This window comes from Euleptes europaea, chromosome 3 (assembly GCF_029931775.1).
Source record: "Euleptes europaea isolate rEulEur1 chromosome 3, rEulEur1.hap1, whole genome shotgun sequence".
In the NCBI taxonomy this organism is placed as follows: domain Eukaryota; kingdom Metazoa; phylum Chordata; class Lepidosauria; order Squamata; family Sphaerodactylidae; genus Euleptes; species Euleptes europaea.
This window is the reverse complement of record NC_079314.1, coordinates 119,279,434-120,339,837: the sequence shown is the minus strand read 5'-3', so window position 1 is coordinate 120,339,837 and position 1,060,404 is coordinate 119,279,434. Positions and strand designations below refer to the sequence as shown.

The 1,060,404-nt window shown below is 47.1% G+C and overlaps 5 protein-coding genes, 2 long non-coding RNA genes and 2 other non-coding genes across 9 annotated transcripts in view; 2 read left to right on the top strand and 7 right to left on the bottom strand.

The window, feature by feature from the left end:
• Positions 1–19,909: 19,909 nt before the first annotated feature.
• TRNAA-UGC (transfer RNA alanine (anticodon UGC)) lies at positions 19,910–19,978 on the bottom strand. Its single transcript has one exon. It is a non-coding gene; the product is annotated as a tRNA-Ala (tRNA).
• Positions 19,979–93,449: 73,471 nt separating this feature from the next.
• UCN3 (urocortin 3) lies at positions 93,450–93,926 on the bottom strand. The gene has a single exon (XM_056847541.1). The coding sequence runs from the start codon at positions 93,918–93,920 to the stop codon at positions 93,450–93,452; it is 471 nt and encodes a 156-aa protein (XP_056703519.1). The 5' UTR covers positions 93,921–93,926.
• A 67,312-nt stretch (positions 93,927–161,238) lies between these two features.
• LOC130475720 (uncharacterized) lies at positions 161,239–163,472 on the bottom strand. The gene is made up of 3 exons (XR_008933247.1): positions 163,415–163,472; positions 161,980–162,051; positions 161,239–161,311 (listed from the first exon to the last, which is right to left on the bottom strand). It is a non-coding gene; the product is annotated as an uncharacterized LOC130475720 (long non-coding RNA).
• Positions 163,473–204,741: 41,269 nt separating this feature from the next.
• On the bottom strand, positions 204,742–209,577 carry LOC130475721 (uncharacterized). The gene is made up of 3 exons (XR_008933248.1): positions 209,505–209,577; positions 204,942–204,977; positions 204,742–204,779 (listed from the first exon to the last, which is right to left on the bottom strand). It is a non-coding gene; the product is annotated as an uncharacterized LOC130475721 (long non-coding RNA).
• A 118,859-nt stretch (positions 209,578–328,436) lies between these two features.
• SLC35B4 (solute carrier family 35 member B4) lies at positions 328,437–354,375 on the top strand. Its single transcript, XM_056846733.1, has 10 exons — positions 328,437–328,513; positions 341,487–341,600; positions 345,211–345,313; positions 346,534–346,583; positions 347,086–347,167; positions 349,921–349,984; positions 351,375–351,484; positions 351,992–352,067; positions 352,570–352,645; positions 354,126–354,375. Exons 1-10 carry the CDS (start codon positions 328,437–328,439, stop codon positions 354,373–354,375), a joined length of 1,002 nt encoding a protein of 333 aa, XP_056702711.1.
• A 15,232-nt stretch (positions 354,376–369,607) lies between these two features.
• On the bottom strand, positions 369,608–439,479 carry LRGUK (leucine rich repeats and guanylate kinase domain containing; the record flags this gene model as incomplete). Its single annotated transcript, XM_056846732.1, has 21 exons — positions 369,608–369,756; positions 370,829–370,971; positions 376,125–376,247; positions 379,955–380,043; positions 388,237–388,391; positions 392,013–392,129; positions 392,679–392,880; positions 394,500–394,613; positions 395,615–395,711; positions 401,240–401,359; positions 402,806–402,912; positions 404,503–404,589; positions 409,033–409,113; positions 410,376–410,519; positions 420,726–420,850; positions 424,041–424,122; positions 424,618–424,718; positions 429,173–429,254; positions 430,483–430,590; positions 432,346–432,602; positions 439,470–439,479. Coding segments are annotated over 21 exons (2,493 nt in total), but the record flags the coding sequence as incomplete, so codon positions are not given.
• Positions 439,480–451,189: 11,710 nt separating this feature from the next.
• On the bottom strand, positions 451,190–922,279 carry EXOC4 (exocyst complex component 4). The gene is made up of 18 exons (XM_056846731.1): positions 922,187–922,279; positions 895,603–895,792; positions 890,414–890,608; positions 862,521–862,705; positions 861,026–861,135; positions 856,281–856,524; positions 840,359–840,536; positions 772,777–772,922; positions 763,253–763,341; positions 679,866–679,962; positions 546,717–546,936; positions 523,708–523,844; positions 518,032–518,187; positions 514,748–514,926; positions 492,185–492,323; positions 485,098–485,276; positions 484,356–484,515; positions 451,190–451,427 (listed from the first exon to the last, which is right to left on the bottom strand). The coding sequence occupies exons 1-18, from the start codon at positions 922,270–922,272 to the stop codon at positions 451,190–451,192; spliced, it is 2,928 nt and encodes a 975-aa protein (XP_056702709.1). The 5' UTR covers positions 922,273–922,279.
• TRNAT-GGU (transfer RNA threonine (anticodon GGU)) lies at positions 826,575–826,646 on the bottom strand. Its single transcript has one exon. It is a non-coding gene; the product is annotated as a tRNA-Thr (tRNA).
• Positions 922,280–1,045,847: 123,568 nt separating the features above from the next.
• CHCHD3 (coiled-coil-helix-coiled-coil-helix domain containing 3) overlaps positions 1,045,848–1,060,404 on the top strand; it is a 190,152-nt gene continuing 175,595 nt past the window's right edge. The window contains exons 1-2 of the mRNA XM_056846625.1: positions 1,045,848–1,045,855; positions 1,054,836–1,054,980. Coding sequence (XP_056702603.1) covers positions 1,045,848–1,045,855; positions 1,054,836–1,054,980 — 153 coding nt within the window. The remainder of the gene's footprint in view (positions 1,045,856–1,054,835; positions 1,054,981–1,060,404) is intronic.

The window sequence follows — 1,060,404 nt, the reverse complement described above, 5'->3', positions numbered from 1 at the left end:
CCCCCAATTCGGTGGTTTTCAGTTTGGATAGAACCGAATTTTTAAAAAGGCGGGAAAACGACAAGCCGAATTCGGCGAGTTCGGGGCGCGGCAAATAAATCCGGCAAATTCGGGGGCTCAGAATCAGCAGCATAATGGTCAGTTAGTAAGCAGCATTCTCTCGCGGCCAATGGTGGCCAAGCTGGGTCTTCTCCTGGCCAATCAGAGCAGGGATTCTCACTTTTGAAATGGCCAGGAGAAGAGTCTAAAAACTCCCGTCCCTCCCCGACTGTATTCATTGCCTTCCAATTTGGTGGCGGTGCTGCTGAGAGACCCGATTCCTGACTGGGCCGAGCTGCTGGTGCTTACCGGAATAGGATTGGATTTACTTCTCCTCCGTGCTCCTGCTGGAAGACATCCACAGTTTGATTTTGGGGTTTTTTCCCTATACCTTTTCTCCTGTGTGTGTGTGGGGGGGGAAGCAGAGTCTGGGGAGGGGGAGCAGTTTCTGTGGGTGGGTGGGGGTGTGCCCGCTTTCGCCCGTTCTGCCGAGGGGGGTGTGCCCGCTCGCCTCTGCTAGCGTGTGTGTTCTGCTTTTAAAGTTTTAAAGTTCAAAGTTGAGTCTGTTGGGCGGCTTACGAGTCACGTGTTGCTTTGCATGGTTTTGCAAACTCCGAGTCCAAACAGTCTATTTATTTCTATTCATTCCAATGGGAGGAGGGGGGGACCCCTTCCAGGCCCCATAACTTGGGACCCCCTGCCCCAATCGTCACCAAACTCGGGGGTTCTTGCAAGAAGGGTCCCCTCAAGCTACGCTAAAAGTTTGGGACCTCTACCTCCAAACATGCCCTCCCAGAGCTGCAGACAGGCATGAATGTTTTTAATGGCTTTAAATGGCCGAATTTCCCCCCGAACTCCGAATCTCGCGCCGAATTGCACAGATCCGAATCGGGGGAGTTCAGACTTCAAATCATTTCCCGAATCAAAACGGGCAGAATTTTGCCAAATCCGAATTTTACCAATTTTTTTTCCCAACAGCCCTAGTCTCCCCTCCTTGGTCCCAGAAAGACGGGCGCACGCCTCTGAGAAGTGGATCAAAGTGCAGGCAGGCAACCAAAGGGCGTCGATGAGCTTGCAAAGATTTTTATCTTGTTTTCCGACTTGCGTGTGGCACGCAGCACCTGCTGCCTCAAGAGACCGCTTGCGTCACTCCCAGCTTTACAACCGTTGGCTCCACTGCGGTTCTGTCTCTCAAGCCATTTACGCATGGGAGTTTTACCTGAGGTTCGTTGCTGGCTGCACCAGCAGCCTCCAATCTCAAATCAAGCCCTGCCCGTTTAAATGCTGTTTTGTAATTGGCTTAAGAACATAAGAAAAGCCCTGCTGGATCAGACCCAGGCCCATCAAGTCCAGCAGTCTGTTCACACCGTGGCCAACCAGGTGCCTCCAGGAAGCCCACAAACAAGACAACTGCAGCACCATCACAGCACCTAATATATTTGGCATGCTCCTCTGATCCCGGAGAGAATAGGTATGCATCATGACCAGTATTTGTAGTGCTTACTGTGAGATAAAAATCCCCCCCCAAAACCCAATTGCTGCATTAAAAAAACATTTAAAGAACAAAACCCAAAAAAACAGAGCAATCTGAAAGAAAAGGTGGTGGTGGGCGGGGGGAGAAATCCAACCCTCAGTTTTAAAAAGCCTTTCCCCTGCTCAGAAAGGGCTCCAAGGAAGCAGGAAGCATTTGAATCCCCGCCTCTTTACACAACACTTTGTAATTGGCTGAGAGAAACCAAGCTTGCGTGCCCTGCACTTTGCCTTCTGCACGGGGATTTCAGCCGGGCTGAGCTCGGGAGAGGGATGAATTGGGTTAACAGAGGAATAGGAAGACCCAGACATTGCGAGGGCTGGGCGCGAGGTCACCTCTAATGGAGGGGAAACTCATGCGTAACTCCAAGGAACATCTGAGTCAGACTGGGGGCGAATGTGAAAGCACCCATGCATAAATGTCCTCAGTGTGCACCAGTTCATGTACATTTGCAAATGATACCCCATTCCCGGTCAGTGGGTCACTCTCCCTTAATTCCCCCACCGCCTTTTTCATAACAAGGATGTTGGCAGATGTTTACACCTGGTGGAAGAGAGTGTTTCTTGGCACAGGGTGTAAACCAGTCTATGGAACTCCCTGCCGCAAGGTGGTCTGGTAAGGGACGCTGGCTGAGATGGCTCTTAAGAGGGATTGTATAAATGCACGGAGGTTAGGAATGGCTGACAGATGGCCATCTAGCCTCTGCTTTAAAACCTCCAAGGAAACCACCTCCCGAGGAAGCCTCTTCCACTGAGGAGCCGCTCTAACTGTCAGAAAATGCGAATTAAGATTATTTACCCTTTACTGAAGAGAATCCCAGGTCGTTCTAAAAAAACCCGGCTCGAAAAACTCTCTGACGAAAGTCCACAAGTCACAAGTAAGGTCGCTAAGTTCTGTGCTTTTGCATATAAAGTTCGCCGCAGGTATACTGATAAAAATGGTAAATGATTTTAAATTTCATGTTCATATTTTTACTATATTTTATTGCATTTTACCTTTTTATTGTAGTTTTTACAGATGTATTTATTTACTCTGTTGTTACTGGAATTATACAAGCAGCTAAACGGTTTTACTATTATCATGAATTAGTGCTTTGGTGTTGCCCTTTTGAAAACTGCTTTCGTCTTCACTTGAATGTTTTATATACGTGAATATGTATTTTTCTGGTCAATGACCGCAATAAAAATAAAAGTAAAGGGCCTCGAGAGACAAGCACTGAAGCAACCCTTCCTGCCCTCCCTCTCATGAGCTGCCTAAGTTCACAGAATCAACATTGCTGACAGATGGCTGTCTAGCCTCTGCTTAAAAGGTCTCCCATGCAAATACTTGCCAGGGCCAACCCTGCTTAGCTTCTGAGATCTGACAAGATCAGGCTAGGCTGGGCCATCTGGGTCAGGGCAGCTTTCCTTATGAGGAGTAATATGTTTGTTCTACACTTTGGGAGGAACACTTCAGCCAGGATTCAGAAAGGTGGTTTTATTGAGGCATGTCAGTAAGCACACATCAACAAACAGAGAAATCACTGAACCATAAGGTTGGAAGGGGCCATACAATCCCCCCCTCTGCTCAATGAAGAAGAAGAGTTGGCTTTTATATGCTGACTTTCTCTACCACTTATGGGAGACTCAAACTGGCTTACAATCGCCTTCCCTTCCCCTCCCCACGACAGACACCCTGTGAGGTAGGTGGGGCTGAGAGAGCTGTGACTAGCCCAAGGTCACCCAGCTGGCTTCGTGTGGAGGAGTGGGGAAACCAATCCGGTTCACCAGATTAGCCTCCGCCGCTCATGTGGAGGAGTGAGGAATCAAACCCGGTTCTCCAGATCAGAGTCCACAGCTCCAAACCACCGCTCTTAACCACTACACCACGCTGGCTCTCAATGCAGGATCAGCCTAGAGCATCCCTGACAAGTGTTTGTCCAGCCTCTGCTTAAAGACGGCCAGCGAGGGGGAGCTCACCACCTCCCTGGGGAGCTCATTCCACTGTCAAACAACTCTTACTGTAGAAATTTTTCCCCTAATATCCAGCCGGTGCCTTTCCTCCTGCAATTTAAACCCATTTATTGCGAGTCCTGGCCTCTGCTGCTGCCAGGAACAGCTCCCTGCCCTCCTCTAAATGACTTAATATGTTCAACAGCAGAGGGTGAGTCGGTTACGAAACTCTCTAATTGGTTAGGGAGCACTTAAACAAATCTTGTGCTTTTGCAGAAAGCCCTGAGGGTTCCTTCCCTGCAAGGAATCTTACCGACTCGCTTCTGCTCAACCACACCTTAAATGCGGGCCGTGTGGGGAGACTCATCGCCGTCCATGGTTACTGAATGCGCCTGGCAAAATTCCCCCCAAAATTCCTCCTAAAATAAAACCACTTTCATAAATTCCTGTTAAGAGGCCATGGGCAAGATCGCTGGTCCCCCTCCTGTTAAGGGGGTTCTCGAGGAAGAACAGCCCCCTCCGACAGTGCTCCTGGTCTGTTGGACTCTTGCTGTTCCGATCTGAAAGAACAGCAAACTGGGACTGCAGTGGAACTAAGCACTGCTCAGCCGCCCGTCGTGTCTGCCGCTTGACGTTAAGACGATTGCGCCCGGAGCTGTCTTTGCTTCCTCTGCGCGGCTTCATCTCTCGTCCTGCCTGAAAAAGACCGGATAACGAAGGTCACGGCACTGGACAGAAGAAGGTGCATTTAAAGCTGCCCACTTGGTTTTAAGAACATAAGAAAGGCCATGCTGGATCAGACCAAAGCCCATCAAGTCCAGTAGTCTTTTCACACAGTGGCCAACCAGGGGCCTCTAGGAAGCCCACATGCAAGACGACTGCAGCAGCATTATCCTGCCCGTGTTCCACAGCACCTAATATATTTGGCCTGCTCCTCTGATCCTGGAGAGAATAGATATGCATCATGACTAGCATCCATTTTTACCAGAGCCATGAACACTCCTCTCCTCCATGAACATGTCCACTCCCTTGTTAAAGCCTTCCAAGTTGGCAGCCATCACCACCCCCTGGGGCAGGGAGTCCCACAATTTAACCATACGTTGTGTGAAGAAATACTTCCCTTTATCTGTTTTGAATCTCTCACCCTCCAACTTCAGCAGATGACCCCACGTTCTAGTATTACGAGAGAGGGAGAAAAGCTTCTCCCTGTCCACTCTCTTCATACTATGCACAGTTTTATAGACCTCTGTCACGTCTCCCCTTAAGGGCCTTCTTTCCAAGCTAAACAGCCCCAAGCATTTTAACTGCTCCTCATAGGGCAGTTTTCACACCTGCACGGGAAAATCCCTGTTTCGGACACATGTACGCTAGCCCGTCTGGCGCTTGAAAGGCGCTTCCACCACAGCCTGGACTGCCTTTTTTGGGTTTGACCTCTGCTTCTCCAGCACAGGATTTGGTCTCCCTTGTTCAGATGCTGTAGTGAGCCCGCCTGCCCCACCACTCAAAGACCCCGGCCTGGAAAGATCCTGGTCCATCAGCTCCTAACTGGAGAGGCCTTGAGTTCCCAAAGGAGGGCGGCCTACCTGTACTTTTCAAAACACCTCGGCAGGAGAGGGAATTTTTGCGCGGGGGACGCTTCTCCCCTCTGTGCCTGACTAGCAGCCTGCACTCCTCTCTGTTATACTGCTCAAACGGTACAACATGGGCAAAATCAACCATGGCTCGTACACGTGGATTCTCTGTTGTGGCCCCCCAACTTATGAGCCTGCCTGCCTGAGGAGGTCAAGAAGGGTCCTGGCTTTCCAACGAACTATGCAAAACTGAATAATTCAGTTGAGCTTTTCACACAGGAAGCAGGGCTGCACAGAACAATGTGGTTCAGAAAGAAGACTGGGGTAAAGGGTTAAGGACTGTAGACCATACTGCTGCGTACAGTTTGTACTACCTATTGCTTTACGTAGGTTCCTACTACATCATTCTTGCATTCTTTAACATGCCATGATAATACATATGTTTTGCTTCATCTCTGGTTGAGTCTAGATTTCTACAAGTCAAATCCTATTGTATTGTGTATAAAGTGGCAGACAAGGACAACCTGGGTTCGAATTCCCCACTTCTACCATGGAAGCTGGCTGGGTGACCTTGGGCCGGTCATAAACTCTCAGCCTGGCTTACCTCCCAGGGTTGTTGTTATGAGCAAATGGAGGAGGGGGAAACAAGGTTCTAAGACACTCTGCATCCCAACTGGGGAGAAGAGAGGGGTGGAAATAGATAAAAAATAAATTCTCTGTTGGATGTCCACCCTGTTGATTGTATTAACATACGCTGTCATCCTCCTTGAGCACCAGTGAAAAAGAAGAAGAAGAGTTGGTTTTTAGATGCCGACTTTCTCTACCACTTAAGGATGAATCAAACTGGCTTACAATCACCTTCCCTTCCCCTCCCCATAACAGATGCCCTGTGCGGTCGGCGGGATTGAAAGAGTTCAGAGAGAACCGTGACTAGCCCAAGGTCACCCAGCTGGATTCATGTGGAGGAGTGGGGAAACCAACTCGGTTCAACAGATTAGCCTAAGCTGCTCATGTGGAGGAGAGGGGAATCGAACCCGGTTCTCCAGATTAGAGTCCGCCGTTCCAAACCACCGCTCTCAACCACTACACCACACTGGCTCTCTAGAGGTGGACTGTAATTGACGTAAATAAAATAAATAATTAAAATACATTTCTCCTAAACATATTTCCCGACAGAGGCCCTCTACAGGCCTGGTTTTGGGAACCCTGAGGACCGGACCAAAACGAAATACAGGAAAAAGGGGAGAAGCTGTCGCAACTCACTTTTCTTTCTCCAAATTCAAAGCAGACCCTCATTCCCACGCTCGACATCCGCTTCTCCGCCATCCACTTTTCCTCCACGGAAGGCGCGGCACCTCTTCTGCAGCTCCCAAAGGGATATTTCCCCCCGCCACCATTTCAGCTCTGCATTTCTCACACTCTCTTACGCTTTCTCTGGTTCTCTCCCCCCACCCTTTTAGGTCTTGCGGGGTGGGGAAGCCACCCTTTCAAAGAAGGAGACCTGAAAGAGAGGGCCGGGTGAGGTAGAAGCTCTCCTATCCGTCCCCATCTTGTTCTTGACCCAGGCCAAGAAAGAGGCTTGTCTGAGTCGCGACGGTTCAAAATTCGGAAAGAAACTCCCAGGTCTCCTTATAAAGGATTCGTGACGGGAAGTCAGTTCTGTTTCTCCTCTGGAGCCGAGCACCCGATATGCGGCAGCTGCTCTGTTATTCGGCTTCGGCTCTTTCCCTTCCATCTTCAAGTTTTGAGGACCTCTGGATTTTTTCACCAGGGTGCATCCTTCAGCCGGTGGAGGTAGCACGGTCCGACGGTCGCATCGGCGTCTCTTCGTCGGCAGGTCCCGCGTCCTCCGTGTCCCTGCCCGCAGAGACCATCCGGCCTCTTTCCCCTGATCTCTCCACCACTGGGATCTCTTCTACGGCGCCAACGTCTCTCGGTCTCCGGAAACGGCTATGAAACAAAATTAACAAGAGTTGGGACAAAGTGTGCGGCACTGAGCGAAATTTCGACTGCAATTTTTAAAAACCCTTTAAAACAAAAAAATGGCAACCACTCTATGACAAATAAGCATGCGTCTTTAGAATAATCTATATTATAGTAGGTAGACATTTCATTGTTAGTTTAATCAGTATAGAAAATGTTTCATTGTTAGTTTAATCAGTATAGAAAATATGTATAAGTTTACACCAAGTATTGTTAGTATATAATTGGCATTAATTAATCATGTACATAATACAACAGACATAACAGATAACAACAGAATAAATTAGCACAGCAATTATTGAATATCTGACTTTATAATAACAGTTAATGGTCTCTTAGCACAATCAAAGATTAGTTTAGAAGTCGTTGGAAAATGGGGGTAGGATACAGAGTAAGACAGGAATAGCTTGAGCTCAGACTAATTGTAACCTATGTTTCTTTCCCTAATGTGTTTTTCCCTTTCTTTCTTTTTCTGTATCCTCATATTAAAAATAAATAAAATTATATTTAAAAAAAGGAAGTTGGAAATAATGAACCCCCACCGCGTCTCATTACCCCTTTCACCCCCCACAGGAAAGGGACCAGTGGTCTTGTAAGAGGCAACGGGCACTGAGCATCATGGATCCTCCATGTCCAGAAGCAGTATATCTCTGAATACCAGATGGTGGGGCAAGGAGCAGGAGAGTTAAACCAACCTCCCCCCCACACACAACTGTTTCATTACCATCTTTCCCCCCACCCTATCCACAAGAAAGGGACCAATGGTCTTGCACATGGCTATGGGCAATGAGTTAAATAGAACATCCATGAGTTCAGAGTATCAGCCAGTGTGTGCTTGGGAGCCCCTGGTGACCCCTACTCCATGCCCAGAAGATGGCCAAGATGCCCTCCCTCTCATGATCTGCCTAAGATCACAGAATCAGCATTGCTGACAGATGGCCATCTAGCCTCTGCTTAAAAACCTCCAGGGAAGGAGAGCTCACCACCTCCTGAGGAAGCCTGTTCCACTGAGGAACCGCTCCAACTGTCAGGAAGTTCTTCCTAATGTCTAGATGGAAACTCTTTTGATTTAATTTCAACCCTTTGGTTCTGGTCTGACCTGGGACAACAGAAAACAACTCGGCACCATCCTCTATTTGACAGCCCTTTAAGAACTTGAAGATGGTTATCATCTTCTCTGGAGGTTTTTAAGAAGAGGTTGGATAGCCATCTGTCAGCAATGCTGATTCTATAGCTTTAAACAGATGATGAGAGGGAGGGCATCCTGACCATCTACTGGACATGGTGTGGGGGTCACTGGGGGTGTGGGAAGGGGGAGGTAGTTGTGGATTTCCTGCATTGTGCAGGGGGTTGGACAAGATGACCCTGGTGGTCCCTTCCAACTCTATGATTCTATGATTTTATTTCATCCCTCAGTCTTCTCCTCTCTGGGCTAAACATACCCAGCTCATTCAACCTTTCCTCATAGAACTTGGCCTCCAGACCCCTCAACCATCTTTGTTGCCCTCCTGTGGACACATCCCAGCTTGTCTACATCCTTCTTAAATTGTGGTGCCCAAACTGAACACAGTACTCTAGGTGAGGTCTAAGCAGAGCAGAGCAAAGTGATACCATCCCTTCGCGTGATCTGGACACTATGCTTGTTGATACAGCCCACAATCGCATCTGCCTTTTCAGGTACCTTTTCATCACACTGCCTTTTCATCACACTGCTAACTAATGTTCAGTGTTGGGTTCTACTAAGACCCCAAGATCTTTTTCACACACACTACAGCTAAGACAAGATTCCCCCATGTTTCTCTTTTAATGCCAATAAAGGCTTTCATATTCATTAAAAAAGTTTTCCCCATCCTATAAGTATGCATTTGCTTTTTCCTACCTAAATGCATTATTTATTGTATAATCGTGGGGCTGCCACCAAAAAGGCTCCCTCTTGTGCACCCACTACGCGAGCTTCTTTGGTCAGTGAGACAGTCGGGAGCACCTCTCCCTGTGATCTTAATTCCTGGGCAGTAACATTTGGGAGAAGAGTATCCTTCAGATACCCAAGCCTCATGGGCGTGTTGTTTTACTCTTTCTTCTTGGCGGCCAGCTTGCTATCCACCTAGCAGCTGCCTAGGGGCGGGGACGAAAGCGTTAAGGGGGCACAGAGAAGAGTAGAGGTTGCTGGAGAGGGTTAGCCCTCTACTTCCGTCCCTGGCAAGAGGCTCGGTTCAAAGGTGGGAACCGCCTGTCAACCACAGGCCTTGCCCACTTTCCTGAAACCTGGGGCAGGTGCCACATTGGGAACGGTTCTCAGGAGAGCCACGGGGGGGGGGGCGCTCAAACAGCCACATGTGGCCCCAGAGCGGGTATAACTGGACAACACGGACCCATAGAGCTTTTCAGACCCCCATCTGACCCGAAGTTGACCCTAAATTTTGGAAGAGCCAGCCCAAGAGATCTTACCTGTGTTTTCTGCAGAAGCACCACAACGAGGATATTGCCGAGAGAAACAGGATCAACCCTGGTGTTGATAAAGGAGGAAGAAAAAGAAGAGTTGGTTTTCATATGCCGACTTTCTCTACCACTTAAGGGAGACTCAAACTGGCTTACAATCACCTTCCCTTCCCCTCCCCACGACAGACACCTTGTGAGGTAGGGGGGGGGCTGAGAGTGTGACTAGCCCAAGGTCATCCAGTTGGCTTCGTGTGGAGGAGTGGGGAGTCAAACCCAGTTCACCAGATTAGCCTCCGCCGCTCATGTGGGGGAGTGGGGAATCAACCCCGGTTCTCCAGACCAGAGTCCACCGCTCCAAACTACCACTCTTAACCACTATACCATGCTGGAGAATTAAAGCCGGCATATACAGGACAATGTCACCCATCTCCCCCAGTTATCGATTAATGCCACGCCACGGGATGTTCATGAATATTTGGATCTCGCGGCAGGAGAAAGGGCCAGCAAATACCGCATCCGTGAAGGAACTGTGATGCCTCCTCTGAGAAAATCCTAATGTGAAGCCTAGAATGAGCTGTACTGAGAGCAAAGGAGGGATAAGAGCAGGCAAATTCAGCGGGAAGGGTGGGTGAGGCTTACAGGGTAGAAGAGCACTGGAAACAAAGAAAATAGGGAGTAAGCAGATTATGGGGGTGAGGACAAATCTTATGGAGGGTCAAGGGAACAGACTGAGACTGGGGAAGGAAGAATCATCATCATCATCATCATCATCATCATCATCATCATCATCTATATGTTGACTTTCTCTACCACTTAAGAGAGAATCAAACTGGCTTACAATCACCTTCCCTTCCTCGCAACAGACACCCTGGGAGGTAGGTGGGGCTGAGAGAGCTGTGACTAGCCCAAGGTCACCCAGCTGGCTTTGTGTGTAGGAGCAGGGAAACTAACCCGGTTCACCAGATCAGCCTTCGCCGCTCACGTGGAGGAGTGGGGAATCAAACCCAGTCCTCCAGATCAGAGTCCACCGCTCCAAACCACCACTCTTCTTAACCACTACACCACAAATCGTTTCAATCGTGCCCTTTATGCTGATAAACCCAGAATAATTCCTTACCTACAGGAAGGAGAACGGCCGTGAGGGGAAAACCTGCAAAAAAGATGGATCGGTGTTATATACCTGCCACAAACAGAGTCTTTCTTTAACTGGTAAAGTTGCGCATTTGCATTCTGCCCTGGCTGTGGTTTTTGTATCCCATCATTTCAATCAAGTATAGATCCAAGCGTGCGAAGACAGCAACCAGGGAATCAGAAAGACTTTGAGACTTGGAAGGGCAGCCATGAAGGACTTAGAAAAGATCCTAAGGTGAGATAGGGTTGCCAGCCTCCTGGAGATCTCCTGGAATTACAGCTGACCACCAGGTGACAGAGATCTGTTCACCTGGAGAAAATGGCTGTTTTGGAAGGCGGGCTCTATGCCGTTAGACCACATTGAAGTCCCTCCCCTCCCCAAACCCTGTCCTTCTCAGGCTCTACCCCTAAATCTCCAGGAATTTCCCAACCCAGAGTTGGCAATCCTAAAGCGTCGCTGGAGACCAAGATCAAGATAATTCATACTATGGCATTCCCCATTACTGCGTATGGGTCTGAAAAGTTGGACAATGAAGAAAACTGACAGGAAGAAAGTTAATTCATTTGAGATATGGCGTCGGAGGAGAGCGGTACAGACACCGTGGGCTGCCAAGCACACAAGTAAGTTCTAGATCAAATTGAGCCTGAATTCTCCCTAGAAGCTAAAATGGCTAAACTGAGGCTATCATACTTTGAAGAAGAAGAGTTGGTTTTTATATGCTTTCTCTACCACTTAAGGAAGAATCAAACCAGCTTACAATCACCTTCCCTTCCCCTCCCGACAACAGACACCCTGTGAGGTAGGTGGGGCTGAGAGACCTGTGACTGGCCCAGAGTCACCCAGCAGGCTTCATGCGTAGGAGTGGGGAACCCAACCCGGTTCACCAGATTAGCCTCCGCCGCTCATGTGGAGGAGTGGGGAATCAAACCCGGTTCTCCGGATCAGAGTCCGCCGCTCCACCGCTCTCAACTACTATACCACGCTGGCTCTCATAGTGGTCGCATCATGAGAAAACAAGAGTCGCTGGACAAGACAATCATGCTAGGAAAAGTGGAAGGCGGCAGGAAAAGAGGAAGACCCAACATGAGATGGATTGATTCAGCCAAGGAAGCCACGGGTCTCAGTTTGCAAGATCAGAGCAAGACTTAATGACAGGACGTTTGAGTGGTCATTAGTTCATAGGGCCACCATCAGTCAGAAGCGACTTCATGGTACATAACACACACAAGCAAGCATGAAATCTGGCATGGACCTCTGGAGGGAATGGTCTGACAAGCCCATCTCCCCCCTCCCAGGCAAGTTACTAGTCATTATGATTAGAAGATGAGGTGTATAGGAGATGAACTTGTGTGAACCTGGATGGAATGGGGAGCGTAGGACCGAACCCCTTTTCCACTGGACTACGAATTCTGAAAACATTCGCTATACGAATGAATAGTGATCTTTGTTTTTCCTATTTAATTCTGAGTGAAGGCAGCTAGGCAAGTACATGCCTAACCCCCTCTGCTACATTGCTTCTAGAAAACTCTTCCACCAGGCACCAGCTGTGGTCTAGCATGCTCTTTGCATGCTGCAGGAGTTTCCGGACCCGATCCGCAGCATCTCTGGGTCCAAGTCAGTATGGTCTAGGCCAGGGATTCTTAAACTTTCTCCACTCGCGACCCCTTTTCGCCTGAGAAATTTTTACGCGCCCCTGGGTATAGAGGTATATAAAATAGGTATACAAATCAAACATTTACTGGAGGTTGGCAACCCTAGTTGGATCCAACCAACTTTTCTACTTAATCTTTACGCTAGCTAGATGTGATGTACTACCATCTGCTGCAATGGAAGGTAGATACAATAAGACTCCGCTTACGAGGAGGATCTGTCCATGCGAACTCGGAGAAGTCGAGACCAGGGAGTACATTTTCTTTAAATGACCTATTTATAATCAGCTCTGACACGCCGTATTATCCCCACTGTCGGGTTGCTCTAACAAATATAAACTTGGAAAACCACTGGCGGATGAAAACCCTTCGACCACAAGACAGGTTGCCAAATTTTGCGATGCGGAGATTAAAGGATGTAGTAAATTAAAAAGCAAGGATGCAGATAAACGGGAGCTTAAACTACTGGATTTCAAAAGTGGAGAAACCTGATGGCTGTTTTGTTTATAGGAAAGAGATAATTGTCAAATTACTATGCGGTAATCTGATTTTAATTTTGGTAAGTTTTTATATCCTATTTTATTTGAAATGCTGTAAGATTGTTACATATATTGTGCATTTATTGGTCTTTGACCGCAAATAAAAATTCAATTCAATTCAACTTTTGTACTGGTGAAACGGGGTGGTGGTGGTGGTCTCCTTTGATTGCACAAAAGGCTATGCTAGGAATCAAGGGACCCAACAGAAACAAGCCATGTGGGATGGGGACTGCAATACAGAAGTAAATGGCCTGAGCTTATGGTGCGTACATGGTTTTTACTCTTCTTTTTATCTCCACAACAACCCTGTGAGGTAGGTTGGGTTGAGAGAGAATGGCTACCATAAGACCACCCAGTGGCAAGCTGAGAATTTGAATCAGGGCCTCCCCAGTCCTTATGCAACACTCCAACCACCAGACCACACTTTGGCCATTTATGCTTGGTAATTAGCAGCGCGTTCCAGGCTAAAGTGTCCTGCATATTTTTTGTTTTTCACGCTAAACTGTCATTCAGGAAGTGACTGCGAAGCTGGCGCATACCTGCTTCGCATTTCTTAAGAGCCCCTTTAATGCGACCTTTGGTGTTTGCTCTGCCCCTGCCTCAAAGAATCCCCTCAAGGAAGCATGCAAAATCACAGCCGTGCGTTAGCTATGCAATCGGCGGTTGCTAAAGGAAGGAATGAAGGAGCAGGCGAGTGGGTGGGTGTGGAATTTCTCCTTTTGTGTCGGGACCGTGAATAGGCATTTTAAAGGTTGCATTTTTAAAAAGAGCTTAGAGCGAGCATCAAAATTGACCCTGCATAAGTGGCCTTTGTCTCTCAAAGCAAATGGTTCAGCGAAAGTATTGTCAGGGAGGCTTTAGGCGGATCACTTGTCAAGGATGCTCTAAGCTGATCCTGTATTGGGCAGGGGGGTTGAACTAGATGGCCTCTATGGACCCTTCCAACTCTAGGATTCTATGATAATAAATAATAAAGAACATTATTTTAAAACAATTATTTGGTATACATACGATTTTACCATTTATTATTAAAGATGAAAGCAAATTTGCATACTAATTTGCATAATGCTGCCAAATTTTCACGACCCCCCCACATTCAGCTACGTGGCCCCGTACAGGGCAGTGACCCACAGTTTAAGTAGCTTTGGCCTGCTGATCATGGAGAGAATAGGTGTGCATCATGACTAGTATCCATTTTGACTAGTAGCCAAGAATAGCCCTCTCCTCCATGAACATGTCCACTCCCCTCTTAAAGCCTTCCAAGTTGGCGGCCATCACTACATTCACCAAATTCACAACTACCTCCCCCACACACTTCCAGTGACTCCTACTCCATGCCCAGAAGATGGCCAAGATGCCCTCCCTCTCATGATATGCCTAAGGTCATAGAATCAGCATTGCTGACAGATGGCCATCTAGCCTCTGCTTCAAAACCTCCAGGGAAGGAGAGCTTAACCACCTCCCGAGGAAGCCTGTTACACGGAGGAACCGCTCTAACTGTTAGAAAGTTCTTCCTAATGTCTAGACTGAAACTCTTTGGATTTAATTTCAACCCGTTGGTTCAGGTCCGACCTTCTGGGGCAACAGAAAACAACTCGGCACCCTCCTCTCTATGACAGTCCTTCAAGTACTTGAAGATGGGTATCATATCACCCATGATCAGAAGCATGGCTGGGCACAAGCTGCACCTGGCCCACCCACTTTCCTGCTGGTTTCAGGAAAGGTGCTGGAGGGTGCTGTGGTGCCTGTGGGCACCGCATTGGAGATCCCCAGTCTATCAGATAGAGCGTTGGATTAGGTTCGGGGAGACCTGAGCTTGAATCCCTGCTCAGCTACGAAGCTCATGGGGTAGGTCTGGGCCTCTCTCAGCAGAAGGTAGAATGTGGATAGAGAAAACCTGTCGTCCTGAGCGCCTTCAAGGTAGCGTGAGATTAAAAACAGACAGCAGCGTCAGGTGGTGGGAGAGATTCTGGAGAGCAGCCATGGGTCAGAGTAGGTCAGAGTTGAGGCAGCCAAAGCCAGGGTCTGGTGTCAGAGTCGCCCGCCTCCAGCATAAATTGCAAATAGCCTTTCACCGCCCGTGAAACCACGCTTCCTATTTTTTCTTTCCACTGACTAAGGTTTCACTCCACACATCTGATGATTAACGTGTCTGCGACATTAATTCTGTTAGGATTTATGGTGCTCCAAGACTCTTTTTAGTATTGTCGAAGGCTTTCACGGTCAGAGTTCATTGGTTCTTGTAGGTTATCCGGGCTGTGTAACCGTGGTCTTGGAATTTTCTTTCCTGACGTTTCGCCAGCAACTGTGGCAGGCATCTTCAGAGGAGTAACACTGAAGGACAGTGTCTCTCAGTGTCTCACTGAGAGACACTGTCCTTCAGTGTTACTACTCTGAAGATGCCTGCCACAGTTGCTGGCGAAACGTCAGGAAAGAAAATTCCAAGACCACGGTTACACAGCCCGGATAACCTACAAGAACCAATGAACTCTTTTTAGTGTTTGCTAGTGTTTATTTTTAGAAGAAGAAGAAGAGTTGGTTTTTAGATGCCGACTTTCTCAACCACTTAAGGGAGAATCCAACCGGCTTACAATCGCCTTCCCGTCCCCTCCCCACAACAGACACCCGGTGAGGTAGGTGGGGCTGAGAGAGCTCTTAATGGAACTGTGACTAGCCCAACGTGGAGCTGAGAGAGCTCTAAGACAGCTGTGACTAGCCCAAGGTCACGCAGCTGGCTTCCTGCGTAGGAGTGGGGAAACCAACCCGGTTCACCAGATCAGCCTCTGCCGCTCATGTGGAGGAGCGGGGAATCAAACCAGGTTCTCTAGATCAGAGTCCACCACTCCAAACCACCACTCTTAACCAGTACACCATGCTGGCTCCCCAGAGGTGGTTTGGAGAGGTGGACTCTGATCTGGAGAACCGGGTTTGATTCCCCACTCCTCCACATGAGCGGCGCATGCTAATCTGGCAAACTGGATTTGTTTCCCCACTCCTCCACATGAAGCCAGCTGGGTGACCTTGGGCTAGTCACAGCTCTCTCAGCCCCACCTACCTTGCTGGGTGTCTGCTGTGGGGAGGGGAAGGGAAGGTGATTGTAAGCCAGTTTGATTCTCCCTTAAGTGGCAGAGAAAGTCACCATATAAAAACCAACTCCTCTTCTTTTGCTGCTGCTGCTGGAACAACTGCGTGGGGAGGAGGGAGCAGCCACTTTGGTGCTCGATAAAGGGATCGGGCCTCACGGCATTTTAAAATCACTTTTAAACGGCGTCAACATTCCTTCGGTGGCCACGAGGACACTATCCCATCTACTTGGCCCTAAGAAAGCATATTTTTTCCAAACAGGCTGCCAACGACGTCTGTCAAACGCTGTTTTTCCTGTTTGGAGAAGGAATGGATTTAGTAGCGATTAATAAATACGTTCATGAAGGGGTGACATCTGAACGGCTGAGGTCAGCTGTCAGAAAAGAAGACTGGAGAAAGATCTGCCAGTTCGGGGCTGCAAAAGCTGTTTTTAAAAAAAATTGTTTGAAGGGCCACCCGAAAGGATACAGCTGCTTCCGGAGAAAAGCCAAAAAAGAGGGGGTTTGCATCGTGCGATTCTGACCACAGCAAAGTGTGCTATCGAGGGGACGGAAACTCAGTTGACTTAGGAGTGATTGTAGACTCCTCCACAACCAAGATGGGCTTCCAGCCTTCCACGTTTCCATGATCAAAGAGGGTGTCTGGCCCATTGGCCTTAGAATTGGGAAGGAGAGGGGATTCTGGCACCCAGGACCTCTTCTTTCCCCAGGTGGGCACCCCCAGCTCTCCTAGTGGATCGCTCGATGAAGACGTCAACCCAACCCAGTGTGCAGATGCTGTGAAAAAGGCCGATTCCACGCTGGTCGTAATCAGACGAGGAATAGAGAATAAAACTGCTGCTATCATGCTGCCCTTGTACAAATCTATGGCGAGACCACACTTGGAATATTGTGTATGGTTCTGGTCACCACACCTTAAAAAGGATATTGCAGAGCTTGAGAAGGTGCAGGAAAGAGCAACCAAAATGATCAGGGGGCTAGAGCAACTGCCCTATGAGGAGCAGTTAAAACCCTTAGGGCTGTTTAGGCAGTTCATGAGAGGGAGGGCATCTTGGCCATCTTCTGGGCATGGAGTAGGGGTCGCTGGGTGTGTGTGGGGGGGAGGTAGTTGTGAAATTCCTGCATTGTGCAGAGGGTTGGACTAGATGACCCTGGTGGTCCCTTCCAACTTTATGATTCTATGTTTAGCTTGGAAAGAAGGCGGTTAAGGGGAAACCTGATAGAGGTCTATAAAATTATGCATGGTATGGAGAGAGTGGACAGGGAGAAGCTTTTCTCCCTCTCTCATAATCCTAGAAAGCAGGGTCATCTGCTGAAGCTGGAGGGTGAGACATTCAAAACAGATAAAAGGAAGCGTTTCCTCACATTTAACGCATAGTTAAATTGTGGAATTCCCTGCCCCAGGATGGGGTGATGGCTGCCAACTTGGAAGGCTTTAAGAGGGGATTGGCCATGTTCATGGAGGAGAGGACTACTAGCAACATGGGCTGTAATCCAGCAAATCTTAGGCTGGAGAGGAAAGCATGTTTATTTTTAAACTATGAACAAGATTCCTTCTTATTTTTGCCATTATAGGCTGAAACGGTTACCCTGGAGCCATTTTATCGATCACTTTTCGGTTCCTCAGTGGAACAGACTTCCTCGAGAGGTCGTAAGCTCTCCTTCCCTGGAGGTTTTTAAGCAGAGGCTAGATGGCCATCTGTCAGCAATGCTGCTGATTCTATGATCTTGGGCAGTTCAAGGGAAGGAGGGCACCTTGGCATGGAGTAGGGGCCACTGGTGGTGTGCGGGGGAGGTAGTTGTGAGTTTCCTGCATTGTGCAGGGGATTGGACAAGATGACCCTAGTGGTCCCTTCCAATTCTATGATTCAATGATTCTAGGTCCTTCAGGCCGCTTCTTTTCCAGGATATTGTGTGAGATTTAACATACAAGAACTCGAGGGCATCCAATGAAACTGGTGGGCAGCAGATTCAGGATGGATAAAAAGAAATATTTCTTTAATCGCAATGAGTGATTAAAATGTGGAATTCACTGCCAGAGGAGGTAATGAGTCCACCGGAATAGATGACTATGAAAGAGCACAAGACAGATTCATGGAGGAGAGGTCTATCAGTGGGCACTAGCTATGGTGACTAAAGGGAACCTCCCCATTCAGAGGCAGTCAACGTCTGAAGACAAGTGCCAGAAGGCAACATCAGGGGAAAGGCCTCAGCATCTATGCACTGCTGCTGGACCTCCAAGGGAACTGGTTGGCCCCTGTGTGAGACAGACTAGACGGACCATTGGTCTGATCCAACAGGGCTCTTCAGATGTTCTTATGAAGGCCTCGGCCTCTCTGCCCTGTTGTGGGACCTCCAGAGGAACTGGTTGGCTCCTGTGTTAGAGACAGGATGCTGGACTAGATGGACCCTCACTGGTCTGATCCAGCAGGGCTCTTCTGATGTTCTTATCAGGGGAAGGCCTCAGCCTCTATGCTCTGTTGTTGGCTCTCCAGAGAAACTGGTTGGCCACTGGGTGAGACAGGATGCTAGACTAGATGGACCACTGGTCTGATCTAGCAGGGCTCTTCTGATGTTCTTATTAGGGGAAGGCCTCAGCCTCTATGCCCTGTTGTTGGACCTCCAGAGGAACTGGTTGGCCACTGTGTGAGACGGGATGCTGGACTAGATGGACCCTCACTGGTCTGATCCAGCAGGGCTCTTCTTAGGTTCTTATTTGTATATTCACAACATGCACCCTTTATGAAGGGAGCAAATCAAAGTCCCCTAACCATGCCAGCCCGGGAGAAGAAAGCACACACAAACAAGCAATGCACAGCTTCTCGACACCGGCACAAATGGAAAACGAACATCTGAACAGTGAGCTCACACCCTAACATGGCGGTAGCAGGGGGGTTAGTGGTTAGCTGCTGTTTATGCACCGGAAGTCCTGCTGACAAACCTGTTTGTCCCTGAGGGATGTCTGCCCGGGACACCCACGTGGCGTTCTCTGGGGCGTTCCTGGACGGGACAGCTGTCGTACCGCCGATTTCTGTCGAGGGAGCCTTGAACGGCGGTTTGCTACTCTCGGGCCGGGGGTCTTGGGTCATCGTTCCTTTGCATGGCGTCACGTTTTTGGCGTCGGTGCCAGGAACGTCTCTGACAATCTCCTGAGGAGGTTGCATCGTGGTCAGTGCCTCTGGGGATGGCTTGGCTGTCCTCGGTTGTGTGGTGGCCGTGCTTGAGTCAGGTGGTGAGGTGGTTTCGCTTCTGGACGGGCCTCGGGAGAACGCACCGGGATTTGCGCTCGTCTTTGGAGCCGTTGGCTGACTAGTTGGTGTGGGAGTCTCTGTTTCTACAACATGTTCAAGTATAGTTTCTTAGGAATGCTTCAGAGACACACAGGAGAGGGTTCTCGTTTTAATAAATGAACAAGCGATTCCCAGCTTGGTCTTCAAGCGGTCCGACCAGCGCACGGATTATTGAAGAGCAGGCCAGAAACACCCCCTGCGACCCTTAATTACCAGCTACTGAACACATGAACACATGAAGCTGCTTTATACTGAATCAGACCATCGGTCCCATCCAAGTCAATATTGTCTACTCAGACCGGCAGTGGCTCTCCAGGGTCTCAGGCAGAGGTTTTTCACATCACCTACTGCCTGATCCCTTTACCTGGAGATGCCAGGGATTGAACCTGGGAACTTCTGCAAGCCAAGCAACTGCTCTTCCACTAAGCCACAGCCTCTCCTCATTATGAACACATGGAGCTGCCTTGTACTGAATCAGACCATCGGTCCGTCAAAGTCAGTATTGTCTACTCAGACCGGCAGCGGCTCTCCAGGGTCTCAGGCAGAGGTCTTTCACATCACCTACTTGCCTAGTCCCTTTAACTGGAGATGTCGGGGATTGAACCTGGGACCTTCTGCATGCCAAGCAGATGCTCCACTACTGAGCCATGGCCCCTCTCCGAGGCTTTCCAGGGTCTCAGGCAGAGGTCTTTCACATCACCTACTTGCCTAGTCCCTTTAACTGGAGATGCCAGGGATTGAACCTGGGACCTTCTGCATGCAAAGCAGATGCTCTACCACTGAGCCACGGCCCCTCCCTTTCACTGGCCCACACTGGGAATCCGTATGAATTCTGGTCCTACAGGCCATCAATGTATACTGTGTTTGCAGATTTTCGCTGGTTAGATTCTCATAAGCCCAGGCTCCTTTGCTATACAGGAGACATGACACTCACATCAGAGGATATGATAGCTGCTCTCTCCTTCCTACTACCCCGATGCATGCTTTGTGCTGTGAAAACAAGCGCTGCCTTCCCACCTTCCTTGCAATGAGCAAGAGAGCATGCAATGGAGGCTGTGGCTTGTGAAAAGGCCACTCTAGGCAATTACTTATGCTCCGAGGGACCAAAAATGGTTGAATTCTGACTGTTCTATTCGACTGCAATCCTTAGACCAGGGGTGTCAAACATAAGGCACGGGGGCCAAAACCAGCCCCTTGGCAGCTGTTATCCAGCCTGCGAGGCAGCCACCCCCTGCATTCCTGCCAGCCAAGGAAGCCCCCCCACCAGTCCCGAGATGTCAATAATCAAAGATTGTTAAATAAAAGAAAATACTGTAAGGGTGTTATTGTGTTAACCATGTTTGCTGCTATCATGCTGCCCTTGTACAAATCTATGGCGAGACCACACTTGGAATACTGTGTCCAGTTCTGGTCACCACACCTAAAAAAGGATATTGCCGAGCTTGAGAAGGTGCAGAAAAGAGCAACCAAAATGATTAGGGGACTAGAGCAACTGCCCTGCGAGGAGCGGTTAAAATGCTTAGGGCTGTTTAGCTGGGAAAAAAGGCGGTTAAGGGGAGATGTGATAGGGTTGCCAGGTGCCCGCCGACCGCCTGAAAGTTGGTGGGCAAACGTGCACACGCTTGGGCATCCCATGCGCGGCACTTCCGGTTTACCCCAAACTAAGAGGTAAAAGCCCTTTGTGAGGTGGCACTTCCGGTTCTAAACTGGAAGTGCTGTGTGCACGAGAGCACGCGCTTAAACACAAAATCCTCCCGACGGAGGAAAAGAGGGACCTGGCAAATCTAGTGATAGAGGTCTATAAAATAATGCTTGGTATGGAGAGAGGGGACAGGGAAAAGCTTTTCTCCCTCTCTCATAATAGCAGAACGCGGGGTCATCTGCTGAAGCTGGAGGGTGAAAGATTCAAAACAGAGAAAAGGAAGTCTTTCTTCACACAACATATAGTTAAATTGTGGAACTCCCTGCCCCAAGATGGGGTGATGGCTGTCAACTTGGAAGGCTTTAAGAGGGGAGTGGACATGTTTATGGAGTAGAGGGCTATCCATGGCTACTAGTCAAAATGAATACTAGTGCATCCCTATTCTCTCCAGTATCAGAGGTACATGCCTATTTTATTGGGTGCTGTGGAGCACAGGCAGGATGCTGTTGCAGTCGCCTTGCTTGTGGACTTCCTAGAGGCCCCTAGTTGGCCACTGTGTGAACAGACTGCTGGACTTTATGGGCCTGGGTCTGATCCAGCAAGGCCTTTCTTATGTTCTTATGACCATATAGAGGAAGTGCAGGGGAGAAGAGGGGTGATTTCAAGAGGAGAGAAAGGACCAAGAGAATAAAACCAACACTCCATTGGCAGCAACCTCTGAAACTATGTTATTTTAATTTGCACAGCCAGCTGGATCTGATGAAGGGAACTTTGAATCTCAAAAGCTCATACAGCGGAAATCTTCTTGGTCTCTAAAGTGTTTCTGGATTTGGTCTACCTGGATCTACAGTGGCCAATCGGAAGCCCTGCTGGTCAAGAGCCCCGCCTGGCCCTACCCACTTTCTAAAAACGCTTGGGGGGTGCCAGGAAAGGTGCCAGTGGGCGCCATAGTGCTCATGGGCAGCACCTCACTGGGGACCCTTGACTTAATGTCTCTCTCTCTCTCTCTCTCTCTCTCTCTCTCTCTCTCTCTCTTTCTGCTCCCTCCACAAATTATCCTCCATGAGAAAACAATTCTAGCAAAGAAATTTGCAAAAGGAAAAAAGACCCATTTAACAAAATTTGCAAAAGGAAAAAAGACCCATTTAACAATTGGAATGTGGAGTTGAGCCTTAACTATAAAACAAAAACAAAATTACACCGTCTGGAGAAAATCAGTAAAATGCTAGAATTACAGTCCATTAGATGTATGAATTACTCTAAAATGTGTTTATCATCCAGCTGCAAAAAACAGTCCTACTAGGGTTGCCAACCTCCAGGTACTAGCTGGACATCTCCTGCTATTACAAGTGATCTCCAGCCAACAGGGATCAGCTCCCCTGGAGAAAATGGCAGTTTCGGCCATTGGACTCTATGGCATTGAAGTCCCGCCCCTCCCCAAACCCCAGCCTCCTCAGGCTCCGCCTCCAAAAACCCCAGGTATTTCCCAGCACAGAACCCTAAAGAGATCAGTTCCCGCATAGAAAATGGCTGCTTTCAGAGGTGGAGGTCTCCATGGATGAGGTCTCTCTAGGGTGGCCAACCTCCAAGTAATAGCTGGAGATCTCCTGCTATTACAACTGACTTCCAGTCGGTGGAGATCCATTCACCTGGAGAAAATGGCCGCTTTGGCCATTGGACTCTATGGCCTTGAAGCCCCTCCCCAAACCCTGTCCTCCTCAGGCTCCACCCCCAAAACCTCCCACTGTTGGCGAAGAGGGACCTGGCAACCCTAAGTCTTACCTTTTCCGGCGTCTTCCGTCGTGTATGCAGGTTCTGGCTTTGATGGATCTCCTTGTAGGGGAATAAGAGGGAGACAGACGCAGGAGGTGGTTAGTCATCGGGAGCATGATGTACCCACAGTTTAGAGACTCCGCTACCTTCTCATGGTCTCTGGGCATCATTTAAGGCGCTGCTTAGCACTACAGAAACGCCCAGGTCCGATTCAGCCCCAAACCATTAAATTACCAAGGTCAAACTATGTCTGCAACGCTCTCAAAATGGCAGAAGCACTGACGGGAGAGTTACGGGAGAGCAGCATCCCGAGAGAAAAATTGAAAAGGAAAATGGCGGGAGACCCTAGCAATCGCCAGAAATATTACGGTCAGATTACCATAGAGTTTCTGGCGATTGCTAGAGTGACCCTTGTCACTCACGGGTAATTCTAGGAATTACCAGGAACTCCATGGTCAGAACTTCCTATGTCTCCCCAGGATGACCCCCCTGCCGCCCCTTTGGCTCCAATTTCTGCCTGCTGAGCAGCTGAGCATCGGCAGGCAAGGGCTGTAATTGGCTGGAGATCTCCTGCCATAAGTGGGCAAATGGGAACCTAATACAAGCATGAAGGGTGGGTGGGATGAGTGTGCTGGTCACCACCAGGGGAGGGGCCGTGGCTCAGTGGTAGAGCATCTGCTTGGCATGCAGAAGGTCCCAGGTTCAACCCCCAGCATCTCCAGTTAAAGGGACTAGGCAAGGAGGTGATGTGAAAGACCCCTGCCTGAGACCCTGCAGAGCCTCTGCCAGTCTGAGTACACAATACTGACTTTGATGGACCAAGGGTCTGATTCAGTAGAAGGCAGCTTCATGTGTGTTCATGACATAAGAATGGCCATGATGGATCAGACCAAGGTCCATCAAGTCCAGCAGTCTGTTCACACAGTGGCCAACCAGGGGCCTCTAGGAAGCCCCCAAACAAGAAACTGCAGCAGCACCATCCTTCTGCACATGCCAAATAATGCACTTTCAATTCGGTTTCAAGGCACTTTAAAGCTGGATTTTACTGTGCGGGACAGCAAAATCAACTTGCAAACTGTTGTTAAAGTGCATTGAAAGTGGATTGAAAGTGCATTATCCAGATGTGTTCCACAGTACCTAATATAATAGGCATGTTCCTCTGATACTAGAGAGAATAGGTATGCAGCATGACTAGTATCCATTTTAACTAATAGCCATGAATACCTCTTTCCTCCATGAATATGTCCACTCCCCTCTTAAAGCCTTCCCTTCCCCACCCCACAAGAGACACCTTGTGAGGTAGGTGGGGCTGAGGGAGCTCTGGGAGAATGTGACTAGCCCAAGGTCACTCAGCAGTGTGGAGAAGTGGGGAATCAAACCCATGCATCATGACTAGTATCCATTTTAACTAGTAGCCATGAATACCCCTCTCCACCATGAACAAATTGTAGCATGAACATCACAGGCACCAACCAGGAGGTGCCTGCAATGCTCACGCTGCCACACTACACATCAAGAGGATTCAGTACCATGAGATTTGAAGTGGTTATGCTTCCGGCCCCGTCTTCATTGCACACTAATGTTGCTCTTCCAACTGCGACATGGTATTGGAAGAGAACATAATATGGTGGACAGGGAGGGACGGAGCTACTTACGAATGCAAGACAGGTTTGAGATCCAGTGAAATGTTTTTGCCGTCTTATTTTCTTGGCACACGACCAGGCTGGACGTGCCGGCTTTCCTCTTGTAATCCTTCACGCACGCGTAGCGCAGTCTCATGTCGTCCCTGTCCTCGGGCACGGCGTTCTCGACTACCAAGGGCTCCCTACACCTCCCTGGTGTGACAAAACAGGACCCCAATCAGTTCACACTCATCACGCATCATCAATCTCCCGAATCCTTTTGTGCTAAAAGGCCCCTGGAAGTAGGAGAGCCGTCCCAAGACACCTCTTTTGGACAGAGATGTTGCCTGGGATCTCCCTCTCTACACCGGAATTTGAAGGGCCTGTTTGGAAATCAGGGATCGCTTGGGGTGAGCTGCATGCAAAGAAAATGGAAACGCTGGTTGGGGGTGGGAATGAGAGAAGATCAGACAAATTCAGTTGCAGACCAATTAATCCATCATATTTTTATTACATTTTTTATAATTTTTTAAATAAAATTATGCATGGTATGGAGAGAGTGGGCAGGGAGAAGCTTTTCTCCCTCTCTCTTAATACCAGAACGCGGGGTCATCTGCTGAAGCTGGAGGGTGAGAGATTCAAAACTGATAAAAGGAAGCATTTCTTCATAAATTTCTTCATACGGTGGCACACAGGCAGGATGGTGCTGCTGCAGCAGTCTTGTTTGTGGGCTTCCTAGAGGCACCTGGTTGGCTGCTGTGTGAACAGACTGCTGGACTTGATGGGCCTGGGTCTTCTCCAGCACGGCCTTTCTTATGTTCTGAACACATAGTTAAATTGTGGAACCCCCTGCCCCAGGATGTGGTGATGGCTGGCAACTTGGAGGGCTTTGGGAGGGGAGTGGATATGTTCATGGAGGTGAGGGTTATTCATGGCTACTAGTAAAAATGGATAGTAGTCATGATGCATACCTATTCCCTCCAGGATCAGAGGAGCGTTCCTATTATATGAGGTGCTGTAGAACACAGGCGGGATAGTGCTTGTGCACTCGTCTTGCTTGTGGGCTTCCTAGAGGCCCCTGGCTGGCCACTGTGTGAACAGACTGCTGGACTTGATGGGCCTTGGCCTGATCCAGCAGGGCCTTTCTTATGTTCTTATGAATACTAGTCATGATGCACCCCTATTCTCTCCAGGATCAGAGGAGCATGCCTATTATATTAGGTGCTGTGAAACACAGGCAGGAGGATGCTGCTGCATTCGTCTTGTTTGGGGGCTTCCTAGAGGTTGGCCACTGTGGGAACAGACTGCTGGACTTGATGGACCTCGGTCTGCTCCAGCAGGGTGTTGCTTATGTGCTCATTCTGACTCTCCTCCAAGGAATTCTGGGTGGTGGACCTGGTTCTCCCCTCTGCCATGTTATATTCGAGGGAGAGAGAGAGAGAGAGAGAGAGAGAGAGAGAGAGAGAGAGAGAGAGAGAGAGAGAGAGAGAGAGAGCGCCTGCCAAGAGTTTTGGGGAAGTGGGTGGGGCCAGGTGGGGCTTTTGCCCAGCAAGGCTTCTGATTGGCCAGTGGAGATTTGACGGGCTCTGCAGGTGTTTAAAAATGTTGCTTTGGCAGCAGCTGCCAACACAGCACAAGGGCCTTCCCTGTGTACCTGGCTCCACCTCCTGCAGTAGCCATTTTGTGGCTCTGCCCACTAGGCCATATCATAATTCCAAAGGTGCCGGTGGGCTCAAAAAGGTTGGAGACCCCTGGACTAGACCAGGGTCACCACCCATTACACACGCTACCTCTGACCAAAGAGTACGGTCGCCAACTCTGGGTTGGGAAATACCTGGAGATGGGGGGCGTGGATCCTGAGGAGGGGAGGGTTTGGGGAGGGGAGGGACTTCACTGGGGTGTAATGCCATAGAGTCCACCTTCCAAAGCGGCCATTTTCTCCAGGGGAATTGACCTCTGTCGCCTGAAGATCAGCTGTAATAGCGGGAGATCTCCAGCCACCACCTGGAGGTTAAGTATACAATGCCAGAAGGGGAGCGGTACCTGGAACACACATATACATAAAGTACCACCGATGCACTGAGCATAATGGTTTACGTGGTTTCAAAAACGTGATTTCCAACAAACGGTTCAAGTTATGCAACAAACAATCTGTACAAGTATTGTCGAAGGCTTTCAAGAACTTCAGGAACCGATGAATCTGTACAAGGTGCAGCAATCTATGAGTTTTACAAGGTTTCGCAAATCCTATCCTTGTTTCGCTAATTGCATTATCTTTGTCAGACGTCTGTTGCTGCAGCACAGGGAAATCTTGACTTTCTGATTTTGCTCCTGTTGCCAAGCAGATTAATTATATTTATATCGGCAGACCACGCTGTTTTGTGCTCAAGCCTCTGCTTCGCTGGTCTACCTGGAGCAAAATCAGAAAGTCAAGATGTTCCGGTGCAGCAGCAACAGACGTCTGATGAAGATAATGCAATTAGTGGGGTTGCCAGGTCCCTCTTCGCTACCGGCAGGAGGTTTTTGGGGCGGGGCCTGAGGAGGGCAGGGTTTGGGGAGGGACTTCAATTCCATAGAGTCCAATGGCCAAAGCGGCCGTTTTTCTCCAGGTGAACTGATCTCTATCAGCTGGAGATCAGTTGCAATAGCAGGAGATCTCCAGCTAGTATCTGGAAACTGGCAACCCTAGCAATTAGCAAAACAAGGCTGAGATTCGCAAAACCTTGTAAACTTGCATAGATTGCTGCAACTTGTATAGATTGTTTTGTTGCATAACTTGAACCATTTGTTGGAAATCACGTTTTTGAAATCGCATAAACCATTATATTCAGTGCATTGGTGGTGCTTTATGTATATGTGTGACCACCTGGAGGTCGGCAACCCTACCAGAGAGGCATCAGTGAACCATCGGACTTTGCTCTCAGTGCAGAACTAAAAAAAAACACAACTCAAGCCCCGAGTTTGGATTCAGAAGCTTTGGAGCCAGGAAGAGGAGGCTGATTAGAAAGACAAGCAAGCATCTTCCAGGGTCCAGCGTTTGGAAGCAAAACCAAAAGCCAGCAGCCACTATTTTCTTAGGAATGACTGACGGCATGCAAAAACTTTTGGCATCTAATGTCCATTGGCCCAGCTGGCCCTATTGTGTTGAGGCCCAGAATTGGGTAAATGCAGGGGCAGATGACAAGATCATTCTATGATTCTAAGATAGAGGGGGAAAAACCCCTAAAGACACACAGATTTGTGGGATGTGTAAGATTTTAATTAATTTAATTCTAGCATATTAGAAAAATGTTATTCTTCTATTATATTTGTAAGCTGTGGTTATTTATATAAGTCAGTAAAAAATAGTCCTGTCTAACTTAAGCTGAACAAAGCAGGTGATTTTTTGTATCTGGAACAGAGTGGTATAAAAAAACAACATGTGACCACGAAGATGAAATCATAACTGGGATGAACTTAAAAGGAGTTGATATTATAATGGCTCTTAAAATTTGAGAAAACAAAGGGATTCTAAAACGTATAAATATGAAAAACTAAAAAAAGCTTATTAGAGGAAGAGTTTCATTTTGTAGCCTTTGGCTCAAATCTTTCCTCTCATTATTTTTGCCGCAAAAATAATTAAAAATCTCTTGCTTTCAATCCTGAGGTTGGGTTTCTTTTTATTCAAAACTTAAATTTGTTTAAAGAAATAAATCTTTTTATTTCCAACAGATTGACATCAGTAGCTATTTTTTCTCTCTTGAATTGAAAGCAGCGATTTGCAAACGGTGGGCCGGGACCTTATAACTCTCTCGTAGGTGGGTCACAAAGGTGGAAGGTGGGGCGGGCTGAACTGGGAGAGGAGGCACCGGGAAAAGGGATGCCAGCCTCCAGGTGGGACCTGGAGATCCCCCGGAAGTACAGCTCACCTCCAGACTGCAGAGATCAGTTCCCCTGGAGAAGATGGCTGCTTTGAAGGGTGGACTCTGTGGAATTGTCTCTGCTCTCCTCAGGCTCCATCCCCAAATCTCTGGGACTTTCCCAGCCTGGATCTGGGAACTCTACGCCCCTGATGCCGGGTGGGCCTGGGAAGCTCAATGGCCAGGCTCAGCTGATCGCTGCAGAAAGTACTGAATGGCCACGAAATGCTGCTGGTTGCTCAAATACGAAGAAATATAAGCCAGTTCAATGTCAACTGATAGGAGCTTCTTTGCATTTTATGTATGGCAGGGGAAAACAGCTCGGTGTGACTGTGTAAGGGACTCCTGAAAAATCGATCAACTTTAGAAGTGGGTCCCTCTTCAGAAAGTTGGAGAACGATAGTAGTTTATGCATGGGAGTTTTGCCTGGGGTTCGGCGCTCACTCGACCCAGGCTTTTCTGTACCAAATTCAAAAACTGCTATGCACCAGCAAAGTCACCAAGCTCAAATCCGGAAGCGTCTGAGTCCCCACCCCATGAAAATGCTGCTTTGTAATTGGCTGTAGTGCTTACTGTGAGAAAAACGTTGTTCCCCCTTCCCCCCAGCTGAAACCCAAATGCCGCTTCAAAAACCATTTCAAAAAATGGAGCTCTTTAAAAGGAACAGGGTACGGGTGGGGAGAAACCCAAGGGTCGCTTTAAAACCCTTTCTTATGTAAGACAAATGTCTGCTCGGAAAGAACTCCGGGTAGAGGACAAAAATCAGGAAGCATTTGTGTCCCCGCCCCTTGAAATGCTGCTTTGTAATTGGCTGTAGTGCTTACTTTGAGAAAAACGTCCCCCCCTCCCAGCTCCCCTGTCCCACGCTTTAGCTTATGCAAGGAGATGAGGATGATTTGATCCGGGATGATCTCAGGGGAGATCGAAGAATCGGGTTTTAACATGGATGGAAAGACCCGGGATTTGCGATGGCTGGGCACAAGGTCATCTCTGAGGGATGGAAAACTCATGCATAACTCCAAGGAACAACCAAGTCAGTCCGGGGGCGAACGTGAGGGAAAGTGCATAAAGGACCAATATAAGTTAAAGGTTTGGGGGAGAGGAGGACGACGAGGGAAACCACAATGGGGGAGTTTCATCATTTGTAAATTGCAAAGAGTCCTGACCTAGATGGCCCAGGCTACCCTGATGAACACATGAAGCCGCCTCATACTGAATCAGACCCTCTGTCCATCAAAATCAGTATTTTTTAATATACATTTTAGTAAGAGAAAATGAGATAACAAAAGAAAATGGAAATATGACATTACTAAAATACTCATAATAGAAATTCTTGAAAAGAAAGTAAAACCGTGCTGCAAATATAACTAAAATTCCCAAAACAGTGAACCAAGCAATACTCTATCTATTTATCTAAAATCCACGATTATCTTTTCACCATGTTTGGTGGACCTGTGAAAAAGCAAAGAAGTTCTGGGATATGATTTATAACGAAGTGCGGAGGATTTTACAACAAAATATTTCTAAAACACCTGAAATGATGCTACTAAGTATGATTCCAGATACTGTTTTCACTCATTGAACTTTTCTGATATATGCCACCAAAGCAGCACATGTGATATATGCAGCTAAATGGAAGACTGATGAGGCACCGACAATAAATGATTGGATGAACAAGATGATGGAACTGGCGGAGATGGCGAAACTTACAGCTTTGATAAATCAGGTTGATAATGCGCAATCTTTGGGGGAATGGGAGGCACGGAGAAGCTATTGTGAAAATTATTTTTCAGTGGGATCATTTAAAGGATACTCTTTGATTTAATCCCTATTATTGATATGGTACACTGGTTGTATTGGGATTTTAGTAATGTTATTTATAGCCAAGATAAGATAATCTTATATTATTCAATATAATTTAGGGATTAAAATATGTAATCAAAGTTTATACAATTAGTTACTGGATGGAAGAGAAGTGAGGGGAAGTCATTACATTTTATGATTGTTCTCATTTTTTCTGTTTTCCTTTTTCCCTTTTGTATTAATCAAATAAAAACAATAAAAAAATTATTAAAAAAAATAAAATCCACGATTATTACATCACTCCCTCTCTGCGATTTACACATTGTCGTGTTTTTTCCATCCTTGAAATTGTTAAATTCCCGCGAGCATCCAGTTCTTCTGTATTTTTGCCATTGTTATGTCAACTTAATTAAAGCATAGGTTTCTTCGACCTTACAAAGCCAATTATTTAAATCAGGGAATGTATTTCTTTTCCGATATCTCGCAAAATTTGTTCTACCATTCAAGTCAGTATTGTCTACTCAGACCGGCAGCGGCTCTCCAGGGTCTCAGGCGGAGGTCTTTCCCATCACCTCCTTGCCTAGTGCCTTTAACTGGAGATGCCGGGGATTTAACCTGGGACCTTCTGCACGCCAAGCAGATGCTCTACCACTGAGCCACAGCCCCTCCCTAAAGTTGTGGGGGTTTGAAGCTAAGCAGGGTCAGCCCCTGGTTAGTACTTGTATGAGAGACCACCAAGGAATTCCAAGGTCGCCAAACAGAGACAGGCAATGGAAACCACCTCTGCTCATCTCTTGCCTTGAAAACCCCATAAGGGGTTTGCCCTCCGCCGGCTGCGACTTGACGGCTTCTCTCCACCACCAAAATGCAGCAAAGGGGCTTTGTGTAAAGTATCACGACATATTACAGAAGACAGATTTTTTAAAACCATCGATGGAATTTCCGCAAACAATGCAAAACGAAATTATTCAAGAGGGCTTTTAAACACGGGTAATAGGGCTTGCTGGGTGACCTTGGGCCAGTCACTCTCAGCCCAGCCTACCTCGCAGGGCTGTTGCGGCGAGGAGAAAAATGGAGGAGGACAGAATGACCCCGTCAACGACTTTGGGTCTCCATTGAAAAAGTGGGGTACAAAGACCTAAACAAATATACAGCAAGTGCTGGGTGGAAAAAAATGTAGCTCAGAACAGCTGCGGCGAAGTCTTTCCAACACAGCTGGGCGTCTCCTTGCCAGAGATTTTTCTCAGGAAATTTGGCACCCATTCACTGACCTGAAACAGCATGAGTTTTTGCAAAGCTAGGAGAAAAGAGTCAATGAGCGCTGGAACAGGCCCCGATCCTGACCCTTTTAAACCAGTGGTTCCCAACCTTTTTTTGACCAGGGACCACTAGGACTTTTTTGTTCGGTGCAGGGACCCCAAGGTTCAAAATAAAAAATTCAGAGAATTTGAAAATAAACTTTAATGATAACCGTTAGTTAAACATTAAACTTAGAATAATATTTGAATATATATTTTTATAATAGAGAACTTTTAATTGAAAACATTAATTTATTATGGGTTTATAACTTTGTTTCGCGGACCTTAATTTAGTTCTCACGGACCCCTGGGGGTCCACGGACCCCTGGTTGGGAACCAGTGTTTTAAACAGAAGAGTCCCCCTGAGTCATTCTGTTATACTATATATATTGTCTTCATAAAAATGCCCCCCTGAAATGTTCTGTACTAAACCATTTGCAGAATGACAGAGGTGTGGGGACCTTCCTGGCCTCCTCGGGCAGCCCGCTCCACAAGACGGGAGCCGCAACAGAGATTGCAGGGGTGCTGGCGACTATCAGTCTCAGTGTGGTGAGAGCCAGCGTGGTATAGTGGTTAAGAGCGGCGGACTCTAATCTGGAGAACCGGGTTGGATTCCCCGCTCCTCCGCATGAAGCCTGCTGGGTGACCTTGGGCTAGTCACAGCTCTCTCTGAACTCTCTCCGCCTCACAAGGTGTCTGTTGTGGGGAGGAGAAAGCAAGGTGATTGTAAGCCGCTTTGAGGCTCCATAAAGGTAGAGAAAAGCGGGGTATAAAACCCAGCTCTTCTGAGAGCCAGTGTGGCGTACGGGTTAAGAGCGGTGGTTAGGAGCGGTGGAGTCTGATCTGGAGGACCAGGTTTGATTCCCAACTCCTCCACATGAGCGGCGGAGGCTAATCTGGTGAACTGGATTTGTTTCCCTACTCCTACACATGAAGCCAGCTGGGTGACCTTGGGCTAGTCACACTCTCTCAGCCCCACCTACCTGCAGGGTGTCTGCTGTGGGGAGGGGAAAGGAAGGTGATTGTAAGCCGGTTTTAATCTTCCCTAAGTGGTCAAGAATGTTGGCATATAAAAACCAGCTCTTCTTCTTCTTCTTCTTCTTCTTCTTCTTCTTCTTCTCGCATTTACTTGGAACCCTGAGAGATGCTGATGCATTTACAGTATTCGTGTCAGTAGTATGTGTGTGTGTGAAGTGCCGTCAAATATCTTGTAGACTGAGGACCGTGCCTTCCTTGGCGGAGTCAATCCATCTCACATTGAGTCTTCCTCTTTTCTGGCTGCCTTCAGCTTTTCCTAGCATGATTGTCTTTCCCAGTGACTCTTGTCTTCTCATGATGTGACCACAGTACGATAGCCTCAGTTTAGTCATTTTAGCTTCTGGGTTGTGATAACTGCATCAATTCAGTAAGTAAGTGAGTAATATTATTTATTGCCCACTTTTCTCACAGGGACTCAAGGCGGATTACACATAGTAAGTCAGTACAATCAACATTCAATAACAAATGCATTAGGATTTTAGACGTCTAAAACCTACCAGAAAGCACTGAAGTATAGCATAAGTGTTAACATGATGCATTATTTTCATGAAGAAGAGTTGGTTTTTATATGCCGACTTCCTCTACCACTTAAGGAAAAATCAAACTGGCTTACAATCGCCTTCCCTTCCTCTACCCACAACAGACACCTTGTGAGGTTGGCGGGGCTGAGAGAGCTGTGACTAGCCCAAGGTCACCCAGCTGGCTCCATGTGCAGGAGTGGGGAATCAATCCCGGTTCTCCAGATTAGAGTCCAGCGCTCCAAACCACCGCTCTTAACCACTACACCGCGCTGAACCAAAACCACAATACATTGCGATAAAAAAAAACACGTTAACATTTTTAATTACGCTTAAGATTAAACAAGTAACAAACAGATGTCTACAAGAATTACAAAATGCGGCCAAATAGTAAACAGCCACAATGTTGCAACAATATTTATAGTAGTAAGACAAAACTTCTGCACCAGGAATCCAGATGTAAATCCGTTTGGAAAATCTTCACCAGCCGGAGCTTAACTCTTGATATACTGAAGAAGTATCCTAAGACATAAGAAGGGAGTTCTACCAGTCTAACTAGACCACGGCCCTGCATAGGGTTGCCAGGTCCCTCTTCGCTACCAGCGGGAGGGTTTTGGGGGCGGAGCCTGAGGAGGGTGGGTTTTGGGGAGGGGAGGGACTTCAATGCCATAGAGTCCAATTGCCAAAGCAGCCTTTTCCCCCAGGGGAACTGATCTCTATTGGCTGGAGATCAGCTGTAAAAGAAGGTCTCCAGCTAGTACCTGGAGGTTGGCATCCCTAGCCCTGCAGGATCTAACACAGTTCCCCAGGGCCTGCAAGTCTGTCTGCCAGGTCTATGGTTGAGGGCGGCAACGGGGTGTATCATGGGTGTCAAACATAAAGCCCAGGGCCTGGATCCGGCCCTTTGAGGGCTCTTATCCAGCCCGCGAGCCAGCCAAAGTAGCCACCTCCCCTTGTTAATGATGCGCTGAACCAGTTTGAGCCAAGAGCCCTACGTGGCCACCAGTTAGAGCCAGCGTGGTGTAGTGGTTAGTACTAATCTGGTGAACCGGGTTGGTTTCCCCACTCCTGCACATGGAGCCAGCTGGGTGACCTGGGGCTAGTCACAGTTCTCTCTGAACTCTCTCAGCCCCACTTACAGGGTGCCTGTTGTGGGGGCGGGGGGCAGGGAAGGCAATGGCAAGCCCGTTTGGGACTCCTTAAAGATAGAGAAAAGCAGGGTATAAAATCCAACTCTTCTTCTTCTGCTGTGGTTTCATTCGGGCCTATCATGTAGCAGGTGATCCCTTGGTATAGCACTGGCTTTGTTTATCTGCAATTCCAAGAATGTCTGTTGTAGATCCTGTTCAAAGATCATCAAGGGCATTTGTCAATAACTCTTGTGCCTTCAAGCTTTGCTTTCCCATTATACAGTGTTCAAAAAGGGCCAGAGTCCAGTAGCACCTTAAAGACTAACAACAATATTTTCTGGCAGGGTAGGAGCTTTCGTGAGCCACAGCTCACTTCTTCAGATACAGCTAGAATGTGAATCCATCGGTCTTTAAGTAGAGGAACAGTATGTAAATGTGAACAGCAGGCTTGATGGGATTAGGTGTGATATGCAGAAGAGTCTGTGATGTCCAGGGGAGAGATGGGTGTGGAGAAATCAGCACTGGTAATGGGCCATGAATGCAAGGTCTTTATTCAGCCCAGGTAAATGCATTGTAGGAGCCCCGTGGTGCAGAGTGTTAAGCTGCAGTACTGCAGTCAAAAGCTCTGCTCACGACCTGAGTTCGATCCCGACGGGAGTCGGTTTCAGGTAGCCGGCTCAAGGTTGACTCAGCCTTCCATCCTTCCGAGGTCGGTAAAATGAGTACCCTGCTTGCTGGGGGTAAAGGGAAGATGACTGGGGAAGGCACTGGCAAACCACCCCGCAAACAAAGTCTGCCTTGGAAACGTCGGGATGTGACGTCACCCCATGGGTCAGGAATGACCCGGTGCTTGCACAGGGGACCTTTACCTTTACCTAAATGCATTGACTTTGAGAGACACTGTCCTTCAGTGTTACTCCTCTGAAGATGCCTGCCACAGCTGCTGGCGAAACGTCAGGAAAGAAAATTCCAAGACCACGGTTCCACAGCCCGGATAACCTACAAGAACCAATGAACTCTGACCGTGAAAGCCTTCGACAATATTTTGCATTGACTTTAGTTTGAATATCAACTGTAATTCAGCAGTTTCTCTTTCCAATCTCCCTTTAAAATTCCTTTGTAAGAGAACTGATACTCTTAAATCTGCAACCGAATGTCCTGGAAGGTTGAAATGTTCTCCCACTGTGAATTACCATTATACAGTGTGTGTGTGTGACGTGCTGTCGAATCGCTTCTGACTTACGGTGACCCTATGAATGAATGGAGAGGCAGCGTGGTGTAGTGGTTAAGGTGTCGGACTAGGACCTGGGAAGCCCAGGTTCGATTCCCTACTCTGCTAGGGAAACTTGCTGGGTGACCTTGGGCCAGTCACACACTCTCAGCCTCGACCCTGGCAAGTATTGGGATGGGAGACTTCCAAGGAATATCAGGGTGTGTGTGTGACACGGAGGCAGACAATAGCAAACCACCTCTGAACGTCTCTTGCCTTGAAAACCCTATGGGGTCATCTTAAGTCAGCTGTGACTTGATGGCAAAAGAAAGAGAGAATTAATTATCTCCAAAACATCCTCTCCTTAACAGCCTTGCTCAGGTCTTGCAAACCGAGGGCTGTGGATTCCTTGATGGAGTCAATCGAAGGCATGTTGGGTCTTCCTCTTTTCATACTATTTTCATCTTTTCCTAGTATTATTATCTTTTCCAGAAGAAGAAGAGTTGGTTTTTACATGCCGACTTTCTCCACCAGTTAAGGAAGAATCGAATTGGCTTACAATGACCTTATGAAAAGTAAGTGGATAAACAGCATGGGAGAGAAGTACAGTTTCTGGGAGAGGGGCTGTGGCTCAGTGGTAGAGCATCTGCTTGGCATGCAGAAGGTCCCAGGTTGAATCCCTGGCATCTCCAGTTAAAGGGACTAGGCAAGGAGGTGATGGGAAAGACCCCTGCCTGAGACCCTGGAGAGCCGCTGCTGGTCTGAGTAGACAATACTGACTTTGATGGACCAAGGGAGCTTCATGTATTCATGTGAAATGGTTGAAGCTATGGGTAAAAAAAAAACCTGGAAATGGGGGGGGGGGACAACAACTGGATTATCTGTAATACTTTCTTATCAAACCTAAACTTATTTTACTTCTTTAGCAACATCAAGTCACGTAGGGTCTTCAAAGCAAGAGACGAACAGGGGTGGTTCTGCCATTGCCTGCCTCCACTTCGTGACCCTGGACTTTTTTGGTGGTCTCCCAAACCAGGGCCAACCCTGCTTTGCTTTCGAGATCTGATGAAATCAGGCTAGCCTGGGGTGGTCCAAGTCAGGACATTGCTATCTTGAAACATAAAAAAATTGTACTATTTGCCATATTTACAAAATTTAAGAGTAGTAAAGAGAAGTGTTCTGTTGCCCAGATGTTGTACAGTCACAAGAGAGTTAGTAGCATGTTTGGATGCTGAGTTAAGCTTTATAGGCCTGAAATCAGTAAATTCTTCAATGGTGTATCATCATCATGCAGAGTACAGCCGATTAACAGTGGCCAAGATTAATCACTTTTGAACAATACACATATAATACTTATGCTGGGCTTCACCTCTGGTTGGTTTCCAGATTTCTATAAGTCAAATCCTATTACATCATAGAATCATAGAATTGAAAGGGACCACCAGGGTCATTTAGTCCAACCCCCTGCACAATGCAGGAAATGCACAACTACCTCCCCCCACACCCTCAGTGACCCCCTACTCCATGTCCAAAAGATGGCCAAGATGCCCTCCCTCTCATCATCTGCTTAAGGTCATAGAATCAGCATTGCTGACAGATGGCCATCTAGCCTCTGCTTCAAAACCTCCAGGGAAGGAGAGCTCACCACCTCCCGAGGAAGCCTGTTCCACTGAGGAACTGCTCTGTTATCGGGTGTCTCACGTGGCTAAACTGAGGCTATCATAGTTTGGTCACATTCTGAGAAGCCAAGAGTCACTGGAAAAGACAGTCATGCTAGGAAAAGTTTAGGGCGGCAGGAAAAGAGGAAGACCCAACAAGAGATGGATTATTGTCGAAGGCTTTCACCGTCAGAGTTCATTGGTTCTTGTAGGTTATCCGGGCTGTGTGACCGTGGTCTTGGTATTTTCTTTCCTGACGTTTCGCCAGCATCTGTGGCAGGCATCTTCAGAGGAGTAACACTGGACAGTGTCAAGGAGCAAGGTTATGCCTAACAGTAACTCTTCAACATTTCAGGCAGAAGCCCTGTTTAACCAACTGGATCTCCAGTGGACAATCAGAAGACCTGCTGGGCACAAGCCCCACTTGGCCAAATCCCCTTTCTATGAACACTTGGTGGACACCAGGAAAGGTGCTGGAGGGTACCGGTGTCATGGTGGAGCGACAGTGAGGATGCCGCAGAGGAGGCGGGACCATGTGCAGGAAACCCACAGCTGACAACAGATAACCAGCAGGGAATACAAAAAGATAAAATTATGCATGGTATGGAGAGTGGACAGGGAGAGAAGCTTTTCTCCCTCTCTCATAATACTAGAACATGGGGTCATCTGCTGAAGCTGGAGGGTGAGAGATTCAAAACAGATAAAAGGAAGCATTTCTTCACACGACACAGAGTTAAATTGTGGAACTCCCTGCCCCAGGATGTGGTGATGGCCGCCAACTTAGAAGGCATTAAGAGGGGAGTGGACATGTTCATGGAAGAGAGGGCTATCCATGGCTACTAGTCATGATGCATTCCTATTCTCTGCAGGATCAGAGGAGCAGGCCTATTATATCAAGTGCTGTGAAACCTAGACAGGATGCTGCTGCAGTCGTCTTGTTTGTGGGCTTCCAAGAGGCACCTGGTTGGCCACTGTGTGAACAGACTGCTGGACTTGGTGGGCCTGATCCAGCAGGGCTTTTCTTATGTTCTTAATGACCAAATGCAGGCAAACCCACTGCTGACAACAGTCAACAAGCAGGGAGACCAAGTGCAGGCACTCCCAGAGGTGCAGCCGACAGTGACCCTGAGGCAGTAGCACAGACCCCTGGGCCCCAGCTCTCCAGGGTCACCGGTACCCTTGCAATCCTACAGATGATGGCTGAGATCAGAACTGCAGACCTGAAGGCATAGTGCACGCCTGGCTGCTCAGCGTGGGCTGCAGATGGAAAGAGACAGCGAGGATGACCTGTTTGCAGGTCTGTCCTTGAGAGGCAGGAGGCACGCCCCAGCACATGGCTATAAAGCCTCCAGACAGGAGTTGTTGGGCATGGAGGTCGATAGACATTGAACTGGATGACACTCCTCCTGATTTATCTCCTTTGACCTGATCTTGGACCGGCTACTGCCCCTGCAAACAGTTCTGGCTCCTTTTTGACTCTGGACTGTTTGGCTCTGCTTTTGGACATTCGTCTCGCTTGTAAACCTCAAGAGTGAGAGAGACGCTGTAACTTGATGCCAAGCCGGCAGGCAGAACCACCATGGAGCCCATAGGAACCACGTTGGTGACCCCTGCTGTACATTATCTTACATTAAAAAAATCTTCACGTTAGACATTTTGAATGAGCAAAACCTTGTCTCAAGAGGTATTCCATTCATTGGTGTGGTATGGTGGTTAAGAGCGGTCATTTGGAGCGGTGGACTCTGATCCGGAGAACCAGGCTTGATTCCCCACTCTTCCACATGAGCGGCGGAGGCTAATCTGGTGAACTGGATTGGTTTCCCCGCTCCTCCACACGAAGCCAGCTGGGTGACCTTGGGCTAGTCAGCATATAAAGTCAGCATATAAAAACCAACTCTTCTTCTTCCTCCTCTTCCTCTTCTTCTTCTGACGTGAAAGCTCTCTGAATGCAGGTGAGACTTTGTTTCCCAAGTAAGTGCATTTGGCGTTATAGGGCGGCTCTTGTTTTGTACACTTTGGAAGCTGGAATCGCACATGGCCATTGATGGTTGGACGAGAAATGTTGACTTTGGCGGTGAATGAGAGAGGCCCGTGAAAGAAGGGAGTCCCGCACACACCAAAAGAGAGCAGTCCTTTCTCGGCGGCATCCTTCCCCGACACTGAGCCCTCTCCTGTTTTTTTTCTTCGCAGTGTGTGTGCGCAGACATAATAGGGACATGGCTTCCAGCATCTTACTCTGTGTTCACAGTGTTTTGCATGGTGCAAGAATAGGGTTGCCAGGTCCCTCTTCATAAACAGCAGGAGGTTTTTGGGGTGGAGCCGGGGGAGGGCGGGGTTTGGGGAGGGACTTCAAGGCCATAGAGTCCAACGGCCAAAGCGGCCATTATCTCCAGGGGAACTGATCTCGGTCGGCTGGAGGTCAGTTGTAATAGCAAGATATCTCCTGCTAATACCTGGAGGTTGGCAACCCTATGCAAGAAGAGTGGTACATTGTATGCCATGGCACCTGCCAACATCTCTCCTAGCACCTGCCAAGTGCTTTCAAAAAGTGGGTGGGGCTAGATGGGGTTTCTTTGCCCAGTAGGGCTTCTGATTGGCTGTGCGGATTAAAAGGCGACCTGTTAAACCACTGGTTCCCATCCAGGGGTCCGTGGACCCCCGGGGGTCCACGAGAACTAAATTAAGGTCCGCGAAACAAAGTTATAAACCCATAATAAATTAATATTTTCAATTAAAAGTTCTCTATTATAATATATATATATTCAAATATTATTCTAAGTTTAATGTTTAACTAACCGTTATGATTAAAGTTTATTTTCAAATTCTCAGAATTTTTATTTTGAACCTTGGGTTCCCTGCACCGAACAAAAAAGTCCTAGTGGTCCCTGGTCAAAAAAAGGTTGGGAACCACTGTGTTAAACAGAGCTGCTGCCAAAAATGTTGAACAGGTACTATTTTGTTAGTCTTTAAGGTGCTACTGGAGTCTTTTCTTCAGGTACGACTAGAGTTATAGATCACCTCGCTCCCTGGTATTTTATAGTTGGCTCCACCTCCTGTGGCTACCATTTTGTGGTTGTGCCCACCACCCTCTGTCGGGATTCGAAAGATGCCCCCAGGCTCAGAAAGGTTTGGGACCTCCTGCTGTATGGCTTAGCTATAACTGTGCACCCCACCCACTGCAAAATAAGTCGGAGCGACGGAGAAATGTGCGCAGGAACTGGGAATCGTTTGGAGAGGTGACCACAAGAACGCACTCCTTCTCATGCTTAGTGGGTGGTGGTTGTGGTTGTTTCTTTACAAGGACTCCCCCCCCCCCCGGTTTATCTGATGGGGGAAGGAATTGATGTTTCAGGGAACACGGGGAAATTTTCATTTGGAATGAGAATGAAGAAGAACAGTTGGTTTTGATATGCCGCCTTTCTCTACCACTTAAGGGAGAACCAAACCGGCTTACAATCACTTCCCTTCCCCTCCCCACAACAGACACCCTGGGAGGTAGGTGGGGCTGAGAGAGCTCGAAGAGAACTGTGACTAGCCCAAGCTCACCCAGCTGGCTTCATGTGCAGGAGTTGGAAAACCAACCCGGTTCTCCAGATTAGAGTCTGCCGCTTCAAACCACCGCTCTTAACCACTACACCCCGCTCGCTCTCCAGCTTGGGTTATATTTATTGATATGCTTCATTTATCGTCCGCTTTTCTCAATGAGACTCAAGGGCCGTTTATGCTTGGTAATTAGCAGCGCGTTCCAGGCTGAAGCGCCCCGCATATTTTTTTGAGTTCTTCACGCTGAACCGTCATTCCAGAAGTCACTGCGAAGCCAGCGCATACCTGCTTTGCATTTCTTAAGAGCCCCTTTAACACGACCTTTTGCATTTGCTCCGCCCCCACCTCGAATAACCCACTCAAGCAAGTATGAAGAATCACAGCCCGCGGGGTTAGCTATGCAAACAACGATCGCTAATGGCTCTGCAAACGAAGGAGCAGGTGAGTTGGGGAGGTGGAATCTGTTTGACTTTCTCCTCTTGCATCGGGACCATGAATAGGCATTTTAAAGGCTGGTTTTTAAAAAAGAGCTTTGAGCGAGCATCAAAATTGACCCTGCATAAACAGCCTAAGGTGAATGGATGACACAGGGAGACTCCACAGGGAGATTTGTCTGTTTCCTTCTATCAGGGCCTTCCATCAGCGGGTCAAGACTTGTTTCATTCGGCATACCCACACCCACCCCTCAGTAACAGATACTGCCACTCGTCCTTGCTTCCGGCGTTGTTTGTTGATGTGTTTTTAATGAATCGATTTATAATTTTAAATGTTTTTTTAATTATTCGGAGGTTTTAATGTTTGCATGCATGCTGCCATAAAGACCCTGATTGGGCGGGAAAGCAGCATGATTTCCCCCCCGAAATAAATAAAGTAAATCACATTTTCATTTGCTGCCTGTTCACACAACCCTTATTATTCTCTACAGCTATAACTAATCTTTTTTTTTGTTTCCCCATTTCCTTCCCTTTCTTCTATTTATTTTAGTTTATCATGCTTCACACTGGGTTGCACAACTCAATGCTCAATCGTATCAGTTAAACATTGACACTGTCCTTCAGTGTTCCTCCTCTGAAGATGCCGGCCACAGCTGCTGGCGAAACATCAGGAAAGAAAAGACCAAGACCACGGTCACACAGCCCGGATAGCCTACAAGAACCAATGTATCAGTTAAACTTTGGAGTCTGTGTCTTTCTAAAAGCGACGGGTCTTATCAACCGGGGTGAGAATACAATGGAGGGAAACAATGTAAGCCCCTTGGAGGAAGTACGGGAGAAAATTGACAAAATTAATGAATTACTGAATTAATAATTAATAATGGAAAATGCCTCTATCCTTCATGGGGATTAGCCTGAAGAGGAGAAGACTGAACGGTGATATGATAACCATCTTCAAATACTTGAAGGGCTGTCACGTAGAGGAGGGTGCCGAGTTGTTTTCTGTTGCCGCAGAAGGTCGGACCAGAACCAACCGGTTGAAATTAAATCAAAAGAGTTTCCGTCTAGACCACTGGTTCCCAACCAGGGGTCCGTGGACCCCCAGGGGTCCGCGAGAACTAAATTAAGGTCCGCGAAACAAAGTTATAAACCCATAATAAATTAATATTTTTAATTAAAACTTCTCTATTATAAATATATATATATATATATATATTCAAATATTATTCTAAGTTTAATGTTTAACTAACAGTTATGATTAAAGTTTATTTTCAAATTCTCGGAATTTTTATTTTGAACCTTGGGGTCCCTGCACCGAACAAAAAAGTCCTAGTGGTCCCTGGTCAAAAAAAGGTTGGGAACCACTGGTCTAGACATTAGGAAGAATTTTCTAACAGTGAGAGCAGTTCCTCAGTGGAAGAGGCTTCCTCGGGAGGCGGTGAGCTCTCCTTCCCTGGAGGTTTTTAAGAAGAGGCTAGATGGCCATCTGTCAGCAAGGCTGATTCTGTGAACTTACACAGCTCGTGAAAGGGAAGGCAGGAAGGGATGCGCCAGTGTTTGGTTTTCGTGGCCCTTCCTTACATGCCCAGAGAAATGCCGATCGCCACTTTGGGATCAGGAAGCAATTTTCCTCCATGCCAGATTGGCCAGGGATCTTGGAGGGGCTGTGGCTCAGTGGCAGAGCATCTGCTTGGTATGCAGAAGGTCCCAAGTTCAATCCCCGGCATCTCCAGTTAAAAAGACCAGGCACCAGGAGATGTGAAAGACCTCTGCATGATACCATGGAGATCTGCTGCCAGACTGAATAGACAATACTGACCTTGATGGACTAAGGGTCTGATTCAGTATATGGTACATGACACATGAAGCTGCCTTATACTGAATCAGACCCCTGGTCCATCAAAGTCAGGATTGTCTTCTCGGACAATACTGGGACCTCTGCCAGAGTCCCAGTATTGTCCGAGTAGACAATCCTGACATTGATGGACCAGGGGTCTGATTCAGTATAAGGTACATGACACATGAAGCTGCCTTATACTGAATCAGATCCCTGGTCCATCAAAGTCAGGATTGTCTACTGGGACAATACTGGGACTCTGGCAGAGGTCTTTCCCATCACCTATTTGCGTAGTCCCTTTAACTGGAGATGCCGGGGATTGAACCTGGGACCTCTTGCATGCCAAGCAGATGTTCTACCACTGAGCATCTTCAAGTGTGCCATCATTCCATCGCTGGCGAGCTCCCCTGCCACCAGCAAACCCCCCTGCCAGTCACTTGGCCCTACAATTAACAATAAACCTGCGCTCTAACAGTATCAACTATCAAGAATATGTAAGCACGTAGGCTCATTCAATAACATCAACAACTTCCTGTGTATTCAGTTTTATATTTTTTTCTTTAACAGAATCAATCACAACAAGTATTCTATCTAACTTAACCTAAATGCACAGTAACATCAAAATTGATACAGCTCAAGATTGATATAAACGTTCCAAAAGATTGATGCAAACGTTCCAAGATCATAGAAACGAGTTCTGCATGCAAGTGCAGCAAAAATGAAAGGCCATTAAGAAATGAAACCGAGGACATCGTCCTGTCAAGTAAACAATCTCCCCGGCTGGAGAAAACTACTCAGTGCGAGTCAGCAGTTGCCCATATGATCCAAGACATAGGAAGGGAACCTCCTGGGCTGGAGATGGCAAGGACACGTGGTCCATCCCAGTTTACGTGTTTCAAACTTTCTTCAGCTTGCCAGTTAGCATTTATTTTTCCTTAGGAATTAAGACTGCTCTTCCACCACGCTCTGAGTCAATTTAACTTAGCCGCTCTTTACAATCACGCATTGTGCTGCTAGTCTGGCTGCTGCTTTGTGCGCTGTAAAATTAAACACCTTTCTAAAATTTACACAAATAAAATCATTTCTACATAATTACATATTGACTACGTAAGGCTCACTTACCGCACTTTGCTGTGTCAATTGTTCTGGCGGGAGGAATCCTCCCCGCGTGTCCGTTGATGTACTTTTTATCATTTACAGCTGTGGATTACATGCCTGCACGGCAAAGTACTCTTAAAGGTACATTACACATTAAATGTAACAAGATAGGTCGAATTCTGTGTTCAGGCCACTTGGAATCAACGTTTCAAAAAGAAAGATAAATTTCATTTCTTGTCTAATTAATATTTTTCGGATATCCTGAGATTGAAAAGGTTTAGGGCGATATTGCCATAAAACAAAACAAAAAACCCACGTAAGTCCCTATCAGAATGGCCATGAGTAAGGAAGTGCTCTACAACCGGGGCGTCTTTCGTACCCGCCCTAATTCTTGTGCAATGCTCCCCTATCCTAAGCCTGACTTGTCGAATTGTGCTCCCCACGCACATCTTAGAGCATCCACAAATCAATGCGTAAACCACCTGATGCGAGCTGCAATTAGAAAATTGTTTTAAAGTATATGGAAAATTACCTGTTGAGGAGGAGACTTGTTTGATCGGAAGGCTAAACGGACAGACTGAACATGATCCACAGGGATGGTGTCCCGGTCTCATGTTTCTGGCGGGTTTGCTATATAGATCTGTTTTCACCAAAGAGTCTCTAAAAGTGCATTATTCGGCATGTGCCCTATGTTGCTGCTTTGCCGGCCACCCTACTGCATTACCAACATAAAACTAATCCTTTAGAACTTCACATATAAAATTATACTATTTTGCATATTTATGAAATTTTAAAGTATACTTAGTTTTCTACAAGCAAAACTGCAAATACACCCAATAATAAACATACACAGAGATTGCAAACTGCTGTACCCTAGGTTACCATTGGAGAGGCAGGAAAAGAAACAAACATTAAACATAACAACTTTGTCTAAAGAACAGAAAGTGTCTGATTTAGACAGAAACATACAAGCTTAGCAGGACCGCAGAATACTTGGACGGCGCATTTATACTGCTGAAAAGACAGATCTCTTCAACAGAGCAGTATCAGTATACAATTTGTAGCAAATGAAGAGTGGATAAAAATTAATCTCATTTAAACAATAAACGCATTGTTGTATACGTCTTGTGTGGCAGATTATTTCACATCAGGATCTTTACACTACACATTTTGAACGAGTAATATCTTGCCATTCAAAGAATTCATCTCTTTTCAGAGGAGAAAATATTCATTTGGAACTCCTCGAAGTTTCCAATTTTTACAATGGAAAAAAAAAAAAGTTCAACAGTGCAATCCTGAAACCATTGAAGCCAATAAGCCTAGAATGTGTGTAACTGTTTAGAACTGTGCTGCAGGTCCGGTGGGGGTCCATGCTCCCCCCCCCCACCGGGCTTTCACATCTCTAACCATGAACATCCAGCTAAACCAGAAGAAGAGTTTGTTTTTATATGCCGACTTTCTCTATCACCTAAGGGAGAATCAAACCAGCTTACGATCACCTTCCCTTCCCCTCCCCACTACAGACACCCTGGGAGGTAGGTGGGGCTGGGAGAGCTGTGACTAGACCAAGGTCATCCAGCTGGCTTCATGTGGAGGAGTGGGGAAACAAATCCAGTTCACCAGATTAGCCTCCTCCGCTCATGTGGAGGAGAGGGAATCGAACCCGGTTCTCCAGACCAGAGTCCACTGCTCCAAGCCACCGCTCTTAATCACTGCACCACAGTGGCTGATCATCTCCTTATCCATCAAGGGGGGAGTTTAAAAAAACAACAAAATTTAGAAACCGCAAGAGGTTGGCACAGTGCGTTTATTTCATTTCTTTTTGTCAGCTCGGCTTCCCATGCAGGTTTTCTCCATTTCGTTCCCTTCCGGCCGGCCGGCCAGAGCTCCCAGCTCACACGATGCGCTCTGAAATATGAGCTCAGGCTCAGGAGAGGGAGCAGCTCAGGTTGGAAACCTTACATCATCCTCCCTCAAAGATGCAGCAGAAGGAGGAAGTGCACGCAGGGGAAGGAGGCGTGCACGCAGAGGGGATCGACTGCCCCCTTGCAGAAGTGTCGTTGGCTATGGAGCTGCTAGGACCGCCCAAGAAACTTTCTCACCCGGGCCATGGAGAAACGTATTGGTCGGCTAATTTTTAAGTTGATGATTTTGTCTGGCCAGCGAATGATGTTATTAATATCCAAATGGCCCTTGGCGGAAAAAAGGTTCCCCACCCCTGCTCTACCACTTAAGGGAGAATCAAACTGGCTTGCAATTGCCTTCCCTTCCCCTCCCCACAACAGACACCCCGTGAGGTAGGTGGGGCTGAGAGAACTGTGACCGACCCGAGGTCACCCAGCTGGCTTCATGTGGAGGAGTGGGGGAAAAAATCCAGTTCACCAGATTAGCCTCCGCCGCTCATGTGGAGGAGTGGGGAATCAAACCCGGTTCTCCGGATCAGAGTCCACTGCTCCAAACCACCGCTCTTAACCACGACACCACGCTGGCTCCTGTAGCTTCCATTACTGTTGACATTTTGAATGTGCACTCTTTAGAAAAGCCCCTTTTTTGGGGGGGGGGGGCTCGCAGGATTAAATTCTTTTGTACTTCAACGACACACAAAAAAGGGCAGCTCAAAATGAGCATCTTGCTCCGGAGGTAGTTCAGAGAAACCCAGCTGGCTGGGGTGAAAAGGAGACCACAGCTTCCTGTGTGTGTGTGTGTGTGTGTGTGTGTGTGTGTGTGTGTGTGTAAACTGCTGCCAAGTCAGAGCTGACTTATGGTGACCCCGTAGGGTTTCCAAGGCAAGAGACTAACAGAGGTGGTTTGCCATTGCCTGCCTCTGCATAGCAACCCTGGACTTCCTTGGTGGTCTCCCATCCAAGTACTAACCAGGGCCAGTCCTGCTTAGCTTCCAAGGTCTGATGAAATCAGGTTAGCTTGGGCCATCCGGTTCAGGGCAATAGACAACAGAGGTGGTTTGCCATTGCCTGCCTCTGCATAGCAACCCTGGACTTCCTCGGTGGTCTCCCATCCAAGTACTAACCAGGGCTGACCCTGCTTAGCGTCTGAGATCTGGATGTGATCAGGCTAGCCTGGGCCATCCAGGTCAGGGCAATAGACAACACAGGTGGTTTGCCATTGCCTGCCTCTGCATAGCAACCCTGGACTTCCTCGGTGGTCTCCCGTCCAAGTACTAACCAGGGCCGACCCTGCTTAGCGTCTGAGATCTGGATGTGATCAGGCTAGCCTGGGCCATCCAGGTCAGGGGAAAAGACATTCAGAGGTGGTTTTGCCATTGCCTGCCTCTGCACAGCGACCCTGAGCTTCCTTGGTGGTCTCCCATTCCGAAGGAGAAGAGTTGGTTTTTATACGCCGACTTTCTCTACCATTTAAGGGAGAATCAAAGCAGCTTACCATCCCCTTCCCTTCCCCTCCCAACAGACACCCTGGGAGGTAGGCGGGGCTGAGAGAGTGTGACTAGCCCAAGGCCACCCAGCTGGCTTCACGTGGAGGAGTGGGGAGACCATCCCTGTTCACCAGATTAGCCTCCGCCACTCATGTGGAGGAGTGAGGAATCGAACCCTGGTTCTCCAGAGGCCACTGCTCCTAACCACTGCTCTTAACCACTACACCATGCTGGCCGATCCTGCTTAGCTTTTGAGATCTGATGAGATCAGGCTAGCCCGGGGCATCCAAGCCCTTCGCTTCTGGAATCCAGGAAGGTGGGGAGATGCATCAGTCAGAGGAATTAAAAGAACAGAAGGCTTAAGAACGAAATAGTTTCTCTCTCTCTCTCTCTCTCTCTGTGTGTGTGTGTGTGTGTGTGTGTGTGTGTGTGTGTGTGTGTGTGTGTGTGTGTGTGAAGCGTCGTCAAGTTGCCAATTTACGGCAACCCCGTAGGGTTTTCAGTATTCTCTGTGCCAGCATTTACTTGGTTAACCCTTGAAACGCTTGCTACAGTGGGAACGCTGAGATTAAGGAAGAGCAGATCACAACCACCCTATAAGGTTGTCCAGCCCTACTATTTCCATAGTACTACAGACGGGGGCGGGGGGTGCCAAGTCCTATGACCGCCCTGTAAAGTAGTCTAGCACAGGGCTTCTTCAACTTTTTCCACTCGCAACCTCTTTGCGCCCAAGAAATTTTTACGCAACCCCGGGTATATAGGTCTATAAAATAGGTATACAGATCAAAGATTTACTGATAATAAATCATAAAGAAATGTATTTTAAAACAATTCTTTGGTGTGTATAATTTTACCATTTATTAAAAAATTTCGCAACCCCCACATTCAGTTAGGCGACCTCATATGGATAGCGACCCACTGTTTAAGAAGTTTGGTCTAGCCCCATTATTTCTACAGGATGCAGAAGAGGAGGGGGCGGTTTACGACAGCCCAGTAGTGTAGGCTGGAACCAACCGCCAACCCTGCATACAGGCATAGAGTGTGGTTTACACCAACCTGGTAAAACAGTACTCCGTTGTCAATAATGCCCTAGGATTGCCAACTCCGGTCTGGGAAATTCCTGGATATTTGTGGGTGGGGTCCAGGGAGGGCCGAGTTTGGCGAGGGGGCTCGGTAGGGATGCGATGCCATAGAACCCACCCTCCAGAGGAACTGATCTCCAGAGGAACTGATCTCCGTCACCTGGAGATTAGTTGGAATCCTGGGTAGATCTCCAGGCCCCATCTGGAGGGTGGCAACAATACCTCTGTGGACCCTGCTCAATGGAAAGGGAGCATACAAATGTTTGCAATAACAATATCCATAGGGTGGGGGGTGGACCAGAGAATGCTTCTCGACAACCCTGCAGTGTAGTCCAGTGGTGTGCATAATATTCAATATTGCAGGATAGGGGGGGGGGGACAAAACTGAGAGGCCGTGGCTCAGGGGTAGAGCCTCTGCTTGGCATGCAGAAGGTCCCAGGTTCAATCCCCGGCATCTCCAGTTAAAGGGACCAGGCAAGGAGGTGATGATAAAGTCCTCTCCCTGAGACCCTGGAGAGCTGCCGTAGACGGACGAGGGTCTGGTTTAGCATAAGGCAGCTTCATGGGTGTTCGAAACCACAACATCCCTGCAGAGCTGACCCCCCCATCCCTCTTCCAGCGCCTCCCTGCTCCACCAGGGCCATTATTTCTACAGGATGCACTAACAACATCCCTATGGCAGAGGCAGAGGGGCGAACCTGAGAATGCTTCTCGACAACCCTGCAGTGTAGTCTGGTGGTATTCATATTATTCCACCTCGCAGGTTAGTGGAGGAAAGGGGCTGGGCGGAGACCAAACCACGCCATCCCTGCGGGGTTGACCTGCCCACCCCTCCCAGCACGTTTCCTCGCGAGTAAACCCCACGGGTTTATAGCCCCACAGTGTTTCCAGTCTGGGACCAGAGCCTCCCGCCACTGGGGACCCTCCCCGTGACCTCTTCCAGCACCCCATTATTTCTAGAGGATGCAATAACAATGTCCACATGGCAGAGACGGGGAGGGGGGGCGGACCAGAGAACGCTTCTCGACAACCCTGCAGTGTAGTCCGGTGGTGTGCCTATTCTTCCATCTCGCAGGTCAGTGGAAGAAAGGGGACGGGCGGAGACCAGACCACGACGTCCCCGCAGGGTCGACCCGCCCACCCCTCCCGGCACGTTTCCTCGCGAGTCAATCCCCACGGCTTGACACCCCCACGGGGTACCCAGCCTGGGACCGGAGCTTCCCGGCCGGCAGGGGTCCCTCGCCCGCCCGCTCCCTGGATGGGGGGGCGGACCAGAAGAACGCTTCTCGACAACCCTGCAGTGTAGCCCGGGGGCGTGCAGATGATTCCATACCGCAGGCTGGGGGAGGGCGGGGGCCACCCCACGCCGCCCCTGCCGGGTGGACCCGCCCACCCCTTCCTGGCGAGTAAGCCCCACGGGTTGAAATCCCTCCCGGCGGGCAGGCAGGCAGGGGACCCTCCCCACGCGCTCCCCGGCAGAGGGGGCGGACCAGAAGAACGCTTCTCGACAACCCTGCAGTGTAGCCCGGCGGCGTGCCTATTCTTCCATCTCGCAGGCCAGTGGAAGAAAGGGGACGCGCGGAGACCAGACCACGACGTCCCTGCAGGGTTGACCCCTGGCTTGAAAACCCCCCCGGCTTGAACCCCCCCCCCCCGCCCGGGAGGGCTCCCCACCCGGCGCGCTCCTCCGCCCGGGCCGCGCTTACCGTGGCGGGGCTGGGCGGCGGCGAGCGCGGCGGCGCCGCAGAGCAGGGCGAGCAGCAGGCGGGCCATGCCGGGGACTCCCGCCGGGGGGCGGCGGCGGCGCTCCTAGGGCCCGGGGGGCGCCCCGGGGCGGCCGGGGGCTGCGGAGCGCACCGGCGCCGGCGGCATGGCGCATTGGGCAGCCCGCCGCCTTTCGCTTTCGCTTTGGCGCGCCGGGAAGGAGGGCAAGGCAAGGCAAGGCAAGGGAAGGAGGGACCCGCCGGCCGCCCTCCCCCTCCGCACCCCGAGACCCCCCAGACCCGCCCGGCCGCGTCCACACGTGCCCGGAGAACGCGCGGTCGCAATCCTGGGGGCTCGTGGGGACGCGTCCTCGGGGGGAAGGGGGGGCTGGCTGGCTGGCTGGCTGGCCGGATGCCAACTTCCAGGTTTTTGTTTTTTTTTTAATACATATTTTTAATTGGTTCTCCGTCTTAAGTAAGGGGACAGGGGAAAAGGGAAAGCGGAACCCGTCGGTTCCACAAAAGTTCACGTTAAAAAAAAAAACCCCAAATGCATCGTTCGACCCCCTTGTCGGTTTTCAATATTACAGTCATTTATTAATAAAGGGGATTGGACCGTCAACTTCACTTTCTTAGGACTTATGAGGTTTTATTATTATTTTTTAGTTTTAATATATTCATAAAAGGAATTCCATTTGTCTTCATTTGCTTTTATGAGTGTCTTTTTGTAGTGTTTCTGTAAGGCGCGCCGTTGTTGCATATTCGTCAGCTTTATCAATCCAAGTTTCGATTTTTGGTATTTTATCTGTTTTCCACCGTGATGCTAACAAACTTCCAGGGTTTTTTGACTTTATTGGGAGCTGCTCTGGCTATTGGGAATCTGTGGCTCGGAGGGATTTGCCCTCGTTTTTATTTCCCTGTAAGGATTGCGATCAGCTGATGAAGCCTGTGGCGAAACGGGAATATTGGATCTACACGACACGTCCTGACTTTCCATCTCTTCTTCGGCTGTCTTCATCGGGGACTTCCATTGTCTACCTTCTACATTGACAATTTTGCAATACAAATAGGATCTAAAGTGTACTTACCTTGGAAGGAAGAATCTATCAGTCTGTTTTGCATATTTGTGTGTATATTGTATATATATTGTTCGTCGTTATCTTAGAGTTAAGTATTCACTTGTCACCTTGCACTTTTAATATAATTGTGTTGCACAGAGATTTGTGGGCTGGTTTTGTTTTCTAACTTCCAGGTGGTGGCTGGAGCTGTCACAAACACCTCGAATCATACAGTTGGAAGGGACCGCCAGGGTCATCTAGTCCAACCCCCTGCACAAAGAATTTCCTGCATTGTGCAGGGGGTTGGACTAGATGACCCTGGTGGTCCCGTCCAAGTCTAGGATTCAGTAGAAGGCAGCTTCAGGTGTTCATCACAGTCAGTATTGTCTCCTCAGACCAGCAGCAGCTCTCCAGGGTCTCAGGTTGAGGTCTTTCACATCACTTACCTGCCCTGGTCCCTTTAACTGGAGATGCCGGGGATTGAACCTGGGACATAAGAACATAAGAAAGGCCCTGCTGGATCAGACCAAGGCCCATCAAGTCCAGCAGTCTGTTCACACAGTGGCCAACCAGGTGCCTCTAGGAAGCATGCCAAGCAGATGCTCTACCACTGAGCCACAGCCCCTCTCCATGGCTCTCCAGGGTCTCAGGTTGAGGTCTTTCACATCACCTACCTGCCCTGGTCCCTTTAACTGGAGATGCCGGGGATTGAACCTGGGACCTTCTGCATGCCAAGGAGAGGTTCTACCACTGAGCCACAGCCCCTCTCCATGGCTCTCCAGGGTCATAGAATCATAGAGTTGGAAGGGACCACCAGGGTCATCTAGTCCAACCCCCTACACAATGCAAGAAATTCACAGCTACCTCCCCCACACACACCTCCAGCGACCCCTACTCCATGCCCAAAAGATGGCCAAGATGCTCTCCCTCTCATCATCTGCCTAAGGTCATAGAATCAGCATTGCTGACAGATGGCCATCTAGCTTCTTCTTAAAAACCTCCAGGGAAGGAGAGCTCACTGCCTCCCGAGGAAGCCTGTTCCACTGAGGAACTGCTCTAACTGCTAGAAAATGCTTCCTAATGTCTAGATGGAAATTCTTTGGATTTACTTTCAACCCATTGGTTCTGGTCCGACCTTCTCAGGCAACTGAAAACAACTCGGCACCATCCTCTCTATGACAGCCCTTCAAGTACTTGAAGATGGTTATCATACGTGCCTGAAGCTGCCTTCTACTGAATCAGACCCTTGGTCCATCAAAGTCAGTAATGTCTACTCAGACCGGCAGCAGCTCTCCAGGGTTTCAGGCTGAGGTCTTTCACATCACCTACTTGCCTAGTCCGTTTAACTGAAGATGCTGGGGACTGAATCTGGGACTTTCTGCATGCCAAGCAGATGCTCTTTCATAGAGCCATAGCCCCTCTCCTGTTATTACGGTCGATCTCCTGGTGGGGTTGCCAGCTCCAAGTTGGGAAAGAGCTGGAGATTTGGGGGGTGGAGCCTCGGGGGCGGGGTTTGGGGAGGGGTGGGAGTCCGATTGCCAAAGCAGCCATTTTCTCCAGGGGAACTGATCTCTATCGCCTGGGAATCAGTTGTAATAGCAGATCTCCAGTCACCACCTGGAGGTTGGCAACTCTACCTCCTGGCAACTTTAACTGCTCATAGGGCAGTTGCTCTAGTCCCCTGATCATTTTGGTTGCCCTTTTCTGCACCTGAACAAAATGGCTGCTTTGGAAGGTAGACCGTAGGGCGTTATACCCCATTGAAGTCCCTTCTGTCCCATGACCCCGTCCTCCTCAGGCTCCACCCCCAAATCTCCAGGTACTTTCCAACCCAGAGCTGGCAACCATACCTTTTCAGGGTATCATAAATGGTAAATTAGGAACTGTGCAATGTTGCACAGTGAACACACATGAAGCTGCCTTATACTGAATCCGGCCATCGGTCCATCAAGGTCAGTTTTGTCTACTCAGACCGGCAGTGGCTCTCCAGGGTCTCAGGCAGAGGTCTTTCATATCACCTACTTGGCTAGTCCCTTTAACTGGAGATGCCGGGGATTGAACCTGGGACTTTCTGCATGCCAGGCAGATGCTCTACCACTGAGCTCCGGCCCTTCTCTATGGCTCTCCAGGGTCTCAGGCAGGGGTCTTTCATATCACCTACTTGCCTAGTCCCTTTAACTGGAGATGCTGGGACCTCTTGCATGCCAAGCAGATGCTCTACCACTGAGCCACAGCCCCTCCCCAATGTTCAGAGGTGGTCTGCCATTGCCTACCTCTGTATAGCAATCCTGGACAAACTTGGGCTATCCAGGTCAGGGCAAGTAGACAATATGTGTCTCAAATCCCAGTATCTCTCAATCTCGCTTCTGTCTCAGAACACCCCGCCATCTCTCTCTCTCTCTGTGTGTGTGTGTGTGTGTGTGTGTGTGTGTGTGTGTGTAAAGTGCCGTCAAGTCGCTGCTGACTTACAGTGACCCCGTAGGGTTTTCAAGGCAAGAGACATTCAGAGGTGGTTTGCCATCGCCTGCCTCTGAGGAGCAACCCCGAACCTCTGTGGTGGCCTCCCATCCAACGTCTAACCAGGACCAACCCTGCTTAGCTTCTGAGGTCTGTTGGGATTGGGCTAGCCTGGGCCACCCAGCTCAAGGCAAGAGATGTTGAACACATGAAGCTGCCTTATACCAAATCAGACCCTTGGTCCATCAAAGTCAGATTGACAGTGGCTCTCCAGGGTCTCAGGCAGGGGTCTTTCACATCACCTACTTGCCTAGTCCCTTTAACTGGAGATGCTGGGGATTGAACCAGGGACCTTCTGCATGCCAAGCAGATGCTCTCCCACTGAGCCACAGCCCCTCCCCGTATGTGTGCAGCGGCACAACATGCCTCTGCGTTACCCGGGCACGCACACACACTTCCTTGCTTGAAGTCATGTCCTGTGCTGTTTAAAAACCCACACAGATTGGAAGAAAATCCTCACAACTGGGACTTGGGCAGCTCTTGTGCGGAAGACTTTCCTTTCTCAGTTGCACCGGCTTGGAACTGCATTTCCTTTTCGGGAAGTTCCCATTTTGTGTCTGGTTTCACGTTTCAAAAAAGCACGGACCCTTTTTAATAGAATCATGAAGTTGGAAGGGACCAACCGGCTCATCAAGTCCAAACTCCCAGCACAATGCAGGAAATTCACAACGACCTCCACCCCCCACACCCCCAGTGACCCCTACTCCATGTCCAGAAGATGCCCCCCCAACCCTTCCAGGATCCCTGGCCAATCTGGCCTGGAGGAAAATTCCTTCCTGACCCCAAATATCTTTTCCTCACAGTGTAATAAGATGAAGGTGAGCAGAGCCCTATGGGACGTCTCTCTAATATACTCTTAAAAACAAGAACTTAAAGAAAGCCCTGCTGGATCAGACCCAGGCCCATCAAGAGCAGCAGTCTGTTCACACAGTGGCCAACCAGGTGCCTCTAGGAAGCCCACAAGGAAGACGACGGCAGCAGTATTATCCTGCCTGTGTTCCACAGCACCTAAGATAATAGGCCTGCTCCTCTGATCCTGGAGAGAATAGGTATGCATCATGACTAGTATTCATCTTGGAGAGCCCTCTCCTCCATGAACATGTCCACTCCCCTCTTAAAGCCTTCCAAGTTGGTAGCCATCACCACATCTTGGGGCAGGGAGTTCCACAATTAACTGCGTCGTGTGAAGAAAGCCTTTTATCAGTTTTGAATCATCCTCCAGCTTCAGCAGATGACTCCGTAATCTGGTATTACAAGAGAGGGAGAAAATCTCCCTGTCCACTCTCTTCACACCGTGCATATAAGTATTCATCTTACTCATGATTCATCTGCTGCTTGCTGTCCAAAGAAAGCCTGCGGTAGCTAGCCAAATGCATCAAAGACTTATTTGTTTACTTCATCTACCCCATCTTCCTCTCAATGGGGACCCAAATAGGGTTGCCAATGTCCAGGTGGGGACTGGAGATCTCCCAGAATTACAGCTCTTCTCCAGAAGACAGAGATCAACTCTCCTCGAGACAGTGGCTATCTTGGAGGGTGGACTGTATGGCATTATACCTTGCTGAGGTCCTTCCTCTCCCCAAACCCTGCCCTCCTCAGGTTCCACACTTCCCAATCTCCAGGAGCTGGCAACCTTAGGCAGGTTACATCGGTCTCCTCTCCTCTGTTTTTATCCTCATAACCCTGTGAGGTAGGCTGCAAGTATGTGACTGGCCCAAGGTTGCTCAGCAAGCTTCCATGGCAGACTGAGGATTCGAACTCAGGATCCTAGGCTGACGCTGATCTAACCACTACTTCAAGCCCAAATCATTGGTAAAAAACACACCCTGTCATTAGATATGAACCATCAGATTCTTTCCAAGGCAAATTAAAAGAAGAAGAAGAGTTGGCTTTTATACCCTAATTTTCTCTACCTTTAAGGAGTTTCAGAGCGGCTTACAATCGCCTTCCCTTCTTCACCCCACAACAGACACCTTGTGAGGTAGGTAGAGAGTTCAGAGAGAACTGTGACTAGCCCAAGGTCACCCAGCAGTCTGCATGTGGAGGAGTGGGTAATTGAACCCGGCTCTCCAGAGTAGAGTCAGTCGCTCATGTGGAGGAGTGGGGAATCGAACCCGGCTCTCCAGGTTAAGAGTCTGTCACTCTTAACCACAACAGCACGCTGGCCCTGCTTTAGCCATCCCTTGGATAGCTGCAAATGTGTAGGTGTGTATGTGAGTATCCTTTGCTGTGCACCTTGTTTATGTGGAATTATGCAATGCAGGCTATCAGTCAGTTCCTGGTTCTGTGATCAAAACTGCTGAGTGTTATTTTTAGCAGAGGCAAGAAATGCTGGGTGCAGGAAGTTGATTCTGCCTCTTGTGGCACCCACATGGCTCCGGAGAGTTTTCAGAGCCCCGGGCTTCTCAGCAATTCTCAATCTGTAGCATACTCAAGCTTTAGCAGACTCAAGTTATAGACATAAAAACATCAGAAAAACTCTGCTGGATCAGACCAAGGCCCATCAAGTAGGGCTGTTGGGAAAAAAAATTGGTAAAATTTGGATTCGGCAAAATTCGGCCCGTTTTGATTTGGGAAATGCCGAAGTCCGAACTCCCCCGATTCGGATCCGTGCAATTCAGCAGGAGAGGGGACCCTTCTTGCAAGAACCCCCAGGTTTTGTGAAGATTGGGTGAGGGCCCCCCGAGATATGGGGCTCGAAAGGGGTCCCCCCAATCTGCCCATTGCAATAAAGCCATTACAAACACATTTGCGGCTTTCTGCGGCTCCGGGGGGGGGGCTTTTCGGAGGTAGAGGCCCCAAACTTTCAGCATACCTTGAGGGGACCATTCTTGCAAGAACCCGCAAGTTTGGTGACGATTGAGGCAGGGGGGCTCGAGTTATGGGGCCCGGAAGGGGTCCCCCCCTCCGCCCATTGGAATGAATAGAAATAAATAGACCGTTTGGACTCGGAGTTTGCAAAACCATGCAAAGCAACACGTGACGAGACCTTGGGAGTTTGCAAACCATGGAAAGGGACAGAGGCGCGCTAGCTATGCATAAGGAGCAGGTGGGGGTGGAATTTCCCCTTTTGCATCGGACTCAGGAGTCGGGACCGGGCAAATGCATTCTTTAAGTCACAATTTGAAAACCAGGAGGCGCGGATGCTGAGCAGCGCCGGGGAGAGACTCACGCAAGCCGCACTGTCGCACTCAACCCCAGGCTAGGGGCAAAAAACAAAAGCAGAGCACAGCACACACTCCTGCATAGGCGAGCGGGCACACACCCTCTGCAGAACGGGCGAAGTCCTCCCCTCAAACCAGTACGGCTCAGCTCAACCCCAAACGGGAAAAAAACCAAGGAGGAGGAGGCGCGGCCCGGGTGCCGAGCGGAGAGAGACTCGCTAGCCACCGCACAGACTCAACTTTAAACTTTAAAACTTTAAAAGCAGAACACACACTCCTGCAGAGGTGAGCGGGCACACCCCCCTCGGCAAAACGGGCGAAAGCCCCCTTTGGCTTCCCCCACCCACCCACAAAAACTGCTCCCCCCACACACAGACTGCTTTCCCCCCCACACACACACACAGGAGAAAAGGTATAGGGAAAAAACCCCAAAATCAAACTGTGTGGATGTCTTCCAGCAGGAGCACGGAGGAGAAGTAAATCCAATCCTATTCCGGTAAGCACCAGCAGCTCGGCCCAGTCAGGAATCGGTTCTCTCAGCAGTACCACCACCAAATTGGAAGGCAATGAATACAGTCGGGACGGGAGGGGAGGGAAGGAGTTTTTAGACTCTCTGATTGGCCAGGAGAAGACCCAGCTTGGCCACCATTGGCCGCGGGAGAATGCTGCTTACTAACTGACCGTTATGCTGCTGATTCTGAGCCCCCGAATTTGCCGAATTTATTCGGCGCGCCCCGAACTTGCCGAATTCGGCTTGTCGTTTTCTCGCCTTTTTTGAATTCAGTTCCATCCGAACTGAAAACCTCCAAATAGGGAAAGTTGGCTGTTTTTTGGTTCGGGATGAACCGAATCGACAGCCCTACCATCAAGTCCAGCTGTCTGTTCCCACAGTGGCCAACCAGGGGCCTCTGGGAAGCCACAAACAACATGACTGCAGCAGCACCATCCTGCCTGTGTTCCACCGCACCAAATATATTCGGCATGCTCCTCTGATCCTGGAGTGAATAGGTGTGCATCGTGACTAGTATCCATTTTGACTAGCAGCCATGAATACTCCTCTCTTCCATGAACACGTCCACTCCCCTCTTAAAGCCTCCCAAGTTGGCAGCCATCACCACATCCTGGGGCAGGGAGTTCCACAATTTAACTATGCGGTGTGAAGAAATTACCCCGCGTTCTAGTATTATGAGAGAGGGAGAAAAGCTTCTCCCCATCCACTCTCTCCATACCCTGCATAATTTTATAGACCTCTATCATGTCTCCCCTCAGCCGCCTTCTTTCCAAGTTAAACAGCCTTAAGCGTCTTAACCGCTCCCCATAGGACAGTTGCTCTGGTCCCCTAATCATTTTGGTTGCTCTTTTCTGCACCTTCTCAAGCTCTGCAATATCCCTTTTTAGGTGTGGTGACCAGAACTGCACATAGTCTTCCAAGGGTGGTCTCACCAGAGATTTGTACAAGGGCAGCATGATAGCAGTAGTTTTACTCTCTATGCCTCGCCTATGACCCTCCCTCTCATGGAAAAACAAGCGCATCAGTTGCCTTTGAGGTTGCAAAACCATTTCAAATGGACTACCTTTTATAGGATGTTACATCAATGGCATTTGTCACTGGTTAGAACCGTGAGAATTTATAGGATCACAGGAGGTAATTGTTGGTTCTGTAATCCCCCGAATGGTACATTTACATCTGTGGTGGCGTTGTGACAGAGCAAAGGTTTTTTTTGGATCAGATAATAAGACTATTAGCTTTTCAACTTAGATAAAGAAGAAGAGTTAAAGAAGATAAAGAAGATAAAGAAGAAGAGTTGGTTTTTATATGCCTACTTTCTCTACCACTTAAGACAGAATCAAACTGGCTTACAATCACCTTCCCTTCCCCTCCCTGTGACACCCTGTGAGATAGGTGGGGCTGAGAGAGCTGTGACTAGCCCAAGGTCACCCAGCCGGCTTCACGTGGAGGAGTGGGGAAACAAATCCAGTTCACCAGATTAGCCTCTGCTGCTCATGTGGAGGAGCGGGGAATCAAACCCGGCTCTCCAGATCAGAGTCCACTGCTCCAAACCACCGCTCTTAACCACTGCACCACGCTGGCTCTTTGCTTTACTCAGTTATGTAGCTGCTGTCCCTAAACAGTATTGGATTATTGCTTTATGTTTGCTAACAGCGATAAGGTTGGACTTTGCCAAAGTGTGGAAGTCGAAACTTAAGACGATCAGAAATAGAATGGTAAAACAGTAAAAGAAATGTTCGCTAGCTTTTGCTTATTGTTTGTTGAATTATTAGATGATGAAGAGTTGGTTTTTATATGCTGACTTTCTCTACAACTTAAGGCAGAATCAAACCGGCTTACAATCACCTACCCTTTCCCTCCCCACAACAGATACCCTGTGAGGTAGGTGGGGCTGAGAGAGCTGTGACTAGCCCAAGGTCACCCATCTGGCCTCGTATGTATGAGTGGGGAAACAAATCCAGTTCACCAGATTAGCCTCTGCCGCTCATGTGCAGGAGTGGGGAATCAAACCCGGTTCTCTAGATAAGTCCAACGCTCCAAACCATCGCTGTTAACCACTACACCACGCTGGCTCTCTATGATTTAATGATGGTTATGATTTCAAGACTTTTAAGATAGGACTTTACTAATCTAAGTGTCCTTTCTGTATTCTTATTTCTTTACTTTTTGTTTTTATCTATCTATCTATCTATCTATCTATCATCTATCTATCTATCTATCTATCTATCTATCTATCTATCTATCTATCTAATAAAACATATATAAAAAAGAAATAGAATGGTGAAACAAAGTAAAATCATTGTTTTAAGTTATTGAAGTTAACTTTGTTTCAAAAATGGCAAGATGTTGAGAGGACAACCAGATCGTGGAACAGGGTGATTCTAAGAACTGGAAAAGATGCAAAAACAGAAACAGCTGGTTTATGGTGACCCCGTAGGGTTTTCAAGGCAAGAGACGTTTGTTCGGGAGGTGGTCTGCCATTGCTTGTCTCTGGGCCCCGCCTCTGGGATTCCTTGGAGGTCTCCCATCCCAATACTAGCCAGGGTCAGGGCTGAGAGTGTGTGACTGGCCCAAGGTCACCCAGCAAGCTTCCATGGCAGAGAGGGGATTCGAACCCGGGTTTCCCAGGCCCTAGTCCAACACCTTAACCACCTCGCCATGCTGGCTCTCCTCAGTAGGGTGAATAGTTCGTTAAATTTAGTTACCAAGTTAAGTATGTATTTGATAGCTAGTCAAAAGCTCATATTGCCATTTAATTTTAAATAATTTAAAAGAGGATGGGGTGAAGTCTTCTGTTGCCCCAGAAGCAACGGGTTGAAATGAAATTAAAAGCGTTTTCGGCTAAACATCAGGAAGAATTTCCTGGCGGTTAGAGTGGTTCCTCAGTGGAACAGGCTTCCTCGGGAGGTGGTGGGCACTCCTTCTTTGGGGGGTCTTAAGCAGAGGCTAGATGGTCATCTGTCAGCAATCCTGATTCGATGAACTTACGCAGCTCGTGAGAGGGAGGGCAGGAAGGGTTGTGCCGGTGTTTGGCTCTCGTGGCTCTTCCTTACATGCCCAGGGAAATGCCGATCGCCACTTTGGGGTCAGGAAGTGATTTCCCTCCATGCCAGATTGACCAGGGATCCTGGAGGTTTTTTGCCTTCCTCTGGGCATAGAGCAGGGGACACTGGGGGAGTGGGGGGTAGTAGTTGTGAATTTCTTGCATTGTGCAGGGGGTTGGACTAGATTATCCTTGAGGTCCCTTCCAGCTGTATGTTTCTATGCCCACCTAGTCTTTCCTCCCACCCACCCCCAGCCCTTCACCCACCTTCCCTCTTCACTTGCCAGCTCTCCTTCCCCCCTTGAAGTCCCCAAGGTGTATCTTTGCCCCCTATCTTTCTGCTCCTGTTCCCCCCCAAACTTACCTCCATCTGTTTGCCGCGCTCATTTTCAGATGCCATTTGGGGATGTTCTGGGAACCCAAACTTCTACTTTGGCGTGAAATCTGCTCAGGCACACACGTTGATGGCGCTTAGTCCACAGCTCAAATTTGGGTTTAACTATTCCTATTTTCCTGCAAAACTTGGTTTCCCCCCAGGTTGTAAAAGGCTGTGTCTTAACCCTGGGTGGTCCCATTGTATGGATTTTTCGATCCGCAACAGGGAGACGGGCACCTGTAGATGTATAGATGCCAGGCTGCCAGGCAGGTGTTTAGAACAAGCCACCAGAAGTAAAGTTACCAGCGCGCAAGTGGAAAACGAAAGTGGTAAATTGCCCTCTGGGGCTTTTGTGGGAGTGACAAAGAAAGGAACGGGCACTGCCAAACAGAAAGGGCTCCTCTTCGTTTTCTGTCCCTTTAAACCAGTGGTTCCCAACCTTTTTTTGACCAGGGACCACTAGGGCTTTTTTGTTCGGTGCAGGGACCCCAAGGCTCAAAATAAAAATTCCGAGAATTTGAAAATAAACTTTAATCATAACTGTTAGTTAAACATTAAACTTAGAATAATATTTGAATATATATATTTTATAATAGAGAACTTTTAATTGAAAATATTTATTTATTATGGGTTTATAACTTTGTTTCGCGGACCTTAATTTAGTTCTCGCGGACCCCTGGGGGTCCATGGACCCCCGGTTGGGAACCAGTGCTTTAAACTGAGAGCCAGTGCGGTGTAGTGGTTAACAGCGGTGGCTTGGAGCGGTGGACTCTGATCACACCCTCTCAACCCCACCTACCTCACAGGGTGTCTGCTGTGTGGAGGGGAAGGTGATTGTAAGCCCGTTTGAGTCTTCCTTAAGTGGTAGAGAAAGTTGGCAATCGAACTCTAGGGCATTGAAGCCCCTCCACTCTCCAAACCCTGCCCTCCTCAGGCGCCGCCCAAAAACCTAATGCCGGTAACAAAGAGGGACCTGGCAACCCTACCATTGACGCAAGGGTTTACTTCCCCCTCCAACATTGCGCAAAATGTGTTAAACTGAGCATGGGGTTAAACTATGGGGGGATTCCACCCACCCCCCATGCTTTTTTCAGATCAGGTTGAAGATATTTGTCTCGGCAGAGGAAAACTCACAGGGTGGTAAGTTTTTCTACACTCACCCCTTTCTGGCAGCCCGGAAAGGGGTGTGTGTGGCTTAATCCTTTCTCTCGAGATTCCCTCTTGAGATTCCCCAGCACGAGAGAAAGGATTAACGTCTCCCCGAGTGCAACGAACTTAATCTGAATTGGGGTCCCCCCGCCCCACAACTTCCACAAAGCTCTTCCTGTTGCTGCCTTCCCTAGCTACTGGCATCCGAAGGTACACTTCCTCCGAATATGGAGGTTCCATTTAATTGTCGCCACTAACAGCCATTGGTGGGCTCGATCCACCAGGTATATGTCTAATGAAAGAGCCAATGTGGTATAGGAGTAGTTTCGGGCTAGTGTCGGGGAGACCTGGGTTCGAATCCCCACTGGTGCCATGGAAACTCACTGGGTGACCTTGGGCCAGTCGCACTCTGTCAGCCGTTAACCTACCTCGCAGGGTTGTTGTGAGGATAAACCGGAGGAGAGCAGAACGACATAAGCTACTTTTCATCCCTATTGGGGGGAAAGTTGAGGTTGCCAATGAATTAATAAAATTAAAATCAAACAGTAGGAAAGAGTAGGAGTCCAGTAGCACCTTAAAGACTAACAAAATTTCTGGCAGGGTGTGAGCTTTCGTGAGCCACAGCTCACTTCTTCAGATACAGCTAGAATGCGATTCCGTCTATCCTTAAGTAGAGACACACGAACACACACAAACACATGAAGCTGCCTTATACTGAACTTGGTCCATCAGAGTCAGTATTGTCTACTCAGACCGGCAGCGGCTCTCCAGGGTCTCAGGCTGAGGTCTTTCCCATCACCTTCACATGAGCGGCGGAGGCTAATATGGTGAACTGGATTTGTTTCCTCACTCCTACACATGAAGCCAGCTGAGTGACCTTGGGTTGGTCACAGTTCTCTCAGCCCCACCTACCTCATGGGGTGTCTGTTGTGGGGAGGGGAAGGGAAGGCAATTGCAAGCCAGTTTGATTCTCCCTTAAGTGGTAGAGCAGGGGTGGGGAACCTTTTTTCCGCCAAGGGCCATTTGGATATTTATAACATCATTCGCTGGCCATACAAAATTATCAACTTAAAAATTAGTCGACCAATACGTTTCTCCATGGCCCGGGTGAGAAAGTTTCTTGGGCGGTCCTAGCCGCTCCATAGCTAACGACACTTCTGCAAGGGGGGGGGGGAGAAAGGTTCTTTTTCTCAGCAAAATATACACACATCTGCCTTGAATAGAGGCTATTCTTGTCCGCGGGAGGGGACGGATCGCCAGTCCTAGATCCTTATGAGCTAGAGATCTGCCAGGACTCACGAAGGGCCAGACCAAATGATTTTGCATGCCTTAAATGGCCCAAGGCCTGACGTTCCCCACCCCTGTGGTAGAGAAAGTTGGCATATAAAAACCAACTCTTCTTCTTCTTCTTCTACTTCTACTTGCCTAGTGAGTCCCTTTAACTGGAGATGCTGGGGATTGAACCTGGGACCTTCTGCATGCCAAGCAGATGCTCTACCACTGAGCCACCCGCCCCCCCCCTCCACAATTAGACACACTATGGCAATGCAAATGTCAAAAGCAAGTAAATGACATTAGCAGGCGTGATTGGATTAGGTGTGATATGCAGAGGGGTAGTAGGTGTGCAGAAATCAGCATTGGTAATGAGACAGGAATCCCAGATCTCTATTCAGTTTCGGAAAATGCACAGTCTTGAGCTTCATTATTAGTTGTAATTCAGCAATCTCTCTTTCTAATTTCCCTTTCCAATCTCCTGTGAAAAACATCTGAGGCCTGGTGAATACAAGCTGCACGATATGACGGTGAGATTTTAGGGAGGTATATTGGACTGCCCCACTTCAGATTGGAGGGGGCCACCTCATCGTGGGTCCCACAGGTTAAAAAAAAAAAATCCCCCACAGCAAAACCAAATAGCTCACCGGGGACATGTGTAGACCATCCCAAAACCAGCTGTCCTCACCAGCAGCGGCCAGAGGAGCATATTTTTGGATCGCAACAGGCACCTCGCCAAGTGAAGGAGTTTATGCCGCATCACGCAACAAGCAATGGGAATGTGTGGTTCAGAAATGCTGACTTGTAGATAAATTATAGATAATGAATTAAAGATAAATGGTAATGTAGATTATATAATGATAGGTTAAGGTAATTTTAAATCTGCCAGAATACTTCTCCGGAAGTCCAGTGGTGGTGGGACGCTCAGTTAAGGTGGGTGGTGGGTATTTGGGCACTGTTTATTCTATAATATTATAATAGAAGATGTAAAACTGTAGTATAAGTGCTCTTTTTGTATTTTTTGTATTTTTGAATTTTTGTTTTGCTTTTTAGTTATTTGTTTATGCGATTTATAATTTGTTATATTTTTTTATGAAAACCAATACAAAAAATTATAAAAAAAAGAAAAGAAATGCTGACTTCTTGTCAGAGGCGGCAATTCTAGGAACTGAAATGATTACCGATGGCTTTCCATGAAACAGAAACTTCACAGCTGCGCAGCGAATTAGATATTTCTCAAGGGGAAAGTACTTCCGATTTTCAGAAGACCTCAGCGGTAGTGCGGGGGGGGGGGGGAGGGGGAGCAGACCACAATGTGCATTTGGGGAAACGTCATTCAGAAATCAGGAACGGGTGTAGATGTTGTCGTTTTTCCTGTTAAACTTTTTTTATTTCAAGACCTGGGTTCAACAATACGTTACAAAACATTTATAGCTCTAATGTACAAAATGTTTAAATCATATTTGCTCTGACTGACACAGTCTTTAAAAACTTCTACAGAACTGTAGTTATTCATAGAATCATAGAGTTGGAAGGGACCACCAGGGTCATCTAGTCCAACCCCCTGCATAATGCAGGAAATTCACCACTACCTCCCCCCCACACACACCCCCAGGGACCAGAAGATGGCCAAGATGCCAAGATATTTTACATCTCCTTCAATGAGGAAAAGAAAGGATTGCTTCAGAGCGTCCGAAAGGGTAATTCGTTCAGAAGGGTCAAACTTCAACATTTTTTGTAGGAGATCAAATAGGTTTTCATGCTCAGAATCATGGCACTGCATGAATTCCTTCAGTGGTTTACAGCGCCTTGAAACATTTCTTCCAGGAACAGGTGTAGATGTTGTGCCTAGAATGACATATGAGAAGCAAGCAGCTGCTAGATCTGGTTCTTATGAAATATGAAAAAGAAGAGTTGGTTTTTATATGCCGACTTTCTCTACCACTTAAGGAAGACTCAAACCGGCTTACAATCGCCTTCCCTTCCCCTTCCCACAACAGACACCCTGGGAGGTAGGTGAGGCTGAGAGAGCTCTAATACATCTGTGACCAGCCCAAGGTCACCCAGCTGGCTTCACAGGTAGGAGTGGGGAAACCAACCTGGTTCCCCAGATTAGTCCACCGCTCCTAACCACTGCTCTTAGCCACTACACCACACAGTTTACTCTGAACTTTGGGGCCTGCAGATCTCCCACAATGACAACTGATCGGCCAGAGTTTTCCTGGAATGGCGACTGATCTTCGAACTACAGAGATCCGTTCCCCTGGAGCAAATGGCTGTTTTTGGAGGGCGGACTCTATGGCATTATACTCTACTGCAGGGGTGGGGAACATCAGACCCGGGGGCCGTATAAGGCCCGGGAAATCATTTGATCTGGCCCTTCATGGGTCCTGGCAGATCTCTAGCTCAGAAGGATGCTGCCCTGCCTGAATCTCTTGGGCCCAGCTGGGGACAGGAGAGCTCAAAAGTGAGTCGCTCTGCATGGCAGACACTTGGAGCCGTCTCCGGCCGTGCCTCTTGGCTAAATGTCTGACCAAATATAGTAGGCTGATTTTTAAGTTGATAATTTTGTATGGCCCGCGAATGACGTTATAAATATCCAAATGGCCCTTGACAGAAAAATGGTTCCCCACCTCTGCTCTACTGGGTCCCCACCCCAAACCCTGCCCTCCCTAGGCTCCACCCCCAAATCTCCAGGGATTTCCCAACCCGGAGTTGGCAACCCTAGGTGCCTGCCAATGTTATCCCTTCCACTGTCCACTGCAATGGAAACAATCCCTGTTCCAGACGTGGAACCCCTCAGCCCTGCCCATAACGGTCGTAACTGTCATTGCCCACCTTGATTCACAATCGGAACCGGCCCGACTGGGCGTTCTCGCCAGCTGCCCGCCAAGGAAGCAGCCGTCCTGCAGGGCGCTTTGATGTGACTCGACGGGGATGTCGCCTGCAGAGGCGCATGGTGTGGCGCCCCAAATTCCGGCAAAGAGCAACCCGTCGACATCCCACGGGAGTACTCTGGGGGCCACCTGGAGGGTGGCGAGCCTATTTGCGGGGGCTTCGGGGCTCGGAGCGTGCCCGGGCTACGGAGGAGCTGTGAGTGCCCGGGCGGGAGGGCGCCGAAAGGGCCACAAGCCCTCGGGCTGACCAGCCCTGACCGCAATCCTGAATCGAGCGTCTTTATTGACAGCGTCTCCCTTGACCTTTAGGAAGCTCAAAGGCTGCAACTTCTAAACCAGAGGTGAGCAATTCTGGCCGAAATGGGTCTTTTGTCTGTCGCTCAAAGTGCATAACAATTTGTTGGGAGCATCAGACCACTGGTTTGCCACTTTGGCGAGGCACCCGGAAGAAATGTTTAATCGCTCAAGGGCTGAGACCCATTAAGAGCACTGGCGTGGAAGAGGGATTCAGATTCTGTAACTGATACGAATGTTTTTAATGGCATTTGCCGTATTGACAAATGAATCGGAGTGGAAGACGGGCCCCACGCATGGATCTCCAGCCACTGTTTAACGCCCCGAGTTCAATACCAAAACTTCAAAGCAATGACGCCAAGTCCAGTGGTTATGTTGCCATATACCGCAATAAAGTCCAGTAAAGATGATCTGGAGCCCCATGGTGCAGAGGGGTCAGCTGCAGTACTGCAGTCCAAGCTCTGCCCACAACCTGAGTTCGATCCCGACAGAAGTCGGTTTCAGGTAGCCGGCTCAAGGTTGACTCGTCCTTCTGTCCTTCCGAGGTTGGTAAAATGAGCACCCAGCTTGCTGGGGTGAAAGTATGTGGACGACTGGGGAAGGCACTGGCAAACCACCCCATAAACAAAGTCTGCCTAGTAAAGGGATGTGATGTCACCCCATGGGTCAGGAATGACCCGGTGCTTGCACAGGGGACTACCTGTATCCTTTAAAAAAAAAGATGATCCCATCCACCACAAGAGAGGAATCTGGTACTTCCTATTTCATGGCATATCCTTTCTTCAGTCGCATTAGCACAAGCTGGACTCCACCGCAGCCTTCTTCAGTTCATACCATAACCAATATGGCATAATATTGGTGATTTGGGAGACTTACTCTCTTGCCTGAATAAGCAGTTTTAGACTCATCCACAGTTGCGCTCCGTTCTTCTAGCTGGAGATCTCCTGCTATTACAACTGATCTCCAGCCGATAGAGATCAGTTCCCCTGGAGAAAATGGCCGCTTGGGCCAGCTGCAGGTTGCAAAATCCTTGGAGATTTGGGGACGGAGCCTAAGGTGGGGTTTGGGGAGGGAAGGGAACATAAGGAACATAACAAAAGCCCTGCTGGATCAGACCAAGGCCCATCAAGTCCAGCAGTCTGTTCACACAGTGGCCAACCAGGTGCCTCTAGGAAGCCCACAAACAAGGCGACTGCAGCAGTATTGTCCTGCCTGTGTTAAGGACATAAGAACATAACAAAAGCCCTGCTGGATCAGACCCAGGACCATCAAGTCCAGCAGTCTGTTCACATAGTGGCCAACCAGGTGCCTCTAGGAAGCCCACAAGGAAGACGACTGCAGCAGCAGCAGCATCCTGCCTGTGTTCCACAGCACCTGATATAATAGGCATGCTCCTCTGATCCTGGATAACATAGGTATGCAACATGACTAGTATCCATTTTTACTAGTATCCATGAATAGCCCTCTCCTCCATGAACATGTCCACCCCCCTCTTCAAGCCTTCCAAGTTGGCAGCCATCACCACATCCTGGGGCAGGGAGTTCCTGGGGTCACTGGGGGCTTGTGGGGGAGGTAGTTGTGAAATGCCTGCATTGTGCAGGGTGTTGGACTAGATAACCCTGGTGGTCCCTTCCAACTCTATGATCCCACAATTTAACTATATGGTGTGTGAAGAAATACTTTTAAACGTTTTGAATCTCTCACCCTTCAGCTTTAGCAGATGACCCCGCGTTCTAGTATTATGAAAGAGGGAGAAAAGGTTCTCCTGTCCACTCTCTCCATACCGTGCATAATTTTATAGACCTCTATCATGTCTCCCCTTAATCGCCTTCTTTCCAAGCTAAACAGCCCTAAGCATTTTAACCGCTCCTCCTAGGGCAGTTACTCTAGTCCCCTGATCATTTCGGTTGCTCTTTTCTGCACCTTCTCAAGCTTCTGCAATATCCTTTTTTAGGTGTGGTGAATAGAACTGTACACAGTATTCCAAGTGTGGTCTCACCATAGATTTGTACAAGGGCAGTATGATAGCAGCAGTTTTATTCTCAATTCCTCACCTAATTATGGCCAGCGTGGAATTTGCCTTTTTCACAGCAGCCGCACACTGGGTTGACATCTTCATTGAGCGATCCACTACCACCCCAAGATCCCTTTCTTGGTCTGTTGCTGCCAGCACAGATCCCATCAGTCTATATGTGAAGTTGGGATTTTTTGCCCCAATATGCATCACTTTACACTTCCTCAGCAAAGGAGAACTGATCATGGTAGACTGGAGATCAGTTGTAATTCTGAGAGATAGGCAGGCTTGATCTCGAGGATGGCACCCCTGTTCCAAAAGCAAGTGGAGCTAACTTGCCAACCTCCAGTTGGGGTCTGGAGAACTCCCGGAATTACAACCGATCTACAGAATACAGGGATGAGTTCCCCTGGTGAGAAAATGGCTGCCTTGGAGGGTGGACTCTATGTCATCACATGGCATAGCCAGCGTGGTGTAGCGGTTAGGAGTGGTGGACTCTAATCTGGAGAACCGGGTTTGATTCCCCACTCCTCCACATGAGTGGTGGACTCTAAGCTAGTGAACTGGGTTGGTTTCCCCACTCCGACACATGAAGCCTGCTGGGGGACCTTGGGCTAGTCACAGCTCTCTTTGAACTCTCTCAGCCCCACCTACCTTCCAGGGTGTCTGTTGTGGGGAGGGGAAGGGAAGGCGATTGTAAGCCGGGATTGATTCTCCTTAAAAGGTAGAGAAAGTCGGCATACAAAAACCAGCTCTTCTTCTTCTCTCTTAGGAAAGTGAACTGTTTCCCCACAGCCATTTAACTCCTTGTGTGCCCTACAGGCTAGGCTCTTCGTCTTCTTCTTCATCCCTGCTGAGGTCCCTCCCTGCCCCAAACCCCGTCCTTCCCAGGATCCACCCCCAAATCTCCAGGGATTTCCCAACCCCAAATATGTAGTATAGGCCCTTCCGTATGTCCTGTGTGCCCAGCATCCTGGAAAAATGTGGACGGAGATGTCCTCATAATCCTTAGAATGGTTAAACCTTTAATGTTCCACTGCTCTAGGTAACCTCCTTTGCATGACCACATGTCCCCTCCACCATATCCTGCAACCGACACACCTGTGCGGCTGATTTGGGAATGATTTGACGTGCTCAGCGGTCAAAGCAACAACAACAGCCATGCTTCCTTCCTCCTCAGGGTCAGTTCTCATATCTCTGCCGGGTTGTTCCCCCTCAGAACCCCTTGAACTTTTCTCAAATGTCGCTCAAATGTCAGCTTTCCTTTGATACCGCTGGGAGGAGATCCTACTTTAAGGGACTTCAATGCCATAGAGTCCAATGGCCAAAGTGGCCATTTTCTCTAGGTGAACTGATCTCTATCGGCTGGAGATATTCATGGGCTATTCATGGCTACTAGTTAAAATGGATACTAGTCATGATGCACACTTATTCTCTCCAGGATCAGAGGAGCATGCCCGTTATATTAGGTTCTTTGGAACACAGGCAGGAATAATGCTGCTGCAGTCATCTTGTTCGTGGGCTTCCTAGAGGCACCTGGTTGGCCCCTGTGTGAACAGACTGCTGGACTTGATGGACCTTGGTCTGGTCCAGCATGGCCTTTCTTATGTTCTTATGAATACTAGTCATGATGCACGCTTATTTTCTCCAGGATCAGAGGAGCATGCCCGTTATATTAGGTGCTGTGGATCACAGGCAGGATAAATGCTGCTGCTGTCGTCTTGTTTGTGGGCTTCCTAGAGGCACCTGGTTGGCCACTGTGTGAACAGACTGCTGGACTTGATGGGCCTTGGTCTGATCCAGCGTGGCCTTACTTATGTTCTTATGGAGGCTAGGGCTAGCCATGGCTACTAGTCATGATGCATCCCTGTTCTCTCCAGGATCAGAGGAGCATGCCCATTATATTAGGTGCTGTGGATCACAGGCAGGATAAATGCTGCTGCAGTCGTCTTGTTTGTGGGCTTCCTAGAGGCCCCTGGTTGGCCACTGTGTGAACAGACTGCTGGACTTGATGGGCCTGGGTCTGATCCAGCAGGGCCTTCCTTATGTTCTTATGAGTTGTAATAGCAGGAGATCTCCAGCTCCTACCTGGAGGTTGGCGACCCTAGCTGCAGATGAGGCACACCGGCCAGGAAAGAGGTCTGGCCGGAGACAGAGGCAGAAGGAAAGAGAAACGGATGGTCAGCGGGAGACCAGAGTCTCGGAGGAGAAGGAACCGGGGAGTGGTTCCCCTCTCCTCACACAGAAAAAATATGCGCGACTTAGGCCAAGTTGCAATTTCTAAGCAGGCCCTTTCAGGAATCCGGAAAGGCTTGGACAGCTCCCAGGTTTTGAGGGCCCCAAGCAATCATATAATTAGGAAAGCTGGATTAGATTTAGATGAAGGTGGAGTGAAAATTGGAGGGAGGAACATTAATACTTTGAGATATGCCGATGACACTACATTATTGGCAGAAAATAGGGAAGATTTGAAACGACTACTGCTGAAAGTTAAAAGAGAAAGTGCCAAAGCAGGACTACAGCTGAACGTCAAGAAAACAAAAGTAATGACTACAGGAGAATTACACAACTTTAAGGTTGACAATGAGGACATTGAAATTGTTCAAGACTTTCTATTCCTTGGCTCCACCATCAACCAAAAGGGAGACTGCAGCCAAGACATCAGAAGGAGATTGAGACTGGGAAGGGCAGCCATGAAGGAGCTAGAAAAGATTTTGAAGTGTAAGGATGTGTCACTGGCCGCCAAGATTAAGTTAATTCATGCCATCATATTCCCTATTACTATGTATGGGTGTGAAAGCTGGACAGTGAAGAAAGCTGATAGGAAGAAAACAGATTCCTTTGAAATGTGGCGTTGGAGGAGAGTGTGACGGATACCGTGGACTGCCAAAAAAACAAATCAGTGGGTTATAGATCAAATCAAGCCTGAACTGACCCTAGAAGCTAAAATGACTAAACTGGGGCTGTCGTATTTTGGTCACGTCATGAGACGACAAGAGTCACTGGAAAAGACAGTCATGCTAGGAAAAGTTGAGGGCAGCAGGAAAAGAGGAAGACCCAACAAGAGATGGACTGACTCAATAAAGGAAGCCACAGCCTTCAATTTGCAAGATCTGAGCAAGGCTGTCAAAGATAGGACATTTTGAGGACTTTCATTCATAGGGTCGCCATGAGTCGGAAGCGACTTGACGGCACTTCTCACAGACACACACACACACACACACACACACACACACACACACAATCATAAAAATGGCAAATGATTAAAAACAAGGCAACTAGAACTTATAAAATGCCAAAATAATTTAACGCAATTTGAGGCCTGGCCAACCTCCCACCCCTGCCACCAGCGACTAGCCCTATCGCGTGTTTAAAATGGAAGCAACTGTCACCTGCCCTCTTGCAGGATGAGGGCGGCATGTAAAGTTGTGTGACGTGAAATGTGTTACAGCAATCGCGTGCAAAATACGCATGCATTGAAAACCTTCATGCAAATTGCTTTTTTCGTAGCAATTAAAAAAAAAAAGGGATCCAGAGCTGGTTTTGTTGAAAGCTCAGTGATTCCCTCTGTTTGCAGTAGGCTTAACTAGTTCCTGTTGGGGGGGGGACAGGACCCCCTACTCCCATCATGCTCTTTCCACCACCACACAACTGGGTGGAGAGAGAAAAATGGGAGGGGCGAACACAGGGTTTCCAGGTCCCTCTTTGCCACTGGCGGGAGGTTTTGGGGCGGAGCCTGAGAAGGGCGGGGTTTGGGGAGGGGAGGGACTGCAATGCCGTAGAGTCCGATTGCCAAAGCGGCCATTTTCTCCAGGGGAACTGACCTGTATCGGCTGGAGATCCGTTGTAATAGCAGGAGATCTCCAGCTAGTACCTGGATGTTGGCAATCCTACACAGGGAGCTGGTTCCAGAGAGAGGGGGCAGCCGCTGAAAATGCCCTTGCCCTGGTGGTTGACAGGTGGGCAATTCGCAGACCAGGCACCTGTAGAGGGCCCTGCAATGATGATCTAAGAAGGCGAGGGGGCGGTCATACTGGGAGAGGTGGTCATGCTGGTTACGTTATTTATAGTCCGCCTTTTCACAGGGTCTCAAGGGGGATTGCAAATAGGCTGCTTCCTCGCAGACTACTCGGGGCTTTGCTTCGATTATGTTTGCGTTTTCCGACCATCAGAGGTGGCCTCGCTCTCCCACCCCCTCGCGTTTCCGCCCATTTTGCCAGCGTTTTCTGGATTCGCATTTAGCCAGCATCCAGAAAACGCAGGGAAACCTCACGGAAACGCGCAGGGAGAGCAAGGGGTCCTCTGAATGTCAGGAAATGCAAACATATTCAAAGCAAAGCCCCGAAGTAGTCAGCGGGGGGGGGGGGGGACTGCAAGGAAACAGTCATGCATATATGGCCATAGTGAGCCAGTACAATCACAAAAATGGGACATTCAATAACCTATGCAGCAGTGTAATGCAGTAGCTAAAAAGGCAAATGTGATCTTGGGCTGTGTCAACAGAAGTATAGTGTCCAGATCACGTGAAGTGATGGTATCGCTTTACTCTGCTCTGGTTAGACCTCAGCTAGAGTACTGTGTTCAGTTTTGGGCATCACAATTTAAGAAAGATGTAGACAAGCTGGAACGGGTCCAGAGGAGGGCAACAAAGATGGCGAGGGGTCTGGAGACCAAGTGCGGAAAGGTTCAAGGAGCTGGGTATGTTTAGCCTGAAGAGGAGAAGACTGAGAGGTGATATGAGAACCATCTTCAAATACTTGAAGGGCTGTCAGAGAGAGGAGGGTGCCGAGTTGTTTTCTGTTGCCCCAGAAGATGGGACCAGAACCAACGGGTTGAAATTAAATCAAAAGAGCTTCCGTCTAGACATTAGGAAGAATTTTCTAACAGTTAGAGCGATTCCTCAGTGGAACAAGGTTCCTCGGGAGGCGGTGGGCTCTCCTTCCCTGGAGGTTTTTGAGCAGAGGCTAGATGGCCATCTGTCAGCAATGCTGATTCTATGACCTTAGGCAGATGAAGAGAGGGAGGGCATCTTGGCCATCTTCTGGTCACTAGGGGTCTGGGGGGGAGGTAGTTGTGAGTTTCCTGCATTGTGCAGGGGGTTGGACTAGATGACCCTGGTGGCCCCTTCCAACTCTATGATTCTATGTATTGGGAATAGGAATTTAGAAGTCTGGAGGGTGAGCATCGGAATCAGATTACTACAAACTGGGGTTGTCAGTGCAAAGCTAGCAACCAGTGCGAGATTCGTCTTTGGGGAGGGGGAGACCTCACCAGCGCTGTAATGTCATTGCTGGTGACAGCTGATGTCTCTTCTGGATAGGGCTGCCAACCTCCAGGTGGTAGATCGAGATCTCCTGGGGTTAAAAGTGATCTGCAAGCGACAGAGATCAATTCACCTGGAGCAAAAGCGCCTCATTGGAAGGTTGGGTCTGTGGCACGATATCCCACTGGAGCCCCTCCACAAACACCGCCCTCCTTAGGCTCCACCCCCCAAACCCCCAGGTATTTCCCAACCCAGAGCTGGCAACCCTACTTCCGGACAAACCACCTGTGCCGTCCGCACATCTCTGACAACGCTAATAATAGAGTGTTTGCTGAATGCTAGAGTGGCACAGTGACGTACTGATGCCGCTTCCCAAGTAATGTTGGGAAGTGGCACCGGCACGTTCCCCTCGGGATGCCAACCTCCAGGTACTAGCTGGCGATCTCCCGCTATTACAACTGATCTCCAGCCAATAGAGATCAGTTCCCCTGGAGAAAATGGCTGCCCTGGCCATCTATGGCATTGAAGTTCCCTCCCCAAACCCTGCCCTCCTTAGGCTCTGCCCCAAAAACCTCCCACCGGTGGCGAAAAGGGACCTGGCTACCCTATCCCCAGGGAAGTTTGCTCACTGCTGGACCTTCCAGCGTTCCACAGGGTACTCAAGGCAGCTTTGTTTTGGGTGTCCTTTGGTTAGCGTGACATACTGGGGTATTTATTTGTATGGTATTTATATTTATTATATTTTTAATGTTATGATCTGCCCCGTCCCCTGTGGGGAAAGAGTGTGGGGTTAGGGTTGCCAACCTCCAGGTACTAGCTGGAGATCTCCTGCTATTACAATTGATCTCCAGCTGATAGAGATCAGTTCTGTTGGGTATTAGATAGCGAGCTTTGTTACATGTCAGACAGTTAAAGGGTTAATATTGTAACTGACCAAGTGGTCCGTATGGTGGCCATTGCAGCCGTCCTTAAGGGTCACGTATACAACAATTTGCATGCTTAACTGCTTTCGATATCCTTTGTTAGAAACGAAAGCAGTTACCCACTTCTTCTCTGAACGCCAGCCTGGAAGGATGAGAGGCATTCTTGCTCTCAAGAATGCCTACTCATGAGAAAGCTTAGCGCCTGCCAGAGGATTCTGGCAAGTCTAGGAAACCTAGAATGTAGACAGAATTATTTGTTTTGCTCCCAGTGAATTTACCCTCTACCCTGAGTTAGAGTAAAGATTGTTTATTACAAAGACAAACGTCTTGTGTCTTTTGTGCGTGTGTGTGATCAAGCCTTATTCTCAATAGACCAAGAGGAACGATCCAATCCCTCTGAATGGTAGCAGTAAGTTAAATTCACAAGTTCCTTCACTGGAATACTTAACAAGTTCACCTGGAGAAAAGGGCCATGGGGTAGAATTAAAATTTGTAGAAGTCACCTAATAAAAATGACACAGTTTGATGTGGGTGTTTTTTTTTTATTTGCATCCTAGGGGGATTTGTCAAGAAACAATGAGTCCCTTCAAACTGGAACATGAGGAAAATTATTCGTTCCGTCCTGACCTGGTAAGTGAAAGTCACACGCCCCGTTTCTGTAACCTGCCATTGCCGAAGGAAGGAATCAGCCGGATCACTCGATCACATTTTCATGTCGTGAAGATCGATGGCGCGAGCATTCGGCACATGCTGAAGCGGAGCTATAATACACGTCAGGGTCCAGGTTTTAACGTAACCAGATGATGACTGTGGCTATGATTGGTCATTTATGCATGGGAGTTTTGCCTGAGGTTCGTTGCTGGCTGGACCCACAGTTTCCTGTTGGGAACCTGCACCAGCAACCTCCAAACTCAAATCCAGTCCCAGCCCCTTGAAATGCTGCTTTGTAATCGCAGTGCTCGCTGTGAGAGAGGATTCCCCCCCCAAAAAAAAACCAGTTGCCGCATAAAAACCATAAAGTTTCTCGTGTTTCCTTAGAGAGGCATGGTGTGGTGTCTGGGTTTTCCTGGAAGTGATGTCATGCCATCATCGATGCCCCCCAATGTCCCCACCCCCCATTTCATCCCAGACGCTGCCTGCTGTTTTTTTTTTTTTTGCATGATTTGCTGCTAAAGCATTTTTACTATTTAAGCATTTTGAACATTTCTGACCTGCCTTTCTAAAACCAATCAATAATTTATTATGGTCCTGGATCTGCGAAATAAAACTGACATTAACGGAGTGCTTATAAGGATATATTAAAACTGTAACTCTGTAGGCTAGGGTTGCCGGACCATGCCTAGCGTCTGGCAGGACGTTTCGGGGCGGGGACATGAGGGGGCTACAACGTCACGTGTGCTGTTATGTCACGTCTGGCAAAAGCTCAGAAGTGGCAGGGTAGCTCTAGGAATCGCTGGCAACTTGATGGTCAAACCAGAAGCGATGTAACAGCACATGCAATGCCGGGGGGTTAAAAAAAAGTTATTGCAACTTCAAGGATTAAGTAGCTTATCTAACAATTCCGGCAGCCATTTAAACAACCAACAAATCAGCTGCTCCTTCCCAGACCTAGGCCAGGATGCAGATGGACTCTCCTCCAAAATTTAACTCTTTTTAAAACTATACTCTGTAACTCTTTGCCACACATTCAAGGACTTGCCCCTTTCCTGTTGGCTTCGACTGGGGAATGGGTGAGTCATTCTGCCTCACTGGGTGGGCGTGATTAGCCCGTCCCATGATCCCCCATGCAGAGACTCAGCAGGCACGCCGACTCTCAGGAGAGCGTGCCCACAGCATCTCTGTACGAGTCATTACTGCTCCAGTTAGGAGACAAGCTTAAAACAATGAGCCAAGCAGAAATAGGGAGCAGGCTCCCTTAAGAGCTGGAAAGTTTCAGTCTCCCCTGCTCTGAATTTAGTAAGGATCAGTCTAGGTGAGGTACGTAGGGTTGCCAACCTAGCTGGAGGTCTCCTGCTATTACAGCTGATCTCCAGCCAACAGAGGTCAGTTAACCTGGAGAAAATGGCTGCTTTGGCCATTGGACTCTATGGCATTGAAGTCCCTCCCCAAACTCCACCCTCCTCAGGCTCCGCCCCAAAAGCCACCGGTGGCAAAGAGGGACCTGGGGACCCTAGAGGTACGGGCAGCACTGTTTCCAGAGCTCACAAAGGGTTTTGCCTGTGCATGGCCACAATTTAAATTGGGAACACTTGCGTCATTATCCTGACCCGAATGTGTCTGCAAAGACACAAACCAGGTACGAGTGCCTGTGGGCCGGCCTCAATGGGACGAGCAGCAGCTCCGTAAAGTGTTTTTTGACCAAGACAAGGCCGGGGAAGAACGGGTTAACCTCCTCCCCCTGTGCGGTAGTCCTAAGCCAGATCAGGACCCCCCACCACACACACACACAGCTGTTATTTGGAAAGAGAAAAGCCCTGCGGTGGCCCGAACATGGAACTCCCTGCATCTTGTCTCGTTTGGCCCCAAGTCTTTGGGAGGTCTAAGGGGGAAGGTGTAATTAAGACATAAGTGTCCCTCGGCAATTAAACATATGGGAAATGGCAGGTTACGCAGATCCACAAAGCGCTCCATCATAACAGCCTTTTATGCATGGCGGTGTCCATCGCGGTTGCCCCTCTGACGACTTTGGGTCTGTGGTCATGCGCGCCATCATCTTCATTATTTATTGAATACAGTCAATGACCAGCATAACAATTGCAGTAATACAATACAATTACCCCAACATTTATTGGTCTGTCTCTCGGGCCAACAGTGATCTCCGTATTCTGATGGCAACGTAACAGAACTTGGCCACTGCGTATGAGATGGTGGTGTTCTTATCTTCGAGCAGAAATTTTGCCATTGAAGTGCTAGCATATCTAAAGGAACTGGAGTACTCACTAAACCTGGCCAGCAAAGGTAGAATTAGGCAATTCCTAATATCCCTGTAAAATTCACAATCCAATAATATACGTTCAATTTACTCGATCTCAAGAGCGTTGCAAGGGCATAACCATGCCTCCACGGGCCAGCATTGAAATCTCCTGCTGAGCAGGGCCGAAGGGAAGGCATTAAATCAGGCTCTAGAAAAGGCCCACCGATACTTCAAAAAGTGATAGTTGCTAAATATGGAGCAGCAGAGATTCCCGCCCATGACTTTAATAACCTGTATGAATTTGGAAGGAGGGCTGTCTCATTTTGCATTTCAGTATCAGTAACGCTTTGGTGGATCAATGTTTTCGCCCTCCTGAATCCTAGTTCCAACGATTGTTTAGGGTCTATGCCTAACTTGAACAATTTTTTAACTATCCCTTCACTCTAAGTAGATTGAGGGATGAGTAGGAGGAAAGGCATTAAACCCATTGGATGAAGGTGTACTTTCAGACAATAGTTAATAATAATCATCCAAGCCCTGGTCTCCACTTTTAACAATCCCGCCTCCTGACGTAATGTTTATGCCAATGCCATTTCCGACCGTCAGAGGTCGCCTCGCCCTCCCCCTGCATTTCCCCACATTTTGCCTGCATTTTTAAATTCGAGATAAAACAGGTCTCTGAACACACGGGCGAAACGCAGGGAAACTCAGGGGGAGAGCAAGACGACCTCTGACGGTTGGAAACATCATGAATAATCAAGACAAAGATCCAAAGTCGTCGGAGGGGTGACAGTGAGGGAAACAGCCATGCATAAAAGGCCAACTTCTGCTTTGGTAATCAAAATTATCCTGCAAGCCAAGCTTGTTCAGAAGGGTTTGGCTCGCTGTGATCCTGCAGTGCCAAAAACAACGTGGTCCATTGTGCAACAGATGGGGTTAGGCCGTCAAATTAATCTGAATCAGTGTTTACTGAGGCAGAAGCAAAGTCACTCTTAGCAGAAATTGCCCAACAGGCCAGAAATTAACTAGCTGGGAGAGAACATGAGAAAGAGAAGGACCAGAAGGGCAGGGAAGGTCAAAGGCAGAACATGCCGGTAACCACCGCTTGCTCGGTGGGAGAGGACCCCCTTATCTTTACCCAAACAGGAAAACAAGTCAAGATTCATAGGGGCAGCCCTACTTGGCTGGAACGATGTTCCACCTAACCCAGCATCCCATTTCACAAGGGGTCAACTAGATACCCTCGGATGGCTGACAAGCAGAGCAATCAGCTGCAAATCTCCTTCTCCCGTTGCCCCTCAGCTCTGGTATTCTGCCACTGAACATGGGGGTTCCATCCAGTCATTGGGTCTCGTAGCCATCGTTGGGCATAACCTGCATGAGCCTTAACGCTTTACGTTCGTGTATTTTAATTATTGCATCCTGTTTGGCCTCACACAAAAAAGGGCCTTCAAAATGGCTCACAAAGAAGGACACAAAACAAAACACGGGATATGGAGGTTTCAAGGTCGGCGCCAAGGACTGGCATGCTGGGGCATCTGCTAGGAGGCTCCTCACCTACTAGAACCATAGAATCATACAGTTGGAAGGGACCATGCAGGCCATCTAGTCCAACCCCCTGCTCAATGCAGGATCAGCCCAGAGCAGGGCTTCTTAAACGTTTTCCACTCGCGATCCCCTTTTCGCCCGAGAAATTTTTACGCGACCCTGGGTATATAGGTATATAAAATAGGTATACAAATAAAACATTTACTGATAATAAATAATTTTTTTCGTGACCCCCACATTCAGTTACGCGACCCCCATATGGGGTTACGCGGCCCACAATAAGAGGCTTTGGCCTAGAGCATCCCCGACAAGTGTTTGTCCAGCCGCTGCTTGAAGACTGCCAGTGAGGGGGAGCTCAACACCTCTCTAGGCAGCCGATTCCACCGCCAAACAACTCTTACTGGAAAAAAATTTTTCCCTAATATCCGGCTGGGACCTTTCCACCCGCAATTTAAACCCATTATTGCGAGTCCTATCCTCTGCTGCCAACAGGAACAGCTCCCTGCCCGCCTCTTAACTGACAGCCCTTCAAGTACTTAAAGAGAGCGATCCTGTCCCCCCTCAACCTCCTCTTCTCCAGACTAAACATTCCCAGCTCCCTCGGCCTTTCCTCGCAGGGCTCGGTCTCCAGGCCCCCGATCACCCTCTTCGCCCTCCTCTGCACCGCTGCTAGAAGCAGTCTAGCAGTCTAGCGAGATAACATCAAATAAACGGATCATAACCAAATTATCCCTCTGCTCTTGGGCAGGTCCATCACTTCATGCCCATGACCGATGCCGAGTTTCAAGAACGCCTGGACCGGCACAAGGGAGAGATCGCCATCATGATGAGATCGTCGGAGTTCAATCAGGACAAGACTACCTTGATTGTGACTAACAACCCTCTTCCCACGTTCCTTTCCAGTCGACAGCTCACGACCCCTTTCCATTTCTTCCCCGACGACCTTTTAGGAAAGGTAGGCTTCTTCCTTAGGGGAAGGGTGTGTGGTGAGAGCCAGCGTGGTGTAGTGGGTTAAGAGCGGTGGTTTGGAGCGGTGGACTCTGATCTGGAGAACCGGGTTTGATTCCCCGCTCCTCCACATGAGTGGCGGACGCTAATCGAATGAACCGGGTTGGTTTCCCCACTCCTCCACGTGAGCGGCAGAGGCTAATCTGGTGAACTGGATTTGTTTCCCCACTCCTCCGCATGAAGCCAGCTGGGTGACCTTGGGCTAGTCACAGCTCTCTCAGCCCCACCTACCTCCCAGGGTGTCTGTTGTGGGGAGGGGAAGGGAAGGTTTTATTGTAAGCCGGTTTGAAAGCTGGTGGAGAAAGTCAGCATATAAAAACCAACGCCTCCAACTCCTCCTCCTCCATAAATCTATCTCTCTGACTTTGCTCGTAGGCGGGGTAGGGGGGAAGGTGGCATAGCATAGCCTGATCTCATCAGATGTTGGAAGCCAAGCAGGGTTGGTGCTTGGACGGGAGATCTACCAGGTCTCCTTGGCTCCCAGGCCTCTGAGCAACAGGGGATCTGGCAGCCCTAATTAGCTGGGGCTGGATCCAGTGAGAGGATAGAGAGCCCAACGGCACGGCCAAGGGCTGTCCCGGAAACATATCGCTGGGTCATGGTGGGTCGTGTTGCAACACGGGAACGGTGCTGGTGCTCTGGGGCCAGCAGAGCCTCACTAGCCACACTAAAAAAAGGGCCCCCGCATGGAGACCGGAAGGTTCCCGGTTCAAGCCTATTCGCGGTGCGCAGGTCTGGACAGGTGGGCTGCCCTTCAAATGTTTCCTTTCCTGTTCCGTCTTCCCCGTAGCCCCATAGCGGTCAGAGGCCATACTCTTTGCCCCCGCTGAATGAGGGACAAAATCAGCGGATGGCTCCAGACTTCAGAAGACCTGGGATGCCTTTGCCAATCAGGTAGGGTCACTATTTTCATTTGCTTGGGGATGGGGGAAGTGAGAGAGAGAAAGAGAGAGAGAGAGAGAGAGAGAGAGATTAATGTCCAGACAGCCAGGGTGGTGTAGTGGTTAGAATGTCAGATGAGGATCTTGGAGACCCAGGTTCGAATTCCCATGCTGCCGTGGAGGCTGGCTGGGTAGGGTTGCCAGGTCCCGCTTCGCAAGCTGATAGGGATCTAGTTCCCCTGGAGAAAATGGCCACTTTGGCCATTGGGCTCTATGGCATTGAAGCCCCTCCCCTCCCCAAACCCCACCTTTTTCAGGCTCCACCCCAAAAACCTCCTGGCAACCCTATTGTCAATCCGAGGAATAAATGAAGTAAATTTATAAAATAACAGGCTGGGGATGGAGAGAACCAAGTTCAAATCCTTCTCAGCCATGACGCTCACTGAGTGACCTTGGGCCAGTCACTCTCAGCCCGAACTCCCTCACAGGGTCGTTGCCCGGGTGGTAGGGGGTGGCATGAGGACCCCTGCATCTGCTTTTGGTGCTAAAACTAGACCCTGCCCACATTATACACGGGCGAGTCAGACACCTGGGCAAACAAACCCTTTGTCTTACTCGGCTATCAGCTGTCTGTGTGTGTGGGCTTCCACCTGAATAACCTTATTCTGTCCCGCAAAGCAGGTTTGCTACTTCCAAAGATTTCAAGGGCGAAGCCAAGTTTTCAAAAGTTTACGCCGAGAGACGGCTGCTGCGGAAATATCCCCAGTTGCGTACCCAGTGGTTTCCTAGACTAGGTAAGAAGTTGTCTGTTATTTACTGGGGGGAAAGGCAGCTGGGCGATTCCTGTTTGCCAGCGTGGTGTGGTGGTTAAGAGCGGTGGTTTGGAGCGGTGGACTCAGATGGGGTCAGGTGGGGTCTTGCCTAACAGGGCTTCTGATCGGCTGTGCGGACTAAATTAAATTGCTTTGGTGGCAATTCCCAGCACGGTGTCAGCCCTGGCTAGTATTTGGATGGGAGACCACCAAGGAATACCAAGGTTGCTATAGAATCCTAGAATCCTAGAGTTGGAAGGGACCACCAGGGTCATCTAGTCCAACCCTCTGCCCAATGCAGGAAATTCACAACTACCTCCCCCCCCAACCCCCAGTGACCCCTACTCCATGCCCAGAAGATGGCCAAGGTGCCCCCCCTCTCATCATCTGCCTAAGGCCACAAAATCAGCATTGCTGACAGATGGCCATCTAGTCTCTGCTTAAAAACCTCCAGGGAAGGAGAGGCCACCACCTCCCGAGGAAGCCTGTTCCACTGAGGAACCGCTCATGTTCAGTGTTTGGTCTACTAAGAATAAATGAATGAATGAATGAATAAATAAATAAATAAATAAGACCCCAAGATCCTTTTCGCACACACTACTGCTCAGACAAGTCTCCCCCATCCTATAATTATGCATTTGATTTTTCCTACCTAAATGCAGAACTTTACATTTATCTGTGTTGAAATGCATTTTATTGGTTTTAGCCCAATTCTCCAGCCTGTCAAGGTCATCCTGTATCCTGCTATGGAGAGGAAGGCACTGGCAAAACCACCTCTGTTACTCTCTTGCCGAAAACCCCATAACGGGTCGCCATAAGTTGGCTGCGACTTGATGGCACTTTGCAGACTCACTCATCGCTCTACTCTGCTCTGGTCAGACCTCCCCTAGAGTACTGTGTTCAATTTTGGGCACTGCAATTTAAGAAAGATGTAGACAAGCTGGAAGGTGTCCACAGAAGGGCAACAGAAATGGTGAGGGGTCTAGAGACCAAGTCCTATGAGGAAAGGTTGAAGGAGCTGGGTATGTTTAGCCTGGAGAGAAGACTGAGAGGGGATATGATAACCATCTTCAAGTACTTGAAGGGCTGTCATATAGAGGAGGGTGCTGAGTTGTTTTCTGTTGCCCAAGAAGGTTGGGCCAGAACCAACGGGGGTTGAAGTTAAATCAAAAGAGTTTCCGTCTAGACATTAGGAAGAATTTTCTAACAGTTAGAGCAGTTCCTCGGTGGAACCGGTTTCCTTGGGAGGTGGTGGGCTCTCCTTCCATGGAGGTTTTTAAGCAGAGGCTAGATGGTAGGGTTGCCAGGGTTCCCTCTTCTCAACCGGTGGGAGAATTTGGGGGCGGAGCCTGAAGAGGGCGTGGTTTGGGGAGGGGAGGGACTTCAATGCCATAGAGTTCAATTGCCAAAGCTGCCATTTTTCTCCAGGTGATCTGATCTCTATCGGCTGGGGATCAGTTGAATTAGCAGGAGATCTCCTGCAACTACCTGGCAGTTGGCAACCCTACTAGATGGCCATCTGTCAGCAAGGCTGATTCTGTGAACTTAGGCAGATGATAGAGGGAGGGCACCTTGGCCATCTTCTGGGCAGGGAGTAGGAGTCACTGGGAGTGTGAGCGGGGGAGGTAGTTGTGAATTTCCTGCACTGTGCAGGGGACTAGATGACCTTGGTGGTCCCTTCCACCTCTCTGATTCTAAGATGAGAGAAAAAGCAGGAACCAGTGACACCTATTGGCAGAACATGGCATTAGCATTCTAGAGAGTGGTCAAGCACCGATTCTTCCATAGATATTTGGCATGAGCCTTGGCAACTCTGCTCCGGTTCTGTGTGACGAGATCATTGAAAATTATAAACCTGTTGTACAAAACATGAAAAACGACGGAAGGAAAAGGGGAACAAAGAAACTCAACCCAGAAGTCAGAGGAAACGAAAGGTGTGGAGCTAAACACTATCTAAACACGATCTAATATAAATCCAGTAAATCTATTTTTATTATATATTGTGCACAATTGTATTTAAAAACTCAGGGCCTAAAATACAGGCTTCCTAAAAACAACAAACAAATATTACTAACCCAAAAGAGTTGATGTTAGTAGATAAAATTACCAGAATCTGACCAGATGCATTTCGGCCCTTTACAGGCCTTCCTCACTGGTCAGACATACACAATTACACATTGTACAAGGTATTGGTTCTTGTAGGTTATCCGGGCTGTGTGACCGTGGTCTTGGTATTTTCTTTCCTGACGTTTCGCCAGCAGCTGTGGCAGGCATCTTCAGAGGAGTAACACTGAAGGACAGTGTCTCTCAGTGTCAAGTGTGTAGGAAGAGTAATATATAGTCAGAAAGGGGTTGGGTTTGAGCTGAAACATTGTCCTGCAAAAAGTATCCAAGGTAATGTGCTAATCATTGTCCTGTAAGTATCCAGATAATGTGCTAATGAGGGTGTGGTATGTTAGTATGGAACCATTGTATCCTGAAGTGATCTGTTAATGTGTGAAATCCAAGGCTAATCTGCATGGCTATTGTTGACTGTAGTCTTTGTTAGTCTGGAGGTTTTCAGGACAGGAAGCCAAGCCTTATTCATTCTTAAACTCTCTTCTTTTCTGTTAAAGTTGTGCTGATGTTTATGAATTTCAATGGCTTCTCTGTGCAATCTGACAAAATAGTTGGTAGAATTGTCCAGTCTTTCAGTGTCTTGGAATAAGACCCTGTGTCCTGTTGACTTACAGGACTTATCTTGATACTTACAGGACAATGATTAGCACATTACCTTTGATACTTTTTGCAGGACAATGATTCAGCTCAACCCAACCCCTTTCTGACTATATATTACTCTTCCTACACACTTGGCACTGAGAGACCCTGTCCTTCAGTGTTACTCCTCTGAAGATGCCTGCCACAGCTGCTGGCGAAACGTCAGGAAAGAAAATACCAAGACCACGGTCACACAGCCCGGATAACCTACAAGAACCAATGAACTCTGACCATGAAAGCCTTCGACAATATATTGTGCAAGGTAATTCCCAGTGGGTAGCCGTGTTAGTCTGTCTGCAGTAGTAGAAAAGGGCCAGAGTCCAGTAGCACCTTAAAGACTAACAAAAATATTTTCTGGTAGGGTATGAGCTTTCGTGAGCCACAGCTCACTTCTTCAGATCAGATATTTTTGTTAGTCTTTAAGGTGCTACTGGACTCTTGCCCTTTTCTACCATTGTACAAGGTATATATATACCTATATATAAAATAGTTAGTCCATGTGCTAGGGTTGCCAGGTTCCTCTTCGACACCGGCGGGAGGTTTTTGGGGCGGAGCCTGAGGAGGGCGGGGTTTGGGGAGGGGAGGGGCTTCAATGCCATAGAGCCCAATGGCCACAGTGTCCATTTCTCCAGGGGAACTGGATCCCTATCGGCTTGTGAAGAGGGGCCTGGCAACCCTAGGCCCACCCCGCGTGCACCATGGACGGAAGCCCGCCCTCACCTCCCCTGTTTTGACGGGTTTTGCTTCCAGAGTCGAAGAAAACAGATCTCCTCCCCAGCATCGAAGGCCGGGCTCCTAGAATAGCAGAGGAATGGGAGCCTTTGACCCTGACGTGCCTGGAAGAAACCAAGCCCGTCCTCGCCGCCCCGGGAGACGACGGCTTCCGATACGGCCAGGCCCCGCTGTGGGTCGTCCAAAAATCCATTGTGCCCCACCGCCCCAAATAAAGCGTTGGGGTCTCCTCGTCGCATTCAGATGCTTCGCATTTCTGTGTCTGGCAGCCCCAAGCGTGGTGTGGTGGTCTGGAGCGGTGGTCTGGAGCGGTGGACTCTGATCTGGAGAACGGGGTTCGATTCCCCACTCGTCCACATGAGCGGCGGAGGCTGATCTGGTGAACCGGGTTGGTATCCCCACTCCTCCACATGAAGCCAGCTGGGGGACCTTGAGATAGTCACAGCTCTCTTAGAGCTCTCTCAGCCCCAACCAGTGTGGTGTAAGGGTTAAGAGTGGTGGTTTGGAGCGGTGGACTCTGATCTGGAGAACCGGGTTCGATTCCCCACTCCTCCACATGAGCGGCGGCTGATCTGGTGAACTGGCTTGGTTTCCCCATTCCTGCATATGAAGCCAGCTGGGTGACACTGGGCTAGTCACAGTTCTCTTAAAGCTCTCTCAGCCCCACCTGTTATGTCTGTTATGGGGAGGGGAAGGGAAGGTGATTGTAAGCTGGTTTGTTTCTTCCTTAAGTGGTAGAAAAAGTCAGCATATAAAAGCCAGCTCTTCTTCTTCAATCTGTTGGCATTCTTGCCTCCATTGCCCATTCAAATGTTCTCCCACTGTTTTTTGGGTGTTGTAGGTTTTAATGTCAGGTTTATATCCATTTATTATTCTGGCCTGTTTGTCCAGTGTGGAGAGTGGAAGGGCATTGCTGACAGTTGACGTCATATATGGGAGGGGCTGTGGCTCAGTGGTAGAGCATCTGCTTGGCTAGCAGAAGGTCCCAGGTTCGATCCCCAGCCTCTCCAGTTAAAGGGACCAGGCAAGTAGGTGAAGTGAAAGACCTCTGCCTGAGACCCTGGAGAGCCACTGCCGGTCTGAGTAGACAATTCTGACCTAGATGGGCCAAGGGTCTGATTCAGTATGGCAGCTTCATGTGTTCACCCGTCCATTCCTCTCAAGTAGGAGAGGCCAGGAGAGTCCGCATGCCTAGGAATACCAACTCTGGGTTGGGGCTACTCGCCATGGTGACTAAAGGGAACCTCCCCATTCAGAGGCAGTTCACTGATGTCTCTGCCCCAAGGAGTCTGAATTCAAAAAGGGGGGCACAAGAGGGACAAGAGAGATTGCAGAATTACCAGGGAGCCTTAGTGGTGAAGAGTGTCAGACCAGTATCTGGGAGACCCACGTTCGAATCCTCACTTGTGCCATGGAAACTCGCTGGGTGACCTCGGGCCGGTCACATTCTCTCAGCCTAATTGACCTCGCAGGATCGTTGTGAGGGATAAAATGGAGGCGAGGAGAACGATGTGAGCTGCTTTGGGTCGTCTTTGGGGAGAAAGGCAGGGTAAGAATAAACAAATAGTATGGCCAGCAGGCATGGCATGGCCTGGCACCTGGCAAGAGTCAAGGGTGACTGGCTTTAAAAACCAATAAAAATATTTATTAAAAAAAAAAAAGAGTCAAGGGTGACTGGCAAGGGCTAGCCTGGGTCAGGTTGCAGCAAGTCTGATCGGAGGCAGTATAGACGGCACCATGGCAGAACAGCAGCTGCCCGGGAGGCTGCCGGGAGATGAACAGAGAAGCCGAGTCGTAAAGCAGGGTCAGGGTCAGTCAGTCTCTATCCCTTGTCTAATTATGGCCAGCGTGGCATTTGCCTTTTTCACAGCAGCCGCCCACTGGGTTGACGTCTTCATCGAACTTTCAGTTGTCACGAGCTGCCTTTACTTTCAGGTGCAGCTGGGAATAGGTGGGGCACCTGGTCAGCCAAGCCAGGTGCTTGTTAAGGCAAGGCTAAAAGGCAGCAGCCAGAAACTCATGAGGGTTGGCTGATGGAGTAGCAAGGGGAACCTGTGAGCCATGAAGAGTGCAGCCAACCACTTCCTTGCATGATTGTATAGCTGATGAAGCCCATAGCGAAACGTGGTCACATGATCTAGACGACATGTCCTCTATTGATTGAGCTATGGATTGATTTTGATGTTTATTCCCAAGCCTTCTGTCTACTTTTTCCTGTAAAAGAAAAATACAAGACTTTACAGAACAAACAACTTTCAAGACCTTTGGTCAAAAGTGAATACTTACCTTTGAATTGGATACATTGTATCAGTTGTTCTGATGATTGCTTGAATTGTCTAGGCTGGAAATTCTTTGGATAGATAGATAGATAGATAGATAGATAGATAGATAGATAGATAGATAGATAGATTAGATATAGATAGATTAGATATAGATAGATAGATAGATAGATAGATAGATAGATATTTGTGCATTTTGTTCTATTTGTACTTTTGTAAATTTCACATTTTTCACATAGTCACTTTATTATATATTTATATTTATATCATATTGTTTTTTGCGTGCTGTTTTTGGTTGCTCTACCTACTATACATCACGGAGCCTCTTCTTTTCTAGGTTTACTTTCAGACTGGCTGTCATCGTTTGTTCATTTTTGATGGAGAATCCAGACAATGTTGTTGACGCCCTGACTGCATTCCAATGGTTTCCTTACTGTACTCCTGTCTTTTGTCAGGCTTGATTTATGGTGGTTTTTTTAAACTTAAACTGCAGTTGCGAAGAGTGCAGGGCAGATAAAGCACTACTGAGGTTTCTCAGGGCTTTTACATTGTCCTCATTTCCTCTTTGTGCTTCTGTTTCCAGCTTAATTAATCACTTCCTGTTCATTTAAGGAAGTGTTCCTGGATAAACCCTTAATTATCAATTTGTGTTTCCGTGTGTGTGAGTGTCATTTAATGTAATTAATCAACAGTTAATTTGAGTAATTAAATAGGCTATTTGACACAGGAGCAGTACTGTTATTTAAAAAGGAAAATTGCAGGGGAAAGTAGAAATTTCTTACTGCCAGGTAAATATATAGTAGGCTCTTGTTCATGGGGAAGAGACATTGCTGTATTTTCATATGCAATATAATTCCATATGGAATTATCATTTTAATTCCACCTTCAACTGTAGAAGAGGAACAAATGAGCAGCACAAAATGGTCGTATGGAAGTAGCCAGTGTTTTATTCATTAATTGGGTGTTTAATATATTGTTTTTCTGCAGTTCCTCTAAGCCGCTCAGAGTAGCACACCTCATTCTCCTCTCTTCGATTTTATCCTCAAAGGAGCCCAGTAATGTAGGTGTGAGGTCCAGGCTGGGAGCGCAGCTGGATTCAAGGTCAAGTAGCTCAGAAGTTTGTTATGACTGCCTGCGCCCCATTGGCGCGATAACTGTAATCTATCATGGGAACCAGGCTTAGCTTGGTATCCAACGGTGCCTTTCTGATGTATATGTTTCTACGTGCCTGCTTCCCCTCCACTAGAGTCCTCGTACCTTTTCCTGTAAGTTTCTGCGATACACCAAATAAACTGCTTCTTAGATGACTCTGTCGGGACGTCTGGTGATTGGGATTCGACAGGTGAACTCAGACCTTACAGTAGGCCATTCTGTGAGCGAGTGAATGGCTGGCCCAAGATCTCCCGGCCAACTTAACGGCAGTAGGGATTCGAACGTGGGTCTCCCAGATCCCAGTCTGACACTTGAACCATTAAGTTGCCCACCCCCCAGGAATGACACTGTCTTTCTCCCACTTTCACAATGCATTTGACACATGCAACCAGTTATTTAATTTCTCCCCCATCATCTGTCCTGTTCTTTTCCACAGACTTCTGATGGGCTTTGACCTTTAAAAATGTATTAAATCACCAACATGAACACTGAATCAATCAAATAGTTGTTCTGAGCTACAAAACCACTCTATGGCTGTGCAGGGCAGGTTTGCAACAGTACAGGTGTTAGCCAATCAGTGCTGTGTACCATTAGCTTCTGCTGTACACCCACATCCCAGAACTGATTTCCCTGGAGCCAGATACTGGCTGGGGAATTCTACATCTTTATGAAATAGGATGTGTGTGTTATGACACAGAGATGCAAGGCGAAATGTCCCTGTACCAGGTCAGACCAGTGGCCTGCCTATCTCAGTATCGACTACTCTGACTGGCAGCCGCAACAGGTCTTCCCCGACCTTGCTGTGTGAGATCTTTTAACTTGATATGCCGGGGACTGAACATGGAGTCTTCTGCATGCAAAACATGCGCTCTCCCACTGAGTCAAGACTCTGGTATCAGTGCAATAACTCACATATGTCCAAAAAAGAGGAGTGGATTTAGAATTCTTGCTCTAAAATGCATGGTGTAGGAGAGCCAATGTGGTGTAGTGATTAAGAGTGGTGGTTTGGAACGGTGGGTTCTGATCTGGAGAACCGGGTTCGATTCCCCACTCCTTCACATGAGCAGCGGAAGTTAATCTGGTGAACTGGATTTGTTTCCCCGCTCCTCCACATGAAGCCAGCTGGTTGACCTTGGGCTAGTCACAGCTCTCTCAGCCCCACCTACCTCACAGGGTGTCTGTTGTGGAGAGGGGAAGGGAAGGAGATTGTAAGCTGGTTTGATTCTTAAGTGGTAGAGAAAGTCGGCATATATAACCCAACTCTTCTTCTTCTCTTTCTTTTTTTGAGTGTTGACAGTCAATGCTCATAATTGGCGGCTCACTTTCTATTCCAGTTGCGAGGTGCTCATTCAATAGGGTTGCCAACCTCCAGGTACTAGCTGGAAATCTCCTGCTATTACAACTGATCTCCAGCCGATAGGGATCAGTTCACCTGGAGAAATTGGCCGCTTTGGCAGTTGGACTCTATGGCATTCAAGTCCTCCCCCTCCCCAAACTCTGTCCTCCTCAGGCTCTGCCCCCAAACCCTCCTGCTGGTGGTGAAGAAGGACCGGGCAACAATATCATTCAATATTACTCATCGTTACTCATTACCAACAAAGTGAGAGAGGTCTACACCTATTATGATCATCTTGAACGCCTACCAAACTTCACCTGGCCTGTAGGAGGGAATGGAAACAACAGAAAGGGGGAAATATGGGAAACGTCAGTCTTCCCTCTTGAGTGAGATTTGTTTTCTCTTCTCCTGATCACTTTGGAGCAAGGAGCATGGGCTAGAGCAGGGAGCCTTCCTCAGGCTCTGCCCCAAAAACCTCCCGCCGGTGGTGAAGAGGGACCTGGCAACCCTAATTCTGTGGCTGCGCCCATCGCGCGGAGTCAGAATTCCAAAGAATTCCAGCTGGCTCTAGACTTCTGGGCTAGAGGTAACACAGAGGTAATATGAGATCTGGCAGATTCTCAGAATTGCAAATCGGCATTTTGAGATTTGAGCATTTATGACAGAATTCCCTCTCAGCAGTTTAGGTTTACATAGAATCTTATCCACCAAAATATATCACAAATGTTTTATGATTTCTTACTTGCTTCCCAGGAAAACACAGATATTGCACAACTGAATTTTCCTAGAATAGTTGCTGTTCAAGAGAAGGCAAATGCAACATTTGACTTCCAGATTTTGCTTTTAATGTTCGGATTCTCAAGAAAGATAAACTCATGTAGTAGCTAGCGATCCCCAACTCTGTTGCGATGGTGGACACCTTTAGAGTTTTAGTGGTGGGTTCCGCTACAAAATGCTTTCCCCCCCCACACCCCCAGTGACCCCTACTCCATGCCCAGAAGATGGCCAAGATGCCCTCCCTCTCATCATCTGCCTAAGGTCATAGAATCAGCATTGCTGACAGATGGCCATCTAACCTCTTCTTAAAAACCTCCAGGGAAGAAGAGCCCGCCACCTCCCGAGGAAGCCTGTTCCACTGAGGAACCACTCCAACTGTCAGGAAGTTCTTCCTAATGTCTAGAAAGAAACTCTTCTGATTTAATTTCAACCCGTTGGTTCTGATCCGACCTTCTGGGGCAACAGGATGTGTGACTCACCTGCCATGGAATAAAGAGAGAGCTTCGATTCTCGGTCAGCCTGTCGAGACCTACCTGAAGCTGCCTGTTTTGTTCTTTTCGAGACTCTCAAGAAGGAAGTCGGCCCAAAGAAATCTATCAGCGGCCGTTTTGGCCGCCACTGAACTGGATTGTTGAGCATAGAACAGCGCATTGCTGAGTCCATGAAGCTGCTTTACACTGAGTCAGACCATTGGTCCATCAAGGTCACTACTGTCGACTCTGACAGGCAGCGGCTCTTCAGAAGCATTCATATCACTATATTATGTTTTTTCCCCCTCTGGAGATGCCAGGGATTGAACCTGTAACCTGCACACAAAGCAGATGCTCCGCCACTGAGCCATGACCCTTCCCCAAGTGCAGGTTTAAATCCGACTTGGCCACAGAGCACATTATGCAACCCTGGATTATTCATGTTTTCTCAGCATAATAAAATGCATAGGATGATAAAATCAGAGGGAAAGGGGGTGAAGTATACCACTCTAATTCCTTGTAAGAAGGGAAAGATAAAAAACATACTAATTAAATACCTAAATTTGGTCAGGTAACATAAATTCAAGTGTGTCTTTTTCATGTGTCCATGCGCGTACATCCACACATTATTCATGTGTGATATCTCCCATTTAGGGTTGCCAGCCTCCAGGTGGTGGCTGGAGATCTCCTGCTATTACAACTGATCTCCAGCCGATAGAGGTCAGTTCACCTGGAGACAATGGCCGCTTTGGCCATTGGACTCTATGGCCTTGAAGTCCCTCCCCTCTACAAGCCCCGCCCTCCTCAGGCTCCATCCCAAAAATCTCCAGGTATTATCCAACCTGAAGCTGGCAACCCTACCCCCAATTCCTGTTCTTTTCTCATCCTATCCAAGTAGGGTCGCCATCTCCGGGTTGGGAAATGCACACAGATCCAAGTGTGGATGCCACCTCTGGGCTGAGAATTCCTGGAGATTTGGGGGTAGGGTTGGTTTGCCAGGTCCCTCTTCACCACCGGTGGGAGGTTTTGGGGGTGGAGCCTGAGGAGGCCAGGGTTTGGGGAGGGGAGGGGCTTCAATTCCATAGAGTCCAATGGCCAAAGCTGCCGTTTTTCTCCAGGGGAACTGATCTCTATCGACGGGAGATCAGTTGTAATAGCAGGAGATCTCCAGCTAGAACCTGGAGGTAGTCAACCCTAGGGTGGGGCCTGGGGAGGGTTGGGTTTGGGGAGGAGAGGAGAGGAGAGGAACTTCACCAGGGTATAATGCCATACAGTCCTCTCTCCACAGCACCCATTTCCTCCAGCTGAATCGATCTCTGTAGTCTGAAGATCTGTTGTAATTTTGGGACATCTCCAGGCTGCACATGAAGGTTGGCAACCTTACCTCCAAGCTCGGGTTGCCACCCTCCAGGTACTAGCTGGAGATCTCCTGCTATTCCAACTGATCTCCAGCCGACAGAGATCAGTTCCCCTGGAGGAAATGGCCGCTTTGGCAATTGGACTCTATGGCATTGAAGTAGGGTTGCCAGCTCTGGGTTGAGAATTATTTGGATATTTTGGGGGTGGAGCCTGAGGAGGGCAGGGTTTGGAGAAGGGAGGGACTTTGAGTCCATGCCATAGAGTCCAATTACCATAGAGTCCAATTACCAATTACCATAGAGTCCAAATGCCATAGAGTCCAATTACCACAGCGGCCTTTTCCTCCAGGGGAACTGATCTCTATCGGCTGGAGATCAGTTGGAATAGCAGGAGATCTCCAGCTAGTACCTGGAGGTTGGCAACCCTACAATGAAGCCCCCCCTCCCCAAACCCCGCCCTCCTCACGCTCTGCCCAAAAAACCTCCCGCCAGTGGCAAAGAGGGACCTGGCAAACCTACCCCACCCCCAAATCTCCAGGAATTCTCAGCCCAGAGGTGGCAACCACACTTGGATCTGTGTGCCTTTCCCAACCCGGAGATGGCGACCCTACTTGGATAGGATGAGAAAAGAACAGGAATTGGGGGTAGGGTTGCCAGCTCCAGGTTGGAGAATACCTGGAGATTTTTGGGATGGAGCCTGATGCAGACAGGGCAAAACGTCTAATTGGGATTCTAGAAGAGCACAAAGGAAAATGCAAAGCATCAGGAACTCCAGAGAATTTGCTTTAATAGGGCCCTGGCGTAATGTCAAGTGAATCACCTTTCCCCCAGCGCCGTCGTTTGCTCATGAAAATGGAGTTCCTCTCCGCCCAGGGTTCGTTCGAGGAGAGGAAAGAGAAAGAGAAAGGAACGTCAAGCGGCAGCGAGGGTGGAAACTATACAGCGCTTCTATCATACGGTGCGGTGGGCAGTTCCAGCTCTAGGGACCTCGAGGAAGGGGAGGCCGAACGCAAAGCCCCCCACGGCCGCCCGGCCCCGCCTCAACCTCGGCTTCGTCCCCCTCCCTCCCCGGCCCTCATCACTTCCTCCGGCCAATCTGGGCCATGAGGTGGGCGTTGGCGGCCGCCTTGGCCCTCAGGTTCTTGGCCTTGGCGATGTTAAAGAGGATGTTCATGATGTTCGTCGGGACGTCGAGGGAGAGGGTGAACTTGGTGCGCCGGTCGCTCTTGGCCTGCCCTTGGTAGACTTTGCCCTTCCCCTGGGCCTGGGCCAGGTACTTGTAGCGGGTGACGGCCGGGAACGTCCTTTTGTCCTCCTCTTCCTCGGCCTCCTCTCCGTCGTCCTCCGAGGAGGCGTCCTCCTCACCTGGCGAGAACCTCAAGCTCCTCTTCTCCGTGAGGGAGTTCTCCTCGGCGGAGTCCTTCTTGGCCTCCGAGAGGGCCGCGTTGAGGCAGCTGAAGATGGCCTCGGCCTGGTACAGCTTGAGGCTTAGGCCCGTCCTGGCCGCAAACAGGACCAGCAGAAGGAGCAGCAGCTTGGGATGAGCCATCGTCCCGCCCTGGGTCGGAGGAGAAGGAGAGAAAGAACCTCAGTGGGTGCCATTAATGGGCCCGGCCCCTATCGGCAGGGGCTCATCCCAGACAGTTATGCGAACAACCATCGGTCAATCAGACATCACATAGTATAGAACAGGGTTGCCAACCTCCAGGTGGTGAAAACCAAATCAGACACCTCTATACACTTATCATAAGATGAGAAATTCAGTATAGGAATAGCTATGAGCAATGCCAACAATATTCTGGCTATATATTCACAGTACGTGGTAATATACCCACCAATAACATATATTCCCAACAAGCATATGTATTTATTTCTTTTCCATGTAAAATTTCCCCAAAGCACAAGTTCACAACAATTCCTATGTAAGGTAAGTATGGAATAAAGTCAATTGAAATGTCTTTAAAGATGTACATTGACTTTATTGACTTTATTCCATACTTACCTTACATAGGAATTGTTGTGAACTTGTGCTTTGGGGAAATTTTACATGGAAAAGAAATAAATACATATGCTTGTTGGGAATATATGTTATTGGTGGGTATATTACCACGTACTGTGAATATATAGCCAGAATATTGTTGGCATTGCTCATAGCTATTCCTATACTGAACCTCCAGGTGGTGGCTGGAGATCTCCCACTATTATAACTGAGCTCCAGGTAGGGTTGACAACCTTCAGGTACTAGCTGGAGATCTCCTGCTATTACAACTGATCTCCAGCCAATAGAAATCAGTTCCCCTGGAGAAAATGGCTGCTTTGGCAATTGGACTCTATGGCATTGAAGTCCCTCCCCTCCCCTAAACCCGCCCTCCTCTGGCCCCACCCCCAAAATCTCCAGGTATTTCCCAACCCGGAGCTGGCAACCCTAGTATTAGACTGGGTTGAGCAAAGAGCTAATATGCAATTGGACTCGATGGACTTGAATTCCCTCCCTTCCCCAAACCCCGCCCTCCTCAGGCTCCGCCCCAGAAACCTCCTGCCAGTGGCGAAGAGGGACTTGGCAACCCTAACTACCTGGGCCATCCAGCTCAGGGTAGCTCCAGTAGTTACAATGGCAGGATTGCTGGCAGCAACCGTCCCTCTAGACCAGGGGTGTCAAACTGGAGATCTCCTGCTATTACAACTGATCTCCAGCCGATAGAGATCAGTTCCCCTGGAGCAAATGGCTGCTTTGGCCATTGGACTCCATGGCATTGAAGTCCCCCCCTCCCGAAACCCCCCCTCCTCAGGCTCCGCCCAAGAAACCTCCTGCCGGTGGCAAAGACGGACCTGGTAACCCTATGTCCAAGTAATGGGCCAGGAGAGAGACAGTGGTCTTCTGGATGCTTTGTTAGACAGAGCTAATAGGGATTGTCAGCCTATTGATGGTGCCCTACCCCAAAGCTGTGGATGGTCCCATTTAGTACAACCATGAAGCAGGCATTGGCGAGAGGATGAACCCCTGGGGCACCATATGAGACATCTCCTGGCTCAGCATCTCCAGGGGTTGGTCTCTGAGCACGAAGAGAAAGTGCAGAAAAAAAAGCAACCAAACTGATCAGGGGACTGGAGCAACTGGCCTATGAGGAGCGGTCAAAACGCTTAGGGCAATTTAGTTTGGAAAGGAGGCGATCAGTTCCTACGGGAACTGATCTCTGTCATCTCGAGATCAGTCGTCATTCTGGGATATCTCCAGGCGCCACCTGGGGGTTGGCAATCCTATCTGAAGTTGCAGAGGGGTCAAAGGCAGAGGCCTGGAGACCAAGCCCTACGAGGAAAGGCCAAGGGACTTGGGAATGTTCAGTCTGGAGAAGAGGAGGTTGAGGGGGGACATGATGGCTCTCTTTAAGTATTTAAAGGGCTGCCACTCAGAGGAGGGCAAGGAGCTGTTCCTGTTGGCAGCAGAGGATAGGACTTGCAATAATGGGTTTAAATTGTGCGTGGAAAGGTACCAGCTGGATATTAGGGATTTTTTTTCCCAGTAAGAGTTGTTCGACAGTGGAATCAGCTCCCTAGGGAGGCGGTGAGCTCCCCCTCACTGGCAGTCTTCAAGCAGAGGCTGGACATGCACTTGTCAGGGATGCTTTAGGCTGATCGTGCATTGAACAGGGGGTTGGACTAGACAGCCTGTGCGGCCCCTTCCAACTCTACGATCTGTGTCCTCTGGAGATCAGTTGTGGGAGATCTCCCAGGCCCACCTGGAGGCTGGCGACCCAACTTTAACTTGTTTAAACCACTTTTAAAGCTCACGGGTTACCGCACTTGTATTCCCAGCGATGTATTAAGAGTTTGAAAATGTTATAAAAAAATACCGTTCGCACTTTGTTTGGCCCCTTTAGCTGTGAAGACGTCTTCCAACCATTTATAAGCCGTGGTATCCAAAAACCCTTTTAAAGCGATGTTTTTTTATAACATTTTCAAACTCTTAATACCTCGCTGGGAAAACAAAGTGCGGTAACCCCCATTAAGAGCCATCGCTGTATCTTGTGGCGGTGAATTCCAGAAATCAGTTACTCTTTTGTAGCTTTCTAGAGCACAAAACCCGGAGGTGAACTTCTGCCTTCTGAAGAGGATGCGATGTTGAAAACCAGAGATTTTAAGTTGCTGCATAGGAGAATTTGAAAAGCTTTCTAGTGGTTATGAGGCTCCATCTAGTGATCATCACCAAGCACAGCAAACTACGTCTCTGAAGTATGCAGAAAACACTTGGCGGTAGTGAGATCTGGCAATTGTTTGAATGTTATTTGTATATTTCTCCCAAGGGAGCAAATAGCAGTGTGTGTGTGTGTGTGTGTGTGTGCATGCGCACGCGCGCACTGAATTCAGGAAAGGGCTGACTCCACATGTCCCCGTGTGACAACCATCAATCAAAATATCTTTCCTGGCTCTCTTAGCAATTAATAACACACCGCTGTTGTCTGAATGGACCTTGTGTTGTTTGATCCTCAGTAGTGCTTACAACAGACGTGTGAGGTAGGCTAATTTGGAGAGACGGTGACCCTGGGAATCCTGTCAAATATAATCTTCTGCTTCTTACCCCTTTCAATTTGCAAAGGATCTGCTTCATCCCCCTTTCAATTTGGTAACGAAGAAAGAAAACAGTGTGCAAATTCAGGAAGGGGGGCGAGGGTTAGGGTGCAACTTGACAGGTCCCTCTTTGCAACCAGTGGGAGGTTTTGGGGGCGGAGCCTGAGGAGGGTGGGGTTTGGGGAAGGGAGGGGCTTCAATGCCAAAGTTTCCAGTTGCCAAAGCGGCCATTTTCTCCAGGTGAACTGATTTTTATTGGCTGGGGATCAGATGCAATAGTGGGAGATCTCCAGCTAGCACCTGGAGGTTGGCAACCCTAGCCATAGAGTCCACCTAGCTAGAGTCCAGCCTTTTTCTCCAGGGGAACTGATCTGTGTCGCTTGGAAATCAGTTGTAATAGTGGGACATCTCCAGCCACCCCCTGGAGGTTGGCGACCCTACTGAGGGAAGGCAGGGTTTGGGGAGGAGAGGGACCTCAGCGTGGAATAATGCCATAGAGTCCACCCTCCAAAGCAGCCATTTTCTCCAGGGGAACTGATCTCTGCCGTCTGCAAACCGGTTGCAATTTTAGAAGATCTTCAGGTTGGTGGGAGGTTTTTGGGGCGGAGCTGAGGAGGGCGGGGTTTGGGGAAGGGAGGGGCCTCAATGCCATAGAGTCCAATGGCCAAAGCGGCCGTTTTCTCCAGGTGAACAGATCTCTATTGGCTGGAGATCAGTTGTAATAGTGAGAGATCTCCAGCTAGTACCTGGAGGTTGGTCACTGTGTGAGCCAGGATGCTGGACTAGATGGACCCTCACTGGTCTGATCCAGCAGGGCTCTTCTGATGTTCTTATAAAGACCTCATCCTCTATGCCCTGTTTTTGGCCATCCAGAGGAACTGGTTGGCCTCTGTGTGAGGCAGGATGCTGGACTAGATGGACCCTCACTGGTCTGATCCAGCAGGGCTCTTCTGATGTTCTTATAAAGACCTCATCCTCTATGCCCTGTTTTTGGCCATCCAGAGGAACTGGTTGGCCTCTGTGTGAGGCAGGATGCTGGACTAGATGGACCCTCACTGGTCTGATCCAGCAGGGCTCTTCTGGTGTTATGTTCTTAAGTGGTAAAGCTTCCCCTGGATGGAACCACTTCAGGCTGCAGCAGGGGCGGGGGATCCTAAGAACCTTACTAGACTGGTGCAAAAGAAAAAGCCCAGCATCCTGGTCCCTAGGGTTGCCAACTGGTCTGCCCGCCGACCAGCTGGTGGCTGGCAGGAGGCGCAGAAAGGGGGGAACGATCCCCCGCTTGTAATGTGGAAAGGAAGGCTACCTCCCAGTTCTGGAGAGCGCACGAGCGCAGGGGGGTGTTTCGAAGGCTCCAGCCTCCCCCACAGACCCCGCTCCCAAAACCTCCCGCTGGTGGTGAAGAGGGACCTGGCAATCCTATTCAGGTAGTAGCTGGAGATCTCCTGCTCTTACAACTGATCTCCACCCGATAGAGATCTGTTCCCCTGGAGAAAATAGCTGCTTTGGCCATTGGACTCTATGGCATTGAAGTCTTTCCCCTCCCCAAACCCCGCCCTCCTCAGGCCCTGCCCCCAAAACCTCCCGCCAGTGGCAAAGAGGGACCTGGCAACCCTACTGTTCCCCCCAGTAGCTGTTCAGATACCCCTAGGAAGCTCACAAACAGGGAAAGAAGCAATAACTTTCTCTCATTCCTGCCCAGTCACTTAGGGGAATGCTACCTCTGCATAGAACTCCCTGCCTGTGGAAACCTAGCTTGCCTGGGAAGAGGACTTAGACGCGTTTTCCCTGTGGGGCTGTGGCTCAGTGGTAGAGCATCTGCTTGGCATGCGGAAGGTCCCAGGTTCAATCCCTGACATCTCCAGTTAAAGGGACTAGAAACGTTGGTGATGTGAAAGACCTCAGCCTGAGACCCTGGAGGGCCACGGAGAGCGCCAAGAGGTGCTGTTTTTGTGGTGTGCAGGGAGACTCCACCCCGCAGCGGAGCATTCCAGCAGGCCCGGGCTCCAATTCACCCCTCTGCAGCTCGATATAAATCCATTTGGGAAAAGCTTTCATTCATGCCTTTGCTAGTTGTAGAAGCTGGCCCTGAATGTCTGGGCATCATGAATAGCTCCAGGTTGGGAAATACCTGGAAATTTTGGGGGCGGGGTCTGAGGGTGGGGTTTGGAGAGGGGAGGGACGTCAAAGCCATAGAGCCCAATGCCCAAGGGAATTGATCTCTATCGCCTGGAGATCACATGAACACATGAAGCTGCCTTCTACTGAATCAGACCTTTGGTCCATCAAAGTCAGTATTGTCTATTCAGACCGGCAGCGACTCTCCAGGGTCTCAGGCGGAGGTCTTTCACAACACCCTTTAACTAGCGATGCCGGGGATTGAACCTGGGAACTTCTGCATGCCAAGCAGATGCTCTACCACATGGCCCCTCTCCGTGGCTCTCCAGGGTCTCAGGCGGAGGTCTTTCACATCACCGACGTTTCTAGTCCCTTTAACTGGAGATGCCAGGGATTGAACCCGGGACCTTCCGCATGCCAAGCAGATGCTCTGCCACTGAGCCACAGCCCCTCCCCACAGCCCCTCAGTTGTAATAGTGGGAGATCTTTAGCCACCATCTGGAGGTTGGCAACCCTAATCCGGAGAGTGCATGTACCAGGCGTATGGACAGTCCTGGCAGTCCTGGTATAATGCCTGAGAACCGTCTCTGAGGATATGCCGAGATAACAGCTGTTTGAGGAGCAGTCAGGCTGGCGCCATGCAGTCTCTCCCTAGCTCTTCCTTAGCCATAAAGCAGACGGTCCCTTAGCTCTCTGCCTCTCAGCACTGTCAAATGCACACAAATACACTTTTCATTCTGTGAGCATTAGTTCCAGAGTTGGTTGAAGAAGAAGAGTTGGTTTTTATATCCCGATTTTCACTACCTTTGGGGAGTCTCAATCCAGCTTACGATCGCCTTCCCTTCTTCTCCCCACAACAGACACCTAATGAGGTAGGCGGGGTTGAGAGAGTTCGGAGAGAACGGCGATTGGCCCAAGGTCACCCGGCTGGCTTCATGTGGAGGAGGGGGGAATCGAACCCAGTTCTCCAGATCAGAGCCCACTGCTCTTAACCACTACACCGTGCTGGAGCCCTGGGCTAAATTCAGGAGGGGGATACGGAACCTCTTGCACCCCCCACCATCCCCTGCCAGGGCCCATCCACCATCAGGGCCACCCCGGGCTCAAGCAAGGAGTGCCCTTTCCCCTGTTCAAGGAGGGCAGGTGGGCATGGTAGGCGCGGAGCCAGCTGAGTCCCACCGCCACCCCCTTGTTTGCTGGGAAAGGAAGGGACAAGAAGAACGAATCTGCCTTCACTGTTTTCTCTTCACCTCAGAAGTAGGGTTGCCAGGTCCCTCTTTGGGGCAGAGCCTGAGGAGGGTGGGGTTTGGGAAGGGGAGGGACTTCAATGCCATAGAGTCCAATGGCCAAAGCGGCCACTTTTCGCCAGGGGAACTGATCTCTATCGGCTGGAGATCAGTTGTTGCAGCGGGAGATCTCCAGCTAGTACCTGGAGGTTGGCAACCCTACTCAGAAGCACTCCCTGAGCCCTGGAGAGGGTGGGTGTCCTCGGCGGGCACAGAGCCAGCTCCTGCCCAAGCCCTGGGAGATGTGTCTGGGAACAGTGGCAGGAAAGCCTGCCTGCTGTTCCCCTTCTTTCTCTCTCGGTTGAGGATTAGAGCCACAGGTAGGGTTGCCAATCTCCAGGTGGTGGCTGGAGATCTCCTGGGATAACAGGTCATCTCCAGGAGACAGAGATCAGTTCACCTGGAGAAGATGGCCACTTTGGAAGGTGGACTCTGTGGCATTATACCCCATTATTGCCTGCCAAAACCACCCAGCCAGCCAGCAACCCTACTGGTGAAGTTCCTCTCCTCCCCAAACCCCACCCTCTGCAAGCCCCATCTTCAAGAATTTCTCAGCCCAGAGCTGGCAACCCTACTTGGATCTGTGTGTGAGGTGCTAGGGTTGCTGAGAGCCAGCGTGGTGTCGTGGTTACGAGCGGTAGTTTGAAGTGGTGGATTCTGATCTGGAGAACCAGCTTTGATTCCCCACTCCTCCACATGAGCGGAGGAGGTTAATCTGGTGAACCGGGTTGGTTTCCCCACTCCTCCACTTGAAGCTAGCTGGGTGACTTTGGGCTAGTTGCAGCTCTCTCCACCCCACCTACCTCACAGGGTGTCTGTTGTGGGGAGGGGAAGGGAAGGTGATTGTAAGCCTGTTTGAGTCTTCCTTAAGTGGTAGAGAAAGTAAGCATATAAAAACCAACTCTTCTTCTTCTTCAACCTCCAAGTAAGGTTTGCCGACCTCCAGGTGGTGCCTGGAGATCTCTTGAAATTACAACTAATCTCCAGGCGACAGAGATCAGTTCACCCAGAGAAGGTGACCACCCGGAGAAGATGGAAGGTGGACTCTATGGCATTATACCCCACTGAAGTCCCTCCCCTCCCCAAACTCCAGAGCTGGCAACCCTACTGCCATACTAAGATTGAGCAGTAGGAGGGTTAATTCCCCTTTTCCCATATGGAGAAACCCAACAAGCTGTTAGGTACATAGAAGATTGTAGCTGCTGAAATTATATATAAAAACAAACATGATCCATATTTTTCCCCAAACTGGCTATCCTCAAAACCCAAAAGCGACCCTGTGGGGTTTTCAAGGCAAGAGACGTCCGGAGGTGGTTTCCCATTGCCTGCCTCCCTGTGGGCTGAGAGAGTTCGGAGAGAACTGTGACTGGCCCAAAGGTCACCCAGCAGGCTTCATGTGGAGGAGTGGGGATTCGAACCCAGTTCTCCAAATTAGAGTCTGCTGCTCTTTACCACTACACCACGCTGGCTCCTTCCACTCCCTTACAGCCCTCTAAATTATTGTCAAAATGGGGAAATAAACCCCCACCCCCCAGTCTTTTCAGAGGGTAGCTTTGTTGATCTGCAGTATAATAGCTAGACTTAAGTCCAACAAGATGTCCGGGGTATACGCTCCCTTTGTCAGATACCAACCAACTAGTGAAGGGAGCTTTGAGTTTTGAGGCTTATATCCCAAAAATCTTGTGGATCTCTAAGGTGCTGCTGGACTCGAATCTAGCTCCTTCCACCTCCAATTTTGGCTCTAGTTTCCCCCCCCCCCCAGAGCTGAAGGCATTTTGGAAGAGAAATTGCTACTTGTGGTATCTTTACTCATCCTGTTTTCATCTCTGGTAAACAAGTTGCAGTCTAAAAAAGACAGTCGTGCTAGGAAAAGTTGAGGGCAGCAGGAAAAGAGGAAGACCCGACAAGAGATGGATGGACTCAATAAAGGAAGCCACAGCCCTCAGTTTGCAGGATCTGAGCAGAACTGTCAAAGATAGGACATTTTGGAGGACTTTCATTCATAGGGTCGCCATGAGTCGGAAGCGACTTGACGGCACTTAACACACACACAAACAAGTTGCACAGGTTTTTGTGTTGTTAAAGAAACCTGTTGAACCTATTTGGTCAGAGGTAGGGATGGGATAAAACACATGTATGTGTATAAGAAGTGACGTTTCTCTCAAACCACTTTCAGCTCCCTTAAAAACAATCTTGTGACATTTCTGGATTTTTCAATCTACCAGACCGGTCCTTCGTAATCATAGGCAAACTACCCCCCCCCACTTTTAAATTCCACATACATGTCAAAACAGAAAACCCAATATTTGGAATTCATGGAGTACAACTAACATTTGTTCAAAGTTAAAATGTGACATAATATTTGGTCGGGGGGAAGGGAAACACTAAACTTGATAGTACCCTAACAAATAACAAGCTAAACTAAAAATAAACAATTTGAACAAATCCTACCCCATTGAAGAAGGAAGAAGAAGAGTTGGATTTTATATGCCGACTTTCTCTACTACTTAAGGAAGAATCAAACGGGCTTACAATCACCTTCCCTTCCCTTGCCCACAACAGACACCCTGTGAGGTAGGTGGGGCTGAGAGAGCTGTGACTATCCCAAGCGCACCCAGCTGGCTTCATGTGGAGAAGCGGGGAAACAAATCCAGTCCACCAGATTAGCCTCTGCCACTCACGTGGAGGAGTGGGGAATAAAACCCGGTTCCCCAGATCACAGTCCACTGCTCCAAACCACCACTCTTAACCACTACACCACACTGACAGACTCCAGCTAAAATTTAAGCATGCCAGCAAACTTGATTTAAAATCTAACTTAATCGTCAGCTCGTTTAGGACGGCAGAGGCTAGCCTGATCTCATCAGATCTCAGAAGCAAAGCAGGGTCGGCCCCTGGTTAGTATTTGGATGGGAGACCACCAGGGAAATCCAGGATTGTTATGCAGAGGCAGGCATTGGCCAGCCACCTCTGAATATCTCTTGCCTTGAAAACCCTATGGGGCCGCCATAATTTGGCTGCGACTTGACAGCACTTTTCACCATGGCCATTTAGGTAGCTTTATCATTAGCCCAACTTAACCCATTAAAAAGGGAGATAAAACCATTCTGATTCATAGAATCATAGAGTTGGAAGGGGCCATAGAGGCAATCTAGTCCAACCCCCTTCTCGATGCAGGATCAGCCTAGAGCATCCCTGACAAGTGCTTGTCCAGCCTCACTGCCAGTGAGGGGAAGCTCACCACCTCCCTAGGGAGCTGATTCCACTGTCGAACAACTGTTACTGTAAATTCCCCCCCCCCCAATATCCAGCTGGTACCTTTCCGCCCGCAATGTAAACCCATTATTGTGAGTCCTGTCCTCTGCTGCCAACAGGAACAGCTCCCTGCCCTCCTCTAAGTGACAGCCCTTCATATACTTAAAGAGAGTTGCTTATTGAGTCGCTGTTGCTGCGGACGAGATAAAAGATTTGGAGTCTCGTGCATTGCTTGCTTAAAACATGAAATATATCCCCCCCTCCCCCTTGAAGGTAATTTCCCTGTGTTCCTGCTTTCCATTCCAGGCGCGTGGAGCCCAACGGACGCGCCAGCCACAAAGGACAATCGCTTCCAAGTTAACTAGCAAATGGAACTGATTTGCTCCCTGGTACGTGCCACTAGAATACAAATTGCTTGGATCTGTGGGACTGTTTGCTCGTGATGATTGTATTCATCTTTCCCTCTTGGATTTGTCGTAGTTCAAAGGAAGCGAAGCCAACTGTGATGAATCTAACCGAGTTTATGGAGAACCTCTTCTATTGATCATGATCAAAAACCTTCATCCTTAATTTCACAGCTTTCTAAACTTGCTCTTTGTGCCTTAAGCTTCAAAACTCTTTGCAATTCTCCACTCAGCTTAGAGATTTCCTCCCCCAGTCTCTCATTCTTTTTTCTTTTCTTTTCTTTTACTGTTAGCAATTTCTCTTCTAGAGAGTAATGCATAAACTCTGATGGTTGTCTGGTTATTTCCTGTCTCCAGCCCCCTATTTGCATAGAAATTATGATTTGGGACGAAGCTTGTCTTTTGGCCGGGCTACAAGGACGCAGGCAACAGTTTTAAAGAGAGACGTAGGACCCTGTACACTTTCTATTCCTTTCTCTCACTGGTCAAAAAAGTTTTTTAAAAATACCCAAGAAGAGAGGCAGAACCCCAAACCGATATTAAAAAATTTTTATTATTGCAAAGGGCAGTTCCCTGATGTATTTCAGTAAAATCCCTTGCATAGGGGCAAAAAGATTCCCAGTCATTTCTTGCCGCAGCAGGCTAATACAGCTACCCTTTTGGGATTATCAGATTTATTGGTGACACACCCCCCACCACAAATGCCAGGACTGCGATAGGAGAAAAAAGCCTCTTCATCTCCTCTACTCCATTCCTAATTTTATAAACCTCTATCACAGCTCAACTCCAACCCTTAGCTGTCTTTTTTCTAAACTTAAAAAAGCCTCCAGTAAAGCAAATTAAAAAGTTCACTCTTTGTATTTTACTTTTTTGGAAAATTGATCAAATAGGTTGAGCAGGTTTTTGGCTGCAGATTCCTTTCTTAAAGAGCTGAAGTGGTATAACGGCAGAATTCCCCCCCCCTCCCCTATGGTTCACAGGCTCAACCCACCCTCTTCCCTTTCCGCAGTGTTTGCTTTCCATTCTGGTAGTCCTTCTAAAACCTGCAGGACTTGTTTGACAAGAGACGGCGAGGCGAAACACCGGGACCTTGTAAACCCTGGGTAGTGACAGCAGGCAACCGTACCACCTTCTGTTCTCTTTAAAACTGTTGTTGATAAAGCACTACAACGATCCGAGACAGACAAACCACGTTCTACGATGCTTCTCTCGTGCCTGCCGCAGTCAAACTTTTTTTAAAAAAAGTTCTCCTTACCTAAAGCAATTGCTTTGAAACAGTCAAAGAGCCTCCCTGGACAGCTCCGTTCCACCCGGACAGTGCAACCTATCAGGGAGCCCCTCTTTTGAAATGAATGAGAGCAATACAAGGGGGTTCTCACTCAGCTCCCGTTCATTTCAATGGGACTTGGACAGGGGGAAATCCCACTAAACTGTGTCAAAGATTCTCCCTCTTCTCCCTCCTCCAAAGTTTGCCCTAAATCTTCCCATCCTTCCAACCTGTTGGGTCTCATCCGGGGCTAAATAGAGTCAAATCGTCCCAGTCATCTTTCAGCCGACCCTTCGTGCCCTGGCTCTTTCGTCTCGATTTGCTCTCCTCGTATCATCCGTGAAACTCTCCTCTGGTTCTCTCCCTCTCCCACATCAGAAGATTTTTTTTCCCTTTACAATTCAAAGTCCACCGTGCAAATTGCTCCTAATAATCCCAAATGAACTACCGGCCAGCCCAGATGAGAGTCACTATTAATCTCAACCCTCTGATTTAGACGCTTCTCCTGTTTTTCACAGAAATCGTTGCGTCCCTTTTTGCCTGCCTGCAAACCTGCTACCTGGGAGTCATGCTGAAATATTTACACTTCTCAGCAAGCCAAGTCTCTCCGTGCTCCTTCCTACAAACCCTGTGAGCAAAATGCGCTTACCTGTGGTTCTTCGAGACCGTCAGGAGCGCAAGCCCTTTCCGTGAGCGTGGCGAAGCGGCTCTCTCAGGAGAAGAGGGGAGGCATCGGGCAAAGCTACCTGAAGTGCCCCCTCTCTGCCTCGCTTTTGATCGCTGTCAAAGAAGCTGGCAATATGGGGCTTATTCTCTCGATGGAGACACCTCCTCTTTCCTCTCTTCCCCCCACCCCACCTTCAACTCCTCTTCGGTGTATATGTGGGGGCAAAGGGAGTCAAAGGGATCGTGGGGTGTGAAGCGTAAATCTAGCGAGGTAGGGATTTTATTAGGACATGATTTCATTTGGATGAAACCAGAAGGGCTGCGGACGTCACGGAAGAGACATCCACCCCCATTTTGGAAAGGGGAAAAAAAAAAAAAGAGACGACAGAGAGCTATTATGATGTCCTGTCTTAGTGGCCCTTGGGTAGTACTCTCCTTTAACCCCAGCCTACAGAATGTGGTCCATAATTCATTTTTTTTTCATCTCTCTCTCTCAGATCTATCTATCTCTGACCATTTGACAAAAGAGGTCACAGGGGTACAGATATGCAGGCGAGCGCAACCAGAATGCTCCATGGGGGTCGAAGCCCCTTCCCTACTTGGAGAGGCTAAAGAGTTTGGGGCTTTTTTAGTTTAGAAAAAAGGGCAGACGACAAAGAACATGATGTGTGTTTAAAGTGCCGTCGAGTCGCAGCCGACTTATGGCAACCCTGTAGGGTTTTCAAGGCACAAGAGGTGGTTGGCCATTGCCTGCCTCTGCACAATAACCCTGGCATTCTTTGGTTGGCCTCCCATCCAAGTACTAACCAGGGCTGACCCTGCTTAGCAGCCAAGATCTGGATGTGATCGGGCTAGCCTGGGCCATCCAGGGCAGGGCAAAAGACATACAGAGGTAGTTTGCCATTGCCTGTCTCTGCACAACAACCCTGGCATTCCTTGGTTGGCCTCCCATCCTGACCCTGGTTAGCTTCTGAGATTTGAGGAGATCAGGCTACTTTGGGGCATCAAGGTCAGGGTAGGGGAACATGAAGAAGAGTTGGTTTTTATATTGCCGACTTTCTCTACCATTTAAGGAAGAATCAAACCCGCTTACCTTCCCCTCCCTGTGAAGTAGGTGGGGCTGAGAGAGCTCTAAGAGAGCTGTGACTAGCCCAAGGCCACCCAGCTGGCTTCATGTGGAGGAGTAGGGAAAACATCCCGTTTCTCCAGATTAGCCTCCGCCGCTCACGTGGAGGAGAGGGGAATCGAACCCGGGTCTCCAGATTGGAGTCCACTGCTCCAAACCACCGCTCTTAGCCACTACACCATGCTGGCTCCCTTTGGGACCCCACTAGGGAGAAAGGTGAGGTATAAACCAAGTAAGCAAATGAATAAAATGTCCACATTGTGGAGAAAGTGACTGTAGAGTCTTTTTTCCCATAATACTAGAACTCAGGGTTGCCCTGCGAGACCCGATTGGCAGCCGGTTTCACTATGGAGGAGGCCAGTGCTGTTTCACACAATGCAGAGTGATCTTCCAGAGGTGGCAATGAGGTGAAATAATTCACAATCATGGGGTAAACTCAGCCCTCATGTTTTGACCGCCAGGTGCTAAAAGGTCCCCTTTACAGACTGCTCCAGTAACTGGCGTGTCCTGGGCTACTCCTGTGCCAATTTTTTTTTAAAATAAATTTTATTGGTTTTTTAAAGCTATAAATTCTTCATAATCTTAACAACAATGTAAAAATAATGTCAAAATCACAATTACATCAATTGTTGTCTTAATTTCCAATAAACATAAAAAATAAATCGACTTCCCCATCACCTCCTTCTACCTCTTAATAAAGTGTTACTATCCTTCGTTAACATATTCTGATCCTAATATTAATCTCATTCTAAAGTTTCATGTTATATAAAATTTTACATTCTGGATCAGAGTAAAAAGTAACCTTCCATTTTTCCCAGATCTTATACATTGTCACAATAATTCGTCCAAGCCTCCCATTTTCCCTAATTTCTCCGACTCCACCAGTTCTAACATTTAAATGATTTAATCCCTTTATTCTGAAACATTTGTCCCTTTCCATTTGGCTGCATAAGATGATCTTGCAGCCATTATAACATAAATTTAATCATGCTAAGTAACATCATCTCCAATATTTTAGGGATGTGATTATCATTTCAAGGAAAATGTTGGAATGTAGTAAGGATATTGGTTTTTTCTTTTCCTTTTTTATAAGGGGTGGACTTGTGATATGGATTTGGGATATGATTTACAATGAAATAAGATTGATTAAGCAGAAAAATACTCCTGTGCCAATTTTTGACTTTCTGGGTAGCGTGAGAACGTCCTAACCATTTGGCGTGCCCTTCTCACCGCGGCTTGGGGGGAAGAGTGACACCCGTCTCCTCCAAACGCTTCCAAGCATAGGACGGTCGCCTTCGGAAGTGAGCTTCTGCTAGAGAGGCTGTGAATTTCTCCGCAAACGTGTTCCAACAGTCAGACCGTGTTCGAAAGTGACAATCACACCTGGGCCGATCGCCCAGCGTCTTCGATTCACGCCAAACTGCTGTGAATGCAACAAGTTTGCATCGGGTTTCCACAAAACTGTGAATGCGCGAAGACGCTGCTGGCTCAAATCGATTGATAGCCATGAGCATCACTAGGTGCTACTGAAACAAACACCAAAGGGTAGGAATCTTCTAAAACAGTATTAATTTATGATTAATTTATGATTGGTGTATATGAAGAAGAAGAGTTGGTTATTATTATTATTATATTGTTTTTATGGATATATTAAATGAAGAAAAAATAAAAAAATAAATAAAAAAGTTGGTTTTTATATGCTGACTTTGTCCACCACTTAAGGCAGAATCAAACTGCTTACAATCTCCTTCCGTTCCCCTCTCCACAACAGGCACCCTGGGAGGGAGGTGGGGCTGAGAGAGCTGTGACTAGCCCAAGGTCACCCAGCTGGCTTCATGGGTAGGAGTGGGGAAACAAATCCAGTTGACCAGATTAGCCTCCGCCGCTCATGCGGAGGAGTGGGGAATCAAACCCGGTTCTCCAGATCAGAGTCCACCTCTCCAAACCACCACTCTTAACTACTACACTGCTCTTAACCACTACAGACAACTAAATCAGTTTTCCCTGATTTAGTTGTCTGTTTAAACCAGGGGTCCCCAAGGTTTTGAGTCTGTGGGCTCCTTTGGAATTCTGTGGGCTCAGCTGCAAAATAGCTGCCACAAAATGTGTGGCTGCCAACCTCCAGGTGGTGGCTGGAGATCTACTGCTATTACAACTGACCTCCAGCCGATAGAGATCAGTTCTCCTGGAGAAAATGGCCACTTTGGCAATTGGACTCTATGGCATTGAAGTCTCTTCCCTCCCCAAACCCCGCCCTCCTCAGGCTCCGCCCCAAAAATCTCCCGCTGGTGGCCAAGAGGGACCTGGCAGCCTTAACGAAAGGGCTGCCTCAGGAGGTGGGACCAGCCACAAAATGGCCACTGCAGCCTACCGTCAGTCACACAGTGAAGATCCTTGTGCTGTGATGGCATCAAAAATCTGCACCGCAAATCAAACCTTGAAGGTACTTGAAGTATTTGAAGGGCTGTGTGATAGAGAGGAGGGTGCCGAGTGGTTTTCTGTTGCTCCAGAAGGTCGGACCAGAGCCAACGGGTTGAAATTAAATCAAAAGAGTTTCCGTCTAGACATTAGGAAGAACTTTCTGACAGAGTGGTTCCTCATTGAAACAGGCTTCCTTGGGAGGTGGTGAGCTCTCCTTCCCTGGAGGTTTTTAAGCAGAGGTTAGATGGCCATCTGTCAGCAATGCTGATTACATGAACTTCCCTGATGCAACATTATTGGATGTTGGTCAGACCCAACAAGGTACTTCTTTCTAACTATCTAACAGAGCGGTTCCTCAATGGAACAGGATTCCTCGGGAGGTGGTAAGCTCTCCTTCCCTGGAGGTTTTCAAGCAGAGGCTGGATGGCCATCTGTCAGCCATGTTGATTCTATGACCTTAGGCAGATCATGAGAGGGAGGGCACCTTGGCCATCTTCTGGGCATGGAGTAGGGGTCACTGGGGGTGTGGGGGGGGAGGTAGTTGTGAATTTCCTGCATTGTGCAGGGGGTTGGACTAGATGACCCTGGTGCCCCTTCCAACTCTATGATTCTATGAAATCTCCAGTGGCCAATTAGAAGCCTTGCTGGGCAAAAGGACGACTTGGCCCCACCCACTTTCTAAATACACTTGGTGGGCACTGGGAAAGATGGTGGTGGGCACCATGTGGAGGACCCCTGATTTAAACAATTGCCTGCTGAGTAGTTAGGTAGCAAGGGCGGGGGGGGCAGTAGAACTCAAGTGGGCTGTGTGACAGTGTGCATGTGTGAAAAGCCAATTGCGTTGCAGTGCATGGTTTAGAATACTGTCAAGCCTCCTACCGAACAGCCACGAACAGGTTGACGAACAGTTGAACCGATCGGCGAAAAATCAGCTCTCAGCTTACAACCAGCGAGCAGAACATGAGGCAAACTGAATTTAAGGACCTCCGGCACCAACTGAGTCACTGGCCTTTTATGCAGGGACTTTCCCCCTGTGGTCACACCCGCCGACTGCTTCGGGGCTTCCCTTTGGTTTTTCATGCCTTTCCCTCCCGTCAGAGGCCGCCTCACTCTCCCCGCCCGTTTTGCCCGCATTGTCCAGATTCGGGCTAAAACAGCATCTGGAAAATGCGGGCAAAATGCGTGGGGAGAGCAAGGCGACCTCTGAAGAGCAGGAAAGGCATGAATAGTTCACCAGAGAGCCTTTGTCTGATCCAACAATGCTTTTCTTATTTTCTTATGAGGTAGGAGGGGTTGAGAGTTTGGAGAGAACTGTGACTGGCCCAAGGTCACCCAGCAGGCTGCATGTGGAGGAGCGGGACATCGAACCCGGTTCTCCAGATTAGAGTCCACAGCTCTTAACCACCACACAACGCTGGCTCTCTTCATCTTGTCTGTTTGATCCCCCGGTGTGTCTCCAAGAATGACTGCCCGTTCTCATGATGCCCCCAATGCGTTGGGAATTCGAGTGCCTAAGTGTGATGAGTCATGACTGGGTTCCCCGATGTGTAATTTAGGGCTGATTCGTGTGATAGATACAAAGTCATGTTGGTTAGCACGAGGTCTTTGCATCACACATGTGCCGGGAATTCTTTGCCTTTCCCGATACGCAGGGGGCATATTCTGATCATGACCGTGGTCAACGTGGAGAACTGATTTCAGCTTTCCCTTCCGCTTTCTTTTTGCGAATGGCAACAGCCCTGGGGAGCCGCTGTTAGGAAACTTATGTGTAGCCATCATTACATGTAAGTTAAGTTTCCCAGTGGAGCAAATAGACTGAAGCTCCTTCCCACAAGTCTCCTAGTTCATGGGTAATGGCAATGTCCTTTGTCATTCTGTTTGAGAGCCAGCATGGTGTAGTGGTTAAGAGCGGTGGTTTGGAGCAGCAGAGTCTGATCTGGAGAACCAGGTTTGATTCCCCACTACCAATCCGGTCCTGAGCCCAATTCAAGGCATTGGTTCTGTCTTTTTTAGCCTCACATGCCTTGGAACTGGGGTATCATAAGGATCATCTTCTCCTGTATGTTCCTGCCTAGGAATTCAGAGGGAGAGGCCCTCCTCCAATTAAAGACACTTGTTTGGCAGGAACGTATGGGAGAAGATGGTCCTTCAGATACCCCGGTAAAAGCCATGTAGGGCTTTTACTGGCTGGTGACTACAAGTTGTCAAGCATATCCTGTCTATCAATCCATTAGTGCATGTGTAGATGCCTGAGAGAATTTGGCAGACAGGAGACAGAAATCTGCATTTTTACAGACGGCTGGTAAGGTAGAGGCATAGGGAACCTCTAAGAAGGGGGGTGCCCGCTTTTGGCAACGCAGCTTTAAAGACTAGAACCGTCTGACTGCTTGCCCATTTTCCAGTATTCAATCTGTAAACATCTATGACGAAGAAGAAGGAGAAGAGTTGATCTTTATACCCCGATCTTCGCTACCTTTTTAAGGAGACTCAAACCGATTTACAATCTCCTTCCCTTCTTTTCCCCACAACAGACACTTTGTGAGGTAGGTGGGGCAGAGAGAGTTCAGAGAGAACTGTGACTGGCCCAAGGTCACCCAGCAGGCATCATGTGGAGGAGTGGGGAATCGAACCCGGTTCTCCAGATTGGAGTCTCTTAACCACTACACCACACTGGCTCTTAGAGACCCCAATGCCATGCTGCCTCTCCTCACTAGGAAACACATCCTGTAATTGCTGCCCCTGGAACTACCGACAACATGGAAAAATGGACTGTGTGAAATAACATCATTATAATAGTTTCGGCTCTTCTTCCTCATTACAGTGACACTAATGGCTTTTTGATAGGATTTACAAGGTGCTCTGGCATTCTAATGAGAACTCGAGAGAAGTTTTGAGGATTGCCGAGCAGAAGATTTTCAGATTTCCATACCGGAATCGGATTAACCAAGGGTAGCCCTCTGATTGTAACCATTTGCCATCATTTGCATGCCGACCAAATTTCATTACCGCGCGATGACAGGTTGCATTCGCATCACAAATCTGCCCCGTCTCGTTCGAGAACAGAGCGGGAAGGAGGCTTGAACCAAAAGCGGGTCCCTAATGGCAGAGGACAATTCTTAGACACCTCGGAGGGGAGATAATGAATCCTTAGGCGCTGCGACTCGGACAGCTTGACGGGGTAATTTGATAATGGGGCGGCCCAGGTAACGGCAGAGGAAGATCTGACTGAAGCAGGATCCGTGGCCCTTGGGTGGACGGATGGACAGGTGTCTTGTTGGGAAGGGGAAATGCTGGAGAAGCACATGTCGGGATCCAGTTCAGCGAGTTAACCTCTTTGTCGCTGGTTCAAATTAGCGGGAAATGCCTGTCGTGAACGAGAACAGGCGCTGAGGGGGATAGCAGTTTTCATCTTTTCACGCAAGCACGCATTAGATTTGCATTCTTTTATTTATAGCATGCTTTTCCCCCCCCCATCAGGATTTGAAGCAGCTGAGAACCAGTGTGGTGCAGTGGTTAAGAATGGTGGTTTGGAGTGGTGGACGCTAATCTGGCGAACCGGGTTTGTTTCCGAACTCCTCCACATGAAGCCAGGCTGGGTGACCTTGGGCTGGTCACAGCTCTCTTAGAGCTCTCTCAGCCTCGCCTACCTCACAGGGTGTCTGTTGTGGGGAGGGGAAGGCGATTGTAAGCTGGTTGGAATCTTCCTTAAGTGGTAGAGAAAGTTGGCATATAAAAACCAACTCTCCTTCTTCCTCCGCCGCTCATGTGGAGGAGTAGGGAATCCAACCCGGTTCTCCAGATTAGAGTCCACCACTCTTAACCACTACACCATGCTGGCTCTCTTTATAGCTTTGCAGGAAAGGTTATAGAAATACCTCCAGGGACGAAGGAGTAAAGGAACAAAAGACCTAATCAAAACTTTGAGAAGTCCCATTTTTGTCCATTTTAAATACCTTCAAAAGGTTTTTAAAAAAATTTCTTTATAAAGAACTAGAACATAATTGCTAAGAGGATTACGAAGATAAGTTAGAGATAGAAGAAGGAAGAGGGGAAGTCAAAGTTGGGGAAGATGATTGTTATATATATGTTAGTTTTAATTGAGAATTAGAAAAGAATGAAAGGCAATGTTAATTGATTGTATTGAATGTATGAAAAAATAATAAAAAGATCTTAAAAAAAAAAACTTTGAGAAGTCCCCCTTAAGTGTAAATTTAGACCAAAGAGGTAAAAGAACAGTGAATCAACTCTCTTATGCTTTAGTCAGCATACAGGTCAAGCAAAGACGGGAGTGGTTTGCTCTCCATTTCCAAGAGGCGACGGTATAGTGATGGAATCCAAACCCTCTCTGGCGAAAAGCCTCCCTCCCTCTGCCTGGAGGTCCACACAAGCGACGTGCCCTCCTCTCCCTATCCGTGGCCCTTCACGTCATCTTCTATCAAGCAATCAAATAAGCCCGAGAAACTCAATTACAGAAGCCTGACATTTCCAAAGAAACACGGTAATGGAGGCTCTAGAAGATGCGTTCCCGTAATACTTCAGCTCTGCCCTGTCCGTCGAGATAGTAAATCAATACAATAAACATTTCATATTAAGGCAGATTTCTTGCCCACCAGGTTACCAGGTTCTCTGCATTGTCCATCTCATTGGATTTGTGCGCAATGAACAGATCCTCCGGCAGAAGCTGATAAATAAACGCTAGGGTCTCTTGCCCTCATGAGACAATTCCTAACACCGGTGGCTTGTAAGAATTGCATCAATGGAAATCTAAATGGTGGGGTGGGAGCCCGGGGTTTGTATGATTCAATTCTTCTCCGGAGGGGGGAAATTCTTGCACAAAAAAAATCTAGGATGTCAGGGAGAAGAGGTTAGCCTAACCTTCTCCCTAAACCAGTAGTTTTCTATGTTCAGGGAGTTTTCCTGGGGGTCAATACCATAATCACATACAAAATAGCAGCACTGGACATGCCATGGGAAGTGGAAGTGGAAGTGGAAGTGGAGGGAAGGGAAGGGAAGGGAAGGGAAGGGAAGAGAAGAGAAGAGAAGAGAAGAGAAGAGAAGAGAAGAGAAGAGAAGAGAAGAGTGAAAGTGATCCAGTGCATTCGGTATAGAGTGCCAAAGTAACCGGCCAAAGTGAAACCACTCAATTCTCATCTTCTGCTTTGAGCCTAGGGTTGCCAGGTCCCTCTTTGCCACCAGAAGTAGGTTTTGGGGGCAGAGCCTGAGGAAGGCGGGGTTTGGGGAGGGGAGGGACTTCAAGGCCATAGAGTCCAATTGCCAAAGCAGCCATTTTCTCCAGGGGAACTGATCTCTGTCGGCTGGAGATCAGTTGTAATAGCAGGAGATCTCCAGCTAGTACCTGGACGTTGGCAACCCTATTTGAGCCCCCCTGAGAGAGATCCTACTAGTAAGAAATTTAAGTTACTGTCCCCCTTGGACTGTCCATTTATCTGGTTGATAATGGTAGGTACACCTTGTATGGAACTCTGTGAGGTAGGTTAGGTTGAGAAAGGGCAACTGGCCTAGGGACACTTAAAGAGTTTCCTGGCTCTCTCTGAGTCTTTGAGAGCCAGTGTGGTGTAGTGGTTAGGAGCGGTGGACTCTAAATCTGCAGGACCAAGTTTGATTCCCCACTCCTTCACATGTGCGATGGGTTCTAAACTGGAGAACTGGGTTTGTTTCCGAACTCCTCCACATGAAGCCTTCTGGGTGACCTTGGGCCAGTCACAGCTCTCTCTGAACTCTCTCAGCCCCACCTACCTTGCAGGGTGTCTGTTGTGGGGAGGGGAAGAGAAGGTGATTGCAAGCCGGTTTGATTCTCCCTGAAGTGGTAGAGAAAGTCGGCGTATAAAAACCAACTCTCGTTCTTGTTCTTCTTTTAGAACACTGTCCTTTCCGCCTCCAATTTCTCACAACAACCCTGTGAGGTAGGCCAGGCTGAGAGTTTGTGACAGGCCCAAGGTCACATGAAGCCTGCTGGGTGACCTTGAGCCAGTCACAGTTCTCTCTGAACTCTCCCAGCCTCACCTACCTCACAAGGTGTCTGTTGTGGCCTTAGCGATCAGTTGTAAATCTGGGAGATCTCTAGACCCCAAAGTTCAGAGTAAACTGCATGGTGTAGTAGCTAAGAGCAGTGGTTAGGAGCGGTGGACTCTAATCTGGTGAACCAGGCTGGTTTCCCCAGTCCTCCACATGAAGCCTGCTGGGTGACCTTGGGCTAGTCACGGTTCTCTCTGAACATTCTCAGCCTCGCCTACCTCACAAGGTGTCCGTTGTGGGGAGAAGAAGGAAAGGACATTGTAAGCTGGTTTGATTCTCCTTTAAAAAGGCAGAGAAAGTTGGCATATAAAAAGTTGGCATATAAAAACCAACTCTTCGTCTTCATCATCCACTTCTTTTTATTTACCCTTTATTTACCCTTTATTTGTTTTAAAGGAAAACTGGTACCCAATTGGTAACAACCACATTGGGTTCAAAGGCTGTTTTGGACCCTGTTTTCAGTAGCAACACCAGTGCAATGTACATACACCATTGGTCGCAGACAGAAGATTCGAAGTGTGATGTTCATAATAAATTGAGAGAGAGGAGAAAAGAGAAGCCAGGGAATTGTGTCACGGCTCCAGGAGGAGCTCATGATTATCATTACTAGTATTATTACAGTTCTTGTAGCCATCATCTTGCTGGACTGCATGGCCTTCTCCCTTTACAATTCCTCTCTCTGCTCTGTTTATAGTATTCCTTACCTTAGACAACTACATCATTTTAATTGTTTTCTAATTCATAAAATCATAGAGTCCCCAGGCCCCTGACCATCCTCGTCGCTCTCCTCTGCCCCCGCTCCATCCTGTCCACGTGCTTTTGGAAGGGAGGCCTCCAGAACTGCACACAGGACTCCAGGTGCGGCCTGACCAATGCTGTGTACAGGGGAACTATGGCATCTTGCGATTTGGATGTTATGCCTCTGTTGATGCACCCCAAGATCGCATTAGCTTTTTGTTGCTGCTGCTGCTGCATCACACTGGCTGCTCATATTTAATTTACAATCCACCTGTACCCCAAGATCTTGTTCACACACACTGCTGCCCTGAAGTGCATCCCCCATACTTTTCAGAAGTAAAGTTAGTGGAGACATTCAACCCGTTTTTAATAGGAACTACCACATTACATATGAAGAACAATTAGCGATAGTAAAGAAAATCAGCTCATGAGGTGGGGAGTCTGCCTTATTTTCATCAGAGACGGACAAAACCAGGTCGGTCGGATGCCAAAGAAACACTGGGGGGTCCAAGATGGGACCTTGCTGGTAGTTTTCATAGGGCGATGGTGGGTGAATGGGTCCTGAATTCAGTTTGCGGTTATTCGGGGAGGCCAAAGGAGGTCTAATCTTTCCATCCTGCATGGTTTGGCCTATCAAAATTGACTTCCCTATACTATTAGCCCTTAAAAGAAAGAAAAAAAGATGGGTAGAATGGGTGCCTGTCTTTTTCCCTTTAAAGGGCTAATAATAGCATATGGATGGGTCAGTTTCAATTTGCAAAACCACGCAGAGCTGTAAGGGTTCAACAAATTCTCCCCCCCCCCACTACATCTCATCCCATGACCATGATCTCAGGGTATATGTGTGGGATTTTAATGGTTTTAAAATGTAATTTTATCATATATATTTTAATTTGTTAGCCACTTTGGTGGTCCTTGTGAGAGCAGAAGGGATATAAATGTAAAATAAGGTGGGATATAAATGTAAAATAAAATAGAAGGCCCCTACCAAAATTGCCAGAATTAGCTGGATTTTCTAGGGTGTTGGTCATTTGGTCCCTCTGCTAAGAACTCACAGTATAATCCCAAATTCTTAAAATGTCAAGGACCGCTAAAAATGGGCCACATTCGTTTCCTTAAATCAGCAATTTTTGTTGGATCCGTCCAAAGTCACTCTACATAGTTACTATCGCAGATTAAAACCTGCTTGCCTGCCTTTAAAGATATTGGTTAGTTGGTTTTAATTCGAAAATGCTGTTGTACCTCCCTGTCGAAAAGAAGGGCTGATACCTAACAGTCTGATCTTCTGGCTTGTGCTGAGGATCCATTACCACTGAGGAAAAAAACTTGGAGCGGGGCAGGTGCTACAAGAAACCAAGAAAGTCAGACCATCCCCTTGACCAATGGGTTAATTTTCACAGGTCAGGTTTCTTTTGTTGCAGTGGCAGAAATCCTCCTTGTACTGAGTGACTTCACTGGCCTGTCTTGGAAATGGCAGGAAATCTGCTCCTCTTCCCACCGACACTTGGCTTCTGCAACGGGGTCAGCTTCCTGCAGATTTCCAGAAACAAGGAACAGAAACAAAGACAGATAAGGGTTTGTGGTAAGCCAGCAAGCTTTCCGGGGGTTGCTGCATAGCTTTGCAATCAAAGAGCTTGATTCGAATCCAGTAGCACCTTAGAGACCAACAAGATTTTCGAGGTATGAACTTTCGAGAGTCAAAGCTCTCTTTGGTCATTTATGCCTGGGAGTTTTACCTGAGGTTCGTTGCTGGCTGGGCCCACACCTTCCTGTTGGGAATCTCTGCACCAGCAGCCTCCAAGCTCAAATCAAGTCCCTGCCCCTTTAAATGCTGCTTTGTGATTGGCTTACTTGTAGTGCTTACTGTGACAGAAAATCCCCCCAAACCCAATTGCCACATAAAAAAGCATTTTAAGAACAACAAAATGGAGCAATTTGAAAGGGGGGGGGGAGAAATCCAAGCCTCGGTTTTAAAAAGCCTTTCTTGCGCTCAGAAAGAGCTCTGAGGAAGCCGGAAGTATTTGAATCCCCGCCTCTGGACATGCTGCTTTGTAATTGGCTGTGAGCGAAACCAAGCTTGCGTGTCCCGCACTTTGCCTTCTGCATGGGGATTTTACCCGAGGTTTGCTCAGGGAAGATGGAAGAGTTGGGTTAACAGAGGAATGGGAAGGTCCGGGATTTGCAAGGGCTAGCAGCGAGGTCATCTCTACTGGAGGGAAAACTCATGCATAACTCCAAGGAACAACCAAGTCAGACCAGGGGCGAACGTGAGTGAAAGTAACCATGCATAAACGACCTTGGTCTGATAGGGACCTCCACTCCTACTTGTATCGGACAACAATTCCCCACACCTCAGCCTGCCTTTGGGACAGGGGGAGGGGATCACTCCTCAAAGCAAAAAAAGTTAAAACAAGGCAGGCAGAGTAACCTGAGGTTCATCTGAGAACACAGCAGGGAGGGCTTCCATGCACATCGGGTAGGAAAGGGAAACCATGGCTAAAAACGGAGAGAAAATAAAGTACCCTGGGCTATCTGGAATCTCTGTTGTGATGGTGGTTATGTTTAGCCTGAAGAGGAGAAAACTGAGAGGGGATATGATAACCATCTTCAAGTACTTGAAGGGCTGTCATATAGAGGAGGGTGCCGAGTTGTTTTCTGTTGCCCCAGAAGGTCGGACCAGAACCAACAGGTTGAAATTAAATCAAAAGAGTTTCCATCTAGACATTAGGAAGAATTTTCTGACAGTCTGAGCGGTTCCTCAGTGGAACGGGCTTCCTCGGGAGCTGGTAAGCGCTCCTTCCCTGGAGGTTTTAAAGAAGAGGTTAGATGGCCATCTGTCAGCAATGCTGATTCTATGACCTTAGGCCATCTGTCAGCAATGCTGATTCTATGACCATTGGAGGGAGGGCATCTTGGCCATCTTCTGGGCATGGAGTAGGCGGTCACTGGGGGTGTGGGGGGAGGTAATTTTGAATTTCCTGCATTGTGCAGGGGGTTGGACTGGATGACTCTGGTGGTCCCTTCCAACTCTATGATTCTATGATTCTATGGTGTGTGGAATCACCCTTGCATTAGCAACCTGACAAAACTACCCTGGTGTGGAAGCAGTCTATGTGTGTTTGAAAAGGTAAAAGGTAAAAGTAGGCCGCTGTGCAAGCACTGGGCCATTAGTGCCCCATGGATTGACGTCACATCCCGACATTTACTAGGCAGGCTGTGTTTATGGGGTGGTTTGCCGTTGCCTTCCCTAGTCGTCTACACTCTACCCCCAGCAAACCGGGTACTCATTTTACCAATCTTGGAAGGCTGAGTCAACCTTGAGCTGGCTACCTGAAACCAACTTCTGTCAGGATTGAACTCTGGTTGTGAGCAGAGCTTTGACTGTAGTACTGCAGCTTACCATGTGTGTTTAAGCAGCAGTGAATTCATATCCGCAATAGGCTTGCTCTTGAGGTTATTTATGTTAGTGTGAAAGCAACTTTACTTGGTTTTCGGAGCATTTGGGGATTCGAGGGCTCACGGAGGTCCTTTAAACCATGCAGGATACGTGAATTCCCCTTCTGCTGAGTCAGGACATTAATTCAGCTAGCTCAGTATTGTCTGCTCTGAATGACAAGGGTGGATTTCTTTGCCTTTGCTTGCTACCTGAGGTCCACCTGAGAGCCAGCATGGTGTAGGGGTGAAGAGCGATGGTTTGGAGCAGTGGACTCTAATCTGGAGAATCGGGTTCGATTTCCCACTCCTCCACGTGAGCAATGGAGGCTAATCTGGTGAACCGGGTTGGTTTCCCCACTCCTACACATGAAGCCAGCTGGGTGACCTTGGACTAGTCACACTCTCTCAGCCCCACCTACCTCACAGGATGTCTGTTGTGGGGAGAGGAAGGAGACTGTAAGCCGGTTTGATTCTTCTTTAAGTGGTAGAGAAAGTCAGCATATAAAAACCAACTCCTCCTCCTCATTCTTATTCTCCTCCTCCAGACTAGAGTCCACCATTTTTAACCACCACATCACAATATTTCAAGTTAGCATCCCTTCAAAGTTCTTAGCATTTCAGAATTTCTCCCCTCTCTTTACCCCAATGTTATGGACTTCTGGCTCGCACTGAAAAGAGGCTACCTGCAGAGAGAGTGTCACACTGAGGACTGCGTGGAAGCTGCGGGAATGGCGGCGCCACGAGGGGGATGACAACATGTGAGCCCATCAAAACAAACACTACGGAGCCCAGGAGTGGCCAATGCACATGACGGCACTGTCGGCAGCATCCGAATACCACACGAGTATCTGTGTCAGCCAGCAAGGGATGAAGGAGCTGCCACAGGGAATCGGGAATCAACTTTCGCCCCCGAGCCCCGCCGACTTCCAACGAGGCCGTGATAGCGCAGCGGGGCTTCCAAGAGCAATTTCTGTGACCGAGGGAGGGATACCAACGTGATTCTCTGAAAACCGGCTCACGTGAACACACGAAGCTGGCTTCCACTGAGTCAGACCATCAGTCTGTCCAAAGTCAGTATTATCTACTCGGACTGGCAGCTGATCGCCAGGGTCTCATGAGAAGGTCTTTCACACCCAGTCTTTCCCTACTCAAACAGGAGCAGAGGTTTATCAAGGAGAAGCACCAGAAGATCAGACTGTTCAAGATAAATAGGGATAGTTGGAGCCTATATACCCGGGGTCGCGTAAAAATTTCTCAGGTGAAAAGGGGTCGCGAGTGGAAAAAGTTAAAGAAGCCCTGATCTATATTATGTATGTCATTAACAGTGGTCATTTATGCATAGGAGCGATATCCATGTTTCCACCCTGTCTCATTTCAGATTTTTCAGACCCGAGTGGGACCAAACGTTATGCATGGTTCAGAAAACCCTAAATCTATTCCATGGTCTGATCAGCATTCACTGCTCCCATGCATAAAGTATCCCATGATAATGCAAATTTTTAGGGTGGATCATTCCCGCTCTCTCCCAAGGCATCTTCGCATTGTGGTTGGCTGTTGTTGTTTTTGATATATCGAATTGTTGACCCGCCAAATTATATAATCACATGCCAGAACTCTTTGAGAAATTTTTCTTGGGAAGAAGTTCGCCCTTCCTGTTGAAAAATGAGCGGATGTGATCCTGGTGTTTGGTTTTCCCAGCACTGCCCACCACTCCCTTTGGAAAATCCCTGAAGCCTTTAGTCCGGCTGATTTGAGCACAGAAGGGTTGGCGGATTTGGCGGCGAGACCGTGGCGATGTTTTGAATGTGTTACAACACATGTCAATGGAGGGGAGGAGAAGCAGACCTGGAAGGGGGCAAATTGAAAGAAGAGGGGTGTGGTGGCACAAAGAAGGGAAACCCATGAATCCATTCTGCATGATTATGGAATCTAGAATGAGCCAGGTAAACTTTTTTGATTCACATTAAAACAGGAATGGGAAAACCCCAGTTCAATGCAAGTGGAAAGTGTGTCGAACTCCAGGGGAGGAGGACGTCATGCAAAAGACCAATTAAGATGCGAGAATGGCTTGGCTTCCTGTCCTGAAAACCTCCAGACTAACAAAGACTACAGTCCACAATAACCATGAGGATTAGCTTTGGACTCCACATGTTAACAGATCCCTTCAGGATACAATGGTTCCACATTAACATACCACACCCTCATTAGCACATTATCTTGATACTTACAGGACAATGATTAGCCCATTACCTTTGATACTTTTTGCAGGACAATGACTCAGCTCAAACCCAACCCCTTTCTGACTATATATTACTCTTCCTACACACTTGGCACTGAGAGACACTGTCCTTCAGTGTTACTCCTCTGAAGATGCCTGCCACAGCTGCTGGCGAAATGTCAGGAAAGAAAATACCAAGACCATGGTCACACAGCCCGGATAACCTACAAGAACCAATGAACTCTGACCGTGAAAGCCTTCGACAATAAGATGCGAGAAACTTGCGAGAAGAATGGGGAGGGGTCAAATAACCATGCATAAATGACTGGTGTTGATTATTTTTGTAACAGTTCACACTGGTGGTTTTATATGTAGCCTAGTGTTTTTATCTATTTTATTTTATTGTGTACAACAAATAAATATATTACTTTATAAGAATTTGTAGTTTTCAGCTCAACCCTTAGGTTCCCTGTACTTTTCTGGCTGAGTTCTTTCCCCCGTTTTTGTTGTCTGCCTGGTAATATTGAGGCTACAGCTGCTTCTGTGTCATCCTTCATCCCTCTAGCTGAATGGGCCCCGTGGTGGCTGGAGGTCTCCTGCTATTACAACTGATCTCCAACCGATAGAGATCAGTTCCCCTGAAGAAAATGGCTGCTTTGGCAATTGGACTCTATGGCATTGAAGCCCCTCCCCAAACCCTGCCCTCCTCAGGCTCTGCCCCAAAAATCTCCAGGTGTTCCCCAAGCCGGAGCTAGCAACCCTATATCTCCTGCTGGTACCAACATTCAGCTCCCTCACCTGTCGTCCTCTTGCACCACAACTCACACTTCCTTTTGGAAGGAAACTGGTTTGCGTTCCCACCGCAGCCCCCAAAGATGAACGGCCGGCAGTTGTTGGCTTTCCAGTGGTAATACCAGAGCACCGTGTAGTGGAGGCAGGAGCCCTCGTCCATGGGCAGGAGACAAGGATCTGCAAGGAAACACAAGCCCCTCCTCCATCATTTGTAACTGGTCTGTAGGGAGGGGGTCGTCTCGGCCCCATGCCACGCTGGCACGCCAAGGCACGCCCCACCCGAGAGCTACTGCCCTGCCTCCTCCTGTGGCAGTTACAAGTACCCTCTTGCCTTGCTCACTTGCCGAGGGCCAACCTGCATCTCACTGTAGGCCAGATTTGAACCGGGGAAGAAGAAGAAGAGTTGGTTATTATACCCCCTTTTACTATGAGGAGTCTCAAAGCGGCTTACAATCACTTTCCTCCCCCCCACCCCGAACAGGCACCTTGTGAGGTAGGTGGGGCTGAGAGAGTTCGGAGAGAACTAAGACTGGCTCAAGGTAACCCAGAAGACTTCACATGGAGGAGTGGGGAAACCAACCCGGTTCACCAGATTAGAGTCCACTGCTCCTAACCACTACAACACGCTGGTGGGGTATAAATAAAGTAAATTACATTAACCAGATGCCGATCAAATGTTTTAGTAGTTTCTTGGAGAAAGCATGACACAATCTTTCACCTGGTTAGTGGGGTAAGTAGACTGCAGTGGATTCTTTATTCTTAGTCCCTTAGGTATGATGTTGAGTCTTCTGCATTTGGGGAGAAAAATGATGTCTGTCTGTACCTGTGCCAGTTTCTTCACAAGGTTGATGGATTTCCATTCTGTACGGCTAAATGTGGTGCCTTCCATGAAGATAATTCACAGTGGGTAGCCGTGCTAGTCTGTCTGCAGTAGTAGAAAAGGGCCAGAGTCCAGTAGCACCTTAAAGACTAACAAAAATATTTTCTGGTAGGGTATGAGCTGTGAAGTGAGCTGTGGCTCACGAAAGCCCATACCCTACCAGAAAATATTTTTGTTAGTCTTTAAGGTGCTACTGGACTCTTGCCCTTTTCTACTACTGCAGACAGACTAGCACGGCTACCCACTGTGAATTATCTTCACGTTAACCAGGAAAGGTAAAGTAAACCACCTTAACCAGGAGAGGTAAACCTCCACGTTCGGAGGCAGTCTACCTCGCTCTATACACTGGCTGTGGAGAGTAGTTGGCATCAGACCACTATGTGAGACAGAAGAAGAGTTCATTTTTATACTCCACTTTTTCTCTGAAGAGTTCGTTGTTACACTCTGCTTTTTCTCTACCTTTCAGGAGTCTCAAAGTAGCTTACAATCGCCTTCCCTTCCTCTCCCCACAACAGGCACCTTGTGTGAGGTAGGTGGGGCTGAGAGAGTTTGGAGAGAACTGTGACTAGCCCAAGGTCACCCAGCAGGCTGTATGTGGAAGAGCGGGGAATCGAACCTGGCTCTCCAGATTAGAGTCCGCTGTTCTTAACCACTACATCACTACACCACTTCCTGGATCAGAGTTTGCCTTGATGAAACAAAAGACAGATGAAGCTGGACTTTTGCAATCACAGCTGCAGGTGAAAACCTAAGTAACAGTTGAATGAATAATTCTTCCAAAGAATTCTTCTTATATAAGTAACCTCCTTAAATGATCCATTATACCATAGTATAATACCATAGATTCTCCTTAAAAGGTAGAGAGTTGGCATATAAAAACCAACTCTTCTTCTTCTCGTGAAAAGTAGTGTTTGAGCTGGCAGATCTTTAGACTTTGCTGTTTAGTTTATTTAACCAGAGGCCGTAAGTTCGATTTCCTTCACGGAGGGATTTTCGCTAAGAGGCTTTATAACTGTCTGCCTGCTTAGGCGTCTCTCCATGAGGCTGGTTATAAAAGTAACTCTCTCCAGCGCAAGTGACTCTCTTAAATGCCATTTAATTCAGCACTTTCCACCTTGTAATGGGCCACGGGCTCACGGCTGCCGGTGCCGAGACGGTCCCATTACCAGCTTATCCTTCCAAGCCGCTGCCGGGGAAGCGAATGGAAATGCGCGGTTAATGAGGGCACACAAATAAATTAGCTGCGATTTAAATATTGATTGGTACGGGCAGACATGATTTCCCCCATCGTACAAGAAGCTTTTGATAAAAATGTCACGGAAACAATCGCCCGGTTGCGGAAGGATCAGCGGCAATAAAAAGGAGACTTAATGGCTTTTAACAACTCTGGCAAAAAGGTCGGGCATTAGTCAGAGGCAAAGTGAAGCCCCGGCGAGTGAGTTGGTGGGAGACTGGAGATGAATGTCAGAGCAGGGATTCGTAAATTTGAGAGGTACGAAAGAGAAACAAGGAGAGATCGGTAGTGTCCCTCACTGTGGCAGAAACCTGTTAGTATTTAGATCAGCTTTCCGTGCTCTTCCCCAAGCGAAAGATATCGATGTGCCCCAACGCCCACCCCTCGGATGGTAATGGGATTGCCAGCTGGATTCAGCGGCAACCGCGATTCAGTCTTGTGTGAACGCAACATCGGGGTTCACGCTGTTTCTCTTGGCGTGAAGCGAAGGCATTCATCCGGAGCGTCCAATTCCTACACTTGATCTGATTCTATATGACCCCCTTCAGTTTTGAGCAGGGGAAAAAAAAGAAACACAGTTTATTCTGCGATCCAGTTTGGTGTGGTAAGGAGCCGGCCTCAAAAGCAACCTGTGAAAGGGTAAATTGGTTAGGGTTCGGTGGGGGATCACATGAACATAAGAAGAGCCCTGCTGGATCAGACCAGTGGTCCATCTAGTCAAGCATCCCGTCTCACACAGTGGCCAACCAGTTCCTCTGGAGGTCCAACAACAGGGCATAGAGGCTGAGGCCTTCATAAGAACATCAGAAGAGCCCTGCTGGATCAGACCAGTGAGGGTCCATCTAGTCCAGCATCCTGTCTCCCACAGTGGCCAACAAGTGGAGGTTCCCTTTAGTCACCATGTCTAATGGCCACTGAAGGACCTCTTCTCCATGAATCTGTCCAATCCCCTTTTGAAGCTATCTGTGCCTGTGGCCATCACTACGTGAATCCCACAATTTAATCAGTCACTGAGTAAAGAAGTATTCCCTTTTGTCTGTCCTGAATCTACTACCCATCAATTTCATTGGATACTCATGAGTTCCAGTATTTTGGGAGAGGGAGAAAAAGTTCTCTGTTCCTACTCTCTCATGGAGAGGGGCCGTGGCTCAGTGGTAGAGCATCTGCTTGGCATGTAGAAGGTCCCAGGTTCAATCCCTGGCAACTCCTGTTAAAGGGACCAGGCAAGTAGATGATGAGAAAGACCCTTGCCTGAGACCCTGGAGAGCCACTGCCGGTCTGAGTAGACGATACTGACTTTGATGGACCAAGGGTCTGATTCAGTAGAAGGCAGCTTCACGTGTTTATGTGTTCATGTGTACCCAGTACATAATATTATAAACCCCTAGACATGATTTAATGCCTTTCTGTAAAGGGAAAAAACACCACCCTACAAGTTGAAAGGTAGTGTGTCCTGCAAATTTAGAACTCTTTCCCCTGCCACGCTAGCTTTCTCCATGCAGGGAATGTTTCTGTATGAGAGATTATTCGTTCACATGAATAGTCCACGCCTGTGGTCCATTGCAGTACCCTATGGAAACATGCTTTCTTCCTCAGGTGTTCTTTGGGAGAACTAAGCCTTAGCTGCAAAATGACACAGCTGCAAACAAGGAAGTGTCGAGTTTGGCAAACTGATGCGGAGGTCTTGGGCAAGATCCTGGCACCTCCATTTCCACATTGTGGCTCAGTGGTAGAGCATCTGCTCGACATGCAGAAGTTCTCAGGTTCAATCCACGGCATCCCCAGTTAAAAAGGACAAGGCAAGTAGGTGATGTGAGAGACCCTGCCTGAGACCCTGGAGAGCCGCTGCCGGTCTGAGTAGACAACACTGACTTTGATGGACCGAGGGTCTGATTCAGTAGAAGGGCAGCTTCGTGTGTGTTCATGTGCTGCCAGTCAAACTGCTTGGGAAACTGTTGGGGGAAACTGGGATTCATGTAGGTTTCCCATTGGACTGTTTCAGACTAGGAAAACAATACAGGAGGGCTGGAGATACTTCTCCGCATGTACTATGGTCTGATCTTAATTGGATCAGGCTGGAAGTGAGGGGCTGTGGCTCTGTGGTACAGCCTCTGCTTGGCATGCAGAAGGTCCCAGGTTCAATCCCCGGCATCTCCAGTTAAAGGAACCCGGCAAGTAGGTGATGTGAAAGACTTCAGCCTGAGAGCCATGGAGAGCCGCTGCCGGTCTGAGTAGACAATTCTGACTTTGATGGACTCAGGATCTTATTCAGTATGAGGCAGCTTCATGTGTTTATATGTTCAAGTGAGAGCAACCCACAACTCATGTGTGATTTTATGAAAATGACACAGGGTAGAAACTCCAGACCTGGCCTGGAGAACACAGAGAGAATGATTCTGACCTGAATATCTGGGTTCTTGCTATGGTAATGGAGATAGTATATTTAAAGTACAACACAAACGCTAAGCACTCATACTTAATACTTGGTTAATGAAGGTCAAGGAGAATCGATTAAACGCTTCTGCTTAGGTGCTTCATGGATGAGGGAAGGTTAGCCTCAGATGCCCCTATTTCTTCCAGACTCTGAAAGGGAGGCCCATTTCACAATGCCTACGTGTGGATCCGAGCTGTATGTGGGTCAGGGCCTAGGCAGCTTGTAATCACAATGCCTGGGGTGTCAACAATCCACTGTGGCAGGAGGACGTCAGTACATGCACTAGTTGTGTGTGAGTGCACAACCGTTACCCTTAAGTTTCTGGTTTTTTTCTTCACGCTTCATGAGTTTCCCACGCTCACCCCCCACAGCCAAACCTGAATCAAAACACGCCATGTCTCTTATGACTGCAGGACTGATGGAAAAGAGCAGGAACATCATACGGAGAAGGTGATAGGGAGGGACTGATCCAGGTGACGAGTTGTGCCAATGCAAGGAGGGAGCACGTTGGGTCATAGGGCTGTCTGCCCTTGTGCTGTCTCTTTGCCCTCACCATTTGTGGCCCTGCCTGGGACCTTCACTTCTCCAAAGCTGTCACCCTCTAGTGCTCCAAACTCTCCTCCTCTCTGAAATGACTCTGCCCATTTCCCCTTGCCTCCTTGAAGCAGAGATGTGAACCTCACTTTGCCCTCACTTACTATTTGTGGTCCTGCTTGTGACCTTCACTTCTCCAATGCTGTGACCCTCTAGTGCTCCAAAACCTCCTCCTCTCTGAAGGCGAGGTGACCCCTGACAGTTGGACGCAGCATGCATAAAAAGACCCGAAGTCGTTGGGAGGGGGGGTGACGGCGAAGGAAACAGCCACGCATAAAAGGCCCCAGTGAAACACCACCAGTCCACAAAGATGACAGCATTGCACAGCATGTTCCTTCTTGCACTAGCAACAAAGCCAGAACAGATTAAAAATCTGAAGAACACATAACTGGTTTTTACGATGCACCTGACTACAGCCTACTAAATTATAAATCTATTTTATTTTTACGATTGTTGTGTCTTGCAGTCTCGGCTAACAAAATTACCGAGAAATTGACCCCTCTTTTATGCCCAGAAAAATTCAAAAGAGAAATTAGTCAAGTAAGACAAGACAAACAGAAATAGGCCCAAAACAAGGGAAAAAAGGAATGTGTGTCAAAACCCCCTGCTAATTCTTATAAAGCGACTGACCAATTGATAAGAAAAATGATGGTGATGGATGAATAGTATATAAAGAAGAATTACTTGTAACGGAGGGAGCTGATTCTCTGAGAAGCATCTCTGATTTGGTCCCATTCTCCATGTTGTTGAATAATTTTTTCATCCTCAAATTCTTGGACGTTGGAGCTCTTTTCCCCCTTTTCTCAGTATCTGCTAGATAATCGACATCTGTGTCCGCAGATCGGTTTGCCAAGTCAAAGTTTTTGCCTGCATGAAAGATAAAATAAAAGGGTTTGTGTGCATGAAAGGGAGGGAAGTCGGCATGGTATAGCCCAGCCTCGTCAGATCTCAGAAGCTAAGTGGGGTTGGTACTTGGAAGGGAGACCACCAAGACAGGCTCGGCAGAGGAAGGCAATGGAAAACCACCTCTGCTTCTTACTTGCCTTGAAAGCTCCTTGCTGGGACGACATAAGTCAGAAGCTAAGCAGGATCGGTACTTGGATGGGAAATAGGGTTGCCAACCTCCAGGTACTAATTGGAGATCTCCTGCTATTACAACTGATATCCAGCCAATAGAGATCAGTTCCCCTGGAGAAAATGGCCGCTTTGGGCATTGGACTCTATGGCATTGAAGTCCCTCCCCTCCCCAAACCCCACCCTCCTCAGGCTCTGTCCCAAAAACCTCCCACCGGTGGCGAAGAGGGACCTGGCAGCCCTAATGGGAAACCACCAAGGAAGGCTCTGCAGAGAAAGGCAATGGCAAAACACCTCTGCTCCTCACTTGCCTTGAAAGCCTCTTGCTTGGGGTTGCCATAAGTCGGCCGTGACTTGAGGGCACTTTTCTCCGATGAACTGATCTCTGTCACCTGGAGATCAGTTATAATGGCAGGAGATCTCCAGGCACCCCCTGGGGATTGGCAACCCTACTGGGGGTGGGGTTGCATGACAATTCTCCCTGTGCTACCCAAATGTGGCGAAACAGGCCCCGTCACGGTTCCATCCCTGCGTATCCATCTCAGCAATTCAAGTTTCATACTTATCCCTTGGGATAGCGAGCAACGTTATCAGGGGTATCACGCTTGATAGACCTCCCGTCTCCAACTCACCGGCACATGCTGGAAAGAGAGAAATTTTCAACATCATTCCTTATTGGCATACAATTCAAAAGGTTACAAAAGGAATGGAAATGTTACAAGGTGCTCTTTATAATATGGGCCATTTACGCATGGGAGGTTTTGCCTGGGATTTGCCGCTCTCTAGTTGCACACGTTCCCCATCCGAATTCTCAAAACTCTGCATGGAGGCTTATTTTTGAGGTCTGAGAATCTGCATGGGGAACATGTGCATCTAGTGCAGGGGTGGGGAACGTCAGGCCCGGGGGCCATATAAGGCCCTCGAAATCATTTGGTCTGGCCCTTCATAGGTCCTGGCAGATCTCTAGCTCAGAAGGATGCTGCCCTGCCTGAATCTCTTGGGCCCAGCTGGGGACAGCGGAGCTCAAAAGCTAGTCGCTCTATGTGGCAGACACTCGGAGCCACCTCTGGTCATGCCTCTTGGCTAAATGTTTGACCAAACATAGCAGGCTAATTTTTAAGTTGATAATTTTGTATGGCCCCCGAATGATGTTATAAATATTCAAATGGCCCTTGGCAGAAAAAAGGTTCCCCACCCCTGATCTAGTGAGGGGCAAATCCAAGGCAAAACCTCCCGTGCGTCAATGGCCATGGTTAAAAGGCAGTGACATTGAGAAATAACAGTTTGTTGATACTGCCGTCTAATTAGCTGTTTGGCGGGCTTTTAAAACAAACTTCAAAAACTGTGCCACCGTCTCCAATATTTGGGGCGAGCGATTGTTCAATAAATAGAGAACGTTAAAAGAATCTGAGACATTCAGTCTATTTACTTGGATGGGATCCAAGGGGTCTTAGTGGTTCATTACGTGATTCTGTGCAGAAACTGCAAAAAAATAAAACGTGAGCAGCTGTTTCTATACAATTATTGTCACAAAGGGCAGAGCCTGTCAGACAGAGGGATTTTCCGAAATCTGCCTTTGAGTAGCGCAGATGGCCAAACATTAAATCTGGCCGGAGAGGTAGCTCTACATAGAGATGGGTCACGCAGGTGAGATAAGTATGGAGAGGGCTGGTAAAGAGAGAAATTTGTGACCAAGGCCTTCGGTTACGACTCTCTGGGTCCATCACAAGGAGGACAAGTCTGGAAAAGAACATCCTGCTTGAAAGCTTATACCCAAGGGACTCTTCAAAGCTTGTACTCCCCAAATCTTGTTGCTTTCTAAGGTACTACCGGACTTGAATCCAGACATCAGCTGTAATAGCGGGAGAGCTCCAGCCACCACCTGGAGCTTGGCAACCTTGTTTCTACACCAAGCTGCCATTTTGTGATTGGCTCTCCACCACCAGACCTCCATTTTGTAACTTGCTGTAACTGTCGGGTTGCCAGGTGGGTGGTTTCGGTGGGCAATCAATTGCCTGCCAATCCACCAGGTTGCTCGGGAGCGTCAATCGCGCACGCCGCGCTCACGTCACTTCTGGATTTACCCCCCGGAAGCGCCACATCACCACCACCGCTTTAACACTCAACCCCCCCCGCAAAACGGCAGCGTTTTGAGTGCTAAAGTGGCTGTGGCGATGCGTCGCTTCTGGGGGTAAACCCAGAAGTGATGTGATTGCGTTGTGCGCGGCCACGTGTGCGTGCAATCGCCCCGCCCCCAAAAACCTCCCGCCGATGGAGGGGGGACACCTGGCAACCCTATGTAACTGGTAGACTAGGGTTGCTGGTGGGAGGCTTTGGGGAGGGGAGGGACTTCAATGCCATAGAGTCCAATGGCCAAAGCGGCCATTTTCTCCAGGGGAACTGATCTCTATTGGCTGGAGATCAGTTGTAATAGCAGGAGATCTCCAGCTAATACCTGGAGGTTTGGAAATCAGCACAGCAATAATTAAACAAAGCGAACACATAAATAACGTGTCTTAACATATATTCTACCAAAGTGCAGTGATACACATAACTCACACACACAACTATATACACAAATATACAATGTTCTTTCTAATGCAGTCTTTGTGCAAAAAAATATTTTCCTTTAAAAAGGTAACAATAGTTGTAGATATTAAATAGTTGTAGATGTTAAATATCCTGCATTCAGTTAACTGGTTCCCTACATTGTAAGACTGAATAATTTGGGGCTGAAGAAATTTTCTTGAAACGGCCGTCCCCCAGCTATTGTCCTCCTCCACAGATTGGAATATTACAGGTATCTCATGGACTTTTAAAAACATCTAAAGACATAAAAGACATTCTCTACAACTATTGTTACCTTTTTAAAGGAAAATATTTTTTTGCACAAAGACTGCATTAGAAAGAACATTGTATATTTGTGTATATAGTTGTATGTGTGAGTGATGTGTATCACTGCACTTTGGTAGAATATATGTTAAGACACGTTATTTATGTGTTCGCTTTGCTGTGCTGATTTCCAAACCGTGTGGTAATAGCACAGGAGTGCTCTTTTTTGTGGATTACCTGGAGGTTGGCAACCCTAGAGGGGCCAGGTGGGGCCATGGGAGATGCGATTGACTGTGCAGAATTTTTTTAAAGCTGCTTTGGCAGCAGCTGCCACCTCAGCACAAGGATCTTCGCTACGTGAATGAAGGAATACTGCAGCAGCCATTTTGTGGTGGCCATTTTATGCACCCATCATGCTGTGCCAGAATCCCAAAGGTGCCCACAGGCTCAAAACGATTGGGGACCCCTGGGCTTGATTACCTGAGATCCTTAACTGGACACGGAAGATGCTGCTGGACCTTTTCCAACCAAGGCTCTCCCCCATGGCACTGAGACTTGGAACTCCTGCGGACTGGAGCCAAGAAGGCTCCTTCCCTGGAGGTTTTTAAGCAGAGGCTAGATGGCCATAAGAACATAAGATCATAAGAAAGGCACTGCTGGATCAGACCAAGGTCCATCAAGGCCAGCAGTCTGTTCCCACAGGGACCGACCAGGGGCCTCTAGGAAGCCCCCAAACAAGACGACTGCAGCAGCAGCATCCTGCCTGGGTTCCACAGCACCTACCATAATAGGCATGCACCTCTGATCCTGGAGAGAAGAGGCATGCATCATGACTAGTATCCATTTTGACTGGTAGCCATGAATACCCCTTTCCTCCATGAACATGTCCACTCCCCTCTTAAAGCATTCCAAATTGGCAGCCATCACCACATTTTGGGGCAGGGAGTTCCACAATGTAACTATGCCATCTGTCAGCAATGCTGATTCTATGACCTTAGGCAGATCAGGAGAGGGAGGGCATCTTGGCAATCTTCTGGCCATGGAGTAGGGGTCACTGGGGGGGTGTGGGGGGGCAGGTAGTTGTGAATTTTCTGCATTGTGCAGGGGGTTGGACTAGATGACCCTGGTGGTCCCTTCCAACTCTATGATTCTAAGGGAATCCCTGCGGGCGTTTGTCCAGTTACTGGATTGTTCTTAGACAACCATTGGACAGAGAAGGTTTCTGCAAACACTGGCTGGGCCTCAGATGACCCTGAAGGGTCAAAACCCCCAGACTCAGGAAAAATAAACAGAGGGATCTGCTGCTAGAAAATCCCACGGGCGCAATGTGCATGCTGAGGTTCCAGGGGAGGAATGTGGCAGCCTGAGGAGAAAGGTCAGGGGCTTCGTGTCTAGCCAGAGCTGGGATTCATCTAGCCAACCAACTTGGCAAAACAGCCCCGTTTGCAGCTAATGGGGTGAAATTTTCTTTGCTGGACAGGGCTGTGCCGGCATTCAAATTGCTCCAATTTACTGCACCAACGGGAGTCTCGGGGGCAGCCCGTCTCAGCGAGGAGCGCCTGCGTCAGCTTGCTCACCGTGCGTGTCGCTCATCTCGTCCCTGACGATGTCTTTCACCTCCTCCACCTTTGTTTGGAAAGCACAAAAGCTGAGGTTAGAATTGCGTGGACGGGACTTCCGAATTCTTCCTTGTTGACACTTGTAGTGGATTCTGTCTGATTGGACCCTATTGGCGAGGGACCTTCCAACCCCCCCCAATGTCAAAGCACACGCCAAGATACCTGACCTGCTGGCAACAGCCAGGTCTGTGCCTCTCTTCAGAGAGCACAGCCTTGCCATATTTATTAACCTCTCTTTATAACAGTCAATTGCTTCCCCTATCCTTCATGAGAAGTCAAGAAGAAGAAGAAGAAGAAGAAGAAGAAGAAGAAGAAGAAGAAGAAGAAGAAGAAGAAGAAGAAGAGGAGGAGGAGGAGGAGGAGGAGGAGGAGGAGGAAGAAGAGTTGTTTCTTATATGCCGACTTTCTCTACCACTTAAGGGAGAATCAAACCAGCTTACGATCGCCTTCCCTTCCTCTCCCCACAACAGACTCCTTGTGAGGTAGGTGGGGCTGAGAGAGTCCTGAGAAAACTGTGACTAGCCCAAGGTCACTCAGCAGGCTTCATGGTTCCCCAGATTAGAGTCCATCGCTCATGTGGAGGAGCGAGGACTCAGACCCGGTTCTCCAGATTAGAGTTCACCGCTCTTAACCACTATGCCATGCTGGCTCTATAGACTATATAGACTAGGAGTCCCCAATTTTTTTGAGCCTCTGGGCGCCTTTAGGATTTTGACAAGGTGTTGTGGGCTCTGGTACACAATGGCTGCTGCAGGAGGCAGGGTAGTGAGAAAACGGCTGCTGCAGGCTCCCCTTCAGTCACACAGTGAGGGTCCTTGTGCTGCGGGGGCAGCGGGGGCCGAAGCGCTGTTTTTAAAAAATCTTTGCAGCCAATCAAATCTCCAACGCCCAATTAAAAGCCTTGCATGGCAAAAACCCCATCTGGACCTGCCCACTTCCTAAAAACTCTTGGCGGGTGCCGTGGCACCCACGGGCACCATGTTGGGGACCCCTGCTATAGATAGTCAGTGAGGCTTGTCTCTTCAGCAATGGGAACTACAGTGGGGAAAGAAAAGAACAGGAACAACTGGCAGTGCACAGCATGGTATAGTGGTTAAGAGCGGTGGTTTGGAGCGGTAGAGTCTGATCTGGAGAACCGGGCTCGATTCCCCACTCCTCCTCATGAGCGGTGGAATGTAATCTGGAGAACTGGATTTGTTTCCCCACTTCTACACATGCTGGGTGGTCCTGGGCTAGTCAAAGCTCTCTTCTATCTCTCTCAGCCCCACCTACCTCACAGGGTATCTGTTGCGGGGAGGGGAAGGGAAGGAGATCGTAAGTCGATTTGATTCTTCCTTAAGTGGTAGAGAAAGTCGGCATATAAAAACTAACTCTTCTTCTTCTGCACCGGCTTGCTTTTTGGATCCTGGGCGATGTCTGCTGTGACGTGCTTCTGTAAAATATACACGCACAGGCGGGAAGAGACTTATCTTGCTGATGGGAGTTTTGCTTTGCAGAACAAATCAAACGGTAACACCTGTTGAATGACCCCCAAATTCCTTTGTCTTCGTAACACCTCAGTCCCCCAAAGTACTCTAGACATGCCTTCTCTGCCCTTGGAGAATGCCTTCCTATCTTGCCCCACTACGGTCTGGGATCCGAGCACTTACGGAAAGTCCTGGGTGTCCTTTTTCTCCTTTCGGACCGGCCGGGCCTTCTTCCCCCTGTGGAAAAGATTGCAGTGATCACACCACACACACAAACGTTTGCTAAGGAAAGAAGCAGCAGCAGCATTCCTTTGCCAGTGATTAAAGGGACATTTTAAAGGTCACAATAAAGCGAGTCATGTGAATTTTTTAGTTTCCCAGTGCATATAAAAGAGAGCCAGCGTGGTGTAATGGTTAAGGGCGGTGGTTTGGAGCAATGGAGTCTGATCTGGAGAACTGGATTTGATTCCCCACTCCTCCACATGAGCGGCGGACTCTAATCTGGTGAACCAAGTTGGTTTCCCCACTCCTCCACATGAAGCCAGCTGGGTGGCCTTGGGCTAGTCACAGCTCTCTCAGCCTCACCTACCTCACAGGGTGTCTGTTGCGGGGAGGGGAAGGTGATTGTAAGCCAGTTTGAATCTGCCTTAAGTGCGAGAGAAAATCGGCATATAAAAACCAACTGTTCTTCTTCTTCTTCTTCTTCTACTATACTGTAGTCTATAAAGGGCAAGAGTCCAGTAGCACCTTAAAGACTAACAAAAATATTTTCTGGTAGGGTTTGAGCTTTCGTGAGTTTCTCTGCTGAATTACAGTTGATATTCAAACTAAAGTCAATGCATTTACCTGGGCTGAATAAAGACCTTGCATTCATGGCCCATTACCAATGCTGATTTCTCCACACCCATCTCTCCCCTGGACATCACAGACTCTTCTGCATATCGCACCTAATCCCAACAAGCCGGCTATTCACATTTACATACTGTTCCTCTACTTAAAGACCGATGGATTCACATTCTATCTGTATCTGAAGAAGTGAGCTGTGGCTCACGAAAGCTCCTACCCTACCAGAAAATATTTTTGTTAGTCTTTAAGGTGCTACTGGACTCTTGCCCTTTTTGACTACTGCAAACAGACTAACACGGCTACCCACTGTGTAGTCTATAAAGTGTGCAATAGCATTACGTCTAAAAAAATGTACTGTAATAATAATGGAAAAGTTTGAAATATTGCGAGAATTACCAAAATGGGAGAGAGACACAAAGTGAGCACGTGCTGTTGGAAAAATGGCACCGATAGCTGCTAGGAAACGCAATATCAGTGAAGCACAATAAAGTGAAGCACAATAAAACAAGGTATGCCTGTATTCAACTAGGAGACCCTCCCTCGCTAGATGAAGGCCCCCTTGACCTCATCCCACCCCCAACTTCACAGGGGTTGGGTCTAGGGTTGCCAACCTCCAGGTACTAGATGAAGATCTCCTGCTATTACAACTGATCTTCAGCCGATAGAGATCAGTTCCCCTGGAGAATATGGCCACTTTGGCCATTGGACTCTACGGCATTGAAGTCCCTCCCCTCCCCAAGCCCCGCCCTCCTCAGGCTCCACCCCCAAAACCTCCCGCCGATAGTGAAGAGGGACCTGGCAAACCTAGTTGGGTTTTATGCGGCCTTCTGTCTCATCCTCAAAACTATGTAGGGTTGCCAGCTCTGGGTTGGGAAATACATGGCGATTTTCGGGGTGGAGCCTGGGGAGGGCGAAGTTTGGGGAGGGGCGGGACTTCAGCAGGGTACAATGCCATAGAGTCCCCCCTCCAAAGCAGCCATTTTCTCCAGGGGACCTGATCTTGGAGATCAGTTGTAATAGCGGGAGATCTCCAGATGCCACCTGGGGGTTGGCAACCCTCAAACTATGCCATATGGTATCTCAGTACTCACCATTCCACCTTTGAGGCCAGGCGTCCCTGGGCGTCCCCTGGGGCACAGCTGCGGCCTGCCTTTTTTGCCCTTTTCACCCTGAAAAAGAAAAGATCGACAAACGGCATGCACACGTGCAAAGATCGTACTCGCCCAGTCCTTTTGTGGTTCATATCCCTTCAATGTCAGCGATGGGTGCCTGTCCGAATCAATTTCCTGCACCGAGACAGATCACGTGGACCTGCTTCTTTGGTCATCAAGGGATGGTTCTGAACAGGCAACATCCTTAGAGTGGCAACACCATCAGTGAGGGTTGCCAGGTCCCGCTTTGTCACCGGCAGGAGGTTTTTTTGGGGGGGCGGAGCCTGAGGAGGGTGGGGTTTGGGGAGGGGAGGGGCTTCAATGCCACAGAGTCCAATGGCCAACGAAGCCCTTTTCTCCAGGGGAACTGATCTCAGTTGTAACAGCAGGAGGTCTCCAGCTAGTACCTGGACAGACTTCTGTCTCAACAAGAAAATTGCTTTATTTTTATGTTTAACACAATGTCCCCTTATGGACTGAATACAGCCTATGATTGTTCCTGTTTTTTGTAATATGACCTGGTAGCTTTGAACATGTAATTGGCACAAGGCCTTCTCTCTTTAATGCTAGTTGCACCTGTTGGCAATATAGCACATTTAAGCATTGCTATGAGTACTCATTGTTAAGAATGCTACAAGCCTTCCTCATGACAGATGTGATATTATTCGCTGGCATTTGGTATGTATGTGTTAAGACTCCTCTGTATAATTACATTAGCAATATTAGTATTCTTAAGATTGTATAGCATATTCAAGTCTCGCATTTTTGTATTATTTTTCTTATATAGAGTCAAATATACTAGCTCAAGCCACCTTAAGCCCGATGGACAAAGCATCAGCGAAATAGGAAAATACCGGAATCCTATTTCGGGCTTAAAATATTCTAAGGAAATTCTCCTCAAAGTAAAGGGCAATTTAGCCCTAATTTTTGTTACAATATACTTTAAAATCAAGTTTTGGCTCACAATTCTTCGGCTACATACAGCCAACATCGATCTGCAACTACTTTTGCCTGCGGTACCTGTTTCATCTGTGGCTTAGCATGCCGCTAGTGCCGCCCCAGTGAACAGATCTCCAGCCTTCACCTGGAACTTGGCAACCTGGAGACCTCCCCCGGCTGAATTTATTTTCACCACGGGACTTTGTTTGCTTCTGATTCACTGTATAAGGTTTGATTTTCATGACTGAATTATAAAAAGTCTTATTGATGTTTCCAGTAGCCATCAGTGCTTGTTATTTTCCTTCAGTACCTGGAGGTCGGCAACCCTACTGTCAGCACTGGATTCACCTGGTGCCACTCTGAAGACAGGGTTGCCAACCTCCAGGTGGGGCCTGGAGATCTCCCAGAATTACACCTGATCTCCAGATGACAGAGATCCGTTCCCCTGGAGAAAACGGCAGTTCTGGAAGTTGGACTCTATGGCATTATACCCTGCTGAGATCCTTCTCCTCCTCCCCGGACTCCACCCCCATAGAGTCTACCCTCAGATCTCCAGTAATTTCCTGACCCAATGTTGGCAACCCTGGATTCTGATTTGCAAGACTCAATTTCATCCAGGCACAATGGCAGCTCCCTGCATGGTTCTCAGGTGCCAACAGCCTCTTGGTGTCATTAGTGGTTCCAGGGAGGAGGGAACCATTTTGTTATGTGCACAGCTGAAAGAGCTGCTGCTTCTCTCCAGGATCGGAGCAGCATGCTGCTGCTGCGGTTGCCTTGCTTGTGGGCTTCCTGGAGGCACCTGATTGGCCGCTGTGTGAACAGACTGCTGGACTCGATGGACTTTGGTCTGATCCAGCAGGGCCTTTCCTATGTTCTTATGAGCATGCCTATTATATTAGGTGCTGGGGAACACGGGCAGGATGGTGCTGCTGCAGTCGTCTTGCTTGTGGGCTTCCTAGAGGCACCTGGTTGGCCACTGTGTAAACAGACTGCTGGACTCGATGGGCCTGGGTCTGATCCAGCAGTGCCTTTCTTATGTTCTCCTCCCCTTTCCCTCAATCCTGGCGCCAGGATCAAGAATCTTCTGCAGCAGGGGGGAGCTGCTGGCTCTGACGGTGGCAGCTCCTTTTGCATGGACTCCTTCATAATTTAGGGTGCAGAGACAGAGAAAAGAGAGACACGGAGGAGGCAGGAGCTCTTCGTGTTCCCTCGCTAATCAACAGCAAAGCAGGCACAGGTAATTATCTCCTGGAAGGCTCTGGCAGCGCGACGCCCTCGGATCAAGGATATTAGAGTTCTAACCTCTTTAAGCTTGCGTGAGGGCAGCTCTCGCACTCTGTCCTCCCCACCCCCCCAAATTCACCCCTGCTCTGCTCCTTTTAATATGTTTTTTCAAATGATGCTTGGCAAGCTTTGCCTCTCCATCTCGGTTTAACAGAGAAAAAGATTTCTGACCCAGATCTCAATTGACACCGTCCATCTTCCTCCAGCTTCTCGGCTGGACTGCAACCTGTTTGTGGGGCTGCCCAGGGAGACAGTTCAATAACAATTCTCCTGGATCTTCCTGCCAAGAGAGCTCTATTGCACCTAGGGTGGCTGGCAACGCGATGACGTCGTTTCTGCTTTTTAACATCTCCAGTTAAAAGGAATAGGTGATGTGAAAGTCACCTGCCTGAGACCCTGGGGAACTGCTGTCAGTCTGAGCAGACACATGAACACATGAAGCTGCCTTCTACTGAATCAGACTCTTGGTCCATCAAAGTCAGTATTGTCTACTCAGACCGGCAGCGGCTCTCCAGGGTCTCAGGCAGAGGTCTTTCACATCACCTGCTTGCCTAGTCCCTTTAACTGGAGATGCCGGGGATTGAACCTGGGACCTTCTGCATGCCAAGCAGATGCTCTACCACTGAGCCACAGCCTCTCCCCAAAATGAACACGCATGAAGCTACCTTATACCAAATCAGACCATTTGTCCATCAAGGTCAGTACTGTCTACTCTGATTGGCAGGGCTCTCCAGGGTCTCAGGCAGAGATCTTTCACATCACCTGCCGCCTGGCTCTTTTAACTGGAGGTGCCAGGATTTGAACCTGGGACCTTGTGCATGCCAAGCCGATTCTCCACCACTGAGCCACAGCCCCTCCCGATCAACACTGACCTTGATGCACTGATTCAGTATAAGGCAGCTTAACATGATGCTGCAAGAAGCGTTTCATTGATCTAACCAGAAGTTTCTTACCTGCGGTCCTGGCTCTCCCTTCGGCCCTCCTGGTCCCACTGGTCCAGCAACGCCCATCTGACCACGTAAGCCACTCTGCCCTTTGAAGCCACCCAGGCCAGGCACTCCCTTGGCACCCTGCAAATTCCAAAAATGACACCCTTTCAGAATTCAAACGGCTGAATTCCAGCTTGTTGACACTAAGGTTACCAACCTCCAGGTGGGGCTGGGAGGTCTGGGATTACAACTGATTACAAATCAGATCCCCTGGAGAAAATGGCTGAATTGGAGGGTAGACTCTACAGCATTACACCCCACTGAGGTCATTCCTCTCCCAGGTTTGCCAACCTCGAATTATAAGTGATCTCCAGAGGAGAAGAAGGAGGAGGAGGAGGAGAAGAGTTGGTTTTTATATGCCGACTTTCTCCATTGCTTACGGGAGAGAATCAAACCGGTTTACAATCACCTTCCTTTCCCCTCCCCGCAATAGACACCCTGTGAAGTAGGTGAGGCTGAGAGAGCTCTGACTAGGCCAAGGTCAACCAGCTGGCTTCATATGGAGGAGTGGGGAAGCCAACCCGGTTCACCAGATTAGTGTCTGCAGCTCATGTGGAGGAGTGGGGAATCAAACCCGGTTCTCCAGATTAAAGCCCACTGCTCCAAACCACCGTTCTTAACCACTACACCACGCTGGCTCTTTCTTTGGACAGAAATGTCTAGGAGGGATTACAAATATAACAGAATGGAGCAGCTCAACAGGTTGCTTCTGTAACAGCAAGGGTCGTAGTCCTTGTACTATTGTACTGTTTATTGTATTTATCATCTTCCTTTTACTGCACTGCCTTCTGTGTTTCTGTATTTTCTGAGTTATGGCATTGTTATCTCATAAAATTATGGAGGTGGAGAGTGTGGACAGAAATAATTTTTTCTCCCTGTCCCAAAAGACTAGAACTTGAGGCCATCCAATGAAGTTCATGGGCAGCAGATTCAGGACAGACAAAAGGAAACACTTCTTTACGCAAACAGTGATTAAAATGTGAAATTCGCTGCCAGAGGATGTAGTGAGGCATAGACAGCTGTAAAAGGGGAGGAGACAAGATTCATGGAGGAGAGGTTTATCAGTGGCTACTAGCCATGGTGGCTGAAGGGAACTTCTACATTCAGAGGCAGTCAACCTCTGAATCCCAGAGCCAGGAGGCAACCTCAGGGAAAGGTCTCGGCCTCTATGCCCTGTTGTTGGACCTCGAGAGGAACTGGTTAGCCACTGTGTGAGGCAGGATGCTGGACTAGACAGACCACTGGTCTCATCCAGCGGGGCTCTCCTTATGTTCTTGCCAAGGGAAGGCCTCTGCCACTATGCCCAGTTGTCGGACCTCGAGAGGAACTGGTTGGCCACTGTGTGGGACAAGATGCTGGCCTAGATGGACCACTGGTCTGATCCAACAGGGCTCTTCTGAGGTTGTTACCAGGGGAAGGCCTTGGCCTTTGTGCCCTGTTGTTGGCTCTCTAGAGGAGCTGGTTGGCCACTGTGTAAGATGGGTTGTTGATCTACATGGACCACTGGTCTGATCCAGCAGGGCTGATGTTCTTATGCCTTATTGCTGGACCTCCAGAGGAACTGGTTGGCCACTGTGTGAGACAGGATGCTGGACTAGATGGACCCTCACTGGTCTGATTCAGCAACGCACTTCTGATCTTCTCAGGAGAAGGCCTCGGCCTCTACACCCTGTTGCTGGACTTCTAGATGAAGTGGTTGGCCACTGTGTGAGGCAGGATGCTGGACTAGATGGACCCTCATTGTTAGCATCCAGCAGGGCTCTTCTGATGTTCTTATGGAGGTCCTTGCAGTCTGATGGCATTGGGGTCCCCCCCTTAATTTTGTAATCCACTTTGAGGTTTATCAAGAAAGGCAGTGGGGTATCAATGACTTAAACCACAAAAATGACATTTATAAGCCTTCTCCCATTCTGGCTTCACTGCTAGGTCCAGGGCTGACGCATCGGCAGGAGTTTACTTGCGCAAATTATTTATACGGAGTGATGATTAAGTTAGACCTCACTTAACTTCCTCTTCGCCGAGCTTGAATAAGTCACCCACCCCAAGACTCCTTCTCTCTTTTTGAAAAGACAGCTCTATAAATAGGAGTCTATCCATCTAGGAGGATCTGCCTTCTCTGAAAAGATGTTGACACCACCCTTCCGAGGAGATACCCTGATGGGAACATGAGATGAATCGCTGAGCCAGCCGGGTCAGGGTGAGATGGCTGATTAAAGCGGGAGATCCTGCGGATGATTGATGGGACGCTCTCCCCCTCAGCTGGAAAAGGCCGGTTTCTCCATTTAGTACAAGTGACCCCCGGTGACTCGTGATGTAATTATTTAAAAAAGAGGGCCGGCAAAGAGAATGATTGCTAACGTGGGACGACTAGAACAATTAGCGGGGAAACAGAAAGACGGGAGATCCATCTCTCTCTGTCTCTGCAGGCAACCTGGAAAGCCAGCTTAGCGGGAGACTGACTGGTTGAGTTATTTATTTATTTAATTCATTTATACCCTGCTTTTCTCCCCCATGGGGACCCAAGGAACTTACAACATTCTCCTCTCCTCCATATTATCCTCACAACAACCCTGTGTGGTAGGTGAGGCTGAGAGAGTGTGGAACTCCCTGCCCCAGGATGTGGTGATGGCTGCCAACTTGGAAGGCTTTAAGAGGGGAGTGGACATGTTCACGGAAGAGAGAGCTATCCATGGCTGCTAGTCAAAACAAATACTAGTCACGATGCAGCCCTATTCTCTCCAGGATCAGAGGAAAAGTAGGGCCGTCGATTCGGTTTGTCCCGAACCAAAAAACCCGCCGAATTTCCCCCGATTCGGCGGTTTTCAGTTTGGATGGAACCGAATTCAAAAAAAAAGGCGGGAAAAAGACGAGCTGAATTTGGCAAGTTCAGGGTGCACCGAATAAATCCGGCAAATTCGGGGGCTCAGAATCAGCAGCATAACCATCAGTTAGTAAGCAGCATTCTCCCGCGGCTAATCGGTGGCCAAGCTGGGTCTTCTTCTGGCCAATCAGTTGGGGTTGAGTGCGTGAGCCCAGCTGCTGCGTGGCCCGGGGAGAGAAAGAGTTTGTGTGTGAGAGAGAGATCCCTGTGTGGGGAGGTGCGTGTGCACATTCGCGCCTTTCCGCGCTCTGGGGGGGCATGTTTGAAGGTAGAGGTCCCAAACTTTCAGCGTAGCTTGAGGTGACCCTTCTTGCAAGAACCACCAAGTTTTGTGAAGATTGGATCAGTGCCCCCCGAGATATGGGGCCCGGAAGGGGTCCCCCCTCCATAATGTGCATCTTTATTCCATTAAAAACACATTCGCGCCTTTCCGCGGCTCCGGGGGGGGGCATTTTTGGAGGTAGACGTTCCAAACTTTCAGAGTAGCTTGAGGTGACCCTTCTTGCAAGAACCACCAAGTTTTGTAAAGATTGGATCAGGGGGGCCTGAGATATGCAGAACTCCCTGACCCAGGAGGTGGTGATGGCTGCCAACTTGGAAGGGAGTGGACATGTTCATGGAGGAGAGGGGTATCCATGGCTACTAGTCAAAATGGATACTAGTCATGATGCACACCTATTCTCTCCAGGTTCAGAGGAGCATGCCTATTATATGAGGTGCTGTGGAACACAGGCAGGACAATGCTGCTGCAGTCGTCTTGCTTGTGGGCTTCCTAGAGGCACCTGGTTGGCCACTGTGTGAACAGGCTGCTGGACTTGATGGGCCTTGGTCTGATCCAGCATGGCCTTTCTTATGTTCAGTATGGGTTATAATGCCATAGAATCCACCTTCCAAAGCAGCCATTTTCTCTAGGTGAACTTATCTCTGTTGCCTGGAGATCAGTTGTAATCCTGGGAGATAAAACCATTAGCATGCCATGGTTGAAAAACTGGATACTTAAAGAGTAAAGTTAAAAGATAAAGTGCCAAAGCAGGACTACAGCTGAACATCAAGAAGACAAAAATAATGACTACAGGAGAATTACACAACTTTAAGGATGACAATGAGGAAATTGAAATTGTTGAAGACTTTCTATTCCTTGGCTCCACCATCAACCAAAAGGAGACTGCAGCCAAGAAATCAGAAGGAGATTGAGACTGGGAAGGGCAGCCATGAAGGAGCTAGAAAAGATTTTGAAGTGTAAGGATGTGTCACTGGCCACCAAGATTAGGTTAATGCATGCCATCATATTCCCTATTACTATGTGTGGGTGTGAAAGCTGGATAATGAAGAAAGATGACAGGAAGAAAGTAGACTCCTTTGAAATGTGGTGTTTATTTTATTCATTTTATTTTGTATTTATTTATTTTTGTATTTCTAGCCCGCCCTCCCCCAGCGAAGCCGGGCTCAGGGCGGGTTACAACACCAAAATTTCTAATATAATAATAACAATAAAATATAAAAAATATGGAGGAGAGTGTGTGTTACGAATACCCTGGACTGCCAAAAAAACAGATCAGTGGGTTATAGATCAAATCCAGTCTGAACTGACCCTAGAAGCTAAAATGACTAAACTGAGGCTATCGTATTTTGGTCACATTATGAGAAGGCAAGAGTCACTAGAAAAGACAACCATGCTAGGAAAAGTTGAAGGCAGCAGGAAAAGAGGAAGACCCAACAAGAGATGGACTGACTCAATAAAGGAAGCCACAGCCCTCAATTTGCAAGACCTGAGCAAGGCTGTCAAAGATAGGACATTTTGGAGGACATTGATTCATAGGATCACCATGAGTCGGAAGTGACTTGACGGCACTTAACACACACACAAAGAGCACAAGTTTTCCAGCAGGATTTAATCATATTGTGGCTATGAAGCTTAATTAATAGGTTGCATTCCACATCAAATAGACAGTGCTGTTCTTTTTATCCTCTTCTGAAGTAAACTAACTTTACTTGCCCCTGGAGAGTTAAAATCTATTATGCTGGCTAAGAATGTCAGGAATTGCTCCATTTTAAATTCCCTTGGATTTTAGCATTAGCTATCCTAACTTTCTGTCTTATCTCTACACTTATAGGGTTTTTTCCATTTGCCCCTGTGCTATGGAGATACATAGTAAATATAATTTCAGCTCATCTTCACACTGGTAATTCCATTCCTTTCGTAAATGCCCAATTTCTCTCTTACCTTCCAAAGTTAACTCTTTTGTTTTGCAAAGTGCCTGTTAAACGCACCCACTCAGGGAAATTCTTTCAGCCTCAGAGCGAGGAGGGATGTATTTTACTCTGGATCAATTTCTAATCCATTCAATCTTGTGCCCAATAACGTAGAAGAATAGTGGAAGGATTCAATTTGAGCCTAATAATGCGGGGTGGGGTGGGGTGAAGAAAAGAGCTGGTAAATGGGACCTCTATAGGCCAATGGTAAGCTGCAGTACTGCAGTCCAAGCTCGGCTCACGATCTGAGTTCGATCCCAATGGAAGTTGGTTTCAGATAGCCGGCTCAAGGTTGACTCAGCCTTCCATCTTTCCGAGGTCGGTAAAATGAGTACCCAGCTTTCTGGGGGTTAAGGGAAGATGACTGGGGAAGGCACTGGCAAACCACCCCATAAACAAAGTCTGCCTTTGAAACGTCGGGATGTGATGTCACCCCATGGGTCAGGAATGACCAGGTGCTTGCACAGGGGACCTTTACCTTTTTTTAGGCCAATGGGCCTCACTCAAGAGGTAGGCAAGTTACTTGCATCCACAACAGATTGGACATTGTGCTAGAATCGCACTATAGCCATCATTTATAGCTGGGGAGGGGCCGTGGTTCAGTGGTAGAGCATCTGCTCAGTATACAGAAGGTCCCAGGTTCAATCCCCGGCATCTCCAGTTAAAGGGACCAGGCAAGTAGGTGATGTGAAAGACCTTGGCCTGAGATCCTGGAGAGCTGCTGCCGGTCTGAGAAGCCAATACTGATTTTGATGGACCAAGGGTCTGATTCATTATAAGGCAGCTCAATGTGTTCATGTGTGTTCAACAGGGTTGCCTTGCCCACATAGGAAAATACTATTGTGAATGTTTCCTACACAAGGGTTGCCAACTCCAGGTTGGGAAATACCTGGCAAGTTTGGGGTGGAGCCTGAGGACAGCGGGGTTTGGAGAGGGGAGGGACTTCAGTGCCATAGAGTCCAGTGGCCAAAGCGGCCATTTTCTCCAGGTGAATGGATCTTTATTGGCTGGATATGAGTTGTAATAGCAGGAGATCTCCAGCCACCACCTGGAGGTTGGCAACCCTGGCATGAGAAGGGGTTTGAAGAGGGTTTGATGCGGTAGCTAAAAAGGCAAATGCGATCTTGGGCTGCATCAACAGAAGTTCAGTGTCCAGATCACGTGAAGTGATGGTATCGCTTTACTCTGCTCTGGTTAGACCTCACCTAGAGTACTGTGTTCAGTTTTGGGCACCACAATTTAAGAAAGATGTAGACAAGCTGGATCGTGTCCAGAGGAGGGCAACAAAGATGGTGAGGGGTCTGGAGACCAAGTCCTATGAGGAAAGGTTGAAGAAGCTGGGTATGTTTAGCCTGAAGAGGAGAAGACTGTGAGGGAATATGGCATCTTGACCATCTTCTGGGCATGTAGGGGTCACTGGGGGTTTGAGGGGGAGGTAGTTGTGCTGGAGGTTGGACTAGATGACCCTGGTAGTCCCTTCCAACTCTACGATTCTATAGAAGAAGAAGGAGAAGAGTTGGTTTTTATAAGCCGACTTTCTCTACCACTTAAGGGAGACTCAAACCAGCTTACAACCATCTTCCCTTTCCCTCCCCACAACAGACACCCTGTGAGGTAGGTGGGGCTTAGAGAGCTGTGTCTAGCCCAAGATCACCCAGCTGGCTTCATGTGGAGGAGTGGGGAAACAAATCCAGTTCACCAGATTACCCTCCACCGCTCACGTGTAGGAGTAAGGAATCGAACCCAGTTCTCCAGATCAGAATCCACTGCTCCAAACCACCGCTCTTATCCACTACACCACACTGGCTGGAAGCAGGGTCTGCAAGCCAGAAAGGGACAGAGACCACTGAGGAACACCAACAAAACGAGACACTCCTGAAAGGAAATCAGGCTTGAGAGGGACGGCATTTGCCATGTGAAAAGGACGCCTGCATTTTAGCGACATTACGTAACCTTGTTAACTGCGACTGATTGATGTCGGAGGACAAAATAACCTTTCGCAACATGATTTAGAGAGCACTAACCTTTTCTCCTTTCTGACCCCAAATCCCCTGGGGTCCATCTGTGCCGGACTCTCCTCGTTCACCCTAGGCAAAGATCATAGCGACCGTTATGGACTAAACATATTTCAGCGAAGTATAACAACAAATACAAGAAAGTACCAAATCATAAGTGAAACGCAAACTGTGTATATCGAAACCCCAGTGGCAGCTACTTCTAGGGCAGGGGTCTTCAACGTGGTTGAAGTTGGTTTTTATATCCCGCTCTTCTCTACCTTTAAGGAGTCTCAAAGCGGCTTACAATCACCTTCCCTTCCTCTCCCCATAACAGGCATCTTGTGGGTAGGTAAAGCAGAGAGAGTTCAGAGAGAACTGTGACTGGCCCAAGGTCACCTAGCTGGCTGCATGTGTAGGAGTGGGGAAGCCAACCCGGTTGTCCAGATTAGAGTCCGCCACTCATATGGAGGCACGGGGAATCAAACCTGGTTCTCCATATTGGAGTCCGTCGCTCATATGGAGGAGCGGGAATCAAACCAGGTTCTCCAGATTAGAGTCAGAAGCGGGGAATCAAACCCTATTCTCCAGATTAGAGTCTGCCTCTCCAGATTAGAGTCTGTCCCTCATATGGAGGAGCGGGGAATCAAACCCGGTTCTCCAGATTAGAGTCCACCACTACACCACGCTGGCTCTCACAATGGAGCAATGGATCCCAGTCACTGTTTCCATATTTACAGTACAGAAGCCTGGTCGACTAAGCACCTCTGCTCCTTTCACAATTGACGGTGCGACACATGGATTCTGTTACCTAAACGCAGGCATATATCACTTCCAGGTTACAACAGGAAAGGTATGGATCGGCCTGAAAGACTTGAGTTGTAAAGCTGAAGTGGGAAGACAGAAAGAGCTTTGCCTCTTACCTTGGGCCCCAGAAACCCGTCTGCCCCGGGTGTCCCTGGCTTCCCTGGGCCACCCATCTCCCCCTGTCAAGGAAAGGAAATGCAGAAACCAGCTGGTTGTGCAGTTCTGGAGGCGTCACTTCAAAAAAAGATGTGGACAGAATGGAGTGGTTGCAGAGGAGAGAGACGAGGATGATCTGGGGCCTGGAGACCGAGCCCTGCGAGGGAAGGCTGAGGGACTTGGGAATATTTAGTCTGGAAAAGAGGAGGTTGAGGTGGGACAGGATTGCTCTCTTTAAGTATCTGAAGGGCTGTCACTTAGAGGAGGGCAGGGAGCTCTTCCTGTTGGCAGCAGAGGATAGGACTCACAATAATGGGTTTAAATTGCAGGAGGAAATGCACCGGCTGGATATTAGGAAAAGGTTTTTTACAGTAAGAGTTGTTCGACAGTGGAATCAGCTACCTGGGGAGGTGGTCAGCTCCCCCTCACCGGCAGACTTCAAACAGAGGGTGGACAAACACTTGTCAGGGATGCTTTAATCTGATCTTGCATTGAGCAGGGGTTGGACTAGATGGCCTATGAATCTATGAATTGATTCTATGAATCTATGAACTGGGCAAGAAGCAGCCTTGCAGGGCGAGATCAACCATCGAGTTTTGGCAGAATGCTAGAATGATGCTGGTGGCGTGATGACATCACTTCCCGTCACGTTGCAAATTATGGCCACTTTGGCAATTGCGGCATTGAAGTCCCTTCCCTCTACAAACCCCTCCTTCATCAGGCTCTGCCCAAAAAACCCTGGCCCTGGCCGAGGCCAGCTGGACACTCTTTGGGCCGGGGACCACCAGGAGGTTATTTGCAGAAGTGTTCTCTGGGGCACATTATCTTTTAGCTTTGGCGTTCCCCTGCTGTCGGCTCTGTCATTTTTGGGGAACCACGGGCCGTTTGAGGGTCGGTGCAAAGGCACTCTAGGAAAGGGGACACAGCTCAAAGACTGTTACCTTGATTCCACCTAAGCCCGGTGGCCCTGTCCGCCCTGGCAAGCCACGGAAACCCTGAGGACAAATTGCACCCAGTCAGTGAAGATGTGCAAGGAAAGCAAACCGGTACACAACATTCCAAATGACCCACATGCCAGACTAAGTATAGAAGAAGAAGGCAATTTTTGCATGGTAATTAGCAACGCGTTCCAGGCTGAATTGCCCCACATATTTTTTTTAAAAAAAATTGCACGCTGAACCATCATTTTGGAAGTGACTGCGAAGCCGGCGCAGACCAGCTTCGCATTACTAAAGAGCCCATTTAGCACGACCTTCGGAGTTTGCCGCAAAGAATCTCCCTCAAGGAACCATGCAAAACAACAGAGGCCCATTAGCTATGCATATGCTAATGACTAGGCAAACAGGAACAAAGGAGCAGGCGAGTAGGGGGAGTGGAACTTCTCTTTTGCGTCGGGACCGTGAAAGGGCATTTTTAAAGTCGCATTTTAAAAAAGAGCTTTGAGCGAGCATCAAAATTGACCATGCAAAAATGGCCGAAGAGTTGGTTTTTTAATGCTGATTGTCTCTAGCTTTTAAGGAGAATCAAATTGGTTCACAATAGCCTTCTCTTCCTCCCCCCACAACAGACACCTTGTGGGGTAGGTGGGGCTGAGAGAGCTCGAAGAGAACTGGGACTAGCCCGAGGTCGCCCAGAAGGCTTCATGTGGAGGAGCGGGGAAACCAACCCGGTTCACGAGATTAGAGTCCACCGCTCATGTGGAGGGGTGGGGAATCAAACCCGGTTCACCAGATTAGAGTCCACTGCTCTTAACCACTCTACCACACTGGCTAGCATTGCAAGCCTAAGCACTTCCATGGAAATAAGGGCTCAACACTGTGGGAGAATATGTACCTTTACATCTAAGTCTTCCCCAGTAACAATAAAAATGGCTCAGGGGTGGCTATTTCCTGCAAGAAAATGGCAGGAGAGGGAAGTGTTCAAGTCCCTTCTGTCCGCCCCCCCCCCCACCCCCAATGCAGATCTCCTTCTTGATAAAGGAGTCCTGGAAACTAAATTTTCCCAGGGGAGGGACTGACTTTTACACAGGATCTGGCTTCACTGAAGTAGGTTTCTTTATGTTGGGAGACAAATAAGGGGGACATCCTACCCCCCTTGTCCAAAACAGAGCCAGATTTCTCCCAAAGCGCTCTTCCTCTTTCCTCAGCTCCTTGCGAATGTTTCAGAGCTCGATCCCGGGCGCCTTGAACACAAGCTAATCTAGACACGAACTTCTTGCGCCTGAACCTTCCTTCTCTTTGCAATCTGCTCATGTGCCTCTGCTCAGAATACCACCTGAAGCGGAGGAAAGACTGAAGCAGAGCCTTCTCGGTGGTTGCCCCGGCAATGCCGAGCACCTCGTATTTTCTCCTGTGGTGGCCTCCTTAGGGAAAAGACCGTTTTAATCCCATATCATTTTCTGCCCTGGGTATAAGGCCAAGCTAGGAAAGCCCGATTGCAAAAATATCAAGAGCGATAATATATATTGAGTTAAGCTCTGGCCTGTGCACTGATAAACATTATCCTTCAAAGCTTATTCCCACCATACCTTGGAACCTTTACGCCCAATGTCACCAGCGATGCCAGGATCACCTTTCTCCCCCTGATCAGAAAGACCATGGTTAGTAAATGGACAGGTAATGCCTACCTGAAAGGCAGATCTAACAGGAGCCTTTTATGAATGGGTTGTTTCCATCACCATCAAGCCCCGAGTACTTTGGGGCTCTGTTTTCATTATGCATGTATTTTCCGACCTGTAGAAGTCACCTCGCTCTACCCTCATGTTTTCCCCTCATTTTGTGGATGCTGTTTTATTCCGAGTTTAATGTCTGCCTCAATCCCAAATTGAAAGCTGGTCCTGTGCATACTTGTCAATTTGGGGTTTTCTCCTCACACCCATTCTCGCTTCTCCCTCCCACTTGTCTTTCCCCACTCCTCCCCTCAAAGCTGGAATACTATGAGGCTGCTTATTGGTCAGTTTCACAGCAAGTGTGGTCAGTTTCAGACCTCAGCCTGATCAAATAGGGGTTTTTTTTTGTTTGCAACCAGCAAGAATGCTGAAATAATCACAAACAAGCTATGAAGCTGCTTATTCGGTCAGTTTCACAGCGACTGTTGGTCAGTTTCAGACCCCTGTGAAGAGTGATTTGAGAATTCTACTGCAAATACTGTGCTTCGAGAGAGAAGCATATCCAACGGAAACAACCCGTGCATAAAAGGCCAGGATTGCCTTGAGATTCAAATGCTGTCATGATGGCCTAAAAAAACACAACTTTTACGCACGTGCCTGCATGCGGTGACCCATTTTCCACGTGAAAGATTCATAGATTTGCATTCTCCCAATATAAAGATTTATAGATTTGCATTCTCCCAATATAACTCTAACTTTCCTAAACTCTATCTGGACTAACATAGTAGTTAAGAGGATGAGCTGTGACCTAGAAGGCTGTTGGATCACATTTCCTGCCGACCACAAACTTACAAAGCAGTCAAAGGCAAGGTGTTCTCTCTCATGGAGGGGCTGTGGCTCAGTGGTAGAGCATCTGCTTGGCAGGCAGAAGGTCCCAGGTTCAATCCCCGGCATCTCCAGTTAAAGGGACCAGGCAAGTAGGTATGTGAAAGACCTCTGCCTGAGACCCTGGAGAGCCGCTTCTGGTCAGAGTAGACAATACTGACTTTGATGGATCAAGGGTCTGATTCAGTATAAGGCAGCTTCATGTGCTCATGAGTGGTCATGAGTTCATCCTTAGTCTTGTATCTCCAAGGTGCCATATGATAGAACCAGCCTACCTTATAAAGGTGGCTGTAAAGATTACAGTGACAGAGTATCCAAAATGTTTTGAACACTGCAAAGCATGATTGTCACAGGCCTCTGCGTATGGTCCTTGTGCACAGTTGAATGCAATCACCAGTCAGCACTCCTTTTGAAATGTTCTCATAGTGGTTTGGTTCGGTAGGCTTGCCCACCTCCAAGTGGGGCCTGCAGAGTTCCCAGACTTAGAACTGATCTCCCAACGACAGAGAGCAGCTCCCCTGGAGGAAAACAGCTGCTTTGGAGGGGGGTAGGGTTGCCAGGTCCCTCTTTGCCACCGACAGGAGGGTTTTGGGGGGGGAGCCAGAGGAGGGTGGGGTTTGGGGAGGGGAGGGACTTCGATGCCACAGAGTCCAATTGCCCAAGCGGCCATTTCCTCCAGGGGAACTGATCTCGATCGGCTGGAGATCAGTTGTAATAGCAGGAGATCTCCAGCTAGTACCTGGAGGTTGGCAACCCTACTGCCACAGCCAGCATTCAGTCACACAGTGAAGGTCCTTGTGCTGCGGCAGCAGTGACGTTTTTAAAAACCTGCCAGGGCCAATCAGATCGCCCATGGCCAATTAGCAGCCTTGCTGGGCCAAAGCCCAAGGAAAGCCCTACCTGGCCCTGCCCCGGGAAAGGTGTCAGAGGGCACCATGGAGCCCACAGGCATCACATTGGGGACCCCTGACATACACCTGTGTTGCAGATGCCCTGTTAGCTGGCACAGATTATGAGTCATTAAGGGGGAGGGAAGCCAAAATGAATACTCACCGCTTCCCCTTTCTGCCCCTGCAGGCCTCTGTCTCCCTTTGAGCCCTTCATGCCATTCCTCCCATCGAGTCCGGCTTTTCCCTGCAGCAAGAGAACCGTGTTTCTCCAAGCTCTGTGTCTGGAGGAAAACTAGGCATTTATCTTTACTCTAAACTCCCTTTTTAAAAAAACTTTAAAAACATTCCAAGCAGGTATCTGTCAAAATCACTGAACACAATTACCAACCGGTTAAAAATATTAATGTGAGATATAGAGTATAAAAGGTAACTAGAGAGCTAGCAATAATTTTATTATAGATATATCCTTTGCAATTGAAAGCGGAAGTCTTTTGTATATGTATGTACATATCTTGTTTGTTTTTTCTTTGTTTTTTTAAATGTATGTCTCTGTTTATGTATTGAAATAAAAATTTGAATCCCCCCCAAATACTAAAAATAAATGTCTGATTTAAAACGGGAGCAATGCAAACAGAATAAATGCATACATTTCAAGGAAACCCCCCCAATACGTGCACGAAAGCAGAAGTGAACAGAATGGACTTTGAGATGGCCCCCAAGATGAAGTTGGGGGGGGGCAACCCTAGTCACCTCCGATGTTGTGATGTTTTTGCTGGAAACGACACTGCCCACCAGCATGCCTCCTGCATGCCCACCCCACTCCCCCCTGCCTGCTTGCCTTTGAGGCGCCATCAGGGGCAACAGGGGTATTATAGTGGGAGGCCTGGCATCCCTCCTTGCCCTATTGCCATGGCCTCAATTCACTCCAGCCCCTCCAGCGTGGTGTAGTGGTTAAGAGCGGTGGTTTGGAGCGGTGCACTCTGATCTGGAGAACCGGGTCTGATTCCCCAACTCCTCCACACGAGTGGCGGAGGCTAATCTGGTGAACTGGATTTGTTTCCCCATTCTTCCACATGAGCGGTGGAGGCTAATCTGGTGAATGGGGTTGGTTTCCCCTTTCCTCCACATGAAGCCTGCTGGGTGACCTTGGGCTAGTCGCAGTTCTCTTAGAGCTCTCTCAGCCCCACCTACCTCACAGGGTGTCTGTTGTGGGGAGGGGACGGTGATTGTAAGCTCTACCCTTAAGAGGTAGAGAAAATTGACATATGAAAACTAACTCTTCTTCTTCTCCCTGGCTGCAATTTAGGGCGAAACCACACAGCAGGAGTTCAAATCACAGAACCCCATTGTTGCATAAGGTTTGCCTGCATTCTAATGTCACAACAAACTTCTGTTGGTTTCTTATGAGAGCACAGACATGATTTGTTCGCTATGCTTGCACATCGCTCCTTCCTCTCCTTGTGAGGTCTTGTTCAAGGCCTCTCCTATTCCAGAGTCAAGGGACACATTCAAGCATCATGACAATCCTCTTTCCCCGATGGGCCTCAACACAATTTGTTCACTGTGCCCCCCTTGTGCTTCCCCTTCCCCCTTCTCCTGTGGTCATAGGGTTGCCAGCTCCAGGTTGGGAAATACCTGGAGATTTTTGGGGGGTGGATCATAAGAAGGGTGGGGTTTGGAGCAGGGAAGGGCTTCAATGGGATATAACGCCATAGAGTTAGGGTTGCCAGGTCCCTCTTTGCCACTGGCAGGAGGTTTTTGGGGCGGAGCCTGAGGAGAGAGGGGTTTGGGGAGGGACTTCAATGCCATAGAGTCCAATTGCCAAAGCGGCCATTTTCTCTAGGGGAACTTATCTCTATCGGTTGGAGATAAGTTGTAATAGTGGGAGATCTCCAGCCACCACCTGGAGGTTGGAAGCCCTAATTCTAGCCTATGCAAACTTATGGAGTCTTGAGGCCAAGCCTAATATCATGGCTAGGGTTGCCAGCTTCGGGTTGGGAAATAACTTGGAGATTTTTGGGGCGGAGCCTGAGGAGGGCAGGGTTTGGAGAGGGGAGGGACTTCAATGCCATAGAGTCCAATTGCCAAAGCGGCCATTTTCTCCAGGTGAACTGATTTTTATCGGCTGGGGATCAGATGCAATAGTGGGAGATCTCCAGCTAGCATCTGGAGGTTGGCCACCCTAGCCATAAAGTCCACCTAGATCAGTGATGGCGAACCTTTTAGAGACCGAGTGCCCAAACTGCAACCCAAAACCCACTTACTTATCACCAGGTGCCAGCACGGCAATTTAACCTGAATATGAGGTTTTAGTTTAGAAAAAACAACTCATACGTTAACAACTTTTGCCTTAAAAGAAAAACACAATAACAGAGCTTTCAATGATACAAACAACTTTTTATTGAAAGGTAAAAGTTTGCATTTGGCATGCTTTTGAACAATTAATGTTTGTTCAAAGTTCCTAAGCTGGGCGGCGGGGAGTCCAGGGAAGGGGGGGCTTTGAACTGCTCCACGGCGGTGGGGAGTCCAGGGAAGGGGGGGGCTTTGAATTGCTCTGCACTGCCTGCAGGCAGCGTGGAGCAGTTCAAAGCCCCTGCCACCCAGCTGGGCGGCGGGCAGTCCAGGGAAGGAAAACGCGATGGCTGCTCAACTTACCTGCGCGTGCCCACCGAGAGGGCTTGACGTGCCAAGTCCGGCACGCGTGCCATAGGTTCGCCAATACGGACCTAGATAGAGTCCATCCTTTTTCTCCAGGGGAACTGATCTGTGTCGCTTGGAAATCAGTTGTAATAGTGGAACATCTCCAGCCACCCCCTGGAGGTTGGCAATGTCAGTATCAGGCAAACTCATCCAGGCAGGTAGCTCTGAAGCAGTAATACTTTATTAGGAGCAAAAAGACAGATTAAAGGACTGACTGCCTACAGGCAGGTGAGGCTGGTAATGGCGAAACATAGGCAGGGTACAGGTTTAAAGCACTACAGGCTGTGAAGGTAAACATGGCTAAGCAACCCCGAGATAAGCGATTCCCAGGAAGGAAGACTAAACATTAGTGCAGCTGTGGAAAACAGGATGAGCGAAACTGTACACAGAGTTTACAGGCATGAGAATCAAGGACTTGACGTGTAGCCAGAAACTGGCCTAACATGTCAAGAGCCTTTACTCCTGCTGACGGGAAAGGCCTGACAGGCAACCCTACTGAGGGAAGGCAGGGTTTGGGGAGGGGAGGGACCTCAGCGCAGAATAATGCCATAGAGTCCACCCTCCAAAGCAGCCATTTTCTCCAGGGGAACTGATCTCTGCCGTCTGCAAACCGGCTGCAATTTTGGAAGATCTTCAGGCCCCACCTGGAAACGGGATACTAGCGGCCACACCTATCACAGTTGTGGTTCTGTGTTATATTATCAACACTGTTGCTTTTTGCGTTTGCTCATTATTTATATACTGTAATACATGCTTTGCAATTTATTTGAACCTTTGTTGTTACTACTATTTTGTTAAATTTTGGAGTGGCTCCAAGTTATTAGATAAACGCCTTGTAGCCTCTGGTGCTTTGCTCATTTTTTTTCCTGCCCACCTGGAGGCTCCCAACCTTACATGGGGAGTGCAATTGGAAACTTCCTGTTTTGGGAATCCTTCATTCGGGCTCCAATTTGGGATGATGACTGAATGCAGCCCTCCTGGGCGAAGTGAGAGCTTGTTTGCTTCTCACAAATTGGTATCCTGCAAGCCAGCTCCCGTTTGCCGAGGTACCCTTATTAGGGCATAACGGCAAGCTGGAATTAGTTCGAAGCCTTCCTAAGTCAGATGGAGGGAAAGACGAGCAAGGGCAGCAAACTAGTCATGCCATTCAGGAAGAGGTTTGTCACGAGGGCAGAACCTCACTCGGGCACAGGGGATGCTTCCTCCAGTCACAACCGTCTATGGATTCTCCGTTGCAAACTGACTCCACGCAGTCATGGGAGTGGAGAAGTAAACAAGTTTGAAGAAGAAGAAAAAGAGGAAGAGTTGGTTTTTATATGCCAACTTTCTCTACCACTTAAGGAAGACTCAAACCAGCTTACAATCACCTTCCCCTCCCCATAACAGACACCCTGTGAGGTAGGTGGGGCTGAGAGAGCTCTAAGAGAAGTGTGACTAGCCCAAGGTCACCCGGCAGGCTTCATGTGGAGGAGTGGGGAAACAAATTCAGTTCACCAGATTTGCCTCCACTGCTCATGTGGAGGGAGTGGGGAATCAAACCCGGTTCTCCAGATCAGAGTCCACCACTCCAAACCACCACTCTTAACCACTACACCATGCTGGCTCTTTGGTTTGCAAAGAAGACACGATGCTGGAATCAGGCTGGGAACCGACTTGATTCAAAATGCGCATCTTTGTATGCCCCCCGTCTTTCTTCTTTGCTATTATGAATTCTATTACTTTGGGTCTCGAAGCTGATTCAGAGATAATGGCAGAAAAGGAGTTTGCCGAGAATGAATTATTTCTCAGACAGAGCAAGCTGTGAATCAACAGCATTTAATGGTGTGCATCAATTTTCAACTATTTGTTGGATGAGAAATTTATATGGATTTTATTTGGGGTGGTGGTGAACCCCCCCCCCACTGAAATGGCACATTGTTATTTTAAAAACTGCTTCTCCTATTAACATTATATAAAGGAACGAACCTGCATATCATCCCAGTTACTAGGGCATAGTTGCCAACTTCCGGTGGGAAATTCCAGAAGATTTGGGAGGAAAGCTAGGGGAAAACGGGCTTTGGAGAGGCGAGGGACTTCAGTGGGGTATGATGCCATAGAGTCCACCTTCCAAAGTAGTCATCTGCTGCAGGGAAATTGATCTCTGTAGTCTGGAGATCAATCGTAATTGAGGGAGATCTCCAGATGCCCCCCCCCTCCGGATGTTTCAGGGAGGTATTTCAGGAAAGCTGACTTTGGGGATGATCTGATGTCATTTCTGGGTGACCCTCTAGGCTGCTTCCCTAGTCTCTACAGTCTTCATTATAGAGACTGGGGAGCAGGATTCCTAGAGCGTCACTATCGGGAGGCCATTTTTTCCTCCCGCTCCACAATTCCATGGGAGTGACACATTGGGGCTAGGGATGCGTAATTTCCCACCCCGGGCAGATAACTGGGAGGCCTAATGGAGAAAGAGAAGAAAAGAAAGAAAGAGAACAAGAAAATATATTCTTTATTAAACACACTAAGAAAGGATAATACCTTTGGTGGAGGGAAGCTACCAACAGGGCTGGTAAAGTGAGGCAGTAGCCTCAGGCATAGGGTTGCCAACTGCCAGGTAGTGTGTGTGGGAACAAAACAGGGCAGGCTCAAAGTATCAAAAAACTATACTCAAAGTTATGAATGGTGCAAGACAAAAACAATCTTAGTGTAACATATATATACAACAATGTACAGCAGCTGTCATAAATATGAACAGCAATAACAACAACAGGCACACTGGCTGTCTCCAAAAAGACATGAAGCAAAGTCCACTAAGATCTTGATGTTAACTTCCAAAGGTGAATCCACAATCCTGCTGCTGTCAAGGACCAGACAAAGGCAAGACAGAGAGGAGGAAACGCTTTCCCGGATAATTATAGCGCTTTCACCATATAAAGCTTCATCAGCCTCAATAAAGAGGACATGGTCAAAGTTTGCCTGGGAGAATCGTCATATTCGATTTACCGCATTTCAGTAAATAAATTCGACTTAACGTCTTCTATTTCTTTTTGCTATTTTTATTTTGTTTTTTCTGCAAAGTTTTATGCTCCCACTGAAACGGGGATGCAAATCTATGTCTTAGCTATTGAGTGTGGACAAAATAAAAATAGCAAAAAGAAATAGAAGACATTACGTCAAATTTATTTACTGAAATGCGGTAAATCGAATATGACGATTCTCCCAGGAAACAAATCCAGTTGACCAGATTAGCCTCCGCCGCTCATGTGGAGGAGTGGGGAATCAAATCTGGTTCTCCAGATCAGACTTCACTGCTCCAAACCACCACTCTTAACCACTACACCACACTGGCAAGCATTCATGGCAGAGTGGGGTCTCCCAGATCGAAGTGAGACGTTCTACCCACTGCTCCGTACATCAATACTGGGGTCTGGACAAACTGTTGACTTGACCCAGTAGGGTTACTCGTAAGCTCTCAAAAGACCATAGGGAAGCATTCCAACTCACAGCAAATCCCAGAAGTCCGGGTTCCCCAGGCTCCCCCTGTGGGCAAAATTAAACAAAAATGGAAATCAACACATTGAAATGATCCTAAATTCACAAGAACCAATTGAGGCCATTTATGCATGGCTGTTTCCTAGCGGTCACCCTGCCAAGTACTTCAGGGCTTGGCTTGGCTTATGCTTGTGTTTTCCGACTGTCAGAGGGCACCTCGCTCTCCCCTCCCGTTTCGCCTGCGTTTTCTGGAGGCTGGCCAAACGCGAATGCAGAAATTGCGGGCAAAATGCACAGAAACGTGGAGGGAGAGCGAGGCAGCCTCTGGCAGCCTGAAAACGCACACATAATCAACACAAAGCCCTGAAGTAGTCGGCTGGGTGGCCATGAGGAAACAGCCATGCATAAATGGCCTGAGTCACAAACCTTATCAGATAAGGGAGTTCAAGTGGAGGCTGACCCAATGTTAAATTGAGATGTTACTGGACTCCAGGCACCGTTCATACAGGAGCGGCCTGGGCAGATTTTCACTCCAATGGGTGAGAGAGGGAGAGATGTCCTTGGCAAATCAGGCACAAGTCCAGGATTGTTATTGGTATTTGATGGTTCTGTTTCATACTGTGAGCTTGGAAGATGGTCCTCCAAGTACTGTTAATTGCTAAATAAAGCTCATATCAGATTGTTGGCCTGTTTGGTTGGTAGGAAGCGTTCGGGGATCGAAGAAGAAGAGTTGGTTTTTATATGCCGACCACTTAAGGAAGACTCAAACCAGCTTACCATCACCTTCCCTTCCCCTCCCCACAACAGACACCCTGGGAGGTAGGTAGGGCTGAGAGAGCTGTGACTAGCCCAAGGACACCCAGCTGGCTTCATGTGGAGGAGTGGGGAAACCAACCTGTTTCACCAGATTAGTGTCCACTGCTCATGTGCAAGAGTGGGGAATTGAACCCAGTTCTCCAGATTAGAGTCCACCGCTCCAAAACACAGCTCTTAACCACTACACCATGCTGACAGAGCGGTATGACTCCCTCGATTGTGCATCTTGTAGCTGGGATGTGATTTGTCATCCGGCTCTGCTGACAAACTTGAAGCCCCGTTTGGTTTCTAGGTAGCTCTATCAGAATTACCCTGGAATAGTGTGTGTGTGTGTTCTACTCTACAGAGTTAAAATAATGGTTTGGAAACTGGGGGAGGGGAACTTTCTTGCATCTAAAGAGACGAGGACTGATTCGGGGCTTTGTCACGACTTCACTGTGTTGAGTTTAGAGATGCCAGCTCTGGGGATGGGAAATTCCTTGAGATTTGGGGATGGAGTTGGGGGAGGGGAGGGACCTCAGAAGGGTATAGAATCATAGAGTTGGAAGGGACCACCAGGGCCATCAAGTCCAACCCCCTGCACAATGCAGGAAATTCAAAACTACCTCCCCCCTCCACACCCCTAGTGACCAGAAGATAGCCAAGATGCCCTCCCTCTCATCATCCGCCTAAGGTCACAGAATCAGCATTGCTGACAGATGGCCATCTAACCTCTTCTTAAAAACCTCCAGGGAAGGAGAGCTTACCACCTCCCGAGGAAGCCTGTTCCACTGAGGAACCGCTCTAACTGTTAGAAGAGTCTTCCTAATGTCTAGACGGAAACTCTTTGGATTTAATTTCAACCCATGGGTTCTGGTCCGACCTTCTGGAGCAACAGAAAACAACTCGGCACCCTCCTCTATATGACAGCCCTTCAAGTACTTGAACACGGTGATCATATCCCCTCTCAGTCTTCTCCTCTTCAGGCTAAACATACCCAGCTCCTGCAACCTTTCCTCATAGGACTTGGTCTCCAGACCCCTCACCATCTTTGTTGCCCTTCTCTAGACACGTTCCAGCTTGTCTACATCTTTCTTAAATTGTGGTGCCTAAAACTGAACACAGTACTCTAGTTGAGGTCTAACCAGAGCAGAGTAAAGCGATACCAGAGCAGAGTAAAGCGATAGTATAATACTATACAGTTAAGGTTGCCAGATACCAAGTAAAGGCAGGCAATTGCTTGCCAATTAAGGGAACTGCCCTTTGCCCCTCAGCTGCCCGGGGGGGGGGGCGATTAATGTCACTTCTGGGGTAAACCCGGAAATGGTGGGGACACTCTAGCACATTCTTCCAAAAACTCTGTGGTTTCCATAGAGTTTTTGGAGGAATGTGCTAGAGCATTTCTGTCACTTCCGGAGTAAACCAGGAAGTGACGTTATTGTGCTGATCCCCCACCCCAGCCCCACCACACAACAAAGCTCCCGCCATTGGCAATGGGAGGCCTGGCAATGTATATATAGTCCACCCTCTAAAGCAGCCATTTTCTCCGGGGGAAGTGATTTCTGCAGTCTGGAGATCAGCTGTAATTCTGGGAGATCTCCAGGACCCACCTGGAAGTCGGCAACCCTTGTTGGCTTGTTCAAGCCACACAGCATCCCCAGGGAAATCGGATCCACGCAGGACTGTCATTTCCTCAGCAAAATGCTCTGAACGGCCCAAGCCAGACCCACACATGAACATCTGTGCCATTTTACTGACCTTCTGCCCCACTGGACCTCGTGTGCCGAACAGCCCCATGGAACCTTTCACTCCTGCCTCTCCTTTCACCCCCTAAAAGAAGAAGAAGAATCATCATAGAATCATAGAGTTGGAAGGGACCACCAGGGTCATCTAGTCCAACCCCCATGCAGGAAATTAACAACTACCTCCCCCAATATCCCCAGTGACCCCAACCCTCCCCCCGCCATGCAGGATCCTACAATCAAAGCACTCTTGACAGATGGCCATGTAGCCTCTGCTTAAAGACAGGGACTCCACCACCCTCCGAGGCAGCACATTCCACCATCGAACAGCCCTCGCCGTCAGAAAGTTCTTCCTAATGTTTAGGTGGAATCGCTTTTCTATTAGTTTAAATCCATTACTCCATGTCCTAGTCTCGAGAGCAACAGAGAACAAGCTAGTTCCCTTATCAACATGACATCCCTTCAAATATTTAAACATGGCTATCATGTCTCCCCTCAACCTTCTCTTCTCCAAACTAAACAAACCCAATTGGTTCTTGTGGGTTATCCGGGCTGTGTGACCGTGGTCTTGGTATTTTCTTTCCTGACGTTTCGCTAGCAGCTGTGGCAGGCATCTTCAGAGGAGTAACACTGAAGGACAGTGTCTCTCAGTGTCAAGTGTGTAGTTCCCCGCAAAACCAGACTAGTTGGGTGTGCAACATTTCTTCATGAGCTTGAAGGACAGGGGAGATCTAGACTCGATCAAACCCCAGGTACCTTTTCTCCCGGGGGTCCATCCTCCCCTTTCTCGCCTTTGTCTCCATCAAATCCTGAAGGGCCCCTTTCACCCTAAAGAACAAGACAGACCATTTATTTAAGTACATGCATCAGCTTTACTGTATTACTTCCCATTTTCTGCAAGGAATTTTTATTTATTTATTAAGCCAACCGTTATTTATTTTATTTATTTGCTTTATTTACACCCCATCTTTCTCTTCAGTGGAGACCCCAAAGCTTACATCGTTCTCCTCTCTTCCATTTTATCCTCCCAACCATCCTGCGAGGTAGGTTAGGATAAGCGTGTGTGACTGGTTCAAGCCGCCCTAAACCCAGCCTTGGCCAGGGAGAGCAAGGTATTAAATTGAAATAATAAATAAATAAAGTCACCCAGCAAGCTTCATGGCAGAATGGAGATTCAGATCCTACTTTGACACTTTAACCACTACACCACACTGGCTCAGCCATAATTACATTAACGATGGTGCAGCCTTATATCCACCATTCTTTCACCATTCTTTCACCATTTGTTTTGGCTGGGTTCTTCCTGTAAGCTGCCTCCAGGGCCAGATAGAATCATGGAATTATAGAGTTGGAAGGGGCCAAACAGGCCATCTAGTCCAACACCCTGCTCAATGTAGGATCAGCCTAAAGCATCCCTGACAACTGTTTGTCCAGCCGCTGCTTGAAAACTGCCAGCGAGAGGGAGCTCGCCAATAAGGGTGTGCATTCGGCGAAAGCTGAACCAAACCAGTATTTTTCGGCATGGCCGAGAGAGAGCTCAGCCTTCAGTTTTGCATCCTGCTTCAGCCGAACTCCATGACTCTCAGCCCAGCCTTCAGTTCTGTGCCCCATATTTTTCAAGTTCAAGCTTATTAACCTGAAAATTTTCAATTTTTTGGAAAAGCCTAAAGAAGTATTCGGCTTTTTCCGCATTTTTCAGAAATTTCCAGGTCTATTGAACCCGAGCTCGAAAAATACTGGAAAAAATGTTGCACACCCCTACTCACCACCTCCCAAGGCAGCCCATTCCACTGCTTAACTACTTTTACTGTAAAAAAAAAAAATCCTAATGTTAAGCTGGTACCTTTCTACCCATAATTTGTACCCATTATTATGAGTCCTGTCCTCTGCTGCCAAAAGGAACAGCTCCCTGTCCTCCTCTAAGCGACAGCCATTCAAATACTTAAAGAGAGCAATCGTGTCCCCTCTCAACCTCCTCTCCTCCAGACTGAACATTCCCAACTCCCTCAGCCTTTCCCCGTAGGGCTTGGTCTCCAGGCCCCTTAAATCTTAGCCTGGAACATGAAATCATAATTTCACAATGGCTTGGTCCAAAGATAATGTTTCCCAGGCATCACACCCCTCCTTCAGTAATGGGGAAGGGAAACGTCATTCTGCGAGCGAAAAGCAACGGAGAAGCAACGCAACTGACCTGCTCTCCTTTGCTGCCTTTATAGCCTTGAGGTCCGAAGATCGTCATGGGATCTCCCTGTGATAAAAGCATGGGACAGAGAAAGTGTTGAGATTATGAGTTCACATTGGTTAAGCGCCGAATTCAGATAACTGCTGGAAAGAGATATATTACTGCTGGTAATACCCAAATTAACCAGGTTGTTCATCCTTACAACAGCTGATGTGCGTATGTATCTGGGTAGTGACAAGCCATGTGTCTCATGGACCCTGGGGGCCCATCCCCAAACCTTGATCAATGCCCCATTTCCTGTAGAACCCAGATAAACTAGCCATTGAAAACTGAACCCACATTATTGGTGCAAGATTCGAGTCCTAGCAGCATCTTAAAGACCAACAAAAATTTCCAGGGTATGAGCTTCCAAGCGTGGCACTACTAGAATCTTGCTCTTGTACTGCAGATCAACAAAGATATCCACCTGGGACTTCCACTAGGGCAGCTGAGCAAAGCACTCGTCTCCCCGGGGGCTCCCGGACGAGAACCAAGAAACGTCTCAAATAGGGGTGTCAACACGCCCCTCCCAATTCCTAAATAGTGGAACAGGTATCAGGAAATGTCCTGCAGCCAATGAAGAGCGGTTTGACTCCTGAACTCTCTGAGTTTTACGACTTCGGAGACTCAGTAGCAGTCACTGCCAGCTTGAGGAGCAATAAATCGCCGTAGACATCTCTTTGGAATTTAGGCTTTGCTCTCCCCTATCTATCACCATCTAGCAACTATACAGAAGCAATAATACCTACTCTCCTAAAATCTGAGTAAGTTTAAAAGAACTCCTTTGTTTTACCTGGATCTGGAAGTCCCAGGAGACTGCTAAATACATCAGTCGAATCTGTTTCTCCCCACTCAATGTTTAAATGACTCTTTAAAAACAAGAAAAGATCTGACAACCCGGCAGGGATCTTATCAATTTGATCAGTGGGAAGACATAACAACTAAGATTTTTGAAAGACGCTTCAGTTGCCAATCAGGAATTACTACGCATAAAGGGGAGGGAGGATTGAAAACCCACCCCCCACCCCGAAGAGTAGTCTTTCTAACTAAACAAGCCTTCCTGCCACGCCCTTCCCGGAAACAATCTATCATCGCGAGAGTGTCAGAGAAATTGGAATCGGAAGTGTGGTATTACTGTGTAACTGGCAAATATTTCCCAAGTTCCTGACCACAAAGAAGACGAAAGGTCTATGACATTGATTCCTGCAGCACCTCCTTACTATACTGGAATTTGCCTGGATCTTATTAACTGAGTTTCAATAGAAATTTTCAGAATTAGTAACCATGGAACATCTGATTACAAAGATGGAACAACTCTCTGCTTTGATGAGTACTTCATTTCAATTTATTAATTGGACATCATCTTAGATGATCTTAAAGACATAAAAACTCAAATTATCACAATGAGATCAGAGGAGATACTGGAGGACCCTCTAGCTGACAAGAGAGATGAAGAATTGAAGAACCCTGCAAAAGAAACGAGGGATTACAATAAACAATCTGCAATAGCTCATTTGACAACAATGGATTTGAATGTGAGTGATTTTGACTTCTGTCCCCTTAATCTGCTTGATGAACTGTTCAACACCTGCTTGGAGGACTTAATGAGCAGAAAAACTGGGGCTGTCAGGATCTTTTTCTTTGAATTTGGGATGGAAGATATTGCAACATGGATTTACTATGGAAATTACCTATCTGCAGAAGAGACTTTACCACCAATCTCCAAGGATGCCCTTCGACGATTACTGCTAATGTGGGAAAGAAAGAAATGCTGGAAATTTCGGATAAAGGGACTAATTTAAAAGAATCTAATGTCTCTTCTGGCTAAGATCGAAAAGGAACTGTTTAAAAGGATTGGTTATAATGGAAATAGAACCATATATGATATCAATTTACTAGAAAAACAATATGTATTAAATGAGTGTTAGGGAGAAATGGAGGATTTACAAAATAATTAATTTTTAATGGAAATAATCAAATACTTTTTATTATACTAATCCATTTATTATTAGTAGATTTACTAATTTTCTTCTTCTTTCTTTTATTTTTATTTCTTTTGTTCTTTTTTCTTACCTTTATATGATATTATTAACTATTAATCTTTTTTTTCCTTGGAAAATATAAATATCAAAGAGATCAATAAATATTAACAATAGTATTAGAATTAGAATTCTGTGCAAAAGAGATTACTAATTAATCACAAGATGAAGGGAGGTGTAGGGGAAGTCAACAATTTTTTTATATATAATTTTTTTTAACAATGTTACCTATTTGTTTTTACTTTTTACTGTATGACATTGTTAAACTATGTGATTAATAATTTTGGAAAAATAATAAAAAATTTATTTAAAAAAAACAAAGATATCCACCTGAAATAATGTTATTTGTGTAGGCCACCGTTCTGATTTATAACCCCTCCCTAAGCTTTTCTCTTGGTCACAATTTGGGCACCACAATTTAAGAAAGATACAGTCAAGCTGGAACGTGTCCAGAGGAGGGCAACAAAGATGGTGAGGGGTCTGGAGACCAAGTCCTGTGAGAAAAGGTTGAAGGAGCTGGGTATGTTTAGCCTGAAGAGGAGAAGGCTGAGAGGGAATATGATAACCATCTTCAAGTAGTTGAGGGGCTGTCATAGAGAGGAGGGTGCCAAGTTGTTTTCTGTTGCCCCAGAAGGTCGGACCACAACCAGCGGGTTGAAATTAAATCCAAAGAGTTTCCATGTAGACATTAGGAAGAACTTTCTAACAGTTAGAGCAGTTCCTCAGTGGAGCAGGCCTCCTCGGGAGGTGGTAAGCACTCCTTCCCTGGAGGTTTTTAAGGAGAGGTTAGATGGCCATCTGTCAGCAATGCTGATTCTATGACCTTAGGCAGATGATGAGAGGGAGGGCATCCTGACCAACTTCTGGGTGAGGAGTAGGGAGTCACTGGGTGTGTGTGTGAGAGAGAGGTAGTTGTGAATTTCCTGCATTGTGAAGGAGGGGTGGATTATATGACCCTGGTGGTCCCAACTCTATGATTCTATCAACACAAAGACCTGAATATGTCGGAGGGGTGACAGCGAGTGAAACAGCTGTGCATAAAATACCTTTTATTTGCCCTGAGTTCAGATAACGCTTCCGCCAAGGATGCAGATAAAAGACCTAAGATGTCTCAATTTCCCCTCCACTTCCACAATTTCACTATACAATGTAGTAAACTTCCAAGAATCATAACAAGGCAAAAAAGAAAAGTTTCTAGTCATGGCTAAGGAGAAAATCTTGAAAAACATGTTAGCAGTGTTGGAAGACATTGAGAGTACTAGGTCTGAGGTTGTGAGGTATATTTGCATCATACGCAGCTCTCTATCTCTGCCTCAGAGCTATTGCCTCCCCCAGAACCTGTGGTCCCTCGAACTCTGGTTTTTATACTCTCCAGTCTTCTCTCTGTGACATTTTTAGCTCATCTTCTTCAGGGGGTTTGAGTGTTAAAGCAGCCACAGCGATGCGGTGCTTCTGGAAGTAAAACCAAAAGTGCCACCATCATGTGCGTGCCCACGTGCATCCACGCCCACCCCAGCCCCACCCCCACCCCTAAAACTTCCCACTGATCAGGAGGGGGGGGGAACCAGGCCCCTACTAATATTGTACTATAACTTCTATACATCCCTGGCTCCCTTGTTCTGGTTTCTGAAAAGAAAAGTACCCAAACACTCTGAAAAATATAGATTTTAGAAACAGCAGGAATAGGACTGTGTTTGCTGCCAAACCAACTGTGCCCAGGATAGGGAAAGACCATAAGTGGGCAGGGACCATTCCTGGCACACACAGAAAAGTAGTTCAACAGAAGACTCGGAGTGCCGATTACCGCCACCCGGTTATAAACACCAAGTCCGAAAGCAGACCAGACGAGAACCGATGAAGGATGAACTTGCAAAATAAAATAAAAATAAATCCTCCACTTAACGATCTCCCCCCATGTGGCTTGATCTGCCTCCTCGCTCCTTATGTTTTATTCACGCTTCCTTTGGAGACGGCATTACGCATCCCTTACGGGAGCAGAGAGGATGCTCCTCCGGCAGGAGAGACTTTCGGATTCATTTGCAGCTCGCACCGAGCCCTCTTTGAACGTCAGAGACAAATTGGCCATAATCTTTGAAACAGAGCATGACTCGATGAGCGGGATCGCCAGCTCTTGTTCCCCTAAACTTCCATTTCCGTCATGCCGGCTGTGGCGGGAGGGGAGCTGGGAAGAACTTTGCTTCTTAATGAATCTAAGCCACGGGTTAGCCGCCTTTGTTCTTACAGGGGTTCTGTTTAGCAGCACTCGGTTCTCCAAACCCCACACTTTCTAAAGACAGGCAACAGTGACGTCGATAACGATAGTTGTGAATTTCCTGCATTGTGCAGGGGGTTGGACTTGATGGCCCTGGTGGTCCCTTCCAACTCTATGATTCTATGATTCTAGAAGAAGAAGAAGAAGAGGAAGAAGAGGAAGAAGACGAAGGGGAGTAGTAGTAGTAGTAGTAGTAGGTTTTTATATACCGATTTTCTCTACCTTTTAAAAAGACTCGAAGCAGCTCACAATCGCCTTCCCTTCCTCTTCCCACAACAGTCACCTTGTGAGAGAGGTGGGACTGAGAGAGTTGAGAGAGAACTGTGACTGGCCCAAGGTCACCCAGCAGGCTTCATGTGGAGGAGTTGGGAAACTGACCCAGTTCACCAGATTAGAGTTCACCACTCATGTGGAGGAGTGGGGAACCAAACCCGGTTCTCCAGATTAGAGTTCACGGCTTCAAACCACTGCTCTTAAACTACTACACCACGCTGATGGTTGGACAGATTATTATTATTCTTCATCATTAAATTAAAAATCAATTTTTAATTAGCAGTCAATCACAATACTCTGGAAAGAGTGCTAAGAATGAGTCTATCAGTCATCTGGACTAAAGGAACCACAGTCAGAGAGTATGGCAAAAGAACACCAATGCTCCCCTGATGGGAGGTTTCACCTCTAGGGAACGGGCGATCAGGTTGGGTTGGATTTAGGGAGGGGAACGACCTCAGCATGATATAATGCCATAGAGCCCACCCTCCAGGGGGAACCAGAATCAGATTTATTAGTACGGCATATGCCAGTAAAACATTTCTATCATCTATACATGAGATAAAAGATTACATAGATTTTAAAAAAGACAATACCTGGTTAAATTCTGGACTAATATTTAAGAAACTAAAATTTACTAAATATTAAAAGAAAAATTAAAAAAATAATCCAGTGGCCGTGACCCAACTTTAAGCAGCGGACTTTATATGTGACTGCTAATCAGGTTTATGAATACAGTGAAGCCATTAAAATATTCATGTCAATTACAAAATAGAACTAAAAGATACAGTATCTAAAACTATGGGATACATCATTCTTAAACAGATAAATAAATTAGCTAAAAACCTCAGATTAAAATAACATTCTCCATTTTAGGTTTGATTGCCAGGCCCCTGCTTAGCACAAAATTCGCAGCACAGAATTTAGCAGCTTGTTTCATTGTCTGGGCTGACCCTTCCCATAGGAGATTCCTCACCCTCCCTTCCTCAGAGCTGTTCTTTGTTAGATTAAGGAGAGGGGAAATTAGCTTAAATCTTACTTCCTCATAGAAAGGGCATCTGAAGAAAATGCGCCCAATAGACCCAACTTCACCCTCCAGGGGGGAACTGATCTCCGTTGTCTGGAGATCAGTTGCAATTCTGGGAGATCTACAGATCCCACCTGGAGGTTGGCAACCATACACCACGGGATGAGGCTTACATCAGTCGATTAAGCAATTTCACCTATCCCCACCCCCACAGTGTTAAACATTTTCTGCTTACCCTTTCTCCTTTGGGCCCAGGAAAGCCAGTATCGCCCTATAAAAGGAAATAAAAAGGATGGAATCACACTTAGGACTGTTACACCCCCATCCTAATACCCTGGGCCAATTAATAAACAGGTATCTCAGCTCATTGGTGGGTGGGGCTTTGGCTTTGTGTGATCAAGCATGAGTTTTGCTCACAGAAGGTCCCAGGTTCAATCCCTGCATCCCGCCCGCTCCCCAGCATCACTAGTTGAAGGGTGTCAGGATGCACGTGATGGGAAAGACCCTTCTCTGCCAGAGATCCTAAAGAGCTACTGCCAGTTATACCCTGCTAAGGCTCCCCCCCCAAATCGCTAACCTGGAGCTGGCAATCCTACTTCAGAGCTGTATTACTCTCCCACTGAGAACATTGGAAGCTTTGTGCAATAGAAAGGGTTGCCAACCTCCAGGTACTAGCGGGAGATGTCCCGCTATTACAACTGATCTCCAGCCGATAGAGTTTAGTTCACCTGGAGAAAATGGCTGCTTTGGCAATTGGACTCTATGGCATCGAAGTCCCTCCCCCTCCCCAAACCCCGCCCTCCTCAGGCTCCACCCCAAAAACCTCCCGCCGGTGGCGAACCTGGCAACCCTAGCAATAGAAAAGGGTTCCCTTTCCTAGGAGAGCCACCACGATGCCAGCATTTTGACCACTCACCCTTTCGCCTTTCAGTCCCGCAATGCCGTTTGGCCCCTGAAAACAGAGGGGGAAAGTAAACGTTTTCGAACCTGAGGATACTCTCAAAGGAAAGGTTGTGTTGTCACTCCTGAGGCTGAGGTGGGATTAGACAGCAGCCGTGGCCATAAAGGTGGAGTAGTTTTGCTCTGCCAGAAACCCACCTCCCAAAAGAGGAATTTGTCCATAGCATCTAGATGCATGGGAAACTCTCTACCCAGAAAGCCAACTTCACCTAGGGTTGCCAACCTCCATGTATTAAAAGGAGATCTCCTGCTATTACAACTGATCTCCAGCAGATAGAGATCCGTTCCCCTGGAGAAAAGGGCCGCTTCGGCAATTGGACACTATGGCATTGAAGTCCCTCCCCTCCCCAAACCCCGCCCTCCTCAGGCTCCGCTCCCAAAACCTCCTGCTGGTGGCGAAGAGGGACCTGGCAGCCCTAGCTCCACCTGCCCTTGCTCACTTACTAGAAACACTCAGCAGGGCTGGGAAAGGTGTCAGTGGGTGTTATGGGGCCCACGTGCACCACGTTCGGGAGCCAAGCCCCACACCAACAGACAGGCCTTAAATTCTTGTCACAGATAACTCGGACTTACCATCATGCCAACCGGGCCACGAATTCCTACGATTCCTTCTTCACCCTGTTAAAAACAGACGTTGGTGGCATCAGTTTCTTTTTTAAATCAAGTAGCTGTTCAGTCAACCCTAACAAACATTGAATGGGGAGCCAAGAATGGCACAAGAGGAGGGGAGCATAGCTGAATGAATGAATTCCAGACCCGGCTATCCTTACCCACCTTGCCCAATTAGCTAACCCTAAAACCAAAAGAATAATAATAATAGAATCATAGAAGCAAGGAGTTGGAAGGTACCACCAGGGTCATCTAGTCCAACCTCCTGCGCAATGCAGGAAATTCACAACTACCTCCCCCACACATCCCCAGTGACCCCTACTCCATGGCCAGAAGATGGCCAGGATGCCCTCCCTCTCATCATCTGCCTGAGGTCATAGAATCAGCATTGCTGACAGACGGCCATCTAGCCTCTGCTTAAAAACCTCCAGGGAAAGAGCGCTTACCACCTCCCAAGGAAAAGAAGAAGAGTTGGTTTTTATACGCCGACTTTCTCTACCTTTTAAGGAGAATCAAACTGCCCAGCATGGTATAGTGGTTAAGAGCGGTGTAGTGTACAGCCAACGTGGTGTAGTGGTTAACAGTGGTGGTTTGGAGAGGCAGATGCTAATCTGATGAACCAGGTTGGTTTTCCCACTCCTCCACATGAAGCCAGCTGGGTGACCTTAAGCCAATCACAGTTCTCTTAGAGCTCTCTCAGCCCCACCTACCTCACAGGGTGTCTATTGTGGGGATGGGAGGGGGAAGATGATTGTAAACCAGTTTGAGTCTTCCTTAAGTGGTGGAGAAAGTTGGTGGGGCTGAAAGAGCTCTAACAAGAGCTGTGACTAGCCCAAGGTCACCCATCTGGCTTCGTGTGTAGGAGTAGGAAAACCAATCCAGTTCACCAGCTTAGCCTTCGTCGCTCATGTGGAGGAGTGGGGAATCAAATCCGGTTCTCCAGATTAGAGTCCGCCGCTCCAAACCACTGCTCTTAACCACTACACCACCACACTGGCTTTGATTAGCTTGAATTTTTATAACCTCACACCAATTATTCCCCCCCCCCTCGCCGCCATTTCCAATTTCTCTAGCAAACAGGGTGTCGTGAACTATAAGCAAACCAGATTCCAGGCCTTCACCTTCCAGGAAAGTATCCTAACAGTTTTGATATACACGTCAGCGAACGAGTCTTTTTACATCTAATTTCCTCGTCTTATCTCTGTTGAGCAGTGCTACGTTTATGACACACATTTAGCAAATTCAATTAAAAAGGGTTTTGGCTTGTAATACAGCGAGGCTATTCCCAACTTAGAATCAAAACCCAAAAACAAAAGTCATCTAACAAGATCAGATTAAGAGCCAGTCCAGATTTCAGGGATGCATTGTTCAATTTCTGTAGTTTTAAAGAGGTTCAAACCCCACTCCTGAGGCATGTGTACCCATTCATAACCATGTGCCCGATGGCTATAATTCCTGCAGCACATCTGTCCCGTACTCGGTAACCTTTAATGTGCCATTTATAAGTCATAATAGTTAATGCGTCAAGAGTGGCCAGATGTTGCTTGTTCATTTCAAAGACCCATGTGTGGCTTTGTGATGTTTTGTTAACAGACAAGCTTCTAACAAAGACCTTTGGTTGGACCCAGATTCTGAGTTCTCACTGGCATAAATTTCAATGAGTCTGAGATCTGGATTAATTTCAATATTGAGAAGCAAGAAAATCATCAGCTGGACCCATCCAACAAGAGAAAAGCCTGCCTGCCTGCCTGCCTTCCTTCCTGCCTTCCTTCCTGCCTTCCTTCCTGCCTTCCTTCCTTCCAGAATTATTTAGACTAGAAACAGAGTTGGGAGGGGAAAACCAGGGTCATCTAGTCCAACCCCCGGCACAATGCAGGAAATTCACAACTACCTCCCCCACACACACCCACAGTGACCCCTTCTCCATGCCCAGAAGATGGCCAAGATGCCCTCCCTCTCATAATCTGCCTAAGGTCATAGAATCAGCAATGCTGACAGATGGCCATCTAGCCTCTGCTAAAACCTCCAGGGAAGGAGAGCTTACCACCTCCCGAGGAAGCCTGTTCCACTGAGGAACTGCTCAAACTGTTAGAAAATTCTTCCTTATTTTGTCCCAACGTCTGGAAAAGTTTTAAAACTGAGCAGAGAGATGGCGAGAGGAGGAAGGGATATGCTTAACCGTTTTCTGCTACAAGTTGCTCCGTCCCCAATTTATGCCTCCATTGGAGTGGTATGTGTTCAGATTAGGGTTTGCATATAGGGTCATTAACCTCCAGGTGGAGCATAGAGATCTGGTATTACAACTGATCTCCAGATGACAGAGAAGAGTTCCCCTAGAGATAATGGCTACTTTGGAGGATGGACTGTATGACATTATAACCTGCTGGTCCCTCCATTCCCCCAACTCCACTTTCCCCATGGCTCCACCCCTAAATCTCCAGGAATTTCCCATCCCAGAGCTGGCAACCCTAAAGACAAAGGCACACACTGAACCCTCGTCAGGGGTGACTGTAAAGCAAGCAGGAACAAGTTAAGATCCTCTCTCCCTAGGGATGCCAGCTCTGGGTTGGGAAATAAATGGATATTTTTGGGGCTGAGCTTGAGGAGGGCAGGATTTGGGGAGTCCAATGGCCAGAGCGGCCATTTTCTCCAGGTGAACTGATCTCTGTCGGCTGGAGATCAGTTGTAACAGCGGGAGATCACCAGCTAGTACCTGGAGGTTGGCAACCCTATGTGACGGCCATTTTGTGGCTGAGCCTAGGGTTGCCAGCTCTGGGTTGTGAAACACCTGGAGATTTTTGGGGCAGAGCCTGAGGAGGGAGGGGTTTGGGGAGGGACTTCAATGCCATAGAGTCCAATTGCCAAAGCGGCCATTTTCTCCAGGGGAACTGATCCCTATCAGCTGGAGATCAGTTGCAATAGCAGATCTCTAGCCACCACCTGGAGGTTGGCAACCCTATCTCTCCTCAAAGAGACTTCACTGCTTCAAAATGCTCTTTCTTAAAAATAAAAGTCAAGGTACATTTATATATGAAGCGTTGCTCAAAGAACTGATGTTACGTCTGCAAATTCTATGTATTTCCCTCACCCCACCCCAAGAATTCTAGCCACTATAGGCCAAATGAGGCTTTGCGGGGTTCTGGCTTCCATCCCTCCCCCAAATACCCACAGAAGCTTCATCAGGATCTTAAAACAGATGTTGACATTCTTAAACCATCTGATTTAAGTCCCCTATAGGGCCATTTTGTGCAACACAGTTAGCTGATGAAAACGCCATCGAAATTTGCTCTTCATTAGGGATTTTTTAAAAAATCAAAAGGGCTAAATGTCTTCCTTTATCTTTCAGCAACCAATTAAAACCGCAGTAATGTTTGGGACACTCTAGCTATAGGATTGCCAACCTCCAGGTACTAGCTGGAGGTTTCCTGCTATTACAACTGATCTCCAACCAATAGAGATCAGTTCCCCTGGAGCACTGGTTCCCAACCAGGGGTCCATGGACCCCCAGGGGTCCGCGAGAACTAAATTAAGGTCCGCGAAACAAAGTTAAAAACCCATAATAAATTAATATTTTTAATTAAAAGTTCTCTATTATAAAATATATATTCAAATATTATTCTAAGTTTAATGTTTAACTAACAGTTATGATTAAAGTTTATTTTCAAATTCTCGGAATTTTTATTTTGAACCTTGGTGTCCCTGCACCGAACAAAAAAGTCCTAGTGGTCCCTGGTCAAAAAAAGGTTGGGAACCACTGCCCTGGAGAAAACGGCCCCTTTGGCAATTGGACTCTGTGGCCTTGAAGCCCCTCCCCAAACCCCGCCCTCCCCAGGCTCCACCCCAAAAACCTCCCACCGGTGGCGAAGAGGGACCTGGCAACCCTATCTTGCTAACGTGAAAAGAAGGGAAAGGGATTGTATGAATGGGTGTCCTACCGGGGGGCCAGGAAGCCCACGTTGTCCTCTTGGCCCAACTCTGCCAAGGCCTGTCTCCCCCTGCAAAACCGAAAAAAAAACCAGACGTCGCCAACAAAAGCTTGTTTCTGAGCATGGCTGGCACCTCCCTTCCCACCCCATGAGTGTTACACGTGTGTGTCAGAATACTGTTAGAATGTGCCATCCTTGGAAAGTATTAAAGTTGTTTTGCAGGGGACATAAGGGGCTGTAGTTAGAAGGGAGGATGATTTAGAGGTACACTGCCTCTATGCATGGAGATTCCACTTTGCTGTCATGATTCATAGCCGTTGCGAGACCCTCCTTGAAGGCTTTAAGAGGGGAGGGGACATGTTCATGGAGGAGAGGGCTATCCATGGCCACTAGTCAAAATGGATGCTAGTCATGATGCATGCTTATCCTCTCCAGGACCAGAGGAGCATGACTATTATATTGGGTGCTGCGGAACACAGGCAGGACGGTGCTGCTGCAGTCGTCTTGTTTGGGGGCTTCCTGGAGGCACCTGGTTGGCCACTGTGTGAACACACTGCTGTACTTGATGGGCCTTGGACTGATCCAGCAGGGCCTTTCTTATGTTCTTAACACAGCTGTGGGCCCTAAGCTGGGGGAAGACTTAGCGGATGCAGAGAGGAGTTGTGGGAGCACGAGAACAACTGAGGAGCGCAAGGCAAGAAGGTGGGTATGTTGGTGCGTGGAAGGCAGAGCTGAATAGGCAGCCAGGGAAAGGGAGTGGCGAATATCACAATAAAGTGAGTTACACAAACGTTTTGGTTTCCCAGTGCATATAATAGTTACATTTACACTAAACTGCAGTCTGTTAAGTGTGCAACAGCCTTATGTCTAAAAAAAAAAAGTACTGCAATAATAGTGAAAAAGTTTGAAATATTGCGAGCATTAGCAAAATGTGACATAGAGGTAGGAAGTGGGCACATGCTGTTGGGAAAATGGCGCCGGTAGCCTTGCTTGGAAATGCAATAACTGCAAGGTGCAATAAAGCGATGCGCCATAAAATGAGGCGTGCCTGTACTCTGATGACCTCGGCTGGATGTACCTTCATAAAGCCTGATTAGCAAGCAACCACCATCTCCATGGGGGCACTTCTGGTGGGACAGGGGACACGGCTCGTCGACCCCAGCCCGGCCTGCTAAAGCCTCCCACGACGGGGTTACAGACGCCCTGAATGGGTGTGGAGCGCAACTCCATGGCTACAGTCTGCCATCAACCAAGTGCTAATCAGTTTCACTGGGTGAAAAATTTGACTCACTTTGCTGCCCTTGGTCCCCGGATCGCCTGGCATCCCCTGCAGAGGAAAAAAAAGAATCACAGAACCACAGAGTTGGAAGGGACCAAAAGGGTCATCTAGTCCCACCCCCTGCACAATGCAGAGAATTCACAACTACCTCCTCCCTACATCTCCATGTCCAGAAGATGGGGGAAAACCCTCCAGGATCCCTGGCCAATGTGGCCTGGAGGAAAATTTCTTCCTGACCCCAAAGTGGCAATCAGCACTACCCTGGGCATGCAAGAAAGAGCCACCAGAGCCAAACAGTGACACAATCTTTCACGCCTCCCTCTCACAATCTCCCTAATTCCACAGAATCAGCACTGCTGTCCATCTAGCCTCTGCTTAAAAAAACTCCAAAGAAAGAGGAAGAAGAGTTGGTTTTTATATGCCGACTTTCTCTACCTTTTTTTAAAGGAGAATCAAACCAGCTTAAATCTCCTTCCCTTCCTCTCCTCACAACAGTCCCATGAGTGCTGAAACTGAGGAGAACCTGCAACTCACGTCTGTTTGGTAAAAAGGGTGGGGACCCCAGACCCCAACCTCTGTAGTCTGTAACGTGTGAATCGGTAGTTTTCCCATGTTATGCTTTTTACCCTCTTCTCTCTCCCCCTCCCCCCCATTAAACACAAGACATATTTGAACACCTCATTCCCCAGTGGTCCGGTAGATCCTGGTGGTCCAGTAAATCCATTCCTGCCTCTCTTTCCACGTTCGCCCTATAAAGAGAAAGCATTTTCAGAGAGAATGGTACCTTTGCTGAGAAAAAGGAAAGACATTGCAGGGAAGAATGTGATGGGATAGGTCCTAGGACAGCCCGGTGGAGAAGCGGAACAAGTTCTGGTAGCACAGAACTGACTTTATCTCCCGGCGTTCTTCACGCGGGGAACTCAAGATGGCTTCCAGAGCTTCCCAGGAAGTCTGTCATCTTGACTCGGACCACACCCATGGATAAGAGATCTCCTGGGACATATGAAGCTGAACACAGGAACACATGAAGCTGCCTTATACTGAATTAGAACATTGGTCCATCGAAGTCAGTACTGTCTACCTTGACGGGCAGTGGCTCTCCAGGGTCTCAGGCAGGGGTCTTGCACATCAACTCCTGCCTAATCCTTTTAGCCAAAGATGCTGGGGATTGAAACTGGGACTTTCGGCATGCCAAACAGGTGACTGTAAGCTGGTTTGTTTCTGCCTTAAGTGGTAGAGAAAGTTGGCATATAAAAACCAACTCTGCTTCTTCTTCTTCTATTCCACGATATAAATGAACGATAACAACGCTGTTACCGGGAAGCACTTTCTCGACAGGCATTAACAGCAAGATAACACGAAGAACCCCTCAGCTCAAATACAGAACCTGTGGGCACAGTACCGAACCAACTTGTCTGAGAAAATGAGGACACCGTGGATGAAACTGTGCTAGGGAACAAGAGCAAAGCAACCTCAGAGGTGACACTGGGAAACGGGCCAACTATTATCCTCTGGCGTCGTTCTGAAGCATCCCATTACCTAGTCACTCACTACGAGCGCTACTCTTTGAACTCTGGACATGAAATATGGATCTGGCAGATTTGAAATTTCAGCCTGGGTCATGATGACTCGCAGATTTCTAAGAAGTATTGCAGAAGTGGTAGTTTTCAAAGGGGAAAAAAACCCAGTTTAGCTGGATGGGGGAGAAGGACACTCGTCGAGGGGACAGTTATATATAGGAAAATGTCCCACCTCCTAACCCCTAGAGCTCCTCCTGGGCTCCAGTTCCAAACATGTTCTGGTTTAGCTAATTGCTCTTCTCGTTGAAAAGGTAATAATATTTAGCATTGACATACCATCTTGTGTACATCATCATAAACGTCAGAGTAACCCCATCAGGTAGGACAGTATTATGATCCACATTTGATCCTGGAGGGGTTTTTTGTTGTTGCCATCTTCTGGGCATAGAGTAGGGGTCACTGGGGGTGGGGTGGGGGAGGTAGTTGTGAATTTCCTGCATTGTGCACAGGGCTTGACTAGATAACCCTGGAGGTCCCTTCCAGCTCTATGATTCTATATTACAGACTGGGGAATGAGGCTAAGAAGCTCCCTGAGTGAACTTGGTCCCGTCATACACTGTCAGTCTAACCTACCTCAAAGGGCTGTTACAAGAACAAAATGAAGGGGAGGAGAATGATGTCAGCTGCTTTGAGTCCCCCACTGGGGGGAAAGTTGGGGTATAAATGAAGTAAATAAATAAATAAATACTACAAGGAAGGAGCTACAACCGAGAAGACCCTGCACTGCTCTCAGGACTTTCCTACAAAGTGTGAGGTTCACCCAAACAAGGGCCCTGGACTCTGTAGGATTTGAGTCTCCAAGTTAATTTCTTTATGATAGTGTCACCCGAACCTGATCACTTACCTTTTGTCCTGGAATTCCAGGTATCCCAGGGGCACCTCTCTCTCCCTGGGACCCTGGAGTCCCTGGGTTGCCACGGATACCCTGGATACCTTGTGCCCCCGGAGGTCCCGGTTCCCCAGGTTCTCCCTAGTGAGAGAAAACCAGAATTTTCAGGTACAACATAAGTTAAAGTGTTGTAAGTATAAATAAATTTAATCTCTACTTCACCATCTCCCTCCTATCTCCTTTATTTGGAAATAATTGGGAAATGGTACCAAATAATTGGGAAATGGTACCAAACAACTAGGATTCACTTCTAACGGTTTGTAATCTTTTTTCTGACTCAGTTAATACACTTTGATAGAAATACTGCCATTAAAATGGGTCAGTGTTTTTGTGTCCAGAGTATATATTGGGTGTAAAAATGGCATATAATATAAAAATGGGACTGTGTGTGTGTGAAGTGCCATCGTATGGCGACTTATGTCCGACTTATGGCAACCCTATGAATCAAAGTCCTCCAAAATGTCCTATCCTTAACAGCCTTGCTCAGATCTTGCAAACTGAGGGCGGTGGCTTCCTTTATTGAGTCAATCCATCTCTTGTTCAGTCTTCCTCTTTTCCTGCTGCCTTCTACTTTTCCAATGACTCTTGTCTTCTCATAATATGTCCAAAGTACGACAGCCTCAGTTTAGTCATTTTAGCTTCTAGGGTCAGTTCAGGCTTGACTTGATCTAAAACCCACTGATTTGTTTTTTTGGCGGTCCAGGGTATAGGACTAAGATTCCAAAAAACAAACAACCACAAACAAAAAACTTGCCAATGAGAAAGGGATTAAAAACGGTCTTCCCAACTGTGCATGGAATTAAAAACAAACAAAAAATGCATATTTGTACACCCCTAAAAATAATCTGTCACTGGAAAAGATCGTCATGCTAGGAAAAGTTGAGGGCAGCAGGAAAAGAGGATGACCCAACAATTGACTCAATAAAGGAAGCCACAGCCTTCAATTTGCAAGATCTGAGCAAAGCTGTCAAACATAGGACATTTTGGAGGACTTTCACTCATGGGGTCGCCATGAGTTGGAAGCGACTTGATGGCACTTAACACTCACACAACACACACAAATAATCTGCCCTGAGCTGGATGGTGCTGGCTAGCCTGATGTCACCAGATCTAGGAAACTAACCATGATTGGCCCTGGTTAGTACCTGGATGGGAGACTACCAAGGAAGACCAGAGCTGCTCTACAGAGGCAGGCAATGTCAAACCACTTCTGAACATCTCTTATAGCCATAAATTGGCTGCAACGTGATGTTACGTTACACACCGACAAAAATAATCTGCTGTGCACATGGAAAACTCAGGTGGCGAAAGCAATGACAGCAAGTGTCTGTCTCGGGCCAGCCTAGACATCCGACATGTTGGATGAATTGGCTCAAGAGAGGAGCATGGTGGACCTCAACAAAGAGTCTCAGAAAGATGCCTGTTGAGAGGGCCCATTGCACTGACCTTCTGCCCTGGAGGTCCAGCCTGGCCAACAGGGCCCCGGAAACCAATCCCCGGCTCTCCCTGTAAAATAAGAAGGAGAGATTAAAGAAAAGAGAACCACACTCCCCACTAGAGAACATAAGAACACAAGGAAAGCCCTGCTGGATCAGACCAAGGCCCATCAAGTCCAGCAATCTGTTCACACAGTGGCCAACCAGGTGCCTCCAGGAAGCCCACAAACAAGAAAAATGCAGCAGCACCATCCTGCCTGTGTTCCACAGCACCTAATCAAATAGGCATGCTCCTCTGATCCTGGGGAGAATAGGGATGTATCATAAGAACATAAGAAAGGCCCTGCTGGATCAGACCAAGGCCCATCAAGCCCAGCAGTCTGTTCACACAACGGCCAACCAGGTACCTCCAGGAAGCCCACAAACAAGACAACTGCAGCAGCATTATCCTGCCTGTCTTCCACAGCACTTCATTTAATAGGCATGCTCCTCTGAGAATAGGGATGCATCATGACTAGAATCCATTTTGACTAGTAACCACGAATAGCCCTCTCCTCCATGAACATGTCCACTCCCCTCTCAAAGCCTTCTAAGTTGGCAGCCATCACCACATCCTGGGGCAGGGAGTTCCACAAGTTATATCCCATATTTCTGCCGCTAACAAATTTAAACAAACATAATACAATCCCATTTTAAAGCCAACCAAAACGACGACCACAACAGCAACACATCATTAACGCCAGAAGTAAAAACATACCAAAAAAAATAAAACCGGAAGTAAAAACAATCAAAAGCCTAAAAACAAAAATTAAAGCATTTTGAATAATTAAAACATTGGACAGGATGGAGGGATCAATGAGGGAATGCCAAACGGCACACAAAAAGGTCTTCACCCACTGGCAGAAGATGGCATCGGAAGGGGATGTTACCTTTTGGCCGGCTTCACCTTCATCACCTCTGGTGCCCTAGAAATAAAAAAACAAAAAAGTTAAAACTGAGAAGAGGGCTACTGAGATGATAACAGGGGTTGGAGTACCTTTCCTAATTTTTTTTAATCTTAGATTTATATATCCTGCCCTTCCCAGCTGAAGCCAGGCTCAGGACATGTAACAAACAACATTCAAAACCAGCCTAAAGGCATAAAAAACGAATCATTCCATTAAAACAATAAAAAATAAATAAATCATGCTATGAGGAAAGGCTACAGAGTCTAGGGCTTTGTGACTAAAGGGGAATGTAGTAGTGGGGGGGGGGAGGTAGTTGTGAATTTCCTGCATTTTGCAGAGGGTTGGACTAGATGACCCTGGTGGTCCCTTCCAACTCTATGATTCTAGTAGTAGAAGTAGTAGTAGTAGAAGAAGAAGAAGTAGAAGAAGAAGTAGAAGAAGAGTTGGTTTTTATATGCCGACTTTCTCTACCACTTAAGGAAGAATCAAACCGGCTTACAATCACCTTCCCTTCCCCTCCCCACAACAGACACCCTGTGAGGTAGGTGGGGCTGAGAGAATGTGACTAGCCCAAGGTCACCCAGCTGGCTTCATGTGTAGGAGTGGGGAATCAAACCCAGTTCTCCAGATTAGATCCCACCCCTCATGTGGAGAAGCGGGGAATCGAACCTGGTTCACCAGATTAGCACCTGCCGCTCTAAACCACCGCTCTTAACCATTACACCACTCTGGAGGAGAGGTCCATCAAAGGCCACTATCTTTTTCAGCATCAGTGGAAAAGCAACTGGAGGGGAAGTGTGGAAAAATGGCAAAGGGGAAAAGATGACCGCACAGTTACTTTGCATTTTTTTTAAAAAAACAGCCGTCTGCACAAATTTACATGCCACTGCAGGTAACATCTAAATATTGCATCCACCAGTTACAAATGTCAGTAAAGACCTTCCAGACAGCATCCACATCTGAGCTTTGCTACTCACTTTGGCCCCTGGTTCTCCCGGCTCTCCTGGCTCTCCCTGCAAGGGGAAAAAAACCCCCCAACTGTGGTCATTTATGCCTGGGAGTTTTACTTGAGATTCATTGCTGGCTGGACCCACGCTGTTCTGTTGAGAATCTATGCACCAGCAGTCTCCAAGCTCAAATCAAGTCCCCGCCCCTTGAAATGCTGCTTTGTAATTGGTTTACATTGTAGTGCTTACAGTGAGAGAAAAATCCCCCCCAACCCAATTGCCAAATTTAAAAAAGCATTTTAAGAAGAAAAAACAAAAAACAGAGCAATCTGAAAGGGGGGGAATCCAAACCTTGTTTTTAAAAAGCCTTTCTTTGGCTCAGAAAGAGCTCTGAGGATGCAAGAAGCATTTGAATCTCTGCTTCTTTACAAGCTGCTTTGTAATTGGCTGCATGCTTTCTGTGATAGAAACCACACTTTGCCTTATGCACGGGGATTTCAGATTTCACCCAGGCTGAGCTCAGGGGAGAGGGAAGAATCAAGTTAACAGAGGAACGGGAAGGTACGGGATTTGTGAGGGCTAGATGGTAAACTCATGCATAACTCCAAGGAACAATCGAGACAGACTTGGGGTGGAACGTGAGTGAAAGTACCCATGCGTAAACGACCTGTGTCCTCATACTCAGGTTCTGATGGTGCCTGCTTCACAATCAACTACAGAGATCTGGACCTCCTTTAGACAATTCAATTCTCTGTAACTGTGCTGTACAAAGTAAAGGTAGTCCCCTGGGCAAGCACTAGGTCATTCCTGACCTATGGGGAGACATCACATCCCGACGTTTACTAGGCAGACTATGTTTATGGGGTGGTTTGCCATTGCCTTCCCCAGTCGTCCACACTTTACCCCCAGCAAGCTGGGTACTCATTTTACCGACCTCGGAAGGATGGAAGGTGGAGTCAACCTTGAGCCGGCTTCCTGAAACCGACTTCCGCCAGGATCGAACTCAGGCCATGAGCAGTCTTTTGACTGCTTACCACTCTGCATATGAAACATTTGTTTTTCCAGATCATGCCTACCCAGAATGCTCTGTTCCTCTCTCCCTCTCTTTGCTGAAAGCCGTAAATGAATTAATAATTTATGAAGACGATCACAACAATAGGCCGAAAGGTACCTTTTCTCCTTGGCTGCCTGGAAGTCCAGGGGACCCTTTTTCTCCCTGTGAAGACATGGAGGAAAACTTGGGGATTATAACCCCACAGCTACTTTGGGGGCCCTGAAAACCCTCAGTAAAATTCAAAGCGAGGGAGAGAAAGATGATTGCAGCTGAATTTCAGAATCGAGAATGGATTACCAGACAGCACAACCCATGTGAGTTTGCCAGTACTGAAAAGACACACAGACCTTTTGATCTTGCAGAAGAAAATGTGGATCCTCTATGTTGGATTCCTGCTTCTAGACAGAGAGAGGGAGAAAGATTATTTTCTTATATTTTCTACCCTACTTTAAATATGCGTCCTGTTCTGAATCCCTAAGGATTGTTTTAAAAACAGCATGTTATGCGAAAAGAAGAACTACAGTTCTGCTCAGACTGGCAGCACATCTGCAGGATCTCAGGCAGAGGTCTTTCACATCACCTGCTACCTGGCCCTTTTAACTGGAGATGGCAGGGAGCGGGCAAAGCAGGAAATCAAGCAAAGGCTATTTAACACTGAACGCCAGATAGACCTCTCAAACTCCCCAGCATTTATGGCACCCAACAGGTCTAGATTTGTCCTAGAACCAGCGGAGTATTTATCCCTACTAGAGATGAATAAGTATAGGAGGGCCTTTATGCTGGCAAGATGCGCAGCCCTACCTTCAGCGATTTTAGAAGGTAGATATAAGAAGGTACCGAGATCAGAGAGACTCTTCCCTTGCAAGTTGGGAGAAACAGACACAGTCGAACATGCTTTCCTTAAGTGTCCCTTTAATGAGGAAGCTAGACTAAAGTTCATAATCCCCTCACTTAAAAAAACCACTACTAGCTCTGAAGAGGGAAAAGCAAAGTACTTACTTTGGGAGGAGGATGCCTCAGTCAAATGCATTCATTTGTAAGACTTGCTCATAGAGTGGGCCTCGGAAACTTAAATGAATATTAATCTTTTAACTTCTCGCTATGTAAGGAATTTTATATTGTTATTATGAGTATGCCAGGTGCCTTATAACTTTGTATTTTATAAGAGTATATATTTATTGTTGGCTGGCTGGTGCCGTATCAATAAACATTTACATTTACAACTGGAGATGGCGAGGACTGAACCTGGGACCTCCTGCATGCAAAGCTGAGGCTCTTCCACTGAGCCACAGCCCCTAGCTGAATGATGACACCGATTCAGACCATTGGCTCATCAAGGTCAGTACTCTGACTAGCAGCTGCTTTCCAGAGTCTCAGGTGTTTACATCTCCCACTGCCTGATTTTTTTTTGACTGGAGATGCTGGGGATTGAACCTGGGACCTTCTGCACGACAAGCAGATGCTCTGCCACTGAGCCACAGCCTCTCCCCAATTCGAAATTCTCCCTTATCACTGGTGTGGCTTATTTGTGACCCTTCTTCACTCCAACTATAATGAACTTGCAAAATTCACTGCCACTGGTCACCAACTTAGAGGATTTTTAAAGAGGATTAGGCAACTCCATGGAGGAGAGGTCCATCCATGGCTATTAGCCACGATGACTAAATGGAGCCTCCATATTCAGGAGCAATAGGTCTCAGAATACCAGTCCTGGAGGTGAACAACAGCGGGATGCTTGGGCCTCGGTAGTCGGCTTGTAGGCCTTCCATGGGGCATCTGGCTGGCCACTGTGATAAATGCTGCATGTCATGCCATTCTGAGCCATTAAACAAGGTTGGCAACTCCTGGCAACGAGTGACTCCAGTTGGCTGGGCACGGGCAGCATTACCGCCCTCAGCAAGGTTGCCAATTCTGGGTTGGGAAATAGCTGGAGATTTGGGGGGGTGGAGCCTGAGGAGGGCGGGGTTTGGGGAGGGGAGGAACCTCATTGGGGTATATTGCCATAGAGTCCGCCCTCCGAATCATCCTTTTTACCCAGGGAAACTGATCTCTGTCGTCTGGAGATCAGTAGTGATTCTGGACCCCAGACCCCGGCAAGGGCTGTCAGCTGTTAGAACATAAGAACCTAAGAAAAGCCCTGCTGGATCAGGCCGAGGCCCATCCAGTTTAGCAGTCTGTTCACACAGTGGCCAACCAGGAGCCTCCAGGAAGCCCACAAGTTCCTTATTAAAAAGTTCCTTATTAACAGAAAGATTTACCTTAATTCTCCTCGCACCGCGGGGCCCTGGATAAGCCTTGAAATTGAAAGAAAAATTGACATTTGTTCACATAAGAATATATTCCAGAATCAGACCTCTGTGGCAAGAATAGACGCTCAGTGGAAAGATCATGGGGAGCCTCGAGGCAAACAGTGTTGAGCTTTCTAAAGAAAATCGGGACAACTCAAATGAAAAACTATGCAGCCTCATGAAGAGGAACTCATAAGGGGGGGCTTCTTTCAACTCACTAGGGAACAAGGGCTTTGCAAGAAGAAGAGTTGGTTTTTATATGCTGACTTTCTCTACCACTTAAGGAAGAATCAAACCGGCTTACAATCACCTTCCCTTCCCCTCCCCACAACAGACACCCTGTGAGGTAGGTGAGGCTGAGAGAGCTCTAAGAGAGCTGTGACTAGCCCAAGGTCACCCAACTGGCTTCACGTGGAGGAGTGGGGAAATCAACCTGGTTCACCAGATTAGCCTCCGCAGCTCATGCGTAGGAGTGGGGAATCAAATCCTGTTCTCCAGATCAGAGTTCTCTGCTCCAAACCACCGCTCTTAACCACTACACCATGCTGGCTGTATTTTGGGCCAGATGGATAGGGTTGTAAAGTGAAATCGTTTTAAACCATTATTGCAAGCCACCTTGAACCATGAGGAAAGGCAGGATATAAATATTTAAATAAAACAAACAAACAAACAAATAATAAAGTTTGCTTAATGTGCAACCAAAGGAGCACAGCAGCCACTAGTGGAAAACCACGTGGTGGGGGCAAATGGTAAGATCCCTACTATCTGACCAGCAATACCGATCTTTCTTTTCCTCAGCAGTCGATAAGGAGCTTTGCCCAGAGCAACACAGGCTTTTGATCACCTGCTTCAATGCGCTGAATTCCACCAGCGGTTCCCAAATTCCAAAAGCACCGGGAGAACGAACCTGCACCAACACAATAAGGAACAAGTTTCAGAGGGTGGTCATGATGGTATACGGTAGAACAGCTAGATCTAAGTCCAGTAGCATCTTAGAGACCAACAAGATTTTTGGGATATGAGCATTTGAGAGCCAAAGCTCCCTTTGTCAGATACCAAGATGAGGAGGAGGAGGAGGAGGAGGAGGAGGAAGAAGAAGAGTTGGTTTTTATACCCCGCTTTTCTCTACCTTTAAGGAGTCTCAAACCGGCTTACAAGTGCCTTCCTTTCCTCTCCCCACAACAGACACCCTGTGAGGTAGATGGGGCTGAGAGAGTTCGGAGAGAGCTGTGACTAGCCCAAGGTCACCCAGCTGGCTTCATGTGGAGGAGTGAGGAAACCAATCCGATTCTCCAGAATAGAGTCGGCCGCTCTTAACCACTACACCATGCTGGCTACTCATTGCTAACCAAATTAAGGCTTTTCTGGCCTGGTAGATAAAGGGGCGGACTTTACCATGAGATTCTGGCTTTCTGTCATCCGTCGAACTCTGGTGCTGGGTACTTCCTCAGGAACAGCAAGAACATCTGCCTTTTCCTGTTCAAAGGAAGACGGCTCCCATTAAAGACGTTTTGGGCTCAGTTGGGCAAATGGAACCACATGGAACCACCAGCCATATCTGATGGCCCACCACTGAAAACAGACACGGCACCTCTGGTGAAACTAATGGGGACAGGTTTTCTTGGGGACCCCTGGTTTAAAAGAAGCGTCCAGAACAAATTTGGTCAGAGCAGCAACTAAGCTCTCTGGGAGCTGTCCTAGGTGCTGAAACAATGCTAATGGGATGCCACTCTTTGCTGAGTATTCACATCTTGATCCCAGCAGGGGGTCACCCTTTACTATGGGTCGTTTCCTCCTAGACCTTGCCCAATATCATATTGTCTTTCTGGAAAGGAGGGGTGGCGGCTCAGTGGCAGAGCATCTGCTTTGCATGCAGAAGGTCCCAGGTTCAATCCCTGGCATTTCCAGTTGAAAGGACCAGGTAGTTGGTGATGGGAAAGACCTCTGTCTGAGACCCTGGAGAGCTGCTGCCAGTCTTAGACAATGCTGACCTTGGTGGACCAAGGGCCTGATTCAGAACAAGGTAGCTTCATGGGAAGTTGCCATGGCTCAGTGGTAGAACATCTTAAGGGCCCTGGCATCTCCATTTAAAAGAACCAGGTAGTAGGTGATGTGAAAGACCTCTGCTAAAGCCCCTGGAGATCCACTGCCAATCAGTGTAAACAGTACTAATGTTGATGGACCGATGGTCTGATTCAGTGAGATCTCCATTCAAGGGAGGGCCCATGGCTCAGTGGTAGAGGATCTGCTTGGCATGCAGAAGGTCCCAGGTTCAACCCCCAGCATCTCCAGTTGAAAGGATCAGGTAGTTGGTGATGGAAAGACCTGTAAGACCCTGGAGAGCCACTGTCAGTCTGAGTAGACAATACTGACTTTGATCAACCAAGGGTCTGATTCAGTATAAGGAAGCTGCACGCATTCATGTATTTTCCTTTAGGCAAACTTACGTTTTACAAGATCATTCCTACCTATCAATTTCCGATTGCCTTTACAAAAGGTCTCTGCTGTCTGATTTAAACGTGACCCAAGTGAGAAGAAACACTTCACTCCATTGAGCTTTCTACAGCTAATCATGCAAAGTTCGCCCGCCGTACCATCTGTAGGAAAGGAGGGCACTGCATTCATACCTCAACTGCCCATGCATAGCGTCAGAGGGCCAACGTGAAATAAGACGGACTGCATAACCTGTGCATGTGACTTTTAATTGGGCCTTTGCTCTTACGGCTGGAGAGAAAACTTTGGAAGTCCGCGGCCCAATTTAATATCCCTTTTCAATTATTCCCTTTCCAGCCGTTGTCTTCTTTATTGGAAGCCCCCTTTGCCTCCAGGTGGGAGCAACGCAATTTTTACAGGCTGTAAAAATACCCTCCTGCAAACTCATGGTTTCCAGATTTGGAACCGTTTAAATGACTGCTTGGCCACTAGTGGGCAATGCTAGGATAGGGGAATTGCAGCCAATAAGCATTCTTTAATTAACAACAATTCTTAATTAAACCACGGGGCTCTCAAAACGGTTTACCGAGGAACTTCATAAGAGTTTGCAGCAAGTGAGAGAGAAAGAATAAGAAGAGTGGTCCTTTCCACTGGGCTGATTTCTGTAGATCAACTGAGTTCAGTATCTTTGTCCCGCCTAACGGGAAGGGGAAAAGCCATAGGCAAAGCATCTATCTATCTATCTATCTATCTATCTATCTATCTATCTATCTATCTGTCTGTCTGTCTGTCTGTCTGTCTGTCTGTCTGTCTGTCTGTCTGTCTGTCTATCTATCTATCTCTCAATCTCTCAATCTCTCAATCTATCTATCATTTCCACTTATTACCCCACTCTCCCCGGCCAAAACCAGGCTCAGAGCAGTTTACAAGAATATAAAAATCCTATTAATCTATAAAAGCATTAAAACATTTAAAACAGCCCTATAAAATCATATAAGCGCCTCTACAGTGTAAAACACAAAACATAAACTTCAATTAGGCGAGCAGATGGAATAAATCCCAGATTGAATAGGGGAAGATATTACCACAGTGAGGGTTAGGGAGGCCAGCATTTATATATAGGGAATCGTAGCTGCCCTCAACCATAAATCTGGCGGAACAGCTCTGTTTTACAGGCTCTGTGGAACTCTTTAAGGTCCCGCAGGGCCCTGATCTCACTAGAGAGGCTATTCCACCAGGCGGGGGCTAGGGCAGAGAAAGACCAGAGACCACCAGGAGGTTGGTATTAGCTGAATGAAGGATCCTCTGGGGAACTCTTGTTATATAGAAGGTCCTGGTTCAATCTCCAGATTCTCCTCTTCCAAAGGATTTTGGGTAGCAACACTGGAAAGGAGCCCAGAGCGCCACCCCTAGCTGGAGGATGGGGTCAACATACAAGTGATCTGACTCCATTTAAGGTGGCTTCATATTCTCCACTTGGTATTTGTTTATTGATTTTGTATTGTTAACCCAGCCCCGTACTTGTAGGTTTGGGCTTGTCCTTAGGAACCCCAAGGGCACAGTCTAGAGAGAAGTTCTCTTTCACAAGCCTCAATGAAAGAAATATACCGTTGCTTAGCTACTGCATTTTTCCTGGATGTAATCCAACCAAACCTATGTACATGATGGGCAGCCTAACTTTGAAGTTTCCATTGCAGCCTCTTCTATTGCTGGAGAGGCAAGCTGCACTCGGTTTATATTTTAAAGATGTCAGCTGAAGCATGGGTTGCCTCTTTGGCATCTGGGGGAAATGTCCACGATAGCTCTATCTGTTGCCCCAGAAGGTTGGACCAAAACCAAATTAAATCAAAAAACTTTTCAGCTAAACATTAGGAAGAAGTTCCTGACAAAGAGGTTCCTGAGTGGAACAGGCTTCCTTGGGAGGTGGTGGGCTCTCCTTCTCTGGAGGTTTTTAAGCAGAGGCTAGATGGCCATCTGTCAGCAATGCTGGTTCTGTGAATTTAGGCAGATCATGAGAGGGAGGGCAGGAAGGGTTGCATCAGTATTTGGCTCTCATGGCCCTTTCTTACATGCCCAGGGTAATGCCAGTCACCAATTTGGGGTCAGGAGGGAATTTTCCTCCAGGCCAGATCGGCCAGGGATCCTGGAGGTTTTTTTGCCTTCCTCTGGGCATAGAGCAGGGGTCCCTGCAGGAGTAGTTGAGAATTTCTTGCATTGTGAAAGGGGTTGGACTAGATGACTCTGGAGATCCCTTCCAGCTCTATGTTTCTATGTGCAAACAGCTATCCCCCAGTTCTGAGTTTCCACTGCCATTGCTTATGTTACTGAAGAGAGAATCTGTATTCATTCTAGGGTTTAAAATATCAACTGCAAAAGCTGACCTCCAGGATTTTCCTCTGCTACTTTGGTTGGGATCTCAGAAACCACAAGTAACTGTTACTTGGTCTGAATTCCTCCTCTTGACTCAGGTTTGCTTCAAAAGCGACTTAAACTGGCCAAGCCCCAAAAGCACCAGTTCTAAAGTGGTCTCCCTCATTTGCTTTACTCAGAAAAATGGCAGAAAGAATCCGTGTTTGACAACACGGTCAAAATCCTGCAGACTTGCAGGGCATGTGACTTCTTCCTATGCCCCAACATACACTGGGGGGGGGGGCCTATTTGGGTAGAAAGGCATCGCAGAAATGTTTTAAATACATAAACACATAGATAAATAAAGGCACAATCCAGCTAAACCTGAGATGTGTGTAGGGTCTGACCTCTAGTGGACATCTGCAAGAATAGTAAATGAAATGTCACGTTTTTTACACTGAAAGGCACAGAGGTCTGGTTAACTTGCCAATTCCTGCACAGATTTTTATTAGCCGAAGGTAGAAAGCAAAAAACCAACACTAATGAATTGGGTGTGTAAACTGCATGCTATGCTTGGGAACAAGTTTGCTTTCTTCAAATGCAAATACGAAGGGGAAAATATATGTAAATGACAAGATTTTGGAGTGATGGCATATTTCATGTTACTCTGGAAGAGAAAAGAACGTAAGTGCCTTGTTCTTAGGACTGCAGAGTAATACTAATACCAATAACGAGACGAGGAAGGGAGTGGATTGGATGACAAGCAGAAAAGATAAAGTAGCACTGGATGGAAGTGGGACTATGGGGTGGTGCCATGGCTCAGTGGTGGAGCATCTGCTTGGGAGGCAGAAGGTCCCCGGTTCAATCCCCGGCATCTCCAGTTAAAAGGGCCAGGCGGTAAGTGATGTGAAAGACCTGAGATCAGGAGAGCCACTGCTAGACTTAACAGACAATGTTCATTGGGAGGGGCTGTGGCTCTATGGTAGAGCCTCTGCTTGGCATGCAGAAGGTCCCAGGTTCAATCCCCGGCATCTCCAGTTAAAAGGACCAGGTAGTAAGTGATGTGAAGGACCTTTGCCTAAGACCCCGGAGAGCCACTGCCAGTCAGTGTAGACAATGCTAACCCTGATGGACCAAGGGTCTGATTCAGTATAAGGCTGCTTCATGTCAGGGGCTGTATCCCAGTGGGAGAGCATCTGCTTGGCATGCAGAAGGTCCCACGTTCAATCTCCAGCATCTCCAGTTAAAAACAACCAGGCAGTAGGCGATTGGGAAGACCTTCACCTGAGACCCTGGAAAGCAGCTGCCAGTCAGAGTAGACAATACTGACCTCGATGGCCCGATGGTCTGATTCAGTATGCTTCATGGGTTCATGTTCATGCGATCTGGTTGCATTTTTGGCCTTCAAAGACAGAGGAGGAAAAACGGAAAAGCTGAATAGATCCCGGTGGCTGTGCATGTGCAGATGTGGAAAGCAACCTGGAAAACAGGCTAGGGTTGTGCATATCGATATACCCAAACCAAAAATAAACCCGATATTAGCCGTTTAGGTTTGGTTTAGGCCAAATATCAAAACCTGGAAATAGGTAATTCCCGAAAAGCCGAATAGATATTCGCCTTTACTTGGATGCACAGCTCTGTGCTTTCTCCCATTTTTCTATCTTTGACTGGTTTTGTTAGGGCCCCAAAGTTGAGGCCCCTTTATGGTAGGGGTCGTGTAATCGGAGCCAACTTGGTCTGACCAAACTATCTGTCACCATTCAATGGAGTAATCTAGATCAGGATAGTCTGCAGAAAGGTCATTTAAAAGATGGGGCTCACACAGATCTGTCCAGAGAGATAATACCCTCCGACGGAAAGCACCAGCCTTAACAGCTGCTGGCCCCCAGGCTTCCGAAGGAGACTCCCTCACCTGCGCGGGTAAGCAATCTCCTTCAGAACAGCCCCTGTGGTCGAGACTTCGGCTGTCTCTGATATTAACCCCCCCCCCCATGAAAACCGGCTTTCAAATTGAAGGTCCCCCTGAATACTGGTTTTGTTTCCCTGCACTGTTTGTTTTTTTTTAATAATTTTTTTTTATTTTTTCCAAATCATTATACATTCCATTTCACATTGCACTGTGACCATCTCTTGAAATCAAATTTTCAATGACTACATTAAAAGACGGTACACAGGAAGTCATTTGCCACCAAAAGTATTTTTTTCTGTTCCTTATTTTTCTTGCATTTAAGCTGCTTTCCTCCGTTTGGAAGCTAATTTGCATGGACATCATGCTGTGTGCTTTCTCCCATTTTTCTATATTTGACTGGTTTTGTTAGGGCCCCAACACACAGCTACCTGCAATTTCTAACACAAGACAGGGCCTCCTGACTGGGCTGTTACTTACCCTACTGGTCTCTTTCTCCCTTTTCCTCTCTCCAGGTCTTTTCTTCAAAGGCCCCTGCAGTTTCTTCGCCACCACCTCTGAGGAACTGTATTCTTTCTCCAGCTCCAGACTGGAGGACATCTGTGGGAACAGAAGGAAGGACATGTGACTTCAGGGAAGCAGCTCGGAGACCACCTGAAGGGTGCTCTTAGAGCAAGGGGCGATCCGGAAAGTTCTCAGTGATTTGCTGAGAAAGACCCCTGCTCGAGACCCTGGAGCACCACTGCCGGTCTGAGTAGACAATACTGACTTTGATGGACCAATGGTCTCATTCAGTATCTGGCAGCTTCACGTATTGTAGTAATGGAAACCCACACTAGGCTAGCTCTCCAGGCTGTGGGAAAAGGTACCCTCTTCCCCCCTTCACCATGATAATCAATTGTTTCAAAGGAGAGTTGAAAAAAACAAGCAAATTTATTACGCTCTGGAGGTGGGACTTACCTCCAGTATGTATTTTTCTTTCTTCCTTTTCTTCGGGGAACCCATGACCAGGCGGGAGGCATTCTCTAGAGGGGGGTACTCCGTCTCTGGATCAAGACGAACAGAGCTATGTTCCACCTGACAGAGAAAGAAATGTCTCTTTGAGGGCAATACAGGCGGGTGACCCATGAGGAATCACAAAGCTTTCTCCTTTCCCCATGTTCTCTCTCCTGCCTCACCCCTCTGGAGAGCCAACAACAGGGCACGGAGGCCGAGGCCTTCCCCTGATGTTGCCTCCTGGCACTGGGATTCAGAGGCTGACTGCCTCTGAATGCAGAGGTTCCCTTCAGCCCCCATGGCTAGTAGCCACTCATAGTCCTTTCCTCCACGTATCTGTCTAATCCCCTTTTACAGCTGTCTATGCCTGTGGCCATCGCTACATCCTCCGGCGGCAAATTCCACATTTTATTCCAAAACTGCAGACAGATACAACGCATGAAGGTTTAGAATTGTGATACCGGAGTTTTACCTCTGCCTCTTTGATTAGAGACGACTCTTCCAGAGACCAAGCTCCTTCCTGGACCTGCAAAGTGGCATTTTCGGCAGCTCCTTCCAGCTCCAAAGAATCCTGGTCCTCGTTTCGTTGCGACTGCGTCCAGTTCCACCCTTCAAGATGGTCCTGTGCTTCCAGCTCAGCCCCATCTGTCTGGGTAACTGTTACTTCGGATGGGACGGACTCCTCCAGACTACGATTAGCAGTTGTCAGAATGGCTGGCTCTGCTGTCGTCTAATGAAAAAATGTTTTAAAATGCATCTGATCAGCAGGGAGCAGAGTTGTGATTTTTCTGGAGGAGGTTTTAAGGTCAGAGGGACAGGGTTTCCTTCTGCACTGATTCTGGATTAGGAATGGACCACTGATGGTTGAAACGCTTAGGACTGAAGGTGATTAAGGGGAGACACGATAGAGGTCTATAAAATTATGCACGGTTTGGAGAGAGTGGAAGGGGAGAAGCTTTTCTCCCTCTCTCATAATACTAGAATGTGGGGTCATCTGCTGAAGCTGGAGGGTGACAGATTCAAAACAGATGAAAGGGAGTATTTCTTCACACAACACATAGTTAAATTGTGGAACTCTCTGCCCCAGGATGTGGTGAGGGCTGCCAACTTGGAAGGCTTTGGGAGGGGAGGGGACATGTTCATGGAGTAGAGGGGTATTCATGGCTACCAGTCAAAATGGATACTAGTCATGACGCATCCCTATTCTCTCCAGGATCAGAGGAGCATGCCTATTGTATTAGGTGCTGTGGAATACAGGCAGGATAATGCTGCTGCAGTCGCCTTGTTTGTGGGCTTCCGAGAGAGTCCCGGTTGGCCACCGTGTGAACAGACTGCTGGACTTGATGGACCTTGGTCTGATCCAGCAGGGCTTTTCTTATGTTCTTATGTCTTTGACGGTGGAAAGTGCCACCAATCCATAGCCAATTTATGGCAACCCCTCATAGAGTTTTAAAGACAAGAGACATTCAGATGTGATTTGCCATTGCCTGCCTCTGTGTAGCAACCACAGTCTTTCATGGTGGTCTCCCATCCAAGTACTAACCAGGATTGAACCAGCTTAGCTTCTGAGATCTGACAAGATTGGTCTACCTTGGGCCATCCAAGTCAGGGCAAAAGGCATTCAGAGGCGGTTTGCCATTGCCTGCCTTTGCATAGTAACCTTGGACTTCCTTGGTGGTTTCACATCCAAGTACAAACCCGAGTTGACCCCGCTTAGCTTCTGAGATCTGACAAGTTCGGACTGGCTTGGTCCATCCAAATCAGGGTGACACATACACAATCAACCCTGGGAGAGCCAGCATGGTGTAGTGGTTAAAGTGTCGGACTAGGGCCTGGGAAACCAGCTTACAATCACCTTCCCTTCCTGTCCCTCTTGGAGTCTGAGGAACTTTGACTAGAGGGAAATGCTGCCGGTAGCAGAACAGATCCAACTCATGGCCTAAATCTCCTCGCCTTCAACTTCTAGCAAAAACGAATCTGCCCAACAGATGTACCTTTCACACAGTTGATGAGCTGAGCTGTGACTCATGAAAGTTCACTCTGGAATAAATTTTGTTAAAACTTTCAGGAGCCTGTTTTATCGTGTTTTACTGTGCAGCCTGAATCGATGTATCAGACTGGTGTTTGGAAGAGGAGGAAGAGGAAGAGGAAGAAGAGGAAGAGAAGAGGAAGAGGAAGAAGAAGAAGAAGAAGAGTTGTTTTTATACCCCACTTTTTCTACCAGCTTTTTCAAACCGGCTTACAATCACCTTCCCTTCCCCTCCCCACAACAGACACCTTGTGCAGTAGGTGGGGCTGAGAGAGTTAAGAGAGAACTGTGACTGGCCCAAGGTCACTCAGCAGGCTTCATGCGGAGAAGTGGTGAATCGAACCCGGTCCTCCAGATTAGAGTCCTCCACTCATATCGAGGAGTGGTCCACGCTGACTCTTAGTAATAGTTACCTTAGTTACTCTTAGTTACCTTAGTAATAGTGGCAGGAAAGGAAGTAGGAGGAGATGGGAGATAAAGATGTTCCTCAGCCTTTGGAACTTGCCAATCAATGGTTGGGTGGTCTCCTTCGGTGGCTTCTGCTGCACCTGATGGATGCTCATTTGGAGCATCATCTTTTGTCGATGCCTGTAACTACCAAAACACACATTCTGGTGCTAAGTTAGCCAAACACAGGGAAAATAACTGGCAACCTAAATGCCCCTTTGGGAGATCTTCCCAATGAGCCCTTAAAATTGTTCGGTGACCGCAACAGAGCATTGGTCTATCTGGCTCTACTGTCCGTTTTTATTCCAGCATTCGTGAATTAAAGCCCATGGGATGCAGTCCACAAAACCTGAAGCCACGAGATGGCTGCCCCTGGCCTTCCGTGGTACTCACCGAGCTGTCCGTGGTCTGCTTGGATCCCTGCTTCTTCTTGCCCGTCCTGCTCTTGCCCTTCCTGGCACTGGCCATCTGCTGGGTGACCAGTTCAACCCCATCCCGGAGGAGAAGGTCGGTTAGTTCCTTCAGTAGCGAAAGCTGCGAGGAGGAAAAATACCCCCCCAGACACTGTTAATTATCCAAAGATGACCAAGGCCGTTTACACATGGGAGTTTGACCTGAGGTTCGTTGCTGCCTGGACCCACACTTTCCTGTTGAGAATCTCCAGCAGCCCCCAAGCTCCAGTCAAGTCCCCGCCCCTTGAAATGCTGTTTTGTAATTGGCTTACTTTGTAGAGCTTACTGTGAGAGAAAATCCCCCCAAACCCAACTGCTACATAAAAAAGCATTTTAAGAACAAAAGACAAAAAACGGAGCAATCTGAAAAGGGGGGGGGGAATCCAAGCCTTGCTTCTAAAAACCTTTTTTCTGCTCAGAAAGAGCTCTGAGGAAGCATTTGAATCCCCGCCTCTGAACATGCTGCTTTGTAATTGGCTGTCAGAGAAACCAAGCTTCTTTGCCCCACCCTTTGCCTTATGCATGGGAATTTCACCCAGGCTGAGCTCAGGGGAGAAGGAAGAATCGGGTTAGAAGAAACGAGAAGTCCCAGGATTTGCGAGGGTTGGCAGCGAGGTCATTTCTAATGGATGGAAAACTCATGCATAGCTCCAAGGAACAACCAAGACAGACCGGGGGCAAACGTGAGTGAAAGTACCCATGCATAAACGACCCAAGAATGAACTCTGCCCAAGGGCAAAACTAAACGTCCTCACAGCTGCCACGGGGATGCCGCCACCATTTTAAAATGCTGCAAGGGCCCATTTGTGATTGGGATGCAGTGTGGCAGGCTGATACGCTTGTGTCCCCGCCTAGTCCGACACTTTAACCACTACATCATCCAGGCTCTCATGGATTATTAATCAATATAGAATCATAGAGTTGGAAGGGATCACCAGGGTCATCTATGCAGGAAATTCACAACTACCTCCCATACACACACCCAGTGCGCAGAAGATGGCCAAGATGCCCTCCCTCTCATCATCTGCCTAAGGTCACAGAATCAGCATTGCTGACAGTGGTAAAAATGTGACAGGCAGATCTCAGTCCTGAGTGGAAACAAATAGCACTTTTGCACACACAGAACAATGCAGTTTCAGGCCACTTCCAATGCATTTTAGTAATTGTTTGCAAGTGGATTTTGCCATTTTACACGGTAAAATCCAGTTGAAAGTGCATCGAAAAGTGCATTATTCAGCACGTGTGAAAATGGATATTAGTAAAAATGAATACTAGTAAAAATGGATAATAGTCATGAAGCATCCCTACTCTCTCCAGGATCAGACGAGCATGCCTATTATATCAGGTGCTGTGGAGCACAGGCAGGACAATGCTGCTGCAGTCGTCTTGTTTGTGGGCTTCCTGGAGGCACCTGGTTGGTCACCGTGTGAACAGACTGCTGGACTTGAAGGGCCTTGGTCTGATCCAGCAGGGCCTTTCTTATGTTCTTATGAAAGCGTTACGCGCCTAAGGCCAGGGCAAAGGTCTGAAGGCACAGAAGCCAGTGAACTTGTGGCTGGTCACAGACCTCCTGAGAACCTGTCTATCGGGCCAGCACCTTAAAAGTCTCCTCCCAGCTAAGCTCAAGCTACAAAAGAGTTTTCAAAGCTTCATTCCAACAACCTCCCATGAAACTCTGTCGCACAGTGAGTCATCCACTTCGCAAACACAGGGGAGACCTACCTTGATACCATAGGCTTCGAAAAGACTCTCCAGGTGCTACACGGAGAACAGAGGACAGCAACAATAAATGCACTTGTTCGTTAGGCCTGATATAAGGATCGGTTAAGTAGCAGTGGGCTTACGTTGCAGGAAGATAAATTGAGGCGATTGCTCACGCATGGCATGATGTGGCATCAAAATTACACCCAAACTGGACTCCATTTCCTGTAAACCCCTCACCCACCCCCCATCATGAGGGCTGAGTTCTATAGCATTTGCTTTTAAGGATGCTTCTCTAGAGGACTTCCAGTTTGGTCAAAAGTGTCAAAATAGGAACCGGCACCATAAAATTTCATTTGCTCTCATTCACATTGTATTACAAAATAGCTGCACCACTGAAAATATCAAAATCTCAACGGAGCTCTCTCTTCCAAATATCAAAGAAAGGTTTCCAATGAAAGGAAAAATAGGGTCGAACTCAAGTTGCCTCTTAATCTAACCAAGTCTCCCAGGCTTCATTAAGCCAAGATTTTATAGTCAGTCTCTCTGCCTTTTTGTCTGTGCAAGTATCATTTGCAGCAGTAAGTTCCCTCAATGATCCCATGTTATCCTACAGTTTTTCTGTGCTTTTATATCTGTGTTTTAGTTCTGGTATTGATCATTTTTATAATGCTTGTTTTAACTAGATATCTGAGAATGAAAAGCTCACACACATACACCCTTTGGAAATTGCCAACGGAACTGTTTGACATGCTTTATGTAGGTTTACCGGTCCCCTGGGAATCTACCACCCCCAGGTTCCATTGCTTGATGTTGTTTGGAGCAGTGGCTGGTGAGGGGGGAGGTTAAAAATGGTGATATTGGGTGCATCCCTATGTCACTTCCGGGAGAAAATCAGAAGTGATAGAGAATAGCACTAGGGATTCCTAGAGCTACCCTTCATTACTTTCAGGTTTTTCCTGGAAGTGATTCAGGGATGCAGCCAATGTTGCATGCTCCCCCATGTCCCTGCCCCCCTCCTCCTGCCGGTTGTCAGGCTCAGTCTAGTAAACCTACCTTCATGCTTCTTCTCTTGGAAGACAAACCATCACAGAAACCAACATTTCTTTTGGAAATATGGGTTAAATTTGCCAGTAAGGAATGGCTGATCTTCACTTCATTGTTATTCTCCAAATGAAGTCCTCCAAATAACTGACCAAGCTTTATTTATAACTGCTCACTTTGTTTCTCTGCAAGCTTGATCTTCCACAGGGAGCAACCATTTTTGTGTGGGAAGTCCAGTCCTGCATCTTGGGTTTTAAGCAAATCGTTATATCTAATTCTGGATTGGGCCCTACAGTGCGGATCAAAAAATTCACACAATGGGGCTTTGGGCATATGGGACAGTAATTCTATAAATGTGAGGGAAGCCCCAGGTTTGCAGAAAAAGCTGAAATCTAAAAGAAAATACATTGTGGGATTACTTCAGGAGGCAGTTGAAGACAGTTTTATTTAGAACTGCACTTGACTGATTCAGTTTTTTATTATTGGCATTCATTGGGGGTTTTAATTGTGCCTTTTATGGGGTTTATAATTGTTGTTTGTATTTTGTTTTTTATGATCATTTTTATTTATATTGTAAGCTGCCTTGAATTCCGCAAGCGAGAAAGGCGGCTAATAAATGTTTTAAATAACTAATAAAAAACCAAATGTATCTTGATTTACCTCGATATCCATTCCTTGGCCAGGAGGTCCAGGCTCTCCCTTGGAAGAAACACAAGAGTCAGTATGAGAGTTTGTAAGGGTATCACACGACATCTAAGAGGCTGAGCAAGGAATCAGGAAGCCCCTGCTGAGACTCTGTTCTGCCATGAACTTACAAGGTGGCATAAAGATAGCCTCTTTCTCTCAGACCCCCACATCTGCAACAGTGGAATAATCATACAGATCTACTTTATCGTTGCAACTCTTACAACCACATACTGTACGCAACGACATACTGTATTATACTATATGATACCCGCAAACACATACTGTATGATACTGTACAATACCCGCAACCACTTACTGTACGATACCCGCAACCACTTACTATATGATACCTGCAACCACATACTGTACGATACTGTATGATACCCACAACCACATTCTTATGATATTGTATAATACCCACAACCACATACTGTACGATACCCACAACCACATACTGTACGATACCCACAAGCTCATACTGTATGATACAGTATGATACCTGCAATCACATACTTATGATATTGTATAATACCCACAACCACATACTGTACGATACCTGCAATCACTTACTGTACGATACCCGCAGCCACTTACTGTATGATACCCACAACCACATAATGTACAATACTGTATGATACCCACAACCACATACTGTACAATACTGTACGATACCCGCAAGCACATACTGTATGATACAGTACGATACCTGCAACCATATACTTATGATATTGTACAATACCCACAACCACTTACTGTATGATACCCGCAACGACATACTGTTCACAACGTGCATTGGCATGTTTAAAACCCTGGCCCCCCCAAAAAAAATCTGACTGCCTTCAACCAGGGACAGGGCTTTTTCAGCTCTGCCCCAGGCCTGGTGGAATACTATGCACAGTGAGGTTCGGGCATAGACGGAAAAGCCAAACAGATGTTGCTTGGTGGTCTCTTGTGGAATCCTGTGCCTGATGGGCTTCATTCCACAGAAATCTGGTGTCTGCCTCTACAGATTCCGGTGGAATGAAGGGCACCCAAGCCACAGATGTCCGCTGAGGCAGAACATAGAAGAAGAAGAAGAAGAAGAAGAGCTGGTTTTTACACCCTGCTTTTCTCTACCTTTAAGGAGTCTCAGTGGCTTACAATTAATCGCCTTCCCTTCCTCTCCCCACAACAGACACCTTGTGAGGTAGGTGGGGCTGAGAGAGTTTGGAGAGAGCTGTGACTAGCCCAAGGTCACCCAGCAGGCTGCATGTGAAGGAGTGGGGAATCAAATCCAACTCTCCAGATTAGAAGTCCCCCGCTCTTAACCACTAAAATACACTGGCTCTCCTAGCTTCAGTATCATCTGGAGGGCCATCGATATTTTACCTTCCAAAAAGAGATGCTCCTTGACCCTTTGAGAGATACCTTGCAGAGACCCGCAAGGTCCTTTAGCCTGGATTATCCAGGTCAGGGAGAAAGGCAAGCAGGGGTGGTTTGCCATTGCCTGCCTCTGCATAGCAACCCTGGACTTCCTTGATGGTCGCCCATCCAAGCACTAACCAATGCTGACCCTGTTTAGCTTCCGAGATCAGACAAGATCAGTCTAGCCTGCCCATTCAGGTTAGAGCAGAATGACCATTACTGTTACCAAGCTTAAATGATCGAGGGGAAAAGTTTGTTTCAGGAAGGTGTTGTTGTAAGTAGGCATTTTTCCAAATTGCACATTTTTGTAAGAAAAAAAGGCCATAGACAGGCATCTCACCATTGCATGAGTCACACGAGAATCAACATCCGCTAACAATTTAGCTACAATCTCCAATTCAGCTACAATTTTTGAATGTACATTGTGATCCTCTTATCTTGAGCCGTAGCGTAGTTGTGGCAGTCAATAAAGACATGCCAAATTGTGTCTAATTTTTTCCAGATTTACAATCGCAAATTCTCTCAGAAAAGGGGACCCCTGAAAACCTGCTCTAATAGTTCCCCTAGCACATTTAATCTTCCTTTAGAAAAAAAAAGATTTGGTATTTGGGGACTGTTACGAGCTTACAATATGCAGATAAGGTCTTTGGGATTGAAAGATCCAAATAATCCAAGGAGCAAACCCTCCGGGTTCTGCAGCACGTGCTCCATTTGTCAAAATGCAGAAACAGTAGATTTAATCAGTTTACATACAAAGGTATATTCCATTTGCTTAAGAGACTCAAAAGGAAAACCCAATTTCCATAACTTACTATCAACCAGTTTTGCACAATGTGTGTGGGTGTGTTAAGTGCTGTCAAGTCGCTTCCAACTCATGGCGACCCTAGGAATCAATGTATTCCAAAACGTCCTATCGATAACAGCCTTGCTCGCATCTTGCAAACTGAGGCCCATAGCTTCCTTGATAGAGTCAATACATCTCATGTTGGGTCTTCCTCTTTTCCTGCACAATGACCCTTCTTAACCAAATGATTGTGGGACTAGAGCAACTGCCCTATGAGAAGTGGTTAAAAAGCTTAGGGCTGTTTAGCTTGGAAAGATGGCAGTTAAGGGGAGACATGATAGAGGTCTATAAAATGATGCATGGTATGGAGAGAGTGGGCAGGGAGAAGCTTTTCTCCCTTTCTCATAATACTAGAACGCGGGGTCATCTGCTGAAGCAGGAGGGTGAGAGATTCAAAATAGACAAAAGAAAATATTTCTTCACACAACGCATAGTTAAATTGTGGAACTCCCTGCCCCAGGATGTGGTGATGGCGGCCAACTTGGAAGGCGTTAAGAGGGGACTGGACCTGTTCATGGAGGAGAGGGCTATCCATGGCTCCTAGTCGAAAGGGATGCTAGTCATGATGCATGCTTATTCTCTCCAGGATCAGAGGAGCAGTCCTATTACATTAGGTGCTTGGGAACACAGGCAGGACAATGCTGCTGCGGTCGCCTTGTTTGTGGGCTTCCTAGAGGCACCTGGTTGGCCGCTGTGTGAACAGACTGCTGGACTTGATGGGCCTTGGTCTGATCCAGCAGGGCTTTTCTTATGTTCTTATGTTATTGCAATAATTCCTAGACCATATTCCTTATTCCACTAATTCCTAGACAATAATTCCTTATTCTAATAATTCCTAGACATTCAAACATGCATAGACACTTGGGTTCATCAACACTGTTTACAGAAGCTGCTGTTGTTTATGAGGAAATCATTGTTTTCCCAGGCATTGACTAGAAGCCCCATCTTTCCTAGAGGGCAAGGCTGTTTACGGACCTCATAAGGAGGGGGCAGAAGCCTGAATTCGTAGAACGGACTGTACCTCTTTAGGCTGCGGGGGAAGGAACGTTTCTCCATGTAGAAATATTCTCTGCAAGTAAAAAAAAATTGGCACATCAGGGATAAAGATTCCAGCCTAGCCCTCTTCCTCCTAGGTTTCTACTTGCAGGGATTTTTTTTTTAAATAGAGGACATCATTCACTAATGCTATTCCCCCATCTGCAGCCTGAAGTGGTACAGTCCGTTCTGCTATTTCTAGACTGTGTCGCCTCAATTCCCGTCTCATTCTGCAAGATTCAGTGCCATGAATATATTTAAATACAGACAGTGGGGCGGATCCAACCTTCCTCCAAGGAGCCTTCCTTTGGCCTAAGGAGCATTCCTCCAATGCAAGTGGCTCTTCTGCCAACATAATTTCTTCCTTTTTAACTTTACTTTGCTCGTTTATGCATGGGTACTTTAACTCACGTTCGCCCTTGGTCTGTCTCGGTTGTTCCTTGGAGTTATGCATGAGTTTCCCCTCCATTAGAGATGACCTCGTGCCCAGTCCTCTCAATGTCCAGGTCTTCCCATTCCTCTGTTAACCCGACTCTTGCCTCTCCCCTGAGCTCAGCCCGGGTGAAATCCCTCTGCGTAAGGCAAAGTGCAGGACACACAAGCTTGGTTTTGCTCACAGCCAATTACAAAGCAGCATGTCCAGAGGCAGGGGTTCAAATACTTCCTGCTTGGTTCTTGTAGGTTATCCGGGCTGTGTGACCGTGGTCTTGGTATTTTCTTTCCTGACGTTTCGCCAGCAGCTGTGGCAGGCATCTTCAGAGGAGGAACACTGAAGGACAGTGTCTCTCAGTGTCAAGTGTGTAGGAAGAGTAATATATAGTCAGAAAGGGGTTGGGTTCCTGTTTCCTGCTTCCTCGGAGCTCTTTCTGAGCAGAAGAAAATCTTTTTAAAACTGAGGCTTGTATTTCAATTCCCCTTTCCTTTCAGATTGCTCCATTTTTTTTTTTTGTTCTTAAAATGCTTTTTTAGGCTGCCATTGGTTTTTTTTTTGGGGGGTGGGGGACTTTCCTCTCACAGTAAGACTACAAAGTAAGCCAATTACAAAGCAGCGTTTAAAGGGGTGGGGACTTGATTCGAGCTTGGAGACTGCTAGTGCAGAGATTCCCAACAGGAAAGCGTGGGTCCAGCAAGCAACGAACCTCAGGTAAAACTCCCAGGCATAAACGACCTTTATCTATATTCCACCGTTCTCTCCAGTGGGGATCTAAAGTGGCTTACATTGTTCTTCTCTCCTTCCTTTGTATCCTCACAACAACCCTGTGACATAGGTTAGGCTGAGAGTGTTTGAGCGTCCCATGGTCAGCCAGCGAGTTTCCATGGCAGAGTGGGGGATTTGAACCTGGGTCTCCCAGATTCTAGTCTGGACTCTAACCACTGTGCCATTCTGGCTAACCATTGTACCATGAGGAAGAGGCATTTAAGTAGGAGGAAGATCATGATGGGTAGCCTTGTTAGTCTGTCACAGGCAGAAGAAAAGAGCAAGTGTCCAGTAGTGCCTTAAAGACTAAATTTCTGTCAGGGTAGGAGCTTTCGTGAGTCACAGCTCTCTTCTTCAAATAACAGGTAGAATGAGGAGGAAAGCTCCTTAGACTGGAGGAAGACTTCAAACTTGAGCCAGAAGAAAAGGGGGAGTATAAATATTTAAACAAGCAAATACACTTTGTTCAGTGGCATGATAGGACAGAGCTGGGATCCATCCTATATATATTTAAACACACAAGACTTAATTTCTATAAAGTCATTCAATGCGTTCACAGTTGTCCAGTTCCAACAGGAGAAAAAAAGAAAAAAGGTACCTTCTCTCCTTTGAGGGCAACGTTGTTTTCCAGAGAAGGAATCTACAAGCATCAGAGGAACAATATTGATTGATTGATTGATTGATTGCATTTCTATCCTGCCCTCATTCCCAGCAAGCCTTGAATCGCGAGAAAACACGGGATATAAATGTTTTAATAAGTAAATCAACCCTCTTCCACCTTGACCATGCCTGGTTTGAGTCCCCCCCACCCAAGTTTTCTCAGCTATCTTCCACATCTTTTGGCCTATTTGCTTGGCTTTTAACAGGCAGGTATGTCAAGGAACAAGACCCCTCTTCCTTTAGAAGAAGAAGAGTTGGTTTTCACAGGTTGACTTTCTCTACCTTTTAAGGAGTCTCAAAGTGGCTTACAATCTCCTTCCCCTTCCCACAACGGACACCCTGTGAGGTAGGTACAGCTGAGAGAGTTCAGACAGAGCTGTGACTAGCCCAAGATCACCCAGCAAGCTTCATGTGGAGGAGTGGGGAAACCAACCTGGTCCACCAGATTAGAGTCGGCTGCTCATGTATAGGAGTGGGGAATCAAACCCAGTTCTCCAGATTTGAGTCCACTGCTCTTAACCACGGCTCTTAACCACTACACCAACTTTCCCTCTTTCTTCCAGACTGGTCAGGAGAGCGTGCATTACTCACAGTCCTCCCAGGAATTCCCCGAGGCCCAGGTGGTCCCTGCAGAGATATGATGTCAGGACACAGTAGAGAAAGAGAAAGAAAGAGAGAGAGAGAGAGAGAGAGAGAGAGAGAGAGGAGAATGATGGGAAATCATTCAGCTTTACGACCACCTTCCTGGGTTCTCATGCAAGGCTAACAAAGGAGAATGTGCAAACCTACGGATTCTCCCTTGTCGCCCTTCTCTCCCGTAGCTCCCTAGGAGAAGAAAAGAAAGGCATAATGAGGATAGTGACTCAGAATGAGGCCTTGCTGATCAGAGATGCTTCCACTATGTGCTTCAAAATGCCGCATGGGAATACCGGCTCGTTCTCGTGCATTCCTCACTGACTGGTGAACTATGGACAACCTCCTCATAAGAATTCATTCTTATTAAATGCCATCAAGTCGCAACTGACATAAGGCAACCCCTCAAGGGGTTTTCAAGGCAAGAGACATACAGAGGTGGTTTGCCATTGCCTGCCTCTGCGAAGCAACCCTGGACTTCCTTGGTGGTCTCCCATCCAAGTGTTAGCCAGAGCCGACGCAGCTTAGCTTTCGAGATCTGATAAGATTGGGCTAGCCTGGGCCATCCAGATCAGATCAAAAGACCATAAGGACATAAGAACAGCCATACTGGATCAGACCAAGGTCCATCAAGTCCAGCAGTCTGGTCACACAACGGCCAACCAGGTACCTCTAGGAAGCCCCCAAACAAGGCGACTGCGGCAGCATTTATCCTGCCTGTGTTCCACAGCACCTACTATAACAGGCATGTTGCTCTGATCCTGGTGAGAATAGGGATGCCTCATGAGTAGTACCCATAGATAGCCCTGTCCTCCATAAGAACATCAGAAAAGCCCTGCTGGATCAGACCAAGGCCCATTAAGTCCAGCAGTCTGTTCACACACAGGTGCCTCTAGGAAGCCCACAAACAAGACGGCTGCAGCATTGTCCTGCCTGTGTTCCACAGCACCTAATATAATGGGCATGCTCCTCTGATCCTGGAGAGTATAGGTATGCATCATGACTAGTATCAATCAATCAATGTATTAATACAGTCAATCAGACCAGTAAAAATTATACAGCAGTAAACCTCAACTGACTAAAGACTAAGTGGAGTAGGAAAGAGGCACAATAAGTACAGATAACATCATTTTAGCAGAGATTTACAAAGCTTCATAATGACAGCACAATATTTGGCGACCTTAATTGTGACCTGAGGATTCTAACCGCTTAACAATTTCCTAACCCTATCTGCTGAGTCCTGGCCTGGGTATGACTAGTATCCATTTTGACTAGTAGCCATGAATAGCCCTCTCCTCCATGAACATAAGAACATAAGAAAGGCCCTGGAGGATCAGACCAAGGCCCACCAAGTCCAGCAGTCTGTTCACACAGTGGCCAACCAGGTGCCTCTAGGAAGCCACAAACAAGACGACTGCAGCAGCACTATTCCTGCCTGTGTTCCAAAGAACCTAATATAACAGGCATGCTCCTCTGATCCTGGAGAGAATAAGTGTGCATCATGACTAGTATCCATTTTAACTAGTAGCCATGAATACCCTTTTCCTCCATGAATATGTCCACTCCCCTCTTAAAGCCCTCCAAGCTGGCAGCCATCACCACATCCTGGGGCAGGGAGTTCCACAATTTAACTATGCGTTGTGTGAAAAAATACTTCCTTTTATCTGTTTTGAATCTCTCGCCCTTTTGAATCTCTCGCCCTTTAGCAGATGACCCCGTGTTCTAGTATTATGGGAGAGGGATGTCTGCTCCCAAGTTAGACTCCTCCACTCCTAACCACTACACCACGCTGGCTCTCAGATAATATAACAGTCTTTTTTGTGGCTGCACACCTGAATGCAGTGTGTCAGTGAATCTGAGAGAATGCCGTAAGGAGTCTAGACTCTGCCAAGAGGTTAAACTCAAGGCAGAATGACCACAGCTGAGACACCACCCTAAGATCCACTTGAGGGGTCAATGACCACAGCAGCAGAAGGGAACAGATCGTTCCAGTGGTGAAGGGGAACTGAACTCTATAGTCTGGAGATCAGTTGTAATTCTGGGATATCACCAGGCCCGACCTGGAGGTTAGCAACCCTATCCGGCTAGAGGCTCATGGGCTGACATACCTGAAAAACTTTTCAGTGGTTTGAGGGCGAAACAAAAAGCTCTCAGGGGCTAGATGTGGCCCCTGGGCCTTAACATCCCCTTCCCCTGCCCTGGAAGGATTACATGTTGATGGTGCGATCCTTCATAGAATCATAGAGTTGGAAGGGACCACCGGGGCCATCTAATCCAACCCCCTGCATAATGCAGGAAATTCACAACTACCTCCTCACCCCCCACACACACCCCAGGGACCCCTACTCCATGCCCAGAAGATGGCAAAAAAACAAAACAAAAACCCTCCAGAATCCCTGGCCAATCTGCCCTGGAGGAAAATTGCTTCCTGACCCTACTCAATGCCCAGAAGATGGCAAAAAATACCAACTCCTCCAGGAACCCTGGCCAAACTGGCTTGGAGGAAAACTGCTTCCTGACCCCAAAGTGGCAAACGGAAATAACCTGGGCATGTAAGAATGGGCCACGAGAGCCAAACACTGATGCAAACCTTCCTGCCCTCCCTCTCATGATCTGCCTAAGTTCCATGTCGTGACATGTTATTGGGGGGTGGGGAAAAGGCCAACAGAACCTCCTTGGTGGCACCATTCCTTCCACATTCAACTTACATCCCGGCCCGGTTCTCCGGCTTCTCCTTTCATCCCTTTCTCTCCGGGGCGTCCTGGAAGGCCCACCAATCCCTGCAGAATGAAAGAGAGAGAGAGAGAGGAGAAAATCAGCAACCTGACCTAGTTTGGCCAAACCCATACCTGGGCTGCACAGACAGCACGTGAAGTTCACTTGATGGTGTGTTCGTCCACCTGCCTCCCCTCCATTCCCTCCACACAGGAACACATGAAGCTGCCTTATACAGAGTCAGACCCTTGGTCCATCAAGTTCAGTATTGTCTACTCTGACTGGCAGCGGCTGTCCAGAGATGCAAGAAAATCAGCCTAGGGAAAAGAGATCTAGCTTAACCTAGCTTAATTTAGGGTGATCAGGGGCCTGGAGACCAAGCCCTATGAGGAAAGGCTGAGGGAAGTAGGAATGTTCAGTCTGGAGAAGAGGAGGTTGAGGGATGGGACACGGTTGCATGGTGTAGTGGTTAAGAGCGGTGGTTTGGAGCGGCGGAGTCTGATCTGGAGAACTGGCTTTGATTCCCCACTCCTCCACATGAGTGGCGGAGGCTAATCTGGTGAACTGGATGTTTCCCCGCTCCTACACACAAAGCCATCTGGGTGACCTCGGGCTAGTCACACTCTCTCAACCCCACCTACCTCACAGGGTATCTATTGTGGGGAGGGGAAGGGAAGGAGATTGTTAAGCCGGTTTGATTCTGCCTTAAGCGGTAGAGAAAGTTGGCATATAAAAACCGACTCTTCTTCTTCTATTGAAGTATTTGAAGGGCTGTTCCTGTTGGCAGCAGAGGAGAGGACTCGCAATAATGGGTTTAAATTGCAGGAGGAAAGGTATCGGCTGGATATTAGGGAAAAATATTTTTTTACAATAAGAGTTGTACAACTGAGCTACCCAGGGGGGTGTTGAGCTCCCCCTCACTGGCAGTCTTTAAGCAGAGGCTGGATAAGCACTTCTCAGGGATGCTCTAGGCTGATCCAGCATTAAGCAGGGGGTTGGACTAGATGGCCTGTCTGGCCCCTTCCAACTCTATGATACTATGATTCTATAATTCTAACCTCATTCTTGACATGCTAATTTTCTTAAGTGCAGTTTGGTTACAGGAGGGACTGCAGTGGGATATAATAATGCTATACACCATCCCAGCAGCCATTTCCTCTGGAGATCAGTTATAATTCTGAGAACTCTCCAGACCCAACTGGAAGGTGGCAACCTGATGGTGCTGTCAGCTAACATTGCTGACAAAGTTTTCAGCAGCTTGAGGCCTAAACAAAAGGATATTTTCTCCTTCTCTCATAATACCAGAATGTGGGTCATCTGCTGAAGCAGGAGGGTGAGAGATTCAAAACAAACAAAAGGAAGTATTTCTTCACACAACACATTGTTAAATGGTGGAACTCCCTGCCCCAGGATGTGGTGATGGCTGCCAACTTGGAAGGCTTTAAGAGGGGAGTGGACATGTTCATGGAGGAGGGAACTATTCATGGCTACTAGTAAAAATGAATACTAGTCATGATGCATACCCATTCTCTCCAGGATCAGAGGAACATGCCTGCTATATTAGGTGCTGTGGAACACAGGCAGGATAATGGTGCCGCAGTCGTCTTGTTTGTGGGCTTCCTAGAGGCACCTTGTTGGCCACGGTGTGAACCGACTGCTGGACTCGATGGGCCTGGGTCTGATCCAGCAGGGCTTTTCTTATGTTCTCAACACAGGCAGGATGGTGCTGCTGCTTTTGTCTTGTTTGTGGCTTCCTAGAGGCACCTGGTTGGCCACTGTGGGAACAGACTGCTGGACTCGATGGGCCTGGGTCTGATCCAGCGGGGCTTTTCGTATGTTCTTATGATCTCATCTGCCAGATGTGGCCCCTGGCCCATAATTAGTCCTATTCCTGCTTTAGAAGGTTTACATGTTGACCATGCAATCCTTCCATGTTGTTGGGGGTGGGGGTGGGAAGGCCAACAAACCTTCTTGGCGGCACTGTTCTCTCCACATTCAACTTACATTCCGGCCCGATTCTCCAGCTTCTCCTTTCATTCCTCGCTCTCCAGGGCGTCCTGGAAGGCCAAGAGGACCCTGCAGAATTAGAGAGGGGGAAATCAGCAGCCTGGCCTCATTCTCATAGAGGCAGCTGAACCCATAGCTGGGCTGCACAGACTTCACATGGGAACACTTGATGGGGTGTTCATCCACTTGGTCCCCCCTCCACATAGGAAGACATGAAGCTGCCTTCTACTGAATCAGACCCTTGGCCCATCTAAATCAGTGTTGTCTACTCAGACCGGATCTCAGGGTCTAAGGCCGGATCTCAGGGTCTTTCACATCACCTACTCGCCTAGTCCCTTGAACTGGAGATGCTGGGGATTGAAGCTGGGACCTTCTGCATGCCAAGCACAGGCTTTGACCATGAGCCACAGCCCCCTCCCCTTATACAGAATCAGACCCTTGATCCCACAAGGTCAGTATTGTCTGCTCAGACGGGCAGCGGCTCTTTAGGGTCTCAGGCAGGGGTCTTTCATATCACCTCCTTGCCTAGTCCCTTTAACTGGAGATGCTGGGGATTGAACCTGGGGCCTTCTGCATGCCAAGCAGATGCTCTACCACTGAGCCACAGCCCCTCACCCCTCAGGGAGAAGCGGTTTCACCCACCCCACCACCGTTCTTTTTTGCACCCTCAACCCATCCCACAGAGCTGCTCTTGGCTCTGCTGTGAAAAAAACGTGTTCGTGACGTGGCTACAAGCAAGGTTCACAACAGATGGGACGATCTGAGGGAGGAGGGAGGCTGAAGCTGCTTCTCCCTGCACGGGGTGGCCACAAACAGAAAACCACGCCTGACTGTTCTCATCCAAGAGATTCCTTACCCGGGTGCCTTTCTCTCCCATCTCCCCAGGAGTAGCTGCTTCACCCTAGAGGGAACAGAAGGCCAGTGATAGACCAGACCTTTCACAGCTGATCCAGACACAATACAATTACAACGGTACAATCCGCAGAGTGCCACATGTTTGTTCTACCCAATTTGTCGGTATCCTTCCACCCGGCCAGCTGCCCATTTGCTTCTTCAGGAAGAAGAAAAAGAATTGTTTTTTATATGCCGACTTTCTCTACCACTTAAGGCAGAATCAAACCAGCTTACAATCAATCACCTTCCCTTCCCCTCCCCACAATAGACACCCTGTGAGGTAGGTGAGGCTGAGAGAGCTCTAAGAGAGCTGTGACTAACCCAAGGTCACCCAGCTGGCTTCGTGTGGAGGAGTGGGGAAACCAACCCAGTTCACCAGATTAGAGCCTGCCGCTCATGTGGAGGAGTGGGGAATCAAACCCGGTTCTCCAGATCAGACTCCACCGCTCGCTGGCTCTCATCTCTTCAGGAAGGCATCGCTTCACCAAAGCAAGTAGCTAGCCCTGGCTTTCTGCCACCCCATTGGATCAGGAGTTGCTTTAGAAGACCTGCAGGGAGAACTGCAGGAAGAACCCACCTAGAAATTGCTGCCTCTGTCATGGAGGCATCTTTGCTTGGAGGCACCCCCTATTACGTTCCTGGCTCCATCATCATCCCACAGCTGCCTTTTTGTGATGGCGACCAACAGTGTCCCTGAGCTCACTCAAATTGGTGGCAACAGGGATACTAAATCAAGCCAGGCCTTAATTTGTGTTCCCTCCAAAGCAGCCATTTCCTCCAGGGAAACTGATCTCCACAGTCTGGAGATCAGTTGTAATTCCAGGAGATTGCCAAACCCCATCTGGAAGTTGGCAACCCTAAGCCACAAGATGAAGGTTGTATCCGTCATTTTAGCCCTTTGAACTACTCCCACCCCCTCTGTGTTAAACCCTTTCTTCTTACCCTTTCTCCTTTGGGCCCAGGAAAGCCAGTATCACCCTACAAAATAAAATAAAAAGGATGGAATCACTCGCTTAGGACTGTTACATCATCATGTAACACCCTGGGCCAATTCATAACCAGGTATCTCAGCTCACTCATGGGTAGGGCTTTGTCTTTGTGTGATAAAGCACCAGCCACACTCACAGAAGATCCCAGGTTCAATCCCCAGCATCTCCCCCACCTAGCAACACCAGTTACAGGCTGGCAGGAAGCATGTGATGAAAAGGGACCCTTGGAAAAGCTGTGTGTGTGTGTGTGTTAAGTGCCATCAAGTAGCTTCTGACTCATGGCGACCCCATGAATGAAAGTCCTCCAAAATGTCCTATCTTTGACAGCCTTGCTCAGATCTTGCAAATTGAAGGCTGTGGCTTCCTTTATTGAGTCAGTCCATCTCTTGTTGGGTCTTCCTCTTTTCCTGCTGCCCTCAACTTTTCCTAGCATGATGGTATTTTCCAGTGACTCTTGTCGTCTCATGATGTGACCAAAATATGATAGCCTCAGTTTAGACATTTTAGCTTCTAGGGTCAGTTCAGGCTGGATTTGATCTATAACCCACTGATTTGTTTTTTTGGCAGTCCACGGTATCCGTATCACTCTCCTCCAACACCACATTTCAAAGGAATCTGTTTTCTTCCTATCAGCTTTCTTCACTGTCCAGCTTTCACACCCATACATAGTAATAGGGAATACGATGGCATGAATTAATCTAGTCTTGGCGGCCAGTGACACATCCTTACACTTCAAAATCCTTTCTAGCTCCTTCATGGCTGCCCTTCCCAGTCTCAATCTCCTTCTGATTTCTTGGCTGCAGTCTCCCTTTTGGTTGATGGTGGAGCCAAGGAATAGAAAGTCTTGAACAATTTCAATTTCCTCATTGTCAACCTTAAAGTTGTGTAATTCTCCTGTACTTATTACTTTTGTCTTCTTGATGTTCAGCTGTAGTCCTGCTTTGGCACTTTCTCTTTTAACTTTCAGCAGAAGTCGTTTCAAATCTTCACTATTTTCTGCCAATAATGTAGTGTCATCAGTATTATCTCAAATTATTAATGTTCCTCCCTCCAATTTTCACTCCACCGTCATCTAAATCTAATCCAGCTTTCCTAATTATATGTTCTGCATATAGATTGAAGAGATAGAGAGATAAAATACATCCTTGTCTGACTTCTTTGCCGATTGGAAACCATTCAGTTTCTCCATATTCTGTTCTAACTGTGGCCTCTTGTCCAGAGTACAGGTTGCGCATCAAAACGATCAGATGTAGTGGCACACCCATTTCCTTTAAAACCAGCCATAGCTTTTCGTGATCCACATAGTCAAAAGCTTTGCTATAAACTATGAAACACAAGCTGATTTTCTTCTGAAATTCTCTCGTATGCTCCAGTAACCAGTGTATATTTGCAATATGATCTCTAGTGCCTCTTCCTTTTCTGAAACCAGCTTGAACATCAGGAATTTCTCATTCCATATATGGTAACAGCCTTTGCTGTAAGATTTTGAGCATCACTTTATTTGCATGAGAAATTAATGCAATGGAAAACCTGACTTGCTAATTTCTGAACATGGAATTGCATTTCAAGAATACAACGAGCAGGTCAACCCGGTTTCAGTTCAGTTGGCTCTCCTACGTACCGGAAAGATTCCAGGGGCAGGAAAAGCACCCTGCTGTGCTTCCAGGTGCTTGCTGAGAGCCAGCATGGTGTAGTGGTTAAGAGCGGTGGTTTGGAGCGGTGGAGTCTGATTTGGAGAACCGGATTTGATTCCCCACTCCTCCACATCAGCAGCGGAGGCTAATCTGGTGAACTGGATTTGTTTCCCCACTCCTACACACGAAGCCAGCTGGGTGACCTTGGGCAAGTTACAGCTCTTTTAGAGCTCTCTCAGCCTCACCCACATCACAGGGTGTCTGTTGTGGGGAGGGGAAGGGAAGGCGACTGTAAGCCGGTTTGATTCTGCCTTAAGTGGTAGAGAAAGTCGGCATATAAAAACCAACTCTTCTTCTTGTTTATCCATACTGTGTTTTGAAAATGCCAGAGTTCAGCAGCCCAGACTCAGGGCTTTCTCCATTTCTACTTACATCTTTACCTCTTAGGCCGGGCTCTCCTGGTTTCCCAGTCAGTCCTGGTTCACCTTTCTCACCCTTTGGGCCAGCTTCCCCCTGAAATAACAAAATGACCACTGGTAGCTTTCCACTGTCCCTTCCCACCCAATGTTTTTTGTGTGCACGTGCTGTCAAGTCACAGCTGACTTATGGAGACCCCGTAGGGCAGGGGTGGGGAACCTTTTTTCTGCCAAGGGCTATTTGGATATTTATAACATCATTCACATGGGCCACACAAAATTATCAATTTTAAAATGAGCCAACCAAGCCCCAAGCAGGCAGCTGCCCCCGATGATACCCCCCCCCCGGGCACGGGCAAGCAGGCAGGCATCCAACCAGCCTGTACACCAGAACTCCCCCCCTGCGCGCACATTCTGGCCCTGCCCCCTTTAACCCCTCCATTGTCGCCACTTCCGCCCCCAGCCCTCTTGTAGTTCAGAGGGAATACGTTTCTCCATGGCCTGGGTGGGAAAGGGTTAACACAGTTTCTTGGGCAGTCCTAGCAGCCCCATAGCTAACGACTCTTTTGCAAGGGGGGGAAAAGGTTCCTTTTCTCTCACATCCGCCTTGAATAGAGGCTATTCCTGTCCGCGGGAGGGGGCGGATCGCCAGTCTTAGATACTTCTGAGCTAGAGATCTGCCAGGACCCACGAAGGGCCAAACCAAATGTTTTTGCGGGCCTTAAATGGCCCCCGGGCCTGACGTTCCCCACCCCTGCCGTAGGGCTTTCAAGGCAAGAGATGTTTGGAGGTGGTCCGCCATTGCCTGCCTCCCATCTGGCATCTGACGAAGGGCGCGTTGACTCTCAAAAGTTCCTACCCCCAAACTCCAGTCGGTCTGAGTCACTACTGTACTTGGATCGAGAAAATAATCATTGCACCTCTCCACCCCAGTCCTTGGATTTTTTTTTAAAAAAAGGATATTGTGGAGGGTGAGTCTGAGCTGAAAAAAATGGCAGGAAAGGGATGGGTTAAGCAGCCTCTCCCTGCCGGCCCCAGATAGAAGCTACTGTTGGAAGAGTTGCAATGTCTAGCATGCAAAGGAACTGAGAAGAAGACCCAGCAGGGGGTGGGCAAGCGGTCAGCTAGTTAGGGCTGTACGGTTAGAGACCCTTTTTTTCAAACCTCTTGTCTGTCCTTAGACTGATATTCTTAGGGGACAATTTCCTCCTTCTTCTCAGAAGTCATTCTAACCTCTTTCTCCCTCCTTAGCTAGACAGACAGCTAGAGGCCCTGTCGCTCAGCTTTCCTATCCTAAAACGTAGTTCCCTCAGTAAAGGCAACTTTATCTTTAATCAGTGAGACTGACCCTTCTCTGCGTACTTAGCATACTCTGCCAACAGCTGTGTGTGTGTGTTAAGTGCCGTCAAGTCGCTTCCGACTCATGGCGACCCTATGAATGAAAGTCCTCCAAAATGTTCTATCTTTGACAGCCTTGCTCGGATCTTGCAAATTGCAGGCTGTGGCTTCCTTTATTGAGTCCGTCCATCTCTTGTTGGGTCTTCCTCTTTTCCTGCTGCCCTCAACTTTTCCTAGCACGACTGTCTTTTCCAGCAGCAGAAAAGTAAATAAAAAATTCCATTGGTGCAATTCTCCTGTAGTCATTACTTTTGTTTTCTTGATGTTCAGCTGTAGTCCTGCTTTGGCACTTTCTCTTTTAACTTTCAGCAGAAGTCGTTTCAAATCTTCACTATTTTCTGCCAATAAGGTAGTGTCATCTCAAATTATTAATGTTCCTCCCTCCAATTTTCACTCCCTGCCAACAGCTACATGATCTCAAAGCTTCCTTTATTTTGCTGCCTGCATGCATCCAAACAGCTCAGAGTTACTCACGACCTGAATAGAAGGGATCTGCAGTTATTTTCTTGGTAAGAGTTTGCAACCGTTCTTCAGGGCTCAGTAGTACACTCACCTTTTGACCCGGTTTGCCAGATAAACCGACGTTTCCCTGTCAATTTTTTTAAAAAAAGACACACAGTAATTAATATACTGTGTACCCCTATATGGTTAGTGAGATTCTTTGTAAAAAAGAGTCACTAATGTTAAATGAAAACAAATGCATGCAAATTATCAGATGCATAGAATCATAGAATAGAATAACAGAATCATAGAGTTGGAAGGGGCCACCAGGTCATCTAGTCCAACCCCCTGCACAATGCAGGAATTTCACAACTACCTCCACCCCCACACCCCCAGTGACTCCTACTCCATGCCCAGAAGATGGCCAAGATGCCCTCCCTCTCATGATCTGCCTAAGGTAATAGAATCAGCATTGCTGACAGATGGCCATCTAGCCTCTGCTTCAAAACCTCCAGGGAAGTAGCACTTATCACCTTCCGAGGAAGCCTGTTCCACTGAGGAACCGCCATCACACAAGGATTATAACAAGATGGATCCTGTTGCACTGACAGCCATGCTTTCCTCTACCACCAACATCTTTTCTGGCGCCCGCCAAGTGCTTTTAGGAAGTGGGCAGGGCCAGAGATCTCCAGAGATTCACTCTTTTTAATGCAAATCTCCACAACTGCTTTGGTAAAGAAAGAAGGTCTTGTTGTTTTTTTAAAAAAGAAGAGAGTTCTTATTGCTGCCTTCATGATCCAACCAATCGGGGATCGTATGGTCACCATATGATGACATCATGATGCCATTACAACCAACTGGATTTGACTACGTGATTAATCAGTAGATTGTTACAACTGATCTCCAGCCAATAGAAATCAGTTCACCTGGAGAAAATGGCTGCTTTGGCAATTGGACTCTATGGCACTGAAGTCCTTCCCCTCCCCAAACCCCGCCCTCCTCACGCTTTGCCCCAAAAACCTCCTGCCGGTGGCAAGGAGGTACCTGGCAACCCTAGAATAACTGGAAACTCTATGGTAGAACCATAGCATTTCCACCAATTCCTAGAGCATTGTGATATGTCTTCCAAAAGTGACATAATGCTGTCATATCAATGTCTATTTTCTCCCGCCATCCACCAGAGCATTCCCACACAATGGGAAGGGGGGCAGGAAATCCCCCACCCTAGTGGGAAAATGGCATCAGAGCGAGAGCAGATCTCCAAAATGGGGAGGGCAGAACCACAAGAAGCCAACTCTCAACCCCATCTCTGTTTTGTAAAGCCAGGCAAGAGGCTGGGACACTTCCCCATCTTTCCTTTCTTGATTGATTGACATCACTCACCCTTTCTCCAGGCTCCCCCTTCAATCCTAGTTGCCCCGGAATGCCGAATCCTGGGTTGCCCTGTTGAAGATTAAGAAGAATTGGTTTTTATATGCCAACTTTTTCTACCTTTTTTTTACAGAGAATCAAAGCGGCTTACAATCGCCTTCCCTTCCCCTCCCCTCAACAGACACCTTGTGAGGTAGGTGGGGCTGAGAGAGCTCGGAGATAACTGTGACTAGCCCAAGGTCACCCAGCTGGCTTCAGGTGTTGTGGTTTTCAACATATATAAGGTTAAAAAGAGTATATAGTTGCAAACTGCAGCACTGAAGTTGTACTACCCCGAAAGATTTGACATCTGAGAGAGAAGGTTGTTTATAGAAAGGAAAGGCTACAGAAATATTCGATAACCTCATCTGTGAGTTTCAGCTGATGCTGTAACCTGTAGCCAGCCTGAGATAAGCTTTCAAAGTTAAGGGGGGGGGGGGGAATTGCCAGGAAAGTATACTTTTAAAATTCGTCAGCTGTGGGGGGGGTGTAGGCTTCAGTCTTTGTAGTTTCTTAAGCATCTTTATTAAAGGAAGCCACAGCCCTCAGTTTGCAAGATCTGAGCAAGGCTGTCAAATATAGGACATTTTGGAGGACTTTCATTCATAGGGTCGCCATGAGTCGGAAGCGACTTGATGGCACTTAACACACACACAAGCATCTTTCTAGCTTTTTAAGTTTATTATAACGTGCTAATAAATGCATTTTAGTAATGATTGTTTATTATTTGTGGTTAGCTAGTTCGTCAAATTAACCATATTGCTAACTTGGAAGGAAGTTTGAATGTTGAGAACTTATTTTGAGATTGCATACTGTTATCTTTTCCTATGTCTTCTGTTCATCTGACAAGAGGGAAAAGATTAAGGATAAATGATCGTTGGGAAGAAATTTTGTCTGAATATATTGTCGAAGGCTTTCACGGTCAGAGTTCATTGGTTCTTGTAGGTTATCCGGGCTGTGTGACCGTGGTCTTGGTATTTTCTTTCCTGACGTTTCGCAGTGTTACTCCTCTGAAGATGCCTGCCACAGCTGCTGGCGAAACATCAGGAAAGAAAATACCAAGACCACGGTCACACAGCCCGGATAACCTACAAGAACCAAATTTTGTCTGATTTATATATTTTATGTCTTCGATGCTTGAGAATGTTTTAATGTTCTCATAACAACTGGACTCTGAAAGAGTATAAAAAGGGACATGAAATTGTAAGAGGATGAAGACTCTTGACCAGACATTTTGTTTGTAAGAGAGTTTTCCGATATGGTATGCTACATGTAATGGGGTATGTGATTTTTAAATACTGTATTCAGATCTGTTAGAATTGTTTATGTGATCTAGCTTGCATATATTTCATGTACTCTATTATAGTTTTTTGTTTTACAATTTTACATTAATAATTTCGAAGCATTAACAATAAAAAGAATTCTAATACATCAGTTCTTGTAGGTTATCCGGGCTGTGTGACCGTGCTCTTGGTATTTTCTTCCCTGACGTTTCGCCACCGCTGTGGCAGGCATCTTCAGAGGAGTAACACTGAAGGACAGTTCACAGTGGGTAGCCGTGTTAGTCTGTTTGCAGTAGTCAAAAAGGGCAAGAGTCCAGTAGCACCTTAAAGACTAACAAAAATATTTTCTGGTAGGGTATGAGCTTTCGTGAGCCACAGCTCACTTCTTCAGATACAGCTAGAATGTGAATCCATCGGTCTTTAAGTAGAGGAACAGTATGTAAATATGAATAGCAGGCTTGATGGGATTAGGTGTGATATGTAGAAGAGTCTGTGATGTCCAGGGGAGAGATGGGTGTGGAGAAATCAGCATTGGTAATGGGCCATGAATGGAAGGTCTTTATTCAGCCCAGGTAAATGCATTGACTTTAGTTTGAATATCAACTGTAATTCAGCAGTTTCTCTTTCCAATCTCCCTTTAAAATTCCTTTGTAAGAGAACTGCTACTCTTAAATCTGCAACAGCTGAAGGACAGTGTCTCTCAGTGTCAAAGTGTGTTGGAAGAGTAATATATATAGTCAGAAGGGATTGGGTTTGAGCTGAGTCATTGTCCTGCAAAAGAATCAAAGGTAATGTGCTAACCATTGTCCTGTAAGTATCAAGGTAATGTGCTAATTAGGGTGTGGTATGTTAATGTGGAACCATTGTATCCTGAAGTGATCTGTTAACATGTGGAATCCAAAGCTAATCCACATGGCTATTGTGGACTGTAGTCTTTGTTAGTCTGGAGTTTTTCAGGACAGGAAGCCAAGCCTTATTCATTCTTAAACTCTCTTCTTTTCTGTTAAAGTTGTGCTGATGTTTATGAATTTCAATGGCTTCTCTGTCCAAACAGGACACAGGGTCTTATTTCAAGACACTGAAATACTAGACAATTCTACCAACTATTTTGTCAGATTGCACAGAGAAATGTTTATGAAATTTGACACTGAGAGACACTGTCCTTCAGTGTTACTCCTCTGAAGATGCCTGCCACGGCTGCTGGCAAAACGTCAGGAAAGAAAATACCAAGACCACGGTCACACAGCCCGGATAACCTACAAGAACCGATGAACTCTGACCGTGAAAGCCTTCGACAATAATTCTAATACAATTCAAAGTTCCCTGAGGTGTAACGCTAAGCAAGATAACATATCTTTTAGTAAGATATAAATTCTATAATCATTACCACTAAACACGGTAAATGATCTGCTTCAGTGGCGAAACAAATTCAATTCCACAGTACTCCATGCTGGTTTTCTAATTTTATGGGCTGTGCCAGAGATCCTGCAGCACTTTACAAAAGGCTCAGTGGTAGAGCATCTGCTTGGCATGCTGAAGGACCCTGGTTCAATCCCCGGCATCTGCAGCTAAAGGGACCAGGCAAGTAGGTGATGTGGAAGACCCTTTTCTGCCAGAAACCCTGGAGAGCAGCTGCCGGTCTGAGTAGGCAGTACTGATTTTGATGGATGCTGATGGTCTGCTTCAGTATAAGACAGCTTCATGTGTTCATGTGTATGTCAGGCTGCCTTTACCTTCTCTCCCTTTTCTCCTTGGTCTCCTTGGCTTCCTTTGGGGCCCGGAGGGCCAACTGGCCCTACATCCCCCTGGTCATGGGAATAAAAAAAGAAAAGGTTAGAGCAGTGATTTTAAAACTGCATTCCAGGGGAACCATGGGGCTCTCTGAAAGTTTCCTGAAGGCTTCTCAGTGAAAAGAACAGACGCCGCAAAAAAGCTTCCCTCACCCATTTCCCTGGTGGAATCTGCAACTTCAGGGGGAGTGTAAGGGCAACCTCTCAGGCACTGCCCAGCAAACACAGGAGGGGTATGTGGGGTGGGGGAAGTGTCCTGGGGTAAAAATAAGGCCTCATCTCCTTACAGCAGTGGTTCCCAACCTTTTTTTGACCAGGGACCACTAGGACTTTTTTGTTCGGTCCAGGGACCCCAAGGTTCAAAATAAAAATTCAGAGAATTTGAAAATAAACTTTAATCATAACTGTTAGTTAAACATTAAACTTAGAATAATATTTGAATATATATATTTTATAATAGAGAACTTTTAATTGAAAATATTAATTTATTATGGGTTTATAACTTTGTTTCGCGGACCTTAATTTAGTTGTCGCGGACCCCTGGGGGTCCATGGACCCTTGGTTGGGAACCAGTGCCTTACAGGAAGTTCTGACCATAGAGTTTCTGCCAATTCCTAGAACTACCCATAAGCAAAAAGGGTAGACCTAGGAATCACCAGAAACTCTATGATTAGAACTTCCTGTTGGTAGATGAGGCCTTATTTTTCTTTTTAATTTTCCCCTAGGAAAATTGCCTCCCCCAGCCCCCAGAAGTGACATCACTGCTTTGCCAGCAACAGAAGCCTAGGTCTATCTCCCCGGCCAGCAAGTCCCCCTGCCAGTAGTAGGGTTACCAGGTCCCTCTTTGCCACCAGCAGGAGGTTTTTGGGATGGAGCTTGAGGAGGGTGGGGTTTGGGGAGGGGAGGGACTTCAATGCCATAGAGCTGCCATTGTCTCTAGGGGAACTGATCTCTATTGGCTGGAGATCAGATGTAACAGCAGGAGATCTCCAGCTAGTACCTGGAGGTTGGCAACCCTAGCCAGTAGGGTTGCCATTCCCCATGGTCCTGATCCAAATTGGAGCCTCACAGAAGTCCCAGGATACCATGTATAGGGTTGCCAACCTCCAGGTACTAGCTGGAGATCTCCTGCTATGACAACTGATCTCCAGCCGACAGAGATTAGTTCCTCTGGAGAAAATGGGCACTTTGGCCATTGGACTCTATGGCATTGAAGTCCCTCCCCTCCCCAAACCCCGCCCTCCTCAGGCTCCATCCAAAAAAATCTCCCAGAGCTGGCAACTTTACCTGCCACCAGCTTAGCGGTGGCGGGGCTAAGGGCGAAGGATTCCCTGCCCCCCACAGGGGGCTGGCAACCCTAAACGAGGTAGCAGAACGGACTGCATCACTGCAGGCTGTGAATTCCAGTTCTCTTACATGTACCCTCCTCATGCAACAGCTAACATGCCTTTGAAACCCTGTGGGAGTGGAGCTGCTAGAAAGGGGACTCTTCACAGAGCAGAAAGAGTAGGAAGGGAAAGGATTACATCCTTCCTTCTTTTTGCCTCCTCTCTACCCTGGATTGCCTCCCCACCAGAAAAGCCATCTCCTGTTCTAAAACGACGGGCAGGTTAGCTTGGCACATATTTACCTGTAAAGAAATGTTGCTCGAGCCACAGATTATCACTGCTACAGACAGTTAATGCAGAACGTACCCATTGTAGGCAAAGGGATGTTGTGGGCTCTCCTTCCTTGGAGGTGTTTAAGCGCAGGTGGGGATGATTATTTGTCAAGGATGCTTTAGGTCATCCTGCATGGGGCAGGGGGGTTAGACTGCGGTTCAGTGGTAGAGCATCTGCTTGGCATGCAGAAGGTCCCTGGTTCAATCCCTGGAACCTCCAGTTTAAGGGACTAGGCAAGTAGGTGATGTGAAAGACCTCTCTGCCTGAGACCGTGAAGAGCCGCTACTGGTCTGAGTAGACAATACTGACTTCGATGGACCAAGGGTCTGATTCTGTATAAGGCAGCTTCATGTGACTGGATGGTCTTTAGGCCCTTTCCAACTTTTTAATTCTACGAGTCTATGAAAACTCTGACATCTACAAGGTAAAAGTGGTTTTGGAAGGGGGCCCTATGGAGCAGAGGGGAGGAAGGGGCCCGTCTCCATTCTGAAGCCCCCCTTTCGAAGCTCCCCCCCCAAGTTCTGTTGCTTCACACCCTTACACAACTTTCCCACAACCCACCACACAAGCTTCCCACAGACCCATGCAACACTCACTCTGCTGCCTTTCTTGCCCGAAGGTCCCACAACCTGAGAATTAAGAGACCACATATTTATTTATTTACTGCACTCATATTCCTCCTTTCTTATTGAGACTCAAAGGGTAAGTCGACAGCAGTCTGAACGAGGACACAGCTCATAAGTGCAGTGTAGGTTGATATGATCGACACCCAACGATCATGTACTGGGGGGCTAAGATTACCAAAATCCGAAAGAGAATAGACTACAAGAGGTTTGCACTCCGATCCTAAATTTACCAAGTTTACCAAGCCCGTGCTGGTGGTGGGTGATTCCCTGCCACCAGGGAGAGCTTCTCTGATGAGTTGGTTGGCAGGCGGAAAAACGGTAGGAAACTATGCACCGACATCACTTCCTATGAACCCCCAGAAGCGGCATCAGCACTATGCCGGGGGAATTTATTTATTTATATCAATTTTCACACTGCTTCTCTTCGGTTAAGAGCTCGAAGCGGTTTACAGCAATGTACGATTACATCGATTAAAATAGGTACAAAAATAGCATGGTCAGTCAATAAAATCCTGTATAATCATGTAAAATGATACAAACTGATAATACAATTTAACCCCAGCCCTGAAACTGTAGGAACCTTAAAAGGGAGTGGGGAGCATCTCCTGGGATTGCAACTGATCTCCAGGCAACAGATGATCTGTTCACCTGGAGAAAATGGCCCCTTTAGAAAATGGACTGTATTATACCTAGGGTTCCCAAGTGCCCGGTGGCGGCGGGTAAAATCCCGCCAATCCACCAGGCTTCCCACCGACCAGTTGAGGGCTGGCGGGCACTGTGTGCACACACACACATACAACGAGCCTACATCGCTTCCGGGTTTACTCGGAAGCGACGTGGACGCTCCAGCAGCTTTGGCCGAAACTCTATGGTTTCCATAGAGTTTCGGCCGAGATTGATAGAGCGTCTGCATCACTTCTGAGTAAACTGGAAGTGACGTAGACACTCGGGCGCATTGTGCCAGGCCTGTGCGTGTACCGCACACTCCAAGAAACCTCCCGCCCATGGACCCAATTATACCCCATTGAAGTCCCTCCTCGCCCCAAAACCCACCCTCCTCAGGCTCCACCCCCAAAATCTCCAGGTGTTTCCCAACCTGGAGCTGGATACCCTACCCCTGCCACCTAGGGTTGCCAACCTCCAGGTGGTGGAAAACAAATCAGACACCTCTATACATATATCATAAGATGAGAAATTCAGTATAGGAATAGCTGTAAATAATGCCAATGAAGTTATGGCTATATATTTACAGTATGTGGTAATATAACCACCAATACCTCATATTACCAATAAACACATGTATTTATTTCTTTTACATATAGAATTTTAAACAACAACAACAATTTCTCAGCAATTCCTATAAAAGGTAAATATTGCACTAATACAATATAATTAAAATGTCCTTTATGATGTATTTCTTTTCTTTTGCAGCAGCTGATTGGTTGAAGGAGAAAACGATCGTTTCAAGGCACAGGGCCCGATTCTTCCTCAGTTCTTCAAAAATACGTCCTATGCAATTACTCATCATCATCCATAATCTCAGGTTTCCACCGAATAACCATTTATGAATATAATGTACAATAAGTCCCCAGTCAGGGTAAGTGAAAGGATTCAGTCCACGCTGGTAAGAATCCCAATGGCGTATTTTTGAAGAACTGAGGAAGAATCGGGCCCTGCGCCTTGAAACGATCGTTTTCTCCTTCAACCAATCAGCTGCTGCAAAAGAAAAGAAATACATCATAAAGGACATTTTAATTATATTGTATTAGTGCAATATTTACCTTTTATAGGAATTGCTGAGAAATTGTTGTTGTTGTTTAAAATTCTATATGTAAAAGAAATAAATACATGTGTTTGTTGGTAATATGAGGTATTGGTGGTTATATTACCACATACTGTAAATATATAGCCATAACTTCATTGGCATTATTTACAACCTCCAGTTGGTGGCTGGAGATCTCTTGCTATTACAACTGATCTCCTGCCAATATAAATCAGTTCCCCTGGAGAAAATGGCCGCTTTGGCAATTGGACTCTATGGCATTGAAGTCCCTCCCCTCCCCAAACCCCGCCCTCCTCAGGCTCCGCCCCCACAATTTCCAGGTATTGCTCAACCCGGAGCTGGCAACCTTACTGCCACCACTTGGTAGGCCAGCAGCAGAAAAGTAAACAAAAAATCCCATTGGTGCAATGGTATGATGTCGTTTTGGGGCCAAACCAGTGGGGGGAGGATGTTTTTACCATAGAGTTCCTGGCAATTCCTAGAGCTACCCGAAGGTGTGAAAGGGTAGCTCTAGGAATCACCGGAAACTCTGTGGTACCAGTGGCACAGGCAACAGGACCTGGGTGAGGCTTAATCCCATGGCAGGCCTACGGAGGGTTTGTCCTATAATGGGAAAACGTGCAGGTTGCTTGTAAATTTTGCTCTATTTTGGGAAACATACCTCAGCCAGTAAGATCTCTTCCCTGATAATGTGACACATGAAGAAAAAAAAACCCTTCACAAGCACCCTCGTTCCTTTGGTAAATACTTGTTAGTAAAGAGGACTAAAAAGAAACTTCTAATTACCCCCATTGCTGGAGAACCAGGGAAGCCTTGAATGCCCTAAGAAAAGCAAGGAAAACACCATTAGTAACAAAAATAGTGTTTTAGGCTGCATGCATACTTGGGAGTAGCAAAGCCAGCCTCCAGGTGGGATCCCCTGGAATTACAGCTCATTTCCAGACTGCAGAGATCAATTACCCTGAAGAACATGGCTGCTTTGGAGGGTGGGCTCTGTGGCATTGTACCCCACGGAGGGGCCTTTCCTCTCCAGGCTCCACCCCCAAATCTCCAGGAGTTTTGGCGCAATAACGTCACTATTAGGGTAAACCTGCAAGCGATGGGGACACTCTAGCTATCACATTAGGGAACTTATCTCTGACATGCTAATTTTCTAAATGTGGAAGGGTTTTTTTGGGGGGGGGGAGTATGGAGAAGCATTTAGTTGTGTGAGCAACCCTATACCACCTGAAGTGCTACCGCCCAGACCAAAGCTGACCACCTCATTGAGAGCCTTGGATTCAGTATCATTGCTGACTTTGTGTCGTTTTCTGTTAAACTGCGGGATCAACAGTCCTTCTGTTTTTACTTACTTGGTCTCCTTTTGGTCCTATGGGTCCTGGAAGACCCTGAAAAGCACCCAAGAATTTCCAAGGGTTATAATTAAAATAACAGTTGCAATCTGTTAGTTGGTTTGGGTGGGCCAAGAAATTTGCCTCTAAAAATAATTTGCTATAATACAATATTTATTTAACTTTTTTTTTAAAAAAAATTTAATTTGCAACATTAATACAAACATCAACACAAACACAATACATACAATACACAAAATATATACACCATAAAAAAATCACTTACACTCAACCTAACACATCAAGCATTACACTACTATTCACGTGCCTTACTCTGGCCTGGGTATAACATAGTTTTATTATTTCTACCAACAATCCTGCAATTATATTCTAATTAAACAATTCAGATGGCCCATATTCTGTGTATATTTCTCTTAAACACTATAATCCATTTCCAAATCATTCTTCTATCTAGCTTCTAGGAGACTTTATAAAATGTCATTCCTAACTATCATAAACATCATTATACTTCTATTAATCACTTTTCCCTTAAAATTATTAAATTATAAATTTACTTGTTTTAAGAAAAACAAAGAATATTAAACTTATTTGTGCTCTCTTTAGCATACTACATATGATTTAAAGCATAATCTTAACTCATTATCAATATTTATTTAACTTTCTAATGCCTGTTTCTAAAGTCTTCTCCCAACTCCCATAAGCAGAAGATGATGTGGAACCGTCACAAGGACGGTTTTTTACATTTGGGGGAAGTATAATTAGGTTGGGCATCTTTAGCTGGAGACCTCAGAGAACAAGGTCTAGTAGAAACCAAACCAACAAGTTTCTTCTTCTGATCTACCTGAAAATTAAGCAGTTGGGGCAGAGCTAATATGCAACCTGACGGGCTTCAGGTGGGTAGCCGTGTCAGTCTGCAGTAGAATCATAGAGTTGGAAGGGGCCAGACAGGCCATCTAGTCCAACCCCCTGCTCAATGCAGGATCAGCCTAGATTGAGCATCCCTGACAAATGGTTGTCCAGCCTCTGCTTAGAGACTGCCAATGAGGGGGGAGCTCGCCACCTCCCTAGGTAGCTGATTCCACTGTCAAACAACTCTTACTGTAAAAAAATTAATTTTTTTAATTTAAATTTAACCAAAATGAAATAAGAAAGTAGATGCCAATTAACTGCAGTGAAACCCCACTTAATTTTATACCTGGATAACTACTTTGATTGTAGAAAAATGAAGTATGCTTGATATGCTTTTTGGTTATATGATTAGAAATACTAGAATTACTTTTTATAACTTTGGTAACCATCTCGATTGCACAACTGAGTTGAATAGTATGGCAATGTAATCTGCTTGATATGCCTTTGTATGCTTGTCTTTATGACAGTATTGCTGATATTCCTATTCTCCTTTTCCCCTTTTTTACTTTTGTACCCTTTTCCCCCTATAAATGAAAAAAGAAAAAAAAAACAGAACATGAGGGAGATTTTCTGGGTTGCCCTAACAGCAAATTAGCACTGCTGGAATGCCTCAACTGTAATGGGTTTGGAAGGGTTCAATATCGACTGATTTCAAAACAATTGCTCAACAAACAAACAAGCACAGTGATTATCTTACCGCGATTCCATGAAGACCTTTCGGCCCCATCTCCCCACGCTCCCCCTGCAAAGGAGAGAACAGGATCTCTCATCCTACACTAAGAAGAAGCATAAGGACATCTAGAGCACCTCGTGGTCTATGTGCTTGTCCTTAGGGGAACTGCCCATCGTCACCAGTGCCAAAGAGTTGCATGGTGCCATGGGGGAGAAACTGGCATTCTGGGTGATGGGATAGGGCAGAACGGGAGTCAACCTGTCCGCTCATCCAGGATTGCTTTGTGGTATTTTCTTGTCTTAGGCAAGGCATATGCAATTGCTTCCATGCCTCGGTCGGTAGGGTTCCTATTTGCCGGCTTGTGGCAGAAGACCTACAGACAGTTCCTGCCTAGCCCGCCGATGCTTGGTTGATCAATGAGCGGAAGCCGAGGCCAAAGGGAGGATGCAATCATCCCGGTTAGAAAAATTAAAAAGAAAAAAAGGTCCTCATCTACTTAAGGGAAGTTCTGACCACAGAGCTCCTGACAATTCCTAGAGCTACCCGGAATGGACAAGGAGAACTCTAGCAATCGCCAGAAACTCTATAGTCAGAGCTTCTTATTTTTCTTCTTAATTAATCATGTGAATTTAGGGTTACGGAATCAGTTTTGCTGCCTGTCTATAAGAGTCTACTTGCTTCCAATAGGTTCGGCTTCTATAATTGTAAAGTATAAATAAATATTCCAAAGACTCCAGAAACTTCAGTGTGCGCCCATTCAAAGGAACGAAACCTTGCAGTCTTGCCCCCAACTTCCTAATGCTTTAAGAAGTGAGGAGCACATAACAGTAGAGTTCACTCACTCCAGGATATCCCCGAGCAAAATCACCTTATGGCTCCGTTCAGATATTACACAAAACCATGATTTATTGAACCATTAAGCCAGGATTTGGCTACCAGACAAACATTCAGATCTTGGTTTGTTTAAATTGATTAAATGCTGGTTTCTTCACCATTGTTAAGAATCACCATGGTTATTAAACCAGTCTCATATCATGGTTTGAGATCATAGTTAGAAAGACCCTAACAAGCCATAGTTATTACGATATGATAAAGTTTATTATTTGTGGCAGAAGGCCATTACGATCTGTTGTATAAAACCTAGTCATAAATAATAAAATTAAAACAGTCTGACCAAAAAAAGGTAATCAGTAAATGCATTCAATGCCCTGATTAAATACAACTTTAGCCTGAATTTTCCTGGCTGACCATAGTTATTGGAGTGGCATGTGTTCATTTTGTTTTATTTACTTCACATACACCCCATCTTTTTCCCCAATGGTGACCCGAAGCATCTTATAACACCATTCTTCCCTCTTCCATTGTATCCCTACAACAACCTTGTGAAGTAGGCTAGTCTCAGAGTGTGTGAGTGGCCCAAAGTCACCCAGCCATCTTCCATGGCAGAGTGGGGATTCGAACCTGGGTCTCTCAAGAACTAGTCCAACACTCCAACCACTACACCACACTGGTTCTACCACTGGTTCAATCACGATACCCACACTTAGTTCAATTAATTCATGATCTTGTGCAATCTGAACTGATGCAAAACCAATAACAAAGGGGGGGGGAATTAACCCTAAAAACAACAGAATTGAGTACCCAAAGGTCAAGAAAGAAATCAACTCTCAAGGCCAAAGATTATACAATATAAAGGTTATATCAGTATAAAATATGTATATATTTATTATAGGCTGAAATCAATAACATATATAAGTCCCTGTATTAGCCTACCAAACCAACATATTAATGTAAACAAACAACACAGATGGACATACAATCACAGTACACATATTTTGTACTGATATAACCTTTACATTGTATAATCTTTGGCCTTGAGTGTTGGTTTTTTTCTTGACCTTTGGGAACTTAATTCTGTGATCTGAACTGAGCCCATTTCTTCTGCTCCCTCCCATAGCTCCATGTCACCTATTCCCGTCCACCTCAGGAAACGTCACCTTTTCTCCTTTGATACCATCTTGGCCTTTTTTACCCTAGAGGGAAAAAAATCAAACTATTATCCAAAGCAAACAATTCCATTTGTCCAACAGGATGAATGTTGCAAACCCCATACTTTGCAGGAGAACTGACCATCCACCCACCTCAAAAAAGCACGCTGCAATCACTCCAAGAATGAGCCCCTCATTTCCCCATTCTGTCATTACTAAGTTCTGCCCATTCCAATAATGCATAATGCTCAAATATTTTCGATGATTGAATCAGTATACATTTACCAGCTTGCTGCTTAGTGACTGGAGAAGGAGAGTTGATTTTTATACCCCGCTTTTCTCTACTATTAAGGAGTCTCAAAGCGGCTTACAATCACATTCCCTTCCCCTGCCCCCACACACAAAAGGAAGTTCGAACTGGGAGCCACCACCAGCTGTCTGATGGGGGCAGGCTATCTGACCCCCTCAAGGTTCTCCTGCCTCCTTCTCCTGCATGTGTGAAGTTGGCTCAGACAATCTTTTTGCCTCCATTAGTACCCTCAAACCGGATGGTCCTTCTGCCCCCAGCGCTCCTTGTTCGCCCTAAAGGGAGAGAAATTTAGAGATGTTCGTGCCAACTGTCTGAGGAATATCTCATTACCAGTAACTGAACTGCAGAGTATCACCATAAGGCAGATTATCTGCGAATAAGGGCTTTTGTGCATTCTCAGTTTCTTCGCGTCTAACTTCCTGGTTTTTTGGATGTTTCTTTTCTTCAGTTCTGCACATGTTTTGCTCTCTCTGTTGGCCAATTCGACATCACACAGCTTTAAATGAAGCATTTCTCCCTGCAGTTTAAATCAGCAGCTTTTTCCACTCGATCAAAATTGGAGTCGTGTCGAATTGACCACTAGAGGGTGCAAAACACGCTCAGAACTGGGGGGGGGGGGGAAATCCGGAAAAAATAGGAAGTTAGATGCGAGGGAACCGAGAATGCGTAAAAGCCCTTAATTAAATGCAAAAGAACGTATTCGCAGAAAACATTAAGCTCAGCCACTCATGCGGCCACCTGATTTACAGTCCATGACACCAAGATGCATTCACTTAGTTTAGTGTTCTATAGGGTTGCCAAACTCCAGGTACTAGCTGGAGATCTGCTATTACAACTGAGCTCCAGCCGAAGGAGATTGGTTCACCTGGAGAAAATGGTTGCTTGGGCCATTGGACTCTATGGCATTGAAGTCCCTCCCCTCCCCAATCAAAACGGCTTACAATCGCCTTCCCTTCCCCTCCCTGCAACAGACACTATGTGGGGGGGAAGGGGCTGAGAGAGTTCGGACTCGAGAACTGTGACTAGCCCAAGGTCACCCAGCTGGCTTCATGTGGAGGAGTGGGGGATCGAACCTGGTTCCCCAGATTAGAGTCCACCGCTCATGTGGAGGAGTGGGGAATCAAACCCAGTTCGAGTCTGCCGCTCTTAACCACTGCACCACGTTGGCCCTCAGAACAATATTCTTTTAACACACATCCAGTCAGTAGGGTTGCCAGGTCCCCCCTCTCCTCCGGCGGGAGGTTTTTGGGGCGGAGGTGAGGCAGTGACTGCGTGCGCAGCCACAGTCATGTCACTTCCGGTTTTCACCCAGAAGCACTGCATCGCAAGGGGCCTTTTACCACTCAAACTGGGAGTTTGAACAGTAAAAGGCCCGTTGCGATGCGGCACTTCCAGGTGTAAACCGGAAGTTATGTGGTGTGGCGTGGAGGTGCGCATACCTGCTTGCCTGCCAACCCTCAGCTGGTTTGGCAGGCAATGGGGTGGATTAGCAGGGTTTTGCCCGCCACCACCAGGCACATAGCAACCCTACCAGTCAGGCATGTGGGCGGGTACTGTAGGACAATGTCAGGCCCACCTTCAAAGGTTTGTCTGAACATCACGGAAAACTCACCTTCTGCCCTTGGGATCCAGGAAGTCCCTGTGCCCCCTGTGAAGGAGAGAGAAGGGAGCTCAAGTCCGGAAGGATAAAACCAAAATCTTTCGCTGTTCCCAAATTTTGCTATGGACCACCCCAAAAACCAGCTGCACATCTTTGACCTACAGCTGAGAAATGTGCCGAGGGGCTTGGAACACCAGCTAAAAAACCACATTGGGCAGAGTCGGGCTAAGGTTTTTTTGGCACACTAGGCCAAGCATGGGTCGCTGGCAACCAAGATCGAGTTAAATCATGCCGTAGCATTCCCCATTACTAGGTATGGGTGTGAAAGTTGGACAGTGAAGAAAGCTGACAGGAAGAAAGATTCCTTTGAAATGTGGTGTTGGAGCAGTTTTGTGGATAGCACGGACCGCCAAAAAGACATATCAATGGGTTCTAGGAAGAAGAAGAAGAAGAAGAAGAAGAAGAAGAAGAAGAAGAAGAAGAAGAAGAAGAAGAAGAAGAAGAAGAAGAAGAAGAAGAAGAAGAAGAAGAAGAAGTTGGTTTTTATATGCCTACTTTCTCTACCACTTAAGGGAGGCTCAAACCGGCTTACAATCGCCTTCCCTTCTTCTCCCCACAACAGACACCTTGTGAGGTAGGTAAGGCTAAGAGCGTTCGAAGAGAACTGTGACTAGCCCAAGTTCACCCATCTGCCTTCATGTGGAGGAGTGGGGAAACTAACCCGGTTCTCCAGATTAGAGTCCACCACTCTTAAACACTACACCACGCTGGCTCTCAAGCCTGAACTGTCCCTAGAAGCTAAACTGACTCAGCTGAGGCTATTATGAGAAGACAAGAGTCATTGGGAAAGACAATAACGCTGGGAAAAGTTGAAGGCAGCAGGAAAAGAGGCTTCCCTTGTTTATTTTTTCTTCCCCTCCTACAATCCTTTTGCCAAGCAGGAAGGTGGGAAGTTATGGTACTTGGCTCCACCTCCTGTGGAAGTCATTTTGGGTTTGGCGCTACCTCCTGTGGGAGCTGAGCAACCCTGCCAAGCTTGAGTGTCAATTTCATAAGCTTCATAGCAAAAGCAATACCTACCTTTTCTCCTTCTGCTCCCTTGAGACCGGGTGGCCCTGGCAGGCCAACCCCCACCTCACCCTGAAAAGCAAGAAGATTCCATTATACCAAATACAGCTGGAAGTATTCTCTCCTCTCTGCAAACACCGCCCTCCCCAGGCTCCCTACTCAACCACCTTCAAGTACTTGAAGGGCTGTCACATAGAGGAGGGAGCCGAGTTGTTTTCTGTTGCCCCAGAAGGTCAGACCAGAACCAACGGGTTGAAATTAAATCAAAAGAGCTTCCGTCTAGACATTAGGAACAACTTTCTAACAGTCAGAGCGGTTCCTCAGTGGAACAGGCTTCCTTGGGAGGTGGTAAGCTCTCCTTCCCTGGAGGTTTTTAAGGAGAGGCTAGATGGCCAACTGTCAGCAATGCTGATTCTGTGACCTTCAGTTGATGAGAGGGAGGGCATCTTGGCCACCTTGTGGGCATGGAGTAGGGGTCACTTGGGGTGTGGGGGAGGTAGTTGTGAATTTCCAGCATTGTGCAGGGGATTGGACTAGATGACCCTGGTGACCCCTTCCAACTCTATGATTCAAATCTCCAGGAATTTCCCAGTAGGTAGTTGGCAATGCTTCAGGCAGTGTTGTCAGCTCCAGGTTGGGAAATATCTGGAGATTTTGGGGTGCAGCCTGAAGAGGGCAGGGTTTGGGAAGGGGAGGTACTTCAATGCCATAGAGTCCAATGGCCAAAGCAGCAATTTTTTCCAGGGGAACTGATCTCTATCGGCCGGAGCTCAGTTGTAATAATGGGAGATCTCCAGCTAGTACCTGGAGATTGACAACTCTGTGTTAATAGCAGGCAATTGCCCACCAATTACCTGGCCTGCCCGCCCCCTCCTCAGCTGGCTGGGAAGTGACGGAGATGCTCCAGCACATTCCTCCCAAAAACTCTATGGAAATCACCACAGAATTTTCAGAGGAACGTGCCAGAGCGTCCCTGTCAAACCCAGTAGTGGTGTTATTGCTGTAAGGCCAGGATCAACGCCCCCCCCCCCAGCCCCACTACAACGAAGCTCCCACCAGTGGAGAGGGGGGACATGGTAACCTACCTGTGCTATTTCTGAACTATGAATTCAATAATATTTTAGAGCCAGTACCTTTTCACCCTTGGGCCCAGTATCTCCAGGAGTGCCGTCCAGTCCTATTGGCCCAGGTAGACCAGCTTTTCCCTGTAAAAAAATAAGAGATTCTGCTTTCCTCTCCCCATGGATCTGTGAGCCATTTCAAACTCTGGACAGTTATTTCATTGGCCACAGGCCTTCAGTTGCTTCATTTTAGTTGGGCATGAAGGCCAAAAGCTTACGCCAAAACAGAATAGGTGGATTTGGGAGATTAATATGGAAGAATGGAGTGAGGATTCTTCAAATATTTCTGACATCTGAGAACCCTGAAGGACTGCTAGAGCTCAGGTGTGAAATTCCCATGTCAGATAAACCTGGCTGAAGTTTCACAGTTTTTTCTGACCCGCCTCCCTGGCATCGACTAATAAATTTGTCTGACGGTGATGTCCCACCTAAGTATTAGAGAGCATGCCCTCAGCCCTGGACTTGAATATCATGCTCCTAAAGAATGTCTCATGGAGGGAAGGTGGCATGGTATAGACCAATCTCATCAGATTTTGGAAACTAAGTTGGGCCGGTACTTGGGAGACGGCACTTGACACACACACAAGGAATGTCTCATCTTGCTAAGACAGATCATGATGGGTAGCCATGTTAGTCTGTCAATAGCAGTAGAAAAGAGCAAAAGTCCAGTAGCACCTTCAAGACTAACAAAATTTCTGGCAGGGTAGGAGTTTTCGTGAGCCACAGCTCAGTTCTTCAGATTTTGGTAGTATTTAAGGTACCACTGGACTCTTCATCTCCCTAAGATAGACCAAATATCCCTTGAAATTTCTACAGACATTTTGCCTCACTGGGAAGATGAATGAGAGGAAATACTCACAGTTTCTCCCATTTCGCCTTTGTCTCCCTTGACGCCACTCTTCCCCCGGGGTCCCTGGGAAATACAAAGAACCATTTTACTGCCTCGTTTTGTAGGGCTGCCAACTTCCAGTAGGTTACTATATAAACAACAGCACGAGGCTCTTGAGAAAACAAATTTACTTAACTAGATAATCTCACAGTATAGAAAGCAATTAATAAGCCATATGCATATTATTGGAAAATAAACATAAAATGCCCCTTAGGGTTATAACATCACCCAAGTCCGGGTGATATAACATCACTCCTTCAAGGAAGTGAAGGGTGACTTAACCCGCTGCAAGACGTACTATCCGGACTTGGGTGATGTTATAACCCTAAGGGGCATTTTATGTTTATTTTCCAATAATATGCATATGGCTTATTAATTGCTTTCTATACTGTGAGATTATCTAGTTAAGTAAATTTGTTTTCTCAAGAGCCTCGTGCTGTTGTTTATATAGTAACCATACTTATTCAGCATAGATAATTAGTTTTATTAGAATTATTCAAACTTCCAGGAGGTGGCTGGAAATCTCCTGCTGTTACAACAGAAGTGTCAGGGATCAGTTCCTTGTAGGGATGCCCATTTCCCCCTCTCCTTGGGCAGGAGATTTTTGGGGTGGGGATTGCACATGATCCTGTCACTTCTAGTTTACTTCCGGAAGCGCTGCAGCACAACGGACGATTTACCACTCAATGTGACCCAGTTTCTCTGGAGCCATCATGAGATGATTGTTGTCTGCTTGGCCTGAATGAAAACTGAGTTGCGGGGGTTTGACTGAGCTCTCTCCAGACAGATCTCATAGTACCTAGGCCCAGCCTTGTGAAGACATCAGCTGTTTTTCCAAAACTGCTAAAAGATTAAACTGGGATGGAAGCAACCAGCCACTTACTCTAATACCAGGGTCTCCTGGCTCACCCTGAAAGAGAGAGAAGGGGGAAATGCTAAAACACTCTGAAAGTGTTTGAGGCCCATCCCAGTTCCTTGTTTTCTCTTGACACAGAGTCAGACACAGCGTGAGTTCTCCTATCTGCCCCCTCCCCATGTTTTCTGCACATGAGCATTTACGTCCAGACTACAGATACTCCAAGAATAGGAGGGTTTAGTGAGACAAGAGCTTTGAGGGCTTTTTGCACAAGTAAATAGGACTGTGCTGTAATTAAACAGTCAGAAAGTTGCATTGGCCAAGGGGAAAGGAATTGTGGCCTACACTACTATATTGCTGCCTGTCACTGTACGTATTCTCTGACTATGTAGTTTCTACACCATTTAACATGTCGTGTGTAAATGCTTATGCTTTGTTTCAGCTCGGTTTTAGATTTCTGTTTGTTTCCAGATTTCTGCAATCCAAACCCTATCTATTCATTGGATGTCCTGTCCTGTGGATTGTACTTGACTTACACTCCGCAATCTGCCTTGAGTCTCAACAAGAAAGGTGGACTATAAACAACAGCAACAACAACAATAATGTATGTGTGTTAAGTGCCGTCAAGTCGCTTCCGACTCATGGCGACCCTATGAATCAGTCCTCCAAAATGTCCTATCTTTGACAGCCTTGCTCAGATCTTGCAAATTGAGGGCTGTGGCTTCCTTGATAGAGTCCATCCATCTCTTGTTCGGTCTTCCTCTTTTCGTGCTGCCTTTAACTTTTCCTAGCATGACTGTCTTTCCCAGTGACTCTTGTCTTCTCATAATGTGACCAAAATACAGTGCAAGAATTCAGTAAACACATTTCCTTATGTAGGGGGGAGGGAAAGCCTGAAACGTCTTGCAACGTCCGAGGAGAATGAGTTGATCAGTCAGGAATTTCCAAATGTCAACCATATCAGGGTATTGTTGGGATTTGCCCTGCATTCTGCATATCTGGAGGGCTGTCCCACCTTTAATTCACTTGGCCTGGGTGAAATAGCATGCATACCTTGACTGACAGTCCAGGGGGTCCCTGTGGTCCCGGTAGTCCGGGTAACCCCGGTGGGCCTGGCACGCCGGGGACTCCTGGCTGTCCCTTCTGTCCCTGAAATGGTTAAATGCAAACATCTGAGCCACGGAAATCCCACTGCACTGATAGGCCTTCTGTGGCTGCCAGCATCAATCCAGGCAAAGGGATCATGCGCAGGGTGGGAATATCCGGTCATTTCAGTTACAGTGGTCTAAGATCTGCATCTGGCAGGAGGGTGGGTGGGACATAGGGTTCCCAGCTCCGGGTTGGGAAATACCTAGAGATTTTGGGGGTGGCGCCTGAGGAGGGGAGGGGAGGGACTTCAATGAGGTATAATGCCATAGAGTCCACCTTCCAAAGCGGCCATTTTCTCCAGGTGAACTGATCTCTGTCGCCTGGAGATCAGTTGTAATAGCGGGAGATCTCCAGCCACTACCTGAAGGTTGGCAACCCTAACTGCTGGGTGACCACAGGCCTGTTAGGGAGGGGGGGAAGGGAACCCTACATGAGACATGCTGCGGGACCCTCTGCCACCCCTAATGTCTGGAAGCAAACCGATCCCTTTGTTGTTCAGCTCAGCAAAAATAAAAGCCACACTCTCTATCCCAGGCTAGGTTGGTAAGAAATTTAATTGATTTGAAATGTCCCAATAACTGAATTAACACTATTCCAAAGACCGCCTCCTCATCCACAACCAACAGGTCCTACAGCCCCAGACGGCGGACCCCCGTACGACCCCCATGGAAAGAACTGTAATTTTTAGAAAGTTTAAGGGAACAGAAGAAAATATTCTGCAGTTTTGGATTCCAGAGGCTGCTGGAAGTGAGAGGAGGAATGAAGGCAGCTTACAGAGAACAAAAGAACCAACCACAGAGCAATAAGACAAATCAATTTCCATTGACAGTAGCAACAGCAACAATCACTACTTTAAAGTAAGCACATAGTGAGCTCATTATTAGGGATAATAATTTTTAAAAACTTTGAATTTCCTTCTACTTACAGGTTGTCCATTTTGCCCAGGAATGACCTCCACACCACCCAAGACATATCCTGGCTCCCCCTGCAAAACAAGAAATGGGGTTGGGTTGGATCTGACTAGCTTTTCCACTCCTGGGAAAGGGAGGAACCACAAAAAAGGCTGTGCTAGGAATTATGGGATGCATATGGACAAAAGCCATGTGGGACCGGGGCTGTGGTAAGGAGGAGAATTAGGCGAGGTTAATGTGGCTGGATCTGACCCGGGTTCAAGTTTCAAGTTTATTAATACGGTCGACTGACCAATCACATGCCAACACATAAAAATTTCCAGACACAATAGTTTTGCACCGCAGAATCACAGACTGCCCATACATATAAAGGTGTAAGGTCAATAAAAGCAACCCCTGGTTAAAATTATCATATTAAAATTGATAAAATTATAAAATATTCTAACAATTATTCTCTAATAAAGCTCTGCGTATTTTAATAGGAACAGCACAGAACTTGGCAGTTTGGAGCGTAAGCTGAGGGTCTTCTCCTAATAGGAGCTTCTTTGCCAAAAGCTCAACTAATCGGACCCGGGTTATGTCTCTGCTGCTGATTGGACAGATCAGTTATGCCACGTGATGAACCAGGTGACTAGGGTTGTGCATATCGATAAACCTGAACCGAAAATAAACCCAAAATTAGCCATTTCGGTAATTTTCGAGCTTTGGGTTTACCAAATACCAAAATCTTGGGATCTTCCCAAAGCCAAATAGTCGATTCCCAAAAAAGCCAAATAATTATTCAGCTTTTTCAAGTTTGGCTATTTGCCTTTGTTCAGGTGCACGGCTCTGTGCTTTCTCCCATTTTTCTATATATTTTTTTTGACTGGTTTTGTTAGGGCCCCATAGTTGGGGTCCCTTTGAGGTTGGGGTCATGTAATCGGAGCCAGCTTGGTCTGAACAACCAGGCAGTGGGCTGATGTGCACTTTAAAAGACAGGGTTCACCCACTCCCCTCTGGAAGGATATACCCTCCAACTAAAAAACAGCCCCTTCTGAAGTCACGTATTGGTTGTTGGTTTTTTTTGAAGAAGACTCCTCATCCACACGGATGAGCAATCTCCTTACAGGAGCTGCCATGGTCATGACTTTGGCCGGTTCTGATATCACCCCCTTCCCCAAAAAACTGCTGTCAAACTGAAGGTCTCCCAAGTAGAGGCTTCATTTCCCCACATCTCTTGAAATCAGATTTTTGATGACTATAATGAAGGTCTGTTCACAGGATGTCATTTGCCACCCCAAAAAAATGTTTTCTGTGGCTTATTTTTCTTGCATTTAAGCCATTTTCCTCCGTTTGGAAGCTAATTTTCATGGACATCATGCTATGCGCCCCAGATACAAAGGGAGCCCCCAGGCTTTGAGGCGCTAGCCTGCCAATCGGCTCTTTCTGTCAGTCCTTGGCAACACTGAACTTCTGAACCTGATGGACAGCTTGGCTTGCAAATGCCTGGAGAATGGGGGCAACCCCTTTGTGGGCCCATAAAATTGGACCTCCTGTCCCAAAGTTCACCAAACTTCGGTGACCGTCTAAGGAGAGTCCCTTGCAGCCATGCTGCAAATCTGGGGACTCTACCTCTAAAAATGCCCCCACAGGAGCTTCGGAAAAAATCCCCATAAAGTATAATGGATCCGAATTTTTCAGTAAACCCAGAAATAAGCTGAATGTATTCGGCTTATTCCGGGTTTACCGAAAAATCAGGCACAATAAACCTGAATCCGAAATTTACCAACATTTTTTTTGCACAACCCTACAGGTGACATAAAGGACCACAGCCCTCAGGCAATCCCTGTAACACAGGGATTTGGAACAGCACAGCTTGGAATTACAGAGCATAGCCAATGGCAGCAGCAAATTCTCTTACACTATGATAGTTTGGGAGGGGGTGCTATTGTGTCTCCTTTTGCAAGGTACTTTCAGGCGGGTAGCCACATTGGTCTGCAGTAGGGGAGCAAAGTTCAAGTCCAGTAGTATCTTCAAGACCAACAGGTTTACCAAGGTATAAGCTTTTGAGAGTCAAAGCTCCCTTTGAGACCCACCTGGGTGTAGTGTTCAAGAGCAGCGGACTCTAATCTGGAGAACCAGGGTTGATTCTCCACTGCTCCACATGACCAGAAGATGGCCAAGATGCCCTCCCTCTCATCTGCCTAAGGTCACAGAATCAGCATTGCTGACAGATGGCCATCTAACCTCTTCTTAAAAACCTCAATGGAATGGCTTACCACCTCCTGAGGAAGCCTGTTCCACTGAGGAACCGCTCTAACTGTTAGAAAATTCTTCCTAATGTCTAGACGGAAACTCTTTTGATTTAATTTTAACCCATTGGTTCTGGTCCGACCTTCTTGGGCAACAGAAAACAACTCAGCACCATCCTCTATATATGTGTGTGTGTGTGTTAAGTGCCGTCAAGTCGCTTCCGACTCATGGCGACCCTATGGAGCCTAAAGAGTTTGGGGAGGGGAGGGATTTCAGTGGGGAATAATGCCATAAAGTCCACCTTCCAAGGCGGCCATTTTCTCCAGGTGAACTGATCCTCTATATGACAGCCCCTCAAATACTTGAACATGGTTATCATATTCACTCTCAGTCTTCTCCTCTTTAGGCTAAACATACCCAGCTCCTTCAACCTTTCCTCATAGGACTTGGTCTCCAGACCCCTCACCATCTTTGTTGCCCTCCTCTGGACATGTTTCAGCTTGTCTACATCTTTCTTAAATTGAGGGGCCCAAAACTGAACACAGTACTCCAGGTGAGGTCTAACCAGAGCAGACTCTAATCTGGTGAACCAGGTTGGTTTCCCCACTCCTCCCCATGAACAGGGTTGCCAGCTTTGAGTTGGGAAATACCTGCAGATTTTGGAGGTGGAGCCTGAAGAGGGAGGGTGGAGCCTAAAGAATTTGGGGAGGGGAGGGATTTCAGTGGGGAATAATGCCATAAAGTCCACCTTCCAAGGTGGCCATTTTCTCCAGGTGAACTGATCTTTGTTGCTTGGAGATCAGTTGTAATAGCGGGAAATCTCCAGCCACCACCTGGAGGTTGACCACTCCTACCCACGAAGCCAGCTGGGTGACCTTGGGCTAGCCACAGTTCTCTCTGAACTCTCTCAGCCCCACCTACCTCACAAGGTGTATGTTGTGTGGGGGGGAAGGCAATTGTAAGCTGCTTTGAGACTCCTTAAAGGTAGAGAAAAGCGGGGTATAAAAACCCACTCTTCTTCCTTCAACAGACAGGAAGGGAATTTTGACTCTTGAAAGCTTCTACCCTGGGAATCCCTTGGTCTCGAAGGTGTGACTGGACTTGAGTCTTGCTCCTTTTTAAAGGGGCCTCCAGACTCTGGGTGCCTCCTTCTCATCCAGATCCTTGGTCCTTCTATTCCAACAATATCTCTTCCAACCAGCGGCAGCAGCTCTCCAAGGTCTCCAGAAGAGGTTTCCCCTAGCCCTGCTCCTTCTTGAGATCTGAGAACTCATCCTTCTGCTTGCAAAGCAGGGATTCCAACACAACGTTCCAGGCTTTCCAGAGGATTTAAGGCATGGTACATGCTTCTGAAATTGTGCTAACCCAGACACATAAATTAACAAGAACAGAAAGTTCACTAACGGGATTTAAATCCCCTAGGAAACTCACTCTATCACCTTTTGGTCCTCCAGGACCTGGATAGCCAGGTGGACCCTAAAATGCAAAGCAAAGAAGAGAAGCTTAGTTTGCTGATTAAAAATATTGCATAGTAATAGTAAGTGATGTCATCACACAGGTGACCTCAGGGGAGGTGCTCTGGTATTTGGGCAAAACTCTATGGCAAAAACAGCTTCTACCATAGAGTTTTTGCCCAAATACCGGAGCGTCTCCCTCATTGCCGTTGACGTGATGACGTCAAGTGATGTCATCACACAGGTGACGTCAAGGCCTAGGCCTCATTTTATGCCTGGTAAGATACTCCCCACCCCCGATGGCCAGGGGGAACCTGGCAACCCTAATCCACATGTCAGAATTCAAAAGATGCCTGCAGTTTCAAAAAAGTTGGGGACCCAAATATAGCAGGAGACATCTAACTAATGTGAAGAAGGCGAATAAAGCTTTTAACTGAGAATAAGGGAGAAAGGACACTGGTTGGGAAAAGGTGTCATTTTACTAACTTACAAGTTCACCTTGGATGCCAGGGAGACCCTGTCAAACAACAGAGAGAAATAAAATCAGACAGATTAACTTAATTTGGGAGGGAAGCTAATTTTGTTTGTAAAGAAGCTTTAATTCAATCTCCAGATAGTTACCATCAGTCCAGGGGATCCAGGGGGGCCAGTTCGGCCCGGCCTACCGGGCAATCCAGGAATCCCATCTTTCCCAGGAAGACCCTGTAAAATGTCGGTGAGCAAGAAGAATCTGATTGAAGGGCATTTTAAGGGGGGGAAACTGCAAAATGTTGCCCTTCTAGCCCTTCTGTGGGTGTCCGTAACTTCAGGAAGAAAATAAGAAATGGCACAGAACTAGCATTTGAAAGTGGCTTAACAATCAAAATTGTCAACGTTGCAGAAGCTAAATAGACTCCAGACAATCGAAGCTTGGAACGCTGTAAGCATCCCAGATTGAATCACTTTGCATTGAATTTTAATTGTGTTTTTATTAGATTTGATAGCTACGAGCTGCTTCAGAAGCCAACTCTTGGCAGAAAAACAGGAGAAAATATAAAATAAATTGATGGAAATTAAAACATACGCTTCTACCTAGCAAACCTCAAAGCTAGGCCAAAACTCAAGATTGGTTTTTATCTCTTTTTAATTCCAGTCCCTTTCCAATTCATTTAGCTGTACAGATGCTCTTTCCTCAAGAGCTAATTTGAGCCTGAATGCCTCTTGCCCCTGTTTCCTTGGACAAAACTCAAGTCTCCAAATGAAGAATTATTTTCCTTTCCTTTTCTTTTTTTCCAAGCTCCCGTGACCCAAAGGTCTTGAGCAGTAAGTGGGGAGCCTTTATTTCTTTAAGGAAAACATGGCGGAGATATACTTGGCCACCGTCACTGTTGTTCTTGGATTTCTATCCACCAGCAAAAAGGGGACTATTTTATCTTTTGTTACAGTGGCAGGTAATTTGATTAAACTAGGGGTATTCCATTGATCGCGCCAAGAATTGTATTGGGGACATTCCAACATCATATGAAGTAGTGTGTCAACTCTCCTCAGATCACAAGGACAAAGTCTATCTGAATAAGGTAAGTTATCGTATTTTCCGTTCAACATCTCTGAAAGAGCATCAGTTTCCACCTGTCGATCAGCTGAGCACTGACATTAGGGTTGCCAGGTCCCTCTTCAACAATGGCGGGAGGTTTTTGGGGTGGAGCCTGACTAGGGCAGGGTTTGGGGAGGGGAGGGACTTCAATGCCATAGAGTCCAATTGCCAAGGCGTCCATTTTCTCCAGGAGAACTGATCCGTATCAGCTGGCGATCAGTTGTAATAGCAGGAGATCTCCAGCTAGTACCTGGAGGTTAAGTAAATATACACTTGAGCTGAAAAATGAAAGTTATTCAAGACTATGCAGCTACTGTAATGCCCAGATATAAGGGCTGGTATAGAACACTATGTATTTATACGCACACACATGGAAGCTTTGGGAACGTTGGCATCCACAACTATAAGAGGCCAACAGATTACATTGCTTGCCTGGCACGGCCTTTCACCAGTAGAGAAAACAGTGTCTTTGAATTACGTTCATCCTTAGGAATGTGGTTTCTGGTTACTAAGATCACAAGACCTAGCACTTGCTTATAGACGCCTTCGGGCAATATCTATAGGCTATGCTAATTAATGTGGAGTGGACACCTAACGTGTATTGGTGCTTTTGTGTATCAATCTGCTTGTCAGCAGATTGGGCCTGCCCCATCCGAATGCATAAATGATACTGAGCTTCCTTTGTTCTCTGGTGAATAACCCTGCATCTTATCTTTGTTTATTTCACCCCAGGTCTGTGTTTAGCTAAATAAAGAACTGTTGCTTTTAACCTCCTCCTTGTTGTCTATCATTGGACTATATAAGACAACCAGGCACTTCACTACTATGGCTAAAATAAATTAAACCAAACCAATAATATAGCGTCTATATGTTATTTTGAATCTGTTTCTTCACATGTAGGAATTTGTTGAAACATATATACAAATATACAATCTTGTTGCTCCACAAGAGTTCTGAATAGACTTATTAGACAGGCTTAGAAAATAAACACAAGTATATAATCTTGTTGCTCCACAAAAATAGAGAGGATTCCGGTATAAGTCCTGTTTCAAAAATAAATTTACTCAGTTGGTAAGTATAAAATGTCCAGTTGTTAATTATTTATGTCCTTGTCCTTTTAGGAGCAGTTTGTTCAGCGTTGCGTTGCGCTGGTTGCCTTTTGCATTGTACTGGTTGCCATATGTTGAGATTTAATAAGTCTTTTCCAGCTGTGCTTCCATAAATTTTTATATTGTTCATATTGATCACAACAAGTATAGTCAGGTCATCATGTTGGATCCTGTATAATAAGTCTTGTTGTGGAGCAACAAGATTGTATATTTGTATATATGTTTCAACAAATTCCTACATGAATGCTATGAAGAAACAGATTCAAAATAACATATAGACGCTATACTATTGGTTTGGTTTAATTTATTTTAGCCATAGTAGCTGCATAGTCTTGAGTACCTGGAGGTTGGCAACCAATGCCATAAGCATGCAAATGGCAACCCTACTGATACTGCCAGTGTGAAGAAGGAATCCTCTCCACCAAAAAAGAGGGGGAAAGTGGTGGTTGTCTAGGGACTCACAACCTGTGTGTGTGTGTGCGGGGGTAGCTCAGGGTCATGATCCACGGATTGCAGATTGCTGCTTAAACCCAGCATCCTCTGCAGCCGACACCCAGGAGTTTTCGGCAAAAGAATCAAAGGGTTTCATGAAGGACGGAAGTTTTCAAGTGGTCAGTGTATAGGGTTGACAGTTCCAGGTTGTGAAATTCCTGGAAATTTGGGGGTTGGAGTCTGGGGAAGGGAGGGACATCAGTGGGGTACAATGTCATAGCATCTACCTTCCAAAGCAGCCATTTTCTCCAGGGGAACTGATCTCTAGAGATGAGCTGTAATCCCAGATGATCTCCATCCCCCACCTGGAGGTTGGCAACCCTATATACGATGCTCAGAGAACTCAAAGATCACAGAATCTCAACATCAAGATCACTACTTACCCGTTCTCCTTTCTCTCCTTTGGTGGCGAAGCGAAAGGGGTCATAACCCCCTGCAGCATGCAATCCGGTGAAGCTCTTAGAAGGAAAGTCACAAGGATCATTCAAGATGCTACTCTAGTCTTCCAATTTTTAGAAACAGAGTGTAACAAGCTGAGGACCAGTAAGCACTCATGGAGAAATCCTGTCCCCTCTGCCAACCCCCCAACCCCCTCACATTTCTCTCCCTTTTTCTGGCATCCCTATTTTCAAGACACCAATTTCGGTTGCAATTGTTTTTCGAGGTCTTTATCATAAGCTTTTTTTTAAAAGTCATTTCCCTTCCCTGTATCATCCACCCACTTATGGACCCAGAATAAATTCATATATCACTCACCACATCCCCAGGTGGGCCTCGATCCCCCTGCACAAAGCAAAAAAGGAGGGCAAAAAACAGAGGAGTTGTGGGCTAACTTCCAACCTGTCAGGAAGAGTTCACACACTTGAATAATATCAGGGCAGGCCGGGGGTTTCAAGGCAAGAGATAAACAGAGGTGGTTGGCCATTGCCTGCCTGCATACCAACCTTGGTCTTCCTCGGTGGTCTCCCATCCAAGTACTCACCAGAGCTGACCCTGCTCAGCTTCCGAGATTGGGCGAGATCGGACTAGCCTGGGCCATCCAGGTCAAGGCAGGAGACATTCAGGGATGGATGCAGAGGCCTGAACTTCCTTGGTTGTCTCCCATCCAAGAACTAACTAAGGCCGACCTTGCTTAGTTTTGAGATCTGATGAGATCAGGCTAGCCTGGGCCACCCAGGTCAGGGCCAGAATTAGCATTAAACAATCCTAATTGTTTTTCAGTTTGAAATGCAGATTATTCCTTTACTTTTCCTGTTCTCCACAGTCTTAGCTATCTCCTTTATGACAAATTTTAGATTGTAAGCTCTTCAATTCAGGGCCCATTTTTCCTGTAAAGTGCCCTGTTCTTGTACCATATTAATACTGCATATTATCTGTATTACTATTTTATTAATACTGCATATCATCTCATAATGACTCTTCCCTGGATATGTTTTAGGTTTGGCATCATTCTTAATAATACCTGAAATTTCAAAATTTGTGTACTGTCTACAGATAACCTTAGAGAAGGTTGGAGGACTTCTTACCTTCTCTCCTTTCTGGGCCTATAGACAAAGAAAGAAAGAAAAATATGTCGGCAACATGCCTTTGAGCAAAATAAACACATCCCACTTAATAGCTTGCCTGAATTACTGGTTCTAGAACCACCATTTCCCTGATGTTCCTATTTTTGATTGTTTCAATCGGGCTTCTGTTCTGGAAGCTTTCCTTCCAACTTCCCCAATACCAGCATATCATAGTACTGGATCCAAGTTATTTCCATCCTGTTTTCTTTAATGCCTGAATCTAGTTTTTATTTAACTGATGGACTCCTCAATCAATGTTAAATAATCCCATTTTACAGACAAACAATTCAGGCTAAAAGAAAGCAACTTGCCGAAAGAGGCAAGCCAAAGTGTGTAACAAAAACAAGACTTGAAAGTATATCTCCCAGAGCCAAACCTAGCTCTATAGCAGGGTTGCCCGGTCCCTCTTCACCACCGGCAGGATATTATTTTTGGGGCAGAGCCTGAAGAGGGTGGGGTTTGGGGAGGGGAGGGACTTCAATGCCATAGAGTTCAATTGCCAAAACGGCCATTTTTCTCCAGGGGAGAATGACCAAAACGGCCATTTTTCTCCAGGAGATCTGCTAATTCAACTGATTTCTATTGGCTGGAAATCAGTTGAATTAGCAGATCTCCTGCTACTACCTGGAAGTTGGCAACCCTACTCTATAGCCAATGGGCCTCTCTTGGTTCCAGGTGTAAGATGGGCCTCATCTGGTAGGAGACAGTCACTAGGGGCAGAGCAAGTTTCTTTTTCGTGTGTGTCTATTCCCTAGAGGCCCAAACAACACCAAGTCACAGAGGCGGCACATGGGGTATGCCCCGAAAATGATGCAGTACCAGTGGTACACTTGCACAAGAGTCTGGTCTCCCGTGCCAAAGAGGTTTCGCCACATCTTATGCTCTTATGTTCACAATGTTGCCTACCTTACCTTTGGGCACCTGGGATCACAAGGCCCTTGTGGGGTCTGGACTGGCAGAGAAGGAGCGGAAGAGGGACTCACGACGGGCGATCTCTCTGTTTCCTCAAACAGCTCCCCCGGCTTGTCCGCTGCCTTGAGGTCAAACTGTACGGAAAAGAGATTGGATTAGGCTGTTCTCGCCACAGAGAGTTGTGGCGTTCGTTCGCTCAGATTTTAACACCCCTGTTGTGGCAAGGGTTGCCAGCTCCGGGTTGGGAAATACCTGGAGATTTTGGGGGGGGAGACTGAGGAGGGCGGCGTTTGGAGAGGGGAGGGACTTCAATGCTGTAGAGTACACCTTCCAAAACAGTGAACTGATCTCTGTCGCCTGGAGATCACTTGTAATAGCAAGAGATCTCCAAGACTGCCAGGTCCCTCTTTGCCACCGGTGTAGTGCCCAGATATAAGGGCTGGTATAAAACACTATGTACTCATAGGCACACACATAGAAGCTTTAGGGAAGTTGGCATCCAAAAGCCTTTGAGCCAAGAAATCATACTCTCTGTGCTTGGTACTGCCTCTCACCATAATGAGAGAAAGTTATCTTTGAATTAGCTCACAGTTCCTCTTCCCTCTATCCTTAGGAATGTAGTTTCTGTTTCCTAGCTCACAAGATCAAGCACTTTCCTAAGTGACGCCTTTGGGCAATATCTATAGGCTCTGCTAATTAACATACAGTAGACACCTAATGTGTATTGGTGCTTTTGTGTATCAATTTGCTTGCAAGCAGCTATAGGCCTGCCCCATTCTAATGCATAAATAATGCTCACCTTCCTTTGTTCCTTTGTGAGTAACCCTGTGCCTTATCTGTGGTTCTCACCCAGCTCTGTGTTTAGCTAAATAAAGAACGGTTGCTTTTAACTTAGCCTCCTCCTTGTTGTCTATCATTGGACTCTATAAGACAACCAGGCACTTCACCGGCGGGAGGATTTTGGGGTGGAGCCTGAGGAGGGCGGGGTTTGTGGAGAGGAGGGACTTCAGTGCCATAGAGTCCAATGGCCAAAGCCCTTCCCTTCCCCAAACCCCACCCTCCTCAGGCTCCACCCCAAAAACATCTCGCCGGTGGCAAAGAGGGACCCGGCAACCCTAACGCCAGGGCTCAGGGTCTGCAAGAAAGTGATTCAGAAGCCCTGCCCACGACCTCCACTGTTCCCCAACTATTTCCAGAAGAACTCCTCGAGAACGTACGGATCAGACCTTAGGGCCCTTCTCTCCTGGATCAGACCAATGGCCCATCTAGTCCAGCATCCTGTTTCCCGCAGTGGCCAAGCAGACGTCTCCCTCCCCCCCAGAGACCTACAAACAAGACATGAATGCCCAAACCTCCCCTTGTGATTGCCCTCACAGCAACTGGCATTCAGAGGTATACTGCCTCTGAACATGGAGGCTCTCTGTAACCATTATAGCCTATAGTCATACATGGCCATATCCTCCATGAATTTATCTCATCCCCCAAACGTCCTCTTTTGCATCTGGTCAGCCTTCCCTTTAAAGACAGCCTCCCCACCCACCCCATCAAAATGTCTGACCTCTGTGTTATCGGGCACGACACCCAATTGCTGAGAGCCAAAGCAAATTATTTCTATCAGTTCCCGTATGATTTGCGGGAGATCATCAAATGTGCTGACGTAGAAGAGATTGAGTGGGTTTTGGTGCAGCAAGACCCTTTCGAGCTCCTCTGGATCAGCTCCCGAAATGCCCACAGCGATCATACGGATTCCTGGAGGGGAAAAGCATTCACCACTTAAGCAGTTTTCAATCGACACAATAGCTAGTTCATCCATTAAAAGTTATGCAACGTAAAACCGCAGTGAAGTACCTGTTGGCAAGTTATGCAGAACGATCATTATTTCAAACATGCCTATGGACCTTCCAGGAAACTACCTGCGGGGCTTTCAACTGATTTGCTAATTAAATGGTTGAATTTATATTTACAGATCGTAGCATCTCAAGGCAAGTGTTTTTGCCAAGGGTTTAAGTTGACATTTTGCTGAAGGGTAATTTAATATAAAAACAAAAAAGGCAAAACTCTTCATTCAGAAGAAGCAAAAGAGTTGGTTTTTATATGCCGACTTTCTCTACCACTTAGGGAAGAATCAAACTGGCTTACAATCAGCTTCCCTTCCCCTCCCCACAACAGACACCCTGTGAGGTAGTGGGGCTGAGAGAGCAGTAAGAGAGCTGTGACTAGCCCAAGGTCACCCAGTTGGCTTCATATGAAGGAGTGGGGAAACCAACCCGGTTGCCATAAGAAGAAGAGGAGGAAGAAGAAGAGTTGGTTTTTATATGCTGACTTTCTCTACCATTTAAGGATGAATCAAACCGATGTACAATCACCTTCCCTTCCCCTCCCCACAACAGTCACCCTGTGAGGTAGATGAGGCTGAGAGAGCTCTAAGAGAGCTGTGACTAGCCCAAGGTCACCCAGCTGGCTTCATGTGTAGGAGTGGGGAAACCAACCCAGTTCTCCAGATTAGCGTCATCATGTGTCGAGGAGTGGGAAATCGAACCTGGTTCTCCAGATTAGAGTCCGCCGTTCATGTGGAGGGGTAGGGGAAGCAAACCCGGTTCTCCAGATCAGAGTCCACCGCTCCAAACCACCGCTTTTAACCACTACACCACACTGGCAGCACTTTCCAACACCATAAAATGAAAGCATCTCACATCAGTTAACCCTGAACCTGTTAGCACAGAATCCAGATGCCACAACCCCATGCACATACCTATAACATGCGCTACTTGGGCGGGGGGCACCACATCGTCCTGCGACCGCCCGTCCGTAAGCAGGACCAGGGTGCGAGGAACAGTTGGCCTCATTCCTTTGGAGACTTGAAATATCTCCTTCAGCACGTAGCTGATGCCGTGGCCTGGAAGAAAAGAGGAGGAAATGAAACGGAAGGGTTCCTACAGGATTAAAAGGAATACTCGATTTCATTACTAGAAATGAAAGCGCGCGCACACACTTTTATATTTATATTTATATCTCTTCCTCTGGGCATAGAGAAGGGGTCACCGGGGGAGTGGGGAGGGGGTAATTGCGAATTTCCTGTGTTGTGCTGGGGGCTGGACTAGATGACCCTCAGGATCCCTTCCATCTCTATGTTTCTGTTTTCTGTGGCACAAGATTTTGAAGTCGTGATGTCATCAACATTTATCTTTTACGAGAAAGGGGGGAGGGACAAGCTCTTAACCAAAAGTGCTCTTATTCTCCCCTGGAGTACAAACCCTTTAGCACTTGAAAGCAATGTAAACAAGACCCAAACTAGATGATGTGGGAGATGCATAAACACTTCCCTAATATTTTTTTTTAATTGTGTGTGTGTGGGGGGGGGAAACAGCATTGTGAGGGCTTGGTGCAGAGAAAAAAAAACACAGTCAGGGAGATGAGCTGCTTAACCCTGTCCCTTCTGGTTTTGCCCACTCAAAATCGATACTACCAAGCTACTTTTCCATGGACAACACAGATGACAACACAAGGCTCCAGTATATTTTTCCCCATCCGGGAGGAAAATGGCTTGAGGAAAGATTAAGCAGACCATTTCCCGGCTATCCTTCTACTGAAACAATCTCGTGCAACTTCTTTTTGTTGAAAAGCCTGCAGAATGTCATTTCTCACACACGGTCTTGTCTGGTTTCAAAACACAGATCCGGCTCAGAGGCTTGCAAGGGGCAACATGATTTCTGTCACAGTGGAGCAGAAATAGCCCCCCACCACCACACCATATGCCATGCAATGTAACATGTGATGTGGAGCCTGCATTTGGAAGTATATATGGTGGAGGTCTGAATCACAAGATTCTTCCCCTCTCAGAAAAAGGGGGAGAAGATCACACAGATTTATGCATGTATGGTGTGTGTGTGTGTGTGTGTGTGTGTGTGTGTGTGTGTGTGTGTGTGTGTGTGTAAAGTGCAGTCAAGTCCCAGCCGACTTATGGCGACCCCTTATCAAGGCAAGAGACTAACAGAGGTGGTTTGCCAGTGCCTTCCTCTGCATAGCAACCCTGGACTTCCTTGGTGGTCTCCCATCCTAATAACTAACCAGAGCTGACCATGCTTAGCTTCCGAGATCTGACGAGATCAGGCTAGCCTGGGCCATCCAGGTCAGGGCGCATGTATGGTAGGGTTGGGATATTCCTGGAGATATGGTGGTAGAGCCTGAAGAGGGTGGGATTTGGGGAGGGGAGAGACCTCAGAGCTATAGTCTTCCCACCAAAGCAGCCATTTTCTCCAGAGGAATTCCAAGCAAGGGACATGAAATCCAGATATAATGTCAGGCTTGCTTTCCACAGCTCTAAGCAGCCTGTCAGACTCTGACTGTTTACTTTCGGTTCTACCAGGTGCCTCTCAAGGCCAAGCTTGCTAACTGCTGAATTCCTGTTCCAGGGCTATCTCCCGTGGGAACGGTTCCTCAGTAGAAGGGGGGCTGCCTTGACCTGTTGTGACTAATGCTTTCCCTTATAGACCTACCCCGTGCTCCCAATTGCCATTTGTGCCAAAATGTAAGCACTTGTCCCGTGGTAAACCCACAAACAGCATCCAGAGACAAAGAGTCCAAAAGAGAGCTGATTTGATGGAAAACATACAGGTATGCAGAGCCTACAGGTACATTGGCACGAATGGCAATTGGGAGCACGGGGTAGGTCTATAAGGGAAAGCATTAGTCACAACAGGTCAAGGTGGCCCCCCTTCTACTGAGGAACCGTTCCCACGGGAGGTAGCCCTGGAATAGGAATTCAGCAGTTAGCAAGCTTGGCCTTGAGAGGCACCTGGTAGAACCGAAAGTAAACAGTCAGAGTCTGACAGGCTGCTTAGAGCTGTGGAAAGCAGGCCTGACATATAATCACATTTCGAAGGCTTCATCAGCCTGCAGAATGCGTTAAAAAGCTTGTAATTGACCGCTGCGGGTTCTGAGTCTCATGCCTCTGAAGTGAGACTCAGAACCCGCGGTGGTCAATTATAAGCTTTGTAACAGGCATTCTGCAGGCTGATGAAGCATTCGAAACGTGATTATATCTGGATTTCACGTCCCTTGCATGGAATTTATTTGATACACGTCTGGACATGGAACCAACAACCAGTCGTATTCGATGATGAATGGAGGCAGTGCCTTGTCCTACTTCTGTGGACTTTGAATGGCGAACTCCACCTGTTGAACTGGTCTCTGTATGGCCAACTCTACCAGTTGAACTGAATTCTCTTTATGTTGGCTGGGACTAGCGTTTTCCTGCATATGTGTTGGATTCTTACAGAGCCTACTTGTGGAAATTCTGTGTTCTGTTGTATATCGTGGTTATAAGATTATTTAGGTAGTTAGACAGTCTGTTATATTATGTGTATATATTGGTGTGAACATTAATATATGATTATTTCTTGGAGCCAAAGTGCTGTTATTTTGTAAAGCAATTTTCGAACTTGGAGCTAGCAACCCTAGGTTCACATGATCCACTCACAGAAGTCTGAATTGGGTCTTTATTTTAGGAAGTCTTCAGGGGACTAAGTCAACAAGGTCTAGCACTTTTTCCACTTTTAAAGTTGCTTGACTGGAACTTATTGACATTTCATTGCATTTACACAAAACAAAACGTGGCTCACTGAGCCTTTTGGATGGGATTGTAATTCCGAACGATCAAAGGACGGAATCGCTAAGTGATGTCCTTGATCGGTACCCACCAGTTTTGGTGTTCCCTCCCACGTAGCGCAGTCTTTTGAGAGCTTTCAAAACGCCATTCCGGTCCCTGTACTGGTCCAACTGGAATTCAGTCCGGGCCTCATCACTGTATTGAGCTACAGCAATCTGGCATGTGAAAAGGATTGGGGGGAAATCTGAGTTCAACTTGATAGGAAGCAGAAGGAAACCCTTTCCCCCTATTAACCATCCCCAGTTCTCCAGAAGAAGTCTTTCCCAGAGGCAGTTAACTGGAAATGTTTATGATGTACAGTCAGTTCATATACTAGTCTGGTGCACTGGTTTAGAGTGTCGGACTAGTATCTGGGAGACCCAGGTCCAAATCCCCAGTCTGCCATGTATAGCTTGGAAAGAAGACGGCTATGGGGAGACATGATAGAGGTCTATAAAATTATGCATGGTATGGAGAGAGTGGACAGGGAGGAGCTTTTCTCCCTCTCTCATATTACTAGAATGCAGGGTCATCTGCTGAAGCTGGAGGGCGAGAGATTCAAAACAGATAAAAGGAAGTATTTCATCACACAATGAATAGTTAAATTGTGGAACTCTCTGCCCCAGGATGTGGGGATGGCTGCCAACTTGGAAGGCTTTAAGAGGGGAGTGGACATGTTCATGAGGAGAGCGCTATCCATGGCTACTAGTCAAAATGGGAACTAGTCATGATGCATGCCTATTCTCTCCAGGATCAGAGGAGCAGGCCTGTTATATGAGGTACTTTGGAACACAGGCAGGATGTTTGTGGGCTTCCTAGAGGCACCTGGTTGGCCACTGTGGGAACAGACTGCTGGACTTGATGGGCCTGGGTCTGATCCAGCAGGGCTTTCCTTATGTTCTCTTTGGACAACCTTGGGCAAGTCACACTCTCTCAGCCTAACCTACCTCACAGGGTTGTTATGAGGATAAAATGAAGGAGAATGATGTAAGCCAGTTTGAGTCCCCATTGGAGAGAAAGACAGAGTATAAATAAATTAATAAAATAAATAAATATACATGCCAAGTGTGAGCTCCGTCACTGATTCACAATTATTGAAAATGGTGGTCAAGAGAGAGAGGTGGGTGGTGTTTCTTGGGATTGGCTTTGATCTCAGTGTGAGGAAAATAACCCTGGAAGAACCGCCACAAATACAAACCATGCAAACAAGTAACTATTCCTCCTTACCTGTGTGCCTTCAGGTCCAATTTTGGGGAAATAAGACACGATGCGGAAGAGAAAGTCTTTCAGTTTGATAAAATTGCCTTGACCGATGCTCGAAGATTCGTCCACCAGGAAGACAATGTCCGCTCTGAATTTGCTGCAGACTAGAAAAGGCAGAAGAAGGCAGGACATAAATAACAGGGATGCAGCAGAATTTCTCATCCCAACTGGGTCAACTCGGAAAATCCCCGTTTCGATTTTGCATTTCCCTTGCGCAGATCATATCTGCGAGAGTCTTGTGCCACGTTACTTTTGTTCAAGCCAATGCTTCCCCTGTTAAAATGAATCAGTTTTATTTTTGCATTGATTATATCTAAATAGAATATCACAAATGCACAAAGGGCGCAAAATGCACGAACAAATCAGGAACTATGACAACAAAAAATGGGCATAAGGAAAGGCTTACAATGACAATGTAAAACTGAATTATTCAAGACAGTTACAGAGGGTAGGTTTGTTGGTCTGCAGTAGAACAGCTAGATTCATCTCCAGCAGCACATTAGAGACCAACAAGATTTTCGGGGTATAAGCTTTCATGCCATCGTATTCCCTATTACTATGTATGGGTGTGAAAGCTGGACCATGAAGAAAACTGATAGGAACAAAGTAAATTCCTTTGAAATGTGGTGTTGGAGGAGAGTGTTATGGATACCCTGGACTGCCAAAAAAACCAAAACCAAGTCATTGGGTTATAGATCAAATCAAGCCGAACTGATCCTAAAAGCTAAAATGACTAAACTGAGGTTGTCACATTATGAGATGACAAGAGTCGCTGGAAAAGACAATCATGATAGGAAAAGTAGAAGGCAGCAGGAAAAGAGGAAGACCCAACAAGAGATGGATTGCCTCTATAAAGGAAGCCACAGCCCTCAATTTGCAAGACCCAAGCAAGGATAGGACAGGACATTTTGGAGGACATTGATTCATAGGGTGGCTAGCACTTAACACACACACAAGCTTTCAAGAGTCAAAGTCTGATGACGAGAGCTTTGACAATGGAACTGCATTGTTATTTTTATTGGGGGCTATCGAACCGACTGCCAGAGACCATTTTGCAAAAATTAAATAATAAGCGTTGCAGAATCTTATGTGTTGGAACCCTTACTCGGGACAGAAGTAGTAGCAGACGGCGCCAAAGTCTTAGTGATCCTAGCTGTTTGTGCAGAAGTGACCCTTGACGCAAGTGAGACAGCTGTCGGGACAGTGAAAGGACTTGAACTCGTGGAGACGGGTGCTGCTGTCACAGGGTTTGCGGACGGAAGAGGAACAGACGGATTCCCCCCTACAACAAACACAAGGGGAAATTAGCAGGGGGCAACCACTCTGCAGAATACAAAGAGCTTGTAGAGGGCAGATCATGAGAGGGAGGGCATATTGGCCATCTTTTGGGCATGCAGTAGGGATCACTGGGGTGTGTGGGGGAGGAGGTAGTTGTGAATTTCCTGCATTGTACAGGGGGTTGGACTAGATGACCCTGGTGGTCCCTTCCAACTCTATGATTCTATGATTCTAGGGAAGTGGTAGCAATTACCACTGAACCACTTCAGATCACAGCTGGAGGTATCAAATTTTGAAGGCTCCTGTTATAATCTGGTCTCTCACAAAGAAGTGCGCACCCAAGCAGGGTTGCCAACTCTGGGTTGGGAAATCCCTGGAGATTTGGGGGTGGAGCCTGGGGAGGGCAGGGTATAATGCCACCCTCCAAGGCTGCCATTTTGTTAAAAACACAGCCTAATCTGCCAAAACGGTTTGACTGATAATTATGTGCCGCCAAGTTGCAAACAACTTATGGCAACCCCTCGCAGGGTTTTCAAGGCAAGAGATGAGCATAGGTGGTTTGCCATTGCCTGCCTCTGCACAGCAACCTCAGTCTTCCTTGGTGGTCTCCCATCCAAGTAGGATTGCCAACCTCCAGGTAGTATCTGGCGATCTCCCGCTATTACAACTGAATTCAGGCCGACAGAGATCAGTTCCCCTGGAGAAAATGCCTGCTTTGGCAATTAGACTCTACAGCACTGAAGTCCCTCCCCTCCCCAAACCCCACCCTCCTCAGGCCCTGCCCCAAAAACCTCCCATAGTGGCAAAGAGGGACCTGGCAACCCTAGACAGAAGGAATGACCAGCCCATAGCTTACAGTTAGGGCTGCAGAGAAGAGCAGAAGAATTTTCTGCCACGGCTCCGCTTGGCCACACGTCAAGCTCTGCGGTGTCGTGCAGCAAAGGGACAGAGAAGGTGTTGCCGGAGCACTTACCGGTCCTATGAGTAAGAGTTATTTCTGGCCCCTCGGAGCCTCCAAACACTGCACGAATGTTGACAGCGTAACCCGTGTCCGGCAGCAAATTTTCCAAGCGATGAGCAAGAACCCGGCTGTCTAGGAGCTGACTCTTAGCAGGGGCCCTCTCTGAAACAAAAAAACACGACCACCGAAATCAAGCCGACAATTTGCAAAACAGCCGGCAAAGAATCTGGATGGCACTTCGCCAAGCAGTCTCAGTTTTAATTTTAAGAAGGCAGAGGCTTGCCTCAAAGAATTTGTAATCTGAGGGTATTCCTACATGTTACATGTGACCCAGTGTGGTATGGTGGCTAGAGTGTCGGTCTTGAAAGATCTGAAAGAACCAGGTTTGGATCCCCACTCCTCCACCTGAAGCTTGCTGGGTGACCCCAGGCCAGTCACAGTTCTCTCCAAACTCTCTCAGCCCCACCTACCTCACAGGGTGTCTGTTGTAGGGAGAGGAAGGGAAGGCAATTGTAAGCCGCTTTGAGACTCCTTAAGGTAGAAGAAGAAGAGTTGGTTTTTATATGCTGACTTTCTCTACCACTTAAGGAAGAATCACACCAGCTTACAATCGCCTTCCCTTCTCCTCTCCACAACAGACACCCTGTGAGGTAGGTGGGGCTGAGAGAGTGTGACTAGCCCAAGGTCACCCAGCTGGCTTCATGTGGAGGAGTGGGGAAACCAACCCGGTTCACCAGATTAGCCTCCGCCGCTCATGTGGAGGAGCGGGGAATCGAACCTGGTTCTCCAGATCAGGGTCCACCGCTCCAAACCACCGCTCTTAAACACTACACCATGCTGGCTCTCCAGCTTACATTGTTCTCCTCTTCTCCATTTTATCTTCACAACAACCCTGTGAGGTAGGTGAGGCTGAGTGTGTGTGACAGGCCCAAGGTCACCCAGGATGATTCCATAGTCAAGCGGGGCTTTGAACCTGGGGCTCCTCTTGTGGAGGAGCGGGGAATCAAGCCTGGTTCTCCAGATCAGACTCCACTGCTCCAAACCAGCACTCTGAACCACTACACCACGCTGGCTCTTAACCACTACACCAAGCTGGTAGAGAAAAGCAGGGTATAAAAACCAACTCTTCTTCTTCAAGCCACCTTGTTTCCCCATTGCAGAGAAAGGTGGGGTATAAATGAAGGAAATGAATAAATGAATACTGTCTACAGGTCCACTTCTTGTCTACCCCAGATCCTGTCAAGTGGACATGCTCTGGGAGTTTTCTGTTGAGGGCGCTTGCACATATACTGAATAATGCACTTTCAATTCACTGTCCATGCACTTGCACAATTATTTGCAGGTGGGTTTTGCAATTTCACACAGCAAAATCCAGTTGCAAAGTGTATGGAAAGTGGATTGAAAGTTCGCACTATTCACCATGTGTGAATGCCCCTGAGTCTACCTGAATAACTCACTTTCAAGCCACATTCAATCCACTTTAGTGATTATTTGCAAGTGGATTTTGCTATTATACACAGTAAAATCCACTTGCAAAGTGGATCAAAAGTTCAGCATGTATGAAAGAACCCTACCTCTCAAGGAGATCTCATGGAGAATGTGCACATTCTATTACTGGGGCATAGGACTGATCTCCAGACTATTATTTATTATTATTAGATTTCAATCCCACCCTTTCCTGCCCAAAATCGAGCTCAGGGCAGCTCACAACCAGAAAATACAATGGAATACAAACAATACATTTTTTTTTTTTTTTTAGGATTTTTAGGATTTTAAATAACGGGATTTTAAGTATCAGGTATTTATGGTTTGATGTATTGTTTGTATTTGTTTGTTTGAACACAAACGTACATCAAACCATAAATACCTGATACTTAAAATCCCGTCATTTAAAATCCTAAAAATTTAACCCTTCTAAAAGATTCCAGAAAAATCCAGGTGGATTCCAGGGAACCGACCCTCAGGAGGAAGTAGCAACTTTAGAGGGCGGACACTATGGCATCATATCCCTGCTGAGCTCCCACCCCTGTCCAAATTCTACCCTCCCCAGGCTTCACCCCCCCCACCCGCAAATCTCCAGAATTTTCCAGCTTGGAACTGGCAACTCTACTGGGGCACCTCTAGTGTCGGGGGAAGATGATTATATCAGAGACTGTGCCAACCAACATTGTGAAATTTACATATAAAGTAGCTGCTTACAGAGGTAATGAAGGTGAGGTGGAGAAAGCTCTAATTAAGTGGCGTCCTCTGCTCACATTTTGCGTTAATCAATATGCGCCCCCCCCCGAGCTTACTCTAGCTTAGGGTTGCCAACTTCCAGGTACTAGCTATTACAACTGATCTTTAGCCAATAAAAATCAGTTCACCTGGAGAAAATGGACACTTTGGAAGGTGGATTATACCCCATTGAAGTCCCTCCCCTCCCTCCCCAAACCCCGCCCTCCTCAGGCTCTGCCCCCAAAATCTCCAGGAATTTCCCAACCTGGAGCTGGCAACCCTACTCTGGCTACCAGGTAGCATTTTAACTAGTGTTGCCAACTCCAGCTCAAGAAATTCATGGAAACTTTGGGGGTGGAGCCTGAGGAGAGACCTCAGCAGAGTATAATACCATAGAGTCCACAATTGAAAGCAGGCATTTTCTCAAAGGGAACTGATCTCTATTGTCTGGAGATCAGCTGTAATTCTGGGAGATCTTGAGGCCCCACCTGGGTGCAGGCAAACCAAATTTTCTCTGACTGACTGGCAGGAACTCATCTCTGCCTACCTTGCCCTTCTCCTGCTGGTTTCCAAACAATCTTGTATTTGGTGGCTGCAGGAACAGCACTCCAAGAGAGAAAGAGGGACGTGCTGGTGGAAGCCGTTACCTTGAAATCAGACACATAGCCCAAAGGAGCTGCAAAGGAGAAACAGCCGTGAATTCCTGGCTGGAACAGGCCTGGCAGAAGGTATTCTGTTGCCTGAAGCAAAATACACCCATCACTGTCAGTTGGGTGCAGGCCCGACTGCACAGACTTGGTAATCCTGCACGGACTTGGCTTCCACCCAGCCAGCAGGGTTATGGGCCCAGGCAGGGATGCCAGTCACTTCCTGGGCTGCTGATAGCTGGGAGCCAGCCAAGGCACTGTGGTGCATTGATGCTACTCATCGGACCACCCCAAGCAGTGGCTGAGCCAGAGAACAGGCCCTCAGCAGGCAGATTCCAGTTCTAACCAAGCAGCTGAAGATCTGCTGGATGTGTTTGCTCAGTCCTTTCCATGTACCTGCAGTTAGAAGAACTGAAGCGGGTCAGTGCATTTCAGATTACTATACTCTTAGAATCGACCACTTCCTGAGAAGTTATCTTATTCAGTTAGTCACCCACTAAGCAGGACTCAACTACTTTACTCACATAAAAATGAGTCTTTTTATTGAATTGCTTCAACATAATTTAATGTATATATGTGTATATGCAAGTATTATAAAGTCTTAAAATTCAGTAACAATGTATACTATAAAGCAGGGGTGGGGAACCTTTTTCCCCACCAAGGGCCATTTGGATATTTATAACATCATTCGCGGGCCATACAAAATTATCAACTTAAAAATTAGCCGACCAAGCCCCAAGCAGGCAGCTGTCCCAGATGACCCCCCCATGCAGGCAAGCAGGCAGGCATCCAACCTGCAGGGGGGGGGGAAGGTTCCTTTTCTCGGCAAAACAAACCTACATCCACCTTGAATAGAGGCTATTCCTGTCCGTGGGAGGGGTCGGATCGGCAGTCTTAGATCCTTCTGAGCTAGAGATCTGCCAGGACCCACGAAGGGCCAGACCAAATGATTTCACGGGCCTTAAATGGCCCCCGGGCCTGACATTCCCCACCCCTGCTATAAAGCAAGCAAGTTCTACATACTATTCAGTTTTTAAAATCCAATACTTATAACAGTTAAAAGTCTGATTTAGTTCAAAAATTCTGATTCACAATATCTAGAATAATATATTTAAATCCATACATACCTAATAGCCAATGTTCTGAGACCCTCTGAGAGAGGTCTGAGATTCTAGCTCTTCTGTGCCTTTATTTATACTGTTTAAGTCACCTTCAATGGGCTTGAACCTTGAGCTCGAGAAGGATACAGTTGTACACATGCTCTGTGGCTTCCCTTTAGACTACCATATAAGGACTTCCCCTTCCACCAGGCTATTTTGCTAAACTCTAAACAGTCAGTTTTGAGTCATGTTATCTCTCTATATTTTTAATTTTACCATCATTCTCATCTCCTTGATAATACGAATAAAATGAATCTATTTATAAGTTTCTACCATCATTTTATCATATTAAAACCCGATATAATGTTACAGTACATTAGTCAGCAAAATACAAGGTTGTAGGATAGACGTTTGTGAAGGTGATGTCCTTTTAGTACAGGAATACAAGTGGAATTCCTGCATGACTCTTCAAGGATAGAATGCTAACAGTATTCTAGGTCCTTCAAGGATAAAGGACAAGCATTGAGCTAGGTGACATTTAAGTCTTTCAGTGATAAGGTGCAAACATTGTTCTGGCTTGTCACATTTGTCTTTGGCCAAGAATGCTCAGGCTTGTATCTTTTTAAATGGGCTTTTATGAGCTGTTAGGGTTTTACATTGAACAATTCTGCACATGTACAACATTAATACAGTAGTTTATATGCCCTAATATGTCAAAGCCTGTAACAGAATGTAAGAACATAAGAAGAGCCCTGTGGGACCAGACCAGTGGTCCATCAAGTTCAGCATCCTGTCTTACCAGTGGCCAATCATTTCCTCTGGAGGTCCAACAACAGCGCATAGAGGCCAAGGCCTTCCCTTGATGTTGCCTCCTGACACCGGCATTCAGAGGTAAACTGCCTCTGAATGTGGAGGTTCCCTTTAGCCACCATGGCTAGTAGCCACTGATAGATCAATCCTCTGTGAATAGGTCTCATCCCCTTTGAAAGTTGTTTATGCCTGTAGCTTTCACTACACCTTCCGGCAGCGAATTCTACATTTTAATCACTTGATGAGTAAAGAATGATTTCCTTTTTCTGTCCTTCATTGTATGCCCCCGAGTTCTAGTATTTTGGGAGAACAAGAAAAGTGCTAGAACTTGGCAGCATCCCATGAAGTTGATGCACAGCAAATTCAGGATGGACAGATGCTTCTTTATTCAATGACTGGTTAAAATGTGGAATTCCCTGCAGGAAGATGTAATGATGGCCACAGCCATAGCCTTCATGATGCTGAAAATAATGCTGTGCCAAATTTTCATAGGGTTCAGTTTTCTTGGAGACAACTGAGCCAATGCTTCCCCCCTTTTTTTTCTTCTTTTTTTGCAATGGGAGGCACATCCAACTTTCCTTCCCTCAAGAGCAATTCAGTGCAGAAAAATTCCACCCAAGCTGCATGAAAACTTGCTCAAAATCAAGGCACGTTTTGAAGAATATGCAAACGTTCATAAAACATGCCTGCCCTTCCATTTTGCCTCAGAATTAGTTGAAAAGCAACCTGAACCTTTGCAGGGTATCAAAATTTCTGGTAGGGTATGTCAAATTGTGGAACTCCCTGCCCCAGGATGTGGTGATGGCTGCTGGCTTGGAAGACTTTAAGAGGGGAGTGGACATGTTCATGGAGGAGAGGGCTATCTATGGCTACTAGTCAAAATGAATACTAGTCATGATACATACCTGTGCTCTCCAGGATCAGAGGCGCACGTCTATTATATTAGGTGATGTGGAACACAGGAAGGACAATGCTGCTGCAGTTGTCTTGTTTGTGGGCTTCCTAGAGGCACCTGGTTGGCCACTGTGTGAACAGACTGTTGGACTTGATGGACCTTGGTCTGATCCAGCATGACTTTTCTTATGTTCTTATGAGCTTTTGTGAGTCACAGCTCACTTCTTCAGATCAGTATCTGATCAGTATCTTCAGTGACTCGCGAAAGCTCATACCCTACCAGAAATTTTGTTAGTCTTTAAGGTGCTCCTGGACTCTTGCTCTTTTCTGCTGCTACAGATAGACTAACACGGCTACCCACTGTGATCTTTTGCAGGGTATTTTTTCTTAAATTTTGATTGTTAGCCAATTTTGCACTGGTTTTTTTAATTAAAAAAAACTCCAGTGCAACCATGAGAACCAGAAATTTAAATGTTATAAAGACAAAGGAAAACATCCACAACATTCTAACAAAAGTTCACAGAAGGCACATATGCGCCAGTAAAATATCTCTCTTCAAAACAGTCTATTTTAAGTTCTTATACCCAGGAAGAGGGGTGGTTTGCAGCTCACTTACATGTCCTTGCCGTTATGGTGATGCCCGGACCTTCCACTGAGCCAAAAATCACATACAGAGAAATCACATATTCGGTGCTATGAGCCAAGTTGCGCAAGTGGTAAGCTGTGGTGGAACCGTTGAACGTGAGCTGGCGGGGTCGGTCTCTACCAAAGAACTCTGATGGCACAAAAGAGATAGATCTGGATCATCCTGAAGACATTGCTGGGTGTACACATGTCCCATCACTGTAAAGAGGAGGTGTCAAACATACAGCCCGTGGGTCGGATCCAGCCCCTTGACAGCCAGCTGGAGATGCAGCCTGCAAGCCAGCTGAGGCAGCCACTACCCCTCCACTCTCGATCTGGGCTGGCGAGGAAAGGCCCAGCCTGACCAAGTGACATTTATGACATATCAACTGAGATCGACACCCCTGGTATATATAGAGAGAAAATGCTACCATTGCTTCATGCCTGCCTGGGGCACTTCCAACCCCTTAAGAGGCTTACCGGAAAGGTAAGACTACTGCTGAATGGAGTAGGTCATAGAGATGATATGGAGTAGGTCATAGAGATGATATCACTCCAGTCTTGCTCAATCTGCACTGGCTCCCAATCATCTTCTGGGCACAATTCAAGGTGCTGGTATTGGCCTTTAAAGCCCTACATGACTTGGGAACCAACATACCTTAAGGGCTGCTTACTCCTATATGAGAGAGCCAGCATGGTGTAGTGGTTAAGGCGTTGGACTAGGACCTGGCAAACACAGGTTCGAATCCCCACCCTGCCATGGAAACTTACTGGGTGACCTTGGGCCAGACCCACACGCTCAGCCTCAACCCTGGCTACTATTTGGATGGCAGATCTCCAAGAAATACCAGGGGCGTGACGCGGAGGCAGGCAATGGCAAACCGCCTCTGAAAACCTTATAGGGTTGCCAAAATCAGCTGTGACTTGATGGGGGGGGGAACCCTCCGATATGAACCTACCTGATCCCTGCGGTCATCTTCACGGACCCTTCCTTGGGAGACTGGCTGTCTGAGGCTAGACTTGTGTCAGCCTAGCAAAGGTCCTTTTTTTGGTCATGGCACCAAAATTATATAATTTTCTCCCCAGGGAGGGAGATTAATTTGTCCCTCTCTATGGTTGTCTTCCGGCAGTGGATGAAGGCTTTTTTTTGTTTGGTTTGGTGTTCCCTTCTTCCTGTTTATGTGTTTAGGCCATTATATTTTTAAGTGTTTTAAACATTCTTTTATTTAAAACACTGATGTCATCTGTCCACCAATATTATGGTCCCCAAAGCAAGGAACAATCAAAACCATTAAAACAAGAGGGGGGGAAGACAGCACGGTATAGCCCGATCTCGGAAGCTAAGCAGAGTCAATAGACCCAGAGAGTGACTGCCAGTCAGAGGAGACCAGACTGACTTTGATTAGGGTTGCCAACCTCCAGGTACTGGAATTCAAAACAAACCTCGTGCTTAAGTAGGAGATTTAACAAACAACAACAAGCACTGATGGCACACAACTTATATAATGATATAGGTACAATCCCATACAATATATAACAATATGCAGAAAAACCAATTGGTCCCGGGAAAATCTGTAAAATTTACAGAAAGCGTGATGCTGCGCTAAATGGCGATGCGATTCCAGTTGAAGCGGAGATGAGGCGGCGCTCCAAGAAGGTGAGTGGAAAACCCGGACAGGAGTTCCGTGGCGCGAGACACAGAGAAGCATGTGCCAACGCGTACAATGATACAAAGTTCATCTAAGTAAGCCGCAATTATGGTATAATCCCGAGATGGGAGACCGGTAAAACCCATTTCGCCGTGGCTTTGTCCATCGGGGAAGTATGGTATAGCGAGAGATGACTATCTCTATAATAACAAAATACAATTGTAATGGGACATAAGAATACTTATCACTAATCTTATCAAAGCTCCTAAGTTTTATGTATGCTGATTGCCTACAGCTATTTACCCACAAACAACGTCCTCCTCACACAGACATCACTTCTTCGCTGGAATTTAACAGCTATACCAGAGATATCTAAAATATTGTTTTAAAACATTGGCACCTAGTTCGAAGATTGCCGGGTTGCAATGACATGCCCTGTTTTAGATACCAAAAAACTAGGTCTCTTAGGGACTATCTTACACATACAGATATTTTGCCTAAACATACTTCTAACTTGCCTTTACGCCATTTCCGTTGCGGAGAATGCAACATGTGTCCTTTTGCTTTACTGGTAAAAGAGTTCAGAAGCACTAGTTCCAATTTTGTGTTTTAATTGAGACAATTTTCCAACTGTACCAGCAAAAATGTAATTTACATTCTCAGATGCCCCTGTGGGCTTTTATATGTGGGTAAAACGAGAAGACAAATTAAACTAAGGGTGGGTGAACGTAGATCACGCATCCGGAATCACGTGGTTGAAGCCCCATTAGTTTCACATTATCAAGCTTTGCATCATCTGGACACAGAAATACAATTTTTTTGTAATCTGGCAATACAGATCCAAACCATACACTAAACAAAATATTGATAGAATCCTCTCCCAGCAGGAATAACGCTTCATTTTTCTTTTTAATACTTTATCTCCCCACGGACTGAATTCAGTCTCTGATTATACTTGCTTTTTGTAAATAAATAATAATTATCATACAATGTAGTTTAGCATATGTTTCCAACATAGGATTATAGTTATTATAGTATTGTAGTATTGTAGTATATAGTGTAGTCACTTTTATTTTATTTTTGTATAAAATATTGTAGAAATTTTAGTAGTTTTTCATATATCTAACAATGCATGTTCCTTTAAGACCAGCTCTTGTAATTGCACCTGTAGGCAATCAGCGTACATAAAACTTAGGCTGAATACTACTGTTGTAAGATCGCTAATAGCCATCCCTCAATCTGTAAGCTACATGCTTTCCAGCGTTTGGTATGGAACACCATTTTTCTTTTCTTTTCTTAATATTAGCTTTGATAAGATTAGTGATAAGTATTCTTATGTCCCATTACAATTGTATTTTGTTATTATAGAGATAGATAGTCATCTCTCGCTATACCATACTGCCCCAATGGACAAAGCCATGGCGAAATGGGTTTTACTGGTCTCCCATCTCGGGATGAAGTAAAATTATACCATAATTGCGGCTTACTTAGATGAACTTTGTATCATTGTACGCGTTGGCACACGCTTCTCTGTGTCTCGCGCCACGGAACTCTTGTCCGGCTTTTCCACTCACCTTCTTGGAAGGCCGCCTCGTCTCCGCTTCAACTGGAGCTGCATTGCCATTTAGCGCAACATCACGCTTTCTGTAAATTTTACAGATTTTATCGGGACCAATTGGTTTTTCTGCATATTGTTATATATTGTAAGGGACTGTACCTATATAATTATATAAGTTGTGTGCTATCAGTGCTTGTTGTTGTTTGTTAAACCTCCAGGTACTAGCTGGAGATCTCCCGCTATTACAACAGATCTCCAGCCGATAGAGATCAGTTCCCCTGGAGAAAATGGCCGCTCTGGCAACTGGACTCTATGGCATTGAAGTCCCTCCCCTCCCCAAACCCCGCCCTACTCAGGCTCCACCCCAAAAACCTCCCGCCAGTCACAAAGAGGGACCTGGCAACCCTAACCTTGATGGACCAAGGGTCTCATTCAGTGTGAGCCAGTTTCATGTGTGTTCACGAGAGACTCCAAGACACAAGTTCATTATACACATGCAAGAAGCAAAGTTGCAGTACAACGTAAAGATTTTTAACAGGTCTGGGTTGTCTGCCACGAGGGTTCTATTACCTGGAGTGGGACCCCACGTTATTCGGTAGCCGGTGGCCCCAGGTACAGAATTCCACAAAACCAGCACAGAACTGATGGTGATTTCTGTGGCTTTCAACGTTTGCACGGCACTTGAGGACACTGTGATGGACAGACACATCGGAAGCAGGAGAAAGAGGGCAAAGGTCAGACTGTGGTCTTATCGCGTTGGACAGAGGGTGGGTTGCCAACTTCCAGGTGAGATACAAATATATAACCTGTGCTGCAATAGTGTCAACTAATAATCCTGAAGGCGGCACATCGGATCAATAACAATTCAATATCATATCTTAACAATGTTTATTCACTCCATAAACATCTATACATATATACACTAACCTATACTAATAATTGAACATTTCATTATTTCAAAATTAATTCGTTTACAAAATTTCAGTCCAGTGTGTATTCACCACAATCCATAACAGGAAGAACAGTCCTGTAGTATACGATGTAGGCTAAATAAATCAGAAGAAAGACAGTTCAAAGGAGGGAGAACGAGCCTTCTAGATCTTGGCTGCGTTTCGTTGAAGCCTTCCTCAGTTCGTTGATTAATGTTGAATAAGTCACCACAGCAGTCCGAAGACTTCTTAGTAGGGGCACCGCCCTGGTGGTGAAAGCCTCACATTTATGGCCAATTGCCACAGAAACCACATGCTACGAAAAATAAACATATTTTCTTTATAGTACACTTATACTTAATAAAGCCTGGAGACCTCCCAGAATTTCAGCAGATCTCCAGACTACAGAGGTCAGTTCCCGTAGGGAAAATACCATGCTGAGATCCCTCCCGTCCCCAAACCATGCCTTCTGTTGACTCCACCCCTAAAATCTCCAGGAATTTCCCAACCCAGAGTTGGGAACTCTAGACAGAGGGGATGTTTATTCGGGATGGCAAGGAACAGCTCAGGTTCTGCAGAAGGTTGGGGAAGAGAGGACTCTCTCGTCTGGAGCCTGTAGCATTTGGATCTGTGCTGAATATCAGCCTACTGTGCCACAGTACAGGTTGAGTATCCCTTATCCAGACTGCTTGGGACCAGAAGTGGTCCATATTTCAGATCTTTCCGTATATTGGAATATTTTGGAATTTTTTCCAAGACATAATGAGATCTCTTGGGGGACGGGACCCACATTCATACATGTTTTATATACACTTTATACACATCGTCTGAATGTAATTTTAAACAATATTTTTAATAACGCTGTGTACATTGACCCATCATAAAGCAAAGGTATCACTGTCTCACCAGAATACCTGTATCAGCTGATAAACAAGAGCAACAACAAACAAACAAGCAATGGCAGGCTTTCAGTCTCCTCCTACGAGGCAGTGTACGCTGTTATTTTATTTTTTTAGGTGAGAGAGGAAACATTGAAAGCAGGCAGCACGGATCTGCCTGCATGCCGGCTTGAAGGGTCCGGTTTACGGATCAGTCTGGATATGGGATGTCCGGATAAAGGATACTCTCCCTGTACAAAGCTCCCCTTTGCTTGGTAAATTCCCTGAAAAGTCAGTTGTGCTTTTGGCAAAGAAGCTCCTATTAGGAGAAGATCCTCAGCTTATGCCCCAAACTGCCAAGTTCTGCGCTGTTGCTATTACAATACGCAGAACTTTATTAGAGAATGATCATTAAAATATTTTACTATTTTTAAATTTTAAGGTACTAATTTTAATCAAGGGTTGCTTTTATTGATCTTACACCTTTATTCGTACTGGCAGTCTGTGATTCTGCGGAGCAAAACTATTGAGTCTGGACATTTTGATGTGTTGGCATGTGATTGGTCAGTTGACCGTATTAATAAATTTGCTTTGATTTGATACCTGTACAGAGTTGTCATGTTGCTGACATATAACTCCCAGGCTGGACAGGATCTTCCTCCAGGGTCGCCATAGGTCGGTTGGCTACGTAGCTGCGCTTTCCACCACCAAACTGTGCCCACAGACTTAGAGGAAACATTATACCTTGGGAGGTTACTTACAAGTCACGGCCTTTGCCGTTACGACTGGGCCCTCAATGGCTCCAAAGACAGGATTCACCGCGACAGTGTATTCAGTACCAGGTTGTAGCCCTTGGATCATGTAGTCCCTGTACGTGTCCCCCAAGTTCACGTTCTGGACGCTGCCTTCTGTTGGGATGAGAGAAACAACAAGGGGGTTATACGATGCTTCAAGAAGACCTCAGAGAGTCAGCATGGTGTAGTGGTTAAGAGCGGTGGTTTGGAGCAGCGGATGCAAAACTGGTGAACCAGGTTGGTTTCCCCACTCCTCCACGTGAAGCCAGCTGGGTGACCTTGGGCCAGTCACAGCTCTCTTAGAGCTCTCTCAGCCCCACCTACCTCACAGGGTGTCTGTTGTGGGGAGAGGAAGGTGACTGTAAGCTGGTTTGAGTCTCCCTTAAGGGGTAGAGAACGTTGACATATAAAAACCAACTCTTTTTCTTCTTCTAGGCTCTAGTTAGACCTCACCTATAGTACTGTGTTCAGTTTTGGGCGCCACAATTTAAGAAGGATATAGACAAGCTGGAACATGTCCAGAGGAGGGCAATGAAGATGGTGAGGGGTCTGGAGTCCAAGTCCTATGAGTGTGTTGAGAATATGTTGAGACCCCTAATATATCTGGAATATTTTGTTCAGTTTTGGGCACCGCAATTTTAAAAGGATGTAGACAAGCTGGAACATGTCCAGAGGAGGGCAACGAAGATGGTGAGGGGTCTGGAGGCCAAACCGGCTTACAGTCACCTTCCCTCCCCACAACAGACACCCTGTGATGTAGGTGGGGCTGAGAGAGCACCAAGAGAGCTGAGACTAGCCCAAGGCCACCCAGCTGGCTTCATGGGGAGGAGTGGGGAAACAAATCCAGTTCACCAGATCAGCCTCCGCCGCTCATGCGGAGGAGCGGGGAATCAAACCCGGTTCTCCAGATCAGACTCATTACACCACTCCAAACCACCGCTCTTAACCACTACACCATCAGTTTTTTCCCCTCAGTTGGGGACACTCTAGTATTAGATTTCTAGCATTATGTTTCCTGCACTGAACCGGGGATTAGACCATAGGGGCTAAAAGGCATTTCCAGCTCTAGGACTCTATGCTGCTCGTCTTTTTGCTTCTTTACATTTCATTTTGCATTTCCGCTTTGGGGGGGAAAAGGGGAACTATAAAAGCAGGTTACAGCTATTTTCATAAAGAAATGTCGTAAATATACCTTCAGTGTTGTAGGACTAGATCATTTCCCAAGCATTCGGCCAGTAGGTGGCAGCATAACCCCGTTGTTCTGACCCCAGCTGCTGAAAAATGTTTGCTTTCTGCCTTCAAGAATACTTGCAACTTTAGCATTAACTTCACATCCTTGCCTATTTGGAAAAAAAAAAATCCCCTTCCTTTTTCAATGAGAAACTAGCCTTTGGGGCAAAGAGGACGGTCAAATAACAGAGCTGCAGTTTCAGTTAGGAGACGGGCCATGGCTCAGTGGTAGAACATCTGCTTGGCATGCAGAAGATCCCAGGTTCAATCCCCAGCATCTCCAGTTAATGGGACTAGGCAAGTAGGTGATGTGAAAGACCTCCACCTGAGACCCTGGAGAGCCGCTGCCGGTCTGAGTAGACAATACTGACTTTGATGGACCAAGGGTCTGATTCAGTATAAGGCAGCTTCATGTTTTCATGTGTTCAGTTCAACTTGTGATGTTCACTGTGCTCTTTTATACATCCCTAATCAACCCTAATCAGAGCCAGCATGGAGTAGTGGTTAAGAGCGGTGGACTCTAATCTGGTGAACTGGGTTGGTTTCCCCACTCCTCCACATGAAGCCTGCTGGGTGACCTTGGGCCAGTCACAGTTCTCTCTGAACTCTCTCAGCCCACGTGGATCTGGCAATGGCAAAACATCTCCGAACGTCTCTTGCCTGGAAAACCCTACGGGGTCCCCATAAGTCAGCTGTGACTTGACGGCACACACACACCATCAACCATGGGAGAGCCAACATGGCGTAGTGGTTAAGGTGTTGGACTAGGACCTGAAAAACCCAGGTTCAAATCCCCACTCTGCCATGGAAATTTGCTGGGTGATCTTGGGTCACTGTGGTGTAGTGGTTAACAGCGGTGGTTTGGAGCAGTGGACTGTGATCTGGGGAACTAGGTTTGATTCCCCACTCCTCCACATGAGTGGCGGAAGCTAGTCTGGTGAACTGGATTTGTTTCCCCACTCCTCCACATGAAGCCAGCTGGGTGACCTTGGGCTGGTCACAGCTCTCTTAGAGCTCTCTCAGCCCACCTACCTCACCGGGTGTCTGATGTGGGGAGGGGAAGGGAAGGTGATTGTAAGCCGGTTTGATTCTTCCTTAAGTGGCAGAGAAAGTCAGCATATAAAAACCAACTCTTCTTCTTCTTCACACGCTCTCAGCCTCGACCCTGGCAAGTATTTGGATGGGAGGCCTCAAAGGAATACCAGGGTTGGGACGCAGAGGCAGGCAATGGCAAACCACCTATGTTCATCTCTTGCCTTGAAACCCTACAGGGTTGCCATAATGCAGCTGTGAGTTGACAGCAAAAAACAACAACAACAACCCTGTCTGATCATCTGGACGTTTTTTTGGTGTATCCCGCCAGAGACGGAACTGCTTGGGACTGACATTTCTGTCCACATAACAAAATCCCACATGAACATAAGAAAGGCCCTACTGGATCAGACCAAGGTCAATCAAGTCCAGCAGTCTGTTCACACAGTGGTCAACCAGGTGCCTCCAGGAAGCCCACAAACAAGACAACTGCAGCAGCACCCTGCCTGTATAAAGTTGGGCACAAGGATTCTAGCGTAGCTTTCTATCCAGCATGTACATTTTTGTTGTGCAGAGATTTCCTTAATCCCAGGGAGCATTCAAACATGCAGTCAGAGAATCATAGAATCACAGAGTGGGAAGGGGCCATACAGGCCATCTAGTCCAACCCCCTGCTCAATGCAGGATCAACCCAAAGCATCCCTGACAAGTGTTCATCCAGCCGCTGCTTGAAGACTGCCACTGAGGGGGAGCTCACCACCTCCTTAGGTAGCTTATTCCACAGTATCTGGAGAACTGGGTTTGATTCCCCACTCCTCCACATGATGTGAAAGACCTCAGCCTGAGACCCTGGAAAGCCATGGAGAGGGGCTGTGGCTCAGTGGTAGAGGATCTGCTTGGCATGCAGAAGGTCCCAGGTTCCATCCACGGCATCTCCAGTTAAAGGAACAAGGCAAGTAGGAGATGTGAAAGATCCCTGCCTGAGACCCTGGAGAGCCGCTGCTGATCTGAGCAGACAATACTGACTTTGATGGACCAAGGGTCTGATTCAGTATAAGGCAGCTTCATGTGTTCATGTGTTCAAACAGAGGCTGATGGCAGAGATAAGGTAGATTTGAGAGAAACAGAGAGAGGAAGAGAGAGAGGCTGCCTGTCTACCTAGAATCAAAGAATCATAGAGTTGGAAGGGGCCATACAGGCCATCTAGTCCAACCCCCTGCTCAATGCAGGATCAATCCAAAGCATCCCTGACAAGTGTTCCTCCAGCTGCTGCTTGAAGACTGCCACTGAGGGGGATCTCACCACCTCCTTAGGCAGCCAATTCCACTGCTGAACTACTTTTACTGCAAAAAAATTTTTTCCCTAATATCCAGGCGGTACCTTTCCACCCAGAATTTATACCCATTATTGCAAGTCCTATCCTCTGCTGCCAACAGAAATGACTCCCTCTCCTCTTCTAAGTGACAGTCCCTTACCCACATTCTGCAATGGTATGACCCAAGCAGGGCTTTTTCAGGTGTTTAATCTCAGAGCTCAGAATACCATACATTTCTGGATTCCAAAATGCAGGTGTAGGACTATATGTTCAAAGCTCCTCTATGTTAAAAACAAAACAAAACATCATTCCTGCATACAGAAAGCTAGGAAATCAGGATAAAGGCTGGATTTAAAAGCTCTCTGACACACTAGATTTCTATGTGCAGGCATCATCATAGGAGGGAGCAATCAAAAACGTACTCTCCGCATGAAACAGATGTGGTAAAATCACCCTGTTGTTACTTCACTCTATCAAAAATAACCCACGACTCACATTCGCCCCAGGTCTGTCTCGGTTGTTCCTTGGAGTTCTGCATGAGTTTTCCATCCATTAGAGATGACGTTGCTGCCAGCCCTCACAAATCCTGGGACTTCCCGTTCCTCTGTTAACCCGATTCTTCCCTCTCCCCTGAGCTCAGCCTGGGTGAAATCCCCATGCATAAGGCAAAGTGCAGGACACGCAAGCTCACAGAAAGCATTCAACCAGTTGCAAAGCTGTGTGTAAAGAGGCGGGGATTCAAATACTTCCTGCTTCCTCAGAGCTCTTTCTGGGCAGAAAAAAGGCTTTTTAAAAACAAGGTTTGGATTTCTCCCACCCCTTCCTTTCAGATTGCTCCGTTTTTTTGTTTTTTTCTTCTTAAAATGCTTTTTTATTTGGCAGTTGGGTTTAGGGGGCATTTTCTCTCACAGTAATCTCTACAAAGTAAGCCAGTTACAAAGCAGCATTTAAAGGGGCGGGGACTTGATTCGCGCTTGGAGGCGGCTGGTGCAGAAATTCCCAACAGGAAGGTGTGGGTCCAGTCAGCAACGAACCTCAGGTAAAACTCCCATGCATAAACGACCTCAGATTAGACCATTATAAAGTTATGCTCTTCTTCAACCAGTCTCTGCCAGCTTCCCTTTTTCAAGAACTTAAGGGAATCCAGAACGCGGCACTCTACCTGAAGACACCCACGTTAGTCTGTACCCAGATGCTCCCCTGACCGGCGTCCACCTTGCCTGGATAGTGTCTGTCGTCCTGTTCTGAAGCAGGAGGCTTTTCACAGGAAGCCGCTTTACTGCAAGAGACAGTATCTTAGGCTGGGAAGTGGAAACCAAATACTGTAAATTACCCACAGCAGCTAACGCTCTTCACCTCTGCTTCTTCCTTGGAACTCACCAATGCATCTAGTGAGAAGAAAAGAGCTCCATGTAGGGTTGCCAGGCCCCTCTTCGCCACTGGTGGTAGGATTGGGGGCGGAGCCTGAGGAGGGTGGGGTTTGGGGAGGGGAGGGACCTCAATGCCATAGAGTCCAATGGCCACAGCGGCCATTTTCTCCAGGGGAACCGATCTCTATCGGCTGGAGGTCAGTTGTAATTACTTTAATGATATTAAAATATTTTGCAGGACAATGATTCAGCTCAAACCCAACCCCTTTCTGACTATATATTACTCTTCCTACACACTTGACACTGAGAGACACTGTCCTTCAGTGTTACTCCTCTGAAGATGCCTGCCACAGCTGCGGGCGAAACGTCAGGAAAGAAAATTCCAAGACCACGGTTACACAGCCCAGATAACCCACAAGAACCAATTTAATGATATTGTTCGTATGGCCCATTCGGCCCTGAACAGTGTCACACCGAAATCAAAATAAAAAGGAAGGGGGGAAAAGGAACTATCTAAATAGCCCATAAGGAAATAAGTGTTTTTTAATCTTAATTGACTGGGAAAGAAATTTGGTGGCTGCCAATGTAGTATTAAAATCCGCCCCTGCTAAAAGAACCCTCAGATTATCCAGTTTACAGACAGATTTCCCGAATAAAAGGCGTTATCCATCTGTCTCTAGCCTCGTTGAGCAAGTCACAGATAAACAAGGAATGCTGAAGAGTGTCTATTTGGCGATCAGTTGTAATTGTAGGAGATCTCCAGCTACTACCTGGAGGTTGGCAGCCCTAGCTCCACACAAAGCATAGACTGCTTCTCGTTACACGAGAGGAGCTCCATGCCTGCTGAGGCTTTAGAGCTGAAGCTCCTCCAGTATGGCCACAGGGGACTACCTTTACCTAGCAGAGAACAGGCTGCGGGGGGGGGGGGAGTCAATTGCTCTCCATCCACACCCAGAACTGCTTTAGAAATCCTGACAACCTTTCTGGCAGGAAACAATGGGACGGACGGCTCGTGCCTCACGGCTTGCATGTCAATCGCCTAACAAAAACACACCTGCAAACCCAAGCCCAAGGACTTACTGGTTCTGCCAGTTATTGACACCGGTTGGCTTGGCCCTTCTGGGTAGACAGCGTTTAGGCTGACCGTGTAGACTTTATCTTCACGCAGGTTCTCAAGGACATAGGAGGAGGCATCTCTGCCCAGAATCATCTCCGAGGTGATCACAGACCGACTGGCTACATAAGAACCAAGACAGAAGAAGAAGAAGAAGAAGAAGAAGAAGAGTTGGTTTTTATATGCCAACTTCCTTTACCACTTAAGGAAGAATCAAACCGGCTTACAATCACCTTCCCTCCCCCTCCCCAGAACAGACACCCTGTGAGGTAGGTGGGGCTGAGAGAACTGTGACTAGCCCCAGGTCACCCAGCTGGCTTCATGTGGAGGAGTGGGGAAACAAATCCAGTTCACCAGATCAGCCTTCCTCCGCTCATGTGGAGGAGTGGGGAATCAAACCCGGTTCTCCAGATCAGACTCCACTACTCCAAACCACCGCTCTTAACCACTACAGCATGCTGGTGAGGATCAAAACTGGTGAGTACCATGGAAGCTACAGCTTCCTTCAGGGGAACTGATCTCTATGGTCTGGAGGTCAGTTGTAATCCTAAGAGAACTCCAGGCCCCACCTTGAGGTTGGCAATGCTAGGCCCTTCCACTTCTGGAACCAGCCATGCTTGCTCTAAGTGACCTGTATTTTTGCACTCTCTCCATCTGTAATAACGATGTCTATTTTGTTCAAATTCAAAGTTACTTTTTCATCCCTTGTTACAGTAACACACCGGAAACAAAATAGCCTCAGCACCAAAGAAGTATGCCTTTAACGCCCAACCTTTCTGGCCATCAGCGATGAAGCAGCAAACACTTCCACTGATTTGATCTATTTTATTGTTTATTTTATTTAATTTGTTTTATTTAATTTATACCCCGCTCTTTCCGAACCAGGTCGGGCTCAGGGCAGCTTCCAACATCAATATATAAACACAATATAAGTTAAAAAATATGAAACATGGAATTAAAAAACATTTTATGAATTAATTAAAATACGGCAGCCTAATTCCACATCTACTATAAATACTAAATGTTTCCCGATGTGAGGCGGGGTCTTAACGGTCGTAAGCAGAGGGCCAACAATGATCTAAGTAATTTGCTTAATTATTGAATTTGCTCTATTTATATCCCGCCTGCCTTGCTGAGTTTCAAGGCAGATCATATGATATAAACAATGTAATCAAACAGCACCAGGCATCCAATAGACGATGCAGTGGGTCTAGGCTGACAATGTTAGAAAAACAACGCAAAAGAAAAAGGCATCAGATATATCAAAAACAATGCAGAAAATGGAATTTAAGTAGAAGGCAACTGTGGTCCTCTACCAAGTAAACAAAGTCAAGTTTTCCACCTTCTTATCTATACAAGTTGCTTTTTTTTTTAAGGTACCTATCAACCACCCAAAATATGTAGGATGAGATAGAACTTTGAGAAGAGAAAGAAATTAAGACCTTACCCAATTGACCAAATTGGAGACACGGGGGAGAAAAGGCATTTGCTTTGTTTCCACATATGTTGTGCATTTATTGGATTCTCAATGGAGGTGTTAGAACATAAGAACACAAGAAAAGCCCTGCTGGATCAGACCAAGGTCCATCAAGTCCAGCAGTCTGTTCACACAGTGGCCAACCAGGTGCCTCTAGGAAGCCCACAAACAACCTGATTGCAGCAGCATTATCTTGCCTGTGTTCACAGCACCTGATATAACAGGCGTGCTCCTATGTTCCTGGAGAGGATAGGTATGCATCATGACTAGTATCCATTTTTACTAGCAGCCATGAATAGCCCTCTCCTCCATGAACATGTCCACTCCCCTCTTAAAGCCTTCCAAGTTGGCGGAATTTCTAGGCAAGGTTTTCTGGTCATTGCAGTGTCTCACTGGGTCTACTTACATCTTGGGATGTAGATCTTGTAGCCTTCAAGTTTTCCTAAAGGAGGAGTCCAAGCTACCTTGAGGCTATACAGTCCTTCTTCTATGACCCGGAAATTTGTGACGGGCGGTATGGATGCTTTAAGACAAACAAGATAACAACCAGTCAGGTAACAACAGAGAACAGCATCATTCAGACATGAGCAGACGATTTTCTAGAGATGGTCAGAATTGAGAGATTGGAGTCCAGTAGCACCTTAAAGACGAACAAATTTTTCCAGAGCATAAACTTTACTGGAAAGGGAAGGCGGCATAGTAGAGCCCGATGTTGTCAGATCTCGGAAGCTAAGCAGGGTTGGTATTTGGAAGGGAGACCACCAAGGAAGGCTCTGCAGAGGAAGGCAATGGGAAACCACCTCTGCTTCTCACTTGCCTTGAAAGCCCCTTGCTGGGGTCGCCATAGGTTGGAAGCTAAGCAGGGTCCGCACTTGGATGGGAGACCACCAAGGAAAGCTCTGCAGAGGAAGGCAATGGCAAACCCCCTCTGCTTCTCACTTGCCTTGAAAGCCCCTTGCTGGGATCATCATAAATCAGCTGAGACTTGACGGCACTTGACACTCGGTTTACAAGGTACACATTTGCAAACATAACACTGCCTCTGATGATCCTAAAACCATCACAGCTGGAGATCCAAGGCAGAAGATGTCCTTCTGCATGATTCTAGTCCCACTGACCGGTCGCAATACAAATCAGCAAGGCATCCATGCACCTCTGTGGAATAAATCAAGCTAGCAGTAAATCTAATGTTTCCAAGGCAGAATCCTGTTTTCTAGTGGTCTTCTTCACCTGTCCACGGGGGGAAAGACTGCCAAGAAGAGCAGGACTGGAAAGAAAAAAAAGGCAAACTCACTCGTTGTTCCTTTGATGGTCACCAGCTCTCCAAGAGTATCGGCGTAGACAGCCGAGACCATGAAGGAATATTTCGTGTCAGGTTTCAGATCCGTCACAAACACTGTGCTCTTGGTGCCATCTAAAATGATCTGTTATGTGTATGCAGAGACAGAGAGAGAGAAGGAAGGGAAACACATACACATGAGAATGCTTAGTTCGTCTCTCTTGGCTGGTCTGCTTCAGAACAAAATCAGAATTTCACGGACCGTGTTAAAAAGAAGAGAAGACTTTGTTTTTTATACCCCAATCTGAAAAATGTGGAAATCCCCAAACCCTACGAAGGGTACTAAACGGTTGCAAATATGATCCCACCTGCCGCTGGTCTTCTGGGGTGACCTGTCCAGTAGCAGAAAGGGATTCCAGAAGGAGTTTATAGCCAGTAACTTTCCCTGTAGCCGGTGTCCAACTCAGCCTGAGGGAATTGTAGCTTTGCTCACTGATTGTGAGGTCTCGAGGCCCGATTATCTTCTCAGCTGCAAAAATAAGAAGGGAAGCAAATCCAAATTTCGAGTCAAGAGGCAGGAAGCCAAAGAGAGGGAGAGAAGTGAGAACCAAAAGTTTTTACCAAGCACTACACTGAAACTGGTGATTCCCATGGGCTCTGGGGTTCAAGAAATGTGTCGGTTTAGCAAGGGTTATCAGACATTAGAGGTTCCATGGTAATCTTGCAGGTTCGATTTGATTTGATTTATTTGATTTTTAGTCCGCCCTCCCTGAAGGCCCAGATTAGCCTGATCTCATCAGATCATGGAAGCTAAGAAGGGTTAACCCTGGGTAATCCTTGGATCGGAGACCACCAAGGAAGTCCAGGGTTGCTATGCAAAGGAAGGCAATGGTGGGCCACCTCTGTATGTCTTTTGCCCTGACCTGGATGGCCCAAGCTAGCCTGATTTCATCAGACCTTGGAAGCTAAGCAGGACTGGCCCCGGTTAGTACTTGGATGGGAGACCACCAAGGAAGTCCAGGGTTGCTACACAGAGGCAGGCATTCTTTGGGCCGTGGACCACCAGGGGGCTGTTACTAGTGGAACGCAATGCTCTCTGGGGAGATCAATTTCACAGTAGGTGTGTTTGAGCTTGACTGGTGTGAGAAGGGACTCACCATTGGCTGTTTGCTTAGCAGGCCGTGGAGGCTCCGAGGCAGTGAAGCAGAGCCGGCGGGACAGCTTCAGCGATAGACCGCTGAGCAGGTGGAAGTCTTCAACGTAAAGCATGTGCTCCTCCACGGGGTCAGAGGCAATTTTACTCAGCTCGTTCCTGTCTGCATTTTTAACTCCTAATGGGCACGAGGAGGACAGAGGAAAGAAATGAGAAGGATCAGTACTCAATGGTGGCCATTCAGCTCTATGGGTCAAAGGAAACAAGGTGAAATATGAGGACACAGATGAGCTGGGCAAAGAAACATCCACTGGACCAGATGTTGTTCTCTTATACGATCTTATCAGATCTAGGAAGCTAAGCAGGGTCAGCTCTGGTTAGTCTTGGATGGGAGACCACCAAGGAAGTCCAGGTTCGCTATGCAGAGGCAGGCAATGGCAAACCTCCTCTGTATGTCTTTTGCCCTGACCTGGATGGCCCAGGCTAGCCTGATCTCTTCAGTTCTTGGAAGCTGAGCAGGGTTGGCCCTGGTTAGTACTTGGATGGGCGACCACCGAGCAAGTCCAGGGTCACTGTGCAGAGGCAGGCAATGGCAAACCTCCTCTGTAAGTCTCTTGCCTTGGAAACCCATTGGGGCCACCATGAGTTAGCTGCAACTTGACGGCACTCAATTATATATCCCTGACCTGGATGGCCCAGGCTACCCTATCTCATTGGATCTTGGCTGCTAAGCAGGGTCAGCCCTGGTTAGTACTTGGATGGGAGGCCAACAAGGAAGTCCAGGGTCTCTACACAGAGACAGGCAATGGCAAACCATCTCTGTTCATCTCTTGCCTTGAAAACCCTATGGGTTTTTCAGTAAGAGTAAAATCTGTCTAAAACCTGTCTAAAATCTCTGTCTCTGTAAATATATCTAGATAAAATGCAGAGAACTAGTCCAACCCAGGGCCCTCTGGATTGCTCCTATTCTATCAAGACACCTGCTGACCCTTGGGTGGCTTCATTACTGATGGGAGACTTGGACCTAAAAATAACTAGAGGTGTCACGAAACATTTGACAATAGTACTGTCTTTAAGGACACGATAAAGTTAAATTAAGTGCTAAACAGAGATATTGTCAACGTACTGTTAATACCGCTATCCCTATAAAGCTATTTATTTATTGTTATATTTGTAATTTTAAAATGATTTATGAATTCTAAGATTTTAAAGTCATGACGTCTATAATATTTTAACATTCTATAATGTTGTAAATTTGGTTTTTATCTTATGTATGTTGCACTCAAGATCTTTGGTCAGATAAGGATAACTAGTCCATCTCTATTCTTTTGTCTTTCTTCCTTTCAACTGATAGTAGCGTTTTTAAGCTGAGTTGCTCTTTTTTCTTTCTTATTCTTCCTGCTCTGAAAGCAAACAATCCGGACTTGCTAAGATCATTTGGGGAGGGGCTGTGGCTCAATGGTAGAGCATCTGCTCAGCACGCAGAAGGTCCCAGGTTCAATCCCTGGCATCTTTAGTTGAACGGAGCAAGCAGTAAGTGATAAGAGAGACCTCCCCCTGAGACCCTGGAGAGCTGATGCCTGTCTGAGTAGACAATACTGGCCTTGATGTCCCAATGGTCTGATTCAGTATGGGGTCACCATAACTCAGCAGCTATTTGACAGCACTTTCCACCTATTCACCTAGTCCCTTTAACTGGAGATGCCGGGGATGGAACCTGGGACCTTCTGCATGCAAACCAGATGCTCTACCACTGAGCCACGGCCCACTGATACATCTGTTGTTTGATGTTTGTATTGTTTTAACTGGATTGGTCGTTGCACACATGAAGCTGCCGAATACTGAATCAGACCGTCAGCCCATCAAGGTCAGCCTTTTCTATTCAGACTGGCAGTGTCTCTCTGCCCCAGGATGTGGAAATGGCTGCCAACTTGGAAGGCTTTAAGAGGGGAGTGGACATGTTCATGGAGGAGAGAGAGGACTATTCATGGCTGCTAGTAAAAATGTATACTGGTCATGATGCATCCCTAGTCTCTCCAGGATCAAGGAGCATGCCAAATATATTAGGTGCTGTGGAACACGAGCAGGATGGTGCTGCTGCAGTTGTCTCGTTTATGGTTTTCCTAGAGGCACCTGGTTGGCTGCTGTGTGAACAGACTACTGGACCTGATGGGCCTTGGTCTGATCCAGCAGGGCTTTTCTTATGTTCTTATGTTCTCTCCAGGGTCTCAAGTTGACATCTCTCACGTCATCTCCCATGTGATCCTTTTAGCTGGAGATGCAGGGGATTGAACCTGGGACCTTCTGCATGATAAGCAGAAGCTCTGCCACTAAGTCACAGCCACATTATGTGACACACTCATGACATCTCTCTACATATTACATTTTGCAAGTGTAAATGCCCCCACTGGGTAGACAACAGCGAGCGGTGATCTTGTCAGCACCCTGGTTTCCACTATACATACCCACTGCAAACACTGTGACTCCCCGGTCCCTCAAAGTCACTGCTGGGTCATCTACAGAATCCAGAGATTTCCCATCTGTAATTAAAATCACTACCTGCAATGAAACACGGTGAGGTTGACAGGAGTAAGATGGATGTTAAGAAGAAGGAGGAGGAGGAGGAGGAAGAAGAGGAGGAGGAAGAGGAAGAGGAGGAGAAGTTTGCAACTATGTCTAATTTAACAAATTTGCTTCGAAGAAAGCCGACTGATGATTACAAGAAGAGATGGCAACTGTTTTTGATAGATATGTATGATAACATATGTTTAGGCAATGAAAGATTGTGTCAGACTTAAACAGGACAATTACGTAATTTAGAATGGGCGATTGTATGTATACTACTGAGGTGCGCTTTATTAGTTAAAGTTTTAATATATAATAGTTTAAGTAAAGATTTCAAGGAAAGTGAGTTGACTAATGATGCATAGAATAGAAGCAATATGAGTTAAGAGTTTTCATTCATATTCTGTACTTTTACAAGTGATTACTGCTGGGGGTAATAATGTGAAAGCGGATTACTATGGGCACGGACACGGATGAAATGATATTTTTTCCCTATTTGTATTTTCTTTCTTTGTACCCCTTAAAAATGAAAACAATAAAAAATAAAACAAGGTTTCAAGATACAACATGAGAACCAGGGAGGAGGCCAATAACCGTTACTGGGGTATGTCAAACTAAACAAAAAAGCACCAACTGGCGGAAGGCACAGATAGAGGAAGATGGACGAATCCCCCTGGGGAGCGAGTTCTAAAGTTTTGGTGCCATGACCGAGAAGGCCCTTTCCCAGGTTGACAGCGACACTACATATACATTGTGGTAGCTATTTCCTTCACTGCCAGCAGGTGAACCTCTTGCTTAACTGAACTCTGTTTAAAGCCTATGCTTAAAGGACATGCTAAATCAGCCACTACCAGGTTGCTTACCTTGGCTGCATCTTCTCTCAACATCCCGGCACTGATCATGTCTGCCACAAAGGCCAGGGCATCCCCTGTTTTCCCATGCCCCCCTGTGAACGACAGGTCCCGGATGGCCACCGACACTTCCTCAATGGTGATGTAATCTGTCAGGCCAATGCTTATTCTGGCAGCCGTGAGCAAATTATGGACAAAGCAAAGGGAAATTCCATTATTTCTAGGGCTGTCGACCAATTAAAGATTTGCTAATCAATTAACCGTCAGGCTCTTCACTGACTGAGGTCTTCATTGATGGCACTTACTTTAATTTACATATCACAAAAACTAAAACAACAGAGATGAAATTTGATGATCCTGAAGGGAAAAGACCCGTTTTCTTGTTAAAAAAAATTAGAAAAGGCAAAAATGTGCCATTGTTGGAAGGAAATGCCATTGTTTTGTGATCATTTTATCACATTTAGGGCGCTTCCGCACATCCTGAATAGTGCACTTCCAATCCACTTCCAGTGCACTTTCAGAATCGTTTGCAAGTGGATTTCATCGTTTCACACAGTAAAATCCAGCTGCAAAGTGCACTGAAAGTGGATTGAAAGTGCATTATTCAGGATGTGTGAAAGTGTCCTTAGAAATATGGAAGACAGGCAGAAACCCATGTAAATATGTATGAGTTTGGGGTAGGGTTGCCAGCTCCCAGTTGGGAAATACCTGGAGATTTTGGGGGCGGAGCCTGAGCAGGGTGGGGTTTGGGGAGGGGAGGGACTCCAATGCCATAGAGTCCAATTGCCAAAGCGGCCATTTGCTCCAGGGGAACTGATCTCTTATCGGCTGGAGATCAGTTGTAATAGCGGGAGATCTCCAGCTAATACCTGGAGGTTGGCAACCCTAGTTGGGGGGGGTGATTAACTTTCATACACGTTCTGACAATTGACCAGACCTTCAGTTGTCCCATCTCGGCCGAGTCCCTTGCCTTTGTATGTTGGTAAATTTCCTAAGCAGTTGTAATGTTCAGTAGCCCATGGCTACTTCTATTTATATGGGGAGCTTTGATTTCAATGTACTGAAGGCAGAGCTTTTACAGTCAAATGCTACAGAAATTTCAAAGTCTTCAGACTTAGGTTACACTCTCTCCCCCCCCCCTTTTTTTTATTTCCTATTTGGGAGGCAAATCGGTAATATCACAATTTCCCACCCATCTTGTTTTCTGGTTTGATACCCCATTTGTCTTTGAACATTGACCTCACATCAGAATTGTTCAGGATTAAATCCCATTGCATGTTCCACTGGATATCAAATCCCTAACAGTAAACTAGTTTGTTTCTATACAACAGGCACGAAAATGGGCCATCTCCAGATATATTAGGGGTCTCAACATATTCTCAACACATTCCCCAGATAGATAGATAAATATGACTGAATTAACCAAAAGAAAAACACCCTCAAAAACTGACCTGAGGAGAACTCAACATGCCCCACAAAAGAAGGAATATTGAGAGTCGCTGAAATTCAGCTGAAGAAAAAGGGAGTAAGGGAAAACTTGTTCAAGCCCTTCAGAGCTTGTAAAATATGCAATGGGGAATTTGGGGGGGGAGTCCCAATTGGTCATCACCTCCTTCCATGAGCGTATTAATTAATTTTAATTTATTTATTAAAAACATTAGCCGCCTTTCTACCTTACAGTACCTAAAGGTGGCTGACAATGTTCAAAACAACAAAACACGCCAAAAAAAAACCCCATAAAATAGATTTAAAAACACTCATTTCAAATTAATAATTCAGAGCTGCCGGTCGGCAGAAGAACTAACACGAAGCAAATGCCGTCATGGATAAAACTGTGCACTGTCATCTCTCAGTAGCGGCAGCATTAAAATCAGATCTCAAACCGTGAAACCAAATATGATTCCAAAACAAATGTAAGGGATGCAGACAGGAAGAAAGAGAAGATACTCCAGTGGCCCACCTTGGTTTATCCCCATACAGCACCACACCCAGGCGGATGCCCGCCTTCCCCACCACAGCATTTTTGAACGCCTGGATGACGTGGTAGATGAAGTCTTTGACCAGCCGGAAGCCGTCCTCCCCAATGCTCCAAGGCTCCTCTACAAGGAACAAAATGTCGGCCGTCTCAGCTGTGCCACAAACTGGGAAGAGAAGGAGAAACAGCTTGGAAACACAAATTCTGTCAAGTCACAGCTGACTTATGGCCACCAGCAGGTGAAGTGACCTCTATCGGTTGGAGATCAGTTGTAATACCAGGAGATCTCCAGCCACCACCTGGAGGTTGGCATCCTTATGGCAACCCCATTGGGTTTTCAAGGCAAGAGAGATTCAGAGGTGGTTTGCCATTGTACAACTCTGCATCATGCCCTTGGGGTTCCTTGGTGGTCTCCCATCCAAATACTTGCCAGCGTCGACCCTGCTTAGCTTCTGAGATCTGATGAGATCAGGCTAGTCTGGGCCATGCAGGTCAAGAAAGAGGCAAACAGAAATGGTTTGCCATTGCCTGCTTCTGTGTATCGACCCTGGACTTCCTTGGTGGTCACCCATCCAAGTACAAATCCGGGCCGACCCAGCTTAACTTCTGAAATCTGACAAGACCAGGCTAGCTGGGGCTCTATTTATTATATCCCATCTTTCTCCCCCAATGGGGACCCAAGGGGGCTCACACCATTCTCCTCTCCTCTGTTTTATCCTCAAAACAACCCAGTGAGGTATGTAAAGTTGCCAACTTCCAGGTGATGGCGGAAATCTCCCACTATTACAACTGATCTCCAGGTGATAGAGATCAGTTCACCTGGAGAAAATGGCCAGTTTGGCCATTGGACTCAATGGCATTGAAGTCCCTCCCCAAACCCCGCTCTCCTCAGGCTCTGCCTCCAAAATCTCCAGGTATTTTCCAACCCGGAACTGGCAACCCTAGAGGTATGGTAGGCCGAGAGTGTGTGACTGGCCCAAGGTCGCCCAGCAAGCTTCCATGGCAGAGTGGAGATTCGAACCTGAGTCTCCCAAATCCTAGTCTGACACTTTAACCACTACACCACGCTGGCTCTTGCCATCCAGCTATCAAGAACCAGCATGGTGTAGTGGTTAAGAGCAGTGGTTTGGAGCGGTGGAGTCTAATCTGGAGAACCGAGTTGGTTTGCCCTCTCCTACACATAAGGCCAGCTGGGTGACCTTGGGCTAGTCACAGTTCTCTTAGAGCTCTCTCAGGGTGTCTGTTGTGGGGAGGGGAAGGGAAGGAGATTGTAAACCGGTTTGATTCTCCCTTAAATGGTAGAGAACGTTGGCATATAAACACCAACTCTTTTTCTTCTTCTTCTTCTAATTTACTGCCAAAGCAAATGAAGGTGTAGGCGCTTTGAAAAAGGACCACACGGCGCCATGATCGTAAGCACCCCCGTAAAAAAAAGCAAAAATTGAAAAACAAAACACTGTCATGTGTTTTAGACCCATTTAGACCGGGAGCTTCTGCAACCACATACCAGCTCAAGACAGCTATATTAATCATATGGGGGGATATGATTTTATTTGAGTATTTCTGCGTGCCTCTTAGATTACCCCTTCCCATAAATCAAAAGATTGCTGGGGACATCTGCAGGCGCTGATTTATTGCGTTCTCCCCGGCTCTGAATTAAACAGCATTATAGTCGAGTGTATTGGCTTAATTGACAGCTTGGAATTTAATGTGGGTAGTTCCAGAGCTGGTGCCAAACCGTCCCTTTAACTCTTTGAGGGATGCCACAAAGTTTATAGAGACACTCTGATATATTCCAGATAGTTTCGGAGGGTAGCCGTGTTGGTCTGCAGTAGAAGAACCAGATTCGAGTCCAGCCACACCTCAGAGACCAACAAGAGTTGCAGGGTATGAACTTTCGAGTGTCGAAGATCCCTTCGTCAGATATGTGTGATATGATATTCACTGTATTCTGTTCTCTTTTTTTGCGGGGGAAAGGACTGATCAGTTAATATAACCACTCCCTTTCTTTTATAAAATCTTCTTCTTTTTTGCTGCACATTTAATGTGCACTTCCCATAATGTCCTTGTGGCCCTTTCTTGCATGCCTGGGGTAGTGCTGATCGCCACTTTACGGTAAGGAAGCAATTTTTTGAAATCATAGAGTCATAAAGTTGGAAGGGACCACCAGGGTCATCTAGTCCAACCCCCTGCACAATGCAGGAAATTCACAACTACCTCCCCTCACACACCCAGTGACCCCTACTCCATGCCCAGAAGATGGCCAAGGTGCCCCCCCTCTCATCATCTGCCTAAGGCCACAAAATCAGCATTGCTGAGAGATGGGCCATCTAGCCTCTGCTTAAAAACCTCCAGGGAAAAAGAGCTCACCACCTCCCGAGGAAGCCTGTTCCACTGAGGAACCGCTCGAACTATTAGAAAGTTCTTCCTAAGGTCTAGACACAAACTCTTTTGATTTAATTTCAACCCGTTAATTTTCCTCCAGGCCAGATTGGCCAGGGAACCTGGAAGGGTTTTTTCTTTTCGCCATCTTCTGGGCATGGAGTAGGGGACACTGTGTGTGTGTGTGTGGGGGGGAGGGTAGCTGTGAATTTCCTGCATTGTGCAAGGGGGTGGGACTAGATGACCCTGGTGGTCCCTTCCAACTCTATGATTCTATGATTCCTAGGGAGGTCTACGTTCTGCTCTGGCTTCACTTTCTTCACATGGGTTTGCACAGCTAAGTGTTGGGTTGCCAGGTCCTTCTTCGCCACCGGTGGAAGGTTTTGGGGGCGGAGACTGAGGAGGGCGGGGTTTGTTTAGGGGAGGTACTTCAATGCCACAGAGTCCAATTGCCAAAGCAATTTTTTCTCCAGGTGAACTGATCTCTATTGGCTGGAGATGTTGTAATAGCAGGAGATCTCCAGCTAGTACCTGGAGGTTAGTGCTAGAAAAATAGGCACTTGGTACTTATATGGAAATCAAAAGAAAAATAGGTACCAATCAACAACAAATTTCAGAATGCAAACACAACTTTAGTGTAAGTGAAAATAGGTGCAAAAGTGAGACAACACAACAAACATCACGTTACAACTCTAGAATGCGTTGCTCCCAAAGGAGTCTACAATGATTGCTCACAAAGGAGTCTTCAATGAAGTAGTCTATATCTTATTACAAAAGTCCCAAAGACTTTATACATAGAATTTAAATCAGAAGACGATGGAAAAGAACAGGTCTGGTCGAAACGCAGTCCGGATTAACTTTAACGTTTTCACCGCCGCAGCGGCGGCTTCATCAGCAACTCTGTTCAAATATCGGGAGACAAGGCTCCTAAATAAAGCTCCTCAGATCTTCCAGGTTACAGGGTCCTCCTCTAAGATCTTGGAAGCATAACCTCTGTCCTTACCGTAAGGACATAACCTCTGTCCTTACCGAAGCAGTCGGCAGGGTAAGAAACAGCCCTGCATTAACGGCTGTCATTTCCAGACTACAGAGATCAGTTCCCCAGGAGGAAATGGATGCTTTGGACTCTATGGCATTGTACCCCAATGAGGTCCCCGTCCTCCCCAGCTTCAATCCCCAGATCTCCAGGAGTTTCCCAACCTGGATCAGGCAACCCTACCCCCAAAGTAGTGGCCAAGGCGGGTAGAGTTGCCCCCAAATCTCCAGGTATTTCCCAACCTGGAGTTGGCAACCATATACCCCTGCCCACTGGCTCATCCCACCTGACATCATGCTAGGTGGCGGGGGAGGGGGTAATATGGCAGGTCATGTCTGCCCCAGGGGGAAAAAATTCCCTCTGGTCTGCCATTGTCGAAGAGGAAGAGGAAGAGGAAGAGGAAGAAGAGTTGTTTTTTATATGCCGACTTTCTCTACCACTTAAGGGAGAATCAAACCGATTTACAATCACCTTCCCTTCCCCTCCCCACAACAGACACCCTGTGAGGTAGGTGAGGCTGAGAGAGCTCTAAGAGATCTGTGACTAGCCCAAGGTCAACCAGCTGGCTTCATGTGTAGGAGTGGGGAAACCAACCTGGTTCACCGGGTTAGCATCTGCCACTCATGCGGAGGAGCGGGGAATCAAACTCGGTTCTCCAGATCAGAGTCCACTGCTCCAAACCACTGCTCTTAACCACTACACCACGCTGGAGTTCTGACTTCCCCCACCAGCACAAAGCTGATTTATTGACAGACAAATTATACTTAAAAGAAAACTATTATGGAAGGAAATGGTTCCAGGAAACAATCTGTGTTGAATCTGTTGACTGCTACTAAAATGTGTGATACTTTTAACAGTATTTGGAAAATTTAATGGGATTGGGAAAACTGCGCCTTTAAAAAAACTGATATACTACCAGAGAGCACAGAGAAAGGATTTTCACTGTGCAGAGACCTTTGTTGGATCATTTTTAATCCTGCTCTGGAATGATAAAATAATGTATTCTGAATTTTAATAATAATAATAATAAAAATAATCATGGGTTCCAGTGGCACATGAGAGAAGTGAAAGAAATGGGGATCTTTCAGACACAAACAGCATGGATAAACCAAAAATTCAAGAGCACACTGAATGTAGCCATATAAATAGGGTTGCCAGCTCCGGGTTAGGAAATACCTGGAGATCTGGGGGTGGAGCCTGAAGAGGGCAGGGTTTGGAGTGGGGAGGGGAGGGACTTCAACGGAGGAGGAGGAGGAGGAGGAGGAGGAGGAGGAAGAAGAAGAAGAAGAAGAAGAAGAAGAAGAAGAAGAAGAAGAAGAAGAAGAAGAAGAAGAAGAAGAAGAAGAAGAAGAAGAAGGTTTTTATATGCCGATTTTCTCTAACTTTTAAGGAGAATCAAACCGGGTTACCATTTCCTTCCCTTCCTCGCCCCACAACAGACACCTTGTGAGGTAGGTGGGGCTGAGAGAGTTCAGAGAGAACTGTGACTAGCCCAAGGTCACCCAGCTGGCCTCATGTGTAGGAGTGGGGAAACCAACCTGGTTCTCAGGATTAGAGTCTGCCGCTCATGTGGATAGGGTTGCCAACGTCCAGGTACTAGCTGGAGAACTCCTGCTATTACAACTGATCTCCAGCCGATAGAGATCAGTTCCCCTGGAGAAAATGGCCGCTTTGGCAATTGGACTCTATGACATTGAAGTCCCTCCCCTGCCCAGACCCCGCCCTCCTCAGGCTCCGCCCCCAAAACCTCCCAGCAGTGGCAAAGAGGGACCTGGCAACCCGACATGTGGAGGAGCGGGGAATCAAACCCAATTCTCCAAATTACAGTCCACCATAATAGCAAAGAGTCCACCTTCCAAAGCAGCCATTTTCTCCAGGTGAACTAATCTCTGCCACATGGAGATAAGAAATAATAACAGGAGATCTCCAGCCACCATTTGGAGGTTGACAACCCTCCATAAAAAGTAAGTCAAAATAAACAGCATGGCACATGTGGGAATCACCAGGGAGCCCATTAATCACAAAAGCTAAGAGAGCAACATTGAAAGGAACATGATCTGGTTATCATTATGGTGTCCGAGATGATATTCCAAATGCAGAACACTGATTTTGGCTGGCCATTGAACAAACCTTGACAGCAGAGGTCGGTTTTCAACAACCATGATAAGGATTTCATGTATAGGTGAATAATTCCAGTTCAGCTCGATCAGTCATGCGGTACAAACACAATAAAGTACGTGGAATGGTATGGCATAGGCCTATGTCATCAGATCTCAGAAGCTAAGCAGGATTAGTACTTGGAAGGGAGACCACCGAGGAAGACTCTGCAGAGGAAGGCAATGGCAAATCACCTCTGTTTCTCCCTTGCCTTGAAAGACCCTTGCTGGGTTACCATAAGTTGGAAGCTAAGCAGGGTTGGTGCTTAAATGGGGGATGCCCAAGGAAGGCTCTGCAGAGGAAGGCAGTGGGAAGCCACCTCCGCTTCTCACTTACCTTGAAACCCCTTGCTGGGTTACCTTAAGTTGGAAGCTAAATAGATTCATAGAATCATCCAATTGGAAGGGAACACCAGGGTCATCTAGTCCAACCCCCTGCACAATGCAGGAAATTCACAACTACCCCCCACACACACCCAGTGACCCCTGCTCAATGCCCAGAAAATGGCCAGGATGCCCTCCTTCTCATGAACTGCCTAAGGTCAGAGAATCAGCCTCGCTGACAGATGGCCATCTGGCCTCTGCTTGAAAAACTCCAAGGAAGGAGAGCCCACCACCTCCCGAGGAAGCCTGAGCCACTGAGGAACCGCTCTAACTGTGAGAAAATTCTTCCTAATGTCTAGACAGAAACTCTTTTGATTTTAACCCGTTGGTTCTGGTTTGACCTTCTGGGGCAACAGAAAACAACTCGGCACCCTCCTCTATATGACAGTCCTTCAAGAACTTGAAGATGGTTATCATAACCCCTCTCAGTCAGTACTTGGTCTGTACTTGGATGGGAGACCATCAAGGAAGGAGACCACCTAGGAAGGCTCTGCAGAGGAAGGCAACGGCAAACCACCTCTGCTTCTCGCTTGCCTTGAAAGGCCCTTGTTGGGGTCATCGAAAGTTGGAAGCTAAGCAGGGTCAGTCATGCTGATCCTCCATGCGGAAGAAATCTGGTGCCCTTGGACAGTCCCATGACCTGGACTGTAAGGAGATGGGTTTTTTCTGCACCATGAACCACTTACCTTCCTGTGGAGCCCCAGTTCTACACTGGGCCAGGATAGCCACGAAAGCCAGGATCTTGGCATAAGACGTTTTCATCTTGCTAAGACAGAAACCCCTCCCAGGGCTGAGGCATCATTGGGCAGGTAACTGAAAGCCAAGCGTCTGCAAGAGAAAAGATGATGTCGCGCATATTTGGCATGAGAAAATCCACTGGGGACTGACCGACCAGCGAAAGTGGGGCCTTTCAAAAGCAGGTCGGCCCCATTCATGCATGAACCAAGGAAAGGAAAGTGTGATTTAAAAGGACATAAGAGCATAAGAACATAAGAAAGGTCATGCTGGATCAGACCAAGGTCCATCAACTCCAACGGTCTGTTCACACAGTGGACAACCAGGTGCCTCTAGGAAGCCCACAAACAAGACGACTGCAGCAGGACCATCCTGCCTGTGTTCCACAACCTAATATAATAGGCATGCTCCTCTGATCCTGGAGAGAATAGGTATGCATCATGACTAGAATGCATTTTTACTAGCAGCCATGAATAGTCCTCTCTCTCCTCCATGAACATGTCCACTTCCCTCTTCAAGCCTTCCAAGTTGGCAGCCATCACCACATCCTGGGGCAGGGAGCTCCACAACGTAACGATGCGTTGTGTGATGAAATACTTCCTTTTATCAATTTTGAATCTCTCACCCTCCAGCTTCAACAGATGACGCCACGTTCTGGTATCACGAGAGAGGGCGAAAAGCTTCTCCCTGTCCACTCTCTCCAAACCATGCATCATTTTATAGACCTCTGTCATGTCTCCCCTCAGCTGCCTTCTTTCCAAGCTAAACAGCCCTAAGCGTTTTAACTGCTCCTCATAGGGCAGTTGCTCTTGCCCCCTGATCATTTTGGTTGCTCTTTTCTGCAGGACGTGAGTGGGGAATCAAACCCGGTTCTCCAGATTAGAGTCCACCGCTCCAAACCACTGCTCTTAACCACTACACCATGCTGTCTTAGTTTTCTGCAAGCAAAATCAAAGATACACCTAATATTTGAGAGGAAATTGCAAGCTGATGCATCCTATGTGACCTGAGCACCCGTGCCTTAATTTTTGCTATCTGGTTAGAGTTAGCTCAGTTCTCAATGAAACTTCCAGAATTTTCCTCTGAGGTGCTGGTTCACTTCCCACCCTATCTCCTTCTGATCTCCCCCCCCCCCTCCGGCGAGGTAGGGCAATAAGCTGTTACCCAGCATGTGGGTAAATGAGTCACAGTGGTTTGAAAGAGAGGTGACAAGGTCAGCCATAAGGGAAGAGCCAGGTCATAAGGACAACAGAAGGCATGCAACAGCTGAGAAGCAATAAAACCCCTGCATGCTCCCCTTGGGATGAGTAGGTATCCTAGATGTAGAAATGCATCTTGGATTTAGGAGCTGTATATGTCTACAGAAGGGGTCCCCAACATGGTGCCTGTGGGGGTCAACACCTTTTCTAGCGCCCCAAGTGTTTTGGGGAAGTAGGTAGGGCCAGGTAGGGCTTAACAACAGAAGAAAAGCCCTGCTGGATCAGACCCAGGCCCATCAAGTCCAGCAGTCTGTTCACACCATGGCCAACAAGGTCATTTTGCCCAGCAAGTCTTCTGATGGACCACTGGAGTTTTAATTGGCTGTGCAGATTTTTTTTAAAATGTTGCTTTGGCAGCAGCTGCCTCCACAGCACAAGGATCTCCACTGCGTTACTGAAGTTAAGCGGTGGCAATTATTTTGTGGCCGGCTCCTCCTCCTGCAACAGCCCTTTTGTGGCAGCCCTTTTGTTGCTGCACCCACCGTGCCGTGTCAGAATTCCAAGTGTGCCCGCAGGCTCAAAAAGGTTGGGGACCCCTTGTCTACAGCATGCCCACAGTGTCTTTAAAAGCATTTCACTTATTCCAAAAGAATAAATATTTCATAGGAGTTTTTTTTTTCCAATACTCCCCCAAATTTCCATCTGCTTTATGGCATTATACCATTCTCTGCACTCCCCAAGCTCCACCCCCCAAATTTCCAGGAATTTCCCAACTAGGGTTGCCAACTTCCAGGTACAGGCTATTACAAGTGATCTCCAGCCGATAGCGATCAGTTCAGCTGGCAACCCTATCAGGAAATATATGCATATTATAGAGGGCTTTATTAAGGCATAAGGGGGAATTCATCAATGCTGTGTCAATATATTAAAGCATGCCCACATAGCACAAGGCAAGGAAGAGTTAATTCAATCAGTTAGGAACACCTCAGGCAGCGTAAAGGACAGTTAGTGGTTTTGAGAAGAAACACCTGTGAAACCGTCTTGTGGTTTTTCTGACAATCCACATTTGCAACACTGTACCCTGGCTACCAGCAAATTAGCGTTTCCTAAACTATATTTAAGGTTGACAATGAGGAGATTGAAATTGTTCAAGACTTTCTATTCCTTGGCTCCACCATCAACTAAAAGGGAGACTGCAGCCAAGAAATCAGAAGGAGATTGAGACTGGGAAGGGCAGCCATGAAGGAGCTAGAAAAGATTTTGAAGTGTAAGGATGTGTCACTGGCCACCAAGACTAGATTAATTCATGCCATCGTATTCCCTATTACTATGTATGGGTGTGAAAGCTGGACAGTGAAGAAAGCTGATAGGAAGAAAATAGATTCCTTTGAAATGTGGTGTTGGAGGAGAGGGTTACGGATCCCGTGGACTGCCAAAAAAACAAATCAGTGGGTTATAGATCAAATCAAGCCTGAACTGACCCTAGAAGCTAAAATGACCCAATTGGGGCTGTCGTATTTTGGTCATGTCATGAGACGAGAAGAGTCACTGGAAAAGACAGTCATGCTAGGAAAAGTTGAGGGCAGCAGGAAAAGAGGAAGACCCGACAAGAGATGGATGGACTCAATAAAGGAAGCCACAGCCCTCAGTTTGCAAGACCTGAGCAAGGCTGTCAAAGATAGGACATTTTGGAGGACTTTCATTCATAGGGTCGCCATGAGTCGGAAGCGACTTGACGGCACTTAACACACACACACACACAAACTATATGCATGTGCTAATCTGCTCCCTTTTGTAACAAAGCTTGGACAAGTGGGCAAACCACATGCAGGTGGCAAAATGTATCAATAAGGGCCCCAGCTAAGCTTAAGGGAAACACTTAAAAGATGGTGAGGGGTCTGGAGACCAAGTCCTATGAGGAAAGGCTGAAGGAGCTGGGTGTGTTCAGCCTGGAGAGGAGAAGACTGAGAGGGGATATGATAACCATGTTCAAGTACTTGAAGGGCTGTCATATAAAGGAGGGTGCCGAGTTGTTTTCTGTTGCCCCAGAAGGTCGGACCAGAACCAACGGGTTGAAATTAGATCAAAAGAGTTTTTGTCTAGACATTAGGGAGAACTTTCTAACAGAGCGGTTCCTCGGTGGAACAGGCTTCCTCGGGAGGTGGTTAAGCTTCTCTGGAGATTTTTAAGAAGAGGCTAGATGGCCATCTGTCAGCAATGCTGATTCTGTGACCTTAGGCAGATGATGAGGTGGAGGGCACCTTGGTCATCTTCTGGACATGGAATAGGGGTCACTGGGGGGGTGGGGGGAGGTGGTTGTGAAATTCCTGCATTGTGCAGGGGGTTGGACTAGATGACCCTGGTGGTCTCTTACAACTCTATGATCCCATGTTTGTTTAAAGGGAGCTAGGATACAGTAAATTGAGAAACAATTAAGGTCTAAGATAGGTATCATGCTATCATGCGGAACCAAAGATGTATATAAAAGGTGTCAGGAACAACTGATAGTTGGAGAATTGCTTTGTGAGCGAGGGCACTCCTTTTTCCCCGCATTATTAATAAAATTCCTTTGATTTTTGAACTCTGAGTTGTCGCTTTCTTACTTTGAAGTCTGGACAAGAAGTAGAAGCCCATTTGTGGGCAACATGAGGAATAGGAACAATTCCAATAAAGAGAGGGGCTTCGGATGGCATCTCAGAAATTCTCTTGATCTTTTATTGCCCCTTGCATATGGCTGCTGGGGGTAATTCTCTCCCCACCCCCCTAGTTTTTACAGGCGTCTGTAAAAGTCATCTTGACACCCTATAGAACCTTATAGGCATGGGAAAACTGGTTTCAAGTAGCATGTGCTCCCAAGCAAATTCAGCTGTATGAGAACAGAACCAGATCTTTGGCATTTCAAACTCTCCCTTAAAAACTGTGCCTCTCAGGTTAGGAAAAAATAAATCTCTCTCCGTGGGCATTCAGGGTGATCAGGGTGCCAACAGGCCTGGTGAAAAAGGTTTAGTCCCTTCAGCGGAAGTTTAATGAGTGGAAATCTGCTGCAGCTGAAGTTTCTCAAGGCATGGATGACTAGGGTTCCCAGACTGGCAACCCAAATCTGGAAAGCCTACACACCCCACACACCCCACTGGTGGTAGGGTTCCCAGGTGCCCGCTAGTGGGCATGCCATCTCCTGGCGATCCCTGCTGCTGCCCGCTGTCCTTGCTGGCTGTGTTCCTCGGTCCTTTGTGGTGTGAAGAAATTTGTGGCATACCTTCCTGCATTAAGGACTGTTTATTTTACGTACGAGAAAATCTCCCGGGAGTTGGCATCCGTGATGACGTTTTGGTCAAGGACTGACGATTTATGTATTTCGTTTCTGTTTCTTTTCCAATGCTGTTCGCGGTTCGTGAATTATGGGTTGTATAGTTATTTTGGCATGATGTTAATGCCTGGGGATGCTCACGTATAATATAGTTTATGAAGCATTTCTAATAAGTTTCTGTTGTCTTTGGAGATATTCAAATATTTGGATCGCTTTAACTTGAGCCTGCGTGCTGTATATGTTTTCTCAATCTCCAGGTAGTAGCTGGAGATCTCCTGCTATTACAACTGACCTCCAGCTGATGGAGGTCAGTTCACCTGAATGGCCGCTTTGGCCATTGGCTCTGTGGCATTGAAGTCCCTCCCAGTCAGGGCTTTGCTACCTGACGTGAGTAGGCCCAGGTCCTGGCAACATGACAGGGTTTGGAGTTCTCATGCCTGCAGACACTATGTACCGTCTTCACTCGTCCTGTTTACCACAGATATGCCAATGCTATGGGATAGGTTATGTCTTCCCAGCCTGGGAACCATCTCGGAATGACCTCGCTTTAACTTTCTCTGTCTAGAATGCTTTTATTCTGTAACCTGGATACCTGAACTCATTCACAGCCTTACCTGCATGTAAGGCAGTCAGCTTCTTTCATCTGTCTTTTTTTTTTTTTTTTTAATATTGCATCTGTTTAATTCAGAATATCAGGAAAAATATATACATGTAGTGATGTACACCAGTGCAGGGCAGATCAAAAATTCTCCAAGGAAACCTACAGCACAGAACTTCAAATAGTGAATAAGCATCTCTAGCAATATTAGAAAATATTGCAAACCTCTTTGCAATATTGCAAACCGGATAACCTACAAGAACCAATGAACTCTGACCATGAAAGCCTTTGACAATATCTCTTTTTTTAAGTTTCAGTGTCTCAAACAGTAAGAGAAGAGAGGACGGGTTATGTGGGGAAACTAACCACATTATCTACCAATGTAATATTGCAACGTACAAGGTTTGCCAAAATAAATATGGGAATATTTATTCCCCCCCCCCTACAAAGCAATAAACTCTTGAGCTTATTCATTGGTCGTTGTAAGTGACTACCATTCAAATTGTAGCTTCAGTTCCGTATAAAATTAGACACAAACTCCATAAAAAGAAGAATGCTGGACAAGCCACTGAAAGACTAACGGTGCAATCTGTCTTTATTGCTCTTAATAAAGTAACATAGCTTAGGATCTCCTGCCTGAGTGTGAGTGCTTATGAGATGGTAGAGATAGACACCTGAGCCTGACACGCCCCTCCCCAAACCCCGCCCTCTTCAGGCTCCGCCCCAAAACCCTACCGCCAGTGGGGATGGGAAATACCTGGAGATTTAGAGGGCGGAGCCTGAGGAGGGTGGGGTTTGGGGAGGGGATGGACATTAATGTCACAGAGGCCAATTGCCAAAGTGGCCATCTTCTCCAGGGGAAGTTATCTCTATCGGCTGGAGATCAGTTGTAATAGCAGGAGATCTCCAGCCACCACCTGGAGGTTTTAATGTAAACAATTGATCTATGCTGTATTAACCACAGTTATACCAAAAAATCAGTACGAGGGCTCTGCTTTTAAACATAAGATTATATTCACCAATTGCCAGTTGCAAGTTTCCCTTATTTAAGTAACACTATATACATTGAAATCAAAATAAACATTTAAACAATACGAAGTGTTCAGTCACACCATTCAATTTCAGAATCAGTTACTCAAGTGTAAGCTGTAAAAGAGTCCGTTACTCAAGTGTAAGCTGCTAGAGAGTCCAAATGAAATTCAAAACCAAGGTATAACTCATGCTGTGGCTGTCTTCTTGCAGCCAAAAGTCAAACCAAGGTGTAAATCACGCTGCGGCTGCCTTCCTGCAGCCAAACGTCAGGGATTCTGTATGGCTTGTGAGCATCAAAGTTCAAAACAAAAAGTCATACCGGAGTTCTCCCGGTCAAGAACCCCACAAAATAGAACAACGTAAAGTCCAACTCAACGTCACTTCTGGTGCGATGTGGAAGCTCTGGCATTGCACTGGGACTGGGAGGACGCTCCATCACTGTCCCCAAAACTCTATGGAAACCATATAGTTTTAGGGCAGGTGCTTAGGGTTGCCAGGTCCCTCTTCACCCCCGGCAGGGGGTGGGACTTCAATGCCATGGAGTCCACTGGCCAAAGTGGCCATTTTCTCCAGGGGAACTGATCTCTATTGCCTGGAGATCAGTTGTAATAGCAGGCGGTATCCATGCAATACCTGGAGGTTGGCAACCCTGCAAGTGCTAGAATGTCACCCCGGTGTGATACCGGCACGTCCACATCGCTCCGGAAGTGACGTCCTCGGGCTGGGACGCTGACTGCTGCCCCTGTCACCTCTCGACATCTCCTGCTGGTGAACAGGAGGGACCTGGCAACCCTACATGATGCAAGCCCGGAATTATTGGGACATCCATTGCAAAGGTATGTGCTTGTTTTCAAGTAGATTTAATTCTCTGTTGCGTGTAACACCGACATTATTATCCACAACTGCGCCTCTTTCCCCCACACACACACACAGACATTCAAATAGATTTGAATAATTACAGCCCATCAGATGCACAACTAGCTTAACTCTCCGTTCAAAAGCCCAGGCGGAGGTCTAAATTAGCCCAGCTCTGTTGCACATCAGTGTCGGCTTAATTGCGCATCAGGCTGCCTATTCAGGCCTGGATTACTGTTGCACATCACATGCACAGTTAACTTCTCTGCACTGACAAGGAGCTGCTTTTCATGTGTGGATCGAATGGTAGTCGTTTTGCAAACACGCGTCCCGTTCAGGACTCTTAACTGCAGTGGTTCACAGTCACTTCTGGAGCAGAGAAATCTCAGATATCTGCAACATTACTATGAAAAGCAGAAAGGAGAAACCCTAGACTGCTAACCCCTTCGCTCCTAAATTTTAAGATTTTTATAGTAACACACGCATACACACATATATATGTATGTTTTGTGGTTTATTCTTAATTCATCCATTATTGTGTTATGGTTGTTGTTAGCTGCCCTGAGCCTAGCTTGTGCTGGGAAAGGGCGGGTAGAAACCTAATATAAAGGTAAAGGTCCCCTGTGCAAGCACCGGGTCATTTCTGACCCATGGGGTGACGTCACATCCCGACGTTTCCAAGGCAGACTTTGTTTGCGGGGTGGTTTGCCAGTGCCTTCCCCAGTCATCTTCCCTTTACCCCCAGCAAGCTGGGTCCTCATTTTACCGACCTCGGAAGGATGGAAGGCTGAGTCAACCTTGAGCCTTGAGCTACCTGGAACCGACTTCCGTTGTGATCGAACTCAGGTCATGAGCAGAGCTTTTGACTGCAGTACTGCAGCTTAACACTCTGCACCACGGGGCTCCTAATACAATATAAAAAAAATAAGAACCTAAGAACATCAGAAGAGCCCTGCTGGATCGGACCAGTGAGGGTCCATCTAGTCCAGCATCCCGTCTCACACAGTGGCCAACCAGTTCTTCTGGAGGACCAACAACCGGGCATAGAGGCCGAGGCATTCCCCTGATGTTGCCTCCTGGCACTGGTAATCTGAGGCTGACTGCCCCTAAACGTGGAGGTTCCCTAGTCACCATGGCTAGTAGCCACCGATGGACCTCTCCTCCATGAATCCGTGCAAATAAGTATTTCTTTTTGTCCATCCTGAACCTACCGCCCACCGTCTTCACTGGAGTTCTAGTATGTAGGGAGAGGGAGAGAAAGGTCTCTTTGTCAACTCTCTCCAATCTCTCCTCGATGATTTGAGAAGAGAAAAGCAACTTGTTCGATTAAGAGAAACCAGAGACCAAAGAAGGCAGCTTTGCACCAGCTGCGACAACCAGCCATCTTGTTAGCAATCCAGGTGCTAACATTTCTCAAACCGAGCATCTGTTCCGCATTTGCCCGGGGAAAGAACGAGAGGGCGGGTCTGGAAAACCTGCCAGAATATTACCTTCTAGTTTGCGAGCAGGCCAGATCTATTCCCTGGTCTAGTGAATTCATGGAAGGGGATTATTTTGCAGCGGTAAAGGGTGGGGGGGAATGACTGACCTGTGGTTCTAGGGCAGCTTTTTAAAGATGGCAGTTCTGCTACCTCAAGCGGATAGCAGAGGTCTTTCATGCATGGCTGTTTCACTTGCCGTCACCCCTCCGACGACTTCATGTCTTTGTTTGGATTATGCATGCTGTGTGGTGTAGTGGTTAAGAGTGGTGGTTTGAGGAAACCATTATTTTGCTTATTGGGAATACCCACAAATGATATTCATGATCGGGATAGGATTATTTGCCAATATAGTTTTGCTGCTGCAAGGATTGGAAACAAACAAGTAAACCTTCAATTATAGAATGGAGAGAAAAATTGTGGTTATATATGAGGATGGCCAGATTAACGGAATTTCTGCACGGAAATGATTTGGAAGAATTTAAGCAAACATGGTCTAAAGCCACCTCATATTGGGATAAGTTGGCAAAAATGGATTTTACTTTGTTATTTAGTGAGTTATAGAAAGTTATCTTATAAGTAATACTAATCTTTAGATAATCAATAAATAAAGCTACCAGACACTTCTTCGGAAGTCATGGTGATGGGTCACTTTTGGTGGGTGGGGGGAAAGGGTATTTTTTTGATGAGTGTATTAAAAAAAATGAAATGTATTGAATATGTTATGTGAATACCCTTTTATATTTTTATGTATATTTTTTCTCTTTTTTTTCTTTTCTTTTTTTTTGTATTGTAAAAATTCAATAAAAAATTATATTAAAAAAAAAAAGAGTGGTGGTTTGGAGCAGTGGACTCTAATCTGGAGAACCGGGTTCGATTCCCCGCTCCTCCACATGAGCGGCGGAGGCTAATCTGGTCAACTGGATTTGTTTCCCCACTCCTACCCATGAAGCCAGCTGGGCGACCCAGGGCTAGTCACACTCTCTCCGCCCCACCTACCTCCCAGGGTGTCTGTCGTGGGGAAGGGAAGGTGATCGTGAGCCGGTTTGATTCTTCCTTAAGTGGTGGAGAAAGTCGGCATATAAAAACCAACTCTTGTTTTCCGACTGTCAGAGGTCACCTCGCTCTCTCCCAGCAATTCCCTGCGTTTTTCCCACGTTTTGAGGGACCAGTTTTATATCGAATTTGAAAATGCGGGGAAACGCAGGGGGGGAGTGAGGCGGCCTTTGACGGTGGGAAATGGCATGCATACTCCAAACAATGAATCAAGTTTTATGCCCGGTGGAGAGGAAAAAAATATGGGCACCACATAAGCTTTACACAGCAAGTATAAAAGCAGTTGGATGGCAGAGATTTTTGGTGGGAAGGGGAACCGCTGGGGGAAATGTTGAGGAAACCGTCCATCCTCACCCGCCTCAGAGGCTGCCTTTTATAAAAATTAAAAAAACAAAAAAACATCCTTTTAAAGCATCTGCATCATGGATAGAGGTGTTCTGTTTTACCCTTATGCACACATATAGGGAAAGGCTTTGGGAAAACTGAGGTTTTTTTCTTTCCTTTTCTTTCCTTTTTCGTTGTTGTGGTAAATCCCATTAATCCCCGGATCGCTGTAGAGGGCATGGACTGCCCAGAAATGTTTACAAGCTGGGAAACAAAGACGTGTCTGGGGGAAAGTCAGCCTTGACAGAGTCGGGGCGGTCAAAAAAGATGGAGTGGAAGGCCTGTTTTGTGCTCCGGTGCCCCGGCGGACGCGCCGGGATTGTTCGAAGGCACCCACCGAGGAGAGCTGGCATCTCCTCTGCCTTACCAACTTGCTGTTTGGGCCCCCCCTACCTATTGTTGGCCCATCACAGTTACGCACAGTCACACACAAAACTTGGGTCCCGTTGGAGCAGAATTAACATGTCAATGGAGCCGGGGAGAATTCATGTCAACTTGAAAAATGCAGCGCTGCTCTTTGGCAGAGAAGCGGGGGTCCTTGGAGGAAGAGCCTTCTAAACCAGCCATTTTCCTCCAGGGGAACTGATCTTTATCATAGAATCATGGAGTCGGAAGGGACCACAGGGGTCATCTAGTCCGACCCCCTGCACAATGCAGGAATTTCACAACTACCTCCCCCCACCCCCAGTGACCCCTACTCCATGCCCAGAAGATGGCCAAGTTGCCCTCCCTCTCATCATCTGCTTAAGGTGATAGAATCAGCATTGCTGACAGATCGGCCGCAGAGCAATTGTAAAAGCAGGGGATCTCCAGGTGCCACCTGGAGACTGGCAACCCTAGGCTATACTGCAGCAGTCATTTGCAACTGGATTATCCTGTGTGGGAAAGCCAGGCTAGTTGCCAACAAATGTCCTACCTTACCAATAGTGCAATATCCAGTAATACATGGACGCAACCTAAGTGTGGTTGAATGGCCCTGGGCTCTCATCGAATCATCGAATTATAGAGTTGGAAGGGGTCATGGAGGCCATCTAGTCCAACCCCCTGCTCAATGCAGGATCAGCCTAGAGCATCCCTGACAAGTGTTTGTCCAGCCTCTGCTTAAAGACTGCCAGCGAGGGAGAGCTCTCCACCTCCCTGGGGAGCTCATTCCACTGTCGAACAACTCTTACTGTAAAAAATGTTTGCCTAATATCCAGCCGGGACATTTCCACCCAAAATTTAAACCCATTGGTTCTTGTAGGTTATCCGGGCTGTGTAACTGTGGTCTTGGTATTTTTGGTATGGGTGTGAAAGTCGGACAATGAAGAAAGCTGACAGGAGGAAAACTGAATTCTTGGAAATAGGGTTGCCATCTCTGGGTTGGGGGATACCTGGAGATTTTGGGAGTGGGTCCTGAGGAGGGCAGAGTCTGAGGAGAGGTATAACGCCATAAAGTTCACCTTCCAATGCACCCATTTTCTCCAGGCGAACTGGTCTCTGTTGCCTGGGGATCAGTTGTAATGTCTGTAGGTTGGCAACCCTACTGTGAAAGGTGGTGTTGGAGGAGCGCTTTACGGATACCGAGGACCACCAAAAAGACAAATAAGTGGGCTTTATACCAAATCAAGCCTGAACTCTCCCCAGGAGCTAAAAGGACCAAACTAAGACTGTCATAATTTGGGCATGGTATGAGAAGACAAGAGTCATCAGGAAAGACAATAACGCTAGGAAAAGTTGATGACAGCAGGAAAAGAGGAAGACCCAACAAGAGATGGATTGACTCTTTAAAGGAAGCCACGGCCCTCAGTTTGCAAGACCTGATCAAGGCTGTTAAGGATAGGACGTTTTGGACGACATTGATTCATAGAGTTGCCATAAATCGGAAGAGACTTGATGGCAATTAACATGCACACACATGCTACAGAGTTACTCCAGTCACAGCCCATTGAAATCAATGGGTTTAGTCCATTTTTACAGATGCATTTAAGTGATCTTGAAGTAATCCCATATGTACAGGGTTGTCAACCTCCAGGTACTAGCTGGAGATCTCCAGCCGATAGAGATCAGTTCCCCTGGAGAAAATGGCCACTTTGGCGATCGGACTCTATGGCACTGAAGTCCCTCCCCTCCAGCCAGAGTGGTGTAGTGGTTAAGAGCGGTGGTTTGGAGCAGTGGACAACCAGGTTTGATTCCCCACTCCTCCACATGAGTGGCGGAGGCTAATCTGGTGAACTGGGTTGGTTTCCCTACTCCTACACACAAAGCCAGCTGGGTGACCTTGGGCTAGTGGTCACAGCTCTGCTAGAGCTCTCTCAGCCCCACCTACCTCACAGGGTGTTTGTTGTGGGGCAGGGAAGGTGATTGTAAGCCAGTTTGATTCTGCCTTAAGTGGTAGAGAAAGTCGCCATATAAAAATCAACTCTTCTTCTTCTTCTCCCCAAACCCCGCCCTTCTCAGGCTCTGCCCCCAAAAACCTCCCGCTGGTGGCGGAGGGACCTGGCGAACCCTACATATGTACTACTTCTGGCTTTCTCCCATTACCTGGCACCAACCAAACATCGGCAGCTGTAATCCGGTCCTTTTGAATGTTCAAGTTTGTTTCCAATCTGACAAATCCACCATGGCTCTATTCAATCAGCAACCCACTTCACACATTAGCAAACAGCTCCGAAAAGATGCCAGTTCCCAGATGTTTCCACTCCAGCGTTCGCTCGCTCAGAGGCTACGATGTCAGCTGTCGATCCCCAGCGCGAGATGGGGCCCCTCGGCATCTGCGTTGTTCATTCATAAGTTTGCTCCCTGGCTGATTGCTGCCTGCAAAAATACCCACTGAAGGATGCTCGGGGTTTTCAGCCCAAAGAAATGAAGCCCACCTTTTCTTAACAGGCTATTGAAATGTGTTAAGAGCCCTTGGAGACGTTCGCTGGAGAGGAAGGACACCTGGCAACCAGCCAGGCTAAATAGCTGGAGCAAACCAGCAGGGAAACTTAGAAAACTTGGCCCAGAGGAATTTAATAACGCTACCCTAAAACAAGCGAGAGGAAATCCAAACGTAAGTTATGTTCACGCCAGTTACGCACCGCCCCCCCCCAAAAAAAAGATATCCCTTGGGAAAAGTTGGTACAGTTCATTGAAATTCTTACGTGGGGAGAGTGGAGCTATAATGCTTCTTTTCTGGTGTTAGTTGCAACAAACCAGTGGTGGTGTAGTGGTTAAGAGCGGTGGTTTGGAGCGGTGAACTCTGATCTGGAGAACTGGGTTCGATTCCCCACTCCTCCACATGAGCGGTGGGTGCTAATCTGGTGAACCAGGTTGGTTTCCCCACTCCCACACACGAAGCCAGCTGGGTGATCTTGGGCTAGTCACAGCTCTCTTAGAGCTCTCTCAGCCCCACCTACCTCACAAGGTGTCTGTTGTGGGGAGGGGGATGGAAGCTGATTGTAAGCCAGTTTGATCCTTCCTTAAATGGAAGAGAAAGTCGGCATAAAAAAACCAACTCTTCTACTTCTTCTTCAATCTGGGGGGCTGCGTACAAAGCCAGTACCTCAACAGCTGTCCAGATTGCCAACTCTTCTACTTCTTGTTCAATCTGGGGGGCTGCGTACAAAGCCAGTACCTCAACAGCTGTCCAGATTGCCAACTCTTCTACTTCTTGTTCAATCTGGGGGGCTGCGTACAAAGCCAGTACCTCAACAGCTGTCCAGATTGCCAAGCGTAAATCACAGACTAGTACACCAAACACATCCCTGGGGAAATTCAATCTATGCACTCTAGTTTGGGACTGAACTCTGTGAATTTTTATTTACTAGTAGTTCCTGAAGAACAGTCCCATTGGTCAGTGGCAACAATATGAAACATAAGGCCAGTGGCACCTTAAAGACCAACAACATTCATTCCAGCATCAGCTTTTGTGAGTCAGAGCTCACTTCATCAGATATATTGGAGTTTAGTAGGAACACTTACAAAGAGCTTTAGGGTTGCCAGCCTCCAGGTGGAGGCTGGAGATCTCTCAGAATTAGAACTGTTCTCCAGACTGGAGAGGCCAGTATCTCTGGAGAAAATGACCAGTTCAGAGTGTGAGATCTATGGCATTAATACCCCACTGAGGTTCCTCCGTGCCTCAAACCCGGCCACTCCTTTGCTCCACCCCAAATATCCAGGAATTTCCCAATAAGGAGCAGGCAACCTTATAAAAATGTTCAAAACATTGTTGCATGCATTATCACAGTAAGGTTCTCTACAGTCTTGCAAAATAGTCCAGTAATAATATCCTCTGATTTACGATGGAGGCACTTGCTCAAGTCCACCTGCCTTGCAATCCTACGCAGAGTCATTTCAGTCTAAGCCCATTGATTATAGTGAGTTTACGTGGGAATAATTCTGCATAGGATTGTGCTGTTAGTAAACTTGTGACAACTTGTGACAACCCTGGTGGTCCCTTTCATCTCTATGATTCTATTATTCTAACCATCTGGATCACATGCCATCCCTTAACCACAGAATCATAGAGTTGGAAGGGACCACTAGGGTCATCTAGTCCAACCCCCTGCACAATGCAGGAAATTCACAACTGCCTCCCCCCCCAACCCCCAGAGACCTCTACTCCATGCCCAGAAGATGGGGAGGGGGAAACCCAGGATCCCTGACCAATCTGGCCTGGAGAAAAATTGCTTCCTGACCCCAAAGTGCCAATCGGCATTACCCTGGGCATGTAAGAAAGGCCACGAGAGCCAAACACTGACGCAACCCTTCCTGACAGATGGCCATCCAGCCTCTGCTTAAAAACCTCAATTGAAGGAGAGCCCACCACCTCCCGAGGAAGCCTGTTCCACGGAGGAACCGCGCTGTCAGAAAGTATACACTATACCAATTCCTGAATAGCCAGAAATTCTTTCACAGCCGTCGTTTCCCAGATATGGCACGGCAAAGTGCTTTTTATAAGAAAGAAAGAAAGAAAGAAAGAAAGAAAGAAAGAAAGAAAGAAAGAAAGAAAGAAAGAAAGAAAGAAAGAAAGAAAGAAAGAAAGAAAGAAAGAAAGACTAAAGCATCACTGCCAACTGATCTTCATGATGCTAACTGTAAAATAATACAACAGAATCACACCACCAAAGTGGTGTTTTAAACCATGGGGCACTATCCAGCAAACGTTCTGCATTTGAAAAGTTCGATCCATGGCATTCGAGGAGATCTAACCTCCCGCTTCATTCCCACTGAAATCTGGAAGATTTAGAAGCGTGGCATTATCGCTGCATCGTGCTCTGTGTTATTTGAATGCTAGGGGTTTCCTTCCCCGGGAGATAGAAAAAAGCACCCAGTCGAGCAATAGTGAGTTCAGGTGGTCTGAACTCTGCTTACCTGGCCTCAAGCTTGGCCCCTGTAAAAAATCCACCCGGGTGCCCCAACACAACACCCGTCAGATGCCTTGCAGGGGTGCGGAGGATTCCCTTATCTTCGGCCTCTTTTCTTTTTAAAAAGTCCAGCCGGTTCGGGGAAAGTTGGGTTCATCAGCAGACATCTGTTGCTCCAGCACTTGCAGTATGAAGCAAGCAGTTCAGACCAGAGAGGGGGGGAAAGGGGGAGAAAAACCCCTCCAAGCACAGTAAGAAAACGTTGCTAGGCAGAAGGAGGGGTTTTCTCCGGGCCTCTTTCCAACACAGGGCTCGCTCTTTTATCCCAGGGACGGGGGCTGTCAAGGGTGGGCTTTGCAGGGTCCCCTTTCTCCTCGTGATGCCTGCAGGGAGGAATTTGCAAGGGGGTGGGATGGAGGCCCCTCTACCTCGTGGGCCAAAGACATCGAGAACTGCACGCCGTAGGAATTCCTCGGCAAGAACAGCCCTGCCGAGCGCGGAGATCAAACTGAACACCTGAGCGGGTCAGCAGGGAGGAGAGGTAACAGGAGGAAGAGACAATCCTGTGGGGTGCTGTGAACCCCTCGTTGCTCTGAGAGGCAGGGAGTCTCTAGCCCTTTGTGGGGGGCAGTTGGTTTTCATTGTGAGCACGTGGTTACGGCTGCCAACCTCCAGGTACTAGCTGGATACCTCCTGCTATTACAACTGAACTCCAGCCGATAGAGATCAGTTCCCCTGGAGGAAATGGCCACTTTGGCCATTGGACTCTATGGCATTGAAGTCCCTCCCCAAACCCCACCCTCCCACCGGTGGCGAAGAGGGACCTGGCAACCCTACCTAGAGAAAATGGCCACTTTGGCAATTGGACTCTATGGCTTTGAAGTCCCTCCCCTCCCCAAACCCCGCCCTCCTCAGGCTCCGCCCCAAAAAATCTCCAGGCATTTCCCAACCCGCAGCTGGCAACCCAAAGCAGCAAGGATGGGAAGGTAGAAGGATTCGGCTGGGCCGTGCGAGACCATGCATGCCTCGAAAGTCAATTGTGTCACATTGCGCGGTTGGGAAGGAATACAATGAGACCACCTGTCGAACACCCCGAAACAGATCGATGAGCTATTGAGCTGATCATCCAAAAATCAGATCTCTACTCACTGCCGGTCTAAGTGGACAATACAATACAGACCTAGATGGTATTGTTGGTCTGGTTCAGCATAAGGCAGCTTCACTCATTCAAGTTTTCTCTGGACCCCACTTGCAAAAGGTAGAAGAAGAAGATGATCAAGAAGAAGAGTTAGTCTTTATATGCCGACTTTCTCTACCACTTAAGAAAGAATCAAACCGGTTTACAATCGCCTTCCCCTCCAGCGCGGTGTAGTGGTTAAGAGTGGTGGTTTGGAGCGGTGGACTCTGATCTGGAGAACTGGGTTTGATTCCCCACTTCTCCACGTGAGTGGCGGACGCTAATCTGGTGGACTGGATTTGTTTCCCCACTTTTCCACATGAAGCCAGCTGGGTGACCCTGGGCTAGTCACACTCTCTCAGCCCCACCTACCTCACAGGGTGCTGTTGTGGGGAGGGGATACTATTCTCTCTAGTATCAGAGGAGCATGCCTATTATTTTGGGTGCTGTGGATCACAGGCAGGGCAATGCTGCTGCAGTCATCTTGTTTGTGGCTTCCTAGAGGCCCCTGGTTGGCCACTATGTGAACAGACTGCTGGACGGTTTGATCCAGCAGGGCCTTTCTTAAGTTCTTATGGGAAGGAAAGGTGATTCAGGTTTCCCAGATATTAGTCCAGTGCTCTTAACCGCTACACCCCACTGGCTCTCAGTCTTCTATGTATTTTTTTATAGCCGCCTTGAGTTCTGCAAGATAGAAAATCAGCTAGTGAATGCTTTAAAAACATTAATTAATAAATAGCAAATCAGATTATTATATATCCCTGTATTTTTGGCTAATTCTTTAAAAGGAGAGTTTGGCGGCTCTCCCAGTTGGCCAGGGACGATGTCTTTTGAATGCTTTTGATTGTAGCCCCTTCTTTTTCACTCGAGTGTTTTCAACCGCGGATGATCGCTTGAATGGTTGAAAAATTTGCCCCTTGGAAAACAACCAAAAATGTCTCAGCTGCGTTTATTTTCACATCTTGGCGGTCTTCATTTTTGCATTGACAGCGTCCTTTGACAAGTTTAAGCTCTGGCTTTTCTCCTTCCTTCTTTAGAGAGTTGGGGAGGGGGGGCGGGAGATGGCAAGAAGCCAAGGGGATTTGGTATTTAGTGGAAAGGGTTGTGGGTGGGTGTTTTGAAAAAGGCACGCGCTCCTTTAGTATGCATACACTCCCTACCATATACGAGTGGGGTCCAGAGAAAACTCGAACAGGTAAAGCTGCCTTATACTGAATCAGACCAACAGTCCAACAAGATCTGTGAGGGCGGGGTTTGGGGAGGGGAAGGGCTTCAGTGCCATAGAGTCCAATTGTCAAAGCGTCCATTTTCTCCAGGGGAACTGATCTCTATCGGCTGGAGATCAGTTGTCATAGCGGGAAATCTCCAGCTAGTACCTGGAGGTTGGCAACCTGACGGGCCAGTTGTTCTCTCTTGGCCCAGCCTACCTGAAAGAGTTGTTATTGTAAGGATAACATGTTATGAGCTGCTTTTGGAGCCCCATTTGGGAGAAAAGCAGGGTATAAATAGTGAAATAAAGAGCTGAGAGAAGATTTGAATCTGGGTCTCCCAAATCCTAGTCTAGTAATCTAACCACTATACTGCTTCTCAAATTCTGGATCCTTCATGTGTTTATCTTTGTAAGTAGAGAAGAAGAGCTGGTTTTTATATGCCGACTTTCTCTACCACTTAAGGGAGAATCAAACCGGCTTACAATCACCTTCCCTTCCCCTCCCCACACCTTGTAAGTTAGGTGGGGCTGAGCGAGCTCTAAGAGAACTGTGACTAGCCCAAGGTTGCCCAGCTGGCTCCATGTGTAGGAGTCGGGAAACAAATCAAGTTCACCATATTAGCATCTGCCATTCATGGGGAGGAGTGGGGGAATCAAACTGGGTTCTCCAGAATAGAGTCCACTGCTCCAAACCACCCCTCTTAACCACTACACCACGCTGGAATTGGACCATTCATGGAATCGTGCCCCACACAATATTATTTTAATGTCCTCATTTTCCCCCCATAGACAAAGAAAGTCAAAAAAACATGCTGGGGGAGGTTGAGGCGGTGAGTCTGTAAACCGACATCATATATCCACATGGCTGCCAGCTGGTAAAACTATTGTGCACTTCCACCTGGCTGGCAAAAAACATGTGCTCGCTTCCCTCCAGCCCTGTGGGTCTCAGGAGTGCTCCATTCCCAGTGGAGGGGCCCAGATTAAACTGTTACTCAGCAATGCACGGTGTATACCAGTGGGGCTCCCGCCATTAAGTAACACATCAACGGGCACATGAATCAAGGCCGCATGGGAGATTAAGGTTTATCTCTCACATCAGCTATGAACATGTTGTACAGCTGAGGGCAAATCTGTTGCCAGCTGTACAACTGAGAAATCTGCTGGTAGCCTCCCTTGATACAAGGAGGGGTAATGCAAATTTAGCAGTAAATATGCACAGCAGTGGAACATGGTTGACACACACCGTCCGACTAAGTTGATCCCAGATGTTTCGCTTGCACCGAACAGACAGCTGTGGAAAGGGTTTGTGGCTACCACGCTGTTCAGAAACTGGCTCTCAGATCACCAGCGATCAGCTGGATGTCAGCTTCTAACTCAAACAGCTGTGAAACAGGTTTGTGTTTAACCTGTTGTTTCAAAGCCTGTGTGGTGTAGTGGTTAAGAGCTGCAGATTCTAATCCGGAGCGCCTGGGTTGATTCCCTGCTCCTCCACATGAAGACTGCTGGGTGACCTTGGGCCAGTCACAGTTCTCTCTGAACTCTCTCAGCCCCACCTACCTCACAAGGTGCTTGTTGTGGAGTGGGGGCGGGGAAGGGAAGGTGAGTGTGAGCTGCTTTGAGACTCGTTACAGCAGAGAAAAGTTGGGTATCAAAACCAACTCTTCTTCTTCAAAGCTGATTCCCAGCTGACCGGCAATCAGCTGGATGTCAGCTTCTTTTCTCCAGTAAAATTTGGTGTGTCCCAACTTTGCAAGGGTACACCATCATTTGCAGTGTGGCGGTGGTGGAGGCGATCAGAAGGCAACTCCCAGCTGATCTCCCAACCACCCAGGAGTTGGCTTTTGCATACTACTCTCCTGAAAATATTGTTTTGCCGCCAGCAAATATTGCTGGGATTCATGGGGGACGGGAAATCAGAAGCTGACCCCCAGCTGATCCCCTGGGATTCCAATTCTGATCTACAACCACTCTAAGAAATATTTTAGGTCATGAACAGATGAACAGCCTGTTGATAAATCAGCTTCCTGATCACAACCTGGTGGTCCCTTCCAACTCTATGATTCTATGAACTGACAAACATGACATGAGCCAAACCAGGGAGTGTTCAAATATCCTTAGTTACAGGGACAAATCAAAAAAATTCAGATTGGTTAGAAGAAATTTTATTTTTATTTACTTGATTTATATCTTGCCTTTCTCCTGGATAGGGATACCAAGCAGCTTACACCGTTTTCCTGCCCTCCATTTTATCCTCACAACAGCCCTGAGAGGTAGTTTAGGCGAAGAGTGTGTGATTGGCCCAAGGTCACCCAGCAAGCTTCTTGGCAGAATGGAGATTCGAACCTGGGTCTCCCAGATAGATCCTAGTCCAACACTCTAACCACTATACAACACTGGCTCTCTATGTAACACTTGATTATATTTAGCCCCAGTTCATTGGTCCTGATCCTGTACAGCTCCCATTTCTTTCAGCAAGCACAGGTTTGAACATCATGTTGCATTATACCTTTGGTGGAGGGATGCTTCCAAAAATCTCCTTGTCCAAATTTCTCCCTGGATTTTGGAATTACCTGGCTTTGTTTCTGAAGCGGAACCCATACATTAGTAGGGTTGCCAGGTCCTTCTTCACCACTGGAGGGAGGTTTTTGGGGTGGAGCCTGAGGAGAGCGGGGCTTGGGGAGGGGAGGGACTATAACGCCATAGAGTCCAATTGCCAAAGCAGCCATTTTCTCCAGGGGAATTGATCTCTATCGGCAGGAGATCAGCTGTAACAGCAGGAGATCTCCAGCTACTACCTGGAGGTTGGCAACCCAATACATCCACTGACATGCTGTATTGCCTGAATGTTGTTAAAAAAGTTAAAACTTTTTACACCTAGAGGCGCCTAAGTAGTTTTAGGATAAATGTTTTTTATAATTTTAAGGCTATTTTAAACGATGTTTTAATGGTTTGATTGATTAAATGGGTTATTACTCTCCTGTAAGCTGCTCTGTACCCGGTCTTGGCCGGGGAGAGTGGGGTATTAAATAGAAACAATAAACAAACAAATAAATAAAATGGCCGCTTTGGCCATTGGACTCTATGGCACTGAGGTCCCTCCCCTCAAACCCCGCCCTCCTCAGGCTCCGCCCCCAGAAATCTCCAGGTATTTCCCAACCCAGAGCTGGCAGCCCTACTTCATGTCTGCAATGAGGCTTGAACCAGGAACCGTATGTTCTTCACTCTATCCATTACACTATATCCGCATTACAAGGCTTTGCAGCACACTTATTTTAAAAGTGCAAGTTGTCGGCGATGACATCATGTCTGATACCTGTCAGTGACTGATTTGGGGTCCGCAAGTTGAAGCCTTTTAATAGCATCCCTTCCGAACATTGTTTGGAACCAGTGATCCCAATCAGCCACCCCAAAAGTCTTTGCCAGCTAATAAATTGGCTGGAAACAGAAATGGACGGCAAGACCACAGAGAAGCGCAGTTTCCCCGACCAGCTCCTCATCTCGGGTTGTTCCAAAGAACAGCTCCATTCGATGCCAAAGCCTGATCAGAGAGGGAATATTTCACCCCTAGGTCACTGATCCTTGGCATGCACTGAACAAAAGCCGTCCGTTAATTTTAGGCAGCTGTTTCGATTCTTTGGCACCAGACTTCTGATTTAGTAGTTCTGGTTTAGTTGCTGAGAAGAAAAGGACTCCAAATTACAAACGGGCGGAGGGGTGGTGGTGGTCAGAATGCCAAATGGTGGCCACCTTGGCCAGGAAGTGGCCACTGGGCAGAAGTGCAGGGGTCTCCAACCTTTTTGAGCTTGTGGGCACCGTTGGGATTCTGACACAGTGTTAGGGCTGCCAACCCCCAGGTGGCCGACAAAATTATTCACCAATGCTGTAAAGTATATGTTGGAACGAAATACCAGCACTCAGTGCTGGTATTTATCTCCAACCTCCAGGTGGTAGCTGGAGCTCTCCCGCTATTACAACTGATCTCCGGCTGATAGAGATCTGTTCGCCTGCAGAAAATGGCCACTTTGGCAACTGGACTCTATGGCACTGAAGTCCCTCCCCTCTCCAAACCCCGCCCTCCTCAGCTCCGCCCCCAATCTCCAGGTATTTCCCAACGTGGAGTTGGCAACCCTACTCAGTGTGATGGGCGCAGCCCCAAATTGGCTGCCACGAAACGGCTGCCACCCAGATAGAATCGCCATACTCCCGCCAACGCCATTCAGCTGGTCGATGGGGGTCTTACCAGTGGCGAACTGAGGCTTGCCCCCCACATCGTGGGTGACTTGTCGATGTCTCTTCCGGCGCTCGCCGGAAGGGAGGTCATCACGTCGCCAACAACTGGGGATGCTCGGGTATTTGAGCAAAAACCACCAGAGTGTTCCCATGTCATTGGCGACGTGATGACGTCCCTTCTGGTGAGCGCCAAAAGGGATGTCAACACATTGCGATGACATGGAAGCTAGACCTTGGTTTCCCCCCCACCCTTTCTCCTGGCTGGCAATCTTGTGTGTGGGTTGCCTTTGCAACCAGCACAAGGATGAAGATCACCACTCCCCCCCACCGTTTTGCTAGTTTGCTTCTGCCCGCTGACCAGATGAGCATCGGTGGGCATTGGCAACTATTACCAGTAGGTAAGCCTCTTGCCTTGGGTTGCCATCCTCCAGGTAGTCCACAAAAAAAGAAGGCTCAGTGCTTAGAAATTCTGAGGCCCCGCTCACGGCCCATTTTTTAGAAAAAGGACATGGAGACAGGGATTTCTCCTTTTGTGTTTTATGGCAATTCCGCGGTCGACCCTATGACTCGCAAAATATCCAAAAAACACTGCACCAAATGGAGACTAAACTTATTTTCCTTATGGGAACATTGTCTCCCAATGGTCTAAACAATGAACTAGATTAATCCTGTTTTTTAGGATAGTATTACTTTAAGAGCCCTTTTTTTCTGAGTCTGTCTGCTACAGCTGCGATCATTTAAGAGCCAAATCCTTTTACCTTTAAATTCCATCCTTATCTTTCCTTGACTATTCCGTCCTTTTGGAGACCTGGATACAAATCTTTGTGGTCCCTATGAGACAACACCTACTAAGGCACTTATATATATATTTATTATTGGTAAGAATATTTATGCTTGCATAGTCTTTTTATTATTAAATAATGTTTTAATATCTATTATAAAGGTTGATTTAGTAGTTGAATACATGCATTTGTGATACACAGATACAGGTCACCGAAGAAGCCATATGCGAAACGTGGTCCCGATCTAGACGACACGTCTGACATCTTTTTCCTGTGGCTTTGTTCCAATAACTGCAACCTAAAAAGAATTTGAAAGACTCAAAAAATTCTAATATCAAATGATACCTTAATTGGTTGAATACTTGAACTTACCTGTTGAATTAGGATCTTTGGCATCCTCTTGATAAGTCATATTTATTGGATTGTTATTGTAAATTTTGTATCTGGTTGTACTCCCTTTGCATATGCTGTATATATTTATTCACTTTGCACTTTATAAAATTCACTTACTTGCTTTATAGTGTTATAGTGCTGTTTTGGGTTGCTCCAATCCTCCAGGTAGTAGCTGGAAATCTCCTGCTATTACTACTGATCTTCAGCCGATAGAGATCAGTTCACCTGGAGAAAATGCTGTATTGCCTTAAATTTTGTCCCGCGTTCTCTAAATGCACTGCAACCAACTGATCTCCAGATTACAGAGATCAGTTTCCCAGGAGAAAACGGCTGCCTTGGATGGTGAGCTCTATGGCAATATTAATATATCTCACTTAGGTCTATCCCATCCCAAACCCTGCCCTCCTGACTGGCTCCACCCCTCCTCCCCGAACTTCCCAGAAATTTTCCAACCCTACTTCATGTCTGTAGTGAGGCTTGAACCAGGAATAGGGCTGCCAATCTCCAGGTTCTAGCTGGAGATCTCCTGCTATTACAACTGATCTCTAGCCAATAGAGATCAGTTTCCCTGGAGAACATGGCCGCTTTGGCAATTGGACTCTATGGCATTGAAGTCCCTCCCCTCCCCAAACCCCGCCGTCTTCAAGCTCCGCCCCCAAAATCTCCTGCCGGTTGCAAAGAGGGACCTGGCAACCCTAGCAATGGTCAATTTTGCTGGGCAAAAGCCCCACCTGGCCTCGCCCACTTTCTACAAACATTTGGTGGGATGGTGGAAAGGTATTGGCAGGCACCATGCGCCCACGGGTACCACGCTGGGCACCCCTGGTCTAATATTTCATCCAAATATACAGTTCATAATTAACATACATTAATGATGAATTTGTATTTGTATTTTAATACTCTCTGAAAAATGTCTACATTTAAAAATTGTATTATTTTTTAATTTTATTTTGGTGGAATTCCTTCCTTATTCTGTATTATTGCTATGGCTCTTTTCTTTCTTTCTTTCTTTCTTTCTTTCTTTCTTTCTTTCTTTCTTTCTTTCTTTCTTTCTTTCTTTCTTTCTTTCTTTCTTTCTTTCTTTTTCTTCTTTCTTTCTTTCTTTCTTTCTTTCTTTTTTTTGGCTAATGCAATAAAGACTTGATGATGGTAAATTAACATACAGATATGGCCCTGATATGGTAAAGTTCAATTTTTGTTCTTCTGGCCTTACGAAAGACTGAAATGTTCTAAGAACCTCTTTTTCCAGGAAGTGTGAGAGATTCTTCAGCATCAGTCAACCATCCCAGGGTCTACAAACTGCTTCAGTCCCCTGCTAGGAGCGTTCCCCTTTCAACCCGAGAAATGTGGCATACATATGGGCTAATAAAAGTGAAAGCTTTGAGCCTTAAGAGCCCAAAAGCCTACAAACAGCAAGCCTGAAATTAAGAAGATGAAGTGAAATCAGAAAAGGGGATCTGAGCAAACTCTTTCAAAATCCTATGGGATTAATAATACACACCACATTTTGGTTAAACCCTTGCAAAAACTTCAGATGCTTTCAGACCTTCTTCTATGGGAGAGTGGGAAGAAAGGGATTTCCATTAGGAATGGACAGATTTCCCCCATTCCATAAATCTTCCACAGATTGGTTTTACTCAATGTTCAACTCACACTGGCCATTTTATACTTAATTCTTGTCTATGATTTCTGAATTGAGTGATGTGGGGTTTGCTGAATGTTCCCTCCTTTTCCTTTGTGTACATTTTTTTCCTGTTTCAGACAAACCTTTCTCAGGAGGAATCGTGCACATTGAAATGATGTGCACATTTTTGAGCATGTATGAGCACATCAAAATTCCTTTCTTCTCTATTGTTTTGTGTTAATTTTAGCCCAGCCGAACATGCGGCTGTTGTCTATTATACCATGATAAATGGAACTACGTTAACAGGAGTTATGTTCCCAGGGGGAAGGGTTGTAAGAGAACAGAGCTCTGCCTCTCTCTGGACCTACACTTGGCATCTCGATAAAGCCTTTGTTATACGGTTGCCAACCTCCAGGTACTAGCTGGAGATCTCCTGATATCAGTTCCCCTGGGGAAAATGGCTGCTTTGGCAATTGACTCTATGGCATTTAAGTTGGACTCTATGGCATTTAACCTCCCACTGGGGGCAAAGAGGGACCTGGCAACTAGGGTTGCCAACGTCCAGGTACTAGCTGGAGATCTCCTGCTATTACAACTGATCTCCAGCTGATATAGATCAGTTCCCCTGGGGAAAATGTCCGCTTTGGCAATTGGACTCTATGGCATTTAAGTCCCTCCCCTCCCCAAACCCTGCCCTCCTCAGGCTCTGCCCCAAAAACCTCCCGCTGGTGGCGAAGAAGGACCTGGCAACCCTAGATACACAACTTCATGTTTTCCCCCATCAAAGTCTTGCAAGAGCACAGGTAGGCCATCAGAGCCAATAGAGTGGTGTGGTGGTTAAGAGCGGTGGTTTGGAGCAGTGGACTCTAATGTGGAGAACTGGGTTCGATTCGTCACTCCTCCACATGAAGCCTGCTGAGTGACCTTGGGCTAGTCACAGTTCTCTCTGAACTCTCTCAGCCCCACCTACCTCACAGGGTGTCTTTTGTGGGGAGGGGAAGGGAAGGCGATTGTAAGCTGCTTTGAGACTCCTTACAAGGTAGAGAAAAGCGGGTTATAAAAATCAAGTCGTCTTCTTCTCCAAAGTACTGCATGGCTGGGGAGGAAGATTTGACCCCTGCTCTCCCTTCTCCATTTTTCCACTCCAGACCAACTTGTTATATTTTAATTTCCCACATATGTCTCTCACATCTATTTCAGCTAGTCATGGATGCCAATAAGAGGACGGGATTCTTTGCGCAGCATCTCTGTGGAGGAACTGCAGTTGTCAATATTCCAGGGTTGCTTCCACACAGCCAAATTTCTGTATTGTGTAGAGTCACAGTCCTTATAAACCGTATAAACAACAGCACAGCATCGACACGTGGGTATTCTCCTTCCCTTCCTCACCAGCTGTGCTACCCTTCCACAACTCACCAGACTGCTTTGGGCTAGGGTTGCCAACCTCACTAGACGACTTTGGGAATCGGGTGGTGGCTGGAGATCTCCTGGGATTGCAACTGATCTCCAGGTAACAGAGATCAATTCCCCTGAGGAAATGGACACTTTAGAAGGTGGACTGTATGGCATTATACCCTTTTTAAGTCCCTCCCCTCCCTTAAACCATGCCCTTCAGACTTCACCCTCAAAATCTCCAGGTATTTCCCAACTGAGACTGGGAAGGGCAGCCATGAAGGAGCTAGAAAAGATTCTGAAGTGTGAGGATGTGTCACTGGACACCAAGATTAAGTTAATTCATGTCATCGTATTGCCTATTACTATGTATGGGTGTGAAAGCTGGACAATGTAGAAAGCTGGCAGGAAGAAAGTAGATTCCTTTGAAATGTGGGGTCGGAGGAGAGTGTGACGGATACCGTGGACTGCCCAAAAAACAAATCAGTGGGTTATAGATCAAATCAAGCCTGAACTGACCCTAGAAGCTAAAATGACTAAACAGAGGCTGTCGTACTTTGGTCACCTTATGAGAAGACAAGAGTCACTGGAAAAGACAATCATGCTAGGAAAAGTTGAGGGCAGCAGGAAAAGAGGAAGACCCAACAAGAGATGGATGGACTCAATAAAGGAAGCCATGGCCCTCAATTTGTAAGACCTGAGCAAGGCTGTCAAAGAAAGCATATTTTGGAGGACATTTGATTCATAGGGTTGCCATGAGTCGGAAGCCACTTGACGGCACTTAACACACACACATTTCCCAACTCAGAGCTGGAAACCCTAGTAAGTCCGGAACTCAGTTGTAATTCTGGAAGATCTTGAGGCGCCATCTAGAGGTCGGCAACCCTACTGGTTGGTATATTCATTCCACACAGACATCCACTTTGCTATGGAACCCTTTAAAAGCAACCGTAAAAGAGGATGTCATATTACATTGTGATTCCAGAAGAGGAACGCTTTGCAATTCGCAATGGTTGCACTTCACAAAACTATACACCACTAAGTTCTTTTGTCACCATATCTCATTTATTCCTTGGAACTGGTTGGCTACTGTGTGAGATGGGATGCTGGACTAGATGTTCTTAGGGTGTTGGACTGGATGGACCACTGATCTGATCCAGCAGGACTCTTCTTATGTTCATAGGGTGCTGGACTAGATGGACCTCTGGTCTGATCCAGCAGGGCTCTTCTGATGTTCTCAGGATGCTGGACTAGATGGACCACTGGTCTGATCCAGCAGGGCTCTTCTTATGTTCTTAGGGTGCTGGACTAGATGGACCTCTGGTCTGATCCAGCAGGACTCTTCTTATGTTCTTAGGATGCTGGACTAGATGGACCTCTGGTCTGATCCAGCAGAGCTCTTCTTTTGTTCTTAGGATGCTGGACTAGATGGACCTCTGGTCTGATCCAGCAGGGCTCTTCTTTTGTTTTTAGGATGCTGGACTAGATGGACCTCTGGTCTGATCCAGCAGGGCTCTTCTTTTGTTCTTAGGATGCTGGACTAGATGGACCTCTGGTCTGATCCAGCAGGGCTCTTCTTTTGTTCTTAGGATGCTGGACTAGATGGACCTCTGGTCTGATCCAGCAGGGCTCTTCTTATGTTCTTAGGATGTGGTGAGAGCCAGGGTGGTGTAGTGGTTAAGAGCAATGGTTTGGAGCAGCGGACTCTAATCTGAAGAACTAGGTTTGATTCCCCACTCCGCCAGATGAGTGCCAGACGTTAATATGGTATTTTTCTTCTTCTCCGAGGAGGGAGACCGCAAGCCCCAGTGAAGTAACCCGGGAAGAGAACCTGCACAGTTTATACCAGCTTTTAAAAAATCTGACAAAGGTGCTGTTGGTCTCCTTGTCCTGTGGAATGGAGCTCGTGGGGCTCAGTGCCGTCGTACCAGCATAACTGCATTTTTAACGCCTGTGCGTACATGCCCAGAGGACCAGCCGTATTTACAAAACTGGCAAATTTGTGCTACTTTCAGTTCAAAAGGAGAAAGGTGACAGAAATCTGGCAGCCTGCCAGCTACAAACAAGAACAAGAAAAATGTCTGCGCTGCCATGAATACCCCTCTCCTCCATGAACATGTCCACTCCCCTCTTCAAGCCTTCCAAGTTGGCAGCCATTGCCACATCCTGGGACAGGGAGTTCCACAATTTAACTATGTGCTGTGCGATGAAATACTTCATTTTATCTGTTTTGAGCCTCCAAGTGAGAGATCTCCTAGAATGATGACTACTCCTGGAATTAAGACTACAGACATCAGTTCCCCTGGTGGCAATGGCAGCTTTGGAGGGCAGGCTATGAGGCATGGCATTCCTGCTGAGCTCCCCCCTCCCCCAAACTCTGCCCTCCCCAAGCTCTTCCCCCACATGTCCAGGAATTTATCTTCCTGGAGTTGGAGCTACAGACAAGCAGAACACTATTTTTGGTGACTCTTCCTGAGGTTCTTCTGGACAGATTCCAGAAGGGCATCCTCATTAGATCAAAGCACCAGAAGCGGTTAGGAGCGATGGACTCTAATCTGGAGAACCAGGTTGGTTTCCCCACTCCTCCACATGCAGCCTGCAGGGTGACCTTGGGCTAGTCACGGTTCTCTCTGAACTCTCTCAGCCCCACCTAACCCACAAGGTGTCTGTTGTGGGGAGATGAAAGGAAGGAGATTGTAAGCCGCTTTGAGACTCCTTTAAAAAGGTAGAGAAACTTGGCATATAAAACCCAACTCTTCTTCATCATCTTCTTCTTCATCTTCTTCCCTGGAGGTTTTTAAGCAGAAGCTAGATGGCCATCTGTCAGCAATGCTGATTCTATGACTTTAGGCAGTTCATGAGAGGGAAGGCATCCTGGCCATCTTCTGGGCATGGAGTAGGGGTCACTGGGTGTGTGTGGGGGAGGTAGTTGTGAAATTCCTGTATTGGGCAGGGGGTTGGACTAGATGACCCTGGTGGTCCCTTCCAACTGTATGATTCTATGATTCTTCAAAAAAATATTTTTGTAGGGTCATAAGGTTGGCAACCATAAGGTTGCCAATTTCCAGGCGGGACATGGAGATCTCCCTGAATTACAGCTGATCTCTGGATTACAGGGGTAAGTTGCCCTGGAGGAAATGGCCATGTTGGAGAGTGGGCTTTTATACAGTGTAAGAGAAATAGAAGTCCTAGGGTGACATCACATCTCATCTGAGCTCCCTTCCCTCCCTTAACTCTACCCTCCCTAATATAACCCCCAGATCTCCAGGAATTTCCCAAGCTGGAGTTGGCAAGCCTATTTCAAGGGCCTGGCTAGCCATCTCCCTCATTATGTCAATAGCAACCCTGGGGCAAACCATGCAAAAGGCTTGCCCCGGGATAGGCAGAGCAAGGTGGGGATGTTTGTCTAGTGGGAAGCAGAACTCCTGGTCACCTGGCTCTTATAGCAATTAATTGCCTGTAGGGGTGGGAAGAGGGAGGAACACAGATAATGAAAGATAAGAGTCTGGAAAATGAGATCAGCAGAATTTAGAAAACAAAAACACAGTTGCCAACCGGCCAAGGGCTCTGCATGTTCCCAATTTCTCTTCCTGTTTCTGGGGGAGTTTTGGGAATCCAGTTTACAGGGAGGGACCTTAGCAGGGGATAGACTAAGGAGGAAAAACTGAGGGAGTTGGGAATGTTCAGTCTGGAGACGAGGAGGTTGAGGGGGGACAGGATTGCTCTCTTGAAGTATTTGCAGGGCTGTCACTTAGAGGAGGCAGGGAGCTGTTCCTGTTGACAGCAGAGGATAGTACTCGCAATCGGGTTTAAACTGTAGGCGGAGAGGTACCGGTTGGATATTAGGATTATTATTTTTTACAGTAAGGCCATTTATGCTTGGTAATTAGCAGCGTGTTCCAGGCTGAAGTGCCCTGCATATTTTTTTTTTATTTCTTCATGCTGAACCATAATTCCAGCCTTCACTGAGAAGCCGCCGCATACCTGCTTCGCATTTCTTGAGACTTTTGTATTTGCTCCGCCCCCACCTTGAAGCATCCACTTAAAGAAGCATGAAGAATCACAGTCGAGGGGTTAGCTATGCAAACGACGATTGCGAATGGCTATGCAAATGAAGGAACGAAGGAGCAGGCAAATGGGGTGGGTGGGATTTGTTTGACTGTCTCCTCTTGCATCGGACCGTGAATAGTCATTTTAAAGGGCGGGTTTAAAAAAGCAGCTTTGAGGGAGCCTCAAAATCGACCCTGCATAAATGACCTAAGGGTTGTTTGACAGTGGAATCAGCTACCTAAGGAGGGGGGATGAGCTCCCCCTCATTGGCAGTTTGAAGATCAGTTGTAATTCTGGGAGATCTTCAGGCCCCACCTGGAGATTGGCATCCATAGAAAAGGAGAACGAGCCCTTTTCCTGTTGTTTAAACTAGGATTCATGTTCCTTTGATGTGGCAAAGATTCATGGAGGGATTAGCTGCCCCTTGGAGAGTTCAAAGAGCTCCTTCGCTGACAACCTTTTTCTGCTATAAAATGTATTCCCTTTCCTGACTACACAACTATTGCATTTCAAGTGATCAGGGTGTGTTAGCAGAGTACTTTGTTCCTTAGCAAAGCTGTGCTTCCAAACTACGAGTTTAAACTGGCTTCAAGCCAGTTGTGTTCTCAGCGTTCAAAAGAACATAAGAAGAGCCCTGTTGGTTCAGACCAGGGGTCCATTTAGTCCAGCATCCTAAGAAGACCCCTGCTGGATCAGACTAGTGGTCTAGTGGTCCACCATCCCAAGTGGTCCACCATCCCAAGCACATCAGAAGATCCCCTCTGGATTGGACCAGTGGTCCTTCTAGGAGGAGGAGGAGGAAGAGGAGGAAGAAGAAGAATTGGTTTTTATATGCTGACTTTCTCTACCACTTAAGGAAGAATTGAAGTGCCTGGTTGTCTTATAGAGTCCAGTGATAGACAACAAGGAGAAGGTTAAGTTAAAAGCAACCGTTCTTTATTTAGCTAAACACAGAGCTGGGTGAGAACCACAGATAAGGCACAGGGTTACTCACAAAGGAACAAAGGAAGGTCAGCATCATTTATGCATTAGAATGGGGCAGGCCCATAGCTGCTTGCAAGCAGATTGATACACAAAAGCACCAATACACGTTAGGTGTCTACTCTATGTTAATGAGCATAGCCTATAGATATTGCCTGAAGGCGTAACTAAGCAAGTGCATGATCTTGTGAGCTAGGAAACATCAACTACATTCCTAAGGATAGAGGGAAGAGGAACTGTGAGCTAATTCAAAGACAGCTTTCTCTCATTATGGTGAGAGGCAGTACCAGGCAGAGAGTATGATTTGTTGGTTCATTGCCCCCAGATGCCAACTTCCCCAAAGCTTCCATGTGTGTGCATATGAGCACATAGTGTTCTATACCAGCCCTTATATCTGGGCACTACAGAATCGAACCAGCTTACAATCACCTTCCCTTCCCCTCCCCACAACAGACAACCTATGGTAGGTGGGGCTGAGAGAACTCTAACAGAGCTGTGACTAGCCCAAGGGCACCCAGCTGGCTTTGTGTGTAGGAGTGGGGAAACACATCCAGTTCACCAGATTAACCTCTGCCATTCATGTGGAGGAGTGGGGAATCAAACCCGGTTCTCTCTTTTCTTTTTCATTGTTTCTTTTTATACAAATTTCAAATATATATTTCTTATTCTACATACATTGTTTGTATAACGTACTTTTCTCATTCCCTTCCATCCCTCCCATCCCCCTCCCTAGCCCCACTCCTTCTCCTTATAATTTTTAGTCTCTTAACCCCAGCCACGTGCACAAAGTCTGGATCTTCCACCGAATGTCTTTTCTTCCTTCTACTGATATCCACTCTAAGTAGGTCTTCCATCTGCTCATGATTTCCCTGCTCTTGTCTTCCCATTAAGTCTTCTGGCGCATCATCTCGACGATATCCGACTGTATAAATTCAAACAGATAGTTGTGCCAGATTTCTATAGTCCATTTACTTTTATCCTTCCGACCCAGAGCTATTACTGCTTTGCTTGCTAATAACATAGCCTTGAGTATGGCCTGATCCCTCTTGTTTACCCCCGAGTTCCCTGTTGTGCTCCAAACCCGGTTCTCAAGATCAGACTCCACCGCTCCAAACCACCGCTCTTAACCACTACACCACGCAGCCACTCGGAACATACAGTATGGCACCAACCTGGCCCTTCCTTGGGTTTTATTAATGTAAATTCAGTGGAGATGGCGATTTGGTTGATCAGGGCAACTTCACATTGAGAGGGTAATGGGTAAGGTTGCCAACCTCCAGGAGACCTCCTGGGATTCCAACTGAGCTCCAGGCGACAGAGGACGCTTCAACTGGAGAAAATGGCTGCTTTGGAGCATTAACTCTTGGCTTTTGGAAAAAAAAAACTCCTGAAGGAAATCAAACCACGGTGCCCCCAACGCTGCCTTGCAGTCTTCAGGCACAGCGAAGGGAAACGGTTTCGAAACACGCAGCCGCTAATTTGACCTGAAAACTTTGACACTTGCCTAGCGGGAGTTCACAGCTTCGTTTGCGATCTCAGACCTACCGAACCCCAAATCCCTACGGGAGCTTGCCCCCCACACACTTGAAACCTGGCACCGTTAAAGCTAAAACAATGGAAATAAGCTGCCTCCATTAACTTTGCCTTAGAAGTTCATGCACTGGGTTGGAAAACAAGATGGGGAGGGAAAAGACAGGCTTCTATCTCAAACAGCCCTAAAGGAAATTACACTGAAGTTGTGCAAACTGTCAGTTGCTCTTAGGTAACCAATGAAATGTGAGATTCCTTCTGGCCTTCGCCACTCAATTTGAAATGTGGAGAAATACTGTCACACGTCTGTACTAATATGACTGCACACCGCAACATCGGGAAGAAGTATCATGCATAGCTTGCACATGTCAGATGTGGGCAGAGAAGGGAGGATTATGTTGAAAGAGAACATAAGAACATAAGGAAAGCCTTGCTGGTTCAGACCAAGGCCCATCAAGTCCAGCAGTCTGTTCCCACAGTGGCCAACCAGGGGGCTCTGGGAAGCCCACAAACAAGGCGACTGCAGCAGCATTGTCCTGCTGGTGTTCCACAGCACCTAATATAATAGGCATGCTCCTCTGATCCTGGAGAGAATAGGGATGCATCATGACTAGTATTCATAAGAACATAAGAAAGGCCATGCTGGGTCAGATACAGGCCCATCAAGTCCAGCAGTCTGTTCACACAGTGGCCAGCCAGGTGCCTCTAGGAAGCCCACAAACAAGGCAACTGCAGCAGCACCATCCTGTCTTTGTTCCACAGCACCTGATATAATAGGCATGTTCCTTGGATCCTGGAGAGCATAGGTATGCGACATGACTAGTAGTCATTTTTACTCGTAGCCATGGATAGCCCTCTCCTCCATGAACATGTCCACTCCCCTCTTCAAGCCTTCCAAGTTGGCAGCCATCACCACGTCCTTGGGGGAGGGAGTTCCACAATTTAACTATACCATTGGGATTTGTTGTTGAATGGAGATTTGAACCTACGGGGGGTTACCGCATGATGTATTCCCAGCGATGTATTAAGAGTTTGAAAATGTTATAAAAAACATCGCTTTAAAAGGGTTTTTGGATGCCATGGCTAAAAAATGGTTGGAAGAAAGCTAAAGGGGCCAAACAAAGCGCGAACAGTATTTTTTATAACAGTTTCAAACTCTTAATACATCGCTGGGAATACATAATGCGGTAACACCCTACGTGTCCCAAATCCTAACCATTACAGCACATTGACTCTGATGCTGGAATATAGATAGGATACAGCAACTTGTTTTCCTGAAATTGTACTTTTTCACTGAACCAAACATGAGGTGGGAACGAGAGGGAAGGTTGCTGCGTGCTAGATGAAGCCATGCTGAGAACCAAACAAGGCATTATGTGGGAGACAAGTAGGGGCCCGGGGCCAGACCCGACTCCCTGTCACACTGAAGAACTGGGGAACTTAAATTTTCTGATTCTTCCATGCGAGAGCGAGTCAGGGTGGGCTCCCACGTTCCTACCAGTTCATCCACGTGATATGAACGATCAATAGACCACTCAGACCAAGGCAGCTAAGCAGCAAGTGATTTTATTTAAACATGTCTGCAGAGATGGAGAAAGAAACACCTAGGTGTCTCTTTCTGAAGAGTCTGTACGCAGGCAGCTCATTTTTAAGGCTTCCGACGCGACTTCCCTCTCTCTCCCTTTGGCCAATCAGGCCACTCGAAAGGCTTACAATTTACCTATCGCGACGCAAAGATAGAACTTATCACATTTAACCCCACCTATCTTCCTTCCACCAGTATAAGTATTAAGCGAGGTTATTTTTACTTTAAGCATAAGCAAAGTGCAATCACTTCTTTCAGCATTTGTGGTTCAGCAAGCATCCTGCTGATTCTTGGTAACGCTAAGCAACCTGCCTTGTGGTTTTGCATGAAACGCTAGATTGCACCTATGTTCTTGTGGTTAAGCTTTATTCTGTGAAGCTGTTCTTGATACTTTCCACAGTTTGTCACACACAGAGAAGAAACAGAACAGTTTTAAAATTATTATTGTCCACTTATATAACTTTGGCCAAAGCCTTGCCAAGCCACCGTCCACTACTGCACACTACGCTCTTCTATGTAAGCTCGAAATTAACTCATTTTCCCTATCACACGTGACAGTGAGTCGATTCAGGCCCCCATGTTCCGGCACGTCTGCCATGTAACGCCTCGTTCGGCCCCGAGAAGTGTGCTTTTTAGAATAAAGGGCTTCCTCACACCACCCTTTTGGGTTTTGTGGTTTCTTTAATTCCATGGAATCCAGTTCAAAAGAAGAAATCAGTTCTGTGGCTTCTTTTGCCCACCACAGAGCAAGGGGCAAACCATTTATTAGGAGAGGTGCACCTTTGAAGAGGATGGGGGGGGGGGGAAGAAAGTGATGGGGGGGAAGAAAAGTGATGGGGGTTATTGATGCTGAACAGGAAGGAGAAATCAATCATTCTCACCTGGCTGCCACCTGAAGAATCTCCACCTAATAATTCCCGGGCCCACTAGAACATTCCCAATAGCAACTTTGCCCTTTCTTCTTTGCCAACGAGCCGTGAGACATTTTAATAACCCGAACAGAGAAGTCACCAGACGGGGGCTACCCCGAAGTCTGGCATTCTCAGCCTTCTTGGCCAACACAGATGTCTTCAGAGGATCTATATGCACACACTTATTCACGCCATCAGTAGGAGAATTTTTACAATTTATTTGCTCTCCGGGTTCTATTAGATCCATTAATCAATCCGTGTGAGTACTAGTGAAGGAAGTGTAAAATCTCAATTTGTTTGGCTTACACTGTGTATCACAACAGTTAAGCACATAAGCTAGACTCTAGTAAGCACAAGCTAAAATTCTAGGAAAGACATGCTATGAGCACACAAGCTGAAAGCTTATAGGGAAGGTATGTTATTCAGATTTTATGAGCACACATATTATTAAAGATACCACCGTATAATAGTACCATTTCACTGATGGTACTATAGTACCATTTAGTACCATTTCCTACACACTTGACACTGAGAGACAAAGTCCTTCAGTGTTACTACTCTGAAGATGTAGTAACTACTCAGTTACTGAGTTACTACTCAGAGTAGTGTTACTACTCTGAAGATGCCACAGCTGCTGGCGAAACGTCAGGAAAGAAAATTCCAACACCACGGTTACACAGCCCGGATAACCTACAAGAATCACTGAAGTATGTTAGAAATGTTTGAAAAACACTTCACTGAAGCACTTAAAGGGATGTATGTATGAGCTTTAAATGTATAGGTCAGGCGGGATCTGACTCTCCTAGAAGAAGAACTCAGCAAGAGTGCAAAAGTTCACTAATACAAAAGTTTAGAAATCGCTCCAAGGATTAGAACATACGGTGAAGGCAGGCCAAGATAACAGCTTAACTGGGAAAAGGCATGCCAAATTAAGAATAGGCCTCACATATCTAAAGCAGGATGAGCTAACATGGGTATCTAGCCAGGTTCAAACATATAGAAGGTTGGCATGGAAATGGAGATATGGTGGAGAAAAGGCCAAAGAGTTGCACCAATTAAGCTAATTGGTAAGGTGACATCATGGGGCATATGTAGAAGCACCCAGGTGAGATCACGAGGCATGCGCACAGAGCAAAAGTTAGACAAAGAACCCAAAATTGTATAAATACTCCCAGGTGTTGTATGGTAATTTTGAAGAGTGGTATTGGCTGTCATGAGACAGACTCTTCCTGCTGGCATAATAAATTACCTCTTGCTTCTAAAGAAATAACCTGAGTCGTCCCTGTTCTTGGTGGGTCTGTGCCATTGAATGGGGTCTGGCTTTTATGTCCAGCACTAGGGCCCCAGCAGCTGCCTCTTCTTGAGGTTATATTGAGGGAAGGATGATGACATATCTGTTTTAAAAAATTTGTTCAATAGATACTGTGAATACAAATAATGGAACGTTTTGTAAAATCCCCAAACCCCATTGGACTTATTTCCTACTCAACACACAAAGGATCAGGCTGCCTCCCGGATGCAATACTAAGACTCCTATGGATCATGAGATTGATCGGGCCCCAAACAATAGGTAAGTAAACATGCAGGTGATTGGGGTGTGCACAGGATTGCCAACGTCCAGGTGGGGCCTGGCGATCTCTTGGAATTACATCTGATCTCCACAGAATCAGTTTCCCCCGGAGAAAATGGCTGCTTTGGAAGGTGGACTCTTATACCATGTTGAGGTCCCTCCCCAAACCCCACCGTCTCCAGGCTCCATTGTACGGTTACCAGCTGCAGGTTGGGAAATACCTGAAGATTTTGGAGCCAGATGAGGGTGAGGTTTGGGGAGGGACCTCAGCATGGTATAATGCCATAGAGTCCACCTTCCAAAGCAGCCATTTTCTCCAGGTAAACATCAATCCCAAGAGATCTCCTGCCACACCTGGAGGTTGGTACCCTACTCCACCCAAACCTGCAGCTTCTAGCATGATCTGTTCTGGAGGTCATGCAGCTGCCTTGCAAAACTGTAGGAATGCTAGTTTGTCTGATGTATTCAAACTGTTCTTTGTGGACATGCAACCTGCTAAAGAGAGTTGGGGGGGGGAACAACAACAACTGGAAGTGGTTTCCTTCTCCAGTTCCTGTAACTTCTTCCCTGGGGGGCTTCCTTCTCCTCTAGCCACAAACTCCCTCTGTCCCTCTCTTAGTTTGTTGTTGCAACCTGCTCGCTCCCACAGGAAGAACCCGTCGCTTACACTGTAGCACTACAACTCCAGTTCTCTTACAAAGGAATTTCAAAGGGAGATTGGAAAGAGAAACTGCTGAATTACAGTTGATATTAAAACTGAAGTCAATGCATTTACCTGGGCTGCATTTACCTGGGCTGAATAAAGACCTTGCATTCATGGCTCATGGCCAATGCTGATTTCTCCACACCCATCTCTCCCCTGGACATCTCAGACTCTTCTGCATACCACACCTCATCCCATCACGCCTGCTATTCACATTTACATACTGTTAACATTGACATACTAATGCTTCACAGTGGGTAGCCGTGTTAGCCTGTCTGCAGTAGTAGAAAAGGGCAAGGAGTCCAGTAGCACCTTAAAGACTAATAAAAATATTTCCTGGCAGGGTGTGAGCTTTCGTGAGCCACAGCTCACTTCTTCAGATACAGCTAGAATGTGAATCCATCGGTCTTTAAGTAGAGGAGAGTGAATTCAGACAAGCACAAGGTTGATGGATTTCCATTCTGTATGGCTAAATGTGGTGCCTTCCAGGAAGATAAGTCACAGTGGGTAGCCGTGTTAGTCTGTCTGCAGCAGTAGAAAAGGGCCAGAGTCCAGTAGCACCTTAAAGACTCACAAAAATATGTTCTGGTAGGGTAGGAGCTTTCTCTGAAGAAGTGAGCTGTGGCTCACGAAAGCTCATACCCTGCCAGAAAATATTTTTGTTAGTCTTTAGGGCGCTACTGGACTCTTGCCCTTTTCTACTACTAATGCTTGTCTGAATTCACTCTCCTCTACTTAAAGAGAGATGGATTCACATTCTGAGCTGTATCTGAAGAAGTGAGCCGTGGCTCACGAAAGCTCCTACCCTACCAGAAAATATTTTTGTTAGTCTTTAAGGTGCTACTGGACTCTGGCCCTTTTTGACTACTGCAAACAGACTAACACGGCTACCCACTGTGAATTATCTTCCTGGAAGGCACCACATTTAGCCGTAGAGAACGGAAATCCATCAACCTTGTGAAGAAACTTGCACAGGTCTACTTAAAGAGAAATGGATTCACTTTCTGAGCTGTATCTGAAGACGTGAGCCGTGGCTCACAAAAGCTCACACCCTGCCAGGAAATATTCTTGTGAGTCTTTAAGGTGCTACTGGACTCTGGCCCTTTTCACACGTAGAAGTTAAATATAAAACTCATAAGAAGGAAGACCAAAATAGTATTGAAATGCACACCAACCTAGGGTTTAAACACTATGTAAATGCTATCTGAAGAAGTGAGCCGTGGCTCACAAAAGCTCACACCCTGCCAGGAAATATTCTTGTGAGTCTTTAAGGTGCTACTGGACTCTGGCCCTTTTCACACGTAGAAGTTAAATATAAAACTCATAAGAAGGAAGACCAAAATAGTATTGAAATGCACACCAACCTAGGGTTTAAACACTATGCAAATGCTATCTGAAGAAGTGAGCCGTGGCTCACTAAAGCTCACACCCTGCCAGGAAATATTCTTGTGACTCTTTAAGGTGCTACTGGACTCTGGCCCTTTTCTACTACAACTCCCAGAATCCCTCGGGGGGAGCCCGTTCCTCAAGAGAGGCCCGTGGCGCGAGGAGAGCCGGGCACGTGCCTCCAGCTGCCGGGCGTGGGGAGGATTCTGGGAGTCGTAGTCCTGGCGGCGCGGGAGTGCCATAGGGATGCATTGAGGGAAGGGGGCCAGGGGACTACCGAGGCGGCGGCGGGGCCGCAGCAGGAAGGGGAGTCGGGGGAGCGGCTCCCTGTGCCGGCTCAGCACGGGGCGAGTGCTGGAGAGGCTGCTGGGCAGGATGCACCCGGCCATGGCGCTGGGGCTGGTCTTCGGGGGTTGTTGCAGCAACGTGGTTTTCCTGGAGTTCTTGGTGAGGTGAGGTTGTTTTTTTTTTTGGGGGGGGGTTGCAAATGGAGGTTTTGCTTGCAGAAAAGGAGCAGGGCTTTCTCTTATGGGATGCACTAAGGTTGCCAACCTCCAGGCGGTAAGGTTGCACTCCAAACAGCAGCAACAGAAGATACCTGCTGTTTCCACTACCAAGTCTGGACGTTATTGAGAGTATATCCACGTCTCCTTGGTGAGATATTCGCACAAGGACTCTTTGAATGGGATTCAGGCATTTGTAATTACAAGTTGCTTATGGTTTGTCCTACATAATATTGCACAGACAATGATTATATAATTGTATGCTAACTGTATGCCTGAATTGAACAAAGACATACTTTGCATTTATTGAACTCTTGTTTTTTCCTGCTATTTTGTATTTGCTAACCTCCAGGCGGTGGCTGGAGAGCTCCTGGGATTGCAACTAGGGTTGCCAACCTCCAGGTACTGTGGAATTCAAAATATAGCACAAGACAATTATTTCCAAAGGGAAGAAACGAAACAATAGCAAACTCGTGCTATTAAAGATATATATTTGGAAACATTCAATAAACGCAATTCTGGAGCAAAGAAATGTATATCACAATTGGTCTATATTTGGAATTCCACACTCCTGATTAGCACTTGCAAGCCGTTTTTTGGTTACAACCTCCAGGTACTAGCTGGAGCTCTCCTGCTGTGACAGCTGATCTCCAGCCGATAGAGATCAGTTCCCCTGGAGGAAATGCCCCGTTTGGCATTTGGACTCTATGGCGTTGAAGTCCCTCCTCTGCCCAAACCCCGCCCTCCTCAGGCTCCACCCCAAAAACCTCCCGCCGGTGGCGAAGAGGGACCTGGCAACCCTAGATTACAATTAGGGTTGCCAACCTCCAGGTAGTAACCAGAAAAAAGAGGCTCTGTGCTGTATATAATGTTATAAATAACAGAAACCAGCACAAATATCAAATGCAATCACATATATTAGGTGCAGAAAACTGAAAGACAAACAATACAATATTTACAACAAGTGAAGACTAACAATCTAGACAACACGTCCATTTATCATTTATCTTCTCCAGCTGCTCTTTCGTGGAACCTTGTAGTAGAAATTATACCTACCTGGATACTTTGAACTCAGAAAAGAAGAAAACAAACAGGATAAGATTATTATATATATTATTCATTGCTAGATTTTTGTTGTTAGTCTTCACTTGTTGTAAATATTGTTTTGCTTGTCTTTCAGTTTTCTGCACTTAATATATGTGATTGCATTTGATATTTGTGCTGGTTTCTGTTATTTATAACCTCCAGGTAGTAGCTGGAAATCTCCAGCCGATACAGATCAGTTCCCCTGGAGAAAATGGCCACCTTGGCAATTGGACTCTATGGTACTGAAGTCCCTCCTCAAACCCAGCCCTACCCAGGCTCCGCCACCAAAATCTCCAGGAATTTCCCAACCCGCAGCTGGCAACCCTAATTACAGCTGATCTCCAGGCGACAGAAATCTGTTCACCTGGAGAAAAATGGCTGCTATGGGTAGGGTTGCCAGGTCCCTCTTCGCCACCGGCGGGAGGTTTTTAAGGCGGAGCCTGAGGAGGGTGGGGTTTGTTTAGGGGAGGGGAGGTACCTCAGTGCCATAGAGTCCAATGGCCAAAGGGGTCGTTTTTCTCCAGGTGAACTCATCTCTATCGGCTGGAGATCAGTTGTAATAGCTGGAGATATCCAGCTATTACCTGGAGGTTGGCAACCCTGGCTATGGAAGGTGGGCTGTATGGCATTATGCCCCATTGGGGTTCCTCCCCTTCCCAAACCCCACCTTCATCAGGCTCCACCCCAAATCTCTTGGGATTTCCCAACCCAAGGTTGGCAACTTGAGGCATTCAGACTCTCTTTATCTCTCCTGCTTCCCCACCTGGAGATCTCCTGTCATTAGAATTGATTTCCAGATGCCCAAAGTCAGTTCCCCTGGAGAAAATGGCTGCTTTGGAAGTTGGACTCTATGGCATTATGCCCTACTGAGATCTCTTCCCAAACTCTGCCTTTCTAAGGCTCCACTCCTAGAACCTCCAGGTATTTCCCAACCCAGAACAGGCAACCCTATCAATGCACACCTAAGTAGGTAAGGGTTCAGTGGCCTAAGACTAGAGTACACATAGGAGTGTATTGCTGTCCACTTCTCATTTTTCTCCCACTGTCGCCCCAACTAGCGCAGTAAGCTTTGCTCTACCTTCCCACATTTGATCCTCAGAACAATAACTATTTAATTTAATGTATATCCTGTCTTTCTACCCAATGGGGACGGAAAGTGGCTTGTCTCGTTCTCCTCTCCTCCAGTGTATCCTCACAACCTCCCTGTGAGGTAGGTCAGGCTGACAGCATGTGACTGGCTATCACATACAAAGCCTTTCGTGGCCTTGGCCCCTCTGATTTGTGGGGCCGCCTCTCTCCCTGTGTCCCGCCACAACAGCTTTGCTGAAATTGGCAGGGGCTTCTGCGGGTGCCAATCTGCAAATGAGCCAAATCAACAACTGCCCATACACGTGCTTGCTCTGTTGTGGCCCCCACCTTATGGGACGGTTTGTAACCATCAAGAATTATATTAAAAAATTAGATTATTCCAGCTCTATAATGAATGCTCTGGGGAAAGCAATTGCAAACCACCCCGTAAACGTAGTCTGCCTAGTAAATGTTGGGATGTGACATCACCCCATGGGTCAGGAATGACCCGGTGCTTGCACAAGGGACTACTTGTACCTTTATAATGAATGCTCGGAGAGTATGCTATACCCATTTTTTGGGTATCCTTCCATCTCTGTGAACCCCAGCTTATTTTAACAACCTAACAGTCCCTTGTTACTGCAGAGCTTTTATGCTCGCTTGTTTGAACGCCGCTCCTTTGGTGGCTTTAAATGGAAGATAAGATAACTTAACCTTATTCAGATAGACTTTGTCCATGTGATCTAAGGAGAGTTGACACGCCACTTCATATGATGTTGGAATGTCCCCAATACAATACTTATCGCGATCAATGGATAACCCCTGTTTTAATCAAATTACCTGCCACTGTAACAAAAGATAAAATTGTCCCCTTTGTGCTGGTGGATAGAGACCCAGCAACACTGACAGTGGCCAAGTATCCGCCGTATTTTCCTTAAAGAAATACAGGCTCCCCATTTACTGCTCAAGATTTTTGGGTCACAGGAGCTTGAAAAAGGAAAGGAAAGGAACGGTTTGGCCGAGGTCGGGAAATCTCCCGGTCTCCTGGCTTTCGGCAAACTATGCAAAACTGAACTATTCCAAGAGGGCTTTTCTGCTCAGGTAATAGGTTTGCACTGTACAAAATCGTTTCACAAACTCACTTGGATAAATGAATAGTCATCTGTGCTGCCGTGTTTAGCTTATTGTAAGTAGGATCCTATTTATGTAATTCCTGCACCGCTTCATGTGTCCTGGGAATACTTATGCTACTCTTCAGTTCCTTCTGGTGGTCCCAGACTTCTAAAATCCTAATGCGTTGGTGATCGAACGCCCCGTTTTGTCGATCAGCACTCTGCAATCTGCCTTGAGTTCCTGTGAGGAAGGCAGGGTATAAATAATGTAAATTAAATAAATTTATGAGCCTGCAATTTGCGTTTGGTGGAGTATGACATTTGCCTCGTCTGTTTGAACCCTGGGTGTGTTCAAACGAGGAAGAGAGGGGAATTTTCTTGCCTGTGTGGTCCTTCAGTGCCCAACGTTGAAGGGATTGGGCAGGGTTGGGGGGAGCGGACACTGCGGTCGTGACACGTGGCTGAGCAATGTTCAGTGGACTTTTTGTCTGTTTTGGTTGCTGTATTTTTTTTTGTGTGTGTGTGTGTGAAGAATGCTGAACAGGGTGGACTTCAGCCTGCCTCCGCTCAGCCGAATGTGCAATTGCTAGATCACCCGCAATAGATTGTTTATGCCGTAAAGCAAATAGATCCAGCGTGGTGTAGTGGTTAGAGTGTCAGTGTGGTGCAGTGGTTAAGAGCGGTGGACTCTAATCTGGAGAACTGGGTTTGATTCCCCACTCCTTTACATGAGCGGTGGACGCTAATCTGGTGAACCGGGTTGGTTTCCCCACTCTTCCACACGAAGCCAGCTGGGTGACCTTGGGCTAGTCACAGTTCTCTCTGAACTTTCTCAGCCCCACCTAGAAGAAGAAGAAGAGTTGGTTTTTAGACGCCAACTTTCTCTACCCCTTAAGGAAGAATCAAACCGGCTTACAGTCACCTTCCCTGCCCACAGCAGGCACCCTGTGAGGTAGGTGGGGCTGAGAGAGCTCTAAGAGAGCTGTGACTAGCCCAAGGCCACCCAGCTGGCTTCATGTGGAGGAGCGGGGAATCAAACCCAGCTCTCCAGATTACAGACCGCCGCTCACGTGGAGGAGTGGGGAATCAAACCTGGTTCTCCAGATCAGAGTCCACCACTCCAAAGCACTACACCACGCTGGCTCTCCACCTACCTCACAGGGTCTCTGTTGTGGGGAGGGGAAGGGAAAGTGATTGTAAGCCGGTTTGATTCTTCCTAAAGTGGTAGAGAAAGTCGGCATATAAAATCCAACTCTTCTTCATCATCATGTTTGTGCAAAATGTTCTGTCTAGTGTTGCGTATGGCCTGTGCCTCCAGATTCGGATCATTTCCCCTGCTATGCCTTGAGTAACTGTCGAAAGTGGGAAAGGAGAACCAGTTCGCTCACTCCTCGACCTGTTCTATGCGTCGCTTCCCGACTCCGCATTTGCTTGGCAGGGTTGTCGGTCTGGTGTGCCGTGGAAGGGCACGTTGTTATAATTTTTTCCTGGCAGGGCTGAGGGGTGGCGTTGCCAATTGCAATAAAAGCACCTGTCTAGAATGACTCTCGACGTAGTTGAGTACACAGTTATTTTTGAGTGTGTTGACTTGAATTTAGTTTGCTTGTTCGGTGTATTGACACAAGGCAAGATTGCAGAATGACATTTTCCCCCCCACTTCGGAATAGCGAGAGGCTTGTAATGAACTTGGTGTGGTTTCTGTCGTCTGCTCTCTGAGCATGTGCAAAGGCTGTCGGGAAGGGCCCCGATCCAGGGGTTTGCCAGGGCTACTTCCTCCTTGGGTGCTTTCTCATACGGTAACCGCATGGTTCATCCCCTCTTTGCAAAACATAATCACAGTTTTTATGTTTTTAACCACAGGTCATTAACGGTGGTAAAAAATAAAGGTAAAGCTTAAAACAGAATGCACACACCAAACCATAAAAAAAGGTAACCAGTCTCCCATTCACTGAGTTTTTTGCACATATCAAACTGCCCCGCAGGTAACATGTTTATTGGGGAGGCGCAGTGGATATTTTAATTTCCACAAGTCGTCTGCCTCTGCAGAACCTGCCAGCAGGCTCGGCGTTTGTCTCTGAAGAGCCGAGTAAAGGTAACAGTAATAATAAATAATGGCATGCGATTCCCACAGCCTCGGATCCACAAATACATAGAGGTTGACTCGACAGCGCTCATAACCGCTTGATCGGGCCGTGTCTGAAATCTCAGTGGCCAATGCAACCAAAGTGTCTTACTTCCAGGAATAATTTACTCGGCTTGATTTACACGTGACGGGGCAAAATAATTTACCCGAATTACTTTGTGTGCCCCCGGGGTCCCACTTAAACCGGGGTGCTACCTGTACAAATTTATTTATTCAATTATGCCCCACCAGTGGGGACGCAAAGGGGAGAAGAAGAAGAAAAGAAGAGTTGGTTTTTATATGCCGCCTTTCTCTACCACTTAAGGAAGAATCAAACCGGCTGACAATCACCTTCCCTGCCCCTCCCCACAACAGACACCCCGTGAGGTAGGTGGGGCTGAGAGAGTGTGACTAGCCCAAGGTCACCCAGCTGGCTTCATGTGGAGGAGTGGGAAACCAACCCGTTTCACCAGATTAGCCTCCACCGCTCATGTGGAGGAGCGGGGAATCGAACCTGGTTCTCCAGATCAGGGTCCACCGCTCCAAACCACCGCTCTTAACCACCACACCATGCTGGCTCTCCAGCTTACATTGTTCTCCTCTTCTCCATTTTATCTTCACAACAACCCTGTGAGGTAGGGGAGGCTGAGTGTGTGTGACAGGCCCAAGGTCACCCAGGATGATTCCTTGGTCAAGCGGGGCTTCGAACCTGGGGCTCCCAGCTCCTATTCTGACACTTTAACCACTACGCTATTAATCTCATAGCTGCTTTGCACAGGTAGGAGCCCTGTTCTAACAGGACACTTTTCCCACGCCGAGTCCCGCGAGTAACTTCTTTTGTACCATTACTAAAATCAGACCTTAATTGCTGATGATATCTCGGGACAATAAGAGGACACAATCTAGAGACGGAGAGCTCAGTTAGTGTGCCTGTCTTCAAGATGTCAACCAAAAGGGAGACTGCAACCATGAAAACCGAAGGAGATTGAGACTTGGAAGGACAGCCGTGAATGAACTAGAAAGTGTCACTGGAGACCAAGATTTGTAATACAGCTAGAAAAGGTTCTGAAGTGTAAGGATGTGTCACTGGCCACCAAGATTAGGTTAATACATGCCATCGTATTCCCTATTACTATGTATGGGTGTGAAAGCACGACATTGAAAAATGCTGACAGGAAGAAAGTAGACTCCTTTGAAATGTGGTGTTGGAAGAGAGTGTTACGGATACCGTGGACTGCCAAAAAAAAACACCCCAAATCAGTGGGTTATAGATCAAATCAAGCCTCAACTGGCTCTAGAAGCTAAAATGACTAAACTGAGGCTATCTTATTTTGGTCACATCTCGAGAAGGCAAGAGTCACTAGAAAAGACGGTCATGCCAGGAAAAGTTGAGGGCAGCAGGAGAAGAGGAAGACCCAACAAGAGATGGATTGACTCTATAGAGGAAACCACGGCCCTCAATTTACAAGACCTGAGCAAGGCTGTCAAAGATAGGACATTTTGGAGGACATTGATTCATAGGGCCACCATGAGTCGGAAGCGACTTGACGGCACTTAACACACACACACATTCCCCATGACTGAATGGATATGAAAGTTGGCCAATGAAGAAAACTGGCAGGAAGAAAGTTGATTCATTTGAAACTTTTCCCATCGCAGGCCAGAAACAGTTGCCTGTCCCTGATTTTGCCCAGTTGTTTTGGCTGTTCTCCACAATGCGCTCTAAGCGTTCTTTTGCCAACTAGCCTGTAACTTACATGGATGAACCCTGGTATACTAATCAAGTTCTTCATCTGCAGCTTATGTTCTTAGTGGTTAAGAGCGGTGGTTTGGACTTCCGGTAGAGACGCTGATCCAAGCACTAGTGTCTCTCGGGGGCTTCCGAGAGACTCCAAGAGTCGCTCAGATTTGGGGTGCATAAAGCACCCCAACCGGATCCTAAATAGTGGACTGGGATGCAGGAATTCCCCTGCAGCCACTATAGCGGTCGGACTCCCATTTCTTCCGAGAGAGCTACCAATAAGCCTCTCGGAAGTTTGGATGTTGTCCCGCTGGAACTTGAGGGGCTACCGCTGCCGTGGACGACTCTTGGCTTGAGGCTTTGATCTCCTCTATCTAATTAACATCATAAAGAACTCGCTCAAGAAAGGAAGTACCTTCATCTTCGGAAGTCTGAGTGAGTAACAAAACAACTTTTGCTTCTACCTTGATTTGGAAGATTTGAACACCAATAATGTCACCTTTGCAATCCGCATCTTCCCGCCCAACATAAGAGACTTTGTAAACAAATAAAAGCCATAAAATAAAGTGACAAGGACCCTATCAATCTGATCAGCAATTAGACATAACAAATGGAACTTTTGAAAGACATTCTGATTACCAATCAAACGCTACAAGGGGAGGGGAAAACCACCACCCCTTGCTCTGGCTTCCGGCTCGGTTAGTCCTCCAGCTACACATTTTATTTAACTTGGAGGACTGGAAGACGACAGGAAGGGCTCTGCTACCATCGAGAGAAGACAGGATAGTCTGAAAAACCGGAAGTGTCTCTCCCCAGTGTAACTATCAAATATCTCCTACCAAAACCACTGAGAGGGGTACGACAGAAGGTTCACGACTGCAGTTTTCTGTATACTTCCTATTTTCTGACTTTATTGACCCAGAGGACTATATAAAGAAACGACGCTGGAAAATTGCAAAGCCCGTTTTTATACAATGTGAATTTGAGCAGATATGACAATCAAGATGGGAGGTATGTTAATGGAACAAGATGTCGTATTTGGAAAACAATGCAATAGAATGTCTGAGCAACAACATCTGCTGTCACTACAATTGATCCAATTGGCTGGAATAATGGATACTTTCAGCCATTCAATAGAAAAAAAACTGGACATTATAATGGAGGATTTAAAGGAAATGAAGGTCCAGAATATGCCAATGGATACAGAGATGGAAGAAATAAATTCAACACCGGAGAAGGCAGCTGAAGAACAGCAAGGACACAAGTTAAAATTGGAAAACTACGACGTGAAATTAAAAGCTCCTACCTCCCAAGAAGAAATAGCAAAAGATCAGCTGACAACAATGGATACAAAAATGAAAGAAAGCGAGGTTATCATGAGTCAACCGTTCCAGCTGGCAGTAGTAGGAGAAATGGTACCACAATTTTTTGAAGATACCCTTTGGCAATCAACGAAGAAGACATGCATGCTTATGGAATCTACTTTGATGTTACAGAAGAAGCCAACAAAATTTCAATGGAAAATGCCACAGGGGTTTTTGTTTGTTTATAAAGAACTTAGAATTGCAGCCTTCTTTTTGGAAAACGATTGAAGATTTTCAGGAAAGAACAAGAAAGGACTTCCAGATCTTATTCCTCAACAAGAAAATGGCTAAACTTGTATAAATTGAAATGATAATGCTCAGTATATGGGCATAGGGAAGACAAGGAGGGTTTATTGTGATAAAAAATTTTAACAGGAAAGTTAAAGATTATGTATTGATCTAATCCTTTCACTTCAGAAATTAGCTTAATTTTATTAGTAAATGTGTGACATTTAATCTGCTATATTGAGATTGATTAAAAATAGTGTTAGATTGTAATAGGCTTATAGATTAAATATAGAAATTGGAAAATAAGTTACTATGATAGAATATAAGGATTAGAAAATTATGATGCAAAAGTGAGGACCAGTTTATGCGACAGAAGAAGATGAGGGGAAAGTCCAACTTAGACATATTGTTATGATATCTATTCTCAACATTACTAATAGGTTTGTATTTTATTTTACATGTAAATTGCTGAGAAATGATTTTTTTTTTGGTTATATGTTGAAAAATAATAAAAAATATTTTTTTAAAAAAGAGCGGTGGTTTGGAGCGGTGTAGTGAGTCTGATCTGGAGAACTGGGTTTGATTCCCCGCTCCTCCACATGAGCGGCGGAGGCTAATCTGGCGAACTGGATCTGTTTCCCCACTCTTCTGTATGAAGCCAGCTGGGTGACCTTGGGCAAGTCACAGCTCTCTTTGAGCTCTCTCAGCCCCACCTACCTCACAGGTTGTCTGTTGTGGGGAGGGGAAGGGAAGGTGATTGTAAGCCAGTTTGAGACTCCCTTAAGTGGTAGAGAAAGTCGGCATATAAAAACCAACTCTTCTCCTCCTCCTCCTTCCCTTCTTCTTCTGTTCGATTCTCCATCTCTGTTAGCTAAGAAATTGTTCCTGAAAAGGAAGAGCGCTGGGTTCATGGCCTCCTTTTCAGTCTCTGGTTTGCAGTCTTGTTCAGTTCATTTTTATATGTTTTTTGTCCCCCCGCTGGAAGCCTGCAGTCAAACAACTGGCTGGTTCGTTGACTTGTTTGAAACAATCGGCTGTCCTCTGAGCATCACCAAATCAGAATGACAGGGGAAGCTACAAAGGGCTGAATTCCTTTCTCGTGATCTAGGTTCAGCTGGCAATTGCTTTCCAAGAGATTGTCTGTCTTCAATAAGTAACCTAGTTTTCTAGAGACACAGATGTAATCTGATACGTTTCCCCCTCTGGTAAAGCTGTACGTATATTGTCCAAAAGAATCCCTGTTTCCCTTCTCAACTGAAGTCCAGTAGCAGCTTAGACAACAAACTCAAGCAAGGGAAAAGGGAACCAAACCAAACCCAAAAAAACAAGGTTAGGAACCGAAAAGGTTCGGCTGGGATAAATACACAAAATAGTAGTTTCTTTATTGTGTGCACAAATTTATAAAAAGGTTAAAAACCAAAGCTTCTTAGAGGTATTTTAACCACCATATATAAACAATACAATTGGGTATTATACAAATAGTCACTGGAAAAGACAATCATGCTAGGAAAAGGTGAAGGCCGCAGGAAAAGAGGAAGACCCAACAAGAGATGGATTGACTCTTTAAAGCAGTGGTTCCCAACCTTTTTTTGACCAGGGACCACTAGGACTTTTTTGTTCGGTGCAGGGACCCCAAGGTTCAAAATAAAAATTCCGGGAATTTGAAAATAAACTTTAATCGTAACTGTTAGTTAAACATTAAACTTAGAATTATATTTGAATATATATTTTATAATAGAGAACTTTTAATTGAAAATATTAATTTATTATGGGTTTATAACTTTGTTTCGCGGACCTTAATTTAGTTCTCGCGGACCCCTGGGGGTCCATGGACCCCTGGTTGGGAACCAGTGCTTTAAAGGAAGCCACAGCCCTCAGTTTGCAAGACCTGAGCAAGGCTGTTAAGGACAGGTTGTTTTGGGGGACATTGATTCATAGGGTTGCCATGAGTCCGAAGCAACGTGACGGCATTTAACACACTGAGCACACATTAAACCACTGGAAACAGATGCGTTTTGGCCAAAAAGCCTTCCTCAGTGGTCTCAGAAAATGTATCCACAGGTTGCATGTTAAACTGTATAATATTATAATAAGGACTCCAGAAAAAAAAATTGTATCAGGAATCCCCATCAATCTGTCAGGAATGTGCCACAGCCGTACTGGTCATGGCTATAGTTCTACTTATGACGTGTGTCCATGCGTAATCCATAGAGTCACTCTGTTGACACACGCCATAAATAGAGCTACAGCTGTGAGCAGTATGGTTGCGGCACATTCCTAACAGATTGGAGATGGGTTCTATGGCATTGTATACTCCCCTCCCCAAATCCCACCCTCCCCAGGCTCCGCCCCCAAATCTCCAGGAATTTCCCAACCTGGAGTCGGCAACCTTAGATGGAAGTTAGGAAGTTTTCATAGAACAGAAATAGGGAATAGAATGATAGAGTTGGAAGGGACCACCAGGGTCATCTAGTCCAACCCCCTGCACAATGCAGGAAATTCACAACTACCTCCCTCCACACACACCCAGTGACCCTACTCCATGCCCAGAAGATGGCCAAGGTGCCCTCCCTCTCATGAACTGCCTAAGGTCATAGAATCAGCATTGCTGACAGATGGCCATCTAGCCTCTGCTTAAAAACCTCCAGGGAAGGAGAGCTCACCACCTCCCGAGGAAGCCTGTCCCACTGAGGAATTGCTCTAACTGTTAGAAGCGTCTTCCTAATGTCTAGACCAGTGGTTCCCAACCTTTTTTGACCAGGGACCACTAGGACTTTTTTGTTCGGTGCAGGGACCCCAAGGTTCAAAATAAAAATTCTGAGAATTTGAAAATAAACTTTAATTGTAACTGTTAGTTAAACATTAAACTTAGAATAATATTTGAATATATATTTTATAATAGAGAACTTTTAATTGAAAATATTAATTCATTATGGGTTTATAACTTTGTTTCGTGGACCTTAATTTAGTTCTCGCGGACCCCTGGGGGTCCATGGACCCCCGGTTGGGAACCGATGGTCTAGACGGAAACTCTTTTGATTTAATTTCAACCCGTTGGTTCTGGTCCGACCCTCTGGGGCAACAGAAAACAACTCGGCACCCTCCTCCATATGACAGCCCTTCAAGTACTTGAAGATGGTTCTCATATCACCTCTCAGCCTTCTCCTCTTCAGGCTCCTTCAACCTTTCAGTCATGTTCAGGGTACAGAGAGGCGGGGGAATGGAGGGCCAGCTTGAAGGCAGTGATAAGCCATGTTCATGCCCTTTATTTATTTATTATATGTTATGTATGTTATTTATAGTCCACCTTTCTCAGCGAGAAGGCAGATTACACAGTGTAAGTCAGCGCAGTTAATACAGTAAGGCCTCCGATAAGTGAAGTAATAGGATTTGGGTTACAGAAATCTGCAAAGCATAAGCATTAGATATTGTATTCTGACAATGCCAAAAGGTGGAATTACATAGGTAGATAACAATGTAGTAAGAGCAAGATAATACCTCCGGCAAACAGATAACATATACTGTATGCTGAATTATTGCCCAACGTCCTTTTCCTTTGATTAAATCACCTTCTTGCTTCAGAAGCTAACCCTGTTACATTTATAAAAATGTTTTCCTGCACAGTTCTGTTTTACATAATCAGCAGAATCCCAGGCGGCCTGAGAGCCAGCGTGGTGTGGTGGTTAAGAGCGGGGGGTTGGAGCGGTGGACTCTGATCTGGAGAACTGGATTTGTTTCCCCACTCCTCCCCATGAAGCCAGCTGGGTGACCTTGGGCTAGCCGCAGTTCTCTTAGAGCTCTCTCAGCCCCACCTACCTCTCAGGGTGTCTGTTGGGAGGGGAAGGGAAGGTAAGCCAGTTTGATTCTTCCTTAAGTGGTAGAGAAAGTCGGCATATAAAAACCAACTCTAATAATAATAATAGTAATAATAATAATAATTGGGGAGATAGGCCTTCCTGTTTCCATTTTAAGTTCCTTCTAGTTCATGTTCATGTGAATAAACAAGTCCCAAATGCCATGTCACTCAGGCTCCTAAAATTCTGTTATTGATGTTGATAGATATTTGAAAATCCCTGTTCTTTTTTTTTAAATAGCGTTTGCAATATGGGCCCCAGGACAGATCCATGATCCTCAAGATGTGCCAAGGAATATACATGCATATTTATCTCTCTCTCTCTGTGTCTTTCCTCCACAAATGCAGGGAGTTTCCAGGATGTGGGAACCTAATCACGTTTGCTCAGTTCTTATTCATAGCCTTCGAGGGCTTCGTCTTCGAAACCAGCTTTGGAAGGAAACGGCCTGCTATACCAATCAGGTATGGTGGATCTGAACGGGATGTTTCCAAATGCTGGCCGTGGCGAGATTCGTCTGCAGTTGCCCGTGTGTGATTTTGCCATCAAGTCACAGCTGACTTAGGACGACCCCATAGGGTTTTTCAGGGCAGGAGATGTTTGGAGGTGGTTTGCCATTGGCTGCCTCTGCATCACGCCCCTGGTAGTCCTTGGAGGTCTCCCATCCCAATACTTGCCAGGATTGAGGCTGAGGGTGTGTGACCGGCCCAAGGGCACCCAGCAGGTTTCCATGTCGCGGGTGGGGATTCGAACCTGGGTTTCGCAACTTCTAGTCTGACACCTTAACCACTATACCACACTGGTTGCAGTGGCCTAGATATATGATCGGGTGTGTGTGGCTTACCTTCCTGCTGTATTGAGCTGCATGCCCCGTTCAGCTGTTATCTTGTGGTACCTGGAGATGCATCATCCAGGAAGGGGAACATCTAGAATCCGGTCCAGTAGCACCTTGGTGGCACCTTAGAGACCAATATGTTCAGAGGAGGGCAACCAAGATGATGAGGGGTCTGGAGGCCAAGTCCTGTGAGGAAAGGTTGAAGGAGCTGGGAATGTTTAGCCTGGAGAGGAGAAGACTGAGAGGGGATATGATCACCATCTTCAAGTACTTGGAGGGCTGTCATGCAGAGGATGGTGCCGAGTTGTTTTCTGTTGCCCCAGAAGGTCAGACCAGAACCAACGGGTTGAAATTAAATCCAAAGAGACACTGTCCTTCAGTGTTACTCCTCTGAAGATGCCTTCCACAGCTGCTGGCGAAATGTCAGGAAAGAAAATACCAAGACCACGGTTACACAGCCCAGAAAACCTACAAGAACCAATAAATCCAAAGAGTTTCCATCTAGACATTGGGAAGAATTTTCTAACAGAGCGGTTCCTCCGTGGACCAGGCTTCCTCAGGAGGTGGTGAGCTCTCCTTGCCTGGAGGTTTTTAAGCAGAGGCTAGATGGCCATCTGTCAGCAATGCTGATTCTATGACCTTAGGCAGATGATGAGAGGGAGGGCATCTTGGCCATCTTGTGGGCATGGAGTAGGGGGTCACTGGGGGTGTGGGGGGGAGGTTAATTTCCTGCATTGTGCAGGGGTTGGATTAGATGACCCTGGTGGTCCCTTCCAACTCTGTGATTCTAAGATTTCGGGATATAAGCTTTCAAGAGAACCAGCACGGTGTAGTGGTTAAGGTGTCAGACTAGGACCTGGGAAACCCAGGTTCGAATCCCCACTCTGCTAGGGAAACTTGCTGGGTGACCTTGGGCCAGTCACACACTCTCAGCCTCGACCCTGGCAAACATTTGGATGGGAGACCTCCAAGGAATACCCAGGGCGTGATGCAGAGGCAGGCAATGGCAAAACCACCTCTGAATGCCTCTTGCCTTGAAAACCCTACGGGGTCGCCATAAGTCAGCTGTGAATTGATGGCAAAAAATCCCCCCCCCCCAAGAGTCAAAGCTTCCTTCACTGTGGACAGTAGTGGGGCAGTGCAGGGGAGCACCAACGTGCCATCCGAATAGGGGGGAGGAATTTGGAGGGAAGCCACCAGGAATGGGCCAGCCCCTCCTGGTCCCTAACATGGGAAAAATATTCGGCCTGCCAGCCTTGGGAAAGGATGTAGCATATCTCCCAGGAAGCAACGTGCGAGCGGTTACACTGAAGCCCTTTTGCAAGGGGGTCAACTGCAGGGCTGAAAAGCCCCCGCAAGACTAAACCGGGTTGGTTTCCCCACACCTCCACATGAAGCCTGGTAATATTTGAGACCAGTTCCCGAAAATGCTGATCATTTTTCCTCCCAACTGCTCACTCCAACTCCTTCCACAAAGATTTAGCGTGTCCCATTTTCTTTTGCTGGATTAAATTTTTGTGCTGGGTCCTGAGTTTTAAAGGACAAGGCATCAATATCCCATCTGAACTACGCCTCACCTGCCTCATTAAAGAAACTAGTTCTTTCTTAGATGCTTTGCACTCGTTATCATTCCAACCATTTTTAACTTATAATGCAGTTTTTATAGGTCTGTTATTTATCAATAGAGGCTTGAGGTAATTGTTGATGGCATCAGATATTTTTATGGCATTGATGCCATTTTGTGTTAGAGCTGATCTCAGTAGCTGTAACTCTGGATCTGTAAAAATTAGGGATAATTTGTTGTGTAAATGCTCCGACCATTTGAGTCCCCTGAAACCCGGTACTATATCCTCTGCATTTTCCGGAACTGGCCTCATTAGGATGTTAGCTTTGGTTTTAAGCAACAAACTCTGTGGGAAGAGGAAGAAGAGTTGGTTTTTATATGCCGACTTTCTCTACCACTTAAGGGAGACTCCAACCGGCTTACAATCCCCTTCCCCTCCCCACAACAGATACCCTGTGAGGTAGGTGGGGCTGAGAGTGTGAGACTAGCCCAAGGCCACCCAGCTGCCTTCATGTGGAGGAGTGGGGAAACAAATCCAGTCCACCAGATTAGCCTCTGCTGCTCATGTGGAGGAGTGGGGGATCAAACCCAGTTCTCCAGATCAGAGTCCACTGCTCCAAACCACTGCTCTTAACCACTACACCACACTGGCTCTCTGGGAACACGTGAAGTCAGCTGGGTGACGTTGGGCCAGTCACCGTTCTTTCCAAACTCTCTCAGCCCCACCTACCTCGCAGGGTGTCTGTTGTGGGGAGAGGAAGGGAAGGCGATAGTAAGCTGGTCTGATTCTCCTTAAAAGGTAGAGGAAAATCGGCATATAAAAACCAACTCTTCTTCTTCTAAAATGCTGGCGTGAGAGCCAAACAAAGATTTGTCTTCCTGGTCCCCCCCGGTACTAACTGCTGCTTGGTCTATTCTATGCCCAAAGCCTCTGCTACCATCACACCAACCTTTATCATCAGTTTGTCAAGATCCCCCCCCCCATGGATAAAGGTGCCCAGCCATTTATGCAGGGTCAGTTTTGATGCTTGCTCAAAGCTTTTTTAAAATGTGACCTTTAAAATGCCTATTCACGGTCCTGATGCAAAAGGAGAAATCCCACCCCCACACTCGCCTGCTCCTTCATTTCCACAGCCATTAGCAATCACTGTTTGCATAGCTAACACGTGGCTGTGATTTGCATGCTTCCTTGAGGGGATTCTTCAAGGCGGGGGCAGAGCAAACACAAAAGGTCCTGTTAAAGGGGCTCTTAAGAAATGCGAAGCAGGTATGCGCCGGATTCGATGACGGTTCAGTGTGAAAAACTCAAAAAAATATGCGGGGCACTTCAGCCTGGAACGGCTGCTAATTACCAAGCATAAATGGCCCCCGACCTCTGCTTTCAGGCACTGCAGACGCCCCATTTCTGGCTACAGGTGGTCAGAATGTTGCATGAACAGAGGCAAGGGGGTGGACAGCTGCAGAGATTGACGTGGGCGACAGGAAAGTCCTGTCGGGCCACTTACAGAGGGCCAGGAGATAGGCTATCAAATCTCGGCACTGACGTGGCTGCTTTCCCCCTTGGGGGGTTGTTTGGAGACTTGCCCAGTCTGAAATACCCGTGTGCAAAACATGCTTCCTTTCTTCCCACCCTGGGGCCAACACTGTGGGCAGATGCCTTGTACTTGTGTTTCAGGTTCTACCTGGTCATGGTGGCCATGTTCTTCACGGTCAGCGTGGTGAACAACTACGCCCTGAACTTGAACATCGCGATGCCGCTGCATATGATATTTAGATCGGTGAGTCCCATCTTTTTACGTGAGGGTTGCCGAGCAGCGCCTTGCAACCAGTGGGAGGGTTTTGTGTTTGTGGGGTGGGGGGGTAGCATCCCGGGAGACAAAAGAAAAATAAGCCCTCGGCTACTTACAAGAAGTTCTGAACATAGATTCCCAGAGCTACAAGGGTAGCTTTAGCAATCACCAGAAACTATGATAAAATTGCCATAGCGTTTCTGGAGATTGCTAGATCCACCCCTTGTCACTAGGAATCATCAGGAACTCCATGGTCAGAACTTCCTGTAAGTAGACAAGGCCTTTTTTTTAATTTGTCTCTCCGGGACGATCGCGCCCCTCCCCTTTGGCCCCGGTTGCCGCCCGTCAATCAGCTGAGCGTTGGCTGGCAAGGGCTACAATTGCCGGGAGGTCTCCCGCCATACGCGGGCAAATGGGAACCCTATTTGACGCATCTCTGTTGGAACATGAATTTCCTCGGTGGGATTAGGCTAGGGTTGCCAACCTCCAGCCCCTTACTATCATTTACTACAACCTCCAGGTATTAGCTGGAGATCGCCCGCTATTACAACTGATCTCCAGCCGATAGAGATCGGTTCCCCTGGAGGAAATGCCCGCTTCAGCAATTCGACTCAATGGCATTGAAGTCCCTCCCCAAACCCTGCCCTCCTCAGGCTCCACGCCAAATACCTCCTGCTGGTGGTGAAGAGGGGCCTGGCAACCCTAGATTAGGCTGCAGTTCAACTAGTTCGGTATTTTGTCCAACATGAGCCAGTAAAAGGTGACCTCACAGGGCATGAAGGTGAAGGCCTTTGTATCTACAGGGCATATGCTATTCACAGATATGCTGCCACTGTCAATGGAGGTTCCATTTAGCCCTCACAGCTCAATAGCTGTCAATAGAAGTCTTCTGCATGAATGTATCTAGTCCCTTAATATAAAATCAAAGCCGATTCCACCATCCTTTATTAAATTTCTTGTGCTTCCTTTGAGCTAGACAGCCAGTTTCTACCTCCTCATTATGATAACCCATTCACTGAGCAGATGACTTGGATCCGCCTGTTTTTCAGGGTCGGGCATCTTCCACGGCAATTCTCTTTAGCCCCCACCCAGATCCATGGAGCATGAAAGCCCTCCCTCTGAACAGGCTTTTTGCTTATTATAAAACTGGTAACTAACTTTGTGTCTGTTTCTTTCTCCTCTCTTCTACCCCCCTCCCCAACTTTCAGGGGTCTCTGATAGCAAGCATGGCGCTGGGCATTATTATTTTGAAGAAAAGGTAGGCGGCGTTGCCTGGCTTTGTGGCGGCCTAGTTTTAAATCATCCAAAATCGTTATCCGGCAGAGCGGCGTGTTGCCAGAATTACCCGAGTCACATGCAAAAAACACTTTGACCAACGTAAAGCGTTGTATAAATGCAAGGACTGCTGTAGTGCAGGAATTTCCGAATCCAAAGCCGGCATACCTAGTTCAGAATCAGCCATAAAGTTTGGGTTGCCAACCTCCAGGAGGCACCTGGAGATCTGCTAGTGGACTCTGTGGCATTATCCCCGCTGAGGTCTCTCCCCTCCCCAAACCCTGCTGAGCCCCAGGCTCTACCCTCAAAATCTCCAAGTATTTTCCACCCATTGATTGATTGACTGACCCCATGCAGATTCCCGCACTGATTTCCCCTTCCCCTGTGTCGACACCACGCACACACCTCCAAGTCCACTGGCATGAGCACCAGCGGGTTTGCTTTGTCGTCCTACTGCAACTGTACCTTGTCTCTCTCTTACGCAGGTACAGTGTCTCCAAATACGCCTCCATTGCCCTGGTGTCTGTGGGCATCTTCACCTGCACCTTCATGTCTGCAAAGCAAGTGGTAAGGACTTCTACATCCCACCCCCACCCCCCAAGATCACTGTAGCTGACTGTGGATCAAGCCCCTTCTCCTTTGCAGGCATGCAAAACTTGAATTCATCAAGATGGTTCTGGGAGGATTGCCGTGTTAGGTCTGCAGTAGAAGAGCTAGATTCGAGTCCAGTAGCACAACATAAGATCATAAGAAAGACCCTGCTGGATCAGACCCAGGCCCATCAAGTCCAGCAGTCTGTTCACATAGTGAAGAAGAAGAAGAGTTGGTTTTTATATACCGACTTTCTCTATCACTTAAGGAAGAATCAAACCTGCTTACAATCACCTTCCCTTCCCCTCCCCACACCCTGGGAGGTAGGTGGGGCTGGGAGAGCTCTAAGAGAGCTGTGACTAGCCCAAGGTCACCCAGCTGGCTTCATGTGTAGGAGTGGGGAATCAAATCCAGTTCATCAGATTAGCCTCCGCCGCTCATGTGGAGGAGTGAGGAATCAAACCCGGTTCTCCAGATTAGAGTCCACCTCTCCAAACCACCACTCTTAACCACTACACCACGCTGGCTCTCAGCAGGTGGCCAAGCAGGTGCCTCTAGGAAGCCCACAAGCAAGGCAACTGCAGCAGCATTGTCCTGCCTTTGTTCCACAGCACCTAATATAATAGGCTTGCTCCTCTAATAATAGAGAGAATAGGTATAAGAACATAAGGAAGGCCCTGCTGGATCAGACCAAGGCCTATCGAGTCCAGCAGTCTGTTCACACAGTGGACAACCAGGTCCCTCTAGGAAGCCCACAAACATGAGGACTGCAGCAGCATTATAGAATCATAGAGTTGGAAGGGACCACCAGGGTCATCTAGTCCAACCCCCTGCACAATGCAGGAAATTCACAACTTCCTCCCCCCCACACACACCCAGTGACCAGAAGATGGCCAAGATGCCCTCCCTTATCTTGCCTGTGTTCCACAGCACCTAACGTAATAATCATGCTCCTCTGATCCTGGAGAGAATAGGGATGCATCATGACTAGTATTTTCAAGGCATAAGCTTCTTTGAGTCAAAGCACCCTTCGTCAGATATCTCACGTCTTGGTGAAGTTTACTTCTAATCTCCCGAGCTGGCGAGAACCAGCAGAGAAAACCTGGAGGGGCAGACAGGAAATGGGGCTCAGCTTCTTCCAATGAGGCTGATCACCTGTGGACTTAAACTCGGCACCTTTCTTTGCAAAGCACCTGTATCATTCTTCGGAGTCCTCTGCATGCTTTCCCTGACTTATCCCGTGGGATTGTGGTACCCGGAAATGACCTCTTTACAAAGGCTGAAGTAACAGGAACTGCAACAACAACGGACTATAACTGATATCTGACGAAGCGAGCTTTGACGCATGAAAGCTCATACGCCCCTAAACCTTTGTTGGTCTCTTAAGACGCCACTGGACTCGAGTCTAGCTCTTTGACTTCATCAGGGCATGCAAAACACCAGGACTTCCTCCTCTCTGGCCTAAAACAGGATGTGCTTAATCCAAGGCTGGGGAGGGCAACAAGCAAACTTGTGGCAGGATTCCCCCTCTCCCATGCCAGCAACTGGGCCTAGATCCCTGGACCGCCTCTCCCGATCCCCCCCGCAAAGAGCGCTTCGGTCATTTGGAGATAAATTGCTGGTGATCCCCGGCCCAAAAAGCGTCCGGCTGTCCTCAACCAGGGACTTTTCGGCTCTGGCCCCGGCCTGGTGGAACGCTATACCCAGTGAAGTTCAGGCCCTGCAGAGCCTGTGAAAAACTGGGGTGTTCCAACAGGCATATGGTTGAGGCAGCGACGGCTTCCATCTTGAAGGTCTCCCTACCCTCCCTCTTTCCCCTTTCCCATTATTTACTGGATTCGTTAAGTTCTATTTATCCTTTATAAATTATATTTATCCTTTATATTTATCCTGTTAAATTATATTTATCATTTATATTTTTTCCTTTAAATTATACTTATCCTTTATATTTATCCTTTCCCGCTGTTGGTTCCTGCTATGTTTTAGTGCTACGTCTATGATTTTAAGGGCACCTTGGGTTCTTTTTAAGGATGTTACGGTTTTAAAGTATATATTGTGATTGATTTTAATTTGTGTAAACTTGTTGTGAGCTGCTCTGAGCTCGACCTGGTTGGGAAAGAGCGGCATTAGAAAACTTTAATAATAATAATAATAATAATAATAATAATAATAATAATGTTTAATCAAGTTGTGGTCAAAAATCTGCTCACGGTTTTGTGGGGAGGGAGGGTTGGGAATACAGTTCAAATTAGTAAGAAGAAGGAATCTGCCCTGTAACCTTGGGTTGGATCCTGCCCTCGCCCAATCTCTTCTGATTTTCCTATAGCCCCTGTGGATTTTGTCCATCTGGGTCCCCGTCATAACCTTTTAGGTGGTCAAAAAGGGGGGCGTTCCTTTTTCGCTTGAGTTCATCTTTTCCCAAAAAACTTTGAATCCTCTTTTTGCTAGATGGGGCCCGCTTTTATAGCCGAGCGTGCCCATCAGTGAAGAGTACGATTTATGTGCCAATCCCCTTTCCCCTCCAAAAAACCCTTGGCCACTGTCTGCAAGATAGTGCTCCGGTACAAGTTGGTTGCCCATGAGTTACAAGAGATGCAGTTTTTCCTTTTTGCCCTATCATGAAGTCAGTCCTTCGAACTTGGGCTTCTTTATGTCCTATGCCTGTCTGAGGGTAGACTTCGAGTAGCCGACACATTCTCTCTCTCTCTCTCTCTCTCCTGTGTCTGCAGAGTTCTGATTCAAACCGAAGTGAAGACGAAGACGGCGTCTCTGCTTTCTTGTGGTGGCTGCTAGGTCTGTAACTGCCTGTCGTTTATTTATTTGTTTGTTTGTTTATTTATTATTCAATTAATATCCCAGCACCCCCGGGCACAGGGCAGCTTCCAACAATTAATACAATAATAATGAGAAGAGTTGGTTTTTATGCCTTGATTTTCTCTACCTTTAAGGAGTCCCAAGGAGAGCCAGCGTGGTGTAGTGGTTAAGAGCTGTGGTTTGGAGTGGTGGACTCTGATCTGGAGAACTGTTTTGATTCCCCACTCCTCCCCATGAGTGGCGGAGGCTAGTCTGGTGAACTGGATTTGTTTCCCCGCTCCTACACACAAAGCCAGCTGGGTGACCTTCGGCTAGTCACAGCTCTCTTAGAGCTCTCTCAGCCCCACCGACCTCACAGGTGTCTGTTGTGGGGAGGGGAAGGGAAGGTGATTGTAAGCCGGTTTGATTCTTCCTTAAGTGGTAGAGAAAGTCGGCATATAAAAACCAACTCTTCTTCTTCAAAGTGGCTTACAATCACCTTCCCTTCCTCTCCCCACAACAGACATCTTGCAAGGTAGGTGTGGCTGAGGGAGTTCAGAGAGAACTGTGACTAGCCCATGGTCACCCTGCGGGCTTCATGTGGAGGTGCCTTCAGCAGGTCTCTGGAGAGACTACATTTATATTTTCCACATAGAGAAAAATAAACAGAGCTTGCTATAGGCCAGGGGTCCCCAGCTGGTGCTTGTGAGTGCCGTGGCGCCCACTGACAACTTTCCTGGCACCTGCATGGTGTAGTGGTTAAGAGTGGTGGACTCTGATCTGGAGAACCAGGTTTGATTCCCCACTCCTCCACATGAGCGGCAGACTCTAATCTGGTGAACCGGGTTGATTTCCCCACTCCTCCACATGAAGCCAGCTGGGTGACCTTGGGCTAGTCACAGCTCTCTCAGCTCTCTCAGTCCCACCCACCTCCCAGGGTGTCTGTTGTGGGGAGGGGAAGGGAAGGTGATTGTAAGCCAGTTTGATTCTCCCTTAAGTGGTAGAGAAAGTTGGCATATAAAAACCAGCTCTTCTTCTTTTAAAAAGTGAATAGGTTTGATTTTAAAAATAGCAAGAGAACTATTGTAGGGAAGGGAGGCAGGTTTGTGATATCGCAATTACTAGCCAGTCAGTGCTGTGCACATCTGATTCTGGCTGCGAATGGACAGAACTGGTTTCCCCTGAGTGCGATCTTGATTGGACAATTGTGTATGACTTGCTGGGTGTGCTCTCCGACAACGTACAGCTGAACACACCCCTATTCTTCTTTGCTCATGGGGGAGGCGGAGGGAGGGAAACCTGCGCAGGTCCTGAATAGTCTTTCTGACCACAGGGTGCTCCAGCTTGAAGCTGGATGCCATGCCCATTCATGCCAGCCTTGTTTTAACAGGCATTGCGGCCCTGACGTTCGCCCTCCTGATGTCCGCTCGGATGGGGCTCTTCCAGGAGACGCTGTACAAGCGGTTCGGCAAGCATTCGAAGGAAGCATTGTTCTACAACGTAAGCATGTGAAACCCTTTTCTCGTGGTGGTGATTGGATCCTTTTTGTCTTAAGCATGTGATGGAATTAAGCGTGTGATGGACCTGTTCTCTCCAAGATCAGAGGAGTATGCCTGTTACAATAGGTGCCGTGGAACCCAGGCAGGATAATGCTCCTGCAGTCATCTTGTTTGTGGGCTTCCTAGAGGCACCTGGTTGGCCACTGTGTGAACAGACTGCTGGACTTGATGGACCTTGGTCTGATCCAGCAGGGCCTTTCTTATGTTCTTACATGCAGTAGATTGAAGTGGTGGTGTTGATGAAGCAATCACTGTTTTGGTGTTCCCCATTCATTTGCTTTTCTTGATCTGGATAGCCCCAGGCTTGCACAATCTCATCAGATCTTGGAAGCTAAGCAGGGCCTTCCCTATTTACTGTGTGGGGCGATGCTGACCTCTCATTCAGTCCCATGCTCCGAGTCTCCCTCCGCCATCCTTAAAACCTCCCTGTTGCTCTTCTGCCCAACAGCATGCGCTGCCCATCCCTGGATTCCTTCTCCTGGCTCCTGATATCTACAGGCACGCAGTTCTCTTCAGCCAGTCTGGTAAGTTGGTGCTCAGATGACTGCCTCCTTCCCTCAGTCCTTTAGGCAGAGGTCTTTCACATCACCTACCTGCCTGGTCCCTTTAACTGGAGATGCCGGGGATTGAACCTGGGACTTTCTGCATGCCAAGCAGATGCTCTACTACTGAGCAACAGCACCCTCCCCAATAGCACAATATGGTACAACAAGTTTGTTGTCCATAGACTAGTTGGTAACAGATAAAAAAGGATAGGGTGGGTAGGGAGGCCAACTCCGATGGAAACCGTAGCTACCCTCAACCATATTACTAGATAACGTGCTGCCAGTACGGTGGATTTTCCTGATTTAACCATGCAGCATTAGGGAGTCAGTGCGGCGTAGTGGTTAAAAATGTTGGACTAGTATCTGGGAGACCTGGAAGTAGCCCCGGGCCCGAGTCAGCAGAGCTGCCCTGTCTTCCCCGGGGGAAAGAGGTCCTCGGTTTCCCAAGGATTGCCTCTCTGACTCTCTCCTTTCCCTACAGAACTGTTCCAAGTCCCAGTGTTGGGCCTGAGCTTGCCCATCATGTGGTTCTACCTCATCATGAACGTTATCACTCAGTATCCTTTTTTTTGGTGGCCTTAGTGAGTTGGGGACTCAACCTGACGTAAACCTTTCAACTGGTTTTCTGGGGGCTTCTCTGGCTGGTGGGTAGCCAGCGTGGTGGTGTGGTTAAGAGCTGTGGACACTAATCTGGAGAACCAAGTTTGTTTCCCTGCTCCTCCACATGAGCAGTGGACTAATCCGGAGAACCGGGTTTTATTACCCACTCCTCCACATGAACCCTGGGCTAGTCACAGTTCTCTCTGAACTTTCTTAGCCCCACCTACTTCACAAGGTATCTCTTGTGGGGAGAGGAAGGGAAGGCGATTGTAAGCCGGTTTGAGACTCCTTAAAGGTAAAGAAAATTGGGGTATAAAAACCAACTCTTCTTCTTCCCCAAATGTGCTTACTGCCTATTATTTCTCGTTAGTAGGCCAAGCCTCAGCTGAGGCACCGATCCGTGCCTCTGCAAGGCAGAGGATCCGGCAGGCTGCCCGCTGATGCTCAGCAGGTACAATTCTCCTCTCTTAAAGATGGTGGGGAAGAGAAGATAAATGGCATGTTCTGGGGTGACGGTGTGGAACGGGTGCCCATACCTGACAGTGGGTACAGGGGAAAGGTGGAAGAGGCCCTGCTTGTTTGTCCTGGAAAGGGTCATGGGGAGTAGTTTGCTTCCCCTCTGCAGCTCAAGAGCAAATTCCACACAAAGACAGAGAGGCAGACATCTGTTTCCAATGTGTTCCCTGCCTAAACGATCACGTTTGTGATGGAACAAGGGAGCATTTTTGTGTTTTTTGCCTTAAAGCCTAAAATTGCATGAAGCTTGTGAAAAGATGTATATGCCCTTCCCTGCAGTCGAAACACCCTTGTGGCCCAGTCAAGGAACATTCCTCTTCCTTGAGAGCCAGCGTGGTGTGGTGGTTAAGAGCGGTGGTTTGGAGCAGTGGACTCTGATCTGAAGAACCGGGTGTGATTCCCCACTCTTCCACATGAGGGGCGGATGCTAATCTGGTGAACCAAGTTGGTTTCCCCACTCCTACACACGAAGCCAGCTGGGTGACCGTGGGCTAGTCACAGCTCTCTCAGAACTCTCTCAGCCCCATTTACCTCACAGGGTGTCTGTTGTAGGGAGGGTAAGGGAAGGTGATTGTAAGCCGGTTTGATTCTTCCTTAAGTGGTAGAGAAAGTCGGCATATAAAACCCAACTCCTCCTCCTCCCCCCTTTCCCCCCCAATAATGACATTTCTTTTTATTTATTTTTTTGCAAAATTCATAACCTGCCTTCCTGCCCTCACAAGGGCTACCGAGGCGACCATCCATTTAAAACCTACATGACAACACCCCCATTTTAAGACCATTAAATCAACCCTCCCCCCGCCAAACACACATCATTCAGTCTGTTGTTCAAAAAGCTTACCTGCGGGCTCTTCCCCCTCTCCCTCTCCTGTACCGATCATCCTGTGGCGGTGTCCCCTTAACTCTGTGGCCCCCCCCCAGATACGTTTGCATACGGGGGGTCTTCATCTTGACCACCGAGTGCACCTCCCTGACCGTCACGCTGGTGGTGACGCTGCGGAAGTTCGTCAGCCTCATCTTCTCCATCCTGTACTTCCGGAACCCTTTCACCCCCTGGCACTGGATTGGTACCCTCTTTGTTTTCATGGGGACTCTGATGTACACCGAGGTGTGGAACGGCCTGGGACCTCGGATGGACCCGGAAAGGAAGCAGGACAAGAAGCAGGAGTGACTCCGGACTCTGCCAGAAAGCTGGTGGCTGCGGCACTGAACAAGAGACTTCTTTTTTTGTTTTTCTACTGAGGGTTTTCTATAGCACAGGACAACAGCAAATTCCCTTCTCGTGGAAGTCGGGGATTGGTTTTTGTAATACAAAAGTTACTGATCTTGGCTATGCCAAGCAGGTGAATGAAGCCCCTACCTCGGGGGAATGCTTTACGATCCCTAATGCAAGGGATTTTAACAAGGGGAAACTTGTCGTGGTTCCGACCAAGCTAGGTCTGATTATCGCCTCACGTTTGTCCTGCTAATGCCCGATAGCCGCTTGCTACGGGGCCAGCCTCCTGTCGTGTTTCTGCTGTGTGTTTTGCACGGCGAAAATTCAGGATGATCCATAGCACGCAGGTTAGCATTGTCAAGTAATTTTGACCAGTGGCTTTGTGGCATGGGAACCTGTCTTCGCCGTGCTCTTGGTTGGCATTGGATTCTGTTGTGGCAGGTTGCGTCTTCATGACATGAGGAAGTGAGCGCAGCATGCCTGCCGAGGTGCCGTTTAAGCGGCAGGCACAGGATGGAAGTTTGGGGGGCTTCTTTGCCCGGCTGATCATTTTGCGTTGATCATGCACATGGTTGCTATAAGGCGTGTGCATTCAGCAAAGCTGAACCGGAACCCCCTGAAAAGTACCTTATTGGTATTTTTAGGGGGGGGGTTATCCCGAAAAAGGGCGGCAACTTAAGGGAGCCGAATCCCGAATAATGCCAATTTTTTCAACATTATTTGGGCTGCTTTGGCCCCACTGCTATTTTTTTAAAAACTGTGGGGGGAATCCCCTCATCCCATCCCTCCCTTTCCCCCTCACTTACCTGCTGGTTAGCAGTGTCTCGGAGGCAGAAGGCGGCACAGAGCTGAACGCTGGGCTAGGCTGGGCTCGGCCGGGCCCAGCATTCAATTCTGCGACACCTGCTGCCTCTGAAGTCCACGCGAGCTCCGAGGCAGCTGGAATTTTTCTGGTTTGGGTTTAATGGACCCGAAAATTTGTCAATATTTGACGAAAGCCGCCCCCCCCATTCCAGTATGTGGATTCGACTTTTTTGTTTGTTTTGAAAATTTCCAGGTTTATTAAACCAGAACCTGAAAAATACCAGGAAAAAATGGTGCACACCCCTAGTTGCTATGCTGGTGAATATGCACATCACAAAAATGGCTTCCATCCTGATGATGGGGGCCTGTACCTCCTACACCTGGGGTTCCTGGAACGGTATTATCTTTTAAATACTGTTGTTATTTTTTTTGGACATCACTACCTTAGGGCAGTTCTGCCACTCTTCTCCTGACCTATATCTCCAAAAAGCTAGGGGGTCATTTGTGTCATTGATGAGCGTAGATCTTCCTCCTTACCATATCCTGATTTCTGAAACGGTTTAGCAGTCCTCGCAAACCCCTGGGGTGGAACCAGGCAGCTGTTATAGCAGATAATGGGGCTGCCCTATCAAACAGAACATCCCTGCATCAGCTCCCTAGCCCCAATCTAGTGGGGCTCACCATGACATGATATAATACTCTTGAGTTCCCTCAACCCTCTTGGCTGGTGGCAGAAGAGTCTTCTCTGTGGAATGTTACATGGTGAGTTTTTCACGAGGCCATATAGCCGGAGGAGAAGATGACAGATAACACGGGGATCCCATTTTGAGCGGCAGCCCTGTGTCAACTGTGGTGTCTGGCAATTGGTAATCTTGTGCACTGGTTATCTTGTGCACCAACTTGCTAGTGGTTTGCCGAAACAGAAAATATCCACTTCATGCCTTTTGCCAAGAAGCAGAACGCGTTCGTGCTCTCTTCCTTTTCATCAGTGTAAAATTTTCTCTTTGCCTATCTGTATGTCCGTCCCATCCTCCAGTCCCTGTGTATGGATAAGAAACATTTTAGAGTAGGCAGTCCTACCCACCAACTGACGATTGTCCTAAATGTCATGCAACAGCAATTTTAGAGATGGTCAAATGATTTCAGCAGTTACTTTCTTTTTCTGCAGGATTCTTACTCTTTGTGAATTGTGTCCTTTTAGAGTTTCCTGGAGAGACCCCTTCCTAACATTCTTTTTTGTAAAATAGCACCAGCTGTTTTTCTTGCAAGCAACGCAGAAATATGTTTGGACAGGTTACCTCAGGAGTGGCATTTGGACTGTCCGCATTTCTTTTCTGTTTCAGCTGAATAAACAGGTGTCAGCAGGGATAAAATGATCTCAGAGGTGGGTATGCAGAATCATGCCTTCGTGTCCTGGAAAGAGAGTTTGGAACAGCTCGACCCTGTTCACCGGCATAGAGGAGCCATATTCAGGATTCGTGTGAACACTAAGAGAGGCAGGGAAAGGAATGATTTCTCCTTCGAAAAATTGGCTTCAGCTTGGTTTTAATGATCACTGCTTTCAGCTGAGGAATTCTGGGTTTTCTGTGAACAGGCTCGCCAGTTAAGACAATATTCTTAACTAACTGAAACTAAATTTCCTAGGGTTCCTTAAGGAAAGCCAGGATAGCTCAAAGGCTGTTTTCAAAATTAATTTAAACTGGAGAGCAGACATACCCAGATGGGCTCAGGAATGGAGCAAGGGGTGAGAATACGTAGAACTAATTCAGTGTTAGATCAGCTGCTGCTCTTTAGGTCATGTAGAATTCTTGCAAATCCAGCAGGCTGAGTCCTGATCCAAAAAAAGGCACAGGATAAACTACACCATTATGAGGCATCTGGGTGGTTAGTTTGTTAACCCAAGGATGCTAAAATGGGCAGAAAGCAGCAGTATCCACTCTAGTTCCTTTCCGGAACAGGGCCCGTTTACTTGGTGTGGGAATGGGAGCCGTGGGTGGGGGGGTCATTGATAGTTACCGTTGTTTGGGAAAAGCTGTACAACTTCTCCCACTGCTATTTAACAATGCAGGTTCTCTGCCGAGATGGGTTTTTGACATCTCTAGTAATGAGTCATCCCATGTACATATTCAGTGTTTAAATATTGCTGCCTGGCGCCTCATGTGAATAAGTTAATTCTGCGTTTGGTTCTCTTAGATATACATCAAGGGTTTTTGTTGTGCGTTAAGCCTTTTTAAAAAATATGGTATGATTTTCACCATGTTCATGCATATTTATATATCCCTGTGTTTACAAGCCAACCCAGGTGCTCCTTTTAGTGCTAGACATGAGCCAGTGATCTAGATTTGCTTTTTATGTGCCCATATTTATTATCGTAGCTAAATATCTGGTCCCGGGTTACCTTTGGCTGAATGTTGCCGGAAGTGTATTGTCGTCAAGGTATCATTGAGAAATTGCCTGACAAATGCGCGTACTTCTTGGATTCCACAGATCTGTTGGGAATTTACAGTTGTGCACTGTTCATGTGCGAAAAGTGCATCTCCACGTAGGCCAGTGGCCGGAATAGAATCACATGCCCGCCAAAGCATCCTGTATAAACCTTCCGGCCCCCACATTTTCTGCTCTGCTTCCTGGCTGGTGTGTGTCCTGGTCATATGACAGACGCACTACCGTGTGCGGTGTTGGAAAGGGACAGCGCTCTTTTAATTGGGGTTGCCGGCAGGTGCGTACAATAGTTTACACATACCTTCGGGCAGCTTCACAGTTCAGGTTGTGTAATGTTGCCCTAAGTGATTTGTACAGGTTCCGTTGGGTAGGCAAGAAAGCTCGAGAAAGGATTTTCTGCTACTCGGCAAGGAAAACAGGCATCTCTCTATCATTGTTACATTAGGTTTGAACTGTTGGGTGGGCGCATCCCGTCCCTTAAAAAAATAATAATCTAGAAATGGTGCTCGGTTTCTGTTGGCAGTTCTAACCCCTCGTATAATTTCCACGATTCCCAGTGTTCCTGGTGTTTCGTGGATTCTTGTTGGGAGCGTCCAATATTTGAGGGGGAAGTAACTTCGTCAGACACTTGAAAAAAGTCATCAGTGACTGGAATAAACGTGCATAAGGGTGGGGAGCGGCACATGGAGAGCCGGAAATGATGTGAACTCCCTGCGTCCTGAAAATAAGAAGGATGTATACAGCTAAATAAAGAACTCTTCTTCGGCGGGGTGCTTTGGTTTCCTCTATGTTAATTAATTTCTCCTTTTTCCCCCTTTCTGCATGGTTTGGAGAGAGTGGACGGGGGAAGCTTTTCTCCCTCTCTCATAATACCAGAACGCAGGGTCGTCTGCTGAAGCTGGTGGATGAGAGGTTCAAAACAGACAAAAGGAAGTCTTTCTTCACTCATAGTCTAATTGTGGAACCTCCTGCCCCAGGATGTGGTGATGGCCGCCAACTTGGAAGGATTTAAGAGGGGATTGGACATGTTCATGGAGGAGAGGGCTATCCATGGCTGCTAGTCAAAATGGGAACTAGTCATGATGCATACCTATTCTCTCCAGGATCAGAGGAGCATGCCTATTATCTTAGGTGCTGTGGAACACAGGCAGGACAATGCTGCTGCAATCGCTGTGTTTGTGGGCTTCCTAGAGGCACCTGGTTGGCTGTTGTGTGAACAGACTGCTGGACTTGAGGGGCCTTGGTCTGATCCAGCAGGGCTTTTCTTATGTTCTTACGTACCTCAGAAGGTATCAGTTGTGGGGAGAGGAAGGGATTGAGATTCTCCTTAAAAGCCGGTTTGATTCTCCTTAAAAGGTAGGGAAAGTCAGCATATAAAAACCAACTCTTTCCCCCCCCCCTTTGCCACACTCAACGGGCGTGCATTCAGAGGCGTCTGGCTGCAAGATTGATAGGGAGGGTTCCTTGCTTTTCTAATTGAATACATGTTTCTCTCAAGGAGCCTTTGTTGGTAAATTAAGATGGGGTCCTCTAGTGCTGCAGAGATGTATGTGTAAATCATTCCTGACCACATACTTTTTTTTGGGGGGGGGGATTCCAGGCTCTTCTTTCTTCGCAGTAAGCATAAATCTTTGGCTAAGGGAGCCAGGTAAAAGGTAAAGGTAGTCCCCTGCTCAAGCACCAGGTCATTCCTGACTCATGGGGTGACGTCACATCCCGACATTTACTAGGCAGACTTTGTTTATGGGGTGGTTTACCTTTGCCTTTCCCAGTCGTCTCCACTTTACTCCCAGCAAGCCAGGTACTCATTTTACCAACGTTGAAAGGTTGGGTCATCCTTGATCCAGCTACCTGAAACCGACTTTTGTCGGGCTCAAACTTGGGTCCTGAGCAGAGCTTTTGACTGCAGTACTGCAGCGGACCACTCTGCGCCACCGGGCTCTAGCCAGACTAGCTAGGGGAAAAAAGCACAGGAGCAAATTCCTGATGAAGCTTTGGGAGGGAAATAGTTTAATGGGTCTTATGCGGCATGCCATGTTTTCCGGTTGCAAGCCCAACTTCGGGCCCCTTTTCCTGGCAATGCAGCCCCAATTGCATTCTCCTGGGATATTTAAACTTTGGCCTTTCCTTGCCAGATTTTCACCGCTAGCCCACCAGCACAATACCAGCCTGGCTGATGGTTCTGTTGTGCTTCAATTGCGCTGGGAGGGGCTGTAACCCAGAAAGAGAGCACATGCCTGGCATGTAGATTGTCCCAGGGCCCGGTTGTTGCACTGCCCGTCAAAGGGCCTCCAGCAGCAGATTTTGGGGGAGACCTTTCTACATCACATGCTTGGGAGAGCCGCTGCCCATTCGATATGCTCTAGATAGGGTCTGACCCAGTGAAAGGCAATTTCTTATATTCACATGTGGTCACTGAGAGCCCACTTGAAATGAGACATTGGTCCCATGCAATTTCTGTGGTTAAGATTGGCATGCCAGCATCCCACGAGAACTCTCGACTTTGCTTAGGTTGAAATGGGCCTGACCCAGCCAACTTGCAAAACCTAAACAGGCCTGCTTCTTCTTAGTGCTTGGCTGTAGCTCTTAGGCTGAAATGGACCTGATCCAGCCAGCTTGCAAAACCTGAACAGGTCTTAGTGCTTGGCTGGGCCAGGAATCTCCTTCCGCTAAACTGCCCCAATGGAAGAAGGGCAGGATTTCAATGCAATAAAGACATGGAACATTGCGGTTCATGCTCATGAACACTCAAGCTCCTGGGGAGCGCAACAGCCCCAGGCGTAAGACCTCTTAGCAGCTGTGCTGTGGAAAGGACAGGATCAGTTGCCAGGTTGCATGTGAGGTAAGTAACATCACCAGTGCATGGATGTCGTGGTGTTTGTGAGTTAACTGAGAACTGGCAACAGAGATAACTACAAACAAGGAGAGATCTGGGTCCGTCAATCTCTATAGGCCTCCAGTTGTGTGGAATTAATCCTATGTGTTGCTGCTGCTTAGCATGAGATACTATTAGTGCAACGAAAGGAAGTTGGCGCAGGGACTTCTTGCGGAGCTGCTGTGCTGATTCCATCCTTATCTCTAGCCTGTTCTTTTCAGCCTCAGCAAAGTAGACCCCCCCCCCGGCCACCAAGGTTTCGGCTACCAGCTGGCAGGCGGCGCCAGGGGGCCTTGAATCATGCCAGCGTTGTGATCGAGTGGCACGGAGCAGGTGGTCCGGCACCTTTGAAAGCTCTGCAGTTCGCTGGGTGCTTTTTCCTGTTGGGTTGGGTGTCAAAGGCAGCTTGTTTTGCTAATGGCTCCCAGCTGGCTCTCTCTAGGAGGGTCCTCTCCGACACTGGAGACGGAGGCCTGCGTCACACCCGCTGAGAGACGACGCTGGTCCACAGGTGGTCAAATACTCTTGTGTTTGGAGTGCCTAGCCTTGGAAAGCATTCATTTTTGCCTTTGGGGGGGGTTGATACTGCAAGATGCATGCATAAAACTAAAACTGTGTACAGTTCTGGTCACCGCACCTCAAAAAGGATATTGCAGAGCTTGAGAAGGTGCAGAAAGAGCAACCAAAATGATCTGGGGACTAGAGCAAAACTGCCCTATCAGGAGTGGTGAAAACGCTGTGGGCTGTTTAGCTTGGAAAGGCGGCGGCTGAGGGGACACACGATCGAGGTCTATAAAATTATGCATGGTGTGGAGAGAGCAGACAGGGAGAAGCTTTTCTCCCTCTCTCATAATACCAGAGTCATGATGGCTCTCCGTTCCTCTTTTTAAGTCATCTTCAGGGGCAGGGTGCTCTGATTTGGATAGGAACCTCACAAGGAAGGGGGAAAGCATTCAGCGTCCTTCCCGACAGTTTCAGTCATCAAAGTCAGTTCTCCATGCTGTTATTAGCTGTTTAAAGAAGGAAACAGTATGACATCGGGGGGACGACGACGATGACACAGTTTTGATTTGTGTAACCAGAGAGAGACAGCATGATGCAGTGGTTAAAAGTGGTGGACTCTAATCTGGAGAACTGGATTTGATTCCCCACTCCTACATATGAAGCCAGCTGGGTGACCTTGGGCCAGTCACAGTTCCCTTTAAACTCTCTTAACCTTACCTACCTCACAAGGTGTCTCCGTAAAGGTAGAGAAAAGGGGGGGTATAAAAACCACTTCTTCTAACTGTGCAGGGCTAAAAGGGTTAAATTCCCATGGCCCAGATCCAGATCAGAGCCCTGTGCTGCTCTAACTAAATTTTAAAAGGCGCTGGGAAGAGCCAGTTGCGGACTTCTCACTCTGTCACCTGTTTGGATCTCAAGATATAATCTGCTTGCTGTAACTTTTGACTTTGTGTATCGTTATTTCCTCCCACCGCAAGAGCATCTGCTGACGGCCGTTCCTGGAGTCCTGTGTGCAGTTCTGGAGGCATCCCTTCAAAAAGGGATGTGGACAGAATGGAGCGGGTGCAGAGGAGAGCGACGAGGATGATCAGGGGTCTGGAGACCGAGCCCTGCGAGGAAAGGCTGAAGGATGTGGGACTGTTCAGTCTGGAGGAGGTTGAGGGGGGACAGGATTGCTCTCTTGAAGTATCTGAAGGGCTGTCGCTTAGAGGAGGGCAGGGAGCTGTTCCTGTTGGCAGCAGAGGAGAGGACTCAATCATGGTTTAAATTGCAGGTGAAAAGGTACCGGCTGGATATTAGGGGAAATTTTGTTTTTACAGTAAGTGTCAGCCCTTGGCGAGGTTTTTTGTCCAAAAAGTCCCGGAGGACAGTGCGCTCGGAAGCGCTCATAGGGTAAATCTTACTCTTGGTTAATGTGCAGTCCTTTACCACTTCAATCGCACAGTCTGAGGCCCGGTGGGGGGGTAAGGCATCACATTCCTTAAGGTCGTTGGTAGTAGGCAGGGAGGTTGGGTCCCCGGCATGGAGTGCAGAGGGTGTGGGTCTTCCCGGAGCTGCGCTGCGGGTGGCCGCGGTGCCTCTGCGTGGTGGACGACCTCGGGCGCGGGTTGTCGTGCTGGGACGAAATATTTCCTGGCGGCGTGGGCAAACGGCTGCAAAGTGGCCCATTTCTCCGCAAGTAAGACAGGCACCCCTCTGAAATCGGGCTTCACGTTCCTGGGGCGGACGTGGGGGATTTCGTGGGACGAGCAGTGGTGCCTTGGGTTGAGGCTTTTGGGTGCCTTTTTCCTTGTGCTTTTGACGGACGAGAGAAATGAAGCGTCGGCGGCTTTCCACTTCCTCGGCTAATAGGATCCAGTCTTCGAGGGTATCGGGATCGCCTCGCATGTAAGACCAGTTCAGAATGTCAGGATGCAAGGCTTCCCTGAAATGATGGATCAGGGTGGTCTCGGGCCAACCTACAATTTTACTTGCCAGTCGTTGAAATTCATCGGCAAATTCTCGAACTGTAGCAGAGCCTTGTTTTAATTGTAAGAGTTCCGTTTTGGCTCTTTCCCCCAGGAAGGGGTCCTCAAACCTCCTTCTCAGGGCAGTCATGAAGTTGTTGAGGGAACGAATAGCACGAGAGCGGGTGTCAAACTGGAGGACCATCCAGTCAGCCGCTTTACCTGTCAGAAGGGAAGCTACGTAACGCACCCGGCTGTCTTCCGTGGGGAAAAGTTGTCCTTGTTCTCGCATATAACTGTCCACTTGATGCAAGAAACAAGGCAAAGTCTCGAGAGATCCGTCATACGTAGTCCTCAATTTGAGTTGCTTCCAAGGGCCGGGCGCAGGTTGACCCGGTTGCACGGGTGGTCCGGGCGGAGGGACAACAGGAGCTCCAGGAGGCAAGGGTGGAGCAGGCACATTAGCGGGTGGTTGCACGGGTGGTCCGGGCGGAGGAGCAACAGGAGCTCCAGGAGGCAAGGGTGGAGCAGGCACATTAGCGGGTGGCTGTACGGGTACCCCCTGACCCGGTATCGGAACGGGCTGTCTCAGAGCTATCAGGGTTTGTTGTAATTGCCTGTTCTCCTGAAGCATACGTTCCATTACTTCCTGGAGTTGATCAACACGGTCGGAGAGCTCCCGATTCTGGGCTCTTAAGAGATGAGCCTCCTCACTTAGGCCACCAGTAAGATGAGGCTTACTGGTCCGGAAGCTTGTGGCCCATTGAGAGCTATCCCCATATAAATCCTCGTCTTCAGACTCTTCTGAGTCTCGACGTCGGTCAGCCAAACGGCGTGCGCGTTGGGTCGCGCGCGACGGGACAAACGCCGGGGAAAAGGACAGACCTGATAGCCCTAGTACATTGCCCTTAGGGCGCGTGTCCACGTTCGCCTGATTCCTAATCCTTGCTGCAGCCGCCCTGGCTGCTTCCGCAGCCTCTCTCTCTTGCGACCTTAGCCGCTTCGGCGGCTTGCTGATCCGCAAGAACTTTGGCGTTCTCAAGTCTCAGGGCAGTCTCTGCCGTAATGCGCGGTAAAAGTTCTGTCTCCAGGAGTGAGAGTATGGGGTCGGGTTCCCCGCCCAGCAGAGGTTGTACTCGAACCGCCAGTGCGGGTGCCTCGGCTCCGAAGGTCGAGGTCAAAACTTGAGCCAAGGTGGCTACCGGGGTGTCCTTTGTACATTCCACAAGGAGAAGAGCGGTGCTAATAGCGACTCGCTTGGCCTCAGCCTGACAGCTGGCTGCATCCGGGATCAGGGAAAAACCCTCCGGTGGGGCTCCCGCCATGGTAGAAAGAGTTTCTCGAGAAATAAGATTATCCAAAAGGCCAGTTAATATTTGTAAATCCTCAGTCGCCAATCGGGCATCGTCCAGTAATTGATCCAAGTCCTGAAGATCTAGACGAGCATCAGTATCCTCCGACGTTAACATCCAGAGACGTCCTTTAAGAGATTGCCACTGTTCCTGTACCAGTCCCCTCAAGCGGCAAACCTCTCGGGTCGTCCGGAAAAGTTCAGCGATTAAGTCTTGTAACAGAGTAGGATCCTCAGAGAAGGGCTCCAGGGTGTAGATCACCTGGAGAGCTGCACAGCTCCCATCCAAGTGGCAGGCGAACCCCCCTGGGCTCCAGCCTGGCTAGTAGAATGGTGAAGAGAAGGGGAGATAGCTGTCATAATGTCAGCCCTTGGCCCACAGAACCAGAAATCACCACAAAGTCATATAGAGTCCAAACAGATGGCTTTTACTGGTCAATTAGGCATACAGTGCAAACGAATAAAATGACAGCTATGAGAGGCTCACTAGCTGGGAGATATTATAAGGCAGGAAAGGCGGGAGATTACACGTACAGGCTGAATACAGTTTTCCAGGAGCTGGGTTCCCAGGCCTAGGTATGCGACCTTGGGGGGCAGACAATACAACGCAGAGACAGAGGCAATAACGAAACCGAGATAGCAGCCTGACAGTAAGGAGAATTTTTCACGGAGATTTGCTGCTGTTTCGACGCTGATTTGCGTCGGAGTCAATTTTTGGTTATTCACTGCAGATCCGGCTTTTCCCTGGTAGAGGTATAAAAGCCGCGTTATGTCAGCGGCAAACCAAACCACTTCTTAGCCGTACTTTCCAGTAGAAGCGCGTTTTGTTGCTCGGATGCCCATGAAAAAATGTTTGCTTCGTTTCCGCTGTCCCTCCCCATGACGTCTCTTTTCTCCTACCCCAAGAACGGTGATTGGCTGGGGGAGTTTCGCGCTCGGACAAGAATACCACCCCTTTTGCTGCCTGCCTGCCTGCCTAGAGTCCTGACACTTCTCTCCCTCCGTCCCGGAGGCTGGCGGGTGGGCAGGCGGGCCTTCCCTGCCCCTCGCCCAGGATGGGCCTTGGAGCTGGGCCCACACCTCCAAGCCCAGGGGGACGTCGGACGGACGGCTCCAGGGGGAGACCGGCGGGGCCACACCATGTGCTCCTTGCTCACTGGGGGTGGTGGTGGTGGCAGCTCGGTCTAGGGCAGCTGGACCCGTGGGGGGGATGTTCAAGGGAAGGGGCTGTTGGCCCCTCTACCCCAGCAGGGAGGGGGGATTTTTGAGAAATCGGATGGGAAAAATGTGCATCCTGAGAGCGGAAAACCCAAGGCAAAACTCCCTCCCATCACTCTTCTGAAGAGGGGCAGCCAGCCTGCTCTTATCTCCCTCCTCTCTCTCTTGATGCACTGTGGCCGGATCATGGCCGGCACGCAAGCCAGGGGCCTTCTTTCCTCTCCCCCCCCCCGCCATGCCCACTGGCTGGATCGGGGCTGGCGCGCAAGTTAGGAGCCCTCCTGTCTCTCACGATGCAATGTGGCCGGATCATGGCTGGCATGCAAGCCAGGGGCCTTCTTTCCTCTTCCCCCCCCCCCCCGCCATGCCCACTGGTTGGATTGGGGCTGGCGCGCAAGCTAGGAGCCCTCCTGTCTCTCACGATGCAATGTGGCCGGATCATGGCTGGCATGCAAGCCAGGGGCCTTCTTTCCTCTTCCCCCCCCCCCGCCATGCCCACTGGTTGGATTGGGGCTGGCGCGCAAGCTAGGAGCCCTCCTGTCTCTCACGATGCAATGTGGCTGGATCATGGTCGGCGCACAAGCCAGGGACCTTCTTTCCTCTCCCCCCCGCCATTCCCACTTTCAGTTAAACACTTCTCTGGGCACATGGATGCAATTCCTGCCCCCCACCAATCCTGTCTATCATTAAAGGGCAATGGGTTCCACACCTATAGAAAATAGAGGGAAGCTTTGAGGAAAGCGCTGCCTTCCCCCCCCCCCCAATTTGGAATCTGACTGTTCCAAAAGCAGAACAGAGCGAGGGTGGAAGAAAAATGGAGGAGACCAGAGGGACTGGGGCTTGTTTTTTGCGCTGGGGCTGGTGAACAGCACGAGGTAATCTGCTGGGCGGAGTTGGGGGCAGGCATAAACAATGAGCCTGTTGGAAGGGGAGGCCTCCTGCAAAAGGGACAGACCAAACCGCTGACAAATACAGTGTGCTTTGTTCCCATGAAAAACCAAAACTACATCGAGATTGACGGGGATAAATCGCAGCCATGAAAAAAACATTTAAATCGTGGTTTTTTTAGTCCGTGGCAAAACAGAAGCAAAATCTACCGTGAAAAATGCCCCTAAGCGTTGTTTGACAGTGGAATCAGCTCCCTAGGGAGGTGGAGAGCTCCCCCTCACTGGCGGTCTTAAGCAGAGGCTGGACAAGCACTTGTCAGTGATTTTCTGGGCTGATCCTGCATTAAGCAGGGGGTTGGACTAGATGGCCTGTCTGGCCCCTTCTAACTCTGCGATTCTATGACTGAATGGGCTACCTTTTTAGCTGACCGAAAGGTCTGCAATTGATTAAATCGAACCCCTTCATTCTCTAAACGGCGTACTCCCAGAAATGTTACAGCAGAATTTTCCTGATGGTTTTGAAGACCTGGAGGGGACCTTTCCGACCTGCCCTTTGATAAGGGGGCTTCTGCTCATTTGTAACTGTTGGTGTGGCAGACGGCAGCCCCAGGAGAATCCCCCCCCCTTTCATTGATGGCTATTTCAAGTTGTCACATCCGTCCAACCGGCACCAGCAGCCTGTTAAGGGACTGTCATCGCCTGGTGAGTCATAGCAGATGCTCACAGATAGAGAAGGACGCTGCCGCACTCAGGTTTGGCAAATTCTTCTCCCGTGTCAGGATAATTGTGTCGGGCGGCCATTTCAACCTTGAGAGATACCTTCGTTCGGGATTCGTCACAGATACATTTTGCATTCTGCCACTGTGACCTGTCATTTCATTATTACCGTTCAAGGCTGACTCTCTTTTCTCGGCACGGCTTGGTCTGATTTTTGCAAGGCTGAGCATAGCTCTCTCACCGCTCGACCTGAGGTTAGCAAGCCGTTCCAAAGCATGAAAACTACGACCCCCGGGCCGATGCTGCTTGTGTTAAGACAGTGGTTGGCAAACTCATTAGTCAACAGAGCCAAATATCAACAGTACAACGATTGAGATTTCTTTTGAGAGCCAAAACGCCTTTTAACAACCATTCATGCACGGAAGGTTTTGCCTTGGATTTGCCGCTCTCTAGATGCACATTTTCCCTATCTGCATTCTCAAAACTCTGCAGGGGGGCTTATTGTTGAGTTTTGAGAATCTGGATGGGGAAAATGTGCATCTGAGTGGCAAATCCAAGGCAAAACCTCCCATTCATAAATGGCCAATAACAACCCCATGCAGAGTTTTGAGAATCTGGGTGGGGAAAATGTGCATGAATCAAACATGGCTTCCCCCCTCCGGACTCCGATCTCCTCCTCGCCGCCGCCTGGGCTCCTTCCTTCCTTCCCTCCCCGGCCGGCGTGCTGTCCGCCCTCAGCACCTCGGCCTCGGTCTCCTCCGCCAGCCAAAACCAGCGTGAAAAATCCCGCTCGCTGATTGGCTGCCGCCGCCCGCCTTGGCACTGCAGGCCCTCGAGCCCCGCGTGCAAAACCCGGCCGCGCTGTGAGGGGAGGGAAATGGGGGAGGAGGAGGGCGCTTTCCAGAGCCGCATTCAAGGGCCCAAAGAGCCGTATGCGGCTCGCGAGCCGCGGTTTGCCAACCACTGTTTTAAGAGAACAGATTAGGCAGCTCAGGAGAGGGAGGGCAGGAAGGGATTAGCCAGTGTCTGGCTCTCGTGGCCCTTTCTTACATGCCTGGGGTAATGCTGATCGCCACTTTGGGGTTAGGAAGCAATTTTTCTCCAGGCCAGATTGGCCAGGGATCCTGGAGGATTTTTCCCTCATCTTCAGGGCATGGAAGAATTGGGTTTTTATATGCTGACTTTATCTATCACTTAAGGAAGAATCAAACCAGCTTACAATCACCTTCCCTTCCCCTCCTGACAACAGACAGGTAGGTGGGGCTGAGAGAGCTCGAAGAGCTGTGACTAGCCCAAGGTTACCCATCTGGATTAATGTGTAGGAGTGGGGAAACCAACCAACCTGGTTCACCAGATTAGCCTCCGCCGCTCATGTGGAGGAGTGGGGAATCAAACCTGGTTCTCCAGATCAGAGTCCACTGCTCTAAACCACCACTCTTAACCACCACACCACGCTCGAGTACGGGGTCACTGGGGGTGTGGGGGGAAGTAGTTGTGAACTCCCTGCATTGTGCAGGGGGTTAGACTAGATGATCCTGGTGGTCCCTCCCAATTCTATGATTATGGTAGGAACGGAGGGAACACCGGCACTGGTGGAACAGACCTGCAGAATCCAACCTTCTGACTTATGGACATAAGCACCATTGTCACTACTGACTTATGGTGATCCCAGCAAGGGGCATCCAAGGTAAGTGAGAAGCAGAGGTGGTTTGCTGTTGCCTTCCTCTGCAGAGTCTACATTGGTGGTCTCCCATCCAAGTACTGACTCTGCTTAGCATCCAAGATCTACCAAGACTGGGATATTCCATGCCGTCTTTCCTCCCAACCTTCTGGTTTACTTGGTAACAACTGAAATCTATTATTTGGGGCAGAGAGCAGACTAAATCACCAAGAAGCAGAAGAGGAAGAAGAAGAAACCTCCAAAGGAGAAGTTGAAGAGGGTTTCACGAACATTTGATCAAAACAATACAGCAGCCAGGGGGGCGATTTTGTTATTTTATAGGAGCACAATAAGCCATTTCATCCTGTAGGGAAAATAGAGCACTACAAAAATCATCAGTCTAGACAACACAAGTCAACCCCCAACCCCAGATGCCCACAACCTTGGAACAGCTACAGCAAAGCCCCGGCTGGCTAAAGGGCAGCTTGAGCATTTTCGAAGTTGGGGAAATGAGTATTTCAAGCAGCTAAGAAAGCACAAATGTGAATCTTTGTGAAGCGTATCCACATTCTCTCCCTCACCCCAGCAATTCTGCACTCTTCGCCACAGCTTATACCACTCACGAGATGTCCCAAGCAGATTCGGGGCCCGTGTTTCAGAGGGGATGAATTAGCACTGGGCCGTTAGAAACAGAAAATTTCGTGCCGATTTTTCATGGAGAGGGACCGCGCCAAGGGGGGACAACTAAGAGCGAGGCAGCCGGGGAAAGACAGAGCTGCCGCCTCATGGGTTGGTTTTTTTCCGTCCTGACGGGATGGGAGGGAGCACAGCTTTGGTGTTGGACCCTGGCCGGATTGTGACTTGGGGGATGCGAGGGGAGGCAGTCTTCGATTTCGGTGTCTTCTTCTCTTTGACCTCGGGAAAAACCTCCTCTAAAAGAGAGAAAAATGAAATGGGGGCTTAGTTCTGAAAGGAGAAATGCGAATCCTTACGCAGAGAAATGCTTCAATGCCGCCCCCTGCCTGGCAGACTTACTATCTAATCCTTTCAGAGGGTAGCCGTCTTGGCCTGCAGCAGAACTGCCAGATTCGAGTCCAGGAGCATCTTAGAGACCAACAGGATTTTCGGGGTTTTCACATCTCACAAAGGGGGCTTGATTCTCAAAAGCTCATGCTTCAAATGGCTAGTGGGTCTCCAAGGTGCTAGTTAGTCCTTGGACTCGAATCCCTGACTGGCTGGTGTAGGGAGGCACTCTGCCTATGCTCAGATATGCCATATGTTCCTGCTATCAGCTTTACACTGAAAATAAGTTCAGGGGTTTAGCCTTAGGGATTGATCAAATTAAGGCCCAGGAAACAAGAATAAGGCTAAAGCAGGGGTGTCAAACATACGACCCAGCCCCTTGAGTCCCGATCTGGGCTGGCAAACCCACTGCGGGCTCACCTGCCAAGGGCCACGCCCCCAGGCTCCCGATTTGGGCTGTCAAGGCATGGCCCAGCCTGACCAAGTGACATTTATGGCATATATGGATGTCATAACTAGATATTGTCGAAGGCTTTCACGGTGAGAGTTCATTGGTTCTTGTAGGTTATCCGGGCTGTGTAACCGCGGTCTTGGTATTTTCTTTCCTGACGTTTCGCCAGCAGCTGCGGCAGGCATCTTCAGAGGAGTAACACTGAAGGACAGTGTCTCTCTAGAGTTTGACACCCCTATCCTAGGGTGTTGCCATTAAGTTGGCTACAACTTGATAGCACTTTCCATCACCACAACTGAGTGGGTTTTTTTTTTTTTTTTTTTTTTTTTAGGACAGTGAGGTTTTGTGATGGGTTCTAGCCAACATCTGCTTCTGGTCCCTTCAGGCTCTGGTACTGGTGAGAGACAGGTGCAATCTGAATTAAAATGCAGGTAGAGAATTTCCAAAGTGACAACCCACCCCCTAGTTCTATAAGAAGTTACATCCGCTGCCACCCGAAAGAGCCTGCAGGTCTTACAATCCATTCTTACCTTTTCCATCCACATGTTCACCATCAGCCACATGCCCTGGTGAAATGTGGAAGACCGGCATCTTGCTCGAAGAACTGCTGGATGAAAGTGCGCCAGACGAGGAGACAGGCGATACCCGAGTTGGAGCTCGTGATTCTTTGGCGCTAAAAAAGGAATACATGTCTTTATGAACAGTTCTTTTTTCTTTTTTAAAGAAAAAGCCTACCGCATACTTTGCAAGTCTGGTTATTTTCACATCTGAAAGCCAACGGGAGGGGGCTGCAGCTCGGTGGTTAGCGGAGCGACTGTAATTAGCATGGATTCTGTTGACATCTGGATACTGACTCGCTGAAATAGTGGGGGTCAGTCCTGGTTGATACATGTGATTTTAATCTGCATAATGCTACATCTTGCAAAGACCTTTTGTTGGCAGTCTTTGGAGATATGGCTTCCAGAACCAGATGGAGAAGCCATCTTGCCGGTTAGAATGCACTCGACTGGAATGACTTTGTGCAGATACATCAGTGCTGGACATGAATACGTGGTCTGAACCAACCAGATTTTGGGGGTCAGAGAGAGTTCATGTCAACCACTCAAGTAATCTCTCAATTCCAGAGATCAACTGGGACTTAACACCAGCAGCAGTTTGGGACCAGGATATCTGAAGGACTGTCTTCTCCCATATGTTCCTGCCCAGGAATTACGATCACAGGGAGAGGCCCTCCTGACTGTCCCACCAATCAAAACATCTCCTCTGGTGGGTATACGAGACAGTGCCTTTTTGGCGGCAGCCCCATGATTACAGAACAACCTCCTAGGGTAGGTGCGCCTGGCCCCCTCACTTTCAATCTTTAGACGACAGCTGAAGATGGTTTTATTTGGGACCTGATTACATTACTATTTGATTTTATTACTTAGCAGTCCTGAATTGCGACTTTAAATTTTGGTTTTTATGCATTTTATTTCTTATCTATATGGTAAGCTACCTTGACCTCCATAAGGAAGAAAGGCGGCTAATAGATATTTTTAATAAATAAATATCAGCAGGAAACTCCCGAAGGACAGGAATCCTTGCAGATCCATCAGCTTTTTGGACTAGACCATTTTAATGGTCCTCCACCCTTGCAGAGGGAACAAGAGGCTGCAGGTCGGACAGTCAAGGATTGGTCCATGACTAGGAAGGTAGTCCTTTCCACCTTTAGCATGTAACCTGGACCAAAGCAGAAGACCAAGTCAGGGGTTATTACCCGCCACACAAGTGGGCAATGTAATTTTCTGGGACAGTCCTTTGGCCATCATGGAAGCTGACCGGGTTTCTGAAGAAGAAGGAGAAGAAGAGGAGTTGGTTTTTATATGCTGGTTTTCTCTACCTTTTTAAGGAGAATCAAACCAGCTTACAACCTCCTTCCCTTCCTCTCCCCACAACAGACACCCTGGACCAGTGGATTGGACCTGTGGTCCTTCTAGTCCATCATCAAAGAAGAAGAGCTGGTTTTATATGCCGACTTTCTCTACCACTTAAGGAAGAATCAAACCAGCTTACAGTCACCTTCCCCTCCCCACAACAGACACCCTGTGAGGTAGGTGGGGCTGAGAGAGCTCTAAGAGAGCTGTGACTAGCCCAAGGTCACCCAGCAGGCTTCATGTGGAGGAGTGGGGAATCAAACCCGGTTTTCCAGATTCTCCAGCCCTGTGGCGCAGAGTGGTAAGCTGCAGTACTGCAGTCCAAGCTCTGCTCACGACCTGAGTTCAATCCCGACGGAAGTTGGTTTCAGGTAGCTGGCTCAAGGTTGACTCAGCCTTCCATCCTTCCGAGGCCGGTAAAATGAGTCCCCAGCTTGCTGGGGGTAAAGGGAAGACGACTGGGGAAGGCACTGGCAAACCACCCCGTAAACAAAGTCTGCCTAGAAAATGTTGGGATGTGATGTCACCCCATGGGTCAGGAATGACCCGGTGCTTGCACAGGGGACCTTTACCTTTTCTCCAGATTAGAGTCATGTGGAGGAATCAAGAATCAAATCCAGTGATGCCTATCTATAGCTACAGTGTGTGACCTACAAGTGAATCATGCACAACAAAGTAGCAGAGACCCACAAAGAGCATAGATTGTGACGGGTAGCCGTGTTAAGTCTGTCTGCAGAAGTAGAAAAGAGCAAGAGTCCATTAACACCTGAAGAGTAACAAAATTTCTGGCAAGGTATGAGCTTTCGTGAGTCACAGCTCACTGCTTCAGATACAGCTAGTTCATGAAAGCTCACGTCCTGCCAGAAACTGTGTTAGTCTTTAAGGTGCTACTGGACTCTTGCTCTTTTCTACTGCCACAAAGCGCATGAGCACTCAGGTCAATGACTCCTCCCACAAACACAGTGCCACATTCACACATACTTACTACGAAAGATTTTTCATTTTACTCGATCTTTGATCCCAAATAACGGAAGCATGAAATTGAAAATGATGTAGCATTACATTTTGCTCAAATGCTTTTCAGTGCGGCTCTTGCGCATGAGTCATGATCCAGGTTTTTTTTAACATGGGTGGGGGGCCTCTCAGAGTACCCAATCCACACCATCTCGCGCCTTGCTATTCCACTAACTTGTCACGTCTGCTGCCATGCGCCTGGTCAAAGGGCAGCAACCGGAGGGCCTTCTGACCCTTTGGCCCTTGGGCTGCTATGAGGGTTGCCAGCTCTGGGTTGGGAAATACCGGGAGATGGTGGGGGTGGAGCCTGGAAAAGGTGGAGTTTGGGGAGGGGGGGGACTTCAGCGGGGTATAATGCCATAGAGTTCACCTTTCAAAGCCAATGAGGAGCAAAATGCAATTGCGTTGCCGCCCTAAATCTCCAGTAATGTCCCAGCCGGGAGTTGGCGACCCTATTGACAGGGAAGGTTACCATGTTCAAGCCCATGTTCAGGCGTTGCTGGCTTCCCTTGTCTGTCTGCCTCACAGTTGATTTCCCACGCGGCTATTAAGAGCGTTAAAGGCAAGAGTTGGCAGAGCTGAAAACACCTTAATGTGGCAACGTGGAAAGGCAGATCTATTATTCCCCTACCCCCCACACACACAGAGAAAGAGAGAGAGAAGGGGTGAGAATACCGTTCTTCACACCCACCTCTTGACGCGAGCGTCACCTCTTTAACAGTGGCAATGACTGACACCAAATCCTCCCCTCAGTCGACTTAACACTCTGCCTCAGTTGCACCTTCCGGTTCTTCCCAGTGCAAGAAGAGAAGATGCAAAATCTGCCAGGGTGGTGTACAAGACTGTCGCAGCTGGCTAATTAAAACCATGTAGACAGGGAGGGGGGTAGGGTTGCCAGGTCCCTCTTCGTCATTGGAGGGAGGTTTTTGGGGCGGAGCCTGAGGAGGGCGGGGTCTGGAGAGGGGAGGGACTTCAATGCCATAGAGTCCAATGGCCAAAGCGGCCATTTTATCCAGGGGAACTGATCTTGATCAGCTGGAGATCAGTTGAAATAGCAGGAGATCTCCAGCTAGTGCCTGGAGGTTGGCAACCATAGCATTCTAGGCAAAAATCGAGCCTCTAATTGGCTCGCTACCATTCAGCTGGGTGACTCTCGAAGTATGCCTGCCCTGGCTGATCTCATCCTCAGGGACATCACCCTATGCGCTTGAATGCACCACCTTTTTGGTTCGCTTCACGCATCTAATGAAGGAGGCTGTCGTCTGTAAGGTTGCCCCGGGAATTCCTGTAGATTTGGGGATGGTGCCGGTGGAGGTGGGAATTCAGGGATGGATTTCCCTGGGAATCCTTCACCACAACTTAAGAAGGATGTAGACAAGCTGGAATGTGCCCAGAGGAGGGCAACGAAGATGGTAAGGGGTCTGAAGACCACGTCCTATGAGGAAAGGTTGAAGGAGCTGGGTATGTTTAGCCTGGAGAGGAGAAGACTGAGAGGTTATGATAACCATCTTCAAGTTCTCGAAGGGCAGTCATACAGAGGATGGTGCCGAGTTGTTTTCTGTTGCCCCAGAACCAATGGGGTGCAACTGAATCAAAAGAGTTTCTGGCTAAACTTTAGGAAGAACTTCCTGACAGTTAGAGTGGTTTCTCAGTGAAACAGGCCTCCTTGGGAGATGGTGGGGGGTCTTTGAAGCAGAGGCTAGATGGCCATCAAACAGCAAGGCTGATTCTGTGAACTTAGGCAGATCATGAGAGGGAGGGCAGGAAGGGTTGTGTCAGTGTTTGGCTCTTGTGGCCCTTTCTTACATGCCCAGGATAATGCCAATCGCCACTTTGGGGTCAGGAAGCAATTTTCCTCCAGGTCAGATTGGCCAGGGATCCTGAAGGATTTCTGTTACCATATTGGCATGGAGTAGGGGTCACTGGCATGCGGAGGTAGTAATGAATTTCCTGCATTGAGCAGGAGGTTGGACTAAATGACCCTGGTGGTCCCTTCCAACTCTATGATTCTATGAGGTAATGGACAGAGAGCGCTGAATGGATGGCCTAGGCTAGCCCAATCTTATCAGATCTGGGAATTTAAGCAGGGTCAGCCCTGGTTAGTACTTGGATGGGAGACCACCAAGGAAGTCCAGGGTTGCTGTGCGGAGGCAGGCAACGGCTAACCGCCTCTCTTTGCCTCTTGCCTGGAAAACCCTACGGGATTGCTATAAGTCAGCTGCGACTTGACAGCACTTTCCACCACCAACAGCCAACGATAGCTCTATCTTCCATAAGTGCATAGTCCTTACAGCCCAGCCTGACTGGGATTGCCCAGATTAACTGGATTTCGTCAGGTCTCATGAACTAAGCAGGATCGGCTCTGGTTGGTACTAGGATGGGAGACCACCTAGGAAGTCCAGGGTTGCTATGCAGAGGCAGGCAATGGCCACCCCTGAACGCCTCTTGACTTGAAAGCCCATATGGGGTCGCTGTGACTGGATGGTGCTTTCCATCACCAACATATCAAGAATCTCCACCTTTCGCTCCTTCTTAAATAAACGCAGGGGCAAATGGAGTCAGCTTTTGTTCAAAACAGAAGAAAAGGAAGAAGAAGAAGAGTTGGTTTTTATATGCCAACTTTCTTTACCACTTAAGGAAGAATCAAACCGGTTTAAAATCACCTTCCTTTCCTCTCCCCACAACAGACACCCCGTGAGGTAGGTGGGACTGAGAGCTGTGTCTAGCCCAAGATCACCCAGCTGGCTTCACGTGGAGGAGTGGGGAAACCAACCCTGTTCACCAGATTAGCCTCCGCCGCTCATGTGGAGGAGTGGGGAACCAAACCCAGTTCTCCAGATCAGAGTCCACTGCTCCAAACCACTGCTCTTAACCACTACACCACGCTGGCAGAACCCACCTCTGATCTAGGCTGGCAGACTGGAAGCTGTAGTCCCTGGAGCCCCCATGCTGCGGACTGATGCTGCAGCGGGTGAGGTAAGTGCTAGGCTCCAGATACTGGGAGTAGGTGCTGGCGCCATCCCTGGAACGATATGCAATTGGACACGTGGAAATACAGAGAAATCCAATAGCACAGATGGTGAAGGTACAAGTGGAAGGAACCCGCTGACGCCCAATCCTGATAGCCCATGGTCATGATTCCCCCCTTTTTAATCTCGCTCCCCTAATTACACCACTCTCAATAGCTTGAAACCCCCCTAAATAGTCCTCCTTTGCTGCCCCATAGTATCATAGAATTACCGAGTTGGAAGGGACCTCCAGGGTCATCTAGCCCAACCCCCTACACAATGCAGGAAATTTACAACTACCTCCCCCCCCGACACTCCCAGTGACCCCTGCTCCATGCCCAGAAGGTGACCAAAAAAACCCTCCAGGATCCCTGGCCAATCTGGCCTGGAGAACAATTGCTTCCTGATCCCAAAATGGCAATCGGCATTTCCCTGGGCATGGAAGGAAGGGCCACGAGAGCCAAACACTTCGCAACCCTTCCTGCCCTTGCTCTCATGATAAGGTCACAGAATCAGTCTTGCTGTCAGATGGCCATCTAGCCACTGCTCAAAAACCTCCAGGAAAGGAGAGCCCACCACCTCCCAAGGAAGCCTGTTCCACTGAGGAACCTCTGTTAGAAAATTCTTCCTAATGTTTAGGCAGAAACATTTTTTGATTTAATTTCAGCCCGTTGGTTCTGGTCCGACCTCAGCCCGTACACCTGGGACCCGTCCCTCTCTTCCTTCATTCCCTCCTTGGAGAAAAGTCGAATTTTCCCATACACACAGCAGCCACCCGGACTTTACTGTGATATTTTCCAAAACTTCGGAGCTGAGCAGGTTTGAGAAAGTCTTTGGGCTCGATCCCTCGGCTGGGGAATCTTTCTAATTCTTCATGCTCATTTTTTATTTATTTTTTTATTTTTGGCATTGTATGCTATTTCTATCTGCAGTGTAAATTACCAATAAAATTTATTCTTGAATAACCCTGTCCCTTTTCCTTTACTGTTACTTACCCAATGAACAATTAATATTCTATTGATAGTGTCAGGAAGCCAAGCTATTTGCTTCCGTGTGATATTTGGTTTGAATTAGGCTCACAGAAGAAGAAGAGTTGGATTTTATACTCCGCTTTTATCTGCCTTTTAAGGAATCTCAAAGCGGCTTACAATCACCTTTCCTTCCCCTTCTCACAACGGACACCTTGTGAGGTAGGTGAGGCTGAGAGAGCTCTACGAGAGCTGTGACTAGCCCAAGGTCACCCAGCAGGCTGCATGTGGAAGAGTGGGGAAACAAACCCGGTTCCCCAGATTAGAGTCCGCTGCTCTTAGCCACTACGCCATGCTGGCTCTCATATTGGGGTGGGTGATGGAATCTTTGCCCAGGGGCCCATGGGGGCTTTCAGCGGGCCTGGGAAGGGGCCCAGATGCGGCCCTCAGGCTAAAAAAAATCCTGCCCATCCTTGGCATAACCTGCCACCATAACTCAAGTATCTTCAGCGTGGTGCAGTGGTTAAGAGCAGTGGTTAGGAGAAGCGGGTTTGATTCCCCACTCCTCCACATGAGTGGCGGAGGCTAATCTGGTGAACCGAGTGGGTTTCCCTACTCCTCCACATGAAGCCAGCTGGGTGACCTTGGGCTAGTCACAGCTCTTTTATACTTCTCTCAGCCCCACCTACCTGTCTGTTGCAGGGAGGGGAAGGGAAGGTGATTGTACGCCGGTTTGATTCTCCCTTAAATTGCAGAGAAAGTTGGCAAATAAAAACCAACTCTTCCTCCTCCTCCTCTTCTTCATAATGCAGGAAGTAAAGACAGCCTGTGCTACACTTTTCCTACCTTGATCGGGCTTGGCAGTTGCTACAACTGAAGCTACAATAACCTCTACCCTGAGCGCTATTTTCACTGCTGGGCAGGTTCTAAATTGCCGCATGAAGGAAATGGGCCGAATTAAACCGAAACCCACACCAGACGTCGGCCACCAGTTCAAGACAGCCGAGCACTTTTTACACAGCGCTAGTCTGAAAGGTGTGTAAACTGTTTGCTCGCCGATCTTGTCCTTCAGGGCAATTTTCCTTCCCTGTGTTTTCCTGCTTAGGTTAGAAGTAAACACGACCTATCGGCGTGTGCTTCTCCGGAGCCCATTAGCGCCCTTATGAATCGAATGACGTTACATTAGTTCTGGGCGGGGGGGGGGGGGGAACTCGGCGCTTTGTCTTGCTAGGGGCTCTTGATAAAAAGACGGCTCTCTGTCTCTTGGCAACAGAGTGGTTGAACGGAGGAGCAGTGGTCTCGCTTTAGCCGCCGTCGCTGAACTCTGGGAGCAAAGAACCATTTTCTGCGAAAAGGGGCCATTTGGTTCTAAATTGAAACAGGCGGGTTTTTCAAGAGCAGAGTCGGGAAAAGCAAAATAAAAAAGGCAGAAATTTATTATGGCTTTTTTTCGTAATTACTTTGCCCGGGGGGGGGGGGGCACGGACAAACAAACAGAGCTCCGACCCCACTATTATCTTGGAGAATGCAAACTGAAAATAAGAGCAGCCTTCCGGCATCGGAGAGATCATCAAACAAAACTTTGTGTTTTCTGTAAACCCAGCCCTACTCCGACTCCAAAGCCTTATAGGGTTTTCAAGGCAAGAGACTAACAGAGGTGGTTTGCTATTGCCTTCCTCTGCAGAGCAACTCCTGTCTTCCTCAGTGGTCTCCCATTAGGGTTGCCAGATCCCTCTTCGCCACTGGCAGGAGGTTTTTGGAGCGGAGCCCGAGGAGGGCGGGGTTTGGGGAGGGGAGGGGCTTCGATGCCATAGAGACCAATTGCCAAAGCGGCCATTTTCTCCAGGGGAACTGATCTATATCGGCTGGGGATCAACTGTAATAACAGGAGATCTCCAGCTAGTATCTGGAGATTGGCAACCCTTGCATTCTATGCAAAAATGGAGCCTCTGATTGGCTCACCACCATTCAGCATTTAGGACCTGTTTTGAAAACAGTCTGCAAATGTCTTGGGTGCTCCGATTGTGGAACTTGTGGCAGGCACTAGAGGTCACTCACACATTTTTTATGCATTTCTTCTGCATTTCTTTATTTATATTAGAACATAAGAAAGGCCCTGCTGGATCAGACCAAGGCCTCCAGATGGGATACTCTCCATCACGGCTCCCATTTCCCAAGGCTCATCAAGTCCAGCAGTCTGTTCGCACAGTGGCCAACCAGGGGGCTCTAGGAAGCCCACAAGCAAGACGACTGCAGCGCCATTATCCTGCCTGTGTTCCACAGCATCTAATGTAATAGGCATGCTCCTCTGATCCTGGAGAGAATAGGTATGCATCATGGCTACTATCCATTTTGACTAGTAGCCATGAATAGCCCTCTCCTCCATGAACATGTCCACTCGCCTCTTAAAGCCTTCCAAGTTGGCAGCTTTGCTCCCCATAGTTGGGATTCAAAGCGTCTTAGAACCATTGCTCCTCCATTCTCTCACAACAACAACCAGGTGTGGTAGGCCAGGCTGAGAGTTTGCGATGGGCTGAAGGTCACCCAAGTGAACTTCCATGGCAGAAACTGCTATTCGATCCTGGGTCGCCCAGGATCCTAGTCTGCCACTCTGTCTACTACACCACATCCCTTTTCTCTCTTTCCCACTCACAATGGCTCTTTCAGCTGCCCTGACTTTATTTATTAAAATGCTTGTACCCTGCCTCCCTCCCCCTGCCCACTACCAAAGACAGGGGCCTAGGGCATCTTACCTTAGAAAGAGATGAGAGTAGCTGCTAGACACTTTCCCCATCAGCCCCTGCCGTGCCATTTCTTGCCGCCTTTGCAGAGAAGCCTCTTCCTGAAGGAGAAGCACAATAAGAACATCAGAAGAGCCCTGCTGGATCAGACCAGTGAGGGTCCATCCAGTCCAGCATCCTGTCTCACGCAGTGGCCAACCAGTTCCTCTGGAGGTCCAACAACAGGGCAGAGAGGCTGAGGCCTTCCCCTGATAAGAACATAAGAAGAGTCCTGCTGGATCAGACTAGTGATCCACCTAATCCAGCATCCTGTCTCTCCTGTCTCACCTGATCCAGCAACCCTGGCGGTCCAACAAGACATAGAGGCCAAGACATTTATAACAATAGCAGAAGAGCCCTGCTAGATCAGACTAGTGGTCTGCCTAATCCAGCATCCTGTCTCACACAGTGGCCAACCAGTTCCTCTGGAGGTCCAACAACAGGGCAGAGAGGCCTTCCCTTGATAAGAACATAAGAAGAGCCCTGCTGGATCAGACTGGTGGTCCACCTAATCCAGCATCCTGCCTCTCATACTGGCCAACCAGTTCCCGAGGTCCAACAACAAGGCATAGAGGCCAAGACCTTTATAACATAATCAGAAGAGCCCTGCTGGATCAGACCTGTGAGGGTCCATCTAGTCCAGCATCCTCTCTCACACAGTGGCCAACCAATTCCTCTGGGCATCCAACAGTAGGGTACAGAGCTTGAGGCCTTCCCCTGAGGTTGCCTCCTGGCACCGGTATTGAGAGGTTGACTAACTCTGAACGTGGATGTTCCCTTCAGCCTCCATGGCTAGTAGCCACTGATGGGCCTCTCCTCCATGAATCTGTCTAGTAATCCCCTTTTAAAGCCATCTATGCCTGTGGCCATCACTACATTCTCTAGCAGCAACATCCACCTTTTGGAATCATAGAATCACAGAGTTGGAAGGGGCCGCACAGGCCATCCAGTCCAACCCCCTGCTCAATGCAGGATCAGCAAGCAGGGCTTTTCTAATCACTTGTTCTGTAAAGAAGTTATTTCCTTCTGTCCGTCCTGAATCTGCTGCCCGTCAGTGTTATAGGATGCCCTGGGAGAGGGAGAAAAAGTTCTCTGTCAGCTCTCTCTGCCCTGCGCATCATCAACCTGTTAGAATAAAATCTCCTGGTGCTTGGAGGAGCGTAGAATAAGCAACATCTTCCTCCCTGCCTGCAACGAGAAAAGTGCTTGAAAATCCTACACAGGGTGGTCAAACAGCACCAAAAAGGGGCAGAGAGGGTGAAATGGGAAGGTTGGCTTAGGGTAGCTAGGTCGAGGGTGGGAAATTCCTGGAGATTTTGGAGCCTGGGGGAATGTGGGACTTGAGGAGGGGAGGAATATTGTGTGTGCGCACGCATGTGTGCTGTCAATACACAGCCGACTTATGGCGACCCCATAGGTTTTTCAAGGCAAGATCTGTTCAGAGGTGGTTTGCTGTTGCCTGCCTCCGGGTGGGCTGAGAGAGTTCAGAGAGAACAGTGTCTGGCCCAAGGTCACCCAGCAGGCTTCGTGGGAAGGAGTGGGGAATCAAACCCACTTCTTCAGATTAGAGTCCACTGCTCTTAACCACTATGCCACTGGGACATAGAGGGATATTAGTGGGGAACTGATCTCTACTCTAGAGATCAGTTGAAATTCCGGGAGATCTCCACACCCCACCTGGAGGTTGGCAGCCCCAAGTTTATCCTGCAGACGACTGGGGAGGGAGGCATGCTCACATTCTTCAAATACCTGAACGGCTGTCCCATGGAGGAAGGCAAAGATTTAGGTCAGGAAGCAATTTTCCTCCTGGCCAGATTGGCCAGGGATCCTGGAGGGCTCCCCCCATCCATCTTCTGGGCATGGAGTGGGGGTCCCTGGGGGTGTGGGGGGGAGGCAGTTGTGAATTTCCTGCATTGTGCAGGGGGTTGAACTAGATGACCCTGGTGGTCCCTTCCAACTCTATGATTCTATCATTCTATGATTTGGTTGTCTGCAACTTGAAGGCAAGAATGGATCGAACAGGCTAATCGAAAGTTTTTGATCGAACGTGTGGAGAAACTTCCTAATGGTGAGGGCTGTTCGACAATGGAGCACCTCTCAAGGATGACGTAGCGCTGAATGGCCTGCATTGAGCTGGGGGGTTGGACTAGATGGCCTTGAAGGACAATTCCAATTCTGTGACTGTAGAGTGAGAAAGGAAGTCTTTGTCCTGGAGCTGATTCCACTTCTTTGGGGTGCAGGCAGAGGATGTGCCAATTCAATCCCAACTGATGCTGTTCCTGTTGGCAGCAGAGGATAGGACTCGCAACAATGGGTTTACATTATGGGCAGAAAGGTACCAGCTGGATATTAGGGGGAAATATTTTTTTTACACTAAGAGTTGTTCAGCAGTGGAATCACATGAACACATGAGCACATGAAGCTGCCTTCTACTGAATCAGACCCTGGGTCTGAATTGTCTATTCAGATGGGCAGCGGCTCTCCAGGGCCTCAGGCAGAGGTCTTTCACATCACCTACTTGCCTGATCCCTTTAACTGGAAATGCCAGGGCTTGAACTTGGGACCTTCTGCATGCCAAGCAGGTGCTCTACTGCTAAGCCACATCCCCTCCCAATCGGCTACCTAGGGAGGTGGTGAGCTCCCCCTCACTGGCAGCCTTTAAGCAGTGGCTGGACAAACACTTTTCAGAGATGTGCTAGGCTGATCCTGCATTCAGGGGGTTGGACTAGATGGCCTCTATTGACCCTTCCAACTCTATGATTCTTAGCTGCTCAGCATGGATGCTCAGATCTCTCTTTAACTGATTTCTCTGGACAGCACTATTTGTACCAGGCTGATTACGACTCTAAATCAGGGGGGGAAATCACCTCCTGCCTCTATCCCTGTATCCATCTGCTTTCCTGGTCTTTGTGACATCTGAAAAATGCTTCGTCAGCTCTCTGCCGACAGAGTTATGGGAATCGGGGTGGGGGGAATAACTGGCTAAGGAGAAATACTCCAAGCCAAGATGCCAGGTTTATATATAGCCATAAACGAATCCAACAGAAGATAACGGTGTGACGATGCAGCATACAGGCTCAAGGGCACCTCTGTATCACAGAATGATAGAATCACAGAGTTGGAAGGGACCTCCAGGGTCAACTAGTCCAACCCCTGCACAATGCAGGAAATTCACAACTACCCTCCATACCCCCAGTGGCCCCTGCTCCATGCCCAAAGATGGCAATAACAAAACAAAAACCCCTCCAGGATCCCTGGCCAATCTGGCCTGGAGGAAAATTGCTTCCTGACCCCAAAGTGGCCACTGGCGTTACCCTGGGCATGTAAGAAAGGGCCATGAGAGCCAAACAATGACACAACCCTTCCTGATCTCCTTCTCCCTTTGCAAAAGTTCCCAGAATCAGCCTTGCTGTCAGATGGCCAGATAGCCTCCGCTTAAAAACCACTGTAGTTGCGATTCAGGTGGGTAGCCGTGTTGGTCTGATGCAGAAGAGCTAGATTCGAGTCCAGTAGCACCTTAGTGACCAACAAGATTTTTTTGGGGGGGTATGAGTTTTCAATAGTGAAATCTCCCTTCGTCAAATACCAGTTGTAGCTTAGTGTAGTTGCGGTAGTTGCGGTTCTTGTTACTCCAGCCTTTGTGAGGACAGTTCTGGGTACCACATTCAAAAGACGTCAAGAGAAGGATGCAGAGGAATCCAGAGGATGATAGAAGTGCTTTGGAAGGAGCTGAGTGTTGTTTAGCCCAAAGGAGGTCAACCTGACATTAGCAGAAGTTTGAGTTTGCTTGTCAATGGTTTCTCATCCACTTGGAGAGAAGTGACTAGTGGAGTGCCTCAGGGATCTGTCCTGGGCCCTGTGTTGTTCAACGTCTTTATAAATGATTTGGATGAAGGAATAGAGGGGATGCTTATTAAATGTGCAGATAATACTAAATTGGGAGCGGTAGCAAATATGGTAGAAGCCAGAGCCAGGATACAGGATGATTCTGACAGGCTGGAAAATTGGGCTAAAACTAATAAAATGTACTTCAGCAAAGATATATGTAAAGTGCTGCATTTAGGTAGGAAAAATCAAATGCATAATTATAGGATGAGGAGACTTGTCTCAGCAGTAGTGTGTGCAAAAAGGATCTTGAGGTCTTAGCAGACCAAACACTGAACATGAGTCAGCAGTGTGATGCAGTAGCTAAAAAGGCAAACGTGATCTTGGGCTGTATCAACAGAAGTACAGTGTCCAGATCACACAAAGTGATGGTATCACTTTACTCTGCTCTGGTTAGACCTCAACTAGTGTATTGTGTTCAGTTTTGGGCACCGCAATTTAAGAAGGATGTAGACAAGCTGGAACGTGTCCAGAGGAGGGCAACAAAGATGGTGAGGGGTCTGGAGACCAAGTCCTATGAGGAAAGGTTGAAGGAGCTGATATGTTTAGCCTGAAGATGTTTAGCCTGCTAATACAACTGAATCAGAATTAGATAACCTTTATTGGCATAATATTGATGGTCACAAGGTCAGAGATAAAATATGACAACTGATCTCCAGCCGATAATCAGTTCACCTGGAGAAAGTGGCCGCTTTGGCAATTGGTCTCTATGGCATTGAAGTCCCTCCTCTCCCCAAACCCTGCCCTCCTCAGGCTCCACCCCAAAAATCTCCTGTCGGTGGCAAAGAGGGACCTGGCAATCCTACTTTTGCAGCTTTATAAAGTTACGCCTTCCACCACCACCCCTCACAATTGTCTTCCATGATTTCCTCCGGAAACTGCCTTGAACATCTCTCAGAAATACACTAATAAAGTAAAATGAATTTTAAAGGTGTGGTATGCTGTCGTACTAGGGTTGCCAGGTCCGGGTTGGGAAATAGCTGGAGATTTTGGAGGCAGAGCCTGTGGAGGGTGGGGTTTGGAGAGGGGAGGGACTTCAAGGCCATAGAGTCCAATTGCCAAAGCAGCCATTTTCTCCAGGGGAACTGATCTCTGTTGGCTGGAGATCAGTTGTAATTGTGGGAGATCTCCAGACGCCACCTGGAGGTTGGCAACCCTATGTCATATTTTGGTCACATTATGAGAAGACAAGAGTCCCTGAAAAAGACAATCATGCTAGGAAAAGTGGACGGCAGCAAGAAAAGAGGAAGACCCAACAAGAAATGGATTGACTCTACAAAGGAAGCCAAGGCCCTCAGTTTGCAAGCGGACATTGATTCATAGGGTCACCATGAGTTGGAAGCAACTTGACAGCAAAGAAGAAAAAGAAGAGTTGGTTTTATATTCCGACTTTCTCTACCACTTAAGGGAGACTCAAACCGGCTTACAATCACCTTCCCTTCCCCTTCACACAACAGACACCCTGTGAGGCAGATGGGGCTGAGAGAGTGTGACTAGCCCAAGGTAACCCAGCTGTCTTCATGTGTAAGTGTGGGGAATCCAATTTGGTTCACCAGATTAGCCTCTGCCGCTCATGTGGAGGAGCGGGGAATCAAACCCGGTTCACCAGATCAGAGTCCACTGCTCCAAACCACCACTCGTAACCACTACACCACACTGGCTCTCTTCACGCACATGCTGTGCTTTGAAAAGCAGAAACTGAGCTGGTTATGTTTTTCTGGCACAATAGATAAAAGTGATATGAAAAGAATCCTGCGTGACTCTTTTTTGCAAGTCAGAATGTAGTTAAAAGCGCCAGAGCACGGTAGCAACTGGAGCATTTCTCCTTTTTTATACCCCTTTTTTCTCTCTCAGTATTAATGAAAGCCATTTGCTAAGCGATGGGTAGCAGGCAGGTTTTCAGCTGTTCCTCTCCATCTGGAGTCATAACTCCAGACGCCAAAAAGTTGGGCTAGATTTACATATCAAGACGGTGGGGTGGGAATAACTCTACAGCTGCCAGGCCTGCCGTCCTGAAAATCATCATTATGACTTCATAATTCTAAAATGAAGTGTTCTCTTCCCAAAGTTTCCTTCAGATTTATTCCCCTTCTTTACCCGCACACATGCAGAAACACACAGAATTGTGCTCCAGAGTCTTAAATGTATCTGGTTTAGAATCCGAGTTGAGCTTAGGGTTACGAACAGGGTTGCCAGGTCCCTCTTCGCCACCAATGGGAGATTTTTTGGGGTGGAGCCTGAGGAGGGTGGGGTTTGGGGAGGGGAGGGACTTCAGGTATCTCCAGGTACTAGCTGGAGATCTCCTGCTATTACAACTGATCTCCAGCTGATAGAGATCAGTTCCCCTGGAGAAAATGGCTGCTCTGGCTATTGGACCCTATCCCTCCCCTCCCCAAACCCCACCCTCCTCAGGCTCCTCCCCAAAAACCTCCCGCCGGTGGCGAAGAGGAACCTAGCAATAACTCCCAACACCAATAACTCCCAATAACCAATGCTGTTTCTGTGTGGGCAAAATGGATTGGGGGGGCAGGAACCCTACCTCCCCCCCCCCCCCGCACGGTGGTGTATGGAGCCAGTTTGGGCTCTCCTTTGTTTTTTAGAAGCCATTCCCTGCTGCTACTGTGTGGGTGCAGGGAAGAATTGGATCCGGGTGACCGGAACATTTAAAAAAGCTAGCATGTTGTTTGGTCTCATATTTTTGCCATCCGATAGGCAGAAAAAAGAAAAGAGGAAGGTCGAAAAGAATTCTATAGTAAACAAAAGTGTATTTGGAAAGAAACTCTGGCAGGGCTGCCAGGATGTCTGGATATTAAACTTTATAATATTGAAAACACTGGGTTTAATACAGTATTATCATCAAGCACATTATACCATATTAATTGTTGACAACGTTAATTACATTTTAAAACAAAACAACAATTTGGCAATGTTTTATATGTCTACAATATAAGAAGGTTTTTATTTTTAATGTTCGCCAAAAAACGTCCTAATTTTTTTATTGGAAAAACTGAGTAAGTCCTCTGACATTTTCATGCTGTACTTTGGAACGAATGAAATAAGACCAAGTTTTTCTCACTTACAGATTTTTCTCCCCCAGATTTTCTAGTTTTGCCATCAGAATTTTTTTTTAAGACTTTGGACAAAACAAATACCTTTTTTAGTTCACCTTTCTCTGATCAACAGTCTGAAGGCAGGTTACAATGCTATTTAAAAACTAATGTAAAATACAAAAGATGTATAAATCAAATTGAGTAAATTGTTGGAAATGTTCTGAAACTGAAGGAACTTTCTACCACCAATGGTGGACTTGCAAAGAGTCAAAAGTGTTGGCGTAAAATACATAAAGAGATTCAGGAGATGTTTCAGGTGAATTTTGAACTAGATCCAAAATATATGCTGTTGGGCATAACACCTCCTCAAGTGAACTCAGTCCTTAAAGAACTTTATCAATATGCAACTTCCGCCGCCAGAATTCTTTATGCTGCATACTGGAAATATAGCTCACTTCCAGACATCACAGAGTGCTTATTAATAAATTGTTTGATTTTGCATTGATGGCTAAACTATCACATTTGGTTAGAATGAATCTAATGGATAATTTTAAGACAAAATGGCAACCTTTTAAAGATTATTATTCATGTGCTATAAATACTTAATAGAGAATAATTAATAAGAGTTTTAGATTAGAAATTATTTAGATAAATTTAGATAATTGTTCAGATGTTTTTTTTTTATAAGAGCCCCATGGCGCAGAGTGTAAACTGCAGTACTGCAGTCCAAGCTCTGCTCACGACCTGAGTTCGATCCTGATGGGAGTCGGTTTCAGGTAGCCGGCTCAAGGTCGACTCAGCCTTCCATCCTTCCGAGGTCGGTAAAATGAGTACCCAGCTTGCTGGGGGTTAAGGGGAGATGACTGGGGAAGGCACTGGCAAACCACCCCGTAAACAAAGTCTGCCTAGTAAGCGTTGGAATGTAACATCACCCCATGGGTCTGGAATGACCCGGTGCTTGCACAGGGGACCTTTACCTTTTACTTCAGATGTTTTAATTGTCTAGAACAACTGACGAAATGATGAGGCTGTAAACTATGCAAAAGCTTGGACACCAATATATTTTTAATATTTTTTTTTCTTCATTTTCCCCTCCCCCTTTTCTTCTGAACCCTCTTTTATTTATATATATATATATATATATATTTATATATATATATATATATATATATATATATATATATATATATATATATATATATATATATATATATATATATATAAACTAATATCAAATCATCAACACCAATCCCAGCCCTGCTGTAGGTGCGGATTGATCTTGGACACACTGCCTTTCCCCACACACCCACACACACTCACCACTGGTGTTTTCTGTTCGGAAAGTTTGGCTGATATTCTGGCAGCGTAATTTCTGGCTGATGAGTCCACAAATTCATTGGTGGCGGTCTCCTGGGCTACAACATTTTTGCCTTTTATGTTGGTTGCCACTTTCTTATCTGTCGTTTTCTCAGGAGCTAAGAAAGAGCAAATAATATTGCCCGGGCTGATAAATGTAGAAACATAGAAACACAGAGCTGGAAGGGACATCCAGGGTCATCTAGTCCAACCCCTTGCACAATGCAGGAAATTCACAACTGCCTCCCTCCCTTGCCCAGAAGATGGCCAAAAAAATCTTCCAGGATCCCTGGCCAATCTGGTTTGGAGGAAAATTGCTTCCTGCCCCCAAAGTGGCGACTGGCATTACCCTGGGCATGTAAGAAAGGGCCATGAGAGCCAAGCCGTGGCACAACCCTTCCTGCCCTCCCTCTCACAGAATCATCCTTGCTGTCAGAAGGCCATCTAGCTTCTGCGTCAAAACCTCCAAAGGAGAACATAAGAATAAAATGGCTGATATCATTCTGCCCTTGTGCAAATCTATGGTGACACCTCACTTGGAATACTGTGTACTTTAGGTGGTTACCGCACCTAAAATAGAATATTGCAGAGCTTGAGAAGGTGCAGAAAAGAACAAGCAAAATGATCAGGGGACTAGAGCAGCGGCCCTATGAGGAGCGGTTAAAACGCTTAGGGCTGTTTAGCTTGGAAAGAAGGTGGTTAAGGGGAGACCTGGTAGAGGTCTATAAAATTACGCATGGTATGGAGAGAGTGGACAGGGAGAAGCTTTCCCCCCTCTCTCATAATATTAGAACACGGGGTCATCTGCTGAAGCTGGAGGGTAAGAGATTCAAAACTGATAAAAGGAAGTATTTCTTCACACAACACATAGTTAAATTGTGGAACTCCCTGCCCCAGGATGTGGTGATGGCTGCCAACTTGGAAAGCTTTAAGAGGGGAGTGGACATGTTCATGGAGGAGAGGGGTATTCATGGCTACTAGTAAAAATGGATACTAGTCATGATGCATCCCTATTCTCTCCAGAGTCAGAATAAATTAGGTGCTGTGGAACACAGGCAGGATGGTGCTGCTACAGTTGTCTTTTTTTGGGGCTTCCTAGAGGCACCTGGCTGGCCACTGTGTGAATAGACTGCTGGACCTGATGGACCTTGGTCTGATCATGTGGAAGAGTGGGGAATCAAACCCAGTTCACCAGATTAGAGTCTGCCTCTCTTAAACACTACGCCACGCTGGCTCTCTAAGTGGAAAAGACATCACAATAATCACTCCCCATTCATTGTTTTATTTTTCGTCTGCTGATTCTTAAGTTCTTTTCCTTTCTTTTCAGGATTTAAGCCAGAGTTTCCCAACATGGCACCCATGGGCACCAGGGTGCCAGCCTGCAGCTGGTGCCAGGAGCAGGGGATGGGGGAATCACCTGCCCCCAAAAGGGGGATGGGACCCCTTGTCCTTCCACTGTATCCCCTTTTACACTTGAAAGAGAAAGAGAATTAGCCTTGTCTTCATCCTCAGTCTCCATTTCCACCCTTTTCCAATGCCTCTGGAGAGCCAGCGTGGTGTAGTGGTTAAGAGAGGTAGTTTGGAGCAGTGGACTCTGATCTGGAGAACTAGGTTTGATTCCCCACTCCTCCACAGGAGCGGCGGAGGCTAATCTGGTGAACTGGATTTGTTTCCCCACTCCTACACATGAGGTCAGCTGGGTGACTTTGAGCCAGTCACAGTTCTCTTAGCCTCACCTACCTCTCAGCGTGTCTGTTGTGGGAAGGGGAAGGGAAGGTGATTGTAAGCTGGTTTGATTCTCCCTTAAGTGGCAGAGAAAGTCAGCATATAAAAGCCAACTCTTATTCTTCTCTGCCCTGTCCTTTACGAAAAACTTTGGGATATTGTTTCATTAAGGGGAAGGGGAAGAGAGATTTTAACAGCCTACCATTATACCGCACAACTAATCCTTCCCTATTACACTATTATTGCAAATGTTCATATTAAGACTCGGCCTTGAGGCAACATTATTTTTTCAACAAAAAAAAATCGCTGTGCCTCGTCTGCAAAAACAGAAGCAATCTCTCCTAAGAAAGGATCGTTACATTTATCTGAAACACCTACAAATGAAGCACTAAATGAATTTAATGAAGCACCGTTAATTTTAAAGTTACTTTTATGGACGGCAGAATCGCCCCAAATTCAAAGCGCTCTTAATGAAGTTGCAAAGAAGCACGAACTGGAAGGACGGAAAGGCGTTCGAGGCGATTATGAGTCTCTTCAAGGAACATCTGTTTTTATAACAGAGCAGACAAGGACAGGACAACTGAAATTGTGCCAGGAGGGCTCTGTCCCTTTGTCCTCCTCAGCTATGTACTTGAAAAACATTTGGGACTCCAGTGAATTTTCATTTCATGTCCATGAAGGCTGCTGTTGAAGACAACTTTCTGTTGAGCCTGCCTTACACTCAAGGGATGCAGGCCTAACTGGGCCTTCTAGAAGTAACCAAGCCTACAAATGGTATCAGGTGGAGGTGTCTCGTCCCATCTATCAAATACATTTTTATTTCGTCCCCGGGCAAAGATGGTTCTCCTCTACTCAGTTTTCTCCTCACAACAGCCCTGAGAATTTGCTCTGAAAAAGACAAATTCCATGCTGGCCATAATTAACATAAGAAAGGCCCTGCTGGATCAGACCAAGGCCCATCAAGTCCAGCAGTCTGTTCACACAGTGGCCAACCAGGTGCTTCTAGGAAGCCCACAAGCAAGGCGACTGCAGCGGCATTATCCTGCCTGTGTTCCACAGCACCTGATATTTGATCCTGGAGAGAATAGGGATGCATCATGACTACCATCTATTTTTACTAGCAGCCATGAATACCCTCTCCTCCAAGGAACAGAGACAAGGAATAGAGAATAGACAAGGAATAGAGAATAAAATTGCTGCTGTCATACTGCCCTGATACAAATCTATGGTGAAAGAGCACTTGGAATACTGGGTACAATTCTAGTCACCACAGCTAAAATGAGATATTGCAGAGCTTGAGAAGGTGCAGAAAAGAGCAACCGAAATTATCAGGGGGCTAGAGCAACTGCCCTAGGAAGAGCAGTTAAAGCGCTTAGGGCTGTTTAGCTTGGAAAAAATCCAGGTAAGGGGAGATATGACAAAGGTCTATAAAATGATGCATGGGGTGGAGAGAGAGGATAGGGAGAAGCTGTTTTTATGTTTTGTACATATTTGTACACATAAGAGATGAATTGACTCAATAAAGGAAGCCACAGCCTTCAATTTGCAAGATCTGAGCAAGGCTGTCAAAGATAGGACATTTTGGAGGACTTTCATTCATAGGGTCGCCATGAGTCGGAAGCGACTTGACAGCACTTAACACACACACACACACACATATCTTAGCTGTTTTTAAATGTTTTAATGATCTTTGTCAGGAGGGTTGATTTTAATGGTTTTAAAATGTGATTTTTATCATACGTTTTAAATTGTTAGCTGCCTCGGTGGCCCTTGTAAGGGCAGAAAGGCAGGACAGAAATTTTGTAAATAAATGAACAATACACATCTCTGGGTTGTTCCACAAGGTGTAGCATCAGATTCTGCAAATCAGTGTGAAATGCCCGGTTAAAATCTAAGTACGCGGCTCCATCTTTCACAGGCATCCAGGACTTCTAAGGCATGAGCAACTTTCACTCCCTGCAAACAAACTGGCTGCTATTTCACAAAGGGCACATCTGAAACATTATGCGTAGTACCTGGATCTACTTTGCTATCTGCTGTTGGAACGGTCTCTTCTGACACCAGAGGTTTCACTAGTCCGAGGTATTCTTCGATGAGGCGGACCAGCTTGGCGAATGCTTCGTCGTAGTCATCTAAATGCGAGGTCAGAGAGGAGGACAAAAGAGTAAAGAAGAATATAAGTACCTAAGAAAAGCCCTGCTGGATCAGACCAAGGCCCATCAAATCCAGCAGTCTGCTCACACAGTGGCCAACCAGGTGTCTCTAGGAAGCCCCCAAACAAGACAACTTCAGCAGCATTCTCCTGCCTGTGTTCCGCGGCACCTCATATAATAGGCATGCTCCTCTGAGACTGGAGAGAACACAAGAACATAAGAAAAGCCCTGCTGGATCAGGCCAAGGCCCATCAAATCCAGCAGTCTGTTCACACGGTGGCCAGCCAGGTGCCTCTAGGAAGTCCACAAGCAAGACGACTGCAGCAGCATTCTCCTGCCTGTGTTCCACGGCATCCAATATAATAGTCATGCTCCTGTGGAGGAGTGGGGAATCAATCCCGGTTCTTCAGATTAGAGTCCACCGCTCCAAACCACCACTCTTAACCATTACAAACTCCACTGTTTTTCTTCAGAAGAAGGGATCCTTGTGTCACTAGCCTGGAAAGAGCACCCCCTGCGCGGACTCACCAATACTGATAACTGCATCGAAGAACCCTGGGTAGTCCTGATTCACTTTGTTGTACATGTCCACCCTCCGGACGGCTTCCTCGACCTCTGGTCTGCTGAAGAGGCCCATCCTTCGCAGGTGACCCCCGTATCTTTCTTTGTTCATTGGGATCAACAGGATGTAGCGAGGTTCAAAGTAGGAATTCTTCAGGCTTCTCACCCCCTGCAAGGCAGAGGGCGCCCGGTTTTGTCATTTAGGTCCAACTTTGTCGGTCTTCCTTCACATGGTTAAATCAGATATGGTGCTTCAAGTCACCCAAAGGAGTAAGAGCGACACAGAAGAAGAAAGAGGTGGGACTAAGTCCTCCTCCCACTCATACAGCCCTTAGGCCAAGAGGTTCTCAATGTGGTGACCGTGGGTATCATGGTGCCAGTCAACACATGGACACCTGAAACTGCCTTCTACTGAATCAGACCCCTTGGTCCATCAGGGTCAGTATTGTCTACTCAGACTGGCAGCGGCTCTCCAGGGTCTCAGGCAGAGGTCTTTCACATCACCTACTTGCCTAGTATCTTTAACTAGAGATGCTGAGGATTGAACCTGAGACCTTCTGCATGCCAAGCAGAAGCTCTACCACTGGGCTACGGCCCCTCTCCATGGCTCTCCAGGGTCTCAGGCAGAGGTCTTTCACATCACCTACTTGCCTAGTCCCTTTAACTGGGAGATGCCGGGGACTGAACCTGGGACCTGCCACTGAGCCACGGCCCCTCCCCTCACAACAACCCTATGAGGCAGATTAGGCAAAGAGTGTGTAACTGGCTCAAGGTCACCCAGTGAGCTTCCATGGCAGAGTGGGGATTCGAACATGAAGGCTCCCAGGTCTTAGTCTGATACTCGTACCCACTGCACCACAGTGGCTCTCAGTGTGGCCTTTCGGTCAACAGTGGCCATATATGCATGGCTGCTTCCTCGCAGTCACCCCGCCAGCTATTTCGGGGCTTTGCTTTGATTATGCATGCATTTTCCAACCGTCAGAGGTTGCCTTGCTCTCCCCACATTTTCACATGTTTTGCCCGCATTTTCTGGATTTATGTTTAGTCAGCAATCAGAAAACGCGAGGGAAATGTGCGGGGAGAGCGAAGTGACCTCTGATGGTTGGAAAATGCATGCATAATCAATGCAAAGCCCCAAAGGGGCTGTGGCTCAGTGGTAGAGCATCTGCTTGGCATGCAGAAGGTCCCAGGTTCAATCCCCAGCATCTCCAGTTAAAAGGACTAGGCAAGCAAGTGATGTGAAAGGCCTCTTCCTGAGACCCTGGAGAGCCATGGAGATGGGCTGTAGCTCAGTGGTAGAGCATCTGCTTGGCATGCAGAAGGTCCCAGGTTCAATCCCCAGCATCTCCAGTTAAAGGAACCAGGCAAGTAGGTGATGTGAAAGACCTCTGCCTGAGACCCTGGAGAGCCGCAGCCAGTCAGAGTAGACAATACTGACTTTGATGGACCAAGGGTCTGACTCAGTAGAAGGCAGCTTTAGGTGAATTTTGAAACAACCATGCCTATATGGGCAGTAACTGGTTCGACAAGGCCCCCCTAGCTCTTAGACTCTATGATTGGCATTTTCCACCGTCCCATCTAGCTTGGGTCTCAATTGCTTCTGTGTGCATCTGTCTCTGCTATTATTCATTCTGGCCATTTACGTACACAAGGATGGCACTTAGCGGTTTGATACAAATGCATTTAGATGGAATTAAGACTCTGCTGCGATTGTGGGTGAAGGTAACAAGTTATGTTGATGCACAATGCATGATTAGACACGTTTCTGCACCCAAAAAGCATCCTTACCTCTATTTCCATGTGAACGCAGGTTGCCAGCCCTTCCCGGGCAATAGAATCAATAGTGTCTCGGCCCAGTCCATACTGAAAACTGTTATATTTAAAAGTTGCAATAAATTTCCCCTGTAATTAAAACCATGAAATACGGTTGTGGTTAAAAGCAAAGGAAACTAACTTTTGCAAGCAAGCACAATCTTGGATCTTGAATACTGAAATTCCTTCATAAAAACATGAGAAAGGCCCTGTTGGATCAGACCAAGGTCCATCAAGTCTAGCAGTCTGTTCACACAGTGGCCAACCAGGTGCCTCTAGGAAGCCCACAAACAAGACAACTGCAGCAACATTATCCTGCCTGAATTCCAAAGCACCTTATATAATAGGCATGCTCCTCTGATCCTGGAGATAATAGGTATGCATCGTGACCAGTATCCATTTTGACTAGTAGCCATGGATAGCCCTCTCCTCCATGAACGTGTCCACTCCCCTCTTAAAGCCTTCCAAGTTGGCAGCTATCCCCATATCCTGGGGCAGGGAGTTCCACAATTTAACTATGAGTTGTGTGAAGAAATACTTCCTTTTATCTTTTTGGAATCTCTCACCCTCCGGCTTCAGTAGATGACCCTGCGTTCTGGTATTTTGAGAGAGGGAGAAAAGCTTCTCCCTGTCCACTCTCTCCAAACCATGCCATTTATTGTTAAGGCCATTGGCCAGCATAATTTTATAGACCTCTCTCATGTCTCCCCTTAACTGCCTTCTTTCAAGCTAAACACCCCTAAGAGTTTTAACCGCTCCCCATAGGGCAGTTGTTCTAGTCCCCTGATCATTTTCTCAAGCTCTGCAATGTCCTTTTTTTAGGCGTGGTGACCAGAACTGCACACAGTATTCCAAGTGTGGTCTCACCATAGATTTGTACAAGGGCAGTATGATAGCAGCAGTCTTATTCTCTGTTTTTCGTCTAATTATGGCCAGCATGGAATTTGTGTTTTTAACAGGAGCCGCACACTAGGTTGACGTCTTCATCGAGCGATCCACTTACCACCCCGAGAGCCTTTATGCAACCATGAGCCTTTCACATGAAGTACGGGCCAAGCATGTTCCCCTCAAGCCCAGTTTGACCCCCTTACCATACGCAACATCTTGTCAAATTCCTCCTGGGACACATAATAGTAATCCAAACGGTTTTCTTCTCCAAAGTAAGCAGTCCTTGTGGTGTGGCAGGGGCTGAAAGGCAAGTCAGGCATAAACAGGGGGAAGAAAAAAACACTTTCATCAGCTGTTGAAGAGTTTGAGGGGGGTATGGTGGGGACATCATGGAAGAGGCATGAGCGGAAAGGGTTAGTCAGCCTCTTGCCCGGCGATAGTCTTCAAAGCAGCCAATGAGGACTGCTGGCTAGCTAAAACACCCCCCCCCCCGAAGAGCGATGCCAGTTATGGAACGTCTGCATCACACCTGTTTCGGGTCAGAGCTCCCTTCCCCAAACCTCGCCCTCCTCAGGCTCCACCCCCAAAATCTCCAGGTGTTTCCCAACCCGGAGCTGGCAACCTCATGAGCCCCTGAAATTACAATAGATCTCCAAACAGCAGAAATCAGTTCTCCTGGAAATAATGGCTGATTTGGAGGGTGGGCCATATGGCATTATTAGGGTTGCCAACTGATCTCCAGCTGATAGAGATTAGTTCCCCTGGAGAAAATGGCCGCTTTGGCAATTGGACTCCAGGGCATTGAAGTCCTTCCCCTCCTCCGGTTCCACCCCAAAAACCTGCTGGTGGCGAAGAGGGACCTGGCAACCCTAGCCCAGCTTGCCAGGAAAAAGAAGGAACCATGCCAGGGTTCTGCAGTCAAGCATAGATATCCCAGCAGCCCTCTCCAAAGTGATTTTCTGGAACATGATTGGGGCACCACCTTATCCGAAACTGTGCCAAATGAAAACAGTGTGGGGCACGTGGATTCTATAAAGCTTAATCTTCAAAGAACTGGTTTTCTCAGGGATATTGTTATAAAAAAACATACATCTTGAAAGGTCATTCCTAGCCACTGGCCAGATGTTTTGAATGTCCTATTTTTACTGCTTTAAAAAAAAAAACAAAGCTAGCAATCTGAAAGCATGTTACAAGCTCCTTTTAACGGCAAGGTCATGTTTACATTTGAGCCAGCCAAGTATCTTCCCCATAAATTGCATTTTTAATGAGGGGCATGCTTGAAATTTTAAAGAATAAACCCTCGAGCTACGGAAATCTCTCCTGAATAATTAAAACAGAACTTTGCTTTATGGTCTCAATTTTCTGCTCCGCTGAGATCCTGTCGCTTTCTTCATATGCATAAAACTTATGAGGGAATAAAATATAAAATAAAAACACAAACAAGGCTCTCGGAAAACTTATAGCTCTTGGAAATTTCCCACCAGCTTTCAATTATTTGGTATTTCCAACCAGGCTTTTCAAATGGGATAATTTATTTAATGTGCTTTATACTGAATTTTCCTCCTTGCAGAAGAGTCCCCCCCCCCCTCAAAGTGCTTGATTTGCAAAAAAAAATATTTGGCTGATGACTCTGTCAACCCACCAGCCATATATTTTGCAAATCGAACACTTTTCAGAATCAAATGGCGCAGGTGGGGGTATTTCTGTGTTTGGTCTTTCTGTAGCTCAGATCTTATGACACAAGACAATAACCGAAGAGATACAAATAGTCAAGATTTGAGCTTCTCTGCCATCAAGTGCCATCGTGCACCAATAAAGGTTGGACCAGAAATGGCTAGATTCTGGATTACTGGGGCTGCTACATTGGGGAGGGGGGCAATTCACAAGCCTGGAACAACTGGCTCTGCATCCCTCAGTTAGGGGTGGGTTGTCTGGCTGGCGTAGTGGTCAAGAGCAGCAGACTCTAATCTGGAGAACAAGGTTTGATTCCCACTCCTCCACATGAAGCTTACTTGGGCCAGTCACAGTTTTCTCTGAACTCTCTCAGCCCCACCTACCTCACAAGGTGCCTATTGTGTGTGTGTGTGTGTGGGAAGGTGATTGTAAGCCACTTTGAGACTCCTTAAAGGTAGAGAAAAGCGGGATATACAAACCAACTCTTTTTCCATGTAGGAAAACAGCTCGGGGGGGGGGGGAGGAGTGTGGGTGTTCTAAGCCCATTTTGGCTCTCCTTTTATTTTTTTAAAAAACCTATTTCCCACAGCTGCTGTGTGGCTGTGGAGAACCTGCGTTGGGTCTGGGAAACCTGGATCCATCTCTTTAAAAACCAAAACGTGTATTTTGGCCCTGAGTCAGACCATCGTTCTATCAGATCAGCATGGTCAACTCTGACTGGCCGCTGCGTTCCAGGGCCTTCTGCCTGCAAAGCAGGTGCTCTGCCACTAAGCCATGGCTAGGGGTTACCAACCTCCAGGTGATGACTGGAGATCTCCTGGGATAACAACTGATTTCCAGGCAACAGAGATCAGTTCACCTGGAGAAAACGGCTGCTTTGGCATTTGGACTCTATGGTGTTGAAGTCCCTCCCCTTCCCAAACCCTGCCCAGCTCAGGCTCTGCCCCCAAAATCTCCAGTTATTTCTCAACCCAGAGCTGGCAACCTTAGCCACGGCCCTGTCCCACCTTACAACCCCTGACTGAAATCCGCACTCAGACATTTTAAAACTATCCTCTCTGTACCTGTTTTTGTGCTGGCCGTGGACAGTAACAAAGTTTTCATAGAATCATAGAGTTGGAAGGGACCACCAGGGTCATCTAGTCCAACCCCCGGCACAATGCAGGAAATTCACAACTACCTCCCCCCCCCACACCCTCAGTGCCCAGAAGATGGCCAAGGTGCCCTCCCTCTCATAAACTGCCTAAGTTAATAGAATCAGCATTGCTAACATAAGAACATAAGAAAGGCCCTACCGGATCAGACCAAGGCCCATCAAGTCCAGCAGTTTGTTCACACAGTGGCCAACCAGGTGCCTCTAGGAAGCCACAAACAAGACGACTGCAGCAGCACCATCCTGTCTGTGTTCCACCACACCCAATACAATAGTCATGCTCCTCTGATACTAGAGAGAATAGGTACCGTATGCAGCATGACTAGTATCCATTCTAACTAATAGCCATTAATACCCTTTTCCTCCATGAATATATCCACTCCCCTCTTAAAGCCCTCCAACCTGGCAGCCATCACCACATCCTGGGGCAGGGAGTTCCACAATTTAACTATGCGTTGTATGAAAAAATACTTCCTTTTATCTGTTTTGAATCTCTCACCCTCCAGCTTTAGCAGATGACCCCGTGTTCTAGTATTACGGGAGAGGGAGAAAAATTTCTCCCTGTCCACTCTCTCCAAACCATGCATAATTTTATAGACCTCTATCATGTCTTCCCTCAGCCACCTTCTTTCCAAGCTAAACAGCCCTAAGCGTCTTAACCGCTCCCCATAGGACAGTTGCTCTAGTCCCCTAATCATTTTGGTTGCTCTTTTCTGAACCTTCTCAAGCTCTGTAATATCCTTTTTTAGGTGTGGTAACCAGAACTGTATACAGTATTCCAAGTGTGGTCTCACCATAGATTTGTACAAGGGCAGTATGATATCAGCAGTTTTATTCTCTATTCCTCGTCTAATTATGGCCAGCATGGAATTTGCCTTTTTACAGCAGCCGCACACTGGGTTGACATCTTCATTGAGCTATCCACTACCACCCCAAGATCCCTTTCTTGGTCTGTCGCTGCCAGCACAGATCCCATCAATGTATAAGTGAAGTTGGGATTTTTTGCCCCAATCTGCATCACTTTACACTTACTCACATTGAAACTCATTTGCCTCTTTAATGCCCATTCTTCCAGTATGTAGCGATCTTTCTGGAGTTCTTCACAGTCCGATTTTGTTTTAACCACCCTAAATAATTTGGTGTCATCTGCAAACTTGGCTACTTCCCTGTTTAACCCCAACTCCAGGTCATTGATGAACAGGTTGAAAAGCTCCGGTCCCAACACAGATCCCTGAGGCACCCCACTGCTCACATCCCGCCATTGTGAGAACTGACCATTGATTCCTACTCTCTGCTTCCTATTTTTCAGCCAGCTCTCAATCCATAAGAGGACTTGTCCTCTTATCCCATGACTATGAAGTTTGCTTAGCAGTCTTTGGTGGGGGACTTTGTCAAAAGCTTGTTGGAAATCCAAATTCACAATATCCACAGGCTCATTCCTGTCCACATGCTTACTGACGCTTTCAAAAAACTCTAATAGGTTAGTGAGACAGGACCTCCCCTTACAGAAGCCATGTTGGGTTTTGCCCAGCAGACCTTGCTCTTCTATATGCTTGACAATTCTATCTTTAATAATGCTTTCCACTAATTTACCCGGAACAGACGTTAAGCTAACTGGCCTGTAATTTCCTGGGTCCCCCCTGGAACCTTTTTTATAAATGGGTGTTACACTGGCCATTCTCCAGTCCTCTGGTACAGAGGCTGATCGAAGGGACATATTACATATCTTTGTTAGAAGTTCAGCAATTTCCCATCTGAGTTCTTGAAGAACTCTAGGATGAATACCGTCTGGTCCCTGTGACTTGTTAGTTTGCAGTTTGTCTAGACGTTCTAGGACTTCCTGCCTCGTTACCACTATTTGCCTCAGTTCCTCATTTTCCCCTCTCCAAAATCTCTGTTCAGGAGAAGGAATCTGCCCCGTATCTTCAACAGTGAAGACAGATGAGAAGAATTCATTTAGTTTTTCAGCAATCGCTTTATCCTCCCTTAGAGTTCCTTTACTCCCATTGTCATCTAATGGTCCAACAGCTTCCCTATCTGGTTTCGTACTCCTAATATACTTAAATAATTTCTTATTGTTTGTTCTGATGTGTTTAGCAATATGCCCCTCAAAATCTTTTTTTTGCATCTCTAATTATTTGCTTGCATTTCCTTTGTGCAAGTTTGTGTTTGCTCTGTTTGCTTCGTTTGAGCAAACCTTCCAGTCTCTGAAGGAAGACTTTTTTTCTCCAATTGCTCCCTTCACCTTACCTGTTAGCCATGGTGGTGACCTCTTGGACTTATTACTACCTTTCCTGGCCTGCGGTATACAAGCTAGCTGAGCCTCTAGTAATATGGACTTGAGTAACCCCCAAGCCTTTTCAAGAGATTTAACCCTCCTAACTGTTCCTTTCAACTTCCTCTTTACCAGTTTTCTCATTTTAGAGAAGTTCCCTCTTTTAAAGTCAAAGGTAATTGTGTGAGATTTCCCAGTCACTTTCCCACTAACATATAAATTAAATTTGATGCCATTGTGATCACTATTGCCAACGGGCTCAACTACATCCACATCCCGCACTAAGTCACTGGCAGCACCACAGAGTATTAAATCCAGGATCGCCTCCCCTCTGGTTGGGTCTATGACCAACTGTTCGAGGGCACAGTCATTTAGGATGTCTAAAAGGCCATCTAGCCTCTGCTTAAAAACCTCCAGGGAAGGAGGAGGTTTAATGTTTTAACGTAATGTAAACTGTCCTCTGCCAATGAATCTGACGATTAAGTCTGCAGCTTAACAACCTGCACTGTAGTGCCCAAAATTTTTAACATTTGCTGTGAGATCCTTCCATGTTCCTTCTCCAAATCCAAGGATAAGAGCAGTGGAAACTGTGTGTGTGTGTGTTGGTGGGGGAGAACCTCTACATCCGGCAGCACAGAGAACATTGCACACTGCCTTCTGCCCAGCTGTCTTTCCTGGAGACAGCCTGCACAATCCCACTGCCAACACCCCTCCATCTGGACACACCTGTATCTGAAGTAGTTGTTGAACTTCCTGCAGAGCCTGTGGCAAAGTTCTCGTTTCCAGCACGCCAGCGGGCCAGTCAGCACCAGCATGGGGTAGGGGGCGTCGAGGCTGGGCAAAGTGCTGCAGGGAGGCAAAGGGGTGTCGTTAGGCTTCTGTCTGGAGCAGGATCCTGGGCCCAGAACTATCTGGCTGTCCTCAACCAGGGCCAGGGCCTTTTCGGCTCTGGCCCCAAACCTGGGGGAACACTCTGTCTAATGAGACCCGGGCCCTGCAGGACTTAGCTCAGTTCTGCAGGGTCTGTAAGACTGAAATGTTCCGCCAGGCATATAGAATCATAGGGTTGGAAGGGACCTCCAGGGTCATCTAGTCCAACACCCCAGCACAATGCAAGAAATTCACAACTACCTATGAACACATGAAGCTGCCTTAAGTCAGTATTGTCTACTCAGACCGGCAGCGGCTCTCCAGGGTCTCAGGTAGAGGTCTTTCACATCACCTACTTGTCTAGTCCCTTTAACTGGAGATGCTGGGGATTGAACCTGGGACCTTCTGCATGCCAAGCAGATGCTCTGGCACTGAGCCACGGCCCCTCTCCATGGCTCTCCAGGGTCTCAGGTAGAGGCCTTTCACATCGCCTACCTGCCTGATCCCTTTAAGTGGAGATGCTGGGGATTGAACCTGGGACCTTCTGCATGCCAAGCAGAGGCTGTACCACTGAGCTACAGAGAGCAGCCCCATGTCACTGAGAGGCCGCGTGACTGTATAGTTCCACGAGGATGTGTTTTTTGCCTGACCAATGTCACGGTTGAAAGCAGGATTAAGAGAGAGGAGTTATGGGGCAGGCCTTCATGCTAAATTGGGCAACCACCCTTCCTTTTAGACTCCGCAAACTAGCATGTGAGGCACAAAGAAAGGGCTGGGTGGCCATTTTGTCTACCGGGGGGCGCCAGCAGTCTGAAGGGAGAGAGTTAAAGACCGAAGAAGCTGGCCATGCCGGGTGTTCGTCAACCTCTGGAGAGTTCTGAATCGTCTGCGGTTATCAATAAAGGGGTTTTTTTTTGGGGGGGGGAACACGTGAAGCTGCCTTATACTGAATCAGACCCTTGGTCCATCAAAGTCAGTATTGTCAGCAGCAGCTCTCCAGGGTCTCAGGCAGAGGTCTTTCACATCACCTACTTGCCTAGTCCCTTTAACTGGAGATGCCGGGGATTGAACCTGGGACCTTCTGAATGTTAGGCAGCTGCTCTACCCCTGAGCCACAGCCCCTCCCCTTTTTTGAAAGAGTACAAAGCACGACAGTTTGGTGTGAAAGGCCATCTGCTCCAACAGACTGTTTCAAAGGGATGGAGTGGTGGGCAATCTGTCTTGGAGCGTTGAGATGAACAGCCTAACTTCATTTCATAATCTGCTCAGCCAAGCAAGATTCGCCTAATTCCCCATCATGACAGCCAGGGCGGGTCTCCCTCGCCGGCTTTTGTCAGAAGAGCCAGCTTGGAAGGGTCAGGGAGAACAGCTTCACTCTTACTCCACCTGCAGGGTCGAGGGAGAGCCGAAAGGGAGGGCTACCTGTCATAGATCCGCTGGGGCTGCATCATGCTGTACAGGGTGTGGGTCATGTGGTCCTGGGCGGCCACCACCTCGGGAGGGGGGTCATACTTGTTCACAGCTGCAACCTGTGCCCGGTAATCACAGGGAAAGGGATTAATCCCGTCCGCGAATGCCCTCTGAATAGAAGCAGCCCAGCCGTATGGCAGGGTTGCCAAGCAGGAAATTCACAGCTACCGATGAACACACAAAGCTGCCTTCTACTGAATCAGACCCTTGGTCCATCAAAGTCAATACTGTCTACTCTGACTGGTAGCGGCTCTCCAGGGTCTCGGGCTGAGGTCTTTCACATCACCTAGTCCCTTTAACTGGAGATGCCGGGGATTGAACCTGGGACCTTCTGCATGCCAAGCAGATGCTCTACAAATTGAGCCACAGCCCCTCTCCATGGCTCTCCAGGGTCTCAGGCAGAGGCCTTTCACATCACCTATCTGCCTGGTCCCTTTAACTGGAGATGCCGGGGATTGAACCTGGGGCCTTCTGCATGCCAAGCAGAGGCTGTACCACTGAGCTACAGAGAGCAGCCCCATGTCACTGAGAGGCCCACGTGACTGTATAGTCCCACGAGGATGTGTTTTTTGCCTGACCAATGTCACAGTTGAAAGCAGGATTAAGAGAGAGGAGTTACGGGGCAGGCCTTCATGCCAAATTGGGCGACCACCCACATGGTGGTTGCGGTGTTGTCAGAGTCAGCAGCCCCGAGAGAAGGCAGAGGGGCACCTCTTCCGACCACAGAACCTGCCCTCCAAGGAGCCACTTTCTCCATCGGAACTGGCCTTTGTAGTCTAGAGAGCATTTGTGATTCCGGGAGTACTCCAGGCCCCACCTGGAGTTTGGCAACCCTATGCAACATCCTGTTTTTGGTGGCAGCTGAAGAGGTGCCTCAGGGAAGTCCACGTTCAAGGTCAAAAGGCAAGAGCCTTCTCCTGTTGTTTACCCGTAAGAGATAAGAAAGGCAATACTGGATCAGACCAAGGTCCATCAAGTCCAGCAGTCTGTTCACACAGGGGCCAACTAGGTGCCTCTAGGAAGCCCACAAGCAAGACGACTGCAGCAGCATTGTTCTGCCTGTGTTCCACAGCACCTCATATAATAGTAATGCTCCTCTGAACCTGGAGAGAATAGGTGTGCATCATGACTAGTATCCATTTTGACTAGTAGCCATGGATACCCCTCTCCTCCATGAACATGCCCACTCCCCTCTTAAAGCCTCAAAGTTGACGGCTGTGACTAGGTTTGCCAACTCCACATTGGGGAAATTCTTGATTTGGGGCAGGACCTGGGGAAGGTGAGCTTTGGCGAGGGGAGGGACCCCAGGCAGGGTATAATGCCATAGAATTCACCCTCCGGGGCAGCCATTTTCTCCAAAGGAACAGATTCCTGTCATCTGGAGACCAGTTGTAATTCTGGGAGATCTCCAGGCTCCACCCGGAGTTTGGCAAGCCCAGCTGGGACCTCACGGTAATTTGATGGAAAACAGACAGAACACAGCCTTCTCGCCCTCCCCCAGTTATCCAGGCACAAATCCCACTGAACACAATTAGACTGGTGCGATGCAGGACCGAAACACCGCCTCTCTCTTTGAGCTCCAAAAACACTGGAAATGAGCATGCATTCTCTGGCCTCACTGGCAGCGAACCAGCATAGGGGGCACTTGCCTTTTCTTCCACGGTGATTTTCTTGTGATCCAGCTCCGTAAGTCGGAGTAGCATGAAAATGACCAGAAGCCAATAATCGGTCTGTTGCTGACGAAAAGGAAAATAAAATTCATCTCAGTGTCATTGGCAGGGAAAATACTGAAATGTAGCTCCTCAAATCCCAAACCTGAGAGGCCGTTCTGTCATACTTTGTCACAGGATATTAGGAAAGCAGAAGACAGGCACTGAAAATTAGGAGAACAATCCATGCGAATTCATGGTTGGCCATCTTCTTCCTCCAGATGGGAGAAGGAAGAGAGCTGGAAACGCAGAGAGGAGGAGAAGCGGCTGCAAAAGCCTCCAGGAAAATGAAGCTCTCTTCTCATTATTCAAACTCCTTCTCGAGTTGCCCATCCCACTTTCACTTGCCTCTAAACTCTTGATGCCTTCCTTAGCTTTCTTCCCTTCTGCCTGTGACCTCCACCAAAAGAACCAACATGGTCTCTTTGAGCCACCCACAATTGAATCATCCTGCGGTAAAACTACCCTGCAGGCCCTTATTTAGACTTCAGGGAACCGGGGATTTATTGAGCTGCCCCTCTAGATCAGGGGTGTCAAACATACGGCCTGGGGGCCAAATCCAGCCCCTTGAGAGCTCTTATCTGGCCCGTGAGCCAGCTAGGGCAGCCAAACCCCCACTCTCAATCTGGGCTGGTGACCCCCCCCCCCAGTCAGTATCTGGCTGGCGAGCCCGCTGCAGGCTTGCCAGCCGAGGCAGCTACCTCCCCCAGTTCCAATCTAGGCTGGCAGAGTTGCCAGGTCCCTTTTTGCCACTGACGGGAGGTTTTTGGGGCAGAGCCTGAAGAGGACGGAGCTTGGGGAGGGGAGGGACTTGAATGCCATCGAGTCCAGTTTCCAAAGTGGCCTTTTTCTCCAGGGGAACTGATCTCCATTGGCCGGAGATCAGTTGTAATAGCAGGAGATCTCCAGGTATTACTTGGAGGTTGGCAACCCTAGCTGGTGAGCCCTCTGCAGATTCACCAGCCTAGGCAGCCATTCCCCCCGCTCTCGGTCTGGGCTGGCGAGGCAGGGCCCAGCCCGACCAGGTGTCATTTATGTCATATCCGGCCCTCATAACAAATGAATTCGACACCCCTGCTCTAGACCTCAAGGAGGAGTTCACCTCTCCAGCTTATCCCATTCACTCCCTTTCACAACTCAGATTTACGCTTTGCTATCACTGGGAAGGGCAGCCATGAAGAAGCTAGAAGAGGTTCTTAAGAGTAAGAAGGTGTCACTGGCCACCAAGAGCAAGTTAATTCATGCCATCGTATTCCCTATTACTATGTATGGGTGTGAAAGCTGGACATTGAAGAAAGCTGATAGGAAGAAAGTAGATTCCTTTGAAATGTGGAGTTGGAGGAGAGTGTTACAAAGCAAAGTGGAAGTTCCTCCTCACCCTCACAAATACCTGGTGTGCAGGGCCATTTCACCACATATCCCTCTTCCATTTTATCCTCCCAAAAACCCTGTGATGTTGGTAGGTTGAGGTCAGAGAGGGTGACGGGCCCAAGGTTAGCCATTGCGCTTCATGGCCAAGTGGGAATTCGAACCCTTGTCTTCTGAGCCCTGGTCTAACTCCAACAACTGCACTAATCTCTCTTTCTCTCCAATCCCCCTTCTGAAGATCTACCTTCTCCATGAAGCCTACCCAACAATAGAAAACAGACCCACCAATATAGAAAGAGACAGAGAGCAAATAAAATGGGGGCGGTGAATGGAATGATAAAACTCTGAGAAATAGAAGTCTGGAAGTCAGAAGTATAACTTTTGTAAGGAATGTTAATTAACTGTCAAAGAGGAAGCTACTATCTCATCAGCTTGACTGCAGGTCTCAGAAGTGAAAGACTTGCACTTTGCAGAGGAGACATCTCTGGCGGATTGGGCCCAGTGCCAACAACCAAGCAAGAAGAGACTGAAACCTGTAACCCTTCTTCCTCTGACCCCTCAAAATAATTTCAAAGAAGACCTAAAACTGTCAAAAACCGAGATGCCGGTGCCGTTCATCTTCCATGGCGTTCGGGACAAGTTATAAACATCTGTTGTGTTGGGTTGATACATGAGATTTTACTTGTCTTTAAAATGCCGCTGTTGTTGATGAATGGGACACTGTGGCTCGTTAATCAGGACAGACGCTTGAATAAGAAGCAAGTCCAGCGCACAAAAATTACATCCAGATTGCAAAAGGAGGGACACTAAAGCGAGCGCAAGCCTTTTTAGAAAGGGCAACTGCATGCAGCACTAACTTTTTTCCTTTTTTAAAAAAAATCATATTCATAAAAATACAAACATAAAATGCAATACAACATGACATACACAGCATAATATAGACATAGAACCTAAAATATCAAAAACAAGCAATTCTGGGTGAGCGTATAGAATTTTAGTATGTTAAGAACATAAGAAAAGCCCTGCTGGATCAGACCCAGGCCCATCAAGTCCAGCAGTCTGTTCACACAGTGGCCAACCAGGTGCTTCCAAGAAGCCCCCAAACAAGACGACTGCAGCAGCACCATCCTGCCTGTGTTCCACAGCACCTCATATATTAGGCATGCTCCTCTGATCCCGGAGATAATAGGTGTGCATCATGACTAGTATCCATTTTGACTAGCCATAAATACCCCTCTCCTCCATGAACTTGTCCACTCCCCTCTTAAAGCCTTCCAAGGTGGCAGCCCTCACCACATCCTGGGGCAGGGAGTTCCACAATTTAACTATGCATTGTGTGAAAAAATACTTCCTTTTATCTGCTTTGAATCTCTCACCCTCCAGCTTCAGCAGATGATCTTCCCTATGATCTTCCCTGTTCTAGCTTTATGACATTAAGTATGCTGCTTTTTATTGATTCTTCCATTCTCATAATGTTAGCAATATGCAATTACATAACAAAACCCACCTTATTGATTTTAACATTAACACTAACTTATTCGTAAACATTAATTACTCTTAATTACTTTTCCATTATAGATTTTTATCTAACCAGTTTCAATTGTATTTTTACATATTTTACGACACATATGAATAATACAATTTCCAATTTTGGGGGGAACTCTTCACTGGGTCTCTTGTTCGCTCGGTTTGTCAGTTTGGCCATCACAGCAAACACTGACCTTTTTCAATGCTCGATATGTAAACTGGGGATATGACTCTACTTATGATGTTCTACTTAGCCATGTGGCTATTAGGTTTACACTCTGTGAATGCTCAGGAGTTAAGCTCAAAGTGCCTTTACAGGAAGACTGGTCAGAAGTCTGAAGATCCAGATCCCCCCTCCCCCTTTTGCAATTCCTCCTAAAATTCAAAACTGCAGAGGTCAGCCAAACAGCTCTTCTTATAGCAATGGATGCAGGCAGGAAGTCCGAGAGGACCCAGTACATGGAGAGCCAGAGAATGCGTAAAAGCAATGGGGACGGCCCCATGGAACTGTCTAGGATTCTTGTCTCTTCTCTGTCTGGGAAATTTTCCCTGGAACGGGCTTAGCAAGCTTCTTGGGAAAGATGTTGTCACCTTTGGGCAGAGAATTCAGACATCTTTGAGGACTCAGGAGGACCACGGGCGCGTATCCTGAAAGGAGTTGGCTGGCAAGATGGTGGAGGAAGGACTCCACCATCTGATTCACCTTCCCTTTAGGGGAAGGAGATAAGAAAGCTGCTAAGAGAGAATCACTCCCTGCCAGGGACGATTTCGGAAAGAAATGGATCCAACCCCTACTTTCTGGCATGCCTTCGCGCTGGCCAAGTAGGCAAACCAGAAAGGACATACCACACAGAGATATTTTTTTGAGCATGAAGTAGAGTTTCCAGAGACTTACCTGGAGCATAGAGAGGCCTACTCCAGCGCTGCTAGCGATGTGGGGACGCTCTGGTATTCAGGCAGAAATTCTACAGTATAAGTCATTTTTACTGTAGAGTTTTTGCTCAAATATCAGAGCATCCTGCATTGCTGGTGACGCAATGACATCGCCATGTTGCCAGGCTAGGCCTCTCTTTGCTGCTGGTATGTCCCCCCACCAGTCTGACAATCCTGAGTAAAGACTTAGAATCATAGAATCATCGAGTTGGAAGGGACTACCAGGGTCATCTAGTCCAACCCCCTGCACAATGCAGGAAATTCACAACTACCTCCCCCACACACCCCAGTGACCCCTACTCCATGTCCAGAAGATGGCCAGGATGCCCTCCCTCTCATGATCTGCCTAAGGTTATAGAATCAGCATTGCTGACACATGGCCAAGTGTCCTCTGCTTAAAAACCTCCAGGGAAGGAGAGCTCACCACCTCCCAAGGAAGCCTGTTCCACTGAGGAACCACTTATAAAAGCTGACTTAAGCCGACATCCTGAACTCCGAGTCCTTCTTAGCCAAAGCCAATCCCAGCTTATTCCCTTGGGGGAAACGGAGTGTACCAACCCCACGGTTCGCAAAGCAGAGTGAGCCCCACCATTCCGAGAGAGCTCTGCGCTGTGGGCTGCAGCATTTTTGACTCTTGCTTACCTGCACTGGATTGTCTAACAAATTCAGAGTCCTGAGGAGGGGCAGAGCTTCGATGTATTCCAGCTCCCCCAGCTCACTGATCTAGTGGAGAGACAGAAAGACGATAATTAAAACCAATGATCAAGAAACCCTTTCAGGACCAGGAAACGGCCGAGTCAGTCGACGTAAAGCAGAGGAGAAGCTGCAGCCCCGCCCACACTGGGCACTCCCACCGTGTCGTGTTGCTCTGGTTGGCAGAGCTGCTGCCAAGAACCTTTTGAGGTCTAGAAGGTTCCACTCATGGGCTCTGCAGATGCTCAAGATCTCAACAATGTGATGCACAGAAACCACAATGGAGAAGAACATAAGAAAGGCCCTGCTGGATCAGACCCAGGCCCATCAAGTCCAGCAGTCTGTTCACACAGTGGCCAACCAGGTGCCTCTAGGAAGCCCCCAAACAAGATGACTGCAGCAGCATTGCCCTGCCTGTATTCTAAAGCACCTAATATAATAGAAGATATGCTGGCCGATAGGAGAGCAACTATTTATTTAGAACATTTTAACACTGCCTCTATGGGAACCTGCCAGAGGCATCTTACAAAATAAGAATGAAAACAAAACATTAAAAGGCATTAATTAAAAACCAGCATTAAAAAAACCTGCTAACATCTCAGAAGCTGGGGAGCGACCGTGGTATTAGCTGCGGTGTTGGGGGTGAAGCTTCATGAAGCTGCCGTTGGTCCATCAAGGTCAGTATTGTCTACTCAGACTGGCAGCGGCTCCCCAGGGTCTCTAGCTGAGGCCTTCCACATCACCTGCGGCTTGAACCTTTTAACTGGAAGTGCCAGGGATTGAACCTGGGACCTTCTGCATGCCGAGCAGATGCTCTGCCCCTAAGCCGCGGTCCCTCCCCAAGAGCTGAAGACACACGAAGCTTCCTTATACTGAATCAGACCCTTGGTCCATCAGGGTCAGTATTGTCTATTCAGACTGGCAGCAGCTCTCCAGGATTTCAGGCAGAGGTCTTTCCCATCACCTACTTGCCTGGTCCTTTAACTGGAGATGGCAGGGATTGAACCTGGGACCTTCTGCATGCAAAGCGGAGGCCCTTCCACAGGGCCATGTTCCTCCCTTATGAAGCTGCCTTATACTGAATTAGTAAATAAGAGAAGCTGCAGGATAAATTATGGAGCACGGAAGAAACTAGGCACAAATGAGAGGCTTCAGTATCCCTCGTCTGGGGAGGGGGGAGAGAAAGCAAACACCTACAAGGGCAAGTATGGCATGTCCCAAACGCTGTCCCACATTGAAACAGCCCCCCTTTGAGTCAGGAGTCCCATAGAGTCTGCTGCGCGAGATCTTACCTGGTTGTCCTCCAGATTGATCTCCTCCAGCAGGTTGTGGTCATCCAGACCCTCCAAAGTACTAATCCGATTGCCGGACAAGTCCAAGGTCCGCAGGGCTTTGAGCTCTTCCAAGCCCACCGCCTTTTCTATCAGGTTTGATTTCTACAAAATTAATGGAAAGTCATGGGAAGTGGAAACTGAACACAGGATCATCCCTTGACAAGTTGTTATTTCTTGGCCTGACGTCTCGCAGTTTGAAGAAGGGTTCACATGTGCGGATGCATCACGATATTTCTCTACACTTGGGCCTAGTTTAGACTTAGTCAGCGTGCTGTAGAGTTTAAGAGCGGTGGTTAGGAGCAGCGGACTCTAATCTGGTGAACCGGGTCTGATTCCCCACTCTTCCACATGAGCAGCGGACGCCAATCTGGTGAACCTGGCTTGATTCGGCTTCCAATCACCTTCCCTTCCCCTCCTTACAACAGACACCCTGGGAGGTACAAAGATATGTAATATGTCCCTTTGATCAGCCTCTGTACCAGAGGACTGGAGAATGGCCAATGTCACACCCATTTATAAAAAAGGTTCCAGGGGGGACCCAGGAAATTACAGGCCAGTTAGCTTAACGTCTGTTCCGGGTAAATTAGTGGAAAACATTATTAAAGATAGAATTGTCAAGCATATAGAAGAGCAAGGTCTGCTGGGCAAAACCCAACATGGCTTCTGTAAGGGGAGGTCCTGTCTCACTAACCTATTAGAGTTTTTTGAAAGCGTCAGTAAGCATGTGGACAGGAATGAGCCTGTGGATACTGTGTATTTGGATTTCCAACAAGCTTTTGACGAAGTCCCCCACCAAAGACTGCTAAGCAAACTTCATAGTCATGGGATAAGAGGACAAGTCTTCTTATGGATTGAGAGCTGGCTGAAAAATAGGAAGCAGAGAGTAGGAATCAATGGTCAGTTCTCCCAATGGCGAGATGTGAGCACTGGGGTGCCTCAGGGATCTGTGTTGGGACCGGAGCTTTTCAACCTGTTCATCAATGACCTGGAGTTGGGGTTAAACAGTGAAGTAGCCAAGTTTGCAGATGACACCAAATTATTTAGGGTGGTTAAAACAAAATCGGACTGTGAAGAGCTCCAGAAAGTTCTCTGTATACTGGAAGAATGGGCATTAAAATGGCAAATGAGATTCAATGTGAGTAAGTGTAAAGTGATGCATATTGGGACAAAAAATCCCAACTTCACATATACACTGATGGGATCTGTGCTGGCAGCGACAGACCAAGAAAGGGATCTCGGGGTAGTAGTGGAGAGCTCAATGAAGATGTCAACCCAGTGTGCGGCTGCTGTAAAAAAGGCAAATTCCATGCTGGCTATAATTAGACGAGGAATAGAGAATAAAACTGCTGATATCATACTGCCCTTGTACAAATCTATGGAGAGACCACACTTGGAATACTGTGTACAGTTCTGGTCACCACACCTAAAAAAGGATATTACAGAGCTTGAGAAGGTGCAGAAAAGAGCAACCAAAATGATTAGGGCACTAGAGCGAATGTCCTATGGGGAGCGGTTAAGACGCTTAGGGCTGTTTAGCTTGGAAAGAAGGTGGCTGAGGGGAGACATGATAGAGGTCTATAAAATTATGCATGGTTTGGAGAGAGTGGACAGGGAGAAATTTTTCTCCCTCTCCCATAATACTAGAACACGGGGTCATCTGCTAAAGCTGGAGGGTGAGAGATTCAAGACAGATAAAAGGAAGTAATTTTTCACACAACGCATAGTTAAATTGTGGAACTCCCTGCCCCAGGATGTGGTGATGGCTGCCAGCTTGGAGGGCTTTAAGAGGGGAGTGGACATATTCATGGAGGAGAGGGGTATTCATGGCTGTTAGTTAGAATGGATTCTAGTCATGCTGCATACCTATTCTCTCTAGTATCAGAGGAGCATGCCTATTATTTTGGGTGCGGTGGAACACAGGCAGGATGGTGCTGCTGCACTCGTCTTGTTAGTGGCTTCCTAGAGGCACCTGGTTGGCCACTGTGTGAACAGACTGCTGGACTTGATGGGCCTTCGTCTGATCCAGCGGGGCCTTTCCTATGTTCTTATGTTCTAGGTAGGTGGGGCTGAGAGAGCTCCAAGAGAGCTGTGACTAGCCCAAGATCACCCAGCTGGCTTCATGTGTAGGGGTGGGGAAACAAATCCAGTTCACCAGGTTAGAGTCCGCTCATGTGGGGGAGTGGGGAAACAAACCCGGTTCTCCAGATCAGAGTCCACTGCTCCAAACCCCCACTCTTAACCACTACACCACGCTGGTGTGAATCCCATCACCAATCTTTCTGGAGTGATTCTCTGCGTAAGGGACTGGAAAGGGATGAGGCTGCTACACATAATGGATGATGGGAGAAGTCAGAGGTTCCAGCCTCCCTCCCCCTCTGGCCAGCATCTGCCCATGAGCGGCAGCCCCATCTCTGCACTCAGTTGCTCCAGAGGAGGCCAGCAGGGGAGGGCCGCTCCCAGGCATCGCTGAGGCAGGAAGCCCAGCCAGAGGCTGTGGGGAAGTCATACAGTTCTGCGCTAAGCATGCTAGGATTCTGCGATTGAAATAAGTTGTATGTAGGGTGCTGATTCTGTGCTGGACTTATGGGATTTTTAAAAAAATCATTTATTTATTTACTTCATTTAGAGTCCACTTTTCTTGCTGAGACTTGATGCAGATTACAAAATTTTAAAAATATATGGAGCAGGCTGCATATTTCCTTTGTAACTTCACAACCAAAAGGGCTATGGGCTTTCTTCTTTTAAAAAATGAAAGCTGGGAACCAGTACATTGCTGTAATCATCATTATAACATCACTGAAGAAGAAGAGGAAGAAGAAGAGGATGAGTTGATTTTTATACCCCGATATTCTCTACTATTAAGGAGTCTCAAACTGGTTTTACAATCACCTTCCCCTCTCCACAACCGACACCATGTGAGGTAGGTGGGGCTGAGAGAGTATGACTCGCCCAAGGTCACCCAGTAGGTTTCAGGTGCAGGAGTGGGGAAACCAACCTGGTTCTCCAGATTAGAGTCCGCCGTTCTTAACCACTACACCATGCTGGCTCTCTGACAGAGAGAAACAACTGGCAGAGGGGGGAGGGGGACCAGGGAGCAAGAGAAACCCCACCCCTCACCCTGTTCTGAGGCACTTCCTGGGGCAGGACTTATAAAAGAGCACCAGGGAGGGCGCTGCAGCTCTGGACTCCATCCCGGCTCCGTCAGAGCCTGACAGCATCCTATGGAATTTAATGCAGGAACAACTCTTATTATGGGTTGGCGTTTTGCTTCTTGCTACTTTCGGTTGCTATTTGGTGTTCTCTCCAGCAGCAAGGCGGCAGGGCTCTTTTTTCCGGGCACACACAAGCACCCCTGCCACGCGACCAAGACACTTCATGCATCCGACGAAGCAGGTGCGGGCTCTGAAAAGCTTATCTCACCGTACATGTTAGTTTCAAAGGCTCTGCTCCAGCGAGTCCATCAGAAAGGGGCTCGGATACAAAAGAGACCAAGTGAAGTTTGAACACTCAGCAGTTTGGAGAGCGGTTCAGCGACTGCTTAGCTGGAACACCTCAAAAATGGGGAGCGGGCATTTCCCCCCAAATACTGCCATTGTCATTATGTTACATACATAATGACAATGCAAGTATGTTGGGAGGAAATTATTATGTAAATAATATTTACATTTTTATGTAAATACTATTTACATAAGGGAGAGGGGGCATTTCCCCCAAATACTTTCATCATTATTATGTAAATATAATTTACTTTACTCAATTGGGTTAAATTTTTACAATGAGCAAGGGCCCAAAATCTCGGTTTTGTCTGACTATTTAGGCCAGGGGTGGGGAACCTTTTTCCTGCCAAGGGCCATTTGCACATTTATGACATCATTCAGGGGCCATACCAGGTGTAGATCTCCCGGTGGGGGGGGGGGGAAGAGGCTAGGGTTGCCAGGTCTCTAGCCACCACCTGGAGGTTGGCAACCCCAGGGGAGGCCACACAGAGAAGACCTGCAGGGTGCCCCCACTCCCCCCTCCCAGGCGGAAGGGCAGCCAGCAGTGGGCCCGAGCAAACGAGGTGCCAGGGGGGCGCAGCCCACAGTCGATCGGCAAGGGAGGAAGGAAAACAGAGAAAGAGGAAAAGGGAGGGAGGGAGAAAGGGAGAAAGAAATGGGAAGAAAGGGAGAAAGAAAGAAAAGGATGGAGGGAGACAAAGAAAAAGATGGAGGGAGACAAAGAAAGAGACAGAAAAAGAGGGAGAAAGAGAGGGAGAGAAAGGAGAAAGAGTGACAGAAAAAGAGGAAGAAAAGAGAGAAAAGCCTCCACACACACACACACACACACACCCGCGCATGCTGGCCCCGTGCGACTGGGCCCCAGTCTCCATGCCCTCTCCTCCCCAGAGACCACAAAAGGCCCCCCCCCGAAGCCCGATCGGCTCCTGCATGCATGCTCTGCCGCCGGGAGCCGCCAGCCTCTTTCCCCCTCCCTCTCGCTGCTCAACAGCCGACAGTCGGCGAGAGGAGGTCCAAAGGGCGCCGCAGCGCCGCTGTAAGCCAGGAACACCCTCTGGGAGGGCCGCCCTGTGCCCCACCTCTGCAGCAGGGCCCCGGAGCTCCGGAGGGCCACAAAAAATGTCCTCGGGGGCCGCATACGGCCCCCGGGCCTGAGGTTCCCCACCCCTGATTTAGGCGAACAGGAAGAAGAGGAGGAGGAGGAGAGGAAGAGACAAGGAGGAGGAGCAGCAGAAGAGGAGGAGGAGGAGAAGAAGAAGAGCAGAAGAGGAGGAAGAGAAGAAGAGGAGCAGAAGAGAAGGTGAAGAGGAGGAGGAGAAGAGAAGGAGAGAAGTTAGTTTTTATACCCTGCTTTTTCTCTACCTTTTAGGAGTCTCAAAGCAGCTTACAATTGCCTTGCCTTCCCCTCCCCACAACAGACACCCTGTGAGGTAGGTAAGGCTGAGAGATATTGTCGAAGGCTTTCACGGTCAGAGATCATTGGTTCTTGTAGGTTATCCGGGCTGTGTGACTGTGGTCTTGGTATTTTCTTTCCTGACGTTTCGCCAGCAGCTGTGGCAGGCATCTTCAGAGGAGTAACACTGAAGAACAATGTCCTCTGAAGATGCCTGCAACAGCTGCTGGCGAAACGTCAGGAAAGAAAATACCAAGCTGAGAGAATTTGGAGAGAACAGGGACTGGCCCAAGGTCACCATTGGAAGGGTGCAGATAGGATGAAAACCCTCTCCCATGGGGCAATCTCATCCCCTGGTACAAGAACAAAAGAAGCGCGGCTTCTGCTCTGCATTTTATGCGGCACTTTTGAGTCTCCAAAGGACATAATTTGCCAGTTTGGATGCAGCAACCGTCCACAGTTTGCATTAAATATAAAGACTTGCTCAGTTCCAAGCACGCAAAGGGAAGGGGAGTTGAAGAAACACAGGGCTTGGCATTACATCCGAACCAACCGACTACCCAATGAACCAACCGACTACCCAACTACCCGACGTAACAAGGGCAAGATTCAAACCAGGGATGTCTCGATGTCACTCTGCCGGCTTGCACAAATTAAAACCCCACAGCCTCAACTCCATACGCAACACAAACGTTTCCAGACAGAAAACAGGTTGTGGAAAGTCAAGATTTCCCCCCATCTTTTTCACAGATGGATGCTAGCAGGGTGCCAAAGGTGTCACTACTAAACAACTCAGTGGAAATTGTTTTTATTTGGAAGATGGGAAGGCTTGGCAGCCTATGTCTGCATACTGTAATTCAGTTAATTTATTTTAAGATTTAAGTTAGATCATGAGTCACATTCTCTGCTCTCCTTTTGATTCTTTACTCACTCAGACACATATCAGCTAATTTGAATCCAGTGTGTGAATCTCTGGCATAACATAAGAATGGAAAGAGACTCTCTTTATGCCCAACATCCTATCCCACAGATTCTTTAATCTTCCTTAATGGGGAGGGGCTGTGGCTCAGCGGCAGAGTATCTGCTTGGCAGGCAGAAGGTCCCAGGTTCAATCCCTGGCATCTCCCGTTAAAGGGATTAGGCAAGTAGGTGATATGAAAGACCTCTGCCTGAAAGGTCCATTGCCTTCTTCTGTGCAGCAACCCTGAAATTCCTTGGTGGTCTCCCAGCCAAGTACTAGCAGGGCTGACCTTGCTAAGTTTCCAAGAGCTGATGAGATCGGGCAAGCCTGGACCACCCAGGTTGGGGCTTTGCGTGATTACACATAATATATTATCTAGGACTCCAACTCTGATGATGCCACTCTTTTGTGGAGCAGAAGAAAAGGGGCAGGAGAAAGTAGGGCTTGTACCAGGAGTGGGCATGGTTGGGTATCTCCTGCGGCCCTCATCCTGGCAAATGGCTTACTGCTGACCATGGATGCTTGATCCTCTAGGGTAATCTCCCATTTCCTCAAAGGGATGCAGAGGAAAAGAAGCAGTGACTCCATCTGTCTGCCTTTATCCCTGCTAACACCATAAGAACATCAGAACAGCCCAGCTGGATTGGACCAGTGGTCCATCTAGTCCTGCATCCCATCTCGTACAGTGGCCAACCAGTTCTTCTGGGGATCCAACAACAGGGCATAGAGGCCAAGGCGTTCATAAGAATATCCCTGCTGGATCAGACTGGTGGTCCATCTACTCCAGCAACCTGTCCCTCACACAGTGGCCAACCAGTTCCTCTGGAGATCCAGCATCAGGGCACAGAGGCCAAGGCCTTCCCCTGATGTTGCCTCCTGGCCCTGGGATTCAGAGGTTGACTGCCTCTGTATGTGGAGGTTCCCTTTAGTCACAACAGCTAGCAGCCACTGATACACATCTCCTCCATGAATCTGTCTAATCCTCCTTTAAAGCCATCAATGCCTGTGGCCATCGCTACATCCTCTGGCAGTAAATTCCACATTTTAATCACTTGCTGTGTAAAGATTTAATTCCAACCCCAGAAAGGCAGACAGAGAGAAACAGAGACAAGTGGGTGGCATAGAGGGAGGTGCGGTTGTGTACTTCTTCCCCAGTAACCCCCACAACGTAGAGATCATCCTGGTAGCAGGGGAGCAGTTATGGACAGAAGAAGAAGAGTTGGGTTTTTATATGCCGACTTTCTCTACCACTTAAGGGAGAATCAAACCGGTTTACAATCGCTTTCCCTTCCCCTCGCCACAACAATCACCCTGTCAGGTAAGTGGGACTGAGAAAGTGTGACTAACCCAAGGTCACCCAGCTGGCTTCATGTGGTGGAGTGCGGAAACCAACCCGGTTCACCAGATTAGCCTCCGCCGCTCATGTGGAGGAGTGGAGAATCGAACCAGGATCTCCAGATCAGAATCCACCGCTCCAAACCACTGCTCCTAACCACTACACCACGCTGGCACAAGATCTAAGAACAAAGATGCAGTTTGTACAGAACTTAACAGAGCAGACGGTGCTCAGCAGAAGTAGGAGGTTATTACTGCGGCTCCAAGCTGTAGTCACCCCCTCCTGGGTCACTGTCAACCCTAAACTGGCCAGAAGACTGGCTCAAGGGGCCCCAGCTTCCAGCTTAGATCATGTGCAGCTCAATCCCGGCAAAAAAGCGCCACTGGGAGCAGCGACGCTGTGAAGACGTTTGTTATTATCAGTGCAGAAAAGCCAGCCCCTCTGGCCATAGGTAATGCTAACCTTGCTTGACGCCTTTCTCTTTCATTCCCTGCAGAAATCTTTGGGACCTTCATATCCGACTAATAAATATTTAGGGAGAAGACATGTCAAGGAGAAGGTGGGGAGGGCTTTTTTGCAGCTTTTTGCCCTTGACATTTTCTCCCAGCTTTTAAATTGTTAATCATTCCATTACAGGCAAGGTGGCTTCCTCCTTCTCAGCCCGCTCCTTGTAAATCTGTTGCTTTGACAACTCGCCACTGGGTGGCACCTTGGCCAAGAGGGGCTCAAAATATCCACAGGAAAGAAGGTGGTTAAGGGGAGACGTGATAGAGGTCTACAAAATTATGCATGGTATGGAGAGAGTGGACAGGGAGAAGCTTTTCTCCCTCTCTCATAATACTAGAACGTGGGGTCATTGGCTGAAGCTGAAGGGTGAGAGATTCCAAACAGATAAGAGGAAGTCTTTTTTCACACAACACATAGATAAATTGTGGAACTCCCTGCCCCAGGATGTGGTGATAGCTGCCAAGTTGGAAGGCTTTAAGAGGGGAGTGGACATGTTCATGGAGGAGAGGGCTATCCATGGCTACTAGTCAAAATGAATACTAGTCATGATGCATACCCATTCTCTCCAGTAGCAGAGGAGCATGCCTATTATATTAGGTGCTGTGGCGCACAGGCAGGACAATGCTGCTGCAGCTGTCTTGTTTGGGGGCTTCCTAGAGGCACCTGGTTGGCCGCTGTGTGAACAGACTGCTGGACTTGATGGGCCTGGGTCTGATCCAGCAGGGCCTTTCTTATGTTCTTATGAGAAGAGCAAAAAAAAAAAAAAAAAGATCCAGCTTGGCAGGTGAAGATATTTTTGTTTTGTTTGGCATTTCCTTGCCAAGCGGGCACAGGCTGCTTTTTGGGTAATCTAATTACATGGGATCAGCCAGAGATCTGCCTGCCTATTTGAGCATGACCACAAGTCATGTTCAAATACTCCCAATTTGTTTCCAAGCACAATTCAAGGTGCCGGTCTTAACCTTCAACCCTATCCGGTTTGGGACCGACATACTCAGAGGACCACCTACTCCCTTATGAACCTGCCCAGCCATTATGGTCTTCTTCGGAGGGTCTGCTTCAGGTGCCCCCACCTTCTATGATTACGCAGGTAGCAACCTAGGACAGGTCCTTCTTGGTCATGGCACCAAAGCTCTGGAACTCCGTCCCCAATGAGAGTCATCTGTCCCCTTCTGTTGCTGTCTTCCGCCAGAAGGTGAAGATATTTTTGTTTTGTTTGGCCTTTCGTCAACGATCCCTCCTTCCTAACCAATGTTTTCATTACAGTTTTTATGTGTTGTATGTATTTTAACTTTGTATTTAATTGTTTTAATTATGTGTTTTGGAGGGGGGGTTGATTATAACAGATTTAAAATGTATTTGTATCATGTATGTTTTAAGTTGTTAGCTGCCTTGAAGGCCCTTGTTGGGGCAGAAAAGCAGGATACAAATTCTGTAAATAAATAAAACATTTTGTCTATTCCACCTTTCTTCACAGCCCCTCAACCTTCACCAGGAGGGCGACTTTCTCAGCACCTTGTGAGGTAGGTGGGGCTGAGAGAGTTCAGACAGAACTGTGACTAACCCAAGGACACCCAGCAGGCTTCATGTGGAGGAGCAGGGAAACCAACCCGGTTCACCAGATTAGAGTCTGCTGCTCATGTGGTGGGGAATCAAACCTGGTTTTTCAGATCAGAGTCCACTGCTCTTAACCACTACGCCGCGCTGGCTATACCTTGAGAGATCACGGTAAGTTGGCTGCGTCTGGACAGCACTTAATTGTTTATCCCTGACCTAGAAGGCCCAGGATAGCCTGATGGATCGTCAGATCTCAGAAGCTAAGCAGGGTTGGCCTTCGGAGACCACCAAGGAAGTCCAGGATTGCTATGCAGAGGCAGGCAATGGCAAACCTCCTCTGGACATGTCTCGCCTTGAAAACCCCATGAGGGGTCAGTCACAAGGCCCTTACAGAACTTTCTTCCACCACTGAGGTCTTTCTCTGCCCTTTGTTTCCATAGCACAGAATTGCAGTTCCTTAATATGTTCAAGACTCTCTGCTACATTTTTTTCCAAAAGTCAAAACTGATAAAAGTAAGTTTTTTTTCATGCAATGCATAGTTAAATTGTGGAACTCCCTGCCCTAGGATGTGGTGATGGCTGCCAACTTGGAACGCTTGAAGAGGGGAGTGCACATGTTCATGGAGGAGAGGGCTATTCATGGCTACTAGTCAAAATGGATACTAGTCATGATGCTTACCTATTCTCTCCAGTCTCAGAGGAGCATGTCTTTTATATGAGGTGCTGTGGAACACAGGCAGGAGAATGCAGCTGCAGTCATCTTGCTTGTGGGCTTCCTAGAGGCACCTGGTTGGCCACTGTGTGAACAAACTGCTGGACTTCATGGGCCTGGGTCTGATCCAGCAGGGCCTTTCTTGTGTTCTTATGTACCCCTTTTTGAAAAGTAGGGCGGGAGGGGCTTACGTGGCCATCCCATCCTCCGTTTCTTCCTTCTTCTTCTTCTTCATTTCCCCCGCCCGCTGCAACCACCCTGCGAAGGCTAAGTGCAGGTGACCAGCACAAGGTCACTCTGGAGAGAGCCAATTTATTCAAAAAAAAAAGGGGCGGGGAGACTTACCAAGCAGAGGGTTTTGATGGGCAGTCTTTGCAGTCCAGTGATGGCCGTGAGCTTGTTGTTCGCCAGGCTAAGGTAAGTCAGGCTGTGACACTTCTCCAGGCCGCAAATCTCCTTGATGTCGTTATCTGTACGTCAACATTGGATTTAAGGAACGACAGCGAGTTGCAAAAGATTGAATGGGCATGAGTATGAGCTGCAAAGGAAGGAAGTCTTCTCAAGGAAGCACCATCGGAATGAATGGGGAGACAAACCTTGCAGGCTTTGGTGATGCCAAGGCACCCTGTGGCTGTCTGGCTCAAAGTCTACCTAAACCCCATGGAAAATGCCCTGGCTAGAACTTGGCTGGGCTTCCAGGTGAATGGAATTTGGAAGAAGCTCTCTTCCACCTGGAATCCTAAGGACGCTTACCTGCAGGAAAGCATCAGTGAGCAGGTTTGAATAGGAATAATAGAATCACAGAATTGGAAGGGCCCTCTGCTAAAACTTAACACAACACAAATGTTATGTCTAGGCAATGAAAGAGTAACATGAAAGAGTAACCTAGGAGCAGAATAAACATTAATTTCTGCTCATTTCAAGGCACTGTGGACTAGCGCTTTCTCTAAGTAATCATAGAATCATAGAGTTGGAAGGGACCACCAGGGTCATCTAGTCCAACTCCCTGCACAATGCAGGAAATTCACAACTACCTCCCCCACACACACCCAGTGACCCCTACTCCATGCCCAGAATATGGCTAAGATGCCCTCCCTCTCATCATCTGCCTAAGGCCATAGAATAAGCATTGCTGACAGATGGCTCCTAGCCTCTGCTTAAAAACCTCCAGGGAAGGAGAGCTCACCACCTCCCGAGGAAGCCTGTTCCACTGAGGAACCACTCTAACTGATAGAAAATTCTTCCAAATGTCTAGACAGAAACTCTTTTGATTTAATTTCAACCCGTTGGTTCTGCTCTGACCTGAACCACACAGACCACATGCGTTTCGGCCTACCGGCCTTCCTCAGTGGTCAAATAAAAACTCATATAATGCACACTCAAGTATTAAACAAATGTATGACCGTATATAAGTTTATACCATCCCAGGCATGTGTACAGGGTATAAAAACAATTTTGAATTAGAGATCCCTCTGTGTAGAATAAAGAGCCCCGTGACGCAGAGTGGTACGCTGCAGTACTGCAGTCCAAGCTCTGCTCACGACCTGAGTTCGATCCCAACAGAAGTCGGTTTCAGGTAGCAGGCTCAAGGTCGACTCAGCCTTCCATCCTTCCGAGGTCGGTAAAATGAGTACCCAGCTTGCTGGGGGTAAAGGGAAGATGACTGGGGAAGGCACTGGCAAACCACCCCGTAAACAAAGTCTGCCTAGGAAATGTCGGGATGTGACGTCACCCCATAGGTCAGGAACGACCCAGTGCTTGCACAGAGGACCTTTACCTTTTACTATGTAGAATACCTATAAGTTGTTTGACCCTGGGCTGTACTGGTCTCTCATACAGAGTGTGCATGCAAAGTATCGACCTCCCTTAAGTGGTAGAGAAAGTCGGCATATAAGAACCAACTCTTATTTTTCAGTCCCTGCACTCTGGGAAAGTTAATGAAACCACCAGGGCTTTGTATCCAGGTGATAACAGAGCCGCTCTGCTTGTTTATTCTTTCCCTGGGAGCCTCGGGGGGGGGGGAGCAACTTTGGGCAGCCTCTTTCCATAACGCGTTCAATTCCTCAACTAGCAGGGAGCGGAAATCTTGAACACCGGCTTTCTTCTTACCTTCAATGCATAATCAGCAATACTGACATTTCTGAAAGTTTACTATTACTTTCTTGCCGAGTTTACCCCCCGCTTCTTTTGCCAACATGCCTTAGAGGCCATTTCCTCCTTTAGGTCCCACTGCAGGCAATCAAGAACGTGCCTTAGGAGATCAAAGAATCAGAGTTGGAAGGGGTCATAGAGGCCATCTAGTCCAACGCCCTGCTCAATGCAGGATCAGCCTAGAGCATCCCTGACAAGTGCTTGTCCAGCCTCTGCTTGAAGACTGCCAGTGAGGGGGAGCTCACCACCTCCCTAGGAAGCCAATTCCACTTCGAACTTTTCAATTTCAATTTATTATGGTCATTGACCAGCAGAGCAAACATTCAAGAAATTAACATTGATTAAAAAGTAATTTGCATTGATTAAAGTAATTTGCATTGATTAAAAAGTAATTTGCAGGATCTGAGCAGGGCTGTCAAAGATAGGACATTTTTGAGGACTTTCATTCATAGGGTTGCCATGAGTCGGAAGCGACTTGACAGCACTTAACACACACACACAAAAGTAATATCTAACAATATATCTGTTCGTAAGATAAAAACAACTCTTACTGTAATTTTTTTACCCTAATATCCAGCCAGTACCTTTCCTCCCACAATTTAAACCCAATATTGTGAGTCCTACCCTCTGCTGCCAACAGGCTAATTTTGATATTACTCAAGTTTGCCAGGTGGAGAGCCAGTGTGGTGTAGTGGTTAAGAGGAGTGGTTTGGAGTGGTGGAGTCTGATCTGGAGAACCGGGTTTGATTCCCCACTCCTCCACATGAGCAGCGGACACTAATCCGGTGAACTGGATTTGTTTCTCCACTTCTATGTCATGGCAGGCGAGTTCCATAAAGTGAACATAAGAAAGGCCCGGCCGGATCAGACCAAGGCCCATCAAGTCCAGCAGTCTGTTCACACAGTGGCCAACCAAGTGCCTCTAGGAAGCCCATAAACAAGACGACTGCAGCACCATTATCCTGCCTGTGTTCCAAAGCACCTAAGATAATAGGCATGCTCTTCGGATCCTGGAGAGAATAGGCATGCATCATGACTAGTATCCATTTTCCTCCACTAACATGTCCACTCCCCTCTTAAAACCTTACAAGTTAGAACATGAGAAGAAAGGCCCTGCTCAATCATACCAAGGCCCATCAAGTCCAGAAGTCTGTTCACGCAGTGGCCAACCAGGGGCCTCTAGGAAGCCACAACTGGGACAGCTGCAGCAGCATTGTCTTGCCACAAGACTCCTTCGTTACTTTTGCTCCAGAAGATTAACAGGGCTGCTGCTTTGGAAGATCGGACCTCTAGCGTGCCATTGGATTTTAATCTGTTTTTATTAAGCCACACCCGAGACTTCCAGATGCAGTGGGCTAGAGATTCAAACAAGATCACTATCCGATTGATTTCAAAGGTCAGCTGGCTTACGGAACAAAGCTCTGTGAATTTGTTGAAAAGGCCCCGGGGGTTGGATTAACGGCTCTTTACGGACTTCTGTCCAGAAAATCCATTCGCCAAAAAGGATACTGTCCAGTATGAGCTTTTTAAGTGAATGGTAGGCGGAAAGGTCTTCCATTGCTGGGATCACGTTGTATGAAAAATTCACTACCTGCCCAGAGAGGGATGAAAGGAAAGAAAAAAATAACACTGCCTGAGACTTCCTAGTGGCTGTGCTTTGCTGCCCTGTAGAACCAACAGGTCCTTCTATCACAGAATCATATAGTTGGAAGGGACCACCAGGGTCATCTAGTCCAACCCCCCGCACAATGCAGGAATTTCACAACTACCTCCCCCCACACCCCCAATGACCCCTACTCCATGCCCAGAAGATGGCCAAGATGCCCTCCCTCTCATCATCTGCCTAAGGTCATAGAATCAGCATTGCTGACAAATGGCCTTCTAGCCTCTTCTTAAAAACCTCCAGGGAAGGAGAGCTCACCACCTCCAGAGGAAGCCTGTTCCACTGAGAAACCACTCTAACTGCTGGAAAGTTCTTCCTAATGTCTAGACGGAAACTCTTTTGATTTAATTTCAACCTGTTGGTTCTAGGTTGCTATCTTCCTCGAGGTGACCTGAATTCCTCATGTCACGCTTCCTTCCCTACCTGGAGATTCTTAGGGGGGTTGAAGTCAAAGTATGTGGTCAGCTCGTTGTGGGAAACATCCAGGTCCAGCAAGTAAGGCATGTGACTGACACAGGAGAGGTCTGCAAAAGAAGGAGAAAGACAGGCAAGATAAAGACGGGAAAAGGAAAGGGGGCCAGAAGTGATCTTCATTTGAATACCATGGCTGTGTAAGGGACTAAAATTTTACTACGAAAAGATAAGCCAAATCCCATCCTCTACAATACATGAATACATGAAGCTGCCCTTCTACTGAAGGGGACCCTGGGTTTATCAAAGTCAGTATTGTCTACTGGAGACAGTGACTCTCAGATAGAGGTCTTCCACATCACCTACTTGCCTGGTTCCTTTAACTGGAGATGCTGGGGATTGAACCAGGGACCTTCTCTTTTGCATGCCAAGCAGATGCTCTACCACTGAGCCACAGCCCCTCCCCTGAATTAATCAGAAGGCAGATCTGAGCGGATCGGGGAAGCTAAACAGGTTCAGTACTTGGAAGGAAGACCCCACCCCACCCCCAGGGAAGACCCTGCAGGGGCAGGACATGGCAAACCACCTCTGCTTCTCGCTTGCCTTGAAAGCCCCTTGCTGGGGTCACCATAAGTCAGCCGCGACTTGACAGCACATGCTTATGTATAAACTGAGCAAACCGGCGCAAATCTGCCCGACTGTTTTTACTTTGCGTAATTTATCCTGCGGTTCTCCCTAGTCTGCCCGTTTCTGCTTCTACTCGCCAGGAGGAAGGGCAAGGGTGTTGCTCACATCCCCCTAAGCACATCGTTTCAAAAATGAGGACTAGAAACTTGGTGTGCTTTTTTTTTTTTAAGTAAATGAGATTCTTCAGAAGTAGAGTTTTGTGGCTAGCACCCCATTCTGCAGCTTTTCTATACCTCCAGATAACTGAAATATGCTTACAACACTGGTGTAAAACGCCCAGAGCAGGTTTACTCATTTTCTCCTCCGATTACTGCTTGCAATATCCAGAAGGGTCAGCAATAATATTATTCTTCTGCTGAGGTCTTTCACATCACCTACTGCCTGATCCTTTAACTGGAGATGGCGGGGATTGAACCTGACACCTTCTGCTTGCAAGGCAGAGGCTCTTCCGCTGAGCCATGGTCCCTCCTTATGAAGCTGCCTTATCATGAACACCTGAAGCTGCCTTCTACTGAATCAGATCCTTCATCCATCAAAGTCAGTACTGTCTACTCTGACCAGCAGTGGCTCTCCAGGGTCTCAGGCAAGGGTCTTTCATATCACCTACTTGCCTGGTCCCTTTACCTGGAGATGCCGGGGACTGAACCTGGGACCTTCTGTATGCCAAGCAGATGCTCTACCTCTGAGCCACAACCCCTCATGAATTGGACAATCAGTCCCTCAAGGTCAGTATTGTCTATTCAGACTGGCAGCAGATCTCCAGGGTCTCAGGCAGAGGTCTTTCACCTGATCCTTTCAACTGGAGATGCTGGGGATTGAACCTGGGACCTTCACTATGCCAAGCAGATGCTCTACCACTGAGCCACAGCCTGTACATGGCAATGCACAGCGCTGTGTTCTCCCTCTTCTTATCCTTACAACAACCCTGGGATGTAGGCTAGGTCAAGGAAAAATGACTGGCCCAAGGTCACCAACAGAACATTCTGGCTGAGCACAGGATTCCCTGATGCTGGCTGAGCGCTCTAACCACTACACCACACTGGCTTTCACCGACTCATATACTGCCAAGGGTTCCGCTTTCAATTCTTGGCCTTTCCTGTTGAAAAGATCTCAGGTGATACAGCTAAGGGAGGACACATGAACACATGAAGCTGCCTTATACTGAATCAGACCCTGGGTCCATCAAAGTCAATATTGTCTACTCAGACCAGTAGCTCTCCAGGGTCTCAGGCAGGTCTTTCACATCACCTACTTGCCTGGTCCCTTTAACTGAAAATGCCGGGGATTGAACCTGGGACCTTCTGCATGCCAAGCAGATGCTCTACCACTGAGCCACGGCCCCTCCCCAAAATGAACGTACACGAAGCTGCCTTATACAGAATCAGACCATTGGTCCATCAAGGTCAGTACTGTCTACTCAGAGCAGTAGCTCTCCGGGGTCTCAGGCAGAGGTTTGTCACATCACCTACCTGCCTAGTCCCTTTAACTGGAGATGCCGGGGATTGAACCTGGGACTAGGGCTGTTGATTCGGCCCGAACTGAAAAACAGCCGAATTTCCCCTGATTCGGAGGTTTTTAGTTCGGGACGAACTGAACTAAAAAATGGCGGGCAACCGGGGAGCCGAATTCAGCGAGTTCACGAATAAATCCGGCCAATTTGGGGCGGCAGTAAGCAGCATAACCGTCAGTAAGCAGCATTCTCCTTCCCCAGCCAATCGGTGGCCAAGCTGGGTCTTCTTCTGGCCAATCAGTCAGGATTGAGTACTGGAGGAATCAGCTGATGTGCGGCCCGGCCGGGGAGAGAGAGAGAGTGGGAAATCCTTGTGTGTGTGTGTGCGTGTGCACATTCACTCCTTTCTGTGGCTGCAGGGGTGTATTTTTTGGGGTACAGACCCCAAACTTTCAGCAGAGATTCAGACAAGCCTTCTTAAGAGACCACCCAAGTTTTGTAAACATTGGGTCAGGGGGTCCCGAGATATGGGCTCCCCCCTTTTTTCTTTCCATGGCTGCAGGGGCGCATTTTTTGGGGTACAGACCCCAAACTTTCAGTGGAGCTTCAGATGAGCCTTCTTAAGATACCCCCCAAGCTTTGTAAACATTGGGTCAGGGGGTCTCGAGATATGGGCTCCACCCCTTTTCCCTCCCCCCTTTTCCATTTCCGTGGCTGCAGGGGGTGCTTTTTTGGGAATAAAGCCCCCAAACTTTCAGCATAGCTTCAGACAATCCTTCTTAAGATACCACCCAAGTTTTGTAAAGATGGGTTCAGTGGGGGCAGAAATATCGGCTCCCCCCCTTTTCTCTTTCCGTGGCTGCAGGGGGCGCATTTTTGGGGGTGCAGATCCCAAACTTTGAGCGGAGCTTCAGACAAGCCTTCTTAAGAGACCACCCAAGTTTTGTAAACATTGGGTCAGGGGGTCCCGAGATATGGGCTTTCCCCTTTCCCCTATTGGGATGAATGGGATCCTGTATGCATCTCCAGAGCAAAACGTCCCGTGCCTAAATGGAATCGTCTTGTATTACCCAGTCCTCCCCAGCCCCTCCTGATGGAACAGAAGACAGCCACAGTAAGACCCCTTTGGGGGCTTTAATCTATAATTTTTCTCCTGTGTGTGTGTGTGTGGGGGGGGAAGCAGAGTCTGTGTGTGTGTGTGTGGAGGGAGCAGTTTCTGTGGGTGGGGGGGGAAGCCAAAGGGGGCTTTTTCCGGTTCTGCCTGGGGTGTGTGTTCCCCATCGAGTCTCTCTCTCCCTGGTTTGAGGGGGGGTTTCAGTTATGTGTCTTCAGGTTTTCCCTCATTCATAAGAGCGGTTAGGTCTATTTGGATGCTCGCTCAAAACTGGTTTTCAAATGGTGACTTAAAGAATGCATTTGGAGTCCCATGCAAAAGGGGAAATTCCACCCCTCCTGCTCATTATGCATAGCTAGCTGCCTCTGTCCCGTTCCATGGTTTGCAAACTCCCAGGTGTCAGGTGTTGCTTTGAACAGTTGCAAAGGTGTTGCTGTCGTGTTGGTTTGCAGTTGTGTTGCAATGCTTTGCAAACTTCTCAGCTGTTTGTCGGGGCTGGGAGCTTTGTGCGTGGGCGGCAAGCTCTGCTCAGAGATGCACATTAAGGGTGGGGGGACCCCTTTCGGGGCCCATATCTCAGCCCCCCTGGCCCAATCTTTACAAAACTTGGGGGGTCTTTCAAGAAACTTCCTTTGAAGCTCTGCTGAAAGTTTGGGACCTCTACCCCCAAAAATGCCCCCCCAGAGCCACGGAAAGGCGCGGTTGTGTTTTTAATGGCTTTATTCGCCGAATTTTTTTCCCGAACTTTGAATTCCGCCGAATTGCACGAACCCGAAGCGGGGGAATTCGGACTTCGGCATATCCTGAATCTAAACGGGCCAAATTCAGCCGAATCCAAACTATACCGAATTTTTTAAAATTCAACAGCCCTACCTGGGACCCTCTGCATGCCAAGCAGATGCTCTGCCACCGAGCCACAGCCCCTCCCAAAGGACCTTGGTGAGTGTGCGCCGGTTGCTGCAGATGGTCCTGGGCTATATGAACCATTGGACTGACTCAGTCCGAGATGGCTCCTGAGGTCTAATCTAAGCTCCAGAGCTGACTCGGCTGCTCGCGTTTTATTCCGGGCAATAAACTGGACAATAATCTTTATGTTCTCGTTCCTGAGCATATGTCATTACAGCTTTCTGTACGGGCTCGAGCAGGGCCATCCCATCATTCTCCAGGATAGCCACTCTATTTTGCTGAGCCATGGAAGCGAAGCCGTGAATTGCTTTTTGTAATAAGAGAACGGCCTCGGTTGGCTACATTCCCACCCCCCCTTAATCTGAAATGATTTTACGACCAAGGAATTTACAGAAGCGGCGGTCACCCACCGGTAATTCTGTTGTGGGAAAGATCCAGCTTCTCCAGGTGAACGTATTTGGAGAGGACGCTGACGTCACTCAGCAAGCGATCCTACAGGAAGAGATTGAGAGGGCGTTAACTGGTCCTTCTCTTGAGGAGGAGCCATGGTATATGGCAAAAGATAAGAAAGGGCCAAGCTCTCAAGTTATTACATTTGCATGGAATTACTTATTTACTTTATTTATACCCTGCCTCTCACCTAATGGCGACCCAAAGCAGTTTACATCCTTGCCCTCCCCTCCATTCTATCCTCACAACAACCCAGTGAGGTAGGTTAGGCTGAGAGCAAGTGACTAGCCCAAGTTCGCCCAGGGAGCTTTCATGACAGAAGTGGGGATTCGAACCTGGGTTTCCCAGATCCTAGCCCGGCACTGCAACCTCTACACCACGCTGGCTCACATTGGAATAGTGTGGTGTAGTGGTTAAGAGTGGGGGTTTGGAGTGGTGGACTCTGATCTGGAGAACCGGGTTTGTTTCCCCACTCTTCCTCATGAGCGGCGGACTCTAATCTGGTGAACCGGGTTGATTTCCCTGCTCTTACACACAAAGCCAGCTGGGTGACCTTGGGCTAGTCACGGTTCTCTGCAAGCTCTCTCAGCCCCACCTACCTCACAGGGTGTCTGTTGTGGGGAAGGTAAGGTAAGCCAGTTTGATTCTCCCTTAGGTGGTAGAGAAAGTTGGCATGTAAAAACCAACTTGTCTTCTTCTATTTAGATTTTAGGTTTATCTTCCGCTGTCCCCACTACAGCAGGGCTGGGGGCAGATAACAACATGTCAAATATACATTTAAAAACAGAAACAGTTAAAATAGATTAAAACATAAAATAATACAAATAATAATACCAGCAAGTCAACACAGTGCTTCTGTTGAGAAGTAGGACACAAATCTTTCATACAAAATATACAATACAATTTCTGACACACGTGAAGCTGCCTACTACTGAATCAGATCCTTGGTCCACCAAGGTCAATATTATCTCCTCAAACTGGTGGCAGCTCTCTAGAGTCTCAGGCAGAAGTCTTTCATGTCACTTATTAACTGGAGATGCCAGGAATCGAACCTAGAATCTTCTGCATGCCAAGCAGATGCTCTGCCACTGAGCCACGGCCCCTGCCATAGACACAGAGCCTGCTTCCCTGGAGTAATATCACAGGAGGGATGCAAGCAAAATCCACGATCAGGAGCCCTAGCAAAAGGGAACTCTACATAAGGCCATATTCGAGTTTTAAGCAGGAGGGATCACGTATCAACTGCAAAAGATATCTGGTGTTTACTCACAGTAAGCGAGAGATTGAGGTAGACATGTTCCGTGCCAGGGGCTGAATGACCCAGGTTGTGCAGGTTTTCGGCAACGGTTTCTTCGTCCAGCACGCCATCAAATTCCTCCTGGGGTTGAGAGAGAGAGAGAGAGAGAGAGAGAGAGAGAGAAGGACAACTCAGTGGGGCTGAAATAATTGAAGAGGGTAGATCTGCCTAAGCAAGATGTAGAGCGCCCTGACCTGAGTGGCCCAGGCTAGCCCGATCTCGTCAGATCTCAGAAGCTAAGCAGGGTCGGCTCTGGCCAGTAATTGGAGGGGAGACCGCCAAGGGAGTCCAGAGGCAGGAAACGGTGAACCGCTTGCCTTGACCTGGATGGCCCAGGCTAGCCCAATCTCATCAGATCTCAGAAGCTAAGCAGGGTCGGCCCTGGTTAATACTTGGATGGGAGGCCATTGAGGAAGTCCAAGGTTGCTCTGCGGAGGCAGGCAATGGCAAACTACCTCTGTGTGACTTTTACCCTGACCTGGATGGCTAGCCCTGATCTCTTCAGATCTCAGAAGCTATGGAGAGTTGGCTCTGGTTAGGACTTGGATGGGAGACCACCAAGGAAGTCCAGGGTTGCTATGCAGAGGCAGGCAACGGCCAACCACCTCTGTTTCACTCTTGCCTCGAAAACCCTACAGGGTTGCCATAAGTTGGCTGCGACTCGATGGTGCTTTCCACCCCAGATGTAGTGTAGCCAGGTGCCGACCCTGCTTAGCTTCCGAGGTCTGATGAGGTCAGGCTAGCACAACTGCTGGAGGAGGACACCCTAAAACACAACGCTCCCGTAATTCTCTTTGTAGCGGGGCCTCTCCGCAACAGCCCCATCCTTTCCCATAATGATTAGAGTAGGAGACCCCCCCCAAAAAAAAAGTACTCCTGTAATTCTCCCTGTAGCGGGGCCTCTCCCCAACAGACCTACTCTTTCCCGTAATTATTAAAGTAGCAAACCCCCCTCCCAAAAAAAGCGCTACCGTAATTCCCCCTGTTGCGGGGCCTCTCCCTCAAGAGCCCCATTCCTTCCCGTAATTGTTAGAGAAGTAAACCCCAAAAAGAGCACCCCCGTAATTCCCCTTGTAGCCATTCCTTCCCGTAATTATTGGAATAGCGACCCCTCCCAAAAGCGCCCCCGTAATTCCCCCTGTTGCGGGGCCTCTCCCCAAGAGCCCCATTCCTTCCCGTAATTATTGGAATAGCGACCCCCCCAAAAAAAGCACCCCCGTAATTCCCCTTGTAGTGGAGACTCTCGCTCAAAAGCCCCCTCCTTCCCGTAATTATTGGAATAGCGACCCCCCCCAAAAAAGCGCTCCCGTAATTCTCCCTTTAGCGGGGCCTCCCCCCAAGAGCCCCCTACTTCCCGTAATTATTGGAATAGCGACCCCCCCCCAAAAAAGCGCTCCCGTAATTCTCCCTTTAGCGGGGCCTCCCCCCAAGAGCCCTAATCTTTCCCATAATTATTAAAGTAGCAACCCCCCCCCAAAAAGCGCTCCCGTAATTCTCCCTTTAGCGGGGCCTCCCCCCAAGAGCCCCCTACTTCCCGTAATTATTGGAATAGCGACCCCCCCCCAAAAAAGCACCCCCGTAATTCTCTCTTTAGCGGGGCCTCTCCCCAAGAGCCCCAATCTTTCCCATAATTACTGGAATAGCGACCCCCCCCAAAAAAAAGCACCCCCGTAATTCCCCTTGTAGCGGAGACTCTCGCTCAAGAGCCCCATTCCTTCCCGTAATTACTGGAATAGCGACCCCCCCCCCAAAAGCGCTCCCGTAATCCCCCCTGTAGCGGGGCCTTCCCCCAAAAGGGTGTTCGGGGGGGGGTGTCTCTCCCGGGCTGGGGCTCACCTCCATGGGTTCGGGCTCCGGCTCGGACTCGGTGGACTCCTCCTCGCCCTCTTCCTCCTCCCCCTCCTCCTCCTCGCCGCCGCCGCCGAAGAAGAAGCCGCCGGTCCGCTCCGCCTCCTCCATGTCCCTCGGGAGCTCGACGTCGAGGCGGCTGATGAGGACGGAGGAGAAGGCGGGGACGAAGGGGGCCGTCATCCACGAGCGCTGCCGGGACGCCGGCTCGTCCTGGTCCCGCCATGTGAGGGTCTTGGACGGGGCGGGGCCGGCGGGGCGAGGCATGGCGGCGGAGGCGGCGGCGGCCCTCCAACGGCGGCCCGGCTTCCCCTCCAGCCTCTCAGCGGGGGAGGGGGCGCGCCATCTTGTGGACCCGCCGTTGCCCGGCAACGGGAGAACGCGCGGCGCGGGGCACGCCGGGAGACCCGCTCGCCGCCGGCGCCTCAGCGCGCGCAATGGCGTCGAGCGGTGCATGATGGGAGTTGTAGTTCGGGCGCCACCCCGCCCCAGTCTTCCTTACCTAGGGTCGCCTCTTCAGCACTGGTGGGAGGTTTTGGGGGCGGAGCCTAAGGAGGGCGGGGCTTGGGGAGGGGAGTAGGGTTGCCAACCTCCAGGTAGTAGCTGGAGATTTCCTGCTATTACCACTGAGTTCCAGCCGATAGAGGTCAGGGGTTCTCAACAAGGGGGGGATCTCCCCCCAGGGGGGGATTTTAGGGTTCCAGGGGGGGAATTTGGACCACTATTCAACATAGTGTGATGTCCTAATGATATGCCTGTATTATTGTATCAATTCCCAATGACAATATTCCCAATTTTTGTATCCATTCCCAATGACAATATTCCCAATTATTGTATCAATTCCCAATGACAATATTGTATTATTGTATCCATTCCCAATGACAATATTCCCAATTATTGTATCAATTCCCAATGACAATATTGTATTATTGTATCAATTCCCAATGACAATATTCCCAATTATTGTATCCATTCCCAATGACAATATTCCCAATTATTGTATCAATTCCCAATGACAATATTGTATTATTGTATCAATTCCCAATGACAATATTCCCAATTATTGTATCCATTCCCAATGACAATATTCCCAATTATTGTATCAATTCCCAATGACAATATTGTATTATTGTATCAATTCCCAATGACAATATTCCCAATTATTGTATCCATTCCCAATGACAATATTCCCAATTATTGTATCAATTCCCAATGACAATATTGTATTATTGTATCAATTCCCAATGACAATATTCCCAATTATTGTATCCATTCCCAATGACAATATTCCCAATTATTGTATCAATTCCCAATGACAATATTCCCAATTATTGTATCAATTCCCAATGACAATATTCCCAATTATTGTATCCATTCCCAATGACAATATTGTATTATTGTATCAATTCCCAATGACAATATTCCCAATTATTGTATCCATTCCCAATGACAATATTCCCAATTATTGTATCCATTCCCAATGACAATAACACAGTAGGAGGTTGAGAGTTCAAAGCAGTTTGTTTATTAGGCCCAATAGACACACCCGGTGAAAATTGCCCCCAATGCGCAGGACAATTCACACCCGCATCAAAGGATCGCAAGCATTAATACAGACTTCGATAATGGGAGGTTCAAAGACGTCATACATGGCGTCAATACATAGAACCAATAAGGGAGATGTAGGGGAAGTCAATAATTTTTTTATTATATATGAATTTTTAACAATGTCACCTGTTTTTACTTATTACTGTTTATGTCATTGTTAAACTATCTGATCAATAATTTTGGAAAAATAATAAAAAGTCTATTTTAAAAAAATGCACATAGAACCAGTAATAGATATTTAAGGATTTGAATACCCTATTAGAGAATCGGAGGCGTTACACAGAAGTGGTGATCTCATTCTCACTAATGAGCGGTGAAGACCCTCATGGTCAGGTGCTTCTCTATTTGATCCTAAATTACTGCAGTTCTTCTTATATTGGACCCTGGCAGCTCCCAAGGCTAACTAAGGGAGTTTTCCTAGCTGGCCCTTATGAGTGGGGAGCCAGCTTATGAGAGCATATTCGGGCCGTCTATGGATCCTCTAATTAGCTTCTAACGAGCAACGCTGGGCCTCTTATACTCAAGGCCTGTAACATATATATGTGCTTGGTGTGACTTTAATCATAGATGCCAACTCTGATACACTGAGCATGGCATATTCATAAGTGCAGAGTATACTTTATTGATTAAAAAGAATATATCTCAAATCAGAGAATACGTTTCCAATACATTTTTAGTAAATGAATACATTTCTTCAGTGAAAGAATACATTTTCATTAACATATAATGATTTCAGGCATTACACTGTAGAGTATGTGCAATCTGTAAAATTGTAATTCACAGTGGGTAGCCGTGTTAGTCTGTTTGCAGTAGTCAAAAAGGGCCAGAGTCCAGTAGCACCTTAAAGACTAACAAAAATATTTTCTGGCAGGGTATGAGCTTTCGTGAGCCACAGCTCACTTCTTCAGATACCTGAAGATATCTGAAGAAGTGAGCTGTGGCTCACGAAAGCTCATACCCTACCAGAAAATATTTTTGTTAGTTTTTAAGGTGCTACTGGACTCTGGCCCTTTTTGACTACTGTAAAATTGTAGTTTGCTTGCTTTTTAGTTAGACTATCTTGGGAAGGGGGGGATTATATTCTGATCAATGGTGAAAGGGGGGAATGGAGCAAAAAAGGTTGAGAACCACTGCGACTGAGAACAGTTCCCCTGGAGAAAATGGCCACTTTGGCAACTGGACTCTATGGCACTGAAGCCCCGCCCCAAACCCCGCCCTCCTCATGCTCCGCCCCAAAAACCTCCCGTCAGTGGCGAAGAGGGACCTGGCAACCCTAAGAAGCAGAAGGGGCCAAAGATGGTCCTCATTTTTTCCCTCTTCTGCAAAGATTGCGTGTGTGTGTTAAGTGCCGTCAAGTCGCTTCCGACTCATGGTGACCCTATGAATGAAAGTCCTCCAGAATGTCCTATCTTTGACAGCCCTGCTCAGATCTTGCAAATTGAAGGCTGTGGCTTCCTTTATTTTCTGCAAAGATAAGTCATCTTAAATTCCAGTTTTTGACCGCCTATGCTTGCATCCGGAGAGCCCAGTCTCCCAGCGAGCTACTCAGCCTCCCCCACTCTCTATCGCTTCTCCATCCACCTAGCAATCATAATGTCAGACTAATCTTTGATTGCCATGCCTGTCAGTAAGGGTTGGGGGGGGACACCCCTTCTGGACATCGCTGACTTTTATCTCTGGCGCTTCGGGGAAATGTACTAACGATGGCCATAAAAGTTATAGAAATTACTTTCCTTCATTATCTGCCCAGCAATAATAGCAAAAGGCCTTTAATGAGCCAGGCGTTTTCCCCACTAAGCACCCTTCTGCATGCCGGAGAGGGTCCCCCAAGCCTCCACGTTGGCCTCCATATGGTATATGTCTAGGCAGTGCGTGCCGGGAACTAGAGAGCCACCAGGAGTTACAGAAGGAAGGAAAGGAAAAGGACTTGTGCCGTGCCTGCCTTCGTTTTTTGAACAATAAAATTATTACCCGCTTTGCTCTGCCCTGGTTAGACTTCACCTAGAGTATTGTGTTCAGTTTTGGGCACCACAATTTAAGAAAGATGTAGACAAGCTGGAACGTGTCCAGAGGAGGGCAGCAAAGATGGCGAGGGGTCCCGAGACCAAGGAAAGGTTGAAGGAGCTGGGTACGTTTAGCTTGAAGAGGAGAAGACTGAGAGGGGATATGATAACCATCTTCAAGTACTTGAAGGGCTGTCACGTAGAGGAGGGTGCCGGGTTCTGTCAGCGATGCTGATTCAATGACCTTAGACAGATAATGACTCATGAGAGGGAGGGCATCTTGGCCATCTCCTGGGCATGGAATGGGGGTCACTGGGGATTTGAGGGGGAGGAGGTAGTGGTGAATTTCCTGCATTGTGCAGGGGGTTGGTCTAGATGACCCAGGTGTCCCCTTACAATTCTGATTCTATGATTAATTACTGAGAAAGCACTAGCCCACAATGCATTGAAATGAAATGATTAATGTCTATTCGACTCCTATGTTACTTTTCCTTTCATTGCCGAGACATAACATTTGCGTTGTGTTAAGTTTTAGCAGAGGGCCAGCGACTCGTGGTTGTAGTGGTTAAGAGAGGTGGACTTTAATCTGGAGCATCGGGTTTGATTCCCCACTCCTCCACATGAGCAGCAGAGGCTAGGCTGGTGAACTGGATGTGTTTCCCCGCTCCTACACACGAAGCCAGCTGGGTGACCTTGGGCTAGTCACAGCTCTGTCAGCCCCACCTACCGCACAGGGTGTCTGTTGTGGGGAGGGGAAGGCGATTGTAAGCCGGTTTGAGTCTCCCTTAAGTGGTAGAGAAAGTCGGCATATAAAAACCAACTCTTCTTCTTCTTCTTTGATTCGCCATTCCTCCACACAAAGCCTGTTGGGTGACTTTGGGCCAGTCACAGTTCTCTCAGAACACTCTCAGGCCACAAAGAGTAGGGTTGCCAACCTCCAGGTACTAGCTGGAGATCGCCTGATATTACAACTGATCTCCGGCTGATAGAGATCAGTTGCCCTGGAGAAAATGGCCGCTTTGGCAATTGGACTCTATGGGAGCCAGCAGTGGTTTGGAGCGGTGGAGTCTGATCTGGAGAACCGGGTTTGATTCCCCACTCCTCCCCATGAGTGGCGGAGGCTAATCTGGTGAACTGGATTTGTTTCCCCACTCCTCCACACAAAGCCAGCTGGATGACTTTGGGCTAGTCACATTTCTATTAAGACCTCTCTCAGCCCCACCTCCTTCACAGGGTGTCTGTTGTGGGGGAGTTGAAGGGAAGGTGATTGGAAGCCGGTCTGATTCTCCCTTAAGTGGTAGAGAAAGTCGGCATCTAAAAACCAACTCTTCTTCGCCTTCATTGAAGTCCCAAACCCAGCCCTCCTCAGGCTCCACCTCCAAAACCTGCCGGGGGCAAAGAGGGACCTGGCAAACCTAACAGAGGCAGGCAATGACAAACCACCTCCCAATGTCTCTTGCCTTGAAAACCCTACGGGATCACTATAAGTCAGCTGTGACTTGACGGCCCTTCCCACCCCAAGTTTTAGCTTGTAAGTTCTCCAGGCTTGACTACTCTGAGTTGGGAAATTCCTGGAGATTTGAGGGTGGAATCTGCAGGGCAGGATTTGGAGGACCTCAGCAGGGTATAATGCCAATGTCTCCACCCTCCAAAGCAGCTATAGTCTCCAGGGGAGCTGATCTCTGTTGTCTGGAGATCAGTTGTAATTCCAGGAGATCTCCAGGCCCCACCTGGAGGCTGGCAACCCCGTTGTCTTGTACTCTGCAAATTATCCTGTTCATCACGGTGGTGCAATAGTTCTCCCTTCTGTTATCAATTAGGGACTTGCCTAGGGTTGCCGGCTCTGGGAAATACCTGGAGGTTTTTGGGGTGGAGCCTGGGGTGGGCGGGGTTTCAGGAGGGGAGGGACTTCACTAGGTTATAATGCAATAGACTCCACCTTCCAAAGCAGCCATTTTCTCCTAGGGAACTGATCTCTAGTCTGGAGATGGATTGTAATTCGGGGAAGAAATCCCAAACAATTATCACCCAGTCAGCCTGACATCAATACCAGGTAAAATACTAGAGCAGATAATTAAACAGACGGTCTGTAAGCACTTAGAAAGAAATGCCGTGATCACTGACAGTCAAAACGGGTTTCTCAAAAACAGGTCATGCCAAACTAATCTCCTCTTTTTTTGAAAGAGTGACAAGTATGGTAGATGAAGGGAATGCTGTAGATGTAGTTTACCTTGATTTCAGTAAAGCCTTTGATAAAGTCCCCCATGATCTTCATGAAACAAAGCTAGTAAAATGTGGGTTGGACACTGCTACTGTTAGGTGGATTGGGAATTGGTTGACCAACCAAACCCAAAGGGTGCTAATTAATGGCACAACTTCATCCTGGAGAGGAGTGACCAGTGGGGTACCACAGGGGTCTGTCCTAGGACAGGTACTATTTAATATTTTTATAAATGACTTGGATGACGGAATAGAGAGAATGCTAATCAGATTTGCAGATGACACCAAGTTGGGAGGGGTAGTTAATACCCCGGAGGACAGGGTCAGAGTTCAGAATGACCTCAATAGACTGGAGAGCTGGGCCATAAGCAATAAAATGGATTTCAATAGGGAGAAGTGTAAGGTTCTTCACCTAGGCAGAAACATAAGGCACAGGTACAGGATGGGAGATAGTTGGCTTGACAACAGTACATGTGAAAGATATCTGGAAGTCTTAGTGGACCACAAACTGAACATGAGTCAACAGTGTGATATGGCAGCTAAGAAGGCCAATGCAATTCTGGGCTGCATCAATAGGAGTATTGTGTGTAGATCAAAGGAAGTAATACTACCACGGTATTCTGCATTGGTCAGACCTCACTTGGAATACTATGTCCAGTTTTGAGCTCCACAATTTAAGAAGGGTGTTGACAAGTTGGAGCGTGTCCAGAGGAGAGCGACCAGAATGGTCAAAGGTCTGCAATCTATGCCCTGTGAGGAGAGACTTAAGGAGCTGGGTTTGTTTAGTCTGGAGAAGAGAAGGTTAAGGGGGTGACATGATAGCCATGTTTAAATATCTGAAGGGGTGTCATGTTGATGAGGGAACTAGCTTGTACTCTGTTGCTCCAGAGACTAGGACACGGAGTAAGGGATTTAAACTAATAGAAAAGTGATTCCACCTAAACATTAGGAAGAACTTTCTGATGGTGAGGGCTGTTCGACGGTAGAATGCGCTGCCTCGGAGGGTGGTGGAGTCCCCGTCTTTGGAGGTCTTTAAGCAGAGGCTGGATGGCCACCTGTTGGGAGCGCTTTGGTTGTGGGATCCTGCATGGCAGGGGGTTGGACTGGATGGCCCTTGTGGTCTCTTCCAACCTTGTGAACTACCTCCCACACACACAGACCCAGTGACCCCCACTACATGCTCAGAAGATGGCCAAGATGTCCTCCCTCTCATGATCTGCCTAAGTTCATAGAATCAGCATTGCTGACAGATAGCCTCTGCTTAAAAACCTCCAGGGAAGGAGAGCCCACCACCTCCTGAGGAAGCCTGTTCCGCTGAGGAACCGCTCTGTTAGAAAGTTAGAAAGAAGTACCTTGTTGCGTCTGACCAACATCCAATACTGTTGCATCAGGGAAGTTCACGGAATCAGCACTGCTGACAGATGGCCATCTACCCTCTGCTTAAAAACCTCCAGGGAAGGAGAGCCCACCACCTCCCGAGGAAGCCTGTTCCACTGAGGAACCACTCTAACTGTTAGAAAATTCTTCCTAATGTCTACACGGACGCTCTTTTGATTTAATTTCAACCGTTGATTCTGGTCCGACCTTCTGGGGCAACAGAAAACAACTCGGCACCATCCTCTATATGTGTTGTACGTGTGGGGGCCAATTCGACTGGGTAAGGCTGTGAGCTCACAGCATGCTAGTTTGGGGAGGTCGCATTTGTTTGTGATGTGTTACGGGTAACAAAGATTTGGGTGTGTTAGAAATGTCGGAGCCAGTTAATCTGAATGATTCCTACATTTCAATATGTACTTTTTTAACCAGATACACTGCTCTACAAATGATTAATATTTAGAATACGATGAGTTTATTTTTAACGGAATTTGTTATGTTGTTTTTATATATTATATTGTTTCTATTTACTAATGTTTATCCTTCCCTTTTTTTCCTTCTGTATTCCCCCAATTTTATAAATAAATATAATAATAATAATAATAATAATAATAATAATAATAATAATAATAATAATAATAATAAAAGAAATGTCGGAGCCGGCCTAGGAAATGTTGATTGCTTTGCTCCTGTAAAATAAAAGTTACTCTAGTTTGTTCCCAGCTCATAGCCAAGGTTCAACCCCGGCGGTAAGAATTAAGGAAGGGTCGTTTCTAAATGGCTCGTTTAAAAAAAAAAAATAATCCCAAAGATTCCAGCTGGAGAAGCAACTCGCACCCCCTGCCCCATGGAAAAAGGCCTCCTATAATCAAATTAATGGCTCGCCTGGCAAACCATCCATGGAAGACTTGAGCGGCAACCCTTATGGGAGGTGAGACAGAGACAGAGAGAGAGGCTGGTATGCCCAGGGCAGCTTCCATCATGAACTTCTGTGGAGTTTGGCCTCTCGCCAACTTAGGTTAATGAGTTCTCCACGCTGGAGTGTTCCAGAGTTTATTTCCTACCATCTGGAAAATGCCTGCCCTTCCGCTGGGATTCTCCAGGGTTCAGCCAAGAGAAGAGATTATTAAAAAAATTCACACACACCCCAAACCCCACCATCTGCTCACCTTTGGCAGAGTGATGCCTCTCTCGCATGCCTCCTTCAAGGCATCTCGCCGCAGCGGAGCACGTGAGCACTACGTGTTTCAGACTCGAGACGCATCACGCCTGCTTCAAGGCGCTGCCGCGGCTCAATACGCATTGGCTCAGCTCTGGTTGGTGCATTGACTGCGTCTGTTCCTGAGTCAGTCAGATCTAGCCACAGTGAGCCATGCCTTAGCGACATCTAGACTGTACTATTGCGATGCGCTTTTCGGGGGGCTACCCTTGAAGAGTGTTTGGAAGCTATCAGGAGCAGGAGACCCATGATATTACAGCATTAACACTGGCTACCTGTCTGCTTGAGGCCGATTCAAGTTGTTGGAGTTGTCCTTTAAAGCCCTCCAGGGCTTGGGATCGGGGTATTTGAAAGACTGTCTTAAGAACATAAGAAAGGCCCTGCTGGATCAGACCAAGGCCCATCCAGTCCAGCAGTCTGTTCACACAGTGGCCAACCAGGTGCCTCCAGGAAGCCCACAAAACAAGACGACTGCAGCAGCATTACCCTGCCTGTGCTCCACAGCGCCTCATATATTAGGCCTGCTCCTCTGATCCTGGAGAGAATAGGTATGCATCATGACGAGCATCCATTTTTACTAGTAGCTATGGCTAGCCTTCTCCTCCATGAACATGTCCACTCCCCTCTTAAAGCCTTCCAAGTTGGCAGCCATCACCACATTCTGGGGCAGGGAGTTCCACAACTTAACTATGCGTTGTGTGAAGAAAAATTTCCTTTTATCAGTTTTGAATCTCTCACCCTCCAGTCTCAGCAGATGACCCCGCGTTCTGGCATGATTTAGGGAGAAAAGCTTCTCCCTGTCCCCTCTCTCCATACCATGCATAATTTTATAGAACTCCATCATGCCTCCCATTAAACACCTTCTTGTCTGGTGGGCACACAATTAGGCTTGCCAGGCCTCGTAGCTCCAATGGCAGGAGCTTTGCAGGGCCGCGGGGCTGGATGCGCGCGCACACCTTGTGCGACGCGGACGCTTTAGCGATCTTGGCCAAAATTAGCCGAGGTTGCCAGAGCGTCCGCGTCGCTTCCAGGTAAACCCGGAAGTGACCCGCATGCAGCTGGTCGGCGGGCAGCCCGGCGGATGGGCGGGATTTTACCCGCCACCACCGGGCACTTGGCAACCCTACACACAACACAGGGTAGGGATGCCAGCTCTAGGATGGGAAATACCTGGAGATTTTGGAGGTAGAGCGTGGGGAGGTGGGGAAAGTGAGGGACCTCAGCAAGGTATAATGGCCATGTCAGTCCACCTTCCACAGCAGCCATTTTCTCCCAGGCAACTGATCTCTGTCATCTGGAGATCAGTTGCTATTCTGGGAGATCTCCAGCCAGGAGGTTGGCAACTACACAAACCGTAAGAAATGGTTGCAAATAAGCCCTTGCTCAATGCTGACAAACTTAGAGGACTGGGGCCATTGATGCACGGGAGGTTTTGCCTTGGGTTTGCCACTCTAGATGCACATTTTTCCCATCCGAATTCTCAAAACTCAACAATAAGCCCCATGCAGAGTTCTGAGAATTTGGATGGGGAAAACATGCATCTAGAGAGCGGCAAACCCCCAGGCAAAACCTCCCGTGCGTCAATGGCGTGAGAGTCTGCAGACCCTCCCACCCCTTTGCAGATAAAGCGGTGTAGCTCTTAACCTTACCAAGACAATGACTGGTTGTCATTCAAGGGAAGGCGGCGTGCGTCACGGCCTGGGCTCCCTGGAGAAGGTCCCGGCCCCTTCGCCGTTACGCTACTGCAAACCCTTTATTCGTTTCATACAAAACGTCTGATCTGTAAAATATGGGCGGCTGCAAGCCTGTGTGTTTGGAACAGAAGGATATAATTGGGCAGCCTTGTAGCCGGCAAGAGGGCCGGGCGAAGCGACCGGGTGGCCATTTTCTGTAGGAAGCCAAGGAGACGGAGCCCCTTTCGATTCCTGCCACGCTGCTGGGCACCGGCCCGAGTTGTAATTATACATATTGCAATGATCTTTAAATCTCTATCGCTGACTGTTCCTTATTAACGTCTCAGCGGGCTTTAATTTCAGGATAAAGACTGATTAGCATCCGCACGGCCCGCACAATAGGGAGAGGGCAGCTGCTCGCTTTAGGCCCTTGCAGACACCGTCTGGAGGAGGGGACTTTGGTCCAGGGTCCCCCCCCTCTTACTTCCACCCCCAGCTTGCCTTGGGCCTCTTCGCTTTGCAAAGTGGCCCATTAAGATAGATTGTAATTAGGGCTGCCAACCTCCAGGTGGTGAGGGAAATATATGCACATGTACTAACTGGATAGTTGTGACAATTATAGTACTTGGCTCAAAGAATAAACAAGCAAAGTATGCAAACAACTATATTGTGAGAACTTGAATAATATCAGAGTTACAACAGTGTAGACACGTACGTGGTAACAACTGACACTACAAAACATACAAGAAAAATGCTAAATCACTATAAAAGTGAGTCCTGATAGAAAACAGGAATTCTTATCTGTTTCTTCATAGAGTCCTGGACAAGGAAGACTAATGATGAAGATGGAAAAGTAAACAGTAAACAGTAACGCCGTCCGGATGTTCTGGAGCGTTTTCACTGCTGACAAGCAGCTTCATCAGCTGACATCTTCATATGTATCAAATATTTTTCTTCAAAAATGCAATAATAGCAATCTAATGTAAGTCTGAAAATTATTTTTTCTGCGTCCACTGGCTGCTTCAAAAGGCTGTAGCTATTATTGCATTTTTGAAGAAAAATATTTGATACATATGAAGATGTCAGCTGATGAAGCTGCTTGTCAGCAGTGAAAACGCTCCAGAACATCCGGACGGCGTTACTGTTTACTTTTCCATCTTCATCATTAGTCTTCCTTGTCCAGGACTCTATGAAGAAACAGATAAGAATTCCTGTTTTCTATCAGGACTCACTTTTATAGTGATTTAGCATTTTTCTGGTACGTTTTGTAGTGTCAATGTTACCACATACGTGTCTACACTGTTGTAACTCTGATATTATTCAAGTTCTCACAATATAGTTGTTTGCAGACTTTGATTGTTTATTCTTTGAGCCAAGTACTATAATTGTCACAACCTCCTGCTATTACGGCTGGTCTCCGGCCAATAGAGATCAGTTCACCTGGAGAAAATGGATGCTCTGGCCATTGGACTCTATGGCATTGAAGTCCTTCCCCTCTCCAAACCTCGCCCTCCTCAGGCTCCACTCCCCAAAACTCCAGGTATTTCCCAACCTGGAGCTGGCAACCACAGTTTTATTACTCCTTTTGTAGAAATCTAAATCTTGAGTGAGTAGGGTTGCCAACCTCCGGGTACTAGCTGGAGAGCTCCTGCTATTACAACTGATCTCCAGCTGATAAGAGATCAGTTCGCCTGGAGAAAATGGCCACTTTGGCAATTGGACTCGATGGCATTGAAGCCCTTCCCCCTCCTCAGGCTCTGCCCCCAAAACCTCCTGCCGGTGGCTAAGAGGGACCTGGCAAACCTATGATTGAGTAAAGTGACCCTGGAGGTCCCTTCCAATTCTCTGATTCTATGAAAGTGTCGTGTTTGTGTATGTGTTGGGGGCAACGCTTTGCCATAGTTCAGGGGTCCCCAGTGTGGCCCCTGTGGGCACCATGGCACCTGCTGACACCTTTCCCGGCACCCACCAAGTGTTTTTACAAAGTGGGCAGAACCAGTTTGGACTTTAGCCTAGAAGGGCACCGAATTGGTTGGGCAGATTTTTAAAAAAACGTTGCTTTGGCGGCAGCAGCCAACACAGCACAAGGGTCTTCACCGTGGGACTGAAGGTAAACTGTGTATATGCAAGATAATACTTTAAAACAATGTGTTCATTTTTAAAGGCATCTTGTTGAACAGAGTTTCTGCTTGGAATGTAGAAGAGTTACTACTAGAGTTATGCATAACCTCACTCCCTGGCATTCTGTGGCCGGCTCCACCTCCAACGGCAGCCAGTTTGTGGTTGCACCCACCACCCTGTGTCAGAATCCCAAAGGTGCCCGCAGGCTCAAAAAGGTTGGGGACCCCTGCCATAGTCTCGCTTGTGGCCTCTGACAATTCACAATCCACTCAATAACTTTTTTTTTTTTGCCTTCTACTCACATCTAACTTATGGTGACCCCTGGTGGGATTTTCATAGGGATGCCAGGTCCCTCTTCGCCACTGGTGGGAGGTTTTGGGGGTGGAGCCTGAGGAGGGCAGAGTTTGGGGAAGGGAGGGACTTCAATGCCATAGAGTCCAGTTGTGGAACTCCCTGCCCCAGGATGTGGCAATGGCTGCCAACTTGGAAGGCTTTAAAAGGGGAGTGGACAAGTTCATGAAGGAGAGGGGCTATGCATGGCTACTAGTAAAAATGGATACTAGTCATGATGCATCCCTATTCTCTCCAGGATCAGAGGAGCAGGCCTATTATCTGAGAAGATGGGTAGGATGGTGCTGCTGCAGTCGTCTTGTTTGTGGGGTTCCTAGAGGCACCTGGTTGGCCACTGTGTGAACACACTGCTGGACTTGATGGACCTTAATCTGATCCAGCATGGCCTTTCTTATGTTCTTGTGTTCATGCCTATTCTCTCTAGGATCAGATGAGCATGCCTATTATATTTGGAGCTGTGGAACACAGGCAGGATGGTGCTGCTGCAGTCGCCTTGTTTGTGGCTTCCTAGAGGCACCTGGTTGGCCACTGTGTGAACAGACTGCTGGACTTGGTCTAATCCAGCATGACCTTTCTTATGTTCACCCCCAAATCTCCAGGAATTTCGCAACCTGGAGTTGGCAACCCTACCCTAGGGTTGTCAGCTCCAGGTTGGGTAATATCAGGAGATTCTGTGGGTGGAGTCTGAGGAGGGAGGCGTTTGGGGAGGGAAGGGACTTCAGTGGGGTGGAATGCCATAGAGTCCACCTTCCAAAGCAGGTGAACTGATCCCTGTCGCCTGGAGATCAGCTGTAGTAGCGGGAGCTCTCCAGCCATCACTTGGAGGTTGGCAATCCTACACACCCCTCTCGTGCGGTTTTGCTCTACGTGTCTGAGCCAAGAGGGTGGTGATGGGGAAAAGAAACGGTAATAAACACAATTCACTGGCTGCCCGGCTGTAATCATCAAATTTGCTTTTCATCAGAAGCAATTGACGAGAATGTTCCTTGCATCAGCGTTCAGTTTACCCCGTTAGGCACAGGGGGGCGAGCGGCAATCAAGGGGGAAGATTGGCTTGTTAGCGTCTTGGACGCCAGCATTTGCGATTTCCCGCGCCGTGCGGTACGGCAAAACACTTTTGGCAAACCATCAGTCGCTCGATTAGCGAGCCAGCCTCGCTCGCTCTGGGATGAACCTGAAATTGTGTTTTCTAATAGCAAAAGCCGCCACTTGCAGTGCGGGGCTGGGGGAGCCATTGTTCCTGTCTGGCTCTTGCAGCAAAGATTTCTCAATGGAGCAGAAAACAGAGCCAGCCACACAAAGGCTTTGGAGAACGTGGGCACGCACGCCTGCAGTGGGCACCCCCAGAAACCGGGAGACCAACTCACTGTACCCTGGTAGGGTTGCCAACTCCGGGTTAGGAAATTCCTGGAGATTTTGGGGGCAGAGCCTGGGGAGGGCAGGGTTTGGAGAAGGAGGGGAGATCAGCAGGGGATAATGCCTAGGGTTGCCAACCTCCAGGTACTAGCTGGATATCTCCTGCTATTACAACTGATCTCCAGCCGAGAGTTCACCTGGAGAAAATGGCCGCTTTGGCAATTGGACTCTATGGCATTGAAGTCCCTCCTCTCCCCAAACCCCGACCTCCTCAGGCTCTGCCCCAAAAACCTCCCACCGGTGGCAAAGAGGGACCTGGTAACCCTAATAATGCCATACAGCCCAACGTCCAAAGCAGCCGTTTTCTCCAGAGGAGATGATCGATGCTATCTGGAGATAAGATTGCCACCTCTGGATTGAGAAATATCTGGAGATATTGGGGGTGGAGCCTGAGGAGGGCGGGGTTTGGGGAGGGGCTTCAATGGGGTATAATGCCATACAGTCCACCTTCCAAAGTGGCCATCAGCTACCAGGTCCTTTTACCTGGAGATGCCAAGGATCGAACCTGGGACTTTCTGCATGCCAAGCAGATGCTCTACCACTGAGCCACGGGCCCTCCCCTAACACACAAAGCTGCCTTATATCGAATCACACCATTTTTTCAGCAAGGTCAGTTTTGTCTGCTCAGACTGGCATCGGCTCTCTGGTGTGTGTGTGGGGGGTCTTTCACATCACCCGCTTACTACCGGGCCCCTTTTAAAACTGGAGATGCCAGGGATCAAACCCAGGAGCTTCTGCATGCAAAGCAGATGCTCTGATACTGAGCCACCATGAGTTTCCCCCATAACATTTGGTGTGGTCCTCTGTTGCCATGTCCCACCTTGTGTCCGGATCATCTGAGGAGATCTGCTGTTCTGGGACAGTACTCCGTCGAGTCTGGCTTCCTGCATCCCGTAGTGTTCAAGAAGAAGGGAGGGACTGTGGCTCAGTGGTAGAGCAGGTGCTTTGCATACAGACAGCCCCAGGTTCAATCCCAGGCATCTCCACTAAAAGGGTTTGAGTGATGTCAGACTGCACCTGGAGTCTTGTGTGCAGTTCTGGAGGCCTCACTTCCAAAAGGACGTGGACAGAATGGAGCGGGTGCAGAGGAGAGCGACGAGGATGATCCGGGGCCTGGAGTCCAAGCCCTGCGAGGAAAGGTTGAGGGAGGTGGGGATGATCAGTCTAGAAAGAGGAGGTTGAGGGGGGGGGACACGATTGCTCTCTTTAAGTATCTGAAAGGCTGTCGCTTAGAGGAGGGCAGGGAGTTGTTCCTGTTGGCAAAATTGGATACGACTCGCAATAATGGGTTTAAATTGCAAGCAGAGAGGTACTGGCAGGATATTAGGAAAACCCTTTTTACAGTAAGAGTTGTTCAGCAGTGGAATCAGCTGCCTAGGTAGGGAGTAAGCAGAGGCTGGACAAACACTTGTCAGGGATGCTCTAGGCTGATCCTGCATTGAGCAGGGGGTTGGACTAGATGGCCAGTTTGGCCCCTTGCAACTCTATGATATGTGAAAGCCCTCTGCTTGAGACCTGGAGAGCCGCTGCTGGTTTGAGTAGACAATACTGACCTTGACGGACAAAGGGTATGATTCAGTATAAGGCAGCTTCATGTGTTCAAGATGCCCCATGGAAATAAATATAATTGATTTTTTCTTCATTTACACCCTTCCTTTCTCCCCAGTGGGGTCCTGAAGAGGCTTACATCATTCTCTTCTCCTCCATTTTTTCTTCACAACAACCCTGTGGGGTAGGTTAAGCTGAGGGTGTCACCCAGCAAGCTTCCATGGCACAGTGGGGAATCAAACCTGGGTTGCCCAGACCCAAGTCCATCACTCTAGCCACTCTGGCATTCTGTCATAGAAAGATAGACTTGGAAGGGGCCACAGAGGATCCTTGGCCAATCTGGCCTGGAAGAAAACTGCCTCCTGATCCCATAGTGGCGATTGGCATTACCCTGGGCATGCCAGAAAGGGCCACAAGAGCCAAACACTGACGCAACCCTTCCTGCTCTCCCTCTCATGATCTGCCGAAGTTCTTGTGACTTCAGCCATCTCTCCCTCCCTTCCTTGGCGTGGCCCAAATTCTCCCGTCTTTATATAGCGAGGAAACGTTTCCTCTCAAGGAGGGACTGAAAGCCAGCCTGGTCCGCAACCTTCCTAAAACTCCCCGCGCAGAAGCTGCTGAATTAGCTGAAAAGACCATTAGAGCATCCAAGCGAACCACAACGCCATAATTAAGGGTTCCCAAATTATCCTTTAATTTTCCAGTTGAACCAAGAAGGAACAAGAAGCAGCTGGGAGAAAAAATGTGAGGCAGACTCAAATTGGAGATGCTCGTTTCCGTTTCAGAGCTGCGGAGGGGGGGGGCAGCTGGGGCGAGGAGAGCGGAAAGCACCTGGGCAGAGGGGGGGTATGCAAAAGGCCCTTTCCAGGGCTGCGAAACCCCCACTTGTGTTTTGAAAATGGTTCCGGGGAAACAGCCAGAGATCAACGGGCTCTCAGAAATGAAGGCGGGAGGTACTACTGGAGGGAATGGAAAGGCTCATCTCATGTCAAGGCAAAGAGGGATTAGTCCACTGGCAGTCCATGGCATGATGCGCACGGCCCCCATTCTTTCCACAGACACACATACAGAACCCCCTTTCCCCCCACATTGTGTGAAGAGACACCCTGGACTGTGGATGACACCCAGCCGAATCCACCTCTTCCCCCCTTCTTCCATCAGCACTGCAGCCGCAGAAGCCGAGATCTTCTAGGAGTTAATTTTTAAGCAGTTATCCCTTGGCTGAAGCGGCTTCTGCCTAAGAGAACAAGCACTTCGGGGGAAACCCTGCTCTGGTTCCTCTGTTATTTCCCCGGCTCTTCTGCCTGTGACTGGGGACAGCTCCAAGTCCCGTTGGCAGGCTCGGTCTACAGCCCACAGGAAGTGGCTGACCTGAATCTTTTCTGTGATGACCAGAACGTGACGTTGGGAAGGACAGATCTGGGGCGACTGCGGCCGCAGACAACATTGCAACGATGTGCTCTGGGGGCCGCCAGTGACTGATTCCTCAGGCATCCCACTGATAACAGGAGTCTCCTGTGTGAACGACACAGCCACTGCTGGTTTCACAACCAGGTGGGGGACGAGCAAAAGAGAAGCCCTGAGAGTAGGTAGGCTGCCCAGACGGGGTGTGCTAACACATGCCCGGCCTCCCAAGTTTGTCAAATTTGGGCTGCAAATGTCGGCTGGCTATTTTCAAACCGGAGCGAGAAATCTCTCAGGAATCCCCCAGTCCCTCGTAGGTAGCTACTTCCTGCACGGTCATCTTAGAGACGATTTTAGCGGGGTTCCCGGCTGGCCAGTGAGGCACAGATCAATTTCTGCAAAGGTCAAATACAGAAGATGGCATGCATTCCACCCCATGGCATGCACGTAACCCCACGGCAAGCTGGTCTTCTGTTATCATCCCTGCTGAGCGGTTCAGGATAATTGTACCCTGCTTCTGAACCCCCAGTAAAAAAAAAACAGGGCCAGCTGAGGAAAGATCGAATTCCCTTCACCTCTCGATAGGGCCATACAGTCAGCCTGCCAAGAGGTTACAACTGCATTGTGGTCAGTTACTTCTTCACAAATGGCCTTTTGCCTTCAGTGCAATACCCGCCCTTCTCTCGCTTCTCTGCCTCCTGGCATATTTAACCATGCAAGCCAGTAAAATATTATTCAAAATGGTGGACACGCTCCATCCTCGTGCCTTGGAAAAGGCAGTACTGGAAATGTATGGCTACATATTATGATAAATCAGCACTAAATAGAAAAGCACTCCGTAAGCAGAGGGAGGAAACGCTTTCAGGCGCTCCAGTTCCTCTAGATTTTGCAGCTAGAGTTGAACTATCCATCACCTTTTTAGCCACACTGTAGATTCTACTGGGCTGATTTCCCCGTTTCCCACCTTCGTTCAGCTAAGGTCTTGGCTGTTTCCCTCGCAGTCACCCCTCTGAAGACTTCGGGTCTTTGTGTGGATTATGCAGGCTGTTTCCGACCGTCAGAGGTCACCTTGCTCTCCCCCTGAGTTACCCGTGTGTTTTGAAATTCAAGATAAAAAGGGCCTCTGGAAACACAGGCAAAACGCGGGGAAATGCAGGGGGAGAGCGAGGCAACCTCTGATGGTCGGAAACGACATGCATATTCAACATAAGTCATCGGAGGGGTGACCACGAATGAAACAGCCATGCATAAAAAAACCTAGGAAAACCCTTTAGAACAGAGGTGGACGGGCACAGTTTTCTGCCTGAAGTCGCGTCTGTCTCTGGCTGATTTTGGGGGGGCTCTGGTTCAAACACCGTCTCATTCTGTTTCCAGGGCCAGCATCCAACCTAGCGCCAGAAAAAGCAGTCAGAGATCCTACGGCAGCCCATGCGCCTGCTCTCCTATGAGTCTGGGGCTGCTTAGCGCAGTTCGCTGGGAACACTGAGGTGCTAGCTGATGCTCCCAAGAAATTATCTTAAGAGGCTTGAAGTCTGGATGAGAAACTCCCCATAGGATGGATGTGACCCCTTGGCCATAACTGACCCGCCCTCTGCTTCAGAAGTAAAAAAAGAAAAGAAAAAAAGCACACATCAATGCTTGCCACTCGCTTGCATGCAATTCTAATTTCCCCTTGGCGGCAAATATTTGGGGATTCCATCTTGAACCCCAAAAGGGTCTCCACCCCCCACCCCTCACCAAACAGTAAAGAACGTTTTTGCAAAAAGTGCCGCAAACCCAAAAGTCACGCTGCAGATGCGCCTTGCCCTCTTGGCCATCATTAAGTGAGAAACTCCCCAGCCTGCAAGGAAGATGCGGTCCCATTCTGCCCTCAAAAGGGACCGCCGTGGCGTGAATCACACGGTGGTGATCTTCTTGTCCTTGGTGGCCTGCTTGATTGCCGCCTGCTCGCAGATGATCTCTTTCAGGCGCTGCAGCCGCATGTTCTGGGTCGTCTGGTCGCCCACGCCCGTCTGGCTGCGGTGCAGCAAGCTCAGGGCGTAGATGTACTCCAGCTCGGTGTATTTCACCCCTTGATCGACCACCAGATTCAAAAGCTCATCCGCCGTGTTGTACAGCATCTCATAGTATTGCCTAGACAAGAAAGGAGAATATCCATCTTTATTCAGATCTGCATGTGTGCATTCATTTTTTTTTTGAAGAACACAAAAAGGGCCCTGCTTGATCAGACCAGTGGTCCATCTAGTCAAGGTGCCCGTGAACGCCACAGTGCCCACTAACACCTTTTCTGGTGCCTGCCAAGTGTTTTAAAGAAGTGGTCGGGGTCAGGTAGGGCTTAGAATCATAGAATTGTAGAGTTGGAAGGGGCCATAAAGGCCATCTAGTCCAACCCCCTGCTCAATGCAGGATCAGCCTAGAGCATCCCAGACAAGTGGTTGTCCAGCATCTGCCAATGAGGGGGAGCTTACCACCTCCCTGGGTAGCTGATTCCACTGCTGAACAACTCTTACTGTAAAAAGAAAATCCTAATATCCAGCCGGTACCTCTCCACCCGCAATTTAAACCCATTATTGTGAGTCCTCTCCTCTGCTGCCAACAGGAACAGCTCCCTGCCCTCCTCTAAGTGGCAGCCCTTCAAATACTTAAAGAGAGCAATCCTGTCCCCCCTCAACATCCTCTTCTCCAGACTAAACATTCCCAGGTTCCTCAGCCTTTCTTGTAGGGTTGGTCTCCAGGCCCCGGATCATCCTCCTCGCTCTCCTCTGCACCCGCTCCATTCTGTCCAGTTCCCCTGGAGAAAATGGCTGCTTTGGAGGGTGGACTCTACGGCATTGTACCCCACGGAGGTCCTACCAGCGATTTTCCAACCTGGAGTTGGCAACCCTGCTCTGTGCCTAGTGCAACGATGACTGGGGTTATTCTTGATCCTGGCGGGGCTGTGAATCAGAACTTTGCAGATGTTGAAAACAGGGTGGTTGATGGGGGGGGGGCTAAGGTTGCCAGATCCGGGTTGGCAACCCTAGGGGGAACCCTCTGTTCATAGGCGGGGGGGGGGAGGAGAGAATGGCTACCGTGGCCCCTATAAACCACGCGGGCCTCTTCTCTAAGGTTGCCAACCTCCAGGTAGTGGCTGGAGATCTCCTGCCATTACAACTGATCTCCAGCCGAAAGAGATCAGGTCATCCGGAGAAAATGGCCGTTTTGGCAATTGGACTCCATGGCATTGAAGTCTCTCCCCTCCCCAAACCCCGCCCTCCTCAGGCTCCGCCCCAAAAATATCCAGGTATTTCCCAACCTGGAGCTGGCGACCCTGCTCTTCTCCCCCGTTTCCTTTACCTCTCCTGAATCCAAGACTCATCGCTTTCAGGATTCATCTGCCACTCGTTGGGCGTTCAGATTTTTTTAATTAAAACAAATCATTATTTAAAAAGGGGAAAGTGGGGGGGGGGAGAGAGAGAAGTGTGCATTTTTAATTGGTTGCAATTAAACCCCTGGCCTCTTTTGGCCAGGCTGCCAGACGTGGCGAGTGGAATTATCCCCTCCATTAGCTGCCCGGCTCGGCGTACGCCTCCCTCGCCTTTTGAGGAACATTAATAAATATTGATCAGACGGGCTTCCTGTTTGCCTTTGCCAAAGCAATTCCGATCGGCCCGTCCTCCTGATGTTATCAAATAATGAAATATGAAAGAGAGAGCGGAATTAGCCTCTCAGTCTGCCTTCGTTCCGCTTTCATCTGCTTCCTTCCCCTCTCCAGCCATTAAAAACATGTTTTGTTTGCAGTGGAGGACAGACCTTCCGTAGGGCGATGCAAACCCCATTAATTCGCCAGAAGGGCCGGCCCCAGAAGACCTTCCCTCCCAGAGCCGTCTCCAGCCTACCGCCTCTCTTCTTGCCACTGGTCCATTCTAGAATGGAAACCCACAAGGAAACCTCACCGTGGGCCTTTCTCTCGTGTTTTTTCCCCTGTTGGTCCTGGCCCCATACTGCTTCGGTTTTAGGGTTGAAAACCCGCTATTACAACTGATCCCCAGCCGATAGAGATCAGTTCCCTTGGAGAAAATGGCTACTTTGCCAATTGGACTCTATGGCACTGAAGTCCCTCCCCTCTCGAAACCCCGCCCCCCTCAGTCCCCATCCCCAAAATCTCCAAGTATTTCCCAACCTGGAGCTGGCAACCCTACTCGGTTTATCCCCTGATCTTTGCATGCATTTTTGTGCCTTTAATTTTTGCTTCTTGTTTTGTTTCCCCCGTTTTCCCCCCGGTTCTTTTGGGACCACTTTTACCCCAATCTCTTTCTGGAAGCCCGTTTTGAGTCGGCTTTCCCCCCGTGCGTAATGTTTCTGTCGGTTTTCTTTGTCCCACCCACTACCACCCACCTCCAGTTCCTTTTTCGATGATTGAACTGTTCTCATTGTCAAACCACACCCTCGCCTTCCCTACGCTCTGAAGATAAGTGGTTTCATTTTCATTTTTTTTAATACAGCCCTTATAGCGATATATCAATATACCGTTGTAATGATAGGTTTAGCAGTTTCTCTGAATTCCCAGCACTCTTTTTTTTTTAAAAGTCTCTATCCCCTAGCCTTGTGGAGATGTGCCTTTTTCCTTATATTTCTGTGAGAGAAGGGTATAGAGATTTACTTTTTAAAAAAGACAAATGAATGCTGGGAATTCAGAGATCCTGCTTAAACTATGCATAATTATAGGACGAGGGAGACTTGTCTTGGCAGTAGTGTGTGCAAAAAGGATCTTGGGGTGTTAGTAGACCAAACACTGAACATGAGTCAGCAGTGTGATGCAGTAGCTAAAAAGGCAAATGCGATCTTGGGCTGCATCAACAGAAGTATAATGTCGAGATCACGCGAAGTGACGGTATTGCTTTACTCTTCTCTGGTTAGACCTCACCTAGAGTATTGTGTTCAGTTTTGGGCACCACAATTTAAGAAGGATGTAGACAAGCTGGACCGTGTTTAGCGGAGGGAAACAAAGATGGTGAGGGGTCTGGAGACCAAGTCCTATGAGGGAAGGTTGAAGGAGCTGGGTATGTTTAGCCTGAAGAGGAGAAGGCTGAGAGATGATATGATAACCATCTTCAAGTATTTGAAGGGCTGTCATAGAGAGGATGGTGTCGAGTTGTTTTCTGTTGCCCCAGAAGGTTGAACCAGAACCAATGGGTTGAAATTAAATTAAAAGAGTTTTTGGCTAAAGATTAGGAAGAACTTCCTGACAGAGCAGTTCCTCAGTGGAACAGGCTTCCTCGGGAGGTGGTGGGTTCTCCTTTGGAGGTTTTCAATGCTGATTCTGCGAACTTAGGCAGATCATGAGAAGGAGGGCAGGAAGGGTTGTGTCAGTGCTTGGCTCTCCTGGCCCTTTCTTACATGCCCAGAGTAATGCTGATCGCCAATTTGGAGTCAGGAAGCAATTTTCCTGCAGGCCAGATTGGCCAGGGATTCTGGAGGGTTTTTTTTTGGGGGGGGATCTTCTGGGCATTGAGCAGGGGTCACTGGGTGTGTGTGTGTGGGAAGTAGTTTTGAATTTCCTGCATTGTGTAGGGAGCTGGACTAGATTGTAATGCCCAGATATAAGGGCTGGTATAGAACACTATGCATTCATACGCACACACATGGAAGCTTTGGAAACGTTGGCATCCACAACTATAAGAGGCCAACAGATTACATTGCTTGCCTGGTACGGCCTTTCACCAGTAGAGAAAACAGTGTCTTTGAATTACGTTCATCCTTAGGAATGTGGTTTCTGGTTACTAAGATCACAAGACCTAGCACTTGCTTAGAGACACCTTCGGGCAATATCTATAGGCTATGCCAATTAATGTGGAGTGGACACCTAATGTGTGGTGCTTTTGTGTATCAATCTGCTTGTCAGCAGATTGGGCCTGCCCCATCCGAATGCGTAAATGATACTGAGCTTCCTTTGTTCTCCAGTGAATAACCCTGCATCTTATCTTTGGTTATTTCACCCCAGGACTGTGTTTAGCTAAATAAAGAACTGTTGCTTTTAACCTCCTCCTTGTTGTCTATCATTGGACTATATAAGACAACCAGGCACTTCAAGATTACCATGGTGGACTTTCCCTTGAAAATCCTGATTATTTAAGGAATGGGTGGAAGAAAATAAACTTGACTACACAACTGTGAACATTCAGAGCGAGGGCAGACACGTGAAAGATCCATGCCCATACCAATTCCAATGCGTGTGGATCGACTGCCAAGAAAATCAGGAGTAAATTAAGCATGTGAAAAAGCCCAGTAAGAAGACAGAAGAGTCCTACAGGCCACCTTTTCAATGAATTGTATCTAGGGTTGATTCCTGACCCCAAAAAGGCGATCAGTATTACCCATGTCGTGTAAGAAAGGGCCATGAGAGCCAAACACTGACACAAACCTTTCTGCCCTCCTCTCCTCCCTTTTATCCGCACAACAGCCATGTGAGGTAGGCTAGACTGAGAGTGTGTGACTGGCCCAAGGTCACCCAGCAAGCTTCCATGGCAGAGAACCTGGGTCTCCATTATGCCAGCCCGACACTCTAACCACTACGCCACATCGGTATACAATACAGTGGAAGAAGAGGATTTTTTTTTAATATGCCGACTTTCTGTACCACTTAAGGAAGAATCAAACCAGCTTACAATTGCCTTCCCTTCCTCTCCCCACAACAGACACCCTGTGAGATAGGTAGGGCTGAGAGAGCTCAAAGAGAGCTGTGACTAGCCCAAGGTCACCCAGCTGGCTTCATGTGGAGGAGTGGGGAATCAAACCCAGTTCTCCAGATCAGAGTCCACCGCTCCAAACTACTGCTCTTAACCACTACACCACGCTGGTTCTCAACACAACAACTGTCTTGCCTGTCCAACAGACATACTCAGCAGTGATACGGCCTTCCACATGCACACCCACAGAAGCATGGTAAATGCATTCCACAGTACAATTCCACACTTCTGGCGGACTATCTGTGTTTCTGTGCAAGAGAAGAAAGGGAGTTACTAGGTGAGAAGGACACATATTTCCCGTCCACACTTCCACCAGCCGGGAGGAAGGTGAGTGAGATCTTTGTCTCTCAGTCTCTGCAATACCGCAAAACCGCAAAGAGGTTCCCTTGCTTCCTACGTGCGCTGGGGGCCTTTGAGGAACCCGCAAGTTCAGAAACCCAAGCGGTACATCACGGAGGTAGCCATGCACCAAGAGGACTAAAATGCCATTCCAAAGCACAGAGGCATTCAGTGCGCAGATACCCCCTCCCCCAAGAAATCAAAGCCTAGCCAGAGGAGGATTCAATCAGGAATCCCCCGACCACCTTTTTAAACATTTCTGGTTTTGTTTATGCAGGCTGGTCCTGGGCTAGAGGTTAAACTTAGCATTTAAATAGAGAGTGGTATTGACACTCTCCAGGGAGACTGTTTCATTGGAGTTGCCTTTCCACTGAGATGTTTCTTTTTTTTTTAAATCTAGAAACCATTTCCTCTCCTTCAAGGCAGGGTGTTCAGGAGAGGACCACTTCTCTCTTCTGAGCTGAGCTTTCGTTTCAGAATCCGACTCCCCACACCCAGCTGTGCCCTGCTTTAAAAGGCACAGGTCTGGTTTAAGGTACTGGCAGTATGTTTCGAAGGTAGGGGAGGTCTGTGGCTCAGCTGGAGAGTTCAAGCTTTTTCGTGGACAAGGTGTTTGGTTTGGCATCGCCAGTTAAGACAACCCAGGTTGTTGTGCTTGAACACCATCTGGTTTGGCCCACATCCTACTTGCCAATCATAAGCACGTAGCTGCTTGTTCAATGTGCTGTTTGGATGTGTTCAAATGAATGTAAGGGTGTCCGGTTATGACTATTTTCTTGCACGTGTAGAGTCTCTTATTGCTGCCCCTCCATATGCTGCTGCCTCTGTATTTTAAAGGAGCACAGAGTAAAATGAAAAAAAAAGTTTCAGATATTTTAGTTGAGACTTACTACTTATTGTCTTTGTGGGTCCTTGGTGTCTGCCCACAAACCTTAATCTTGTGACCAGTTTGCAAACAATGCTGCCACCGATGTAGGTGCAAGAAGATGGCAATGCAATCTATCCAGTGGCACTGATTTAGAATCCATCCAACTGCACGGGCACAAAGATGGGATGAACAAAAAGCAATTCTCTGCTTTGCACCAGTCTGTTAATTTAGTAACCCAGTCATGGCCATGGGGGAATATATGCTGTAATTGAGGTGATTTAGTTCTCAGACTAGACAAAAGCAGCTGCAACAACCAAGCCCCTATTGGTCACTGAGAGCCAGCGTTGCATAGTGGTTAGAGTGCTGGACTAGGATAAGGGTGACCCAGGTTCGAATGCCCATACTGCCATGGAAGCTTCCTGGGTGACCTTGGGCCAGTCACACACTCTCAGCCTAGCCTACCTCACAGGGTTGATACGAGGATAAAATGGAGGAGAGGAACATGATGTAAGCCGCTTTGGTTCTTCTCATTGAGGAGAAAGGTGAGGTATAAATGAAGGTTGGCAGCCCTAATACCAAGTCAGATCATTGGCCCATTTATATCAGCTTTGGCTATTAGGCAGAGAAAGGTCTCTCTCAACACCAGTTACTGGAGATGCCAGGGACTGCAACTGGGACATAAGAACATAAGAAAAGCCCTGCTGGATCAGACCAAGGCCCATCAAGTCCAGCAGTCTGTTCCCACAGTGGCCAACCAGGTGCCTCCAGGAGGCCCACAAACAAGACAACTGCAGCAGCAATGTCCTGCCTGTGCTCCACGGCACCTAATATCATAGGCATGCTCCTCTGATACTATATAGAATAGGTAAGCATCATGACTAGTATTCATTTTGATTAGTAGCCATGGATATCCCTCTCCTCCATGACCATGTCCACTCCCCTCTTAATGTCTTCCAAGTTGGCAGCCATCACCACATCTCGGGGCAGGGAGGTCCACAATTAAACTATGTGTTTTGTGAAGAAATCCTTTTATCTGTTTTGAATCTCTCCCCCTCCAGCTTCAGCAGATGACCCCACATTCCAGTATTATGAGAGAGAGAGAAAAGCTTCTCCCTGTCCACATTCTCCACACCACACATAATTTTATAGACCTCTATCATGTCTCCCCTTAACTGCCTTATTTCCAAGCTAAACAGCCGAAAGCATTTCAACTGCCTTATTTCCAAGCTAAACAACCGAAAGCATTTCAACGCATAGGACCTTCTACGCACAAAGAATATGCTCTGCCACTGTGCCATGGCCCTCCTCTCCTGGCACACGAGGTTCATGCAAACTAGTGGCACATGGGTAAGGAATGCACGGTGCCACTTCAGCTGAACTGTGCTGGGGACAGAGGCTCTGATGCAGGGAAGTATCTATCACACACTGGAAATTAATCTGGGAAGAGAAACCAATAACTGGGTTGGCCATCAGTGTTCCCATTTCTTACAGAGGAAACTCTTTATTACAGGAAGGGCTGGATGCGCCCACCCCCTATGCAGGGCAACTGCTGTACATTGGACAGAGCAAAGAGGACCTGCTTTGTCAGAGGATGACACTTCCTTTTCATCTGTTTGTAGCCTGCCCTTCACCTTGTCAGACTCGACTGTGGGCTTGCCAAGTTCATGATGTCCAGTTGTAGAGGCTTCCTGATTGCCTTTCCCGCCCCTCACATTGTCAGACTCGAGGGTGGGTTTGCCAGGTTCATGCTGTCCCTGTTGTAGAGGCTTCCTGACTGCCTTTCCCGCCCCTCACATTGACAACATCGAGGGTGGGTTTGCCAGGTTCATGATGTCCCTGTTGTACAGCCTTCCTGGTTGGCTTTCCTGCCCCTCACATTGTCAGACTCAAGGGTGAGTTTGCCAGGTTCATTCTGTCCCTGTTGTAGAGGATCCCTGACTGCCTTTCCTGCCCCTCACATTATCAGATTCAAGGGTGAGTTTGCCAAGTTCATGATGTCCCTGTTGTAGAGGCTTCCCGATTGCCTTTTCCGCCCCTCACGTTGTCAGACTCAAGGGTGGGTTTGCCAGGTTCATACTGTCCCTCTTGTAGAGGCTTCCTTTCCCGCCCCTCACATTGTCAGACTCGAGGGTGGGTTTGCCAAGTTCATGCTCTCCCAGTTGTAGAGCCTTCCTGATTGGCTTTCCTTCCCCTCATATTGTGAGACTCGAGGGTTGGTTTGGAAAGTTCATGCTGTCCCTGTTGTAGAGGATTCCTGATGCCATTCTCGCCCCTTACCTTATCAGACTTAAGGATGGGTTTGGCAAGTTTCTGCTGTCCCTGTTGTAGCGGCTTCCCCATTCCCATAGTGCTCAGCGCTGCACCTGACAGTGCCTGGCCTGGGGAAGCCAGATGGCTGTGCAGTCAGCCACAACAGACCCCGTGACCCCTCCAGGGGGATCCTCTGAGTCAGCAAACTGACAGCAACATCACAAAGCTGGGGCCCTGTACACCCAGGCTAATTGACAAATGATTTATGTTCAGATCGCCCACATCTAGCTATATGGCATCACAGGTTAATTAAGGGAGGAACGATGAGCCCATTCAAACCTAGTATCATTTCTCCAACTGCGTCAGAGATGGAGGTCCCCTCACCAACCCACGCAGCGTTGTGACGGAGCCGGGGAGAGAATTTCCTCATCCTCCCAGCGGAACTTTATAGAGCGTTAAAGAAACACCCTCCACACTTATCTAAATCTTTAATTAGTTCTATAATATACTGATGATATCGGGCCTAATTAAATTTATACAGATAAAGGGCAATGAAATTCTAACCAAGTGAGCCGGAAAGTACATATTAAACAGTAAATTTAATGGTTCGGGCCGATAAGTGCAATTTCCTATACAAAAAAACCTAAATTCAATTTAGTGTGTTGTATTCAAATTGATTTTGCATGTGCAAATTATTTGGGGGGTGGGGAAAAGAGGGAGAGGGAGAGAGAGAGTGGGATTCTTGTTCATATATCAGCAAAACTGCTAATCCAGCCTACTTAAATGCCACTTATTAATGCCCACCACCGCAAGTTGGCCCGATGGATTTGCATTTTTACGGCACAGAGTACAAAAATTATCGGACCGGGATGCCAGTTTGTAAGGAATATTAAGTGGCTTCCCTCTCTGCAAATGACGGCAGAGGGGGAAATGAAATGCCATCACGAAGAAGAGGAAGGAGGGCGTCAGCACTTTGGCAGAACAAGCAACGCCGCGAGTCAGCACAAAATCTGAGACAATTTTAGCTGCCCGCTGGGGACGACAAAGGCAGGAGGAGAAAGTTTGCCTGGTGTCAGGCGAATGGCTGCAGAGCGGTACCCCAAAGCTAGCGTCCAGATAAAAGACGTCAACAGTCACCATGTGTCTTCATTTGCGTGGGACTTGTAACCAAAGTGCATGACCAAGTTCCCCTTGCCTTCACAAGGGCCTAGTGAGGCCTTCCATCATTGTTCACACGAACACAGGAAGCTGCCTTATACTCAGTCAGACCCTTGGGAAAGAGGAGTGGGAATAAAACCAGCTCTGCAGTGGTGGCGGCTGTCAAAAACAACGTTATTTTAAGCTGCACAGCCAATCAGATCTCCAATAGCCAGATCTCCAGAAGCCCTGCTGGGCAAAAGCCCCACCTCACCCCTCCCACTTTCTAAAAAAACACTTGGTGGGCAGCAGGGAATCTATTAGTGGAGCCAGCGTGGTATGGTGGTTAACAGCGGTGGTTTGGAGCAGTGGAGTCTGACTTGGAGAACCTGGTTTGATTCCCCACTCCTCCATATGAGCAATGGAGGCTAATCTGGTAAACCGGGTTGGTTTCCCCACTCCTACACATGAAGCCAGCTGGGTGACCTTGGGCTAGTCACAGCTCTCTTACAGCCCTCTCAGCCCCACCTACTTCACAGGGTGTCTGTTGTGGGGAGGGAAGGTGATTGTAAGCCGGCTTGATTCTTCCTTCAGTGGTAGAGAAAGTCGGCATGTAAAAACCAACTCCTCCTCCTCCCCTTCTTCTCCTTCTCCTTCTCGGGGATCCCTGTTCTAGATGGTAGTCAGGATAACATTGTCAGTATCTTCTGTGTCATGGAACCACACCTCATATTTGCTATGACTGAACGCAAATTCTGTCTGCTTAAAGACTTCTTCCTCCTACCAACTCTGTTGTCTTTTTTTGCCGTTGTGACTGGGGCACAATTTTCTATTTGGAGTACTCGCCTGCCATAACAGCGCGAGCGCAAAGAGCTTAATAGCTTCAGATGTTAACAGAGTTCCACGCAGCATGACTGCATGGGAGTTTTATACCCTTGATAGATTGGATCTCTGGCAAGGAATAAAAAAGAAAAGAAAAAGAAATTAGAATTGCAGCCGACCTCCGCAGATTGTAATAATGTACAAGGGATAAACTGCTAGGCCGGGAGCGGCTCCAGATAACATGTTGCTGCTCTCCCTCATTTGTAAACCTCTGTTTCCCAGATGGGTGTAGGGATAGAAAGACGCAGAGGCAAGGAGGGGGAAAGCCGCTTCCAACAGTATATGTATACAACAATTAAAACATAAGTTAAAACACAGGATTAAAACACACACAATTTAGAAGGTTGCCTAATTTCACGTTCTGCAATAAAATGTTTTCCTAAGGTGAGGAGAACCCATCAGGATCACACCGAGAGAGTGATCTAGAGCCGGTGATCTAATCTGATGTCAGTCTGCAAGGGAGTGGAGAACAGGGGGAAGAAGAAGAAGAAGAGTTTGTTTTTATATGCCGACTTCCTCTACCACTTAAGGAGAACCAAACCGGCTTACAATCACCTTCCTTTCCCCTCCCCACAACAGACACCCTGTGAGGTAGGTGGGGCTGAGAGAGCTCTAAGAGAGCTGTGACTAGCCCAAGGTCACCCAGCTGGCTTCATGTGGACGAGTAGGGAAACCAAATGGGTTCACCAGATTAGCCTCCGCCGCTCATGTGGAGGAGTGGGGAATCGAACCCGGTTCTCCAGATTAGACTCCACGGCTCCAAACCACCGCTCTTAACCACTACACCACGCTGGATAGGGGAGCCCAGCTGCTCTATTAACCGTTGCTGCCTCAACCATATGCCTGGTGGAACATCTCCATATGCTAGGAACTGAGACGTCTCATTCAACAGAGAGTTCTACCAGGCTGGGGCCAGAGCCAAAAAGGCCCTGGCCCTGATTGAGGACAGCTGGTTAGTCCAGGGCCCAGGGACCACCAGTTGTTCTCTGAAGAGAGTAAGGCTCTCTGGGGGTTACGATAAGAGGTTTTATACACCTCTTATTATGTCCCCCTTCAGTCTTATCTTTTCCAAACTGAAATGTCCCAGACTCATAGGAAAGGGAGGGGCTGTGGCTCAGTTTGTAGAGCATCTGCTAGGCAGGTTGTCCCCGGCATCTCCAGTTAAAGGGGGTAGGCAAGTAGGTGATGGGAAAAACCTCTACCTGAGACCTTGGAGAGCTGCTGCCGATCTGAGTAGAAAATATTGACTTTGATGGACCAAGGGTCTGATTCAGTATAAGGCAGCTTCATGGGTTCATGTGTTCAAGGGGTTCCAACCCCAACCACCCCCGTAGAGCTTTCCCAACAGATCATGCCAAGGGTTCAATTTGTCCAGCCTGCTGTTTCCAGCGGCGGTCGGCCAAACAGCCCCTAGGAGGGTATGAATTCATTTGCTCCTTCTGCAGCAGACCTTATAAAAGACCGAAGCAATCTCTGAAGTGAACAAAAGGAGGAAACGTTTGCATGTGGACCGGGGGGGGGGGGGAGGCAGAAAATGGGGAGACGTCTGTGAAGTGCCGATGTGAGCAACCCGCCTCCACTCGTAATCCAGCCCAAAGGTGTTCAAGCCCGAGACCGTTTCGCCGGCTAATCCAATCCTTAGCAAACAAGACGGAAGGATGAGCGGTGAGAAAGGAGAGAACCAGTTAACCGGATTGTGGGCTTTGTTTGACAAGCGCAGCCTTACCCGCAATGTACGATAACTCCCAAGTAATTAGATTTAAGCTAATTTAGTCACAGTTCATCTGTCAGGTAGAGAGATACCTATCGGGATCCGTCTTATCTATTCCATAGAGCAATGCTCATGCACGGCACGCTTTATATTGTTTTAACTTACCCTCCACCCTTACATCACCCCGCGCTAAGAACTACGCATTGAGGTTTTCACTCTCTGCTAGCAGCTACCATGTGTTCTTGGCTGCGCAGAACTGGTTGATGGTGGAGCGGAGCGGACTGCTGCATCCGAGAAAGTGGGGAGAAGAGGCAACGTGTGTTGAGCAGAGTGTGCGTTGAAATCCCACATCTGATGTGTGAAGTTTAGGGGCTCCCATAAGGCAGCCCGCAGATGCCTCCCTGAACTGTTCTCAGACAGCCTCCATCTGGCAGATATGCTAATTTGAGAGCAAAAATCAATAATACGCCTCCTTAACTCCACATTCCCTGATTCTCTGACACAACGTTTCAAAGGTACAACAACAATAGGGAAGTAACCCCACTTCATGTGGCTTTTAGAATATGGGATTCAGGAATATGGGGGGCCGGACAACATGGTTTATCTTGGTACAAATCTATGGTGAGACCACGCTTGGAATACTGTGTACAGTTCTGGTCACCACACCTCAAAAAGGGATATTGCAGAGCTTGAGAAGGTGCAGAAAAGAGCAACCAAAATGACCAGGGGGCTAGAGCAACTGCCCCATGAGGAGCGGTTAAAACGCTCAGGGCTGTTTAGCTTAGAAAGAAGGTGGTTAAGGGGACACAGGATAGAGGTCTGTAAAATTATGCATGGTATGGAGACAGCGGACAGGGAGAACCTTTTCTCCCTCTTTCATAATACTAGAACACGGGGTCATCTGCTGAAGGTGGCAGGTGAGAGATTCAAAACTGATAAAAGGAAGTATTTGGTCACACAATGCATAGTTAAATTGGGGAACTCCCTGCCCCAGGATGTGGTGATGGCTGCCAACTTGGAAGGCTTTAAGCGGGGGGTGGACATGTTCATGGAGGAGAGGGCTATTCACAGATACTAGTCAAAATGGATACTAATCATGATGCATCCCTATTCTCTCCAGTATCCGAGGAGCATATAAGTCTCTCATATATTATGTGTGCAGGTATCATCCTAGTAAAGCAAGTTAACATACCACCAACAGTCATTATTTTCAGAGGCCTGAGATAGAGTAGAAGCCACGAGTCCAAGCTGTCCAGGTGAAATCTCACCTCTGCCGCAAGCTCACTAAGTGGACTTAGGCAAGTCATGCTCTCTCCCATCCCACCTTCTGCAACAGAGGCATAATAGTGCTGGCCTACCGTACGAGGCTACTGTAAGGATTAGCAAGGCAATGTATGTGAATTCTCTATATACATGCTAGGTATTGACTAGGGCTGAGCTGAACCCTTCCCCCCCACACACACACTTCAAAGCCATCATTGTGCCAAAGGGGTCACTCTCTTAGGCAAATTTGGTGAAGAGGCCATGAACAGGGGTGAAGTTCTGTGGTGAGGAACTGGGAATGCTCCCGGTCTTCCTGGTGCTCCCTGTCTTCCAGTGCTCCCCGTCTGCCTGGTGCTCCCTGTCTGCCTGGTGTTGTTCTGTGACACCGCACAATGAAATTGTCTCAGTACCAGAAGAGAGGGGGACACATCCTGTGTCACCTAGGCAGCCAGGTGGTGCTCCCTGTCTTCTCACTGCTACACAGTGGTATGATATCAGCTTGCTCAGCAGATGATCCCTGACCGGTTGGATGATCCAGCAAGGGACAAGATATGAAGGTACAGAAAGAACAAACACAGAGGCTGCTTAACAACCACAATAAATTCAAGAAGCAGTTCTTTTGGATTTGTTAGGGGGCATCCCCCCCTGCAGCTCTCCCGCCTTGGAAAAAGTTTACAGGCATTACTAGTTATGAGGGCTGTTACAAAGAATTATTTAGATAGCAGCTAAGGCCGTGCCAGATGCTTCACATCGGCATGATGACAGGCCTGGCCGGAGGAAATGGCATTCAACAAAAGGACGGGACAGAAGAAGTCAGGCGGGATAAGCCATTTCTCACAAAGAGTACTGTAGAGCTGGAAAAAATACAAAAGAGGGCAACAAAGATGATTAAGGGGTTGGAGTACCACTCCATCACAGCTATTAAAGGGACAGGCGTGTGGTGCTACGGATATGATCATGGTCAAGAATGCGCTCAACATTATAATATATTTATGGGCACATAAATTGCGACACCAAGAGTGGTGGTGGATTTTTTTTTGCTGCTTTGTAAGAGGATGAAGAAGGCTGAGGAGACCAAGCCTGAGGGAGGCGTCTGATATAGCCGCCAGTCATTAAAATCCGCAAAGAGGAGGCAGACTTTGGCTTGTACTGCCCTGACTTTCTGTTACTGTAAACCACACAGAGATGACTTTACAGGGGAACAGCTTTCTCCAAAAGCATTTTAAGGTCTTTGTGGAGTACCAATAAATTAGGTATCAATAAATTAGGTATCTCGGCATTTTTGTTCTGTGTTTATCTGAGTACATTTAAAAAGACATGCTTTTTGTGACCTCTTCTGAGCCTCCAGTATGGGACTTTACACTGAAATGTCTCAGCTCATTCTTCTAACTGCATCCTGTCCCCCAGAGGAGATGCAGATTAGGGTCAGCAGGTGGGTAACCAGGTGGAGCATGGGCGTCAACAAGTGTGATGTCACTTCCCAGAAAATCTGGAAGGGATGTCACACCTCTCTAGGAATTTGATAGAAACCACAGAGTTTTTGTCAGTTCATAGAAAGCACTGATGTTTCATCTGGGTTTTCCCTGAAGTGACATCACACTGTTGACAACTGTAGTTTTTTTCCCTCTTCTGTTGGCCGCCGGAGCGCCAACAGGCGAGGGCTGCTGGGGCTGGGATAGGGTTGCCAGGTCACTCTTCGCCACCGGTGGGAGGTTTTTGGGGCAGAGCCAGAGGAGGGCAGGGTTTGGGGAGGGACTTCAATGCCATAGAGTCCAATGGCCAAAGCAGCCATTTTCTCCAGGGGAACTGATCTCTATCAGCTGGAGATCAGTTGTAGTAGCAGGAGATCTCCAGCTAGTACCTGGAGGTTAGTACAGGAGCGAAACATACAACAAGGTGCAAAAGTACAAACTTTATGTGCTGCAAAGATTCCTATTAGTTACAAGGTGTCTAAACATACATGACACCAACCATAAAGACAAACGTAGTGGCTATATACAACAATAAATATGTACAAAATCATGGAATAAAGTTGCTCTCTCGTAAGAATGTCTTTCTCTAATTATATAGCCTCCAAACGTGACGTTTGGAGGCTATATAATTAGAGAAAGACATTCTTACGAGAGAGCAACTTTATTCCATGATTTTGTACATATTTATTGTTGTATATAGCCACTACGTTTGTCTTTATGGTTGGTGTCATGTATGTTTAGACACCTTGTAACTAATAGAAATCTTTGCAGCACATAAAGTTTGTACTTTTGCACCTTGTTGTATGTTTCGCTCCTGTACTAAGTTCCTTATCCTTTGATATCGGTACAGTGGTGCCTTTCCCCCCCCCCCAGTACCTGGAGGTTGGCAACCCTAGGCTGGGGTATCTATGGGGTCGCCAGCAGACAACCTTAATGCAGAAATTTCACCTGCTAATTCCCCAAGTGGGAAAGTCGCATTGGATCGGAAAAGTCGCAATCGGCCATGACAACAGCTGGAGGAGATGGAGCTGACAGCAAAGGCCCTCGGGAAATGCGTCCGAGAGGGACATTAGGCCTAACAAATAGCTGAAGGGCCCTGTCAGAGCCACCAGCAGGAGAAGACTCGGCTGACGAAAAAGCCCCACAAAAGCTTTCACAGGAAGGACCGAGAGAGAGACTTTTGCTCGAGGCCTGGCTCCCGGATATGGCCAGAGGCAGCCGAGAGAGACCGGGCACAAGCGACCGAGGAAAGTGCTCGGCCACCTGAGAGGAAACCCGACGTTGATATGTGGGCAGATCTCCTGCGAAGGGAGAATTTCAGGAAGCACATTTAACGTTGCTCTTGCAGCACAGGGTTGCCAACCTCCAGGTGGTGGCTGGGGATCTCCAGCTATTGCAACTGATCTCCAGCCGAAAGAGATCAGTTCACCTGGAGAAAATGCCCACTTTGGCCACTGGAGTCTATGGCACTGAAGTCCCTCCCCTCCCCAAACCCGGCCCTCCCCAGGTTCTGCCCCCAAAACCTCCTGATGGTGGCGAAGAGGGACCTGGCAACCCTACTGCTAGTACAACTGATCTCCAGGCGAAAGAGATCAGTTCTCCTGGAGAAAAGGAGAAATTGGCTGCTTTGGAAGGTGGACTCTATGGCATTATACCTCTTGAAGTCCCTCCCCTTCCCAAACCCCGCCTTCCACAGGCTCCACCCCCCCCAAATCTCCAGGTATTTTTCAACCCAGAGCTGGCAACCCTAGCTTTGCAGCCAATTTTGTGAGTACAGTTCTTTAAAAAACAAACAAACCCAAAAACAGCCATACTAGGGACAGAAAAGGACAGCTGTACTCAGGAGATCTGCTCTCAGTGTAATGTCAGATAATGTCAGATCTCTACACCGGTTCTCCTGAATGAGCCACCGACAGTCATTTTGGGCCAAGGGTAATTTCCACTTGCGCTCCAACTAGGAACCACACACCACTAGGGTTGCCAACCTCTAGGTGGCAGCTGGAGCTCTCCCACTATTACCACTGAGCTCCAGGTGACAGAGGTCAGTTCCCCTGGAGAAAATGGCCGCTTTGGCAAATGGACTCATGGGATTGAAGCCCCTCCCCAAACCCCAACTTCAGACTCTCAGCTAGCCTCTTAAACAGAATGGCAGAATAGACATCTCTCCAATCTTTGGTGATATTTGCACATGGTACTCCTTGAAGCTTGACGAAAGCTCTGAAATGGGGATTTTACCGGAGCCCATTGCGTTTGAAATCTGTTCGGTGCTTCATTTGGACATTACCATTCTGGATTGTCAATTTTTGTGCACCTGATTTTGTTGTGTATATACACTTACCTGATGTAAATTATTGCATTATAACAAGTTCCTGCTCTGTATTTATATCCTTGGGATATTGTTTTGGTGAGGCTCCACCTCACAATATAACTGCTTGCAAAGTGCTTTGTATGTGCTTTATTGAGCTTTATACAAGTGCAGACTTTTGATTTCCTACTCTCCTATTTTGTACTTGTAGCCAGTGTTTGATTACTAATCTCCAGGTGGCAGCTGGAGCTCTCCCGCTATTACCACTGAGCTCCAGGTGACAGAGGTCAGTTCCCCTGGAGAAAATGGCCGTTTTGGCAATTGGACTCTATGGCATTGAAGCCCCTCCCCAAACCCCGTCCTCCTCAGGCTCCGCCCCCAAAATCTCCCAGCATCTCCCAACCCGGAGCTGGCAACCGTATTGCGGTACCATGAAAAGAAGCTGCACTGGTCAAATTTCTCCCTCCCAGGCAGCCTCTAAAGGCATGAGAGTCCCATTCCAAGAATCTGTTCTAGCAACTCCGCTTTCTCGCACGCATTTGTCGAAAGCGAGGGAAGCCCAAGCTTTGATCGCCCAACACAGAGAGACGGGGAATCAGACTGGAAAAAAAGGCACCGCAAAGTGGAGGGTTTGGGCTTAATCCGCCGTGGTTGGGAATTTATTTTCTTTGGTGAATGTATCGCAGGCGCTAATTAGAGCTAATTAAAACTGCCGAGATCAGAGCCCAGCGGAAACTACAGGGAAGACAACAAACAAGACGGGGAAGAAATGAAAAGGGAAAGGAGATATTTTGGGGGAGCCAAGTTCCTATGCGAACCGCTCAAATGCCTACTGAGGTTCAAACACAAAGCGAAACCCAAGCGGGCGCCGATCACAGATGCACAGGGTTGCCATCCTCCAGGTAATAGCAGAAGATCCCCTGCTATTACAACTGCTCTGCAGGCGATAGAGATTAGTTCGCCTGGAGAAAATGGCTGCTTTGGCAATTGGACTCTATGGCATTGACTCTATCCCCTCCCCAAACCCCGCCCTCTTCAGGCTCCGCCCAAAAAAAACCCTCCCTCCGATGGCGAAGAGGGACCTGGCAACCCTAGTAATAGCAGAAGATCCCTTGCTATTACAACTCATCTCCAGCCAATAGAGATCAGTTCCCCTGGAGAAAATGGCCGCTTTGGCAATTGGACTCTATGGCATTGAAGTCCCTCCCCTCCCTCCTCAGGCTCTGCCCCCCAAACCTCCCGCCGATGGCGAAGAGGGACCTGGCAACCCTAGTAATAGCAGAAGATCCCCTGCTATTACAACTGATCTCCAGGCGATAGAGATCAGTTCCCCTGGAGAAAATGGCCGCTTTGGCAATTGGACTCTATGGCCTTAAAGACCCTCCTCTCCCCAAACCCAGTCCTCCTCAGGCTCCGCCCCCAAAAACCTTCTGGTGGCAAAGAAGGACCTGGCAACCCTAGTTGCCAACCTCCCGGTGGGGCCTGGAGATCTTCCTGGAACTGCAACCAATCTCCCCATGACAGAGATCAATTCCCCTGGAGAAAATTGGTTGCGTTGGTGGTTAGACTGTATGGCCTTATACTATGCTGAGGTCCCTCCCCTCCCCAAACCCACCCTCCCCAGGCTCCACCTCAAAAATCTCCAGGTATTTCCCAAGTTGGAATGGGCAACCCTATGCGCAACGGAACTAGAATCCAACTGAGCACTGCAAGTTCTGAGCAGCATCTCCTTCTCATAGAAACACAGAGCTGGAAGAAACCCCAGGGGTCATCTAGTCGAAAGCTTCTTAAACCTTCTTTTAGCCTGATACTGTTAACAGTGTGGTGTAGTGGTTAGAATGTCAGTGGGAGACCCAGGTTCAAATCCCCCCTCTGTCATGGAAGCTTGCTGGGTGACCTTGGGCCAGTCTCAGCCTAACCTACCTCACAGGGTTGTCGTTCTGAGATAAAATGGAGGAGAGGAGAATGATGTAACCCATTTTGGGCCCCCATTGAGGAGAAAGGACAGGTGCAAATGAAGTAAGGTTGATTCATTCGAAGTATGGTGGTGAAGGAGAGTTTTACGGATACCGTGGACCATCAAAAAGACAAAAAAAATGTGAGTTCTAGATCAAATCAAACCTAAATTCTCCCCAGTAGCTAAAATGACCAAACTGAGGCTATCATACTTTGGTCACATTATGAAAAGACAAGAGTCACTGGAAAAGACAATCATGCTAGGAAAATTTGAAGGGACCAGGAAAAGAGGAAGACCCAACAAGAGATGGATTCACTCCATCAAGGAAGCCACGGCCCTCAGTTTGCAAGACCTGAGCAAGGCTGTTGACGATAAGACATTTTGGAGGTCATTAATCCATAGGGGCCCTGACTTGGATGGCCCCGGCTAGCCCAATCTGATCAGATCTCAGAAGCTAAGCAGGGTCAGCCCTGGTTAGTAATTGGAGGGGAGACCACAAAGGAATGCCATGGTTGTTGTGCAGAGGCAGGCAACGGCTAACCACCTCTGATCATCTCTTGCCTTGAAAACCCTACTGGATTGCCATATATCACCTGTGACTTGATGTCACTTTAAGCACACACAGTTCATAGGTTGGAAGCCATAAGTTGGAAGCAACTTGACAGCACGCACGTAACACAGTCACACACACACAAATGAAGTAAATGAATAGACATAAAAAACAACAGCAAGGGGATCTGATTGTGCGGGTGTTGAAGGTGGGGCAGTTCTTGAATCTACATTCGGCTGGAAGCCCCGTTGGTGTCTTTGGCCTACTTCACAGGGATTCTGTGAGGCTTAACAAGGGCAACCCCCCGCACACCTTCCAGAGCTTCTCTCCCCCCAAAACTTTTACTAGAACGTGGGGTCATCTGCTGAAGCTGGAGGGTGAGAGATTCAAAACAGATTAAAGGAAGTGTTTCTTCACACAATGTATAGTTAAACTGTGGAACTCCCTGCCCCAGGATGTGGTGATGGCTGCCAACTTGGAAGGCTTTAAGAGGGGAGTGGACCTGTTCATGGAGGACAGAGCTATCCATGGCTACTGATCAAAATGGATACTCGTCATGATGCATCCCTATTCTCGCCAGGATCAGAGGAGCATGCCTGTTATATCAGGTGCTGTGGAACACAGGCAGGATGGTGCTGCTGCAGTCGTCTTGTTTGTGGGCTTCCTAGAGGCACCCGGTTGGCCTGTGGGCTTCCTAGAGGCACCTGGTCTGTGCGAACAGACTGCTGGACTTGATGGACCTTGGTCTGATCCAGCAGGGCCTTTCTTATGTTCTAATGAGAAGAATGGGTAGAATACAAACAAGATTTTGAAAATCAGTAAACGCACGTCCCAGAAGTTCTGAGTTTTTGAAATTTTGTTATGGACCAGGTGGCTTAAAAATGCCCTCTTCCTACTACCAAGAGTCGCCAGTAGATGGCAGCATCATATCAGGTATCTCCGCTGCCCAAATGGACACATTCAGGTTAGTCTGGAGTGGAACACCCCCTCCCCCCCCCCGAGCGCGCAGCTTGATTTGAGAGCAAAATTAAAAATAATGCAACCGCACAAACGGCAGTGTGTAAAAGGGACCTTGGCAAGTCGGTGCGATTCACTGCATCGCGTCAGCGCCACAGAGCCTCATCGCTGGACAGTTGCTGGTGAGCCGGTTGCCTGCAAAATGAAGCGGGGCGTCGCCAAACCATTCAGCGGGGCCTGAATTGGATCCAAAACACTCAGTTTGCATCGTGGTCCACTTGCTGCTCATTGAGAGCTCCATCACATCCTATAAAACGAGTTGCCATTTAAACAGCCACATTTCAGGGGGAAAGAGTTTGCTTTGTTTAACCAGTTTAACACACCCACACCCAGAGTGTGAACATATGAGCCGCAGCCAGCCTCGGCACACTCTCAGGTGGGGCGGCTGCCAGGGCCTATGGCTCCTGGTGGGGCCCACTACTGCTGGCCCCTACCCAGGGGGAGGGGATGTGGCTCAGTGGTAGAACATCTGCTTGGCATGCAGAATGTCATAGAATCATAGAATTATAGAATCATAGAGTTGGAAGGGCCCACCAGGGTCATCTAGTCCAACCCCGTGCCCAATGCAGGAATTTCACAACTATCTCCCCCACACACACCCAGTAAGCCCTACTCCAGGCCTAGAAGATGGCCAAGATGCCCTCCCTCTCATGAACTGCCTAAGTTCATAGAATCAGCATTGCTGACAGATGGCCATCTAGTCTCTGCTTAAAAACCTCCACGGAAGGAGAGCTTACCAACTCCCAAGGAAGCCTGTTCCACTGATTAACCGCTCTGTTAGAAATTTCTTCCTAATGTCTAGATGGAAACTCTTTTGATTTAATTTCAACCGGTTGGTTCTGGTCCGACCTCCTGAGGCAACAGAAAACAACTCGGCACCCTCCTCTATATGACAGCCATTCAAGTACTTGAAGATGGTTATCATATCCCCTCTCAGTCTTCTACTCTTCAGGCTAAACATACCCAGCTCCTCAGCCTTTCCTCACAGAACTTGGTCTCCAGACCCCTCACCATCTTTGTTGCCCTCCTCTGGACATGTTCTAGCTTGTCTACATCTTTCTTAAATTGTGGTGCCCAAAACTGAACACAATACTCTAGTTGAGGTCTAACCAGAGCGGAGTAAAGCGATACCATCACTTCGCGTGATCTGGACACTATACTTTTGTTGATGCAGCCCAAGACTGCATTTGCCTTTTTAGTTACCGCATCTCATTGCTGACTCATGTTCAGTGTTTGGTCTACTAACACCCCAAGATCCTTTTCGCACACACTACTGCTAAGACAAGTCTCTCCCCCCTATGACTCCACTAGTCTCTCCTCTCCAAGTGGATGGGGAACCATTAACAAGCACTCTTTGGGTGCGATATGTCAACCAATTACAGATCCACCTAACAGTAATAGGATCTAAACCACATTTTCCCAATTGTCAACAAGAATATTATGGGGAGCCTTATCAAAAGCCTTACTGAAATCTAGATAAACTATGTCTACAGCATTCCCCTGATCCAGCAATGTAGTAACTTTCTCAAAAAAGAAGATAAGATTAGTCTGACATGACTTAAGAACGTAAGAACATAAGAAAGGCCCTGCTGGATCAGACTCAGGCCCATCAAGTCCAGCAGTCTGTTCACACAGTGGCCAACCAGGTGCCACTGTTCTTGAGAAACCCGTGCTGGCTCTTAGTAATCAGATCCATCCTTTCTAAATGCTCAAGGACTGACTGTTTGATGATTTGTACAAAAACTTTTTCCGGTATAGAAGTCAAGCTGATGGGTCGATAGTTAGCCGGATCCTCGTTTTTCCCCTTCTTGAAGATGGGGACAACATTTGCTTACCTCCAGTCTTCTGGCACCTCACCTGTTCGGCAACACTTCTTAAAAATAATGGTAAGAGGCTCAGAAATTACATCTGCAAGTTCCTTAAGTACCCTTGGATGCAACTCATCTGGCCCTGAGGACTTCGTTTCATTCAAAGAAGATAGGTGTTTGTGCACTACCCCATCCAGGTTGCAACTCGCTTCCCTCATCATGTGTTCTATTTATGCTATGTTGAGCACCATATCCCTAGCAAGAAAAGACTGAGGAAAAGTAGGAATTCAGCAGTTCTGCTCTCTCTTCACCTCCTGGTCCCAGGTTCAATCCCCGGCATCTCCAGTTAAAGGGACTAGGCAAGTAGGTGAGGCGAAAGACCTCTGCCTGAGACCATGGAGAGAGGCCGTGGCTCAGTGGAAGAGCCTGTGCTTGGCATGCAGAAGGTCCCAGGTTCAATCCCCGGCATCTCTGGTTAAAGGGACTGGGCAAGTAGGTGATGTGAAAGATCTCAGCCTGAGACCCTGGAGAGCCGCTGCCGGTCTGAGTAGACGAGACTGATCTTGATGGACCGATGGTCTGATTCAGTAGAAGGCAGCTTCATGTGTGTTCATGTATGAAGCACTGCTTTAGAGGAAGGGCCATGGCTCAGTGGTAGAGCATCTGGTTGGCATGCAGAAGGTCTCAGGTTCAATCTCCGGCATCTCTGGTTAAAGGGACTAGGCAAGTAGGTGATGTGAAAGACCTCTGCCTGAGACCCTGGAGAACCGCTGCCAGTCTGAGTAGACAAGACTGACCTTGATGGACCGATGGTCTGATTCAGTATCAGGCAGCTTACTGTGTCTTCCTGTCTGTCCTCCCTTAAGAACATAAGAAAGGACATGCTGGATCAGATCAAGGTCCATCAAGTCCAGCAGTCTGTTCACATAGTGGCCAACCAGGTGCTTCTAGGAAGACCACAAACAAGGCGACTACAGCAGCATTATCCTGCCTGCATTCCACAGCACCTCATATAATAGGCATGCTCCTCTGATCCTGGAGAGAAAAGGGATGCATCATGACTAGTATCCATTTTGACTAGTAGCCATGGATAGCACTATCCTCCACACACATGTCCACTCCACTCTTAAAGCCTTCCAAGTTGGCAGCCATCCCCACATCCTGGGGCAGGGAGTTCCACAATTTAACTATGCATTGTGGCAGTCTTTAAGCAGTCTTTAAGCAGAGGCTGGACAAACACTTGTCCAGGATGCTCTAGACCAGTGGTTCCCAAAGTGGGCAGTACTACCCCCTAGGGGGGATTACCTAGGGAGGCACTAAGAGGCAAGAGGGCAGCAGGGGGGTGCTAGAGGTGGGGCCCTTCAACTGTGTTGTTCACTAATTTACAATAGATCAGGCTACGGCACCATGCTGGCAAACTTGGTGGAAACTATCAGAATTCTTTTCCAAACTTTGAAGAGCTGGTGCCATATGATCAAGTTCATCAGTTTTGTTGAATAAATTTCAACTAAAATGTTTTAATTTGATTTTGAATAGATGTGCAATTAGTTGCTACTGTTTTGAAATGTTATTGTTATTATCTCCTTTAGTGAGTCATGCAAACCCCTGTTTTGAATAATGCTTTTTTATAGGAGAGGGTAGGGGGCGCTGGGGTTGAGTTTGTGGAACCAAGGGGGCGGTGGCCCGAAAGGTTTGGGAACCAGTGCTTTAGACTGATCCTGCATTGAGCAGGGGGTCGCACTAGATGGCCTGTATGGCCCCTTCCAACTCTATGATTCTAAGAAATACTTCCTTTTATCTGTTTTATCCTTCCCCTCTTTCCTGCCGCATGAAGCCTGCGCTCTGCATGCCTTCCTTTGCCCTTGCGCCTCTGATTTGGGGTGCCAGTTGCCATCAGCACACATTCAAGCCCTCTGCCGCCTGCCAAAAACCTCGGGCTAATTTAGTTAACATTTAAAGTAAAAAAAAAATCATTTTAAAAAGGAGAATGATTGAATTTGAGAATTATATTCTGGGGAGAATGGGTAATGGAGTCTCGCCCCTCTCGCTCTGCATGGGGGGTTTGTAATTCCCCCATGTCAATGTTGTTACGAATAGGCTAACCCAATAATGAGATCATTCCCCACATGAGAATCTGGATAATTGAAGCTCGCCAGCGGACTTTGTTCCCCCAAAATCTGCTCGAGTCAGACTCCTTCACCCATCTAATTCGGCCTTAGAAAAAGGCGGACAAAAGGCAGAGAGGTCCTCCCCCTTCCATTACTGGTGGATTATTCGAGTACCGACATGCGAGGTGGGAACAAAAGCTTTTCTGCTCAGACCAGACAACCCTTTTGATTCCTGACCCCCAAAATATCCTTATGAATATTTGATCCGCTCGGCTGTCTGTCGCCGAAACGAGGGCGGCCGAGATCAGAGAGGCAATCGGGCCAAAAGGGTGGACCGCGCGGCTCGTATCTATTTGCAAAATCAATGCAATTCTTCAGAGTAGCGTGTTGATGCTTGCTTCCATTAACCCGGGCGCCCGGCCACAACCGTGTCAAGATACAGTGCTGGAAAAAGACGCAGCCAGTCCTCGAAGGCCGAGAGTGGTAGGAGCGCGGCCCAGGAGGACACGTACCACTTCGCTTATGCACCTACGGCCCAGGTCCAAGATCCCTGGTCCTAAGCCACCTAGCAGTAGGACAGTGGTGTCTTGGCTGCCTCCTTGGGTTTCAAGGAGCCAGTGTGGTGCAGTGGTTAACAGCCGTAGTTTGGAGTGGTGGACACTGATCTGGAGGACTGGGTTTGAGTCCCCACTCCTCCACATGAGCGGCGGAGGGTAATCTGGTGGACTAGATTTGTTTCCCCACTCCTCCACATGAAGCCAGCTGGGTGACCTTGGGCTAGTCACAGCTCTCTTAAAGCTCTCTCAGCCCCATCTACCTCCCAGGGTGTCTGTTGTGGGGAGGGGAAGGGAAGGTGATTGTAAGCTGGTTTGATTCTTAAGTGGTAGAGAAAGTCGGCGTCTAAAAACAAACTCTTCTTCTTCTTTTGCAGAAAAAGAGGAGAAGGAAGATTCTCCTTGGCCACTCCAAGTCCATCTGCAGTCCTGCCTTGGATTCGGTCTGAAAGGCGATGACAACAAGAAGACGAAGAAGAAGAGTTGGTTTTTATATGCCGACTTTATCTTTTAAGGACAATCAAATCGGCTTACAATCTCCTTCCCTTCCTCTCCGCACAACAGACACCTTGTGAGGTAGGTGGGGCTGAGAACTCAGAATTCAGAGAGAACTGGGACTAGCCCAAGGTCACCCAGCTGGCTTCATGTGGAGGAGTGGGGAATCAAACCCGGCTCTCCAGATTAGAATCAACCACTCTTAACCACTACACCACGCTGGCTGGCTCTCCTTCCAGGTTGCACCTCCATGAATCTGGGGGTGAACCAGCACTGTCAACGCCAACCTCTGGACCCAAAACTGGATCCTAAACATCAAGGTGCATCGGTTCTTGTAGGTTATCACGGCTGTGTGACCGTGGTCTTGGTATTTTCTTTCCTGACTTTTCGCCAGCAGCTGTGGCAGGCATCTTCAGAGGATTAACACTGAAGGACAGTGTCTCTCAGTGTCCTTCAGTGTTTTTTTTTTTTTTTTAAATAAATTTTATTGATTTTTTAAAACTATAAATTCTCCATAATTTTGACAACAGTGTAAAAATAGTATCACAATCACAATTATATTGATTGTTGTCTTAATTACCATTAAACATAAAAATATAACAACTTCCCCATCACCTCCATCTACCTCTTAATAAAGTATTATTATCCTTCGTTAACATGTACTGATCCTAGCATTAATTTCATTCTAAAGTTTCATGTTTTATAAAGTTTTACATTCTGGATCAGAATAAAAAGTAACCTTCCATTATTCCCAGATCTTGTATATTATCACAATGATTCCTTCAATTCTCCCCTTTTCCCTAGTTTCTCCAACTCCACCAGTTCTAACATTAGAATGATTTAATCCCTTTATTCTGAAACCTTTGTCCCTTTCCATTTGGCTGCATCAAATTGCAGCCATTATAACATAAAATTTAATCATACTAAACAACATTCTCTCCAGTATTTTGGGGATATTTCCTGTTTAATCAATCTTATTTCAGTGTAAATCATATCCCAGATCCATATCAAAAGTCCACCCATTCCAGTATACCTTTATATCAATCAATAATCTATATTAGGAGGACTTATTTATATAATCCAAAAGTGATGTCTTAATCTTAATTCCACTACTTCATTAATAGCCATGCCACCCGTCCACACTGTCAAAGCCTTCCAATCCAGCAATCATATTTAAGTCCATCCTTTAACCATGGTCTAATACTTCCTTCTGTAACTGAAATAAGCCAGTCAGGTATGGGAACAGGATTTCTTTGTTCTCTCTCATTTCTTCAGGCAAGGTGCGTATCCAAAAATGATTCTTTCTGGGCTTCATCTTCATCGTGGCTTCAATCTGTGTTCCTTGACCTGCTCTCTTCTTCCTTATATCCACACGTCCTTCCACGACTTTTTTAGATGAAAAGTCCATTTCTTGTATGTCTGATCTCTTTGTCGCCGGCTGGTTACTTTCTTGAACTTCTGTCTTCTTCTTTATATCCTTGTGTTCTTTCATAACTTTTTGGGCAGAAGAGTCCATTGCTTGTATGTCTGTATTTGTAGTCATCGTTTGAATTTTCAAGACTTTTATGTCTTCTGTAACCAGATTCAACTTCTGATTACATACCTGTGATTGGTCAAGAGTCATCATCATTGAAATCAATTGAGCCATCTGTGTTGAAATCTGTTTTAATTGTTTAATTGTCGCCTCAGAATGTTTAGCAAGCATGTCCTGTACTTTTTTTTCCATGGTTGAATTCTGTAAAATTCCCTTTGATTTCATAAGAGCAGGGCTATATATTTAACCAGATCAGGGAGAGGTTCCAGAATATATAACTTAATTAAATTTGATGGTCATCTGGCAGGAGTCCATTGCATGTAGTTGATAGAGAATGCTTCATTGACCAACTTAATATCTTTTTCGGGTTGCAAAAATAAGTATTTAAACTTAAAAAAAACTTTTTTTTTTAAATTGAAAATACCAACGAGTTTTACCAGACGCTCTAGATCGGCTGAGCCAGGAAGTGTTCCAGGGGTTGCCTCATCGTGGACCTTCTATCGTCTCTTCTCTATGGTTATTACCTTCAGGAATGGTTTTGGTGTAACACGAGTAAGACGAATTTCCGGTCTTACGACCTTCTTCCTGTTGATTTTGTAGAGCAGTGGAGAGGTAAAGCACAGAGTCTTCCGGTCAAAGAGTCCTCTTTGTTGCAAAACGTGACTGGAGGATCTTTTTTACCTCATGCAAATTCTCAGAGATTTCTCCCTCCCCTTCCTTTAAGGACGCGTCGGATTGGCAGATCTTACGTCAATCATTCAAGCTCGTTGTTTTAGTTTAAGTTGATCAGATTGATAAGGCTCCTGCTGCTTTGTCTGATGGATCTCATGCAGCAAAATCATCCAGTTCAATTAAGGGAGAAAGAGGGTTACCAGGAATGTTTTCTTCAACCCCCTGTTATTCGATAACGCCAGTGAAAAACGAAGGTTTCTTATCTACTCACTTGGGCGCCCGGAGGTGAGGTTTTAATCTTAATGTAGTCCTTATGATGTTTATAAGGTGCTGGAGGGTAGAGTCTAAAGCCGAAGTTGCGCGCTGGCGATTTCAATCCCTTCGTGCCCACGGGACCAAACGTCTGAAACTCCGGGGGACTTGGTAGAACTCCCTCGGAGTATTCAGGAGGTCAAACCGCATATATGGCTGCAGGGAATTCCTGCCTCTCAGCCCACTTGCAAGGGCTGGAGTGGGGTGCGATAAAACACCCCAAATTACACGCAAACTTGGATACTCCCCAGGAGCCCCTGGGAAGACGTAGCACTCAGCCCAGCTCAGCACCGGAAGTTCTCGGTGTCCTTCAGTGTTAATCCTCTGAAGATGCCTGCCACAGCTGTTGGCGAAACGTCAGGAAAGAAAATACCAAGACCACGGTCACACAGCCTGGATAACCTACAAGAACCAATGAACTCTGACCGTGAAAGCCTTCGACAATATCAAGGTGCATCCATTGTGGTGGTGGAAAGTGCTGTCAAGTTGGAGCCAATTAATGGCAACTCTGTAGGCTTTTCAAGGCAAGAGTCGAACAGAGGTTGTTTGCCATTGCTCGCCTCTGCGTACCGACCCTGGTATTCCTTGGTACTCTCCCATCGAATTACTAACCAGGGCCAACCCTGCTTAGCTTCTGAGATTTGACGAGATTGGGCTCGCCTAGGCCACCAAGGTCAGGGCAGTTGCATCCGTACCACGTATTTACGACCACTTGGCCACCTCATTCAAATTGGAGCGTGGCAAAGAGGCAGTCAGACCAAGTTGCATCATGACAAATATGGCTACTTAGATCTGAACAATCCAGGTGTCTCAAGAAAGCGAACCAGGTTGCATGTGAATGGCCGCACAGCTCATCTGACACTGGGAAGGCGCAAAATGCCAAATGTTTTTATACCAGACTTTCACCCTGGTATGGTGAATGATCACACTGGAGAGCCAGCGTGGTGTAGCAGTTAAGAGTGGTGGTTTGGAGTGGTAGAGTCTGATCTGGAGAACCGGGTTTGATTCCCCACTCCTCCACATGAACGGCAGAGGCTAATCTGGCGAACTGGGTTGGTTTCCCCAATCCTACACATGAAGCCAGCTGGTTGATCTTGGGCTAGTCACACTCTCTCAGCCCCACCTACCTCACAGGGTGTCTGTTGTGGGGAGGGGAAGGGAAGGTGATTGTAACCTGGTTTGAGTCTCCCTTGAGTGGTAGAGAAAGTCGGCATATAAAAACCAACTCTTCTTCTACTTTACCATTAAATGTTTCTTGCAATTCAACAATGGAGAGAAAGGGAATCACGGGCATGATCTGAGTCCATCCAGCAAGGGTACCCAACCTTTTTGAACCTGTAGTCATCTTTGGAGTTCTGACAGAGCGTGGTGGGTGCACTCATAGGAGGAGGAGGATGCCACAGAATGGTTGCTGCAGCTTACCTTCAAGAGAGCCAGAGTGGTGTAGTGGTTAAGAGCGGTGGCTTGAAGCAGTGGACTCTGTTCTGGAGAACCAGGTTTGATTCCCCACTCCTACACATGAGCGATGGAGGCTAATCTGGTGAACTGGATTTGTTTCCAGATTAATACACATGAAGCCAGCTGGTGACCTTGGGCTAGTCACAGCTCTCTCAGCTCCACTTACATCACAGGTTGTGGTTGATAGCTGCCAACTTGGAAGGCTTTAAGAGGGGAGTGGACATGTTCATGGAGGGGAGGGCTATCCATGGCTACTAGTAAAAATGGAAACTAGTCATGATGCATACCTATTCTCTCCAGGAACAGAGGTGCATGCCTATTATGGAAGGTGCTGTGGAGCACAGGCAGGAGAATGCTGCTGCAGTCAACTTGTTTGTGGGCTTCCTAAAAACACCTGGTTGGCCTCTGTGTGAACAGACTGCTGGACTTGATGGACCTTGGTGTGATCCAGCATGGCCTTTCTTATGTTCTTATGTTGTGGGGAGGGGAAGGGAAGGTGATTGTAAGCTGGTTTGAGTCTTCCTTAAGTGGTAGAGAAAGTCAGCATATAAAAACCAACTCTTCTTCAAGGCCCACAGTGAAGATCTTTGTACTATGGTGGCAGCTGCTGCTAAAGTAACATTTTAAAAAATCTGCAAAACCAGGCAAATTTCCAATGGCCAATCAGGTCGTGCTATGCAACAGCCCCACCCGGCCCTGCCCAGGAAGCCCACAATCAAGGTAACTGCAGCAGCATTGTCCTGCCTGTGTTCTACAGCACCTAATAGAATAGGCATGCTCCTCTGATCTTGGATAGAATAGGTATGCATCATGACCAGTATCCATTTTGACTAGTAGCTATGGAGAGCCCTATCCTCCATGAACATGTCCACTCCCCTCTTAAAGCCTTCCAAGTTGGCAGCCATCATCACATCCTGGGGCAGGGAGTCCATGTTGGGGACCCCATTCTTTGGACCCCTGCCATACAGCAACTCAAGAGCTCTTTCCGCATTGCCGAGATAAAGCCATCCGGGCCACCCTGAATAACTCTCTACCTTAGCTAGCAATATCGACATGCAGAGAAGCAGTCCAAAATCAGCCTCAAATTGAGGCAATTTCAGAAACTTGCATAGAAGGAGATTTGCAGTGGTTTGTCCTGTCCTGGCAGTCTGCCTTGAAATACAATTCCCTCAAGTTTCTATAAATTGATTTTGGGGGGGTTTTATGGGTACAAGGAGCCACATGAGAACCATTGCTCAGGTAGGTGGTGGCGCATGCATTTAGGAACACAGGCTTTAAAATAAAATCCTGCCATCTGTATTAACCTAAGAAGTGTAACAAATGGAGCCAGTCGCTCACAGATCTCGGCCATGGCAGGTATCGTTTGTAGAGCACACGTTCTGCATACGGAAGGTCCTGGGTTCACCGAGATCTCAGGCAGCAGGACTGGAAAAAGACCTTGAGAGCCAGTGTTGTGTAGTGGTTAAGAGTGGTGGATTGGAGCAGTGGACTATAATCTGGAGAACCAAGTTTGATTCCCCACTCCTCCACAGGAGTGGCGGAGGCTAATCTGGAGAACCGGGTTGGATTCCACACTCCTCCACATGAAGCCAGCTGGGTGACCTTGGGCTAGTCACAGCTCTCTTAGAGCTCTCTCAGTTCCACCTACCTCACAGGGTGTCTGTTGTGGGGAGGGGAAGGTGACTGTAAGCCGGTCTGAGTCTCCCTTAAGTGGTAAAGAAAGTCGGCATATAAAAACCAACTCTTCTTCTCCTCCTCCTCCTGAGGTCCCAGAGAGCCACTGCCAGTCAAAGTGCCCACCAAGGGCTTTTAGGAAGGGGGTGTGGCCAAGTAGGGCTTTTGCCCAGAAAGGCCTGATTGACTACTGGAGGTTTAATTGGCTGTGCAGGTTTTAAAAATGTTGCTTTGGCAGCAGCTCCCACCACGGCACAAACATCTGCCCAGTGCTACTGAAGTTATGATATAGCAGCCATTTTGTGGCAGCCTTTTTGTTGCTGCGCCCACCGTGCCGTGTCAGAATTCCAGATGTGCCCACAGGTTCAAAAAGGTTGGGGACCCCTGCCCTAGGGCATCTGGTTGGCCACTAAGTGAAATAAGATCCTCGACTAAGACGGACCACGAATCTGATCCAGCAGGGCTCTTCTGATGTTACTGGTCTGACCCTGTAGAAAGCAGCTGTATGCATTTATGTATGCAGTCAACTGTCCTGAGTTCTGTGAATGAGCAGCTCTTCCATTACGTTAACTCGAGAGCCAGCGTGGTGTAGTGGTTAACAACAGAGGACGCTAATCTGGAGAACCAGGTTCAATTCCCCACTCCTCCACAGGAGCAAAGAACTCTAATTTGGAGAAGCGGAATTGATTCCCCACTCCTCCACATGAGTGGCGGACTCTAATTGGGAGAACCGGGTTGGTTTCCCCACACCTACACATAAAGCCTGCTGGGTGACCTTGGGCTAGTCTCAATTCTCTTAGAGCTCTCTCAGCCCCACCTACCTCACAGGGTGTCTGTTGTGGGGAGGGGAAGGGAAGGTGATTGGAAGCCAGTTGGATTCTTCCTTAAGTGGTAGAGAAAGTCGGCATATAAAAACCAACTCTTCTTCCTCCTCCTCCTCCTCTTTTCCCCAGCACTCACCCTCCTCTCTCCTGTGCAATAACACTCTTTCACCACCCCTTCATGGAGAGCTAGTTCATATCCCCCATTCTTCCCCAACACAAAATCGAAGGAGGTGTGCATAAGATTCCTGGGAGGTCTTCTTCCAGGTGGTGGTGGAGGAAGGAGCCGTCAAATTGCAGCAGACTCACGGCGACCCTCTAGGGTTTTCAATGCAAGGTATAAGCAGAGGTAGTGTGCCGTTGCCTTCACAGAATCATAGAGTTGAAAAGGAACCACCAGGGTCATCTAGTCCAACCCCCTGCACAAGACAGGAAATTCTCAACTACCTCCCCCCCACACCCCCAGTGGCCCTACTCCATGTCCAGAAGATGGCCAAGATGCCCTCCCTCTCATAATCTGTTTAAGGTTATAGAATCAGCATTGCTGACAGATGACCATCTAACCTCTTTTTAAAAGCCTCCAGGGAAGGAGAGTTTACCACCTCCCGAGGTAGCCTGTTCCACTGAGGAACCACTCTAACTGTTAGAAAATTCTTCCTAATGTCTAAACGGAAACTCTTTTGATTTAATTTCTACCTGTTGGTTCTGGTCCCACCTTCTGGGGCAACAGAAAACAACTCGGCACCATCTTCTATAACGACACCCCTTCAAGTACCTGAAGATGGTTATCGTATCATCTCTCAGTCTTTTCCTCTTCAGGGTAAACATGCCCAGCTCCTTCCTCTTTGTAGCAACCCTGAACTTTCTTGGTTGTCTCCTATCCAAGTACTAACCTAGGCCATCCCTGCTTAGCTTCCGAGATCTGATGAGATCGGGCTAGCCTGGGCCATCCAGGTTAGGGCCTCCTTCCAGGTAGTAATGACCAAACCCAGACCTGCTCAGCTTCCGGAATGTTGCTGTCCCATGGGCCCTCTGACCGCATCTTAGGACCTGAGCTTGCTCCTCCACCACTAAGCTCTACAATCCCTTGAGGGGCATCTAAACCTTTTGGCCATGGTGTTAGAAAATGCAGAGCTTCAGACTCACCTAGCAAAGTCCAGGTCGGCCTCCCGTGACATGGTGATGTTGGTCAGGTTCTGCTGAAGGATGAAGATGTTCCTGCACATTTTCTTGATGCCTGACTCGCTGATGCGCTTGAAGTACTGGGCCCCATTAATGAGGATGCAGGAGATCAGGTGGCCCAGGCCTGGGAGAGGGAAGACAAAGGGAAGGGATGCTGAGCAGGCAACCGGACAGGACAAAGAAGCTGGCACGTTTCAAAATGACTATGGAACAACCTTCCCAGGGAAAGTACGTCTGGCCCCCTCAGTTCCAGCTGAAGATGGTTTTATTTAGGACTGCATTTGTTTAAGTTTACTAGCAGTCCTGAATTTTGATTTTAAATTTTGAGTTTTATGTTTTTTCGTTTATTTTATTTTATGTATTTTTATCAATGTTGTAAGGCGCCTTAAGCTCTGTAAGGAAGGAAGTTGGCTAATAAATGTTTTAAGTGAACGAACAAATACATAAATAAATGACTTGCTTGGGTGATAGGGCTAGAATTGTAGAATCATAGTTATGGAAGGGACCACTAGGGTCATCTAGTCCAACCCCCTGCACAATGCAGGAAATTTACAACTGCCTTCCCTCCACCTCCCCAGTGACCACTATTCTGGGCCCAGAAGATGGCCAAAAAACCCCTCCAGGATCCCTTGTCAATCTGGCCTGGTGGAAAATTGCTTCCTGGCCCCAAGGTGGCAATCAGCATTACCGCCAGAAACCAACTGACCTTCGAAGATGTACTGGAACTTGTGCTGCTGCAGGCTGGCGCTCATGGCTTCTTCGATGGCACTGATGTCCTTGTTGAGCCGCACCACCAGTGGGTCGTAATCCATGCTCTCCACGTTTGCGACGATGGCGTAATTCCCTTGCTTCGCCAAAGGGATCAAGTAGTGGAAGCAGTGGACCCTGGGAAATGGAAGGCACAGGGGTGATTGGGGCGGCTCTCTCGTATTGGACCGGAGGGAAATATTTACCTCGTTCCACCATGGCCAAATTCCAGTAGATTGGGGATGCGTACAGTGAGAATTTGGCCCTGACCTGGATGGTCCAGGCTAGCCTGATCTCACCAGATCTTGGAAGCTAAGCAGAGCATGCCCTTGGACAGGAGACCACCAAGGAAGTCCTGGGTTGCTACACACAGGCAGCAATGGCAAACCACCTCTGTTTTTCTCTGCCCTGACCTGGATGGCCCAGGCTAGTCTGATCTCATCAGATGTTGGAAGCTAAGCAGGGTTGGCCCTGGTTAGTACTTGGATGGGAGACCACTGAGGAAGTCCAGGGTCACTACACAGAGGCAGGCAATGGCAAACCACTTCTGAATGTCTCTTGCCTTAACCTGGATGGCCCAGGCTAGCCCAATCTCATCACATCTCAGAAGCTAAGCAGGGTATGCCCTGGTTAGTATTTGGATGGGAGACCACCGAGGAAATCCAGGCTTGCTCCACCGAGTCAGGCAATGGCAGAACCACCTCTGTTATTCTCTTGCCTTGGAAACCTTACAGAGTCACCCTAAGTAAGCTGCAACATGACAGCACTTTCCACCATAATTAGAATTGCTTTTCTGAACACATGAACCTGCCTTATACCGAATCAGACCCTCGGTCCATCAAAGTCAGTATTGTCTAGTCAGACCGGTAGCAGCTCTCCAGGGTCTCAGGCAGAGGTCTTTCACATCACCTACTTGCCTAGTCCCTTTAACTGGAGATGCCGGGGATTGAACCTGGGACCTTCTGCCTGCCAAGCAGATGCTCTACCACTGATCCACAGCCCCCTCAAGGTACTTAAGTTAAACACCCCCCAAGTTCCAACAGGATTCCCCTTCTAGACCCATCATCATCTTCATGGCTTTCCTCTGAAAGCCCTATTATGCAGAATGAGGCAGGTGCGTTTTAATACTCCCCTGTATAAAAAGCTCTCTGCATGTAGTGAGTCAGCACACTAAACCTTCCCCCCCCCCGAACCTGCCAGCTTATTACATGCATGGAGCTTTTAATGTGGGGACGCATTAAAAAATAAGGATCCTTCTTGACCTGCAGTTGGGAACAGTCCCGTATCCTCCCACCTCATTCTGTATAAAGCATGATGCTTGGTGTTGGAAAGTGCCATCAAGTTGTAGCTGACATGGTGATCCCGTAGGGTTTTCAAGGCAAGAGACGTTCAGAGGTGGTTTGCCATTACCTGCCTCTGCATAGAGACCCTGGCCTTCCTTGGCGGTCTCCCATCCAAGTACTAACCAGGGCCGACCCTGCTTAGCTTCTGAGATCTGATGAGACTGGGCCGTCCAGGTCAGGGCAATAGACAACAGAGGTGGTTTGCCATTGCCTGCCTCTGCATAGCAACCCTGGCCTTCCTTGGTGGTCTCCCATCCAAGTACTAACCAGAGCTGATCCTGCTTAGCTCCTGAGATCTGATGAAGTCAGCCCATCCTGGTCAGGGATAAATATTTGCCATCCAGTAGCAGGTGACTTACGGAGACCCCTGTAGGGTTTTCCAGGCAACAAATGTTCAGAGGTGGTTTGCCATTGCCTGTCTCTATGGAGCAACCCTGGACGTCCTTGGTGGCCACCCATCCAAGTGCTAACCAGGGCTGACCCTGCTTACCGTCTGAGATCTGACGAGCTCGGGCCAGCCTGGTTAGGGATAAATAACTGGGGGTGGGGAGAGAGAGAGAGAAGAAGAAGAAGAAGAAGAAGAAGAAGAAGAGTTGTTAGTTTTTATATGCCGACTTTCTCTACCACTTAAGGGAGACTCAAACCGGCTTACAATCACCTTCCCTTCCCCTCCCCACAACAGACATCCTGTGAGGTAGGTGAGGCTGAGAGAGTGTGACTAGCCCAAGGTCGCCCAGCTGGCTTCATGTAGAGGAGTGGGGAAACCAACCCGGTTTACCAGATTAGCATCCGCTGCTTATGTGGAGGAGTGGGGACTCGACACCGGTTCTCCAGATCAGAGTCCACTGTTCCAAACCACTGCTCTTAACCACTACACCATGCTGGCCCCGCGAGCCAACCGAGGCAGCCCCCCCCAACTATCAATCTGGGCTGGTGAGGCATGGTCCGGCCCGGCCAAGTGACATTTATGTCATATCCAATGACATAATGAGTTTGACATCCCTGCTGTGGGGTCTTCCAGGCAGGAGATGTTCAGAGGTGGTTTGCCATTGCCCATCTCTATGGAGCAGCCCTGGACTTCCTTGGGGGTCTCCCATCCAAGGACTGACCCTGCTCAGCTTCTGGGATCTTGCGAGATCGGACCAGCCTGGGGCATCCATAGCCTTGTCAAACTCTTTGACAACCTCTGAGACTTCGTGTCTAGAACAGAGAGCTGCTTGGTTTGCTCCAGAGGCACAAAGGAACTTCCTTATCCCCACGAGTCAGGGTCCTGTCTGAAGACTGAAAGGCCTGTCTCAGGACGAGTCCCTGAAGCAGGGGGGAAGGGCACGTGGTCTATGCATCTTCTCTTGTCGCTTCTGGGGAACATCCAGAGCCGCCTCTGAACCGCAGTGTGCAAAAGGCAAAATTTTGCAAAGTGTGTCAATTATATACATTTATGCAAATAGCCTCCATTTCCATAATGAAGTCCAATTGCAGATTAGGGGGTTTGCGGTTGCCTTGATTGCTCAAACGAGGCAGCTCTGAAGCATGGAGGGAGAGCCGGGAGAGGCAGCAAACGCACGCCCCAGATGTGGGCACTCGGAGGATGCTGCACCGGTCTCCCCCTGCCAGGGACAGAATCCAGGCCAGGAGGGCGAGTTCTCCAGACCAAGGTCTCTGAGGCTGCTTCCTGGGGCTGGAAGCATGAGCCAGATCCCGATGGAAAGCCAGAAAAAGACCCCGCCATCGTATGCCATAGTATTCCCTATTACATCATGCCATCGTATTTCCCCTTACTCTGTATGGGTGTGAAAGCTGGACATTGAAGAAAGCTGATAGGAAGAAAGTAGATTCCTTTGAAGTGTGGTGTTGGAGGAGAGTGTGATGGATCCCGTGGACTGCCAAAAAAACAAATCAGTGGGTTCTAGATCAAATCAAGCCTGAACTAACCCCAGAAGCTAAAATGACTAAACTGAGGCTATCGTACTTTGGTCCCATTATGAGTAGGCAAGAGTCACTGGAAAAGACAGTCATGCTAGGAAAAGTTGAGGGCAGAAGGAAAAGAGGAAGACCCAACAAGAGATGGAGTGACTCAATAAAGGAAGCCACGGCCCTCAGTTTGAAAGACCTGAGCAAGGCTGTCAAAGATAGGGCATTTTGGAGAACTTTCATTCATAGGGTCGCCATGAGTCGGAAGCGACTTGACGGCACTTAACTTACTGACTACATCAGGCTGCTTGTATTTCTACCAGGAAGAAGAAGAAGAGTTGGTTTTTATATGCCGACTTTCTCTACCACAAGGAAGAATCAAACCTTCCCCTCCCCTCCCCACAACAGACACCTTGTGAGGTAGGTGGGGCTGAGAGAGTGTGACTAGCCCAAGGTCACCCACCTAGCTTCAAGTGTAAGAGCAGGGAATCAAATCCGTTCCCCAGATCAGAACCCACCACTCTTAACCACTACTCCAGGACTGGCTAATCTAGGTTTAAAAGGGGATTGGAGAGATTCATGGAGGAGTGGTCTTCCAGTGGCTACTAGCCATGGTGACTAAAGGGAACCTCCACTGTCAGAGCCAGTCATCCTCTGAATACCAGTGCCCGGAGGCAACATCAAAGGAAGTTTTGGTTTAATTTCAACCAGAACCAATAGGTTGAAATTAAATCAAAAGAGTTTCCGGCTAAACATTAGAAACAACTTTCTGACAGTTGGAGCAGTTCCTCAGTGGAACAGGCTTCCTCGAGAGGTGGTGAGCTCTCCTTCCCTCGAGGTTTTTAAGCAGAGGCTAGATGGCCACCTCTGTCAGCAGTGCTGATTCTGTGAACTTGGGCAGCTCATGAGAGGGAGGGCAGGAAGGGTTGTGTCAGTGTTTGGCTCTCGTGGCCCTTTCTTACATGCCCAGGGAAATGCCAATCGCTGCTTTGGGGTCAGGAAGGAATTTTCCTCCAGGCCAGATTGGCCAGGGGTCCTGGAGGGCTTTTTGTATCTTCTGGGCATGGAGTAGGGGTCACAAGGTATGTGTGTGTGGGGGAGGTAGTTGTGAATTTCCTGCATTGTGCAGGGGGTTGGACTAGATGACTCTGGTGGTCCCTTCCAACTCTATGATTCTATGAAGGTCTCGGCCTCTGTGCCCTGTTATTGGTAAAGGGCTGCTCATAAGTTCTTATTGGGAGAAGCCGCAGCCTCTATGCCCTGTTGGCTCTCCAGAGGAACTGGTCGGCCACTGTGAGAGACAGGATGTTTGACTAAAAGGACCTCTGATCTAACCCTGCCCTTCTCAGGCTCCGCCCCAAAAACCTCCCACCGGTGGCAAAGAGGGACCAGGAACCCTAATCATACCTTACAGCGTGGTGTAGTGGATAGGAGCGGCAGACTCTAATCTGGAGAACCGGGTTCGATTCCCCACTCCTCCACATGAGCAGAGGACCCTAATCTGGTGAACCGGATTTGATTCCCCACTCTTCCACATGAAGCCTGCTGGGCGACCTTGGGCTAGTCCCAGTTCTCTCTGAACTCTCTCAGCCCCACCTTCCTCACAAGGTTCCTTTTGTGGGGGGGGGGGGAAGGGAAGGTGATCGTAAGCCAGTTTGAGTCTCCTTAAAGGTAGAGAAAATCGGGATATAAAAACCAATTCTTCTCCTTCTTCTACGCCCTGGTTAAACCTGAATCTCCACTCACCTTCACTGATATGGGGAAGGGGAGGGTTTACTCTAGGGAAGGGGTGTGTGAAAAGGAAGCACATGCTCCTAGCTTGTTGTCGGCCAGAAGCAAGAGAAGCCCGTCTGCTGGCATAATACAGTTCTCGGGGAAATTAAACGAAGTACGAGCCACAAATCACGCCACCGCCCCGGAGGTCTCCCCTCTCCGCCTCCTGACATGTTTGCGCTGACCTTGGAGCAACTTTGGCATTAAGGTTTGCTGCAAACATTGCTGATTGCACAGCGGGGAAGGGTGGTTTCTTTTTTTTGCAAAATGCGTATTCAGGACCGTTCGCGGTGATCGGCGGCTGGCGCCGAACCACTAAAAGCCCCCCTGAAGGGTAGACCTTTTTATTCCGCGGAAACTGCCTGATAGAGGTGACATTCTCCAAAACAGAATGACAACTGACTATTTCCACTTTAAAGTTCAAATTGTGGAAAATAATAATAATAGTAATGGGGGGGGGAAGAAACCCTTGGCTGATGATTTTCTGCTTGAAATGTAGTGACTGTTTTAGTCAGTGGTTGTGGCCCCCTGGGTGGAAAATGTATGGAAGGGCCCGTGCTCATTAGATACTGCGCATGCGGTCACAGGTAAAATGCCACATGTTCTTTCCCACAGCTCTCCAGTGTTGTACGTGCTGGGTCAGCAAATATGCCAATGAAGGTGTTTCCAAGAAGAGCTGGTTTTTATATGCTGACTTTCTCTACCACTTAAAGATGAATTAAACCGGCTTACAGTCACCTTTCCTTCCCCTCCCCACAACAGACACCCTGTGAGGTAGGTGGGGCTGGGAGAGCGCGAAGAGAGCTGTGACTAGCCCAAGGTCACCCAGCTGGCTTCATGTGGAGGAGTGGGGAAACCAACTCAGTTCACCAGATTAGGGTCTGCTGCTCATGTGGAGGAGTGGCTCTCTCAAGAAAACCCTGAAGTGGCAAAACCATATGCTATTCCCTTTCCACCTTCACCCTGTCATTCCAGGTCCTCTCATATACATCCAAGGGCCTAGGGTTGTCAGCTCCAGGTTGGGAAATTCCTGGAGATTTGCAACTGGAACTTGGGGAGGGCGGGGTTTGGAAAGGGGAGGGACCTCAGTAGGGTATAATGCCATAGAGTCCACCCCTCAAAGCAACCATTTTCTCCAGGGGGAACTGTTCTCTGTCATTCGGGGATCAGTTGTAATTCTGGGAGATCTCCAGCCATCACCTGGAGGATGGCAACACTAGGAGGATCCCACACACCTTCCAGCCTCCCTGGATTACTTTCTGGATTGTAACCCCTCGCTACCCACATGGGAAATTAAACTGGGTCCAGCTCACGTTTCCGGCCCCTGGCTTTGAAAGAAAGCAACTTGCAAGAGGGGGATTTCTAGCAAACAAATAGACTACAGGGAACGAGTTAATCTGCCCTCCACGTTCTGGAGCCCTGCAGCTGCATTGAATTTAAACTACCCCCCACCCCGGAGTTAATTCATGCATCTGATACAGCACAACTGGCTGAGCTCTGAAGGAACTGGTGCAGCATGATGGTTGAGAACAGCTTTTAGTTGCCACCAGAGACAGTGGTGGGAAGGTGCCGTCTAGTTGCAGCTGACTTAGGGTGACCCTGTAGGGTTTCCAAGGCAAGCGGCAGAACAGAGGGGGTTTGCCACAGCCTGCCTCTGCATAGCGACCCCGGGACTTCCTCGGTGGTCTCCCATCCAAGTTGTAACCAGGGCTGACCCTGCTTAGCAGTCAAGATCGGATGAGATTGGGCTAGCCTAGGCCATCCAGGTCAGGATAGAGGAAAACAAGTGGTTTGCCATTGCCTGCCTCTGAATAGTGACCCCGGGGACTTCCTCGGTGGTCTCCCATCCAAGTACTAACCAAGGTTGACCGTGCTTAACTCCCAAGCTTTAACAAGCCCAGGCGAAGCTGGGCCTTCCGGGTCAGGGCCCCAAGCGATAGGGGATGGATAAAGTACCCCCCCCCCTGGATTCCTTAGGGACCGTCCCATGTTCCTCACCCAACCGGCCGTGCCTCCTACCTGACTTCCAAGTGCAGGACCAGCAAGCAGCGGTCCGCCATCTCCTGGAAGGATCTTGCCAGCTCAGTGAGGGTTTGCATGATCTGCTCAGAAACCGGCGGGAGGTCCATGTTGGCATGTCCATCTTGGCCAGGAGACACTGCAGACGAAGGGGAAGGAGAGACATCAGGTTATTCCGCGCTTAAGAATACAGCCTGCAGCAGCCGTGTGTTTATTGCTGTTGTTTGGCTCCCTTTAAATTATCTTATAATGATTTTTAATTATGCTGCAAAACATCTCGGGAGCCTTCTGCTACAAAGCAGCACGGAAATACGCTAAAAACAATAAGAAAAGAAAGAGGGAAGCTGCTCAGTATCCTCACATGCTCCTGTGACCTTGCTTAGTGAGCCAGTGTGGTGTAGTGGTTAAGAGCGGTGGTTTGGAGCTGTGGAGTCTGATCTGGAGAACTGGGTTTGATTCCCCACTCCTCCACATGAGCGGTGGAGGATGATCTGGTGAACTGGATTTGTTTCCCCGCTCCTCCACACGAAGCCAGCTGGGTGACCTTGGGCTAGTCACAGCTCTCTTAGAGCTCTCCCAGCCTCATCTACCTCACAAGGTGTCTGTGGGAAGCCGGTTTGAGTCTTCCTTAAGTGGTAGAGGAAGTCGGCATATAAAAACCAACTCTTCTTCTTCTTCTATCCCTTGTGATCAAAGGAACAGAAGAATGAAATCTTTCCTCTGAAAAAAAGGCAGCCTGCTCACTCCCCCATCTAATCTCAAAACTTTTATCAAATGCAGTGTGTGACGTTTGATTTACGTATAAACTAAACAAGGAAAAAAACAACTGGATGTACATTTACAAAATATAAGATAAAAACAAATAAAACCTACATACAGCAACAGTGTTTTGTGTTGTGTAGGCTCCTATGATGTAAGTAATGGGCCCCGCCTGCTAGCCTGCTCCCTAAAATATTACTGGTTTGCTCATTCCTATATATAGGGTGCCTACATTCTGCATGGACTGGTTGCATGGCCACATGTAGCATGCAGCTGCAGACTGCAGTGCAGCACAGTTGAATGTAGGTCAAGCTGTTGTACCTGTTATCTGGACATATAAAGGGCCCCATTACCTTCAATAGCTTAGGACCTCATCAAACCTAAATCCGGCCCTGGATATTAGTCATGCTGCATACCTATTCTCTCTAGTATCAGAGGAGCATGCCTATCATTTTGGGTGCGGTGGAACACAGGCAGGGTGGTGCTGCTGCAGTCGTCTTGTTTGTGGGCTTGCTAGAGGCACCTGGTTGGCCACTGTGTGAACAGACTGCTGGACTTGATGGGCCTTGGTCTGATCCAGCAGGGCTTTTCTTATGTTCTTATGTTCTATTTTTCTTTTGCAACAATGAGGGCAAGGGTTACCAGACCCCTGCTGGGGGGGGGATCCCCAGCTTTGGGACCACTTTCCCCCGTGCCATTTAGCCGGCCAGCAGGGGTCTTACCAGGCGCAAACTGAGGCCTAGGCCTAGACACTGTTGGTACACTGGTACATTGGTACACTGACGTCACTTCCAGAAGTGACCATCACTTCACTGCTGATGTGGGAGGTGCTCTGGTATTTGGGCAGAACTCTATGGTAAAAACATAAGAGTTGTTGCCCAAACACCAGAGCATCTCCCAAGTTGTTGGCGACGTGATGACATCGCTTTCACAAGTGACATCAACGCGCCAACAGCATCAGGGCCTAGGCCTCAATTTGCGCCACGTAAAGCAGCCCACTTCCCTCCCCCACCCCACCAGTTGCTGGGAGGGGGTACCTGGTAACCCTAATGAGGGCTAGAATCATAGAGTTGGAAGGAACCACCAGGGTCATCTGGTCCAACCTCCTGCACAATGCAGGACATTCACAACTACCTCCCCCCCACACCCCCAGTGACCCCTACTACACGCCCAGAAGATGGCCAAGATGCCCTCCCTCTCATGATCTGCCTAAGGTGATCAAATCAGCATTGCTGACAGATGGCCATCTAGCCTCTGCTTAAAAACCTCCAGGGAAGGAGAGCTTACCACCTCCTGAGGAAGCCTGTTCGACTGAGGAACTGCTACAACTGTTAGAAAGTTGCTCTCTTGAAAAACAAAAACTGGGATCCCCACTGATCCCAATGCTGACTTCCACAGTTACGGCTGCAGAACATCAAGTATTGCTTTCAGTCTTATGCTTCCAGCGAGCACCTAATTTGATGGTGAGAATACATAAATCCTTTGTCAATAGAACTGATTAAAAAGCTGGATTCTCACTTCACAGTCAACAAGAGAGTTTGTTTTTTTTGACAGGTCTAGTCACTTTTTACAATAACCTCTTCCGACAAACAGAGGAATAATTCATTCTGGCAAAATGAAGGGAGGGGGGGAAATTAAGTCATTTGCGCCGGTTGTCACTTGTGATTTCAATCATTTTGTGACTCGAAGTGACGCGATGCCTCTTGAAAGACGGTGTCTTGTAAATCCGTGGATGCAAATGATGAGGACTCAAAAGTATTACAGACCTCCAACGAAATGCTTCTGATGAACAAAGCTACCTGGCCAAATTGAGGCCCATTATGGAAGTCCGCAGCTCACTTTTTGGTTGAGCACCATATTTGGGAAGAATGTTCAGTGGATGAACGGGGGAGAAAACCAATCTGGGGTTTAGGAATTGGATAACTGTGAGGGGGATTAGAAGAGTAATAGAGGATTTGAAATGCGGCATTGGAGGAGAGTGTTACGGATATCGTGGACTGCCAAAAAAACAAATTAGTGGGTTATACATCAAATCAAGCCTGAATTGACCCTAGAAGCTGAAATGTCTAAACTGAGGCTGTTGTACTGTGGTCACATTATGAGAAGACAAGAGTCACTGGAAAAGACAATCATGCTGGGAAAAGTTGCAAGCAGCAGGCAAAGAAGAAGACCCAACAAGAGATGGACTGAGTACATAAAGGAAGCCACGGCCCTCAGTTTGCAAGACCTGAGCAAGGCTGTTAAGGATAGGACGTTTTGGAGGACATTGATCCATGGGGTCGCCATGAGTCAGTGAGGGCACTCAACACACACACAATAGAGGATTGTGCAGGAAAACAAATTGATGTTCTGAATTTGTCCCCAGGATAGCTTTGGCACTAATACTCCCATATGAACCGACCCACCCACTCTGGTTATCTTGGAAGGCCCTGCTTTGAGTGCCCCCCACTATCTAAGGCCAGGTGGGTGGTGACCTGAGAAAGGGCCTTGTGGCACTGAAGCTCTGGAACTCCCTCACCTGCGAGATTCATCATTAGGGTTGCCAACCTCCAGGTATTAGCTGGAGATCTCCTGCTATTACAACTGATCACCAGCCGATACAGATCAGTACACCTCCCTCTATCAGAAACCAGTAACATTGCCTGGATCATACCTTTCCCTTGGCCATGACATAATCACGGGACATGTTTTCTCTAACATGGTTTCTGGCTGACACTTTGCAGTAGATAGGCAGATAAAATTTATTGTGTGAGGCCAAAGGCCATAAAGGTATAACAAAAACAACTGCCAAGACAGTAATAAATATAGCAATAAAAGAAAACTCAGCAGAATTAAAAAATATATATTAAAATGGCACCACTATTTGTTTTTGATCCACTTAAAGCCTAACAGGAGGGCTGGGGATAGAAGTAGGGTTGCCAACCTCCAGGTGGGGCCTGGAGATCTCCCAGAACTACAATTGATCTCCAAACTAGAAAGATCAGTTCCTCTGGAGAAAATGGCTGCTTTGGCTGCTATTTTTTTAATAGATATAAACAAAACAGAAAAAGAGAAAGAACTCTATAGCATTAAACCCCACTGAGGTTCCTTCCTTACCCAAACCCTGCTTTCCCCAGGCTACACCCTAGGGTTAAGTGACAAAGAAACAATAATGGCGCAGTAGGAAGACAATTTTATTCCAATATGTTAATAACGGCTATTCCAAGAATGAAATCAGGAGGGCCATTAAACCAAACAAAAATCAGAAAACTCAAGAAAAACAGTCTCCCATAGGAAAGGTATTCTTGCCATTTATTAAAGGAGTCACTGATAGGATGGAGAAACTTTTGAAAAAACATAACCTACAAACAGTATTTAAACCCACCAAGAAAATACAACAAATGCTACGAACAGCAAAAGACAAAAGAGACCCCCTCACCTCTGCAGGAGTATATCGTATACCTTGCAGCTGTGGAGAAGTTTACATCGGGACCACAAAACGCAGCATACAAACAAGGATAAAAGAACATGAAAGATACTGCAGACTTGGCCAACCTGAGAAATCAGCAGTGGCTGAACATGGACTGACACAAACAGGACACAGGGTCTTATTCCAAGACACTGAAAGACTGGACAATTCTACCAACTATTTTGTCAGATTGCACAGAGAAGCCATTGAAATTCATAAACATCAGCACAACTTTAACAGAAAAGAAGAGAGTTTAAGAATGAATAAGGCTTGGCTTCCTGTCCTAAAAATCTCCAGACTAACAAAGACTATAGTCAACAATAGCCATGGAGATTAGCTTTGGACTTCACACATTAACAGATCACTTCAGGATACAATGGTTCCATATTAACATACCACACCGTCATTAGCACATTATCTTGATACTTACAGGACAATGATTAGCACATTACTTTTGCAGGACAATGACTCAGCTCAAACCCAACGCCTTTCTGACTATATCTTCCTACACACTTGACACTGAGAGACACTGTCCTTCAGTGTTACCACTCTGAAGATGCCTGCCACAGTTGCTGGCGAAACGTCAGGAAAGAAAATTCCAAGACCACGGTTACACAGCCCGGATAATCTACAAGAACCAATGAACTCTGACCGTGAAAGCCTTCGACAATAAGAAATTGACACCACTCATAGACGGTGGTCTCTATGCTTAAAAAAACAGGTCGGCAAGCTGAGGAAGGGTTTCCGAAACGCATCCTTGCTATTCCAAGCCACAGAAACGGAGTCCATCAAAATCTTGACAAGAATATGCCAACAGATATGGAAAACAAAACAATGGCCCACAGACTGGAAATGATCCATTTACATTCCAATTCCCAAGAAAGGAGACATCAAAGATTGCAACAACTATCGGACCATTGCATTAATTTCTCATGCAAGTAAAGTGATGCTCAAAATCTTACAGCAAAGGCTGTTACCATATATGGAACGAGAAATGCCTGATGTTCAAGCTGGTTTCAGAAAAGGAAGAGGTACTAGAGATCATATTGCAAATATACGCTGGTTACTGGAGTGTACAAGAGAATTTCAGAAGAAAATCAGCTTGTGTTTCATAGATTACAGCAAAGCTTTTGACTGTGTAGATCATGAAAAGCTATGGCTGGTTTTAAAGGAAATGGGTGTGCCACTACATCTGATCGTTTTGATGCTCAACCTGTGCTCTGGACAAGAGGCCACAGTTAGAACAGAATATGGAGAAACGGAATGGTTTCCAATTGGCAAAGGTGTCAGACAAGGATGTATTTTATCTCCCTATCTCTTCAATCTATATGCAGAACATATAATTAGGAAAGCAGGATTAGATTTAAATGAAGGTGGAGTGAAAATTGGAGGGAGGAACATTAATAATTTGAGATATGCGGATGACACTACATTATTGGCAGAAAATAGGGAAGATTTGAAACGACTACTGCTGAAAGTTAAAAGAGAAAGTGCCAAAGCAGGACTACAGCTGAACATCAAGAAAACAAAAGTAATGACTACGGGAGAATTACACAACTTTAAGGTTGACAATGAGGAAATTGAAATTGTTCAAGACTTTCTATTCCTTGGCTCCACCATCAACCAAAAGGGAGACTGCAGCCAAGAAATTAGAAGGAGATTGAGACTGGGAAGGGCAGCCATGAAGGAGCTAGAAAAGATTTTGAAGTGTAAGGATGTGACTCTGGCCACCAAGACTAGATTAATTCATGCCATCATATTCCCTATTACTATGTATGGGTGTGAAAGCTGGACAGTGAAGAAAGCTGATAGGAAGAAAATAGATTCCTTTGAAATGTGGTGTTGGAGGAGAGTGTGACGGATTCCGTGGACTGCCAGAAAAACAAATCAGTGGGTTCTTGATCAAATCAGGCTTGAACTGACCCTAGAAGCTAAAATGACTAAACTGAGGCTATCGTATTTTGGTCACATCATGAGACGACAAGAGTCACTGGAAAAGACCGTCATGATAGGAAAAGTTGAGGGCAGCAGGAAAAGAGGAAGACCCAACAAGAGATGGATTGACTCAATAAAGGAAGCTACTGCCCTCAATTTGCAAGATCTGAGCAGGACTGTCAAAGATAGGACATTTTGGAGGACTTTCATTCGTAGGGTCGCCATGAGTCGGAAGCAACTTGACGGCACTTAACACATACACACGCATCCTTGCTACGGACCCTTGCCACGAACCTTATTCTTAGACCTGCGGTTTATATTTATTTATTTCTGTTTCTCTGTGATTAGATATATGCGGTAGCACAACTTACTCAATTTGAACATTAGTGCGATTTGCCGCGATAACTGTATAAGCCTTAACTGGCTGTTGTAAATTTTGATTAAGTTTTGTTCAGCCCTGCGAGGTGTTTGCACGTGTGAGATAACACGTATTTTTTCTTGTTGCATTAAGCCCTGCAAGGCATTTGAATATATGAATGAATATATCAATTTGCAATAATTGCAAACTTTTTTTGTTTTGTGTTGCTCTTTTTGAATCAGTAAAAATTTATTATTTATTATAAGCATTGTCTTATACCATTTTCTTAATTCACAGTGGGTAGCCGTGTTAGTCTGTCTGCAGTAGTAGAAAAGGGCAAGAGTCCAGTAGCACCTTAAAGACCAACAAAAATATTTTCTGGTAGGGTATGAGCTTTCGTGAGCCACAGCTGAAGAAGTGAGCTGTGGCTCACGAAAGCTCATACCCTACCAGAAAATATTTTTGTTAGTGTTTAAGGTGCTACTGGACTCTTGCCCTTTTCTACCATTTTCTTAAGTACTTGAGCCTCGTGCTGCCTCTTTCTTTAGCTCTTACTTATTCAGCACAAGTACCTGGCAGTTGGCAACCCTACCTAAGTGGAACTCTAGCCTATAAATAAAGAGCCAGAGCAGGCGAGTGACTCTCCAGGTGTAGCTGAAGGCGGACAAAATGTTAACAACAGGGAAAGCTGTTCTCCTTCCAGGCGCTGGGAGAGGAAGGCCATAAATCTCTCCCTCTAAGTACAGGTTTTAGCATTTAAGGGAAGGGAGAGAGGCAGGCCGGCCGGCCAGGCGAGGCAAGAAAGCACGACAGTCTCTCGCTTGAGATGAGTGGCGATAAGCCAGGCCGGGGCGGCGGCCTCCATCCGTTCAGCAAACACGAATGACTGGGCGAGGGGCCGCCTGTCACCGGTGATAAAGAGCCGGCTAAACACTCTATTAGTTTTTCATTTCACGAATTAATGTTCTTTACGGGCGTGGGTACGCTCGGCGGCTAATGAATTGTCTCGTTAGAACCGCCTGGGGTGCTCCTTGGCCGCCTCTGCTGGCAGGCATAAATTTTGCAAGGAAATTAGCCCCCCCCTTTTTAAAAAGGCAATAATTCCTCCCCAAGGCGGTTTGTTTTCTATTAGTTTCCGCCTGTATACAGCCCCAAGAATGTGATTATTGGGAGGGTGAGGAGAGAATAACTGATGGAGCTAGAAGAAGGAGGAAGGATGGTAGAAGGCTTGGTGTGATCTTCTGCGAACTGCGAGTATTTGCTGAGGACGGGACAGGACTGGATACAGGAAGGGATCACTGGCCAAAGAAGTGAGTGACAACCTCCAAAGGCCTGGTTTTCCCCAAGTAACTCCCGAGGTCCAGTTTCCAGATGACCAAGAATCGTCCAGAAGCAAAGAAGAAGAAGAAGAAGAAGAAGAAGAAGAAGAAGAAGAAGAAGAAGAAGAAGAAGAAGAAGAAGAAGAAGAAGAAGAAGAGGAGTTGGTTTTTATATGCCAACTTTCTCTACCACTTAAGGAAGAATCAAACCGGCTTACAATCACCTTTCCTCCCCCTCCCCACAACAGACACCCTGTGAGGTGGGGGGGACTGAGAGAGCTCTAAGAGAACTGTGACTAGCCCAAGGTCACCCAGCTGGCTTCATATGCAGGGACCATCAAGAGTTTCAGGGTGTGAGCTTTTGACAGTCAAAGCTCCCTTTGTCAAATACAAGTAGGAATGAAGATCCTTCAGCCTTTATATCTCATTGTCTCTACATCTGACACCCTGCATATGTTTTAAGAAAATCCTTTCACTGAGACTGTTCCATGCAACATATCCACCATATGTTGCATCTTAGATAGACTATGCTGAAAAGGGAAGGTGGGGTCCCTTTGACCATTGAAAAAGGCTATGCTGGGGTTCATGGAACCTATACTTGTAACAGCCATGTAGGATGGGGGCTGGGCTTAGGAAGAGGGTGGGGCAAGACTGAGTGAAAAATCAAGCAGTATCTAACCCTATGTGCGTTATGGCAACTGCCCCAAAGAATGATGGCATCCTTCACGATTGTCATGTGACTCAGCCAGATGCTTGCAGAAGTATCATCTGCCCAGGGAGACAAGGAGTATCAAAGGTAGAAATATTTCATGGGCCAAGGGCAGAGTCAGGCGAGGGAGGAGGAGGAGAAATATATATATTTCCAAGACCCTTCAGTGTCTAGCCGCCAAGTCAGGAGAAGAAGATTGGTTGCAAAGAAAACTGAGGGCAACATCACAAACAGAACATGCCAAATGCCTTGGGGTGGTGGTCAAACGACATGTTTAATTGAAGAACTGCAGCTGGATCTTCCTACTATTTTTAAAGCCTAAAAAGCCACTGGGTGGTAACTTGGATTAGGGCTAGTTTCAGGTGGGCAGCCATGTTGAACTGCAGTAGAAGAGCAAGATTCGAGTCCGGCAGCACTTTAAAGACCAACACAATTTCCAGGGTATAAGCTTCCAGGAGTCGAAGCTCCCATTTTGTATCTGATGAAGGAAGCTTTGGTTCTTGAAAGCTTATACCCTGGAAATCGTGTCGGTCTTTAAGGTGCCACTGGACTCAAATCTGGGATTGGGGCTGTAATGGTGGCAGGATTTAATATCCCGATACTGTACTGATTGTGACTCTTATTTATTTATGAAGAAGAAGAAGAAGAAGAAGAAGAGGAAGAGGAGGAGGAGGAGGAGGAGGAGGAGGAGGAGGAGTTGGTTTTTATGCCGATTTTCTCTACCACTTAAGGAAGAATCAAACCGGCTTACAATCACCTTCCCTTCCCCTCCCCACAACAGACACCCTGTGAGGTAGGTGAGGCTGAGAGAGCTGTGACTAGCCCAAGGTCACCCAGCTGGCTTCGTGTGGAGTGGGGAAACAAATCCAGTTCACCAGATTAGCCTCTGCCACTCATGTGGAGGAGTGGGGAATCAAACCTGGTTCTCCAGATTAGATGCCACCACTCTTCACCACCGCTCTTAACCACTACATCACGCTACCCTATTTCCTCTTGGCTCAACAACAGCAGCCCAGGGGTGATTACTAGCCCTTCTCCCCATGGTCTGATCAAATTTCCCCTCTCCTGCAGCTATTTTGTGAGCTGTTGGGTGAGTGGTCCGTGGATCACTGCCACAATGTGTAGTTTGGCCCTTAGGGACTAAGTTGCCTATTCATATGACTGGTGCATGTGCGGCAGCCACATGAAAAGTGCACGCAACTCTCAGGCGGGCAGCTCCTGCCTCTCCGTCCGCCAATCTAATGCACCTGTCAGCACATACAGGATTCGCCATTACCAAGCAGAAACAGTGCAAACACAATATTTGCAGAATTATGCCAGAAGATGATTGCTCTACATCGATTAAGAGCCGGTCAGTACTGCAGAGCGCTATTTGTTGTTTTTTACCTTCCTTTTCAGCAAAAAAATAGAAACTAAAAATAATTTTAAAACCAATACCAATATTGATTAACGTTTTACCAAAATAAGGCTTGCCAACCTCCAGGTGGGGGCTGGAGATCTCCTGGAATTACCACAAATTTCCAGACAGTAGAGATCAGTTCACCAGGCGGAAATGGCAGCTTCAAAAGGTGGACTGTGTGGCATGGTACCACACTGAGGTCCCTTCCCTCCCCACATCCTGCCCTCCCCAGGCTCCCCCCCCAAATCTCAAGGAACTTCCCAACCTGGAGCTCACAGCCCTACACCAAAATGAGCTTGAGGAGGGGAGCTCTGAGCCAGATTTGGGGGAGACTCGTCTTAGCAGTAGTGTGTGTGAAAAGGATCTAGGGGTCTTAGTAGACCAAACACTGAACATGAGTCAGCAGTGTGATGCGGTAGCTAAAAAGGAATCGCGATCTTGGGCTGTATCAACAGAAGTATAGTGTCCAGACCTCTAGACCTCACCTAGAGTATTGTGTTCATTTTTGGGCACCACAACTTAATAAGGATGTATTGTAGACAAGCTGGAACATGTCCAGAGCAGGGCAACAAAGATGATGAGAGGTCTGGAGACCAAGTCCTATGAGGAGAGGTTGAAGGAGCTGGGTATGTTTAGCCTGAAGAGGAGATGACTGAGAGGGGACATGAACACCATCTTCAAGTACTTGAAGGGCTGTCATATAGAGGAGGGTGCTGAGTTGTTTTCTGTTGCACCAGAAGGCTGGACCGGAACCAATGGGTTGAAATTAAATCAAAAGAATTTCTGTCTAGACATTAGGAAGAACTTTCTAACAGTTAGAGCGGTTCCTCGGTGGAACAGGCTTCCTCGGGAGGTGGAAAGCTCTCTTTCCCTGGATGTTTTTAAGCAGAGGCTAGATGGCCATCTGATAGCAAGGCTGATTCTGTGACCTTAGGCAGATCATGAGAGGGAGGGCAAGAAGGTTTGCGTCAGTGTTCGGCTCTCGTGGCCCTTTCATGCATGCCCTGGGTAGTGCTGATCGCCACTTTGGGAAGCAATTTTCCTCCAGGCCAGATTGGTCAGGGATCCGGGAGGGTTGTTTTTTTTTTTTTTTTTTTGCCATCTTCTGGGCATGGAGTAGGGGTCACTGGGGGTGTGGGGGGGAGGTAGTTGTGAATTTCCTGCATTGGTCAGGAGGCTGGACTAGATGACTCTCGTGGTCCCAACCAACTCTATGATTCTATGATTCAGAGAACAATAGCAGGCTGACTGGCTGCTTCCCCTTTGTCCTCTCCTTTCCACCCTCCCACAGCGCCTGACAATTCAACAGATGCAGAATAAAAGAAACTGCTAATCTGAGTGCTGTCTCTGGGTGCTGCCAACCCTAGCTCCGCCTCCTGCAGCAGCCATTTTGTGGTTGCACCTACCATGCCGTATCTGAATTCCAAAGGTGCCCACGGGCTCAAAAAGGTTGAGGACACTTGTGTTAGTGCATCAACACATGAACTAGCAGCTCCCATTTGGTGCTTCAGCAATAATGCTTTTATAACTGAGAACCGTATTCCCTATTACTATGTATGGGTGTAAAAGCTGGACAATGAAGAAAGCTGATAGGAAGAAAGTAGATTCCTTTGAAATGTGGTGTTGGAGGAGAGGGTTACAGATATCCTGGACTGCCCCCCCCCCCGCAAAAAAAAAACAAATTAGTGGGTTATAGATCAAATCAAGCCTGAACTGACCCTAGAAGCTAAAATGACTAAACTGAGGCAGTTGTACTTTGGTCACATTATGAGAAGACAAGGGTCACTGGGAAAGACAATCATGCTAGAAAAAGTTGAGGGCAGCAGGAAAAGAGGAAGACCCAACAAGAGATGGATGGACTCTCTAAAGGAAGCCACGGCCCTCAATTTGCAAGACTTGAGCAAGGCTGTTAAGGAGAGGAAATTTTGGAGGTAGGGTTGCCAGGTCCTCTTCGCTACTGGTGGGAGGTTTTTGGGGCGGAGCCTGAGGAGGGCGGGATTTGGGGAGGGGAGGGGCTTCAATGCCATAGAGTCCAATTGCCAAAGCAGCCATTTTCTCCAGGTGAACTGATCTCAACTGGCTGGAGATCAGTTGTAATAGCAGGAGATCTCCAGCTAGTACCTGGAGGTTGACAACCCTATTTGGAGGACGTTGATTCACAGGGTCGCCGTGAGTCGGAAGCAACTTGACAGCGCTTAACATCCATAATACAATTGAGAACCACCTGCGTTTGAGCCCCAAGAGTTGCCATCAGATCTGTTCACAGTGGGTAGCCGTGTTAGTCTGTTTGTAGTAGTCAAAAAGGGCAAGAGTCCAGTAGCACCTTAAAGACTAACAAAAATATTTTCTGGTAGGGTATGAGCTTTCGTGAGCCACAGCTAACTCTTCTGAAGAAGTGAGCTGTGGCTCACGAAAGCTCATACCCTACCAGAAAATATTTTTGTTAGTCTTTAAGGTGCTACTGGACTCTTGCCCTTTTTGACTACATCAGATCTGTTGACAGGTACCAGTTCTGCAGCAACTCTTTCCCAACTGCCCTTTGTCATAAATTGAGCACTGTCCCTTCGACAGGTTGTGCGGTCAGCACACAATCTCACCACACCATCTCCCCACCGCGAGCAAATAACGCGGCAAAATCTTCGGTGTCTTTTGCCAGAGATTGCTTGGTCTAATCCCTGATGGACGGCTCTCCCATCAGACCGCCTGCCTTCCCAGAGGAAGCGTTTCCTCCCCTGCCCCAAATCTTTTATTAAGACATAATTTGGCTTGAAAGCCGGAATGAAAAACTCTTAAATGCCTGCCTGACCTCAAACGGCGATCAGAGACATGAGCGACTGTTGGTGTTTCATTACTGCAATAAATGTGGACTTTAAGAGGAGTTTTATGTGTTTTTCCTTTCCCAGTGTAAATCATCTATTATTAATTTGAAGGAATGCTTTCCAAGAGCATTTTATTCCCCGGCAAATTCCTGCTCCTTTGACATCAGAAACTAAATGAGAGACCTCATCAGTGGATTTTTTATCTTCTGATACACATTCTACTTTTGTGGATAGAGTTGGAACATTTTGAGATGATCAGGAATACCTTCATATACAGCTGAAGGCCGTGGGCACAACCTGTTGAGAAACATCTTCTAGGCATGACCCAATGGAGTGGAGGTGATTCCAGCCCCTTTGGCCTATCTTAGACAGCCAACGACACGTTACAGTAAAAGAATGACCGATGCTGACCCATGTGCTCTATGTAGGCTTGCCAACCTCCTGGTGGCACCTGGAGATCTCCCACTATTTCAATCAGTCTCCAGACGACCAAAATCATAGAATCATAGACTCATAGAATCAAAGAGTTGGAAGGGACCACCAGGATCATCTAGTCCAGCAGACATAATGCAGGAAATTTACAACTACCTCCCCCCCCCACACCCCCAGTGACCTCTACTGCATGCCCAGAAGATGGCAACAAAAACCCTCCAGGATCCCCAGCCAATCTGGCCTGGAGGGAAATTGCTTCCTGACCCCAAAGTGGCCGTTGTCATTTCACTGGGCATGTAAGAAGAACACAAGAACCAATCAGGGACTCAACCCTTCCTGCCCTCCCTCTTATGATCTGCCTAAATTCACAGTCCCCCCGGAGAAAATGGAGGATAGACTCTACGGCATGGTACCCTGCTGAGGTCCCTCCCCTTCCCCAAGCCCCGCCCTCCCCAGGCTCAACCCCACAATCTCCAGGAATTTCCCAACCCAGACCTGGCAGTCCTAGTCCTCCAGTACTCCTCCCAGCAATGTTGAAAGGCAACAAGGGACAGGATGCCCTTCAAGGAGCTCTAGGATTCAGCAGAAATGCTATTGTTAAACTGGTTTCTCCTGTGACATCATGGTACACATGATGCTGACTTCCTTTTTCTTTGTGTCGGTGGGCAATGAGGGCTGCTGGTGGGAGGCCTTCCACTATAGCAGGAGCATTCTCTTCCTGGGCATCTCCTGAATCAATTGAACTTCTTGGGCTTGCCACTCCAGTTCTCCTTACCTGCTTCTGTAAACCTGACCATAACAGCTGCCGTTCTTCTTAGGGTTGCCAGGTCTCTCTTCACCACCAGCGGGAGGTTTTGGGGGTGGAGCCTGAGGAGGGCAGGGTTTAGGGAGTGGAGGGGACTTCAATGCCATAGAATCCATTTGCCAAACCGGCCATCTTCTCCAGGTGAACCGATTTCTGTCAGCTGGATACCAGCCGTAATAGCAGGAGATCTCCAGCTAGTACCTGGAGGTGGGTGACCCTAGTTCCTATATGCAGGGGGATGTGGATTTCATAGAAGCATAGAGTTGGAAGGGACCACCAGGGTCATCTAGTCCAACCCCCTGCACAATGCAGGAAATTTACAACTACCCTCCCCCCCCCACACACCCAGTGAACCCTACTCCATGCCCAGAAGGTGACCAAGATGGGTTCCCTCTCATCATCTGCTTAAGGTTATAGAATCAGCATTGTTGACAGATGGCCATGTAGCCTTGGCTTAAAAACCTCCAGGGAAGGAGAGCTCACTACCTCCCAAGGAAGCCTGTTCCACTGAGGAACTGCTCTAACTGTTAGAAAGTTCTTCCTTTTGTCTACAAGGAAACTCTTTTGATTTAATTTCAATCCGTTGGTTCTGGTCCGACCTTCTGGGGAAACAGAAAACAACTCGGCACCATCCTCTCTATGCCAGCCCTTCAAGTCCTTGAAGATGGTTATCATATCCCCTCTCAGTCTTCTCCTCTTCAGGCTAAACATACCCAGCTCCTGCAACCTTTCTTCATATGATTTCCCTCCTGGGGGTTCTTGGGAGCAGCCAAACCTTGTTTTCCTTCCAATCTGGCTTGCCACTGAATATCCTGACACGTGACCCCTCCTGCTCAGGCAGAGAAGGGGCACCTGCTCAGCGGGGCTTTTGGAAGAGGTCGATGTCAGGGTTATTCACAGCCGAACGCCAGAAAGCAACTCCCCAACCTCGGATGCATGGAGCTGACGGCCATCCTTCCCGGGCCCCGCGCCTGCTGCTCTCTTGACCGGCCCGGCACCCTGGGACGAGCCTGTTCGCCTGAGGTTGCAATTACGCTAATTGCTCTGCGTCCCACTTTCTGCTTCCTCCCGCCAGCTTCCCGGCCCTGCATGTGGAGGACTGTCACAGAAATGCATGACCCAGTTGGTGGCGCAATCAAAACTCCAGCTGCGAGAAGTGCGCAGGGTCAGATTCCCGGGTGGCGAACAAGTTCAAGAACTACAGAGTGAGAAGAGATACCGCATTTTGCTCAGCTCGATTGGAGTCCAGGAGCACCTTAAAGACCAAGAGGGATGCCAGCCTCCAGGTGCTAGCTGGAGATCCCCTCCTATTACAACTGATCTCCAGCCGATAGAGATCGGTTCCCCTGGAGAAAATGGCCACGTTGGCAATTGGACTGTATGGGAGCCAGCATGGTATAGTGGTTAAGAGCATGGTTTGGAGCGGCAGATCTCGAAGAGCAGATATAAAAAGTTCTTCCACAAAAAGAAAAATACAAATAGCAGACAAGCAGGGTGAGGCCAGGAGTCAGAGCAGATGCCTTTCCCCCCCAGAACCCTGTGGCTCTGATGTGCTCCGGCTGCAGATGGCACATCCCCAGGATGAGCGGCCCTGATTAATTCGGGGGCAATCAGCATAATCAGGCCCTGATTGCACGAAGATGGGAAGCAGGTTCCGGGGTTGAAGGATTGAGCAGCCGGCTGAAGAACAGCCTCCCTCGCTGTCAGAGGGAAGGCCGAGGGCACAGTTGCCAACCACAATGACAAAGCTCCATCTCCCCCCCACACACAAAAAGGAAGGCGGAGGTTTCCCCAAGAGTGAGAAACCAGGAAGAGGCACTAGATGGCCGGGACAACTGAATGGCCTGCTTGAACTGCACGTGTGCGCAAAGGTCTGTCAAGTTGCAGCTGACTTCTGGTGACTCCAGCAAGGGCCTTTCAAGGCAAGAGAGAAGCAGAGGTGGTTTCCCGTTGCCTTCCTCTGCAGGGCCTTCCTTGGTGGTCTTCCATGCAAGTACCGACCCTGCTTAGCTTCCAACTTATGGTGACCAAAAAGAAGAAGACGAAGAGCTGGTTTTTTTATGCCAACTTTCTCTACCACTTAAGGGAGACTCAAACCGGCTTACCTTCCCCTCCCCACAACAGACACCCTGTAAGGGAGGTGGGGCTGAGAGAGCTCTTAATAGAACTGCGACTGGCCCAAGGTCACCCAGCCGGCTTCACGTGTAGGAGTGGGGAAACAAATCCAGTTCACCAGATTAGCCTCCGCTGCTCATGTGGAGGAGTGGGGAATCAAACCCGGTTCTCCGGATCAGACTCCACCACTCCAAACCACCGCTCTTAACCACTACACCATGCTGGCTCTCTGACCAAGCAAGGGGCTTTCAAGGCAAGTGAGACGCAGAGGTGGTTTCTCATTACCTTCCTCTGCAGAGCCTTCCTTGGTGGTCTACCATCCAAATACCAACCCTTCTTAGTTTCCAAGATCTGACAAGAGCAGGCTAACCATGCCGCCTACCCCCCCCCCCCCGAACTACAGAACAGAAGATATATGAAAGGGACGATCAAGACTTTGTCATATGAGGAGAGGTTGAACAAGCTGGGAATCTCTATGATGGAGAAGAGATGCTTGCAAGGTAATATAGAATAGAATAATAGAATCGTAAAGTTGGAAGGGATCACCAGGGTCATCTAGTCCAACCCCCTGCACAATGCAGGAAATTCACAACTACCTTCCACCCCCACACCCCCTACTCCATGCCCAGAAGATGGCCTAGATGCCCTTCCTCCCATGAACTGCCTCAGGTAATAGAATCAGCATTGCTGACAGATGGCCATTCAGTCTCTTCTTAAAAACCTCCAGGGAAGGAGAGCCTACCACCTCCCAAGGAAGCCTGTTCCACTGAGGAACCGCTCTGAGTGTTAGAAAGTTCTTCCTAATGCCTAGATGGAAACTCTTTTGATTTAATTTCAATCCATTGGTTCTGGTCCGCCCTTCTGGGACAACAGAAAACAACTCTGCACCCTCCTCTGTTTGACAGCCCTTCAAGTACTTGAAGAGAGTTATCATATCCCCTCTCAGTGATTTGCCATGTTCTGATACCTAGAGGATGGGGCAAATATGTTTTCAGTCGTGTCGGATGACAGGACTCAGACTAACGGGTATAAACCACCGCAAAAGAGGTTTTGTCTACATTTGAGGAAGAACCTCCTGACAGTGATGTGTGTACAATAGTGGAACAGCCACCCTTGTGTTGGAGGATTCTTTGTTGTTGGAGGTTGTTAAGCATCGATTGGATGCTTACTTGTTGGGGATATTTTAGCTGTAGTTGACAGCCATCAGCATATCCTGGGGCAGGGAGTTCCACCATTTAACTATGCGTTGCATGAAGAAATACTTCCTTTTATCTGTTTGGAATCTCTCACCCTTTAGCTTCAGCAGATGATGCTGTGCTCCCCGGATGAGAGAGGGAGAAAAGCTTCTGGCTGCTGTGCAAACAAAAGCAAAGCCAGACGCAACTCCCATCTCTTGCAGGTTCCTTTCTCTTCTGGATGGCATTTCCCTCCTGCCCCTGCTGAGTCTCCACAGAGATTTGGCTTGTCAAATGAGAGCTCTCCAAGGTCCTGAGCGCTCTCTTGCCACTGGCCTGGCTGTCTGCTAAGAGAACACACAGGAACTGCCGATTGGCTGGCCGTCGACCCGAAAAGCCTGACGTGGCGAGGGAAGGATACCATCCGTCACTGAGGACCTTCTTGCCCGCCTCGCTCCACTCCCCAGCTGACAACAACAGTCACCAGTGGTTGCCTGAAAAAAAAGCAGCTGCTTCTCTTCTCTTCAGGCAAGAGCTGCCGGTTCGGCTTACCACACAAGGAAAGAAGACACTCGCCTGCCTTCCCCTTCCCTTCTGTTTTCCGCTGCACGTCTCCATTTCAAACTTAAGAAAAGAACTTACCTGCTACACCTGAAGTCTCTGAGAGCCAGTGGCTACCTATTTTGTTGACTGTGGCTTCTGAGTCTCTTTTTTAAAAAAGTGTACCTCCCAGGTCTGCACCACTGCAAAATGCAGGATGGAAGCCCTCATCTGGAAAGCTAGCCCATCAGGGAGCAATGCCTCCATCTGGAAAGCTAGCCTATCAGGGAGCAGGGCTTTCATTTGGAAAGATAACCCATCAGGAAGCAAGGCCTTCCACTGGAAAGCTACCTCATTAGCCAGCAAGGCCTTCCTCTGGAAAGCCCATCAGGAGGCAAGGCCTTCTTCTGGAAAGCTAGCCCATTAGGGAGCAAGGCTTTCATCTGGAAAGCTAGCCCATCAGGGAGCAAGGCCTTATCCTTATCATAGCATCTGTTGTATTTTCTTGGTGGGTTTAAACACTGCTTGTAGGTTATGTTTTTTCAAAAGTTTCTCCATTCTATCAGTGACTCCTTTAATAAATGGCAAGAATGCCTTTTCTATGGGAGATTGTTTTTCCTGAGTTTTCTGATTTTTGTTTGGTTTAATGGCCCTTCTGATTTCATTTCTGGAATAGCCGTTTGCTAGCAGTGCATGATTTAGATGATTAGTTTCTTCCTTGAGAAACTGTGGTTCACAGATCCGTCTTGCATGGTCCATTAATGTTTTGATTATTCCTCTTTTCTGTCGGGGGTGGTGGTTGGAGTTTTTGTGTAAGTAGCAATCTGTGTGAGTTGGTTTCCGGTAGACCTTGTGACCTAACTGAAAGTTTGTCCTCTGAAGATGCCTGCCACAGCTGCTGGCGAAACGTCAGGAAAGAAAATACCAAGACCACGGTTACACAGCCCGGATAACCCACAAGAACTAATTAACTCTGACCGTGAAAGCCTTCGACAATATTTAGAAGAAGAGTTGATTTTTATATGCCGACTTTCTTCCTTAAAAGGTAGAGAAACCAGCTTACAATCACCTTCCCTTCCTCTCCCCACAACAGACACCCGGTGAGGTAGGTGGGGCTGAGAGAGTGAGGAGAAAACGGTGACTAACCCAAGATAACCTAGCTGGCTTTGTGTGGAGGAGTGGGGAATCAAACCCGTCTCTCCAGATTAGAGTCTGCCGCTCCTAACCACCACACCACGCTTGGACAGGTGTGGTGGTTGCATTTTATCCTGTCATCGTTGCACGTTATCCACGGATGCTTCACCTGACTTTTCACCTCTGCCAAAATGAAAAAAGAGTACAAATCCTGAAGAAAACAAAACCGTGCGAGTAACAAATCGTGGCCTCTTGCAACCACAAGGCAAGCCCCTTTACGCACCATCAGCCTCAGCAGGACAGATTTAGGCCCTTGCTCAATTCCCCGCTTGAAATCCTCGGGATTTCTCGTTTTTCTCGGGTGGAGGGTGGCCAACTCGTGGATTAAGCACCTGCCCACAAGCATGCCCTAAGAATGCAATGTGGGAGAATTGGGGGTTGGGTTTTTTCCCCTTTCGCAGTTGAGAAACATTCAAGGTTGATTTAACCCCAAAACACCTGTAATCCTTCCTAAGGAGGCAGAAGACACCGGCAACGGCCCACATAATGAGCGATTATGCCAGGCACAATAAATCTTTGGGTATACACAGGATTATGCTTATCAACACGCATGTAGAAGCACTGCGCCAGTCCTGCCTCTTGTGATTCCTCTCGGGAGAGACAGCGATTCGACTCTCTCCCCTTTCACGCTTTGCATAGCTGGCAGTTTGAAGTTACTTTGCAATATTGCAGGCTAATCTTGAACGTTTGCTTTTGAGGCACTGAGGCAGTAATTCCCAAACCGAGGTGGGGGGCGGGAAGCTACTGTGGTGTGAGAAATAAAGGCTCTACAATCCCAAAGCACCCAAATACCAGAGGAGGTTGCCCTCTGCATCTCTGCATGATTTACTGCTCTGAGCCTTGTTGCTTGAGCGGCGGACTCTAATCTGGAGAACCGGGTTTGGTTCTCCACTCCTCCATACGAATCAAACCTGCTTTTCAGATTAGAGTCCACCGCTCTTAAGAGAGCCAGCGTGGTGTAGTGGTTAAGAGCGGTGGTTTGGAGCGGTGGACTCTAATATGGAGAACTGGGTTTGATTCCCCACTCCTTCACATGAGTGGCCGATGCTAATCTGGTGAACAAGGTTGGTTTCCTCACTCCCACACATGAAGCCAGCTGGGTGACCTTGGGCTAGTCATAGTTCTCTACGAACTCTCTCAGCCCCACCTACCTCACCAAATGTCTGCTGTGGGGAGGGGAAGGGAAGGTGATTGTAAGCCGGTTTGATTCTTACTTAAAAGGTAGAGAAAAGCAGGGTATAAAAACCAGCTCTTCTTCTTCTTCCCACTTCTCCACATGAAGCCAGGTGGGTGACCTTGGACTAGTCACAGTTCTCTCCGAACTCTCTCAGCCCCACCTACCTCACAAGGTGCCTGCTGTGCGGAGAGGAAGGGAAGGTGATTGTAACCTGGTTTGAGGCTCCTTAAAGGCAGAGAAAAGTGGGGATATACAAACCAACTCTTCTTCTTCTTCTGCCTTGAAAAAGAGTGTCCAGTTGCACAGAATTAAGCGAGGAAGAATGATGACTGATCTGAATGAAAAGATATACATTTGGGGGGATTTTCAAGCGTATGAGGAGTTTACAACCGAAGTAGTTTGAAATTCAGAAGCCGGTATCAAGCTGACAGAAGCAACCCTCAAAACGTGAGGACAGCCGAGGGGGAAAAAAGAGCAACCCTGAGCATTCAGAGCCGTCACATTCTGGTCACCCATTCAGAGGCTTTACTGCCACAACAGAAGTACACGATAGATGGCGAATGATGTTTTTCCTTCCAAATATTTATTTACTTTATTTATACCCTAATCTGGAGAACCGGGTTTGATTCCCTTCTCCTACAAATGAGAGGCGGACTCTAATCTAGAGAATCGGGTTGGTTTCCTTACTCCTTCACATGAAGCCTGCTGGGTGACCTTGGGCTAGTCACAGATCTCTCTGAACTCTCTCAGCCCCACCTGCCTCACAAGGTGTCTGTTGTGGGGAGGGGAAGGGAAGGCGATTGTAAGGCAATTTGAGACTCCTTAAAGGTACAGAAAAGTGGGGTATAAAAACCAACTCTTCTTCTTCTTTCACATGAATAGGGACCCAAAGCAGCTGCCACTCTTCCCTCCTCCATTTTATCCTCACAACCCTCTGAGATAGGTCAGACTGAGAGTGTGTGACTGGCCCAAGATCACCCAGACAGCTTCCATGGTACAGGCGGAGATCCGAACCTGGATTTCCCGGATCCTAGTATGACACTTTAACCACTCTACCACACTGGCTCCAACACCACTAATAGTTCTCATCTGTGGGGGAAGTGGCAGATCTAAAATCTAAATTTATGAAAGAATAAAAACTGAAGTGGCCCCCTTTCCAACCACAAAACACAACAACAGCCCTTAATTATTCTTAGGAAAGAAGTCTGCATGCCTTGAAAAGGGTCGGGGGAGAAGACAAAAATGAGTGTGTCATATCTGACTGGTCGGGGGAAAAAATACAAAAATCCAATTCTGAAGAAGGGCAGATAAGGGGAGAGCGGTGGAAGGGCCATCAGCTTAGCAAACACTAAATAATGAACAAGGCAGAGACTGCAGGGAGTGATAAAACACTCCATTAGCCGGGCTGCTTTTAAATGAGTGATAATTGTGGCAGACGGACAGAAAAAAGGTTATTGAATTTTTATCTGGACGGGGCGGGGGGGAGGCTCTGACAGGCTAACCATAAAGTCGGCAATCCCAGCCAGGGCAGTGTTCAAATACTTCAAAAAGTCTTAATCCGAAATCGGGACAAAGCCAGAGAAGCCTGAATGACTTAAAGGGTGTGATTCGCCCTGAGCAGCGGACACTGGGAATTAGTACGGTAGCACAAGAACTTAAGGATGTCAAAGGCTGAGGCCTTCAGAAGAACATCAGAAGAGCCCCGCTGGATCAGACCAGTGAGGGTCCATCCAGTCCAGCATCCTGTCTCACACAGGGGCCAACCAGTTCCTCTGGAGGTCCAACAACAGGGCATAGAGGCTGAGGCCTTCATGAGAACATCAGAAGAGCTCTGCTGGATCAGACCAGTGAGGGTCCATCTAGTCCAGCATCCTGTCTCACACAGTGGCCAGCAGGGAATCAAACCTGGTTCTTCAGATTAGTCCACCGCTCTTTAGAGAGCCAGCATGGTGTAGTGGTTAAGAGCGGTGGTTTGGAGCGATAGACTCTAATCTGGAGAACCGGGTTTGATTCCCCGCTCCTCCTCATGAGTGGCAGACGCTAATCTGGTGAAACGGGATGGTTTCCCCACTCCTACACATGAAACTAGCTGAGTGACCGTGGGCTAGTCACAGCTCTCTCAGCCCCACCTACCTCACAGGGTGTCTGTTGTGAAGAGGGGAAGAGAAGGTGATTGTAAGCCAGTTTGATTCTTCCTTAAGTGGTAGAGAAAGTCAGCAGATAAAAACCAACTCTTCTCCTTAACCATTGCACCATGCTGGCTCTAGACTACAGCACTTGTGACTCTAAGCAGACGTTGACCATCTGTGCTGGTCAGAGGATCACACAGACCAACCTGGTAAGGTTAGCATCCTAGCCGTTCCTCTTGAGACTACTCACTCTGTGCCATTGGGAGGTTGGAGAAAGCGGCTTTCATACGGCTGGAGAGCCATTCCAAGCTTTCATGCATGTTAGCCAAGGCCTTTAGGTCACTGACGTCGCGAAGGATCTCTTGCTGGGGAATCAGCTTATCTCCCAGGTTCCCAATGAGGACTTCAGACTCCTTGCCAAAGGCAGTCCTAGAAAAAGGAAAATGAGAATGATGATGATGATGATGATATACCCTAACAATAGAACCAAGAAAAGGACCTCTTTGGTCACTTTTGTACAGTGACCTTAGCCCCCGCTGGTCCCACACCAGTTCTATTTCAACAGGTTGGCTCCAGACTGCATGGGAAAGCTGAGAATTCCTTAACATTGTTTTCCTACTGGATGAACTGGTCGTGATGCTTACCTATTCTCTCCAGGATCAGAGGAGCATGCCTATTGTATGAGGTGCTTTGGAACACAGGTAAGATAGTGCTGCTGCAGTCACTTTGTTTGTGGGCTTCCCAGAGGCAGCTGGTTGGCCACTGTGTGAACAGACTGCTGGACATGATGGACCTTGGTCTGACCCAGCAGGGCCTTTCTTACGTTCTTATGTAGGACAGGGCTACTCATGGCTACTAGTCAAAATGGATACTAGTAATGATGCATACCTATTCTCTCCAGGATCAGAGGAGCATGCCTAGTACGGTATATTGGGTGCTGTGGAACACAGGCAGGACAATGCTGCTGCAGTCGTCTTGTTTGTGGGCATCCTGTGGGCTTCCTGGAGTGAGAGCCAGCGTGGTGTAGTGGTTAAGAGCGGTGGTTTGGTGTGGTGGAGTCTGATCTGGAGAACCGGGTTTGATTCCCCACTCCTCCACATGAGCGGCGGAGGCTACTTTGGTGAACTGGATTTGTTTCTCCACTCCTACACACAAAGCCAACTAGGTGACCTTGGGCAAGTCACACTCTCTCAGTCTCACCTACCTCACAGGGTGTCTGTTGTGGGGAGGGGAAGGGGAGGTGATTGTAAACCGGTTTAATTCTCCCTTAAGTGGTAGAGAAAGTCAGCATATAAAAACCAACTCCTCCTCCTCCTCCTCCTCCTTCTGTTCTTAACACAGGCAGGATAATACTGCTGCAGTTGTCTAGCTTGTGGGCTTCCTAGAGGCACCTGGTTGGCCACCGTGTGAACAGACTGCTGGACTTGATGGACCTTGGTCTGATCCAGCATGGCCTTTCTTATGTTCTCTCCAGCATGAGAGGAGCATGGCTATTATATCGGGTGCTTTGGATCACAGGCAGGACAATGATGCTGTAGTCATCTTGTTTATGGGCTTCCTAGAGGCCCCTAGTTGGCCACTGTGTGCTGGGCTTGATGGACCATAGTCTGATCCATCAGGGCCTTTCTTATGTTCTTATGTCCTTAGTCCATGTTGGTCCCACACTAATTTCCTTAATAATCGGATTTGTCTGGATGTACTTTTAAGCATAATTCATTCACAACTCTCCCCCTCTAGTATGGGAAGGAACTTGATCGATTTCAACAGATTGGCTCCAGACTACATGGGAAAGCTGGGAATTCCTTAACATCATTTTCCTAATGGATTCCAGTAAGTTATGGTAACAGGCCTCTCATTTATCACCAGGGATTTCTAAAGCAGCTCAGCAGCTCATGAAAAGCCTTTTCCGGCTGTCCCTGGAGGTTGGGGGTAGGGAGCTGGCTGGACAAAGAAGGCCAGCAAAATTGATGAAAAGGTCAGGAGGTCAAACACTGACTCATTGGGTAAAGTAACACGCATTACGAAGTACGCTACAAGGCCCAAAGGGAGCGTTCAGCTGTTCAATTCTACTTCCTGGTAACACAGAATCATAGAGTTGGAAGGGGCCATACAGGCCATCTAGTCCAACCCCCTGCTTAATGGAGGATCAGCCTAGAGCATCCCTGACAAGTGCTTGTCCAGCCTCTGCTTCAAGACTGCCAGAGTGGGGGAGCTCACCACCATTCTAAGCAGCTGATTCCACTGTCGAACTGCCGACAGGAACAGCTCCCTGCCCTCCTCTAAGTGACAGCCCTTCAAATACTTCAAGGGAGCAATCCTGTCCCCCCTCAACCTTCTTTCCTCCAGACTAAACATTCCCAGCTCCCTCAGCCTTTCCTTGTAGGGCTTGGTCTCCAGGTCCCCTGATCATCCTCGTCATTCTCCTCCGCACTCACTCGATTCTGTCCACATCCTTTTTGAAGTGAGGCCTCCAGAACTGCACACAGGACTCCAGGTGCAGCCTGACCAATGTGGTGTACAGCAGAACTAACAAACAATCCCAAGATGATTTATCCTATATTTTCAAAGGATCCATTGGCTCTATATAAAAGGTAAAGGTGCAAGCACCGGGTCATTTCTGACCCATGGGCTGACATTGCATCCCAATGTTTACTAGACAGACTTTGTTTATGGGGTGGTTTGCCATTGCCTTGCTCAGTCAACTACACTTTACCCCCTGCAAACCAGGTACTCATTTTACCGATCCCAGAAGGATGGAAGGCTGAGTCAACCCTGAGCCGGCTACCTGAAAACTGACTTCAGTCGGGATCACAAGAACACAAGAAAAGTCCTGCTGGATCAGACCAAGGCCCATCAAGTCCAGCATCCCGTCTCACACAGTGGCTGACCAAATGCCTCCAGGAAGCCCACGAACAAGACAACTGCAGCAGTATTATTCTGCCTGTGCTCCACAGCACCTACTATAATAGGCATGCTCTTCTGATCCTGGAGAGAACAGGGATGCTTCATGACTAGTATCCATTTTGACTAGTAGCGATGAATAGCTCCTACATAAAAAAGACCATGCAGGATCAGACCAAGGTCCTTCAAGTCCAGGAGTCTGTTCACACAGTGGCCAACCAGGGGCCTCTAGGAAGCCCCCAAACAAGACGACTGCAGCAGCATTGTCCTGCCTGTATTCCACAGCACCTAATGTAATAGGCATGCTCCCCTGAGACTGGAGAGAATAGGTAGGCATCATGACTAGTATCCATTTTGACAAGTAGCCATGAATAGCCTATCCTCCATGAACATGTCCACTCCCCTCTTCAAGCCTTCCAAGTTGGCAGCCATCACCACATCCTGGGGCAGGGAGTTCCATAGTTTAACTCAGGTCGTGAGCAGAGCTTTGATGGCAGAACTGCAGCTTACCACTCTGTGCCACGGGGCTCCTGTAGGCTCGAGTAGTGCTGTCATACAGGACTCAACCAAGGCAAGGCCACCCCCTCAGCATTGCATTTCGCCTCATTTTAAAGGGCCCCTGGAAGAACATACCTTATGAAGTCTTCTTCTTCCTCCCTCTTTGGTCTCAGCTGCTTGGGCTGGGCCATGTTGATCCAATTGGGGAGTGACTTCAAGAGGCGGCTGATGTCGTCGTCCTTCGCCCAAGATGCGCTGATCACCAGCTTTTCATCGGACTGAACGATGCTCCTAAATACAATCAGCAGCAGCAACATTAGGAAGCAGCAGGTTGGGTTGGCTAAGGACAGACTCCCCAATCTTTTAATACTGTGGCTGGCATTACAAATACAATTACTACCCACACAGGGTAAAGTGTCCCTGCTACTTAGCTTGGAAAGAAGGTGGTTAAGAGGAGACATGACAGAGGTCTATAAAATTATGTATGGTGTGGAGAGAGTGGACAGGGAGAAGCTTTTCTCCCTCTTCCATAATATCAGAATGCGGGGTCATCTGCTGAAGCTGGAGGGTGAGAGATTCCAAACAGATCAATGGGAGTATTTCTTCACATAACACATAGTTAAATGGTGGAACTCCCTGCCCCGGGATGTGGGGACGGCTGCCAACTTGGAAAGCTTTAAGGGGAGTGGACATGTTCACGTAGGAGAGGGCTATCCATGGCTACTAGTAAAAATGGATGCTAGTCATGGTGCATCCCTATTCTCTCCAAGATCAGAGGAGCATGCCTATTCTGTTAGGTGCTGTGGAACACAGGCAGGCCAATGCTGCTGCAGCAGTCTTTTTTGTGGGCTTCCTAGCGGCACCTGGTTGGCCACTGTGTGAACAGACTGCTAAACTCGATGGACTTTGGTCTGATCCAGCAGGGCTTTCCTTATGTTCTTATGTCCCCACTACGGACCCCTGGGCCTCTGCAGACCAGATGGTTGAGACTTTTAGAAGCCTTTTCTGCTGAGAATCAGTCATGGCGGCAAATAATTCTTTGGAACCCCAAAGACTGCTAAGTTGTATAGGGTGAGTATCCCTTATCCTGACTGCTTGGGACCAGAAGTGGTCCATATTTCACATCTCTCTGTGTATTGGAATGTTTTGGAATTTTTGCATATATATAATGAGATATCTTGGGGATGGGACCCAAATTCATTTATATGTTATAATCACTTTATACACAGAGCCTGAACATAATTTTAAACAATATTTTAATAAGTTTGTGTACACTGAACAATCAGAAAAGCAAAGGTGTCACTATCTCGCCAGAATACCCATATCAGCTGTTAAACAAGAGCAACAACCAACAACCAACAAACTAACAATGGCAGGCTTTCAGTCTCCACCAACATAAGAACATAAGAATGTAAGAAAGGCCATGCTGGATCAGACCAAGGTCCATCAAGTTCAGCAGTCTGTTTACACAGCGGCCAACCAGGTGCCTCCAGGAAGCCCATGAACAAGGCGACTGCAGCAGCACCATCCTGCCTGTGTTCCACATCACCTAACATATTCGGTATGCTCTTCTGATCCTGGAGATAATAGGCATGCATCATGACTAGTATCCATTTTGACTCGTAGCCATGAATACCCCTCTCCTCCATGAACATGTCCACTCCCCTCTCCAAGCCTTCCAAGGTGGCAGCCATCACCACATCCTGGGGCAGGGCCACAATTTAACTACGTGTTGTGTGAAGAAAGACTTCCTTTTATCTGTTTGGAATCTCTCACCCTCCAGCTTCAGCAGATGGCCCCACGTTCTAGTACTATGAGAGAGGGAGAAAAGCTTCAATGCAGTGTACACTGTATTTTATTTTTTTAGGTGAGAGAGGAAACACTGAAAGCAGGGAGCACGGATCTGCCTGCATGCCAGCTCGAAGGGTCTGGTTTTCAGATCGGTTCGGATATAGGATGTCCAGATAAGGGATACTCTACCTGCCTTAACCAGTCGGCTCGGTTTCATCTGCCAAAAAGCAAAATGCAAAGAGTCTTCTTTTCAAATGCCGCAGGGACCCAGAGTCTAAGTCTCCATTTTAACTTTCGCCACTCTCTGGAACAATGTGCTTTTCCATTTTCTAAACCATCAACCCTCGAGCTGCTTCCCCCCTCCCCCCAAAATGGAAAAGGAGATAAAAACGGGGGGGGGGGGGGAAATGCCTTGAACAACAAATAACCATGGAGCCTGTACTGCAGAAAATCCAAAGGATCCTCATAGCACACTCTGTTAAAACAACATCAGGAAATTGTAGTCATTTGAGACGGGAGAGACCAATTGGGCTATTTCCCCCATTTCCTTGTCAATGAAGGCTTGTTTGCTAGGCTACGTTCACCAGTACACTTAGACTACTCAAGTCTGAAATGACAACAGAGATGAGGCTGCGACTTCTCCGGGGCATCGATTTCACAGTCTAACAAATACACCCATTTCCTTCTCAATATTGCAGTTTGGAGATGTATACTTGGGCTGGTTTCGTCCTGTGTGCCCGCTGGACATAAGCGTTAGCAACACGGCGTTCCTGGTTTCGGAGATGATCTAATAATTCAAGGAAGGAGAGACTCTAAGGCGGGATGGGAATGAGACCTCTCGGAGGGCCCTGGTGCTGCATGATGAGCAATAATAACGGCGGTGTTTACGCGGCTCTCATCTCTACCCTGATTTGGACACTGCTTTCTCGCATTATAGTCCCACATCATAGTCCCGCTGTACACCGCATTGGTCAGGCCGCACCTGGAGTCCTGTGTGCAGTTCTGAAGCCCCCACTTCAAAAAGGATGTGGACAGAATGGAGCGGGTGCGGAGGAGAGCGACGAGGATGATCAGGGGCTTGGAGACCAAGCCCTGCGAGGAAAGGCTGAGGGAGTTGGGAATGTTCAGTCTGGAGAAGAGGAGGTTGAGGGGGGACAGGATTGCTCCCTTGAAGTATTTGAAGGGCTGTCCCTTAGAGGAGGGCAGAGACCTGTTCCTGTCGGCAGCAGGGGATAGGGCTCACAATAATGGGTATAAATTATGGGAGGAAAGGTACCAGCTGGATATTGTGTGTGTGTGTTAAGTGCCGTCAAGTCGCTTCCGACTCATGGCGACCCTATGAATGAAAGTCCTCCAAAATGTCCTATCTTTGACAGCCTTGCTCATATCTTGCAAATTGAAGGCTGTGGCTTCCTTTATTGAGTCAATCCATCTTTTGTTGGGTCATCCTCTTTTCCTGCTGCCCTCAACTTTTCCTATCATGACGGTCTTTTCCAGTGACTCTTGTCGTCTCATGACGTGACCAAAATACGACAGCCTCAGTTTATTCATTTTAGCTTCTAGGGTCAGTTCAGGCTTGATTTGATCTATAACCCACTGATTTGTTTTTTTGGCAGTCCACGGAATCCGCAACACTCTCCTCCAACACCACATTTCAAAGGAATCTATTTTCTTCCTATCAGCTTTCTTCATTGTCCAGCTTTCACACCCATACATAGTAATAGGGAATATGATGGCATGAATTAATCTAGTCTTGGTGGCCAGAGTCACATCCTTACACTTCAAAATCTTTTCTAGCTCCTTCATGGCTGCCCTTCCCAGTCTCAATCTCCTTCTAATTTCTGGATATTAGGAATTCTTTTTTCTACAGTAAGAGTTGTTCGACTGTGGAATAGGCTACCTAGGGAGGTGGTGAGCTCCCCATCACTGGCAGCCTTTAAGCAGAGGCTGGACAAGCACCTTTCAGGGATGCTCTAGGCAGTGGTTCTCAACATTTTTTACTCCATTCGCCCCTTTCATCATTGTACAGCATATAATTCCCCCATTCCGAAAATAGTCTATCTCAAAAGGTGCATTCCAAATAATATGCACTTTGCTGAATAGTGGTCCCAATTCCCCCCTGAAACCCTAAAATTCTTCATGTGTTCTTTTTTTTAACCTTTCCTTCTGATAATGCAGAATAATTATAGATAATCCTTCTGTTCCTTGGCTTCATCATCAACCAAAAGGGAAACTGCAGCCAAGAAATCAGAAGGCGACTGAGACTGGGAAGGGCAGCCTTGAGGGAGCTAGAAAATATTCTTAAGTGTAGGGATGTGTCACCAAGATGAAGTTAATTCATGCCATTGTATTCCCTATTACTATGTATGGGTGTGAAAGCTGGACAATGAAGAAAGCTGATAGGAAGAAAGTAGACTCCTTTGAAATGTGGTGTTGGAGGAGAGGGTTACGGATACCGTGGACCGCCAAAAAAATAAATCAGTGGGTTCTAGATCAAATCAAGCCTGAACTGACCCTAGAAGCTAAAATAACTAAACTGAGGCTGTCGTATTTTGGTCACATTATGAGAAGACAAGAGTCACTAGAAAAGACAGTCATGCTAGGAAAAGTTGAGGGCAGAAGGAAAAGAGGAAGACCCAACAAGAGATGGACTGACTCTATAAAGGAAGCCATGGCCCTCAGTTTCCAAGAGCTGAGCAAGGCTATTAAGGATAGGACATTTTGGAGGACTTTAATTCATAGGGTCACTGTGAGTTGGAAGCGACTTGAAGGCACTTAACACACACACACACACACACACACACACACACACACGAGGACAGTGCTAATGGGGGCATAATGGCGGACAGCCCTGTGATGCTGACGACTATAGCAGAAAACACTTATCTGAATGCAGCCTGCTCCCCCACCCCGAGCCCCCAGCAACCAGTTCTGCAATTTTTCCCTGTCCCAGTAATGGGGTTAATCATTACCACCAGCCTGACAATCTAATAATTAGTTCCCAGCTCAATGGGCCACAGAGAGAGCCATCTGTGGTGCTGTGCCGTATCGGGCTCCTGGGGAGAGGCAGGAAAGAGGCCCGGTGTACGAACAGGTGACAGGGCACTGCGGCAAATGGCCCGGCTTCTTCTGAAGCTCAATGTCTTTTGCGCACGGGACATCTGCTCGAAGTGGCGGAGCGCAGCCGGTCCTTCGAGGCTCCCAAAACCCAAAGGGCCGCTAACGGCCCCTGAAAATGGCACAGCTAAGGTGCTTGGACCCTGGCTCCGGGAAAGCGGCTGCAGTCCACAAGGGCTAGCTGAAACTCAGTTATTTAGTCACAAATGCATCCAGTAATCGATGGCATGGACTCTCCATTTTCAAACTGGGCAGTTTAAAGCGAGGCATTTGACATGCACTTGCATTTATTTGTTTGTATCCCGCTTTTCTCTTCTGTTGGGAATCACATGAACACATGAATCAGACCTTTGATCCATCAAAGTCAGTATTGTCTACTCAGACTGGCAGTGGCTCTCCAGGGCCTCAGGCAGAGGTCTTTCCCATCACCTATTTGCCTAGTCCCTTTAACTGGAGATGCCGGGGATTGAACTTGGGACATTCTGCATGCCAAGCAGAGGCTCTGCCACTGAGCTACGTCCCTCTCCCCTAGGGTTGCCAGGTCTCTCTTTGCCATCGGCGGGAGGTTTTTGGGGTGGAGCCAGAGGAGGGCGGGGTTTGGGGAGGGATTTCAATGCCATAGAGTCCAATGGCCAAAGCGGCCATTTTCTCCCGGTGAACTGATCTTTGTCGGCTGGAGATCAGTTGTAACAGCAGGCGATCTCCAGCCACCACCTTGAGGTTGGCAACCCTAATACACACACAAACAGTTGCTTGGAGAACTGGGTTTGCCCTCACCACCCAGGATTTCAGGAACCTCAAACATTCATCCTCCCAAACGAAAAATCTTTAAACGTTTCAGGCCCCTCTCTTTGGGGAGGTTGACTCTGGTCCAGTCCCACCCAAAGCCCGCCACCGCCTCACCTGTAGGCCAACGTGCAGGTGTCCTTGTATTCCTGAAGCTTGACGCACACCATGTTGAGGAACTGGTCCGAGTAGGCGCTCAGGTCGTGCATCAGGTTCATGAGGTCCTGGACAGTTTTTTCCACAATCACTGTGCTCTGAGAAACACACAAAGGCAAACATGTTGTCACAACTCTCACCGCAGTGAGCCCAAGTACAGTTCAAGCCTTCTCAAGTTCAACAGAAAAACAAACAAAAAAATCAAATAATGGGACTTAAATGCGATGGGTTGATGCATTTTTGTTTTTGCTGTCAAGTCACAGCTGACTTATGGCAACCGTGTGGGGATTTCAAGGCAAGAGATGTTGAAGAGGAAGAAGAGCTGGTTTTTATATGGTGACTTTCTCTACCACTTAAGGAAGACTCAAACCGGCTTACAATCACCCCCTCCCCACAACAGACACCCTGTGAGGTGGATGGGGCTGAGAGAGCTCTAACAGAGCTGTGACTTGCCTAAGGTCACCAAGCTTGGTTTTGTGTGTAGGAGTGGGGAAACAGACCTCCGCCTGAGACCTAGGAGAGCCGCTGCCAGTCAGAGTAGACAATACTGACTTTGATGGACCAAGGGTCTGATTCAGTAGAAGGCAGCTTCATGTGTTCACGTGTTCTATCAAGGTGAGTATTCTCTATTCTAACTGGCAGCGCCTCCCCATGGCCTCAGGTGGGGGTCTTTCCCATCAGCTGATCCTGTTTGACTGGAGATGCCAGGGTTTGCACCGGAGACCTTTTGCATGCCCAGAAGATGCTCTGCTGCCATTCCCGGACGTGCCCATCCAGCCTAGACAGGGTTATTCTGGAATCAAAGCTCCTTCTAAGACTGGCTCGTGTGCACATATGAAATTCAAGTTCTCCGCGGGGGTCATTGCCGTCGACAGAGACGGGTGAGATATCCCCCCCTCCCCGCTTGCAGCAGTAATCCAGAGACACAGTTGGGCACTTTTTGCACTTGAAGTTGCAAAAGCTCATCATTGTCAAAGTGAGACGCCTCTTGGCTACCCGCCTTCCCCTCCCCCGGCTTCCTTCTGAACATTGATTTTAAGATTAAAGCTCTGCAGAGGGACCCAGATCCATAATCCTGCTCCTGCAGATTTACCTGTGAGTGACAGGAATCGATTCTCCTCCCCGGCCTGCTGAAAAGAATTAGGAAGCCTTGCTCTCGCCTGGTTGCCGCAACTTCGCTCTTTCGCATGTGCGGCGCGTTGCGCCCGGAGAAAGTTGACGGTTGTCAAAGGCACTTTGCATCATGTGCCGTGGGTAGTGAGGCCAGCTCCCTCTCCGCCACCGGTGGGAGGTTTTTGAGGCGGAGCCTGAGGAGGGAGGGGTTTGGGGAGGGACTTCAATGCCATAGAGTCCAATGGCCAAAGCGGCCTTTTTCTCCAGGGGAACTCATAGAATCATAGAGTTGGAAGAGACTACCAGGGTCATAAATTCACAACTACCTCCCCCCCACACCCCCAGTGAGCCCTACTCCATGCCCAGAAGATAACCAAGATGCCTTCCCTCTCATCATCTGCCTACGGTCATAGAATCAGCATTGCGGACAGACCCTCTGCCGCTCATGTGGAGGAGTGGGGAATCAAAGCCGGTTCGAGACTCCTTAAAGGGTAGAGAAAAGCAGGGTATAAAAACCAACTCTTCTTCTCCTCCTCCTCCTTCTTCCTGAGGGCACCTTTGGAAGTCTGACACAGTTTCTGCAGGAGAAGGAGCCAGCCACAACAGACTTTCAGTCACACAACAAAGATCTTTTTCACCGCAGCCACCTTTTAAAAATCTCCATAGCCAATCAAATCTCCAATCAGAAACCTTGCTTGGCCAAGCCCCACAAGTCGGGCACCAGGAAAGGTGTCGACAGGCACCACGGCATCCCCCGGCATCCGGTTGGGGACCCCTGTTTCATCATCTAAAGCCCTCAGGAGGACTGCACGCTCTTATAGAAGTGATGTTTTTATGGCGCTAGTCTGGCGCTCCGCTAAAGCAGCCCTACTTCGACGTGTCCTGATTTCTCTTCTGGCGGAGACGATGAGGCTCTCAAAGCTGTTCAGCCTTTTCCGGCAGAACCATTTAACGCCTCAACAAAAAAAACACCCAGTGGAGTGTTCACCTTGGCTGCAAAGGCAATTAGAGTTAGTCGAATAGCACCAAAGGGCCTTAAAACGCCCACCGTTATTTATTTTTTAATTGCAAAGAAGAGGAAGGCCCTGCAGTTCAACCCTGCCGGTAACCAAGGAGTCTCGTCAGACTGTCTCCCATGTTGCTTTTGTGGCGGGGTTGCTGGTGAGGAGACAAACAGCACGGATCTTAATTCACACGGACAGCGGTTTTGTGGGAAACAGTGCAGGCCATGCTAGGGAAACACTTATTAGTCGGTGATCAAATACATAAGCTGAAGACAGTTTTACTTAGGACTTCATTTGATTCATTTACTAGCGGTCCTTACCTGTGGTTTTAAATTTTGGTTTTTAATGTTTAAAAAATGGTGACGTCACATCACAACGTTGACTAGGCAGGCTATGGGCATTTCTAATACTCTCTCATAATACTAGAACGCGGGGCCATCTGCTGAAGCTGGAGGGTGAGAGATTCAAAACTGATAAAAGGAAATATTTCTTCACACAACACATAGTTAAATTGTGGAACTCCCTGCCCCAGGATGTGGCGATGGCTGTCAACTTGGAAGGCTTTAAGACTAGAGTGGACATGTTCATGGGAGAGAGGAATATTCATGGCTACTAGTAAAAATGGCTACTAGTCAAGATGCATCCCTATTCTCTCCAGGATCAGAGGAGCATGCTGAATAAATTAGTTGCTGTGGAACACAAGCAGAATAAATGCTGCTGCAGGCTAGCCTGGGCCATGAGGGTCAGGGCAATAATTAAGTGCCGTCATGTCACAGCTGACTTATGACGACTCCATAGGGCAGGCATGTCAAACATATGGCTGGGGGCTGTATCCGGCCCCTTGAGAGCTCGAGAGCCAGCATGGCGTAGTGGTTAAGAGTGGTAGTTTGGCGCAGTGGACTCTGATCTGGAGAACTGGGTTTGATTCCCCACTCCTCCACATGAGCAACGGGCGCTAATCTGGTGAACCAGGTAGGTTTCCCCACTCCTACACCTGAATCCAGCTGGGTGACCTTGGGCCAGTCACAGCTCTCTTAGAGCTCTCTCAGCCTCACCTACCTCACAGGGTGTCTGTTGTGGGGAGGGGAAGGGAAGGCGATTGTAAGCCGGTTTGATTCTTCCTTAAGTGGTAGAGAAAGTCGGCACATAAAACCCAACTCTTCTTCTTCTTCCTCTCCTCCTCCTCCTCCTCCAGCCCATGAGCCAGCCACTCCTTCTGTCCTTGAGAGTCATGGCCCAGTCTGACTAGGTGACATTTATGTCATATCCGGCCCTCGTAACAAATGAGTTCATCACCCCTGCAATAGGGTTTTCAAGGCAAGAGAAGAACAGAGGTGGTTTGCCATTGTTTGGCCTCTGACTGGACTTCCTCAGTGGTCTCACATCCAAGTACTAACTAGGGCTGACCCTGCTTAGGTTACGAGATCTGACAAGATCAGGCTAGCCTGGGCCATCCAGGTCAGGGCAATAATTAAGTGCCATCAGGTCGCAGTTGACTTACGGTGACCCAGTAGGGTTTTCAAGGCGAGAGACATTCAGAGGTGGTTTGTCATTGCCTCTGCCTAATGACCGTGGACTTCCTCCGTGGTTTCCCATCAAAGTACTAACCAGATCAACCCTGCTTAGCATCCAAGGTCTGAGGAGATAGAGCCAGCTGTGCAAAGCTGAAAATCTTCCACCCCCAAAACACAGTTCCTTGCCAGAACGGCCGACCGTGAAGTCCAAGCAGAGTGTGGACAAAACATGTGCGTGGAATCGGCACCCTGACGATGGTTTTCTATGCTGGTCCATGTACAGGAAGTGGGTTCCTTGTTTGTTTGGGGGTTTTAATTTAATTTTCCTCCGCAGCCTCCCTACTGGTGTTCAGGCGCTGTTCGATTCGCGGCAGAAGGCTTTGGGAAACATGATTCATTCGCCCTGACGCAGAGCTGACGGGGGTCTCTACAGCAGGGGGCTCCGGTGACCCGTGCTGGGGCACGATTCATTAGGGAAGGGAGCGGCAAATATATAAATCAACATGTCAGGGGAGGCAGCCGGGGCTCGACCCAGCGGGAGTGCCCGATACATACAGATTTGTTCCACTCCACACCGTTTCACCTCTCCCCAGCAGCCCGGGCTGCGCTGTAATCCATTAGGCTGACAAGACCCTGGACGAATCGGCTCGGCTCCCCCCCGTGCCTCTGGGGCGGAGAGGAAGGGAATGGGCGGCAGCTGGCAATCCCCTTAAGATGCGAGCGGTTGGAAAACTTAACAAGGAGGCGAGGTCTCTCGGCCCAGGTTAACCAGGAGAGGTGAATGGAGCCTCCATGTTCAGAGGCAGTCTACCCCCGCTCTTATACACTGGCTGGGGAGAGCAGTTGGCATCAGGCCATGGTGTGAGACAGAAGAAGGAGAAGAGTTGGTTTTTATACCCTGCTTTTTCTCTACTTTTAAGGAGCCTCGAGCGGCTTCCCATCGCCTTCCTCTCCCCGCAACAGACACCTGGTGAGGTAGGTGGGGCTGAATGAGTTTGGGGAGAACTGGGACTAGCCCAAGGTCACTCAGCAGGCTTCCTGTGGAGGAGCGAGGAAACAAACCCGGTTCTCCAGATTAGAGACGCCGCTCTTAACCACTATACCATGCTGGCTCTCATATGCTGGACTAGATGGTCTGATCCAGCATGGCTCTTCTTATGTTCTTATGCCCTTTCTTTCAGGGTTCCTGAAAGGGTTTTTAGAAACAGGTTTCTGGACCAGGTGGACCCCTCTGATCCAACAATGCTCTTTTTATCTTCTTATAACAGCTGTCTAGGTCAGCGTGCCGTCAAGTCACAGCTGACTTATGGTGATCCTGTAGGGTTTTCAAGGAAAGAGATGGTTGGAGGTGGTTTGCCACTGCCTGCCTCTGCATGGGCTGAGAGAGTTCGGAGAGAACTGTGACTGACCCAACATCACCCAACAGGCTTCATGTGTAGGAATGGGGAATCGAACCTGGTTCTCCAGATCAGAGTCTGCCGCTCTTAACCAGTACACCACATTAGGAGGAGGAGGAAGAGGAGGAGGAGGAAGAAGAAGAGTTGGTTTTTATATGCCAACTTCCTCTAACATTTAAGGAAGAATCAAACCGGCTTCCTTTCCCCTCCCCACAGCAGACACCCTGTGAGGTAGGTGGGGCTGAGAGAGCTCAAAGAGAGCTGTAACTGGCCCAAGGACACCCAGCTGGCTTCATGTGGAGGAGTGGGGAAAGCAACCTACCATTCACTTAAAAAACTTATACTGGACAGTATCCTTTTTGGAAAAGAGTTTCTTGAGAAAGTCCGTAAAGAGCTGTTAATCCAACCCCCAGGGCCTTTTCAACAAATACACAGAGCTTTGTTCCGTAAGCCAGCTGGCCTTTGAAATCAATCAGATAGTGATCTTGTTTGAATCCCTAGCCCACTGCATCCGGAGGTCTCCGGGTGTGGCTTAATAAAAATGGATTAAAATTCGATGGAGCGCTAGAGGACCAATCTTCTGGAGGAGCAGCCGTGTTAATCTGCTGGAGCAAAAGTAACGAAGGAGTCTTGTGGCAGGATAATGCTGCTGCAGTCGCCTTGTTTGTGGGCTTCCTAGAGGCCCCTGGTAGGCCACTGTGTGAACAGACTGCTGGACTTGATGGACCTTGGTCTGATCCAGAAGGCCTTTCTTATGTTCTAACTTGTAAGGTTTTAAGAGGGGAGCGGATATGTTCATGGAGGATAGGGCTAGCCATAGCTATTAGTCAAAATGGATACTAGTCGTGATGCATCCCTATTCTCTCCAGGATCAGAGGAGCATGTCTATTATATTAGGTGCTGAGGAACATAGGAAGGATAATGCTGCTGCAGTCGTCTTGTGTATGGGCTTCCTAGAGGCACCTGGTTGGCCACTGTGTGAACAGACTGCTGGACTTGATGGGCCTGGGTCTGATCCAGCAGGGCTTTTCTTATGTTCTTATGTTCACTTTATGGAACTCGCCTGCCATCATATAGGAGTGGGGAAACAAATCCATTTCACCGGATTAGCCTCCCCTGCTCATGGTTCGATTCCCGGGTTCGATTCCCCAGATCAGAGTCCACCGCTCCAAACCACCGCTCTTAACCACTACACCATGCTGGCTCTCTATAGGTAAGCAAGCCTTCATTAATTTAAAGAGACTTTGCTGAGCAGAGAGAATGCAGGTACAACTGACAGATACAGGGGTCCCTAGTCAAAGGGTACCTGTTCTTTACCTTCTTTTGATCATTACGCTACAATGAATTCACAAGCAAGGTAGTTGCAGAATGGGGGATTTTCCCTGTTCTTTCAGCACACGCTGAGAGAGAGAGACTCGATGGGACATAAGTCCACATCCGCTTAATCATAACGAACCATAATTCCCTCGACGACCAGACCACAAGATGCCGTTTGCTACGGTGCAGGCAGGGTAAAATCCCTCCGCCAACATTTTGAAGGTTGAAACAAAGCACTTACTAATATTATAAAAAAATTAAAATTGCAAACCAGCAACGTACTGGTTCCCAGCTAGTACCTGGAGGTTGGCAACCCTAGTGGTTAAGAGCGGCGGACTCTGATCTGGTGAACTGGGTTGGTTTCCCCATTCTTCCATATGAAGCCAGCTGGGTGACCATGGGCTAATCACAGTTCTCTTTGAACTCTCTCAGCCCCACCTATCTTGCAAGGTGCCTGTTGTGGGGAGAGGAAGGGAAGGCGATTGTAAGCTGGTTTGAGACTCCTTACAGGTAGAGAAAAGTGGGGCCTAAAAACCAACTCTTCTCCTTCTTCCTCCGCTCAAGACAAGAAATCCATTCAAAAGGGCTTGCAGGAACCGAACGCTAGCCAAGATGGATGTTGGTCCCGGCCCAGAAAAGCGGCTCTTACGTTCTTGAGACTACACCATAACCTGCCATTGGGCCGGGCCGAGAACACATAAGGAACACCGTAGCTGTTCCAGGAACGCCTCTTGACAGATCTGGCCTTCTCCCTCCCTGATATATACGTTCTACCAGAGCATAATTTTATAGACCTCTATTATGTCTCCCCTTAACCGCCTTCTTTCCAAGCTAAACAGCCCTAAGCATTTTAACTGCTCCCCCTAGGGCAGTTGCTCTAGTCCCTTAATTTTGGTTGCTCTTTTCTACACCTTCTCAGGCTCTGAAATATCCTTTTTTTTAGGTGTGGTGACCAGAACTGTACACAGCATTCCAAGTGTGGTCTCACCATAGATTTGTACAAGGGCAGTATGATAGCAGCAGTTTTATTCTCTATTCCTCGTCTAATTATGGCCAGCATGGAATTTGCATTTTTTTACAACAGCAGCACACTGGGTTGACATCTTCATCAAGGAATGCACTACCGCCCAAGATCCCTTCCTTGGTCAGTCGCTGCCAGCACAGATCCCATCAGCGTATATATGAAGCTGGGATGTTTTGCCCCAGTATGCATCACTTTACACTTGCTCACATTGAATCTCATTTGCCATTTTAATGCCCATTCCTCCAGTTTGAAGAGATCCTTTTGAAGCTCTTCACAGTCCAATTTTGTTTTAATCACCCTAAATAATTTGGTTGCTGGTGAAGAGACAAACAGCATCAATCTTAATTCTCACAGACACCAGTTTGCGGGAAGCAGTGTAAGCCATGCTAGGGAAATGCTTATTAGTTGGTGAACATAAACTGAAGACGGTTTTACTTAGGACTTCGTTTGATTCATTTACCAGCGGCCCCTAACTGTGGTTTCAAATTTTGGTTTTTCATGTTAAAAAAAAAAAAGTGACGTCACACATAAGGAACATCGTAGCGGTTCCAGGAAAGCTTCTCGATAGATCATGTCTTCCCCCACCTTGATTTATACGTTCTACCGGAGCAGCTGGCTCCCTGCCGATCTCACTGTACAGAACTCCCCGGCAATTGCAGATTCCACTGAGTAAGCATTTCGGTTCTGTCTCGGGCTCGTACATTATTTCCCCTGCGCTAACGACCGTCAAGTCACTGTCCTGTGAAAAAAACCATTTAGCTCAAGCGGCACTGGCTGCAAAGAAGGAAATGAAGGGCACCGGGGAAACCTAAGCTGGCACCGGGAGAGCGTGGGCACAAGCCGCACGCGGAGCGCTCATCCATTACCCAATCAGCGCTGTTTCCAAAGCCAGCGGGGTCCAGCCGGGGTCCCGCTGGGAAACCGAAATTAACTTGGAATGGGGGTAATTCATCTTCAGGCGCGCGTCATCTTTCCAAAGCGTGCCTTAGCGATACGGGGAAGCGGATCCAGTCACGGCCTGGTGTCATACGAGAGTTGCTCATGGGGAATACGGTTGCCATCTCCGGGTCGGGAAATTCTTCGAACACGTATGAACACATGAAGCTGCCTTCTACTGAATCAGACCCTCGGTCCGTCAAAGTCAGTATCATCTACTCAGACCGGTGGCAGCTCTCCAGAGTCTCAGGCAGAGGTCTTTCATATCACCTACCTGCCTAGTCCCTTTAACTGGAGATACCGGGGATTGAACCTGGGACCTTCTACATGCCAAGCAGATGCTCTACCACTGAGCCACGGCCCCTCTCCATGGCTCTCCAGGATCTCAGGCAGAGGTCTTTCACGTCACCTACCTGCCTAGTCCCTTTAACTGGAGATGCCGGAAACTGAACCTAGGAACTTCTGCATGCCAAGCAGATGCACTACTACTGAATCACAGCCCCTCCCCGAAATATTTTATCCTGAGTCAACAGAGAATACACATGAACACATGAAGCTGCCTTATGCTGGATCAGACCCTTGGTCCATCAAAGTCAGTATTGTCTACTCAGGCAGCGGCTCTCCAGGGTCTCAGGCTGAGGTCTTTCACATCACCTACTTTCCTAATCCCTTTAACTGGAGATGGTTGGGATTGAACCTGGGACCTTCTGCATGCCAAGCAGATGCTCTACCACTGAGCCACGGCCCCTCCCCTGGAGATTTTGGGGGCTGGAACCTGGGGATGACAGTGTTTGGGGAGAGGAGGGATCTCAGCAGGATATAATACCACGGAGTCCACTCTCCATGTCAGCCATTTTCTCCAGGGGAATTGATCTCTGTTGTCTGGAGATCAGGTGTAATTCTAGGAGATCTCCAGGCGCAACCTGGAGGTTGGCAACCCTAATGTGGAAGCTTGGAGGCCTTTTGGACTAGAGCTTCTGTGCTCAAGACGTAGCAGGTTTCTAAATGGAAAAAAAAGGCTTCTGGATTAGCCAGGCTGTTGTTAAGGCAGACGATGGCCATGGCCATGGCCATGGAGGAGGAGGAGGAGGAGGAGGAGGAGGAGGAGGAGGAGGAGAAGAAGAAGAAGAGTTGGTTTTTATATGCCAACTTTCTCTACCACTTAAGGACGAATCAAACTGGCTTACAATCACCTTCCCTTCCTCTACCCACAACAGACACCTTGTAAGGTAGTAGAAAAGAGCAAGAGTCCAGTAGTAGCACCTTCAGATATCTGAAGAAGTGAGATGTGGCTCGCAAAAGCTCATACCCTGCCAGAAAATATTTTTGTTATTCTTTAAGGTGCTACTGGACTCTTGCACTTTTCTGCTACTGCAGACAGACTAACACGGCTACCCACTGTGAATTATCTTGTAAGGTAGGTGGGGCTGAGAGAGTTCAGAGAGAACTGTAACTAGCTCAAGGTCACCCAGCTGGCTTCATGTGGAGGAGTGGGGAAACCAACTCAGTTCTCCAGATTAGAGTCTGCCGCTCATGTGGAGGAGTGGGGAATCAAACCCCGTTCTCTGGATTGGAGTCCGCTGCTCCAAACCACCGCTCTTAACCACTACACCACACTGGCCCTCAAGGAGAACCTGAGTCAGGGGACCCCCATGCAACCACAGAGAAAATATAAGCAAACCTCCATTTTGTTAAGAAGCCTCCAGCTGACTGTAGCAGTGATCGGTTCTGATAGCTGCCACAACTAACTATGGAGAACCCCTATCTGACTCTTTCTCAGATGGGCTGCCGGCCACCTTGTTGGCTCGCTCTCTGGCGGTGCCCGGATATTCCTTGCAGCAATAGAGAGAGACAGGGACGTCGCCCCCGAAACACAGCGCCATGGTTATAATTATCGTTAGAGGTGGCCTTCTGAGCCAATCATAGGAAGCGCTGACGTCAGGCCACCCCCGGACAAAGCGTGCGCAGCCAAACACGGCACAGGAAATGCTGAACTGAAAGAACAAGGGGAGGCTGGGAGAACGTGAGGCCCGATGGGAACTCAATATGCCCCAGGAGAGACAGAGTGTTGAGAACGCTGAGAGTCAGCTAAAGCAAAAAGGGGAAAAAGAGAGAGGGAAGGAGAATCAGCTTGCTGAAACACCTGAGAGTTCACCGAATGCTCGGGGGGGGGGGGGTAGATTGGTGGGAGGGTGGAGGGTGGGATTTCCAAACTGTTAGCCTTTGTGGAGAGTATCTGCTGGCCCCCTAGCTTGTATTGTAGCCAGCGTGGCGTAGTGGTTAAGAGCCGTGGTTTGGAGAGGTGGAGTCTGATCTGGAGAACCGGGTTCGAGTCCCCACTCCTCCACATGAACGGCGGAGGCTCATCTGGTGAACTGGATTTGTTTCCCTGCTCCTACACATGAAGCCAGCTGGGTGACCTTGGGCTAGTCACAGTTCTTTTAGAGCTCTCTCAGCCTGCCTACCTCACAGGGTGTCTGTTATGGGGAGGGGAAGGGAAGGTGATTGTAAGCCGGTTTGATTCTTCCTTAAGTGGAAGAGAAAGTTGGCATAAAAGAACCAACTCTTCTTCTTTGGCCAATGCTTCTTTTCTGCATCCAGTCCTGTCCCATCCTCAGCAAATATTCGCGGTTCGCAGATGAACAAACCAAGCCTTCTACCATCCTTCCTCCTTCTTCCAACTCCATCATTTATTATCTCCCCACCCTCTCAATAATCACGTCCTCAGGGCTGTATATAGGCAGAAACTAATAGAAAACAAATTGCTGCTTCTTCTTCTTCTTCTGCTTCTTCTTGTTGTTTTCTGCTTCTGCTTCTTCTTCTTCTTCTGCTTCTTTGTCTTCTGCTTCTTCTGCTTCTTACTCTTCCTCCTCCTCCTCCTCCTCCTCCTTCTTCTAATATCCCCTTGCTACTCCTTGTGGGTCCCCAGTTTGTCTACCTTATTCCCCTCTTCTGCTGCAAGACGTTGCCAGGTTTTTCCAAAGAAGTGAGTAAGAGGGTGGTGGGGAACACAGAGTTGACTGGAAGGGCGCTCTCCGCAGGCAGCCTGTAACAGCTGTCTGGATTAATGACATATACAGTCACCCGGAAGCGTCTGATAGCGTGCTTGTCAACAGACTCCGCCATGAAGCAGCTTGAAGATTCCAAATGATATCTCCAAAGATTCCTTCTGAACCCCTCAAGAACTCCGCCGCCTGCATCTCGGTCCATCTGCCTGACCTTTTGTTAACTTGCTTTATCGTCATGGTCACTTATTAAGGCCAGATTATTATTTACACTGGACAGATATTTTGTCCTTCCCCAAATGTCATCAAGAGCTGGGCACAGCTGGCAGCGATGAACACCAAATACAGAATGAGTTGCCAAGCGTCCTGGGGTATCTTCGTGGCCTTATTGTAGATCATGGTTTACATCTGTGAGTAGAAAATCTAATATTTGAAGATCTTAAGATTCAACTGTCTCAAAAAGGGTGATGATGGCGGCATATAACCCCTCATAAATGTACAACTCGCGAACACATGAAGCTGCCTTCTACTGAATCAGACCCCTTGGTCCATCAGAGTCAGTATTGTCTACTCAGACTGGCAGATGCTCTCCAGGGTCTCAGGTAGAGGTCTTTCACATCACCTACTTGCCTAGTCCCTTGAACTGGAGATGCCGGGGATTGAACCCGGGACCTTCTGCATGCCGAGCAGATGCTCTACCACATGAACATATGAAGCTGCCTTCTACTGAATCAGACCCTTGGTCCATCAAAGTCAGTATCGTCTACTCAGAACGGCAGCTGCTCTCTATGGTCTCAGGCAGAGGACTTTCACATCACCTACTTGCCTAATCTCTTTAACGGGAGATGCCAGGGACTGAACCTGGGACGTTATGCATGCCAAGCAGATGCTCTACCACATGAACACAAGAACACATGAAGCTGCCTTATACTGAATCAGACCCTCAGTCTATCAAAGTCAGTATCCTCTACTCAGACCGGCAGCTGCTCTCCAGGGTCTCAGGTAGAGGTATTCACATCACCTACTTGCCTAATCCCTTTAACTGGAGATGCCGGGGACTGAACCTGGGACCTTCTGCATGCCAAGCAGATGCTCTACCGCTGAGCCACAGCCTCTCCCCCCCCCCAAAAAAATACTAGTAAATTCTGCTAGGGGCTCAGATCTCTGCAAATGGTTTGCCTTGGGAAAGGGCCAAATTGTGAATCAATGCAGGCACAAGAGAGAATGAGGGCCACATAGAATCATAGAGTTGGAAGGGACCACCAGGGCCATCAAGTCCAACCCCCTGCACAATGCAGGAAATTCACAACTACCTCCCCCCTCCACACCCCTAGTGACCAGAAGATGGCCAAGATGCCCTCGCTCTCATCATCTGCCTAAGGTCACAGAATCAGCATTGCTGACAGATGGCCATCTAACCTCTTCTTAAAAACCTCCAGGGAAGGAGAGCTTACCACCTCCTGAGGAAGCCTGTTCCACTGAGGAACCGCTCTCACAGTTAGAAAATTCTCCTGTTCAGGCTAAACATACCCAGCTCCTTCAACCTTTCCTCATAGGACTTGGTCTCCAGACCCCTCACCATCTTTGTTGCCCTCCTCTGGACATGTTCCAGCTTGTCTACATCTTTCTTAAATTGTGGTGCCCAAAAAGTGAACACAGTACTGTAGTTGAGGTCTAACCAGAGTGGAGTAAAGCGATACCATCACTTTGCGTGATCTGGACACTATACTTTTATTGATGCAGCCCAAGACTGCATTTGCCTTTTTAGTTACCGCATCTCATTGCTGACTTATGTTCAGTGTTTGGTCTACTAAGACCTACTAAGATCCTTTTCACACACACTACTGCTCAAACAAGTCTCCCCCATCCTATAATTATGCATTTGGTTTTTCCTACCTAAATGCAGAACTTTACATTTGTCTTTGTTGAAGTGCATTTTATTAGTTCTAGCCCACTTCTCCAGCCTGTCAAGATCATCCTGCATCTTGGCTCTGTCTTCTACCGTATTTGCTACCCCTCCCAATTTAGTATCATCTGCAAATTTAATAAGCATCCCCTCTATTCCTTCATCCAAATCATTTATAAAGGTGTTGAACACCTTACTAAATGCTCAAGGACGGACTGTTTGATTATTTGTTCGAACACTTTTCCTGGTATAGAAGTCAAGCTAATGGGTCGGTAGTTACCTGGATCCTCCTTTTCCCCCTTCTTGAAGATGGGGACATGCCTTTGAAGGTTTCAGAGGGTAGCTGTATTGGTCTGCAGGAGAACAGCTAAATTTGAGCCCAGTAACATTTTTGAGACCAAGAAGATTTTCAGGGAATGAACTTTCCATACCTGAAAAAAACCTGGTCTCGGAGCCAGGAAGATATCAACATGTGAGCCAGCTCTGTGCACCACCACTGAATTTGGCTGTGAGGAACTGCAGAAAAATAAGCCAGACTTCTTGCAAGGGCTGGGTAGGGGCTGTGGCTCAGGGGTAGAGCATCTGCTTGGCATGTGGAAGGTCCCAGGTTCAATTCCCAACATCTCCAGGTAAAAAGATCAGATCGGGGAAGAAGAAGAAGAGCTGGTTTTTATATGCCGACTTTACCCTTCCACTTAAGGGGGAATCAAACCAGTTTACAATCACCTTCTTCTCCCCTCCCCACAACAGACATTCTGTGTGGTAAGTGAGGCTGAGAGAGCTCCAAGAGAGCAGTGAGTGGAATTGAAAACTTTATGTGCCTTACCAATAAAATAATTATTAATTGCCACCCACCAATTAACTCACTAAGACTGTACTCAAACAGAGGGAAGGTCTCCGCTGGAGGAGTTACCATGGGCTGCAGAGAGCAGGGCAGCTCCTGGCTTGGTATCCTGGGGTGGAAGATTCTGGGGCAGTACGGGAGCTTTGTGGCAACCAGTTCTCTCAGCCCTAGAGGAAACATCTCTCCATCTGTCTCCTACACTGGTGTGTGTGTGTGTTAAGTGCTGTAAAGTCACTTCCAATTCATGGTGACCCTATAAATCAATGTCCTCCAAAACATCCTATCCTTAACAGTCTTGCTCAGGTCTTGCAAACTGAGGGCCATGGCTTCCTTTATAGAGTCAATCCATCTCTTGTTGGGTCTTCCTCTTTTCCTGCTGCCTTCAACTTTTCCTAGCATGATTGTCTTTTCCAGTGACTCTTGTCTTCTCATAATGTGACCAAAATACGATAGTCTCAGTTTGGTAATTTTAGCTTCTAGGGTCAGTTCAGGCTTGATTTGATCTAGAACCCACTGATTTGTTTTTTTGGGGGCAGTCCACGGTATCTGTAACACTCTCCTCCAACACCACATTTCAAAGGAATCTACTTTCTTCCTATCGGCTTTCTTAATTGTCCAACTTTCACACCCATACACAGTAATAGGGAATATGATGGCATGAATTAACTTAATCTTGTTGGCCAGTGGTTGACAATGGAGCCAAGGAATAGAAAGTCTTGAACAATTTCAGTTTCCTCATTGTCAACCTTAAAGTTGTGTAATTCTCCTGTAGTCATTAGTTTACCTAAGCTGGTAGCTCTATTCAAAAAAGAAAAAGAAACCAAGAGCTGTCACTGGCTTCCACAGGCCATATTGCAGGGATCGGGTTGTCTCTCAGGTGTCAACCAGCACTATGAGCTTTCAAAGCGCCATTCACACCTGGTGCAGGCATAGGTGCGCAGCCTGCGTGGGCGCTCTTTTTCAAACCAAACGGGGTTCTTTTTTAGCCCGGCAAAATAAGAGGCGACGTTTGAATCGGCAGGCTTCAGAATTCTCTGGGATGCGATCGAGCAGCAAACCATTAGGAAATGAATAGTCGGATCGCGGCGCTTCTGCCACTTCATCCAGTGCTTTTTATCCCCCGAGTGGCAAAATCCTCTCCTTCAAAACTCATCGCTCTTTCAAATACTCCCCAGACGGAATTGCCAGGAGGAAGGGGGGGCATCCCCTCTAGAAGATAATTTCTTTAGCTTTCCGTTTCAGCAGCAATTAATCTTGCTTTTGTCTCTGCCGGAGTTTGATGTCACATTTCACATTATGCTCTTCAAAAAAAGCCCCAACAACCCAGGTATAATTATGTACGTTAAGAGGAGGGAGGAAATCGGCAGCTCAATAGCAGCAGGTGCTTTGCCACTTGTGGCATCTAGAAGAGGTCCTTCCGCTTCCCTTCTGCTCCCCATCTACAGTTATCTTCCACTCATATGGAAATGGAAACCAAATTAACCCTCGTTGCGCCATGCAAGGATCATTCCCTCAAACCTCTGGATGAAGGAGAGTGGAATGACACGGACATCTCAAAAAAGGAGTCATGCCTTCAGATTTTGTAAACCTTCCAGAATGCAGAAATTACAATGGGAAATGCCCACGGATTCATAAGAGCCTAAGAAAAGCCCTGCTGGATCAGACCTAGGCCCAATAAGTCCAGCAGTCTGTTCGCACAGTGGCCAACCAGGTGCCTCTGGGAAGCCCACAAACAAGACAAGTGCAGCAGCATTTATTCTGCTTGTGTTCCACAGCCCATCATAGAATAGGCCTGCTCCTCTGCTACTGGAGAATATAGGTATGCATCATGACTAGTACTCATTTTGACTAGTAGCCATGGATAGCCCTATCCTCCATGAACATGTCTACTCCCCTCTTAAAAATATTGTCGAAGGCTTTCACGGTCAGAGTTCATTGGTTCTTGTAGGTTATCCGGGCTGTGTAACCGTGGTCTTGGAATTTTCTTTCCTGACGTTTCGCCAGCAACTGTGGCAGGCATCTTCAGAGTAGTAACACTGAAGGACAGTAGTAACACTGAAGGACAGGGAGAGACACTGTCCTTCAGTGTTACTACTCTGAAGATGCCTGCCACAGTTGCTGGCGAAACGTCAGGAAAGAAAATTCCAAGACCACGGTTACACAGCCCGGATAACCTACAAGAACCAATCCCCTCTTAAAGCTTCCCAAGTTGGCAGCTATCACCACATCCTGGGGCAGGGAGTTCCACAATTTAACTATGTGTTGAGTGAAGAAATCCTTCCTTTTATCTGTTTTCAATCTCTCACCCTCCAGCTTGAGCAGATGACCCCACATTCTAGTATTATGAGAGAGAGAGAAAGGCTTCTCCCTGTCCACTCTCTCCATACCATGCATAATTTTATAGACCTCTATTATGTCTCCCCTTAACCGTCTTCTATCTAAGCTAAACAATCCCAAGCATTTTAACCGCTCCTGATAGGGCAGTTGCTCTGGTCCCCTGATTGTCTCAGTTGCTTTTTTCTGCACCTCTTCATATTATTATTCATATTATTTACTTTGTTTATACCCTGACGATCTCCCCAGCGGAGACCCAAAGTGGCTTACATCATTCTCCTCTACTCCAGTTTATCCACACAACAACCCTGTAAGGGAGGACAGGCTGCGATTGTGTGACCGGCCCAAGGGGATCTAGCAAGCTTCCATGGCAGAGTGGGTCGTTCAGATCTTAGTCTGACACTAACTACTGCACCACACTGGAATCAATTTGTTTCAGGTGTGCACTTCAGATGAGGAAGAAGAAGAGTTGGTTTCTATATGCCGACTTTCTCTACCACATAAGGAACAATCAAACCGGCTTACAATCCCCTTCCCTTCCCCTCCCCACAACAGACACCCTGTGAGGTAGGTGGGGCTGAGAGAGCTGTGACTAGCCCAAGGTCACCCAGCTGGCTTCATGGGGAGGAGCGGGAAAACCAACCAAGTTCACCAGGTTAACCTCCGCCACTCATGTGGAGGAGTGGGGAATCAAACCCAGTTCTCCAGATCAGAGTCCACCGCTCCAAACCACCGCTCTTAACCACTACACCACGCTGGCTCTCACCACATTTATGGATTATGCATGCCATTTCCGATTGTCAGAGGCTGCCTCGCTCTCCTCCTGTGTTTCCCCACATTTTGCCCGCATTTTCAAATTTGAGGTAAAACAGGTCCCTGAGAACGCGGGCAAGACACGGGGAAACCCAGGGGGAGAGCGAGGCGACCTCTGATGATTGGAAACAGCATGCATAATCCAAACAAAGATCCGAAGTCTTCGGAGGAGTGGCGGCGAGTGAAACAGCCATGCGTAAAAGACCTCAGAGACTAGCCACTGGTGGAGACAGCATACTGGGTTAGCTAGCCTGATGCAGGACGCTCTTCAGCATTCCTTGTTTAGCTCAATGAGGCTAGAGACAGATGGATAAAGTATTTTATTCAGCAATCTGTCTCTAACCTGGATAATCTGAGGGGTTGATCTCTGACATCGAACATTCCCATCTCTATCACGATGGGTAGCCATGTTAGCCTGTCTGCAGCAGCAGAAAAGAACCAGAGTCCAACTGCACCTTAAAGACGAACGAAATTTCTGGCAGGGTAGGAGCTTTCGTGAGCCACAGCTCACTTCTTCAGATACAGCTAGAATGTGATTCCATCTATCCTTAAGAAGAGACGAGTGATAGATAGATGGACTCACATTCGAGCTGTATCTGAAGAAGTGAGCTGCGGCTCATGAAAGCTCCTACCCTGCCAGAAATTTTGTTAGTCTTTAAGGCGACTGGACTCTTGGCCCTTTTCTACAGAAAGAGAAAGTCACTTTCAATCAAGCGCCAGCAGTTCCCAGCCAAACGGCTCCTGGTTGCAGATGCAAGGGCGAGAACAGGCATACGGATCTGGTCGAAGAGGCAAAAATGAAGATTTATGAGCACAGTATTTGCCTTGTGAAGGCGAACTTGTCCGGAGGTTGGGCTAATTAAAATAATCCATCATGCAGTTCATGTCCAAGGCGGGGTCAGATGAAAAGCTGGATATAATGTCAGGAGGTGCCGATGGGCGGGGGAACTGTGTTTGTGTGTAAAAAAACCACCAGATTGTAGGACTGTTTTAGTGCTTTCAGTGGCCTAGCGACGGTTCAACGAATTACGCTTCCAAGCAGCCGTCCAGTTTTACAGTGAAGCAACATGGCTGGTACATGCAAGTGCTACTTTCTGTTTAGCGCAAGGCCCCCCCACGGTGGTGTCCATGTGCGCCACGGCTGCTGCTAATGCCTTTCCTGGCACCCACAAAGTGTTTTTTAAAAATGGGTAGGGCCAGGAGGGACTTTGGCCATTGCAGACTTGACTGGCTGTGAAGATTTGGGGGGGGGGGCTGTGGCTCAGAGGTAGAGCAACTGCTTGGCATGCAGAAGGTCCCAGGTTCAATCCTCAGCCTCTCCAATTAAAGGGACTAGGCAAGTAGGTGATGTGAAAGACCCCAGCCTGAGACCCTGGAGAGCCGCTGCCAGTCTGAGGAGACAAAACTGACTTTGATGGACCGAGGGTCTGATTCAGTAGAAGGCAGCTTCACGTGTTCATGTGTAAAGGTTGCTTTGGCAGCAGCAACCTGAGACCTTCCGCACGCCAAGCAGGTGCTCTACCACTGAGCCACATCCCGTCTTCCTTTCATTGCCTAGACATAACATTTGCTTTGTATTAAGTTTTAGCTGATGGCCAGCATGGTGTAGTGGTTAAGAGCGGTGGACTCTAATCTGGGGAACCAGGTTCACATAAACACATGAAGCTGCCATCAAAGTCAGTATTGTCTACTTAGACCGGCAGCGGCTCTCCAGGGTCTCAGGCAGGGGTCTTTCACATCACCTATTTCCCTAGTCCTCTTAACTGGAGATGCCGGGGATCGAACCTGGGACCTTCTCATGGCAAGCAGATGCTCTACCACTGAGCCACAATCCCTTTCTTCATCAGCCATCTGGTTAATGGCTGGGTCCATACAGGCTCTTCCTGGTCTCTGGGGCCATAGAATCATAGAACAGAATCATAGAATCATAGAGTTGGAAGGGACCACCAGGGTCATCTAGTCCAACCCCCTGCACAATGCAGGACATTCACAACTACCCTTCCCCCACACTCCCAGTGACCCCTACTCCATGCCCAGAAGATGGCCAAAATGCCCTCCCTCTCATGATCTGCCTAAGGTCATAGAATCAGCATTGCTGACAGATGGCCATCTAACCTCTGCTTAACAACTTCCAGGGAAGGAGAGCTCACCACCTCCCGAGGGTCTTAGTTGAACTCTCTGTAGAATAGTTTCCAGCAACAAAGGGGTGCGTGTTTCCATGTGTGTGCCAAAGGGTAGGTGAGCGTGCAAATGTTCAAAAAGCACTTTTGAGAAAGATGACAATGGCTGTGCAAAGCACCACTGATCGCAATTCCCGCTCCTTATCTCAAAGGTCACACTGCTCCTTGAGAAGGAAAGACGCACCCGATTGATCAGCACCGACTCGCTGCCAAATGGTTTCTGATTATGGCTGCAAATGGACCTGAAAGAACACTCGTTCGCTTACGGCATGAAATAACAACACTCGCTCAGCTGCAACCAGCGGCCATTTGAACGGCGCCTGCCACCAGTGTCCATCTGATTAACAGACGGTCATTTGACAAGATGAGAACAGTATGCCAGGCCAGTGGCTGCTAACCATGCTTTTTGGGAGGAGAGGCACGAGGGATCTCCTCCAGGGGCCAGAGATAACCAGCCATGGGGGTGGTCTCTTAACCAAAGAAATGCCCAACAACCATGTCGAGACCCTGTCCGGTATCCCAAGGGCACATTTCAAGCTAGCGTGGCATCATGGGCAAGAGTGGAGGACTTTAATCTGGAGAGCCGGGTTTGATTCCCCCACTCTTCCACATGAGCGGACTCTAATCTGGTGAACCGGGTTGGTTTCCCTACTCCTGCACAGGAAGCCAGCTGGGTGACCTTGGGCTAGTCACAGTTCTCTCCAAACTCTCTCAGCCCCACCTACCTCACCAAGTGTCTGTTGTGGAAAGGGGAAGGGAAGGCGATTGTAAGCCGGTTTGATTCTCCTTATATGATAGAAGAAGTCAGCATATAAAAACCAACTCTTTTTCTTTTTCTTCCTCTAAGGTGGCAGAAGAAGGAACTATGAAACCAGAAGAGCTAGATTTGAGTCCAGTAGCACCTTAGAAACCAGGAAGTCTGACTAAAGAGCCAGCATGGTGTAGTGGTTAACAGCGGTAGTTTGGAGTGGAGGACTCTGGAGAATTGGGTTGGATTCCCCACTCCTCCACATGAGCGGTGGAGGATAATCTTGTGAACTGGATTTGTTTCCCCACTCCTACACACAAAGCCAGCTGGGAGACCTTGGGCTAGTCACAGCTCTCTTAGAGCTCTCTTAGCCTCACCTACCTCACAAGGTGTCTGTGGGAAGGTGATTGTAAACCTGTTTGAGTCTCCCTTTAGTGGTAGAGAAAGTCGGCATTTAAAAACCTTCTTCTCGATCTGGGCTGGCAAGGCATGGCCCAGCCCGACCAAGTGACATTTATGTCATATCCGGCCCATGTAACAATTGAGTTTGACACCCCTGGCTCTAGTTTCTGTAGCTACCAGCACGATACCAAAGTCCACCCCCTCCCCATGCTCATGAAAACTAAAAACTCGTTCAGAGACTCTCAGGGCGCCAAATATAGATTTCCAGGTTCAATATTTAAGTCGTGAAGGATACACACGGCTCCAATGATTATGCCTTTTCTGGAAAGCCTGACAATTTTCACAGAAGAATAATTGATTGGAGAAGATAAAGGAAGGGAAGCAGAACCCTCATCAAGTATGCACAACTGCACATTTTCTGGTGGATTCCAACAAAGATGTAGCTAGGCAGTCTCGAATAAAAAAAAACCCTTTTACCCAATTTCTCCGTTTTCTCTTTTAGGCACGCTTTTATTTTTCTTCCCACAACCTCCCTGGAAGCCTGATTGGCTCCTATGTGCTCGAGGTGACCATTCTATTTCGCCGCCTTGCAATGGAAGGCCTTCCGTAAGCAGCGCAGTGGAAAATTCCTAGAGCAATTGAAAGAAAAATCTCCCCTTTTTGATGGACGGGCTCTGGCCAGGCCGAAGACTGACTCTCATTATCTGTGGCAGTACTATGGGCCCGCTCGCTGCAAAAATAAATTGGCAGAGTTTTCCACGAACTACTACTTTTCTATACAGTGAGCCAATTTTTTAAAAAAAATGTCTGCTAGGAAATCAAAGTGCCAAACTTTCATACCTTAGCTCTGTTTATACTGTCAATTGCTGCAGTGAGAGATAATAAATTAAAAGGTCAATCGATATGCTGTAAATCACGAAGGGACCCACGGAGTGTGTGCCAGCAGCTTAAAGAAAGCAAACGTCATAGCACGTAAAAACGGGGCCAGCTTGGCTTTCTGTAAGAGGGATTGGCCATTTCAGCTTCATTTTGGCCTACAAAACCCAACACAGAAAGGACTTCCTCGTGGGTCATTGTGATGCCTACAGTCAGCTGCAAGTTATCTTGTAATACCATCCAAGTGTCCAAATCACATGGCGAAAGGAGAAGAAGGAGAAGCAGAAGAAGCAGAAGCAGCAGAAGAAGAAGAGTTGGTCTTTATACCCTACTTTTTTCTACCTTTAAGGAGTCTTACATGAACACATGAAGCTGCTTTATACTGAATCTGACCCTTGGTCCATCAAAGTCAGTATTGATGGCCAGCATGGTGTAGTGGTTAAGAGCGGTGGACTCTAATCTGGGGAACCAGGTTCACATAAACACATGAAGCTGCCATCAAAGTCAGTATTGTCAACTCAGACTGGCAGCGGCTCTCCAGGGTTTCAGGCAGAGGTTTTCACATCACCTACCTGCCTAGTCCCTTTAACTAGAGCTGCCGGGGATTGAACCTGGGTCCTTCTGCATGCCAAGCAGATGCTCTACTACTGAGCTACAGCCCCTCACCTAAAACAGTTTACTATCGCCTTCCCTTCCTCTCCCCACATCAAACACCTTGTGAGGTAGGTGGGGCTGAGAAAGAACTGTGACTAGTCCAAGGTCACCCAGCAGGCTTCATGTGGACGAGTGGGGAATCAAACCCGGTTCTCTAATCTGGACAGGCTGCTGCTCATGTGGAAGAGTGGAGAATCAAACCCTGTTCTCCAGATTACAGTCCGCCACTCTTAACCACTATGCCGAGCTGGCATAACAATTTTTTATTTTATTTTATTCCATTTATACCCCGCCCTCCCCAGCGAAAGGCCGGGCACAAAGCAGCTGATGCAACATTCCAACATACAAGTAAAATAGCATAAAACATCTAAAACACGATTAAAACAGCCCTATAAAATCCTAAATGATACAAAACATCCGATTAACATAAAAACCAAATGGTGTCCCCCTCATTGTAACGTAGAGCTACAGCGGGGATAGGGCCCTTTTCTCTCTTGGCTTTGAGACAGTCCAATTCCATTGGTACAGTTTTTATGTTCTCCCACCACCCAATAACACGCAAGGCGCAACCTTCACTTGGAGACCTGTACAGGTTCAATTTGCACAAATATTTTCCTTAAAGAAAAACGGGAGGAAGACGGCAGAGCTCAAGGATAGGCACGAAGGGTCTCCACGAGGATTGCTAGCATCATGGCAGAAGGTGAACAATGAGTCTCTTACTGATATGCAAAACGGACCGATGCCTAGTAACTAGACTTCTACCGTCTAACCATTGATGCATAACAAGGTCTCCTTGGTGGCTGTTCTACCAAGAGTTGTGGACCTCCCTCCCCATGACGGTTCGCCGAGACCTCAGCGGGGAGCCTGTTCGAGAAGCCTTGTAGGCTTGTCTAGCACATTTACCTGCAAGAGAGGCCTCTGCACTCCCAGCATTTTCATGGTGTCCGCGTTGGCCAGTATCTTCAGTGGGTCTGTGGTCTTGGTCACCCCTTCTATTTCCTTGTTGATTTCTCCCAGGACTTGGTTGAGGAAGATGTTCTTGATATACATGGTGAGGAACTCGCGGAGTGGGCATTGCTTAGCTGGGCTGAGACCCAAAGCGTGTTCAATCTCTTGAATAAACCTGGAATGCATGAAAAGAAGGGAAGACTCAGCATGACTATGTAAACCATGGTAGATGGAACTTCTAAGGCAAGGGTCCCCAACCTTTTTGAGCCTGCAGGCACATTAAGAACATAAGAACATAAGAACAGCCTTGCTGGATCAGACCAAGGTCCATCAAGTCCTGCAGTCTGTTCACACAGTGACCAACCAGGTGCCTCTAGGAAGCCCACAAACAAAGCGACTGCAGCAGCGTAATCCTGCCTGTGTTTCACAGCACGTAATATAATAGGCACGGTCCTCTGATCCTGAAGAGAATAGGTATGCATCATGACTAGTATTCATTTTGACTAGTAGCCATGGATAGCCCTATCCTCTATGAACACGTCCACTCCCCTCTTAAAGCCTTCCAAATTGGCAGCCATCACCACATCCTGGGGCAGGGAATTTCCCAATTTAACTATGAGTTGAGTGAAGCAATACTTCCTTTTATCTGTTTGGAATCTCTCATCCTCCAGCTTCAGCAGATGTCCCCATGTTCTGGTATTGAGAGGGAGAAAACCTTCTCCCTGTCTACTGTCTCCATGCCATGCATAATTTTATAGACCTTTATCATATCTCCCCTTAACCACCTTCTTTTTAAGCGAAACACCCAAAAGAACATAAGAAAAGAACATAAGAAAAGCTCTGCTGGATCAGACCAAGGCCCATTGTCACGGCTTGTGGCGTTAAGGGGTCTACACTCCTAGAATGTACCATTTACTGAGAAATGGAGCTATCTATTCAGCGAGACCTCACAGCCAGAAGTCAATGATAATTCCTACAAGGACTGTAGGCTTTCTATTGAGAAGTGCCAGAAAATTTATGAACAAGGGACTTCCTTTAAATAACATTTATTTCACATAAAATATATATGCATGTGAATACATATTCTCAAAACATGTCATAAAGTACAAACATTATGATTCTTTAACATGTTCAGTTATGTTAACATATGCAAGCAGTTTCATACAATCTTTATAAGTAATTTCTCTATGTAAGGTTTCCTAACCTTAAACCTTTAATACATTTCTCTTTATGAGATTCTAACTAGTATCTCTAGATTCTTTCAGAATACTACAGTTACAGAATCTTGTAAAAACCTGATTAGTTTCACAGAGAGAAGATATGGTTAAATATAATGGGAAAAAGATTTGTTATAGCAAAAAGCTTCTTTATCCAAAGTACCTGAAATATAAACTATAAGTTATAGTAAATTAAGTACAACCTTATATTATTTCTAAAACCTCTCCAGCTCATATGCATAGCTGATATTTAAGATATTGCAAACCTTTTCTGTAAGGACATAGACTTTTCCCATGCTTCTATGTCTTTACCATATCTTTGATTCTCTGGTTCTTAGTTTATTTAAGAATTATAGTCCAAAGCTCATTGAGTATTTCATGCCAGTTCAGGTTCATTGAAATACTGTTCTGAAGTCTATTTATCAGGGAAAGCTGAAATTAGAGCTATTTGAGCTATAGTCAATTATTACAGCTAAGTGTAGTATCTTTACCCATTGCAGTGTGCAGAGGATAAGATACTATGATCTTTATATTTAAACCATTCTATGTTTATAGATGTCTGATCACTTTCAAGATCAGGAATGCTTCATACATGCTGATGGTATGTGTATCTCTTAACAGTCAGCAATGCAGAGCTTATATATTATTTATTATGTGCAAGCTTAAGGCTGTATTAGTGTTTATATGGAAGACTCAGCTATTCTCTAGCTTTGTCAATTTCAGTGAATATGTTTCCTGAACTAAGAGTCTCCATGAATAGGCTTAATAGATTTTGTATATGTTTTATGTAAGCATTTTATATGTGCCTTAAACTTCATTACAGAGAAAAGAGATTCTCCTTTTTCCCCCAGGAACATCTCTTGCCTCTTATTCTGAGTACAGAAGCCTCCCCTATTATGTTGGGGGAGCCTCTGACTCCTTTCTTCCCTGTTTCTGGTTCTAAGAACTGTATGGACCAGTTCTGTAGTTTGGGTTTCACAACTTCCATGTTGTGAAATGGTATAGTTTCATATCACGCAAGACATGAAATGATAGAATATAATGGAAATGAGTTATGGCCAGACAGACTTGCTGCCCTCTCTGTAACTCACTTCATGTGTCTCACGCAAGAGACAAGTATAGGGAGTGAGGTCGGTCAGCGTCAGCCAACTTCCATCAACTCTCTGCTTTCCTAGTTTAACATCTTAGGAGGATGTCCAGGAGATCTAGCAGCCAGACAGCATTCAGCTGTCCTCTACCAGTCCTCCCCCCTTTTGGCCGTTTGAGGCTTCCTTATATCCTCTCAGATCAGTGGTTATCTGAGCTGAGTCAGGAATCTTCAGGCCTCTGTCATGGATCCAAATCAGGATCCATGGCAGTATCATTTTCACTCATCTATGGGGAAAATATTAAGTCACCAGGTTTACAAGTGCAAAATCCCCAGTACAAGGTTTATTGTACTGCTGCACTGTCTTATCGGACAGCGGCATAATTCCGTCCGACAGTGGCATAATTCCGTCCTTTACACTGTATCTTAGAGCAGAGACGAAAAAACCCCAAAACAGAGATGACCTTCCATTCTATGCCTGGAAAAGCACCTCAGATAAGCAAATGCCGACTTTTCAGACTTAACTATCAAGCAGGCAGCATGAAGGGCCTTTAACCTTGTAGCCGTGTAGTTATTTCAAAACAGCTGTAAGTGGTATGACGTTTACCCCACATTACTGCATTAGGTCTTAAGGAATGCTTTTTATTTATTTAGATCCAGAGGAAAACCATATGCTCAAGCCAATTATTGCCACGGGCTGCTACACCATCAAGTCCAGCAGTCTGTTCACACAGTGGCCAACCAGGTTTGGAAATCTGAAACAAATCTTCTCTTGCCTTGACCTGGATTGCCCAGGCTGGCCTGATCTCATTGGATCTTGGAAGCTAAGCAGGGTCGGCCCTGGTTAATGCTTGGATAGTCCAAGTGTTGTCATGTCAAAGGAGGCAGCAGCAACCCCCCCTCTAAATGTCTCTTGCCTTGAAAACCACACGGGGTCACTATAGGTTGCCTGTAACTTGATTGCACTTTCTACCACTACAGGAAAAAATGGTGCAAGTCATTTACATGGGTTGATTGATCCAAAATGCATTTGCATGCCTTTGGAGAGCCTAGAGATGTTTGGAGCAGAGTGGCAAGCTGCAGTACTGCAGTGAAAAGCTTTGCTCACAACCTGAGTTCGATCCCGACAGAAGTCGATTTCAGGCAGCCGGCTCAAGGTTGACTCCGCCTTCCATCCTTCCAGGGTTGGTAAAATGAGTATCCAGCTTGCTGGGGATAAAGTGTTGTATAGTGTAGACGACCGGGGAAGGCAGTGGCAAACTACCCCGTAAATAGAGTCTGTCTAGTAAATGTTGGGATGTGACGTCACCCCATGAATCTGTAATGACCCGGCGCTTGCACAGGGGACTACTTTTAGCTTTAGAGACATTTCAAGGTAGCTACCAGTGAGGACTCTTGTCTTGAGAAGACAAGAAGACACTTGAGAAGAGTCACTGGAAATGACAGTCATGCTAGGAAAAGTTGAGGGCAGCAGGAAAAGAGGAAGACCCAACAAGAGATGGACGGACTCAATAAAGGAAGCCACAGCCCTCAATTTGCAAGATCTGAGCAAGGCTGTCAAAGATAGGACATTTTGGAGGACTTTCATTCATAGGGTCGCCATGAGTCAGAAGCAACTTGACGGCACTTAACACACACACACACACCAATGAGGAAGGACACAAAATAAGGGTGCTTATCCAGTAGCCCGCCAGCTGAAATACACGACTGATTTCCTGCTTATATCCAGTCTGATGTTACACAGGCCTGTATGGTTTTCTGAACAATTTTTCTAAAACAAGTTCACTTTTAAAAAAATAACAATATGCCACCATATGTAAAATTACAAGGGAATCGGAATCAATTCTCCGTTGAAACCCTCTCGTGCTGCCAGATGAAAATGGAGGGGAAAACCCATAAAGGTAAAAAAAGCGCCGTGGGGTGTATTTTCTCAGTGTGAGAGTAGCAAGTCATGTGGTAAGTCAAGGATGGAAAATTCCCTTAACGCATGGTAATTACACTTATTTAACATAACAACCGCAGCGCTCGGGTTCTTGTAAAAGGCTAAGGAGATTTCAGCAAATCAAAATGCAAAGAGAGGTTCATTCGGGTTGCTGGACCGTGGCCCCCAGGTAACGCCCCAGAGGGAAAAGTCCAAAAACCTAATGAAGCTAAAAAGGGGTTGTTGTGAGGGGTGGGAGAGATCAGCTTGCTGACTTCCATGCCGGCTGTGAATAATCTAAAAGAAAAGATCCGGGCGGGAGCCCTAAAGGTGAAGGGGGGAAGCTGAAATCTCTATCTCATATCCAATTCAGAAGCCAAGCACTCGCTGAATGATATACAAATGTAACTTGTTTTATCTTTCTAGGAAAGCATTCAAGGTGATTTGTGAGTACAATTAAGCAGTCCCTCTAGACGGAAAAGCACTTTAGGTAAAATCAAGTCACTTCCCCCCTCCCCCCTCCCGCAAATGACAACTTGCTGGATTTTATTTTTTTTATACAACAGTTTATCGCTTCCTAAAACTTCAGACGTTTCAACCCCCAACTTTATTGCCTTAGCTGGCTTAGCTAATATGGATAAGAGAAGCATTGATACAGAAACCGACAAAGATCATTTTCTTTCGCAAAGCAGAGGGAGGGGTTTGTTTTTTGTTATGATGCCTCTTATCTAAAAGATGCTTAAAAAGGCGATTTTGCTCAGTTCTAGTAAAGAATCCCCCTCAGGTGTGGTGCCTACTTGATTGTACAACTGTGGGGAGACTCAACATATTATCCCACAGTTTTCAAGCTCTCTCTGGGGCATCTTGGGTTCCCTAGCATGTTCACCATTGGCTTCTTAACAACAGCAGACAAACTTCCCTGAAGACAACCTGTCCTCCATCACCTGCCAGTAGGGTTGCCAACCTCCAGGTACTAGCTGGAGATCTCCCACTATTACAATCGATCTCCAGCCGATAGAGATCAGTTCACCTGGAGAAAATGGCCACTTTGGCCATTGGATTCTATGGCATCGAAGTCCCTCCCCACCCCAAACCCCGCCCTCCTCAGGCTCTGCCCCAAAAACCTCCCGCAGGTGGCGAAGAGGGACCGGGCAACTCTACCTGCCAGGTGTGCTCTTGGCTGCCCTTGCAGTTCACAAAGGGCACATGTTTGGTGTCTGCTTGTGTGCCATCTGACTCCATTTGATTTCTGTTACATCTTGCATGTGTGTTAAGTGCCATCAAGTCGCTTCTGACTTATGGCCGTCTGCAGTATCCATAAAATTCTCCTCCAACTAGGGTTGCCAGCTCCAGTTTGGGAAATACCTGGAGATTCTTGGGGCGGAGCCTGAGGGGGGTGGGGTCTGGGGAAGGGAGGGTCTTCAATGCCATAGAGTCCAATTGCCAAAGTGGCCATTTTCTCTAGGCTAACTGATATCTATAAGCTGGATATCAGTTGTAATAGCGGGAGATCTCCAGCTACTACGTGGAGGTTGGCAACCCTAATAATTGGCTGTAGTGAAAGAAAACTTACTCTCCCCCTCAAACCCAATTGCTGCATAAAAAAGCATTTTAAGAGCCACTTTACACATGAACACATGAAGCTGCCTTCTACTGAAGGCATGAAGCGGCCTTCTACTCAGACCCTTGGTCCATCAAAGTCAGTACTGTCTACTCAGACCGGCAGTGGCTCTCCAGGGTTTCTGGCAGAGGTCTTTCACATCACCTACTCGCCTGGTCCCTTTAACTGGATATTCTGGGGATTGAACCTGGGACCTTCTGCATGCCAAGCGGATGCTCTACCACTGAGCCACGGCCCCTCCCCATTTTACTATCAGATATATCGATATCAGATATACACTTTACTATCGGATATATCGATGATGGTAGGTTCAGCTCACAGTTTCTTAACAACGTTATCTGATCCAAGCATAATCAGTCAATGATACGAAGCTGAACTCCCTTCCCCGGGAATTCCTTGATCATGCAGGCAGAGATTGCTTTCCCAAGGTAACAGTCCTTGCCCGCTCTTGGCCCGGAAGCAACTGTAGCCAAGCCAGGTGCCCTAGTTGGATTTAAGCGCTTTGATCTCCCATCCTGCAAATGTTCAAAGCAGCAGCCGTTTCAAGGGGATCGAGCTGCATTTGAAAAAAAAAAGGCTGATGGATGAGAGCAACTCTCCCCTCTTTCTTTGCTGAAAAGCATCAGAAGATACTGTCAATTAAACACACGCGCGGCTTAATAAATATAAAGAATGTAAAACAACCACCTCACTGGATGCACCAGAGATCATTTGCTACTGAAGACGCATCTGTGGAGAACGTACTAAAAGGAGGAATGCGCCGCGTTTGCAGGGGAAAACTAGACGCTGGGGAATCGGGCTATGGTATTATCGTTTATGACTGAGCAGATATTGCTTTTAAGAACAAGCTGGTGACATACTTTACTGCATGCGAAGATAAACCATCCAATCTCCGAGCTCTCCAAAAGATCCCTCTTTTTCTGGCTCTTCCCTTTAACAGAGCGTTTTCTATTCAGATTCCACTCCACTAGCAGCTTAGAGACCAACGACATTTTCGGGATATCAGCTTTTGAGAGAGAAAGGTCCCTTTGTTAGATAGAAGAAGAAGAAGAGGAAGAGGAAGAAGAGAAAAAAGGGGAAGAAGAAGTAGAGGTGTAGGAGTTGGTTTTTATATGCCGACTTTTTCTACCACTTAAGGAAGAATCAAACCGGCTTATAATCACCTTCCCTTCCCCTCCCCACAACAGACACCCTGTGAGGTAGGTGAGGCTGAGAGAGCTCTAAGAGCTGTGACTAGCCCAAAGTCACCCAGCTGGCTTCACGTATAGGAGTGGGGAAACCAACCCGGTTCACAAGGTTAGCATCCACCCCTCATGTGGAGGAGTGGGGAATCGAACCCAGTTCTCCAGATTAGAGTCCACTGCTCCAAACCACCGCTCTTAACCACTACACCACGCTGGTGTACCTTCAAAAGCTTATACTCTGAACATCTTGTTGCTCTCTAAGGTGCTACTGGATTCCAACCTACCTGTTCTACTAAAGACCAACAGGGCTACCCTCTGAAACTATATTCAGACGCCAGTTTCCTCAACCACAGCCTGTAGCGAAGTCATAAGGCTAGAAGAAACCCAAAGAGCCATGGAGTGAACACATGAACACATGAAACTGCCTTATACTGAATTAGACCCTTGGTCCATCAAAGTCAGTATTGTCTACTCAGACCGACGGCGGCTCTCCAGGGTCTCAACCAGAGCCCTTTCACATCACCTACTTGCCTAGTCCCTTTAACTGGAGATGCCAGGGATTGAACCTGGGACCTTCTGCATGCCAAGCAGATCACAGAATCATAGAGTTGGAAGGGACCACCAGGGTCATCTAGTCCTACCCCCTGCACAATGCAGGAAATTCACAACTACCTCCCTCCACCACACCCCTAGTGACCAGAAGAGGGCCAAGATGCCCTCCCTCTCATGATCTGCTTAAGGTCATAGAATCAGCATTGCTGACAGATGGCCATCTAACATCTTCTTTAAAACCTCCAGGGAAGGACTGCTTATCACCTCCCGAGGAAGCCTGTTCCACCGAGGAACTGTTCTGACTGTTAGAAAATTCTTCTTAATGTCTAGACCGAAACTCTTTTGATTTAATTTCAACCCGTTGGTTCTGGTCAGACCTCCTGGGGCAACAGAAAACAACTCGGCACCCTCCTCTATATGACAACCCCTCAAGTACTTAGAATCATAGAATCTTAGAGTTGGGACCACCAGGGTCATCTATTCCAACCCCCTACACAATGCAGGAAATTAACAACTACCTCCCCCCACATCCCCAGTGACCCCAAACCTCCCCCCGCCATGCAGGATCCCACAATCAAAGCACTCCCTACAGATGGCCATCCGGCCTCTGCTTAAAGACCTCCAAAGACGGGGACTTCACCACCCTCCGAGGCAGTGCATTCCACCATCGAACAGCCCTCACCGTCAGGAAGTTCTTCCTAATGTTTAGGTAGAATCGCTTTTCTATTAGTTTAAATCCATTACTCGGTGTCCTAGTCTCTGGAGCAACAGAGAACAAGCTAGTTCCCTCATCAACATGACATCCCTTCAAATATTTAAACATGGCTATCATGTCTCCCCTCAACCTTCTCTTCTCCAAACTAAACAAACCCAACTCCCTAAGTCTCTCCTCATAAGGCATGGATTCCAGACCTTTGACCATTCTGGTCGCCCTCCTCTGGACACGCTCCAACTTGTCAACATCCTTCTTAAATTGTGGAGCCCAAAACTGGACACAGTATTCCAAGTGAGGTCTGATCAATGCAGAATACAATGGTAGTATTACTTCCCTTGATCTAGATACAATACTCCTATTGATGCAGCCCAGAATTGCATTGGCCTTCTTAGCCGCCATATCACACTGTTGACTCATATTCAGTTTGTGGTCCACTAAGACTCCCAGATCTCTTTCACATGTACTGATGTCAAGCCAACTATCTCCCATTCTGTACCTGTGCCTTATGTTGTTTCTGCCTAGTACTTTACACTTCTCCCTATTGAAATCCATTTTATTGCTTATGGCTCAGCTCTCCAGTCTATTATGAACTCTGACCCTACCCTCCGGGGTATTAACTACCCCTCCTAACTTAGTGTCATCTGCAAATTTGATTAGCATGCTCTCTATTCCATCATCCAAGTCATTTATAAAAATATTAAATTGTACCGGTCCTAGGCCAGACCCCTGTGGTACCCCACTGGTCACTCCTCTCCAGGATGAAGTTGTGCCATTAATGAGCACCCTTTGGGTTCGGTTGGTCAACCAATTCCCAATCCACCTAACAGCAGCAGTGTCCAGCCCACATTTTACTAGCTTTGTTTCAAGAAGATCATGGGGGACTTTATCAAAGGCTTTACTGAAATCAAGGTACACTACATCTACAACATTCCCTTCATCTACCATACTTGTCACTCTTTCAAAAAGAGATGAGATTAGTTTGGCATGACCTGTTTTTGAGAAACCCATGTTGACTGTCAGTGTTCACGGCATTTCTTTCTAAGTGCTTACAGACCGTCTGTTTAATTATCTGCTCTAGTATTTTACCTGGTATTGATGTCAGGCTGACTGGGCGATAATTGTTTGGGATTTCTTTTCCCCCCTTTTTAAAGATGGGGACCACATTTGCCCTCCTCCAGTCTGCTGGAACTTCTCCTGTTCTCCATGAATTCTCAAAGATTATTGCTTGAAGATTACTTGAAGATGGTTATCATGGTAGATGCTCTACCACCGAGCCCAGCTTGAAAGAGGGCCCCTTCCTGGTACAACGCCCCCTTGAGTTGTGATGAGCTAGCACAGAGCAGTAGCTAAGGCAATGAGTTATGAACACAAAGGCCCCTAGACCATCACAGACAGACATTACGGTTCCCATCCAAGTGCAATAACCTATAAAATTCTGCCAGAGGAAGGGACTCTCTCCCAACATCACAACTTTACCCGCCCTCTCCTCCAAAGAGCTGAGTCAGTTTCCCACCTTTTATCCTCACAGCCACCCTATGATCTGAGAGGCAGCAACTGGTTGTACTTGGCCAGACACAGGACACAAACTGAGCTCTGGCAGCAGCACCAGAGCCTTGGGCTTACCTGCTGGTGGCAGCGTGTGTTCAGCGGGACAGTGCCAGCCACCTTCTCCTGTACTGCCAGCCTAGATGAGGTTGCCGGCGCCTCAGGAGCTGGCAACAGTCGCTTGGGCATTCTGCCCGCCAAACAAAATGTTCTGGCATGCCACAGTTCAGAGCGTGCCAGGAGTTGCCTTCACCTGGGCTAGGACATCTCCAAATTCCTATACCAGCACTTGCTGATGGTGTCTCACAAAAGCTACCAATTTTCCAATAGTTCGGCAATGAGCTTAATACGCTCATTTTATCTGGTTGAAGCTGGTATGCACACCTTGTATGGAAGGCTAACACAGCCCAGAAAAGAGCAAGCAGAAAGTATTCTACGGCAGTGGGCTCTTTAATTTTATAAATTTTATCGAATACACAAAGACAAATTGGAATACATCTGTACATACATACCTGTGTGGGTGCGAAGTGCCGTCAAGTCGCTTCCGACTCATGGCGACCCTATGAATCAAAGTCCTCCAAAATGTCCTGTCTTTGACAGCCTTGCTCAGATCTTGCAAATTGAGGGCCGTGGCTTCCTTTATTGAGTCTATCCATCTCTTGTTGAATCTTCCTCTTTTCCTGCTGCCCTCAACTTTTTCTAGTATGACTGTCTTTTCTAGTGACTCTTGTTTTCTCATAATGCGACCAAAATATGAGGGCCTCAGTTTAGTCATTTTAGCTTCTAGGGTCAGTTCAGGCATTTGATCTATAATAGCCATTATTGGGCTATTTTAAATTGTATTTTAAACTATTTTAATGGGTTATTGTTTTATTGTGTTTTAGACTGTGTAAGCCGCTCTGAGCCCGACCTTCAGGTTGGGGAGAGCGGGGTAGAAATGTAATAAATAATAATAATAATATAACCCACTGATTTGTTTTTTTGGCAGTCCAGGGTATCCGTAACACTCTCCTCCAACACCACATTTCAAAGGAATCTACTTTCTTCCTATCAGCAGGGTTGTTGTTATTATTCCTAGAGCCCCCTGGTTGGCCACTGTGTGAACAGACTGCTGGACTTGATGGGCCTTGGTCTGATCCAGCAGGGCTTTTCTTATGTTCTTATGTTGCTGGGTTGTTGTTATTATTTTGCTAGAATACTATGTTGTAATATGTATGGGTGTGCATTATAAGTGATGATATTAGACCACTGATGAAGGCCAGGGGGCCGAAACACGATTGGTTTGGATGTGGTTTTAGTTTATTAACCTGTAATAAACCTGCCACAGTGCTTTCTTTTAATATAATTTTTAATGTGTTAATATAGATATGAGTGCCTTAAAATAAATATATTTCTATACATAATTGAGTCTTTTCCCACGCAACCTTTGGGTACACATTTTTAAGAGTCAGAACTGACGAGACTATGGTGGACTTCACCCTAATCTGGGTGGTCCAGGCTAGCCTGATCTCATAAGATCTTGCAAACTGAGCAGGGTTGGCCCTGGTTAGTACTTGGATGGGAGACCACCAAGAAAGTCCATGGTCGCTACGCAGAGACAGGCAATGGCAAACCACCTCTGTTTGTCTCTTGCCATAAATACCCTATGGGTTGCCCTAAGTTGGCTGTGACCTGACAGCACTTTTCCACCACCAATGGGCTGATAGTTCTATCTTCCATAAGTGCAGAGTATTTATTGCCCGCCATGACCTGGATGGCCCAAGGTAGACCCGTCTCATCAGATCTCAGAAGCTAAGCAGGGTCAGCCATAGTTAGTCACACCACCTCATATAATAGTTAGTCCTTGGATGGGAGACCACCAAGGAAGTCCAGGGTTGCTAAACCGAAGCAGGCGATGGGAAACGCTTAGGGCTGTTAAGAACATAAGAAAAGCCTTGCTGGATCAGACCAAGGCCCGTCAAGTCCAGCAGTCTGTTCACACAGTGGCCGACCAGGTGCCTCTAGGAAGCCCCCAAACAAGACAGCTGCAGCAGAACTATCCTGTCTGTGTTCCACGGCACCTAACAGGCATGCTCCTCTGATCCTGGAGATAACAGATATGCATCATGACTAGTATCCATTTTAACTAGAAGTCATTAATACCCCTTTCCTCCATGAACTTGGAAAGAAGGCGGTTAAGGGGAGACATGATAGAGGTCTATAAAATTATGCATGGGATGGAGAGAGTGGACAGGGAGAAGCTTTTCTCCCTCTCTCATAATACTAGAATGTGGGGTCATCTGCTGAAGCTGGAGGATGAGAGATTCAGGTAAAAGGAAGTCTTTCTTCATACAAAGCATAGTTACATTGTGGAACTCCCTGCCCCAGGATGTGGTGATGGCTGCCAACTTGGAAGGCTTTAATAGGGGAGTGGACATGTTCATGTAGGAGAGGGCTATCATCCATGGCTACTAGTCCAAATGGATACTAGTCATGATGCATACCTATTCTCTCCAGCCTCAGAGGAGCATGCCTATTATATGAGGTGCTGTGGAACACAGGCAGGATAAATGCTGCTGCAGTCGTCTTGTTTGTGGGCTTCCTAGAGGTACCTGGTTGGCCACTGTGTGAACAGACTGCTGGACTTGATGGGCCTTAGCCTGATGTTCTTGTTTATTATGTTCTTATCTCTCCGTTCATGTCTTGCCTTGAAAAGTGTATGGGGTTGCCATAAGTTGGCTGCAACTTGACAGCAAAATAATGATAATGATGATGGTGATGACTGTGGAGTTCATCCCACAGTTGTAAGAGTGCTCTTTCCCTCTTTGTAGACAAATATCTCTCGGCATCATTTCCCCTCTGACCACAGGAGAGTGGAGCTATTATGTTATTAACAACAAAAAGCCACCGAAGTACATAAAAATAAAATGGAGTCTGGGGAGCAACACGATATGGCAATTCTAGCGGAACTGAGCGGTAACTAAACTCAAGTGCTTTGGGCCACTGAGGTTTTAAAAGATACAGGTGGCATGGGAGGCTCTCCTCCGGCCATTTCTCAGGCAAGCCAAGCGAGAAGAAGAAGACGGAGTTGGTTTTTATACCCCAATTTTCGCTACTGACAGGAGTTTCAAACCGGCTTAGTCGCCTTCCCTTCCCCTCCCCACAACAGACACCTTGTGAGGTAGGTGAGGCTGAAAAGGTTTGGAGAGAACTGAGACTGGCCCAAGGTCACCCAGCAGGCAACGCACAAGGAGTAGCCATTCACAGAGTGACAAGTGCTGCAGTCCTACCAAAAGGACGCGACGACACTCAGCTTCCACTGACTTTAGTGGGACTGAAACTCAGCGGATCTTTCCAGGTTTGTGCAAAATATTAGCAAATCAAGGACTGAAAACTGTTCTGACCTGGATGGCCCAGGCTAGCCTGACCTCGTCAGATCTCGAAAGCTAACCAGCATTAGCAATGGTTAGAAGTTAGAAGAAGAAGAAGAGCAGGTTTTTATATGCCGACTTTCCCTATCACTTAAGGAAGAATCAAACCAGCTGTAAGGGCCTTTGTGTATGTGTCTCTGCTTCCCATCACCTGCTACCAGTGAACTCGTAAAAGCAGTTCACACCTTTTGGTCTCAGGCGCCAGGCCTGATCGCCCCATGTATCTTCCCCCCCGCTGTTCTTCCTGTCAGTACTCCCTCAGGCCGAGGCGGCCTTGGAAGTGTGATAGCTTCACCAGACTTCCTGGGACTCGTCTGATGTTTTGTATTATGCCAAGCTTGTAACTTCCCATAACAATAAGTGTGAACCCCAGTGCCCCAGTGCCCTGGAGTCAATATATTCTGTAAACCCGATTAGCCCCTCACTTGCAACTTGCTACCTGTGCCTGTCTCATCTCCTGATGTCTTCAATAAATCCTTTGTTTCTTTATCAACGTCTGAACATTTGATTTGGAGAAGTAAACTCAGAGAGAGGGGATCTCTCACATTAAGTTGCAAGTCTTTGCCTCTCGAACTGCTGCTGTACCTTTTGGGACAGAATGTCAGGCGATGAGGAAAACACCCCTACTACCCCTGACGCACCGGACGGACCGGTGGTACCGGAGAAACCGGATCCCAAGGAGGAGGGTGCCAAGCCAAAGAAGCCTAGGGGTCCCATCCCCGACCAAGGCCGAGGACTTTTTAACAATTGGCTGGACTCCCCCAAGGGTTGGTCTCTCTCCCGAACCGCGGCGAAGGATCGCCGTTTGGCCTTCCCCAGCACGGGACTTGAAGGGGACCCGGCGCGCAAGGAGGCCCTGATGGAAGAGGAACGCAGGCAGTGGCTGGAGGATCGCCAAGCCATGCAGGAACAGATGGAGTCCATGCGGCGGGTGATGGGTGAGATGGCCGCGGCCCTGGACGCGTTGAAAGTGCAACCGCCTGCCGGCAACCCCCCGGACGGAACACCGGCAGCCCCCCCCGCGCCTCCTAGCCTCCCGTCCCGTCGGGACCTGAAAGTCACCTATGACGGTTCGGGAGACCAGTTGACTTTTTTCATGGTCCAAGTGGACATTTTTATGCGAGAACAAGGCCGAACCTTCACTTCCGAGGAGTCCCGGGTGCAGTACGTGGCTTCCCTGCTGCAAGGGGAGGCGGCCGCCTGGATGGTGTTGCAGTATGAACTCCGCTCGCCGGTGCTACGAACCCTGGATGAGTTTATGGTAGCACTCCGAAACCGCTTCGAGGACCCGACTCTGGGTGAGCGGGCTAAAGCCTCCCTGATGCAACTGCGCCAAGGGACCAAGTCGGTGGCGCAGTATGCAAGTGAGTTCCAATCACTGGCCAGCCGAATCCTGGACTGGAGTGAGGCCACTTTGGTACAGTGTTTCAGGGAGGGCCTCAACCCGGACCTCCAGCATTGGGCTTTTATGCAAGGGAACCCCCCAGATGTGGAAGGTTGGGTTCGCCACGCTGCCGACATCGAGAATCGCAAACAACTCCTGACTTTGTCCAAACAACGTGTTGGACGAGACCCGAGACCCCGGAGTGACCGGGGCCGAGACTTCCGACCGGGAGGGAGCGGGGGTCCCTCGGCCGCTGAACGCCGTAAGCGTTTTGAGACCGGCGTCTGCCTGACCTGTGGAGGAAAGGGGCACTTTGCGTCGCAATGCCCCTCTCGTGCGGGTCGTCCAAACCCCCCTCGCCAAGCCCCGACCGAACCGCAGAAGGCGGCCGCTGAGGACCAGCCCCGCCGCAGGAGCGGGCCACCGGGCCGGCGTTCCGGCGCACCCTCCGCTCTCCATGCGCGCCCCCAGGATGTGATCTCCACCTCTACAGGCCCAACGGGGTCCCGGATTACAAATACTACTTTTGATTCGGACGGATCCCCGAATGCCACCACTCCATCCCCCTCTTCCAGCGAGGAGGAAGAGTGGGAACAGCCGGCAAAAAACGCCGTCGGTCTGCTGTAGAAGGGGCTCCGCAGCAGACCGCCCCTGTCGTTGTGCAAGGAGCTCCACCGATGGTAAGCGCCCAAGAGGACAATGTGTATGTACGTGTTCACCTGTCCCTACCCAAAGGGGGTCCCAGTTTAGAATTCCCCGCTTTGGTTGACTCGGGGTGTGCCCGCACTATGATTAGTGAGGAAGCTGCCAAGAAACTGGGAGTCCGGCGCAAGCGGCTTCCGGGACCCCTCCGCTTTTCCCAAATGGACGGGAGCGATTTTAAACGGGGCCCAGTGACCCACCGAACTGCAGCTGTGATTATGTCGGTGGGAGAACATTGGGAACGCTTGTATTTTACCATCGCCCCTATTGTAACCCCAGTGGTGTTAGGGATGAACTGGCTACGGGGACATAACCCCTCCATCGACTGGGTTAAACGGGTGCTCTCGTTTCCCGAAAGCCCCTGTGGGTTGCATGACAAGGAACGGGTACTCAGGACTCCGGCCGCCGCATTGGTAGGGTCCCCCAACCCGATCTCCATTCCCCCTCAACTTCCCACAGAATACTCGCAGTTTGCGGATGTCTTTGATGTTAAAGAATGTGACGAACTACCTCCCCACAGAGAGACGGACTGTGCCATTGAAATCGTGGGGGAAGGCAAACTGTCTAAAGGGAAGATCTATCCCATGAGCCCTAGTGAGAAGGCGGTGTTGCGGGACTATTTGGACGCCAACTTGGCGAGGGGTTTCATACGCCCTTCCAAAGCGCCTTATTCGGCCCCGGCCTTCTTTGTGAAGAAAAAGACGGGAGATCTAAGACTGTGTATTGACTTTCGTAGGCTAAACGCGGTCACCCAGTCTAACGCTTACCCTCTCCCTCTTATTCCCGACCTTTTAGCACAATTAAAGGAGGGCCGAATCTTCACCAAACTGGACTTAGTGGAAGCATACCACCGCATCCGCATTAAAGAAGGAGACGAACCCAAAACGGCCTTTTCCAGCTGTTTTGGAATGTTTGAATACCTAGTCATGCCGTTCGGACTTTCGGGGGCCCCCAGTGTGTTTATGCAATTGATTAATGAGGTTTTACATGATTTGCTGTTTCGGGGGGTGGTGGTATTTCTCGATGACATACTTATTTACTCTGAAACCATGGAAGAACATGTGCGCCTTGTGCGAGAAGTGCTCCAGCGGCTGCGGGAGCACAAACTGTATGCTAAGGTATCCAAATGTGAGTTCCACCAACCTTCCATTACATTTCTTGGGTACGTGATTTCCCACCAAGGTTTAGAAATGGACCCCGCTAAGGTCCAGGCGGTGCGAGATTGGGAACCCCCCACTACCCGCCGCCAGCTTCAGCAATTTTTGGGATTCGCTAACTTTTACCGAAACTTCATTCCCAACTTTGCCCAGGTTGCGCTTCCTCTCACCAATCTGTTGCGTACCAAGGACAAGGGGGCTAGCGCCGCGCTTCCCTCAGCCCGTTTGCAATGGTCCCCCCAGTGCCAGCAGGCTTTTGAGTGTTTAAAACTGCTTTTTTCATCCGAGCCCGTTTTGGCTCACCCAGATTGCACCAAGCCTTTCGTGGTGCAGGTGGATGCCTCGGATGTGGCCATGGGTGGGGCCCTATTGCAGAGGGATGAAGGGGGGCGGTTGAGACCATGCGCCTACTTCTCCAAAAAGTTTTCCCAGTCCGAAATCAACTGGGCTATTTGGGAGAAGGAGGCGGCGGCGGTCAAACATGCCCTCACCATATGGAGGCACTTTTTAGAAGGTGCCGAACTGCCGTTTGAAGTGTGTACCGATCACAAGAATCTCGAGGCTCTCAAGGGAGCTAGAAAGCTCAACGCCAAACAAATTCGGTGGGCCCAATTCTTCGCCAAATTCCGGTTCACTCTCAAACATGTCCCGGGTAAAGACAATGCCCTAGCCGACGCTCTGTCTCGACTTCCCCAGTATCGCAACGATTTCGATCGCCCTGTCGACTCCCTGTTCACGCCCGAGCAGCGTGGGGAGGTCCCCGGCTTAGCCGTCACCACCCGCTCCCAAGCCCATCGACCAGAGACCCCCCCTACGCTCAAGGGTATCCCGGAAGCCTTCCAACAGCGGCTCCGGGACGCTTCCTTACAGGAGGAGGAGCACCATCTCCTCCCTACGGGCCTGGAACGAACCAACACTTGGTGGATGCAGGGGGGGAAACTGTATGTCCCATCCTCCCTTCGCAAGGAGGTATTGGGACTTGTACATGGTGCCAGATTGGCGGGTCATTTTGGCTTCATTAAAACACTTCACCTGGTACGGAGGCAGTTCTGGTGGCCCGGTATGAGAGCCGATGTGGAGCTGTATGTGCGCAGCTGCCCCACTTGCGCCACAGCTAAGAAACGGATGGGAAAACCCCCCGGGCTTCTCAAACCGCTGGAGAACCCCTCCCGCCCCTGGGAGGTCATAGCCATGGATTTTATCACCGACCTACCTCCTAGTCGGGGAAAAACGGTTCTCTGGGTAATCACGGACCTTTTTTCCAAACAGGTCCATTTTGTTCCATGTGCAGGTCTTCCTTCAGCCCAGGGTTTGGCTAAACTATTTGTTACACATGTCCTCAGGCTACACTCGGTACCGAGGAAGGTCCTCTCCGACCGGGGGGTCCAGTTTGTTGCCAAATTCTGGCGAGCATTTCTAAAGCTCATGGGGGTGGAGGAACAGGGTTTGTCTTCCGCCTATCACCCCCAAACGGATGGTCAAACGGAACGAGTAAACGCGGTGGTAGAATGTTATTTGCGTTGCTATGTAAATTTCCACCAGGATGACTGGGTCGACCTGCTGCCATTCGCCGAATATGCGTACAACAATGCGCCTCATTCCTCTACCGGCTTTAGTCCCTTCCAAGTAATATACGGGACGGAATTCGGTCCTTTCGGCTCCGCTCCCGTCACGCCAGAGCTCCAATCCACCCCTGATCTTCAGGAGTGGATCCAGGCAGTTAAATCTACCTGGCCGTGGCTGCTCAAAAATCTTGAGAAGGCGAAAAGCAAGTACAAGGAACAAGCAGACAAACACCGGTCTCCGGGATGGGAGCTAAAGGTGGGGGAGCAAGTGTATCTGTCCACCAAAAACCTCCGCTCTCTTCGTCCCTGCAAAAAACTGAGCGACCGTTATGTGGGACCTTTCCCCATTACCAGAGTGATCAATGAGGTTACCGTGGAACTGAAGCTCCCAAAGACTCTCAAGGGAGTCCACCCTGTTTTTCATATCAGTCTCCTCAAACCGTATGTGGCAGCTCCCCAGTTCCACCCCCCTCCCGACCATGAGATTCCTACTGTGGTAGGAGGGGATACCCATCTGGAAATATCCAAGGTCTTAGATTCCAAATGGAAGAAGGGGAAACTGTTCTACTTTGTTCGTTGGAAAAACCTTGGGTCCGCTCACGACGAGTGGGTGGCCGCGCCCCACATGGCGGCCCCTCGCTTGGTCCGAGAATTCCACCTCGCTTATCCCGATAAGCCTCGCCCTCTCGAGGACCCCGGAGGGGGCCTTAAGGGGGGCAGAATGTAAGGGCCTTTGTGTATGTGTCTCTGCTTCCCATCACCTGCTACCAGTGAACTCGTAAAAGCAGTTCACACCTTTTGGTCTCAGGCGCCAGGCCTGATCGCCCCATGTATCTTCCCCCCCGCTGTTCTTCCTGTCAGTACTCCCTCAGGCCGAGGCGGCCTTGGAAGTGTGATAGCTTCACCAGACTTCCTGGGACTCGTCTGATGTTTTGTATTATGCCAAGCTTGTAACTTCCCATAACAATAAGTGTGAACCCCAGTGCCCCAGTGCCCTGGAGTCAATATATTCTGTAAACCCGATTAGCCCCTCACTTGCAACTTGCTACCTGTGCCTGTCTCATCTCCTGATGTCTTCAATAAATCCTTTGTTTCTTTATCAACGTCTGAACATTTGATTTGGAGAAGTAAACTCAGAGAGAGGGGATCTCTCACACCAGCTTACTATCACCTTCCCTTCCCTCCCTTCAACAGACACCCTGTGAGGTAGGTGGGCCTGAGAGAGCAGTGGACTCTGATCTGGAGAACAGGGTTTGATTCCCACTCCTCCACATGAGTGGCGGATGCTAATTTGGCGAACTGGATTTATTTCCCCACTCCTCCACACGAAGCCAGCTGGGTGACCTTCGGCTAGTCACAGCTCTCTTAGAGCTCTCTCAGCCCCACCCACCTCACAGGGTGTCTGTTGTGGGGAGGGGAAGGGAAGGTGATTGGAAGCTGGTTTGATTCTTCCTTAAGTGGTAGAGAAAGTAGGCACATAAAAGCCAACTCTTCTTCTCCTCCTCCTCCTCTTCCTCCATCTTGCACCCTCTGGCCCAATTCACCTCCCTGTGCACTCACTCTGTTTCCATTAGCCTTAATGAGAATCAAGCAAGTGCACTGAAGGATGAAAAGGACTTCATAAAACAGAAGGAACTGGCGCTTGGTGCAGCCAGTTTTCGGTCCACTTCTCCTACTATAGGAAATCTTCATTAATAGGCCTCGGCCCAGGTGCTGGCATGAACAGCAGCATTCCTCTTAATGCTAGTTGAAAGGAGTTTTTGGAGGTAGCTTCATTACGGAAGCAATGGGGCCTGCACGATGAAATCACTGCATTGCGAACTGCAGCAAGATGCTGAAGTGTCTACTGCTGTCCCCAATGGCCCTCTACACCATTACTACACCCCAGTGTGACTCAAGATGGCGCCAAGGGTCAGATTCAAAATGGCATCTCCTCTTGGTGGGATTTTGCTTATCTCTAAGAACCATCTCGGAGTGTGGAATGGTATAGTATAGCCCGATCTCGTTTGATCTCGGAAGCTAAGCAGGGTCGGTACTTTGAAAGGAGACCTCCAAGGAAGACTCTGCAGAGGAAGGCAGCGGGGAAACCATCTCTGCTTAATCACTTGCCTTGAACACCCCACCAGGGGTCGCTGTAAGTCGGCTGTGACTTTATGGCACTTGAAACACACAATAGGTGTCTCACTAATCTAAAAGAAAACTCCTGCAGGCATGGCTTCTTGACCTATACCAGAGGTTCTCAAATTGTGCTCCGTAGAGCACTTGGTGCTCTGCGAGACATCTCCTAGTGCTCCATGAAGAGACTGGAAAGAAAAATACTACTGTCATTCAGTTTAGTATATAAGTGCTAGGTGAAAATTAGTGCTCTGCGATGAATTTCTCTCCTGAAAAGCGCTCCATGACTCAAAAAGTTTGGGAACCATTGATCTATACGATAGGAATCTGAGTCACCAGTGATACAGCTCTTCTCAAAGAGTTCTCACAGAAATTAGTGTGAACCAGAAGAGGGGCTGTGTGGCAGGAGACTGTTGGAGAGAAGCAAATTTTCTCGTGGAAATTTGCCATGCCATAAGAACCTGGAGGTGTTTGTGTGGGGTGTCCCATGGAATTAAAAAAAAAAATCACACAATTCTTGTCCTGCGGATATCGAATTCTTGTCCTCCTTATTGCTGGTCCACCTCTCCTCCTCCCATTGTTTCTATGTTGCACAAATGCACAGTGTTAGTATTCTGTGGGAATGCAGCAGTATGACTATTGAGAGACAAGCTCTCTTAAAACTCCGTGTGAGATCAGCCTTGCTCATATTCTTCTTACTCTAAAAGCGAGTTTGCAGGGAGACGCCAAGTATAATGCAAACTTTTAAAATAATGTTCATCATCTGAAACGTTGCGGCCAAGAACCTGGGTGGGTAGAATCCCCCACTTCCCCTTTGCTTTAAGAACATAAGAAAGGCCACATTGGATCAGACCAAGGCCCATCAAGTCCAGCAGTCTGTTCACACAGTGGCCGACCAGGGGCCTCTAGGAAGCCCACAAGCAAGACGAATGCAGCAGCATTATCCTGCCTGTGTTCCACAGCACCTAATATAATAGGCATGCTTCTTTGATTCTGGAGAGAATAGGGATGCATCATGACTAGTATCCATTTTGACTAGTAGCCATTAATAGCCCTGTCCTACATAAGAACATAAGGAAAGCCATGCTGGATCAGACCAAGGTCCATCCAGTAGTATGTTCACACAGTGGCCAACCACGTGGCACGCAGGACAGGCAAGCTTGGTTTCTCTGACAGCCAATTACAAAGCAGTGTGTAAAGAGGCGGGATTCAAATGCTTCCTGCTTCCTGGGAGCTCTTTCTGAGCAGGGGAAAGGCTTTTTAAAACCGAGGCTTGGATTTCTCCCCGCCCCCTACAGATTGCTCTGTTTTTTTTGGTTCTTAAAATGCTTTTTTTTTTTTTGCAGCAATTGGGTAGGGGGAAATTTTCTCTCACAGTAAGCTCTACAAAGTAAGCCAATTACAAAGCAGCATGTCAAGGGGCGGGGACGATCTGAGCTTGGAGATTGCTGGTGCATAGATTCCCAACAGGAAAGTGTGGGTGCAGCGAGCAACGAACCTCAGGTCAAACTCCCATGTGTAAACGACTGATGCGGCTGTCAAGCCAAATAATTTGCCCGTTTCCGATTCGGAAGGAAAGGAGATGTCACACCGCATCGAGGTGGCAGGGGAATTGTCACCTGGCCAATCTCTCCATGGCGGCCACCCGCGCTGGCAATGTCCGGATGTGATGAGATCAACTCAAATTACGGTTCCCGGCACCCCACCTGCTGGTCCCCTTCCCCACTTCAACCCCCCCTCCCTTTCTAATCAGATAACAAACAGTGTAATAACTGACTATGTGTCTGTCAATCCAATTATTTCCTATTTGGGATGTGCTGACACTCCATTAAATAAAGCAGACAGATGGCAAGATCTTTCATTATCGTTCAACTGACTGATTAGCCGCTTCTGCGCGGCACGGGGGGGCGCTGAAATCAATGCAATCAGGTGTTCGTCGTCGGAAAGCCCCCAGAGGGCAAAGGCAAAAGCTGCGTCCGGCATACCAAGACAGTTCTAATTGAGATCTAAGCGCTTGTGCCCCCCCCCCCAGTAAAGCACATGCCCACGCACCTGGGACCAGGGAACGAAGGTCGCCACTTTCCAATGAGACTCGCGGCTTACTAACACAGACGAATCGTCGTGGGTAAAATGTCAGAGAGGAAACATAACCACAGCACTTGGTATTAAATGGGGGGGGGGAATCCCAGGCCGAACCCAGTTTGTAGCACCGACATTCTAACGCAGGTCCCCTCTGCGCCCCCCTCGGAAGATGCGCACACAGTCTTCCGTTAGAATCCATGCAGCACTTGATGCAGAGGTCTCGTACCAAAGACATACACATTTCCCTGGAGTTGGCCTGCTGGGTTCACAAAACAGAACCACTAGAAGTCCAGTACCACCTTAGAGACCAATAAGATTTTGGAGGTATATGCTTTCAAGAATCAAAGCTCCCTTCGTCAGAGGAGGAGGAGGAGGAGGAGAAGAAGAAGAAGAGTCGGTTTTTATATGACAGCTTTCTCTACCACTTAAGGAAGAATCAAACCGGCTTACAATCACCTTCCCTTCCCCTACCCGCAACAGACACCCTGTGAGAGAGCTCTAAGAGAGCAGTGACTAGCCCAAGGTCACCCAGCTGGCTTCATGTGGAGGAGAGGGGAAACAAACCCGGTTCACCAGATTAGCCTCCGCCGCTCATGTGGAGGAGTGGGGAATCAAACCCGATTCTCCAGATTAGAGACCATCGCTCCAAACCCCCGCTCTTAACCACTACACCAAGCTGGCCCAAATTCTTATTGGTCTCTAAAGTCATACTAGACTCGAATGGAGTTGTTCTACTTGCAGACCAACACAGCTACTCTCTGAAAACAGAATCACAATCAGTCCGACCTACAAAGAAGTTATCAATGGAGAATAATGCCTTTGCCAATCAAACTTTGTATCTGACTAACTTGGATCACGTCCACAAAGAAAACTTATTTCTGCCGTATCAGAATCCAGATACTCTATTTAGGAGATTAAGGAATATAGGACCAAGTCCTTTTCAGGGCTAGCTGCAGTCAGAATCAGACTCAATTCTATATATCGACCACATTTTTATTCTGGCATTCCTCCAACAAGCGCAGATATATAGATATAGATATAATTCTTCCCTCCTCCAATCTATATTCATAATCCTGTGGAAAGAGAACTAGAATGACAGGCCCAAAGATACCCAGTGAGCGTGATGGCATAGTAGGGATTTGAACTCAGAACTCCTTGGTCCTAGTACAAGAATAGCCCACTACATGTTACTGGCTCTCTGTCACTTTACCTGTACCCACAACTGTATCATTTTATTTAAAAGTTCCACCTCGCCCTCCCCAGAATCTGTCCAAGGTGGGTAGCGTAATAAAATAAAACAAATAATCCAATTAAAATATAAGTATATTTCAATAAATGTAAACACTGGCAGTAAAACTAGCCCTGTTAAAGCATCACTAAACCCAGTAATATAAAATAATTTCAGAATAATGGGAGGATGTAAACGCATAATAAAAAAAAGAAAGAAAATACCAGCAAAAGGTCAGTAAAATGATACAAAGGATGTAAAATTTAATTAAAAGCCTGGGTGAACAAAAATGTTTTCACTGCAGTCTTCAAGGGGGGCAGATGTGACATCATGCCACTATGGGAATTGCCAGAAACTTACCATGAGTTTCCTGTGATTCTTGGAGCATGTGATGTCACTTCTGGTTTTCCCCCAGAAGTGATGTCATGACACATGCACCCCTGATGCCCCCCACAACCCTGCCCTCCAAGCCCCCACCAATAAACCTGCCAATAAATAAAAGCTAAATCAATCAAAATGAAGTCCTAAATAAAACCTGTCTTCATCTGATGCCCGAAGATCAAAAGTGAGGGGGCCAGGCACATCTCCCTGGGGAGGTTGTTCCGTCATTGTGGGGCCACCACTGAAAAGGCCCTATCTCTTGCAAAGGTCCTCTCTTGAATGCCTACCAGATGAGCTTCTTTGAGGTGTGGGACAGTCAGGAGGGCCTCCCCCTGTGATCTTCATTTCCAGCCAGGAAAATATGGGACTAAGGACTAGAGTTCTCCATACACAAAAGCTGGAGGAAAATGGCAGCCATTTCCGAACCTGTTGCCTGAAGTATCTGCTTCAGGTTGCTTCACGGGAAGGTCTGCTTAGCTGGAGAATGTTATTTCATTCATTTATGTTTGGAGCAGCCCATTCCACCCCAGAAGCCTGAGGCCTGTAACAACTTGAAGACACGACAAGAAAAAAAATTAATTAATATTGCCCGATATTGGCAGGAAGAGGTCACCGTCCATATCTGGGGAACAGAAATGCGCCTGAGGTGGATTACGCCAAAATGAAGACATGAGGAGATTTAATTTGAAGCAAGGATGGTCTCTCTTGGGAGCTTGAGTTTTTCCTCCCTCAGAGAAACCATTAATGCATTTTGCTTTGGAATTGATGCCGAATTATGCAGAAGGGTGTATGGCGTCCAGGGTTGCTAACTCTGGGTTCAGAAATACCTGGTGATTTGAGGGTGGAGCCTGGGAGAGTGGGGTTTAGGGAGGGGAGGGACCTCAGTAGGGCATAATGCCGCGCAGTCCACCTCCCAAAGTGGGATTCTTTGTAAAGGAAGCTTTAATTCGGCACTCCTGAATAACTGGAGCCAGGAGGGGATAGTCCTAACAAGGTCCATAGGCCCGTTCCTTCAAAGCCAAGTTCTCATCCTAGAAAATCCCCAAGAAACTTTATGAGAAGACAAGAGTCACTGGAAAAGACAATAGTGCTAGGAAAAATTGAAGGCAGCAGGAAACGAAAACCCAACATGAGCTGGATTGACTCGATCAAAGAAGCCACGGCCCTCAGTTTGCAAGACCTGAACGATAGGATGTTCTGGAGGACTTCCTCGTAGGGCTTGGTCTCCAGGCCCCTGATCATCCTCGTTGCTCTCCTCTGCCCCATCTCCATTCTGTCCACATCCTTTTTGAAGTGAGGCCTCCAGATCTGTACACAATACTCCAGCAGCGGCCTGACCAATGCAGAAACTTTAGCGGCCTGGTTTGTCTTTTCATTCGCAGCCTCCCTCCCTCCTCCCCTTCCCTACAGAGTCGTGCCCGAACAATACGGCACCGTTTGCGCTCTCCATCTGGAGAGCTCCAAGTGCCGTCTGGCTCCAGCCAGACTTTCCGAACTCCTTCCTTTCGAGGCTGTAATTAAAACAACGTCACCGAGGTTTAGATGTGCCGGTAGTAAAAGTCAGGAGGCCAAACCGTACCGTTAAAGTGCTACTTGGCTTTGAGGAGAAGCTGGTCTCAGCCCGAGCTGCCCTCGAGAGGCCTCCTGCGGGTGGCCCATTCCAAGGAGATGGAGAGAGAAAGAAGAACGGCTGAATACATTGGGATGCAGAACTGCAAATCAGGGAGTCTTGAAATGGAGTTTAAAAATAACTCACAGGGGAAGGGAAAGCTCATAAAACCCAGTGATGATTAATAATAGTGTTTGCATAATAGTAATAGTGCCTTCAAAGAGTTGAAAGCATTTCTTACGCATTGTTTCAGAAATCCTTGCAACGGCCCTGTAAAGTAGGCCAGAACAGGCATACCTCGCTTTATTAAAAAAAATTTTTTTTTACATAATTTATTTAAATATCAGTGCCATTTTTCCAACTGCATGCGCTCCCTTCGTATCTCTGTGTTACAGTTTGGTAATTCTCACAATATTTCAAACTTTTTCATTATTATTACACTACATTGAACACATGAACACATGAAGCTGCCTTCTACTGAATCAGACCCTTGGCCCATCAAAGTCAGTATTGTCTACTCAGACCGGCAGCGGCTCTCCAGGGTCTCAGGCAGAGGTCTTTCACATCATCTACTTGCCCAGTCCCTTTAACTGGAGATGCCAGGGATTGAACCTGGGACCTTCTGCATGCCAAGCAGATGCTCTACCACTGAGCCACAGCCCCTCCCCTAAAATCATTGTTTTTAAAGACATACCCTATATACTAGCGTATAAGCCGAGTTTTTCAGCCCCAAAAAAGGGCTCAATACGGTAGGGTAGGGTAGGGGGAGGAGGGAGGAGGGAGGGGGGAACTTACTGCCGCCGCCGCCGGGCCCACGCCGCTTCCTGCTGCCGAGAGCGGCCTGGGGCGGCCTCCTGCAGCTGCAGGGCGGCTGCCCCGGCCCTCGCCCGGCTGCGCCGCCGCTTCTCGCGGCCGAGAGCGGCCTGGGGCGGCCTTCTGTAGCTGCAGGGAGGCTGCCCCGGCCCTCGCCCAGCTGCGCCACCGCCGCCGCCAGGCCCGCGCCGCTTGCTGCCGGGAGCCCAGGTAAGCCTGCGGGGGGGGGGGGGGGAGGAGTTATAAGCCGACCCTCGGCTTATACGCGGGTGCCTAATTTTTCCCCATTTTTGGGGAGAAATTAGGCACCTCGGCTTATACGCGGGTCGGCTTATACACGGGTATATACGGTAATGCTATTGCACACATAATAGTATAGTGTAAGCATAACTTTCATATGCACTAGGGACCCTTTTTGGGGGGGGCGGGGGTGGTGGTGACTTGCTTTATTGCGCAATATGTCCGAGGTATTCTTGTCTAGCCTTTCCCGTATTGCAGAGTTGTTCAGGAGGGGCTGAGGTGAGATGAGGTCATAGTTGAGGTGAGATTTTCCCTACAGCCTTCTGAAGGTGGCATTAAGCTCGACAGTGGGCACAGCCTTCACACGGAGGATCTGCCTACTGCCGGAAAACCGTTTCCCCCTTTAAATCAGAACAAAGGCGGAGTTTCTTTGCTCCAGCTTAAAGAAAAAAGCCCTGGGAGTCCCATGAGCCGTGTTCAGAAAGGCACCATGTCCTGTGAAAGCTCCCCATTAAAGCAGGGCCATGCCATGTTTGTAAAAACATAAGAAAAGCCATGCTGGATCAGACCAAGGCCCATCAAGTCTGTTCATACAGTGGCCAACCAGGTGCCTCAAGGAAGCCCCCAAACAAGGCAACTGCAGCAGCACCATCCTGCCTGCTTTCCATAGCACCCAATATAATAGGCATGCTCCTCTATGGAGAGAACAGGTATGCATCGTGACTAGTATCCATTTTGACTAGTCCTTTTCCACCCAGGGAAAAAGCGGCCCCTGTTTTTCTCCTATGTTGTGTGATCAACTTATACAAAAGTACCCTGAGTGGCACTGCATGTTTTAAAAAAACTTGTTTTTAAATGAAGTTAGATTTCTAAACTTCGCTTTTATCATGGGGATGGAGAGTTCGTGTCACCGCTTCCTCCCAGCACCTAGAGTCAAGTCCGGTAGCACTTTAGAGACTAACAAGATTTCCAGGATATTTAAGCTTTCCAGAGCCAAAGCTCTCTTTGTCACGTATCGGTTCTATTGCAGACCAACATAACTACACTCTGAAACTAAAATAATGCTATAATTTTGTTCTACTTGTGATAGGCAGAAGGTAAGGTTTGGAAAAAAATGAGAGGGGGGGCGAATGCACAGTTTTAAAATAGCTAATTTTTATAGACTGGGAAATTCTACTGTGCATTTTTACACCTGCTGCTCGTCCAATGAAAGAAACCTGAAGGGGTGCGTGGGTCGAAATTTCACTGCAAAAGCAAAGAATCATAGAATCATACAGTTGGAAGGGACCACCAAGGTCATCTAGTCCAACCCCCTGAACAATGCAGGAAATTCACAACTACCTCCCCCCCACACCCCCAGTGACCCCTACATGCCCAGAAGATGGCCAAGGTGCCCTCCCTCTCATCATCTGCTTAAGGTCACAGAATCAGAATTGCTGACAGATGGCCATCTAACCTCTTCTTAAAAACCTCCAGGGAAGGAGAGCCCACCACCTCCCGAGGAAGCCTGTTTCACTGAGGAACTGCTCTAACTGTTAGAAAATCCTTCCTAATGTCTAGACAGGAACTCTTTTGATTTAATTTCAACCCGTTGGTTCTGGTCCGACCTTCTGGGGCAACAAAAAACAACTTGGCACCCTCCTCTCTATGACAGCCCTTCAAGTACTTGAAGATGGTTATCATATCCCCTCTCAGTCTTCTCCTCTTCAGGCTAAACACACCCAGCTCCTTCAACCTTTCCTCATAGGACTTGGTTTCCAGACCCCTCCCCAGTAAGTAAGCCACAAACCCCAAAGCTCTTCTCCCCACAAACACATCTGGAAACAGAAAACCATTATCTTACAAGGCAACTTGGGAAGGGAAATTTAGACTCCTGCGGTAATTCCCCATTGATGGTGCTCAGGGATGCATGAAGTAGGCTGGCAGGGATGGGCAAATGAAGTTGGGCTTGATGGCTTCATCGCCCAAATCTTTGGAAGGGGTGGGGGCTGAGGAGACTTTGCCGAGACAGGTGTCGGCTGCTTGTTTGCAGGCCCGGTGTGGGATGGACGTAATCCTATCGGCCCCACCGAGGAACACGGCCCTTGCCGTGAAATCGTAATTAATGCCATAACAATCTACTTATGAGTCTCAAAAGCGGCCCAGATGGGGCCGAAATTAGGAGACGGGATTCGGTAAGAGTTTCCTTTAAATTAAACAAAAGCGTCTCCGACAGAACGCAAATCACGTTACGGGCGAATGAAGGGATCCGATGAAGCAATTAAAGGGGAAGCGGCGGCATGTTTGGGGGAGGGTGAATGCGACTCAGACCCCATGAGCACATGCGCAGAAATCAAAAGAAGCCAGGATTGGCATACCAGAATGAAGTGCGGGAGTGATGGGGGATAGAGAATAGAAGAAACGGGGTTGGGGACAATTTGCTATGTCCGATGTATCTGCGTTGGTCCCTTTCAAGAAGAAGCCTGTTTCACATTAGAGAAGAAGCCTGTTCCACTGAGGAACCGTTCTGTCAGGAAGTTCTTCATAACACTTAACCGAAAAATCTTTTGATTTAATTTTAACCCGTTGGTTCTGGTCAGATCTTCTGGGGCAATGGAAGCAACTCCGCAGTATCCTCTATATGACAGCCCTTCAAGTGGTTATCATATCACCTCTCAGTCGTCTCCTCTCCAGGCTAAACATGCAGAGCTCCTTCAACCTTTCCTCACAGGACTTGGTCTCCAGATCCCTTACCGTCTTTGTTGCCACACGAACAAATAATCTTAGCCCACGGTGAAAGCAGCAAAACATGAAAGCCAAGCAGAGCACCTTTTGGGTACTTAGCCAATGTGCTTAACACCCATGTGCCTTACACTACCACAATCCAAGGGCTGGAAATGGTGCCCGCCGCTCTCCTGCCATAAGCACGGTCACCACAAGGGACTGACATATGCTGTTCTAGTCAACGGCTCCCTAAAGCTCCCGAGTGCCATATGGACGAGCTTCCAAGTGCCAGCCTCTTTATGCCTATTGTCTTTAAGGGTCTGCCAGAAGAATGAGGAAAGGCCTTCCAAACTTTGGCTGACATTCCTAACAAAGGCTTCTTCTGACCTAAGGAGGAAACCCGCAGAGGTGCCAGGAAAAGGAGGGAGAGGATTAATGCAGCCCATAAACCATGTCCAACCGCTTGTTAAAATCAAGGCAATCCTTGGTGTCTATGACTGAGGTAAGGGTGTGTCTGAATTTTACCTCTCTCCAAGCTAGACTGTATAGTGGAGTCACCACAGCGAGGCTGCTTTTGACTGCTGCAACCCATCGGTTGTTGTTGTTTGGGGGGGGGGGTTGAGTCATTTGCACACAGAACTTTGCACCACATGAACTCGGCACTTCTGCCCAGGCCACCAAAAAGGTACCCTAGAGAGACCCCTGCCTGAGACCCCTGCCAGTCTGAGTAGACAATACTGACTGATGGACCAAGGTTCTGATTCAGTATAAGGCAGCTTCATGTGTTCATGTGCACAGTAGTGCAGTGGATATTACAGCAACTGAGACCTTTCTGTCATTGCCATAGTGTAGAAGAGGGGAATGGGCATGTTCATGGAGGAGAGGGTTATCCATGGCTACTAGTAAAAATGGATCCTAGTCATGATGCATCCCTATTCCCTCCAAGATCAAAGGAGCATGCCTATTGTCTTGGGTGCTGTGGAGCACAGGCAGGACAATGCTGCCGCAGTTGTCTTGTTTGTGGGCTTCCTAGAGGCACCTGGTTGGCCACTGTGTGAACAGACTGCTGGACTTGAAGGGCCTGGGTCTGATCCAGCAGGGCTTTTCTTATGCTCTTATATTCAGTATGGCAATTGTTTGCAACTGGTTTTTCTTGTTTCACGTGAAAATCTAGTTAGAAATCACTGCTGTAATGCATTGAGAGTACATTATTCAACGATGTGTGAAAATAGATTGCGTTACAGATTTAAAACAGATAAAAGGAAGTATTTCTTCACACAATGCATAGTTATATTGTGGAACTCCCTGCCCCAGGATGTGGTGATGGCTGCCAACTTGGAAGGCTTGAAGAAGGGAGTGGACATGTTCATGGAGGAGAGGGCTATTCATGGCTACTAGTCAAAATGGATACTAGTCATGATGCATACCTATTCTCCCCAGGATCAGAGGAATAAGCCTAATATATGAGGTGCTTTGGAACACAGGCAGGATAATGCTGCTGCAGTTGTCTTGTTTGTGTGCTTCCTAGAGGCCCCTGGTTGGCCACTGTGTGACAAGACTGCTGGACATGATGGGCCTTGGTCTGATCCAGCAGGACTTTTCTTATATTCTTATGTTCATAAATGTCAAGGCCTTCCCTTGACGTTGGTTGGCTTGCAACATAGAACATGAACCAATCCCATCGGAAGGATAGCACTGGAAAGGAAGAATTTGTTGGGAATTAGGATTTCCGGAGACCTGCGGCGGCATGAATGACAGCAAAATTGCCTCCTTGCTCAGACAGTTTGAGCCAAAGCCCTGAAAGTAATGATTTCCTTGCCCCATGAAGGCAGAGGACGGGAGTGCAATTGGAAGAGATTTGTAGGACTCGACAGTCATTAATGCTGTAACCCCGAGATAGGTAATATATCCCCAGAGACGGCTGGCCAGGGTGGGGAGGACAGAGGGAGATTCTTTAATGCTGCGAGGCAATTTTGACCCAGAGATTGACAAAAGCCCGTAAATGCCGGGGAGACTGGTTAAAAGACCCCCTCTTTCCCCAGGGCAGGCTGACATGCAAAAGGGAGATGAGATTAATTGTCAAACTAACACCTCATATATTCATTGTTAATTTTGCCAACTGCTTCCATTTCAAGGGAAAAACTATGGGGGTGGGTGGAGGGGGGGAGAGAAGAAGGGAGAATCTCCCAACCTTCAAGTTTCTAGACATGTATTAGAAATGACAGCCTATGATTGCTGTAGACAACATCTAATTAACTGTCATTATAAAACACATGTCAAAGCCCGGGGCCTGCGCCGGATCTGCTGTCTAATTTAGCGGTGGAATATTAAAAAGCCCCCCCCCCTTGGTTTTTGCAAGCTGCTGAATGAAGCTTGTTGTCTGATTAAGAAAGCCTGTTCCCTTTCGCCCGCCCTCCTCCTGCGTTCCTCCCCTCCCCAAAAAACCCCTCCCTTCTTTCGTCCGCTCTCGTTTCAGGCGGATAAAGAAGGGGTGGTGGTGGATTCCCCCCCCCAAAAAAAAGCAACTTCCTTGCCTGCCCCCTCCTCGGCAGATTCGGAGGAAGGCTGCATCGTGGATTTGACATGAAAGGGCCAGCTGTCTGCAAAACTATTAGATGACTAATGAAACAATTATACCCGACGAGCCGGCCGCAACCGCTCACGGGGCTGATTCTCCCCGCCCCCAGCACAGTGTCATACAGTTGGACCTTATTCCTCTTCTTTTATTAATTATGAGAAAGGAGATACTAATCAATCTCTGTCTCCATTCAAGTGGCTGGCAAGACAGGGAGCTGTTCAGGTTTCAATTAGTAGTGCATCTCTTCCCTTCCCCTTGCTGGAGGAGGTTGCTCGGCTTGTCCACTGGTGCCACGACCGTCCCAAGGAGAGGAACCCGCGGCATGTTTTCAGCAAGCTGCCACAACGGCCACTTGGCTTCACTGGACAAAGAGGTGGGACAACTTTTCACTGAAGAGTGAGATTTGAGTCCAGTAGCACCTTAAAGGACCTGAGCTGGACAGACCCCGGGCTAGCCTGATCTCGTCAGGTCTCAGAAGCTGAGTAGGGTTGGCCCTGGTTAGAATTTAGATGGGAGACCTCCAAAGTATACTGGGATTGTGACACAGAGGTAGGCAATGGCAAACCACCTCTGAACGTCTCCAGGGTTGAAATCCTGATGTGTGTTTGTTAAGTGCCGTCAAGTTGCTTCCGACTCTTTGGCGACCCTATGCATCAATGTCCTCCAAAATGTCCTATCTTTAACAGCCTTGCTCAGCTCTTGCAAACTGAGGGCCGTGGTTTCCTTCATGGAGTCAATCCATCTCTTGTTGTGTCTTCCTCTTTTCCTGCTGCCTTCAACTTTTCCTAGCATAATTGTCTTTTCCAGTGACTCTTTCTTAAAATGTATATATTTTATTAAGGTTTTTTTCTGGTACAAAAATAAAAGGGGAAGGGGAAGGGGAAAGGGGAAAGCAATTAATTTCCAGTGACTCTTGTCTTCTCATAATGTAACCAAAGTATGATAGCCTCAGTTTAGTCATTTTAGATTCTAGGGTCAGTTCAGGCTTGATTTGATCTAGAACCCACTGAAATGCTTTTTGGGCAGTCCAGGGTATCCGTAACACTCTCCTCCAACACCACATTTCAAAGGAATCTACTTTCTTCCTATCAGCTTTCTTCATTGTCCAGCTTTCACACCCATAAATAGTAATAGGGAATACGATGGCATGAGTTAACTTGATCTTGGTTGCCAGTGACACATCCTTACACTTAAGAATCTTTTCTAGCTCCTTCAAGGCTGCCTTTCCCAGTCTCAATCTCCTTCCGATTTCTTGGCTGCAGTCTCCCTTTTGGTTGATGATGGAGCCAAGGAGTAGAAAGTCTTGAACAATTTCAATTTCCTCATTGTCAACGTTAAAGTTGAGCAATTCTCCTGTAGTCATTACTGTTGTCTTCGAAAACCTGATGGGGTCACCATAAGTCAGCTGTGACTTGACAGCACGCACACCAAAAAAGCACCTTAAAAACCAATTATATTTCCAGGAGACAAGTTTCCAAGAGTTCAGTATATTTATGTTACATAAACCGGATCTGGATCTTGATGGTTCTTCCCTTTGTTCTTAAACAGTCACTAATGGTGTATGTTCTAGAAAGGCAGTAGATCTAGTGGTCCTCGGCCTATCTGTGCTGTGGAGAAATGCATTTTTCTTTGGAGGTTTGAATGGAGCAAACCCTTCACCTGGAGCTTCCAGCCTCATGTCACCTTTTTAGAAATGCTAACAGGTCTAGATAAGAGACAATGGGATGGTCCAGGTCCCCCACTCCCTGCTAGATAGGTGATCTCTAGAAAGGAACAGAGAAGGAGGAGGAGGAGAAGAAGAAGGAGAAGGAGAAGGAGAAGAAGGAGAAGAAGGAGAAGGAGAAGGAGAAGGGGAAGGAGAAGGAGAAGAAGATGATGATGATGATGATGAAGAAACGATGATAAAGGGGAATTGTTTAAACTCAGTTTCTTACAAAAGCTCAGAGCAGAATGGGCTTTTGTGGCGTTAAAACGACAACAATATAGGACAAAAGTGATATAGTCGCTCTTTAAGCTCATGAAAACCAGCATTTAACTTGGAAGTGCGCCACTCTCCGAGAAGAATTAAACTGTTGATTGTGCTAAGCAAATAATAATTAACGCTAGTACATACAGCGCTAATTAACAAGGAATTTAATTAAACTAATACACCAACATAACAAGATGTGTGACGAAGCAATTGTGCTTTGTCTCGCCAAACGGATTCTCATCCGGCTTCAAAGTTTGTTTTGTTCTAGGTCCCTTATAAGCCGGTGCTGAGGATGGGCGCGTTAAATGAAAAGCAGGCCCGATGCACGCACCTTCCAAAGGAAGAGGAGGAGGAGGAGGAGGAGGAGGAGGAGGAGGAGGGCATTGGGAGAGAAACGCTCATAGTGGTGGTTCTAGGCTTCTTGTGCCTCAATAGGATATTCAGTGCGATGCTGAGCTGAGGTTTCCTTTTGTCTTACAATGCAGGCAATAAAGGAAGTTCACAGTTTCCTATCTGGGATAAGTGAATATGAGCAGGTGAGACTATGCCCACTGCTTCCCGCCCCAAACAAATTCAGTATAACTTGTGACTGAGGGCCAAGGTAAATGTTACTGTTCTAAAGAACCATAGAGTTAGAAGGGGCCATATAGGCCATCTAGTCCGATCAGCCTAGAGCATACCTGACAAGTGTTCATCCACAACACCCAATATAATAGGTTCCTCTGATACTACAGAGAATAGGTATGCATCATGGCTAGTATTCATTTTTACTAGTAGCCATGAATAGCCCCTCTCCTCCATGAACAAGTCCACTCCCCTCTTAAAGCCTTCCAAGTTGGCAGCCATCACCACATCCTGGGGCAGGGAGTTCCACAATTTAACTATGCTCCACACGGAGTATGTGTACATGGTCCCTGGACCCAACTCTTTAAAAAAGGAGTGCGTTGTTTGTGTGTTTGGGAGCCCTGGCAAATGCAGAGTTCTGGTCGGGTGGACAAGTTCTACGTGTTATACATCCTCTTGCTCACAAGTTATTCTGAGTGCATACAGGATGGGACCAGCAGCTGTGATCCTGCTCCCCTGTATAGTTTCAGGCAGGAGAAGAGCAAGATTCGAATCCAGGAGCACCTTGAAGATCAACAAGATCTCCAGGGCATAAGCTTTTGTGAGTCAGAGCTCCCTCCATCAGATTGAGGAAGGGAGTTTTGACTCTCAAAAGCTTACGGTCTGGAGTTCGTGTTGGCCTTTAAGGTGGTACTAAATTCGAATCTTGCTCCCCTCTATGTATATTCTGTCTCTCAAAATAGGAACTTATTAACAGTCCTATAAAAGGAACAGGGCTACACATCAAGACCCACAATTCTAAATTAGCTCAAGCAATAGGAATGCCAACCTCCAGGTACTGTATATACACAAAGTGCAAATATTTATAAGCTACTGAGGTGAAACATAGACCATATACGTGACATATATACAACACAATTATATACAATATGTACAGTTCACACAAAAAATGTAGAGAAATTTCCAAAGGTCTCAACTGAGTACCACAAATATATAGAAGAAGTTCCAAAGGTCTCAACTGAGTACCAAATGAATGCTAATATTGTAATCCTTGTGTAAAGTTCATATAGAGCCACAATCATCGATGGATACGGCCGTTTCAGATCCACAGCAGTGGAAATCTTTCTTCAGTCCTTAATACAAAAGTGCTGTTACATATTCATCATTCCTTCCCACACAGGGTAAGTATGAGCAATCAGACGTCAGTAAAGTACATCACATAGTGCAGCTCTAAACCTTTTGGTACGAGTACAGAGGTGCCGTTTTTCTCCCCAACCTCCAGGTACTAGCTGGAGATCTCCTGCTATTACAACTAATCTTCAGCCAATAGAGATCAGTTCACCTGGAGAAAATGGCCGCTTTGGCAACTGGACTCTATGGCATTGAAGTCCCTCCCCTCCCCAAACCCCACCTTCCTCAGGCTCCGCACAAAAAACCGCCCGCTGGTAGCGAAGAGAGACTTGGCAAATCTATCAAGCACAGAGTTCAAATACACACATTTTCTCCAACTTGGGATAGCGGCGGCCCATCCTGATCCAACTGAACAAAAGCCTTATTTCATTTACTTATTATATATTTATTCTAACCATCTGAACAGCTGACACCGATAAGTCTTTTTGGAAGAGGAAGCAATATCTTAACAAGAACCAGAAACTCTAATAGACAGACAGGAATGGGGCTTCCTGGCTATTTTTATTTATGCGCCTAAATACAATAAAATGCCATCTTTTGAACAACTATTTCTGCTTTTTTCTTAATAAAGCAATAGCTCCCTCACACATAAATTCTGTAAGTCTGTGGGCTACAGTTCACCGTTCGTTAAATTAGTGGTACAAATGAGGAAACGGAGCCCTTGAGACTTAGATGCCAAAGGTGTTTCGAGGTCAATTTCTTAATTAGTAGCACTTCATTAGTCAACTGTCTGACTTGAGAAAGTCGCCAGAACACTCACGCTTTGCTAAGACGGTACGTGCTGAGTATTTGGGGCCAGAATTCGCTTTCCCCCCACCCCAACCCCTGCCCTGTGCTTAAAGCAGAACAGTGGCATTCCCAAAAGGGGGATTTGGTTCTGAATAAAGTTCTTTGTCTTTGAGAGAGAGAAAAAAACACCAACAACAAGCTACAGAGGCACGGACTCACTGCAAGAAACATATGCAGACATGCTCTGCCCCATAGCTAGGGTTGCCAACCTCCAGTTGGGGCCTGGAGACCTCCTGGAATTACAAGTGATCTCTAGACTACAGAGATCCGTTCCCCTGGAGAAATTGGCTGCTTTAGAGGGTGAACTGTATGGCATTATACCCTGCTGTGGTCCATAATACCCTGCTGAGGGGAAGGGCCATAGCTTAGTGGTAGAGCCTCTGCTTGGCATGCAGAAGGACCCAGGTTCAATCCCCGGCATCTCCAGTTAAAGGGACCAGGCAAGTAGGTGATGTGAAAGACCTCTACCAGAGACCCTGGAAAGCAGCTGCCGGTCTGAGTAGACAATACTGACTTTGATGAACCAAGGGTCTGATTCAGTAGAAGGCAGCTTCATGTATTCCTCACTGGAGAGCCAGTGTGGTATAGTGGTTAAGAGCAGTGGACTCTAATCTGGAGAACTGGGTTTGATTCCCCACTCCTCCACACGAGCGGCAGATTCCAATCTGGTGAACCAGGTTGGTTTCCCCACTCCTCCACATGAGGCCAGCTGGATGACCTTGGGCCAGTCACAGCTCTCTCTGAACTCTCTCAGCCCCACCTACCTCACAAAGTGTCTGTTGTGGGGAGAGGAAGGGAAGGAGATTGTAAACCGGTTTGATTCTTCTTAAAAGGGAGAGAAAGTCAGCATATAAAAACCAACTCTTCTTTTTCTTCCTCTTCCCGTACCTTGTCCTGCCAAGGCTCTACTCCCCAATCCCCAGAAATATCCCAAGCTGGAGTTGGAAACCTTCACCACAGCTAAATAGCTCCCTCCCTCCCCTCCCCTCCCCCCTCCTCCTCCTTCTTATGTCTGTTCACACAGCGGCCAACCAGATGCCTCTAGGAAGCCCCCAAACAAGACGACTGCAGCAGCAGCATCCTGCCTGTGTTCAGAACATAAGAAAAACCCTGCTGGATCAGACCCAGGTCCATCAAGTCCAGCAGTCTGTTCCCACAGTGGCCAACCAGGTGCCTCTAGGAAGCCCACAAACAAGGTGACTGCAGCAGCATCCTCCTGCCTGTGTTCCACAGCACCTAATATAATAGGCCTGGAGATGATCCTGGAGAAAATAGGGATGCATCATGACCAGTATCCATTTTGACTAGTAGCCATGAGTAGCCCTCTCCTCCATGAACATGTCCACTCCCCCCTCAAAGCCTTCCTAGGGGTCCTTCTGGTTATTATTATTATTATTTTTGGCTAAGCACATTTGTATTTAAGTGCATATTAGAGATTTTCTCCTTGTTGTGTGAGAAAGAGAGAGGGAATAAGCGAGCGCTCACATCCCAGCTTAGCAGAGACGAGGCTAGTCTTTCTTGCAGGGCTGAGCATCTTTCATGAAAAGATAGTGTAATCCTGGCGCTGGAATTAGATTAGGGCTGGAAAAGGGATTTTGAGGCTCCATGTAAGCCACTGAACGTAACCGAGTTTTGGAGAGGCTGTTAGGCAGCTCAGACATTTTCTCTTGCTTTTTAAAAAAAATTCTTTTGTAAATGTGGATGGGCGGAGTGAAAGCATCCGCAGATGGACTTAAAGACCTTGAGTCGTTTTGTTTCCGTACAGATCCTCATCACGCTCGCAGCTACTTCTGGGTTTTGATGGGTGCCGGGAGAATTCTGCAGCAAGGGCAGCACCAGAATGCATCAGGAGAAATTCTCTCACAGCAGCAGGTTTAAAATCTATTCATCAAATATCTAAGCAGAAGGAATGATCTTCTGAAGCTTAAGAAGTGCAGGGAGTCTCTCAGTGCAGATAAAACCTGGCAATTTAAAAAAGAATGACGTTCTTGATTGTTGACGTAAAACTGTGGTTGTAATAGGCCCAGCTTTTTAGCTTTGGAGTCGTGGCCTTCAAGCTGAGGATGTCCCTCCTCAGAAAATACTGGAGATAAGAACATAGGAACATAAGAAAGGCCCTGCTGGATCAGACCAAGGTCTATGAAGTACAGCAGTCTGTTCACACAGTGGCCCACCAGGAGCCTCCAGGAAGCCCACAAGCAAGATGGCAGCAGCAGCATCCTGAGTGTGTTCCACAGCACCCAACATAATAGACATGCTCCTCTGATCCTGGAGAGGATAGGTATGCATTATGACTAGTATCCATTTTAATTAGTAGCCATGAATACCCCTCTCCTCCATGAACATGTCCACGCCCTCTTAAAGCCTTCCAAGTTGGTAGCCATCACCACATCCTGGGGCAGGGAGTTTAACTATGTGTTGCGTGAAGACATACGTCCTTTTATCAGTTTTGAATCTCTCACCATCTTCAGCAGAAGACCCCGCCTTCTAGTATTACGAGAGAGGGAGAAAAGCTTCTCCCTGTCCACTCTCTCCATGCCATGCATAATTTTATAGACCTCTATCATGTCTCCCCTTAGCCGCCTTCTTTCCAAGCTAAACAGCCAAGCTAAAGTGTTTTAACTGCTCTTCATAGGGCAGTTGCTTTAGTCCCCTAATCATTTTGGTTGCAGATTTTTGAGATTTGGGAGGGGGGGTCTGAAATAAATTGGCAAAAACCTGTTTCTCTTAGGGTTGCCAGGCAGTACCTCCTTCTCCCCACTATCCTCAGCAACAATCCTGACATGGGGGTTACATTGAGAGAAGGGATTGGCCTAAGATCATCCAGTCATCTTTTTGGTGGAGGTGAGGTTTTGAACCTGGGTCTCCTTGTCCAAACCTCTACCCACTACACCCACACTGGCTCTTATTTGAAGCGAGCAGTTGCTCATTTAAGAGGAATAAAATGGGCAGATGGGCTTCTCTGGTCGTAAGTCTGCTTTTTTGAGCCTGGACAAGAGATCTGATAATAAAATTTATGTGGGTGTGTTAAGTGCCGTCAAGTCGCTTCCAACTCATGGCGACCCTAAGAATCAATGTCCTCCAAATTGTCCTATCTTTAACAGCCTTGCTCAGGTCTTGCAAATTGAGGGCCAAATTGCAGGTTTTACCCATCCCTAAAATTTGCCATAACCAGGCCTGGATAGCCCAGTCTAGCCCAGTCTCATCAGATCTCGGAAGTTAAGCAGGGTCAGCCCTGGCTAGTATTTGGCCAGGAGACTTCCAACGAATACCAGGGGCATGACGCAGAGGCAGGCAATGGCAAACCACCTCTGAACGTTTTTTGCCTAGAAAACCCTACGGGGTCGCCATGAGTCAGCTGTGAATTGACAGCACATTCCACCACCATAAAAATTAGCAATAAATAGGATTGCCAACCACCAGGTACTAGCTGGAGATCTCCCACTATTACAACTGATCTCCAGCCGATAGAGATCAATTCACCTGGAGATAGGGTTGCCAACTTCCAGATAATAGCTGGAGATCTCCTGCTATTACAACTGATCTCCAGCCGACAGAGATCAGTTCCTCTGGAGAAAATGGCTGCTTTGGCAATTGGACTTTATGGCCTTGAAGTCCCTCCCCTCCCCAACCCTGCCCTCCTTAGGCTCCACCCCAAAAACCTCCCGCCGGTGGCAAAGAGGGTCCTGGCAACCCTACCTGGAGAAAATGGCCACTTTGGCAATTGGACTCTATGCAGGGTTGCCAGGTGCTTGCTGGTGGCGGGCAATCCCCTGGCAATTGACCCCTCTGCCCACCGACCACCTGAGGGTCGGCGGGCAAACGTGCATGTGTGCATGCATACCGCACGCGTCACTTTTGGTTCAGAACCGGAAGTTCTGCCTCGCGAGGGGCCTTATACCTCTTTGAGTGGTAAAGGGCCACTTTACCACTCAAACTAAGAGGTACAAGGCCCCTTGCGAGGCGGCACTTCCAGTTCTAAACTGGAAGTGACGCGTGTGATACAGAACCTACACTCGCCAATGTACAGAATATAAGCAAAAACTAAAGGTCCCTAGCCCAGGAAACAGTGAAAATTCATCAACTAGGATTGTGTCTTTAGGAAGAAAGGAAATGCAACGTCTCCCATCCCAACTCAAACCCTCGGAAGAAATCTGCCAATGAAAAGCCGTAACCTATTCTTGGCCTCTGGTTTTATTTTGGTGCTTCCTCCCCCCACGGTGCCCCAGATATTTAGCTAATTGGAGCTGCATATTTCCAGCACAAGTCTTTGGCTGTAATTTGGTGCAGCTGTTTTAGGGCTGTAACTAGGAATCTGAAATGATTTAATTATAATGTGCAGGCATCGGGAACGGCAAGGCAATTACAAATAACAACTGCAGAAATGCTAATAGATGCCGCTTTGTTAGGAAGGAGGAAGACAAGAGCCTGTTTCAACGCGAGCAATTACGGGGGGGGCACGTAGCATGTTGGAAAATGAACTGGGCTTCAAAACATTTTGACGGTTTCATTTGTGGAGAAAATAAAAAGGTCCCCAAAGGGGGCTGCCCAACAAAATTGGGAGGGGGGATATCCCTTGTGCAAATAAACATGGGGCGAGGTTTGTGGAGGAGAGGGACTTCGATGCCATAGAGTCCAATTGCCAAAGCGGCCATTTCCTCCAGGTGAACTGATCTCTATTGGCTGGAGATCAGTTGCAATAGAGGGAGATCTCCGACTAGTACCTGGAGGCTGGCAACCCTATCTACCCCTCCTAGACAGACTCGTACAAAACAGTCATCGACTGCAGCAGCTCTGCTCATCGGAGTAAAACCTTCTGAAGGTGCCGCACTGCAAGAGAGCAAGAGCGACAGGTGCTTCTAGCCAGTCACTCCCTGATGTGGCTCTGATCACACGAACACATGAATCTGCCATATACTGAATCAGACCCTTGGTCTATCAAAGTCAGTATTGTCTATTCAGACCAGCAGCAGCTCTCCAGGGTCTCAGGCAGGGGTCTTTCACATCACCTACTTGCCTACTCCCTTTAACTGGAGATGCCGGGGATTGAACCTGGGACCTTCTGCATGCCAAGCAGAGGCTCTACTACGGAGCCACGTCCCCTCCCCTAATGAACCTTCAGCAGAAAGTATTGCCCGCCTGACAAGGTCAGACAGATTCCCACAGTTTTATCACTCCACAGAATCAGGGCTGCCACGCCCCTGCTGGGGGGGGGGCAGAGGATCCTCCAGCTGTCGCCCTCCGCCACCGATCAGCTGGCCGGCGGGGGGACTTCCCCGGGGGAAGGACTGAGCCTGCATTGCAGCAGCGTTGCTGCTAATGTTGTATGCGCTTGAATTTGGGTAAAAACTCTGCGGTAAAAAAAAGGCTTCTACCAAAGAGTTTTTGCCCAAATACCAGAGCGTCCCATGTCATCAGAGACGCAATAATATCGCTTCCTCTGCATGCTGGAAGTGAAGTCACCACGATGTCGCCGCTCACAGGCCTCTCACCTTCGGCTCACCTTCCCTCGCTGCCGGATAAGCCCCCTCCCCGCTGGCTGCCAGAAGGGACCTGACAACCCTACGCAGAATGTGTAAAAAGGATGCTTCAGGAGGGCCTTTCGATAAAGGGAATAGTTATTTTCTAAGAAATTCGAGGGCATCCTTGCCACACTGTTTCTTGTTGGGTTATTTCGTATTGTTCTGTTCACTGTGTAAATTATACCATTTTGTTGGTATTGTTCTTCAATTTTGTAATCTCGCTTTATTGTACGCATTATATAGTTTTCCTAATGCGTTCCCTAATTTTGTCATCCAGCGTTTTCATCCCCTTGCTCATTGTACGTATTGTTCTGGTTTCTGTGGCATTGTTTTAACCACGTAATCCGCTTTTTGAAGCTCAGTGAAAAAGGCAGATCAGAAATGAGGCGAGCAAATAAATAAATAAAACGATTATATGGAGGAGAGAAGGCAGTTTGTTCTTAACTCATGAATTTCCTTGGCAACCTGTAAGACTCGATGGCTTCCTAGTCCCGTGTTCTCTTAGCCAACATTAACGCGAATGCGGCCATTAACACATCAATTCCTATCATGCACTTAAATTCTCCGTGCAGGTTCAAGAAGCTGATGGTGATTTAATGTATAACAGGGGGTCCCACTCACATGGTTGCCAGGTCCCTCTTCGCCACCGGTGGGGCGGAGTCTGAGGAGGGTGGGTTTTGGGGAGGGGCTTCAAAGCCATAGAGTCCAATTGCCAAAGCGGCCATTTTCTCCAGGTGAACTGATCTCTATCGGCTGGAGGTCAGTTGTAATAGCGGGAGATCTCCAGCTAGTACATGGAGGTTAACAAAATATAAAATGGTACCCAACTATTGGTATAAACTTATATTCAAAACTCATAATGTGTTTGTATATAAAGATTAATTCAATAGTAGCCAAGGTACATATTACATTTGTAATGCAAGTCTTCCAAAATGACCCTTTATAATACAGACTCAATGTAAAATAATTCTTTTATACAGTGCTTCTTCATATATCATATGCCTTAAGTTGTCTCCTTCACGTAGCAGCCAAATTCTGTGTTGATTCGATGAAGCGGGTTGGTTTCCCCACTCCTACACATGAAGCCAGCTGGGTGATCTTGGACTAGTCATAGTTCTCTCTGAACTCTCTCAGCCCCACCTACCTCACAAGGTGAGTGTTGTGAGAGGAAGGGAAGGAGATGGAAGCTGCTTTGAGTCTCCTTAAAAGGGAGAGAAAGTCGGCATTTAGAATCATAGAGTGGGTGGGACCACCAGGGTCATTTAGTCTGACCCCCTGCACAATGCAGGAAATTCACAACTACCTCCCCCCACACCCCCAGTGACCCCCTACTCCATGCCCAGAAGATGGCCAAGATGCCCTCCCTCTCATGATGTGCCTAAGGTCATATAATCAGCATTGCTGACAGATGGCCATCTAGCCTCTGCTTAAAAACCTCCAGGTAAGGAGAGCTTACCACCTCCCGAGGAAGCCTGTTCCACTGAGGAACCGCTCTAACTGTTAGAAAATTCTTCCTAAGGTCTAGATGAAAACTCTTCTGATTTAATTTTACCCCGTTGCTTCTGGTCTGACCTTCTGGGGCAACAGAAAACAACTCGGCTCCCTCCTCTATATGACAGCCCTTCAAGTACTTGAAGATGGTTATCATATCTCCTCTCAGTCTTCTCCTGTTCAGGCTAAACATACCCAGCTCCTTCAACCTTTCCTCACAGGACTTGGTCTCCAGACCCCTCACCATCTTTGTTGCCCTCCTCTGGACACGTTCCAGCTTGTCTACATCTTTCTGAAATATAAAAACCAACTCTTTGTCATCGTTGTCCTCCTCTTCCTCCTCTTCTCCTCCTCCTCCTCTAATCCTATTACATTGTTTATTGAATGCCCGATCCTGCTGATATATTGACTCACTCCATCTAATCTGCCTTGAGTCCCAGTGAGAAAGGCGGATAAGAACAGCGAATGAATGAATGAATGAATGAATAAATAAATAAATAAATGCAAATGCTGGATTAATAAATGAATTGTTAAGAAACAGCCAAGTCTTGACCATCTTCCACAGATGTCTCCCTTCTTCCAGGCCCAGTTCTTTTGCCCAGCATTTCTTCCTCACACTTTTAAATTAATCCTGACACTTCCCACACAGAAGCAGAAGGAGGAGGGGAGCGAGATGCAGGAGAAATGTAATAAATAACAGAGATTATCCATCTCTTCCCTTTAAAGCAGCGAAGGTTAAGAGTTCTCCATCCCTAAAGTAGCACGTTCCATTTTGTGGCCCGAACACAGCCGCACGAGATCCCCCGCTGTCGCTCAGGGGTGGATAATAAAGAGGAGAGGTAGCTTGTTTGGCCACGACTTTGAAATATTGGAGAGAAAATGAAAAGGACCCGGCCGCGCTTCTTTTGAATTAGCTCTGCTATCGGTGCCTCGGCTCAGCGCTTTGTGCTGCTCCGACGGTCCAAGCCGGCGGAGAAATGAGATTTGGGAATACAAAACCCTTTCTGTGAACCCTGGAGTGACAGGTCAATTTCGACAGAGAACGGGGGGGGGGGGGGAACGCGTGGTCTTAATGAAACATGGCTTTTCTCTGTGCGAACACAGGAGCGTATTATGTGTTCCCAGGCAGACAACCTTCTGCAGCCCTGGCACGGAAAGCAAGGAAGATAAAAACATTATCTGGTTGGCGGAAGGAGCCGGTGACTGGCGGATAAGACAGGGAGGCTGGCCTGGTTCGGGTTCATCCGGCAGCCATCTTGTGCTCGGCCAGCTTTCAATCAGGAAACCTCCCCTTAATGCGAGGTTAACTGACTTTTTCCGCGACACTGGAAATCTCACTTCCATGTACTCTTGGCTGTTCAACGATTGGAGAAATGGAACGGTTGTGATGGGCTTGAAGGGCTGTCATATGTAGGATGGTGCCGACCGAGTTGTTTTCTGTTGCCCCAGAAGGTCGGACCAGAACCAGCAGGTTGACATTAAATCAAAAGAGTTTCCGTCTAGACATCAGGAAGAATTTTCCAACAGTTAGAGTGGTTCCTCAGTGGAACAGGCTTCCTCGGGAGGTGGTGGGCTCTCCTTCCCTGGAGGTTTTTAAGCAGAGGTTAGATGGCCATCTGTCAGCAATGCTGATTCTCTGACCTTAGGCAGTTCATGAGAGGGAGGGCATCTTGGCCATCTTCTGGGCATGGAGTAGGGGTCACTGGGTGTGTGTGGGGGAGGCGGTTGTGAATTTCCTGCATTGTGCAGGGGGTTGGACTAGATGACCCTGGTGGTCCCTTCCAACTCTATGATTCTATGATTCAATGCCCCGCCAGCCATCTCTAGGGTTACCAATCTCCAGGTACTAGCTGGAGATCTCCTATTACAACTGATCTCCAGCCGATAGAGATCAGTTCACCTGGAAAAAATGGCTGCTTTTGCAATTGGACTCTGTGGCATTGAAGTCCTTCCCCTCCCCAAACCCTGCCCTCCTCAGGCTCCGCCCCAAAAACCTCTCATCGGTGGTGAAGAGGGACCTGGAAACCGTAACTATCTTGCTCACTTCTCCTAGCTGCACAGCTAGGGTTGCCAGCTCTGCGTTGGGAAATACCTGGAGATTTTTGGGGTGGAGCCTGAGGAGGGCAGGGTTTGGAGAGGGGAGGGACTTCAGTGGCGTAGAGCCCAATTGCTAAAGTAGCCATTGTTTCCAGGGGAACTTATCTCTGTCGCCTGGCGATCAGTCGTAATAGCAGGAGATCTCCAGCCACCACCTGGAGGCTGCAATCCAAAAAAAGGGGCACTTCCGTGCTATTAACTGCACAGGAGTCTCCAAGTACAAAGGTATCAAGTTACTTATTGGTGTTTAGACATATAACATCTACAGAACACAGTGGGATACATAAACAAAAATCCTAGAAAATATATACAATATATACACGTATGAGGTTTGATGCAGTCTCTATGCAAACCAATTCAGGTGTTGAAATCTTCTGGGTGTCACCTTCTGGGGAACTTTGTGCCATTTACGGACTTGTTGAAGATCATTTAAAAGATATATACCCAGAAGATTTCAACACCTAAATTGGTTTGCATAGAGACTGCATCAAACCTCATACGTGTATATATTGTATATATTTTCTAGGATTTTTGTTTATGTATCCCACTGTGTTCTGTAGATGTTATATGTCTAAACACCAATAAGTAACTTGATACCTTAGTACTTGGAGTCCACCTGGAGGCTGGCAAACCTATGCATAACTGGGAAACCTAGTTCTCGCTAAGGTTGCCAAATCCCTGTTGGGAAATTCCTGTAGATTTTTGGGGTGGAGCCTAGGAAGGGTGTGGTTTTGAAGAGGGGAGAGGGTCTCAGCACGGCATGATGCCCGAGTTCACCCTCCAAAGCAGACATTTCCTCCAGGGGATCTCCAGGTGCCAGCAGCCCTAGTTCTCACCGAGAGCTGTAAGCTATGGCAGGCCTGCTCCGTTGACATACATGACATTAGCAGGCATGATTGGATTAGGTGTGATATGCAGAGGGGTAGTTGGCATGGAGAAATCAGCATTGGTATTGAGACAGGAATCCCAGATCTCTATTACCGTATTTTTCGCTCCATAAGACGCACCTAGTTTTTAGAGGAGGAAAACAAGAAAAATATATTCTGAATCAAATGGTGTACTAAACTTTTTAATAAGCTACCAGTCCCAGAGAGCAGCCCCTTGGGAGCAGGCGCTGGCCTTCTGCGGCTTGTGGAACAACCCCTGCTTTGTGGAGGGGCCCCCCTTACCCAGACACAAGCTTGCGGGTGGGGGGGGGGGAGAGTGGCAGAAAGAGAGAGCGACCATGCCGGCGCCCCCTCCCCAGTTCTGTGCGGAGGGAGTTCAGACTTTCCAAGGGAGGGGCGGCAAAAAGTCGACTCAGCCGCTTGGATCGCAGGCGGCGGCGCTCTCCCCTTGCCCGGCAAGGAAAACGGTGGCGGGGTCTCCTCCAGAGTTGCGTCCACCTGAGGGGGGAGGAGGAAAGGTGACGGCAAAGCCCAGCCCCTGACCCTAACCCTCTGAGCAAAGCCAACCCCCCCCCCCGCCGCTGCCAAACACAGCCTCCCTCAACGGATGGGGGGGACGGAGTCCATCGGGCGGGAGTAGGAAGGTCCCGAGTTTGCAGAAGGAAAGGAGCGGAGGTCGCGCCTTTGCGCCCCATCGGTCGGGAGCACCTCTTGTGCCAGCGCGGGGGGGGGGGGCTGCACAGGAGAACGTCCCGGAGGATCGGGCCCTTGCGGTTCCCTGCCTTCTCTGGAGACCAGCCGAGCCCTGCCCAGCTTGCTCCCGCGGCTCTCTGTCGGAGGGCCCGGGGAGGCACGGCGCCCGGCCTGGCTTTCCAGCGAAGGTGCACAGGATCATGCGCAAAGCCTGTTTCCCCCCTCCTCCTCTTGCCCAAACGCTGGGACTTTTGGCACAGCCACGAGAGCTGTCCCAAAGGCGCCCTTGGCCGCCGCCCAAGAGACGTGTTTGGGCCTCCGCAGGGGGGGGGGCTGCTGGCTTTCTGGGCAGGGGAGGGTGAAGGAAGAGGCGGCCGCCGGGCAGGGCCACGGGACTCTCCCGCAGACAGGCTGCTGCTCCAGTTAACACGCACACATTCACTCCATAAGATGCACAGACATTTCCCCTCATTTTTGAGGAGGAAAAAAGTGTGTCTTATGGAGCGAAAAATACGGTAAGTCCAAGACAATGCATTGACTCGAGCTTCATTATTAGTTGTAGAGACTGCTGGATTACAACTAATAATGAAGCTCAAGACAATGCATTCTCCTGGATTGAATAGAGACCTGGGATTCCTATCTCATTACCAATGCTAATTTCTTCACGCCTACTACCCCTCTGCATATCATACCTAATCCAATCACACACGCTAATATCATTTTCTTGCTTTTGACATTTATTCTGCCACTGTGTGTCTAATACACCCTTCTCTACTTAAGGATAGATGGACTTACATTCTAGCTGTATCTGAAGAAGTGAACTGTGGCTCACGAAAGCTCCTACTCAGCCAGAAACTTTGTTAGTCTTCAAGGTGCTACTGGACTTTCGCTCTTTTCCTACTGTTAGGGGAATCTGTTAGTCTTGCAGTGGTTTTTCCAAAGAGAAGTACCACCTTAGTACAGACCAGCTCCCCCCACCGTCAGCTTCGTTGAGAGATAGCTGCAAGCAAAGGCAAGAAAGAGATAAGACGGGAGAGAGTCCATTCGCAAGAGGTTTGCACAGCCCTGGCACGAAAAGGTTGAAAGGAGGGAGACAGATGATAAGGCATCTGTCAAGGATCGAGCTGCCACGGAAACAGATTTTGCCTAGCGTGAGTTTGCAAGCCCATTTGTACAGGAGGAACAGGGAATTGCAGTTTTTTGTCGCACAGGGATACATCTGCTCAAGTGTGCCGTAAGCCTATGGAAAAGAAAGGGCCTTCTGTGTGCTGGCCCCTTTCCAATGAAACTTCCTCCTTAGAGAGGGTCTGCTCTGTAGGATTTTTAAAGGATCGGTGAAAGCCTCTATATTCTTCCAGGAGAGCAGACGGAAAGTAAATGGCCCTCTGCTGATTTTATGCCTTCTTTTTATACCACGTTTGCCTTTAAAAAAATTTTTTTAAAAACTCTTCTATATTGTTTTAAGTTTGTTTAATCGGGAGCAGCTCAGGAAGCCTTTCAGTCAAGGGGAGGCAAGATGGAAATAAATGTGGATCAGCAAACCTTGCAAGATTGTGTCGTGTGATTCAGCAAAATGTGGAAACAAACCCCTTCGAAATAGAGTAGGAAGGAATCACATGCCTCCGAACACAGCCGCCAACGCAATCAATTACTTTTCCATTTTAGCCACATTTATCATTCAAACTGCAACTACCTATGAGGAGCGGTTAAAACGCTTAGGGACGTTTAGCTCAGAAAGAAGGCAGTTAAGGGGAGACATGATAGAGGTCTGTAAAATTATGCATAGTATGGAGAGAGCGGACAGGGAGATGCTTTTCTCCCTTTTTCATAATACCAGAACTCGGGGTCATCTGCTGAAGCTGGAGGGTGAGAGATTCAAAACTGGTAAATTGAAGTATTTCTTCACACAACGCATAGTTAAATTGTGGAACTCCCTGCCCCAGGATGTGGTGATGGCTGCCAACTTGGAAGGCTTTAAGAGGGGAGTGGACATGTTCATGGAGAAGAGGGCTATCCATGGCTACTAGTTAAAATGGATACCAGTCATGATGCAAACCTATTATCTCCAGGTTCAGAGGAGCATGCGTATTATATTAGGCGCTGTGGAACACAGGCAGGATGGTGCTGCTGCCGTCGTCTTGCTTGTAGGCTTTCTAGAGGCACCTGGTTGGCCGCTGTGTGAACAGACTGCTGGACTTGATGGGCCTTGGTCTGATCCAGCAGGGCTTTTCTTATGTTCTTATTGTGGATCTCCCTGCCCCAGGAAGTGGTGATGGCTGCCAACTTAGAAGGCTTTAAGAGGGGAGTGGACATGTTCATGGAGGAGAGAGCTATTCATGGCTATGAGTAAAAAAGGATACTAGTCATGTTGCATACCTATTCTCTCCATGATCAGAGGAGCATGCCTATTATTGCAGGTGCTGTGGAACACAGGCAGGAATAGTGCTGCTGCAGTCGCCTTGTTTGTGGGCTTTCTAGAGGCACCTGGTTGGCCACTGTGTGAACAGACTGCTGGACTTGATGGGCCTTGGTCTGATCCAGCAGGGCTTTCCTTATATTCTTATGTTCCTTATGGATAAATAAGTTTGCCATTAGTGGCAAAGATGAGGCCAGACAGGTAACGGAGCTCAGCACAGCTGCCAAGCGCCAGAATCCAAATCAAGGCTATTGTTTCGGTGCCATCCTTGCGCCCCCCCTCTTCATGCTCCAAAAACAAAAAGCTGCTAATTTGACTTCCTGCTTCCCTTTGTGGCAATTTTTGACATGTCCTCAGTCTCACACATTATCCACTTCTTCAATCAGGCCCCATTTTTCTCAAGGCTCGGGGGCGGATGGGAAGAGAGGAAGTCAGAGCCGTTATTGAAAACCCGTAAGCCACAGCTTTAGCCTAATTACCCCGACTCTCCTTTTTAATTTTTGTATTGATTGCCTCCAGCGAGTGTGCAATTATCAGCTCGAACTGCACGGCCTGCCATTGTGGCAATAAGAACCGCCGCCTGCAAGGAGCAAAATGCAATTAAGTGACCCGTCGCGTCATGCTGCACCTTTGCAAACTCAAAACAGAGCAAAGAAAAGAGAGCAAAAGGTGCTTTGCAGACGGTGTGTCGCACCCCCCCCTTGAGGGTTACCAACCTCCAAGTACTAGCTGGAGATCTCCTGCTATTACAACTGATCTCCAGGCGACAGAGATCAGTTTCCCTGGGGAAAATGGCCGCTTTGGCAATTGGACTCTATGGCATTGAAGTCCCTCCCCAAACTCTGCCCTCCTTAGGCTCCGCCCCAAAAACCTCCCACCGGTGGCAAAGAGGGACCTGGCAACCCTAAGGTGATAACTGGAGATCTCCAATTATTACAACTGATCTCCAGGTGACAGAGATCAATTCCCCTGGAGAAAATGGCCGCTTTGGAAATTGGACTCTGTGGCACTGAAGTCCCTCCCTGCCCCAAACTCCGCCCTCCTCAGGCTCCGCCCACAAAACCTCCCGCTGGTGGTGAAGAGGAACCTGGCAACCCTACCCCCTTTACTGTGGGGATTGGCAACTCCAGCCCCAAGCAAACTAAAGTGAAGGCTAATGACCAGTTACGATGAATTTCTCCACTAGAGGGCACCCTTCATGGATGCACCTATGATTGCCAAATCTCCAGTAATTTCTAGAGTTGCCAGGTCCCTCTTCGCCACCGGCTGGAGGATTTTGGGGCGAAGCCTGAGGAGGGCAGGGTGTGGGGAGGGGAGGGACTTCAATGCCATAGAGTCCAATTGCCAAAGCAGCCATTTTCTCCAGGTGAACTGATCTCTAGCAGCTGGAGATCAATTATAATAGCAGGAGATCTCCAGCTAGAACCTGGAGGTTGAGAATCCTAGTAATTTTCCAACCCGCAGTTGGCACCTCTAGATGCACCAAGAGATAAAGTGGTCTAGCGGAAGCCCAGGTGGCATATTAGCCACTGGAATGTGCCATTTCAGATGGTAAGGGGAGGTCTGAATGCTCTCCTCTCCTTCAAATATTCTCTATACAAAAAACAACAACCCTTCAAGTGTGTTAGGGGAAATCAATGAGCCCAGCAATGAGTGTTTTATGTGGGTAATAATCAGTTGCTGGGATGAACCATAGCTCGGTGGAAAAAACCAAGCTTCCCTTTCTCCCTCTCTCATAATACTAGAACATGGGGTCATCTGCTGAAGCTGGAGGGTGAGAGATTCCAAACAGAAGTTAGCAAACCAAATTGCAGCGGGTAGGACTCTAAGCTGCTGCAATAGCCTGCTTTTCAGATAATGAAGCTAGGTCCATGAGCACTTCCAAGCTTTTCTCCCTCTCTCATAACACTAAAGCGTGGGGTCATCTGCTGAAGCTGGAGGGTGAGAGATTCCAAACAGATAAAAAGAAGTATTTCTTCACACAACGCACAGTTAAATGGTGGAACTCCCTGCCCCAGGATGTGGTGATGGCTGCCAACTTAGAAGGCTTTAAGAGGGGAATAGACACGTTCATGGAGGAGAGGGGTATTCATGACTACTAGTCAAAATGGCTACTAGTTGTGATGCATCCCTATTCTCTCCAGGATCAGAGGAGCGGGCCTGCTATATCAGGTGCTTTGGAACACAGGCAGGACAATGCTGCTGCAGTCGTCTTGTTTGTGGGATCCCTAGAGGCCCCTAGTTGGCCACTGGTGTGAACAGACTGCTGGGCTTGATGGACCTTGGTCTGATCCAGCAGGGCCTTTCTTATGTTCTTATAGTGAAGGGCTCCAATCCTACCATCTCCAATTACAAGGACTCCGATCTTGGGAAAAGCCTCTCTCACGGGGAGGGGGGGAGGTGAGGAATCGCTCTGCCAGAAAGTTCTTCCTCATGCTTGTCATATATAAGGCAATGCTGTCAATGGGCAAGCAAAAAGAAAAGGAAAAAAAAGCCTGCCAAATTATCCTCAGGTAAGCGATCCCCAGTTTATTCCATTTAAATCCTGCCACTTCTTGTTTAAATAAAGTGGACATGTCCTCTATGAAGCCCCATCCTTGCTTCTTGCTTAATGTGCTAATGATTGCAAGAGACGAAAGTCATTTCAGACCTTTTCTTCCTTGGGGAACGGGCAGGTAAATTTGCAAGATTTCTTCCGCAGAATCAACCCAAGTGGTTGGAACAGGACCAAGCAGACTCCCTGACACCCTCTTCAATAGGGTTGCCAGGTCCCTCTTCACCACCAATGGGAGGTTTCTGGGGCGGAGCCTGAGGAGGGCGGGGCTTGGGAAGGGGAGCGACTTCAAGGCCATAGAATCCAATTGCCAAAGCAGCCATTTCTCCAGGTGACCTGATCACTATCGGCTGGAAATCAGTTGTAATAGCTGGAGATCTCCAGCTAATACCTGGAGGTTGGCTACCCTGAGGTCCCTCCTAAGGTTGCTGGCTGTGGGTTGGGAAATACCTGGAGATTTTGGGGGTGGAGCCTGAGGAGGGTGGGGTTTGGAGAGGGACTTCAAGGCCATGGAGTCCAATTAGCAAAGTGGCCATTTTCTCCAGGTGAACTGATCTCTATCATCTGGAGATCAATTGTAATAGCAGGAGATCTCCAGCTAGTACCTGGAGGCTGGCAACCCTACTCTCCCAGTCTAGAACAAATAACACACCCACCCCACCATTTCCGATCCGATTCGCCAACAGCACTGGTCTCCCTGGCTTGGTAAATGGCTGGGATACAAATCCATATATCGAATCCAGCAGAAGCAAAAATAAAATATCAGCTGTTGCGGAACGTCAATGGGAGAAGTTTCTATCGCCACCCTTCATCGTTTTTGCTTGGCCTTTGTTTTTCCACTTTCGAAGTTACCCACTTCAGCAGATTTTGAGGTCAGATGAAAATCCATTTTCTCCCAGCTCATCCTGTTGCATTGCGGTGGCAGGGCTCAAATTTTGAAAGCTGGGGCCTCCCTTCTAAACCGACTGGGCCTTTCAAGATCTACTTGTAAAGTAAATCCACGCTACTTTCCCTCTGCAGGATATAATATGCAGGAATCTCACATCTGTTAATACCAATGGCGTTATTTTTCGTATTTCATATTTATAAACATAGAAGAAGAAGAAGAGTTGGTTTTTAAACGCCGACTTTCTCTACCACTTAAGGCAGAATCAAACTGGCTTACAATCACCTTCCCTTCCCCCTCACAACAGACACCCTGTGAGGTAGGTGAGACTGAGATAGCTCTAAGAGAGCTGTGACTAGCCCAAGGTCACCCAGCTGGATTCACGTGGAGGAGTGGGGAAATCAACCCGGTTCACCAGATTAGCAACCACCGCTCATGTGGAGGAGAGGGGAATCAAACCTGGTTCTCTAGATAGAGTCTACCGCTCCTAACCACCGCTCTTAACCACTACACCACGCTGCCGTTTTCTCCAGAGGAACCGATCTCTGTTGCCTGGAGATCACTTGTAATCACTGGAGTTTGGCAACCCCAAAGACACTCTCAAGTGCTGTTACCTGGGAAGAACTAACACTTCTCCACAAACACAAGGAACACAATATTTGGCATTTATTTAATGATAACGCAACACATTTCTGATACTTAATTTTATGCTAATTTCCCCAGTTTTAATATAAATCCCAGCTACGAAATGGGTCTTCTTAGTTGCAGGATGATACTGTGATGGACAGGCTCGTATCATAGAATCATAGAGATGGAAAGGACCACGAGGGTCATCTAGTCCAATCCCCTGCACAATGCAGGAAATTCACCACTACCTCCCCCCCCCCACACACACACCCAGTGACCCCTACTCCATACCCGGAAGATGGCCAAGATCTGCCTAAGGCCATAGAATCAGCATTGTTGACAGATGGCCATCTAGCCCGAGTTATGAGGTCTGGAAGAGGTCCCCCGCTCCGCCCATTGGAATGAAGAGGAGCCGGCAATCCTTAATGTGCATCAGAGTGCAGCAAATCCAAGGCAAAACCTCCCATTGTTTCTGGGGCAGCCAGAGAGAGACTCACCGACCCACACTGACCTCCAGGCGAAGGTGGCAACCAGTGAAAACAGCAACAATCACACTCGCAAAGAGGAGATCAAGCCCCCCCAGGACAGATCACCCCCCCCCTTTAACTTCCACACACATACACACACAGTAGAAGCCAGTCTGTGGCTTCTAAGAGCCGATGTAACTACACCGAAAGTGCATCCAACAACACTCAAAGCGTAAGTAAACAGCATAACTAGCATGGGTAACGTACGTATGTTTTCATTTTAACACAGCCAAAGTGCATTTTATAATGCTACTAGCGTAAGTGCGACCTGCGCAAATTCCGTATCTTCAGGATTGATAGATTTCACTCACAAAGAGGCAATCAGCCCCCCCAGGACGGGTAACCCCCCCCAAATCACACTCCACAGAGGCAATCAAGCCCCCCCAGCAGAACAACCCCCCCTCAAACCAGTACGGCTCAGCTCAACCCCAAACAAAAGAACCAACGAGGAGGAGCGGGTGCCGAGCTGAGGGAGACACACGCCGCACCGCCGCACTGACTCAACTCCAGGCGAGGATGGCATTGGTCAAAAAAGGCAGAACACACACTCCTGCAGAGGCGACCGGGCAACCCCCCCCGGCAGAACAGGCAAAGCCCCCCCAAACCAGTACGGCTCTCGGCTCAACCCCAAACAAATGATCCAAGGAAGAGGAGGAGGCACGCGTGCCGAGCGGCAGGACACTCACGCCACACTGCTGCACTGACTCAACTCCAGGCGAGAGTGGCAACGGGCAGAAAAAGGCAGAACGCACACTCCCACAGAGGTGAGCGGGCCCCCCCCGGCAGAACAGGCAACAGCCCCCCTTTGGCTCCCACCCCCCAACCACAGAAACTGCTTCCCCTCTCTCTCTCTCTCTCTCTCTCTCTCTCTCTCTCTCTCTCACACACACACACACACACACAGGAGAAAAGGTATAGAGAAAACCCCCAAAAATCAAACTGTGTGGATGTCTTCCAGCAGGAGCAGGGAGGAGAAGTAAATCCAATCCTATTCCAGTAAGCAGCTCAGCTCAGGATCTCTCAGGAGCAGCACCACCAAAATGGAAGGAAATGAACTCGGGAAGGGATGGGACAGGACGGGAGGGACTCGTGAGTTTTTATACTCTTCTCCCGGCCAATTCAAAAGGGAGAATCCCTGCTCTGATTGGCCAGAAGAAGACCCAGCTTGGGCCACCATTGGCCGCGGGAGAATGCTGATTCGGGGGCGCTGAAGTTGTACGAATTTATCCAGCGTCCGGCCGAACTCGCTGAGTTCAGCTCGTCGTTTCCCCGCCTTTTTTTACTTCGGCTCTATCCGAACTGGAAATCGCTGAATCGGGGAAAATTCGGCTGTTTTCCATGTCGGATGGAACCTAATCGACAGCCCTACTCACCACCTCCCGAGGAAGCCTGTTCCACTGAGGAACGGCTCTAACTGTTAGAAAGTTCTTCCTTATGTCTAGGTGGAAACACTGTTGGTTTAATTTCAACCCGTTGGTTCTGGTCCAACCTTCTGGGGCAACAGAAAACAACTCGGCACCATCCTCTCTATGACAGCCCCTCAAGTACTTGAAGATGGTTATCATACCCCCTTCTCGGTCTTCTCCTCTCCAGGCTAAACGTACCCAGCTCCTTCAACCTATTCTCACAAGACTTGATCTCCAGATCATTCATCATCTTTGTTGCCCTCCTCTGGACGAGTTCCAGCTCGTCTACACCCTTCTTAAATTGTGGTGCCCAAAGGTATTTGCTGTGTACAAAGTAGCCTAAAAACCTAGCGGGAAAGCAAGTCTTTAAAAGAACTTGATATTAATATTTTTGTCCTGATTTTTATGAGGATTTTTTTAATGGACTGTTCAGAAAGCACTTTATAGGCGCAATTAGCAGGTTTAATGAGATATGCCAATAATTTGTGTTGGGAAGGCAACAACAGAAGAGCCAACAATAGCAACATTTATAATGGAAAGCAGAGCTTCATACAATTCATTGGGACTATTAAATTCCATTTAGAAGCAACAATGTGCTTTTATCACCTGGGGGAAGTCTCTTCGCTCCTGCTGCTCCCATTTTTCTTCTAAAAAGTCTTTCTCTCTTCTCTCCCCCCCCCAGATTATTCCTTCAGCAGATAGCTCAGGGGGAGAGTTAGGGTTGCCAACTTTCAGGTACTTGTACAAGAAATATGACGCCTCTGTGTTCCTACTGTAGTTAAACTCAAATTCAGGTAGGCAATGATACCTAATATTCCTATATTGTTATTCCAAAATCCACATATAACATATTAACATCACATGAAAGAATCTCAGCACAGGTTGTTATATCATATAAAAGATATGCATCAATGAGCATCAATTACAAAATTTCATTAAAGTTTACAGTATGGGATTGTAAACTTTCATGAAATTTTGTACTTGATGCTCACTGATGCATATCTTTTGTATGATTTAACAACTTGTGCTGAGATTCTTTCATGTGATGTTAATGTTATATGTGGATTTTGGAATAACAATATAGGAACATTAGGTATCATTGCCTATCTGTGTTTGAATTTGAGTTTAACTTTCAGGTACTAGCTGGAGATCTCCCACTATTACAACTGATCTCCAGCCGACAGAGATCAGTTCCGCCCCAAAAACCTCCTGCTGGTGGAGAAGAGGGACTTGGCAACCCTTGGGAGAGTCCATAGTAGGGCTGCCAGCTCCAGGTTGGAAAATACCTGGAGATTTTTTGAGGGGGGAGCCTGAAGAGGGAAGGGTTTGGGGAGGGACTTCAATGCCATAGAGTCCAATTGCCAAAGCGGCCCTTTTCTCCAGGTGAAATATCTTTTTTTAGCTGGAGATCAGTCGTAATAGCAGGAGATCTCCCGCTAGTACCTGGAGGTTGGCAACCCTAGCCCATAGCTCAGAGGTAGAGCAGAAGCTTGGCATGCAGAAGATCCCAGGTTCACTCCCTGGCATCTCTTGCTAAAGGACCTCAGGAGTTTGGAACAACCTTTGCCTGCCTGAGAGCCTGGAAGGCCATTGCTACTCAGAGTAGAGGGTGCTAAATTAAGCGGAACGACAGTTTAACTAAAAAGGCAGCTTCCCACATAGAGAACCCATAGCTCAGGGGGCAAAGCACATGCCTTGCATTCAGAGGGTCCCAGGTTCAATCCCTGGTATCACCTGTCAAAGGGATGTTAATGTGGCAGGTCTGAGAAACACCTCTTATTATCTTTTTTCCCTTTTGAAGGAAGAAATTCTCTTTATGATTTCTCTTTGCAGTTTTCTGTTCCACCCGTGTGCACCTTTTTGTAATTTCACACTTCTTTGTAACTTCACACTTCACTTTTTTATAGAATCATAGAATCATAGAGTTGGAAGGGACGACCAGGGTCATCTAGTCCAACCCCCTGCACAATGCAGGAAATTCACAATTACCTCCCCCCCACACACACCCAGTGACCAGAAGATGGCCAAGATGCCCCCCCTTCATCATCTGCCTAAGGTCACAGAATCAGCATTGCTGACAGATGGACAGCTAGCCTCTGCTTAAAAACCTCCAGGGAAAGAGAGGTTACCACATCCCGAGGAAGCCTGTTCCACTGAGGAACCACTCTAACTGTTAGAAAATCCTTCCTGATGTCTAGACGGAAACTCTTTTGGGGCAACAGAAAACAACTCCGCACCATCCTCTATATGACAGCCCTTCGGGTACTTGAAGATGGTTATCATATCCCCTCTCAGTCGTCTCCTCTGCAGGCTAAACATACCCAGCTCCTTCAACCTTTCCTCATAGGATTTGGTCTCCAGACCCCTCACCATCTTTGTTGCCCTCCTCTGGACACATTCCAGCTTGTCTACATTCTTCTTAAATTGTGGTGCCCAAAACTGAACACAGTACTCTATAGGGTGCTCTAGCAGGAAGAAAGTTTGGGAAGGCGTTTCCTGCCTCTCAGCATCTGCAGAATGAAATTCTGAAATTTTGCAGAATCCCCCTTCTTGCCCCTCCTCTTTCTTTGAATTTCATTTTTTAAAAATAAAAAACGGAATTGATTTGAAACAGACTCCAAAATCTTAAAAAGCAAAAATAAGAAACAGATTGTTGGATTTCAGGGAGAAACTGGGTACACAGGAATTAAGCAAATTCCTCTTCGCAATGCTAATTTTTTACCCTGCCTTTTAATTGAAGGGTTTTCAGTTGTTGTTTTCATGATTTGCTTTTAGCCTCAGGCTCTTTTATGACAACCTGCTGTTTCATGTCCCTGCTGAATTGTTTTATTGCCATGTAAGTCTGGGGAAACGGTTTATATTGCACAATTTGCTGTTTTATGCCCAAATTCTTTGATAGTGATTTTTTAAATTTGTTTTTATGATTTCACTGTAATTGGTTTTATTTTGGATCCGCCTTGAGCAGGTATCTGAAGAGTCCGCCTAATCTTTTTTTTCAAGTAAAATAAATATTTTGTGGCATCTGGCCTTATTTGAGATGTATCTTCCCAGTAAGCAAACCTTTAATGAGAGGTCAAAATTTATTTGACCTGCACAAGTAACAGGGGATATTAATCTGACGAAGGTACCTGTAATTAATTTCGCAGACAGATCTAGCCACAGTAATCTATTTCTTAGTTACATTTAGACTGGACTACTGCAGTGCACTCTACTTGGGGCCACCCTTGAAGAGTGTTCAGAAGCTGCAGCTTCCAGGATCCCTGGGGCCAATCTATCCTGGAGGAAAATTGCTTCATGACCCCGAAGTGGCAATCGGCATTCCCTGGGCATGTAAGAAAGGGCCATGAGAGCCGTGCTCTGACCCAGCCTCGCATTCCTTATTTTTGCTGCCACCAAAGACTTTTGCCTTAGAATTCTTAGCTGGACCCAACAAACAAGATGGCTTAGCTGTAGAGCCAGCCTTGCCTAGCTTCCAAGATCTGATGAGATCGGGCCATCAAGGTGAGAATGGACAGTAAATATTGTACATTTATGGAAGATGTACTGTAGTTATCATTGGCTATTGTGCTGTCAGGTCTCAAGGTGACCTATGTTGACTCTGTAGGGCAGGGGTGTCAAATTTATTTGTTATGAGGGACGGATATGACATAAATGTCACTTGGTCGGGCCGGGCCATATGAGCGGCGGAGGCTAATCTGGTGAACCGGGATGGTTTACCCGCTCCTCCAAATGAAGCCAGCTGGGTGACCTTGGGCTAGTCACACTCTCTCAGCCCCACCTACCACACAGGGTGTCTATTGTAGGGAGGGGAAGGGAAGGTGATTGTAAGTCGGTTTAATTCTTCCTTAAGTGGTGGAGAAATTCAGCATATAAAAGCCAACTCTTCTTAAAACAGTAACTTCAGAATTTTATTTTATTTAACAGTCGTTGATAATTGACATCTCAGACGGGGGGGGGGGGGGGCTGGCGAGCACACAGCAGCCCAGATTGGGAGTGGGGGGGGAGTGGCTGCCTCAGCTGGCTCTGGAAATAGGTGTCTAAGGAGGGAGCCTGACTAACGCCTCCTCCAAACACTGTAGAGAGGTGTCTTGGCAGAGCTATAAGGGGTTTCACAGAAAAGAGTGAAAAACATTACAGTTACCTTTCCAGAGGCAACGGCGGGCCTTATGTTTGACACCCCTGCTGTAGGGTTTTCATGGCAGGAGACTTAAGAGGTAGCTTGCCACTGCCTGCCTCTGCATAGCAACACAAAATTTCCCTGGTTTACCATCCAGGTCAGGACAAGGAGAGATGTCACCTTTCCTAAACCCTTCCCCCCCCATCAAGTCACAGCTGATTAATGGTGACTCCGTAGGGTTTTCAAGGTAGTTGTCGTTCAGAGGTGTTTTGCCACTGCCTGCCTCCGCATCATGCCCCTAGTATTCCTTGGAGGTCTCCAAACCCAATACTTGCCAGGGCTGAGGCTGAGAGTGTGTGACTGGCCTAAGGTCACCCATCGTTTCCATGGCAGAGTGGGGATTTGAACCTGGGTTTCCCAGATCATAGTCCGACATCTTAACCACTACACCAGGCTGGCTCTCTTCCTAAATGCTAAGGACCAGAAACTGATGCAACCCATCTATAAAATGGCCAAAGCTCATGCAACAGAGGCGCTATGTCAGCAAACATAAGAAAGGCCCTGCTGGATCAGACCAAGGTCCATTAAGTCCAGCAGTCTGCTCACACAGTGGCCAACCAGGGGCCACTAGGAAGCCCACAAACAAGACAGCTGCAGCAGCATTACCCTGCCTGTGTTAAGTACATAAGAAAGGTCCTGGGTTAAGAACATAAGAAAGGCCCTGCTGGATCAGACCCAGGTCCATCCAGTCCAGCAGTCTGTTCACATAGTGGACAAACAGGTGCCTCTAGGAAGCCCACAAACAAGACGACTGCAGCAGCATTATCCTGCTTGCGTTCCACAGCATCTAATATAATAGGCATGCTTCTCTGATCCTAGAGAGAATAGGTATGCATCATGACTAGTATTTTGACTATAGCCATGGATAGCCCTCTCTCCTCCATGAACATGCCCGCTCCCCTCTTAAAGCCTTCCAAGTTGGCAGCCATCAAAGCAACTGCCTGTCACACAACAACCACTTAGCATCTCTGCTGCACATGTGCCTGCATCTAAGCTGCTAGAATCAGCAAAGGGAAACAACGCAAGTCAGGTTGGGGTTTAGACAAAATCACCTAAGTCAGGGGATTCAATGCCCTGAGATTCGAAAGCAGAATTCCCCCCATTAGATGGATTCTGGTTTAACCAAGAAGTGACTCAAACTGAATAACACATTTGCACAGGGAAGAACAGCACCGAATACTTTACTGATCTGGTCAGTTTTGACCTCGCCTCTCCAATATGTGCTTGAGGTAGGGTATAGAATTCATATAGAATCATAGAGTTGAAAGGGGCCATGCCGGGCATCTAGTCCAACCCCGTTTAATGCAGGATCAGCCTAGAGCATCCCTGACAAGTGCTTGTCCAGCCTCTGCTTAAAGACTGCCAGCGAGGGGGAGCTCAACACCTCCCTAAGTAGCTGATTCCACAGTCGAACAACTCTGACTGTAAAAAATCTTTTCCTAATATCCAACTGGTACCTGCGAGTCCTCTTCTCTGCTGCCACCGGGAATAGCTCCCTGCCCTCCTCCAAGTGACAGCCCTTCAAATGCTTAAAGAGAGCAATTATGTCCCCCCTCAACCTCCCCTTCTCCAGACTAAACATTCCCAACTCCCTCAGCCTTTCCTCATAGGACTTTGTAGATATAGCATCTGCAAAGTGCTGTTTGAGTCTGGAAAACATGTTACATTATTTCAACAACCCTTATAAGGCAGGCAGATATCATCATCCCCATACTGCAGGGAGAGGCTGCCCTAAGGTCACCGAGAGATTTCATTGCAGAGGCAAACTTAGCACCAGGGGCTTCTTGATCTGTAACTCGGTGGGCTAGGATCAGAAAGTGGCAGTAAATCCCATTGGCTTTACTCTACAGGTGATAAAGATATCTGAAAGAAGTCTGTATAGCGGGGCCCCTTAAACAGCGGTCATAAATTACTTGGAATGCACCGAACGATTTTTCACACACTAAACTCAAATCCCTAAAACTTGTTAATAATGCATTAGAATTAAATGTAGATGCTAAAGTAACATTTGGCTCATAAATAATATCCACGAAGAAAGCCATCTTCTCCCTCGAAGGAGCGAGCGCAAAAGCGGGCTGAAAGCAGATGAGAGTTGACCTGGGGAAAAGGTTTCACACATTCCTAAATAATATATGTAAACCTGCAATCCGCGCTGACATGCAATCATTTCTCTTGCTCTGGCACGACGCTGAAATAATCCAATCGACAAGACAGAGTGCGCCCGCCGAAGCCATTACTCACACAAAGGCAGCTCAGATTTAGCTCTCTTTTCAAAAAAGGAATATGCAGCAATTTGGGACAATTTAGAGCAGTGATATTATCTGCCATTTTGCATTGAGATCAGCTGAGAAATTCTAACATTGATCTTACAGATAACCCAGCTGCAGAAGCGTTGCCTGGGCATGGATTTTTCTTCTGCTTGACCTCTCCAAAGCCCGAGAAAGCCGCATTAAATAGTCCAGCGGTTATCGCCTCTGCTTATGACAGCAATTTTATTATCAATACAGCCGATGCTATGAAAGGCCTATCAAAATGCTCGCTGGCAATACTGAGGAACACTTAATTACCCAAATCTCTGTTTAACAGTACCACTTTTCTCCTCCAAAAAGACATTTCTCTCCCCCCCCACCCCCGTCACAGTAAGATTGCTGTACCCTGACACGAAGCTAGCCTGAACCAAATCATACAGGAATTTCCTGGGAGGGAGACTACTCGGAAGAAAATGAGAGGAAAGTGGTGTGTGCCATTTGGAAACCCACCAGAAGGAGGAAGAGGAGGAGGAGGAGGAGAAGAAGAGGAAGAATTGGTTTTTATATGCCAACTTTCTCTACCACTTAAGGAAGAATCTAATCGGCTTACAATCACCGTCCCTTCCCCTCCCCACAACTGACACCCTGTGAGGTAGGCGAGGCTGAGAGAGCTCTAAGAGAGCTGTGACTAGCCCAAGGTCACCCAGCTGGCTTCATGTTGTTACCTAGCGGTAGCCATCTCTAGGACTGTGTTACCTGGCAACCGCAAAGACACGTGTCGCCACAGTTCCAGACGTGCGGCAAGCCCCAAATGCTATGGAAAGGGCTCTCGCACCATCCCGGGAAACAGGCAACAGAGGAACCATGGGCAGGCAGACCCTCCGAGTGAACCAGAGGGAATCCATTTTCCTATGACCCCATTCAAGTCTCAAGCAGTAGCCATTTCGCAAGGAACAACCAGACACGTGGCCTGCACCCCACCCCTCCATCTGCATGATTAATGGCTCATCGGAAAGAACCGAGATATCAGCTCCAGAAGATTGCTCCTCCGGCACTGCGAAAGTGCCTCGCCCAGACGCAGCTGTTCGCGTCTTTGTATCCAGCCCGATAATCCCATCAACGATCGTCTCCCGACTCTCCCGGAATTGCGCAAGTCAATAGGTTTAGGTTAGCCTTTCTCAATTGCCTCCCTGTCCCACCTAAGCAGCCGATCATTAAGGTCTTTATTCACCTTTGTTCTTCATGAAAACCACGAGGGGATAATTCCATCATCCCCTGCCCCAGAAAGAGTATAACTGGGGTTGCCCTCATCCAAACGGTAGCTCCCTTTTACCCCTCTCACACTTGCCGTCACTCTGCTGATGTGGGGTTTGCGCAGCTTGACCATGCTTTTCCTTCCGTCTTGCTGGTCAAGCCCCGGGAACCCCCGCCCCCGTTGGTCTTGCGCTTCTAGCCGCACGGAACCCCGGACGTCCCCTCTACAGGATCAGGTGAATATTACCCCTCTTCAAAGGAAAACTGCCACATTAGCGAAAGTCTTTATTTTACCACCTTTATTCCATAGGCTCTGAATGTGCGTTTGTATGTGTAATTTTGTATGCGTGTGTACATATTATTGAGTAAATCTTTTAAAAGCAAAACCATTGCCTCCGCCTTATTCCTTGAAACACGGAACGGACTCTGGTAGACACAGGTTAGATCCTGCAGTTACGTCATTTGCCAGTTATTGATTTGCTAATTCCCCTTATAAATATTCATAACTGAGCAATTTGGCTAACAATGTGGAGGAGTGGGGAAACCAACCCAGTTCACCAGATTAGCATCCGCCACTCATGTGGAGGAGTGGGGGAGTAGAGAATCAAACCCGGTTCTCCAGATCAGAGTCTACCGCTCCAAACCACCGCTTTTAACCACTACACCACGCTGGATCTCTAAGATCTGATGAGATCAGGCTAGCTTGGGCCATCCAGGTCAAGGCAAAAGACATACAGAACTGGGTTGCCTCTGCCTACCTCTGCAGAGCAACCCTGGACTTCCTGGGTAGTCGTCCATCAAAGTACTAAACAAGGCTGACCCTGCTTAGTTTCTGAGATCTGATGAGATCGGGCTAATCTTGGCCATCCAGTTCAGGATACAAGCCGGTCCTTAATGAAGTTTTTATTCACATAAAAAAAAAGAAAATCCATTATTTCTGACGGCAATATGTTTCTTCCCAAACAGAAAGTCTATCCTCTCCCACCTCTTACCAAGCTCCTGATCAGACAGGTTAGCTGTCTAACCAAAAGGAAGACTGCAGCCAAGAAATCAGAAGGAGATTGAGACAAGGTAGGGTAGCCATGAAGGAGCTAGAAAAGATTCTGAAGTGTAAGGATGTGTCACTGGCCACCAAGATCAAGTTAATTCATGCCATAGTATTCCCTATTACTATGTATGGGTGTGAAAGCTGGATATTGAACACATGAACACATGAAGCTGCCTCATAGTGAATCAGACCCTTGGTCCATCAAAATCAGTATTGTCTACTCAGACCAGCAGCGGCTCTCCAGGGTCTCAGGCAGGGGTCTTTCACATCACCTACTTGCCTAGTCCCTTTAACTGGAGGTGCCGGGGATTGAACCTGGGACCTTCTGCATGCCAAGCAGATGCTCTACCACTGAGCCACGGCCCCTCCCCTGAAGAAAGCTAATAGGGAAAAAGTAGATTCCTTTGAAATGTGATGTTGGAGGAGAGTGTGACAGATACCCTGGACCGCCAAAAAAACAAAAACAAATCAGTGGGTTATAGATCAAATCAGGCCTGAACTGACCCTAGAAGGTAAAATGACTAAACTGAAGCTATTGTACTTTGGTCACATTATGAGAAGACAAGAGTCACTGGAAAAGACAGTCGTGCTAGGAAAAGTCGAAGGCAGCAGGAAAAGAGGAAGACCCAACAAGAGATGGAGTGACTCTGTAAAAGAAGCCATGGCCCTCAGTTTGCAAGATCTGAGCAAGGCTGTTAAGGATAGGACGTTTTGGAGGACTTTGATTCATAGGGTCGCCATGAGTCAGAAGCGACTTGATGGCACAACACACACACACACACACACACACACACACACACACACACAGAGAGAGAGAGAGAGAGAGAGAGAGAGAGAGAGAGAGAGAGAGAGAGAGAGAGAGAGAGAGAGAGAGAGAGAGAGAGAGAGAGAGAACTGCCATTGACTGCTTAATTTTATTTCGTTAATTAGACTGTTTTTTCTCATTCAAACTTGATTGTAAGTCCCAAGCTTCAAAAGAGTTGAGATGAAAATCCTGTGAATAAATAAATGCGGTTAACTTTCTACAGTCCCTGAAGATCTTCTGAGATGGCAGGAACCATGTCGCTGAAATCTGTGAGCTACCAGCTCACGAGCGAGCAAGCGACATGAATGTAACCTGTTGCACAATTCTTATTTTAAGTCCTTGAAACGTCACATACAAATTGGTTAACATTCTACAAATAGGAGAAGGAGCAAAGTATCCATTTAAAAAATATATATCCAGGGATAAGAAGCAGGATTCGAGGGGTTCTGCACTTGAAAGTGACCGAGATGATGAATCTGCTTTGCTAGTTCAGGCTCCTAGCATGAGATATCCTGCACGGAAACAGACAGAAACAGTAGCCGGCAGCGACAGAGGTCAGGTATTAACAAGGTTGCTGTGTTTCTTTAGGCAGCCTGAGAGATGTTGGAGAAAACACTATTATTACTTAAGAGGATTAAATTTCAAAACTGTAATTCTCAGCAACGGCCTTTTTTCATTTGCAATTTCAAATCGCAGCAGGTTTTTTTTTTTTTTTTTTTAAAGACAACAGAGGAGGCATCTCTCTCTCTTTCTCTCTGGTTCCATTGAGAAAGTTTGCTTCCCTGCAATGGGCTTCTTGAACCAAAAGGAAGCAGTAAATGGCAAGGTGAGGGAGGAGCTGATCAATGTGCAAATTAAGAAGCTTGAGCTCCTAATCCTCTCTCAGAAAGGCCTTAGGGCTCATTTTGGCACCCTGGCACATAAAAAATACAGGATTAATTCTGCAGAAAATGAGATCCGGGTTCCTCCCTGGCTGTTATTTCCCCACTAATTGGACCTCTCTGCAAGACGGGACCTGTTAGAATTTGAAATGGGAAAAGGCAGAAACTGCTTGAGATTTAAAATCTTCATCTCAGGTCAACAAGAAGGACCTCCAGCCCCTTTCTCCATTTGCCCAGTCTAAGATGACTGCTAAATGTTTATTTAGCATGAATTGCCAAACTGGGCACTGTGTGAAACATAGAAGTTACGCAGGCTCTGCCTGGAAGGCTGACAATCTGCTTTGGAAGGAATTGGGGGGGAGGGGGGAGAACCAGAATTCAATACTGACAAACAAGGAGGGGATCAGGCAGGAATGCACAGAAGGCCAATTTGGGGAGAAGCAGGAGAAGGCATGGAAGAAGAAAACTGGGTCATGATCACAAATAGTGGTGGTGGTGGTGGGAAATCACTGACCCCGGTCAAAACTACAATGCAATCCCAGCTGAATGTCTCCAGATCTCACCAGATTTACTTTGTGCTGGCAAAGGACAGCTTCTTTCCTTTCAAAAGCTGGCAGCCGGGTCAGAAATTCATGCTAAATTCCAATCTGGTGCAAACAATTTCAATGTTCCCCAGACTTGGAAGTGTAAAGAAAGATGGCCAAGATGCCCTCCCTCTCATCATCTGCCTAAGGTTACAGAATCAGCATTGCTGACAGATGGCCATCTAGCTTCTGCTTAAAAACCTCCAGGGAAGGAGAGCCCACCACCTCCCGAGGAAGCCTGTCCCACTGAGGAACCACTCTAACTGTTAGAAAATTCTTCCTAATGTCTAGTCGGAAACTCTTTTGATTTAATTTCAAGCCGTTGGTTCTGGTCCGACCTTCTGGGGCAACAGAAAACAACTCCTCACCAACCTCTATATGACAGCCCTTCAATTACTTGAAGATGGTTATCATATCAAGTCCTTAACCTGAACATCATGGAATTCATGTTGTCTCTCTTTGCATTTGTTCGGTCTCTGCTTTAGGGTCCAACAGCAAATCTGATCTTTGAAAAGAAACACAATAATAAGCACAGTGGCATTTTCATTAGATTAACTTCTCCATTTGCTCTGACCTCAATGGCCCAAGCTCGCTCGATTTTGTCAGGTCTCGGGAAATGAGCAGGGTCAGCCCTGGTTAGTACTTGGATGGAAGACCACCAAGGAATACCAGGGTCACTATGAAGAGGCAGGCAATGGCTAACTACCTCTGAATGGGGTCGCCATAAGTGGGCTGCGACTTGACGGAACTTTCCACCACCAACTTGTCAATTTAGGAGTACATAGTTATTACATGCCTTGACCTGGACGGCCCAGGTGAGCCTGATCTCATCAGATATCGGAAGCTAAGCAGGGTCTACCTTCACAAGTTCACAAGATTGGAAGAGACCACAAGGGCCATCCAGTCCAACCCCCTGCCATGCAGGATCCCACAATCAAAGCCCTTCCGACAGATGGCCATCCAGCCTCTGCTTAAAGGCTGGATACCTTGGCTGGTATTTGGATGGGAGACCACCAAGAAATTCCAGGGTTGATATGTACAGGCAGGCAATGGCAAACCACCTCTGAACGTCTTATGCTTTGAAAATAAAAATAAGAGTTGGTTTTTTACATGCTGATTTTCTCTACCACTTAAGGAAGAATCTAATCGGCTTACAATCACCTTCCCTTCCCCACCCCACATCAGACACCCTGTGAGATAGGTGGAGCAGAGAGAGCTCGGAGAGAGCTGTGACTAGCCCAAGGTCACCCAGCTGGCTTTATGTGTAGGAGTGGAGAAACCAACCCGGCTCTCCAGATTAGAGTCATCGCATGTGTCGAGGAGTGGGGAATCAAACCCAGTTCTCCAGATCACTCTAAACCACTGCTCTTAACCACTACACCACGCTGCCTCTCCCTTCGGGGTCACCATAAATCAGCCACAACTTGACGGCACTTTCCACCACTACCAGTTACTACATAAGAATCACCTAAACAAATCCTTGGCTAACTGATCCTTAGATCTAGATTAGATGAGAACTAGGGAAGAACCTGTGTTCTTCCTATCAAAAACAGCCAAATTCCCGTTATAGTCATTAATATTCTACAGACAACCAGGTCACAGTGTCACCCCACTCAAGCAGGCTTTCCTGAGAAAATCGGCTGGAGTGATTCTCAAATATTCACGACAATTTTTTTTCTTGGGCCTCTCCCCACCATTGAAATTCAGAACTGTGTAACATGCCAACTGGAGCTGCTTGCTTAGCAGGACAAATTGGTTTTATTGACTTGATCGAGAACAATCAAGACAACCATCTCTCATTTTTTCCCTGGAGCTGGCAAGCACAAACCCTGAGGGGAGGGGAGAAAGGGAAGATGCAAACTGTAGTCGATAATTTATGAGAGTGTATGAAAGACGCTCCCTTCCCCAAAAGCAGCTCTTGGATGTAAATGTCCCCCTGTTTGCAAGGCTGCTAGCTGGTAGAGAGCTCTGTTCATCTCTAATAAATGAGACAGACAATCCATAGATGTTGAGTACATTCCGCAATTCCCAGCGTTTCACTAACTGCGTTCTTTTGCTGCATTTGGAGGAAACTGGCCGTGAGAAAGACTGGACTGAATGCTCATCGCAAGGACAATGTAGATATCCAGCTACAATGGCTATTGCTTTCCTCCCAGCAGTGGCTCTCCAGGGTTTCCATCAGAGGTCTTTCACATCATCTACTACCTAATCCTTTAACTGGAGATGTGGGGGATTGAACCTGGGACCTTCTGCATGCCGAGTAGGTGCTCCACCACTGAGCCACAGCCCCTCCCAATCAGAATTGTCTACTAAGACTGGCAGTGGCTCTCAAGGGTTTCCATCAGAGGTATTTCACATCATCTACTACCTGATCCTTTAACTGGAGATGCAGGGAATTGAACCTGGGACCTGCATGCCAAGCAGATGCTCCACCACTGAGCCACAGACCCACTCCATAGCCAGCTAGTTGCCTCAGTCAAGGACTCTCAGGATTGGTTTGTCAATGCAAACCCCTATTTTGAATAATGCTTTTTATAGGATAGGATAGGGGGCGCTGGGGTTGAGTTTGTGGAACCAAGGGGACAGTGGCCTGAAATGTTTGGGAGCCACTGGACTAAGGGTCTGATTCAGTAGAAGGCAGTTCCATGTGCTCCTTTCATGAAAATGGAACAGGAAGTCGAGATGAGTTGCCCCAAAGGTCGGACCAGAACCAATGGTCACAATGCAGGAAATTTACAACTTCCTCCCCCCCACACCCCAGTGACCCCCTGCTCCAGGCCCAGAAGATGGCCAGAAAAAAAAAAAAAAACCTCCAGGATCCCTGGCCAATCTGGCCTGGAGGAAAATTTCTTCCTGCCACCAAAGTGGTGATCGGCACACCTTGGGCATGCAAGAAAGGGCCACAAGAGCCAAACAGTGAAGCAACCCTTCCTTCCCTCTCTCTCATAATCTGCCTAAGGTTATAGAATCAGCATTGCTGACAGATAGTCATCTAGCCTCTGCTTAAAAACCTCCAGGGAAGGAGAGCTCCCCCCCACACCAAGTAAACCTGTCCCACTGAGGAACCGCTCTAACTGTTAGAAAGTTCTTCCTAATGTTTAGCCGGAAACTCTTTTGATTTAATTTCAACCTAGGGTTGCCAACCTCCAGGACTGGAGGTCCTCTGCTATTACAATTGATCTCCAGCTGACAGAGATCAGTTCACCTGGAGAAAATGGCAGCTTTGGTAATTGGACTTTATGGCATTGAAGTCCCTCCCCTCCCCAAAACCCTGCCCTCCTCAGGCTCCGCCCCAAAAACCTCCAGCCGGTTGTGAAGAGGGACCCGGCAACCCTATTTCAACCCTTTGGTTCTCGTCGGGAAGCTCCAGGGTATTGGACACGGTAATCTTCACGCAGTCCTCAAGCTGCAGCTCTTTTTACAAGATGACCCTTAATTGAAATCTGGGTCATGGTATTGGATGTTCTCAGGTGGATGTGTATCCATACACACAAGCGCACGCACACACAAAACTTTAAAATGGAGCTGCTTTCCGTCAGAAGAACTCCGTATGGAAAACACGGGAGAGGGGGGCTGGATGGAAATATTAGCGAGGTTGTTGGTAAAAAAACCCGCATTGAGGATATGCCGCGCAACAATGGATGTATTGAACAAAGGCGATAGAAAGCGAACTGCATTATTTCTCACTCACTTTGTGCAGTCAGTGATTGAGGCATTTCAGAGCGCAACCGGGAAAATAATAGGTTGCTTTCACAATGGTAGGAGTTTAACAAATGCTCAGTCATTCATCCGACATCATTGCCATCTTGAGCAGGAGAGCTTTACCATATGATATTGATGCCGGGCGCCGTTCCTTATTGCCGTATTCTTTTCAGATTCAATCTGTCTGCAATGGACCACTAAACATTTCAATTTGCTACCTGTAGAGCGGGATTGAAAGGCTCAGGCGACGAGGAGTGAGGAATTATTTTTAGGGGCCGAGACATGGATGGCGACGGCTTCACGGCTTTAATGAATAAGGCATGGCATCCTCTGAAATCCCAAGATAAAGACAGACATTTTCTTGTGAATGTCTCCAGTACACACATGATGGTAGGAAAAACAAAACAGTTCGGTTGTCCAGAAATGCCTGTTCTTTCCTGGCTATTAACAACAACAAAAAATTGTCCTCTGTTTTTGTGCAGTTTCCTGAAGGGCAGAAGGCTTAGAGGGATTCATGGTGCATGCTCTAGAATATGAATGGATCGATTTCTCTCTTGTGCAGTCTGTGTATAATTTTTACTAGAATCTCCATGTTCCACCCATTTGTGTGTAAACATTTACTACTCTGTGTTAAGAGCTAGATTCGAGTCCACTAGCACTTTAAAGGACAACAGGATTCCCCAGGGTATACGCTTTCATGAGTTAAAGCTCCCTTTTGATATCCCTTTACATAAGAACATAAGAAAGGCAATACTGGATCAGACCAAGGCCCATCGAGTCCAGCAGTCTGTTCACACACAGTGGCCAACCAGGTACTTCTTGGAAGCCCACAGACAAGACGATGGCAGAAGCATCGTCCTGCCTGTGTTCCAAAGCATCCATGATTATAAACATGCTCCTCTGATCCTGGAGAGAATAGGTATGCATCATGACTAGTATCCATTTTTAGCCCTCTCCTCCTTGAACATGTCTACTCCCCTCTTAAAGCCTTCCAACCTGTCAGCCATCACCATAAGAACATAAGAAACGCCATGCTGGATCAGACCAAGGCCCATCAAGTCCAGCAGTCTGTTCTCACAGCGGCCAACTAGGTGCCTCTAAGAAGCCCACAAACCAGGCAACTGACTCAGCATTATCCTGCCTGTGTTCCACAGCACCTAATATGATAGGCATGCTCCTCTGATCCTGGAAAGAATAGGTATGCATCACGACTAGTATCCATTTTTACTAGCAGCCATGAATACCCCTCTCCTCCATGAAAGAGTCCAATCCCCTCTTAAAGCCTTCCAACTTGGCAGCCATCACCACATCCTGGGGCAGGGAGTTACACATGAGTTCTGCTACTGGAGATCCTTTTACCAGAGGCGCCAAGGACTGAACCACAGGTCTTCTGCAAGCAAGTCAGGTGGCGCTGCTACCCCGACCTGGATGGCCCAGGCGAGCCTGATCTCATCAGATCTCAGAAGCTAAGCAGGGTCGGCCCTGGTTAGCACTTGGATGGGAGACCTCCGAGGAAGTCCAGGATTGTGACGCAGAGGCAGGCAATGGCAAACCACCTCTGTTTGTCTCTTGTCTTGAAAACCCTACGGGGTCGCCATAGGTTGGCTGTGACTTGACGGCACTTTTCACCACCTCCACCACTCTCCTGCCCTCCTGTTTCTTTTTCAGTCACCTTTATTGGCATGATAATAAAAATAACAAGATTGCATACATGTACTCCATCTCACTCAGAAGAGTCTCACATACAACGATAAAACTAAAACATGGCTGTCAAATTAAAACTCTTCAGCCCTCCTGTTTTGTTTTTTAATGCAGCATTTTGTAGCCAGATGATATCCTATTGCAGTTCTGGCTACCAACATTAGTAGCCTTTGACTAAATCCATCCAACCTAGAGTTGCCAGCTCCAAGTTAGGAAATACCTGGAGGTTTTTGGGCCACAGCCTGAGGAGGGCGGGGTCTGGGGAGGGACTTCAGTGGCATAGAGTCCAACTGCCAAAGCGGCCATTTTCTTTAATTGAACGGATCTCTATTGGCTTGAGATCAGTTGTATTAGCAGATTTCCAGCCACCACCTGGAGGTTGGCAATGCTAATCCAGCCACACATATAATATCAAGAATCACAAGGGTGACATGGCTCAGTTTAAACTAGGGCTGACAGCTGGGGGCTTGCCTGAGTACCTCTCAAGCCCTGGAACGTGGAAGGGGGGAAAGTGCCTCTGAGCCTGTGCAAAGTATCTTTCCTTAGCACATGTGGGATTAGGAAAGAGGGCTTCCCAGAGCCAGGTCACAATGGGTAGCCGTGTGAGTCTTTCATGAGCAGTAGAAAAGAGCAAGAGTCCAGTAGCACCTTAAAGACTAACAAAATTTCTGCAGGGTATGAGCTTTCGTGAGCCATAGCTCACTTCCTGAGATACAGCTAGAATGTGAGTTCATTTGTCCTTAAGTAGAGAAGAGTGAATTAGGCACCCTGTGGCAATGTTAATGTCAAAAGCAAGTAAGTGACATTAGCAAGTGCAATTGGTTTAGGTGTGATATGCAGAGGGGTGGTAGGAGTGGAGAAATTAGCATTGGTAACGAGACAGGAATCTTAGATCTCAAGTCCTGGAGAATGCATAGTCTTGAGCTTCATTAAAGGTAAAGGTAGTCCCCTGTGCAAGCACTGGGTCATTCCTGACCCATGGGGTGACGTCACATCCTGACGTTTACAAGGCAGACTTTGTTTATGGGGTGGTTTGCCATTGCCTTCCCCAGTCGTCTTCCCTTTACCCCCAGCAAGCTGGGTACTCATTTTACCGACCTCAGAAGGATGGAAGGCAGTCAACCTTGAGCTGGCTACCTGAAACCGATTTCCATCGGGATCGAACTCAGGTCGTGACCAGAGCTTGGACTGCAGTACTGCAGCTTACCACTCTGCGCCACGGGGCTCCTTTGAGCTTCATTATTAGTTGTAATTCGTCAGTCTCTCTGTTTAGTCTCCCTTCAAAATCCCTCTGTAAGAGAACTGCTACTCTTAAGTCAGCCACTGAATGTCCTGGAGGGTTAAAATGTTCCCCCACTGATTTCTGAATGTTATGATTTCTGATGTCAGACTTATGTCCATTCAATCTTTGTCGCAGGGATGGGCCCGTTTGTCCAGTGTAGAGAAAGGAAGGGCATTGCAAGCAGAAGAAGAGGAAGAAGTTGGTTTTTATATGCCGACTTTCTCTACCACATAAGGAAGAATCAAACTGGCTTACAATCACCTTCCCTTCCCCTCCCCACAACAGACACCCTGTGAGGTAGGTGGGGCTGAGAGAGCTCTAAGAGAGCTGTGACTAGCCCAAGGTTACCCAGCTGGCTTCACGTGGAGGAGTGGGGAAACAAATCCAGTTCACCAGATTAGTCTCCGCCGCTCATGGGGAGGGGTGGGGAATCATACCCGGTTTTCCAGATCAGAGTCCACTGCTCCAAACCACTACACCACGCTGGCTCTCAGGAGTATGAACCTGAGATAGTATGGCTGACATTGCTGGGCCCAGTGACGGTGTCGCAAGGGTTTGCCTTCCGGGCCCTGGAAGATATTATTGCACAAAATTAATCCCTGGTTTATGGCCATCGCAACAATTTGTTGTCTTATATGATTACTTAAAAAAAAAATCACTGGTGAAGAGAAGAGAGGAAGAAAGTGATTCTCAAGCCCTCCCTCAACGGGCTCTTGTCTGTCCCCAGGAAGCAAAGCGGTATTGTTTCTTTCCCATGCTGCATCCATTATAAAAAGGGGAGGGGGGAACGCTTTTGTTTATTTCTGTATACGAGTGCGAGCCTGATAGCGGCAGGATTAAGACACCCCCCCCCCGGAGGGACCCCCAGCGGTACAACAGGCAACCAATGTACGTTCCGATCATTGTTTTGCCTCTGTGTGCACAGAGGCAAAGTGGATTTATTTATTACTATCACCATTAGGTTGAAAAACATCTCCAAGTGCTTCGCAAAGACGCCAGCCAGCCAAGCAGCAAGACAATTGGACCGATGGAAGGTTCCCCCCTGCAGTGATGCACGCTGTGTGGGCATGCAAAGAGCCAGGGACGAATAACGGACGAGTAGACCTGCCGAGCCTTGATTTATGAAGGCAGGGGTCTCCAACGTGGTGCCTGCCGACACCTTTCCTGGAGCCCACCAAGTGTTTTTAGGAAGTGGGTGGGGCCATGTGGAGCTCATGCCCATTAGGGCTTTTGACTGACCGCTAGCGATCAGGTAGGCTGTGCAGATTACAACAATGGTGTTTCAGCTGCAGCCGACATTGCAGCGTTGGTTTTATTCTTTCTCGCTACTCATTCAAAGTGTCTTTTTAAAATTACCCCTCTTCTCCAGCATAGAGTAGTGGTTAAGAGTGGTGGACTCTAATTTGGAGAAGGTGATTGTAAGCCAGTTTGATTCTTCCTTATGTGGTGGAGAAAGTCAGCATATAAAACCAGCTCTTCTTCTTCCTTTCCTTCCCTGGAGGTTTTTAAGCAGAGGCTAGATGGGCATCTGTCAGCAATGCTGATTCTATGACCTTAGGCAGATTGTGAGAGGGAGGGTATCTTGGCCATCTTCTGGGCATGGAGCAGGGGCCACTGAGAGTATAGGGGGGAGGTAGTTGTGAATTTCCTGCATTGTGCAGGGGGTTGGACTAGATGACCCTGGTGGTCCCTTCCAACTCTGTGATTCTTCTTCTCCTTCTCCTTCACTAACGTACTGGATACTTATTTTTGTGTGAGGCTTTCTAATGTGATCTGGAGCCCTGTGGCAGTAGTTTAGTGCCATGCAGAGGCAAAGCTGATGCACGGAATTACCCTTCGGCTATTTGGAATCGAGCCCAGTAGTGTGTCTTTTGAAAGAAAGAAAGAAAGAAAGAAAGAAAGAAAGAAAGAAAGAAAGAAAGAAAGAAAGAAAGAAAGAAAGAAAGAAAGAAAGAAAGAAAGAAAGAAAGAAAGAAAGAAAGAAAGAAAGCATCAGTTTCCTGGGCATGCTTTTTCTCCCGCACACACCTTGCTCTGCAGGTTTGATGAAGGGGGGTGGGTGGCGGCATAGCTCTGAGATGTTTCAAGGAAATATAAAGAGCAATAAAGAGACGAGAGAATCTGGAAACGCTTTGGGTACTTAAAAGCATCCCCTGCCCCTCCCCCAGAAAGCACTGTGGGAGGGATCCTGTAATCACTTTTACCGCAATCTAATCCGCCTTTGATTAAGCAGGTTGCGGGGAAGGTTCCAGCTCTGAGGTGGAGACCATATGCCAGATCTCCAGTCAATGGCACGAGAGACAACCTCTTCCCCTTTCAGCGGAATTACACTCCGTTGTCAGGAAGAATCCTCAGTGTTTCGCTGGGGACAGCGAGAGCAAAAGGCAGCTGCCCGGGTACCATATGGGCCATTATATTAAACCACAATCGAAGTCTTGTGTTTAACTAGAAGCAGTCCGGGCTTGTAAAAATTCAGGACCTGGCCTCCACTCAAAGGCCAGAGAAATGATGAAATGGGGGAGGAGGTGGGGAACGCTTGTGAAATCCCACGGACCTTTATGAAGAATCAAGAGCGGTGCCGTCATTTCGTCTCAGGAAAGAAAGACGGGAAGCTGTTAAAAATTACCGTGGAATTTTCTCTTGGTAAGGGAAGGAAGCCCTCTGTCTGACAGGGAAGAACATTCCAGAAATTTCAAATGTCCATCAGAAGCGAGGAAAGTCTTTCCCCAATTCCAGTGTCCTTTTGATATTATAGGCAGACGTGGGCGGACAAGACAAAATACAGCAGATTATCTAACCAACCTTGAAATTCCAAAACACCGAAGAGCCTTCCCCTTGGCCAGATGTCAAGCCCTCCCCTCAGCCATTCAGGAAGGCCGGTTCAGGAAGATACCATAGGAGGAAAGAAAATGTACCTGTGGTTCTGGATTCATAGAAACCTTTGAACATGTTCTGCTCTACTGTCAATACTATACAGCTATCCAAGAAAGGTTTATCTCGCCATTAATTTACAAACTCTCTGGTTATATGGGACATCTCTATATTCCGTCTCTGTTACAAGATGCAAACTCCGATACAACGTATTCAGTGGCTAGATTTTGTGCTGCTGCAATTAATTTACGACGGAGGAGGGCTTGTGCTAATCAACAGTCCTGAAAATGAGGGGCGACAGCTCTAGTTATAAGTGTTCCCCTCTTTCTTGAAGTGGTTTTATCTATGCCAACAAATGAACTAGCATGTTTTATTCTGATGTGTAGTTTATTGTATACTTGTGTAAATTGGTGCTTTTATATGTTTACCTGTGCTGGTCATTGACTGTAATAAAGATCTAATCTCAGTCTACAGCAGATTGTCAATTAAAATAGCATGGGAAAGGGCTCAAAGTGCAATGCGTCTTTCAATGCTGTGCATGCGGTCCCAATCCTTGGCCAAGTGAAAGGGTCTTGAGGGGCAGTGTGAAAACTTCTGCCTTAGCATAGTTTTTATGCAATTAAAATAAAAACGCAGCCGGGATTAGAGTCGTGTTGCACCTGGGGTTCCACGTTGAGCTTCGGTTTGCAATGGGGGTTTCTTAGCACATGGTTTATGCTGTTTACCTCTACACTGGACCGGTAATGGCCCATTCTTTAGAACTAATGATGGGAAAGATTTGCTGTAATGAATTCGGGTCTTTGCCAGGCTTTATTTCGGACTCTTTCACTGGTTCCACAGAAGCAGCTCTGTGGTTTTCCTACTAACTGTATTCTGAACCAGTTGCATAAGAATCCATTCCTGATGAATGGAGATCTTCATTGGAGACTTTGTTTGATCTCTCGTTCCCACGACGGGACCAGCTGCTACCAGATGCAGGGCTTTCTCCGTGGTGGTGTGGAATGGCCTTCCCTCTTCTCCTGGCACCAGATGTCAGAACCAGGTGCAAAGTGATCTGTTCACCCAGGCTTTGTACAGATGTTTTCCTTCAACCTGCTAATTATTTGTTGGGGTTGCTTTGATTTTCTGTTGCCTGGCTTGATATTTCTTAGCACTGGCATTTTTTCTGGTTTTAAGTTGTTTTGTGTTTTGCTTTTATGCTTGTTCACCTTAGTGTATGAGAAGTCTATAAACCCATAGCAGGGGACAGCCTCCCCCCCCCCACCCACAAGCTAATAGATTCCATTCTCAAATTGTTCTCACCATTAGGGAATGTCTCTGAATGTTCAACCGAAATCCAACCCAAATTGGCCAGGGATCCTGGAGAGTTTTTTGGCCATCTTCTGGGCATTAAGAAGAGGTCTCTGGGTGTGTGGGGGGGGGAGGTAGTTGTGAATTTCCTGCATTGTGAAGGGGGTTGGTTAGATGACCCTGGTGGTCCCTTCCAACTCTATGATTCTGTGAGATCAGGCTTGCTTGGGCCATCCATGTCAGGGCTTATATGTATTATAGTTAGACCCAATTATCTTTTACAACCCGTCTTTAGCTCTTTACAGAGCTTTTCTTGCCCAGACTTACTTTTTGCCAATTGGGAATTTGGCCAAGTCTGAGATATGAATAAGTACATTTAGTTTATGAGGGCCACCATTTCCCTTTTTTTAATTCAGGCGTGGAATTGATTACAACGTTTTGACTTGCATTGTACTTATTTAAAAATTCTATATTCTTCTGAGATGTACAAACCTTGTAAGTGCATCATGTGAACCCCACATGATGGAGAATTACTCTGCTAACCCCCTTGGCACCAGATATATGCTCAAACTGAAATTGAATTGGCTCTCTGGGCAGGGTAATCCAAGTAACTCATTCTGCTCCATGACTTCCTCTGCTCTCAGAGCCATGCTGACAAAGCGCAAAGCAGGCCTGAATATTTTAAGGACACAAATCCACTTTGTTTATTTGTTATAGTTCATTCTGTTCCTTTAGCACATCACAGTTTTAATGAATGGTTCATGCTAAGAAATGGCAGGATCTTTACATGAAAGGCCCTCCTCAGGCTCCTTCCCAAAAACCTCTCTCCAGTGGCGAAGAAGGACCTGGCAATCTATCTATCCATCATCATTATTATCTATTTATGTGTCCACCCATCATTATTATTTTCTGTCTATTATCATCATTGTCCATCCATCCATCCATCCATCCATCCATCCATCCATCCATCCATCCATCCATCCATCCATCCATCCATCCACATTATCTATCTATCTATCTATCTATCTATCTATCTATCTATCTATCTATCTATCTATCTATCTATCTATCTATCTATCTATCTATCTATCTATCTATCTTTTCGATTTCTGACTCACCCTCCCCAGCCAAAGCCGAGTAACAACATTAAAACCAATATACAAATCATAGTAATTCTAAAAAAATTAAAACTATAATTCCCCATTGAAAACATAATCTAAAATATCAGATGAGGCTAAAATACAGTATTCGCTGAGAAGGCAGATACAGACAAGCACCCTCATAATATATACAAAGAATAGAAAAGGGGGGGCAGGGAGGCCGACACCGATGACATCCGTGGCTGTCCTCAGTTGTAGACCTGGTAGAAAAGCTCTGCTTTACAGGTCCCGTGGAACTCTTTCAAGTCCTGCAGGGCCCTGATGCTGCTAGGGAGAGCATTCCACAAGGCCGGAGCCAGGGCCAAAAAAGCCCTGGCTCTTGTCGAGGACAGCCGCACACTCTTAGTACTGGTAGTTGGAGATCAGGATCACGCCCATGGTAGACAGACCTATTAGCTCCATCTCTGGCAAACAAAACTCAGGAACGGAATCCACAAATGTGTGACCTGAACAGTCCTTCAAATCCTTGTCTAGGAAACTGCTTCCGTCGTTTAAGACCCAACCTGGGAGTTTGGATAGCCTGGGGCTCTGGACCAGAGGAAGGGGGAGAAAGTTGAGCGTCAAGGTCATATTCAGCCCACAGTCTAGCATGATGAAGGTAGATTTGAACTTGAGCACATTGCATGGTAAAGTCAGATGCCCGGACAAGCAGTCACAGTTCTTTTTTCATGCCAATATACTGAATTGTAATCAATAGGTGTGAATGGGTGTGCGGGAGAGACAAACCGAAAGACAAATGACCAGCTTCATGCTTTACCCGGCTCTATTTACTGTGACCATCCTTCTTCTCTTTCCTGACCTAAGCACACTCTTAGTAGGTAGCAGCTGTTGATAGCTCCGCATGAATTTGTCCGCTCCCTTTAAAACCTTCCAAGTTGGCGGCCATCACCACATCTTGTGGCTGTGAGTTCCCACAATTTTACTGTGTGCTGTGTGAAGAAGTACTTCCTGATAGTTTAAGCAGGCAGAGCATTCTGAAACCAAAAATTAATTATACGCGCACATACGCACAGATTCCCAGTCCTCCGGTGTAGTGTTCCTCTCTAGCTGCCATTCTGTTTTTGGCACAAGGGAAACAGTTGCTTCTCTGCCAAAACTTTGAATCCCTCCTGCATGTTCATTGCCTGTTGCCACTGGGTAATAATTATATACCCAGACCTGGGTAGTCTGGATTAGCCCAGTCTCATCACATCTCAGAAGCTAAGCAGGGTCATTCTTTGTAAGTATTTGGACGGGAGACCACCAAGGAAGTCCAGGATTGCTATGCAGAGGCAGGCAATGGCAAACCACCTCCATATGTCTTTTGTTTTACCAGTTTGATAATTGCACACATCTTATATGGGAGACATATACAGCCCAGGTATGTGAAGTATACATTGGTACATTTAATATATATACAAAAGTGATTATTCCAGATAGATTAATAATGAACTGAGTTTGTCAACCTGTTGTTTAATTATGTTTTACAGCATAACAACTTGAGACAATCTCACCAGATGTTTGTGTAACTGGTAATATATTATGCAAGTAATTCCAGACATCTCTTTTAAGATTTATACAATTGGCTTCTTAATAGATAGAGACTATTCTATTATTATTCTATTTTTTAGACAACCTGTTACATGCCTGGTCTGTTTTATATTGTCGGTATGTCTGTAAATGTGTGCATGTTTTACATGGGTTTCAAACAGACCACTGAGGAAGGCCTTATAGACCGAAACGCGTCCGGCATGTGGTTACAGATATCAACCTTAGGAAATGTCATTGTGCTGTTTTAACGTTTTTAAATAATTTAAATCTTGGCATAGACTTTCTAATAAATTATATTTTCATTATTTATATATTTTTTCATCCCACCCAACCTTGGGTACCCAGCAGCTGTCTTTTGCCCTGACCTGGATGGCCCAGGCTAGCCTGATCTCATCAAATCAGGGGAGCTAAGCAGGGTCAGCCTTGGTTGGTTCTTGGATGGGAGACCACCCTGGAAGTCTAGGGTTGCTCCGCAGAGGCAGGCAATGGCAAACCATCTCTGAACGTCTCTTGCCTTGGAAACTCTGTGGGATCACCATAAGTCACTTGACAGCAAAAAAAAAAAAAAAAATCTAATTATATAGCCCAACCCTAACTTTGTGGAACTTCCTGATTTTTTTTTATTATTAATGACGTTGTCCTTTTTGCCAAGAGTTCAGAGTAGCCCTATTGAAGCTGGGCCAGTTACCAATAGTCTTGCTGATGAGCTTGGGAACACGGCCAAGCCGTGGCAGGGAAGCCAACAACCTGCCAACTGTGTGAAGAAAACATGCCAGGCATGAATTGAACCATAACGGGAACTTGCAGCGGCAGCAAGTAGAAGCTCTCACAAAGAAAGCATCCCCTTCAGAAAGCAATTCTGAGTAGATCAAAGTCCCATTATAGTCAGTGGTATTTACTTCTGGATAAAAATATTTTGGATCTGGCCTCAATTTTCATCATCCTTTCTATAGCTCTTCAGCGGGACTGTTCTAGAAGCCCGAGAGGTTTGTTGGGGAACTGAGCTCAGGAACAAAATAGCAGCCAATGAAGCTGTTTTTAAAATAGGCAGTAGGTCCCTGACAATAACTGGACTGAAACGTTCTGAACCACTTGCCGTTCCCAGGTTGTCTTCAAGGGCAGCCCCACTTAAAGCACGCTACAGTAGTCCGACTGTGAGGTTACAAAAGAATGGATGAGCATGGCCAGGTCACGCGAATCTATGAAGGACAGAAGTTGGCAAACCAGATTGCGGAGGGTAGGACTCTAAGCCGCTGCAATACCCTGCTTTTCAGACAACGAAGCTAGGTCCATGAGCACTTCCAAGCTTTTCTCCCTCTCTCATAATACCAGAACGCGGGGTCATTTGCTGAAGCTGGAGGGTGAGAGATTCAAAACAGATAAAAGGAAGTATTTTTTTTTCACACAACGCATCGTTACGTTGTGGAACTCCCTGCCCCAGGATGTAGTGATGGCTGCCAACTTGGAAGGCTTTAAGAGGGGAGTGGACATGTTCATGGAGGAGAGGGCTATCCATGGCTACTAGCTGAAATGGATGCTAGTCATGATGCATACCTGTTGTCTCCAGGGTCACAGGAACATGCCTATTATATCAGGTGCTGTGGAGCACAGGCGGGATAGTGCTGCTGCAGCCGTCTTGTTTGTGGGCTTCCTAGAGGCCCCTGGTTGGCCACTGTGTGAACAGACTGCTGGACTTGATGGGCCTTCGTCTGATCCAGCAGGGCCTTTCTTATGTTCTAAGTTCTTCCCTCATCATGAGCTGTGATGTGACGTTTCGGTGTCCGCCGATGTATGACAGGATAAATTTAATAGCAGACACAGAATGGGATCCCTGTAGGTTTTCAACCAAGAGGTTAAAACCGGTGATAGAATTTTTAAAAAGAGCCCTGTGTTATGAAGGAGATTTATTTCATCGCTTCGGCACAAAGCAAACACCATCTTCATGTCAATAATTTCATCTCCCTTCAAATAAAACTTTATTCGTTTAAGAGCAGTTGCGCGACTCCGTTCTTTGGACTCTGCAGCCCGCAGTGACAGTTGCCGCGCCGAATACTAATGAGCAGCATAATGGAGCCCCATTTCGGTCTCGGGCGCTCTCCAGGGAAGAGTAATCATCTCTGAACTGTCATTGCTAATGCAAACGACTCCCGCTAATCCACCCAGGCTCTGAGCAAGAAGGCTGGGAGCTATTGTTTCACACATGCCCCCCTCCCTGTTCAAGATCCATTTCCCCCTTGTAGAAGCCTCTCCAATTACATTAAATGCACATAAATAAAATAGATTAGAGCAACATACACACAAACTCATTAGGAGCACACACCTCTCTCCCTGTAATGGATTACCCGTGGCAGGGACCTAATGTGACATGGCTTTTTTGGAGGTCTATTAGTAAGTGCTCCGGTTCCCATAAGGGTGTTTGTTCTTAGTTTAGGCAGCATTTGTTGTTGTTGCTCTTAAGAGATCAGACTATGGTACAATGAATATGATTTCCACTGCTATCTAAAATCCCTGTGTGTGTTAAGTGCCGTCAAGTCGCTTCTGACTCATGGCAACCCTATGAATCGAAGTCCTCCAAAATGTCCTGTCTTTGACAGCCTTGCTCAGGTCTTGCAAACTGAGGACTGTGGCTTCCTTTATTGAATCAATCCATCTCTTGTTGGGTCTTCCTCTTTTCCTGCTGCCCTCAACTTTTCCTAGCATGACTGTCTTTTCCAGTGACTCTTGTCTTCTCATAATGTGACCAAAATACAATAGCCTCAGTTTAGTCATTTTTGCTTCTAGGGTCAGTTCAGGCTTGATTTGATCTATAACCCACTGATTTGTTTTTCAGGCAGTCCACGGTATCCGTAATACTCTCCTCCAACACCACATTTCAAAGGAATCTACTTTCTTCCTATCAGCTTTCTTCAAAGTCCAGCTTTCACACCCATACATAGTAATAGGGAATACGATGGCATGAATTAACCTGACCTTGGTGGCCAGTGACACATCCTTACACTTCAGAATCTTTTCTAGCTCCTTCATGACTGCCCTTCCCAGTCTCCATCTCCTTCTGATTTCTTGGCTGCAGTCTCCCTTTTGGTTGATGATGGAGCCAAGGAATAGAAAGTCTTCAACAATTTCAATTTCCTCATTGTCTAAACTCCCTACGATGGAGCAAATTATCCCTTCAATGCAGTCAAAAGGTTTAACTACAAAAATTGGTCCAGATCCTATTTAGTTATTTATTTATTTTATTTATTTAAAACCTTTTTAATGCCACATTTCCACCTGCTCAGGGTCTCAAAGGTGGCACACACAAAACACTAAAACAATTCAACATTAAAATTATAAAATATTTCAGTAAAAACACAAGCAAACAACACCAGAACCAGGGAGGAGAAGCAGTAATCATTACTGGGAGTATACCAAACCAAACAAAAAACTCTTCACCTGCTGGCAGAAGACACCAACAGATGAATCTCCCTGGGGAGGCAATTCCAAAGTTTTGGAACACGAGTAGGGTAATTCTAATTTACACTAGTTAAAGAACTGCCACGAACTCTATGTGGCCATCATGAGCGCCTTCGGATGAAGGGTGAACTAACTTGCCTGAGGACAGTGGCTACATCCAATTCATACCATGGTACTTTACTATTTATTTTTTATTTAGAAAATTGAGATTGCTGTCTCTACAGAGACCTGCTCCAGGCAGCTCACAAGCAGAAACAAATACAATACATTCATTGTAAAAACCATCATAAATTTATCAGTCGGAATGAGCTGTAAATTATCTGTTACTGGATAATAAGTAGGTCAGGATACTTGAACACATGGAGCTGCCTTATACCGACTCAGACCCTTGGCCCATCAAAGTCAGTATTGTCTACTCAGACTGACAGCGGCTCTCCAGGGTCTCAGGCAGAGGTCTTTCACATCGCCTACTTGCCTAGTCCCTTTAGCTGGAGATGCCAGGGATTGAACCTGGGACCTTCTCAATGCCAAGCAGATGCTCTACCACTGAGCCACAGCCCCTCCCCAAACATTTGAACACACGAAGCTGCCTTCTACTGAATCAGACCCTCGGTCCACCAAGCTCAGTGTTGTCAACAGACCAGCAGCAGCTGTCCAGGGTCTCAGGCAGAGGTCTTTCATATCATCTACTGCCTGGTCTTTTTTATATATATATTAAAAAAAAACTGGAGATGCTGGGGATTGAACCTGGGACCTTCTGAGTGCCAAGCAGAGTCTGCCTCCTCCCCTACTTCACTATTACCTTCTGGGTCTCCTGAATCATAGAGTTGAAGCCAGTTTTGGAGGGCAGCCATATTGGTCTGCAGTAGAACAGCTAGATTCGAGTCCAGGAGCACCTTAGAGACTAATGAGATTTTCAGGGCAGGAGCTTTCAAGACTCAAAGCTCCCTTCGTCACAGGTGAAGCTACAGGTACACAAAACCTAAGGCTGCCGGGAGGAAGCCAAACCTCAGTGTGGCGTTTGCTTCACAACAGGGAAACAGAGATGGTTCAGTGAGGCAGATCTTGTTGCCAAAAGTGGGGATGTGGAAAGGTTAAACGCATGCATACGGGTTATTCTAGCTTAATCGCTAGAAAAATACCTCCGTGTTCAGGTACATGGATTTAGGCCATGTGCACGCTAGCACAGATCTAGGGTGGCCATTTGAAATGCAGGCTTGCTACATACAAACCTGTGTGTCATTTGTGGGTTGGCTAGATTCGAGTTCACTAGCACCATGGACACCAACAACATTTGGGGGGAATAAGCTTTCGAGAGTCAAATCTCCAGGGAGCTTTGACTCTTGAAAGCTTATATCCCGAAAATCTTGTTGTTCGCTAATGTGCTACTGGACTTGAATCTATCTTTTCTACTGCAGCATGAGAGCCAGCGTGGTGTAGTGGTTAAAAGCGGTGGTTTGGAGAGGTGGAATCTGATCTGGAGAACCGGGTTTGATTCCCCACTCCTCCACATGAGTGGCGGAGGCTCATCTGGCAAACTGGATGTGTTTTCCCACTCCTACAGATGAAGCCAGCTGGGTGACCCTGGGCTAGTCACATTCTCTCAGCCCCACCTACCTCACAGAGTGTCTGTTGTGGGGAGGGGAAGGGAAGGTGATTGTACGATATGATATAAAGTTTACTGTCTCCGGCTGAAGGCCATCACAATCCACCATACAAAACATTAAAATAACATAAAATAATATTGAGATAACTTTAAAACAGTCTAACCCCCAAGAAGCTAGTATTTAAATATGTAGAGTTCCCTGATTAAAAACAGCTTTAACTCGGATTTTCTTGGCTGCTAAAGCAAAGAGTGACACTTTGTAGGAAACATCAGGACTAGCGTCTGATAGGATAAAGAGCATCTTCTCTGGATCTGGAAGAAGATTTAGGACCTTTAGAAATGCTCTGAGAAATTTAAGCCTGTGCTCTGTGTAAAGAGGAAGGGAAGGTGATTGTAAGCCGGTTTGATTCTTCCTTCAGTGGTAGAGAAAGTTGGCATATAAAAACCAACTCTTCTTCTCCTTCTTCTTAAGTAGCACCTTATACAACATTTCTGGCAGGGTATGAGCTTTTGTGAGTCACAGCTCACTTCTTCAGATGTTCTACTGCCGACCTTCATGGTTACCCTCTGAAACTATTTGAGGGTTGGTCTGACAACTGGACAGATGCCAGGAACTGCATGGTGGCCCCGTGTCTGAATTGTCTGAATTGCACTCGAGACCTTTACTCCTGTGTTGGAGCCATTGGAAACCTGAAAGGGCGGGCCTGCCTTCTCTTTTTTTCCGAACTGGGTAAATATTCCCATAGCTAGGCCAGAGTGGTGGAGTGGTTAAGAGCGGTGGTTTGGAGAGGTGGAGTCTGATCTGGAGAACCGGATTTGATTCCCCACTCCTCCACATGAGCAGCGGACACTAATCTGGTGAACTGGATTGGTTTCCCCACTCCTACGCACAAAGCCAGCTGGGTGAACTTTGGCTAGTCACACTCTCTCAGCCCCACCTACCTCACAGGGTGTCTGTTGTGGGGAGGGGAAGGTGATTGTAAGCTGGTTTGATTCTTCCTTAAGTGGTAGAGGAAGTCGGCATATAAAAACCAACTCTTCTTCTTTTTTCGATCTGGGTAAATATTCCCATAGCTAGGCATGCAACATAATTCCAAAGCTGAAGTATACTCTCAGAAATATTGACCAGGGGACAACGTATGGCCCCCTTGAGAGCCCTGGAGATTTACGGCAGGGCACTAAAGAGCCAGGGGGTGCTAATGCATAACCATTACAGGACAATCCCACAAATCAGACACGGGGCCACCATTTCAAGTGACCACGGTAGATCAGTTTGGCAGATGGGGAAATGTTTAAAGGAAACAAATAAACTCGAGGGAGAGCAACTGTATGATCTGAAACAGTTTAGGGGAAACTCCGGCATGGCCGCAGGTTTGATAAGCTTCGTCTAATGCTCTTTTAAGTCCAGCGAAGAAAGGCATAAAAAAAGCGAGCCTGTGAACAAAATAAATGCTTCACCGCATGAGTTGGCTGCCCAGTGATATAATGAGCATGGGGCTTGAGGTCTCTGCCACAGTCTAACGTTCCTGGCAATTACCTCTTTCCAGGAATTGTTTGTGCAGTGACTTTCGCTCTCCTCCCATTCTGCGCAATAGAGTTCTGCATAATGAATACCACTTGCATATTCTTAACCTGGAAGTCGATCCAATAAGAGACACGGTTTTGCTTATTTTACATTGTCCAGGTCTGCTTGCATCCAACCCTTTCTTCTACCTTATATTGATGTACCAGTGTGTGGGGAGGGCAGGGTTTCTCTCATTTGTTTCTCTTCCGATGCTGATTGTTCATGAATCATTACTACAACTCTCTCTACTAGCAACTCAGGGGAGGGAAGGCTCTATGGTACACTTGAACACATGAAGCTGCCTTATACTGAATCAGACTCTTGGGCCATCAAAGTGAATATTGTCTACTCAGACTGGCAGCAGCTCTCCAGGGTCTCAGGCAGGGGTCTTTCACATCATCTACCTGACTAGTCCCTTTAACTGGAGATGCCGGGGATTGAACCTGGGACCTTCTGCATGCCAAGCAGATGCTCTACCACTGAGCCACTGCCCCTTGGGTATAGCTTGATCTTGTCAGATTTTGGAATCTAAGCAGGGCCGACACTTGGAAGAGTGACCACCAAAAATGACTCTGCAGAGGAAAGCAATGGCAAACCACCTCTGCTTCTCACTTGCCTTGAAAACCCTTTACTGGGTTCTTCACCAAAGTTGGCTCTAACTAGGCATGCCAATTAATTCTAAAGTCTGGCAATGCTGATCTGTGTCACCGTGCGGTCATGTACCCAAATCCGACAGCCAGAAAAGTCCAGTCCTCAAATCTGGAGAACTGGGGGGAGGAGGAGGAGGAGAAGGAAGAGGAGGAAAAAGAGTTGGTTTTTATATGCCGACTTTCTCTACCACTTAAAGGAGACTCAAACCAGCTTACAATCACCTTCCCCTCCCCAAAACAGACACCCTGTGAGGTAGGTGGGGCTGAGACAGCTCTAAGACAGCTGTGACTAGCCTTAAGGTCACCCAGCTGGCTTTGTGTGTAGGAGTGGGAAAACAAATCCAGTTCACCAGATTAGCCTCCGCCGCTCATGTGGAGGAGAGGGGAATCAAGACCAGTTCTCCCAATCCGATTCCACCACTCCAAACCACTGCTCTTAACAACTACACCACGCTGGCTCGTACACAGAAGGAGAATCAAGCAGACAAATGGCTAACAGTTGGAATACCTTACGGGCGGCCTGGGGGCGTCTCTCAGCAAGGAGTTGTCCAAACAGAGAGAATGCAGATCTCAGAACTTTGCAGCAGACAGGGTGAGGGCCTGGATCTCTGGTGTTACCTGATTCCCAGGACCAAGAAGATTCTGTTCTGTGATGCTAATGCTGCAGCTTGAACAACATGCAGTTTCCTCCCCCTGACACCAGAGGGCCTGCTGAGGCAGACTGACCTCCATAGCTCCTAGTTGGAGTACTACAGTACCAGCGTGGTGTAGTGGTTAAGAGAGGCAGACTGTAATCTGAAGAACCAGGTTCAATTCCCCACCCCTTCACATGAGCAGTGGACTCTAACCTGGTGAACTGGGTTTGTCACAGTATTTGTCATGGTGTGGCCAGAGCCTACATCTACAACTACCAGCTAATAAGTCCTTGAACTCCACGGCTCCTGCGCGGTGTAGTGTTTAAGAGGGGTGGATTCCAATCTGGAGAACCAGGTTCAATTCCCCACTCCTCCACATGAAGACAGCTGGGTGACCTTGGGCCAATCACAGTTCTCTCTGACCTCTCTCAGGGGAGGGAAGGCAATTGTAAGCTGCTTTGAGATCCCTTATGGTAGAGAAAAATGGGTTTTAAAAACAAGCTCTTCTTCTTCCTCTTCTTCTTCTTTGCCAGTCACAGTTCTCTCCGAACTCTCTCAGGCGAGAGAAGGCGATTGTAAGATGCTTTGAGACTCCTTATGGTAGAGAAAAATGGGGTATAAAAACAAACTCTCCTCCTCTTCCTCTTTCCCCTACTTTTGCAATCAGCTGCAAAAGCATTTGCTCACAGAATGGCCAGAGCCAACATCTACAACTACCAGCTAATAAGTTCTTGCCTGACATAGGAAATGCACCTATTTGTACCAACTTGGGTCCGAGGGGGCCGTTCACACACAAAACTCTTCTTACACAGAGATCAGTTACAGTTTCTTTCTTACATGCTCGCTTTCTGTCGGGCAGCCTCATGCGCCTGCTGCTACACCACTAACAAAGGGTATCAGCGAGAATGAGGCAAAACATACATCCAGACTGTTGCTCATCAGGAAGTGGAGGAAGAAGACATCAGAAAAAAAGAAGGAAAGGCAGTTCAAAACAGGCGAGATCCACAAGGGAAGAGAGAGAAAAGCTTCAGAAGCCGGATATAGCAGGTGACATTCAAGGGGGTCAGTGCAGGCAGACAACGAACCAGAGAGACTGGAGAGGTTCAGCGGAGATACAGACATCAAAAAGATTCCTTCATGCATGCTATCTTTCATCACAAAATAGCTTTTCTGGTGTGTGATGGACAGGCTGCGGTCTTGCTGATATGTTCTTCCCCCTGTGTCTCATCCTGCCGTCTGATGCCGTGTAGAGATGGTCAAGCTCTTGCATTAATTAATGTGGACTAATAAACAAGTCACTGAAACTACTGCAAATTGGAACCTTCCATGACCTCAAGCATAAAGAGAAGGAATGGGAGCAAAACCACTCAGGTTTCACACGCACCCCCATTAACGCATAGTTAAATTGTGGAACCAGGATGTGGTGATGGCTCCCAACCTGGAAGGCGTTAAGAGGGGAGTGGAGATGTTCATGGAGGAGAGGGCTATCTATGGCTACTAGTCAAAATGGATGCTAGTCATGATGCATACCTGTTGTCTCCAGGGTCAGAGGAGCATGCCTAATATATTAGGTGCTGTGGAACACAGGCAGGACAATGCTGCTGCAGTCGTCTTGTTTGTGGGCTTCCTGGTGTCACCTGGTTGGCCACTGTGTACACAGACTGTGGGACTTCATGGGCCTTGGTCTGATCCAGCAGGGCTTTTCTTATATTCTTATGTTCTCTCCAGGATCAGTGGAGCATGCCTATTATATTAGGTGCTGTGAAGCACAGGCAGGATAATGCTGCTGCAGTCGCTTTGTTTGTGGGCTTCCTAGAGGCATCTGGTTGGCCACTGTAGGAACAGACTGCTGGACTTGATGGACCTTAGTCTGATCCAGCATGGCCTTTCTTATGTTTTGATGTTCATTGTTTTTTCAATGGCTTAGAGGGGAATCAAAGAGTAATTAACGTATATTAAGAAACCAAAAATGTACCCAAAGAGAGGTATTCTTGTGGATGCCTCCTCCAAGAGATCTTGGTCCTACACACTTACATGGTTGTCTACCCCCTTCTCAAAATCCACCTTTTCCATGAAACCTGAGACTTAACCAAGCTTGAAGCACACATGCATGAATTTGCACACATTCTTACCTTGTAACGTTTGCCCCTGCCCTTCCTTGTGATCCCCAAACTGTCAACATTTACGCTATAAACTCCTCAGAGCACAGACCTACTGTTTTTTGCTTATATTACTCCATAAAGCTAGTTTCGGAGCGCAGCCATACTAGTCTGCATTAGAAGAGCTAAATTCTAGTCCAGGAGCACTTTAGAGATGAGTAAGATTTTCAGGGTGTAAGCTTTTGAGAGTCAAACCTCCTTTTGAGTTGTAGTGGTTTAGAGCGGTAGTTTGGAGTCGTGGACTTTAATCTGGAGAACCGGGTTTGATTCCCCACTTCTCCACATGAGTGGCGGAGGCTAATCTGGTGAACTGGGTTCAGTTTCCCGTTCCTCCAGATGAAGCCAGCTTGGTGACCTTGGGCTAGTTATAGCTCTCTTAGAAAACCGACTCTGCTTCTGCTTCTTCTGCTTCTGCGTCAAATACAAGTATCTGATGAAGGGAGCTTTGATTTTCCTTACTCCATAAAGTGGCGGGTTCAGGAAAGGTGCTAAATAAATACACAAAAACAACTAATGTGGAACTCTTTTCTCTGCCCCCAGAAACTCCCCAAAGCCAGAATCTGGGACTCTTCTTTCTGAGAGGGCTTTGGAAAAATAGAGGTTGTGTCTTGACGTTTCAGCCATTTGTATTATATCTAAATTTACTGTATATTCATACCATTTCACTCCTCGGAGAATTCCTATGGTGCCAGCCATAAATTTTAACATATACACGAATGAATATTTTAGCCCTTTAAATTGCTTGAAGCTTCCGGGTCTCTGAGGACATAGGGGGCCGCTCCGGAGATAGAAGGGCTCCTTTGAGATCCAGCCCACGGTGAAGGAAGTTCCGCAGGGTGCTGTTCCTGGTGCTGAAGTCCTCGCTTTTGACGGGGAGCCCATTACTCCGGCATTTGGAAAATATTACCCCTGGGGCCTCTTTATGGCATCGGCTGAACTGATGCTCTTTTCCCACCCTCTTCCCGTTTTCTGCCAATCATTCAACTGACTCATGGGTTGTAAGAAGGAGCTTTTTTAAAAAAAAAAGACTGTTTATTCTAACTTAGGGCTGGGTATTTCGAAGGAAAAGTTATGCAAAATCAATAGCACAAAAGTTACTGTTCCCAGGCTAGGCAAGCTGATTGAATTGGCGTCTGTCTTGAGTGAGATGGGGGATAATTGTATGTTTGCCACACACACACACACACACACACACAGAGACCCAAGTTCTGATGGGCACCAACAATTGTTCATTATAAATGCAATAGTCACAATGCAGCCAGCGGGGTACCATACAGCAAGGAGAAGGGGGAAAAATACTGGAGTTATCCAAATGTCAGATATTGTCTTGTAAAACTTAAACATTGCAAAGTAAAACATTGACTAGAGGTTTGCCCGTGGCTACAAAATAAGGCAGTAAAACAAAGTAAAAGATGAGGCGAAGAAGGAAGTTCAGGCACTGCAAATATCAGGCTGGAATTGGGGCTGAGCAGCACAGGATGTGTTGGGCTTGGGTGGGAAAGACAGGTTGAAATCCTCGCTCAACCATAGTTTCAGAGGTATCTGTCTGGGTTTGCAGCAGAAGAGCTAAAGTTGAGTCCAGTAGCAGCTTAGAGACCAAGTCCTGTGAGGAAAGGTTGAAGGAGCTGGGTATGCTTAGCCTGAAGAGGAGAAGACTGAGAAGGGGAAATAATCACCATCTTCCAGTACTTAAAGGGCTGTCATATAGAGGATGGTGCCGAGTGGTTTTCTGTTGCCCCAGAAGGTTGGACCAGAACCAACGGGTTAAAATTAAATCAGAAGAGTTTCCATCTAGACATTAGGAAGAATTTTCTAATAGAGCAGTTTCTCAGTGGAACAGGCTTCCTCGGGAGGTGGTGAGCTCTCCTTCCCTGGAGGTTTCTAAGGAGAGGTTAGATGGCCATCTGTCAGCAATGCTGATTCTATAACCTTAGGCAGATGATGAAAGGGAGGGCATCTTGACCATCTTCTGGACATGGAGTGGGGGTCACTGGGGGTGTGGGGAGGGAGGTGGTTGTGAAATTCCTGCATTGTGCAGGGGGTTGGACTAGATGACCCTGGTGGTCCCTTCCAACTCTATGATTCTAAGATTTTGGGGGTATCAGTTTTCGAGAGTCAAAGCATTTGATGGCGCTTTGACTCTCAAAAGTTCATACCATGGATATCTTGTTGGTTTCTAAGGTGCTACTGGATTCCAATCTTGCTCGCTCAACCATGAGGCTCACTGGAGATCTGAACCAAAGTATTCATATTGAGGCTACCTGACAGGGCTGCGTATCTACACAGCTGACTTATGGCAGGAGGCCTGCACCTCAGGAAGGCTCAGGTGTTTTTTCTGGCAGCAGTTGTTTCAAGGGGGAAACTACCTACAAACAATAAGCCCCAATAGGCAAGGGCCTGGCTCACTTTCCTGAAACATGAGGCAGGTTGCCACATTGAGGAACAGTGCTCAGAAGAGCCACAAAATATGCACACAGTTTCATGGGACATCATCTGTAATTTTTTTAAGACAACAGTGTTATTCTAAACCAGTGATTCCCAAAGCGGGCGGTACCACCCCTTAGGGGGCAGTGGGATTACCTAGGGGGGCACTAAGAGGCAAGAGGGCAGCTGGGGGCGCTAGAGGAGGGCCCCTTCAACTGTGTTGTTCACTAATTTACAATAGATCAAGATATGGCACCATGCTAGCAAATTGGGTGGAAACTGTCAGAATTTTTTCCCAGACTTTGAAGAGCTGGTAGCACTGGATCAAGTTCATCAGTTTTGTTGAATAAATTTCAGCTAAAAAGTTTTAATTTGATTTTGAATAGAGGTGCAATTAATTGTTACTTTTTTGAAATTTTATTGTTCTTAACTTCTTTAGCGCGTCATGAAAACCCCTATTTTGAATAATGCTTTTTTATAGGATAGAGTAGGGGGTGCTGGGGTTGAGTTTGTGGAACTAAGGGGGCGGTGGCCCGAAAAGTTTGGGAACCACTGTTCTAAACCAAGAAATTCATATGATGTCCAATTCTCCTATGAAATTCCAAGCTTCAGGAAATTTTAATGGTGTACAACATCAATGACTTTAAATTAATTAATGTTACACGCAAGGCAAGTCTAGAAGTCATATAGAGGATGGGGCCGAGTTCTTTTCTGTTATTCCAGAAGGTCGGACCAGAACCAACGGGTTGAAATTAAATCAAAATAATTTCCATCAAGGCATTAGGAAGAATATTCTAACAGAGCGGTTCCTCAGTGGAACAGGCTTCCTCAGGAGCAATGCTGATTCTATGACCTTGGGCAGATCATGAGAGGGCAGGCACCTTGGCCATCTTCTGGGCATGGAGTAGGAGTCACTGGGTGTGTGTGGGGGGGAGGTAGTTGTGAATTTCCTGCATTGTGCAGGGGGTTGGACTAGATGACCCTGGTGGTCCCGTCCAACTCTACGATTCTATGTGGCTACCATCCATGACTGGTAAAAGGACAACTACCATTTTTAGATGGAGAAAGGGAGATATGGACTGTCTCTGAGTGTCAGATTTTGAGAACTGACGTGGGTAACAAATATTCCCATCATGCCCCTCTTGAGGCAGCCAGGCAGGGTCCTATTGGCTGGCCCAATGCAGAAGCCATGGCCCGGCAAGGAAATTCTCACAGTGTTATTCCTGTTTGAACGAGAGGTGCTTTACTGCCATTGCTGCAGTTTGCGGTACGTGAAGTTGAAGTTCTTTAGCTCCAAACCATCCTTCCATTACTCTCTGGGACGGCTAATTATGGCGAGTTATCTTTATATCGCTAGAGGTCTCATAGATAAAGTGAAAACTCAGCAAGACTACCGAGAAGGAAAGTTTTTCTCATTTCCAAAAGCCCATAAGCAACGTCCAGTAATAACAGTGATATTAGCAGAGAGAGAGATTGACTCTCCAGAACTCAGTATAAAGGAAGCAGAAGGCATTTTGGGCCAAATTGCTTCTACTTACCTGAGCGGCAACCTTTAACCTCTACCATATATCCAGGGCCTAGAAATATGAGGAGGGAAAGCTCGAGGAGTGAGCTGAGTTTCCCCCCGGCTCTGACAGGTCAGTTTTTGATGCGTGCCGTTCTTTTTAATAAATGTTTCCAAATAACCTGAGGATTTCCCAGTTTGATGACTCAAGTAAAAAATTTCCTTCTTAAATGGATATATTTTCTCCCTGCCCTGCTTGGGGCGGGGAGGAGGGGGGGGACCCATTCTGAAGACATTAGCCAAGCTCATGTGGCAAAATATGTGATGCTAGATGGCCCGATCCAACCGGACAATTCTCACATTCAAATGCTAAATGATCTCACAGCATTTGCCAAGGATGGCAATTAAGTGGTGCAGGAAATTAACTGTGGATAACTGCAAAAATTATGCGTGTTGAAAAAATAACCCCCATTATGCGCTGTAAAAACTGATTGGGAAGAAAAGGCCATGAATTAGATATTAACACTCAAGGGATTTGGGAATAATTGAAGGTGACTCCCTGAAATGTTAGATAAATGTTTTATGGCCATCAGAAAGGCAACGAAAGCATTAGAGGATATTAGAAAGAATTAGAAAAGGGTGGCCAGGGGTGGGAGAAGAACTATATGTGTTAGCCTCAGTTGTATGGAAGAAAGAGAGGGTAAAAACCTAAAGAAATAAAGCAGCCCTGGCTCTTATACCCCACTTTAGCCTGAAGACTCAATCTAGAGATAATGCAATTAACACAAACTTACACAATAGCTACGTTAAAGTGCTGCTAAATGCTGCTGCCTGAGAGCCAGGGTGGTATAGGGGTTAAGGTGGCAGACTCAGATCTGGTTCGAATCCCCACACGCACCATGGAAACCTGCTAGGTGACCTTGGGCAGTCACACAGTCTCAGCCTCGACCCTGGCAAGCATTGGGGCGGGAGGCCTCCAAGGAATACCAGGGTCAGGACGCAGAGGCAGGCAATGGCAAATCACCTCTGAACGCCTCTTGCCTTGAAAACCCTACGGGGTTGCCAGAAGTCAGCTGTGATTCGATGGGGAAAAAAATGCTGCTGCTTGCACCAGTAAAGGTGGCCAACTGGGACAGCCCCCCCCCCCTCCAAGGGGCATGCTCCACATGGGAATGCTTCTCACAAATCTCACTAAAATGAATCAGTATATAGCAAGGGACTGGGCCCCAGCATACTCAGAGAGAGGGGTGCTGGTTGAGAGCCAGCATGGCATAGTGGTTAGGAGTGGTGGTTTGGAGTGGCAGACTCTGATCTGGAGAACCAGGTTCGATTCTCCCCTCCTCCACATGAGCGGCGGAGGCTAATCTGGTGAGCTGGATTGGTTTCCCTTCTCCTACACATGAGGCCAGCTGGGTGACCTTGGGTTAGTCACAGTTCTCTTAGAGATCTCTCAGCCCCACCTACCTCACAAGGTGTCTGTTGTAGGGAGGGGAAGGTGATTGTGAGCAGGTTTGGTTCTGCCTTAAGTGATAGAGAAAGTCGGCATATAATAACCAACTTTTCTTCTTCTCCTTCTACCTCTTCTCCTTACCTTTCCACACCAGGTAGGGTTGCCAGCTCCAGGTTGGGAAATACCTGGAGATTTATGGGCCAGAGCCTGAGTAGGGCAGGGTTTGGGAAGGGGGGGGGACTTCCATGCCATAGAGTCCAATTGCCAAAGAGGCCATTTTCTCCCCAGGAACTGATCTCTATCGGCTAGAGATCAGTTGTAATAGCAGGAGATCTCCAGCTACTACCTGGAGGTTTACTGATATAAGGTTAGTGAATCCCTAAGGAAATGATCTCAGTACACAGCCACTAATTTTCTTTAACATATGCACTTTTACTAATATGTTACTGCAATATGCACACTGTATATGCTTAACACTATATAACTAAGTTCTAAACTACAAACAGCCTGAAATCAATGTCAATTAGGCTTGTATGCATTTACACAGTTTTTTTCTTTGTAATACAATTATTCCAAGTTATAATACCCCCAGGGGGAATATTTCTTACGACCAGCAGCAAGGTCCATAAAGTCCTTAAGATGTGTTATACTTCGCCACAAATCAGGCAATGCGAATTCAAAGTGTTCTCAATCGCGGTCAGCTGATCCCGCGTAGACAAATCCGATGATTCTATCGCCTTTACTGCTGGTTGAGCCGATTTTAAACGCTAGCTTCTATGGCTATGCGCTTTTGTTGTTATGATATATATGGCACGTAAATGATGACAAGTTCCCGGTTATATCTCCTTGTTTCGCATAAAAGTGCAATATGCTTCCTCAGACTGTGCAATAATATCTCTGACTGCAGATTTGCTGTTCATGAGGATGACCCATAGTCACCTTTTTTCTTTTCAGAAAAAGAAAAAAGGTGACTATGGGTCATCCTCATGAACAGCAAATCTGCAGTCAGAGATATTATTGCACAGTCTGAGGAAGCATATTGCACTTTTATGCGAAACAAGGAGATATAACCGGGAACTTGTCATCATTTACGTGCCATATATATCATAACAACAAAAGCGCATAGCCATAGAAGCTAGCGTTTAAAATCGGCTCAACCAGCAGTAAAGGCGATAGAATCATCGGATTGGTCTACGCGGGATCAGCTGACCGCGATTGAGAACACTTTGAATTCGCATTGCCTGATTTGTGGCGAAGTATAACACATCTTAAGGACTTTATGGACCTTGCTGCTGGTCGTAAGAAATATTCCCCCTGGGGGTATTATAACTTGGAATAATTGTATTACAAAGAAAAAAACTGTGTAAATGCATACAAGCCTAATTGACATTGATTTCAGGCTGTTTGTAGTTTAGAACTTAGTTATATAGTGTTAAGCATATACAGTGTGCATATTGCAGTAACATATTAGTAAAAGTGCATATGTTAAAGAAAATTAGTGGCTGTGTACTGAGATCATTTCCTTAGGGATTCACTACCTGGAGGTTGGCAACCCTAACCCAGGGGGTCAAAATTTCTTGGACCAGTCCCACTTCGGGCACATACCCCTCCTTCCCTTAAGACAACTATTTGTTTATTTTTTTTGTACTGGGCAGAGCTAGAACATAACTGTGCCTATGGGCCAAGATTCGAGTCCAGCAGCACTTTAGACCAACAAAATTTCACGGGTAAAATCTCATTGGTCTCTAAGGTGCAACTGGACTCAAATCTCACTCTCCTACTGCATACCAGCATTGCTGCCCACCTGAGACTTTCTACATGGGCCAAGTGGAGGGACGGAGACCCTGCGGCATGCACACTCTGCGAAAGACACAGAGCCCACTGACCCGACATGCGCCAGCTTTTCAAAAGCCACAGCGCGTTCCCTCTCCTCCCTCTCATTACGCCCGGATTCCCTTCACTAGGCACACTGCCAAACATTATGTCTGTACCAACAGCCAGACATACAAACAGCATCCCAGGGAGCAGGGTAGATTTGGATCATTATTTCTCTGCTCCGGCCACATTTGCTTGCGTGCAGAGAAGAAGATCACTGGCTTTATCCCCACATGCCCCCATGGGTCCCATTATTTACTGCATTACATTTTATTGTGCTGAGTAAATAAATGGCTCCACAGCGCTAAATGCCTTCCTCGAAATGAATTGGGTGCACAGGCCCCAGCCTTCCCTCTAAGTTGAACAAATGTTAATAGGCAGTCTATAAAGATTGGGGGGGGGGATGTTCATCCTAATAAAAGAAGAAGAAGAGTTGGTTTTTATAAGCCGACTTTCTCTACCACTTAAGGAAGAATCAAACCATCTTGCCATCACCTTCCCGTCCCCTCCCTACAACAGACACCCTGTGAGGTAGGTGGGGCTGAGAGAGCTCTAAGAGAGCTGTGACTAGCCCAAGGTCACCCAGCTGGCTTCATGTGCAGGAGTGGGGAAACCAACCCAGTTCACCAGATTAGTCTCTGCCGCTCATGTGCATGAGTGGGGAATCAAACCCGGTTCTCCAGATTAAGAGTCCACTGCTCCAAACCACTGCCCTTAACCACTACACCATGCTGTGATCAAGCAATACAGCAGGAATACCAGCAGTGACTCTGTGCCGTGCATGTTCTTGCATCCAGGCTTGCGTTGGTATCATGCATCTCACGCCCCAGCCAGCTGCTATAACCTTCCTCCGCCGCAACTCCCCAGCATTCGCAATTCTTGCCTGCTGCCATTTTGAAGATGCTAATGTTGAAGAAGAGTTGGTTTTTATATGCCAACTTTCTCTATCACTTAAGGGAGACTCAAACCAGCTTACAATCAACTTCCCCTCCCCACAACAGACACCCTGGGAGGTAGGTGAGGCTGTGAGAGATCTAACAGAGCTGTTACTTGCCCAAGGTCACCCAGCTGGCTTCATGTGCAGGAGTGGGGAAATAAATCAAATACACCAGATTAGCATCCACCGCTCATGTAGAATCACAGAGTTGGAAGGGACCACCAGGGTCATCTAGTCCAACCCCCTCCACAATGCAGGAAATTCACAACTACCTCCCCCCCCAAAACCCCCAGTGACCCCCACTCCATGCCCAGAAGATGGTCAAGATGCCTTCCCTCTCATCATGTGCCTTATAGAATCAGCATTGCAGAGGAGTGGGGAATCAAACCTGGTTTTCCACATCAGTTTCCACTGCTCTAAACCACTGCTCCTAACCACTACACCACGCTGGTTTGATGTTACTTGACATGACACGACTCTAATTTGCCTGCTACAGTGGGATTTTAAAGTGAATGTCTAGTGATCGTTGACACAGTACAAAGAAGAGAGAGTAGCAGCTGTCAGTGGTTTCCAAACCAGAAGAACTTTGGAAGATTCCCAGTGGTTGGGGGGCTGTGGCTATGTACTCTGGGCACCCTGGGCGGGGAGAAAAGTCAAGTCGCATCAAGGAGGTTCGTCGCAAGCACCCTCACTGGTCCCCCCAATGTTGGCACGGGCTCAATTTCCTCTCATTCAGCCGTCATACTGGAATCTGTAGACGCCAATGATCATTTTGACGAACTTCGGAAGGGAGAAGAGTTCCACGGTTGCGCTGTCTGGAGTTTTCAGCGCTGACACCACTAAACACAGGCTTTAAAATGTCATAACAAACCACGAGTTGCCAATCTCTCCCCCCACTCACCCCCGCCACTCCGAAACACACACACACAACACACTGAATAAATCATTTGTTAAGAGACACGCATTCAGTGTGTCTCAGCCATATGAGAACAAGTAATTAAACACTGGAGCTCTTTAATTTCGTCTGACATGTCGCACATGGCAGGTAGGAGCCAAGAAGACAGCAGAGGACGCTTGCTGGTGGCGTTCCAAAGTAATCAGAGGAGTTACGTGACAGTAGGGACCTTGACGCTTCCCTAGTCTCACTCTAGGTAGTACTCTTAAGAACATAAGAAAAGCCACGCTGGATCAGACCCAGGTCCATCAAGTCCAGCAGTCTGTTCACACAGTGGCCAACCAGGTGCCTCTAGGAAGCCCACAAACTATTTTAGGGGCAAAACATGGGTGCGCGTCACCGTACTTTCTGAGGAAACAACCTACTGGCTCTCCTCAATTATTTTTGTGAACCCAACTCTGGTGGTGGTGAAAACTGCCGTCAAGTCGCAGCTGACCCATGATGACCCTGTAGAGTACTCAAGACAAGGGACGTTCAGAGGTAGGTTTCCTTTCCTGCCTCTGCATAGCAACCCTGGACTTCCTCGGTGGTCGGTCTCCCGTTCAAGTACTATACAGGGACGATCCTGATTAGCTTCCAAGATCTGTCGAGATCAGACTAGCCTGGGCCATCCAGGTCAGGGCAAAAGACATACAGAGGTGGTTTGCCATTGCCTGCCTCTGTGGAGCAACTCTGCACTTCCTTGGTGGTCTCCCATCCAAGTACTAACAGGGCCGATCCTGCTTAGCTTCTAAGATCTGCTTAGCTTCCAAGATCAGGCTAGCATGGGCCATCCAGGTCAAGGCAAAAGACTTACAGAGGTGGTTTGCCACTGCCTGCCTCTGTGGAGCAACCCTGGACTTCTTTGGTGGTCTCCCGTCCAAGAATTAAACAGGGCAAACCCTGCTTACCTTCCAAGATCTGATGAGATCAGGCCAGCCTGGGCCATTCAGGTCATGGCAAACTCAACTCTAGGCTCATGAGCACATGAACACATGAAGCTGCCTTATACTGAATCAGACCCTTGGTCCATGAAAGTCAGTATTGTCCACTCAGACCACCAGCGGCTCTCCAGGGCCTCGGGCAGAGACCTTTCACATCACCTATTTGCCTAGTCCCTTTAACTGCAGATGCTGTGCATTGAACCCAAGACCTTCTGCATGCCAAGCAGATTCTCTACCACTGAGCTACGGCCCTTCCCCAAAACCTCTTGGGTGTACTGAGGGTAAGATTTACTTTGGGTAGTTTCATGCAACATCAGCGTTAAGGATCATGTTTTCTGTCCACTAGAATCCATCCTGCACCATGAAATAATTCTATCATTTCAGAGTAATTTCAGGGTCTTCTATACAGATGAAGATGCATCCTATTTAATGGTCTTTCTTCACTGTCCATAGAGGGAACGATTGGAACAGACCTGCAGGACTTACTCAGAGGCAGGGCAGAAACACTTCAAATAAATATTTAGGAGGCAGTTGACAAAATAACAATGAATGCAATAATAAAATCATGACAACACAATACATCATGTATAAAACAGCAGCAGCAATATCATTCACACTTCAGCAAGTGTGATGAGACCACACTTGGAACACTGTGTACAGTTCTGGTCACCACACCTAAAAAAGGACATTGCAGAGCTTGAGAAGGTGCAGAAAAGTGAAACCAAAATGATCAGGGGACTAGAGCAACGGCCCTACAAGGAGCGGTTAAAATGCTTAGGGCTGTTTAGCTTGGAAAGAAGGTGGTTAAGGGGGGACATGATAGAGGTCTATAAAATGATGCATGGTTTGGAGAGAGTGGACAGGGAGAAGCTTTTCTCCCTCTCTCCTAATACTAGAATGCGGGGTCATCTGCTGAAGCTGAAGGGTGAGAGATTCAAAACTGATAAAAGGAAGTATTTCTTCACACAACACATACTTAAATTGTGGAACTCCCTGCCCCAGGATGTGGTGATGGCTGCTGACTTGGAAGGCTTTAAGAGGGGAGTGGACATGTTCATGGAGGAGAGGGCTAGTCATGGCTACTAGTCAAAATGGATACTAGTCATGTTGCATACCTATTCTCTCCAGGATCAGAAGAGCATGCCGAATATATTAGGTGCTGTGGAGCACAGGCAGGAGAATGCTGCTGCAGCCGTCTTGTTTGTGGGCTTCCTGGAGGCATCTGGTTGGACACTGTGGGAACAGACTGCTGGACTTGATGGGCCTGGGTCTTCTCCAGCATGGCCTTTCTTATGTTCTTATGTAAGTTAACACTGAGGAAATGACCGCAGAATTCAGCACACTGAATCTGGAACGTGCTCCCCACCCAAATATTACCCCTCTGACCCTGCCATGTCCTTCCACAACCCCCGGTGATTCTCATGATTGTTAGATTTGTAGCTCTTGTAACTGGATTTTCCCTCAAACCATAATTGGAACATTTCATTATTTGTGCTTTAAACATCTACCTGTCAGGAGCATGCCATGAGGATGGTACGCGGTAGTGCGATTGAGCTGCCTCCAGGTGCTGTTGTGTTGTTCTGTCCAAGGCCAGTCTGTGCCCCATGTTTAGTCTTCATAGATTCCCATAGTGTGGGAATCGCCAAGTGCTTCTTCCTGCCTCTGGGAGGGGGGTGGCCTAGGTTACCAGTTATCTCCTTTTGCTTCTCCATATATGCTATGCCCCTTGCCTTTTGCCCCTTACTAGTGTTCTTCTGAATATGACTTCTGAAACCTGTCGATGATAACCAATAAAACTGCTTTCATGGATTTGCCGTCTGCTGGAATCTGTTTATGGTTTGCCGCAGGGCTAGAGCTCACACTACCCACTGTTCTGCCCTTTTGCGATGAGCCAGGCGACACCAGTGCAGAAACAGCTCCGTTGGTTGTCGGATTCTAGCCAGAACACAGGTGGCTCCAGGATTGGATTCTGGCGTCTCTAATTAAAGGACTTCCGGTGTTGGAGGGTGGGGAAGATCTTCGGCCGCCCGGGGGACTGGGGAGCCCCTGCTGGTCGGAGGAGGCCACCCCCCCCCCCCAGGATGTGGCTTTGTCTAAGGGACGGGCTCTGCTCTGGGGAGAGACTTTATGCAGAGTGTCCCCTCCAGTTAGACCTTCTGCCCCTGGGCGCCTTACCGGCCCCACCCACCCACCAACAACCCCAGATCTGCAGCGTGTGTTTGTGCATCTTCTCTGGTGCAGGAGGAAGGCGTGGGCAATTCTCTCCAGCCACAGCCAGTGTGGTGGAGTGGTCAAGAGCAGTGGTTTAGAGTGGTGGACGCTGACTGGAGAACGTGACTTTTTCATTACTTTCAGCAGCAAACCTAAAGTCATAGTTTGTTCGGGGGGGGGGGGGGGAACTGAGAATTGTCCCTCTGAAACCAGTCTCACAAATCCTCCCTGATTTCCAATATCCCTTTGCACACAATTAACATTTTCAGCCTGTTTTAACACAAGACCACCAATCTCATCCAATTCCTCCCTCTCCACTTTTGCTCTTGAAGTAAAAGGCATGAACTTTACACTGAAGCAAAAAGAGAAAAGGGGGGAAAAGGAAAAGGAAAAAAAACCAAGAGAACGAGGGACTGGGATTAATACGTTTTCAGATGACGCTAAATACCAACTAACGTTTCACACGTCATTCCTATCTACCTATGGACCCACACAAGTCTTCGGCTAACCAAAGTTTTCTTAAGATTTATCAACACCAGCTGAACGCCCCCAAGCCAATCTTTGCTTTTCTACCTGGGAGATGCTATTTGCATGTAAGCAGAGAACTGTGAGCCACCGATACTTTCCTTTGCCTCCTTCTATGCATGTTCAAACTGTGGAAATTTCTGCAACGAACGGCAAAATATTTTTATTATAAAAAAAATGGACCGAAAGGCTTTCCATGCCAAGAGGGATGGAAGATAATTGGGTTGTGACCTTTTCCAGCATTGTTTTACTAAGGAACGTATCAGACCGGGGCTCTCTGCTTTACATGCAGTTCGGGAGGTGGGATGTATATTCATGCCGATAGCTCCTGGCCTATGAAATTTCACCAGCGGCATTGCTATTCCCTGGATCGCCCCTGCATTTGATATGCAAAGAAATTGCAGGCTGAAAAATGTAATGAGAAGGAAAGTGTATCCTTCCCATTGTCGAGATTGCTGGGAAGCACAGAGGAAGACTTCAGAAAAGCAATACCCCGCAAGCTTGCTAACCTCAAGGGTGGCAGAGCGAGGCATTGCCAAGGCCCCTGCACCAACAGCAGACCGTTCCATAGAATCATAGAGTTGGAAGGAGCCATACAGGCCATCTAGTCCAACCCCCTGCTCAATGCAGGATCAGCCTAGAGCATCTCTGACAAATGCTTGTCCAGCCTCTGCTTAAAGACTGCAAGTGACCATTTCCCAAGGTAGCTGATTCCACGGTCAAACAACTCTTACTGTAAAAAGAAATTTCCTAATATCCAGCTGGTACCTTTCCACCCGCAATTTAAACCCATTCTTGCGAGTCCTATCCTCTGCTGCCAAAAGGAACAGCTCCCTGCCCTCCTCTAAGTGACAGCCCTTCAAATCCTTCAAGAGAGCAACCATGTCCCCCCTCAACCTCCTCTTCTCCTGACTAAACATTCCCAACTCTCTCAGCCTTTCCTCGCAGGGCTCGGTCTCCAGGTCCCTGACCATCCTCGTTGCTCTCCTCTGAACCTGCTCGATTCTGTCCTCATCCTTTTTGAAGTGGGGCCTCCAGAACTGCACACAGTACTCCAGGTGCGGCCTGACCAATGCAGTGTACAGTGGAACGATGACAACTTGTGATTTGGATGTTATGCCCTGTTGATGCACCCCAAGAACTACTAGTGCATAAAGAACTCAAGAGGTTCAGGGGAGACTGGAAAGAATCCTCAGTTCTGTGCCCTGCCACTTCCAGGAGGAGGTCTACTCTGGATGCGTTGCCCAAGGGGGTTAAAAATAAATGTTAAATTATGAGATTCGAGTCCAGCAGCACCTTAGAGACCTAAAAGATTTTTTGAGAGACCAAAGCAGCTACCCTCTGAAACACCAAATTATGGTTTCTATTCCCCCTCCAACCCAAGAGAGCAAGTCGGCATGCACGTGAAGCTGCTTTATACTGAATCAGCCCATCATAAGAACATAAGAAAAGCCCTGCTGGATCAGACCGAGGTTCATCAAGTCCAGAAGTCTGTTCACACAGGGGCCAACCAGGAAGCCCACAAGCAAGATGACCGCAGCAGCATTATCCTGCCTGTGTTCCACAGCCCCTAATAGAATAGGCATGTGATCCTGGAGAGAATAGGTATGCATCATGGCTAGTATTCATTTTGACTAGTAGCCATGGATAGCCCTATTCTCCAGGAACAAGTCCACTCCATCCATCTGTTAAAGTCAGTACTGTCTACTCAGACTGGCAGCAGCTTTCCATGGTCTCAGACTGAGGTCTTTCCCACCATCTACTGCCTGGTTCTTTTTAAAATTGGAGATGCCGGGGATTGAGCCTGGGACCTTCTGCATGCCAAACAGATGCTCTACCACTCAGCCACAGCTCATCTTGGCGCTGGCAATGGGTTAACCCTTCTTAATATTCATAAGAACCTGTATTTGCCCCTATCCTTAACTGTGTGTTCCACATTGACATCTCTCATACCTCAGTGGAAACCTCTTGAAGTAAGGTGAGGCATACTTGGCCAGAGGAATGGGTGAGAGACCAACACCAGCAGTTTGTGCAAGAAGTAGGTCGATTATGGTGTGAGTCAATCATCTGCCCCACCCAGCCTTTGGGTTGCCCCTTAACTGTCTGAGCAGGAATCTAAAGGCGCAGTTGAATGTCAACCAGCAATGCCATTTTGACCTTTGAGAAAAGAACATTACATTCTCCTCTGTATGTCAGACGTATCCTGAGGACAGATGGAGGGGTTCAGAGTGACAAACGCCTAGACATGGCAGGGTGTTGATTTTGGACAAGGGCACGGTTCAGTACTCTCTTTGAGGAAGCACAATACCTTTCGGCCCCTGGGAAAACGACAGTGGGACACATCCCGAAACCAAGAAACAGTGAAGGTCACCAACAGTGGATTGATTTCTTTCTTGTAGGGTTGGATGGGATCATTAACACACAGAAACACATGAAGCTGCCTTATACTGAATCAGACCCTTGGTCCATCGAAGACAATATTGTCTACCCAGACCGGCAGCGGCTCTCCAGGGTCTCAGGGAGAGGTCTTTCACATCACCTCCTTGCCTAGTCCCTTTGAGATGCAGGGGATTGAACCAGAGACCTTCTGCATACCAAGCAGATGCTCGTGATGAAGGGCGTTTTGACTATCAAAAGCTTATCTCCCAGAAATCTTGTCGGTCTTTAAGGTGCTACTTAACTCAAATCTTGCTCTTCTACTGCAGACCAAAATGGCTGCCCACCCCGTATTATCAAATTTGAGATAAAACAGGTCCCTAAAAACGCGGGGGAAATGCGGGGAAATGCAGGGGGAGAGCGCAGCAACCTCTGACAGTCAGAAACGGCATGCATAATCAAAACAAAAACCCAAAGTTGTCGAAGGGGTGACTGTGAGGGAAACAGCCATGCATAAAAGGCCTATCTTGAAGGAAGCAAAATTGCAAATGCAGTGGAATTGTATGCATTCATCCAAATAGATTAAAGATGTAGTTTATTAAGGAAATAGTAAAACATAAATGAATAATGGAGGTGGTACATAAACAACCTGGAGGGTGAGTGCAGACCTCAAGGCCAGGCTGAACATCACAGTAACCTGATGGAGCTCTGAACTGTCACAATGACTGTGCCTGTGTACAGTTTAGATAAGAAAGATTCTCTCCAATCCAAATGACACCAAACATCTGGCCTATATGTATATTGGACAACCTCCATTTTTGTGGGAGGGCAATCTATTAAAAATGTCTAATTTATCTGCTGAGTTTATGTATTTTACTTTCTTTCTTTTTAATGTTGTTTAAAGGATTTACAGTGCAATCGTAAGGAGGGCTACTCCAGTCTAAGCCCATTCATTTCAGTGGCGTAGACTGGAGTAACTCTGCATAGGATTGTACTGCATAGGGAGCCAACGTGGTGTAGTGGTTAAGAGCGGAGGTTTGGAACGGTGGGACTCTGATCTAGAGAACCGGGTTTGATTCCCCACTCCTCCACATGAGTGGCAGAGGCTAATCTGGTGAACTGGATTTGTTTCTCACCCCCTCACACAAAGCCAGCTGGGTGACCTTGGGCAAGTTACAGTTCTGTTAGAGCTCTGTCAGCCCCACCTATCTCACAGGGTGTCTGTTGTGGGGAGGGGAAGGGAAGGTGATTGTAAGCCGGTTTGAGTCTCCCTTAAGTGGTAGAGAAAGTCAGCATACAAAAACCAGCTCTTTTTCTTCTGCTTCTAATCACCTTCCAGAAAGGTGGCAAAAATATACGAGAGAGACTGGGGTGGGTGCAGAGAATGGCAGAAGCCCTGGGGAAAGCAGCCGGTCACTTCTTGATGTCACGTGCAGGACAAAACTCAACTGGACGAGGGAAGGAAGAACTTGTAACAAAGTTACTCTACAGCCCCAAGAGGCAGCAACGCATCCAGGGCACAGAGCAGCTGTGCTTTATGAGTGGCCTGAGGACAGCGGTGGAGGTCTCTCCTCCTGCTGCATGATGTCTCACGAACTGACCACGCCGATGCCCAGAAGATCTGCACCCAACAGCAGCTGGGCTCCGTTCCTCTCTCTGAGCCACACGCCATTGCTTGGCAGAAGCGAAGTGTCATCTTGCGAGGCTTCCCATCGACTCCGCGCAAAAACCCCTCCGGCCCGATGACCGTTCCAGCATGCCGCTCAAGAGACAGGGCCTCCGAGCACAGAGGTCCACCCCATCCCTTCCCCTCCAATGCCTCCCTTTGCGGGAGGCAACTCTAGAGAGATTGCCGTTGGGAGCCGACCTGCCAAGCTGAACTATGGAATTGTGACTGCTAATGGTCTGTGACACGTCAGGCGGTGAGCGGGGCTTTATCACGAAAACGAGAACCACCGCTCACTCTATGTTTAAGGTATGACATGGATGTGTTAAAAGCGTACCTTCAAAGATTTCAAGACAAATGGAAATTATACTCCTTACATATCTCTCGAAACCTGGTGTGAGGGTGCAGACTAAACAAGGACAAACTTAATAAAAAATAATGTTATGTTTTATGCAGATGTTAGACATAAGCCAGAATAATTAAGAAAATAATTACATTCACAGAATCATAGAATCATAGAGTTGGAAGAGACCACCAGGGTCATCTAGTCCAACACCCTGCACAATGCAGAACATTCACAACTACCTCCCCCCCACCTCCCCCCCACACTGATCGAATCAATCACAATTCTGTGACCAATTAAACCAATATGTCTTGTATAATGTTTAGAATATTTTGAATAAGATTTCACAAATTAGTTAAAGCTGTGTGTGTGTGTGTGTTAAGTGCCGTCAAGTCGCTTCCGACTCATGGGGACCCTATGAATCGAAGTCCTCCAAAATGTCCTATCTTTGACAGCCTTGCTCAGATCTTGCAAATTGAAGGCTGTGGCTTCCTTTATTGAGTCAATCCATCTCTTGTTGAGTTAAAGCTAAAAAATATAAATATAAAGCTAAAAAATATAAATATAAAACTATCTACAAGCGCTAGGTGGGTGGTGTTAAGTTACACAGAGGTAGATTAGAGTAAATGAATGTATGAAAGTCATTTTAATATGTTAGGTGATAAGTACATATTGTAGCAAACTCCGCTAGGTCATTATTATCGGGTATTTTTAGATTATTATTCTGTATCTTTCTATCATATCCAGTATTTTGTATTTTAAATATCTCTGGCTTTGTTTCTAATATTAAATAATAATTTTTTTTAAAAAAAAAGTTCCTTCAAAAGAAATCTGTCCAAAGTTCAAAGTCAGGCATTCCTATTTTCCCCTTTTCTGCATTAGTGGGTTTCGTCCTGGTAGTGCCTGCACTGTTGAGAAAAACTGCTACCATACTGCGCTTGTACAAATCTGTGGTGAGACTGCACTTGGAATACTGTGTACAGTTCTGGTCACCACACATAAAAAAGGATATCGCAGAGCTTGAGAAGGTGCAGAAAAGAGCAAGCAAAATGACCAGGGGACTAGAGCAACTGCTCTACGAGAAGCAGTTAAAATGCTTAGGGCTGTTTAGCTTGGAAAGAAGGCGGGTAAGGGGAGACATGTTAGAGGTCTACAAAATTATGCATGGTATGGAGAGAGTGGACAGGGAGAAGCTTTTCTTCCTCTCTCATAATACTAGAACGTGGGGTCATTTGCTGAAGCTGGAGGGTGAGAGATTTCAAACAGATAAAAGGAATTATTTCTTCACACAATGAAAAGCTAAACTGTGGAACTCCCTGCCTCGGTTCTCCGGATTAGAGTCCACCGCTCATGTGGAGGAGTGGGGAATCAAACCCGGTTCTCCAGATCAGATTCCACTGCTCCAAACCACCGCTCTTAACCACTACACCATATATAGAACTGCTCTGAATCTTTCAGCAACTGTTTGCTGATGGTACGCCATCAACGTGTTACTTTATTATGATTGCTTTAATGCTTTTAATTATGAGATTGATTGTTTTTATCTTTTCATTGTAATGAATCTGTTGTAACCCGCCCTGAGCCCGGCCTTGGTTGGGGATTGAGGTTGGGCTGGAAATCGAAAAAACAAATAAAAATAAGGATAGCCTATTAACTTCAAAAGCAATGTTGGGACTCTGGGACCCAAATCATGTAAGAAAGAAGGTCTGGGCTTCGAGTAACAGCAATCCATCAACTCCAACAGGAGACAAACCCGATCCTTTCTCATGGGAAACAAGGCCCAAATATCCTTGACATTTGGGATGATCGCCCTGGTTTCCTCAGGGCGTTAAAAGAGTGGCATTCCACAAGGGCGCCCTTCTGAAGAGCTCCGAAGTGACAAGCCCAAATAGTGCTGACAGCCTGACTTTTCTTCTGCTGGGACTTGCCACGAACGCCGTCACAAATGTCCCCAGGTGACCACATGGGCCCTTGTACAGAGTGGGGCTCTCTCTCTCTCTCTCTCTGCATCATCTGCCAATTTCAGCTGGGTAGACATTTATGCCTGTTAGGCGCTCTGCAAATCGACTGTCAAATCCTTCTCATCCCACTTTCAAAGTGGTAGAAAGGGGTGGGTGGGATGGTGGAATGAATGTCGCAGAAACATAAAGGCAACTTTGGGAAAAGAAGGCAAGTTTAGAATAGCCCTCCGAGGAGTTAGGGATATTTCTCTCGCCATCGCTGAGAATGTATATAAACTCAAAGAGGACAACATAACCCAAATGAGTTCAATACATATAAGAATGCTATGATAACACAATGCATATGCCAGCATTCAGATTATGAATAGTTTGGCCATCCCCCAAAATGTTTTCAATACAAGAAGTTGAAAAGGATGCAGAAGGCAAATTTGCACAACTTTCCATTCTCAATGGGACCAGAGTAAGCAGTCGTGAGGAAACTACTACCTCTTGGCTATCTAGCAGGGTCTTCCTGCAGATGACCAAAAGAAGAAGAAGAGTTGGTTATTATACTCTGACTTTCTCTACCTTTGTGTGTGTGTTAAGTGCCGTCAAGTCGCTTTCGACTCATGGCGACCCTATGAATGAAAGTTCTCCAAAATGTCCTATCTTTGACAGCCTTGCTCAGATCTTGCAAACTGAAGGCTGTGGAAAATATTGTCGAAGGCTTTCACGGTCAGAGTTCATTGGTTCTTGTAGGTTATCCGGGCTGTGTAACCGTGGTCTTGGAATTTTCTTTCCTGACGTTTTGCCAGCAACTGTGGCAGGCATCTTCAGAGGATTAACACTGAAGGACACTGCTCTTAACCACTACAACACACTGTCAACTAGGGAAGGGGAATCTCCTTAGCTCCCAGTCCCAAGAGTAGCCACCTGGAGCTCCATAGAAAGAAATGTTTTAAATAAACAAAATAAATAATATGCATGGAAACCTTCAAAGATGCAACAGATGTGCCACTGGTGCCTTCATCAGAAGACTGAGATGAAGCATCAGGTGTCTGCAGGGAAGGTCTCCTGACAAGCGGAAGAAAGTACATCTTCAAAACAGATAAAAGGAAATATTTTTTCACACAATGCATAGTTAAATTGTGGAACTCCCTGCCCCAGGATATGGTGATGGCTGCCAGCTTGGAGGGCTTTAAGAGGGGAGTGGACATATTCATGGAGGGAAAGGGTATTCATGGCTATTAGTTAGAATGGATACTAGTCATGCTGCATACCTCTTCTCTCTAGTATCAGAGGAGCATGCATATTTTATGAGGTGCTGTGGAACACAGGCAGGATGGTGCTGCTGCAGTCGTCTTGTTTGTGGGCTTCCTAGAGGCACCTGGTTGGCCACTGTGTGAACAGAGTGCTGGACTCGATGGGCCTTGGTCTGATCCAGCAGGGCCTTTCTTATGTTCTTAGGCAATGAAAGAATGCCGTCACCCCTCCGACATCTTTGGGTCTTTGTGTCGATTATGCATGCCCTTTCCGACCATCAGAGGTCACCTCGCTCTCCCCCTGCATTTCCCCGTGTTTCGCCCGCGTTTTCAGAGACCTGTTTTATCTCGAATTTGAAAACGCGGGCAAAACGCGGGGGAAACGCAGGGGGAGAGCAAGGCGACCCAGAATCATTGGAGGGGTGACTGCGAGTGAAACAGCATTGCACAAAAGACCTAAATGTCCCGAGTGCTGTCTTTTAAATGTTTCAATACAACCTTTCATTCCGTGCGAGCATCTTTCTCTCTTTTAAATGTAAACTTTGATGAGACAGATGGATAAAGCCTTTTATTCCGGAATCTGACTCTGAACTGGATAAGCTGAGGGTTCTTTTAGCAAGGACGGATTTTAATACTACATTGGCAGCCACCAAATTTATTTCCCAGACAATTAAGATTAAAAAATACTAATTTCCTTACGGGTTATTTAGATAGTTCCTTTCTTTCTTTTTTTGGTCTCAGTGTGACATTTTTCAGGGCCGAATTGGCCACATGAACACTATCATTAAAGTATGTAAACTTTGGCAGGGAAAAGAACCCAACTGTGAAACTTAACTGGCTGTGCATGGTAAATAAAAGAGGAGATGTTCTTTCTGGTCTGAAAAGGGGAGGTAAAGAAGCGCAAGGGGGGATCACCCCCTCCCCCTCTCCTTCCCTGCCCACCTCTCTCCACAAGTCTTGCAAAAGTTGGGTGACATTCAGAACTTTCCCCAATTGTGCACCAGCTGTTTTTGATCATGTGTGCTGTGATCTCTCCGCTACCTGCACCCCTAACTAGACCTGGGCTCTCAGAAAACCGCTGTCAGTCACTTTCATCAAAACGCAACCTGGCAGAAAAGGTGGATTTTGCTGGGAGCTCCGGAGACCTATTAGAAGAACACCAGATCTGCCGGCTCTGGATCTTTTTCTCGCAACTTTTTGGCGCGACTTCCAGAAGGCCTCAAAGCGGCATTTCATAATCACACTAACTATATTGACTGAACATTCTCCCCCCATTTTATCTGTAATTCCAGCAATGCCAGGACTCGGAACATTTCCTGGAATCCCGGGCTGGAGGAACCCTCGTATCACTATACACAGCTGCTGTGCTATTGCCAAGAGGAGCGATCGGCCTTGCTTGCACCGATGGGCCACCCTGTCAAGTTTCAGCTGGCTCAGGCGCCAAACTTCAGTTTTGATCCTGTCTAAAAATCCTTGCAGGTTGCAGTTTTCACCAACTTCTCCAAGGAGCAACCCGTCAGAGGGCTTTCTGGACTGCAGTGAGAAGAGAGAGGGGGGGGAAGAAGAAGAAGAGTTGGTTTCTCTACCACTTAAGGGAGACTCAAACCGGTTTACAATCACCTTCCTTTCCCCTCTGCACAACAGACACCCTGTGAGTTAGGTGGGGCGGAGAGAGCTGTAAGAGAGCTGTGACTAGCTCAAGGGCACCCAGCTGGCTTAATGTGGAGGAGTGGGGAAACCAACCCGGTTCACCAGATTAGCATCTGTCACTCATGTGGAGAAGTGGGGAATCAAACCCGGTTCTCCAGATCAGACTCCACTGCTCCAATACTATGTGTTAGGTGAAGAAATACGGTACTTCCTTTTATCAGTTTTGACTCTATCACCCTCCAGCTTCAGTAGATGACCCGGCATTCTAGTATTATGAGAGAGGGAGGAAAACTTCTCCCTGTCCACTCACTCAGCCCGCTAGATTACAAATGATTTCAAACCCGAGGCACTGTAGCTTTATTGTGGTCAATGGATCATCCCTGCAAGGTGTAAATGGTTCCCACTGTAGTCATTTGCCCTCACCAGGATCAGCTAGGTGAGCTCGAGCTTGTCAAATGTTGGAAGCTAAGCAGGGTTGGTCTTGGTTAGTACTTGGATGGGAGACCACCGAGGAAGTCTAAGGTTGCTATGCAGAGGTAGGCAATGGCAAACCACACCTGAATGTCTCTTTCCCTGAAAACCCTACAAGGTTGCCAGACGTTGGTTGTGACGTGACGGTATGCAATTATTTGCCCTCACCAGGATGGGCCAGGCTAGCCCAAATCCATTGGATCTCTGAAGCTCAGCAGGGTTGGCCCTGATTAGAACTTGGATGGGAGACCATCAAGGAATTCCAGAGTTGCTACACAGAGGCAGGCAATGGCAAACCACCTCTGAACATCTCTTGCCTTGAAAGCCCTATGGCGTAACCTAAGTCAGCTGTGACTTGACAGCACTTAATTATTTATCCCTAACTTGGATGGACCAGGCTAACCCAATCTCGTCACATCTTGGAAGCTAAGCAGGGTCAGCCCTGGTTAGTCCTTGGATGGGAGACCCCCAAGTAAATCCAAGAAAAAGAAGAGAACAATTGGTTTTTATATCCGATTTTCTCTACCTTTTTAAGGAGACTCAAAATGGTTTACAATTGCCTTCCCTCCCTCTCCCCACAACAGAAGCCTTGTGAGGTAGGAGGCTGAGAGAGTTCAGTGAGAGCTGTGAGTGGCCCAAGGTCATGCAGCAGGCTTCGTGTGGAGGCGTGGGGAAGCCAACCCGCTTCACCAGGAGATGGGTATGTTTAGCCTGAAGAGGAGAAGACTGAGAGGTGATATGACAACCATCTTAAAAGTACGTGAAGGGCTGTCATATAGAGGAGGGTGCCGAGTTGTTTTATGTTGCCCCAGAAGGTCGGACCAGAACCAAAGGGTTGAAATTAAATCAAAAGAGTTTCTGCGTAGACATTAGGAAGAATTTTTAACCATGAGAGAGGTTCCTCAGTGGAACAGGCTTCCTCGAGGGGTGGTGAACTCTCCTTCCCTGGAGGTTTTTAAGCAGAGGCTAGATGGCCGTCTGTCAGCAATGCTGATTCTATGACCTTAGGCAGATCATGAGAGGGCAGGCACCTTGGCCAACTTCTGGGCATGGAGTAGGGGTCACTGGGGGTGTGGGGGGGAGGTAGTCGTGAATTTCCTGCATTGTGCAGGGGGTTGGACTAGATGACCCTTGTGGAACCCAACTCTATGATTCTATGATTTGAGTCCGCAGTTCATGTGAAGCAGTGGGAAATCAAACCCGGTTCTCCAAATTAGAGTCCAGTACTCCTAACCACTACACCATACTGGCTCCAGGGTTGCTACGCAGATGCAGGCAATGGCAAAGTGCCTCTGAATGTCTCTTGCCCTGAAAACTCCACGGGGTCACCATAAGTTGGCTGCGACTTGAGAACACGTTCCACTAGTCATTGATGAATGTTGGGGCAGGGAAGGGAGAGAGATGTACTTCTCTCCGCACAGAAAAGGCTAGCGCAACCACAGCACCAATAACAAATGGCCCTTCTGGTACGTTCTCCTCTGGCAAGACTCGAATCCCACGAGAGGCTGTTTACAAAAGCCAATATAAAAGTTTAATCGAAGAGACTCTCCTGCCGTCTAAAGCGTTTGCAGAGCACCCACTTCATTAGTTCTAAGTGCTGTTCTAGGAAGCGGCACTTAAAAAGCTATTTTTAAAAATAAAAAAAATAACGCTCCTGCATCCCTCCGCGCCATTTATTTCATGGTGTTTGAAGAGAGTAAGAACTCAGAAGCGGCACAGCCTCCGAGACAATGTAAATAAGTCTAAACCGGTGACATTAAAGAGTGCTCCTTGGCTTTTACCAGACGGAGCTGCCACCATCGAGGAGCACAATTGACTTGAAGGTTCGTTTCACAAATGAAATCCTGGTTGTACTGTACCAGGCAAGCTTCCCGGAGAAGCTCGAACTGTTTATTGGTGGTCACGGTTCCCCACTTCAAGATTCGCTTTTTTAAAACCCAAGAATTTGAGTTGTTACTACTTATATCGGAATGTTAAGGGGAGAGCACAGCAACAAGACCCCAGCGCAGTGTCTTAGGGAGAAAATGCACGGTCGCTCTAGCCTCCCTTATACCCTGTTTCAGCCAGGATTGAGCCAAGATCAAACACACGTTTGGCGAAACGCATGCGTTCGATCCTGGCTGAATCCTGGTTGAAACAGAGAATAAAGGAGGCTAAAGTGACCATGTGTTTTCGCCTTAGAAACAGAAATGCAGGGTAAAAGCGGGCAGGTTAATTTAATATGCTGCAGTGCCTGCAATTAAATCCGCTGCTGGTTTGATCACAAAATCCTTCGAGGTGTCAAAACACGTTCAAAATAAACTGCAAGTGTGGAATAGCTACTGCCTGATTAAAGCAGTCCATGTAAAACAGGGATTCCCAGACGCCATGGTGTAATGGTTAAAGAGAGCTGGACTCACAAGGGACCACTTGTGGGGAGAGGAAGGGGAATGTAAGTAGGTGTGTACATATCGATAAACCCGAACCGAAAATAAACCCCAAATTAGCCATTTCGGTAAATTTCCAGTTCAGGTTTACTGAATGCACAAACCTGGGGAGAAAGTTGGAGCTGAATAGGCAATTCTGGAATTTCAGGTCCGGGGGGGGGGCATTTTTGGAGGTAGAGCCGCCAAATTCACAGCATGGCTTGAATGGACTGTTCTTGCAGAAACCCCAAAGTTTGGTGAAGATTGGGTCAGGGGGTAAGATTTTATGGGGTTTGGAAGGGGACGCACCCCTCCTCCATTGACAATCATTGCAAAAACCAACTCCTACTCCTCTTCTTTTTGAGACTGTGGACACCTCTGGAATTTGGACACAGTGTGGTGGGCACAGCCCTACAAAGACTGGCACAAAATGGCGGCCACAAAAGACAGAGCCAGCCATAGAACGGCTGTCGCAGCTTCCATGTGCCGTGGTGGCCACTGCTGCCGAAGCCACTTTGCACAGCCAATCAAATCTCCAGTGGCCAATCAGAAACCTCACTGGGCAAAAGCCCCAGCTGGCCCCGCCTAATTTCTAAAAAACACTTTGTGGACACCAGGAAATGTACTGGCAAGCACTGTGGAACCCACGGGCATAACGTTGGAGAATCCTGGCGTAACGTGCAAGACTCCTACCGAGATTTAAACTGGCCACCAAAACGAGTTCCAAGCCCAAGGACTCTTGTACAGGGCCTGAGGATTGGCAGGAATATACATATGAAGCAGCCTTATACTGAATCAGATTATCAATCCATCAAGGTGAATCCACTCAGACTGGCAGCAGCTCTCTAGGGTCTCAGGCAGAGGTCTTTCACATCACCTACTGCCTGGTCCTTTTAACTGAAGATGCCAGGATGGAACCAGGGACCTCCGACATGCCAGGAAGATGCTCTACCATGGCCCCTCCCCATGAAGTTGCCTTATATTGCATCAGACTATGGGTCCATCAAGGTCAGTATTGTCTACTCAGACTGGCAGCAGCTCTCTAGGGTATCAGGCAGAGGTCTTTCACATCACCTGCCACCTGACCCTTTTAACTTGGGGTGCCGGGGATTGAACCTGGGACCTTCTGCATCCCAAGCAGATGCTCTACCACTGAGCCAAAGGCCTTCCCCATGCTTATCACCATAAGTACTGTGTTCAGTTTTGGGCACCACAATTTAAGAAGGATGTGGACAAGCTGGAACGTGTCCAGAGGAGAGCAACAAAGATGGTGAGGGGTCTGGAGGAAAGGTTGAAGGAGCTGGGTATGTTTAGCCTGAAGAGGAGAAGACTGAGAGGGGATATGATAACCATCTTCAAGTACCTGAAGGGCTGGCATAGAGAGGATGGTGCCGAGTTGTTTTCTGTTGGCCCAGAAGGTCGGACCAGAACCAATGGGTTGAAATTAAATCAAAAGAATTTCCGTCTAAACATTAGGAAGAATTTTCTAACAGTTACAGTGGTAGGGCTGTCGATTCAGTTCGCCCTGAACTGAAAAACAGCCGAATTTCCCCCGATTCGGCAGTTTTCAGTTTGAATGGAACCGAATTCAAAAAAAGGTGTGAAAACGACGAGCCAAATTCGGCTAGTTCGGGGCGCGCCAAATAAATTCGGCAAATTCGGGGGCTCAGAATCAGCAGCATAACCGTCAGTTAGTAAGCAGCATCTCCTCCGGCTAATGGTGGCCAAGCTGGGTCTTCTCCTGGCCAATCAGAGCAGGGATTCTCACTTTTGAAATGGCCAGGAGAAGAGTCTAAAAACTCCCGTCCCTCCCCTCCCGTCCCGACTGTATTCATTGCCTTCCAATTTGGTGGCGGTGCTGCTGAGAGATCCGATTCCTGACTGGGCCGAGCTGCTGGTGTTTACCGGAATAGGATTGGATTTACTTCTCCTCCGTGCTCCTGCTGGAAGACATCCACACAGTTTGATTTTGGGGTTTTTTCTCTATACATTTTCTCCTGTGTGTGTGTGTGGGGGGAGCAGAGTCTCTGTGTGTGGGGGAGCAGTTTCTGTGGGTGGGGGGGAAGCCAAAGGGGGCTTTCGCCTGTTCTGCCGAGGGAGGGTGCCTGCTCGCCTCTGAGGGAGTGTGTGTTCTGCTTTCAAAGTCTTAAAGTTTAAAGTTGAGTCTGTGCGGCGGCTAGCGAGTCTCTCTCCGCTCAGCACCCGGGCAGTGCCTCCTCCTCCTTGGTTTTTTTCCCGTTTGGGGTTGAGCCGAGCCGTACTGGTTTGAGGGGAAGGCTTCGCCCATTCTGCAGAGGGTGTGAGCCCACTCGCCTCTGCGGGAGTGTGGGCTGTGCTCTGCTTTTGTTTTTTGCCCCTAGCCTGGGGTTGAGTGTGACGGTGCGGCTTGCGTGAGTCTCTCCCCAGAGCTGCTCGGCACCCACGCCTCCTCCTCCTTGGTTTTTTTTTTTTTGATGCTCGCTCAAAACTTGTTTTCGAATTGTGACTTAAACAATGCATTTGCCCGGTCCCGAGACTCCCGACTCCTGAGTCCGATGCAAAAGGGGAAATTCCACCCCACCTGCTCCTTATGCATAGCTAGTGCGCCTCTGTCCCTTTCCATGGTTTGCAAACTCCCAAGGTCGCGTCACGTGTTGCTTTGCATGGTTTTGCAAATTCCCGAGTCCAAACGGTCTATTTATTTCTATTCATTCCAATGGGCAGAGGGGGGGACCCCTTCCGGGCCTCATAACTCGGGACCCCCTGCCCCAATCGTCACCAAACTTGGGGGTTCTTGCAAGAAGGGTCCCCTCAAGCTACACTGAAAGTTTGGGGCCTCTACCTCCAAAAAGACCCCCCTCCGGAGCCGCGGAAATCCACAAATGTTTTTGTCATGGCTTTATTGCAATGGGCAGATTGGGGGGGACCCCTTCCGGGCCCCATATCTCGGGGGGCCCTGACCCAATCTTCACGAAACTTGGGGGTTCTTGAAGAAGGGTCCCCTCAAGCTTTGGGACCTCTACCTCCAAACATGCCCCCCCGGAGCCGCAGAAAGGCACGAATGTGTTTTTAATGGCTTTAAACGGCCGAATTTTCCCCCAAACTCCGAATCTAGTGCCGAATTGCACGGATCCAAATCGGGGGAGTTTGGACTTCGGTATTTCCCGAATCAAAACGGGCCGAATTTTGCCGAATCTGAATTTTACCGAATTTTTTTCCCAACAGCCCTATACAGTGCTTCCTCAGTGGAACAGGCTTCCTTGGGAGGTGGTAAGCTCTCCTTCCCTGGAGGTTTTTAAGAAGAGGTTAGATGGCCATCTGTCAGCGATGCTGATTCTATGACCTTAAGCAGATGATGAGAGAGAGGGCAACTTGGCCATCTCCTGGGTATGGAGTAGGGGTCACTGGGGATGTGGGGGGGGGGAAGTAGTTGTGAATTTCCTGCATTGTACAGAGGGTTGGACTAGATGCCCCTGGTGGTCCCTTTCAACTCTATGATTCTATGTGAGTACTTGGAAGGGAGACTTCCCAGGAAGACTGCAGAGAAAGGCAATGGGAAACCACCTCTGCTTAATCACCTGCCTTGAAAGCACCTTGCTGGGGTTGCCATAAACTGGAAGCTAAGCTGAGTCAGTACTTGGAAGGGAGACCTCCAAGGAAGACTCTGCAGAGAAAGGCAATGGCAAACCACCTCTGCTTAATCACTTGCCTTGAAAGCGCCTTGCTGGGGTCGCCATAAGTTGGCTGTGACTTGATGGTAATTTTATATACACACACGTTTTTTTTCTTACTGGAAAAATGTCTGGATTCACATTCTGGTTGGGCATCTGATCATTTTGTATCAGGTGAATAACATATGAGGTGAATAACATAAAACATCACTCGTATCTATTTCTGAAGTGTCTCCACTTGAGCCTCCCGTGGTGTAGTGGCAGGTGGTGTAGGGTTAAGAGCGGTGGTTTGGAGCAGTGAAGTCTGATCCGGAGAACCAGGTTTGATTCTCCACTCCTCCACCTGACCGGTGGACGCTAATCTGGTGAACCGGGTTGGTTTGCCCACTCCTACACATAAGGTCAGCTGGGTGACCTTGGGCTAGTCACAGCTCTCTTAGAGCTCTCTCAGCCCCAACTGCCTCACAGGGTGTCTGTTGTGGGGAGGGGGAGGGAAGGTGATTGTAAGCCAGTTTGATTCTTCCTTAAGTGGTAGAGAAAGTTGGCATATAAAAACCAACTCTTCTTCTCCTCCTCCTCCCTTTTCTTCTCCTCCTCCTCCTTTTTCTTCTTCTTCTTCTTCTTCTTCTTCTTCTTCTTCTTCTTCTATCTTAAACTATTTCTGAAGTGTCTCCACTTGAGCCTCTCAATTTAGGATTGCAACCTCTAAGCCTTAACCAGTTTTATTTCCTCAAATGCCAACTTGGGTCCTGGGTGGGGGCCCAGTACTTCAGGTCCCTCAAGACACTTGCTGTACTTTATTAATTGCTATCACTGGCACTGCCCCAAGTAATCATTTCAAGCCATAAACAATTAATACGTTTTCACCGGGACCTGCTCTGTGTATGCTTGGAAACCACTCCACGTGAAAATGCACGCTGTTAAAAAATCTGGTCAAATCGAACCATTAACCAATTAATGCTTTCCTCCCTAGATTTTGTCGCACACCGACATCACTATGTTTGCAATGGAAACCAGAACAGATGACTTCTGATCTCATGTCTCTGAAATTGTGCACCATTTGATTAGGGCATACATCTACGATGCATCCATATTTTATTTTAGAGTTATCAGTCTGTGGGCCAGGCCAACGGTGCCCTCTGCACAACATCACTGAGCTAAGTCATAATTAATGCCTCGAAGTGGCTCGAAGACGAGATGAAAGGTGTCAAAACAGCATCACGACACGCAATCGCTCACATCACGCTGGGCACATAAATGCTGCGGAGCCCAGCTAAATAAAGTACGCTATCATTACGTAGCACAACATAGAAACAGAAGAGACAGTTTCCAGAAGAGTTTCGAGTCCAGGAGCATCTTCAAGACTTTCTATTCCTTGGCTCCATCATCAACCAAAAGGGAGCCTGTTGCCAACTCTGGGTTAGGAAATCCCAATTCTCCGTTGGGAAATCCCAGAAGATTAGAAGGTAGAGCTTGGGAAAGGAGGGGTTCAGGGAGGGACCTCAGCAGGATATAATGCCATAGATGCCACCCTCCATAGCAGCCATTTTCTTCAACATTACTTATCTCTGCAGTCTGGAAATCAGTTGTAATTCCAGGAAATCTCCAGGTTCCGCCTGGAAGTTGGCAGCCCTATGTCCCCCCCCCCCGTTTTAGCTCTGTCTTTATGGGGTAAAAGCTTGCATTAAAAAATACCTCTTCAGAATACACTCTACTGAAATCTGTAACAAGGAAGGCATTAAACTTCAAAAATACCCCCAATATTTTGAAGTTGCTTAGAAACCGGTACCATATCGTCTGACCTGAGCTGAACTGAGAGTTGTCAAGAATTTATGAGTCTATATTTTACCCATGATCGGTACACTCTGGCAGGACCGCCAGCCCTGTGCTAGATCTGTATCGTTCTCTCGTCCTATTAGACTAGTACAGAACATTGAGAGCCCTGGCTGTCTTCCAACGTCAAGGAGAAAGAGAGAGTGATGTTCAGAAGTAAACAAATGCTGACTGGATATACAGAGAAAACGTATCACAGATCTATCACCGCGAGCAGTTTGGACCTGAAACTGCATCCGTATTTAGCAATGGATGGCCGAGAAGAGTGGAGGTTATCATTAGATAAACCTGAAAATTGAAGGGAGACGAAATGGGGGCTGATTTTTGCAGAGTTTTTTGCACTCTCCCTAAAACCATTCCCGCTCTTTTCAGTGATTTCTTTTTTGTGGGGAACAAGTGGGTAATTGGTAGTTACAGGTGGGATACAGCTCTCTCAACCCCACCTACCTCACAGGGTGTCTGTTGTGGGGAGGGGAAGGGAAGGTGATTGTAAGCCAATTTGATTCTGCCTTAAGTGGTAGAGAAAGTCAGCATATAAAAACCCACTCTTCTTGTTGATGTGTGGTGTTGTTTTGTTTGGTTGTTTGTGTGTGTGTGTGTGAGTGAGTGTGTAGAATTAAAGCTTGACTTCCCAAACTTTTTTTCCAGACGATTAAGAGGAGATCACGTACTTGTGAAGGCTGTTGATTGTTTTTATGCATAATGTAGACCAAAAAAAGAAAAAGTGCCAGATATATTAGCAGAAGCTTTCCCATAACTTAAACCTATTAAATGAAATGTGAACAGCCTTGGACACCTGCTGGGAAGCATCTGGTATCTTTCTGAAGCTCTTTGGAATTGTTCATCGAAGCAAGACGGAGCAGATCTTTAATGAAAGCGAAAGCGCAATATCGTCTGTTTGGCGTTGCCGGATTTGACAGGAAGGGGGACTTGCGCTTAGATTCCTTTCCCTTTTCAAGCATACCTGACAAGGCAGGGAGGAGAACATAAGGAAAGCCCTGCTGGATCGGACCAAGGCCCATCGAGTCCAGCAGTCTGTTGACACAGTGGCCAAACAGGTGCCTCTAGGAAGACCACAAATAAGATGACTGTAGCAGCATTGTCCTGCCTGTGTTCTAAAGCACCTGACATAATAGGCATGCTCCTCTGATCCTGGAGAGTATAGGTATACATCATGACTAGTCCATTTTGACTAGTAGCCACGGATACCCCTCTCCTCCATGAACATGTCCACTCCCCTCTTAAAGTCTTCCAAGTTGGCAGCCATCACCCCATTCTGCAGCAGGGAGTTCCACAATTCATCATTTGCCTTCCGTCAATACAAGCCCCATGTCAGAACCGCTTCTACGATACCAGCCAAGGCCACAAAAGTAAGGATGACTCTCAGGCACCCGCCCTGCTGGATGTGTCAAAATGCGTGTATTATTTAGTCTTGCACAGTGTGTTTTGGAAAAGGAAGAGCTGGTGGAGAGAGAGACACAGGGAGGAAATGGGTGACAGGCTGTCTTGATTTATAGTGCAGACAAAACGCTGTTGTAAAATCCCAACTTGACTGATCAGATGGAGCTCCTTCCGTGACATGAAGGGAACAAGACAAATGCATCCCACACGAAAAGGGAATTCTGTTTCGGCTGCTTCCCAGGTGCTCGGCGGGAGGAAGGGGGAGCTTTTATTGGCTGCCGGGGAAAACGAACAGCCGCACCTGAAGGATTTTCATAAGCTGTCGCCTCTAATATGGCATGCGCGGCGAGATTGTCAGCTCTCATAAAGCATTCGCAGTGGCACGAAAAAGAATCCTCCGCCTCGTCACATGTACAGGGCTTCTAGTTATGAAACAAGCTGTTGCCGATCTCCTCTAAGCAATGATGAAACAGTTTTCTTTTTTTCATATCCATTCACGATTTAACTACAACCAGAACAATTTTAGGTTCGGAAGAACAAAGACAGGCCCTGTTCAGCTGCTGCCTCCTCTCCTCCCAGGGTGGTGTAGTGGTTAAGAGTGGTGGTTTGGAGCGGTGGACTCTAATCTGGAGAAACGGGTTTGATTCCCCCACTCCTCCACATGAGCGGCGGAGGCTAATCTGGTGAACCAGGTTGGTTTCCCCACTCTTCTGCATGAAGCCAGCTGGGTGACCTTGGGCTAGTCACAGCTCTCTTAAGAGCTCTCTTGCCCCCACCTATCTCACAGGGTGTCTGTTGTGAGGAGGGAAAGGAAAGGTGATTGTAAGCTGGTTTGAATCTCCCTTAAGTGGTAGACAAAGTTGGCATGTAAAAACCAACTCCTCCTCCTCCTCCTCCTCTTCTTCGCCAACGAGGAGCATGTCGAGGCACCATCGGGCAGCTTGCCTGTCACCTCCACACGGCCACCACAATTTGTAGGACTGTGGCAGCCCTTTCTTCACACTACTGAATTGGTGCATCTTCCAGTGGTTGTCTGGACTGGCCCCAGGTAAAGACAGTGGTTTGCAGAACTGGTGTCTCCTTGCGACCCACTCTAGAGGAGGGTGAGGGGAATGTACATGGGTGCATGATTTCGTTTGTGGCCCAGGATGGTTCAGAACAAGAATCACTCTAGGGCCATTTATGCACGGCAGTTTCCTCGTGGTCACCCTGCCAATTATTTTGGAGCTTTGACTTGATTAGCTTGCATTTTCCGACCATCAGAGGTCGCCTCATTCTCCCTGCATGTTTCCGTGCGTTGTGTCTGTGTTTTCTGGATTCGTGTTTAGCCTGCATCTAGAAAAGTGGGGGAAATGCGCAGAAAGGCACGGGGAAAGCGAGGCGACCTCTGATGGTCAGAAAACACAAGCATACTCATAGCAAAGCAATGAAGTAGTCGGAGGGGTGACGGTGAGGAAACAGCCATGCATAAAGAGCATGGCCACCCCACCATTACACCTAGGGTTTGGAGCGGTGGAGTCTGATCTGGAGAACCGTGTTTGATTCCCCTCTCCTCCACATGAGCAGCGGAGGCTGATCTGGTGAACTGGGTTTGTTTCCCCACTCCTACACATGAAGCCACCTGGGTGACCTTGGGCTAGTCACAGCTCTCTTAGAGCTCTCTCAGCCCCACCTACCTCACAGGGTGTGTTGTGGGGAGGGTGATTGTAAGCCGGTTTGAGTCTCCCTTAAGTGGTAGAGAAAGTCGGCATATAAAAACCAACTCTTCTTCTCCTTCTCTGTGTGTTCAACAAAGTACAGTACTAAATATCAATAGCTGGAAAAGTCCTCAATAGAGGGCATGCTTGTGCTATGTACTATGAATCTGTGTCAACCTGGGGCTTCCAACAATGCCTACAATCGATCCAGCCTCATCTTCATATGGGCAATACTCCAGAAGAGTACTCGTCTACATACCATCAACCAGGTAATTTTTCATCCTGGCGAGTAAATCTCCCACAGCCAGATGACACATATAATAATGAGTCTAAACTCCTGCAGTCGCGCGGTCAGTATCAGGCCCAATTAGTCCAGGAATTATTTTATTATTACGGGCAATACCGTGATGAGACTGGACTTAACAGTTGTAGGAAATAATTGTTGGCTGCCGCGCACAGTCACAATTTGAAAACCTCTGCATATGGGCATCAATGTAACAGATGGTAGAACCCAGAATAACATGCACAGCAGAATGGTATGAGGAGAACGCAATCCAATATCAATACAATTTTGGCTACTATGATCTTAACTGAATATCTTTAAAGCCTAAAATAGGTCGGGGACCAGGATAATTAATCAGCCTCCTGGTCCCATAAGAACCTGAACAGCGGTTGGTTGCTTTTACACTGCCTCGCTAACCATTTTTTTAGGGTTTTTATTGTTCTGTGTGTGCTTGTGCTTCCTTGACGTGGTTAGTTCATGCTGTTGACTTCATTTTGTTGGTTTCCTTTGGACCTACTCTTGGTGTTACTGGTCAAACAGTATCAGCTGGTTGTGAGGGGCAAGAGAGCAGAGAGTGAAGGATAGAAATTTATTAAATGCAACAATGTATTACATCTTCCATTTATCACATCACGTAAGCAGAATAAGAATATAAGAAGAGTCCTGTTGGATCAGGACAGTGGTCCATCTAGTCCAGCATCCTGTCTTACACAGTGGCCAACCAGTTCCTCTGGAGGGCCAACAACAGGGCATAGAGGCCAAGGCCATCATAAGAACATCAGAAGAGCCCTGCTGGATCAGACCAGGGAGGGTCCATCTGGGCCAGCATCCTGCCTCACATGGTAGCCACCAATGCCTCTGGAGGTTCAACACCAGGACATACAGGCCGAGCCCTTCAGAAGAACATGAGCCCTGCTGGATCAGACCAGTGGTCCATCTAGTCCAGTAACCTGCCTCCCAAGGTGGCCAACCAGTTCCTCTAGAGGTCCAACAACAGGGCATACAGGCCGAGGCCTTCCCCTGATGTTGCCTCCTGGCACTGGGATTCAGAGGTTGACTGCTTCTGAATATGCCTTTCCGTCACCATGGCTAATAGCCACTGACATACCGTATATACCCGTGTATAAGCCGACCCGCGTATAAGCCGAGGTGCCTAATTTCTCCCCCAAAATGGGGAAAAATTAGGCACCCGCGTATAAGCCGAGGGTCGGCTTATAACCCCTCCCCCCCCCAAGACTTACCTTCTGGGCTCCTGGCGGCGGGAAGCGGCGGAAGGCGGCGGGGGGGGGGGGGCGGAGCGCCCTCCCCGCGGCCGCAGCAGGCCTCTAGAGGCCTCTCCCGGCCGGGAGAAGGCGGCGGGGGGGGGGGGGCGGAGCGCCCTCCCCGCGGCCGCAGAGGGCCTCTAGAGGCCTCTCCCGGCCGAGAGAAGGCGGCGGGGGGGCGAAGCGCCCTCCCCGCGGCCGCAGCAGGCCTCTAGAGGCCTCTCCCGGCCGGGAGAAGGCGGGGGGGCGGAGCGCCCTCCCCGCAGCCGCAGAGGGCCTCTAGAGGCCTCTCCCGGCCGGGAGAAGGCGGCGGGGGCGGCGGAGCGCCCTCCCTGCGGCCGCAGGGGGGCTCTGGAGGCCGCTCCCGGCCTGGAAAAGATGGCGGTGGTAAGTTCCCCCCTCCCTCCTCCCTCCTCCTTCCCCCCTCTACTGTATTGACCCGCGTATAAGCCGAGGCCGGCTTTTTCAGCCCTTTTTTTGGGCTGAAAAACTCGGCTTATACGCGAGTATATACGGTACCTATCTTCCATGAGTCTATCTAATCCTTTTTTAAAGCTGTGTATGTCTGTGGAGTCAGTGGAAAAGACAATCATGCTAGGAAAAGTTGAGGGCAGCAGGAAAAGAGGAAGACCCAACAAGAGATGGATTGACTCTATCGAGGAAGCCACGGCCCTCAATTTGCAAGACCTGAGCAAGGCTACCAAAGATAGGACATTTTGGAGGACATTGGTTCATAGGGTCACCATGAGTCAGAAGTGACTTGACGGCACTACACTACATCCTCTGGGAGCAAATTCCACATTTTAATCACTCGCTGCGTAAAAAAGTATTTTCTTTGATCCAACCTCAATCTACTACCAATCAGCTTCATGTTCTCTTTGTCAACTCGTTCCACCCTGAGTTTATATATATGCTTAGCTGCCTGCCATCAAAAGCCAACTGTGGTGGGGTATCCCAATCTACCTGTATACACAATTTCCATGCAGTTAGAGGTCAAGCTCTCCCCCCATTTTGGCAGGTGGTACAGCACGATTCCTCTGCGTTGGAAGCGTCGCTTGACAGCAAATCACAAGAAAGAGGAGGACTTTGTCCCTCCTGCTCACAAATAAAACACAGAAACTCTGCATCAGAGCAGAACCTGGGAACTCAGCCGCCACTGCATGGCAACTCAGCCCCAGAACAAATGCTACACCGTCAAGATAAATGGGAGTGAAGGGCATGGGAAATTACTGTGAGGAAAACTGAGGAAGTGGGAATGGATGTCATGAAACTGGCTCCTGGAAAGCTGTCCGAATTCATATGATTCTGGTTCGGGCCCCAGAGACCCCTCCTTATGCCATAGCAGCTTCCTGCCACGAAGGAGGAGGAGGAGGAGGAGGAGTTGTTTTTTATATGCCAACATTCGCTACCACTTAAGGGAGAATCAAACCGGCTTACAATCACCTTCCCTTCCCCTCCCCACAACAGACACCCTGTGAGATAGGTGGGGCTGACAGAGCTCTAACAGAACCGTAACTAGCCCAAGGTCACATAGCTGGCTTCATGTGGAGTAGTGGGGGAACCAACCTGGTTCACCAGATTAGAGTCCGCAACTCATGTGGAGGAGTGGAGAATCGAATCCGGTTCTCCAAATTAAGAGTCCACCGCTCCAAACCACTGCTCTTAACCACTACACCAAGATGAGGTCCCTTCCCCTCCCCACAACAGACACCCTGTGAGGTAGGTGGGGCTGACAGAGGTCTAAGAGAGCTGTGACTAGCCCAAGGTCACCCAGCTGGCTTCATGTGGAGGAGTGGGGAACCAACCTGGTTCTCCAGATTAGCCTGCGCTGCTCATGTGGAGGAGTGGGGAATCAAACCCGGTTCTCCAAACAACCACTCTTAACCACTACACCATGCTGGCTCTCCAAGACGAGGTCTCTTTGGTGCTTAACTGCCCCTGTCTAAACCCCATGAATCGCTGATGGAAGTGCCCCTCTCAAAGCCGCCTGACGCACGCTGCCTCCTGCAAGTCAGAAAGTGGGAAACGGAGGTGCCGGATGGTTTAAAGCCCACCCTCACCCTTTGTGTGATGTGCAAACAAACCGACTTCCATGGCCCTCCCGCCTCCGGGCCCACCAAGCCCCTGCGTCCTCTGCTCCTTCCCTGCAACCATTTTTAATTGCTGCTTGAGATTAATGAAGTGTGGCTGATCCTGAGGAATCCTCCTGGCCTCGCTGCGGTGGGTTTAGTGGCATTTCCAGAGTCAGAAAGGCTCCTCTGTCTGTCTGTCTCCCTCTAGTCTTCAGCTCCTCCACGGCTCCCCCCCCCCCCGTCCCCAGCCTCAAGACTGCAGACATCTGTTAACTAATTGTCTGGGCATAAACATACTCTATAAAGCATATGTAAAAAATTATTATTACCCTGAAGAGCCAAGTGCCTTTCAAATGCCAGCTGAAACCCATAAAAAAGGGAAAACCCAGGAGGGCAGAACCAATGCTTGATGGCCCAGGCCGAGAGTCCTCTGTGCCCCAGCCTGCAGGTTTGGGTCAACCTCTTTCCCTTCCCGCCAACAGGGAACCCTTCGAGCAGCGACCGATTCCTGCCTGGGACACTGGCAATCGAAGCAGATGTTACTTATCAATGGGGGATGGAGGCAGACACCCGCCTCCCGTCGCAAGCCTCATTTTCCTACTTCTGCACCTCCCACAATATCTAATCAAGGGAAAAAATCAAACGCACGTATTCCTCGTCAGACTGGGTGTCTAATTAGCTTTTCATGCATTTGTACCAAAAAAATCTATTCCCAAGAATCAACTCCTTTCAAAAAACCACTTGTCTTTTTTGGGGGGGGGGGTGTGCTATTCATTTATTATATGCAAGCGAGCCCATTAAGTGCCGGTAATTAATCTGGGCCTTCGTGCATTTCATTTGTCCTGCTGGAAATTAGGCTGTCTACCCTAGGGCCGCCGTGTTCCTCCGTCTCCTGTGCTTGGCTTAAAGGTGGAGTGCAGTTGGGAAGATGGGGGTGGGGGGAGAGCAAGATGAAAAGGAAGACAAAAGGTCCAAGGCAGAGATCATAGAATCATAGAGTTGGAAGGGATCACCAGGGTCATCTAGTCCAACCTCCTGCACAATGCACGAAATTCACAACGACCTCCCCCCCACACTCGCAGTGACCCCTACTCCATGTCCAGAAGGTGGCCAAGATGCCCTCCCTCTCACGATCTGCTTAAGGTCATAGAATCACCATTGCTGTCAGATGGACTTCTAACCTCTGCTTCAAAACCTCCAGGGAAGGAGAGCTTACCATCTCCTGAGGAAGCCTGTTCCACCGAGGAACTGCTCTGTTAGAAAATTATTCCTAATGATCTTCCTAAAATTCTTCCTAAGATCTACTTAAGTTACGGACCGGGTCAGAAACGGCTGTCACAGTAAGGTTTCTACCTAAAGCATCTGGTTCCCAGAGCCAGCCTGGTATCGTGGTTAAGTGCGGCGGACTGGGGGACCAGCAGGACTCATATGGGGACGGGGGGATCCCATGCTTTTCGCCTGCCTCACTTCACCACCAGTCTGCTCACTCACCAGCCAGCCTGTCCACCTGCAGTGGCTCTGCCTCTGCTTACCTGGCTCATGATGCGGGGAGGTGGTGGCGGCTCATATTATCTCCCTCCCCTGTCAGCTTGCACTGCTGCTGCCTCTACATGCTGGGGCAGCAGCAGAGGGCAGGGGCTTCCCTTCCTCTCCCATCTCCAACATGCGCCTGCCATGAGGAGGGTAGATGGGGTCAGGCCAACAGAGGTATGTTGTCTGTGCAAGCACGGACATGCTCCTCTGTCTGGGGGGGATTTAAAAAAACACTTTTGGGTTTTTTCTGCAAATGTGGGGCTGAAGCCTCCCAGATTTGTAAAACTGCATCTTTTCTCTGTACAAGGCCTCAATCTGCAGATTTAAGGATCTGCTGCAGGGGCCATGTTCAGAATGATATATAATGATATCCATATGTATCGCTCCCTAGGGGGGGAAAGTGCCATAAGTAGGAGCCAGAGCACATAATAAATTATCTTATATTTTTAAATGGAAGGAGACCCCAGTGGAACTGTCCTTCTGGTCCAGAAGTCTCATACTCCTCCAGTCCTCTGTGTGCATTTCTAACTGTTCTCAGACTTTCCCACTGACATGCCAGTCAGTCATCACAGCACAATGCCTTGGCAGCATCAGTCATTGCAAAGTGCCACCTTTCTTGCAAACCTATGCATTGTCTTGACGGATACTGCTGGTGGCATCACACTAAACAAACCTTCTTACCCAGTCCCCTCCTACTCCACTACAAGGCAAGCTTGACTAGGAGGGTTTCTGACACAAAACCATTTTTCCTCTCTCTGGCAGTTATTGATGTGCTAGTTGGCCAAAAAAGGGGTGGGTGGGAGGGAAGTAGGTTAAGATGTAGGAAATGCCATCTTTTCCACCCAGTGTGACAAGTGCGGCGTACAATGCAGAGAGCTCTTTCGGTCGTAAATCTTGCCCTGACTATTTTCATGACACACATTATTTCCGCTGCCTACCCATCAGGCTGGTAATGAAACCAAAGTGTGTCATGAAAATTGCTATTCCAAATGTGTCATCTGCGTTCAACAGGGTGGGGGGCTGCAGTTTTGGGGTTGGGAGGGAGAAAGAGGAGGGGGGAATAGGAAGTTTTCATTATGCCTTACACGCTTGTCGAATGTCAGCAATGAAGATAATATCTGATCGCCCGTGACAAGCTGACAAAAACGCTAAAGATGAACAGCCAGAGCTACATGCCACAGCGGAGCGGTCATTTTTGGCGAGAGCGCTTCCCTCGCCGTCACCTTTGTTGTCACAATGCAGTGGCGGACGGTTTTATGAAACACACTCGAAGGCAGCAAGAGTTTATTGACATCGCTGTCATTAATGGCAGCTACCTTTGCAGATACAATGAATCTAGACAGATTGCATGCCGACTGATTTTTTTTTTTTATGGCAGAGATGGGTTTGTAAATCAATACTTCTTACACTGTAAAGGAATCAAGAAATGGGAGGGCAGGATGAATACTTAAATATACTAAACCGTGAATTGATAAAACCATCCCAGTTGAGCCCCTTTTGGTGCAGCGGTAAAGGGCGTCTTTCTGTCTACACTATGCACTACACTTCCCCATGACTACCCTAGACTCAGTGAGGTTTAATGCTTAGAACATCAGACAAAAATTGGGGAGACCCCAGTTTAATCTTGGTTATCTTTGGAAGACGAGCAGGATAAAAACACACTAGACCCAGCCTACAAATCTAAACCAGTTCTAAGTGCTGTTGCTTTTCTTCCAGGAATCTTGAAAGCACAGATCTGAATGGACTAGAGACTCTAAAACAAGATTTTGCGAGTTCATTTATGAGTACACATGAACACATAATGCTTCTTTGGTTCTTGTAGGTTATCCGGGCGGTGTGACCGTAGTCTTTGTTAGTCTGGAGGTTTTCAAGACTACAGTCCACAATAGCCATGCAGATTAGCTTTGGATTTCACACATTAACAGATCACTTCAAGATACAATGGTTCCATATTAACATACCACACCCTCATTAGCACATTATCTTGATACTTACAGGACAATAATTAGCACATTATCTTTGATACTTTTTGCAGGACAATGATTCAGCTCAAACCCAACCCCTTTCTGACTATATATTACTCTGCCTACACACTTGACACTGAGAGACACTGTCCTTCAGTGTTACTCCTCTTAAGATGCCTTCCACAGCTGCTGGCAAAACGTCAGGAAAGAAAATACCAAGACCACAGTCACACATCCTGGATAACCTACAAGAACCAATGAACTCTGACCATGAAAGCCTTCGACAACATAATGCTGCCGCATTCTGAATAAGACTATTAGTCCATCAAAGTCAATATTGTCTACTCAGACTGGCAGCAGCTCTCCAGGGTCTTCAGGCAGAGGTCTTTCACATCCCCTACTGCCTGGTACCTTGAACTGGAGATGCCAGGGATTGAACCTGGGACCTTCTGCATGCCAAGCAGATGCTCTACCACTGAGCCATGGCCCTCCCAAACACATCTTTCCCCCCCTCTCATTTGAGAAGCCTTGCACAGGTGCAATTTTTTGGGTTTAAAGCTTGTGTCCAAAAGCCACAATTCAATGCCAGATAACTGGACCCAGACAAATTTGATCCTTTGAACAGTGCTCGTCAAAAACAGTTATTGAGACACAAGGTGTAACATCAGAAAGCAACCCCCAGCGATTGTTGCCAATGGAGACGAGAGATACTGAGCAGGACTGGAAAAGCTGCACAAACAAAAAGCACAACTCTGTTAGCTACAGAGCAAAGAAACAAACCTTTTGCTAGTTAGCACTGATGGCAGGAAGAAAATTACATCACCAGACTAGAAGGTGGAAGGAGGGAGATTAAACTCCAAATAGGGTTCTAATAAGCTTTCCACTCTTCCCCCTTACTCATCTCAAGCATAAGCGAGCCCCAGCAGCCCCCGATGAGCTTCCAGCCGAGCATTTGTAATGCATTTTAATAATTGACACTCTGCTTCAGAAGGTGGAAGGGGCTCCATCGCCAGTCTTGTACAGTTGAAACCTGTTTATCACGAAATCAGCTTACCTTGCAAGCAGCCGCTGTGTCGGCTCGCCGCTTATTAATCATAACTGGCATTGAATGATAAACCATTTGCTAGGAGCCGCGGCTCGAACTTTCCCCCATTCCTGATCAATAATAAATTACATTGTTTGCTGCAAAAGGGGGTCAAACGCACAAATAGACCCAGCCAGGGAGCAGCTGAGATTTAAGAAGCCCGGAGACTGCGTCAGCAGGAAGGTTACCGGGGACCCCTACGCAACTCTTTGAAAAGAGCACGCGAATACATTACGAGATAAGTGCATCATAACCAGAGAGGTTAAAGTTCCTATAAATCTGCATTTTGTTTCATAGAAGAAATATGGAAGCACTCGGTTTCGTTGCCTGCATCAGTGAACAGGAAACGTTGCTAAACCCGCCCATTCAAGGGGAAGTTGGTGTTATAAAATGATGGCTCTGCTATCAAAGAGTCTTTTGTCGTCACGGACAGTTGCTTGTGACGTTCTCCTCTCTCACGCCCTGTTTTTAAAACCACACTTTCCCCTTGCGCCATACAGGGAGTGGCTCTAGGACACATACATCACCTGAAAGGACTGCTCTTCAAAGCCAAACACTGGTCTTTGCACACATACACATCTTACCATGCTGACCCATGGTGATATCATTGTTAACCAAGAAGCAAACCTGCTAGTCCAGATCAGTTCTTACAGATTTGGCCAGTGCGAATGGAACCTTTAAACTAACTTAAAACATCAGATGTGAGCTGCAAGATTCTGCATTCCTTGCCTGAGCACTTCTTTCTCCCTCCTCTTGCAAATTCTCGTCCTTATTAAATCCGTGCCAGTGATAAGCATGCTTAGCTCTAACCAGGATTTGTAACCAGCTTATTTTAAGGGACTTTCACACATGCAGAATAATGCACTTTAAATCTAGTTTGAATGCACTTTAGAAATCTTGAATTTTCCCACTGCACACAGCAAAATCAAGTTGCAAAGTGAGTTGAAAGTGCATTATTCAGTTGCACTTTGTAATTCGATTTACTGTGTGCAATGGTAAAGTCTGAGATTGCCAAAGTGCATTCAAAGTAGATTTAAAGTGCATTATTCAGCATGTGTGAAAGTGCCCCCGTTGGTCGCATAAGTCCAGTTGATTTCGGCTAGGCAAGGAACTGCACAGCACTGATGCCCTGCCTCCAAGCCATTCAAAATCTTATTTAAGGCCCACCTCTCGTGGCTTCTGAGGTTGTGTCCTGAGTTTCCGCCCACTCTTCCAAGCCACCAGAAAAGGGTCTCGGTTACCAAATTCCATAGTTTTTTGTTGTACTTCTGCAAACAGCCCAAAACTTCGCAACGAAAAACCAGGTGCGTGAAAACATCTCAAGAACAAACACTTCTCCTTCTCGACACACAATGCACAGCAGAAGAATAAGACCTTACCTCAGAAGCGGATGGAAGATGACAGTGATGTTTCGGGCTCCTGGTTTGCAGACGAACTTGGTCCCGCCGCCTTCTATCAAATTGTCATCAGGACCTCCTGAAAGGAAACACACATAACCCCCCAAAATATTAATTTGCAAACACGGATCATGTTGGTTGATAATGCATGGGTACTTTCACTCACGTTTACCCCTCTGTCTCGGTTGTTCCTTGGAGGTTTGCATGAGTTTTTCCTCCATTAGAGATGACCTTGCTGCCAGCCCTCACAAATCCCAGGACTTCCAGTCCCTCTATTAACCTGATTCTTCCCTCTACCCTGAGCTCAGCCCATTTGAAATCTCCATGCATAAGGCAAAGTGCGGGACACAGAAGCTTGGTTTCTTTCACAGCAAGGAGACAGCCAATTACAAAGCTCCATGTCAAGGGGTGGGGATTCAAATACTGTACTTCGTGCTTCCTCAGAGTTCGTTCTGAGCAGAAGGCTTTTAAAAACAAGGCTTGGGTCCCCCCCATCCCGTTACTTTCAAAGGCTATCCAGGCCTTCATTTCTGCAAAATTAGCAGACCATTCCCTTATGCGACCCAATTGTTCCAAAGCTGTCTTGAAAACACAGCTGCCCTCGCAATCATCTACAGGATCACAATTGTCCGTTATTGGGACCCAACAGGAACGCAACCTTCTCACAGAGAGCATTTTCTTTTTTAAGTATTCTAGGAACTGTGGCTTTTGTGTCTTTCTCGCCATTCCCGGAAACCTCTTATTCATACCAATGGGTCTTTTTTTTATTTTTCATATATTTATGGCCCTAAACGGCTGCCTTTTATTGCATACAATGTAAAATAACACAGGCAGGCCCCCATCCAATAAATAACAATATCTGAATGAACTATCTAATTGTTGCAAGAGTAATTACAACGAATATTGCAATAAACGCTGAAAAGACCGACTAAAGAGTCACAAGATCAAAATATCGTGTTTCAAAAGACAAGTAAATGCATACAATCCTATCACAACCAACATGTCTCAAAAACATGAAGAGGAATAATGTTCCAAAACGAAAGTGATGTTATATAATCCTGTTGCTGAAAGCACGTGGTGGAGTACTCAGACCAAAAGCACATCGCAGAAAACGCCAACCAGAAGCAGAAGACAGTCTTCTAGAAGCAATGTATTTATTTTATTTTTCCAATTTATAACCCGCTCTCCCCAGCCAAGATCAGTCTCAGGGCAGGTAACATCATCCAGGAGCCACCAAAATATCAAAAATAAAATTTAGTAATTCTAAAATTAAAGAATAAAACCTGATTAAAAAACCTTTAAAAACTCCAGATGGCGCCAAATGTACCCACAGTGCCCAGAATAAGCAGGAGGTTGCCCACCCACCCCAATTAACAAGAATAACATAGAAATGAAGGGGGGGGTAGGGAGGCCAGCAGAAGATGATATCCACGGCTGCCCTCAACTGTAGGTGTGGCGGAAAAGCTCTGTCTTACAGGCCCTGCGGAACTCTTTAAGGTCATGAAAACCCCAAAAGGGGTCACCATAAGTCGGCTGCGACTTGATGGCACTTTACACACACACACACACACACACACACACACACACACACACACACACACACACAGGGCCCTGATGTCACCAGAGCATTCCACCAGGCCGGAGCCAGAGCCGAAAAGGCCCTGGCTCTCATCGAGGACAGCCGCACGCTCTTAGGACCAGGGACCACCAGTAGGTTGTTATCTGATGACCGTAAAAATCTTCAGAGGGTATACCAAGAGAGGCAGTCCCGCAGATATGAAGGTCCCAGGCCGAGTGAGGCTTTAAAGGTCAAAACCAGCACCTTGAACCTGATCCGATACTCCAGCTGGAGCCAGTGCAGTTGATGGAGCACTGGCTGAATATGCTCTCGTTTCGTCATCTGACTTCTTCAGTTCCAAACAGTTTCAAATATAAACGTGCTAAATCCTTGTACGACCCAATTGTTTCAAAGCTGTTTTGAAAACACAAAGGGCCTTCGCAATCACCAACAGGACCACAACTGTCTATTATTGGGACCCAACAGAAATGCAACCTGCTCACAGAGAGCATTTTCTTTTTTAAGTATCCCAGGAACGGTGGCTTTTGCGTCTCTCTTGCCATTCCCAGAAACCTCTTATTCGTACCAGTGGGTCTTTTTTTAAATTGTTCATATCTTTATGGCCCTCAATGGTTGTGGCTGCCTTTTATAGCAAGCAGGAAAGCCTTAAAAATGTTTTCCAGCTGCTGTATGAAGAAAGAGAGCCGGCTCGCTATTTAATTTGTCTGGTAATAAACTACCAGGCTCCTTATTGGGAGGATTGGGCGGGGGGGGGGGGGAGGCGAGAGGAGCTCACAGCGAAGGGAAACTTATCATAAACTCAATGATCTCTTCCCCCTGCTGTGCTCTCAACCAAGTGTGCCCACCTGAATGTTCTTTTTGTGAGTGGGAGTCAAGGGACGGGTCCATTAGCAACGTAGCTGAAGGTAGTATTTTAAAGAGGAACGAGCAGAAACGACACCCACTTTCTGGAGGAGCAGTTAAAACAGAGGTGTTTAGCTTGGAAAGAAGGCGGCTAAGCGGGAGACATGATAGAGGTCTATAAAAATATGCATGGTATGGAGAGAGTGGACAGGGAGAAGCTTTTCTCCCTCTCCCATAATATTAGAACACGGGGTCATCTGCTGAAGCAGGAGGGTGAGAGATTCAAAACAGATAAAAGGAAGTATTTTTTCACACAACGCACAGTTAAATTGTGGAACTCCCTGCCCCAGGATGTGGGGATGGCTGCCAGCTTGGAGGGCTTTAAGAGGGGAGTGGACATGTTCATGGAGGAGAGGGGTATCCATGGCTACTAGTAAAAATGGATACTTGTCATGATGCATATCTATTCTCTCCAGGCTCAGAGGAGCATGCAGAATATATTAGGTGCTGTGGAAGACAGGCAGGATGGTGCTGCTGCAGTTGTCTTGTTTGTGGGCTTCCTAGAGGCACCTGGTCGGCCACTGTATGAACAGACTGCTGGATATGATGGACCTTGGTCTGATCCAGCAAGGCTTTTCTTATGTTCTTAACACAGGCAGGATAATGCTGCTGCAGCCGTCTTGTTTGTGAGCTTCCTGGGGGCACCTGGTTGGCCTCTGGGTGAACAGACTGCTGGACTTGATGGGCGTTGGTCTGATGCAGCAGGGCTTTTCTAATGTTCTTATGGAGGATAGGACTATTCATGGCTACTAGTAAAATTAAATACTAGTTATGATGCATGCCTATTCTCTACAATCTTAAAGGAGCATGCCTATTATATTAGGTGCTGTGGAACACAGGCAGGGCAATGCTGCTGCAGACGTCTTGTTAAGGCCCCTGGTTGGCCACTGTGTGAACAGACTGCTGGACTGGATGGGCCTCAGTCTGATCCAGCAGGGCCTTTCTTATGTTCTTATGTTTGCGGGAGACAAAACAATATGCCAGAGAGTTTTCAAAAGAAGAAAATCCATCTCTTGGGCCTTGACGTCAGACGGACTGTCTCAGTCCATCCCTACGCTAGCAATGTGCAAGCTCTGCACCAACAGATGTACTGTGCTGGAAGAACAAAGCAATCAGATGATTAGAAGCTGTCATGAGGACACATGCCGACCCACAGATCTGGTATTGCCTCTTTCACACTGGGCTCTATGTGGGTCAGGAAATTTGTGCTGGCTATTTGCATTAGGCATGACTGAACAACCCAATCATTAGGGTTGCCAACCTCCAGGTACTAGCTGGAGATCTCCTGCTATTACAATTGATCTCCAGTCGACAGTTCCCCTGGAGAAAAATGGCCGCTTCGGCAAGTGGACGCTATGGCGCTGAAGTCCCTCCCCTCCCCAAACCCCACCCTCCGCAGGTTCCTCCCCAGAAACCTCCCACTGAAGGTAAAGAGGGACTTGGCAACCCTACCAATCACACCCAGTGCAGAGTCACAGCAGAGATAGGCCATTGATTCGCTGCATGAGTTGTCACACAGGCCTTGCTTTCTCACGCCTGTACCAGGGACCCAAACTCGCATAGGTGGGCTTTTCTGAGACCAGTTCTTACTGCTGGTGGTAGAAAGTGTTGTCAAGTCACAGGTGACTTATGGAGACCCCGTAGGGTTCGCAAGGCAAGAGACGAACAGAGGTGGTTTGCCATTGCCTGCCTCTGTATAGCAACCCTGGACTTTCTTGGGGGTCACCCATCCAAATACTAACCAGGGCCAATCCTGCTTAGCTTCCAAGATCTGATAAGATCAAGCTAGCCTGGGCCATTGAGGTCAAGGCAAGACATGAACAGAGGTGGTTTGCCTTTGCCGGCCTCTGTGTAGTAACCCTGGACTTGGTGGTCGCCCATCCAAGTACAAACCATGGCTGACCCTGCTTCGCTTCCAAGATCGGGCTAGCCTGAGCCAGTCCGGTCAGGGCAGTTCTCAGGGTTACATACTCTAAAATTAAATTGTTTCAGGTGTAAGGCTGCATTGTGCCCCAATATATGTCGGTATTAGATGTTCACAAATGCTATCTAATGCCAACATTGTGTTTGTATTCAAGAAGGATCTCCAGTTCATAGATCACCTCAGAAATTCACAGAACAACCCTGTAAAAATGGTCAGGGCAGCCAATGAGAACAGGGGTTTTTTTTACATCTAAGTCCTGGCAAAAAAAATTAAAAAGAAGAGATGGTTTTTGTACACACCTTCTCTCTATCATAGAGTCTCAAAGTGGCTTACAATCACCTTCCCTTTTTACCCCGCCCACCCCACAGACAACAGGCACCTTGTGAAGTAGGTGGGGGTGAGAGAGTTCTGAGAGAACTGTGACTAGCCCAAGGTCACCCAGTAGGCTTCATGGGGAGGAACGGAGAATTGAACCCAATTCACCAGATTAGAGTCTGCTGCTCATGTGGAGGAGTGGGGAATCAAACCCGGTTCTCCAGATTAGAGTCCGCCGCTCTTAACCACTACACCACACTGGCTCTCTTACAATCGCCTTCCCTTTCTCTCCCCACAACAGGCACCTTATGAGGTAGGCAGGGCTGAGAGAGTTCTGAGAGAACTGTGACTAGCCCAAGGTCGCCCAGCAGGCTTCATGGGGAGTGGTGGGGGAACCGAACCCGGTTCTCCAAATTAGAGTCTGCCGCTCTTAACCACTACACCATGCTAGTCACTGTACGTGTCATGCAAATGCATTTGAGAAGCAAGCAAGACCTGTTGGTACCTGGCCTGCCTTTCCACACAAGGAATTCCTATGGCAAAGGAACGGTGTGTGCAAACGGATTCTAATTCTAAGCTTCCAGTATCAGACTTCAAAGGGAAGTGGACCTGCCAATCGCATCCTGCATCTCACTTGCCCCCTCACAGAGAGGATGCAGATGCTTCTATTTTATTTTTAAAGCTATCCCCTCTACATATCCCGCTGGCTACAATAATTGGAAGAAATTTGTACTCAGCGGAGGTACTAAATATTTTAATACAAAGGAAAGGGAGGGGGAGAGAAGACAATCTTAAATCGGTACCAGGATTTAAACAGGATTGTTAGTGGCCGGGGGGGGGGGAGGGGGGATCCAGAACTTAAGAAATCGGTCCTCCAACAACCACTTGCCTGCAGCGTTAGAACTGCAGACGTGTCAACTGAGCTGGGCATTTTAATTACATGAGCCGACACAAAGGCGATTTACGGATAGTTGGGTGAGTTATACGTACTACAATGAATGGCATAAATGAATAAATTGGGCATCTCTCCTCTACCCCCGACCTTGGAGAATCTCACCCTTAAAAGTAAATTTCACACTACAAGCCACAATTCCTATGGTTATTGTGGCGGTGGAAAGAAGAAGAAGAGCTGGTTTTTATACCCTGCTTTTCTCAACCTTTAAGGAGTCTCAAAGCGGCTTACAATCGTCTTCCCTTCTCCTCCCCACAACACCTTGTGAGGTAGGTGGGGCTGAGAGAGTTCAGAGAGAACTGTGACTAGCTCAAGGTCACCCAGCAGGCTTCACCTGGAGGAGTGGGGAATTGAACTCGGTTCTCCAGATTGGAGTCCGCCGCTCATATGGAGGAGCAGGGCATCAATCCCGGTTCTCCAGGTTAGAGTCTGCCGCTCTTAACCACTACACCACACTGGCCATCCAATCACAAACTGGAATACTGGGGGCTTTTCTGTAGCCAATTCTTACTGCTGGTGGTAGAAAGTGTGAGGAGGTGCACAACCATCTATGGTATGAGGCTTGCAATGGCAAACCACCTCCGAACGTCTCTTGCCTTGAAAACTCTTCAGGGTGCCCGTAAGTCGGTTGCCAAACCTTTTTTCACTTGCATACCCCTCGGCAGCCCATTTCCATAAACGGTACCTCTCATATTACCAAAATGTTTGCAATTAATATAGTTGCTGCTATTTCAACTGCCTTTTCCCGCCATTATTCAATTTTTTTCACGTACCCCTAAATGTCCTGGTTAGTACCCCTGGGGGTACGTGTACCCTAGGTTGGGAACCACTGCCCTAGAACAATGACCTGCAGGCCATCTTGGTATTCATCAAGTCCTGTTGCTTCCTCCAGTCAGCCTGACTTCTCCATTACTGCCACAGGCTGATGTACCCACAGCCAGAAGCAGTGCTTATTATGCATGAGATTGTGTGAGCAACTGTTAGGGTTGCCAACCGCCAGGTGGTGGCACCAAATATAATAGGTATGCTCCTCTGAGACTGGAGAGAATAGACATCAGCAATCTTTGAAAAAAGGGTACAAGCCCAACTTTTGAGTTCTCCAACGTTTGAGAAAAGAGGAATTAAAGCTGCTTGCTTCGATCCATCACACCCCATATTCTTTCCTGCTGCCCTGTGGCACTCTGGTGTTTACTGTAATAAAAATATTAAACTTTGGCCTTCTAGGTTTCTGAGCATTAATATAGAATGTCTTAGATACCGAGATGGTCAGTGCAGATGTGTTGCTCTGCTGACGTTCCCACGCCTAACCTCATATTCTGCACCAATTGAGATCTACCACTGTTATGAATTCCAATAAATTGCATCTCACTATTTCAAACCTGATTTATTGCTTGCTCCCCTGCTCCGGAAAAAAGGGGGAGGGAGACCCTCAACGCACGCCTTCACTTCTGCAGGTTGCGCAAAGGGCTGCGGTTCAATTGGACTGTGCTTTATCATTTGATCAGAATATCAAGGCACACATAAAAACCGCCTTTCGGCTCCCTAATCTGCTTAAAATTCAAACTTTTCCCTGCCTGGCCCGGCACTCGGCACTCAGCAGCAGCATTGATTAATGCTTCTGTCAGCCCTCATATTTACTATTTGGGCTGGGCTCCCTAAACTCTCGTTGCACGCCAAATCCCCACACACAGGCAAATGCTGTTGCACAGCATGAACATCAGAAGAGCCCTGCTGGATCAGACCCAGTGGTCCATCTAGTCCAGCGTCCTGTCTCACACAATGGCCAACCAGTTCCTCCAGAGGGGCAACAACAGAAGAAGAAGAGTTGGTTTTTATATGCCAACTTCCTCTACCACTTAAGGGAGACTCAAACCGGCTTACAATCACCTTCCCTTCCCCTCCCCACAACAGACACCCTGCGAGGAAGGTGGGACTGAGAGAGCTCTAAGAGTTGTAACTTGCCCAAGGTCACCCAGCTGGCTTCATGTGTAGGAGTTCACCAGATAAGCCTCCTCCGCTCATGTGGAGGAGAGAGGAATCAAACCCAGTTCTCCAGATCAGACTCCACCAAACCCCCGCTCTTAACCACTACACCACTCTAGCATAGAGGCCTTCCCCTAATGTTGCCTCCTGGTACTGGGATTCAGAGCTTTGCTGCCTCTGAACGTGGAGGTTCCCCTTACTCACCATAGATAATAGCCACTGAATCTGCCTAACCCCCTTTTATAACATAAGAAGAGTCCTGCTGGATCAGACTACTAGCGTTGCGAGGTCCCTCTTCACCACTGACGGGAGGTTTTGGAGGTGGAGCATGAGGAGGGTGGGGTTTGGGGAAGGGAGGGACTTCAATGCCATAGAGTCCAATTGCCAAAGCGGCCATTTTCTCCAGGGGAACTGATCTCTATCAGCTGGAGATCAGTTGTAATGGCGGGTGATCTCCAGCTAGTACCTGGAGGTTGGCAACCCTACAGAACTCTGGTCCATCTAGTCCATTATCCTGTCTCACACAGTGGCCAACCAACTTCTCTGGAGGTCCAACAGCAGGGCATCGAGGCCAAGACCTTCCCTTGATAAGAACATCAGACGAGCCCTGCTGGATCTGACCAGTGGTCCATCTAGTCCAGCGTCCTGTCTCACACAGTGGCCTACCAGTTCCTCTGGAGGTCCAACAACAGGGCAGAGAGGCTGAGGCCTTCCCCTGATGTTGCCTCCTGGTATTCAAAGATTGACTGGCTCTGAACGTGGAGGTTCTGAATGTGGAGCATGGTCATTGCACAAACCCTCACCACAAACTCCACTGGAAGAATGCGCCACAACCTTTAGGTATAATATGTAAAGCATTCAACTTGCAATATCCTAACACTTCTTGCTATCAGGCCAATGTGTTGGATCCAGCTAGCTATTCCACTCACTCTTCCCCAGCCTTCCTTACTACAACTCGCATCCAGCATGGCTTATCTCATCCTTCGTTATCTAGGCAATCATATTTTTAATTTAAGAGGTATAGTTTAAGATAAGATTGGGTTTTTTTATACAAACGTGTGGATGTGATAAGCAAATAAGATTTTGCTGCATAGAACTTAGAAGGCATTTAGTACGTTGCAGCCTAGAAACACACAAACAGAATTAAAAAGAAACTCCTCTTTAACCATCTTCAAGTACTTGAAGGGCTGTCATATAGAGGATGGTGCCGAGTTGTTTTCTGTTGCCCCAGAAGGTCAGACCAGAACCAACGGGTTGAAATTAAATCTAAAGAGTTTCCATCTAGACATTAGGAAGAATTTTCTAACAGTTAGAGCAGTTCCTCAGTGGAACAGGCTTCCTCTGGAGGTGGTGGGCTCTCCTTCCCTGGAGGTTTTGAAGCAGAGGCTAGATGGCCATCTGTCAGCAATGCTATGACCTTAGGCAGATCATGAGAGGGAGGGCACCTTGGCCATCTTCTGGGCATGGAGTAGGGATCACTGGGCGTGTGGGGTGGGGGAGGTGGTTGTGAATTTCCTGCATTGTGCAGGGGGTTGGACTAGATGATCCTGGAGGTTCCTTCCAACTCTATGATTCCTTTAAAACAAAACCTTTGTGTATGATGGGGGAATATTTAAATAAAAAACAAAACAAAAAACTGGCACACAAAGGACTAATTTGGAAAGGGGTGTTTTTTGTTTGTCTGTTTCTATATTGCAGAAGAGCACAATTGCACATAGAAATAAACCAATAAAAACCTATTCAAAATTAGCCCTCAGTGGCAAAATGCACATTCTTTCATTCTTTTGGAGCATAAAAGGCTAGTTTCGAAGGAGTTACTGGGTTTTTTAAAAATTATTTAAAACAGGGAGCTCTCTCTTTACTCATTGAGCTCCATAAAATTTGTTGAAAGATTATCAGAGGGAAAACTCAAGAGTAAAGACAGAAAAAATCCCAAGCAAGGTGAAGCTGGGGGGAATCCATTTCCCCTCTAGACAAAAAGCTACCATTTTTCTCAATGATGATTCTTCAGAAAGAGCTCAACTATTACTCCGCTATGTGAAATGAGTGAGTACTGAACATAACATGCCAGCATGTCTTCGTCCATTTGTGGGAGTTAATTTACTCAACTGGCTGATCTGCCAACAATAACGTCATAGCAGCCAACAGATTCCCTCCTCATCCCTTACGGGAAGGGATGGGGTAGAAACCAAATGAAATTGAACGGACTGATCCATGGGTGGCCAGATGAAGTGCTTGTGCATTCAGCCAACGTGGCGCATTATTTGTTTATTTATTTGTTTATTCATTCAATTTCTAGCCCACCCTCCCCGGCCGAAGCCAGGCTCAGGGCGGATAACCACCACAAACATAACATAATCCAATTAAACAGCCCTATGAGGAGCAGTTAAAACGCTTAGGGCTGTTTAGCTTGGAAAGAAGGTGGTTAAGGGGAGACATGATCGAGGTCTATAAAATTATGCATGGTATGGACAGAGTGGACAGGGAGAAGCTTCTCCCCCCACCCGTCTCCTAATACTAGAACGCGGGGTCATCTGCTGAAGCTGGAGGGTGAGAGATTCAAAACAGACAGAAGGAAGTCTTTCTTCACACAACGCATAGTTACATTGTGGAACTCCCTGCCCCAGGATGTGGTGATGGCTGCCAACTTGGAAGGCTTGAAGAGGGGAATGGACATGTTCATGGAGGAGGGGCTATTAATGGCTACTAGTCAGAATGGCTAGTAGTCATGATGCATACCTATTCTCTCCAGGATCAGAGGAACACGTCTGTTATATTAGGGGCTGTGGAACACAGGCAGGATAATGCTGCTGCAGTTGTCTTGTTTGTGGGCTTACTAGAGGACCCTGGTTAGCCACTGTGTGAACGGACAGCTGGACTTGATGGGCGTTGGTCTAATCCAGCATGGCCTTTCTTATGTATATGCTCTCGGGGCGAGATCCCCATGAGAAGCCTCACCGCCGCATGCTGTATGAGCTGGAGCCTACGGATCAGTCTCGAGGGCAGCCCTATGTAGAGGGAGGTACAGTATACTAGCCTAGAGGCATGGATCACCATGGCTAGATTAGGGTGGGAGAGATCAGGCACCAGCTGCCAGGCCTGGCAAAGATGGAAAAATGCCAACTTGACCACGACTGTGACCTGAGCCTCCATAGACAAGAAGGCATCAAGGACCACACCCAGACTTGATGGCAGGTGTAGGTGTTAGTTGCACGCTGTCAAGAGTCGGGAACCAGCATCCCACAACCGATCCATCCAGGCAGAGCCACAGGACCTTTGTCTTCTCTGGTTTCAGCTTCAATTGGCTTTTCCTCAGCCACCCAATCATGGCATCCAAGCACCTGGTCAGTGTGTCTGGGGCACATTCCAGACAGCTGTCCATCAACATGTAATGCTGGATGTCATTAGCATATTGGTGATAGCCCAGCCCAAAACTCAGACAAGCTGGGCAAGAGGGTGCATGTAGATATTAAACAACATGGGAGAAAGGATCGCACCCTGTGGTACCCCGCGCACCAGAGGATGCCGCCATGAAACTTCACCCCCAAGTTCCACCCTTTGTCTCTGACCTTGTAGGAAGGAACACAACCATTGACAGGCTGTGCCCCCTATCCCAATGTCAGCAAGGCGGTGGTGATCATGATTGACCATGTCAAAGGCTGCTGATAGACCAGAGCTGAGAAGGCTCTGGTCCTGGTCGAGGACAGCCGGATATCTCTTGGGCCGGGGATCTGCAGTAGGTTGTTATTTGATGAGCATAATGCTCTTTGAGGGGTGTAAACTATATAATACACTGATTATGGTATACTTAAATACAGAGCTAGCTGCAAGATTCAGGAGAGACTGTGCAAGATTCCCCAAGACTGTGCTTTGCTACACGTTTGCAGCCCTGGACGATGGGGATGGCAGAGCAGTACATGTGAGCCGTCACCCCTTGAGAACCTCCAACCGAAACTTCAAAGCCAGAGGAAGAGAGGGAGGTTGGATGTGAATAAAAAAGCGAGCACACAAGGCCTGAGAAACCATTGTTAATTTGCGAGGGAAAGTTGTGTGAGAGCGAAAACGAAATTTGTTGGCGATTGTGCGAACCATGCTTGAAGACACTATTGCTTGTATTCCAAATGTTGAAAACACACGCACAACATAGTACTTTGATTTGTTTGAATTGCGGAATGTAACTTCATGATAACATACAGCACAGTGCCTGGATTTTGATGCAAGCTGTGTGTGTTAAGTGCTGTCAAGTCGCTTCCGACTCATGGCGACCCTATGAATCAATGTCCTCCAAAACGTCCACTCATTAACAGCCTTGCTCAGGTCTTGCAAACTGAGGGCTGTGGCTTCCTTTATTGAGTCAATCCATCTCTTGTTGGGTCTTCCTCTTTTCAAGGTAAAGGTTGGTCAGAAGTGGTTTACCAGTGCCTTCTTCTGTGCAGTACTAACCAGGGTTAGCCGTAGTGGCACTGCCGTTGTCTACGAAAGATCCTCCGCCAGTGTCACCTTCCACTACTACTGCTGCCCAGTAGTTAACGTTTGATGAAAGCTAGGCTGATGATTTCCCCCCTTCCCCCTCAAAAAAATCCTTCAGGTGACTGATGTCTCTAACCAAACACAAATATCCCCTATCAAATTGTAGGGACTTCATTTATTTGTCTTTTTGACTGTCATTATTATCCCTAAACAAAATAGTGACTTTTATTTTCTTGGAGTCGGCGATGGCTCAGGTTGGCTTGCATTGACTCAGTAGGCAGAAAGGAAAGATGGATCATTAGCAAAATGTGGCTCCCCAGGAAGCAGCTAGTTTGAGGAACACAATTTGAAGTGAGATTTCCATGAGTTGCTTTTTGAAGAACAAAATAAATAGCGGAGTGAGGGAGACGGGGAAGAGAATAAAGGTGTTTGCTGAAAGCTTGAGATGTTCATCATAACTAGACATTGTTTGTTTTGACAGCGTGGATTGCTGGGGGAGGGGATTGTCCTTAATCCTACCACTTTCCATTTCTCCTTTTTTACCCATCCTACCCCCCCCCAGTTACTACCCTTTCTGTATGCTATTTTACAAGGGAATGTATGCTTGCCGATTATCATGAAGCAGAGAAACGAAGGTTGAGGCTGTGCATTTTAACAAAATTCTCCAGCAATATGTAGCACAAATTGCTTACCCCCTTGTTTTCATAACAATAGTCTTAAAAACCAAGGCCTCTAATAAAGAAGCTGGCCTCAGCAGGAAATACGTATCTCTTCTCGCATTGACCCAAGAGTTTTGTTTGCTGGATGTTCTCTGTAGAACTTATTGAACCGAGCTAACTGGATTACAGATCTTGGCTCCATAGGAACAAGTAATTCTGGTGCTGCGGGAGGGATCTTCTGCTACTCTCCTGCATCCCCGTGGCTTGGATAGATTGCTGCCCCAAGGGGCACCAGGAAGTAGGTTAAAGGATCATGTATATCCTTCCCACCTCCCTCCCCTCCTTTTCTTTCTCCTTCACTCTTCCCTCCCCATCACTTGTCTTGTTTCTAATCCTTCCTGCATTAATATTATCCTCATTGTCCAGGGTTTCGTATCCTGAGTAACACAGATAGTTCAGACATAATGCTGAAGTATGTTAAACCCAAGGGAGAGAAGGAAAACATTTGCGTGACTGGACGTACTAACATATGAAGGTGTCTTAGACTGAATCAGTTCATTGGTCTCATTTTTAATCTTTGTCTGCATTAATATCATCCAAGTATCCTCGTTGTCCAGGGTTTTGTATCCTGATTAACATGGATAGTTCAGACATAAGGCTGAAGTATGTTAAAGCCAAGGGAAAGGAGGAAAACATTTGCATTAGACATACTAACATATGAAGGTGCCTTAGGCTGAATCAGATCATTGGTCCATCAAGGTCAGTATTGTCGAAGGCTTTCACGGTCAGAGTTCATTGGTTCTTGTAGGTTATCCGGGCTGTGTAACCGTGGTCTTGGAATTTTCTTTCCTGACGTTTCGCCAGCAACTGTGGCAGGCATCTTCAGAGTAGTAACACTGTCCTTCAGTGTTACTACTCTGAAGATGCCTGCCACAGTTGCTGGCGAAACGTCAGGAAAGAAAATTCCAAGACCACGGTTACACAGCCCGGATAACCTACAAGAACCAAGGTCAGTATTGTCTACGCTGACGAGTAACAGCTCTCTAGGGTCTCGGGCAGAGGTCTTTCATATCAACAACTACCTGATCCCTTTAACTGGAGATGCCGGGGATTGAACCTGAGATCTTCTGCATGCCAAGCAGATGCTCTGCTGCTGAGTTATGGTCCTTCACTAGAGGGGGGCAAAGGAGCACGCAAGCTAGTGGCCTCTATTCGAGATCCTGGAGAGCTGCTGCTAGTCAGAGGAGGTAGTACTGACCTTGATAGAACAACAGTTACTCCCCAGAGAAGGTTAAGATCACCTGACACCAGTTTGCTGGTGGTCCCCGGCCCAAGAAGTGTCTGTCTTGCCTCGACCAGGGCCTGGGCTTTTTCTGCCTGGTGGAATAGTCTTTCAAGTGAGACCAGGGCCCTGCAGGACCTTATGGAGTTCCGCAGGGCCAGTAAAACAGAACTCTTCCACCAGGCCTATGGTTGAGGTCAGCTACTGTTTTACTATAAATGCTGGCCTCCCTACTTTACCTGCCGCTGCCGAATAACTGCCTGCAGGTCATACTGTGGCCTTATATGACAACTCTATGCGCCATTTGTGATTTTAATCTGTTAGGGTGGTTTTAATTTATCGTTTATGTGGTTTTGTAGTTCTATTGTATTTTTATGGCTTATGTGAGCCGCTCTGAGCCCGGCTTGCCGGGGGAGAGTGGGTTATAAGAATGATATTATATAATAAATATATAAAACACGGTCTGGCTCAGTACAAGGCAGCTTCAGGTATCCTGCTTCTATTCTCTGCAAATGCCCATTACCTTTACCTGAACTGGAATATTTGGGTCACAAAGTGGACAAGGGTAAAAATCATTCCTTTATGGAAGAGCGGAAGTAATTGTTTCATGGATTCCACCTCGTACCAAGAAATAGGGATTTCTGTTCATTGTCAAATAATTGCCTATTTATTTTCTTTATTCATAGTGATAAAGTTTATTGTCTGTGGCCGAAGGCCATCACAATCCACCATACAAAACATTAAAATAACTTTAAAACAGTCTGACCCACAAGAAGATCCCTGATTAAAAACAACTTTAGCTCGGATTTTCTTAGTTGCTAAAGCAAAGAGTGACACTTTGTAGGAAACATCAGGATTGGTGTCTGATAGGAGAAAGAACAGCTTCTCTGCATCTGGAGAAAGATTTAGGCCCTTTAGAATTGCTCCGAGGAATTTAAGTCTGGGCTCTGCATAAAGAGGACAGAATAAGGTGTAATGAGTTAGGTCCTCTGGAGAAGCCCCACAAATACATAGGCGAGAGGCCCATGGTGTTCGGGAATAACGTCCAGCTATCCAAGCCTTTGGCATGGTTTGAAACCGGAGGGAGGTAAATATTTGCTTTATTCATAGCCTGCCTTCCTTACTGAGAATCAAGGTGGATTGCACATAGGTTTGCCAGGTCCCTCTTCACCACCGGTGGGAGGTTTGGGGGCAGAGCCTGAGGAGGGCGGGGTTTGGGGAAGGGACTTCAATGCCATGCAGTCCAATTGCCAAATCAGCCGTTTTCTCCAGGGGAACTGATCTCTATCGTCTGGAGATCAGTTTTAATAGCGGGAGATCTCCAGCTAGTAACTGGAGGTTGGCAACCCTAATTGCACAGAGTAAGACAATGCAGTCAAACCAAAGCAACTGCACCAGAATCACAAAAATTAGAAACAGCAGGAAAGTAGTATCAGGCATGATACGTTATTTGAACAGTACAAAAATGGAATTATAATAGTAGAAAACAGTGCAGTAAGAGCCAGGGAATACATAAAAAGTGGAATAGTCTAAAATCTTGTTCCCTTTATAAAAGTGGCCTCCATTCTCTTACATGTACAGCCTAATTTTTATTACAAAAATGCCATTATGCCATAGCGGCCTTCAGGTTTGTTGCTTGGGTACCCCTTTGTAGCAAATCTCCTGACTGTGAAAGGAGAAGAAGTAAACTGCTGAGATTGTTCAGATAATGAAGGCCCAGGCGTAGCTGAGGGTACAAGTCTGAGGGTCATTTCCTGCAGAAAGAGATAGAGAGATCTGCCCTGCATTCAGAAGCTCATCCCCTTGTTTAGTTGTTTTTGTCGTACTGGAGAGCCAGAGTGGTGTAGTGGTTAAGATCGGTGGTTTGGTGCGGTGGACTCTGATCTGGAGATCCGGGTTTGATTCCCCACCCCTCTACATGAGCGGTGGAAGCTAATCTGGTGAACTGGATTTGTTTCCCCACTCCTCCAAATGAAGCCAGTTGGGTGACCTTGGGCTAGTCCCACGCTCGCAGCTTCACCTACCTCACAGGGGGCCTGTTGTGGGGAGGGGAAGGGAAAGTGATTGTAAGCCAGTTTGATTCTTCCTTAAGTGGTAGAGAAAGTTGGCATATATTCTTCATTTGTTGTTGTGCAGTGCTTTGAATCCCCATTTGGAGAGAAAGGTGGTGTATAAATATTTGTGTATCTACATCCTTCCAGTGGTGACCCAAAGCAGCTTACGTTGTTCTCCTCTTTCCCATTTTATCCTCACCAAGCAACTCTTCAAACCAGACTGACAAAAAATATCAGTGCAGTTTGAATATATGGCCACGCTAGGGTTGAATGAATCAGCCTTTCATGAGATCTTTTCTTTGTTTCCCCCTGTTCTTAGACCAAGGTCTTGAACAGTAAAAAAAACTTAAATAAGACCCATCTCTAAAAACACCTCCCTTCGACTCTTCTCTACAGCCTCCAAAAAACGAGCAACAAAATAAGTACACTGAAGGTCAGAGTCCTCTAAGAGGAACTGAACCTTTTGCTCCAAAGTTGCTCGAGGAAATGCGGATCGTTTGTTAAAACATGGTATAATCTATTTTAGCCTAAGTTGGTATATGGAAGGACAACGCACAACGATATGTACCAAGGAGTCCACTGACTGAAGAGGGCAGGGACACAGCCAGTCTGAAAAAGGGATCCTTAGCAGATGGCCCAGCAAAACCACTGAAAAAGGGCAATTAAATCTTGAACACATAAAGATTCTGTATAACTTTGGACTAACCAGAGAATCCAGATAGGAAGGAAGTTTACCCTTAGATAACAGGCCCAGGGCATGCGGAGAACATGTCCTCCGAGCATCAAAATGAGTGTAGATCTGAGTGAGAGGCTCCTCTAGCACGTGAGTGGTCCATCGGCGGTGGGATGCTGACTGTCACAAACACTTGAACGCGCAACTGTTCTGTTCAAGATGCCTTTGGACAGCTGTCTGTCAAAACTTTCTAGTTTCACAGAATCGGCCCTCAACAATAGAAAGAAACTCTGTGTTCTTTTGTGAAGCTGAACTTCTGTTTCCACATGCCCCCTCCCTCCTTTTTCCTTCTCTTGCTGCTTTTCATGCAGCTCCAGAATAAGCAGGGAAATTATTACTTCCTTCTCTGGCTGACACTGAGTTCTCTGCCCTTCTCCTTGAAATATCACAAGAAGAGAAAAATAGCAAAAGAAGGGGGGAGATTAAATCATTGTTGCTTTCTAGAAGGCCCCGGTTATATACGAGCCGTGTTCTCGGGGTAGAAGCAGCCTTGTGATGCCTTTGGTATACATCAAGCAGAAATACATGGGAAAGTAAACTTTTCCTTTCCCCAAGAGTTTACTAAATTAGGGTTCAGTAAACTTCTGACACAGTGACTTTTATGAATTTGGTTTTTATTAAAGTCTGCGGGTTGCGTCGGTGGCCGCCACGGCTTTGATTAAGCGCGGCATTAGGATCATATCCCAGACTAACAACGTTTCCAAATCCCTGGCTGTGTTTTCAAAGAATTGTGATTAACGTTCTGGCTGTTTTCCCGCAGTTGCTAATATCAGTGGAGGGCTTGAGTTACCATCTTGGTCTTTGGCGCTTGGATTTCTCTTACGCGGGGGGGCCCTCGGTGCTCGCTCGCCAATATCTGCGAGCAGCGTCTTTGGGGGAACCCAAGCTGCATTGAAATGCAAGGATTAAAGCTTGTAACCAAATTAACACCGGGGTCTCGAGTTTTCCCCATGTGGGGAGGGAGCCGAAACGGTTGGATGCTTTCAAATGCCTAATGCACCTTTGATTGAATCTTGGGCAAAACAAAGCCGCGGAATGAGGAGGTGGGGAAAAGCCCATCTGAACAAGATTATGGATGAACAGGTTGACTAATGCTGCCTGACAGCTCAAGTTTTGAACAATCTGATCATTTTCTGATGCAGATGGGAGTTGTAGCGTTCTACTTTGTGCTTGGCTGGCAGAGACAATCCGTTTAGGGTTCCCTCTGGGAAAAGCCCGTATTATTACCCAGATTCTGTGTACATATTACTTGATAATAAATTAATTCAGACCCCCCCCTTTTTGGCATTGCAGTCTTCTTTGTTGTTCTTGTGGCAGATAGAGATATCACAGCTCAGAATAGCCGAGCAGGATTTTCTCTTGTTTGCACCTCGATGGAACATTTCAAGCAAGACCGGCATTGCTTCCTTTGCTTGTTGAAGGCCCGGCAAGTTAACCGGCATCAGGAGCTATTTGTTAAACCCGCCCCTGGAGGGTTCAGTACTCACCATGACCCTGGGGCCCACAAAGCTCCTTAATCTTTGGTATTTGTCATGCTAAATCTGAAGTTGCCATATTTAATCCACCTAAGATTATCCATGTAGGGGGACGTGCTGATTTTTCGCTGACCCTGTTTTCACGACTAGGACTTACCGAGACAGTTTTTCAGACCGCTGACTGAGGCTTGCTTTTCTGAACAGACAATTTATTTTTACACGGGATGCTGGTTCCCAGTTTGTTTCCAGGCACAATTCAAAGTGTCGGTGCTGACATGTAAAGCCCTATATGGTTTTGGTGCCAGCATACCTGAACGACCACCTACTCTCTTATAAACCTACAGAAAAGAACAACCAAAATGATCAGGAGACTAGAGCAACTGCCCTACTAGGAGCGGTTAAAGTGCTTAGAGCTGTTTAGCTTGGAAAGAAAGTGGTTAAGGGGAGACATGATAGAGGTCTAAGGCAGAAGGAAACTGACTTCTTGTCACTATAGATAGTGGTGTAATAGACTGTAAGGCAGGTAAGGAAAAAGGACACAAGTCTTGTGGCTCACTTAAGGTAGACAATCACATTTTTTGTTTCTCCTGGGGCTATGAATTTGTACAGGCTTCTGCCGCATTCACTGTACAGTTTAATTTGAGAGAGCTTCTTGCCCATTTCTACGCAAGTGAACACCACCTTATTTCTTCCTCGGAAATTGCAACGAGAGACGGGAAATAATGGTTTGACTTTTGTGCCCCTTCTTCTGTGTTAGAGCCCTATTCGTCTTTCTCTTAGCAAGCTGACCTTTTCTCTTAAAAATTTCCATCTGTATGCCTCATTGACATTTGCTGGACCATCTGCTGCTCGGTTGCCATTCTGCCTTCACGAGTATTTTTATTTCTTTCGTGTAAATTGGAACAGTCGAGGGAAATGTCTGCTGGCTGGTCCTAACAAAGAGATCTGCTAGAAGAGAGGCATTCAACTTCTTTTGGGATTTCAGGATATGTATAAAATATATGAACATATGTGCTACTTTATGCCTAGCCAGGTCACTGGTCCATCTAGCTAGTATTATTGACAACACAAATCCAAATGCCTCCAGGAGGGGGAAAATATTCCCCAACATCTGCTATTAACTGGAGATACCAGGGACTGGACCTGAACGCACATCATGTCCCCCCCACTTGGACATGGCCCCTCACTCCTCTTAGACATTCCAAGCTAAAAAGGGTGATATTTCCCAATGCAAGATCATTGTACATCTTCCACACACAGACACAGACACACACACATATATTTGTTTTGTTGTTTTTGGTTTTCTGCGGTCAAGTCACAGATGAAGTATGGCGACATATGGGTGTAAGCTTTTGAGAATCAAAAGAGTTTCCGTCTAGACATTAGGAAGAATTTTCTAAGAGTTAGAGGGGTTCCTCAGTGGAACAGGCTTCCTCGGGAGGTGGTGAGCTCTCTTTCCTTGGAGGTTTTTAAGAAGAGGTTAGATGGCCATCTGTCCGCAATGCTGATTCTATGACCTTAAGCGGATGATGAGATGGAGGGCATCTTGGGCATCTTCCGGGTGTGTGTGTGGGGGAGGTAGTTATGAATTCCCTGCATTGTGCAGGGGGTTGGACTAGATGACCCTGGTGGTCCCTTCCAACTCTATGATTCTATGATGCTATGACCCCTGGTGGGGTTTTCAAGGCAAGAGACATTCAGAGGTGGTTTGCCATTGCCTGCCTCTACATCACAACCCTGGTATTCCCTGGAAGTTGCCCATCCAAATGCTAACCAGGGCTGACCCTGCTTATCTTCTGAGATCTGACGAGATCAGGCAAGCCTGAGGCTAGCCATATATTAGCAATCCACAATTGTCAAAACTGCATGAAAGAACTTAGCAAGTGGGCTGTAAATCTACAATAAACTCTCAGAAACTATTCCATTCCATACATGTAAAATAGAGTTTCAGGTACCCTGCTATGATGCCGTGGGATCAACTGCATCTGTGACGTCTAACAATATAGCCAGGGAAGATGGTCATCCCAGGATGAACTGGAACGTCTTGCTCTTTGCAGATCATTTCAGAGGGTAGCCGTTTTGGTCTGTAGCAGAACAGCTAAATTCGAGTCCAGTAGCGCCTTAGAGACCAGCAAGATTTTCGGGGTGTAAGGTTTTGGGAGTCAAAACTCTCCTGGCATCCAACAAAGGGAGCTTTGATTCTTGAAAGCTTATACCCTGAAAAACCTTTTGGTGTCTGTGCTAATGGACAGCCAGTGTGGTATAGTGGTTAAGAGCGGTGGTTTGAAGCGGTGGCCTCTGATCTGGAGAACCGGGTTTGATTCCCCACTCCTCCACATGAGCAGCGGACACTAATCTGGTGAACTGGATTTGTTTCCCTACTCCTCCACGCGAAGCTAGTTGGGTGACAAAGGGCTAGTCACACTCTCTCAGCCCCACCTACCTCACAGGGTGTCTGTTGTGGGGAGTGGAAGGGAAGGTGATTGTAAGCCGGTTTGATTCTTCCTTAAGTGGTTGAGAAAGTCGGAATATAAAAACCAACTCTTCTTCTTCCTCCTCCTCCTCCTCAAGCTCTATTGGTATCTAACAAAGGCAGCTTTGACTCTTGAAAGCTTATACCCTGAAAATCTTATTGGGCTCCAAGCTGCTACTGGACTTGAATCTACCTACTCTTTGCAGTAGCACATGATGGGTAGCTGTGTTAGTCTGTCACTAGCACTAGAAAAGAGCAAGAGTCCAGAAGCACCTTAAAGACTAACAAAATTTCTGGCACGGTTATGAGCTTTCGTGAGCCACAGCTCACGTCTTCTAATACCTTCTTCAGATATCTGCAGTAGCAGATAGGTCAGTTTCTTCAAGGTTTTGGGGCACAGTACCATCTGATGTATAACACACTTAACACTGGGGGTATGAGGTCTGTTTCTTTGAAAGCTGGCCCTGACGATTGCACAATGGTTCCATTTTCGGCAGATGCAAGAAGATGCATTTATCATCTCATTACGGGCAGCTAATGACCTCACGGCATTATGGACTCCGCACTGCCTAGAAACTGTACAATTTAGTCCATTGCCTCAAGCTGTCCTTCCTAATCAAGAGCAATGTCTTTCTCTTAGCCTGCAATCAAGGATCATTAATTGTTCCATTCTTTTGAGGCAAAACGTAATATGGCTTTCGCTGGCTCCGAAGAGCGTTTTTAAAGTCTAATCTTGTCTGTGGCTTCAGGCGCGCTCCTCCAAATTCACACCGATGATGTTATCTGAAAGATGTCAGATTGCTGCAGATGCTACATAGATACAAGTGTTGCGGTCATGGCCTGGGGAAGGCTGAGGTCGTGAGCGCCAGCGGGATGAAGATCACAGGAAATGCGGGAAGGGATGGGATACAGAACAGGTCCGGATGCGGCAGACGAGTCAACTCATTAAATTGTGCTCAGATAAGCATGATCCAAGGACAAGACTGAAAGTTAAAGCCCAGGAAGAAGGCTTTAAAGCCATAATGCCAACACAGGGCAAACTTCACTAGGGATCCATCTGAGGGAGTACCCAGGAGATGGAGATCGCCAAGGTGGAGAGGCAGGCAACTGTATGCGCGGCAAGCAAGAAGATCAAGCCATATGGCTCAGGACCAGCATCTTAATGAGCGCCTTCTTCCATATGATCGACCACTACAGTCATCCCCTGGGGCTCTGCTTTGGATGCTCCCCACATTCTGAGTCTAGACAAGTGGCAATCCAAGAGAAGGCCTTAGAATCATAGAATCATAGAGTTGGAAGGTACCACCAGGGTCATCTAGTCCAACCCCCTGCACAATGCAAGAAATTAACAACTACCTCCCCCACATCCCTAGTGACCCCAACCCTCCCCCCGCCATGCAGAATCCCACAATCAAAGCACTCCCGACAGATGGCCATCTAGCCTCTGCTTAAAAACCTCCAAAGACAGGGATGCCACCACCCTCCGAGGCAGCACATTCTACCGCCGAACAGCCCTCACTGTCAGAAAGTTCTTCCTAATGTTTAGGTGGAATCGCTTTTCTATTAGTTTAAATCCATTACTCTGTGTCCTAGTCTCTGAAGCAACAGAGAACAAGCTAGTTCCCTCATCAACATGACATCCCTTCAAATATTTAAACATGGCTATCATGTCTCCCCTCAACCTTCTCTTCTCCAAACTAAACAAACCCAACTCCCTAAGTCTCTCCTCATAGGGCATGGATTCCAGACCTCTGACCATTTCTGGTCGCCCTCCTCTGGACACGCTCCAACTTGTCAACATCCTTCTTAAATTGTGGAGCCCAAAACTGGACACATTATTCGAAGTGAGGTCTGACCAATGCAGAATACAGTGGTAGTATTACTTCCCTTGATCTAGACACAATACTGCTATTGATGCAGCCCAGAATTGCATTGGCCTTCTTAGCCGCCATATCACACTGTTGACTCATGTTCAGTTTGTGGTCCACTAAGACTCCCAGATCTCTTTCACATGTACTGTTGCCAAACCAACTCCCTCCCACCCTGTACCTGTGCCTTATGTTGTTTCTGCCTAGATGAAGTACTTTACACTTCTGCCTATTGAAATCCATTTTATTGCTTATGGCCCAGTCTTCTTGGGTATGGCACCAAAATTATGGAACTCCCTCCCTAGATATATTCATTTTCCCCTTCTATCTCTGTTTTCCACTTTCTATCTCTGTTTTCCACCATCAGGTGAAGACTTTTGTTTTGTTTTGTTTAGCATTGTCTCAATGATCCTCCTACCAGAGTTCTGTGTTGACTTGCTGCCCTCTGTTTTATATGTGGATTTCAGCTCCATTTTTTACTGGTGCTATGATGCGTTTGATCAGTTTTGGGGTGTATTTTAAGTGTTTTCAATTGGTTAGAACATAAGAAAAGCCCTGCTGGATCAGACGCAGGCCCATCAAGTCCAGCAGGCTGGTCACAGAGTGGCCAACCAGGTGCCTCTAGGAAGCCCACAAACAAGACGACTGCAGCAGCACCATCCTGCCGGTGTCCCACAGCACCTAAGATAATAGTCATGCTGCTCTGATCCAGGAGAGAATAGGCATGCATCATGACTAGTATCTGTTTTGACTAGTAGTCATGGATAGCCCTCTCCTCCATGAACATGTCCACTCCCCTCTTCAAGCCTTCCAAGTTGGCAGCCACCACCACATCCTGGGGCAGGGAGTTCCACAATTTAACTATGTTGTTAAATTGTGTTAACTATGTTTTATGTTGTTGTTTTGTTAGTCACCTTGGTGGCCAGGGCTCAACAGAAAAGCAGGATATAAGTGTTCCAATTAAAAAAACACCACACAAAATATGTAGTGAGGCTCATCAACAGAGCCAAGCTGCCGAACTGGCATGCCGAAAAAAGGCCCACCTGGGAATGCAGACCCAATGCCAGCAGGAAGAAACTCAGCAAAGCATTTTCAGCCCAGATGCAAATCACAATCTCACCTCCCAATCCCGGCTTCCATGCAAGAGCTGAAATTCAAACTTAAATTGTCGCAAGTCCAAGCCTGACAGTCTAACCACAGCAGTTTATCTTCCTTGATAGTCTTTATCTTTGTTTTAACAAACATTGCGACCAAAGAGATACGTAGCAGAAGAGAACATGGAACTGAGGTACGCTAGCTGTCTCTGGTGCCTCAAATCATCATATTGCAAATATTTCTGAAGGGTACAAAGGTGTCCAGAGATCTGTGTGTGCTCACTGGTTGACCCAGGAAACTGAAGCAGGGATGAAGGCAGCTGCACAACAAAGCATGCTTATGGCCTATGGAATCAGAAAGTATCAAGACGACCAGTCCAGGGCAGTGGAGATAAAAAAAATTATTTAAAAAAACGTTTTCACTAAGATTTTCTTTTAAAAAAAATTATATATTTTTTTAAGTTGTACATTGGGAGGGGACTCCCCAGGAATGCAGAAAAAAATGCAGCTTTGTAAATTAACAAGGGGAAAAAAACACAAAAACAGAAAAAGAGTCTGATGGGGTCTGATCATGTTTCTGAATCTGAAGCAGTAGGTACAGAATATTGAGATTTACGAAAATGAACGCACAGGGGGATATGAGGAAATGGACTGCTTCAGTCCTTGACAGCTTCTAGAATCCTGGGCCCAGACTCTGGCGGGGGAGGTTCCAAATTATTCATCCCTCCCCTGTAATTACCTGCAGGCCCTCAGGAAAGGTAAGCACTGGGTCATTACTGACCCATTGGGTGACGTCACAGCCCGACGTTTAGGCAGACTTGTTATGGGGTGGTTTACCATTGCCTTCCACCAGGCATCTGCACTTTACCCCCAACAAGCTGGGTACTCATTTTACCGACCTCGGAAGGATGGAAGGCTGAGTTGACCTTGAGCCGGCTACCTGAAACCAACTTCTGTGGGGTTCAGGTCATGAGCAGAGCTTTTGATGGCAGTACTGTAGCTTACCACTCTGTACCACAGGGCTGTAGGCCATCAGTGCATGCAATATTTTCTCCAAATGCACATTCCAGTGGCGATTAACACAGGTACCATCCTATGTCTGCAAAGCATATGCAAAAGTAATAGTGAACTGCAAGAGTTGCTCATATATATGACCTGCATCCAGTAATCTTATATCTAATAGTAAAGTACGGGCCCTGCCCTGACCTGGATGGCCCAGGCTAGCCTGATTTTGTCAGATCTCAGAAGCTAAGCAGGGTCAGCCCTGGTTAGTATTTGGATGGGAGACCACCAAGGAAGTCCAGGGATGCTGTGCAGAGGAAGGCACTGGCAAACCACCTCTGTTAGTCTCTTGCCTTGAAAACCCCATAAGGGGTTGCCATAAGTCGGCCACGACTTGACGGCACTTCACACACACACAAAGTACGGGCCCATCTGCAGATACTTAAATCTGCAGATCAGGGCTACAATGAAACAAAATAGTTCTGTAAACTTGGAGGACCCCCCCCCCCCAAGATTGGCAGAAAAATATGAAAACCTTAAAAATGACATTGGGGGTTTAAAATCCCCCCCTCCCAAATAAGGAGTGCGGTCTGTGCATGTGGCTGCAAAGGCTCGGAGCCGAGCTGGGCCTGGGGCTGGTGACAGGGTAGCAGCAGCAGTGAGCCACACCTGGGCTCAGTAGGAAAGTGGGGGGTGGGAACGGGATTCTCCTCCACGAGTCTCACGGACCCCTACTTGTTACCCTCTAATACATACTCTGAATACTGGAACTGGCAGTATTAGCAATAGTTAAATGGCTATATTCTAATGGGTAAATAAATAGCTGTCCATCTCTAATGAGTCTGAGGAAAAAACTACTAATTGTTGCCCCATAGGTAGAAGCAGAAGTCAGCTGCCACCCTCCTATTTCATCTTTCTTTTCTCTATCCATTCTGAACAAAAACTATTTATGGACGCTCAGAGTCCGCAAAGTACCAGTGTGTCATTAATATTTTAATTGAAACCTATGAATATTCATAGCCATTTTGGCTTCTTTAGAGGAGAAGGCATGATAACTAAATCATTCTCATATGCAAATGTGATCCTGACATGACACCTTGGCTTCATCTACATTACAAAACTACGGCATTTTTAGCTCTTTCATTATTTATGTAATCCTGACGGTTTATTTTCAGATTAACAAGAGCTCTTTTTTTAAAAGGCAGCCAGCATTTTTCTGAGTTGGGGGCACAATTATTATGAAGAATGTCACCAAGTCATACCTTTTCCTCGACACTGAGACTGACAGGGGATGGGGGGAGAGGGATGTCTCGCATTTTTATGTTTTCAAGTTAAATTTCAACAGATTCTTGGTACCTAATATTTACCACAAACCCTGATGGGGAGTGGGGGGGTGGAGAGACTGAAGGCTGGGAAAAAGTTATTACTGTTTTCATTATTTTCGGACCTCGAGAAGGCTTCAGCAAAGGCAAAAATGGATTGCTTTGTGTGATGGATAGGAGAGCCAACAAACTTCTGAAATCCTAATATTACTTTGATTTGCAGCAGTAACTAAATATTACAGCCCAACAACCCTTGATTGAATCAATCCATCTCATGCTGGTTCTTCCTCTTCTCCTGCTGCCTTCACCTTTTCCTAGCATTGTTGACTTTTCCAGTGACTCTTGTCTTCTCAGAATGTGACCGAAGTATGATAGTCTCAGTTTAGTCATTTTAGCTTCTAGGGAAAGTTCAAGATTGATTTTATCTAGAACACACTGATTTGTCTTTTTTGGTGGTCCACAGTATCCATAAAACTCTCCTCCAACACCATATTTCAAATGAATCAATTTTCAACATAAGAACATGTTGTATCAGACCTGCTGTATCAAGGTCCATCAAGTCCAGCAGTCTGTTCACACAGTGGCCCAACCAAGTACCTCTAGGAAGCCCACAAACAAGTCAACTGCAGCAGCACTATCCTGCCTGTGTTCCACAGCACCTAATGTAATAGGCATACTCCTCTGATCCGAGAGAGAATAGGTCAGCTTCCTGTCAGCTTTCTTCATCGTCCAATTTCCATACCCATATACAGTAGTGGGGAATACTATGGCATGAATTATCTCGATCTTGGTCACCAGCAATACATTCTTACACTTAAGAATCTTTTCTAGCTCCTTCATGGTTGCCCTTCCCAGTCTTACTCTCCTTCTGATTTCTTGGTTGCAGTCTCCCTTTCAGTTGATGATAGAGCCAAGGAATAGAAAATCTTGAACAATTTCAATCTCTTCAGCGTCGACCTTAAAATTGTGTAATTCCCCAGTAGTTATTACTTTTGTCTTCTTTTTGTTCAGCTTCTTTTTGTTCAGCTTTTTGCTCAGCCTTGGCACCCTCTGCTTTAACCTTCATCACTAGTCGTTACAAGACTTCACTATTTTCTGTCAGTAATGGAGTGCCATCTTCATATCTCAAAGTGTTAATGTTCCTTCCACTAATTTCTATTCCACCCTCATCTAAATCTAATCCAGCTTTCCTTATAATATGTTCTGCATCTAGGCTGAAGAGACAGGGAGATAAAATACATCCTTGTCTGACACCTTTGCCAATTGGAAACCATTCTGTTTCTCCATATTCTGTCCTAACACTAGCCTCTTGTCCAGAGTATAGGTTGCACATCAAAACAATCAGATGTTGCAGAGCATCCGTTTATTTTAAAACCAATTATACCTTTTCATGGTCAACACAGTCAAAAGCTTTGCTGTAGCCTATGAAACACAGTATGACACACGAGAAGCACAAAGAAAATAACAGCTCATCAAAAAATATAATTTTGTCAGTTTCGCCGTATATGTCAATTTCAGTTCAGATTTCATTGCCACTGCATTAAGGTTGAGCGTACATGAAGTATGGTGTTGTAGAAGACTGAAAACAATCTATGTATGATGACAAGTATGATGTTGTAGAAGATTGCCTCACCCCTCATTCAGTCATTTCCACAAGACCAACACAATCTTGATCTGTGCAAAGGTTTATTTAACTACTGCTAAATTGGACATTGTAGGAGCCCCGTGGTGCAGAGTGTTTAGCTGCAGTACTGCAGTCAAAAGCTCTGCTCACGACCTGAGTTCGATCCCGACAGAAGTCGGTTTCAGGTAGCCGGCTCAAGGTTGACTCAGCCTTCCATCCTTCCAAGGTCGGTGAAATGAGTACCCAGCTTGCTGGGGGTAAAGGGAAGATGACTGGGGAAGGCACTGGCAAACCACCCCGCAAAACAAAGTCTGCCTTGGAAACGTCGGGATGTGACGTCACCCCATGGGTCAGGAATGACCCAGTGCATGCACAGGGGACCTTTACCTTTAAATTGGACGTTGGCCTGACCTTGTTAGATCTCAGAAGCAATGTAGGGTCAGCCCTGGTTAGTGACAGCCAGCATGGCATAGTGGTTAAGAGCGGTGGACTCTAATCTGGAGAACTGGGTTTGATTCCCCACTCCTCCACATGAAACCTGCTGGGCGACCTTGGGCCAGTCACAGTTCTCTCAGAACTCTCTCAGCCCCGCCTACCTCACAAGGTGTCTGTTGTGGGGAGAGGAAGGGAAGGCAATTGTAAGCTGCTTTGAGACTCCTTAAAGTTAGAGACTGCCAAAAAACCAAATCAGTGGGTTATAGATCAAATCAAGCCTGAACTGACCCTGGAAGCTAAAATGACTAAACAGAAGCTATTGTATTTTGGTCACATTATGAGAAGACAAGAGTCACTGGAAAAGACAGTCATGCTTTGGAGGGCAAGTTGAGGGCAGCAGGAAAAAAGGAAGACCCAACAAGAGATGGATAGACTCATTAAAGGAAGCCACAGCCCTCAATTTGCAAGATCTGAGCAAGGCTGTCAAAGATAGGACATTTTGGAGGATTTTGATTCATAGGGTCGCCATGAGTCGGAAGCAACTTGACGGCACTTAACACACACACACTAACTTAGAGAAAAGCGGGGTATAAAAACCAACTCCTCCTCCTCCTCCTCTTCTTCTTCTACTACTACTATGGTGGAAAACCACCAAGGAAGTCCAGGGTTGCAATGCAGAGGAAGGCAATGACAAACCACCTCTGAATGTCTCTCGTCTTGAAAACCCTACAAGGTCACTGTAAATTGGCTGCGACTTGATAGTACTTTCCACCACCACCAAACTGGACATTTGCATGCAACCAAAGAGGTGGTCTTGTAACTACGGCCAAGCTAGAAATCCACAAGCACACACACACACACACATCTATACAGTATGGTTTTTGATAACCCGAAACATGAAAAACTGTTTTAATCATTCAGTGAAAAAGCCAGCTCCCCTCTCTACTTCCCTGTTATTCTTATTCCATACCATATGCGCAGTTGCCAAGCAAAAAAATAATAATTTCATTAACACATCTAGATGAGCAGTTGGCACTTGCTCTGTGCCAGTGTGTGCTAACATATGATTATTTCTTTAAGGAAGCAGGGAGGCAAGGAAAGAAATGAGAATTTGCTGCAGGAACTACCAATCCAAATGGAGACAGTCTGAAGGTTTGAGGGTAGGGGGAGAGCAATGCAGAAATTCTCCCCCTCCGCCCAAGGAAAATGTTGGCAAAGCTTGGCACTCAGAAACAGAAGGAGCATCCAGAGGTCTCGAGCATTTTAAACATTCAGTGTGACCATCTGTCACTGACAAAGTCGCCGAACAGAACGGGCAATTATCGAAGCCCTTTTCAGACGGAAGCCCATCAACCACAGCCTGCTTGGCTGCCAAGAGGCATCAGGCCAATGGATCTGAAAGCCGATCAGTCTTCTGGGAGGAGGGATCAGTCCACCTGAGCAGGTGAAAAGAAGAGAATTTACCAAGCGACTGTCATCCCAAACAGCCAGAGGTTCCCCTCGTGGGAGGGGTGGTCTGTCATTTTGCAACGCAAGTGACAAGCGGACATAGTTTCTTGGACTTAAGTGTTTTTTTTTTAAGCAATCAAAAAAAGAACAATTCTCAGAAGGCCTTGGCCAGCAGTCCTGCTGTGTGGGACACAGAAACATACAGGCAAAGTTGGATTTTTTAAAAAGTTTCAGATAATCAGGAACATGCGCGGCTCTTCCTGACTTGCTAAAGGCCAGGGACGTGTGGCTGGCGGGGGAGGTGGCTTTCCAGTTTGTTCCTCAACTCTGCTCTCCAATGCCGTAGGCAGAAGAAGAGGCATGGCCATGACTCCTCTTCCAAACCCGGATTTCCCCCTCCCCCACGTTCCCCACAAACCCAGCAGGACTAGAGTTAAAGATTATTTCCAACCTTAACATCGTGCAGCCAGGTTCCTTCCTCCCACTCTTGAACCCAGTTCCTGTTCTTTTAAGGGGAGAGAGGAGGAGAGCAGGAAGAGGAAATGCATCTCCCCTTCACCATAACCTTGTCGCTGCCTTCCAAAGGGGAAGCAGGAACCAGCGTGGTGTGGTGGTTAAGAGTGGCGGACTGTAATCTGGAGAACTGTGTTGGATTCCCCATTCCTTTACATGAGCGGTGGACTCTAATCTGGAGAAATGGGTTTGATTTCCCATTCCTCCACATGAGCAGTGGACTCTAATCTGGAGAACTGGGTTGGTTTCCCCACCCCTCCACATGAAGCCAACTGGGTGACCTTGGCCTATTCACAGATCTCTTCGTACTCTCTCAGCCCCACCTATGTCACAAGGTGTCTGTTGTGGGGGAAGGAAGGGAAAGGTGTTTGTAAGCAGCTTTGAGACTCCTTAAAAGTAGAGAAAACCAGAGTATAAAAACCAACTCTCCTCCTCCTCCTGGACTCTGATCTGGAGAGCCGGGTTTGATTCCCCACTCCTCCACATGAGCAGCGGAGGCTAATCTGGTAAACTGGATTTGTTTCCCCACTCCTACACACGAATCCAGCTGGGTGACCTTGGGCTAGTCACAGTTCTCTCAGCCCCAACTAACTCACAGGGTGTCTGCTGTGGGGAGGGGAAGGGAAGGTGACTGTAAGCCGCTTTGATTCTTCCTTAAGTGGTAGAGAAAGTTGGCGTATAAAAAACCCCCAACAACAACAACTCCTCTTCTCCATCTATGATGTCCCTGTACAGGCTGGGCACCCAGAATCAGAGGAGGGGGCTGGTTCTGCCCCCACTGCAACACTACTGCAGTCTTTTTCTTCTATCCCTATAAGTGAATTACTGCCATTCATTCCTCTGGGGAGAAGAACTGAATATTTGCTTGGATGGCCAGATCTGATGCCTGCTTCTGGAGAGAGGAGATACATCTAATACCGCCTGTGGCTTATTTGTTGGTGATATTTGAGGTTTGTAGCAGGCGAGCCCACTGCTCGGGCAGCCCAGTGAATTCTCCAGCAACAGCATCAAAGCCTGTTATGTGGCTTCCTATCACCTGCTCGAAGTTCAGCGGATCTCACATTGGGGAAAGACCGAAGACTTCTATATAGGTATTTTATTAAGAAGAAGAAGAGTTGGATTTTATACCCAGTTTTTCTCTACCTTTTTAAGGAGACTCAAACTAGCTCACAATCGCCTTCCCTTCCCCTCCCCACAACAGACACCTTGTGAGGTAGGTGGGGCTGAGAGAGGTCTAAGAGAGCTTTGACTAGCCCAAGGTCACCCAGCAGGTTTCAAGTGGATGAGTGGGGAATCAAACCCTGTTCTCCAGATTAGAGTCCACCACTCCAAACCATTGCTCTTAACTACTACACCACGCTCTGGGAACTGTGGCTGTCTGACACCGCCGGCGGCAGCGGCGGCGGAGGAGGAGGAGGAGGAAGAGGAGGAAGAGGAAGAAGGTTTTTATATGCTGATTTTTCTGAACCTATAAGGAGTCTCAAAGCGGCTCACTATCGCCTTCCCTTCCTCTGCCTACAACAGACACCTTGTGAGGTAGGTGGGGCTGAGAGAGTTCAGAGAGAACTGTGACTGGCCCAAGGTCACCCAGTAGGCTTCATGTGTAGGAGTGGGGAATCCAACCCGGTTCTCCAGATTACAGTCCACTGCTCCTAACCACTTTACCACACTGGCTCTCTGAGAAGTGCCAAACCTCCGCCCCGCCCCAATCAAAGGGTAGTCAACCCTCGTCCGAACAACAAGTATAATTTACTAATAATTTACTAATAACAAGTAATAATTTACTAATTTACGAATGGACACCAAGATTAAACACAGAAATTAAAAACAACAACACTTTGGGGTTGCACTGAGAATGCCACCAATTGCCACCAAAAAAAAGATCAAGCCTTCATCGAGTATTTCTCTTGGGAAGTAAACGAATAGAACAACAGCAAACACCCATCTGAAAATTATGGAAATATAAATGCTTCTGTTTCACCTTATGCTAATTTTAGCTGTCTTTTCAGTGCAAATAGGGCTAAAAAATGACCCAGACACACTGCAATTTGCACAAACTGTAAGTAAGCGGGGGACATGACCTCATTCAGTTTGAGGAATCCAGGAAGTGTGGAATTGCAAAAGACTGAAAAGACTAGTCAAAATGGATACTAGTCGTGATGCATCCCAATTCTCTCCAGGATCAGAGGAGCATGCCTGTTATATTAGGTGCTGTGGAACACCAGCAGGACAATGCTGCTGCTGTCGTCTTGTTTGTGGGCTTCCTAGAGGCACCTGGTTGGCCACTGTATGAACAGACTGCTGGACTTGATGGGCCTTGGTCTGATCCAGCAGGGCTTTTCTTACATTCCTATGTTCATATGAGCATTTTATCATTTTTTTGTATACTTCTCCAGGACAATTTGTCCCAATTTTTGGTTAACCAGTAGTATTCACTACTTGCACCTATTTCCATCCTGTTTGTAAGCAAAGCTGAGGAGGAGGAGGAGTAGGAGGAGAAGAAGAGCTGGTTTTTTATATGCCAACTTTCTCTACCACTTAAGGAAGAATCAAACCGGCTTACAATCACCTTCCCTTTCCCTCCCCACAACAGACACCCAGTGAGGTAGGTGGGTCTGAGAGCTGTAACTACGCCAAGGTCACCCAGCTGGCTTCATGTGTAGGAGTGGAAAAACCAACTCAGTTCACCAGATTAGCCTCCACCATTCATGTGGAGGAATGGGGAATCAAACCCACTTTTCCAGATCAGAATCCACTGCTCCAAACCACTGCTCTTAACCACTGCACCACGCTGGCTCTCTGAGAAGTGTAAGTAACATGCCAAACAACAGCAAACACCCATCTGAAAATTAGAAAATGAGGAGACTGGTTTGCCTGGGCTCATTCAGGGGAAAGGAATATGGAAGATAAGCCGTTTGATAAAGACCCTGCAGGACAATGTTTCTGATGGAGAACAAAAACATCAGAGAGTCTCAGAGGGTAGCCATGTTAGTCTGCAGCAGCAGCAGCAGAAGAGTTGGTTTTTATATGTCAACTTTCTCTACCACTTAAGGGAGAATCAAAACTACTTACAATCACCTTCCCTTCCTCTCCCCACAACAAAAACCTTGTGAGGTAGGTGAGGCTGAGGGAATCTGGAGTAAACTGTGACTAGTCCAAGGTCACCCAGCTGGTTTCACGTGGAGGAGTGGGGAAACCAACCCGGTTCACCAGATCACAGTCGGCCACTCATGTGAAGGAGTGGGGAATCAAACCTAGATCTCCAGATTAGCGTCTACCGCTCTTAACCACCGCTCTTAACCACTACACCAAGCTGGCTCTCAAGAAAAGCTAAATTCGAGTCCAGTCGTACTTTAGAGAACAACAATTATTTTGGGAGGTGTGAGCTTTCCAGAGTCAAAGAGTGGAGATCCCTATCTGATGAAGGGAGCTTTGACTCTCGAAAGCTGACGCCCCCAAAATCTTGTTGGTCTCTAAGGTGCTACTGGATCCAAATCTAGCAGAGAGGATCTGAATTCCAGAAGAGTCTGTGCGCGTGTGTGTTAAGTGCCATCAAGTCGCCTCCGACTCATGGCGACCCTATGAATGAAAGTCCTCCAAAATGTCCTATCTTTGACAGCCTTGCTCAGGTCTTGCAAATTGAGGGCTGTGGCTTCCTTTATTGAGTTCATCCATCTCTTGTTGAGTCTTCCTCTTTTCCTGCTGCCTTCAACTTTTCCTAGCATGACTGTCTTTTCCAGTGACTCTTGTCGTCTCATGAAGTGGCCAAAGTACGATAGCCTCAGTTTAGTCATTTTAGCTTCTGGGGTCAGTTCAGGCTTGATTTGATCTAGAACCAACTGATTTGTTTTTTTGGCAGTCCACGGAATCCGTAACCCTCTCCTCCAACACCACATTTCAAAGGAATCTATTTTCTTCCTGTCAGCTTTCTTCAATGTCCAGCTTTCACACCCATACATAGTAATAGGGAATACGATGGAATGAATTAATATAATGAATTAATATAATCTTGGTGGCCAGTGACACATCCTTACATGTCAAAATCTTTTCTAGCTCCTTCATGGCTGCCCTTCCCAGTCTCAATCTCCTTCTGATTTCTTGGCTGCAAGTCTCCCTTTTGGTTGATGGTGGAGCCAAGGAATAGAAAGTCTTGAACAATTTCAATTTCCTCATTGTCCACCTTAAAGTTGTGTAATTCTCCTGTAGTCATTACTTTTGTTTTCAGGTCAGAAGAGTCTACACTGACCTTAAAGGGGGAAAGCAACACAACAATGCACTAAACATCAGGAACAACTAAACCAGCTCAAATGCCTGGCCGCCAACTGATGGACTTTCTTTCCCAGTTGCGCTACGATCAAAGGAGCTGTAAAAGGTGTGCACGGGAAGAGAAATTAAAACAAAAGAATACGCACGCTTCTGAATGTCATTCATGTTCACAGGAGAAGCATTGGACCGATGTCTGAAAATCCCTCAAGAGCTGAAACATGACTTTTATTTGTATGCCTTAAAATATAGATTTTTAAAAAGAGAAGAGCATCTCTCTCATTAGGAGGAGCCCCGTACCTCTGGTTAACCCAGAACAAATCAAATTTAATAGTTAACCCCTTCGCAGCATGGTTGGTTCCTCCTTTCCCTCCTGCTCCAATAGGTCTCCCCACCCTCATTTTGTGGGAGAAGCCAAAGTGACCCACCCCCAAACGATTCTGTGCACTTTCCCAGTATCAATCTCAATCGTGGCATCTCCCAGCGGATCGGCACACCACGCTAATGAGCCTCTCTATTAGTAAAATTAATTAGGAAGGTATTTGCTTTGGCCACAGGGGGCTAGCCAACAACAAAAAATGTGATGGCTTGGGAAATGAAAGTTTAAAAGCTCTTATTAAGTGGCAGAAAAATTAAAAGAGCGGCTTCCCCTTTTGTCGCTGGATCCCCCAACTCACTGGGCCGGGGAGGAATCAGGAAGGCTTTTCCGACTACGATTAGAACATAAGAACATAAGAAAAGCCCTGCTGGATCAGACGAAGGCCCATCAAGTCCAGCAGTCTGCTCACACAGTGGCCAACCAGGTGCCTCCAGGAAGCCCACAAACAAGACGACTGCAGCAGCACCATCCTGCCTGTGTTCCACAGCACCCAATATAATAGGCATGCTCCTCTGATCCTGGAGAGAATAGGTGTGCATCATGACCAGTATCCATTTTAACTAGTAGCCACTCCCCTCTTAAAGCCTTTCAGGTTGGCAGCCATCACCACATCCTGGGGCAGGGAGTTCCACCATTTAACTATGCACTGTGTGAAGAAACACCCTTTTATCTGTTTTGAATCTCTCACCCTCCAGCTTCAGCAGATGACCCCGCATTCTTGTATTATGAGAGAGGGAGAAAAGCTTCTCCCGGCCCACTCTCTCCAAACCACGCATAATTTCATGGACCTCTATCGTGTCTCCCCTTAGCCACCTTCTTTCCAAGCTAAACAGCCCTAATAGTTTTAACTGCTCCTCATAGGGCAGTTGCTCTAGACCCCTGATCATTTTGCTTGCTCTTTTCTGCATCTTCTCAAGCTCTGTAATATCCCCTTTCCCTCCCCCCACGGACCAATCCATAATATCATATTTTCATATTTTCAGCCCTGAGCATAGCCTTTTTAGTTTTACTAAAGTCTCTTCGTTGGCTTCTCCACTTTTCACCCAATTAATGTATGGGTTCCACTTAGTCTTCAACTCCATTTCTGAATGGACAGTTGCTGGCGAAACGTCAGGAAAGAAAATTCCAAGACCACGGTTACACAGCCCGGATAACCTACAAGAACCAATCCATTTCTTCTGTTTCTCCCATCATCTGTTGTTTTAAGTATCCCAGCACATCTGTTTGCACATATTCAAACACATTGTTATTCCACCTGTCCATAGTCCACTTTGTTTTATCTTTCCATTCAAAAGCTATAACTGCGTGAGCCGCTAATATCATTGCTTTAAACATCTCTTTTCTACCTTCTCACACTCCATAATTCCCATAAACATCAGGTCTACAGTTACTTGAAGTCTAATCTTAAACAATTATCTAATTTTACTAAGTATTTTATTCCAAATTCTTTTACCCTTGGGCACTCCCACCACAAGTGTGAGAACCACCCCTCTTTGCATTACAATGCCAACAATTCGGTCTCCTTCCTTTGATCATATGTGCTATTTGGGCTGGTGTTCTATACCACTTCAGCATTATTTTCCTTTCCAACTCTTTATATCTATCCATCTTCAACATTTTAATACCCTTCATCATTTTATTCACCATTTGTGTTGATACTGTAGTTTCCTTTGCCCATTTTGCCTGTATTATTCTAATCATGAATTCTTTATCTCTTATCATCATTCTGTATATTTTCCCTGCTAATCCCTTTCTAATATTTGATTCGCTCTTTATTAACTCTTCCAATTCATTATCCTCTCTTTTCAAACATTCTCCCCATTTTCCTTGTTTTACTGCTTCATATAGTCCCCTCAGACCCAGCCAATGTTTTTGGCCCACTTCATCTAATACTCTCTGAAAAGGTTTCAAATTTCCTTGGTGATCAAATATGTCCTTCACTCTATAATAACCCTTGTTTTTCATCTTTATCCCTAAGTTACTATCTATGACCCTTTCTTTCACGCAGACTATTGGGGTCCATCTTGATTGTTTGTTCATCCACTTCATTTTCCATTTCTTCCAAATACTCAATATTGCCTGTCTCGGGCCCTTGGTTAGTTCTAAAGCTTTATTTAAATTTTCTGTAAATATCCCATATTTCCCCATACCTTGATTTAATTCATTCTCTACTCTTATCCATTTCATATTTTTAGCTCCCTCAATCTCCACCAATGCTTTTAAATGGAATGCTTCATAATACTGTTGTAATTGTGGGAGACCCCATCCCAATTCCTCCTGAGGTGCATAAATAATTTTCTTCATTACTCTTGCCTTCTTTCCTCCATATACCAATTTCCTAATGGCCTCATCCCACGCACCCACTTGCCTTGAATTTAGTTCCACCGGGAGAGTCTGAAACAAGTACATCATTTTTGATATTAGAAACATTTTGAATATCCTTTTTTAGGTGTGGTGACCAGAACCGTACGCAGTTGTGTCAGCCCCAGCTAAAAACCTACGGAGAGCAAAGCCTTTCCGCTTCCTTTGCTGGTCTTCGATAGAAGAGCTCAAGCTGTTCATCAGAGTACCACCGGAAGACCCTTAATCTCTTGGCTGCCTTATAATGAATCAGATCATCGGTCCATCAAGGTCAAAGTTGTCTACTCTGACTAGCAGCAGCTCTCCAGGGTCTCAGGCAGAGGTCTTTCACACCTGGTCCTAGAAAAGAGCAAGAGTCCAGAAGCACCTGAAAGACTAACAAAATTTCTGGCAGGGTGTGAGCTTTTGTGAGTCAAGACAGAGGTTCTCTGGGTTAGCAGAATATGGGGAGAGGATGACTAAAAAGTGGTCTTAGATCGGCAATAAAATATTACAGAAAGATGGTGATTTAACATATAGCATCTTGAAGGCAAAAACTGACCTCATGAGAGACTGTTGCTGAGCATTATGTTTCCTTAGACAGGTGTGGAGATCCACACTCAGTCCGTCCTAAGTTTCAGAGGGTGCAAGGAAGGACCCTGGTGGTCCCTTCCAGCTCTATAATTCTATAAGGAAAATCTCCTTTGGAAACAGAAGCATCAGTTATAGATGTGAGTGGAAATTTCATTTAGGATAACAATCAGCGACAGGGAACAGCCAGGAGGGCCTTTTTGAAACCAAAATACAACCCATTAACTTGAGCCAAGCTCACAGCAAATGACTGCAGAAGTAACTGCTGGCTGCAGATAATTAGTTTAGAGCCTATTTGAACATGAATATTTTATCATGCAGCGCAAAACTCGTTATGGAGAAGAATTAGAGAGCCAGGCCGTCTGGAAGCACTGAAGGGGTGATCCGTCAGGTCCCAATAACGAACATTCCAAGAAAAGGCAAGTTTGGGGATTCTCCAGGAGCAGATTTCATTAAAGCGACAACCATCCATCAAGGAGCGTACCTGGTCTGAAGCAGCGGTACTCTGTTGTGTGTGTTTTTTAATGATTTAAATATGGGCAGCTGCAGAAAATGAACTCCACCGCCAGACAAAAGTAGCGGTGTAAGACAGCTTGGCCCGTATTCTCATGCAAGGCGAAACATTTGTTTATAACTGTCGAATTTCCCAAAGGAGTAATTTAGACCGTTCACTGTGCTCCCCTCCATGAAACAACACAACTTTGTCATTCTCTGAAGTTTATCTAGTGCTCATTAAAACAACAATGGGGAGGGGCTGTGGCTCAGTGGAAGAGCCTCTGCTTGGCATGCAGAAGGTCCCAGGTTCTCCATAGGGCTTTTTGGAGGTCATTAATTCATGGGGTCGCCATAAGTTGGAAGCAACTTAATGGCACTAAAAACACACACAGGAAGCCATGACTGATCTTTGCTTTCTTGTTTACATTGATGTAAAAACAGCAGTTGAAGATTGTTACTTCTTTTTATTTCCCTCTCAATATCTCTCCCCCACCCCCCAGCCTGGATGATCCATAGCTTCTGCGAGCTACTCCAAGTGTGTGTGTGTGTGTTAAGTGCCGTCAAGTCATTTCCGACTCATGGCGACCCTATGAATCAATGTCCTCCAAAGTGACCTATTCTTAACAGCCTTGCTCAGATCTTGCAAATTGAGGGGCGTGGCTTCCTTTATAGAGTCAGTCCATCTATTGTTGGGTCTTCCTCTTTTTCTGCTGCCTTCAACTTTTCCTAGCATGATTGTCTTCTCCAGTGACTCTTGTCATCTCATAATATGTCCAAAGTACGACAGCCTCAGTTTAGTCATTTTAGCTTCTAGGGTCAGTTCAGGCTTTATTTGATCTATAACCCACTGATTTGTTTTTCTGGCAGTCCAGGGTATCCATAACAAGGAATAGAAAACCAAGGAATAGAAACCAAGGAATAGAAAGTCTTCAATTTCCTCATTGTCAACCTTAAAGTTGTGTAATTCTCCTGTAGTCATTACTTTTGTCTTCCTGATGTTCAGCTGCAGTCCTGCTTTGGCACTTTCTCTTTTAACTTTCAGCAGTAGTCGTTTCAAGAAATCCAAATAATACAACCTGTTCAATGCTTCCTATGCACCCTAATCAGATACTTGAATATATTTTATTCTGTTGTTTGTTTTTAATCATTGTAATTTGCACAACAGTATAGGAACTCTGTTCAGAACATGGAATATAATTGAAACAAACAAACAGAATATATTGTTGAAGGCTTTCACGGTCAGAGTTCATTGGTTCTTGTAGGTTATCCGGGCTGTGTAACCGTGGTCTTGGTATTTTCTTTCCTGACGTTTCGCCAGCAGCTGTGGCAGGCATCTTCAGAGGAGTAACACTGAAGGACAGTGTCTCTCAGTGTCAAGTGTGTAGGAAGAGTAATATATAGTCAGAAAGGGGTTGGGTTTGAGCTGAATCGTTGTCCTGCAAAAAGTATCAAAGGTAATGTGCTAATCATTGTCCTGTAAGTATCAAGATAATGTGCTAATGAGAGTGTGGTATGTTAATATGGAACCATTGTATCCTGAAGTGATCTGTTAATGTGTGAAATCTAAAGCTAATCTGCATGGCTATTGTTGACTGTAGTCTTTGATATCTGGAGGTTTTCAGGACAGGAAGCCAAGCCTTATTCATTCTTAAACTCTCTTCTTTTCTGTTAAAGTTGTGCTGATGTTTATGAATTTCAATGGCTTCTCTGTGCAATCTGACAAAATAGTTGGTAGAATTGTCGTCTTTCAGTGTCTTGGAATAAGACCCTGTGTCCTGTTGATACTTACAGGACTTATCTTGATACTTACAGGACAATGATTAGCACATTACCTTTGATACGTTTTGCAGGACAATGATTCAGCTCAAACCCAACCCCTTTCTGACTATATATTACTCTTCCTACACACTTGACACTGAGAGGCACTGTCCTTCAGTGTTACTCCTCTGAAGATGCCTGCCATAGCTGCTGGCGAAACGTCAGGAAAGAAAATACCAAGACCACGGTTACACAGCCCATATAACCTACAAGAACCAAACAGAATATACTTGAAAGATGCTCAGATACATATGAAAGGACCGACAAGAAGATAAATTCACTGTACTAGACACCGCCCAAGACCCAGAACATCGGACCAGAACCAACAGGTTGAAATGAAATCATAATAGTTTTCGGCTGAATGTTAGGAAGTCCTTCCTGACAGAGCGGTTACTCAGGAGGTGGTGGGCTCTCCTTTTTTGGAGGTTTTTAAGCAGAGGCTAGATGGCCATCTGACATCAAGGCTGATACTGTGAACTTAGGCAGATAATGAGAGGGAGGGCAGGAAGGTGGCATCAGTGCTCAGCTGTCATGGCCCTTTCTTACATGCCCAGGGTAATGCCGATCGCCACTTTGGGGTCGGGAAGGAATTTTCCTTCAGGGCAGATTGACCAGAGATCCTGGAGGTTTTTTGCTTTCTTCTGTGCACCAAGCAAGGGTCGCTGGGGGAGTGGGGGGGGAGGTAGTTGTGAATTCCCTGTGTTGAGAGGGGGTTGAACTAGATGATCCTTGAGGTCCCTTCCGGATCTATGTTTCTAAGTTGTACCAGTAATCACTTCATTTGTAACACGGAAATGTACATGCCAGACCTTGGAGTAGAGAGAGAAATACCACCATCTGACAGAAGAGACTTGGTTCTTTCCATTTTATAGAGGGCAAACAGCAAGACGTAGAAGCACTTTCTTCAGCTGGTTGCTGGCCTACAGCCCCTTAGGCAGAAATCTTCCCTTGACCACGCAACTATGTTCCATACACAAGTAGGATTTCTGTGGCAGTATCATGGGGAAAGTTAACCCAGAGGCAACAACAGAAAGCGAAAAGTTGGGAACGAAAACCTCTAATCAGAAGAACAACTCACTGCCAATCCATACTGACCGTGGGCTAGTCACAGTTCTCTCTAAACTCTCTCAGCCCCACCTACCTCACAAGGTGTCTGTTGTGGGGAGAGGAAGGGAATGCAATTATAAGCCGCTCTGAGACATAAGAACATAGAACAAGGAAGGCCATGCTGGATCACACCAAGGCCCATCAGGTCCAGCAGTCTGTTCACACAGAGGCCAACCAGATGCCTCTAGGAAGCCCACAAACAAGATGACTGCAGCAGCATTGTCCTGCCTGTATTCCACAGCCCTTAATATAACAGGCCTGCTCCTCTGATCCTGGGGAGAATAGGTGTGCATCATGACTAGTATCCATTTTGACTAGTAGCCATGGATAGCCCTCTCCTCCGTGAACATGTCCACTCCCCTCTTAAAGCCTTCCAAGACTCCTTAAAGACAGAGCAAAAGCGGGGTATAAAAACCAACTCTACTTCTTCTTTAATTCTGGAATACAGTTCTCCATCTCACAAGCTCCACCTCTGAAAGCCAGTGGTTGAGATTCTGCAGGAAGAGGATTATTTCCTTTTGGGCAGGGTTGCAATAATGATAGGTAAAAGATGCTATGGGAGGTAGTGCTGAAAGCCTGATTTGAGTTTTATCAGTTCTGTATAAAGAGGATTAAGGTTTGTTTTTCAGGTTTACATTTTCTACAAAAGACTCTAAGCCTATGTTGAGCCTGAGGCCACAGGGAGATACAAACCTGCGTAAATAAACATGTTCAGCAATTAACTCTGATTAAACAAAAATTCCAACCATACTCTAGGCAGAGTCTAGATTCCCTATTATAACTTCTGCTTTGAACATAACTTATGAGAGCCAGCATGGTGATTGTGGTTAAGAGCGGCGGACTCTAATCTGGAGAACCGGGTTTGATTCCCCACTCCTCCACATGAAGCCTGCTGGGTGACCTTGGGCCAGTCACAGTTCTCTCCGAACTCTCTCAGCCAGTTTGAGACTCTTTAAAGGTAGAGAAATTCAGGGTATAAAAATCAACCTTCTTCTTGAACACATAAAGTTGCCTTCCACTAAATCAGACCCTGGGTCCATCAAAGTCAGTATTGTCTGCTCAGACCAGCAGCGGCTCTCTAGGGTCTCAGGTAGAGGTCTTTCACATCACCTGCTTGCTTGCTCCCTTTAACTGGAGATGCCGGGGGTTGAACCTGGGACCTTCTGCATGCCAAGCAGGCTCTACCACTGAGCCACAGCCCCTCTTCTTCATCTCTTTCTACTGTCTAATCAGACTGGCAATGACTCTCCAGGATTTCAGACAAAGGTCTTTCACATCACCTACTGCCATATTTTTACCTGGAGATGCCGGGGATTGAACTTGGCTCTACCATTAAGCCACAGCCCCTCCCTAAAGTCTAAAAGTCCCTAAATCTTGTCACCTGACTATAGAGCTCTTTTGATGTTCCTCTTTTGCCCGCCCTGCAGCCTCAGAACCAAAACTTCCAAATCAGTCCTAAAAAACGGAACAGCAAAGTTTGCAATCTGAATTTCAGAACCAGACTTCTAATTTCCCGTACACGGTCTACAGATGTTCAAGAAGACATGATTTGGCTGTGGCCTCTCTCCACCTTCACGTATTTTCATTCTGGTCTCCACTTTCTCTAACAGTGATAGCATCTGATTCATTAAGAGCTCCAAGTCAGGTAAAGAGAAATGAAATGTCCCTGCATAGGAACTCTTTAAAAGCTGTCCAGTTCAACCCTGTCTCTTGTCCAGGAAATTACATCCCTCCTGAGACGTAACCAGCATGTGAAAGGTCAAGTCATCCCCTCCCTGAAACGCTCCTTCCCGCTTTCTCTTTCCTGTCTCTTCTTCATCTTTAGAAAGGGTCTAATATCTGGCATGTGGTTAGGCGACTGCGGAAGGGGGCGATAAAAAGGCAATTAGTACATGAGCACAAAAAGGGTTGCTTTCTCAGTAACACTGTCGATTGGACCACTGGTGTGAGGTTCCTGAAGCCTTGTTTTATCCCTTTCTTTCATATGGCTGAGAAAGCACAGGCTTTGCCTGCTGATTCTCCCAGCTCTAGTTTTCCCGAGTAGTAGTAGCATAGTGTAGTGGTTAAAAGCAGTGGTTGGAGCGGTGGAGTCTGATCTGGAGAGCCGGGTTTGATTTCCCACTCCTCCACATGAGCGGCAGGGCTAATCTGGTGAACTGGATTTGTTTCCCCACTCCTACACACAAAGCCAGCTGGGTGACCTTGGGCAAGTCACAGCTCAGTTAGAGCTCTCTCAGCCCCACCTACCTCACAGGGTGTCTGTTGTGGGGAGGGGAAGGGGAGGGGATTGAAAGCCAGTTTGGTTCTTCCTTCAGTGGTAGAGAAAGTCAGCATATAAAAACCAACTCTTCTTCTTCTCCTCCTAGTAGTAGTAGCAGTAGTAGAAGAGGAGGAGTAGGAGTTAGTTTTTATACCCCAATTTTCTCTACTGTTAAGGAGACTCCAAGGGGTTTCCCATTGCCCTCCCTTCCCCTCCCCACAACAGGCACCTTGTGAGATGAGAGAGCTCTAAGAGAACTGTAACTAGCCTAGGGTTACCCAAGCTGCCTGTGGCAGAGTGGGGAATCGAGCCCAGTTCACCAGATCAGAGTCCGCCGCTCTTGAGAAGCCTGCCTGCTTGGCTGTGACATGTTTTACCACAGTAAGTTGTGCGCCATCTATTTATAACAATAAATAATAATTATCTGGAAGTTGCTATTTTATTATGATGCTTTAATTGATATTTATATGTACGCTTGTGAGAGCCAGAGTGGTGTGGAGAGCCAGAGTGGTGTGAGAGCCAGCGTGGTGTAGTGGTTAAGAGCGGTGGTTTGGAGCGGTAGACTCTGATCTGGAGAACCGGGTTTGATTCCTCACTCCTTTGCATGAGCGTCAGATGCTAATCTGGTGAACTGGATTTGTTTCCCCACTCCTACACACGAAGCCAGCTGGGCAAGTCACTCTCTCTTTGCCCCATCTACCTCACAGGATGTCTGTTGTGGGGAGGAGAAGGGAAGGTGATTGTAAGCCAGTTTGAGTCTCCCTTAAGTGGCAGAGAAAGTCGGCATATAAAAACCAACTCTTCTTCTTTATTGTTGTTCCCTGCCCTGAGCCTGGTTTCAACCAGGGCGGGCGGGATAGAAATATAAACAACAACAACAACAGAAGGAGGAGGAGGAGAAGAATTGGGTTTTATACCCCACTTTTCTTTACCTTGAAGGAGTCTCAAACCAGCTTACAATCTCCTTCCCTTCCCCCCTCCTCACAAAAAAACAACCTTGTGAGGTATGTGGGGCTGAGAGAGTTCAGAAAGAACTGTGACTAGCCCAAGGTCACCCAGCAGGCTTCATGTGGCGAAGTGGGGAATCGAATCCGGTTCTCCAGATTGGAGTCCGCCATTCATGGGGAGGAGTGGGGAATCAAACCAAGTTCTCCAGATCAGAGAGTCTACTTTTTAAAGAGAATCAAACCAGTTTATCATCTCCTTCCCTTCCTCTCCCCACACCCTGTCAGGGAGGTGGGGCTGAGAGAGTTCGGAGAGAACTGTGACTGGCCCAAGGTCACCCAGCTGGCTTCATGTGGAGGAGTGGGGAATCGAACCCGGTTCTACAGATTAGAGACCACCACTCTGAACCTCTACACCACGCTGGCTCTCAATATTGACCTTGATAGACCTGATGGTCTGATTCAGTATGAGGCAGCTTCATTTGTTTATTTGTTCATTGAAGGATACACTTAACAACAACAACAAAAAACCCTCTGCGATGGGCAGCCCATTCCTGGGGGGGGGGGATTTGCAGTGGCCAAGAGCGGTGAAGCCACACCGCCTCCTCAGAGGTTTCCCAGCCAACTTTCAGCCCCCCACCCAGGAATGCGCTCTTAATCATCAGTATTTTGAATCACAGATATTGCTAAAACCTAAAATTTTGTCAGATTTGGATTTACACAAATACTTCGTTTATTCTCAGTTTAAACGCAAATCAGAGAATGGGTACAGGAAACACCCTGTTCTCCTCTGGACTTTGAGAAGTGTCCAGAAGGGAATACTTTGTACAAGAGATAGGATTGCCCACCTCCAGGCAGTAGCTGGAGATCTCCTGCTATTACAACTGATCTCCAGCTGATAGAGATCAGTTCAACTGGAGAAAATGGTCGCTTTGGCAATTGGACTCTATAGCCTTGAAGTCCCTCCCCTCCCCAAACCCCGCCCTCCTCAGGCTACGCTCCAAAAACCTCACACCGGTGGCGAAGAAGGACGTGGCAACCCTAACAAGAGACCAAGCCTCTCTTGGGTCAGTCCAACTGCAATTAATGGACAGGTGTCATCAGATGAACAACCAGATCTTTGCCCAGCTCCCACGCATGTCGTGGCTTCCACAGCTTCAGGTGGACTGCGCCAACATTATTCTACCTTAACTGAGCACCAGGGAAACCAAGGGAAGCCACAATAGGCCCACACTTAGCTTTGAAAACACGAATTCCTTTTCGTGCATCTATCTTTAATCCAAAACAGACATTTAACAAGAACCTTTTCACAGCTCCAGTACTTTTAAGTGACGTTCGGCCTCAGATCCCAAAGCTTTTATCAGCACTATAAGGGGAGGAAGCCACAGCCTTCAATTTGCAAGATCTGAGCAAGGCTGTCAAAGATAGGACATTTTGGAGGAATTTCATTCATAGGGTCGCCATGAGTCGGAAGCGACTTGACGGCACTTAACACACACATAAGGGGAGGAAAAAAATCACAGAGAACAGAATGAAGGGCGAAAGTTTCCTTCCTAATAACCTAAACTAGATCTCCATCGTCATTCATACTGTTGAGTGCAAAGAGCAGAAGCATAATTCACAAAAAATAAAACCCCAAAGAGCATATTTTCCTAAAAGCTGTCCTGTCTATCTGGTTGATCAATATTCTCTCTCTCGCTCATTCTCTCTCTCTCTCTCATGGTACAGCTCCTACCCAATAGGCTGTGAGCTAACCACACTAAACTGCTAAGCAGAATTTTTTTCTTTTAATTGTTTTATTTATTTTATTTTACGTAATCTGTTTATCATAGAATCATAACATTGGAAGGGACCACCAAGGTCATCTAGTCCAACCCCTTGCACAATGCAGGAAATTCACAACTACCTCTCCACCTCCTAACCCCCCACACCCCCTACTCCATGCCCAGAAGATGGTCAAGATGCCCTCCCTCTCATCATCTGCCTAAGGTCATAGAATCAGCATTGCTGACAGATGGCCATCTAGCCTCTGCTTAAAAACCTCCAGGGAAGGAGCGCTCACCACCTCCTGAGGAAGCCTGTTCCACTGAGGAACCACTCCAACTGTTAGGAAGTTCTTCCAAATGTCTAGATGGACACTCTTTTGATTTAATTTCAACCCGCTGGTTCTGGTCCGACCTTCTGGGGCAACAGAAAACCACTCGGCACCCTCCTCTATGTGACAGCCCTTCAGGTACTTGAAGATGGTTATCATATCACCTTTCAGTCTTCTCCTCTTCAGGCTAAACATACCCAGCTCCTTCAACCTTACCTCATAGAAGCTAAAATGACTAAACTGAGGCTGTCATACTTTGGACACATGATGAGAAGACAAGAGTCACTGGAAAAGACAGTCATGCTAGGAAAAATTCAGGGCAGAAGGAAAAGAGGAAGAGCCAACAAGAGATGATTGACTCTATAAAGGAAGCCATGGCCCTCAATTTGCAAGATCTGAGCAAGGCTGTTAGGACACTTTGGAGGACTTTGATTAATAGGGTCGCCATGAGTTGGAAGTGACTTGATGGCACTTACACACACACACACACACACACACACACAGTATGTATATGAGTACACTTGTTAGGAGCTGAGCCAAAAGAACTCCTGCATGTACATTTGCTACTTCCCATTTTACAGCGCTCATCCTGGTATTGGAGTCAAATTCTAGTATAAAGTCCTAGAGAATTGTAGGTAAAAAGGTAAAGGTAGTCCCCTGTGCAAGCACCAGGTTATTCCTGACCCATGGGGTGACGTCACCGCGTGGTTTGCCATTCCTTCCCCAGTCGTCTACACTTTACCCCCAACAAGCTGGGTACTCATTTTACCGACCTCGGATGGAGGGAAGGTGGAGTCAACCTTGAGCCAGCTACCTGAAACTGACTTCCATTGAGAGCGAACTCAGGCCGCGAGCAGAGCTTCTGACTGTAAGTACTGCAGCTTACCACTCTGTGCCACAGGGCTCTTCAGAGAATTGTAGTCCTCCCCCCACCCAAAAAAAAGCACACTTCTTTTTGAAGCACCAAAGCACATAACTAAATGCTTTGCGGTTTTGGCCATGATGTAGCCTGATTTTCTCCCTGGTTTATACAATACAGTAAATAATGGGATTAATTCATCAGTTGCTTTAAAGATGCTTTAAGTCTTTATTTTTAAAAAGTTTGTCAGGTAGGCCTTAAGGACACCTGATCAATTCTTCTTTTTAAAGGTAAATGTTAAGAAAATGCAGCTTCACAGAATATGACAAATATCCCTGGCTCAGTGTGGGGAAGAAAATACCAGACAGGTAATTAGTTCTGCAGATCTCAGAGTGTGCAGATCCCTCCTTTCACGAGACTGCGTGAACATCTGTCCCCAAGCATCCCGCTTAATGGCATAGAGGGTAAAATCATTAAAAAAAGAGAAAATATTATGCCCTTAACCAGCCCCACGAACGCTGCAAGATACATTCCACTGTAGCTTGTCACTACATTAAAACAAAATTCAAGAGAGAGTGATGCATTTGCAAGATCAGTTCATTAGGCCAGAATGTACAAGGTTGGAAAAGGTTAATTTGGATTTATCATATACAGGGAAATAGCCATGATCTTGTCTCCTGTTCCGGCATTTGGAAAATATGGATCCAAAGCTTCATGGTTTGTGTAAAAATAGAAGTTGTGTAATACTTTTTGTTGTGTGGTGGTGGAAAGTTCCACCAAATCACAGCTGACTTATGGCAATCCCATAGGGTTTTCAAGGCAAGAGATGTTCAGAGGTGGTTTGCCATTGCCTGCCTGTGCAGAACAACCCTGGATTTCCATGGTGGACTCCCATCCAAGTACTAAGCAGGGCCAACCCTGCTTTGCTTCTGAGATATGATGAGATCAGGCTAGCCTGTGCCACCCAGATCAGTGTGCTTTTTTATTAAGACCAAACAAAATATCACACAACCATGCACAGTTAGAGCGGTTCCTCAGTGAAACAGGTTTCTTCAGGAGATGGCAAGCTCTCCTTCCCTGGAGGTTTTTAAGCAGAGGTTAGATGGCCATCTGTCAGCAATGCTGATTCTATTACCTTAAGCAGAAGATGAGACGGAGGGCATCTTGGCCATCTTCTGGGCATGGAGTAGGGGTCACTGGGTGTGTGTGTGGGGGAGGTAGTTGTGATTTTCCTGCATTGTGCAGGAGGTTGGACAAGATGACCCTGGAGGTCCCTTCCAACTCTATAATTCTATTATATGACTCCCTGCAGCCTAGTTCCATTTAATTTCTGCTACGCCAGCTCCCCTAATATATGACTCCTCTGTAATAAGAAGGAACTCTCCCCACGCACAGAGGTATGCTTTTCGTGTTTACTACACACACGCACGCCAGGGTTCTTGTATTCGAAGCAGCTTCGGGGGTGGCAACAAACTCCGCCTCCCACCTGTCTCCTTATCTATCACCTACACGAAGAATCTGGGGGGGGGGGGGAATCCACAACCATGCACAAACATTTAAGTTCTCCAGAACTTTTACATAGTTTGGGTTTAAAAAAAATTAAAAGCCCAGCCATTGTGTGATGAAGTGTGTCAAGTCTGACCTGGGAGGGGGTTTTAAAGAGAGGAGAAGACTGAGGGGTGATATGATAACCATCTTCAAGTACTTGAAGGGCTGTCATATAGAGGATGGTGCCAAGTTGTTTTCTGTTGCCCCAGAAGGTTGGACCAGAACCAACCGGTTGAAATTAAATCAGAAGAGTTTCTGTCTAGACATTACGAAGAATTTTCTAACCATGAGAGCGGTTCCTCAGTGGAACAGGCTTCCTCAGAAGGTGGTAAGTGCTCCTTCCCTGGAGGTTTTTAAGCAGAGGCTAGATGGCCATCTGTCAGCAATGCTGATTCTATGACCTTAGGCAGATCATGAGGGGAGGGCATCTTGGCCATCTTCTGGGCATGGAGTAGGGGTCACTGGGGGTGTGTGGGGGAGGTAGTTGTGAATTTCCTGCATTGTGCAAGGGGTTGGACTAGATGACCCTGGTGGTCCCTTCCAACTCTATAATTCTATGATTCTATTCTATGAACAGAAACTTTGTCTCTTGGCTGAACCAGGTCGACCAATTTAAAACTTCATCAAATGTACCAACTTGAATGCTGGACAAGCCAATCAACCAGCCAACCCATTCATACCTGAGGAATGTACAATTGGAAGGAGACCACAGGTCATCCAGCTGCCTGGGGAATATGCTGCCTTTTGCGGCTCAAGCACAGTTCCCGAGCAGCAGAGACAAAACATGCACGCGCCACCCCCCCCCCCAAAGTGAGCCAATTTAGAACTAGGAAAAATTGTTTTCCAAAGTATCCACTGCCCCAATTATGACCTGAGTGGAAGAGAGTTTGCAAATCACTACGGAGAATGCATACAGTCCCCATTTTAGAATGCCGGGGCTTGGCCGGTGTATAGAAATCAAATCACTCGCAGACAAAAGGAAGGAAGGAATGAACGTAATTCCATGGTATGAAGTTAAAAGCCAGGAGAGAAAACAGCTCCGAGCCCTTGATTAAGGTCTGCATTAAACTATCAGCCCCCATCAAAAGTGGGGGGGAGAGAGAAATGGGGGGGGGGGGAAGAGAGGCTGATGAGAAGCTATTTGGCCACATATGGAGCTGTTATTTCCCATCCACTTTAATAATCAAAGAGTTCAGATTCGCCACTAATGGGACATTGATGAACGGGAATGATGCGGACATTGACGGTGATGAGGCAGGATGACATGCTCGGCCTTGATTAAAATTAGCCTTCTTTTTTTTTTTCAGCAGAGGACAACAACATCAACGACAAAAAGAAAAGAGAGAGAGAGAGAGAGAGAGAGAGAGAGAGAGAGAGAGAGAGAGAGAGAGAGAGAGAGAGAGAGAGGAGAGAGAGAGAGAGAGAGAGAGAGAGAGAGAGAGAGAGAGAGAGAGAGAGAGAGAGAGAGAGAGAGAGAGAGAGAGAGAGATGGAAAGCCAGCCTGAGAGCAGACAATCGCGGAGAGGAGAGCAACATGTGTTTACTAGCCACAGGAAAAGGAAGGCAATTAAACAATTTGCACAGATTACTCACTGTAAACACCTGCACCGCCACTACGGTGTTTCATTTCTGTGTGGAGCCCATGGCAAAAACCCTACCACTTTGCCAAGTCCTGCTCAGGCACAGTTCCTCTCCCCCACCCCTCATATCATGTAGAATCATAGAATCATATCCTGTAGAATCATAGAGTTGGAAGAGACCACCCGGGTCATCTACTCCAACCCCCTGCACAATGCATGACATTCGCAACTACCTCCCCCCCCCACCCCCCGTGACCCCTACTCTACGCCCAGAAGATGGCCAAGATGCCCTCTCTCTCATGATCTGTATCTCTTATTCCAATGAAACGGAGCTAGCCTGGCCATCCAGGTCAGGGTCAGGGGGTGCAGTAAATACCCTGAACGTATGGAAGATACAGCTGTCATTGGCTACTGATGATGGAAAGTGCCATCAAGTCACAGCTGCCTACTTGGGAGGCTTTAAGAGGGGAGTAGACATGTTCCTGGAGGAGAGGGGTATTCATGGTTACTAGTAAAAATGGATACTAGTCATGGTGCATACCTATTCTCTCCAGGATCAGAGGAGCATACCCGTTATATTAGGTGGAACCCAGGCAGGGTAATGCTGCTGCAGTCATGTTTGTGGGCTTCTTAGAGGCACCTGGTTGGTCAGTGTGTGAAGAGACTGCTGGACTTGATGGACCTTGGTCTGATCCAGCATGGCTTTTCCTATGTTCTTATGAGATTTAAATCTTGCCACGTTCATGGCCTCCACTGTATACCGGCAGCCCTGTGCATCATTCCCCACCCACTTCCGTCTGCCAAGTGAAGTTTTTCCATCCACCCTTTCCTATGTAGATCACGATGGGTAGCCGTGTTTGTCTGTAGCAGTAGAAAAGAGCAAGAGTCCAGTAGCACCTTAAAGACTAACAAAATATCTGGCAGGGTATGAGCAGACTCCTGGACTTGATGGGCCTTGGTCTGATCAAGCAGACCTTTTTTTATGTTCTTATGGCGACCCCTCATGGGGTTTTCAAGGCAAGAGATGTTCAGAGGTGGTTTGCCATTGCCTGCTTCTGCGCAGCAACCCTGAAATTCCTGGGTGGTCTCCCATCCAAATACTAAACAGAGCCAACCCTGTTTAGCTTCTGAGATCTGATGAGAGCAGGCTAGCCTGGGCCATCCAGGTCAGAGCAACTGTTATTGGGGGGGGGGGGTGAGGGCTGAACAGACCTCTCCCTACCCACATGCTTGATATGCAAACTTGAAGTTAAACCATTTGGGGAGGAGCTGTTGCTCAGTGGTAGAGCATCTGTGGGGCATGCAGAAGGTCCCAGGTTCAATCCACGGCATCTCCAGTTAAAGGGACTAGGCAGGTAGGTGATGTGAAAGACCTCCGCCTGAGACCCTGGAGAGCCGCTGCCAGTGAGTAGACAATACTGACTTTGATGGACCAAGGGTCTGATTCAGTAGAAGGCAGCTTCATGTGTTCATGTGCTTTTCTTTTTAATAAACCAATTCGGGAGCAAGCACATTTCCAGGTGTGCTCATTACCTAAACGATATATCATCTGCCACTTCTTCCAAGTATGCTTCCATATTCACTCACACAGGTGTGCGCATGGTTGGTACCTGCAAAAGCCAGAATGTTCAGTAGCTGGCGACGTTTCAGGATCTCTGAGGAAAAACCCGGCCGCACTAGGCACCAGCATTAATTATTTTGCTCACTAGAGACAATAATTGGCTGGTTCAGAAATAATGAGATTATTCAAATGTAAATTCATTTTTGAGAGGAAATGTTAATAATGGCTAATACAGAAAAATTATTACGAACAAAAGGGTATTTTGTTTATAAAAAGAACAAGTGACTATGGAAGGTTAAGGCCATTTCAGCTAATTTGCAGCTAGGCGATAATTTGGGAGGCCTCATCTGACACTCAGAGAAAAGTTACAGGTTACAAAGAGGGGAAATGGTGGTTTTATGGAGTTCAAGGGAACTCAGTGCAGAGTTAGCAAAACAAGCTTCCCACATAGGGTTGCCAGGTACCACTGGCAACTGGTAGGGGAGGGGTGGGGGTCTTACCTTGGGTTGCCAGACTCCAGGTAGTAGCTGGAGATCTCTTGCTATTACAACTGATCTCCAGGCGACAGAGATCAATTCACCTGGAGAAAATGGCAGCTTTGACAATTGGACTCTATAGCATTGAAGTCACTTCCCTCCCCAAACCCCGCCCTCCTCAGGCTCCACCCTAAAAACCTCCCACCAGTGGCGAAGAGGGACCTGGCAACCCTAGTCTTACCAGGTGCAAATTGATATCACTTCCGGAAATGATATCATCACATCGCTGATGACTTGGGAGACACTATGGTATTTTGGCAAAAACTCTATGGTAGTAGCTGTTTTTTACCATAGACTCTACCCAGACACCAAAGCGTCTCCACCTCGTCGGTGACGTGATGACGTCACTTTTGGAAGTTACATCAACGCACCGGCAGTGTCAAGGCCTAGGTCTCAATTTGCACCTGGTAAGACCCCCACCAGCCAGCTGAACGCCACCGGGGTGGGTCCCCAAATGGGGGCTCCCCAGCAACCCTATTCCTAGAAATTCTGGTTAAACCATTTGGAGTAAGTAAGGTTTCCTCTATCAGAGCAGCAGGAAATTAAGCCTTGGCCTACCAAACAATATGGGTTTGAATCTTAGTTGCTAGTGGAAGGTTGCTACCTAGGGTTGCCAACTTCAGTCTGGGTAATTCTTGAAGATTTGTGGTCAGTGCCTGTGGAAGGGGGAATCTGGGGAGATTCTTGAACGAGAATCTATGGTATACCATATCATTTACCCTCTAAAGCTGCCCTTTTCTCCAGGGGCACCAAGCTCAGTAGTCCAAAGAACAGTTGTAATTTTGTGAAAACTCCTGAAGGGAGGCAACCCTACCAGAGCCATTTCTGGCATAGGAGGCTTACAGTAGGGACTGTGGCTCAGTGGTAGAGCATCTGCTTGGCATGCAAAGGTCCCAGGTTCAATCCCCGGCATCTCCAGGTAAAGGGACTGGGCAAGTAGGTGATCTGAAAGACCCCTGCCTGAGACCTGGAGAGCCGCTGCTGGTCTGAGTAGACACTACTGACCTTGATGGACCAGGGGTCTGATTCAGTAGAAGGCAGCTTCATGTATTAAATGACACAAGGTGATGCTCTGCTTCCAGTGACAGATTTTTAGTTGCTTCCAGGTTGGCAAAATGGGAGATCAACAAACAAAAAAGAAAAAAAGGAAAGGAAAGGAAAGGAAAGGAAAGGAAGGATGGGGAGAAGGGAGAGGAGAGGAGAGGAGAGGAGAGGAGAGGAGAGGAGAGGAGAGGAGAGGAGAGGAGAGGAGAGGAGAGGAGAGGAGAGGAGAGAACTTATTTTGGAGATCGGGGGGAAGTGGTTTAGTTGCATTATAGGGTTCCAACCAATCTGTGCCGTACACTGCCTGCTTCCTGCAGCCAGCTGAAAGAACAGGTTGTCCCTGAGCTTGAACAGGTTGAAAACAATGCAGACTTGACTGCAATATGGCGAGTGTGTTTTTACAACAGACTCACTGCTCCAACAGTGTGTGCCAGAAGAAAAGCTTTTAGCTTCTTCTTCTCTGTAGCATACCAGCTTTGTGCACCTCGAGTTTATCTTAAAAGAGGAGCATCCAGATTAGGGTTGCCAGGCAACCAGTGGGAAGCTCAGGGATGGGGATATGGGGGCACATGAGGCCCTGTGTGCCGCTATGTCACTTCCAGATTGTCCCCAGAGCTGACACAGGATAGCTCTAGGAACACCCAGAAACTCTATGGTAAAACTATAGCAGGAAGTCTGGCAACCCTAGTTCAGACTGCAGGTATAGCTGAAGATGCATGCAGGCACATATGCTTTTGTGCACCTTTCACATTTGAAATTTCATGTGAGTAGCATCACGATTTTGTCTATAGCTAAGATATGCTGGGGAAGTTGAAAAACATAAGAAACATACGAAAAGCCCCGCTGGATCAGACCAAGGCCCATCCAGTCCAGCAGTCTATTCACACAGTGGCCAACCAGGGGCCTCTAGGAAGCCCCCAAACAAGACGACTGCAGCAGCACCATCCTGCCTGTGCTCTACAGCACCTCATAGAATAGGCATGCTCCTCTGATCCTGGAGAGAATGGGTATGCATCATGACTAGCATCCATTTTGACTATCAGCCATGGATAACCCTATCCTCTGTGAACATGTCCACCCCCCTCTTAAAGCCTTCCAAGTTGGCAGCCATCCTGGAGCAGGGAGTTCCACAATTTACCTATGAGTTGTGTGAAAAAATACTTCCTTTTATCTGTTTTGAATCTCTCACCCTCCAGCTTCAGCAGATGACCCTGCGTTCTGGCATTATGAGAGAGGGGGAAAAGCTGAGGTAGCTAAGGAGCCCCATTACAAGAAAGTTTCCGGAACCCTGAAGGCCCACGTTGAAGTTATTTTACCCATCACGCTTACTGAGCATTAGGTTTGTGCAACGGCCATTCTGAACTTTATTGCTGATGTCAAAATTGGGAAATACCAGCATTCCATCTCCCTTCTCTCCTACTTCCTTCTCTCCGCTGCCTTTCTACTCCCAAGTCAATCACAATTTCATCAGCCGTAGATGTCAGAGGTCAGATGCTTCACAACTCTTCAAAACCCAGATTTCCAGTTGTTTTCCTATAGTACAAAACATCAGCGGTGAGGCTCTACTGATTTTAGAAAGAGCAGCCTCTGACGTTAGGCCTGAAGGAACGCACGGGACAAAAAAAAAAGCCAACCGCCTGATTTGTAATCTGGTCCCAAGCAGCAAATTACGGTGAGAAAATTGTCTTGGTCTTTGTAACACTGTCACCTTTCGCTTGCTTGACGTCCGGTGCCAAGTAATGTAGAATATCTGGTCCATTCATGGAACAATATTTCATTTTAGGCCTAAAGGCTGAAATCTACTAGACTTGCAATTAAAACCTTTGCCCATTACTCTGCGACAGCAATTCTTTCCTCCTGGCATCTCTGCACCTTTTGCTTCCAAGGACCTTGGAACAGCAGCGACGCACACAGAAATCGATATGGGCTCTGACTCACGCTACCATTGTTTAAAGTACCACCTGTCTTTGGTAATTTCTCTGCCGTCTTCTCCAAAATCACTTTGCCAGCATGGGATGGAGGGGGGTGGGTGGGGGATACCACTTGAAACGGAAAGTCAGGGAAGGTAAGAGAATTTGTGGAGGGGAACATCCAGGCGTTCCCTTAAAAGAGGTTCTTTTCAAGCTCCTCCGGGGGCCCCAGCTGTTCTGATCCTGTGGGCACCTTTGGAATTATGGCACAGCGTGGTGGGCACTGCCGCAAAATAGCTGCCGCAGGAGACGGTAAAAGGTAAAGGCAGTCCCCTGTGCAAGTACTGGGACAAGTAGCAGGAGAGCCAGCGTGGTGCAGTGGTTAAGGGCGGTGGTTTGGAGCGGTGGAGTGAGTCTGACCTGGAGAACTCTTCTCGAGCTCTCTCAGCTCTTCTTGAGTTCACTCAGCCCCACCTACCTCACAAGGCGTCTATTGTGGGGAGGGGAAGGGAAGGTGATTGTAAGCCGGTTTGATTCTCCCTTAAGTGGTAGAGAAAGTCGGCATATAAAAACCAACTCTTCTTAGAATCATAGAATCATCGAGTTGGAAGGGACCACCAGGGTCATCTAGTCCAACCCCCTGCACAGTGCAGGAAATTCACAACCCCCCCTTTTCAATCCCCGAATGAAGCCCAGCTCTATGCCCAGAGGAAGGCAAAAAATCTCCTGGATCCCTGGCCATTATGGCCTGCAGGAAAGTTCATTCCTGACCCCAAAGTGACCCTTTTCTGACCCCAAACCAGTAACTTCTGGTTTTCCCTGAAAAGGCTATCACACCGTCCTCAATGCCAGTGGCCCGCATATCCTCACACCCCCTCCTCCTGGCCTGGCAACCGTAGTTCATTGCCAAGAACAAAATATGTCCAGTATGGTGTAGTGGTTAAGAGCAGCAGACTCTAATCTGGTGAACCGGGTTCGATCCCCCACTCCTCCACATGAATGGCAGACTCTAAGCTGGAGAATGGTGTTGGTTTCCCCTCTCCTCCACATGAAGCCTACACGGTGACCTTGGGCTAGTCACAGTTCTCTCGAAACTCTCTCAACCCCACCTACCTCCCAAGGTGTCTGTTGTGGGGAGAAAGCGATTGTACTACTACTACTACTACTACTACTACTACTACTACTACTACTACTACAGAAATTCTGAGCAAATGCTCTGCATGCAACCATATTCCTTTGTGCCTCAAATTCTTTTATACGTTCTCTCTCTCGCACGCACACACCCTGAAAAAAGCCACTGAAAAGATTGTTCAGCGACAAGGAAATTTACCTGGCAGTTAAGTAATGTGAACAGTCTTATTCCAAGGCAATTTTGGGATGGCAGACTCTCACAAATCTTTTTTTTAACCAGATCTCTAGGCAGGCTGGAAAAAAAATGGAGTTTTTCTTCCTCTTGCAAGGGACATATAAAAATATCTGCAGCCACTTAAAAAAAAAGACATCAGCTGACAGAGCCAGATCTAATCTACCTTTATTTGAATAAATTGATATTCAACAGAAACTCTGGAGAAATATTATTCAATGTCAAGTTTTGTTTTTAAATCACCACTTAAACTCTCAGCTGCATTCCAGTCTTTACACAGTACATAATGGAAAGACAGTTGAAGGGACCAATTGAGAATTAGCCAGACAATGTATGAGGATGTCTGTAGGCTATTTTTCAAGAAAAGGGAGAAGATTAGGGTTGTTTATGCAGGGGAGTTTTTCCTGAGGTTTGTTGCTCGCTGGACCCACACTTTCCTGTTGGAAATCTCTGCACCAGCAGACTCCAAGCTCAAATCAAGACCCGCCCCTTTAAATGCTGCTTTGTAATTGGCTTACTTTGTAGTGCTTACTGTGAGAGAAAATTCCCCCCAAACCCAACTGCCACATTAAAAAAAAAAATTAAGATCATAAAAAACAGAGCAATCTGAAAGGAAGGGGAGAGGAGAAATCCAAGCCTCAGTTTTAAAAAGATTTTCTTCTGCTCAGAAAGAACTCCGAGGCAGCAGGAAGCATTTGAACCCCCGTCTCTGGACATGCTGCTTTGTAATAGGCTGTGAGCAAAACCAAGCTTGCATGCTGCACACTTTGCCTTATGCACAGGGATTTCACCCGGGATTTGCTCAGGGAAGATGGAAGAGTCGGGTTAACAGAGGGACAGGAAGTCCCGAGATTTGTGAGGGCTGGCAGCAAGGACATCTCTAATGGAGGGAAAACTCATGCATAACTCCAAGGAACAGCCGAGACAGACCAGGGGCAAATGTGAGTGAAAATACCCATGCATAAACGACCTAGGAGAGGAACTAGGGCAGCACCTTAAAACTTTAGTGAATCTAAACAGACTGCCATTTAATCTTCGCTGATTATGTCTAAGCCATTCCTCACATATCTACTTACTTACTTCATTTACGGTCAGCCTTTTTTCTATATGGACCCAGTCTATGATCAGTTCTACCTTCCCCTCTGGGAATGGTTTCTATTAGCTGTTTCTGCTGCTAAATGTTCCTCTCGAGTTGTATTCTGCTTTCTCTGGCTTTGCTCACACAAGTGGCAGATAAACTAGTGGACGTGGAACAGTGGAAGTGGCTTCCTCTGGAGAGCCAGTGTGGTGCAGTGGCTAGGAGCGGCAGACTCTAATCTGGAGAACCAGGTTTGATTCTCCACTACTCCACGTGAGCGGTGGACTCTAATCTGGTGAACCTCTCCTCCTCATGAAACTTGCTGGGTGACCTTGGCCCAGTCACAGGTTCTCTCTGAACTCTCTCTGCCCACCAAGCCACCATTTTGTGACTGGTAGCTCCCAAGCCTCTTGAAATAAAGTAAATAGCTCTCAGAATCAAACGATCCCCCTGCCCCTTTATTGCTTGCACATTAAAAAAGTTCACGTCCACTTCTAGTCAGTTTGAAGGCCCTCACCTGGGATGAACTGTTCCATGTCTGAGAACCTGGGGGGCTGCTGCCACTCAACATACTGGCTGAACAAATAGATTCTTTGACTCCAGGAAACTTCTTAGGATAACGGATTGTGAAAGCATGCCTCAGGAGGTTCTTGTAGGTTATCCGGGCTTTGTTAGTCTGGAGGTTTTCAGGACAGGAAACCTCCAGACTAACAAAGACTACAGTCCACAACAGCCATGCAGATTAGCTTTGGATTTCACACATTAACAGATCACTTCAGGATACAATGGTTCCATATTAACATACCACACCCTCATTAGCACATTATCTGGATACTTACAGGACAATGATTAGCACATTACCTTTGATACTTTTTGCAGGACGATTCAGCTCAAACCCAACCCCTTTCTGACTATATATTACTCTTCCTACACACTTGACACTGAGAGACACTATCGTTCAGTGTTACTCCTCTGAAGATGCCTGCCACAGCTGCTGGCGAAACGTCAGGAAAGAAAATACCAAGACCACGGTCACACAGCCTACAAGAACCAATGAACTCTGACCATGAAAGCCTTCGACAACATGCCTCAGGAGTTTACTGAAAATAAGAAATATCTATTTTACCCCATCTCTGCCCAAAAAAATGCTGATGAGGCATCAGGCGATTAGACCACTAGCCTACTTTAAAGGTACAGGTCCCCTGTGCAAGCACCGGGCCATTCTTGACCCATGGGGTGATGTCACATCCTGATATTTTCTAGGCAGACTTTGTTTACGGGGTGGTTTGCCAGTGCCTTCCCCAGTCATTGTCCCTTAACCCCCAGAAAGCTGGGTAATCATTTTACTGACCTCGGAAAGATGGAAGGCTGAGTCAACCTTGAGCCGGCTACCTGAAACCAACTTCCGTTGGGATCGAACTCAGGTCGTGAGCAAAGCTTTGGACTGCAATACTGCAGTTTACTACTCTGCGCCACGGGGCTCCTAGCCTACTTTACAGAATTACAAATCCCAGCATTGATTGCTTTTTACTTCTTTATCTGGTACCCTTCAATTTCCTGTTCCTGCATCTTGCATCACTTCCCCACCCTTCTAACTGGCTTCGACAGTAACCTGTAAACCTTCACCCACGGCACAGGGAACTTGGCAGCGGCAAAACCCCAAGATTGAACTAATGTTAAATGGCCATCATGGAACCCAGGAGTTTGAAACCAACCTGCGACTCCTACTCGGACGCCAGTAAATTAAACGGCCAAAAGCGATTTAGTGTCGGCTTCAACCTGCTCTCAAAATCAAAAGTGGTCTCCGTCAGAAGCAGACTCCTTCAATTGGCAGCAGAACACAGGAAAAAATTGTACCTTGATTTCAGTTAAAGCAGCAATCAGTGTGTTAGCCTTGACACTCAAATGCACTCTCAGTACTTCAGCGGCTACCTATTATTCTCTCAAGGACAGCGTCAACCACTAGCCATTGTTTAAAATCCACATTAGGCTTTTTTCCCCCCTTTCAGAAAAGCATTTAAAAACTCTGCATTTACACAGAACAGCCACAATGGGTAAACATCAAAGGCTCACCCAGGCCAGCATTCTGCCAGCGTGGTGTAGTAGTTAAGAGTGACAGACTCTAATCTGGAGAACAGAGTTTGATTCCCCGCTCCCCCACATGAGCGGCAGATTCTAATCTGGTGAACTGGGATGGTTTCCCTACTCCTACACACAAAGCCAGCTGGGTGACTTTGGGCCAGTCAGTCACAGTTCTCTCTGAACTCTCTCAGCCTCACCTACCTCACAAGGTGTATGTTTTGGGGAGGGGAAGGGAAGGGGCTGAGAGAGTTCGGAGAGAACTGTGACTAGCCCAAGGTCACCCAGCTGGCTTCTCCAGTTCTCCATATGAGCCTCCACCGCTCATGTGGCGGAGAGGGGAATCAAGCCCAGTTCTCCAGATCAGAGTCCGCCGCTCCAAACCACTGCTCTTAACCACTACACCACGCTGGCTCTCAGATTTACACCAGAGGTACACCATGTTGTTGTGATGCCTCCCTGCTTTGTGATCCGCTGCCTTCCTAACATTATTCTATTCACTTTTTACAGCGCAACAGCACACAGAGCTCAAACATCCAGTCATTTATTATCATGTTCCCCACAACGCGCCCTTTCCTGAGTAATTTAGCCAACAGACCCAGCCTGGTAAACACAAGAATAGGCTTTTAAAAAAAAACTCTGTCCCAATGTGTGCTCTATTTGAAGTCATGTTCATTTATTGCAGTTTTTAATGCTGGTTTTAAGAAGATGGAAGAAATACAAGATGGGGGAGGCAGGCTGGTAATGCCGAAGGAGGAAGCAAACAATACAAGCATTCTGTTACGCATCGACAGGGCCACCACCAACATACCCTGAAGTGGGGCCACTGCCAGGGTCCGGAGTTATCCAAGCACACACGCCCCATTTATTTGCTAGCTCTCCATCAGGCTTCCATCTTCACACACTACTGGTTCCACTGGGAAAGGGCTGCGAGTGATGGAAAGCATACGCAGTGGGCGACAGAATCATAAAATCGTAGAGCTGGAAGGGGCCATACAGGCCATCTAGTCCAACCCCCGATCAATGCAGAATCAGCCTAGACCCTTTCAACTTGGAATGCTTCAGGAGGGGAGTGGACACGTTCATAGAGAAGAGGCTATTCATGGGTATTAGTAAAAATGGATGCTAGTCATGATGCATCCCTATTCTCTCCAGGATCAGAGAAGCAGGCCTGTTATATTAGGTGATGTGGAACACAGGCAGGACAATGCTGCTGCAGTCGCCTTGTTTGTGGGCTTCCTGGAGGCACCTGGTTGGCCACTGTGTGTACAGACTGCTGGACTTGATGGGCCTTGGTCTGAACCAGCAGGGCTTTTCTTATGTTCTTATGAGTGTTTGTCCAGCCACTGCTCGAAGACTGCCACTGCTGAACTGCTCTCCCTCTAAAAAAATGTTTTCCTAATGTCCAGCTGGTACCTTTTCACTTGTAATTTATACCATTATTGTAAGTTGGCAAAGGAAATACACACAGAGAGGCGAGAGGGCATGCTGGTCTGGGGGGGCATGCTTAGGGGGTTACCGCACTTTGTATTCCCAGTGACGTATTAAGAGTTTGAAAATGTTATAAAAAACATCGCTTTAAAAGGGTTTTCGGATACCACGGCTTATAAATGGTTGGAAGACGTCTTCACAGCTAAAGGGGCCAAACAAAGTGCGAACAGTATTTTTTATAACGTTTTCAAACTCTTAATACATCGGTGGGAGTACATAGAAAGTGCGAACAGTATTTTTTATAACATTTTCAACTCTTAATACATCGCTGGGAATAGAAGTGCGGTAACCCCCTTAGAGAGCTGGTGGTGGGTAGAAAAGGGGAGGGGGGCCTGGGAACTCTCTCCCTGGGGCTCCTCAAACCCTGAAGCTGGCCCGGCACATTCTGCACGTGGCCCCATCTTCAATTTGTCTGTTTTGAGGGAGAGGGTACATTTTTCTTGATCTTGATTAGAATGAAAAACCAATAAGAAAAGAAAAACAAAAATCAAACCCAACGGCTCTCAGGAGTTTCTTGGTTGATTACAGGATTTCTTTTGTTTCCTGCAATTACTTTATTGTAAGCCATACGCTCCACTGCGTGCTTCACTCTCATCTGAGTTTACCTTGATGGTCAAAATACACACACACACACAAACCCATCACCATTTCTTTCTGTAACAACTGTTGTCTGGATAATTATGTACGTTTAAGGCGATTTGTCAGTAGCGGTCCTTTGCTTGAAAAAGGTGAGCTGGGTTTTTGTTAGTTTAAGGTACTGGATCTTAACCATAAAAGGACATTTATTTCTTTAACCCTGTGGAAGACAAACTCAGTCCGGCTTCAATGTCTGCCTTCCCTTCTTCTCTCCACCCCCCAGGGCAGACACTATGACCCTAGGATGGGGGGGGGCATGGAAATCAAAAGGTGCTTCCAGTCTCTTCTTCTTCTAGCGTGGTGTGGAGAGCCAGCGTGGTGTAGTGGTTGGAGAGGTGGACTGATCTGGAGAACCGGGTTTGATTCCCCACTCCTCCACATGAGCAGCGGAGGCCAATCTGGTGAACTGGGTTTGTTTCCCCACTCCTAAACATGAAGGCCAGCTGGGTGACCTAGGGCTAGTCACAGCTCTCTCAGCCCCACCTACCTCACAGGGTGGCTGTTGTGGGGAGGGGAAGATGATTGTAAGCAGGTTTGATTCTCCCTTAAGTGGTAGAGAAAGTCAGCATATAAAAACCAGCTCTTCTTCTTCTTCTCTCGCCCAGACTGATTCTAGACATGGCAACCTTGGTGGTCCAACCAGCATGCCAGACGCAAGGGGCACCACTTCACCACACACAACCATCTATTTCCGAACCCCACCCCCTGCCCAAATCATCATCTACCTCCTGCTTGCCCTCTGTCCCTAAAGATGCTCCAGGCTGCTGCTGCTTTTTACACATGGATGGAAGCAGATGCCTCTTCTGCTCCCTTCCCTTCCACGCTCTCTCCTCCCCCCTCCCGCCCATTTATTTGCCGCTAACAAAGCTGCAGAAATGTAACCAGGGACAATTTGCAATTGTTCCCTTAGTAACATTAGACAGCAAAGAGGGAAGGGGGAAACAAACTCTGCTTTTAGGAAAAGAGTGAGTGACATCAGGCAACCCAGAGGACTATCAGGTAAAGGTAAATGTGGGCCCCTGTGCAAGCACCGAGTCATTACTGGCCCATGAGGTGACATCATAGAATCATAGAGTTGGAAGGGACCACCAGGGTCAACTAGTCCAACCCCCTGCACAATGCAGGTCATTCAAAACTACCACCCCCCACACACCCCCAGGGACCCCTACTCCATGCCCAGAAGATGACCAAGATGCCCTCCCTCTCCTGATCTGCCTAAGGTCATAGAATCAGCCTTCCTGACAGATGGCCATCTGTGTGTGTTTTAGGTGCCGTCAAGTTGCTTCCGACTCATGGTGACCCTATGAATCAATGTCCTTCAAAATGTCCTATCTTTGACAGCCTCGCTCAGATCTTGCATGAGGTGACGTCACATCCCAACATTTACTAGGCAGACTGTTTACGGGGTGGTTTGCCATTGCCTTCCCTGATCATCTACATTTTACCCCCAGCAAGCTGGGTACTCCTTTTACCGACCTCGGAAGGATGGAAGGCTGAGTCAACTTTGAGCTGGCTACCTGAGCCATCTAGCCTCTGCTTAAAAACCTCCAGGGAAGGAGCACTTACCACCTCCCAAGGAAGATCACAATGTTTCCTAGGCAGACTTTGTTTAGGGGGTGGTTTGCCATTGCCTTCTCCAGTCGTCTACACTTTACCCCCAGCAAGCTGAGTACTCATTTTACCAACCTCGGAAGGATGGAAGACTGAGTCGACCTTGAACCGGCTGCATGAAACTGACTTCTGTTGGGATCGAACTCAGGTCCTGAGCTGCAGTACTGCAGCTTACCACTCTGGCCACGGGGTTCTCTAGGAAGAGGACTATTACAGCCAAAAGATGCACCACCCATTCACCCCATATGGGGTTGCGACCCACAGTTTAAGAAGCTCTGATCTAAAGGCACGATTCGGAAAGAATCGAGTGTCTTCCAGCTGACAACCTGCCTGCTCACCTGGAGAGATTCTTCTTTCCACAGGCAGATGATTATTCATAAGGCTGGACAATGAGGTGTACAGAGTAGGAGACCATCAACTCTTACTTGGTTGAACTCAAGCAACTACTGAAGAAGAACACGCAATCAAGTCACAACCAACTCACGGCGATCCCATCCATGGGATGTTACAGACAAGCGATCATAGAATCATAGAGATGGAAGGTGTCATACAGGCCATCTAGTCCAACCCCCTGCTTAATGCAGGATCAGCCTAGAGCCGTGTTGGCGAACCTATGGCACGTGTGCCGGACTTGGCACGCCGAACCCTCTCTGTGGGCACGGGTGGGTAAGTTGAGCAGCCATCGCGTCCGCCTTCCCTGGACTCCCCACCGCCCAGCTTAGGGGCTTTGAACAAACATTAATTGTTCAAAAGCATGCCAAATGCAAAATTTTACCTTTCAATAAAAAGTTGTTTGTATCATTGAAAGCTGTGTTATTGTGTTTTTCTTTTAAGGCAAAAGATGTTAATGTATGTGTTGTTTTTTTCTAAACTAAAACCTCAGTATTCAGGTTAAATTGCCGTGTTGGCACTTTGCGATAAATAAGTGGGTTTTGGGTTGCAGTCTGGGCACTCGGTCTCTAAAAGGTTCGCCATCACTGGCCTAGAGCATCCATAGAATCATAGAGTTGGAAGGGACCACCAGGGTCATGTAGCCCAACCCCCTGCACAATGCAGGAAATTCACAGCTACCTCCCACAAACACCACCAGTGACCCCTACTCCATGCCCAGAAGATGGCCAAGATGCCCTCCCTGTCATCATCTGCCTAAGGTCACAGAATCAGCATTGCTGACAGATGGCAATCTAGCCTCTGCTGAAAAACCTCCAGGAAAGGAGAGCTTACCACCTCCCAAGGAACGGTTCTAACTGTTAGCAAATTCTTCCTAATGTCTAGGCGGAAACTCTTGTGATTTAATTTCAACTTGGCAAGTGCTTGTCCAGCCTCTGCTTAAAGACCGCCATTGAGGGGGAGCGCACCACCTCCCGAGGCAGCTGATTCCACTGTCAAACAACTCTTACTGTAAAAAAAACAAACTCTAATATCCAGATGGTAGCTTTCCTCCCGCAATCTATACCCATTATTGTGAGTCCTACCTTCTGCTGCCAACAGGAACAGCTCCCTGCCCGCCTCTAGTGACAGCCCTCAAATCCTTAAAGAGAGCAATCATGCCCCCTCAACCTCCTCTTCTCCAGACTGAACATTCCCAACTCCCTCAGCCTTTCCTCGTAGGGCTTGGGTCTTGATAAGGAGAGGTGATTTGCCATTCCTCTACAGAGCAACCCCAGGCTTCCTTGGTGGTCTCCCATCCAAGTACCAACCGTGGCTGACGCTGCTTAGCCTGCAAGCTCAGACAAGCTCAAGCTAAGCTGGGGTATTCAGACTGCTAGCAAGTACAGAGAAGGTTAAATTTGTAACTCAACTCTTGCAAAACTCCACAGCTCAAAAGAAAAGAAAAACCAAAAAGAAAAGGAGAATTAACACCATCTTGAGTCTTGGACTGAAAACCAGTCTGTTCAATTTTGCCAACATCCCGTCTGCTGCCCTACGCTCCACCAGTCTGCCTTGCTCCGACTGCGTCATTAACTCCCAATATAGACAATCAAACCCCATCATTCCATCTCCACACTTTCATTAAAATGTATTAGAATTTGCTTAGCCACAGCCATCTGCGTCCAACTCCATATTACAAGAGAGGGAGAGGGAGGGAAAGGCCCCAGCGTACTCTCCCTGCCTGTAATTCAATCGTGCAGCATTATTTGGCCATAATGAAGCTCCGCCGTGCGCCTGCATGGAGGATCGTCACTCCAGCTAATCCAGGAGACGCTCGGCAAAGAAGGACGTAACCAAAACAACAGAAACATAAGAACGTAAGAAAGGCCCTGCTGGATCAGACTGAGGCCCATCAAGCCCAGCAGTCTGTTCCCAACTAGGTGCCTCTAGGAAGCCCACAGACAAGATGACCGCAGCAGCATTATCCTGCCTGTGCTCCACAGCACCTAATATAATAGGCATGCTCCTCTTATCCTGAAGAGAATAGGTATGCATCATGACTAACGTAAGATCATAAGAAAGGCCATGCTGGATTAGACCAAGGTCCATCAAGTCCAGCAGTCTGTTCACACAGTGGCTAACCAGGTGCCTCTAGGAAGCCCACAAAAAAGATGACCGCAGCAACATTGTCCTCCATGAACACGTCCACTCCCCTCTTAAAGCCTTCCAAGTTGGCAGCCATCATCACATCCTGGGGCAGAGAGTTTCACAATTTAACTATGCGTTGTGTGATGAAAGACTTCTGTTCATCTGTTTGGAATCTCTCACCCTCCAGCTTCAGCAGATGACCCCGCGTTCTGGTATTATGAGAGGGCCCAAGGAGCTTCTTGCCTGTCATTTTTTGAAAAAACCCTGAGCTCAGCGTATCTGTATACGCGGTAGCTCACTGGGAGACCTACTCCATTACATCCTGGACTGCCCTCTCTTCATCAAGCCTTGGAATAAGTCCCTGGCAAATATTCTTTTCACTTATTATCTGATGCCGATAAACTAATTTTCTTCCGTTCCGATATTGACCCTTTTGTTTTCGGGAAAATGGAACTTTGTGGCCTTGCGGCCAGGAAAATCAGGGCAAAGAAAGTCATCGAATGAGGAAAGGAGCCAAACGGGTGTATTTTAGTGGTTTTGTACATATTTTAAGTTGTTGTAATATTGTCTTGATTGTAAGGGCCTACGGCCGCACACAATAAACATGACAGACTGACTAGTACTATGAGAGAGGGAGAAAAGCTTCTCCCTGTCCCCTCTCTCCACTCTCTGGAACGCCCAGCTGGCCTGCAGGAAAAGTCTGACTACACTGACAACCCATAGGCTGACAAAGAAAGGGCAAAATATCAAACGGGGTGCTAGTACAGGTTGAGTATCCCTTATCTGGACATCTGATATCCAGGCTGACCTGAAAACCGGGACTTTTTCCAGCCGGCATGCAGGCATTTCTCACAGTCCCTCAGCACACATTAGCTTTCTGATGGGTCAGTGTACACAAAGCTGTTACAAATAGTGTTTAAAATTACATTCAGGCTACATGGAGAAAGTATATATAAAACGTATATACAACGTAAATTTATTTTGTGTGCAGTCTTGGATCCCATCCCCAAGATATCTCATTATGTAGAGAAGAGAAGACTAAGAGGTGATATGATAACCATCTTCAAGTACTTGAAGGGCTGGCATAGAGAGGAGGGTGCCAAGTTCTTTTCTGTTGCCCCAGAAGGTCAGACTAGAACCAACAGGTTGAAATTAAATCAAAAGAGTTTCCATCTAGACAATAGAAAGAATTTTCTATGTTAGAGTGGTTCCTCCGTGGAACAGGCTTCCTCGGGAGGTGATAAGTGCTCTTTCCCTGGAGGGTTTTAAGCAGAGGTTAAATGATGGCCATCTGTCAGCAATGCTGATTCTATGACCTTAGGCAGTTTATGAGAGGGAGGACACCTTGGCCATCTTCTGGGCATGGAGTAAGGGTCACTGGGTGTGTATGTGTGTGTGGGAGATAGTTTGGAATTTCCTGTATTGTGCAGGGGGTTGGACTAGATGACCCTGGTGGTCCCTTCCAACTCTATGATTCTAATTGCTACCGTCGATTATGATAAGTTCGCCTGGTGAACTCACTCGCAGCGAAGATGGCAGCATCCCTAACCAGCAACAGCTACAGAAACAAGTTTATGGTAAAACAAAAGCACTTACGCACTTATTAAACACACAGAAAACATCGTTTTGTTACATACGTACACATGGGGGACATTCTCCAGTAGCTGAAAATGACAATTAAGCCAAATACAATGGCACGATCACAGCGATTAAAGCTCCCAGAGAGGAACATGGGAAGCAATCCAAGCTCCTAATCACTTACAATATTTCTGATAACATTTCGCAAATTCCAAGCTTCAGACCATCAAGTCTTTGTGATTACATTGTCAAGCAATTAGCCTAGAATTCAGAAACATGTACAAGAGCCGCCAAGAGCACTTAAGCTGTTCCCATGACAGAAAGGGGTGGGGAACGTTACCGGATCAAGCCCGAGAAGTCACACAGAACGAGGGAGAGTTATCGGGGTGGATGTTTGCTGAACAGTGCCACAACCAAAATTTCTCAAATGGCAAAGGAGGAGAAGGAGGAGTTGGTTTTTATATGCTTTCTCTAACACTTAAGGGAGACTCAAACCGGCTTACAATCACCTTCCCTTCCCCTCCCCACAACAGACACCCTGTGAGGTAGGTGGGGCTGAGAGAGCTCTAAGAGAGCTGTGACTAGTCCAAGGTCACCCAGCAGGCTTCATGTGGAGGAGTGGGGAATCAAACCCAGTTCACCAGATTAGAGGCCACCACACATGTGGAGGAGGTAGAGAAAATCAGGGTACAAAAAACAATTCTTTTTCTTCTTCTTCATTCATATCCCAATAGGGGACCCAAAGCGGCTGACATTGTTCTCTCTTAGATTTGATTCTCATATAAACCCCATGGGTTTAGGCTGAGAGTGTGTGTCTGGCCCAAGGTCACCCAGAGATCTACCAGAGTGGGAATTTGAACCTGAGCCTCCAAGCTCCTAGTTCGACATGCTGTTATACCACAGCAGGGAAAAGTAAACATCTGAATCAAACCTCAATGGATAGCAGCGGAGTAGGAAGCAGTTCCCTTATGCCCTGGTGAACCAAATGGTCAACTGGCAAGAATCAAGGCATTTAGGCCACAGTGGGCAAAAACTGGAACTGAGCCCAGACATACAGTTCAGCTCAGAATGATCATCTAGCAAGCATCAAGGCCATGGGTGGAAAAAATTGAAACTGAGCCAGGACATACAGCTCAGCTCAGAATGATAATCTAGCAAGCATCAAGGCTATGTTGGGCAAAAGCAGAAACTGAGCCCGGATGTACAGCTCAGCTCCCATGCCTCTGTGAGGAAAATGCCTTCCTATAGAAGAGCAGTTTGTGTACCTCTAGCCACGCCCTCTCCTCCCTGCTTCTAGGTGTTAAGCTCAAACTAGATTTTCTAAACCAAAGCCCCTCGAGGCCACATGCACACCTTCTGAAACAGAACACACACACACACACACACACACCACCGCCCAAGTGTTTACTCTCAGCTCTGCTAGCACAGAAGCCATCTTCTCTGACTGTCCCTTCCATCTGGAGGAGCCAGCATGTCTCCCCTTCCCAGCTGCCTTCTCTCCTCCTCTGCCTCGCACTCCCGGTAGCGACAACACCCCACCTCCACCGAACACCATGCTTCACACCTCCCACACAGCCACGCTGCACACCAGGACCCAAAGAACTTCTTCTTGTTTTTTCCTACACCTGTTTCATACCACCGGGAGAAATAACTCTCATGGAGTTGAGAGCGCCAAACTGTTCCGGGGGATAAAAGGAGGCGGTGACACAAGACGGAGGTGTCACGCAGATGCTCGAATGTGACATTTATTGAAATGGTCTGCTCCTGCCTCCACCACTCCAGAGCCTTTTCCCCCAAGCGTGCTAAGCAGGGTTCATTGGGGTTCCACAGGCACAGGTGGCAAGGAATTAATACCAACATAAGAACATAAGGACATGCTGGGTCTCCTCTGATCCTGGACCGAATAGATAAGCATCATGACTAGTATCCATTTTGAGTAATAGCCATGAATACCCCTCTCCTCCATCAACAGGTCCACTCCCCTCTTAAAGCCTTCCAAGTTGGCAGCTATCACCACATCCTGGGGCAGGGAGTTCCACAATAAGAACATAAGAAAAGCCATGCTGGATCAGACCAAGGCCCATCAAGTCCAGCAGTCTGTTCACACAGTGGCTGACCAGGCCCTTCTAGGAAGCCCACAAACAAGAGGAATGCAGCAGCGTTGTCCTGCCACATCACCTCATATAATAGGCCTGCTCCTCTGATCCTTGAGAGAATAGGGATGCATCATGAGTAGTATCCATTTTGACTAGTACCCATGGATAGCCCTCTCCTCCATCAACAGGTTCACTTCCCTCTTAAAGCCTTCCAAGTTGGCAGCTATCATCACATCCACCCAGTCCTGACAGTCATACTTTTTTTAACTGCATGAGCATTAAAAAGAAGAAGGAGTTGTTTTTATATGCCGACTTTCTCTACCATTTAAGGAAGAATCAAATCGGTTTACAATCACCTTCCCTTCCCCTCCTCACAACAGACACCCTGTGATGTAGGTGGGGCTGAGAGAGCTGTGACTAGCCCAAGGTCACCCAGCTGGCTTCATGTGTGGGAGTGGGGATTCTCTAGAGTCCACTGCTCAAAACCACCGCTCTTAACCGCTACAACACGCTGAGTCTCAACGAGAAGTTGTGTCACTGTACTTTTTAATTCTAATCCCCACTGATATTATTGTGTTCTATTTTGTATACATATTTAAAGTGATTACCAATGAAAAACTGGATTTATACCAGGATCTGGATTGTTGAAAGCTCCTTGTAAACATTTATGCCTAGAAAACCGCTGTAGGATTATTCTGGGAAAGTCCTGATGCAGAGAACTTACTTTTTGTTTTTGTTTTGTCAAGTTTGCCTATGCATAAGTTTTCTATTTTCTCTTCTATTCTTCCTTGGGCAATTGGATAGGCAGCTTATAAATACAGATGGAATATGCAAACACAGAATGAGAAAGAGATGAAAACCAAATTAATCGCCACGGCCACCAAGAGGAAGATGCTCGCTGCAGACACAAGATGGGCTCGCGACACAGGCTACGAGACAGGCCGGTCACGTCAACTAATGAAATCACTTTTCTCGGAAGGAAGGAGTCCATCTGCAGTTCGCTTTCATCCACAGAAAAAAAGATATGTAAAGGTGGAAGGAGGAATTATTCGTGCAGGGGTCCACGTTTCAGTGGGAATGGAAAAGTAGACCCAGCTGACTAATCTCGTAGGTGTTTTTTCCCCCGAAATCAGGGTAATGCAAAGTGGCTCAGACAAACACAGCAGGGGACAAGGCCCAGGGCTCAACTCCAGAGGTGGCGGGTGGCGAGTCCTTGAGGTTAATTAAGAAAAATTAAATCCCGGGAGGCCAGAAAGCCAAGGACGTGTTTCAAATCACAACATGAGGCAGGGCAGAGATAAGAAGGGAATACTCGGCACCGAGAAGAACATCTTCATTTCCCAGTCACGACAGAGGCACAAGATTCTATTCTATTCTGGTTGAGTGGTTGTGTTCCTTCCTGTACTCTCTATGGGTTGATTTTAGATGAAGATGAAGAAGAAGAAAAAGAGTTGGTTTTTATATGCTGACTTTCTCAGCCACTTAAGGGAGAATCAAACCGGCTTACAATCATTTTATCTTCCCCTCCCCACAACAGACATCCTGTGAGGTAGGTGGGGCTGAGAACATCTTCATTTCCCAGTCACGAGAGAGGCACTAGATTCTATTCTTTTCTGGTTGAGTGGTTGTGTTCCTTCCTGTACTCTCTATGGGTTGATTTTAGATGAAGATGAAGAAGAAGAGTTGGTTTTTATATGCCGACTTCCTCTACCTCTTAAAGGAGAATCAAACCAGCTTACAATCACCTTCCCTTCCCCGCCCCACAACAGACACTCTGTGAGATAGGTGAGGCTGAGAGAGCTGTGACTAGCCCAAGGTCACCCAGCAGCCTTCATGAGTAGGAGTGGGGAAACCAACCCGATTTAGCATTTGCCGCTCATGTGGAGGAGTGGGGAATCAAACCCGATTCTCCAGATTAGAGTTCACCGCTCCAAACCACCGCTCTTAACCACTATACCACGCTATATAGATATCATAGAATCAGAGAGTTGGAAAGGACCACCAATATCATCTAGTCTAACCCCCCTGCACAATGCAGGAAATTTACAACTACCTGCCCCCCCCCACACCCCCAGTGTGGTGTATAAAGAGAGATGGCTAACCATCAAGACAAACTTTCTGATAGAGCGGTTCCTCAGTGGAACAGGCTTCCTCAGGAGTTGATGGCTATCTGACAGTAATGCTGAATCTATGCTATTACTAACTATGCATTTAGGCAGACTGTGAGAGGGAGGGCAGGAAGGGATGATCCAGTGCTCGGCTCTCGTGGTCCTTTCTTACATGCCCGGGGAAATGCCGATTGCCACTTTGGGGTCAGGAAGGGATTTTCCTCCAGGCCAGATTGGCCCAGGGATCTTGGAGGTCATTTTGCCTTCTTCTGGTCATAGAGCAGGGGTTACTGGGGGCGTGGAGGGAAGGTAGTGAATTTCCAATGTTGAGCAGGGGGTTTGGACTATATGACCCTTGAGGTTCCTTCCAGCTCTATGTTTTTATGTTTCCATCCCTTCCCCTGGGTAAGGCCTGGGACCAGTTTTCTTTTGCTCACGTTACCCTATAAAGCAGTGAGGGCCATACTGAAATCATTCCTCCATTGCTACAAGAGGTAACTGGTGTGCAGAAATATAAAACGCCATACCAGCGTGGTGTAGTGGTTAAGAGCGGTGGTTTGGAGCGGTGGACTCTGATCTGGAGAACTGGGTTTGATTCCCCTCTCCTCCACATGAGTGGCGGAGGCTAATCTGGTGAACTGGATTTATTTCCCCGCTCCTACACATAAAGCCAGCTGGGTGACCTTAGGATAGTCACATTCTCTAAGCCCCACCTACCTCACAGGGTGTCTGTTGCGGGGAGGGGAAGGGAAGGTGATTGTAAGATGGTTTGATTCTTCCTTAAGTGGCAGAGAAAGTCAGAATATAAAAACAAACTCTTCCTCTTCTTCTACTCAAACGAAGGACGGGTGAGGCAGTTTCCCTGATGATTAAACCCATTGAGGGGGTCGACATTTGTAAGATTAAGAAGTCGCATTTTTAGTGTAAGTACAGAAAGCAACTAATGATCAAAAAAAATTTAAGTTTTTTTTTTTAAAGCACACACACATACAGTATACGGCAACTTAGAGTTGAAGAGTGAAAGCTTTGTGTCTAGAGAAAAGCTTTTTGTTCCCTGAAGACTATCAATATTTTGAATATTTCCATAAAGGAAGAATCTAGTTAGGCGTCTAACAAGAAAAAGCTGCCGCTAACTAAACATGAAAGTGGCGCTGTGATTCAAGTGCTGCAAATGCAGACAACTTTTCTACATTGCAAATTTGCTCACTAAACAGGTCGGGATGAATCCTTCATAGCCATTGGGAGGTTGGTGCCCTCCAGGGTAATTTCGGCTGAGAAAGGAACTTTAACACTTAGTATAAACATTCATGTTTTGTGGTGGGCAGTTGTGCTCCTTGGATGGGGATGTTCCTCCCTGCCACATTCAGTAACAGGGCTAGGAAAAAGGTGGTCCAATCTCGCAGAGCCATAATGGGGGGGGGGGAGGAGAGTTCGTTTTTATATGCTGACTTTCTCTACCACTTAAGGAAGAATCAAACCACCTTACAATCACCTTCCCTTCCCCACAACAGACACCCTGTGAGGTAGGTGGGGCTGAGAGAGCTCTAAGAGAGCTGTGACTAGCCCAAGGTCAACTAGCTGGCTTCATGTGGAGAAGTGGGGAAGCCAACCAGGTTCTCCAGATTAGAGTCCACCGCTCCAAACCACCACTCTTAACCACTACAACATGCTGGCTGGAGGGCAGCCGCTGCCCCTGTGGCATGCAGAGAGGGCGGCAGAACTGCCTCTCCTGTAAGCGCCTCTGTGCCAGGTAGGAGAGGCAGTTCTGCTGCCCTCTCTGCATGCCACAGGGGCAATGACTGCCCTGCTCTCCCTCCTCCCCAGCTAGGGCCCTGCAATCCCGCTTCGGTGGGAGGAGCCCAGCGGACTTTCAGGAAAGTTAAAGCTTAAGCCAAGTATCCAAAGCATATTAAACAATGGGGGGTGTTAAGCAACTTTCAACATGAAAAAAAAATAGTAAGACGAGAACAATGGTCATCCCCAGAAGATAATTTCAGAAGGTAGCCATGTTGGTCAGAAATAGAACAGCTATTTTTGAGTCATAAGATCATAAGAATAGCCCTGCTGGATCAGACCGAGGCCCGTCAAGTCCAACCGTCTGGTCACACCAGTGGCCAACCAGGGGCCTCTAGGAAGCCCACAAACAAGATGACTGCAACAGCATTATCCTGCCTGTGTTCCACAGCACCTCATATAATAGGCCTGCTCCTCTGATCCTGGAGAGAATAGGTATGCATCATGACTAGTATCCATTTTGACTAGTAGCCATGGATAGCCCTGACCTCCGTAAGAACATAAGGAAAGCCCTGCTGGATCAGACCAAGGCCCATCGAGTCCAGGAGTCTGTTCACACGGGCCAACCGGGGGCCTCTAGGAAGCCCACAAACAAGACGACTACAGCAGCATTTCATGGCACCTAAAGTAAAATAAAGCTAGTGCATCTCTATCTTACTTGCTTTAACAACATTTTTGTCATCTTCATTTTTACAGCAGAGTAGAAGAAGAAGAGTTGATTTTTATACCCCAGTGTTCTCTCCCTTTTAAGGAGAATCGAACTGGCTTACAATCGCCTTCCCTTCCTCTCCCCACAACAGACAACTTGTGAGGTAGGTGGGGCTGAGAGAACTGTGACTACCCCAAGGTCACCCGGCAGGTTTCATGGGGAGGAGTGGGGAAATCAACCCGGTTCACCAGATGAGAGTCCACTGCTCATGTGGAAGAGCGGGGAATCAAACCTGTTTCTCCAGATTAGAGTCCACCGCTCCTAACCACTATGCTACACTGTACACCGGCTGTGTTGCGCAGGGGGTGGTCCGTTACCTGTCCCCCTCCTAACACTCTCTGTTGGAGACTGCCTTCTTCAGATCCCTTTGTTTTCCTTCTGTCCTCTCCCCTTGCTAAACTGAGGTGGGAGAGGTCGGAAAAAGAAGCCTTTTGAAATAGATAAGAGATAAACAAAAGCCATGCTGTTCCTCAGTGTAGGCAGAGCTGAAATTGACTGTCTCCTCTTACCGGGGGGGGGGGGGGGGGTCTCGGCTTCCTGTGGGCACAGCCCCGCCCCTTGATGGGAAAAGGCGGGGCTCGCCTATCCAAAGATGTCCTCTTCCACTGAGATTTCATTGCAATCTCTGCAGCAGAAGAAAGGAGAAATTGTCTTAAACCACAGACCCCTCCCCTGCTCCCCCCTTTTCTTTTGCTGTCAAGTTATCTGACCTCTGTTTGATAATCTCGTCTCCCGAAAATCAAAATACTGGAAATTTAAGCTTCCCAGAGTGTTAATTGTGACCCTGCTCCATTCCTAATCAAAAAATTGGATGTTTTGCATGAAAATGCTGCTCTAATTAATTCTCAGCCATAAAGCGCCCTGGTTTTAATAACCCCTTCTTGATTGGATAGCCTTTGAAGAGACAGTTGCCGCTAATCCGCTAACTAGAAAAAAACCCACGCAGAGGAAATAATAAGTGGGCTTAGAAGGTCTGAACGAGATGATTGCATTAGCTCTGTCAACGTGAAGAGGAGCGATCCCTCTGCCCCTACGGCAAATAAAACTCTGGTTTGAACGCCAAGGGGCCGCGAATGCGCCCGAGAGGCTAATGCACCCGGGAATGCGTCTTGTTGCAACGTTTTGTGGGATGGGAGTGACTCTTTGTTTCAAATTGCCTCGCCGTTGCGGGGGTCCGATTGAAACACGGGGTGTTCAGCTGTCATTGCCCCCCCCCCTTCAAAATGAGACTAGACCAGAGCGGTACCTTTCCTCCCCCATCGCCTTCAAAGGACAGTGCATTATAGCAAGCAACTCTAAGAGGTGCTGTGTTGAATTTTCATTACTCCAAACGTCAAGATCGATTTGTGTCGGTGGAGAACAGGGATGGTCTGCTCCAGCAGCCTTTTTAAGGGGGTTAATTCCCACAGGAATAACTATGTACATATGACCACAATGCACTGGGGCCCTGTGGTTTCTGCAAAATCTTGTGTCACAACCTTCCCTGGACAGTAACATATCAGCCTTCAGGCATGTCTGTATCTTTTCAAATGTCCTTAGATGTATAAAGACTCCCAGGACGCAAAGTACTGCAATGAAAGGATCCACAGGAATTCTGTTTTTAGTGGGTTGTGTTTAAAAGCCAACTCTTCTTCAAAAACCAAATAGTGGAAGAAATCTGCAGGCTACTCTCTACTGCCACCACCCTCCATGATTCTTCGGATTTTCTCACTGCACGTATGAAGTTCCTTCATGGACTCTGTTGGCAACCTGAACCTTAAGCGCTGTGTCTATGGGGAAAACTATCTTCACATATTACGGCAGTGGTACTCAGTCCATGGGGCCATCAAGCCATGGCCAATTTATAGAGACCCCTCATGGGGGGTTTCAAAACAAGAGATGTTTGCAGGTGGTTTGCCATTGCCTGCCTCTGCGTAACAACCCTGGACTTCCTTGGTGGTCTGACCCTGCTTAGCTTCCAAGATCTCATGAGATCAAGGTAGCCTGGGCCATCCAGGCCAGGGGGGCTTTCGTAAATACCATCAACCAAAAGCGCCACATTTACTTCCATCATGGGCTTGAGGTCTGTACCTCATAGATGCTCATAGCTTACTCAAGATAGGAACCACCAGCCACCTTCAATGCCCACTGGGCAAGGGTTTTGCTCACCTTCCTGAAACATGGGACAGGCGCCACATTAGAGAAAAGTGCTCAGAACAGCCATAGGTGGGGCTTGTCAAAAGATGGTGAGGGGTCTAGAGACCAAGTCCTATGAAGAAATGTTGAAGGAGCTGGGTATGTTTAGCCTGAAGAGGAGAAGACTGAGAGGGGATATGATAACCATCTTCGTGGGTCCTGGCAGATCTCTAGCTCAGAAGGATCTAAGACTGGCAATACGCCCACCTCCCGCGGACAGGAATAGTCTATTCAAGGCGGATGTGAGTTTGTTTTGCCGAGAAAAGGAACCTTCCCCCCCCCCGCCCTTGCAGAAGAGTCATTAGCTATGGAGGTGCTAGGACCGCCCAAGGAACTGTGTTAACCCTTTCCCACCCGGGCCATGGAGAAACGTATTCCCTCTGTGTACGCCTGAGTACAAAGTCCACAATGCAGCATGGAATTCAGTGTGCACAGGCCTACTCAGAGATGTAAAATTTCCAGAAATTTTGAAACCATGGGGGAATTTTTTTTTTCTAAAAATGGGGGGGGGATTGAAATATGTTCAGCACTTACAGTGCATTCCTGAGGTGGGGGGCTGAAAGTGCTCTGGAGGAGGCGTGACCCCTCCGCCAGCGTAAGTGGGGGGAAAGCCCCATTCTATGGGGGAAAGCCCCATTTTCTGTTTTATACTTTCAAAAAGGCTTTTTTAAGCCTTGCGGCAGCTGGTGAACCTCAAGGAATTTCCTGTGGGACTTGGCAACCCTCTGACTGCAGAGCATCTCTCCAGGCTACGCTCAGCCCTGCACAATGCAGGAAATTCACAACTACCTCCCTCCAACTCCCCTTGGAAGGGGCCATAGAGGCCATCTAGTCCAATCTGCTACCTAATGCAGGATCAGCCTAGAGCAGGGGTGAGGAGCCTTTTTTCCACCAAGGGCCATTTGGATATTTATAGCATAATTCGCAGGCCATACAAAATTATCAACTTAAAAATTAGCTGACCAAACCCCAAGCAGCTCCAGATGACACCCCCCCACGCGGGCAAGCAGGCAGGCATCCAACCAATGGCACAGGATGGTCTGTTGCACCAGTCAGGCATAGCCGTCCAGCTGCATGCCGGAGTTGCTCCTGCTCCGCATGGTTGGGGCTGGATTCTACAGTCGGCTCCTGCTACCTCCACCTGCAGGGATGAAATGAGGACACACTGGCTAAGAACTCCCCCCCCAGCACGCATTCTGGCCCTGCCCCCTTTAACCCCTGCATTGTCATCACTTCTGCCCCCAGCCCTCTTGTAGTACAGAGGGAACACGTTTCTCCATGGCCCAGGTGGGAAAGGGTTAACACAGTTTCTTGGACAGTCCTAGCAGCTCCATAGCTAACGACTCTTCTGCAAGGGGAGAAAAGATTCCTTTTCTCGGCAAAACAAACTCACATCTGCCTTGAATAGAGGCTATTCCTGTCCACGGGAGGGGGCGGATCACCAGTCTTAGATCCTTCTAAGCTAGAGATCTGCCAAGACCCACGAATGGCCAGACCAAATGATTTCACGGGCCTTAAATGCTCCCTGGGCCTGACGTTCCCCACCCCTGGCCTAGAGCATCCCTGATGGCAAACCTTTTAGAGACCAAGTGCCCAAACTGCAACCCAAAACCTACTTATTTATCGCAAAGTGCCAACAATGCAATTTAACCTGAATACTGAGGTTTCAGTTTAGAAAAAACAACTCATACATTAACATCTTTTGTCTTAAAAGAAAAACACAATAACAGACCTTTCAATGATACAAACAGCTTTTTATTGAAAGGTAAAAGTTTGCATTTGGCATACTTTTGAACAATTAATGTGATTTTTGCTGTTGTATGCATGCTGATAATTTGTCTAACCTTGGCTCAAACTCATACCCTCACGCCACATGTGAGCCGCCCGGCATGTGAGCCGCCCTGCCACATGTGACAGGGGAGGGAGGAAGAGCTCCCATTGGGCTGCTGGACAGAGGGGCGGGTGATGTGAGAAATGCCCTCAGGAGCGCGTGGAGAGGAGAGGGGAGCAGCCCGGCCCCATGTCCCTCTGGCTTTCTAGTAACGAACTCAGGCGAACTCTGTGCTGGGGCGACAGCGCCCGTGCCCACAGAGAGAGCTCTGAGTGCCCCCTCTGGCATACGTGCCATAGGGTCGCCACCACTGTCCTAGAGTGACAGCTGCTGCCACCACCTGAACGCTAACTGCTACCAGCCCTGGGAAAAACGAGAGGGCAGCGGCGGTTTCCCCGAAGTGCCCCACGCCCACCCCTCAAGTCACTTTGATCTTGAGCTCTGTGACATCACCAGAATTGGCAGGGGGCATCTGTAGCGACAGTAATTAAATCCAACAGCCTCTGCTATGCATAGGGCACGTCATTGATTGCAAGAAGGGTGACGGCTCCGCGGTGCGACTTTTTTGAAGACCCTGCCGCTCTGCGGAATTAGCTGTACTATTAGTGTAATGAATACGGAAGCTATTAGAGATCTGATGGCAAATTCACATGAATAAATACCGGGGGGGGGGAAGAGCTCAAAACAACCCATGCGCACACCCTGGTATCACAAAAGCCCTTTTTTTATCAAGGAAAGCTAAGATCTCACCTCTGCTTATTATGATGATGCTTTAATTGCAGCTTGTTTAATATCTTAACACGCACACCTAACCACAGAGAAGTCTAATTGCATTTAGTCTCATTCATCCCTGGCTGCCCTCAACTCTTTCATTCCTCTCCTGCGTCTTGTTTAAACACACACACACATACATTTTGATCTGCTAGCTTCCTAGGGCAGGAACTTGCCTAGGGCAGGGAAAGCCAGCGTGGTGTAGTGGTTAAAGCAGTGGTTTGGAGCGGCGGACTCTAATCTGCAGGACCGGGTTTGATTCCCCGCTCCTCCACATGAGCGGAGGAAGCTAATCTGATGAACCAGGTTGGTTTCCCCACCCCTCCACATGAAGCCTGCTGGGTGACCTTGGGCTAATCACAGCTCTGTTAGAGCTCTCTCAGCCCACCTACCTCACAGGGAGTCTGTTGTGGAGAGGGGAGGGGAAGGGACGGTGATTGTAAGCTTGTAACCACCCCTCTTATCATCAATAAAGACTCCTATGGTGACATGGGACCTTAAAGACTGAAACCCCCAACTCTGTCTCACTTCTATCCCACTGTTATCCCAACCTTCCTCCAGAGCACCAAATGTGATTCTCCATTCCCCACTTTATCCTCCTAACAACCCAGACAGCCCAAAAGAGTGACTAGCCCAACGTCAACCGATGAGTTTCATAACTGAGTCGGGTCTCCGAAAGCCTAACTACTACTGCTCTATATCAAATAAGCTCCCATGGGAGGCGGTGGGCTCTCCTTCTTTGGAGGTTTTTAAGCAGAGGCTAGATAGCCATCGGAAAGCAAGGCTGATTCCGTGTACTCAGGCAGATCATGAGAGGGAGGGCAGAAAAGGATGATCATGAGAGGGAGGGCAGAAAAGGAAAGGATGATCACGAGAGGGAGGGCAGGAAACAATGAGTCAGTGCTCGGCCCCCGGGGCCCTTTCTTACATGCCCAGGGTAATGTCTGGGTTTTTTTTAAGTTTATTATAGCCGTACAATGTATACACTAAAACACTAAAATGGGTACTTACAATCAACACACACACGGCAGTAAATGAAAAAGCACCCCAAAAAATCCCCTTTATATTACCATGGCAGTTTTGAACTTACTTTTAGGACAGATCTACATTTCACTGCCCTTCCTACTATAGCAGAACCTCCTCGTCTCCTTTGGAGGAATCCTAAAAAAAGCTCAAAGGCTCAGATCACATAAGGCGTTTTTGGGCCATAAATACATGTAAAGGCCGAGACAAAAGTTTTAGATGTTGCAATTAATTCCATACATGAAACAACTAAGTAATAAAAAATGTACAAATTGCTACTATCACATTTGTTTGCATGCAAGTTTGTTAAAACATTTGTTGCCCAGGATAATGTTGATCACCACTTTGGGGTCAGGAAGAAATTTTTCTCCAGGCCATATTGGCCAGGGATCCTGAAGGGTTTTTTTTTTTTTTTTTTTTTTTGCCTTCCTCTGTCTAGACATTAGGAAGAATTTTCTAAAACAGAGCGGTTCCTCAGTGGAACAGGCTTCCTCAAAAGGTGGTAAGCTCTCTTTCTTTGGAAGTTTTTAAGCAGAGGTTAGATGGCCATCTGTCAGCAATGCTGATTCTATGGCCTTAGGCAGTTGATGAGAGGGAAGGCATCTTGGCCATCTTCTGGGCATGGAGTAGGAATCACTGGGGGAGTTGGGGGGAGGTCGTTGTGAATTTCCTGCATTGTGCAGGGGGTTGGACTAGTTGGTCCTTGGGGTTCCTTCTAGCTCTATGTTTCCATGTTTTATAGCCCTTCAGAAGCTCTTTGCAACACCAGATGGCAGCGGAAAGGAATGCTCACTGCCTTGCTTGATGCAGGCCACCCACTCGTACCACGGAATGCCAACAATTGCCTTCGCTTTTCACAGCCCCTATCCTCAATACAGATCTCCCATGATTGCCAAACACCTGAGTAATTTTTTTCCCTCTCCCTCTTTCATTGGCCTCTTCTTCCCTATCTCTTCTTCAACCCCCCACTCTACCTTTTTGCAGGACAAAGATTCCCACTTGCCAGACCCAAAATTTTCTCTCAACACTGTACAAACACTCCACCCTGGCTATAGACTTGAACATGTACATAATCTTAAGCAAAATTCAAATGAAACTGTGACAAACATTTGACACTCTGGGCTTATGGTATGCTTCCAGGAAGGCTCTTGGCAGCAAACAAGCTGTTCAGTTCCAGGATTAAAGAAACAGCCTCTTCCCCCAACAAAAACATGCCATTCATATTCCTGAGGGGAAAATAGGGATCAGCCACTTAACTATACAAGGACTGCAAGCGACGAGCATTTTTTTTTTTGGTCACATCAGAACTTCCACTCAGTTCCGGAAATACCCTGAATTCACAATGGCTAAGAAAAAAAAAGCTTAAGCTCTAAATTGCCAAAAATAAAAAATTACTCAGAAAGCAAGCTGTTAACAATTACAAAATAAGATCTTAAATGAGGATTGGTCCTTAGTGTTTAAGGACGCAAATCATAAATGTTCACCTCGCTTCTTCCAGATACCCTTCAACAGAACTTTCTCCTTGCCAGACTATTTCCGCTGGTTAGAAATTCATAAGTTCAGACAAGCTTTCTTATTGGCGAGATGCAATGCCTTAGACTCAGCTGAGACACAAGGGCAATGCAATAAAATTATTGCAGAAGAACGAAAATGGCCATTTTGTCCAGATCAAATACACTCCCTAGCCCACATCGTTTTAGCATGGCCACAAAGTAACATTGCACGAAATAAATATAACACTCCCTGGATAAAACAGCTAAAGACACTCATTTCCCCTTTTTAAAGTGTGAAGTGGTTGATGGATAGCCAATGGCTGTTAAATCTAGGGAATTTGAAAAAAATGGGGGGGGGGAGACAGATGGATGTCATATTTCAAAGTCTGGCTTTTCCTTGAATGTAACTTTCAAAAGACTTCTGTGTCAAAGTCTTCCTTACAGGTGACGGGTTGCTGAAGTGTGAATCCTCACCCCACAGGATAACGCTACCACCAGTCAGCTTTTTACTAACCCTCTAGCTAGAGACCAAGGGACTAAGTCTCTGGCCCATCCAGGTCTAAGATCAAGAAGCAAGTTAGGACAAATACAAGATGAGTTCCAGAAAACAGTTATTCTGGTAGCTGCAGCCAATACGGGTTAAGTACTGTATTCAGACTGAAACCCCAAAATTGAAGAACGCCACAAAATTAAAGTGATTTATTAAAAGGATGTGCAGGAATATACAATATAAGAACAGTGAACAGTGAGGATAAAATAATAATAAACTAGATATCTAAGCTAAGCAGGATACAGATGTTATCCAGCAAGACTGAGTCCAACTGAGTTGCAAAGTCTGAAGTCCAAAACGGGGCTCCGGCCAACACAGCCCACCCGGAATCAAGAAGTGTCCCAGAGTTAGACATCATTCAGACAAAGGGCAAAACTAGAATGAAAGATCTTTCCTTCAACTTAGTTGACCAATCAGATGCATGGCCAGCAACGTAACTTGACCAATTGGGTATGTTGCTACCCAGGGAACCCCACGAATCAGGTGAGTTCCCTCAATGAGACCATAGAATCTGCAGTTGTATAGGGCTCAGTCAAGCAGGCACTTTTCCCTACCCATGGGTCCTTGCACTAATGAGATGGAATGCGTAAGCCAAACTCCCTCCCAAATTGTTCGGCCTTGAAACTGCCAGGCCTAATGGTCTGAGCGGCACCTCCCATCCTCCCTTATCTCACTCTTTGAAGCTCAAGTCACCTTCGGGAGTCCCCAGAGAGAGAAACTTCCATGATTTCTGCTAGGCCTCAGCCTGAACCAATGTTTCAGAATTGACAAGAGACTGCTAGGCACGCTAGCCTCTCGAGAGTCACATGTCAAGGCACAATGCACAATGCGGCGCCGCTTCTGCCTAGCGAGTTACCCACGTTCAGAGAGCACGACCCAAGTTTCATTGCAGGATCCAACCAATGTGCAGTTTGGGGTCGATTCCCCTTCTTCGGAGTTCATGGCCTCCGGGGGGGGCAACACAGAAAACAGTAAACGCCCCCAAAGCAGGTTCATTCGAAATGCTTTATTGTGTTTGGCCTACCTTGAAGTTCTCCACTCCTGCTGTACAGCTCCCGCCTCTGCTCTCTCAGATAAGCACTCATGCTAATGGCATGAGAAGATGACTCAAATCTAATGGAGGAAGAGAAAAACCGCACATCAATAAAACCGCTGCGCAAGAGCCTTTGAGGCCAGAGTCAAGGACTGCCCCAACAGTCAGTACATATTGCCAATAAGCTCTTGCAAGGAAAAGCAGCCATTAATATTGACCTTCCAAAGCCGACATTGCACTGCCTTGAACCTCCAGCAAAAATCCTGCTCCTCTCTCCTCTGGATTTTTCCTCTGGTTTATTATTTTGCACAGTCGTACTGTTAAGATTCAGAGCATGAAGTTGGCTGTGACTTGGCAACGCTTTCTACCGCCACCAATGTAAGTTACGATGCAGATTTCATTCTTGGTTTTGGATTCTGCGTGGACCAATATGGGATGTACAACTTTCCCCCCGGTGACACCCTCACATAGTCAGTGGCAGACTGGGTCTAAAAATACTGGTTGGCAGGGGACAAAGGGGGCCCACCCACAACCAATGGGAGCTGGAGAGGGGAGTGGGTTGCGGCTAGGGAGAGGGATATCAGGAGACCCTGGGAACCGGGTAAGGTGAGCTGAGAGGACTACCCTTTCTGCTCCCCATTATTGCAATAAAGGATTTTGCTTCCAAACAACTAAGGTGTGCCTCTCGTCTGTTTAGGGTCCTGACGGTTTCTGGGAACCCTTAAGCATGCCCCTTTTAGAGGTGACTTCATTTTTCTAACAAGGCTATCATTTAATTTTTAAGAGAAATAAATAAAATTTTCAAAAAATACATAAGCGGAAAAAAGGTACAATTAAAATTTTAGGTGCATACAGTAATAGTATTGGAACCTCTATAATATTTTCAAGCACTAAAAGGTCATTAACATTCTAAACATATTGCTTAATGTTTAAGGGGCCCCACTTCATCAGGGGCCCACAGGGCCCACTTGCCATTGGGCAAGCTGACCCCCTGGCCAGTCGGCCACTACACATAGTCCCTGGCTAAAGTTTCAGAGAGTGGCTGTGTTAGTCTGCAGTAAGATTCGAGTCCGGTCGCACCCTATAGACCAACCAGATTTTCAGGGTATAAGCTTTTGAGAGTCAAAAGTCTGATGAAGGGAGTTTTGACCCTCAAAAGCTTGTACCCCGAAAATCTTGTTGATTTCTAAGGTGCTACTGGGCTCGAATCTAACAGTTCCCTGGCTAAACAAATGGCATCACTATTTTTTTACATTAATCGCATGACTATTTTTAAAAGAATCTGGACTCTCAGTTGTGCCAAAGGATGAAGCACTTCCAATACTGTTTATGGCCCCAAGCATGGACAACAGCTGCTCCCTGGGGGGATGGACCCCTTCCATAAAAACATAAGGTCATGTTGGATCAGACCAAGGTCCATCAAGTGTTGCAGTCTGATCACACAGGCCTCTAGGAAGCCTACAAGCAAGATGACTGCAGCAGCGTTATTCTGCCTGTATTCCACAGCACCACATATAATAGGCATGCTCCTCTGATACTAGAGGGAATAGGTATGCATCATGACTAGTATTAATTTTGACTAGCAGCCATGAATAGCCCTCTCCTCCATGAACATGTCCACTCCGCTCTTAAAGCCTTCCAGGTTGGCAGCCATCACCACATCCTGGCCAGCATGGAATTTGCCTTTTTCACAGGATACCGCCATAGTAAAAATGCCATTTGTATACAGAAGAAGAAGAGGAGGAGGAGGAGGAAGAGGAAGAGGGAGAGGAAGAGGAGGAGGAGGAGGAGTTGGTTTTTATATGCCTTCTCTAGCATGTAAGGGAGAATTAAACTGGCTTACAATCACCTTCCCTTCCTCTCCCCACAACAGACACCCTGTGAGGTAAGTGGGGCTGAGAGAGCTGTGACTAGCCCAAGATCACCCAGCTGGCTTCATGTGTTGGAGTGGGGAAACAAATCCAGTTCACCAGATTAGCCTCCACTGCTCATGTGGAGGAGTGGGGAATCAAACCCGGTTCTCCAGATCAGACTCCACCACTCCAAACCACTGCTCTTAACCACCACACCATGCTGGCTCTGAGCGTGTGCCTCTGACTGCACTGCAAAAAGGCTCCGCCTCCTGTTTATTTTTTTGAAAGAGGACAAGTGAAGATGCAGAAATTCCACTGACAGGTGGGCAGCCCGCTAAACGGGATAAAAGGGTAGGGGGAGACAGCTACACCGTCTGGCAAGACGGAAGAAACAGCCCGACTTGAGGCAGCGTAAAAACGTCTACACCTTCTCAGGTGAATGAGAAATGCCATTTTCAACTGAGATCTCCCTACAGATACGGCGACAGCTGACAGGAGACAGATAACGCAGCTGGAGATCGCAGCGAGTGCGGCTGTCACCGTGGCGAGAGCGATGACGAGAGAATGAGCAGCAAGCGACATGTTCTTCTTATTAAGCAATTACGCCTCACTTCATTTTCATCAAAGGGAAGGGAGCGCACGGGGCTAGAACAGGGAAACCATCAACACGCCGAGCGACAGAGGATGGGAGTCACCGTAGGGACAGCGAGGACAGCGACAAATCCGCAACTTCCAGGCAGTTCAGCGAGGGACCAGGAGGGCAGGGAGTTGCTCCTGTTGGCAGCAGAAGATAAGACTCGCAATAATAGGTTTAAATTTTGGGAGGAAAGGTACCGGCTGGATATTAGGAAAAGATTTTTTACAGTAAAAGTTGTTCAACAGTAGAGGCTACCTAGGGAGGTGGTGAGCTCCCCCTCTGTGTCAAGCATCAGCTGGATGAACACTTGTCAGGAATGCTCTAGGCTGATCCTGCACTGAGCAGGGGGTTGGACTAGATGGCCTGTATGGCCCCTTCCATGATTCTATGAAATTCAAAGGTCCCCATATTTAGCGCTCTTTCCTCTGATGCAGAGAAGGAAGTGGCAACTGGTTTTCCATGTTGGTGGGGGGCGGGGGAAGTGCTGTTAAGTCACAGCCAACTCATGACAACCCCAAAGGGTTTTCAAAGCAAGAGATGAGCAGAGGTGGTTTGCCATTGCCCGCCTCTGCATAGTGGCCCTAGACTTCCTTGGTGGTCTCCCGTCTAAGTACTAACCAGGGCTGACTCTGCTTAGCTTCCGAGATCTGATGAGATCGGGCTAGCCTGGGCCATCCTGGTCTGGGTTATTTGGCACATTTGTCTCTCTCGCGAACACCATTTCTTTCAAAGAAGCATCTAAGTAGATGGCAGGTGCCTCCAACTATGGAGAATGACACTGAATCTGCTTTGCCAATTGAGGAGTGGAGTGGAAAGGGAGCCAGGAACCTGCTCATCATTCATTCTCACTGACCAACTCATGCGGAGGGGCCATGGATCAGTGGAAGAGCGTCTGCTTGGCATGCAGAAGGTCTCAGGCTCAATCCCTGGCATCTCCAGATAAAGGGACTAGGCAAGTAGGTGATGTGAAAGACCTCTACCTGAGACCCTGGAGAACCGCTGCTGGTCTGAGTAGAAAATGCTGACTTTGATGGACCAAAGGTCTGATTCAGTATAAGACAGCTTCATGTGTTCAAGCGACCACATCCTATGATGACTGTATGCATGGCCTTTCAAAAAGCACTGAGAGAGAACATCCTAAAAGACACCGACTGATTTGTTTGAATGCCTATTCAGACGGTTGTGGACTCTCAGGAAAAGAACACATGAATACATGAGGCTGCCTTCTACAAAAACAGATCCTTGGTCCATCAAGGTCAGTATTTTCTACTTAGATTGGAAGTGGCTCTTCAGGGTCTCAGACAGAGGTCCTTCACATCACCTACTGCCAGATCTTTTATCTGAAGATGCCGGGGATTGAACCTGGGACCTTCTGCATGCCAAGCAGATGCTCTACCACTGAGCCACAGCCAAGGAGAGAATCTGGAGATCATTATTTCCTTTTACTATAGTAAAAGTGGGCGTCAGGTCAATCACAACAACATCAAGCCACCCACAGACAAGGGTAGAGGGTTTCTACACAAACAGGGGGGCTTCCCAACATGCAGAAAATTATTACTCTGTACTTTAACAAGAAAACGGAGGGAAGGAAAGGGAAAGAAAATTGCCTCATGAGGACTAGGCATGCTCCAGGAAGCACAGAGTAGAGCAGTGATACTCAGTGGCTTGGGAGCTATATGTGGCTCTTTGAAATGTCCTCTTGCCGCTCTTCTGGGCCCTGGGCCCTAATGGGGCACCCACCCCATGGTTTGGAAAAGTGAGCAAGGCAGTTGGTCTGCAGGGCTTGCCGTTGGCTTTGAAACAACCGCTCCTGCAGGGAATAGGAGAGGGGCATTCTGTGAGCTGCAGGCCCCATGCCAAAGTTGGAAGGAAAGGAGGCTGTCAGGAGGAGAGCAAGCTGGCCACAGAGAAGACAGGATAGTTAAACTGTGCAACTCCCTGTCCCAGATGTGGTGATGGCTGCCAACCTGGAAGGCTTTAAGAGGGGAGTGGACATGTTCATGGAGGAGAGGGCAATCCATGGCTACTAGTCAAAACGAATACTAGTCATGATGCATACCTATTCTCTCCAGAATCCAAAGAGCATGCATATTATATTATGTGCTTTGGAACACAGGCAGGCTAATGCTACTGCAGTCATCCTGTTTGTGGGCTTCCAGGAGGCACCTGGTTGGCCACTGTGTGAACACACTGCTAGACTTGATGGACCTTGGTCTGATCCAGCAGGGCCTTTCCTATGTTCTTAGGATACAACCACCAGAGCGCCCACCCACACAAACAGCAAGCTGACCACAGTGAAAAAGTGGTGGATTTGTTCCTTTTTCTCCACAACCAGCTCACTTTTTGCCAGGAGGCTTGGCGGTCTCATCCTCTCACACCAGCTGCTGTTCCTCATGCGGAGGAGAGAGTGAGCAGGAAGAGAGGGAAGCCCTTCCCTCACTTGAGAGGCACAGGGCAGTTAAGGGTCAACGGTGGTGGCGAGAGACAAGGCCTACATGCTCAGAAGTAATCTGGCAATTAAAAAGATTGTGCAGCTTGAGTCGAGTGTTGCGCTTGCCTGTAAGGGTTGTTCATCAGGCGGTCTTCTGTGCAGGCACACATGGGAACTGTACAAGTGCAGGCCTGCGCATGCGCAGTTCCCATGTGGGACTGCACAGAAGCCACGACGTGAACAACCAGTTTTTCCGTGTATGGGCTTTCAAGGGTCAAAGCTGATACCCTGAAATGGTCTCTAAGGAGCTACTGGACTCGAATCTAGCTGTTTTATGGCAGAGCAACACGGCTCCCCTCCGAAACAAAAAACGTTACAGTTATATGTTAAATATTAATATTTATATTATTGTATGTGTGCTCAGTGAAATGGTGTGCAGAGCACACAATAGTCGTGTATCTCTTTTGGTGGAGGATAACTGCAAATGTGGCTCGTTGAGAATGCGTACCCCTGGAGAACAAATGGCAATAGTCGGTTGAAAGGGAAAACCCAGAGGGAATCTGTCATTATTGATTCCCTTAAAGCTTATAGCACCCTGGAGGAGAAAATTTGGAGGGGGACACTTCCAAATCATTCCTCTCTTTCCCCCGCCCCCAAGTAATTCCTCATAGGCCTCCAGCTTTTCCCCTCTGACAAATGTCATGGTCAAATCCCTACTATAAGGGCAGCAAAAGGGGCCCATCCACAGAGAAGATCAGGATTTCTGCATACCGGCGGGGACGGGGGGGGGGGGGATTCTGTAGAGAAGCAAATCTGAGAAAAATTAAAAAGGAACACACCCCACAGCAAACTGAGCCTCCTCTTTGCCTTCAGAAAGAGGACAGAAGTTGGAAGCCAGTTAAATAAAAAAAATAAAACAGAGGGAGACTGGGGTTTCAGCAGGCCAATTTCTTTTGATGCTTACAGTATCCAGAGGAGGAGATTTGGTCGGGGGTTTTTCCCCCCAACTGTTCATCTTCCCCTCCTTCTGCAGTCATTTCCTCACCAGCCCCCAGAACATACATATACACAGAAGAATGTAATTTTAGTCCCTGTCTCTTTCAGTACTACTATCTCTGCAGCGCTGAAGCCGGCATGAACAAAACTGACTTCAGAGGGAACTGGAAATGGTTTCTTGGGAGACTGAAACAGGCAGGCATGAGGCAAAGTTAGGTGTTCTACATGGATCTGGATTTACTTACCAGCTGCCTGTATTTTGTTACAGCAAAGCTGACGGGTTGCCGACATTAGATTCATGTAACCCCTGTGGTTTGAGAGTTCAGATTGGTTAAACCCACCGGGATTTAATTCTTAGAGACTTATAACAGAGGAGTGTAGAAGTCACCTGTTCTAGCAGCAACTATTACATATCTGAACAGATTTAATTTACAATGAACCAGAAACTGCACCATTTGAAAATTTGGTTTGGGAGGAGGAGGAGGAGAAGAAGAAGAATAACAACAACTACTACTACCACTACTACAAGAAGAAGAACAAGAAGAAGAGTTGGTTTTCATATGCCTTCTTTCTCTATTTGAAGAAGAAGAGTTGGTTTTTATATGCCGACTTTCTCTACTACCTAAGGCAGAATCGAACCGGCTTACAATAACCTTCCCTTCCCCTCCCACAACAGACACCCTGTGAGGTAGGTGGAGCTGAGAGAGCTCTTAATAGAACTGTGACTGGCCCAAGGTCACCCAGCTGGCTTCACGTGCAGGAGTGGGGAAACCAACCCGGTTCACCAGATTAGCGTCCACTGCTCATGTGGAGGAGTGAGGAATCGAACCCGGTTCTCCTGGTTAGAGTCAACCACTCTTAAACTAAGTATATATATAAAAATATGTGTCAAAGATGTTTCTCACACCCTTGTATAAGCTTCAAGGAAGTCCACGGTTGCTACAGAGAGGCAAGCAATGGCAAACCACCTCCGAATGTCTCTTGCCTTGAAACCCCTACGGGGTCGCTGAAAGTAAGCAACTTGGATGAAAGTAAGCACTTTCCACCACCAAAGGAGAGCCAGCGTGGTGTAGTGGTTAAGAGCAGTGGTTTGGAGTGGTGGAGTCTGATCTGGAGAACCGGGTTTGATTCCCCACTCCTCCACATGAGTGGCGGAGGCTAATCTGGTGAACTGGATTTGTTTCCCCACTCCTACACACAAAACCAGCTGGGTGACCTTGGGCAAGTCATTCTCTCTCAACCCCACCTGCCTCACAGGGTGTCTGTTGTGGGGAGAGGAAGGGAAGGTGATTGTAAGTTGGTTTGATTCTGCCTTAAGTGGTAGAGAATGTCGGCATATAAAAACCAACTCTTCTTCTTCAAAGATGACCAGACGTCAGAAGTCATTTATGCATGGGAGGTTTTGCCTTGGATTTGCTGCTCTCTAGATGCACACTTTCCCCATCCAAATTCTCAAAACTCAAAAATAAGCACCCATGCAGAGTTTCAAGAATTTGGCTGGGGGAAATGTGCATCTAGAGAGCAGCAAATCCAAGGCAAAACCTCCCATGCATAAACGGCCTGACAGTCACCAGCGCAAGATGGGATGACTAAGACTGCGGCAGTGATGAAGCGCATTCAGCGGATCAGCATCGAAAGAAAGACAATTGATCAAGGACAGAATCCTCGCATAAATCAACACAGAATGGTAAAGAGGAAGCGAAGCCGCTACCACTGTTCAAGGATTGCCTTTCTCTATCAGTCACTTTAGAAATCTGTTCACATTGACGCCTGTGTCACGGTCTACCTCAACAGAAATGGAAACTTCTGAAATAAAGCACAGTACCTGGAATTCAGATAGTCAGCCCCGACGGTATCCTCAGATAACAGCAGGAAAGAACACCTCCTTCCTTCCGCTGCGATGGAGGGGGGCAGAGAACTTGCTTGGCCCCCACCAAGGCTGAGGAAAAGCTCTCTATGCTGTACTCTTGACGGCATCCAAGTTCAGATCCACTCTTCCTCTCCCACCCATTCTTTCTGCCGTATCTCTTGCCCCCCCCCCATAAAACTGTGTGCTACAGGCTTTCATTTTGTAAACAGGAAAGTCCATTTTGGTCCTCGGTCCAACAGCCTTTGACATGTGGTGTTGGAAGAGACTTCTTCAAGAGTCCAGTAGCACTTTAAAGACTAACAAAAATATTTTCTGGCAGGGTATGAGCTTTCGTGAGCCACAGCTCACTTCTTCGAAGTATCTAAAGAAGTGAGCTGTGGCTCACGAAAGCTCATACCCTACCAGAAAATATTCTTGTTAGCCTTCAAGGTGCTACTGGACTCTTGCCCTTTTGTATCTGAAGAAGTGAGCTGTGGCTCACGAAAGCTCATACCCTGCCAGAAAATATTTTTGTTAGTCTTTAAGGTGCTACTGGACTCTTGCTCTTTTCTACTACGTTGTTGTTATGTTTGTTTTGTTTGTGTGCCGACCCGGACACTTACCTCCAAGAGGGGGCGGGGCCAGAGGTGCAAGAACCACGAGAGACAGGGAGGAGAAGGGAGGTCGCACCAAGGAGGATAGGCGAAGACAGGGAGCTACTGCGGGGTGCCAACGTCAGAGACACAGGCAAGGTTCAGGGAGATGGGAAATGGAAAGAGACTCCGGATGGTGTGCGACCGAGGGACGAGAGGTTAGCGGGGGACGAAACACAGAAACAGAAAGGAAACCCCGATGTGGGAGGACCGCTGGGGCCCAAGGAAGGCAGTGAAGCAGTAAGTACAGCTGTTATTAGGAAAGAAGAGAAAAGCAGGGAAGAGAGAGAGAAGGGGGAACGCGTAACAGAAAGGGACACACTGGGAGGAATGGGATCTGGACCAGAAACTGGTGGATGTATCAGGTGATGGGCGGACGGTGTTAAAGTGCAAAATAAAAGAGGAGACACATGGCAAGCCGAGGAGGAGTTGGGGCTGGAGCAAACACACAAGGAGACTGTGCTTGTGTAGACTCCAGGAAAGGTGGAGTGACGAGGGAGACGAGCGGTCTCCAAACTCCCCTTATCTGAGGCTTCGTCCGAATACCTCCTCAGTGAGGACCTGGGGCAGAAGGCGGGGGTGGAATCCCGACTCTTGAGCGAGCTGGAAGACACGAGTGAGGCTGATCCGCAGGTGGAAGCCCACAGTTTGAAATAATAAAAAAAATTAAAAAAAAAAAAAAGCATCTGTGGCGCTCCATCCTTAAATAAGGCTAGAAATGCTGGCCCACTTGCAGCCACGGGGCAGTATGGAAGACTGGCCAACCTCAACACAAACCTTGACCAGACAGGAAAAAAAGCACTTCTACGTAACATGAAATGACCACTCAAAAATTAAACATAGAAAGACCATAAACACTAATGCTTGATATATTGTGCTAATATATAATGCACCGAAACTTAAACAGCAATTATCCAATCAGAACTCACAGGTATGTAAAATACAATCACAACGATAATGTAATATCCAGGACAATCATAGAGCCGTAGCACAATATATCAAGCATTAGTGTTTATGGTCTTTCTATATTTAAGTTTTGAGTGACCAACCGCAACATAAAACAGAACTCAGGCACAAGGAGCAGAGAACCACTCACTTGAAAAGGGGGTTCTTGGGCCTCTGAGGTTTCTTTTTTGCAAAGAACGCGGCAAATTCTCTCCCGGAGCTGGCGTAGCTCAGCTGAGCTGAGGGTTCTGAGGAAGCCCGCGTATTTTTCATATCCAAGTACTCGGTGAGCAGCATCTGGAAGGGAAAATGTAACCACGTTTAAAGAAATCCAGTGAAGCACTTTGCAAACATGTCACAAGTTAAGGCAACGGGGGAAACAGCAGCATCCAGATTGCACAAATGTTCACCGCCACACTAAAGCCTCATCAATGGTTTTCTGCGAGTCCTTGGGTTTCACCGACAGAATTGGTAAATTCTCACCGCTGGCAACAGTAAGTATCTAAGACAGACTACCAATGTGGCGCTTTAGTTGCTGACAGAGGCTGTTTGGCACGTAACAGCATAGTTATAAAGTAAAAGCTGTGTTATCCAGACAATTCTATTAACTGGTATCTGTCATATCTGTCAAGGCCATCTCCTTGTCTCCTTCAGTTAAGCAGAAAAATTCCAGTAGCCAGCCGGCATCCAGTTCTGATGCTTGAAGACGGCAAGTTTGTAAAGCAAGAATGTGAGTCCATCTATCCTTTAGAGAAGAGTGTATTAGACACCCAATGGAAATAGCATGTAAATGTCAAAAGCAAGCAAATGACATTAGCAGGCGTGATTGGATTAGGCGTGACATGCAGAGGGGTAGTAGGCGTGGAGAAATTAGCATTGGTCATGCGACAGGAATCCCACATCTTTATTCAATTCAGGAGAATGCATAGTCTTGAGCTTCATTATTAGTTGTAATTCAGCAGTCTAATAATAATCTTAACTAATAATAACAACCAATAATAATAACTAATAATGACGCTCAAGACTATGCATTCTCCTGGATTTAATAGAGACCCGGAATTCCTGTGTCATTACCAATGGTAATTTCTCCACGCCTATTACCCCTCTGCATATCCAGTCACGCCTGCTAATGTCATTTCCTTGCTTTTGACATTTACATGCTATTGCCATTGAGTGTCTAATACACTCTTCTCTACTTAAGGGTAGATGGACTCACATTCTAGCTGTATCTGAAGAAGTGAGCTGTGACTCACAAAAGCTCATACCCTGCCAGAAATTTTGTTAGTTTTTAAGGTGCTACTGGACTCTTGCTCTTTTCTACCGATACAAGCAGACTAACACGGCTACCCATCATGATCTAAGTTTATAAAGCAGCGACTAACAATATATCTGGGGACAGAACGCCCATCTCCACACTCATTAGTCACTGGGGGGGGGGAGAAAGGGAGGGAGGGCCACTCTCCCACCAGCTCACCACCACCGATCAGTCTCCTCACCGAGCACTGAAGCTGCCACTGAGAGCAGGGATGTGCCAGGCCTCTTGCTGGTTCCACAGCAAGGGCAGCTGCAAACCGTGCACCCTTTAGGACCCCGTGCACCCTTTAGGACCCCGTGGAGCACAGAAGGACCAACCAGGCAGCTCAAACTGCTTGGCAGGCAAAATGGCCCCACATGAGAGCCAGCATGGTGTACTGGTTAAGAGCGGTGGAGTCTGATCTGGCGAACTGGGTTTGATTCCCCGCTCCTCCACATGAGCGGCGGAGGCTAATCTGGTGAACTGGATTTGTTTCCCCACTCCCACACACGAAGCCAGCTGGGTGACCTTGGGCTAGTCACAGCTCTCTTAGAGCTTTCTCAGCCTCACCTACCTCACAGGGTGTCTGTTGTGGGGTGGGGAAGGGAAGGTGATTGCAGGCCAGTTTGAGTCTCCTTTAAGTGGTAGAAGAAGTCAGCATATAAAAACCAACTCTTCTTCTTCTCCCCCATGTCTTGCAAGGGTTGCTTCTCTCGTGTGATATCAGGGAGTAAAGTAAGATAAAGTTGAGCATCTCTATCTTACTTGCTTCAACAATAGTTTGTCATCATTTTTACACGCAGAGGAAAAATTCAGCAAACGTCACAGTAAAACTCTATTAATTGGCACATGTCTAAAAGAAGCAGTATAAAACTAATGCAAGTTTATTATGGAGGAGAACTCACTGACTGTGTCAACGGGATTCAAGAAAAAAATATTCAGTTGGCTGTTAAATAAAATCAGGAAAAGTCAACTCTTCTGGTTTAATCATGTCAGCTTTGCAAAGGAAGTGGAAGAAAAATTAAGTTAATTTTGATCCAGCAGCATTAAGCTACTGACGACACCTGGGGTCCCTAAGAGCATATCAGGACTATCGGTTACCGTATTTCACCCTGTTAGGAAGCCCCCCTAACCTAATAGAAGAACGCTGCAGGTAACAAGCAGAACGTATCAGCGAAGAGAGGATCCTATTTAAACAAATTAGAAGGAAATAACAACCAGGCCAATGGCACAAAGCTGCTAATTAGACACAACTGAGAATTCTTTTTAAAAAGGTACAACACAATTAAATAAAGATAACCTGATTCCTACCCTTAAATATCTCAATTAGAACTTCATCAGTAGGTATGTGGCTAATGCATACTCATTCCAAAACGATACCCAAATCCCCAGTTTTCACTGCAGATTATTTGTCTGCATTGTTCAGCCACTTTTAATGTTACATTTTAAAAAGTTTAGGTGTACATTACTAAATAGTGTAAATGAGAAATAGTTTTACATCTGTAAATGAGAAATATTTTTACAACAGACAGCCATGACCAGCTACAGTTTCCAGTCAAGTGTATACTCAAGGGAAAACAGTGTTCAAAATGGTCCTCAGACTTATTTTTCGAACAGGGTTCATAGATTGGTTCTTGTAGGTTATCCGGGCTGTGTGACCGTGGTCTTGGTATTTTCTTTTCTGATGTTTCGCAGCAGCTGTGGCAGGCATCTTCAGAGGAGTAACACTGAAGGACAGTGTCTCTCAGTGTCAAGTGTGTAGGAAGAGTAATATATAGTCAGAAAGGGGTTGGGTTTGAGCTGAATCATTGTCCTGCAAAAAGTATCAAAGGTAATGTGCTAACCATTGTCCTGTAAGTATCAAGATAATGTGCTAATGAGGGTGTGGTATGTTAATATGGAACCATTGTATCCTGAAGTGATCTGTTAATGTGTGAAATCCAAAGCTAATCTGCATGGCTATTGTGGACTGTAGTCTTTGTTAGTCTGGAGGTTTTTAGGACAGGAAGCCAAGCCTTATTCATTCTTAAACTCTCTTCTTTTCTGTTAAAGTTGTGCTGATGTTTATGCATTTCAATGGCTTCTCTGTGCAATCTGACAAAATAGTTGGTAGAATTGTCCAGTCTTTCAGTGTCTTGGAATAAGACCCTGTGTCCTGTTTGTGTCAGTCCATGTTCAGCCACTGCTGATTTCTCAGGTTGGCCAAGTCTGCAGTATCTTTCATGTTCTTTTATCCTTGTTTGTATGCTGCGTTTTGTGGTCCCGATGTAAACTTGTCCACAGCTGCAAGGTATACGATATACTCCTGCAGAGGTGAGGGGGTCTCTTTTGTCTTTTGCTGATCGCAGCATCTGTTGTATTTTCTTGGTGGGTTTAAACACAGTTTGTAGGTTATGTTTTTTCAAAAGTTTCTCCATCCTATCAGTGACTCCTTTAATAAATGGCAAGAATACCTTTCCTATGGGAGACTGTTTTTCCTGAGTTTTCTGATTTTTGTTTGGTTTAATGGCCCTTCTGATTTCATTTCTGGAATAGCCGTTTGCTAGCAGTGTGTGATCTGGATGATTAATTTCTTCCTTGAGAAACTGGGGTTCACAGATCCGTCTTGCACGGTCCATTAATGTTTTGATTATTCCTCTTTTCTGTCGGGGGTGGTGGTTGGAGTTTTTGTGTAAGTAGCGATCTGTGTGAGTTGGTTTCCGGTAGACCTTGTGACCTAACTGAAAGTTTGTTTTACAGATGACAAGGGTATCAAGAAATGGGAGTTTACCCTCAATTTCCTTTTCCATGGTAAACTGAATGTTTGGATGGATATTATTGGGATGGTTTAGAAAGTCCATTAATTTTTCCTCACCATGGCTCCAAATAGTAAATGTATCATCTACGAACCTGAACCAGACTGTAGGTTTGTAAGGTACCAATTCTAATGCTGTCTTTTTAAAATATTCCATGTAAAAGTTTGCTATTACTGGACTGAGAGGACTTCCCATAGCTACTCCATCAATCTGTTCATAAAATTCTTTATCCCATAGGAAATAACTTGTTGTCAAACAATGGTGAAATAAGGCTGTTATATCTTTTGGAAAAATCTGGTTAATCAATGAGATTGTGTCTTTTACTGGAACCTTGGTAAAGAGGGATACCACATCAAAACTGACTAATATATCTTGTGGACTGAGTCTCAACGGACTGATTTTGTTGATGAAATGAGTTGAATCTTTGATGTAAGAAGTGGTTTTTCCAATGTGGTCCTGTAGGAAGGTGGTCAAATATCTAGCTAATTCATATGCTGGGGAACCAATGGCGCTCACGATGGGTCGGAGTGGGACGGAATCCTTATGAATTTTAGGTAGTCCATATAATCGTGGTGGTTGTGCTTCTGTCTTGCATAGTTTTCTGTGTGTGTCCAGATGAAGAGTGGAATTCTTGATCACTATGCTAGTTTTCCTGGTAATTTTGCAAGTTGGATCTCGTTTTAGTTTTTTGTATGTGGCAGGGTCCAGAAGTTCCTCAATCTTCTTTTTGTATTCTTCTGTTTTCATGATCACTGTGGCATTGCCTTTGTCAGCTGGTAGAATAATGATTTCTGGATCTGCATTGAGGGTCTTGATGGTGTTTCTCTCCTTGCGTGTTATATTGCTAGCAGGGGGCTTTGCTTTTCGTAGAATTCTTGCTGTCTCTCCTCTTATTTCCTCAGCATCTTCTTCAGGTAGATTACAAATGGCAGCTTCTACATTTGCAATGATGTCTTCCACCGGAATTTGGGTGGGAGTGACTGCAAAGGGTTCATAGAATTATAGAATCACAGAGTTGGAAAGAACCACCAGGGTCATTTAGTCCAACCCCCTGCACAATGCAGGAAATTCACCTCCCCCACCCACACCCCCAGAGACCCCTAACTCCATGCCCAGAACATGGCCAAGATGGGTTCTTTTGAAGGAATAATTTTCTGAAAGATGGTATGTCCATTTTATTATGGAGCTGCATGTATGGCTCCAGAATTTCGGGGACATTGGTTAAGCTCTGGCCTTCCATCGTAATGCCTTAACATATCATAATAAAACCCAGTCTATTAATTCCATCACAGTGAAATCTGGCACAGACAATGTTCCTGGGAAGGGGTGCATTGTGGCCAAATTTCAGCACATTTGCTTTCACCTTACAGGGATACAATGTTAGCGAAGCCTTTTTTGCACACATGAACACACCTGAATACATGACGCTGCCTTATGCTGAATCAGACCCTTGGTCCATCCAAGTCAGTATTGTCTACTCAGACCGGCAGTGGCTCTCCAGGGTCTCAGGCAGAGGTCTTTCATATCACCGACTTGCCTAGTCCCTTTAACTGGAGATGCCGGGGATTGAACATGGGACCTTCTGCATGCCAAGCAGATGCTCTACCACTGAACCATGGCCCCTCTTTATGGCTCTCCGGGGTGTCAGGCAGTGGTCTTTCACATCACCTACTTGCCTAGTCCCTTTTACTGGAGATGGCGGCGATTGAACCTGGGGCCTTCTGCATACCAAGCAGACGCTCTACCACTGAGCAATGGCCCCTCTCCATGGCTTAGGCTGGTTCTCAGGCAGAGGTCTTTCACATCACCTACTTGCCTAGTCCCTTTTACTGGAGATGCCGGGGATTGAACCTGGGACCTTCTGCATGCCAAGCAGATGCTCTACCACTGAGCCACAGCCCCTCCCCACACCAATAAACAGACATGGAATCCAATCCTGGCAAACTAACTGAGCTGGTACCTCTTATGAAGACCTTATTAAATCACGAAGTCATGAAATACTAGTTATCAGGAAGGTAACCTAAAGAGGGAATGTCAGGGAGGCAAGGTACCACAAAGCACCTCACAGCACCCCAGGCCCTGCCAGCCTTTCTCCATCTCATCCACAGCCTCTCGTTTCCTCTCCCGTAGGGTTACCAGGAATACCGAAAAGACTGTAATAAGCCTGTCATATCAATTCTTCATTTGCTAAAACCAAAAGGTCACTGCTGAAAGGAATATTTAACGCAAAAATATAATCCGAATGAGGCTCTGCGTGATGAATCCGAGACGTAGGACGCAAAAGACTGTAGTTCAAAACCATTAGCACCGCTCGTAACATGATAAGGGTGATCACCACACGATGCCCTTGGCAAGGTCAAGCGATAGATTTTACGTACTTGTCACCAATTATAATAAACTCTTCTTTACGCCGTTACGGGTCACCTATTATTGCTTCAGCTTTACAGTTTCATGAGGGAGAAGCCCAGCTACAGAGGTGTTCGGGGGTGTTTGTGGGGAGCTGATGACCCTCCCCACCACAAACACTCTCCCCCCCAAGACTAGAACACAAAACAACTTGTTTGCTAACACTGCTGTGTGCTAGGAAAGGAGCGGGGAATTTAGCTCCCAGCTAATTAGGCTCGGGTACAGATTTGTGTGCCCACATAAGGCCCGAGGGTTAGAGCCAGACCCTTGAGAACTCTTATCCGGCCTGCGAGCCGGACGCCCCCACCCGGCTCTCAATCTGGGCTGGCGAGGCATGGCTCGGCCCAACCACATGACATTTATAAAAGAACACACACTCGTGCTGTAACCGCAGAAAGTTAAGCAAAACCACAGCACCTATTACCAAATGTAATCAGATATAAAATAGTAACGATCCATAAACAAACATTAGTAAACATATTTTTTACATAAGAGGTGCGTGAAAAAGAACAACTCCACGAATCGTCACTATTATGTCCCACAATTTAATGTCGGCCGCATGACCTCATCTATTCTCCGAAACCCTTTAACAGGATAAACACCATAAAATATTAATAAATAATAAAAATATTAAGCTGACATAGCTTAAAAGGTTGGTAAGCAAATAATGACAAGGTCCATACAGTAAGTAAATATGCCAATGGCCGGAATTAATTCCTGATGGCCAGCCGAACAAGCATGTCACCGTCTAATTTTGAACTAATCACACTGGCTAGATCATGGACTCAATTCCAGTTGCTGGTTTTAGCCTCTGAAACCCTTTAAACCAGGGGTGTCAAGCATAAGGCCCACGGGCTGGATCCGGCCCCTTGGGAGCTCTTATCCGGCCTGCGAATAACCCAGGGCATCCACCCCCCTCCCACACACTCATGATCTGGGCTGGCGAGGTATGGCCTGGTCCAACCAAGTGACATTTATGTCGTATCGGCCCTCGTAACAATTAAGTTCGACACCCCTGCCCTACAGGATTGCCATAAGTTGATTGTGACTTGATGATGGAGCTTTCTACCGCCACAATTCTAGCTGGAGAACTTGCCTAAAAAATACCCTGTAGTAGTAGCCGCATGAGTCATGCATAGTGTAGTGGTTAAGAGCGGTGGAGTCTGATCTGGAGAACCGGGTTTGATTCTCCACTCCTCCACATGAGGGGTGGAGGCTAACCTGGTGAACTGGATTTGCTTCCCCACTCCTACACACGAAGCCAGCTGGGTGACCTTGGGATAGTCACAGCTCTCTTAGAGCTCTCTCAGCCCCACCAACCTCACAGGGTGTCTGTTGTGGAGAAGGGAAGGGAAGGAGATTGTAAGCTGGTTTGATTCTCCCTTAAGTGGTAGAGAAAATCAGCATATAAAAACCAGCTCTTCTTCTTTGCCTGTCAGAAGCTATTCCAGCCTGGCAGAAAGTTTCTGCTCTTGAAGAAGGCCCCTGGTCTCACTCACAAGTTTCATCCACTATTCCTAGTTAGTTAAAATACAAAAGGAGTTGCCAGCCCACACTTCAAATATTGTACAGCTGGGATTTGGTGTGTGTGTGGATCTATACAATCTCATTTTTTCTGCTCACTGAAGTGATTAGGCATATTTGCCTGAGGATGAAGCAAGGCCGCGAGTGTCTGGCCCTACAATGTTTAATTATTCGTTGCAAAGCCATCCATCAAAATCCTTGTTAGACGTTAATCAAATGCATAAAGAGCAAGATTTATGAGTGACTGTACAGTCTGCAACATCCCATCCATCTGTAGCAAGGACTTCTGACTTCCCGTTCAGCAGAGGTTGGATTTAGCCATCCATGTATTAGACGCTAATGGCAAACAAACCCGGACAAGATAGCCGAGAGACCCAATGCAGAAATAATTTTCCTTCTTCAAGAGTGGAAACTTTACGCCAAAGTATTCCAGAAGAGGAGCTGTTGCTAATTTGTTGCAGCAACATAACAAATCTCATGGCAACTTCACAACTAACACATGAAGCTGCCTTATACTGAATATGACCCTTGGTCCATCAAAGTTAGTATTGTCTACTCCGACTGGCAGCGACACTCAGGGTCTCAGGCAGAGGTCTTTCACATCACCTCCTTGCCTAATCCCTTTAAGTTGAGGTGCCAGGGGTTGAACCTGGGGCCTTCTGCATGCCAAGCAGATCCTCTACCACTGAGCCACAGCCCCTTCTTTTGTAGTAGCCTGGGAGCCCAAACTAGCCCAATCTCATGAGAGCTTTGAAACTAAGCAGGGTCAGCCTTGGTTAGTTCTTGGATGGGAGAACACCAAAAAAAAACCTGGGGTTGCTACGCAGAGGCAGGCAATGGCAAACCATCCCTTGCCTTGAAAACCCCATGATCCTGAAAATGTCCAGTCCCCTCTGAAAGCCTTCCAAGTTGGCAGCCATCACCACATCCTGGGGCAGGGAGTTCCACAATTTAACTATGTGTTGTGTAAAGAAATGCTTCCTTTTATCTGTTTTGAATCTCTCACCCTCCAGCTTCAGCAGATGACCCCACATTCTGGTGTTATGAGAGAGGGAGAAAAGCTTCTCCCTGTCCACTCTCTCCATACCATGCATAATTTTATAGACCTCAATCATGTCTCCCCTTAACCACCTTCTTTCCAAGCTAAACAGCCCTAAGCGTTTTAACCACTCCTCATAGGGCCGTTGCTCTAGCCCCCTGATCATTTTGGTTGCTCTTTTCTGCACCATCTCAAGCTCTGTAATATCCTTTTTTAGGTGTGGGGACCAGAACTGTACACAGTATTCCAAGTGAGGTCTCACCATAGATTTGTACAAGGGCAGCATGATAGCAGCAGTTTGATTCTCTATTCCTTGTCTAATTATGGCCAGCATGGAATTTGCCTTTTCTATGATCTCTGATTACGTTGATTTATATTTTGCAATCCGACATGAGTCTCAACAAGAATGGCGGGCTATGAACAAAGTTTTTAAAAAATTAAAAACCTAGTGAGGAAAATATCAGTGAAAAAGAGATATGCCTTCAAAATGCAAATCCACTGGGAGGCAGCAACCTACCATCCTAAGGACAGTGGTTTCTACAGCCTACAGTAGTTGGTTTTAAACCGAGAAGTGGGGAGGCACAAATGGGCCATGTCCCAATCTAAGGCTGGTAGAATCGATGGCATTATCGGCACTACTTGCTTTTGTTCTTCTCTTTTCAGGAAAGAGGTTCAAAACTGAAAAGGATGTGGTAAGTGCTCCTTCCCTGGAGGTTTTTAACCAGAGGCTACCTGGCCATCTGTCAGCAATGCTGATTCTATGACCTTAGGCAGTTCATGAGAGGGAGGGCACCTTGGCCATTTTCTGGGCATGGAGTAGGGGTCACTAAGTGTGTGTGTGGGGGAGGTAGTTTGGAATTTCCTGCATTGTGCAGGGAGTTGGACTAGATGACCCTGGTGGTCCCTTCCAACTCTATGATTCTATGAGGTCCCAAATTGCAGGCTGTCGTTAAAGGTAGACCCTGGGTGGGACCATTTTATTATTTGTTTACTTTATTTATACCCCAGCTTTCTCATTGAGACTCAAGTCAAGTTATAGATATCAGTCAGCACCACCGAACAGCATGTGGCATCTAATACAAACATTAGAAACAACGCAAAAAAGGTATGACACAAGAAGGAGGAGGAGGAGAAAAAACGAAGACGGAAGAAGGAAGAAGGAGGAGGAGGAGGAGGAAGAGAAGAAGAAGAAGAAGGACACCTGTGAGGTAGGTGGGGCTAAGAGAGCTCTAAGAGAGCTGGGACTAGCCCAAGATCACCCAGCTGGCTTCATGTGGAGGAGTAGGGAAACAAATACAGTTCACCAGATTAGCGTCCACCACTCATGTGGAGGAATTAAACCCAGTTCTCCAGATCAGAGTCCACCGCTCCAAACCACGGCTCTTAAACACTACATCAAGCTTCCTGTCTGAAACAAGGCCGCCTGAAACAAGAGGTTTCTTACTACCATGGAGTCTATAGATGCATGGAATGCACCTTGTCCCATGTACAGCCAAGATGCTCGGACGCCATTTCCTGCAAACACTAAACGTCTCTGCGTCATGTAAGCTCTCCGTGCGTCAATCTCACATTTCCCAGGAACTGCATTTAAAAACTCCATCAGTCATCTTTTTGTTGTTGTTGTTCTTTGCTTGTTTTTAAAGATCAGGTACCAACATCCACAACATACGGTTCAGAACCCATTATCCTGCAAGAACTAACCAATGTTTTCAGTGGAATAATAGAATAATAGACAAAGAAGAGCTTTGCTAATGGAAGCAATGCCAATCCTGTTGCATTCATTCCCAATGCTAATGGCTTGATTAGAACAGACCTGCAAACATTTCTGTACTGCAAAGTAGGAGAAGCGAACGATTCTCCAAAAGCAAGGTAGTAACCCACAGAGAGGAAAAATCTGCAGAAAAGTCTGCTGTGGTTGGAAGTTTAGCTTGGAAAGAAGGCGGCTGAGGGGAGACATGATGGAGGATGTGGTGAGGGCTGCCAACTTGGAAGGCTTTAAGAGGGGAGTGGACATGTTCATGGAGGAGAGGGCTATCCATGGCTTCTAGTCAAAATCGATACTAGTCATGATGCATACCTATTCTCTACAGGATCAGAGGAGCAGGCCTATTCTATTAGGTACTGTGGAACACAGGCAGGACAATGCTGCTGCTGTCGTCTTCCTTGTGGGCTTCCTAGAGGCCCCTGGTTGGCCACTGTGTGAACTGCTGGACTTGATGGGCCTTGGTCTGATCCAGCTGGGCCTTTCTTATGTTCTTATGTTAAGTTGCAGCAACAGGCATACAACTATGCAACGCACGCATTCACCATGCACATACAACTATGGGAAGTGGCTGTGGCTCAGTGGTGGAGCCTCTGCTTGGCATGCAGAAGGTTCCAGGTTCAATCCCCGGCATCTCCCAGTTAAAAAGATCAGGTAGCAGGTGATGTGAAAGACCTCTGCCTGAGACCCTGAAGAGCCGTTGCCAGTCTGATTAGACAATACTGACTTTAATGGACCAAGAGTCTGATTCAATATAAGGCAGTTTTGTGTGCTCAAACAGGACAGGCTCACACGTTACTGGGTTGTTGTTTTCTTTCAGTTTTAGATGTTCATATGCTGCCTTTCCATACAATTCTGGCCAAGATAGAGTGTAATGGAAGAAATCAAATAGAACACATTAAAACAGGAATTACAGCTGGGATAAGTCCTATGAGGAAAGGTTGAAGGAACTGGGTATGTCTAGCCTGAAGAGGAGAAGACTGAGAGGGGATATGAGAACCATCTTCAAGTACTTGAAGGGCTGTCATAGAGAGGAGGGTGCTGAGTTGTTTTCTGTTGCCCCAGAAGTTCAGACTAGAACCAACAGGTTGAAATTAAATCAATAGAGTTAAGACATTAGGAAGATTTTTCTAACAAAGCGGCTCCTCAGTGGAACAGGCTTCCTCGGGAGGTGGTAAACTCTCTTTCCCTGGAGGTTTTAAAGCACAGGCTAGATGTCCATCTGTCAACAATGCAGATCGTGAGAGGGAGGGCATCTTGGGCATCTTCTGGGCATTGAGTAAGGGTCACTGGGGGCGTGAGGGGAGGTAATTGTGAATTTCCTGCATTGCGCAGGGGGTTAGACTAGATGACCCTGGTGGTCCCTTCCAACTCTATGATTCTATTAACATATCTATTAAGGAGCCTTGTGGAGAAAGTCTTTAATTTATGGCAACATAGTCATCAAGCAGACATATGCTGGCTATTTCACCACTCAGGGTGTCCCGTTTGGCATCGACCAGAGACAGGGCATTTTCCATTGTGGCTCTGGCACTGTGGAATGGGCCCCCTTCTTGGAGACCTCCAGGAGGCACTGCAAGGCCTGCCTGTTTGCCAGGGCTTTCGAGGGGTATCCGGCTGTCCTCGACCAGGACTAGGGCTTTCTCGGCCCCAGCTCCAGCCTGGTGGGACTCTCCGCTGAGTGAGGTGCGAGACCTGCAGCACTTGGCCCAGTTCCACAGGGCCTGCAATACAGAGATGTTCTGCCAGGCCTATGGTTGAGGGGAGCGACGGTATTCATCTTTAAGCTGGCCTCCCTTACATTTTCCCTTCCCTCCCTTTTCCGTTTCCCCCCTCGTTTTCCATGTCGTCCCTGTTCTTCCCGACCTTTTTTTCTTGTTTTTTTTTCCACTTTTTTCTTCCATCAACTCCCCCTTGAGGTATTACTAGGGTTCATAGAATCACAGAATCATAGAGTTGGAAGGGACCACCAGGGTCATCTAGTCCAGCCCCCTGCACAATGCACGAATTTCACAGCTACCTCCCCCACACACCCTCCTCAGGCTCCGCTCCAAAAACCTCCCTCCAGTGGCAAAGAGGGACTTGGCAACCCTATGCAACAGCCATTTTGGATTTGGCTCCGCCTCCAGCGGTTAGACCTCAACTAGAGTATTGTGTTCAGTTTTGGGCACCACAATTTAAGAAAGATGTAGACAAGCTGGAACGGGTCCAGAGAAGGGCAACAAAGATGGTGAGGGGTCTGGAGACCAAGTCCTATGAGGAAAGGTTGAAGGAGCTGGGTATGTTTAGCCTGAAGAGGAGAAGACTGAGAGGGGATATGATAACCATGTTCAAGTACTTGAAGGGCTGTCATATAGAGGAGGGTGCCGAGTTGTTTTCTGTTGCTCAAGGTCGGACCAGAACCAACGGGATGAAATTAAATCAAAAGAGTTTCCGTCTAGACATTAGGAAGAATTTTCTAACAGTTAGAGCGGTTCCTCAGTGGAACAGGCTTCCTCGGGAGTTGGTAAGCTCTCCTTCCCTGGAGGTTTTTAAGAAGAGGTTAGATGGCCATCTGTCAGCAATGCTGATTCTGTGACCTTAGGCAGATGATGAGAGGGAGGGCATCTTGGCCATCTTCTGGTCACTAGGGGTGTGGAGGGGGGGAGGTAGTTGTGAATTTCCTGCATTGTGCAGGGGATTGGACTTGATGGCCCTGGTGGTCCCTTCCAACTCTATGATTCTATGATCCAGCAACACCCATTTCGAGGGTGGCGCTCACCATTCCCCTATCAAAATTCTAAAAGAACCTGCAGTCTGAAAAAGATTGGGGACCTCTGCCTTAATTCATCTGCCAACTGAAACATGCCAGCCCTCCACCCCTACCCATTCATCACTCCTAACTTCGTGGCCCTAACTCTTCCCTCTAATTCACTAACCTCAAAAAACCATTCAAGCCAAAACCAAGTAAACCAAGAAATAGCGGGAAGTGACGTACACAGTACTTTATTTTGTAGGCCTGAGGGGGTGGTGGAGGAGGAAGAGGAGGAAGACGTGGATTGATACTGGATTTTTAAAAAACCTGACAGAGACAACGGCAGACATCTGTCACCTGTCACTCTTCAAAGCCTTCCCCATCAAAACATCCCTTCAAGTGTATTACCAACTGCATGTCTCTCAAGAAACACCACCCATGAGTACGGTAATTAATGATGAAGCGCCCTTTGTAGTTTCGGTCCCAAACACTTTAAAAACAGTTGGAGGCAGAGATGAAAGGGGGGGGGGAAGAGAAGCAGGGGTTCTTAAAGCAAGTAAAATCAACCACTCCCCCCCCCCGAAGGTATGTAATGAACAAATCCATTACCGTTTTTAAGTAAGAGGAGAATGATAAATGTGTCTCAATCATTTGAACGGCCCCAAATTAAGAACCACAGAAGTTCTTAATTCCAAACACCCGCAAGGATGAGCACAACGTCTGTGACTATTACCAATGCGGATATCATTTCTTTGTAAGAAAGTTATACGCAGGCCATTTTTCACAACCTTATAAAACAAAGAGGTTCTGTTAACCGACAAGTAGATGTTCCAACTTTGCTCCCTTTACCTCTTCCTATAAAAACATCACTGTGAAGAACTGACGTGATTATATTGGTCATTCATGCATGGGTACTTGGACTCACATTCGCCCCCGGTCTGACTCGGTGGTTCCTTGGAGTTCTGCATGAGTTTTCCGTCCATTAGAAATGACCTCACTGCCAGCCCTTGCAATGTCTGGGCCTTCCCATTCCTCTGTTAACCCGGCTCTTCCCTCTCCCCTGAGCTCAGCCCGGCTGAAATCTATGCTCAGCAGGCAAAGTGCGGGACACAGAAGCTTGGCATCTCTCACAGCCAATCACAAAGCAGCGTGTAAAGAGGCAGGGATTCAAATGCTTCCTGCTTCCTGGGAGCTCTTTCTGAGCAAAAGAGAGGCTTTTTAAAACCGAGGCTTGGATTTCTCCTTCCTCCCCTTTCTTTCAGATTGCTCTGTTTTTAGTTTTTGTTCTTAAAATGCTTTTTTACACAGCAATTGGGTTTGAGGGGGATTTTCTCTCACAGTAAGCACTGCAAAATAAGCCAATTACAAAGCAGCATTTAAAGGGGAGGGACATGATTTGAGCTTGGAGATGGCTGGCGCATAGATTACCAACTAGAAAGTGTGGGTCCAGCCAGCAACGAACCTCAGGTAAAACACCCATGCATAAATGACCTTAGATACAAAATAATATAAATATACTGCTCTCCAACCTGGGCCTACATTGTCTGTGTGGCTTACCAAGTTCAACCCAGGCCAAGTCCCTTTTTTTTTACGTTCTTGCCAGACCTCACTTTTCAGATGAGAAACATCTAGTCAGTTTTTTTCATTACGAACAGTGATGTAGACATGACACAACATTTCTCCTGTGTCATATCCTGTGATATCTGGGGAGGGTGTGTGGCTGAGTGGTAGAACATCTGCTTGGCATGCAGAAGGTCCTAGGTTCAATCCCCAGCATCTCCAGTGGGAAGTACTAGGTAGTAGGTGATGTGAAAGGTCCGCCTGAGACCCTGGAAAGCCGCTGCCAGTCTGAGTAGACAATAGTGACTTTGATGGACAAAGGGTCTCATTCAGTATGGCAGCTTCATGTGTTCATGTGACTAGAAGATGCCTAGTTAAAGACAAGTAAGGGAGAAGAAGAAGAGCCCCCTTCCCTTCCTCTCCCCACAACAGACACCTTATGAGGTAGCTGAGGCTGAAAGAGCTCTAAGAGAACTGTGACTAGCCCAAGGTCACCCAGTTGGCTTCATGTGGAGGAGTGGGGACTCAAACGCACTTCTCCAGATTAGAGTCCACTGCTCTTAACCACTACATGCCTTCAGCTTCCTCATGGCCACATGGAACACTGCATTGTATGATTTTGCAGTGTACCTCTGCATCCTGACCCCCTTCTTTGCAACACCCCTCCCACCTTCAGACTGGGATATACAGATTCATGGATCTCTGTTCTAACTGTAACTGACAAAGGGTGCTTTGATTCTCGAAAGCTCAAACCCCATCCAAGGCTGAGTCTGGGTCATGAGAGAGTTGGCGAATCAGATGCTCCTGGCCATCAAGCCAACCTGCTTTTGAAACAGCCAGGCGGGGTTCACGAACACCCCCAAGCTCTTAACCTGCTCTGAAGAAGCCAATGTCATTCCAGCTAGCATGAGACCTTATGTTTTAAACACCCCAGCCATACAAGGAATCCCATGTTGCTCAACGGGTAGAGCACAATGAACTGCGAAGAGCTGTAGCTCAGTGGTAGAGCATCTGCTTGGCATGCAGAGGGTCCCAGGTTCAATCCTCGGCATCTCCAGTTAAAGGGACTAGGCAAGTAGGTGATGTGAAAGACTTCTGCCTGAGACCCTGGAGAGCCATGCAGAGGGGCCATGGCTCAGTGGTAGAGCATCTGCTTGGCATGCAGAAGGTCCCAGGTTCACTCCTCAGCATCTCCAGTTAAAGGGATGGTAGGTAATGTGAAAGACCTCTGCCTGAGACCCTGGAGAGCTGCTGCCGGTCTGAGTAGACAATACTGACTTTGATGGACTAAGGGTCTGATTCAGTAGAAGGCAGCTTCATGTGTTCATATGATGTGCTAAGAGAACAGGTATGCGCTTCAGACACTAGCGGTGAGAACTCACAAGCAGTACAGAGAGGGCAAGGAAGCTGGCATGCTGCTTAAATACCAAGCATGTTAATTCCCAAATAATACACTACACTTCATGTTCTTCGTTCCACTGACTAATTGCTTGAGACATCCCACTAGTCAAGATGGTAACAGTAGTAGGCCCTTAGTCTTCATTAAATGCCAGCGCTTAATAACAGACTCCAAAAAATAAAAAGGGAGCTGGGTTGCATCTACTACGAGCTCCTGAACTTTAAAAAGTTGTTAATCAGACTCCTATGTAAATGAAATGACGATTAAAGGTTAAGTACAGGTTTCGGAAATTTCAGGAGTTGAAGACGCATTGCCCTTAAAATGGGGGGGGTGAGGGGAAGAGGACTATCAGCTTTGACAGGAACTAAACATCTTAATTAAAATGCTCAGAAGTACAGTACTCGTTTCTACATGAAGTTCTATTTTCAAATGTCAAACTTAATCAGGCACTTGAGTAAAAATCTGTGAGGCTCCTATAGCGAGGAAGGTAGGAAGGAAGAGCCTTGGGATTCTCTCGCTCGCTAGCTCTCCGCTGATCTGCAAAAAAACTTGAGGAAGGATTTGCCCTCAGAGGCACCTGGCTCTCTCCACCCCACTCGCCATTCCGAGTGCCTTGGGAGCATGATCCATGCGCCTGGAGCATCGCAGGTGTCCTCCTTTTTCCAGGAACGACACGGCGGTGCATCCGTCGCAAGTTCCATTTCTCTGGAAAACGGCAGGCGACCTGGTGCTTTACTTTGTCAAGACCCTTAATAAATCTGACTCATGGGGATCAGTGCTCCCGAGAGCAGTGTTTCCCAGCCTGTGGGTCGGGACCCGAAAGTGGGCCGCGAAGCCTCTGAAAGCAGGTCGTAGGCTAGCCCTCCCTCATGGCCGCCCCTGCCGTTTCCGTCGCTCTCTTCTATGTTTTGGAAACCGAGAATCATAAAGTTGGAAGGGGGCATACAGGCCATCTAGTCCAACCCCCTGCTCAATGCAGGATCAGCCTAGATCATCTCTGACAAGTGTTCGTCCAGCCTCTGCTTGAAGACTGCCAGTGACCCTAAAAGCAGTATCTTCCATTTCATACATGACTTGATTTTTTTCTGCACTGCCTATGTTGGTCAATTAAAACATGTCCTGATGGTTACTAGGGTGTGCTTCTTTGAATTTTAGCGGAGGAGGGTAGAGGGAGTAAACAAGAAGGTGCTGTGGAACACAGGCAGGATAATGCTGCTACAGTCATCCTGCAGCATATTAGGCATGCTCCTCTGATACTGGAGAGAATAGGTATACATCATGACTAGCATTCATTTTGACTAGTAGCCATAGATAGCCCTCTCCTCCATGAACATGTCCACTCCCCTCTTAAAGCCTTCCAAGTTGGTGGCCATCACCACATCCAGGGGCAGGGAGTTCCACAGTTTAACTATGCATTGTGTGAAGACATACTTCCTTTTATCTGTTTGGAATCTCTCACCCTCCAACTTCAGCAGATGACCCCGCATTCTGGTATGATGAGAGAGGGAGAAAAGCTTCTCCCTGTCCACTCTCTCCACATCATGCATAATTTTATAGACCTCTATCATATCTCCCCTTAACTGCCTTTTTTCTAAGCTAAACAGCCCTAAGCGTTTTAACTGCTCCTCATAGGGCAGTTGACAATGACTCATACACCTCTGAATAGAAATACTGGCCTGGCAAGTCTTCATCTTTATGTCTGATGGTCTCGCAGTAAGGCAAGAGAAACTACACATACATCCTGCTCTGAATATTTCCAGCAGCGGAAATACTGCACATCAATTTGTTACTAGCACTGCTGCAAAGGAACACTTGGATTGCAATCTGTCCAGCATAGATCCACTAAACAAATACTGCACTTAGCGGATCTATGAACACCATTATGTAGTGTTTACTTTACAGGCTTGAAGACCTTTTTCAAATCGACTGCATGGACCACACAACGTTATCCATCCAACCGCCTCATGAGGAGAAGTCAAAAATCACGACAGGGTAACCACTTTAATCTGACCCAGGGAAGCAATTCCTGTCCAACCTCAAACACAATAAACTATGAACGTAACCAGCAAAATATTCCAAACAATGTTTTGCCACTCCTCTTCTCTTGTTCCTCAGTAACGGGAAAGCACAATATGGTACTTTGGGGCAGGAAGGATTGCGTTCAATGTAGGGGGGGCACATCAGAGCAGAAGCAGCATTGGCCAGTAATAAGGGGGGGGGGGGAGGCGGCATGGTATAGCCCAATCTCAAAGATCTTGGAAGCTAAGCAGGGTCGGTACTCAGATGGGAGAAGAATCAAATCTGGCTGTTTTACTGCAGACCAGCATGGCTACCCTCTGAATCTAGCTCTTAGGATGTTGTTTCCTTTCTTGGAATTTTCTTTTTGTTCCATGGCAGAACCATGTATGATTGAACACGTATGTGTTGGCAAACGTCACAAATATTTCGCTTTTCCATGCACATGTAGCGAAGATGTTTCAAAACATTTCTGGTATTTTCACTTGATTCTCAGGTTCAGGGAGAATAGGTCTGAGCCTGCGCGGTTAGGCTGAGGAACGATGCTAGGGCCAGAAGCCAAGTAAAGCCCTATTGGTTCCTTGTGTCACCTGATGCCTGTGGAACTAGTAGCTGCAATATCATCTCTGGCCATCTACAGTGGTGGCGCTGAAGTCCATCAGGGAGCAGGTGGGTAATTTTTCTCTGCAGCATGCTGTCGTTGTAGTGCAGGAAATATGTCCACCGGTTTCTGCTGCTAGAGCCCCCAGTTCCAGATCCCTGGCACCTTGCAAACTGGAGTATTGCTGTCATAGGATCATAGAATCATAGATTTGGACAGGGCCAGACAGGCCATTTGGTCCAACCCCCTGCTCAATGCAGGATCAGCCTAGAGCATCCCTGACAAGTGCTTGTCCAGCCTCTGCTTGAAGACTACCAGTGAGGGGGAGCTCACCACCTCCCTAGGTGGCCAATTCCATGGTCAAACAACTCTGACTGTAAAGTGTTTTTCCTAATATCCAGCCAGTACATTCCCTCCCACAATTTAAACCCATTATTGCGAGTCCTCACCTCTGCTGCCAACAGGAACAGCTCCCTGCCCCAAAGAAGAAGAGTTGGTTTTTATACCCTGATTTTCTCTACCTTTTTAAGGAGTCTCAAAGCGGCTTACAATCGCATTCCCTTCCCCCTCCCCACAACAGACACCTTGTGAGGTAGGTGGGGCTGAAAGTCCTGAGTCCAAGGTCACCCAGCAGGCTTCATGTGTGGGAGTGGGGAAACAAACCCGGTTCGCCAGGTTAGAGACCACTGCTCTTAACCACTACACCATGCTGCCTCTCCATCACCACCAAGGAAGACTCTGCAGAGGAAAGGTTCTGCACTAGCTGCAGCTTCCGAATATTCTTCTAGGTACAAATTAACTCTGCAGAGCGAGGGCACCCCCTGTCACACGTGCAGTCATCAGCCCCAATGGCCGGAAACAGGCTGTGTGTGGAAAGCAAAGATGTTGAGAAAGGGGTTTTGCCTCTCGCCTCCTTCAGTCTTAAGTTATCTGGAAAAATCCTGGCCTAGAACATGGGTAGCAGCTGCATTATGCACCTTCAGCTGGCAACCTGAGACACTCGTTCTGGTCATTTCTCCCTCTCATAATACTAGAATGCAGGGTCATCTGCTGAAGCTGGAGGGTGAGAGATTCAAAACAGATCAAAGGAAGTGTTTCTTCCCACAGTGCATAGTTAAATTGTGGGACCGCCTGCCCCAGGATGTGGTGATGGCTGACAACTTGAAAGGCTTTAAGAGGGGAGTGGACATGTTCATGGAGGAAATGGGTATTCATGGCTACTAGTCAAAATGGATACTAGTCATGATGCATACCTATTCTCTTCAGAATCAGAGGAGCATGCCTATTATATTAGGTGCTGTGGAACACAGGCGGGATAGTCCTGCTGCAGTCGTCTTGTTTGTGGGCTTCCTAGAGGCCCCTGGTTGGCCACTGTGTGAACAGACTGCTGGACTTGATGGGCCTTGGTCTGATCCAGCAGGGCCTTTCTTATGTTCTCAACACAGGCAAAATGGTGCTGCTGCAGTCGTCTTGTTTGTGGACTTCCTAGAAGCACCTGGTTGGCCACTGTGTGAACACACTGCTGGACTTGATGGGCCTTGGTCTGATCCAGCAGGGCTTTCCTTATGTTCATTTCCAAATAACAAAAAATATACCTACATCCTAAAATTGTGCTAGCAAGAAGCCGCTTCCACTAGCTTTACTAGATTTTTAAAAAAATGGCTAGGAAACTGATGCCAGAGGGGGGAGCTCACATCAAAGAGAAGACTTGCAAGGAAGTAGAATAAGGGAGGGAAATCACCCTGCATGATTTTTGCCTTTTATAAATAGTCTTCTTGCTCCCACCCAACGTCTCCTTCGTCGTTTCACGCACCTCGACGAAAAAGCGCAATGCTGGGCTAACCAAAAAATGCCACCGTTAAGAGGATTATAATGTATTCAAACATGCTCCATTACGGCCCAAACGTAAGTCTGTTTCCGCATCAGAGAGCTCCTTTGCCGCCCTTCCTTTCATCCGCTTATCAAGTGCGGCTAGACAGGGCGGCTTGCATCGAACGATACAGGGGACCCCGCAATGGGATTAGACAAAGTACCACGGTCATTAGACTCCAGGTGGTGCGTGCAGCCCTTTGCCCAGAGCCCTCGCTTAAACAGCCACGCCATGAAAAGGCAGAAGCACGAGCCAGAAAGGAATGATGGCGTTGTTGGGGCATACCTGCATCACAGGAGCACACATCGTGAAAGATTCAGCAAATCGGGTGCACCGTAATTACAAGGGGCCGGCCACATGGGTGCTGTTGCCCAGCTGTCTGTGCATTCCAAAGACTGCCTGGGGTCTCCAAGGATCAGTTCAAACCCAAGAGTTGAGCAGACTCAAGGAAACAAATAACGTCCCTCTCAGCTCCTCTAGCTTGCCAGCGTGGTGTAGTGGTTAAGAGCAGTGGTTTGGAGGGGTGGACTCTGATCTGGAGAACTGGGTTTGATTACTCACTCCTCCACATGAGCGGCGGAGGCTAATCTGGTGAACCAGGTTCACAAAATCACAAAATCACACAAGGTTGGAAGAGACCTCAAGGGCCATCCAGTCCAACCCCCTTCCAGGCAGGATCCCACAATCAAAGCACTCCCAACAGATGGCCATCCAACCTCTGCTTAAAAACCTCCAAAGACAGGTTTGTTTCCCCACTCCTCCACATGAAGCCAGCTGGGTGACCTTGGGCTAGTCATACTCTCTCACCCCCACCTACCTCACAGGGTGTCTGTTGAGGGGAGGGGAAGGGAATCATAGAATCATAGAGTTGGAAGGTACCACCAGGGTCATCTAGTCCAACCCCTGCACAATGCAGGAAATGCACAACTACCTCCCCCCCGACACCCCCAGTGACCCCTACTCCATGCCCAGAAGATGGCCAAGGTGCCCTCCCTCTCATGAGCTGCCTAAGGTCATAGAATCAACATTGCTGACAGATGGCCATTAACCTCTGCTTAAAAACCTCCAGGGAAGGAGAGCTCACCACCTCCCAAGGAAGCCTGTTCCACTGAGGAACTGCTCTAACTGTTAGAAAATTCTTCCTAAGGTGATTGTAAGCTGGTTTCATGCTTCATAAAGTGGTAGAGAAAGTCGGCATATTCAATATAAGGCAGCTTCGTATGGCTCACAATCTCCTTCCTCTCCCCACAACAGGCACTTTGTTAGGCAGATGGGGCTGAGAGAGTTTGGAGAGAACAGTGACTAGCCCAAGGTCACCCAGCTGGCTTCATGAGGAAGTGAGGAAACCAACCCAGCTCACCAGATTAGAGTCCACTGCTCATGTGGAGGAGTGGGGAATCGAACCCGGTTCTCCAGATTAGTCTGCCGCTCTTAGCCACTACACAACGCTGGAATGGAAGCAGCGAGAGATGGTACACTGGCCTTTCCTTCCTTCAGGGGGCAAAGTCTCTCTTATCAAGTCAGTATGCGCTGATGATTTATGCGAGTCCATTGCGGTCCTTACATTTCCATGCTTTATATCTTTCTAAGCTGTCGTATCCAGTAATGCCTACGCCAAGAGAAAGCCAAAGATTTTTAAAAAAGTCGGGGAGAGAAAAGTAAAGGAACATGAGCAGAGCTGGGAAGTGCATGTGAGCATGGACAGGAGGTGGCAAGTTGCAGAACGAAGGCAATGCTGTTCCAGCCAATGTTTATGATTCCCTCCAGTCCCAGAAGCTTTACATTCGTATGGACGCACACTTGGGAAACTCACGCAGCCTTAACACCAATAAACAGAAGCAGAAATCAGGCAGATGGCTCCAGAGCCAACGCTCCCATCTTTGACAACATCCTTCCCCCTTGGGCACTGTTCAAGTCCCACGGCTCACAAAGAAACGCTGCTTCATCATGGCAGAACCAAACCACAGGAGGAAGCAACAAAAGGTTTTCACTGGGACTGAAAGGACGACGTCAGACACTTCTGCGTAGGGCCAAAAGGGCGCTGGCAGGAGAGTAAGCCGGGAGATTAAGGTGAGGGGGGCGCTTAAGGCAAAAGGCTGATCAACGGTACAGATACGGCACATAAGAACATAGGAAAAGCCATGCTGGATCACACCAAGGCCCAGCAATTTCAGCAGTCTGTTCACCCAGAAGCACTGGCTTCCTAAGACACACCAAGCCTTAAAATAGCCTCGATGCACCTACTGGGTTGAACCCAAGGCACCTTCAGAGACCCCTTCTGGCCAATCACTGCCCTACCAGCTAAGCAGGGTCGACTGTGGTTATTATTTGGATGGGACACCAAGGAAGTCCAGAGTTGCTCTGCAGAGACAGGCAATGGCAAGCCACCTCTGAACGTCTCTTGCCTTGAAAACCTTACAGGGTCACCATAAGTTGGCTGTGGATGGCACTTTCCACCACCAAAGACACAAGGTGGGCAGTGACTGAAGGGCAGTGCCTAGAAGTACTGTTCAATGGTGGTTTTGCAATTCTTCTTGAGGCACCCCTTGCCCTATTTTTAACCTGCACTTATTAGAACTTTTTATCATTTATCTTTTTAACGTCTCAATCACCAAATCTGCTGACCCATATGGCGACCTGCTATGCATGTCACGGCTTTTGTCTGGAGTAGCCTATGCATGCAATGGCTTCTGTCTGGAGCCACCATGGTGTAGTGGTTAAGAGCAGTGGTTTGGAGCAGTGGACTCTGATCTGGAGATCCGCGTTTGATTCCCCATACCTCCATATGAGCGGCGGAGGCTAATCTGGTGAACTGGATTTGTTTCCCACTCCTACACACGAAGTCAGCTGGGTGACCTTGGGGTAGTCACACTCTCTCAGCCCCACCTACCTCACAGGGTGTCTGTTGTGGGGAGGCGAAGGGAAAGTGATTGTAAGCCAGTTTGGTTCTGTCTTAAGTGGTAGAGAAAGTCAGCATATAAAAACCAACTCCTCCTCCTCTTCTTCTTCTTCGTCATCGTTGTCTTCTTGCAGGCTATTCCAAGCAACTAACACAGGGCAGCTATAACTTTCAGATGGTTCCCAAGGAGAGTCTGGCAACAGCCATGCTTCAGGGACACACTAGTAGCTTTCAGCCAAAAGCTTGTGCTGCAGAAATAAGGTCACGCCAGCCAAAACAAGAGCAGGACCTGCCACTAAGGATCCTAGGGAGAGTCTTATGGCCATGATTGCACCCAAGTATCAGCTGTGGAATCCCATATTCATGGGATCTCCGGTACAGAAGCTTTAAATACAAAAGGCACTTTTAGTGCTTGTAAGCCACTGAGACTCCTTAAATGTAAAAGGCAGGGTATAAAAACCAACTCTTTTTCTTCTCTCTTATCTAAGTTTGTAGAAGTCAACTACTTGCTGAGGTTCAAGCAGGAAACTTTCCATTTTAGCTAGGCTACAGCCTGAACCAAGGTTGGAAAGAAACAAGAAACTGCATTAAGGGAACCAGTTTCTTCACAATCTTCCACCAATTAAGTTCAGTCCGGGGTGACCTGCTCCAAGCTCCACAATTGCATGAAACCAAGAGGATCTAAGCAAGGAACGGGACTTTTTGGGAGGTAATATTTCCAGGCTTTTGAAATTCATCTACCCCAGGAGGGCATCTGGGAGTCGTGATCAATGAACTGGATTGGTTCTTGTAGGTTATCCGGGCTGTGTAACCGTGGTCTGTGTAACCAAGACCACGGTTACACAGCCTGGATAACCTACGAGAACCAATGAACTCTGACCGTGAAAGCCTTCGACAATATAATGAACTGGATCCTTCATGCTGCTGTTTTTGGATGTCCCAGTTATTTGAAATATGTTTCCCTCACAAATAAATAAATGGTGCTTTACAATTCTATTATTGCATTAATTTGTAATTAGGATATAAGACATAATCCAGCACGGGAGGCAGAACATCGAATGAACGGTCCTGCTGCTGCCCAAATAATTCATCATGAAACATTTGCATAATTCATGTCATTTGCATCATTGATTCTTGCTTCTTGCAAATATGTGAATATGTTTCCTCATTGAAGAATTTGGGTTTTTAAAAAAATAAAATTATTATGTGCAACAAAACCAGCATACTTCCCTACAGCTATCTTATTCCTACCATACCAAAAATATACACTGGTCTTCAGGAACACATGCAGTTCCCTCTTCCTGACCAGCACAGCAATGTGATTCCAACTAATGGCTTTCACCTTGGTGTAAAAGAGGAGGAAGATTCCTGTGATGGGCCAAGGTCATTGCTTTTTCTCCAAGAGGAAAAAAAGACTTATTTATGCCACTTTCTAGGAAGGCCATGTGAAGGTGTGGGAATGGTAAAAGTTGGAGCTCTGGTAACCACATGAGCATGGTTTCCCCCCGGTGATCCATAAAACACCTTTGCTACACATGAGCAAGGATTTGTCTAATCTTCATACTGTTTCCAACAGTGGTTAACCGGATACTTCTGGGAAGTTTGCATGACTGGAAATGATGTCGGCACGTCGCTGGGGACACTCTGACATTTGCCCAAATGCCAGAGCATCCCCAGCGTCTCCCAGTGATGTGCTGACATCACTTCTGGGTACATGGGGAGTGATGTCAGTGGACAAGAACACTGCTGACATCCTCCCACGTTTTAGCACCATTTTTCAACTGCTGGAGAGCTGAGCAACTGTGAGAATCCCCCCCCCAAGTGGGGCCCTCAAAATTCCATGGGGTTCTCCTCCCTCCTTAACTATGCCCTGCTTAATTTATTTACATATCTGTATTAATTTAAGGTGCCCCATGGCGCAGAGGGGTAAACTGCAGTACTGCAGTCAAAAGCTCTGCTCACAAACCGAGTTCGATCCCGACAGAAGTCGGTTTCAGGTAGCCGGCTCAAGGTTGACTCAGCCTTCCATCCTTGTGATGTCGGTAAAATGAGCACCCAACTTGCTGGGGGTAAAGTGTAGATGACTGGGGAAGGCAATAGCAAACCACTCCGTAAACAGTCTGCCTAGTAAACATTGGGATGTGACACATGAACACATGAAGCTGCCTTATACTAAATCAGACCCTTGGTCCATCAAAGTCAGTGTTGTCTACTCAGACCGGCAGTGGCTCTCCAGGGTCTCAGGCAAAGGTCTTTCACATCATCTACTTGCCTAGTCCCTTTAACTGGAGATGCCAGGGATTGAACCTGGGACCTTCTGCATGCCAAGCAGATGCTCTACCACTGAGCCACAGCCCCTCTCAGTGATGTCAGTGCACCAGGGACACTGCTCACACCATTTTTCAACTGCCGGCCAGATGAGCACTGGTGAGGATCCCACCACCTGAGTGGGGGCCTCAAAACCCTACTAGGACCCTACACAGGGTTCTCCTCCCTCCTTAACTATGCCCTGCTTAATTTATTAACATATCTGTATTAATTTGGGGGAGAAATAGAAAAGCACAGACAATGGTGATTGGAACTGATGGAAAAATGAGTAGGTAGCCAACCTGCATTAGCTTGTCTCTGTTTCATATAATTACTTGCACATTTTTTTACAGACATTTGCGGCACACAAGGGAGTCTGTGGATTTATTTTCTTCCGTCATCTAATAAGACTGGCGACCAGGAGCCTTCCTTATGGGCTGATGCGACAGCGATTTATCTCCGGCGGAGAACCTGCAGCTGTTCAAACTGGTTCAAAACACACACAAGTTTCCCCAGGTTCAGCCTTCAAGCAGCAAAATGCATATACAACAAGAAGAACAAGAATGAGGAGAACGAGGAGGAGAAGGAGCAGGAGAGCGATTTATCTCCAGCGGAGAACCTACAGCTATTCGAACTGGTTCAAGACACACAGGAGTTTTCCCAGGTTCACCCTTCAAGCAGAAAAATGCATATACAACAAGAACAAGGAGAAGGAGAACAAGGAGAACAAGAACAAGAGTTAGTTTTTATATGCCGACAAATCCAGTTCACCAAATTAGCCTCCACCGCTAGGGTTGCCAACCACCAGGTAGTAGCAGGAGATCTCCTGCTATTACAACTGATCTCCATCCAATAGAGATCAGTTCATCTGGAGAAAATGGCCTCTTTGGCAATTGGACTCTATGGCAAAGAAGTCCCTCCCCAAACCCTGCTCTCCTCAGGCTCCGCCCCAAAAACCTCCCGCAGGTGGCAAAGAAGGACCTGGCAACCCTATCCACCGCTCATGTGGAGGAGTGGGGAAACCAACCCGGTCCACCAGATTAGAGTCCGCTGCTCATATGGAGCAGAGGGGAATCAACCCAGTTCTCCAGATCAGAGTCCACCGATCCAAACCACTGCTCTTAACCACTACACCATGGAAACAGCAGCAGCAGAGCCCTGCAAGCTTGAAGCAACACTCTGCAACTGGGACAGAGGCTCAAGCTGGTCAGATGGAGGCAGCGTGGCTGAGCTGGAAGCAACCATGGCCCACCGCAAGCCGCAGAGGAGGGCAAGACGCACAGCCGAGAAATGGGATCCGCCACACCTTCAGCTCACCATCATGCCCTCAGCTGACTCGTGCCGCAAAGGAAGGCATGCGCCTCTTAACTTTAAAACAAACTCACTTCCAAAATTGGTATGTTGCCAATCCATCCTATCAAGGCCACCAAGGCAGTTGACAGTTAAAACACCATCAAAATGTATGATGAATACAGTTGCCAGGTCCCTCTTCGCCACCGGCGGGAGATTTTGGAGGCAGAGCCTGAGGAGGGTGGGGTTTGGGGAGGGGAGGGACTTCAATGCCATAGAGTTCAATTGCCAAAGCGGCCATTTTTGGGTGAACTGATCTCTATCGGCTGGAGATCAGTTGTATTAGCAGGAGATCTCCTGCTACTACCTGGCAGTTGGCAACCCTAATCATGAAGAGAATCAAAACCGAAACTGAAATATATATTGAAAGCATATGGAACGGTAACAAAGCATGTAAGAATGTAAGAAAAGCCCTGCTGGATCAGACCCAGGCTCATCAAGTCCAGCAGTCTGTTCACACATTGGCCAACCAGGGGCCTGTAGGAAGCCCATAGAGAAGACGACTGCAGCAGCATTGTCCTGCCTGTGATCCACAGCACCTAATGTAATAGGCCTGCTCCTCTGATCCTGAAGATAGATCACGATGTGTAGCCGTGTTAGTTTGTCTGTAGCAGTAGAAAAGAGCAAGAGAGCAGTAGGACCTTAAAGAGTAACAAAATTTCTGGCAGGGTATGAGCTTTCGTGAGCCACAGCTCACCTCTTCAGCTCACCTGAAGAGCGCTACTGGACTCTTGCTCTTTTCTACTGTTACTCCTTTTCCTGAGCAACTGGAATATCCTTGTGCATTCCGTAATGCACGGTAGCAATTCACAGGCAACATGCCAGGTTTTTTAAAATAAAAAAACCTTGCAAGATTAAGAGATACAGTCCATCCTACTCACATTATTTCATAAGCCTTTGACAAGCAGCAGCATTTTGCCCAAGAAAAAGAGGAAATGTAATAGGCGCATTTTCAATCTTTACCTAGCAGTATTCATACAAATCACTGTCCGCATGACCCATCACTTTTGCAATGCTTCTCTATTCGTTTCCATTAAGCCTGGAGCATTCCTCTCCATCCCACCTCCCGTCCCATCAGTCATAAGTTGAAAAATTGCAGATGTTTGTGAGCTAACTACCATCAATCTTAGAGGGGGGGAAATGTATTCACAGAATGAGACGTGTTTCGCTACTGTCCTGCTAAAATGAACATGTTTGGGCAACCCTACAAATATAAAGGCAAAAAAAAAATGTTCTCAAATTTACAGGCTTGAACCCCAGATTTTCACTGCCCTTCCGGGCGAGGTCTCCTTCTCCCGTAACCTTAGGACTTCCAGAAGACAGGGAAGGAAGCAAGGGAAGACACGCCATTCGCACCCACTTCTCTTGAACCACCAACGTTCTCTTGGTGTAGTGGTTAAGAGCAGTGGTCTGGAGCGGTGGACTCTGATCTGGTGAACTGGGTTGGTTTCCCCACTCCTCCACATGAAGCCAGCTGGGTGACCTTGGACTAGTCACAGCTCTCTCCCACCTTCCCTTCCCCTCCCCACAACAGACACCTGTGAGGTAGGTGAGGCTGAAAGAGATCTAAGAGAGCTGTGACTAGCCCAAGGTCACCCAACTGGCTTCATGTGTAGGAGTGAGGAAACCAACCCGGTTCTCCAGATTAGAGACCACCGCTCCAAACCACCGCTCCTAAACACTACACCACACTGGCTCTCCCGGTATGCACCTCTCACGAGTCAAGGCTTGCCAGCCTCCAGGTGGGACCTGGAGACCTCCCGGAATTACGACGGATCTCCAGGCAACAGAGATCGGTTCCCCTAGAGATGATGGCTGCTTTGGAGGGTGGACTCTGTGACATTAAACCCTACTGAGGTCCCTCCCTCCCCAGGCCCTGTCCCTAAATCTCCAGGAATTTCCCAATCTGGAGCTGGCAAGCCCAGAGAAGTCTAATTCATTAGAACATAGAACATAAGAAGAGCCCTTCTGAATCAGATAGTGGCCCATCTAGTCCAGCATTGTGCTTGTTTGTTTGTTTGTTTAGAATATTTATTAGCCGCCTTTCTTCTTGCAGTGCTCAAGGCAGCTTACAAACATAGAATAAAACACATATTTCATACAACCATCAAACTGGGCATAGAAGCCAAGGCCTTCCCCTGGTATTGCTTCTTTACCATGGTATTCAGAGGCTTGCTGAGTTTCCCCATCCTGTCTGTCCCCCACCCTGGTGGGTGGACTTACGCAGATCACGAGAGGGAGGGCAGGAAGGGATGAGCCAGTTTTTGGCTCTCGTGGCCCTTTCTTATATGCCGATCGCCGCTTTGGGCTCAGGAAGCAATTTTCCTCCAGGCCAGATCAGCCAGGGATCTTGGAGGCTTTTTGTTGTAATCTTCTGGGCATGGAATAGGGGTCACTGAGGGAGTGTGGGGGAGGTAGTTGTGAATAGGGGAGAGGCCGTGGCCCAGTGGTAGAGCATCTCCTTGTCATGCAGAAGGTCCCAGGTTCAATTCCTGGCATCTCCAGTTCAAGGGACTAGGCAAGTAGGTGATGTGAAAGACCCCTGCCTGAGACCCTGGAGAGCCACTGCCGGTCTGAGTAGACAATACTGACTTTGATGGACCAAGGGTCTGGTTCAGTAGAATGCATCTTCGTGTGTTCATGAGTTCAATTTCCTGCATTGTGCAGGGGGGTTGGACTAGATGACCCTGGAGGTGCCTTCCAACTCTATGTTTCTATGATTCTATGAACCCATCCTGTAGCCCCCAGACTCATTAAGCGAGCACTGTGTTCTTAATAGAAAAAGCTATTTGTTGTCAGAAATTGTTTTAAACAATAAAAACTAAATACCAAGACCACGGTTACACAGCCCGGATAACCTACGAGAACCAATGAACTCTGACCGTGAAAGCCTTCGACAATAATAAAAACTAAACTTTGTTCCTTCAGCAAAGAACATGGTTTTAGATGGCTGAGGTTGTTGGCTGTGTGTGTATATGTGTGTGTGTGTGTACAAGCACACTTGAGCTAGTTTGGCAAACTTCAAAAGTCGCCGTCTTTTTATATTTAAAATTGTTAAACAATGAGGCTGACTTGAAGCGTATCATGAGCTGGAGCAAAATGACTGAAATGAGTATTTTGCCGAGGTTGCGTGCCGGAATGTAAGTAGCAATTAAAGCAGACAGAAGACACGTTCTTTCTAATAAAACTGGAGATAAGATGACAGGCTGCCCTGACAGGTTCAGGGAGCAGCGCACAAGAATCTGCTGTTTCGGTTAGCTTTTTTTTTTTTTTTTTTACTTTTGTATTTCCCAAGGAGAAAAGACATGTTTAACAAAGGAGTTTAACATGAACTATGAAATCCCCGTCTGCAAATCTGTATCCAGCAAAACACAGCACGATATTAAAAGGAGGAAGTGGGAAACCAAGGAAAGTCAGCGTGGTGTAGAGGTTAAAAGTGGTGGTTTGGAGTGGTAGACTCTAATCTGGAGAACCAGGTTTGATTCTCCACTCCACATGTGAGTGGCGGATGCTAATCTGGTGAACCGGAATGGTTTCCCCACTCCTCCACTTGAATCCAGCTGGGTGACCTTGGGCTAGTCACAGCTCTCTTAGAGCTCTCTCAGCCTCACCTACTTCACAGGGTGTCTGTTGTGGGAAGGGGAAGGGGAGGTGATTGTAAGCCGGTTTTAGACTCCTTAAAGGTAGAGGAAGTTGGCATATATAACAACCAACTCTTCTTTTATTTTTTAGGAGACAAGTCCTTGGTGCAGCAGGGTGGCTGCTCAGGCAACATCTACAGCCTATCTCAAGTTGTCCTCTTGGGGCTCACCCTTGGAATAAGAGAGAGAAGGCTAGCTTTGAGACTGCGCAACGTATCTTTCCCACAGCACTGGCAAGCCTAAAGGAACATAAGAAAAGCCCTGCTGGATCAGACCATGGTCCATCAAGTCTCTTCACACAGTGGCCAACCAGGTGCCTCCAGGAAGCCCACAAACAAGACAACTGCAGCAGCACTATCCTGCCTGTGTTCCACAGCACCTAATATCATAGGCATGGTACTCTGATAATGGAGACAACAGGTATGCATCATGACTACTATCCATTTTGACTAGTAGCCATGGATAGCCCTCTCCTCCATGAACATGTCCACTCCCCTCTTAAATCCTTCCAAGCTGGCAGCCATCACCACATCCTGGGGCAGGGAGTTCCACAATTTAACTATGCGTTGTGGGAAGAAATTCTACCTTTTATCAGTTTTGATTTCTCACCCTCCAGCTTCAGCAGATGACCCCACGTTCTAGTATTATGAGAGAGGGAGAAAAGCTTCTCCCTGTCTGCTCTCTCCATACCATGCATAATTTTATAGACCTCTATCATGTCTTCCCTTAGCAGCCTTCTTTCCAAGCTAAACAGCCCTAAGCGCTTTAATTGCTCCTCATAGGGCAGTTGCTCTGGTCCCCTCATCATTTTGGTCACTCTTTTCTGCACCTTCTCAAGCTCTGCAATATCCTTTCTTAGGTGTGGGGACCAGAACTGTGCACAGTATTCCAAGTGTGGTCTCACCCTAGATTTGTACAACCCATTCCCCTGGGATTACAGCCGTTCTAGAGGCTGTGACTCCCAGGCAGGGTTGACCCTCAGTGCAGGTATTTTTCATCATAAACTGCCACGCTGAAGGAGTCCTTGGGGGAACAAAAGGAAAAAAGATTAAGAGGACAAATGCTCGTTCTAATCATTATATCCCTGCGCTGCCTGAATGAGGGATATTGGAACAACAGAGGATATACTCTGCACCAGAGCCTTTCAAAACATTCCACCTCTCCGTTTGCCTTGATTGGTAGGGCTTCCATCTCCCCCACACTCAATCAGATTTGAATCTACATTTGTATAAAAATTACCCTTTCGGCGCTGACCTGGGGAGGATAATTGTGCACGGCCCCTCTGTACACATGATGAAAACAATCAGTCAGATTGGACGGGGCGCTGGCTTGCGCCTGCCTTCGCACACACAAAAATAATTTGCACAAATTGGTTTTTTCCCTCGCCTTGAATTGACGTTTTCCTTGTAAAGTCAATCCTCCACGCTGCGCCCAAGAGCTGACACTTGGCAGGTGGTGAATACCTTGATATTGCCATACGCAGAAAATAAAAAAAAAATTGTATAATGCTAGTAATCAACATAAAGAGCAGCGTAATCAGACCTTCCTTATCTGCATAATCATAACAGAAGGGGGAAGGGGAAACTGCAATCATTAAATAATATACCCTAAAGAAAACGCCAAACTAGATCTGCTGGAAACATCTTGACCCATGTGCACGGCACAAGCATGACTCATCACTTATAACAGCAAGCAATGCAGTGGCAAATCCTGACACACAGGCTGGAATATAAGAACATACAAAAAGCCCTGCTGGATCAGACCCAGGCCCATCGAGTCCAGCAGTCTGTTCACACAGTGGCCAACCAGGTGCCTCTAGGAAGCCCACAGACAAGACGACTGTAGCAGCAATGTCCCGCCTGTGTTAAGAACATAAGAAAAGCCCTGCAGAATCGGACCCAGGCCCATCGAGTCCAGCAGTCTTTTCACACAGTGGCCAACCAGGTGCCTCTAGGAAGCCCACAAACAAGACGACTGCAGCAGCATTATCCTGCCTGTATTCCATAGCACCCAATATAATATGTTCATAAGAACATAAGAAAAGCCATGGTGGTGACCAACCAGGCTGTTGGTAACAACCTGGCACTTGCAATATGAGCCAAGTCTCCTTCCACATAGAATCATAGAGTTGGAAAGGACCACCAGGGTCATCTAGTCCAACTCCCTGCACAATGCAGGAAATTCACAACTACCTCCCCCCACACCCCCAGTGACCCCTACTCCATGCCCTTTGTTTTGCGTTCCCTTTGTTTTGAACTAGTTGTATTTTTCCGAAGAGTGCACCTTGTTGAGAAGATCTCTTCTTGACTCCAGTTTTGTTGCAAATTCTTGGCAAGTCATGGAAAAGTTACTTAGGACAGCTAACATAGCTTTGATAGTGTCTTGATCTCTGAGATATCCACATCATGTTCATGGAAGAAAACACTCTCTCCACTGCAGCATTGCTTCCTGGTAGACAGAAACAGAGTTGAACCAACTTTTGTAGCTGTGGATAGGGGATCATCTTCTGAGAGAGGAATAAGAAAACGTCACTCCATCTTGTACACACATCAGCACCATCTTCATTCCATTTACTTATCTTTTCTTTTGATACATATTCTTTCAAAGAAGAAATTTTATCAAATAGATGATCTTTGCGCAAGAGATCACGCCCCATTGGCAGATGACAGGTAGAAGGCAATGCTCTGTTGTGGGTTCAGCTTTCCCTGGCTCTCACAATGCTGAAATGCCAGCATGGTGTAGTGGTCACAGCTCTTTCAACCCCACCTACCTCACAGGGTGTCTGTTGTGGGGAGGGGAAGAGAAGGAGATTGTAAGCCGCTTTGATTCTTCCTTAAGTGGTAAAGAAAGTTGGCATATAAAAACCAACTCTTCTTCCTCCTCCTCTTCTTCTTCTATCTGCTCTCAGCCAACACACCTTGGGGAGGGGATATCTCTGCCCCCTTTAGCCAAGAAAGGGAATCGAATACAACAGCAAGTACAGCCAAGCTCCCTTCTACTACAGAAGCCGGCTTGACTTCTGTAAATGAGACAAGATTTGCCAAGTTCAAAAGTTCAGCACTGTCAGGATGTCACCCTACACGGGCCTGGATGCGTCAAACTGGCAGTTGTGATAACTCAGCTAAAAAAGTCCTAACAAATCAAACAGCCGAGGGGTATTTCCCCTTCCCCACCCCTCAACCAGCTCTGCTCTCATGAGGACAGTTGATCCGTCATGATTTCTTTCTGCAGGGAATTGTGTGTTCCTTGACGAAACCCTGGCTTTTAACCAGCCCTCTTTGTCAGGAGAGCCTCCATTCAGAGCGGATTATTTTACCGAGAATGGATATCCCCATCCTTCAGCTAATAAAGGGAAGCAGAACAGCAAATAAGATAATGGAGTCTTAAACTGTCGGAGCAAATACCTTATCTATGCATTGGTGTTTACAGCTACATCTAGACTCCCTTGCATGCTGTGCTAACCCTTGAACACAGGGGAGAACCTGGGCAACTGGGATTCTATACCTCCTTCTCAATTCTTCGGCGGCTACAGAAATACAAAAAACAGAACCTGCTTCTTTCGCTGCTTGAAACGTGCCATTTCTTAAGGCAAAGAGTCGCAGGAACACATGAAGCTGCCTTATCCTGAATCAGACCCTCAGTCCATCGAAGTCAGTACGGTCTACTCAGACCAGCAGCGGCTCTCTCAGGTGGAGGTCTTTCATATCACCTCCTTGCCTAGTCCCTTTAACTGGAGATGCCGGGGATTGAACCTGGGACCTTCTGCATGCCAAGCAGATGCTCCACCACTGAGCCACAGCCCCTCCCCAAATTCAGATGGCTTCCTAACTTAAAACCACATTAGCTTCCCTGTTGTCATAGGATGAGAGGCAGCGTGGTGTAGTGGTTGGACTAGTACTTGGGAATCCAAGGTTCGAATCCCCACTCGTGCCATGGAAACTTGCTGGGTGACCTTGGGCCAGTCACATACTCTCAGCCCTGACCATGGCTAGTATTTGGGTGGGATACCTCCAAGGAATACCAGGGGCGTGTCACAGAGACAGGCAATGGCAAACCACCTCCTAGGTCTCTTGCCTTTAAAACCCTACAGGGTCACCATAAATCAGCTGTGACTTGACAGCTAAAAAAATAATAATTGTAATCTGGTTGCCTGCAGATAAACTTTCAGATATCCACCAACTCCTGCACACCATCTAAATGATCTGGATCTCTCTTACTTCTGGATTCTCCCATTCCTACAACATCTATTAACATTTTCTTTAAATCAGCGAAGAAGAAAGAAGAAGAGCTGGTTTTTATATGCCAACTTTCTCTACCACTTAAGGAAGAATCAAACCGGCTTACAATCTCCTTCCCTTCCCCTCCCCACAACAGACACCCTGTGAGGTAGGTGGGGCTGAGAGAGCTCTAAGAGAGCTGTGACTAGCCCAAGGTCACCGATCTGGTTTCATGTGTAGGAGTGGGGAAACTAACCTGGTTCACCGGATTAGCCTCCGCCGCTTATGTGGAGGAGTGGGGAATAAAAACCGGTTCTCCAGATTAGAGTCCGCTGCTCTTAACCACTACACAACGCTGGCTCTCTTTATATACCCATATTTGCATAATTACCCAGTCACTTACTAAGAATTTTTTATGAACCATAACTCAATATCCAATTACAAATTGGTCCAATATCACCATCATACACTGGGAATAGCCTAGAGATAACTCAATCATACATCAATTTGGTTCATAAGCCATTTGGCTTTTGACAGTATTACCCTTAATGGTGGCAGTCTGTAAATCTGATGGGAGTCAGAACAGCGTGCTCTTTTAACCCAGCGGGTGATCAGCAAGGGGCCAGTTTACCAGGCATTTCACTGCAGCAGGATGATAACTTTGCGCAGAGAGGGAAAAGTTTCCCCAGCTTGAGTGTTTGAGACTACCCTGCAGTGAATCCTTCAGGCAAAATTCTTGAGGCCTAATAATAGCCCCAGGTTCCCTGACTGGCCAGAGTCCACTTATACTATTTCAACAGTAAACACTGTGCACCCTAAATATCCCACTGTTCATTACCTTCCCTGAATTCCTTACTAGGCTACGATGGAACTTGGTATTCTTTGCATCCTGCGCTAATGCCCTGTTCATATCAGGACTTCGTCGCATGGCGACTCGGCTTTCTTTGCGGGCGGTTGCAAATTCGTCGGCTCTTTTGTGGATCCGCATGTGCTTGTGTGCCGAATTTAAAGGCTGCTTCGAGATGAAAAATAGAAATTCGGGGGGTTATTAATGTGACAGGAACGTGACACATTGGGAGTAAATAGATCACACCGTAATCTCAAGGACGTGATGAAATACTCAAGCGGACGACCAGATTTCTGTAGTTGCAGTTAATGCGTGTGCGGACCTATCGCTCAGATCTTTAAACGGGCTGTTAATTATACTGTCAAGAGGGAAGTCCAGACGCAAAAGGGGACTGGAGCGAGTGTTCAACAAGACCTCCAACCTGCAAACAACGGCTGTTATTTTTATTCCTTTCGAAGAGCGTGAACGGAACAACTGCAACCCCACTGCATCCTGGGTAAACGGTTTAATACTGCCCCTGGCAAAGGGGCAGCTCTGGGGATGCTATCAGAGCTTGACGGTATTTTCTACCCCCTTGTTAATTATGCACCCAAACAGTGCAGAGTATCCTCGCGGCCTGCAGTTGTGACCTGCTCAATCAATAGGAGGAAGCACCAGAACACAGAAGCAAGCTCTATCTCAAATAACATCAGTAATATATAGAGGGTATGAAGATTTTTTTTTATAATAATTGTTTTTCTTTAGTTAATATATCAACAGAAACAATGTAATAGTAATAATAAAAAGAAAAACAAATAATACTTCTAGTTTAACAGTCAAATGACTTCCCCCTCTCCCTCTTCCATCTAAAATTAAATTGCATAAACTTTTGCTAACGGAACTAATTCCAATATTATTTTAATTAACCTGTTCTTGTCGTATCCAACATTATTAAATCAATACCTAATATAAAAAAATAATAGAAAGTATGAATAAGGGATTAGATCAAAGAGTATCCCTTAAATGGTCCCGTTAAAAAATAATTTTCACCGTACATTCTCCAAGCCTCCTATTCCCCCCAAAATTGTACATTATCATTCTGATTTATCAAAGCTGTAAGCTTCGCCATTTCGGTCAGTTCCAGCATCTTTTTTATCCAGTCTTTTTTATCTGGTACCTCAACTGTCTTCCATTTAGCTGCATATATCAATCGAGCAGCCGTGGTAGCATAAATCAAAAACGTTCTGTGAGTAAAAATGGTATCCGGTATCTTACTCAATTGCATCATTTCAGGTGTTTTAGGGATATTTTGTTGTAAAATCAACCTTATTAGGGTATGAAGATTTTAAAGGCTTAAATTTGTGAGTAATCAAAGAATCATAGGAATGGGTACAGTTAAAGGTAACAGAATCATGCAGTATAATTAGCTCCACCTCAATTTGGTACTTGAGGAGGATCTTGTTGCAAGTTGGAAGTATTAATTTTGTAAGACTCCCACTGCATCTGAAGAAATGGGCTCTCATCCACAAAAGAAGAGTTGGTTTTTCTACCTCGATTTTCTATAACTTTAAGGAGTCTCAAATTGGCTTACAATCGCCTTCCCTTCCTCTCCCCCCAACAGACACCTTGTGAGGTAGGTGGGGCTGAGAGAGTTTGGAAAGAACTGTGACAGGCCAAGGTCACCCAGCAGGCTTCATGTGGAGGAGTGGGGAAACAAACCCGGTTCACCAGATTAGAGTCCGTTGCTCTTAAACACTACACCATGCAGAAAGTGTGTGAGTGTGTGTGTGACTGGTCCAAGGTCTTCCAGAGATAGGGTGCCAACCTCCAGGAGGAGGAGGAGGAAGAGGAGGAGGAGGAGGAGTAGAAGAAGATGGAGTTGCTTTTTATACCTGGATTGTCTCTACCTTTTAAGGATTCTCAAACTGGCTTACAATCACCTCCCCCCCCAAAAAAAAAAACAGACACCTTGTGAGGTAGGTGGGGCTGAGAGAGTTCAGAGACAACTGTGACTAGCCCAAGGTCACCCAGCAGGCTTCATATGTAGGAGTGGGGAATCAAACCCGGCTCTACAGATTAGAGTCCACTGCTCCTAACCACTATACCATGCTGGCTCTCTGGAAATAAAATGTATTAATCTACGTGCCACAGGATTCCCAACTTATTTTTCCTGCCTTCTGCATCGCCCATCAGTGTCACTTTACTTTAACTGTGCACGTCTACAAACACATACACATAAAATACCCCAACAAAATACCACCTCTTTACATGGCTTTCCTTGCTTCTGCCTGGTTGTCACTAAAATGGCACAATCTTAGCCAGCATGGTGTAGTGGTTAGGAGCAGTGGACTCTAATCCGGAGAACATGAAGTCTGCTGGGCGACCTTGGGAAGTCACAGTTCTCTCTGAACTCTCTCAGCCCCACCTGCCTCACAAGATGTCTGTTGTGGGGAGAGGAAGGGAAGGCAATTGTAAGCCGCTTTGAGACTCCTTAAAGGTAGAGAAAAACGGGGTATAAAAACCCACTCCTCTTCTTCTACTACTACTACTGTTCTGACCACGAAGCATTGAATGTGGCCTATTGACAGAACAGAACATTTGACATGCCCGTGCACTTTCCAAGAACCCAGCGCAACACTTGTGGTGACGTTCGATATAAGTCTCCTAATCTGCTCACGATCTCGAGCACCGGCAGATGCCTCCGCGCTGCCATTTGATGCTCAGAGTTTCATTCAAAGGACTCTGCAGAGAACATCAATACGTGTTTAAATTGACTGTTAAGAAGTGAGAAATCGTTATTCTTTTACCTGGCCTTTGCACGCACAGAATAAATTTAGCCGGCTACCGCAGGGCCAGAGATACCATCAGGAATGTATGCCGCAAAGCCTCACCCAAAAGCGTGAGCGATTTGCAACTGTGTGCATCTCGCTGAAGCTAGAGAGCATATGCCTCGAGGAGAATTCCTCCTTTTACCAATCAGTATACTTTGGTCACATTTTATTAACCTGCAAGGTGACACGCTGTAGGATTCCATGCGGCAATATTTGCCCCAGAGAGGCTGGGAGGCACTGATTCCGGAGCCAAGGCTTGAAAAACACTGTGCAAAGGTAAGTCAAACGTAGGATCACGTCACAGAAATTCAGTTACACAATTATGAAGGCAATTCTAGCCAAAGAACTTATTTCTGAAGGAGAAGAAGGAGAAGAGTTGTTTTTTATACCCTGCTTTTCTCTACCATTAAGGAGTCTCAAAGCGGCTTACAATCGCCTTCCCTTCCCCTCCCTACAACAGACACCCTGTGAGGTAGATGGGGCTGCGAGAGTTCAGAGAGAGCTGTGTCTAGCCCAAGGTCACCCAGCAGGCTTCATGTGGAGGAATGGGGAACCGAACCCAGTTCTCCAGATTAGAGTCCGCTGCTCTTAACCACTATAACTCTCTGGCTCCCAGAACAGAGCTATGATTTCAGTCTGGGTTAACGATTATGACAATATGAGATAATTCATTCGGACGATATTTTAACAAAGGGTAGTGAGCATAGAGAGCCCTGACCTGGATGGCCCAGGCTAGCCTGATCTCGTCAGATCTCAGAAGCTAAGCAGGGTCAGCCCTGGTTAGTATTTGGATGGGAGACCACCAAGGAATACCAGGGTTGCTGTGCAGAGGCAGGCACTGGCAAACCACGTCTGTTCGTCTCTTGCCATGAAAACCCAAAAAAGGGGTCACCATAAGTCGGCTGTGACTTGATGGCACTTTACACACACAGTGAGCATAGAGACTTGACTTACATTCATTAATTCATTCATTGTATTTAAAACATTTATTAGCCACCTTTCTTAATTACTGGGCTCAAGGAGACTTACAATATAAATAAAATACATAAAAAGAATACATAAAACCAAAATTTAAAATCACAATTTAGGACTGCTTTCATTAAATGCAGGTCTAAATAAAACTGTCTTCACCTGCCTCCTAAAGATCGAAGGCGAGGGGGCCAGGTGCACCTCCCTGGGGAGGTCGTTCCATAATTGTGGGGCTGCCACTGAAAAGGCCTCTCTCATATACCCATCAAATGAGCTTCTTTGAGTGATGGGACTTTTTACTTGTGATCTTAATTCCTGGGCAAAAACATCCATGGATTGCAGTTCTCAAAATAGAAAAAACAGAACTTCACTTATTCATAAATACGGATAACCCAGATTAAGCAACGGATATTTGAAAATGCACCCCGACCTGGATGGCTCAGGCTAGCGTGATCTTGTCAGATCTCAGAAGCTAAGCAGGGTCGGCCCTGGCTAGTACTTGGATGGGAGACCACCTAGGAACACCAGCATTGCTATACAGAGGCAAACCACCTCTGTTAGCCTCTTGCCATGAAAATCCTACTGGGTTGCCATAAATCATCTGCAACTTGATGGCACTTTACACACACATTTGAAAATACTCAGGGTTCTTTCTGGGTGTTGGGGGGAGAAGAAATGGTGATACTGCACACCTCACAGGGTGTCTGTTGTGGGGAGGGGAAGGGAAGGTGATTGTAAGCTTGTTTGAGTCTCCCTTAAGTGGTAGAAAAAGTCGGCATATAAAAACCAACTCTTCTTCCTCTTATGCGGGCATTTCTACCCCCGGGTCCTTGGAAGTACACCGTACCAAATTCCATGGAACTTGCTTTTGAATAAAAATGCATCGGCCTTAGCTCTGCACCAATTTCACAGGATGGGGAAGGAAATGCAATAGTTTGGTCTTTTAATCAACAGCCTGGAGCCATCTGAAATAGCAAGCTGATTAGGACTTTGATGGATAACGGTAGTAAACACATGGCCAATATAAAGGACAACAGTCAACACTTTCCACAGAAAACTTGGGAGTGCAAACTAAGGTGACCATGTGGAAAACTGCACCCCTCTTTTGTTCTTACTTATGGGAAAGTTACAGATCCCCATTTGCATGTAAATGTCCTGAAATATGTAAAAACGCCACTGGGAAACCAACGCCTCTTCCAAGAAACTGCTCGTTCCACAATAAGTGTATGTCAGCTAAAAATGATGCGTTTGTTTCTATTGTTTCTTGGCAAATTTTTGCAGATTTACTCTATTAGTGCAGATTTATTCCATTTATGCAGATTTACTCCATTGATCTGGATTTCTCTAATTCTCTATACACACAGAGAGAAGCACCCACAAACACTATTCACAGAAGGGACCTAGAATTGGAGCACAGAGGTTTGAATGGAGAATGGATGTTATTGTAAACAGGGCATCCTTCTCAGAGGTTGCCAGAAGCCAGGTACCCACAGGTAGCAGCCTCCGTATACAGTGAGGGGGAAAAGTATTTGATCCCCTGCTGAATTTGCCCGTTTGCCCTCTGACGAAGAAATGACCAGTCCATAATTTTAATGGTAGGTCTATTGTAGCTGTGAGAGACAGAATAACAACAGGAAAAACCCCAGAAACCCAGAAGACAAAAGTCACAGATTGATGTGCATTATAATGAGTGAAATAAGTATTTGATCCCCTATCAACCAGCCAGATTTGATCCCCTATCAACCAGCCAGATTCGATCCCCTACCAACCAGCCAGAAGTCAGGTTACCTGGTATCTTCACTGTATGTAACGAGCTGAGATTAGAAGCACCTGCTGTAAGGGAGAGGTCTTACCTGTAATCCCAGATCATTAGAGTACCTGTACAAAAGACACCTGTCGACAGAAGCAATCAATCCATCAGATTCCAAACTAGCCACCATGACCAAGACCAAAGAGCTGTCCAAGGATGTCAGGGACAAGATTGTAGACCTATACAAGGCTGGACTGGGCTACAAGACTATTGCCAAGCAGCTTGGTGAGAAGGTGACAACAGTTGGTGCAATAATTCGCAAATGGAAGAAACACAAAATAACTGTCAACCTCCCTCGGTCTGAGGCTCCATGCAAGATCTCATCTCGTGGAGTTGCAATGATCATGAGAACGGTGATGAAGCAGCCCAGAACTATACGGGGTGAACTTGTCAATGATCTCAGGGCAGCTGGGACCATGAAAACAGTTGGTAACACACTACGCCGTGAAGGACTGAAATCTTGCAGAGCCCGCAAGGTCCCCTTGCTCAAGACAGCACAAGAACAGGCCCGTCTGCAGTTTGCCAATGCACATCTGAATGACCCAGAGGAGAACTGGGTGAAAGTGTTGTGGTCAGATGAGACCAAAATCGAGCTCTTTGGCATCAACTCAAATCGCCGTGTTTGGAGGAGGAGGAATGCTGCCTACGACCCCAAGAACACCATCCCCACCGTCAAACATGGAGGGGGACATATTATGCTCTGGGGGTGTTTTTCTGCTAAGGGGACAGGACACCTTCACCGCATTGAAGGGACGATGGACGGGACCATGTATCAACAAATCTTGGGTGAGCACCTCCTTCTCTCAGCCAGGGCATTGAAAATGGGTCGAGGATGGGTATTCCAGCATGACAATGACCCAAAACACACGGCCAAGGCAACAAAGGAGTGGCTCAAGAAGAAGCACATTAAGGTCCTGGAGTGGCCTAGCCAGTCTCCAGACCTTAATCCCATCAAAAATCTGTGGAGGGAGCTGAAGGTTCGAGTAGCTACACATCAGCCTCGAAATCTTACTGACTTGGAGAGGATCTGCAAAGAGGAGTGGGACAAAATACCTCCTGAGATGTGTGCAAACCTGTTGGCCACATACAAGAAACGTCTGACCTCTGTAATTGCCAACAAGGGTTTTGCCACCAAGTACTAAGTCATCTTTTGCAAAGGGATCAAATACTTATTTCACTCATTATAATGCACATCAATCTGTGACTTTTGTCTTCTGGGTTTCTGGGGTTTTTCCTGTTGTTATTCTGTCTCTCACAGCTACAATAGACCTACCATTAAGATTATGGACTGGTCATTTCTTCGTCAGAGGGCAAACGGGCAAATTCAGCAGGGGATCAAATACTTTTTCCCCTCACTGTACCTTTTATATTTCCCCCTAGAGTTGCCACGTTTCTTTCTCAAAAGGTGATACCAGCTCCCACCTGATCTATTCAAGTTTCCAAGCATGCCAGAAAGGATGCAGTCAAGATGCCTTCTTAGGGACAGAAACATTTTCTTCTCTTCCTCCCCACCACCCACCCCCCGCCAAAAAAAATATTTATTTTAAGACCCATCCTGATTATGGGTTCTTGCAAAACTTAAAAGCTTGCATACTGATTTGTTTAATAAGGTAGCCTTGTTGGTCAGCAGTAGAACTAGATCAGGGGTGTCAAACATAAGGCCCGCGGGCTGGATCCGGCCCCTTGAGAACTCTTATCTGGCCCAACAAGCCAGCCAAGGCAGCCACCACTACCCCTCGATCTGGGCTGCTGAGGTATAGCCCGGCCCGACCAAGTGACATTTATGTCATATCCGGCCCTCGTAACAATTGAGTTCAACACCCCTGAGCTAGATTCAAGTCCAGTAGCACCTTCGAGACCAACGAGATTTTCAGGGGGGAAACATTCGAGAATCAAAGATTCCTTTGGCAGATACAAGTCAGAATGGAGATATATAAAGACTCAAAGATCTCCATTCCGGCTTGTATCTGATGAAGAGAGCTTTGTCTCTCGAAAGCTTATACCCCGAAAATCTTGTTGGTCTCTAATGTGCTTCCTAGCCATTAACACTGATTTGTGTTATTTTGGTTCATCCTAGTAAAAGTTATAATGCTGTTTTTGTGTCCAGGATCAAAGGAGCATGCCTAATATATTAGGTGCCGTACAGCACAGGCAAGATAATTCTCCTGCAGTCGTCTTGCTTGTGGGCTTCCTAGAGGAACCTGGTTGGCCTCTGTGTGAACAGACTGCTGGACTTGATGGGCCTCGGTCTGACCCGCAGGGCTTTTCTTATGCTCTTTGGGCATTCTCGGTTGAGCTTAGTGATCAGAAGAGGCTGCCTCCTTTGCCACGTCTTCTGATGTACATAGGGGCCAAGAGACTGACATTCTGTGTGTAGCTGCAAAGTTGTGGGTGGCCCTAAATTATGACAGTGTATTCATCTCAACCACAGGACACCCTCGGTTGTGAAGGAAGAGACATCACAACCAATAAAGGTAAGTTATCATGAGCCACTCGCAAGGGAGAACCACTCCAAGAACACCGCCGTTCATCACTTTGGCAGCTAACGGGAGTGGGAAGCGCAATTTTTCTAACGGGGTATCAGACATGTGACATTCTGATTAAACGGCACGGAAATGCGGCACCAAATCATGGTAATAAAGTGAGATCATCCATTTATTGTGTCTCGGCTAATCATTTGTATATCTGCTGGTTCATTTTTTACGGCCCTTTGTGAGCAATAGGGGAAGACTCGGAATATTATGCTTAAGGGAGAAGAATTATTTATCTATTTACCAACCTGCGGGGAAGCTTTATCTGATTGGGATTATACAAGCATTTCGTATGCAGGGACCCCTCCAAAGCTTAAGGTAAGAGAGAGGGCAAATAAACTGACAAGATTTAAAGTCGTGACATACAGCCAGACTTTCGGCATATTTCCCACTGCTAGCCTTACAGAACCTTTCCAATATGTCAGTGTTCCCAGCCCTACAAACACCAGTTACAAAGTCAGGTGGTCCATAACAATCTTTCTGATCATTCAACCCCATTCTTTCCTATGTAAGAATGTACTACTTATTGAAATCTTTTCCCAAAAAATATAAGGAAGTTTAATACATGAATAAAATAATTCACGTGTTCTTTTGAAGCATTTGGGCCGAGCAAGGGAACAAAGAAAAAGTGAGGAGGAGGAGGAGCAGGAGAAGAGTTGGTTTTTGAAATCTATCCCAGTTTAACTGATCATATTTAAAAGTGTGTTAATCGTTATCAACTTTTTTAAATGAGGAAGAAAATCCAGCTGGGGGGGGGGGGGTTGGCCAAAGCAGTGTTGTTTGGATAGAGGGGGGCAGAGAGTTGCTTAAGGCAGGCAGCAAAATCGTTCAATAATAAGATCCTAAAACATAAAATTCGTCAGCAATAAGACTAGCAATAAAACCACCATAAAGGGGCATAAAAACAGCCATAAAGCAATTTCGTCAAAGAACATAAAACAGTAATCATAAAACAGCACTTAGGCTGGATACAGACCATAAAGGGGCATAAAAACGAGGGGATAAAACAGCAATTAAAAGCCGAGGTAAAGAGATCTACTTTGGTTCGACACTAAGTCATTACTCAGCAAAGTAGCTCAGCTGGGGGGGAATCATAGAATTATGGGGAAGATCCATGCAGCATTTTGCACTCTGAGAATTGCAGCAGAAATTTATCACTCTCCCCCAACGACTGTGCCCAAACAAGAAGAATGAAGAGCCCCGTGGCGCAGAGTGGTAAGCTGCAGTACTGCAGTCCAAGCTTTACTCATGACCTGAGTTTGATCCCGACGGAAATTGGTTTCAGGTAGCCGGCTCAAGGTTGACTCAGCCTTCCATCCTTCCGAGGTTGGTAAAATAAGTACCCAGCTTGCTGGGGGAAAAGGGGAGATGACTGGGGAAGGCAATGGCAAACCACCCCATAAAAATTAAGTCTGCCTAGGAAACGTCGGGATGTGATGTCACCCCATGGGTGAGGAATGACTTGCACAGGGGACCTTTACCTTTTTACACCTCCTTAAAGAATTACTCAACTTTAAGGTTGACAATGAGGAAATTGAAATTGTTCAAGACTTTCTATTCCTTGGCTCCATCATCAACCAAAAGGGAGACTGCAGCTGAGAAATCAGAAGGAGATTGAGACTGGGAAGGGCAGCCATGAAGGAGCTAGAAAAGATTCTTAAGTGTAAGGATGTGTCACTAGCAACCAAGATCAGGTGAATTCATGCCATTGTATTCCCTCTTATTATGTATAGGTGTGAAAGTTGGATAATGAAGAAAGCTTATAGGAAGAAAGTAGATTCTTTTGAAATGTGGTGTTGGAGGAGTGTTACGGATACCGTGGACTGCCAAAAAAAACCAATCAGAGGGTGATAGATCAAATCAAGCCTGAACTGGCCCTAGAAGCTAAAATGACTAAACTGAGGCTATCGTACTTTGGTCATGACACATATCCCTATGAAGAAGGCCCAATCCTGTTACACTACTGCAGAGGAGGTCCGGCCTACTCACCAGCAAGCCGGTTCCTCTTTGTGTCAAAAGTCACCTAAGAAAACCCAAAACACCCACTGGGCTCCAGAATTCCTCCTATAGCACAGTGTAGGTAGGTCTGCCACCAACTCTCAGTTCCAAAAGGTTTAGCCTTAACAGGGAGGAGCTGAGAGCAACTCTTCCCCAGCTAGTTCCCAAAAGACCAAAAAGACCGCACCAGCCCTGCAGAGTAGAGATTCTGTCAGGGGAGGGTAGCTGTCAGCAAACGTTACAAAAGGTAGGTGGTTTCCACACACACACACACACACACACACTTAGGAACTTAGATTTAGCCCTGAGGCCCAAAAAGGTTTCACAGACTCCAAAGTAAAGTCAAAGATTTATTCTAAAGAAATGTGCTCATTACAGAAAGCAAAATATTTGTGGAAGCAAAATAGCATGAAAACAAGAAAGTCTAACAATTGCTAACTACACATTAATTCTTAAGCAATAGGCGAGGCTTGCGAGAGGTTATAACGACAAAAGGATTTGCTTCAAAGTTATTACCAGATTTCCAAACGCAAGACTTGTTTCCATCTTGCAGAGTGTCAGTCCCACAGGGAGTCCCCCTGGGGCAAAGTGATGCCGAATGAGGACACGCCAGCGCGTCCCCAAAACTCCATAGTTCTATATCAGAAGAGGTTCATTCTTCTTCCTTCCGAATTCATCAGCTGGTGATCAGTCAGCCAATGTAGTCGTCAGGAAAACAATAAACCACATTAATATTGGCCATGTCGCTGCTAGCTCTTTGAAGACATGAGGTAATCTGCATCCCTGCAGTGAATGCAAATCACCAGGAGTTTCTCAGAGTCAGAGACAACTAAGGTGTGACAGATGTGTCACCTTGGAAACAAATGGGCGGTTATGGCCTACAATCAGTAAGGAAGCTTCAGAGGAAAGGTAGCTGTGAATGAGCTCTTTCCCCCGCTCTCACAGTCTTCAAACAGAAACCAACTTCACTTTGAAATGCATTTGCTAGGGGCTGGTCTTTGTCCCTAGCCCTCAAAGGATTGATATTAAATCCTGCTAGCTAGGCCGAAGCCTGAGCCAATGTTTTTGAGAGCCAATATTGTGTAGTATTACAGTAAAAGGAAACGCGGAGCGCTTTTCCTTTACAACTACAAGTCATAGTCTCTTCCTACTTGCAAAAATTCAGGACCTGGCTAGAGATAATGCTACTGGATTAAATCAGGAAAAGGTCTAAGTGAGTAAAATCCCTGGTGCCATAGAAACAGAGGCACCGAATGTAAGGCCGAGTTTTTATTACAGAGTGCCATGACAATTTGTATCCCAATCAGTTCATGAACTCTCTCTAGCCCCGGATCAGAAAGGTGGAATTGAGAACAGTCCCTATGATAAATGGAAGTAATATCATGTTGTTGACTCATTCATGAGCTTTTATTTTTGCTTTTTCCAACGAGATTCTATATCACCATCACACGGATGTTCATTAAGAATAGCACTAATAAACGAGGCACCCCACCTGATCTTTGTGGTAACCCTGGACCTCAGGAAAAGAAACCCTTAACCACTAAGGCAGGACATGGCTCACATTCAACTAACCAATTCCCTTCCCATTCCCTTCATTCCAGACGAACCCAAGTCCAGCGTCGCTCTCATTACAAGCACAGTGACTGTCCTCTTCCAAAGTTATTTGTCTTAAAAAAAACCCACAGTAATTTAAATGTTGTATCTAAGACAAACGCAGCAGCTATTAATTAAAGCATAAAAGCGCCCTGTCAAAATTACCGAAGAAAACACACTGGGATGTTTTGAGTAAACACAACAAAACAGGCACGCTGATCCACATCAGACTCCGCCAGCCGCAGAACTGACTGCGCTTTTGGTTAGCAGTAGCTTTATTCGTAGAAAAATAAGGCTGGGGATCCTGAAACGATATGTGAATGGGCGAGCTAGATCCAGAAGAAAGCACAGCGCCGGAGGCAATGTGAGTTGACACACCGGGCTCTGTTTGCAAAGCTGGATCTAAGATAGAATCATAGAACCATGAAGTTGGAAGGGGCCATAGAGGCCATCCAGTCCAACCCCCTGCTCAATGCAGGATCAGCCTAGAGCATCCCTGACAAGTGTGCGTCCAGCCGCTGCTTGAAGACTGCCAGAGAGGGGGAGCTCACCACCTCCCTAGGTATCCTATTCCACTGTTGAACAACTTTTACTGTAAAAAATATTTTCCTAATATCCAGCCGGTACCATTTCTCCCACAATTTAAAGCCATTATGCTAGTCCTATCCTCTGCTGCCAACGGGAACAACTCCCTGCACTCCTCTAAGTGGCAGCCCTTCAAATACTTAAAGAGAGCAATCCTGTCCCCCCTCAACCTCCTCTTCTCCAGACTGAACATTCCCATCTTCCTCAGCCTTTCCTCGTAGGACTTGGTCTCCAGGCCCCTGATCATCCTGGTCACTTTCCTCTGCACCTGCTCAATTCTGTCTGCAGCCTTTCTGAAATGAGGCCTCCAGAACTCCTTGTGGAACTCACTGCCACAGGGTGTCACAACCACAGAATCCTAGAGTTGAAAGGGCCATACAGGCTATCTAGTCCAACCCCCTGCTCAATGCAGGATCAGCCCACCTCCCTAGGGAGCTGATTCCACTGTCGAAGAACCCTTACTGTAAAAATAATGTTACTATTATCCAGCCAGTACCTTTCCTCCAGCAATTTAAACCCATTATTGCGAGTCCTATCCTCTGATGCCAACAGGAACAGCTCCCGGCCCTCCTCTAAGTGACTGCCCTTCAAATACTTATATGATATTGGTCCTTGTAGGTTATCCGGGCTGTGTAACCATGGTCTTGGTATTTTCTTTCCTGACGTTTCGCCAGCAGCTGTGGCAGGCATCTTCAGAGGAGTAACACTGAAGGACAGTGTCTCTCAGTGTCAAGTGTGTAGGAAGAGTAATATATAGTCAGAAAGGGGTTGGGTTGAGCTGAATCATTGTCCTGCAAAAAAGTATCAAAGGTAATGTGCTAATCATTGTCCTGTAAGTATCAAGATAATGTGCTAATGAGGGTGTGGTATGTTAATATGGAACCATTGTATCCTGAAGTGATCTGTTAATGTGCGAAATCCAAAGCTAATCTGCATGGCTATCGTTGACTACAAGAACCTACAAGAATCAATGAACTCTGACTGTGAAAGCCTTTGACAATACTTATATGATAAGTCATGCACATATGCAAGATGGCGCTTGAAGGGCATGCATGTGGGAACTAGTCTAATATCTGTAACTGGCGGGGTGGGGGTGGGGGGAGACGGACCCTAGCATGAAATGTAAAGTTCCAAAACAGATTTGCTAATCTTAAGCCCTCCTCTGAGCCCAAGTCTTGTGATGAATAACCCTTCCCTCGAATTTCAAAGTCATAATAGGAAATCTAACGGGACTTTTCCACAGTATTTTCCACAGGTTTTTAAAGCCATTCCACTTTTGGGCTAGGGAAGACAAAATATTCAGCACAAGAATAATACATATGTTATTCAGAACCTTTACTTTATTTACAGCACTGATATGCCATCTTTCCATTAAAATACTCAAGGCATCTCAGAGTAATAATAAAACACACACACAACCACAGTTACCACAAATATTTTTGAGCTAGTATTTGGCCACCTGTATATTTAATAGCGACTTGTGGCTCCCCCATCTGTGGATCAGGGACACGCTGATACTAAACAGGTTTTCCTGCAAACTTGAAGGACCTCCCCGGTTTGCAGAAAAAAATAAAATCTTTAAAATCTTTAAAAAAATCTTTTTAATTTTTTTTAAGAGCCGGTGTGGTGTAGTGGCTAAGAACCATGGTTTAGAGTGGTGGACTCTAATCTGGAGAACCACGCTTGATTCCCCACTCTTCCACATGAGCAGCGGAGGCTAATCTGGTGAACCAGTTTGGTTTCCCCACTCCTCCCCATGAAGCCTGCTAGGTGACGTTGGGCCAGTCACAGTTTTCTCCGAACTCTTTCAGCCCCACCTATCTCACAGGGTGTCTGCTGTGGGGAGAGGAAGGGAAGACGATTTTAAGCCGCTTGGCTCCAGGTCACGTGGCAATTGTGGGATTCACAGTGGCACAAGGAGATTTTGTAAATAAACAAATAAGCAAAATATTGTCAAAGGTTTTCACGGTCAGAGTTCATTGGTTCTCGTAGGTTATCCAGGCTGTGTAACCGTGGTCTTGGTATTTTCTTTCCTGACGTTTCGCCAGCAGCTGTGGCCGGCATCTTCAGAGAAGTAACACTGGACAGCCCGGATAATCTACGAGAACCAATGAACTCTGACCGTGAAAGCCTTCGACAATATTTTGAACGCCTCTACGGGGAGGAAATATTTCAACAGACCAGGAGATTGGAAACACTTTGGAACAAGAAAGCACATCTACTTTGTTCTTTAACTTTTCTACTAAGATAGACACTGTCCTTCAGTGTTACTCCTCTGAAGATGCCTGCCACAGCTGCTGGCGAAACGTCAGGAAAGAAAATACCAAGACCATGGTTACACAGCCCGGATAACCTACGAGAACCAAACAAATAAGCAGTTTATCTAAGTTGGTACTGATCCTGTGATAGCACCCAGGCTGAAAACAAGACACTGTGGAGCGGGCAGCCAACAGGAAAGTAGGGAGAGAGGGGAAGAAGCCAAGGGACAAGCAGAAGAGTGCAAGGTTAAGAACATAAGAACATAAGAAAAGCTATGCTCGATCAAACCAAGGCCCATCAAGTCCAGCAGTCTGTTCACACAGTGGTCAACCAGGTACCTCTAGGAAGCCCACAAACAAGACGACGGCAGCAGCATTATCCTGCCTGTGTTCCACAGCACCTAATATCATAGGCATGGTACTCTGATCCTGAAGAGAATAGGTATGCATCATGACTAGTATCCATTTTTACTAGTAGCAATGAATACTCCTCTCTTCCAGGAAGATGTCCACTCCCCTCTTAAAGCCTTCCAAGCTGGCAGCCATCACCACATCCTGGGGCAGGGAGTTCCACAAATTAACTATGCGTTGTGGGAAGAAATATTTCTTTTTATCAGTTTTGAATCTCTCACCCTCCAGCTTCATCAGATGACCCCACGTTCTAGTATTATGAGAGAGGGAGAAAAGCTTCTCCCTGTCCACTCTCCAAACCATGAATAATTTTATAGACCTCTCTCATGCCTCCCCTTAACCGCCTTTTTTCTAAGCTAAACAGCCCTAAGCGTTTTAACCGCTTCTCATAGGGCAGTTGTTCTAGTCCCCTGATAATTTTAGTTGCTCTTTTCTGTTCCCTCTCAAGCTCTATAATATCCTTTTTTAGGTGTGGTGACCAGAACTGTACACAGTATTCCAATGTGGTCTCACCCTGTTGCTCAGGACCGAGACAACGGCCTGGGCAGACGGCATCTATCCAATTAGGTCGATGGCCAGCACGGACCCTTTTCTGTCTGCCGAGTTTGTGATGCCGGTAAGCGTAGCTCTCATCACCTCACAATCTAATCAGCGACGGCCCAGGCATTAATTAGCTCAGCCCATCAAAATGTCTGCGGTTTTACGATCCTAATAAACCCTGACCACAAATGCTGATGAATTGCTCAACGGCTCGCTAATTTGTTTTCTGACAGTGTCAAAGGATGCTGATAAATTGGAAAACAAGGGTTCAGGCCAAAAGACAATTTTCGGGAGGCCAGAAAAACCTGATTAAGGAAAGGGGGGGTAGTGCTTTTGCTGCAGAATGCACCTCTGATCTTTTCGATCAATAAATAGTTCCAAACGATCGTCCATCTCTTTTTTGGCCACTTTTATTTCTTTGTCCATTGTTGTCTATTTGTTATAGTGTAAGCAGGAAATCTGAAGTCGAGCATATTTAGCCCTTCAGAGCATTTTTTAATGCCACAATAGTGGACTGTGCCAATAATCTATTGAGAGTCAGTGTGGTGTAGTGGTAAAAGCGGTGGTTTGGAGTGGTGGACTCTAATCTGGAGAACCAGGTTTGATCCCCACTCCTCCACATGAGCGGTGGACTCTAATCTGGTGAACCGGGTTGGTTCCCCACTCCGGGTTGGTTCCCCACATGAAGCCAGCAGGGTGACCTTGGGGTAGTCACAGTTCTCTCAGCCCCACCTACCTAACAGGGTGTCTGTTGTGGGGAGGGGAAGGGAAGGTGATTGTAAGCCAGTTTGATTCTTCCTTAAGTGGTAGAGAAAGTTGGCATATAAAGACCAACTCTTCTTCTTCTACCATGAAAGCTCACTGGTCTACCTCACAGGGTTGTTGCTGTGAGAAAATGGTGGAGGGGAGAACAATGTTCTACGCCGCTCTGAGTCCCAACTGGGGAGAAAAGCAGGATATACATAAATAAATGCAAAATAAATCCAAATGCATTGTATTTCCATGCCTCTAGAAATAGTAAGACGTTTCAATGGAAGCCTGATAGCAAACTCATCCCCCCCCCCACCACAGCTCAACAACTTTACCCAAAGTGACAGAAGTAACAGAGCTGGTCCATACTTTTGCCAGGTGCATCTGTCTCACGTTTCCCATTTCCAACCATACTGTGAAGCATAACTCACTGCGTGAGCAGGGGCCATTCCAATGGGTCTCTCTGCTTCTGCATGGAGACAGCCAGATTGGTGTAGTGGTTAAGAGCAGCGGACTCTAATCTGGAGAACCAGGTTCGATTCCCCATTCCTCCGCATGAAGCCTGCTGGGTGACCTTGGGCTAGTCACAGTTCTCTCCGAACTCTCTCACCCCCCACCTATCTCACAATGTACTTGGTTGTGGGGACAGGAAGGAAAGGAGATTTGTAAGCTGCTTTGAGACTCCTTAAAGGTAGAGGAAAAGTGGGGTATGAAAACCAACTCTTCTTCTTCACGATGGCTCCAGATCACATGGCAAATTCTGCCTCATGATATGGCCAGGCAGTGGAAGCGCCCCATGGGAGACACCAATCCCCATTACACCAAGCACTGCCTACATTACCTCTAATTCCCATTGTTTACTGGGGGAAACCCTTTGTGTTCCACGTAATCTTGTCCTACAAACCTCACTCACATTAACTCTCACATTCCATCTCTTCTGTCAGATTCTCCTCTCAATAGCATTGGTGTCAACACACCAAGGCACAGTGATGAGGGCTTTCCAGGAAAATCTGAATCGGAAAATGTTCCAATTCAAATTTAAATCCATAAAGTCAATATTAAAAATAATGTAAGCAACGGTTAAATAATATTAGCCAAAGGAGGCAAATACACAATGCACAAGCCTGGACTGGGATTTCTCCATGCTCCATATCCCACATTTAGCCCATCTAACATGACTGATTTGCAGCACAACTATAGATACGTGGACTATAAACCCCGCCTTCCTCATGCTCCACCCACAAAATCTCCAGGTATTTCCCAACCCAGAGCTGGCAACCCTATTTGAAACCAACATGAACACATGAAGCTACCTTATACTGAATCAGACCCTTGGTCCATCAAAGTCAGTATTGTCTACTCAGACCAGCAGCGGCTCTCCAGGGTCTCAGGCAGAGGTCTTTCGCATCACCTATTTGCCCAGTCCCTCTAACTGGAGATGCCGGGGATTGAACCCGGGACCTTCTGCATACCAAGCAGATACTCTACCACTGAGCCACAGCCCCTCCTAAATCATAAATCCCAGGCAGGTGCAGTACATCTGTGGAATACACGCAGGGAGTCCTGCCTACGGGACACCCAGCAAAGGGACAGAACCAAAGAGATTCAGAGACCACGCCCATTTCCTTTGCTCCCGTATCGATCAGCATTTCCCTCCTGCCCTCAGTTACCTTTTCCTCCAACAATGAAAGCTCTTCAGGGAGAAAAGCATTCCATGCTACGTGCTTGTACAGCCTTGATCTCGGATGACAACGGTAAGCACGACAGTAATATAAATGAGGTTCAATTTACAAAAACAAAAAAAGGGGGGGGGGAGAAAAATCAAGCAAGTTTTGATGGAGCTATTTTCCCCCCGAAACAAAACAAAGAAGAACTCCATTATTTGTACTACTCTCCTGAACCTTGAAATTAAAAAAAAAATCCCTTACTAATTTACTCCTTTCCCATTTGATGAACATCTTTCTTTTCCCTCTTGCATCTCTAATGGAGCTTAAAATTAATATGACTTCTGCGCGCAGACAGACGCCCTCGCGATGAGAGAGAGGGTTCTGCAAACGGACAAAAAAAAGTTAATCATTCCGTACCTACACTATGCTTTTCAAATGAAAAGGAACCAAGGTTTTTATTATTAACAATCACTTATATGGCACCTCCAATGCAGTAAGAAAATTTTCCCTTATTTGCTTTGTTATCCTGTTTCAAAACAAGGAACGGTTTACAAGTAACATCCAGAATCAAAGAATCATAGAGTTGGAGTTGGAAGGGGCCCCAGGATGTGGTGATGGCTGCCAAATTGGAAGGCTTTAAAAGGGGAGTGGACATGTTCAAGAAGGAGAGAGCTATCCATGGCTACTAGTCAATATGAACACTAGTCATGATGCACACCTATTCTCTCCAGGATCAGAGAAGCATGCCTGTTATATTAGGTGCAGTGGAACACAGGCAGGATAATGCTGCTGCTGTCGTCTTGTTTGTGGGCTTCCCAGAGGCCCCTGGTTGACCACTGTGTGAACACACTGCTGGACTTGATGGGCCTGGGTCTCATCCAGCATGGCCTTTCTTATGTTCAGTAATTATCAGCCTTTCCTCGTAGGGCTTGGTCTCCAGCCCCTGATCATCCTCCTCGCTCTCCTCTGCACCCGCTCCATTCTGTCCACATGCTTTTCGAAGGGAGGCCTCCAGAACTGCACACAATACTCCAGGTGTGGCCTGACCAGTGCAGAGTACAGCAGTGTAAAGCAACACTAGAGAGGTACGTTGTACAGGTTATTACACCAACAGCTTATTACACCAAGAAGCTTATTACACCAACAACTATGAAAATTAAGCTCTACTGGTATAACAGGAAAAATAAAGAGCTGGAACTAAAAAGTCCTGGAACTAAAGAAGTTCTAAGGCTGACCACTGGGTTTTAAAATTTTATTTAGTTAACTCATTTATTCCCCACCTTTCTCTCCAATGGGGAACCAAAGCAGCTTACATCATTCTCCTCTCTTCCCCTTTATCGTCACAACAACCCTGTGAGGTAGGTTAGGCTGAGAGGGTGCAACTGGCCCAAGGTCATCCAGTGAGCTTCCATGGAAGAGCAAGGATGTGAACCCTGGGTCTCTCAGATTCTAGTCCAACCCTCTTAACCACTGAACTACACTGTCTCTCTCTGGACCAAAATTAACCCTTGTTCATATTTACTGTTTTTGCATATCCAAGTCAACATCGAAAAATCCCAATCCAGGACCAACTTTGTGAGCTGTAAAAGTAAGATAATATCCTGGTAGGCATATATGAAGCTGCCTTGCTCGTAGGGTTTCCAGCTCCAGATTGAGAAATGCCTGGAGAATTTGTGGGTGGAGCCTGAAGAGGGCAGGGTTGGGGGGGTGACACTTCAATAGGGTATAATGCCATAGAGTCCACCTTCTAAAGCAGCCATTTTCTCCAGATGAACTTATCTTTGTTGCCTGGAGATCGATTGTCATACCAAGAGATCTCCAGCCACCACCTGGAGTTTGGCAACCAGCATTATGCAGTAGTTAAGAGCCAGCGTGGTGTAGTGGTAAGAGCAATGGTTTGGAGCGGAGTACTCTGATCTGGAAAACGGGGTTTGATTCCCCACTCCTCCACATGAGTGGAGGACGCTAAATTGGTGAACAGGATTTGTTTCCCCACTCCTACATAATGAAGCCAGCTGGGTGACCCTAGGCTAGTCACAGCTCTCTCAGCTCCACCTACCTCACAGGGTGTCTGTTGTGGGGAGGGGAAGCTGGTTTGATTCTTCCTAAGTGGCATATAAAAACCAACACTACTTCTTCCTACTTACATGGAATCACACCATTGGTGCACCTAGTTGTGGCTGTTCCAACTGGGTGCAGCTCTCCAAGGTCTCAGGCAAAAGACGCCCTCAGTTCTGGTACCAGAGACATTCCCCATCTTTTCCTTCTTAAGATCTTTAAACTGGAGATCGAATCCAGGAGCTTCCACACCCAAAATACGTACTCTGGCACTGAGCTATGGCCAATTGCCCCCAACTTCTCACCCACAGAACCTAGCATGACCAAGTGCTTTTCGTTCGGCCCCTGTATTTCATATAAATTGGCCCAAAACATTTAAAGTTTTAAAAGTCTCCAGCTGATATAGTACTTTCTTTTGAACACAAGAAGAAGAAGAGTTGGTTTTTATATGCCAACTTTCTCTACCACTTAAGGAAGAATCAAACCAGTTTATAATCACCTTCCCTTCCCCTCCCCACAACAGACAGCCTGTGAGGTAGGTGAGGCTGAGAGAGCTCTAAGAGAGCTGTGACTAGCACAAGATCACCCAGCTGGATTAATGTGGAGGAGTAGGGAATCAAGCCTGGTTTTTCAGATTAGAGTCCACCGCTCCAAATCACTGCTCTTAACCACTACATCACGCTGGCTCTCAAGATATAGCTTGACAGTCATTCCCAAATTGTTTTTTTAAATTATGCGCATTATGAAAGGGATATTAGCTTGTTGGGCAACAATATAGGGCAAGAAACGAATGCATCAACCACTTCTGTGTTCAAAATCGGGACAGAATTCTGTAGTGTAGAAAACTGTAGTGATACGTCCTCTTTGTCGAACGCTAACAAGACATGGCCATGAAATGAAGAATCACTCTGCTATTTTTTTCTTATATGTATTTAAACTCACCCACGCAGACAAACACACACACTGGAGAATCAGAACATAATGAAAGATGTTTAGATGTTATAATGCAAGGGATGTGTTTAAAAAAAATAAAAATCTTCCTGTAAAAGCAATTTGTATTTTAAGGAAGGTTACATTTTTTCTAAGAGGTCACCATTTAACTTCTCCTAAGTTAAATTTCCCATCAGAAGTAACTTGGAAGTCACATTATCTAAGGAAGTCATTGTTTTAAGCATTGCTATGCTAGTTTGCTGGGGCAACGGCAAAGAGAGTCAAATGCGCTCTTTCAAGAAATGCAATGGAACGATCAAAGAGGCCGAGGCTGAAAGTTTGAAAGTTTGACTTGAAAGAACAAGCCTAATAGCCTCTGGAATATTATTTTTGTTCTCACCCAACTCGGCTCTCCTTCAGCTGCGCTCTTCAACGACTGCAGCTGCCAATCAACATCCGCCAACTATCCTCTCAATTAAATAGAAGGACGACAGCGAGGAGACTGGAGAATGTGGGATTTCAAGGGCACCTACGCGGTGCTCTTTTTTTAAAATAAGATTTATTTTATAAAACGCATACAATTCATACATATCACACACCCCTCAAACTCAATATCCATAACAAGATCCTCCTCAAATAACTAACAGAGCGGTCCCAGTACATTATAGGAGAGTTCCTTCTAGCCTTCTAATCCAGACACGTGTTATATTCTTTACTGATGCGGGTACATAAACATTTTACCTCTAAATTACCTTTAATCTAAATTATTTATCTGGTTTATAATTATGTTGACTTAAAACATTAATACCCTTAAGATCTAATATTTTCCATATCAGATCTACTATCTACTTTTGTATCTATATGTTCCAGCCTATATGGTCAGCAAACATTCTAATAGTGATTAAAATCTATATGAATATATATGTATCCTTATATGTGTGTGTTAAGTGCCATCAAGTCGCTTCTGACTCATGGCGACCCTGTGAATCAATGTCCTCCAAAATGTCCTATCTTTGACAGCCTTGCTCAGATCTTGCAAACTGAGGGCCGTGGCTTCCTTTATTGAGTCAATCTATCTCTTGTTGGGTCTTCCTCTTTTCCTGCTGCCCTCAACTTTTCCTAGCATGATTGTCTTCTCCAGTGACTCTTGCCTTCTCATAATGTGACCAAAATACGATAGCCTCTGTTTAATCATTTTAGCTTCTAGGGTCGGTTTAGGCTTGATTTGATCTATAACCCACTGATTTGTTTTTTTGGCCATCCACAGTATCTGTAACACTCTCCTCCAACACCACTATCCTTATATAGTATCATTGTTATATATAATTTGTTATTGTTGTTAGTATATAATAATAACAAATTCTTGTCTGCATACGTATTGTTTTGTTACATAATCCAAGTACATCTTCCAATACTTTTGGAGTGCTTCCATCGGTCTTCTGTTCACTATATTAGTCAATTAAGCCATTACCGCATATTCTGCTAATTTTCCCAGCCATTCCTCAATTGAAGGTGTGGCTTCTGCTTTCCAGTTGGATGCTCTTATTACTCTTGCCATGGTTAACATGTATCTTAACCTATGCAGTGCTCTTGAGGCCAGTCAGAAAGCAACACTGACCAAGTACCCTTCCATTCTGGACGGAACTGCGACGCCGCCGATTTCCAGGGCCCCGAGAGAAAATCAATGCTGCTCTGGAATCAAATGGATCCTCCTGTCGGGAATCGAGCTACTGTAATGTTTTACTATTATGACAGAGGGAGAAAAGCTTCTCCCTGTCCACTCTCTCCAAACCATGCATAATTTTATAGACCTCTATCATGTCTCCCCTCAACCGCCTACTTTCCAGGCTAAACAGCCCTAAGCGTTTTAACCGCTCCTCGTAGGGCAGTTACTCTAGCCCCCGATCATTTTGGTTGCTCTTTTCTGCACCTTCTTAGGCTCTGCAATATCCTTTTTTAGGTGTGGTGACCAAAACTGTCAAATCAAATCAGAACTTCTCTAATGTGAGTTGAAGAAAGTTACCTATGCAGGGAACCTCTAAACCTGGTCAAGAAACTACAACTGGTGTTCCTCTGGACAAAATTTGTAATAAAGCGAGGGAAGCTTATGAAGCAATCGTGGCAGAAGACCCTGCATCTCCACCAATCATATTATCTTGAAGGAGCTTATCCATGCTATTACATCTCTAACTGGAGGCGTCTTATTGTTCTTTTCAATCACATTTTAGTACCGCAGTAATTATACTCTCAACACACAGCTAAATTAAAGAACTAAATTAGCAACATGCTTAAAATGCTAGGGAGAAACCTAGTCTCTGTGTTACAACAGAGGGAAGATGCAGAAGTGCATCTGGGAAGATGCCATAAACTCACACGTTCATCTGCACAGAAGCAGAGCTGGCTGCTGTGTCACGTTTTCAGAACGAAGCAAGCCACAATATGATATCCAGGGACTGTACATAAGGCAAAGTATGAATGAGACCCAAAAGTAAACCAGCTCAGCTGATGCCAGCTCTCTTACCCAGTGACCACTTTTTACAAAATACTTCTGAACAAGTGGACGCCTGCAAGACTCCTGGGGTGGGGGAACTCATACCCTCCCCCACCTGGTCACTCACCCTCAGTTTTGCCGCTTCCACAAACGGACAGGGACTGACAATCACGCATGCCTACCCCCTCCCATGCTCTGGGTGCTCCCCTTGTCGTTTCTACCATCTCTTCCCCTTCCCATTGCTCAGCCTGAACTCACCCCGTGGGGCTCTGCCCAACCGTCTGTCCCCTCCCTGTTTCGTTTGTCTCCCATACACAGCAAGAAGGATGGATACCATGGGGCCAGCAGAAGGACACTGTGGGCACAACAGCAGATGCTCTTCTACTTCGGGGGCAATTTACTTCCCTACCTTTTTGAAGTTTTCATATTTTTCTGCAAGCCTTGAGGTCCCCTGAGTTTAAAGGGGGGGGGAAACTCCCGTCTCTCTACATGGCCCTGATCCACAGATTTATGGGTCCGCAAATTGAGAATTAGATATATTGATTTTGGGTGCAACATGCAAGCACAAAATGCATGTGCTCATCTCATTTTGCAAACACATGGTAGTCACAAAGCAGAGCCTTTTGGATTCTGGTGCCCATTCCCCAGAGCTTTCTTCTAGGGGAAACTTAACATGGGCCTCCTCCTTGAATGCAATCCCATGGCCAAATGAAGGTTTTTGTTTTGTTAGGTGAACACATGTAGCTGCCTTATACTGAATCAGACCCTTGGTCCATCAAAGTCAGTATTGTCTACTCTGACTTGCAGCAGCTCTCCAGGGTCTCAGCCAGAGGTTTTTCACATCACCTACTTGCCTAGCCCCTTTCATTGGAGATGCCGGGGACTGAACCTGGGACCTTAGGCATATCAAGCAGATGCTCTACCACTGAGCCACGGCCCCTTCCCAACCTGGGACTTTCCGCATGCCAAGCAGATGCTCTACCTTGTGAGCTATGCCTACTCCCCATAGCAGATCCCAGCTGTCATGAACACATGAAGCTGCCTGATACTGAATCAGACCCTTGGCCATCAAAGTCAGTATTGTCTACTCAGACCAGCAGCGGCTCTCCAGGGTATCAGGCAGGGGTCTTTCACATCACCTACTTCCTTAGTCCTTTTAACTGGAGACGCCAGAGATTGAACCTGGGACCTTCTGCATGCCAAGCAGAGGCTCTACCACTGAGCCACAGTATTGCTAGTAGTAGCAAACGTATCGCTGTCCTCGCCATGTCTGACCTGCAATAAGTTACTGGTTATTTCAAAGTGATTTTTACTTGGTTTTACTGCTTTTTAAAAATGTTTTCACATTTATGTACATCACCTAGGGCACCCTTGAGCTGGAATAGTTTATAAATAGTTATATCTGAAAAACGCTATAATTGAATAAAAAACAAAACTCACATGCACATTGTTTCTCCAGCTTTTTTAAAAGGCGCATGAATTGTGAGGCTAGCCTCTCCAAATTACCACCCGCCTATTCTTTAAAAAGGTCAAGTGCCCCCAAGGACCAACATCTGCCCTTTATATCTGACCAAACCTGTGTATAAATTTTGTTCTCTGATATTTTACTCAAGTACTATAATATATTGCATAAAACAGACCTGAAATTCACACACATGACTGACATTAAGCCTCCCCTAATAATGACACCAAATCAGCCACTGGTAGAATGTACCAAATGTATGGCAACCATGAACATTCAAGGTAAGCACACCTTCTGTGCTATAAAAAGGCTTGCTCGTACATGGCCAAGCAAGAGCCAGTGTGGTGTAGCGGTTAGGAGTGGCGGACTCTAATCTGGAGTTCTAATCTGGGTTCGATTCCCCCCTCCTCCACATAAAGCCTGCTGGGTGACCTTGGGCCAGTCACAGTTCGCTCTGAACTCTCTCAGCCCCACCTACCTCACAAGGTGCCTGTTGTGGGGAGAGGAAGGGAAGGCGATTGTAAGCTGCTTTGAGACTCCTTACGGTAGAGAAAAGCGGGGTATAAAAACCAACTCTTCTTCCTCCTCTTCTTCTCTTTTCCCAACCAACCTTATCCAAGTATTACAACCACAGTACCCTGAAATAATCATAGAGTTGGTAGGGGCCATACAGGCCATCTAGTCCGACTCTCTGCTTAATGCAGGATCAGCCTAGTGCATCCCTGACACGTGCTTGTCCAGCCTCTGCTTAAAGACTGCCAGTGAGGGGGAGCTCACCACCTCCCTAGGTGGCTGATTCCACTGCAGAACAACTCTTACTGTAAAAAATAATAATTCCTACTATCCGCAATTCAAACCCATTATCGCGAGTCCTATCCCTACTGTCAAACTTGCTTACTGTAGTGACTTCAAGAGTCACGCCAAAATTTGACTTCATCCATTGTTCTGAGTCAAGACTCATCTTTTAACAGTTTCACATTTTATAGATGTTTCAACGAAGTCAGAACACTTTTCTAACCCAACTGCTCTAACCCAACTGCCAAAGCTGCACATATTTTTAAGTCCCACTGATTCCGGGGGGTTAACTAGGTTGGACTGTGCTCAAAATTTGTCTGACAAAGCAGCCACAAAACAAAAGTTGAACACAACCAAAAGGGAACCTACAGGGTATTCGTTCTCCACAGCCATCTAATTAAAAAGATTGACTTGACAAAGCTTCCTACACTTGAGTAAGAAGCCACACCAACATACCCCTCCTCTGGAAGTTCATTTGAGAGCCCCGTGGCTGTCACAAAGAGAGACCTTGTTCTTTTCCAGCGTCAGTTCAATATCCTTGGGCCAGAACATCCTCAGCAGGCCTAACCTCCCCAGTATCGAAAGCCAGAGTGGTGTAGTGGATAAGAGCGGACTCTAATCGGGAAAACCGGGTTTGATTCCCCACTTCTCCACAGGAGTGGTGGTTAAACGGGTTGGTTTCCCCACTGGGAACTGGGTTGGTTTCCCCACTCCTCCACATGCAGCCTGCTGTGTGACCTTGGGCTAGTCACAGTTCTCTCAGAACTCTCTCAGCCTCACCTACCTCACAAGGTGATTGTTGTGGGGAGAGGAAAGGAAGGTGATTGTAAGCCAGTATGAGACTCCTTAAAGGAAGTGAAAATCAGGGTATAAAACCCAACGCTGCTGCTTTTTCTTGATTGAGAAAGGGAGAATGTGTATCATGAGCCACCCAAGTTAGCTAGGTGCTACACACAAAAAAGGGAGCCCCGTGGCGCAGAGTGGTAAGCTGCAGTACTGCAGTCCAAAGTTCTGCTCTCGACCTGAGTTCGATCCCGACAGAAGTCGGGTTCAGGTAGCCAGCTCAAGGTTGACTCAGCCTTCCATCCTTCTGAGGTTGGTAAAATGAGCACCTGGCTTGCTGGGGATAAAGTGTAGACGACTGGGGAAGGCAATGGCAAAAAAATAAAGGTCTCCTGTGCAAGCACCGGGTAATTCCTGACCCATGGGGTGACATCACATCCTGACGTTTACTAGGCAGACTTAGTTTTACGGGGTGGTTTGCAAGTGCTTTCCCCAGTTGTCTTCCCTTTACCCCCAGCAAGCTAGGTACTCAATGGCAATGGCAAACCACCCCATAAACTCAGTCTGCCTAGTAAACGTCATGATGTGATGTCACCCCGTGGGTCAGTAATGACCCAGATGCTTGCACAGGGGACTACCTTTGCCTTTACCGTTTTACACACAAAAAACCAGAATCACAAGAACAAGGACTGATCACTGCCTTAAAATCTACAATGACAAGAAACATAACACAGGGAGGGGCAGAGGGGCACACAGAAGGGGGAACTAGGAGAATGCCGACTTCTCCCTCAACAAAAGTTCACGCTTCTCTATTGTCTCCCTTCCTTCTCCTTTCTTTCCCCCCATCTGTTACTCAATTAAAACCGTCATTACTTATTTGATTTAAATATGTTCTGAAGAGCCTTCCACCGCCCAAAGCCCCCTAGGTAACAATCCAAAGTTATAAAAATAAAACAGGTATTAATAGGTCAAAAGATTTCTCTTGCAATGCAGTCTCTGCGTTGCAGAAACGCTTACACGAGGTAGAGTGCACGCCATGCCGAGTAGGCGTGATTATACTAATCTCGACAATTGCTCCTTCACCCAATTGCTGCCCACCACTCCCATCTGCTCACGAAAAAGCATCAACACATCAACATTCAGGAAAGATTCAGACGCCCACAAAACCAATCCCACTCGTCAGAACTGTGTTTTGTGTACTTGCTTTCAAAAGTGCTAAGGTTACCCTCAAATTGTGAGTGCTCGAGATGAACCTGCTAATAATTCAGCCTAATAAAGACAGTAAGTTTCTTGGCTTGCAGAAATGTTAGGCTGTAAATCCTCCCTCTGGCCTCAATAAACATACCAGAGGCAGTCGGGTTCCAGGGAAGGGGGCTGGAATTTGCCTATGCTGTCAAGATTCAGCAGGTGCCATCTCAGAGTGCATTCTGGTATCCTTTGACCAGGAACAGGTTTAAACACACACACATCAATCCACCATAGTTTCAGAGGGTAGATGTGTTGGTCTGCAGTAGAACAGCTAGATCTGAATCCAGTAGCACCTTCGAGACCAACAAGGTTTTCGGAGGATGAAATTTCGAGCGTCAAAGCTGATGAAGAGAGAACCAGCAAAAAAGCTGCTTGGATCCAACTCTTTAAGTTAAAAGCTGAGTTTTCATCTTTCTTCCTGAGCTCCTCTTCTTGTGTGTGTGTGTGTGCGCGCGCGCGCCGTCAAGTCACTTCCGACTCATGGCGACCCTATGAATCAATATATTGTCGAAGGCTTTCACGGTCAGAGTTCATTGGTTCTTGTAGGTTATCTGGGCTGTGTAACCGTGGTCTTGGAATTTTCTTTCCTGACGTTTCGCCAGCAGCTGTGGCAGGCATCTTCAGAGTAGTAACACTGAAGGACAGTGTCTCTCAGTGTCAAGTGTGTAGGAAGAGTCAGAGAGGGGTTGGGTTTGAGCTGAGTACTGTCCTGCAGACGTAATGTGCTAATCATTGTCCTGTAAGTATCAAGATAATGTACTAATGAGAGTGTGGTGTGTTAATATGGAAGCATTGTATCCTGAAATGATCTGGTAATGTGTGAAATCCAAAGCTAATCTGCATGGCTATTGTTGACTGTAGCCTTTGTTAGTCTGGAGGTTTTTCAGGGCAGGAAGCCAAGCCTTATTCATTCTTAAACTCTCTTCTTTTCTGTTAAAGTTGCGCTGATGTTTATGAATTTCAATGGCTTCTCTGTGCAATCTGACAAAACAGTTGGTAGAATTGTCCAATCTTTCAGTGTCTTGGAATAAGACCCTGTGTCCTGTTTGTGTCAGTCCATGTTCAGCCACTGCTGATTTCTCAGGTTGGCCAAGTCTGCAGTATCTTTCATGTTCTTTTATCCTTGTTTGTATGCTGCGTTTTGTGGTCCCGATGTAAACTAGTCCACAGCTGCAAGGTATACGATATACTCCTGCAGAGGTGAGGGGTCTCTTTTGTCTTTTGCTGATCGTAGCATCTGTTGTATTTTCTTGGTAGGTTTAAACACTGTTTGTAGGTTATGTTTTTTCAAAAGTTTCTCCATCCTATCAGTGACTCTTTTAATAAATGGCAAGAATACCTTTCCTATGGGAGACTGTTTTTCCTGAGTTTTCTGATTTTTGTTTGGTTTAATGGCCCTTCTGATTTCATTCTTGGAATAGCCGTTTGCTAGCAGTACGTGACTTAAATTATTAGTTTCTTCCTTGAGAAACTGTGGTTCACAGATCCGTCTTGCACGGTCCATTAATGTTTTGATTATTCCTCTTTTCTGTCGGGGGTGGTGGTTGGAGTTTTTGTGTAAGTAGCGATCTGTGTGAGTTGGTTTCCGGTAGACCTTGTGACCTAACTGAAAGTTTGTTTTACGGATGACAAGGGTATCAAGAAATGGGAGTTTACCCTCAATTTCCTTTTCCATGGTAAACTGAATGTTTGGATGGATATTATTAAGATGGTTCTTGTAGGTTATCCGGGCTGTGTAACCGTGGTCTTGGAATTTTCTTTCCTGACGTTTCGCCAGCAACTGTGGCAGGCATCTTCAGAGTAGTAACACTGAAGGACAGTGTGACTACTCTGAGTGTGACTACTTACTACTCTGAAGATGCCTGCCACAGTTGCTGGCGAAACGTCAGGAAAGAAAATTCCAAGACCACGGTTACACAGCCCGGATAACCTACAAGAACCAATGAACTCTGACCGTGAAAGCCTTTGACAATATTATTAAGATGGTTTAGAAAGTCCATTAATTTTTCTTCACCATGGCTCCAAATGGTAAATGTATCATCTACGAATCTGAACCAGACTGTAGGTTTGTAAGGTGCCGATTCTAATGCTGTCTTTTCAAAATATTCCATGTAAAAATTTGCTATTACTGGACTGAGTGGACTTCCCATAGCTACTCCATCAATCTGTTCATAAAATTCTTGATCCCATAGGAAATAACTTGTGGTCAAACAATGGTGAAATAAGGCTGTTATATCTTCTGGAAAAATCTGGTTAATCAATGAGATTGTGACTGGACAATTCTACCAACTATTTTGTCAGATTGCACAGAGAAGCCATTGAAATTCATAAACATCAGCACAACTTTAACAGAAAAGAAGAGAGTTTAAGAATGAGTAAGGCTTGGCTTCCTGCCCTGAAAAACCTCCAGACTAACAAAGGCTACAGTCAACAATAGCCATGCAGATTAGCTTTGGATTTCACACATTACCAGATCATTTCAGGATACAATGCTTCCATATTAACATACCACACTCTCATTAGTACATTATCTTGATACTTACAGGACAATGATTAGCACATTACGTCTGCAGGACAGTACTCAGCTCAAACCCAACCCCTCTCTGACTCTTCCTACACACTTGACACTGAGAGACACTGTCCTTCAGTGTTACTACTCTGAAGATGCCTGCCACAGCTGCTGGCGAAACGTCAGGAAAGAAAATTCCAAGACCACGGTTACACAGCCCGGATAACCTACGAGAACCTATGAATCAATGTTCCCCAAAACCTCCTATCTTTGATAGCCTTGCTCAGATCTTGCAAATTGAGGGCTGTGGCTTCCTTTATTGAGTCAATCCATCTCTTGTTGGGTCTTCCTCTCCTTGTATATGTTCTATATCCATTGACAATGTCATCATTTGTCATACTGTCATGACAGACAGACAGACAGACAGACAGACAGACTTATATTTACCTCTTCTACATAGAATCATAGAGTTGGAAGGGACCACCATTACATTATCATTACATCATCAAGAGTCAACCATTACATTGTCAAGAGTCCAGTAGTACCTTAAAGGCTAAACAGAGTAACAGTTTTCTTACGAAGGGATTTCAAAGGGAGATTAGAGAGACGACTGAATTACAACTAACAATGAAGCTCAAAACAATGAATTTTCCTGGACAGAATAGAGACCTAGGATTCCTGTCTCACTACCAATGCTGATTTCTCCACATCTTCTACCCCTCTGCATATCATAACCCAATCACGCCTGCTAATGTCATTTATCTACTATTGACATTTACATGCTACTGCCATTGCATGTCTGAAATCACTCTTCTCTACTTAAGAACAAGTGGATTCACATTCTAGTTGTATCTGAAGAAGTGAGCTGTGACTCACGAAAGCTCATACCCTGCCAGAAATTTTGTTAGTTTTTAAGGTGCTACTGGACTCTTGCTCTTTTCTACATGTCAGAAGCAGTAGAGCTAAAAAACAGAGGCAAAGAAATTCACAGCACTACAGTATCACGACACAGGGGAGGTGTTCCTAAGCACCGCGGTGGAAAGGGGGAAGAATTTGCCATAGGAATGCCATTCTTGGTTGCAACCCCATAACAAATACAGTTTGCAACAGGCTGCTTAAACAGTCCTGTTACTGGAACCATCACGTTCCTGCTCCAGCTTGCACACAACTTCAGCAGCTTGACGCAAACGGAATCTGCTTCCCAGAATTCCAAAGCCTGGACTTGAAAAAAGTGAGCCCTCGGGACTCCACGTATACTTGTTCCAGCCGCTTACCTGCAAAACATCCTGAATCTTCACCCACACATCTGCCATGTCATATAACTTGATATCGCCGTCATACTGACTGGACGGAGAAGCCACAGTCTGCTGAAGATGCCCCAGAACCACAGCATGAGCAGTGGCGACGGCGTTGAATTTGTCAAAGAGAAGTTCCAGCAATTCCAGAAGTAACCTACAAATTGTGATGGAAAGAGAGAGAGGGAATAAACCGCTGTGCCTTAATTCTGTAGCATTTCAAGGTTGCTAGGCTAATAGGAGAATTACACAACTTTAAGGTTGACAATGAGGAAACTGAAATTGTTGAAGATTTTCTATTCCTTGGCTCCACCATCAACCAAAAGGAAGACTGCAGCCGAGAAATCAGAAGGAGATTGAGACTGGGAAGGGCAGCCATGAAGGAGCTAGAAAAGATCCTTAAGTGTAAGGATGTGTCACTGGTAACCAAAATTAAGTTCATTCATGCCATCATATTCCCCGTTACTATGTATGGGTATGAAGAAAGCTGACAGGAAGAAAGTAAACTCCTTTGAAATGTGGTGTTGGAGGAGAGTGTTACGGATACCCTGGACTGCCAAAAAACAACAAATCAGTGGGTTATAGATCAAATTAAGCCTGAACTGACCCTAGAAGCTAAAATGACTAAACTGAGGCTATCGTATTTCGGTCACATTATGAGAAGACAAGAGTCACTGGAAAAGGCAGTCATGCTAGGAAAGGTTGAGGGCAGCAGGAAAAGAGGAAGACCCAACAAGAGATGGATTGACTCTACAAAGGAAGCCACAGCCCTCAATTTGCAAGATCTGAGCAAGGCTGTCAAAGATAGGACATTTTGGAGGACTTTGATTCATAGGGACACCATGAGTAGGAAGCGACTTGACAGCCCTTAACACACACACACGGGTTAATAGAGTGGTGGTCCCTCAAGCAGATACTGGAAAGAAAGCAAACAATCAAGACCGCAAATTAACGCTTGCAGAACATTATGACCGGTACACCTGCCTTCTCAAATCTTTATCCCCAAAAGGTTATAACAAAGAAGAATTTACAGTGGGGAGGCTCATAATTCTGGTTCAAATTGGAAGACGATGAGGTTGCTGCTCTGATTTTTGTAGCCTTGCTGACATGGCTTTACATATACAAATGGCACCATAGCAACTTAGATGTGGGAAAGTTGAGTGTATCCTAGCTGAAGAGCTAGTTTTGAGAACAGTAGCACCTTCGAGACCAACAAGATTTAGGGGGTATAAGCTTCCAAGAGGAGGAGGAGGAGGAGGAGGAGGAGGAGGAGGAGAAAGGGGAGTAGGAGTAGGAGTAGGAGAGATTGTTTTTATATGCCGACTTTCTCTTCCACTTAAAGAAGTATCAAACCGGCATACAATCACCTTCCCTTCCCCTCCCCACAACAAACACCCTGTGAGAAAGATGGGGCTGAGAGCTGTGACTAGCCCAAGGTCACCCAGCTGGCTTCATGTGTAGGAGAGGGGAAACCAACCCAATTCACCAGATTAGCCTCCACCGCTCCTGTGGAGGAGTGGGGAATCAAACCCGGTTCTCCAGATCAGAGTCCTCCACTCCAAACCACCGCTCTTAACCACTATACCACACTGGCTCCCTTGGGGAGCGCTGACTCTCAAAAACCTATACTCCAGAAATGTCGTTGGTCTCTAAGGTGCTACTGGACTTGAATCCACCGCAGACCAACATAGCTACCCTCTGAAACTATCCTAGCTGAGTGTGTCAAAGTCATTACAAGCGTGAGGAACTCCCACTACAGAAGCAAGCTTGCAACCTTGTAGACTGAGAGGCTCTTCACCATGCCCTGACATAGATAGTTTTAAAAGGGGATTGGATAGATTCCTAGAGGAGAGGTCTATCAGCGGCTACTAGCCAGGGTGATTAAAGGGAACCTCCACGTTCAGAGGCAGTCAACCTGGGAATACCAGTGCCAGGAGGCAACATCAGGGGAAAGTCTCGGCCTCTATGCCCCGTTGTTGGACTGCTAGAATATTCCTAAAGTGAGCGATACTGCCCCAGGGGGAGGTGGGATTACCTGATGGGGGTACTAAGAGGCAAGGAAGTAGTGGGGGTGTACGGGAGGTGGAGATAGCATTGCCGACCTCCAGGTACTAGCTGGAGATCTCCTGCTATTACAAATGCTCTCCAGCCGATAGAGATCAGTTCACCTGGAGAAAATGGGTGTTTTGGCCATTGGACTCTATGGCATTGAAGACCCTCCCCTTCCCAAACCCTGCCCTCCTTGGGCTCCACCCCAAAAACCTCCCACCGGTGGCAAAGAGGGACCTGGCAGCCCTATGTGGGGCCCTTTGATTGCACTGTTCACCTGTTTATGATTGACCAGGCTATAGCACCATGCTGGCAAATCTCACTCCAAGTTGTTACTGTTTTGAATTTGATCATTATTGTTTGCCTTAGTGGGTCATGCAAACCGTTATTCTGAATAATGCTTTTTATAGGGTAGGGGGCACTGGGAATGAGTTTATGAAACCAAGGGGACAGTGGCATGAGAAGGTTTGGGAACCATTGCTCTAGAGGAACTGGTTGTCCACTATGTGAGACAGGATGCTGGACTAGATGGACCACTGGTCTGATCCAGCAGGGCTCTTTTGATGTTCTTATGACATCTCTTTTTCCTCTCTCCTTTTTAAAATACTAAGTATGGAGCCTGAAGGGAGGGAAGGCGGCATGGTATAGCTCGATCTGATCAGATTTCGGAAGCTAAGCAGGGTCAGAACATGGGAGACCACCAAGGAAGGCTCTGCAGAGGAAGGCAATGGCAAACCCCCTCTACTTCTCCCTTGCCTTGAAAGCCCCTTGCTGGGGCCGCCATATGTTGGCTGCGACTTGACAGCACTTTACACACACATACACACATTGAGCCTGAAGAAGAGCTGTGGTCAACTCAAAGGTTCTTTGTATACCGTGACACTTCAGTTGTTCCTAAGGGTGAAAAAATCATACAACACTTGTTGGCTTCCTAATGAACCAACACACTACCTGCCATATTGGTACAAGAGATGCTTGGTTCTCAAGATTAGAGTCCACTGCTCTTAACCACTACACCAAGCTGCCTCTGAACTGTTCCATCTGAATTAAAGAACCAGGCTGTGATCAGCTCCATCATTCATATTCTAATAAGGTACATCCTTAGTAATGTTGGGGGAAAGGGCTTCAAATGACACACACACGGCCAGAAACCCTCAGTCTCAAGGCTCAGCCGCTGCACCAATTACCAAGATTTTACTATTCTACATCAGGTGTTTATTGCTATATCCTCATCAAAGTGTCTCTCTCATTAGCTGTCCCTATGCCTTTTTTACAGCCCAATTATTGTAATTAATGTACCATGGAAAAACCTATAACCACTTTGTGGTCTACGCAATGACTCGCAGTGTCTGAAATTTATGAAAAACAGCAAATACTCTGGTTGGAAACGCTGTGTTATTTCATTTGACAGATGCAAGCTTAAGAAAATTCTGCCATTAACGGCAGGCCAAACATGGAGACGACGTCTTGGCTTTGAAATTATTGCGATTAATTGTTTATTAAAGCAAGATGTAAGAATAAAGAAGTCCATCCTGGGGAGGGCAGTATAGATATTTCAACATACAGGAGACACCAATCACATAAGATCATATACCTGTTTAACCTGATTGCATTGTCAATAAGCTAATTTGAGTCATCTGAACCATAACTCTTTTTCTGTTCAGGGTGGGGGGGAACTGCCCTCAAGTCGCAGCCAACTTAGGGTGACCCGGTTGGGTTTTCAAGCCAAGAGACATTCAGAGGTGGTTGGCCATGGCCTGCCTCTGCATAGCAACTCTGGGCTTCCTGGGTGGACTCCCATCCAAGGGAGCCAGCGTGGTGTAGTGGTTAAGAGTGGTGGTTAGGAGTGGTGGACTCTTAATCTGGAGAACCAGGTTTGATTCCCCACTCCTCCACATGAGCAGCGGAGGCTAATCTGGTGAACTGGGTTGGTTTCCCCACTCCTCCACATGAAGCTAGCTGGGTGACCTTGGGCTAGTCACAGCTCTCTTAGAGCTCTCTCAGCACCACCTACCTCACCGAGTGTCTGTTGTGGGGAGGGGAAGGGAACGAGATTGTAAACCGATTTGATTCTTCCTTAAGTGGTAGAGGAAGTCGGCATATAAAAAAACAACTCTTCTTGTTCATATACTACTGTTTTAAATTGTGTTTGCCCTGAGTTGTCATATTTTACTATGTTTTCCATTCTGATTTTGGATTGTAAAACACAGTGATCAGATTAAGGCCAACCAATCAGTTATATGGCTGAACAAGGACTGATACTCAGTTCAGTCAAGGAGGTATAAGGATTAAGCCAGTTGAGAAAGGGGAGCTTGAAAAAATTACTTTAGACCATTAGTCTTCTAGCCATGAGTTGGGAGTCAGGAGCATCAAGTGAGTCATGAGTCGCTGCCATTTCTTTATGTGCTGTATTTGGAAGGAGCTTCTGTTTTTAGGTTGGGTTTTATTCCCCTCTTCTTTCTTCCACTACTGTATTTGGAAGGACCCACATATGTTCTCATGTTCACTGTGTAGTAGGGTTGCCAGGTCCCTCTTCGCCACTGGCGGGAGGGTTTTTGGGGCGGAGCCTGAGGAGAGCAGGGTTTGGGGAGGGGAGGGACTTCAATGCCATAGAGTCCAATTGCCAAAGCAGCCATTTTTTCCAGGTGAACTGATCTCTATCGGCTGAAGATCAGGTGTAATAGTGGGAGATCTCCAGCTAGTACCTGGAGGTTGACAACACTACTGTGTAGAGAGCAAGGGTGCCAGGCCTCCAACCTTTCTTTCCATGCATGCTGAGAAGAGCAGCATGACAGCAAGGTGTAGTCACTTAATGGTGGAAGGGAGTCCGCCATGGCTCTGACTCTCGGCTTATTCTTCACTATGACACACTTCCTGGTGTTTGGCTTGCGTTTCCTGTCTCCTGCCCCCTGCTCTTCTGGTCTGCTGCTCATGACTGTCAACACTGGTAAGGTTATAATTATAGCTCCCCATGTTCTCGTCACATGATATCAGAGTCGTCGGGCTTCCTATTTCACACTTGCTGCTCAGTGGGTCCCATGCTTGGATAGGCGACGACCCCTGACTTAGACAGAGCATAGGGGCAGGATAGGTTTGATGGTGGGAGACACAGAAGAAGGGAGCCGGAACATTAACAGAAAGAAGCCATACACCTTTTTGGCAACTAGGGTCTAGGCAACAGCATACTACACGCACACACCAAACAGCTTATCAAAACATTTTGGATGTTTTCTCCTGCTTGGCATTTTGAAATTTCTGGTTCTCATTTTACTGAATAAGCAGAATAGTATTTCTCAAAAGAAATTATAATACAGTAATTAGTTAAATTGTGGAACTCGCTGCCCCAGGATGTGGTGATGGCTGCCAACTTGGAAGGCTTTAAGAGGGGAGCAGTCATGTTCATGGAGGAGAGGGGTATCCATGGCTACTAGTCAAAACGAATACTAGTCATGATGCATCCCCATTCAGGATCAGAAGAGCATGCCTCTTATATTAGGTGCTGTGGAACACAGGCAGGATAATGCTGCTGCAGTCGTCTTGTTTGTGGGCTTCCTAGAGGCACCTGGTTGACCACTGTGGGAACAGACTGCTGAACGTGATGGACCTGGGTCTGATCCATCATGGTCTTTCTTATAATCTTATGTAATTATCTTCACCAAACATCATGCTTCAAAGTAAACATCTCACTATGCCAAATACCCCTCACACTGGAGTGCCTTTAAAGCTCTCATATTTGTAGACCTCTCCTGAATCTTTTTTGAGACAAGGTGACCAAAAACTAGACACATTGCAGCGAAGGGGGTACAAAGACTCCAGTAACCAGGACTATTTCCTTCTCATTCGCCTACACCGTGACCTTTGTCTTGTTTTTTTTTTAAGGACGAGTGACCTCCACAGCGCATCCATCTGCGCTGATGAAGGTCCACTTGGGCAGTTTGACAGTCCAAGTTCATAGCGCCACCATGGAAACACAGTAAATATGTCGACAGAAAGTGACACCCGCCCCGAGGCTGTTCCTCATGTTTGGGCAACGAGTGGGAAGAGCTTGATGCAATATGACTGCTGATACTCGAAGGAGGTCACCAATGGTGATTCATGCACTCGGCAACTGTCAACTTGCTCCCAGGATCAGGCTCGTTCTCCTCACCGTAGACTCGGGAAGGACAAATAAATCAACTGGACAAAGTCACAACAACAACAAAAATTGGCAGCCGCTGCCTGGAATTTGGTCAAGCATGATGGTTATGCCTTGAGCATGGACTCCAACAGATTTCTGGATTTAAAAAGATTTATGGATTGAAATGAGGCAAATCTATACAATGGTTTTTGGGTAGGAGATATGTATCTGATGTATCTCAAATGACTATCCTAACATATTAAGCCGTAAGGGACACGTTGGAGGGCCAGCATATTACACATTCTTCAGACACTAATTGAAAAAAAATACAACACAGATTTAAAAATATATATACTTCAAAATATCAAGTGGAATCTTTATGCATTCAAGATTTAATTGTCCTTTTTCAATGGTTTTGCTGGACAGTATGCTAAAGATCCCTTTTTCAGACCGGCTGTGTCCCTGCCCTCTTCAGTCAGTGGACTCCTTGGTACATATCCTTTTGCACTGTCCTTAAGTATACCAACTTAGGATAAAATGGATTTAACAAATGGTCCACATCTTCTCGAGCAACTTTGGAGAAAACGGTTCAGTTCCTCTTAGAGGACTCTGACCCTCAGTGTACTTATTTTGTTGCTCGTTTTTGGGAGGCTGCAGAGAAGAGATGAAGTGAGGTGTTTTTAGAGATGGGTCTTATTTAAGTTTTATGGTTTTATTGTTCAAGACCTCGATCAAAGAACAGGGGTGAAAAGAAATATCAAGTGTGAATGTACACTTTTTCACATATCTGCATACCTCTGCAAAAAGATGTACCTTCTCTCTCTATGCCAAACAACACTGTGTTAAAAAAAAAAAAACTCTATAGAAGTTGATTTAGCAGATTAGATCTGTCACAGTACCATCCTAAGAACACTTTCCTGGGCCTACATCCCAATGAATAGACTTCAGTAAGATTCCAAGCAGCCCTGCTTAGTATAGCTCTCTAAGTTACTCTGAAGAATTTCAGGTGGGTAACCTTGTTGGCCTGCAGTAGAAAAGCAAGATTCGAGTCCAGTAACTCCTTAAAGATTAACGAGATTTCAAGGGCACAAGCTCTGAAGGGTCCCTTTCGACAAAGGGAGCTTTGACCCTCAAAAATTTATACCCTGGAAAGCTTGTTGGTCTTCAAGGTTCTACTCGACTCGAATCTTGCTCTTCTGAAGAACTTGTTTTTTTTTTATAAAAGGGAGATCAATAGCATAAAAGGAATTCAAGGTGACATAAAGCCTTGATTTACAAACCAGTGCTTGTTCGAGCCTTGCAATAATGTCCCACAATCACCATATTTAGCTGTTGCTTAGTAGTAGTAGAAGAAGGAGGAGGAAGTTTTTATATGACGATTTTCTCTACCACTTAAGGCAGAATCAAACTGACTTACAATCACTTTCCCTTCCCCTCCCCACAACAGACACCTGTGAGATAGGTGGGGCTGAGAGAGCTCTAAGAGAGCTGCGACTAGCCCAAGATCACCCAGCTGGCTTCATGTGTAGGAGTGGGGAAACCAACAACCCAGTTCACCAGATTAGCCTCCACTGCACATGCGGAGGAGTGGGGAATCGAACCTGGTTCTACAGATCAGAGTCCACCGCTCCAAACCACCGCTCTTAACCACTACACCAGGCTGGCTCCCTGTTTAGAATCTCTGGAAAACAAGCTTTGCAGCAGGGGCTGTTGCAGACCTGACCTACCTGTGGGATGCGCAAGAAACTTTTCCTTACGAACTTTTTTCAAGGGCATTTGATGAAGAGCTTTTTATTGGAGTGTCATGCGGTTAAAGATGCAAGGTGTATATTTTATAGGGAAGACGCTGCAAATATATGAGGTGCATAAACTGTAATCAATAGGTGATGCACTGAGAGAGAAGGAAGAGGCAGAGCCGCTCTGAATATTTATGGCTCTTCACTGCTTTCTGTTGTGCCAAGGGTGGAGCATTCATTTCTAAACCATGGACAGGCCAGCAAATGTTGCATCATTCGTAACTTGTTACGAATGTCAAGGAATGGCACAGTTGGTAAACCTGGATATCTGCTTTCTGCTTAACAAGTTTTGAGATGGAAAGCTTCACCCTGGATTTTGCAAGGTTGCCTGTCAGTGGCTTTGAGCCGAATGTTGCAGTCCTTTGAAAAGAAAATCTTGATCGGTCTAAACCTGAGGTACAAAAGTGTACTACCGATTTTTAGCAGAGTGAACCTTATAAACCACCGTCAATCCACACTGCGAACAAATAAAAAGGGAAGCCACTGTCGTAAAACACCTTTAAGACCCAATAATGAGAACTATGAAAATCTGTGCAGAAAGGGCTTCCCAGAAACGAAATAAACAGTACAGAGGCAGTGGGACCGAATTTCAGATACCCAGAACTTGGCAAGGAACCGGCGGGATGTCATCCAACCACAGAATAGGGAAGGGACCCCTCGGCATTAGCAGCGAGAGCCAGTGTGCATTACTGGTTTGAGTCGAACATGGGAGACACAGGATCAAATCCTTGCTCTGCCTTTTTTCCTAAGCGGAGGGGCTATAGAAGAAGAAGAGTTGGTTTTTATACGCCGACTTTCTCTACCACTTAAGGGAGACTCAAACCTGCTTACAATCACCTTCCCTTCCCCTCCCCACAACAGACACCTGTGAGGTAGGTGAGGTAGATCTCCAGATCAGAGTCCACCGCTCCAAATCACCGCTCTTAACCACTACACCACGCTAGCTCACCAACAGGGTACCTGCTCTGTGTACATAGAACACAGTACCTGTTCTATGACCTTAGGCAGATCATGAGAGGGAGGGCATCTTGGCCATCTTCTGGGCATGGAGTAGGGGGTCACTGGGGTGTGGGGGGGGAGGTAGTTGTGAATTTCCTGCATTGTGCAGGGGGTTGGACTAGATGACCCTAGTGGGCCCTTCCAACTCTACGATTCTATGTATACACAAGATCCAAGGTCAATTTCCAGTTTAAAAGATCAGGCAGTAGGTGATGTGAAAGCCCTTTCTCCCTGAGGTGAAGGGCATCTTGTAGATAGACGGGTGATTCCGTTCCTGGTTGATAGATAGGCAGGAAGTACAGAAATTTTAACCTCACTTCCTGTCCCCTGACCGGAAGCGCCCCTTCGTCTCCACTTTTCTTCCTGCCTCAATTAGGTAGACAGAGTCTCTGGTTGCTCCAGCGCAACCAGCGCCATTTTGTTACCTTTTTCTTCTCAGGCTTCCAGCCTCTAGCCTTTTTTCCCTTATTGCTTTCTGCACAGCCCGGGTTCTCACAAGCCCCGAGGATGTCAGCACAGCCCGGCCACAGCGCGGATGGGTTCCTCCGGCTGGAGGACCACGTGGACGGCCTCCTGCTGAAAACCAGGCAGGGGACCTCGGCGGCCCGAGCTCCCATGGAGGCGACCGAGCCAGGCAGCAGCAAGGCGGCCGGCAGGACTGGCGTGGAGGCGGCACAACCCCCTGACAATAGCGGCCGGCTCCCCATCGTGGCGGAGTCCGGCGACGGCATGGCGGCCAAAGGGCCCCCGGACCACCCAAGCAGACCGGCAAGCAGACGCACAAGGTGGCAGCGGCTGGGACCAGCTCCTCCACTGGGACCAGCAGGCGCAAACGAAAGCGCACGGACAAGGAGGAGAAGCCCTGCCAGCACACCATAAGAGCTTCATGTGCCCCCCGCTACATCTACATATCCATCATCCTCTCAATGCTCCTTATGCCCCAGTCCAAGTTATGAGAGGACGAACCAAGAAGAAGAGTTGGTTTTTATATGCCGACTTTCTCTACCACTTAAGGAAGAATCAAACCGGCTTACAATCACCTTTCCTCCCCCTCCCCACAACAGACACCGTGTGAGGTAGGTGGGGCTGAGAGAGCTCAAAGAGAACTGTGACTAGCCCAAGGCCACCCAGCTAGCTTCATGTGTAGGAGTGGGGAAACAAATCCCCACTGGAAACAAATTCAGTTCACCAGATTAGCCTCCGCTGCTCATGTGGAGGAGTGGGGAATCAAACCCAGTTCTCCAGATCAGAGTCCACCGCTCCAAACCGCCGCTCTTAACCACTACACCACGCTGTAGGGTTTTACATTCACTGACAAGAGTTTCATGCTCAAGTGGAAGAAGCCAGTGCTATTATGAGCCTTCCCGTTCACTCCACTCATCTTTGGGGGCCCTGCTTTGGCTGCCCCCACCATCGGAGGCTAGACAGGCGGAGACCCAAGGAAGGTCCTTCTCGGTCATGATGCTAAATCTTTGGAACTCCCTCCCCAGGGAGATTCATCTGTCTCCTTCTATCAGAGTCTTCTGCCAGCCAGTAAATATTTTTTGTGTGTGTTTCGTTTAGCATTACCCCCTTACACACCAACAACAGTTATTGGCCCTCCTCCCGGGTTCGGGTATTATGTGTTTTTATTGAATTATTCTAAAAAATTGAATGTTATTTTAAATTGTTTTAAATGTTTTAAAGTTTTTATATGCGCTGCCTTGGGAATCCTGATCAGGTGGAAAGACAGCATGAAAATGCCTTAATGGACTTGTGCTCTAACTGGCATGAACAATGGTTTGTTACGTGAGGAAAGAACAACCGGAATAGACTAGCAGGAAGAAACTTATGTATTTATTTAAAACAGTGGTTCCCAAAGTAGGCAGTACCACCCCCTGGGGGGCGATGGGATTACCTTGGGGGGGCACTAAGGGTCAAGAGGGCAGCAGGGGGGCAGTAGAGGTGGGGCCCCTTCAACTATGTTGTTCACTAATTTACAATAGATCAAACTATGGCACCATGCTGGCAAATTTGGTGGAAACTATAGGAATTTTTTTTCTAGACTTTGAAGAGCTGGTACCACTGGATCAAGTTCATCAGTTTTGTTGAATAAATTTTGACTAAAAAGTTTTAATTTTATTTTGAATAGATGTGTAATTAATTGTTACTGTTTTGAAATTTTATTGTTATTATCTTCTTTAGTGTGTCATGCAAACCCCTATTTTGAATAATGCTATTTATAGGATAGGGTAGGGGGGTGCTGGAGTTGAGTTTCCACTAGTAAGGCTAGATTCATGGACTCCGCCAACAGCTGGGAAGACTTCTGCATGGATGGGGACATCCATCAAAGGCATTTCCCCGTCAGTCTCCATACCAGATATTACATTCTGTTAGTCTGATGTCTGCTTATATCTCTGGTCCCTCCCCAGTACAGCAGTCATTTCTCCCCCCCCCCTTCCAACACAGCCCTCTCATAAAAACAAGGGCAATCTTTTTTGGGGGGGGGGAGTATTCTCAATTGGGCGGGGAGGGGGAGAGATCTGGTTGAAAAGTCACCACGCTGACCACATTCAAAAGGAGGAAACTAAGCCGCGCTAACAAGCTGCTTCAATTTGAGCTCTGCCTGGCGATAAGACCCCTTTGGGTCCATCACTTTTTATTAGTCGTTTTATTGGTCAGCAATAATAATTTTATGGTTTTAAGTACAGTAGCGGAAAGCCAGACAATGTGCTCACTGGCTGTGAAAAAGCCAGAAACTCCATAAAGGACGCTGGCTCCCAGACAGACTAAACCCCAAACCCTGCCAGTCTTGAGGTCATGAGCCAACAAGGGCCAAATGCCTCATTAAATATTAAAAAAAAACATGTCAAGTTCACCCTGCTCTAGTCTTAAGTTACCGAATTTGTACTGTTAACTCATCGAATTTAGCTTCCACCAGGGAAACATAAAACCCCCGGCATAAACTTGACTCAACTGACTTCTGATTCCAAGTCTAATTACTTTGCTGTTGGCTTCTGGGATCCTCGCCCCAAAACTCTCCTTGCTTAGCCTCATTCATATAACTATTTCCACCAGAAGCAGAACCAGTAGAGTCAGCTTGGTGTAGTAGTTAAGAGCGGTGGACTCTAATCTGTAGAACTGGGTTTGATTCCCCACTCCTCCACACGAGCAGCGGACGCTAATCTGGAGGACTGGATGGGTTTCCCCACTCTTCCACATGAGCGGCGGACTCTAATCCGGAGAACTGGGTTGGTTTCCCCACTCCTCCACATGAGCCCTGCTGGATGACCTTGGGCTAGTCACAGTTCTCTCCAAACTCTCTCAGCCCCACCTACCTCACAAGGTGTCTGTTGTTGGACGGGGAAGGGAAGGCGATTGTAAACCGGTTTGAGACTCATTAAAGGTAGAGAAAAGTGGGATATAAAAACCAACTCTTCCTTTTCTGTCGTGTGCCCATCTATAACCAAAGCCTACCCACAAGACTCTTCCGCAGGTCAAATTAACAAGGTCACGTGAAGCCCCTGTGGGTCAGCAAACCACAGAACTACATCACAACTGCTTTTCCTTTACCATTCATACATATCCCCAGATGGGTAAACCATTATTGAAACTGTTTGTTCAGTTGACCGTTCAAGCACGTAAGGGTTAAATATATTTGACCCTCCTGCATGCTGATTGATTTGTCTTTGTTGCCAATGGGGTAACTCCCTATTTCTCATATGACTTCTGCTCCATCTAGTTTCATCTTGAGTTGCAATGCCACACACTTCAGTCACACTGTCAAGATTTTTTCTCTAACATGAAACAAGATCCTCGCTCTCTTTTAAAGAACAGGTATTCTAGCTATCTTATCTGGTTGCTGAAAGTTCGAAACATGTTTCCAACATACCGGTTCCTCAAATCTTTCAATACTGTTTGGGGGAAAAAATGCTAGAGCTATCAAATGCATAAGGATTTTCAGTTAATCAACCGTCCACCTGTTGATTGACCTGGGACCTTCTGCATGCCAAGCAGATGCTCTACCACTGAGCCACAGCCCCTCCCCAGAGAGGAGCCTCTGCTTTGCATGCAGAAGGTTCCAGGTTCAATCCCCGGCATCTCCAGTTAAAGGAACCAGGCAAGTAGGTGATGGGAAAGACCTTCGCCTGAGACCCTGGAGAGCTGCTGCCCATCTGAGTAGACACATGAACACATGAAGCTGCCTTATACTGAATCAGACATTTGGTCCATCAAAGTCAGTATTGTCTAATCAGACCGGCAGCGGCTCTCCAAGGTCTCAGGCAGGGGTCTTTCACATCACCTACTTGCCTAGTCCCTTTAACTGGAGATGCCGGGGATTGAACCTGGGACCTTCTGCATGCCAAGCAGATGCTCTACCACTGAGCCACAGCCCCAATACTGACTTTGATGAACCAAGGGTCTGATTCAGTAGAAGGCAACTTCATGTGTTCATGTGTCTACTCAGATGGGCAGCACCTCTCCAGGGTCTCAGGTGAAGGCAACTTCATGTATTCCCCTCTGCACCTCTCTCGCCTTGAAAACCATACAGGGTCGCCGTAAGTCAGCTGTGACTTGACGGCACTTTCCACCACCACAGTGGAAGCAGCCTGCATTTGTATTTGTTGTTAGATCTGGGCTGGCTTGGCGAGTCTTCCTTCCCACTTTCTCAAGCCCATCAGGGCACAGCATCTGAGAGCTGCTGCTCCACATTGGCGCACGCTTTGATGACCATTGAGATCGACAATGGTACTGACCCTTAAAAGTGCCTTCCTGGCACCTGAAAAAGCATTCCTCGCAATTAAATGAGACAACCCATGCTTCAGTGTCAAGGGCTTCGAGCGGTCTACTAACTCAGACCGTCAGCTCTGCTTCGCTCACGCTTTCTACCTGGACGGATTTCTCTGCAAACTACAGACACCCCGTGCATAAAGAGGAGAGGCAGAAACCGCAGAAGTCGAGATGCTACTGGAACAGTATCCATGTGTCATAGCATTGCAGGCGATGTGCACAATTTAAGCGCACGATTCATATAATTTGCAAATCGTTACCTGGAACGTGGCAGATGCTAAATTGCAGTTAATGGACATACTGTATTAATTACACAACTGTTCTAATTCTGAAATGGTTAAAAGTCAGAGTTGAAAAGCATAAATAATTCCATAATCTAGTTTAACATTCAAAGGTTTAATAGAGTGCAGTAGATATTTCTATAAACTATACTTCTGTGTTGGGTAACCTGTCTTGACTTATGTAGGCCATGCAGCCATGTAACGTTTATGCATATAAGTAATTTTTTTTCTTTCCTTTATCTTGAATTGTCCTATTTTTCGAATGTTCCCCCTTCCTGTATATTCACATGAACACATGAAGCTGCCTTCCTTATACTGAATCAGACCATCTCCAGGGTCTCAGGCAGAGGTCTTTCACATCACCTGCTTGCCTAGTCACTTTAACTGGAGATGCTGAGGATTGAACCTGGGACCTTCTGTGTGCCAAGCAGATGCTCTACAAACTGAGCCACAGCCTCTCCTCCCCTTTGCTCCATTTTAAAAATAACTTTTTTTAAAAAGCATAAATAATTTTGACCTCGTTTTTAGCCTATTGTTGGTTTGTGAAAACGTTCCTCTAAAACCTTGAGAGTTGGATACCGTTTTTGGAGAAGAATTTAACAAATGCTATCCTTGGTTCCCTAACAATACCCCTAAGATTGACTGAATTTACATGAATAGATACAAGCAACCTATCAAGTCCTAATAATGAGGCAGGGGTCCCCAACTTTTTCGAACCTGTAGGCACCTTTGGAGTTCTAACATAGGGCAGTGGGCGCAGCCACAAAATGGCTGCCACAGCTTGCTTTCAGACACACAGTGAAGATCCTTCTGTTGATGATGGCAACGTTTTTCAAAAATGCGCACAGCCCATCAAATCTCCAATGGCCAATCAGAAGCCTTGCTGGGCACAAGCTTCACGTGACTCCACCCACTTTCTACAAGCACTTGGCAGGCGGCAGGAAAGGTGTTTGTGGGCGCCACTGCACCCACGGGCATCATTCTGGGGTCCCTTGCAATGAGGGCAACATAGAAGTTGTGAACTCACTCTCTCAGCTCTGAAGAAAGGAAAGGATTCAGATTATGGCAACCTGTGTGTTCACAAACTGTGTATGAGTACCTGAGGGTTCAGATTTGCCTAAGATGGTGTGAAACAAATCCTGTGGTGTGACAGGCAGAGATTGGGAGGAAAGGGACCCTTTCTCAGGTCTCTGGAAGGGAATAGGCTCTGGGAAGGAGATATTCCAAATACAGGGTGTTGTTCAGGGATTACTGTCACAAGAGTAGGGTAGATCTATAGTGAGAACTGGAAAAGAGGTTTGAGGAGAAATCTCCATACTTCTGTGTTTCTCTGGGGAAGAGAGATAGAATGATCTCCAGCTTCCCTGACAGCTAGGCAGCAGAGTCTGTATAGAAACATCTATAGGAAGTTCTGAGAACTGAAAGGAACCTGAGAACTTAAGGTAAGAACTGTAATTATGTACCAACTAAACCATCCAAGATCTATGCCTTCTCTGAAGTGAAACCTATAAAATAGCTCTGGGTCTATGCTTTTCCTAACCATCGTTTTCCCTTCAAATCTATCCCTTGTACAATATTTAATAAATCAATTTCTTGATGGTTAACTTGATAAAGCCTCTGCTGCCTCATTTCTTCTGAGGTAAAATAAGCAAAGGGGACTAAGAAGGAGAAAATTAAAACTCCAAGTAAACATTCTGGCAAACAAGAAAGCTCTTTCTCTCTTCCTCAGCAAGCACACAAGAGGGATCGTGATGGAAGTATTCTTGGTATTTGTTCCACATTGATGAAGGCCACCCAAGCCTTGGCTGGAACACAGGTATTGGAGTATCAAAAGGGCGCCAGGAAGAACTACCGCTGAGGAGACCGAGTCTTCAAAACAAGATGCTTACCTGGGCTGGTTTTCTTGGACTAGGTTCTCTCCCCTCTGGTAGCCACTGTCCGCCACCTGGGTGGTGGACCTCTTCACGATCTGCTTCAGCTCCTGTTCCAGACGATCCTGGATGGCTTTCACGGTCTCGGGAATCTTCCTCAGCTTCGCCAGGCCTTTGATGAGAATGCCCATAAAGACAGGGCTGTTCTCCTCAGGATCCAACTCCAGATCTTCCTTGATTTCTATCAGACTGACATCTTTCCCTGGAGAACAACAAGGTACAAACAGACAGAACAAACAGAAATCAAAGGTTTACGAAATGCTATTGAATAGGTAAAATAAGTTAAGAAACATATAATGGACAGTGAATAGAAAAACTAACAATTTATTCATAGTTGATCATTCAAATAATAATGGAATAATTGATAACTTATATAATAATATATACAGTTAAGGTCATATCAATTTTGAAGAGTGTAAAAAATTCAGAAACTGTATTACAATCAAATGTGTTAAGAATTTGACTTTGACTTATTAATGCTTACATATATATTTAGATTAAGAAATGTTATAGAATATGTTAAAATTGCTAATTATGATTATATGTGTTAATCTAATTTAATAACATAAACATATTGTTACTTAATAAGTAAAATGAGCTAAGAGATATACAGACAGTCGACAGGAAAAACGAACAATTTATTCATAATTGATAATTCACATTGGTCAATTGACTATGGTCACATTGAATATGAAGCTGTCCCAACTACATAATTATATAAGAAATAGTAAGAGCAAATCATTAATCCATCTTTCTTCTTTGCTTTTTCATTTTTTTATGTATATACGATAAAACGCTGATAAATAAAGAAGGTAGAACAGAATAACTATACTCTGAGTAAAATAGATTAAGATTATAACTCTTGTCTTCTCATGATGTGACCAAAGTACAACAGCTTCAGTTTAGTCATTTTAGCTTCTAGGGTCAGTTCAGGCTTGATTTGATCTATAACCCACTGATTTGTCCTTTTGGCCGTCCAGGGTATCCGTCGCATTCTCTTCCAACACCACATTACAAAGGAATCTATTTTCTTCCTATTAGCTTTCTTCATCGTCCAGCTTTCACACCCATACATAGTAATAGGGAATACCATGGCATGAATTAACTTAAAATTTGGTGGCCAGTGATACATCATAAGAACATAAGAAAAGCCCTGCTGGATCAGACCAAGGCCCATCAAGTCCCGCAGTCTGCTCACACAGTGGCCAACCAGGTGCCTCTAGGAAGCCCCCAAACAAGACGACTGCAGCATTATCCTGCCTGTGTTCCACAGCACCTAAGATAATAGGCATGCTCCTCTGATCCTGCAGAGAATAGGTATGCATCACGACTAGTATCCATTTTAACTAGTAACCATGAATACATCCTTACACTCCAGAATCTTTTCTAGCTCCTTCATGGCTGCCCTTCCCAGTCTCAATCTCCTTCTGATTTCTTGGTTGTAGTCTCCCTTTTGGTTGATGATGGAGCCAAGGAATAGAGACTAGCAACCTATTATTCCAGCATACCCTTTCGTGGGCTACAGCTCGCTTATTCAGATGCAAAGAACGCAGAAGAAGAGTTGTTGTTTGAATCTCCTTGAAGGCAGAGATTTCTACCTTTAAGGAGACTCAAATAGTCAACTTATGGCAATGTTGTAGGGTTTTCAAGGCAAGAGACAAAAAGAAGTGGTTTGCCATCGCCTGCCTCTGTGTAGACCCTGGACTTCCTGGGTAGTCTCCCATCCAAATGCTAACCAGGGCCGACCCTGCTAAGCTTCCGAGTGAGTTTGAGCTAGCCTGGGCCATCTAGGTCAGAGCTTATAGCACTGCAGATCTAGATAAATCCTGACATTAGCATGCCCTTGCACCAATATAAGACAGTCAAGGAGAAAAGCCACAGTCCTCTTATCATCATTGCACAAACAAAAGAATCATACAATTATAGAGTTGGAAGGGACCACCAGGGTCACCTAGTCCAACTCCCTGCACAATGCAAGAAATGCACTACTACCTCCCCTCCACACCCCCAGTGACCCCTACTCCATGCCCAGAGGATGGCCAAGATGCCCTCCCTCTCATCATCTGCTTAAGGTCATAGAATCAGCACTGCTGACAGATGGCTATCTAGCCTCTTCTTTAAAACCTCCAAGGAAGGAGAGCTGACCACCTCCAGAGGAAGCCTGTTCCACTGAGGAACTGCTCTAACTGTCAAGAACTTCTTCCTAACGTTTAGCCGGAAACTCTTGTGATTTAACTTCAACCCCCGTTGGTTCTGGCCCGACCTTCTGGGGCAACAGTAAACAACTCAGCCCCCTCCTCCATATGACAGTCCTTCAAGTACTTGAAGATGGTTATCCTGTCCCAGTGGTGGCGAACCTATGGCACGCGTGCCAGAGGGGGCACTCAGAGCCCTCTCTGTGGGCACACGCGCCGTCGCCCCAGCAGAGTTCGCCTGAGTTCATTACTAGAAAGCCAGAAAGACGTGGGGCCAGGCTGCTCTTCTCCCCCTCTCCACACGCACCTGAGGGCATTTCTCACATCACCCGCCCCTCTGCCCAGCAGCCCAATGGGAGCGCTTCCTCCCTCTCCTGTCACATGTGGCAGGGGGAATCACATGCAGCGTGAGAGTGCGGCGCGGACGGCAGCCTGTTGAGTCTGTGGCGAAGGTGATTCCAGTGTTGGGGTTGAAGAGGAGCTAGGTTGGAGGGAAGCATAGCTCACAGCATGGCATAGCTGGAGGGGAGCAGAGGGCTCGGGCCAGTATTCAGGTTAAATTGCCATGTTGGCACTTTGCGATAAATAAGTGGGTTTTGGGTTGCTGTTTGGGCACTCGGTCTCTAAAAGGTTCGCCATCACTGTCCTATCCCCTCTCCATCTTCTCCGGAACACACAGGTGTTTACACCAAATTTAAACACCTCGAAAATTGAAACATTTACCCTCGTTAACTTGTCACCCTCCAATGAAAGGGCAATTTTCTCCATATGCTTTCCCCATTCACTAACCCAAGGGCCAAACAAACTGTAGGATGCAGCATTTTAAAAGGAGGAGAACAGAAGCTAGGGGTATCGTAACCATTCGAGCCGCACCCCCTCACACCAGAAAATCACCTCTAAGAACACATAACCTCAGGAACACTCTCTTGGGTCTTGTTCCTTTTTTCCAATTGTGTGTGGGTGATCAAATTTTGCTACTATTTATCAGAGCGTATTTCACGAGCTGTCTGCTTTTTATGGGCTGCTAGTAAAATTTTACGCAATACTCTGCATAATTTATGCCTTCCCCCGATTATGCCCTGCTTCCACCAGCTTTTTTTTTTATCCGAAGGACAGAGGTTCACCGGGCCCCTTTGGTCTAGTTTGAGAGTTCTTGAAACCCCCTCGCCAGCACAATTTCCATCACCGAACTCCCACCTGCGCCCGACGCACCAGTAATAAAGCACCAAGAGGCAGGAGCACATGAAACCCTGTCAACAATTTTCTGGCCCTGCCCATTGATAAATAAGGCTATAAAAGGTCTGGTCGTCTGCATTCCCCATGCACAATCTTTGGAAAATTCAGCATCCTAGGACAAGAGAATCTGAAGCAGCTCTGCATCAGCCAACACACCCCAAGTACCATTCATTCTCAATGGAATCTTTTATGGATAACTATCGCAGATCGCACCTGTGCTATATATATGCAAATATGGCATAATCCTGCAGGGAGAAGAGGTCAGCTTTGCAGACCAGCATGGAAAACTTACATTATACTACACCATAGGAAGAACAAACTTCTCAAGTTTGAGAGCCAGTGTGGTGTAGTGGTTAGGAGCGGTGGACTCTAATCTAGAGAACTGGGTTTGATTCCCCACTCCTCCACATGAGCGGCAGACTCTAATCTGGAGAACTGGGTTTGTTTCCCCACTCCTACACATGAAGCTAGCTGGGTGACCTTGGGCTAGTCACAGTTCTCTCCGAACTCTCTCAGCCCCACCTACCTCACAGGGTGTATGTTGTGGGGAGAGGAAGGGAAGGCAATTGTAAGATGGTTTGAGCCTCCTTAAAGATAGAGAAAGCCAGGGTATAAAAACCAACTCTTCTTCAAAAAGCCAAAAAGTACTGATGGCCATAGGGGGAGATGGCTTTAAAAGGGGGTTAGACAGGTTCATGGAGAAGAGGTCTATTGGTGGCTACTAGCCATGGTGACTAAAGGGAACCTCCACATTCACAGGCAGTAAACATCGGGGGAAGGCCTCAGCCTCTCTGCCCTGTTGTTGGACCTCCAGAAGAACAGGTGGGCCACTGGGTTACACAGGATGCTAGACTAGATGGAGGTCTGATCCAGCAGAGAGAGCCAGCGTGGTGTGGTGGTTAAGAGCAGTGGTTTGGAGCGGTGAACTGGTGAACTGGGTTGGTTTCCCCACTCCTACACATGAAGCCAGCTGGGTGACCTTGGGCTAGTCGCGGCTCTGTTAGAGCTCTCTCAGCCCCATCTACCTCACAGGGTGTCTGTTGTGGGTATTATGAAAGAGGGAGAAAAGCTTCTCCCTTTCCACTTACTCCATACCATGTATAATTTTATAGACCTCTCAAACTGCCTTCTTTCTAGGCTACACAGCCCTAAGTGTTTTAACTGCTCCTCATAGGGAAGTTGCTCTAGTCCCCTGACCTTCCAGGCTTGATAAAGACATTCACAAATTTTGCAAAAGGAGTGTATGGACATGCCCGTTATTTTGATGCTCACCACTGGAGTTCCCTGGAGTGCTGAAATGAGAGGAGTCGAGGAACTTGCGAGGAGTGGACAAGTTAGTCACATCAAGAAGAGGCAGAGGAGAGGCGTCCTTCACAAGTGAGCTGCAAAGAAATGAAATTTAAGATAACCTCAAGCCACGGAAACCTTTATGAAAATTCTGCAGCCACCACCAAAAAAGCGGAGGTGCCACTGAGCAGAATGCAGCCCTTCCAAACAAAGAAGCCGCTTCTTCCAGGAAATTGTTGCTTTTTATTGTGAAGTTGGAGTCCAGGGGAATGTTCTCTCTTCAAGCACGAACAACAGTTCTTTTTACCAAGGAGATATAACACAGGTTCCAAAAGCAGTACCATTTTCCTACCACCAACCTCCATCCTTGAGCTGTTAAATGTTGCTGACTTTTCCGACAGAAAAATGTTTCAGTTCTGTCTTACCCGTAACTAGGAAGTTGATACTGGAGCCGGGAAAAGGGAAATAGACTCGGAGCCCAAGCATTGCATGTCCAAGATCCCAAGTTCAATCCCACCAATCTCAATCAGCAAGGCTAGAGAAGCGTGGGTTGACAGAAAGAACACTGTTCTGACACTGAATAAGTAAGATACGAGAGATCTTACAAAAACAGTCCTGCAGTGCTTCTGGGGAAGACATTTTCATGAGAAAGGCACCACCTTTCTACATGCCTTGTTGAAGGAGGACATTGGTGAGTAAAGCAAGTGAGGGCAGCTTTTCCTCCAAGCAACTGGATTGTCACCAGGGCTCTATTTGTGACAGCGTTCAGCGGTACTGAGTACTGGCACCTTTTCCAGGGGAGCTCCCAAGTCCTGGGAGAAAAAGAGTGGACCCTCAGGAACAACCTAGTAGAGAGCTGCAGAAGGAGGGGGAATTGGTGCACCCTGATATAGGAGTACAAGCATACCTCGGAGATATTGCAGGTACTGTTCCAGACTACTGCAATTATTGAATCATAGAGCTGGAAGGGACCTGCAGAGTCATCCAGTCCAACCCCCTGCACAATGCAGGAAATTCACAACTAACTCCCCCCCACCCCCAGTGACCCCTACCCCATGCCCAGAAGATGGCCAAGATGCCCTCCCTCTCATGATCTGTCTAAGGTCACAGAATCAGCATTGCTGACAGATGGCCATCCAGCCTCTGCAATAAAGCGAGCCACATGGATTTTTTTTGTTTCCCAGTGCCTATAAAAGTTTGAAATATTGCCAGAATTACCAAAATGTGACACAAGAGACATGAAGTAAGCCCATGCTGTTGGGAAAATGATGGCAACAGATTTCCTCAAAAGCACAGTACCTGTGAGGTGCAAGATAGTGACGTGCAATGAAACCAGGTGTGCCTGTACTGCCAATTTTAGTTTAAACAAAAAAACCCACTAAGCTTTAGTTTGGTCCACGCGCTCCATTCTAAGACAGTGGTCCACCCCACACACCAGGAAAGATGTTTTTTAACCATATGAGAACCATCTCAAACAAACCTTATTCTCCCTTTTTCCTTGCTCTGTTGGCCAACTCTACTGGTAGATTTGATGTAAAGATGGCGGTGCAATTCATCTATTAGGACCAGGTGCATGTTCATCTTCTTACTATGGAGCTCCAACCTTAGGTCACTCAATCCCTCCACTTGAAGGAGGGGTCCCTCCAGGGAATCTACTGCTGACACCTGAGGGGGGGAAATGCATGGCACGTTAACTGACTTTCCACACATCTGTCGTGCTTTGCTTAGCATCAGTTTTTGCCCTTGGTTAATATAAATATTACTAGCAATCCTACAGCGCCATGAAAAAAAATAGCATTCTGCAGCATAACAAAGCAAAAAGAAACCGATCGGAAAAGAAAGGACAATGGAAGGGAATGTAGCAGTCGAAGAATGTGTGTTAAGTCTATTTACACGCACTTGGGCTTAGTTTCCGGAGGGAATGAAGATTAAAGGGTTAAACCAAAGGCTTTCTGGTGAACACAAATTTTGAGAAGGGATTTATTATTTACTTGCCACTACATGACACTATTGAGCCCTGTGGTCCAGAGTGGTAAGCTGCAGTACTGCAGTCAAAAGCTCTGCTCACAATCTGAGTTCAATCCCAACGGAAGTCAGTTTCAGGTAGCCAGCTCAAGGTTGACTCAGACTCCCATCCTTCCAAGGTCGATAAAATGTGTACCCAAATTGCGGGGAGTTAAGAAAAGATGACTGGGAAAGACAATGGCAAACCACCCTGTAAACAGCCTGCCAAGTAAAAGTTGGGTTGTCACATCACCCCGTGGGTCAGTAATGACCTGGGCCTTGCACAGGAGACTTCCTTTACCTTTACATGATACTACACCAGCGTGGTGTAGTTTTTAAGAGTGGTGGATTGGAGCGGTGGAGTCTGATCTGGAGAACCGGGTTCGATTCCTCACTCCTCCACATGAACAGCGGACGCTAATCTGGTGAACTGGGTTTGTTTCCCCACTCCTACACACGAAGCCAGCTGGGTGACCTTGAGCAAGTCACAGCTCTCTTAGAGCTCTCTCAGCCCCACCTACCTCACAGGGTGTCTGTTGTGGGAAGGGAACAGAAGGTGATGGTAAGCCAGTTTGATTCTTCCTTAAGTGGTAGAGAAAGTCAGCATATAAAAACCAACTCTTCTACCTTGGACTTGATCTTCACAAGCATTACACCAAGATAGCAACATCTGCACACAGGTCAACCCACTATGTAATCCATCTGCCAACCAGGAATAGAAAGAATCAGAGGAGAACAGTTCACTAGCTCTAATTCATCAAGATTTCTATACATTCCCGAAGAGTAAATATAGAATTGAAGCCAAGGCAAGAGCCAAATTAGTCCATAAAGCAACACAACCATTTTACATCTGACACAGTATTAAAAGTGTCCTTCTATGAGACACGATTTAATAAAACCAACCGGCTGATAAATGCTTCAGCAATTCTGTTTAATTTTATCAGTCAACCCCCCACCCCACCCCCAGTTCCCCTGCAGTGTTGGAAATGCTTAATCAGAAAGCAATTAAAACAAAAGTGACTGGCAACAAAAAAGACTCATTTTTTAAGAGTTTGGCATTCGTGCCCCAAGAAGCACAAGAGGCAAGCAAAGAGCGTGAACAGCCTGCAGCAAATTAAACGATATTTCACTTAACAATCCAAGGCATCATTAGTATGAGCAACAAACTTCATTTTGACACACGGTTTTGAGTTCACGGCAGATCACAGGTTCAGAGTATGGCGGAGAGACATGCCAGTCTGGATGCTGAGCCAAGAGGATTTACCCAGGAACTAATATTAAGAAGGAGGAGGAGGAGGAGAGGAGAAGAAGGGGGAGGGGGAGGAGAACATAAGAAAAGCCCTGCTGGATCAGACCGAGGCCCATCCAGTCCAGCAGTCTGTTCACACAGTGGCCAACCAGGTGCCTCTAGGAAGCCCACAAGCAAGACGACTGCAGCAGCATTGTCCTGCCTGTGTTTTACAGCACCTAATATATTCGGCATGCTCCTCTGATCCTGGAGAGGATAGGCATGCATCATGACTAACATCCATTTTAACTAGTAGCCATGAATACCCCTCTCCTCCATGAACATGTCCACTCCCCTCCTAAAGTCTTCCAAGTTGGCAGCCATCACCACATCCTGGGGCAGGGAGCTGCACAATTTAACTATTCATTGTGTGAAGAAATACTTCCTTTTATCTGTTTTGAATCTCTCACCCTCCAACTTCAGCAGATGACCCCATGTTCTAGTATTAGGAGAGAGAGAGAAAAGCTTCTCCCTGACCACTCTCTTCAAACTATGTATAATTTTATAGACCTCTGTCATGTCTCTCCTTAACCACCTTCTTTCCAAGCTAAACAGCCCTAAGCGTTTTAACCGCTCCTCATAGGGAAGTTGCTCTAGTCCCCTTATCATTTTGGTTGCTCTTTTCTGCACCTTCTCAAGAAGGAGACAAAGGAGAAGAAGGAGTAGTAGTTGTCGTAGTAGTAGTAGTACAGGATGGAAGCTATGGAAGTCCGTCACTCAGACCAGGAATTCTTGGACCCTCACTCCAGGTGTGATTGGTACTTTGTTAGGTCAGAGGTGGTTAGGAATAGGATGGAGATGGTTATTTTTCTGCTTGGTCACAAGCCACAGTGTTATTATGATTATGCTTATTTTGCTGCTGAAAGTTAATTCTCAGCAGAGCTGTGGTTCAAACTAAGCTATTGACCTTAAAGTCATCGAGAAAATTATGTAATTCTCTGAAGTATTCTACTTAGATTGTTTATATACTACTACCTTTTTCAATAGCTTCAGAGGGTAGCTGTGTTGGTTCGCAGTAGAACAGCTAGATTTGAGTCCAGTATTGCCTTAGAGCCCAACAAGATTTTGGAGATATGAGCTTTCAAGAGTCAGGTTTTGGGGGAAGGCATAAACTTTTGAGAGTCAAAGCTCCCCGAGTCAGATCTGATGAATTTGACAAAGGGAGCTGTGGCTCTCAAAAGCATATACTCCAAAAATCTTGTCGGTCTCTAAGGTGCTACTGGACTCGAATCTAGATGTTCTACCTATCCCAATGAGACTCAGTGCAGTTTATAAAGTATGAAGTCCACACAACAGCCTGCAGAGCCTGGCACATGTCAGATCTAGACCTTCCTCAAGGTTCCAGTTGTCTTCCATTCAACCTTATGATTGGTCTAAGAGTCCAATACAATCTACTTGAGTCAAGACAAGTCTCTGTTCTGATCTGTTAGATTTGTCCAGTAGCACCTTAGAGACTAACATTTGGGTGGGTATGAGCTTTCAAGAGTCAAAGCTTCATGTGTTCATGAATATTCAGCCCTTTCTTGAGGAGGGGCTGTGGTTCAGTGGTTAGAGCACCTGCTTGGCATACAGAAGGTTCCACGTTCAATCCCTGGCATCTTCAGCTCAGGATCAGGTAGTAGCTGATGTGAAAGTCCTCTACTGCAGATCCTGGAGAGCTGCTGCCAGTCTGAGTAGACAACAGTGATCTTGATGGTCCAAGGGACGGTTTCAGTATAAGGCAGCTTAATGTATGTGTATATAAGAACATAAGAAAGGCCATGCTGGTTCAGACCAAGGTCCAGTAAGTCCAACAGTCTGTTCACATAGTGGCCAACCAGGTACTTCTAGAAACCCACAAACAAGGCAACTGCAGCAGCATTGTCCTGCCTATGTTCCACAGCACCCAATATAGTAGGCATGCTCATAAGAACTTGAGAACATAAGAAAAGTCCTGATGGATCAGACCAAGGCCTATCAAGTCCAGCAGTCTGTTCACACAGTGGCCAACCAGGTGCTTCTAGGAAGCCCACAAACAAGACGATTGCAGCAGCCTTATCCTGCCTGTGTTTCACAGCACTTAATAATAGACATGCTCCTCTGATCCTGGAGAGAACAGGTATGCATCAATACATGCAAGGGCTCTCGAAGCAGCATGCAGAACACTCGAATACATCATTAACCATAATTTAAAAGAAATTTTAGAACTTCCCTTGTAAAAACTAACCATCAGACAGAGACCTATAAATTCACATTCAGCTTTAAATGCCAGCACTCAGACATCTCCCTCTGCTGCCAGTACTGTCCTCCCAAGAAACCACTTTGGCAGACACCTGATCTTTATTTGTAATGTAAACACACGGGGAGGCTGAGGCACGCTGACTTGCTCAAGGCCGTTGAGCGAGCTCACAGCTGTTAAACCAGGTTCTTCCCACTTCGGTCTCTTAACCTCTACATTGTATCAGCTCAAACATGAAACATGCCTCAGAGAGAACGGAAGGGTCATGATCAGATGTTACCCACTTCTGGAGGTACTTCGTGGGTAGAGAAATCGGCCAGGGCAGGGCTGACAAACTGGATGATTCCCTAACTGCGGGAAGACACAATGCCTGCGGTGTTAAAAGAAGCTAGAGTCCTGATGCGCGCAAAGAATCTAAGATTACAATATTACCAAATAAGGACCGCTTACTTCCTTACCTGTGTGTGCTAAGTGCCATCAAGTTACTTCCTTACCTGTGTGTGTTAAGTGCCATCAAGTCGCTTCCGACGCATGGCAACCCTATGAATCAATGTCCTCGAAAACATCCAATCTTTAACAGCCTTGCTCAGCTCTTGCAAACTGAAGGCTGTGGCTTCCTTGATAGAATCCATCCATCTCTTGTTGGGTCTTCCTCTTTTCCTGCTGCCCTCAACTTTTCCTAGCATGACTGTCTTTTCCAGTGACTCTTGTTGTCTCATGACGTGACCAAAGTACGATAGCCTCAGTTTAGTCATTTGAGCTTCTAGGGTCAGTTCAGGCTTGATTTGATCTATAACCCACTGATTTGGTTTTTTGGCAGTCCACGGTATCCGTAACACTCTCCTCCAACACCACGTTTCAAAGGAATCTACTTTCTTCCTATCAGCTTTCTTCATTGTCCAGCTTTCACACCTACACATAGTAATAGCCTACCTAATTATGGTTATCTTCTGAGTCCTTGCTTCGGGTGCCCCCGTCTTCTGAGATTGGGAGGGTAGCAACCCGGAAGGGGCCTTTTTGGGTCATAGCACCAAAACTCGCATGTCCACTTCTATGGCCGTCTTCCACCTTCTTCCACAATCTCCCTTTTGACTTGAAGTCAGCCCAGGGGGCCTTCTTTCATGAACCAAGCCCTAATAGAGATTTAGCTGGTGGGAAACTCCAGAAAGTTTTTCTTGACTTGCCGCCCCAGCTTTGGAACTCCCCCCACACACAAAGGTTCCAAGTGACCACTTCCATAAAGTCCTTCCACATTAGTATGAAGATCAGCCAAGACATCCTCCAAGTTAGAGCAATAAGGCATGGGGTGAAGTAGGAGGAGTAGCATCAAAATGTTGTATTTTGATTTTATAGTATTTTATTTTCTTGCTTTATTTACATCCTGCCTTTCTCCTCCATGGGGACCCAAAGCAGCGTCCATCATTCTCCTCTCCTCTGCTTTATCCTCACAACGACCCTGTGAGGTACGTTAGGCTGAAGGTGTGTGACTGGACCAAGGTAACCCAGCAAGCTTCCATGGCAGAGTAAGGATTTGAACCTGGGCTACCCAGATCCTAGTCTGACACTTCAACCACTATACCACACTGGCTGTCATTTAAGTTGTTGAGGTCTACTGTATTTTATTGACTCTTACTGCTTTAATTTATTTTTATTGTACCTTTAGCTCTTTACTGGTTTTATTGCATGTTACCGAATTGTAAATTGCCTTGGGAACTTCCAGTTGGAAGTATATAACTATACTTCTCCTGCACGAATGTAGCTCCCCAATGCTACATTGCCACAAATCAATCACTTTGAACTTTCAGGTATTAAAACACTTCTCTTCCTGCAGTAAGCAAGGAAGCAGCGGACGATCACATTCACAGGATCACATTCTTACCCACATGAACACATGAAGCTGCCTTCTACTGAATTAGACCCTTGGTCCATCAAAGTCAGTATTGTCTACTCTGACCTGCAGCGGCTCTCCAGGGTCTCAGGCAGGGGTCTTTCACATCACCTACTTGCCTCGTCCCATTAACTGGAGATGGCGGGGATTGAACCTGGGACCTTCTGCATGCCAAGCAGATGCTCTACCACAAACCCACAGCCCCTACCCGCTAGACCTTTGCCACTTGGGCAAAAGAGCAGAACCAGAACGGAAATAGGGCAGCACTACCGACTTAAGGAGGAGGTGTGCTGAATGGCAAACAGTCATTGGCTTGGGAAATTAAGGTGTGGGGTTCGCCAGCCATCTTCCAAATTTGTCCCATGGAACTGACCCCGAGGAACCAGGGGAACAGGCCAAGAATTTTTTAAAAGGAACTTGGAATCACGGAGGAAAGAGTGTGTGGTTTCCTTCTAAAGCAGCGGTATTGAAATTCAACGCCACTGTTCCATTTTTCACTTGTGTCACATGGATTTCGGGCCCCGCTCGGTTTTTCTTGTTTTAAAAAGCACAGCTATACACAAAGGCAAAAACTATTACATCAACATAAAACTCTCAAGCAAGCCTTGAGAAAAAGCAAACAGGGGAGTCAATCATTTACTGTGGTATTAAAGGGGGATGGGGGGGGCGAGAAGAGGCCAATGGACCTTTAATTTTCTTCTTTGGTGAAAAATGCACCCATCTTTTTCTAAAAATATTGCCTGCATGACACTTCATATTTGTAGAGACATGTGCTGGGGAGTTATGGCCTTGGTAACCCTGCCTTCGGAGTGATTGAATTCTAGAGGTAAACAGAATAGCTAAGGAGCAACGCGGAGTCTTTCTCTGAGACTCTTAAGAGCAGTGGCTATGCTCCAACAAACCCCATTTAAACTGTCTTTTCCTTCCCGATATTTCATTCTCCATTACTGCCCATTACCAAGACACTTATCTCCGAAGCAAAGCAATTCTAGTGAGCAAACATTTGTCGGCCAAAGAGATACTGGGCCCTCTTTGGGGACTGAGAACATCGGGTTTTAAGAGTGCCGGTTTAGACCTACCTTTGAACAGGGCAGTTTCCGACACCTACAATATTTCCACTCAGGCGGGCACAAAAACCATAAGAAGAGAAGATAAAGAGTTGGTTTTGCATATGCCGACTTTCTCTACCACTTAAGGAAGACTCAAACCGGCTTACAATCACCTTCCCTTCCCCTCCCCACAACAGACACCCTGTGAGGTAGGTGGGACTGAGAGAGCTCTGTGACTAGCTCAGGGTCACACAGCTGGATTCATCTGAAGGAGTGGGGAAACAAATCTAGTTCACCAGATTAGCCTCCGCCGCTCATGTGGAGGAGTGGGGAATCAAACCCGGTTCTCCAGATCAGAGTCCACTGCTCCAAACCACCAATCTTAACCCCTACACCACGCTGGCTTCCTGGTAAAATATGGTGATGGCTGCCAACTTGGTGATGGCTTTAAGAGGGGAGTGGGCAAGTTCATGGAGGAGAGGGCTATTCATAGCTGCTAGTCAAAATGGATACGAGTCATGATGCATCCCTATTCTCTCCAGGATAAGAGGAGCAGGCCTATTATATCAGGTGCTGGGGAATACAAGCAGGACAATGCTGCTGCAGTCGTCTTGCTTTTGGGTTTCCTAGAGGCACCTGGTTGGCCACTGTGTGAACAGACTGCTGGACTTAATGGGCCTTGGTCTGATCCAGCAGGGCTTTTCTTACGTTCTTATGTTCTTAACACAGGAAGGGTAATGCTGCTGCAGTTGTCTTGTTTGTGGGCTTTTACTTGTTTGTCAGGCCTTTACTTTTTCTGAAGTAGGGGTTTGGCAGTTGCAGGCCAGAGGCTGGCTTCCTGTCAAGGCCAGGTTCTGGCTGCTGGTCAAGGTTTTGTTCTCATGCTGCGAATCCTGTTTATCCTGTCTCCGTGTTATGGCTTTGATGCTGTGAGAACCGTTATCTCTTAGTAACCAAAGTAACCTGTGGTTTCACTGTGTACTGCTGCTTTCGCTTTGAATGCTTTTATATTGTAACCCATCTGCTTTACTTTTATTAACGCCCTCTCCTGCGTGAGAGGCAGTCAACTTCTTAAATCTGTCTTTTTGCTCCTAATAAATTAGCATTGCTTAGGTTCACCTGCCTGAGCATGTCTGTTTATGGGATGCTAGGGATAGACGCCTGAGCTGACACCTGGAGGCACCTGGTTGACCACTGTGTGAAGAGACTGCTGGACTGGATGGGCCTTGGTCTGATTCAGCATGACTTTTCTTATGTTCTTATGAGTAAGCCCGAAATATCTTCCCTGAGCTTGCATGGCTTTTTATCCCACCTTCTCCAGAAGGCTTTGAAGGACTACTCTGCTCAACTCGCTAGGGATTCCCAGCATGTGTCTCCTTTAACAAAGCACATCAAGATGCGCAGATGGGCCCCACAGAGAAATGTCCATCTGTATTCCAAATCCACAGGAAATGGGGCTGTATAGCGTGGTGTAGTGGCTAACAGCAGTGGACTCTAATCTGGAGAACTGGTTTTGATTCCCCACTCCTCCACATGAGCGGCGAACTCTAATCTAGTGAACTGGGCTGGTTTCCCCACTCCTACGCAAGAAGCCAGCTTGGGTGACCATGAGCTAGTCACAGTTCTCTTCGAGCTCTCTTGGCCTCAACTACCTCACAAGTTGTCTGTTGTGGGAAGAGGAAGGGAAAGAGATTATGATCACAGAATCAGCAATGCTGATTCTGTGACCTTAGGCAGATGATGAGAGGGAGGGCATCTTGGCCATATTCTGGGCATGGAGTAGGGGTCACTGGGGGTGTGGGGTGGAGGTAGTTGTGAATTTCCTGCATTGTGCAGGGGGTTGGACTAGATGACCCTGGTGGTCCCTTCCAACTCTATGATTATATTAAAATAAAATAAGAAAAATCTATGTTCTGAGGCCCACGCAAGAGTCCTAACTCTGTGCTGAAATGCAAGGCATTAAAAGAAGCAGAGGTCAAAACTGGATGTGTTTTCAAAATGAAAGATCATCGAATTTTAACGCTGGAAGGGACTACACACCCCAGTGTACCCCCCACACCCCCAGTGACCCCCCTATTCCATGCTAAGAAGATGGGCAAAAAAAATAATAATTCTGCCAACATGTCAGTAGTGATTTCCGAATGAAGCAAGAAATTGGGGGACAGAGAATCAGGAGGAATAGAGAAGCAAAGAGAAAATATGCACATATGCATTTTACAAATCTACAAATATATAGAAGAGCCCCGTGGCACAGAGTGGTAAGCTGCAGGACTGCAGTCAAAAGCTCTGCTCACGACCTGAGTTCGATCTCAACAGAAGTCGGTTTCAGGTAGACGGCTCATGGTTGACTCAGCCTTCCATCCTTCCGAGGTCAGTAAAATGAGTACCCGGCTTGCTGGGAGTAAAGTTTAGATGACTGGGGAAGGCAATGGCAAACCACCCCGTAAACACAGTCTGCCTGGTAAACGTCGGGATGTGATGTCACCCCATGGGTCAGTAATGACCCAGTGCTTGCACAGGGGACTGCCTTTACCTTCACCTACAAATATATAGATAAGCATTATGTATTCTAAACCATATATGTGGTCTATGTAGCCTTTATTGTAATATTCCTCCTTACAGATAAATGCAATATTTAAAAACAGCACCAATGTCCACACTGTAGTCATTAGCTGGTCAAAATGTTCACTTAGAAAAACCAGCGTAACAATTCAATGACTTATTTGCAGTGGCATGATGGGGGCGGGGGGAGCAGCTTTGTGCTTCCTTGGTGCCGTGCCCTACCTCTTCCAGTAATACCGCATGTTTAAAGATGTACTTTATATTCATGCCCTGTAAAACTTTCACCTTGCTTGTCCTCCCCATTTATCTCCATTTTACAGATGGAACGTGGTGTGCCACTTGTCCTAGGAGAGATAACCAAGGCTACATCACTACGTAAAAATAGAAACTCTGGAGCTGTGCAGAATCCCGGCTATGAAAACCACATTGTGCATGACAAGGAACTGAGCAAAATCCCGATTATTTCCTGTGAGAGTACGGCAAGGCCAAGACAGAAATCTGCAACATTTACGGCCGAGCTGGTGCTCTGGGAGCCAATGTGGTATAGTGGTAAAGAGCAGTGGACTCTAATCTGGTGAGCCGGGTTTGATTCCCCACTCCTCCACATGAGCGGCAGACTCTAATCTGAAGAACTGGGTTCGATTCCCCACTTCCCACACATAAAGCCTGCTGGGTGACCTTGGACCAGTCACAGTTCTCTCCGAACTGTCTACCTCAAAAGGTGTCTGTTGTGGGGAGAGGAAGGGAAGATTGTAAACTGGTTTGATTCTCCTTAAAAGGTAGAGAAAATCAGCATGTAGAAAACCAACTCTTCTTCTTCTTCTTCTAGTAAAAACCTGGCCTTTTTGTTACATTAGAGCTTGTTTAATATGTCACAAATTGGAGATCAGCCACTGGAGTTCCAAGATCAAATACAGTCCCCTGAAAATTAGCTTGCCTTCCAGTTGCTAATTGAGAGGCAAGAAGGGAATATGGTAGGAGTTGATGGCTGAACTAACAATGTATGACCAGCCCCCTTCGCAAACGGCTGCCAACCTGCAGGTGGTGGCTGGAGATCTCCCGCTATTACAACTGATCTCCAGCCGATAGAGATCAGTTCACCTGGAGAAAATGGCGGCTTTGGGAATTGGACTCTATGGCACTGAAGTCCTTCCCCAAACCACGCCTTCCCCAGGCTCCGCCCCAAAAATATCCAGGTATTTCCTTTTTTAAAAATAAATTTTTATTATTTTTTATAACATAACACAAAACAAAACATACAAATAATAAGAAAAAGAAAATACAAAAGAGGACTTACATAACAATTAAAGCTACTTATTATAATAAAAAGTTACAAAATTCATAGTGCCCTGAAAAACCACCACCCACCTTGATATAGTGTCCCAGGTATTTCCCAACCTGGAGCTGGTGACCCTACCTTCGCACTAGCTTTCCTTTAAAACAAGCTGTCGGCATAGGAGACTGTCTTCGAAGCTCTGAAAAAACCTCCAAATATAATCAAAACAGCTTGCCCAGAATTGGCAAGACACAATACAAGCTGAGTATTGCTCTCTCAATTCTGGATAGACACTGTGGGATGCCATCGGGCAGTTTTTCACCACGTTCTTCAAAGAGTGTATCCAAATCAAAGGACAACAAAAAAAAACATGGACGTGGTACTCTAAATCAGGGGTCCCCAACTTTTTTCAGCTTATGGGGCACTGTTGGAATTCTGAAGAAGAAGGGTTGGGTTTTATATGCCAACTTTCTATACCACTTAAGGAAGAATCAAACCAGCTTACAATCCCCTCCCCTCCCCACAAGAGACACCCTGTGAGGTAGGTGGGGCTGAGAGAGTGTGACTAGCCCAAGGTCAGCCAGCTGGCTTCATGTGGAGGAGTGGGGAAACAAATCCAGTTCACCAGATTAGCCTCCGCCACTCATGTGGAGGAGTGGGGAATCAAGCCCAGTTCTCCAGATCAACCACTCCAACATGGTGGACGCAGCCCCAAAATGGCTACCGCAGGAGGTGGGGCTGATCACAAAATGGCTGCCCCAGCTTACCTTCCGTCACACAGTGAAAGTCCTTGTGCTGTGGCGGCAGCTACTGCCAAAGCGACATTTTCAAGTATATGCACAGCCAACCAAGTCTCCATGCCCAGTCAGACCGATGCTGGGCAAAAGCCCCACTTGGCAAAAGCCCCACTTTCTAAAGACGCTTGGCAGGCGCCAGGAAAGGTGCCGTAGGTTACCACGGCACACATGGGCACCACATTGGGAGACCCCTGCTCTAAATAATAAAAGAAAAAGAACACAGAAACATCAGCGTGAATCTCTACGTCAGACAGACCCATGAGGGTAAAAGGCAAGAACCCTCCTGTTGGCTTCAGGAAGCATTTGAGTTTATCCTCCACAGACTTGCCTGTTTTCTGGGATCTAAAAGGTTTTGTGGGATCTAAAAGATGAAGCAGGCATGTTGGGAGGGCATCTTGGCCATCTTCTGGTCACTGGGGGTGTGGGGGGGAGATAGTTGTGAATTTCCTTCATGGTGAAGGGTTGGACTAGATGACCCTGGTGGTCCCTTCTAACTTTGTGATTCTATGATTCTATTGCTCTAAGCAGGAGCCCCGTGGCGCAGAGTGTTAAGCTGCAGTACTGCAGTCCAAGCTCTGCTCACGACCTGAATTCGATCCCGACAGAAGTCGGTTTCAAGTAGCTGGCTCAAGGTTGACTTAGCCTCCCATCCTTCCGAGGTCAGTAAAATGAGGACCCAGCTTGCTGGAGATAAAATGTAGATGACTGGGGAAGGCAATGGCAAACCACCCCATTAACATTGTCTGCCTAGTAAATGTCGTTATGTGACGTCAGTGATGTGACGTCACCCCATAGGTCAGGAATGACAAGGTGCTTGCACAGGGGGACTACCTTTGCCTTAAAAAGAGAAGCCGCAGTTACTGCAACTACAAAACAGGAATAAAAAAAAAGAAACAGCGATAGCCTGCTTTAAAATATGAACGTGGGTGAGAAAAAGATTATGGGGAACAGTTTTCACTTTGTCCAACAGAGGACAAGCAGCAATAGATTAAATTACAGGAAGGCAGATTTTCATCTTCAGACAATCTTTTAGAGAACGTCGCAGAAAGACAAATGATGAATAAATTAGAGCACAGAACATGAAGCTTTCCAGACAGTTCACTGGGCAATTTATTCCTCGGTCAGATAATCAAGCCAAGACAAACAGAGGCTGTAGACTTTAACAACTCTGGCTTCAGCTTATTGAAATGAGCTCTCCCTAGCTATTAGCTCAGTTGGTGGAGTGCTACGGAATGTGTAAGAACATTCCAGCTACTCAGAACCCCGAGGATTGTCAGAACTCACTGGCCTCTCGTAGCTTAATGAATGGAATTAGAAGAGATTGCAGAATCTCTTGGTTGTTAAGGAACTGTCAGAAACAGAACTACTGACTCCTTCCAATTTTGATTACTGTATATACCCGTGTATAAGCCGACCCGCGTATAAGCCGAGGTGCCTAATTTCTCCCCAAAAATGGGGGGAAATTAGGCACCCGCGTATAAGCCGAGGGTCGGCTTATAACCCCTACCCCCCAGCAGGCTTACCTTAGATCCAGGTGCCCAGGCAGGCAGCGGCGGGGGCCCCCCCCAGGAGGCCCCGCAGGCCGCTCCTAGGCCGCTCCAGGCCCGGCGAAGGCGGTGGCGGCGGCGGGCCCCCCCTGTGGCCCAGGAGGCCCCACCAAGGCGCTCCTGGCCGGGGGGAGCCACGCGCGCCCAGCGGGGGCGGCGGCGCAGCCTTCCAGCGGCCGCAGGAGGCCCTCCCAGGCCGGTGCCGGCCAGGAGGAGCCGGGCGCACCCAGCGGCGATGGCGGCGCGGGCCTCCAGCGGCAGCAGAAGACCTTCCCAAGCCGGTCCTGGCCGGGTGGAGCCGCGCGGGGGCAGCAGCGTGGCCTTCCAGCGGCCGCAGGACACCCTCCCAGGCCAGTGCAGGCCAGGAGGAGCTGGGCGCACCCGGCGGCGATGGTGGCGCGGGCCTCCAGCGGCTGCAGGAGGCCCCCCCCAGGGCGCTCCTGGCCCTTCCCAAGCAGGTCCTGGCCAGGGGGGCGGCGCGGCCTTCCAGCGGCCGCAGGAGGCCTCCCCAGGGCGCTCCTGGCTGGGGGAAGCCGCGCAGGCCCGGCGGCGGCAAGTTCCCCCCTACCTCCTCCCTACCTCCCTCCTCTACCGTATTGACCCGGGTATAAGCCGAGGCCGTCTTTTTCAGCCCTTTTTTTGGGCTGAAAAACTCAGCTTATACGTGAGTATATACGGTATACGCACACTGTTGCAAAATCCATCTCTCGGGGGTTATTTAATGCAGGGCCATTTGAACACATGAAGCTGCCTTCTACTGAATCAGACCCTTGGTCCATCAAAGTCAGTATTGTCTACTCTGACCAGTAGCGGGTGTCCAGGGTCTCAGGCAGAGGTCTTTCACATCATGTACTCGCCTAGTCCCTTTAACTGGAGATGCCGGGGATTGAACCTGGGACCTTCTGCATGCCAAGCAGACGCTGTGCCACTGAGCCATGGCCCCTCCACCCCAAAAGAGGAAGTACACATGAACACATGAAGATGCCTTATACTGAATCAGACTCTTGGTCCATCAATATCAGTATTGTCACCTAAGACTGGTAGCGGCTCTCCAGGCAGAGGTCTTTCACATCACCTACTTGCCTAGTCCCTTTAACTGGAGATGATGGGATTAAACCTGGGACCTTCTGCATGCCAAGCAGATGCTCTACCAGTGAGCCACGGCCCCTTCCACAAGACATTGTGCAAGAACTACCATAAGATTTCTTTCCTCCCAAAAAGGGTCCCCAGGGCAGATCCCCAAGATGGTTTTTCACCTCTGCTGCGTGTTGCTGCATACGAAAATCAGAAAGAAAAAGGCTATCTGATGCAGCCATTACAGTCCAATTTGCAGATGGGATAGGATTTGATCAAAGGAGATAATTTTTAGGAGGGGGAGTGCTGAGATCTACCTACCCCTATGTTGTGCCAGCAGAAATGCAATATGCGATAAGGTCATGCTGACCCAGCCCTAGATCAATTTGAAAGTATTTTCTCTAGTCTTTTTGCTCATGCAAGACCTATTGTGTGAGTGGAAATGTTCTGTGGGATCCAGCCTTTAGTATTTCTTCTTAGTCCCTGGGGGAAGGGGCGGGAGACTGTGCCATTTGACACATAAAAGACACATGGACACATGAAGCTGCCTTATACTAAATCAAACCATTGATCCATCAAGGTCAGTATTGTCTACTCTGACTGGCAGCTGCTCTCCAGGGTCTCAAGCTTTCACATCAACTCTTAGCTAAGTGTGGTATAGTGGTTAAGAGGGGTGGTTTGGAGTGGTGAAGTCTGATCTGGAGAACCAGGTTTGATTCCCCACTCTTTCACATGAGCCGCGGAGGCTAATCTGGTGAACTGGATTTGTTTCCCCACTCCTACACACGAAGCCAGCTGGGTGACCTTGGGAAAGTTACAGCTCTGTTAGAGCTCTCTCAGCCCCACCTACCTCACAGGGTGTCTGTTGTGGGGAGGGGAAGGGAAGGTGATTGTAAGCTGGTTTGATTCTTCCTTAAGTGGTAGAGGAAGTCGGCATATAAAAAACAACTCTTCTTTTTGTTTTTAGGTAGAGAAGCTGGGGATTGAACCTCAGCCCCTCTGCATGCCAAGCAGATGCTCTACACCACTGAGCCACAGCCCCTCCCTAAGACAACCAAGTTTCTCTGGCAGGGTTTTGTACTCCATTACCCATCAGCTCTTGAGCATTTTCTCTCCTTTCATCAGCATTTGATTAGTTCACTAGAGACAAAATTATAAGCCCATAAAACAGAGCTTGAGCAACGATCCAAATTGCATCGCTCGTCCAGAAAATATTTCGGGCAGCTGTACTCGAGGAAAACGAGAGGATCTCTCATAGCAGAAGCCTTAACAAATTAGCTTAATAAAATCTCTCCGAAGTCCCTATGGCAGAAGGTGGCTTTTCATTAAAATTTCTCTTATAGATGACACTGGCTACAAATCTGACATCTTTCCACACAACTAAAAATGCAGTTCGTAAATCGTTATGAACCCTTCCAAGCCCATTATGAAAGCTTCAACACCATGAAGGCCAATTCTCCCACAGGATCCAAAATAGATGTGCAGCCAATGGAAGCCGGCTCCTGCATTCCAACACAGTCTGTATATGTCAGAGGCCAGGAAAGTAGTCTGTTACTGCGACCAGTGCCACCATTTGGAAGCAACAGAGGACTGAACAACTCACCTGTTAGAGCCAGAGACAAGAAAACGATGCTTCTCCTTCAGCAGGAAAAAGGCATCAACGTTGGACAAAGACCACCACATTAAAAATGTTCATGTATCACTGGAAAAGACAGTCATGCTAGGAAAAGTTGAGGACAGCAGGAAAAGAGGAAGATCCAACAAGAGATGGATTGACTCAATAAAGGAAACCACAGCCCTCAATTTGCAAGATCTGAACAAGGCTATCAACGATAGGACATTTTGGAGGACATTGATTCATAGGGTAGCCATGAGTCGGAAGCGACTTGACGGCACTTAACACACGTGTGTGCTTGACGGACACTCCATAAACCCACGCGATAAAAACGAGGATGCCGGCTAGCTATCGCTCCTCCACCACCTTCATTAACGCCCGTTTTTTATTTAATAAACCTTCATCAGCCAAATGAATGGTTGTTATTACTTGAGCTAACAGCCAAAATGATAATGCTCCAGAGAGATATCGGTGCTCGCCGATGCATTAACGAGAGGAGCAGAGGGGTCGGGGTCAAGCACGCGTCGATGCAAATGAGGCGGGTGGGTGGTGCTGGGGGTTCGGCGCAACAGCCGGCTTCAGATAATGGAATGTACAAGATTAAAAGGGAAGAGATGAAGTTATTGATAAGCATATTAAAGGAAGAAAAGGCGATAAGGCGGCACAAAGGGAAAGAAATCCTCCGCTCCTGCGATTCCGCTTTCAAGATATCTTCACATCTGGGGGATGAAATTAACAAAACAAAACTTGAACAGGATCAGAAAAATACGGGATTAGAAGCAATAATGAAAACGCTGGCAGAGTATGACGATGAGCGCTTCTGCGATCTATTTCACACTGGGCGCTCTGAAGCGGTCTATGAGCTTCCATTATTCCATAAGAGGGTCTCGCTAAGAACTAAGCCCATTCGGCCTACAGGGAAAACTGAGGAGCGAAGAGTGATGAGGCGCATGCTTTAGAACCAGAACAGAGGTTCTGGGGAATACAGGCCAATCCCCAGGTTGTCGTTGAATTCACAGGGACCTGAAACTTCGCATGTTACAAACCAACCACAGATTCTTTTCTAGCTGCTGAGGGGAAGATGAAGAAGAAGAGGAGTTGGTTTTTATATGCCAACTTCCTCTACCACTTAAAGGAGAATGAAACCAGCTTACAATCACCTTCCCTTCCTCTCCCCACAACAGACACCCTGTGAAGTAGGTGGGGCTGAGAGAGCTGTGACTAGTCCAAGGTCACCCAGCTGGCTTCATGTGGAGGAGTGGGGAAACAAATCCAGTTCACCAGATTAGCCTCCGCCGCTCATGTGGAGGAGTGGGGAATCAAACCCGGTTCTCCAGATCAGACTCCACCGCTCCAAACCACTGCTCTTAACCAATGCACCCTGCTGAGAAGCCATCTCTTAACTAACAAATACTACAGCGGCACAGGCAACCACATCGACAGCTCTTTCTACCAGGGCCATACATATGTACCCAATGTGGCTTGAAAAGCCACATGGATCCAGCACGAGAACCAGAGGACAGCTGGGCACAGTGCCCCACTCTTGGAAGAGGTTTGAAGTGTGAGGAGAAGAGCAACAGCCGGAAACTGGAAGGGTAGGGGGACACAGTTGGGAGAGGCTGGGAAGAAATGTTATTGTATGTATGTATTTATATTTCACATTTCTATCCCACCCTCCCCAGCCGAAGCCGGGTTTAGGTCAGTTAACAACATTAAAACCATAATAAAAACCATAATATTCATACAATAAACCCAATAAATATAACTATAATAAACAATAGAAGAAGAAGAGTTGGTTTTTATATGCCGACTTTCTCTACCACTTAAGGGAGAATCAAACCAGCTTACAATCACCTTCCCCTCCCCACAACAGACACCCTGTAAGGTAGGTGGGGTGGAGAGAGCTCTAAGAGAACTGTGACAAGCCCAAGGTCACCCAGCTAGCTTCATGTGGAGGAGTGGGGAATCAAACCCAGTTCTACACATCAGAGTCCACCACTCTAAACCACTGCTCTTAACCACTACACCATAATGAAAACAGCATATGGTGTTCAATTAGGAAAGTAGCCACCGAGAGGCTTAGCAGACAGTTCCCCCCAAGTTCGTAAGATGGACAGAATAACCGGGGGTGGGGGGAGTTAGTGAGGCCAGCATGGATGACATCCACGGCTGTCCTCAATTGTAGGCCTGGTGGAACACTCCATCTTACAGGGCCTGTAGACCTCTTTAAGGTCCCACAGGGCCCTGATGTTACTGGGAAGGGAGTTTCAACAGGCCACCAGGTTAGTGGGAACTTAAGAATATAAGAAAGGCCACGCTGGATCAGACCAAGGCCCATCAAGTCCAGCAGTCTGTTCACACAGTGGCCAACCAGGTGCCTCTAGGAAGCCCACAAGCAAGACGGCTGCAGCAGCATTATCCTGCCTGTGTTCCACAGAACCTAATATAATAGGCATGTTCCTCTGATCCTGGAGAGAATAGGTGTGCATCATGACTAGTAGCCATTTTAACTAGTAGCCATGGATAGCCCTCTCCTCCATGAACATAAGAAAAACTATGCTGGATCAGACCAAGGCCCATCAAGTCCAGCAGTCTGTTCACACAGTGGCCAACCAGGTGCCTCTAGGAAGCCCACAAGCAAGACGAATGCAGCAGCATTGTCCTGCCTGTGTTCCAAAGCACCTAATATAATGGGCACACTCCAATTAGGAAGGGAAGGTGATTGTAAACCGGTTTGATTCTCTTTAAAGGTAGAGAAAATCGGCATATAAAACCATGGTTTATACTGGTTGGCCACTGTGTGAACAGACTGCTGGACTTGATGGACCTTGGTCTGATCCAGCATGGCCTTTCTTACATTCTTAAAAACCAACTCTCCTTTTTCTTATTAAGGCATCTGCCTGTAAACGTGAAATCCCCACTGTAGAAGTAATGTTAAGATCACAACATCTCAATTTGAACCATAGGGAAGCCTTCTGGACTGTCTCCTGATCATAAGAACATAAGAAAGGCCATGCTGGATCAGACCAAGGCCCATCAAGTCCAGCAGTCTGTTCATACAGTGGCCAACCAGGTGCCTCTAGGAAGCCCACACAGGAGGCGACTGCAGCAGAATTATTCTGCTTGTGTTCCACAGAACCAAATATAATAGGCACGCTCCTCTGATCCTGGAGAGATTAGGGATGCATCATGACTAGTATCCATTTTGACTAGTAGCTATGAATACCCCTCTCCTCCATGAACATATCCACTCCCTTCTTAAAGTCTTCCAAGTTGGCAGCCATCACCACATAGGAACATAAGAACATAAGGGACTCCCTCCCTGGGGCAGGAAGTCCCACAATTTAACTATGTGTTGTGTGAAGGAATGAAAATGAAAATTCTCAAATGAAGAAAAGATCAAGTATTCCAAGTTGTCGCAAGTAGCCACAGAAGACCTGCATGCAATTAGAAAGTCTCGGAAGCGGCACCTTCTGCAACCAGGCGGGGTTTCCTCGGTCACTGGAAGCAAGAAAAGCTCCTGGACAATCCTGCTGATTTCCGCTTTCTTTTCAAGGCAGCCAAACAGAAAAAGACAGCTTGACCGAAAGCGGAGCGAGAAGAAAACTTGCCGGGCTCCAAGAGCTGCCGAGTCAGCACAACCATTGAGAACAACCTAATTTGACTGCAAGCGAAGCTCCCCATTCCGAACAAATTACCTTAGGCTAAACACTGCCAATCGAATGTTATAGCAAATGGATGTCTTCACCTGCTCACTTCCAGAAAGGAAACAGAAGGTGGCAGCAACGCAGGCTTCGGTCCAAGAGGCAAAGATCGAGCTCCGGGGAAAACTTTGAGTGCTAGTATTATTCACCTTTGCAAACAAAAGCAAAGAGCTCTGCACTCTTATTTTTTTTGCAGACGCAGGAAAGCCACAACAACAGCTCTTAGCATCACAGAGCTGGCGATCCGACCAGAAGCCTCTCTCTCACCCAGAAAAACAAGCGCCACTGCATATGGACAAGGCAGGGGATTGACCGGAGAGCTCTTTGCCCCTCCCCAAGGCGAAAAGCAGGAAAATGAATTACACAGGATATAAAGAGTTTCAGAGGGTAGCCATGTTGGTCTGCAGTACAATAGCTGGATTCGAGTCTACTAGCACCTGAGAGACCGGGTTTTTGGGGGTATAAATTTTCGACGAAGGAGGAAGAGGAAGAAGAGGAGGAAGAGGAGGAACCTGCTTACAATCTCCTTCCTTTCCTCTCCCCACAACAGACACCCTGTGAGGTAGGTGGGGCTGAGAGAGTTCAGAGAGAACTGTGACTGGCTCAAGGTCACCCAGCAGGCTGCATGTGGAGGAGTGGGGAATCAAACCCAGTTCTCCAGACTAGACTCCACTGTTCAATGAGCAATGAGGATTCCACCCTCTGAAAGAGACACCATCAAGGCCACCTGCAGAACAGCAAAGGATGCTCTCACGGGGCCAGGACAACAGAGCGTGGGACATTTTTTCTCTCAAGCTGCTTTATAAAAGGACTCATTTCCCAGCTTCAGTGTCAGCTGGTTAACAGGACGGGCATTATTGCAGATGGTAACTGCGACGGCATCCCAAAAATTCTCACGGGATTTCTTCAAGGAGCTAATATGAAGAACTGCTAGATTCGATGGCCCAGGCTAGCCTGATCTTGTCACATCTCAGGGGCTAAGCAGGGCCTGGTTAGCATTTGGAAGGGAGATCGCCAATGGAGTCCAGGCTCACTACACAGGGGCAGGCAATGGCAAAGCCCCTCTGAACGTTTCTGGCCTTGAAAACCCTATGGGGTCGTCATAAGTTGGCTGCCACTGGACGGCACTTTTCCACCACCATCACAGATTTTAGTCTAGTAGAACCGTAGAAACGAACAAGATTTTCGGGGTATAACCTTTCGAGAGTCAAAGCTCCCTTCATCAGATACCTTTGATTCTCGAAAGCTTATACCCCCAAAATCTTGTTGGCCTCTAAGGTGCTAATGGACAGAACAGTGACTAGTCCAAGGTCACCCAGAGGGGCCGTGGCTCAGTGGCAGGGCATCTGCTTGGCATGCAGAAGGTCCCAGGTTCAGTCATCAGAATCTCCAGTTAAAGGGACTAGGCAAGTAGGTGATGCGAAAGACCTCTACCTGAGACCCTGGAGAGCCATGGAAAGGGGTTGTGGCTCAGTAGTAGAGCATCTGCTTCGCATGCAGAAGGTCTCAGGTCAATCCCTGGCATCTCCAGTTAAAGGGACTAGGCAAGTAGGTGATGCGAAAGACCCCTGCCTGAGACCCTGCCGGTCTGCTAGACCAGTGGTTCTCAACCTGGGGCCATATGGCCCCCAGCGGGGTCCCAGGATATTCCAAGGGGGCCACAGGTGAAAATTATGTAAATGGGGGGCCACGGCACAAGACTAGGGGGCCACAGAGGGAGGTGAGAAGTGAAGAAAACAGAGAAGTGACCGGAAAAAAAAGAAAAAAGAAAACAGAGAAGTGAAGAAAAAAGAAAACACAGAAGCAGAGTGAACAGAGAAGGGACCGTGCTTCCCACTGGATAGATCGCCATGCGCACTCTGCGGCAACATCGCTTCCGCTTCCTTTTCCCTCCCACTTCCGCACTCCACTGCTGCATGCACCAAGCTGTCCGCATCTCGTCTGTCATGGGCAAGGTGCGCGGCTGCAGCAGTGTTTGTGGGAGTGTTTGTGGGGTGCTGCTTCTTCATGCAAGTGCAACCCTGAGTCCACTAGGGGAGCTAAAGAGCAGGGGTGTTCCATACAAGGAAGAAAAAGCACAGAGTTATTGGAAGGCTTGAAGCTGCAGGGAGCTGCAGTTTTCTCTTGGGCTGATTTATTGCCCTGTGATGTGATGACATTGGTCTGATTCCTTGAAAAGGAGTGACAAGCAAAAGTTTTATTGAAGCTGTGACCACGTGCTGACTCTGTATCTAAACACAGTTTTTGTTTTGGAATACAATTTGTACCTTCAGTGGACTGAAAACCTAACACATGACTTCCTTCATTGCACTTCGATGCATCGTTTGCAACGGTGGAATTTTGTATCGCTGTAATCTTGTGCAACGGTGGTAGAGGCTTTGTTTTCCCTTGTATGTGAGCATCGTTGTTTATTAGCGTGTTGTATTCCCTTTTTGTGGGGTATTTTTTGTACATTTCAGTTTCCCAATAAGAACTGCATGTGTGCATTTTGTGTGGCTGTTTATGCTTCTTTGTTCCTTGGCTATTTACAAACAAAATATTTAAATAGCTACCTTTCTACTGGTAGGACAGGGGGGTCGCAGGAAGGAAACAAGATCAGAAGGGGGCCACGGTGGGAAAAAGGTTGAGAATCACTGGAGTAGACCCGCTACTGGTCAGAGTAGACAATACTGACTTTGATGGACCAAGGGTCTGATTCAGTAGAAGGCAGCTTCATGTGACCCTGAGGTTCATTATCTTGGGACCAAGGCACGATTCACCTTGGTAAATCTGCAGAAGGGGCTACCCTGACTGCTGACGGGCTGAACGCCACAAACTGCACAGGTGCTGAAGAGATCGGCATGGCACCAGATTCAAATTCTGAACAAAACATTGAGGGGGTCCATTTAGGAACTCCCGTGTAAATGATTGGCTGATTTACGTTAAGTCTGACTAGGCAGATCCAAGTCCATAACAACTTATGGACACCAACAAGATGTTTGGGGTATAAGCGTTTGAGAATCAAAGCTCCCTTCGTCAGATATCTAACATCAGGTATCAGAGGAAGGGAGATTTGACTCTTGAAAGCTATACCCTGAAAATCTTACAACGTGGTGCAGTGGTTAACAGCGGTGAACTCTCATCTGGAGAACCGGGTTTGATTCACCACTCCTCCACATGAAACCAGCTGGGGGACCTTGGGCTAGTCACAGCTCTCTTAGAGCTCTCTCAACCTCACTTACCTCACAAGATGTCTGCTATAGGGAGAAGGGGAAAAGACTGTAAGCATGCAAGTTTGATTCTCCTTAAAAGGTAGAGAAAATTGACATATAAAAACAAACTCTTCTATTATGCATGGTAAGGAGAGAGTTGACAGGGAGAAGCTTTTTTCCCTCTCTCAAAATACTAGAACGCGGGGTCATCTGCTGAAGCTGAAGGGTGAGAAATTCCAAAGAGATAAAAGTATTTATTCACACAATGCATAATTAAATTGTGGAACTCCCTGCTCCAGAATGTGGTGATGGCTGCCAACTTGGAAGGCTTTAAAAGGGGAGTGGACATGTTCATGGAGGAAAGGGCTATTCATGGCTACTAGTAAAAATGGCTACTAGTCATGATGCATACTTATTCTCTCCAGTATCAGAGGAGTAAGCCTTTTATATTAGGTGCTGTGGAGCACAGGCAGGACAATGCTACTACAGTCGTCTTGCTTGTGGGCTTCCTAGAGGCACCTGGTTGGCCACTATGTGAACAGACTGCTGGACTTGATGGACCTTGGTCTGATCCAGCATGGTCTTTCTTATGTTCTTAAGGCTTTAATAGGGGAGTGGACATGTTCATGGAGGATAGGGCTATTCATGGCTATTAGTCAAAATGGATACTAGTCATGATGCATACTTATTCTCTCCAGAATCAGATGAGCATGCCTACTATATTAGGTGCCGTGGAACACAAGCAGGATAATGCTGCTGCAGTCGCCTTCTTTGTGGGCTTCCTAAAGGCACCTGGTTGGCCACTGTGTGAACAGACTGCTGAACTTGATGGGCCTCGGTCTGATCCAGCATGGCCTTTCCTATGTTTTTAACACAGGAAGGACAATGCTGCTACAGTCGTCTTGCTTGTGGGCTTCCTAGAGGTACCTGGTTGGCCACTGTGTGCACAGACTGCTGGACTTGATGGGCATTGGTCTGATCCAGCATGGCCTTTCTTATGTTCTTAAGTTCTTGATCTCTAAGGTGCTACTGGACTCGAATCTATCTGTTCTACTGCAGGCCAACACAGCTATCCTCCAAAGCTGAGTTTGAATGATAATCACATATTTGCAAAGTTCACAGCAACCCGGTACAGAACTCCCTTCAGACAATTTCTAAAGATAATCTCTGCAAGTTTTAAGCTATGTCAACACAGCCAGCCTATAAACACTCATTTTACTTCATCTAGCTTTGCAGAAATACCATCCATCACCAGAAATACCTTTGCTTCTTTGCTCCTGCTCCTGGGGAAAAGGTTGCCTTTCTTACATTAATAAGTCTTTCCAGAATTAATCATTGTACATTAGAACCAGCTGGAGTGTTTTGAGTGATAATGAAACCAGTAACAAGCCATCTTCAGACGTCTTCGCCAAACAATAAGGGAATTAAAATTTCAATTTAAATTCAGAGGTTGGAAACACGCTTCAGTGGCAAAATTACTTCAATTAATGTGAGTGGAATACAAAGGACAGACTGCAGAAATGCGAGGGGGCAACCAGAAATTATGCCATTAATGCGCCTGCATCAACCCCACACAATGACTGCAAAGGTCTAATTTAGATTGCATGTATCACAAAGCTACAGGCAACAATATTTATCAGCTCCCCCGTTTCAATGCAAAAGATATCAGAGTCTTTGTCGGATCATTTTTGGGGGGCTTCTGATAACCCAACAGCTGTTTACCTTGAGGACAAAGGACGAGGCGAATCCAGAAACATTAGCGCGTCCCTGACAGTTTAATAATTATTTTATACACTGCTCAGATTGTGCAATAAAGGAGAATGGAATCACCCAACAGCAAGAGCACAATTACAGCATCGTTCTTATGTGGAGAGAAAGGCCAAGGAGCTCTTTGAAGCCAAGGAGCTCACTGAAGATGCATTAAACATCCTGCTACCGGGGTGGGGGGAATAAGGTGAAAATAAAATAGCGGTACTATTGTAACAAATGGGAACTGCGAGTCCACACAGAAATATGGCTGTAATTGATGGAGTAGGTTTGTGTTCCTGAAAATTAGAGATGTTTAAGCCAAGCCCCTATCAATCCAGGTAACTCAAAAGGAATAAACTATCACATTTCCTTTCAGATTAAAAAGCTATAGAGATGCTGAGTGAACATGGGGGGCTGGTTTCAGTTGGCACAACCACAGAAGATGGTATGGGTCAAACTCTTCATACCAGTTCCACGGCCCTGATCTAAACAGATTTACTCATTGAGAAATCCTAGTTCAAGGACAGCTTCCTTCCTTGAAGGGATGGTGTAGTGGTTAAGAGCGGTGGTTTGGAGCAGTGGAGTCTGATCTGGAGAACCAGGTTTGACTCCCCATTCCTCCACATGAGCGGCGGAGGCTAATCTGGTGAACTGGATTTGTTTCCCCACTTCTACACACGAAGCCAGCTGGGTGACCTTGGGCCAGTCACACTCTCTCAGCCCAACCTACCTCACAAGGTGTCTGTTGTGGGGAGGGGAAGGGAAGGGGGTTGTAAGCCGGTTTGGTTCTTCCTTAAGTGGGAGACAAAGTCAGCATACAAAAACCAACTCTTCTTCTTCTTATCCCTGGTACAGGTAATAAGCATGATAGGTTAACAAGATACACTGTGCCGGTTTTTATTCCAAGGTATCTTATTTAAATAGTAGCAGCCTGATAGTGCAGTCTGGCCTGCTTTTGTCAGAGCTTGGAAGTTAAGCAGGGTTGGCCAAGGGTTAGTACTTGGATGGGAGACCACCAAGGAAGCCCAGGGTCGCTACACAGAGGCAAGCAATGGCAAACCGCCTCTGTTAATCTCTTGCCTTGAAAACTCCATGGTCCTTGGGTTGCCATGAGTTGGCTGTGACTTGACAGCACACAATTATTATTATTTAGCTTGTATTAATTATGAAGAAAAACACTTTCAAATTCCTTCTCTCATCCTTTTACGGCGTCTTCTGGTTATCCTTCCCACAAATTCTGAAAGTGGTCACCCTACCTGGAAGCAGGACTGCCCATATAACAAAACGTATCCCAAATAACTTCAGGTTCAAATAAGATTGCATATTGGGACAAAAAATCCCAACTTCACATATACACTGATGGGATCTGTGCTGGCAGCGACAGACCAAGAAAGGGATCTTGGGGTGGTAGTGGATAGCTCAATGAAGATGTCAACCCAGTGTGCGGCTGCTGTAAAAAAGGCAAATTCCATGCTGGCTATAATTAGACGAGGAATAGAGAATAAAACTGCTGATATCATACTGCCCTTGTACAAATCTATGGTGAGACCACACTTGGAATACTGTGTACAGTTCTGGTCACCACACCTAAAAAAGGATATTACAGAGCTTGAAAAGGTACAGAAAAGAACAACCAAAATGATTAGGGGACTAGAGCAACTGTCCTATGGGGAGCGGTTAAGACGCTTAGGGCTATTTAGCTTGGAAAGAAGGCGGCTGAGGGGAGACATGATAGAGGTCTATAAAATTATGCATGGTTTGGAGAGAGTGGACAGGGAGAGGTTTTTCTCCCTCTCCCATAATACTAGAACACGGGGTCATCTGTTAAAGCTGGAGGGTGAGAGATTCAAAACAGATAAAAGGAAGTATTTTTTTCACACAACGCATAGTTAAATTGTGGAACTCCCTGCCCCAGGATGTGGTGATGGCTGCCAGCTTGGAGGGCTTTAAGAGGGGAGTGGACATATTCACGGAGGAGAGGGGTATTCATGGCAGTTAGTTAGAATGGATATTAGTCATGCTGCATACCTATTCTCTCTAGTATCAGAGGAGCATGCCTATTATTTTGGGTGTGGTGGAACACAGGCAGGATGGTGGTGCTGCACTCGTCTTGTTAGTGGGTTCCTAGAGGCACCTGGTTGGCCACTGTGTGAACAGACTGCTGGACTTGATGGGCCTTGGTCTGATCCAGCAGGGCCTTTCTTATATTCTAAGAGACCTCAGCATCAATTCTAGAACTGACACATTTAAACTAAAACAGGTATTTAAAACATATTCATTGGTTCTTGTAGGTTTTCCGGGCTGTGTAACCGTGGTCTTGGTATTTTCTTTCCTGATGTTTCGCCAGCAGCTGTGGCAGGCATCTTCAGAGGAGTAACACTGAAGGACAGTGTCTCTCAGTGTCAAGTGTGTAGGAAGAGTAATATATAGTCAGAAGGGGGTTGGGTTTGAGCTGAGTCATTGTCCTGCAAAGTATTAAAGGTAATGTGCAAATCATTGTCCTGTAAGTATCAAGATAATGTGCTAATGAGGGTGCGGTATGTTAATGTGGAACCATTACAGGAAGCCAGCTGGGTGACCTTGGGCTAGCCACAGCTCTCTTAGAGCTCTCTCAGCCCCACCCACCTCACAGGGTGTCTGTTGTGGGGAGAGGAAGGGAAGGTGATTGTAAGCCGATTTGAGTCTCCCTTAAGTGGTAGAGAAAGTCGGCATATAAAAAGCTATTCTTATTCTTCTTTCACATCACCTACTTGCCTAGTCTCTTTAACTGGAGATGCCAGGGATTGAACCTGGGACCTTCTGCATGCCAAGCAGATGCTCTACCACTGAGCCACGACCCCTCCCCAAACAAACAAAGCAAGGCACACTATCAACAGAAACCCGCTGGCTGAATTCAGCCGCAGTTCAAAGATCCTTAACGTGTCGGTACCTTGAAAAACAGCGAGCTAATGCAGGGATGAAAGGGATGTGCTCACAGTGACGGGAAGAGGCATTCGGAACCAAAAGGCGAGGAGGGGGATAACAAGAGCAGGCAGGAGGCTGCAGTAGTCTGAAAGAGCGATAACTGGAACATGGACCAAAGACGGGGCAGAGTCAAAGAGCTCAGTGGAAGTATTGAAAGGGAGAAGGAGGAAACGCTGATAGGGGAAGCCGCAGACAAGGCGTGATAGGACGGGAATGGAGGTTAAGGACACGGGGTCAAAGTCAGTAGAGCTTTCAAGGAAGCCAAAAGAGGTTAATAGACTGAAGATCGAGAAAAGGAGTGAGTGACAGAAGAGGGCAAAAGAGACAGGCAGCGAGAACAATACAGCAGGTGAGTAAATGGCAGATCTAATTACTCGGGCCCAGATAGCAGATCTAGCGGACACTTATCAGACAGCTGTCCGTCAAGCCCGCGCTATCGCCTCCTACCAGCACGTCCGTTGCGGTGAGGTAGTGCTTGCTGGCCATGCACTGCTGCAGCTTCTGGGGGACGTGTTTTATGTTCTCGATCTCGTCCAGCAGATTCAAGACATGCTTGTGCTCGATGCCTTCGATCCACAGCTTGCGCAGCTCGTCCCGCTTGCAGTGCAGCAGCATCTTGCAGGACAGCAGATTCTCCTTGACCTGCGAAAAGGGCACAACAAACAGACCGGATCAATCTAACAGCGTCCATCTTGGAAGCAGGCTTCCTGTTTCCCCCAACGCACCCAAATGATAAGACCAAATGTCCACACATCAGCATCTGTCATCCAGAACACCGCACATTCCAGGAGGGAGCAAGAGTTCCGTCTACACATTAAATCAAAAGAGTTCCCGTCTAAACATTAAGAACTCTCTAACAGTTAGAGCGGTTCCTCAGTGGAACAGGCTTCCTCGGGAGGTGGTGAGCTCTCCTTCTATGGAGGTTTTTAAGAAGAGTTTAGATGGCCATCTGTTCAGCAATGCTGATTCTATGACCGTAGGTAGACCATGAGAGGGACGGCACCTTGGCCATCTTCTGGGCATGGAGTAGGGGTCACTGGGGTGGGGAGGTAGTTGTGAATTTCCTTTATTGTGCAGGGGGTTGGACTAGATGACCCTGGTGGTCCATTCCAACTCTTTAAGAACATAAGAAAAGCCCTGCTGGATCAGACCAAGGTCCATCAAGTCCAGCAGTCTGTTCACACAGTGGCCAACCAGGGGCCTCTAGGAAGCCCCCAAACAAGACAACTGCAGCAGCACCATCCTGCCTGTGTTCCACAGCACCTAATATATTTGGCTTGCTCCTCTTATCCTGGAGGGAACAGAATGATTTTATGATTCTAAGAGCAGGGGTCCTCAATCTTTCACCCTGTGAGGATCTTTGGAATTCTGACACAGTAGGGTGAGCACTGCTACAAAACGAGTGCCAGAAAATGGAGCCAGCATGTAGTGGTTAGGTATCGGACTAGGACCTGGGAAAACCCAGGTTCGAATCCCCACTTGCACCATGGAAGTTTGCTGGGTGCCCCGGGCCGTCACACAATCTCAGCTTGACCCTGGCAAGTATTTGGACGGGAGACCTCCAAGGAATACCAGGGGCGGGAAGCGCAGGCAGGCAATGGCAAACCACCTGCTAGGTCTCTTGCCTTTAAAACCCTACGGGGTCGCCATAAGTCAACTGAGACTTGTCGGCAAAAAAAAATGTTTGAAAAGATGCTGGAAAAGGCAATAAATGCAATCAGGGGGTTGACAGATCTTCTCTACAAGGAAAGGCTCAAGAAGGAGAAGAAGAAGAGTTGGTTTTTATATGCCGACTTTCTCTACCACTTAAGGAAGAATCAAACCAGCTGACAATCACAATTACAAACCGGCTTACTGATCTGGCAGGGCAGCTCTAATGTTTTTAAGCAGGACAGAAAGGCAACAACCATCCCCAGCGGCCTGTCGCCTAACAACTGGAGTTCAGAGGCAAAGTGCCTCCAAACACGGAGGCTCACTTAGCTACTACGGTTGATAGCTATTTAAAGAGTTTGTGTGATCCTCTTTCAAAGCCATCCCTCACCGTATCCAGTGGCAGCAAATTGTGTAAGTTGATTATTCATAACACAGACAAGTCCTTCCTCTTTTCTGCCCGTCGATTTTATAAAATTTCATTATGCCCTGCAGGGCTTTTTGTTCATTGGAGGGGATGAGTTCGAAGTAAAAGGACAGAAAGGCTGGAGCTTTTCCCTGTCGGGAGGATGCACCAGAATTCTTAATGGTCCTTTTCTGAACCCAAATATGCGACGGCTCAGGTGAGAACCTCCAGGGTAAGGTTGAGGGACTCCATCTCTCCATGCCCTTGACTAGGGCATCTAGAGCCACTATAGTGTAGAGGTTAAGAGCGGTGGATGCTAATCTTGAGAAATGGGTTTGATTCTCCACTCCTCCACATGAGCGGCAGACTCTTACATGGAGAACAGGGTTTGATTCCCCACTCCTCCACATGAAGCCAGCTGGCTGACCTTGGACTAGTCACAGTTCTCTCTGAACTCTCTCCACCCCACCTATCTCACAGGGTGTCTGTTGTGGTGAGGGGAAGGCAAGGCGATTGTAAGCCGCTTTGAGACTCCTTAAGGGTAGAGAAAAGCGGGGTATAAAAATCAACTCTTCTTCTTCTTCTAGGCATGATACAGCTCAGAGAGTGGCTTCAGGCAACCCCGGGGATCTCAACTGAAAACACTGACCTTAGAGCAACGCTGACTTTAGTGCAAAACAAAGTCATAATCTGGCAGACTTAAGAAAGCAAATTTTGCAGTTTATCTCATGGGCAGTTTCCCTTGAATCTAGAATTCATGAGAGAGAAGGACAAGTGGACAGAGGATTTACTTTGGCCCAGGGACTTCTAGATTCTATCACACAAACAATCACATGTATTAACCTTCCTCTTGGGACAGATGGGAAGATAAATAAAGGAAATACTATTCATCCACGCTGACCTTTGGGGATAGATTAGCGTATAATTCTAAAGACAAAATACAGATCATGTTTCAACTTGGACCCCCTCTGCTGGAAAGACACGATGAAATTTACAGTCACTAGTAGCCAGGCAAAAAAATGCTCAAAGGAAGTTCATATTACAATTCAAAAGCTCGCTATAGAGCGGTGAAGTCTTATCTCCTTGTAAAGGGAGGAGAAAATGAGGACTGGAGAAAGGAAAGCTTGCTAATTTAACGAGCCAATCACAGAAAAAAAATCAGGCTTGGTACCCTGTCAGTTCCCAAGAGGCTGAAGGAAAGCTCCCTCAACGCGGATTGACTGAATCTAATCAGAAACAGTATTCACCAAAAGGTCCTTCATCCTCTGCGATTATTTTAAGGTGGTCTCTCAAGGTCACCACACCTATACATTTGCTCCTGACCCACGCCAGGGCTTAATTGTATCGAGTAAGCCTGGGCTATAGTTTATTTCAAATGTAGTGTAATTGATCTCTGCCTTCACAAGAGAGCTGAGCTTTGTACATAAATCCCTGAAATGAACTTCTACCCTTGGAAGGGATCAGAGCAGACTGACTCCCCCTTTTGGAAGCACTAAATGAATCTCAAAGCTCCAAAAGGGTCACGCAGTACCTGGACTCCAGAGAGGTGGATGCCCTTTTGTTCACAGGATGCCAGTTTCAAAGAAACCCACCTTCTCTTGCTGACCTCCCCATTCTGGGAGATGGCAATAACAATAAATATTTACTACCGATAAAGAGCTGCCCAAGAGGCCTGGTGTGGTACATTCTAGCTTTACTCAAGTAAGGTAAAAAGCAGAAGCAGAAGACTTGGTTTTTATATGCCGACTTTCTCTACCACTTAAGGAAGAACCAAATCGGCTTACAATCACCTTACCTGCCCCTCCCCACAACAGACACCCTGTGAGGTAGGTGGGGCTGAGAGAGTGTGACTAGCCCAAGGTCACCCAGCTGGCTTTGTGTGTAGGAGTGGGGAAACAAATCCAGTTCACCAGATTAGCCTCTGCCGCTCATGTGGAGGAGCGGGGAATCAAACCCGGTTCTCCAGAATAGAGTCCGCCGCTCTTAAGAAGCCTGCCTGCTTGGCTGTGACATCTTTTGCCACAGCAGGTACCACAGTAAGTTGTGTGCCATCTATTTATAACAACTGGATAATAATCTGGAAGTTGGCATTTTATTATGATGTTTTAATTGGTATTTATATGTATACTTGTGATTTTATTCTTGTCCCCTGCCCTAAGCCTGGTTTCAGCCAGGGTGGGCAGGCTAGAAATATAAGCAGCAGAAACAGAACAGTTGGTTTTTATACCCCACTTTTCTCTACCTTTAAGGAGTCTCAAACTGGCTAACCGTTGCCTTGCCTTCCCCCTCCTCACAATAGACACCTTGTGAGGTAGGTGGGGAGAGATTCTGGAGAGAACTGGAAGTGGCCCAAGGTCACCCAGCAGGATGCATGTGGAGGAGCGGGGAATCAAACCCAGTTCTCCAGATTAGAGTCTGCCACTCTTAACCACTACACCACGCTAGCTCTGTACCATAGTGCCCTCTCTGCAGGCGTCAACTGCAAGGGAAGTCACTAACTGGTGGTGGTGGAAAGTGCCATGAAGTCGCAGCTGACTCATGGTGACCCCTCATGGGGTTTTCAAAGCAAGAGACAGTCAGAAGCGGTTTCCCGTTGCCTGCCTCTGCATAGCAACCCTGGATTTCCTTGGTGGTCTCCCATCAAAGGACTAACAAGGGCCAACACTGCTTAGCTTCTGAGATACAATGAGATTGGGCTAGCCTGGGCCATCTACCTCAGATCAATCACTAACTATCCACAAATTTAAGGACACGTTGGAAAGCCTTTCCTAAGATACAAAGGAAAACAGCTGCAGTTGGAGCTGGAGGACAAAGGTCCACTTGCTGCTCTTCAGCTGGGGTTGGAATTTAAGTTTTTAGATACTGCGACGTCAATTTTAATTAACTGCATTCTCATTTGTCATGTTGTACTATTTCAGGATATTAATGCAATGGTGTTGCCCACTTTGCCTAGACCTGGACGGCCAGCCTAGCCTGATCTCATCAAACTCAGGTGCTAAGCAGAGTCCAATCTGGTGAGTAGTAGTAGTAGTTGAAGAAGCAGAAGTAGTAGTAGTAGAAGAGTTGGCTTTTATATGCCGACTTTCTCTACCACTTAAGGAAGAATCAAACTGGCTTACAATCGCCTTCCCTTCCCCTCCCCACAACAGACACCCTGTGAGGTAGGTGGGGCTGAGAGAGCTGTGACTAGCCCAAGGTCACCCAGCTGGCTTCAGGTGTAGGAGTGGGGAAACCAACCCGGTTCACCAGATTAGAGTCCACCACTCCTAACCACCGCTCTTAACCACTACACCACGCTGGCTCCCTTGGACTGGAGACCACCAAGGAAGCCCAGAGTTGCTATGCAGAGGCAGGCAATGGCCAACCACCTCTGAATCCCTCTTGCCTTGAAAACCCTCTGGGGTCACTATATTTCAGGTGTGATTCAACAGCACTTTCCACCACCATTTTTCCCATTTAGGGTACTTTTTCGCTTGAAAAGCAGGTTATCAAGACAGTAAAGAAATAAGGCCTGTTTTTGGGGAAAGTGAAATGCAAACTGGCAAAAGGGTGGCATTTCCTGCAGCACACGGGCCATCACCTGCTTGATCTTGTTGCGCGAGTTGGTGATACGTTCCGTGATGCTCTGGTAGGTGCGGATGGCGGTCGTCAGCTCGGTGTAGTGCTGAACGATCAGCTCGTCCAAATCCCGATCGCACTTCTCGTACGCCTCTTCCAGGCGGCCCTTCTCCGTCTCCCGGTCTTCAACATCGTCGCTGGTGGAAAGGGTCCTAAAATCAAACAAGAAAGAACAAACAACTAAAGAAACAGCTCAGCGGGTCAGAAAGCCGCATACATGGAAAGCCGGCATTGATATACTTGTTCACTGAGGATTAATTTCTTCACGCATACCTGTAATCAAATCTAACGTCATCATCGCTCACAGCAAGAGCTACAGGTCCTTTAGAAAGCCTTATTAGTTAAATGCACTCATTAGCGCTCATCAGAGTGAAAAGGAGTCAACACAGTCACCACCAACATGGCTCCCCTTATAATTTATGTATTTATTTTGACTTAAATCCTACTCAATCCCACGAATTCAAGGTGGATTTCAGACTTTTTTTTTATTACGAAACAGATGGCTCAATATCCTATTAAAAGCTCAGCATACAGCAGACCCAGGAAACAAAAGGGAAACCAGAGGAAAAGCAGAATCTATATCAAAGTCAAACTCCCCCACCTCCCCAGGCCAAAAGCGTCATAATCCCTTCAATGCCGAGTGGGCGGGTCTGTTTAGACAACATTAGGCCCTCTACCAATGGCAGAGGCTCTAGCCATGTTGAGAGATACTGCGAGTATGAACACGCCCATGCGCACACACCCACTCTTCTGCAGTCTGTCTCAAACTTATAGCAGTAGAAAACATAAGAACATAAGAAAGGCCCTGCTGGATCAGACAAGGCCCATCAAGTCCAGCAGTCTGTTCACACATTTTATAGTATAGTATGGCCAAGGATTACACCCCTTAAGAGTCATCATCAATAACAACAGAATGGTCCCGGTTATCATCTCTCCGACTTCCAATAACCCATGCGTGTGAACAAAAGTACTTGTCTGTTTCCTTTCCAAGGTCTGCTCAAACAGTTCTGAGCGACAGGTCAAGTGGTTCGAAGGGAGAAATCACTGAATGTCAGCATAACTTCTCTACTCTGGCACAATTTGGCTTTCATTTTTGGACTTGTTAGAACAACTGAAAGCATGTCAAACTAAAACTGGGATACAGCAGAAACTCTGAGGAAAGTGGGAACCAATTACGGTCAAAGAAGACCTATCTCTTTTTTTGAAGTAACAGCTCCTGCAATATTGAGAGGATGGGAAAGAGCCTACAGAATCATAAGGCTGAGAAAACGAAGGGAACAGTTTCCCAAGAGCACCCAAAGGGATCACTTCCACAATTTAAAATCAGCAACAGAATGTAAGACCTCCTTAGTAAGATGTCCTATATCCAAAATACTTAAGTGGGCAAGTCGCTCTTTTGAAATCCAGATCATTTATTTATCCTTGATAGCTCTGGTGGACAGCAGCATTCATGAGACAACAGATGCTGTTCAAAAACTGACAGTATTTTTAAAAATGCCAACACAGAAAGAGAGAACAAACACTTCACCTGTGCCCCTAAATGACAAGCAAATGAGAAAGGACATCAGTTGTGAGAAATTTTTGTGCATGGGCAAGCTTTCAAAAGGGAACCTGAGACCTGGGAAGCAGCTACCAAGAATGCATCTTCTAGTCCAAAGGGAGAACCCAACGAGTTTCCAAAGAGACCCAGCGTTCTTCACCATCGCAATATGGTGGCATATAAAGGAGGAGGAGGAACAGGAGGAGGAAGAGTTGGTTTTTATATGCCAACTTTCTCTACCACTTAAGGAAGAACCAAACCGGCTTACAATCACCTTACCTGCCCCTCCCCACAACAGACACCCTGTGAGGTAGGTGAGGCTGAGAGAGTGTGACTAGCCCAAGCTGGCTTTGTGTGTAGGAGTGGGGAAACAAATCCAGTTCACCAGATTAGCATCTGCCGCTCATGTGGAGGAGTGGGGAATCAAACCCGGTTCTCCAGATCAGAGTCCACTGCTTGAAACCACCACTCTTAACCACTACACCACACTGGTGTAGCGACTCCTAACCACTACACCACACTACACCACTCTTAACCACTACACCACACTGGTGTAGTGACTCCTAAGCAGACTCCTGATCCCTCTGAGACAGCAACCAAATTCTTGGCCACCAGCTTCTCTTTTCTTTGGTAAAGTGTCTGGAATTGGACTTAGGATATCCAGTGCCAATATAGTTTCAGAGTGCTACCATGCTGGTCTGCAGTGGAAGAGCTAGATTTGAATCCAGAGGCACTTGCAAGTCCAACGAGATTTTCGAGGTATAAACGTTCAAGAGTATTGGACGTTGGGAGATTTGACTCTCAAAATCTTAAACCCCGAAAACCTTGTTGGTCTGTAAGGTGCTACTGGACTGGAATCTAGCTCCAGGGCCAATAATACCCCTGGCCTTCTAGTTAGCAGCATCACTAATATATAAGCTAATGGCTATTTTTATCTGGGCCAGTCTTCTTTCCCTCTCACATTTAGCCAAGTAACTCTCTAAGAGACACCTACACAAGGGTCTCGTTGCCCCTATAACCCCCCCCATTAGTAACAACAGTATGAACATGGCTGAGGCACTGGGAACAAAAAGCTTAGGGGGTGCTACCACTGATTTGTATGGAAGACTCCAGCTGGTACAGAATGCTGCGGCGAGGGCACATATCACGCCAGTGCTCCGTCAACTGCACTGTCTCCAGCTGGATAATCGGGTCAGGTTCAAGGTGCTGGTTATGACCTTTAAAGCCTTACATGGTCTGGGACCTTCGTATCTACGGGACCGCCTCCCCTGGTATGTGTCATGGCCCAGACTTCAACAGGCGAAGCATCATCAGAGGAAGAGCCTGAGCAGGAAGAAATAACGGGCATTGCACCTCAGGCAGCTGAGAATGCAGGGCAGGGTGAAGGAGAACAGGTAGGAGTAAACACCAGCCCTGCTGAGGAATTGGAAGTAAACACAGAATCACCTCCTTCGACACAACTAGATGCAGCTGTAACTTCACAGAAGCAGGACCCACCCAGCTCACCTGAAGCCACTCAACAGCACAGGCAAAAAGGGAGAATGGAGTTGCAAAGAAAAAGGAGAAGTGCGTGGCTACAGGCACTAAGGAGACGGCTCCAAGACTGTGAGTTGTCTGAGGATGAGAACTAAGGCAAAGAGGAACAGCTTAAACCCAGGCTTGGAACAGACAGACGTTGCGAAAGCAATTGTTGCAAAAGGATCTCTGACTTTTGTTGCTGACGCTCCTAGACTCTGATAAATGGACTTCTGACCCTTGGACCGGACTTTTGACTTCGCCTCTGCACGCCGATTTTATTTTGGTTTCCAGCTCCCGGCGGGACTCCCCCGGATTCCTGCATTCCTGAAATAAAACTGCTGCCAAGACCAGTAGCCGGCAGTAACCCGAGACGACCTGGCCTAGCACAGTACGTTCCGCAGAGAAGCTTACGTTCATGTAATTCCAACTTGCTGGTGATCCCTGGCCCAAGGAGTATCCGGCTGGCCTTGACCAGGGCCAGGGCTTTTTCGGCCCTGGCCCCTGCCTGGTGGAATAGCCTCCCTAATGAGATCAGGGCCCTGCGGGACCTTCAGGAGTTCCACAGGGCCTGCAAGACGGAGCTGTTCCGCCGGGCTTATGGTTGAGGCCAGCGACGGTTCTCATTATAACTACTGGCCTCCCTAGTCCTTTCCCCCCCTTTCCCCGCTGCTGAGCACCACCCCTTCAAGACCACCTTAGGGTGTGGTTAGATTAATTTATACAAATTTCTGTCTCTGGAGTTTTGGCGCCATTGAGGGGCATTACTGGGCTATTTTAAATTATCTTAAACTATTTTAATGGGTTATTGTTATATTGTGTTTTTAGACTGTGTAAGCCGCTCTGAGCCCGACCTTCGGGTTGGGGAGAGCAGGGTAGAAATGTAATAAATAATAATAATTTATAGTCCACCTCCAGCCTGTTATCTTCTAAACTTCTATATCAGTGGTTCTTGTAGGTTATCCGGGCTGTGTAACCGTGGTCTTAGAATTTTCTTTCCTGACGTTTCCTGACGTTTCGCCAGCAACTGTGGCAGGCATCTTCAGAGTAGTAACACTGAAGGACACTGTCCAATGAACCAATGAACTCTGACCGTGAAAGCCTTCGACAATATTCTAAATCAGTCTCTAGCAAAATCTTGCGCTGACCTACCGGTAGACGGCCCAGGCTAGCCCGATCTTGTCAGATCTCGGAAGCTAAGCAGGGTCGGCCCTGATTAGTACTTTGATGGGAGACCACCATGGAAGTCCAGGGTCGCTACGCAGAGACAGGCAATGGCAAAATACCTCCGAATGTCTCCTGCCTTGAAAACCCTATAGAGTCGCCATAAGTCGGCTGCAACTTGACGGGACTTTCCTCCATCAGCAAAATCCTCCCAAGAACAACAAGTGTGTCTGAACTAAGCAGATCCTAACACCATGTTCCTCACACTTAATATTCTGAAGACTGACACATATTCCTGCCAACACTGCAGAAAAGTAAATGAAGGGCATCTGAACATTCACTTTGGTCCAATGTTTGTTGGAGGAAAGTCAACGTGTTTGCAAACAGAGAGTATAAAAATAAATCAACTGTTTGCGCTGAGAAGAAACTTTTCTGCTTTCAAACTTCTAAAAGGGTATGGCAAACAGGAGAAAGGATAATAAATACATTAATATTAAAGAGCTGGTGTATACTTAAACTTGATGACTTGCCGGAAACCAAATGCCTCAAAAATTAATACGTTGCAAAGAATGAATTACCAAGATAAAATACACATGCATAGTGTATCAATTCTCGGGGGATACTTTAAGGAAGAGGAAAGGGAATTTCTGCTGTGAGATTGACTTGCTTTAGCAATTTGCGCTCTTCCATACCACCGCCTGATCTAATACAAGGCCACCTATGTTCCATGTGTGGATAGGCACGCATGCGCACATAGATGCATGTTAAACTTGCCTCTGCCGAGCTAGACCACAAACTTCATCCTCAAAGCAATTCAGCATTGGTTTACTACCCCAGTCTGTGTGTGCGTGTTAAGTGCCGTCAAGTTGCTTCCGACTCATGGTGACCCTATGAATCAATGTCTTTCAAAACGTCCTATCCTTAACAGCCTTGCTCAGATCTTGCAAATTGAGGGCTGTGGCTTCCATGATATAGTCAATCCATCTCTTGTTGGGTCTTCCTCTTTTCCTGCTGCCCTCAACTTTTCCTAGCATGACTGTCTTCTCCAGTGACTCTTGTCTTCTCATAATGTGACCAAAATATGATAGCCTCAGCTTAGTCATTTTAGCTTCTAGGGTCTGTTCAGGCCTGATTTATTCTATAACCCACTGATTTGGTGTGGGGTTTTTGGCAGTCCAGGGTATCCGTAACACTCTCCTCCAACACCACATTTCAAAGGAGTCTTTCTTCCTATCAGCTTTCTTCAATATCCAGCTTTCACACCCATACATAGTAAGAGGGAATACGATGGCATGAATTAACTTAATCCTGGTGGCCAGTGACACTACACTTCATAATCTTTTCTAGCTCCTTCATGGCTGCCCTTCCCAGCCTCAATCCCCTTCTGATTTCTTGGCTGCAGTCTCCCTTTTGGTTGATGATGGAGCCAAGGAATAGGAAGTCTCCATCCCCCAGTTCGCTGGGGATGAGGGCAGGTTATAATTATTTTTAAAAATAATAAATAAAAATAAAATTTCCTCATTGTCAACCTTAAAGTTGTGTAATTCTCCTGTAGTCATTACTTTTGTCTACAAGTCCTTAAATGAGCAGCCTTGGAGCGTGCATGATATCTGTTGAAAAAGCAAGATGCGGTCTCTCCAGCTTTCAGCCTGGGAACTACATCAGGGAGGGAAGAGGTGAGATCCAGGTCATGCGCACCATGCATCAAACCACCCCATTTAAACGCACAAAATGATAACTTTGCTCTCCATCACTTCCTTCTGTCATGGGATGACAGAGCAACAGTAATCAATAATAACAAAAACCCTCTGTGTTGTTTTATAGGGTATTTTCAATCACTCTGTAGAATATTCATTGTATTTGGGGGGAGTGGAGAAGAGAATGCACTCGACCAACCTTGCCAGGAAAATATTCATGATAACTTTAAACTTCTTTTAATGCTAACAACAGCTGGGATTATCAGCTCTTCTTTGCACAAGAGGCTAATTCTCACTTTACCATTTAAGACTTACAGGTACATGTTGTGTGTGTGTGTTAAGTGCTGTGAAGTCGCTTCCGACTCATGGCGACCCTATGAATCAACGTCCTCCAAAATGTCCTATCTTTGACAGCCTTGTTCAGGTCTTGCAAATTGAGGGCTGTGGCTTCTTTTATAGAGTCAATCCATCTCTTGTTGGGCTTCCTCTTTTCCTGCTGCCCTCAACTTTTTGTAGCATGATTGTCTTTTCCAGTGACTCTTGTCTTCTCATAATGTGACCAAAATACATTAGCCTCAGTTTAGTCATTTTAGCTTCTAGGGTCAGTTCGGGCTTGATTTGATCTATAACACACTGGTTTGTTTTTTTGGCAGTGAGCACGTGTGTATTTTAGAGTTCAAAAAAGCATGTTTATTATTTAGTATTTTATACATTTATATTATGATTTATTTAATGGTTTAATGGAGCCAGCATGGTGTAGTGGTTAAAAGAGGTGGACGCTAATCTGGAGAACTGGGTTTGATACCCCACTCTTCCACATGAGCGGTGGACTCTAATCTAGTGAACTGTCAGGTCTTGGCCTGCTTCCGGTTCCCAGACTGTTTCCCCAGAGTGTTATGCTGTCTCAGCACCTGGTAGTTTTGTGTCTTTGCCCGTGAGAACCTTATCAGAGTTGCCTGGCAATGTCAGGCGAGTATCCTGGACTTATGCTTTTAAACCCTACAGCTCCCCTTAAGGGACATTGCCAACTTTCTAAGCCTCTGAGCTGTCATGCCTCTAGTCTGTATCTGCTAGTCTTTCTAATAAAGAGTTTTACTTCAGACTTCGAGCTGTCTGAGTGAATCCTTGGGAAAGAACCAGTGGTGGGCTTGTGATCCTGACATGAACCAGGTTGGTTTCCCCACTCCTACACGTGAAGCCACCTTGGACTAGTCACAGTTCTCTCCGAACTCTCTCAGCCCCACCTACCCCACAGGGTGTCTGTTGTGGGGAGGGGAAGGGCAGGCAATTGTAAGCTAGTTTAGGGCTCCTTAAAAAGGTAGAGAAATCATGGTATAAAAACCTTCTTCATTTTATATATACATACGTATATATTTGCCCTGACCTGGATAGCCCAGGCTACCACGATCACGTCAGATCTCGGAAGCTAAGCAGGGTCGGCCCCAGTCAGTATTTGGATGGGAGACCTCCAAGGAGGTCCACGGCGGTGACACAGAGGCAGGCAATGGCAAAGTGGAGAAGGAGAAGAGTTGGTTTTTATATGCCAACTTTCTCTACCACTTAAGGAAGAATTAAACCAGCTTACAATCACTTTCCCCTCCCCACAACAGACAACCTGTGAGGTAGGTGAGGCTGAGAGAGCTCAAAGAGCTGTGACTAGCCCAAGGTCACCCAGCTGGCTTCATGTGTAGGAGTGGGGAAACCAATCTAGTTCACCAGATTAGCCTCCACAGCTCATGAGGAGGAGGGGGGAGTCCACCGCTGCAAACCACCGCTCTTAACCACTACAGCACACTGGCTCTCAGGTTCACTACACAGCGGCAGTTCAGGATCACTACACAGCGGCAGGCCATGAATGGCAAACCACATCTGAACATCTCTTGCATTGAAAACTCAATAGGGTCTCCATAAGTCAGCTGCAACTCGACAGCCCCCCCAAATGCATATATTTGTATTTTACATGTTTTTAATGCCTCAAAGATTTTAAAGCTTAAATATTATGTTTTAATGTTTACTGTCTTGAGGATCCTGAACTGGGTGGAAAGGTGGCATAGAAATTTTTGAATAATGAAGAAGAAGAAGAGTTGGTTTTTATATGCTACTTAAGGGAGACTCAAACCGGCTTACAGTCACCTTCCCTTCCCCTCCCCACAACAGACAGCCTGTGAGGTAGGTGGGGCTGAGAGAGTATGACTAGCCCAAGGTCACCCAGCTGGCTTAGTGTGTAGGAGCGGGGAAACAAATCCAGTTCACCAGATTAGCCTCCACCGCTCATGTGGAGGAGTGGGGAATCAAACCTGGTTCTCCAGATCAGACTCCACAACTCCAAAACACCGCTCTTAACCACTACACCACACTGGCTTATGAATGAATAAATGAATAAATGTGGCATGTAAGTTGCAAAGCAGGTCTAGGTTGTTTGTTTCTTCCGAGGGGACATTCAACGCTGCCGTGGACAATCTCCGTACATCTCTGAATTGATTCAGGCAATATATCTGGAAATTTTTTCCTAAGAATAAATCATTTGTCAGTTTCATTTACTCGGAAGAAACTGCTATCTCCATTGCCTACCCTCAGAAAATACTACTTCAATTGAAGTAATGCAATATTTATTTTGATTAATGAGTTAAAGCGAGACACTTAATCGACTAAAACCTCTGATCAGTTGACAGCCCCAATTCAGAGCAGTGGGGAAGAAGCAACACTGAATTAAGACCTCACAAGGAAAAAAAAATCAACTGGAAGTCTACAGACTCCACTGTGTTGCACGCTGCAGCGGAACAACAGATAATTACTCCACAAGCCTTTAAATATAAGGCAATCAATCAGAAAACAATTTGATCATTCTCCAGCCCTGACAACCTGCTACTCTGAAACTGGGGAACGGGAAGCGAACTGCTGTCTGGAGGCTGTGATTATGACAACTACATAAGAGAAAGGAGGATGCGTAAGGCGTAGAAATGCTGCGCGAGGGGTTTTAGAATACCACCCAGAAACGTCCCTAGAGTTCTTACAACGCTGCTTTCAAACTCTGCGGCGCAAGCCCCCGTCAACGCCACCGGCTGCTTGTCAACTTGCTACAACGGGCCAGGGTTATTTTGAGGTTATGTTATGGGAAAGTCCTTTGTCAATGCAAGCTGCCCTGAACTGTACAGATATAAACAAAGTCCCTTTGACCTTTTCTGCAAAAGCCAGCATAGTGTAGTGGTTACGAGCAGTGGTTTGCAGCGGTGGACTCTGATCTGGAGAACCGGGTTTGATTCCCCACTCCTCCACATGAGCGGTGGAGGCTAATCTGGTGAACTGGATTTGTTTCCCCACTCCTCCACATGCAGCCTGCTGGGTGAACTTGGGCTAGTCACAGTCCTCTCTGAACTCTCTCAGCCTCACCTACCTCACAGGGTGTCTGTTGTGGGGAGGGGAAGGGAAGGTGATTGTAAGCCGGTTGGAGTCTCCCTTAAGTGGTAGAGAAAGTCGGGATATAAAAACCAACTCTTCTTCTTCAAAACACAAACTAACACCACTCTCCACTTCACTTATCTTCCACTGCAAAGCAACTACTTCTAATCCTGAACTATTCTGGGATCTTTTGCACAGGCCACATTTATCCTGCTCCCATAATACCTACAGGAGCAGACTGGCTGAAGAACGCAGCACCATAACCACAAATGACTACCAGCCTCGCTGCCTTTCTAAAGCCACTCTAGACCAGGGATCCCCAACATGGGATCTGAATCTTTCAGGAAGTGGGCGGAGCTAGGTGGGGATTGGCTGGGCAGATTAAAAGGCGTCCTATTAAACAGAGCTCCTGCCTGATATATGGAAGAGGTACTATTAGAGTTTTATAGAGCCCCGGCCAGCCTGATCTCGCCAGAGCTCAGAAGCCCTGGTTGGTAACTGGAAAGGAGACCACCGCAGAATTCCAGGGTTGCTGCACAGAGGCAGGCAATGGCAAAACCCCTCTGTTTGTCTCATGCCTTGAAAACCCTATGGGGCTGCCATATGTTGGCTGTGACTTGTCGGCAACTGACACACACAATTTATATTATACTTTATTGTAGTTCCTGATGATATCGTAGGTCACTCTGTATTGTCACTGAAGAGCAGGATAGAAATATTTTAATAAATACAAACCATTCTAAGTGTCGAGATCATTTGAGAAAAAACTTCTTTGGGTCAGAATTCCAAACGTGCCCATAAGTTCAGAAAGGTTGGCGACCCCTGGGCTTATTTTTCTTTTAAACGAAAGCTTGGAATTTGGAGAAACTACCTAAACTACCATTACAACACTACAGTGTTATATCGATATTTTAGGGCCTTTAAAAAAATTGAAATCACTTGCCTTGGTTGAGAGGGGGGGAGTGGTTTAACTATGATAAGGGTCCAATCATTGAAAAGTGGGGTGGAGGTGGGTGGGACAAGGAAAACTGATAGTGGAACAGGCTTCCTCGGGAGGTGGTGAGCTCTCCTTCTCTGGAGGTTTTTAAGCAGAGGCCATCTGTCAGCAATGCTGATTCTATGAACTTGAGCAGTTCATGGGGGGGGGGCATCTTGGCCATCTTCTGGGCACTGGGTGTGTGTGGGGGGGGGAGGTAGTTGTGAATTTCCTGCATTGTGCAGGGGGTTGAACTAGATGACCCTGGTGGTCCCTTCCAACTCTATGATTCTATGAGAGAAACTTCAGGTACTTGGAAAAAGACAACTCAAAACCGGCTTCCAGAAAACTATCGAGGTAAAAGTGATCTCAGAAGAGCTCCCCCCCCGGGGGAGGGGGGACGAAGTGAAAACTAAAAGCACAAAAATGCATACAGAAATCAGGGGATAAATCAAAATAGCATGGGACCAGAATCGACAAAAAAAAAAAAATTGCAGAAAAGCCTCAAGTTTGAGGGGAATCTATAATTTTCTGCCACTCAGTTCACCATTTACAAAAAGACACGAGTGCTCAGCATACTAGATCTCAAACCTACTTCCACCGTAGCTATTCCTTTGTGTACACAAAAAAAGTTCCTCTCCACAACCACATTTTGCAAAGACTGAGTTCAGAAGGGGCTTTACAAATGCAGGCACCTCCCTACCGCTTTCTGAACGCAAAGTCATTTGAATTTTATAATTGAAAAGTTATTTTCAAGGACAAGTCCCAAGCGGAATTATCTACAGCTTCTGGCAGTACTTAACCTCAAAATACGTATCTGATAATATATGCCGAAATCCCATTGTACCAATTATGCACATCTGGAAAAATAAGCTTAAAAATATCCAGAGTGGAAGGAGAGAGTGTTATTTAGTGATTTACCCAAAACACACACCGTATTATCTCATTATTTCTGCAATTTCACTGAATATGCCTGTTTTGCTAAAAAGACAAATTTGGCGAAAGAAGAAAGCGGGGAAACAAAGAGCTGGGAAAAAACTACACATTGTAATGTCTAGGAGATAAAATATGCACCTCAGGGAGCAAGAAAAGAATACCAGTTTGTACCTGTTAATAGCGATAAGCTGTGAGGAGTAGGGAATATCAGTAGCAGGAATCCCCAGACTGTGGCTCTATGGTAGAGCCTCTGGTTTGCATGCAGCAGGTCCCAGTTTCAATTCTAGCATCTTCAGTTAAAAGAATCTTAGGTAGTAGGTGCCAGAATGGTGTAGTGGTTAAGAGCGGTGGTTTGGAGTGGCGGACTCTGATCTGGAGAACTGGGTTGGATTCCCCACTCCTCCACATGAGCGGTGGACTCTGATCTGGAGAAATGGGTTTGATTCCCCACTCCTCCACATGAGTGGCGGATTCTGATCTGGAGAACCAGGTTGGTTTGCCCACTCCTCCACATGAAGCCATCTGGGTGACCTTGGGCTAGTCACAGCTCTCTTAGAGCTCTCTCAGCCCCACCTACCTCACAGGGTGTCTGTTGTGGGGAGGGTAAGGGAAGGTGACTGTAAGCTGGTTTGATTCTTCCTTAAGTGAGAGAGAAAGTCGGCATATAAAAACCAACTCTTCTTCTAGGTGATGTGAAAGACCTGTGACCAAGACCTGGAAACCCACTGTCAGGTTGACCAGACAGTGCTGACTATGATGGACCAATGGTCTGATCCAGTACAATGCAACTTCATAGGATTATAGAAGCACAGCTCAAAATACGAAAAAGTTATTGTACAGGTTGAGTATCCCTTATCCAGACTGCTTGGGACCAGAAGTGGTCTTTATTTCAGGTCTTTCCGTATTTTGGAATATTTTGGAATTTTTGAATACACATAATGAGATATCTTGGGGATGGGACCCAAGTCTAAACAAAATTCATTTATGTTTTATATATACTTTATACACAGAGCCTGAATGTAATTTTAAACAACATTTTTTAATAATTGTGTGCACATTGAACCATCAATGGCACTGCTGAGGGCCTGTGAATAAAGCCTGCATGCTGGCTGAAAAGGTCTGTTTTTCAGATCAGTCCAGATATTGGATGACCTGAGAAGGGATACTCAACCTGCATAGCACTGTATAGCAGTGGACAGGGAGAAGCTTTTCTCAAATTGACCCAATGTTCAAACCCAGTGGTGATAGGATTGCTGCTGTGTCTAACTAGATTACTAGACCAAAAAGAGTCTTAGGCTTGATGCTAGGGAAATACTTTTAAACACTGCAGAATACAGAACATCTTCCGCTATTTGGTCCCAGAACACTTTCTCGAAGTCTGCCAAGCGTAACACCCCCTGCAAGTGGTGTCAATCCAGCCCTGACTTCCGCTATTCTTCCATCTTCTCCATCAACGGAAATAAATTGTGTGTGAAAATATACACACAATTAAGGACCAAAGTAACATGTGAAAGAGTTAAGATGCTTGTTTCAATTCACAAAACATTTCCATTTGCTTAGGTCCATGAAAGTCAAATCGAAAGTTCAGAATCAGAAGCCATGGATCTTCCCGACACTGATTGCAGAAATAAACCTGATTTATGGAAGTATTTTCAAGGCTATATTTACTGGGGTGGAGAGGGATATAAATCAAACTAATGTGAGCAGATAGGTAATTTTGTGTACAGTTACTATGACACTTGTACCTCAATCCTATGTTTACTCAGAAACAAGTTCCGCTAACTTCAGTAAAGCTTGCAAACCAAGGACACATCAAATGGTAGCACAAACACACACACATACACACACACTACTGAAGAGTTAGTTTATGCTTTTATTATGAACTAAATATCCGTATTTATTGCTATTCCTCAATTATGTTACAGAGTTTTTTTCGGAGCTTATTATCTAAGTGTGTCCTCAGAGTGGTGTAGTGGTTAAGATCGGTGGTTTGGAACGGTAGAGTCTGATCTGGAGAACTGGGTTTGATCCCCCACTTTTCCACATGAGTGGTGGACGCTAATCTGGTGAACTGGATTTGTTTCCCCACTCCGACACATGAAGCCAGCTGGGTGACCTTGGGCTAGTCACTCTCTCTCAGCCCCACCTACCTCACAGGGTGTCTGTTGTGGGGAGGGGAAGGGAAGATGATTGTAAGCCAGTTTGATTCTCCCTTAAGTGGTACAGAAAGTCGGCATATAAAAACCAACTCTTCCTCTTCTTCTAAATATCATTCAACTTATTTCCTTTGTGAAAACTGGACTTGGATGAAGAAAGGGGGAACAGGAAAATACCACACCTGAGGGTCCTTTGTAACATCCAAAGGCATCCAAAGGACACAGTTCTGGACCAGAATTTCCAGAAAAGTCAAGGCACTGCCCAAGTTTGCTCCCAATTAAATAACTTTACCATCAAGAGACAAATCTTAAAAAGGTACACACACATACACGCACACACACGCACACACAAACTTTACATACCAATCATATGAACATTTACTCAGAAACAAATCCAACTGTGTAGAGTGGGGCTTACTTCTAGGTTAAGTGCACACAGAATTGGAGACTTAATTGGCCTGAGAAAGTCCTAACAATAAATAAGCAAGCAGGTATATTTGCCAATTAAAAAAAAGAAATCTGACAAGTTCTTTGGGAGATAGCATTTGCTAAATGCCAAGTATCTTGTTTCGGAACACAAAAGCAGCTTTAGCAAACCATACACAAAACAAAAGGTTAGGAGAGGGGGGGAGGAATCGATAGGAATAAATGTACTTGTCCCACCTTGAGCCAATAATCTTCAAATAGTGCTTTATCGGTGGCCAGGAATTCTCAACATGCATATTACTTTTTAAAGGAACAAACCCAAATCAAGTTGCCTTTGTATGACTGCAGAGATTATTTAATTCATTTATACCTCGCCTTTCTCCCTTAGTGGTGACCCAAACAGCTTACATCATTCTCCTCTCATAGAAACATAGAGCTGGAAGGGACCACCAGGGTCATCTAGTCCATCCCCTTGCACAAGGCAGGAAATTCACAGCTACCTCCATGCCCCACAACCCCACCCACCCCTGCTCTATGCCCAGAGGAAGGCAAAAAATCTCCAGGATCCCTGGCCAAGCTGGCCTGGAGGACAATTCCTTCCTGAACCCAAAGTGGCAATCGGCATTACCCTGGGCATGTAAGAAAGGGCCACGAGAGCCGAGCACTGGCTCATCCCTTCTTGTGCTCCCTCTCACAATCTGCCAACATAGTGAGTCACACAATCAACACTGCTGTCAGATGGCCATCTAGCCTCTGCTTTAAAACCTCCAAAGAAGGAGAGCCTACCACCTCCCGGGGAAGCCTGTTCTACTGAGGAACTGCTCTGTCAGGAAGTTCTCCTCCATGAATCTGGCGAAGTAGCATAACTTTAAAGTTAGATGCAAGTCCAGTAACGCCTTAGAGACCAACAAGATTTTCAGGGTATGAGCTCTCAAGAGTTAAAGCTCCCTTATCTAACGAAGGGAGCTTTGAGTCTCGAAAGTTTATACCCCAAAAATCTTGGGGGTCTCTGGGGTGCTACTGAATTTGAATCTACTTGTTCTGCTGCACACCAACATGGCTATCCTCTGAAAATATTTGAAAGGATGGCCTCACGATTCTACTGTACATTCAGGTTTCAGTCTTCAGCCACAACCAATGGCCCTTAAGAACATAAGAAAAGCCATGCTGGATCAGACCAATGCCCGTCAAGTCCAGCAGTCTGTTCACACAGTGGCAAACCAAGTGCCTCTAGGAAGCCCACAAACAAGACAACTTCAGCAGCATTATCCTGCCTGTGTTAAGAAGAAAGGCCATGCTGGATCAGACCAAGACCCATCAAGTACAGTAGTCTGTTCACACAGTGGCCAACCAGGTGCCTCTAGGAAGCCCACAAGCAAGACGACTGCAGCAGCATTGTCCTGCCCGTCCAGAAGAATGCATTGTCCTGAGCTTCATTGTTAATCATATAGACTGCTGAATTACAACTAATAACGAAGCTCAAGACAAAGCATTATCCTGGATTGAACAGAGACCTGGGATTCCGCTCTCATTACCAATGATAATTTCTCCACGGCTACTACCCCTCTGCATATCACATCTAATCCAATCATGCCTGCCAATGGCATTTACTTGCTTTTGACATTTACATTGCCATTGTGTGTCTAATTCACTCGTCTCTACATGGAATCACATTCTAGCTGTATCTGAAGAAGTGAGCTATGGCTCACGAAAGATCATACCCCTGCCAGAGGTTTTGTTAGTCTTTAAGGTGCTACTGGACTCTTGCTCTTTTCTACTACCCAGCCCAATATAATAGGCATGCTTCTCTGATCCTGGAGAGAATAGGTATGCATCATGACTACTATCCATTTTGACTACTAGCCATGGATAGCCCTCTCCTCCATGAACAACACAGAACTTCACACACAGATCTATCTACCTAATCCTGACCTCAGAGTGCCTCAAGGAGCACAATGCGAATGACACAGGAGAACAGGCTGCAGCAGATGCCTCAAGTGCACGAGGAGGAGGAGACAAACACTCAACTAGCTAATTAATCGGGGGGGGGGGGGAGAGAATAGGCTCTTTCCCATCCCGTCCCCAAATCTCTATTTTATTTAAAACATATATATCCCACTGTTTAATCTGTCTAAATCCACAAGGCAGATAAAAAGCCAAATTTAAAAAAACATATCAATTATTGCAAACATACTGCAAAGCGAAAGCAAACACAGCAGTGAATCCAAAGGCGGCGGCGGCAGCAGGAGATCCACTAAAGTCTCTTCCAAAAAGCACGACTTTAACCTGTCTCCTAAATGCCAGCCGGGAAGACATGGGGCAAATTTCCCTTGGAAGACAGTCTCAGCATCCCTGTTGAAATGGCTAGATACTACCATAACCGCCCAAACCTCCGGTGGTGGGGGTACAGAATACAGAGATGGCCATCCATCAGTCAGTTGTTCTGATAGGCAGAAGCCAGCCCCGTTAGGCTGTGCCTCAATCTTACAGTCTGGAAGTTCTGCGTTCAAGACTCAAAGGAAGCAGGGGCAAGCTTGTTGGTCCGTGGTAAAAGCACACACTTTGCATGCAGAAGGTTCCACGTTCACCTTCAAACCAGCCATGTATCTTGGGCAGCAGGACTAGAAAAGAACTTGGAAAGGTCTTGGAAAGCTGAAGCCAGCCAGAGTAGATACTCCTGGGGTAGATAGGGCAACTATTCTGATTCACTATATGGTAGCTTCCTACGCACCAATACCACACTTGAGAGCCAGCGTGGTGTAGTGGTTAAGAGAAGTGGACTCCAATCTGGAGAACCAGGTTCAATTCCCCACTCCTCCACATGAAGCCAGCTGGGCTAGTCACAGTTCTCTTCGAGCTCTCTCAGCCCTACCTCACAGGGTGTCTGTTGTGGGGAGAGGAAGGTAAGGAGATTGTGAGCCAGTTTGATTCTCCTTAATATTACCTGCTTTTGACATTTACATTGCCATTGTGTAATTCACTCCTCTCTACTTAAGGATAGATGGAATCACATTGTAGCTGTATCTGAAGAAGTGAGCTGTGGCTCACGGAAGCTCATAACCCTGCCAGAAATTTTGTTAGTCTTTAAGGTGCTACTGGACTCTGACTCTTTTCTACTGCTAGTGACAGTCTAGCATGGCTACCCATCGTGGCCAGTGGCCAACCAGTTCCTCTGGCAGCCCAACAACAATGCACAGAAGCTGAGGCCTTCCCCAGTAGTATCTTCTGGCACTGGGATTCCGAGGCAGGCTGCCTCTGAATGTGGAGGTTCCCTTTAGTCACCATGGCTAGTACTTGCTGATAGACCTCTCCTCCATGTCAGGCCTTTCCCGTCAGCAGGAGGCTCTTGACATGAGTTAGGCCAGTTTCTGGCTACACGTTAAGTCCTCGGTTCTCATACCTGTAAGTGTCTGTGTACAGTTTCGCTCGTCCTGTTTTCCACGGCTGTGCTAATGTTTAGTCTTCCTTCCTGGGAATCGCTTGTCTTGGGGTTGCTAGCCATGTTTACCTTCACAGCATGTAGTGCTTTTAAACATGTAACCTGCCTATGTTTCACCATTATTAGCCTCACCTGCCGGTAGGCAGTCAGTTCTTTAATCTGTCTCATTGCTCCTAATAAAGTATTACTGCTTCAGATCTACCTGTCTGGATGAGTTTGCTTACGGGATGCTAGGGACAGATGCCTGATCCTGACACTCCATTAATGCCGTCTCCTCCATTTAAAGCAGGGGTGGGGAACGTCAGGCCCGGGGGGCATATAAGGCCCGTGAAATCATTTGCTGTGGCCCTTCGTGGGTCCTGGCAGATCTCTAGCTCAAAAGTATCTAAGACTGGTGATTCACCCCACTCCTGCGGACAGGAATAGCCTCTACTCAAGGCGGATGTGAGTTTGTTCTGCCGAGAAAAGGAACCTTTTTTTCCCCTTGCAGAAGAGTCGTTAGCTATGGAGCTGCTAGGGCCGCACAAGAAACTGTGTTAACCCTTTCCCACCCGGGCCATGGAGAAATGTATTCCCTCTGTACTACAAGAGGGCAGGGGGTGGAAGTGGCAACAATGGAGGGGTTAAAGGGGGCAGGGCCAGAATGCACGGGGGAGGAGTTCTTATTCAGTGTCCTCATTTCATCCCTGTAGGCGGAGGTAGCAGAAGCCGGCTGTAGAATTTGACCCCGACCATGTGGAGCAGGAGCAACTCTGGCGTGCGGCTGGACAATTATGCCCGGCTGGTGTAACAGACCATTCTGTGCCACCAGGTGGACGAGTGTGCCACCGGTTGGATGTCTGTCTGCTTGCCCGTGCCGGGGGGGGGGGTCACCTGGGGCAGCTGCCTGCTTGGGGCTTGGTCAGCTAAGTTTTAAGTTGATAATTTTGAATGGCCCGCGAATTACGTTATAAATATCCAAATGGCCCTTGGCAGAAAAAAGGTTCCCCACCCCTGATTTAAAGCCCTCTATGCCTGTGGCCATCACAGCATCCTCCAATCCTCCATCACAGCATCCTCCAATTCCACATTTTAATCATTCGTTGTATAAAGAAGTATTTCTTTTCCTCGCAAAGAAGCCCGCCCACCAACAAGGAATGCATTGTGGAACTTAAAAGGTGCATTGTAAACCGTTCTCCCATCCACTGAATTGAATCTCTCTGTTCCCCTGCAGTCCCTCCTAACAAAATGCTGCCCGAAACAGCTGGACCGCTCAGCTGGGGAAAAGAACCTGTCAGACTTTCTAACAAGCCAGAAATTGTTCTCCTCGAGCAAAGCGCTATGCAGGCCATGAACACAAAGGCTCTCGGCTCATTTTGAGGATGAAGCCACCTCTCTGCAAATCGTAGCTAAAGGTATATCAAAATACGAAGATCAAGTTGCAGGACTCCGGCACGTCCAACGTAGCCCGTGGCAGACCATGAGTCCTTTCACCTTCATCATAAAATCCAATAATCACGAGCGAACCTTTTTTGCTAAGAAATACAGCAGCTGTAGGTAGGGGAACGGCGTCTTATTGTACAGCGTGTTCCAGTTTTTTTAACCCACATTCCTGGTAAAAGAGCATCCAGTTTAATTTCCTTTGTGCCATTTGCTTTCTGCAGTCAGCTCGGACAATAAAATTAATAGGTCAGCTTTCATTTCCAGTCAATTTCACTTTCAAAACCTCACACCGTAGCTCGGCACCGTGAGGCCTCGACAGCGGACAGCGCCGCAGGAGCAAACTTCCAGTGCCCACACAAGAACTATTTCAATCGATTTCTTTTGTGCCCGAAATGTCAGAACTCATGAGATCGGTTTTCATTAATGGGTGGGCTGTGTAATGTTTTAACTTACATTTTCAACCTGTACTACCAATATGAACTATTTTAGATCAAGCCTCAGATTCACAGCTGGACTATAGCAAGGGGAGGCGAGGGGTGATTCTGCACGTGCCCGGTTCGTGATTCATCAGACCTTGGCACAACAGTGGGCTGATAATGCACTCAGAAGGGATAAAGCTTTCCCTCTTTGTTCAGCCCTCTGCAAAAGTAGCACACATATTGTCACCATCAAAACCACTATGGTGAACCAGCGTGGTGTAGTAGTTAAAGTGGAGAAGTCTCCGTGTTTCCATTGAAGCGTGCTGGGTGATCTTGGACCAGTCACACACTCTTAACCTAACCTATCTCACAGGGTTGTTGTGAGGATAAAACAGAGGAAGAAGAAGAGTTGGTTTTTATATCCCACTTTTCTCTACCGAAAGCAATAACAAAGCAGAAAATTTGGGTGGTAGTACGGGAGGTGGAATTATTCTGTGATTTTTCTTTCTTTTAGAATGAGTAAAATGCTTCTTAAGGCAAGGCTTTTCAAGCTTAAAATATACAGTGTGAAAAAGTTTGAGGCCTTCTTCAATTATCCCAACAGAAAAAGTAGGAAATGTTGGTGACTATTGAAAACTGCTTTCTATCAAATATTTTCTCTTTTTGAGAGAAAAACATGGTTTTAAAAAGCATTTCAGCCATTCCAGATCTACAGCATGAAAAAATCTGAGGACTTTCTCAATTTTTCTGGTGGATAAGCTGCAAAATTTAGGAGAACACTGAAAAAACCCCAACATTCATACTATAGACCAGTGGTTCCCAACCTTTTTTTGACCAGGGACCACTAGAACTTTTTTGTTCGGTGCAGGGACCCCAAGGTTCAAAATAAAAATTCCGAGTGCCAATGCAGCAATTTAACCTGAATACTGAGGTTTTAGTTTAGAAAAAAACAACTCATATGTTCACATCTTTTGCCTTAAAAGAAAAACACAATAGCAGAGCTTTCAATGATACAAACAACTTTTTATTGAAAGGCAAATCCAAGGCAAAACCTCCCATTCACAGATGGCCAATAACCCCCCATGCAGAGTTTTGAGAATCTGGATGGGGAAAATGTGCATCTGAGTGGCAAATCCAAGGCAAAACCTCCCATTCACAGATGGCCAATAACCCCCCATGCACAGTTTTGAGAATCTGGATGGGGAAAACGTGCATCTGAGTGGCAAATCCAAGGAAAACCTCCCATTCACAAATGGCCAATAACTCCGTCCCGCGACGGCTGTTAGCCCTTCCGTCGCGGGCCCTCTACAACGCCGCATACTTACTGCAACCCATGCCTGGAGGCTAGCCCGGGGGGCCGTCTTCCGTCCCCGACGGAGGGAGCCGGGAGGGCAGCACACGTGCCAACAAGTGCCCCTTCGGTCACGTCGCCGGCGAGGGAGGATGGTGGCCGCGTGAGCGGCCTGGGGGCCGGGGGGAACTGAGGCCCAGCCGGTCCCTTGCCAATACGTCCCCTCTCCTCTAGGAAGCCATCACGAGAGAGGAGCACAGCGAGGGACCTCCCCACAAACGGCTGGGAGATAGGAGGACGAGCGAAAGGGAGAAGACACGGCCCTATAAAGAGGGAATGGGGTGGAGGCCGAGGAGGATCGCCACGGGAAGGCAAATCCAAGACCTCCTCCTCCTCGCTGCCGCCGCCTGGGCTACTTCCTACCTTCCCTCCCCGGGGGGCCTGCCATCCGCCCATCCTCAGCGCCTCGGCCTCCTCCGCCAGCCAAAACCAGCGGGAAAATCCTGCCCGCTGATTGGCTGCTGCCGCTGCCCGCCTTGGTGCCGCCGGCCCTCGAGCGCAGCATGCAAAACCCGGCCGCGCTGTGAGGAGAGGGAAAGGGGGGAGGAGGAGGAGGGCACTTTACCTCACCCACAGCCCCTGAGCCGCGGCAGCAGCTCAACTGAGAGAGAGGGAGAGAGCTGTGTGCCGGACCCCTAGCTTCATGTGTAGGAGTGATGAAAAGAATCCAGTTCACCGAATTAGCCTCCGCTGCTCATGTGGAGGAGTGGGGAATCAAAACTGGTTCCCCAGATCAGACTCCACTGCTCCAAATTATATAATAATTAACTCCAGTATGGACATTTCTGTTCATGCCTATTCCATGAAATTAAGTCCCAGTTAACACATTTAGGAGCCCCGTGGCACAGAGCGGTAAGCTGCAGTGCTGCAGTCCAAGCTCTGCTCATGACCTGAGTTCGACCCCAACAGAAGTCGGTTTCAGGTAGCCGGCTCAAGATTGACTCATCCTTCAGAGGTCGGTAAAATGAGTACCTAGCTTGCTGGGGGTAAAGAGCAGATGACTGGGGAAGGCAATGGCAAACCACCCCATAAACAGAGTCTAGTAAACATTTTGATGTGACGTCACCCCATGGGTCTGCATTGACCCGGTGCTTGCACAGGAGACTACCTTTACCTATCACATTTGGGACAGGGGTGACTTATACAGCACAGAGATGCTTCTTTTGGTGTGTTCCGCAGTCATCTTTAGAACAGACCTTCTCAACACCTCAGTAATAACAGCGAAGAAACAAAAAGACGCTCTCTCGGTACATGCCTTTAGATGTGGAGCTCCAACTTGGAAGGCTTTAAGAGGGGAGTGGACATGTTCATGGAGGAGAGGGCTATTCAAAGTTACTAGTAAAAATGGATGCTAGTCATGATGCATACCTATTCTCTCCAGGATCAGAGGAGCAAGCCTATTATATCAGGTACTAAGGAACACAGGATAATGCTGCTGCAGTTGTCTTGTTTGTGGGCTTCCTGGAGGCTCCTGGTTGGCCATTGTGGGAACAGACTGCTGGACTTGATGGATCTTGGTCTGATCCAGCACGGCCTTCCTTATGTTATGTTCTTCCCTTGTGACTCCTTGGAAGTTTCTGTCAAAGGTGGTGTCAGAGTTTTCCGTTAGTACGTTTTCATCCTGCCTGTCCTCCAAGGAGATCAGGACAGCGTATATCATTCTCCTCTCCTCCATTTAATTCTCACAACAACCCTGTAAGGTAGATTGGCTGAGAGTGTATGACCAGCCCAGGGCTACCCAGAAAGCTTCTCAAGGACTAGAACATGGATCTCTTAGTCTAACAGTCTAACCACCACACCATGCAGATAGGCTCCCATGTACACTGCTGAAGTTATAAAACTTAGAATGCTTTGCTTATTTAATTAAAGCTTGACTTTTTACTGCAGTTTAAAGGAAATTTTCTTGTTACTTGACAGTTCAGCTGTAGGATAATGCTACCAGTTTCACAAGTTACATTTAAGATTCCCACAAATCAAACAAATCTGTATTATTATAGGCATGTGGTTACTTTATTTATATCCCCCCTTTTCTCCCCATTCTCCTCTTCTTCATTTTACCTTCACACCAACCATGTGAGGTAGGCTCGGCTGAGAGAGCGTGACTGGCCCAAGGTCACCCAGCAAGCTTCCATGGCACAGTGGGGATTTGAGCCAGGGTCTCCCAGATCCTAGACCATCGCTTTACCTGCTACACCAGGCTAGCTCTACTACAGAAATGAAAGTAAGGAGTATGCCAATCCATCTACAAAGGCAGCCAGGAGAATCTACATAAACTCAAGTTAACCCAAGAAATTATTCGGACTAAGAAGGGGACGGCAAGTGCTACGCCACCCATGAACCTTTTATAAAGCTGTGGTGACACAACAGCCATGCAATGCTGAAAGTAACATGCTAATAGACCAAGCATGGGCGCAGACAACAAATTAGAACATTGCTAGACAAGAACAGTGAGAAAAAGTTGATCGCGGGAAGATTCTTTCGGGGAGGGTGCCTGCCTACTCACAAGATACCAGCCACACAGATTAAATTAGCAAATAGCAGCTTCTCTAAAAGGACAGCAACACAAAGAAATCAAAGAGCTTGTATGACTGCCTTCTAAATTGCAGAGTGAGGAAGACAGTCCTCTTCCTTTAAATCGGGAGGAGCTGAGGTGGACAATCACTGATCAGTGAAGTCAGACAACCTGCACCTCAGAGAACCAGTGTGGTATAGTGGTTAAGCGCGTTGAACCTGGGAGACCCGGTCTCTATTAAGTCCAGGTGAATGCATTGTCTTGAGCTTTGTTATTAGCTGTAGAGACTACTGAATTATCCTGGACTGAATAGAGATGTGAGATTCCTGTCACGCCTACTACCCCTCTGCATATCACACCTAATCCAATCACGCCTGCTAACGTCATTTACTTGCTTTTGACTTTTACACTGCCATTGTGGGTCCAATTCACTCTTCTCTATTTAAGAATGGATGGATGGGGAGGGGCTGTGGCTCAGTGGTAGTGCATCTGCTTGGCACGCGGAAGGTCCCCAGGTTCAATCCTCGGCATCTCTAGTTAAAGGGACTAGGCAAGAAGGTGATGTGAAAGACCTCTGCCTGAGACCCTGGAGAGCAGCTGCCGGTCTGAGTAGACAATACTGACTTTGAAGGACCAAGGGGGGGTCTGACTCAGTATGAGGCAGCTTCGTGTGCTCAAGTGTGAATCACTTTCTAGCTGCATCTGAAGAAGTGAGCGATGGCTCACGAAAGCTCACACCTTGCCAGAAATTGTGTTAGTCTTTAAGGTACCACATTTCAACCTTCCAGGACATTCTGTTGCAGATTTAAGAGTAGCAGTTCTCTTACAAAGGAATTTTAAAGGGAGATTGGAAAGAGAAACTGCTGAATTACAGTTGATATTCAAACTAAAGTCAATGCATTGTCGAAAGCTTTCACGGTCAGAGTTCATTGGTTCTCGTAGGTTATCCGGGCTGTGTAACCGTGGTCTTGGTATTTTCTTTCCTGACGTTTCGCCAGCAGCTGTGGCCGGCATCTTCAGAGGAGTAACACTGAAACGTCAGGAAAGAAAATACCAAGACCACGGTTACACAGCCCGGATAACCTGCGAGAACCAATAAAGTCAATGCATTTACCTGGGCTGAATAAAGACCTTGCATTCATGGCTCATGACCAATGATGATTTCTCCACACCCATCTCTCCCCTGGACATCACAGACTCTTCTGCATACCACACCTAATCCCATCACGCCTGCTATTCACATTTACATACTGTTAACATTGACATACTAATGCTTGTCTGAATTCACTCTCCTCTACTTAAAGACAGATGGATTCACATTCTAGCTGTATCTGAAGAAGTGAGCCGTGGCTCACGAAAGCTCATACCCTGCCAGAAAATATTTTTGTTAGTCTTTAAGGTGCTACTGGACTGGTTCTTGTAGGTTATCCGGGCTGTGTGACCGTAGTCTTGGTATTTTCTTTCCTGACGTTTCGCCAGCAGCTGTGGCAGGCATCTTCAGAGGAGTAACACTGAAGGACAGTGTCCCTCAGTGCCAAGTGTGTAGGAAGAGTAATATATAGTCAGAAAGGGGTTGGGTTTGAGCTGAATCATTGTCCTGCAAAAAGTATCAGAGGTAATGTGCTAATCATTGTCCTGTAAGTATCAAGATAATGTGCTAATGAGGGTGTGGTATGTTAATATGGAACCATTGTATCCTGAAGTGATCTGTTAATGTGTGAAATCCAAAACTAATCCGCATGGCTACTGTGGACTGTAGTCTTTGTTAGTCTGGAGGTTTTCAGGACAGGAAGCCAAGCCTTATTCATTCTTAAACTCTCTTCTGTTAAAGTTGTGCTGATGTTTATGAATTTCAATGGCTTCTCTGTGCAATCTGACACTGTCAATCTGACACACAAGACAGTGTCTCTATATGCCGGTTCTTGTAGGTTATCTGGGCTGTGTGATCGTGGTCTTGGTATTTTCTTTCCTGACGTTTCGCCAGCAGCGTTACCCCCTCACCTCTGCAGGAGTATATCGTATACCTTGCAGCTGTGGACAAGTTTACATCGTGACCACATAACGCAGCATACAAACAAGGATAAAAGAACATGAAAGATACTGCAGGCTTGGCCAACCTGAGAAATCAGCAGTGGCTGAACATGGACTGACCCAAACAGGACACAAGGTCTTATTCCAAGACACTGAAATATTGGACAATTCTACCAACTATTTTATCAGATTGCACAGAGAAGCCATTGAAATTCATAAACATCAGCACAACTTTAACAGAAAAGAAGAGAGTTTAAGAATGAATAAGGCTTGGCTTCCTGTCCTGAAAACCTCCAGACTAACAAAGACTACAGTCCACAATAGCCATGCAGATTAGCTTTGGATTCACACATTAACAGATCACTTCAGGATACAATGGTTCCATATTAACATACCACACCCTCATTAGCACATTATCTTGATACTTACAGGACAATGGTTAGCCCATTACCTTTGTTACTTTTTGCAGGACAATGATTCAGCTCAAACCCAACCCCTTTCTGACTATATATTACTCTTCCTACACACTTGACACTGAGAGACACTGTCCTTCAGTGTTACTCCACTGAAGATGCCTGCCACAGCTGCTGGCGAAACGTCAGGAAAGGAAATACCAAGACCACGGTCACACAGCCTGGATAACCTACGAGAACCAATGATTTTCACTTTGTTTTTCCATCTGCCCATGAGGTACAGGTTTTGCGGCACTTATATACTATTGTCTCTTATATGGTATTTTCATACATGATTGAGCACACGTTATAAGTTATTAGTGATATTGCTTGGATGTTTTTTTTATTGTTCCCATGTTCATCTAGCGTCTCTCTGATACCACGACCACGGTCACACAGCCCGGATAACCTACAAGAACCGATGAACTCTGACCGTGAAAGCCTTTGACGATATTTTGCTCCTGGGCTCTGGCCCTTTTCTACTACTGCAGACAGACTAACATGGCCACCCACTGTGAATACACAACCCTTGGCCCACAGCTGTGTTTTGGTGGCGGCCAGGAAACTTCTCATTGCCCTGAGTCATTCCTTGGACCAGCAGCAGCTCTCCAGGGTCTCAGGCAGAGGTCTTTCGCATCACCTCCCTGCCTAGTCCCTTTAACTGGAGATGCCGGGGATTGAACCTGGGACCTACTGCATGCCAAGCAGAGGCTCTACCACTGAGCCACGGCTCCTCCCCTAAAATCATTGTTTTTAAAGACACAATGCTATTGCACACTTAATAGTACAGTGTAAGCACAACTTTCATATGCACTAGGGACCCATTTTTTTGGGGGGGGGTGACTTGCTTTATTGCGCAATATGTCCGAGGTATTCTTGTGGCATTGGGGGCAAGGGGCTGCCCACACTCGCCAAACCCCACCCACGCTTGGGTGTCACGGTTTGCTTAAGGGGCCCTGAAGCCACCAGCCCCACCCCCAAAGGCCGGCGGGGGGGGGAGGCTCCTGACCCCCCAACACCACCCCTGCAGGGTAGGCGCGGAAGCGTGGGAAGGACTCCCCCCCACCGCGGGTCTCCTCCGGAGGAGGGGAGGGGGGAGGCCGCCCCCTACCTGATGACGGAGATGAGAAGCCCCGAAGGGTCCTTGCTTTTGCTCATGGCGCTCCTGTATCTGCCGGTCGCCTCAGACGCCGCCATCTTGGGCCCGCCTCCGCGCTTCGGGGCCGCGCCCTCCGCAGCGGCCAATCCGCGGGCAGGGCTGGCCCGAGCCGCCCTATCGCGGCCGGGAGGAGGCGGGGCCGGCGCCGCCGCGCCTTCTCCCCGCGCGCGGGGCACGCCGGGGCTTGTAGTTTCCGGCGGGGGAGCAGGGGGGAGCTGTCAAGGCAGGAAAGAGCCACAGTCCAGGAGCACCTTAAAGACTCACACAAATATTTTCTGGCAGGGTAGGAGCTTTCGTGAGCCTGTGGCTCACGAAAGCTCCTACCCTGCCAGAAAATATTTTTGTGAGTCTTTAAGGTGCTACTGGACTCTTGCCCTTTTCTGCTACTGCAGACAGACTAACACGGCGACCCACTGTGAATTATCTTCAAGACAGGAAAGGGCGGCCGAGGAAGATGCTGGGGTTTCCTCGGGGCTTGCGAGGCCTGCACTCGCTGCTTGCCGCCGTGGTCGTTTGGAAAGGGGAAGGAAGAGGCCGCGTTGCCTCTACCACACACGAGCCAAAAGCAATGTTTTTATTCACCAAGGCTGAAACAGACAATTGCATTCAACAGACAGGACATCAGAGGAGCAGGCCTATTATATTAGGTGCTGTGGAGCACAGGCAGGACAATGCTGCTGCAGTCGTCTTGCTTATGGGCTTCCTAGAGGCATCTGGCTGGCCACTGTGTGAACAGACTGCTGGACTTGATGGGCCTGGGTCTGATCCAGCAGGGCTTTCCTGATGTTCTTAATAGCTTTCCAAACCTGGGGAACAAACCCACGTACCCGTGTACGTCCCGAATGATCGTTTTCTCTAATGCATTGTTAGTGTATTTGCTATCTGAGCTGAAGAGGTATAAGTTGATCACATAACAGAGAAGAAAAATAGGGGCGACAAAATTTCACTGGGTGGAAAATGACTAGTCAAAATGGATACTAGTCATGATGCATCCCTATCCTCTCCAGGATCAGAGGAGCATGCCTATTATTTGAGGTGCTGTGGGGAACACAGGCAGGATGGTGCTGCTGCAGTCGCCATGTTTGGGGGCTTCCTAGAGGCACCTGGTCGGCCACTGTGTAAACAGACTCCTGGACTTGATGGGCCTTGATCTGATCCAGAAGGGCCTTTCTTATGTTCTTGTGTTCATGCATATTCTCTCTAGGATCAGATGAGCATGCCTATTATATTCGGAGCTGTGGAACACAGGCAGGATGGTGCTGCTGCGGCTGCCTTGTTTGTGGGCTTCCTAGAGGCACCTGGTCGGCCACTGTGTGAAGAGACTGCTGGACTTGATGGGCCTGGGTCTGATCCCTCAGGGCTTTTCTCACGTTCTTAACACTTGATTGACTTAGGGCTCAAGGCACTTCCTACATTATTATGGTCACGCTCACAACACCCCTGCAATGTAGACCAGTTATTATTACTCCGATGTGCAGAAGTGGTGGTGTGTGTGTGCACAGACGCTGAGATCGCCTGGCTGTCTTAAGGCTACCCAATGAGTCTGTGGCTGGACTTCCTGGCTTTCTGTTCCCCCTCTGAACCACTGCTGCACCAGATGTATGTGACTGATGATTACAGAGGCATAGCAAGCAGAGGTTAAAAACCACTTATGAGTCCGAAGACATGGAAAATAGTTAAATTGTGGAACTCCCTGCCCCAGGATGTGGTGATGTCTGCCAACTTGGAAGGCTTTAAGAGGGGAGTGGACATGTTCATGGAGGAGAGGGCTATCCATGGCTACTAGTCAAAATGGCTACTAGTCATGATGCATACCTATGCTGTCTAGTATCAGAGGAGCATGCCTATTATATGAGGTGCTGTGGAACACAGGCAGGATGGTGCTGCTGCAGTTGTTTTGTTTGTGGGCTTCCTGGAGGCTCCTGGTTGGCCACTGTGTGAATACCCCTCTCCTCATATTCATGGAGGAGAGGGGTATTCATGGCTATTAGTTAGAATGGATACTAGTCATGCTGCATACCTATTCTCTCTAGTATCAGAGGAGCATGCCTATTATTTTGGGTGTGGTGGAACACAGGCAGGATGGTGCTGCTGCAGTCGTCTTGTTTGTGGGCTTCCTAGAGGCACCTGGTTGGCCACTGTGTGAACAGACTGCTGGACTTGATGGGTCTTAGTCTGATCCAGCAGGGCCTTTCTTATGTTCTTATGTAACAGACTGCTGGATTTAATGGACCTTGGTCTGATCCAGCATGGCTCTTCTTATGATCTTATGTTTGTAGTGTAGGGTTGCCAACCTCCAGGTGGTGGCTCTAGATCTCCTGCTATTACAACTGATCTCCAGCCGACAGAGATCAGTTCACCTGGAGAAAATGGCAGCTTTGGTCATTGAACTCTATGGCATTGAAGTCCCTCCCCTCCTGAAACCCAACCCTTCTCAGGCTCTGCCCCAAAATCTCTAGGTATTTCCCAACCCAGAGTATTTCCCAAAATCTCCAGGTATTTCTCAACTCAGAGTATTTCCCAACCCAGAGCTATCATAGCAGCTATGGGTGTTAATTGTTTAATACTATGGACAGAATGTCAGATTATGAATGGGGAGATCCGGGCTGAAACGTTCCAAAGCAGCCATTTTCTCCAGGTGAACTGATCTTGGTCACCTGAAGATCAGTTGTAATAGCGGGAGATCTCCCAAACTCCACCACCCCCAGGTGCCGCCCCACCCCCCAAAACCTCCAGGAAATTCTAAACCCAGAGCACTCACTCAAAGGTATTTATTACAGTCCACAACCAGCAAATACAGCAAAAATACAATACAAAAAATGGGAACATTGTTAAAAATAATCATGCTATACATCAACCACGAATACAAATAAACATAATTTATTTAACACATTAACACTCCTTAATGAATGCTAATAATAAAATCACCCCAAGGATTTAAAATCTGTACCACTCTTTAATTTAAGAACACTTCTTAGTTTTTTTGAGGTTATAGACCTGGGCACAAAACCTGGCAAGCCTTCGTGTCGTTTGATGGTTTTTGTCTGATAGGAGATATTCTATTTTGATTTTATTAGATCTCCCTGGGAATCTTTCCAACAATGGCGCAATAAACCCAGAGCTGGCAACTCTACACCCACACCATGGAATTCCCTGTGCTGTAGGGTTGCCAGGCACGCATTGGGAAATACCTGGAGATTTGGTGGGTGGAGCCTGAGGAAGGCGGGGTTTTGGGAGGGGAGGGGCTTCAATGGGCTATAATGCCATAGAATCCACCTTCCAAGTCAGCCATTTTCTCCTGGTGAACTATTCGCGGTCGCCTGCAGATCAGTTGTAATAGTGGGAGCTGTCCAGCCACCACCTGGAGGTTGGCAATCTTAGTAAGAGAGCACAGTTGAACATTACAGTGAAGCCGGCCTTCACAGGACCGGATTTCAAACACTTCCAAAAACATCCAGAGTCCTGCAAACATGCAACTGCAAAGGAGTTTTCTTGGCATCGTGGTCAAATTGAAAACCAGAAACCTCACAACATTAAGTGCCGGTACACCGGGAGGAACAGCTAAGGTTTGAAAGAAGAGCATGCGGGCTATTAGTGGTAGACCTAAAGCAGCATCAATAACAATCTATCAAAATCTTTAAAAAAAAGGAGCAACCTCTGAAAAAGGATGTAAAATGCCAGGAACCAAAAAACAATCCATGTAGACAAAATAAAATCAAACCAAACAAGCCAACGGGGGACAATGGTGATCAGCTAAAATCCTGGACCAAAATAAAGGTTCCAGCTGGAGCCAAACATCCAGATTTGACATCACTAGGTAAATTGGTGTGCCCCAACCAAAAAGGCCCTGCTTCCTGTAACGGCCTACCTCGCCTTAGGGGAAAATGCAGGGTCTCTGAAGGAGATTGACTGACAAGCAGGTACAAATGAGATGGGATGGTCCTTTAAAATACCCTAGTCCCAAACTCTTTGGGATTTTCAAGGTGATAATCAACACTGAAAATGATCCAGAATTTATTCAGTACCCAATGTAGATGTTTCAGAACTGTCAATATTGTATTCTCTGTAACCAGTGCCAATGAGCAGTCTAGCTGTGGCATTGTTTCTGTGCTGTCCTTGAAGAGAGCTTTGCGTACAGCACAGTGCAGTATTGCTTTCAGATTTTCTGTGCAGTATCTTTTCAGTGGGCCACGGTTCAGTGGTAGACCATCTGCTTGGCACGCAGAAAGCCCCAGGTTCAATCCCTGACGTCTCTGGCTAACAGGTACTAAGTGATGTGAAAGACCTTCACTTGGGACCCTGGAGAGCAGCTGCCAGTCAGAGTGGACAATACAAACTTTGATAGACCAAACACAGAGCTTCATTTGTGCCTGGTATATCAAGTGTTACATATCACTGTTGAAGGACTACAGCTTCTGTCGAGACATCTGCCCGCAGCAGTTTATGCATCCCTGGGATTTTGTGATATTTATGCATTACAGGCAAGGACAGCAGAATCCTCCAGGGATGAAGAAGCTGGTGCATTGCATCAGCAACAGAGGCATAGCATCCAAATCGCAAGATGTCATAGTTCCGCTGTACACTGCAGTGGTCAGGCCGCACCTGGAGTGTTGTGTGCAGCTCTGGAGGCCTCACTTCAAAAAGGATGTGGACAGAATCGAGTAGATGCAAAGGAGAGCGATGAGGGTGATCGGGCCTGGAGACCTGAGCCCTACAAAGAAAGGCTACGATAGTTGGGAATGTTTAGTCTGGAGACGAGGAGGCTGAGGATTGCTGTCACTTAGAGGAGGGCAGGGAGCTGTTCCTGTTGGCAGCAGAGGGTAGGACTCACAATAATGGGTTTAAATTGCAGGCAGAAAGATACCAGCTGGATATTAGGGGGAAATTTTTTACAGTAAGAGTTGTTTGGCAGTGGAATCAGCTACCTAGGGAGGTGGTGAGCTCCCCCTCACTGGCAATCTTTAAGCAGAGGCTGGACAAGCACTTGTCAGGAATGCTCTAGGCTGATCCAGCATCAAGCAGGGGGTTGGACTAGATGGCCTGTATGCCCCCCTCCAACTCTATTATTCTATGATTGCAAAACCCATCACGGATAAATTTGCCAGTACTGTACAGGCAGCCCCTCTGCTCCTCTCTGTGGTCCTTGCACTCAGGAAAATGACGTATTATACCTCCTCCTCAGAGATGGGGGTTATAAATCTTAAGTTGAACACATGAACACATGAAGCTGCCTTATACTGAACCAGACCTTTGGTCCATCAAAGTCAGTATTGTCTACTCAGACCGGCAGCGGCTCTCCAGGGTCTCAGGCAGAGAAGGTCTTTCACATCACCTACTTGCCTAGTCCCTTTAACTGGAGATGCCGGGGATTGAACCTGGGACTGTCTGCATGCCAAGCAGAGGCTCTGCCTCTGAGCCACGGCCCAGTGGGCAGGATAGGCCCATGGACTCAGCTGTATGAAAATACAAACAGCCCTTCTTTTCAGAAAATCCAGCTCCTTCCTAGACAATTAACTGCTGTGTGAGAAGAAATCTTCCTTTCCGATACCTTCCCAGCAAAACAAGTTGGCTGTGCCGCATCCAGGAGAGCAAGCAGATCGGATAGGCAGGTAACAGACCATGAATCCAAGAAGGTAAACAGAAAATAATCAATACCCACCAAGGGTGAACAACGTGACTGCCAGTGCGATTCTACCCCCTTCTCAGTGAGTGAGGAGAAGAGGGACTAGAAAGGATGTAATAAAACCTATATTGACTTTTATTTTCCAAGGGAAAAAGCAATAAGTGTGTTGCCCGGGGTTATGAACATCTCCTTGATCGTTCAATCGCTTCCTTGTCAATCGGCTGCAGACATTACAAGCTGAGCGTGCTCAGAAGCCTTTGGAAAAATGTTGTTCCTAATGCAATTTTTTTGGGGAAGAAAAAAAGAGCCAGAAAGGAGATTTCTCTGCAGCAAGTTCAGTTGTTGCGGAATTTGAACCATAGCGAAGCTACAGATCCTTGTTTCCATGCCAGAGTTTGGCCTGGAACAGTACAGTATAATAAAATATACAGATGTGTGTATCTCTGATCATGTGTGGAGTGTTTTTTGCCTCTTCGTGGCAGCCTGCCACTTCTCCAACATCTGAAATTAAGACTTTCAGGTCAGTGGACGTAGTTTCCAGTCATGTTTTAGCTCCATTACCTATTACAGCCTCCAGACATCTGTTCAACACATTCGTCCTCCCTTCTAGCCCCGTTCACAAAAGAACATAAGAAAAGCCTTGCTGGGTCAGACCCAGGCCCATCAAGTCCAGCAGTCTGTTCACACAATGGCCAACCTGGTGCCTCTAGGAAGCCCACAAACAAGACCACTGCAACAGAAGCATCCTGCCTGTGTTCCACAGCACCTAATAGAATAGGCATGTTCCTCTGATCCTGGAGAGAATAGGTATGCATCATGACTAGTAGTCATTTTGACTAGTAGCCATGGATAGCCCTCTCCTCCATGAACATGTCCACTCCCTTCTTAAAGCCTTCCAAGTTGGCAGCCATCACCACATCCTGGGGCAGGGAGTTCCACAATGTAATTATGCATTGTGTGAGTCACAAGTTACAGTGAATACACATACAGTCTGTAATGCAGTGTACACTTGGTATTTCTTTCCATGTGGGTAAATCCCCAAGTTACATTCAACGCACGTATCGCTGAACGTGTTATTTTAGACTCCACATTTAACCACATTTAACCAGGTTCTGATTTCATTTGTCCAGTGAATGTGAGTGGGCTCTTTCTTAAGAACAGGCATACGAGTGTACACGGAGGTTAGGTATACATTCTTAGTAACACATGAGGAGGAGTAGGAGTTGGTTTTTATATTCTGACTTTCTCTACCACTTAAGAATCAAACCGGCCTACAATCACCTTCCCTTCCCCTCCCCACAACAGACACCCTGTGGGGTAGGTGAGGCTGAGAGAGCTCTAAGAGAGCTGTGACTAGCCCAAGGTCACCCAGCTGGCTTCATGTGGAGGAGTGGGGAAACCAACCCGGTTCACCAGATTTGCCTCCGCCGTTCATGTGGAGGAGTGGGGAATCAAACCTGGTTCTCCAGATCAGAGTCCACCGCTCCAAACCACCATGCTTAACCACTACACCACGCTGGGAGTCAGTGATGTTCTGCTGGCACCTCTGTCCAAACGCTCTGGGGCATGCAGCCACCATTATTATGTAGATGACTATGAGCATGGATGGGGGCAAGACAGAGCATTGTGCCAAAGACTGTCTTCCTGATTATGGAGTGGGAGGGGGTGCTCTGGCTCAGTGTTAGAGCATCTGCTTGGCATGTAGAAAGTCCCAGGTTCAATACCTGGCATGGTGAAGGTCCCAGGTTCAATTCTTGGCATCTCCAGTTAAAGGGATTAGGCAAGTAGGTGATGTGAAAGACCTCTGCCTGAGACCCTGGAGAGCCGCTGCCGGTCTGAGTAGACCATACTGACCTTGATGGACCAAGGGTCTGATCTGGTATAAGGCAGCTTCATGTGAGCATGGGGTTGCAACATGGGGTTGCACAGGGCATCTAATTGGTCAGTGACATGGTTGATAATTTCTGACTGCGCTGCTAGTTTCAAATGCTCTTCAGTCTAATCCCTTCTGTAATTATTTTTAAACAGCTTGGGTTTGCAAAGAGGAAACTGCATCAGGAAATGTTTGATTAAAAGGCCTTTTCCGCAAGCAGAATGTGTAGTTGGGAAACACGATTTCATCAGTTTGGGGGCTTCCCCCCCCTGCAGCTCTGAAATTTTATTTGTCATCATGATCTATCCATCCACATGCACGGAGGGAGAGGGAGGAGGTGGAGGGGAAACATTCCTTTTGCTTCTCTAAAAAGTTGTTGTTTGTACATCACTGCCCTGGATACCCTCAGAAGAAAAGAGGAGGAGGAAGAAGAAGTAGAGTTGATTTTTATATGCTGACTTTCTCTACCTTTTAAGGAGAATCAAACTGGTTTACAATCTCCTTCCTTTCCTCTCCCCACAACAGACACCTTGTGAGGTAGGTAGGCCTGAGAGAGTTTGGAGAGAACTGTGACTAGCCCAAGGTCACCCAGCAGGCTTCATGTGGAGGAGTGGGGAAACCAACCCGGTTTACCAGATTACTGTCTGCCGCTCTTAACCACTACACCACACTGGCTCTAGATGTCTAGTTAAGTGCATGGAGAGATGGAGTCCCTCAGTCTTATCCTGGAGGTTCTCACCTGAGCCTTCGCATCTTTGGGTACAGAAAAGGACCGTCCGAATACTGGTGCATCTTCCTGACAGGGAAAAGCTGCAGCATTTTACTTCAAACTCATCCCCTCCAACAAACAAAAAGCCCTGCGGGGCATAACAGAATTTTATAAATTTTATAAAACCAGAAACAATTTTATTGAATTGTCACATGAACACACATGAAGCTGCCTTATACTGAATCAGTCCCTTGGTCCATCAAAGTCAGTATTGTCACCTACTTACCTAGTCCCTTTAACTGGAGATGCCGGGGATTGAACCTGGGACTTTCGGCATGCCAAGCAGATGCTTTTCCACTGAGCCACAGCCCCTCCCCAAGATATGCATAAGAAATATCTCTATATAGTCTTCCACGTGCTAACAATAGCAAGAATAAATTTTGCTAGATGTTGGAAAAGTAAAAATTCACCAGATTTAAATAACTGGTTTGATAAAGTGAAAGAGACCTATGTTTTGATTAAATTGACTTATTACCAACATGATAAAAACACAGAAGATCCAGATGAAGTATGGAGTCCTACAATTGCCAAAATGGGAAATATACTGAAAAGTTTAGAATCAGACAGCTGTGGTTCATAACGTGATTGCTTGTTTGGGAATATTACACGTTCTGTATTTTTATGTGTATTATACTTTTATAGAATTTGTATGTTGTTTAGATTGTATTGCTCCCCTTTTTAATTTCTTAATAATTTTTTTTATTTTTTTAAAAAAGAATTTTATAAAATCGATGAGCAGAACAGCATGCTGGCTGTCAGCCGCTCTCAACCGCTGCACCACGCAGGAGTGAGCGCCAACAAGGAGGATATTCGGGAAACAGCCTGGGAAACATACTTAAGACAGCTGGTCCAGACCAGCCAAGCCAAGAGAGGCAAACCAGGCCGCAGGAAGGCCGCGATACTCATCTGAAATCCACACAGGCCAAAATCTGAACAGAGATCAGAATGGTCCAGCCAGCAATTGGCTATGCCAAGAATTCAGAGAGCAGGTCAATCAATCCTCTGACCCCAGTACCATCTGCTCCTGGTGGGGGTGGGGGGTGGGAAATCAGTTTACAAGGTCGGGACAAGCGACCCACAGACCTTGTTCACTGATCCAAAACATATGGGCTCAATAAGCTTAGTAATAATTAAAGTTACAACAGCGTGTCATTGACTTGGCTACTTAAGCACCCTTGCGCTGACATGGGGTTTCAAAGCGAAAGGCGTTTGTATCATGGGGAGTCTAAATGTCAGAGCGACCAGGAACGCCAAATAGTACCGCTGTTTAATTTAAAGCTATTGTTAGACGGAGACTAAGCTAGCTGTTTTAAAAATTGGATTAGATTTTGGGCAGGATTTTTTTTTTTTTAAGATCTAGAACTATCCATTTAATACACATTTCTTCGTGCTAAAATAGAAAAGTCAGAGCAAATACTTCCAACTTCGGAAGAGAAAAGAAAGTCAATGTTAAGGACTTAGAGATTCTGGCTGGCTGCATTCTTATTCCTGGGGCTGCTAAAAAGACATACATACACCTGGGTGAGGGGTCCCTGCTTCCCAGGTAGGGTTGCCAACCTCCATGTACTAGCTGGAGATCTCCTGCTATGACAACTGATCTCATAGAATAATAGAGTTGGAAGGAACCACCAGGGTCATCTAGTCCAACCCCCTGCACAATGCAGGGAATTCCAAACCACCTCACCCTCAAACCGCCAGTGACCCCTACTCCATGCCCAGAAGATGGCCAAGATGCCCTCCCTCTCATTATCTGCCTAAGTTCACAGAATCAGCATTGCTGACAGATGGCCATCTAGCCTCTTCTTAAAAACCTCCAGGGAAGGAGAGCTTACCACTTCCCAAGGAAGCCTGTTCCACTGAGGACCCGCTCCAACTGTTAGAAAATTCTTCCTAATGTCTAGACGGAAACTCTTTTGATTTAATTTCAACCTGTTGGTTCTGGTCTGACCTTCTGGAGCAACAGAAAATAACTCGGCACCATCCTCTATATGACAGCCCTTCAAGCCCTTCAAGCTCTTCAGCCGATAGACATCAGTTCACCTGGAGAAATGGCCGCTTTGGCAATTAGACTCTATGGCATTGAAGTCCCTCCCCTCCCCAAACCCCACCCTGCTGCCAGTGGCAAAGAGGGACTTGGCAACCTTAGTGCCAACCTCCAGGTGGTGGCTGGAGATCTCCTGGGATTATGTTTGATCTCCAGGCGACAGAAATCCGTTCACCTGGAGAAAATGGCTACCTTGGAAGGTGGACTCTATGACATTATACCCTATTGAAGTCCCTCCCCTCCCCCGAACCCCACCCTCCTCAGGCTCCACCCCCAAAATTCCCACATATTTCCCAACCCAGTGGGGACCATAAAGGGGGATGCACACCGAATTTACAAAGCCATTCCAATGTTCTTGCAGAACACTTGCCCAGAAATCTGCTTGTTTTCCTCTGTTCACATGCCATTTGCACCATGAGCATGCAGAAGCACAGAACTCCAAGAATGCCTTGGAAGATAATTCGTAGGGTTGCCAGGTCCCTCTTCGCTACCGGCGGGAGGATTTTGGGGCGGAGCCTGAGGAGGGTGGGGTTTAGGGAGGGGAGGGACTTCAATTGCCAAAGAGGCCATTTCCTCCAGGGGAACTGATCTCTATCGGCTGGAGATCAGTTGTAATAGCAGGAGATCTCCAGCTAGTACCTGGAGGTTGGCAACCATAATAATATGTCAATCATCTCCAACTTCTTACCTTTGCACAAGACACAACCAGCCCTAACTAGGGTTGCCAGGTCCCTCTTCGCCACCGCTGGGAGGTTTTCGGGGTGGAGCCTGAGGAGGGTGGGGTTTGGGGAGGGACTTCAATGCCATAGAGTCCAATTGCCAAAGCGGCCATTTTCTCCAGGTGAACTGATCTTTATCGGCTGGAGATCAGTTGTAATAGCAGGAGATCTCCAGCTATTACCTGGAGGTTGGCAAGCCTAGCCCTAAGGTAGGTTTGCTGCTGTCATTAAACCTCAATCATAATTTACTGGTTGTTTTCAAAATCTCTTAATGGCTTGTTAGAAGCTTCTGGATATCTGGATTTTATTTTCATCTGCTCCACATCCTCTGGCTTCACATGCGGAGACAGTGGCATATGTTCACTCCGCGGGTGGGGGTCTGCGGCAGGGTTTTTTTTAAACTGCATTTACATACCAGGTAAACTGTCACGGCAGCACGGCGATATCTTCAGAAGGACCAAGCAAAAATAATAATAATAAAATTGGTTTCCATTCACAGTTCGGTGAAAGTGTAAATTTGCAGATAACGTGTCAGCAAAGCTGAGGAAGGCAACATTTGAAGAGGGTGTTGTGCACAAATGATAGCATCTAACTGTTGTTTTCATAAACTGGAAAGGAAGTCGATAGATATTTGCCAAGCAAAGGAGATGAAAACGCTTTTCATAATGGATGGTATTGCTCCAGCTTGGGTTGCCAACCTCCAGGTACTATCTGGAGATTTCTGTGCTATTACAACTGATCTCCAGCTGATAGAGATCAGTTCCCCTGGAGAACATGGACGCTTTGGCAATTGGACTCTATGGCATTGAAGTCCCTCCCCTCCCAAACCCCGCCCTCTTCAGGCTCTGCCCCAAAAACCTCCTGCCGGTTGCAAAGAGGGACCTGGAAACCCTAGCTCCAGCACACGTACAGAGGTGCCATCAAGTCACAACTGACTTATGGCAACACCCGCAAGGGGCTTTCAGGGCAAGTGAGTGCTAGCAGAGGTGGTCAAGAGCCCCATGGTGCAGAGTGGTAAGCTGCTGTACTGCAGTCCAAGCTCTGCTCACAACCTGAGTTCAATGTAAGTGCTCCTTCCCTGGAGGTTTTTAAGCAGAGGCTAAATGGCCATCTGTCAGCAATGCTGATTCTATGACCTTAAGCAGATGATGAGAGGGAGGGCACCTTGGCCATCTTCTGGGCATGGAGTAGGGGTCGCTGGGTGTGTGTACAAGAGGTAGTTGTGAAATTCCTGCATTGTGCAGGGGGTTGGACTAGATGACCCTGGTGGTCCCTTCAAACTCTATGATTCTATGATTCTATCCCAACGGAAATCAGTTTCAGGTAGCCAGCTCAAGGCTGTCTCAGCCTCCCAACCTTCCAAAGTCGGTAAAATTAGTACCCAGTTTGCTGGGGGTAAAGTGTAGATGACTGGGGAAGGCAATGGCAAACCACCCCATAAACATAGTCTGCCTAGTAAACATCAGGATGTGACATCACCCCGTGGGTCAGGAATGACCCGGTGCTTGCACAGGGGACTACCTTTACCTTTAGAGGTAGTTTGCCAATGCCTTCCTCTGAACAGTCTTTGGTGGTCTCCCATCCAAGTACCAACCTCTGCTTGACTTCTGCGGTCTGACGAGATCGGGCTATACTGTATCACCTTCCCTCCCTCCAACACACTTATTCACATTCAGTTTTGCTTTTGAAACTAATTCAGCAAGAGGTTTTAGGATTTCTAACCAAGACGTTTCTGCATCCTTGTAAAACTACAAATCCTGACCTTCTAGGAATGATACTTTGGTTTCCAATCAAAAAAAGATTAGTGCTAATCCACTTATTTTTTTAAAAACCGATTCTGTCCTGAATATTAATTTGTATATTAAAACTCTTTCCACTGGGAATTGGGTAAAGCTACTCATCTTAATGAGTACATATGCCTTTTTTTAACTGGATAAGTAAATAATTAAATGATCAACATCATCATGGAACCTAAACAAGATGCCTTTTCAGAGGGGCTGTGGCTCAGTGGTAGAGCATCTGCTTTGCATGCAGAAGGTCACATGAACACATGAAGCTGCCTTATACTGAATCAGACCTTCGGTCCATCAAAGTCAGTATTGTCTACTCAGACCGGCAGCGGCTCTCCAAGGTCTCAGGGAGAGGTCTTTCACATCACCTACTGTCATAGTCATAGTCATATAACCTTTATTGGCATAAATAGTTATGGTCATGAGATCAGAAATAACAGGTGTTTCATAGAATTACAATCAATTAATATTTAAGATTGAATCTTAACCTTAACCACTTCCACCAAAAACTCTGCTACCTTCTCTGTTACCTCAGTCATAAAGTCATTCAGCAGGAATTGACATATGGTTGTTCTGTAAAATTGCCTAGTCCCTTTAACTGTAGATGCTGGGGACTGAACCTGGGACCTTCTGCGTGCCAAGCAGAGGCTCTACCACTGAGCCACAGCCCCTCCACAACAATCCCTAGCATCTCCAGTATGAATCAGGTGGTGATGTGAAAGATCTCAACCTGAGACCCTGCTGTCAGTCTGAGTAGAGGATACTGAACCTGATGGACCAATGGTCTGATTCAGTAGAAGGCAGCTTCATCTGTGTATTCATGTGTAGGAATGAATATGAAGGGCACAGATCAAAATCATCAGAAACTATGGTACATGGAATGATCTGAGGGACCAGCGGCAGGGTTCTGATGGACACACAAAGTTTTTAGGATAGAAATGCATGCACAATCCAGGAATTCTTTCCAGCAAGCACCACAAAGCTAAGGAAGTATGGGGTTGGATCCAACCAGTTCCTCCACTGGTGAAAAAGAGAAGAGGGGGTCCTCTTTGACCACCAGAAAGGCTACATTTGGGAAGGATCATGTAACCGATACAGACAATCCATGTGGATCAGAGGCTGTAATAAGAAGAGGAACTGGCTAAGATTCAGCTAAAAAAGATGTCTGGATAAACGGGGGTAGCCGTGTTGGTCTGCAGTAAAGGAGCTAGATTCGAGTCCCATAGTACCTTAGAGACCAAGAAGATTTTCAGGATGTGAGCTTTTGAGAGTTAAAGCTCCCTTCATCAGATCTAATCCATGATCTAGGGGAGGGAGCGTGGCTCAGTGGTAGAGCATCTGCTTGGCATGCAGAAGGTCCCAGGTTCAATCCCCAACACCTCCAGTTGAAGGGACCAGGCAAGTAGGTGATGTGAAAGACCTCCGCCTGAGACCCCGGAGAGCCACTGCCAGTCTGAGTAGACAATACTGACTTTGATGGACCAAGGGTATGATAACGCAGCTTCATGTGTTCTTTTAGGAAGGACCACACAAAATAGAGGGTACATCAGAGAGCCAATTAGAAAGGCATCCCACAGGCTGAAAGCAGCTTGGTTAACCAGCAGATCGAAGTCTCAAGAGTTCTCTGCCCACAATCCAGCAAGGAAGGGACAGCAACCGAAGGAACCTTTGTGAAACAATTTGCACGCCAACCAATAGGGAAAGTTCTACGCTACAGCTAGGACAGGTTGAAGAAATGAGAAAAAGCCATCTGCCCGCACACTTGGGAGTATTCACACACAGTCCATGTGAGCGACTGATAGAAATCCACTTGGATTCCTTTGGTTGTGTGTTCGTTGTTGTTGAAAACAATGGATAATAGTGAAGCTGCACAGGAAAGCAAACTTGGCTCTTCAAAGCTGTCCTTTGCAGCAGTGAATATTTTCAACCAAAAACATAAGAACATCAGAAAAGCCCTGCTGGATCAGACCAAGGCCCATCAAGTCCAGCCGTCTGTTGGCCAAACACGGTGGCCAACCAGGGGCCTCTAGGAAGCCCACAAACAAGACCACTGCAGCAGCACCATCCTGCCTGTATTCCACAACACCTCATATAATAGGCATGCTCCTCTGATCCTGGAGAGAATAGGGATGCATCATAACTAGTATCCATTTTTAATAGTAGCCATGAATACCCTTCTCTTCCATGAACATGTCCACTCCCCTCTTCAAGCCTTCCAAGTTGGCAGCCATCATCACTACATCCTGGGGCAGGAAGTTCCACAATTTAGCCATGCATTGTGTGAAGAAATACTTCCTTTTACCTGCTTGGAATCTCTCACCCTCCAGCTTCAGCAGATGACCACCACCCCCCTTCTAGAATTGTGAGATACTAGAAGGATATTGATATTTTCACTGGTCTGCCTGCGAACTTTTAAAATGTTATCCAGAGATGATTTTCATGCTTCGGCAAATCGCTGGCTACCAGCCAACACAAAGGACAGGCTGCTGGAGTTGGGCCAACGTCTGCCTGAATCAAATATTGCTGGGATGACTCACCGTTGAAAGTTATGCACTTGGCAGCTCGTAGCCAAGTAGCCCTTCCTCGTCAAGTTGACTCATTGTGTGCAGCGTGCCCCGAGTCTACTCGACGTGAGCTGCTAATTTACCATGAATAGCAAGCCGAGGTGTTACATGCCAGCAAACAAACTTGTTGGAGACGAGAAGAAAGGCCTGGCTCTTTGTTTACTCACGGTGAGGTTCCCCTGCCTTCCTTTGGCGTTCTCAGCGAGATTTTCTAAGAAAAGTTGGGATGCTAAGAGTGAATTCAAATTAGGTTTGATTGAGAAGTAGCTCTGAGTTGGGGGGGGTGGGATTTTGGGTGCCTTGGCAAAGGAGAGATGTGGTGCGGTATGGTATAGTCTGATCTCATCATATCCTGGAATATAAGTAGGGTTAATACTTGAACACACATGAACACATGAAGCTGCCTTATATTGAATGAGACCTTTGGTCCACCAAAGTCAGTATTGTCTACTCAGACTGGCAGCGGCTCTCCAGGGTCACAGGCAGGGGTCTTTCACATCACCTACTTGCCTAGTCCCTTTAACTGGAGATGCCGGGGATTGAACCTGAGACCTTCTGCATGCCAAGCAGATGCTCTACCACTGAGCCACAGCCCCTCTCCATGACTCTCCAGGGTCTCATGTAGAGGTCTTTCACATCACCTACTTGCCTAGTCCCTTTAACTGGAGATGCCGGGGATTGAACCTGGGACCTTCTGCATGCCAAGAAGATGTTCTGTCACTAAGCCATGGTACCCTTATGTAGGGCGATATTCCATATTTCATTCAGATTCTACTGAAACTCTGATAGACTTTGTATTATAATTCTACATGAGATGGTGCCTGTCTTCGATCATTTGTTCTTTGACTCAGCCATTTTCTTATACAATTGCTGGACACATCCCAGTGGCTTGGCTTACAGAGGTTGGAGCCAAGGCCATTGGCAAAAAATGGGGAATATTAATTAATGGCAGAAGATGGCTCCCCAAGGTGAGCCAATTGTTAGGAGATGACTCGTCAGTCGCTTCCTTGTCCAAGGACCCATCAGAGCTTGAAGTACGTGGCACCCTCCCAGGTGAGAGGATGGGACAGGCATGTGTGAAAAAAAACATCTGCCTTTGGTGCTTAAGGGAAGTGAGAAAAAGAGGCACATAGATTGCACTGTACATTGCCTGAAGATGAAGCAGATGGGAGAGCAGGATCTCTCTCTCTTTCTGGCAATCTGATGTGGGTATCCTGTTCGAATACCTCTTTGCCTCCACCTGGAAGGCCCAGGCTAGTCCAGTCTCAGAAGCTAAGCAGGGTCAGCCCCAGTTAGAACTTGGATGGGAGACCACCAAGGAAGTCCACGGTTCCTATGCAGAAGGAGGCAATGGCAAACCACCTCTGTTCGTCTTTTGCCTTGAAAACCCTACAGGATTGCCATGCGTTGGCTGCAACTTGACCGCACTTTACACAGACACAAGTTGTACATTTGTATACAAAGCAAGTAATGCAGAAGTCTGTGGTGCTGTCACCTCCAAAGGAGTCCCACCCAAGTTGCACTGCCTGGGGAATTTCTAATTGCTTAGTGAAATGGGAAGCATGGGGCAAGACTGCTGCCTTTTGAATCTCACAGGATGATGAAGATCCCGTCCTCCGCCTTGCAAATAAGGATGCAAAAGTTAATGGCTCACAGAGCATGTTTTTAACCAGCCCGTCTCCCCACATATATTGTGTATGTTAAGTGCCGTCAAGTCGCTTCCGACTCATGGCGACCCTATGAATCAAAGTCCTCCAAAATATTTTTTTGGCAGTCCAGGGTATCCGTAACACTCTCCTCCAACACCACTTTTCAAAAGAGTCTACTTTCATCCTATCAGCTTTCTTCATCGTCCAGCTCTCACACCCATACATAGTAATAGGGAATACGATTGCATGAATTAATTTCCTCTTGGTTGCCAGTGACACATCCTTACACTTCAGAATCTTTTCTAGCTCCTTCATGGCTGCCCTTCCCAGTCTCAATCTCTTTCTGATTTCTTGGCTGCAGTCTCCCTTTTGGTTGATGATGGAGCCAAGGAATAGAAAGTCTGGAACCATTTCAATTTCCTCATTGTCAACCTTAAAGTTCAGTAATTCTCCTGTAGTCATTACTTTTGTCTTCTTGATGTTCAGCTGTAGTCCTGCTTTGGCACTTTCTCTTTTAACTTTCAGCAGTAGTCTTTTCAAGTTTTTGGTGGTTGCTTATTTACTACCCAACAAGATGGGCTATCCCTGTGTCTACTTGTAGATTTGTATATTGCAAGAGATTGTGTCAGTGTTTGTGTGTGCATGTGTGTCTTTTTCAGCCTACAGTGCAATTATAGTGGTTGATTCATCCCAGGGAAGCTTCCCAGTAGATTGTATCACATATCCCGGAGTGGGTAGTGGGGGTGCCATTTGGAATTCCCAGCACTGGGTTTGATTCCCCACTCCTCCACATGAGCAGCGGAGGCTAATCTGGTGAATTGGGTTGGTTTCCCCACTCCTACACATGAAGCCAGCTGGGTGACCTTGGGCTAGTCACAGTTCTGTTAAGAGCTCTCTCAGCCTCACCTACCTCACAGGGTGTCTGTTGTGGGGAGGGGAAGGGAAGGTGATTGTAAGCCGGTTTGATTCTCCCTTAAGTGGTAGAGAAAGTCGGCATATAAAAACCAACTCTTCTTCTTCTTTTTCTCTGCTGTTGCAACTGAACGACTCCTTTGGCAATGAAAGACCAAATCCTGGAAAAGTAAATGTATGCAAATGAAGGCAGAAGAGTATGCAAATAAGGGCATTTGCATTAGTCGTATCAGTTTACAGAGTTCATTTGGCACAGGGGTCCTGGCTATAAAATGTTAGGAAATTCTGGAATCTGAGTATCGTATTCTGCCAATATTAACACTCCAGGCCACATACACCACAGCCATAATCTACCTGTGGGATAATGTTTATTTCTGCATCCCATCAGGATGCTACTGGTTGATTACCTGTGAAGATGCCTATGCATAGGCGATTTCCTCTCTTATTAAAACGATTGCTAGGCTGTGCTTAATAGGAAGTGCTTTTCCCTCCAACTGCAGATGAGTCTGACCTTCACGTGTACATTTTGATAGGGAGAGTCAGCGATATGCCCCGTTGCATTGCAGGGTTACTTGGCAAAGAGGACAGAGGCCCTGTCAAATGCAGTTTTCAGGCTTGCAAATCTTACTGCCAACAAGGAGATGCTCTTTGGACTCCATTGACTTCCCTAGTTGGCAAATAATTTTGAACGGTGGCTCTGGACAGAGACTGACTCCCACATGAGCTGAGAAAAGGGCAAAGGAGTCTTAGTGGGCAGCGACGGAGGCCTTGGCAGTGCCCTCCCTTCATTAGGTGCTGTGGCTGTCGCTCCCATGAGTCTCATACATAAGAGGGGCTCGGGGGCAGAAAGGAAAACTCTGTTGGGGGGCAGAGGGAGGCTAAAGAGCCTTATCTCCCCCCCCCCCAATGTAACACACTTCCTCGAGGAAAGAAGTTGAGAAGTAAAATAAATGGTAGAGACCTTGGAATAAGATCTGTGCTGGTAGACAGCTAGAAAACCAAGCAGGGCTTCACTGATGTCCCAGCCCAGCGGCTATCTGTCCCTGTTGAACCTCTAGCAGCTCACAGCTTCAACAGAGGAATTTTTGCTCTTGAACACATGCATGAACACATGAAACTGCCTTATACTGAATCAGACCCTTGATACATCAAAGTCAGTGTTGTCTACTCAGACTGGGCAGCAGCTCTCAGGGTCTTTCACATCACCTACTGCCTGTTTCTTTCAACTGGAGATGCTGGGGATTGGACCTGGGACCTTCTGCATGCCAAGCAGATGCTCTACCACTGAGCCCCAGCCCCTCTCCTCTTGGTGCTTTTGTTTATGACAGGAAGAAAGTTGATTCATTGGAGCTGTCAGGAATAAAGTTGAGAAAGTTGATTCCTTTGGGGGAGGGGCTGTGGCTCAATGGTAAAGCCTCTGCTTGGCATGCAGAAGGTCCCAGGTTCAATCACCGGCATCTCCAGCTAAAGGGACTAGGCAAGTAGGTGATGTGAAAGACATCTGCCTGAGACCCTGGAGAGCCACTGCCAGTCTGAGTAGACAATACTGACTTTGATGGACCAAGGGTCCAATTCAGTATAAGGCAGCTTCATGTGTTCATGTGTTCAAATGTGGTGTTGGAGTAGAGTTGCACGGATACTGTGGGCTGCCAAAAAAGCCAAATACATGCATTCTAGATCCAATCAAATCTGAACTCTCCCTAGAAGTTAAAATGGCTAAATTGAGGTGGTCTTCACATTATGAGAAGATAAGAATAACTGGAAAAGACAATAATGCTAGGAAAAGTTGAAGCAGCAGGAAAGGAGGAAGACCCAACATGAGATATTGACTCCTGATTTAGGCAGATTCTGCATTGAGCAGGCGCCTGGACTAGATGCCCTATATGGCCCCTTCCAACTCTATGATTCTTTGATTCTGTGACTCAATAAAGGAAGCCGCAGCCCTTAATCTGCAAGATCTGAGCAAGGCTGTGAATGACCGGACATTTTACAGGCTCACCAAAAGTCAGAAGCAACTAGATGGTACTTATGCACAAAGTCCGGCCATACCAAAGGCTGAACTGCCCACAAAGTTGTGAAGGATCACAAGGGGTACCTACATATGCCCCATAAGGAAGGATGGCCAACCTCTTGTGTCTCCAACAGTGCTCCGCGGAGATCGCAGGGGTAGGATTGTTTGCTCTCCAGTGTCTGCCAATCACAGTTAGAGCACATTTAGAACCGGCTGGTCCATTCCACTAATAGCACTTGCCTCTACCGGACTCTCTTCTCAAGGGTCTCAGGCTGAGGTCTTTCACATTACCTTGGTCCTTATTAACTGGAGATGCCAGGGATTGAACCTGGGACCTTCTGCACGCCAAGCAGATGCTCCACCACTGAGCCACAACACCTTCCCTAACACATGAAGCTGCCTTATACTGAATCAGACCCTTGGTCCGTCAAGGTCAGTATTGTCTACTCCGAAGGGCAGCTGCTCTCCAGGGTGTCAGGCTGAGGTCTTTCACATCATCTATGACTTTCTCCTTTCAAATGTAGATGCCGGGGATTGAACCATCAAGGTCAGTATTAGTAGAAAAGAGCAAGAGTCCAGTAGCACCTTAAAGACTTTAAGGTGCTACTGGACTCTTGCTCTTTACTACTACTGCAGACAGACTAACACTGCAACCCACTGTGAATTAAGGTCAGTATTGTCTACTCAGAAGGACAACTGCTCTCCAGGGTGTCAGGCTGAGGTCTTTCACATCATCTACTACTTGGTCCTGTCAACTGGAGATGCCAGGGATTGAACTTGGGACCTTCTGCGTGCCAAGCAGATGAGCTTCCACTGAGCCACAGCCCCCTCTCTACAACACTCCAGGGTCTCAGGCAGAGGTCTTTCACATCACCTACTGCCTGGTCCTTTCAACTGGAGATGCCGGGGATTGAAATTGGGACCTGCTGCATGCCAAGTAGAAGCTCTGACTCTGGGCCATGGTCCTTCCCCTGGTAGAGCTTTGGAAAATTCAAAGTACTTTAGGGAGGGGAAACTCCTGAAAAAGCTTCAGGAAGATCAAAATAGGAGCACAGGTTCATACCAGGAGAAATTATTCTTCAAGTGTATGGGACCAAGAACATGCAGAGATTTATAGGTAATTTTTTTCCCCATTTGAAAAACCTCATTTACATTGATTTATTTCTTTCATAAAGGATGTCCAAGAAAATGAGAACAGACAGAACTGCCAATGGTGACGGCATCCAACTCACTAAGCCGTGGTGGCAAATGACACAAAATGGCACCAACTGAATAGAGCAATTAAACGGCTCATAATACCTCTGGCCCAAAATTGACACAGCGGGTGATTTACTGGGGTCTCCTTTAATTTGCACGTCCCCCCCTCCCAAACACACCAGCCCATTCTTGTGACAACTTAGCCTGATCTACAAGACAGCCTGCCGTTTCTATCAATAAGTTTCTCCCTTTTTTCCTCCTTTGACAAGAACAACGAGCGCTCTCACAATAGGTCCTATCAATCAGGCGCTCCTCGCGAAATCAAAAATGACAATCTAACCTGCGGCATTAAATAATCCTGGGTGCCGGGAATTAATCAGGGATCTGATGCTCTCAAAGACAAATGTGTTTTTAATAAATTAGATTTGAGAGCTGCTTACAAGCCACACGTGGCCGGCTGAAGGGCGGCTGCTTCTGATTTGTACTGACAAGCCCCAGGAGAGCTCACCCCAATCTACATATGCAGGGAGATAATGCCATCCTCTGGGAGGAAAGTTATAGATACCACTCTGCAGCTTAGGGCTGTTTAGCTTGGAAAGAAGGCGGTTAAGGGGAGACATGATACAGGTCTATAAAACTATGCATGGTATGGAGACAGAGGACTGGGAAAAGCTTTTCTCCTTCTCTCATAATACCAGAACGCGGGGTAATCTGCTGAAGCTGGAGGGTGAGAGATTCAAAACAGATAAAGAAGTCTTTCTTCACACAACACATAGTTTTCATGGCTACTAGTTAAAATGGATACTAGTCATGATGCATACCTATTCTCTCCAGGATCAGAGGAGCATGCCGAATATATTAGGTACTGTGGAGCACAGGCAGGATGGTGCTGCTGCAGTTGTCTTGTTTGGGGGCTTCCTAGAGGCACCTGGTTGGCCGCTGTGTGAACAGACTGCTGGACTCGATGGGCCTTGGTCTGATCCAGCATGGCTTTTCTTATGTTCTCTCCAGGGTCTCAGGTAGAGGTCTTTCCCATCACCTGCTTGCCTGGTCCCTTTAACTGGAGATGCCAGGGATTGAACCTGGGACATTCTGCATGCCAAGCAGATGCTCTACCGCTGAGCCACAGCCCCTCCCCAATAACTGGTCTCTCAAGGTTAGTATTGCCCACTCTAACCAGCAGCTGCTCTCCAGGGCCGTAGGTTCAGGTATTTCACCTCCTTATTAATTTGGAGATACTAGGGACTGAACCTGGGACCTTCCGCATGCCAAGAAGATGCTCTACTACTGTTCCTTAGCCGATCATTCTGAATTGGGCTCTGAAGGGTCATGGGGAATAAGACAGTAAGACAGCACATGACTTGCATGCTGAAGTCCTCAGTTCAATCCACAGCTCCTCCAGTTAAATGATCTTAAGCAGCAGGTGTGGGGAAAGATATTTCTCAGCTCAAAGCTTTGTAGAGTAGATTATCATGAGTTAGATCAAACTAATGGGCAACTTCACATGCATTATTCCTTTTTGTTTTGCTTAACATCTAGCTTGAAGAAGAAAGACCTTTCCCTGAAAGCCAGCAGGGTGTAGTGGGTAAGAGGAGTGGATTCTGATCTGGAGAAGAAGAAGAGTTGGTTTTGATACCCCACCTTTCTCTACCTTTAAGGAGTCTCAAAGCGGCTTAAAATCGCCTTCCCTTCCCCTCCCCACAACAGACACCTTGTGAGGTCGGTGGGGCTGAGAGAGTTCTGAGAGAACTGCAGCTAGCCCAAGGTCACCCAGCAGGCTTCATGTGTAGGAGAGGGGAAACAAACCCGGTTCACCTAATTAGAGTCCGCTGCTCTTAACCACTACGCCATGCTGGCTCTCAGAGAGCCAGGTTTGATTCCCCCACTAAGGATCGGTGGCTTTGGGACTGAGTTGTTTGACAGTGGAATCAGCTTCCTAGGGAGGTGGTAAGCTCCCACCACTGGCAGTCTTTAAGCAGAGGCTGAACAAGCATTTGTCAGGGATGCTCTATGCTGGTCCTGCATTGAGCAAGACTCACTAGGCATCAGCCAAGAGCATCCCTGACAAGTGCTCTACTTAAAGACTGCCAGTGAGGAGGAGCTCTCCACCTCCCTATGCAGCTGATTCCACTGTTGGGGTTGGACTAGATGGCCTTTATGGTCTCTTAAAACTTGATAACTCTATGAGGAAGGGGGAACCACGTTCACCTCTCTGAACTCCTTGGAGGAGGGTGGGATAAAAAATGTGCTCAGTGGCAGCTGTGGATCTCGAGGTCATTCATCCGAGCCCGCCTTCCGGTGTGCTGGGACCGCTCTTTCACAATTAGACAGCTAATTAAATAATAGCAGCATCTTTCCTTTCTTCTCCTCCACCCCACCCCCCCAATATAAATTGATAGATGCGGGTTGACGCTGTTAACTTCGAGGATAAATTGAGCGGTAATGTGCCGAGGATGTTATTGCTATTATGAAAATAAAGATCTGTCTCCCCAGCCAATCAATCCGGCAGATATATACCAACAATCAAATTGTTAAAAATGACTTCCATAAATTTCCCAGCCTTCCTTCTAATGGGGCCAGAAACAGCTGCGAGACGATTTAAGGCCGATATAAACAAGAGCAGGGTACGCCTCTTCACCCAGAGAGAGCCCCCTCCTCCTTATTTCCCCCCCTTCCCCTTCAAATCTGTTGTATTGAACCGGGCCGACTTTGCTTAATGCACCCTGGTGAAAACAGGCTATATTTCACACTGTGGGGCTAGCGAAGTAATTTTGGCAGAATTGCCCCAGAATATATGCATTTAATATGAGAGGAATAATTCAATTTCCTTCCTATTATTTCAGCTGCTCGGTTACAACCACCTTAATTCTTCATTAAACCCTTCTGAGCTTATGGGATGTTGCCGTGCTTTATGAGCTGCCGTCTCTCTTTCAAATGAAAACGGAAAGACACACCAAGGAGCCATTACAATCACGTATTTTTGACTCGGATATACAAGCAACTCTGGTTAAATCGGAACTATTTAGTGCCTCGCCTCAAATCGCGGCACGCTCCGTATGCTCGTTTCCTGAAACCTTGCGCACCGCTCACATGTGCAGAATACAGAGGTTCGTTTCAGCCCTGTTAGTCAGTACATGTTCTGTAAGCTAAGGGAAACTTAACACCATCAGAGGACACGCTGGGAGCCAGTGTGGTGCAGTGGTTAAGAGCGGTGGTTTAGAGAGGTGGACTCTGATCTGGAGAACTGGGTTTGATTCCCCCACTCCTCCACATGAGCGGTGGAGGCGAACCGGGTTGGTTTCCCCACTTCTACACACGAAGCCAGCTGGGTGACCTTGGGCGAGTCACACTCTCTTAGCTCCACCTACCTCACAGGGTGTCTGTTGTGGGGAGGGGAAGGGAAGGTGATTGTAGCCGGTTTGAGAGTCCCTTAAGTGGTAGAGCGGGGCTCTTCTTATGTTCTTCTAAAGGCAAAAAGCCCTCTGGCAGGAGGTGGGGATGGAGGGTGTGGGGAAAGCACAGACAATATACCCATGTGGGAGCTCCATTGGGCTGCAAATGCCTCCATTTGTGGCTGCAGCGAGAGCACAATGGGTAATTGTCCCTGTGTGGAAGCAATCGAGGTGCGGGTGCATAGATATGCGGCCCACTTTCATGCATGCTTACTCCGAAGCCAGGTTTGGTGATAAATATCCACAAGTCAATAAGTGTGCATAGGGTTGCAGCCTTAGAACCCCTATGCATCTGACTCAGGCGACCCAAAGAGTTCAGTGGGACTTACTTGCAAGTAACGCAGCACAGGATTACAATTTTGGTGGCTCAGGCCTGATGGAAGGGAATAATGAGTTCACAGCAAACATCTGTGCCAGTGTGGTGTAGTGGTTAAGAGCGGTGGTTTGGAGCAGTGGACTCTAATCTGGAGAACCAGGTTTGATTCCCCACATGAATGGCAGAGGCTCATCTGGTGGACCGGGTTGGTTTCCCCACTCCTACATATGAAGCCAGCTGGGGGACCTTGGGCTAGTCACAGCTCTCTTAGAGCTCTCTCAGCCCCACCTACCTCACAGGGTGTCTGTTGTGGGGAGGGGAAGGGAAGGAGATTGTAAGCCGGTTTGATTCTTCCCTAAGTGGTAGAGAAAGTCGGCATATAAAAACCAACTCTTCTTCTTCTTGGGGATTGCCTCTTGTTTTTCAGATCTGCAGTATCTCTCCTTGCTAAAAAGGCAATCCTTCCAATCCAGAGGAGGAAAGGGTATCCTAGAATCATGGCCAAATCCTGTGCATCTTTACTCAGAAGTAAATCCCTCTTGGTAAGGATGTCTCTTGTGTAAATGTGGACAGGATTTCAGCTTTAACCTAACCAATGTTTCTATGTAGACAGAAAATATAGAAAATAGCAACTCACTTAATGTCTCCCCCCTTTTCCTTTCCCCTTCAACATCTGCTCCTCAAAGCAGAGACGAGACCTGTCATTGGCATTCCAGCTGTGAAATGCCTCTTCGCTCATCACCCACTCACATTAGATCAAATGCCACAAATATTTGTTTCAATTAATTAGCGATGCTCACACAAAAGCTGCATTATTCCGCATTGTAACCATGTGGTTGCGCTAGCCGCGGGGCTACGAAGGACGGCACATTGTTCCCTAATTATCATTTTAAAACGACACTGTGAGGCATTCCTGCTCTGTCATAAATTCGCGTTTCTCTGATTTTTCATGATTGCGTTCCCACCAAGCAGGCGCTCGGATGGCTCAGGGGGCAGAAGGATTCTGCTGGGGCGCGAGCACAGCCGATACCGTTTGATACTTCAAAAAACAGAGAGCAGAGCCCACATTCTGCATTCTTCCTCTATGTATCTGCATAATAAAGAGTACAGTGTACACTGAGGGCAGGGTCTACTCCAGGCTATGTGTGCTATGTGCCGTCAAGTTGCTTCTGACTTACAGCAACCATATGAATTAACAAATTAATCTATTTTACAATACAATCTCCTTTGGCATGAACCTGGGACCTTCTGCATGCCAAGCAGATGCTCTACCACTGAGCCACGCCCCCTCCCCATCAAAGTCAGTATTGTCTACTCATACTGGCAGCGGGTCTCCAGGGTCTCAGGTGGAGGTCTTTCATATCACCTACTTGCCTAGTCCCTTTAACTGGAGATGCCGGAGATTGAACCTGGGACCTTCTGCATGCCAAGCAGATGCTCTACCACTGAGCCATGGCCTCTCCCCTTAATTAAACTCCGCAGAGAAAGAAGGCAGGTGAGGCAGGTGATAGCTCAGCCGAAGCTCTGGGACTCCCTGAGAAAACGACAGGGCGTTCTCCGAAATATCACTCAGGTGGCCGAGCTGGTCTTGTGCAAATATCCGTCCAGGGTCACTATGCAGAGGCAGGCTATGGCAAACCACCTCTGAGTATCTCTTGCTTTGAATACCCTACCGGACTACCATAAGTGAGTTGTGACTTGATGGCACTTTCCTCCACCACCATGAATTAACTACCTCAAAAATGTCCCATCGTTAACACCTTGGTCAGGTCTTGCGAACTGAAGGCCGCAGCTTCCTTGATTGAGTCAATCCATCTCAGGTTGCGTATTCCTCTTTTCCTAGAACCTTCAACTTTTCCTAGCATGATTGTCTTTTCCTGGGAGTCTTCTCACTCTTTCTTAGCCTAGCCTACCTCACAGGGTTCTTGTGAGGTTAAAATGGAGGCAGGGACAACCACACAGAACTCATAGAATCATAGAATTGGAAGGGGCCACCAGGGTCATCTTGTCCAGGTAAAAGGTACAGGTCCCCTGTGCAAGCACCGGGTCATTCTCTAGGCAGACTTTGTTTACGGGGTGGTTTGCCAGTGCCTTCCCCAGTCATCTTCCCTTTACCCCCAGCAAGCTGGGTACTCATTTGACCGACCTCGGAAGGATGGAAGGCTGAGTCAACCTTGAGCCGGCTACCTGAAACCAACTTCTGTCGGGATCGAACTCTCAGGTCGTGAGCAAGGCTTTGGACTGCAGTACTGCAGCTTACCACTCTGCGCCACGGGGCTCCTACATCTTGTCCAACCCCATGCATAATGCAGGAAATTCACAACTACCTCCCCCACACAGCCCCAGAGACCCTGACTCCATGCCCAGAAGGTGGCCAAGATGCCCTCCCTCTCATCATCTGCCTACATTCACAGAATCAGCATAGCTTTCAGATGGCCATCTAGCCTCTGCTTAAAAAGCTCCAAAGAAGGTGGAAGAGTGATGGGAGAGTGAGCTAATGACTTGATGGAAGAGTGAGATACGGACAAGATAGAGTGTGTGTCAAAGCAATCTACTTTCCTCCTATCAGCTTTCTTCATTGTCCAGCTTTCACACCCATACATAGTAATAGGGAATACAATGGCATGAATTAACTTAATCTTGGCTGCGAGCGACACATCCTTACACTTCAGAATCTTTTCTAGCTCCTTCCTGGCTGCCCTTCCCAGTCTCAACCTCCTTCTGATTTATTGGTTACGGTCTCCCTTTTGGAGGACGATGGAGCCAAGGAACAGAAATGCTTTAACCATCCAATTTCTTAATAGTCAGCCTTAAAGTTGTGTAATTCCTCTGTAGTCATTACATTTATCTTCTTGATGGGCAAGCACAGTTTGGGAATAAGTTCTTGGAAAGTTTCAGGGGGATAGCTGTGTTTGTCCACAGTAGAAGAGCAAGACTTGAGTCCAGTAGGAAGTTATCTGACAAAGTGAGTGTTGACTCTCAAAAGTGTATACCTTGAAAATCTTTATTTTTACCTATTCGTTTATTTAAAACATTTATATTAGCCCCCTCTCTCCCTTGCACCTGACATCTTCAAACAATTCTTCCTTCCCATGCCCATTAGATCATGTTTAAGTTGAAGCCCGTAAAAGTTGCTTTGTGTTTGGAAGTGGTGATTTCTCCTTGTAACAGGAAAAGGGCAAAGTAACCTTTTGCGCCTTGCCTGCCGCTGTGATCTCTCTGAGAAAAATTTGTATATTGTTCGGCCAACAGCGCCGGCCTTTTAATCTTGCAGGAGGTCCGGTCATTACCCCGCCTGTGCTGGGGAATATTCCACATTCCTTTCGATGTTTCCTTACAGTGTATCTTTAATTAATCTAACACAGGCCTTTAGGGCTTTCTCCCCTTTTAATAAAAAGTCCGTGTATATCTGCTGCCCACACAATCTTATCGCCCTGACCTCTGTAGAAATCAATCGATGCAGGCCGTCTCATTACATTTAAATATATGTACTGAACTCAATGTGGTGCAAAGCAGGCACTTTAAAAAGCAAGAGCTAAAAATTCTTATTTATGAGAAAGCAAGGCTCTGTGTTGAAAAAGGAATGGTTTATTCTCTCTTAACATGGCATGGCAGTATCTTAGAACCAGACCAGACCTCGATGGCCCAGGCTAGCTTGATCCTGTCATACCTCAGAAGCTAGACAGGGTCAGTCCTGGTTAGTAGGCTGAGAAATACCTGGAGATTTTGGGAGTGGAGCCTAAGGAGGATGGGGTTTGGGGAGGGGAGGGCCTTCAATGGGGTATAATGCCATAGAGTCCACCTTCCAAAGAGGCCATTTTCTCCAGGATGTGGTGATGGGTGCCAACTTGGAAGGCTTTAAGAGGGCAGTGGACATGTTCATGGAGGAGAGGGGTATTCATTTCTGCCATTTTAAGAGGGCAGCGGACATGTTCATGGAGTAGAGGGGTATTCATGGCTACTAGTAAAAATGGATTCTAGTCATGATGCTTACCTATTGTCTCCAGGATCAGAGGAGTATGCCTATTATATTTGGTGCCTTGGAACACAGGCAGGATAATGCTGCTGCAGTTGTCTTTTTTGTGGGCTTCCTAGAGGCACCTGGTTGGCCACTGTGTGACCAGACTGCTGGACTTGATGGACCCTGTTCTGATCCAGCATGGCCTTTCTTATGTTCTTATGATCTCTTTCGCCTGGAGATCAGTCGTAATAGTAGGAGATCTCCAGCTACCATCTGGTGGTTGGCAATCCTATTAGTAGCTGGATTGGAGACCACCAAGGAAGCCCAGGGTGGCTATGCAGAGGCAGGCAATGGCAAACCACCTCTGAATGTCTCTTGCCTTGTGTCAGACTTCAGTACCTCGTTGCATTTCAGCAATAGTAAACGTCACTCCAGACGTTGCAGAGAGTTTAAAGTTTTATTAAGAGAGCAAACGGGTTCAGTAGGTCTATACAAACTTAAGGTCAGAATACAGATGGGGGAAATACTGGTTGTCTTTATAGGGGACATACAATAGGAATGATTACAGTAATGTTAGAACACAAAAGGCTGAGGTGCAGCAGAACTGTCTTGGATGGGAAGGATACAAGTTTACAATAAGGAGGTGTTTGCCAGCGATTACCCATTAGACACATACTTGTGAAATTGACCAGTAAACGATCGGGTGATCTCTTGGCTCTCAGGCATTGTTGAGCGGGTGAAACAAAGGGCACCGGGGGGGGGGGGGAGAAGCAACACGGAGCCTGCCTATCCGGGGCTCGACTGGATGCCCTCGTTGACACTCTGAAAACACAATGGGGTCACCACTCCATCCACAGACAAGTCTCTATCCTGCTGGGACTCAAGACTTTCAGACTTAGTATCATGCCTCTGTGTTACACATGAACACATGAAGCTGCCTTATACTGAATCAAACCCTTGGTCTATCAAAGTCAGTATCGTTTACTCAGATGGCAGCGGCTCTCCAGGGTCTCAGACTGAGGTCTCGCCCATCACCTACCTGCCTAGTCCCTTTAACTGGAGATGCCAGGGACTAAACAGCAAGAAAATATGCTTAGATCATCAGTGGCTTCATCTCAAGACGTTTTATAAATTCTTATTTGAACAAAAAACATTTTTTTAAAGCTTCCTAAGTATAACAAACTATTGTGTGCACTAAATTCTACACAATGCAGTCCAGACTAAAAACACAGACAATCATGCTTAGATTTTACTAATAAGGCAATATTTAATATTTCTGGAAATCACACATCTGCCCAGCACCATCTCTGGAGGGATCTCTGTTAGAAAGCTGCTGCTCCTCTTCTTCACAACTCTATTCCAGACACACAATCTCATGCATGTCATCAACATTTTTTTCTGTTTTCTTTCCCAAATGATATCTCGATTCAGCTCTGGCCCCCAGGAAAGTGTACCCAGTAGGGCTGCCAACTTCAAGGTGGGGCCTGGAGACCTCCTGGAATTCCAAGTGATCTCCAGGTTTAAAAAATCAGTTCCCCTGGAGGGGGGGCGGAAATGGCTGCTTTCAAAGGCAAACTCTGGTCGTTTATGCAATAGAGTTTTTCCTGAGGTTCGTTGCTCATGGGACCCAGACTTTCCTGTTGGGGGTCTATGTACCAGCAGTCTCCAAGCTCAAAGCAGGAAGTATTTGAACCCCCGCCTCTCGAAATGCTGCTTCGTAATTGGCTGTAGTGAGAGAAAAGTTCCCTCTTCCCCCCCAAACCCAATTGCCGCATAAAAAAGCATTTTAAGAACATAAAACAAAAAAATGGAGCAATCTGAAAAGAAGGGGGGGGGAGAAATCCCAGCCTTGGTTTTAAAAAGCCTTTCTTCTGCTCAGAAAGCAGGAAGTATTTGAATCCCCGCCTCTGGACATGCTGCTTTGTAATTGGCAGTGAGTGAAACTAAGCTTGTGTTTCCCCCACTTTGCCTTATGCATAGGGATTTCACTAGTGCTGAGGTCAGGGGAGAGGAAAGAATCGGGTTAACAGAGGAACGGGAAGGTCCAGGATTTGCGAGGGCTGGCAGCGAGGTCATCTCTAATGGAGGGAAAACTCATGCATAACTCCAAGGAGCAACCGAGACAGATGGGGGTGTGTGTGATTGTGAGTGAAAGTACCCATGCATATGTACCCTCTGTGGCCTTATACCCTGCTGAGGACCTCCCTTCCCCAAACTCCACCCTCCTCAGTCTCTACCCCATATTTCCAGGAATTTCCCATACTGGACTTTGGCAACCCTTGCATCCAATCTCCTCCACCTTTAGGGTTGCCAGGTCCCTCTTTGCCACCGGCAGGAGGTTTTCGAGGCGCAGCCTGAGGAGGGCGGGGTTTGGGGAGGGGAGGGACTTCAATGCCATAGAGTCCAATGGCCAAAGTGGCCATTTTCTCCAGGGGAACTGATCTCTATCAGCTGGAGAGTAGTTGTAATAGCAGGAAATCTCCAGTATCTGGAGGTTGGCAACCCTATCCACCTTGGTTCTTATGGGTTATTCGGGCTGTGTAACCGTGGTCTTGGTATTTTCTTTCCTGACGTTTCGCCAGCAGCTGTGGCAGGCATCTTCAGAGGAGTAACACTGAAGGACAGTGTCTCTATCCACCTTGTTTGGTCCCTCTGTGTGCCCTCAGTGGCCTGTGGCTCAGCATCAAGAAGTATGCATGAAGCAACCCAGTTTTTCCTGAAGCATCCTTGGTTTTGCGGTGACTCCAAATTGCCGAAGGGCTTGTAGAAGACATAAAATCGAGCCAGACAAGCAGGATTTGGGGGCTACGCGATCCACGTAAAATATCATGCATTCTTCGGCAGTGACAAACTCACGGTGCCCTAAAAGTCACAGAAAAGCAATGTGGGTGAAGCAAACACGTTGAAATGAAAGTTTGCTAATTTATGGTGGCGATTGCACCTCATTTACTCAAAAGGTGAAAACAGCCTAAAGAAAGATGTAAAAGCACCAGGATCATCACTGTTAATGTAACATTTTAATTCCAATGCATACTGTAAACCTTTAATGTTTTTAAAGCAGCTTCTTCCCCCTTTCCTGTCCTGTTGTTAAACGTTTAATAGCGTTAATTTATCACTTTAATAGGGAGATTTCATAGCTTGTGGGTGGGAAGGCCAAGATGATTTGCACAGACAAAATGTGTGTGAGAAAACATGAATCGATTGAAAGAGCCCAGTTTGCATTTCCAGATGTCTGGTACAAAACGACTGTGGAAATTACGTCTGTTAAGTTGAAAAGGGAAGGGGGAGGATATCCCAAACTCATTATTCTACACAGAGGGTGGTGGGACAGATTTGAGAATGATCAATACTCTGAACCAGGTCAGCGGCCACTAATAAGGTTGCCAGGTCCCTCTTCGCTACCAGCAGGAGGTTTTTGGGGCGGAGCCTGAGGAGGGCGGGGTTTGGGGAGGGACTTCAATGCCATAAAGTCCAATTGCCAAAGCGGCCATTTTCTCCAGGTGAACTGATCTCTATTGGCTGGAGATCAGTTGTAATAGCAGGAGATCCAGTTGTAGCAGGCTGGAGATCAGTTGTAATAGCAGGAGATCCAGTTGTAGCAGGCTGGAGATCAGTTGTAATAGCTAGTACCAGGAGGTTGGTAATAAACGTGTAACTTTTCTTTAGGATTGCATTGTTAGACATGTTGTGCTGTGACTGGAAAACACTAATATTGCACAACACTCCTTGGTTTTCGAAAGACCTTTTCATTTTCCGTTTTGGAAGCTATTTCTAAATCAATGAAAACAAAACAGCCTCAAACCAAAGAAAAACTCAAAGCTAGAATTTGTAATAAGTCCCTAAAGCTGCATCATTGACTACACAACAACTAGATCCCGCACCCACAGTTGCACAAATACACTAATGGAGACCAGGCTGAAACAAATGCAGGGGTAAGCATTTCAAAGATTTTATTCTCTAATGTTTATAAACCAATCTATATTTACATGGAGGCTGCTGAGAGGTATCTTGGGCCTCAAGAAACTGCAAAAACAGACACCAGATCTTCAAGAAAAAAGCTTGCTGGACTAGCTCTATTCTTAGGGTCGCCAACCTCCAGGTACTAGCTGGAGATCTCCTGCTATGACAACTGATCTCCAGCTGATAGAGATCAGTTCACCTGGAGAAAATGGCCGCTTTGGCAATTGGATTCTATGGCATTGAAGTCCCTCCCCTCCCCAAACCCCGTCCTCCTCAGGCTCCGCCCCAAAAACCTCCTGTTGGTGGCGAAGAGGGACCTGGCAATCCTATCTAATCTAGACAGGGATGCCAAGCCTCCAGGTGGGACCTGGGGATTCCCCAGAATTACCACTCATCTCCAGATAGGGTTGCCAGCTCCGGGTTGGGAAATACCTGGAGATTTTGGGGGTGGAGCCTGAGGAGGGTGGGGTTTGGAGAGGGGAGAGACCAATGCCATAGAGTCCAATTGCCAAAGCGGCCATTTTCTCCAGGGGAACTGACCTCTATCAGCTGGAGATCAGCTGTAATAGTGGGAGATCTTCAGCCACTACCTGGAGGTTGGCAACCCTACCTGAACAGCCCAGGCTAGCCTGATTTTGTCAAATCTTGGAAGCTAAGCAGGGTGGGCCCTGGTTAGTACTCAGATGGGAAACCACCAAGGAAGTCCAGGGTTGCTATGCAGAGGCAGGCAATGGCAAACTACCTGTGAATGTCCTATGAGGGGTTGCCATAAGTCAGTTGCAACTTTGTGGCCCTTTCCACCACCATCAGGAGAGAAGGAGAGAAGTTCCATATCTGGTCTGAGAGACGAAAGCTCTCTGCTCCCGTTCCCATTGAGAAGGGAAAGCAGCACCCCCATCCGCAAGCAAATCAAGCCCCATTCATGCATGAAAAAATTAGTTTAAAAGAAAGGGTAATTCTCTCCCCCCACCCCCCAGCGCACATGGTATTGAACACACGTCTGTCACTTAGATTTTAGCGGTGAGCCGCAATGAATAGACTTCCAAAATGCTGCTGGCCCCAGAGAACAATCATTCTTAGTGATAAAGCCTGCAAACTATAATTTGGCTGCCAAAGTCATAATCAGGTGTTGACTTAATTAAAATCCCTTGAAGTGATGCAGAGAGAAGGGGAAAAAACACATATTTTTCTTTCAAAAAAGCATCTCTCATCTGTGATTATTATTACTTCCAACTCTTCCAGTCTCCACCGAAAAAGCGACGTGGAATACCAATCAGCTTGCCAAGTTGACTCACGCCTGCTGCTTTTTCTATGGGATGTAGTGATTCAAACTAGGGTGGTGACAGTCTCTCCCTGGGCCAGAGGTTTAGGGCCTGTGCCTTATATGTAGGGTTGCCAGGTTCCTCTTCGCCACCGGCGGGAGATTTTTGGGGCGGAGCCTGAGGAGGGCGGGGTTTGGGAAGGGGAGGGACTTTAATGCCATACAGTCCAATGGCCAAAGTGGCCATTTTCTTCAGGGGAACTGATCTCTATCAGCTGGAGATCAGTTGTCATAGCAGAAGATCTCCAGCAGCTACCTGGAGGTTGGCAACCCTACTTATATGGGTCTTGCCCTCTTGAATTCTGCATTGGTAGATAAACACGGGCCCGGACCAGGATTCCCTCAGTCATCCCTCCTTCCTGACCAATGTTTTAATTGTTGTTCTTATGTCTTTGAATGTATTTTAGCTCTGCTTTTAATTTTTAATTATGTGTGTTTTGGGAGGGGTTTTTTGGTTGGTTTTAATGGCTTAAAAACGTGTTTTATTATATCTGTTTTCATTTGTTAGCTGCCTCGGTGGTCCTTGGGAGGACAGAAAGGCACGACATACCATTTTGTAAAATAAAATTAAAATAAACACACTGTCCTAATATCTTGGGAGGTGGTCAACTCTCCTTCCCTGGAGGTTTTTAAGAAGAGGTTAGATGGCCATTTGTCAGCAATGCTGATTCTGTGTCCTTAGGCCCATGATGAGAGGGAAGGCATCTTGGCCATCTTCTGGTCACTAGGAGTGTGGGGGGTATTTGTGAATTTCCTGCATTGTGCAGGGGTTGGACTAGATGACCCTGGTGGTCCCTTCCAACTCTATGGTTCTATGATTCTATCACAGCTACTGAGGACAGAAGATGGATGGAACACAAGATCAGTGAGGCTCTTTCTTATCTCCTCAAGTCCTGCCACTGACCAAATGCAGACCCCCAAACTAGTAGGGTTGCCAACCTCCAGGTAGTGGCTGGGGATCTCCATCTATTACAAGTGATCTCCAGCCGATAGGGATCAGTTCACCTGGAGAAAATGGCTGCTTTGGCAATTAGACTCTATGGCATTGAAGTCCCTCCCCTCTCCAAGCCCTGCCCTCCTCAGGCTCTGCCCCAAAATCTCCAGGTATTTCCCAACCCGGAGCTGGCAACCCTACAAACTAGGGACTGATGAACATTCAGGCAGTGCACATGTTACCAAGGAAAGAGGTTCCAGTTTCTTTCTCCTAGTGGGAATAAGGGCTGCGGGCACCGGCCATCTAGCTTCGCTATTAGGGATTTATTAATATTAATATATCTAATCATGGCCTGCTAAAGAGGACAGTTGGTAATTGCAGTTCCACTGGCTAAAATTATGAGTGTTTCAACACACCATCTGCCGACGGCTACCTCAGAAACACTAAAATAGATGCGGAATTTACATAATGTCTGGCTGCGGCATCTCTGCAGACCTCCATGATGGAGAAGATCTCTCCGGGCATCCATTGCACGAGGCAGGAGACAATAATTGCTTCTTATGGCATCTGCGAGGCCCGTCTCTTTACATCTCTCTCCTCTTCCTAGAATCATGAAATATCAGAGACTCTCGGTGCCGCCGGCTGTCCAGGGAACAATCCAGGTGATTTGGAGATTGTGGACTTCAGTAGGTAAAAGCCACTTTTCAGTCCTCAATGGGGAGTAGAGTTGCCAGCATGGTGTAGTGGTTAAGAGCGGTGGACTTTAATCTGGAGAACCGGGTTTGATTCCTCACTCCTCCACATGAGCGGCGGACTCAAAGCTGGAGAACTGGGTTGGTTTCCCCACTCCTCCACATGAAGCCAGCTGGGTGACATTGGGCTAGTCACAGTTCTCTCTGAACTCTCTCAGCCCCACCTACCTCACAAGGTGTCTGTTGTGGGGAAGCGAAGGGGATTGTAAGCCAGTTTGAGTCTCCCTTTGGTAGAAAAATTCGGCATAAAAAAACCCAACTCTTCTTCTAATCACAGCACTGCCTCCCTCTGTTATTTGTGCACTAACATGGAAAGCTGCCGTCATCTTGCAACTTTGACAGCTTCAGCCATTCTTCGCATTTTGCCTGTAAGCCGATGTTTAGCAAAAAAAAATCACCAGTGTTTCATAGCCCATTTACATTTTTTCCCTGCGAGAGAGTCCACGAAACAGGTGCCATCTGCTACCCTGCTCGGTCTGATCCGCTGTCACCGTTGGGCCAGCTTCATATCCTGAAATTGTATTAACCTGTTGTTTATCAAAGTGCCAAATCAAACAGACTAACAACAGTGCGGCGGAAACAAGAGAGAGATCATCATGTTAGTCCCTCACTGAGTAAATAATCTGCTCTCGTCACATGCAATTAATCAATTTGTTATTTCGCAGGGGAGCTGGCAAACCCCCATTCTTCCCTGTGGGCAAGACATCCAGCGTCGGCTGGTTTTTGCGCATGCAAGCAGTTTGCTGAACTTTCTTGCTTCCCCCAAGAGTGGAAGCTGATAAAACTGGTGGAATTACACCTGGAGCGGGTACAACGCAGTCAGCACAAATCTGAGAAGCCCCAGTGAGTAAGGAGTGAGCTCGGTAGCCAAATCTGCTTTTGGACTCAAAGTAAAATGCTTGTGAGTTGCTGTCGCGTGTGTGTGTGTTAAGTGCTGTCAAGTCGCTTCTGACTTATTGCGGCGACCCTATGAATCAACGTCCTCCAAAAAGTCCTATCCTTAACAGCCTTGCTCAGGTCTTGCAAACTGAGGGCTGTGGCTTCCTTGATTGAGTCCATCCATCTCTTGTTGGGTCATCCTCTTTTCCTGCTGCCTTCAGCTTTTCCTAGCATGATTGCCTTTTCCAGTGACTCTTGTCTTCTCATAATGTGACCAAAGTACGACAGCCTCACTTTAGTCATTTTAGCTTGTAGGGACAGTTCAGGTTTGATTTGATCTAGAACCCACTTGTTTGTTTTTATTTATGGTCCATGGTATCTGTACAGCTTTCCTCCAACACCATATTTCAAGGGAATCTACTTTCTTCCTGTTAGTGTTCTTCACTGTCCAACTTTCACACCCACACATAGTAACAGGGAATATTATGGCATGAATTAACTTGATCTTGGTGGCCAGTGACACATCCTTACAGTTCAGAATATTTTCTAGCTCTTTCATGGCTGCCCTTCCTAGTCTCAATCTCCTCTGAATTCTTGGTTGCAGACTCCCTTTTGGTTGATGATAGGGTTGCCAACCACCAGGCAATATCTGGAGATCTCCCACTATTACAACTGATCTCCAGCCGACAGAGATCAGTTCCCCAGGAGAAAATGGTGGCTTTTGCAATTGGACTCTATGGCACTGAAGTCCCTCCCCTCCCCAAAACCCGCCCTCCTCAGGCTCCACCCCAAAAACCTCCCGCTTGTGGCAAAGAGGGTCCTGGCAACCCTAGCTTCAATGCCATAGAGTCCAATTGCCAAAGCCACCATTTTCTCCAGGGGAACTGATCTCTATCAGCTGGAGATCAGTTGTAATAGCAGATCTCCAGCTAGTACCTGGAGGATACTTAGCATCAGTACCTGGAGGTTGGCAATCCTAACAGAAGGTGACCTAGGGTTGCGTACTGTGGGTTGGAAAATTCCTGAAGATTTGTAGGTGGAGCCTAGGGAGTGCAGGTTTTGGGGAGGGAATGGACTCCAGCGGGGTATAAACCACCTTGAATACGAGGAAAGGTGGGATATAAATGTTTTAATAAACTAAATAAGATAAATAAATATAATGACAGAGACCCCGCCCTCGAAAGCAACCGTTTTCTCCAGAGGGACTGATTGCGGCTATCTGGGGATTGGTCATAATTCCTGGAGATCTCCAGGCCCATCTGGAGGTTGGTGACCCTAAGAAGGTCCCAGGTTCCCTAATTAAAACTAAAAAAGGACCAGGACCAGATAGTGCATGATATGTCAGGATCTCATGCCGACTGGCTGCCCCAAACACCCACCATTTGAGCTATCAAGCTTCTATGCACTGTCTGCCTGTTGCCCTCAAGGTAGGGTTGCCAGCTCTGGGTTGGGAAATACCTGGTGATTTTTGGGGTGGAGCCTGAGGAGGGCGGGGTTTGGGGAGGGGAGGGACTTCAATGCCAGAGAGTCCAGTTGCCAAAGCGGCCATTTTCTCCAGGTGAACCAATCTCTGTTGGCTGGAGATAGCAGGAGATCTCCAGCTAGTACCTGGAGGCTGGCAACCCTAGTTGGCAATCCTACCTGGAAAGCAGGGACCCCCAAGTGCACGTATGTTTTTTTCGCAGACCCAGGAATAGGAATGCAGCCAGCCAGAATCTCTAAGTCCTTAACATTGACTTTCTTTTTCTCTTCTGTAGTTGGAAGTATTTGCTCTGACTTTTCTCTTAGCACGAAGAAATGTGTATTAAATGGATAGTTCTTGATCATTAAAAAAATCCTCCCACAATCTAATCCAATTTTTAAAACAGCCAGCTTAGTCTCTGTCTTCAAACAGCTTTAAATTAAACAGTGGTACTACGGCGTTCCTGGTCGCTCTGACATTTAGATTCCCCATGATACAAATGCCTTTCTGCAAGAATCTGCTGTGGGAGGAAGCGTTTTGGGGGGCAATGTGGAACAGGTACATGGGGGCAGGAATACACAGCCATACATAAGAACATAAGAAAAGCCCTGCTGGATCAGACCAAGGTCCATCAAGTCCAGCAGTCTGTTCACACAGTGGCCAACCAGGTGCCTCTAGGAAGCCCACAAACAAGACAACTGCAGCGGCATTCTCCTGCCTGGGTTCCACAGCACCTACCATAATAGGCGTGCAAATCTTATCCTGAAGAGAATAGGTGTGCATCACGTAGTATCCATTTTCACTAGTAGCCATGAATACGCTTCTCCTCCATGAACATGTCCATTCCTCTCTGATAGCTGATATTCATTCATGTTGTTACCCAACCACGGTTTCTGACTGTGCCAGGGGGGAAGCAGGCACATAAATGCTAAATAATGTCCTGTCATTTCCCACGAGCATACCAATGTCATACCTGCTGCTCTTCTGTTGTTATGAGCCAATTCACCCATCCATGTTCATCAGCCAATGTCTGCAGCAATGAATGGGGCGATTCACAAATGCATATTGCCTCACTGCATACCCCTCGCGATTCACAAATGCATATTGCCTCATTGCATACCCCTCGCAGTTTCAGGCAGGGGATCCTCCGATGACCCTTGCCTGTGTGAGGTACCTTGGAACCTCAGAGGCTCCTCTTTGGCTTCTCTCACAGGTGCTCCATCTCTCTGTCCTGAGACGGAGAGCCTGGAAGGCTTCTGATCCAGACAGTGTTAAGAGAGCAATCCTAAGCTGGTCTCCTCAGAATCCTACTCAATGGGGCTTACTTCCAGGAAAGTGTTCTTAGGATTGTACTGTAAGACATGTGCGACTACGTCCCAATAGAGAGTCAGTGTGGTGTAGTGGTTAAGAGCAGTGGTTTGGAGCGATGGACTCTGATCTGGAGAACCAGGTTTGATTCCCCACTTCTCCACATGAGCGGCGGAGGCTAATCTGGTGAACCACATTTGTTTCCCCACTCCTAAACATGAAGCCAGCTGGGTGACCTTGGGCTAGTCACACTCTCGCAGCCTCACCTACCTCACAGGGTGTCTGTTGTGGGGAGGGGAAGGGAAGGAGACTTGTAAGCCAGTTGGATTCTTCCTTAAGTGGTAGAGAAAGTTGGCATATAAAAACCAACTCTTCTTCTTCTTCTTCAATAGGTATAAAAAGAAGGTAAAGGTAGTCTCCTGTGCAAGCATCGGGTCACTGCTGACCTATGGGGTGACGTCACATCACGACATTTACGAGGCAGACTGTTCACAGGGTGGTTTGCCATTGCCTTGCCCAGTCGTCTACACTTCACCCCCAGCAAGCTGGGTGCTCATTTTACCCATGTCACAAGGAGGGAAGGCTGAGTCAACCTTGAGCTGGCTACCAGAAACAGACTTCCTCGGGATCGATCTCAGGTCATGAGCTCTGACTGCAGTACTGCAGCTTACCACTCTTCGCCATGGGGCTCAGTTACATCCCAATAGGCAATTGTTTATATTTTCTCTATGGTTCTTGTATATCGATGTGTGCTTGACATCATGACTTTTGTATACTGGTGTGCAATGGTTTATGATTAATATGGTTTCTGTATAATGAGTCTGGTAATAGCATATTGATTCTTTATGCATAGGGGTAGATTGCTAGACTAGATCTGGTATTTTAAAATTCCTTTTTTGTTTTCGCCTTTGTCGTACGGTTCTTAAGCATAATCGTTGACTAAGTCGGTATGACCTTTGTTATAATTCCAAGTTTAAAAACTTACTAAAAAGGGGGGGGTAATTCAGAAGAGTTCTTTTTATTACTTGTCACTGGGTTTTGAGGGTATTATATTTTCTTCCCATTCAAATGGCAGTATTTTATTGCTGGGATATTATGGTTCCCCCCTCCGCAGCTAACACATCCGTTGCGATAACAAGTACTTTATGGGATGCAATTGCGCCTCTGATACCACTGCTTATGAGCAACACAACTCACCCACCTGCATTACTGTGTCACTTTGTATTTTGAAAATGTTGTCATTGATTCCTTAACAGGCTACTTGTCTTTTCAGTCTGGCTCTTCTCTTCTGGTTCCAGGTTGAGAGCCAGCGTAGTGTAGTGGTTAAGAGTGGTGGTTTGGAGAGGTGGAGTCTGATCTGGAGAATCACATTTGATCCCCCTTTCCTCACATGAGCGGCGGAATATCTGGTGCTTGCACAGGGGACTACCTTTACCTTTTAGGATCCTTTTTACAGGCTGCTGTACCCAATAGTGTACAACACAGCCCCTTATCATTGTGGTCCCTTACCATGATGTGGCGCATAGGTAGGGTTGCCAACCTCCAAATTGTGGGTGGAGATCTCCCGCAATTAGAACTGATCTCCCTGCGATAGATATCAGTTCCCCTGGAGAAAACGGCCACTTTGGCAATTGGACTCTATGGCATTGAAATCCCTCCCCTCTCCAGACCATGCTCTGCTTAGACTCCACCCCCAAAGTCTCCAGGTATTTCCCAACCCAGAGCTGGCAACCTGGGCCTAGGGTTTCCAGCACCTAGGTGGGGCCTTGAGATCTCCTGGAATTACAATTGACCTCCAGCTGACAAAGACGAGTGGCTGCTTGGTAGGGTTGCCAAACTCCAGGTACTAGCTGGAATTACAACTGCTATTACAACTGATCTCCAGCCAACAGAGATCAGTTCACCTGAAGAAAATGGCTGCTTTGGCAATTGGACTCTATGGTATTGAAGTCCCTCCCCCTCCCCAAACCCCGCACTCCTCAGGCTCCTTCCTAAAAACCTCCCGCTGGTGGCAAAGAGAGACTGGGCAACCCTACTGCTTGGGAGGGTAGACTCAGTCTATGGCATTATGCCCTGCTGAGGTCCCTTCCCTTCCCAAACCCTCCCCTTCCTAGGCTCCCCCCCTACCCAGAGCTGGCAACCCCACACCCGAACAGCTACAAAATCCATTCTTTCATTCCTTGGGAAAGGTCCTTTGCTTTTTTCCCCCCAGACAGCACTGAATGGTCTGGTTTAAAAAAAAATCTTTTGGGGAGCGCTTCCTTGCAGCTCCAGCTGGGGTGGAGAGACTAATCACAGCGCAAGCGGCTGGCCTCTTGATGCTCTCAGCAGGAGGTCCTCAAATGTGTCTGAGATGATGCTATAGCGTGGTCATGTTTCTCCCCCCACCTGATGAATAACGCCGCGGGGGAGCAAGAGGCCCGTTGAAGGTCATGAAGCGTTTCTGCTGACATTGATGTTAAATGCTAAATTCTCTCTCGCTTTGTATTCTGAAGTGGTGAGATGCTAGGCCCAGCTCTGCTCTGCTAGGGGGTTTATTTACGAAGCCTTCTGAGGTGCGGTGGGCATGTGGGGGCTGCCCTACTGCTGGCCATCCCAGCCCTCAATGTCCATTCCTGGGGGACTCTGGGTGGCTTCTAGCGACGCTCAACAGTCTGTGTTGTGCTCAGCAATGAGGATTTGAACACATCAAGCTGCCTTGTACTGTAACAGAACGCTGGTACATCTAGGTCAGTGTTGTCTACTCTGAATGGCAGAGGCTCTCCAGGGTCTCAGGCAGAGGTCTTCCACATCATCAGCTGCCTGGTCCTTTCAATTGGAGATGCCAGGGATTGAAACTGGGACCTTCTGCATGCCAAGAAGATGCTCTACCACAGAGCCACAGCCCCTCCCCATAAAGCTGCCTTCTACTGAATCAGACCCTTGGTCCATCAAGATCAGTACTGCCTACTCAGACTGGCAGTGGCCCTCCAGGGTCTCAGCTACAGGTATTCACATCACCTACTTGCCTGGTCCTGTTAACTGGAGATGCCGGGGATTGAAACTGGGACCTTCTGCATACCAAGCAGGTGCTCTGCTGCTGAGCCATGACCCCTTCCTATTTCCCCCTTTGGTTTTTTCTTCAGACCACCTGCAGAATTAGGACAACACAAGATATGTATAATATTACATCCTGTCATTTTGGCCATACGAAGGGTGGTCAACTCTGTCTTGGGAAATTCATGAAGATTTGGGGATGGTGCCTGTGGAGCTGGGAATATCAGGATGGATTTCACCTAGGATCTATGATATACCATGGTTCAATCCCCAGCATCTCGAGATGGAGGATCTCTCAGTGGGTGATGTGAAAGACCTCTGCATGAGACCCTGGAGAGCTGCTGCCAGTCTGAGTAGACAATACTGATATTTATTTACTTACTTACCAGAAAGGTGAGTAGAATCAACAGACAGGGAGAAGAGGGGCCCTGGCTAAGTGGTGAAGCCTCTGCTTGGCATGCAGGAGGTCCCAGGTTCAATCCCCAGGGCCTTCAGTTAAAACAAGACCATGCAGCAGGTGATGTGAAAGACCTCTGCCTGAGACCCTGGAGAGCAGCTGCCAGTCTGAGTAGACAATACTCACCGTAATGGACCCCAGTGATTTGATTCAGTATATGCTCAACTTTAGGAGAGAATATACAAGGATATTGAAGGTATCTTTATGGGGAGGGGCTGTGGCTCTGTGGTAGAGTATCTTCTTGGCATGCAGGAGGTTCCAGGTTCAATCCCTGGCATCTCCAGTTAAAACAAGACCATGCAGTAGGTGATCTGAAAGACCTCTGCCTGAGACCCTGGAGAGTCAGTCCACTTACAGTGCAACCCTGAGAAGACTTTCCAGAGAGTAAGTCCCAGTATATAACCTGAAACTTCTGAGTAGACCTGCTTAGGATTTCTCCCTCAATTCTGACTGGTGGTGGAACTCCAAAGACGACAACAGGTTATTTCCCCATGCTGCTATTTGAACTCTATTATCTAGAAGTGCCCATTTGTGAATTTAACTTCCCTGAACACTGTGCCAACTTCCCCCTTGAGTGTTCTGCTTGCTGTGACCTTCTTAGTGGTGTTCTGCAATCTCTGTATGTGCCCTTCATGCCCAGCGCTAAAACATATATTTGCAAACATCTGCCAGAATGAAAATATGAATGTCAACTTTTAACCTCAGCCTTTGAAATGTGAGTGTTTTAGAGTTGTTGGCTTGTCTTGGTTGTTTTGATGTTTGGCAGGCATCAAGTAAGAAATCCCATAAGCTGTCAACTGTCAGATACAAAACACTATTGCATGCCAACAACCAAACACGGCGGAATGCTAAATGCCATTGCATGCCAATTATAAAATACTGCTGAATACAAAATATTAGTGCATGCCAGCTATCCAACTGTCAATTCACCTACCAAACATCATTCTACATAAAAAAGCAGATATCGAACTATTCATGGTTTATTCAGTGACAATTCATAAGAACATAAGAAAAGCCCTGTTGGATCATACCAAGGCCCATCAAGTCCAGCAGTCTGTTCACACAGTGGCCAACCAGGTGCCTCTAGGAAGCCCACAAACAAGACGACCACAGCAGCATTGTCCTGCTTGTGTTAAGAAGATAAGAAAAGCCCTGCTGGATCAGACCAAGGCCCATCAAGTCCAGCATTCTGTTCACACAGTGGCCAACCAGGTGCCTTTAGGAAACCCACAAACAAGACAACAGCAGCAGCATCCTGCCTGTGTCCCACAGCACCTAATATAAAAGTCATGCCCCTCTGATATAGGAGAGACTAGGTATGCATCATGAGTAGTATCTGTTTTGACTAGTAGCCATGGATAGCCCTCTCCTCCATGAACATGTCCACTCCTCTAGTAAAGTTTTCCAAGCTGGCAGCCATCACCACATCCTGGGGCAGGGAATTCCACAATTTAACACTGTATTGGTTAGGCCACACCTGGAGTATTGTGTGCAGTTCTGGAGGCCTTGCTTCAAAAAGGATGTGGACAGAATGGAGCGGCTGCAGAGGAGAACAATGAGGATGATCAGGGGCCTGGAGACCAAGCCCTGCGAGGAAAGGCTGAGGGAGTTAGGAATGTTCAGTCTAGAGAAGAGGAGGTTGAGGGGGGACAGGATTGCTCTCTTGAAGTATCTGAAGGGCTGTCACTTAGAGGAGGGCAGGGAGCTCTTCCTGTTGGCAGCAGAGGATAGTACTCGCAATAATGGGTTTAAATTGTGGGCGGAAAGGTACTGGCTGGACATTAGGAACATTTTTTTACACTAAGAGTAGTTCAGCAATGGAATCGGCTGCCTAGGGAGGTGGTGAGCTCCCCCTTACTGGCAGTCTTCTAGCAGCGGCTGGACAAACACTCGTCAGGGATGCTCTAGGCTGATCCTGAATTGAGCAGGGTATTGGACTAGATGGCCTGTATGACCCCTTCCAACTCTATGATTCTATATACATGTCATGAAACACTTCAGCTGCCCATTTCCACACATTAAACCCCCATTAAAGGGAACAGGGTATTTTTCTCTAGGCTTGTTGGCAACCAAGGATGTGGGGGGGAACATGTCTTTATTCCTTGCCTATTGTCATTTGCCTTTGTGCCTACCAAAATGAAAAATATAGGGCAATTTGTGAAAATTAGATTTAATTTGGACCAAAGCTACAATCATTTCTTTTGAAAGCATTAATGTTTTCATGGAGGGTGGGGGTGGGAAACAAACAAACAGGTATGGCAAATGATCTTTTTAAGGTCCATTTCCATGAAGGCTTAGGAATCCCGAAGAGAGCCTTAACTGAGGAAATGGGCTCAAATGATATCAGAAGCAGGTTTCTGTGGTAAACGAGGGGGAGACATTACCACAATCTACCACTAATAGCCCAACTGCGCTTATTTTGAACCTTATCTGTTCTACCCGATGTACCGGTACTAAATGTTGTGACGTTTCTGGTTTTCAGCTTCATGTGTCAATTTGACCACGATGCCAAGAAGACTCCCTTGCGGTCACCTGTCTGCAGGACTCAGGATGTTTTTGGAAGTGCTTGAAATCCAGTCCTTTGAAGGCCGGCTTTGCTGTAATGTTCAACTGTGCTCTCTCACTAGGGTTGCCAACCTCCAGGTGGTGTTATTCATCGGGTGGTGGGAGAAACATGACCACGCTGTAGCATCATCTCAGACGCATTTGAGGACTTCCTGCTGAGAGCATCAAGAGGCCAGCCACTTGCTCTGTGATTAGTCTCTCCACCCCATCTGGAGCTGCAAGGAAGCGCTCCCCAAAAGATTTTTTTTAAAACCAGACCATTCAGTTCTGTTTGGAAACAAAAAAGCAAAGGACCTTTCCCAAGGAATGAAATAATGGATTTTGTAGCTGTTCTGCTGTTGCTAGAGCCAGTCCATTGTTAGCATTGTGGGGTTGCCAGCTCTGGGTAGGGGTGGAGCCTAGGAAGGGGAGGGTTTGGGAAGAGACCTCAGCAGGGCATAATGCCATAGAGTCTACCCTCCCAAGCAGTAGGGTTGCCCAGTCTCTCTTTGCCACCAGCGGGAGGTTTTTAGGAAGAAGCCTTAGGAGTGCCGGGTTTGGGGAGAGGGAGGGACTTCAATACCAGTGGGAGGTTTTTAGGTTTTGAACTACATCTACAACATTCCCTTCATCTACCATACTTGTCACTCTTTCAAAAAGAGATGAGATTAGTTTGGCATGACCTGTTTTTGAGAAACCCATGTTGACTGTCAGTGTTCACGGCATTTCTTTCTAAGTGCTTACAGACCGTCTGTTTAATTATCTGCTCTAGTATCTTACCTGGTATTGATGTCAGGCTGACTGGGCGATAATTGTTTGGGATTTCTTTTTCCCCCTTTTTAAAGATGGGGACCACATTTGCCCTCCTCCAGTCTGCTGGAACTTCTCCTGTTCTCCAGGAATTCTCAAAGATTATTGCCAGTGGCGCTGAGATCACTTCGGCCAGTTCTTTTAACACCCTTGGACGCAGTTCGTCTGGCTCAGGAGACTTGAATTCATTAAGAGTAGCCTGGTATTCCCATACTATCCCAGCGTCTATACTATACTGTAATTCCCCTACTGCATCCTCTGCTCCATTATTCCCAGGTTTATCACAATTTCCCTTTTGGGAGAAGACTGAGACAAGGTGTTAAGAAAGATTCAAAAGAATCCACATTCTTCCGGTTACCTTTCTTCATTGTCCAATTTTCACACCCGTACATCCAACATGCGTTTTTACAACGCAGATTTACAACGCAGATTTACGACGGTTGTGGGGAAGGAGTACAGAAGTAAGTCAAAATGAGTTCAATGCGCCCTACTTAAGAACATAAGAAAGGCCCTGCTGGATCAGACCAAGGTCCAACAAGTCCAGCAGTCTGTTCACACAGTGGCCGACCAGGTGTAACGTCAGAATGTGTGTATCAAGTGCGGGCAAGTCGCTTCTGACTCATGGTGACCCCATGAATGAAAGTCCTCCAAAATGTCCTGTCTTTGACAGCCTCGCTCAGGTCTTGCAAACTGAGGGCAGTGGCTTCCTTTATTGAGTCAATCCATCTCTTGTTGGGTCTTCCTCTTTTCCTGCTGCCCTCAACTTTTCCTAGCATGACGGTCTTTTCCAGTGACTCTTGTCGTCTCATGACGTGACCAAAGTACGACAGCCTCAGTTTGGTCATTTTAGCTTCTAGGGTCAGTGTAGGCTTGATTTGATCTATAACCCACTGATTTGTTTTTTTGGCAGTCTGTTCACACAGTGGCCAACCAGGTGTAACTTCAGAGCAACCATGCTCAAATAACGACAGTCAGTCGGCTCTTCCTTCACCAGCATGAACTACAGACCCCAAAATGCAGCGCGGTTTCCCAGGCGCGCCCGCCTATCGCTCCTTGCGCCACCGTTATCCACTTCGGACCACACTACCCAGCCTTCCTCGCGCCAACCCGCCCTCAGCTCCCTGTCTAGATGCATTCTGGGACCTGTAGTGCCGCCCTTCCCGACGAAGTTTCTGGCTTCTCCTGTCGCACATGAGGGGGGGGGGGAAAGTTTCCACACTCCTGTCCCTTGCCGGGCTGGCCGTTGCCAGGGGCAACCTCCCGCCAGCCAATAGGAGAGGAGCGTCCCAGAGCGGGAGGCGGGGAGAGCGGCTCGGCGGGCCAATGGCGCGGCTGGCGGGGGGTTGCGAGGGAGGAGCGCGAGTCTCCTTGAGCCCCGTGCTGCTTTGCGGCCTAGTCGGGCGCTGCTGGGTGACCGACCGGCCGACCTCGGGCGATGGGGGGCGGCGGCAGCGCTCCGCGGAGGGTCACCTTCGAGGCGGACGAGAACGACAACGTGACGGTGGTGAAGGGCGTGCGGGTGAGGAGACCCCACCGACCCACCCACCCCTCCCTCAGCCGCCTCCTTCGCCTCTTCCCTCAGGGGGAGAGAGGATTGCCTCACGTTCCCCTCCCCCCCCACTGAGGGAGCCGAGGGGAGGGGCTATGTGCTTGGGGGTGGAGCCTACTAGAGAGAGGGCCCGCCCCTGTGTCGTTGGGGGGCGGGGCCTTGCGTGTAGGGTTGGGAAGTACCTGGAGATTCTGGGGGCGGAGCCTGAGGAGGGCGGAGTTTGGGGAGGGACTTCAGTGCCATCGAGTCCAGTGGCCAGAGTGGCCCTTTCCCCCAGGGGAACTGAGCTCTATTGGATGGACATCTAGGGTTGCCAACCTCCAGGTACTAGCTGGAGATCTCCTGCTGTTACAACTGATCTCCAGCCGATAGAGATGGAGAAAATGGCCGCTCTGGCCATTGGACTCTATGGCATTGAAGTCCCTCCCCAAACCCTGCCCTCTTCAGGCTCCGCCCCAAAAACCTCCCACCGGTGCCGAAGAGGGACCTGGCAACCCTATGGAGATGAGTTGTAATATCGGGAGATCTCCAGCCACCACCTGGAGGTTGGCAACCCTATTTGCATCATGCATGGCAGTTTAGGGAGTGGAACCTACTGGTGGGGGGAGGAGCCAGAGTAGGGCTCCTTGGTGGATTCCGAGGGCTTTGCGCCTGGTTATTTTATTCATGTAATATGATTATTCTCTTCTCTTTCATTTGCATAATTTATTTATTTACTTTGTTCCTATCCTGCCTTTCTCCCGGAAGCGGCTTCTGTCATTCTCCTCTGTTTTCTCCTAACAACGCCCCTGTGAGGCAGGTTAGGCTGAATGTGTGTGACTAGCCCAAGGACACCAAGCAAGATTCCATGGCAAAATGGAGATTTGAACCTGGGTCTCCCAGATCCTAGTCCAGCACATTTAACCGCTACACACAGGGCATAGTTAACTTGTGGAACTCCCTGCCCCAGGATGTGATGGCTGCCAACTTGGAATGCTTTAAGAGGGGAGTGGACATGTACGTGGAGAATAGTTACTAATCATTTGGACTAGTAACTGTCCATGGCTATTAGTTAAAATGGATAGTAGTCATGATGCATAACTATTTCCCCCAATATCAGAGGAGCATGCCTATTATATTAGGTGCAGTGGAGCACAGGCAGGATAATGCTGCTGCAGTCGTCTTGTTCATGGGCTTCCCTGGAGGCCCCTGATTGGCCACTGTGTGAGCAGACTGCTGGACTTGAGGGGGCCTTGGTCTGATCCAGCAGGACCTTTCTTACGTTCTTATGGCTAAAGAAGGACTCTAATGGATTTTAAGGTGGGGCTACTATTAATCTCACTTTTATCCTGTGCTTTCCCCAAGAAGTTCAGGTTGGTGTTTTGTTCTGTTTTATCCTCGCAACAGTACTGTGAGGCCAGCAAGTCTGAGACAGAGAGTGACCAGTTCAAGCCCAATACGGACTTAATCCTCAGTCTTCCTAGGCTGCCACTCTTGACGTTCCTCCTTTTACTTATACCTGTGGTGTAGATTGGAAAGAGAAATGGGGGTTGAGAGTTAGTTGCTTGAAGGTCACCTTGTGAGTTTTTTAATAGTAAGGTGACTCGAACTGACAGAAATACTCTTGTGGCTGCCTTCTGTCTAGTTTCATCTCCCTGGAGTGGCTCATTCCTTCAGGATTTTTAGTAGTTTGTTTATTTGAACACATGAAGCTGCCTTATATTGAATCAGATGGTCCATCAAAGTCAGTATTGTCTATTCAGATCAGCAGCAGCTCTCCAGGGCCTCAGGCAGAGGTCTTTCACATGCTGTACGCCTGGCATCTGTCAGAACCAGGTCCTTTTCAGTAGTGGCTCCCCCTTTGTAGAACAGGTTCCCGGAGGAGGTGACGAACACCCTATCCTTAGTTTTTGGGAGGCGCTCTAAGTCTGTTTTGTTTTCTAGGCGGTTGAATGAAGCTTGAGATGCAGGTATTCTCCTGAGGATTGGTAGTGTGGCATGGTGTAGAGGTTATAGGGTTGTCAGGTCCCTCTTTGCCACTGGCAGGAGGTTTTTGGGGCAGAGCCTGAAAAGGGTGGGGTTTGGGGAGGGGAAGGACTTCAATGCCATAGAGTTCAATTGCCAAAGCGGCCATTTTTCTTCAGGTGAACTGATCTTTATCGGCTGGAGATTGGTTGTAGTAGCAGGAGATCTCCAGCTACTACCTGGAGGTGGGCAACCCGAAGAGGTTAGAGTGTTGGGCTAAGATCTGAGAGATCCAGGTTTGAATCCCCACTCTGCTGTGGAAGCTTACTGGGTGACCTTGGGCTACTCACAAACTCACAGCCTTAACTTGCTTCCTAGGTTTATTGTGAGGAGAAAACGGAGAAGAGGAGAATGGTTTAAGGTGTTTTGTATCCCCATGGGAGAGGAAGGGTGTGAATGATATAAATACATAAAATTTCCATTAATAAATAGTTTAAACAGACTTGTAAGCTGCCTTGAGCAGGGTATAAATATTTTAATAACTTATTTTATTAAGAAATAAAAGTCTTCCATTGCATAGCTTGCTTTCCTGGACTGTCCAAACATCTTGGTGTATACCGTGTGTGCTCCCCCCCACATTTATAAACAGTTTTGGAAGGTTCCAAGGCAGATCTTCATAAATATGTGTTGCAAATCTGTTAGGTGTGTGAAATCATGGCTGCTTTTTTCAATCTTGTGGGTTTTTAACTGCCTGGTTTTTGAAAACTCCGGTCCAGATCATTCCACCATGCCATCTCCTTCCCATCCAGAGTTCTGGCCTCTTGTACCTTCCTTCAACTTGTCTGGTACTTTCCTTTTTTGTCTCTTCCCGGCTCCTCCCTCCCTTTTCTCAAATAAGCCTGCCACAGGCCCCTTGGTGTCATGGAATTCGAGGGTCACGGTCTCTAAAGCTTAAGTAAAAACTTTTACCAGCAGCACTTCAAAGAGAAATGGAGCAAGATTGGCTTGGCACTTGAGGGAGAGTCTGTTACTTCTCTCTGATTTCCTTACACTTTCCCCTGCCCCAGCTTTCTGATACTCTTCCAACTATCTCTTGATTCCCCCCCCCCTCTGTTTTTCCCTTCACCTGTAAACATGTACTCTTATGTCCTGGTGACATAGTCACCCAGCTTGATGTGCCTGAATTTCCTGAAACACAGAAGCCAAGAAATGGTAAAGTTTTTGCTGGCTAGTATCATGCTGCTGAATTATGCTTGTGGAAGAAGATAAATTGTGGAACTCCCTGCCCCAGGATATGGTGATGGCTGCCAACTTGGAAGGCTTTAAGAGGGGAGTGGACATGTTCATGGAGGACAGAGCTATCCATGGCTACTGGTCAAAAAGAATACCAGTTATGATGCATACCTATTCTCTCCAGGATTAGGTGCTGTGGAACACAGGCAGGATGGTGCTGCTGCAGTCGGCTTGTTTGTGGGCCTCCTAGAGGCACCTGGTTGGCCACTGTATGAACAGACAGCTGGACTTGATGGGCCTTGGTCTGATCCAGCATGGCCTTTCTTATGTTCTTATGATCAGGAAACAGTCCAGAAGGCTTCCCTATGGTTCAAATTAAGATGTTGTGGTCTTAACATTACTTCTACAGTGGGGATTTCAAATTTACAGGTAGATGCCTTTATAAGAAGAAGGAGAGTTGGTTTTTAAGAACATAAGAAAGGCCATGCTGGATCAGACCAAGGTCCATCAAGTCCAGCAGTCTGTTCACACAGTGGCCGATCAGTGTAAACCATGGTTTTATATGCCGATTTTCTCTACCTTTAAGGAGAATCAAACCAGCTTACAATCACCTTCCCTTCCCCACCCCACAACAGACACCTTGTGAAGTACTTGGGGCTGTGGGAGTTCAGAGAGAACTGTGATTAGCCCAAGGTCACACAGCTTCATGTGGAGGAAACCAACCCGGTTCGCCAGTTAAGAGTCCGCCGCTAATGAGGAGAATTGGGGAATCAAACTCGGTTCTTCAGATTAGAGTCCACCACTCTTAGCCACTACAACCACATAATACCTCTACATCACTATGGTTCTTATGCCTGGTCTTTTACAAGGATTTGCAGCTCGATCATAACCATCGTTTATACCGAAATATTTCGTCAGTTTTGGTAATATTCCACCAAAGTATTATTACTTTTTTAAAAAATAGCAGAGTTTATAAAATCTTCCTCCTGCAGATTTTCTCTAGATTTTGTGGCTTCAAGTTACTGGAAACCTTTACTGGAATGGAACTCATAAGAGTGGAATCTGGTGTTCTGGCAGAGTTGTATTTCCAGAATGGCTGCAATTTAAAAAAATCTCGTGATATTTGATATCATGCGATATGTGATATCTGGTTTCAGCTGAGAACTCCCTGCTGCCATCAGCGGGACCCTCTGAGGGAGTGTAGAAAGCAACAGGCAATTTTCCATTGTGCCTAGATCCAGACCAGTGGAGAATCCCCTCCCTGAGAAACACTTTCTTTTCTGTCACTTCTATTGGATTTGCATTCTGTGAGCATCTTCGGAAGCCCATTTTTTCGAATGAAAAATCAGGAAAAAAAACCAGTGCATTTTTTTTTTTTTACTTGAATGGTCACCTACGCATGTTGGATCTGTGGAATACTAATGGAGCAGAACAGAAGGAATCTGCATGCCACTACTCTTTAACTAGAGGCAGGAATAGTGAGAATGAAAGCATTAGTTTAGTTGAGTGCAGTAGAGATAGGTGGTAGGCGTAATGGGAGATTCACCTTCCACAGCCTGAAACGTCTTGAGCAAGACCGAATTTTCCAGTCGTTTCTGTAAAGCTTGATCTCGATATGTTCCTGTTGATCTTTTCTTCTTCTTTGGCAGGCATTACATGCCTGTGTGTGAAACTAGTTTTGTGATTGCTGTCCCGAGAAAGCTGGTCATACATGTCCGGGGAGTCAAGCCACTGAACCTTTTGGTTTGACCAGTGCCAGGCAAATGTAGACTGGGTGAAATGGTAGCTTTGCACCTTTGTATATAAGGATGCAGAGCCAGCGTGGTGTAGTGGTGAAGGTGTCAAACTAGGATCTGGGAAACCCAGGTTCGAATCCCCACTCTGCCATGGAAACTTGAACTTGGGCTAGTCACACACACTCAACCCTGGCAAGGATTTGGGTGGGAAACCTCCAAGGAGCTAGTCACAGCTCTCTTCGAGCTCTCCCAGCCCCACCTACCTCACAGGGTGTCTGTTGTGGGGAGGGGAAGGGATTGTGATTGTAAACCGGTTTGATTCTTCCTTAAGTGGTAGATTTGCGATCAAAAAAACAATTCTCCTTCCTTCTTCTTCTCTCTTTTCTCTCTTTTCTTCTCTCCTCTCTCTCAATATATATATATATTTTTTTGCAAGGGAAGGACCATAGTATGGGCTACTGGTTCCACTGGTCCAAAAAGTCAAAGGGTAGAAAAAGGTGGGAGTGAAGGATTGTACTGGCTGCATGTCACGTCAGTGGATTTCCAGGGAGCAGTAGCTACTCATCGCTAGCAAACTGCAAGGTTTATCTACTAGTTAGTTAAGATGTATTTGAAGATTACAGATTCTCATCAGACCCTTAGACAAGATCCTTCATGTGCTCAGAAGTAAAGGAGTTGCAGCTGGGGGTAGAATAGGCGGCGGTATGAGAAGCGTGTGCTTTGGTAAGCTGGCTTTATAAATTTTTGACGTTTCTTCTCTTTCCATCTTTTCCCAGCTGTCTGAAAATGTTATAGAGCGTATGAAGGAGCCCTCTCCTCCTAGCGGAAGGCCTCCACAGAAATCGGGGTCCAGCAGTCACGGTGTGGGCGGCAGCACTCCAGGTATGTCCATGCCCTCCGTAATAAGAAGCAAGGAGCTCGTGAAAATTCAGAAGTGATTTCTATCAAACCCATAACTTTGTTATCTAGAGCCAGTTGCCACCAATTACCCATTTAAGTGGTTTCCAAGACTTTGAAAATGCCAGGACCTTAGATTTTACATAATTCCACACCAGACCATTTGCAGTACAGTACTCATGACATCGATTTAGTAATCTCTTTAGACCAACCCTTGAACACAACAATAGCACTGCATCGCCAGCGTAAAGTAACAGGGGAATATGTTGGGAGCTGGGTTTGGGACAGTGGCCATCAACCTCTCTTAACGCAGTAGCCAGGTCGTTTAGGAAGAGGTTGAAAAGAGTCGGGGCCAGAATGCAGCTCTGCTTGACTCCTTTATTGGTGTTAATTTTAGGGGATAGCGCCAGTTCTAATGACTTTCAACAAGATGGGTCCCCTGTAATGCTTCGTTTTGATGGATCTTTTACTGGTTTCTTTCAAGCTGCCGTAGAGAAGTTCATTTGTGGCAGTTCCCCCCCACACACACACTAATGTTGCTAGGATGTACCTGGAGCCATTAAAACTTGTGCATGGGTGGATGGTGTGTCTGTTTAAACACAGCAGCTGAATGCAGATGTTATAACTAACTGAGATTAGTTCAGAATTGGGTACAAATAACAGCTTGCTGCAGCCTCGGCATGCTTCCTTAGCATGCAGAGCTCGATGCAAAGCTTTCTAGTTTAATCAAGCGCTAGCGCGATCTGACATTTGAATGCAGGCACCTTGCTGAATTGGCATTTGTTGGAACGGGAGGGGGGATAAGTTGTGTTTTTATCTGTCGCAGGCAAGTATCTGTTTATTGTGATGTCGAAATGCAGCTGGTGGAACGTGTGTTCAGGCTTTAGTGTATGGGAGGGGCTGTGGCTCAGTGGTAGAACAGTTGCTTGGCATGCAGACAGTCCCAGGTTCAATTCTCTGCTTGAGACCCCGGAGAGCTTATTTCTTACAAACATCCATAGGCTTCTTTCAGTCATTTGGGTAATGTTAATCATACTGAAATATTTAACAAGCGAAAAACAAAACAAAACTTTCAAGCGTGTCTGTCATTCTTTTCTGGGGCTGTATGATGACAAGCAACTTGATCTGACTAGTTTTGAGTGCGTTTTTCTGAATGTGTGTTAAAAGCAGAGCTTAGTCATAATAGACAAATTTAATGGCTTAATTTCTTTCTTTTTTCTTTTTCTATTTTTACTGTTACTGGATTCCTGAAAGGTTTAATATGCTATTTTAAAAGAAAAGCGCAGAAATTACTAAAAAGGGAAAAGCCTCCTGCTGCAGGGCACTGTCGTTTCTCTTGTGGAAATGTTGTCATAGTTTTTAAATTCGGCCTTCTCTGTCGCGGTTTTCCTTGAGGGATGAACCTGCTATTTTTGTTACCTTGTAGTTGCATTAAGAGCTTCCTTGCCTGCTTTTGGACTGCTTGGAAATCCCTGCTTGCTTTTAGAGACAGGGTGTTGGGTGGCAGGCTGTCTTATTTATATCTTTCCGGTCCATGCAAAGAGTGGGCGAAGCTGAAAAACTGTGCGTGCCGCAAGGTCATCCAGTGATCTTCATGGCTGAATCCAGGTCTCTGAGTCACGTAGGTCAGACTGGTTTTCCAGTTGCAACAAGTTGTAAACAGCGTGTCCGCCCATTCAAAATCAAGAACAATAAACAAAATTAATGTTATGCTTTTTACTAAAAAGGTAAAGGTAGTCCCCTGTGCAAGCATCAGGTCAGTATTGACCCATGGGGTGACGTCACATCACGATGCTTACTAGGCAGACAACTAGGCAGCATGGTGTAGTGGTTAAAATCTGTGGACTCTAATCTGGAGAACTGGGTTTGATTCCCCACTCCTCCACATGAAGCCAGCTGGGTGACCTTTGGCCAGTCACAGTTCTCTTCGAGGGGTGTCTCTGGTGGGGAGGGGAAGGGAAGGAGATTGTAAGTCGGTTTGGTTCTCCTTAAAAAGGCAGAGAAAATTGGCATATAAAACCCAGCTTGATTCTCCTTAAAAAGGTAGAGAAAATTGGCCTATAAAACCCAATTCTCCTTCTCCTCCTCCTTCTTCTCTTCCTTCTTTTTCTTGTCCTCCTTCTCCTTCTCTCTCTTTTTTTAATGAGGTGGTTTGCCATTGCCTTCCCTAATCTGCAGGGCCAACCAACATGATACAAAGCATTATACAAGCTTTCAAGCTCACCAGAACTCTTCCACCACAAAAGATGAAGAGCTCTGGTGAGCTTGAAGGCTAGCTCACTTTTTGGGTCAGTTTGGTTGGCTCTAACACAAGGTGCCCTGCCCTGGATGGCCCAGGTTAGCCCAGTCTGAGAGCTGATCAGGGTCAGCTCTAGTTAGTACTTGGATGTGAGACCACGAAGGAAGTCCAGGGTTGCGATGCGTAAGTCAGCTGCAACTTGATGGCGTCTTTTCACCACCCAACAAAAGGTATCGCATGGATTTTGTTTCTTGTTTTGGGTTTCCCAACTGCACCTAGCATAATCCTCCTTGGTGGACGGGCTTGGCTTTTGCTCAGGATTTTTCTGGTTACCATACCAGTTAGCGAGAGATTTAGAATGGGAGTTCACCTAGCCTCTGCAGTGTGTAGCTGGTTTTTTAAGTTATGGAGCTGCTTGCTTTGCAAATATCTGTCTTCTCATAGCATTCTGGATTGGTTAGTTGGATCTGATGGGTGGATTTTCTTCGCTTAGGACAGGAGGTTGGACTAGATGGCCTCTGGTTCCTTGTAATTTCTGTGATCATTTCCCCCCCCCTCCCTAGTGGTATTCAGGCACCACCTCCAACTTGCCACTCATGTGATGTAGCGACTAAAAAAGCTAACGCTATATTGGGGTGCGTCAACAGAGGCATAACATCCAGATCACAAGATGTCATCATTCCGCTATACGCTGCATTGGTCAGGCCGCACCTGGAGTATTGTGTGCAGTTCTGGAGGCCTCACTTCAAAAAGGGTGTGTACAGAATCGAGCAGGTGCAGAGGAGAGCGGCGAAGATGATCAGGGGCCTGGAGATCAAGCCCTATGAGGAAAGGCTGAGAAGAGGAGGTTGAGGGGGGACATGATTGCTCTCTTTAAGGATTTGAAGGGCTGTCCCTTAGAGGAGGACAGGAAGCTGTTCCGATTGGCAGCATGGGTAGGACTCGCAATAATGGGTTTAAATTGCGGGTGGAAAGGTACCGGCTGGATATCTGGGGGAAAAAATTACATGAAGAGTTGTTCGACAGTGGAATCAGCTACCTAGGGAGGTGGTGAGCTCCCCCTCACTGACAGTCTTTAAGCAGAGGCTGAACAAGAACTTGTCAGGGATGCTGTAGGCTGATCCTGCATTAGGTAGGGGATTGAGCTAGATGGCCTTTATGGACCCTTCTGTGATTCTATTATTCATGTTCAACACTGTGGAATGGTTTTGAGGCTCTGCCTGTTCTCTCTACAATCGAAGGGAGGTGCTGCAGTCTTCCAAGATAAATTCGAGGCGGGGAGAAGGTCAAGCACATTTTGGAAATACTTTTTGCAAAATGTTTGGGAGCCACAGCAATAATGGGAAGACACATGAGAGATGCTATTGGCTGCTATTTCAACCAGGCATATGTAGCCAATGCATCAAGAAGGCCAAGTTTCAGATGTCTGTCAAATTTAATTACTTCAAAATTATATTAGAGGTGAAGATTCCAGGTAATAATTCACCAAATGCAGCCCTGTGATCAAAAAGAGCGGTAATACATAATTGCATGAATATGTTGACTTTCCTTTTTGCTGCTGTCATTTGGTGATCTGGAGTCAAGTCGTTCAGATGCAAAAGAGATTAGTTTTTGTATTCCATGAGTGAGGCAAGGGGACACGGACGCCATCAAGAAAGACAAGCTTGACTCTGCCTGCTGTCATTTCCATTTGCCTGTAACGGGGCTGACTCTTGTAAATTGTGCAAAGTTGTTCTTGTTGTAGTTGTGCATGCAAAATGAGCAATATTGCATCCAAATGACTTAATGGCACCCTACTGATGTTGAAGACAATCCCAGGTAACTTACTGGGAGAGAGCTTTGTTAGGACAAAATGCAAAATAAATTAGCAAAATTTAAGGGAGGCTGGAGGAGCGACATCTTTCATTGGTTGATGTGAGAGAAAACCAGCAGAATGTGAATAAAACTCAGGCTGTTGGAAGCTAAAATTCGACATTGGGCAGCGGCAGATTCAGCCCAGCATCTGGTTATGCCTCTGTTTGGAAATTCAAAGGCAAATCAAAATGCAAACATATATGAAGCTGCCTTATACTGAAACAGACCATTCTCCCTGAGGTGAAGGGCATCTTGCAGATAGACGGGTGTTTCCGTTCCTGGTGCATAAATAGGCAGGAAGTACAAAAAGATCGACCTCACTTCCTGTCCCCTGGCCGGAAACGCCCCTTTGTCGTCGTCTTCTTTCTTTCCTGCCTCGCTCAGATAGGCAGCTCCTCTGGTTGCTCTGATAGCAACCAACGCCATCGAATTTTATCCTTTTTTTCAGGTTCTCAGGCCACTCGTTCTTTTTATTCTTCTGGCATCCCAGGCTACCCCTAAGCCTTGAGGATGACTTCGCAGCCCGGCACCAGTGCGGATGGGTTCCTCCGGCCGGAGGACCACGTGGCCGGTTTCCTGCCGAGCACCAGGCAGGGGACCTTGGGCGCCCGAGCTCCCGTGGACGCGGTCGAGGAGGGCAGCAGTAAGGCGGCCGGCAGGGCTTCTGCAGAGGGGGCACAGCCCACAAACAAGGACTCCGGCGGACTCCCTGCGGCGGTGGCGGAGTCCAGCGACCGCATGGTGCATGACTGGCTCCCCGCGGAAGCGGCGGCTGCCGGAACCTCCAAACCAGCCAGCAAGCGGGCGCGCAAGGCGGAGCCGCCTGGGACCACCTCCTCAGCCAACAAGACCGGCGCCGGCAGCAGGCGCAAAAGGAAGCGCTCTGACAAGGAGGAGATAGAAAAGAAGCCCCGCCAGCGCAGCCCGAAGGCGCCCAAGGCCCGCTCGGTCCAAGAAGCCGACGAGGACCCGGGAAGGGAGCAACGCTCCCTGGAGCGGCGGCGGCACGAATCGGGTCCTTGCGAGGAATCCCTTTCGGCCTGCGCTTCCAGCAGGAGTCCACACCAGGCCCCGCAGGACGCTGCTCCCTCTACACACCGCCAACAGACCCTTCGACTGCCGGGTGAGCTACAAGGGCCCTATTTGTCGGGGGGGCAGAGGGCGGAAGGCCTAATGGCCCTTATGAGGCAGGTTCTCCGGGAGGAGTTCCCTTTTTTGCAGGCAACCTCCCTCACCTCTCCACGCGGGGGAGGTTCTGAGGCCTCGCATCGTGAGTCCTCCCCAGAATCCGAGAGCCTCGGGAACGAGAGCCATGCCCGCCGCCCCGCGGAAATCCCGCCCCCCTGACCCACCAAGGCCGCGAGAAAGGCCTGGCCCCCTTGGAGCCCTAGTCACAGGGAGGAATCTCCAGACCCCTCCATAGACTCAGACTCAGAGGGAAGGGAGGAGGGGGAGCTCTCCAATGAGGAAGAGATCCAAACCCCTACTGAGCATCACTCCAGGCTCTTTGCCGGAGAGGACTTCCAGTACCTCTTCTCCAAGGCCATCATGGCTCTGGACCTTACTGACAATGAGCCAGCTGAAGAGGGCAAGACCCACGCTCGCCCCAGGGGGGCCCAAGACCTCTTCCCCAGGTCCCAACCATCCACCAGGTCCGTCCCATTCCCCGAATTCTTCGAAGACATAGTCAAGCGGGAATGGGAAAGACCAACCTCACATAAGCGGCTGCCAAGGAACGTGAGGGCCTTATACAACCTGGCCCCCCACACCTGGACATGCTCAAGCCCCCAGTGGGAGACCTTACCACCTCCCGAGGAAGCCTGTTCCACTGAGGAACCGCTCTAACTGTTAGAAAATTCTTCCTAATGTCTAGACGGAAACTCTTTTGATTTAATTTCAACCCGTTGGTTCTGGTCCGACCTTCTAGAGCAACAGAAAACAACTTGGCACCCTCCTCTACATGACAGCCCTTCAAGTACTTGAAGATGGTTATCATATCCCCTCTCAGCCTTCTTCTCTTCAGGCTAAACATACCCAGCTCCTTCAACCTTTCCTCATAGGACTTGGTCTCCAGAACCCTCACCATCTTTGTTGCCCTTCTCTGGACACGTTCCAGCTTGTCTACATCTTTCTTAAATTGTGGTGCCCAAAACTGAACACAGTACTCTAGGTGAGGTCTAACCAGAACAGAGTAAAGCGATACCATCACTTCGCGTGATCTGGACACTATACTTCTGTTGATGCAGCCCAATACTGTGTTGGCCTTTTTAGTTACAGCATCACACTGCTGATTCATGTTCAGTGTTTGGTCTACTAAGACCCCATGATCCTTTTCACACACACTACTGCTCAAACAAGCATCCTATAATTATGCATTTGATTTTTCTTACCTAAATGCAGAACTTTACATTTGTCTTTGTTGAAGTGCATTTTATTAGTTCTAGCCCACTTTTCCATCCTGTCAAGATCATGCTGCATCTTGGCTCTGTCTTCTACCGTATTTGTTACCCCTCCCAATTTAGTATCATCTGCAAATTTAATAAGCATCCCCTCTATTCCTTCATCCAAATCATTTATAAAGATGTTGAACAACACAGGGCCCAGCACAGATCCCTGAGGAACTCCGCTAGTTACTTCTCTCCAAGTGGACGAGGTACCATTAACTAGCACTCTTTGGGTACGATCTGTCAACCAGTTGCAGATCCATCTTAACAATAATAGGATCTAACCCACATTTTCCCAATTTTTCAACTAGAATACTATGTGGAACCTTATCAAAAGCCTTACTGAAATCTAGATAAACTATGTCTACAGCATTCCCCTGATCCAGCAAGGTAGTAACTTTCTCAAAAAAGGAGATAAGCTTAGTCTGACATGACTTATTCTTGAGAAACCCATGCTGGCTCTTAGTGATCAGATACATCCTTTCTAAATGCTCAAGGATGGACTGTTTGATGATTTGTTCGAACACTTTTCCTGGTATAGAAGTCAAGCTGATGGGTCGGTAGTTACCTGGACCCCCCTTTTTCCCCTTCTTGAAGATGGGGACAACATTTGCCCGCCTCCAATCTTCTGGCACCTCACCTGTTTGCCAAGACTTTTCAAAAATAATGGACAGAGGTTCCGAAATTACATCTGCAAGTTCTTGAGTACCCTTGGGTGCAATTCATCAGGCCCAGAGGATTTTGTTTCATTTAAAGAAACCATGTGTTTGTGCACTACCACAATGCCAATTCTAGGCTGCAAATCTCTTCCCTCATCACATGTTCTGTTTATGCCATGTTGAGCACCACTTCCCTCACGAGAAAAAACTGAGGAAAAGTAGGAATTGAGGAGTTCTGCCCTCTCTTCATCTCCTGTTACAATTTCACTTTCCGGTCCATGCAATGTTCTTATCTTGTCCTTGTTCTTACTCTTACTCTGTACATAGGAAAAGAACCCTTTTTTGTTTGATCTACACACGTGATCACACATGGAACTGCCATATACTGAGTCAAAGCATTGGTCCATCAAGTTCAGTGTTGCCTACTCGGATTGGGAGCGGCTCTCCAGAGTCTCTAGCAGAGATCTCTCACATCACCTACTACCTGGTTCTTTTAATTGGAGTTGCTGGGGATTGAACCTGGGACCCTCTGCATGCAAAACAGAAGCTCTTCTCCTAAGCCACAGACCCTCCTCAATGTCTTTGAGATCCGCTGCAGTTGTATAGGAGGAGGCACGGTCCACCGACTATACTGTTACTAGAGAGTGAGAGAGGCTGGAACTTGATATTGCACAATAACAAAAGAAAGGAAGCCCTCTCTGTTCCACATGCATCTGTGCATTGACTTCCCACAGCTGGTTAAGGAGATCTGAATAACTCCTGCACATGGACGGGTTGTCTGGTTTTAAGTGGAAGCGTTTAGCTTTGGTAGGCACCCGGGAAATCCAAATAGCTGATTACGAAGAAAGTAAGTGTGGTTTAAATGTTACGTTCCAAGCTTTACGTGGAAATTATTTTTATTGGAATAAATACTTGTGACAGTCTAAAGACAATAATAGCTTGCATTTCCTTTACATTCCTTAAATGTAAGGAGAAGAAAACAGTGAAGGCACTGAAGGCTAACCGTAGCGTACCTGGAGGCCTGTGCATGATATGCTGAGGACGTGTTTGCCCACTCATAGATTGCAACAGAATTTAACTCAAGGTCACTGCAGGCAGGTAACTCTGCTGTTGGAGGCAGGCCCCTAAGTAAGATTTGCACAGAGCGGGATACCAGATTGTACAGTTTAGGCAGTCTGTGATGTCAAAAGCGCCAGTATAGCCTCCTTTAATCTCGGCTTTGATGTTCGGTGGGAGGGGAACGCTCAGAGACCGGTGCGGCAGAGTGGCCACGAGAATGAGCTTTGATCTGGGAGACCTTTTGTTCAAAACCTTGCTTCTTTCACAAACTCCCCTGATGCTTTTAGGCATCACAAAATAGAAGCCCAGTGGCACTTTAAAAGCTGACAACGTTTGGACTTCTGAGTGTTTTTTTTGCCACAATAGACTAAATAATGCTTTCGCACACGCTGAACAATGCACTTTCAGTGTATTTTGCAACTGGATTTTGCTGCGTGAAATGGCAAAGTCCACTTGCAAACAATTGCTAAAGGGTGTTGAAAGTGGATTGAAAGTGCATTATTCCGTGTGTGTGAAAGCGCCAGCTGCTCTCATGGTCTTACCCAAGCCAAAGTCCATCTGTAGCTAGTAATCCTGACCTGTTTGGTCATAGATTTAGGATAGAAAAGAGAGAGTACCTATGTGCAATAAATACTTTTAATTTTTTTTAACTGTTTGCCTCCTTGATGGCTCTATGTCGGTGGAAAGGCAGGATAGAAATGTTTAAATTGACAGGTAATGACATTTCTCACATGGTTAGTCCCATTGGAAAGAGTCTTTCATGCCTACACTACATATTCCTGGTCCTGGGAAGTAAGCTGCTGGATATGAGGACCGAGAAGAAAATTCTTCCCCTTATTTGCTTACTCAACTCCCAGGATGGTTGCTAGGTGGGCAGATGCCTCCAGATCCATGTGTTAGCCAAAATGCCCGGTTATGAATTGTTATATGGGGGAATTAGCGAATCAATAACCGGCAATGGGCATAACTTGAGCTGGGATGCAACCTTTATCTACCAGAGTCCATACCATGACCAGTAAAGAGGCAGAAGCAATGGAATTAGGTTAAAAGGATTTTACTCAGATTATATGTTCACACGCACATACAAAACTACACATACACGTCACACAACATACAGAGTCTAGGAATCAAAGAGAGGAATAGAGACTTTTGCCATGTGGCAGGCAGAGGAAATATACTGCACCTCTCTTGCAGATTAGTTGTCCATCCTGAATTCCATGCAGCTTTGGGGGATAAAAAGGGGACAAGGGGGGGGGCCTAGGTGTCCAAGCATGAACACCCCCTCTGGCAGAGTGCCAGGCAGTATGGAGGGGAAGGCCCAAGGAAGAGAGAGAGCGAATGGGCTCAGAGCACCCCAATTATACTGTTTTTCTGGGGGCGGGGAGGAGGGTTTAACCCCTCCTAGGTTCCCAGGTGGCAAAAGGGTGACAACAGACTTAATCTGTGGGGTAGTGAGAATTTGGAAATCTATTATAATTCCAATGGCTTTTGCAATCCCAGGAGAAGTCAGGAGTCTCACTGATTGGCTTAATGGCTTGAAACAAAAGGTGCGATCGCTGCTAATGTCTGGAGATCGTTGCTGAAGAGCGAGTCATTGTTATCTTAATGTCTGCTGAATGGCTTTGCTGAACTAGTCCGATGTTGCAAGAGGGGGGGGGGTGCTGGTGCAGGCTACATGCCTGGACATATTCCCTACAATATGGCTTTCACTAGAGCAGGATACACAGGAACATGGTTGCCCTCTGGTTTGCTGGAGGGACTACTTTGGCTGCTGCTCTTTGACTGCTGGTTTCGAGGGATGAAGAGAAGTCCTTTCCATGGCGGCACAGGCTTGCCACTTGGTCTGGAGAGGCTGCTGCACACATCTGCCGGGGTTGCCATGACCAGTCCAGGAGATTGGCAACCCGTTAGGCTACACATGCCATGCCAGCCATTGCTGCTGCGGGCAAGCAGATCATCTCTGACAGAAGCCAGGAGGCTGAGGCTGGAAGAAGAAGAGTTGATTTTTAGATGCCAACTTTCTCTACAACTTAAGGGAGACTCAAACCGGCTTACAATCGCCTTCCCTTTCCCTCCCCACAACAGACACCCTGTGAGGTAGGTGGGGCTGAGAGAGCACTAACAGAGCTGTGACTTGCCCAAGGTCACCAGGCAGGCTTCATGTGGAGGAGTGGGGAATCAAACCCGGTTCTCCAGATTAGAGTCCACCGCTCCAAACCACTGCTCTTAACCACTACACCACTTGCCAAACTCCTGGCTAAATTCAATAATAATTCCTATTTTTAAAAAGGGTGATCCAACTCTTCCTGATAACTTCCGTCCCATCAGTCTTCTTCCAGTCTTGGGTAAACTGTACGCGAAACACCTAGAACAGCGTCTCCTTAAGCTGGGTAAAGGAAAACTCAATAATAGGCCCAGAGCAAATTGGCTTCTCCAAAAACAAATCAACCTTGGACCACTGCCTGGTTCTTGCCACAATTGCAGAAAAGTTTATGAATATGGTTCTTGTAGGTTATCCGGGCTGTGTGACCGTGGTCTTGGTATTTTCTTTCCTGACGTTTCGCCAGCAGCTGTGGCAGGCATCTTCAGAGGAGTAACACTGAAGGACAGTGTCTCTCTTCAGTGTTACTCCTCTGAAGATGCCTGCCACAGCTGCTGGCGAAACGTCAGGAAAGAAAATACCGAGACCACGGTCACACAGCCCGGATAACCTACAAGAACCAATGAACTCTGACCATGAAAGCCTTCGACAATATATGAAAATGGGTTGCAAGAAACTCTTTGTCGCTTTTACTGACCTAAAATCTGCCTTCGACTCCATTATCAGAGATAAACTCTGGTCTAAGCTGTCTAGTATGGGAATTGACCCTCGCCTTTTATTCCTTTTAAAAAAACTCCACTCATCCACAACATGCCAAGTAAAATATTCCTCAAACGGTGGCCTTACTGATAAGATCCCATTTAATAAGGGTGTGAAGCAAGGTTGTATACTTGCTCCCCTTCTTTTTAACCTGTTTCTGTCAGACCTGGCTTGTTCTTTAGAGCCTATTAATGGACACCCTCCTAAATTGGGAGGCAAAGCCGTTCCTATTCTTTTATATGCCGATGACACCGCTATTTTATCCTACGCTAAAATCAGACTTAAACGCTACTTAAGAGCGTTTGAGGAATACTGTCATCTAAATCTTCTTAAAATTAATTACTCTAAGACCAATGTCGTGGTTTTTTCAAAAAAATGGCGCATTGGTCAGGCCAAAATCCAACAGGTGAAGAGTTTAAAATATCTCGGCATTACTTTTAATTATAACCTTAAATGGGCAGTTCATAGAACCAGGATTACCAAACTAGGGAGAATCTCTTCGAACCAACTGATGTCCTTTTTTCTTTATAAGGGTAACCAGTATGTCCCCGCCGCAGTTAAGGTATTCAACTCCAAAATCTTACCCCAGGTTCTGTACGGTGTACCTATCTGGGCCAATGCGTTCAATCGGGACTTAGAATCCATTCAAGCTTTTTAAAGAAAAAATCTTGGTCTCCCTCGCTGTGTCTCTTATTATGCTATTACCTCTGAACATGGTCAAAGCTTGTGTGAAACCAAGGCATGGCTGCTAACCATTCGTTATTGGCTTAAACTGTTTTTTAGAACAGAGCGTGGTTCTCTGATGTCTCTGCTGCTAAAAGAACTTCATGATACCTCCTGGGATTGTCTTATTCTGTCCAAAATAAGATCATCTGGAATCTCTGTGGAAGACCTGGCTTTAACTACTGAGACCCATATTTTTAAAATTGTTAAACAGCGTTTCTTGGATATGGAGCGTCAGAAGTTACTCCCCACTCAACCCTTGGTCTGCTCCCCAGCAGTGTTGGGTCTCAAGAATTTAACCGACAATATTCCCCATTATTTTCATACTCTGGACATCCCACCCTCCGCAGAGCCTTCTCTCTCGCTAGGGTTAATGCCTTTCCTTCAAGGATGCTATATGGAAGGTATCAACAAATACCAATCCAGGAAAGGATTTGTCCCTGTGATACCTATTCCTGTTGGTCTGCCCTCTATATGAAACACCCCGTGGGAAATGGTTAAAAAATTGGCTTCTTTCCAAATATCACCTACCTACCCAAGTAAAACGTCAATTTTTATTGAATGATTCTGATCCGGAGGTTACTGTAGATGTTGCCAATTTTCTAGTGGATGTGATGAAAGTTCAAAAAGCCCAAAGTTTGTAATTTCTATTATTGGAATTTACTGGCCTATGTTTTTATCTTAATGACTGCATATTTTATGTACCTTCTGTAACAATTGTAATATTACTTATGCCATTAAAGGTTTTTCAATTCACTACACCACGCTGAAAGAAGTGTCAGGATAGAACCTGTTCTCACCCATCCATTGGCTCGGAACACAAGCTTTATCCCTCTCTCATAATACCAGAACACGGGGTCATCTGCTGAAGCTGGAGGGTGAGAGATTCAAAACAGATCTAAGGAAGTATTTCTTCGCACAATGCATAGGTAAATGGTGGAATTCCCTGCTCCAGGATGTGGTGATGGCTGCCAACTTGGAAGGCTTTAAGAGGGGAGTGGACATGTTCATGGAGGAGAGGGCTATCTATGGTTACTAGTCAAAATGGATACTAGTCGTGATGCATCCCTATTCTCTCCAGGATCAGAGGAGCAGGCCTATTATGTTAGGTGCTGTGGAACACAGGCAGGATGGTGCTGCTGCAGTCGTCTTGCTTTTGGGCTTCCTAGAGGCACCTGGTTGGCCACTGTGTGAACAACTGCTGGACTCGATGGGCCTTGGTCTGATGCAGCAGGGCCTTTCTTATGTTCTTATGCAGTCCAGGCCTGTGGGATGGATGACAAAGCCCGTTTTCCTGTATTAAAACATCTCTGTGCAGCTGAATAGAGCAGGTTCTCTGGTGCAGCTTTTCCCGACAGGACACCTGCCTTCCCCCACCCCACACTCAAAACGAGCCGGGAAGAAGGCTAATTCAGAGGTCCTGTCCTCTGCCCTCGATGGATGTTTCATTGAACAGGTGCCCTTGAGGATCTGTCTGTGATATTCCAGACAGCAGAATTCCAGCGGAGTTGCCATGGTAGTCTGCTGTAGCATCTGTAAAATGTCACAATGCTCTCCTCTCGTTTAGTTTGTTTACTGGGTTTCTGAAGTGCAGCATGAACATTCACAAGTTACATTTCCTTTCAATGACATGGTCCTCCGCAAACTTTTACCTTTTTCTGCCAGAGTAACACGGCCAGCTGAATGGCAGTTTTAAAAACTGTAGCAACAAAACCACACGTTTTGCCTCCACCCCGCCTCAAGTATCCTACTGAGAAGGAAGTTCACCTCCTAATAAATTTTTCACTGACCCTGGAACTTTCTTGAAAGGGCTTCGCATTGCTAAAGGAGCAGGCAGAAACACAACAGCAGTGTACTGCACAACTGGGGGAGAACAAAGAACTTGAGCCAAGGACGCGGGGACAAGCACCGCTCAATCAAAATGGTTGTAGACTCTTTAGAAGCTGTCACGGGAGTGTAAGCTAAGCCCTATCTGATCATCCGGACACATTCAGCGGATCTTTTCAAGAGAGTAAATTGAGTTTTGCCATCATCAAGGTCCCTTAATTTAAACATCCTTGCCTGGTTTGTTCTGCAGAACACATCAAACGCTGATCAGGCTCGAGTTTCATCCCTTGTTTGCCGATATTGCGACACCTCTGGGTGTTGCTTTGGCAACTGCATGTACAGTAAGAATGTAAGAGCCCTGCTGGATCAGGCCTGCAATCCATGTAGTCCCCTTTCCCGTTTTTAACAATGGTTAGCCAGCTGCCCCAGAAGATCCACAACCAGACATGGAGGTCAAAGTCCGCTGTTTCTGCCACCGCTCACAACCCCCCCCCCCCAACTAGCATACACAGATGTCCCATTTGGCAATCCTCCATTAATTGTATCTGATGAAGGGAGCTTTGACTCTCAACAGCGTATACCGTGGAAATCCAATTGGTCTCTAAGGTGCTACTGGACCTGAATCTTGTTCTTCTACTGCGGACCAAGACTGCTCCTCACCTGAAACTCTCCATTAATTGGGTCCCTCTCCTCCCCCTTTAAAGCCATTAATCTGGTTGCCAGATGCCGAGGAGCAGTCAGCATGTGTGTGTGTGTGTATGTGTGTGTGTATTGCTGGCACATAAACACCTGAGCTTCGTTTGGGCATCTGACCGCCCACGGTTGAAAAAAGGATGCTGGACTAGATGTGCTGTTGTTGGAGAAGGGTCATAGCTCAGTGGTAGATCATCTGCTTGGCATGCAGAAAGTTCCAGGTTCAATCCCCAGCATCTCCAGTTAAAGGGACTAGGCAAGTAGGTGAAGTGAAAGACCTCTGCCTGAGACCCTGGAGAGCCGCTGCTGGTTGAGCAGACAGTACTGACTTTGATGGACCAAGGGCCTGATTCAGTGTAAGGCAGCTTCATGTCACCAAATCACAAATCACACAAGGTTGGAAGAGACCACAAGGGCCATCCAGTCCAACCCACTGCCATGCAGGATCCCACAACCAAAGCACTCCGGACAGATGGCCATCCAGCCTCTGCTTAAAGACCTCCAAAGACAGGGACTCCACCTCCCCCCCCCCCCCGAGGCAGCGCATTTCACCGTTGAACCGCCCTCACCATCAGAAAGTTCTTCCTAATGTTTAGGTGGAATCGCTTTTCTCTTAGTTTAAATCCATTACTCCGTGTCCTAGTCTCTGAAGCAACTAAGAACAAGATAGTTCCCTCATTAACATGGCATCCCTTCAAATATTTAAACATGTACATGTGATTTAGCCTGGCTGTTCATATGTTCTAATACAGTGTATGTGTATGTGTGTGTAAAGTGCTGTCAAGTCGCAACTGGCTGATGGCAACCCTGTAGGACGTTCAAGGCTATCAGAGGTGGGTTTCCCTCTGCATAGCAACCCTGGACTTCCTTGGTGGTCTCCCATGCAAATACTAACCAGGGCCAACCCTGCATAGCTTCCAAGATCTGACAAGATCAGGCTAGAATGGGCCCTACACAGGTATTGTCGCTAGTAACGTTTGTAAGATTTGCATACCTGAAAGTCTGAGCCCGAGAACAAATGAGGTTGTGTTTTTCTTTTCTTTTTCAAAACCTAAATCAACACAAAGGCAACCTTACAAGGAGGATGTGTGGGTTCTGTCTCCTTTGCCTCCTCGCAATCTACCTGATTGAGGCGGCGATCGTAGTGAATGGCTGTGGAGATATTGCTGGCCAGTTGTGTGCATCTGCTGGTCGTGTTTTGTTCTTGGAGTGGGCATTCATGTAGAAGTGCCTTTTTTATTGTTGTTGTTTCAATAGATACTGTAAAACAGGTAATTCCGCTGCAGTGTATTGTGAGCTTCTCTGGTCTCAGGTGGATTTTTCAAAGTTAAATTTCACGCTCTCTGACCCAAGGCTAGCAGCGTTCTCTTTTGGGTTTGAGTGAATGCAGATACGTGCTATGTAAAGTTTTTCTCCCAGTAATTGCACAATTTATAGATAAAGCAGAAAAAAATATTTTTATACAACTACAATCATGGTAGCTGGGGGTTTTTTTTGCCATGATATTTAAGGGGTTTCTATGTTGAAAAAACAGGGTTCTGTATGAACGAATGTATGCTGTTCTGCGTATGAGTTTAGTACTGAAGCAAACCTACCTACCTGTGAGTGAACAACAAGAAATAAAATGTAAAATAATAGGTTGATGACATCTGGCTAATGTTCCCTCTGCTGAAAGCAGCATTCAGAGTGTATCTTAATGAGCGTTGTACCTTAGTAAGCACTAGAAGAACAATACAGAAGAATGAGAAATCTAGGCCAAAGTGTCCTTTGCTTGAGATATCTGGATGAGTTCAAAACCTGGCCGAGTACGGGCAGGAATTGATTGGTGGTCCTTCTCAGGAAATCGCTAGGTTGATCTAGTGGTGTGAGTGTCCTTAGCATCTTCAGTTGGGGGAAATAGGTCGAGCAGACTAAACCTTGTGGAAGCGGCTGAAAACCAACAAACCTGTCATTGGGTTAGTTGGGGCGGAGGCTCAGAGAGTGACCACCGCATTGGAGGCCACTTTCTCAAGTGGTTGTTCACCTCACTTAAGAAAGCAGGGTATGTAGATCAGTGCCTGAGAATATCGTGGTTACTGGGAAGGCTCATGTGGGAACAGGTGGTCCATCAGCGTGGAGAGTGGTGGACTCTAGTCTGGAGAACCGGGTTCGATTCCCCACTCCACATGAGCGGCGGACTCTAATCTGGAGAACCAGGTTTGATTCCCCACTCCTCCACATGAGCGGCGGACTCTGATCTTGAGAACCTTGTTTGATTCCCCATATGAAGCCTGCTGGGCGACCTTTCTCTTTGGGCTCTCTCAGCCTCACCTACCACACAAGGTGTCCTTTGTGGGGGGAGGAAGACGATTGTAAGCCAGTTTGATTCCCCTTAAAAGGTAGAGAAAACTGGCATATAAAAATCAACTCTCCTTCTCGTACCCAGACAAAGGCAAGAGCTAGGACTTCGATGTGTGCCCAGAATCAAATTGGCAGCCAGTGGAAAGTGTATAAATGGAAACAAGGATTGCCATGCAGACCACTTAGATGCGCACCATCTTGATCCAACCTTTTTTGAGTCCTCGGGCACCTTTGGAGTGTTGAGAGGGAGCAATAAGCACCGCCCCAAAATGGCTGCCACAGGAGCCACACCCAAACCCCGAACTCCTCACTTTGCAAAAGATTTGCAGGGGGGGGGAAGGAAATGAAGAGAAGCCTGGGGGAAGGAAGGGAGAAAGAGAAGGAGGAGTAAAGGCAAAAGGGAAGCCCGAAGGGGGAAGGGAACCACAAGCCTGGATACCTACTAGTTCCCCTGACCTTCCTGTATCTGCGGTTGCACCCATGGGAAACCCTTTCATATGAAGGAGGGCAGCCAATAACAAGCCCTGCCTTGCAAAGACCCCTGCCCTCTGAGAAGCTCGGCAGGTGCCATGGTGCCCGAGGGCACCACGTTGGGGGACTCGTGGTCCAGAATCTTTGCAGATCCCCTTTATCTGGTTCTCTTTTAGAAAAGAGGATGTTCTTAGGAATAATTTTCTAACAGTCAGAGCGGTTCCTCAGTGGAACAGGCTTCCTCAGGAGGTGGTAAGCTCTCCTTCCCTGGAGGTTTTTAAGCAGAGGCTAGATGGCCATCTGTCAGCAATGCTGATTCTATGACCTTAAGCAGACGATGAGAGGGAGGGCATCTTGGCCATCTTCTGGGCATAGAGTAGGGGTCACTAGGGGTGTGGGGGGGAGGTAGTTGTGGATTTCCTGTATTGTGCAGGAGGTTGGACTAGATGACCCTGGTGACCCCTTCCAATGATTCTATGATTCTTCTAGCGTTGAGACCCTTAAGTTCTTGCTCTTAGTGTGTGGCCCCCTGCCATTTTCTCTCAGTGTGGAAGAAAGGCCTCTTGGTTTATAGCAGGAAGAGGTGACCTCCTTCTAAAGGTTACTGCTGTGCTGTTCAGAAGCTAGTTCATGCATGGTTAAGAACTATTTAGAAACCTAGATTTGCTGTTTGTTTTATAATCTTTACCAGCACCTGCGTGCTGCTGCCAAGCACTTGGAAAGGTTTACGCTACCTGTCAAGCTAGACAAGCTAAGTGTAGGGTGCACCATCTCCTCTCCTTAATCTCGGTGCTAGTTTCTTTGGTTAAATAGAAGTGAACCTCTTAAAACACAATTTCTTCTTTTCTCTGGGGGTGAACAATAGACACAGCCTACTAACAACTTGGTTTCTATTTCCTCAAATGGCACGTTTGCATTATTATGCTCTCTGTTTTAAAAATGGCCCGGTTTAGCTACTTTTGAAAGGCGAAGAAGAGTTGGTTTTTATATGCTGACTTTCTCCACCACGTAAGGAAGACTCAGACCTGCTTACAATCACCTTCCCTTCCCTCCCCACAACAGACACCCTGTGAGGTAGGTGAGGCTGAGAGAGTGTGATATAGAAACCGGAGGCCTATAGAAACCGATGGGCAGACCTGGCCTCCATGTGGGGAAAAAAGGAAGTCCCCATTGGGAAGCCAGGTCTACTGCCATGCAAGCCAATAGGTAGACCTGGCCTCTGTGTGTATGTGTGTGTGTGGGGGGGAAACTGTCTCCATCTGGAGGCCAGGTCAGCCTGTTGGCTTGCATGGCAGTAGACCTGGCCTTCCGACAGGGACCTTTTTTTGCTCCCCAGGGAGGCCAGGTCTACCCATTGGTTTCTATGGGCCTCCGGAGGTCCATAGAAACCAATGGGCAGACCTGGCCTCCATGGTCGGGAGGCCAGGTCTATCGCCATGCAAGCCAATGGGTGGACCTGGCCTCTGTGGGGGAAAACAACCGTCTCTGTCCAGAGGCCAGGCAGCCGCCCCCACCCCACCACAGTTTTAAAATGAATGCGAGGGATTAGAAATATTAACTTTATAGAGGACACGGGCAAAGCCAATTAATGATATTATTTTTTACTTATAAAATACAAACATTCTTAAAACAATAACTATAAGACTGTTAAATAAAAGAAAATGCTGTAAGAATTTTATTGTTGTAAACTTGTTTGTGTTTTAAGTTAAAAAACCAATATTATTAATTGATTTTGCCTGTGTCTTCTATAAAGTTTGTATCTCCAGTACCTGGCATTACATTTTATTTATTTATTTATCTATCTATTTATTTATTTATTTGTTCACGCATCTTCGGCCCGACCAAGAGACATTTATGTTATATCCGGCCCTCCTCACAAATGAGTTCGACACCCCTGTGATAGACAAAGTCGGCATGTAAAAACCAACTCCCTTCTTCTGTCATTGGCTATTGGTGGTGGAAAGTGCTATCAAGTTGCAGCCAGCCTATGGCAACCCTGTAGAGTTTTCACAGCATGAGACAAACAAAGGTTTTTTGCCACTACCTGCCTCTGTGTAGCGACTGTGGACTTCCTTGGTGGTTTCCCATCCAAGCAGCCAACCCTGCTTAGTTTCTGAGATCTGATGAGATCAGTCAGCAGATCAGAGCTCTTGCATCTTTCAGAACTGGAATTATTAAGCACGGTGATTGCACATATATGTTATTTGTGCCTTTTTACATTAAGCGTCTTCTGAATGTTAAGGCCTTTCATGTATAGGCGACACTAGTACATGGTGTTTCAGTGTCAACTGGGGACTCAAAGCAGCTTACAATATTCTCCCCTTCTCCATTTGAGAGCCAGCATGGTGTAGTGGTTAAGAGCGGTGGTTTGGAGCGGTGGACTCTAATTTGGAGAACCGGGTTTGATTCCCCACTCTTCCACGTGAGCGGCGGAGGCTAATCTGGTGAACTGGGCTGGTTTCCCCACTCCTACACATGAAGCTAGTTGGGTGACCTTGGGCTCGTCACACACTCTCAGCCTCACCTACCTTACAGGGTGTCTGTTGTGGGGAGGGGAAGGGAAGGTGATTGTAAGCCGGTTTTATTCTTCCTTAAGTGGTAGAGAAAGTCGCATATAAAAACCAACTCTTCTTTTTCTTCTTTTTCTTTTTCTTCTTCCAACAACTCTGTGTGATATGTTAGGCTGAGATAGGGTGTGATTGGTCCAAAGTCACCCAGCAGGCTTCCATGGAAGAGTAGGGACTTGAACCTGGGTCTCTCAAATCCTGGTTCGACACTCTAACCACTATGCAATGTTGCTGTGGTACCATACTTGGCGCATGCCATCCTGGGCACTAATTTGTAACTTGCCATGCAAGTCTAGGGGAGGGATATCTGTTTCAAGAAATCCTGGCTTTGTAGTGAAACTTTGCTTAATTTAACACAATCCTTTTACTTATAAAAAAACAAAACCCCACCAGCTTCTAGAAGAAAAATGTAAGAGCTGCAAATCATAAATTATACTTTTCTCCACTAGAGGTGGTGTGGTGAATTTTATCTTAAGGTTACCATCCTTTCTGCTGTGTTCGTGTAAATCAGATCTTAAAATCATTGACACAAATGTTTCACATGGATTTGAAATTTGTCTCTCCTCATTTTATATCCAGTAACTTCAAGTATAAATAGGTAAGAACAGTACTCCTTTCCCTGTATGAAATTCAGGGAGTGCAATTTAAGCTCCAAATTTTAGGGAGTGTAATTTAAGTTTTGTAGTAGGAAGTCCCCATCTTTGCTTTTTTTCTTCTTCTTTCAACATTGATTTAAAGAATGTAATCCTGATTAAACTTCCCATTTATGATTTGGATAAAAGAGGGATTTGTTTTGAGAGAGTACCTGAGGTTTTGTCAGAGCAATGTAATTTGTCAGCCAAGGGTATTCAAAGTTGTGCTATAAAATGACAGCTAAGATCCCACATGAGAGGACAAGAGTCACTGGAAAAGGCAGTCATGCTAGGAAAAGTTGAGGGCAGCAGGAAAAGAGGAAGACCCAACAAGAGATGGATTGACTCAATAAAGGAAGCCACGGCCCTCAATTTGCAAGACCTGAGCAAGGCTGTCAGAGACAGGACATTTTGGAGGACTTTGATTCATAGGGTCAGCATGAGTCGGAAGAAACTTGACGGCACTTAACACACACACACAAGATCCCACAAGTGTGTATTAGCTGCGTTCTGCTACCAATGCACATGTATATAGTTATTTTTAATATGTAATGGAAACTGAAGAGTGACCCTTCACAGGTGACACTTTTCTACAGGAAAAGCCCTGGAGGTCTGCTGGGAGACTATTTTCAAGCAAATCTAACAAAAAATTGATATTTTAGTATAGTCATGTGTAAATCCAATTGCCAGCCAGGGGATCTGTGTTTTGCTGTAGCAGGAAAAGATGGATATAATAAGCTGTTCTTTGAATTCTTCTTTTCGGTATTCTTTTAACAGCGTAAGATTGATGGTTATTGTCTGTTTCGCTTTTTCAAAAAGTGTGAGCGTGAGTTTTCTGGAAGCTTCTTTCTCTCTTCCCCCCCCCCCCCCATCTATAAGGTAAAGGTCCCCTGTGCAAGCACCAGGTCATTCCTGACCCATGGGATGACGCCACATCCCGACATTTACTAGGCAGACTTTGTTTGAGGGGTGGTTTGCCAGTGCCTTCCCCAAGGTCACCCAGCTGGCTTCATGTGGAGGAGCGGGGAAACAAATCCAGTTCACCAGATTAGCCTCTGCCGCTCATGTTTAGGAGTGGGGAATCAAACCTGGTTCTCTAGATCAGAGCCCAGCACTCCAAACCACCGCTCTTAACCACTACACCACGCTGTCTCTCATGAAAGCTCTTTGGATGAAAGAGTGGGAGGAATTGACACACGAGGAGAGGGGCTGGGGTGGCGATCCTGTGGCCAGCTCCGTCCTGATCTCTTAAGTGTGGCTGTGGAGTGGGGGTTGTTCTGCTACCACCTGGACACCTTGCCGTTAGTTGCCCAGCTGCACTGATGCCGCTAGCCTTTTGGGAAGAGTGTGTCTCGAAAACTTTGCAAGCCCTCCGCAGCCTGTCAAACCAAGACAGGAGATAGCCGAAACCTATAAAGCCCTCATGATTTATTTTCTTTTTCTCTTCCCATGACAAAGATAACACTAAGTTTGAAGGGGAAGCATCTTGTGAAAGGGATGATTATGAAAGAGGGCAATGCTGTGTTTTGTTTTTAAAAGAAGAATTATCTTTGTAGATGGGAAACTGGATTGAATTTCAGTGGAATAATTTGACAGCTCGAAAGGAAATTAAGATGCCAGAATTTAAAATCAGGTTATATTAAATCTGTCAGATAGTTGTAATTAACATCTCTCTCTTTGCTTGGGTATTGTAGATGATCTGTAACATGCAAGAGGTTACGTTTAGTGATATTCTTAGGTACTATAGACTGGCTTCATTATATTAGCCCAGTAACAAATAGGAAATCCGTTTTTCCCTTTGACATCCTCTGAAGTGCTTCCCCCCACCTTTGCAAGTACTGTCGTTGACAGCTGAAGCCAAATTTTTTATTTCATTTTTGAAATTTGTAGCCTGCCTTCCCCCCCCCCACACACACTTAAAACAATAAAATCCCAAATAAAATCAAACAGAATCCCAGGATGACACCCAAATTTAAATCGATTTGGCCAAGACAGACAGGCAAGCAGGCTACCCCTTTCTGATTGAACCAACATAAAAATAAGAAGGGGGGAGGGATAGAGAGGCCGGCAGATATAACAACAACAAAAATAATATAATATAATACTTAAAGTGTCAACACTCCTGTCCTTATTTTGTGCTTTGACTTCCGTTGTTGTGCAGAACTCAATTAAAGAAGTGTTCAGTTAAGGCTTACCTCACTGTGGATCTTATTATTTACCTTTATTGGTCTGAGCTCAGGAAGAATATTAGTATTATGTTTGAATTTCAGACCACAAGGACAATGCAGAGTGACAGACCCAATATATGAACAATATATCCCACATATACTTAATCCTGATTTGGATGGCCCAGGCTAGCCCAGTCTCATTTGATCTCGGAAGCCAAGCAAGTTAGTACTTGGTTGGAGACCCTCAAGGAACTTGCAGAGGCAGACAATGGTCTAGAGCAGGGGTGTCAAACTCACTTGTTATGAGGGCCGGATATGACATAAATGTCACTTGGTCTGGCCGGGCCATGCCTCGCCAGCCCAGATTGAGAGCAGAGGGGGTGGCTGCCTCAGCTGGTTTGTGGGCTGGATAAAAGCTCTTGAGGGGCTGGATCTGGCCCACGGGCCTTATGTTTGACACCCCTGGTCTAGAGGGTGGATTCTATGGCATTATACCTCACTGAGGTTCCTCGCCTCCCCAAACCCCAACCTCTCCAGGCTTCCATCCCCAAATCTCTGGGAATTTCATAACCCAGAGTTGGCAGCCGTGGAAGGAGGTAGTAGCAGAAGGAGGTGATAGCATCCCTTTCACAGAAAAACATTAAACATACCCAGCTCCTTCAACCTTTCCTCATAGGACTTGGTCTCCAGACTCCTCACCATCTTGGTTTCCCTCCTCTGGACACGTTCCAGTTTGTCTACATCTTTTTAAAATTGTGGTGCCCAAAACTGAACACAGTACTCTAGGTGAGGTCTAACCAGAGCAGAGTAAAGCGATACCATCACTTTACGTGATCTGCTCACTATACTTCTGTTGACTCAGCCCAAGATCGCATTTGCCTTTTTAGCTACCGCATCACACTGCTGACTCATGTTCAGTGTTTGGTTTACTAAGACCCCAAGACCCTTTTTGCACACACCAAGATCCTTTTCACATACAGAATTAAGAGTCATCCATTTCCAACAACAACAACAGCAATCCAGAATGACCATCTGATAGACAGAGGAAGCAAGGCATGGGGGCTGCTTTGCCAGTACTTCTCAGGTATTTGGCTGCTCCCTGGCCAGCTGTAGCTCACTGCTTTCAGCCCTGCACATCCTCAAAGGTCCCAGATGTGCAAAAGTTCCACAAATAGGTGCATTGCAGCCAACGCCTGCCCCCGTTGTTGCTCTGCCATTCAGTGATTTCCAGAGGTAGACTGCCTCTGAACATGGGGTTTCCATTTTGCTGTCATGGCTAGTATTAATCTATTAATCCATCTAATCCCCTTTTAAAGCTATGAAGAAGAAGAAGAGTTGGTTTTTATATGCCGACTTTCTCTACCACTTAAGGGAGACTCAAACTGGCTTACAATCTCCTTCCCTTCCCCTCCCCACAACAGAAGCCCTGTGAGGTAGTTGGGGCTGAGAGAGCTCAAAGAAAGCTGTGACTTGCCCAAGGTCATCCAGCTGGCTTCATGTGTTGGAGTGGGGAAACCAACCCAGTTCACCTGATTAGCCTTCGCCGCTCATGTGGAGGAGAGGGAAATCAAACCCAGTTCTCCAGATCAGAGGCCACCGCTCCAAACCACCGCTCTTAACCACTACACCACACTGGCTATGCATGCTTGTAGCCATCACTGCATTTAATAGCAGTGAATTCCACAAATCAGTTATGCAAAGTCTACGGCAAACCCAAGGTCCTTTTCCTGACCACTTGCTGCCAATTCAGACGCCATCATTGCATAAGCATAGGATTGTTTGCCCCAATGTACATCAGTTTATATGTACTTACAATTGCCCTTCTGTTGCTCACCCGTGCACAAAGAAGAGATGGCTGCCTTTTCACCCAGTTCTTAATCGTTGCCCATTTAAATACGCCGCATGGCTCTTCAAGATATTCTTTTACAACAGAATTGCACCGAGTCCATTGTCAAAAAATAATAATATTAAGGAACCTCGTCTCATTTTTCCCTTCTGTTCATTGTATGAAATGATTTCGGCAAGGTTGATAGGAAGTAAAATGTGTCCCAATAAATTCCTTCTATTGTCAGACTGAATAGCTTCATAAGGACTCAGTGAATTGCTGTGGTCAGGAATGAAAAAAAGTTGCTTAGCCCTGTGTGTATACCTTATTGTGCTGAACGTTGTAAATCCTACAATTCCCTGTCTACTGCAGTTATTTAATAATAAAGTTTTGAAATTCTGATACTCCTGCTGATTGTTATGTTAAAAAGCCTTACAAAAAAACAACAATTCAAATGCTCTTCAAGCTTTATGTTTACACAGGAGGGAATCTCTCGTACTGGAGTAGATTTAAGAGGTTGCAAGCGATGGCGGTTGGCAGTCAGGGAGTTCTGCCACCTCATGTGCGCAGATTTTCAAAAACAAGGGCGTCCTGATAGTATATCGACATATGGTCAAGCAGCTATTGAAAAAAGAATTGTATCTCCTGAGAGAAGATGAATGATGAAACTGACTTGAAGGGAGTGCTCGGCTAAGAATGTTGGAACTTCTTTTTAAATGAAGGTATTGTTCCATTTTAACAGCCTGATTGAATTCCATACTAGATATCCATTGTGTTTGTTTTTATACCCTGACTTTCTCCACCCCTTAAGGAAGAATCAAACCGGCTAACAATCACCTTCCGTCCCCTCCCCACAGCAGTCACCCTGTGAGGTAGGTGGGGCTGAGAGAGCTCTAAGAGAGCTGTGACCAGCGCATGGTCACCCAGCTGGTTTCATGTGTAGGAGTGGGGGAACAAATCCAGTTCACCAGATTAGCCTCCGCGGCTCATGTGGAGGAGTGGGGAATCAAACCCAGTTCTCCAGATTAGAGTCTACCGCTCCAAACTACCGCTATTAACCACTACACCACGCTGGCTCTTCTATTGGATTACTTGCATAAGGGTATACAGTTATCTTTTTATCAAGTGGGGGCTGTGGCTCAGTGGTAGATCATCTCTTTTGCATGCAGAAGGTCCTTAGTTCAATCCTTGGCAACTCCATTTAAAACGACTAGATACTGGGTGATGTGGAAGACTTCCACTTGAGACCCGGGAGAGCTGCTGCCAGTCGAGTAGGCAGAAGTGACCTTGCTTGAACAATGAGCTAATTCCCTTTAAGGCATTTGCACTTTTAAGTGCTGCAACCTTTTGGGCTGGTTGGGAGGTTTGTGGTGGGAGAGTGGGTTATTCATAAACACTCCCTAACGTAGAAGGAATCATAGAGTTGGAAGGGACCACCAGGGTCATCTAGTCCAACCCCCTGCATAATGCAGGAAATTCACAACAACCTCCCCCCCACACCCCCAGTGACCCCCAGTGACTCCATGCCCAGAAGATGGCCAAGATGCCCTCCCTCTCATGATCTGCCTAAGGTCATAGAATCAGCATTGCTGACAGAATCCCGGAAGCACCTTTCATAAGACTGTTTGTGCTACCAGATAAGAACCATACTTGGCCAACATGGTGTAGTGGTTAATCTGGAGAGCCGGGCTCGATCCCCTACTCCACATGAGCAGCGGACTCTAATCTGGAGGACCGGGTTGGTTTCCTCACTCCTACACATAAAGCCAGCTGGGTGATCTTGGGCTAGTCACAGTTCTTTCCGAGCTCTCTCAACCCCACCTACCTCACAAGGTGTCTGTTGCGGGGAGGGGGAGGGAAGTTGATTATTAGTTGGTTTGATTCTCCTTAAAGGTAGAGAAGGTCGGCATATGAAAACCAACTCTTCTTCTCCAGGATCAAAGGAGCATGCCTATTATATTAGGTGCTGTGGAACACAGGCAGGACAAGGCTGTTGCAGCTGTCTTGTTTGTGGGCTTCCTAGAGGCACCTGGTTGGCCCTTGTGTGAACAGACTGCTGGACTTGATGGGCCTTGGTCTGATCCAGCAGGGCCTTCCTTGTGTTCTTTTCTTCTACTATTGAAAGAACTGGTTGCTGATGACTGTGGATCTAGGGAAGTAGCCTGTGTGTGTGCTAGTGTGTATCCAGCTTCTCTCCTTGCGTTACCAACCACTGTCGTTGTTAAGTCTGCCAAGCTTTGTGGCAGACTTAATTTGTGGAATTTGTGGTCCTTGATTCCAGTGGGTTTTAGAATTTGTGGTCCTTGATTCCAGTGGGTTTAGACTGGAGTTACTCAGTTTAGGATTGCACTGTTGGAGTACTAAAAGTGGCATCAAGTCAGGAGAACTCTTCTGTTTGCCTCCTGATCAAAGATATCCTTGCACTTCTTGGTGCCGTTCGGATAGGGGCCATCCTAAACAGAGTTCAGCCCTTTTGAGGCCAGTGAAGTTGATGGGTTTAGGAGATAGCCCAGACTAGACTGATCTTGTCAAATCTTGAAAGCTAAGCAGGATCAGCCCTGGTTAGTGTTTGTATGGGAGACTACCAAGGAAGTCCAGGGTTGCTATGCAGGGGCGGGCAATGGCAGACCACCTCTGTTCGTCTCATGCCTTGAAAACCCTATGCTCTTGGGTCACCATGAGTTGGCTGCAACTTGAGGGCACACAGTTATGATGCCTTGACATGGATGGCCTAGGCTAGCCCCACCTCATCAGATCTCAGCTGCTAAGTAGGGTCTTCCCTGGTTAGTGTTTGTATGGGAGACCACCAGGGAAGTCTCAGGGTCACTAGGCAGAGGCAGGCAATGGCAAAACCACCTCTGTTGATCACTTGCCTTGAAAATCCTACGGGGTCACCATAAGCTAGCTCTGATTTGACTGTTTACTCTTTTGTCCGGTTGTGTGAGGAAAGGCTGAGGGAGTAGGGAATGTTCAGTCTGGAGAAGAGGAGGTTGAGGGGGGATGTGATTGCTCTCTTGAATAATTTGAAGGGCTGTCACTTAGAGGAGGGCAGGGAGCTGTTCCTGTTGGCAGCAGCGGAAAAGACAAGAATGGGTTTAAATTGTGGGCAGAAAAGTACTGGCTGGATATTAGGGAAAAATCTTTTTACAGTAAGAGTTGTTTGACAGTGGAATCAGCTACTTAGGGAGGTGGTGAGCTCCCCCTCTCTGGCAGTCTTCAAGCAGAGGCTGGACAAGCACTTGTCAGAGATGCTGTAGGCTGGTCCTGGATTGAGCAGGGGGCTGGACTAGATGGCCTATCTGGACCCTTCCGACTCTATGATTCTGTGATTCTATGTGCATGTCTGAATAGGGAAAATGCTGCTTATAGGAAAAGTCTGATGGCAAGCCACTCAGACTTTTCCTGTAAGCCATATTTATTTCCTATAAGTCATATTTAATAAGTCCTACAGTCATATTTTAGTAGCATCACAATGGCATTGCAGCCCAGCCTTGTGTTTCAAACCCTTTCATTGTGCCAGAGAGCTTCCAGCGGGACGGGTGGAAGTTCTTCTCTGTCCCCTCCCCAGCTTTTTCTCCAAGCCATTATTTTAGTTCTCTTTGAGCAGAGACGCCTTATGCCTTAGGGGGGGAAGAAGAAAAAACCCGTGTAGGAGTGGCATTCTTGACAGCAGTCCTCTAGCGAGCTGACCTGTTGCTCAGAAATCCAGAAATTCAGAAAGCATGTAACAAGGTCACTCACAAAAGTGACTCAGGCATGCTTTCCCTGTGGACTGTTCCTCCCCCCCCTTTTTTTTTTTTGCTGAAAAATTTACCTCTGTACACACACTGTTAGGCTTCCTAGACACCTCTAAGGGATTTCTTTTTCTTAGAAAAAAGAAAAGCTGCTTTCTCTCTCCAAATAGAGGTTTATTGCCAGTTGTTGCGGCAACCACGGCAGGTTTGTTAATCCGGGGCTGGCAAAGGATGACTTTAGTGGTGATTTCTTTATTATTATTGAGCGGTGTTTTGGTTCTCTTAACAGTGGGGATCACGTCTAAAAATATTTGAATGTGTATGTGTGTGTTTATAAATATAAAATGATAAGCCTGTTTTTATTCCAATTTTCCTGCAGTGTACCATATGTGACTGGCTAGTGTTACATAATGTACAAACATCAAACAAAAACCATACTTTTTAGGAAAAAAAATAGTAGTTTTGGAGCATATACTATTCTGTGGTTGTCATCCATCCCTCAAGATGCAAGTGGATGCTTAGAGCGCAATGCCTGAACATCTGCAGGAGTCCCAAGAAAAACAAAATTAGTTTGGGCCTGACAAATCACATAAGGTCTTGTAGAAACCCACTCAGATTCATTTATTAATAAGGCAAATACCATTAAAAACATTCATAGAAGAAGATGAAGACTTGAGTTTTATATGCCGACTTTCTCTACCACTTAAGGAAGAATCAAATGGGCTTACAATCACCTTCCCTTCCCCTCCCCACAACAGACACCCTGTGAGGTAGGTGAGGCTGAGAGAGCTCTAAGAGAGCTCTGTGACTAGCCCAAGGTCACCCAGCTGGCTTCATGTATAGGAGTGGGGAAATTAACATGGTTCACCAGATTAGCATCCACAGCTCAGGTGGAGGAGTGGGGAATCAAACCCAGTTCTCCAGAATCAAACCCAGTCCTCCGTTCCAAACCACTGCTCTTAACTACTACACCATGCTGGCTCTCATATCAGTTACAGAATTAAAACTGGAGAATATACGGTAACTAAAATTATGGGATATACGATTCATATACAATTTAAACAGACCTCGAGTTAATAAAATATTTTCCATTTTCAATTAAATTACCAAGCCCCGACGGATCTTATATATCGTGGCACAGAATTTAGCTACTTGCTTCACCCTCTGGTCTGATCCTTCCCGTAGGAGACTCCTCTGTCTCCCTTCCTTGGTGCTATCCTTTATTCGATTAAGTAGAGGGGAAATTAGCTTGTATCGGACTTCCTGATAGAAAGAGCCCCTGAAAAAGACGTGCGCAGATTCGACTTCACCTGACTTTCAGGGACATCCCCTTTCTGATCTTGGTAATTGCTTAAATGTGCCTTCTAGGATCGTCAAGAGTAGGGCAGAACTTCTAGCAAGCGAAAAAGCCCTTCTTTGTTTATTCGTTTCCAGATATGACAGATATTTAAGGTCTTGTAGTATTTTTAGTTCCTAGGGAGAGTGTAATCTATCAACATGCAAGTATACTGTAGTAAAGCCCTGTTCTTGTTTTTGCATAACGAAATTCAAATGCTGCGTCCCCGGAGTTGAGCATACTGTAGTGTTCTGGTGAAATGATATTTTCACAGTGACACAGTGTATTGCTGATTGGATTTATATCTCACCAGGTGGCCTTTCACAGGTGGCTTACAGTGAAAAACAGGGACATGCAATGCGAAATTAAGTAAAACCACAGCAAAATCTCATTATAAAATCACATTTAACACTTAAAAACAGACAAGCTGAATGTAGGAACAGGTACCAACAGCCTCTTCCAGGCCCCAAAGCTGTCCAAAAGGTAAGGGTTTCTACCATTCTTTAAAAAATCTATAGCCTGTATTTGGAAGATTTCGTGCAGTCATGTGATGGAGAGAGGAGGAACTAGAATTATGACCTCACTGATGAGGCAAGGGACCTGGGCAGCAGATCTGGGTACAGGAAACAGTAGCCAACTACCTGGAAGTACATCACAGCGAGGAACAGGCCAGGGTTGAAGCAATGGTGGAATCTACTGAGTGACCTCATTTTGCTGTCCTGTTGTTCTTTTCACAATGCATGCAAAGAGAGGACTTGTTCTTTGCATGGGAGATGCCTTTCAAAATAGAAGAGTTGCTTTTTATACCCCGCTTTTCTCTACCGTTAAGGAGTCTCAAAGCAGTTTAAAATCACCTTCCCTTCCCCACAACAGAGACCTTGTGAGGTAGGTGGGGCTGAGAGTTTGGAGAGTAGCCCAAGGTCGCCCAGCTGGCTTCATGTGTAGGAGTGGAGAAACCAACCCGGTTCACCATATCAGAGTCCGTTGCTCATGTGGAGGAGTGGGGACTCAAACCTGGTTCTCCAGATCAGAGTCCACCGCTCATATGGAGGAGTGGGGAATCAAACCCAGTTCTCCTCTGAGGCTCCAGGCGTCTTGAGCAATGGGTTATTTTCCTTGATCCATCCAGGGAAGGCAGGACTAAAATCAAACTTCCTGTCTTCCTGGCGGGAAAATAGCCTGGAGCAGCCCAGTTTCCTCCTGCCTTCGTATGGGGAAAGTAGGTTTCTGACGCAGCTCTGTGCTCAGTCAGTGTAGGTTAGCTTTAGTTCCTTTCCTTCCTGTCCTAAAATTTCTATTTCTGTTCTATCGAAGTCCCCTGTATTTCTCCACCCTCCCAACCTTCCATGTGTTCGTCTCTATTCTTTGGCAGGGGGTTATTCTGCTAGCGGAGGGGATCGGAAGTACGATCCAAGATGGCGGACGCCATTATTCCTCGGGAGGACGATTTACTATCGGTCGAAAATTACCAGCTAGGACTGGTACAATTGACCAAAAACCTCCCTAATTCTCCCAACGGTCGCAATAGCGAGCCCTTAGGGAATGAAATAGAGGACGCGCTGGAAAGCGCGCAGGCTGAGCCGCAGCAGGCAGCTCCAAAAAAGGCGCGAAAGACCGTGCCGGTAAGACACAGAACCGGGAGGAAGAAGTGCAGTTCCAAGGCCGCAGGCACTTCAAAAGCGACCGGCCACAAAGTGAAAGGGGGGGGGGAAGCTTCATACTTCCCCTGCAACCGCAACTGAGAGAGCACCCTCGACTAATCAAGCGGCTGTCTCCGCGCTTCCAGTGGACGCCTTCTCCCGGCCTGGAGTTGGTAACATACCCCCCCCTCTTGAAGAGGCAGGAATCCGCCATTTTACTCAGCAGGAAACCGATGACATGATAAATTATGCACTGCAAAGACAATGGCAAGCCTTCCAGGCTTACCAATGCAGGATCCCCCTCCCTTTTCCATGGGCGGGACCCCCCTCCCCCCCATGGGCTCCCCTTCCAATTTTCCCCCTCAGTGTTCTAGAGACAATTCGGGGGGGGGGAACCCGGCCCAAGTCAAATGAATCCTGCCCAGGTTCAGGCTCAGGCCTCTGCTCCAACACAATGGCCACCAAGGCCGCGTTAAAGTCCAAGGGCGCTGAAACCCATTCTAGACAATTGGAATCTTCCTTATCCGCTGAGTCAGATCCAGAACTAGAGGACGAATTTGATTCCAATGATGAGTCCTCGCATTCAGATGAACAGCCCAATAGGCTCTTCAATGGGGAAGACTACAAGGCCTTATTAGCCAAAGCAATACTGGCCTTAGAATTGAATGAGGAGGACATTCCCCCTGAGGAAAATGTTTCTAAATTAAAACAAGGGGTTAAGGAATGTTTTCCACTAAAGAAAGCCTCAAACAATGTAGTCCCTTTTCCCGACCTGTTTTCCAGAACGGTCAGGGAGGAATGGGACAACCCTTCAGCCGCTAAACAAGTGCCTCCGGCAATTAAAAAGCTATACTCCTTGGCACCACATGCCATGTCAATACTTAAAGTACCGCTTGTGGACGCTCCAGTAGCTGATTTACAAAATCCAGGTCTAGTTCAAGAGGATGGTATGGGTACGCTGAGGGACCAGCTTGACAGAAAGTCTGACTCCCTAGCCAGAAAAGCCCATGAGGCCGCTGCCTTATCTATTCAGGCAAACGCTACCATATCTATATTTGCGAGGGCCTCCTTCCTATGGGTCAGGAAATTAATCCAATTGGTTCCAGATGACAATGTCAGGGTTATTGGTGGCCTAGAGAGAGTCCTAAACGCAGTCAGCCTAATGGCTGATGCCTCATTAGACTCTTATTTCCTTCATGGCCCGCTCCATGGCCTCAGTTACTTCTATCAGACGGGCCCTCTGGTTAAGAGCATGGCCAGCGGATTTTAGGGCCAAAACCACCCTTATGGCATATCCTATTCAAGGGGAAAAGCTCTTCGGAGAAAAGTTAGAGAAAATTCTAATTGAGACAAAAGATAAAAAACACGTCATGCCCCGGCAATTACGCAAGGAACAGAGACCCGTTAGTTACCAGCCCTTTCGTTCCTTTCACCCCTCTAACAGGGGCAGGCCAGAATATAGGAGAGGATCGTGGAACACTAACCTTCGATCCTTCCACAGAGGCGGCAGGTTCCAAAGACCTCAAAGCAATAGCAGAGCCGACAAAGGAGACAAGTTCTCCAAAACCAACACCCAGTGACGCCCAGTTCACGGGTATAGGGGGGAGGCTTCAATTCTTCAAGAATGTGTGGTTGGCCTCCAATCCCAACAATTGGGTTTTCAGAATAATAATGGAGGATTACCTTCTGGAATTCTCAACCAAGCCACGAGACCGATTCATCTCCTCCCCAATTTCCCTCAAGAGGGAGAAACGAGACAGGACATTCAGGGCCATCCAACACCTCCAACATATCAGGGCTATAGAGCAAGTACCCATGCAGGAGAGACATCAAGGAGTCTACTCCATATTTTTCACCGTCCTGAAGAAAAACGGGGACTGGAGAGCTATTTTGGATCTCAAGTATATAAACAGGAGAATCATTCGCAAACATTTCAGAATGGAGACTCTATAGTGGAATCCCTCCGTCCAAACACCTTTATGACAGCAGTAGATTTAACAGAAGCGTATCTGCATGTACCTATCTATCCACATCACAGGTGCTTTCTCAGGTTTGCAGTTGGTCAGCTCCATTTTCAATTCATAGCCCTCCCATTTGGTTTGGCTTCTGCTCTGAGGGTCTTTACCAAGATCCTTGTCACCATCGTAGCGGCCATCAGACAGGATGGAATCCAGGTACATCCGTACCTGGACGACAGCCTGATCTGTGCCCAATCCAGACCTCAGTCTCTCCAACATACATCCATTGTAATGCAATCACTCCAACAGCATGGGTACTTGATCAATTTCAAAAAGAGCTCTCTCACACCCTCTCGCTCCCTCATTCACTTAGGGGTCCAAATAGACTCTCAGGCGAATACCTTATCACTTCCCCCAGAGCGAATTTCAAAGATCATCACTTTAACATCAGCAATCATAAAAGCGAGGTCAGCACGTCTGATTCGGCTGGCGAGACTCCTGGGGCTAATGATCTCCTGTATAGCAGTGGTCCCATGGGCACGCTTTCATTCAAGACCTCTACAGTGGCTTCTGAGGCCCTTCCAGAAAGACATAGCCAGGAAAAGGGACAAGCTTGTCCCTCTTACCCAGAAAACAAAACAGGGTTTGCTATGGTGGACACACAAGTCAAATCTTCAGAAAGCCAGTCAGTACATCCACGACGAGCCATTACAGGTGTTCACAGACGCCAGTCTGGAGGGGTGGGGTGCCACCCTCAACAAACGCATAGCCCAGGGGCGCTGGTCTCCACACGAGACAAAACTCCACATCAATATTCTGGAGCTGAGAGCTGTCAGACTAGCCCTAATGGAATTCTCCGATTCCCTCCGAGGTCATCATGTCCTCATGAGGACCGACAACACCACTACAAAGGCACACATCAACAAACAGGGAGGGACGAGATCATCCTCCCTACATTTGGAAGCAGTGGCACTGTTCACCTGGGCACAAACACACCTACATTCGATCAGAGCAGAACACATAAAGGGAACCCTCAATGTCCAGGCGGACTGGCTCAGCTGCCAAACCGTAGACGAGGGAGAGTGGTCTCTAGAGCTAGGTGCCTTTCAGCTTGTTACTTCCAAGTTTGGTGTCCCACAAGTAGATTTATTCGCCTCAGGCGAAAACAACAGGCTACCAAGGTTTTTCACCCGCTACTTCCATCAGAAGGCGGAAGGGACAGACGCCCTCACCAGCCCATGGCCCCCGGGCCTGATGTATGCCTTTCCCCCTCTACCAATAATACCAAAGGTGCTGAGAAAGATTCAGAAAGAAAGAGCCAATGTCATATTCATTGCTCCCTTTTGGCCCCGCAGACCTTGGTTTGCAACACTTCTTCAGGTGTCTGTACAGGAACCCTGGAAAATCCCAACGCAATGGGGATCACTTCGGCAGGGGCCCTTAGTTCACCCAGACCCCCCGTGGTTTTGTTTAACCGCATGCTTATTGAATGGGGACTCTTGTTAGACAAAGGTTATTCACAGGAGGTCGCAGATACTATTATGGAGGCGTGACGCCCAAGCACTCGGCGCATATACAATACTTCTTGGAAAGCGTACATATGCTGGGCAAGGAGAAAAAAGATCAACCCCTTGAACCCAGGCGTACAAGGGGTTCTTGAGTTTCTCCAAGAGGGAGTGCGGCTAAAACTATCAGTCTCCACCTTGAGAAGACAAATAGCCGCAATTGCCACAGTAATCCCCACCTTAGAAGGGTTCTCCACTTCCAGACACAAGCATATAGTGGCCTTCCTGAGAGGGGTGTCACAAACCCAACCACCGGTCTCACACAGATTTCCATCATGGAGCCTTAATCTAGTTCTTAATGCACTAACATCTGCCCTGTTTGAACCTTTAGTTTCAGTACCCTTAAAATATCTGCATATGAAGGTCCTACTTTTGGTAGCCATCACCTCTGCGAGAAGGGTTTCAGAAATTAGGGCTTTGTCGATTAGGGAGGGTCTCTGTGTGTTTCACAGAGACAAAGTGGTCTTAAGGCCGGATCCGACCTTTCGCCTGAAAGTAAACTCTTCCTTCCACTCCTCTCAAGAAATCAGTTTGCCCTCATTTTGTCCCAAGCCCTCCTGCGCCAAAGAACGCGCCTGGCATTCCCTAGATCTTAGGAGAACGCTTAAAATTTTTATCCGTAGGACAGCAGAATTCAGGGAATCGGATTATTTGTTCATAGGCATTTCTAACCCCACTAAAGGCAAACGCATATCAGCAGCGGCAATCAGCTACACTCTCAGACTCTGCATCGTTGAGGCCTATAAGGCCACTGGCACTCCTGTTCCGGAGGGCATAACCGCTCACTCCTTTCGTAGCGCAGCAACCACGGCCGCCTTTATCAAGCAGGCTCCACTAGAAGAGATTTGTAGGGCAGCAACCTGGTCCACGGTCTCAACCTTTATTAAGCATTACAAGATCAATACATGGTCTTCTGCACAAGCATCCTTCGGCCGAAGGGTGTTACAACAGGTTGTTTAGGAAGTTTCTTATCCCACCCTTTTGGGAGCTCTTGAAGGTCCCATTACTCAAGACGCCTGGAGCCTCAGAGGAGAACGGAGCCTTGGATACTTACCATGAAGGCTCCTTCTCTCCTGAGGCGAAGGGCGTCTTGCCCACCCGTAGCTCTAAACTGTCATTAAGGGAAACTTCATTCAACATAGTGTTTTACATGCCAAAAGGAAGTAACAGTAACACCTATACTAACTAGGATTGTTAGGTTTATATATTCTCCTTGCGGGATGGCGGGTCTCTTCGCCTTTCTATCCCTCGTATACTGTTGTCGTGATCTGTACGTCCTGTTCAGGTTGATTATGTTATCAGTTTTTGGTTATAGTTCCTGTCCAATGAGCTAGGTTAGTCGGGAACTGGGCTGCTCCAGACTATTTTCCCACCAGGAAGACAGGAAGTTTGATTTTAGTCCTGCCTTCCCCGGATGGATCAAGGAAAATAACCCATTGCTCAAGACGCCCTTCGCCTCAGGAGAGAAGGAGCCTTCACGGTAAGTATCCAAGGCTCCGTTCTCCAGATCAGAGTCCGCTGCTCATAACCACTACACTACGCTGGCTCTTGCTAGCACTAGAAAAGAATGGCAGTTCTATAGGAGCTTGAGTTGTAACCCAGCAGAGGATTGTGACCCTTGGGTTGAAAACTGTTGCTATAGGAGGTACCACCAGTTAAAAAAAAGTCTTTGTTCTTCATAAGCATCAGTGTAGCATTTTCTGTAGCTGCTCCTTAGTTGTTGGGGATGGTGGAGGGGATATCCTTCCCACAGAGATACGCCAGAGTTGAATCTGCCCATTTTCCGGAAGCAGTGCAAGACCTCTTACGTTTTGAGTACACATTTAGTGGCCTTAGGTATGATGACATGATAATTACAGTCCTTGTATTGCGGTTTATGATTTTAATTGGTTACTTGCCTCAAGCGAAAATGGGGAAGAAAGGGTTTGGGAAGGTTTTCAAACTTGTGATGATGTAGCTCCCAGGGACTCTTACCCTCATACTTGTCTAAACTTGGGATAGGCTATATGATGCCTATGGAACTATATGCTGCAGACAGTCCAGTTCTAATAAGGTTTCCTGAGATCTTTGGCTTCCTACTCAATAATCATCATAGTGCTGATAGTCAACTTTCCGGTAACGCCACACGAGGGGATTTCCATATCTGTCTTTCCTCCCCCTGCATTCTTTGCCAGGGTCCAGTACAGAGACTTGAGAAGGCCTCCAGTTCAGCATTGTTTGGCCATTTATTTATTTATTCAGCTTTCTTGCCCGAAACGGTTTCCCAAAGTAGCTCTTGAAAATAAATAAAAAAGACAAAGTTCAATACAAATGTTTCTGGAGGAAAGGACCTTTCAGCTCCATCAGGTACCCAGGCATGATGGATAAGACTTGTTGTCAGCTTCTTGTTCATCCCCCTGATGGCCTCATCAATGGTAGTAGGCATGAACACATGAAGCTGCCTTTTCTAAAGCAGAGCCTCGGTCCATCGAAGTCAGTATTGTCTACTCAGACCGGCAGCGGCTCTCTAGGGTCTCAGGCAGAGGTCTTTCACATCACCTACTTGCCTAGTCCTTTTAATTGGAGATTCTGGGGATTGAACCTGGGACTATCTGCATGCCAAGCAGATGCTCTACCACTGAGCCACGGCCCCTCTCCATGGCTCTCCAGGGTCTCAGGCAGAGGTCTTTCACATCACCTACTTGCCTGGTCCCTTTAACTGGAGATGCCGGGGACTGAACCTGGGACCTTCTGCATTCCAAGGAGATGCTCTACCACTGAGCCACAGCCCCTCCCCTAGTAGTAAAAAGGCAGAGAGGGGACTGGGGTCTGTTATACAGACGATCAATATGATGCATTTGAAATTTAGTTTATAATTGCTGATTCTGCAGCATAAAAACAAAAAAAAATTGCTGACGACTTTTTCCACAAGAAACTCAAATCCGAATCTTAGAATTTCCTGGGTTTGTATAGATCAAACGAGAGAACCCCATTGTTCAAAACATACACCTGTGGCTTCCTTCCAGTTTCTGTATTCCACAGGCATTCACATTTTAATAAAAGGCTCTCGTAGGGTTTTTTTCCCCCACTGAGGGGGAAAAGACCATCTGTGGGCTGCAAGCGGGAACTCACCCATGACTGATTTTTTTTTATTTATTAAAGCATTTATACCCTCACCTGGGCTCTAGGTGGCTTGAATGCTGCTCCATCAGTCCTACCAAGGCCCCAGTCAGGGTGTGGGATCCCCTGCCCCAAATTCCTGGTCTGTTTTTTTGGAGGGAATAACAAATTAAAATAAAAAATGAATAAAAACTCACTGGTGTCACCTGCACGTTGATGTCACTTCTGGGGAATACCTGGAAGCAACAGTGGAAATTGCTAGAAACCCTATGGTAACCCTCCTCACCTTGTCTTTTCCCTCTGCCAGTTGTCCGCCTTGGCGTGGCAACCCTATGACCATACAAAACTATCCCTGCATATAGAAAATAGGCTTGCTTGAGAAAAAGAAGAGTTGGTTTTTATATGCTGACTTTCTCTACCACTTAAGGAAGACTAAAACCTGCTTACAATCACCTTCCCCTCCCCACAACAGACACCCTGTGAGGTGGGTGGGGCTGAGAGAGTGTGACTAGCCCAAGGTCACTGAGCTGGCTTCATGTGTAGGAGTGGGGAAACAAATCCAGTTCATCAGATTAGCATCTACTGATCATGTGGAGGAGTGGGGAATCAAATCCGGTTCTCCAGATCAGAGTCCACCGCTCCAACCCACTGCTCTTAACCACTACACCACACTGGCTCTCACCACTCTGGAAGAAAACTCCAGGCTGGCCTTATCCCTAAGATGGTAGTTTCCTGTATGCAGGGATATTTTCTTGGAAGGCAGCCTCATGTGAATTCGCATGGTCGTCCTGTGAAACGTTGCAATCAAGCCTCAAGTCACGAGATGAGCCGTGCAAATAACATTTTGATTGTTCCAGCTCTGTTCTTTTGTGCTGTTCGCCTCCCTGCCTGTTCTGTGCTAGCCACTGTAGGATGCATTTATGGGCCACAGTGGCAGAGCAAGCTGGAGTGCTTGTGAAGAGGCAGAAGAATAAAATGAAGATTATTTGCATATTAGGTAAGCTGGAAAGCTAAGGAGAAGGTCAACCAAATCTCAAAGGAGCAGTAGAAACGTAATAAAATATTTGCTTTTTGCTGTCACGGTTTCAGGTCGTCAAGTTTGTGATTCCCATCCTTTCTGATTAGAGAATGTATGATTATTAGCATGCCACTGAATTTTCCTTCTGACAGCTTCGGGGACTTCCCTTCCTCCTAGGGCAGCTGTCTGTCAGTCTAGGTAGCCAAACAAATGGCAGTTAAAAACATGAGAAGAGCCGTGCTGGCTTGGACCAGTGGTCCATTCTTGTCCAGGGTCCTGCAAGCAGCTTTAAGAAATGACCAGAACTACGGAGGGCATTACTGTTAGTTAGTGTGAAGAGCGGGTTGTCTGACAGAGCATTTTAGGTTGGGCGTTTTGGTCGCCATAGTTAGGGAACAGAAGGAAAAGGAATTACCCATTTCCCTCTCTGCCAAACTCATAGAATCATACAATTATAGAGTTGGAAGTGACCACAAGGGTCATCTAGTCCAACCCCCTGCACAATGCAGGACTTTCACAACTACCTCCACCCCCAGTGACCAGAAGATGGCCAAGATGCCATCTCAAGTGGGAGCTTTATTTGAGACCTCCTGTGTGTAATACAAATGTATGTGGAAGTGGGGGGCAGATTTTCCTCCCACACACCCCGGGCCAAAACACATTTGTATGCCAGGCAGGGATGAATGTAGGGCCTACACGGGCAAAACTGTAGTTTGGTTGTAGCCTTACTCAGTAATTATAACCCAATCATATCGGGGAAGTAAGAAGAATATTTCTTCTCATACTGGATGGAATCACATAGAAACATATGGGACCTCAAGGGTAATCTAGTCCAACCCCCTGCGCGACGTAGGAAATTCACAACTGTCTTGTGACAGGTGCATTCTTGTGGGCTGCTTCCCAAATGCCTTGTGGGCTTTTCTTCCTGAGAGAAAGCTCCTGTGCATAGTCCTCAACTTAGACTCCTAGAGTTGGAAAGGGCCATACAGACCATCTAGTCCAACCCCGTGCTCAATGCAGGATCATCCTAGAGCATCCCTGACAAGAGTTTGTCCAGTTGCTGTTTGAAGACTGCCAGTGAGGGGAAGCTCACCATGAACACATGAAGCTGCCTTCTACTGAATCAGACCCTTGGTCCATCAAAGTCAGTATTGTCTACTCAGACGAGCAGTGGCTCTCCAGGGTCTCAGGCTGTGGTCTTTCACATCACATACTTGCCTAGTCCCTTTAACTGGAGATGCAGGGGATTGAACCTGGCACCTTCTGCATGCCAAGCAGAGGCTCTACTACTGAGCCACAGCCCCTCCCTAGGCAGCTGATTCCACTGCTGAACTACTTTTACTGTAAAAAAAATCCTAATATCTAGCCAGTACCTTTCTGCCCATAATTCAAACCCATTATTGCGAGGCCTGTCCTTTGCTTTCAACAGGAACTGCTCCCTGCTCTCCTCTAAGTAACAACCCTTCAGATCCTTAAAGAGAGCAATCATGTCCCCTCTCAGCCTCCTCTTCTCCCGACTGAACACCCCCAAGTCCTTCAGCCTTTCCTCGTAGGGCTTGGTCTCCAGGCCCCAGATCATCCTCATCGCTCTCCTCTGCACCCGCTCCGTTTTGTCCACATCCTTTTTGAAGTGAGGGCTCTTTGTTGCTACTTGTTTGGCCATCCATTGTGTGGGCATCCATGGGACTGAAAATCATCCAACCATGCACCCTGCATTAAGATCAGGTGTTCCTTCCAGCTGCCATGCACTTAGGATCGGCAGTTTCCTGAGTGTTGTTTACAATGGAAGTGACAGTATTGCACCTTGTCCAAACTTGTCCACACTGGCTCGTAATGTCTTATCTTTAAACTCACCTCATGAATGTCAGCGTAACCTCAGAACCTTCCCTGAGAAAATTTAGATTTTGTGCCAGCAGTCTGTTTTCTCTCGGTGACTTTAACTTGACCTGACTTGAAGTAATTATGCTCGACTGTATTCTCCACTGGTTTATTTGCATATGATTTATTCACATCAGCTAAATAGAAATTGTCTCCCCAGCTGTTTTAATGCATCAATTTGAGTCAAATTATTTGTTTTCTTGGAAGCACTTGAGCTGACGAATAAAATTGCTGGGGTTATTTCTCGTACCTTGCCCTTCTTCCAGGATTGGTCTTTACTTGGCTCCCTTCAATTTCTCATTTGGGAGCTATCCTGCTTACACTAGCTAATAGAATTTCTATTTAATGATCTACAGCTCCGCTTTTATTCCCTATTAGGATCTGGCTGATCAATGCATAACCTAATTGATTGTTAAGGTCAACTGTGCCATGTCTTTATTGGCGGATACCTGAATCTTATTTATTGTTCTTCAGAAGTTGGTTCTACGGTCCATTAGCCTTTTTTTATCCATTCTTACTCAACAGAAACAATAAAAAATCATGACACATGGGTTGGTGGACACCTTAATTGTTACGCATTGTGTGCTTGTTGTCAGGTGACAGACCCGAAATGAGAAATATTAAAATATCTCTCCAGAGTTATGATTAATCGAACCGTCAAGCACAGCTTAAAACATTTTACAGCTTTTGTAGAGCAGCCAGGACCAGAGCTCTTTGTGGGGTTGGGGGAGGAGGGTGTTGGGGGTGGCAAGGCGGGGAGAACAAGAAATCCAAGGGCACTATCCGGCGCCTACTCTTCCTGAGTGAGCACAAGTGAAATGTTGCATAACTCTTACTAATTTTGTTGGGTTTCACGCAAGTTTCTGGCAGATTACACCCTCACAATAGGCATCGTGTTGGATTTTTTTTTTAAAAAAAATGCAATCCTGCTTATATAGCCCGCTAATCTTTACAAGTAGTGGAATTGCGGTAAAGCTTCTCTCAAGCTAAGGTATATATTTCAGAAGTATGTCTGTGTTAAACCGAACAACAGCCTCGGATTTTTCATGCTTTTTCTTTTCTCTGTGAGGAGAAAAGCCGGTTGGGTAGAGGGGGATTTATTTTTTTTAGTGGAAATATGGCAGGAGGAGACTGGGCTTTCCCCCATGGTGGTTTTTTTGGGGGGTTGGTTGGTTCTGACCCCCGTACTGCTTCAGTTTATCCCCTGATGTCCTCACACATTTTTATGCCTTTAGTTTTCACTCCTGCCCCAGTTTTTTTTCTGGCTCTTTTGAAACCACTTTTACCCCGTTGTTTTTCCAGAAGCTGATTTTGAGGTGCCCCTTTCCTAGTGCTTAATGATTCTGTCGATTTTCTTGGTCGTGACCGCTCCCACCCACCTCCAGCCTACTTTTCAATAATTGGACTGCCGTCATTGTTAAACCACTCCCACTCCCCCCCCAAGACAGTGATTTCATTTTTTAAAATTACCCTAAAATAGCAATATAATGCTGTAATGTTGTAATGATAGTTTAAGCCGGTCCTCTGAATTTCCAGCTTTTGTTAAAAAAAAAAAAAAAAAGTAAGTCTCTAGTTCCTTCCATCGGGAAGATATTCCTTTTTCCTTATATCTCCACGATATAAGGGGCTAGTGACTTACTTAAAAAAAAAAGATGGGAATTCAGAGAACCTACTTAAACTATCGTTACAGCACTACAGCTTTATATCGCAATTTTAGGCCATTTAAAAAAAAATAAGGGGAGGTGCTGTGATGCCACCGATAACAGCACTGATAGTGACAGCACCCTCCCTTGAAAATCCTCATTGTTTAAGCCGCGTGCGGAAGAAAATAAACTGACTCCACAACTGTAAAAATGCGCAGGAAAGGCAAATGAGCAGAAGAACCCTGTCCAAACCAATTCTAATGTTTGGAGATTGACTTCCAAAAAAAATCAGGAGTAATTCCAGAGTGCGAAAAAGGTCAGGGTTAAGCAAGCTTGATTGCAGTCTTACAGACTGGTTTTGCATTTTTTAAAAAGTCAAGGGAATAGGTCATGGAGCCATGGGACTTTTTAACAGGGTCTCTAACAAAACCACACCTACAATCCATCTGTTTGCTGAACATTGTTAATCCAAGTAAGAATTGAGACTCAGCGTGGTTTAGTGGTTAAGATCGGTGGGACTCTAATCTGGAGAACCAGGTTCGATTCCCCACTCTTCCACATGAAGCCTGCTGGGTGACCTTAGGCCAGGCACAGTTCTCTCTGAACTCTTTTCAGCCCATGCAGAGGCAGGCAATGGCAAACCATCTCTGAACATCTCTTGACTTGAAAACCCTACGGGGTTGCCGTAAGTCAGCTGTGATTTGACCGCACACTCACACACATGAGTAAGGATTGCATTATTTTGGGTCAGTGCGAGCTAAAAATTGTAAGAATGGGCAGGTGGCAACCCCGGAGAGGGCCTTCTTGGTCGTGGCACCAAAGCTCTAGAACTCTCACCCCAGGGAGATTCATCTGTAACCCTTCCCTCACGTCCTTCCACCAGCAGGTGAAGATTTTTTAATTTCATTTGACATTCGCTCAATGATCTCTCCTTCTTAACCCTATTATGTTAATGTTATGTATTTATTTTAACTCAGTTTTTAAATGTATTTTAACTCTGTTTTGTAACTTTTTAAATTGTTTTAATGATGTGGTTTTTTGGGAGGGGGTTGATTTTAATAATGTGATTTTTATCGTTAAATTGTAAGCCATCTTGGTGGCTCTGGTAAGGGTGGAAAGGCAGGGATATAAGTTTTGTAAATATAATAAATTAACGTATGAAAGTATGATTGTAAAAACTCCTGACTGCTTTTTTAGCTGGTCAGGGTGAACACGTGTTGTGGCAACATCTCTATGGTGTTTGTGGTATTTACGGTTTCCCCCTTCTTAATTCTAGTGAATGAAGAAGACCTGAAGAAAAGAATAGCTGAGGAGCTGGCCCTGGAACACGCCAGGAGAGATGCCGGAACTCAGAAACGGTTTGTTTGGGGGAATCGATAGATCTTTACTGTCTCTATTTACTCTGCCTTTTTCTTTTCTTTTTTTGGTAGTATTGCATTAAACAGGGAGAGTAGATGTCTCTTCCTTTAAATGCAAAGTCATGAATTATGAAAGGAAGGTTTGATAGTGCTTGTGTTTATTTTGGCAGAGCAGGATTAAGCAGAACGGCAAATTAGCGAAGATGAGTGATTTCCCCCCCCCCTTTGTGGCTCTCATCCTGACTACATCCATTTCACTTCAAACTTGATGTTTATTGCAGCACCTTTATAATTTTTCCCCCAGTTCAGACCTTGGGCTAGTCATAGCTCTCTCAGCCCCACCTACCTCATAGGGGGCGCTTTCATACATGCCAAATAATGCACTTTCAATGCACTTTGCAGCTGGATTTTTCTGTTTGAAACGGCAAAATCCACTTGCAAACTATCATTAAAGTGCATTGAATGTGGACTGAATGCAGTATTCAGCATGTGCGAAACTGGCCAGTGTCTGTTGTGGGGAGGGGAAGGAAAGGTTGAATCTTCTTTAAAGGGTAGAGAAAGTCGGCATATAAAAACCAACTCTTCTTCTACTTCTGTATGAATCCTATTTGATTGGAGGTGCTGGAGGCTGGGACGCTTGCATGTCAAATAAGCACACTGCCATTGAGCTGTGGCCCCTCCCCAAGGTGCCCTGTAGAAAAGGCAAATTTTGGCAGAGTCCTGCAGAGGTGTGCCAAGATTTCAAAGTGGGCATAACTCAAATACCACATAGCGCCTTTCTTTTTTCCATTCAGAGAGGTACAGGACAGGCTCATTATTCTTAAATAAGATTGTAATTAGTACTCCAAAAATTGCCTCTGCATAACATCTCTTGTTTCTCTCGCGGCACTATATTATTATGTAATTGAATTAGATTAACGTTGTATATAATTGGCTACCCAGGTATAAATACTGTTCTCTCTTCCTTATCCCCCCCAAATAAAAAAAAATCATGTCTCTGATTGAATACTAGAGCGAATCAATGCATTATGGTAAAATCACTGTGCTTTGAAATATTACGGCTTGTCTTAATTGATTTTTGGTTTTCACGAGGAAATGTGTTTAGTGTTGGTGTGCTGGTGTTAATGTAATTAATGCTAACCTTTCAAAATGGAACAATTTGTTATGTGCTTTGACGACACTCCCCCCTCCCCAGCCAGGTTCCTGTGGTGTTTTGCTTGTGGTTGTTCTGTTTCCCTTTGGTACTTATAGCATCTGGTGCACACTCCCCAGTTCTTGTGGTGATGCAGCGGAATTAAATTGGATATTTGAGCTTTTCTTTCTGTGTCAAGCGTAAGGCCAGCCGGCAGGTGTCTACCGTATGTCCTGGAGAGGTAGCATCTAGCTGGAATTAGTGGCTTATGGTTACTAAGTTTGTTCAGGGCAAGGCAAACTCTGTTTTGTCAGTCCTGATTCCAGCCAACCTGTGTCTGTTAAGTGACGTCCAGTCTCTTCCGACTTATGGCGACCCTACGAATCAAATGTCCTCCAAAACGCCCTATCTTTAACAGCCTTGCTCAGGTCTTGCAAATTGAGGGACGTGGCTTCCTTTACAGAGTCAATCCATCTCTTGTTGGGTCTTCCTCTTTTCCTGCTCTTTTCCTAGCATGATTGTCTTGTCCAGTGACTCTTGGTCTTCTCATAATGTGAGCAAAGTACGACAGCCTCAGTTGAGTCATTTAGCTTCTAGGGTCAGTTCAGGCTTGATTTGATCTAGAACCCATGGATTCGTTTTTTTGGCAGTCCACGTTATCCATAACCCTCTCCTCCAACACCGCATTTCAAAGGAATCGACTTTCTTCCTACCCGCTTTCTTCATTGTCCACCTTTCACACCCATACATAGTACTAGGGAATGCTATGGCATGAATTAACTTGATCTTGGTTGCCAGTCTAGGGATCACTATATCAGACTGCTATGTGCTAATCTCCAGCTTGATTCACTCAAGTGCAGGTAAGTTCCAGACAAGTGGTCCAAAGTACAGGTTCTGAAGAAACTGGGAAGACTCTGGTTTTGCAGGACCCAGCAGAACTTCCTGGGAAATCAATGGGTTGGGGACCCAGAGCTTGGTGTCTCCCAGAAGGGTTTGACGATGGCCAAGGTTCTGCCCCTCAAACGAAGTTGCAGGGGAACTTGAAGGGATGGCATTCCTCCTTGAAGCATCTCACTGGTGCTCTCTGTCAGTGTGGTGTAGTGGTTAAGAGCCGTGGACTCTTAATCTGGAGGACCGGGTTCGATTCCCCACTCCTCCCCATGAGGCCATCTGGCTGACCTTGGGGTAGTCACAGCTGTCTCCGAATTCTCTCAGCCCCACCTACCTCTGAGGGTGTCTGTTGGGGGTGGGTGAAGAAGGGAAGGCGATTGTAAGCTGGTTTGATTCTTCCTTAAGTGGTAGAGAAAGTCGGCATATAAAAACGTCTTCTTCTTCCTCTTACCCTTCTTTCTCTTTCTCTTCTTTCTCTTCCTCCTCTCCCTCCTCCACATAAGGGGCGGACTCTAAACTGGAGAACCAGGTTGTTTTCCCTACTCCTCCCCATGAGGCCAACGGGTGACCTTGGGCTAGTCACAGTTTTCTTCGAGCTCCACCGACTTCACAAGGTATCTGTGGTAGGGAAGGAAAGGGAAGGTGATTGTAAGCTAATTTGAGTCTCCTTTAAAAAGGTAGAGAAAATCAGGGTATAACAACCAACTCTCCTCCTCCTCCTCTGCATCTTGAGTGCAGATAACAAGGTGGTCCAAGTGCAGGTTCTGAAGAAACTGCGGAGACTCTTGTTTTTTATTTATTATTTAAATCTCCAGCCCGCCCTCCCCGGCAAAGACCAGGCTCAGGACCTTGTAGAGCTTCCCGGGAAAGACAATGGGTTGAGACACAGAGCTTGATGTCTCCCAGAAGGGTTTGACAATGGCCAGGGTTCTGCCCCCCCCCCCCAAACAATGTTGCAGGGGAACTTAAAGGGATGGCACTCCTTCTGGAAGCATCACACTGTGGTGCTCTCTGTCTTCTGTGTTGGTGGCGACTCGAGTCACCTGTGCATTTATTTGCACTTATTTATTTATATCCTGCTTCCCGCCCCAGTTGGGAGTCAAAGCGGCTTAGAGCATCACCCTCCCCTTCTCCCTTTCCTCACAACTGCCCTCTGAGGTAGGCCAGGCCGAGAGTTTGTGGTGGGCCCAAGGTCACCCACCGAGCTTCCCTGGTAGAAGTGGGGATTTGAACCTGGGTTGCCCCGGGTCCTAGTCCGCCACAGGCGTCTAGGTCAGGCGTCTGCCATTTCTGGGTTCACACCAGAATTATGAACTCATCCTCTTCAGGGAAGTTTTTGGAGGGTCGCACTTCAGCCTCCAGACGCAGTGGCTTCTGTGCCACGAGACACCTTAGACAGACATCTGATGGGCATGAGATGCGGAATTTTAGCAGAACGGGCTGGAGCTGCAATCCAAAGAGGTGGTAGAAGAATAGGAAGAGGAGGAAGAAGAAGAATTGGTTTTTATATGCCGACTTTCTCTCCCACTTAAGGAAGAATCAAACCAGCTGGCAATCGCCTTCCCTTCCCCTCCCCACAACAGACACCCTGTGAGGTAGGTGGGGCTGAGAGAGTGTGACTAGCCCAAGGTCACCCAGCTTGGCTTCATGTGGAGGAGTGGGGAAACCAACCCGGTTCACCAGATTAGCCTCCGCCGCTCATGTGGAGGAGTGGGGAATCGAACCCCGGTTCTCCAGTTCAGACTTCACAGCTCCAAACCACCTCTACACCACACTGGCTCTCTTAGTTAAAACAAAAAGTTATAAAACCAGCCCCATAAAATCTATAAAAATCACATCTCTCCGATGGCGCATATTAATTGCAACATAAGGCCACAGCAGGGCCTGCTGGTGGGTCAAATAAAGCGCAGAGCCTACAGATAACATAAGACACTCAGGCAAGGTGGAGTCGGGTAGGGAGGCCAGCACTGATGAAGAAACCTGTAGCTGGCCTCAACCGTAAGCCTGGTGGAATAGCTCTGTCTTACAGGCCCTGCGAAACATAAGGTCCCGCAGGGCCCTGGTGTCCCTAGAGAGATTATTTCACCAGGCGTTGGCCAGGGCAGAAAAAGCCCTTGCCGAGCCAGCCAGACAATCTTTGGGCCAGGGACCCAGTTTGGAAATGAACTCCAGTTGTCCCCAGCATAATCCAACCACTATCGATGTGTTGGCAGCTTTCTCTGTAGGAATCTTGCTGACCAGGGGCAGATTTCTCATCCCCTAAGTTCTTGAGCCTAAAAAAGGATATTGCAGAGCTTGAGAAGGTGCAGAAAAGAGCAACCAAAATGATCAGGGGGCTAGAGCAACTGCCCTATGAGGAGCGGTTAAAATGCTTAGGGCTGTTTAGCTTGGAAAGAAGGCAGTTAAGAGGAGACATGATAGAGGTCTATAAAAATATGCATGGTGTGGAGAGAGTGGACAGGGAGAAGCTTTTCTCCCTCTCTCATAATACCAGAACGTGGGGTCACCTGCTGAAGCTGGAGGGTGAGAGATTCCAAACAGATAAAAGGAAGTCTTTTAGTTAAATGGTGGAACTCCCTGCCCCAGTCATGATGCATGCCTGTTCTCTCCAGTATCAGAGGAGCATGCCTATTATTTTAGGTGCTGTGGAACACAAGCAGGTTAATGCTGCTGCAGTTGCGTTGTTCTTTCCATGCTAAAGATCCCCTCACAGGGGGGATCCCATTCCCCACCATCCACCACTTATTGTAAAGCCTGGATCAGCTCCAGGCATCCACAGCGGCGGCCATCGCCAAAGTGGCCTCAGGCTTCTGCTTCCGCGCAGCCCAGGAGCTGCTCTCAGAGTCCGCTGCCACCGCTGCTGCCTGGCCCGTCTCTCTCCAGCAGCCACTGCTGTTTTTACAGTGAAGAGTGTTTTGCAGACAATACTTTTTTTAACAAACCAGGGGGATTTAAATCCCTTAGTATTGTGCTTTTTTAAATTTCAGATTTTTCTGCAGACCTAGGGGTTTCCCCTGAGTCTGCAGAAAGCCTGTTGGGGGTGGGGGTAAGCGTGTCCCCTATCTGTGGATTTAAGTATCCACAGGCAGGGGGCACACTTCAGAATTAGATATGCAGATGACCGTACTTTCTAATTGCTGCTACAACAAAACCTAATCCTATATTCTTCACAGTTTCTTGTAATTATTTTAAAAGCTATAACTAAAGGGCTGCAACATTTAAATAAATGTGGGGTAATCATCACAACAGCTAACTTCTCTCCCTCACTTAGGGGGTTACCACACTTTGTATTCCCAGCAATGTATTAAGAGTTTGAAAATGTTATAAAAAACATCGCTTTAAAAGGGTTTTTGGATACTACGGCTTATAAATGGTTGGAAAACGTCTTCACAGCTAAAGGGGCCAAACAAAGTGCAAACAGTATTTTTATAACGTTTTCAAACTCTTAATACATCGCTGGGAATACAAGTGCGGCAACCCCCTTAGATAAGTTTTGCACTTCTACTGAGATAAACCAAGAGGCACTTACAATAAATGACTGCTGAAAATACTAAGCACCGCCATGAACTTTCCAGGCATCATGGCTCCTGGGATTTATCAAGCCCTGATGTAAATTATACACAGAGGGAAAGGATACAAATCCAGATTTACAACACAAAGAGCCATCACCTAATATCGCACCTTTCCAAACGTATGGTAGGCCTCCTCTAGGCAACTCTTGAGCCCAATGCCTCTTAACTCAGTATTCCTTTTAAATTGAGTCTCTGTCATTGTTTTCCTACTGAAGACTTGCTACTCACACCCACCTCTTTAGGTAAAAGATCCCGGTTTGCTACGTCCTGCTCAAGCACGCACGCTAATTCCCCCATGTTAATTTGAATTTGTGGGGGTGCGGTAACATGGGCATTAAGAGACATCTGCCCCCTGCGAAAACTTAATGTGGCCACCAGCTTTTTAACATTTTACACACATACAATTATTTGCTCCATACAACTAGGCCTTTTTCATTTTCTTTCAAGTTTAGGAAGCATACAACACGGTAAAGGGATTAAGAACAAACAGACGTACCGTGAATGTGTATTCAGCATGTTCTTTCAAACTAGAAATCTTAGCTCCACAAATTAAGGCTTTCAAGTGCCTTTCTATTTGATGTCAACGTTACTAGTAGAAGGCAAATGTGAGGGGATGTCAGCCTTTTTTTTTTTAGTAAGGAAGAATAAAAATGCAGCTATGTAATGCATGCCACGGTATGCGAAAAGCTATAAAGTTCATGTAAGAGACATAAAGTCATAAACTCACAGTTAGATTGTGAATGTCACCTTAAGTACAAAGAAGAAGAGCTAACAGTGACAAAGTAGTATAGCTCAAAATTAAATTGCCGACATTAGAAATAAAAAAAACCCACCACCCAGTCGAGATCCACTTTATAGTCTTAGAAGCACGCAAAGCTTTTACATCCACTAATGCAAAGTGAACCTCGAGCAAAAGCCGGTTTTGATGCGTGAGATATATATATTTTTTGACATGAACACAATCTAACCATATATTTCTTCAAGAAAGGAAATTGGATGAGCGAGTCCCCCCATTTACTCTTGCAGGTAAAAGGTGCCACTCTGATGTCAAAGGCGAGAGGGGTCAAGAGTAGCGACATTTTTCTCCCTGTCAAAGAGCTCGACGCGTCTGACATATGGACTGAGGGAGTCGATGAGGAGTTAATCACAGCTGTACGGTGCCCGCTATTCACATGTGTCCCATTAGGAGCCTGCCAGATTGTCCTAGGACGGCGGCCATGGTATATAACCCCGCAGAGTATTCTTTCAATCAGGGAAAGAAATAGTCATTTTGAGCACAAGGCTACGGGGACACAAGTGCACCTCGACCCAGGTGCAGCTCACACCGCGCAATTCCATCGATACATCATGGCACTCGGCTGATAAAATAGTCTCCGTCTGCACAGAGGTTTAAAAATCGGGCCTTCACATAAGAATACGTTGTTTTATTAAACAAAACAAAACACTATGCTTCTTGAAGCTAAGTTCAGCTTTGTGGTGGAAAGCGCTGTCAAGTTGCAGCCGAGTTATGGTGACCCTGTAGGGTTTTCAAGGCAAGAGGCAAACAGAGGTGGTTTTGCCATTGCCTGCCTCTGCAGGCAAGCAGAGAGCCAGCGTGGTGTAGTGGTTAAGAGCGGTGGTTTGGAGCTGTGGACTCTAATCTGGAGAACTGGATTTGAGTCCCCATTCCTCCACATGAGCGGCGGAGACTACTTTGGTGAACTGGATTTGTTTCTCCACTCCTACACATGAAGCCAGTTGGGTGACCTTGGGCTCGTCACACACACTCAGCCTCACCTACCTTACAGGGTGTCTGTTGTGGGGAGGGAAAGGGAAGGTGATTGTAAGCCGGTTTTATTCTTCCTTAAGTGGTAGAGAAAGTCGGCATATAAAAACTAACTCTTCTTTGAAGCAACCTTGGACTTCTTGGTGGTCTCCTATCCAAGTACTAAGCAGGACCGACCCTGTTTAGCTTCTGAGATCTGATGGGATCGGGCTAGTCTGGGCCATCCGGGTCAGGGCTGAAACACTCTCGTGGTGGTGGAAAGTTCCATCAAGTTGCAGCCGACTTATGTCGACCCTGTAGCGTTTTCAAGTCAAGAGGCAAACGGAGGTAGTTTGCCGTTGCCTGCCTCTGCATAGCAACCCTGGAGTTCCTTGGCGGTCTCCCAAACAAACAGTTAAAATAACAAAATTCACATTTAAAAAATCTGTAGACGGCGGTGGTCTACAGAGTTATTTCAGATTGTTTTTTCTCGACCCTGTGATGCCACAAGCGTCACTGCTTTTTTGGCCCTGTGTCTCGCCTTCTGCTAATAATGCTGTTCTCCCCTCTCCTCCCCTCCCCTCCAAAGTGCCGACCTGTTTGGCAGTGCTTTGCTCAGAAGGCCATCTGTCGATGTGGTGAACTGAGACCTTGAGGGCTTTATCAAGAGTGGGAGAGCTTGAGACTTGGAAGGAACTGGGGATTTGGGGGAAAAGAGACGTTTCGTGCCAGTGTCGAAGTTGCCTAGTGATGGTCTTTGCACTCAACCTCTTCATACCTTCCCAGGGCTGGAGAAAGAGAGTGGTGCTTTTTACACTGATCATGGATTTTGTTTGTTTTTTCTTCCTGCGGGCATTCATACAATAATAGTTCTTCTTTTCAGTAGCTTTGCATCACACTGATGGACTTTGTGCCTGTGCAGAGGTAGGATCTGGAAACTACTAGAACTAGCTTTTTGTTACATAAGAAAGGCCATGCTGGATCAGACCAAGGCCCATCAAGTCCAGCAGTCGGTTCACACAGTGGCCAGCCAGGTGCCTCTAGGTCCTAGGAGGCCCACAAGCAAGACTACTGCAGCAGCATTATCCTGCCTGTGTTCCACAGCACCTAATATATTTGGCATGCTCCTCTGATGCTGGGGAGAATAGGTATGCATCACAACTAGTAGCCATTTTGACTAGCAGCCATGGATAGCCCTCTCCTCCATGAACATGTCCACTCCCCTCTTCAAGCCTTCCAGGTTGGCAGCCATCCCCACATCCTGGGGCAGGGAGTTGCACAATTTAACCATGCCTTGTGTGACGAAAGACTTCCTTTTATCTGTTGTGAGTCTCTCACCCTCCAGCTTCAGCTGATGACCCTGTGTTGTGGTATTATGAGAGAGGGAGCTGAAGAAGGGTTAGTGGAAGGCTTCTGGGGCTGGAGGAAATTGCCAGCATTAGCAGATTGGATTCATGGATTCCAGTCTGCTATCCCTCTATATCAGTGGTTCCCAAAGTTTTTGGGTCACCGCCCCCTTGGTTCCACAAACGCAACCCCAGTCCCTTCTACCCTATCCTATAAAAAGCATTATTCAAAATAGGGTTTTGCATGACTCACTAAAGAAGATTGTAACAATAAAATTTCAAAACAGTAACAATTAATTGCACATCTATTGAAAATCAAATTAAAACTTTTTTAGTTGAAATTTATTCAACAAAACTGATGAACTTGATCCAGTGCTACCAGCTCTTCAAATTCTGGGGAAAAATTCTGATCGTTTCCACTAAATCTGCCAGCATGGTGCCTTAGCTTGGTCTGTTGTATATTAGTGAACAACGCAGTTGAAGGGGCCCACCTCTAGCGCCCCCCTGGTTCCCCCTTTCCTCTTAGTGCCCCCCTAGGTAATCCCACTTCCCCCCAGAGGGTGGTACTACCCACTTTGGGAACTACTGCTCTGTGTGGAGGCTCTGTTGCTGTGGCCATCTCCTGTTGACAGATATAAAATTCCATTAATAGGCCTATCCTTGATAAAGGAGGAAACCTATTTCTTCTGTGCTGAGAGGCATATCAAGATCCCTTCAGCTTCAGCCGGGAACTAACTCCGTGGAATTTTTCTCGCAGGGATAGTTTCTTTCTAGCGTTAGTGACTTTCTGCCCCCTGCTAGGGCTATGAACAGTGGCATGGATCGAGCTTTCCTCCTTTATTTGTTAAACGGTTACCCTCCGGAAGGAGTCCTCATCACCTCGGAAGACATAAGAGACCCAGCTGCCTCTGTGTGGTTTGTTCCCCTTCCCCTTCCTCCGCTTGGTTGGATAATAGAGGCTCAAGAGCCTATAAGGACTCTGCCTCTCCTGAGCTGAGCTGGTGGCCAAGGGTGTTGTGGTTGCCATAATTATTTACATTTAAACAAAAAAATCTTGAAAATGTTGTACAGGTCTGCTGTAAAAGGTAAAGGTCGTCCCCCTGTGTAAGCACCGGGTCATTCCTGACCCATGGGGTGATGTCACATCCCGATGTTTACTAAGCAGTCTATGTTTACGGGGTGGTTTGCCATTGCCTTCCCCAATAATCTACATCTATGTGCTGTACACATAGGAATTTTAATATGCTGTAGATTGTCTTGCATAGCAATATCAATTCTTCACATTATGAGTTAAAACCTTGTCTTCACTCATTCCTAGAGGGTGGGGGAAATCATAGGAATTTTTTTTCAGTGTTACCCATTAATTTCCCATATTTTCTTTTGGAAGAATGGAAAAAGTCTAAACTTAAACATGCTGTATATTTTGAACGAGAAAACTTTTGTCTTGAAATGCATTTCACACATTCTAAAAGAGAAAATATTTCACAGGTTCTTTTCAGTGCTACCCCAGATTTCCCAGTTTTGCTGTTGGAAAGCTGGAAACAAGTCCGGGGGGACGCACCCACCCTTTCTTCCCCCTGAATTTCCATGTGTGTTATCCAGGCCTGCGCATCTGTGCTTGCAACAAGTGCCTTTTAAACCAGCTGTGTTTATTGTTTATTTATTAGAACGTTTATACCCCACCTTTCTTTGTGGTTCAAGGCAGCTTGAGTGTTTTACTTGTTTCTATTGGAAGGAGCCAAGTGGGGGGCATGGCTCCTCCCCTCTGGGCATGCCATGCTGTGGCTGATGGGGTGGGGTCTCCAGGCCAAAAAGCTGGCTCTAGAAGTTTCCAAATCATAGTTTTGCTCGAAGCCCATCCGTGTGATTGTACAGATGACTATTCAAAGAGCATCCATCGTACCTCCTGGTACACCCCCCAAACATCCTCCGTACCTCCGCCTCTCCTGGTAAACCCCCCAAAGAGCTCTGCGCTCTACCCGAAGAGTGTGCGGCTGTCCTCTACGAGGGCCAGGGCTTTCTCGGCCCTGGCCCCGACCCCGACCTGGTGGAATAGTCTCCCTAGTGACATCAGGGCCTGTAAAACAGAATGATTCCAGCAGACCTATAATTGAGGGCAGCCGCTAGTTTATCCATCCTTGCTGGGCTCCCCTTCTCTCCCCCCCCCCACTTTGGCACCTGGTGTGTGTGACCTGCCTTAACTCGGTCGTATGGTGGAGTCTGTGTTATTTTAAGGCCATTCTGTTATGTTTTACTATGAGATTTTAATTGCTGCTTTATGGATTTTATGTTATTAAAAGGTTGTTACCTGCCCTGAGCCTGGCCTCGGCTGGGAATGAGGGCAGGATATAAATTTAAAAAACAAACAAACAAACAAACACCAGTGACAGGTAAGCAGTCTGTTCATCTTGACTTTCTCCTACCTACCGCTATTACTTACTATGCGTTTAGTAATTTTTGTAAGTAGTTAAATCACTTTTGGACTAGGAAAGCTGATCCGCCCCCCAGTTCTGTGCTAGGGCTGGTTGCTCCGCAAAGTAGAGATCCAATTACCTCTCTGAATTTACAGCCTAAACGACAGGCGCAGACGATTGGGACGCCCTGGGAAATCAAAAGTAGGAGGATAACTTAGCGGTTTTATTACAGTGATTATGATATTGATGAACTCACTGTTGAGGTTTGTGTTGTCAGCCTCAATGGAATATTGGATTTCCACAGGTGAAATATGTACTGAAGATGCTCGAATAAGAAGGATGTGTGGTGATAAAGAAGAAGAAGACGAAAACCCCAGAAAGCGGTCTTTTCCTATTATTTAATTCCCCCCACACCCGACTTTTCACACAATTTGTATTCTGCTTAGGTTAAATTAACATAGTGAGGATTTTAGGTTCATTTTGCATGGTTATACACCAGAGACGTTTCTCTGGGATAACCATTCTTTAGGTCCGAGTTACCTTTCGGGAATGGGGAGGGGCTATGGCTTAGTGGTAGAGCATTTGCTCGGCATGCAGAAGGTCCCAGGTTCAGTCCCCGGCGTCTCCAGTTAAAGGGACCAAGCATGTAGGTGGTGTGAAAGACCCCTGCCTGCGACCCTGGAGAGTTGCTGCCGGTCTGAGTAGACAATCCTGATTTTGATGGACCAAGGGTCTGATTCAGTGTAAGGCAGCTTCATGTGTTCATTGTTGTGAAGATAAAATGTGAAAGTGTCCATAGACAACTGCCCTGAGCTCTTTGGACCGAAGGAAGGGCTGCAGATCTGAGTCGGGGAATGTACCCTGTCCTTGTGAAACATCCACACCCTACAGCAGGACTTCCCAATCTTGTTCAGCCTGTGGGCACTTTTGAGGAACATGTACTGGGTGCCACAACAAAATGGCTGCCATGGGTGGGAGAGAGCAATAAAAATGGCTGCTACGAGTACTAGATCCAATCAGAAAACATTGAAATGTTCCTCAAAAATGTTAGGTGGTTCCAAGCTAAGCATTCTTCTGTGATGGAGGCAGTGGCCACACAGTTTTATCAGGTTGATATTAGCATGCACACTCTGTATGGGAGACTAATATAGCCCAGAGTAGAACAACATGCAGGTATTCTACCTTAGTGGGATTTCACATTTGAAAATTGATATACGCCCCTACACCCATACCTGGGCTTTTATAATTCTGTTTATAGATTGTATTATATTTGTATATGGTTTGTGCGTGCATTAAATGTGATTTTATCTGACCACTGATGAAGGCCAGTAGGCCGAAACGCGTATGGTGTGTGGTTTAAGCTTATCAACCTTATCAGTTGCCATTGTGCTTTGTTTTATCATTTTAAAAATATTTTAACCCTGATATAAGTGCCTTAAAATAAATATATTTCTATATAACACTATTTTACCTTTTTCCACCCAACCTTCGGGTACCGAACTGGAGGCAGTGGCTTCAAAATGGGGGCTTGCTCCTCTGAGTGCTCTCCATGAGTAGGGTTGCCAGCTCTGGGTTGAGAATTACCTGGATATTTTGGGGTGTGGAGCCTGAGGAGGGTGGGGTTTGGGGAGGGGAAGGACTTCAGTGGGGTATAACGCTATAGAGTCCCCGTTCCAAGGTGGCCATTTTCGCCAGGTGATCTGATCTCTGTCGCCTGGAGATCAGTTGTAATAGCGGGAGATCTCCAGCTACCACTTGGAGGCATGAACAAAGTTCATGTCCCCTGCGCTTTTCTTTTGAAGCACCTCCTACACCAGTATGGTAGAGGAAAGCTAGAATTGGCTGCTTTAGTAATGAGATTGTTTTGGGGAAGAAGCAAATGAGTACCAGGAAACACACTCAAGGGCATCATGTTGGTGATTGCCGGCCTACTGAATAGTCTCTTCTTCCTTATCCCACCTGGGATCAAAGCTTTCTTATTATATAGGACAATTTTTGGAAAAACTAGAGCACAAAAGGCATGTTTTGGAGGGGGGGATTGGCAAGTCTCTTTTTACAAAGGTTTTTTTTTTGGTATTCTGAAACCGAATCTCTTGTTTTGCCAAGTGGTATTTTGAAGTTCAAAGGCCAAGATGTTGAAAGCAAAATGGCTGCCTAGCAAAAAATGCCAATAATAATAATAATAATAGTAATAGTTGGGTTTTGTACCCGATTTTCTCTACCTTTTTAAGGAGACTCAAACCAGCTTACAATCTTCTTCCCTTCCTCTCCCCACAACAGGCACCTTGTGAGGTAGGTAGGGCTGAGAGAACTCTTAATAGAACTGTGACTAGCCCAAGGTCACCCAGATGGCTTCATGTGGAGGAGTGGGGAGTAAAACCCGGTTCTCCAGATTAGAGTCCACCTCTCTTAACCACTAGGCCATGCTGGCTCTCTAAAAGGAAGATGATCACATATCTTTTGCATCTATTCCTATGTTTTTGACAGTTTTCTTGTGGCTTACATGCATATGTTTGAGTAGAAATTATTTTTTAGATTTTCCAGCTAAATTTTTACCCAACGTGTAATAGCAGTTTTTGCTCACACTTTATGAAAGTTCTCACTTTCTGTTACAAACTGAAGGTAAACTCCATGATGAAATTAATGGTTATTACAAATGGAGAAACTTAATTCTGTGACTATGTTGAGAGGCAAATGAATATGAATTGAACATTCTCCTACAAACAACTTTCTCTCAAGTCAGGGTATTTTTCCCCATTAAATGTGTCGATACACAAACCAGTTACACAGTTTTGCATACTCCACTGGATGTCAGCTTCTCCTTGCGGTTTGAGCAATTACGAAATTTATATATTTTGTACATCCACATGAAACAAAATTATTGCACAGTTCTTGAACTGGGGCAAGTTATGAGCTGTTTTGGGGGAAGGGATCTTCCATTTTCAACCCCATTGTTTCAGAAGATGGCAGGCCGGGCTTTGGATTGTTGACTTGCTTCCACACTCTGGTTTGACAGATGCTCCTTTGAAGATGAAATCTCAATGCATTAGATGTCTGAGGCAGGACTTCTGGCAATTTACATTTGTAAAACAGTGTAAGTCAGACCTTAGCCCAGTTGCTTGCTTCGTGTGCAGAGTACAAATTGCAGAGGAATGTTGCGGTATCCCTCAAGATTTAATTTGTTCTACATCCCTGAGTTTTTGGAGAAAGTGGCTGGGCTGAACAATCTCCTTGCACTCGTCATGTCCAGCCACGTAAGACAAGTGAATCGGATTCTTCTAAATGCCAGCTCATTGAAGAATAGTTCGTCTTTCATTGCATGCACTGGAAAATCCTTGTGGGCCATTTATAGAATCATAGAATCATTGAGTAGGAAGGGACCACTAGGGTCATCTAGTCCAACCCCCTGCACAATGCAGGAAATGCATGGCTGTTTCCTTGCGGTCACTCCGCCGACTACTTTGGGGCTTTGCTTTGATTATGCTTGCCTTTTCAACTGTCAGAGGTCACCTCGCGCGTTTCCCCCATGTTTTCTGAATGCTGGCTAAGCACGAATCCAGAAAATGTGGGCAAAACACCCTGGGAGAGCGAGGCAACCTCTGATGGTCGGAAAATGCAAGCATAATCAAAGCAAAGCCCCGAAGTAGTTGGTGGGGTGACCGCGAGGAGACAGCCATGCATAAATGGTCATGGCCTTTGGATGTGTCTGCCTTCATCATCATTTTTTAAAAGTGTCTTCCTAGTACATTTCTATTTTGCCCTTCCTCCAAAGAACTCAGGGTTGTAGACATGGTTCTACCACCTTGCTCATTTTCATTTTTGCAGCAACCCTGCGAAGTTGGTTGTTGGTGAGAAGTGCCATAGTCACAGCTAATTTACAATCCACCCCATGAGGTTTTTGGAGTAGGAGTAGGAGTTGGTTTTTATATGCAAACTTTCTCTACCAGTTAAGGAAGAATCAAACCGGCTTACAATCACTTTCGCCTCCCTACAACAGACCCCCTGTGAGGTAGGTGGGGCTGAGAGTGTATGACTAGCCCAAGGTCACCCAGCAGGCTTCATGTGTAGGAGTGGAGAAATCAAGCCGGTTCACCAGATTAGCCTCCGCCGCTCATGTGGAGGAGTGGGGAATCAAACCCGGTTCTCCAGATCAGAGTCCACCGCTCCAAACCACCTCTCTTAACCACTACACCAAGGCTGACAAGAGATGAACTTTGCCATTTCCTGCCTCTGCTGGCAACCCTGGACATCCTGGGTGGTCTTCCATCCAAATGCTAATCAGGATCAACCCCCCTTAGCTTCTAAGAGCTGACAAAATTGGACTAGCCTGGGCCGTCCAGGTCAGGGTGTGAGGTTGGTCAGGCTGAGAGAAAGTGAAGGGTGTGTGTCTAAAGTTACCCAGTGAGATTTATGGCAAATTAGGGATTCGAACCAGGATTCTCAGATTCTAGTCCTGCACGCTAACTAGCACATCACACTGGCTGGCTGTGGCAGCTGCATCAAAACGGCATGACATTTGGTTTCATCAAACTGGAAACCTTTGGGAAAATTGTTCCCTCTTTTCCTCAAAAACGCCTTATGACCCTATGTATCTAGATAGCTGTGTATGGTCTCTCTTCTCTGCCTCTGTCTCTGCTCTGGCATGTGGTACTTCCCCCTCATGCATTGTAAGCTTCTAGTTTCTCCCAGAAAGGTGTTCCTGTGCCTTTAGCACAGACTATATCTGCTTCTCATCATGTCTTTCCTTATTCCTCTACATAGCTTGAATTGAGATTAATTACCCCTGAACACCATTTAACCATGTGCAATGTTGATGTTTACTTGTGAGACTGCAAACTTCCTGTCTCTAGTGTATTCTAACAGATAATTTAACTTTCGCACTGCATTTACTCGCTTCCTCAGCTTTCCAGTACTGAATAAATGAGAACTTGTTTTCCCTGGTCTTTTCCCTAACCCTTTTGTCACATATAACAGCAGTTTTGCTCACACTTATAATGGAGGTTCTTCTTTTTTTTAATTACATTTAATGTAAACTCCAAGGGGGTGGGGAGAGGCACAGTGTTAAAAACTTCTCAGTTGCCAACTTCCTGTTTAAGATGTTCATCATGGCGAGTAGCGTCAGCCATAGTTACCCCTTTCCGGTGGTTCTACCTCGACAGTTTGTATTACCGGGTTGGAGCACCCTTCCTACGAGGTAAGGCTGAAGAGTCTGGGATTTTTCAATTTAGAAAAGCGAAGACTAAAGTGGGAAACAGTAGAGGTTTATAAAATCATGCGCAGAGTACAGAGAGTGGACAGAGAGAACTTTTTCTCCCTGATAAAACTTTTCTGCTCAAGGGTGGCCACAGGCATAGACAGCTTTAAAATGGGATTAGACAGATTCAAGGAGGAGAGGTCCATCAGTGGCTACTAGCCATGGTGACTAAAGGGAACCTCCGTATTCAGAGGCAGTCCACCTCTGAATCCCAGTGCCAGGAGGCAACATCAGGGGAAGGCCTTGGCCTCTATGCCCTGTTGTTGGACCTCCAGAGGAAGTGGTTGGCTACTGTGTGAGACGGGATGCTGGACTAGATGGGCCCTCACTGGTCTGATCCAGCAGGGCTCTTATCTTCGTAAGGCGTTCTTGAATCCCCCCACCCCATTCTCTCACAACTTGCAGAGGCTCCTCTGGAGGGAGGCCACACTGTATACAGCCTGTCCCATAGATGCTTTATTTCAAGCTGGACAGCCAGTTGTTCATTACGTTTTTTTTGTTTTGTTTTTCGTTTGCTTGCTTGTTATTCATTGTTTGCTGGCAAACAGATGGGGACAACTAAGCAACAGCTAACCTTCTCGTTTTGAGGCTTCCATTTGGAAGCGGCGGTTTCTAGAAATGTGGATTTGATGCTTCCAGCAAATATATTACCCCCCCCCTTTCTGAATAGAGCCGCCAATAGCTCCTCAAACAGTCCCAAATAATGAGTATGTTCCACAGGGGCAGCTGGACTCCATATGGTGTGGCATTTTATCTGTCATTTGCTAGATAACATACTGCAACCTTTGCCCACTGCATTTCTAAATCTTCTCATCCATTTGGGGGAGGAAAATTCCTGTAAACACTAAATCAACACTGAAAATGTGTCCGTTGCAATGGTTGGAGATAGCACTCGGTATTTTGCCGGAATCATTAGTTCCTTTTGCACTGGGGAGAAGAAATGCCTGTAAAATACTGACATTAATTGAAACTCTTGTGTAAATGCACTCCCCCCCCCCATTTTAGTGACTTCTCAGCACTGACCTACTCTGATTCTATTTCAAGGGGTTGTTCTGCCTTTTTGTGTGTGGCAGAGAACAGCAAATCTACCAGTCAGGGAACAAAGAGAGAAAAATGAAGAACAACATTAGAAAAGAACCCATTGGGAAACCGCCAGAAAACGTGATATTAAAATCGATAGTAAGGCTTGACCTCTTTGAGATACCGTACATTTTAAAGCTTTCTATTGATTTTTCTTTTAATAACATGTTTATTTTAGAATACAGGAAAAGATCTTGAGAAATATACAGATAAAATTATCCTTCTGTGCTTGGCTTCAGACAAAACACTTGAGAAATTTGCGTGCCGTGCCTCGCTCGGTGTCTAAGTGTAATAGATTTCAGAACTGTTTTGAAACTTTGCTGTATGTCACGTGTGCGTCGCTTTTCACAGGAGGAAAGCTCTCAAAACTAGTTCGGTGGTGATGCAGAAAATATTTGTTTTGTTTTTTTAAAAATAAATTTTTATTTTTATAATTAGGGAAAGAAAGGGGAAATAATAGTAAAGACTTTGTAACAAGGTAAGGTAAAGGTCCCCTGTGCAAGCACCGGGTCATTCCTGACACATGGGGTAATGTCACATCCCAACGTTTACTAGGCAGACTATGTTTACGGGGTGGTTTGCTAGTGCCTTCTCCAGTCATCTTCCCTTTACCCCCATCAAGCTGGGTACTCATTTTACCGACCTGGGAAGGATGGAAGGCTGAGTCGACCTTGAGCCGGCTACCTGAAACTGACTCCCGTCGGAATCGAACTCAGGACATGAGCAGAGCTTGGACTGCAGTACTGCAGCTTACCACTCTGCGCCATGGGGCTCCTAAAGACTTTGTATCTGTGTCCAAATGACATTAAAACGTTACATACAAGCACCCTTCATCAGTCCTTCTCTCGCCCAGGTTATTAAACATATTTTTGTATCAAAAGATTAAGAATATATTGAGATGTCGAGAATATTTGTTTAGTATTTTCTGGTCCACTACAACTATGTAGTTGTACTTTGTATACTCTATATTGTATCTACAAGCTATGTTTAGTTCTGCGTATTCTACGTTTCAGTTTATCAGCATGTCTCTGTACCTTCTATTTATTTATTAGACCTATAAACCGCCCTCCCGAGCAAGCTGGCTCAGGGCAGGTAACATCATTTTGAAAATACAATAACATACAATATAAATACACAGTAAAATCCATAATAAAACCATCAATAAAATTATAAAAACCTAACATGATGGCGCACAAGTCTAAAAGCTGTAGGGACCGTACAGGTGGCAACCCTTTGCTTTTTGTTGTTCCCACTAAGGGGAAAAGGGGGTGGGGGAGGCCAGTAGATGGTATAGATAATATGAGCAAATATAGGCGGCTGTCCTCAATGGTAGGCCTGGTGGGAAAGCTCTGTCTTGCAGGCCCTGTGGAAAACTTTCAGATCCCGCAGGGCCCTGATGTTACCAGGCAGAGCATTCCACCAGGCCGGAGCCAGGGCCAAAAAAGCCCTGGCTCTTGTCGAAGACAGCCTCTAAAAAACCAAAGAGTTAAGATCAGATGAATATCTTTCATATAAAGGTTGCCATCTTAACTTAAAATCATCTATCGAGCTCCTTTCTACCAAACATGTCAGTTTTGACATCAAAGCGAAATCAAATAGTTTGTTAGTCCATTCAGCCATACCTGGAATCGTATCTTCTTTCCAATGTCCTGCATACACAGTTCTGGCGGTGGTAATAATATTTGTAATCTAAGCTACTGAGTGTGAGTGCACTCACTGAGGCTTGCTTGTGTTACGTCAATAAAGCAGCAGGTGAATTTTGGCCTCAGTGCTTACAATACAGGGATTTACACAGGGCTCGAGCCAGCCCTTTGTCTCTTTGCAGATACCTTGATGTTCGATGCAGAGTCATATCGAGCCAGCGTGACCGCTCTCGGTATGCAACTTCAGAACAAAGACTTTAGCTTGAGGGAGACCTTTTAAAATAACAAAACCAAGTTGTAGAATGATGCCCAACGGTGTGCTCAAGAGAACTTCGAGTGAGTTGCTCAACTTCCCATGCCATGTGGAATAGAATAGAGTTGGAAGGGTCATCTAGTCCAACCCCCTGCACAATGCAGGAAACCTCCAGTGACCCCTACTTCATGCCCAAAAGATGGCATGTGTGTGCCGTCAAGTCACAGCAGACTTATGGCGACCCCGTGGGGTTTTCAATGTATAAACATTGATTGATTGTGTCTTTTGGTAGGCCCCAGCTAAGTCAAAGCAGCACTAGTATGCTCACCTGGCCTTGAGGAATTTTAACTGTAGAGACGCTGAGGCTGGATAGAACTAGCGGGTGAGCTTTCTTAGCTGCCAAATAGCCTGCTATATTTTAGTATAAAAACACAAAATCCGTAAGAAATGGGCGGTTACTCTTCAATACATAGTTAAAATGTCATGAAATCAAGCTCTTCTTGCTGAGCTCCTTCTAAAGCTCTCAGCAGGGGACACCACCTCTATCATTAGGTAGTGACCTCACCCCATCCAGCTCAAGTGCAGCGAAGCTCCATGCTTCCACCCCAGGTGCATGCGTTGCCCTTCCCTGCCATATTTCTGTCAGTCGTGTGCTGTTTTTATGCGAGCGTAATAGCTATGAACTTTCTCTTGTTCTCTGGGGAGGGAGAAGGGTCAATACCCCACTTTAGGGAAATGAAACTAGGTAGGCATTGAAAGGGCACGGTGAAATGTTGGTAACTCCGCTTAGCTAAACCTGTGCTGATTTGTATGGGCTTTTTTCCCTGTTCAGTTCCTCATTTTTCCCAGCATACATGTAGTAGTAATAGTAGTAGAAGAGGAGGAGGAGGAGGAGGTTTTTATATGCTGACTTTCTCTACCACTTAAGGTAGACCCAAACTTACAATCACCTTCCCTTCCCCTCACCACAACAGACACCATGTGAGGTGGGTGGGGCTGAGAGACTGTGACTAGCCCAAGAGCATCCGGCTGGCTTCGTGTGTAGGAGTGGGGAAACAAATCCAGTTCACCAGATTAGCCTCCGCCGCTCATGTGGAGGAGTGGGGAATCAAACCCGGTTCTCCAGATCAGAATCCACTGCTCCAAATATATATTATTCTTTTTAAATGGAGCAAATAGCAGACAGTGGCAAACCACCTCCGAAGTCTCTTGCCTTGAAAAGCCTACGGGGTCACAATTAGTTAGCTGTGTGTTGACGGCACTTTTCCACCACCACAAATAACAACACGCTCTGACTTGGAAGGACCAGCCTAGCCCTGTCTCATCAGATCTCGAAAGCTAAGCAGGGTCATCCCTGGTTAGTACTTGGATTGGAGACCACCAAGGAAGTCCAAGGTTGCTGTGCAGAGGTAGACAAATGGCAAACCACCTCTGTTCAACTCGGAAGCTAAGCAGGGTCGCCCCTAGTGAGTACTTGGATGGGAGACCACCAAGGAAGTCCAAGGTTGCTACACAGAGGCAGGCAAAGGCAAACCACGTCTCTTGCCTTGAAAATCCTATGGGATCCCCATAAGTCGGCTAAAACGTGATGGCTAAAACTTGATTTCCATCGCACATTTATTTATCTGTTTTATTTATTTCTTGAATTTACAACCCACCCTCCATGGCCGAGGCCAGGCTCAGGGCGGGTAACAACATTAAAACCACAATATAACAGTACAATACAATTAAAACCATAAAAATCATTCCTAAAATTAATTAATTAAAAGCTCTGTATAATATGGTGCCCACTATAGCAAGAGTGCCGACACCAAGGCAAAGTCCTTCAAGCCGAGTCAGCAGACTCCCCCCCCCCCCCGGTAGTATCAGTCATCAGTACAGTTGTCAAAAGGGGGGGAGGAGGGGGAGGCCAGCACTGATATCCAATGATAGCTGTATCTTCCATACGTGCAGGGTATTTACTGCCTACCCTGACCTGGAAGGCCCAGACTAGCCCGATTTCGTCAGATCTCGGAAGCTAAGCAGGGTCGGCTCTGCTCGGATGGGAGACCACCAAGGAAGTCCAAGGTTGCTGTGCAGAGGTAGACAAATGGCAAACCACCTCTGTTCAACTCTTGCTTTGACCTGGATGGCCCATTGTAGCTTGATCTCAGAAGCTAAGCAGGGTTGGCCCTGGTTAGTACTCGGATGGGAGACCACCAAGGAAGTCCAAGGTTGCTACGCAGAGGCAGTCAATGGCAAACTACCTCTGCCTTTAAAACCTTGTAGAGACGCCATAAACCGTCTGCAACTTGACGGCACATTCCCCCACCAAAGAGCAACATAGATTTCCCTCTGCACTAAGGATTTGTCCACATGACACATGGGCTGTATGTTGTGCCTTTGACCTGTTGTGTTTTTTGGGGTCGGGTGGAGTTATCCTGGAGTGTTTACATTATAAGCCAATGCATTTTTATTGACTGTATAATTATGATATTGTAATCCTTGGCGTTCTTGTGAAAATGGAAGAGAGATGGCTGCCGTCCTTTTTTTTTTTTTTTTTTTTTGCCTTTTTAACCCCGTGCAGCTTTGACTCCCATAGGGCACACTCCTGAGCAAGTTGTGTACCTTGACCTGAGATCAGGCTGAACAAGGGTCAGTCAGATGAATTCGAATCTTGATTTCCCCCCGAGTCATTACCTGGGAAGAGATCCTGGTTTTCTTGAAAAGATTGCAGTTCTAAATCTTGATTGCAGTTCTAAATCTTGATTGCTCAGGATGCAGTCTTAACACAAGCGATGTTATTTTTGACTTTTACTGTCCTACTTATCAACACATCACTTTCTTAACTGGCTGCTTCACAATGAGAGACCAAAAGAGAAGCCCCAACTCTTGTCCTATTTATAAAAAGTTTCCCCGCATGGTTTTCTGGAGAAGCGCTCTGAGCCCGGTTTGCTGGGAATGAGGGCTGGCTATAAATGCAGTGCAATGCAATAAATAAAAGTTTCTTGCATCCTAAGGGCTACCAGGCAAGTGGTTATTTAGACACCTGCCGTAGATGTCAATCTACGGATGTCAATCCTGTCAATAAGAAGGTCTTTAAAAATTTCTCTCGTTGCACTGAAAGCCATACAAGAAAATCCTAGGGCAAGACTGGTCCTACCCTTGAAGGGCAGTAAACTGTCGTCTTCTTTTCAGTTTATTATACTTTACCCTTGGGGGTGTGGGAAGAGCTGGGTTTCTTGTCTTGGTCGCTAAAGAGTCCTCAGCTTACAGTTGTGTTATGTTTCAGAAGAAGCCATACTTTGCTTTCTTCATGGAAATCGAAAGGCTGCTTTAAAGTTTTGACATATCCATGCCACAAATTTAAGGAGTACGGAAGGAGCAAGTAACGTACCAGCGAATGACTGGATAGCATTTCTAACTGTGTACACACGCATACCGTTCTACTGACTTTGTGTTGGACAACCAAGCCACTGCCTTTAGCTTATGTACGTACTCATTTTTAAAATTTATTTGCTTTTCAGTCTTGGGACTCAAGCTGTACCTGGTGTTTTTTTTTTGCCTCCCGCCCAATATTTTTATTATCTGGGGTCCCCAACCTTTTTGAGCCTGCGGGCACCCTTGGAATTCTGAGACAGAGAGGTGGACGCGCCTACACAATGATTGCCATCAGAGGCGATGCTGGCCACCCCATGGCTGCCATAAGAGGCGGAGCCGGCCAAAAAATGTCAGCGATTGAGGTCATCCATAACTCTAATTGTAATTCTTCAACATTTCGGGCAGAAGCTCTGCTTAACAGGGTGTCTTTTAAAATGAACATATTGTTTAAAAATATTTTCTTGCATGTGTGTGTGTGAAGTGCCGTCAAGTCGCTTCCGACTCATGGCGACCCTATGAATCAATGTCCTCCAGAATGTCCTATCTTCGATAGCCTTGCTCAGAACTTGCAAATTGAGGGCTGTGGCTTCCTTTATTGAGTCAATCCATCTCATGTTGGGTCTTCCTCTTTTCCTGCTGCCCTCAACCTTTCCTAGCACGACTGTCTTTTCCAGTGACTCTGGTCTTCTCATAATGTGACCAAAATCTGCACAGCCAATCAGATCTCCAGTGGCCAATCAGAGGCCTTGCTTGGCAAGAGCCCCACCTGGCCCTACCCACTTTAAAAAAAAAAAAAACCTTGGCAGGCCTCAGGAAAGGTGTTGGAAGGTGCCAGGTTGGGGAACCCTTCTTTATATTTTCAGGTGAGGAGGCACAGAATAAGCAGTGTTGTCAAGCAGCTAATGATTAATCTGTAGAAATGGAAATGCCGTTATTGCTTCTTCCACCTCTTCTTCTTTCTCTTGTACTCTTCAGACCCCAGATTCAGTTTAGGTTAAAGGTTTTTCTTGGAGTTGTTGGCACTTTTCCCGGGGACCCTGACAGTTGCAGTGATTTCCAGCCTCCCGTCTCTATTCTGCAGCACTCAAGCTCATTAAATATTAAGCCCGGCATTCAGGAGCATTATTTGCTCATTAATATTGCATCGTGACCTAAACTGCATTGTTCAAAAAACATTTTAGGATGTCGTGCAAGTCTGTCAAACAATATTAACAAACTCGCTTGCGTTGGAAGCGAGCGAGAAATGACAAATGGTTCTACACTGTCCATGTGTGCCGCTTTGTGTCTTTTGGCATGATGTGGAGTGCTTTTCGGTCGGAAGCATTACCCAGAGCAGCCCTCTGCCACAAGACCTTTCAAGAGACAAAGGCGGCCAGATGGGGTGGGCATTTATATTCACTGAAACATCTGCTGTACATCATTGCGAAATGTAAAGGGATCCTGATATCCCTTTAATATCTTGGAACTTCCTACCTTGTTACATGAAGGCACAGTAGATGCTAATCTCTTCCTTCACCCCCCAGAGGCTCCTGGATCATCCAGAGCTGTGAACATCCAGGCGGGTTTTGGTCTGATTTACTATCGTAACTCTTGTGGGAAATGTCTGACGCCAGTAGGGCTCTTGCTTCTCCTGCAGGTTGGATCAGTGTTCTGTTATGCAAAAGCTGTTGTGTGTGTGTGTGTGGGGGGGGGGAGCAGGTTTGTATTTACTGTATTTATCAAAACATTTATATCCTGCCTTTCCTCATAGTTTGAGGAGGCTTACAATAATAGTTAAAAGCTGTCCCGCTACGGCTCCACCTTGATGATGTCTGAGCGACTATTTATTCTTTATCTCAGAATGTGATGGTGGTGTGTCCATTTTCAAAGCAGGAGGAACCCTCTCCTGCCCCAGCAAATGGGCGCCACCTTTCAAACTGCGAGGGCTTTAGCAAGTTAATGAACACATGAAGCCGCCTTATCCTGAATCAGACTCTCGGTCCATCCAAGTCAGTATTGTCCTCACAGACTGGCAGTGCTCTCCAGGGTCTCAGGTAGAGTTCTTTCACATCACCTACTTGCCTAGTCCCTTTAACTGGAGATGCTGGGGATTGAACCTGGGACCTTCTGCATTCCAAGCACATGCTCTAAAAACTGAGCTGCAGCCCCTCCCCTAAGTTAGGGAGCACATTTGGGTGCTGAAGTAAGGGTTGCAGGTCATGAAGGTAATCCTGGTGTGTCTAGCTAGCTGATCACTCATAATTTCCTTGAGTGAATACAGTTATCTGCTGAGCATATAAGATTGGAAGTAATACCTTTCAGGATGACTGAGGGTTCTTCTTGTCCAAGATCCAGTTTTCAACTCTATTCAACCAGGTGCTTCTGGGAAGCTCATTGTTTAATTGCTCATCTGGAGAACCAGGTTTGATTCCCTACTCCTCCACATGAGTGGCGGAGGCTAATCTGGTGAACTAGATTTGTTTCCCCACTCCTACACATGAAGCCAGCTGGGTGACCTTGGACTAGTCACACTCTCTTAGCCTCACCTAACTCACAGGGTGTCTGTTGTGGGGAGGGGAAGGTAAGTTGATTGTAAGCCTGTTTGATTCTTCCTTAAGTGGTAGAGAAAGTTGGCATATAAAAAACAACTCTGCTGCTGATTCTTCTTCGTCTTCTTCTTTTGCTGCTGCTGCTGGAGGACTCTAATCTGGTGAACCGGGTTGGTTTCCCCACTCCTCCAGGTGAAACCTGCTGGGTGACCTTGGGCCAGTCACACTTCTCTCTGAACTCTCTCAACGCACCTATCTCACCAGGTGTCTGCTATGGGGAGGGGAAGGAAAGGCGATTGTAAGCAGCTTTGAGACTCCTTAAAGGTAGAGAAAATCAGGGTATAAAACCCCACTCTTCTTCCTCCTTTCTTCCCCTTTGTATTAGCCTTATAAATCCCCTTGTATTGAATCTGTTGGTTATTTGTTTGATAAATCAGTCCCCTCCCTCAGTAACCAGAACCCTCATCAAATGTACATGTACTTGGTGATGTTGCTGTTGTTTCTGCAGTTACTCTGACATTATTTTGGGTGGAAAGATGTCTTGCTGTGCATCGTAGCTTTCTGGCATGTTGACCTACTGGGGGGGGGGCGGGGCAAAATGTAATAAAATAAATAAATATATAACTCTAACATGTATAAGCCGCCTTGCTACCTGACAGAACTCAAGGCTGCTTAGAACATAAAGCATAAAAACACAAGCCCATGAATTAAAATCACCATTTAAAACTACCGATAGGCAACAAAAAACTAAGCGAATCGAATATGGTCCTGAATAAAACTGTCCCGAGCTACAACACAGGCGGTGGAATTGCCAAGAAATTGGGGTCACTTGTGCAGTTTATAAAAGGGCCAGGAAGTTGAACCACTTGGGCACAAGTAGTTGACCCAATTATGAACCAGCATGAGAACAATTTTGTAGGCTGCGGCAGCCGCAATGTCAGATGTCCATATTGGTGATCTCGTTGCCGGTTGCCTTGGATCTCCTCTTTAGTTCTCGTTGTTTGGCCTTTTCACATCAGTTAAAGCTGGGTGCACGGCAGAACTCCCCCCCACCACGAGCCTTCCAGTATCTTCAGCCGTAATATAGAGTATTGGAAAACCAATATGTTCAGGTAAGTAATGCCGTTACTGGAGTGAATCCTTGCTGGCTGAGAGCTAAATTATTCATTGTGTTAGTTTAGCTAACATGACTCCTGCTGTGCGGGACGGCTTTCAGTGTGGTGTCATAGTCTAATTATAGTATCATTAACAATCAACCTTTCATCAGTCAATATGGTCTTTGAGGCCTCTGAGAAGCTTAAAGTTTGGAAAATGTTTGGAAAAAGTTTGGAAAAAGCATATCTAAGGGCGGGGCTTTTCCGATTTTTCAAGCAGTAATCTAGGACCTAAACATCAGTTTGGAGATCAACGTACTGGATTTGTCAATGCACTGGATCATGGGCTGACTAGCGCTGGGACCACCATCCAGCCTTTAAGGGCAGCTTTCAAAAATACCTCTTTGTTCATAAATTTGGAGGGGAAATTGCGGCTGCCAGAGTGGTGTTTAGCTTACCACACTGACTCCATGGGGAGGGGCCATGTCTCAGTGGTAGAGCATCTGCTTCGCATGCAGAGGTTAAAGCTACACCCCCCCCCCCCGGCATCTCCAGTTAAAGGATCCGGCAGTAGGGTGACATGGAAGACCTCAGTCTGAGAGCTGCTGTCAGTCACAATAGACCATGCTGGTCTTGATAAATTAAGGCTCTGCTTCAGTATAAGGCAGCTTCATGTGTGTTCATGTGTTCATCAGCTGACTCATTAGGAATAATTTTCTAACAGAGCTGTTCCTACGTGGAACAGGTTTCCTCGGGAGGTGGTAAGCTCTACTTCCCTGCAGGATTTTAAGCAGAGGCTAGATGGCCATCTGTCAGCAATGCTGATTCTATGACCTTAGGTAGATCATGAGAGGGAGGGCACTTTGGCCATCTTCTGGGCATGGAGTGTGGGTCACCGGGGGTGTGGGGGGGAGGTAGTTGTGAATTTCCTGCATTGTGCAGGAGGTTGGACTAGATGACCCTGGTGTTCCCTTCCAACTTTATGATTCCATGATTCTACCTGTATTTTCTGTTGGGCACCGATTCTCACTTTGGTAGTAAGCTGCACCACTTCAGAGAGCCAGTGAGAATTTGCATGATTGGATGCTTGCCAGTTCTGGTCTAGATTTTTCTCTCTGACATGCTAGTCCTGTTAATGGAGGAGCTGTAGTCATAATATGCTGCTTGCAATGATTAATGTAAATATCCTGGGTCTGGGACATCCCAGGAAGAAACATCAGTATTCTCTCATCACTCCCTGTACCCTGTTTTGGCTGGGCATGCTTCTTAATCAGCTTTTAATACTTGGATGCGTGCGCCTGGTGCGCAGGCCAGATAAAGTTAGTCAAATGCGAATGATGCATGCCATTAATATTTGGGCCAGGGCCATAGCTCAGTGGTAGAGCACTTGCTTTTCATGCAGAAGGTCCCAGGTTCGTTCCCTGTCATCTCCAGTTAAAAGGATCAGGTAGTAGGTTATGGGAAAGACCATCCACTGAGATCCCGGAGAGCTGCTGCTGGTCTGAGTAGACAATACTGACCTTGATGGAGAAATGGTCTGATTCAATATAAGACAGCCTTATGTGGGTTCGTATGATGTGCATGCCCATGTATAAAATACAGAAGGAGCATGCCAGAGGCGGGCAATGGTAAACCACCTCTGTTCATCTTTTGCCTTGAAAAACCCTATGGGGTCATCATAAGTTGGCTGTGACTTGACGGCGCTTTCCACCACCAATAGCTAATGATAGCTGTATCTTCCAAAAATGTAGGGTGTTAATTGTCCACCCTAGCCTGGATGGCCCAGACTAGTCTGATCTCATCAGATCTTGGAAGCTAAGCAGTATGAGCTTTGGTTAGTATCTGGATGGGAGACCACCAAGCAAATCCATGGTTCACACACAGATATCAATAGCAATCCACCTCTAAACGTCTCATGCCTTGAAAATCCTGTGGGGTCACCATAAGATGACTGCGAATTGATGGAACTTTCCACTATCACCATTCAAGTGTATGAGCTGTTGGACTTCATTGCAGAGCAGAGAATATTTTCTTGATAACTGTATATTTTTCAAAGCTTCTTGGATATATTAATCAAAATATTAGGGTTGGTGCATCTTGGTGACCTTATATGTAAATGTAAGGTCTCCGGTTGTTTTTTTAAATATTAAGATAGTAATATTCGTGGTTGTAGATTCGGCTGGAGTGTGTGCGCTCACATGCTCCTCCAGGTGTGGTACATGCTGAATGCTAATAAAGTCTTCAGAGAAAACTGCTGTAAGTTGATGCATGCAAGTGTTTGCGATCATAAGGCTGTGCTGACTTGTGTTTGTTTCATTAAGCTCCTTCAAGCCCTGGCAATCACATAATGCAAATGCACCATCTTTCCATTCAGAGATGTTACTGCTTTGCACTGAAAGCCTGGTGAATCTAAATGAGCTTGGGATATTTGTGCACCACTCCCGAGTACATGAAACTGTGATGCCGTTGTCGCAGTGGGCACGTCCAGCTTCAGAGGGGATGCAAAATGTCAAAGTTAGCTTGAAATTATTTTATCCAGAGGAAGAATCTGAGAGATTCTTTTCTTTTTAAGAAACTACTGTGAGGTCTTGAATGAGGCTCATTTACTAATGTGTGTCTCTGATCTTCTGGCTTCTGTTTGAACATAAAAAATCATATAGGCATTTTAACTTTGTTACGAATTTGAGGGTCGTGCCTCGTTCTTCCTCTGATCCTCCCCTCCACTTATCTCACTAGAGGAATCATGCTTCTTACAATAGTTCATGTAAAGACTTTGCAGACAATAATGTTCAACCCCATTTTGGTTTTTCTTAAGCATAGTGCAGAATCCGTCACCCCCAGCTACCCATCAGCTGGCCGGTGGGGGGTCTTACAGGCAGCTGGGAGAGGCTTAGTCCAGCATGGCAACAATGTTGCTGGCAATGCAGCGATGTCACTTCAGGAAGTGACATCGTATTGCTGGCGACATGATGATGTCACTTCCAGCACGTGCTGGATGTTGCTAGCAACGTTGCTGCCAAGCTGGGCCAGGCCTCCCTCCTACCCCCTGCTGGTTGCTGGGGGACCTGGCAACCCAAATACTTAAACCATGTGTGTACTCTACACTAAGAAAACTAAAACTCTGCTACTAGGTATTCCATATTCTGCATTTAGGATATCTGAATTCTGCAACCTATTCGTAAAAGTATTTTTAAACGGGTTCACATGGGATAATTTATCACTCACGTTAAAGTTGAAAAGCTTCCTGTAGAAGTTCTGCATTTAAAAACAATGCTTTCTAATAAGCTTGAATAAGCTTCCTGTAGAAGTTCTGCATTTAAAAACAATGCTTTCTAAGCCTACAGCTGAATCATTGCCAAGTTAGTTTGCACTGCCATGTGAAAATCTGAATGGTGGTAGCCTTTGCTGTCCTATTCTCGATTATTATTTTATCACAGTTGTGCAGCAATGGGGAAAGCTTGGCTCATCAGAGTTTGGCACAATTCTTAAATGACGTAGGAGGCTGCTCCTGGTAACATCTGAGCAAGGCTGTTTGTGATAGGATGTGTAGGAGGACGTTAATCCATAGGGTCACCAGAAGCCAGAAGCCAGAAGCAATGATGACCCATAACATGCACATACAATGCCGTGCTCTGTAATGGTTCATAGTTCCCAGCCTCTAATATTTCTTCACCAGCATTTGATCTTCCACTTCCTCCAATTATGCACAGCTTCTGCCTTCCCTAGTAGTTATGCGAGGTTGTGCCTTAGTTGCGAGTCGAAGGATCAGCAAAGGAGACTGCATAATCCACCTCTAGTCACCTTCATCCTTGAGCAGCTTTCTTGCCAGCTTAGCACTTTAGGGCATGGAGTAGGGGTCACTGGGGGTGTGAGGGGGAGGTAGTTGTGAATTTCCTGCATTGTGCAGGGGGTTGGACTAGATGACCCTGGTGGTCCCTTCCAATTCTATGATTCTGATTCCCCAACCATTCTTGTTCTTTGTATTGTGGAAGAGGGGAATTTGGAGTGGGGGGAGGTTGGGTGAAGAGCACCTTCCTGAAGGGCAGATGGATCTGTACCCACTTCTCACTCTTCCCATCTTCCTGCTCTCATTAACCCTTGGAGCAGCCTAAAAGCCATAATCAACAGTTGACCAAGCCCTACGAGGAAAGGCTGAGGGAGTTGGGAATGTTCAGTCTGGAGAAGAGGAGGTTGGGGGGGACGACAGGATTGCTCTCTTGAAGTATTTGAAGGGCTGTCACTGAGAGGAGGGCAGGGAGCTGTTCCTGTTGGCAGCAGAGGATAGGACTCGCAGTAATGGGTTTAAATTACGGGCTGAAAGGTACCCGCTGGATATTAGGAAACATTTTTTTTACCATAAGAGTAGTTCAGCAGTGGAATTGGCTCCCTAGGGAGGTGGTGACCTCCCCCTCATTGGCAGTCTTCAAGCAGTGGCTGGACAAACACTTGTCAGGGATGCTTTAGGCTGATACTACACTGAGCAGCGGATTGGACTAGATGGCCTGTATGGCCCCTTCCAACTCTGATTCTACATCCACCTTTCCAATTATTTATTTATATTTATGTTTTAGATTTATATCCTGCCCCTCCCCCACTACAGTGGGACTCAGGGCAGGTAACAACAAGGCAAATATACATTTAAAAACAGTTATTAAGGGTCTGTTACCAGAGGATGTCTGGAGCATCCCCCTCCTCTCGATCTCCCTGGCAGTGCTTCCTTTATCACAAAGAGAACCCTGCATGGACTAGCAAGCGAGTTTGAAGCAGTAAGCCACCTGTCATAGCTTTAAGAGCTTTTATTACACATCTGCATTCTAAATGGAAAAAGTAACAGGTGCAAAAAAGTTGTTAATAACTCGCATAAAAGAAGGGCAGTTAAAAAAATGATGGAGAGTTGCATAAAAAAGTCAGAGCAGAGCCGGAGCAACTGGTCAGCTTGCGCTGGAGGAGCAGCAGCTGAGTTGGAATTCAAGCTGTGTGCCCCCTAAGCAAAAAAAGAAAAGCAATGGGGTTAGCTAAAAGAAAAGCACCTTGGGCAGACGGCTTAAAAGGAACCCAGGCAAAGAGAAGCAAAAGAAGTTCCCGGATGCAACAAAACTGAACTTCTACCTCTTAATTTCATTGTGTCCTGATGGGTCCCTTGGATCCAGGTGGCAGGGCCCCTGCTCCCTGCTTGGGGGCGCAGATTCTGCTGTCAGCAGCCCACTGCTGAGCAAGTCCAAGGAATGCACAGCAGAGCTCCTTGGGTGGTGAGCTTGAGAGATTTGGCCCTTGTGTGAGATTGGGATGCGCTTTACTGCTTAGTTATACCTGGACTAATCCTGAGGCTTGAATTTCAGGTGGTAGGCAGAGGGCGAAAAGAGGAAATGATAACATCTCTTCTTGGTTGAGTGTCAAACGCCCAGGAGGATGCTTGGAGAGTTGAGAGGGTCAATCAGTGAAGGGAAGGATGTATGGAGTCAGCAAAGAATGGGACAAATCACAAGTTTGTGGCTACCATGCCCACCATTTATTACAAATCGAGAGCCAGCATTGTGTAGTGGTTAGCGATGGACTGTAATCTGGAGAACCGGGTTTGTTTCCCCCTTCTGCACATGAAGCCTTCTGGGTGACCTTGGCCTAGTCCCAGTTCTCTCTGAGCTCTCTCAGCCCCACCTACCTCACAAAGTTGTGGGGCGAGAAAGGGAAGGTGATTGTAAGCCAGTTTGAGACTCCTTAAAGGTAGAGAAATATGGTTTTAAAATCAGCTCCTTCTTCTTCCTCATCCTTTTCTTTCTCCTCTTCCTCTCTTCTGTGGTGTTTATAATATTGATGATGATCAGAATATAACTACATGTTTGAAAGAAAAAATGACAGTTGATTTTGCGTCTTGATATATCATTGGTGTGTAATTACAGTTAGCTAGATAGCCACAAATTTTGTTTCCTATTTCCCTCTCTTCCAGAACTTTTAAGAAGGCGTTTTTATCATCAGTGCGATGATTTCGTGACTTCTTTTGGACTGCTCATAAATTGATTGCAACCAGAATGACACTTCCCTTCCTTCTAAAAGGCTGGTCTGTGTCAGAATGTCCTGTTGATGTTTCCAGTCCCTCAGCAGTTAGATTATTTGTGAACATTCCATAACCTCACCGTAGCTCAGCCGGTTGATCGCATCTGGAAATCTTCACTGGAATTACTTATCCAGGGAATCTATGATCCGTTTACGAGGATTCTCTCTGGAAAGGGTGCATAGATGATCAAATTGAACATCCTTACGTGTGCGTTGGTTGTGGTAATTTCAGAGTCGCGTTGTGTCAAACCGTGTGTCAGGATTTGGCTTTATTGCTGAAACGATCTCTCAGATGCATTCTCCAGATAGCTGATCATGAGCGTACCAAAATCTGTGTTGATAAAGTAGCAAAGCAAGTTCAGTCTCGCCTCTCCCCCTCCTTTTTAAATCCCCAAAGTTTACTATATTGGATTATCTTTTTCTCTTTGCCGGCCTCGAATTAGTGTGAGGCGCTTTTGGTCTTCCCTTTTTTCTGCATCATTGATTGTGCAATAGATTCAATTTGGTTTGGATCATTTAGAGGTTCTTGGGAAATCTCTCTTAATGGAATTTGGTCCATGTCTGCATAATCTAGCTTTCTGCTTGACTAATTGAAGGCGCTGCTTAATATACTTGATAAAAACTCCCCTTTGGTTCCTATTCCAGAGGGTTGTATGCGAAGCACAGAGGCAATTCAAATTGTTATTGTCTTCGTTCCCCCCACCACCACCACCATCACCAACATCTACCCAGTTCCTTGGGGAAGAATATAAATTTCGATTATGGGAAATGGTGTGTGTGGGGGGGTACCTTTCACAAAGTGACCCTAGACTTGATCATTTGTTCTCTGAAGCTCCCTCGGTAACTCACAAAAGCAGCGAATGCTCTGAAACCTCGTCCCCGCTGCAATTTCCAAAGCCTGTTTGAAGAGCTGTATTTGATATTCCGTTACCGGCGGCCAGCTTTTAGATGTTGACTTTGTGCTCAGCATGAGAACACATATAAAGCAGGTGTATTTTTATTAGCTACATTATTTAATATATATTTTAATCCCTGTGTAAAATGTGCAGGGTTAAAACTGCAGGTATTCTCTTAATGATTTCATTAGTTTGGATAGCTTTTTGAGACTGTCTACTTAACCAGCATTCAGTTCTTTGTGACAGACTATATACCAGAATAAGTTTGCTATGTACAGTGTATAGCGATAGGATGAATATTGGTACGATCGCCAAACATAAAGCTAAGGCAAGCAAATACTAATATTGCATAGTGGTTGGGATGTTCAGATCTCCACTCAACCGTGAAATTCAGTGAGTGGTATGAAGAGTCACTGTTTCTTAGCTTTCCAGTCTAGGCAGAATTTGATCAGTAAACGTAGAAGGATTGTTAATCTATATTATAAGCAACACAACCTTCTGACTTTCAGCCATTCCTTATCAGCACTTGGTTTCGCTCCCTTCCTGGCTTCCAGATTGGCTGAGGTCCTATATAGAATATCTTCCCCTGGGATCTTCCCAGTCCTGGGCATTCTGCCTGTGAACTACTGCTTGTAAATCAGGACCGCATTTAAAGCCCTACGTGGCTTGGGACCGGGGTTTCTGAAGGACCGTCTTCTCCCATACGTTCCTGCCCAAGAATTAAGATGACTGTCCCACCAATCACAAAAGCTCATCTGGTGGGTACTTGAGAGAGGGCCTTTTCAGTGGCAGCCCCACAATTATGGAACCGCCTCTCCAGGGAGTTGCACCTGGCCCCCTCACTTTCAGTTGTTAAGAGGCAATTGAAGACGGTTTTATTTAGGACTTCAAGTTTTTAGGACTTTTAGTTTTTATTTATTGGCAGTCCTAAGTGAGATTTTAATTTGTGCTCTTTTATGTGTGTTGTACTGGTTAGGAGTGGTGGTTTGGAGCATGGTATAGTGGTTAAGAGTGGTGGATTGGAGCGGTGGACTCTGATCTGGAGAACCGGGTTTGATTCCCCACTCCTCCACATGAGCGGCGGAGGCTAATCAGGAGAAACGGGATGTTTTCCCTACTCCTATACATGAATCCAGCTGGGTGACCTTGGGCTAGTCACAGCTCTCTCAGCCCCACCTACCTCACAGGGTGTCTGTTGTGGGAAGGGGAAAGGATGGTGATTGTAAGCCAGTTTGATTCTTCCTTAAGTGGTAGAGAAAGTCGACATATAAAAACCAACTCTTCTTCTTTTATAATTGTTGCTTTGTTGACATTGTAAGCCACCATGAACTCTGCAAGTTATAAAGGTGACTAATAAATGTTTGAAATAAATGAGTAATAAAATTATTAACCTGGTTTGTTTTACCCCCTGTTTTCCTTGTTCTTGTTCTCTCTGTGTTTCACTTGGTCTGTTGTTCTAGTCTGTAGACTATTGATCTCCCTGTACTCAGGAAGGTTTCTTGGTTTGGTTGGGTTCCTGATAGGAGCCACTGAAGAAGTAACATTTGAATATTTTAGTGACAGTCGATAGGTGATGAAAGATAAATGGATTTACTTTTAACTAGAATGACCTTGGATGAAGATACCCAGTTTATTTTTAGTGTGCAACAGAAGGTGTTTTAATAATGTATTTAATCTTTCTGAGATATAGGATATTTATAGCCATAATCATTTTATATCTGAGTGCAGGACTGATAAGTTGAAATCATATTAGTTGTGAGAGACTTCAGGCTTTATGCGTATAATAAAACCTGGAATTCATACTTTGGAAAGGCATTTAAGTCAGTAATTAAGTCTCCCTTGTAGAATTGTTGGGTGCTTTATGGCATTACCGGGAGTGCTAGCTATAGGAAATTCCTCCCCACATCCCTGTGTGTTGGCCACACTGAAATGGACATCTTATAGTCTCTTACAAACATCCCATGTGGTTCTAGTACAGTTGATTTGGCCTATCTCGAGTATATGTCTTGAATATATAGTTCAGCTCTGTGTCTCTTCTTCCTCCCCTGCAGATTAAAACAAGATGAAAGGCATGCACGGGATGAAATTAGTAAAGTCCTCGAGCGAGAACGGGCTGCCTCCAACGAGCATTTGGCCAGAGTCCTTTTTAGAGAGCGAGCTGTGCATGAAGAGGAGCGCCTGAAAGCACAAATTTTGGTAAGTGGCGCGTTGGGTTTTGAAGACTGTGAAGCTGTGAGCAGATGACGTTGATCCACAGGAGGGTGAGTGTCGATCGGAGATGAAACGGTGGAAGTCATCGCTGTTTCTGGTGAGGGGAGAGTATTTGAGAGAGTGTCACTTTCTCATGGCCTGAAGTAGTTGAGGCTCTGCCTCGGCATGTGCCTTGGCAACATACTAAGTGCGCAATTAGTGATGTGCTTGCCAGATCAGAGGGATTTCATCTCCCTGGTTCTTCAACCTCAGATGGGGTTTTGTGTGAAGATCTAATTTCCTATTGAGGAGGCAAAGAAATATAGTTCTCATCTCTGTGAAAACGCCGTGCCTGTTCAGTCTTGCTATCACAAGTGGGATGTCGGGATAGGGCAGCGGGTAAACTCCCCAACCCTGGAACATGATAGCTCCAAATTGTGAATGCACTTGCTTGTAGGAACATAATGGGAGGCCCAAGAACTGTGCGTAGTGTCTAAATGGCAGCAGAGGTGCAGAATGCTAGATAAGCGACTCTGTCTGGCAGGAGATACTCCGGTAGCAGTGAATGGTACCCGGTTGGTTTTTCGGCTCCCCAGGGAGCAAGGGGAAGGGATGGCGTTGATTAACGGAGACTTGGGAAGGCCGTGGGGTTTTTCTGACCTGCAGGGGCCAACCAGAAGGAGAGGCTTGAGAGAGTAGGCACCATAGAAATGCAGGGAGACGGGCAAGGAAAATGACTGACTCTGCAGGTGATTTATTTGGATAGATGAGCTTCTCAAGTTGATGCCAAGCTTCTAACAGGAATCAGGATCGCGGCTCAAGACATGGTAAGGAGTTAGCCAGGGAATTTTTAGCGTGCTGTAAATGAGTACAACGCTTCAAGGCCAGAAGGACCGCGTCCTAGGGCGCTTCATGTGAGAAATCCTAGAGAATGCAGAAGGTACCAAAAGATAAAAAGAGGGCGAAGGAGAAAATTGCAAACCTCTCCAGTCTGACTGACTTTGCTTCAAAATCTGTGGTAGTATCCGTCCCTAGAATCAGTCCATCTTTAAAACAATGCACTGTTCTCATCACCATTTCTGATGAGGTTACAACCCTGTTGGATTGCAGGAATGCTATGGGTGTGATTCTCCCCCCCCCCCCACTCCAACAAGGTATTTGACAGAGTTCCTTTATGCTGGCCATTGGCCGTAACAAACAAACAAACAAACAAGACAGAGTTCCTTGCAGACTTAATTGTCTAGGTTTGGTGGTGGGTGGGCTTTCCCTCACTGGAGGCCTTAAGTCAGATGTTTAGCAGCTATGTGTCAGGGATGCTTTAGTTTTTAGCACTGAGCAAGGTGTTGTACTAGGTGTCCTCTAAGTTCTTCTTGTAAGCTGTTCACTTGTATGGAAACGTGCAGATCTGTCTGTGGTGTTGCTAGGAGACAAGCTGTTGTATCTTATGGAGAGAGCGAAAAAAACCTGAAGGTGCTAAGTCAAAAATCTGGCATTTGATGTTTCCATTTTTCATACCCTGCCTTGTGTGTCTTCGTTGTGATTTTTTAACTTTATTTGTCTTCTCTCCACACCTGCAATTCTTTATAGTACTGGGAACGCTACTAATAACGACGGATACCTATTCCCTCCAGTACTAGAGGTAGTGTGCCTCCTTAAATCAGTTGGTGGGGAGCATGGGCAGGATGATGTTGTTGCAGTCATCCTGCTTGTGGCTTCCTAGAGGTAGCTGGTTGGCCACTGTCTGAGCAGAATGCAGGACTGAATGGACCACTGGTCTGATCCAGAAGGGCTCTTCTAACTTTCTTAGGATGCTGGACTAGATGGACCACTGGTCTGATCCAGCAGGGCTCCTCTAATGTTCTTTGGAATCTGGACTTGATGTGCCACTAGTCTGATCCAGCAGGACTCTTCTGATGTTCTTAGGATGCTGGACTAGATGGACCACTGGTCTGATCCAGCAGGGTTCTTCTAATGTTCTTAGGATGCTGGACTAGATGGACCACTGGTCTGATCCACCAGGGGCCTTGTATGTTCTTAGGATGCTGGACTAGATGGACCACTGGTCTGATCCAGCAGGGGTCTTGTTATGTTCTTAGGATGCTGGGCTAGATGGACCACTGGTCTGATCCAGCAGGGCTCTTCTTACGTTCTTATGAACACCATTTAAGTCTTCTGGAGAGGCGGTATACAAGTGAGAACCAACAGGATTGGGACACTAGAGGTAGTGTGCCTCCTTAAATCAGTTGCTGGGGAGCATGGACAGGATGATGCTGTTGCAGTCATCCTGCTTGTGGGCTTCCTAGAGGTAGTTGGTTGGCCAATGTGTGAGCATTTAAGTCTTCTGGAGAGGTAGTGTACAAGTGAGAACCAACAGGATTGGGAGACTGAGCTACTTTTATCTTAAAAGTTAGGAAAACGGGAAAATGTGTGTTGCCGCTAATTTTGCACCTTGTTAGCAAGAGTCCAATCCAAAAAGCACTTATCTGAAAGGGGATTGATCTACTGAACCAGCTGAATAAATGAGAAGATTGCCTGTTGGCCTTGCATAGAAAATCATGCTCTCTTTGCTCATCCAAAAACGTATTTATATGCCATTGGGATCTTTATTCCTATACCCTTTATTTTAAAATGTCAGAATATATATTTCTTGATGAAATAATAGCGTGAATATCCAAGGTTCTCTTTCTGCAAGTTGCGGTCGCATTTTATTTGTGAGCTCAAGATAACGTTCCATTGAACTGGCCCCTGTGAAACAAAAGGCAAACGTCTGACCTTTGTAAAGTTGCTTTTAAGAAGGTATTGAAAAATTGGAAGATGGAATTTATGTGTTCAAGTGGCTTCAGACTAGAGTTTCTAGGCCTGGTTGGGGGCGGGTAGATATTCTGCAGCCTTTACGTTGGTGCCTACAAATTAAATTTAGCAACCTACCTTTGTGTCTGTAACAATTCTATACCCAACACTTTTCATGAATTTTTCTGCCTCAAAACTACGTTCAGGCCAACTGGATTTACTCTTGTTGGAACAGTTTTAAATGTGGTGAAATTGCCATAAATAGCTTATTGACATTCCATCACTGGAGTCATTATGAGTGTCAGGGTGAGCTATGGAGAGCATGGAGTAAAAAAAAAAATCCATAGATAACCGAAGTGCACAGGGGCAGTTATATTTCCATCTCTGTATAATGGCCTAGCATTTACTGTTAACATATTTGCTTCATTGCTTGGACTGAAATGAGCTGTCATTAAAGCCTTTACATGCTGGAAAGCAGGTTTATCGAGTTGTCTGTGACATTAGACTAATCTCCTATTGAGGAGGCAAAGAAATATAGTTCTGCATGTTCTTTGCTAGCCGTAATGGCAAATAGCTGATGGGTCGTTGGAAAGAGCACTGCAGTACAACTGTTGCGTTTTGTCTCGAAGGTGAGTTTCTAATTTGGCTTTGCTCCCTTATTTAAAACTGGATGATGCGACCACCTTGACAACCACCTGCCATCCACCAGAAGGTCAAATCAGCCCCTGGAGGCCCACCCTGGGCCCAGCTGTGGTGTGTGCAGTAGAAGAAGCGAAAGAGGAGGAAGAGAAATTATTATTATTATTATTATTAGTAGTAGTAGTAGTAGTAGTATCCTGCCCTCTATCCTGGCCAAAAAGACACCAAGTCAAGTTGCAGTCATCTTACGGCAACCCCGTGGGGTTTTCAAGGCAAGAGATGTTCAGAGGTGGTTTGCCATTGCCTGCCTGTGTGTTGCGATCCTGAACTTTCTCGGTGGTCTCCCATCCAAGTACTAACCAGGGCAGATCCTGCTTAACTTCCAAGATCTGACGGGATCAGGCTAGCCTGGGCCATCCAGGTAAGGGCAGAACTGTAGGCAGAGATCCACTAGGAGCCAAACAGAAGAATTATTAAGTGGATTGTTCACATTTTGTGGAAACATTACCTAACATTGTTGAAATTTACACAATTCGTTACATTTTTAAAAGACATGAATTTCATTGTTGTCTTTTGCAGTCAAGATAACCATCAAAGTTATTGATGATTAAAGCATCTTTTTGTGTGTGTCCTGATAAAATTAATCCTTTAAAAATAGTTGAGTGGTATTTGACAAGAGCTAACATTTCAATTCATTCAACTAATTGATGGTCAAATGGTCAGCCCTTGTCTTACAATCGTTGGCATCCTGCTGCATGCTTCAAGAACCGTTTGTTCCAGGGGGGTAGCTATATTAGCCAGCTGCTGCCAAAATAGCAAGAGTTTTGTGATAGCTTAAAGATTGTCAGATTTATTGTGCCCTATGTTATCATGAGCTAAACAAAGTTCTTACACCACGATAAACTCCAAATTAGTCTTTAATGTATCACAAGAGGGGCCGTGGCTCAATGGTAGAGCATCTGTTTGGCATGCAGAGGGTCCCAGCTTCAATCCCTGGTATCTCCAGTTAAAGGATCTGGGAATAGGCGTTGTGAAAGACCTCAGCCTGAGACCCTGGAGAGCTGCTGCCAGTCTGAGTAGGCAATACTGACCTTGATAGACCAAGGGTCTGATTCAGTAGAAGGCAGCTTCCTGTGTTGAAGTCTGTTCTATAGACATACTTGACTGTTGTGGATAAGTGTTTTTTTTTTTTTTTGCTAGAATCACTATTTGCCATAATTTGGCCATGCCCATTTAAAAAAGGTAAAGGTCCCCTGTGCAAGCATCGGGTCATTCCTGACCCATGGAGTGACATCACATCCTGATGTTTACTAGGCAGACTTTGTTTACGGGGTGGTTTGCCAGTGCCTTCCCCAGTCATCTTCCCTTTACCCCCAGCAAGCTGGGTACTCATTTGACTAACCTCGGAAGGATGGAAGGCTGAGTCAACCTTGAGCCGGCTACCTGAAACTGACTTCTGTCGGGATCGAACTCAGGTCATGAGCAGAGCTTGGACTGCATTGCTGCAGTTTACCACTCTGCATCACGGGGCTCCTCATGGCCATTTACCTTTAACTTTTTCACTGTGTCAGATGGGTTTTTTGTAATGTGTACTTATCATTTTGCTTATTTATTTGGAAACTGTATTTGCCATGTCTCCAAAGGCACACTCATGCACAATGTAAGAGCCATACTCTGTACTGAGCCAGATAATTGTTTTCCCTCTCTTGTTCTCAGGATCTGTTTCTGTAGTCCTGGGTGGTAGTTTCAAACTACTACAAAATGATCATGAGAAGCAGCCTTGTTCATCTCCATTGGTTGTTGCTTTGAACCTGAGATGGCTTCTGATTTTACAGCTGACCCCTTGTCCTTTTGACGGAACAGCCCATCCTGTACTTGCCGTGTTTTAAGAATGACTTGGCGAGCAAATCCCAAAGGGCAGAATTGCTAAACGAGGTAAGGCGCTATCTCTTAAGAGGATGCTGGTTTGTTTACAAGCCTGCGGTATTTTATTACATACCT

What these genes read in the sequence shown, in the direction of transcription:
- UCN3 (XM_056847541.1), bottom strand. Translation starts at nt 93,920, where the DNA reads ATGGCTCATCCCAAGCTGCTGCTCCTTCTGCTGGTCCTGTTTGCGGCC.
- SLC35B4 (XM_056846733.1), top strand. Translation starts at nt 328,437, where the DNA reads ATGCACCCGGCCATGGCGCTGGGGCTGGTCTTCGGGGGTTGTTGCAGC. An exon ending in TCATGTCTGCAAAGCAAGTG is followed by an intron (nt 347,168 to 349,920) that starts GTAAGGACTTCT and finishes CTGTGTCTGCAG; the next exon opens with AGTTCTGATTCAAACCGAAG. An exon ending in AGTTCTCTTCAGCCAGTCTG is followed by an intron (nt 352,068 to 352,569) that starts GTAAGTTGGTGC and finishes CTTTCCCTACAG; the next exon opens with AACTGTTCCAAGTCCCAGTG.
- EXOC4 (XM_056846731.1), bottom strand. Translation starts at nt 922,272, where the DNA reads ATGGCGGCGTCTGAGGCGACCGGCAGATACAGGAGCGCCATGAGCAAA. An exon ending in CCCAAGAACCCCCTTTTCAA is followed by an intron (nt 763,342 to 772,776) that starts GTGAGTGGTTCT and finishes TTCCTCCATTAG; the next exon opens with ATTTGAGTCATCTTCTCATG. An exon ending in GCCGACCTGGACTTTGCTAG is followed by an intron (nt 451,428 to 484,355) that starts GTGAGTCTGAAG and finishes TTTCTTGTCTAG; the next exon opens with GCAATACTATGAGATGCTGT.